The sequence below is a fragment of the Oncorhynchus mykiss genome, chromosome 2 (genome assembly GCF_057628025.1).
Source record: "Oncorhynchus mykiss isolate SJ-2025 chromosome 2, ASM5762802v1, whole genome shotgun sequence".
Classification (NCBI taxonomy): Eukaryota; Metazoa; Chordata; class Actinopteri; order Salmoniformes; family Salmonidae; genus Oncorhynchus; species Oncorhynchus mykiss.
In genome coordinates this window covers 59311187-60439499 of record NC_143023.1, presented here as the reverse complement: position 1 = coordinate 60439499, position 1128313 = coordinate 59311187, and the positions used below count along the sequence as shown (strand labels likewise).

At 41.9% G+C, this 1128313-nt stretch overlaps 12 protein-coding genes, 3 long non-coding RNA genes and 4 pseudogenes across 19 annotated transcripts; 9 read left to right on the top strand and 10 right to left on the bottom strand.

Moving 5' to 3' along the window:
- Positions 1–6950: 6950 nt before the first annotated feature.
- LOC110501735 (alpha-aminoadipic semialdehyde synthase, mitochondrial-like) lies at positions 6951–20137 on the bottom strand (annotated as a pseudogene).
- A 7638-nt stretch (positions 20138–27775) lies between these two features.
- Positions 27776–30743, bottom strand: LOC110492825 (fez family zinc finger protein 1-like). Its single transcript, XM_021567308.3, has 4 exons — positions 29536–30743; positions 29293–29427; positions 28814–28946; positions 27776–28481 (listed from the first exon to the last, which is right to left on the bottom strand). Exons 1-4 carry the CDS (start codon positions 30316–30318, stop codon positions 28228–28230), a joined length of 1305 nt encoding a protein of 434 aa, XP_021422983.1. The 5' UTR covers positions 30319–30743; the 3' UTR covers positions 27776–28227.
- Positions 30744–43334: 12591 nt separating this feature from the next.
- On the bottom strand, positions 43335–235433 carry LOC110501720 (calcium-dependent secretion activator 2). Its single transcript, XM_090203751.1, has 25 exons — positions 235105–235433; positions 209274–209354; positions 208712–208945; positions 208088–208209; positions 185490–185601; positions 183227–183366; positions 155402–155468; positions 154915–155041; positions 154471–154668; positions 147741–147877; positions 129364–129551; positions 118669–118770; positions 117328–117391; positions 116975–117098; positions 116677–116777; positions 102246–102402; positions 99477–99618; positions 93274–93429; positions 92701–92848; positions 74876–74950; positions 74450–74533; positions 74308–74340; positions 61438–61545; positions 46770–46874; positions 43335–46552 (listed from the first exon to the last, which is right to left on the bottom strand). Exons 1-25 carry the CDS (start codon positions 235405–235407, stop codon positions 46382–46384), a joined length of 3279 nt encoding a protein of 1092 aa, XP_090059877.1. The 5' UTR covers positions 235408–235433; the 3' UTR covers positions 43335–46381.
- A 74046-nt stretch (positions 235434–309479) lies between these two features.
- LOC149985168 (calcium-dependent secretion activator 2-like) lies at positions 309480–352099 on the bottom strand. Its single transcript, XM_090203757.1, has 2 exons — positions 350628–352099; positions 309480–310372 (listed from the first exon to the last, which is right to left on the bottom strand). Exons 1-2 carry the CDS (start codon positions 350922–350924, stop codon positions 310226–310228), a joined length of 444 nt encoding a protein of 147 aa, XP_090059883.1. The 5' UTR covers positions 350925–352099; the 3' UTR covers positions 309480–310225.
- A 7415-nt stretch (positions 352100–359514) lies between these two features.
- Positions 359515–367216, bottom strand: iqub (IQ motif and ubiquitin domain containing). The gene is made up of 12 exons (XM_036952045.2): positions 366638–367216; positions 366348–366482; positions 366104–366271; positions 365782–365963; positions 364035–364190; positions 363746–363956; positions 362723–362898; positions 362394–362564; positions 362049–362225; positions 360403–360651; positions 360140–360325; positions 359515–359918 (listed from the first exon to the last, which is right to left on the bottom strand). The coding sequence occupies exons 1-12, from the start codon at positions 366981–366983 to the stop codon at positions 359703–359705; spliced, it is 2373 nt and encodes a 790-aa protein (XP_036807940.2). The 5' UTR covers positions 366984–367216; the 3' UTR covers positions 359515–359702.
- A 2625-nt stretch (positions 367217–369841) lies between these two features.
- On the top strand, positions 369842–373132 carry LOC149985167 (ankyrin repeat and SOCS box protein 15-like; annotated as a pseudogene).
- Positions 373133–373762: 630 nt separating this feature from the next.
- On the top strand, positions 373763–383743 carry LOC110492814 (ankyrin repeat and SOCS box protein 15-like; annotated as a pseudogene).
- A 4308-nt stretch (positions 383744–388051) lies between these two features.
- LOC110492804 (leiomodin-2) lies at positions 388052–397047 on the top strand. Its single transcript, XM_021567288.3, has 3 exons — positions 388052–389036; positions 389826–391133; positions 396495–397047. Exons 1-3 carry the CDS (start codon positions 388761–388763, stop codon positions 396519–396521), a joined length of 1611 nt encoding a protein of 536 aa, XP_021422963.3. The 5' UTR covers positions 388052–388760; the 3' UTR covers positions 396522–397047.
- Positions 397048–410764: 13717 nt separating this feature from the next.
- On the bottom strand, positions 410765–431232 carry LOC110501704 (actin nucleation-promoting factor WASL). 2 transcript variants are annotated; one of them, XM_036952003.2, is made up of 11 exons: positions 430586–431215; positions 425827–425961; positions 425623–425709; positions 425432–425528; positions 423122–423145; positions 419959–420160; positions 419557–419599; positions 414671–414824; positions 413325–413884; positions 413138–413246; positions 410765–412856 (listed from the first exon to the last, which is right to left on the bottom strand). In XM_036952003.2, exons 1-11 carry the CDS (start codon positions 430688–430690, stop codon positions 412798–412800), a joined length of 1575 nt encoding a protein of 524 aa, XP_036807898.2. In that variant the 5' UTR covers positions 430691–431215; the 3' UTR covers positions 410765–412797. The 2 variants fall into 2 exon arrangements, with proteins under 2 accessions (XP_036807898.2, XP_036807904.2); XM_036952009.2 differs by lacking the exon at positions 423122–423145 and having other exon boundaries at positions 430586–431232.
- Positions 431233–445399: 14167 nt separating this feature from the next.
- LOC110492793 (hyaluronidase Eo Hy-1-like) lies at positions 445400–455870 on the top strand. Its single transcript, XM_021567276.3, has 4 exons — positions 445400–445752; positions 450777–451727; positions 452402–452491; positions 453731–455870. Exons 2-4 carry the CDS (start codon positions 450798–450800, stop codon positions 454187–454189), a joined length of 1479 nt encoding a protein of 492 aa, XP_021422951.3. The 5' UTR covers positions 445400–445752; positions 450777–450797; the 3' UTR covers positions 454190–455870.
- A 1405-nt stretch (positions 455871–457275) lies between these two features.
- On the bottom strand, positions 457276–986673 carry LOC149985165 (uncharacterized). Its single transcript, XR_016487467.1, has 4 exons — positions 986613–986673; positions 986197–986258; positions 457460–457555; positions 457276–457303 (listed from the first exon to the last, which is right to left on the bottom strand). It is a non-coding gene; the product is annotated as an uncharacterized LOC149985165 (long non-coding RNA).
- LOC110492782 (hyaluronidase-4) lies at positions 500063–514733 on the top strand. The gene is made up of 4 exons (XM_021567266.3): positions 500063–500312; positions 510832–511828; positions 512340–512429; positions 513127–514733. The coding sequence occupies exons 2-4, from the start codon at positions 510869–510871 to the stop codon at positions 513589–513591; spliced, it is 1515 nt and encodes a 504-aa protein (XP_021422941.3). The 5' UTR covers positions 500063–500312; positions 510832–510868; the 3' UTR covers positions 513592–514733.
- LOC110492772 (hyaluronidase-like) lies at positions 517585–524733 on the top strand. The gene is made up of 4 exons (XM_021567256.3): positions 517585–517612; positions 517915–518863; positions 519090–519179; positions 524200–524733. The coding sequence occupies exons 2-4, from the start codon at positions 517925–517927 to the stop codon at positions 524527–524529; spliced, it is 1359 nt and encodes a 452-aa protein (XP_021422931.3). The 5' UTR covers positions 517585–517612; positions 517915–517924; the 3' UTR covers positions 524530–524733.
- Positions 560970–570826, bottom strand: LOC110492759 (prosaposin receptor GPR37-like). Of its 2 annotated transcripts, none has more exons than XM_021567236.3 (2): positions 569181–570826; positions 560970–564177 (listed from the first exon to the last, which is right to left on the bottom strand). In XM_021567236.3, the coding sequence occupies exons 1-2, from the start codon at positions 570228–570230 to the stop codon at positions 563344–563346; spliced, it is 1884 nt and encodes a 627-aa protein (XP_021422911.3). In that variant the 5' UTR covers positions 570231–570826; the 3' UTR covers positions 560970–563343. The 2 variants fall into 2 exon arrangements, with proteins under 2 accessions (XP_021422911.3, XP_021422919.1); XM_021567244.3 differs by having other exon boundaries at positions 570627–570762.
- On the bottom strand, positions 696542–909476 carry LOC110492752 (metabotropic glutamate receptor 8). The gene is made up of 11 exons (XM_021567226.3): positions 909106–909476; positions 901162–902022; positions 793860–794076; positions 754390–754525; positions 752911–753065; positions 752590–752727; positions 727017–727217; positions 711859–711998; positions 710545–711480; positions 699736–699982; positions 696542–697119 (listed from the first exon to the last, which is right to left on the bottom strand). Exons 2-11 carry the CDS (start codon positions 901693–901695, stop codon positions 697070–697072), a joined length of 2754 nt encoding a protein of 917 aa, XP_021422901.1. The 5' UTR covers positions 901696–902022; positions 909106–909476; the 3' UTR covers positions 696542–697069.
- LOC118941102 (uncharacterized) lies at positions 833107–837412 on the bottom strand. Its single transcript, XR_005037383.2, has 3 exons — positions 837276–837412; positions 836283–836365; positions 833107–833243 (listed from the first exon to the last, which is right to left on the bottom strand). It is a non-coding gene; the product is annotated as an uncharacterized LOC118941102 (long non-coding RNA).
- On the top strand, positions 931621–936263 carry LOC149985166 (chloride channel CLIC-like protein 1; annotated as a pseudogene).
- LOC110492741 (bromodomain-containing protein 1) lies at positions 946216–958298 on the top strand. 3 transcript variants are annotated; one of them, XM_021567214.3, is made up of 13 exons: positions 946227–946539; positions 947946–949326; positions 949470–949626; positions 951510–951641; positions 951877–952005; positions 952154–952466; positions 952626–952889; positions 953037–953534; positions 953674–953800; positions 954052–954182; positions 955731–955840; positions 956222–956376; positions 956557–958298. In XM_021567214.3, the coding sequence occupies exons 2-13, from the start codon at positions 947963–947965 to the stop codon at positions 956738–956740; spliced, it is 3564 nt and encodes a 1187-aa protein (XP_021422889.2). In that variant the 5' UTR covers positions 946227–946539; positions 947946–947962; the 3' UTR covers positions 956741–958298. The 3 variants fall into 3 exon arrangements, with proteins under 3 accessions (XP_021422880.2, XP_021422889.2, XP_090059834.1); XM_021567205.3 differs by lacking the exon at positions 955731–955840 and having other exon boundaries at positions 946216–946539; XM_090203708.1 differs by lacking the exon at positions 955731–955840 and having other exon boundaries at positions 946246–946539; positions 947957–949326.
- Positions 986674–1081276: 94603 nt separating the features above from the next.
- Positions 1081277–1120220, top strand: LOC149985164 (uncharacterized). The gene is made up of 3 exons (XR_016487442.1): positions 1081277–1081926; positions 1082295–1082356; positions 1117606–1120220. It is a non-coding gene; the product is annotated as an uncharacterized LOC149985164 (long non-coding RNA).
- Positions 1120221–1128313: the final 8093 nt, after the last annotated feature.

Below are 1128313 nucleotides of genomic sequence, written 5' to 3'. Positions count from 1 at the left end.
AATACATTTCATTCAACTGCTCAAAACCCTCCCACTTGCTGGCCAACACATTTTCTTGTGGAGTTTTCATTCAATATGGTTTTCAGTATATTGAGAGAACAGGTTCTGAATATTAGGAATCAATGAAAGAAAGATATCTAAATATATGCATATTCGTCTCCGTTTCGGCACCAATTGGTCGATTTAAAAATGCTCTTTTAGATTATTTAGGTTCAGGAATGTATTTATGAATCATAAAAAAAAAGGTTTGGAGAGCCTTTATGCACAAAAGGAAGAAAACTCATGGTAATGTTGGAATATTAGTGTATATAGAATTGTAATAGGGAGAAGAGTGTACAATAGTAGGCTATACCCTCTATTGCCCGCACTAACCATGGAACTGTGTGATTACACAGCCCAGAATTGTGCCATGCGTCAGGTTCAAACTGTTACGGTGTGGTCTGCGCTCCGCTCCAAAACAATTTAATTAGCCTACATGTCTTTATTTATATATTATCAACTGTTGCTAATGATCCTCCGCAACAACCACAAAGCATTTCATACATTTTACAGTGGGAAAGTTATGCTTCAATTTGCTACCATATGACTGGCTTCACATTTGTCTCCAGCGATTATAAAGTAAAACTATTGTAATTTATGTTTTCAATTCTCTTATCCAACCAGAGTACTCATTTACCTAGCTCTTATCAATAGTTCTTATCAGGTTATAAATTACAGTGCCGTGAGAATGGTGTTATCTCTATCTGAAAAAAATCAAGTAGATGCCGGTAGGATCTCGAGACCTTATTCATGATTTCCTCACACGTTAAGGTGGTGGCATTATTTGGGATTTAAGAGCTGCTTTTTTGCTATGTTACAGAACGGTTTATACTGAACGACAGGTTTCCCCAAACGTTCTTGGACAGACAGGTACGTTTGCTCCCGTTTGGTGTGGCTTGAAGCAACAAGTGACATATTCAAAGGGCAGTGGCCATGCTAACAGCGTTCCCCAACACACAGCCCAACCCATCCCTGTTTTTCAACTGGTCGTTCAGTACTGTTTCCTTTCAATTGAACGTACCAGAACGTAAAAACTTACACCATAATCTGACCTGGGCTGCGTTCAGTATCTGTAGACACACCTCCGCCATACCTTCATTAGGTGTAGCAGGTGAATAGCATTAAGCTTAAATTCAAGGTCAGAATACACAGAAAGAAAAGTGCATAAAAAGGGAACTACTTAACATTTTCACATGCTTAACTCAGATCGGAATTGGGCCCAGTCTGCCTAGACTGGGCCCAAATAAAGTATTTGTTTATGGTTAGAAAAAAGATAACTGCCACTTCCTCATTGTCTTGTCCCCTCTTGAACCACCTACCTCCTATATACACCCTTCACCCAAATGTGATCAGGGGGCTTTGTGGGGGTGATCAAAGATTTGCTATGATAAAATGATCTTTCGGCAGGCTCCTGATAAGCCCTTGTTAAGAAACAATATGTGAGGTCAGAAGACAAACGGGTGTCTTGATGAAACCGGATCCATTTTAGACACTGGATTATGGATTCCCGGAGACGGAGAGGCGACTCTATGGAGTTATGGAATAATCCATGTGGAGAATTGGTTATTCCAGTAGATTTCCATGTTCTAATCCATCTAAGACTCCAAAAGAAATGTGCATTTTCAGGGGAAATTAGGTCAAGTGTCCAGACACCGTCTTAATCAGGGGCTGTATCCATACCCCAATTTGCATTTTTGACTTTTAATGATTACATGCCCAATTATCCATGGCTTGGTGGCCTAGTTTGCATGGGCGGGCCCACATTGAGTGGAAGGAAAAGCTGATTGTTTTTTCAAAGAGGATTTAATGAGACAACACCGCTATATCCATTGAAAACAGAATGGATGCAAACACTGTATTTATCGATTTATGCAGAAATGTTAATAGTTGATGAGTAACATGTGATATGGTACACAGATAAAATGCATACCTTATTGATAATTGGTGCCTCACTGGAACCATAGCTCATGTCAACTAAAAATAATCTCTTTAGGAACCAGACCTAACAATGATGTTAGGGAAAGCAATTCAGCTATATTTCCAACATTATCATTATGAAAATTGGATTTAAAAAATGTATATTTAGAGTATTTAAAACAAAAATATCATGTAAAGTTTACCAAATTTTTTAATAAGAAAATAACTATCGAGTCCTTCAAAATGTTGAAATGCAAGGATGTTAAAAAGCTGCTCCACGATAACACAGATGAGCTGAAAATGATCCACTGATTCAAGATTAAAATAGTTTTTCTATATTTTTTATGCAATCGACCTTTCATATTGTGTAAGGTACTTGAGCATTAATGACTCACTATTCAATCAATTTAATCACAGAGCCACACGAGACCTTCATGCGGATCACTTCCCTTTTATTGTTCTATGAAATACAAAAAAGGAAAACCACATACAGTTGAAGTCAGAAATTTACATACGCTTAGGTTGGAATCATTAAAACTCATTTTTCTACCACTCAACAAAATTCTTGTTAACAAACTATAGTTTTGGCAAGTCGGTTAGGACAAATACTTTGTGCATGACACAAGTAATTCTTCCAACAATTATTTACAGATTATTTCACTTATAATTCACTGTATTACAATTCCACTGGGTCAGAAGTTTACATACACTAAATTTGACTGTGCCTCATTAAACACCTTGGAAAATTCCAGAAAATTATATCATGGCTTTAGAAGCTTCTGATGGGCTAATTGACATAATTTGAGTCAATTGGAGGTGAACCTGTGGATGTATTTCAAGGCCTACCTTCAAACTCAGTGACTCTTTGCTTGACATCATGGGAAAATCAAAAGAAATCAGCCAAGAATTGTTTTTGTAGACCTCCACAAGTCTAGTTCATCCTTGGGAGCAATTTCCAAACGCCTGAAGATGCGTTCATCTGTACAAACAATAGTACACAAGTATAAACACCATGGGACCACGCAGCCGTCATACTGCTCAGGAAAGAGACGTGTTCTGTCTCCTAGAGATCAACGTACTTTGGTGTGAAAAGTGCAAATCAATCCCAGAACAACAGCAAAGGACCCTGTGAAGATGCTGGAGGAAACAGGTACAAAAGTATCTATATCCACAGTAAAACGAGTCCTATATCGACATAACCTGAAAGGCCGCTCAGCAAAGAAGAAGCCACTGCTCCAAAACCACCATAGAAAAGCTAGACTACGGTTTGCCACTGCACATGGGGACAAAGATCGTACTTTTTGGAGAAATGTCCTCTGGTCTGATGAAACAAAAATAGAACTGTTTGGCCATAATGACCATCGTTATGTTTGGACGAAAAAGGGGGAGGCTTGCAAGCCAAAGAACGCGATCCCAACCGTGAAGCACGGGGGCAGCATCATGTTGTGGGGGTCCTTTTCTGCAGGAGGGACTGCTGCACTTCACAAAATAGATGGCATCATGAGGCAGGAAAATTATGTGGATATATACAGTGCCTTGCGAAAGTATTCGGCCCCCTTGAACTTTGCGACCTTTTGCCACATTTCAGGCTTCAAACATAAAGATATAAAACTGTATTTTTTTGTGAAGAATCAACAACAATTGGGACAAAATCATGAAGTGGAACGACATTTATTGGATATTTCAAACTTTTTTAACAAATCATAAACTGAAAAATTGGGCGTGCAAAATTATTCAGCCCCTTTACTTTCAGTGCAGCAAACTCTCTCCAGAAGTTCAGTGAGGATCTCTGAATGATCCAATGTTGACCTAAATGACTAATGATGAGAAATACAATCCACCTGTGTGTAATCAAGTCTCCGTATAAATTCACCTGCACTGTGATAGTCTCAGAGTTCCGTCAAAAGCGCAGAGAGCATCATGAAGAACAAGGAACACACCAGGCAGGTCCGAGATACTGTTGTGAAGAAGTTTAAAGCCGGATTTGGATACAAAAAGATTTCCCAAGCTTTAAACATCCCAAGGAGCACTGTGCAAGCGATAATATTGAAATGGAAGGAGTATCAGACCACTGCAAATCTACCAAGACCTGGCCGTCCCTCTAAACTTTCAACTCATACAAGGAGAAGACTGATCAGAGATGCAGCCAAGAGGCCCATGATCACTCTGGATGAACTGCAGAGATCTACAGCTGAGGTGGGAGACTCTGTCCATAGGACAACAATCAGTCGTATATTGCACAAAGCTGGCCTTTATGGAAGAGTGGCAAGAAGAAAGCCATTTCTTAAAGATATCCATAAAAAGTGTTGTTTAAAGTTTGCCACAAGCCACCTGGGAGACACACCAAACATGTGGAAGAAGGTGCTCTGGTCAGATGAAACCAAAATTGAACTTTTTGGCAACAATGCAAAACGTTATGTTTGGCGTAAAAGCAACACAGCTGAACACACCATCCCCACTGTCAAACATGGTGGTGGCAGCATCATGGTTTGGGCCTGCTTTTCTTCAGCAGGGACAGGGAAGATGGTTAAAATTGATGGGAAGATGGATGGAGCCAAATACAGGACCATTCTGGAAGAAAACCTGATGGAGTCTGCAAAAGACCTGAGACTGGGACGGAGATTTGTCTTCCAACAAGACAATGATCCAAAACATAAAGCAAAATCTACAATGGAATGGTTCAAAAATAAACATATCCAGGTGTTAGAATGGCCAAGTCAAAGTCCAGACCTGAATCCAATCGAGAATCTGTGGAAAGAACTGAAAACTGCTGTTCACAAATGCTCTCCATCCAACCTCACTGAGCTCGAGCTGTTTTGCAAGGAGGAATGGGAAAAAATGTCAGTCTCTCGATGTGCAAAACTGATAGAGACATACCCCAAGCGACTTACAGCTGTAATCGCAGCAAAAGGTGGCGCTACAAAGTATTAACTTAAGGGGGCTGAATAATTTTGCACGCCCAATTTTTCAGTTTTTGATTTGTTAAAAAAGTTTGAAATATCCAATAAATGTCGTTCCACTTCATGATTGTGTCCCACTTGTTGTTGATTCTTCACAAAAACATACAGTTTTATATCTTTATGTTTGAAGCCTGAAATGTGGCAAAAGGTCGCAAAGTTCAAGGGGGCCGAATACTTTCGCAAGGCACTGTATATATATATATGTACCTTTATTTAGTCAGTTAAGAACAACTTCATATTTTCAATGAAGGAACAGTGAGTTCAGTTCAGCATGTTCAGGGGCAGAACGACAGATTTGTACCTTGTCAGCTCGGGGATTTGAACTTGCAACCTTCCGGTTACTAGTCCAACACTCTAACCACTAGGCTACCCTACCGCCCCTATATTGAAGCAACATCAAGATACCAGTCAGGAAGTTAAAGCTTGGTCGCAAATGAGTCTTCCAAATGGACGACCCAAAGCATACTTCCAAAGTTGTGGCAAAATGGCTTAAGGACAACAAAGTCAAGGTATTGGAGTGGCCATCACATTAAATCTTATCGAAAATGTGTGGGCAGAACTGAAACAGTGAGCGAGCAAGGAGGCCTACAAACCTGACTCAGTTACACCAGCTCGGTCAGGAGGAATGGGCCAAAATTTACCCAACTTATTGTGGGAAGCTTGTGGAAGGCTACCCGAAATGTTTGACCCAAGTTAAACAATTTAAATGCAATACTACCAAATACGAATTGAGTGTATGTAAACTTCTGACCCACTGGGAATGTGATGAAAGAAATCAAATCTGAAAGAAATCATTCTCTCTACTATTATTCTGACAGTTCACATTCTGAAAATAAAGTGGTGATCCTAACTGACCTAAAACAGGGTATTTTTACTAGGACTAAATGTCAGGAATTGTGAAAAATGTAGTTTAAATGTCTTTGGCAAAGGTGTTTGTAAACTTCTGACTTCAACTGTACTCTATGCCACATTATAATCTCTGAGCAGTTTTAAAATACAAATATACACTGAGTGTACAAAACTTTAAGGACGGCTGCTCTTTCCATGACAGACTGACCAGGTGAATCAAGATGTAAGCTATGATCCCTTACTGATGTCACTTATTAAATCCACTTCAGTGTAGATAAAGGGGAGGAGATACAGTAGGTTAAAAAATTAAGCCTTGAGACATGGATTGTGTCTGTGTGCCATTCAGAGGGAGAATAGGCAAGACAAAATATTTCAGTGTCTTTGAACGTGGGATGGTAGTAGGTGCCAGGCGCACTGGTTGGTTTGTGTCAAGAACTGCAACGCTGCTGGGTTTTTCAGCCTCAACAGTTCCCTGTGTGTATCAAGAATGGTCCACCACTCAAAGGACATTCAGTCAATTTGGCACAACTGTGGGAAGCATATGTGTAAAATATGTACAAATCTTTGGAACTGCAGCAGCTGATCAATAACAGGAATATGTTATGGTCAAGGAAAGACTAGACCCTTTGGGTGAGTTTCTGATACACATCGTCTTAGCAGGTCTGCGAAGGTTATAGGATTGTTACATGTTATAAACGACACTCAGCAAGTTTTGTGGTTCTCCATGTCATGAATTGTACAGCCTTATTTAAAGAAGTTGCTTGGAAACTGTTCACCTGTAATGTAACTGTTATATTCGCCACGTGTTGAAACAATAAATTGGTTGAGGTAAGACAAGGCTGTGAGGAAATGCCTTTGAAACAAGCAGAAAGTCAGGGTGCATCTCTCACTCTCGCCTTTTCAGATGAGCACAGATGAAGGCATGGAGATGAACAGAGGAAGTAACTTGGGACTATGGAGATGATTTCTCTGGGCCTTGGTAGACAGCCAATGATTGGCTGTATTTCCCATCTGTCTTGGCGTTGAATCTACAAATATTTCTCAATTGTTTAAACTAGCTTTTTTTCTTAATCTCCTTTTCTTTATCTGCACTCTTCTGAAATAATTGAACTGAATTGAATAGAATTGTATTTTTTCATGTGTGGGGTCTTTTTTGGATCCGTGTAGATGGAGAGGACACCAGGAAAGGAAATCAATATACACTATTTGAGACGCAGCTGATTATTTGTGAGTTACTACTCTTGGATGGTGCTTTTGAAGTGAATTGTAAGCCCTCCTCCTGCAGTCTCTTCTGAGCCACTCCATAGATGTCCTTGGTCATTGGCACCACCAGTCCCTTCATACGGATTTCTTCTGCAGATTGAAAGTCAGTTTTCACTTCACTTTTACTATGGCAGAGTAGCCGTTGGGGTCTCTGTAGACCACCAGGCTGATGTGCTTGGTCTCAAGCTCGCCTGTGGAGTGGCGCAGGCCCACGTCATTCCTCATGATGATCATGTCCCGCTCGCCTTTATCTACAGGAGAGGACACGGATGGACCGAGAAGGAGAGAGAGGGTTATACTATTTTTAAATCATCTTTACTGCTATTTTCTGTATAAAGAAAGTAAGAGAAGGAGGAATATAAAGATTATAGAGAAAGATATACATATTGGTGTTTGTGGAAGTAAAAAGAGTAGAGGGAGAACTTACCAAAGGAGGGCCTCTAAATGCTTAGCCAGTGAAGCAGGGTGTTTGCATGAGGGACGACCTCCTTACTCAGCATCCCGAACCTGACCATACAAACAGTGTTAATTAAAGACATTTACAGGGGTTAAAGCAAAACAAATCCCATGACTGAAACTTTAGTAGATAACCATAGACTTCCAGTCATAACGCTAGTTAGCATTGGTTAGTGAAATTACAATTACGTTCAAAAGTTTGGGATCAATTAGAAATGTCCTTGTTTTTTTTAAAGAAAATTACATTTTTTTGTCCATTAAAATAACATCAAATTGATCAGAAATACAGTGTAGACATTGTTAATGTTGTAAATTATTATTGTAGCTGGAAACTTTTTTATGGAATATCCTCATGGGTGTGCAGAGGCCCATTATCAGCAACCATCAATCCTGTGTTCCAATGGCACATTGTGTTAGCTAATCCAAGTTTATCATTTTAAAAGGCTAATTGATCGTTAGAAAACCCTTTTGCAATCATGTTAGCACAGCTGAAAACTGTTGTTCTGATTAAAGAAGCTATAAAACTGGCCTTCTTTAGACTAGTTTAGTGTCTGGAGTATCAGCATTTGTGGGTTTGATTACAGGCTCAAAATGGCCAGAAACAAATAACTTTCTTCTGAAATACGTCAGTCTAGTTTTGTTCTGAGAAGTGAAGGCTATTCCATGCGAGAAATTGCCAAGAAACTGAAGATCTCGTACCATGCTGTGTACTACTCCCTTCACAGAACAGCGCAAACTGGCTCTAACCAGAATAGAAAGAGGAGTGGGAGGCCCTGGTGCACATCTGAGCAAGAGGACAAGTACATTAGAGTGTCTAGTTTGTGAAATAGAAGCCTCACAAGTCTTCAACTGGCAGCTTCATTAAATAGTACCCGCAAAACACCAGTCTCAACGTCAACAGTGAAGAGGCGACTCCAGTTCATGCTTTTCCAGACAGTTCATCAGACAGTTCATGTTATTTGCCACAACATCCATAAAGCTAGCCACTAACTGGCTAATGTTAGATAGTCAGCTAGCTTGCTAAATCGCGATTTTCGTAAATGAACTTTATGATAAAGAAATATGCATAATCGTTTGTCTCTACATTAACTAACATATTCCTGTCAACTACATATTTTGCATGATTCGTTATGACGGTATAATCACTTACATTTGCTTCCATCCACGTAGTTTTGTCAGCCATCTTTTCTGAAGAAAGTCTAACAGTCACTAGCGCGTGCTGCAGCCTCCCCCAGGTCCCAGTGCCCGTCTCTAGGATGTTTAAAATATGATGCAACTGTTGACGAAAAATATATATATATTGATGTATTTAGGTGGGTCGACACCGGTTTGGAACCACTGGCATACAGATGTAAAGAGATCGCAACATTCTATCTGTCTCATTGGCGCTGATCATGCACTCACAGATGCCATAATGGGGCAGATGTCTCCTTCGCTGTGACTGAGAACTTTAACCTCTGCATTTAGCAAAGATATGAGTACAACATTTTGAACGGTATCTGGTCAGGACTTGAGCCTCTCACCACTCCATCTTGAAGTCGTCTTGGCCAATGATGTCGTCGACCGCTCCCTCAAATGCACGGTTAGAGATAGACAGGGACAAGCCCATCTGTATACTCAGCAGCTCTTTCTGTTGCACATGGATTTTTTGTTGTTTTTGTTCAATCTTGTCAGTCAAATCTCCATTGTAGCTCTAGTGTATAAGTGATTCAGCGTTTGCTAGGTGTATCCTGGTACTTTAATAACCATTTCTGAAAATCACATTCTAAATTAAGTTCTAAGTCAATTATAGGACAAGTATTGTTTTTTAAACCAAATCTAAATTCTTTATGTAAATTAACTGAATCCCCAACGTTATATTCCATTTAGTTGGAATTCTTCTCCGTGTGCGAGCATGAACAGACTTTAATCACCACAATGGGAATGAGAAAGCACACGGAGAAGTAACGCTCCAGTCCAACAAAATGGAATATACCGTTGAGGATTTGGAATGACAATTTCATGTGTACAACATCTAAAGACCTGCATCACTATACTGAGAGCATTGCTGTTTCTCAAAGGACGTATTTGGGCGTTTTTGGAGCCTTTGTTAATGTTTTATCTGTGCCCCTGCAACTGCAGAACGAGCCTGAGGAAGTCTCGCTGGTGGGGTAAGCTTCTCAAAACTAAGTGAAATTGCAAAAAAAAAAAAAAAAGTACAAAAATAAAGATTTGGTTCCAAAAACGTTAACTTGTCTTTTAAAGCTGTTATAAGTATCATTATATTTACCCAGGAGACAGCAGCTCTAGCTCTAGCAGGGGTCAGTGTTGATCAGACCCAGCTACACAAAGCCACTCATGGACTTGGAGAAACCCTGTTGGACAGAAATACAACATTTATCCAAAGCGACACAGAACTATCGAGATTGACAGTAACGCCATACTCACCACCCTGGTGTTGGAAGTACCTTGAAGCGGAGTGGTCCTCTGATGAGTGTGTGGGCCGGCTCGATGCCGTATTGCTCGGCTGTATTGCTCTCGCGGTTGGGGAAACCCTCCAGGTGGAAGCCAGGCATGAAGTCCATGGGAGACGTAGCCTCCATCAGAGTTCCTTTCACTTGGATGCTCGCCACCTGGGGGACATAGAGGAGGATGAAGTTACTCCTAGACACTGATCCTGGATCAGTTTCTCAATTCTGGCCCTAATGGTTACGTTTAGGATTTGGGGAGGATCTGCTCATCCTAGATGGCTACTGTGCCTTGTTGTCTTTGAGGAAGATAGCAGGGCTGATGGTATTGAGGAGGACTCCATAAAGGACTCCAGCTGAATTTGTAGTGCAGAGGATTGTCTGAGCACTCTAGTGCAGGGAGTCCACCACAGAATGAGCTGTATGACTCAATCTAAACACACACACACACACACACATGTAAATGGATTTACAAACACAATTTGCACGTACACATCTATCAAATGTTTTGTGCATGGACTAGTCAAATGCGTTGTCAACATGCTGGCACATTTGTCCATTTTCCTGTGTGATAGTACGGTCCGTTCATCTTCACGTCAAGATGGGGGGAAAATGAACAAATCAAAGACGCATGGTGTTTCAATCTGTTGGGCCCGCAATCAATATGGCTGCCAATGAAACTGACAAGATGCCACTCATCCCTTCGACATACGCTCAATCAATCATTATGTGCACAGCACATACACAGACACACACATGCACACAATCCCGTATGTGTACAGATTCCACACTCACCAAAACACTTTCTTTCAAAAGCACAAATCACTTATAGTAGATTCTTTCACAATCTCCCTCACGTTTCGCTCACAGTGCAGCCGTCCGCCTTGGCTTGGTCGATGCACTCCAAAGCCAGCATGTGGTCGATGCCAGGGTCCAGGCCCATTCACTATGGTGATGCCAGCTTCCTCAGCACTGAAAGGAAACACACAGACAAACACACTCAGCCACACCAGCCCCACGTAGAGACAATATATTCACTTGACTAGTAGCTTATCCTGCCTAATGCCATCTCAAGCAATTAGATCAAGTGTCTTGGTGCCTGCCTGTAGCTTACATCTAGTCAATGGTGTATCAAATAGCCCATGATTGGCATTAAAAGGTCCAATGTAGCCATTTTTATCTCAATATCAAATAATTTCTGGGTAAAAATGATTGGGTAATAATCAAGTACCTTACTTTGATTGTTTAAAAAATATATATATATGTCAAAAAGAAACAACCATAGCATCTTAGCAAAGAGTAATTTCTCAAGCAAGAATTTTGCTAGGACTGTCTGGGAGTGGTCTAATTGGATGAGCCTAATGGGAGGGATATGTAACCTGAAAACTCAGGTTGTTATTGGCAGAGAGGTTTGAAACCCCCTTTGTTATTAACTTATGACATCACCAGGCAAGCCAAAACTCCATCCCAGCTAAACAGGCTTAAATTTCAGGCGTTCTTTTCAAACAGCTCTTACACTAAAAGGGCATTATCATAATTTTCACAGTATTATACACCTCATCGTGTGGAAATATGTACAAAACACACTGAGCATGCAAAACATTGGCACCTGCTCTTTCCATGACATACACTGACCAAGTAAATAGAGTTGAAAGCCATGATCCCTTATTGATTTCACTTGTTAAATCCACTTCAATCAGTGTAGATGACAGGGAGGAGACGGGTTAAAGAGCGATTTTTAAGCTTTGAGATAATTGAGACATGGATTGTATATGTATGCCATTCAGAGGGTGAATGGGCAAGACAAAAGATTGAAGTGCCTTTGAACAGGGTATGGTAGTCCAGGGTGCAACTCAATATTAGGAAGTTGTTCCTAATGTTTGGTATACTCAGTGTACAATACACAGGGAAATCAAGTTTTTTTGAGTTCACTGGACCCTTAAGACAAGATAAAACACATTCTCCATTAAATCTCCACTTCTACAGAGATGTTTTCCCCTAACCCTACCCCTCTCACTCCTACTTTAAAAACCAGAAGAATCTTCTCTCCATGCACTTCTGTCCCACCTCTGTTGAAGGTCCTTCATGGCTTGACTCGGGTAGCTGGCAGTCACCATGTTCACCTTCTTGTTGATGCAGTGCTTGGCGATCACTGGGTGATACCCATACGGCAGCATACTGAAACATAAATGGCACGTGACAATGACACATGTTCACCTCTCGTTCACCTCGTGTGTGTGTGTGTGTGTGTGTGTGTGTGTGTGTGTGTGTGTGTGTGTGTGTTTCTGAACCTTTATTTTGACAGGGAAGACATATTGAGACCTCAATCTTTTTTCCAAATGCGCCCTGTATATTGTATAATACAATATAAAATACACATTAAACACACACACAGGTTGTTAGACATTTTTGCAGAAATACCTTATGTACATAAGTGTTCAGACCCTTTGCTATGAGACTCAAAATTGAGCTCAGGTACACCCTGTTTCCATTGATCATCCTTGAGATGTTTCTACAACTTGATTAGAGTTCACCTGTGGTAAATTCAATTGATTGGACATGATTTGGAAAGGCACACACCTGTCTATATAAAGATTCAGTTGACAGTGCATGTCAGAGCAAAAATCAAGCCATGAGGTTGAAGGAATTGTCCGTAGAGCTCCGAGACAGGACTGTGTCGAGGCACAGATCTGAGAAAGGGTAGCAAAACATTTCTGCAGTCCCCCAAAACACAGTGGCCTTCATCATTCTTAAATGGAATAAGTTTGGAATCACCAAGACTCTTCATAGAGCTGGCCATTCGAGAAAAATGAGCAATCAAAGGAGAAGGGCCTTGTGCAGGGAGGTGACCAAGAACCCGATGGTCACCCAGAGAGCTATAGAGTTTCTCTGTGGAGATGGGAGAACCTTTCAGAAGGACAACCCTCTTTGCAGCACTCCACCAGTCAGGCCTTTATGGTAGACTGGCCTGACTACTCTTCAGTAAAAGGCACGACAGCCCGCTTGCAGTTTGCCAAAAAGCACCTAAAGACTCTCAGACTATGAGAAACAAGGTTCTCTGGTCTGATGAAACCAAGATTGAACTCTTTGGCCTGAATGCCAAACGCCACGTCTGGAGGAAACCTGGCACCATCCCTACGGTGAAGTATGGTGATGGCATCATGCTGTGTGGATGTTTTTCAGCGGCAGGGTAGGGAGACTAGTCAGGATCGAGACAAAGATGAACGAAGCAAAGTACAGAGAGATCCTTGATGAAAACCTGCTCCAGAGCGATAAGGACAGAGCGATAATGTAGAAAATATTAAAATAATGAAAAACCCTGGAATGAGTGGGTGTGCCCAAACTTTTGACTGGCACTGTGTGTGTGTGTGTGTGTGTGTGTGTGTGTGTGTGTGTGTGTGTATACACACACACAAACAGTGCCAGTCAAAAGTGTGGACACACCTACTCATTCCAGGGTTTTTCATTATTTTAATATTTTCTACATTGTAGAATAATAGTGAAGACATCAATCTATGAATTATCACATATGGAATCATGTAGTAACCTAAAAAGTGTTAATCAAATCAAAATATGAATACATATTTGAGATTCTTAAACATAGCCACCCTTTGCCTTGATGACAGCTTTCCCACACATGCTGAGCCCTTGTTGGCTGCTCTTCCTTCACTCTGTGGTCCAACCCAAAATGCACTTACACAGCCTGAAGGTGTGTTGGGTCATTGTCCTGCTGAAAAGCAAATGATAATCCCACTAAGTGCAAACCAGATGGGATGCCGTATCGCTGCAGAATGCTGTGGTAGCCATGCTGGTTAAGTGTGCCTTGAATTCTAAATATATCATCCACAGTGTCACCAGCGAAGCACCCCCACACCATCACACCTCCTCCTCCATGCTTCACAGTGGGAACCACACATGCGGAGATCATCCGTTCACCGACTCTACGTCTCACAAAGACACGGCGGTTGGAACCAAAAATCTCAAATTTGGACTCATCGGAACAAAGGCAATATTTCCACTGGTCTAATGTCCATTGCTCATGTTTCTTGGCCCAAGCAAGTCTCTTATTCTTATTGGTGTCCTTTAGTAGTGGTTTCTTTGCAGCAATTTGACCATGAAGGTCTGATTCATACAGTCTCTCCTGAACAGTTGATGTTGAGATGTGTCTGTTACTTGAACTCTGTGAAGCATTTATTTGGGCCACAATTTCTGAGGCTGGTAACTCTCCTGAACTTATCCTCTGCAGCAGAGGTAACTCTGTGTCTTCCTTTCCTGTGGCGGTCCTCATGAGAGCCAGTTTCATTATAGCGCTTGATGGTTTTTGCGACTGCACTTGAAGAAACTTTCAAAGTTCTTGACATTTTCCGCATTGACTGACCTTCATGTCTTAAAGTAATGATGGGCTGTTGTTTCTTTTTGCTTATTTGAGCTGTTCTTGCCATAATATGGACTTGATATTTTACTAAATAGGGCTACCTTATGTATACCACATCTACCTTGTCACAACAAAACTGATTGGCTCAAACAAATTAAGAAGGAAAGAAATTCCACAAATTAACTTTTAACAAGGCACACCTGTTAATTGAAATGCATTCCAGTTGACTCCCCCATGAAGTTGGTTGAGAGAATACCAAGTCCATAGCCTTTTATGATGCACAAATTATTGAGTAATAGGGATTTGTGTGTGTGGTACTCACATCCCTGACTTGAGGTGAGAAGTCCTCTTCTTCAACGGGCCTGGTGGCATCCGAGGGCAGCTGAGTAAGATAGAGCCGGGAAGCACTTGTTAATTCAGCAAAGAACAGAATGACCGTTCCAAGTGGCCATCACTGGCAAGCAGTGGCATCTACAGTACGGTACGCTTGAACAGACAAACACAACCCAAGCTTTTGTTTTGTGCTTGTATTGCTACATTCCACACAACCCTCTCCCCCAAGCAAACTAAACCTCAAAAACCAAAACATGCTAATGGCTCACTGTACCTTACCCTAGCACCTCGTCTTACCATCTCCCAAATGTAGGGAAAGAGGCGGTCACCGAAATATTCAGTGGCTTCAATGGGGAGCTGGGCAGGAAGGTTATCAATACAACACGAGGATACCTGTGCCCTCCACACCGGAAAGACAAAAAGGCACCATCAAAGAAAAGCAGACAACTTCCAGGAGTTATGTGTTACTTATGTGTCTTTGTACCTGTCGTGGTCTATGTGCTGGTCCGCATCATACATCCAGAAAGGCTTATCGATGGTGGTGCACTCAGTCATGAACTCAATAGCGCCCACAATGTTAGCAGATATGTCACAAATCGCAAGGAGCCTGAGACATTTTGAGAAAGGGAGACCGAGAGAGAGAAAGAGAGAGCATATCATTACAACACTGTATAATATCACAACGAGTGTAATGTTTACTGTTCATTTTTCTTGTTTATTTCACTTTTGTATATTATCTATTTCACTTGCTTTGGCAATGTTAACATATGTTTCCCATGCCAATAAAGCCCATTGAATTGAATTGAGATAGAGAGTGAAAGAGAAAGACAGGAAGCAATAAGGGAAGATAAGAAAAGAAGGAAAGTCCATATCACAGTGTTTATCAGCCAGTCGGGTCACGGTGACTGCACACGCTCTTTGAGTTCCCGTAGAACGTTAATATTATTAAAGATACTGTAAGCCTTGACATTTTGACCACAATCACCTATGGCAGGCTTCGGACTGCGATAGTACCAGTTCTTAGCGCAAATCCAATAGCTCAGCTGATTACTTAAGAATTGAGTCTCACGCAAAAATAAATACACAAACTAACAGAAGTTTTGTCTGATGCAGAAGGGAGGAGGGGGGGTGATTATGGAGCTTACTTGTGGAGAAGCTCTGGCCATCCCTCGGTAGAAGTGACGGAGGGCTTGACGTGCCTCAGGAGCCTCTGGGCGCCCAGCCGCCTCAGGAGCCGTGGCGTCTGGGGGTCCTAGTAGATCAAATCAAATCAACCTTTATTTGTCACATGCGCCGAATACAAGTGTAGACCTTACCGTGAAATGCTTACTTGCAAGTCCTTAACCAACAATGCAGTTCAAGAAGAGTTCAAATATTTACCAAATAAACTAAAGTTAAAAATTATGAAAAGTAACACATTAAAACAACAATAACAGATGTTAGATGCCGTTGATTAAGCAAGTGATGGCGCAACCATAAAACGCAACCTGAGGCCGGAGGACAAAGACCAGGATGCGTCAAAAACTAGTCGGACAAGTTGTTGAATTAGTGATGCAATTGCTTCCACTACTTCTTCCACTGATATCACTTTTGCTGCTGCTGTTACCCCTGTCATTATCACTACTGTTACCACTGTACCACTTAAATCAATTATACTACCACTAACAACTAGTCTTTGGCATATCTGCAGAACATACTGACAAGACATCCATAAACCCAGTTCCAAAATCAACAACTATATAAGCATTTTTGACTTCTCAGCTTGTACAGGGTGGTCACCCACTGACAGACTGTAAGCCACTCTTGCCTGTGTAACATGCTGGCTCCACATGACTCTCCCCTTCCCCCACGAGGGCTTAGCCAGGGGCAGGTGAGCCAATAAGCTCAGGCTTCAGCAGTAGAGAAGGGTGGCTGGGCCAATGGGGTCACAACTCTTAGCTGTGCAGCAGGAACAGGTGAACTGTCAGGGGGAGCAGCAGGAACAGGTGAACTGTCAGGGGGAACAGCAGGAACAGGTGAACTGTCAGGGGGAGCAGCAGGAACAGGTGAACTGTCAGGGGGAACAGCAGGAACAGGTGAACTGTCAGGGGGAGCAGCAGGAACAGGTGACCTGGCAGGGGGAGCAGCAGGAACAGGTGAACTGTCAGGGGGAGCAGCAGAACAGGTGAACTGTCAGGGGGAGCAGCAGGAACAGGTGACCTGGCAGGGGGTGCAGCAGGAACAGGTGAACTGTCAGGGGGAGCAGCAGGAACAGGTGACCTGTCAGGGGGAGCAGCAGGAACAGGTGACCTGGCAGGGGGAGCAGCAGGAACAGGTGAACTGTCAGGGGGAGCAGCAGGAACAGATGAACTGTCAGGGGGAGCAGCAGGAACAGGTCAACTGGCAGAGGAAAAAGGCAGACTCACTCTGGTTCTGAAGTGTGATGTGTACTTTCCGGGTTATACTCCATGGGGTCGTAAACACCATCGCTTTTCTTTATCAAGTGGTGTTGATGACTCTGGTCATGTCTGAAATCCGAGATGGAAATTGTAATGTTCACCGTGTGACACTGCTCACAGAACACATACAGCTGAAGTCAGAAATTTACATACACCTTAGCCAAATACATTTAAAATCAGTTTATCACAATTCCTGACATTTAATCCTAGTAAAAATTCCCTGTTTTAGGTAAAAGCTCAAATTCCCTGTTTTAGGTCAGGTAGGATCACCACTTTATTTTAAGAATGTGAAATGTCAGAATAACAGTAGAGAGAATGATTTATTTCAGCTTTTATTTCTTACATCACATTCCCAGTGGGTCAGAAGTTTACATACACGCAATTAGTATTTGGTAGCATTGCCTTTAAATTGTTTACCTTGGGTCAAACATTTTTCAAGAAGCCTTCCACAAGCTTCCCAAAATAAATTGGGTGAATTTTGTCCCATTCCTCCTTACAGAGCTGGTGTAACTGAGTCAGGTTTGTAGGCCTCCTTGCTCGCACAGGCTTTTTCAGTTCTGCCCACACATTTTCAATAGGATTGAGGTCAGGGCTTTGTGATGGCCACTACAATACCTTGACTTTGTTGTCCTTAAGCCATTTTGCCACAACTTTGGAAGTATGCTCGGGGTCGTTGTCCATTTGGAAGACCCATTTGTGACCAAGCTTTAACTTCCTGACTGGTATCTTGAGATGTTGCTTGACTATATCCACATAATTTCCCTACCTCATGATACCATCTATTTTGTGAAGTGGACCAGTCCCTCCTGCAGCAAAGCAACCCCACAACATGAAGCTGCCACTCCCGTGCTTCACGGTTGGGATGGTGTTCTTCGGCTTGCAAGCTTCTCCCTTTTTCGTCCAAACATAACGATGGTCATTACGGCCAAACAGTTCTATATTTGTTTCATCAGAACAGAGGACATTTCTCCAAAAACTACGATCTTTGTCCCCATGTGCAGTTGCAAACCGTAGTCTGTATTTTTTATGGCGGTTTTGGAGCAGTGGCTTCTTCCTTGCTGAGTGGCCAATCACGTTATGTTGATTTAGGACTCGTTTTACTGTGGATATAGATACTTTTGTATCTGTTTCCTCCAGCGTCTTCCCAAGGTCCTTTGCTGTTGTTACGGGATTGATTTGCACTTTTCGCACCAAAGTATCAAATCAAACTGTCCAAAATGTCACATGCTGTTGTGCAAATGGAATAGACAACAGGTGGAAATTATAGGAAATTAGCAAGACACCCCCAATAAAGGAGTGGTTCTGCAGGTGGTGACCACAGACCACTTCTCAGTTCCTATGCTTCCTGGCTGATGTTTTGGTCACTTTTGAATGCTGGCGGTGCTTTCACTCTAGTGGTAGCATGAGACGGAGTCTACAACCCACACAAGTGGCTCAGGTAGTGCAGCTCATCCAGGATGGCACATCAATGCGAGCTGTGGCAAGAAGGTTTGCTGTGTCTGTCAGCGTAGTGTCCAGAGCATGGAGGCGCTACCAGGAGACAGGCCATTACATCAGGAGACGTGGAGGAGGCCGTAGGAGGGCAACAACCCAGCAGCAGGACCGCTACCTCCGCCTTTGTGCAAGGAGGAGCAGTGCCAGAGCCCTGCAAAATGACCTCCAGCAGGCCACAAATGTGCATGTGTCTGCTCAAATGGTCAGAAACAGACTCCATGAGGGTGGTATGAGGGCCCGACGTCCACAGGTGGGGGTTGTGCTTACAGCCCAACACCGTGCAGGACGTTTGGCATTTGCCAGAGATCACCAAGATTGGCAAATTCGCCACTGGCGCCCTGTGCTCTTCACAGATGAAAGCAGGTTCACACTGAGCACATGTGACAGACGTGACAGAGTCTGGAGACGCCATGGAAAACGTTCTGCTGCCTGCAACATCCTCTAGCATGACCGGTTTGGCAGTGGGTCAGTCATGGTGTGGGGTGGCATTTCTTTGGGGGGCCGCACAGCCCTCCATGTGCTCGCCAGAGGTAGCCTGACTGCCATTAGGTATCGAGATGAGATCCTCAGACCCCTTGTTAGACCATATGCTGGTGCGGTTGGCCCTGGGTTCCTCCTAATGCAAGACAATGCTAGACCTCATGTGGCTGGAGTGTGTCAGCAGTTCCTGCAAGAGGAAGGCATTGATGCTATGGACTGGCCCGCCCGTTCCCCAGGCCTGAATCCAATTGAGCACATCTGGGACATCATGTCTCGCTCCATCCACCAACGCCACATTACATCAAAGTTGGATCAGCCTGTAGTGTGGTTTTCCACTTTAATTTTGAGTGTGACTTCAAATCCAGACCTCCGTGGGTTGATAAATTTGATTTACATTGATAATTTTTTGTGTGATTTTGTTGTCAGCACATTCAACTATGTAAAGAAAAAAGTATTTAATAAGAATATTTCATTCATTCAGATCTAGGATGTGTAATTTTAGTGTTCCCTTTATTTTTTTGAGCAGTGTATATCATTTGGAGAGTATGCCCTTACTTACCCTTGCTGTCAATATTTTGTGGATGGGAGGGGATAATAGATCACAACCCCAGGGTACGCCATAAGCACGTAGGTTAAAACATATATTTTTTTAATGAAGATCCAGCCAGATTGTATTGCTTTATTCAACACACGTAGGCTACAATACTCCACAATATCAGAGAGAGTAAGAATTCCTCTCTCACTCCAAGCTGGAAAAGATATTGGCTGGCCACCCAACTCAAAATGAGACTGTAATTATTAAACAATGGCATATGGGGTGGATTATTAATAATATATTTTCAATGGCTCCCCATTGAATGCCATATTGTAAGCATTTGCGTGATGATATGGCCAAAGGTAAGTTTGGCTATTTTGATAGAGATGTTGGAATATACCCGATCTTGGAGCCTGTACGGCTTTGCTAAATTCTACTCCAGGGGGCGCCAGGCCATTGGGACATTGGTTATGCAGTTTCTTCCAATATCCCAGTGGAGGTGAGAGGGGAATCCGAGAGCTGTAGAAGTTTATCAGAGGAAGTATGTTCATCTTAATGATGGAAATGCATGTCTGAAAAGAGATGTGTAATTTGTGCATTGAGACCATCTTTGTAGGTCTAAAATTACAGTTACTGTTCTGACTTAAAATCGGCTTGAATTTATGGGAAGACTTGAAAATGACTATCTAGCAATGATCAACAACCAACTTGACAGAGCTTGAAGAATTTTTAAAATAATAACGTGTAAATATTGTACCTGGAAGACTTCCAGCTGTAATCGCTGCCAAAGGTGATTCTAACATGGCATGGCAAGGCGACTGGTAATATGGCAGAATATAAACAGTGTAGTTATTCACTCTGCAAGCCAATCAAACAAGCTAAACGTCCGTATAGAGATAAAGTGGAGCCGCAATTCAACAACTCAGACACGAGACGGATGTGGCAGGGACTACAGACAATCACAGACTACAAAAGGAAAACCAGACACGTTGCCGAGACCGACTTCTTGCTTCCGGACAGGCTAAACACATTCTTTGCACGCTTTGAGGATAACACAGTGGCAACAATGTGGCCCGTTACCAAGGACTGTGGGCTCTCCTTCTCCGTGGCCGACGTGAGTAAAACATTTAAACCAGCTGGCTGGTGTGTTTACGGGCATATTCAATCTCTCCTTATCCCAGTCTGCTTTCCCCACATGCTTCAAGATGGCGACCATTGTTCCTGTACCCATGAAGGCAAAGGTAACTGAACTTAATGACTATCACCACGTAGCACTCACCTCTGGCATCATGAAGTGCTTTGAGAGACGAGTCAAGGATAATATCACCTCTACCTTACCTGCCACCCTAGACCCATAGATCCACAGACGATGCTATCGCCATTATTCTGCACACTGACCTATCCCATCTGGACAAGAGGAATACCTTTGTAAGAATGCTGTTTATTGACTATAGCTCAGCATTCAACACCAAAGTACCCTCCAAGCTCATCATTGAGCTCGAGGACCTGTGCAACTGGGTCCTGGACCTCCTGACGGGCCACCCCCGGATGGTGAAGGTAGGAAACATCACCTCCACTCCGCTGATCCTCAACACTGGGGCCCCAGAAGGGTACGTGCTCAGCCCCCTCCTGTTCTCCCTGTTCACCCATGACTGCGTGGCCAAGCACGCCTCCAACTCAATCATCAAGTTTGCATACGACACAACAGAAGTAGGCTTGATTACCAACAATGACGAGACAGCCTAAAGGGGGAGGTGAGGGCTCTGGCAGTGTGGTGCCTGGAAAACAACCTCTCACTCAACATCAACAAAACAAACGTGATGATTGTGACTTCAGGAAACAGCAGATGGTGCACCCCCTATCTACATTTATGGGACCGCAGTGGAGAAGATGGAAAGCTTCAATTTTCTTGGCGTACACTTCACTGACAAACTGAAATGGACTACCCACACAGACAGTGTGGTGAAGAAGGCGCAACAGAGCCTTTTCAACTTCAGGAGGCTGAAGAAATGTGCTTGTCACCTAAAACCCTCAAAAACTTTTACAGATGCACAATTGAAAGTATACTGTTGGGCTGTATCACCGCTGGCAAACGGAAGGCTCTCCAGAGGGGGGTGTGGTCTGCCCAACACATTACCGGGGGCAAACTACCCCCCCCTCCAGGACTCCTACAACACCCGATGTCACAGGAAGGCCAAAAATATAATCAAGGACATTAACCACCCGAGCCACTGCCTGTTCACCCCGCTATCCTCCAGAAGGTGGATCAAAGCTGTGACCGAGAGACTGAAAAACAGCTCCTATCTCAGGCCATCAGACTGTTAAACAGCCATCACTAGCACATTAGAGGCTGCTGCCTATAGGCACAGACTATAAATCACTGGCATCTTTAAGGAATAGAATACTAGTCTGGCATTAATCATCTCATGTGAACACTACCGTTCAAAAGTTTGGGGTCACTTAGAAATGTCCTTATTTTCGAAAGAAAAGCAAAAAGAATTGCCCATTAAAATAACATCAAATTAATCAGAAATACAGTGTAGACATTGTTAATGTTGTAAATGACTATTGCAGCTGGAAACGGCAGATTTTCCAATTTACATAGAGAGTTACATTGCACACCCTTTAGTTTCCTATACCATTGGTACATTTTCTTTTACCTTAATTTATTAAGTTACATTTTTTACTTTGAATTTCATTAGCTTTATCTATATACAGAGCCTTGCGAAAGTATTCGGCCCTCTTGAACTTTGCGACCTTTTGCCACATTTCAGGCTTCAAACATAAAGATATAAAACTGTATTTTTTTGTGAAGAATCAACAACAAGTGGGACACAATCATGAAGTGGAACGACATTTATTGGATATTTCAAACTTTTTGAACAAATCAAAAACTGAAAAATTGGGCGTGCAAAATTATTCAGCCCCCTTAAGTTAATACTTTGTAGCGCCACCTTTTGCTGCGATTACAGCTGTAAGTCGCTTGGGGTATGTCTCTATCAGTTTTACACATCGAGAGACTGAATTTTTTCCCCCATTCCTCCTGGCAAAACAGCTCGAGCTCAGTGACGTTGGATGGAGAGCATTTGTGAACAGCAGTTTTCAGTTCTTTCCACAGATTCTCGATTGGATTCAGGTCTGGACTTTGATTTGGCCATTCTAACACCTGGATATGTTTATTTTTGAACCATTCCATTGTAGATTTTGCTTTATGTTTTGGATTATTGTCTTGTTGGAAGACAAATCTCCGTCCCAGTCTCAGGTCTTTTGCAGACTCCATCAGGTTTTCTTCCAGAATGGTCCTGTATTTGGCTCCATCCATCTTCCCATCAATTTTAACCATCTTCCCTGTCCCTGCTGAAGAAAAGCAGGCCCAAACCATGATGCTGCCACCACCATGTTTGACAGTGGGGATGGTGTGTTCAGGGTGTTGCTTTTACGCCAAACATAACATTTTGCATTGTTGCCAAAAAGTTCAATTTTGGTTTCATCTGACCAGAGCACCTTCTTCCACATGTTTGGTGTGTCTCCCAGGTGGCTTGTGGCAAACTTTATGGATATCTTTATGGATATCTTTAAGAAATGGCTTTCTTCTTGCCACTCTTCCATAAAGGCCAGCTTTGTGCAATATACGACTGATTGTTGTCCTATGGACAGAGTCTCCCACCTCAGCTGTAGATCTCTGCAGTTCATCCAGAGTGATCATGGGCCTCTTGGCTGCATCTCTGATCAGTCTTCTCCTTGTATGAGCTGAAAGTTTAGAGGGACGGCCAGGTCTTGGTAGATTTGCAGTGGTCTGATACTCCTTCCATTTCAATATTATCGCTTGCACAGTGCTCCTTGGGATGTTTAAATCTTGGGAAATCTTTTTGTATCCAAATCCGGCTTTAAACTTCTTCACAACAGTATCTCGGACCTGCCTGGTGTGTTCCTTGTTCTTCATGATGCTCTCTGAGCTTTTAACGGACCTCTGAGACTATCATAGTGCAGGTACAATTATACGGAGACTTGATTACACACAGGTGGATTGTATTTATCATCATTAGTCATTTAGGTCAACATTGGATCATTCAGAGATCCTCACTGAACTTCTGGAGAGAGTTTGCTGAATAATTTTGCACGCCCAATTTTTCAGTTTTTGATTTGTTAAAAAAGTTTGAAATATCAAATAAATGTCGTTCCACTTCATGATTGTGTCCCACTTGTTGTTGATTCTTCACAAAAAAATACAGTTTTATATCTTTATGTTTGAAGCCTGAAATGTGGCAAAAGATCGCAAAGTTCAAGGGGGCCGAATACTTTCGCAAGGCACTGTATATATACATACAGTACCAGTCAAAACTTTGGACACACCTACTCATTCAAGGGTTTTTCTTTATTTTTACTATTTTCTACATTGTAGAAATAACACATATGGAACATCAAAACTATGAAATAACACATATGGAATCATGTAGTAACCACAAAAGTATAAAACAAATCAAAATATTTTTTATAATTGATTTGTTTAACACTTTTTTGGTTACTACATGATTCCATATGTGTTATTTCATAGTTTTGATGTCTACGCTATTCTTCAATGTAGAAAATAGTAAAAATAAAGAAAAACCTTGGAATGAGTAGGTGTGTCCAAAGTTTTGACTGGTACTGTATATAAAAATAAATAAACAATGGAAACACTGCCATGTTGATCGGAGCCTTGCTGTTGGAAAACCACATTAGTGTCTGCCTTTCGGCTGTCGCTGATGCACCTCCACCGACTTCACTGCTCGACTTTCGTCTACAGTCAGTTGCTTTAACCTTACCACTCAAACACGCCCATTAGGTAGCGTTCCATTGATTGTATGTTGCCAGAACTTACAACGCCTGGACAAGTATTTTACCTTTCAGCTAACAACATATGTTATAGCAATCTGTCAGTTTTTGACACAGTCAATGATGTGGCACGCAACTGTTGGTTGATGCATGCAACGTCTAAGCAGTGGAACACGACCAAATTCTGCCAAAAATGTAGCTCCAAAAAAAAAAAAAAAAAACATTGGCACATTCACTGATTGTCCCAATTGAATAATTCACCACCTTATTCCAAATTATTATTTTCAATTTGAAGAATAGCCTATCCTGTTTGAAGAAAAACCTATGATCATTTAAGATCAGTTGCATATAAGTATTGGTATTTCTAAAAAACTGCCCACAAGAGTCCTAAAGACTTATAGCTTGCCTAACTTACATCCCTTACATTGCATGTAAGCCTACATCACTGGAGGATATGTACGTTTTTAGCTTCATTCAAAACTCACCATTATGATAAACTCCTTATGGAGGGTAATCAGTGCCACTTTGAAAATGAAATGCTTAAAGCTAGTTAGTTGCGACATCCATTTTTGGATTTACAAATACATGATATATAGGCTACCCTTGAATCTTGAAGAATATAACTTAGAAATGCTTTATGAGCTTAGTTCAACTGTTGTACCTCATCAGAACCCAAAACATAAGCTTGATTTACTTCAAATGTTTGTAAACAATGTAAATGTAAATGTCAAAACATGGTTAAATCTAAATCTAAATCTAATCTAAATGTCAAAACATGGTTAAATCTAAATCTAAATCTAATCTAAATGTAAATGTCAAAACATGGTTAAATCTATAATGTTGCTATTGTGGATGGTCAGCCCTTGCATCCATAGCTCTGTCTATGAATTTGAGTGTGATAGCATTTCTCCTAGCCTCGTCGAGAACCAGGCTTCCCTTTTCGGAAAGCCTGGCAAAATCCTGGTGAAGTCCATTACAGAAAGCAGCTACAAAGGGGCTTTGCAAACCAATCACGTCAAACCAATCAAATGCCTTGCTTGGACGGAGAAACAAAATACATAGCTTCAGCAATCCGGGGTTAATATCATTGATTAAAACCCCCATCAAAATAGATGTATGTCTGCCGGGTTTGTGGTGACTTTCAATATCAATAAATCACAGACTGCTGGCTACACTTGATACACTAAACATTTACTATAGCCTGTAGGTAGACACGCCCTCCCGAGTGGCTCCCGAGTGGCGCAGTGGTCTAAGACACTGCATCTCAGTGCCAGAGGCGTCACTACAGACACCCTGGTTTGAATCCAGGCTGCATCACAACCAGCCGTGATTGGGAGTTCCATAGGGTGGCGCACATTTGGCCCAGCATCGTCCGGGTTTGGCAGGTGTAGGCCGTCATTGTAAATAAGAATTTGTTTTTAACTGACTTGCCTATAAATGTTAAATAAATATAAATGAATGCCATAACCAGGGCTGGCTGGCTCCAGGCGTAAGCGACATGAGTGAAATGTTTCTCCAATCCATGGCCAAATGGATCGAATTTCTGGAAATGTCCTTTAAAATTGCAAAAAGTTATCTCTGCCACATGGCATAATTAGTAAAAATCCATGAAATGTGTTATAAAATTGCTACATTTTCTCTCTGTGTGGCAAAAGTGTAGAACTGCAGAGAATGTGCTTTAAACTGCAACATTTTCTCTATGTCCCATGGCGAAATGTGTTTCATGAAATTAACATTAAATCTTACATTTTTCTCTCAGTCATCAAGAGGGTGGCCACCAACCAAAATCTCACTTATGGCCCCAAAAGGCTAGAGCTGACCATAGCCATAACTTATTTTTGTTTTGTAGTGTTCAAGCAGAGCAGTTGTAATGCCATCATTTACTAGGAAAGCAGTGATGAACATTACATGCAGCACACCTTTCATAGGCATGTGGGGGTAGGGTTCTTGAATTCAAACATCCAGTCAAAATGTAGCTGCTGGAATCCAGTGGAGCATTGTAGCCATTCTGTCTAATACAAAAATCTCCTGGCCGCCAAACGAGGTATGACAACAACGTAACTTTGGAGGTATGGCCACGGAAGACTGCATTTCTCCAGGCCCATCCCTCAGCATTTCCCCCGAACAGAGGCGGGATGACCGCTTTATTATTGTTTCAATTAAGTATTCCAGCTTTACTAGGATTTTTTTTAATGATAAACGCATTTATATTTTCATATTAGTGTGTATGATTAATGCCACATCAATTGCAAAGTTAAAATGAAAATCGAAAATGTCTCATTTAAATTGGCAGGTAAAAATGTATTCTAAACAAATTTGGGAAATTGAAAAAAACTTGTACATGCAATGTGTAAAGTGAAATTGAAACGGTATTTTTCCGGTTAGACATACTAATCGTGCATGTGTGGTCACTGAACAACCTCAGTTACAATGCAGCATCCTTTGACCTCCTCCCCTTCACAGAGACCCATCTGAGCCTGAGGAGTCTGTCTTGTGATGGTGTTGTGATTATTGTTCTCTTTCAAAGTGTGCCTGCGGTGTGGTCAAGTAGCTGCTTGTGTAACAAAGGTGGTTCAGTGACCAAGCACCTGTGATGAGTAACGATGTCTGATGTTGAGTAACTTTGCCTGAGACAAGAAAAATTGCATTGGCTCACCAAGATAAATTGCCTAGGCTTTGGGTTAGCATGCCAAATGTTATTTTGGTGTAAAGGTAATCGGGTCTGAACCCTGTTGTTTACGCTAAAATCAATATACAGAGCTAGGATGTAGCAATGCACGATGGAGTCATGTTGATCTCGTGGTTCAGCCTCCAGGAAACAATTTGCATACACTTTGAAAATGAAAAGAGAAAATTGTACATTGGGCAGTTGAAAAATAAAAACAAGCACTTTCCATTTCACTTTGAGCATTACATTTAGAATTTTCTGTTTACCATTTTCCATTTTCGATGTACCATTTAGCATTTTCATTTAGCATTTTCGATTGTCATGTTAACACGGCAATTCATTGTGACACGAATCATGCACACTGATATGAAAATAGAAATGCATTTGTCATTTTGATATTCCAATTTAGCATGTCATTTTTAAAGTGGCACTGATTATCCTCCATATAGATGATATAGACCTAATTATCACTACAACAATCGTAGGCCTATGATGATGATGACAATAATAACAGTAAAGTTATATTAGGATATTATTATTACTACTAATACTACTACTGTTATTATTAACCCGAATATTTCCTCTCACCATCATGCAATATTTTGGCCTAGGCTATGTTCATCATTTTCTAAATAATGGAACTCCTTTTCTTAATCATGTCAGTCAAATAGGATATCGGACACAATATGACATATACAGAGTTTCATTTTATTGTCATTATTTTATTTTCATAACTTAAATGATTGAGTTTGTGCACCTGTTTAAAAACATAGCCTATAGGTTGTGTCAAAGACACTCGTTTCCTGCAAAACTTTGCATATACACAAGTATTGGAAAATCTTGTAACTTTATCAAGGGCATCATATAAAATGGGGTAGGCTACCACACTTATCACAGCAAAACATAATTTGTACAGTCTTCAATTATTCTCTTAAATTATTAGCCTATAAAGTTTCAAATAAATATCGACATTTTACAGTAATCCTGAGATTTAAAACAACAGTATAGTGACATTATAATGTCAAATTCAAGGAAAATATGTACTAATAGAATAGTCCACAGCATCTTTGCGCGGTCTAAACTCGCATGCGTAATTCCAGATTTGGGCAAATCAGTGTGCGTAAAGGCGCATGGTTGGCATTTTAGCCTCTGAGCTTTTTAGTCAGTTTCGCCTGTGGTGAGAGTGGCAGGGGATTGGGATCCAGAGAGATCGTGTAGTTTTCGCATGTGCTTTTTCAGGTCAAAGTTCCTACAGAATCCCTTGCCGCAAGTCGGGCACGTGAAGGGCTTCTTGTCATTGTGCGTGTGCATGTGGAACGTCAGGTTGTACACTTGGTGGAAGGCCTTGTTACAGATGTTGCATTTGAACTGTTTCTCCCCGCTGTGCGTCAATTTGTGGTTCTTGTAATTACCTTGAAGATTAAAAAAAATAAAGAAAATTGATGTCAACAATATTGTGAAGAATCAGAGCCACAGTTATCAGTCAATTCCGTTTGAATCCAAATCATAAATTGAGTCGTACATTGTACATGTAATCTGAGTTTAATTGAGCAACGTAAATTCAGTTCTGAAAGCAATCTAGATTTTCTTCTCAAATCAAAATAAATAATAATCTCATATCCAAATATTGCAAATTATTCCATGTATTTAGGCTACTTTATTTGAACAAATCGAGTAATGGTCATAACAAGGCACATTTCCAATCATGTAATCCAGAACACTTAACATTAACATTCTTTATAACCTTTTTGATGAAATCCTTTGCCGCAGAACTCACAGACGAAGGGTTTGTAACCTGCATGGATTCGTGTGTGAGTGTTAAGAGTTGAACTCCGGTTGAACGCTTTTCCACATTGGTTGCATTTATGAGGCTTTTCCTGTGAAGGGCACATGAACAAATGAATGTGATTTTAGAAATCTAATTTTATTTGGGTTCCAACTAAAGCTGTAGGCATACAGTACAATTGCTTATATATAGGCATATAATAAACTAGACTATAGCCTATAGCCTACTGTTAAACAAGTGAACGTTGAGATGTTCAACATCAGGCAAAAATATTAATATTTTAGCCTAAAATACAATAATGGCATTGATGCGTTGTTAAATCAAATTTACCGATAATGCAGGCCTAGTTCCATGTTGTGGTTTTCATATAGCCTCGCTTAAACAACATAGAACATGGGAATGGCTTTGGGTATGATTATGATGATTGAATAGAATACCTGAGTATGAATAATTTTGTGGCGACAAAGGGTGCTTGCTTGTCGAAATCCCTTGCCGCATACTTTGCAGATGAATGGTCTCGCTCCAGTGTGCACGGGCATATGGCGCGTTAAATTGTAGTGGGCGTTGAACACCTGTGAATAGAAAATACAGATATTATGATTCAAACATGAACGATTTGAAATTATCAAGCAGGCCTGCAAAGGAAAAGACCACCAAATGTACGAAATTGATGGTCTTACCTTTCCGCAAACCTCGCAGGTGAATACTTTGGGTTTGCCGCTTGGGCAACCACTGTTCAATTTGGAAGAGCCCTTGAATAGTTTGTCCGATATAATCTGTGCGCTCTCTTTCATGTAGTGATGGAGTTGAGTTTGGGAAATGTCTTTAACTCCGGATGCGTATCTGTCTGCACAGTGAGACACTTTATTTTTCTCCGCGAGGAAAGCTCTCTGGCGCGCATGCTGCAGTGGAGTGTTGAGAAAGTAGGAGGCCATGGGGTGGATGTTTACGATGCTGGCTGGGGGTGGGCATGCACTCTGCCCGCAGTTCAGGTAGCACACAGCTCCCATGGCATGAAAAGATGACTGGTTTACCACCCGTGGTCGAAAAAGTTTGTATTGTCCCACCGACGAGCTCAGATCTGGTTGTTCGTTCTTATAGTTCAAACCAATGCTGACCAACTCATTTGAATTATACGAGGAAGCGTCAAAGTGACTCGTATCTAATCCATTCATATTTAGTTTATGACCCGGTTCGTATGCCAATGGCACTAATGGTATCATGCAATGCAGTGATGATGAAGTCATGTTGAGCGCCTGCTTCGGGTCCGCTTTGCCCACCGGAGTGTGATGGAACAGGTTGGGGAAAGGTATCGACTTTGGCTCGGGCGTCCTGGCCATAATCCGTTCGATCGAAAAAGCGAGAGGCTTGGTGGAGGTGATCATGTTTCCGCCCGCAGTCAAGTTTCTAGAAGCCGAGGGGGTGCCGAAAATTCCCGCTGAGTGGTAGAGCGCACTGTCCATAACTCTCAAAACAACACCTTTGGAAAGCAGGCGTTGGTGGTCCTTTTGTAGATACCTTTGATTCCTTCTCACTGCCCCGACAGAAAAGACATCATTCGGCACACTCGGAGTCGACGAGAGCCCCCTCACTGTTCTCGCTTGCGTTGATTCCGGAAAACCAGCACTTATGTCTAGCACGACTGCTCAATAAGGCGTGTTGAGTCAATAACGCAGCCAAGACCTCACCAATAGTCACCGCCCAAGAAGAAAAAGTAAAGTAGATAATTGCTCAATTCTCTTCCATCAATTCTCCACTTGTGGCCCATCTACTAGGCTACTGCTACGATAACGTTGGTCTTACCCGCGTCGCAAAGGAGCTGTTCTTTGGTGGCCGGAGTCTTGTACAACTGTAAAGCTTTTGGCAAATCTGAGTTCCCCTTGTGGTTTCGTGTGACATCATTTGAAATCGCACAAGACAGGCGCTCTGTGGGGTCAGAGGATGTCAGCATTTGAAATATCAGAATTTGATATCTTAATTGGTGCATGATATTTTAAGCATGCAACAATTCTAACTAATATAGGCATTGGTTTTACGAATGTGTATTATGCTCATATTAAAGATGAACTGTTATTTATAAAAATGTACAAAGCAGTAGATGTATAAATCCTCTTTACTATACTATAACTCAGCTATTAGGACCTAGTCCTAGGCCAATATTTTCAAATTGGTCAGACACATGACGCTACCTTTATACTCATTGCGTTTTTAACCGAATTAACAATTATAATTGTCTCTATAGTAATCCAACAACAAAAAAACCCCACTATGCAGAACACATTACAATCTAATCTGAATTCTAGTGGATACATTTTGATAAAAAGCTTATCTTAAGGTGGGCCTTTACATTTAGGCTACTGTATAAAATCCAATATAGGCTACAGTATTTTCATAAAACACTAAGTTAATTAAAGTAGAGCTATTCATTTTTTTTTATCAGTCTGCCATACACGAGGAAGCTCAAGTAAACCCAAAGCCGGTGGGACTGCGGAGGTGTGCACGATGAGCTCCATATGTGCCTCAAGGACTATAGGTTTGCGCAGTCAGGAGAGGTGTATGTATCCGAGCAACAACTTCTCTAGCGAATGTACAGTAATGAAAGCTTGTCCACTGTTCTTGTTGAAGTCATATTGGTAATAACGTCGAACGTTTCATCTGGGTATATCTAGAAGAATGCTCAATGACAATCCTGTCAATGAACAAGGTAAATATGCGCATTGATTGAAACTGTCTGCGTTCCGTTACAGCAATTTTTATTTAGACTGTTTACACTGTTTGATCTCTTCCAATTGAAATAAAAAAAATATCGGATACCGAGAAATGAATGAAGAAGCAATGTCACGTAATAGAATAAAGAGATATGTTGGCGTTCTTTTTTCTTCTAATTGAAGTAGCACTAATAGCAACACTACATTATTATTATTATTATTATTATTATTATAACATAACTATTGGAGTAATTATTATTCAATATATTATATGATACGGATTGTCGAAATTAATAGGTGACGATATTTCAAGTTTATTGCGTGAAACAAATCAAATTGGTGGTCAAAATGCTATCTGTTTGGTGTCAAATAGCCTATAATCTAAAGCCTTTTAAAGAGAATCAGCGGGGTGCTTTCTTGTGCTGCTCGAATTTCTTTCAGTTAAACATTTTGGAGACCTGACTGAAACCCATATGGCTTGGCTTGCTATTCATTGATGCGGTGCTAAGGATTCAGACCTAAACATCTTTCACGTAATTAAAATGATTTGTAATCACTTGATTGACATTAAAATCTCATATAATTACAAAGTATTGGTATAAAACTGGCGTTAATCCCTTGTGTTTTCTTTTCCCCCCGGACTTTTTATTTTCCTTCAATTCTGAGACTCTGGCATGAAGAGAATGCGATACAGCTCACTTCTATTGCAAGGATCATTTAGGTAACCAACACAGTGATTGTAGTAAATGACGCAGCTCAAGGGATTAACAGTGATGCATAATAATAATAATAATTCCTATTTATAATATTTATTATTATTATTATTTAGTTAGGCCTATTTTTAATCTCAATCAATGCATATGTATTATTATAAATAGTATTATTAGGTATTATTTACTTTTCCTATTAGGCTAAAAGTTAATTGAAGAAATGCTAAAAAAAAAAAAATACTGATATTTCACCAATAAAATTTAAGGTTAGGTCTATGTACTAAAAGCCAAAAATAAATAGGCTTAACTGCATGCATTCATTTCTTTAATATGCGAAAGAATCGTTTATGTTGTGAAAATTCTGCGGACGGCAAATACGCCTAATTCAAAAAAAGAAAAAAAGACTAGGCTAAACTCCTTCAGTAGCCTCCTGTGAGGTTTATTTTGAAAATTAACCCATAACATATTGCTTATAGGCCTATTCATACAGTGTAGCCTAAATAGTTTTTATTAATCTTTCTGGCGAACAAAACGAAACAAAACATTGGATGTAGGCTAGACTTAAGCCTTCACACTGTGTAAATTATAACACTGCTTCAATCATCAAGTCAGTAACCGACCATTAACTACTTAGTAATTACATGCTGTCAGTAATTAATAAGGGGATATCCTGATTGGTTAACTCCACAGCAGAACGACGTTATGCTTGTGGCGACACAGACGGACAGCTGGACCACAGCTAGCTATAAAAAATCTTTGGCTGGACCGTGGACGAGGTTGCCTGATGCTGTTTCTCCTCTTCACTTGCATTTCGTTTGAAAATACAAACTCAACAACACCTTATTTTGTGTCATGTGAGATAGGGTAATGTGGTGTAACTAGCACCCCTCCCTGTCATTCTCACAGAAACCATTTTCAACTCTTTCCCTGGTTGCCACTACTCTTGCACAAATCAAATTTGGCTCTTTTTTAAGTCACTCTAACAAAACGATTCTGAGGGAAGTTGATCTAATATTTTGCCTATTAGAAAAAGTTATGTACAGTATATCATCTACTTAAATTAGACCTCTAAACTTTTTATAGATATGTCTACCATTAGGAGAGACTAAAGATACATAATCCACTTGTTTAGAGATACAAAAAAATGCAGTTTTTAATAAAGCAGTAACATTTAAGGTGAGTGTGCTGGGGGGTAAACTGCCCCCGCAGTCCAATGCAAGTGAATGGTACCCAAATTATAATTTTCCAAATCATGTCCAAATCACGTCCAAAAAATCAACAAAGTAACTTAAATGAGTTACACATTCATTTTTTAGATAGGCTACTTAAGAATGATTTGGCATCATAATGAGAAGAGGATATTGAGGATAGTGAGGATATTAATGAGAAGAGGATAGTGAAGACAGTGAGGATATTAATGAGAAGAGGATAGTGAGGACAGTGAGGATATTAATGAGAAGAGGATAGTGAGGACAGTGAGGATATTAATGAGAAGAGGATAGTGAGGACAGTGAGGATATTAATGAGAAGAGGATAGTGAGGACAGTGAGGATATTAATGAGAAAAGGATAGTGAGGCCAGTGAGGATATTAATGAGAAGAGGATAGTGATGACAGTGAAGATATTAACGAGAAGAGGATAGTGAGGATATTAATGAGAAGAGGATAGTGAGGACATTAATGAGAATGTGGATAGTGAGGACAGTGAAGATATTCACAAGAAGAGGATAGTGAGGACATTAATGAGAAGAGGATAGTGAGGACAGTGAAGATATTCATGAGAAGAGGATAGTGAGGACATTAATGAGAAGAGGATACTGATGATAGTGAGGATATTATTGAGAAGAGGATAGTGTGGATATTAACAGTTAGATGTGCAATGCCATTTATTTTTCAATATTTAATTTATTGAATTAAAATAAGATACCTAGACTTGAGCTTTTATGAGATAATTACAAGAATATATTAGGGGGTTGGTTAAATAGACATGTAGGCCTAAAACAATAGAAATGGGTGAAAACAATTAAAGTTCCATTCCAAAATGCTATATATACATTTTCAGAAATGTTGGTAAATTAGCTTTTATTGTTTAAAAGGTAGACAGCGATATAACATAGATGCAGAAAATAAACAGCATTTGGATCAAGTTCCCGCAACAACAAAGAGCATTGAAGCGCAAGGCTCAACTTCTCCGCTGCTTTGGTGCCCTGACTACAACGCTGTGAACAGCATGATGCGAACCCATGCACCTGCGCAGATACTATCTGTGACTGTGTGAGAGCGAAGTCTTGCATCTCACTCATCTCAATATCTGTGGTGTTGCTCGTGGCAACGTCATTTCGCGAAGTCGAGCTTTAAAGAACTTATGGAAGAGATTGGTATTTTTTTCCCCATCTAATCACAGCATGAGATACTTTACACCACTGCTTAATGGTTTCATTTCAGAGAGACAAATAATAATATTTTGTTGCAAAAGTGCCTTCAGAAAGTATTCACACCCCTTGAAATTGTCCACATTTTGTTGTGTTACAGCCTGAATTTAAAATAGATTAAATGTAGATGTTGTGTTCACTGATCTACACACATTACCCCATAATGTCACAGTGGAAGTATGTTTTTATAAATGTTTACATATTAAAAATGAAAAGTATTCGACCTTTTGTTATTGCAAGCCTAAATAAATTAAAGAGTAAAAATGTGCATGACATGTCACATAGGTTGTATGGACTCTCTGTGTGCAATACTAGTGTTTAACATGCTTTTTAAATGAATACCCCATGTCTGAACCCCAGTCGGGCAGTGAATTTCAAGCACAGATTCAACCACAAAGACCAGGAAGGTTTTCCAACAGTTCGTAAAGAATGGCGCCTATTGCTAAAAAAGAAAGAAAAAATAATAGCTGACATTGAATATCCATTTGAGCATAGTGCAGTTACTAATTTCACTTTGGATGAGGTATCAATATACCCAGTCACTACAAAGATACAGACGCCCTTCCTAACTCAGTTACCGGAGAGGAAGGAAACCGCTGTAAACAGTTACAGAGTTTAATGGCTGTGATAAGAGATAACTGAGGATGAATCAACAACATTTCAGTTACTCCCCAATACTTACATAAATTACTTTATATAATTGATCTTGGCTTCATAATAGTTTCTTCTGCTTTTTGTTGCGTTTAGTCACATCATTTCTCGATTTGCAGTAAGTAAGTCAGATGTGCAGCCAGACTTATTAACCACTCCTTTTACCTCATCTTTCAACCATACCGTTTTTCAATTCCTCATCAACCATGGGGCCTTAACAGTTAGTTTCTTAACAGGTGCATGTTTATCAATAATTGGAAGTGCAGCATCTAGATGCTTCTTATTAATCACATCAGACCAACAATAATGTTGATCTCTTATGCACTATTTTAGGCCCAGCTTTTGGAACAGCCCTTCAAATGAGTGGATTTGGCTATTTCACCCACACCTGTTGCCCACCTGTGCTCGATACAATCGAGCACATAGCCATGCAATCCACAAGGGCACAGGGCAAGACCCAGATGCAGACACAGGAGGCAGAGGCAGATGGATATTAATAAATATCAGAGACTCGAACCAAGGGGCAGGCAAGAGAATGGTTGTGGACAGGCAAAAGATCATAAGGTCAGAGTCCAGGAGGTAAAGAGAGGCAGGCAGGCTCGAGGTCAGGGCAGGCAGTATGATCAGGCAGGCGGGTTCAGAGTCAAGGCAGGCAAGAGTCAAAACCGGGAGGACTAGCAAAAAACAGAGAAAAGGAAAAAGCAGGAGCACGGAGTAACACACTGGTTGACCTGACAAAACAAGACGAACAGGCATAGACAGACAGAGAACACAGGTGTAAATTACCAGGGGAAAATGGGTGACACTTGGAGGGGGTGGAGACAAGCACAAGGACAGGTGAAACAGATCAGGGTGTGACAGTACACCCCGCTCCCCCCCCCCCTCTCTAGGGGCGCCACCTGGTGTCCTACCTGGGCGCATACCTGGTTGACCGGGGTGCAAGTCGGCGATGAGGGCTGGGTTCAGGATGTCTCTAGCGGGGACCCAGCACCTGTCCTCCAGGCCATAACCCTCCCAGTCAACCAGGTACTGGAAACCCCTGCGCCATGGTCAAACACTCAGGAGACGTCTAACCGTGTATGCGGGATGGCTATCGATGACACAGGTGGAGGGGTGTGCCTGGAAACAGAAGACAAAGGGCTGTGAGACACGGGCTTAATCCTAGACACATGGAACGTGGATACGGAGGGTACAGGGTAACAAAAGATGAACAGCAGTGGAACTAAGCACTCTAGAGATGGGGAAAGGACTAATGAAATGGAGGAAAGTTTGCGCAACTCCACCCGAAGGGGCAGGTCCCATGTGGATAGCCATACCCTCTGTCCAATGCGATAGCGAGTAGTTGGAGTCCGGCGGCAGTCCGCTTGTCGGCGATACCTGGAGTTGGTCTTGAGAAGCGCTGCCCAAGCTCTTCTCCAGGTACGAGGCCAGCAGCGGAAGAACTTCTGGGCCGAGGGTATGTTGACTTCCTGCTCTTGTTCTGGGAAGAGCGGAGGCTGATACCCCATGGACCACTCGAAATGGGTGAGTCCTGTGGCTGAACAGGGAAGAGTGTTCCGGGCATACTCCACCCAGACAAGTTGTCGGCTCCAGGTAGTGAGGTTGGTCAAGACGAGGCATCTTAAGGTTGTTTCCAGGTCTTCGTTTGCTCACTCCGACTGGCCGTTGGATTAGGGATGGAATCCGGAGGACAAGCTGGCCGACGACCCAATAAGGGTGCAGAACGCCTTCCAGAACTGAGGCGAGAACTGAGGACCCCGGTCGGAGGACCCCATGTCCACCGGGGGTCCGTGGATCCTGAAGACGTGCTGCACCATGAGCTGGGCCGTCTCTTTGGCAGAGGGTAGTTTGGGGAGAGGGATGAAATTGGCGGCCTTGGAAAACCGATCCACTACCATCAGAATGACGATGTTGCCATCAGATGGAGGGAGCCCAGTGACAAAGTCCAGGGAGATATGGAATCAGGGACGATGAGGGACAGGTAGTGGCTGAAGGAGGCCGGAAGGGGCCACGGAGTCTTATCCTGAGCACAAACGGTGCATGCGGCGAAGAAGGCAGAGGTGTCAGGAACCATTGTGGACCACCAGAAACGTTGTCGGAGGAAGGCCAGGGTTTGACGGGAACCCAGATGACAGGTAAGCCTGGAGGAATGAGCCCATTCCAGGACCGGACTGAATTAGAGACGAATAACCGGTTAGCCGGGCCCTCCCCAGGGGCAGATTGGGAAGGTTGTGCCTCGTGGACCAAGGTCTCAATACCCCAGCCCACAGCAGCCGCAAGGCATGAGGTAGGGAGGATGGTCTCAGAGTCAGAGGATGTGGCAGCGGGACTATACAGGCGAGAGAGGGCATCAGGTTTAACATTCCTGGACCATGGGCGATAGGAGATGTTGAAGTTAAACCTGGTGAATAACAGAGGCCACCGGGCCTGCCTGGAGTTAAGGAGCTTGGCTGTGCGGAGATATTCAAAATTTTTGTGGTCGGTCCAAACCAAAAACGGATGTTCTGCTCCCTCCAACCAGTGTCTCCACTCCTCCAGTGCCATCTTGATCGCCAGGAGTTCTCGGTTACCCATGTCATAGTTTATTTTTGTAGAGTTGAGACGATAGGATAGGAAGGCACAGGGATGGAGCTTTTGGTCCTGGACGGATCGCTGGGACAGGATAGCCCCCACTCCAACGTCAGAAGCATTGACCTCAACCACAAACTGACGGGATAGGTCCGAATGGGTGAGGATGGGGGCTGTAGTGAACCAATGCTTCAGGTCCACCAAGGCTCTTTCAACTGCTGGGGACCATGTGAACGGTACCTTGGGAGAGGTGAGTGCCGAGAGGGGGGCCGCCAGGATGCTGTAGCCTCGAATGAAACGGCAGTAGAAATGGGCAAACCCCAGGTTTCACCTTTTCCGGGTCCATCTGGACATTTCCTTCAGCGATGACATATCCCAGAAAGGAGAGGGTAGAGCGGTGGAACTCGCATTTCTCTGCTTTCACAAATAACTGGTTCTCCAGGAGGAGCTGAAGGACTTGTCGAACATGGAGGACGTGTTCTTGGGCAGAACGGAAAAAAAACAGGATGCCGTCGAGGTAGACAAACATGAAACAATTTAACATGTCCCGGAGCACATCATTTACCAGGTCCTGGATGACCGCGGGGTCATGGTGAGTCCAAACGGCATGACCAGCTTTGCATAATGTCCCCTGGCAGTGTTGAAGGCTGTCTTCCACTCATCCCCTTCGCATATCTGAACCAGGTGGTAGGTTATCCGAAGGTCCAGCTTGGAGAAGATGGTAGCCCCCTGGAGAGGTTCTTGACCGTTATGTCATTAAGGCCCCGGTAGTCAATGCACGGACGCAGGGTCACGTCTCCCAATGGTGGCTTCATGCAGGGAGACAGCGTGGCAGAGCTGGTCCAAGTCTGTTGGGTCTGTCATGGCCACTTTGTACTATAGGGCACAGGGCGAGATCCAGACGCAGACGCGGGAGGCAGATGGTTCGAGTCTCTGATATTTATTCGTATCCAAGGGGCAGGCAAGAGATCATAACAAGGTCAGAGTCCAGGAGGTACAGAGGCAGACAGGCTTGAGGTCAGGGCAGGCAGTATGGTCAGACAGGCGGGTTCAGAGTCGAGGCAGGCAAGGGTCAAAACCGGGAGGACTAGCAAAAAACAGAGAAAAGGTAAAAGCAGGCGCACAGAGTAACACACGGGTTGACCTGACAAAATAAGATGAACTGGCACAGACAGACAGAGAACACAGGTATAAATGCGGAAGTGGGGATAATGGGGAAGATGGGTGACAGCTGGATGGGGTGGAGACAAGCACAAGACAGGTAAAACAGATCAGGGTGTGACACAACCTCCATAGACAAACTGTAGAATGGCCTTACTGAAGAGCTCAGTGACTTTCAACATGGCACCGTCATAGGATGCCACCTTTCCAACAAAGTTCGCCAAATGTATGCCCTGCTAGAGATGCCCCAGTCAACTGTAAGTGCTCTTAATGTAAAGTGGAAATGTCTAGGAGGAGCAACGGCTCAGCCGCGAAGTGGTAGGCCACATACAGCTGGAACGAGCTGCAACAAACACTCGAACTGGACAGTTTTATCTCAATCTCTTCATTCAAAGACTCAATCATGGACACTCTTACTGGCAGTTGTGGCTGCTTTGTATGATGTATTGTTGTCTCTATCTTCTTGACCTTTGTGCTGTTGACTGTGCCCAATAATGTTTGTACCATGTTTTTGTGCTGCTACCATGTTGTGTTGCTACCATGTTGTTGTCATGTTGTGTTGCTACCATGCCGTGCTGTCATGTGTTGCTGCCTTGTTTTATGTTGTTGTCTAAGGTTTCTCTTTATGTAGTGTTAGCTCTCTCTTGTTGTGATGTGTGTTTTGTCCTACAGTTATTTTATTTTTTTAAATCCCAGACCCCTGTCCCCTTAGGAGGCCTTTTGCCTTATGGTAGGCCGTCATTGTAAATAAGAATTTGTTCTTAACTGACTTGCCTAGTTAAATAAAGGTTAATAAGGCAGCCACACACAAGCTTAAGATCACCATGCGCAATGCCAAGCGTCGTCTGGAGTGATGTAAAGCTCCTTCCATTGAAACACTTTCTCTGGACTAATGAATCACGCTCCACCATCTGGCATTCTATTCGGACGAATCTGGGTTTGGCGGATGCCAAGAGAACGCTACCTGCTCGAATGCATAGTGCCAACTGTAAAGTTTGGTGGAGGAGGAATAATGGTCTGGGGTTGCTTTTTCATGGTTCGTGCTAGGCCACATAGTTCCAGTGAAGGGAAATCTTAATGCGAGCCAGGCCATATCGCCTAACATCAGTGCCCAACCTTACTAATGCTCTTGTGTCTGAATGGAAGCAAGTCCCTGCAGCAACGTTCTAACATCTAGTGGAAAGCCTTCCCAGAAGAGTGGAGGCTGTTATAGCAGCAAAGGGGGGGGGGGGGAATCAACTTCATTTTAATGCCCACGACTTTGGAATTAGATGTTTGACAAGCAGGTGTCCACATACCTTTGGCCATGTTTGTAATCACTGCATCCAAAGTTTAATGGCTGTGATAGGAGAAAATAGGGGATGGCTCAACAACGTTGTCGTTATTCCACAATACTAACCTAATTTGACAGAGTGAAAAAAAAAAAAAACATTTGTCCTGTTTGCCATAAGGCACTAAAGAGTTACTGCAAAAAATGCGACAATTATTATTATTTTTTTCCTGAATACAAAGTGTTATGTTTGGGGAAAATCCAACACAACACATCAATGAGTACCATTCTTCATATTTTCTTTTTTTTTTTTTTTTTTTTTAATTTTACCCCTTTTTTTTCTCCCCAATTTCGTAGTATCCAATTGTGTAGTAGCTACTATCTTGTCTCATCGCTACAACTCCCGTACGGGCTCGGGAGAGACGAAGGTTGAAAGTCATGCGTCCTCCGATACACAACCAACCAAGCCGCTGCTTCTTTAACACAGCGCACATCCAACCCGGAAGACAGCCGCACCAATGCGCCGGAGGAAACACCGTGCACCTGGCCACCTTGGCTAGCGTACACTGCGCCCAGCCCGCCACAGGAGTCGCTGGTGCGCGATGAGACAAGGACACCCCTACCGACCAAGCCCTCCCTAACCCGGGCGACGCTAGGCCAATTGTGCGTCGCCCCTATTCTTCATATTTTCAAGCATGATGGTGGCTGTATCATGTTATGGGCATGCTTGTCATCGGCAAGGAGTAGGGAGTTTTTTAGGATAAAAATTAACAGAATAGAGCTAAGCAAAAATCCTAGAGGAAAACTTGGTGTAGTCTGCCTTTCACAGTCAGTGGGAGACAAATTCACCTTTCAGAGGGACAATTACCTAAAACAGAAGGCTAAATATACACTGGGGTTGCTTACAATTTCTTATTTTTTTAAATTTAACAAGACAAATCAGTTAAGAACAAATTCTTATTTACAACGACAGCCTACCAAAAGGCAAAAGACCTCTTGCGGGGACGGGGGCTGGGACTAAAAATAAAAATAAATAAAAATATAGGACAAAACACATCACGACAAAAGAGACAACACAACACTACATAAAGAGAGACCTAAGACAACAACATAGCAAGGCAGCAACACAACATGACAACAACATGATAGCAACACAACATGGCAGCAGCACAACATGGTAGCAGCACAAAACATGGTACAAACACTGTTGGGCACAGACAACAGCACAAAGGGCAAGAAGGTAGAGACAACAATACATCATGCAAAGCAGCCACCTGTCAGAGTGTCCATGATTGAGTCTTTGAATGAAGAGATTGAGATAAAACTGTCCAGTTTGAGTGTTTGTTGCAGCTCGTTTCAGTCACTAGCAGCAGCAAACTGAAAAGACGAGACCCAGGGATGTGTGTGCTTTGGGGACCTTTAACAGAATGTGACTGTCAGAACGGGTGTTGTATGTGGAGGATGAGGGCTGCAGTAGATATCTCAGATAGGGAGGAGTGAAGCCTAAGAGGTTTATAAATAAGCATCAACCAGTGAGTCTTGTGACAGGTATACAGAGAGGACCAGTTTACAGAAGAGTATAGTGAGTGCAGTGATGTGTCCTATAAGGAGCATTGGTGGCAAATCTGATGGTTGATTGGTAAAGAACATCTAGCCGCTCGAGAGCAGCATTACCTGCCAATCTATAAATTACGTCTCTGTTATCTATCATGGGTAGGATGGTCATCTGAATCAGGGTTAGTTTGGCAGCTGGGGTGAAAGAGGAGTGATTATGATAGAGGAGCAAGAATGACAGTGTACCGTCTAGCCATACCCCCAAGTACTTGTATGAGGTGACTACCTCAAGCTCTAAACCCTCAGAAATAGTAAAAACACACCTGTGGGGAGAGGGGCATTCTTCTTACCAAACCACATGACCTTTGTTTTGGAGGTGTTCAGAACAAGGGCAGAGAAAGCTTGTAGACACTAAAGAAAGCTGTGTTGTAGAGGGTATAAATGGATGAGAGAGCCTCCTACTGCCTGAGCTATGTTGTTGATGTAAATTGAGAAGAGCGTGGGGCCTAGGATCGAGCCTTGGGGTACACCCTTGATGACAGGCAGTGGCTGAGATAGCAGATGTTCTGACTTCATACACTGCACTCTGAGAGCGGTAGTTAGCAAACCAGGCCAAAAACCCTCAGATACATCAATACTCCTTAGCCGGCCCACGAGAATGGAATGGTCTACCGTATCAAAAGCTTTTGCCAAGTCAATAAAGATAGCAGCACAACATTGCTTAGAATCAAGGGACACATCCATAACCTGAGCGGAAACCAGATTGCATACCAGAGAGAATACTATAGACATCAAGAAAGAAAGACGACATTGAATGTTCCTGAGTGGTCAAGTTACAGTTTTGAGTTAAATTGTCTTTAAAATCTATGGCAAGACTTGAAAATGGCTGTCTAGTAATGATCAATAACCAACTTGGCAGAGCTTGAATCATTTTTTAAAGAATAATGGGCAAATATTGGATAATCCAGGTGTGCAAAACTCTTATAGACTTACCCAAAAAGACTCACAGCTGTAACTACTGTGAAAGGTGATTCTAACATGTATTGGCTCAGGGGGTTGAATACTTATCTAATCAATATACATTTTATTAAACATTTAATTTTCCATTAATAAAAATAAAAAAGTTTGAATTTTTCTTCCACTTTCACATTATAGTATTTTGTGTAGATTGTTGACAAAAAAATGACAATTAAATCCATTTTAATCACACTTTGTAACACAACAAAATGTGGAAAAAGTCAAGGGGTGGGAATACTTTCTAAAGGCACTGCGTATATCCGCCTCACTCTCAGACAAATAAGTAGTCCTGTTAGGTTTTATATAAAGAACTGTACAAATTATACATTTGTGACAACAATATATTTTTTCAAGTTTCAAAAAAATGAATCCATAGAGTAATATGAGATCTGCATGTAAAATATTTACATTTGATATTTTATTCATTTAGCAGTCTCTTACCCAGAGCAACTTACAGTTGTGCATTCATCTTAAGATAGCGTGAGACAACCACATATCACAGGCAATATACTATACGAACATTCCATTCCAGCTAAACAATGGATACATAGCATTTAGCAAAACATTTAAATAATAACAAACATAAAATCAATGAATTACAAATCTGAGAACAGTAATATTTTACAAACACACACGAAGGTAACCATAAGCAATCGTTTCTGGTGAACAAAATTGGTGGATATAGCACTTTGGAACCAAACTCTTGAATTTGACCACAGAACTGTATTCGTCCCATTTGGAGGAAAATTAAACCAATTCAGAATATTGATTCTTTCATTTTACACAGGTCAGTGAATGGGGAGGAAAAAGTCTGCTCATGATAACATTGAACAAGATGGTTAGTTGAAACGAGGTTGTCATGTCTCAAGAAAATGACCATTTCTGCAATTCAGTACTTTTTGAGATGAATACAAATCAAAGGAAATGGCCGTTAGGCTAGGTGTATTTCAACACGTGACTGTCAATGTTGATGTCATGATGGAGACTTTTCAGCTAGGCTTCTAACAAAACTATAAACTGTTGGAATAGGTTGGCAAATAGGTTGCCACAATTTGTAAGATAGTCATAATTGGTATATTAGTTATGGTAATGATATATGATTCTTGAAAAAAATCTAACTTATAAAAATGCCTATTAGCTTGATATTTTGTAATACTCAATTGTTTATGTTTTTGTTGTGATTTTAGTCATTTGGTTTTAAATAGCAGTTTTTATAAAACAATATGCATCGCTCCTTAAAAACTAAAAATGTAATAACGTATAGCTCCATCCATCACCTTACCAATCAAAGGGTTCGTCGTTGCAGATCGTGCTGTTAATATAATTTATGGAGTAATTTAGTCAATAAGGACACCATGGTTGCATTAAAAACACTAATTCTAACACTTAGAACACACCTTAACAAAAACAGGTGCACAGAAGACAATAGAAATGTATTTCATATAATTCATTGCAGTATTACAGTTAAGACGGCAATTCAGATTCCAAACATGATGCACACAATCCATCAGACATATTTAACACAGCTTTGAATTCATAGTCATCTGGTAACTCTTGTAGAGGAAAACACATTCAAGCATAGCCTACATACATGCCATGACAATGTGACACTTTAACCTACAGGTATACATTCCCATTCATACAGTGCAGCATAAACATATGGATACTGCCTGTATCGACTGTCTTTCAGGGTACTTATGTAAGAACAACCCCAATGTCCTCATAATGCACTTTTTAATGCACTTTTTTTTAAAAACCTGTTTGAATTGGCATGGCTATATCTAGGTAACCATAAAGCCTTGTTCACACTGGCAGTTTGAAGTGACTCAAATTCTAGTGGTTTGCATATCCGATTTGAATCCGATTTCTTTTCTACATTCTGAACAGTCAACAACCACATCGAATCAGATATTTCAAGCCACAGTTCAAACCACATTTGTAGGTGTTTTTTGAAATCAGATACAAATCGGATTCCTGACAATGTGACTGATTTATTTGCCCACGAGTGGCATAACTCGTTGCTTGTAAGCTACTCTGTTGACAGTTTGACAAGAACATGTGGTAGCTAGCTAGCATGTTAGTCATGTACAAACAAATTAGTGAGTATGCTAGTAAGCTAAACAGCTAGCTAGCTTGTTGAATGTTGTGGCTAGCCAAAAGGGCTAATTTTGAAAGTTGGGTCATCTTATCCTTTGAGGCTTAAAAGTCTATGTATACTATGATTTTGAACATTCAATGCAATTGGGAAATGTTCATGACAGGCACTAGGCAGGTTTCCATTGACCCAGGTTTATTGGAAAGCAATGTCAACAAAAAATCATTGCGACATGTGTAATGGCAGATGTAGGAGACCTTTTCTAAAGATGGACAACATTTTTATTTGTTTGACTGGTGGATTTTTCTTTTGGTCGAACTTTCTTTATTGTGACAAATTAAAATGGAAACAGGGGTTTTCTAATAAATTCTGATTGCAGAATATTTTTTAAGGTACATGATGTCATCACATAGCTATAAAGCTCCACAACATTTAATTATAAATGCCTACTCAATTATTGCATTCTTGCTGGCTTTCGAAGGCTACCCGAGACATGAAACGGGTAGGTGGGATGGCACACAGGTTGTCACCAATGTATTAATGTGCAATTTGCCTAAATGAGTTATGGAAAGACTTCAGCCACTCCACTTTAATTTGACACTGTAGGTTTTTGTGTTCTTGTTGGGGTGAGACATTATGTCCAGCTGTTTTTATCGACACAAGGTTGTTCAATGGAAACACACCCTAGCCGGCAATTGCTGCATCTATTTTCTATGCAAACTTTCTAAATGTTGACACAAAATCACTGGACAAGTTAATGGAAGCATAGCTACTGTTTTTGTCACCTTAGCTTGCTACAGTACATATCTTCTGAGTGAGAGGAGGCATGAGCACCACCACCAATCAGCCATCACCACTGCACACACAACAGTCGTTACTATGACAACTAGCGTAGCCATGTCAGCAAAGACTGCTTTGTCAGCAAAATCCGATTTGGTCACTTGTAACCTGCTGTTTGGACAGTCACTATTCCAAAACGGATTTGAAAAAACAAAACTGATTTGAGCATTAAGGTCTGCATTAAGAGAACAACTTGCATTTTTCTTGGTCTACATCACCATTAAAATAAAGTAAAAACAAACTAACAAACAAACAAACAAATTAAATAAATAAACAAAGGGGTACTGCCCTGAAGGTTACCAGTTGGTGACCACTGAGCTGTACTGTACAAAATAACATCATGTCATTATGGCTGGGAAGGTACCCACTATTGTACTAGGGATTGGTGAGAGAGAGAGGGGGTACACAAGGATGGATGAATTCATCACACAGTTTAGTGTGTGTTCTCCAACCCCTCCATATCATTCTGTCTCACACACACAATCTCCATCCCTTCCACACAAGCACACACTTCCCAAAGTTCATCCGTCCTCCTCGTCACTGTCTCTCATGGTGATACCTTGGAGACCGTCGCCAGCCTTGACCGCCACGGTAGTCTCCTCCGTGGTGAGTCGGTTGTAGACGGTCTCATAGCTTTTGTTGTTCAGGGTCCCATCCAGAACTCCTTGGAGCCGGAAGTCTCGGTATGTCTTCTGTGGGATGAAACCAAACACAAAAACACACACAGGACACGGAGGCAATGGGTAACCGAGACTTTGTACAGTTGTAGGCTAATTCACAACTCGAAGAAACATTCTTAGAGCACTGGACTTAATATTTAGATTGAGGTACATATGTACATGTTTGGATGGAGGCCTACAGCTGAATGGTTACAGTGTACACTTGCACCACTTCAACAATGCACGTTACCTTGACAATCTTGATGAGTGTTTTCAGCTGGTACATGTGAAGCTGCAAGTTCAGTCTGTCTGTCAGCCACACACACAGAGCCTTCATGGAGCTGGTGTACCATTGCTGTGAACACGCACACACACGCAGACAGACACAAACAAGTCAGCTTATATATTTATTTTAACCGAGGTACACTGTAGATAAAGCAACATGTCAAGGTACAATGATTCTATACACTATATCTGTCACAAGGTAATAAGGCTGATATAACGTGGTTGTGAGCATAAAGTAACAGAAGATATAGCTGAGTTACACTATAACAGCAAATGTAATTTAGCTAAGCCAGATGGCTAGGCATAGGCTAGTGGTTGCCAGGACTGTGTAAATGGTTAAGAAATAGTATTTATTCATATTTTTTGATTGAACCTTTATTTTAGCAGGGAAATCCCATTGAGACGAAGGCCTATTTTTCAAGGGAGCCCTGCGTGTACACAGTCATACAAATGTGCAACATTTACAAATACAACGCAATAAAAACATACAATATTTCCAAGCAATTTAAGAAAAGCAATCACATTCCTTAACACGGAGGTCCTCCATCAACAACTTGAGCTGCCCTAGAGGTAACAAAGCATCAAGGTGCAGAGAGCTCTGCAGATCATTCCAGACATGGGGTGCAAAAACACTGAATGCAGATTTACCTACTTCAATAGATATCAACGGAACCATCCCTGTGATCGGGTCTGGTGACTCGTAAGTCTGCAGTTGAACAATTAAATAAGGTACAGCGGAAGTTTGTGCAAGAGGGATTTATGAACAAAAAGAGAGCAGCATGTCAATCTACGAGACTTAACAAAGGGCTAGCCTACATTCTGATATAGTATGCAATGAAGTGTACTGAACCTGTCGCCCATAATAAAGCAAAGTGCGCTCTGGTAAACTGCATCTAGTGGTTTCAGTGAAGTGGAAGCTGTATAAATGGTGTCACCATAGTCTAGCACGGGCAGGAAAGTTGACTGCTTTCTGCTTTTCAGGAAGAGTCATGGTCTATTTCTGAAGAAGAAGCCTATTTTTATTCTCAACCTCTTAATTAACCCATCCATATGGTTTTTAAATTATATCTTTTGTCAATCCAGATGCCCAGATATTTACAAGCGGGACACGATCAATGTGGGCACCATCCAATGTTGATATGCATAAATCATCAGATACATTTTTAAGTGAATTGGACCGCGCACACACACACACACACACACACACACACACACACATACACACACACACACGCACATGCACACGCCCACGCACACACAATCAGTTGATTAAGATGAGCAAAAAAGACTACAAAATAAATAATACAAATACTGAAGCTATATGGGGAAATTATATTGTTTTATATTGTAATATAGTTGCTCAGAGAAAAATATTTTGGTTAAGTAATAAAAGTAACAAGTAATAAATAAATCGCAAAAAGATAGGTGTCAAAATTATTGTCACCCCTGTTTTCAATAGCTTGTTCACCCTTCCCTTGCGAGGACAATGGAACTGAGACTTTTTATGTAATGTTTTATGAGACTGAAGAACACATTGGGAGGGATCTTCCTCCATACAAAATCTTTTCAGATCCTTGATATCCTTCGGTCAGCGGTTATGGACTGACCTCTAAGAATTTATTTGTGGATTGTGATGTGTGCTTGGGGTCATTGTCTTGCTGTTAGATCCATTTTTGGCCAAGTTTCAGCCTCCTGGCAGAGGCAACCAGGTTTTTGGCTAAAATGTCCTGGTGTTTGGCAGAGTGCAGATGACCTTAACAAGGGCCCCAGGACCAGTGGAATCAAAACAGCCTCATAATATCAAAGATCCACCACTGTATTTTACAGTATATGCGGCATATGCATCCTTCTTTTGAGGCCAAACCCACCACTGGTGTGCATGGACAAAGACCTTTGTCAACTCTGAACATAGCACCAGTTCCAATCCAAGTGTCAATAGCAAACTCTAGGTGTTAACCTTTGTTGGTTGCTCTCATAAAAAAATGTAAAAAAATCTACCAACCCTTCCAAATAGCCTATTAGCCAAATGTAGATTTGGAGACTTGATGACCCTAGATGAGAGCAAGTTCTGTCATTCTCAAATGTTGTCCCTTCTTTACCTCCCAAACCATCTTCCTCACTGTGCGTGCGGACAAGATACACTTGTATCCTCTACCAGACAAGTTTACCACTGTTCCAGTGGTTTTAAACGTGTTAATTGTTGCCCTGATAGTGGTAAGTGGTATATTCGTTATTTTCAGTTTTTTTTTTGTACCCATCGCTTGTTTGATGAAAGTCAACAACTATCTGTCTCTTTTAATTTGTGAGTTCTTTTGTTTTTCTCAATGGTGATGGATGAAGGGATTTGACATGCGATTTACCAAATGTTTATACCTCAGTGGAACAGGAAGCCATGGCAGGCCCAAATACAGTTCCTTAAAAGATGAGATTCATTTTAAAAAGTAGAATGTTAATGCAGATTGAATTTTGTTTGATTTAATTTACAAGAATCTTTAAAGGTGCCAATAATTTTGAAATCTATTTTTTTTCATATATTTTTTAAAAACAAAGTATCTTTATCTGAGCAATTGTATTAGTATAAAATAATATAATTTCCCCTTTTTTTGTGTGCTCATTATCTGTACTATTTCTTTTAGAGTCTTTTTTGGTCACCTTTAAGGTGACTGTACATCTCATTCAACTTGTTTATTACCACATTCAAAGAGTGTATTGCTATATTTCCTTCAATCCCTTTTTGTATAGAAGACTAACATTTTCCATTGACAAGTTCCACAACACCCTCTCCAATCACACCAGACAACACATCACACAAGGTCAAAGGATAGGGTTTAAAAGGACAACAGTGTTCCATTAAAACCATTATACTTTCAAATATGCCAATTACTGAAGAATACCTGAATGTGTGGGTCTGAAGAGGCTCACCTCCTTGCTTTAAAAATAGAATGCATAATGTGTTTGTAAATGCCTTTGTAGTTCTATTACCAGTCTGGCTACCTTTCACACCTCTCCCCTGGCTACCTTTCACACCTCTCTCCTGGCTACATACAGTAGTATGCCAGAACATTTCTTCTTCATGCAAATCATCTCACAATGTTCTTTCAATTAAGTCACTGGTATAGTATAGTAGTGTAGGTGTATAGAGAGCATATTATGTTTACATATAAAGTTAGCCGTTCTATTTGAAATTATGAGGCTTGGGAGTTTAGGGGACAAAAAATAACTGAATTAAGTAAAAGGCACAGTACACTGTCTGTGAACCCTATTTGGAGCCAGTGTGCCTCACTCTATACAGAGTTTGTTTGACGATGCGATATCCTACATTGAGTTCCCTGCTCATTGAAAGGGAAATAAAAAAAAAACTAGTGGGGATGTTGGTGACTGAAAGCATCTGGGTTTCTATCAATGTCTTCTCAAGTGAGGACTTCTGACAAAGAGCATGACACTCTCTCCATCGTTCAGCCTGTCCTCTCTGATATTTTAAAGCTCCCTTTCCAGAAGAATCCATCTCATTTCACTTTGAGTATCGTTGGCTCCACAACAGCCAATAAAAACATTAATACCTACAACGAGAGCCAGCCTACTCGGTAACAGGCTAGCCGCCCCCTGGCACTCAATGGAGCGAGCGTGAAATTGAAAATGGAGATGCACTTTAATTGAGCCGATTAGTGGAAGAGGGGGAAAACAGATGGAGGGAACAAGAGAGCGTTAACTAGACGAGTGAACGTCAGGTCGTTTGTTGTCATTAGTTCTCCTGGAACATTATTTATGTAGTTTGGTAGCTGAGTGTGTCTTTGTGGTGTTTCTGACGGCGAGATGTTAATGACACACTTAAGTGTCCCTCGGTTGACGTGGTTAAAGGCAGAGTGAAGAGAGCAGGGCCACACCTGGGGGCTGGCTGGAGGGGAGGGCTAGTTTGTGTGGCCCCTGTCAGAAGGCTTTATCAGATTAATCTGGGAGATTTGTCCCCTAATATGGAGGACGAGAAGAAGGACTGGTCGCCCGCAAGGGCATGCATTACCCTCATCATCAACAAAGGAAGCTAGACACTATCTTGGCTGCTCCTCATGTGTAGAAACACATACAGTCAGGTCCCAATTTATTGGCACTCTTGATAAAGATGAGGGAAAAAAAGATTGTATAAAATAAATAATACAAATACTAAAAAGATTGTGGTCAAAATGATTGGCAACCATGTTTCCAATACCTTACAATACCTCACCTTGGGAGGGTAACAATATTAAGCTTTTTCCTCAAATGTTTTATGAGATGGGAGAACGCATTGGGAGGGATCTTAAATTATTCCTCCATACAGAATCTTTCCAGATCCTTGATATCCTTCATCTGCATTTATGAACTGCCCCCTTCAATTCAAACCACAGGTTTTTAATGGGGGTCAAGTCCGAATGCTGAGATGGCATTGCAAAAAAATATTTTGTGGCCAATTAACCGTTTCTTTGTGGATTTTGATGTGCGTGCTTTGGGTTATTGTATTGCCGGTATTGTCTTGTGGCCACGTTTCAGCCTCCTGGCAGAGGTTTTGGCTTAAACAGGTTTTGGCTTAAATATCCTGGTACTGGGTAAAGTTCATGATGCTGTTGACCTTAACAAGGGCCTCAGGACCAGTGGAAGCAAAATAACCCCATAACAGCAAAGATCCACCACCATATTTTACAGTAGGTATGGGGTTCTTTTCTACTTAAGCATCCTTATTTCAATGCCAAACCACAACTAGTGTAAAAAAGGCTCAGTGCCGTTATGTAAAAAAGGCTCAGTGCCGTTATGTAAAAAAGGCTCAGTGCCGTTATGTAAAAAAGGCTCAGTGCCGTTATGTAAAAAAGTCTCAGTGCCGTTATGTAAAAAAAAGGCTCAGTGCCGTTATGTAAAAAAGTCTCAGTGCCGTTATGTAAAAAAGGCTCAGTGCGTTATGTAAAAAAGGCTCAGTGCCGTTATGTAAAAAAGGCTCAGTGCCGTTATGTAAAAAAGGCTCAGTGCGTTATGTAAAAAAGGCTCAGTGCTGTTATACTCACAAGATGAGGTATTGAAAATAGGGTTTCTGCGGTCTAAGGCACTGCATCGCAGTGTTGCGACGTGACTACAGCTTGGGGTTCGATCCCAGGCTGTGTCACAACCGGCCGTGACCGAGAGTCCCATAGGGCGGCGCACAATTGACCCAGAGTCGTCCGGGGTAGGGGAGGGTTTGGCCGGGGGGGGCTCATCGCGCTCTTACTTGCCTCATCGCGCTCTAGCAACTCCTGGTGGCGGGCCGAGCTCCTGCAAGCTGACCACCAGGTCGTCAGTTGAACGGTGTTTCCTCCGACACTTTGGTGCGACTGACTTCCGGGTTAAGCGAGTGGGTGTTATGAAGCGCGGCTTGGCAGGTCATGTTTCAGAGGACGCATGTTTTGACCTTCGCTTCTACCGAGCCCGTTGGCGAATTGCAGCGACGAGACAAGATCGTAATTGGATATCACAAAATTGTGTAGAAAAAGGTGGTAAAATAATAAAAATGATTGGGTTGCCAATAATTTTGACCCTTATCTTTTTGAGAGACAATAAATACTTGTTAAACAAAATGTCTTTATCTGAGCAATTGTACTAGTATAAAATAATATAATTTTCAAATTTTGGGAGCATACAATATAGCTCAGTATATGCATTTATTTGATAGTCTTTTTTGCTCATCTTTATCAAGGGTGTCAATAATTATGGCTCCGACTCTATATGCATGCATGCAAACACACCCACACATACACAAGTAAACCATACACACACATGCAAACACACTTAGAAACAGTTGACCAATACAAGCTGATGGCACCCAAAAGCAGCAAGAGCTACCTACACTCATGCAATGCAATTACCCCCACATAAACAGACAGAGGTGTGCACATTAACACATCTATGGAGAGATCATCACATTTCCCAGCACACACAACCACAGGCGGTGAACGTGTGTGTGGTGACATGGTTAGACCCTGACGTTGTCTCTCCTCCTGGTGCATGACTGTGGGTGTGTGGGGTCCATTAGAGCTGTGCCTGCCTCCTCCGTCTCCCATCCAACCCCCTCCCCATCTCCCCAGCCCCAAATGAACACTGCTTTACTCCAATCTCAGTTTCCACGTCAAGTTTACAAACCCAATCTTAGAGGGTAGCAATGAGGAGGGCTGTGTTTGCGTGTGTGTCGGATGGATGAATCGTTTTGTTGTTGTTGTTGCATGCATTGTCAGATAGGTACGTATGTGTATGTATGTGTGCCTTAGATGTGTGTAATTGTGTATGTATGTGTATGCATTTCATCTTATGTGCTGAACACTGAAGGTACTCTGTGACACACTGCAACCGCAGGATATATAGAGGAAGTAAGGGGGCCACACACAGGGCACCTCTCAGCATATTTCAATGGTAGACAGGTCAACAAAAACCCTGGGGGGGGGGGGGTAGCTTGGGCCCTGGAAGTAGTCACAATGGGGTACTCTCACTGTGAAACAAGTGTCCTCTCGCACTCATCACATCATGCGGCCTCCCCACAACAATAAGAGGGTGCAAATGAGATAGGGAGAGGGAAAAAGGAGGGCAAATGTGTGAGGAAGAAATGGGAAGGGAGGTGCATACAGGTTAAGATGGGTCCAGAGAAGAGGGGGGAGTTTGTGAAAAGAAAAGAGGGGGGTTTAGGAGGTCTAAGTGAAAATAAAATGGTTGAGAGAGGGAGATATAAAGTAGAGTGGGAAGCACTGGTCAGGAAAGGGGAAGACAGAGGGCTGAAGAAGAGAGAGAAAGGTGGGGGAAGTGTGTATAACATGAGAGGAATAGGGGTGCAAGGAAAGGGAAACAGTGGGACAGAAATAGCAGCTGGTGAGATGGAGAGTGTGTGTGTCACTGTATCTTTGAGTGAAAAGGAAAGAGAGTTTGATTTTGTGCATGTGTGTGTCTTAGTGAGAGGGAGGGAGTGTGTTTGTGTGTCCACTACCGGACATTTAAGGTTTGATGGAATCCCACACACACCTGACAACGATTCACCTCAGAATAGGATAAATAAAGTGGGTGAAATGTGTCTCCTTTTCATGCTGTTTTTCATTCAACACCTACATATACTGTACTGGCATCACAATACAGCAGATATATTGTCCACTGGTTCCAATTTCTATTGTGTTTAACAAAATTCATTTAACTATTTTAACATAGCGTTGTAAAAATGACAGTTACTCACTCATTCTATGTTCTTAGTATGACGAAAACGCTTAAAAAAAGTAAAAACATATACACACAAACAGGGGCGGCAGGTAGCCTAGTGGTTAGAGTGTTGGGTCAGTAACTAAAAGGGTGCTGGATCGAATCCCCGATCTGACAAGGTAAAAATCTGTCGTTCCACTCCTGAACAAGGCAGTTAACCCCCTGTTCGCCGGTAGGCTGTCATTGTAAATAAGAATTAGTTCTTAACTGACTTGCCTAGTTAAATCAAGTTTAAATATGTATTTTTTTAATTGTCAGGCGGAGTTGTGAAGTTGTCTGTCTGTTGTTTGTACTATTGACTTCAAAAAGTACAGGTAAAAACATAAAATGCTAAAAAGCAAGGCGTGTGTATAGTATAACATTGTGTCCCTTCCAGGTTTCAGTACCATTGTAAACTCAGGAAAAAAAGAAACGTCCCCTTTTCAGGACCCTGTCTTTCAAAGATAATTCCTAAAAATCTCAAAACTTCACAGATCTTCATTGTAAAGGGTTTAAACATGGTTTCCCATGCTTGTTCAATGAACCATAAACAATTAATGAACACGCACCTGTGGAATGGTCGTTAAGACATTAACAGCTTACAGACGGTAGGCAATTAAGGTCACAGATATGAAAACCTAGGACACTAAAAAGGCCTTTCTACTGACTCTGAAAAACACCAAAAGAAAGATGCCCAGGGTCCCTGCTCATCTGCGTGAAAGTGCCTTAGGCATGCTGCAAGGAGGCTTGACGACTGCAGATGTGGCCAGGGCAATAAATTGCCATGTCCGTACTGTGAGACGCCTAAGACAGCACTACAGGGAGACAGGAACAGACAGCTGATCGTCCTCGCAGTAGCAGACCTCGTGTAACAACACCGTCACAGGATTGGTACATCCAAACATCACACTTACTGGACAGGTACAGGATGGCAACAACAACTGCCCGAGTTACACCAGGAACGCACAATCCCTCCATCAGTGCTCAGACTGTCCACAACAGGCTGAGAGAGGCTGGACTGAGGGCTTGTAGGCCTGTTGTAAGGCAGGTCCTCAGCAGACATCACCGGCAACAACGTTGCCTATGGGCACAAATATACCGTCGCTGGACCAAACAGGACTGGCAAAAAGTGCTCTTCACTGACGAGGCGTGGTTTTGTCTCACCAGGGGTGATGGTCGGATTCGCGTTTATCGTCGAAGGAATGAGCGTTACATCAAGGCCTGTACTCTGGAGCGGGATTGATTTGGAGATGGAGGGTCCGTCATGGTCTGGGGCGGTGTGTCACAGCATCATCCGACTGAGCTTGTTGTCATTGCAGGCAATCTTAACGCTGTGCGTTATAGGGAAGACATCCTCCTCCCTCATGTGGTACCCTTCCTGCAGGCTCATCCTGACATGACCCTCCAGCATGACAATGCCACCAGCCATACTGCTCGTTCTGTGAGTGATTTCCTGCAAGACAGGAATGTCAGTGTTCTGCCATGGCCAGCGAAGAGCCCGGATCTCAATCACATTGAGCACGTCTAGCACCTGTTGGATCGGAGGGTGAGGGCTAGGGCCATTCGCCCCAGAAATGCCCGGGAATTTGCAGGTGCCTTGGTTGAAGAGTGGGGTAACATCTCACAGCACGAACTGGCAAATCTGGTGCAGTCCATGAGGAGGAGATGCACTGCAGTACTTAATGCAGCTGGTGGCCACACCAGATACTGACTGTTACATTTGATTTTGACCCCCCCTTTGTTCAGGGACACATTATTCAATTTCTGTTAGTCACGTCTGTGGAATTTGTTCAGTTTATGTCTCAGTTGTTGAATCTTGCTATGTTCATACAAATATTTACACATGTTAAGTTTGCTGAAAATAAAAACGCAGTTGATAGTGAGAGGACGTTTTTTTGTTGTTGCTGAGTTTATGAAGCAATACAGACTTAACAATAGCCATACTCCTTGCTATGTCTACAATAATATAAATATGTTTGTTGTTTAGCAAAAGGTTGTTTAGGTATTGGATTAGGTTGTTGACAACATGTAAACTATATTTAATCTCCAAATGTTTATTGAAAACATAAATACATTTGCACAATGAGCACTTTTCCTCACTCAAATACATTGTTATAATTGTTGCTTAGATAGCTAGCGAATTTTAGCCATTTTAGCATTGACATGAAATTACTCAAAACACCTCAAAACAAGACATGGCATCAAGAAGAAGATAAAACTAGCTGAAACGAGCAACCTACAGGACCTCCAACAGCCGAAGCTAAGTAGTAACATTAACATGATGCCTTCTAATTGCAGTCGCTGTACTCGCCTTACGGCGAGGATAGCTGTGCTACAAGCCCAGCTTCAGACGCAATCGCTAGGCAAGGGTAATTTCAGTGTAGGAAAGGATGAAACAGCGTCTGTGCCACCAGTAAGTACAGATAGTAGTATAAATCCCCTGGCACAGTCCCCGCAGCCGGACAACTTTCTCACGGTTTCTGGAAGGAAATGCTGTAGGAACGCTCAACCGGTGTCGCTCATTCAGCCGACAGAAACTTTCAACCGGTTTTCCCCATTAAGCAGCGGGTCGGAGTCAGAGGCCGAGTCTTCTCTGGTCTCTACTCCTCCCGTTACGGGGTCTGAGACGCCGAAGCTTCCCACCATTAGCTCTGACAAATTGAAAACTCTAGTCATTGGCGACTCCATTACCCGCAGTATTAGACTTAAAACGAATCATCCAGCGATCATACACTGTTTACCGGGGGGCAGGGCTACCGACGTTAAGGCTAATCTGAAGATGGTGCTGGCTAAAGCTAAAACTGGCGAGTGTAGAGAGTATAGAGATATTGTTATCCACGTCGGCACCAACGATGTTAGGATGAAACAGTCAGAGATCACCAAGCGCAACATAGCTTCTGCGTGTAAATCAGCTAGAAAGATGTGTCGGCATCGAGTAATTGTCTCTGGCCCCCTCCCAGTTAGGGGGAGTGATGAGCTCTACAGCAGAGTCTCACAACTCAATCGCAGGTTGAAAACTGTTTTCTGCCCCTCCCAAAAGATAGAATTTGTAGATAATTGGCCCTCTTTCTGGGACTCACCCACAAACAGGACCAAGCCTGACCTGCTGAGGAGTGACGGACTCCATCCTAGCTGGAGGGGTGCTCTCATTTTATCTACCAACATAGACAGGGCTCTAACTCCTCTAGCTCCATAATGAAATAGGGTGCAGGCCAGGCAGCAGGCTGTTAGCCAGCCTGCCAGCATAGTGGAGTCTGCCACTAGCACAGTCAGTGTAGTCAGCTCAGCTATCACCATTGAGACCGTGTCTGTACCTCGACCTGGGTTGGGCAAAACTAAACATGGCGGTGTTCGCCTTAGCAATCTCACTAGGATAAAGACCACCTCCATTCTTGTCATTATTGAAAGAGATCATGATACCTGACATCTCAAAATAGGGCTACTTAATGTTAGATCCCTTACTTCAAAGGCAATTATAGTCAATGAACTAATCACTGATCATAATCTTGATGTGATTGGCCTGACTGAAACATGGCTTAAGCCTGATGAATTTACTGTGTTAAATGAGGCCTCACCTCCTGGCTACACTAGTGACCATATCCCCCGTGCATCCCGCAAAGGCGGAGGTGTTGCTAACATTTACGATAGCAAATTTCAATTTACAAAAAAAAAATGACGTTTTCGTCTTTTGAGCTTCTAGTCATGAAATCTATGCAGCCTACTCAATCACTTTTTATAGCTACTGTTTACAGGCCTCCTGGGCCGTATACAGCGTTCCTCACTGAGTTCCCTGAATTCCTATCGGACCTTGTAGTCATAGCAGATAATATTCTAGTCTTTGGTGACTTTAATATTCACATGGAAAAGTCCACAGACCCACTCCAAAAGGCTTTCGGAGCCATCATCGACTCAGTGGGTTTTGTCCAACATGTCTCTGGACCCACTCACTGTCACAGTCATACGCTGGACCTAGATTTGTCCCATGGAATAAATGTTGTGGATCTTAATGTTTTTCCTCATAATCCTGGACTATCGGACCACCATTTTATTACGTTTGCAATTGCAACAAATAATCTGCTCAGACCCTAACCAAGGATCATCAAAAGTCGTGCTATAAATTCACAGACAACACAAAGATTCCTTGATGTCCTTCCAGATTCCCTCTGTCTACCCAAGGACGCCAGAGGACAAAAATCAGTTAACCACCTAACTGAGGAACTCAATTTAACCTTGCGCAATACCCTAGATGCAGTTGCACCCCTAAAAACATTTCTCATAAGAAACTAGCTCCCTGGTACACAGAAAATACCCGAGCTCTGAAGCAAGCTTCCAGAAAATTGGAACGGAAATGGCGCCACACCAAACTGGAAGTCTTCCGACTAGCTTGGAAAGACAGTACTGTGCAGTACCGAAGAGCCCTTACTGCTGCTCGATCATCCTATTTTTCTAATTTAATTGAGGAAAATAAGAACAATCCGAAATTCCTTTTTGATACTGTCGCAAAGCTAACTAAAAAACAGCATTCCCCAAGAGAGGATGACTTTCACTTTAGCAGTGATAAATTCATGAACTTCTTTGAGGAAAAGATTATGATTATTAGAAAGCAAATTACGGACTCCTCCTTAAATCTGCGTATTCCTTCAAAGCTCAGTTGTCCTGAGTCTGCACAACTCTGCCAGGACCTAGGATCAAGAGAGACGCTCAAGTGTTTTAGTACTATATCTCTTGACACAATGATGAAAATAATCATGGCCTCTAAACCTTCAAGCTGCATACTGGACCCTATTCCAACTAAACTACTGAAAGAGCTGCTTCCTGTGCTTGGCCCTCCTATGTTGAACATAATAAACGGCTCTCTATCCACCGGATGTGTACCAAACTCACTAAAAGTGGCAGTAATAAAGCCTCTCTTGAAAAAGCCAAACCTTGACCCAGAAAATATAAAAAACTATCGGCCTATATCGAATCTTCCATTCCTCTCAAAAATTTTAGAAAAGGCTGTTGCGCAACAACTCACTGCCTTCCTGAAGACAAACAATGTATACGAAATGCTTCAGTCTGGTTTTAGACCCCATCATAGCACTGAGACGGCACTTGTGAAGGTGGTAAATTACATTTTAATGGCATCGGACCGAGGCTCTGCATCTGTCCTCGTGCTCCTAGACCTTAGTGCTGCTTTTGATACCATCGATCACCACATTCTTTTGGAGAGATTGGAAACCCAAATTGGTCTACACGGACAAGTTCTGGCCTGGTTTAGATCTTATCTGTCGGAAAGATATCAGTTTGTCTCTGAGAATGGTTTGTCCTCTGACAAATCAACTGTAAATTTCGGTGTTCCTCAAGGTTCCGTTTTAGGACCACTATTGTTTTCACTATATATTTTACCTCTTTGGCATGTTATTCGAAAACATAATGTTAACTTTCACTGCTATGCGGATGACACACAGCTGTACATTTCAATGAAACATGGTGAAGCCCCAAAATTGCCCTTGCTAGAAGCATGTGTTTCAGACATAAGGAAGTGGATGGCTGCAAACTTTCTACTTTTAAACTCGGACAAAACAGAGATGCTTGTTCTAGGTCCCAAGAAACAAAGAGATCTTCTGTTGAATCTGATAATTAATCTTAATGGTTGTACAGTCGTCTCAAATAAAACTGTGAAGGACCTCGGCGTTACTCTGGACCCTGATCTCTCTTTTGAAGAACATATCAAGACCATTTCAAGGACAGCTTTTTTCCATCTACGTAACATTGCAAAAATCAGAAACTTTCTGTCCAAAAATGATGCAGAAAAATTAATCCATGCTTTTGTCACTTCTAGGTTAGACTACTGCAATGCTCTACTTTCCGGCTACCCGGATAAAGCACTAAATAAACTTCAGTTAGTGCTAAATACGGCTGCTAGAATCCTGACTAGAATCAAAAAAATTGATCATATTACTCCAGTGCTAGCCTCTCTACACTGGCTTCCTGTCAAAGCAAGGGCTGATTTCAAGGTTTTACTGCTAACCTACAAAGCATTACATGGGCTTGCTCCTACCTATCTCTCTGATTTGGTCCTGCCGTACATACCTACACAAGACGCAGGCCTCCTAATTGTCCCTAGAATTTCTAAGCAAACAGCTGGAGGCAGGGCTTTCTCCTATAGAGCTCAATTTTTATGGAACGGTCTGCCTACCCATGTCAGAGACGCAAACTCGGTCTCAACCTTTAAGTCTCTACTGAAGACTCATCTCTTCAGTGGGTCATATGATTGAGTGTAGTCTGGCCCAGGAGTGGGAAGGTGAACGGAAAGGCTCTGGAGCAACGAACCGCCCTTGCTGTCTCTGCCTGGACGGTTCCCCTTTTTCCACTGGGATTCTCTGCCTCTAACCCTATTTCAGGGGCTGAGTCACTGGCTCTTACTGGGGCTCTCTCATGCCGTCCCTGGAGGGGGTGCGTCACCTGAGTGGGTTGATTCACTGATGTGGTCATCCTCCCCCCCCCCCCTCCCCTTGGGTTGTGCCGTGGCGGAGGTCTTTGTGGGCTATACTCAGCCTTGTCTCAGGATGGTAAGTTGGTGGTTGAAGATATCCCTCTAGTGGTGTGGGGGCTGTGCTTTGGCAAAGTGGGTGGGGTTATATCCTTCCTGTTTGGCCCTGTCCAGGGGTGTCCTCGGATGGGGCCACAGTGTCTCCTGACCCTCCTGTCTCAGCCTCCAGTATTTATGCTGCAGTAGTTTATGTGTCGGGGGCTAGGGTCAGTTTGTTATATCTGGAGTACTTCTCCTGTCCTATTCGGTGTTCTGTGTGAATCTAAGTGTGCGTTCTCTAATTCTCTCCTTCTCTCTTTCTTTCTCTCTCTCGGACCTGAGCCCTAGGACCATGCCCCAGGACTACCTGACATGATGACTCCTTGCTGTCCCCAGTCCACCTGGCCGTGCTGCTGCTCCAGTTTAAACTGTTCTGCCTTATTATTATTCGACCATGCTGGTCATTTATGAACATTTGAACATCTTGGCCATGTTCTGTTATAATCTCCACCCGGCACAGCCAGAAGAGGACTGGCCACCCCACATAGCCTGGTTCCTCTCTAGGTTTCCTCCTAGGTTTTGGCCTTTCTAGGGAGTTTTTCCTAGCCACCGTGCTTCTACACCTGCATTGCTTGCTGTTTGGGGTTTTAGGCTGGGTTTCTGTACAGCACTTTGAGATATCAGCTGATGTACGAAGGGCTATATAAATACATTTGATTTGATTTGATTTTGACCTACGATTCCCCACATGGCAGCTTCTTGTGATTGTTGCTAGCTCTCTGACCATTCACAATCATAACAAAGCACGGCTTCTGGCCCCATCGATGCTTGCGCATAATTTTCGTGACATTGCCATCCAACCCGTCTACAAGGTGCAAGTGTGAGTGCACGTCACGGTCAACACACTTACGTCAAACAGCTTCTCGATGTACATCTCCTCATTGACGCGGTCTCGCAGGATGTCCTGGTTCTGCCGCACAAACGTTATGTAGGTATCAGCCAGGTCCATCCCTGGCTTCTGAGAACAGATAGAGAGAGGAGACAGGGAGAAGAAGAGGAGGAGAGATGAAAAAAAACACAAGGAGGCGATAGATAGGGTTAAACATGGGGAGTGTAATAGGAAAGACACTATTTGTAAACTGGTGTGTTCGGACTTTAACACCTAAACAGAGAATGGCCATATTCATTGCCTTAAAGTGGACATCAGCAGTTGAAACAATAACAAAGCAAACTCCCCCCACCTGTTTCGCTGAAAAGCTAAGGGGCTGGAAAAATGTAACCATTCTCAAATTATGATGAAAGGGCTAACCATCCATGATATCAAAATGATAGTTTTTTTTTAAAACTCTGTTTATTAAGTTTTGAACATACACACACACAGACAAGACAAAGCAATATAAATAATATACTCAACTAGAAAAAAATACAAATAAAAATACAAATAAAAAAATAGCTTTAAAGATACCATACTTTAGACAAGTTAAACACACCAGGCAGAAGGCTACAGAGGTTAAAGGGCAATCTATGGTACAGGGACAGAGCAAACATCTCACCATTGTTCCTGTAAACAGTCAAGGGATAAGGGTGGAGAAATGCAACCACTCACAGAGAGTCATGGCCACAGACCGACCATCCACTGGACAAAAAAAAGTTTACAATGCTTTAAAATAAATTTAAAAAAAATGATTATTCATGTAGGCGTGAACAAAATGTAAAAATAACTGGGAAAAACAAGCTCACACTTCAGTCTCTGCCTGGGCAAGATGAACAAGGCATCTGCGGACCACAATCAATAAGCACATGGATCTTAATGCCCCCCCCCCCCCCCCCCAGCAAAAACACAGAGAGAAACTCCTCCAACCCTTAAGTCACAGACTTATTTTAGTATTAATTGGAATGCCATCAGAGGATGGACTGTTTAAAGTAAGACCGGAATGGAGCCCAAGCCTCATCAAACAGTTTGGGGTTCCCACGTGAATTGAATTGAATTGTTTCTAGTTTCAGAGAGCACAACACATCCCTCACCCAATATTTATAAGATGGGGGAGCTGCCATCTTCCAGTTCTGCAGTATTAGCCGTCTAGCTAAAAGAGTTGTATAAGCAACAGTGTCCGACTGGATTCTCGATAGGGGGGTACCCATGGGCAGTACTCCAAAAAGGCCTGTAAAGGGAGACGGCTCTATAACAGTATCATATATATCAGAGAAACATTTAAATATTAATTCCCAGAAACCTGACAGTTTATGACAGCCCCAAAACATATGCAACAGTGCGGCTGGTTCCACCTTACATCTGACACAGGTAGGATCAAAATCAGAGAATATTCTTCCAAGTTTGGCCCCCGACCAGTGGATACGGTGAACCACCTTGAATTGAATGAGGCTGTGTCTAGTGCTAAAAGAGGACGAGTGCCCCCTGTGCAGCACAGATTCCCAGGCGTCTTCCCCAAGTTCCTCCCCCAAATTCTTTTCCCATCGAGTCTTTAAAGGCACCAAAGAAGGGTTCTGTAAGTCATTTTTTTGCATATACATCTGAAATTGCGCCCCTAGGAAGCTTGTTCAGCTCCAAGATGCTCTCTATAGCTGTATTCGCAGGCCTATTGGGAAATCCAGGTGTGTTAGCCCTGACAAAGTTTCTAGTCTGGAGATAGCGGAAAAAGTGGGATTGGGGGAGATTGAACTTTTCCTGCAGCTGAGAAAAAGAGGCAAATGTACCATCAAAGAATAATTGGGCTAGCGAGGAAAGGCCTAGTGAGTGCCAAATGCCAAAAGCCCCATCATTCAAAGATGGAGGAAATAAAATGTTCTGATTGATTGGGCCTGATAGAGAAAAGCCTCGGAGGCTAAAGGCTAAACGGAACTGATTCCAAATTTTAAGAGACTGCTTTACAATTGGGTTGGCACACCTTTTGCCTAGGGACACTGGGAGAGACGAGCACAGCACAGAGGAAAGTGCTGCAGGTTTACACGATTCAGACTCCATCTGGACCCAAAGTGGTCTAGGGCCAGTAGGATCAGTCTGCAGCCAGTACAGAACGGCTCTAAAATTTGCAGCCCAGTAGTATGTCTGAACATTTGGTAGAGCTAAACCCCCCAATGACTTAGGCTTCTGTAAATGTTTTCTACCAATCTGTGGTACCTTGCCATCCCAAATAAAATGCATGAATGTTTGATCCAGTGAAATAAAAAAAGATTTTGGAATAAAAATGGGTAAACATTGAAATAAATATAGAAATTTGGGCAACACATTCATTTTAATGACATTAACCCTTCCGATAAGAGAAAGGGGTAGCGAATTCCAAAAAGTAAAAGATTGTTTCAATCTGTCTGCTAGAGCAACAAAATTTTCCTGAAACAAATTTGAATATTTCCTTGTCACTTTTACTCCCAAGTAAGTGAATTGATCCCGGACAATCCTAAACTGAGAACATGTGAAAGAGCACTTTAAAGCAGCCTTGTTTACCGGAAAAAGCTCACTCTTGCCTAGATTCAGCTTGTACCCTGAGATTGATCCAAACTTTTTAAGAACAGATAGGGCACGTGGCAATGAGGTATCGGGATTGGAGATAAACAAAAGGAGGTCGTCAGCATATAGCGAGACTTTCTGCTCCCAGCCCGCCCTGATTATGCCTTGAATGGCATCATTAGAGCGTAGTGCAATGGCGAGAGGCTCGATTGCCAAAGCAAACAACAAGGGGAAGAGTGGGCAACCCTGTCTGGATCCGCGGTGCAAGGGAAAATAGTCAGAGGACAAGTTATTAGTCCGTACCGAAGCCATGGGGGAAAAATAAAGAATCTTTATCCACGCAATGAATTTGGGGCCAAAGCCAAATCTATAAAGGGCAGCTGTTAGGTAATCCCACTCAACGCGGTCAAACGCTTTTTCGGCATCAAGTGAGACCACCACCTCCGGGTCCTCCGACGCTGGGGAGTACAGTATATTCATAAGGCGCCTAATATTGAAAAATAAATGCCTATTTCTCACAAAGCCAGTCTGGTCAGAGTGTATTACTTGGTGCAGCAAGCCTTCCATACGGATGGCTAAAAGCTTAGCTAGGATTTTGTAATCACAGTTTAAAAGCGAGATTGGGCGATAGGATCCACATTCCAGGGATCTTTGTTTTTCTTTAGTAGTAATGAAATTGAAGCCTGATAAAGACTAGGCGGCAGCTTTGAAGTATTGAGAAACTCTGCGAATAGTCGGGAGAAGAATGGGCAAAGCAGACCAGAAAACGTCCTGTAAAATTCGGTTGGAAAACCGTCCGGACCCGGTGATTTACCACTTTTCATTGCGGACACTGCTGTTGCAATCTCCTCAAGCGTAAATTCTTCTTCTAGACAGTCATGGGAGTCTGTATCAATTGAAGGCATATTCAAGCCATTAAAGAAGGAGTCAATCAGCAAAGGGTCTTGAGGGGATTCAGAGGTGTATAGCGCTGAGTAAAATTGTTTAAATTGATCATTGATCTCTATATGTATAACTGTGGTGGCACCAGACGGGGTCCTTATTTGTGGGATTAGCCGTGAGGCCTCAGATTTACGGATCTGATGTGCAAGGAGTTTACTGGCCTTGTCGCCTTGTTCATAGACATTGTATCGAGCTCGCAAGAGTAACTGTTCAGCTTGCCTGGTAGAGAGCTCATCAAATTCAGATTGGAGTAGTTGGCGCTCTTTATGCAGATCAGAGGAAGGATCCGTAGCATACTTCTCATCCAATGTGGCTATGGACTCGCTCAGGTCCCGAAGTCGCTGGGAGCGAACTCTGTTTTGGTTGGCTGTATAAGAAATAATTTGGCCACGTAGGTATGCTTTGAGAGACTCCCATATGGTAGAGCAGGACATACCTGGTGTTGAATTAGTTTCTAGGAATAAGGTAATTTCAGAAGAAATGAAATTGACAAACTCCTTATCTGAGAGTAAAATGGGGTTGAGACGCCATTGATAACACCTAGGAGGTCGCTGGGGAAACTCTAGTTCAAGCACTACTGGTGAATGGTCAGAGATAACAATACTCTTGTAAGTACACTGCCGAAGGTTAGGCAGAAGTTTTTTGTCCAAAAAGAAGTAATCAATCCGGGAGTACGTTTTATGAACATGAGAATAAAAGGAATACTGTCTATCTGTAGGATGTAGGAAGCGCCAGGCCTCAAACATAGCATATTTCTGAAGAAAGGATTGAATAAGTAGGGCACATTTAGATGGGCCTGTATTTATTTGTGAGGACTTGTCCAGAACTGGGGACATTTTACAGTTGAAATCCCCCCCTAAAATCAACAAATGAGAATCTAAATTGGGAATAGCAGACAGAAAGGAAGAAATGAAACTTGTGTCATCCCAATTGGGAGCATAAACACTAGCCAAAACAAGAGGGGTAGAAAACAGTTCACCAGTTACTATGACGTATCGTCCCTTAGGATCAGCAATAACCTCAGAAGCTACAAAGGGAGTAGCTTTATCAACCAGAATAGCAGCACCTCTTGATTTACTATGAAAGTTTGAGTGGAACACTTGACCAACCCAGTCCTTACGCATCCTAAAATGCTCACCAGTCCTCAAGTGAGTCTCTTGTAGAAATGCAATATTTGCATTCAAACCCTTTAAGTGCGTCAACACCCTCTTACGCTTTACCGGGTTGTTAACCCCTTTGGTATTCCAAGAAATGTACTTGATCGTATTATTTTGGCCCCTCTGGGCATTCCCGTTATTCAACCCTGTCATTAGAGCATAGAATGGAAAAGCAATGAGCGCCCAAAACCCCCAGAATAACTTGTCTCAGAGTAATAATGCACGGTGGTAAATGTTTGGAAAAAGTACAGAAAAAAAAACAGAAAAAAAACTAAAAAGACAGAATGACAACATTAGAACTGAACAATTCAACCTGCCCCCCCACCCCCCATCCCAGACAATACCTCCCCAAACGAGGTACAAGCCTAAATAGAACATGTTCTCTTCGCACAGTATGTCTGTGAGAGTGCGGTCTTAAACCTAAACCCACAGTCCCGCTCTTTAAAGTCGCGTTTTGTTAGTGGATCAAGCAGCAAAAAGAAAGATTTGTACGTATTTTTTCAAATAAAAAAAAGGCGAATCCCTTGTGCAAACGGAATGACAAAAGCACCACTTGTAGATGTATATAATCGTATTCACCCGTCTTATAACAGGCATTGAGAAAGAAAATAAATAAAATGTATAAAGGCTCTCAGCCAAAAATTTAATTTGAAGTAAGGAAATCGTAGTTAGACAATCAAAAATAATAGTAATTATAATAGTAGTCTAGTTGAAGCTGAGACAGCTTACAACCAATACCAAAAAACTATGTGTGCGCAACGTTGAACGTTTGCTGGGCATAAATGACGCTCAAAACTTTTAAAATTAAAGTGAGGCCCCAGAAACCGTGTAGCCTCGGGAGACATTTACTGTTTACTGGGTCAATGCAAACGGATGCAGTAAACAAATAACCAAAACTATTTCGAGTCACTGAGACAATGTGTAAACAAACTAAATAGGTGAGAGAGATAAGGCACGCACACTAGATAATCAAAACATTAGATCACATCAAATAAGCCTGAATAGTTTCACCAACTATAGAAGACTAGCCTGTTATATCTAAACATAATTGTACCACAAGTGGGGTACTTACAATCCACACTGTGAGCATATTCAAGACTTCTTGATGTGACGTTGAATGTGAGCCATAGCCTCATCCGGAGATTCAAATGTGTGGTCTTTACCCTCATGAGATATCCATAAACGGCCGGGAATCGCAGTCCATACTTCACACTTGGATGGTCCCGAAGCACTCGTTTGGCCTGTCCGAAAGCTGCGCGCTGCCTGGAAACAGTGGGGGAGTAGTCCTGGTAAATGAAAAAGCTCTGTCTTTGAAAGCTCAGAGTGGTATTGCGGGCTCGTTGGAGGATCTCCATCGTCTCATGAAAAAAGTGCACTCGAAGAATTATGTCACGGGGCCTCTCCCCATCCCGGGGCTTTGGGCACAGCGACCGGTGGGCTCGATCAATCAGGGGCTTTTCATTTAAGGCAAGAACATCCTTCAGCAGCCCTGAAACGAAATCCGTGGCGTGATGCATTTCCGCGGACTCTGGGACTGATACAAGTCTCAGATTATTGCGGCGAGAGAAACCCTTCTAAACTCACACAGCACTCCCTCACCTATTTCAAATCCGCAGCTAGGCGTTTAACTTCAGTCTCCAGGGATGTAGTTAAATCGGAGACATTAGTAGCGGAGGCCTCCAGTGCTGCAATCGTTGTAGTGTGTGACGCAGTTGTTGTTTTGAGTAATGTAATTGCCGGCACAGTCTCGTTCCGCAGGATGGTTAAATCTGCTTTTAAAGTATCAGAAACCTCCTGTATTCTGGCCTCAATCGTAGCAACCACCTGTGTTTTCATTTCAACTATCTCAGAGCGTAGTAGCCTGATGGCCTCGAGAATGTTCATTTCAGCGCCGCCAGGCCAAGCCGCGCCCCCGGGTAAAGTGTGCGTCCCCGGGCCCTCAGACTCAGGAGAGGGCGGTGATGAGAGCGGGTCTTGTAGGCCGGGTTTTCTCAAAGTCATGCTCTTGGCCTTATGTTTGGTCGACATGCTGACATTCGGAAGCAAAGTAGTCTTGGTTTTTACGGATAGGGATCACCAAATTAATATTTGAAAATAAATACGGTTCTGCTGCAGAATTCACATAAACTTTAAGAATACCACGGGAGCAAACAGAGAACACGTCAGTCACACATGGCGTTCCCTACCATCCCCCTCAAAATGATAGTTTTAACCATGTTTTGAGGCTACACAGTCATGGCCAAAAGTTTTGAAAATGACACAAATATTAATTTTCACAAAGTCTGCTGCCTCAGTTTGTATGATGGCAATTTGCATATACTCCAGAATGTTATGAAGAGTGATCAGATGAATTGCAATTAATTGCAAAGTCCCTCTTTGCCATGCAAATGAACTGAATCCCCCAAAAACATTTCCACTGCATTTCAGCCCTGCCACAAAAGGACCAGCTGACAGCATGTCAGTGATTCTCTCATTAACACAGGTGTGGGTGTTGACGAGGACAAGGCTGGAGATCACTCTGTCATGCTGATTGAGTTCGAATAACAGACTGGAAGCTTCAAAAGGAGGGTGGTGCTTGGAATAATTGTTCTTCCTCTGTCAAACATGGTTACCTGCAAGGAAACACATGCCATCATCATTGCTTTGCACAAAAAGGGCTTCACAGGCAAGGATATTGCTGCCAGTAAGATTACACCTAAATCAACCATTTATCGGATCATCAAGAACTTCAAGGAGAGCGGTTCAATTGTTGTGAAGAAGGCTTCAGGGCGCCCAAGAAAGTCCAGCAAGCGCCAGGACCGTCTCCTAAAGTTGATTCAGCTGCGGGATCGGGGCACCACCAGTACAGAGCTTGCTCAGGAATGGCAAGTGTGAGTGCATCTGCACGCACAGTAAGGCAAAGACTTTTGGAGGATGGCCTGGTGTCAAGAAGGGCAGCAAAGAAGCCACTTCTCTCCAGGAAAAACATTAGGGACAGACTGAAATTCTGCAAAAGGTACAGGGATTGGACTGCTGAGGACCGGGGTAAAGTCATTTTCTCTGATGAATCCCCTTTCCGATTGTTTGGGGCTTCCAGAAAAAAAGCTTGTGCAGAGAAGACGAGGTGAGCGCTACCATCAGTCATGTGTCATGCCAACAGTAAAGCATCCTGAGACCATTCATGTGTGGGGTTGCTTCTCAGCCAAGGGAGTGGGCTCACTCACAATTTTGCCCAAGAACACAGCCATGAATAAAGAATGGTACCAACACATCCTCCAAGAGCAACTTCTCCCAACCATCCAGGAACAGTTTGGTGACGAGCAATGCCTTTTCCAGCATAATGGAGCACCTTGCCATAAGGCAAAAGTGATAACTAAGTGCTCGGGGAACAAAACATCGATATTTTGGGTCCATGGCCAGGAAATTCCCTAGACCTTAATCCTATCCTAAAGAGGCGGGTGGACAAACAAAAACCCACAAATTCTGACAAACTCCAAGCATTGATTATGCAAGAATGGGATGCCCAGAAGTTAGGCCAGGGCGGATTGCAGAGGTCTTGAAAAAGAAGGCTCAACACTGCAAATATTGCCTCTTTGCATCAACTTCATGTAATTGTCAATAAAAGCCTTTGACACTTATGAAATGCTTGTAATTATACTTCAGTATAATTATACTTCAGTATTCCATCGTAACATCTGACAAAAATACCTAAAGACACTGAAGCAGCAAACTTTGTGGAAATTAATATTTGTGTCATTCTCAAAACTTTTGGCCACGACTGTACAGTGTTTGTTGACATTTACTTCGATTACAAACATTGTAGTAAAAAAAGCTTATATTTTGGGTTCTGATGGGGTACAGCAGTTGAACTAAGCTCATGATGCATTTATACGTTATATTCTTCAAGAATCAATGGGTACATATCATTAGTAAGGTCAAAAATGTATGTAGCTATGGTAGATTTCCCCTTTAAAAAGTCATATTTCCGTTGAAACGAGGGGGGCAAGTTTTCCAACTGCCGCATTCTAACAAATCCCCTTCTTTTCAAGAGATGTGTAAAGAGGTACGACTCTGCACACTTGCTGTCAGAATAACAAGTGGTGGAGCTGTTACCAACTAAACATTTAGTGAATGTCAAAGCAATCGTGGCGCCAGAGGAGAGGCCAGAGGCAGAAACGAGGGTTAACCCTCTTCCATTCACACTCTCTATGTCAGTTGGAGATTTACACTGTAATGCTATTGTAATTGCTTTGACATCTTTCACACCCGCTTCTCAGGGCCTTAGATAGCCCCCCGGGGCCTGCTGTCCTACTACAGTGCTGAACACGACACGCCAACTCCCCTGTGGAAAAGGAGCTTCTGTATGTGCAAAAAAAAACAACAAAAAAAAAAAAACCTGAGCACAGAAAACCCCTTTGACTGATGTTCTTCCACGGAGATGGAAGAGAAGACTGTGATTACCAACTGTAATTGTGGCAACCGAAGCGGAAGGTGGGTAACTGACCCAGTGGGGTAACTAGCCTCTGTGTGTGTGGCATTACCTTCGGTTGAGGTAGTTATTAGAGCTGGGAGCAAGTCAACAGGGGCCAACTGTACCCAGTCAGCTTTGCCGTGACAGAGGTGATTCTGACGTGACAGGGATGACCCTGATGTGTCAGAGGTGGTCTTGACTCTGACTCACTGTCATGTGACTACTCTAAAAATAACAGCTTTCCCTCTTGGCGTAGTCACCCACTGTCTAGGTCACAGACAGGATTTGTTTGAACTTTGTAAGATGTAATTGTAATTCAATTCATGACCCTACACTGATAAACGATTAGTAGAGTAAAATAATCACATATTATTTCAAATTTTAGCAGACGCTCTTATCCAGAGTGACTTACAGTAGTGAGTATATACAGTTTCCATACTTTTTCCAATTGGTCCCCAGTGGGAATTGAACACACAACTCTGGCGTTGCAAGCGCCATGCTCTAGCAACTGGGCCACACGATGTATGTGACCCAACATTGATAAAAACTTAAATCAAACCCTGTACAAATACAACTACATTCAACCCAGCAAAGCATCATACTATCCTGTATATTTCAAAGAAAGATGTTGTTCATTCATTGTCACATAACTGGGGTCCATTGTTTTTGGTTTAAATAGTTTTTATTTCCTGAAAAATAAATGCTCCCTTAAAAAGGATTGAACCGACCACAAATGTGTTTGCAGCTACCATCATTTATGTGATTTTGCCGCTTAGTTGGATAAAGACGCTGGAGGGGAAAACCTGAGGCACACAATAGTAAATGGTGCTGAGGACTCACCTCTGCTCATGCATCCAAATAGATATTTGTTGCTTGACTGAATGGCTTATTTTCAGTTGCCTAGCAGCAAAACAGCCATCCTAAAATGTGTTAAAAATAAATACTGATTGACTCTCAAATCCATAAACTCATATTCCCCTCAAAATATCCCTACATTTCCTCTATAAAACACATTTCACTGAAATAAAACAATGAGACAATGAGTAGAGCTTCTTTATAGATCACATTTTCCTTTGTGATCCATGATGTTCCTACATTAATAAAATAGGGCATCCAATACAGTGTGTAGCAATATGTTTCTCACAAAGAAATGTATTTCATACTGTAAAAATGATGTAACACAAAGTGACATGAATGTATTTAATCAAAGGTTACATTCAGTTCACAGTAATTCATATGGACCTTTGATGAGCTGTACTTCAGTGTCACAGGGGTTAAAGTACAATAAGGGTGAGGAGGGTGAGATGCGAGGTCAAGGGGGGGGTTGGGCATGATGATGATTGACAGGGCTGTCAAAAAACTGTAATCCAGTGGGTGGAGATGTTAAATCCGCCACTTCCTGCGCTGCAGTGAGTGACAGTATGAATTGGACAGGTGTGGGGCTGTGTGTGTGTGTGTATCAGGATTATTGGGAGTATCACTGTCCCCCCACTGCCCCACCTCACACCCCCAAGGCAGGGACCTCTCTATTCCTCTCTTTCTATCCCCCTTTCCATCTCTTTCAGTAGCTCTCTCCTTCTCTCCCTCTGTGACAAGGTGACAAAGCAGTGTGACAGGGAAGCATGGTAGAGATACAGACAGAGGCCAGGTTCCAACACTGCTACAGTCCAGATTGGGGCCTCGCACAAAATACACACCGGTCGCCCTCTGTCACGCTTTGCCCTCTTTCAAAGAACAAACTTTAGTTCTGTACTTGACTTGTAGCCAAACACGCTAGACACATACCCGCACACACACACACACACACACACACACACACACACACACACACACACACACTGTTCCAGACCGTCAACAATCTAGTGTGAAATGGAATCATGTCAAAGGGAAGGATTAAGAGAAAAGTGGAGGTGGTGGAGATAGACAGAGGGTGTGGGAGTGCAGAAGAGGGTGAAGGAGGAGAGGAAATGTGGAGCCAGGCCAAGTGGTGGCTGAATGAGAGGTGTACAGTTAGGGTGAGGCAGCCCGGTTAACCTGATGGGGATAAGCGCTGGGAGCTGTGAAGACAAAAGAGAGAGAGAGGGGACAAAAATGTGTTGCTGTTAATTATACACTGCCAGTTCGGTTTCCTACCCTGGATCGGTTTCCCCCAGGTGCAGTTGGGTGTGTGTGTGTGCGCTCGCGAGCGTGTGCATGTGCGTGAACCAGTAGGGTGCACTGCCAACACGGGGCCCTTGAACAGCAGTCTTCACAAAAAAGGAAGGGAGGGACCGAAAAGAGTTTCCTGCTAAAGGCCCCAGCGACACAACCCTCCTCTTCTCTTTAGCCCACCTGTAACCAGGGGCGTAGCAGCTTTCGGTTCCCTCCACACAAAAGCACAAGGTGGAGGTCACATTCTAATTTCAGGTGAAGGGAGGAGGAGGAGAGGAGATTTGACAGGCTCAGAGCTCTGGGAAAAAGTGCCAATAGGACATGTGGGATTTGCTGAGTCAAGGACAGGCGGGAAGGGGGAGGACTGAAGAGAACCACACAAAGGTTTGGCAAAAGGCTTTTGCGAGGCTCTGGCTTGGCTGTCTTTATCAAACGTTTACAGGCTACTCATGGATTCTGAAAAGCGTGTGCTTGGTTATCATAGAGTGAAACCACCTCTTGCTTTGGGTTAAGAGTAAGATTTGTGGACCGAAACAGAACTAAACCCAGCCCACGATGGTGAATGGACTGAATCTTGAACAGGGCAAAGCTTTTGATAGCTTAAGAACAATTAACCTTCTACTGCAGCAGGCTAAATCAGGGTCACACAGAGTGTTTTCTTGGTAGTCTTAAATAAATCTACTTTGAAACAAAAGTATACACCTCACACCCATGGTTAACACCAGCTGCCGCTGGTGGAATGTTATTAATATTTTTTATAACTTTGTAATTAATAAACATTATTTAAAAACTCTTGACGGAAATCCAGTGTTTCTATGTCAAACGATTTGGTTATATTTCAGTCTTCTGTTATCTTTTTTTTTAAGCCATAGCAGGACGGGCTCATTGTAATGGCTGGAATGGAATTAATGCAACGGTATCAAACACAGCAAACATATGGAAACTACATGTTTGACTCTGTTCCATTTATTCTATTCCATCCATTACAATGAGCATGTCCTCCTATAGCTCCTCCCACCAGCCTCCCCTGCATTCCACCCATGAGGCCACTAGGTCATTTGACTGCAGGAAAGGGCTACGTGTCTAAACTGACCAAGTAATGACACACTGGCCCAAATTTGAACAACCTACAACATTCTACTTTAGCTTTACAATCCCTGACCACTGGAGAGTAGGCGTAATGTGCATGTCCTTCAGTATGTGTTGTTGCGTCTCTCTTTTGGTAATTGGAGGCCTTCCTCATCGCTGTTTGTCATTTTTCTGTCTGCTGATATAGAGCTCCTGCTCCCTGCCATGGCGCTGTCACTCATTAGTGTTGCCGTGGCGAGTGGTGACCATCCATGACCGACACCTTGGAGAATCGCTCCAAAAAGTTTTCATTAGAGAACTGTGGCAATAATTAGCCCCGCACGCCGCCTCAACCTTGAACGCTCTGACACACAACGGTGGTACGAGGTGAAACGTTAAATTGATGACAAATCTTGAACAATATGATCCCCCTCAATGTCAGCTTTCGTTCTGAGCGATGTTTCTTTTAGACAGAAATAAATTGTGCAAACAGGTTCATATGAGAAAGTAAGACATCTTTAGAAATGAAGGAGAAATAATACTCACTGGCACATCCACATACTTGGCAGCCGCTTTCACCTTCGAGGCAAAGGAAAGACACAAAAATGTTCAACTGAGCAGATTTGGTTGTAACAAATAAAGCGTCGCTTTTGTTCGCACTGAATGCACTCAAAGCGCTGCTACTTACCGTGAAAGAGAAGATCGAAGAAAATAACGTCCCTTCGTCATATCTGGAGAGCTTGGAGAGAACGGCGTCTAGAGGTTCAGCAAACTCCAGGGGAGAAGACAATCAGACATGTTAGTTTGCCATTTGTAAAGGAATATGGGGCATGAGTGCACAGCCTGAATGACTTTCTCCTGTTCAAATGATCTGTGTTCCTGTCATCGTTTAATTAGAACATATTCTATCATATTTTGCATAGAATATGAAAATAAAAAGCAGGTGTAATAAAACCGGGTAAGGTTAGGATCAAGTTGCTGTAGAATGGAGAAGGAATGATAATGTGATTCTTAGCAAAACGGACATTTGATTTGAGGTGGGCTGACATATACTGCATCTATAGGGAGGATGTTGTCATTGAGCCTGTGGAGGATGTGCAGTAACATACTGTACCTTTGAGACCAGGGAGGAAATCATGTCTTTAAACGTGTCATCGATCAGGTCGTCGATTTTCGAATGGTACTGTTGCTGGGAAGATGGTAAGGAAACAAACAAACAAGCATTTTAAAAATCTATGAGGAAGATAAGGTGAAAATGATTCCTTCATCCTGTCACGCACGCACAAACACACAAGGCACGCATGGACGACCACACTCTCTCCCCTTCTCTCTACCCCGCCTCCCCACCCCAAACATTCAGCAGAGAAAATCTTCCCATGTAGTGCCGCTGAGTTAAGCAGCTAATAGGGCCATTATGTGGTTGAATGGCATTCCCGCTCTCGTTGGAAGGCAAAGGAATTCGAAGGATACTTTTTGTGCTTCCCCACAATTAGAGCAGCCTTGTGTTTCTCTAAAGCACCGGTCCAGCTGCGGGGACCAAAGACTCTCACTAGATTCAATTAATCCGCCATTTCATGTCTCATAACCCCCATATTCATGGCTTTTTTCCCCTCCCCAAAAAACCAATGGCGCAGCCAGAAAGAGGTATTGATAGAAAAGAGTAAGAAAGAGAGAGATGGAGGGAGACGGTGGAGAGAAGAGGGAGGGAGAACCTCCATTTGCAGCGTTGAATGGCTGGCTGCCTTCGACGCTCGCACAGCAGCCAGAGAGTTCATCTCTTAGCGACAATGCCCTTTCACGGTGCGTCTAAAGAACACCCAAATTAAAAATTTCAATCAACAAAGCCCGCAGATCAGTGACAAATTGAGGGTGCATGGAGGTCACTATCGGCAGCCCTAATTTTCTTTTCACCTTTTTCTCCATCCCACGAAATGGCAGCTTCTTTCATAAACTGAATTTCAAGCGAATCTTAAGGACTTTTTTTTACCTCAATTAACATTGCTGTGTTTTCTTTCTGTTTTACAGAGGGGGCCTAATTGTGAGGTCCTTCTTCACATTAGAGAATATTAAATTGTGAGGTTTTTGCCATGTGTGCATCACACCCAAAAGAACAATAATGTATTTTAAAAAACATTTAACTGGTAGCAAACCACTAAGAGTCACTTCCGCCAGTTTTTTTTCTTCCAAGGCCCGACTGACATGTTCAAATGCAAGTGCCTCATTCCAATGACAATAACTACAGCAACAACAACATAGTCAACAACTGATCATTCCTTAGACATAACAATCCTGGGGATAAATTGGTATACAGCAACACAGTCCTAATTCGCAGAGATGCTTTTGATGAAGATATTCAATCATACGCTGGGGAATGATTAAGTGGAAAATCACAAAGGAGGACATTTTTGGTCTCGCAAAAGTTTATGACGACTCCTCCATTCAGTGGTTTGAATAGGAAGTATGATGAAGCAGGCAATGGCAGACACCATTCAATGCACAAGCATCTGAAATGCCAGGATCTCTTTTGTGTCGATCGAAAGCGAGCACTCTGGCACAGACTGCTATACCCAAAGACATTCTCTGGTGAATGTGCGACAGAATGTTAGGATGTAGTTCACATTGAGGTCCCTTTGAGACAAGTCAGAAGTTACACAAATTGCTTAATGCATTTACAAGGATCAGAGGGAACTTACATGTGTGTGTGTGTGTGTGTGGGGGGGGGGGGGGGGGTTCTACAAAGCTACATAATTTAGCTATTTGATTATGGATTTTAGGATCACTTTAGTTCTAAAAACATTTAAAAAATATTATTTGATGAACATTGAATTTGGCCTTACTGCTTTTAGCCCATAGAAACACATTGAATAACAGATTCATACATGGGAAAACAGATAAAAATAAATCAAAAGGAAGTTTGTTTTAAAGTGTTTGTCCTAATTCTGAGAGATGTAGGATTTTATGAGATTTTTTTCAGGAATTTTAATAATTGATTATTTACCCATATTTAACCCCTTTTTTTTGTTGCACAAAACTACTATATATACTGTACTTCCATGATTTATTAAAACGGGTCCCGGGTCCTGGTCTTCAGACAAGTCCGACATGTACATGTTCTTGAGAGTCTCACCTTTCCATAGAGGGTCATATTAGTGTGTAGCCCAAACTGTTCGGACGCTACAGACGTTTTTGTAAGAAGAACGGTTTTTGGGACGTCTCATGGTCTGATAAACATTGCTATAGCTTGGCTTGGGATAGCTTGGGATTTTCTTATTATGCTAATTAGATTTCCATTCATTTCCATTCACTAAGCCTAAAGCATTTAGTTTTCGCAGATTTTTATTGTTGTTGATGAAAACATTGATTATAGAATAACTTTCATGAATAAATACAGTTCAAGTCGCAAGTTTACCCAAATACATTTAAACTCAGTTTTTCACAATCCCTGACATTTAATCCTAGTAAAAATTCCCTGTTTTAGGTCAGTTAGGATCACCACTTTATTTTAAGAATGTGAAATGTCGGAATAGTAGAGAAAATGATTTATTTCAGCTTTTATTTCTTACATCACATTCCCAGTGGGTCAGAAGTTTACATACACTCAATTAGTATTTGGTAGCATTGCCTGTAAATTGTTTAACTTGGGTCAAACGTTTCGGGTAGCCTTCCACAAGCTTCCCACAATAAGTTGGGTGAATTTTGGCCCATTCCTCTTGACAGAGCTGGTGTAAATGAGTCAGGTTTGGAGGCCTCCTTGCTCGCACACGCATTTTTAGTTCTGCCCACAAATTTTCTATAGGATCGAGGTCAGGGCTTTGTAATGGCCACTCCAATACCTTGACTTTGTTGTCCTGAAGCCATTTTGCCACAACTTTGGAAGTATGCTCGGGGTCATTGTCCATTTGGAAGACCCATTTGCGACCAAGCTTTAACTTCCTGACTGATGTCTTGAGATTTTGCTTCGATATATCCACATAATTTCCCCGCCTCATGATGCCATCTATTTTGTGAAGTGCACCAGTCCCTCCTGCCGCAAAGCAGCCCAACAACATAATGCTGCCACCCCCGTGCTTCACAATTTGGATGGTGTTCTTCAGCTTGCAAGCTTCCTTTTTTCCCTCCAAACATAATGATGGTCATTATGGCCAAACAGTTCTGATCTTGTTTCATCAGACCAGAGGACAAAAAGTACGATCTTTGTCCCCATGTGCAGTTGCAAACTGTAGTCTGGCTTTTTAATGGCGGTTTTGGAGCAGTGGCTTCTTCCTTGCTGAGCGGCCCTTCAGGTTATGTTGATATAGGACTTGTTTTACAGTGGATATAGATACTTTTGTACCTGTGTCCCCCAGCATCTTCACAAGGTCCTTTGCTGTTGCTCTGGGATTCATTTGCAATTTTTTCATGAAAGTGCGTTCATCTCTAGGAGACAAAACACATCTTCTTCCTGAGCGGTATGACGGCTGCATGGTCCCATGGTGTTTATACTTGCGTACTATTGTTTGTACAGATGAGTGTGCTACCTTCAGGCATTTGGAAATTGCTCCCAAGGATGCACCAGACTTGGGGAGGTCTACAATAATTTTTCTGAGGTCTTGGCTGATTTCTTTTGATTTTTCCCATGATGTCAAGCAAAGAGGCACTGAGTTTGAAGGTAGGCCTTGAACTACATCCACAGGTGCACCTCCAATTGACTCAAATGATGTCAATTAGCCTATCAGAAGCTTCTAAAGCATGACATCATTTTCTGGAATTTTCCAAGCTGTTTAAGGGCACAGTCAACTTAGTGTATGTTAACTTCTGACCCACAGGAATTGTGATACAGTGATTTATAAGTGAAATAATCTGTCTGTAAACAATTGTTAGAAAAATTACTTGTGTCATGCACAAAGTAGATGTCTTAACCGACTTGCCAAAACTATAGTTTGTTAACAATAAATTTGTGGAGTGGTTGAAAAAGGAGTTTTAATGACTCCAATCTAAGTGTATGTAAACTTCCAACTTCAACTGTATATAACGACTTGGGGCTAGCTATTGTAAGTTCAGAGTCACTCGCCTCAACAGTCTGTGTGTGCTGGAGGCAAGTGAAAGGTCAGGAGAGAAGAGGGAGTGTGGTGAGGGTACCTGTACCAGACAGAGGGAGACGGGCCAGGGCAGACGGTGAACAGATCGCCAAGTGGAATCCAAGAAGCCTGTGCAGCAGGCAACGGGAGTAGGTGTCACACCCACTCGGGAGAAGCTTTGATTTCTGAAGGCAGATTTCTGCCTCTGGATGGTCTTTGGACAGGGCTTCAAAGGGGGCTTCAACGACCCCTGCCACTTGTTGGGCCCATAGACCCCTGCCACTTGTTGGGCCCATAGACCCCTGCCACTTGTTGGGCCCAAATGCCTCGCCACCTCTCACTTCACACCTCAGTGCTAATTGAAGTTGTATCTGGTCTGTCCTAGCAAGCCTGGCAGCCTTAACTCAGCATGCAGTCCCCATAAAAGGAACATATTACATTGTAATGTACTTTATTTTTATTCTTGGATTTCAAAATAGCATCAGACCAAACACTACTCACTCAGTTCCAGATTGGATGGTGTCCTCAGGTCTCTGCTGTTTGTTTGCTAGAGCACCCTCCAGGTATTGGAAAGATTGGAAAAAGGAATCCTTGGTAGCAGTAATCCCTCCAGGTAATTTTGGCCAAAATTAGGTAATAAGTTTGGAGTTTTGATCTGGAGTGAAGGCTATGCTGTGGAGGGTAGCATCCTGCATATGTCCCTGCCGAAAAATTGAAGTTTATCTAACTCTAAATCTATCCTTTTGTAAAAAAACATGTTGAAAAATGTGAGAGCTTACATGCAGCTGTGTGTGTGTGTCTCTCTCTCATCAAGGTGAAGTATTTAATTACACTTTGGATGGTGTATTAATACACCCAGTCACTAAAAAGATACAGGCGTCCTTCCTAACTCAGTTACTGGAGAGGAAGGAAACCGCAAGGGATTTCACCATGAGGCCAACAGATACTGAGTTTGGTATCTGGAAGTTTATTAGGAACCCCATTAGCTGTTACGAAAGCAGCAGCTACTCTTCCTCGAGTCCACACCAAACATGAAACAAGACATATTACAGAACATTAATAGACAAGAACAGTTCAAGGACAGAACTACATAAGGTACCAGTCAAAAGTTTGGACACACCTACTTATTCAATTTTTTTTAATTTAAAACTATTTTCTACATTGTAGAATAATAGTGAAGACATCAAAACTATGAAATAACACATATGGAATCATGTAGTAACCAAAAAAGTGTTAAACAAATATATTTGAGATTCTTCAAAGTAGCCACCCTTTTCCTTGTTGACAGCTTTGCACACTCTTGGCATTATCTCAACCATTAACAGATGTACCATCTTAAACGTTAATTTGTGTACTTTCTTTCCTTATTATGGCGCTTGAGCCAAGATAGCCCTATTTGGTAAAAGACCAAGTCCATATTATGGCAAGAACAGCTAAAGAAAGCAAAGAGAAATGACAGTCCATCATTACTTGAAGGTCAGTCAATCCGGAATATGTCAAGAACTTTGAACATTTCTTCTACTGCAGTCGCAAAAACCATCAAGCGCTATGATGACGTTGGCTCTCATGAGGACCCAGAGTTACCTCTGCTGCAGAGAATAAGTTCATTAGAGTTAGCAGCCTCAGAAATTTCAGCCCAAATACATGCCTCACAACTAACAGACACATCTCAACATCAACTGTTCAGAGGAGACTGCGTGAATCAGGCCTTCATGGTCGAATTGCAGCAAAAAAACATGACTAAAGGACACCAATGAGTAGAAGAGACTTGCTTGGGCCAAGAAACACGAGCAATGGACATGAGCCTGGTGTAAATCTGTCCTTTGGCCTGATGAGTCCAATTTGTTTTAATTATGGTTCCAACCACTGTGTCTTTGTGAGATGCCCAGTAGGTGAATGGATGATCTCCACATGTGTGGTTCCCACCGTGAAGCATGGAGGAGTAGGTGTGAGGGTGTGCGGGTGCTTTGCTGGTGACTCTTTCAGAGATTTATTTAGAATTCAAGGCACACTTAACCAGAATGGCTACCACAGCATTCTGCAGCGATACGACATCCCATCTGGTTTGCGCTTAGTGGGACTATCATTTGTTTTTCAACAGGATAATGACCCAACACACCTCCAGGGTATGTAAGGGCTATTTGACCAAGAAGGAGAGCGATGGAGTGCTGCGATGGAGTGCTGCGTCAGTTGACCTGGCCTCCACAATCCCCCGACTTCAACCCAATTGAGATGGTTTGGGATGAGTTGGACCGCAGAGTGAAGGAAAAGCAACCAACAAGTGCTCAGCATATGTGGCAACTCCTTCAAGACTGTTGGAAAGATATTCCTCACAAAGCCGGTTGAGACAATGCCAAGAGTATGCAAAGCTGTCATATAAAATATATTTTGATTTGTTTAACACTTTTTTTGGATACTACATGATTCCATATGTGTTATTTCATAGTTTTGTAGAAAATAGTCAAAATAAAGAAAAACCATTGAATGAGTAGATGTGTCCAAACTTTTAATTGGTACTGTACATTTAGAAATTGCAGAGATATCCTACATATTAATACATACACACAAAAAATCTAGGTCGATTAAAAACCTCTTGGTGTTAGGGGGCAGTATTTTCATTTTTGGGAAAAAAACGTTCCCGTTTTAAACAGGATATTTTGTCAGGAAAAGATGCTAGAATATGCATATAATTGACAGCTTTGGATAGAAAACGCTCTAACGTTTCCAAAACTGTAAATATATTGTCTGTGAGTATAACAGAACTGATGTTGCAGGCGAAAGCCTGAGAAAAATCCAATCCGGAAGTGCCCCAGGTTTTGAAAGCGCTGCAATCCAATGACTCCCTATTCAGCTGTGAATGTACCATCAACGAGCTTACGCTTTCTACGTATTCCCCAAGGTGTCTACAGCATTGTGACATAGTTTTACGCATTTCTGTTGAAGAATAGCCGTAGGCGGCCACATTGCATAAGTGGTCACATGGTGGCTCCGAGAGAGATTCTCGTAAAATACAGAGGTAGCCATTACTCCAATCGGTCCTAGTGACAAACGAATTGTCCGGTGGCCTCCCGGGTGGCGCAGTGGTTAAGGACTGCTGTACTGTTCGCGCCCAGGCTCTGTCGTAACCGGCCGCGACCGGGAGGTCCGTGGGGCGACGCACAATTGGCCTAGCGTCGTCCGGGTTAGGGAGGGTTTGGTCGGTAGGGATGTCCTTGTCTCATCGCGCACCAGCGACTCCTGTGGCGGGCCGGGCGCAGTGCGCGCTAACCAAGGTTGCCAGATGCACGGTGTAGCCTCCGACACATTGGTGCGGCTGGCTTCCGGGTTGGATGCGCGCTGTGTTAAGAAGCAGTGCGGCTTGGTTGGGTTGTGTATCGGAGGACGCATGACATTCAACCTTCGTCTCTCCCGAGCCCGTACAGGAGTTGTAGCGATGAGACAAGATAGTAGCTATTACAACAATTGGATACCACGAAATTGGGGAGAAAAAGGGGTAAAACCTAATTGAGAGTAAATATTTAATTTTTTTTAAAACAAAAAAAAAACGAATTGTCCCGACGGATATATTATCGAATAGATATTAGAAAAACACCTTGAGGATGGATTCTAAAGAACGTTTGCCATGTTTCTGTCGATATTATGGAGCGAATTTGGAATATTTTTTGGCGTTGTGGTGACCGTAATTTCCGTGCGATTTCTCAGCCAAACGTGAAGAACAAACGGAGCTATTTCGCCTACAAAAATAATATTTTGGGAAAAAATGAACTTTGGCTGTCTACCTGGGAGTCTCGTGAGTGAAAACATCCGAAGTTCATTAAAGGTAAACGATTTAATTTGATTGCTTTTCTGATTTCCGTGACAAGGTTGCCTGCTGCTAGCAAGGCATAATGCTATGCTAGGCTATGATAAACTTACACAAATGCTTGTCTAGCGTTGGCTGTAAAGCATATTTTGAAAATCTGAGATCACAGGGTGATTAACAAAAGGCTAAGCTGTGTTCCAATATATTTCACTTGTGATTTTCATGAATAGGAATATTTTCTAGGAAGATTTATGTCCGTTGCGTTATGCTAATTAGTGTCAGATGATGACAACTGTCCCATTCACGGGATGGGGTGTCCCTACAGAGGCATTGTGCAGTGAGGAGTGTTGCTTGATCTCTGTTTTTTTAAACCAGGTTTGCTGGTTTTCCCTTCATTCCTTAAAATTAAATTATTGATATTGGCTTCATAATACAGTTTTCTTTTTGTTGAGTTTAGTCACCTCATTTCTCAATTTGCAGTTAATCAGCCAGTCAGGTGCATGTTTATCAATAATTGGAAGAAGCAATTTCATAGATTCATCAAGTGCATAGTCTGAATGCTCACAAATATTAATAACAAATATTTTTTAAATCATCCACATAAGAGTCACAACAAAATCTTACGCACTACTTTAGGCCCAGCTTTTGGAACTTTGACTTTAGCCACTATATCGCGATCCCTGCATCCAAGTTGAATGGCTGTCATAGGATAAAACGGATAAAATAGAGGATGGATCAACAACATTTCATTTTTTTTTTAGAAACACGGTGGCTAGGAATAACTCCCTAGAAAGGCAGGAACCTAGGAAGAAACCTAGAGAAGAACCAGGCTCTGAGGGGTGGCCAGTCCTCTTCTGGCTGTGCCGGGTGGAGATTATAAGAGAACATGGCCATTAAGACCAGATTGTTCTTCAAGATGTTCAAACGTTCATAGATGACCAGCAGGGTCAAATAATAATCACAGTGTTTGTAGAGGGTGCAACAGGTCAGTGCCTCAGGAATAAATGTCAGTTGGCTTTTCATAGCCAAGCATTCAGAGTTAGAGACAGCAGTTGCGGTAGAGAGAGAGAGAGAAGAAAAACAGCAGGTCCGGGACAAGGTAGCACGTTCGGTGAACAGGTCAGGGTTCCATAGCCGCAGGCAGAACAGTTGAAACTGGAGCAGCAGCACGACCAGGTGGACTGGGGACAGCCAGAAGTCATCAGGCCAGGAAGTCCTGAGGCATGATCTTAGGGCTCAGGTCCTCCGGGAGGGGAGGGAGAGAGGGCAAGAGAGAGAATTAGAGGGAGCCTACTTAAATTCACACAGGACACCAGATGAGACAGGAGAATTACACCAGATATAACAGACTGACCCTAGCCCCCCGGCACATAGACTATTGCAGCATAGGTACTGGACACTGTGGCCCCATCCGATGATACCCCCGGACAGGGCCAACCAGGCAGGATATAACCCCACCCACTTGCCAAAGCAAAGCCCCCACACCACTAGAGGGATATCAACAGACCACCAACTTACTACTCTAAGCCCAAGGGGGCGCAAAACCAGACAGGAAGGTCACGTCTGTGACTCAACCCACTCAAGTGACGGACCCCTCCTTGGGACGACATGGAAGAGCACTAGTAAGCGAGTGACTCAGCCCCGATAATAGGGTCAGAGGCAGAGAATTCCAGTGGAGAGAGGGGAGCCGGCCAGGCAGAGACAGCAAGGGTGGTTCGTCTCTCAATTGCCGTGCCGTTCACCTTCGCACCACTGGGCCAGACTACACTCAATCATAGGACCTACTGAAGAGATTAATCTTCAGCAAAGACTTAAAAGTTGCATCTCTCGCATGGATAGGCAGACCACTTCATAAAAATGTTGCTCTATAGGAGAAAGCCCTGCCTCCAGCTGTTTGCTTATAAATCTAGAGACAATAAGGAGGCCAGCGCCTTGTGACTGTAGCGTTCGTGTAGGTACAGTGCATTCTGAAAATATTCAGCCCCCTTGATTTTTTCCACATTTTGTTACACAACAGCCTTATTCTAAAATGGATTAAATTACATTTTTTCCACATAAATCTACACACAATGCCTAATGACAATGAGAAAACAGGTTTTTAGAATATATAATAAAAAAATACTTTATTTACATAAATATTCAGACCCATTACTAAGAGACTCGAAATTGAGCTCAGGTGCATTCTGTTTCCATGAATCATCCATGAGATGTTTGTACAACTTCATTGGAGTCCACCTGTGGTAATTTCAGTTGATTGGACATGATTTGGAAAGGCTATGTAAGGTCCCACAGTTGACAGTTAATGCCAGAGCAAAAACCAAGCCATGAGGTCGAAGGAATTGTCCGTAGAACTCCGAGACAGGATTGTGTCGAGGCACAGATCTGGGGATAGATACCAAAACATTTCTGCGGCATTAAAGGACCCGAAGAACAAAGTGGCCTCCATCATTCTTAAATGGAAGAAGTTTGGAACCACCAAGACTCTTCCTAGAGCTGGCCGCCCGGCTTACTGAGCAAAAAGGCCTTGGTCAGGGAGGTGACCAAGAACCCAATGGTCACTCTGACAGAGCTCCAGAGCTCATGTGTGGAGATGGGAGAACCCTTGAGAAGGACAACCATCTCTGCAGCACTCCACCAATCAGACCTTTATGGTAGAGTGGCCAGACGGAAGTCACTCGTCAGTAAAAGGCACATTACATTCCACTTGGAATTTGCAAAAAGGCACCTAAAGGACTCTCAGAACATAAAAAACAAGATTCTCTGGTATGATGAAACCAAGATTGAACTCTTTGGCCTGAATGCCAAGCTTCACTCTGGAGGAAACCTGGCACCATCCCTACGGTGAATCATGGTGGTGGCAGCATCATACTGTTGGGATTTCTTTCAGCAGCAGGGACTGGGAGACTAGTCAGGATCAAGTGATAGATGAACAGAGACATGTACAGAGAGATCCTTGATGAAGAACTGCTCCAGAGTGCTCAGGACCTCAGACAGGAGTGAAGGTTCACCTTCCAACAGGTCAACGACCCTAAGCAGACAGCCAAGACAAAGCAGGGTTGGCTTCGGGACAAGTCTCTGAATGTCCTTGAGTGGTCCAGCCAGAGCCCGGACTTGAACCCAATCGAACATCTCTGGAGAGACCTGAAAATAGCTGTGCAACGAGTCTCCCCATCCAACCTGACAGAGCTTGAGAGGATCTGCAGAGAAGAATTGGTGAAACTCCCCAAATACAGGTGTGCCAAGCTTGTAGCGTCATACCCAAGAAGACCCAAGGCTGTAAATGCTGCCAAAGATGCTTCAACAAAGTATTGAGTAATGGGTCTGAAAACTTATGTAAACGTAATATTTTTTTTATTTTCATTTTTAGAAATGTGCAAAAATGTTTTAAAAAAATATATATTTCAGAACAAGGCTGTAATGTAGCAAAACGTGGAAAAAGTCAAGGGGTATGAATACTTTCCGAATGCACTGCATATATACAGTACCAGTCAAAAATTTGGACACGCCTACTCATTCCAGGGTTTTCTTTATTTTCACTATATATTTTATATTTTCGATTATTCAAAGTAGCCACCATTTGCCTTGATGACAGCTTTGAACACGCTTGGCATTCTCTCAACCAGCTTCATGAGTTAGTCACCAGGAATGTTTATCAAAAAGTCTTGAAGGAGTTCCCACATATGCTGAGCACTTGTTGGCTGCCTTTCCTTCACTCTGCGTTCAAACTCATCCCAAACCATTTAATTGGTTTGAGGTCGGGTGATTGTGGAGGCCCGGTCATCTGATGCAGCACTCCATCACTCTCCTTCTTGATCAAATAGCCCTTACACAGCCTGGAGGTGTGTTTTGGGTCATTGTCCTGTTAAAAAACAAATGATAGTCCCACTAAGCGCAAACCAGATGGGAATGCGTATCGCTGCAGAATGCTGTGGTAGACATGCTGGTTAAGTGTGCCTTAAATTCTAAATAAATCAATTGAGTGTCACCTGCAAAGCACCACAACACAATCTCAGTTGATGTTGAGATGTGTCTGTTACTTGAACTCTGTGCCTTTATTTGGGCAGCATTCTGAGGTGCAGTTAACTCTAATGAATTTATCCTCTGTAGCAGAGGTAACTCTGGTTCTATCTTTCCTGTGGAGGTCCTCATGAGAGCCAGTTTCATCATAGCGCTTGATGCTTTTTGCAACTGCACTTGAAGAATCATTCATCATTTGTCGGCATCGAGTAATTGTCTCATGCCCCCTCCCAGTTAGGGGGAGTGATGAGCTCTACAGCAGTCTCACAACTCAATCGCTGGTTGAAAACTGTTTTCTGACCCTCCCAAAAGATAGAATTTATAGATAATTGGCCCTCTTTCTGGGACTCACCCACAAACAGGACCAACCCTATTCTGCTGAGGAGTGACGGACTCCATCCTAGCTGGAGGGGTGCTCTCATCTTATCTATGAACATAGACCGGGCTCTAGCTCCACAATGGGATAGGGTGAAGGCCAGGCATCAGGATGTTAGCCAGCCTGCCATCTTAGTGGAGTCTGCCACTAGCACAGTCAGTGTAGTCAGCTCAGCTATCCCCATTGAGAAAGTTTCTGTGCCACGATCTAGGTTGGGCAAAACGAAACATGGCGGTGTTTGCCTTAGCAATCTCACTAGAATAAAGACCTCTTCTATTTCTGTAATTATTAAAAGAGATTGTGATATCTCACATCTCAAAATAGGGCTACTTAATGTTAGATCCCTCACTTCCAAGGCAGTTATAGTCAATGAACTAATCTTAATGTTGATGTGATTGGACTGACTGAAACATGGCTTAAGCCTGATTAATTTACTGTGTTAAATGAGACCTCTTCTCCTGGTTACACGAGTGACAATATCCCCCGCACATCCCACAAAGGTGGAGGTGTTGCTAACATTTACGACAGCAAATTTCAATTTACAAAAATAAATGACTGCATTTTCATCTTTTGAACTTGTCATGAAATCTATGCAGCCTACTCAATCATTTTTTATAGCTACTGTTTACAGGCCTCCTGGGCCGTATACAGCGTTCCTCACTGAGTTCCTGAATTCCTATCGGACCTTGTAGTCATGGCAGATAAAATCACATTTTTGGTGACTTTAATATTCACATGGAAAAGTCCACAGACCCACTCCAAAAGGCTTTCAAAGCCATCATCAACTCAGTGGGTTTTGTCCAACATGTCTCCGGACCTACTCACTGCCACAATTATACTCAGGACATAGTTTTGTCCCGTGGAATAAATATTGTGGATCTTAATGTTTTTCCTCATAATCCTGGACTATCGGACCACCATTTTATTATGTTTGCAATCGCAACAAATAATCTGCTCAGACCCCAACCAAGGAGCAACATAAGCGGTGCTATAAATTCTCGGACAACCCAAAGATTCCTAGATGCCCTTCCAGACTCCCTCCACCTACTCAAGGACATCAGAGTACAACAATTGGTTAACTATCTAACTGAGGAACTCAATTTTACCTTGTGTAATACTCTAGATGCAGTCGCACCCCTAAAACAAAAAACATTTTCATAAGAAACTAGCTCCCTGGTATACAGAAAATACCCAAGCCCAGAAGCAAGCTTCCAGAAGATTGGAACGGAAATGGTGCTACACCAAACTGGAAGTCTTCCGATTAGCTTGGAAAGACAGTACCGTGCAGCTTCGAAGAGCCCTCACTGCTGCTCGATTATCCTATTTTTCCAAATTAATTGAGGAGAATAAGAACAATCCAACATTTATTTTTGATACTGTTGCAAAGCCAACTAAAAAGCAGTATTCCCCAAGAGAGGATGGCTTTCACAGCAGTGATAAATTCATTAACTTCTTTGAGGAAAAGATCATGATCATTAGAAAGCAAATTATGGACTCCTCTTTAAATCTGCGTATTTCTCAAAAGCTCAGTTGTCCTGAGTCTGCACAACACTGCCAGGACCTAGGATCAAGGGAGACACTCAAGTTTTTTTTATATTTTATCTCTTGACACATTGATGAAAACAGTCAAGGCTCTAAACCTTCAAGCTACATACTGGATCCTATTCCAACTAAACTACTGAAAGAGCTGCTTCCTGTGCTTGGCCCTCCTATGTTGAACATAATAAACGCCTCTGTCTCCACCGGATGTGTACCAAACTCACTAAAAGTGGCAGTAATAGTCTCTCTTGAAAAAGCCAAAGCCAAAACTATCGGCCTGTATCGAATCTCCCATTTCTCTCAAAATGTTTTGAAAAAGCTGTTGCGCAGCAACTCACTGCCTTCCTGAAGACAAACAATGTATACAAAACTCTTCAGTCTGGTTTTAGACAACATCATAGCACAGAGACTGTACTTGTGAAGGTGGTAATTACCTTTTAATGGCGTCAGACCAAGGCTCTGCATCTGTCCTCGTGCTCTTAGACCTTAGTTTTGCTTTTTATACCATCGATCACCACAATCTTTTGGAGAGATTGGAAACCCAAATTGGTCTACACAAACAATTTCTGGCCTGGTTTAGATCTTATCTGTCGAAAAGATATCAGTTTGTCTCTGTGGATGGTTTGTTCTCTGACAAATCAACTGTACATTTCGGTATTTCTCAAGGTTCCGTTTTTGGACCACTATTGTTTTCACTATATATTATACCTCTTGGTGATGTCATTCGGAAACATAATGTTAACATTCCCCGCTATGTGGACGATACGCAGCTGTACATTTCGATGAAACATGGTGAAGCCCCGAGATTTGCCATCCCTGGAAACTTGTGTTTCAGACATAAGGAAGTTGATGGCGGCAAATGTCGGTAGCCTCTCAGTCCACCGGGCTTACTGTTAGGGCTAGGGCAGATTTCAAGGTTTTACTGCCAACCTACAAAGCATTACATGCGCTTGTTCCTACCTATCTCTCCAATTTGGTCTTGCCGTAAACACCTACACGTACGTTACGGTCACAAGACGCAGGCCTCCTTATTGTTCCTAGAATTTCTAAGCAAACAGCTGGAGGCAGGGCTTTCTCATATAGAGCTCCATTTTTATGGAATGGTCTGCCTATCCATGTGAGAGACACAGACTCCGTCTCGACCTTTAAATCATTATTGAAGACTAATCTCTTCAGTAGGTCCTATGATTGAGTAGTCTGGCCCAGGGGTGTGAAGGTGAATGGAAAGGCACTGGAGCGACGAACTGCCCTTACTGTCTCTGCCTGGCCAGTTCCCCTCTCTCCACTGGGATTCTCTACCCAGTGGGTTGAGTCACTTAAGTGATCTTCCTGTCTGGGTTGGCGCCCCCCTCGGGTTCGTGTCTTCATGGCCTATACTCGGCCTTGTCTCAGGGTAGTAAGTTGGTGGTTTGGAGATATCCCTCTAGTGGTGTGGGGGCTGTGCTTTGCAAAGTGGGTGGGGTTATATCCTGCCTGGTTGGCCCTGTCCGGGGGTATCGTTGGACGGGGCCACAGTGTCTCCCTGACCCTTCCTGTCTCAGCCTCCAGTATTTATGCTGCAATAGTTTATGTGTCGGGGGGCTAGTATCAGTCTGTATTTCTCCTGTCTTATCCAGTGTCCTGTGTGAATTTATGTATGCTCCCTCTAACTCTCTCTCTCTCTTTCCCTCTTCTGTCAGAGGACCTGAGCCGTAGGACCATGCCTCAGGTCTACCTGGCCGATGACTCCTTGCTGTCCCCAGTCCACCTGGTCGTACTGCTGCTCCAGTTTCAACTGTTCTGCCTGCGGCTATGGAACCCTGACCTGTTCACCGGACGTGCTACCTTGTCCCGGACCTGCTGTTTTTCGTCTCTCTCTCTCTCTACCGCACCTGCTGTCTCTAACTCTGAATGCTTGGCTATGAAAAGCCAACTGACATTTATTCCTGAGGTACTGACCTGTTGCACCCTCTACAAACACTGTGATTATTATTTGACCCTGCTGGTCAACTATGAACGTTTGAACATCTTGAAGAACAATCTGGTCTTAATGGCCATGTTCTCTTATAATCTCCACCCGGCACAGCCAGAAGAGGACTGGCCACCCCTCAGAGCCTGGTTCCTCTCTAGGTTTCTTCCTAGGTTCCTGCCTTTCTAGGGAGTTTTTCCTAGCCACCGTGCTTCTACATCTGCATTGCTTGCTGTTTGGGGTTTTAGGCTGGGCTTCTGTATAGCACTTTGTGACATCGGCTGAAGTAAAAAGGGCTTCATAAATACATTTGATTGGTTGAACTTATTGGCTCAAACGCATTGAGAAGGAAATAAATTCCACAGATTAACTTTTAACAAGGCACACCTGCTAATTGAAATGTATTCCAGGTGACTACCTCATCAAGCTGGTAGAGCGAATGCTAAGAGTGTACAAATCTGTCATCAAGGCAAAGGGAGGCTACTTTGAAGAATCTCAAATATAATTTATATTTTGATTTGTTTACCACTTTTCTGGTTACTATATGATTCCATATGTGTTATTTCATAGTTTTGGTGTCTTCACTATTATTCTAAAATGTAGAAAGTGTGTGTGTGTGTGTTTGTTTGTTTGTTTGTTTTATGGGCCAGTTTCCAGGATCTCGATTAGACTTAAACATACTACTAAAAAGCATGCTTAAAGGAGAATTACCACTGAAAGTACTTTTTAGCCCAATACTTAATCTGTGTCAGGGACAACAGACTTTGATATATCAGTATATGCTAACTTTATACATGTCAAAAGCAACTAATTTCAGTGGAAAAATTTGTGATAGGTATGATTTTGCACTGAAGAGTACACTTAAATGCAGAATTGTCTTTGTTAATAATAAATGCAGAAAACCTTGAAGAGTTTCACTACAACATCATTTGTTCTAACCAAGGCTTCTTAAAAAAAAATACACACAAAATAATTGAATAGCCTCCCGAGTGGCACAGCTCGCAATGTGCTAGAATTCCTTAGAAAAATTAATTTACAAGTAATCTTCATTTTAAGAAACAGGAATTTCATGTATATGATCCAAGGTGAGTGGATAAATATATATTTTATAGACATGTAGCTAGATCAAAAATAACAACATTTTCATCCGCTACGCTAAATCATCAATGGTTCAGACGCTGTATAGATAATGATCTTGAACTGTATTTTGCACAGGTGAAACAACACCTTATCACATCATAACCACATCAACTGTCGATAATTAATGCACTAACTCAATTAGTTCCAATCTAAATTGGAATCTGTAGAGCACACTGAGTGTACACACCTGAGTGTGTCTGTTCGGAAATGAATAAACATCCTCAGGGACTTGTGGAGCTGAAGGCTAAAAGGGACAGTGAGCTTAGCTCTCTGTAGAGACACTGTAAATGGTCGCTGGGTAGCGGAGGGTTAGCCTTTAGCACCGTGAAATGCTGTAATGGAGAGATTGAGCGCTCATTCAGAAGCATCGATTTAGAGCAGCCACTGCACTTTACCACTAATCTGGACAAGATATGAATGCTCCCATCGCAATGAATGTTTTAGCTGTCAAGGTAATATTACTGAATATGCCACAGACAAAGGGAAACACATGTTATTGAGTTCTTTAGGGAAACCCAGGCAAGGTAGGGAACAATATTTGCTTCTGTTGTTGTGGTAGGTTCAGTGTACTTATAGCTGGTTAGGGCATGTAGGGTTTAAAAAAGCAAATGAGGCCCTGCCCATTCAGTATACCCAGTATACCCATTGTTTGCTACACTCAATAGTTGAATACCCAAATCAAATCAAGTTTATTTGTCACGTGCGCCGAATACAACAGGTGTAGTAGACCTTACAGTGAAATGCGTACTTAACAACAGTGCAATTTTTAAGTAAAAAATTGGTATTAGGTAAACAATGGATAAGTAAAGAAATCAAAAACAGTAAAATGACAGTGAAAATAACTGTAGCGAGGCTATATACAGGTGGTACTGGTACATGGTCAATGTGTGGGGGTTAGTCAGGCTAATTGAGGTAATCTGTACATATGAGGTAATATGTACATGTAAACAACCACGATTGACGTTAGTAGGGTTTGTGGTGGTTTTGCATGTATCGATGGAAATGTGTGGTCAGTTTGTGTGGGCAAAGAACAGAGAATAGCAGTTGAATGCGGTCGTACCTCTAGACCGGAGTCCAGCACACAGAGTTTGGAGCACTGCTTCTTGGCTTCAATGAGCACATTGAACATGGTGCATACCGACAACGGCACCCGGAAGTCTGTTGACTTGCTGGCCTTCTGCATCTTGGAGTCGAAAGCCGCTTTCGTTCTTTGGGTAAAAAATATAGTTTAATTTAGGTTTTATGATATGGTTAATTCCTAGGTGGCTATGGAAAACACTGTTCAGAACTCCATCACTAACTTCAGGGGCGGACTGGCCATCTGGCATTTCGCTCCATTTCTTGACCTGTGGGCCTGTCTAATTTGTTTTTGTTTTCCTGCGTAAAATGGTAATAATCTTGACCGGTGTGAAGCCTCCAGGGAAAAAATGGGCTGGTGTTTGGGGCCTCCAGGGAAAAAATGTGCCGGTGTGTTAGAAATGCCAGGGTGGATTTCTGGTCCCAGTCCGCCCCTGACTAACATTCTCCTCAGTAATATCTCAATTATAAACCAGGAATGCCATGTCAAAAAATAGGGTGGGTAAACGCTGAACCCCAACCCATCCCAGGTGGTGACCATCTCCTGCCATCTGACCTTTTGACACAGGCCTCCATCATGTTGCTGGCCATGAGCTTCAGCCTCTGCTCCAGATGTTTAGCAAACTCAGGCTCGGGCCAGTGCAGGTCCAGGACAAACATCTGGAGGGCGTCCAACTTCCAGAAGAGGTCCTCGGAGGTCTCCGAGCCGTTACTAGGGGTTTGGGTGGGAAGAAGCCAAAATAACAAAATCAGAGTAGAAATACTTTGTCTTCTTCTCAGACATGGAATACATGGGAGAAAACATCCAATACCCCCCACAAAATTGCAATAACACACACAGACACACAAACAATAAAAAATATCTGCAGTGTGCATTCACAGACAGAAACTGTGATCTATTCACAGCTTTAATTACACCTCTACACAATTTTCCCTACATTGGTGTTCAGCCTCCAGATATAAAGGAGTGAATAACACAGTCCTTAGAATGGAATTTAGCCCTTAGAATGGCATTTAGCCCTTAGAATGGCATGTCTGCTGTGGTAAAAGTAGCTAAGTAAAAAATAATTTCAAGTATTTTTTGCGGTACTTTACGATTCATAATTTTGACAATATTTACCTTTCTTCACTATATTTGTAAAGAAATAGTGTACTTTTTACTCCATACATTTTCCCTGACACCCAAAAGTACTTGTTACATTTTGAATGCTTAGCAGGACAGGAATATGTTCCAATTCACACACTTATCAAGAGAACATCCATGGTCATCCCTACTGCCTTTGATCTGGTGGAATTACTAAACACAAATGCTTCATTTGTAAATGGTGTCTGAGTGTTGGAGTGTGCCCCTGGCTATCCATAAATAAAAACAAGACAAGAAATGTTACTGGTTTGCTTAATATAAGGAATTGGAAATTATTTATACTTTTACTTTTGATATTTAAGTATATTATAGCAATTACATTTACTTTTTATACTTAAGTATATTTAAAACAAAATACTTTCAAACTTGTACTCAAGTAGTATTTTACTGTATGACTTTCACTTTTACTTGAGTCATTTTCTATAAAAGGTATCTTTACTTTTACTGAAGTATGACAATTGGGTACTTTTTCCCAACACTACATGTCTGGATGCATGAAGAAATAGGTAAACACTTCAATTGAAATGCCAATGTTCTGTCAGTTGTCAATAAACATTATCAAATGAAGACTGAGTAACACTGAGTCCAGGGCTTTGTGTAAGAGGTATTTAAAGGGATACATCGGGATTTTGGCAATGAAGTCCTTTATCTACTACCTTAGAGTCAGATGAACTCCTGGATGCTATTTTTATGTCTCTTTGTGAAGGAAGTTAGAGGTAGTTTCGCAAGCCAATCCTAACAAGCCTTAGTGCAATAACTGGAAGTCTAGAGTATCTAATAGCATGCTAGCAGATACCACATTACTTAGCACTTGTGCTAACGATAGTTAGCAACTTCCTTCAAACTGCACGCAGAGACATAAAAATTGTACCTACGAGTTCATCTGACTTTTGATTCTTAGTAGAAAAAGGGTTTCTAGGCCTCCAGGGTAGGGCAGTGGTTAAGGGCGCAGTACTGCAGCGCCAGCTGTGCCACCAGAGACCCTGGGTTCGTGCCCAGGCTCTGTCGCAACCGGCCGTGACCGGGAGGACCGTGGGGCGACGCACAATTGGCCTAGCGTCGTCCGGGTTAGGGAGAGCTTGGCCGGTAGAGATATCCTTGTCTCATCGCACACCAGCGACTCCTGTGGCGGGCCGGGCACAGTGCGCGCTAACCAAGGTTGCCAGGTGCACGGTGTTTCCTCCGACACATTGGTGCGGCTGGCTTCTTGGTTGGAGGTGCGCTGTGTTAAGAAGCAGTGCGGCTTGGTTGGGTTGTGTATCGGAGGACGCATGACTTTCAACCTTCGTCTCTCCCGAGCCTGTACAGGAGTTGTAGCGATGAGACAAGATAGTAGCTACTAAAAACAATTGGATACCATGAAATTGGGGAGGAAAAGGGGTAAAACCTAATTGAGAGTGAAAATAAGGAAGCCTGTACAGAATACAAATATTCTAAAACATGCATCCTGTTTGCAACAAGGCATTAAATTAATACTGCAAAAAATATGTCAAAGCAATTAAAATTCAAAAAAAAGAAAAAAAGAAAAATCCTGAAGTATTCCTTTAAGTTAAGTGCTGATGTTTTCTTGCATTACTTCTCAGTACCTGAACACATTCAACAATTAACATGGTCCACAGTTAACATGTCACAGTTACAGTGCCTTCAGAAAGGATTTACATCCTTGACTTGTGACACATTTTGTTGTGTTACAGCCTGAATTTAAAATGGATTAAATGTAGATTTTTTTTCCACTTCTCTACACGCAATACCCCATAATGTCAAAATGGAATTGATCTTTTAGACATTTTTACTAATGAATTAAGAATGAAAAGCTGAAATGTCATGAGCCAATAAGTATTCAACCCCTTTGTTATGGCAAGCCTAAATCAGTTCATGAGTAAACATTTGCATGGACTCAATCTGTGTGCAATAATAGTGTATACAATTATTTTTTAATGACTACCTCATCTCTGTACCCCACACATACAATTATCTGTAAGGTCCCTCAGTGAATTTCAAACACAGGCTCAATCACAATGACCAGGGAGGTTTTCCAATTTTTTATTTATCCATTATTTTACCAGGTAAGTTGACTGAGAACACGTTCTCATTTACAGCAACGACCTGGGGAATAGTTACAGGGGAGAGGAGGGGGATGAGCCAATTGTAAACTGCCTCGCAAAGGGCACCGATGGCAAAGAAATATCCCTTTGAGCATGGTGAAGTTATTAATTACACTTCGGACAGTGTCTCAATTTTCCCCAGTTACTGCAAAGAAACAGGCATCCTTCCTAACTCAGTTGCCGGACAGGAAGGAAACCCGCTCAGGGATTTCACCATGAGGCCAATGGTGACTTTAAGCAGTTACAGAGTTTAATGGCTGTCATATCAGAAACCTGAGGATAGATCTACAACATTGTAGTTAGTCCACAATACTAACCTAATTGAGAGTGAAAATAAGGAAGCCTGTACAGAATACAAATATTCTAAAACATGCATCCTGTTTGCAACAAGGCATTAAATTAATACTGCAAAAAAATATGTCAAAGCAATTAACATTTTGTCCTGAATACAAATTGTTATGTTTGGGGACAATCCAATACAACACATTACAGAGTACCATCCTCCATATTTTCAAGCATAGTGGTGGCTGCATCATGTTACGGGTATGCTTGTAATCGTTAAGGACTGGGGAGTTTTTCAGGATAAAATCCTAGAGGAAAACCTGGTTCAGTCTGCTTTCCACCAAACACTGGGAGATGAATTCACCTTTCAGCAATACAATAACCTAAAACACAAGGCCAAATCTACATTGGAGTTTCTTACCAAAAAGACAGCGAATGTTCCTGAGTGGCCGAGTTACAGTGTTGACTTAAAGGAAAGTCAATACTGTCTAGCAATAATCAACAACCAATTTGACCGAGCTTGAAGAATTTTGAAAATAATAAAAGGCAAATGTTGCACAATCCAGGTGTGGAGAACTCTTAGAAACTTGCCCAGAAAGACTTACAGCTGTAATGGCAGCCAAAGGTGATTCTACAAAGTATCGACTCAGGGGTGTGAATACTTATGTAAATGAGATAAAGTATTTCTGTATTTAATTTTCAATACATTTGCAAAAAATGTCTAAAAACATGTTTTCACTTTGTCATTATGGGGTATTATGTGTGGATGGTTGAGATAAAACAAAATATATTACCCATTTTGAACTCTGGCTGTAAAACAACAAAATGTAGTCAACCAACAAAATGTGGAATAAGTCAAGGGGTATGAACAGTTTCTGAAGGCATGACATGTTCCTAAGATAGTTAACATGCCTCATAATTACTAAACACACCCAACAGTTCCTTATCACATCCGGCTGTCAGGCAGACTGTGACTAAGGAGACTCTAAGCTCACAGACAGATGGGTCTCCATCGCCACCTTCTCCCCGGTGTCTACCAGAGGTTACACGGAAACACATGGCAACCGGTGGCAGCAACCAGCATCCAAGTGTACAGCGAACCGGAGAGAGCGAGGTAGAGAGTGGGGGGTGGGTGAAGCGCATTCACTTCCTCACTTTTCTCACTTTGCCTTTAAAAGACTGTTACATTCACAAGTGGTGCGCGGGAATAAATAGTTTGGGCAAAATCCGTGTTGCAATTAAACGCTCGCTCATATCCCCCCCTCAGGACTAATTAGGAGCTCTTTTCTCCGAGCGTCCCCTCTCCCAGGGGAATGGAACAATCCCCCACGCCCGTCTGTGCTCACTAACGAAGTGCCAGGTTTTTTTTATCTCAAGCAAGAAAGGGGAGGTGGTGGGTGGGGGCGTCCCGTAGGGGGGACATGGAGAGTGTGTGAGAAGCCTTTCTCAAACATCACAACTCAGCCTCCCTCCAGAGATGGGCACCCCTCGGGTGGCCCCATTACTGCCACTGTTTCTACAGGGCCCTCAGAAGCCACGTTGTTGAGTCTTCACTGTTCACTCAAATATCATCTGGTGGTCATACCAATGACTATACAACTCACTAGTTATGATCAAATGCTATATGTTGTTTTACAACCACAAACACAGGAAAATTACTCCTGGTAGGCCATCTAAATTACGCTTAATAATCTTGCTTGCGGGGTATCATGTCTGCTCAATTATGACAATTGCTTGAGGAGAAAAGGGTCACTCGACAAGTTCTAAAAATTGTTTCATAAGAGTCACAAAGACTAGCACTGAGGTTTTCGAAAAACATATTCACTTAAATCCGTAAAATGGCTAAGCCTTCTTACAAAATATCAGGTAAATGAATTCCTTGCCAGCTGAAATAAATAAGAAAGGATACAATTTCTCATTCAACATTCATTAGGCATGTTAAACTCCACAATTCAGTCCTTAGTTGAGCTGTGAATTGACAAGCACACCTTAAGGTCATAATTAAAGGAGGCAAAAACAGGTATCTCTTTGATACTCTCCATGTACAATAAAATATATATGTATACACAAATAAAAATACCTGAAATATGATTGGATGTGGGAACAAAAACATGTCATACATATCCCAAAACCGTTCCTGAAGAAGGAGGCAGGCTCCACAACCACAACATACATTTCACAATAGAGATGATGCTGTGCCACAGAAAAGAACCATGCTGGGGAACAATGCGCCACAGAAGACAACCATTCTCACAAGACAACCATGCTTTTATCTTGGTATTACAGAAGGTATCAGTTTGAGGTCATCAAAAGGGGGCAACCAGTCCCAGGGAAATGTGAGTAGTGATGACAAAAGCCACCTGGATTGCACAGCTAAAAGGATCAGTGGTAGACAACAAAAAATGGTTTTACTATAAACTTTGAAATTGAAATGTGAGAGCACATTTTCGAGCTGATCTTTCCTCCCTCCTTCTCTCAGATCTTTCACATTAAAAAAAAAAAAAAAAAATGTAATAAACTAGTTCAATGCTTAATTGTACATCATTGGCAAAGGAAAGTATATATATAAGTACAATTGAAAGTTGTTTTCTTGAATAGGATACGTTTGACAAATGGCACAACAACCACAGCACAGTCCATGCCACATCGCCCCATTAGGTCTCGCGGTAGCCCATACACACGTGCTGACACACAGCGGGCCCATCCAGGAGGGTGCTGAGAACCTGGGCATCTGTGGGAGACGCACTTTGGGCAGAGGCACGCTCGGTAGGTTGTTGGCAATTGTCCTGAAAAGAAATCAATGCCAAACCAAACCAAACAACGACAAAAAAAAGATATGACAGAGACAAAAGACAACAGAGTGTTGATTTTTCACCTCCATCTGGTGATAGCATGATTTAGTGCCTTGTCGGTGGACGTGATCTAGCCTACACTCATGGAAAATAAGGTGTTACCTAGAACCATAAAGTGTTCTTCAATTGTCCTCATAGAAGAACCCGCTAAAAATAACTCCAAGTGTAAAAGCCCATCTCTTAGACATAGAGCTTTAAATAGCCAAACAGAATGCAACAGATGACAACAGGGAGCATTTTCAGTATCGACATTTTGGTTTGCCGCCTTAGATTCCAATAGCAGAGTGTTACCATATTTCTTACACTTATCCAGTAATTTCAGATCTGGGTGCCTAGAGCCATGAAGGGGTAGGTTGCTCAGGAGAAGGGCACTTACTTGACGGACTGCCAGGTTTCCTGCTCGAAGCCACGGTGGATGGACTGGGCGATGGATGACTCCATAAGGTCTATGTAGCGCACCACCAGCGGGATGAACAGGTCCTGCAGGTGCTTGTGGAACATGCCATTGCACAGGTGAGCTGGGCGGGAATGAGGAAGGAAGGATTTCAAAGCTTAAGGTCGTGAATTTGGGCTTGAACATCTTTATACAGTTCTGTCCTTGATAAGCTAAATTGCTGTCCTTCCCTCCCGCAGTCCATGTTATGACATTTGCATACAAATTCCATCTTCACACGTCCTGATGTGAAAAGGAAGTAGGAGAAAAGAGAGGAGGAAAGAGACAACAAAGAGTGACACAGAAAGACAGAGGAAGACACAAACAGAGAAAAAGAGACAAATAGAAAATGAGAGACAAATAGAAAAAGAGAGAGAGAGAGAGACAAAGAAAGAGAGCGTAGGCCTCCTGCTGGTCTCTCAGGGCTTCATTAGTCCTAATTCCCCATCACTCTGTTCCTTCATGATTAACACTAGCCTTTTTACCCTCCTGAGAGACCACGGCTCCTCTCCCAACAAGTTCCCATCCCGCAACACATGCAGACACTAAAGTGAGCATTTAGTTAATCCTTAGAATACGTGGATATTAAGACCTGGTGTGATAAATTAAATATGTTTTGTTCACGCTACAAAACAATCATTCAAATGTGGCATTACAAACAACTAACGCTTCAATTCGGAATATCACGTACAGTATTTGTTCATTTATCAGACGATATCAACATAGCCTCTTTTCAGCTTTGTGTGTGTTGAAAAAACGTTTTTTTTACTCACATATCTCAAAGCATCTGTCAACATTGACAAGGTGGACATCCTGAAGGAGGTAGGAAACTGTCAAATCCTAAAAGGCAGACTTGACCATGCAGGTCTATAGCTAAGCAACTAAGAAAAATAGTTTAATTTTATCCTAAAAATACCATCAGCTTTGACGTTTTCATCCATTTTACCTGATTTAATTGCCACCTAGATCCTATCACTTAAGAGATCATTATCAAAAACAGGGGGCCTCATTTGCATTAAGTCAAAATGATAATTATTTTGTCTAGATTTTGTTCAACCTATATTCTCATTACCTTATTCTTCAAATCAAATAATTGTTATGACAGTTGGAATAATTGCAAGATTAATGGAGAAAGTTAATAACAGAAAATGAATGAAAAAAACAAAACAATAATGATCTTTGCCTATGCCTCACATAATGAGAGTTTTATTTTGAACATTACTGCCCTTGAGCTGTCTGTCTGCTCTGTGTGAGGCTTGCATAGACAATGTAAAACAACACTTCAGATGTAGCCAACTCTCAGCTGGCAATGAAACAAAGGCTCAGAGCAAAGAGTGAATCGGGGAGAAGAGAGAAGAAGAAAACTGAAGTATGAGAGAGAGAGAGAGAGAAAGAGAGAGGAAGTTTGATAGTACACAAGCGCACGCAAGGGCAAACACCTGGATGCCAGTGACATTGGCCGTGCACAAAATCGGCCTCGCTTACTAAAATGACATACTCATCATACTATATACTATTTAGAAAGTACTGTTTAGTATAAATGCATGCAGTAAGCAACACATACAAACATACTAGACTCATCCATACTTAGAATGCATCCTCTAAATTGCAATTGCGTTATTTTGCGCAAATTTTGTTCATATTGGTAGAGCCCATTCTCTAAGCTGATTATCAGCTGATAATCAGCTGTTGTCAAACACATGTGGGTCTGAAAAGATGCTTCTCTTCCTCCATAGTGTGCAGTGAATTCTACTAGATGAAAAGCCAAAATGAGTATGACATCCTGACATTTAAATAATACTACATTTTCAAAATGTCACATTCTATGAAATTTGATATTTTCCCAATTCCAATCAGCATAAAATGTAGAAACCAATTACGGGTTTTCGGACACAGACACCGACTTCACACATGGTGGGGGTGGGTAGCAGGTGAAATCAAAACAAAATGAGATTAATGTTTCGGTCTATAACCTTTTATCAGAGTACCCTTTGTTTGTTTACGAGCTGCAAGTTATGTTCAAAGTACATTTACAAAAAGGGGAAAACTAAACATTTCTGTTTCCTGTTCACTGAGCAAAGAACTCAAAATGGAGGACAGCCTGGTGAGACAGGTGCCTCAAACCGTGCTAATGCTCTCCTGTCTGTGTGACACTCCTCGCATTACAGGAAGTGAAAGGTGGTCTTCAGCTGACAGATGGCGTACGGTCAGCGCCACACCAGGCCGCTGACTTTACAATTGTGTTCTGACATCAGGCCCTAGCCTTTCTGCACATTACCTCACTGATGCTGATGTTAATTATTGCGTTGCCGACGCAGAAGTGCAGGAGCTTTAAGCACAGTTAACCTCTTCTTCTAACGAGTCTTGTTTTCTGCAGCACTGCTGGTGTTAATTAGTGCTCTTAGTGGTGCGTACATTCACTGTGAAGTATGGGACGTGCTCTTGAAGACAGCTCAGGACAGGGAGGGGCTGTAGTCCGTGCTTTAAATACGGACAAGCACAAAACGGAGGAGGTGGGGGAGGGGACAACAAAATAATTAGAGGGAACAGTATAAGGAAGGGACGCAAGCCACTCACAGTTACTGAACTGGAAGTTGAACTGTGCTCATGAACCAGTGATGTGTTGTAGGCTACGCTTTAAATCAGTATTGGGAGGCGAAGCAGAGGGTCAGAGGTGGAAGAAGAGGGGCACAGGGAGAACGGCGAACTCACGGTCACATCGCAGGAAGTTGTTAAGCAGCTGGAATAAGGGGAAGCTATCCCATGAGTCAACCGGCTGGACTTGCAGAGCACCATCTATGTCGACGGTGTAGAGAGACATGAACGTTTCTGCGTGCTCCGCCATCATCTCCGGCCACCATGAAATGGCCTAGAAAAGAGAAGGAATGAGTAAGAGCAGGGTGGAAAAGTCAGAGAGAGAGGACAAAAAGAAAGAAAGGAAGAAAGAAAGAAAAAGAGGGAGAAGGTGAAATAAGGAAATATTTTTTTTTTATGAAAAAGCACAAGTCTTCACAAACCACTATCTCCAGTTTACGTGAGAGGCTCTGGTGAAGAATAGATAGACATAAAATGTAAAATGACACAATCAGAGGAAGATGGGAAAAAGTGACAGATGGATGGCGAGAAGACTGCTCTGAAAAAGAAAAGAAAATGCCATGTGCAAATCAAAGCAATCTAATGAATAGAACCAACAGAGGAACAGCCAAATGGGTGATGGGTAGCATAAAGAGAGGACCTTGAGCGCACAATGGACTCCAACACTGAGGAAGAGATGCGAGCAGCATCATGACATCAGCCCAGGAGTAAGCTGCAATAGTACTCTACCCCAATAAAGATAAATTGCATATTGGTAATTACATTCTGCTTTCATATTAAGCTTTAATCTCCAAGCTGAGGCCATAAAAAGTTATTAGAAAGGCACAGACAGACATAATGCGTTTTTAAACTGCAATCAAATCAAAATCAAATCCAATTTGATTGGTCACATACATATTTAGCAGGTGTTATTGCAGGTGTAGCGAAATGCTTGTGTTCCTAGCACCAACAGTGCAGTAGTATTTAACAATTTACAACAATACACAAATCTAAAAGTAAATGATGGAATAAAGAAATATATAAATATTAGGACGAGCAATGTCGGCGTGTCATTGACAAAAATACAATATATTGAGTACATATGAAATGTAAACATTATTAATGTGACTAGTATTCCATTATTAAAGTGACCAGTGATTCCATGTCTATGTATATATGGCAGCAGCCTCTAAGGTGCAGGGTTGAGTAACCGGGTGGTAGCCAGCTAGTGATGGCTATTTAACAGTCTGATGGCCTTCAGATAGAAGCTGTTTTTCAGTCTCTCTGTCCCAGCTTTGATGCACCTGTACTGACCTCGCCTTCTGGATGGTAGCGGGGTGAACAGGCCATGGCTCGGGTGGTTGATGTCCTTGATGATTTTTTTGGCCTTCCTGTGACATCGGGTGCTGTAGGTGTTCTGGAGGGCAGGCAGTGTGGCCCCAATTGCACCACCCTCTGGAGAGCACTGCGGGGCGGTGCAGTTTCCGTACCAGGCGGTGATAAAGCCCGACAGGATGCTCTCAATTGTGCATCTGTAAAAGTTGAGTGTGAGGGTCTTAGGGGCAGAGTCTAATTTCTTCAGCCTCCTGAGGTTGAAGAGGAGCTGTTGCGCCTTCTTTACCACTCTGTCTGTGTGGGTGGACCATTTCAGATTGTCAGTGATGTGTACGCCAAGGAACTTGAAGCTTTTTATTTGAATCTTTTTTACTGGAGTTGGGGTGGTGGTTTGAAAGGATGATTAAAGTAAACTTTGAGCTTATTGCAGTTAGGTGGTCACCCAGACAGAACTTTCTAGCCAAACTGGACAGGGGTTAGCCCATTATGAACTGTCAATAAATACTAACTAGTAATATGCTAGCAGTTGGTGCCTGGTTCAAGACGGGCTTGCTTATAAACTTTTTGGTTGTTACATAATACAAATACAATAGAAATGTAATGAAAAAGTATTCTAACTAAGCTACGACAGTCAATATCATTGGTGGTAACTAGGCTATCATTAGTACAACTATACTTTATTTACTTTTAAACTGACTTTTTTTTAACAAATAAAATGTCAAATTACAATAACAAATAAACATAGGACATCATTACATGTATATTTTCTTCTTAAGACACATGAAATAACATTAAAGTAAAGCAAATAAACAAAAATAAGAAATACAAATCACTACACATGAATTGCCAGCGACAACAGTTTAAAAAGATAAAGTACCTCAAATAAAATAAACATAAAAAGTTCAGGCTCCACATTTGTATAAACCTATGATGTAAGAATACATAGTTGTTTCCCATTATTGACTAATTCTAGAGATTTAATAAAATATTTGATTTCAAATCAAAAATGTATTGCATTTGGGGACAGATTTCAAATATGAGTTTTTCCACCATTCATTTTTCCCATAGGGAATTCTAGAAACACTTCAAACAAGGGCCGCGCTTCATGTAGGCCCACCCTGGTACGACCCCCCCGACAACCGTGTACATCTCTCCAAGACAAGGTAACGTCCATCAATATACTCGCCTGTACCCCCCCCCCCCCCAAAAAAAACCACTCTAAATAGCTGATAATATGGCTATCATAAAGAACTACAAATACCATGATGATCTGGAGGTGACTGCAGAATCGAGGCAAAGTTGTTGTCTGTAGCAACACTTTGTTGCTTTTATGAATTTTGTCTTGTTGCTTTTTGTTCTATGTTGCTCTGTCTGTATGCTACGTCTTGCTTGTCCTGTGTTGCTCTGTCTGTATGCTATGTCTTGCTTGTCCTATGTTGCTCTGTGTGTGCTCACTGCTCAATGATTGTCTATATTGTAATTGTTTTTAATAACCTGCCCAGGGACTGTGGTTGAAAATTAGCCGGCTGGCTAAAACCGGCACTTTTACTGAAACGTTGATTAATGTGCACTGTAAAAATAAAATAAACTCAAAGGTAAGAATCTCTGGATTAACTATCTAATGTTAGCTTAATGTAGTAATGCCTAAATTGGCAACATTTCTTTAAATGGACAATTCTGTGAACTGTCTTGTGCAAGTTTTAAATTGACACAATACCTGTTAGAGAAGGTATCAGTGAGAGATGACGTGCAGGAGCTTGCAGGGATTTGTAGTTTTGTACGATGTCTACTTTGATGCAATGTTTGTATTATCTGAGAGTAAATAGAGCCGAACATACTGACAAAAGTCAGCTATCTTACATAAAAGTAGCTTCTCCCAGTTCGATGCAGTCAAGACAGGTACTAGTATGTAATCCTATTGGATGATAAATAGCGAGGTTATGATAGCTATTGGTTTACTATAGGGCGAGTCGGCTTGGTTGGTTGCTGTCTCTCCCTCCCTTCTCCTTGTTCTGTGTCATTCGCTCACACTCACAGTAGCCTACACACACAGCACAGCCCCTGCTAGAGCATCACCTCTCTCTACCTCCTCTCCATCACACTTCGTCAGCTCCGGTTAACAAAGGAGCGTAATCGGGCCAGGTCTGGATCCGACCAGGTCCATAAGGAACGGGTCTAGTTGTTCTCGGCTTCATTCAGAATGGGTCTCTATATATTTTGAAATGTATTTATGCATATCGTCTCCGGATGGGAAAGCCCCAGGTCTATTTTGAAAGAAGGCCTTTACAGCAGAGCCCACAGTGGATTAGCACATACATTTTATTGATTGCTACACTTAGGGATGGTACACCATGCATTTATTTGTGTTTGGAGCACATTATCAGTTTATAAGTTAGAATGTTAGCAAGCTAAATGTCCCTTACCTTGAGCTAAGAGCACGTGGGGAGCTAAATATGTTCCATACTTGATTATATTTAGAGCAGGATAGCAACCTATATGAAATAATTTGTAATATTGGTAGTAACCATCTGGATGTCACCGTGATATATTCTACTGTTGCTCAATGGGGAGAGTTTGCACTACAAATTAGCAACACAACAACACAGGGCACAGTGTATCCTTCGCTCAAGAGTCCCGCTTGCCCGGCGCACTGCTGTCCTGCAGTAACTAACTTAGAGGGAAGCAGCTTGATAGTGTGCTTCTACACCTTCATTGCTTGCTGTTTGGGGTTTTAGGCTGGGTTTCTGTACAGCACTTTGAGATATCAGCTGATGTAAGAAGGGCTATATACATTTATTTGATTTGATTTAGCTAATATCAGGCCAGGGATTTTGCAGTCCAATGAAAACGGAATGATTCTGAACACTCCCAAGTCACAGTTTCTAGACACAAGCATGAACTAGCTAGCTAGGGAGGGCTCATAACGACAACTGACTGAACTGATTCTGTTTGTCCCCCACTCTTGCTGCTCGACCATACATCATACATTTTAGGCTCCAGGCGTGCCTGTATAGCCTCTCCCTCTTGTGAGCTAGTTAGTTAGGTAGTCTTGTTAACTCGATAGCTAGCTAGCTTGTTATCTATGCTGGTTGTTAGCTTGCATAACTGATATGTGTATAATCGCAAGGGACATTTCATGTTTTATGGATCATATTAAAATATACAGCGTGGGTGAGCTCCATTCCTGACAGGCTGATCAGATTCAATCAGCCTGCCAGCTAATGTCAGGTCTAGCCATCATACATGTATTTACAAACCAAATAATTTACAGTGATTCTTCAACACAATCTTTGCTTAAAGTTCTGACCGGTCCTTGAATATTGTTGCTGTGTGTAAGTGCGGTCACATACCGGTAAGAATTGTTCGTGTGCGACTCCATCTATAAGACATTTTATGTCATAATGGAACTTGACAAAGTAATCTTCTTAACTCTAAATTGAGGGGACATTTAGCAGTGCTGCAGTTGCTTCTCAAAGACTCCATCATCGCCATAGATGAGCTAGAGCATAATAAGAGCCAGTTCGCGCCCATTTTTCTTGCCCACCCAAGAGAGATGCTTCCTATCCTACTCAATAGCAGTGGTCGCCATGTGAGGTGAGAGAAAAGTGCAATTAGCCCAATGAAGCCCTCGAAAATAGCAATGTGACATATTGATTGAAGGAGGTTGGTGTTCCTGTGTGTGTGTGTGTGTGTAAGGGTGTGTGTGCGTGTGTATGTGTAAGGGTGTGTGCGTGTGTATGTGCGTGTGTGTGTGTGTCTGTCCGTCTGTGAGTGTGTCCCTGTCTGTGTTCTAGTGGGCGCTTGTGGCAAACAAAACACTAGGCTGGCGGTCAGAGACAGTATATGTCCCACAGCTATACCTGGCCTTGAGGGCTATTGTCATCAGCCTTTTCAGATGTGTCTTTTAAGCGCACCGTGACAAAAAACACAATTAAAGAGTGACTTTGCGCCATACGCTTCGTTACCTATCGCCTTTCTCCTCCATTCGCACATTCACACCAACAGGCATCCTCACATAACTGTTGTCTCTAAGTGAGAGAGCGAGATCCCGATAAAGAGATGGAAGAAGAAAAATGAAAGGTTTGTGACTGAAAGCAAGAGAGAACAAGAGGAGAAGAGAGACAGACAGAGAAATGGAAGGAGAGCGGGACTGAGTGTGAGGTGACGCAGCATGACTAGGGTTGCAACATTCTGTGAAGTTTCTACCAGAAATCATGGTTGGAGGATTCTGGATTTCCAGTTTATTCCCTTCTGATTCCGGGAAACCTCCAACCAGGATTACAGGAAAACCAGGGAATTTATTGAAAGTTCCTGGAATTTTGCAACCTTAAGCGTGACAAGTGCTTTGCATTCATCATATAAATATGAAGGGCATTGCTCCTCCAGGAGTCTGTGCTTTTAATTTAGGCTTAGCAAGCAAGGGATGGTAACAGTCTCAATTAGAGATTAAAAAGTAAAAAAGAAATAGCTCTCTGTGTCTGTGTGTGTGTGGTGCGTGCGTGCCTATGTATGCATGCACCAATGATATCTATTGTGATCAGTATAATGGTTTGGTTATCATGATGTGAATAATAACATCGCTGAATAAATGGATCTACTATGATTTCCTTTCCTTGAATCCATGAATTGGTGCTGCTTTCTATTGACACAGTTAATGGTTGTAATACTTCAGTTTCCTTCACACCAAGGAGGGCAAACGAAGGGCAGAAGATATGTCAAGAAAGACTGACTGAAATTATTTGTACAGTAAATTGTGGTACAATAATCACCAAAAAAACTACATCATTAGATACCCAAAGAGCAAAATTAGGTACCATGGGACATAATATTCAGCAGTCCACCAGGACCACAACCTGTAGTGGGTACACCACGTTGCACTGTTTCTCAGTATCAACCATCTCCTCAATGTGAACCATGAACAGAGCTTTACAGGGTATGAGTGAGGTGTGGTATATGACTGACAGATGTTGACAGGCTTTGGGACGTAACACAATTTGATGGAAGTGGACATGACAGACATGAAGCTGGAGTTTTCATGAGATAAACTTACCTCTCTTCCCTTTCCAATTCATATTAGAAAAAGAGGGAAAGTGAAAGACAGAAATGAGAGAAATTGAGGGCATCTCTGGAATTTTCATTTAGCATAAAACACTGAAGAGGGTCATCACCGGTTTGATTTACACAAATGGCGAAAACATGGAAAGCGATCGTAATTCAACGTTTTGCCTTTGACAGCGCGTGGGATGCGCTACCTTGTCTGGCCACCCACTAAAACTCCAGCGCCAGGCTCCTACCACAAAAGGCCTCATCTCATATGTGGTCGTGACAGATGCAGATTTGCATCCAGTTATAAATAGCTTTCTCGCTCAGAAACAGATGTTTGAATCCGCGCTGCCACTTATTAGGCAAATGTATGGTGTTTGTGGACGTCGCACCACTTACAATTGATCAGTTGTACACCGTACCATAAGAGTGATGATGTGTGCGTATGGGCTGTGGGCGTTGTTTTGATCTCTTCTCGCCAGAGACATTACTACAGTGTTGGCACTTGATGTATCATCTTCCACTTTGGCACACAGCGGCCATCGCAGACACAGGATAGGAATGGGCATCGCCACAATAAGTGGTCACTAGTTCTTAGTGAAATGATCAAGCAATTCCTTCTGGTGTGACACGGGCAAGAATCATTCAAAAATAGAAACCAATACAGCATTTAAGGTTGCATTTCAACTGAAATATTTATCTGTGACAAGAGTTGAGTTGTTGTGGCCGGGCGCATGCACACCGACTTCGGTCGCCAGCTGTACAGTGTTTCCTCCGACACATTGGTGCAGCTGGCTTCCAGGTTAAGCGAGCAGTCTGTCAAGAAGCAGTGCGGTTTGGCGGGGTCGTGTTTCAGAGGACGCATGGCTCTCGACCTTCACCTCTCCCGAGTCTGCATGAGAGTTGCAGCGATGGGACAAGACTGTAACTACCAATTGGATATCACGAAATTGGGGAGAAAAAAGGGTAAAAGTTCAACAAATTTAAAAAGAGTTAAGTCGTTGTGTTATTGAAGCAAACTAGGCATTGGAGGAGGCCTATACTGACTGCAAAAATGTATTGTTGAAAGACACTGAGATTAGTGACATTTGCATGAAAAAATCCTTTCTTTCTGATCTGTATATTATGTTTTATGACTTAAAGTGCCTTCAGAAAGTATTCATACCCCTTGACTTATTGCACATTTTGTTGTGTTACAGCCTGAATTTAAGATGGATTAAAAATGTTTTTTTCTCACCCATCTGCACACCACCGGAGGTTGGTGGCACCTTAATTGGAGAGAATGGGCTTATGGTAATGACTGGAGCGGAATCAGTAGAATGGTATCAAATACACTACCGTTCAAATGTTTGGGATCACTTAGAAATGTCCTTGAGTTTGAAAGAAAAGCAAATTTTTTGCCCATTACAATAATATCAAATTGATCATAAATACAGTGTAGACATTGTTAATGTTGTAAATGACTATTGTAGCTGGCAGATTTTTTATGAAATATCTACATAGGCGTACAGAGGCCCATTATCAGCAACCATCACTCCTGTGTTCCAATGGCACGATGTGTTAGCTAATCCAAGTTAAGCAATTTAAATCGGCTAATTGATCATTAAAAAAACCTTTTGCAATTATGTTAGCACAGCTGAAAACTGTTGTCCCGATTAAAGAAGCAATAAAACTGCCCTTCTTTAGCCTAGTTGAGTATCAGCATTTGTGGGTTCGAAATACAGGCAAAAGGCCAGCATCACGGAGTCACCTCTTCACTGTTGACGTTGAGACTGGTGTTTTGCGGGTTCTATTTAATGAAGCTTCCAGTTGAGGACTTGTGAGGCGTCTATTTCACAAACTAGACACTCTAATGTACTTGTCCTCTTGCTCAGTTGTGCACTGGGGCCTCCCATTTCCTCTTTCTATTCTGGTTAGGGCCAGTTTGCTCTGTTCTGTGAAGGTAGTGCACAGCGTTGTACGAGATCTTCAGTTTCTTGATGACTCAAAGCAGTAATAGTTGCCAAAGGTGCTTTTACAAAGTATCGACTCAGGGGTAATAATATGTATGTAAAAGAGATATTTCTGTATTTAATTTTCAATAAATTAGCATTTTTTGTCATCATGGGGTAGTGTGTAGATTAGTGACAAAAAATATATATTTAAAACATTTTGAATTCAGGCTGTAACACAACAAAATGTGGAAAAAGTCTAGGGGTATGAATACTTTCTGAATGCACTTTGACTAAGTACTGTCATGTACTGTCATGTTGTCTTGTCTCTGTCCTTTCCCTTCACCCTGTCTCCCTCTGCTGGTCGTGTTAGGTTACCTTTTCTCCCCCGCTTTCCCCCAGCTGTCCCTTGTCTCCTCTAACTACCCATTCACCCCGTTCCCCACCTGTTCCCTTTTTTCCCTCTGATTAGGTCCCTATATCTCTCTCTGTTTCTGCTCCTGTCCTTGTCGGATTCTTGTTTGTTTGTGTCATTCATGCCTGAACCAGACTGTCGTCATGTTTGCTGTAACCTTGTCCTGTCCTGTCGGAATCTGCCGGTCCATCTGAGCCTACCTATGTTTGGTAATTAAAGAAGCTCTGTTTAAGTTGATTCGCTTTTGGGTCCTCATTCACGCACCGTAACAGAAGAATCCGACCAAGAATGGACCCAGCGACTTCGGATCCTCTCCACTCAGCCGTCGAGATCCAGGGAGCGATGCTAGGCAGACACAAGCAGGAATTGTCTGCTGCTCGACATGCCGTTGAGACCCTGGCCACCCAAGTCTCCAACCTCACAGAACAGGTTCACCATCTCCGCCTCGATCCACCGGCCACTTCCAGGGCTTTCGAATCTCCGGAGCCCAGAATCAATAACCCGCCGTGTTACTCTGGGGAGCCCACTGAATGCCGCTCGTTCCTCACCCAGTGTGATATTGTGTTTTCTCTCCAGCCCAACACTTACTCCAGGAGCACTGCTCGTGTCGCCTACGTCATATCTCTCCTTATTGGACGGGCTCGTGAGTGGGGCACGGCAATCTGGGAGGCAAGGGCTGAGTGTACTAACCAGTATCAAGACTTTAAGGAGGAGATGATACGGGTTTTTGATCGATCTGTTTTTGGGGAGGAGGCTTCCAGGGCCCTGTCTTCCCTATGTCAAGGCAATCGATCCATAACAGACTACTCTATTGAGTTTCGCACTCTTGCTGTCTCCAGTGGCTGGAACGAGCCGGCCTTGCTCGCTCGTCTTCTGGAGGGTTTCCGCGCAGAGGTAAAGGATGAGATTCTCTCCCGGGAGGTTCCTTCCAGCGTGGATTCCTTGATTGAACTCGCTATTCGCATTGAGCGACGGGTTGATCTTCGTCACCGAGCTCGTGGAAAGGAGCTCGCGCTCTCCGTCGCCTCCCTCTCCGCATCACTACCATCTTCCTCTGCCGGCTCGGGTGCTGAGCCCATGCAGCTGGGAGGTATCCGCATCTCGACTGAGGAGAGGGAACGGAGAATCACCAACCGCCTCTGTCTCTATTGCGGTTCCGCTGGTCATTTTGTCACTTCATGTCCAGTAAAAGGCCAGAGCTCGTCAGTAAGCGGAGGGCTACTGGTGAGCGCTACTACTCCTGTCTCTCCTTCAAGATCCTGCACTACCTTGTCGGTCCATCTACGCTGGACCGGTTCGTCAGCTTCCTGCAGTGCCTTAATAGACTCTGGGGCGGAGGGCTGTTTTATGGACGAGACCTGGGCTCGGGAACATGACATTCCTCTCAGACAGTTAAAGGAGCCCACGGCCTTGTTCGCCCTGGATGGTAGTCCTCTCCCCAGGATTCAGCGTGAGACGCTACCTTTAACCCTCACTGTTTCTGGTAATCATAGTGAAACCATTTCTTTTTTAATTTTTCGTTCACCTTTTACACCTGTTGTTTTGGGCCATCCCTGGCTAGTTTGTCATAATCCTTCCATTAATTGGTCTAGTAATTCTATCCTCTCCTGGAACGTCTCTTGTCATGTGAAATGTTTAATGTCTGCTATCCCTCCTGTTTCCTCTGTCTCTTCTTCACAGGAGGAGCCTGGTGATTTGACAGGGGTGCCGGAGGAATATCACGATCTGCGCACGGTGTTCAGTCGGTCCAGGGCCACCTCTCTTCCTCCACACCGGTCGTATGATTGTAGTATTGATCTCCTTCCGGGAACCACCCCCCCCCGGGGTAGACTATACTCTCTGTCGGCTCCCGAACGTAAGGCTCTCGAAGATTATTTGTCTGTAGCTCTTGACGCCGGTACCATAGTCCCCTCCTCCTCTCCCGCCGGAGCGGGGTTTTTTTTTGTCAAGAAGAAGGACGGGTCTCTGCGCCCCTGCATAGATTATCGAGGGCTGAATGACATAACAGTGAAGAATCGTTATCCGCTTCCTCTTATGTCTTCAGCCTTCGAGATCCTGCAGGGAGCCAGGTTTTTCACTAAGTTGGACCTTCGTAACGCTTACCATCTCGTGCGCATCAGGGAGGGGGACGAGTGGAGGACGGCGTTTAACACTCCGTTAGGGCACTTTGAATACCGGGTTCTTCCTTTCGGCCTCGCTAACGCTCCAGCTGTCTTTCAGGCATTAGTCAATGATGTCCTGAGAGACATGCTGAACATCTTTGTTTTCGTTTACCTTGACGATATCCTGATTTTTTCACCGTCACTCCAGATTCATGTTCAGCACGTTCGACGTGTCCTCCAGCGCCTTTTAGAGAATTGTCTTTTTGTGAAGGCTGAGAAGTGCACTTTTCATGCCTCCTCCGTCACATTTCTCGGTTCTGTTATTTCCGCTGAAGGCATTAAGATGGATCCCGCTAAGGTCCAAGCTGTCATTGATTGGCCCGTCCCTAAGTCACGCGTCGAGCTGCAGCGCTTTCTCGGCTTCGCGAACTTCTATCGTCGTTTCATCCGTAATTTCGGTCAGGTGGCAGCTCCTCTCACAGCCCTTACTTCTGTCAAGACGTGCTTTAAGTGGTCCGTTTCCGCCCAGGGAGCTTTTGATCTCCTCAAGAATCGTTTTACATCCGCTCCTATCCTTGTTACACCTGACGTCTCTAGACAGTTCGTTGTCGAGGTTGACGCGTCAGAGGTGGGAGTGGGAGCCATCCTTTCTCAGCGCTCCCTCTCTGACGACAAGGTCCACCCATGCGCGTATTTTTCTCATCGCCTGTCGCCGTCGGAACGTAACTATGATGTGGGTAACCGCGAACTGCTCGCCATCCGGTTAGCCCTAGGCGAATGGCGACAGTGGTTGGAGGGGGCGACCGTTCCTTTTGTCGTTTGGACTGACCATAGGAACCTTGAGTACATCCGTTCTGCCAAACGACTCACACTCCGTCGCCGCGCGCTTGTCCTAGGAACCTTCTTTTCGTTCCCGTTCCTACTCGTCTGGCCGTTCTTCAGTGGGCTCACTCTGCCAAGTTAGCCGGCCACCCTGGCGTTCGGGGTACGCTTGCTTCCATTCGCCAGCGTTTCTGGTGGCCCACCCGGGAGCATGACACGCGTCGTTTCGTGGCTGCTTGTTCGGTCTGCGCGCAGACTAAGTCCGGTAACTCTCCTCCTGCCGGCCGTCTCAGGCCGCTTCCTATTCCCTCTCGACCGTGGTCTCACATCGCCTTAGATTTTGTCACCGGACTGCCTTCGTCAGCGGGGAAGACTGTTATTCTTACGGTTGTCGATAGGTTCTCTAAGGCGGCTCATTTCATTCCCCTTGCTAAGCTTCCTTCTGCTAAAGAGACGGCACAAATCATCATCGAGAATGTTTTCAGAATTCATGGCCTTCCGTCAGACGTCGTTTCGGACAGAGGTCCGCAATTCACGTCTCAATTTTGGAGGGAGTTTTGCCGTTTGATTGGGGCTTCCGTCAGTCTCTCTTCCGGCTTTCACCCCCAGTCTAACGGTCAAGCAGAACGGGCCAATCAGACTATTGGTCGCATCTTACGCAGTCTTTCTTTTCGCAACCCTGCGTCTTGGTCAGAACAGCTCCCCTGGGCAGAATACGCCCACAACTCGCTTCCTTCGTCTGCGACCGGGCTATCTCCTTTTCAGAGTAGCCTCGGGTACCAGCCTCCGTTGTTCTCATCTCAGTTCGCCGAGTCCAGCGTCCCCTCCGCTCAGGCTTTTGTCCAACGTTGCGAGCGCACCTGGAAGAGGGTCAGGTCTGCACTTTGCCGTTATAGGGCGCAGACTGTGAGAGCTGCTAATAAGCGTAGAACTAAGAGCCCTAGATATTGTCGCGGTCAGAGAGTTTGGCTCTCCACTCAGAACCTTCCCCTTAAGACGGCTTCTCGCAAGTTGACCCCGCGGTTCATTGGTCCATTCCGTATCTCTCAGGTCATTAATCCTGTCGCAGTGCGACTTCTTCTTCCGCGATATCTTCGTCGCGTCCACCCGGTCTTCCATGTCTCCTGTGTTAAGCCCGTTCTTCGCGCCCCCGCTCGTCTTCCCCCCCCCCCCCCCATCCTTGTCGAGGGCGCACCTATCTACAGGGTCCGTAAAATCTTGGACATGCGTCCTCGGGGCCGTGGTCATCAGTACCTAGTTGACTGGGAGGGGTACGGTCCTGAGGAGAGGAGTTGGGTTCCCTCTCGGGACGTGCTGGACCGTGCGCTGATTGATGATTTCCTCCGTTGCCGCCAGGTTTCCTCCTCGAGTGCGCCAGGAGGCGCTCGGTGAGTGGGGGGGTACTGTCATGTACTGTCATGTTGTCTTGTCTCTGTCCTTTCCCTTCACCCTGTCTCCCTCTGCTGGTCGTGTTAGGTTACCTTTTCTCCCCCGCTTTCCCCCAGCTGTCCCTTGTCTCCTCTAACTACCCATTCACCCCGTTCCCCACCTGTTCCCTTTTTTCCCTCTGATTAGGTCCCTATATCTCTCTCTGTTTCTGCTCCTGTCCTTGTCGGATTCTTGTTTGTTTGTGTCATTCATGCCTGAACCAGACTGTCGTCATGTTTGCTGTAACCTTGTCCTGTCCTGTCGGAATCTGCCGGTCCATCTGAGCCTACCTATGTTTGGTAATTAAAGAAGCTCTGTTTAAGTTGATTCGCTTTTGGGTCCTCATTCACGCACCGTAACAAGTACACTGTGGTAAGTGTTGTGATGCTAAAGCTCTGTGCACATCAGGGTTTGGGTCAATTTGAAATTTCTGAATTGAATTGAATTTAATTCAAACAATGAATTTGAATTGGCCTAACCCCACAGGAAGCAGAACTTGAATTGAATTTGATTTGAAGGAAGTAGAATTGAATTCAAAGCAATTTAACTGAGACATGAAAGTCTCATTCAGTTGACAAATATTTCGTCAAAATGATATGCCATTTATTAATATAAAGAATACAAATACCATTTCAAATATCAGTTTGATTATAACTCAAAGATGTCAAGTAGTATTTTTCTTTGTCATGAGATGTTAGATTGTTCCCTTCCATACGGTTTGATCTATTGCATTCTAGGAAATAGTTTTTTCTTATATATAAAAACATACCTAAACGTAATACCCACTCTAGAATGCCCTCCTAGCCAATCAGAAATGAGAATTCAACAATGCTGTGGCATAACAATTATTATAGACAACCCACAACATGATTTCAATATTACTTTAAATTGTTTTAGGATAAAAATGGAATGTTTCAACCTTAAGCTAAATGGTATTGTTAATCATACGTGACGTCAAAATAAACAGTACTATGGTGATGTGTATAATGAATAAACGGTGTGTGTGTGTTGTGAGGGTGATGCTGTAAGTGTCACACCCTGATCTGTTTCACCTGTTTTTGGGATTGTCTTCACCACCTCCAAGTGTCGCCCATCTTCCCCATTATCCTCTGTGTATTTATACCTGTGTTCTCTGTTTGTCTGTTGCCAGTTTGTTTTGTTTCGTCAAGCCAACCAGTGTTTTCCCTCTGTTCCTGTCTCTTGAGTGTTCTTGTTTTCTAGTTTTCCTGGTGTTGACCATTTCGCCCTGCACCCTGAGCCTGCCTGCCGTCCTGTACCTTTGCCCCATCTATCTGGATTACTGACCTCTGCCTACCCTGAGCCTGCCTGCCGTCCTGTACTTTTGTCCCATCTATCTGGATCATTGATCTCTGCCTGCCCTTGACCTGTCTTTGCCTGCCCCTGTTGGATTAATAAACTGTTGTTAATTTGACATTGTCTGGATCTGGGTCTTACCTTGAAACATGATAGTTAGTCTGGCGGAATGGTCCTACCTCTGAATGGTGCTCATCATTCTGCTGCAGGACCTCAATACAAAGTTCTCCCAGTCGCATCATGTCCTCCAACCTCTTCTCCGTGGCAGCTTGAGCATCAGCTGTTACATTAGCACACAGACATTCCAACACTGTGACACCAGCACACCGTATACACTAAAACACTAACCAGCACCCTGTATACTGTATTAGGAACACTGACAAACACTGCATATACTTTAACAAAACTAAACACAAACACATGACAGTGAAATACGACACAGTAACATCACCACACGTGAGCTGGGATTGCACATACCCTCGATCTGAGCGTGTTTGGTCAGCTGGGAGTAGTTGACAAGGGCAGCTTTCTCCAAACATTTCTGGACTACTTTCCTCATCTCATCAGGAGGAACCGGTGTGGTGATGTCCTTCATCAAAACCTAGAATTATCCAAACACAGTCATAAGCCTAATGCCAAACACAACAAAACAGACTACTAGATCCTTAAAAGAGTGACCCAAAACCTGTTTAGAGTGGAAGGCAACAAGGATATCCCAACACATTCTGGTCAATACAACTATCTGCAGTTTGAAGAATACAAAAACAATGTAAACTCAAAAGAATAACAACAGACTTAGACAGCAGACATAGCTTTCAAGCACAACATACCCTTTCTAGTAGGGAGAGTGTCGCTTTGAGGGCCCCGTCTGGTCGTCCAAAGGGGAAACAGTACCTGTAGATACAAGTGTGAGTGGACATCGCATCTACACCATTTTCAAGAAAGATACTGTGGAATGCTTGATGTTTGAAAGGACGCCAATACACGACATTTCACAAAAAAAACAATATTTATTGACTATAGCCTACTGCATTCTTTGATTAGACAATGACCGGCACAAATATGTAGGTCAAAACTGTGGGTGATCAAAATCAAATAAAATTGTATTTGTCACATGCTTCGTAAACAACAAGTGTGGACTAACATTGAAATGCTAGTCCTTAACAAAGTAGTGGTCAGAAGTTGGAGGCAAATGCCCATGACCACACATGTATTGCCTGCATGGCTCTCGGAACTCTGGTGATCTTGCTTTGTTCTGTAATAATGGACTGGAAACAAGCAAATAGATGCTGACCTACAGGGTAATCTCTCTCCCAAATGGATATATCATATTTTTAGTGGATTTGAGGTGGTCCCTGTCAAACATGTCAATTCGTGCGTGGTGAGGAATTACCAAACAACTCTTATAGCCCTTAATCAACTTCGCTGTGGTCCCCCTTAATCCTGAACTATATGCACCCCGTTCCTGTCTGCTGCATATTAGCATAATCCCAACATTGTCTAGGCTATTGTTTACTGCCATTAGCCTATCGTTGAGGAGTGTTGCTATTGACCCCCGCTGCTTTCAACAGCCCCCTACCAACTTCTTGTCCCCATCTACCCTCTTTCCTCATTGGGACCAGATGGAGGGCCCTTCACAGGCGTTGAACAAACCATCCTTCAAGGTCTGGATCTGTTTCCATGGCCCTGACAATAAGGCCATACAATGCAATAGTGGTGAATGGCAGCTCACAGATTATAACAATAATAATAATTTGGTGGGTGCTGAAACCTTTCCTATTTCAAGTGGGTATTGATACGGGAATTGATAATGTTTTTGTTTTTTTACATATCTCAACTCTCCTGAGACACCATCGGAGAATGGGGTCATGACTAGGGTCTGCCATTATCAACAGCGACCCTGGACCAATTAGGGTTAAGTGTCTTGTTCAAGGGCACATCAACAAATGTTGCACCTTGTCGGCTCTAGGATTTGAACTAGCGACCTTTCAGTTACTGGCCCAACGCTCTGTTAGGCTTACTGTATATTGGACCAAAAATCCAATACACAGTATTTCACACTTGTTTAAATGTGTTGAAAGCTCTTATTATACTCAGTTACAAGTGCATTACTGACAAATATTATGACATACCATTGTGTGTAATCACGTCAATCGTAGAGGAAGTAGTACCTAAAATGGATGATCTGGTTGTCCAATAGACTCAGGAGACGGCCTCTTATGTCCTCAAACTGTTCTCTCTCTTCCTCAGTCACTGTGCCCATTCCGTCCGGCCTAAAGAAAAATACACATACAAATTCTTGATGATCATTTCATTAAAGGGGCAATCTGCAGTTCAAACAACAACAAAATACACCCCAACACTTTTTGGGGTAAATGGCTTAGGGATGGGGTTGGACCCAACCCATCTCAAATTCATAGACTGTGCTATGGATGCAAGGACTGAACATAAATTAAATCAAAATTATACTTTTAACCATGTTTTGAAGCTATACAGGGTTTGTTTACAATGCTATTGTTTACAAACAATAGAATAAAACAAGCTTATATTTTGGGGTTCTGATGAGGTTAGACAGTTGAACTAAGCTCATGAGGCATTTATAAGTAATATTCAAGAATCAATGGCTGTATATCATTAATTTTAAAGTCTGAAAATGGATGTAGCAATTGCAGATTGCCCTTTTAATGTTAGCAATGAACCCATTCCCTTCTTGCCTCTGTATGAATAGGCACTCTGGGGAAAGAGAAGAAAATGCAATCACTACCCAGACTGCTAACCTTGACTTCCAGGGCTATTTTCAGATGAACGAGATAGGCGCGCCCTCAAAACGACACTCACTTTCGCCGGGAAGAGTGGGGGAGAGGTTGTCTGTGTTGTGCTTATAAAAGCCTATGCTGTGAGCTCCTGACCATGATGTATTAGCCTCTAGCTGGGGAGAATGACACGCATCTGCAACAATATTCGTGACTTGAAGTTTGAAATGAAAACTAAGTCGAAACGGAGAAACTGAACTGTGAATTGCATATGAAGAATTTACTAATTGTTTGTGTGTTTTTTTGTTGTCTGTTTTTACTCCGCCAAGTGACTTCTAGAAAACAAAAACCTCTAAGATAATTCTAGAATAAATTAGTGTAAACCATCCTATCAAAAATGTGCCTGGTTTTAGAGTAAAAAAATGTATCTCACATTTGAATTGTACAAAGGCTGTAATAAATGACTTTGTAAAAAAAAAAAATCGCAAGAAATGTAGTGACAATAAAGTTGAAGACGGAAGTTTACATACACTTAGGTTGGAGTCATTAAAACTCGTTTTTCAACCACTCCACAAATTTCTTGTTAACAAACTATAGTTTTGGTAAGTCAGTTAGGACATCTACTTTGTGCATGACACAAGTAATTTTTCCAACAACTGTTTACAAACAGATTATTTCACTTATAATTCACTGTATCACAATTCCAGTGGGTCAGAAGTTTACAAACACTAAATTGACTGTGCCTTTAAACAGCTTGGAAAATTCCCGAAAACGTTGTCATGGCTTTAGAAGCTTCTGACATCATTTGAGTCAATTGGAAGTGTACCTATGGATGTATTTCAAGGCCTACCTTCAAACTCAGTGCCTTTTTGGTTGACATCATCGAAAAATCTAAAGAAATCAGCCAAGGCCTCAGAAAAAAATTGTCTGGTTCATCCTTGGGAGCAATTTCCAAACGCCTGAAGGTCCCACGTTCATCTGTGCAAATAATAGTGCGCAAGTATAAACACAATGGGACCAAGCAGCCGTCATACCCTCAGGAAGGAGACACGTTCTGTCTCCTAGAGATGAACGTACTTTGGTGCAATAAGCACAAATCAATCCCAGAACAACAGCAAAGGACCTTCTGAAGATGCTGGAGGAAACTACTACTTCACAAAATAGATGGCATCATGAGGGAGGAGAGTTATATATTGAAGCAACATCTCAAGGCATCCGTCAGGAAGTTAAAGCTTGGTCACAAATGGGTCTTCCAAATGGACAATGATCCCAAGCATACTTCCAAAGTTGTGACAAAATGGTTTAAGGACAACAAAGTCAAGGTATTGCAGTGGCCATCACAAAGCCCTGGCCTCAAACCTATAGAAAATGTGTGGGAAGAATTGAAAAAGCGTGTACGAGCAATGAGGCCTACAAATCTGACTCAGTTACACCAGCTATGTCAGGAGGAATGGCCAAAAAAAACACCCAACTTATTGTGGGAAGCTTGTGGAAGGCTACCCGAAAAGTTTGACCCAAGCTAAACAATTCAAAGGCAATGCTACCAAATACTAATTGAGTGTATGTAAACTTCTGACAGACTGGGAATGTGATGAAAGAAATAAAAGCTGAAATAAATCATTCTCTCTACTATTGTTCTGACATTTCACATTCTTAAAATAAAGTGGTGATCCTAACTGACCAAGACAGGGAATTTTTACTAGGATTAAATGTCAGGAATTGTGAAAAACAGAGTTTAAATGTATTTGGCTAAGGTGTATGTAAACTTCTGACTTCAACTGTAGACGCTTGCAGTCCCCATCTCCCTATTAACTCTGTATTTGAATACATTGCTTATAAATAATCCTGCTCCATGACCACTACCCTTGTGTACCATCCTCCTAAAGCTAATTAATAATTCCTGTCTGAACAACTCACCATTGCTGACTCCCTCCATAAGCAGAAATGGTTCAGAACTCTGCAGCCCAACTCCTTAACCACACTAAGTCCTGGCAAAAAAAATCACCCCATCTGCTGTGAACTCCACTGGTTCTCTGTCTCCCACCGTGTTATGACAAGATCCTCCTTCTGACCAACAAAGCTCCTCACCACCTTGTCCTCCTTTACCTCTCTGACCTTCTTCATCTACCAACCCATACGCTCACTCCGCTCCACCACAGCAGGCCACCTTGCCTTTCTCAGTTCCAAGCTCCAGCAACAGGGCCTTCTCCAAGTTTGCGCCAAAGCTCTGCAACTCCCACTCTCCTGCAATCCGTGACCCTGAGAGTCTCTCTCTCTCTCTCTCTCTCTCTCTCTCTCTGAAAAGCACTATTTAAGTCCCATGTATTATTATTATGAACATATAAGTCCTTCACTTCAACTCCTTTCCGCTTAATTACCAAAAGGCCCTGGTCTACAATGAAAAGCAGCCCTCTCTTCACAACCACACTTGTAAGGACAACTTGTAAACCCTGTTGTTCCCTAAATCTGTCAATTCATTAACCCCCCCGGCTGCAACCCCTTTTAACAAGCACCAGCTAATCGCAAAGGAACACAAAAAGGATAGCGCTAGGAGGGGTGGGTGAATGTGCTCACTCATGTGATGGCAAAGGACATTTTCTTTCATGTCGAGGTAAAAAGAAGGCAGTGGATTTCTTGTTCAGTTCCTCCCTCACACTCCAGCCCAAATGTCCAGCTGAAGATATAAGGGTCATGTTTTGCAGCTTCCCCATCTTCAGCCTTTGGCCATACACTAAGCCTCACACACTCGACCTTAGTCCCAGCCCAAGCCCATGGATCCTGAGAGCTGACCAGTTGCTGAAATTGAATTATACAAATACAATCACATTAACACAAGCAAAACACCAGATTGCAAGGTTGGTCAAAACCGACAGTTTTGTAGTATGGAGTCAGATAAGAAATAGACTCTCACTTCAGTTGTTCAGTCCTCTGAAACATAACATCTCTATGTTGACATCCTTGTCACATTCAAAGTGTACCAGCATTCTAAGCCAGCGTTGCTTAACCAAAAATGGTTGGCAACAGGGTAAAATACCCTGATAGGCCATTCAAATATAAAGTATAACCCCTGTGCTTGTAACTGGCTTTCCCATAATAGCTTTTCTCTGACTGCTATCAAATCCAATCAAACTTCCCGTCATGCTTGGCTGCACACGTCAGAGTTGGATGCAGTGCAACAGCTTGTCGAGGGCAGAGGCATTGTTGCTGCTAAATGAAGCGAGCGTGTTTGAGTGGAGGCTAAACGCTGACCCCCACTCACAAAGGGTTAACAGGCTCCAGGATGGGGCTGTAGGTTACTGTCAGGGTGTTTACAGTGGATATGGCTCATCTGTAAGTGTTGACTGTCATGTTCGAACACGCTCCAAACCTCAGGATCTCTGGGTTAATCACATCCGACGGAGTGGGCGTCATCTGACGGTGAGGTAGCGGTCATGCGTGGCAGGGCACTGTGTGTGTGTGTCTCCTCCCTTTAGCAGCGTGGGGAACGGGGATGGGTGACAGTTAGGAGACACGGGATGGGTGGCATGCAGAAGTAAAAGCTCCTGTCACATTCTGAGCTCATGAGAGCCGGACATCTCTGAGAAGCGGGGGATAGGAAGTGACAGGTAAGAGAGAGGTGAGCAGGAGATGATGTGTCCACTGTCACTTTCCACACGGCTCATAACAGCTCACAGTGCTGCCCTTTGGCCCTCCTTGCCATGGACTCCTTTAGCCTTGCTCTGCTCCCAAACACACCGGTCTCCATGAAGATGGAAGCCAAACCTGCACGAACCCATGGCGGTGGCAAAGCTCAACGAGTCAATCAAAACCAGTGATCCACAAAAGTTGTTTCAAAGTTAGCAAGGACAACTTTTTTTCCAGAAATCACAAGCCACATTCACAACCATTGTACAAAGAGTGTGATTGTTAAAGACTTACATTATCTGGTAGAAATGTAATTTTGTGCAACAGCCTCTAACCAATTAACTGAGAAACTAAAAATGACAGCTCTGATAAGGAAATATTACCCTCAAATCAACCAGTTCTTTGACAACTATTGGTCTCCAAGTGCATAGGCTAATCCCAAAATGCAGGGGTACGCGCACACACACATATCACAAAGAAAGGGCATGGGTTTTTGTACACAGTAGATCTGACAGATTTCATATAATTAATAGATTTATTAAATAAAGTACACATTCGCCAAGGTCCTTCCCCTTTGTTTAGAAACAGGACCAGCACTTTTGACAAGACAAGAAGATTGCTTAAGGCTGTTGCATAAAACTACCCCCATTCTCTCGGTCTGTGGCCTCATGCTACTCAATGCCTCCTCTCCATTCCGCACCCCCCCAGGCAACATCGAGAGTACTGAATAGGCATCAATTATTCAAATTAGGGCTCCAACTGACAAAAAGCCAGTTCCAGCAATCTCTCACGTTTATACGTGGTGATTACTTAGAGAGGCTAATCATTACTGTTCTAATTTGCTAAATTACTGAGCAAAGAGAGAAAGCACATATATTAGCATTTATCACAGGGGAAGTCAAGCAGGGGTTATTTGAGGTAAGTGGGAAACTATTAGCCGTAAGAGAACAGTAAGTAGGGAACATAGTGGAGCTGTTAAGCCGACAAGTGGCCAAGGTATGCTGCTCATATCGGACTAAATACAATAAACTAATAACTTGTGCCTTTGAGATGGATACGTGTTAGTGTTAAACATCCTGAAAATATGATTCTATTTGATTATAACTATTTGTTGGATGTGAAACATTTTCTGGATGCAAAGACCTTAGATATTTAGTTCAATCTAAATGATACAACTCAACCATATATGGTTTAAGAAATTGTGAGTGGAAATGAATCATGATCAACAACAAAAAAGAGAGAAAACAAGTAGGGAGAAAAGGGAACAATTATCATTACCTATTAAAAGCTGATGCAGAACCTATAATTATTTTCTAATCATATTATGCTCTGATGCAGAGTTGAAAGCTAAGTAGTAATTTGTGAGAGTCTCTGTACACGTTCTCCCTCCTTCTCAAATAATTGAGAAAAGTGGCCCAACATAGCCCCTACAAAGAAGAAGCCAAACCGGGTGGTTACTATTATGGTACTGTCAAGTCCCTTTGCAAGACTCGTCTTTACAATTCACTAAAGCCACCAGTTTCTCTTTGACTTATTATTTTAGCCAGGACACAGATAAAATCCTTGATTTCTGAGAGGAGAAATCCTGAAATAATAGGTATACACGCTTTTCTATATGTGCATGACAGCCTATGCATGAAAAAAAAGGTATTTGTCGCATGCGCAGAATATACAACAGGGGTAGACTTTACCGTGAAATGCTTACTTACGAGCCCTTTCCCAACAACGCAAAGTCAAAACATAAGAACATTTTCAAATAAAAATAGATAACAAAAATGAGACCATATACAAGGACACCCGGTACTGAGTCAAAGTTAACATACACTTAGGTTGGAATCATTAAAACTCGTTTTACAACCACTCCACAAATTTCTTGTTAACAAACGATCAAACGGTCAGTTAGGACATCTACTTTGTGCATGACACAAGTCATTTTTCCAACAATTGTTTACAAACAGATTATTTCACATATACACTGTATCACAATTCCAGTGGGTCAGAAGTTTACATACACTAAGTTGACTGTGCCTTTAAACAGCTTGGAAAATTCCAGAAAATTATGTAATGGCTTTAGAAGCTTCTGATAGGCTAATTTACATTATTTGAGTCAATTGGAGGTGTACCTGTGGATGTATTTCAAGGCCTACCTTCAAACTCAGTGCCTCTTTGCTTGACATCATTGGGAAATCTAAAGAAATCAACCAAGTCTGGTTCATCCTTGGGAGCAATTTCCAAACACCTGAAGGTACAACGTTCATTTGTACAGACAATAGTACGCAAGTATAAACACCATGGGACCATGCAGCCGTCATACCGCCCAGGAAGGAGACACGTTCTTTCTACTTGAGATGAACGTACTTTGGTGCGAAAAGTGCAAATAAACCCCAGAACAACAGCAAAGGACCTTGTGAAGATGCTGGAGAAAACAGGTACAAAAGTATCTATATCCACAATAAAACGAGTCCTATATCGACATAACCTGAAAGGCCGCTCAACAAGGAAGAAGCCACTGCTCCAAAACTGCCATAAAAAGCCAGACTACGGTTTGCAACTGCACATGGGGACAAAGATCACACTTTTTGAAGAAATGCGACCATCGTTATACAGTGACCATCATTATGTTTGGAGGGAAAAGGAGGAGGCTTGCAAGCTAAAGAACACCATCCCAACTGTAAAACACGGGGGTGGCAGCATCATGTTGTGGGGGTGCTTTGCTGCAGGAGGGACTGGTGCACTTCACAAAATAGATGGCATCATGAGGGTGGAAAATTATGTGGATATATTGAAGCAACATCTCAAGACATCAGTCGGGAAGTTAAATCTTGGTCGCAAACGGGTCTTCCCAATGGACATTGACCCAAAGCATACTTCCAAAGTTATGGCAAAATTGCTTAAGGACAACAAAGCCGTGACCTCAATCCTATAGAACATTTGTGGGCAGAACTGAAAAAGCATGTACAAGCAAGGAGGCCTACAAATCTGACTCAGTTACACCAGCTTGGTCAGGAGGAATGGCCAAAAAATCCCCCAACTTATTGTGGGAAGCTTGTGGAAGGCTACCTGAAACGTTTGACCAAAGTTAAACAATTTAAAGGCAATAATACCAAATACTAATTGAGTGTATGCAAACTTCTGACCCACTGGGAATGTGATGAAAGAAATAAAAGCTGAAATAAATCATTCTCTCTACTATTATTCTGACATTTCACATTCTTAAAATAAAGTGGTGATCCTAACTGACCTAAGACAGGGAATTGTTACTAGGATTAAATGTCAGGAATTGTGAAAAACTGAGTTTAAATGTATTTGGCTAAGGTGTATGTAAACGTCTGACTGTAAGTGTGAAATGCCTTTGTTCGTCATTTATCTCGGTGGGAACGAAGCCTTCTCGGAAAGTTGTTGGCCTTCCAGCTGTATGGCCCTGATTGTCCGAAAGGGATCTGCCTTTCCCGTCTTCTGTTGTTGTTCACTCTGGAAGATAACCAGCCATGCCGACGATTCCCATTGGTGATGAGCGTAGTAGGATAGTCTCACTTAGATTTGCTTTTCTCAATATCTGACTTAAGACAGCTAATCAGCTATACCAGTGATTGTCTGAGGTGAGTTTCTCACCTCTTCCTCCTCGTGTTGGTATTCAGGATTCGGACCAGGATGGACATGAGCTACAGCTACATTAAAATATGTAGCTCTCGCCTCACGTTTCCTGGTCTAATGTTCACTTCGTTACAAAGGCTTTTTATGTACTCTGGCCAAAAGGGGTGTTCCGTCATGCTGACAAGCTCTCTGACCTCACTCGGGGCGTGGCTATTTACTGTGCAAAGGATACGATTAGAAGTGATCTCTTATGACTCCTAAAATCACATTCCACTCTTAACCAGTTGCATCTCTAGGGGCGCTATTTCATTTTTGGATAAAAAACGTTCCCGTTTTAAGCGCGATATTTTGTCACGAAAAGATGCTCGACTATGCATATTCTTGACAGTTTTGGAAAGAAAACACTCTGAAGTTTCAGAATCTGCAAAGATTTTGTCTGTAAGCTCTGTTTTCTAATGTCTCCTTATATGGCTGTGAATGCGACAGGAATAAACTTAGACCTTCTGCCGTTTCCCCAAGATTTCGGCAGCATTGTGACGTATTTGTAGGCATATCATTGGAAGATTGGCCAGAAGAGACTACATTTTCCAGGGGTCCGCCCGGTGTCCTTTGTCTAAATTTGTGCGTAATCTTCAGGTGCGGGCATTTTCTCCTGGGATTCAGGAGAGAAAGCACACTTCCACGAACGATATATCATCGAAGAGATATGTGAAAAACACCTTGAGGATTGATTCTAAACAACGTTTGCCATGTTTTCAGTCGATATTATGGAGTTAATTTGGAAAAAAGTTCGCGTTTTGAGGACTGAATTTTCGTTTTTTTTTGGTAGCCAAATGTGATGTACAAAACGGAGCTATTTCTAATACACAAATAATCTTTTTGGAAAAACTGAGCATCTGCTATCTAACTGAGAGTCTCCTCATTGAAAACATCTGAAGTTCTTCAAAGGTAAATTATTTTATTTGAAGGCTTTTATGTTTTTGTTGAAATGTTGCGTGCTGGATGCTAACGCTAATGCTAACGCTAAATGCTAACGCTAAATGCTACGCTAGCTAGCTACTTTTACACAAATGATTGTTTTCCTATGGTTGAGAAGCATATTTTGAAAATCTGAGATGACAGTGTTGTTTACAAAAGGCTAAGCTTGAGAGATGGCATATTTATTTCATTTCATTTGCGATTTTCATGAATAGTTAACGTTGTGTTATGCTAATGAGCTTGCTGATAGATTTACACAATCCTGGATACAGGGGTTTTTTCATAGCTAAACGTGACGCAGAAAACGGAGCGATTTGTCCTAAACAAATAATCTTTCAGGAAAAACTGAACATTTGCTATCTGAGAGTCTCCTCATTGAAAACATCTGAAGTTCTTCAAAGGTAAATGATTTTATTTGAATGCTTTTCTGTTTTTTTGTGTAAATGTTGCCAGCTGAATGCTAATGCTAAATGCTACGCTAAATGCTACGTTAGCCATCAATACTGTTACACAAATGCTTGTTTTGCAATGGTTGAGAAGCATATTTTGAAAATCTGAGATGACAGTGTTGTTAACAAAAGGCTAAGCTTGAGAGCTAGCATATTTATTTCATTTCATTTGCGATTTTCATGAATAGTTAACGTTGCGTTATGGTAATGAGCTTGAGTCTGTATTCACGATCCCGGATCCGGGATGGGGAGATCAGAAAGGTTAACAGAAATACTTTCCTCATTTTTCATATTATATGTACAACATATCGGATGGAAACTTGACATATAAAGGGGGTATTCTTTCCAAGTTACAGTATTTGGTCCATAGTTTTTAATAACATCACAAAATGAAAAACAACATGACATTAATTGTCTCCATCTCCCCACTGACCATTTCTCACATTCCCCATGTTAGAATTATTGTTCCATTATCCACTTTTGGATGTTAGAACTTTGGGTGGCAAAATTGTCTGTGTCAAAGGCATTCCTTTAGTTGATACCAAAGGGTAAAGAGAGCGTTCTCTCCTGCTTAATTTACGACCGAGTGTGAACGGTCGACCATCCATCAGCTCTACCTCCCCTCTGTGGGAGAGAGAGAGAGGCCTGGTTACTGTTACCCTCCCACCAGTCTGATCTGACCCATTCTGATCCTCACAGGACAGTCACCTCCCAGACCAAGGCCCTTCTCCCCCGATTGCTCAGTTTGGCCATGCGGCCAGCTCTAGGGAGAGTCTTGGTGGTTCCAAACTTCTTCAATTTAAGAACGATGGGCCACTGTGTTCTTGGGGACCTTCAATTTCTTTTGCTAACCTTCCCCAGATCTGTGCCTCGACACAATCCTGTCTCGGAGCTCTACGGATAATTCCTTCGACCTCATGGCTTGGTTTTAGCTCTGACATGTACTGTCATCTGTGGGACCTTATATAGACAGGTGTGTGCCTATCCAAATCATGGTGGATAAGGATAAGCAATGGAAATAGGATGCACCTGAGCTCAATTTCAAGTCTCATAGCAAAGGGTCTGAATATTTATGTAAATAAGGTTTTTCTGTATAAGAAAAATAAAATAATAATAACAATGTTTCCGCTTTGTCATTATGGGGTATAGTGTGTAGATTGATGAGATTATTTAACAAAAAAAATCATTTTAGAAAAAGGCTGTAACGTAACAAAATGAGGAAAAAGGGAATGGGTCTGAATACTTTCCAAATGCACTGTCTGTGTGTAGGGGCAATGAATGGAAGTGTGTGAACAACATCGAGTCGTTTTACGAGTTATTGATATTGTTTTCTTGACACTGACCATCTGAAGCTCCGGAGACAACATTTCAGTTAATCAAACAGTAAAAGCAAAAACCTGTAGCTGATGTAGTACAACAGTATACTACACTTTTGTAACTTGTTCGTGGAGCTTGTCAATGTATGTACCTGTTGCCATGAATGTGGGAGGCGCAGAAAGCATAGCTGTAATGCAGTAGGGTGGGGTCGACCAGGACGTTGTTCCCAGAGTACTCCATCAGGTCCTGGAGGTAGCTGAGGTGGCGGTGGCAGCCCCTCACACCGTAGCGGGCGCAGTACTCATCCAGCACAAACACCTGACCTGGACTGAACCATCCCTGTGGACACAAACAGAAGACAGGCTAGAGAGGACAGCTTTGAGTTATTGGGGAGCCTGCCACAGATGTTCTCTGACTGGAATCTGTTGAAAACAATTGATAGATAATTACGGCTTCTTTTTTGGGGGGCGGAGATTGGAATTCCGAACTACTTACACACATTTGAATTTACTTGTAAAAGGATGGGAGCAGATAAGTAGGGGGAAGAATAAAGGGATTTGGCATGTGTAGGGCTGATGTGGGTATCGAACCATGATCCCCACCGCAGCAAGGGATGTACAGTGCATTCAGAAAGTATTCATACCCCTTCACTTTCACATTTTGTTACATTACAGCCTTATTCTAAAATGGATTAAATTGTTTCCCCCCCCCTCAATCTACGCACAATACCCCATAATGACAAAGCAAAAATAGTTTTTTTTTGTTGAAATGTTTGCTAATTTATACAAAATTTAAAATTTACATAAGTATTCAGACCCTTTACTCATTACTTTGTTGAAGTACCGTCGGCAGAGATTACAGCCTTCTTGTGTATAACGCTACAAGCTTGGCACACCTGTATTTGGGGAGTTTGTCCTATTCTTCTCCTATTAAGCTCTGTCAGGTTGGATGGGGAGTGTTGCAGCACAGTTATTTTCAGGTCTCTCCAGAGATGTTAGATCGGGTTGAAGTCCGGGCTCTGGCTGGGCCACTCAAGGACATTCAGAGACTTGTTCCGAAGCCATTCCTGCATTGTCTTGGCTGAGTGCTTTGGGTCGTTGTCCTGTTGGAAGGGGAACCGCTCTGGAGCAGGGTTTCATCAAAAATCTCTCTGTAATTTGCTCCATCTTTGCCTCGATCCTGACTAGTCTCCCAGTCCCTGGTGCTGAAAAACATCCCCACAGCATGATGCTGCCACCACCAAGCTTCACCGTAGGGAGTGTGCCAGGTTTCCTCCAGACGTAACGCTTGGCATTCAGGCCAAAGATTTCATCAGACCAGAGAATATTGTTTGTCATGGTCTGAGAGTCTTTAGATGCCTTTTGGCAAACTCCAAGTGGGCTATGATGTGCCTTTTACTGAGGAGTAGCTTCCACTCAGTTATGCCGGGCGGCCAGCTCTAGGAAGAGTCTTGGTAGTTTCAAACATCTTCCATTTAAGAATGATGGAGGCCACTGCGTTATTGGGGACCCTCAATGATGCATACATTTTTTGGTACCCTTCCCCAGATCTGTGGCTGGACACAATCCTGTCTCGGAGCTCTACGGACAATTCCTTCGACATCATGGCTTGGTTTTTCCTCTGACAAGCACGGTCAACTGTGGAACTTTATATAGACAGGTGTGTGCCTTTCCAAATCATGTCCAATCAATTGAATTAACCACAGGTGGACTCCAATAAAGGCAATCTATGAGTTTAAAGCAGGAGCCTTGACAGAAGCTCAAGTATCACTGTAAATAGAGCATACAGCTAAGATACAACCCTCTGCAATAAGCTGTTAAAGGAAAGATTCACCCATATTGAATGTTATATTGTTTTTGTGCATCTCTGAGAGATGTTATATTGATTCCCTGGGTCATTTCATGTTTTCATGTGTATCCGAACTATTGCTGTTCAAGCAGGCAGAAATTTGGCCGGTATGACGCAGCATTGCGATAAAGCAGCTCTCAATACACTGGAAGTTAATAGGAAAACGGCTTTTCGATTGCGAAATTGTCTATCATACATGTCAGATTTCTATACTGATCATATTTTTGGAATATTCCTACCTCGAGAAATGTGTAATTTAGCAGAGCGTCTACCACATTTCTCCTATTTGTCTGCCTCTTTAGTCCAGGGTGCATTGCATGGTGCCGTTGCATGGCCATTACGAATGTCAGACTCCACTCTGTGAGGCACATCGATCTGCAGGTTGAACATGGTGAGATTCTAGACTAAATTGATTGTGCAGTTTGTTCAGGCAATAATGTAGCTAACTAGCTACTTCACATGCTGATATTGACTTTGGTATTATTGTGTGTACCTAGTGCACATTTGCTAGCTAGCTACCTAGCCAGCCAGCCAGCCAGCCCATAGAGACAATGGCAGTGGGTTTTGTAGTTGACTTGAGCTGCAACAGATTTTCACGTTGCTACCAACCTTACCAACGACAAAATAAAACATTTGTTCACAAAAAATTGTGTTCTCACATATGAGTGTTATTTAACACTGTAAATTATAAGAATTAGTGGATTTCAGTGGATTTATTTATTTAAAGAGAAACTCCCAGACTATTTCCAACAAATAAACAAAGGAGCGCAAGGTTAACAACAAACAATTAATTCATTGGCAAAAAAATGTCACGCGTGAAATAGGAAGTTTGGAGCGATCTGAAATCCTGGAACATTCATTAGTTCATTCATCCTGCGCATAATAACAAAATTAGGCATGAATCTTACAAACCTAATTAAGACTCCTCTCGGAAGGAATATTAACAAATTAGCACCTCCGCTGAGCAGTCGCCCACGACAACGCCAATAGATCCCTGGCATAGTAACCGAGACTCTTTGGGTGGCTATGGTTTGATTTGGGAGCAACCCAGACATGCGCAATACTGTGCCCCCTGTCTGGGTTTGGCTAGTTTCTATTTCCACATTAATGATGCTCTTGATATACTTTTACATGGAAGGCTGAATAAATATAAAATACTTTTTTCATATTTTCTCTCAGAAACAACAACATGCCGATGGATACAAATGATAATATGCTGCCCACGCCGCTCGTGTCGCATTGCAAAATAAATGTACACATATATGTTAGTCAATCATTGCACCCACAATGCTCACGTGCGTCAATGAGCGTCTGCGCAGCCAGGCGCTAAAATAGAACTTGGTTCTATTTGTGATGCTTGACACACTGCAAGTCCCGCCTCTCCCATCTCCTCATTGATTTTGAGGAGCATATACCCACGTGGATGATTGAAAGATGAACTGAGGTCCACACTCCAGTCCAGTTGGTGGTGGTAATGCACCTTAACGTTGGTTGCCAACCGCCATATAAAGTCCAAAAAAGAAGAAGCATGAAGGAGGAGAGATTACTAGAAAATAACTTGGTTTACCCTTTTATCTGTGGATTAATTGTCGGAGTAGAAGAGTATGTGCATTTCAGGTAAAATAACATCTCAATGTTTATATCCCAGGACAAGTTAGCTAGCAACAGCAAGCTAGCTAGTTAAATAGCCATAAATGTTTAATGCTTTTTGACATGTCTCCAAATTAATATAGTTGGTTCAGAGTTATTTTTGATATTTCAACCTGCGTGTCCTGATTGCGTCTGGTGTGGCTAGACAAAATCCCTGCGGACACGCGCGGTCTGGTCTGCATGTAAGCGGCTCCAATTCTTGATCTTCCTCATGCTGAAAATAAAAGCAACCTTGAGCCATCCTGATAGGGACTGGGATATAATAGGATTCCTTCATGTCTTAATGTACTGGCAGACTCTTTGTACAGTCAATCAAAACAGGCTCCACTAAGACAGTTGGATATGACCTGACTAGGAGGCATTCAGCACACATTTCCTTTTAGGCATTCTTTCTTTCATTTCCTTTTCTATCGCTCTGTCACTCCTACCTCTCCAATTCTCCCTCCCCCTTTAGTTATTCATTCTCTCTTTCTCCCTCTCTCCATCTGAATCGTTCCCTCTCTCTCTATCTGAATCATTGTCTCTCTCTTTCTCCCTCTCTCCATCTGAATCGTTCTCTCTCTCTCTCTATGAATCGTTGTCTCTCTCTTTTTCCCTCTCTCCATAAGAATCGTTCTCTATTTCTCTGTTGGATCTATTAATATCACACTACAAAAGAATACAGCCGAGCGCCCTGCAGCCTGGCAGCATGTGACAAGATGTTCCACTGTGACAAACAGATGGCCCACTCAAGTCTTGGCGCTGACCGCTCAATTAGCCATTAACAAGCTGACTGCCTCGTTAGCTCTCTCTAACGAACATGGTTCCTGTGTGCTGAGTGACAGGAGATCTGCTTGGCCTGGTCTTGGTCAACTCTGTGTCATAGCTCTTGTAAATGTGACCCCTCGCAAAATGGAACCAGCTAGAATTAAAGTTGTTGTATCACTTTTTGAAAAACCTAATCTGTTGAACATAGGCTGTTGTGTGCACATTTATATATATATATTTTTTATTTATTTAATTTTGACCTTTATTTAACCAGGTAAGCTAGCTGAGAACAAGTTCTCCTTTACAACTGCAACCTGGCCAAGATAAAGCAAAGCAGTGCGACACAAACAACAACACAGAGTTACACATGGAATAAACAAGCGTACAGTCAATAACACAACAGAAAAAAATAATATATATATACAGTGTGTGCAAATGGCATGAGGTAGGCAATAAATATGTCATAGTAGCGAAATTATGACAATTTAGCAGATTAACACAAGTGATAAATGAGGAGATGATGATGTGCAGGTAGAGACACTGGTGTGCATAAGAGCAGAAAAGTAAATAAAAACAATATGGTGATGATGTAGGTAGATTGGGTGGGCTATTTCCAGATGGACTATGTACAGCTGCAGCGATCGGTTAGCTGCTCAGATAGCTGATGTTTAAAGTTAGTGAGGGAAATAGAAGTCTACAGCTTCAGCGATTTTTGCAATTCGTTCCAGTCACTGGCAGCAGAGAACTGGAAGGAAAGGCGGCCAAAGGAGGTGTTGGCTTTGGGGATGACCAGTGAGATATACCTGCTGTAGCGCGTGCTACAGGTGGGTGTTGTTATTGTGACCAGTGAGCTGAGATAAGGCGGAGCTTTACCTAGCATAGACTTATAGATGACCTGGAGCCAGTGGGTCTGGCGACGAATATATAGCAAGGGCCAGCCGACGAGAGCGTACAGGTCGTAGTGATGGGTGGTATAAGGGGTTTTGGTAACAAAACGGATGGCACTGTGATAGACTGCATACAGTTTGCTGAGTAGAGTATTGGAAGCTATTTTGTAGATGTCATCGCCGATGTCGAGGATCGGTAGAATAGTCAGTTTTTCTAGGGTAAGTTTGGCGGCGTGAGTGAAGGAGGCTTTGTTGCAAAATAGAAAGCCGACTCTAGAGTGCGGGCAGCGAACGGCTGAAAAGCATGAGTTTGGTTTTACAAGCATTTAAGAGCAGTTGGAGGCCACAGAAGGAGTGTTGTATGGCATTGAAGCTCATTTGGAGGTTAGTTAACATAGTGTCCAAAGAAGGGCCAGATGTATACAGAATGGTGTCATCTGCATAGAGGTGGATCAGGGAATCACCCGCAGCAAGAGCGACATTATTGATATATACAGAGAAAAGAGTCGGCCCGAGAATTTAACCCTGTGGTACCCCCATAGAGACTGCCAGAGGTCCGGACAACAGGCCCTACGATTTGACACACTGAACTATGTCTGCAAAGTAGTTGGTGAACCAGTCGAGGCAGTCATTTGAGAAACTTAGGCTATTGAGTTTGCCGATAAGAATACGGTGATTGACAAAGTCGAAAGCCTTGGACAGGTTGACGAAGACACCCGTGACCAGCTCGGAAACCGGATTGCACAGCGGAGAAGGTTTTGTGGGATTCGAAATGGTCAGTGATCTGTTTATTAACTTGGCTTTCGAATAAAAATTGCAGAAACAAATAGGAAGGAGGGAGATGTTGATTTTAAAAAAAGTTTTACTTAACAATGTACATTTTATTTGCTTTAGATTAGAACGACCATGTACACCATTTTAACCAAGAGTCCATGATATTGGTGTATTACTTTCCGTCAAAATCAAATTATTCAATAAATGTATGTAATCTTTTTTTTTAAAACACTGCTTCATGTCACTAGATGATGAACTGCTCATTTACATTATGACAGCTACAGTTGACTTACAGCGCCCTCAGAAAGTGTTCACACCCTTTGACTTTTTCCCAAAAGAATTGCATTACTGCCTGAATTTAAAATATATATTTTTTTGTCACTGGACTTCTCACAATACCCCATAATGTCAAAGTCTAATTATATTTTGCAATTTTCTTTATAAATTCATAAAAAATGAAAAGCTGAAATGTCTGGAGTCAATAAGTATTCAACCCCTTTGTTATGGCAAGCCTAAATACATTCAGGAGTAAATATTTGCTTAATAAGTTACATGGACTTAATAATAGTGCAATACTAGTGTTTAACATGATTTTTGACTACCTCATCATAACCCACACATCTGTAAGGTCCATCAGTCGAGCAGTGAATATCAACCACAAAGACCAGGGAGGTTTTCCAATGCCTCGCAAAGAAGGGCACCTATTGGTAGATGAAAATATTTTTTTAAAACACACCCATTGAATATCCCTTTGAGCATAGTGAAGTTATTAATTACACTTTGGATGGTGTATCAATACACCCAGTCACTACAAAAATACAGGCATCCTCAGTTGCCAGAGAGGAAGGAAACCCCTCTGGGATTTCACCATTAGGCCAATAGTGACTTTAAAACAGTTACAGAGAAGGAAGCCTGTACATAATAGATCCTGTTAGCAACAAGGCACTAAAGTAATACAGAAAAAAATGTGGCAACGCAATTCACTTTTTGTCCTGAATACAAAGAAAGTGTATTGTCCGGCAAATCCAATAGTGTTGGCTGCATCATGTTATGGGTATGCTCATAATCATTAAGGACTGAGGAGTTTTTCAGGATACAAATGTAAAGGAATGGAGCTAAGGACAGGCAAAATCCTAGAGGAAAACCTGGTTCAGTCTGCTTTCTACCAGACTCAAGATGGCGTAGCAGTAGGACGTGTTGTCGTGTCCCTTGTATATATCGTTTGTTTTCGTTTCGTTTTCGTTTTTTTTCTTCACATATCTTTAAAACTTTTTGCTGAACCTCAACTTCTTCTAAATACTCTCCTGCAACCCGCCTCACCCAACGTAGCTTTTTTCCTAAAGTATTTATATTTACTTCGGATCTGGAACCCCTCAACTGAAGCTAGCCAACTAGCCAACTAACTACCAGCTTCAGCAAAACATTGCTAGCGGTCTTCAGCTAACCGGTCAGCTAACCGGTCATCAGCTAACCTTTAGCTCGGAAAGCTCTCGCCAGTTCGAACAACGCGACTCTAACCAGAGCATAACGGACCTATCTATTATTTTATTTTTATTTTTCACCCCCGGATTCCCATCGCAAACGGAACATTTTGAGCTCCTGGGCTACAATATCCAGACCCACGACCGGTCCATTGATGTCACCGCATGAAGAGGAATAAACAGACTCCCCCCATCGCGACGTCCCCAAAGGCTAACTCTCTAGCCCTTGCTATCTCCTTGCTTGCAAATTCGGCCTGCTAACTGCTAGCTTGTTTAGCCCGGTCCGCTAACTGCTACCGTGTTTAGCACCGTCTACTAACTGTTAGCTTGTTAGCACAGGCCTGCTAACCATCTGAATCGCCGCGTCCCAAACACTCACTGAACCCATATTTACTTTCTATCCCTTTTCGATTTTTAATTTGTTTATACCTTCCGGTAACCTGCCTCACCCAATGTGATACGGAACCGCTATTATCTTTACATTTTTAGAACACACTCAAGAACCTTCAGAACTTAACCATCTAATTGGCTACAATCTATTTAGTCATTGTTAGTTTTCTAACCTGGATAACACTCGCCAGTCCAGCTTCCCTGCCCCATCCACCGCTGCCCCTTGGACACTGATCACTTGGCTACATAGCTGATGCATGCTGGACTGTCCATTAATCACGGTAATCCATTCTGCTTGTTTATGTTTTATCTGTCGGCCCCAGCCGCACTTAGGCTCTGTGTGTAGTTAATCCGACCCTCTCTGCCTAATCAATCGCCATTCTACCTGCTGTTGTTGTGCTAGCTGATTAGCTGTTGTTGTCTCACCTACTGTTTTAGCTAGCTCTCCCAATTCAACACCTGTGATTACTGTATGCCTTGCTGTATGTCTCTCTCAAATGTCAATATGCCTTGTATACTGTTGTGCAGGTTAGTTATCATTGTTTTAGTTTACAATGGAGCCCCTAGTTCCACTCTTTATACCCCTGATACCTCCTTTGTCCCACCCCCCACACATGCGGTGACCTCACCCATTACAACCAGCATGTCCAGAGATACAACCTCTCTCATCATCACCCAGTGCCTGGGCTTACCTCCGCTGTACCCGCACCCCACCATACCCCTGTTTGCGCATTATGCCCTGAATATATTCTACCATGCCCAGAAACCTGCTCCTCTTATTCTCTGTCCCCAACGCCCTAGGCGACCAGTTTTGATAGCCTTCAGCCGCACCCTCATACTACTCCTTCTCTGTTCCGCGGGTGATGTGGAGGTAAACCCAGGCCCTGCATGTCCCCAGGCACCCTCATTTGTTGACTTCTGTGATCGAAAAAGCCTTGGTTTCATGCATGTCAACATCAGAAGCCTCCTCCCTAAGTGTGTCTTACTCACTGCTCTAGCACACTCTGCTAACCCTGATGTCCTTGCCGTGTCTGAATCCTGGCTCAGGAAGGCCACCAAAAATTCTGAGATTTCCATACCCAACTATAACATCTTCCGTCAAGATAGAACTGCCAAAGGGGGAGGAGTTGCAGTCTACTGCAGAGATAGCCTGCAAAGTTCTGTCATACTTTCCAGGTCCATACCCAAACAGTTCGAACTACTCATTTTGAAAATTACTCTCTCCAGAAATAAGTCTCTCACTGTTGCCGCCTGCTACCGACCCCCCTCAGCTCCCAGCTGTGCCCTGGACACCATTTGTGAATTGATCGCCCCCCATCTAGCTTCAGAGTTTGTTCTGTTAGGTGACCTAAACTGGGATATGCTTAACACCCCGGCAGTCCTACAATCTAAGCTAGATGCCCTCAATCTCACTCAAATCATCAAGGAACCCACCAGGTACAACCCTAACTCTGTAAACAAGGGCACCCTCATTGACGTCATCCTGACCAACTGGCCCTCCAAATACACCTCCGCTGTCTACAACCAGGATCTCAGCGATCACTGCCTCATTGCCTGTATCCGCTACGGAGCCGCAGTCAAACGACCACCCCTCATCACTGTCAAACGCTCCCTAAAACACTTCTGTGAGCAGGCCTTTCTAATCGACCTGGCCCGGGTATCCTGGAAGGACATTGACCTCATCCCGTCAGTTGAGGATGCCTGGTCTTTCTTTAAAAGTAACTTCCTCACCATTTTAGATAAGCATGCTCCGTTCAAAAAATGCAGAACTAAGAACAGATATAGCCCCTGGTTCACTCCAGACCTGACTGCCCTCGACCAGCACAAAAACATCCTGTGGCGGACTGTGCTAACATCGAATAGTCCCCGCGATATGCAACTGTTCAGGGAAGTCAGGAACCAATACACACAGTCAGTCAGGAAAGCTAAAGCCAACTTCTTCAGGCAGAAGTTTGCATCCTGTAGCTCCAACTCCAAAAAGTTCTGGGACACTGTGAAGTCCATGGAGAACAAGAGCACCTCCTCCCAGCTGCCCACTGCACTGAGACTAGGTAACATGGTCACCACCGATAAATCCATGATTATCGAAAACTTCAACAAGCATTTCTCAACGGCTGGCCATGCCTTCCGCCTGGCTACTCCAACCTCGGACAACAGCTCCCCCCCCCCCGCAGCTACTCGCCCAAGCCTCTCCAGGTTCTCCTTTACCCAAATCCAGATAGCAGATGTCCTGAAAGAGCTGCAAACCCTGGACCCGTACAAATCAGCTGGGCTGGACAATCTGGACCCTCTATTCCTGAAACTATCCGCCGCCATTGTCGCAACCCCTATTACCAGCCTGTTCAACCTCTCTTTCATATCGTCTGAGATCCCCAAGGATTGGAAAGCTGCCGCAGTCATCCCCCTCTTCAAAGGGGGCGACACCCTGGACCCAAACTGTTACAGACCTATATCCATCCTGCCCTGCCTATCTAAGGTCTTCGAAAGCCAAGTCAACAAACAGGTCACTGACCATCTTGAATCCCACCGTACCTTCTCCGCTGTGCAATCTGGTTTCCGAGCCGGTCACGGGTGTACCTCAGCCACGCTCAAGGTACTAAACGATATCATAACCGCCATCGATAAAAGACAGTACTGTGCAGCCGTCTTCATAGACCTTGCCAAGGCTTTCGACTCTGTCAATCACCGTATTCTTATCGGCAGACTCAGTAGCCTCGGTTTTTCGGATGACTGCCTTGCCTGGTTCACCAATTACTTTGCAGACAGAGTTCAGTGTGTCAAATCGGAGGGCATGCTGTCCGGTCCTCTGGCAGTCTCTATGGGGGTGCCACAGGGTTCAATTCTCGGGCCGACTCTTTTCTCTGTATATATCAATGATGTTTCTCATGCTGCGGGCGATTCCCTGATCCACCTCTACGCAGACGACACCATTCTATATACTTCCAGCCCGTCCTTGGACACTGTGCTATCTAACCTCCAAACGAGCTTCAATGCCATACAGCACTCCTTCCGTGGCCTCCAACTGCTCTTAAACGCTAGTAAAACCAAATGCATGCTTTTCAACCGTTCGCTGCCTGCACCCGCACGCCTGACCAGCATCACCACCCTGGATGGTTCCGACCTTGAATATGTGGACATCTATAAGTACCTAGGTGTCTGGCTAGACTCTAAACTCTCCTTCCAGACCCATATCAAACATCTCCAATCGAAAATCAAATCAAGAGTCGGCTTTCTATTCCGCAACAAAGCCTCCTTCACTCACGCCGCCAAACTTACCCTAGTAAAACTGACTATCCTACCGATCCTCGACTTCGGCGACGTCATCTACAAAATTGCTTCCAACACTCTACTCAGCAAACTGGATGCAGTTTATCACAGTGCCATCCGTTTTGTCACTAAAGCACCTTATACCACCCACCACTGCGACTTGTATGCTCTAGTCGGCTGGCCCTCGCTACATATTCGTCGCCAGACCCACTGGCTCCAGGTCATCTACAAGTCCATGCTAGGTAAAGCTCCGCCTTATCTCAGTTCACTGGTTACGATGGCAACACCCATCCGTAGCACGCGCTCCAGCAGGTGTATCTCACTGATCATCCCTAAAGCCAACACCTCATTTGGCCGCCTTTCGTTCCAGTTCTCTGCTGCCTGTGACTGGAACGAATTGCAAAAATCGCTGAAGTTGGAGACTTTTATCTCCCTCACCAACTTCAAACATCTGCTATCTGAGCAGCTAACCGATCGCTGCAGCTGTACATAGTCTATTGGTAAATAGCCCACCCATTTTCACCTACCTCATCCCCATACTGTTTTTATTTATTTATTTTTTATTTTTCTGCTCTTTTGCACACCAATATCTCTACCTGTACATAACCATCTGATCATTTATCACTCCAGTGTTAATCTGCATAATTGTAATTATTTGCCTACCTTCTCATGCCTTTTGCACACAATGTATATATAGACTCCCCTTTTTTCTACTGTGTTATTGACTTGTTAATTGTTTACTCCATGTGTAACTCTGTGTTGTCTGTTCACACTGCTATGCCTTATCTTGGCCAGGTCGCAGTTGCAAATGAGAACTTGTTCTCAACTAGCCTACCTGGTTAAATAAAGGTGAAATAAAAAAAAATAAAAAATAAAAAAATGAATTCACCTTTCAGCGGGACAATAACCTAAAACACAAAGCCAAATCTACACTAGCGTTGCTTACCAAGAAGACAGTGAATGTTCCTGAGTGTCTGAGTTACAATTTTGACTTAAAGGAAAGGTTCACCCATTTTGAATGTTATATTGTTCTTGTGCATCTCTGAGTGATGTTCTATCGATTCCCTGGGTCAATTAATGTTTTCAGGAGTATCTGAGTTATTGCCGTTTAAGCAGTCAGAAATCTGGACGGTAAGTCACTCTCACTACACAGGAAGATAATAGGAAGATAATAGGAAAATTTAAATTAGATCACGAAACGATCTATCATACATGTCAGACTTCAATACTGGCCGATGTCATAACTCAGGAGGATGTCTTCTCTTGAATGCCATTGATAATATTTTTGCGATATTCTCTTTATTACTCTTTAGTCCAGAGTGCATTACATGGTGCCGTTGTCAAATATATTATAGAAAGGAGAATTGAATCCAATGAATGAAGGAACGTATAACGCCCCACCCAGCAGAATGTCGACCAATCGCTTCATGTTGTCATGCTGCGTTACACGGTTGCTAAGCTAATCATCACTCAATCCCTTCTCAAAGTCAGTGTATACAGTTGTATTCGGAAAGTATTCAGACCCCTTGAGTTTTTACACATCTTGTTACGTTACACCCTCATTCTAATTTTTTTATTTTTTATTCTCCAAATCAATCTACACACAATACCTCCTAAATACAAAGCGAAAACAGGTTTTTAGAAAAACAGTAATATCTTATTTATATACAGTTGAAGTCGGAAGTTTACATACACTTAGGTTGGAGTCATTAAAACTTGTTTTTTAACCACCACAAATTTCTTGCGAACAAACTATAGTTTTGGTACGTCGGGTAGGACATCTACTTTGTGCATGACACGAGTAATTTTTCCAACAATTGTTTACAGACAGATTATTTCACTTATACACTGTATCACAATTCCATGGGTCAGAAGTTTACATACACTAAGTTTACTGTGCTTTTAAACAGCTTGGAAAATTCCAGAAAATTATGTAATGGCTTTAGAAGCTTCTGATAGGCTAATTGACATCATTTGAGTCAATTGGAGGTGTACTTGAGGATGTTTTTCAAGGCCTACCTTCAAACTCAGTACCTTTTTGCTTGACATCATGGGAAAATCAAAATAAATCCGCCAAGACCTCAGAAAAACAATTGTAGACCTCCAGAAGTCTGGTTCATCCTTGGGAGAAATTTCCAAATGCCTGAAGGTACCATGTTCATCTGTACAAACAATGACATGCATGTATAAACACCATGGGGCCATACCACTCAGGAAGGAGACATGTTTTGTCTCCTAGAGATGAACGTACCTTGGTGCGAAAAGTGCAAAACAATCCCAGAACAACAGCAAAGGACCTTGTGAAGATGCTGCAGGAAACAGGTACAAAAGTATCTACATCCACAGTAAAACGAGTCCAATATCGACATAACCTGAAAGGCCGCTCAACAAGGAAGAAGCCACTGCTCCAAAACTGCCGTAAAAAAAGCCAGTTTCAACTGCACATGGGGACAAAGATTGTACTTTTTGGAGAAATGTCCTCTGTTTTGATGAAACAAAAATAGAACTGTTTGTTCATAATGACCATCGTTATGTTTGGAGGAAAAAGGGGAAGGCTTGCAAGCTGAAGAACACCATCCCAACCGTGAAGCACAGGGGAGGCAGCATCATGTTGTAGAGGTGCTTTGCTGCAGGAGGGACTGGTGCACTTCACAAAATAGATGGCATCATGAAGAAAGAAGATGATGTGGATATATTGAAGCAACATCCTGTTTCCATTGATAATCCTTGAGTTACGTCTACAGCTTGATTAGAGTCCACCTGTGGTAAATTCAATTGATTCGACATGATTTGGAAAGGCACACACCTGTCTAAGGTCCCACAGTTGACAGTGCATGTCAGAGAAAAAAACAAGCCATGAAGTTGAAGGAATTGTCCGTAGAGTGCCGAGAGAGGATTGTGTCAAGGCATAGATCTGGGGAAGGGCCTTGGTCAGGGAGTTGACCAAGAACCTGGTGGTCACTCTGACAGAGCTCCAGAGTTCCTCTACGGAGATGGGAGAACCTTCCAGAACGACAACCATCTCTGCAGCACTCTACCAATCAAGTCTTTATGGTACAGTGGCCAGACAGAAGCCACTCCTCAGTAAAAGGTACATGACAGCTCACTTGGAATTTGCCAAAAGGCACCTAAAGGACTTTCAAACCATGACAAACAAAATTCTCTGGTCTGATAAAAAAACAAGATTTAACGATTTGGCCTGACTGGGGCGAAGGTTCACCTTCCAACAAGGACAACAACCCTACATTGATAGCTGTAAAATGGCCTAAGCAAAATGCACTAACTATCTACGTTACATGTTAAAACTGTCTTTGGTATTATTGTGATAACTACATTTGCTAGCCAGCCCATAGAGAGAGCATTGCATTGTGGATTTTGATGTTGACTTGAGCTGCAACAGATTTCTACAATAATTTTCCATGTTGCTACCAACCTTATTATAATGCAAAAATGAAACATAGGTTCACAAAAAATATTGTTCTCACATATTAGTGTTAGTTAACACTGTAAATTAAAGGAATTTGTGGTTTTGGCTCGATTGTCCCATTAAATCTGATTGGAAAACTATGTCAAGACTTAAATGGTTGTCTAGCAATGATCCTCAACCAATTTGACAGATCTTGAAACTTTTTGAAAATGATAAATGGGCAAATATGGTAAAGTCCAGGTGTGCAAAGCTCAAAGAGACTTACCCAGACAGACTCACAGCTATAATCAATGCCGAAGGTGAATCTAACATGTATTGACTCAGGGGTGTGAATACATTTGCTAAAATGTCTAAACACATCTTTTCACTTTGTAATTATGGGGTATTGTGTGTAGATGGGTGAGGGAAAAAGACGATTTAATCCATTTGGAATTCAGGCTGTAACATGACAAAATGTGTAATAAGTCATACTTTCTGAAGGCACAATATGCTCTGTCAAACAGAGGTTTTGACAGAGCAAATAGTTTTCTGAGCATTGTTCTCGAGGCCTCATTCAAGTGTATTCAGTTTCATGTGACTAGCGCAAAGCAATTAAGAGCTATTCATCAGCTGTGATATTTCTAATTAAAATGATCTTAATTGCTTTGCTAGGGCTAAGGAGGAGGTGTGTGTGTGAGTGTGTGTGTGTGTGGGCGTGTGTGTGTCTGAATAATAATTCAGTTTCAGCATGACTGGCCATTCCACCTACTAGTTTGGCAACACATTCACACTGATGAGGAAGAATCTTAGTATGTGTGCATTAGAGAGTCTTCATGCGTGTGTGTGTGTGTGGGGGGGGGGGGGGGGAGATGTCATAAGCCTCAACCTTAACCTTTTTAACATGACTCACTTTTCAAGAGTGTCCTTTACATGTATACAAACACACAGACAAGAAAATATGTGCTAAATATACAGTACCAGTCAAAAGTTTGGACACACCTACTCATTCAAGGGTTTTTCTTTATTTTTACTGTTTTCTACATTGTAGAACAATAGCGAAGACATCACCACAGTTAAATAACACATATGGAATCAAGTAGTAGCCAAAAAAGTGTTAAACAAATCAAAACATATTTTATATTTGAGATTCTTCAAAGTAGCCACCCTTTGCATTGAGGACAGCTTTTCACACTCTTGGCATACTCTCAACCAGCTTCACCTGGAATGCTTTTCCAACAGTCTTGAATGAGTTCCCATATATGCTGAGCAATTGTTGGCTGCTTTTCCTTCACTCTGCAGTCAATCTCATCCCAAACCTTCTCAACTGGGTTGAGGTCTGGTGATTGTGGAGGCCAGGTCATCTGATGCTGCTCTCCATCACTATCCTTCTTGGTAAAATAGCCCTTACACAGCCTTGAGGTGTGTTGGGTCATTGTCCTGTTGAAAAACAAATTATAATCCTACTAAGCGCAAACCAGATGGGATGGTGTATCGCTGCAGAATGCTGTGGTAGCCATGCTGGTTAAGTGTGCCTTGAATCCTAAATAAATCACAGACAGTGTCACCAGCAACGCACCCCCACACCATCACACCTCCTCCTCATTGCTTCACAGTTAGAACCACACATGCGGAAATAATCTGTTCACTTACTCTGTGTCTCATAAAGACTCGTCGGTTGGAACCAAAAATCTCAAATTTAGACTCATCAGACTAAGCTAGTCTTTTCTTTTTATTGGTGTCCATTAGTAGTGGTTTCTTTGCCACAATTCGACCATGAAGGCCTGATTCACGCAGTCTCCTCTGAACAGTGGATGTTGAGATTTCTCTGTTACTTAAACTCTAGGAAGCATTTATTTGGGCTGCAATTTCTGAGACTGGTAACTCTAATGAACTTATGGTCTGCAGCAGAGGCAATTCTGACTCTTTCATTCCTGTGATGGTCCTCATGAGAGCCAGTTTCATCATAGCGCTTGATGGTCTTGCCACTGCACTTGAAGAAACTTTCAAAGTATTTGAAATGTTCCGTATTAACTGCCCTACATGTCTTAAAGTAATAATGGACTGTTGTTTCTCTTTGCTTATTTGAGCTTTTCTTGCCATAATATGGACTTGGTCTTTTACCAAATAGGGCAATCTTCTGTATAACCCCTCTCTCTACCTTGTCACAACACAACTGATTGGCTCAAACGCATTTAGAAGGAAAGAAATTCCACAAATTAACTTTGAACAAGGCACACCTGTTAATTGAAATGTTTCCAGGTGACTACCTCATGAAGCTGATTGAGAGAATGCCAAGAGTGTGCAAAGGTGTTATCAAGGCAAAGGGTGGCTACTTTGAAGAACCTGAAATATATTTTGATTTGTTTAACACCTTTTTGGTTACTACATGATTCCATATGGGTTATTTTGTCATTTTGATGTCTTCACCATTATTCTACAATGTAGAAAATTGTAAAAATAAAAACCCTGGAATGAGTAGGTGTGTCCAAACATTTGACTGGTACTGTATTTTTTCACATAATATCCAGTTTAGTTGTAAGTATATGATCCCATGTTAACTTCACTAGGATAGGGGGCAGCATTCGAAATTTTGGGTGAAAAGCGTGCCCAAATTAAACTGCTTGCTACTCAGGCCCATAAGCTAGCTATATGCATGTAATTAGTAGATTTGGATAGAAAATACTCTAAAGTTTCCAAAACTGTTAAAATAATGTCTGTGAGTATAACAGAACTGATATGGCAGGCGAAAACCCGAGGAAAAACCAACCAGGAAGTACTATTATTTTGAAAAGCTGTTTTTCCATTGAAAGCCTATCCACCATACAAAGACTTAGGACCCAGTTTACGAGCTCTGTGGCTTCCTCTACATGTGGCCAGTCTTTAGGCATTGTTTCAGGATTTTACTCTGAAAAATGAGGGCAATACACTGCTTTCAATGAGAGGACAGTGGAAATGTCCATCCATGAACCAAGCACGTGATCGAGAGTGGGCATTTCTTGTTTACCTTTTCCATTGACGAAGCTTTAGTCCGGTTGAAATATTATTGATTATTTATTAGAAAAACAACCTGAGGAATGATTTTAAACATCGTTTGACATGTTTCTACTATCTTTTATTGTACTTTTTTGACTTTCCGTCTTGGTTTTGAGAGCGCGCATTGTGCCTTTGGATTTCTGAACAAAACGCACCAACAAAATGGAGGTATTTGGACATAAAGATTAACTTTATCGAACAAAACAAACATTTGTTGTCTAACATGGAGACCTGGGAGTGCCACCAGCTGAAGATCATCAAAGGTAAGTGATTCATTTTAATGCTATTTCTGACTTTTGTAACACTCTCCTTGGTTGGAAAATGGCTGTATGGGTTTCTGTGGCTAGGAGCTGACCTAACATAATCGCAAAGTGTGCTTTCGCTGTAAAGCCTTTTTGAAATCTGACACAGCGGTTGCATTAAGGAGAAGTTTATCTGTATTCGTATGTTTAACATTTGTATCTTTTATCAATGTTTATGATGAGTATTTCTGTTATTTGATGTGGCTCTCTGCACTTTCACCGGATGTTTGTTTGAGACAATGCTCAACTCAATCTCAATAGCAGTATATAAAGGGATTGGATCTGATTTTGAATCTGAAAGATGGCCTATTTACACATTTCACATTCAAAATCTGCATATAGCTGAATTCCTGAAATTGAAAGGGAATTGACCACTATATGAATTGCACATATGGCCAAGTACACCCCCCCCCCCTTCTCTGTGCCATGCATGGCTTTTGGCTTCCTCTCCACTGAATAGGCCCAGCAGTTGCCTGTGAGGGTCATGTTTCTATTTGGGAAGTATTGATTAGCACCGTTTATCCCCCTTCATTGAGTGTGAGAGTTCCCAAACCCCCGAGGCATGAGATTCTTGCTGCACGCAGAGTCCTAAAGCTAGGCCTAGCAGAGGATTTCTCTCCCACTCTCTCTCCCCCTCCAAAATTGGAGGCCTGTCTCCTTTTTTTCAGAAATGTCTGGCATATAGACAAGTAAACATTCAATTAAGGACCATCTTTATCTGCCCCTCTCTCTCTTTCTCTCACCAGGCAGGAGAAGGAGTCATTCATCCGGTGCTGTAGTGTCTGCTTCTGCAGAAAAGGGAACAGGGCGGCGTGGTCGAACCGACAGGGCACCGCAGAGATCAGCTCCTCTACCCCCTGCCTCTGAGAGCAATCCAGACCTGAGAGAGCAGGAGAGAGAAAAAAAAGAGAGTGAGCGAGAGTGAGTGAGAGAGTAAAAGCAGACAGAGAGAGGGTAAGAGGCTGAATGAGTAGAAGAGATATAGAGAAACGGTTAACCAAAAAAATCCATTCCATCCTGCATCTCCATCAATGAAAATAGATCATTTTACTGAACAATGGAGCGCAACTTTGCAAGCCCCGACAGCACAGACTCCTCCTGTTCAAATCAAATCCCAGCATACAGGCAGACAGAATGACGGAACATCTGCTCACAGCAATTCACACCTTTGAGTACAACCGTGAAACGGGAGTGTAAAAAGGAGGGAAATCTATTCGACTGCATTGGCATCATCAGTTTTCGCTGCTTTGGTTATTAGTTCCCACCTCCATTGGCTTGAGATACTCTGTGAAATCCAGTTTCCAAATTTCAGCTGTAAATATGAGAAACTGACAGAAACTCTTGCAACAAGCGAGAGTATGTGAGAAAAAACAGTGACACAAACACAAGCATGTAACGCGTCTCGTCACGACACTGATATTCTTAGTCTTGGTAAAGCATCACTTGAAAAAAGGTAAGTAATTTGGTCAGCGGTGGATAAGCCTTGACCTTGAAACTTACGGGTCACCTTTTCAGTGGACCTTCCTAATGACTGTTCCTACATAGAGCCTGTGTATGTGTTTTTGTGTGTTTGTGTCCTACATCTCATTGTCTGTCTCTAAGGCTGGATATTTTCAATGTCACACAAAGAGCCAGTGAATGGACAGGGAAGGGAGAGAACATCGTTGAAAAGAACACATCAATGCACATACAGTTGAATTCTGAAGTTTCCATACACTTAGGTTGAAGGCATTAAAACTCGTTTTTCAACCACTCCACAAATTTCCTGTGAACAAACTTTAGTTTTGGCAAGTTGGTTAGGACATATACTTTGTGCATGACAAGTAATTTTTCCAACAATTGTTTACAGACAGATTATTTCACTTAACTTTCACTTAACTCACTGTATCACAATTCCAGTGGGAATGTTGACTGTGCCTTTAAACAGCTTGGAAAATTCCAGAAAATTATGTCATGGCTTTAGAAGCTTCTGATAGGCTAATTGACATAATTTGTGTCAATTGGAGGTGTACCTGTGGATGTATTTCAAGGCCTACCTTCAAAATCAGTGCCTCTTTGCTTGACATCATGGGGAAATCAAACGGAATCAGCCAAGACCTCAGAAAGAAATGGTAGACCTCCACAAGTCTGGCTCATCCTTGGGAGCAATTTCCAAATGCCTGAAGGTACCACATTCATCTGTACAAACAATAGTACGCGAGTATAAACACCATGGGACCATGCAGCCGTCATACCGCTCAGGAAGGAGACGTGTTCTGTCTCCTAGACGTAATTTGGTGCGAAAAGTGCAAATCAATCCCAGAACAACAGCAAAGGACCTTGTGAAGATGCTGGAGGAAACAGGTACAAAATAATCTATATCCACAGTAAAACGATTCCTATATCAACATAACCTGAAAGGCCGCTCAGCAAGAAAGAAGCCACGGTTCCAAAACCACCATAAAACAAAGCCAGACTACAGTTTGCAACTGCACATGGGGACAAAGATTTTACTTTTGGAGAAATGTCCTCTGGACTGATGAAACAAAAATAGAACTGTTAGAACTGCCATAATGGCCATCATTATGTTTCGGGGAAAACGGGGGAGACTTGCAAGCCAAAGAACACCATCCCAACCTTAAAGCGCAGGGGTGGCAGCATCATGTTGAGGGGGTGCTTTGCTGCAGGAGGTACTGGTGCACGTCACAAAATATATGGCATGATGAGGCAGGAAAATTATGTGGATATATTGGGGCCACATCTCAAGACATCAGTCAGGAAGTTAAAGCTTGGTCTCAAATGGGTCTTCCAAATGGACAACGACCCCAAGCATACTTCCAAAGTTGTGGCAAAATGGCTTAAGGACAACAAAATCAAGGTATTGGAGTGGCCGTCACAAAGCTCTGACCTTCATCATATAGAAAATTAGTGGGCAGAACTGAAAAAGCGTGTGAGAGAAAGGAGGCCTACAAACCTGACTCAGTTACACCAGCTCTGTCAGGAGGAATGGGCCAAAATTCAACAAACCTATTGTGGGAATCTTGTGGAAGGCTACCCGAAATGTTTGACCCAAGTTAAACAATTTAAAGGCCATGCTACCAAATACTAATTGAGTGTATGTAAACTTCTGACCCACTGGGAATGTGATGAAAGAAATAAAAGCTGAAATAAATCATTCTCTCTACTATTATTCTGACATTTCACATTCTTAAAATAAAGTGGTGATACTAACTGACCTAAGACAGGAAATTTTTACTAGGATTAAAATGTCAGGAATTGTGAAAAACTGAGTTTAAATGTATTTGACTAAGGTGTATGTAAACGTCCGACTTCAACTGTGCAATCCATAAACAGCTAGAAGCAATGATGCCAGGTCAGAGAAAGAAATAAGGAAAACACACTGAGAGGAAAAAAGGAGAAGGTGAAAGAGATAAAGAAAGGATGAGGGCAGATTCGACAGCCCTGTATGTGCCCAGGTTCACTTCCAGTCCTTTCAGACTCGTCCTAGTTAATGGCTGGTGTCGAGCAGAACGAGCAACCCCCATGAAAAGCCTAACACTCTCTCTTTTTCCATATTGTAGAAATACATTTGGGACCGACTTTTCTTCACATGACCCACAAAAGACCAAGGCTGTAGAGAAAATAATCTTTGCCCCCACGCCTCCAATGACCGCGGCTTCACACCCGAGACAAGCAATAGTGATAGCTTTTTATTAATGCTGCCATTTCTGTCTCGTCCACCACTCTTGTATGAATGGAGAAAAGCCCCGTGCTTTGCCTGCAAGCGCTCTCTCAGACATTTGCGTCTCCCCCTCCACCCTCATCTGTCGCTTTTGTAAAAAAAATAAAAAAAGGCAGCAGAAGTGCAATCCCCACAATCAACTCGGAATCGACGCTCTCCCTTTTCTTTCCTTCTTTCTTTCACTTGCTTTTTCTGTACTCCTGCCCTTTGGCTCCTGTTTTCTTTAATTCGGATGTAGGTCATTTTACATGTGTTACCCTAAATGCGGTGTGTCCTTAATGTCATTTGGTTTAAGGCGTGTAGATATGGAGGAACAAGAAGATTCTAAAGAACACAAGACAAAGGGATATTGATTAAAGCTGATGATGAGACGGGGAGGGAGAGACAGTATTGATTTAGGGGCAGCAGGAGGAGGCGTGATGTTAATTTATCCAGTCACTAGGAGAAATCCTATTGATCCGTAACATCTAACTTCCAGCTACAGTATTATGTGCAGATGAGGGGGGGGTGTTAATGTATCCAGTCACTAGGAATAATCCTATTGATCCGTAACATCTTTAACTTCCAGCTACAGTATTATGTGCAGATGAGGGGGGGGGGGGTGTTAATGTATCCAGTCACTAGGAATAATCCTATTGATCCGTGTCATCTTTAACTTCCAGCTATAGTATTATCTGTAGACGAGGGGAGGGGGGATGTTACAATATGTGTTTGTGTCTGTGTGTCTATATGTTGTGTGTGTGTGTGCGCGTGTGCGTGTGTGTCTAGACAGTGAGTGTTGAGGTCGGGTCATTTAGAGTGTGTGTATAATGTGTGTGTGTGTGTGTGTGTGGGGGGGGGGTGTATGTGGCTAGACAGGTTGAAGGGGGTATGTACTGTGGTGTGTTCGTGTCTGTGTGTCTATATGTTTGTATGTGGGTGAATGGGGCTAGACAGGTTGAAGAAGGTATGTACTGTGATGTGTGTGTGTGTGTGTTACAAAGCACAACTTATGTGTGTCTCTGGAGTTGTTGAATTGTAGCTGAAGGAGTATATCCCTTACGCCTGGTGTGGCACTAGGGAAGAGAATATGGATACAGGGGGAGGTGCAGGGGGTTGGCGCTCATTCTCTTCATATCCCTCTCTTTGAAGCCCCATCAGCGTTGTCACGGCAGCAGTCATATCCATGTGGCATGTCTCCCAGTGAGGTGGCAGATATGATGATGACAGGTTATCAACGTGGGCGAAGAGAGACACCGAGCGCTAACATCTCAGGTATACCAGGCGGAGTGATTTGATTTGTTCGAGCGAGCCCGGCATGGGAACTGAGGGGAGTGACAGATGCGAATGGACAGGTTATCGGAGTCTCAGCATCGCTCCTTGCCACACATGCACACACAGACACCTTAAGTAAGAACTCTGCTCAGAGGTCTCAGCTGTCCTGGTAGACTTGGCTGTCAATTAAAATATGAGAAAGGCTAAAACTATGAGACAGGTTGGACTTTAGTCCTAAACTTCAAACACCTGCTTTTCAAAACAGAAACTGACAAGAACCTTGACAGAGATCAGCATGATGAATGTCACAAATCCGTGAATCACGGAAGGGAAAAGATATGCGAGTCAGGAGCGACTTCTCTTCTAAGTTCACAATAAATTATTGGAAATGACAATCAGTTAAAACTACCTTCATGCATACAACAAAAGTGGTCGAACACTTTTTAACTAATCTTAAATCAAATCAAATCAAATTTTATTTGTCACATACACATGGTTAGCAGATGTTAATGCGAGTGTAGCGAAATGCTTGTGCTTCTAGTTCCGACAATGCAGTAATAACCAACAAGTAATTTAACTAACAATTCCAAAACTACTGTCTTATACACAGTGTAAGGGGATAAAGAATATGTACATAAGGATATATGAATGAGTGATGGTACAGAGCAGCATAGGCAGGATACAGTAGATGGTATCGAGTACAGTATATACATGAGGTGAGTATGTAAACAAAGTGGCATAGTTAAAGTGGCTAGTGATACATGTATTACATAAGGATGCAGTCGATGATATAGAGTACAGTATATACGTATGCATATGAGATTAATAATGTAGGGTCAGCATGATGAATGTCACAAATCCGTTATACTATATCTATATGGTCAGCATGGCCTTTTTATGACGTAAACATATATACCGATAACATCTCCATACAACATTAAATCCCGGTCAATAACGTCTGACTATACATATTAAAATGGTGTTGTTTCACGCAAACGATGAGTGAACGATTGAAGGCCAGCGAAACAAAAACATGTTTACTACAGTCTGTGTCTTAGATTGTTCAATTACTGAAACCAATGCTCAAATGCAGCATTTGAACTCAACGCAAGGATATTATTAATGGTGTAGCAACCTGGCATTCTCTAATGGGCTCAAATCTCCTTGAGGATAATGCTGACCTTCAACAAACACCCACGTTGCAAAACACCTATGCTGTGTGTGTGTGTGTGTGTATATGTTTGTTTGTTTGTGTGTGTGTGCGTGTGCGTGTGCGTGTGTGTGTGTGTGTGTGTGTGTGTGTGTCTGAGAGGAGGAATGCGAAGATGACAAGGGAGACTGGTATACAGTGTAATTTTACTGTGTGTGTGTGTGTGAGATTATTAGCTCATTTTTTAACCTTTAAATCACACTACAGGAAAATTCTTCCAGGGTGCGTGAGCTCTGACACACCATCATTAGAGAGGACTGCACACACACATGTACACGCACACACACAATCATAACAACACTTAGCACTTCTGATTGTTCCCAGTTGAAGAGCTATTTCCAAGAGCCCATCACATTCCGTAGCATAATGCCAACAAAAAGAGAGAAGAAAAAAACAGTATAAAAATACAGAACAGACTCAATAAACCCCACGAACGTGCGTGCATTTTAATGATCAAAATGACTCTGGTGTCAGAAAACACACTCCCTCTCTATCGCTCAACTGATGGGAGAAAAATGTGTTGCCACACACACACGCAGCGGCTCGACATGCTCATGCTAACAGTCTAAATCAGCCCCATGCTGGCGTGTGTGTTTCAGTGATAGCTCAGTCGATCAACGTCCTATCTCTGGCTACAGCACTGAACACTTTGCCTTGTCATAGACTCTCATCTCCTATCCAGTCAAGTGGGTTAGACATTCATCTGTTTGAATTTGTTCAGTCACTCATTGCCTTTGTTTATTTTCTTTCTGTGAACAATCAATATAAAAAAAAGAGGAAATGTTTCACACAACCACAATTTTGGTGATGCTTATACACAAGGTGAGTGCACAATACCGATGTCTCATTTTTGTGGGTTTGATTCAATTTGAAGAACGCATATAGACACAGTTATATATATTATCATCCTTGAATTTTACAATGGAGTGCCATGGAGCAGAATGTCCTGTTTTCTCTTTTCAAAACTGGTTGAATGGCTATTTTTACCCTGTATACATCTGCAACTTACCACAGGAGAGAGAAATTTCACAGTAAACCAGATAACTTGCCTCCAACCAAATTCATTTTAATATTAGATGGTCCGGTGTAGTTAAATCAATCAAATACATGTGTGAACATTCAATTTCAACTTATTTTAGATGAAATACTGAATCTTGCAAGTGTGCCAATATATTTGGTGTAAACTATAAACTGAACATTCGTTAATTGTAAGTAAAAAATTTAATGACCATTTATATGATCTTATTTTTCAAGAATAAATGAATAAATGCTGTTGAAGTGAACCTACTGAGCAGTGAGATTGGTGCGAATGGCTGGGAGTTCCCTGCTCTGCAGTTCTGGGTGGGTGGAATTGGTTTGTATGATTGGCCTGTAGCACGGTACATGGCCTGAACCCACAGCATCCGGTCCTGCTCGTCATCATTGGCAAACACGACCAGGTCACCCTCCTTGACCGCATTGAAGAACACTCGACCACCCTGGAGACCTGAGAGAGAGAGAGAGAGAGAGAGAGAGAGAGAGAGAGAGAGAGAGAAAGAGAGAGAGAGAGAGAAAGAGAGAAAGAGAGAGAGAGAGAGAGAGAGAGAGGAAGAGAGAGGAAGAGAGAGGAAGAGAGAGAAGGTATGTGGTGCAGATGGTCATAACATAAGAGACAAGATGGATGGATAGATAAGGTATAGTGGTATAGTGTCTTAACTCAGCGTTAGTGTGAGTGTTGTAACAAGTGAGTTACCTGTGTGTGTGTGTGTACCAGGCTGGGGGTCGGAGTAGTCCACAGTGTAACCTTCTAGTTGCATCAGTTCATGGGGCTCAGACTTCTTCTCTCTATAGCTGCACATTGCAAAGGTGTATTGGCTGACCTGCAACAGTTAACAAGGGTTCACACACTGTATAAAATTGCATTATAATTAGTAAAAACACATTACGCTATGTTTTTGAAATATGGGAATCAGGTGAGATAGTATAAGAGATTGTAATTTCCAGAAAATATGTTTGCATTACACTACAGTTTTTTTCATCTCCCTTTTATAGATTGCTGCATATTTCTCTCCGTGGTCAACATGTGTTGCTTCATGATTCAAAAACAAACTTTCTTCCTAGTGGAAAAGTCCACTAGGAAGAAACAATCTGTTAGAAGTTATACATTTGGCGAGTATACCTTAAAATATTGTATTATTCTCAATGAAACAAGTGTCAATGAATCATGACATTTAGCCTACCTGGACAAGAACGAAATATCTCATTTTCCAACGTTTCCAAACTCTCTGTCCCAACGCATAAAGGTACCTACAAATACAGAAAGATTAAGAGTCTTAATTGAAACATCTAATGTTAACTGTGTTTTATCACCGCGTAGCTGGAACTCAAACTCATTTACACTGTTGGGATTATAGATTTGAAGAAGTATTAACCCAAAGCAAATTCAATTCAATACAAATTCAATTCAATATAAAATATAAAAACACGAGTTGTATCTAAAAAATGACAAGATGTCCAGATGACAACAAGACACAGCTCCAGTATCGGCTCTATTTATTTGGTCATCAGGAAGTCATTGAAAGATTTAGTCGGGTCACCAAGGTAGGTAGGTTAAATAAAATATATCTAATATTGAGCAGCTCTTTTACAAAAATATTTCCAAGAATATAGACTATTTTATCATTCACTGAGAACATAAGACATGTTCTTATAGGTTTATGAGGTTTATGCTGCAAATATTGTGACAAAGGGTAGGCCCAATTTATGAATTGCAAATAACAACTGTGATAGGCCAAATTGTAGAAGCATAATGATTTCAGCCATGACACAATCAAGCAAATGTTTTCTCTGAGTCTCTTCCCTTGGAAAACTTGACCATTGTCAGAAATCGAATAATTAAAATCTAGAAGCTCCATAACCAAATCGCCAAATCACGCAAGTCAAACAATGGGGAATAACGCGTGTGGGATATGGGAAAGGGATGAAATCCATATATTGTGAAAACACTATGCAAAGAGGAGAGGGGCTGCCCTTTATGAAAAGGCCTCCAGTCCAGGTTGGGAGCCCTCGTGAATGCGAATCTGAAAATCTGGGCCATTCCCCAGGAGTTGGGTTAACATGTGGCAGAAGTAATCATCCACTTGTGAACATTATTTTCCGTTCTTACTCAAACACCTTTCAGCCACTCATGATCCCATTTGCGACCCCAGAGGTGCGGACCAATGAACACACGGCCGCAGGAACATTTTCTGTCCTTGATACAATGCATACTGCTCATGCACTTCCTAAAGCTAAGTACACGCATTCATGTTTTCAATAGTAGGCCTAGTCTATACAAAATTAGAACAGCAGTTACATATATTCAAGCAACGCTTAGGCAATTTTTTTCAATGAATCAAATTAACTCGACAAAGAGAGAGCAGCCACAGTAGTTAAAACTGTCACTTGTATGAGAAAAGCAAGTACTTACCGGGGCAAAGAGAGCCATTGATCGAGATTGAACCAAATCAAACATATTAAGTGTGAGAAACAAAATATCTTCAAAAATGACATTGTCAAAAGGGGTTTATGTGTACATTAAAAGAAGGTTATATTCAAAAGGGATAACAAGGCAACTAGATAGAAAAGACTACCCTGTAAGCCTATCAAGAATAGTCAGAGATCTCTAGATAAAAAAAAAATAAAAAATTAAAATTAAAGTGAGATAAAATTTGATTCAATCAAGCATTTTTTTCAGATTTGTCCTAATAGTTACCATCTACCAATCTTCACAATATTGTTTAAAATGTTAAACACAGTATATTACTTATTTGAAAATTTGGATAAGTAAGTAAATAGGTATTGATAAAAACTCAAAACTGGACAATAACTAAATGAAACAGGCTGCAACATCAACCCTGCAGCTACTTCAAGTTTTGGAGTAACAATGCACCTGTGTGGACATTTGTTAGAACTGCACCTAGATGTTGCGAAGTACTTTGCACGTTTTACATTCTCAAGCTTTCTCAACGTCCACACGAACCCCTTAGCCAAAAACAGGTTCATGCACACACGTACATACACCCTGGTGGTGTCTGTCCTGACTCCATTGTACATACACCCTGGTGGTGTCTGTCCTGACTCCATTGCACATACACCCTGGTGGTGTCTGTCCTGACTCCATTGTACATACACCCTGGTGGTGTCTGTCCTGACTCCATTGCACATACACCCTGGTGGTGTCTGTCCTGACTCCATTGTACATACACCCTGGTGGTGTCTGTCCTGACTCCATTGTACATACACCCTGGTGGTGTCTGTCCTGACGCCATTGTCTTCCAGTCATTATTAGTAGCCCCTCGGCCCCCTTCAAAAGGCTCTCAACACCAGTAGAGATTTTTTTAAATTTAAATTGAACCTTTATTTAACTAGGTAAGTCAGTTAAGAACAAATTCTTATTTACAATGACTCTAGCGACGCCTCAAGCACTGAGGTGCAGTGCCTTAGACCCCTGCGCCACACAGAGATGGAGAGAGAGAGAGAAAGAAACAGAGAGAGAGAGATTTTGTAAGATTATTCTACATGTCCAGGGGAGAACTACAAAAGCAGAGAAAAAAAGAGCCCCCTCATCCAGCTTGTCCTGGGGCTGAGTTCACAAACCTGTTTAATAACTAACACACTAAAGCCTCAGGACCAGAGCATCCAATTAATCAGTATAAAATTATAACACAGTCAAAACAAAACTACATGGCCTATTGGCAAACACAAGAACAAAGCAAAATGCAGTGCTATCTGGTCCTAAATCAACAGTACACCATGGCAAACTATTTGACCATGGTTACTGATCAAAACCTTAGAAAAACCTTGACAAAGTACAGACTCTCTGAGCACAGCCTTGCCATTGAGAAAGGTAGATACAGGAAAACCTGGCTCCCTGTAGAGGAAAGGCTGTGCAACCACATCACCACAGCAGAACCTGAGACAGAGCTGCATTTCCTGACAAAATGTTTAAATATATATCAAACAATTAGAGTGTAATTTCCCCAAATTGTAAACCCTTATTTAAGTTTTCAAAGACCTCTCTGATGAAAATAGGCTACCCGTCCTGTTGGGGGAAGACGCAGAGAGCTGTGGGTTGGCAGCACACTACATTGCTGCCTGCCATAAAATGAGAGACAGTGTCTGACAGACCAACCAACATGCACATGTCCTCTATGCCATTGTTATGGCCGATTGCATGGTTATTTTTACCCTTGATTATTGTTGTTACTGATTGTCCCGTTGACAATATGGATTATTATTATTTTAATTATGTTAATATTGTAAATGTATCAAAGTACAGTACGCTTTGGCAATATGTACATTGTTACGTCATGCCAATAAAGCAAATTAAATATAATTTAAATTGAGAGAGAGGGGGGAGTAAAACACAGGAACAACAACAGTAATACCAGAGTGGATGGAGCCAATTCACTCACATATTTGTCCCCAAAGAGAAATAAAGGGGGTGAGAGAGAGAGAGAGAGAGAGAGAGAGAGAGAGAGAGAGAGAGAAAAATAGAGAAAAAGAGAGAGAGAGAAAAAGAGGGGGTATCTGAATGTAAGGGATTGAAAAAAGGGAGGGGTGGGAGGAGAGGAGAGCTCTTAACTCTTTCCGACTTGGTGAATTGAAAGTGTGAGAGAGGATGAAGAGAGGGAGGGATATAGAGAAATAGATAGGAAAGGTGAGCAGGGAGGTAGACAGAGATGGGGAGGAAGGCAGACACAGAGGAAGAGAGAGTAAATGTGCTGAATGACTATAAATAAAAACTTTGTTTTAAGTGAAGAGTAGAGAGAAAGAGAGGAGACAGAGCAAGCATGAAAGTGCTCCTCTGTTTATGTATGAACTGTATATCAGGGTTGTGGTCAATTCTGAATTGAGTTGCCATGTAGCATCTGGTTGAAACATTTTAAACAATTAAGGCATTCTTCTATGGGACAGATCAAAGTTTACTGAGGGAGGGGTGGTCCAAAATAGGGGATGGTTGTCAAACTTTTTATTTTTTTGCTTTGGGGAGGGTAGTGCATTTTTTTCCACTGGTTTACATTTGCTATTCTGCTCGTATTTTCCCTATAAACAATGCTTGACTTACTTTTGATATTACCCTAATAAGGCTTAGAATTTTATTTTATTTTTAACTTCTGCTAATGCAGGCCTATGATATGAAGGCAGTGCACCCCGATGCTCCAACTGACTCGAACCGTTGAACTTGAAGTGAGGAAGTCTGTTTCGGGCCTTCCAGAGTTACTCCTATAAATCAAACAACATAATGTTAATCTTTATACTAATCTTTGAATTACGACTTACCATCCTTCTGTACGTCTATATCTGTGTAGCAGAGGCAGTAGCCATCTGCTATAAAGAAATACATGTCAGTGTCTTAGCATGCCACCTGTATATCTCTATAACTCTGGGGATAGGCCTAAGCGTCGCTTCCTTTATACAGGCATTATATATACAGTACCAAAAGCTACTCATTCAAGGGTTTTTCTTTATTTGTACTATTTTCTACATTGTAGAATAATAGTGAAGACATCAAAACTATGAAATAACACATATGGAATCATGTAGTAACCAAAAAAGTGTTACACAAATCAAAATATATTTTATATCAGAGGTTCTTCTTAGTACCCACACTTTGCCTTGATGACAGCTTTGCACATGCTTGGCATTCTCTAAACAAGTATCATGAGGTAGTCAATTAACAGGTGTCCCTTGTTCAAGGTGAATTTGTGGATTTTTTTTCCTTCTTAATGCGTTTAAGCCAATCAGTTGTCTTGTGACAAGGTAGGGTTGGTATACAGAAGACAGCCTTATTTGGTAAAAGACCAAGTCCATATAATGGCAAGAACAGCTCAAATAAGCAAAGAGAATCATCATTACTTTAAGACATGAAGGTCAGTAAATACGGAAGATTTCTAAATTTCCACAGGAAAGGAAGACTCAGAGTTACCTCTGCTGCAGAGGATAAGTTCATTAGAGTTACACCTGATGGCAAATACTTATTTTCCACGATAATTTGCAAATAAATTAATTGAAAATCCTACAATGTGATTTTCTGGATTTTTTGTGTCATTTTGTCTGTCAAAGTTGAAGTGTACCTATGATGAAAATTACAGGCCTCTCTCATCTTTTTAAGTGGGAGAACTTGCACAATTGGTGGCTGACTAAATACTTTTTTGCCCCACTGTACATAGACAGTACGGACTGTGCAAAAGTTTTAGGCAGGTGCGAAAAAATACTGTGAAGTAAGAAAGCTTTCAAAAATAGACATGTTAATAGATTATATTTATCAATTAACTAAATGCAAAGTGAGTGAACAGAAGAAAAATCTAAATCAAATCCATACTTGGTGTGACCAGCTGTTGCCTTCAAAACAGCATCAATTCTTCTAGGTACACATGCAAAGTCAGGGATTTTGTAGGCATATATAGTCAGGTGTATGATTAAACAATTACACCAAACAGGTGCTGATGATCATCAATTAAATGTGTAGGTTAAAACACAATCATTAACTGAAACAGAAACAACAGTGTAAGAGGAATAAAACTGGGTGAGGAACAGCCAAACTCAGTTAACAAGGTGAGGTTTCTGAAGACAGTTTATTGTCAAAAATCATACACCATGGCAAGACTGAGAACAGCAACAAGACACAAGGTAGTTATACTGCATCAACAAGGTCTCTCCCAGGCAGAAATGTCAAGGCAGACAGGGGTTTCCAGATGTGCTGTCTAAGCTCTTTTGAAGAAGCACAAAGAAACGGGCAACGTTGAGGACAGTAGACACAGTGGTCAGCCAAGGAAACTTACTGCAGCAGATGAAAGACACATCATGCTTACTTCCCTTCACAATCGGAAGATGTCCAGCAGTGCCATCAGCTCAGAATTGGCAGAAAACAGTGGGACCCTGGTACACCCATCTACTGTCCGGAGGTCTGGTCAGAAGTGGCCTTCATCGAAGACTTGCGGCCAAAAAGCCATGCCTCCGACGTGGACACAAGGCCAAGCGACTCAACTATGCACAAAAACACAGGAACCGGGGAGTAGAAAAATGGCAGCAGGTGCTCTGGACTGATGAGTCTAAATTTGATATATTTGGCTGTAGCAGAAAGGAGTTTGTTTGCCAAAGGGCTGGAGAGCGGTACACGAATGAGTGTCTGCAGGCAACAGTGAAGCATGGTGGAGGTTCCTTGAAAGTTTGGGGCTGAATTTCTGCAAATGGAGTTGGGGATTTGGTCAGAATTAATGGTCTCCTCAATGCTGAGAAGTACAGGCAGATATTTATCCATCATGCAATACCATCAGGGAGGCATCTGATTGGCCCCAAATTTCTTCTGCAGTATGACAACGACTCCAAACATACAGCAAAAGTCATTAATAACTATCTTCAGCGTAAAGAAGAACAAGGAGTCCTGGAAGTGATGGTATGGCCCACACAGAGCCCTGATCTCAACATCATCGAGTCTGTCTGGGATTACATGAAGAGAGAGAGGCACCTGAGGCTGCCTAAATCCACAGAAGAACTGTGGTTAGTTCTCCAAGATGTTTGGGCCAAACTACCTGCCGAGTTCCTTCAAAAACTGTGTGCAAGTGTACCTAGTATAATTGATGCTGTTTTGAAGGCAAAGAGTGGTCACACCAAATATTCATTTGATGTAGATTTTTCTTCTGTTCACTCACTTTGCATTTTGCTAATTGATAAATATAAACTATTAACATGTCTATTTTTGAAAGCATTCTTACTTTGCAGCATTTTTTCACACCTGCCTAACACTTTTGTACAGTACTGTATATAATTTGTTTTATTTATTTATTTCGATATTAATATCATTCAGTGGACACCTAAGCCTATTGGCCTATGCATGCAACGCCCTGATACATTTAGTGCTCAAATCTCTGAAAGCTGAACCGTGCGGTCGACAATTATTGTTTTAAGAAGGTAGCCCCCCCCCGTCCAACAATGACTGCCTCGCCTGGTTCACTAACTACTTCTCAGATAGAGTTAAGTGTGTCAAATCGGAGGGCCTGTTGTCCGGACCTCTGGCAGTGTCTATGGGGGTGCCACAGGGTGAAATTCTCAGGCCGATTCTCTTCTCTGTATATATTAATGATGTCGCTCTTGCTGCGGGTGATTCTTTGATCCTCCTCTACGCAGACGACACCATTCTGTATACATCTGGCCCTTCTTAGGACACTGTGTTAACAAACCTCCAGACGAGCTTCAACGCCATACAACACTCCTTCCATGGCCTCCAACTGCTCTTAAATGCTAGTAAAATGCTAGTAAAACTAAATGCATGCTCTTAAACCGATCACTGCCCCGCACCCGCCCGCCCGACTAGCATCACTACTCTGGACGGTTCTGACTTGTGGAATATGTGGACAACTATAAATACTTAGGTGTCTGGCTAGACTGTAAACTCTCCTTCCAGACTCACATTAAGCATCTCCAATCCAAAGTTAGATCAAGAATCGGCCTCCTTCACTCATGCTGCAAAACATACCCTCTTAAAACTGTCAATCCTACCGATCCTAACTGACTATCCTACCGGCAATGCCATTTACAAATTAGCCTCCAACACTCTCAAAATGGATGCAGTCTATCACAGTGCCATCCGTTTTGTCACCAAAGCCCCATATACCACCCACCACTGCGACCTGTATGCTCTCGTTGGCTGGCCCTCGCTACATATTCATTGCCAAACCCACTGGCTCCAGGTCATATATATGTCTTTGCTAGGTATAGCTCCGCCTTACTTCAGCTCACTGGTCACCATAGCAACACCCACCCATAGCACGCGCTCCAGCAGGTATATTTCACTTGTCATCCCCAAAGCCAACACCTCCTTTGGCCGCCTTTCCTTCCAGTTCTCTGCTGCCAATGACTGGAATGAATTGCAAAAATCACTGAAGTTGGAGACTTATATCTCTCTCTCACTAACTTTAAGCGTCAGCTGTCAGAGCAGTTTACCAATCACTGCAGCTGTACACAGCCCATCTGTAAATAGCCCATCCAACCAACTACCTACCTCATCCCCATATTTGTTTTTGTTTTTCTGCTCTTTTGCACACCAGTATTTCTACTTGCACATCCTCATCTGCACATATTTCACTCCGGTGTAAATTTCTAGATTGTAATTACTTTGCCACTATTGGCCTATTTATTGCCTTACCTCCTTACTTAATTTGCACACAACGTGTACAGATTTTTCTATTGTGTTATTGACTGTACGTTTGTTTATCCCATGTGTAACTCTGTGTTGTTATTTTTGTCGCACTGCTTTGCTTTATCTTGGCCAGGTCGCCGTTGTAAATGAGAACTTGTTCTCAACTGGCCTACCTGGTTAAATAAAGGTGAAATAAAAAATGAAAAAATAAAAATAGGCTATAAAGTTTTGCATATTGTACACATCGAAACACAAGGAATAGTGTTTTTGTCATTTGTTATTGGCTGTTTTTAAGGACACATAAAATGTCCAATATCCCTTGTTTATTGATGGCACTGGCTGCGCCATGTTGGATCTGAATGCATATAGATGTCCATCAAATTTCTCAAATGTCCAGTACATTAAAATCTTCACCGTCATCTTGTCCAGCGCCAAATTTTACTAAAAGGAAACTCTGAAATTGTATATTGTTTTTAATTAAGATTTTAGAATATTCACACGAAAATCTGTCGTCAATTCAATGGAAACCTAGCTATAGACACTGTAAAGTCTCAAGTGCGCTAGTCCAGTGTCACTTTGATTATGCCTGCACATCATGGTTCACCAGCAGCCCCAGAGATCTAAAGAATAAGCTACCAGCCAAACAAGCTTGTAAGAATTGAACTTAAACTCCCATCTCATACTCATCTGGAGGTACAGCATTTTTTAATCTCTATCTCTGTAATATGTCTGTATTTATGTAATTGTATATGTATTTATGTAAAAAAATAGGGACCACGATGGACATAAGTCCCCGACTTTATTGTGCAATCCCCATCCCTTTAAAAAAATCTGTGTATATACATATTGTTTTTTACCGACAAATAAAAATCTAGCAACCAATCAATCAATCCAAACTGTGCAGTGGCCAATTGATGACTGGAAAGAGACATCTGTTTCAAAACACCAAAAAGTGTGACATACTAGACATAGTTTATTTATTGTTGTGTTGGAAACACAAACCATGATATTGAAGTGCCCTAAGTCGGAATGCATTTATTATTGGTAGTGTGGTGTATCGGTACAGAAACCTGTTGGTGGAAGATGACTTACTGACTTTATTGACCCCATGGGTAAATTTTGTTGCAGTGTCATGTACACGTTTAAAGTGCCGTTTAAATACAAAACAAAATTGACAATAGAACTTTCATAAAACACTAGACTGCTGGACTTACTGAGTCGGTAGGAACATTAGCCCAAGCTATATAGGAGGGATATCACACCTGGCACAAATGATTGTCTAGTTCTGTTTTTCCTGCTGAGTGGTGCCCTATACCTGCGCCCAGAGATGAGTAGTTCAAAGTCCGGGTACAGGGGGTGGCTTGGGTCTAAAATTATTTTGTGAGCCTTGCGGAGGGCCCTGACCTTAAAGTTCTCATCCAGGCCTGTCTGGTTGACTCCAAGTACCTTGCTTCCTGTGGTGATAATCCTTCTCAGCATATTTCTCTGGCTGACAGTGGCATTGCCAAACCAACAAACAACACAAAAAGTTTAAATACTCACAATGAAAGATTCATAAAACAGAGTCAGTATAGTACAGTCTACATTAAAAGATCCCAGCTTTTTGAGAAAGTACAGTCTGCTGGCTGTTTTTGTAGATCAGGTCTGTACATTTACTCCACTGAAGCTTATTGTCCAAGAGGGCACCCAGGTATTTGTACTCTACAATCTCTATAGTCTGACCTCTGATAGATGTTGCAGAGGTAGGTGTTGTACACTTCCTGAAGTCTATGCACATCTCCTTGGTCTTGTTGGTATTGAGGACCAAGTGTGATTCCTCACACAACTCTACAAAGTCAATTAGGACCCGGGCCATGATGTTTCTCGTCATCATGCAACAGGCTGATCATGGCAGTGTCATCAGCGAACTTAACGAGGTGTCTGTCAGGATGGGAACTAGGACAACTATTAGTATTTATTATTAATTCATTCCATATACAGTACCAGCCAAAAGTTTGGACACTCATTCAAGGGTTTTTCTATTTTATTACTATTTTCTACATTGTAGAATAATAATGAAGACATCAAAACTATGAAATAAGACATAACCAAAAAAGTGTTAAACAAATAAAAACATATTTCATATTTGAGATTCTTCAAAGTAGCCACCATTTGCCTTGATGACAGCTTTGCACACTCTTGGCATTCTCTCAACCAGCTTCACCTGGAATGATTTTCCAACAGTCTTGAAGGAGTTCCCACATATGCTGAGCACATGTTGGCTGCTTTTCCAACCCTCTGTGGTCCAACTCATCCCAAAACATCTCAATTGGGTTGAAGTCGGGGGATTGTGGAGGTCAGGTCATCTGATGCAGCACTCCATCCCTCTCCTTCTTGGTCAAATAGCCCTTATGCAGCCTGGATGTATGTTTTGGGTCATTGTCCTGTTGAAAAACAAATGATAGTCCCACTAAGCGCAAACCAGATGGGATGGCGTATCAATACAGAATGATGTGGTAGCCATGCTGGTTAAGTGTGCCTTGAATTCTAAATAAATCACTGACATTGTCACCAGCAAAGCACACCCAACCATCACACTTCCACCTCCATGCTTCACGGTGGAAACCACCAAGATCATCCGTTCACCTACGCTGCATCTCAAAACAACTAAAAATTGGACTCATCAGACCACAGGACAGATTTCCATTGGGGATAATGACCATTGCTTGTGTTTTTTTGGCCCAAGCAAGTCTTCCTATTATCGGTGTCCATTAGTAATGGTTTCTTTGCAGCAATTCAACCACGTAGACCTGATTCATGCAGTCTCCTCTGAACAGTTGATGTGGAGGTGTGTCTGTTACTTGAACTCTGAGACTATCCTCTGCAGCAGAGGTAACTCTGGGTCTTCTTTTCCTGTGGCGGTCCTTATGAGTCAGTTTCATCATAGTGCTTGATGGTTTTTGCGACTGCACTTGCCAAAACTTTAAAGGTTCTTGAAATGTTCCGTATTGACTGACCTTAATGTCTTAAAGTAATGATGGACTGTAGTTTCTCTTTGGTTATTTAGCTGTTCTTGCCATAATATGGACTTGGTCTTTTACCAAATTGGGCTATCTTCTGTGTACCATCCCTACCTTGTCACAACACAACTGATTGGCTCAAATGCATTAAGGAAAGAAATTCCACAATTTCACTTTTAACAAGGAACACCTGTTAATTGAAATTCATTCCAGGTGACTAACTCCTGAAGCTGGTTGAGAGAATGCCAAGAGTGTGCAAAGCTGGGCAAAGGGTGGCTACTTTGAAAAATCTCAAATATAGAATATATTTTGATTTGTTTAACACTTTTTGTTGGGTAATACATGATTCCATATGCGTTATTTAATAGTTTTGATGTCTTCACTATTATTCTACAATGTAGATAATAGTAAAATAAAAATATATATGTATGGAATGAGTAGGTATGTCCAACTTTGCCTGGTTACTATATTTCATGTAATTATAAATATGGCATCAAAAATGTTGGGAATATGATATCCCCCTAGCTGATCATTGTCTGCAGCCGGCTCTGATTGTAGTTTAATGAAACAGGCAGGGAGACTGAGCTCAGTGAACCCTCACCCTTGTGGCCTGTAGCCTTGCGTGGCATCGACTGTGTCACAAAAGCATGCTGAATTGGCAAAGTTGATATACACATTTAGAAACCCAGGGTCACTACAATAATTGTTATATGTGGTCGTAAACATTATCTTAGTTAATTCTTTGAGGGGGTAGGTTGTTCGATATATTTACAGTACAAGGGGAGGGTCATGTGAAAATATTGTTAACGTTGGGGAGGGGGGTGCATTTGGTTTTTTTAAACACTGAGATGGATCAGCCCCACCCCCCACTGAATTTCAATCTGTCCCTAAAACTATTTTGAAATAATTACAGTGGTCTCTAAACATTCTAAGGACATGTTGGTTGTCTATAATTCCCTCAACGTTTTAAATATCAGAAACAAATACAGTGCCTTGCGAAAGTATTCGGCCCCCTTGAACTTTGCGACCTTTTGCCACATTTCAGGCTTCAAACAAAGATATAAAACTGTATTTTTTTGTGAAGAATCAACAACAAGTGGGACACAATCATGAAGTGGAACGACATTTATTGGATATTTCAAACTTTTTTAACAAATCAAAAACTGAAAAATTGGGCGTGCAAAATTATTCAGCCCCTTTACTTTCAGTGCAGCAAACTCTCTCCAGAAGTTCAGTGAGGATCTTTGAATGATCCAATGTTGACCTAAATGACTAATGATGATAAATACAATCCACCTGTGTGTAATCAAGTCTCCGTATAAATGCACCTGCACTGTGATAGTCTCAGAGGTCCGTTAAAAGCGCAGAGAGCATCATGAAGAACAAGGAACACACCAGGCAGGTCCGAGATACTGTTGTGAAGAAGTTTAAAGCCGGATTTGGATACAAAAAGATTTCCCAAGCTTTAAACATCCCAAGGAGCACTGTGCAAGCGATAATATTGAAATGGAAGGAGTATCAGACCACTGCAAATCTACCAAGACCTGGCCGTCCCTCTAAACTTTCAGCTCATACAAGGAGAAGACTGATCAGAGATGCAGCCAAGAGGCCCATGATCACTCTGGATGAACTGCAGAGATTTACAGCTGAGGTGGGAGACTCTGTCCATAGGACAACAATCAGTCGTATATTGCACAAATCTGGCCTTTTATGGAAGAGTGGCAAGAAGAAAGCCATTTCTTAAAGATATCCATAAAAAGTGTTGTTTAAAGTTTGCCACAAGCCACCTGGGAGACACACCAAACATGTGGAAGAAGGTGCTCTGGTCAGATGAAACCAAAATTGAACTTTTTGGCAACAATGCAAAACGTTATGTTTGGCGTAAAAGCAACACAGCTGAACACACCATCCCCACTGTCAAACATGGTGGTGGCAGCATCATAGTTTGGGCCTGCTTTTCTTCAGCGGGGACAGGGAAGATGGTTAAAATTGATGGGAAGATGGATGGAGCCAAATACAGGACCATTCTGGAAGAAAATCTGATGGAGCCTGAGACTGGGACGGAGATTTGTCTTCCAACAAGACAATGATCCAAAACATAAAGCAAAATCTACAATGGAATGGTTCAAAAATAAACATATCCAGGTGTTAGAATGGCCAAGTCAAAGTCCAGACCTGAATCCAATCGGGAATCTGTGGATAGAACTGAAAACTGCTGTTCACAAATGCTCTCCATCCAACCTCACTGAGCTCGAGCTGTTTTGCAAGGAGGAATGGGAAAAAATTTCAGTCTCTCGATGTGCAAAACTGATAGAGACATACCCCAAGCGACTTACAGCTGTAATCGCAGCAAAAGGTGGCCCTACAAAGTATTAACTTAAGGGGGCTGAATAATTTTGCACGCCCAATTTTTCAGTTTTTGATTTGTTAAAAAAGTTTGAAATATCCAATAAATGTCGTTCCAATTCATGATTGTGTCCCACTTGTTGTTGATTCTTCACAAAAAAATACAGTTTAATATCTTTATGTTTGAAGCCTGAAATGTGGCAAAAGGTCGCAAAGTTCAAGGGGGCCGAATACTTTCGCAAGGCAATGTACATTTATTTGAAAAAAACTGTTTGACATCTGAGATATAATCAAAGAAATATTTGAAAAGGTATTTGTATTCTTTGCATTAATAAGTGTCCGATTTGTCAAATGAATGAGACTATGTTTTATGTCTTGGTTGAATGGCTTTGAATTTCTTTGAATTAAATTATACTTCCTTCAATTCAAATTCTGCTTCCTGTGGGGTGTGGCCAACTCTCTCTCTCTGATGTTGGTGTCAGATTGCAGTCTTTCAGTCTTTGGGAGTACTGAGCCAGAACCCACCCTGTGCCTCTTCTCGCTCTCCCCCTCTCTTTAACTCACTCCCTCGCACTTCCCCCTTCTCCCCTTTTTCTGGTAGGTTGGAGGTGGTGGCAGATTGCAGTCTTTGGGAGAACTGAGACAGAGCTCCATCTTCTCTTCTCTGCCTCTTCGGCTCCCATCAACAGATGGCTGCTTCTAATGGTGAAGCATTCAACCTGAAAATACAACCTCTCCATCTCTCTGTATGTCTGTCAGTCTGTCTCTCTTTCTCCACCTCCTCTCAGTCTCTCTCTCCTCCTTTGCTCGCTTTCTTTCTTATTTCCTAGAATGGACAGTCCTCAGGTGTGCCTAGTGTGTTTATGTGTGTGTGTGTGTGTGTACGCGCGCCCACCCTGGTGTCCTTGACACTCCAAGGGTCAGCTGAGATGATAATAAACTTTTGAAGGCACTAGCCAATTAGGGGGAGCCACTTACCATCCAGATAGACTGACACATACACACACTTGCAAGAGTGTGCATGCACAAATGCGAACACACACTTCACTCAGCACCCCGGTTCTCTTCATTAATTAGCAGAGCCATAGTTATGAGGTGACCTCACAATGCTGCCCATCAACGAGGCGGGGGCACTGTTGTAGACCTCAACCAGTCCTCCCAGGGGAATTGCACGAGAGGTCTTCACAGGTCCAAACAGATGGACCTGGGGCGTTCCTACCGGGATCCGATATGCATAAAACCTGTTTTTATTATATCGAGTCCCCTTCCAAATGGACCTGAGGACAACTAGACCAGTTCCGTACAGACCTGGGCAGATACAGACCCGATCCGAGTGAAGGAAGCAGAAGAAAATATATGTTTTAAGCTACTTTATTAACCAGAGCTGATAAAGGGAGAGGTGCCACACTAGTCAGTGGGGGAGGGGCCGTACTGTGATCGAGTGTAACAGGGAGCAGCAGTGTTGCCATGTTTGCGGTTTTCGAGCTGAATTGGGCCACTTTGAAAACAATGTCGCGGGTGAAAATGCATTGGTTGCGGGTTTTTGGGCTATTTCTAAGTTGCACCGAGGCCGCCATGGCATTTCTCTTAAAATATATATACACTGCTCAAAAACATAAAGGGAACACTTAAACAACACAATGTAACTCCAAGTCAATCACACTTCAGTGAAATAAAACTGTCCACTTAGGAAGCAACACTGATTGACAATAAATTTCACATGCTGTTGTGCAAATGGAATAGACAACAGGTGGAAATTATAGGCAATTAGCAAGACACCCCCAATAAAGGAGTGGTTCTGCAGGTGGGGACCACAGACGACTTCTCAGTTCCTATGCTTACTGGCTGATGTTTTGGTCACTTTTGAATGCTGGCGGTGCTTTCACTCTAGTGGTAGCATAAGACGGAGTCTACAAGCCACACAAGTGGCTCAGGCAGTGCAGCTCATCCAGGATGACACATCAATGCGAGCTATGGCAAGAAGGTTTGCTGTGTCTGTCAGCGTAGTGTCCAGAGCATGGAGGCGCTACCAGGAGACAGGCCAGTACATCAGGAGACGTGGAGGAGGCCGTAGGAGGGCAACAACCCAGCAGCAGGACAGCTACCTCCGCCTTTGTGCAAGGAGGACCACTGCCAGAGCCCTGCAAAATGACCTCCAGCAGGCCACAAATGTGCATGTGTCTGCTCAAACAGTCAGAAACAGACTCCATGAGGGTGGTATGAGGGCCCGACGTCCACAGGTGGGGGTTTTGCTTACAGCCCAACACCGTGCAGGACGTTTGGCATTTGCCAGAGAACACCAAGATTGGCAATTCGCCACTGGCGCCCTGTGCTCTTCACAGATGAAAGCAGTGAGCTTTCTGAGCACATGTGACAGACGTGACAGAGTCTGGAGATGCCGTGGAGAGCGTTCTGCTGCCTGCAACATCCTCCAGCATGACCGGTTTGGCGGTGGGTCAGTCATGGTGTGGGGTGGCATTTCTTTGGGGGGCCGCCAGAGGTAGCCTGACTGCCATTAGGTACTGAGATGAGCTCCTCAGACCCCTTGTGAGACCATATGCTGGTGCGGTTGGCCCTGGGTTCCTCCTAATGCAAGACAATGCTAGACCTCATGTTGCTGGAGTGTGTCAGCAGTTCCTGCAAGAGGAAGGCATTGATGCTATGGACTGGCCCGCTCGTTCCCCAGACCTGAATCCAATTGAGCACATCTGGGACATCATGTCTCGCTCCATCCACCAACGCCACGTTGCACCACAGACTGTCCAGGAGTTGGCGGATGCTTTAGTCCAGGTCTGGGAGGAGATCCCTCCGCCACCTCATCAGGAGCATGCCCAGGCGTTGTAGGGAGGTCATACAGGCACGTGGAGGCCACACACACTACTGAGCCTCATTTTGACTTGTTTTAAGGACATTACATCAAAGTTGGATCAGCCTGTAGTGTGGTTTTCCACTTTAATTTTGAGACTCCAAATCCAGACCTCCATGGGTTGATAAATTTGATTTCCATTGATCGTTTTTGTGTGATTTTGTTGTCAGCACATTCAACTATGTAAAGAAAAAAGTATTTAATAAGAATATTTCATTCATTCAGATCTAGGATGTGTTATTTTAGAGTTCCCTTTATTTTATTTTGTGTATATTTCACCGTGACCTGCTGCTGACTGTCAGGCAGGCTGTTGCTGAGTGAGGAGGAGAGTTTGTGGTGTGTGTGTGTGTGTGTGTGTGTGTGTGTGTGTGTGTGTGTGTGTGTGTGTGTGTGTGTGTGTGTGTGTGTGTGTGTGTGTGTTGAGAGAGCACTACAGTTATTGGCTGAGTCCCGTGAGCGAGAGCAGACAGAGCAGCACGCACGTTGTGGCAACTTTTTACCAGTTGTAGGTAGGCTATTTAGATTGTGAAGACACCTATTTCCAACCCTTTTTCCATAAAACATATTAATAAGCTAGAACTGATGCACATCGGTAATAATGCGGACAATGAACTGGAAAATGACTTTGGGCGCACTAGAGCATATTACATAAATACGCTCGGAGGTGGCTTAAACTGCATTTTAATATTGAACTGCTTAAATTAAACGTATCAAGCGAAGTGCTTAATGAGTGCTCAGTTCTTGGGTCTCGAGTAGACATTTGAAACGGAAGTTATGGAACTCCCTCACGTGGTTCTTTGAAACTGACAGACTAAATGTGGAAAATAATACATACATCAAGTTTATTAATTGATATTCCATTGCAGGCTACCATTTGATACAATACATATGTTGAAATGACAATATCACTGGAGTCAATGCAAATCAATTTGTGCCACTTGTGTAGCCTACCTGGAGCTGGAAAAACATAATAAATAGCCTATAACTTCAGTTTGTAGCCTTGTGTTATTATGAACACATTAGATTGACAGTAACAGTAGTCAGATTAGGCTACAGGTAAAATTAATTCTAAAAAATAAACATTGGCTGTTGTTGACAAGCATATTCAGTTCATATACATATTATTAATATTTAATTTAGCGATTGAAATTATGACCACATCCTCAGTAGCCTATTCCAGCGGGCTATTGGGAAACACAAACACTTCTTATTGCGAAATAGCCTCGCTATTCATGTTGAATAAATGAGTCTGTTAATTTGAACTAAGCAAGCTGCTAAATTGTTCTGTTCACATCTAGCCTACATCTTGTCTAGGCTACTGTAGACTATATTAATTGAGATGTAGACCTATCAGGGGCTATAGGCTACCTGCCTTTATCCAAGAAAACGATGGCAAATTTTATTAAAATCATAAACCCAGATTTTTGACAGTAGCCTATGTCTGTTGAAAAGACAAGTCAATCTTGCAAATGGGCAATTTATCACGGTTTGTAGTCTTAACACCTGGCACATAATAACAGCACAATTACCAGAAAAGGGCCTAACATTCGTTTTTTTTTATGTTCATTCAAGTGTTTATTGCTCAGAGTTTGAGGTCCTCTGTCCAACTTTTATCACTCAAACTCTGCTGTCAGATTTATCTATAGTAATGCACATGCACAAAGGGGATTTATTTACAATTATAAACTGGGTGGGTCGAGCCCTGAATGCTGATTGGCTGACAGCCGTATATCAGGCTGCATACCACAGGTATGACAAGCAAAAATATTTGTACTACTCTAATTATGTTGGTAACCAGTTTATAAAGCAATAAGTCACCTCTGGGGTTTGTGGTATGTGGCCAATATACCACGGCTAAGGGCTGTGTCCAGGCACTCCGCGTTGCGTTGTGTGCATAAGAACAACCCTTAGTCGTGGTATATTGGCCATATACCACACCTCCTCAGGCCTTATTGCTTAATTATAAACCTGGTTCGAACCCAGAATGTTGATTGGCTGAAAGCAGTGGTATATCAGACCATATACCACGGATATGACAAAACATTACTTTTACTGTTCTAATTACGTTGGTAATCAGTTTATAATAGCAATAACGGCCCCTGGGGGTTTGTGGTATATGACCAATATACCACGGCTAACAGCTGTATTCAGGCACTCTGCGTTGCGTCGTGCAGAGAACATCCCTTGGCCGTGGTATATTGGCCATATACCATAACCCCTTGTGCCTTATTGCTTAATCATATTAGTCAAGCGAGTTAAATCGACATCCATTGATGGAACATGATCTGGTGAATTTAATAAGGGGAAATTATATTTTCTCTTGCCACATAGTCAAATTCCTTTATTATGTAATGTCATATCTTGCAATAATTATTATTTTGAGGAAACCCGAATTTAGCTTCTAATGTCGTTACAAGTTACTATGATAGTCCTCCTTAATTGGCTTGATTACATTATGGATATAGCAACTCCTCTCTTTAGGTCATTGTAGTCTATCCTTCTCCTTTACCTTTTAATTCCATAATTTTAATTTCACCATCCATTGACTAGATATATCCTAACTTTTGCCACACATGGACGCTCTATGACTGTAGCCTATTGTCGATTTGATAACTTATGATTGGCCAACAACAACAACAACAACAAGCTACATTCGCCACTCTCGTGAAAAGTCAGAGAAGTCTCTCTTTACTGGAGCAGTTGTGTTTGGATCTGTAAGGACTTTCCAGACAAGTCAGTTAAATTACACATACCCGAGACCTGTGACAATTATATCCGATCCGACCCAGACCTGTGACATTATTTACAATTCTGGATCCAGACCCACTCGGGTACAGGTGGATCCGTGAAGACCTCTACCTTGCACTGACAGTGGAGTTGTCATGTTGTCTTGTCTCTGTCCTTTCCCTTCACCCTGTCTCCCTCTGCTGGTCGTGTTAGGTTACCTTTTCTCCCCCGCTTTCCCCCAGCTGTCCCTTGTCTCCTCTAATTACCCATTCACCCCGTTCCCCACCTGTTCCCTTTTTTCCCTCTGATTAGGTCCCTATATCTCTCTCTGTTTCTGCTCCTGTCCTTGTCGGATTCTTGTTTGTTTGTGTTTCATGCCTGAGCCAGACTATCGTCATGTTTGCTGTAACCTTGTCCTGTCCTGTCGGAATCTGCCGGTCTATCTGAGCCTACCTATGTTTGGTTATTAAAGAAGCTCTGTTTAAGTTAGTTCGCTTTTGGGTCCTCATTCACTCACCATAACAGAAGAATCCGACCAAGAATGGACCCAGCGACTTCGGATCCTCTCCACTCAGCCGTCGAGATCCAGGGAGCGATGCTAGGCAGACACAAGCAGGAATTGTCTGCTGCTCGACATGCCGTTGAGACCCTGGCCACCCAAGTCTCCAACCTCACAGAACAGGTTCACCATCTCCGCCTCGATCCACCGGCCACTTCCAGGGCTTTCGAATCTCCGGAGCCCAGAATCAATAACCCGCCGTGTTACTCTGGGGAGCCCACTGAATGCCGCTCGTTCCTCACCCAGTGTGATATTGTGTTTTCTCTCCAGCCCAACACTTACTCCAGGAGCACTGCTCGTGTCGCCTACGTCATATCTCTCCTTATTGGACGGGCTCGTGAGTGGGGCACGGCAATCTGGGAGGCAAGGGCTGAGTGTACTAACCAGTATCAAGACTTTAAGGAGGAGATGATACGGGTTTTTGATCGATCTGTTTTTGGGGAGGAGGCTTCCAGGGCCCTGTCTTCCCTATGTCAAGGCAATCGATCCATAACAGACTACTCTATTGAGTTTCGCACTCTTGCTGTCTCCAGTGGCTGGAACGAGCCGGCCTTGCTCGCTCGTCTTCTGGAGGGTTTCCGCGCAGAGGTAAAGGATGAGATTCTCTCCCGGGAGGTTCCTTCCAGCGTGGATTCCTTGATTGAACTCGCTATTCGCATTGAGCGACGGGTTGATCTTCGTCACCGAGCTCGTGGAAAGGAGCTCGCGCTCTCCGTCGCCTCCCTCTCCGCATCACTACCATCTTCCTCTGCCGGCTCGGGTGCTGAGCCCATGCAGCTGGGAGGTATCCGCATCTCGACTAAGGAGAGGGAACGGAGAATCACCAACCGCCTCTGTCTCTATTGCGGTGCCGCTGGTCATTTTGTCACTTCATGTCCAGTAAAAGGCCAGAGCTCGTCAGTAAGCGGAGGGCTACTGGTGAGCGCTACTACTCCTGTCTCTCCTTCAAGATCCTGCACTACCTTGTCGGTCCATCTACGCTGGACCGGTTCGTCAGCTTCCTGCAGTGCCTTAATAGACTCTGGGGCGGAGGGCTGTTTTATGGACGAGACCTGGGCTCGGGAACATGACATTCCTCTCAGACAGTTAAAGGAGCCCACGGCCTTGTTCGCCCTGGATGGTAGTCCTCTCCCCAGGATTCAGCGTGAGACGCTACCTTTAACCCTCACTGTTTCTGGTAATCATAGTGAAACCATTTCTTTTTTAATTTTTCGTTCACCTTTTACACCTGTTGTTTTGGGCCATCCCTGGCTAGTTTGTCATAATCCTTCCATTAATTGGTCTAGTAATTCTATCCTCTCCTGGAACGTCTCTTGTCATGTGAAATGTTTAATGTCTGCTATCCCTCCTGTTTCCTCTGTCTCTTCTTCACAGGAGGAGCCTGGTGATTTGACAGGGGTGCCGGAGGAATATCACGATCTGCGCACGGTGTTCAGTCGGTCCAGGGCCACCTCTCTTCCTCCACACCGGTCGTATGATTGTAGTATTGATCTCCTTCCGGGAACCACCCCCCCCCGGGGTAGACTATACTCTCTGTCGGCTCCCGAACGTAAGGCTCTCGAGGATTATTTGTCTGTAGCTCTTGACGCCGGTACCATAGTCCCCTCCTCCTCTCCCGCCGGAGCGGGGTTTTTTTTTGTCAAGAAGAAGGACGGGTCTCTGCGCCCCTGCATAGATTATCGAGGGCTGAATGACATAACAGTGAAGAATCGTTATCCGCTTCCTCTTATGTCTTCAGCCTTCGAGATCCTGCAGGGAGCCAGGTTTTTCACTAAGTTGGACCTTCGTAACGCTTACCATCTCGTGCGCATCAGGGAGGGGGACGAGTGGAAGACGGCGTTTAACACTCCGTTAGGGCACTTTGAATACCGGGTTCTTCCTTTCGGCCTCGCTAACGCTCCAGCTGTCTTTCAGGCATTAGTCAATGATGTCCTGAGAGACATGCTGAACATCTTTGTTTTCGTTTACCTTGACGATATCCTGATTTTTTCACCGTCACTCCAGATTCATGTTCAGCACGTTCGACGTGTCCTCCAGCGCCTTTTAGAGAATTGTCTTTTTGTGAAGGCTGAGAAGTGCACTTTTCATGCCTCCTCCGTCACATTTCTCGGTTCTGTTATTTCCGCTGAAGGCATTAAGATGGATCCCGCTAAGGTCCAAGCTGTCATTGATTGGCCCGTCCCTAAGTCACGCGTCGAGCTGCAGCGCTTTCTCGGCTTCGCGAACTTCTATCGTCGTTTCATCCGTAATTTCGGTCAGGTGGCAGCTCCTCTCACAGCCCTTACTTCTGTCAAGACGTGCTTTAAGTGGTCCGTTTCCGCCCAGGGAGCTTTTGATCTCCTCAAGAATCGTTTTACATCCGCTCCTATCCTTGTTACACCTGACGTCTCTAGACAGTTCGTTGTCGAGGTTGACGCGTCAGAGGTGGGAGTGGGAGCCATCCTTTCTCAGCGCTCCCTCTCTGACGACAAGGTCCACCCATGCGCGTATTTTTCTCATCGCCTGTCGCCGTCGGAACGTAACTATGATGTGGGTAACCGCGAACTGCTCGCCATCCGGTTAGCCCTAGGCGAATGGCGACAGTGGTTGGAGGGGGCGACCGTTCCTTTTGTCGTTTGGACTGACCATAGGAACCTTGAGTACATCCGTTCTGCCAAACGACTTAATGCGCGTCAGGCGCGTTGGGCGCTGTTTTTCGCTCGTTTCGAGTTCGTGATTTCTTATCGCCCGGGCTCTAAGAACACCAAGCCTGATGCTTTGTCTCGTCTCTTCAGTTCTTCAGTAGCCTCCACTGACCCCGAGGGGATTCTCCCTGAGGGGCGTGTTGTCGGGTTGACTGTCTGGGGAATTGAGAGGCAGGTAAAGCAAGCACTCACTCAAACTCCGTCGCCGCGCGCTTGTCCTAGGAACCTTCTTTTCGTTCCCGTTCCTACTCGTCTGGCCGTTCTTCAGTGGGCTCACTCTGCCAAGTTAGCCGGCCACCCTGGCGTTCGGGGTACGCTTGCTTCCATTCGCCAGCGTTTCTGGTGGCCCACCCGGGAGCATGACACGCGTCGTTTCGTGGCTGCTTGTTCGGTCTGCGCGCAGACTAAGTCCGGTAACTCTCCTCCTGCCGGCCGTCTCAGGCCGCTTCCTATTCCCTCTCGACCGTGGTCTCACATCGCCTTAGATTTTGTCACCGGACTGCCTTCGTCAGCGGGGAAGACTGTTATTCTTACGGTTGTCGATAGGTTCTCTAAGGCGGCTCATTTCATTCCCCTTGCTAAGCTTCCTTCTGCTAAAGAGACGGCACAAATCATCATCGAGAATGTTTTCAGAATTCATGGCCTTCCGTCAGACGTCGTTTCGGACAGAGGTCCGCAATTCACGTCTCAATTTTGGAGGGAGTTTTGCCGTTTGATTGGGGCTTCCGTCAGTCTCTCTTCCGGCTTTCACCCCCAGTCTAACGGTCAAGCAGAACGGGCCAATCAGACTATTGGTCGCATCTTACGCAGTCTTTCTTTTCGCAACCCTGCGTCTTGGTCAGAACAGCTCCCCTGGGCAGAATACGCCCACAACTCGCTTCCTTCGTCTGCGACCGGGCTATCTCCTTTTCAGAGTAGCCTCGGGTACCAGCCTCCGTTGTTCTCATCTCAGTTCGCCGAGTCCAGCGTCCCCTCCGCTCAGGCTTTTGTCCAACGTTGCGAGCGCACCTGGAAGAGGGTCAGGTCTGCACTTTGCCGTTATAGGGCGCAGACTGTGAGAGCTGCTAATAAGCGGAGAACTAAGAGCCCTAGGTATTGTCGCGGTCAGAGAGTTTGGCTCTCCACTCAGAACCTTCCCCTTAAGACGGCTTCTCGCAAGTTGACCCCGCGGTTCATTGGTCCATTCCGTATCTCTCAGGTCATTAATCCTGTCGCAGTGCGACTTCTTCTTCCGCGATATCTTCGTCGCGTCCACCCGGTCTTCCATGTCTCCTGTGTTAAGCCCGTTCTTCGCGCCCCCGCTCGTCTTCCCCCCCCCCCCCCCCATCCTTGTCGAGGGCGCACCTATCTACAGGGTCCGTAAGATCTTGGACATGCGTCCTCGGGGCCGTGGTCATCAGTACCTAGTTGACTGGGAGGGGTACGGTCCTGAGGAGAGGAGTTGGGTTCCATCTCGGGACGTGCTGGACCGTGCGCTGATTGATGATTTCCTCCGTGGCCGCCAGGTTTCCTCCTCGAGTGCGCCAGGAGGCGCTCGGTGAGTGGGGGGGTACTGTCATGTTGTCTTGTCTCTGTCCTTTCCCTTCACCCTGTCTCCCTCTGCTGGTCGTGTTAGGTTACCTTTTCTCCCCCGCTTTCCCCCAGCTGTCCCTTGTCTCCTCTAATTACCCATTCACCCCGTTCCCCACCTGTTCCCTTTTTTCCCTCTGATTAGGTCCCTATATCTCTCTCTGTTTCTGCTCCTGTCCTTGTCGGATTCTTGTTTGTTTGTGTTTCATGCCTGAGCCAGACTATCGTCATGTTTGCTGTAACCTTGTCCTGTCCTGTCGGAATCTGCCGGTCTATCTGAGCCTACCTATGTTTGGTTATTAAAGAAGCTCTGTTTAAGTTAGTTCGCTTTTGGGTCCTCATTCACTCACCATAACAGGAGTGCCATGATCCACCAAAGTATAGAACATGGATCATTTCAGAAGTCTGTTGGTTTACTATTTTTTTTTTCATCTTTATTTAACAAGGTAGGCAAGTTGAGAACAAGTTCTCATTTACAAATGCGACCTGGCCAAGATAAAGCAAAGCAGTTCGACATATACAACGAGTTACACATGGAGTAAAACAAACATACAGTCACTAATACAGTAGAAAAACAAGTCTATATACAATGTGAGCAAATGAGGTGAGATAAGGGAGGTAAAGGCAACAAAAAAAGGCCATGGTGGCGAAGTAAATACAATATAGCAAGTAAAACACTGGAATGGTAGATTTGCAGTGGAATAATGTGTCACGAGTCCGACCGAGAGTGGCTCCCCTTCCCGTTCCGGTGGCGCTCGGCGGTCGTCGTCGCCGGCCTATTAGCTGCCACTGATTTTCTTTCCTCCCCCTCCTTGTATGTTTATTGTTAGCACCTGTTAGTTAGTAATTAGTTGGGCTTTATTAGACAGCCGGCCCGCCTGTTTCTTTGTGCGGGATAAATTGTTGTAACCTTTGTGCATTAAGTAGATGGAACGTGTTTGTTCCTGGTCGTGTATTCTGCTGTACTGTTTTCGTCCCCCGTGTTTGGGGCATTTGTTTTTGAGCACCCAGTGTTTTGTGAGTGCATTAAATAGCACAGTATTGAACACTCTGTTTCCTGCGTCTGACTCCACACCCACGACACCCAGAGCGTTACAGAATGTGCAAAGTAGAGATAGAAATAATGGGGTGCAAAGGAGCAAAATAAAGAAATACAGTAGGGGGAAAAGTATTTGTTTGGGCTAAATTATAGATGGGCTATGTACAGGTGCAGTAATCTGTGAGCTGCTCTGACAGTTGGTGCTTAAAGCTAGTGAGGGAGATGTGTTTCCAGTTTCAGAGATTTTTGTAGTTCGTTCCAGTCATTGGCAGCAGAGAACTGGAAGGAGAGGCGGCCAAAGGAAGAATTGGGGGTGACCAGAGAGATATATCTACTGGAGCGTGTGCTACAGGTGGGTGCTGCTATGGTGACCAGCGAGCTGAGATAAGGGGGGACTTTACCTAGCAGGGTCTTGTAGATGACCTGGAGCAAGTGGGTTTGGCGAGGAGTATGAAACGAGGGCCAGCCAACGAGAGCGTACAGGTCGCACTGGTGGGTAGCATATGGGGCTTTGGTGACAAAACGGATGGCACTGTGATAGACTGCATCCAATTGATTGAGTAGGGTATTGGAGGCTATTTTGTAAATGACATCGCCGAAGTCGAGGATCGGTAGGATGGTCAGTTTTACATGGGTATGTTTGGCAGCATGAGTAAAGGATGCTTTGTTTGCGAAATAGGAAGCCAATTCTAGATTTAACTTTGGATTGGAGATGTTTGATGTGAGTCTGGAAGGAGAGTTTACAGTCTAAGTCAGAACTGTCCAGAGTAGTGATGTTGGACGGGCAGGCAGGTGCAGGCAGCGATCGGTTGAAGAGCATGCCTTTAGTTTTACTTGTATTTAAGAGCAATTGGAGGCCACGGAAGGAGAGTTGTATGGCATTGAAGCTCGTCTGGAGGGTTGTTAACACAGTGTCCAAAGAAGGGCCAGAAGTATAAAGAATGTTGTCGTCTGCTTAGAGGTGGATCAGAGACTCACCAGCAGCAAGAGCGACATCATTGATGTATACAGAGAAGAGCTTCGGTCCAAGAATTGAACCCTGTGGCACCCCCATAGAGAATGCCAGAGGCCCGGACAACAGGCCCTCCGATTTGACACACTGAACTATATTAGAGAAGTAGTTGGTGAACCAGGCGAGGCAATCATTTGAGAAACCAAAGCTATCGAGTCTGCCGATGAGGATGTGGTGATTGACAGAGTCGAAAGCCTTGGCCAGGTCAATGAATAAGGCTGCACAGTATTGTTTCGTATCAATGGCGGTTAAGATATCGTTTAGGACCTTGAGCGTGGATGAGGTGCACCCATGACCAGCTCTGAAACCAGATTGCATAGCGGAGAAGGTACAGTGGGATTCGAAATGATCGGTAATCTGTTGACTTGGCTTTCGAAGACCTTAGAAATGTAGGGTAGGATAGAAATAGGTCTGTAGCAGTTTGGGTCAAGAATGTCCCCCCTTTGAATATGGGGATGACCGCAGTTGCTTTCCAATCTTTGGGAATCTCAGACGACACGAAAGAGAGTTTGAACAGGCTAGTAATAGGGGTTGCAACAATTTCGGCAGATAATTTTAGAATGAAAGGGTCCAGATTGTCTAGTCCGGCTGATTTGTAGGGGTCCAGATTTTGCAGCTCTTTCAGAACACCAGCTTACTGGATTTGGGTGAAGGAGAAATGGGGAAGGCTTGGGCGAGTTGCTGTGGGGGGTGCAGTGCTGTTAACCAGGGTAGGGGTAGCCAGGTGGAAAGCATGGCCAGCCGTAGAAAAATGCTTATTGAAATTCTCAATTATAGTGGATTTATCGGTGGTAACAGTGTTCCCTATCCTCAGTGCAGTGGGCAGCTGGGAGGAGGTTTTCTTATTCTCCATGGACTTTACAGTGTCCCAGAACTTTTTGGAGTTTGCGTTGCAAGGAAGCAAATTTCTGCTTGAAAAGGCTAGCCTTGGCTTTTCTAACTGCCTGTGAATATTGGTTTCTAGCTTCCCTGAAAAGTTGCATATCACGAGGGCTGTGCTATCTGTTCAGAAGCAATGTAGGCAATGCAAAAGTCAAAAAGTCAACTTGTTACTTTGCAGTCCATGGTGCATGAACTGAAGAACAAACTGGAATTAGATGTTTTTCACTGAAAAGAGGAAGGATTGGTTTAATTCGGCTTAGATTGAGTATCCCTAGACATTTTCTAGCCAGATAAGACCAGTCTTGCTATTCCAGTGATTTGACTGATGGCATGAATGTCATTGGGTTTAAAAATGGAGCTGGGCTGCCCTCTGTTGGAGTGAAGGAAGCCCAACATGAAATACATTCAATATCATCAAAATGTACCTGAAATAATGCATTCCAATCAAATAGACAAGGCAGAGTGACTTGAACACACACATACGTCTCATATAAAAAAAAATTCTGTCCGCATACTGACAGACAGAAGTTACCCGTGCCTCTGCTCCTTAGCTCATCATCTTCCTCTCTACCCCTTTCTTTCTCTCCATCTCCTCTATCAGACACCGCTAGGGGGTGCTGCTATCCTTTCTTTGCCTTGTGTTCTAATGACAGTTTCTATTACAGCCTAACCCTTAAAACGTTAGTCACTTTGTTGTTTTTCATTATATCTCCACACAAAACATACATATCCCATACAAATATATCCTAATAAACTCTAGGGTCCTATAAAATTCTTTATAGTGTGACCTAAGCTTGCCTGCCTCCCTGACCTCCACTTCCACCTAACATCATACCAACTGGGTAGTGTTTTTCATACCCTCAGTATGACTGGTTAGTGTAGTTCAAACCCTCAGTACGACTGGGTAGTGTAGTTCATACCCTCAGTATGACTGGGTAGTGTAATTCTTACCCTCAGTATGACTGGGTAGTGTATTTCATAACCTCAGTATGACTGGGTAATGTATTTCATACCCTCAGTATGACTGGTTAGTGTAGTTCAAACCCTCAGTACGACTGGGTAGTGTAGTTCATACCCTCAGTATGACTGGGTAGTGTAATTCTTACCCTCAGTATGACTGGGTAGTGTATTTCATAACCTCAGTATGACTGGGTAATGTATTTCATAACCTCAGTATGACTGGGTAGTGTAATTCTTACCCGCTGTGCTTCATGTTGGGGGGTTTGTCCATGCGGACAGCTAGTTGGATCTTTAGCTCTACGTCCTGACTGTTCTTGGACACCACCATCTTGTGGAGCTCAGCCTGCTTGGGTCCGTTGGTAGTTGGGTTCAGGATCACCTGGGAATGGGAGAGTGAGAAAGGAAAGGATGGGGGTGACAAAGGGTGAGTGCACAGGAGAGATAATAAACTATTTTACAGAAGGTGATGTAATGATGGCTTCTGGCTTCACCACCACCAAAATATACAAACAGTCTCTCTCATCATACAGTTAGTCAGTGACAGACAGACGTACACATCCTCATACTTTGTTACTATGATGGGAACCGACAGGTGAAGGACATGACAAAACCATGGCTGTCTGGGGAAGACACAAACAAGACAGACTCTCTTTTCATATCACAACCCCCTCTGTAGTTGCTCCATATTGTTATGGAAAAGGTTAGGTAGTTTAGACTACCCCCAGAAGTTTCACAATTTAGTTTTAGCCCTGAACTAGTTCACCTGATTCACCTAGTCAAAGACTTGATGTTTAGTTGCCTTAGGGGTTCTTGAGGTAGAATAGTTCAAATACATGGAACAGTTGGGGATCTCTGAGGAGAGGTTCGAGAACCACTGGTTTAGACCGCTCACTACCACCACACCATCCCCCAGGAGGCATCATCCCCCAGGGGGCAGCAGCAACATATTTGCCCATTGTAGAAGTAGTCAGAATGTAACTTTTTGGACCTGAATGCCAAAACATTTAGGAGATCGAGGTGTGCTCACACTTGACCCATTTTGCATACTCCACCCTACCATAAGACATCCATGTCTTCATCAATGGAAAGGGTAAATGGTTGAATTTGATATAATTTAAAGGCTTACAAACAGGGTTGTGAAACTATTTTATAATTTCTTGACAAAAAATGTTGTTAACATAAAAAATTTGGCTCAAAAACCTTTCATGTCAATTACCAAAAAATGTGATGGCGGGCATAACACAAACTCCTCAGATTGTGTAAAATAGGTTCTAAGCCTCAACATATGCACAAATACTGTATTTATAGATCATTTATGACAAAGGATAAACAATGACAATACAAAATATATATATTCAAGAAATTCTAAATTAGTTTGAGAACACTGTAAGCTTTTAAATGATATCAAACTCTACCGTTTATCTTTTCCACTGATAGATGAGTATCATACTAGGGTGGGGTATGGGTCAACCAAAAGCATCTCTGTCTCCTAAATGTTTTGGCATTCGAATCCAAAAAGTAATTTTCTGACCACTTCTGCCATGTATGGAAAGTTTTGTTCAAATCAAAAGGTCAAAAAGTGATTGAAATCAAATAGAACGACCCTGATCGGTTTCAGAACTGTATGCATGAAACCCATTCAGGTAGAGACTACATTTGTGGCAATGAAATCCTCATCTGTATTTAGACTCCATAGACATATTCACCATGCTTCAATTACTTTTAGAGACAAAGAGTGCTTTGAGATGTTAGACACAAGTGTGTGTTTGTTTGTGCGTTTGTGTGTGTGTGTGTGTGAGAGAGAGAGAAATAGACAGAGCGAAAGAGGGGGGGGGGGGGAAAGAGACAGAGAAGGAGGCAGAAACAGAGATTAGAGAGGTTCAGGAAAATGAGAGAGAAGGAGAAAAACAGGATTAATGGAGGGGGACAGACTTTTAGAATTATTACTTTTGACCAAAGAGAGAAGAAAATGGAGAATGAAAGAGGAAAAATGAAAGACAATAAGTTGGCAGAATGTGTGTGTATGCACGCTGTCATATTCTGCATGTGTGTGTGCACAGTATGTATGTTGCATGAGTGTGGCACACCCACTCTAACACTGACTGGGAGACAGATCTTTGTGGTGCTCATTGTTTTGTTAGTGTCGCAGTGTTATCAGTCTCTCAAAGGGAGTCTCCATCTGTTTCTCAGAGAGAAGAAGAGGAAGAGATGGTGATGGGGAGAAGAGAGAGGGGGCTCTTCCGGTAGAATAACAGCTCCAGCTCTTGCACATTCTATACAATGCATATCTCAAATATTTCAATGGCATCCATGTCATGGGAAAAACTAGTCTAGGTACATTGCTGTTTGGGCTACATTGTTACATTGCCAGGCCAATGAATGATTGGGTCATTCTAATTGCTAGTATCTGATATAAATACTAACTGATATCAAGTGGCTGATATTGATAGTGAATTATATCTATCTTAATAGGTTGATGTACAGTATGTACTGGTGTCTTACCCTCCCCAGCTCCTTGTCTTCAAGGGCAAGTACCCCCGTGCTCTCTGTAAACAGCTTCACTTTGACCATGGGTAACGGGTGCGTCGTAGTGAAGTCGCCCTGAGTGCCCCACCTGAAAGACAAAGGTTCCAACCCTCAGGATTAAACATCAAGTCAAAGTGTATTTGTCACATGCACAGGATATAACAGGTGTAAACAGTACAGCGAAATGCTTACTTGCAAGATCTTCCTCAACAATGCAGTGTTCAATATCAAAGTTAAGACATAGGGAATCCAGAATAGGGTCTTAAAGCTAGAGTCCTTAAAGTCCTACTCCAGGCTCCTTTTCACTTAATTCATCACCCAATTTACTTAACAAAAGGCACATCTATATAGGTGGTCCAGGTATACTCATGACATGGCACAAGTAGGGGGGTGGGCCATTTCTCTTTTGTTCTCTATTGCTCCTCTATTGTTACCGCATGCAAAGGAGCGAGGCCGATGACAGAGGGCACCATCAGATCAACTCCTTGAAGTTTGCAGTAGTCTAAAAAACACAATTTTGCTCAAAACATATTTTTTTACCCTTAATTGTGTTTAAATTACTGTATTTATACATGAGATATTGTTTATCTACAGGAAAAGTTCTAATAGATTGAGCGAGTGTTTCATTGAAACAGTAACAAAGTGCCCCCCACCCCTGCCTCTGTTTTGGTAAAAAGCTGAGGGATGGGACTGGAGAAATGTAACCACTCTCAAATTCATAGACAGAGCGATGGATGCAAGGACTGACCATCCATGATACACAAATTATAGTTTTAACCATGTTTGGAGGTTATACAGTGTTTGTTTACATTTACATGGTTTACAAACCTTGGAGTAAAATAAGCTGAGTTTTGATATGACAGTTAAACTAAGCTCATGAGGCATTTATGGACACGTACAAATCAGCTGGGGTTGACAATCTGGACCCTCTATTTCTGAAACTATCCGCCTCCATTGTCGCAACCCCTATTACCAGCCTGTTCAACCTCTCTTTCATATCGTCTGAGATCCCCAAGGATTGGAAAGCTGCCGCAGTCATCCCCCTCTTCAAAGGGGGAGACACCCTGGACCCAAACTGTTAAAGACCTATATCCATCCTGCCCTGCCTATCTAAGGTCTTCGAAAGCCAAGTCAACAAACAGGTCACTGACCATCTCGAATCCCACCGTACCTTCTCCGCTGTGCAATCTGGTTTCCGAGCCGGTCACGGGTGCACCTCAGCCACGCTCAAGGTACTAAACGATATCATAACCGCCATCGATAAAAGACAGTAATGTGCAGCCGTCTTCATCGACCTTGCCAAGGCTTTAGAATCTGTCAATCACCATATTCTTATCGGCAGACTCAGTAGCCTTGGTTTTTCTGATGACTGCCTTGCCTGGTTCACCAACTACTTTGCAGACAGAGTTCAGTGTATCAAATCGGAGGGCATGCTGTCCGGTCCTCTGGCAGTCTCTATGGGGGTGCCACAGGGTTCAATTCTCGGGCCGACTCTTTTCTCTGTATATATCAATGATGTTGCTCTTGCTGCGGGCGATTCCCTGATCCACCTCTACGCAGACGACACCATTCTGTATACTTCCGGCCCGTCCTTGGACACTGTGCTATCTAACCTCCAAACGAGCTTCAATGCCATACAACACTCTTCCGTGGCCTCCAACTGCTCTTAAACACTAGTAAAACCAAATGCATGCTTTTCAACTGTTCGCTGCCTGCACCCGTACGCCCGACTAGCATCACCACCCTGGATGGTTCCGACCCAGAATATGTGGACATCTATAAGTACCTAGGTGTCTGGCTAGACTGTAAACTCTCCTTCCAGACTCATATCAAACATCTCCAATCTAAAATCAAATCTAGAGTCGGCTTTCTATTCCGCAACAAAGCCTCCTTCACTCACGCCGCCAAACTTACCCTAGTAAAACTGACTATCCTACCGATCCTTGACTTCGGCGATGTCATCTACAAAATAGCTTCCAACACTCTACTCAGCAAACTGGATGCAGTTTATCACATTGCCATCCGTTTTGTTACTAAAGCACCTTACACCACCCACCACTGCGACCTGTATGCTCTAGTCGGCTGGACCTCGCTACATATTCGTCGCCAGACCCACTGGCTCCAGGTCATCTACAAGTCCATGCTAGGTGAAGATCCGCCTTATCGCAGTTCACTGGTCACGATGGCAACACCCACCCGTAGCACGCGCTCCAGCAGGTGTATCTCACTGATCATCCCTAAAGCCAACACCTCATTTGGCCGCCTTTCATTCCAGTTCTCTGCTGCCTGTGACTGGAACGAATTGCAAAAATCGCTGAAGTTAGAGACTTTTATCTCCCTCACCAACTTCAAACATCTGCTATCTGAGCAGCTAACCGATCGCTGCAGCTGTACATAGTCTATCGGTAAATAGCCCACCCAATTTTACCTACCTCATCCCCATACTGTTTTTATTTATTTACTTTTCTGCACACCAATATCTCTACCTGTACATGACCATCTGATCATTTATCACTCCAGTGTTAATCTGCAAAATTGTAATTATTCACCTACCTCCTCATGCCTTTTGCACACAATGTATATAGACTCTCCTTTTTTTCTACTGTGTTATTGATACTTGACTGAGGGACCTTACATATGTTGTATATATATTTTTTATTTAGTTAAGAACAAATTCTTATTTACAATGCCTGTTCAGGGGCAGAACGACAGATTTGTACCTTGTCAGCTCGGGGGTTTGAACTTGCAACCTTCCGGTTACTAGTCCAACGCCCTAACCACTAGGCTACCCTGCCGCCCCAGGGGTGCAGAGGAAGGGTCATTCAGAAATCATGTAAACCCGTAACATTTCACACAGAGTGAGTCCATGTCACTTATTATGTGATTTTTAAAGCAAATTTGTACTCCTGAACTAATTTAGGCTTGCCTAAACAAAGGGGCTGAATACTTACGCAACAACTATATCAGTTATGAATTTGTTATTTATCTTTAAAAAAAATATATATATTATTCCACTTTCACATGAGTATATTGTGTAGATTGTTTAAAAAATAAATAATTTTTATCCCACTTTGTAACACAAAATGTGAAGAAATCCAAAGGGTCTGAATACTTTTGCAAGGCACTGTAGATGGATATAACTCGTTTTAGTATAGACATTCCTATTGAGGGCTTTGTAGTATATTCATTTAAAAATGCATGTTATTGCCTTGGATTGAATTAGATGAAAATACATGCCCTAAATTTGAAGACTCCCCCCCCCCGGAGCCTACCCAAATAAATTACTGTAAAAATAATTGAGACCCGGTCTGAAAGGACCCAAGGACAACCAGACCCGGCCCCGTATAAACCTGGTCTGGTCCAGACCAGGTCTGATCCGAGTGAGGGAAGCAGCAGAAAAGCTATTTTTTTAGCTAGCTACATTATTAACTGAAGGAGAGAGAGAGAGAGAGAGACAGCAGCAACCAAGCCAACTCAAACTAGTTACTAACGTCTAGCTGCCAAAGCTAGGTTATTTATCATCCAATCTGATGACATAGTACCTGTTTTGACTGCATCAAACTGAGAAGATAAGCTAGATTTGAACATTTGATTTGAGTTAAGCTAGCAGGGTAAGCTAATTTACGGCTAAATAGGCTGCTCTTTACCCCATCCTACACAATTACAACAACAACTCAATTTAGAGTATTAAGTAAATCAAATCAAATTGTATTTGTCACAGTAGCAGCCTTCCTGTTGCTGTTGGCTCTTGGTCGTTGTAGCCTATCCTTCTCGTTAAATTTATTTGAATTCCATCTTCCATTGTTCTCCTAATTTGCACACATAGAACCAGAGGCTAGTGCCGCTTTGATGACTTGTAATTGGCTAACAACAACAAGCAACACGCACCACTCTCGTGAAATGTAATTAGATACTTTTCTCTCTCTTTCTCTACTGCAGCAGTCACGTTCAGGTCTGTATAGGTCCTTACCAGCAAATCAGTTATAATTACACATCCCCGAAGCAATCAGATCTGACCCAGATCCGAGGGTCAACTACAGAATTTCGGACCCAACCTGGTCGGGTCCCGGGTAATCAGTTTTGGGTGGACCCATGAAGACCTCTAGGTCTGTACTCTCCTGGAAGCTTCTGATTTGGGTTTAAGGTGGAGGATGAGCATGCTGGGTGGTTCAGTTATCCCACTAGGCACAAACTGATTGTTGGAAACTATGTTTATTCATTGTCATTTCAACAAAAGAAATGTATGTGATTATGTTGAATCATTGTGGAAAACTGATTGGATTTGCAAAAAGTCAACAATGTAAAGGGATTTCGGGAATGTCTGTATTTTCTTCACCTAAATCCACCTTTACCCTAAAACCAATGAGATGGTTAAAATGTTTGTTGGTTTTACAATCGAATTGAATTAAAACTAGCATTGAACTGACGTCTGTGCCCAGTGGGATAACACCTGCACAACAGGTCACGAGTGTGTGTGCATTTATTATTTCCCAGTTGCCAAGACAACGTGTGGATTTTATTCAAAACGGTCTGTTCCTTTAAATTGCGAGAGACAAAAGAAATATAAACTCACTCACAGGGGAGGGTAAAGGAAAAGATCAGTTCAAACAAGAAGTGTCTATTGTTTGTCTCGTGTTATTTTTTTTTATCACGGCACACAAAGAAAATGGACACTGGAGATAACCCTGAGCAGACTTTATCCGACACTGATCTGTCTTTGTTTGCCTCTCTTAGGAAAGTCAACAGTTAAGGATGTCATGTGGAGGGCCGGGAAGTTAACTATGTGTGGTGTATTTTCCAAAAAGATGTTTTCTGTCTTATATGATATATTATCTGACAAGGTATAGAACAGCAGCAAGTACCTACCTGGCTGAAGCAAAACATTTTACTTAATTTCTTCCTTGAAAAGAGAGTGAGTGTGTGGGAAGGAAGGTCTTTTCCCATCTCTGCTGAAGGACAAATATTGTCTGTCTATGAAATGCACTGATTCATTCAGTCAAGTAACTACCCTCTAATTCAACTAAGATGCAAGACGATGACAATCATTGGTCTTGCAGTCAGCCTACACAAAGGCGTATAATGACTTCAAATTGAAAGGAGCCTCCAATGGTAAGGAAAAATAACAGAAAATGTTTTATTTATTTCACCTTTATTTAAACTAGGTAGGCCAGTTGAGAACAAGTTCTCATTTACAACTGCGACCTGGCCAAGATAAAGCAAAGCAGTGCGACACAAACAACACATGGGATAAACAAAAGTAGGGTCAATAACACAATACAATATATATAAATATATATATATAAATATATATATATATATATATATATATATATATATATATATATATATATATATATATATATATATATAAATATATATATATATATATATATATATATATATATATATATAAATAAATATATAAATATATATATATAAATATATAAATATATATATATAAATATATATATATAAATAAATATATATAAATAAATATATAAATAAATAAATAAATAAATATATATATATAAATATATAAATATATATATATAAATATATATATATAAATAAATATATATAAATAAATATATAAATAAATAAATAAATAAATAAATAAATAAATATATATAAATATATATATATATATAAATATATATATATACAGTGTGTGCAAATGTAGTAAGATTAGGGAGGTAAGGCAAATAGGCCATAGTGGTAATAATTACAATTTAGCAATTAACACTGGAGTGATACATGCGCAGAAGATGAATGTGCAAGTAGAGACACTGGGTTGCAAAGGAGCAAAAAAAAAATAACAATAGGGGGAGGAGGTAGTTAGGTGGGCTATTTACAGATGGGCTGTGTACAGGTGCAATAATTGGTAAACTGCTCTGACAGATGATGCTTCAAGTTAGTGAGGGAGAGATATAAGACTCCAGCTTCAGAGATTTTTGCAATTTGTTCCAGTCATTAGCAGCAGAGAACTGGAAGGAAAGGCGGCCAAATTAGATGTTGACTTTGGGGATGACCAGTGAAATATACCTGCTGGAACGCGTGCTATGAGTGGGTGCTGCTATGGTGACCAGTGAGCTGAGATAAGGTGGGGCTATACCTAGCAAAGACTAGATGACCTGGATAGATGGATAGATGGATAGATGATAGATGACCTGGATCCAGTGGGTTTGGCGACGAATATAAAGCGAGGGCAGCCAGCGAGAGCATACAGGTCGCAGTGGTGGGTAGTATAAACGGATGGCACTGTGGTAGACCACATATAATTTGCTGAGTAGAGTGTTGGAGGCTAATTTGTAAATGACATCGCTGAAGTCAAGGATCGGTAGGATAGTCAGTTTTACGAGGGTATGTTTGGCAGCAAAGGATGCTTTGTTGCGAAATAGGAAACCGATTCAAGATCTAATTTTGGATTGGAGATGCTTAATGTGAGTCTGGAAGGAGAGTTTACAGTCTAACCAGACACCTAGGTATTTGTAGTTGTCCACATATTCTAAGTCAGAACCGTCCAGAGTAGTGATGCTAGTCGTGCGGGCGGGTGCGGGCAGTGATCGGTTGAAGAGCATGCATTTAGTTTTACTTGCATTTTAGAGCAGTTGGAGGCCACGGAAGGAGTGTTGTATGGCATTGAAGCTCACAATGTCCAAAGAAGGGCCAGAAGTATACTGAGAATCACCAGCAGCAAGAGCAGAGTCATTAAGACTGCAATGATTGTATAATAGATGGATGCATAATAATAACTTTATTTGTATAGCGCTTTTCAATATAAGTAAAGTAGTGCTTCACATCAAATAAATAAAATAGTAATAACAAAGAAACAGACAGGAGGAAGGAGAATAAAGGGTAGAGTACCTTATGATAAGCTGTAGACCACACTATCTATCAAGAGAGTTCTCATCTATATTATTCATAGTCGTCTATTTACCACCGCAGACTGATGCTGGCACGAAGACCGCACTCAACCGACTCCATAAGGTCAAAAGCAAACAAGAAAATGATCATCCAGAAGCAGCGCTCCTAGTGGCTGGGGACTTTAATACAGGAAAACTAATATCAGTTGTACCCAATTTTTACCAGAATGTGCAACCAGAGAAAAAAAAAACCTTCAAGACCACCTTTACTCCACACACAGAGATGCATACAAAGCTCTCCCCCGCCCTACATTTGGTCAATCTGACCATAATTCCATCCTCCTGATTCCTGCCTACAAGCAAAAACTAAAGCAGGAAGTACCTGTGATTCGCTCAATACGGAAGTGGTCAGATGACGAGGATAGACTGTTTTGCTAGCACAGACTGTAATACGTTCCGGGATTCATCCAGTGGCATTAAGGAGTATACCACCTCAGTCATCAGCTTCATCAATAAGTGCATCAACGCAGTCATCCCCACAGTGAACGTATGTACATATCCCAACCAGAAGCCATGGATGAAAGGCAACATCCATATTGAGCTAAAGGCTAGAGCTGCCGCTTTCAAGGAGCGGGACATTAATCCAGACACTTATAAGAAATCCCGCTATGCCCTCAGACGAACCATCAAACAAGCAAAGTGTCAATACAGGATTAAGATTTAATCCTACTACACCGGCTCTGACGCTCGTCGGATGTGGCAGGGCTTGAAAACTATTACGGACTACAAAGGGAAACCCAGACGTAAGCTCCCCAGTGACGCGAGCCTACCAGACGAGCTAAATGCCTTTTATGCTCGCTTCGTGGCAAGCAACACTGAAGCATGCACGAGAGCACCAGATGTTCTGGGTGACTGTGTGATAAAGCACTCGGTAGCAGATGTGAGCAAGACCTTTAAACAGGTCAACATTCACAAAGCCGCGGGCCAGACGGATTACCAGGAAGTGTACTCAAAGGATGCGCGGACCAACTGGCAAGTGTTTTCACCGAGTCTGTAAAAAAAAGAAATGTCCTCTCACTGTCAACTGCGTTTATGTGTAAATATTTGTATGAACGTAACAATATTCAACAACGGAGACATAAACTGAACAAGTTCCACAGACATGTGACTAACAGAAATTGAATAATGTGTCCCTAAACAAAGAGGGGGTCAAAATCAAAAGTAGCAGTCAGTATCTGGTGTGTACTTAATCCCCTCCTGTACTCCCTGTTCACCCACGACTGTGTGGCCAAACACGACTCCAACACCATCATTAAGTAAGCTGATGACACAACAGTGGTAGGTCTGATCACCGACAACAATGAGAAAGTCTATAGGGAGGAGATTAAAGAACTACCATTGTGATACAAGGACAACAACCTCTCCCTCACTGTCAGCAAGACAAAGAAGCTGATCATGGAGTACAGGAAAAGGCGGGCCGAACAGGCCTCTATTAACATCGACAGGGCTGTAGTGGAGCGGGTCGAGAGTTAAGTTCCTTGGTGTCCACATCACCAACAAACTATCATGGTCCAAACACACCGACAGTTGTGAAGAGGGCACGACAGAACATTTTCCCCCTCAGGAGACTGAAAAGATTTGGTATGGGTCCCCAGATCCTCAAAAAGTACAGCTGCACCATCGAGAGCATCATGACTGGCTGCATCACCACCTGGTATGGCAACTGCTCAGCATTTGACCGTAAGGTGCTATAGAGGGTAGTGCGTACAACCCAGTACATCACTGGGGCCCAAACTTCCTGCCATCCAAGACCTATATAATAGGCGGTGTCAGAGGAAAGCCTATAAAATTGTCAGAGACTCCAGTCACCCAAGTCATAGACTGTTTTCTCTACCTTCGCACGGCAAGCGGTACCGGAGAGGCAAGTCTAGGACCAAAAAGCAGATATTAAAATATTTTCTAAACTCTTCTTGAACTGCACTGTTGTAGCGTCCCACCTCGACAACAGCCAGTGAAATTGCAGGACGCCACATTCAAAACAACAGAAATCCCATAATTAAAATTCCTCAAACATACAAGTATTTTACACCATTTTAAAGATAAACTTGTTGTAAATCCAGCCACGGTGTCCGACTTCAAAAAGGCTTTATGACGAAAGCACACCAAATGATTTTGTTAGGTCAGCACCTAGTCACAGAAAAAACACAGCCATTTTTCCAGCCAAAGAGAGGAGTCACAAAAAGCAGAAATTGAGATAAAATTAACCTAACATTTGATGATCTTCATCAGATGACACTCATAGGACTTCATGTTACAAAAAACATGTATGTTTTGTTCGATAAAGTTCATATTTATATCTAAAACCTCAGTTTACATTGGCGCGTTATGTTCAGTAGTTCCAAAACATCCAGTGATTTTGCCGAGAGCCACATCAATTTCCAGAAATACTCATAATAAACATTGCTAAAAGATACAACTGTTATGTATGGAATTTTAGATCCACTTCTCCTTAATGCAACCGCTGTGCCAGATTTAAAAAGAACGTTACGGAAAAAGCACACCATGCAATAACCTGAGTACAGCGCTCAGACACAAAAACAAGCCATACAGATACCCGCCATGTTGTGGAGTCAACATTAGTCAGAAATAGCATTCTAAATATTCACTTACCTTTGATGATCTTCATCAGAATGCACTCCCAGGAATCCCAGTTCCACAATAAATGTTTGTTTGATAAAGTCCATCATTTATGTCCAAATACTTCCTTTTCGTTCGTTTAGCCCAGTAATCCAAATTCATGAGGCCTTATCACTAGGTCCAGACGAAAAGTCAAAAAGTTCCGTTACAGTCCGTAGAAACATGTCAAACGATGTATAGAATCAATCTTTGGGATGTTTTTAACATAAATCTTTAATAATGTTCCAACCGGAGAATTCCTTTGTCTTCAGAAATGCAATGGAACGCAGGTCACTCTCACGTGATCAGCTCATGCCACTCTGGCAGACCCCTGACTCAATCAGCTCTCATTCCCCCCTCCTTCACAGTAGAAGCCTCAAACAAGGTTCTAAAGACTGTTGACATCTAGTGGAAGCCTTAGGAAGTGTATATATGACACCATAGACACTGTGTATTCGATAGGCAATGACTTGAAAAACTACAAACCTCAGATTTCCCACTTCCTGGTTGGATTTTTTTTCTCAGGTTTTTTCCTGCCATATGAGTTCTGTTATACTCACAGACATCATTCAAACAGTTTTAGAAACTTCAGAGTGTTTTCTATCCAAATCTACTAATTATATGCATATGCATATCCTAGCTTCTCGGCCTGAGTAGCAGGCAGTTTCATTTGGGCACGCTTTTCATCCAAAATTCCAAATGCTGCCCCCTACCCTAGTGAAGTTAAGGGCTTGTAAGTAAGTATTTCACAGTAAGGTCTACACTTGTATTCAGTTCTATTCGGCACATGTAACAAAGTTTGATTTGAAACAAGATAGGTAATTAAAATCATACATTAAAAACACTGGCCGTCCATGAGATTATGAGAAAATACAAACAATGGAGTTATGATGTGGTAGGACAGTTGTAGTAAGGCCAAGGGGCATTTATAAGTTATGCTACTCAAGAATCAAAGGGTATGTGGTTGATTGAAGTTATCATTAAAGTGAACAGCAGGAAATATTCCAGATAGTGGCTTAAAGGCCATTTTCTTCTGGTTTCAGGGCTAATGAAGAGGATGGTATATTGTAGTGGCATGAAATTGAGGGCACACAGTCTGAGCTCTGGGAAATTCTACACCACTGAGAGTCTGAAAGGGTAGTCTTATTACCGCATTACCAGACTCCTGCCGCCACCGCCAGTCTAATAACCATGCTAAAATCAATGGCCAGAGGCACGGCAACAAGCAAGGACTCACTGTTACTGTACCTAATCATCAGACATTTTAATTTAGCTGGAGGCTGTGAGACAATAGCCACTTCATGATGTGATAGGAGGGATAATGCAGTGCAAAGTCACACAACAGAGGCTATTACTGAATCTCTCTGCTATGTGGATGGATGATATGAAAATTGTGTCCAGAAGTCTCAAGAGACAAACATATTTTAAATTTAAGCTTTGGAGGACAAGATGATAACTCTTCAGCTAAATGAGGTGGAACGGAAAATAATTACAATCGTGTTCCCCCAGACAACATGTTTAAAGGGCACAGCAGCAGGACTTCACTTAATACCATGCTTTTAGGCCTAACTACCTGAGTAGCTAACCGATCGCTGAAGCTGTACATAGCTCACCCAATCTACCTACCTCATCCCCATATTGTTTTCATTTACTTTTCTGCTAATTTGAACACCAGTATTTCTACTTGCACATCATCATCTGCTCATCTATCACTCCAGTGTTATTTTCTAAATTGTAATTACTCCACTACTATTTATTGCCTTACCTCCTCACGCCATTTGAACACACTGTATATAGATTTTTTTCTCCCTATTGTGTTATTAACTGTACGCTTGTTTATTCCATGTGTAACACTGTGTTGTTGTTTGTGTCGCACTGCTTTGCTTTATCTTGGCCAGGTCACAGTTGTAAATGAGAACTTGTTCTCAACTAGCCTACCTGGTTAAATAAAGGTGAAATAAAAATAATTTAAAAAAAGGCCAGAGCCTGGACTTTATCTTCATTAATTTCCATTTCAATCAAGTGGGGGAAAAGTTTGAGCAAGAGTGTTAAAGAATTCACTCCAAAACTTCATTATCACAAGTTACATAGGCTACTATGAGACACATGTCTAGATTGGACAGGCCCAGAGCTCTTGCGAGATGACTAAGAGGCCAGTCAGTATTTCAGCAACGCTAACAAAGGAAGTGGAAATGATGTTGTGAGCTCAGACAGGGGAACTCCTTGACCTAACACTGAACGTGCATGGCATGGTAGTTCAAGGTTACGCCACCAAACACAAACTTCAGTTCTCTGTGTGCTGTGCTGTCTATTCACCTATACTGAAAAACAAGTGAAGTGGAAAGCAGAGGAAAACTCACCACTGGAAAAGGAAGTTAAGAGTTGGCGAGGCTTTACTCTGTGGATCCAGAACTGTCGTTGGCGCTGTGTCATGATGATTCAGATGGGAGAAGACTGCAGAGCTATCAAGGATGCTCACTACCATCCAACCTCCCTTGCATTACATAACAAATCACAGCTTTAATAGGCGCCATTCGCAACGTTAAACAATGCTCTGGGGAAGCAGCGGTGCTCTATAGCCTTAGATGTTAAAGCTAGGAGTCTGTGTTACATGGAGCGCCTGTGTTTAACTCTCATTATCTCAGAAATGCAGCACATTGTTTGCATTTCAAAGCTAAGGTCTGAGTGTATTACCATCATCAGTATATTACCATCAGGTATGGCTGCCATGTGTACGCATGGGTACGTTCATTTAATCTTCAAAAGCTGACATGCCAAGACCAAGGATAATCCAATTAGACCTAAACAGGCAATGCTCTCTCTGCTGTAAACACTCAGGTTCCTATTAAAGTCGAAAAAAGCTGCATCTGAAATGTCCACACACATCTACATTATATATACAAAACTAGTATGTGGACGCACCTTCAAATTGGTGGATTTGGCTATTTCAGCCACACCCGTTGCTGACAGGTGTATAAAATCGAGCACGCAGCTACAGTGGTTCCTCCTTTAAAAGTTGCGTCATACTGCGACACGCCTTGCATGCTGCCTCGGCATTCTGTGGCACGTCGTTTAATTCTCAGCCATTTTTTCTGTTCCTGCAAGTTATTGCTAGTTTGACCACCAGAGGGCATATTTGAGAAGCATTTGATAGTATTCTGTATTGGCATTACCAGAGAATTTAAAACCTTTTTTGTAATAACATAGTATATTGGATTGCTTTTAAGAAATTTGGCTTAATTCATTTGATTAATACTGTGGTGTTTCTATTCAGAGAAAAAGGAAGCCCTCACGGTTTCTATGGCGCTGTACAACACGACATCGGGAGTAGGCTACAGGATCGGAGGATTCTAAATGGTTTGCCTTTATTAGACAACTTTGTTACAATATTTCGGTAAATCAGTGATATTTATTCCGATAGTAATTTGTTATGGATCCATAACTAAATCAACATGTGCATCTTGAAAGAGTATTTTTTATCATTATTTTATTAACGAAATGTGTTTATTTCTTTATTAGGCTACTGTCCAGTCTACAATAAATACTGTCGTAAATATGTAGAAAATAGTCAAAATAAAGAAAAATCCTGGAATGAGTAGGTGTGTCCAAACTTTTGACGGGTACTTGCTTAATTAGATTAATATTATGATGATTAATACTATTCCATGAAAAATGAAATACCCTCTGCGTTTCTGTTAGAATGGAACTGAAAATATGGCGCTGTACAATGTGATTCCATATGTGCTATTTCATAGTTGTGATGTCTTCACAACATAGTTGTGATGTCTACTCCATAATTAGACATTAGACATTACTCAACACTAGTGAGACTCATTTCGCCTATGGTAGGCCTACAGTACATCGAAAACATTTTTTTTTCAATGATGTTGACTCTCCTCCAATAATTACATTTAGAGGATTGGAGGACTAAATTAATATTTAAGGGGCATTTTCCATTGGGATCTGTGAGAATATCTGAGAATATCTAAGTTTTTAAATATAATTATAAATTAATTAATAACAAATCACATTGTTTAAAAAGTAACAATATTTTGGAGATTTCGTTTTCATTTTTTCCTAGAGTTTGAGTGAGAAAAAGGCAATTCTTGAACATGGGTTGAGACATTCTCACTAATTTGTAAATAACGCCAGTACAATGTGATGTCGGGAATAGGCTACAGGATTGGAGGATTCTAAATTGTTTGCTTTCATCAGACGTTACTCAACACTAGTGAGACTCAATTCGCCTATGGTAGGCCTACAGTATATCGATATATATTTTTTTCAATGACGAGACTCTCCGCCAATAATTACATTTAGAGGATTGGACTCTAAATTAATATCCAATGGGCATTTTCCATTAGATATTATCACAGATCCTAAGGGGCTTTAATATAATTATAAATTAATTAATAATAATCACTTTGTTTAAAAAAGTAACAATATTTGAGATTTTGTTTTCATTTAACCTAGAGTGAGTGAGAAAAAGGCAAAAAAAGCAGACATCAGTTGCTTATATTCAGTCAACACATACAGTGCCTTGCGAAAGTATTCGGCCCCCTTGAACTTTGCGACCTTTTGCCACATTTCAGGCTTCAAACATAAAGATATAAAACTGTATTTTTTTGTGAAGAATCAACAAGTGGGACACAATCATGAAGTGGAACGACATTATTGGATATTTCAAACTTTTTTAACAAATCAAAAACTGAAAAATTGGGCGTGCAAAATTATTCAGCCCCCTTAAGTTAATACTTTGTAGCGCCACCTTTTGCTGCGATTACAGCTGTAAGTCGCTTGGGGTATGTCTCTATCAGTTTTGCACATCGAGAGACTGAAATTTTTTCCCATTCCTCCTTGCAAAACAACTCGAGCTCAGTGAGGTTGGATGGAGAGCATTTGTGAACAGCAGTTTTCAGTTCTTTCCACAGATTCTCGATTGGATTCAGGTCTGGACTTTGACTTGGCCATTCTAACACCTGGAAATGTTTATTTTTGAACCATTCCATTGTAGATTTTGCTTTATGTTTTGGATCATTGTCTTGTTGGAAGACAAATCTCCGTCCCAGTCTCAGGTCTTTTGCAGACTCCATCAGGTTTTCTTCCAGAATGGTCCTGCATTTGGCTCCATCCATCTTCCCATCAATTTTAACCATCTTCCCTGAAGAAAAGCAGGCCCAAACCATGATGCTGTCACCACCATGTTTGACAGTGGGGATGGTGTGTTCAGCTGTGTTGCTTTTACGCCAAACATAACGTTTTGCATTGTTGCCAAAAAGTTCAATTTTGGTTTCATCTGACCAGAGCACCTTCTTCCACATGTTTGGTGTGTCTCCCAGGTGGCTTGTGGCAAACTTTAAACAACATTTTTATGGATATCTTTAAGAAATGGCTTTCTTCTTGCCACTCTTCCATAAAGGCCAGATTTGTGCAATATACGACTGATTGTTGTTCTATGGACAGAGTCTCCCACCTCAGCTGTAGATCTCTGCAGTTCATTCAGAGTGATCATGGGCCTCTTGGCTGCATCTCTGATCAGTCTTCTCCTTGTATGAGCTGAAAGTTTAGAGGGACAGCCAGGTCTTGGTAGATTTGCAGTGGTCTGATACTTCTTCCATTTCAATATTATCGCTTGCACAGTGCTCCTTGGGATGTTTAAAGCTTGGGAAATCTTTTTTGTATCCAAATCCGGCTTTAAACTTCTTCACAACAGTATCTCGGACCTGCCTGGTGTGTTCCTTGTTCTTCATGATGCTCTCTGCGCTTTTAACGGACCTCTGAGACTATCACAGTGCAGGTCCATTTATACGGAGACTTGATTACACACAGATGGATTGTATTTATCATCATTAGTCATTTAGGTCAACATTGGATCATTCAGAGATCCTCACTGAACTTCTGGAGAGAGTTTGCTGCACTGAAAGTAAAGGGGCTGAATAATTTTGCACGCCCAATTTTTCAGTTTTTGAAATGTTAAAAAAGTTTGAAATATCCAATAAATGTCGTTCCACTTCATGATTGTGTCCCACTTGTTGTTGATTCTTCACAAAAAAATACAGTTTTATATCTTTATGTTTGAAGCCTGAAATGTGGCAAAAGGTCGCAAAGTTCAAGGGGGCCGAATACTTTCGCAAGGCACTGTATCTCAAGACAATCATGGCATATTTGAACGCGTAATTCGTTATAGACCCATTTTTTATTTTGTATTAACAGCTCGTTTTTGAATGGTAACTGTGTTAAGGGTGGAGTTTTGGGTAGGGTGAGGAAAGGCATGACTTTAATCTTACAATAGGCTATAAGTATACAGTAGATTGAAGATTTTCCTCACTTTGATTATATTGTAGCACCATGACCAGGATCTCTATTCATTTAAGTGATCAGATTAAGGCTTTCAGGAGGAACAGAAAATTGGAAAATCTAAAAGTAAGTAGACCTTTATTTAGTAAAATCAAGGTCAAATAAATAAATAAAAGACCTACAACACCTTCGGTAGGCCTACAGTATAGGTAAAAAAAAAAGAATTAATCTCTACATGTAGGTCTCCTGATTTAAACCCGATCAAACTTACTTGTTTGGCATACTGAAAACATTAATCTGTAACTCTGCCAAGCCGACAAGCAAAGATGAACTGGTGAAGGCCATCAAGAGGTGTTGTCTAGAGAAATTGAGGATACAACAATGCAAAAAATACATTGATCATCTCAGCAAGGTTTTACCTGTGGTCGTGGAGCTGGGTGGAAGTGCGACTAAAATGTAGTTTATATAAACATCTGCATTTGAATGTATTTTTTCTGGTTATTTTATTTGATTAACAAAATAATAAAGATGTTGCTGAATAAATACTGTACAGATGTTTTGAGTTAGAAATGTAACACTTTAGAGTACTTAAGCATCATACATTGCAAGTTGGGGGATTTTCACAACAGTAGCCGGGTTATAAAAAGTCTATTGTCCTGCTAATAGGAAACATTTGCATGATGGGCTACACCTGCTACAGTTGTGAAAAACAAGTGTTTGAAAACCTGTTTTCAAAATGCCTCCAGTTGTCCATCATTACTGTAAATAAAAACACAGCATCTTGTTTACATATTGTTTACATTCTTTATATCTACCTTTCCAATTAATTTTAGAGTTTGGAATTTACAACTGTGCGCTTTTAATTAATAGTTCCATTGTTTAAATCGAACATGCAGACTTTTTGTCTTTCAATGATGGTTTTATGTAGGATGCTACATTTTTGACCAGTTGCAATTGTAAGTAGGCCTAAAAAGCCTCATAACCACATACGTTATTTATATAGGCCTAGGCTCTGAAGACATAGACTCCAATTAAGCCCTCTTGTTGTTTGTAAAGTCAAATTAAAATGATGATCATTGTTGAAATGAATTGCTCGACTGGTGTCGGTTTTCACCATCTGTTGGTGTGCAACACTAGCATAACAAGCTAGCTATATTTTCAGCACCAGCCTACCAGCACCCTACCCCGGCCAATTAAGTTCTACCCGGCCAAACCCACTGGGCCAATTGTGCGACGCCCTATGGCACTCCCAATCACGGTCGGATGTGATACAGCCAGAATTCGAATACACACAGTTGAAGTCAGAAGTTTACATACACCTTAGCCAAATACATTTAAACTCATTTTTTCACAATCCCTGACATTTAATCAGAGTAAAAATTCCCTGTCTTTGGTCAGTTAGGATCACCACTTTATTTTAAGAATGTGAAATGTCAGAATAATATTAGAGAGAATGATTTATTTCAGATTTGATTTCTTTCATCACATTCCCAGCTGGTCAGAAGTTTACATACACTCAATTAGTATTTGGTAGCATGGCCTAAAAATGATTTAACTTGGGTCAAACGTTCCACGTAGCCTTCCACAACCTTCCCACAATAAGTTGGGTGAATTTTGGCCCATTCCACCTGACAGAGCTGGTGTAACTGAGTCAGGTTTGTAGGCCTCCTTGCTTGCACATGCTTTTTCAGTTCTGCCCACACATTTTCTATAGGATTGAGGTCAGGGCTTTGTGATGGCCACTCCAATACCTTGACTTTGTTGTCCTTAAGCCATTTTGCCACAACTTTGGAAGTATGCTTGGGGTCATTGTCCATTTGGAAGATCTATTTGTGACCAAGCTTTAACTTCCCGACTGATGTCTTGAGATGTTGCTTCAATATATCCACATAATTTTCCATCCTCATGATGCCATCTATTTTGTGAAGTGCACCAGTCCCTCCAGCAGGAAAGCAGCCCCACAACATGATGCTGCCACTCCCGTGCTTCACGGCTGGGATAGTGTTCTTTGGCTTGCAAGCCTCCCTTTTTTTCCTCCAAACAAAACGATGGTCATTATGAACAAACAGTTATATTTTTCAAAATTGTAGCAGTGGCTTCTTCCTTGCTGAGCGGCCTTTCAGGTTATGTCGATTTAGGACTCGATTTACTGTGGATATAGATACTTTTGTACCAGTTTCCTCCAGCATCTTTACAAGTCCTTTGCTGTTGTTCTGGGATTGATTTGCACTTTTCGCACCAAAGTACATTCAACTCTAGGAGACAGAACGCATTTCCTTCCTGAGCGGTATGACGGTTGTGTGGTCCCATGGTGTTTATTCTTGTGTACTATTGTTTGTACAGATGAACATGCTACCTTCAGACGTTTGGAAATTGCTCCCAAGGATGAACCAGACTTGTAGAGGTCTTGGCTGATTTATTTTGATTTTCCCATGATGTCAAGCGAAGAGGCACTGAGTTTGAAGGTAAGCCTTGAAATACATCCACAGGTACACCTCCAATTGACTCAAATGATGTCAATTAGCCTATCAGAAGCTTCAAAAGCCATGCCATCATTTTCTGGAATTTTCCAAGCTGTTTACAGGTAATGTCAACTTAGTGTATGTAAACTTTTGACCCACTGGAATTGTGGGATACAGTGAATTATAAGTGAAATAATCTGTCTGTAAACAATTGTTGGAAAAATTACTTGTGTCATGCACAAAGTAGATTTCCTAACCGACTTGCCAAAACTATAGTTTTTATTTTTTATTTTATTTTACCTTTATTTAACCAGGCAAGTCAGTTAAGAACAAATTCTTATTTTCAATGACGGCCTGGGAACAGTGGGTTAACTGCCTGTTCAGGGGCAGAACGACAGATTTGTACCTTGTCAGCTCGGGGGTTTGAACTCGCAACCTTCCGGTTACTAGTCCAACGCTCTAACCACTAGGCTACCCTGCCAGTTTGTTAACAAGAAATTTGTGGAGTGGTTTTAAAACTAGTTTTAATGACGCCAACCTAAGTGTATGTAAACTTCCGATTTCAACTGTATATAAATATATATATATTTCAGAACATTAACCGCGTGTAGGTAGATACGTGTGTAGGTAGATGTGGAAAGATAGACACAAATTATTTGTTGCAAGTTGGGGAGGGGGAGGGGGTCACACCTAGCTCGGCTATTAGACAATTCTTTAGAAAAGGTGGAATAGTCTATTGTTCAGCTAATAGCCCATCCTGCGACGCTTGTGAAAAACGAATAATAATAATTTCCCCCCTTTCCACATGTTAAAGATTCCAATAGATAGTGTTTTTAGCCACAATCGGCCCCAACCCCAATTAATACATTTGGGCACAGTCGATAGCGTGCTGAACTTCGGGCTAGAATGTTGAGGGTTTGAAAACGTTTCCCTGCTTGTTTCATTACATTATTATGCCGGTCTCAGAGCAAATAGCCTGGAATGTTACTCCCATCTCATTCCTCACCCTCTTCCACATGTCATTCAGCACGCTTGTGGGCATGCTGGCAGGATGTACTGTTTTTTATTCTGTATATATGAATTACAAAATCATGTTTCTAGTCTATTGGATAGTCACAATGTGTAATCATTGGTGTCCCAGGAGCAGCAGTGGTAAACATGGTTGAAGTGTATATTTGTAATACATACTTGCAGACACAGCACCATTCACAGAATGGAGTTTGATATTGGATATGACAGAAAAAAACTTGCAAAATAGCGATTTTTGTAAATTTACTTTATGACTAAAATATGCACAATCATTTGTCTCTACATTAAGTAACATATTCCTCTCAATTGTACATTTTTTGCTTGACTCGTTATGACTTTATAACTACTTACATTTGCCTCCCAGTAATGTTTTGTCAGCCATCTTTGCTGAAGAAAGCCAGGCTCCGCATCAAATTCGTCATTGGAACCACTCGACATGATTGGTCAAATAAAAACCTTGGGACCAAAATGCATAATGAGTGTTCTAACTCCCCTTTGTGGTGGTCTGGAGCAATGAAGCCATGACGCTGGGTACCCCTAAGTCCCGCGGTGTAAGCTCGCAACTTTTAAAGGAGGAACCACTGTATGCAATTTCCATAGACAAACATTGGTAGTAGAATGGCCTTACTGAAGAGCTCAGTGACTTTCAACGTGGAACCGTCATATGACCTTTCCAACAAGTCAGTTTGTCACATTTCTGCCCTGCTAGAGCTGCCCCGGTCAACTGTAAGTGCTGTTATTGTGAAGTGGAAACGTCTAGGAGAACCAACGGTTCCAGCTGCGAAGTGGTAGGCCATACAAGGTCACAGAACGGGACCACCGAGTGCTGCAGCACGTAGTGCATAAAAATGGTTTGTCCTAGGTTGCAACACTCACTAGTGAGTTCCAAACTCCCTCTAGATTCAAAGTCAGTCCAAAAACTGTTAGTCTGGAGCTTAATGAAGTGCGTTTCCATGGCCGAGCAGCCGTACACAAGCCTAAGATCACCATGTACAATGCAAAGCGTCGGCTGGAGTGGTGAAAAGCATGCCGCCATTGGACTCTGGAGCATTGGAAATGCATTCTCTGTGCTTCCAACTTTGTGGAAACAGTTTGGGGAAGGCCCTTTCCTGTTTCAGCATGACAATGCCACCGTGCACAAAGTGAGGTACATACAGAAATGGTTTGTTGAGATCGAAAGAACTTGACTGGCCTGCACAGAGCCCTGACCTCAACCCCATCGAACACCTTTGGGATGAATTGGAACGCAGACTGCGAGCCAGGCCTAATCACAACATCAGTGCCCTACCTCACTAATGCTCTTGTGGCTGAATGGAAGCAAGTCCCCACAGCAATGTTCCAACATCTAGTGAAAAGCCTTCCCATAAGAATGGAGGCTGTTATAGATGCAAATGGGGGAACAACTCCATATTAATACCCATGATTTTGGAATGAGATGTTCGACGAGCAGGTGTCCACGTACTTTTGGTCAAAATATTTGCTAGCCTCTCTACACTGGCTTCCTGATAAGGCTAGGGCTGATTTCAAGGTTTTACTGCTAACCTACAAAGCATTACATGGGCTTGCTCCTTCTGATCTCTCCGATTTGGTCCTGCCGTACATACCTACACGCACGCTATGGTCACAAGACTCAGGCCTCCTTATTGTCCCTAGAATTTCTAAGCAAACAGCTGGTGGCAGGGCTTTCTCCTATGGAGCTCCATTTTTATGGAATGGTCTGTTTATCCATGTGAGAGATGCAGACTCAGTCTCGACCTTTGAAGTCTTTATTGAAGACACATCTCTTCAATAGGTCCTATGATTGAGTGTAGTCTGTCCCAAGGGTGTGGAGGTGAATGGAAAGGCACTGGAGCGATGAACTACCCTTGCTGTCTCTCCCTGGCCGATTCCCCTCTCTCCACCGGGATTCTCTGCCTCTAACCCTAATACTGGCTTACTGGTGCTCTTACCATCCCGTCCCTAGGAGGGGTGCGTCAGTGGGTGGGTTGAGTGGGTTGAGTCACTGACGTGATCTTCCTGTCCAGGTTTGGCGCCCCCCTCGGGTTCGTGCCGTGGAGGAGATCTTCATGGACTATACTGGGCCTTGTCTCAGGGTAGTAAGTTGGTGATTGAAGATGTCTCTCTACTGGTGTGGGGGCTGTGCTTTGGCAGAGTGGGTGGGGTTTTATCCTGCCTGGTTGGCCCTGTCCGGGGGTATCGTCGGACAGGGCCACAGTGTCTTCCAACCACTCCTATCTCAGCCTCCAGTATTTATGGTGCAATAGTCTACGTGTCGGGGTGCTAGGGTCAGTCTGTTATATCTCGAGTATTTATCCTATCTTATCCGGTGTCCTGTGTGAATTTAAGTATTCTCCCTCTAATTCGCTCTCTCTCCCTCTCCCTCCCGGAGGACCTGAGCCCTGGGACCATGCCTCAGGACTACCTGGCCACAGGACTGCTGTCCCCAGTCCACCTGGTCGTGCTGCTGCTCCAGTTTAAACTGTTCTGCCTGCGGCTATGGAACCCTGACCTTTTCACCGGACGTGCTACCTTGTCCCGGACCTCCTGATTTCGACTCTCTCTCTCTCTCTCTCTACCGCACCTGCTGTCTCTAACTCTGAATGATCGGCTCTGAAAAGCCAACTGACATTACCTCACGAGGTCCTAACCGGTTGCACCCTCTACAACCACTGTGATTATTATTATTATTATTATTATTTGACACTGCTGGTCATCTATGAACATTTGAACATCTTGGACCTCATGTACTGTTATAATCTTCACCCAGCACAGCCAGAAGAGGACTGGCCACCCCTCCGAGCTTGGTTCCTCTATAGGTTTCTTCCTAGGACCCTGCATTTCTAGGGAGATTTCCTAGCCACCGTGCTTCTACATCTGCATTGCTTGTGGTTTGGGGTTTTAGGCTGTGTTCCTGTATAGCACTATGTGACATCAGCTGATGTAAAAAGGGCTTTAGAAATATTTTTTTTTGATTGATTGATTGATTCTGTGAAGTTTCATGACTCTAGGACTAAAATAAGTTATTCAAAATGCCTTGTGAACTTCCATTAATATATGGCAATAAATAAAAAATAAAAACAACGTATTACTCGGTTCCTGAAAAGGTAACTTGGAAGGTTTTTTTCAAGACCGCCTGAACAGTAATTATTAAACAGACACTCTTATCTGGCGTGAACGACAGTGAACACAGTCAATAAATGATGTGTCTGCTGCAGCGATTGAACATGCAACCTTGTTGTTGACTTACTGTGGTCTGGAGGCTTCCGCCTGGTCTGTCTGCAGTTTCTCTCCTCCCTCCACCTCCATGGTGCAGTACACAATCCTGTTAGGAGCCACCGACTTCAGGCCCTGCACCTCCACTATCACTATCTGCAAACAGCAACAGAGAGAGGACATGGTCAGCTCCACACTTATGCAGATAGAAAGGGAAGCATTAAACGTGGAGTCACTGGGTCGTGTAAGTCCAGTCGAGGCACTATCACAGAATGCCAACCTGCAGCCACAGACAAGGCAGACAAGGCAGACAAGGAAGGAAGGAAGGAAGGAAGGAAGGCAGGCAGGCAGGAAGGCAGGCAGGCAGGCAGGCAGGCAGGCAGGCAGGCAGGCAGGCAGGCAGGCAGGCAGGCAGGCAGGCACTAAGCAACATCAAAGAGCAGATAAGTTTGTTTCTTTTGTCTGGCCCCTTAGTAGACACAATAAGTCTCAAACTGACCCCAGAATAGATAAAACTACTACCAGACTAATGTAAATAAATGTAAAATACTCATTGATCTTTCTTTCAAAAGTCAACCAGAACAATTAACACATCAATTATCTTGACTGAGAGCAAGCAATACTGGGCAAGATTACACAATGAAATCCCCACACACACCTCCAGTGCAAAGGAGAGGACCACGTCGGACTTGGAAAGGAATTCTGTCTCGTCGCCCATGTCCAGGAAGGAGTTGTTCATGGAGGAGCGTTTTAGCTTCTGTTTGAAGTTGGGGCCTCCCTTGGACACAGGTAGGCTCTCCAGGTTAGCCATGAGCAGATTGACAGACGAGCGCATCTCCTCGATGTACATGGCCTCCATGTCTTTAGACACAAACTTGGGGTAATTCCTCTCCTGAGAGGGAGTCAGTGTTAGAGGAAGAGTTGTGCATCCATCGTTGTGGAAGTTGATAACTACAGTGACCACAAGATACTATTTAAAGTATTCTGAAACAGTTGTCAACTATCACCGGCTCAGTGAGCTACAAGGTGTCCATCCAACTTTAACAAAGCTGATTTAACTAATCAATGTGTAATTGACTAGTTGATTCAGGTGTGAAAGTACCTGGCTGAAAAATAAAAAACTTCTGGACACCTGTTAGCCCTCCATGACCAGAGCTGATTACCACTGTACGTGGCGTACACAGCATTGTTAGTTTGAGGGCTATAGGTGTAGGACTTACCCTGGCTATCGTCTCTGCAAGCTGTAGTCTTCCATCCAGCTCCCGGCGGATCTGGGCTGCCTGTTCGTCCACATTGTCCAGCTACAAACCACAGACCAGGAAGGCGAGTGTTAATCAACCAATCAACAGATTGCTGAGTACCAATCGACAATAAATGAAAAGACATGGGGTGTTGACCAAATAAAACCGCCCACAAAGTCATCATTATCCACACTTTTCCTTTGACAACCAAAAACAAAACCTCTCCACACAGGATATCGGCGAAACAATATGGAATAACTCAAAATCTTGAAGTCTTAATGTGGTGGCTGTCGCTGCATGCGGGTGCATACCCCCAATTAGGTTGTTATGGTGTCTGGTCATCTAGAGATTTGTATTGGTAGGGTAGCTCCTCCATAGTGTCTGACCCCCCTTTGCCTGATCAACTCTGATTGGCTGCGTTTACACAGACAGCCCAATTCTGAACTTTCGCACAATTATTGGCAAAAAGATATCTCAAAAATGAAAAGCATAATTTTTGGGACAAATCACTCGCTCAGCGCTAAACCTTGTTTAGATATATTATTGAATCATGTGGCTATTGAGCAAGTTGAGTATACTAAACTGCTGGGTGTAACTCTACATAGTACGGAAGAGGTTAATTTTTTTCATTGTCGATCAACAATGATAAACCACCTGGGTCTGACAACTTGAATGGAAAATTACTAAGGATAATAGCAGATGATATTGCCACTCCCATTTGCCATATCTTCAATTTAAGCTTACTAGAAAGAGTGTGCCCTCAGGCCTGGAGGGGAGCAAAACTTCCCCTACCTAAGAATAGTAAAGCCCCCTTAACTGGCTCAAATAGCCAACCAATTAGCTTGCTACCAACCCTTAGTAAACTTTTGGAAAAAATTGTGTTTGAGCAGATAAAATGTAATTTTACAGTAAACTAATTGACAACAGAATTTCAGAATGCTTATTGGGATAGAACATTCAACAAGCACAACACTTACACAAATTACTGATGATTGACAGAAATTGATGATAAAAAGATTGTGGGGTCTGTTTTGTTAGACTTTAATGTGAATTTTGATATTATCGATCACTGTCTGTTGCTGGAAAAACATATTTGTTATAGCTATACCTGTCTAACAGAACACAGAGGGTGTTCTTTAATGGAAGCCTGTCAAACAAAATCCAGGTAGAATCAGGAATTCCCCAGGGCAGCTGTCTAGCCTTACTTTTTTCAAAATGTATTAACGACATGCCATCGGCTTTGAGTAAAGCCACTGTGTCTATGTATGCGGATGACTCAACACTATACACGTCAGCTACCACAGCAACTGAAATGACAGAAACACTTAAAGAGATGCAGTTAGTTTCAGAATTGGTGGCAAGGGATAAGTGAGTCCTAAATATTTCAAAAACTTAAAGCATTGTATTTGGGACAAATCATTCACTAAACCCTAAACCTCAACTAAATCTTGGAATGAATAATGTGGATATTGAGCAAGTTGAGGAGACTAAATTGCTTGGAGTAACCCTGGTCAAAACATATTGATACAACAGCACTAGGATGAGAGAAGTTTGTCTATAATAAATCGCTGCTCTGCATTCTTAACAGCACTATCAACAATGCTGTCACGCCCTGGCCATAGAGAGGCTTTTATTCTCTATTTTGGTTAGGCCAGGGTGTGACTCGGGTGGGCATGCTAGTTTCTTTATTTCTATGTTTGTGTTTGGCCGGGTGTGGTTCTCAATCAGAGGCAGCTGTCTATCGTTGTCTCTGATTAAAAATCATACTTTTTCCCACCTGGGTTTGTGGGTAGTTGTTTTCTGTATAGTTTTAGTTACCTTACAGAACTGTTAGTTTCACGCTTTGTTATTTTTGTTCTAGTGTTCAGATTTAAATAAATATTATGAACATGTACCATGCTGCGCTTTGGTCCACTCCATCAGACGAGCGTGACAAATGCAGGTCCTACAGGCCCTAGTTTTGTCACACCTGGACTACTGTTCAGTCGTGTGGTCAGGTGCCACAAAGAGGGAAAATGCAATTGGCTCAGAACAGGGTAGCACGGCTGGCCCTTGTTAGTACACAGAGAACTAACATTAATAATATACATGTCAATCTCTCCTGGCTCAAAGTGGAGGAGAGATTGACTTCATCACTACTTGTATTTGTGAGAGGTATTGACATGTTGAATGCACCGAGCTGTCTGTTTGACATACTGGCACACAGCTCGGACACCCATGCATACCCCACAAGACATGCCACCAGAGATCTCTTCACAGTCCCCAAGTCCAAAACAGACTATGGGAGGCACACAGTACTACATACAGCCATGACTACATGGAACTCCGTTCCACATCAACAGTAAAACTTAATTTAAAAAACAGAAATTCACCTTATGGAACAGCAGGGACGGTGAAGCAACACAAACATAGACACATGAACACAACCATACAATAACGAATGCACTATGCACACATGCACACATGGATTTAGTGCTAAAGTTATGTGGTAGTAGAGTAGAGGCCTGAGGGCACACACTTAATTAATATGTTATGAAATCTGTTGTGAATGTATTGTAATGTTTTTAAAATGTATTGGCAGCGATACTTCTATGCTCGCTTCGAGGCAAATAACACTGAAACATACATGAGAGCACCAGCTGTACAGGAAGACTGTGTGATCAAGCTCTCCGCAGCCGATGTGAGTAAGACCTTTAGACAGGTCAACATTCACAAGGCCACAGGGCCAGACAGATTACCAGGACATGTACTGCGAGCATGCGCTGACCAACTGGGAAGTGTATTCACAGACATTTTCAACCTCTCCCTGTCTGAGTCTGTAATAACAACATGTTTTAAGCAGACCACCATAGTGCCTGTGCCCAAGAACACTAAGGTAACCTGCCTAAATGACAATCGACACGAAGCACTCACGTCTGTAGCCATGAAGTGCTTTGAAATGCTGGTCATGGCTCACATCAACACCATCATCCCGGAAACCCTAGCCCTACTCCAATTTGCATACCTCCCCAACAAATCCACAGATGATGCAGTCTCTATTGCACTCCACACTGCCCTTTCCCACCTGGACAAAAGGAACTCCGATGTGAGAATGCTATTCATAGAGTACAGCTCAGCATTCAACACCATAGTGCCCTCAAAGATCATCAATAAGCTAAGGACCCTGGGACTAAACACCTCCCTCTGCAACTGGATCCTGGACTTCCTGACGGACCGCTCCCAGGTGGTAAGGGTAGGTAACAACACATCCGCATCCGCCAACACAGGGGCCCCTCAGGGGTGCGTGCTCAGCCCCCTCCTGTACTCCATGTTCACTCATGACTGCACGGCCAGGCATGACTGCAACACCATCATTAAATTTGCCGATGACACAACAGTGGTAGGCCTGATCACCAACAACAACGAGACAACCTATAGGGAGGAGGTCAGAGACCTGGCCGTGTGGTGCCAGAACAACAACCTCTGCCTCAACGTGATCAAGACAAAGGAGATGATTGTGGACTACAGGAAACAGAGGACCAAACATGCCCCCATTCTCATCGATGGGGTTGCAGTGGAGCAGGTTGAGAGCTTCAAGTTCCTTGGTGTCTACATCACCAACAAACTAACATGGTCCAAGCACACCATGACTTTTGTTGTGAAGCAGGCACGACAAAACCCATTCCCCCTCAGGAGACTGAAAAGATTTGTCATGGGTCCTCAGATGCTCAAAAGGTTCTACAGCTGCACCATCGAAAGCATCCTGACTGATTACATCTTTGTCTGGTATGGCTACTGCTCGGCCTCCGACCGCAAGGCACTACAGAGGGTAGTGCGAACGGGCCAAGCTTCCTGCCATCCAGGACCTCTATACCAGGCAGAGTCAGAGGAAGGCCCTAAAAATTGTCAAAGACTCCAGCCACCCTAGTCATAGACTGTTCTCTCTGCTACCACATGGCAAGCGGTACCGGAGCACCAAGTCTAGGTCCAAGAGGATTCTAAACAGCTTCTACCCCCAAGCCATAAGACTCCTGAACATCTAGTCAAACGGCTACCCAGACTATTCGCATTGCCGCCCGTCTCATGGTAATTGACCGTTAATTAACAAACACATTTAGCATCTCCTGGCTTTCTACAAGTCACTGATGCAGACCTTTGGGGAACATCCTAAGGTCTGCAGCCTACAACTTCACAAAAATTCAATATTTATTTTAGACAGGTCTAAAGAAACATGACATGAAGAAAATGTAGTCTATTTCAGAAGAACTTAATAGCATACTCTGAGTTGTCCTTATGTTAGGTGCAGATCTGGCTATGCCTTATGGCTGTGGGCTACACTAGTTCATTTAGCAGACAGGATTTGCTTAGAATTCCATACCATTATTATTTTATAGTATGAAGAATACAATTGAACAAAGCTGAATAAAATAGAAAGGATATGATCTCCAAACGATTTGAGGGAGAGCGCACGTGGCTTTTGTGTTGAGCGGTTAACAAAGAAACAGGTACTCCTATAAGCTTAATTTAGTGTTATTCATGTAACTTTAGTTGTTCAACAAAGGCTGGGCTTGTTATGCGGCTACAAGTGAAGACAGACACATCTAGGACGCAACTGCGCGTGTCCTTATCCAATTCTGAGGTGCATATTGAAGATATTGGAAAGAAGAGCTGTCCACATTTACTTTTTGTCAGCCAACAAGATGAGTAGGCCTAACGGCAAAAGCAGTGGCCTATGTCAATCTACTATCCCCTGTAGTACAAAAAAGTTTACCTATTCTATGCGAGAAATAAATATTGTAAACATAGTTTGGGACAGTTGTGGGATGCGATAGATCCCAAATTAATACAACCACTAGCATCAAAAAACCTTTTTTACACATTGAGGCTGACAGATCAGAACGTTTTGCTTAAAATGTTGCTAAAATATCAGGCTATTTCTTCACATTATAAAGCACAGCAAAGTGCACACGGCAGTAAGCTATAAACGCAAATGTTCCATTAGCGGGAAAACATTATCAAATGTGACAGCAAATGTGATTATGCATGTGATGCTTTTATTATAAAAGGTGCATTTTTAAATGGTGAAAATTATCTTTCCCAAACTTTAAACTCAAGTGCTGCTTGAGTATGCCAGTTAGGCTCTAGACCCCTTGTAAAGCAGATTGTGTTTCATTTTTTAAAGTTTTTAGCCATTATAGTTGTTATATAAACCTTAGCAAAACGTATAGGCCTATGGGCTAGCCTACATGAGGTGTACGACTAAGATTAGAAAAAGTCGCAAAAAAGGCATTGCTTCTTACCTTACCCTAGGCATCATTCACAATTGACAATATATGATTCACAAGTGATAGGCTAATATTGTCACCCATCAAACTATTCTTGATTTAATCTGGTCTTTACAGATACTAAATAATGTATGTGTGAAATTTGTTTTGATTTAGCATGGACCATTATCCTGCACCTGTCTCGAAACAGGGGCAGGGGGAAGAAAACATGTAAATCTATGCTTTTCCCATGGTTCATTTTCATGCCAGCCAGGTAGGCTATGTTCCTGTTGTAAAGATAACCAATGTGCTTAATATTAGGAAAGTTGAGAAATAAATAAGTAGGTCTAGATTAGAGAAAGCTGATGGTATCCTCTTTTTAATAGAAGCTATCACTCTGTTTTCTCACGCAAATGCATAGCCTATAGAAATGTTGCGCAACATGAGCTAATGGGCTCTCTGTAAGGACAGAATCTGGGAGAGGAGAAGCAATTACAGGGAGTGAACATTTAAGAAACAACGAACATTAAAACAGAACACGGACAGCGTCTGGACAGGGGGAAAAAAATGACAATATGCTAATGCGGGGATCAAACTGAGGAACAGACAGATATAGGAGAGGCAATCAGCAAAGTAATGGAGTCCAGGTGAGTCCAAAGATGCGCTAGTGCGCGAAACGATGGTGACAGGTGTGCGTAATGATAGGCAGCCTGGCGACCTCGAGTGCTAAGGATGGGGAGCGGGAGCAGGCGTGACACTCTCATGAAGTGTTTGATTAGATTTTTGATTTCATTTGCCTTGATATCAGAGTGATTAGAGGGACAATAGAGTGCTGAGTACCAGGCAGTTATTAATGACCATCAGCAGCGTCAGAGCTTGGAGAATCCTAATTACCGTGATTAAACAGTCAAGTGGAATTTGACTGCCTTCACGACTCGTGACTGCCGGTGTGGCGGTAATATGTTCACCGTAACAGCCCAAGCCATGACTACGTGGAACTCTCTGCCAACAGCCAGGTAACTCAAGCTAGCAATAAAACCAGTTTTAAAAAACAGATCAAATAACACCTTACTGCACAAAGGGGACTGTGAAGAGACACAGCCCTTTTTATTTATCTTGTATTGTAATTTGCACTGTACAATGTATTAGACCAAGATATTGTGTGTATGCACTGATATGTAGGCTATGTATTTCAGTCCTTGATAATGTTCTGTACTATGTATTGTCATGTTTCATGTGGACCCCAGGAAAAGTAGCTGACATTTTTGCAGCGATAGAATGGGGATCTTAATAAATACCAACAAGCCTATTTCTTAAAAAAAAAAAAAATTCTCATCTTTAACTTCAAAAGGTAAAATCTTACCTCAGATTGACACACCAAAATCTGAGGACACATTAGGAAGTACAGTATATTAGCTAGTATTAGCCATTGGCTGAGAATTGATTAGAAATAATTACATGACCTGTATCCATGCCTGATATGTAATTAGACATACAGTGCCATGCAAAAGTATTCGGCCCCCTTGAACTTTGCGACCTTTTGCCACATTTCAGGATTCAAACATAAAGATATAAAACTGTATTTTTTTGTGAAGAATCAACAACAAGTGGGACACAATCATGAAGTGGAACGACATTTATTGGATATTTCAAACTTTTTTAATAAATCAGAAATGGAAAAATTGGGTGTGCAAAATTATTCAGCCCCTTTACTTTCAGTGCAGCATAATCTCTTCAGAAGTTCAGTGAGGATCTCTGAAAGATCCATTGTTGACCTAAATGACTAATGATGATAAATACAATCCACCTGTATGTAATCAAGTCTCCGTATAAATGCACCTGCACTGTGATAGTCTCAGAGGTCCGTTAAAAGCGCTGAGAGCATCATGAAGAACAAGGAACACACCAGGCAGGTCCGAGATACTGTTGTGAAGAAGTTTAAAGCCGGATTTGGATACAAAAAGATTTCCCAATCTTTAAACATCCCAAGGAGCACTGTGCAAGCTGTCCCCACTGTCAAACATGGTGGTGGCAGCATCATGGTTTCGGCCTGCTTTTCTTCAGCAGGGACAGGGAAGATGGTTAAAATTGATGGGAAGATGGATGGAGCCAAATACAGGACCATTCTGGAAGAAAACCTGATGGAGTCTGCAAAAGACCTGAGACTGGGATGGAGATTTGTCTTCCAACAAGACAATGATCCAAAACATAAAGCAAAATCTACAATGAAATGGTTCAAAAATAAACATATCCAGGTGTTAGAATGGCCAAGTCAAAGTCCAGACCTGAATCCAATCGAGAATCTGTGGAAAGAACTGAAAACTGCTGTTCACAAATGCTCTCCATCCAACCTCACTGAGCTCGAGCTGTTTTGCAAGGAGTAATGGGAAAAAATTTCAGTCTTTCGATATGCAAAACTGCTAGAGACATACCCCAAGCGACTTACAGCTGTAATCGCAGCAAAAGGTGGCGCTACAAAGTATTAACTTAAGGGGGCTGAATACAGTTTTTGATTTTTTTAAAAAGTTTGAAATATCCAATAAATGTCGTTCCATTTCATGATTGTGTCCCACTTGTTGTTGATTCTTCACAAAAAAATACAGTTTTATATCTTTATGTTTGAACCCTGAAATGTGGCAAAAGGTCGCAAAGTTCAAGGGGGCCGAATACTTTCGCAAGGCACTGTATAAAGCAGAAAATCAACAGCTCTCATTGCTAATGTATGGCTAATTGGTAAATAAGGCAGTTGTATCCAGGAAATGTTATCGTCACAATAACGTGTCACGAAAACTGAACACATCATACTGTTTGCAACCAATGAAATGCAATTTGCCGATTCATCTGAAAGGGATTCTCTAATTACTAGCTTCAGATGTAAAACTCAGCCATACATAATGACATTCATTTACAAGTACTAATCTTGACACAAAACACCCAAAATATGCTAAAATTTCAACAGCCCCCCATAAAGAAGGCATACAAACGAAAAGGATATATGGTCTCTGTATGTCATTAACCTCCAGCATGAAAAACGTATATATTGCTCATTCAATTACATGTTGCTTCTGGCATCGGTCAATTCCAACAAAACAAGAAGCATCAGACAGAAAGGCAAGATTTTAGCCAGTCATTTCCATTTTGGCTGCATGCCTAAATCCTCGGGTTACAGGGGTGGGGATGGCTGTGAATAACGGTTGACTAAATAACACAGGCAGAAGGACAGGCATTGTGGCACACACAGTTTAAATCCAACATGGTAACTGAGGCCCCTGGGGTTGAAATAAATAATTATGGAAAAAACACAGGTGTAATGTGATTACAGGTGTTCTAGTGCCAACATGTTCCCACTGTTTCTCTCTTTCTTTACAAATCCACCTAGGGCTGACTTAAGTGGTGTTGTATCCATTTTAAAACTAGGTTCAATTTGGAGGCTTATCTACCTCTTCACTGTCATCACCTCATTGTGTTATCTTATCAGCTTGGAGAGTTTCCATCAGCAGTCCTATCTGACAGAACCTAATTTACAGCCTTAAAATACCTATACCTTACTGTGATCTGCTTCAAAGGCACTGGAATTATGCACTGCACGCTAGGGATGTGACAAATGTAAAACATTTCTTAACATTGAAACATTTTTTATTTTTTACATTCAAAAGTTTTTTTTTTTAAACAATTCATGAACTCACAATTCAGATATCAGATATGACCACTAAGGGACAGTGCAGTTCAATCTACCGCAGTCCTGGCTGCCTACCAGACAGTGCTCACCTTACTGCTGTCCCCCACCCACTCAGCAATAAATTATATTAATGTGATTTTAGGTTCTCTGCGATGTGCTTCCTCCATGTTCTCAGTTGTCATACATGGGACTTCATGTTCCACTTCTCGTCAATGTGATGGCTCGTTGCAGTGATTTATGAAAGCATGTTAATAGAACTCCAAAAATCTGTTGTTAATGCCACATATGATGGTGTTTGACAGCTCACGATTCCAATTGCAGAACAATCATTGTACAATTTATTTTTGTAGTCTGGTTCTAAATAAGCCATTATAGTATTGAAGACATCCTCTACCATTAAAAATGGCTGAATATCAACTGCAATCATGTCTGTCATCAGCATTTGATTTTGTCACTCCCTCTGTTATCGCACTGCTGCCAGCAACGGGCTTGGTCACACGGTGCCTCGCTTTTAGCATTGCACCTGTACTGTCACTGTAGCCCAATTACATCTCGCAAAGGTAGCATTTCATCACCTTCTCATTTAGCTTCTCAAAGTATTGTTATACAGGACTTCACTAATGTCCCTTCCATGTCTCACTGCTGTTTTTCCAACGATGATGCATGTAGAACTTAATATCCGTGGAAAATGCAGCTGTGTACTTGGACTCATTCATGTAAATGTCAGAAGTTTGATTTCGAAAATGGATCTTATTGTAATTCTGGCTTCTCAAACTAACGCAAACATTTTGATAATTACTGAAACTTGTTTAATACAGTCTATTACAGATTCTGATGTGTCTAAATTGATACAATGTTTATAGATCTAACAGAGGTGGGGGTATTCATAAATAACAACTTAAATGTTGCTGTGAGTATTGCCACCTCTGTCCCCAAGCAATTGGTATGTCTTGTTCTAAATGTGGGAGTTTTACCACCCTCCCAATTGATCTTAGCAAATTGTCTGACTTGCGGTCTAACAATGCTAAATCTGAATTATTATTATTGGGTGATCTTAACCTGGATGAGTGATGCCAGTATCAGATAGACTGAAATATATTTGTACTGAGCTAAATAGTACTCAACTGATAACTAAACCAACCAGGCCCAACTTAAAACATCCTGAAAAAACTACTCTTTTGGATATCATTCTGACAAAAAACCCTCAAAAGTATACAGTCAATGGAATCTTTGCTAATGAGCTCAGTGACCATTGTCCCATTGCCTGCATTAGAGATACTAAGCTACCTAAAGCATGTCCATAAACTATTACAAACAGAAATTAGCAACATTTCCTGTATGACCTGGGGTTGTATGATTGGGAGGGTGTGTCCCTATCTCTGATTTGGATCAGGCTGTCACATCCTGACCTTAGTTTGATTTATGACAGGGAGTTTGAGGATAGCGAGCGTGACACAGGCCCTTAAATGATTTACCTCTCCGTTTAACTCTGTTTCAGATAAGCATGCCCCATATGATAGATTAAGGGTAAAGGACAGATCTAAGTAGTGGTTCACACATGAATTGTCTGAAAGATTTCATAAAAAACTTAGCTTGGGCTAAAGCTAGATTGACTGAGTCTACTTCTGACTGGCAGTCCTTCAGACATTTGAGGAATATATGTCTTACTCTGGTTAGAAAAGCAAAGCCAACAAACTTCTTGAATTGTGTATCTGAAAGTGGTGGAAATCTAGCTAAATTCTGGAAAGTGGTCAAAAAAAAAAAAACTCCACCCCTCAACGTTTATGACAGGCACATAACAGACAAAACACATTTGTGGTGCTTTTAATAACCATTTCTGACCAACCGGCTCGATCCCATGTAGCAACATTTGAAACATTTTTTTATTTATTTTTACATTGGATACACAGTACCGGTCAAAAATGTACACACTTACTCATTCCAGAGTTTTTCTTTATTTTTCCTATGTTCTAAATTGTATGAATTAACACATATGGAATCATGCAGCAACTAAAAAAGTGTTAAAACAAATCAAAATATATTTTATTTGAGATTCTTCAAAGTAGCCACCTGTTGCCTTGACACTTTGCACACTCTTCACATCCTCTCAACCAGCTTCATGAGGAATGCATGAGGAGTTCCCACATATGCTGAGCACTTGTTGGTTGCTTTTTTCCTTCATTCTGCGGTCCAACTCATCCCAAACCATCTCAATTGGGTTGAGGTTGGGTGAATGTGGAGGCCAGGTCATCTGATGCAGCACACCATCACTCTCCTTGGTCAAATACCCCTTACAAAGTCTGGAGGTGAGTTTTGGGTCATTGTCCTGTGGAAAAACAAACGATAGTCCCACTAAACGCAAACCAGATGGAATGGCGTAGCTCTGCAGAATGCTGTGGTAGGCATGCTGGTTAAGTCTGCCTTGAGTTCTAAATAAATCATTAACATTGCTACCAGAAAAGCACCCCCACACTGGTCCACCTTCTCCATGCTTCACGGTGGAAAGCACACATGCGGAGATCATCGGTTCACCTACTATGAGTCTCACAAAGACACAGCGGTTGGAACTAAAAATCTCAAATTTGGACTCAGACGAAAGGACAGATTTCGACCAGTCTAATGTCTATTGCTCGTGTTTCTTGGCCCAAGCAAGTCTCTTCTTCTTATTGGTGTCCTTTAGTAGTGATTTCTTTGCAACAATTCAACCAAGAAGGCCTGATTCACGCAGCCTCCTTTGAACAGTTGATGTTGAGATGTGTCTGTTACTTGAACTCTTATCAGGCATTTATTTGGGCTGCAATCTCAGGTGCAGTTAACGCTAATTAATTAGGTAACTCTGGGTCTTCATTTCCTGTGGCGGTCCTCATGAGAGACAGTTTCATCATAGCGCTTGATGGTTTTTGCGATTGCACTTGAAGAAGCTTTCAAAGTTCTTGAAATTATCCGGATTGACTGACCTTCATGTCTTAAAGTAATGATGGACTGTCCTTTCGTTTTGCTTATTTGAGCTGTTCTTGCCATAATATGGACTTGGTCTTTTACCAAATAGGGATATCGTCTGTATAGCAACCCTACCTTTGTCACAACACAACTGATTGGCTAAAACGCATTAAGGAAAGAAATTCCACAAATGAACTTTTAACAAAGCACACCTGTTTATTTAAATGACTTCCAGGTGACTACCTCATGAAGCTGGTTGAGAGAATGCCAAGAGGGGGCAAAGCTGTCATCAAGGCAAAGGGTGACTACTTTGAAGAATAAAATATATTTTTGGTAACTACATGATTCCATATGTGTTATTTCATAGTTTTGATGTCTACACTATTATTCTACAGTGTGTCCAAACTTTTGACTGGTTTGTATATAAAGTGTAATATTGGGATGCAAACTCAAAATTGAATACATTTCAACTCTATATCTGACATGGAACATGTCTTCTTTTTTTAAACCCATAACCATGTGTGTGAGGTGTATACACTGTATGACCCTTATTTAGCCCACTACAGTAAAAGTTTTTAATGTCCCGTTGATAGGATAGTCTCAAACGGAGCTCGTCCAGTTTGTTCTCCAGCGATTGCACATTCGCCAATAGAACAGAGGGTAGGGGTGGCTTATTCAATCGTCGCCGTAGTCTCATCAATGTGCCTGCACGGCTACGTCTATTGTGACAAATTTCCTCTTCCGAGTGTCGGGATTAGATGTCCTGTGCCGAAGACTCACTGAAGTAAAAGTAGAAGTCCAGATCAAGGTGAATGATTGCTGTTCTGATGTCCAGAAGTTTTTTCGGTCAGATAAAAATAGTTATGATCAGCACAAAAAAACCCCCAGAAGAATTGGTCAGGAGCCTGTACAACAACAGCTATGCATCCTAGCGTCATCTTAGACTCAGCACAGCACATTTCTGGATGCCTCTCTCTGGATCAATGCTCTGTATAGAGACCCATTGATTAGGCTCTCCCAGCTATTGATCTGGCAACCCTGCATTAATGTGTGGAAATGGAGCAAGAGAGGCAAGAGCTCTGATGTGTTTGGAATGGGCTAATTCACACATTAATTCAGGAGGCATTCCGTTTCTACGCAAGTCTGTTTTTGGAGTGTTTTGCACAAGCTGTTTGAAGACTGACATGCCTTTAGTATCTCTGAGATACTGTACTAACTCTGATGTGTCTCAGTAATAATCTAAAGCCAGAGAGGGACCTCAATAAAGACAATGCCATAAGCCATAAGACTTAAGCCAAATATGTATTGAGGGACAGTGAAAAAGACAGTGGAGAGAAAGAAAGCAATGGAGGGAGAGAGACAGAGGGAGAAACAAAGTGATGAGATTGCTCAGGTGGGCAGGTGGAGGACTGCAGTTTTTCTGAGTGGGTGGCAACCCCCGGTGAAGTGACAGACAGCAAGCGGACGTGTGTGTGTGTGTATGTGTGTGGAGAGAGCGAGTGAGCGGGAGGGAGTGTGTGAGCGAGAGAGGGAGTGGGTGAGAGAGTGTGTGAACAGATAGCTTGACAATCCCCCCCCCCCCATCTCTAATGATCACATCCTTGTGTTTGGCCGTATTCACCACTGTCGTCTCTCGTTAGTGGTCGGAGGCGGGCGAGTAGGTGAGCTGTCTAGAAAGGCTAATAAATTATCACAGGCTGCAAAGTGCTGGCTCGCCGAGACAGCCGCCGCTAGTCAGTTCTCTTTCTCACAGCTTTGTGTTATTTTCATCCCTCATTCTCTCTTGCTTTCTCTCTCTGCATTTCTCTGTTTTTAGATAGCCCTCTTTTTTTTTCTTCATCCTCTTATTCACTCACTATTTTTCCTGATTCCATTCTGCTTATAATTTTCTCTCGCTCTCTCCCCTCTTTCTCTCCATGTGCCTCTCAGGCACCATGAAGCTGCCCAGACATACATACAGCCTGTCAGCCAACGTAATCAAACCCAGAGTAATATCCAAAGCCTTCCTCCATCAAGGCCCTTGGCCTAACTCCCTCTTCCTCCAGTCCACCTTTTGAGTTCAGAAAGTACCTTCAGAGACAGGATTGGCATCCCTGGCCGAATATGATTTAAAGACGAGACTTCAGGACCGTTTCCAGGATTGTTAATTTCCGTGGAGTCTCTGCCGAGTCCTTGACAGAATGGATCATACGTTTAGATGTGTCGACGTCAGACCTGTATGATGGCTTTGATTAATAGCTTCATATGGCTTGTTGTCACATAAATGGTGCAAATTAGAAAGGCTGTGTAAGAGGAGACAAGTAATGCTCCCATTACTCCCATAAATAAAGCTGAGGTACTGTAGGTGTGTGTACAGATGTAGAATCTTAATTTGATCCATTTTTTTTGCTGAGAATTTTCCTGCACCATAGGAATGCAGATGAGCTTCATGTTTTACATACATTCACTGAAAATCTGAAATAAGACAAGGTTATATTAACAGGATTTCACTTTTTTTCCATATAGGCTATTTTGGCTAGTTAATAGCCTAACCACAGATCAAGTAACATTATGGACTAAACGATCAAATCCTGCTACTGCAGGATTATTTTGCTGTGAGAATACTGGTCAAATTAAGATCTAACAGCTGTATTTCTAAATGTTTTATTTAACTCTGATATATTCAGGGGAACACATTGAGACCAGGGTCTAATTAACAATGGTGCCCCGAGGACAACAATAAAACACATTCAAAATTAGAAAAAAACGTTAAAAAAACTACAAATGACAGAATCAACACTACAGCTTCAAACACCACAAATACAATTATTTACATTCAATCTAAACAGTTCTCGTTAAATCATTTACCTAGATTGGTACGTACGAGTGGAACCTTGAGAGTTAACCATTCCTGTGAATGGGTTTGGTGTCTCATATTTCTTCATTTTTACAGTGAAGTTAGGTAGGTCAGAAGCTTGTAAAGTAGAGCTTTGTAAACAAAAAAGGGAGTAATGAAGTGATCTACAGGACTTTAATTAGGACCAGCCACCCTTTTGATACAGGATGGAGTGATGTGTATCAAAACGGTCACCTGTGATAAAGCGACGGGCGCTATGGTAGGCGGCATCCAAAGATGTTAGAGTAGTGGCTGCTGCATTCCGATAAATGGTGTCAAGAACTGGCAGGAAAGTTGACTGTACAATCTGCTTCCTGCTGTTTATGGAGAGGCATGTTATATTTCTATACTTTGAATCTCAGCTTCTTAACTAGCTCATCAGTATGTTTTTTTAAACGTCAAATTATTGTCAACCCAAAAGCCCAGATATTTATAGGTGTGAACATGCTCGATGAAAGAACCATCCAATGCATGTGTAAGTAAGCCTTCTGAAATATTTATACGAGAATTAGAAAACAGCATACATTTAGTTTTTCCAACATTAAGTACAAATGTTTAGTCAACAAGGACTTCCTGCAAGGCGACAAAATCAGATTGCAGCTCCAACATAGCCCCAACAGTGTCATCTGCATATCGATGAGTTTTACAGGTTTTTGCAGATAGACCAATATTATTTATATAAATAGTAAAGAGGACATGTCCCAAAATCGACCAATGTGGGACACCTTCAGTAATATTGAGGTAGCTTGACTTGATACCAGAAAGCGCACATTGTGCCTAAGTCAGACAAATAGTTCCCAAACCACTTGCAAGACGCCTGGTCGAGGCCCATTTCAGACAACCTTTGAATGAGTAGATGATGGTAGACAGTATCGAAGGCCTTCGGGGCAGAAAACTGCAGTAGAAAGGGATCAAGCGCATCAACTCCTGTGGATTTAGAACCTTTTAAGTGCCTTTTTTTGCAAGGCACTTAATACATAATTGACATAGAAAGTGAATGCCTGGAAGTGCATCATTCTCTGTTATCTGTTTAGAGGTGAATAAAGGATTTTCTCTAGTGGAACTTGAGGTATTTTCAGAAACCATTCTTTCAAATAGATGGCCAGCTGAGGCAGAATGTGACTTGTTTCAGGAAACTAGGCATATGTCGCAAGTCACTACTTCACAGGAGGCATTTAAACGTAGACAACAAACTTAAATAACAAACCTGTGTGCCATCTGTAAATACAAATAAAATTGTTAAATTACGAGCCTAGTTAGCCATGATTGGCTGAGATAATGGATGGGTTAGACATACCCGAGAGATGAGTTCGGTTTGGTCTGCCATGTAGCATGCGTCTGTCTATAACATGAGCTGCTTAGTATGTGAAGATAATACTTTCTACTACAGATTTTTTGAAAGATATCATGAAAAACTGTAAAAGTGTTGCAACTGCTCTCCACTTTCTAGAGGACAATCGTGCTATGCTGACTCTCACTGACTCTGAAAATGAATCAGACGATGAGGAAATCCCTAATTCAGGTCAAATCATTTTCATTCAACCAGACATTGTAGTCTTCTTATGACAGTGATGGGGAAGAAATGGCTATCAACAGTGTTGATGTCACAGAAGAAGTTGACCAAGTCATGAAATCAGTGGAATGCCTGGTGGAAGCAGAGTATGATAGCTAAGGAGATGGAGAAAACTCAGGCATTTGATTGCATATATGCAAAGAGATTCGAAAAGAGAACACAGAAGGCTGTTGGAAACCCCCCCCGTCTCCTGATTACATCATTCAAACTAAGGGCAACCGTGGCATCTGTGACATGAGTCTCGCTAGCTACATTTTCAGATATTATACGTTTCTAATTTTGTCAGAAAGTTGTTTTAATTGCAAGTTAAAGAGTACTGTTAGCTAGCTAACATTAGCTCGCTGGCTTGCTAGCTCGCATTGAGTGTATGATCTGTGTAGAAATATTATTTGTATCTCAGCAAACCATTTACATTGCTAGTTGTAGACTAATTTTAGCTAGCTAGCTAACAATAACTTCTTGACGCACCCATCCCGTTAGCGGGATCATTTTCATCAACACCCGCTGAATTGCAGCGCGCCAAATTCAAATTAAATTACTAAAAATATTTAATTTTCATGAAATCACAAGTGCAATATAGCAAAACACAGTTTAGCTTGTTGGTAATCCACCTGGCGTGTCAGATTTCAATACAGCTTTTCAGCGAAAGCATAACAAATGTTTATGTAAGAACATCTCTCTCAGTAGACAAAATATTACAAACACTAGCAGCCAAGTAGATTGGTCAAGTCAGAAAAGCAATAAATTAAATCGCTTACCTTTGATGATCTTTAGATGTTTGCACTCACGAGACTCCCACGTACACAATAAATGTTCCTTTTGTTCCATAAATATTATTTTTATATCCAAAATACCTCCATTTGTTTGGCGCGTTATGTTCAGAAATCCACAGGCTCGAGCGGTCACGACATCGCAGACGAAAATTCCAAATAGTATCCGTAATGTCCACAGAAACATGTCAAACTTTTTTTATAATCAATCCTCAGGTTGTTTTTAATATATATAATAGATAATATATCAACCGGGACTGTAGCTTTTTAATAGGAGAGGGAGAGACAATGGCTGCCCCTCTCTGTTGCTCAAGCAAAACTCTGAACACCCAGCTATCCACTGACGCGATGTGATCTTTCTCGCTCATTTTTCAAAATAAGAGCCTGAAACTATGTTTAAAGACTCTTGACTGTTGACACCTTGAGGAAGCCATAGGAAAAGGAATCTGGTTGATATCCCTTTAAATGGAGGCAAGGCATCCAATGGAACAGAGAGCTTTCAGGAAAAACAGCACTTCCTTGTTGGATTTTACTCAGGTTTTCGCCTGCAATATCAGTTCTGTTATACTCACAGACAATATTTTGACAGTTTTGGAAACTTTAGAGCGTTTTCCATTCTAATCTGACATTTATATGCATATTCTAGTTTCTGGGCCTGAGAAATAAGCAGTTTCAAATGGGTACGTTTTTTAGTCAAAAACTAAAATCCTGCCCCCTACACTCAAGAAGTTAAACCTAGTTGGCTAGTTTTAGCTACCTGGAGATTAATGCACGGTGGCTAGCTATGACAATCAGTATAGGTTGGGATTATTGCCGTGTTCAAAACAACCGGGAACTCGGAAATCTATGACTTCCGATTTCAGTGCGTTCAAGACAACTGGGAACTCTGAAAAAAACGAGCGCCGACTGGGAAAAATAGTTTTGTACGGTCATCCAAGTTGGGACACTATCTAGAGTCCCAACTTTCTCACCTGAAGATCACTGACATCATGATTTGATCTCATACAGTATTTTTCCCAGTTGCCTTCAAAGCACCATTAGGTTCATTGTTTAGCTAGCTAGCAAGCTACATGTCTAAACAAAATACTCCACTTCACTAAATGATTACAGAGTGTATTTTTGCTACTACTTTCACCAGTTTTAGTCTTGAAATATTTTGTTGTTTACTACACTACCTTACTCACTCTGTTTAGAACATGGCCTCACATGTGAATCCTTAAAGAGATGGGTGGGGTTTATGAGGGTGTGAAAGATGCTGAACTGGTGTAGACAAAGAAGAGCTCTCCAGTATACTGTATACCCGAAACATTCAAGAGCCATTTTCTCAAATGTGAGGTAACAAATGTATCAACATTCAAATCAGAATAACTTTCCCATTGTTCCACAACTGCAGTGTTAGATATACAATTGTCTAGCCCTGAGTCTCTATGGACAGGACCAGGCAAAAGTTTGGACACACCTACTCATTCCAGGGTGTTTCTTTATTTTTACTATTTTCTACATTGTAGAAAAGTGTAGATATCAAAACTATGAAATAACACATATGCAATCATGTAGTAAAAAAAAAGGTGTTAAACAAATCATAATATAATTTAGATTTGAGTATGTACATATCCCAACCAGAAGCCATGGATTACAGGCAACAGCCGCACTGAGCTAAAGGCTAGAGCTGCCGCTTTATCCTTTTCATACGCGAGTTCCAAATATCTCTATATCACTGTTACGCAACAGCACATTTAATCCGTGCTGCCCTCAAACCAAGGCATGCAGCCTGTTTTTATTTATAGGCTGTTTTCAACTTGTCAATTTCAAATGATTTTCTAGCAAGTTTTTATTTTCTAAGAACAGTTTGAATTGAGGTGTGTTCCGCCTCCTCATTCATTCACATAAAAGTAGTCCTTTTAACTTTTGTGGACAATACATTTTTTTGACATTTCTGACCCGGATAAAATTCCCCAAGTACTTCTCAATTGTTGTGCAGTTCAAGTCTGCGGACATTTGCGCATCTCCCATCAGAACAGGATCTACACACACATGTTCACATTTTCCATTTGTTGCCCGCATCGCAGTCATTGTAGGTTTCATTACTAATAATAACTTTGGAAATGTGTGCCTTTCTATCAAAGTAAGTGCCTTATTGTGTTATAATAGTTTTTGTATGTCATGTTATGCCATTTCTACTGTAGCTCACTGTATGTATGGAGCATAATATAGTCCTTATAACCACGGACACGCGAGGTAACGTTACTCATTTCATAACCTTTATGGTGTTATATTCAATCGTGCTTACGTAGCTAGCGACATTCTTCAATTAGCTCTGTAAAACAATGCTCATTACGTCAGATAAGTATTAGCTTGTGTTGCATTTTGAAGCTACCCTGGCCTTATGACTCCGAAGTGGCGCAACGGTCTAAGGCACAGCATCGCAGTGCTAGAGGTGTTACTACAGACACCCTGGTTCAAATCCAGGCTGCGTTTCTATCAAAGTAAGTGCCTTATTATGTTATAATAGTTTCTGTATGTGAACTGTAGGTCCAATTACAAAAAATACCTTGTTCAGTAATCATCTCATCCATTAGTTGGCGGTGAACTATGTGGCTATTGAGCGCAGCAGTGTCGATCAGATGGAAAAATATCTTCTTATAACACTTGGTCGTTTTCTGAGTGCATTCCACAAAACTGTTCATCATGTCCGCCTTATCCAGTGCCCCCATTTTGAGGTTATAGTCAAGCGGTCCACCTTCCCTGTGGCCGACATGGTTGCTGTATGGACAGTGGAGAGGACATGAACGTCTCGTTTGTCATGGCACTTTACTGCCAGCTGTTGAACGTTCTCCTTGAACTCCACCTCCCCTCTCTGCATCCGAATGTCGGCATCCCCTTCCTGTTCGACCTGACTGTGCTGTTGAAGAGCAGACTGCTGTACCAATTGTCCACATACAAAGTGTGTCCCTCGCTGAGATGAGGAGCCAGCATGGTCATCACCATGGACCCGGACACCGCAAGCCCCTCAAAATGTTGGATGTCAGTGGTGGACCCTGTGTAAACTATAATGTCCTGGACAAATCCAGTCTTCATGTCGCACATGACAAAGACCTTGACCCCAAACCTGTGCCTTTTGGAGGGAATATATTGACGGAATGCCAGCCTACCGTTCCATAACATCAGGGACACATCAATGCATAGGTCCTTGTATGGCACAAAGACGCGACCAAATGCTGATGTCAGGCTGGTAAGAACATTTCTTATTTTGTATAACAGGTAATTTAGGATGGCAGTAGCATTGTTGACGAAAAGCAGGCATCGCAAAAGAACTAGAAAGCGGTCTTGGGAAAAGAGGTGGCAAAGGAAGGAGTTGCAAACATAGGGTCTCTGCTCCAGTATTCTCTTAGGGAGTTTTTCTTTACTATCCCCATAAGAAGGACAGTCACCAGGAAGGTATACATTTCACTAATTGTGGTTGTCACCCATTTAGCAAGTTTCCCCCTCACTCTTGGCTCTCTCTTCTCCTGTAGCTTCAAGGCAAAGCGATTGGTCTCCTCTACTATGTCTCCCACCAACTCCTCTGTCAGAAACAGCTTGAAGCACTCTGCTTCAGTTGGAAATGGCAAGGGGCGTTGCACTCCAGACTGGGACTCATCAACACAAACAGCAGGGCCAGGAGGGGTGAAATGGCTGGTGGCCTTCCAGCTACCACAGAACTCCTGTACTTCATCCACTGTTGGTCTGCCTCCATCACCACCAGCATTTTCAAAGGGACCTGGGAGTCCTCAGATTTAGGGTTCTCAATGGCTACAAGGTTGGGGGGCAGCTCCTCACAGTCACTGTCAGAATCTGATTCCTGACTTTCATACTCAGACTCATCGTCAGAATTTTTTTAAATCTCCAGAATTTATGCATTTGTGAGTTGTCTCCTTTTGAAAAGACATTGCTAATGCTAAAGCTTATCTCACTAGCGACATGCATAAACAACAACACTGAATGGCTCAGAGTGGGAATGACAGGTTACGTGATTGACTGCCGGCACGCACCACTTGTATCAATAAATCACTATCAGAAAATGTTTTGTGTGGTAATTATTGATATATTTACTGTTTTATTCACGTTTTCAAGTAATATTGACAAATCATGCATTCCGGTTCTTGCATAGATTGTAATGGGCACATATTATTTGTGTAAAATACTTTTTTGAAGTTTGTATTGATTATGATGAGCTAAGCTAATTCCAGCTATGTGTGGAGCCATGTTTGTTGACGTACAATTCAATCTGGGTGTCATGTAATCTGTCGGACCAAAGATGTTATCTTTTTATGGCTGGGGGGCAGTATTGAGTAGCTTGGATGAATAAGGTGCCTAAAGTAAACGGCCTGCTCCTCCGTCTCAGTTTCTAATATATGCATTTTATTATTATTATTGGATAGAAACACTCTGAAGTTTCTAAAACTGTTTGAATGATGTCTGTGAGTATAACAGAACTCATATGGCAGGCAAAATCCTGAGTTGAAATCAAAACAGGAAGTCAGAAATCTGAACTTTGTATGTATTCAGGAGGCTGAGTCCCCAATGAAATCCCCTTGAGATATGAATTATGTTGCACTGCCTAGGGGTTCCACTAGATGTCAACCATCAATAGAAATTATAATGAGACTTCTATGATGTTGTGGAAGTGAATGATAGCAGAATGCGTCAGGTGTCTGGCAGTCAGCCATTTTCTGATCACGGTTATTCCTCGTGGTAGTCACTTGCGTTCCATTGCTCACAAAGACCAGGAGTACTCCGTTTGGAACTTTATTGAAGCTATATGTTAAAAACATCCTAATGATTGATTCTGTACTTAGTTTGAAATGTTTCTTCGACCGGTAATATCACTTTTTGAAGTTTTTGTCCGATATAACGCTGACCAGAATTAGCGTTTGGATATGTATACCAAACGCGCTAACAAAAGAAGGTATTTGGACATAAATAACGGACATTTTCGAACAAAACAAACATTTATTGTGGACCTGGGATTCCTGGAGTGCTTTCTGATGTAGATCATCAAAGGGAATATTTATCATGTAATTTCTTGTTTATGTTGACGCCATCTTTGCGGCTGTGGTGTTTTTACTTCTGAACGCCTTCTCAGATTATTGCATGGGTTTCTTTTTCCGTAAAGTTAAAAAAAATAAAAAAATAAAAAAAATAAAATGACACAGCGGTTGCATTAAGGAGAGGTATATCTATAATTCCATGTGTATAACTTGTATTATCATCTACATTTATGATGAGTATTTCTGTTGAATGATTTGGCTATGCAAAATCACTGGATGTTTTTGGAACTAGTGATTGTAACGCTCCAATGTAAACTCAGATTTTCTGATATAAATATGAACTTTATCAAACAAAACATGCATGTATTGTGTAACATGAAGTCCTATGAGTGTCATCTGATGAAGATTATCAAATGTTAGTGATTAATTTGATCTCTATTTGTGCTTTTTCTGAGTTGTTGGTGAACTAACACAGTCGTTTGTGGTGCTTTCCCCGTAAATCCTATTTGAAATCAGACACTGTGGTGGGATTAACAACAAGACTACCTTGAAAACGATCTAAAATACATGTATGTTAGAGGAATTTTAATTATGAGATTTCTGTTCTTTTGAATATGGTGCCCTGTACTTTCACTGGATGTTGTTATATCGCTCCCAGTAACGGGATCTCAGCCATAAGAAGTTGTAACAAAATGAGGTGAGTTCACTCATTTTTTGAGAACTTCCGGAAGTGAATAGTGGGATGTGAATGATGGTAGACGACACACCCCCTTCAACATGCATACTATAAACAGACCAAACTCATCTTGTCTTCTCTTATTATCTTTGGTTTCTGTGAGAGAAAAAAAGCATGGCGGAGCACAGAAACTACCCAACGTCAGATTACTTTCGATTTCTAGATAGTGTTTTACTCAATTATTTTGATCAATGGTGAGCTCACCCGTGATGTGATTAATTATAATAGTAATTGCTATTAGCTAATTCATATTGTAGTTTGTCAGCAGAGAGGTATAAAAATGACCAATTATGTTATGTCGATCTTTCCTCAGTTAGCGCTAAGACAAATGTAGCCTACATTTTTTCAATTTGGATAATTGTGTTATGCTGTAGATACTTCTGTTAATGTCTGAACATTGCATCCAAAAATACTGCTCACAATCTGGACATAACTTTGTAAGGACTGCGTTTATGGCCAACTCAAATGCTGATTCTTGCGTCATTCGAAACTGGCCGTTCTAAATAAGCATTCTAATCACATCGGTTTGATCGTACGCTGCAGGGACCACTGTAGAATGATCACACCCCTGTGTTGGTAAGTGTGAAAAGGTTAAAGAAGCGGGACACTAAATCAGACACTGGAAAAAAATATTGTACGCCCTCCAATGAACCAATAAAGGTTACACCTGCTCTGACGCTCGTCGGATGTGGCAAGCCCTGCAAACTATCACGGATTACAAAAGGAAACCCAGTGACGTGACCCTACCAGACGAGCTAAATGCCTTCTACGCTTGTTTCGAGGCAAGAAACACTGAACCATGCGTGAGAGCATCAGCTGTTCCGGGTAACTGTGTGATCACGCTCTCCGTAGCCGATCTGAGTAAGACCTTTAAACCGGTTAACATTCACATTCATTCAAGGCCACAGGGCCAGACAGATTACCAGGATGTGTACTCCGAGCATGCGTTGACCAGCTGGCAAGTGTCTTCACTGACATTTTCAACCTCTCCCTGACCCAGCCTGTAATACCTACATGTTTAAAGCAGGCCATCATAGTCCCTGTGCCCAAGAATGCCAAGGTAACCTGTCTAAATGACTACCGCCCCGTAGTGTACTCACATCTGTAGCCATGAAAAGCTTTGAAAGGCTGGTCATGGCTCACATCAACACCATTATGCCAGACACCCTGGACCCACTTCAATTCGCATAATGCCCCAACAGAGCCACAGATGACACTCTCTCTATTGCACTCCACATTGCCCTTCCCCACCTGGACAAAAGGAACACTTGTGAGAATGCTGTTTATAGACTACAGCTCAATGTTCAAAACCATATTGCCCTCCAAGCTCATCACTAAGCTAAGGTCCCTTGGACTGAACACCTCCCTCTGCAACTGAATCCTGGACTTCCTGAAGGGTCACCACCAGGTGGTAAGGGTAGGCGACAACACACTCGTCACGCTGACCCTCAACACAGGGGTCACTCAGGGGAGGGTGCTTAGTCCCCTCCTGTACTCTCTGTTCACACACGACTGCGTGGCCGCACACACGACTCCAACACCATCATCAAGTTTGCCGATGACACAACGGTGGTGCCAGGACAACAACCTCTCCCTCAACGTGGGAGAGACAAAGGAGCTTATCATGGACAACAGGAAACAAAGGGCCGAACACGCCACCCTTCACATTGACGGGGCTGTAGTGGAGCGGGCCGAGAGCTTCAAGTTCCTAGGTGTCCACATCGCTAAAGAACTATCATGGTCCAAACACATCAACACAGTTGTGAAGAGGGCACACCAACGTCTCTTCCCTCTCAGGAGGCTGAAAAGATTTGGTATGGTAACTGCTCAGCATACATCCGCAATGCGCTACAGAGGGTAGTGCGTATGGCCAAGTACATCACTGGGGCCGAACTCCCTGCCATCCAGGAGCTCTATACCAGGCGGTGTCAGAAGGAGGACCTAAAAAATAGTCAGACTCCAGCCACCCAAGTCATAGACTGTTCTCTCTACTACGGCACAGCAAACGGTACCGGAGTGCTACGTCTGGGACCAAAAGGCTCCTGAACAACTTCTTCCCCTTAACAATAAGATTGCTAAATACACTAAAACAAAAATATAAACACAACGTGTGTCGGTCCCATTTTTCATGAGCTGAAATAAAAGATCCCAGAAATGTTCCATGAGCACAAAAAGTTTTTTTCTCTCAAATTTTGCGCATACATCTGTTTTCATCCCAAGGTCTAGTGTCTGCAGGTCTCATTATTTGAAATCATTCAAAGTATTACACATGGGAACACTGTCAGCCTTTAAAGCCATTAGGACTGACATTTAAATGCCTAAATCTCATTTACAGGGGAACTGTATAACAACACATTTTAATGCACATTTCACTGCAGAGGGACACTGATACATGTATTCTTTATCAGGTTCTTCACATCACATTATGGATGATAATAAAAATTATAATAATATACAGTAACAGTCAAAACTTTGGACAGCAATGGCATGTATTTAAAAATACCCTTTAGATGAATAAGCCCAACCCGTTTACAGTTTACAAATGACTGTAACCACTGATCACACCAACGTATGCCAACTAGTTACAGCCATCTCTTACTACTAATTGGTGGCCATGGAAGACCCCCTAGTAAAAGGTAAAGAGGAAGGTAAGACACCCCTGCCTTAGTTGACAGGGTCATGGTGAGGGGGAGCACTCTGATTAAAAAGTATCATCAGTCCCTGACCTTAAAGACATGTCTTCAAAGAGACCTGTGATTAGCTGGTGATTAAAGGACATTTGACTCCAACATCCTCAATAGTATATTACTTGGGCATTGGGCGCATTGCATCATAATTAAACAATGTATCCTTGCATGAATCATTGTGTGGTTACCTAGGCAACACCTCCAACAATCTAGAAATAGATAATACAAATTTAGGGGGGGAGGGTGTGTGTGTTCGTGCATGTGGTCCATCGCTCACCTGACAGGCGTTGTACAGCAGCTGGTGCTCAAACTTCTTGATGCCCAGAATCTGCTGGAACATCTCGTACAGTTGCTCCTTGCTGAGGATCATCTCGGACACGGCACTGAGGTGCATCCTCTGGGGCTGGCGCTGCATTTCCTCATCCCCCCTGTAGATGGTGTCATACTTGGCGATCCAGGAGCTCAGCACTGTCTCTTTGCTCAGGCCGTCGATTTTGGGCAAGCTGCGCACCCGCCGCTCAATGTTCTTTTTGAAGATGTCACGGAAGTCGCAGGCCGAGCAGCCGCCGCTCTGCACCATCCTGGACACCCGCTCGCTCTTCAGGAAGCCCTGTGCAAAGTAGAAACCAGGGATCATAAGGACCCAGAAGAAAATACAACTAATATAGTGCTGCTAAGTTAATGTAGCTAATTAATGCAGTTGGTTACCGTCATTGCACTTTGTTATAGCTCCTGATAAACTTACCAATGACCCATGACCTCAGAGTCTAATCTCGCCGTTGCATCTCTGGGAAACAGTTATTTTTTGCATCTCATCGTATGTACAGTAGATACAACCAGGAAAATGATAAAGTTGATATAACATACTGAAAAACACAATATGGAACCCACGTAAATAAAGAAATTAAACAATAAAACAATATAGGTTGATTCAGCTCGTGGTAATCTCCTTACATGGGCTCCAGTTGTATTAAACATGCAGGTGTTATGCCCAGCTCAGGGCAGGCAGCCGCTAATAACCTCTATAATTACACAGAATGGATGTTTCTTCCTCAGGGCTTAACTGCAGACTCACTCAGATTCTGTCTGCTGGTAGTCATGACATCTGGGAGAGGAGGATGATGGTACATGAAGTCCAGGTTTTTAGCCTCACTCAAGGGTCTCATCTGGATGTAGCATTTCCTATTAGGGGAGGCTAATCTTTTATTTGGCCCCTCAGTATAAACGGGTTAGCTAGCTTGCCTAATACTCCTCAGGGAGAGAGAAGATAATTGGGTTCGGTTTACACCTGGGTACAGGGTCAAGATCTGTGAGGGGGTTGTACTGGCCTCTCTGCCTCAAAGAATCCCCAGACTCTTCACACGGTGTATGAGTGATATGCACATCCCAAACTTTCATAGACTAGCAAGGACCACTATGAAAGAACGCCTGCACATGGCATGGATGTTCACGTGACGTGAAGGCTTTCGGATGGACAGATAAAAGAAGGCACGATCTGAGAATGTTGAAAGCGACATGATATTATTCGACCATCTAAAGGACAGGGGGCATTGGATTCCAGCAAAACAGGCATTAGCTACTTCTGTCAAGAAGAATGCTTACTGGAGCTGAAGTGCTCAAAGGGAGTAGGGATCTAAATATTTATGGTAGACAGTAGTTTAGAGAGGCTGGAGAAAGACATCGACTGACTAACTGGCTGACTAGGAAACAGACAGACAGACAAACAGTGGAGCCCGGTATTGACAACGCACGTCACTGATTCTGTTTGATCCCGTTTTGGAGGGACGATGCAAAGGCGTCTTGGGGTACAGAGAGCTACTAGTGCATGAACAGCAGATGGAGAAGAATCGTGGCTCCTCGTGGAGAGTAATGGTGCGGAACAAAAGCATTTTGCGTCGGAGAGTCTCTGGGAGGGAGGAAACCACAAACCAACAAAATAAATGTGTTTGTGTCGAGAGCAAAGCCATTTCCTGAGCCAGACTGAGATTTCAGCACATCGGGGGGTAACACGGCTGCTGACGGGCTGCCAACTTTCTAGGCCAAGTTTCTCTGAACTGCAGTTAGAAAGAGAGAGCCAGGCTTTATGAAGATAAATGGAAATTGGCCAGAGTTAACTAGATAAAGATGTGGTGACAGATGTAGCTGCCACTGGCATGTACTGCTAACGGGGCAAGAACAGCCAAGACGTGTTCCTTGGAACTGCAGTAAGGAGAAATTTATTTATTTATTTATTTATTTTACCTTTATTTAACCAGGTAGGCAAGTTGAGAACAAGTTCTCATTTACAATTGCGACCTGGCCAAGATAAAGCAAAGCAGTTCGACAGATACAACAACACAGAGTTACACATGGAGTAAAACAAACATACAGTCAATAATAAAGTATAAACAAGTCTATATACAATGTGAGCAAATGAGGTGAGAAGGGAGGTAAAGGCAAAAAAAGGCCTTGGTGGCAAGGTAAATACAATATAGCAAGTAAAACACTGGAATGGTAGTTTTGCAATGGAAGAATGTGCAAAGTAGAAATAAAAATAATGGGGTGCAAAGGAGCAAAATAAATAAATAAATTAAATACAGTTGGGAAAGAGGTAGTTGATAGGGCTAAATTATATGTGGGCTATGTACAGGTGCAGTAATCTGTGAGCTGCTCTGACAGTTGGTGCTTAAAGCTAGTGAGGGAGATAAGAGTTTCCAGTTTCAGAGATTTTTGTAGTTCGTTCCAGTCATTGGCAGCAGAGAACTGGAAAGAGAGGCGGCCAAAGAAAGAATTGGTTTTGGGGGTGACTAGAGAGATATACCTGCTGGAGCGTGTGCTACAGGTGGGAGATGCTATGGTGACCAGCGAGCTGAGATAAGGGGGGACTTTACCTAGCAGGGTCTTGTAGATGACATGGAGCCAGTGGGTTTGGCGACGAGTATGAAGCGAGGGCCAGCCAACGAGAGCGTACAGGTCGCAATGGTGGGTAGTGTATGGGGCTTTGGTGACAAAACGGATTGCACTGTGATAGACTGCATCCAGTTTGTTGAGTAGGGTATTGGAGGCTATTTTGTAAATTACATCGCCAAAGTCGAGGATTGGTAGGATGGTCAGTTTTACAAGGGTATGTTTGGCAGCATGAGTGAAGGATGCTTTGTTGCGAAATAGGAAGCCAATTCTAGATTTAACTTTGGATTGGAGATGTTTGATATGGGTCTGGAAGGAGAGTTTACAGTCTAACCAGACACCTAAGTATTTGTAGTTGTCCACGTATTCTAAGTCAGAGCCGTCCAGAGTAGTGATGTTGGACAGGCGGGTAGGTGCAGGTAGTGATCGGTTGAAGAGCATGCATTTAGTTTTACTTGTATTTAAGAGCAGTTGGAGGCCACGGAAGGAGAGTTGTATGGCATTGAAGCTTGCCTGGAGGGTTGTTAACGCAGTGTCCAAAGAAGGGCCGGAAGTATACAGAATGGTGTCGTCTGCGTAGAGGTGGATCAGAGACTCACCAGCAGCAAGAGCGACCTCATTGATGTATACAGAGAAGAGAGTCGGTCCAAGAATTGAACCCTGTGGCACCCCCATAGAGACTGCCAGAGGTCCGGACAACAGACCCTCAGATTTGACACACTGAACTCTATCAGAGAAGTAGTTGGTGAACCAGGCGAGGCAATCATTTGAGAAACCAAGGCTGTTGAGTCTGCCGATGAGGATGTGGTGATTGACAGAGTCGAAAGCCTTGGCCAGATCAATGAATACGGCTGCACAGTAATGTTTCTTATCGATGGCGGTTAAGATATCGTTTAGGACCTTGAGCGTGGCTGAGGTGCACCCATGACCAGCTCTGAAACCAGATTGCATAGCAGAGAAGGTATGGTGAGATTCAAAATGGTCGGTAATCTGTTTGTTGACTTGGCTTTCGAAGACCTTAGAAAGGCATGGTAGGATAGATATAGGTCTGTAGCAGTTTGGGTCAAGAGTGTCCCCCCCTTTGAAGAGGGGGATGACCGCAGCTGCTTTCCAATCTTTGGGAATCTCAGACGACACGAAAGAGAGGTTGAACAGGCTAGTAATAGGGGTGGCAACAATTTCGGCAGATAATTTTAGAAAGAAAGGGTCCAGATTGTCTAGCCCGGCTGATTTGTAGGGGTCCAGATTTTGCAGCTCTTTCAGAACATCAGCTGAATGGATTTGGGAGAAGGAGAAATGGGGAAGGCTTGGGCGAGTTGCTGTTGGGGGTGCAGTGCTGTTGACAGGGGTAGGAGTAGCCAGGTGGAAAGCATGGCCAGCAGTAGAAAAATGCTTATTGAAATTTTCAATTATGGTGGATTTATCAGTGGTGACAGTGTTTCCTATCTTCAGTGCAGTGGGCAGCTGGGAGGAGGTGTTCTTATTCTCCATGGACTTTACAGTGTCCCAGAACTTTTTTGAGTTAGTGTTGCAAGAAGCAAATTTCTGCTTGAAAAAGCTAGCCTTGGCTTTTCTAACTGCCTGTGTATAATGGTTTCTAGCTTCCCTGAACAGCTGCATATCACGGGGGCTGTTCGATGCTAATGCAGAACGCCATAGGACGTTTTTGTGTTGATTAAGGGCAGTCAGGTCTGGGGAGAACCAAGGGCTATATCTGTTCCTGGTTCTAAATTTCTTGAATGGGGCATGTTTATTTAAGATGGTTAGGAAGGCATTTTTAAAAAATATCCAGGCATCCTCTACTGACGGGATGAGGTCAATATCCTTCCAGGATACCCCGGCCAGGTCGATTAGAAAGGCCTGCTCGCTGAAGTGTTTCAGGGAGCGTTTTACAGTGATGAGAGGAGGTCGTTTGACCGCTGACCCATTACGGATGCAGGCAATGAGGCAGTGATCGCTGAGATCTTGGTTGAAGACAGCAGAGGTGTATTTAGAGGGGAAGTTGGTTAGGATGATATCTATGAGGGTGCCCGTGTTTAAGGCTTTGGGGAGGTACCTGGTAGGTTCATTGATAATTTGTGTGAGATTGAGGGCATCAAGTTTAGATTGTAGGATGGCTGGGGTGTTAAGCATGTTCCAGTTTAGGTCGCCTAGCAGCACGAGCTCTGAAGATAGATGGGGGGCAATCAGTTCACATATGGTGTCCAGAGCACAGCTGGGGGCAGAGGGTGGTCTATAGCAGGCGGCAACGGTGAGAGACTTGTTTTTAGAAAGGTGGATTTTTAAAAGTAGAAGTTCAAATTGTTTGGGTACAGACCTGGATAGTAGGACAGAACTCTGCAGGCTATCTTTGCAGTAAATTGCAACACCGCCCCCTTTGGCAGTTCTATCTTGTCTGAAAATGTTGTAGTTTGGAATTAAAATGTCTGAATTTTTGGTGGTCTTCCTAAGCCAGGATTCAGACACAGCTAGAACATCCGGGTTGGCAGAGTGTGCTAAAGCAGTGAAAAGAACAAACTTAGGGAGGAGGCTTCTAATGTTAACATGCATGAAACCAAGGCTATTACGGTTACAGAAGTCGTCAAAAGAGAGCGCCTGGGGAATAGGAGTGGAGCTAGGCACTGCAGGGCCTGGATTCACCTCTACATCGCCAGAGGAACATAGGAGGAGTAGAATAAGGGTGCGACTGAAAGCAATAAGAATTGGTCGTCTAGAACGTCTGGAACAGAGAGTAAATGGAGGTTTCTGGGGGCGATAAAATAGCATCAAGGTATAATGTACAGACAAAGGTAAGGTAGGATGTAAATAACAGCCCACCACATAAAAAGTAATGGCAAATTGCAAAGCTGGAAAAACTAGTTTGCTAGACAAAGATGGAGGAGGTAGGCTAACAGCCTCCTGCTCTGCTATCAAAAACTGATTGGCCTGAGTTCAATCTTATTTTGTTAGCCAGGTGCGATGCAGCGCTAGGCAACACTGGTGCAGTGAGGTGAATTTAGCTAATTGTTCAGTGAGTCAAAGAAAGCATGTGGGGGGAACTTATGTCATGCCTCAATTGCAGGGGTGTCAAACTCAATTTCTGGAAGGCTGAGTATCTTAAGCCTTGTTCATATTGCCAGTTTGAAGTGACTCATCCCCTGTTCTTGAAGTCTAAATAGCCAAAAACCTAATGGAGTCGGATATTTCAAGCCACAGTGGAAACTACCTTCGTAGGTGGTTTGAAGTCAAATACAAATCTGATTCCTGGCCAGACGGCTTGTGTCTGAACGGTCAAATTGGATTTACTTGTACTCAAGTAGTTTTTAGACTGTTATTTGGCATATCTTGTTGCTTGCTAGCTACTCTGTTGACAGTTTGACAACAACATGTGGTAGCTAACTAGCTTATTAAACAAATTAGTGAATGTGCTAGAAAGCTAAACAACTACCTACCTAGCTAGCTAGTTGACTGCTGTGGCTGGTCAAAATGACTCATTATGAAAGTTGGATAATCTTATCCTTTGAGGCTTTAAAAAGTGTTCTAACACTATGATTTTGAACATTCAAAGCAACTGGGAAACATCCGTGGCCGGCATTGTTGTCACCTTAGCTTGCTACATAACTTCTGAGTGATAGGAAGCATGAGCACCACCACTAATCTCCCTACACCACTGCGCACACATCCTTCATTACTATGACAACTAGTGTAGCCATGTCGGCAGGTAGCCCAGTGGTGAGAGCGTTGGGCCAGTAACCGAAAGGTTACTGGATAGAATCCCCGAGCTGACAAGGTAAAAATCTGTTGTTCTGCCTCTGAACAAGGCAGTTATAACCCATTGTACCATGGTAGGCCATCATTGTAAATAAGAATTTGTTCTTAACTGACTTGCCTAGTTATATTTTAAATATCAGCAAATGGCTGCTGTCTGAACACACATAAATCCGATTTGGTCACCTGTAACTTCCTGTTTGGGACAGTCAATATTCCAAAATGGATTTGAAAAGCAAAACGGATTTAAGCATTACAGCCTTCAGTGTAAACAGGGCTTAAGGGTTTTCCCTTGTATTTGATTGATTAGTAGGAACCCCCCTCACCTGGTTAGGTCTTAATTAAACACAATGTGCACATTGTTATAAACATAAATAGAAGCCCTACAAAAATACTCCATGGTTCAGTGACTCATGGAGCAGCTAACTGATACACAGCTAACTGTGTTTTGGGGCAGGGTCATCCAAAAAAGTCAGCCTTGTCATGGCCCCTGAACAGAGTGTCACTCAGCAGGGCCTTGCCAAACTCACTCCTGACCCTATCCCGTGGATCCCTGGTTGATGAGACTAACCACTAACCCCAGCTCCACTGTCAAACCACATAGCACCCCATCTGGACGGGAAGCATCCATAAGCATCTCTAAAAGAGTTCGATCCAGAGTTGGAGGAATTCGAGGAGAGGGAGTTGGGATGTTGTTTACACACTGAAATTAACTGAAATGCGATCACATGAACTGGTTATACTGTCCTTGGCCAACTCAAACCCTAAAACCAAATGACTTCGCCTCTATGTAGTGCATCATTTTCTAAAGCTACTTTCCTGCTACAGCGATAAGAAGATCAAATTGAGCACACTGCAAATACTACAACATGACCACTTTGGAATCGAATTCGTGTTCATTTCAGCACTATACTACTTGGCTTGCTCCCTTGAAACATGAAAGGTATTCTATGCTCTAGCCCTCACGACTCATCCACCATACCTTACAAGCTCCTATACAATTGTTTGAGTCCACGTCACCACCCCCTCGTTGCTAAATTAAATGTCTTTGTGTTGGTAATTGTGGTCGCCACTGAGGGCCTCCGAGAGCTTTATGGCTAATGCCTTCATTATATGCGGTCACCCATTATTACCCATTATTACTAATGAATCTGCCACCATGGGATTTCCTCTCTCCCTGCTGTTTGACTTAATTGAGGGTTTAAAATCTCATTGAATTATTTCTAACCAACACTGCTCCGAGTTTACTCCTCAGTTAAGAGATTAATAAAATATGCTCCCGTCGCAGCCTTTGGTTGTATAATTAAAGTTATTATCTGCAGAAATGATTCTACTAAGGAAGATGGAAACAGATCTGAAAGCCTGGCTGTAAAAATATAACTGACACAGGGAGAGATAGCTGTCAGGTTTGGAGCTCTTGGATTTTAACTGCTCTACAGAAATGAATAGAATTTCAATGCGAGAAGAGTTATGCATGCGGGGAGAGGAGAGTGAGGGAGAATCTGAACAGTTGTTTATTGAATCAGAGGAGATGTGTATCCTTTGAGAAATCAGTGTTTCTTCCTTCAAAATAACAACTTTAGACAATTCAAAAAGACCTCTTTGGAAAGTAAAGGAGCAACTACTGCACACGATACAGTGCCTATAGAAAGTCCACCCCTTTAAACTTTTTTTCACATTTTGCTGCCTCTTAAGGATTGGACCCTTTTTTCAAGGATATGCATTTTCTTGATATCAATTTAAAGGAATCACTGAAGCTTGTGGAAATGTGAAATTAATGTAGAAGAAAATAACACATTAGATCTGGTTAAAGAAGATACAAACCAAGAAAACATGCATTTTCAACTTATTTTTTGTTCCATCATCTTTGAAATGCAAGAGAAAAGTCATACATTAAGATAGGATCCTAGGTGTGATTTAGACTTTGTCCAGAAGATGGCTGCAGTGTCTGTGCAAAGTGTCAGACTGATCCAGTGAAGAATTACCTCATTACACAATATTTTGCATCAAGTCTGCCAGGAGTTTGCACAAATGTGCCGAATTGGTCAACTTATACATCTTCAAGTACATAAATACAGAGAACATACAAAAATGCTATGGTAATAAAAAAAATCAGTTTACACACTCCCAGAAATGTCATACATGATGGATCATTAGCTTATACACTAACCTTTAGCTTATACACCACACACATCTAGATGGCCAGCTGGGCTGGGTGTGGAGCCAGAGACAGCAATGGGGTCAAACTGTAGACCCCAGTTCCTACATTTGAATGTAAAAATTGATTTTATCAAACAAAACTACACTACATTTTATCTCTGGGACCCTCAGGATGACAAATCAGAGCAAGATTACTGAATGGAAGTACATTATTTACCTTCAGAGGTGAATGTATCAAACCAGTTGCCGTGATAAGTGTTTAGTTGTTGTGCACTATCCTCAAACAATAGCATGTTTTTTCCTGTAATAGCTACTGTAAATTTGATACTGCAGTTAGATTAACAAGAATTGAAGCTTTCTGCCCATATAAGACATGTCTATGTCCTGGAAAAGTTTTCTAGTCACATTCTCATATTGTGCAACAACTGTCCCGGTTTAGTGACACTGATCCCGTAGAGGTTAAAATTAAATTAAAAAAGGGATTAAATTCGATGCTTTCCTACAGATCTACCCAACCTACTATACAGTAGCTCCACACTGATATGATTGTTTGACGGTAAGTAGAGGCAGTAGGCCCTGTATAAACACAAACTCACTTTCTTGACTACTTTCTTCACAACAGCTCTGCTCTGCCTGCGAAGCACAATACGTATGAATGCCCTGACTTCTGCAGAGGCTGCATCGCAGTAAATGCTATACGGCCAATACAGACGCTGGATTTACCATAAGTCGGCTTTAAAGCAGGAGATGTGGGACCACATCCCTCACAGGGACATTGTGATTACGTCTGGCAGGTCTAATAAGAGAAGGAAGGGGGGAAAAAAAGCCTGGCGGTCAGATGAAATCACTGCCTGTGCTCTGCAGAGGACGAATGGAAAGCCTGCCCACCTGTCCCACTGAAGGTGTGAACTGAGGCCTCAATTAGGGACAGTTTGACCGCTCAGTCCAGACTGCTAAACGGCAGCACTGGTGGCATTAACAAAAGAAAACATTCAAGAACTAGAGACATCTGACCCAAAGGCTTTCTGGCATTTAAACCAACTTGGCCGGGCTAGTGAACGCCGCCAGTTAATCTCCTGGGAAGTCCTAGAGCCCAATGGAGCCTCTCGCACTGATAAGAACACTGTACTAGATAGATAAATTACATTGCAAGCCTGTTCCAAACAGCCCATCACAGTACAACAAAGCCAGTGTTAGTGGCTCAAGGCATATGGACTTTCCTTTAAACCAGCCAATTAATGTGTCTGATATTGTGACCATATTGCAAACAGTTAAGAATGTGTAAGGCCCAAAATGTACTGTACAAGCTCTTTGGTTATCGCTTTGAGCAGGCTGAATCACATCCGCCCGTGATTGGGAGTCCAATAGGGCGGCACACAATTGGCCCAACGTCATCCAGGTTTGGCCGGGGTAGGCTGTCATTGTAAATAAGAATTTGTTCTTAATAACTGAATTTAAAAACTTTTTTTTTTTAATGTCATCCCAGAGATGTAGAAATACGGCATTATCAACATACCCAATTCAGAAGACAAAAGGATCCCAATAAACTATCGTGGTATAGCCCTGACCTCTGCTATGTATAAACTATTTTGTTATGTTCTGTTTACCCGCACTTAAACACTGGGCTGAAAACCACAATATCATAGCAGATGAGCAAAATGGGTTCAGAAAGAAACAGAGCTGCCTTAGCCTCTTAAGTCGACCCACTACTTTTTCGAACATTCTGTTAAAAATCGCGCAACATTTCAGCGTCCTGCTACTCATGCCAGGAATATAGTATATGCATATGATTAGTATGTGTGGATAGAAAACACTCTGAAGTTTCTAAAACTGGTTAAATAATGTCTGTGACTATAACAGAACGTGAACAGCAAGCGAAATCCCAAGAAAAACCTGGTCACAAAAACCACAGAAAAGTATTAATCCGCCAGTCTCTGAATTGTTTATTGCAAGCAAAAGTATATAGCCGGGAGCTTGCAGTTCCTACAACTTCCAAAAACGTCATTTTCATTGACAAAAATCCTTTGTGTAATGACAAATAGATCCTTCATTTCGTCCAGCATACAGGAATCGATTTTTGGAAAGAGACAAAAGGACAACGTTTTCTTGAGTAGTTGCTATTGAATACAGATCGCCCAGTGATCAATTTGATCGATTATTAACGTTTACAAATACCTAACGTTGGGTTACAAAAGTAGGTTGAAGTGTTTTGTCAAAGAATATAGGCAACTTATATAATTTTAAAAAATTACGTTGCGTTTTGGAACGGAGCTTTTCCTGAACCAGACAGGCTATACAAATGGATATTTTGGGCATACATGGACGGATTTAATCAGGAAAAAGACCCAATTGTGATGTTTATGGAACATATAGGAGTGCCAACAAAGAATATCAAAGGTAATGAATGTTTTATATTTTATTTATGCGTTTTGTGTAGTGCCGGCTACGCTAATTCTTTTGTTTACGTCCCCTTCAGGTATTTTGGGGTGTTGCATGCTATCAGATAATAACTTCTCATGCTTTCGCCGAAAAGCATTTTAAAAATCTGTCTTGTTGGCTAGATTCACAACGAGTGTAGCTTTAATTCAATACCCTGCATGTGTGTTTTAATGAACGTTTGAGTTTTAACGAGTACATTTAGCATTTAGCGTAGCGCATTTGCATTTCCAGGTGTCTAGATGAGACGTCTGCGTCTCAGGTAGGAGCAAGAGATTAACCATAATCATAGATTCAAGGGGGGGAAAAAAAGTCACATTTGTTTTTTCATTGATTTCTCTAAAGCTTTTGACCACATTCAAGGAAAACTCCACCCCAAAACAATATTTTGGTATTTGTTTCATTAGTCCATTGTTGACATAGTCCCAAATGTTTTGCTTGTCAGCAATCAAGTTTTCAAGATATGTAACTTTCAAAATGCAGAAATCATCCCCATCTAATGCAAAATGCATCATAGGGGGTTGATTTCTGTATTTTGAAAGTTACATATCTGGAAAACTTGAAAGAAACGCCTGTCTATATAAGGTTCCACAGCTGACAGTGCATGTCAGAGCAGAAACTATCCCATGAAGTCCAAGGAAATGTCATTTGATCTCTGAGATAGAATTGTGATGAGGCATATACACTGCTCAAAAAAATAAAAGGGAACACTAAAATAACACATCCTAGATCTGAATGAATGAAGTATTCTTATTAAATACTTTTTCTTTACATAGTTGAATGTGCTGAAAATCACACAAAAATGATCAATGGAAATCAAATTTATCAACCCATGGAGGTCTGGATTTGGAGTCACACTCAAAATTAAAGTGGAAAACCACACTACAGGCTGATCCAACATTGATGTAATGTCCTTAAAACAAGTCAAAATGAGGCACAGTAGTGTGTGTGGCCTCCACGTGCCTATATGACTTCCCTACAACGCCTGGGCATGCTCCTGATGAGGTGGCGGATGGTCTCCTGAGGGATCTCCTCCCAGACCTGGACTAAAGCATCCGCCAACTCCTGGACAGTCTGTGGTGCAATGTGCCGTTGGTGGATGGAGCGAGACATGATGTCCTAGATGTGCTCAATTGGATTCATGTCTGGGGAATGGGCGGGCCAGTCCATAGCATCAATGCCTTCCTCTTGCAGGAACTGCTGACACATTCCAGCAACATGAGGTCTAGCATTGTCTTGCATTAGGAGGATCCCAGGGCCAACCGCACCAGCACATGGTCTCACAAGGGGTCTGAGAATCTCATCTCGGTACCTAATGGCAGTCAGGCTACCTCTGGCGAGCACATGGAGAAATGCCAACCCAAAGAAATGCCAACCCACACCATGACTGACCCACCGCCAAACCGGTCATGCTGGAGGACGTTGCAGGCAGCAGAACATTCTCGACGGCGTCTCCAGACTCTGTCACGTCTGTCACATGTGCTAAGTGTGAACCTGCGTTCATCTGTGAAGAGCACAGGGCACCAGTGGCGAATTTGACAATCTTGGTGTTCTCTGGCAAATGCCAAACGTCCTGCACGGTGTTGGGCTGTAAGCACAACCCCCACCTGTGGACGTCGGGCCCTCATACCACCCTCATGGAGTCTCTTTCTGACCGTTTGAGCAAACACATGCACATTTGTGGCCTGCTGGAGGTCATTTTGCAGGGCTCTGGCAGTGCTCCTCCTGCTCCTCCTTGCACAAAGGCGGAGGTAGCGGTCCTGCTGCTGGGTTGTTGCCCTCCTACGGCCTCCTCCACGTCTCCTGATGTACGGGCCTGTCTCCTGGTAGCGCCTCCATGCTCTGGACACTACGCTGACAGACACAGCAAACCTTCTTGCCACAGCTCGCATTGATGTACCATCCTGGATGAGCTGCACTACCTGAGCCACTTGTGTGGGTTGTAGACTCCGTCTCATGCTACCACTAGAGTGAAAGCATCGCCAGCATTCAAAAGTGACCAAAACATCAGCCAGGAAGCATAGGAACTGAGAAGTGGTCTGTGGTCACCACCTGCAGAACCACCCCTTTATTGCTAATTGCCTATAATTTCCACCTGTTGTCTATTCCATTTGCACAACAGCATGTTAAATTTATTGTCAATCAGTGCTGCTTCCTACATGGACAGTTTAATTTCACAGAAGTGTGATTGACTTGGAGTTACATTGTGTTGTTTAAGTGTTCCCTTTATTTTTTTGAGCAGTGTATTTGTGGAAGGGTATAAAACAATTCATAGAGTGTTAAAAGTTTCCAAGAGCACAGTGGTCTCCATCACTGGGAAATTGAAAGCATATGGAACTATCCGAGTCTGCCTAGAGTTGATTGTCCGACCAAACTGAGCAACCGGGCAAGAAGGACCTTGGTCAGGGAGGTGACCAAGAACCCAATGACCACTCAGACAGAATTACAGAGTTACTTGGACTGAGATGTGAGTACCTGCCAGAAGGAACACAGTCTCTACAGCACTTCACCAATCTGGGCTTTACGGGAGAGTGGCCAGACGGCACATGACAACACGCCTGTAGTTTGCCAAAAGGCATATTAAAGAATCTGAAAGCATAAGGTAAAAGATTCTGTGGTCTGATGAGACCGAAATGTAGCTCTTTGGCCTGAATGCAAAGTGCTGTCTGGAGAAAACCAGGCACAGCTCATCACCCGTCTAACACCATCCCTACCGTAAAGCATGGTGGTGGCAGCATCATTCTATGGGGATGCTTTTCAGTGGCAGGGACTGGGAGACTGTTAAGGATAGAGAGAACAATGAATGGAGCCAAATATAGGAATATCCTTGATGAGAATCTGCTTCAGAGCGCAAACGACCTTAGACTGGAGCAAAAATGTACATTCCAACAGGACAATGACCCCAAGCATACAGCCAAAGAATTGCTGGAATGGCTTCAGAACAAGTCCTTGAAATGGCCCAGCCAAAGCCCAGCGTATTTCATTTTCAATAAATGTGCAAACATTTCTAAAAACATGTTTTCAATTGGTCATTATGAGGGATTGTGTGTAGATGGGTGAGAAAAAAAAAAACAAATTAATTTTGAATTCGGGCTGTATCAACAAAATGTGGAATAAGTCAAGGGGTATGAATACTTTCTGAAGGCACTGTATATTAATGATCTCATTGGCCTTCAAAGCTCTTGGAAAAGGTGTCTGTATAAACAATGAATGAGTGTCTGTTATTTTATATGCAGATGACATTAAATGAAAGTTAAATGTTTAAAAAAAATGTTTTAACTGGTGTGAACAATGGAAACTGAATATCAATGTAGACAAAACTAGGTCGTACACTATAGGAACTTGGTGCCTAGGACACCTTTTATTTTCTCCTGTGGTCCTGCCACAGATGTTGTCAGTGAGTACAAGTATCTGGGGTTGATTATCAATACATTTTTGGATTACAATGTGTAATTAAATAACACTAATATGTGAGAACAATGTTTTTTTTTTAACAAGGTCATTATAGTAAGGTTGGTAGCAACCTGTGAAAATCGTTGTGGAAACCAGTTGCAGCTCAGGTTGACTACAAACCCCACAATCCAGTGCTCTCTCTATGGGCTGGCTGGCTGGCTAGCAAGCAAACGAAGCTACACAATAATACCAAAGTCAATATCAGCATGTGAAGTAGCAAGTTAGGTGTAAAAACAAACGGCACTATTAATTTAGGAGTCTTAAATCTCACCATGTTCAACCGGCAGATCGATGTGCCTCGCAGAGTGGAGTCTGACATTCGTAATGGCCATGCAATGGCACTATGCAATGCACCCTGGACTGAAGAGGCAGACAAATAGGAGAAATGTGGTGGACCTTCTGTTAAATTACACAATTCTCGAGGTTGGTATATTACAAAAATATGATCAATGGCTCATTCGTGAGAAGACAACCTCCCTCGTTATGACACAAGTCAGTATTGAAATCTGACATGTATGATAGACGTTTTCACGATCTAAAAGTTATATAATAAATTCCAGTATAGTGAGAGGCTTTATCGCAGTGCTACGTTATACTGGCCAAATTTCTGCCTGCTTGAACGACAATAGCTCAGATACACATGAAAACATGAAATGAACCCTGTCCATCTCTCGCTCAGAGATGCACAAAAACAATATAACATAAAAAATGGGTGAATCTTTCCTTAAACATGCAAATTGTGCCCCTGGTGTAATCATTGCAAAGTGTAAAGCCATGGGTGGCCTACCATTTAAATGCTTCACTAAACTGTTTGAAACATTGGCGCTAGTTATTATTACATAGGCTGCAGGAGTATGGGGGCACATAAATTATACGTGTGTTAATTATGTTTGTAACCATGCCTGCAGAATCAGATTTGACCTTGGTGTGGGTAAAAAACATGCCAAATTCTGCTATTCAAGGTGACATGGTCTTGAAAACGAGATGGTATCACCAGTGGCTATATTTTTTTTTTAAATGGCAGAGATTTTGCAAGAAAATCAACACTTTTAGAGAACAATGAACTAACGTGGTACCAACTAATAAACAAACCTGAAAGTAACAAACTGCGCACCTAGTGCCTTTTTACATTAACTTTTGGGACAGAATCCTATGACATATTGTTTTAACCAAGCAATATTTATCTAAACCCTTTTGCTAAATTTAGATGTGTAGTGCGTTGATACACAAACACTCCCTTAGATAAAGGTGTATGTACTTTTTATAACGACGGTTCCATCGAAACTAAAGCTCATGCCTTGCTTTAAAACGATATTACAGATCTTATTTTTTGTCAACTGTCCAGCCCAAATAAAAATAAATTACGGTCTTGATGAAAATAATAAACTATGTGAAATTTTAATCAGGTAACAATAATGTAAATGGCTGCGCCAAAGCCTAACATATTATCCTCAGTTTCTTTTTAAGTGCCTAATTGTCCTCTCATCCACTGTGCTTAAAATAAAAGATGCATACATGTGTATAGATGATGTAATGTATTATAGAGGATGCCTGTACCCTTTTTGACCATGATTGTTTTTAGTGTCTCAATACTCAATGAGTGGTCCACAATGTGTTTTTTTAAACAATCTGTGTTTTGCATTATTGTATCATTTTGGAGGGACACATTTTTTCTAACTTCTAAGTGTCAGCTCTATTTGATGCCATGGCTTGGTGGAATAATACCAATATTTAAATCTCAGGCCTCCTCCTCCCTGCCCTAACCTCTGTCTTTTAGAGTGAGTGGCCAAAATTCCAACAAAAATATATTTCATAGGCTGCAGGGGGAAGTCCAGAGACAAGAAAACCCAATAGACTGGCACACGTACACAGATAAACAACCTGCCAGACAGACAGAACAATTAGCACACAGGCCTTAGGGATAAAGCAAGATACTACCATTTCAATTGTTGAAAACTGAAATGTGAAGGTGCAGATTTCCCAGTAAGACACAAAAAGGATGATATGCCACAATCTGGGATACGACGGCAAACACTGCGACTTTCATTCTGATCTTCCTCATCAAGTATTAAAACGGGAGGCGGACAGCGTGCCCTTCTCCTGGCGGTCTGAGAGATAGTGGACTCCTGCTGCGTGACGGTCACGTCTACTTTACAGTAGAACAAACACTTGTCGTGTGAGAGAGAGAGATAGACACAGAGAGCAAGTGAGAGTGACAAACAAAAGACAAAATGGTGAGAGTGAGGGAGAAAGGAAGAGACACTTAAAGAGGAAATTAAAGGAGAGAGGCAAATAAAGGGAGGTGCAGGAGAAACTATTGAATAGAGGGGACCCCAAAGAGATGAGATTTGAACAAAAATGTTTTTACGTCCAGCTCTCTCAGCCTTCAAAACCAATGCCCTGAGAGCTGTGCTGTTTTTACAGGCAGACAAACAGTAATCCGATTGAGAAATTCTGGGCAATAAACAGGCCATGAAGAGGGAAAGAGAGAGGGAAATAGAAAGAGGGAAATAGAGGGAGAGATATGACTACCCAGGGCATGCTTTGAGTCTGAGAAATATGTATACAAGCTCTGCCGGACAAACTATTCAATACGTGCTGAATATATAGGTTTAATACTGCATCTGCTGTCTGATTCTCTCTTCACTATCAGACCTCAGGATAAGACCCAGATGCAGACAGGGCAGGCAGAGGTCAGTAATCCAGGGCAGTATCACAAGGTACCAACGGCAGGCAGGTTCAGGGAGAATGGTCAAAACCGGGAAAACAGGGACTAGAGAGCAAAACAGGAGTACGGGAAAAATGCTGGTATGCTTGACAAGACGAACTGGCAACAGACAAACGGAGAACACAGGTATAAATACACGGGATAATGGGGTAAATGGGTGACACCTGGAGAGGGGGTGGAAGACAAGCACAAAGACAGGTGAACAGATCAGGGTGTGACATTCACATGACTACGGTAGGGGAAGCAGAGGCGCAAAGGTGGTATGTCGGATTCAGAGACGTAGTAGAGGAAATATCTTTTGATTTATGGAGGTGTTACAGTTATTATTCAGTCTCACGTTGCCATAGCTCCAAAATCACGTCATTGTCACGCCTCCCTTGGAGGTCTGGAGACTTGTATTGCAAAAAAAAATTGTTTGAATGGTCCTCCAGAAAGATTTTGATTGGATGTTATATTTCAAGAACCCTCCCTCCACATGCTCGTAGAAGGGGTGCTGTGTGTTATGCGCATCACTGTTTTCAAGCCAGGTAGTTGTTGCCTATGCTTGTTTCAAGTGTTAGTTTAAGTTATCAAGTGTGGCCCACAGTCTGTGATTTATATTTATTGTAATTGAAAGTGGATAATGCTAGTAAAGTCAAACGTCACAACACGTTTTAAACCACTCTGGTGACAAACACACTTTTTTCCTTGTCTCCATTCATCCACATTGCTGCTGATTGCACTTTGCTACCACCTAACATATTGTGACGATTGGCCATTCATTTCTGAAAGGGCCCCAAAAACAGAGGCAGTGGGATAATCTATTCAAGTAAGTAAATACATTTTCGAATAGATTAAATACAGTTGGCCACTTTATGGGCTAACTCAACTGAGCTGCTAGCTAGCTAGCTAACTTTACACACTGTTTAGCTAAGTGAATTATATGTCATTAGCTAGCTATATTAATGTAATCATTGTAAATTAAAAACAAACAGTCTCTAAATTATTTTGTAGATAACAGCCATGGAAGAGGGTGAAGTTAAAGCTCCAGCTGTCAGTAAAGGGAAAGAGTAGGCTACTGTATGGGGCAGGTCCTTTTGTGGGAGGACATTATGAAAATATTCTCCAGTTCCAATCCCTAGAGGGGAAGCGAGATAATAGCAACATAATATTCAGTGCTGTCTAATTTTAGTACAATGAACCCTGTTAATTTGTGATGTTTTTTTTTTACCTCAGATATGGAATGCTGTGAAAGCCTGTTTGCAGATGAAGAGAGAAGTCCCAATGAATGTCCCAAGAGACTAAGGGTTAAACTGTATGTGTTGGCCGATGTTAGAAAATGTTGTATACAAAAATACAGTTAAACGTCACACACACAATATATGCACCTATTACAATTGGAGCAGGTCAACCCTGCTGGAGGTCTGCTGGGTGTGCAGAGTTCTGTTTCAGCCCTGCAATTACACACCTGATTCAACTTGAAAAATCGAATGAGTTGACAATCAAGTGTGCGATTTCTGAGCTGGAATAAAAATCTGCTCACCCAGTAGATCAGGGATCAGTGGAGCAAGATTGGCCACCGCTGGTATGTCGTTCGTTTTGTTCACCTGAAATTATGCATTAGTAATAATAGCCTACTTGTTACTACTCAATTATCCATTGTTGTTTAGACTAATATGTCTAATCTTCACATACGAGTTAGCTTATTTGTACATTTTGAAGTGATAATGTGTTGATTCTTTGAAGTGAACTGTTTAAACTTGTTTTAAAATATTAAACCATTATTCAAAACGAACAAGTGTCCATGTTGATTAATCACATAACACAATCCTGTAATATAGAGGGGAAAGGGTTCTGTCTCTAATGCGTCTGTGTTGTATTCTCAAATGAACATTTTCTTTTTGTCTAGTACAATATCGGCAATCTGTTTTATTTGATTGTCACTCTCTCGCAGTATATCAGCTATGTGAATCTATTTTGCAGCTTATCATAAGGCTTGCATCACCAATGCAGCCATAGGCCTACAGTACAGTATGATGGCATTACTGGCTGTATAGGCATCTATCATCTGAAGCAGAGAATGGCTAAACTCACATTATTTACATGTTGAGCTATTCGTTTTCAATTTAAAATGACAAGTAATTTAGGTACAGTATGAAAATAAGGAGACGACAATTAGACTACAGGAGATGAGCATTACAGGTAACATTTTATGAGGATCATTTTATTTTATTACATTCATTTTAGCAACGTTGTTTCTAAAATTATTGTAGTTGTTCCCATAGACAGCATGTGGTTGCTCTATGTATCACTGACCCTGGATAAGCTAGCGACTGGCCTAAAACAGCTAACATTTTAGGTCAATAATATGCTATTTATATACAAATATTGTTGGCTTTATAAATTGTGAGTGAAATTGAACTAGCTAGTTCGTTATACCTAGGTAGCTTACAAGGTTAGCTGACATTTCTCAAAACTAACCTTATTGCGGCTAGCTACTTCTTGTCGCTCATGCTAGCCTTCACAGCCATATATCACTTAATATTTTTTTTAGATATTGATATGGCCAGCATTGTCGACCATTTCTCCCCTCTTGCTGCAGATTTAGCTCATCTCGAAATTACAGAGAAATGCTGTGAAAACCAGCATGCTGTAAACGTTCTAAAAAAATTTGTCACCAGTGCTCGTTTTGTTGACATTTTTTGTCCTCACGCACTCCTACAGCACTAATCTGGTGGAACCTTAGGAGCTCCACCCAAGCAAGGCATTTGATTGGATTGATGTGTTGTATGGCACTACTGATTTACACCGGGTTCTGACCCTCTTTAGCTGATTTCTGCCATAGGGAAGCCTGGTTCGCGACAAGGTTAGTCAGACAATCATCAGAAAAACAGCTAACGGTTTGAAAGATGAGCCTGAACAACCTGCAAGGAACATGATGAACCCACACGTTATGTGTTATGTTTATTTGCTACAGTAGTCCTGGTATTTAGTTGCTGCAGTAGTCCTGGTATTTAGTTGCTACAGTAGTCCTGGTATTTAGTTGCTACAGTAGTCCTGTTTTACAGTTCCCATCCCAATCATTCAGAGACAGAAGCACAGGATACCAGTGTGAGGATTCCCTCAAGAATACCCCAGACAAACTGATGTCCATCAGTTCTCAGATCACAAACAGAGACGAGGGGAGAGTGAAAGGGATGCATTGACAGAATCTTTCGCTATAAATCTCGGACAAATCGCTCATTACTGATCGATTTCATGTACTGTTGTCTGTGATTTAATCCTCTAAGCTGCTTGAATACAAATGTGTCCCTCATGCACTACTTGTCACGCCTGCTCCTGTTCCCCCTCCACGGCGCTTGAGGGCACCAGGCTGCCCATCATTACGCACACCTGTTACGCACATCAGCGCTTCATTGGACTCACCTGTACTCCTTCACGTTTTGACTGCCTTACCTATACAGTGGGGCAAAAAAGTATTTAGTCAGCCACCAATTGTGCAAGTTCTCCCACTTAAAAAGATGAGAGGCCTGTACACTTCAACTATGACAGACAAAATGAGGAGAAAAAATAATCCAGAATAATCCAGAAAATCACATTGTAGGATTTTTAATGAATTTATTTGCAAATTATGGTGGAAAATAAGTATTTGGTCACCTACAAACAAGCAAGATTTCTGGCTCTCACAGACCTGTAACAACTTCTTTAAGAGGCTCCTCTGTCCTCCACTCGTTACCTGTATTAATGGCACCTGTTTGAACTTGTTATCAGTATAAAAGACACCTGTCCACAACCTCAAACAGTCACACTTCAAACTCCACTATGGCCAAGACCAAAGAGCTTTCAAAGGACACCAGAAACAAAATTGTAGACCTGCACCCTGCTGGGAAGACTGAATCTGCAATAGGTAAGCAGCTTGGTTTGAACTGTGGGAGCAATAATTAGGAAATGGAAGACATACAAGACCACTGATAATCTCCGTCGATCTGATGCTCCACACAAGATCTCACCACGTGGGGTCAAAATGATCACAAGAACGGTGAGCAAAAATCCCAGAAACACACGGGGGGACCTAGTGAATGACCTGCAGAGAGCTGGGACCAAAGTAACAAAGCCTACCATCAGTAACACACTACGCCGCTAGGGACTCAAATCCTGCAGTGCCAGACGTGTCCCCCTGCTTAAGCCAGTACATGTCCAGGCCCGTCTGAAGTTTGCTCGAGAGCATTTGGATGATCCAGAAGAAGATTGGGAGAATGTCATATGGTCAGATGAAACCAAAATATAAAAACTCAACTCATCGTGTTTGGAGGACAAAGAATGCTGAGTTACATCCAAAGAACACCATACCTACAGTGAAGCATGGGGGTGGAAACCTCATGCTTTGGGGCTGTTTTTCTGCAAAGGGACCAGGACGACTGATCCGTGTAAAGGAAAGAATGAATGGGGCCATGTATCGTGAGATTTTGACTGAAAACCTCCTTCCATCAGCAAGGGCATTGAAGATGAAATGTGGCTGGGTCTTTCAGCATGACAATGATCCCAAACACACCGCCCGGGCAACGAAGGAGTGGCTTCGTAAGAAGCATTTCAAGGTCCTGGAGTGGCCTAGCCAGTCTACAGATCTCAACCCCATATAAAATCTTTGGAGGGAGTTGAAAGTCCGTGTTGCCCAGCAACAGCCCAAAAACATCACTGCTCTAGAGGAGATCTGCATGGAGGAATGGGCCAAAATACCAGCAAGTGTATGAAAACCTTGTGAAGACTTACAGAAAACATTTGACCTCTGTCATTGCCAACAAAGGGTACATAACAAAGTATAGAGAAACTTTTGTTGTTGACCAAATACTTATTTTCCACCATCATTTGCAAATAAATTCATTAAAAATCCTACAATGTGATTTTCTGGATTTTTTTTCTCATTTTGTCTGTCATAGTTGAAGTGTACCTATGATGAAAATTACAGGCCTCTCTTATCTTTTTAAGTGGGAGAACTTGCACAATTGGTGGCTGATTAAATACAAATGTATCCATGCTTTTGTTACTTCTAGGTTAGACTACTGCAATGCTCTACTTTCCGGCTACCCGGATAAAGCACTAAATAAACTTCAGTTAGTGCTAAATACGGCTGCTAGAATCCTGACTAGAACCAAACAATTTGATCATATTACTCCAGTGCTAGCCTCCCTACACTGGCTTCCTGTCAAAGCAAGGGCTGATTTCAAGGTTTTACTGCTAACCTACAAAGCATTACATGGGCTTGCTCCTACCCATCTCTCTGATTTGGTCCTGCCGTACATACCTACACGTACGCTACGGTCACAAGACGCAGGCCTCCTAATTGTCCCTAGAATTTCTAAGCAAACAGCTGGAGGCAGGGCTTTCTCCTATAGAGCTCCATTTTTATGGAACGGTCTGCCTACGCATGTCAGAGACGCAAACTCGGTCTCAACCTTTAAGTCTTTACTGAAGACTTATCTCTTCAGTGGGTCATATGATTGAGTGTAGTCTGGCCCAGGAGTGGGAAGGTGAACGGAAAGGCTCTGGAGCAACGAACCACCCTTGCTGTCTCTGCCTGGCCGGTTCCCCTCTTTCATTGGGTTTACTTGATAGCTACCTACACAAATAGCTAGCTAGAACAAAGTGTTAATAAGATAAATGAATTTAAAAAGATTAAAAGCAATACAAATAAGTTATCTAACCCTATTACAGGGGCTGAGTCACTGGCTTACTGGGGCTCTCTCATACCGTCCCTGGAAGAGGTGCGTCACCTGAGTGGGTTGATTCACTGATGTGGTCATCCTGTCTGGGTTGGCGCCCCCCCTTGGGTTGTGCCGTGGCGGAGATCTTTGTGGGCTATACTCAGCCTTGTCTATGGATGGTAAGTTGGTGGTTGAAGATATCCCTCTAGTGGTGTGGGGGATGTGCTTTGGCAAAGTGGGTGGGGTTATATCCTTCCTGTTTGGCCCTGTCCGGGGGTGTCCTCAGATGGGGCCACAGTGTCTCCTGACCCCTCCTGTCTCAGCCTCCAGTATTTATGCTGCAGTAGTTTGTGTCGGGGGGCTAGGGTCAGTTTGTTATATCTGGAGTACTTCTCCTGTCCTATTCGGTGTCCTGTGTGAATTTAAGTGTGCTCTCTCTAATTCTCTCTTTCTTTCTCTCTCTCGGAGGACCTGAGCCCTAGGACCATGCCCCAGGACTACCTGACATGATGACTCCTTGCTGTCCCCAGTCCACCTGGCCGTGCTGCTGCTCCAGTTTCAACTGTTCTGCCTTATTATTATTTGACCACGCTGGATTTACCATAAGTCGGCTTTAAAGCAGGAGATGTGGGACCACATCCCTCACAGGGACATTGTGATTACGTCTGGCAGGTCTAATAAGAGAAGGAAGGGGGGAAAAAAAGCCTGGCGGTCAGATGAAATCACTGCCTGTGCTCTGCAGAGGACGAATGGAAAGCCTGCCCACCTGTCCCACTGAAGGTGTGAACTGAGGCCTCAATTAGGGACAGTTTGACCGCTCAGTCCAGACTGCTAAACGGCAGCACTGGTGGCATTAACAAAAGAAAACATTCAAGAACTAGAGACATCTGACCCAAAGGCTTTCTGGCATTTAAACCAACTTGGCCGGGCTAGTGAACGCCGCCAGTTAATCTCCTGGGAAGTCCTAGAGCCCAATGGAGCCTCTCGCACTGATAAGAACACTGTACTAGATAGATAAATTACATTGCAAGCCTGTTCCAAACAGCCCATCACAGTACAACAAAGCCAGTGTTAGTGGCTCAAGGCATATGGACTTTCCTTTAAACCAGCCAATTAATGTGTCTGATATTGTGACCATATTGCAAACAGTTAAGAATGTGTAAGGCCCAAAATGTACTGTACAAGCTCTTTGGTTATCGCTTTGAGCAGGCTGAATCACATCCGCCCGTGATTGGGAGTCCAATAGGGCGGCACACAATTGGCCCAACGTCATCCAGGTTTGGCCGGGGTAGGCTGTCATTGTAAATAAGAATTTGTTCTTAATAACTGAATTTAAAAACTTTTTTTTTTTAATGTCATCCCAGAGATGTGGAAATACGGCATTATCAACATACCCAATTCAGAAGACAAAAGGATCCCAATAAACTATCGTGGTATAGCCCTGACCTCTGCTATGTATAAACTATTTTGTTATGTTCTGTTTACCCGCACTTAAACACTGGGCTGAAAACCACAATATCATAGCAGATGAGCAAAATGGGTTCAGAAAGAAACAGAGCTGCCTTAGCCTCTTAAGTCGACCCACTACTTTTTCGAACATTCTGTTAAAAATCGCGCAACATTTCAGCGTCCTGCTACTCATGCCAGGAATATAGTATATGCATATGATTAGTATGTGTGGATAGAAAACACTCTGAAGTTTCTAAAACTGGTTAAATAATGTCTGTGACTATAACAGAACGTGAACAGCAAGCGAAATCCCAAGAAAAACCTGGTCACAAAAACCACAGAAAAGTATTAATCCGCCAGTCTCTGAATTGTTTATTGCAAGCAAAAGTATATAGCCGGGAGCTTGCAGTTCCTACAACTTCCAAAAACGTCATTTTCATTGACAAAAATCCTTTGTGTAATGACAAATAGATCCTTCATTTCGTCCAGCATACAGGAATCGATTTTTGGAAAGAGACAAAAGGACAACGTTTTCTTGAGTAGTTGCTATTGAATACAGATCGCCCAGTGATCAATTTGATCGATTATTAACGTTTACAAATACCTAACGTTGGGTTACAAAAGTAGGTTGAAGTGTTTTGTCAAAGAATATAGGCAACTTATATAATTTAAAAAAATTACGTTGCGTTTTGGAACGGAGCTTTTCCTGAACCAGACAGGCTATACAAATGGATATTTTGGGCATACATGGACGGATTTAATCAGGAAAAAGACCCAATTGTGATGTTTATGGAACATATAGGAGTGCCAACAAAGAATATCAAAGGTAATGAATGTTTTATATTTTATTTATGCGTTTTGTGTAGTGCCGGCTACGCTAATTCTTTTGTTTACGTCCCCTTCAGGTATTTTGGGGTGTTGCATGCTATCAGATAATAACTTCTCATGCTTTCGCCGAAAAGCATTTTAAAAATCTGTCTTGTTGGCTAGATTCACAACGAGTGTAGCTTTAATTCAATACCCTGCATGTGTGTTTTAATGAACGTTTGAGTTTTAACGAGTACATTTAGCATTTAGCGTAGCGCATTTGCATTTCCAGGTGTCTAGATGAGACGTCTGCGTCTCAGGTAGGAGCAAGAGATTAACCATAATCATAGATTCAAGGGGGGGAAAAAAAGTCACATTTGTTTTTTCATTGATTTCTCTAAAGCTTTTGACCACATTCAAGGAAAACTCCACCCCAAAACAATATTTTGGTATTTGTTTCATTAGTCCATTGTTGACATAGTCCCAAATGTTTTGCTTGTCAGCAATCAAGTTTTCAAGATATGTAACTTTCAAAATGCAGAAATCATCCCCATCTAATGCAAAATGCATCATAGGGGGTTGATTTCTGTATTTTGAAAGTTACATATCTGGAAAACTTGAAAGAAACGCCTGTCTATATAAGGTTCCACAGCTGACAGTGCATGTCAGAGCAGAAACTATCCCATGAAGTCCAAGGAAATGTCATTTGATCTCTGAGATAGAATTGTGATGAGGCATATACACTGCTCAAAAAAATAAAAGGGAACACTAAAATAACACATCCTAGATCTGAATGAATGAAGTATTCTTATTAAATACTTTTTCTTTACATAGTTGAATGTGCTGAAAATCACACAAAAATGATCAATGGAAATCAAATTTATCAACCCATGGAGGTCTGGATTTGGAGTCACACTCAAAATTAAAGTGGAAAACCACACTACAGGCTGATCCAACATTGATGTAATGTCCTTAAAACAAGTCAAAATGAGGCACAGTAGTGTGTGTGGCCTCCACGTGCCTATATGACTTCCCTACAACGCCTGGGCATGCTCCTGATGAGGTGGCGGATGGTCTCCTGAGGGATCTCCTCCCAGACCTGGACTAAAGCATCCGCCAACTCCTGGACAGTCTGTGGTGCAATGTGCCGTTGGTGGATGGAGCGAGACATGATGTCCTAGATGTGCTCAATTGGATTCATGTCTGGGGAATGGGCGGGCCAGTCCATAGCATCAATGCCTTCCTCTTGCAGGAACTGCTGACACATTCCAGCAACATGAGGTCTAGCATTGTCTTGCATTAGGAGGATCCCAGGGCCAACCGCACCAGCACATGGTCTCACAAGGGGTCTGAGAATCTCATCTCGGTACCTAATGGCAGTCAGGCTACCTCTGGCGAGCACATGGAGAAATGCCAACCCAAAGAAATGCCAACCCACACCATGACTGACCCACCGCCAAACCGGTCATGCTGGAGGACGTTGCAGGCAGCAGAACATTCTCCACGGCGTCTCCAGACTCTGTCACGTCTGTCACATGTGCTAAGTGTGAACCTGCGTTCATCTGTGAAGAGCACAGGGCACCAGTGGCGAATTTGACAATCTTGGTGTTCTCTGGCAAATGCCAAACGTCCTGCACGGTGTTGGGCTGTAAGCACAACCCCCACCTGTGGACGTCGGGCCCTCATACCACCCTCATGGAGTCTCTTTCTGACCGTTTGAGCAAACACATGCACATTTGTGGCCTGCTGGAGGTCATTTTGCAGGGCTCTGGCAGTGCTCCTCCTGCTCCTCCTTGCACAAAGGCGGAGGTAGCGGTCCTGCTGCTGGGTTGTTGCCCTCCTACGGCCTCCTCCACGTCTCCTGATGTACGGGCCTGTCTCCTGGTAGCGCCTCCATGCTCTGGACACTACGCTGACAGACACAGCAAACCTTCTTGCCACAGCTCGCATTGATGTACCATCCTGGATGAGCTGCACTACCTGAGCCACTTGTGTGGGTTGTAGACTCCGTCTCATGCTACCACTAGAGTGAAAGCATCGCCAGCATTCAAAAGTGACCAAAACATCAGCCAGGAAGCATAGGAACTGAGAAGTGGTCTGTGGTCACCACCTGCAGAACCACCCCTTTATTGCTAATTGCCTATAATTTCCACCTGTTGTCTATTCCATTTGCACAACAGCATGTTAAATTTATTGTCAATCAGTGCTGCTTCCTACATGGACAGTTTAATTTCACAGAAGTGTGATTGACTTGGAGTTACATTGTGTTGTTTAAGTGTTCCCTTTATTTTTTTGAGCAGTGTATTTGTGGAAGGGTATAAAACAATTCATAGAGTGTTAAAAGTTTCCAAGAGCACAGTGGTCTCCATCACTGGGAAATTGAAAGCATATGGAACTATCCGAGTCTGCCTAGAGTTGATTGTCCGACCAAACTGAGCAACCGGGCAAGAAGGACCTTGGTCAGGGAGGTGACCAAGAACCCAATGACCACTCAGACAGAATTACAGAGTTACTTGGACTGAGATGTGAGTACCTGCCAGAAGGAACACAGTCTCTACAGCACTTCACCAATCTGGGCTTTACGGGAGAGTGGCCAGACGGCACATGACAACACGCCTGTAGTTTGCCAAAAGGCATATTAAAGAATCTGAAAGCATAAGGTAAAAGATTCTGTGGTCTGATGAGACCGAAATGTAGCTCTTTGGCCTGAATGCAAAGTGCTGTCTGGAGAAAACCAGGCACAGCTCATCACCCGTCTAACACCATCCCTACCGTAAAGCATGGTGGTGGCAGCATCATTCTATGGGGATGCTTTTCAGTGGCAGGGACTGGGAGACTGTTAAGGATAGAGAGAACAATGAATGGAGCCAAATATAGGAATATCCTTGATGAGAATCTGCTTCAGAGCGCAAACGACCTTAGACTGGAGCAAAAATGTACATTCCAACAGGACAATGACCCCAAGCATACAGCCAAAGAATTGCTGGAATGGCTTCAGAACAAGTCCTTGAAATGGCCCAGCCAAAGCCCAGCGTATTTCATTTTCAATAAATGTGCAAACATTTCTAAAAACATGTTTTCAATTGGTCATTATGAGGGATTGTGTGTAGATGGGTGAGAAAAAAAAAAACAAATTAATTTTGAATTCGGGCTGTATCAACAAAATGTGGAATAAGTCAAGGGGTATGAATACTTTCTGAAGGCACTGTATATTAATGATCTCATTGGCCTTCAAAGCTCTTGGAAAAGGTGTCTGTATAAACAATGAATGAGTGTCTGTTATTTTATATGCAGATGACATTAAATGAAAGTTAAATGTTTTAAAAAAATGTTTTAACTGGTGTGAACAATGGAAACTGAATATCAATGTAGACAAAACTAGGTCGTACACTATAGGAACTTGGTGCCTAGGACACCTTTTATTTTCTCCTGTGGTCCTGCCACAGATGTTGTCAGTGAGTACAAGTATCTGGGGTTGATTATCAATACATTTTTGGATTACAATGTGTAATTAAATAACACTAATATGTGAGAACAATGTTTTTTTTTTAACAAGGTCATTATAGTAAGGTTGGTAGCAACCTGTGAAAATCGTTGTGGAAACCAGTTGCAGCTCAGGTTGACTACAAACCCCACAATCCAGTGCTCTCTCTATGGGCTGGCTGGCTGGCTAGCAAGCAAACGAAGCTACACAATAATACCAAAGTCAATATCAGCATGTGAAGTAGCAAGTTAGGTGTAAAAACAAACGGCACTATTAATTTAGGAGTCTTAAATCTCACCATGTTCAACCGGCAGATCGATGTGCCTCGCAGAGTGGAGTCTGACATTCGTAATGGCCATGCAATGGCACTATGCAATGCACCCTGGACTGAAGAGGCAGACAAATAGGAGAAATGTGGTGGACCTTCTGTTAAATTACACAATTCTCGAGGTTGGTATATTACAAAAATATGATCAATGGCTCATTCGTGAGAAGACAACCTCCCTCGTTATGACACAAGTCAGTATTGAAATCTGACATGTATGATAGACGTTTTCACGATCTAAAAGTTATATAATAAATTCCAGTATAGTGAGAGGCTTTATCGCAGTGCTACGTTATACTGGCCAAATTTCTGCCTGCTTGAACGACAATAGCTCAGATACACATGAAAACATGAAATGAACCCTGTCCATCTCTCGCTCAGAGATGCACAAAAACAATATAACATAAAAAATGGGTGAATCTTTCCTTAAACATGCAAATTGTGCCCCTGGTGTAATCATTGCAAAGTGTAAAGCCATGGGTGGCCTACCATTTAAATGCTTCACTAAACTGTTTGAAACATTGGCGCTAGTTATTATTACATAGGCTGCAGGAGTATGGGGGCACATAAATTATACGTGTGTTAATTATGTTTGTAACCATGCCTGCAGAATCAGATTTGACCTTGGTGTGGGTAAAAAACATGCCAAATTCTGCTATTCAAGGTGACATGGTCTTGAAAACGAGATGGTATCACCAGTGGCTATATTTTTTTTTTAAATGGCAGAGATTTTGCAAGAAAATCAACACTTTTAGAGAACAATGAACTAACGTGGTACCAACTAATAAACAAACCTGAAAGTAACAAACTGCGCACCTAGTGCCTTTTTACATTAACTTTTGGGACAGAATCCTATGACATATTGTTTTAACCAAGCAATATTTATCTAAACCCTTTTGCTAAATTTAGATGTGTAGTGCGTTGATACACAAACACTCCCTTAGATAAAGGTGTATGTACTTTTTATAACGACGGTTCCATCGAAACTAAAGCTCATGCCTTGCTTTAAAACGATATTACAGATCTTATTTTTTGTCAACTGTCCAGCCCAAATAAAAATAAATTACGGTCTTGATGAAAATAATAAACTATGTGAAATTTTAATCAGGTAACAATAATGTAAATGGCTGCGCCAAAGCCTAACATATTATCCTCAGTTTCTTTTTAAGTGCCTAATTGTCCTCTCATCCACTGTGCTTAAAATAAAAGATGCATACATGTGTATAGATGATGTAATGTATTATAGAGGATGCCTGTACCCTTTTTGACCATGATTGTTTTTAGTGTCTCAATACTCAATGAGTGGTCCACAATGTGTTTTTTTAAACAATCTGTGTTTTGCATTATTGTATCATTTTGGAGGGACACATTTTTTCTAACTTCTAAGTGTCAGCTCTATTTGATGCCATGGCTTGGTGGAATAATACCAATATTTAAATCTCAGGCTTCCTCCTCCCTGCCCTAACCTCTGTCTTTTAGAGTGAGTGGCCAAAATTCCAACAAAAATATATTTCATAGGCTGCAGGGGGAAGTCCAGAGACAAGAAAACCCAATAGACTGGCACACGTACACAGATAAACAACCTGCCAGACAGACAGAACAATTAGCACACAGGCCTTAGGGATAAAGCAAGATACTACCATTTCAATTGTTGAAAACTGAAATGTGAAGGTGCAGATTTCCCAGTAAGACACAAAAAGGATGATATGCCACAATCTGGGATACGACGGCAAACACTGCGACTTTCATTCTGATCTTCCTCATCAAGTATTAAAACGGGAGGCGGACAGCGTGCCCTTCTCCTGGCGGTCTGAGAGATAGTGGACTCCTGCTGCGTGACGGTCACGTCTACTTTACAGTAGAACAAACACTTGTCGTGTGAGAGAGAGAGATAGACACAGAGAGCAAGTGAGAGTGACAAACAAAAGACAAAATGGTGAGAGTGAGGGAGAAAGGAAGAGACACTTAAAGAGGAAATTAAAGGAGAGAGGCAAATAAAGGGAGGTGCAGGAGAAACTATTGAATAGAGGGGACCCCAAAGAGATGAGATTTGAACAAAAATGTTTTTACGCCCAGCTCTCTCAGCCTTCAAAACCAATGCCCTGAGAGCTGTGCTGTTTTTACAGGCAGACAAACAGTAATCCGATTGAGAAATTCTGGGCAATAAACAGGCCATGAAGAGGGAAAGAGAGAGGGAAATAGAAAGAGGGAAATAGAGGGAGAGATATGACTACCCAGGGCATGCTTTGAGTCTGAGAAATATGTATACAAGCTCTGCCGGACAAACTATTCAATACGTGCTGAATATATAGGTTTAATACTGCATCTGCTGTCTGATTCTCTCTTCACTATCAGACCTCAGGATAAGACCCAGATGCAGACAGGGCAGGCAGAGGTCAGTAATCCAGGGCAGTATCACAAGGTACCAACGGCAGGCAGGTTCAGGGAGAATGGTCAAAACCGGGAAAACAGGGACTAGAGAGCAAAACAGGAGTACGGGAAAAATGCTGGTATGCTTGACAAGACGAACTGGCAACAGACAAACGGAGAACACAGGTATAAATACACGGGATAATGGGGTAAATGGGTGACACCTGGAGAGGGGGTGGAAGACAAGCACAAAGACAGGTGAACAGATCAGGGTGTGACATTCACATGACTACGGTAGGGGAAGCAGAGGCGCAAAGGTGGTATGTCGGATTCAGAGACGTAGTAGAGGAAATATCTTTTGATTTATGGAGGTGTTACAGTTATTATTCAGTCTCACGTTGCCATAGCTCCAAAATCACGTCATTGTCACGCCTCCCTTGGAGGTCTGGAGACTTGTATTGCAAAAAAAAATTGTTTGAATGGTCCTCCAGAAAGATTTTGATTGGATGTTATATTTCAAGAACCCTCCCTCCACATGCTCGTAGAAGGGGTGCTGTGTGTTATGCGCATCACTGTTTTCAAGCCAGGTAGTTGTTGCCTATGCTTGTTTCAAGTGTTAGTTTAAGTTATCAAGTGTGGCCCACAGTCTGTGATTTATATTTATTGTAATTGAAAGTGGATAATGCTAGTAAAGTCAAACGTCACAACACGTTTTAAACCACTCTGGTGACAAACACACTTTTTTCCTTGTCTCCATTCATCCACATTGCTGCTGATTGCACTTTGCTACCACCTAACATATTGTGACGATTGGCCATTCATTTCTGAAAGGGCCCCAAAAACAGAGGCAGTGGGATAATCTATTCAAGTAAGTAAATACATTTTCGAATAGATTAAATACAGTTGGCCACTTTATGGGCTAACTCAACTGAGCTGCTAGCTAGCTAGCTAACTTTACACACTGTTTAGCTAAGTGAATTATATGTCATTAGCTAGCTATATTAATGTAATCATTGTAAATTAAAAACAAACAGTCTCTAAATTATTTTGTAGATAACAGCCATGGAAGAGGGTGAAGTTAAAGCTCCAGCTGTCAGTAAAGGGAAAGAGTAGGCTACTGTATGGGGCAGGTCCTTTTGTGGGAGGACATTATGAAAATATTCTCCAGTTCCAATCCCTAGAGGGGAAGCGAGATAATAGCAACATAATATTCAGTGCTGTCTAATTTTAGTACAATGAACCCTGTTAATTTGTGATGTTTTTTTTTTACCTCAGATATGGAATGCTGTGAAAGCCTGTTTGCAGATGAAGAGAGAAGTCCCAATGAATGTCCCAAGAGACTAAGGGTTAAACTGTATGTGTTGGCCGATGTTAGAAAATGTTGTATACAAAAATACAGTTAAACGTCACACACACAATATATGCACCTATTACAATTGGAGCAGGTCAACCCTGCTGGAGGTCTGCTGGGTGTGCAGAGTTCTGTTTCAGCCCTGCAATTACACACCTGATTCAACTTGAAAAATCGAATGAGTTGACAATCAAGTGTGCGATTTCTGAGCTGGAATAAAAATCTGCTCACCCAGTAGATCAGGGATCAGTGGAGCAAGATTGGCCACCGCTGGTATGTCGTTCGTTTTGTTCACCTGAAATTATGCATTAGTAATAATAGCCTACTTGTTACTACTCAATTATCCATTGTTGTTTAGACTAATATGTCTAATCTTCACATACGAGTTAGCTTATTTGTACATTTTGAAGTGATAATGTGTTGATTCTTTGAAGTGAACTGTTTAAACTTGTTTTAAAATATTAAACCATTATTCAAAACGAACAAGTGTCCATGTTGATTAATCACATAACACAATCCTGTAATATAGAGGGGAAAGGGTTCTGTCTCTAATGCGTCTGTGTTGTATTCTCAAATGAACATTTTCTTTTTGTCTAGTACAATATCGGCAATCTGTTTTATTTGATTGTCACTCTCTCGCAGTATATCAGCTATGTGAATCTATTTTGCAGCTTATCATAAGGCTTGCATCACCAATGCAGCCATAGGCCTACAGTACAGTATGATGGCATTACTGGCTGTATAGGCATCTATCATCTGAAGCAGAGAATGGCTAAACTCACATTATTTACATGTTGAGCTATTCGTTTTCAATTTAAAATGACAAGTAATTTAGGTACAGTATGAAAATAAGGAGACGACAATTAGACTACAGGAGATGAGCATTACAGGTAACATTTTATGAGGATCATTTTATTTTATTACATTCATTTTAGCAACGTTGTTTCTAAAATTATTGTAGTTGTTCCCATAGACAGCACGTGGTTGCTCTATGTATCACTGACCCTGGATAAGCTAGCGACTGGCCTAAAACAGCTAACATTTTAGGTCAATAATATGCTATTTATATAAAAATATTGTTGGCTTTATAAATTGTGAGTGAAATTGAACTAGCTAGTTCGTTATACCTAGGTAGCTTACAAGGTTAGCTGACATTTCTCAAAACTAACCTTATTGCGGCTAGCTACTTCTTGTCGCTCATGCTAGCCTTCACAGCCATATATCACTTAATATTTTTTTTAGATATTGATATGGCCAGCATTGTCGACCATTTCTCCCCTCTTGCTGCAGATTTAGCTCATCTCGAAATTACAGAGAAATGCTGTGAAAACCAGCATGCTGTAAACGTTCTAAAAAATTTTGTCACCAGTGCTCGTTTTGTTGACATTTTTTGTCCTCACGCACTCCTACAGCACTAATCTGGTGGAACCTTAGGAGCTCCACCCAAGCAAGGCATTTGATTGGATTGATGTGTTGTATGGCACTACTGATTTACACCGGGTTCTGACCCTCTTTAGCTGATTTCTGCCATAGGGAAGCCTGGTTCGCGACAAGGTTAGTCAGACAATCATCAGAAAAACAGCTAACGGTTTGAAAGATGAGCCTGAACAACCTGCAAGGAACATGATGAACCCACACGTTATGTGTTATGTTTATTTGCTACAGTAGTCCTGGTATTTAGTTGCTGCAGTAGTCCTGGTATTTAGTTGCTACAGTAGTCCTGGTATTTAGTTGCTACAGTAGTCCTGTTTTACAGTTCCCATCCCAATCATTCAGAGACAGAAGCACAGGATACCAGTGTGAGGATTCCCTCAAGAATACCCCAGACAAACTGATGTCCATCAGTTCTCAGATCACAAACAGAGACGAGGGGAGAGTGAAAGGGATGCATTGACAGAATCTTTCGCTATAAATCTCGGACAAATCGCTCATTACTGATCGATTTCATGTACTGTTGTCTGTGATTTAATCCTCTAAGCTGCTTGAATACAAATGTGTCCCTCATGCACTACTTGTCACGCCTGCTCCTGTTCCCCCTCCACGGCGCTTGAGGGCACCAGGCTGCCCATCATTACGCACACCTGTTACGCACATCAGCGCTTCATTGGACTCACCTGTACTCCTTCACGTTTTGACTGCCTTACCTATACAGTGGGGCAAAAAAGTATTTAGTCAGCCACCAATTGTGCAAGTTCTCCCACTTAAAAAGATGAGAGGCCTGTACACTTCAACTATGACAGACAAAATGAGGAGAAAAAATAATCCAGAATAATCCAGAAAATCACATTGTAGGATTTTTAATGAATTTATTTGCAAATTATGGTGGAAAATAAGTATTTGGTCACCTACAAACAAGCAAGATTTCTGGCTCTCACAGACCTGTAACTTCTTCTTTAAGAGGCTCCTCTGTCCTCCACTCGTTACCTGTATTAATGGCACCTGTTTGAACTTGTTATCAGTATAAAAGACACCTGTCCACAACCTCAAACAGTCACACTTCAAACTCCACTATGGCCAAGACCAAAGAGCTTTCAAAGGACACCAGAAACAAAATTGTAGACCTGCACCCTGCTGGGAAGACTGAATCTGCAATAGGTAAGCAGCTTGGTTTGAACTGTGGGAGCAATAATTAGGAAATGGAAGACATACAAGACCACTGATAATCTCCGTCGATCTGATGCTCCACACAAGATCTCACCACGTGGGGTCAAAATGATCACAAGAACGGTGAGCAAAAATCCCAGAAACACACGGGGGGACCTAGTGAATGACCTGCAGAGAGCTGGGACCAAAGTAACAAAGCCTACCATCAGTAACACACTACGCCGCTAGGGACTCAAATCCTGCAGTGCCAGACGTGTCCCCCTGCTTAAGCCAGTACATGTCCAGGCCCGTCTGAAGTTTGCTCGAGAGCATTTGGATGATCCAGAAGAAGATTGGGAGAATGTCATATGGTCAGATGAAACCAAAATATAAAAACTCAACTCATCGTGTTTGGAGGACAAAGAATGCTGAGTTACATCCAAAGAACACCATACCTACAGTGAAGCATGGGGGTGGAAACCTCATGCTTTGGGGCTGTTTTTCTGCAAAGGGACCAGGACGACTGATCCGTGTAAAGGAAAGAATGAATGGGGCCATGTATCGTGAGATTTTGACTGAAAACCTCCTTCCATCAGCAAGGGCATTGAAGATGAAATGTGGCTGGGTCTTTCAGCATGACCATGATCCCAAACACACCGCCCGGGCAACGAAGGAGTGGCTTCGTAAGAAGCATTTCAAGGTCCTGGAGTGGCCTAGCCAGTCTACAGATCTCAACCCCATATAAAATCTTTGGAGGGAGTTGAAAGTCCGTGTTGCCCAGCAACAGCCCAAAAACATCACTGCTCTAGAGGAGATCTGCATGGAGGAATGGGCCAAAATACCAGCAAGTGTATGAAAACCTTGTGAAGACTTACAGAAAACATTTGACCTCTGTCATTGCCAACAAAGGGTACATAACAAAGTATAGAGAAACTTTTGTTGTTGACCAAATACTTATTTTCCACCATCATTTGCAAATAAATTCATTAAAAATCCTACAATGTGATTTTCTGGATTTTTTTTCTCATTTTGTCTGTCATAGTTGAAGTGTACCTATGATGAAAATTACAGGCCTCTCTTATCTTTTTAAGTGGGAGAACTTGCACAATTGGTGGCTGATTAAATACAAATGTATCCATGCTTTTGTTACTTCTAGGTTAGACTACTGCAATGCTCTACTTTCCGGCTACCCGGATAAAGCACTAAATAAACTTCAGTTAGTGCTAAATACGGCTGCTAGAATCCTGACTAGAACCAAACAATTTGATCATATTACTCCAGTGCTAGCCTCCCTACACTGGCTTCCTGTCAAAGCAAGGGCTGATTTCAAGGTTTTACTGCTAACCTACAAAGCATTACATGGGCTTGCTCCTACCCATCTCTCTGATTTGGTCCTGCCGTACATACCTACACGTACGCTACGGTCACAAGACGCAGGCCTCCTAATTGTCCCTAGAATTTCTAAGCAAACAGCTGGAGGCAGGGCTTTCTCCTATAGAGCTCCATTTTTATGGAACGGTCTGCCTACGCATGTCAGAGACGCAAACTCGGTCTCAACCTTTAAGTCTTTACTGAAGACTTATCTCTTCAGTGGGTCATATGATTGAGTGTAGTCTGGCCCAGGAGTGGGAAGGTGAACGGAAAGGCTCTGGAGCAACGAACCACCCTTGCTGTCTCTGCCTGGCCGGTTCCCCTCTTTCATTGGGTTTACTTGATAGCTACCTACACAAATAGCTAGCTAGAACAAAGTGTTAATAAGATAAATGAATTTAAAAAGATTAAAAGCAATACAAATAAGTTATCTAACCCTATTACAGGGGCTGAGTCACTGGCTTACTGGGGCTCTCTCATACCGTCCCTGGAAGAGGTGCGTCACCTGAGTGGGTTGATTCACTGATGTGGTCATCCTGTCTGGGTTGGCGCCCCCCCTTGGGTTGTGCCGTGGCGGAGATCTTTGTGGGCTATACTCAGCCTTGTCTATGGATGGTAAGTTGGTGGTTGAAGATATCCCTCTAGTGGTGTGGGGGATGTGCTTTGGCAAAGTGGGTGGGGTTATATCCTTCCTGTTTGGCCCTGTCCGGGGGTGTCCTCAGATGGGGCCACAGTGTCTCCTGACCCCTCCTGTCTCAGCCTCCAGTATTTATGCTGCAGTAGTTTGTGTCGGGGGGCTAGGGTCAGTTTGTTATATCTGGAGTACTTCTCCTGTCCTATTCGGTGTCCTGTGTGAATTTAAGTGTGCTCTCTCTAATTCTCTCTTTCTTTCTCTCTCTCGGAGGACCTGAGCCCTAGGACCATGCCCCAGGACTACCTGACATGATGACTCCTTGCTGTCCCCAGTCCACCTGGCCGTGCTGCTGCTCCAGTTTCAACTGTTCTGCCTTATTATTATTTGACCACGCTGGATTTACCATAAGTCGGCTTTAAAGCAGGAGATGTGGGACCACATCCCTCACAGGGACATTGTGATTACGTCTGGCAGGTCTAATAAGAGAAGGAAGGGGGGAAAAAAAGCCTGGCGGTCAGATGAAATCACTGCCTGTGCTCTGCAGAGGACGAATGGAAAGCCTGCCCACCTGTCCCACTGAAGGTGTGAACTGAGGCCTCAATTAGGGACAGTTTGACCGCTCAGTCCAGACTGCTAAACGGCAGCACTGGTGGCATTAACAAAAGAAAACATTCAAGAACTAGAGACATCTGACCCAAAGGCTTTCTGGCATTTAAACCAACTTGGCCGGGCTAGTGAACGCCGCCAGTTAATCTCCTGGGAAGTCCTAGAGCCCAATGGAGCCTCTCGCACTGATAAGAACACTGTACTAGATAGATAAATTACATTGCAAGCCTGTTCCAAACAGCCCATCACAGTACAACAAAGCCAGTGTTAGTGGCTCAAGGCATATGGACTTTCCTTTAAACCAGCCAATTAATGTGTCTGATATTGTGACCATATTGCAAACAGTTAAGAATGTGTAAGGCCCAAAATGTACTGTACAAGCTCTTTGGTTATCGCTTTGAGCAGGCTGAATCACATCCGCCCGTGATTGGGAGTCCAATAGGGCGGCACACAATTGGCCCAACGTCATCCAGGTTTGGCCGGGGTAGGCTGTCATTGTAAATAAGAATTTGTTCTTAATAACTGAATTTAAAAACTTTTTTTTTTTAATGTCATCCCAGAGATGTGGAAATACGGCATTATCAACATACCCAATTCAGAAGACAAAAGGATCCCAATAAACTATCGTGGTATAGCCCTGACCTCTGCTATGTATAAACTATTTTGTTATGTTCTGTTTACCCGCACTTAAACACTGGGCTGAAAACCACAATATCATAGCAGATGAGCAAAATGGGTTCAGAAAGAAACAGAGCTGCCTTAGCCTCTTAAGTCGACCCACTACTTTTTCGAACATTCTGTTAAAAATCGCGCAACATTTCAGCGTCCTGCTACTCATGCCAGGAATATAGTATATGCATATGATTAGTATGTGTGGATAGAAAACACTCTGAAGTTTCTAAAACTGGTTAAATAATGTCTGTGACTATAACAGAACGTGAACAGCAAGCGAAATCCCAAGAAAAACCTGGTCACAAAAACCACAGAAAAGTATTAATCCGCCAGTCTCTGAATTGTTTATTGCAAGCAAAAGTATATAGCCGGGAGCTTGCAGTTCCTACAACTTCCAAAAACGTCATTTTCATTGACAAAAATCCTTTGTGTAATGACAAATAGATCCTTCATTTCGTCCAGCATACAGGAATCGATTTTTGGAAAGAGACAAAAGGACAACGTTTTCTTGAGTAGTTGCTATTGAATACAGATCGCCCAGTGATCAATTTGATCGATTATTAACGTTTACAAATACCTAACGTTGGGTTACAAAAGTAGGTTGAAGTGTTTTGTCAAAGAATATAGGCAACTTATATAATTTTAAAAAATTACGTTGCGTTTTGGAACGGAGCTTTTCCTGAACCAGACAGGCTATACAAATGGATATTTTGGGCATACATGGACGGATTTAATCAGGAAAAAGACCCAATTGTGATGTTTATGGAACATATAGGAGTGCCAACAAAGAATATCAAAGGTAATGAATGTTTTATATTTTATTTATGCGTTTTGTGTAGTGCCGGCTACGCTAATTCTTTTGTTTACGTCCCCTTCAGGTATTTTGGGGTGTTGCATGCTATCAGATAATAACTTCTCATGCTTTCGCCGAAAAGCATTTTAAAAATCTGTCTTGTTGGCTAGATTCACAACGAGTGTAGCTTTAATTCAATACCCTGCATGTGTGTTTTAATGAACGTTTGAGTTTTAACGAGTACATTTAGCATTTAGCGTAGCGCATTTGCATTTCCAGGTGTCTAGATGAGACGTCTGCGTCTCAGGTAGGAGCAAGAGATTAACCATAATCATAGATTCAAGGGGGGGAAAAAAAGTCACATTTGTTTTTTCATTGATTTCTCTAAAGCTTTTGACCACATTCAAGGAAAACTCCACCCCAAAACAATATTTTGGTATTTGTTTCATTAGTCCATTGTTGACATAGTCCCAAATGTTTTGCTTGTCAGCAATCAAGTTTTCAAGATATGTAACTTTCAAAATGCAGAAATCATCCCCATCTAATGCAAAATGCATCATAGGGGGTTGATTTCTGTATTTTGAAAGTTACATATCTGGAAAACTTGAAAGAAACGCCTGTCTATATAAGGTTCCACAGCTGACAGTGCATGTCAGAGCAGAAACTATCCCATGAAGTCCAAGGAAATGTCATTTGATCTCTGAGATAGAATTGTGATGAGGCATATACACTGCTCAAAAAAATAAAAGGGAACACTAAAATAACACATCCTAGATCTGAATGAATGAAGTATTCTTATTAAATACTTTTTCTTTACATAGTTGAATGTGCTGAAAATCACACAAAAATGATCAATGGAAATCAAATTTATCAACCCATGGAGGTCTGGATTTGGAGTCACACTCAAAATTAAAGTGGAAAACCACACTACAGGCTGATCCAACATTGATGTAATGTCCTTAAAACAAGTCAAAATGAGGCACAGTAGTGTGTGTGGCCTCCACGTGCCTATATGACTTCCCTACAACGCCTGGGCATGCTCCTGATGAGGTGGCGGATGGTCTCCTGAGGGATCTCCTCCCAGACCTGGACTAAAGCATCCGCCAACTCCTGGACAGTCTGTGGTGCAATGTGCCGTTGGTGGATGGAGCGAGACATGATGTCCTAGATGTGCTCAATTGGATTCATGTCTGGGGAATGGGCGGGCCAGTCCATAGCATCAATGCCTTCCTCTTGCAGGAACTGCTGACACATTCCAGCAACATGAGGTCTAGCATTGTCTTGCATTAGGAGGATCCCAGGGCCAACCGCACCAGCACATGGTCTCACAAGGGGTCTGAGAATCTCATCTCGGTACCTAATGGCAGTCAGGCTACCTCTGGCGAGCACATGGAGAAATGCCAACCCAAAGAAATGCCAACCCACACCATGACTGACCCACCGCCAAACCGGTCATGCTGGAGGACGTTGCAGGCAGCAGAACATTCTCCACGGCGTCTCCAGACTCTGTCACGTCTGTCACATGTGCTAAGTGTGAACCTGCGTTCATCTGTGAAGAGCACAGGGCACCAGTGGCGAATTTGACAATCTTGGTGTTCTCTGGCAAATGCCAAACGTCCTGCACGGTGTTGGGCTGTAAGCACAACCCCCACCTGTGGACGTCGGGCCCTCATACCACCCTCATGGAGTCTCTTTCTGACCGTTTGAGCAAACACATGCACATTTGTGGCCTGCTGGAGGTCATTTTGCAGGGCTCTGGCAGTGCTCCTCCTGCTCCTCCTTGCACAAAGGCGGAGGTAGCGGTCCTGCTGCTGGGTTGTTGCCCTCCTACGGCCTCCTCCACGTCTCCTGATGTACGGGCCTGTCTCCTGGTAGCGCCTCCATGCTCTGGACACTACGCTGACAGACACAGCAAACCTTCTTGCCACAGCTCGCATTGATGTACCATCCTGGATGAGCTGCACTACCTGAGCCACTTGTGTGGGTTGTAGACTCCGTCTCATGCTACCACTAGAGTGAAAGCATCGCCAGCATTCAAAAGTGACCAAAACATCAGCCAGGAAGCATAGGAACTGAGAAGTGGTCTGTGGTCACCACCTGCAGAACCACCCCTTTATTGCTAATTGCCTATAATTTCCACCTGTTGTCTATTCCATTTGCACAACAGCATGTTAAATTTATTGTCAATCAGTGCTGCTTCCTACATGGACAGTTTAATTTCACAGAAGTGTGATTGACTTGGAGTTACATTGTGTTGTTTAAGTGTTCCCTTTATTTTTTTGAGCAGTGTATTTGTGGAAGGGTATAAAACAATTCATAGAGTGTTAAAAGTTTCCAAGAGCACAGTGGTCTCCATCACTGGGAAATTGAAAGCATATGGAACTATCCGAGTCTGCCTAGAGTTGATTGTCCGACCAAACTGAGCAACCGGGCAAGAAGGACCTTGGTCAGGGAGGTGACCAAGAACCCAATGACCACTCAGACAGAATTACAGAGTTACTTGGACTGAGATGTGAGTACCTGCCAGAAGGAACACAGTCTCTACAGCACTTCACCAATCTGGGCTTTACGGGAGAGTGGCCAGACGGCACATGACAACACGCCTGTAGTTTGCCAAAAGGCATATTAAAGAATCTGAAAGCATAAGGTAAAAGATTCTGTGGTCTGATGAGACCGAAATGTAGCTCTTTGGCCTGAATGCAAAGTGCTGTCTGGAGAAAACCAGGCACAGCTCATCACCCGTCTAACACCATCCCTACCGTAAAGCATGGTGGTGGCAGCATCATTCTATGGGGATGCTTTTCAGTGGCAGGGACTGGGAGACTGTTAAGGATAGAGAGAACAATGAATGGAGCCAAATATAGGAATATCCTTGATGAGAATCTGCTTCAGAGCGCAAACGACCTTAGACTGGAGCAAAAATTTACATTCCAACAGGACAATGACCCCAAGCATACAGCCAAAGAATTGCTGGAATGGCTTCAGAACAAGTCCTTGAAATGGCCCAGCCAAAGCCCAGCGTATTTCATTTTCAATAAATGTGCAAACATTTCTAAAAACATGTTTTCAATTGGTCATTATGAGGGATTGTGTGTAGATGGGTGAGAAAAAAAAAACCAAATTAATTTTGAATTCGGGCTGTATCAACAAAATGTGGAATAAGTCAAGGGGTATGAATACTTTCTGAAGGCACTGTATATTAATGATCTCATTGGCCTTCAAAGCTCTTGGAAAAGGTGTCTGTATAAACAATGAATGAGTGTCTGTTATTTTATATGCAGATGACATTAAATGAAAGTTAAATGTTTAAAAAAAATGTTTTAACTGGTGTGAACAATGGAAACTGAATATCAATGTAGACAAAACTAGGTCGTACACTATAGGAACTTGGTGCCTAGGACACCTTTTATTTTCTCCTGTGGTCCTGCCACAGATGTTGTCAGTGAGTACAAGTATCTGGGGTTGATTATCAATACATTTTTGGATTACAATGTGTAATTAAATAACACTAATATGTGAGAACAATGTTTTTTTTTTAACAAGGTCATTATAGTAAGGTTGGTAGCAACCTGTGAAAATCGTTGTGGAAACCAGTTGCAGCTCAGGTTGACTACAAACCCCACAATCCAGTGCTCTCTCTATGGGCTGGCTGGCTGGCTAGCAAGCAAACGAAGCTACACAATAATACCAAAGTCAATATCAGCATGTGAAGTAGCAAGTTAGGTGTAAAAACAAACGGCACTATTAATTTAGGAGTCTTAAATCTCACCATGTTCAACCGGCAGATCGATGTGCCTCGCAGAGTGGAGTCTGACATTCGTAATGGCCATGCAATGGCACTATGCAATGCACCCTGGACTGAAGAGGCAGACAAATAGGAGAAATGTGGTGGACCTTTGTTAAATTACACAATTCTCGAGGTTGGTATATTACAAAAATATGATCAATGGCTCATTCGTGAGAAGACAACCTCCCTCGTTATGACACAAGTCAGTATTGAAATCTGACATGTATGATAGACGTTTTCACGATCTAAAAGTTATATAATAAATTCCAGTATAGTGAGAGGCTTTATCGCAGTGCTACGTTATACTGGCCAAATTTCTGCCTGCTTGAACGACAATAGCTCAGATACACATGAAAACATGAAATGAACCCTGTCCATCTCTCGCTCAGAGATGCACAAAAACAATATAACATAAAAAATGGGTGAATCTTTCCTTAAACATGCAAATTGTGCCCCTGGTGTAATCATTGCAAAGTGTAAAGCCATGGGTGGCCTACCATTTAAATGCTTCACTAAACTGTTTGAAACATTGGCGCTAGTTATTATTACATAGGCTGCAGGAGTATGGGGGCACATAAATTATACGTGTGTTAATTATGTTTGTAACCATGCCTGCAGAATCAGATTTGACCTTGGTGTGGGTAAAAAACATGCCAAATTCTGCTATTCAAGGTGACATGGTCTTGAAAACGAGATGGTATCACCAGTGGCTATATTTTTTTTTTAAATGGCAGAGATTTTGCAAGAAAATCAACACTTTTAGAGAACAATGAACTAACGTGGTACCAACTAATAAACAAACCTGAAAGTAACAAACTGCGCACCTAGTGCCTTTTTACATTAACTTTTGGGACAGAATCCTATGACATATTGTTTTAACCAAGCAATATTTATCTAAACCCTTTTGCTAAATTTAGATGTGTAGTGCGTTGATACACAAACACTCCCTTAGATAAAGGTGTATGTACTTTTTATAACGACGGTTCCATCGAAACTAAAGCTCATGCCTTGCTTTAAAACGATATTACAGATCTTATTTTTTGTCAACTGTCCAGCCCAAATAAAAATAAATTACGGTCTTGATGAAAATAATAAACTATGTGAAATTTTAATCAGGTAACAATAATGTAAATGGCTGCGCCAAAGCCTAACATATTATCCTCAGTTTCTTTTTAAGTGCCTAATTGTCCTCTCATCCACTGTGCTTAAAATAAAAGATGCATACATGTGTATAGATGATGTAATGTATTATAGAGGATGCCTGTACCCTTTTTGACCATGATTGTTTTTAGTGTCTCAATACTCAATGAGTGGTCCACAATGTGTTTTTTTAAACAATCTGTGTTTTGCATTATTGTATCATTTTGGAGGGACACATTTTTTCTAACTTCTAAGTGTCAGCTCTATTTGATGCCATGGCTTGGTGGAATAATACCAATATTTAAATCTCAGGCCTCCTCCTCCCTGCCCTAACCTCTGTCTTTTAGAGTGAGTGGCCAAAATTCCAACAAAAATATATTTCATAGGCTGCAGGGGGAAGTCCAGAGACAAGAAAACCCAATAGACTGGCACACGTACACAGATAAACAACCTGCCAGACAGACAGAACAATTAGCACACAGGCCTTAGGGATAAAGCAAGATACTACCATTTCAATTGTTGAAAACTGAAATGTGAAGGTGCAGATTTCCCAGTAAGACACAAAAAGGATGATATGCCACAATCTGGGATACGACGGCAAACACTGCGACTTTCATTCTGATCTTCCTCATCAAGTATTAAAACGGGAGGCGGACAGCGTGCCCTTCTCCTGGCGGTCTGAGAGATAGTGGACTCCTGCTGCGTGACGGTCACGTCTACTTTACAGTAGAACAAACACTTGTCGTGTGAGAGAGAGAGATAGACACAGAGAGCAAGTGAGAGTGACAAACAAAAGACAAAATGGTGAGAGTGAGGGAGAAAGGAAGAGACACTTAAAGAGGAAATTAAAGGAGAGAGGCAAATAAAGGGAGGTGCAGGAGAAACTATTGAATAGAGGGGACCCCAAAGAGATGAGATTTGAACAAAAATGTTTTTACGTCCAGCTCTCTCAGCCTTCAAAACCAATGCCCTGAGAGCTGTGCTGTTTTTACAGGCAGACAAACAGTAATCCGATTGAGAAATTCTGGGCAATAAACAGGCCATGAAGAGGGAAAGAGAGAGGGAAATAGAAAGAGGGAAATAGAGGGAGAGATATGACTACCCAGGGCATGCTTTGAGTCTGAGAAATATGTATACAAGCTCTGCCGGACAAACTATTCAATACGTGCTGAATATATAGGTTTAATACTGCATCTGCTGTCTGATTCTCTCTTCACTATCAGACCTCAGGATAAGACCCAGATGCAGACAGGGCAGGCAGAGGTCAGTAATCCAGGGCAGTATCACAAGGTACCAACGGCAGGCAGGTTCAGGGAGAATGGTCAAAACCGGGAAAACAGGGACTAGAGAGCAAAACAGGAGTACGGGAAAAATGCTGGTATGCTTGACAAGACGAACTGGCAACAGACAAACGGAGAACACAGGTATAAATACACGGGATAATGGGGTAAATGGGTGACACCTGGAGAGGGGGTGGAAGACAAGCACAAAGACAGGTGAACAGATCAGGGTGTGACATTCACATGACTACGGTAGGGGAAGCAGAGGCGCAAAGGTGGTATGTCGGATTCAGAGACGTAGTAGAGGAAATATCTTTTGATTTATGGAGGTGTTACAGTTATTATTCAGTCTCACGTTGCCATAGCTCCAAAATCACGTCATTGTCACGCCTCCCTTGGAGGTCTGGAGACTTGTATTGCAAAAAAAAATTGTTTGAATGGTCCTCCAGAAAGATTTTGATTGGATGTTATATTTCAAGAACCCTCCCTCCACATGCTCGTAGAAGGGGTGCTGTGTGTTATGCGCATCACTGTTTTCAAGCCAGGTAGTTGTTGCCTATGCTTGTTTCAAGTGTTAGTTTAAGTTATCAAGTGTGGCCCACAGTCTGTGATTTATATTTATTGTAATTGAAAGTGGATAATGCTAGTAAAGTCAAACGTCACAACACGTTTTAAACCACTCTGGTGACAAACACACTTTTTTCCTTGTCTCCATTCATCCACATTGCTGCTGATTGCACTTTGCTACCACCTAACATATTGTGACGATTGGCCATTCATTTCTGAAAGGGCCCCAAAAACAGAGGCAGTGGGATAATCTATTCAAGTAAGTAAATACATTTTCGAATAGATTAAATACAGTTGGCCACTTTATGGGCTAACTCAACTGAGCTGCTAGCTAGCTAGCTAACTTTACACACTGTTTAGCTAAGTGAATTATATGTCATTAGCTAGCTATATTAATGTAATCATTGTAAATTAAAAACAAACAGTCTCTAAATTATTTTGTAGATAACAGCCATGGAAGAGGGTGAAGTTAAAGCTCCAGCTGTCAGTAAAGGGAAAGAGTAGGCTACTGTATGGGGCAGGTCCTTTTGTGGGAGGACATTATGAAAATATTCTCCAGTTCCAATCCCTAGAGGGGAAGCGAGATAATAGCAACATAATATTCAGTGCTGTCTAATTTTAGTACAATGAACCCTGTTAATTTGTGATGTTTTTTTTTTACCTCAGATATGGAATGCTGTGAAAGCCTGTTTGCAGATGAAGAGAGAAGTCCCAATGAATGTCCCAAGAGACTAAGGGTTAAACTGTATGTGTTGGCCGATGTTAGAAAATGTTGTATACAAAAATACAGTTAAACGTCACACACACAATATATGCACCTATTACAATTGGAGCAGGTCAACCCTGCTGGAGGTCTGCTGGGTGTGCAGAGTTCTGTTTCAGCCCTGCAATTACACACCTGATTCAACTTGAAAAATCGAATGAGTTGACAATCAAGTGTGCGATTTCTGAGCTGGAATAAAAATCTGCTCACCCAGTAGATCAGGGATCAGTGGAGCAAGATTGGCCACCGCTGGTATGTCGTTCGTTTTGTTCACCTGAAATTATGCATTAGTAATAATAGCCTACTTGTTACTACTCAATTATCCATTGTTGTTTAGACTAATATGTCTAATCTTCACATACGAGTTAGCTTATTTGTACATTTTGAAGTGATAATGTGTTGATTCTTTGAAGTGAACTGTTTAAACTTGTTTTAAAATATTAAACCATTATTCAAAACGAACAAGTGTCCATGTTGATTAATCACATAACACAATCCTGTAATATAGAGGGGAAAGGGTTCTGTCTCTAATGCGTCTGTGTTGTATTCTCAAATTAACATTTTCTTTTTGTCTAGTACAATATCGGCAATCTGTTTTATTTGATTGTCACTCTCTCGCAGTATATCAGCTATGTGAATCTATTTTGCAGCTTATCATAAGGCTTGCATCACCAATGCAGCCATAGGCCTACAGTACAGTATGATGGCATTACTGGCTGTATAGGCATCTATCATCTGAAGCAGAGAATGGCTAAACTCACATTATTTACATGTTGAGCTATTCGTTTTCAATTTAAAATGACAAGTAATTTAGGTACAGTATGAAAATAAGGAGACGACAATTAGACTACAGGAGATGAGCATTACAGGTAACATTTTATGAGGATCATTTTATTTTATTACATTCATTTTAGCAACGTTGTTTCTAAAATTATTGTAGTTGTTCCCATAGACAGCACGTGGTTGCTCTATGTATCACTGACCCTGGATAAGCTAGCGACTGGCCTAAAACAGCTAACATTTTAGGTCAATAATATGCTATTTATATAAAAATATTGTTGGCTTTATAAATTGTGAGTGAAATTGAACTAGCTAGTTCGTTATACCTAGGTAGCTTACAAGGTTAGCTGACATTTCTCAAAACTAACCTTATTGCGGCTAGCTACTTCTTGTCGCTCATGCTAGCCTTCACAGCCATATATCACTTAATATTTTTTTTAGATATTGATATGGCCAGCATTGTCGACCATTTCTCCCCTCTTGCTGCAGATTTAGCTCATCTCGAAATTACAGAGAAATGCTGTGAAAACCAGCATGCTGTAAACGTTCTAAAAAATTTTGTCACCAGTGCTCGTTTTGTTGACATTTTTTGTCCTCACGCACTCCTACAGCACTAATCTGGTGGAACCTTAGGAGCTCCACCCAAGCAAGGCATTTGATTGGATTGATGTGTTGTATGGCACTACTGATTTACACCGGGTTCTGACCCTCTTTAGCTGATTTCTGCCATAGGGAAGCCTGGTTCGCGACAAGGTTAGTCAGACAATCATCAGAAAAACAGCTAACGGTTTGAAAGATGAGCCTGAACAACCTGCAAGGAACATGATGAACCCACACGTTATGTGTTATGTTTATTTGCTACAGTAGTCCTGGTATTTAGTTGCTGCAGTAGTCCTGGTATTTAGTTGCTACAGTAGTCCTGGTATTTAGTTGCTACAGTAGTCCTGTTTTACAGTTCCCATCCCAATCATTCAGAGACAGAAGCACAGGATACCAGTGTGAGGATTCCCTCAAGAATACCCCAGACAAACTGATGTCCATCAGTTCTCAGATCACAAACAGAGACGAGGGGAGAGTGAAAGGGATGCATTGACAGAATCTTTCGCTATAAATCTCGGACAAATCGCTCATTACTGATCGATTTCATGTACTGTTGTCTGTGATTTAATCCTCTAAGCTGCTTGAATACAAATGTGTCCCTCATGCACTACTTGTCACGCCTGCTCCTGTTCCCCCTCCACGGCGCTTGAGGGCACCAGGCTGCCCATCATTACGCACACCTGTTACGCACATCAGCGCTTCATTGGACTCACCTGTACTCCTTCACGTTTTGACTGCCTTACCTATACAGTGGGGCAAAAAAGTATTTAGTCAGCCACCAATTGTGCAAGTTCTCCCACTTAAAAAGATGAGAGGCCTGTACACTTCAACTATGACAGACAAAATGAGGAGAAAAAATAATCCAGAATAATCCAGAAAATCACATTGTAGGATTTTTAATGAATTTATTTGCAAATTATGGTGGAAAATAAGTATTTGGTCACCTACAAACAAGCAAGATTTCTGGCTCTCACAGACCTGTAACTTCTTCTTTAAGAGGCTCCTCTGTCCTCCACTCGTTACCTGTATTAATGGCACCTGTTTGAACTTGTTATCAGTATAAAAGACACCTGTCCACAACCTCAAACAGTCACACTTCAAACTCCACTATGGCCAAGACCAAAGAGCTTTCAAAGGACACCAGAAACAAAATTGTAGACCTGCACCCTGCTGGGAAGACTGAATCTGCAATAGGTAAGCAGCTTGGTTTGAACTGTGGGAGCAATAATTAGGAAATGGAAGACATACAAGACCACTGATAATCTCCGTCGATCTGATGCTCCACACAAGATCTCACCACGTGGGGTCAAAATGATCACAAGAACGGTGAGCAAAAATCCCAGAAACACACGGGGGGACCTAGTGAATGACCTGCAGAGAGCTGGGACCAAAGTAACAAAGCCTACCATCAGTAACACACTACGCCGCTAGGGACTCAAATCCTGCAGTGCCAGACGTGTCCCCCTGCTTAAGCCAGTACATGTCCAGGCCCGTCTGAAGTTTGCTCGAGAGCATTTGGATGATCCAGAAGAAGATTGGGAGAATGTCATATGGTCAGATGAAACCAAAATATAAAAACTCAACTCATCGTGTTTGGAGGACAAAGAATGCTGAGTTACATCCAAAGAACACCATACCTACAGTGAAGCATGGGGGTGGAAACCTCATGCTTTGGGGCTGTTTTTCTGCAAAGGGACCAGGACGACTGATCCGTGTAAAGGAAAGAATGAATGGGGCCATGTATCGTGAGATTTTGACTGAAAACCTCCTTCCATCAGCAAGGGCATTGAAGATGAAATGTGGCTGGGTCTTTCAGCATGACAATGATCCCAAACACACCGCCCGGGCAACGAAGGAGTGGCTTCGTAAGAAGCATTTCAAGGTCCTGGAGTGGCCTAGCCAGTCTACAGATCTCAACCCCATATAAAATCTTTGGAGGGAGTTGAAAGTCCGTGTTGCCCAGCAACAGCCCAAAAACATCACTGCTCTAGAGGAGATCTGCATGGAGGAATGGGCCAAAATACCAGCAAGTGTATGAAAACCTTGTGAAGACTTACAGAAAACATTTGACCTCTGTCATTGCCAACAAAGGGTACATAACAAAGTATAGAGAAACTTTTGTTGTTGACCAAATACTTATTTTCCACCATCATTTGCAAATAAATTCATTAAAAATCCTACAATGTGATTTTCTGGATTTTTTTTCTCATTTTGTCTGTCATAGTTGAAGTGTACCTATGATGAAAATTACAGGCCTCTCTTATCTTTTTAAGTGGGAGAACTTGCACAATTGGTGGCTGATTAAATACAAATGTATCCATGCTTTTGTTACTTCTAGGTTAGACTACTGCAATGCTCTACTTTCCGGCTACCCGGATAAAGCACTAAATAAACTTCAGTTAGTGCTAAATACGGCTGCTAGAATCCTGACTAGAACCAAACAATTTGATCATATTACTCCAGTGCTAGCCTCCCTACACTGGCTTCCTGTCAAAGCAAGGGCTGATTTCAAGGTTTTACTGCTAACCTACAAAGCATTACATGGGCTTGCTCCTACCCATCTCTCTGATTTGGTCCTGCCGTACATACCTACACGTACGCTACGGTCACAAGACGCAGGCCTCCTAATTGTCCCTAGAATTTCTAAGCAAACAGCTGGAGGCAGGGCTTTCTCCTATAGAGCTCCATTTTTATGGAACGGTCTGCCTACGCATGTCAGAGACGCAAACTCGGTCTCAACCTTTAAGTCTTTACTGAAGACTTATCTCTTCAGTGGGTCATATGATTGAGTGTAGTCTGGCCCAGGAGTGGGAAGGTGAACGGAAAGGCTCTGGAGCAACGAACCACCCTTGCTGTCTCTGCCTGGCCGGTTCCCCTCTTTCATTGGGTTTACTTGATAGCTACCTACACAAATAGCTAGCTAGAACAAAGTGTTAATAAGATAAATGAATTTAAAAAGATTAAAAGCAATACAAATAAGTTATCTAACCCTATTACAGGGGCTGAGTCACTGGCTTACTGGGGCTCTCTCATACCGTCCCTGGAAGAGGTGCGTCACCTGAGTGGGTTGATTCACTGATGTGGTCATCCTGTCTGGGTTGGCGCCCCCCCTTGGGTTGTGCCGTGGCGGAGATCTTTGTGGGCTATACTCAGCCTTGTCTATGGATGGTAAGTTGGTGGTTGAAGATATCCCTCTAGTGGTGTGGGGGATGTGCTTTGGCAAAGTGGGTGGGGTTATATCCTTCCTGTTTGGCCCTGTCCGGGGGTGTCCTCAGATGGGGCCACAGTGTCTCCTGACCCCTCCTGTCTCAGCCTCCAGTATTTATGCTGCAGTAGTTTGTGTCGGGGGGCTAGGGTCAGTTTGTTATATCTGGAGTACTTCTCCTGTCCTATTCGGTGTCCTGTGTGAATTTAAGTGTGCTCTCTCTAATTCTCTCTTTCTTTCTCTCTCTCGGAGGACCTGAGCCCTAGGACCATGCCCCAGGACTACCTGACATGATGACTCCTTGCTGTCCCCAGTCCACCTGGCCGTGCTGCTGCTCCAGTTTCAACTGTTCTGCCTTATTATTATTTGACCACGCTGGATTTACCATAAGTCGGCTTTAAAGCAGGAGATGTGGGACCACATCCCTCACAGGGACATTGTGATTACGTCTGGCAGGTCTAATAAGAGAAGGAAGGGGGGAAAAAAAGCCTGGCGGTCAGATGAAATCACTGCCTGTGCTCTGCAGAGGACGAATGGAAAGCCTGCCCACCTGTCCCACTGAAGGTGTGAACTGAGGCCTCAATTAGGGACAGTTTGACCGCTCAGTCCAGACTGCTAAACGGCAGCACTGGTGGCATTAACAAAAGAAAACATTCAAGAACTAGAGACATCTGACCCAAAGGCTTTCTGGCATTTAAACCAACTTGGCCGGGCTAGTGAACGCCGCCAGTTAATCTCCTGGGAAGTCCTAGAGCCCAATGGAGCCTCTCGCACTGATAAGAACACTGTACTAGATAGATAAATTACATTGCAAGCCTGTTCCAAACAGCCCATCACAGTACAACAAAGCCAGTGTTAGTGGCTCAAGGCATATGGACTTTCCTTTAAACCAGCCAATTAATGTGTCTGATATTGTGACCATATTGCAAACAGTTAAGAATGTGTAAGGCCCAAAATGTACTGTACAAGCTCTTTGGTTATCGCTTTGAGCAGGCTGAATCACATCCGCCCGTGATTGGGAGTCCAATAGGGCGGCACACAATTGGCCCAACGTCATCCAGGTTTGGCCGGGGTAGGCTGTCATTGTAAATAAGAATTTGTTCTTAATAACTGAATTTAAAAACTTTTTTTTTTAATGTCATCCCAGAGATGTGGAAATACGGCATTATCAACATACCCAATTCAGAAGACAAAAGGATCCCAATAAACTATCGTGGTATAGCCCTGACCTCTGCTATGTATAAACTATTTTGTTATGTTCTGTTTACCCGCACTTAAACACTGGGCTGAAAACCACAATATCATAGCAGATGAGCAAAATGGGTTCAGAAAGAAACAGAGCTGCCTTAGCCTCTTAAGTCGACCCACTACTTTTTCGAACATTCTGTTAAAAATCGCGCAACATTTCAGCGTCCTGCTACTCATGCCAGGAATATAGTATATGCATATGATTAGTATGTGTGGATAGAAAACACTCTGAAGTTTCTAAAACTGGTTAAATAATGTCTGTGACTATAACAGAACGTGAACAGCAAGCGAAATCCCAAGAAAAACCTGGTCACAAAAACCACAGAAAAGTATTAATCCGCCAGTCTCTGAATTGTTTATTGCAAGCAAAAGTATATAGCCGGGAGCTTGCAGTTCCTACAACTTCCAAAAACGTCATTTTCATTGACAAAAATCCTTTGTGTAATGACAAATAGATCCTTCATTTCGTCCAGCATACAGGAATCGATTTTTGGAAAGAGACAAAAGGACAACGTTTTCTTGAGTAGTTGCTATTGAATACAGATCGCCCAGTGATCAATTTGATCGATTATTAACGTTTACAAATACCTAACGTTGGGTTACAAAAGTAGGTTGAAGTGTTTTGTCAAAGAATATAGGCAACTTATATAATTTTAAAAAATTACGTTGCGTTTTGGAACGGAGCTTTTCCTGAACCAGACAGGCTATACAAATGGATATTTTGGGCATACATGGACGGATTTAATCAGGAAAAAGACCCAATTGTGATGTTTATGGAACATATAGGAGTGCCAACAAAGAATATCAAAGGTAATGAATGTTTTATATTTTATTTATGCGTTTTGTGTAGTGCCGGCTACGCTAATTCTTTTGTTTACGTCCCCTTCAGGTATTTTGGGGTGTTGCATGCTATCAGATAATAACTTCTCATGCTTTCGCCGAAAAGCATTTTAAAAATCTGTCTTGTTGGCTAGATTCACAACGAGTGTAGCTTTAATTCAATACCCTGCATGTGTGTTTTAATGAACGTTTGAGTTTTAACGAGTACATTTAGCATTTAGCGTAGCGCATTTGCATTTCCAGGTGTCTAGATGAGACGTCTGCATCTCAGGTAGGAGCAAGAGATTAACCATAATCATAGATTCAAGGGGGGGAAAAAAAGTCACATTTGTTTTTTCATTGATTTCTCTAAAGCTTTTGACCACATTCAAGGAAAACTCCACCCCAAAACAATATTTTGGTATTTGTTTCATTAGTCCATTGTTGACATAGTCCCAAATGTTTTGCTTGTCAGCAATCAAGTTTTCAAGATATGTAACTTTCAAAATGCAGAAATCATCCCCATCTAATGCAAAATGCATCATAGGGGGTTGATTTCTGTATTTTGAAAGTTACATATCTGGAAAACTTGAAAGAAACGCCTGTCTATATAAGGTTCCACAGCTGACAGTGCATGTCAGAGCAGAAACTATCCCATGAAGTCCAAGGAAATGTCATTTGATCTCTGAGATAGAATTGTGATGAGGCATATACACTGCTCAAAAAAATAAAAGGGAACACTAAAATAACACATCCTAGATCTGAATGAATGAAGTATTCTTATTAAATACTTTTTCTTTACATAGTTGAATGTGCTGAAAATCACACAAAAATGATCAATGGAAATCAAATTTATCAACCCATGGAGGTCTGGATTTGGAGTCACACTCAAAATTAAAGTGGAAAACCACACTACAGGCTGATCCAACATTGATGTAATGTCCTTAAAACAAGTCAAAATGAGGCACAGTAGTGTGTGTGGCCTCCACGTGCCTATATGACTTCCCTACAACGCCTGGGCATGCTCCTGATGAGGTGGCGGATGGTCTCCTGAGGGATCTCCTCCCAGACCTGGACTAAAGCATCCGCCAACTCCTGGACAGTCTGTGGTGCAATGTGCCGTTGGTGGATGGAGCGAGACATGATGTCCTAGATGTGCTCAATTGGATTCATGTCTGGGGAATGGGCGGGCCAGTCCATAGCATCAATGCCTTCCTCTTGCAGGAACTGCTGACACATTCCAGCAACATGAGGTCTAGCATTGTCTTGCATTAGGAGGATCCCAGGGCCAACCGCACCAGCACATGGTCTCACAAGGGGTCTGAGAATCTCATCTCGGTACCTAATGGCAGTCAGGCTACCTCTGGCGAGCACATGGAGAAATGCCAACCCAAAGAAATGCCAACCCACACCATGACTGACCCACCGCCAAACCGGTCATGCTGGAGGACGTTGCAGGCAGCAGAACATTCTCCACGGCGTCTCCAGACTCTGTCACGTCTGTCACATGTGCTAAGTGTGAACCTGCGTTCATCTGTGAAGAGCACAGGGCACCAGTGGCGAATTTGACAATCTTGGTGTTCTCTGGCAAATGCCAAACGTCCTGCACGGTGTTGGGCTGTAAGCACAACCCCCACCTGTGGACGTCGGGCCCTCATACCACCCTCATGGAGTCTCTTTCTGACCGTTTGAGCAAACACATGCACATTTGTGGCCTGCTGGAGGTCATTTTGCAGGGCTCTGGCAGTGCTCCTCCTGCTCCTCCTTGCACAAAGGCGGAGGTAGCGGTCCTGCTGCTGGGTTGTTGCCCTCCTACGGCCTCCTCCACGTCTCCTGATGTACGGGCCTGTCTCCTGGTAGCGCCTCCATGCTCTGGACACTACGCTGACAGACACAGCAAACCTTCTTGCCACAGCTCGCATTGATGTACCATCCTGGATGAGCTGCACTACCTGAGCCACTTGTGTGGGTTGTAGACTCCGTCTCATGCTACCACTAGAGTGAAAGCATCGCCAGCATTCAAAAGTGACCAAAACATCAGCCAGGAAGCATAGGAACTGAGAAGTGGTCTGTGGTCACCACCTGCAGAACCACCCCTTTATTGCTAATTGCCTATAATTTCCACCTGTTGTCTATTCCATTTGCACAACAGCATGTTAAATTTATTGTCAATCAGTGCTGCTTCCTACATGGACAGTTTAATTTCACAGAAGTGTGATTGACTTGGAGTTACATTGTGTTGTTTAAGTGTTCCCTTTATTTTTTTGAGCAGTGTATTTGTGGAAGGGTATAAAACAATTCATAGAGTGTTAAAAGTTTCCAAGAGCACAGTGGTCTCCATCACTGGGAAATTGAAAGCATATGGAACTATCCGAGTCTGCCTAGAGTTGATTGTCCGACCAAACTGAGCAACCGGGCAAGAAGGACCTTGGTCAGGGAGGTGACCAAGAACCCAATGACCACTCAGACAGAATTACAGAGTTACTTGGACTGAGATGTGAGTACCTGCCAGAAGGAACACAGTCTCTACAGCACTTCACCAATCTGGGCTTTACGGGAGAGTGGCCAGACGGCACATGACAACACGCCTGTAGTTTGCCAAAAGGCATATTAAAGAATCTGAAAGCATAAGGTAAAAGATTCTGTGGTCTGATGAGACCGAAATGTAGCTCTTTGGCCTGAATGCAAAGTGCTGTCTGGAGAAAACCAGGCACAGCTCATCACCCGTCTAACACCATCCCTACCGTAAAGCATGGTGGTGGCAGCATCATTCTATGGGGATGCTTTTCAGTGGCAGGGACTGGGAGACTGTTAAGGATAGAGAGAACAATGAATGGAGCCAAATATAGGAATATCCTTGATGAGAATCTGCTTCAGAGCGCAAACGACCTTAGACTGGAGCAAAAATGTACATTCCAACAGGACAATGACCCCAAGCATACAGCCAAAGAATTGCTGGAATGGCTTCAGAACAAGTCCTTGAAATGGCCCAGCCAAAGCCCAGCGTATTTCATTTTCAATAAATGTGCAAACATTTCTAAAAACATGTTTTCAATTGGTCATTATGAGGGATTGTGTGTAGATGGGTGAGAAAAAAAAAAACAAATTAATTTTGAATTCGGGCTGTATCAACAAAATGTGGAATAAGTCAAGGGGTATGAATACTTTCTGAAGGCACTGTATATTAATGATCTCATTGGCCTTCAAAGCTCTTGGAAAAGGTGTCTGTATAAACAATGAATGAGTGTCTGTTATTTTATATGCAGATGACATTAAATGAAAGTTAAATGTTTAAAAAAAATGTTTTAACTGGTGTGAACAATGGAAACTGAATATCAATGTAGACAAAACTAGGTCGTACACTATAGGAACTTGGTGCCTAGGACACCTTTTATTTTCTCCTGTGGTCCTGCCACAGATGTTGTCAGTGAGTACAAGTATCTGGGGTTGATTATCAATACATTTTTGGATTACAATGTGTAATTAAATAACACTAATATGTGAGAACAATGTTTTTTTTTTAACAAGGTCATTATAGTAAGGTTGGTAGCAACCTGTGAAAATCGTTGTGGAAACCAGTTGCAGCTCAGGTTGACTACAAACCCCACAATCCAGTGCTCTCTCTATGGGCTGGCTGGCTGGCTAGCAAGCAAACGAAGCTACACAATAATACCAAAGTCAATATCAGCATGTGAAGTAGCAAGTTAGGTGTAAAAACAAACGGCACTATTAATTTAGGAGTCTTAAATCTCACCATGTTCAACCGGCAGATCGATGTGCCTCGCAGAGTGGAGTCTGACATTCGTAATGGCCATGCAATGGCACTATGCAATGCACCCTGGACTGAAGAGGCAGACAAATAGGAGAAATGTGGTGGACCTTCTGTTAAATTACACAATTCTCGAGGTTGGTATATTACAAAAATATGATCAATGGCTCATTCGTGAGAAGACAACCTCCCTCGTTATGACACAAGTCAGTATTGAAATCTGACATGTATGATAGACGTTTTCACGATCTAAAAGTTATATAATAAATTCCAGTATAGTGAGAGGCTTTATCGCAGTGCTACGTTATACTGGCCAAATTTCTGCCTGCTTGAACGACAATAGCTCAGATACACATGAAAACATGAAATGAACCCTGTCCATCTCTCGCTCAGAGATGCACAAAAACAATATAACATAAAAAATGGGTGAATCTTTCCTTAAACATGCAAATTGTGCCCCTGGTGTAATCATTGCAAAGTGTAAAGCCATGGGTGGCCTACCATTTAAATGCTTCACTAAACTGTTTGAAACATTGGCGCTAGTTATTATTACATAGGCTGCAGGAGTATGGGGGCACATAAATTATACGTGTGTTAATTATGTTTGTAACCATGCCTGCAGAATCAGATTTGACCTTGGTGTGGGTAAAAAACATGCCAAATTCTGCTATTCAAGGTGACATGGTCTTGAAAACGAGATGGTATCACCAGTGGCTATATTTTTTTTTTAAATGGCAGAGATTTTGCAAGAAAATCAACACTTTTAGAGAACAATGAACTAACGTGGTACCAACTAATAAACAAACCTGAAAGTAACAAACTGCGCACCTAGTGCCTTTTTACATTAACTTTTGGGACAGAATCCTATGACATATTGTTTTAACCAAGCAATATTTATCTAAACCCTTTTGCTAAATTTAGATGTGTAGTGCGTTGATACACAAACACTCCCTTAGATAAAGGTGTATGTACTTTTTATAACGACGGTTCCATCGAAACTAAAGCTCATGCCTTGCTTTAAAACGATATTACAGATCTTATTTTTTGTCAACTGTCCAGCCCAAATAAAAATAAATTACGGTCTTGATGAAAATAATAAACTATGTGAAATTTTAATCAGGTAACAATAATGTAAATGGCTGCGCCAAAGCCTAACATATTATCCTCAGTTTCTTTTTAAGTGCCTAATTGTCCTCTCATCCACTGTGCTTAAAATAAAAGATGCATACATGTGTATAGATGATGTAATGTATTATAGAGGATGCCTGTACCCTTTTTGACCATGATTGTTTTTAGTGTCTCAATACTCAATGAGTGGTCCACAATGTGTTTTTTTAAACAATCTGTGTTTTGCATTATTGTATCATTTTGGAGGGACACATTTTTTCTAACTTCTAAGTGTCAGCTCTATTTGATGCCATGGCTTGGTGGAATAATACCAATATTTAAATCTCAGGCCTCCTCCTCCCTGCCCTAACCTCTGTCTTTTAGAGTGAGTGGCCAAAATTCCAACAAAAATATATTTCATAGGCTGCAGGGGGAAGTCCAGAGACAAGAAAACCCAATAGACTGGCACACGTACACAGATAAACAACCTGCCAGACAGACAGAACAATTAGCACACAGGCCTTAGGGATAAAGCAAGATACTACCATTTCAATTGTTGAAAACTGAAATGTGAAGGTGCAGATTTCCCAGTAAGACACAAAAAGGATGATATGCCACAATCTGGGATACGACGGCAAACACTGCGACTTTCATTCTGATCTTCCTCATCAAGTATTAAAACGGGAGGCGGACAGCGTGCCCTTCTCCTGGCGGTCTGAGAGATAGTGGACTCCTGCTGCGTGACGGTCACGTCTACTTTACAGTAGAACAAACACTTGTCGTGTGAGAGAGAGAGATAGACACAGAGAGCAAGTGAGAGTGACAAACAAAAGACAAAATGGTGAGAGTGAGGGAGAAAGGAAGAGACACTTAAAGAGGAAATTAAAGGAGAGAGGCAAATAAAGGGAGGTGCAGGAGAAACTATTGAATAGAGGGGACCCCAAAGAGATGAGATTTGAACAAAAATGTTTTTACGTCCAGCTCTCTCAGCCTTCAAAACCAATGCCCTGAGAGCTGTGCTGTTTTTACAGGCAGACAAACAGTAATCCGATTGAGAAATTCTGGGCAATAAACAGGCCATGAAGAGGGAAAGAGAGAGGGAAATAGAAAGAGGGAAATAGAGGGAGAGATATGACTACCCAGGGCATGCTTTGAGTCTGAGAAATATGTATACAAGCTCTGCCGGACAAACTATTCAATACGTGCTGAATATATAGGTTTAATACTGCATCTGCTGTCTGATTCTCTCTTCACTATCAGACCTCAGGATAAGACCCAGATGCAGACAGGGCAGGCAGAGGTCAGTAATCCAGGGCAGTATCACAAGGTACCAACGGCAGGCAGGTTCAGGGAGAATGGTCAAAACCGGGAAAACAGGGACTAGAGAGCAAAACAGGAGTACGGGAAAAATGCTGGTATGCTTGACAAGACGAACTGGCAACAGACAAACGGAGAACACAGGTATAAATACACGGGATAATGGGGTAAATGGGTGACACCTGGAGAGGGGGTGGAAGACAAGCACAAAGACAGGTGAACAGATCAGGGTGTGACATTCACATGACTACGGTAGGGGAAGCAGAGGCGCAAAGGTGGTATGTCGGATTCAGAGACGTAGTAGAGGAAATATCTTTTGATTTATGGAGGTGTTACAGTTATTATTCAGTCTCACGTTGCCATAGCTCCAAAATCACGTCATTGTCACGCCTCCCTTGGAGGTCTGGAGACTTGTATTGCAAAAAAAAATTGTTTGAATGGTCCTCCAGAAAGATTTTGATTGGATGTTATATTTCAAGAACCCTCCCTCCACATGCTCGTAGAAGGGGTGCTGTGTGTTATGCGCATCACTGTTTTCAAGCCAGGTAGTTGTTGCCTATGCTTGTTTCAAGTGTTAGTTTAAGTTATCAAGTGTGGCCCACAGTCTGTGATTTATATTTATTGTAATTGAAAGTGGATAATGCTAGTAAAGTCAAACGTCACAACACGTTTTAAACCACTCTGGTGACAAACACACTTTTTTCCTTGTCTCCATTCATCCACATTGCTGCTGATTGCACTTTGCTACCACCTAACATATTGTGACGATTGGCCATTCATTTCTGAAAGGGCCCCAAAAACAGAGGCAGTGGGATAATCTATTCAAGTAAGTAAATACATTTTCGAATAGATTAAATACAGTTGGCCACTTTATGGGCTAACTCAACTGAGCTGCTAGCTAGCTAGCTAACTTTACACACTGTTTAGCTAAGTGAATTATATGTCATTAGCTAGCTATATTAATGTAATCATTGTAAATTAAAAACAAACAGTCTCTAAATTATTTTGTAGATAACAGCCATGGAAGAGGGTGAAGTTAAAGCTCCAGCTGTCAGTAAAGGGAAAGAGTAGGCTACTGTATGGGGCAGGTCCTTTTGTGGGAGGACATTATGAAAATATTCTCCAGTTCCAATCCCTAGAGGGGAAGCGAGATAATAGCAACATAATATTCAGTGCTGTCTAATTTTAGTACAATGAACCCTGTTAATTTGTGATGTTTTTTTTTTACCTCAGATATGGAATGCTGTGAAAGCCTGTTTGCAGATGAAGAGAGAAGTCCCAATGAATGTCCCAAGAGACTAAGGGTTAAACTGTATGTGTTGGCCGATGTTAGAAAATGTTGTATACAAAAATACAGTTAAACGTCACACACACAATATATGCACCTATTACAATTGGAGCAGGTCAACCCTGCTGGAGGTCTGCTGGGTGTGCAGAGTTCTGTTTCAGCCCTGCAATTACACACCTGATTCAACTTGAAAAATCGAATGAGTTGACAATCAAGTGTGCGATTTCTGAGCTGGAATAAAAATCTGCTCACCCAGTAGATCAGGGATCAGTGGAGCAAGATTGGCCACCGCTGGTATGTCGTTCGTTTTGTTCACCTGAAATTATGCATTAGTAATAATAGCCTACTTGTTACTACTCAATTATCCATTGTTGTTTAGACTAATATGTCTAATCTTCACATACGAGTTAGCTTATTTGTACATTTTGAAGTGATAATGTGTTGATTCTTTGAAGTGAACTGTTTAAACTTGTTTTAAAATATTAAACCATTATTCAAAACGAACAAGTGTCCATGTTGATTAATCACATAACACAATCCTGTAATATAGAGGGGAAAGGGTTCTGTCTCTAATGCGTCTGTGTTGTATTCTCAAATGAACATTTTCTTTTTGTCTAGTACAATATCGGCAATCTGTTTTATTTGATTGTCACTCTCTCGCAGTATATCAGCTATGTGAATCTATTTTGCAGCTTATCATAAGGCTTGCATCACCAATGCAGCCATAGGCCTACAGTACAGTATGATGGCATTACTGGCTGTATAGGCATCTATCATCTGAAGCAGAGAATGGCTAAACTCACATTATTTACATGTTGAGCTATTCGTTTTCAATTTAAAATGACAAGTAATTTAGGTACAGTATGAAAATAAGGAGACGACAATTAGACTACAGGAGATGAGCATTACAGGTAACATTTTATGAGGATCATTTTATTTTATTACATTCATTTTAGCAACGTTGTTTCTAAAATTATTGTAGTTGTTCCCATAGACAGCATGTGGTTGCTCTATGTATCACTGACCCTGGATAAGCTAGCGACTGGCCTAAAACAGCTAACATTTTAGGTCAATAATATGCTATTTATATACAAATATTGTTGGCTTTATAAATTGTGAGTGAAATTGAACTAGCTAGTTCGTTATACCTAGGTAGCTTACAAGGTTAGCTGACATTTCTCAAAACTAACCTTATTGCGGCTAGCTACTTCTTGTCGCTCATGCTAGCCTTCACAGCCATATATCACTTAATATTTTTTTTAGATATTGATATGGCCAGCATTGTCGACCATTTCTCCCCTCTTGCTGCAGATTTAGCTCATCTCGAAATTACAGAGAAATGCTGTGAAAACCAGCATGCTGTAAACGTTCTAAAAAATTTTGTCACCAGTGCTCGTTTTGTTGACATTTTTTGTCCTCACGCACTCCTACAGCACTAATCTGGTGGAACCTTAGGAGCTCCACCCAAGCAAGGCATTTGATTGGATTGATGTGTTGTATGGCACTACTGATTTACACCGGGTTCTGACCCTCTTTAGCTGATTTCTGCCATAGGGAAGCCTGGTTCGCGACAAGGTTAGTCAGACAATCATCAGAAAAACAGCTAACGGTTTGAAAGATGAGCCTGAACAACCTGCAAGGAACATGATGAACCCACACGTTATGTGTTATGTTTATTTGCTACAGTAGTCCTGGTATTTAGTTGCTGCAGTAGTCCTGGTATTTAGTTGCTACAGTAGTCCTGGTATTTAGTTGCTACAGTAGTCCTGTTTTACAGTTCCCATCCCAATCATTCAGAGACAGAAGCACAGGATACCAGTGTGAGGATTCCCTCAAGAATACCCCAGACAAACTGATGTCCATCAGTTCTCAGATCACAAACAGAGACGAGGGGAGAGTGAAAGGGATGCATTGACAGAATCTTTCGCTATAAATCTCGGACAAATCGCTCATTACTGATCGATTTCATGTACTGTTGTCTGTGATTTAATCCTCTAAGCTGCTTGAATACAAATGTGTCCCTCATGCACTACTTGTCACGCCTGCTCCTGTTCCCCCTCCACGGCGCTTGAGGGCACCAGGCTGCCCATCATTACGCACACCTGTTACGCACATCAGCGCTTCATTGGACTCACCTGTACTCCTTCACGTTTTGACTGCCTTACCTATACAGTGGGGCAAAAAAGTATTTAGTCAGCCACCAATTGTGCAAGTTCTCCCACTTAAAAAGATGAGAGGCCTGTACACTTCAACTATGACAGACAAAATGAGGAGAAAAAATAATCCAGAATAATCCAGAAAATCACATTGTAGGATTTTTAATGAATTTATTTGCAAATTATGGTGGAAAATAAGTATTTGGTCACCTACAAACAAGCAAGATTTCTGGCTCTCACAGACCTGTAACTTCTTCTTTAAGAGGCTCCTCTGTCCTCCACTCGTTACCTGTATTAATGGCACCTGTTTGAACTTGTTATCAGTATAAAAGACACCTGTCCACAACCTCAAACAGTCACACTTCAAACTCCACTATGGCCAAGACCAAAGAGCTTTCAAAGGACACCAGAAACAAAATTGTAGACCTGCACCCTGCTGGGAAGACTGAATCTGCAATAGGTAAGCAGCTTGGTTTGAACTGTGGGAGCAATAATTAGGAAATGGAAGACATACAAGACCACTGATAATCTCCGTCGATCTGATGCTCCACACAAGATCTCACCACGTGGGGTCAAAATGATCACAAGAACGGTGAGCAAAAATCCCAGAAACACACGGGGGGACCTAGTGAATGACCTGCAGAGAGCTGGGACCAAAGTAACAAAGCCTACCATCAGTAACACACTACGCCGCTAGGGACTCAAATCCTGCAGTGCCAGACGTGTCCCCCTGCTTAAGCCAGTACATGTCCAGGCCCGTCTGAAGTTTGCTCGAGAGCATTTGGATGATCCAGAAGAAGATTGGGAGAATGTCATATGGTCAGATGAAACCAAAATATAAAAACTCAACTCATCGTGTTTGGAGGACAAAGAATGCTGAGTTACATCCAAAGAACACCATACCTACAGTGAAGCATGGGGGTGGAAACCTCATGCTTTGGGGCTGTTTTTCTGCAAAGGGACCAGGACGACTGATCCGTGTAAAGGAAAGAATGAATGGGGCCATGTATCGTGAGATTTTGACTGAAAACCTCCTTCCATCAGCAAGGGCATTGAAGATGAAATGTGGCTGGGTCTTTCAGCATGACAATGATCCCAAACACACCGCCCGGGCAACGAAGGAGTGGCTTCGTAAGAAGCATTTCAAGGTCCTGGAGTGGCCTAGCCAGTCTACAGATCTCAACCCCATAGAAAATCTTTGGAGGGAGTTGAAAGTCCGTGTTGCCCAGCAACAGCCCAAAAACATCACTGCTCTAGAGGAGATCTGCATGGAGGAATGGGCCAAAATACCAGCAAGTGTATGAAAACCTTGTGAAGACTTACAGAAAACATTTGACCTCTGTCATTGCCAAGAAAGGGTACATAACAAAGTATAGAGAAACTTTTGTTGTTGACCAAATACTTATTTTCCACCATCATTTGCAAATAAATTCATTAAAAATCCTACAATGCGATTTTCTGGATTTTTTTTCTCATTTTGTCTGTCATAGTTGAAGTGTACCTATGATGAAAATTACAGGCCTCTCTTATCTTTTTAAGTGGGAGAACTTGCACAATTGGTGGCTGATTAAATACTCCCCCCCCCCACTGTATCTGTCTATTCCTCTGTTTCATTCCCGTGCTTGTATTAAATGGGGATGTCGTTTGAAAACATAAATGTTAACTTTCACTGCTATGCGGATGACACACAGCTGTACATTTCAATGAAACATGGTGAAGCCCCAAAATTGCCCTCGCTAGAAGTATGTGTTTCAGACATAAGGAAGTGGATGGCTGCAAACTTTCTACTTTTAAACTCGGACAAAACAGAGAAGCTTGTTCTAGGTCCCAAGAAACAAAGAGATCTTCTGTTGAATCTGACAATTAATCTTAATGGTTGTACAGTTGTCTCAAATAAAACTGAAGGACCTCGGCGTTACTCTGGACCCTGATCTCTCTTTTGAAGAACATATCAAGACCATTTCAAGGACAGCTTTTTTCCATCTACGTAACATTGCAAAAAATCAGAAACTTTCTGTCCAAAAATTATGCAGAAAAATGTATCCATGCTTTTGTTACTTCTAGGTTAGACTACTGCAATGCTCTACTTTCCGGCTACCCGGATAAAGCACTAAATAAACTTCAGTTAGTGCTAAATACGGCTGCTAGAATCCTGACTAGAACCAAACAATTTGATCATATTACTCCAGTGCTAGCCTCCCTACACTGGCTTCCTGTCAAAGCAAGGGCTGATTTCAAGGTTTTACTGCTAACCTACAAAGCATTACATGGGCTTGCTCCTACCCATCTCTCTGATTTGGTCCTGCCGTACATACCTACACGTACGCTACGGTCACAAGACGCAGGCCTCCTAATTGTCCCTAGAATTTCTAAGCAAACAGCTGGAGGCAGGGCTTTCTCCTATAGAGCTCAATTTTTATGGAACGGTCTGCCTACGCATGTCAGAGACGCAAACTCGGTCTCAACCTTTAAGTCTTTACTGAAGACTTATCTCTTCAGTGGGTCATATGATTGAGTGTAGTCTGGCCCAGGAGTGGGAAGGTGAACGGAAAGGCTCTGGAGCAACGAACCACCCTTGCTGTCTCTGCCTGGCCGGTTCCCCTCTTTCCACTGGGATTCTCTGCCTCTAACCCTATTACAGGGGCTGAGTCACTGGCTTACTGGGGCTCTCTTATACCGTCCCTGGAAGGGGTGCGTCACCTGAGTGGGTTGATTCACTGATGTGGTCATCCTGTCTGGGTTGGCGCCCCCCCTTGGGTTGTGCCGTGGCGGAGATCTTTGTGGGCTATACTCAGCCTTGTCTATGGATGGTAAGTTGGTGGTTGAAGATATCCCTCTAGTGGTGTGGGGGATGTGCTTTGGCAAAGTGGGTGGGGTTATATCCTTCCTGTTTGGCCCTGTCCGGGGGTGTCCTCAGATGGGGCCACAGTGTCTCCTGACCCCTCCTGTCTCAGCCTCCAGTATTTATGCTGCAGTAGTTTGTGTCGGGGGGCTAGGGTCAGTTTGTTATATCTGGAGTACTTCTCCTGTCCTATTCGGTGTCCTGTGTGAATTTAAGTGTGCTCTCTCTAATTCTCTCTTTCTTTCTCTCTCTCGGAGGACCTGAGCCCTAGGACCATGCCCCAGGACTACCTGACATGATGACTCCTTGCTGTCCCCAGTCCACCTGGCCGTGCTGCTGCTCCAGTTTCAACTGTTCTGCCTTATTATTATTTGACCATGCTGGTAATTTATGAACATTTCAACATCTTGGCCATGTTCTGTTATAATCTCCACCCGGCACAGCCAGAAGAGGACTGGCCACCCCACATAGCCTGGTTCCTCGCTAGGTTTCTTCCTAGGTTTTGGCCTTTCTAGGGAGTTTTTCCTAGCCACCGTGCTTCTACACCTGCATTGCTTGCTGTTTGGGGTTTTAGGCTGGGTTTCTGTACAGCACTTTGAGATATCAGCTGATGTACGAAGGGCTATATAAATAAATTTGATTTGATTAATGTTATGTTTTTCATGTCCAGATGCTCTCCTGTCCTGTTTCATGTCTGTTTATTAATTAAAATGTTCACTCCCTGTACTTGCTTCTTGTCTCCAAGTGACTGTCCTTAGACTACTGCTATGTAATATGTTCTCCATCATGAACTGCATTTTTCGAGTGAGTAGCAGCAGTGTACAAAATAAATGGTGTGTGTGGGGGGGGGGGGGGGGGGGGGGGGTCAATATAAATAGTCTGGTGGCCATTTGATTAATTGTTCAGCAGTCTTATGGCTTGGGGGGTAGAAGCTGTTAACTTCTTGGTGACTGGGGGGCAGTATTGAGTAGCTTGGAATAAGGTGCCCTGAGTAAACTGCCTGCTACTCAGCCATAAAAGCTATAATATGCATTTAATTAGTATATATGGATAGAAAACACTCTGAAGTTTCTAAAACTGTTTGAATGATGTCTGAGTATAACAGAACTCATATGGCAGGCGAAAACCTGAGAAAAAAATCCAACCAGGAAGTGGGAAATCTGAGGTTGGTCATTGTTCAACTCATTCCCTATTGAAGATACAATGGGATATTGGTCATGTTGCACTTCCTAAGGCTTCCACTAGATGTCAACAGTCTTTAGAACTTGGTTTGAGGCTTCTACTGTGAAGTGGGGCCGAATGGGAGGGGAATGAGGCAGAGCTCTGCCAGAATGCTTTGAGCTCGTGACGAGCGGTCATGTGAGAGTTTGCAAAGGAATTCTCCGGTTGGAACATTATTGAAGATTTATGTTAAAAACGTCCTAAAGATTGATTCTATCCTTAGTTTGACATGTTTCTACGGACTGCAATGGAACTTTTTGGACTTTTCGTCCTACCTTTCAGGTGGACTTGCACGCGCGTTTGGATTTGTTTACCAAACGCCCTAACAAAGGAAGGTATTTGGACATAAATGATGAACTTTATCAAACAAATCAAAAATGTATTGTGGAACTGGGAATCCTGGGAGTGCATTCTGATGAAGATGATCAAAGGTAAGTGAATATTTATAATGCTATTTCTGACTAATGTTGACTACACAACATAGATATCTCTTTGGCTGGTTTGGGCTCTGAGCACCGTACTCAGATTATTGCATGGTGTGCTTTTTCCGTAAAGTTTTTTTGAAATCTGACACAGCGGTTGCATTAAGGAGAAGTGGATCTAAAAGTTCCATGTATAATAGTTGTATCTTTTATCAATGTTTATTATGAGTATTTCTGTGAATTGATGTGGCTCTCCGCAAAATCACTGCATGTTTTGGACCTACTGAACATAACACGCCAATGTAAAATGATATTTCTTGTTATAAATATGCACTTTATCGAACAAAACATACATGTATTGTGTAACATGAAGTCCTATGAGTGTCATCTGAGATCATCAAAGGTTAGTGATTAATTTAATCTCCATTTCTGCTTTTTGTGACTCCTCTCTTTGGCTGGAAAAATGGCTGTGTTTTTCTGTGATTGGTGGTGACCTAACATAATCGTTTGTGGTGCTTTCGCTGTAAAGCCTTTTTGAAATCAGACACTTTGGATAGATTAACCAGAATTTTATCTTTAAAATGGTGTAAAATACTTGTATGCCTGAGGAATTTTAATTGAGATTTTGTGTGGTTTTGAATTTGGCGCCCTGCACTTTCACTGGCTGTTGGCGCGGTGGGACGCTACAGTCCCGAATATCCCAGAGAGGTTTAGGAGCCTTTTGGTTCTAGAATGGCACTCCGGTACCGCTTGTCGTGCGGTAGCAGAGAAAACAGTCTATGACTTGGGTGACTGGAGTCTGACAATTTTATGAGCTTTCCTCTGACACCACCTATTATATAGGTCCTGGATGGCAGGAGGCTTGGCCCCTCGGAATGTACTGGGTCGTACGCATTAAAGGAGGCATCACACTGCCGAACATCACATCACACTGCCGAACTCATCCACTGGACTGTCGCTGTTCCAGTGTCAGTTTAGGTTCGCAACCCCCCCCCCCCCATTTCCTGATCATCAGCTGAGACGTTCATTCAATGATGTCGCCGCACTTGGATCAGAGCACGATCCTCCTTGCTCCGCTTCTCTGCCCGACACCAACACGAGGCAAACCGGCACCGGAGGCCTTTTCGGCATCTCAGACCGGGTCAAAGGTGGATTCGTGGATGCTCGCTCCACACTACATAGAACCATTCAAGATCCTGAATCACATCAACCCGGTCACCTATCGTCTCCAGCTTCCCAAGTCTATGAGGATCTGTCCATCCTTCAATGTATCCCATCTTAAGCTGGTAAGGACCAGTCCCTTCTCTCCCCCCATACCTGGTAGGCACATTCATTCTTTAGCCTTTTAATGTGTGTTTCAGTAGTCACATCAAAAGGTGGGACAGCATTTGAGAAAGATTATTAAAAATAAGCAAAACTACTAATTAGATCAGTATCTTTCAACGTAATAATAAAACAACTGAATATGTTCTATTGAAATAGTGTTAAAGCAATTAATGATTGAATGTTTTATTTATTTTTAAACATGAATTTTGAGTCAGGGCATGGGACAGCCACCTCAATAGAAATAACTGTATAAAACAATGACTTTGTAATATATTAATTGAACAATATGTTTGTTATTGCCTTGGATTGAATTAGAACATAACATGATGTAAATAAAATGTCCTAAGTTTGGAGACTTAACTGTTTTTCTTGTATGGTTTTCTTCTGGGGTGGGACTGCAATTTGCACCACTTCTGTAGAATCACCCATACAAAATCAGTGCCACTCTCCTCTCTGCACGCCCCCTCAGTGAAAGTAAATCCACTTTCATGCCACGTTAAGAGTGTTCGTTCTGAAACACATATCAAAGCAAACAGATGCTTGCAGGAGCCGCCATAAAACCACCACACTCCCACTCTGTCCTACAAAGCCACCAGAGAAACAGGTGCGGAGTTGACTGCTGCAGAGGACAGCAGGGTCCCTTGTTTGTGGCAAAGATTCTCTAGATTCAGAGACAGCTTGATTCAACCACAAATGCCTTGCAAAGGGCACAAAAAAAAATCAGACATGGAATATCCCTTTGAGCATTGTGAAATTAATAATTACAATTTGGATGGTGTTTCAATGCACCCAGTCACTACAAAGATACAGGTGTCCTTCCTGATTCAGTCGCTGGATAGGAAGGAAACCGCTCAGGGATTTCACCATGAGGCCAATGGTGACTTTAAAACAAGTTACAGAGTTGAATGGCTTTGATAGGAGAAAACACAGGATGGATCAACAACATTGTAGTTACTCAACAATACTAACCTAATCGACAGAGTGAAAATAAGAAAGCCTGTACAGAATAAAAAATATTCCAAAACATGCATACTGTTTGCAACAAGGCACTAAAGTAATACTGCAAAAAATATGTCGAAGCAATTAACTTTTTGTCCTGAATACAATGTGTTGTATTGGATTTGCCCCAAACATATTACTGAGTTTTGCTCTCCATATTTTCAAGCATAGTGTTGGCTGCATCATGTTATGGGTATGCTTGTAATCGTTAAAGGACTGGGGAGTTTTTTCCAGAAAAAAATGGAATAGAGCTAAGCACAGGCAAAATCCTAGAGGAAAACCTGGCTCACAGTCTGCTTTCCACCAAACACTGGGAGATTAATTCCCCTTTCAGCAGAACAATAACCTAAAACTCAAGGCTAAATCTACACTGGAGTTGCTTAACAAGAAAACAGTGAATGTTCCTGAGAGTCAACTTGAAAATCTATGGTAAGACCTGAAAATGGTAGTATAGCAATGATCAACAACCAATTTGATAGAGCTTGAATAATTTTCCGGCACCAGCACTAGACCCCGCCACATATAATCAGTTCTAATGTGACCTCTGCTTGTCAGGTAATTAATTGGGCCTGATCAATAAAGTAACTTTGTCAATACACCGCAATGGCCTGTTTGCACCCCTGACAGTCCACCATTAATCTCTGTCTATTGAACACTTACTGACCTCTAGTAGTCTCCATACCCTGACCCACCAGAGTGTATATATACTTTGCTTACCATTGAAGACCATGTTGGTTGAAAGTCAGTATTACCGATAGGTTTATTAAGAGCACTTATTGGGAGCAACAAACAGTGAGCCAACATGCTTTTTTTCTCTCTATATTGGCACTTTTTGTTCAGCTGCTATACAAAAGTTGAATGTGCGTAAAACCCTCGCTTATCATTTACATTTACATACATCCCTTAGTGGTGGTTTATGATGCTTTATATCTCATGAACTGTTATTAATTGTATTTGTAATTTATGTAACATTTTTTATCAGGGCTACTGAGACCTAGATCTATTTTACAGATAAACAGATGAACCCTGAAATTACATCAAATACAAAATGCAAGGAGAAAGAAAACAGTAGAAAAAATTATTTAAAAAATGTACAATATTGAGTACATAAATGCTCAAGCACACACTTATGCAAACAGGCTGTGTGCACCGAGGGAAAAACAGACTTCCAGACAGAGCCTGTGAGAAGGGCAAATACATTTGAACCTTTAAAGAGTCTCTAGTGTCTTAGTGGATTTGCATAGCCCCGAGCACAGCTTGGGTAAATGTGTGAGCACAACACATTTGTCAGACATAATTACACCTCCTCCAGTTGGACATAATGTCTCATGTGGCCTTCTGCAATGTAGCGGATGCCTTCTAAAGACACATTGGAGAATTGAACATTGAAAAAGTTGATGAGCTTCTATCACTTCGACACTATATCCAGTGAATAGTAATAACGGGTCAACTTTGATCCATTCTTGCTATGACACATCACATAGTGAGCCATGCAAAGACTGAGGCATATACTTCCATGGGTTTCTCTCCCATCTACTGCAATTAAAGAGGCTGAGACGCCCGCTTTTCTGATAATCTCTACATCTCATAACGTATGACAGGCACAACTCACTTCAGACGAAGAAATGAGAAAGAGAGGGAGACATGGAAAGACAGAGAGGGGGGTGAGGAATGGAAGGGGTAAAGAAAGGATGGCGAGACTGCAAAAGAGGGACGGGCAGGGAGAAACAGATAGACAAATCAAATACTCATTTATTTGTCACATGCGCAGAACACAACAGGTAACAGGTAGACCTTACCGTGAAATGCTTGAACAATGCAGTTCAAGAAATAGAGTTAAGAAAATATTTACTAAATAAAGTAAAGTAAAAAATCAAATAAAAAGTAACACAATAACAAAAAAGACGCTATATAAAGGGCGTACCGGTATAGAGTCAATGTGTGGGGGTAAAGGTTAGTTGAGGTAAAAGGAGTAAAATGGGTGATTCGTCACGAAAACTACAACAACAAAAAGACCATGATTTGGGGGTTTTCCTTACATTTTATTAATATACTAGATAAAAACATAAACACAACATGTAAAGTGTTGGTCCCATGTTTCATGAGCTGAAATAAAACATCCGTGAAATTTTCCATAAGCACAAAAATATTATTTAAAATTTGTTTACATCCCTGTTAGTGAGCATTTATTCTTTGCCAAGAGATAATCCATCCACTTGACAGGTGTGGCATAACAAGAAGTTGATAAAATAGCATGATCATTACACAGATGCACCTTGTGCTTGGGACAATAAAAGGCCACTCTAAAATGTGCAGTTTGGTCACATAAAGCCATAGATGTCTCAAGTTTGAGGGAACGTACAATTGGCATTCTGACTGCAGGTATGACCACCAGTTATTACCAGAGAATTGAATGTTAATTTCTCTACCATAAGCCACCTCCAAAGTTGTTTTCGAGAATTTAGTAGTACGTCCAACCGGCCTCACAACCGCAAACCACGTGTAACCAAGCCAGCCCAGACATCCACTTCTGGCATCTTTACCTAAGGGATCGTCTGAGACCAGCCACCCGGAAGCTGATGAAACTGAGGAGTATTTCTGTCTGTAATAAACCCCTTTGTGGGGAAAAACTCATTCGGATTGGCTGGGCCTGGCTCCCCAGTAGGTGAGCCTGGCTCCCAAGTGGGTTGACCTATGCCCTCCCAGGCCCACCCATGGCTGTGCCCCTGCCCAGTCATGTGAAATCCATAGATTAGGGCCTAATGAATTTATTTAAATTGACTGATTTCCTTACATCGTTGAAATTTATGCATGTTGCATTTATGTTTTTGTTCAATATAGAAGGATAGTTTACATATATTTTACATTTGTATCTTAAAGCATAATTGAGAAATAAGTTGGAAAATGTAACATTTTGGATTTACTAGGCACATTTTTAAGAGTCCATTATGTTTCTTCTGTAGGTGCTACAAAATTAGTGCCAGATTACATTTTACGCTTGCTCTGTAATATGAGTAGAGTTTTTATTTCCATAACAATTTTCTTACATTCATTCATATTAAAAATATACACCACAGTTCAAAAGTTTGGGGGTCACTTAGAAATGTCTTTGTTTTTCAAAGAATCACTTAAATGTCCTTGTTTTTGAAAGAAAAACATTATTTTTTCCATTAAAATAACATCAAATTGATCAGAAAGTGTAGACATTGTTAATGTTGTAAATTACTATTGTAGCTGAAAACGGCAGATTTTGTATGGAATATCTACATAGGCGTACAGAGGCCCATTATCAGCAACCATCACTCCTGTGTTCCAATGGCACGTCTCCCGGCCTTCACCTCTCCCGAGTCCGTATCGGAGTTGCAGCGATGAGACAAGACTAACTACCAATTGGATACCACGAAATTGGGGAGAAAAAAGGGGTGAGCTAGCAAGCGAAAACAGCTGGTTAGCTAGCTTGTTAGCTAGCCAATGACTTCTTTTGAAGGATCTTCTTATCATCAGAGGCTTTGAACATTCAAACGAATTGGGTTAGCTAGAAAACATGTTGTTCTAGTGAATTCTGTTTTAATCCCAAAATATACAGTCAATATTTTTCACAAAATGTGCATGTGCTATGCTAATTGGCTAGCGCGACTTATGACTAATTATGATAGAGCACGTCACATATTACAGAGCAAGCGGTAAAGCTTCATATGACACCAATTATTTCTTAGGAGCACCTACAAAACAAGATGAAACATTAGCTTCCCCTAACGTGGCCAAAATGTCTTAAATATTCCAACTTCAGTTAATTATTTCTCAATTATGCTTTAAAATACAAATGTCAAATATACAGTGACTTCAGAAAGTATTCACACCCCTCGACTTTGTTGTATTACACCCTGAATTTAAAATTGATTAAATTGAGATTTTGTGACATTGGCCTACACACCATAATGTCAAAGTGAAATTATATTTTGACAAAATTAAAAGCTGAAATGTGTTGAGTCAATAAGTATTTAACCCCTTTGTTATGGCAAGCTCAGGAGTAAAGATTTGCCCCCCTTTTTGTGATATCCAATTACAATCTTGTCTCATCCCTAACGGGCTCGAGTCGAAGGTTGAGTCATGCGTTTCCCGAAACACAGCCCACCAAACCGCGCTCCTTAATCCGGAAGCCAGCCGCACCAACGTGTCGGCGGAAACACTGTTCAACTGATGACCGAACTCTGCCTGCAGGCACCTGGCCCACCACAAGGAGTCGCTAGAGCGTGATGAGCCAAGTTAAGCCCCTCAGCCAAACCCTCCCCTAACCCGGACGACACTGGGCCAATTGTGTGCCACCCTATGGGACTCCATGTCACGGTGATTCTAACATGCATGTACTCAGGTGTCTGAATACCTGTGTAAAATGTGATATTTTTCAATACATTTTCAAAAATGTAAAAAAAACATGTTTCCACTTTGTCATTATGGGGTATTGTGTGTAGATGGGTGAGACAAATTCAGACTGTAACAAAATGTGGAATAAATCAAGGGGTATGAATATTTTCGGAAGGCACTGTATGTCAACAATCCTTCCTCCAAATAACCATTCTATCGATTACATTTAGTGAAAATCTCCAAAATCAAGGTCTTTTGTTGTTGTTCTAGTCTCGAGAGGAATCTCCCAAATAGAGTATACAAAAGAGGGGGAAAAAAGAGGAAAGAAAATGACAAAAAGTGATGGAGAGAGTGATGGAAAGATAGTAGTAGACAAAAGGAAATGAAAAAGTGATAGACATATTGAAAAAGAGGGCACACAGATGTTTGAGAGCACCCTCTTCAGAATCCCCCCACGCATAAACTGTTAGCATCAGCTGATCGATTTCTAATCTTTTTTACCAGACACTTGCAATAACGTTAATGACAAAACTGCCCATATGAGTGAAATGACCTCTCACCCTCTCCATCTCCAGGCATACTGTGGGAGTGAGGGTGGCCACATAACTGAGATTAAGTGGGAGAGAAAAAGCCTTTATCGAGATTGCACCACTGACACCTGTGGTTTTCTTTGACAAGTTGAATGGGTGAGTCGTGCGAAATTGAAAAACACAAGAGGTAAGGCCCTTCTTCTAAAGAACAGCTGCTAGACAGTACAGCTAAAAATAACAACTGCTTGGCAAACAAGTGTGGTATTTTGGAGAATTGCAACCCTTACTGGACTCCAGGCAGTACAGCATACCACAATGGAAGCTAGTCATTTTAGGGGCACGGGTGAGGTGGGTGAGCTCTTGCCTCATAGTAGCTGCGCACGGCGTTGCAGAAGGCCTCGTCCGCCACCATCTGTGTGTCCCCGTTCAGGAAGGCCTGGAAATTATCCTTTACCGCCTGCAGCTGCTGCTTATTCAGCTGAGAGAGAGAGAGAGAGAGAGAGAGAGAGAGAGCGAGACAGTGCTGTTATAAACTGACATAAGCTGTCATTACTAGCTATTATAACACCCTCATGTAGGCCTTGTGGTAGAGACTTCAAGAAAGCACAATAGGAGCATACATTCATTGAGAAAGGAAAATAATAATAAAATAAAAAATCCTTCTTTGTCTTCCTTTATTTTCTGTTTGGCACATTCAATTCATTTGTGGAGTAGTACTACTCTGTGACAAGACTTCAAGTGCTTGAAATGCTTTTGAATGGAATTTAACTATTGTGTATTTTCTGCAGTTTCCCTTTTAGTCATGGTAGAGGATTTGGGTGCTTGACAACCAATTCAACAGAGTGTTGATGGAATGATGCATCTACTTCGCTATATCATGGCAATAAGTGGAATGAACTATTTCCCAGAAGAAACCATTGCAAGAATAGAACCCCCCAAAACACAGAGGCAACCATTTCAAAAACGACATCAGTCCTTATCATTCTTGTTCAGTGATGATCTAATGATTACTATTGGTGTCCTTAGGCAATGCTTTTTGCCAACATGTTGTTTTCATAACAAAAAAGTTTAAAAAAAAAATAGCAGCTTTCTCTTTCTCTGCCATTGCATATGTATGAGGGCAGAGGCAGTCTGTCTTCTTCCCATTGACAGTAGCACTGTGACTGCAAGCTACAAAAACATAAATCAAATAAATATTGATGTTTCTTACTGAGACAATGTGGACAGCGACTTATCTCCCGCCTCCAGCCCCAGTGTGAGGAGCCTTGTTCCAAAATTGGTTTTCCACAACATAAGCAACTTGTGTGTTTAGCCTTTCAACTGTGTGGCTACTAGCAAGCTGGAGGAATGCAGATGTACAAGTGGTCATTGTTATTCCTAGTCTTTAAAAACGGTTTAGCTCCAAGTCTTATCTCCTCATTTTCAATAGGAATGCTCTGACAAAAGTGAGTCAGCTGAAATGAAAGCACTGCAATGAAAAGGGGCAACTTTGTTAGCAACCTGATTGTTGATAGCCTCTTCGATTGGGGATGGTAATGTGTGAAAATCAAGACAATGTTTATCCACCTGGCCTCTTAGCTCTTTGTAAAGTGGGTGTTTTGTGTGTGTGTGTCCGTGAGAGAGAGAGAGAGAGAGGGGAAAGAAATAGTGGGTGTGTGCATGCCCAAAAAAGTACTTGGCCATAGGGTGGCCTCTAGAAAAGTGTGACGCAAAGCACTGCAACTCTAGTCTAACATGGGGTGACAAAGCCCTGGAGCAAGGTGCTCTGACATTGTCTTCATTGGTACCTCTCTACCAAACAGCCTCTCTTCACTGAGAAATAAGAGTCTGACAGAACAGGTCAATCCAAGGGATACTGTTCTCTGGACAAAGCCTCTAAGAGAGGTATAGACATAAATTGAGCGGAAACTCAACAGGCAGATTTCACCTAACAGAGATCGGTCTTCTCTTGGAGGTCACCTCCATTTCAGGGCGGGACATATTTGTCAGTGGGAACCGTTATTGATGCATCACCTGTCAATAGGGCGTAACTGTGAAGAGTTACACAAACAAGCATAATAACAGTATAATGTTTAAGAGCCATGATCCGTTATGAACGTTCATATCAAGACTCATAATTCATCACCATGCATTACACACAGGTGGCAAATAAATAGTGTTCTAGATTACATGACTAGGAAAAAGGTTTAACAGGTTGGGAGTGTATTTTCCAGTAGAATGTACAATGTTCATCTCCACTGAACCTGAGAATGTGTGTAGAGTGGGGTGGGAGGTGTGCACTGAGGTGTCAGTCTGTGTGTGTGTGTGTGTGTGTGTGTGTGTGAATGTATTCGAATCACAAAGTCTTCCTATCCTCAGAAACTCCACAGATCATTCAGAACAATTAAAAGCTTGTTTGGCAAACAGCAATTCCCTCAGGGTAGCAGATCAATAGACACAGCCAGGTGTGTCAGTCAGCTCAATGTCAGTCACTAATGCATTGCCCAGTGGTCCTTTCCATGTGGAAAATACTAAGTTGTGTGTGTGTGGCAGAATGAGGCTAATCTCCTGGGCATTAAAGGCTCTTATATCAACCTGTTTGTCCATGGCTGCCAGACTGAACGGACATACCTGCAAGAACCATGTGTTAGCAACAGATATAACAACCTTTCCCTGTGTCACCTTGGGCATACATTTACTCACTCTTAGCAGAGCTCCATGTCGCCAAGACAAAGTTGCATCTGGCCTGCCTCCCTCAAAACAGCATTTAGCCATTTGACGCCACTGGTTTGATGCTTCTTTCCACAAATGGAGTCGGCTGCACACTCCTTCTGAGAGCCATTATGAGAGCTAATGGAGCGCGCACTTGTGACATCATCAGAGGACGCCAGAAGCAGTTTCCACTGTGGAGAGCCATCCCTTTCATTCACTCTCTATTTCTCCTCTCCATTTCCACACTTTCCCATTGTCTCCTACAGCCTTGCTCCATCTCTGTACGTTGTACATTTTCAGTGTACAAAAGCTATTTAGCGATCTTTCTATCCACACATTTTTCTCACCCTTTCTACACCTTTCTCAACAATGTATTTTTTCTTCTCTCTCACATTCACCTCATCCATTCTGTAAATCCCCTACCAACCCCTGCCCTTTACCTCTGCTTTCATGCCTCCCTCGCCTCTCTATTTCACGATCACTCAATCCATCTCTGCAATCTCTCCTGCTCCATCACTACACACTGAGTTTACCCCCCCCCTCCCCCCCTTTTCCCCCCAGAACAGCCTCAATTGGTCAAGGGCATGGACTCTACAAGGTGTTGAAAGCGTTCCACAGGGATGCTGGCCCATGTTGACTCCAATGCTTCCCACAGTTGTGTCAACTTGGCTGGATGTCCTTAGGGTGGTGGACCATTCTTGATACACACAGGAAACTGTTGAGCGTGTTAAACCCAGCAGTGTTGCACTTCTTGACACAAGCCGGTGCACCTGGTACCTACTACCATACCACATTCAAAAGGCACTTACACCTTTTGTCTTGCCCATTCACCCTCTGAATGGCACACATACACAATCCATGTCTCAATGCATAAAAATCTTTCTTAACCTGTCTCCTCCCCTTCATCTACACAGACATCAATAAGGGATCATACAGTAGCCTTCACCTGGTCAGTCTGTCATGGAAAGAGCAGGTGTTCTTAAGCAGGTGTTCTCAGTGTACATTCTCTTCATTTTCTCAAGAGGGGACAAGGGTAGATATGAATAGAGTATGGTATTAAATATACTGATAAGTGTATTTTAAGAATGAGGAGGAAGCATTGTGTTGATATGTGGTAAGGAACTGTTCTAGCGACAGACCAGTCTGTGTCAGACAAGAAAGACAGAAAATACATCCGCCCTAGGAAACCATAACCTTCACCCTGTGCCAACACACACACACACACCTGCCCATCTGTAGTATGGAAAAGTGTGATAAGTATGCAGGGTTTTCAGTGTTTGCCAGATGCCGGTGTGCTCCATGCCCGCCTTTCTTCTGGGTTCTCTCTCCACTTCGTCTTCATTAGTCTCAGAGCACAGCAGGGCATGGTGGGTGGACCTGCTCCACTACAGTCAGGACTTTTAATTGAGTAATTGTGTGTTGCCTGCTCTGCGTCTGTCTGAGAGCAACAAAGATGAATGTGTTGTATTGTGATCTGAACACACACACAAACACACACACACACACACTCGCAGGCAGATGCTGCGATGACAGCAGGCCACGCCTGTATGTGTGCACACAGCTATTTACGGATATTGCGGGGACCAGAGGTAACAGTTTCCCTCTATCCTAGTGGAAGACAGTGTTACAATCTTCTTTTTCACCCCTCTATTGGTAACAGCGTGTTGACTGCGCCCCACTCAGTGCATGACATCGCCAAGCATCGTCATGGCAACATCAGTTCCACCGCATGGCAAGTAAGGTTGTGACGATACCAGTATCTCAATATTTTTTCCATGGATTTTTTTTTAACACAAAGCAGACCGAAGTCATTGGTCCTTTAAAAACCTGCTGTATAACTTTAAAAATTAATGGTGACATAATTATGTTTGTTTACAACATTCGGGCTGTTTTTCTAAAGAAGTTAAATCCGCTTTGTGTTTTGCTTCCATGCCACGATACTAACAAGTATTGAGATACTGGTATAGACCATAAACTAACTGTTTCAAAGCCACCTGATAGTGAAATCCCTGAGTGGTTTTTATTCCTCTCCAGCAACTGAGTTAGGAAGGACGCCTGTATATTTGTAGTGACTGGGTGTATTGATGCACCATCCAAAGTGTAATTAATAACTTCACTATGCAAAGGGATATTCAATGTCTGCTTTTTTTAAATTTTACCCATCTACCAATAGGTGACCTTCTTTGCAAGGCATTGGAAAACCTCCCTGGTCTTTGTAGTTGAATCTGGGTTTGACATTCACTGCTCGACTGGGGGGACCTTACAAATAATTGTATTTGTGGGGTACAGAGATAGGAGAAAACTGTGCATGTAAACGTGGTCAGTTTACATGCACAGTTTTCTCCTATCTCTGTACCCCACAAATACAATTATTTGTAAGGTCCCCCCAGTCGAGCAGTGAATGTCAAACCCAGATTCAACTACAAAGACCAGGGAGGTTTTCCAATGCCTTGCAAAGAAGGTCACCAATATCCCGTAATTAAATCGGAATACTCTAGTATTCTGTTTTTGAGTTGACGCATAAAAAATATAATATCCCATTTACAATAGACCGAAAAAGCTTGTATCCCGGTTATGAGAAACCTGAATAATATGCTGACCTTAGAAGGGATACTGTGGCATGTAAACATTTTATCCCATTTACGTTTTTTTGCGGTCTGCACAGGCTCAGTTATCATGGGTGTTGTGTGATCATGTTGTCATCTGATTGTCAAACAAATCACGTCAAAAAGTAGGCACTCTGCACAGTTTGATCCACCATAATAATTTATTTTGCTGATACTCCGTACTGGACCGTATAGTCTACTGGGAAGTTATTCACCCCCAATTTAGACAGGTTTCTGCTTATAAGTTTTCGACATTTGGTAGGCCATATTATAATTTCTGACATTTGGTAGAGCATTTGTTTGCCAACTATAGTTAGTTAGATACATGCAGGTTCTTATCTGTCATAACTTGTTGACCCAGAAGACTAAATAAAGTAGTGCTCACCAGAAAAATGTCTTACAACGATAGAATGAATGCATTAGTAATCAAGTTAACACTGGTAAAGTTGTCTGTTTCATTTAGGGACTGGGAAGAAAACACAATAACTACAAAACAGTCAAATGATTGGTCCTGCGCAAAATGTCCAAATGTCATCAGTTTGACAGGTTTTATGGAAATGAAAAGTTCAGAAAGCGATGAAACACGCTTCTGATAAGACTTCAGTTGGTCTTTGGTGCATATTTTATGTGGTTGAAATACTGTCTGCTTGCATAACAGTGTCAAAGATAACACATTACACACGCATTCTCATTTTCTCAAGAGATGCTGAAAGAAATCCTATTTCTCCACTTCTATTTCTGAGACAAATATAACATATGTTGTATAATTTCACTGAAAGGAATGCATTATTCTGCAGGAGTTAATATTATATTTGGCTACATGTGAGAGGTTATAGGCCTACAAGTCAGTGTCCAGATGTCAGTTAATATTCCATTTAACCCATATGAACTTAAATTAGGAATATTGTGTTTATTCATGAAAACAGGGATACTCATGAGTGGGATATCAAAGTTGCATGTAAACAGCTTATCCTGAATAAGACCTTAAGCGGGAAATGAGCTACTATCCAGAATACTGTGCGAATGTAATTGAGGTCAAGTAGAGTCAAGTTAAAACTGTAACTTGGTCACTCAGGAACATTCACGGTCTTCTTGGAAATCAACTCCAATGTAGATTTGGCCATGTATTTTAGGTTAGTGTCCTGCTGTTGGGTGAATAATCTTCAAGTGTCTGGTGGAAAGCAGGCTGAACCAGGTTTTCCTCTAGGATTTTAATGTGGCATAAACACAACCAGTCATGACGTTGTTTTCATCCGATTGTCAAACAATCAATTCAAATAGTAGGCTACCTAATCCTGTAGGCTACCCTACCACGTTCGTCCACTCACAAAATAATTCCAGCATCCAAAAAGTGCACTCACAATTTGATGACTTTAAAAGCGACAGCATGTATTGTAATGACATTCTGCGATTGTCAATAGGCCTCCTACACTTGTAGCCTGAATGAATACGTCCATCACACTTTTCCGTCTCGGCCACTCCTCTCCGCCTTGGCAAAATGTACAGTTGAAGTCATAAATATACATACATACATACATACAAGGTTGGAGTCATTAAAACATGTTTTTCAACCACACAAATTTCTTGTTAACAAACTATAGTTTTGGCAAGTCGGTTAGGACCTCTACAACAACAGACAGATTATTTCACTTAATCACAATTCCAGTGGGTCAGAAGTTTACATATACTAAGTTGACTGTGCCTGTAAACAGCTTGGAAAATTCCAGAAAATGATGTCATGGCTTTAGAAGCTTCTGATATATTATGTCAATTAGCCTGAGTCAATTGGAGGTGTACCTGTGGATGTATTTCAAGGCCTACCTTCAAACTCAGTGCCTCTTTGCTTGACATCATGGGAAAATCAAAAGACATCAGCCAAGACCTCCGAAAAAAGTTGTAGACCTCCACAAGTCTGGTTCATCCTTGGGAGCAATTTCCAAATGCCTGAAGGTACCATGTTCACCTGTACAAACAATTGTACGCAAGTATAAACACCATGGGACCACGCAGCTGTCATACCGCTCAGGAAGTAGAAACGTTCTGTCTCCCAGAGATGAACGTACTTTGGTGCGAAGTGCAAATCAATCCCAGAACAACAGCAAAGGACCTTGTGAAGATTCTGGAGTTAACAGGTACAAAAGCATCTATATCCACAGTAAAAAAAGTCCAATATTGACATAACCTGAAAGGCGGCTCAGCAAGGAAGAAGCCACTGCTCCAAAACCACCATTAAAAAGGCTAGACTACGCTTTGCAACTGCACATGGGGACAAAGATCGTACTTTTTAGAGAAATGTCCTCTGGTCTGATGAAACAAAAATATAACTGTTTGGCCATAATAACCATTGTTATGTTTGGACGAAAAGGGGCTTGCAAGCCAAAGTACACCATCCCAACCGTGAAGCACGGGAGTGGCAGCATCATGTTGTGTGGGTGTTTTGCTGAAGGAGAGACTGGTGCACTTCACAAAATAGATGGCATCATGAGGGAGGAAAATTATGTGTATATATCGAAGCAACATCTCAAGACATCAGTCAGGAAGTTAAAGCCTGGTCTCAAATGGGTCTTCCAAATGGACAATGACCCCAAGCACACTTTCAAAGTTATGGCAAAATGGCTTAAGGACAACAAAGTCAAGGTATTGGAGTGGCTATCACAAAGCCCTGACCTCAAATGTATTTTATGTAAACTTCCGACTTCAACTGTAGTATCCTCCAAACTCGTCATTAAGCTCGAGACCCTGATTCTCGACCCCGCCCTATGCAACTGGGTCCTAGACTTTGACTGGCCGCCCCCAGGTGGTGAAGGTAGGAAACAACATCTCCACCCCCACTGATCCTGAACACTGGGGCCCCCAAGGGTGCATTCTCAGCCCTCCTATACTCCCTGTTCACCCAACTCAGTCATCAAGTTTGCAGACGGCACTACAGTGGTAGGCCTGATTACCAACAACAACGAGACAGCCTACAGGGAGGTGAGGGCCCTCGGAGTGTGGTGTCAAGAAAATAACCTCTCAATGTCAACAAAACAAAGGAGATGACCCCCCCCCCCCCTCCCCCCCCATCCACAGACGAGACATCAGTGGAGAAGGTGGAACGTTTTAAGTTCCTCGGCATACACATCACAGACAAACTGAAATGGTCCACCCACATAGACCGTGTGATGAATAAGGCGCAACAGCGCCTCTTCAACCTCAGGAGGCTGAAGACATTAGGCTTGTCATCTAAAACACTCAAACCTTTACAGATGCACAGTCAAGAGCATCCTGTCGGGCTGTATCATCGCCTGGTACTGCAATTGCACCGCCCTCAACTGCAAGGCTCTCCAGAGCTTAGTGTGGTCTGCACAAAGCATCACCGGGGGAAAAATGTGCTTTGAAAGGCTGGTCATGGCTCACATCAACAGCATCCTCGCGGACACCCTAGACCCACTCCAATTCGCATACCGCCCCAAAAGATCCACAGATGACGCAATCCACTCTGCCCTTTCTCACCTGGACAAAAGGAACACCTATGTGAGAATGCTGTTCATTGACTACAACTCACGTGTTCAACACCATAGTGCCCTCAAAGCGCATCACTGAGGTAAGGACTCTGGGACTAAACACCTCCCTCTGCAACTGGATCCTGGACTTCCTGACGGGCCGCCCCCTCGTGGTAAGAGTAGACAACACCTGCCACGCTGATCCTTAACACTGGGGCCCCTCAGGGGTGTGTACTTAGTCCCCTCCTGTATTCCCTGTTCACCCAAGACTGCGTGGCCAACCACGACTCCAATACCATCATTAAGTTTGCTGACGACACAATGGTGGTAGGCCTTATCACCGACAACGATGAGACAGCCTATAAGGAGGAAGTCAGAGAACTGGCAGTGTGGTGCCAGGACAACAACCTCTCCCTCAATGTGAGCAAGACAAAGAAGCTGATCGTGGACTACAGGAAAAGGCAGGCCGAACAGGCCCCCATTAACATCGACGGGGCTGTAGTGTAGCGGGTCGAGAGTTTCAAGTTCCTTGGTGTCCACATCACCAACAAACTTGCATGGTCCAAACTTACCAAGACAGTCGTGAAGAGGGCATGACAAAACCTTTTCCCCCTCAGGAGACTGAAAAGATTTGGCATGGGTCTCCAGATCCTCAAAAGGTTCTACAGCTGCACCATCGAGAGCATCCTGACCAGTTGCATCACCGTCTGGTATGGCAACTGCTCAGCATCTGACCAGTACATCACTGGGGCCAAGCTTCCTGCCATCCAGGACCTATATATTAAGCGGTGTCAGAGGAAAGTCCAGAAAATTGAGTCACCAAAGTTAGACTGTCTTCTCTGCTGCCGCACGGCAAGCAGTACCAAAGTGCCAAGTCTAGGACCAAAAGGCTCCTCAACAGCTTTTACCCCCAAGCCATTAGACTGCTGAACAATTCATAAAAATCGCAACCGGACAATTTACGTTGACACATCCCCATTGATTGAGGTGATGTGAGGGAGATGGTTCCTTTTAATGGTCGCTGATGGGTAAAGCCAGAGGCATAATTAGACTCGCCTAGGCCACAGCAGGCAATGGAGAAGATGAGGCAAAAGGGGCAGAGAAGTAAAGGAGAGGGAAAAGGAAACTGATGATAGTTGAGGAGAAAGAAAAATACTAGAAAGGAGAGGGGTGGAGAGCAAGAGGTGAGAACAAGAAAAAGAACAACGAGGAGAGAACCGGAGATGAGATTGAGAGAAGAGACGGGGACAGGGAGATTGCACCAGTGACTTGGCTGGATAGAAATAGAACGTGGGATGTTGGATAGAGCAGTCCACCGAGGCTGTTTGAATCAATTGATCCTCACTGTGACAGAGAAGTTGAAGACTCTTATTACAATTGCCAATCTTATTGCACACCTCGGCAAAAGGATCCAATCCATAATCCTTTATCATCAACAAATGCATTCTATTTTCACCTCCAAGGTCTGGCATAGAGCCAATCTCATTATGACAGGAGGTCCACAGAGGACCTGCCAAAGAATTTAGCTACCTATCACAACAATTCCTAACTAGTCCAATCTGAGTGCGTTATTGGAGTGACTAGGCAAGGTGCAAGGTGGACAATGCAGTTGAACAATATCTTCCATTTCAGTCCGCCCACACACACACAATTATAGAGCTCTCCCATTATGCATGAGTGGAATTGAGAGTGGTATAGTAAGTGAGGGCAGGTACGGGCATCGCCAAGTCAAAGAGCTTCTGCTCTGAAGCGCTTTACCCCTGGACAGCAATTATATAGAGTAGTGGGGTACTGTGGAACCTCAAGAGTTTGGGGTTGACAACAGGGGCATTGTGGGGATCAAACAGAAGATTACAGCACGTGTAGAAGCTGGTCTCCCATTTCCGACAGGTGGACGAGAGAGGAAAGGGACTTGGAAATGAGAGAGGGAGCGAAAGAAGATACCAAAAATTAAGCAAGGGGAGGGAGGGACACTGAGTGCTAGTATCAAAAGCAAAAGAGTTGTGAAAGTTGGAGAGTTTGGAGTGCTTACATCTCTGTCCATGTTCAGGCAGAGACAATTACTCAGGCAATATGAGGTTCTACATTGTAGAATAATAGTGAAGACATCAAAACTATGATATAACAGATACGGAATAGTGTAGTAACCAAAATACGTGTTAAACAAAATATATTTTAGATTCTTCAAAGTAGCCACCCTTTGCCTTGATAACACCTTTGCACACTCTTGGTATTCTCTCAATCAGCTTCATAAGGTAGTTACCTGGAATGCATTTCAATTAACAGGTGTGCCTTGTTCAAAGTTAGTTTGTGGAATTGATTTCCTTCTTAATGCGTTTGAGCCAATCAGTTGTGTTGTGACAAGGTAGGGGTGGTATAAAGAAAATAACCCTATTTGGTAAAAGACCAAGTCGGTATTATGGCAAGAACAGCTCAAATAAACAAAGAGAAATGACAGTCCATCATTACTTTAAGACATTAAGGTCAGTCAATATGGAACATTTCAAGTACTTTGAAAGTTTCATCAAGTGCAGTCGCAAAAAACATCAAGAGCTATGAGGAAACTGGCTCTCATGAGGACCGCCACAGGAAACGAAGACCCAGAGTTACCTCTGCTGCAGACCATAAGTTCATTAGAGTTACCAGTCTCAGAAATTGCATCCCAAATAAATACTTCATAAAGTTTAAGTAACAGACACATCTCAACATCAACTGTTCAGAGGAGACTGCGTGAATCAGGCCTTCATTATCGAATTGCTGCAAAGAAACCAATGCTAAAGGACACCAATAATAAGAAGAGAATTGCTTGGGCCAAGAAACATTTTGGTTTGATGAGTACCATATTTCAGATTTTTGATTCCAACCTCCGTGTCTTTGTGAGACACAGAGTAGGCGAGATTCTTCAAATAGCCACCCTTTGCATTGATGACAGCTTGGCATTCTCTCAACCATGACAAAAGTGATCATTATATATTAAAGGGAAATTTCATCTCTGTTATTTCACTTTATATGCCCATTAATATGTTATTAACATGTGTCACACAAAGAGAATTTCCTCACTACACGCAAATACAAGCATTTCTGCATCTCCCGGATAGAAATCTATATATCTATATTTCCTGGTTGTAAGCTAACCACAATGTGCAGATTTCATAGTGATTTCAAGACATAGTACCGCCCCGGGGCAGGTGGATCCAGTCAAAGAGGAAGAGGCGAATCGAGAGGGTCCACTTTCACTAAATTCTGTCCAAAATAAGCCCAATATGTTTTTATTAGAGGTCGACCGATTAATTGTAATGGCCGATTAATTAGGGCCGATTTCAAGTTTTCATAATCGGAAATTTTGGATGCCGATTTTTTTATTATGATTATTTTTTACACCTTTATTTAATATTCATTTAACTAGGCAAGTCAGTTAATAACACATTTTTATTTTCAATGACGGCCTAGGAACGGTGGGTTAACTGCCTTGTTCAGGGGCAGAACGACAGATTTTTACCTTGTCAGCTCAGGGATTCAATCTTGCAACCTTACGGTTAACTAGTCCAACACTCTAACCACCTGCCTCACGAGCAGCCCGCCTGTTACGCGAATGCAGTAAGAAGCCAAGGTAAGTTGCTAGCTAGCATTAAACTGAATCAATCATAATCACTGGTTATAACTACACATGGTTGATGATATTACTAGTTTATCTAGCGTGTCCTGCGTTGCATATAATCGATGCAGTGCGCATTCGCAAAAAAGGACTGTCGTTCATCCAACGTGTACCTAACCATAAACACCAATGCCTTTCTTAAAATCAATACACAGAAGTATATATTTTTAAACCTGCATATTTAGCTAAAAGAAATCCAGGTTAGCAGGCAATATTAACCATGTGAAATTGTGTCACTTCTCTTTCCGTTCATTGCACGCAGAGTCAGGTTATATGCAACAGTTTGGGCCGCCTGGCTCATTGCGAACTAATTTGCAAGAATTTTACGTAATTATGACATAACATTGAAGGTTGTGCAATGTAACATGAATATTTAGACTGATGGATGCCACCCGTTAGATAAAATATGGAACGTTTCCGTATTTCACTGAAAGAATAAACGTCTTGTTTTAGAGATGATAGTTTCCGGATTCGACCATATTAATGACCTAAGGCTCGCATTTCTGTGTGTTATTATGTTATAATTAAGTCTATGATTTGATAGAGCAGTCTGACTGAGCGATGGTAGGCAGCAGCAGGCTCATAACATTCATTCAAACAGCACTTTCGTGCGTTTTGCCAGCAGCTCTGCTGTTTATGACTTCAAGCCTATCAACTCCTGATATTAGGCTGGTGTAACAATGTGATGTGAAATGGCTAGTTAGCTGGGTGCGCGCTAATAGCGTTTCAAACGTCACTCGCTCTGAGACTTGGAATAGTTGTTCCCCTTGCTCTGCATGGGTAACGCTGCTTCGAGGGGGGCTGTTGTCGTTATGTTCCTGGTTCGAGCCCAGGTAGGAGCGAGGAGAGGTACGGAAGCTATATTGTTGCACTGGCAATACTAAAGTGCCTATAAGAACATCCAAAAGTCAAAGGTATATGAAATACAAATGGTATAGAGAGAAATAGTCCTATAATTCCTATAATAACTACAACCTAAAATATTGAAGACTCATGTTAAAAGGAACCACCAAACGTTTGCTTTCTTACATGGCACATATTGCACTTTAACTTTCTTCTCTAACATTTTGTTTTTGCATTATTTTAACTAAACTGAACGTTTCATTTGAGGCTAAATGAACTTTATTGATGTGTTATATTAAGTTAAAATAAGTGTTCATTCAGTATTGTTGTAATTGTCATTATTACAAATACATTTCTTTTTCTTTTTTTTTAATCTTTTTTTTCTTTTTTTTTTCTTTTTTATTGGCCGATTTATCGGTATCGGCTTTTTTTGTCCTCCAATAGTCGGTATCGGTGTTGAAAAATCATAAAATCGGTCAACCTCTAGCTTCTATGGGCTTATTTTGGACCTAAGTTTGTCGCCTGCATCTCGTGATTATATACAGATCTATGATCCAGTTGTTGTGGAGAAATATCAACATTTTTTCCAGCACTTTCAGCCAGATGACTTCAAAACGTAACGCAAGTCTCAAATGATGGGGTAACCAGGTTGTTGAACATTGAAAAGTGATGCTATTCCATCGAATTTCCCCTTCATTTCAAAGAGGAAGGCATCCTTGGTTTCATACATGTTAACATCAGAAGCCTCCTCCCTAAGTTGGTTTTACTCACTGCTTTAGCACACTCCACCAACCCTGATGTCCTTGCCATGTCTCAACCCTGGTTTAGGAAGGCCAACAAAAATTCTAAGGTTTCCATACCAACCTACAACATTTTCAGTCAAGATAGAACTGCCAAAGGGGGAGGAGTTGCAATCTACTGCAGAGATGGCTAGCAAAGTTCTGTCATACTTTCGAAGTCTATGCCCAAACAGTTCGAGCTTCTAATTTAAAAAATGAATCTCTCCAGAAATAAGCCTCTCACTGTTGACGCCCGTTATAGAAACCCCTCAGCTCCCAACTGTGCCCTGGACACCATATGTGAATTGATTGCCCCCCATCTAGCTTCAGAGTTCATTCTGTTTGGTGACCTCAACTGGGATAGGCTTCACAACCCAGCAGTCCTACAATCTAAACTAGATGCCCTCAATCTCACACAAATTATCAAGGAAACCACCTGGTACAACAATAAATCCGTAAACATGGGCACCTTCATAGATATTATCCTGACCAACTTGCCCTCCAAATACACCTCTGCTGTTTTAAATCAGGATCTCAGCGATCGCTGCCTCATTGCCTGCATCCGCTATGGATCCGCGGTCAAAACGACCACCCCTCATCACTGTCAAACGCTCCCTAAAACACTTCTGCGAGCAGGCCTTTCTAAATCGACCTGGCCCAGGTATCCTGGAAGGATATTGACCTCATCCCGTCAGTCGAGGATGCCTGGTCGTTCTTTAAAAAGTAATTTCCTCACCATCTTAAATAAACATGCCCCTTTCAAAAAATGTAGAACTAAGAACAGATATAGCCCTTGGTTCACTCCAGACCTGACTGCCCTTGACCAGCACAAAAACATCCTGTGGCGGACTGCAATAGCATCGAATAGTCCCCGCGATATGCAACTGTTCAGGGAAGTCAGGAACCAATACACACAGTCAGTCAGGAAAGCAAAGGCCAGCTTTTTCAAACAGAAATTTGCATCCTGTAGCTCAAACTCCAAAACGTTTTGGGACACTAAAGTCCATGGAGAACAAGAGCACCCCCTCCCAGCTGCCCACTGCACTGAGGCTAGGCAACACAGTCACCACCGATAAATCCATGATAATCGAAAATTTCAATAAGCATTTCTCTACGGCTGGCCATGCTTTCCTCCTGGCAACCCGAACATCTGCCAACAGCTCCGCACCCCCTGCAGCTACTTGCCTGAGCCTCCCCAGCTTCTCCTTCACCCAAATCCAGACAGCAGATGTTCTGAAAGAACTTCAAAACCTGGACCTGAATAAATCAGCTGGGCTAGACAATCTGGACCCACTCTTTATAAAATTATCCACCACCATTGTTGCAACCCCTATTACCAGTCTGTTCAACCTCTCTTTCATATCGTCCAAGATCCCTAAAGATTGGAAAGCTACCACGGTCATCCCCCTCTTCAAAGGGGGTGAGACTCTAGACCCAAACTGTTATAGACCTATATCCATCCTGCCCTGCCTTTCTAAAGTCTTTGAAATCCAAGTTAATAAACAGATCACTGACCATTTTGAATCCCACAGTACCTTCTCCACTGTGCAATTTCAGAGCTGGTCATGGGTGCACCTCAGCCATGCTCAAGGTACTAAACGCTATCATAACCGCCATCGATAGAAGACAGCCGTCTTCATCGACCTGGCCAAGGCTTTCGATTCTGTCAATCACCGTATTCTTATCGACAGACTCAATAGCCTTGGTTTCTCAAATGACTGCCTCGCCTGGTTCACCAACTACGTCGCAGACAGAGTTCAGTGTGTCAAATCAGGTGCATGTTGTCCGGTCCTCTGGCAGTCTCTATGGGGATACCACAGGGTTCAATTCTCGGGCAGACTCTTTTCTCTGTATATATCAACGATGTCGCTCTTGCTGCGGGTGATTCTCTGATCCACCTCTAAACAGACGACACCATTCTGTATACATCTGGCCCTTCTTTGGACCCAGTGTTAACAAACCCCCAAACGGGCTTCAATGCCATACAACACTCCTTTCGTGGCCTCCAACTGCTCTTAAATGCTTGCAAAACCAAATGCATGATTTTCAAGCGTTCGCTGCCCGCACGACTAGCATCACTACTCTGACCTAGAATACATGGACAACTACAAATACCTAGGTGTCTGGTTAGACTGAAAACTCTCCTTCCAGACTCATATCAAACATCTCCAATCTAAAATCAAATCTAGAGTCAGCTTTCTATCCCGCAACAAAGCCTCCTTCACTCACGCCGCCAAACTTACCCTAGTAAAACTGACTATCCTACCGATCCTCGACTTCGGCGATGTCATCTACAAAATAGCTTCCAATACTCTACTCAGCCAACTGGATGCAGTTTATCACAGTGCCATCCGTTTTGTTACTAAAGCACCTTATACCACCCACCACTGCGACCTGTATGCTCTCGTCGGCTGGACCTCGCTACATATTCGTCGTCAGACCCACTGGCTCCAAGTCATCTACAAGTCCATGCTAGGTAAAGCTCCGCCTTATCTCAGTTCACTGGTCACGATGGCAACACCCACCCGTAGCACGCGCTCCAGCAGGTGTATCTCACTGATCATCCCTAAAGCCAACACCTCATTTGGCCGCCTTTCATTCCAGTTCTCTGCTGCCTGTGACTGGAAAGAATTGCAAAAATCGTTGAAGTTGGAGACTTTTATCTCCCTCACCAACTTCAAACATCTGCTATCTATCTGAGCAGCTAACCGATCGCTGCAGCTGTACATAGTCTATCGGTAAATAGCCCACCCAATTTACCTACCTCATCCCCATACTATTTATATTTATTTACTTTATTGCTCTTTTGCACACCAGTATCTCTACCTGTACATGACCATCTGATCATTTATCACTCAAGTGTTAATCTGCAAAATTGTAATTATTCGCATACCTCATGCCTTTTGCACACAATGTATATAGACTCTCTTTTTTTTCTACTGTGTTATTGACTTGTTAATTGTTTACTCCATGTGTAACTTTGTGTTGTCTGTTCACACTGCTATGCTTTATCTTGGCCAGGTCGCAGTTGTAAATGAGAACTTGTTCTCAACTAGCCTACCTGGTTAAATAAATGTGAAATAAAAAAATAAAAAATGCACCATTATTGAGTGAGTGTAACAAGACACCAGTCTACTGCACCCTTTTTGTTTACAGATGAACATGGTTACACATCCTCATGATCAGTCTTTATTTCCAGGAGACTTGCAGTACAAACAAAACATGTTTTGCAATATTTTTTGGGGCAAATGTATTGAAAATTAAATACAGAAATAAATAATTTACATGAGTGTTCACCACCCTGAGTCAATACTTTGTAGAATCACATTTGGTGGCGATTACACCTTTGAATCGTCTTGGGTATGTCTATCAGCTTTGCACATCTGGATTTGGGGATTTTCTCACATTCTTCCTCGCAGATTTTCTCAACCTCTGTTAAGTTAGATGCTGAGTGGCGGTGAACAGAAATCTTCAAGTGTTCCACAGATTTTCAACAGGATTCAAGTCTGGGCTTTGGCTGGGCCACTCAAGTATTTTCACATTCTTGTTCTGAAGCCATTTCAGAATTGTTTTGGCTGTATGCTTGGATTCATTGTCCTGTTGGTACGTAAAACTTTGCCCCAGTCTCAGGCCATTTGCACTCTAAAGCAGGTTCTCATCAAGGATTTGCCTATACTTTTCATACTGGATATCTGACCGACTCCCACCCGCTACCGCAAGAACTGGTCCCGAACCCAAACGCAGTCCTGCAATGTTATTTTAGGCGCATATGATGCATCTCACTTGCCAACCATGGTCCCTGCAATTTTGCGCCTATAGGCAATATTAAAATGAGCAAAAATAACCAAAGAAATAGCCTAGTTTAACTTACCAGAGATTCTCACACAGCCCATTACATTAAGCTATTGGTCATACTGGGCTATAATCAGCCAATATGCTAGACACAGTTTAAAGAGAGCAGCACTCAACTTCACAGTAGGGATGGTGTTAGATGAGGGATGAGCTGTGCCTGGTTTTATTCAGACATAACATTTTCCATTCAGGCCAAATAGTTCAATTTTTGTCTCATCAGACCACCGAATCTTTTGCCTTTTGCTTTCAGCTTCTTTTATGTGCCTTTTTGCAAACTCCAGGCATCTGGGCAATCTCCCATGAAGCCCAGATTGGTGAAGCGCTGTAGAGACTGTTGTCCTTCTGGCAGGTTCTCTCATCTCAGCCAAGGAACTGTAGTTTTGTCAGAGTGGTCATTGGGTTATTTGTCACCTCCCTGACCAAGGTCCTTCTTGCCCAGTTGTCAGATTGGTCAGATGGCCAGCTCTAGGCAGAATCTGGGTAGTTCCATATTTTTTCAATTTCCCAATGATGGAAACTTTCAACACTCTAGAAATTGTTTTATACCCTTCCCCAGATATAGGTCTCATCACAAGACTGACTATCTCAGAAATCTACAGACAATTCCTTGGACTTGGTCAAGTTTCTGCTTTGACATGAACTGTCAACTGTGGGACCTTATATAGACGTTTATAAAGGTGTTTCTTTCTAAATCATGTCCAAACAATTCAATTGGCCACAGGTGGACTCCAATCAAGTTGTAATGACATCAAGGATGAGCAAAGGAAATTGGATGCACCTGAGTTCAATTTGGTCGTAGCAAAGGGGTGTGAATACTTATGTAAATGACATTTCTCTGTATTTAATTTTAAATAAATTAGCAAACATTTCTAAAAACATTTTTTTCACTTTGTCATGATGGATTTCTGTGTGTAGATGGATGAGATGTAGTTATTTAATTAAAATCAGGCTGTAACACAACACCGTGTACAATCATTAATTTAAAGTTTAAAAGCAACAATGTTTCACATGAATTATTTTAAAAACAGTGCCACTTACCAAATGATGATCATTTGAAAATGTACTTCTTGTTGAAAGTTAAATCTTGAAGGGCAATGTTAACAAATTAGCAAGAACATCCTCCTTGATGACACACTACAACAAAAGCTAGCTAGACCGTGGGAAAACTAGGCTTCTGCTCGTGCTCTTTGGGGTGACGTGTCTAGGCCTTTGAGAAGGTGGAAGTTTTAAAAAATGATAGTAAAAATGGTCACACCCATTACAAGTCAAAATATGATCTGTTCATTTCCCTGTCACGCCAAAGTTCTGCAGTTGAAGGCCAGATGCCTTCTGTTTCATTTCTGAGGGCCTAGCCAATGGCTGACAGGGTAGCTAGATTTCTCTCCCCAGAGACCACTAATAGGTGGTGGGCCGAAGCCGAAAAAGTGAAGTTCATCGATCCCCGTAGAGGAAGGAGCAGTTTTTTTTGTATTTGACAATAAATCATTCTTATGATGACTATAGATTTTGTTGTCAACTTCTTGCACATTTTCTCATGAAAAGTATATTCCAACACCGTCTGCTCAGGCAAATTTGTCAAACTGCTAAACTTGGATCAAATCAGAACTCCCATACATACCCCTCGTGATGAAGGCAGCCAATGCCTGCTTCTATATATGATGTAAACACAGCCTCCTGTTGAAAACCTGAGCTGCTGTCTGATGAAGACTGAAATAAGATAAATATCTGTTTTCGAATGTACTTGAAATATGCAGCATGCAATACGAATTGTCTTGATCGTATGAAGAGGTAATGCCGTTGATCATTAGGCTAATTTATTGAAAGCAAGCCAATGTTACAGTTTGACTAGCCTAGCCAGCTACTGTAAATGTCAATTTGTGTTTCATTAGCTATCCATCTGTCAGTGAATTACATTTTTGACTCACATTTTGGCATGATTATATGTCTTATTTCAAGAAACTAGTTGAAGGCTTAAATCATATACTTTGCAAAGAAACCCAAATAAAAACGTGTATAACAATGTGTGTCATTTATGCTAGAATGACGGTTTAGAAACACAATGCCTTCAGAAAGTATTTAGACCCCTTGACTTTTTCCAAATCTTGTTAGGTTACAGCCTTATTCTAAAATGTATTAAATTGTTATTTTCCTCATTAATCTGCACACAATAGCCCACAATGACAAAGAAAAAATAGTTTAGAAATTTCTGATACAACATTTACATACAGTTGAAGTTGGAAGTTTACATACACCTTAACCAAAAACATTTAAACTCAGTTTTTCACAATTCCTGATATTTAATCCTAGTAAAAAGTCAGTTAGGATCACCACTTTATTGTAAGAAAGTGAAATGTCAGAATAAGTAGAGAGAATGATTAATTTCAGCTTTTATTTATTTCATCACATTCCCAGTGGGTCAGAAGTTTACATACACTCAATTAGTATTTGGTATCATTGCCTTTAAAATGTTAACTTGGGTCAAATGTTTAGGGTAGCCTTCCATAAGTTGGGTGAATTTTGGCCCAATCCTCCTGACAGAGCTAGTGTAACAGAGTCCGGTTTGCAGGCCTCCATGCTCGCACACACTTTTTCAGTTCTGCCCACAAATTTTCTACAGGATTGAGGTCAGGGCTTTGTGATGGCCACTCCAATACCTTGACTTTGTTGTCCTTAAGCCATTTTGACACAACTTTTGAAGTATGCTTGGGGTCAATGTCCATTGGGAAGACCCATTTGAAACCAAGATTTAACTTCCTGACTAATGTCTTGAGATGTTGCTTCAATATATCCACAAAATTTTCCACCCTCATGAAGCCATCTATTTTGTGATGTGCACCAGTCCCTCCTGCAGCAAAGCACACCCACAACATGATGCTGCCACCCCCGTGCTTCACGGTTGGGATGGTGTTCTTCGGCTTGCAAGCCTCCCCCTTTTTACTCCAAACATAATGGTCATTATGGCCAAACAGTTCTATTTTTGTTTCATCAGACCAGAGGACATTTCTCCAAAAAGTAAGATATTTGTCCCCATGTGCAGTTGCAAACTGTAGTCTAGCTTTTTTATGGCGGTTTTGGAGCAGTGGCTTCTTCCTTGTTTAGCGGCCTTTCAGGTTATGTCGATATAGGACTTGTTTTACTGTGGATATAGTTTCCTCCAGCATCATCACGGTCTTTTGCTGTTGTTCTGGGATTGATTTGCACTTTTCGCACCAAAGTACGTTCATCTCTAGGAGACAGAACACGTCTCCTTCCTGAGCGATATCACGGCTGGGTGGTCCCATGGTGTTTATACTTGCGTACAATTGTTTGTACAGATTAGCATGGTACCTTGAAGCATTTGGAAATTGCTCCCAAGGATGAACCAGACTTGTGGAGGTCTACAATTTTTTTTCTGAGGTCTTGGCTGATTTCTTTTTATCTTCCCATGATGTCAAGCAAAGAGGCACTGAGTTTGAAGGTAGACCTTGAAATACATCCACAGGTACACCTCCAATTGTCTCCAATGATGTCAATTAGCCTGAAGCACCAGAAGCTTCTATAAAGCCATGACATAATTTTCTGGAATTTTCCAAGCTGTTTAAAGGCACAGTCAACTTAGTGTATATAAACGTCTGACCCACTGGAATTGTGATACAGTGCATTATAAGTGAAATAATCTGTCTGTAAAAAATTGTTGGAAAAATTACTTGTGTCATGCACAAAGTAGATGTCCTAACTGACTTGCCAAAACTATAGTTTGTTAACAATACATTTGTGGAGTGGTTGAAAAACAAGTTTTAATGACTCCAACCTTGTCTGTAAACTTCCGACTTCAACTGTAAGTATTCAGACCCTTTACTCAGTACTTTGTTGAAGCACCTTTGGCAGTGATTACATCATTGAGACTTCTTGGGTATGACGCAACAAGCTTGGCACATCTGTATTTGGGCAGTTTCTCCAACTATTCTTCTCGGAAGATTCTCTCAAGCGCTGTCAGGTTGGATGGGGAGCGTTGCTGCACAGCTATTTTCAGGTCTTTCCAGAGATGTTAGATCGAGTTCAAATCCCGGCTCTGGCTGGGCCACTCAAGGACATTCAGAGACTCGTCCCAAAGCCACTCCTGCGTCGTCTTGGCTGTGTGCTTTGGGTCGTTGTCCTGTTGAAAGGGGAACCTTCGCCCCAGTCTGAGGTCTTGAGCAGGTTTTCATCAAGGATCTCTGTACTTTGCTCCATTCATCTTTCCCTCGATCCTGACTAGTCTCCCAGTCTCTGCCACTGAAAAACATCCCCACAGCATGATGCTGCCACCACCATACTTCACCATAGGGATGGTGCCAGGTTGCCAAGCATCACGTCTTGAGGAAATCAGGCCAAAGAGTTCAACATTGGTTTCATCAGACCAGAGAATTCCTTTTGGCAAACTCCAAGCGGGCTGTCATGTGCCTTTTACTGAGAAGTGGCTTCCGTCCGTCTAGCTCTACGGACAATTCCTTTGATCTGATGGCTTGGTTTTTGCTCTGACATGCACTGTCAACTGTGGGACCTTATATAGACAGGTGTGTGCTTTTCGCACTCCTGTTTAATCAATTGAATTTACCACAGGTAGACTCCAAATCAAGTTGTAGAAACATCTCAAGATTGATCACTGGAAACAGGATGCACGTGAGCTCAATTGTGAGTCTCATAGCAAAGGGTCTGAATATTTACGTAAATAAGATCGATATATATATATATATATATATATATATATATATATATATATATATATATATATATATATATATATATATATATATCGGTTTTGGTTTTGTCATTATGGGCTATTGTGTAGATTGCTTAAGACATTTTTATTTAATATATTTGTGAATTAAGACTAACATAAAAGAAATTGGAAAAAGTCAAAGGGTCTAAATACTTTAATGGACTGTATATACAAAAGTATGTGGACACCCCTTCAAATTAGTGGATTTGGCTATTTCAGCCACACCCGTTGCTGACAGGTGTATACAATCAAGCACAGAGCCATGCAATCTCCATATACAAACATTGGCAGTAGAATGGCCTTACTGAAGAGCTCAGTGATTTTCAACGTGACACTGTCATAGGATGCCACCTTTCCAACTAGTCAGTTGGTCAAATTTCTCGCCTGACAGTTGACCAGGGCAGCTCTATAAGTGTTGTTATTATGAAGAGGAAACGTCTAGGAACAAAAACGGCTCAGCCACAAAGTAGTAGGTCACACAAGCTCACAGAACGGGACCGCTGAATGCTGAAGCACGTAGCTCATAAAAATCTTCTGTCCTCGGTTGCAACACAGAGGAACTGCCTCTGGAAGCAACATCAACACAAGAACTGTTTGTCCGGAGCTTCATGAAATGGGTTTCCATGGCCGAGCAGCTGCACACAAGCATAAGATCACTATGCACAATGCCAAGCGTCGGCTGGAGTTGTGTAAAGCTTGAAGCCATTGAAGCATTGGAAAGACATTCACTGGAATGATGACTTATGCTTCACCATCTGGCAGTCCAACAGACAAATCTGGGTTTGGCGGATGCCAGGGAAATGTTACCTGCCCGAATGCATATTGCCAACTGTAAAGTTTGGTAGAGGAGGAATAATGGTCTGTGGCTGTTTCTCATGGTTCGGGCTAGCCCCCTTAGTTCTAGTGAAAGGAAATCTTAACGCTACAGCATACAATGACATTCTAGACGATTCTGTGTTTCCAACTTTGTGGCAACAGTTTGGGGAAAGCCCTTTCCTGTTTCAGCATGACAATGCCCCAAGTGCACAAAGTGAGGTCCATACAGAAATGGTTTGTTGAGATCGTGTGGAAGAACTTGACTGGCCTGCACAGAGCCCTGACTTCAAACCCATCGAACACCTTCGAGACTAATTGGAACACCAGGTCTAAAAATCGCCCAACATCAGTGCCCGACCTCACTAATGCTCTAGGCTGAATAGAAGCAAGCAAGAAGCAGCAATGTTCCAACATCAGTGGAAAGCCTTCACAGAAGAGTGGAGGCTGTTATAGCAGCAAAGGGGGGACCAACACCATATTATTGCCCATGATTTTGTAATAAGATATTCATCGAGCATGTGTCCATATACTTTTGATCATGAAGTGTATTTGGGAAACTGAACGCAATCATGCAGGGGAAATCCAAAAACATTGTCCAGATGAGTGACTGAATCAGTGGATTCAGAGGAGATGCCTCCTTCCCTAGGCTGTGCATGTTTCTAACAGAAAACAGCATCATTAAGTGTCCCACACGAGTGATGACTGCTCACCAACGCTTGGAAGAGCACTTTGGGACCTACTTCCCAATCCGTTTGACTGTAATGCTGGCTCAGTTGACATGCCAGTAAGTGGAATCGAAGAACTGATCGAGGTGTCATGTGACCGAATGCATTCACTGGTCACTACGGAGGGGTTTTGGTTCCCTCTGAGCATTAATGCCGCTTTCAAAACAACTGCGAACTCGGAAATCTCAGACTTCAGTGTGTTCAAGACAACTCAGTACTCGGAAACAAACAAGCTCCGACTGGGGAAAAAAACTATTTTGAACGGTCATCCAACTCGGGAACTCAGGCCTTTTTCTAGAGGTCAGAATTTCCGACCTGAAGATCACCGATGTCATGATTTGACCTCGTATTTTTCAGAGTTCCCAGTTGTCTTGAAAGCACCAGAAAACTCATGGTAACCTTCGCCAGCTCATATTTGTGTGAAGCTGGGTTTAGCGCTCTCGTCTGCATTAAAATAAAATATTGATCCAAGTTGGATGTGACAGCAGAGATGAGGTGCACACTGTCGACCACGCCCCCTGACTTTGAGAACCTCAGACACGACATGCATCAAGCACACCCATCTCATTAGTGGTTGTGAGATAAGATACATACCTTTAATGTGGGGCTATGACAGTCAATTAGTCTGACATAATGTGACGGTGAGTTGAGAAGACAATCAGAAATACTGTTAGACTGTTTTTCAATTGACTGCCATAGCCCCAAATAAAAAACACTGGCTGTTAATTACATTTTGTTTCTTTTTTTACATGGTTGGGGGTCGCAATAATTTAAGGGAATGAACAGGGTTGTACACGACCATGCTATTATCCCACACACAGTCTTCTGTGGTTCATATGAACCCCGAAATTAGTTGTCTTTCTCCAGTTCAAAGTTTTTCATTTCTGGGAACTAGAGTAAAATTACGAATCGCCCAGTCTGTTGCCACAGAGGGGGCCATTTTCACAGCTGTCTGTCCCATTCCCAGCTAGGTTATAAGGTGTTTTGTTACCAGGAACTAAGACTGGTCGGTAGTGTAATCTCCATAAACATTTTTTCCCCTGGGTTTATTTTTAATGTGTGCGGTCCACCCTTCAGATGGCACTTCACGAGAGGCTCGCTGTCTGCTCCGGCCAATGGTGACCAGGCACAGTGTTGCCCTGGATCATGCGAACCGTGACGTCAGGGTACTGGCTACAATTTGTTGTGCGTCACCCATGCTTCTGATGCTCAGGCGCTTTCCCCTGCTTGCCTGGTCAGAACCAACAATATGTCAATGGTGGCATGCATCAGAGCTCTGTTACCCGACCTGACCTGGGAAAATAATTAGCATGTCTGTTACATTTCTACCAAATCAGTTGAAACAAGCTATATTCTGTACGCAGGAGGAGAATGACATATTAAAAGCAGAAAAAAAACACAAAAAACGTAATAAAACTTAGAAGTTCTAACAGTCATTCAGAGTGATGAAAAATCTGAAAATAACAATGATGTTGAAAACGATGCAAGATATTCCCATGACTGACAGAGAGAGACGTAATTAAAAGGTGTATGATGGATCAGTCTTGGTTACCAATCCGTCGCCACGGCCCGCAGATAAAAAAATCTAATCAGAAGTGACTGCAGTGTGAAGGACAGTGCATGAAAGACAGACTGATTGCTTATACAAAGCGTCACTTCAATTTCACAGACGGAGATCTCCAAAAGCATTGTGAATGCACAATCAATACCCTGTGAGGAGACAAAGAGTGTGCTCAAACACACACACACACACACACACACACACACATAGATAGATCATCAGTAAGAAGGTATTAAAGTGACTCAATGACTTTACATAGAACACTCATATTATAAGTCAGAGGCAGATAATTGAGTGTTATGCTAATTATTGTTTTATAAGTATTAGTCCTACTCTGGTATGAATACACACATGGTATTCCTTTTCATATTTTTTCTTCAGGAGTCATTTTCAGCCTGGACAAGGAAAACTAATAAAAATGTAAGTTGCTCATGGCATTAAGGATAAACAAATGTAGCCAATCAGTGTAAAATACTAGGAGGGTACCAGGGGGCATATGTTTTTATTATATACATGATATGTGCAAATACTACTACATATTCATTCGTCTGTTGCTACAGTACCAATAAACGCCCACTGTCAAACCATAGCTGTTTAAATACTTTGGGATTATGGCAATGATTTGACAGACGTCCCCAGAGTCAGATGAACTTGTGGATATCATTTGTATGGCTCTGCGTCCAGTATGAAGGAAGTTAGAGGTAGTTTCAAATGCAGCAATTGTGCTCAACTTGTTAGCAACTTCCTTCAAACTGCACGCAGAGACATAAAAATGGTCTCCACAAGTTTATCTGACTCTGGGGAAGTAGAAAAAGGGCTTCATTGTGAAAATCCTGAAGTATCCCTTTATAGTCATTTTGTTCACCTGACCTAGAATTCCTTACAATGAAATTCCGACCACATTATCTACCAAGAGAATGCTCTTCGATCCTAATTACAGTCATGTAAATCCCGCCCCAATCAGACACAGACGGCCCTGAAAGAACTTAATTTGACTCGATGCAAACTGGAAACCACATATCCTAAGGCAGCATTTATTGTAGGTAGGAATTTTAACAAGGCTATTCTGAAAACAAGGCTCCCTAAATTTTATCAGCATATCGAATGCGCGACCCAGGCTGGCAAAACCCTGGATCATTGTTATTCTAACTTCTGCGACGCATATAAAGCCCTCCCCCACCCTCCTTTCGGAAAATCTGACCACGACTCCATTTTGTTGCTCCCAGCTTATAGACAGAAACTAAAACAGGAAGCGCCCGTGCTCAGGTCTGTTGGGCCGACCAATCGGATTCCACGCTTCAAGATTGCTTCGATCACGTGGACTGGGATATGTTCTGCATAGTGTCGGAAAATAACATTGATGAATACGCTGATTCGGTGAGCGAGTGATGTTGTCCCCACAGCGTCTATTAAAACATTCCCCAACCAGAAACCGTGGATTGATGGCAGCATTTGCGCAGAACTGAAAGCGCGAACCACTGCTTTTAATCAGGGCAAGGTGACCGGAAACATGACCGAAAGGCAATCAAACAAGCTAAGCGTCAGTAGAGACAAAGTAGTCATCTCTCTTTTGTGAGATGGTTCCATCTTTGGAAAGTTACCAACTTGTCAGAGTTTGCTACAGAGGTAGAACTGAAAAGGATATTTGAACTCCTGAATACCAAATTAAAATGTCATCACATAAAAAAAAATGGACATTTGTAATATAAGCCAACGTCTCTCTTGCAGGAGCGTTGGAATATAAAATGTGATTCAAAATTATGCTTGGATAAAGGTCAGAAGAGCAAACAATCAGTGTGGGCAAGGTTCCAGAGTTCAACCTTTTAGTAGCATTTTGCAACCCTTTCACTTGGCTGTGCGAGTTAAACTTTCAATTGGTCGCAGAGGTGCACATTCTACCTGGTCACCCGAATCAAAACATCCTCCTTTGGGCCTCCCAAAGGTGGCGCAATGGTTAAGGGTGCTGTACTGCAGCGGCAGCTGTGCCACCAGAGACTCTGGGTTCGCGCCCAGGCTTTGTCGTAACCGGCCGCGACCGGGAGGTCCGTGGGGCGACGCACAATTGGCCTAGCATCGTCCGGGTTAGGCCGGTAGGGAAATCCCTGTCTCAATCGCGCACCAGCGACTCCTGTGGCGGGCCGGGCGCAGTGCGCGCTAACCAAGGTTGCCAAGTGCACGGTGTTTCCTCCGACACATTGGTGCGGCTGGCTTCCGGGTTGGATGGCGCTGTGTTAAGAAGCAGTGCGGCTTGGTTGGGTTGTGTATCGGAGGACGCATGACTTTCAACCTTCGTCTCTCCCGAGCCCGTACGGGAGTTGCAGCGATGAGACAAAATAGTAGCTACTAAACAATTGGATATCACAAAATTGGGGAGAAAAAGGGGGTCAAATAATTTTTTTAATATATATATATATATATATATATTTTTTTTTTACCCTCTTTCTTAAGCAGATAAAACATTTGTTCAACAGTAAATTGCATTATCCTCATGTCATTTCAACGTGGATAATTGGGTAATATTTGGTTGAGACATTGATCAATGACATTACAACCTATGTTCACCCACTCAAAAAGACAGCCAAAAGTTTGTGGAATTTACAATGTGTTGTCACTATGCTTTCAAACATCTAAAAGCACAACCAATTTGCAATGGAAAAACAATGTGTGATTTTTGGCTTAGTTGTCACCCGAATGTAAAATACCTGAACTTTAGGCTATTTACTGTACTACAAAAGTAATATTGAATTGTGTTTGGTTGACTACTCAACCAAATAACAACATTTGAAGGAGATTTATGTTCTGCTCTAATAGTTCCATCTGTGCCACTGACTTAGTCTGGCTTTAATTCCAGTTTGTCTACATAATAATTAATAATTTATATGTTGGATTCACGCATCCATCTCAATCAAAATCCAAATGAAAGAATAGGACTAAATCAAACTTTAAATACAATTAAAATAATGTTTGATTTGATTTAGTCCTGTTCTTTAACTTAGATTTTTGATTGAGATGGATATGTGAATCCAACATACTGTAGCAATGATTAATTTGCAGTCAAACTGGAATTAAAGCCAGACTAAGTCAGTGGCACAGATGGAATTATCCAAGCAATTATCCTTCAAAATGTTGATATTTGGTTGTTGACAAACACAATTAGCATTACATTTGAAATCAACCGGAGCTAGGCCCCCTAGGGCTATTGTATTGTCTTTTGTTTTTATTTATTCTGGGTTAACTGAAAAAATAGCTCTTAATTACTACAAATGCTATATAGGCCTAAATACATTTGACATATGAGTGGTAAAGTATGGTCACATTTCATTTGGAATCAATAGCAACAGTGACTCTATTTAGTTTTTTAAAAACGAATCATTCTCACGATAGCATATTGATAATATCAGTGACATATCATAGCTAAGCAAGGCTGGGTTTGATTAAAATGGTATAAGGAACTGCTGTGTAGTGCTTGAGGTGTCACTACAGACCCGGGTTCGATCCCAGGCTGTGTCACAACCGGCTGTGACCGGGAGTGCAATAGGACAGTGCACAATTGACCCAGCATCGTCCGGGTTAGGGGAGGGTTTGACCGGGGGGTCTTTACTTGGCTCATTGCGCTCTAGCAACTCCCTGTGGCAGGCCAGGCGCCTGCAGGCTGACCTCGTCATTAGTTGAACGGTATTTCCTCCGATACATTGGGTTAAGCGGGCTGGTGTTAAGCATTTGGGTTAAGCGTGCGGGTGTTAAGAAACGCGGTTTGGCGGGTCATGTTTCGGAGGACGCATTACTCAACCTTCGCCTCTCCCAAGCCCGTTGTGGAGTTGCAGCGATGAGACAAGATCGAAATTGGGGAGGGAAAAAAATACCTGGATGGGACACCAAAGGGTAGCTGTTGATAGATCAATTCTGACACTGTATATGTTGTATATCAGATGTTGCTTTAAAAAGGTACACATTCAAAATATTTTATACAAAGTTTCTCTGTTGAAATTTGGTTACCATGATGACATAATCCTGTGGTTGAAATTTCACCATCAAAACAACAGTTGATTACTTTTTTCAAATCCAATGTATTTTCCAAGTCAAAATACAAATTACACTGAAACAACATTGACTCATCCAGTTTTGCCCAGTGGGAAGTGTCTGCCCTGCCACTGTGCCTGCCTGTGTTGCTGGGGCTGACTGCTGTAATGAGGGAGCCTCTCACACTAAATCAAATCGTATCGGTCACTCACACACACACGTGTTTAACAGATGTTATTGCGGGTGTAGTGAAATGCTTGTGTTTATAGCACCAACAGTGCAGTAATGTCTAACAAGTAATATCTAACAATTTCACAACATATCCCCAATACACACAAACCTAAGTAAAGGAATGGAATTAAGAATATAAATATATGGACGAGCAATGTCAGAGCGGCATAGATTAAGATACAGTAGAATAGTATAAAATACAGGATATACATGAGATGAGTAATGCACATTATTAAAGTGATTAGTGTTCCATTTATCTCCCCTCTGCTGTGCACCTCGTGATTGAATAACTTTCCAAAATGTAATTGCAGGGGTAAAAGAGAGGATGGTCTCAGCATTCTGAAGGTATAATTTTAATTGTATTTATTTAGCTGATAGATTAATACATGGCTACTGGCAGTTGGTGTTATAGACTTAGTGATCTTGTTAAAGTGTTTTGAGTTGGTGAATTAGCACCAATTGAAATGGGCCTATATACACTGCTCAAAAAAAATGAAGGGAACACTAAAATAACACATCCTAGATCTGAATGAATGAAATATTGTTATTAAATACTTTTTTCTTTACATAGTTGAATGTGCTGACAACAAAATCACACAAAAATGATCAATGGAAATCAAATGTATCAACCCATGGAGGTCTGGATTTGGAGTCACACTCAAAATTAAAGTGGAAAACCACACTACAGGCTGATCCAACTTTGATGTAATGTCCTTAAAACAAGTCAAAATGAGGCTCAGTAGTGTGTGTGGCCTCGCCTGTATGACCTCCCTACAACGCCTGGGAATGCTCCTGATGAGGTGGCGGATGGTCTCCTGAGGGATCTCCTTCCAGTCCTGGACTAAAGCAGCCGCCAACTCCTGGACAGTCTGTTGGTGGATGGAGCGAGACATGATGTCCCAGATGTGCTCAATTGGATTCAGGTCTGGGGAACGGGTGGGCCTGTCCATAGCATCAATGCCTTCCTCTTGCAGGAACTGCTGACACACTCCAGCCACATGAGGTCTAGCGTTGTCTGGCATTAGGAGGAACCCAGGGCCAACCGCACCAGCATATGGTCTCACAAGGGGTCTGAGGATATCATCTCGGTACCTAATGGCAGTCAGGCTACCTCTGGCGAGCACATGGAGGGCTGTCCAAAATTATCACCTCCATGTACCCAAGGGTGTTGCAAATTAAGCCAATAGTCAGAATGCTTGAGGTAGAATCATGTTGTTCTCTGCCCATAAAACTAGAGATAATAACATGAGAAGATGTAATACACAACTCCAGGGGACTATAAACATTGTGCTGTTTCTCAATGAGGGACACGAAACAGGAAAAAGCCTGTTGACATGTAGGTTATAGGCCTAATAGAAAGTGTCCTCTGAGGTGGCCACAATAACAAGAGTTCCATTGGAATAAGCATGACTGTGTATGGCAGAAGAAATACAACAGTAAGGTCGCTGAACAAACTTATTGATTTAAAATAAAATGGGATGTAGTTTCCAAATCAATTGTGTACTAGGCTCTTGGGTGTTGTCCAACCTTTTGTTCATGAAACAATCCAAAGCCTTGGCATTTCACAGCATTCTCATTTCATTACACTGTTCTGTATCATAAACAAAATGTCACTTGTCCCATCCTGAACTATATATAAAAAGTTGACACACCTACACATTCAATGTTTTTCTTTATTTTTACTATTTTTGACATTGTAGAATTATAGTGAAGACATCAAAACTATGAAATAATATATGGAATCATGTAGTAACCAAAACATTTTAAACAAATCAAAATATATTTTATATTTGAGATTCTTCAATGTAGCCACCTTGGTAACAGCTTTGCACCCTCTTGGCATTCTCTCAACCAGCTTCATGAGGTAGTTAGTTACCTGGAATATATTTCCATTAACAGGTGTGCCTTGTTAAAAGTTCATTTATAGAATTTCTTTCCTTCTTTTTTGTGTTTTAGCCAATCGGTTGTGTTGTGACAAAGCAGGGTTGGTTGGTATACAGTAGATAGCCCTATTTGGTAAAAGGCCAAGTCCATATTATAGCAAGAACAGCTCAAATAAGCAAATCGAAATGACAGTCCATCATTACTTTAAAACATTAAGGTCAGTCAATACGGAACATAACAAAAACGTTTAAAGTTTCTTTAAACGCCATGATGAAACTCGCTCTCATGAGGACAGCCACAGGAAAGGAAGACCCAGAGTTACCTCTGCTGCAGAGGATACGTTCATTAGAGTTACCAGCCCATATAAATACTTCACAGAATTCAAGTGACAGACATTTCAAGAGCAACTGCCGAAGATAAGTTCATTAGAGTTACCAGACTCAGAAATTCTTTCCCAAATAAATGCATCACAGAGTTCAAGTAACAGACACCTCTCACCATCAACTGTTCAGAGGAGACAGCGTGAATCAGGACTTCATGGACTAATTGCTGCAAATAAACCACTAATAAAAGGACACCAATAAGTAGAAGAGACGCTTGGGCTGAGAAACACGAGCAATGGACATTAGAACCGACGGAAATCTGTTCTTTGGTCTGATGAGTCCAAATTTGAGATTTTTTAGATCCAACCGCCGTGTCTTTGTGAGACGCAGAGTAGGTGAACGGATGATCTTCGCATGTGTGGTTCCCCCCGTGAAGCATGGAGGAGGTGTAATGGTGTGTGGGTGCTTTGCTGGTGACACTGTCAGTGATTTAATTTAGAATTCAAGGCACACTTAACCAGCATGGCCACCACAGCATTCTGCAGCGATTCATCCCATCTGGTCTGCACTTAGTGGAACTATCTTTTGTTTTTCAACAGGACAATCACCCAACACACCTCCAGGCTGTGTAAGGGCTATTTGATGAAGAAGGAGAGTGATGGAGTGCTGCATCAGATGACCTGGCCTCCACAATCATCCAACCGCAAACCAATTGAGATGGTTTGGGATGAGATTTTATTTTTAAAAATTATTTCACCTTTATTTATCCAGGTAGGCCAGTTGAGAACAAGTTCGACCTGGCCAAGATAAAGCAAAGCAGTGCAACACAAACAGAGTTACACATGGGATAAACAAACGTACAGTCAATAACACAATAGAAAAATCTATGTACAGTGTGATCAAATGTAGTAAGATTAGGGAGGTAAGGCAATAAATAGGCCACAGAGACAAAATAATGACAATTTAGAATTAACACTGGAGTGATAGTGATGTACAAGTTGAGATAATGGGGTGCAAAAGAGATACAAAAAAATTATAAGATACCATAGTGTCCCTTCCAGATCTGGACTCTAAACCTTGGTAGCAACACAACACACCATGGGGGATCTCATCGGGCCAGCTCTGCCCTCAGGGTTTTGGAGAGTCTACAACTCTCCTCACAGCATCTCTAATTAGCTGTCAGAAAGCCCCACTGAACTGTCCATTCACTTTTTTGGCAGCGGAGGGTGGAGAGGTAGCAAGTTACATAAGCCCCTGAGAAGCGCTGCATGTCAGGGAGAGGGAAATTGACAAGGGAAGGCTAGACGACAAAGACCACAGAAGTGTGCCTGTGGTCTTTGTCGTTTTTTGTTTGTTTGTGTAATAATCGGGTGCCAGAGGATTAGACATGTGGAAATGAGGATGCGTTAGACACCTCGGAAAGGTGTTCCTGTGGCATTGGCTTCCCACCTTGGCGGTCATGCAGGCTTGGAGACAAAACATTTGTGGGGAGACTTGCCATCATGGGCTAAACACCAAGACAGTCGTGAAGAGGGCATGACAACGCCTATTCCCCCTCAGGAGACTGAAAAGATTTGGCATGGGTCCCCAGATCCTCAAAAAGTTGCATCATCGAGAGCATCCTAACCAGTTGCTTCACCACCTGATATGCAGCTGCTCGGCATCCAACCACAAGGTGTTACAGAGAGTACTGCATACGGCCCAGTACATCACTGGGGCAAAGCTTTGTGCCATCCAGGACCTCTAAATTAGGAGGTGTCAGAGGAAGACTCCAGTCACCCAAGTCATAGACTATACTCTCTGCTACCGCACAGCAAGCGGTACAGGAGCGCCATATCTAGGTCCAAAAGGCTCCTTAGTAGCTTCTACCCCCAAGCCATAAGACTGTTGACCAATTAATGAAATGGCCACCTGGACTTTTTGCATTGACAACCCCCCCACTGTTTATTATCTATGCATAGTCACTTTACCCCTACCTACATCAAAATAAAATCAGATTTTATGTCACATGCGCCAAATACAACAGGTGTTACCGTGAAATGCTTACGTACATGTACAAATTACCTCAACTAACCTGTACCCCCGCACTTTGACTCGGTACGTACTGGTACCCCCGTATATAACCTCGTTATTGTTATTTTATTATGTTACTTTTTTTTCTTCTCAACTTTTGTTTATTTCGTAAATATTTTCTTAACTGCATTGCTGGTTAAGGGCTTGTAAGTAAGCATTTCAAGGTCTACACCTCTTGTATTCGACGCATGTGACAAATACGACTTTGATTTGAGGCTTATGGTTTCTCTCTGGTTACTGTGAGGATTGTCGAGAGACAGAGGAAAGGCGCTTATAAAATGTATGCCTTTTACCTTCCCTGCCATTATCATACATGTTTAATCAACTCTTCAATATTATTATATTAATCTTGGTAGCTAAATGACATGTTTCTATTGAGTTAAATAAACATGAAAATTAATAGAGCAAGTGAGAGAGATTAAATACAGAAAAAAAGAATGAGATGAGGGATGAAGCAGTCAGCCCCCTCATGGACTTTCAGTGAAAGAGCCAACGTTTTGAGGGAAGAGGAGAAGGCAAGCCTTTTGGGAGAGGGAGTTTGATTCATATCCTCGTGGACAATAGTTACTCTCTCCTCCATTAGACAGCGAGCAATACTGTGGCCAACTCACAGTCCACTGCAAAGAAACAATTTGACAAGTAAGGCAACATAAATAATTCCTTAGCACAAACAGTATCACATTGGCACCAACATGTGTGAGGACCCTGTGTGCTTTATAGTAACTAATTAAAAAAATAAAATGCAATAAGGTATTCTAAGAATGTGGGTTCAGTGATAAGTAACAACTTCTCATAAAACTGTGTGTGGTCCTGTCAATCCATTCTTCAGTATACCGCTACGCACATTCTGTGGTATAAGCCTTCCCCCTAGCTTGATCCTCTTCATTCAAATTGACTTTTTGCATTGATGGACTTTTTCGTTAGTGATCTATGGCCCTGATCTCTGGTCCTCTGAGATATGCCAATTGGAGGTCTGACGAGGCAAGGTAACTAAGGCGTTTTGAAGTGGTTTCTAATACACTGGTATACACTAGTCCACTGCTACTACTGCTATACACTAGTCCAATGCTTGTTTTTTGATTCTGGACTGGTTCGTCATGAGAGAGATACCTGAGACAAGAGTCAGAGAGATACTGAGATGGCTAGTTGGCATGTGACTGCTTCATATCCCCCAAAACAACCAGTCAAGTATGCAAACAAGGAGGAGACAGATTCAGTAGAGCTGGTTTGTTCAGTTCAGGTAAACGTATCATACCTGAAATCCCTCCAGGAATGATACAACATGTTCCGTTCCGGAAATAAAGCTGATCCACATCTGTGTCCTTTGAGGCTTTTTATTGATATCATTGGACATGACAATTATTTGAGCAACAATTATGTGGGTGTGTCAGTTTCTCTGGTGCCAAGACCTTGATTCCATATAATGAGGATCTGGAATCTCTCTGGAGACCAGACATGGGGACACATTGAGTAATTCTGCCCGGGGGAGGTAGTGAGGGGTGGGTAGCGATGGATAGCAGTAGCACTTGCTAAGGATAGACAGACACAGACCAAACTTCAAGCTATGACCATGGTGCAGTATGTGTGACATTATGAGATTGAGCAAAATGTTGATTTTGTGGCCAATTAATCATTTATTTGCCGATTTCAATCGACAGTTATTGTCTTGCTTCAAGATCCACTTGTGGCCAAGTTTTCAGCCTCCTGGCAGAGGCAACCAGGTTTTGGCAAAAATATTCTGGTACTGGGTAAAGTTCATAATGCCGTTGACCTTAACAAAGTCCCCAGGACCAGTGGAAGGAAAATAGCCCTACTTTTACAGGTCATGTCTATAGGGTTATTTTCTGCTCATGCACAACAACAAACCCACCAATATAGAATATACACCGGTATTGATGCACAGACCGGTTTGAATATTTACTTCACCTTACATAATGGTATTTCAATGTTTGGATTGTTTGTTAAAATGTAATAACTCAGTAATTAATCAATTGAAAATTCATGGTCATAGATGATAATAATTAATCAGATGAAGGAAAAAGTCAAGAGATCTGAATAATCTCAGAATGCACTCCGTGTGTGCCATTCAGAGAGTGAATGAGCAAGACAAAGGGGTATGGTGGTAGGCGCCAGGTGCACCGGTTTGTGTCAAGAACTCTGCTGCGTTTTTCACGCTCAACAGAATGGTCCACCACCCAAAGGACATCCAGCCAACATGGCACAACTGTGGGAGATATCCCATGAGACAGCATCCCTGTGGAACGCTTTTGACACCTTGTAGAGTCCATGCCCCGACGAATTGAGGCTGCTCGGAGGGGAAAAGGGGGTGCAACTCAACATTAGGAAGGTTTTCCTAATGTTTTGTACACTCAGAGTGTCTCGTTTTATTTGTAGGAATACTTGGGAACAGATTTCCTAAATTAATTTGCTGAATTCCTGGTTATTTTTTTATAGTATTTGTTAACCAAAAACTAACATCAAAATGACTGCACCTCCAATGCCACATCTGTCAAACTACTCAAGTTTGCTGATGATCCTACCCTGGTCAGTCTCATCTCCGATGGTGACGAAACCAAGAACAGTGGAGAGGTTGACCGCCTGGTGCAGTCGCAACAACTTGAACTCAACACAGTCAAAACTGTGGAGATGTCCTGCCTCTGCTAAATGAATATAGGGTAAACACAGAGGTCATAAGCTCTGGCAGGTAGGAGCATTGGGCCAATAACTGACAAGTTGCTGTATCGAATCCCCGAGCTAACAAGGTAAAAATATGTCGTTCTGCCCCTGAGCAAGGCAGTTAACCCACTGTTCCCCAGGCGCCGATGACGTGGATGTCGATTACAGCAGACTCCCCTAAAGCAGACCCCCCCATGAACACACCATCTTTCAAAGCCTCCCTTCTGGCAGACGGTTTAGGTCAATCATGACCAAAACTACCCAACACCTGAACATTTTCCTTCCCCTGTGCTATGGCCCTCATTATGCAGCCATCGGGCTCATAGGGATTAAGTGACTTTGCATTGGGCCCAAACACTGCACCTTGTACTATACTCCAGAGTTTCATATTTTATGCTTACTGTTCTGATATTGTATATTCCGTATGATATCTATGTTGACTTGTGTCTGCATTCTGTTTGTATATTGATTTGGCAAATTTTTCCTTATATTATTGAACATAAACTCTACGGGCCTATCAAAAGTTCCAAAGTGGGATATCTGCTAGTTTTAAAGTTATGGCCCATTTTATACAGATAAATCGGCATAATAGGCAATGTAACCCATTACAGCCATTTTTATTTGTATTGTTGCACATCCTGCAAATCACCAGCTGAGGTTGACCATTTTGAATCCATTTTCACATTCACTCGGTTGGTAATGCTTACAAATTGGATCATAACTCTAAAAGTAGCAGAGATCCCACTATGTAACTTTAATATGCCTGTAGAGCAGGGCTCTTACAACCCTGGTCCTGGAGAGCTACCGTCCTGTAGGTGTTCACTCCAACCCTAATCTAGCACACCTGATTCTAATAATTAGCTGGTTGATAAGCTGAATCCGGTTAGTGACAACTGGGGTTGAAACAGAAACCTACAGGAGGGTAGCTCTCCAGGAACAGGTTTGGAGAGCCCTGCAGTGGAGTATATTATGTTAAACAACAAAATTGTGTTTTTTTCCAATATAAATTTTTAGATTTTTCAATATTCATAAACGAATGCAAGAAAATTGCTATTGAAATCAAAATACTGCTCATATTACAGAGCAAGTGGTAAAGCTTCACACCAAATGTAGCTTTGAAGCACCTACAGATAAAACATAATGGAGTCTTAAAGGGGTCCTGGTTAAGGCCAAAATGTAATAAATATGCCAAACATAACTAATTGTTTCTCCATTGTGCTTTTACATACAAATGTCAAATTTATGTCTCAACAATCCTTCCTCCAAAATGACTATTATTTGGATTAAATGTCACCCTGGTTTCGTGAGGAATCACTCATGAGCGCTGTGAAAGGCAATTTTTTTTTGCCTCAGTGTGCAAATCAGCCCTGTTCTTGGTAAGCAGGGTGGGCTTTTTTCCCTTTTCTACATCAAGCCTCAGCCCAGGGTCAAATAGCGAAGTGTGCTACTACTGTCAGTGTTGCGGGGCAAAGGGAATGCTGAATGAATATTTCACATTGATAAAATGCACACAGTAGCCGATATAAACCACAACGACACCCATACATAAAGTCTTACACAAATGTAAGCAAAGACATACAGTATAAGGTGTACCAGTCTCGCAAAGTTATGTTTCACTGTGTGCCTCACACACACACACACACACACACACACACACACACACACGTTCTTTTTTTTATGTCCCAAGTTCTGTGAGAACAGGAATGTAAGCAAACCTAGGATAGACTAGGACCATGTGACCAAGATATGAAATCCATGTCCAATAATGTGATGGCAGGTGCATATCAGGATTACATGTATAGAAAATAAACAGTTGCTGCCTGGCTCCAAGAAGAATCTCGGTACCTGTGAGTGAATTCTTAAAAATAGCTTCTGGGCTTAGTCGAGCGCTTGGGCACAGTGACAAACCAGTCCAAATAAAGTGAAGGACCCATTTGACATATCAAAAATACTTAATTTGTCTGCAAATAGTTTCCATTTGTTTTATGCTCCCAAGAAAATTTTAATAACCAGGAATGGAGATTACAAAGGGATTACAAAAGAACTGTAATCCGTTACCAGCAAAAAATTGTAATCAGATGAGATACTTTTGAAAAACTAGATGATTGATACAAGGATTACTTTTAAATTCAGAAAGGATGTTTGCAAAAAAAAAAAAAAAAGATCTGTTTTCTCAATGACATTCAAATCAGCATTGAAAAAAGGCGCAAGTTTAAATATGTTCCACCTGAGCGTGACCACTATGTTGACACACCAAATGTGTTTGACGGATCGCGGGAAAAGAGCAGGAATAAGCTTTTGTAGGCTTTCAGTCCAAGCTATGTCTTCCAATGGCGTGACTGCTGTCGGCATCCAAAGATTATCCTACTTGAATAAATGCTTGAAGGTAAGTACAAGAGCAGTGGTGTAGTCTACAACAATACGGATATCACTTATTTTTTAGATCTACATAGCGCATCGATGTGAATCACACTGCTGCTCTCATTTAGCTTTTTGAACCTTACGGATTGTGGTTGTTGGGGATGGCTGTTCAGAAATCTAAATGTGTATTTGAACCCAATAATGGTTGAATTCAAGAAGTTTAAGTTGCCTATCAATCAATCATTGTTTTTGAAAACCAGTAGACAGACAGTGAAAAATGCACTCTTGCAACAGCTACATTAGTGCGGATCCCAGCCTACGGTACAAAAGTAGGGCTTTTATTGCTTTATCTAATTCATGCTGATAAAAACAAAACAAAAAAAGGCCCAGTGAACACATGCTCAAAATCGCCACGTTTGATAGACTTCAAGGGGCAATCTGTAGTTGCTACATCCATTTTTGGACTTATAAATATTAATGTAAATATTAATGTAAAGATATAATTTAATCATATTATTACATGTAGTAGAAAGCAGTGGGTTAGAAGAAGCCTACATTACCAACTCATAAAGTAAAATGTAACATCCATATATGGCCAGCTATCTAAACTTTAACATTGATATATCCTGCAAAAAATGTCATTCAATTGGTAACATACATTTTTGTCTTCTTCTAATGCCTCTTAAGTGGAAAGTAATCTAAAAGTAACTGAATGTAATCAAATTATGTTACTGAGTTTGGGTAATCCAAAAGTTACTGATTACAATTTTGAACAGGTAACTAGTAACTAATGGATTACATTTAGAAAGTAACCTACCCAACCCTGAAAATAACGAATGTACGCCACTAATATTTACCATAATGAACATCCATCATTCATTACATTTCTGTGGGGCAAAGAATGGAGTGGACACCTGGGGTGTGTTCAGGTTAATTTAACGTTTGCTACGCTGCGTGACGTTATGTACTAAAAGACACCTTTCCCCAAAACCTTATTTAAACTTCTTGATTAGACTTTGAGGTACATTTGGTCAGTTTGTTGGGTGTGGTTTGAAGCAATGAGCGACGTCTTTAAAAAGGTAGCGGAGAGTTCCCCAACCCCTTACTGTTTTTCAACAGCACCGTTTCCTTTAATTGAACGTTTTTCGTATTGAATGCAGCCCAGCACTGAGCCCTGTCACAACAAATGAATAACTTAATGGCTCCTTTTATTCATTAATTTATGAAAACGCTCTAGAGATGAGGTTCCTCTGACATGTTACTTGCCTACATATACATTTGCTTCAAGTTTAAAACGGTTTCATGTCGTCTGGCTCTGGCTTGCAATGGGGCGCTAAACTGAAAAGAAAACAGGTGCATTAAGTGGCTATTTAAAAAGTGTTCTCGCTGTGGCTGGGCGTTTGCGCTCACTCACCTTTTGTTGCCTGCGTGCCATATCCGTGGGTTGTTTGGCATTGAACGGGTACGCTATACATCTCAACACAAATACATACATCTGTAGTTTGCTTTTCCTCTCCGCTTCCTCTTTCTGAAGTCTTTCCTGTTCATTTTTCACCTGGTCTTCGACAGGAGACTTTTCGGCTTGTGCTTGGTCCGCAGGTGGTCGTTTCTTATGTTTACCTCCTTGACCCGAGGAAGTCGGGTCTTTTGGAACTTGAGTGTCCTCGCTAATTTCTCCCCCCGAGTCTTCGCTGGAGGATGGGTCTAACATGTTTCGCACCAACACAGGTAAACTCCTGAACGCTTCCCTTGAATTGTCTAAACTCCTCGGTGTTTATTGAAGCTGTGACGACTCTTGAGTGAAATGTTTCTTGACATAAATGCGAGGGCGGAGTTTTGAGGAACGTGAGTCGGTGGATTTAGTTTAACGTTAGTCATCTCAGAGAGGAAGAGGCGAGAGGGTTTACTGCGACCAAAATCTGTCCACGAAAATAAGACGATTAATTTTTCTGTAGAGGTCGAATACAAATCAGTTATAATTTGCTACTTGAAGCATATTTGATAAAATATGTTTCGTAATGATTAGGTTGTTACGAATGCACCGATATAAGTGGACTCAAGTGGCAACTTTGGGGGAGGACGACTTTCAGTTGAGCCCATTCACACGTATCTGTCCTCTCATTGGCTAGAAAGGGTCCACCTGATCTCGCCTCCTACCGTCTGCCTTCCATCTTTCGGACATGTATTTCAATTGGTCACTCGACTATCTTATCAATATAATAGATAATCCTCTCCTTTGTAACGACTGCGCGAACTGTGTTGCTGCCGGTACAGTCCGAGGGAGGCAATACAGGTTGACAACCTGTAGCATGGGCAACACGTGTGCGGTACCTTGCCTCTCAAAGGGGCAACTATGGTACTTTCACTTATACCATGGTATAGTCTGAATCATGGAAATGTACCATGGTTTTAGCTTTTAAGTTGTGTATTTATATATATTGTGTGTGTGGACACATCTTTAAATTAGTGGATTTGGCTATTTCAGCCACCTGTTGCAGACAGGTGTATAAAATCAAGCACACAGCCATGCAATCTCCATAGACAAACATTTGCAGTAGACTGGCCTTGCCTTACATAAGAGCTCATTGACGAACAACATGGCATGTCATAGGATGCCATCTTTCCAACAAGTCAGTTTGTGAAATGTATGCCCTGCTTGAGCTGCCCCAGACAATGGTAAGTGCTTTTATTGGGAAGGCGCAACAACGGCTGAAGTGGTAGGCCACAAAAGCTTCAGCACTCGAACCACCGAGTGCTGAAGAGCATAAAAATTGCCTGTGCTCTGTTGCAACACTCACTACCAAGTTCCAAACTGCCTCTGGAAGCAACGTCAGCACAATAACTGTTAGTTGAATTGGAATGCCAACTGAGAGCCAGACCTAATTGCCCAACATTAGTGCCCGACCTCACTAATGCGCTTGTGGCTGAATGGAAGCAAGTCCCCGCAGCAATGTCCCCACATCTAGTGGAAAGCCTTTCCAAAAGAGTGGAGGCTGTTATAGCTGCAAAGCGGGGACCAACTCCATATTAATGCCCATGATTTTGGAATGAGATGTCAGATGAGCAGGTGTCCACATACTTTTGGTCATGAAGTTTATGACGGTACTGCCATGCACACCTAAATAATACCATGGTATTGCCTCATTTTTACCATGGTTTCATGGAAATACCAAGGTTTTAACCTGCATTATACATTCTACCATATTATGATAAATGGTACCAAGAATTATAATGGTACTATTTGTATTAATTGTCTGTTAACGGCCGTATAATGCATTAAATAAATACCCGCCAACAAGGTCAAGAGGTCAGATTATTATAGGGAACAAAAATTTAACCGCAAAATGAATCGATTTCACAGCTCCATTTGATTCATTGAACAGATGTGAGTTGAGCAATGTCTACATAAGGGTGCAAATTATACACTCACAAAAGCTCTGCCGAATGCCTTGAGGCCGATACGTAAAGCTTAAATGAAAATAAGTGATACTAGCAAGAGCATTGTGCAGGTTTCGTTTTTCCTCTTCTTATTCAACTGTTACCATGCACCTGTAACAAAGAGAGCTCAGATTTGAGTGCCATTTTGAATCACAGATCATATAAGCAAATCACGCAATTGCAATTCATTCCTTAGGCCCTAATCTATGGATATCACATGACTGGGCATAGGCCCACACACTGGGGAGCCAGGCCCAGCCAATCCGATTTGAGTTTTTCCCCCACAAAAGGGCTTTATCACAGACAGAAATACTCCGCAGTTTCATCAGCTGTCTGGGTGGCTGATCTCCAATCCCGCAGGTGAAGAAGCCGGATGTCAAGATCCTGGGCTTGCGTGGTTACACGTGGTCTCACACACCATCAACAAAACAAAGGAGATCATGGACTTCTGGAAAGAGCAGAGGGAGCACCCCCCCCTATCTACATCGATGGGACAGCAGTGGAGAAGGTGGAAAATGTTAAGTTCCTCAGCGTACATGTCACGGACAAACTGAAATGGTCCATCCACACAGACAGTGTGGTGAAGAAGGCACAACAGAGCTTCTTCAACCTCAGGAGGCTGAAGAAATGTGGCTTGTCACCTAAACCCCTCAAACTTTTACAGATGCACAATTGAGCCACCTGTCGGGCTGTATCACTGCCTGGTAAGGCAACTGCACCGCCCACAAACGCAGGACTCTCCAGAGGGTGTTGCCGTCTGCTGTTGTTCTGGGATAGATTTGCACTTTTCGCACCAATGACGGCTACGTGGTCCCATGGTGTTTATACTTGCATACTATTGTTTGTACAGATGAAAGTGGTACCTTCTAGCGTTTGGAAATTGCTCCCAAGGATGAACCAGACTTGTAGAGCTCTACACATTTTTTTCTGAGGTCTTGGCTGAGTTTGAAGGTAGGCCTTGAAATACATCCACAGGTACACCTCCAATTGACTCAAATGATGTCACTTAGCCTATCAGAAGCTTTTAAAGCCATGACATAAACTTCTGACCCACTGGAATTGTGATTTAGTGAAATAATCTGTCTGTAAACAATTGTTGGAAAAATGACTTGTAATGCACAAAGTAGATGTCCTAACCGACTTGCCAAAACTATAGTTTGTTAAACAAGACATTTTATGGAGTGGTTGAAAAATGAGTTTTAATGACTCCAACATAAGTGTATGTAAACTTCTGACATAAACTGTATATACTATATTCTATCTATTGCATCTTAGCCTATGCCACTCTGTCATTGCTCATCCATATATATTTGTTTGTTTGTATTAGGAATTTGTTGTGGAATGGTTAGATTTTCCTTGTTAGATATTGCTGCACTGCACAAGTATTTCGCTACACTTGCAATAATATCTGCATGTGACCCAAAAAAATGTGATTTAATTTGTTGTGAGGCCAGTTGGATGTATTGCTGAATTTACACGTATTTGGACGTATTGAGAAATTTACATTTAATTCTCTGGCAACAGCTCTGGTAGACATTCCTGCAATCAGCATGTCAATTGCACACTCCCTCAACTTGAGACATCTGTGGCATTGCGTTGTGACAAAAGTGAGCATTTCTGTGGCATTTTATTGTCCCCAGCACAAGGTGCACCTGTGTAATGATGATGCTGTTTAATCAGCTACTTGATATGCCACACCTGTCAATGCTAATAACATAAATGCTCACTAACAGGGATGGTAACAAATATGTGCACAACATTTTGGAGAAATAACATTTTGTGCATATGGGACATTTCTGGGCTCTTTTACACTACCGGTCCAAAGTTTTAAAACACCTACTCATTCCAGGGTTTTTCTTTTACTTTTGACTTTCTACATTGTAGAATAATAGTGAAGACATCAAAACTATGAAATAACACATATGGAATCATGTAGTAACCAAAAATCAAAATATATACACAAATCAAAATATATTTGACATTCTTCAAATAGCCACCCTTTGCCTTGACAGCTTTGCACACTCTTGGCATTCTCTCACCCATATTCATGAGGTAGTCACCTGGAATGCATTTCAATGAACAGGTGTGTCTTAAGTTCATTTGTGGAATTTCTTTGTGTGGTCCTCATGAAAACATGGGATCAACATTTACATGTTGCGTTTTATTTTTGTTGTGTGTGTATGTATGTATGTAAACATCCCTTTTTCAGGACCCTGTCTTTCTATGATAATTCGTAAAAAACAAAATAACTTCACAGTTCTTCATTGTAAAGGGTTTATACACTGTTTCCCATGCTTGTTCAATGAACCATAAACAATTAATGAACATGCACCTATGGACACTAACAGCTTACAGACGGTAGGCAATTATGGTCACAGTTATGAAAACTTAGGACATTAAAGAGGCCTTTCTACTGACTCTGAAAAACACCAAAAGAAAGATGCCCAGGGTCCCTGCTCATCTGTGTGAATGTGCCTTAGGCATTCTGCAAGGAGGCATGAGGACTGCAGATGTGGCCAGGGCACAATATTTCAATGTCTGTACTGAGGCGCCTAAGACAGCGCTACAGGGAGACAGGACGGACAGCTGATCGTGCTCGCAGTGACAGATCACGTGTAACACCATCTGCACAGGATCGGTACATCCAAACACACCTACGGGACAGGTACAGGATGGCAACAACAACTGCCCGAGTTACACCAGGAACGCTCAATCCCTCCATCAGTGCTCAGACTGTCCGCAATAGGCTGGACTGAGGGCTTGTAGGCCTGTTGTAAGGCAGGTCATCACTAGACATCATCGGCAACAACGTCACCTATGGGCACAAACCCACCGTCGCTGGACCAGACAAGACTGGCAAAAAGTGCTCTTCACTGACGAGTCGCAGTTTTGTCTCACCAGGGGTGATGGTCGGATTCGCGTTTATCGTCGAAGGAATGAGTGTTACACCGAGGCCTGTACTCTGGAGCAGGATCGATTTGGAGGTGGAGGGTCCGTTATGGTCTGGGGCAGTGTGTCACAGCATCATCGGATTGAGCTTGTTGTCATTGCAGGCAATCTCAACGCTGTGTGTTACAGGGAAGACATCCTCCTCCCTCATGTGGTACCCTTCCTGCAGCCTCATCCTGACATGACCCTTCAGCATGACAATGCCACCAGCCATACTGCTCGTTCTGTGAGTGATATCCTGCAAGTCAGGAATGTCAGTGTTCTGCCATGGCAAGAGAGGTGCCCGGATCTCAATCCCTTGGGCACGTTTGGAACCTGTTAAATCGAAGGGTGAGGGCTAGGGCCATTCCCCCCAGAAATGTCTGGGAACTTGCAGGTGACTTGGTGGAAGAGTGGGGTAACATCTCACAGCATGAACTGGCAAATCTGGTGCAGTCCATGAGGACGAGATGCACTGCAGCCACACCAGATACTGACTGTTACTTTTGATTTTGATCCCCCTTTTGTTCAGGGACACAATATTCAATTTCTGTTAGTCACTCTGTGGAACTTGTTCAGTTTATGTCTCGGTTGTTGACTCTTATGTTCATACAAATATTTACACATGTTAAGTTTGCTGAAAAATAAACACAGTTGACAGGGAGAGGACTTTTCTTTGTTTGCTGAGTTTATGTATGTATGTATGTATGTAAATATGCAGGTTTAAAAATATATACTTCTGTGTATTGATTTTAAGAAAGGCATCAGTGTTTATGGTTTATGTCGTTGGAGCAACGACAGTCCTTTTTCGCGAATGCGCACTGCATCGATTATATGCAACGCAGGACACGCTAGATAAACTAGTAATATCATCAACCATGTGTAGTTATAACCAGTGATTATGATTGATTAAGTTTAATGCTAGCTAGCAACTTACCTTGGCTTCTTACTGCATTTGCGTAACAGGCGGGCTCCTTGTGAGGCAGGTGGTTAGAGCATTGGACTAGTTAACCGCAAGGTTGCAAGATTGAATCCCTGAGCTGACAAGGTAAAAAATCTGCCGTTCTGCCCCTGAACAAGGCAGTTAACCCACCGTTCCTAGGCCGTCATTGAAAATAAGAATGTGTTCTTAACTGACTTGCCTAGTTAAATAAAGGTTTACATTTTTTAAATAATTGGCGTCCAAAATGTACGATTTCCGATTGTTATGAAAACTTGAAATTGGCCCTAATTAATCGGCCATTCCGATTAATCGGGCGACCTCTAGTAGTAATGCACGTAAAGTTGGTTGCCAATCGATACATAAAGTCCAAAGAAGAAAAAGAAGCCTGAAGGAAGGAGGAGAGTTGATGAGCACAAATTCAGTGTACCGTTTGATCTGTGGAATAATTGTTGGAGTAGTGGACCTTGTGCATTTCAGGTAAAATAACAACGCAATGTTTATATCCCAGGACAAATTAGCTAGCAACAGTAAGCTATCTAGATAAATTGCTATAAATATTTAATGATTTTTGACCTGTCCCCAAAGTAATATAATTGGTTCAGCGTTTGTTTTGATATTTCAACCTGCTGGCCTGATCGCTTCTGGTGTGGTTGAACAAAATCAACGTGCGCGCGACTAGATTCTATAAAACGTGCTGAGGGCATATTTAATTATCCTCGCGATAATGATCATTCTCCTAGAGACCTGTGTCTGACGTCATTTCAATGTTTATCAGGCGTCTCTGACATGACATGGGTGTGCATGTGTCTGCATAGCAAATCTTTATTTATTGAACATTATCACCCATTAGATTTCATCTTTTGAAGATGGACACCTCTGCCAAAGCCCAAGGAAGCGTTGTGTGTTCTTTTAAACTCTCACGCCTTTCCACGTGCTACTGTATCGTCACAAAAACAGACCCGATAAACATGTGGCTTTTTTCCCTTCAGAACATTTCTACTTCGTTCTTTAACACCGGACCTTTATTTGTAGCTAGCTTCTTAGTGGGTTGTTAATTAATGATAACCTCAATTGACATTGTAAACTTTGACCCCCAGGTTATTAGACAGACTAATAACGCACAGCATTAGACACCAATCTACTCTCCCATTAAACTGGGCTTGTTTACAATAGGGAAATTAGTCGCTTTGGTAGTGTTTGGTTTGTCTTATTGTGTTGGAAGGGTTGTCATTCCTATCCGTGTTTGGCTTTTTTAGAGTCCTTGATTTAAAGGGTAACCTATAATCATCTGCACAATACAAGTGGCACGAAAGCCAAAACAACACAGCACAAGTACTCACATTGGACATTGTAACAATAATCAACCATTAAGGGAGATAGGGGGAATGGCCTGTCCGACGAAGCTGGGGCTGGTCCATCCGTCCGCCGCTGCAACTGGGCTGTCCGGACGTCGCCACAACGGGTCCGTCTGATTGCAACTGGCCCGTTCGACGCCGCCACAACCGATCCGTCCGACGCCACTGCAATTGGCCCGTCTGACAACACAACTTCGGCAGCTGCATCAGGTCCTGATCGACCTGCACTGCATTTAGTAGGCACTAGATTCGATTTTCTTATCAGATGCATGAAAAATGAAAACATTTACTGCGATGTCGATGAGAACCTATGGCCAAATTCTCAAGACAGGCTTGATGCAAACTAGTGCCTACAAACCTATGTTGTAATTATATCTGAACAATACATGTATTTTTGTTGCATCAATGATAGTGATAGTCTTCAATCATCACACATGGATTAGAATTATATATTATTATATATATTTATATATTTTCCTACAATTTTGACAGTACGGTAGCATATTCAATTCAAAGGGTAATTTTGAAACCTGTATCTGGCATTTTTTTGCTATTGGATTAACTGGTTGTCATTATATTTTGGTGATTAAATCAATGTTCTCATGGTATTTCACATCAAAATGATATATTTAAGATCAATGGTTGTGTGGTGAAAGTTGTATCCAAACCAAATGAATGCACAATAAAAGGTTTTGAATATAAGACTTGCTGCGTTACAAGTGTTACCAGTTTGAAGTTTTGTATTAAGAGTTTAGCATATTCACCACATCTCACTGGGCAAAAACTGGATGGATCAACGTTGTTTCCATGTCATAAATAAAATAAAATGCAATGTGAATACATTGAATTAATGTGGAAAACTGACTGGATTTGCAAAAAGTCATCAACATAAGAGAATTTAGTATTTTTTTCACCCAATTTTTTTACCTAAATCCAATGATGGTGAAATGTTTTGTTGAATTCACATTATTTTACAACTCAACCAAAACTAGACATTGAGCTGACGTCTGTGCCTAGTATAAAACAATATAATTTTCCCATTGTTTTGAACATACAATATAGCTCAGTATTTGTATTATTTATTTTAGTCTTTTTTGCTCATCTTTATCAAGGGTGCCAATCATTTTGGACCTCACTGTATGTACTGAGAACGTTGTCTTTTTGCTATCGTAGTATTTTAGCCTGTTACGACCATCCTGATCTCGCGAACTTACACGTAGATCAGGCTAGTAGTCTTTGACCATACAGTACAAAGCACTGAGAATGACCCTATGCCACCTGACTGTTAATCATTTGGATAACAGATAAGAAATGTGCCTCAATAACTTATTACGGACAGACATGAACACAAAGGTTTTAAATGTTCAATGTGATGTAAAAACAATGTAATAAATACTCCTTTATGAATTTCTGGATTTATTAATCAGACCAGAAGATAAGTTTATCACACATGAAAGTGAGCAGTTTGGTAAGGTACACTATCACATTGGATTTTGAACATTCTGAATTGCTGGTAAAAATCCTTACCCAAGATCCTTTTAAGGATCTTATGGTTTTCCAGTGTAACACTGTTGTATCTAGCACTGAGGTATGTACCAGCTTCTTACCAAGATCATGCACACAAAGATCCATTCAGATTGTATTTTACAGTATTTATTTAATATCATCACTTCTATCATGAAATTAGACATCCATTTCAAAGTTCCAAAAGCCAAACCAGTTCAATGATCATCAAATACACTATTTTTATTTGACATACAAGAGAGACGGTGAGGAAGAGGGGAAAGGGGGACAGACAGAGACGGGAAGAGGGAGGAACAGGGCTTCACTGCGTGGCCTTGCCAGCAGCGGCTTGTGGGATGGTAGTCAGGATCCTGGCTGTCACCGTGTTGATGGGCTTGGCGACTAACAGGTTACCGTGGGTGGCTGATTGCAAGTCCACTTCCTGGAGGTATTTGGCCATGACGGGGATCTTGGAGAAGTATTTCTTTGCCACTGTGTGTCTGTGTTTAACATTCCGAATGAACACCACTCCATAGGCCTGTCCATGGTCAACAGGGGTTGATACTTTAGACTTTTCCTCCCATCTAGCTAGTGGTATCATAATCTATGACATTATATTGCCTAGACTGATTTTTTCTCTCTCTGGTACTCTAATACTATCTCTTAATATAGGTTATATTTACTTAGTTAAAACAAAATCTGCTGGAGAAACTAGGCAATTCATTTTAAACCCTCAAGTGTGCGGGTGTGTGTGTTTACCTTCTCAATGTTCTCCATTTTGATGTGAGCAGCAGCTTCTCCCTTGGTGAGCAGGATGCAGTTCCAGGGACTCCACTCCCACTGGCAATCCCACCTCACCATTACCAAGTCATGCATGTCGCTCCACGCACTGAGGGCCGACTGGGCCCCCCACACTACATCTACCAGGTACCGCAGGTCCTGCTCCTGTAAGATACACACGACCACAGTCAGACACACACACACACACACACACACACACACACACACACACACACACACACCTGCAGCAGGTAGGTAATCTTGGCCTCTTTGTTCCTCTGAGCCTCAGTCTTGCGGAGCCTCCTGAGGATGGTCTTGTAGTGGGAGAAGTCCTCGCGGCGGCGAGCCTCGTTGTCCAGCTCCGAACAACTGCGACACTTGCCTACCAGGCGAGCATTGGCCGTAAGTGCAAAGTCAGTGGAAAGCAGGTAGCGGCTGCAGCCGCGGCAGAAGTAGATGTTCTTCCTCAACTGGGCTGGGTCCTGGGGGACCTGAAGGAGGAATGAGGGGGATGGAGAGGAGGGTGAGGGTCAGAATAATACAGTTTTCTTAATTGGCCTAAATGAATCCACTGGGCGCACACTGGTTAAATCACTGTTGTTTCCACGTCATTTCAATGAAATTACGTTGAACCAATGTGGAATAGATGTTGAATTGACGTCTGTGCCCAGTGGGAAGGTTCAATAATGATATTTTATTGACAAGAAAATACACCATATAACACCTATTCACCATACGGTCTCAGATATGTACACTCGATATACAAAAGTATATGGACACCCCTTCAAATGTGTGGATTCAGCTATTTCAGCCACACCGTTGCTGACAGGTGTATACAATCGAGCACACCGCCATGCAATCTCCATAGACAAACATTGACAGTAGAACTTACTAAATAACTCAGTGATTTTCAACATGGCACAGTCATCAGATGCCACCTTTCCAACATGCCAGATTGTCAAATGTCTGCCCTGCTAGAGCTGCCCCGGCCACCTGTAAGTGCTGTTATTGTGAAGTGGAAACATCTAGGAGGAACAACGGCTCAGCCGCGAAGTGGTAGGCCACACAAGCTCACAGAACAGGACCGCCGAGTGCTGACACTCACTACCAAGTTCCAAACTGCCTCTGGAAGCAACGTCATCACAATAACTGTTAGTCGGGAGCTTCATGAAATCGGTTTCCATGGCCGAGCAGCCGCATACAAGCCTAAGATCACCATTCGCAATACCAAGCGTCGGCTGGAGTGGTGTAAACCTCGCTGCCATTGGACTCTGGAGCAGTGGAGACGTGTTGTCTGGAGTGATGAATCACGCCGGAGGAATGAATTCACCATCTGGCAGTCCGATGGACGAATCTTGGTTTGGAGGATGCCAAAAGAACGCTACCTGCCCGAATGCATAGTGCCCACTGTACAGCTCCCTCAGTGAAGGGAAATCTTAACGCTAAAGCATACAATGACATTCTAGACGATTCTGTACTTCCAACTTTGTGGCAACAGTTTGGGGAAGGCCCTTTCCTGTTTCAGCATGACAATGCCCCCGTGCACAAAGCGAGGTCCATACAGAAATGGTTTGTCGATAGGTGTGGAAGAACTTGACTGGCCTGCACAGAGCCCTGACCTCAACCCCATCGAACACCTTCAGGATGAATTGGAACGTCGACTGCGAGCCAGGCCTAATCGCCCAACATCAGTGCCCAACCTCACTAATGCTCTTGTGGCTGAATGGAAGCAAGTCCCGCAGCAATATTCCAACATCTAGTGGAAAGCCTTCCTAGAAGAGTGGAGGTTGTTTATCAAAGGGGGGACCAACTCCATATTAATGCCCATGATTTTGGAATGAGATGTTCGTAGAACAGGTGTCCACATACTTCTGGCCATGTAATGTACCTTTAGCAGTTTGGCCACCTCAGGGTTAAAGGTGGGGGTTTTGATGTATTGGAGGAAGAGGGTGGAGATTCTCTTCCTCAGCCCCTCCAGATTGGTCTCCTTTACCCCCCTCATCAGGAGGTCCGCCTCCCTGTCAATCAACTCCACAATGTTCTGGGTCAGCTTGCAGTCGTGCTCCTGTACAATTATGAAGCATTTTTATGATTCACAAATTAAAGAATCCTCATAGAAAACAATGGCCAATTGTCAATTCACAATCAATCAGTATGTATATTTCATATCTAAAAACAACTCAAGATTAATATATATTTTCAGTCAGTATGGGTTGAGGGTAAGTGTTCCCACCTTGACGGTGTGTTTGAGTGTGAGCAGCACGTCAAGCCTCTCCTCCTGGTTGAGGTAGTGCAGGTTGATGCTGGAGTACAGGTCTCTCAGCTCCTTGGCTCTGATGGTGTACTGGGTGTCCACCTGGGTCATCTTCCCATCGAATGCACGCCACCTCTTAGGGGCAGCACACTGGCAAATACAAAAAGAATATATTGTTTGGTCAATTTTTTTATTTGAAACTGAGAGCCTGCATTGCCTATACAATGCTATGGAAAACTCTGGGAGAGAATTAATGGGACACCGCACATATCCCAGAGCAGTGGGAGAGAATAGAGGGGACCTTTGACCTTCTCAAGGAAGGCCTGCACGGCCTTGTCGTAATTCCTCTCTCCGGCGGCGATGCGGTGGCGTCCGATGGAGGCAATGAGCTGGCTCTCCTGCTCCAGTAGCGCACACAGAGCAGCCTTCCTCTCAGCACCATCCAGAGTGGCATCGATGTGCTCTACCTCCTCTTTCCTCCACTCTGTTACAAACACATTCAGAGGATTTAAACACACACACACAGTCTTGTACAGCTAACCTTGTGGAGACACACAATTCAGTCCCATTCAAAAACCTATTTTCCCTAACCCGTTCACTTACCCTAACCTTAACCCGATTGGCGCAGTAGTCTAAGGCACTGCATCTCAGTGCAAGAGGATGTATCCCTACAGTCCCTGGTTCAATTCCAGGCTGTATCACATCAGGCCGTGATTGGGAGTCCCATATGGCGGCGCACAATTGGCCCAGCACCGTCCGGATTTGGCTGGGGTAGGCCGTCATTGTAAATAAGAATTTGTTCTTAACTGACTTGCCTAGTTAAATAAAGGTTACACCCAACCCCAAAACCTAACCCTTAACATAATTTGAATTCTAACCTTAACCCTAAACCCCCTAGAAATAGCATTTGACCTCGAAGACTAACAAAATGTCCCCAGTTGGTAAAATGTTTGTTTGTTTACGATTCTTGTAGGGACTTCTGGTCCCCACAAGAATAGTTAAATAAGTCCACTCACACACACACAAACCAGTGGAGGGTGCTGAGGTGAGGACAGCTCATAATAATGGCTGAAATGGAGCGAATGGAATGGTATCAAACACATGTGTTTGATGCCATTTCACCTATTCCGCTCCAGTCATTAACACAAGCCTGTCCTCCCCAATAAGGTGCCACCAACCTCCTGTCACACACACACACACACACACACACACACACACACACACACACACACACACACACACACACACACACACACACACACACACACACACACACACACACACACACACACACACACACACACGAGCAGCAGAGGGTGGTCCCTGCTTACTCTCCAGGGCACTGTAGAGCAGGGCAAAGTCGTCCCTGCACTGGGGGTTCATCCTCCTGTGGTACTCAGCCTTGATCTGCTCCTCTTTCTCCTCCCTCTTCCTCCTCCCCTCTCTCTCCATCCAGGCCAGACGCAGCTCCCTGTCCTGCCTCAGCTGGTCCGTCATCCGCTTGGCCTGCCAGCGCCGCGTGTACATCTGCAGAGTGATCACCTATAGGTGGGGGTAAAGGTGTGAGCACAGAGATACAAAGGCAGCTCTGTCTGTCTATGTATAGTTCAGAGGACGTACAGCTCTCAGTCTCTTGCTATGGTACTGGGCGGCAGTGATGTAGGAGCCAGGGGAGATGAGCTTGTCCTCCATGTTGGACACGTAGCAGCCGATCTTGGTCATCTGGGTGGATGTGCTGTTGGTGCACTGCTGGGACTGGCTCTTCACCGTCACTGTCTGAAGGAGAACATTTGGTTGTTCGCATACCTTATGCAGATCCAGGTGCAAAAAATAATAATGTTTGAAAAAGATTTTGGTTTCAAACTTCAAACTTTTAACACATTAAATGCACTATGCCTTATGTGGGTTGAATGCTGTAACGGCAACATTTATTCACATTACTTTACTTTAATAAAATATTTCAGTTGTTGTGTATATTACATTTGTTTTATTTGATGACTATTATTTTATTCAACGACATCATGTCATTTCTATAGAGCTGCTGCTTATGCTGTCTGACAAAAATCACAATTCCCGATACCAACTATCAATCACTTAGATAATGTATTTTTAGGTAGATACCCCACGAAGCAACTGCTTTCTATCCCTCTCGATCGCTCCTCTCCGTGCCTGCCCCACACAGACCGGACAAGTAGGCACGCAATGGATTATGGTCATTGTTAATTACCACGTTTTCTGTACTAAACTATGTAGAATATTGGCCTGTTGGAAACTACAACACCCTACTACATTGCACAGTTCGGGCTTGATCTGATTTACATGATATATACAAAAGTATGTGGACATCCCTTCAAATTAGTGGATTCAGCTATTTCAGTTACAACTGTTGCTGACAGGTGTATACAATCGAGCACACCGCCATGCAATCTCCATAGACAAACATTGGCAGTAGAATGGCCTTACTGAAGAACTCAGTCACTTTCAATGTGGCACCTTCATAGGATGCCACCTTTCCAACAAGCCAGTTCGTCAAATTTCTGCCCTGCTAGAGCTGCCCCGGTAAACTGTAAGTGCTGTTATAGTGAATTGGAAACGTCTAGGAGCAACAAAGGCTCAGCCTCAAAGTAGTAGGCCACATAAACTCACAGAAGTGCTGAAGCGCATAGCTCATAAAAACCGTCTGTCCTCGGTTGCAACACTCACTACAGAGTTCCAAACTGCCTCTGGAAGCAACATCAGCACAAGAACTGTTTGTCGGGAGCTTCATGAAATGGGTTTCCAAATACAAGCCTAAGATCACCATGCGCAATGTCAAGCATCGGCTGGAATGGTGTAAAGCTCGCCGCCATTGAACTCTGGAGAAGTGGAAACGCAATCACTTGAGTGATGAATCATGCTTCACCACCTGGCAGTCCAACAGACGAATCTGGGTTTGTCGAATGCCAGGAAAACGCTACCTGTCCAAATGCATAGTGCCAAATGTAATGTTTGGTGGAGGAGGAATAATGGTCTGGGGCTGTTTTTCATGGTTCTGTCTAGGCACCTTAGTTCCAGTGAAGGGAAATCTTAATGCTACAGCATACAATGACATTCCAGACGATTCTGTGCTTCCAACTTCGTGGCAACAGTTTGGGGAAGGCTCTTTCCTGTTTCAGCATGACAATGCCCCCTTGCACAAAGCGACGTACATACAGAAATGTTTTTGGTCATGTAGTGTATATCTAAGGAAATTGTGCATTGAGCGCACAGAAAAAAACTGAACTAAATGGACTTCAAATAATTTAACCGACATCAGTCAATTAGTTGTTTAAACAAATGTAATATAACAAATGTCAGTTAACCACTCACCAATAGTGTGTGTATGTACCTGTGTATCGCGGCTGAAGGTTCCCACCCCCCTAATGGGTTTCCTCTTAGCTATGGTCTGTACAGCTGCATGGTGGTACTCGGTCTCTGTGGCCTTGTGTCTGTAGCCTCCCAGGAAAGCCTTCCTATGGGTGGCCCTCTCAATCTCCACCACCACATCCTGGAATGTCTCTGTCTCTGGGTCTGGGAGAGCAAGGGGGGGAGACAGAAATATACAGATAAAGGATGCAACGCATATGACTATCATCCATGAAAGCTGGCCCTGCAAAAGTATGGTATTGTCTCCCAGAAGACTGGTAGAGAAAGACTAGTAAAAAAAATACCTGTCTGGACACGGACAGTGATTACGTCAGGCATGTTGTAGTCCTGCTGGGGCTTGACAGGACGGATGGGGTGGTTTTCAGGGTCAGACGAGGTCATCTCCAACTGGATGGTGCCATGAGGCTGCACTCCCAGCTCTATCAGGGTCCTATGGTCCTCTACCATCCTACCTGGATGGAGAAAGACCTAAATCATAATGCATAAACAAAGAAAGTCAAGGCCTTAGCAGTTAGATGAAAGGCTTACCGCTCTGAGAAATCTGTATGAGTTCTGATGGCACTTTCAGCTCAGTTGCGAAGTGATACTTCAACTCCTTGACGGTCAGCCCAATTGCAAAGGCCATCGTCATCATGTGTCCCTCCGGCATCAGCATGATCTTCACTACAATAGAGAAGATAAACAACATGTCCAACACATAATATGATAAAGCAGACAAATGCCCTTCCTATCATGAAACTATTGTGGTCTATAATTATTGTGATACTTTGTATTGTGGTCTATAATTATTGTGATACTTTGTAAATCCTCTTTCTTACCAGTGGCTGTTGAGTTCCCAACTTCATTAGAAAAAGTTATTTTCTTTGGTGATGCTCCATCTTGCATGCTGTCCTCAGGAAGGTCCGCTTGAGCTGTCGCCTCCACTGTGTCCTCCTCACCTGATGTCAAAAAAGTTGACTTGTGCACCGTTTCCCCCACCAGCTCGCCAGTTTCAGTCTTTACTCCAGTATCGCTATCTTGTACATCTGGAAGCGGGTGTTCAGTGGTGTTGCTTTCAACCTGAGATTCATCTAATTTTGCTTCAGGACCTATCCCCTCTTTTTTCACATTTTGTTCATCAGCAATCCCGTTGAGCCCCGACGTTTCTGCGTCTTCTTCGGACATGACACGTAGCTAGTTAGCCGCTGACAGCAATAGTGGGAAAAATAAGTTTTTAAGCGTCAGTAAAAGTGAGTGGATTTTGAATTTAATTTATTTTTGTTGCCAGTTATGTCGATAAGCACGCTGGATAGAAGCACGCTAGCTTTTATTTCCCTGTGTATTTTCAACCGCAACCGACTGCTGTTTGTGCAGCAAGTGCTTGGTCGCTGCCATGGTAACGACCATGTGATCTCTGCTAAAAATGTAACCAATGAAATGTCTCTGCCCACAAAGGTTACCAGAGTCCAAGTGGGGACCATCCATTGAGAAATCAGCATTACAATTTTTGAACGTTAATTCATTTCAAATGAATGGTAGCAGTATATCTTATAATTGGTATTAGTGTGGTAGTTATCAGGTAGCACTACACAATGTTTATCTTTGCAAGCATTTATAGAGTTGACCACACATGTGATGTCTATTTTAAAAAATTGGCACCCGAATAAATTATTTGGCCTTAAAGTTTTCAGAGAGATAAATTAAGGAGGCTTTTATATATTTCAAAATGGCCTCCTAGTTCAGGGATCAATTACAATGGGGGTATGACACACAACATGATGAGATTGGCAAATTAGTTGCAAAAAACAAACCAATTGAATCTTATTATAAAAGCCTACATTCTTCCCATTTGAAGAACTCTATCCACTTCCACTATCCTCCAAGCAACGCTCGCGTCACATGCGCGAGCGTTGCAAAATAAATGTAGAAATCTATGTTATTCAATTATTGCACCTACAATGCTCGCGCGCGCCAACGAGCGTCTGCGTTGCCAACGGCTAAAATAGAAATCAGTTCTATATCTGACGCAGATCGCACTGCAAGTCCTGCCTCTCCCATCTCCTCATTGGTTTAAAGTGTGACTGAAAGACGAACGAACGAGCTCAGTGGTGGTAATGCACCTAATTTATGGAAGTTGCCAATCGCAATATAAAGTCAAGAGAAGAAAAAGCCTGGATGGAAGAGAGATGACTAGAAACGATTCGTTTGACCGTTTTATGTGTGGATTAATTGGCGGAGTAGAGGACCTTGTGCATTTCAGGTAAAATAACAATTCAATGTTTGAATCCCAGGACAAATTAGCTAGCAACAGTAAGCTAGCTAAATAGGACAAATTAGCCAGTAAGTGCAAGCTAACTAGCTTAAGTGCCATAAATGTTTAATGCTTTTCGACCTGTCCCCAAATTAATATAATTGGTTCAGAGTTTTTTAAATATTTTAACCTGCGTGTCGTGATCGCGTTTGGTGTGGGGGGACAAGTTACATTTATGCACGATGGCGCAGGATGGCGCACGCGTGCAGCCGGTTAGGGTTCCGTAGGCCTACACTTCAAAATCCAGAATGAGTATTTTATCTTTATTTTATCAGGGAGTCATACTGAGACCAATGTATATTTTATAGATGAGCCCTAAATTACAGAAATTACAGAAAATACACATCAGAATATAAATACAAAATGCAAGCAGAAAGAAAAACACAGTCATAAAAGACAAACACGTTCATCAGTAATAAGGTCCTCAATCATCTTTCTGAATCGCCCCATATGCACCAGAACATCACATTTAAGAACATTTTGCAGATTGTTCCACAAATAAGATGCAAGAAAACTAAACGCTGATTTCCGTAATTCAGTACAGACCAAAAGAGTTTCCAGAGTTAACTATACCTGAGACCGGGTTTGGTAACTCGTATGTCTAAAGTTTAATAATGATGTTATGTACAGTGAGACTAATGGTAAAATGGCTTTCTAAATTAAAACATAGCAAAGTATCAATCTATGTGACATCAAAGAGGGCCAACCAACTTTCTGGTAGAGAATGCAGTGATGCGCTATGCGCTACGCTATGCGCTATGATAAACTGCATCTAATGGCTTTAATGAAGTGGCAGCTGTGTTCATACGCATGACGTCTCCATAGTCTAGGACCAATAGGAACGTCAACTGAATAATCTGCTTTCTACTATTGAATGAGAGACAGCACCTATTTCTATAAAAGAAGCCCATTGTTATTCTCAGCTTCTTCACTAACTCATCAATATGCTTTTTAAAAGACAGCTTTTCATCTATCCAGATGCCCAGAGATGTGTAAGCACGGACACAATCAATATGGACACCATCCAAAGTGCATATGCTTAAATCATCAGACTTATTTTTATGCACTCTAGAGAACATATACTTAGTTTTACCTGCATTCAGTATTAATTTAAAGTCAACAAAGTGTTTTTGTAAAACAATGAAGGCAGACTCTAGTTCAGATAGAGCCTGGTCAACTGTGGGGGCAATAACATACACAACAGTATCATTGGCATACAAGTGCAGGTTACAATTTTTTACAGACAAGTCAATATTGTTAATATAAACAGTAGAAACTCTGAACTGGTCTGGTCAGATTTGACAGCTCTGCTAAGGTATTTGTTATTGTAGAATACTGTTATAAAGCTTGGAGTTTGAATGGGTCTGATGGGTGATCTGAGTCTGATGTATGAAATGCTGTCTGTCATTGAGCTGTGTTCTGTAATATGTCATGTTTCGAGTTTTGTGTAAACCCCAGGAACAGTAGCTGATGTTTTCGCAACATCTAATGGGGATCCTAATAAAACACCAAATACCAATGATGGCTACTCAAAAGCCATGGTAATCTAACAGCTCTATTGTGGCCGGCTGCCTCTACTACTAGGATAATCCACACTTCAGAACCAAGTACCCACTGCTATGTGGTTACAGACACAAGAGCTCATAGCAATTTATAAGATACTGAACTTTAGAGGCCTGTTGTCTGCACGGACACACACACATGCCACAAAAGAGAATAATCCATTGCATCTATGAGCTTGATCTCTGATGACATGAATGGTGGGATTCAAGCCAAACATAACTGAGAGCAGGCTTAAAACACACAATGATGACATATGTAAGTGTGCCATATTTATGATAAACAGCCCATGATAATTGACTCATAGTTATACACTGGCACCAAGTAGTTCCAATTGATTTAAATGCAGTAAGTACAAAACCTTTTATAGTACCAACAAGGTACTATACTTTGTTTACGTCAACAAAGCCCTGCAGTTTGTTCCATACATTAAAATACCTACCCAATTTGGTAGCCTGGATTCCATCCAGATTGAGCCCCTCCCCTGTCTGGCTCAACCAATCTAGATGGCAATAGACATTTGCCAGTCAGGATGGCACCCTTGCATCATAATGGTTGGTCAGACATTAAGCCCAGGAATTTCTGCCGTGACCTTTTGAATTGTTCTAGTAGCTTCACATGGGCTAACACTGGAGGAGAGAACAGCAATGGGGGGAGAGACGCCACTGACTCTGGCAGCTAAAGCCGATCTGGTGGAGAATGTGGAGACTGCTGGAGCGTGGGAGCTTCTCCACACAACACCAACAGCAGAAATGACTACCCACTATTGCTGGGTAAAATTAGTGTACTGCAATCTGAGGAAAATGACACACTTAAACTGTAAGCAATTGTGTTGTTTAATCACATTGATCATGACACTGTTACCAAATCACTCTTAAAACAAATAGGTGTAGACCTGCATTTCATTTGGTCAAGTAATAACAGACAAATATTCAGTTAGAGATAAATGTCTTCACAATGATTTGTGATGAATCCAGAAGTTCATAGAAACACAATCTTTGAGTTGTATTCACCATTGTTGTGTTTTAAGGAGTTTTTAAAACCTCGGAGCTGCATAGCTTCATTCTCCTTGCTGAAACTGTTAGGGCCGGTTCATATGAAATTGCCTATTTTTTGATTGCTAGTGGGTGGAGCGGATCTGTCAGAAGAAGTGGACCTTAATGCAGGAAGCAGCCAAGGTGGGCTGCTCTGAGGTCACGATGGTGTTGCTAAGGCACGGAGGTCGGGTTAACTAGAAAGATCAAGATCGGAATGTTAACGTATCCATCTAGTCATAGGTTCTGTGAATTTACAGAGGTCTTGCTTGTAAACTTGACTCATGTATTCTCTCAGCTGGTGTGACTTTGTTTTTACATGTCATATAAGGAAACGGAGTCAATTCCCAGGCTTTAAATGGGAAGAGTGTTCTGACGGACAAGTACATGGACATGAGAAGAAGCACATTATACTTTGCTGTCTCTAGGGACATCCCATGCTTCGAAATGCTGCTGAACGCAGGAGCCAAACCTGAACTGGACCCTCTATGCTGCCTCCTGGTGGCGGTGAGAGCTGGGAGGTATGAGATTGTGAAGCTGCTTCTGGCCAGACAGGCAGACGTCAATTGTTACTTCACAGTGGTCATTAACACAGTGCTTCCCCCGGCTCTGCATTACTGCCTGCGGGACGAGATGATGTGTCTTCTGCTCAACAATGGCTATGACATTGAAAGGTGCTTCACTTGTAACCATGACAACAGCTTGAGTATGAAATGTGTAGAAGAAGAAGGAATTCCAGTGAGTTGTCAACCTTTTTTTTCATTATTTCCATTGTGGGATGTTTATTAAGCTTCTCTCGACTGAGTGACAAACAAAATATTTTCCAATCTTGTCTATCCTTTATGCAGTTTTGTGAATTCATGAGTCTCTCATACCTCATGCACCAGTCTGGGTGTGTGGTGCACATTCTTCTGCACTATGGTAGTCATGTGCATATCTTTTCACAATTCAAACTCACCCTGGAGAAGCAGAAAGAATGGCCTGACATATGTGACGTTCTGGGTAAGGTTATATACTGGCAAGACTATATGTTCAAATACAATGCTTTTACTATTCCAAACGCACCATTTACATGGAGTATATCACATTCAAAATGTTTACTTTTCTGTTTATTCCCTTTCGCCTAGGGAAACCCGATCACTCAAGCACCCGTGCTGACTGGAGATCAGGAAGCAGCTGACCTTGAAAAGACTGAATGACCCCATGATCAGGGTCGGATTAACGCAGGGGCTTACTGGGGCTGAAGCCCCTGAGCGGCCTAAGGTATAAAAAAATAAGGAAATATATACAGTATATATTATATATGTAGTATGTTTTTACTGCACCAGCCAACCACAGGACGATTCAGTAGCCTGCTTTCAATGAGTGGAGACAGGAGGTCAGAGACCTGGCCGTGCCGTGCCAGGATAACAACCTCTCCCTCAACGTGAGCAAGACAAAGGAGATGATTGTTGACTACAGGAAAAGGAGGACCGAGCATGCCCCCATTCTCATCGACAGGGCTGTAGTGGAGCAGGTTGAGAGCTTCAAGTTCCTTGGTGTCCACATCACCAACAAACTATCATGGTCCAAACACACCAAGACAGTCAGGAAGAGGGCACGACAAAGCCTATTTTCCCTCAGGAGACTGAAAACATTTGGCATTCTACAGCTGTACCATCGAGAGCAACCTCTGACTGGTTGCGTCACTGTCTGGTATGGTAACTGCTCGGCCTCCGACCTCAAGGCACTACAGAGGGTAGTGCGTACGGCCCAGTACATCACTGGGGCCAAGCTTCCTGTCATCCAGGACCTCTACACCAGGCAGTGTCAGAGAAAGGCCCTAAAAATTGTCCAAGACTCCAGCCACCCTAGCCAGAGACTGTTCTGTCTGCTACCGCACGGCAAGCGGTACCGGAGCAGCAAGTCTAGGTCCAAAAGGCTTCTTAACAGCTTCTACCTCCAAGCCATACAACTCCTGAACAGTTGTCATCAAGGCAAAGGGTGGCTACTTTGAAGAATCTCAAATATAAAATAGATTTTGATTTGTTTAACACTTTTTGGGGGGTACTACATGATTCCATATGTGTTATTTCATAGTTTTGATGTCTTCATTATTATTCTACAATGTTGAAAATAGTAAAAATAAAGAAAAACCCTGGAATGAGAAGGTGTGTCCAAACTTTTGACTGGTATTGTATATACATGTATATCCTCCTAATATTGTACAATATGTGTGTCGCTTCATTGGCCTGGGCTGTTGTTTGCTTGAATTCAAGACCAAAGCCCGTGGCCTATGATTTCTTAATCCGGCCCTGCCCATGTTCATGAGCTGTGACCTTTTCCCTCCCAGACTGAAGAGCTACTTGATGAATGATCTGAATGGCCAAAGTGTTTGCCATGTAGGGAGAAGAGACGACTGTGAACTACCAACCATGCAACCTTATTGACTATGCAGCTTGTATACCTTATGTTTGAATTGTTGAGCATATTATTACATTTCTGTTTCACACATTTTTACACTTTGTAAAGTATTTTTTGATTTTTTTTTGGATTGGATAATGTCTTCCCCTGTCTCTTTTTGAGCAACATATTAGTCAAAAAAGCAATAAGTAAAGCATGGATGTTTGATAAAGCCTTTGAAAGGGAATTGATGCTGGAGCTCTAGCAGTTCTGATGCAGCTTCTGAGAGATCCTATTCAGTTTCAGCACAATAGTCTTGAATCATCTTTGCGTCTCGGAAAATCAACAACACTGGATGTCTTTCTACATTTTAATCACATGTTAATACTACCCAGCAGGGAGTTCTTCAAGCCCCTTTGATAGTCTGCCAGAGAAAATGGATCTTCCCTGAACAATTCTCTTCTGACAAGGCTAATATTTGCCATCTGTTATTTTAACATTGCTGTCTCTTTCTGCACTAGTCGTATAAATATCTCTGTAATTATTACAGTTGACACTATGGAAAATGAGTGAACATAAGACACAACATTTGGATGTTGTGGTATGGCCTGCATGCTAAATGACTTCAACGGAAGCAGATGACACCTAAAAATAGCATTAGGAGTGTGTGGATGAACATGCGGATGAACCCCCAGTGCAGGGACTACTTTGCCCTGCTCTACAGTGCCCTGGAGAGTAAGCAGTGTGTGTGTGTGTGTGTGTGTGTGTGTTTGGTAGAGAGGCGATTCAGTTCAGGCATGGCACAAATTACACTACAATCCCTCTGTCTGGACCGGGTGGGACCCGTGATTTCAACAGAACTAGATTTCACAGGTGAGAACTGAAATCTGCCTGACTGATGAAAAGTACAATATATCTAATAAAACAGAACATTGTGTTTAGATGTTTCTGGAGTCAATTACCTTTGCACACCTAAAGGTCGGGAGCACGGTGATAGTAGGCCACATGGTAACATCGCTATTTCCTCTGAAGCTATGGATCCTGACGACCTGGACGAAGATCGACTGCTTGATTACGACATTCAGATGAGCATTCAGGAGTCGTGCCACAAATATCATTATCATCTTTAGAGAGGTAATGCATGATACGAATACACTTCTGAAAATACTCCATGTCCTAGGCTACTTTTTCATTTTGCTATATGCTGTCATTTTTTAGATCAAAATGACATGAACAATTATTCATATTATGCTTACTTCAATTATTTTGGAACACTGTCTAAACATGATCTCCTCTGTTTCAATATTCTCAGTGATGAACATCTGAAGATCCTAAAGGCTATTGATCGAGGTAAATGCATTGTGACTCTGTCTGATTACTGAGATTGTCATTTTCACATGCAGGGTTTTATGGGTAACACTTTACTTGACACCCAGCATCATAACACATTATGGTCATAACCATGTCATAATATGTTATAACATCTGACATAAATTGTTATAAACTGTCATAGTATGGTTATAACACTGTCATGACCAATATGTTTACACCTGTTGTGAGATATATTGCGTTCTTTTATGGCTGATTATGACACCTACTTAAGATTGTCAAAACCCACATTTATTCAATGACACAGTCAAAAAGTATTATTACCATCAAAATCATATATGCCTATCACCTACATGCCCTTGGTCTAAGGCACTGCATCTCAGTGGCAGAGGTGTCACAACAGACCCTGGTTCGATTCCAGGCTGTATCATAACCGGCTGTGATTCGGGAGTCCCAAAGGGCAGCGCACAATTGGCCCAGCATCGTCCGGGTTAAGGTTTGGACAGGGCAGGTCGTCATTGTAAATAAGAATTTGTTCTTAACTGACTTGCCTAGTTAAATAAAGGTTAAATAAATAAAAACATTTTTTTTTAAATGTCAGTTAAAAAGAGTGTGTCTTGTCCTGCTCCTGCATTCATCCCAGTCATCAGAAACCGAGCTTTGGGGTAGGCGCATGTCTGACATCAATGTGTGCACAATTACAATGATAATTTAATATGGTACATTTCAGAAAATGTTATATAACAAAAACATACTGTTCACAAGTAGGCTATGGTGTCATGGAATGTTTTGCCTTGTTTGGTAGGCTTTGTGGGTTTTGACACTCTAATGTAGGGTGTCACAACCAGACATAAAATAACGCAATATATGTCACAACAGGTCTAAATATATGTGTTATGACAGTGCTATGACCATATTATGTCAGCTATTATGACATATGACACGGTTATGACTGTTATGACGCTGGGTGTCATGTAAAGTCGTACTGTTTTATTTCAATTATGAACCAGGTTGGGTAGGCATTTTTTGCAAAATTATATTACGTTGGCCCACTAAATGAATGCACAGCTCACACAAAGCAAACCATGGCTGCAGATGAGCTGTATGCAAAAAAATGAATTTGCAATGAAAATGCATCAAGCCCACTTGTCCCATTGTAGTAAAGTGATATTTATCAATAACTTAGCAAGAAAAGAAACTTTCTCAGGACGGTGTCTTTCAAAGATAATTCATAAAAAAACAAATAACTTCACAGATCTTCATTGTAAAGGGTTTAAACACTATTTCCCATGCTTGTACAATGAACCATGAACAAATAATTAACATGCACCTGTGGAACAGTCGTTAAGTCACTAACAGCTTACAGATGGTAGGCAATTAAGGTCACATTTATGAAAACTTAGGACACTAAAGAGGCATTTTTACTGACTCTGAAAAACAGCAAAAGAAAGATGCCCAGGGTCACGTGCCTTAGGCATGCTGCAAGGAGGCATGAGGACTGCAGATGTGGCCAGGGCAATAAATTGCAATGTCTGTACTGTGAGACGCCTAAGACAGCACTACAGAGAGACAGGATGGACAGCTGATCGTCCTTGCAGTGGCAGACCACGTGTAACAACACCTGCACAGGATCGGTACATCCGAACATCACACCTGCGGGACAGGTACAGGATGGCAACAACAACTGGCCGAGTTACACCAGGAACGCACAATCCCTCCATCAGTGCTCAGCCTGTCCGCAATAGGCTGAGGTAGACCTGTTGTAAGGCAGGTCCTCACCAGACATCACCGGCAACAACATCACCTATGGGCACAAACCCACCGTCGCTGGGCCAGACAGGACTGGCAAAAAGTGCTCTCTACTGACGAGTCGCGATTTTGTCTCACCAGGGGTGATGGTCGGTTTATCGTCAAAGGAATGAGTGTTACACCGAGGTCTGTACTCTGGAGCGGGATTGATTTGGAGGCGGAGGGTCCGTCAAGGTCTGGGGCGGTGTGTCACAGCATCATTGGACTGAGCGTGTTGTCATTGCAGGCAATCTCAACGCTGTGCATTACAGGGAAAACATCCTCCTCCCTCATGTGGTACCCTTCCTGCAGGCTCATCCTGACATGACCCTCCAGCATGACGATGCCACCAGCCATACTGCTCGTTCTGTGCTTGATTTCCTGCAAGACAGGAATGTCAGTGTTCTGCCATGGCCAGCGAAGAGCCCGGATCTCAATTCCATTGAGCACATCTTGGACCTGTTGGATCGGAAGGTGAGGGCTAGGGCCATTCACACCAGAAATGTCTGAAAACTTGCAGGTGGAAGAGTGGGGTAACATCTCACAGCAAGAACTGGCAAATGCTAGAGTTAGCAGTGTTTATCCCTCCATTGTCTTCTCCTCCAGGGACAACCTAAAATACGCTGTTGGACACAACCCAAGAGATCAGGAACCAGTTCTAGCACGTCCAACAAAACAAAACAAGTCATGTCGCACATAAATCAGTAAATATCCACATTCATGCCAGTAGATTTATAGGATATGCAGTACGTTTCCAGAAATGCAGCCCATGATGTAATTGCTCTGTAATAGCCTACCACACAACACTATCTACCCACTGGCTCCATATCATCTACAAGACCCTGCTAGGTAAAGCCCCGCCTTATCTCAGCTCACTGGTCACCATAGCAGCATCCACCCATAGAACGCGCTCCAGCAGGTATATTTCACTGGTTATCCCCAAAGCCAACTCCTCATTTGGCTGCCTTTCCTTCCAGTTCTCTGCTGCCTGCCAATGACTGGAACGAATTGCAAAAATCACTGAAGCTGGAGTCTTATATCTCCCTCACTAACTTTAAGCATCAGCTTACTGATCAGAGCAGCTTACTGATCATTGCACCTGTTCATAGCCCATCTGTAAATAGCACACCCAACTACCTCATTCCCATATGGTTATTTATTGTTTATTATTTATTCCATTCCAGCCATAAAAATAAGCCTTTCCTCCTATAGCTCCCCCTACCAGCCTCCTCTGCTGGAGTCCATTATTTATCTTTAAAATAAAGAAGAACCGAATGTAGTTCGAAGGAAAACTACTTCACTGATCAGAGTTAACTTTTCTCTTTCAGGTCACTGAGAATTTTTATTCTGATAACCACTAGAAGGGCAATCAGACTTTCAGGCAAGAGTCCCGTTCACTCTGCAGCCGACAGAGTCCATGTACAATGCCTGGAGCTACTCGTGGAAAAGGGCTTTGATGTCAACGCTCTCCTAGACCTTCACATCTCTGAAGACTACAGAGACATGAGAAAAAGTGCATTGTACTTTACTGTCTCTAATGGAGACGTGACCTGCACTGAAATGCTGCTGAACACAGGAGACAAACCTGACCTGGCCGCTCTATTCTGCCTCGTGGTGGCGGTGAGAGATGGGCAGTACGAGATTGCAAAGCTGCTTTTGGCCAGACATGAAGACATCAATTGTTACTTTTCCGTGGTGAGTGAGTGTTTCCCACAGGCTCTGCAGTACTGCCTGGGATGATGATGCGTCAACTGCTGAACAACGGCTATGACACAGATTAAAGTTTCTGCTGTACCCATGACAGCACCTGGGATGACTTGAGTGACCAGACTGATTCCAATTATCAAGAAAAAGTTTGAGTTATCATTTTAAATCCATAAACTCTCATAAAATCCACATATTAACGATTGTAATAAATGCCTTAACAAATCTTTTTTGTCATCCCTGTCACCCAGTTCTGTAATTTCATCAGAGTTTCTTGGCTGTTGCACTTGGCTGGGAGAGCAGTGTGGATCTGTAACGGAATTCCTCTTCTTCAGAGGAGGAGTAGCAAGGATCAGACCAATGTGCAGCGTGGTGAGTGTCCATAATGATATATTTAATAAATCAACAGAACATTGAACAAAATAAAAAAAAAAGTACAAACAAACAACCGAAACAGTCCTGTATGGTGAAAACACTAACACAGGATACAACCACCCACAAAACACAATAGAAAACAGGCTACCTAAATATGGCTCCCAATCAGAGACAACGACTGACACCTGCCTCTGATTGAGCACCATACTAGGCCAAACACATAGAAATATAACAACAGAAGAAAACATAGAAAAACAACATAGAATGCCTCCCCCCAACTCACGCTCTGACCAACTAAAATAAAGACATAAAAAAGGAACTAAGGTCAGAACTTGACATGATCCTTCTGGACTACGTCAGTCACGTGCCTCTCTGTCCAAAGCTGAGACAGATCCTGGATAAGCGCAAAGCGTGGCTTAAAACAGCTGCATATTAGGTGAGTAGTTTAATAAAATTCAAAGGAAATAGCAAGAAAAATGTGTAGGCAATGCAATGACCATGAGTAGGGGACATGGCCCACAAAAAACCCAAACTACCTTTGCTCCTGAACCTGAAACCTCTCTTCTGTCTTTCTTATCTGACCAAGCAAAACCCCGTTCACTGACACATCTGTGCAGACTGGTGATCAGGAAACAGATGACTCCAAAGAGACTGGAGGATCCAAACATCAGGGACTCCGCCCCATTCCCACCCAGACTTTTTTTTTTTAATTACATTTTTTAATTTCACCTTTATTTAACCAGGTAGGCCAGTTGACAACAAGTTCTCATTTACAACTGCGACCTGGCCAAGATAAAGCAAAGCAGTGCGACACAAACAACACAGAGTTACACATGGGATAAACAAACGTAGGGTCAATAACACGATGGAAAAGTCTACATACATTGTGTGCAAATGTAGTAAGATTAAGGAGGTTAGATAGGCCATAGTGGCAAAATAATTACAATTTACCAATTAACACTGGAGTGATAGATGTGCAGAAGATGAATGTGCAAGTAGAGATTCTGGGATGAAAAATAGCAAAATAAATTAATAACAACATGGGGGTGAGGTAGTTGGGTGGGCTATGTACAGATGGGCTATGTACAGGTGCAATGATCGGTAAGCTGCTCTGACAGCTGATGCTTAAAGTTAATGAGGGAGATATAATTCTCCAGCCATTGGCAGCAGAGAACTGGAAGGAAATGTGGCCAAAGGAGGAGTTGGCTTTGGGGGTGACCAGTGAAATATACCTGCTAGAGCGCGTGCTATGGGTGGGTGCTGCTATTGTGACCAGTGAGCTGAGATAAGGTGGGGCTTTACCTAGCAAAGACTTAGAGATGACCTGGAGCCAGTGGTTTTGGCAATGAATGTGAAGCGAGGGCCAGCCAACGAGAGCATACAGGTCACAGTGGTGGGTAGTATATGGGGCTTTGGTGACAAAACGAATGGCACTGTGATAGACTAAATCCAATTTGCTGAGTAGAGTGTTGAGGCTATTTTGTAAATTACATTGCCGAAGTCAAGGATCGGTAGGATAGTCAGTTTTACGAGGGTATGTTTGGCAGCATGAAGGATGCTTTGTTGCTTTGTTGCAAAATAGGATTCTTTGTTGCGAAATAGGAAGCCGATTCTAGATTTAATTTTGGATTGGAGATGCTTAATGTCAGTCTGGAATGAGAGTTTACAGTCTAACCAGACACCTCGGTATTTGCAGTTGTCCACATATTCTAAGTCAGAACAGTCAACAGGCCCTCTGATTTGACACGCTGAACTCTAACTGAGAAGTAGTTGGTGAACCAGGCAAGGCAGTCATTTGACTCAAAAGGGCTGTTGAGTCTGCCGATAAGAATGCGATGATTGACAGAGACGAAAATCTTGGCCAGGTCGATGAATACGGCTGCACAGTATTGTCTTTTATAGATGGCGGTTATGATATCGTTTAGGACCTTGAGCGTGGCTGAGTTGCACCCATGACCAGCTCGGAAAACAGATTGCATAGCGGAGAAGGTACAGTGGGATTTGAAATAATCGGTGATCTGTTTGTTAACTTTGCTTCCAGAGACTTTAGAAAGGCAGAGTAGGATAGATATAGGTCTGTAACAGTTTGGGTCTAGAGTGTCACCCACTTTGAAGAGGGGGATGACCGCGGCAGTTTTCCAAACTTTAGGGATCTCAGATGATACGAAAGAGAGGTTGAACAGGTTAGTAATAATGGTTGCAGCAATTGCAGCAGATCATTTTAGAATGAGAGGGTCCAGATTGTCTAGCCCGGGCTGATTTGTAGGGTCCAGATTTTGTAGCTCTTTCAGAACATCAGCTATCTGGATTTGGGAGAAGGAGAAATGGGGAGGCTTGGGCGAGTTGCTGTGGGGGGTGCAGGGAAGTTGACCGGGGTAGGGGTAGCCAGGTGGAAAGCATGGCCAGCCGTAGAAAATGCTTATTGAAATGTTTGATTATCGTAGATTTATCGGTGGTGACAGTGTTTTCTAGCCGCCGTGCAGTGGGCAGCTGGGAGGAGGTGCTCTTATTCTCTATGGACTTTACAGTGTCCCAGAACTTTTTGGAGTTTGTGCTACAGGATGCACATTTTTGTTTGAAAAAGCTAGCCTTTGCTTTCTTAATTAACTGCCTGTGTATATTGGTTCCTAACTTTCCTGAAAAGTTGCATATCATGGGGGCTATTTGATGCTAATGCAGTCCGCCACAGGATTTTTTTTTGTGCTGGTCAAGGGCAGTCAGGTCTGGAGTGAACCAAAGGCTATATTTGTTCTTAGTTCATTTTTTTTTTGAATGGGGCATGCTTATTTAAGATGGTGAGGAAAGCATTTTTAAAGAATAACCAGGCATCCTCTACTGACGGAATGAGGTCAATATCCTTCCAGGATACCCGGGCCAGGTCGATTTGAAAGGCCTGCTCGCTGAAGTGTTTAAGGGTGCGTTTGACAGTGATGAGGGGTGGTTTGACTGTGGACACCTTACGGATGCAGGCAATGAGGCAGTGATCACTGAGGTCCTGGTTGAAGACAGCAGAGGTGTATTTAGAAGGCAGGTTGGTCAGGATGATATCTGAGGGTGCCCGTGTTTATAGATTTAAGGTTGTACCTGGTGGGTTCCATGATCATTTGTGTGAGATTGAGGGCATCTATCTTAGATTATAGGACGGCCGGGGTGTTAAGCATATCTCAGTTTAGGTCACCTAACAGTACAAACTCCGAAGATAAACGAGAGGCATTTAATTCACGTATGGTGTCCAGGGCACAGCTGGGGGCTGAGGTTGGTCTATAACAAGCAGCAACAGTGAGAGACTTATTTCTGGAGAGGTGGATTTTTAAAAGTAGAAGCTCGAACTGTTTGGGTACATACCTGGATAGCATGACATAACTCTGTAGTAGATTGCAACTCCACCCCCTTTGACAGTTCTATCTTGCCAGAAAATATTGCAGTTGGGGATGGACATTTCTGCATTTTTGGTGGCCTTCCTAAGCCAGGATTCAGACACAACTAGGACATCAGGCTTGGCAGAGTGTGCTAAAGCAGTGAATAAAACAAATTTAGGGCGGAGACATCCGAAGTTAACATGCATGAAACCAAGGCTTTTGCGGTTACAGAAGTCAACAAATGATAGCGCCTGGGGAATAGGAGTGGAACTAAGGGATACAGGGCCAGGGTTAACTTCTACATCACCAGAGGAACAGAGGATGAGTGGTTGTCTAGTGCATTGGAGACAGAGAATAAAAGGAGCAGATTTCTGGGCATGGTATAATAGATTCAAGGCATAATGTACAGACAAGGATATGGTAGGATGTGAGTAGAGCGGAGGTAAACCTAGGCATTGAGTGACGATGAGAGAGGTTTCGTCTCTGAAGGGACAAGTTAAGCCAGGTGAGGTCTCCGCATGTGTGTGGGGTGGGACGAAAGAGCTATCTAAGGCATTTTGAGCGGGACTGAAGGCTCTACTGTGAAATAAAACAGTAAAAACTAGCCAAGACAGCAGTAGACAAGGCATATTGACATTAGAGAGAGGCATAAAGCAATCACAGATGTTGAGGAGGAGGAGGAGAGCTAAGTCAGCAACGGGTAAATGGCGATGAATGGGCAGAGTGGGCAGAGCGGGTCTGTTAGGTACATACAGGAGTTCGAGGCTTGTGCCGACAGGTTAACAAAATGAGGTACCGTGTTATTGAAACAGTCCAGGGGGCATCAGCTGTGTAGCCGAGTGATCATGGGGTCAAAAAAACAGCAGTAGGTGAGTCAGGGTGCTGTTTTCTAGTCACTACTACATTAGGCGAGCAGGGGACACAGCGTTCTGAAAAGCTAAAGGGTCGAGGCTAGTAGCTGGTTCTTCGCCGACATCGTAACAAAATAGCCTGTTGAGACCACATCGGGCGATCATGTCGGCAGTCCAGTCGTGATGGATCGACGGGGCTCTGTGTCGACAATAAAGGATCCAGGCCAATTGGCCAAGGAGGTATTGTAGCCCTAGAATTAGCTGGTATATGGGCCTAGCTCGATGCTAGCTGGTGCTTGCTTCGGGACAGAGGCATTAGCTAACAGTAGCCACTCGTTTGCAGATAGCTAGCTGCGATGATCTGGAGTAATGATCCGGTGTAGTGATCCAGAATGGCAGGAATCCGGTGATATGGTAGAGAGAAGCAGTACAATATGCTCTGAGTTGATATCGCGCTGTGCAGACTAGCAGGTGATTGTCCGAGCTAAGGCTGGCTAATGACGGGGGAAAAAAGCGAGGACCACTAGCCGTGGCTAACAAAGACTAGTAGCTAGTTATCTGGCTAGCTCCTGATGGAAGTTCCAGTTATAAGGAATAAAAATAGCAGATCCGTACCACATTGGGTGAGACGGGTTGCAGGAAAGTATATTTAGTTCGTAGATAGAAAGTGAGATTAAGATATATCCGAAAAAGACTGGCTATTTACACGGGATAAGACAAAGACAGAAACACATCCAACTGCAGTGCCATCTTGGAAACTCTAGGAACTGAAGGAATAGACTGAAGGAATAGCTATTCTACAAAGAACATGATTTGCATGGCAAAATGATATGTATGGACAAGTGAATGTCTGTTGTGTTTCATGGTCAGGGTGATATGAAATGAAATAGTTCACATAAGGAAGGATGGATGATGGTTCTTATAGTAAATGATGGCATTTAATTGGATCCAGAATAAGAATATGTATGTTTATTTTATTTAGAAAGAGACTAGACCACTTAACTATGAAAACAATCATCTGTATTCATAAACTCGTCTTAAAAGTATACATTCATTTTGCAAAGTCGTTTTTCAATCATTTATTTATTTTCATTTACTGTTCATCTTTGCTTTTACAGTGAATTCAATGCATGGCAAGAAGGCTCATCCCATGTTGCTGTTGTTTTTAAAACAACTTATATTATATTGTTAGAACTGAAACTAACACCTGTCTAGATGTTGGCTATCTAATTAAATATTTTGATTATCAAAACATTGAGGTTAATGCTGATTGCTGAGTGAAGTGGAATGACCTGCATTCCTTAAGTGACAGATGACCTGCATTCCTTAAGTGACAGATAGTGAAAGCGGGTCAACTCTAATTATAACCATATATTGCCTGGAGTGCAAACAACAAACATGCACTCTAACCTGACCGGCAGACCTCTGACTTCCATGTGAAAGAATTATACCATGTTAACACCAGAAATGATTTTATATGGATTGAAAATACAAAATACATAACAGGAGCCAGAGGAGGTAGCATACTTCAGTCAATTGCAGTTTCGTCACACAACACAATGCCACAGATGTCTCAAGTTTGAGGGAGAATGTAATTGGCATGCTGACTGTAGGAATGCTCACCAGAATCGTTGCCAGAGAATTTAATGTTAATTTCTCTAGGTCATTTTAGAGAATTTGGCAGTATGTCCAACCAGCCTCACAACCGCAGATCACGTGCAACCAGCCAGCCCGGGACCTCCACATCCGAGTTCTTCACCTGAGGGATTGTCTGAGACCAGCCACCTGGACAGCTGATGAAATTGAGGAGTATTTCTGTCTGTAATAAATCCCATTTGTGTGAAAAAACAAATTCAGATTGGCTGGGGCTGACTCCCCCACTGCCCAGTCATGTGAAATCCGTAGATTAGCGCCTAATGAATTTATTTCAGTCGCCGGATTTTCTTATATGAACTGTATCCCCCCCCCCCCCCCCCCCACCCCCCACCCCCCCAATCGGAGTAAACTAATTGACAACAAGACTTCTATTTCCAGCTTATACATACTATATACATTTTACGGACATGGTACATTGTACGTTAGTTAAAGTATATTTTTTAATACCACCATTCAGCTAATATTATATTATCGATCAATTGACTATGGCTTTTGAAGTCACTGTCATAGGATGCCACCTGTCCAACAAGTCAGTTCATCAAATTTCTGCCCCACTAGAGCTGCCCCGGTCAACTGTAAGTACTGTTATTATGAAGTGGAAACATCTAGGAGCAACAGCGGATGAAGTGGTAGGCCACACAAGCTCACAGAATGGGACCGCCAGCTGCTGAAGCGCGTTGTGCGTAAAAATAGTCTGTCCTCGGTTGCAACACTCACTACCGAGTTCCAAACTGCCTCTGTAAGCAACGTCAGCACAAGAACTGTTCGTCGGGAGCTTCATGAAATGGGTTTCCATGGCCGAGCAGCCGCACACAAGCCAAAGATCACCATGTGCAATGCAAATCGTGGACTGGAGTAGTGTAAAGCTCGCTGCTGTTGGACTCTGCTACTGTGGGAAAGCATTCTCTGAAGTGATTAATCTTTCTTCACCATCTGGCAGTCTGACAGACAAATCCGGGTTTGGCTAATGCCGGGAGAATGCTATCTGCCCGAATGCATAGTGCCAATTGTAAAGTTTGGGGAAGGAAGAATAATGGTCTTGGGCTGTTTTTCATGGTTCAATCCCTTAGTTCCAGTGCAGGAAAATCTTAGCGTGACAGTATACAATGACATTCTAGACAATTCTGTGCTTCATACTTTGTGGCAACTATTTAGGGAGGCCTTTTCCTGCTTCAGTAAGACAATGCCCCTGTGCACAAAGCGAAGTCCATACAGAAATGGTTTGTCGAGATCGGTGAGGAAGAACTTGACTGGCCTGCACAGAGCCCTGACCTCAACTCCATCAAACACCTTTGAGATGAATTAGAACACCGACTGCGAGCCAGGCCTAATTGCCCAACATCGGTGTCCGACCTCACTAATGCTCATGGCTGAATGGAAGCAAGTCCCCGCAACAATGTTCCAACATCTAGTGGAAAGCCTTCCCAGAAGAGTGGAGTCTGTTATAGCAGCAAAAAAGGGACTAACTCCATATTAATGCCCATGATCTTGGAATGAGATGTTCGATGAGCAGGTGTCCACATACTTTTGGTCATGGATTTTATTTAGCTTCCTCTTTAAATATATTGTTTGGTGAATCATGGATGACTATGTTGAAGATGTAATAATAATTTGGTGCATTTTCCCCCATATTTCATCCAGTTGGCTTTATTTTTATAATATATTACACTTGATCTTTCTTGAATAAGTTCCTCCAGTTATTTTTGTTTTTCCTCAAACATATTCTGTGCCTCTATGGTCCAGTTTTTATTGCTATCCATCTGAACGGTTAGTTCTTCTATTTCCTTTGTTAATATCAACTTTTGACCAAAATGTTTTTTGTTTTAAAGATGAGTACTGAATCGCATGACCTCTGAAGGCACATTTGAAAGGGGATCTGTTATGTAGGAAAAAGTCAGTTATAAATGATTGTGTCTTGGTGAAAAACAAGTTGTAATCCAGTAGGCTTTGATTACATTTCCAATATCCTCGGCCATGTGGAAATTCTGTAAGAGTAATGTGTATGCCAATTATTTGATGGTCTGACCACATTCTGTCCCCTTTGAACACTTTTTGAACTTTTGGTAGCAGCGAGAATTACATAAGAAAGTATTCAAGACGACTAGCTCGATTGAGCCTCCTCCATGTACTGTATATCTCACTAGGTCAGGATATTTGAGCCTCCATATAACCACTAGTTCTAATATGTCCATAATATTTGTGATTTAAGTGCATGAGGGGGATAGTTTGTAGTGTGATTTCCTTTACAGAACATTGAGGTACTTAATATTAGAGTTGGGTATTGCCTGTAAGTTAGATAAAATATGATATATATTTCAAAGAAGTGTGGATCATCATTATTTGGACTGTATAGATTAATGAGACAAATCTGATAACGGCCATTAGCATATTTAAAAAGATCCACCTTCCTTGCCGAGCTGTTTGGACATTTAGCACATTTGGACATTCTTTTTGAATTATTTTTGAATTAATATCATCACCCCTTTTGAGTTTCTTTGACCATGAGAGAAGTATATCATCCCCCTCTCCCAGTCCCTTTTACACACAACTTAATCTAAAGATGTGGAATGATTTTCATGTAAACAATAGATATTATATTCTTTCTCTATTAGCCAGGTAAAGACCAATCGTCTTTTCTTATCATCTGCTTAGCCATTACAATTATAACTAGCTATACTTATTTCACCACTTACCATAATGAGATACACGTTTCAATTATACTTACAATAATATGTTTGTAAACTTACCATTAAAAAGTACCAAGATGACTGAACGCCCAAATAGCGTACCATGATATCTGCACTGTTAAGCAGCATACTGTAACTATGACTGAGTAAACCTCCAATTGTCCTCCAATTTTTCACCCCCTAAAACATCCCCCCATCCCAAGTTGGGTTGTCGTCTAGGTGACTGGCAGACCATCCCTGTACACATGGATCCTAGGGCCTTTAAGAGATTGGCCTCACCCCTTGAAAAGAGCACAAGGTGCCACCTACAGAACAAAACCAGATTAGAAGCCAACAGCATTTCTAGCGCTTTTTCCTCGGTTGTACTGTATATATATATATATATATATATATATAAAAAAGGTATTTTAATAACCCACCCACCCACACAAACACCTCTCTTCCCTTCCACCCATGGACCAACCTATAACCAACTTATAACCCCCCCCCCCACGCCTATAACCCCCTTGCGCGCACACACACACAAACACACACACACACACACACACACACACAACCACACACACACACACACACCTTCAACAATTGTTCCATCCCCGAGCCCAACTCGAGGGTTGACCTGATGTGTGAAATGTGTATACCATTGTAGCTATTTGAGAAGGCATGACAAATTGAGGAGGAATGGTAAGATTAGATTAAACAATGTCTAGTCTTAGCTGATGGAACTCAGTCCGTTTGATTAATCTGTGCTGCCAGGGCTACAATAATTTGCCCCCTCTCTGATTGTCCGAGTGTGTACCCCCCCCCCCCCCGCCCATGGGTTACCACAGCCAGTGGTGCCAGCACGGCCACAACCTGGGTGGGGGTACTCCAGCGAATTCCCACTGGCTAAGTACGATGTCGTCAACATGCTTTAGCAGCTTTGAGAAAATCCTTGTATATTATACTCTCCCATCTGGGGTCTTTAGCTTTGTTGGACCAATCCTGCCAGGCATGCTCAGACTCATCTTTGTTTTTATTGCGCTATACAAAATATTACACACGTTTGTTTACTTTCTAGTGGCATTCAAAAGAATAGATAGATAACTATAAATTCACAAAACATGTCACTATAATGATACTTGGACAAGCCACTTTGCTTGCCCTAAGTACATTAAACAATGTATGAACAATAAAGTTTTGTGGTGTAAAGGACTTGCATTATGTTTAAAAATTGATAAACTGTTTTTCATGGTTGCAAAAGTGAGGACTGCAAATGCAACCGCAATTTAAGAATTGACACATCAGCTGCTTAGAGAGCCACTATATTGCAATGGATTGACAATTTGTCCTTCTTTATTCAGTGTCCATTTTTTTATATATATTTTTTTTATATAATCTTATCACTTTCTTTTGTTCTTCTTCCATTATTGTAGTTTTGTCTACTCCCTCTAAACAGATACCCATTTTTCCTTTGTTTTTGTTCATCATCTTCTTCCTCCTCTGGTTTTTTTTACCCAACAACCTGTACTGCATGTTCTGACACATTATGTAACACCATTCACGTTAATCTTTGATGTCTCCCTCGGGCTTTGTTGGTCTATTTTTTTCTCCCTGGGTACGAGCTATAGTGATAGGTCTCTTCAGAGCCACTAAGTGTCCTCACATTGCTCCTGTAAACCTATCTTGTTGATCCCCACACCCTAAAAAAAGAACATCATTGGCAGACACTTTACACATTTCCCTCCCTTTAAGGGTCTTATGGCAGCTGGGAAGATTAGACAAACAGAGTCTCTCTTTCACCATCAGTCTTCCTCTCAGACTCCCTACATCTACAGCATCCCTGGCCACACGCCTTTACCATTACCCAGTAGCTTTAAGAGAGTGTGCGGAGATTCAGTTGAAAAAGATCCTCACTAAGATCCAAGCGTTTCTGACAAGTCCATCATGAGTACCTTTGGGTACCGAAAGGAGCTGAAGAAGTATGAATCAGTGGATGAAGATGAGGTGTTGGCTGGCTTGTCGTTTGAGGAGCTTCAGGAGCTGGAGAGGGAGCTGGCGGATATGGACCCGGATGACAACGTACCTATCGGGCTGAGGCAGAAAGACCAGACCGCCAAGACCCCCACAGGCACCTTCTCCAGAGAGGCACTGCTGAAATACTGGGAGGACGAGACACGCAAACTGCTAGAGGATGACAGATCTGAATCATCCCCTGAACATGTAAGAAAGGGGATGGTATTTCAAGGCTTAAACCAGAGAAAACAAATATATATATATTATTCTATAGATGCCTTAACTTCAGAGGGCTTCCAGATGCAACAAGATCAATTTCAGGCATCTCAAAAAATATTGGCAGAACAAAACAATCTGAAGTTAGGTTGTTATGTCTGACTCCTGAACAACATTTTTCCTATTTCGGTGATGAAAAAAATACCATTTATTTCAATCAAACTTAAATATTTCAGGTGTAACTTGAAAAGGTTTATTTATTTCATTTCTAATTGTGAAATAGCAGGGACATCTTTGGAATTCAGTGTCTCGCTGATTGAAATGGCCGATTACTTATATTCTGCATTACAGTATAATTTTACAGATAAATTACCTTTTGCCACCAGCCTATCTGAAAATAAAAGATAAAGACAGATTATGTTTTTATTTTTTCCAATGATAGAAATGACAATAATTTGAGATTCAATATTTTAAATAAGAATGATTGAAGATTATAAGAAATGCCAGAGGTTAAGGGAAAGGTTGAAGTATATATGCAAATGAAGTGTGCCAAACATTTATCGTTGTATAAGAGTTCAAACAATATGAAGACTGTGTTCATTGCCTACTGTGTTATTTTGATAAGTTAGTGGAAAACAATAAAAAAAATACATTGTCTCTGAAATACCAGCTATAATGATTATGTGTGCTCAAAGAGTTCTGGAGGTATTCCTCATTAAGAGACAGTAACTGGAGAATGTTAGGTCTCAACCTAATTTTCCACCCTGTTCAAAAATACAGGATAGAATGGAGGAAGGACAGACTGATAAGAGCGAAGAGGAATGTGTGACAGAGAGTGACAGTAACAGCACAGAGTCTGAGGACAGTGATGAGGAAGAGGAACGCCAAAATAGGGAAGGGAGCGGAGACGAGGCAGGTGAGGATGAGAATGATTCAATTGAGGCTGAAAATGAAGAGGAAAAGAAGGACAAATGCAAACAGGAACCTTTACCAACTTCTGGTAGACATGGGCAGAACGCTGTTGACCACCTGTCAAGAAACCTAGGGAATTGTTCTGAAAGGGGAGACTTGAGAACAACAATGACTGACCAAAACCTAAATGTGACTCCAGAGAGACCTTGTGGGAACCCTATCGTGATTGACGAGGCACTTGAACGGATCCTTCGCGATGATCCAACGATGAGCGAGCTCAACTTCAACAACATCGAAGACATCTCTCAGGAGACCTTGCTGCGTATCTCCGAAGCACTGAGCGCCAACACACACGTACGTGTTTTAAGCCTTTCTAACACCCGAGCCAATGACCGGGTTGCCTTCGCCGTCTCCAAGATGCTCAGAGAAAACTGCTCCATCACCAACCTCAACATTGAGTCCAACTTTGTGTCTGGCCGGGGAATCTTGGCGCTAATGGCATCGCTCCAACAAAACAGTACTCTGGTGGAGCTGCGCTTCCACAACCAGAGGCACATCTGCGGGGGGCAGGTTGAGATGGAGATGGTTCGCCTCCTGAGGGACAACTGCACCCTCCTCAAGCTGGGCTACCAGTTTGATCTGCCAGGCCCCAGGATGACCGCCACCAGTATTCTGACCCGCAACCAGGACCGACAGAGGCAGAGACGGCTGCAACAACAGAGGGAGAAAGGCCATCCAGAAGCAACAGTCCAGCCCAAGGCCGATGCCGGGACAACAGGCCTTTCTGGATCGCCTCCTTCAAACAAACCACCCTGGTTCTCTCCAAGACATGCGAGGAATGACCAGACCCCAAATAACATCCCTCCTCCACCTCCCCCTCTCACTGGCCTTCAGTCTGAGAGGAATACACCAACCAGGAAGATTGCAGAGATGATCAAACAACATGAAGGGAGTACAAAGGGTCAATCAGGCCAAAAGAAACCCAAATCCAAGAGGGGCAAAAATGGGGCCAACAAGAAGTGCAGCTCTGACATTCTCAAGGAGCTGAAGAATGCCTTGAAGCCTTCTTCACGAAAGAAGAAAGACAACCCACCCTGGCCACCAGCACCTCTGAACTCTACACGTGATGATCTGATGGCGGCCATTCGTGGTAGCAGCATTAGATCACTCAAAAGTGTAAGTATGACAGACGCACAAACATCCTATCATGAACCAGTGACATAATTATTTTTATTAGCACATAAATCTGGATCATTGTTCAAAAAAAGGACTTTCAGCAGACATGAGCAAAACTCAGTTGTACTCATATGATGCTACAAATAAAACTGAAACACTCTTCCAAAAGTCATTACACAGCCTTTGTGGAAACAGTGCTATCATTAGATGACAGCCTTCATAACCCTGTGAATTCCTCCCACTTAATACAGTTATAAATAGCTGAACTCGATAAGACTAATGGCTTGGAGCACTGATGCGCACAGGATGACAGTGTGCCAACAGACCAAACAATCTACAGCATGGATCACCATGAGGCTGTCAGTTGAACAATATGGTTGACAAGAAGAGAAAATAGATAAATTATCTGACCAGAATAAAAAAGTGATAAAGTCCATGACCCCTTAGAGTAAAGAAAGGTATGTTTAGAATTACAGGAAAAGAGCTTTAAAACGGCAAAATCTTCTCTCAGACAAATAGCAAAATTCATAGAATAGCATGAGATTAGCTATAAAACTGAAAATGTGTCTCTCTGCTCCATGTCAAAATGTTTAGAATTGCAAGAAACTAGCATTATAACAGCAACATTTTCTCTCAGCCTCATGGCAAAATATGTAGAATAGCATAACATTAGCTATACAACCGTACATTCTCTTTACCCTTTAGAAAAAGGTGTAGAATTGCTGTTTTGCTTGGAGCAAAGTATTTTTGTGAATGGATGGTATACCTACATACAATACCAGTCAAATGTTTAGACACCTACTCATTCAAGGGTTTTTTCTTACAATTTTCTACATTGTAGAATAATAGTGAAGACATCAAAACTATGAAATAACATATATGGAATCATGTAGTAACCAAATACATGTTAAACAAATCAAAATATATTATAGATTTTAGATTATTCAAAGTAGCCACCCTTTGCCCTGATGACAGCTTTGCACACTCTTGGCAGTCTGTCAACCAGCTTCACCTGGAATGCTTTTCCAACAGTCTTGAAAGAGTTCCCACATATGCTGAGCACTTGTTGGCTGTTTATCCTTCACTCTGCCGTCCAACTCATCCCAAATCATCTCAATTGGGTTGAGGTCGGGTGATTGTGGAGGTCAGGTCATCTGATGCAGCACTCAATCATTCTCCTTCTTGGACAAATAGCCCTTACACAGCCTGGAGGTGTGTTGGGTCATTGTTCTGTTGAAAAACAAAATTATAGTCCCACTAAGCCCAAACCAGATGGGATGGCGTATCGCTGCAGAATGCTGTGGTAGCCATGCCGGTTAAGAGTGCCTTGAATTCTAAATAAATCACAGACAAATCACAGACCGTGTCTCCAGCAAAGCACCCCCACACCATCAGACCTCCTCCTCCATGTTTCACGGAAGAGATCATTCGTTCACCTAGTCTGCGTCTCACAGACATGACAGTTGGAACCAAAAATGTCAAATTTGGACACATCAGACCAAAGGACAGATTTCCACCAGTCTAATGTCCATTGCTCATGTTTCTTGGCCCAAGCAAGTCTCTTCTTCTTATTGGTGTCCTTTAGTAGTGGATTCTTTGCAGCAATTCGACCATGAAGGTCTGATTCACGCAGTCTCCTCTGAACAGTTGATGGTGAGATGTGTCTGTTACTTGAACTCTGTGATGCATTTATTTGGGCAAGAATTTCTGAGTCTGGTAACTCCAATGAACTTATCTTCTGCAGCAAAGGTAACTCTGGGTATTCATTTCCTGTGGCGGTCCTCATGAGAGCCAGTTTCATCATAGCGCTTAATGGTTTTTGCTACTGCACTTGAAGAAATGTTCAACGTTCTTGAAATTGCCGGATTGACTGACCTTCATGTCTTAAAGTAATGATGGACTGTAGTTTCTTTCTTATTTGAGCTGTTCTTGCCATAATATGTACTTGGTCATTTACCAAATAGGGTTATCTTCTGTATACCACCCCTACCTTGTCACAACACAACTGATTGGCTCAAATGCATTAAGAAGGAAAGAAATTCCACAAATTAACTTTTAAGGCACACCTGTTATATGAAATGCATTCCAGGTGACAACCTCATGAAGCTGGTTGAGAGAATGCCAAGAGTGTGCAAAGATGTCAAGGCACTTGTCTTCACTATTATTATACAATGAATGAATGGTACAAATAAAGAAAAACCCTTGAATGAGTACACGTGTCCAAACTTTTGACTGGTGCTGTATATACACAGTATATACATACACACACACAGCATATAAACTCAGCAAAAAAATGTAAATCCTCTTACTGTCAACAGCGTTAATTTTCAGCAAATTTAAATATTTAAATATTTAAAATATTTAAAGTGTAAATATCTGTATGAAAATAACAAGATTTGTCAAATGAGACATAAACTGAACAAGTTCCACAGACATGTGACTACCAGAAATGGAATAATGTGTCCCTGAACAAAGGGGGGGTCAAAATCAAAAGTAACAGTCAGTATCTGGTGTGGCCACCAGCTGCATTAAGTACTGCAGTGCATCTCCTCCTCATGGACTGCACCAGATTTGCCAGTTATTGCTGTGAGATGTTACCCCACTCTTCCACCAAGGCACCTGCAAGTTCCCGGACATTTCTGGGGGGAATGGCCCTAACCCTCACCCTTCAATTTAACAGGTCCCAAACGTGCTCAATGGAATTGAGATCTAGGCTCTTCGCTGACCATGGCAGAACACTGACATTCATGTCTTGCAGGAAATCAAGCACAGAACGAGCAGTATGGCTGGTGGCATTGTCATGCTGGAGGGTCATGTCAGGATGAGCCTGCAGGAAGTGTACCACATGAGGGAGGAAGATGTCTTCCCTGTAACGCACAGCATTGAGATTGCCTGCAATGACAACAAGCTCAGTCCGATGATGCTGTGACACACCGCCCCAGACCATGACGGACCCTCCACCTCCAAATCGATCCCGCTCCAGAATACAGACCTCGGTGTAATGCTCATTCCTTTGACGATAAACGCAAATTCAACCTTCACCCCTGGTGAGACAAAACCACGACTCGTCAGTGAAGAGCACTTTTTGCCAGTCCTGTCTGGTCCAGCGACGGTGGGTTTGTGCCCATAGGCAATGTTGTCGCCGGTGATGTCTGGTGAGGTCCTGCCTTACAACAGGCCTACAGGCCCTCAGTCCAGCCTCTCGCGGACAGTATGAGCACTCGGCCAATTGTTGTCATCCTGTACCTGTCCCACAGGTGTGATGTTCGGATGTACCGATCCTGTGCAGGTGTTGTTACATGTGGTCTGCCACTGTGAGGATGATCAGCTGTCTGTCCTGTTTCCCTGTAGTGCTGACTTAGGCTTCTCACAGTACTGACATTGCAATTTATTGCCCTGGCCACAACTGCAGTCCTCATGCCTCCTTGCAGCATGCCTAAGGCACGTGACCCTGGGCATCTTTCTTTTGCTGTTTTTCAGAGTCAGCAGAAAGGCCTCTTCAGTGTCCTAAGTTTTCATAACTGTGACCTTAATTGCCTACCGTCTAAGCTGTTAGTGTCTTAACGACAATTCCACAGGTGCATGTCCATTACTTGTTTATAGGTCATTGAAAAGCATGGGAAAGTGTTTAAACTCTTTACATTGAAGACCTGTAAAGTTATTTGGATTTTTACAAATTATCTTTGAAAGACAGGGTCCTGAAAAAGGGACATTTATTTTTATGCTGAGTTGAAGTATACAGTTGAAGTCAGAAGTTTACATACACTTAGGTTGGATTCATTAAATGGATATAGATACTTTTGTACCTGTTTCCTCCAGCATCTTCACAAGGTCCTTTGCTGTTGTTCTGGGATTGATTTGCACTTTTCGCACCAAAGTACGTTCATCTCTAGGAGACAGAATGAGTCTCCTTCCTGAGCAGTACTATTGCGTACTATTGTTTATACAGATGAACGTGCTACCTTCAGGCATTTGGAAATTGCTCCCAAGGATGAACCAGACTTGTGGTCTACAATTGTTTTTCTGAGGTCTTGGCTGAATTCTTTTGATTTCCCATGATGTCAAGAAAAGAGGTACTGAGTTTGAAGGTAGGCCTTGGAATACATCCACACGAACACCTCCAATTGACTCAAATGATATCAATTAGCCCATCAGAAGCTTCTAAAGTCATGACGACATTTTCTGGAATTTTCCAAGCTGTTTAAAGGCACAGTCAATTTAGTGTATGTAATCTTCTGACCCACTGGAATTGTGATACAGTGAATTATAAGTGAAATAATCTGTCTGTAAACAATTGTTGGAAAAATTACTTGTGTCATGCACAAAGTAGATGTCCTAACCGACTTGCCAAAACAATAGTTTGTCTAACAATACATTTGTGGAGTGGTTGAAAAACAAGTTTTAATGACTCCAACCTAAGTGTAAGTAAACTTCTGACTTCAACTGTACATACATACATACACACACACACACACTGAGCAAAAATATAAATGCAACATGCAAGAATTTTGCAACTTTACTGTTACAGTTCATTTAAGGAAATCAGTCAATTGAAATAAAGAAATTAGGCCCTAATCTATGGATTTCACATGACTGGGAATACAGATATACATCTGTTGGTCACAGAAATCTTTAAAAAAGGTAGAGCCATGGATCAGAAAAGCAGTCAGTATCTGGTGTGACCACCATTTGCCTCAAGCAGCAGGACACATGTCCTTCACATAGAGTTGATCAGGCTGCCACTCTGGCTGTGCAAAGTTGCTGGATATTTGTGTGACAAAACTGCACATTTGACAGTGCCATTTTATTGTCCACAGCACAATGTGCACCAGTGTAATGAACCCGCTATTTAATCAGCTACTAGATATCTCACACCTTTTAGGTGGATGGATTATCTTGGCAAATGAGAAATGCTCACTTACAGAGATATAAACAACTTTGTGCACTACATTTGAGAGAAATACGCCTTTTGTGTGTATTGGAACATTTCTGGGTTATTTTATTTCAGCTCAGGAAACATGGGATCAACACTTTCCATGTTGCGTTAATATTATAGTTCAGGTAATGATACCAATACAAATAGGGTTTGTTATTTGTTTGTTATGAATAACTGGTAAGGTAGTTGGAACTCAATGCAAACCCCCATCAAAATCATCACTGCTTACAAACAACTTAATGTTACCAAGCTATTTCTCTCACCACGCCAACTGTCCTGCTCTCTCTCGACCACTTGGTCACTCTCTCGAGGTTCATTGGTCCTGAAATACCCATCTACTTATCCACTTATTGCATAGATGGTCCGATGGTTTGTGTCAGTAGGACATGTGTTGACACTGACTGACACACTCTTTCTCCTTGCAGGTGAATCTCCAGCCAGATCTATGTTAACGTTGTGGTGGGAGAAAGGAATATCCAACCTGATCAAGAGCTGTTCTCCACAAATACTGCACCCACTTCATTCTGTCTTCATAAAAAAAACATGAAACATTTGTACCACAAATGCTACATATTTAAATACAAGTACATTAAAATATAATTTGTTTATGTATTACCATGAAACTTTCTGCTTGGAAAACTGTTGACACATTTTACATATGATTTTGTTAGTGTTTTGTAAATATTTTCCTGTCATGTAGTGAAAAATACAACACTGGACTTGATTGCATATTATGAACGGGTGGCAATTTATAGATTAAAGGCACAATCCATAATATTACTGCTGTTCAATAGTCATTTCAATGAATGACTTATACCGATTGAGTTATGACAGAAATCTTAACTACAAACTGGCTAAATGTAGGCTTAGGGAAGATCCAAAAGATCAGCCTTCTCCCATCCTAGCCAGGATTAAAATGACTTGGAACAAAATTGGAACACATTAATGCTATCTGTAACTAAATCACCTTTAATCCCACCTTGCAGCTTCATGTGTCTCTTGGAATTGTTCCCAATTCATTAAAGTTCATTTTGCAGCTGTTCAAGGCGAACACATTTTCCCACAAGAAGAGGTCCCTTTGTATAGTCTCGGAGAGAGAATCCTTATAATTGTAGTGTGTCATATATTCAAAAGCCTTTTCAATGAAATGGCATAAAAATGTCAATTTAACTGTGGAAAATGTCATTTAAACAAGATTCATAGGGCTGGGAATGGAGGGAAAGACAAAGTGAGGAATAGCGTTATAGTGTTACTGACAGGTTATGACAGTGACAGGTTATGACAGTGACAGGTTATGACAGTGACAGGTTATGACAGTGACAGGTTATGACAGTGACAGGTTATGACAGTGACAGGTTATGACAGTGACAGGTTATGACAGTGACAGGTTATGACAGTGACAGGTTATGACAGTGACAGGTTATGACAGTGACAGGTTATGACAGTGACAGGTTATGACAGTGACAGGTTATGACAGTGACAGGTTATGACAGTGACAGGTTATGACAGTGACAGGTTATGACAGTGACAGGTTATGACAGTGACAGGTTATGACAGTGACAGGTTATGACAGTGACATGTCAGACGCACCACAGGAAGAATTGGAACAAATGCTTAAAATAAGGTGTTGTCACTCAAGCAAAGTAATTCAGTTTAGGGAAGGCATCTGTAAAGGGTTGAACAACTATTGTCATAATACAATTTTATTTTCAATAAAAATGAGATTTTTCAGTTCTATATTTACCTTGTACAGTGGGGCAAAAAAGTATTTAGTCAGCCACAAATTGTGCAAGTTCTCCCACTTAAAAAGATGAGAGGCCTGTAAAATACTTATTTTCCACCATAATTTGCAAATATCCTACAATGTGATTCTCTGGATTTTTTTTCTCATTTTGTCTGTCATAGTTGAAGTGTACCTATGATGAAAATTACAGGCCTCTCTTATCTTTTTAAGTAGGAGAACTTGCACAATTGGTGGCTGACTAAATACTTTTTTTGCCCCACTGTATATAATATTCCTATTTTAGCTTTGACCGAAACACATTTTGATGCATCTGTAAATGATGGGCAAATTAACATTCATGGATATAGTCTACTGAGAAGAGAAAGGAATAGGAATGGTTCGGGTGTAGCACTGTACATTCAGAATCATATACCTTTTAAGAGGAGGGATGACCTTAATGCATGTCAGATAGAGGCACTATGGGCTCAAGTACATCTGCCTCTCCAGGCAGCCATATTGGTAGGGTGTGTGTATAGACCTCCTAGCTCTAAGGTGTCCTATCTGGGTTTGACCAGGCCACAGATAGTAACAGAGATGTATTTATCTTGGGTGATTTTAATATAAATTGGAAGGATCATAATAATTCAAATATAACTAAATTAATGAGATACATTGCCTTCTGAAAATATTCAGATCCCTTGACTTTTTCCACATGGTTACATTTTTTCATCAAATCTACACATTATACCCAATAATGACAAAGCGAAAACATGTTTTTAGAAATTTTTGCAAATGTATTAAAAATAAAAAACAGATACCATATTTACATAATTATTCAGACCCTTTGCTATGAGTTTTGAAATTGAGCCAAGGTGCATCCTGTTCCCATGGATAATCCTGGAGATGTTTTTAAAACTTGATTGGAGTGTGCCTCTGGTAAATTGAATTGATTGGACATGATTTGGAAAGGCACAAACCTGTCTATATAAAAGGTCCGACAGTTTAAAGTGCATGTCAGAGCAAAAACCAAGCCATGAGGTCGAAGGAATTGTCCGTAGAGCGCCGAGACAGGATTGTGTCGAGGCACAGATCTGGGGAAGGATACCAGAACATTTCTACAGCATTGGAGTTCTCAAAAACACAGTGGCCTCCATCATTCTGAAATGAAAGAAGTTTGCAACCACCAAGACTCTTCCTAGAGTTGGCCGCCCAGCCAAACTGAACAATCGGGGTAGAAGGGACTTGGTCAGGGAGGTGACAGGCATGTACAAATTACCTCGACTAACCTGTACCCCCGCACATTGACTTGGTACCGGTACCCCCTGTATATAGCCTCGTTATTATTTTATTATTACTTTTGATACATTTTTACTTTAGTTTGGTAAATATTTTCTTAACTCTACTTGAACTGCACCGTTGGTTAAGGGCTTGTCAGTAAGCATTTCACTGTTGTATTCGGCGCATGTTGTATTCGGCGCATGTGACAAATAGTTTGATTTGATTTTTTTAAATTGTTCACTGGAAAAAAAGGGACATTTCCAAATATATGGAAGCATGCTAAACTTTGTCCAAAGACCGCAAAGAACCCATTACTCCTGCCAATTGTCAACTCCTTTCACTCAGTAAGATTTTCATGGAAAATAATGATCTGATCACAGCCAATCAGCATGCTTATCACAAAAAACATTCCACTACACTGGTTGACATGACTGACCAGTTGCTCAGTGCTATGGATAATGGGTGTACTATTTTTTGATTTTAGTGCAGCATTTGATTTACTGGATCATGAAATAATTTTGACAAAACTATTGCATTATGGGTTTAAGGAGGCAACATTGAATTGGGTACAGTCATATCTAACTGACAAGAAACAGTCCACCTATATCAATGGGTAATTTTCTTCCACTCATGCTTTAAACTGTGGAATACAGCAGGGCAGCTACCTTGGGCCACTTATTTACTTAATATATACCAACTTAATAGAAACTCAAGCTACTATATTTGCAGATGATACTACAATGTATACAGCAAGACAATTGTTTAAACAGGTTTAAAAATTATAATTTAACCTTTATTTATCTAGGCAATTGTTTTAAGGTGGAAATATGGTTCTTCTGTTGTATTCATGCACAATGCTCTTGGTTGGTCATCAATCAACAAGATAATTGAAAAAACATGCTCATTGTATTTCACAATGTACAACATTTAAAATGGCCAATCTCCACTCACAACAGTATTCAGTTGGTAAGAGACAGCCATTCAGCCATTCAGACAGCCATACGAATAGATAGTCCACCATCTACAGTTGAAGTCGGAAGTTTACATACACTTAGGTTGGAGTCATTAAAACTCGTTTTTCAACCACTCCACAAATTTCATGTTAACAAACTATAGTTTTGGCAAGTCGGTTAGGACATCTACTTTGCATGACAAGTAATTTTTCCAACAATTGTTTACAGACAGATTATTTCACTTAACTCACTGTATCACAATTCCAGTGGGTTAGAAGTTTACATACACTAAGTTGACTGTACCCTTAAACAGCTTGGAAAATTCCAGAAAATTATGGCTTTAGAAGCTTCTGATAGGCTAATTGACATCATTTGAGTCAATTGGAGGTGTACCTGTGGATGTACACTGCTCAAAAAAATAAAGGGAATACTAAAATAACACATCCTAGATCTGAATGAATGAAATATTCTTATTAAATACTTTTGTCTTTACATAGTTGAATGTGCTGACAACAAAATCACACAAAAATGATCAATGGAAATCAAATTTATCAACCCACGGAGGTCTGGATTTGGAGTCAAACTCAAAATTTAAGTGGAAAACCACACTACAGGCTGATCCAACTTTGATGTAATGTCCTTAAAACAAGTCACAATGAGGCTCTGTAGTGTGTGTGGCCTCCACGTGCCTGTATGACCTCCCTACAACGCCTGGGCATGCTCCTGATGAGGTGGCGGATGGTCTCCTGAGGGATCTCCTCCCAGACCTGGACTAAAGCATCTGCCAACTCCTGGACAGTCTGTGGTGCAACGTGGCATTGGTGGATGGAGCGAGACATGATGTCCCAGATGTGCTCAATTGGATTCGGGTCTGGGGAACAGGCGGGCCAGTCCATAGCATCAATGCCTTCCTCTTGCAGGAACTGCTGACACACTCCAGCCACATGAGGTCTAGCATTTTCTTGCATTAGGAGGAACCCAGGGCCAACTGCACCAGCATATGGTCTCACAAGGGGTCTGAGGATCTCATCTCGGTACCTAATGGCAGTCATGCTACCTCTGGCGAGCACATGGAGGAAATGCCACCCCACACCATGACTGACCCACCGCCAAACCGGTCATGCTGGAGGATGTTGCAGGCAGCAGAACGTTCTCCACTGCGTCTCCAGACTCTGTCACACGTGCTCAGTGTGAACCTGCTTTCATCTGTGAAGAGCACAGGGCGCCAGTGGCGAATTTGCCAATCTTGGTGTTCTCTGGCAAATGCCAAACATCCTGCACGGTGTTGGGCTGTAAGCACAACCCCCACCTGTGGACGTCGGGCCCTCATTACCACCCTCATGGAGTCTGTTTGAGCATACACATGCACATTTGTGGCCTACTGGAGGTCATTTTTCAGGGCTCTGGCAGTGCTCCTCCTTGCACAAAGGCGGAGGTAGCGGTCCTGCTGCTGGGTTGTTGCCCTGCTACAGCCTCCTCCACATCTCCTGATGTAATGGCCTGTCTCCTGGTAGCGCCTCCATGCTCTGGACACTACGCTGACAGCAAACCTTCTTGCCACAGCTCGCATTGATGTGCCATCCTCGATGAGCTGCACTACCTGAGCCACTTGTGTGGGTTGTAGACTCTGTCTCATGCTACCACTAGAGGGAAAGCACCGCCAGCATTCAAAATTGACCAAAACATGAGCCAGGAAGCATAGGAACTGAGAAGTGGTCTGTGGTCACCACCTGCAGAACCACTCCTTTATTGGGGGTGTCTTGCTAATTGCCTATAATTTCCACCTGTTGTCTATTTCATTTGCACAACAGCATGTGACATTTATTGTCAATCAGTGTTGCTTCCTAAGTGGACAGTTTGATTTCACAGAAGTGTGATTGACTTGGAGTTACATTGTGTTGTTTAAGTGTTCCCTTAATTTTTTTGAGCAGTGTATTTCAAGGCCTACCTTCGAACTCAGTGCTTCTTTTCTTGCCATTATGGGAAAATCAAAAGAAATCAGCCAAGACCTCAGAATTTTTTTTGTAGAAGTCCACAGGTCTGGTTCATCTTTGGGAGCAATTTCCAAAGGCACCACGTTCATCTGTACAAAAAATTAGTACGCAAGTATAAACACCATGGAACCACGCAGCCATCATACCACTCAGGAAGGAGACGCGTTCCTTCTCCTAGAGATGAATGTACTTTGGTGTGAAAAGTGCAAATCAATCCCAGAACAACAGCAAAGGACCTTGTGAAGATGCTGGAGGAAACAGGTACAAAATAATCTATATCCACAGTAAAACGAGTCCTATATCACCATAGCCTGAAAGGCAGCTCCGCAAGGAAGAAGCCACGGCTTCAAAACCGCCATTAAAAAGACCAGACTACGGTTTGCAACTGCACATGTGGACAAAGATCGTACTTTTGGGGGAAATATCACCTGGAATGAAACAAAAATAGAACTGTTTGACTATAATGACCATCGTTATGTTTGGAGGAAAAAGGGGGATGCTTGCAAGCTGAAAAACACCATCCCAACACCCTTTGACAGCATCATGTTGTGGGGGTGCTTTGCTGCAGGAGGGACTGGTGCACTTCACAAAATAGATGGCATCATGAGGGTGGAAAATTATGTGGATATATTGAAGCAACATCAAGACATCAGTCAGGAAGATAAAGCTTGGTCACAAATGGGTCTCCAAATGGACAATGACCCCAAGCATACTTCCAAAATTGTGGCAAACTGGCTTAAGGACAACTAAGTCATGGTATTGGAGTGGCCATCACAAAGCCCTGACCTCAATCCCATAGAGAATTTGGAGGCAGAACTGAAAAAGCGTGAGCGGGCAAGGAGGCCTACAAACCTGACTCAGTTACACCAGCTCTGTCAGGAAGAATGGGCCAAAATCCACCCAATTTCTTGTGGGAAACTTGTGGAAGGCTACCCGAAACGTTTGACCCAAGTTAAACAATTTAAAGGCAATGCTACCAAATACTAATTGAGTGTATGTAAACTTCTGACCCACTGGGAATGTGATGAAAGAAATAAAAGCTAAAAGCTGGAAATAAATCACTATTATTCTGACATTTCACATTCTTAAAATAAAGTGGTGATCCTAACTGACCTAAAACAGGGAATTAAAATTCAAATTCAGGAATTGTGAAAAACCGAGTTAATATATTTGGCTAAGGTGTATGTAAACCTCCGAATTCAACTGTATGGTCGTTATACTCTTAAATATTTACATTTCGCATTCTAATGTTTTAACACCTTCATAAACAAAACTAAATGACATTGGCACTAAGGGGGGTCCAATGAGGCCAGGCCTTTCTAGTTGAATGGATTTATGGACTGGTGGCTACTGGTACTCCTTGAGGCCCGGCTATTCTACTTTTAAATATGCATGCTTTCAGGATGAAATGCTCAAAGTTGTTCTATTTTATGATATTTTTCTGAAAGTACAGCTAGAGTGTAAAACACACATTTAAGGGACAGGTGGGTTCAAGGTTTTTTATTGAAATTAAGATATTTAAATTACAAAATTATTAGATTGAGCGTCTTGGTGGTTCTAGTGTTAAAGGATTAGCGTCTCCATACACAACCGTACTAACTAGCTAGGTTACTAGCCTAAGTGGCGAACGCTTGTTACGTTTCACTTTGTTCTCAGGGGGAGCCATGAAACCTGCTAGCTCAGCCCGTGTGGCACCGAGCAAGGACCTGACCCTGCCTATGCACTGGCACACCCGTGCCTATGCGGGCGATCATTTCGAGCAAGGGCACTCAGTCCTTGTGTCATCTGCCTGGGTCTCGAACACACAGAATCAGCATTTGACGACCCCTGGTCATGCATCTATTGTGGGGTTGTTGCTGCTAACACTCTCCACTGGAGTGCTACAGAACAACCCAATATAGTTAGTCCCCACTCTTAACTCGAGCCGGGAGACTGCCTCGTAGACCCAGCCCTCGTGGGACATCATGGAGGGCTATCCCAAGAACCTTCACCCACTTTTACAGTGCTTGGCCCTGGAGGGCATTGTGGAGCTGGGCCTTGACAAGCCACCAGTGGTCACTGGCCAACCACCTCAACCCCAGTGCCTCGTCAATGAAATGCACTTCTGTCCCTGGTAAGACGGACCGCTTATCCACGTCTACCAAAAAGGTCTATGTGTGTGCTGTACGTTCTGTACGGGCATTGAACGTTACATCCCTACTACTGGTTTACCAGGCTGATTTGATACTAGAGATGCATAATCTCCTAGCTATCGGCAAGCCTAATCCAGACGTTTGGGATGAGATCGAGCCTAACCCAGACCTCAACCTCCGAGCATGCAGGGCCATTCCATGAGCCTTGCAGTGGTAGGGGAGAGAGCTTTGTTGCTCAACCTGATGGACAAAGAGAAATCAGATTTCCTTGATGCTCCTGTCGAGCTGAAGGAACTGTCTGGGTCGGGTGTTGCCGCCATGCGGCAGAGGTAAGAACTTCGAAAGAGGAGGGCAAAGACTTCCATTTCTGTCTACTTTGTAGACCCAGGAATTGTGGCTAACCGGCCTACACCTTCACAAGCCAAGGCTTCGTGTCAGAGAGAGGGCAATTTGCTGGCACCAGGACTGTATGCTGGAAAGCCCCCAGTGACGGGCATTGACCCCACAGTTCGGGTCCCCAAACTGGGGCCAACAGTTGGGAAAACGGTCCTTCGCTGCAGCCACATTGAGGTCCCACCCATTTGATTCCCTTGCAGGCAACAGTTCACCCCATGCTCTGGCCTGCCACCTCTCGGATGGAACACGGCCCCACTCCCCTCCCCAGGGAAAGGCATATCTGTGCTATTAAGAACTTTCCCTTTGTGCAGCAACCCATTTTCATGGGTTCACTCAAGGAAGAATCCATTCTATGCGATTTCCCTCCATGCCACAGCTCTCCCTCCAGGTCTTGTTCAAGCAGCTGGGGCAGGAAGACACATTTTCACTACCAAGCACTGTTCCCATATTCCAGTGGGTCAACCCTGTCCTTTTCAATAAAAAAGCCTGTATCCAGAAGTCATGCCAAGGACACAGAACAAAAATACAATTTGGCTCCCCAAACATTCAGCCTTCATGGACGATGACCTACTTTGCTCCCCATTCCAGGAACAAGAGGTACAAGACACAACTTCCTTTGTAACCCGAGCTAGGTTTCAAGATCAGAAAAAGCTGTTTGGTGCCAACACAGAATAGAATACCTAGGCAATAATGGGGTACTCTCTCTTATCAGGCCACAATCTCCGACAGTGACTCTCCCTGCTCCACAGGTGGCGATCAATCACGTTCAAGACGTGCCTCAGAGTGCTGGGGTTGATGGCGTCCACCACCTCAGGAAGTACCTCTCGGCATACTGAGGATGAGAGACTTCCAGTGCTGGGTGTCTGTGTACACGGCATCACCTGAATCTCCAGATCTCAATCTCCCTTGATATTCGTTACTGGTACTCCCTTAAAAAGGTTGTGGCAATGAGGAAAGTGGTGACGAGAGATGTGTCAATCATGGGCTGGGGCACAGTTCATGAATGAAATGCAATAAAACGGAGTACGGACCACACAACTCTGCATTGCTCACAAATTACCTTGAATTGCTGACAGTGCTTCTTTCACTGAAACTTTCTATCCTTTCTTCGGAATAGTCACGTCTTTAAGGACAGACAATACAACTGTAGTGGTGTACATCAACTGCCAGAGTGTCACGTCCACAGAATATCTTGACAGTGTGTGTAACAGAGCACACCTACTGTCCCTACGCGTGACTCATGTCCCAGATGTACTGAACGTAGGAGCAGCGTTATTGTCTAGAGAGAATCCCCATCAATGGGACAGGAGAATCTTTCCCCAAGTCAATCAAGCAATCAAATGCATTTATAAAGCCCTTTTTTACATCAGCAGATATCACAACGTGCTATACAGAAACACAGCCAAAAACTCCACACAGCAAGCAAAGCAGATGTGGAAGCACAGTGGCTAGGAAAAACTCCATAGAAAAGAAAGAACCTAGGAAGAAACCGAGAGAGGAACCAAGCTCTGGAGGGGAGGCCAGTCCTCTTCTGGCTGTGCCGGGTTGAGATGAGTATATGGCCATTAAGACTAGATTGTAGTGGTGGATCAGATCACTTCGCATCGCAAGAAAACGTGCACTGCCCATTGTTCTTTGCGCTAGCAGGAGACACACCACTGGGGGTGGATGAGCTGGCAGACCATTGGCCAAGGGTGTTGCTTACACTTTTCCTCCCCTAAGGTTCCTGCGGGACCTTTTGGACAGAGGGAAGGCTTTCACCAATGTTAGGGTCTATCTAGCTACTAACTTGGTCTGTCATATAGGCTTGGACAAGAACACGGTAGGAAAACTGGATATTTGCAATGAGGCTTGTTGGTCATCCCCTCATACTTTTATGAGGTTCTACCGACTAGACATCACTGCACCTTCAATGGAGCATACTGTCCTCAGTGTTGGGGTCTCTGAGGGTTGATACGTTGGGACTACCGTGCTTCGGAGAGTATGTGGAATACGGGAGTTGGCCCTATCCCACTGTGAGATGTCTAAAAAAAAATAACAAAAGAAAACTTTAAAAGGTCACTGGTTCTCTGATATTAGGAGTAAGACATCTCACCACATTACCCGCAAGAATGTGAGGAAGTTCAGCGTGTTCGAGAATGATCAGAGGGCAGGCGAGTGGCTCTTTAGTACGAAGGGGCTCCTCATTCACCAGTCGACGTATATGATTGGTTATTCAAGCTACTTAGGAGATTCTGGAATTCCACTGTGAGATGTTAGATAATATCAGAGTACCGGGGTTACGCAAAAATAACTTTAAGTTACCTAGAAATAAAGTCAAATAAAATAGAATGTCACATGCTTTTTAAACATGTGTCGACTAACAGTGAAATACTAACTTTCGGATCTTCAGAAAAAAACAAGAGGAATAAATACACAATGAGTAACAACTTGGCGATATACACGGGGTACCAGTACCGAGTCATGTGCAGGGGTATGAGGTAAGAGATAGATACTGTATATATACAGTAGGTAGGGACAAAGTGACTAGGCAACAGGATAGATAAACAGTAACGTATGTGATGAGTCAAAAGAGAGTAAAAAAAGGGTAAATGCAGATAAATAGTTAACCAAAAGCAACCAAGACTAACTATTTAGCAGTCTTACGGCTTGGGTTCAGGGTCCTGTTGGTTCGGGACTTAGTGCATCGGTACTGCTTGCCGTGTGGTGGCAGAGAGAAGTCAATGACTTGGATGGCTGGAGTATTTTACAATTTTTAGGGCCTTCCTCTGACACCGCTAGGTATAGAGGTCCTGGATGGCAGGGGGCTCGGCCCCAGTGATGTACCCTCTGTAGCCCCTTGTAGTCGGATGTCATGGAGTACAGGAGGGGACTAAGCACCCTTGAGGTGCCCCCAGGTTGAGGTTCAGCGTAGAATATGTTTTGTTGCCTACCCTCACCACTTGGGGGCGGCCCGTCAGGAAGTCCAGGATCCAGTTGCAGAGGTAGGTGTTCATTCCCAGGGTCTTTAGCTTAGTGATGAGGTTTGAGGGCACTATGGTGTTGAACACTGAGCTGGAGTCAATGAACAACATCCTCACGTAGGTGTTCCTTTTGTCCAGATGCAAAAGGGCAGTGTGGAGTGCAATAGAGATTGCGTCATCTGTTGATCTGTGGCGCGGTATGCAAATTGGAGTGGGTCCAGGGCGTCTGGGATGATGATGTTGATGTAAGCCATGACCAGTCTTTCAAAGCATTTCATGAATACAGATGTGAGTGTTACAGGGCGAAAGTATTTCAGACAGGTTACCTTGGCATTCATGGGCACAGGGACTATGGTGGTCCGCTTGAAACATGAAGGTACTGTGTTAGTTAAGGCGGTTGCCAGCTGGTCAGTGCAAGCTGCCAGAACAGCTTCAATACGCCTTGGCAGAGATTTTACAAGTGTCTGAATTCCCTCATTTGATGTTTTGTTGGTGGTTGAAAATGCTGTCTCAAGGGCCGCTCCAGAATCTCCCATAAGAGTTCAATTAGGTTTAGATCTGGTGACTGAGACACACACACACACACACACACACTTTGAACCACCTATGCTCCTTTTCAACCTGGTCTCAAAGCATTTCATATTATTCTGTACGTAAACCCGAGACACACCATTTAGTATGATACTGTATGTCGTTTCATATGGCATACATTCATTTGTTGATGTCCATCATCCATTTCATATATGTTACGAATTACAATTTGTATGATGTTACAAATTGCAATTCATACAATATGTTAAAATATTTGCAAAATGTACAATATGTTACAAATTCCATTTTGTTTTGGTTAACGTAAGCAAGGCTAGGGGTTAAGGTTAGAAGTAGGGGTTAGCATACACACTAAGAAGGGTTAGCATACATGCTAAGTAGATGCAAAGTAGCTAGAGAGTAGTAAGTAGGTGCAAAGTTGGCCATGATGAGATTCGAACATGGAAACTTTGTATATTTGTTTAGATTATATATACACACAACCGTTCAAAAGTTTGGGGTCACTTAGAAATGTCCTTGTTTTTGAAAGAAAAGCACATTTTGTCCAATAAAATAACATCAAATTTATCAGAAATACAGTGTAGACAATGTTAATGTCTACACTGTATGACTATTGTAGCTGGAAACGGCAGATTTATGGAATATCTACATAGGCATACAGAGGCCCATTATCAGCAACCATCACTCCTGTGTTCCAATGGCACGTTGTGTTAGCTAATCCAAGTTTATCATTTTAAAAAGGCTAACTGATCATTAGAAAACCCTTTTGCAATTATGTTAGCACAGATGAAAACGGCTGTTCTGATTAAAGAAGCAATAAAACTCAACTAGTATTTAGACTAGTTGAGTATCTGGAGCATCAGCATTTGTGGGTTCGATTACAGGCTCAAAATGGCCCGAAACAAACGCCTTTCTTCTGAAACTCGTCAGTCTATTCTTGTTCTGAGAAATGAAGGCAATTCCATGCGAGAAATTGCCAAGAAACTGAAGATCTTGTACAACACGGTGTACTACTCCCTTCACAGAACAGCGCTAACAAGGCTCCGGTGATAACCAGGTGTAGCAGAGGTAAGGTGTTGGGACAGCTTTATGTAGCCCCTTAATTGCACCATTATAGTACAATTAAAGTATTGTTTAGTGCTGTGGATTTGCTGGCATGCATCTAAAACATATATTTTTTCCCCCCACCAAGATTTACGTGCTAAAATCGCCACTACATGCAAGTCGTTTGAATGGAGGCATCACTACCAGAGATAGCCAGGGATGAGCTCTGAGCATAGGCATGCAGGCTGGCCCTTACTGCCAGCTCACCCATCAGCAGCTCCCAGCTCAGAGGTAACTGGTTTGGATGTTGAATGTAAATCGTTGTCTGTGATATTTGAAGGATATAATGTGTGTCTGGTAGCCTTTTCCCAGATCTGCCGTCTTGCTAACTCCTATAGTCCATGTTATGCCAAACATGTTTGACAATGATCAAAAGAGTTGGCAAGATGGGACTAAGATAAGGGAACAGGCCATTTATATGTTTGTATTATGTTTCTCAAGGTGACTGTGTTGAGGTCATTATGAGAAGCCTAGTGTATCCTTGTTATGTCCCCTCTGGATGTGTTCTACGAGGGGCCCATTTCCATCAAGGAGGTTACCTTTTGCTCACCTCAATGACAACATCAAGGAGCAGTTCCTGGCAGAAACATGTGCCAAGTTTGGAGAGGTGGAGATCTTCACCAGCACCAGGAAGGCTAAGGACACGGTCAAACACCTGCACAACATCTCATGGGCAACATTGTTCACACTCAGCTGGATATCAAAAAGGCAAGACTTGGCTTTATGTCTGTGTGGTTTGAGTGTTGGGAAAAAACGTATGATTAATATTGAAGCACAGAGGAGTTTTATGGAGACATGAGAAATGATTGTACTCAATATTCCGGGCCTTTGTCAGGGAGGTGGGCCTTGGTCAGGGAGGTGGGCCTTGGTCAGGGAGGTGAACAAGAACCTGATGGTCACTCTGACAAAGCTCCAGAGTTCCTCTGTGGAGATGGGCAAACCTTCCAGAAGGACAACCATCTTTGCAGCACTCCACCAATCAGGCCTCAGTAAAAGGCACATAACAGCTTGCTTGAAGTTTGCCAAAAAGCACCTAAAGGATTCTCAGATGAAACCAAGAGTGAACTATTTTGCTTGAATGCCAAGCTTCACGTTTGGAGGAAACCTGGCACCATCCCTACGGTGAAGCATGGTGGTGGCAGCATCATGCTGTGGGGATGATCTTCAGTGGCAAGGAATGGAAGTCAAGTCAGGATCGAGGGAAAGATGAACGTAGCAAAGTACAGAGAGATCCTTGATGAAAACCTGCTCCAGAGTGCTCAGCACCTCAGACTAGGGCAAAGGTTCACATCCAACAGGACAACGACCCTAAGCACACAGCCAAGACAACACAGGAGTGTCTTCGGAACAAGTCTCTGAATCTCCTTGAGTGGCCCAGCCAGAGCCCAGACTTGAACACAATCAAACATCTCTGGAGAGACCTGAAAATAGCTGTGCAGCGACACTCCCCATCCAACCTGAGAGGACCTGCAGAGAAGAATGGGAGAAATTCCCCAAATACAGTGTGCTAAGCTTGTATCATCATACCCAAGAAGACTCGAGGCTGTAATCCCTGCCAAAGGTGCTTCAGCAAAGTACTGAGTAAAGGGTCTGAATACTTATGTAAATGTGATATTAAAGTTTTTAATAAAAACCATTTTTTTGCTTTGTCATTATGGGGTATTGTGTGTTGATTGATGAGGGAATTATTCTTTTTTATATCCATTTTAGAATATGGCTGTTAACAAAATATACGTTTCAACACAGATCCAAAAATTGCTTGCACGAGCATGAGAAAAACTAAGTATACAATTTATTTCCATCGCTTTTCCCAACCCATTTGAAGGTTTCTAAAAACGCAGCAATCACCTTGGTTTAGGATGAGCTTCATTACCATCTCAAAACTTTTCAGGAGAGTCAAACCAAAACCTTGTAGACGCTTCATGCAAATGCCAATTTTGGTTCAGTATTAACTTTTGTATTGGAGGTATTTAGAGATTCATCCCATAAAAGTAATGGATTGTAAAAACAAAAAAAAGGGAAGACATTTCTAGATTGGCCGGTACATATGAAAACTGACCTGCAAAAAAACCCCATTATTTTAATTTCAGCAGGAAAGAGAGAATAATACGTTTGGGAATCGTAACAGGTACACTAAGTGACAGAAAAGAAACGAGCGCAGCACAAAACCTAAATGATTCATACGAGCCTATTTGTGTGATTCTGTATTAGTTATACATTTTTTTTGTAGTGAAATGTAATGCGGAACACTTTCGTAGTGTCAATCATGAGTGGATTACAATAAAAAGTTCCTTGACGCAGCAGCTGCTTTAAGAGCTTCCATGAGTCAATGACTGGCAAAAAGCATACACTGATCCTACCCATGGGAATCTTTGTCTTCCCCGTCACTGAATAAGCACATCGATGGAACACAACTATGACACCGCACTGTTACTCTTATAATAAATTACATTTTGAAATTGTGCAAAGACAACAGCTGTGAACATACTAGCATTGAAAACATTTGAGTCAATTGTGGCTTACAATTCTAATAAGTGGACTCCATATGAACAAAATTACTTTGCTAAACTAGGATCTCTTTAAGAAAATCAAAAAGGTACAAAAAAAAAAAGTAGGGTAGGAAAATAGTGTTATCTTGCGTCAACCAACAATATGAGGATCCCGTCCGATTGTTTATCATCTCCCTTTCTTCACCGGGAACATACAGTCACATTTAATAGTAACGCACCAATGAAATATATCCCAAATAAAATTGCACATGGTTAATCCAGCAGATACCGTACTGCTTGAACCTGCTGTTATAGAGCGTCTTTAGGCTGTCATAAGCATAACATAGCAGCAATGTACAGTGTTACTCCTTCGGGCTAAATGTTCAGAACGTTGGAGACAAATGTAATGTAAAGAGCTGATAAATGTATAAGACTCTATTCTTGAGGACAGACAATCATATCAATATTACAAAATGTGTTTCTATCTGGAAGTTCTGTGACATTGCACCATCCTGAACCATCCATCAGGTGTCGTTGGTGGTAATAATACATTGTATTAGCTGCAAGCAATCTTGCAGCGTAGGGTCATATACAGCGGTAGTCAGCCTAAGCATCTCAGCTTATTACCATTAACAGTTATGACTTTTCTATTTATTTAACTAGGCAAGTCAGTTAAGAACAAATTCTCATTTACAATGGCGGCCTATCCCGGCCAAACCCTAACGACGCTGGGCCAATTGTGTGCCGCCCTATGGGACTCCCAATCACGGCCGGTTGTGATACAGCCTGGAATCGAACCAGGGACTGTAGTGACGCCTCAAGCACTGAGATGCAATGCCTTAGACCGCTGCGCCACTCGGGAGCCCTTATAACAGACTATATAATTGATGTCATGCTTTTAACGGTGATGCGAGCGTTCTTTGACAGAGTTCCAGGAAAGTGTTCACAGAGACTCTACAGAGGGTATGTGGAAAAAAAACTTTACAGATTAAATGAACAAGGTATTGCACAGATTAATAAAAAAGGCAACAATAAATATACACCAAATTCATGGAACATTTACATTACAATTTTAGTCAGGTTTTGGAAGATTTTAGGATCAGTTTAGTGTCAGTTGTGCTCAGGTGGAGGGGGAGGAGAGACTTAACTAGTCATCCCATTCGTCATCATCTTCAAAATCCTCTTCGTCATCATCATCATCTTCATCTAGGAAATGACAAAACAAACTTGTAAACAAAGCATATATGTACATCTTTATTTTGAGGGAAACTGGCAATAACACAATTCAGATGAGTACTTCAATCTCTTGTCGTCTTGACAACTGCTCACCAATGCCTGCTCGGCACAAGACTTTATTCGGACGTTAAATTAAAGCCTAGGCATTAACTCAGGGAGCTAATGTATGTCCTCAGATCTCAGGCAACGTTTTTCCTCAAGCGAGTGCTGTTAACTGAATCACTTCCATCACACTGACAGTGGGCACCAACCTGAGGAGTGGATGGCTTTGCTCCTCTTCTGCATTACTTCCATAAGTGCCCCCACTATGCCTGCCGAGGGTGCTGGTGTAGGGGAGCCAGAGTCTGGGCCGTCTGGTACCTGACACGCGCGCACACACACACAGTTATAAACATGGAAATGCACACAAACATACACAGGCAAAAATGGTACACTTACAGTTTTGAGCTGGATGCCCTGCCGTATCTGGTCGAGCAGCGCATCGCGCCCCACAGTGGTGGCCGGTGGTTTGGAGACCGGTGCCTCCACCTTCTTCAGCTGGGTGCCCCCACGGATCTGCTCCAGCAGGGCCGACTTACCCCCCGTGCCCTGGGGTGAGCGGGACAACGGCACACCACAGTCCAACTCTGGAGGGGGCGGGGGTCCAGGTGGGGGTGGTGGAGGTGGTGGTGGAGGGGCTCCACAACCGGAGGGTGGTGGTGCTGGTGGGGGAGGTGGTGGTGGGGCCTGGGGTGCTGTGTTGGCATGCAAGGGTGGAGGAGGTGGTGGTGGTGGCTGGTGGTGGCCCCCTCTGGTGGGGGGCGGGGGTGGAGGGGGGGTTCCTAGGGCACCAGGCCTGGATGGTGGTGGTGGGGGAGGTGCCGAGGTGGGGGCCCGAGAGGGTGGAGGTGGCGGGGCACCCCGGCCACCTCGCAATGGTGGTGGTGGGGGAGCTGGGCCCGAGCTGTGGGGCGGGGTAGGGGGAGGTGGGCCTCCCCGAGAGGGAGGGGGTGGTGGGGCTGTGTGGGACAGAGAGGGAAAGAGAGAGAAGTCAGTTAAGGAGTCGCAATATTCCATCCAGCAGGGTTCAAATTACTGGGGTGCACAAGAGTACTGCACGGTCCCAATACAAATCACAGTTCTTTCACTTAATAAGCACTGAAAATGAATGTTGTTTCCAATTATAGGTTACCCCCAAGAGTTAATGTGTCATTCAAACCCTGTCATCCAGATACTCTGTTTCAAAGCACTCCAATGCACAGCCAAAACAACTCCCAGCACAGCGATGTGGCATTTAACATCCAAAATCAAACAGTGCTAAAAACTAAAACACTCTACCACAACTCTCCAATCCATGCTTGATTTTCTGAGTCGAGTAGTAGAATACCTGGATCCCCATTAAGATTTTTTTTAATTAGTTAGACTTCTGGTATGTTCAACGTTCAAGAGCTCAGAAATTCACTTCTGGCAACATTTGACATTATAGCCTTTCAACTCTGTTAATTAAAAATTCAGACAAACCACAAGCTAGTTAGCTTTATCCGGTCAAGCATGTCAAAGCTCACAGTCAACACCTGAGGCAGAAACACACTAACCACAACTCTATGGAAACACACAGTCAGTTACCCACCACACCACCTGCACGGCCCTGGAAAAATAACACATAATTAAGCCCCATCTGGCTTGCGCCATCTCATTACCAGTGGAGTGCATTCTCAACAAGGAAGTTCATCACATTCACAGTGGGTGGAATCCTTAATACTTCGAGATACACGGAACTCAGAGGACGGTTTAGGTGAGCTCACCTTGCCTACGGAGCTCGTTCTTGACGGCCTCCACCCCTCCTTTCTTTTCGATGAAGTCGTAGATGACCTTGGAGGTCTCCTTGTCTTTGAGTTGTGCCTCTGAGATGCCACACATGTCAAACAGGTTCTTCAGCTCTGGGTCCAGGTTATTCAACTGGGACAGAGAAAGGGGGACAGAGAGAAAGACCTGGTCAGGACAATCCAAAAAACAGACACAGGCTAGCATCTGTGATGTTTTGTAAAGGGCTACAAAGACGCTGTACAACCATGGCCTAAAATAAAAAAAAATGCAATGGCAATATCATTTAACTCAGAAAACTTCATTTTGAGCACACAATAATCAAATGACTTTGTCAATCTAAGTGCCATCCTGCCTCCTGGTGGAATAAAAGGGGAATTAACCCCAAGCACACATCAAACTCCACAAAGAAATGGTACATTGAACACAAAACCAACATTTTGCAATGGCCATCTCAGTCTCCGGACTTGAAACCCATTGAAAACCTGTGGTTTGAATTTAAGAAGTTAGGCCACAAGAGCAGACAAAGGATATCAAGGATCTGAAAACATTCTGTATGGGAGGAATGGTATGACCCTCCCAACATGTTCTCCAATTTCATAAAACCTTTTTGAAAAAGGCTGTGTCATTATCCTCTCAAGGGGCGGGTGCTAGAGCCCCAATAAATTTGACCAATATACAGTGCCTTGCGAAAGTATTCGGCCCCCTTGAACTTTGCGACCTTTTGCCACATTTCAGGCTTCAAACATAAAGATATAAAACTGTATTTTTTTTGTGAAGAATCAACAACAAGTGGGACACAATCATGAAGTGGAACGACATTTATTGGATATTTCAAACTTTTTTAACAAATCAAAAACTGAAAAATTGGGCGTGCAAAATTATTCAGCCCCTTTACTTTCAGTGCAGCAAACTCTCTCCAGAAGTTCAGTGAGGATCTCTGAATGATCCAATGTTGACCTAAATGACTAATGATGATAAATACAATCCACCTGTGTGTAATCAAGTCGCCGTATAAATGCATCTGCACTGTGATAGTCTCAGAGGTCCGTTAAAAGCGCAGAAAGCATCATGAAGAACAAGGAACACACCAGGCAGGTCCGAGATACTGTTGTGAAGAAGTTTAAAGCCGGATTTGTATTCAAAAATATTTCCCAAGCTTTAAACATCCCAAGGAGCACTGTGCAAGCGATACTATTGAAATGGAAGGAGTATCAGACCACTGCAAATCTACCAAGACCTGGCCATCCCTCTAAACTTTCAGCTCATACAAGGACAAGACTGATCAGAGATGCAGCCAAGAGGCCCATGATCACTCTGGATGAACTGCAGAGATCTACAGCTGAGGTGGGAGACTCTGTCCATAGGACAACAATCAGTCGTATATTGCACAAATCTGGCCTTTATGGAAGAGTGGCAAGAAGAAAGCCATTTCTTAAAGATATCCATAAAAAGTGTTGTTTAAAGTTTGCCACAAGCCACCTGGGAGACACACCAAACATGTGGAAGAAGGTGCTCTGGTCAGATGAAACCAAAATTGAACTTTTTTGGCAACAATGCAAAACGTTATGTTTGGCGTAAAAGCAACACAGCTGAACACACCATCCCCACTGTCAAACATGGTGGTGGCAGCATCATGGTTTGGGCCTGCTTTTCTTCAGCAGGGACAGGGAAGATGGTTAAAATTGATGGGAAGATGGATGGAGCCAAATACAGGACCATTCTGGAAGAAAACCTGATGGAGTCTGCAAAAGACCTGAGACTGGGACGGAGATTTGTCTTCCAACAAGACAATGATCCAAAACATAAAGCAAAATCTACAATGGAATGGTTCAAAAATAAACATATCCAGGTGTTAGAATGGCCAAGTCAAAGTCCAGACCTGAATCCAATCGAGAATCTGTGGAAAGAACTGAAAACTGCTGTTCACAAATGCTCTCCATCCAACCTCACTGAGCTCGAGCTGTTTTGCAAGGATGAATGGGAAAACATTTCAGTCTCTCGATGTGCAAAACTGATAGAGACATACCCCAAGCGACTTACAGCTGTAATCGCAGCAAAAGGTGGCGCTACAAAGTATTAAATTAAGGGGGCTGAATAATTTTGCACGCCCAATTTTGTAGTTTTCGATTTGTTAAAAAAGTTTGAAATATCCAATAAATGTCGTTCCACTTCATGATTGTGTCCCACTTGTTGTTGATTCTTCACAAAAAATACAGTTTTATATCTTTATGTTTGAAGCCTGAAATGTGGCAAAAGGTCGCAAAGTTCAAGGGGGCCGAATACTTTCGCAAGGCACTGTAACTAGTGATTCCAGGCTATTGTGAAATAGTAGAACCTGCTCTAGCCAGCTGCTTTTTTTCTCAGTGACAAAAACATGAAGTTCTATTTTTTTGTTGATATCGAATGACTACACAAGCAGGATATCAAACTGGCATAATGTTTTAGGTTACACCGGCAAGTCAAAAAAAATATTTCCCAGGATATATTTTTTTAATTATAAATCTGATTATTTTGCATGGAGCTTTGGGAAGCTAAAAAGGATAGATAGCTTATATGTTTTGAGCCAGGCTAAAGCTAGCTAGCCACTACTAGCAAGAGTTACAAAAATCTAAAACGTTGCTATCGCCCCCTTGTGATTGGGAAGTTACCAAATGGTGTCCACTGCTCAAAAAAATATATAATTCCACCCAGGCACGTAGATCATCAGAGTGAACTTTTACGTTGACGGTGCCCATCTTAGAGTGATGGACTGTGCCACCCCTGCGGCCTCCGCAATGTATTAGACCACTGAGACAGACGAGGTGTCAGGGAGGTGTCTCGTGTGCCACGACTAAAAACAAATATCTTCACCAACAGCCTATCGTCCAAACGATAAACCAGTCAACTAAATGGGGTCAGCCCTATTATATATTACACAGTGCCTTCAGAAAGTATTCACACCCCTTGACAACCCTTACAAAACAAGTTTTTGAAACTGCAGTAAAAGTAACTGCAGTCAACTGGTATTTTGGACACAGTGATTGCAGAATAACTGCAGTTATTGCATTATTGAGGTCTGGGCTTTGACTAGGCCATTCCAAGACATTTAAATGTTTCCCCTTAAACCACTCAAGTGTTGCTTTAGCAGTATGCTTAGGGTCATTGTCCTGCTGGAAGGTGAACCTCTATCCCAGTCTCAAATCTCTGGAAGACTGAAACAGGTTTACCTCAAACATGTCCCTGTATTTAGCACCATCCATCATTCCTTTAATTCTGACCAGTTTCTCAGTCCCTGCTGATGAAAAACATCCCCACAGCATGATGCTGCTATCACCATGATTGACTGTGGGGATGATATTCTCAGGGTGATGTGAGGTGTTGGGTTTGCGCCAGACATAGCATTTTCCTTGATGGCCAAAAAGCTCAATTTTAGTCTCATCTGACCAGAGTACCTTCTTCAATATGTTTGGGGAGTCTCCCACATGCCTTTTGGCGAACACCAAACATGTTTGTTTATTTTTTTCTTTAATCAATGGCTTTTTTCTGGACAATCTTCCGTGAAGCCCAGCTCTGTGGAGTGTACGGCTTAAAGTGGTCTCATGGACAGATACTCCAATCTCTACTGTGTAGTTTTGCAGCTCCTTCAGGATTATCTTTGGTCTCTTTGTTGCCTCTCTGATTAATGCCCTCCTTGCCTGGTCTGAGTTTTGGTGGGCGGCCCGCTCTTGGCAGGTTTGTTGTGGTGCCAGATTCTTTCCATGTTTTAATAATGGATTTAATGGCTCTGTGGGATGTTCAAAGTTTTGGATATTTTTTTTTATAACCCAACCCTGATCTGTACTTCTCCACAAATTTGTCCCTGACCTGTTTGGAGAGCTCCTTGGTCTTCATGGTGCTGCTTGCTTGGTGGTGTCCCTTGCTTAGTATTGTTGCAGACTCTGGGGCCTTTCAGAACAGGACAGAACCATGTGACACTTAAATAAAGTCCATCTGTGAGCAATCTAACTAATTATGTGACTTCTGAGGGTAATTGGTTGCACCAGATCTTATTTAGGGGCTTCATAGCAAAGGGGGTGAATACATATGCACGCACCCCTTTTCCGTTTTTTATTTTTTCTAATTTTTTGAAACAAGTTATTTTTTCCATTTCACTTCACTAATTTGGAATATTTTGTGTATGTCCATTACATGCAATCCAAATAAAAATATATTTAAATTCCAGGTTGTAATGCAAAAAATAGGAAAACCGCCAAGGGGGTTGAATAATTTTACAAGGCACTGTATGACCTTCTTAAAACAATTCCATATGGTAGCTTAGTAGAACCCCCCTCCCCCAGCTTAGACAGGGTTTAGACTGTATAGCGTTTTGTTCAAGTTAGGAAGACGCATAGAGAGAAAATGCATGAAAATCAACTAATGTTCCATTCATTTGCGCTTACCTCGGGTCGGAATCAGGGAATATGTGCTTAAGCCAACTTCTCTGACAGTTGTCTGAATGGCATGACAAAGATTGTCAGATGCCTAATTGTTAGGTCTAATATTGGCAAAAACACTTTTTTGGTGACCGAGCAGAAACATTGAGTTTTGGGCAACACTCCCAAACATATGTGTTGGTGATGATTGATGAACTGCAGAACACAGGTATTCTTTGAGGATCAACTGACTTATGACTTGCGCTACTGAAGCATAGCTGCCCAAAACAGTGACCAACAATTTTCCGGAATATTCTGGGTTGCAGGAGAGGCTTGTATGACGGCATTGGATGCATGATAAATATGTGCTGTATACAAATGAGGCCATTGTGTGGGTCAATCATGAGTCGACCACACAGGTCACCATTGTGTGCCCATGAAGGATCCGGTGTGTGTGTGTGTGTGGTACTCACATCGAAGCCTGTGTTTGGGTCCCAGCCCACATGGCCGATGTGCCTGAAGAGAGACAGACAGGGATGAGAACATACATACACGTGTACCCACAAGCAAGCCGATTCACAAACGTGTGTGGGTGTGCATTGCAACAATCACGTGCAAGCACAGACACTCATGTAAGACCACTCACTTGTGCGCACACACACAAACACACAGAGAGGGGCAATTATGAATGCAGACAAACACAACTGAGCCATTGAAAAGGTTCTCAAGATACAAAGAACACCCTCAAACATGAGTGACAAGCTCAATACGTTACACAACTTCAGAGCATACATTCAGAAAAACTCCCGCTGCGCTACATCTCTCTACACAGACCCGTCTGAAGTGTAATCTCGACGGAAGTGTGGTCCACTCACTGGAAGTTGCTGGGGGTGCCTATGTCTGCCTTGGTGAGCTTCTTCCTCTTGCACTTGACTTTCTTCTCCTTCTTGCTGAGGCTGCTGTGCAGCATGTTGTTGATGTGGTGTGGCTGGGGAAGCTGCTGTTGAGAGTTGTGGAAGCGCACATTGTTAATCTCTGGGTTCTTGATGTCCACTGTGGCCATAGGGAGAGCCGGGCCTATAGACGGAGGGAGAGATGGAGGAAGAAAATGAAAAGCTTCTAAAACTAGCTCAGAACCACTGCTGGGAAGCTCAGAAGCAGTGTTTCTCTCCTGAAATGAGGTGGAGTCAATCCAAAAGGTCGTCCTTTGATTTCTTAGCATACTGGACAAGTTATATTACACAGGCCAGACAGATCATACACAATCATTTTAAATATTAATAATTTTAAAAAAAGAAACATTTAGTTTGCATACTTGACTGGTAGTAAAAAGACAACTGTATAACTTGGCCTGTGTTGTGACTATGGTAGTCTCTGAAGTCCATCAATATTGCAATCTTTAAAATGTTTTTAAATATAAATATATATAAACAAGGGAAAAAGTTCAAGACTGAGCAAGACAGCTAACAATGAAGGACCACACACAATAAAACAGTCTTTCAATATATTTAGCACTATTTCAAAATAGTGTACAGACAACAAACAATAGAGGGCACCAATTGTCTATACAAATGCCAAGGCCTTAGTGAATATCATCTGTAGAAGCTGAAAACCAGCATGTGCCAAACAAAGTCGGTACAAATTCCATTAAAATTATAATTCAAAGTTTTTACATTTATGAAAAACATTGATGCAATTATGTAAATCATGTGCATTAATTGCTTAATTCAATAGAATTTAAATGGGATCATGGACATGAACTCTGACTGACCACAACCCTACCGTTAAACACCGCTCTCAGCCAGCTTTTAATCCTCGGCTCCTCTAGCACCGCACACCCCTCATTTGCCTCTTCATCATCCTCTTCCTCAAAAGGACAAGGGCGGGATGGACATGAACTCTGCATGACGACAACTCTACCATTAAATACCTCTTTAAACCAGCTCTTAATCCTCGGTTCCTCTAGCACCACACCCCCCTCCTTTTCCTCTTCATCCTCCTCCGCTCTCTCTTCCTCAAAAGGACAGGGGCAGGAAAACAGCATATAAAGCCCATCCACGAGCAGCACTGGACACCCAAGCAGACCCAACCAGTCTCCCAACTTCAACTCACTGTCCAATGACTCTGTTAACGACAGGCTTGATAAAGAGGTTGTGCAATACATCCTTGTGCCATTCATATGATAGTGTTGGGTAGACCAACCGACTGGCGAGGCTCTCAGACTGCCTGTGGCTACACAAAGGAATAGCACAGCACAACTAAAGAAACGGTGACAGAATCAAACTGGCTCAAAGACAGTGCTTGTCCTCCCATTGTGTGTGTTTGTTCCTTATGTGACATCAGTCATATAAAAAAAAGGGGGGGGAAAGGAGCTTTGGACAACTTTAGAGCTGGAAGCCATGTTGCTGCTTGGACAATTCAAATATACTCATGTTGATCATCTGTTGCCTGGTTTAAAATTCTGCTAATTCTTTGGACTGTTAATGGTAGAAATTACCCAGGAGGCACCAACATGGCTGCTATAAAACGTACACGATGTTGTCTAGGAACATTATAATAATGACTTCTGATTGAAACTGCAATGGCCAACAAACAGAGCTACGGTAGTTCTGTGAACGACTCTTGCATGAGGAATAACCTTACATGAGACCTAGGTTAGGCTTCAGTTCAGCGGGATAACAGTCTTATGGCATGCACATGATTCGGGTTTAACCCCAGTTAGTCACACAAACTCTCAATACATGGTGTGGTCAAAACTCCCCCCTGTCCCGGCATTTGACTACACTCCTCGAGTCCATGTTAATCTCCACAATATGCAGATGGGTCAGACATAAATCAGTAATCTACAGCTAATCCCAACCAAATCCCTGGATTTCCTACAAATGTTAGAAGTCTCAGCTATCGACGAGGACTTTGAAAGCTCCTTCGCCATGAGACATGTTTACCCTCATTATTGTACATCACCGGAAGCTTTCAATGGAAAACGTGCAACAAATCCCTGTAGTGGTACCATACAGAGGGTTGTCTTTGGCTGTATGAAAGTCAATGATTGACAGATAATGTCAATGGTTGTCCAGTCCATATTAGGGTTCAGAAACCTAATAAATGTAATGATTAAATATCACAAATATTAAAGCGCATACGGTCAGCATGACAGTGAATTATGACAAGGAAAAAATTATTGGGGGAGGGAAGCAAAAGACCTCAAGACTTCTCCATCATGGTTGACAACTCCACGGTGTTCCCATCCCAGAGTGCAAAGAAGCATGGATTGACCCTGGACAACACCCTGTCATTCTCTGAAAACATAAAAGCGGTGACTCACTCCTGCAGGTTCATGCTCTGCAACATCTTTAGAGTATGACCCTTCCTCACACAGAAAGCGGCGCAGGTCCTAATCCAGGCACTCGTCATCTCCCGTCTAGACTACTGAAACACTGGCTGGGCTCCCTGCTTGTGCCATCATACCCCTGCACCTGATCCAGAACGCCGCAGCCCGCTTTGGGAGAACCTGGGAATGTTGAACACGCCACCCCGCTCCTCTGCACAATCCACTGGCTTCCAGTCGAAGCTCGGAGACACCACAAAACCAGAGTGCTTGCCTACGGAACAGTAAAGGGAACTTCTCTTCCCTACCTTCAGGCTCTGCTCAAACCCTACAACCCAACCCGAGCACTCTGTTCTGGCACCGTCGGTCTCTTGGCACTCCCCCCTACGGGGAGGTCTTGTCCCGCTCAGCCCAGTCAAAGCTCTTCTCTGTTCTGGCACCCCAATGGCGGAACCAGCTTCCCCTGACGCTAGGACAGCAGAGTCCCTGTCCATCTTCCGAAAACATCTGAAACCCTACCTCTTCAAAGAGTATTTTAAATGTGTGTATACACATGCATCTACACCAATACATTTGATTTTGCTTGACTGATTATAGGAGAACTACGCTTTTAAATTGTAAAATAACCAAAGATTCTGTTTTAATAAAACATGTTGAAGGTCAAATTTGGACTATACAGATTGGTACAAATCAAAGAATGGACAACATACCATTTGCAGGGTCACATCTTTTCTCTGCAAAACAAAATGGGAACAATTATAATTTCGCAGCCAATTCAAGTGGGCTTTGGCACAGCTATCAGAGCGACAGAGAGTGTCGATGGAAGTGTTGAAGGACAAGCAAAGTGTCTGGAAAGTGTTCAGAGTGAGTTTATGAGAGTCAGATGGACAAAAGGAAATGCCATGGAAGTCCATGGGAGGTTGGAGGTTGGAGAAAATACCAGTTCCATTCAGATCCTGGGGGCCAAATGCAGTTAACTCAGGAAGAGAAGGATGCATTTTCACTAGTTCAGAAAATATGCACAAAAAAAAGACAAGAAGTACTGGAAAAACAGTGCATAATGAAAGCTAGTGTCCCTACCATACCATTACAGTAGACCCCTTCCCTGCCCCACGTCTGAAAGCACACTCCTCACAGCAAGAGCAGCAAACTTCAAAGGCCGGCATGGAGAGAGAAACAGAGAGATGTAGAGAAGCCAGAGAGGAACACCACTGCAGCCTTTAGCGCAGAAAGACCCTCTTCTGTTTTTACTGTACAGACAGAAACCGTGCCTTCGGAAAGTATTTAGACCTCTTGACTTTTTCCACATTTTGTTAAGTTACAGCCTTATCCCAAAATTGATTACGTCCTTTCCCCCCCCTCAATCTACACACAATGGGAGTTTTTTTTAAAGTGTTTGCTAATTTATTAAAAATAAAAACATTTACATAAGTATTCAGACTCTTTACGCAGTACTTTGTTGAAGCATCTTTGGCAGCGAATACAGTCTCGAGTTTTCTCGCGTATGACGCTAAAAGCTTGCCACATCTGTATTTGGGGAGTTTCTCCCATTCTTCTGCAGATTCTGTCAAGCTCGGTCAGGCTGAATGGGGAGCGTTGCTGCTCAGCTATTATCAGGTCTCTACAGAGACGTTCGATCGGGTTCAAGTCCGGGCTCTGGATGGGCCACTCAAGGACATTCACAGACTTGTCCCGAAGCCACTCCTGCTTTGTCTTTGCTGTGTGCTTAGGGTCGTTGTCCTGTTGGAAGGTGAACCTTCATCACAGTCTGAGATCCTGAGCAGGTTTTCATCAAGGATCTCGCTGTACTTTGCACGGTTCATCTTTGCCTTGATCCTGACTAGTCTCCCAGTCCCTGCCGCTGAAAAACATCCCCACAGCATGCTGCCACCACCATGATTCATCGTAGGGATGGTGCCAGGTTTCCTCCAGACGTGACTGTTCGCATTCGGGCCAAAGAGTTCAATATTGGTTTCATCATACCAGAGAATATTCTTTCTCATGGTCTGAGAGTCTTTAGGTGCCTTTTGGCAAATTCCAAGCAGGCTGTCATGTGCCTTTTACTGAGGAGTGGTTTCCATCTGGCCACTACCATAAAGGCCTCATTGGTGGAGTGCTGCACTGGCCTCAGTGGTTGTCCTTCTGGAAGATGTTGCCATCTTCACAGGGGAACTCTAGTGCTCTGTCAGAGTGACCGTCGTCTTCTTGTACACCTCCCTGACCAAGGCCCTTCTCCCCAGAAGGCTCAGTTTGGCCGGACGGCAAGCTCTAGGAAGAGTCTTGGTGGTTACAAAATTCTTCCATTTAAGAATGGAGGCAACTGTGTTCTTGGGGACCTTCAATGCTGCAGACATTTTTTGGTACCCTTCCCCAGATATGTGCCTCAACACAATCCTGTTTCTGAGCTCTACGGTCAAAACCATCAACGTCATGGCTTGGTTTTTGCTATGACATGCACTGTCAACTGTGGGACCTTTATATAGACAGGTGTGTGCCTTTCCAAATCATGTCCAATCAATTGAATTTGCCACAGGTGGACTCCAATCAAGTTGTAGAAACATCTCAAGGATGATCAATGGAAAAGGATGCACCCAAGCTAAATTTCGAGTCTCATAGCATAGGGTCTAAATACTTATGTATATAAGGTGTTTCGGTTTTTTAGACTATGGCTGTAAGGTAACATGTGGAAAAAGTCAAGGGGTCTGAATACTTTCCGAAGACACTGTATATCACTGACTTTCCAACAGCAACCAGCAGGAAAAATTTGACACAGGGCTCAATTCCAAAACAATTCCTAGACTGTTGTTGACCCCAAATGAACCCCCTCGCAGATCTGAGTTACAAGATGGGTCTCAGGTAATAGAGGGATCGGCTTGGGATCGGGCCCTGTGGTCTTGTTAGTAGTAGCGCAGGAAGAGAAATTGAAGCTTCCTCCCCTTCCTCTGTCCAGAAGGTGAAAGGTTGAGGTGGTGAGAAAGCAGATGTAGAGTAGACTGAGCACACGGAGCCACTGTAGTTACCCGTTTTACGTTGGCGTCTGCCGAGTAGCTCGTTAAGTGCGGCTCTAAATCGCTTGGCCTCTTCCTCGCTAGCGAAGTTCAGGCCTACCTGGCAGTTCTGGAGATAGAGAGTAAAGAGAGATCAGTCTTTTTTTTAAGACACTGTCCTTGTGGGGTCCAAAAGCTTTCAAGCGGCGAGATATCATACTTACATCTCCTGCGAATGAAATGAAATACGACCTAGAGCTGTTGATTGAGAAGTTATTGTAGAGCTCCTGTTCAAACATGGTTTTCCCTTCCTTAACAGAGAGAAATAACATTAATTAGTGAACTGCCTTTTGGCAGCAGAGGGAATTCCTCAGGAAAGGGACTCAGTGTTAGGCTAGCTTCAACCATCCTTCATCTACTTCACTCACCTTGATGTCAAAGACCCTGATGAAGTAGGACCTCAGAGGGTTATCCTTGATCAGACAGGCCACTCCGCAGCACCTCTTCATCCAGGATGAGCTCCTGTCTGCCCCATACACCTGGACCACCGCTGAACACAGGGTCTAAGGACGAATTCACGGTGGGAGTGTTACAGCAAAGTGAAAACACTATAGTGACACATAGAGACAAAGAGCTTGTCAAATGTTTTGATAATAAAATGTGATTAAGAAGTGCAGCATTGGATTGCACATTATCGTCGGTCTTCACAAAACTACCTTAACTAGTGGAATGTCTCTAGGGGGAAATGTGTAAATGATGGCCATATAGAGGAAGAGGACCACATACACGAACAGGAAACACTGATTACTTGCCCCGAGAGCATAGTACAACATTTGCAGATAATACACCCTGAGAATATCTGATAGGGAATGATGACAGACATAGCCAGTGGCCACACAATCTAAAGCTTTGTTTGCTTCAAGGACACAGAGCGACCTGTGCCAATCACAAAACGAGATGAGGAAGAGGAAATACCATTCTAGCTCGCTTCCTCTTCAGTGATTTATTATTGCGGGTAGGAGAGAAAGAACATGAGGAAGCACTTCTCTCCTCAAACTCACACCTCATCATAACACAGGAAAGGTCATGGCCAGACCATAGGCCACTAGCCAGACCATAGTACATTGGATTTGATTAGTTAGGACACCCCAAAAATTTGGTTTTATTTTTTTGCCTGATTCTGTTTATTTTATCCCCCAAAATTCTGTTTTCCCCCTTGGTTTTTCCCCCCAGTTCTCAGGTTTCCACTCCCAACAAAAAGAGAGATGTTCTAAGTCCACAAAAATACTTAGATTAGGCTGGCAATAATATAGTGCCTATAAGAACATCCAATTGTCAAAAGTATATGAAATACAAATGGTAGAGAGAAAGTCCTAAAATAACTACAACCTAAAACTTCTTAACTGGGAATATTGAAGACTCATGTTAAAAGGAACCACCAGCTTTTCATGTGTTCTCATGTTCTGAGCAAGGAACTTAAACGTTGGCTTTTTTACATGGCACATATTGCACTTTTACTTTCTTCTCTAACATTGTGGTTTTGCATTATTTAAACCAAATTGAACATGTTTCAATATTTATTTGAGGCTAAATTTATTTAATTTATGTATTATATTAAGTTAAAATAAAAGTGTTCATTCAGTATTGTTGTAATTGTCATTATTACAAATATATATCAAAATCGTTCGATTAATCTGTATCGGCTATATTTGGTCCTCCAATAAATAGGTATCGGTGTTGAAAAATCGTAATCAATCGACCTCTAGTATACACACACACTCCAGGGATTTTCATTATGTTTTACTATTTTCTACATTGTAGAATAAAAGCGAAGACATCAAAACTACGAAATAGCACATATCGAATCATGTAGAAACCAAAAAAAGTGTTTAAAATATAAAATATATTTTGATTTGAATGATATTCTTCAAAGCAGCCACCCTGTGCATTTTTGACAGATTTGCACACTTTTGGCACTCTCAACCACCAATAAATCAGACAGTGTCACCAGCAAAGCACTAAAACACCATCACACCTCCTCCTCCAAACTCAACGGTGGGAACTACACATGTGGAGATCATCCGTTCATCGTCTCACAAAGACAGTTGGAACCAAAAATCTCAAATGTGGACTCATCAGAACAAAGGACAGATTTCCACAGGTCTAATGAGCATTGCTCGTGTTTCTTTGTCCAAGCAAGACTCTTCTTATTATTGGTGTCCTTTAGTAGTGGTTTCTTTGCAGCAATTCAACCATGAAAGCATGATTCACGCAGTCTCCTCTGAACAGATGAAGTTGAGATGTGTCTGTTACTTGAACTCTGTGAAGCATTTATTTGGGCTGCAATTTCTGAGCCAGAAACTCTAATGAACTTATCCTCTGCAGCAGAGGTAACTCTGGGTCTTCCTTTCCTGTGGGGGTCCTCATGAGGGCCAGTTTCATGTTTTTTGGCGACTGCACTTGAAGGAACTTTCAAAGTTGAGAAATTTTCCAAATTGACTGACCTTCATGTCTTAAAGTAATGATGGACTGCCTTTTCTCTTTGCTCATTTAAGCTGTTCTTGCCATAACATGGACTTGGTATTTTATCAAATAGGGCTATCTTCTGTATACCACTCCTACGTTGTCAAAACACAACTGATTGGCTCAAATGCATTAAGGAAAGAAATTCCACAAATGTACTTTTACCAAGGCACACCTGTTAATTGAAATGCATTCCCTGGAATGAGTAGGTGTCCACATTTTTGACTGGTACTAATACACACACAAAAGTTTTGGGTAATGTAGAAATGTCCTTGTTTTTGTTTTGAAAGAAAAGCACATTTTTTATCCATTAAAATAACATCAATTTGATCAGAAATACAGTTTAGACATCGTTACTGTGGTAAATTACTATTGTAGCTGGAAACAGCAGATTTTTAATGGAATATCTACATAGGCGTACAGAGTCCCATTATCAGCAACCATCACTCCTGTGTTCCAATGGCACGGTGCTAGCTAATCCACATTTTTCATTTTAAAGGGCTAATTGATCATTAGAAAACACTTTTGCAATTATGTTAGCACAGTTGAAAACTGTGTCCTGATTAAAGAAGCAATAAAACTGTCCTTCAGACCAGTTGAGTATTTGGAGCATCAGCATTTGTGGGTTCGATTACAGACCTTTCTTCTGAAACTCGTCAGTCTATTCTTGTTCTGAGAAATTAAGGCAATTCCATGCGAGAAATTGCCAATAAACTGAAGATCTTGTACAACACTGTGTACTATTCCCTTCACAGAACAGTGCAAACTGGCTTTAACCAGAATAGAAAGGAGTGGGAGGCCCTGGTGCACAACTGAGCAAGAGGACAAGTACATTAGAGTGTCTAGTTTGAGAAACAGATGCCTCACAAGTCCTCAAGTGGCAGCTTCATCAAATAGTACCCGCAAAACAACAATCTCAACGTCAACAGTGAAGAGGTGACTCCGGGATGCTGACCTTCTAGGCAGTGTTGCAAAGAAAAAGCCATATCTCAGACTGGCCAATAAAAATAAAAGATTAAGATGGGCAATAGAACACAGCTTGACCGTAAGAAGACCGTAAGAAGTGTCCATCAAGCCAATTTAACTTGTGGGAGGTGCTTCATGGGGTGAAATCTCTTCAGATTACCTCAACAAATTGACAACTAAAATGCCAAAGGTAGTAACTGCTGCAAATGGAGGATTCTTTGACAAAAGCTACATTTTAAGGACAATTATTATTTCAATTAAAAGTCATTATTTATTACCTTGTCAACGTCTTGTCTATATTTCCTATTCATTTTGCAACTAATTTCATGTATGTTTTCATGGAATAAGAACATTACTAAGTGACCCCAAACTTTTGAACGGCAGTATATATGTTGTTTTGTTTTATTGCTTGTGGCGGCAATGATTTAGCAGCAGTGGCCCGCAGCTGCTAAATTATTCTAGGGGAAACACTGTTAAACCACATCAGGAGACCACTTCAATTCAAGTGCAAACCAGTCAGAGACCATTGTTTGGTCAGCGATGTTTCTATAGCTGCAATCTATGTGATTGCAGAATTTGCAAAACAAATGGCCACTGGATTGATGCAAATAATCACGATATCATTCTGCCAGGTAGGAATAGGCTACTTTGTAGTTTAATTGAGAAGGTTTGCAGTCTGAAAGTGTACTGTATGTGCACAGAACACAGATAGGGGCATAAGTCAATCCAATTCAGTATGTTCTCATCCCCATGGTAGGAAAAAATGTTAAGGGATAAAAAGAACACACATCAAGCTATGGCTCTGTCTTACTAGACACTCAGCTTTGACTTACAGCAAATGGTGATATGTTATTTATTTAGACAGTGTACTGTAGGCTATAGTAGTCGTTCCACTGGGCTGCCATTTGACACTTATTGTAATCTAATGCAGCTTCTCAATAATAAACTGATTTGACTTTCACCCTTACAAAATACAATTGTAGTAAAAGTGCAGTAACAACAGTCAAATATTTTTGGATGCAGTATTTGCAGAATACTGCCCTCCGACTGCAGTTATACTGCAATCCCATAGAAATATTTTGTTTGTAAAGGGCACAACTACCTTCTTAGCCTTTAGCATTGGGGAAATAGTTGCTTCTTCCCGCAACGAACCTGTGTTATCTGTGTAAACAATGGCTCGTGTAAACAATGGGACGAAGCAAGGATAATATGCATGTTCTGAACATATTCCATTGTGCAAACACGGATTTGACAGCGATCGTTGTCAAATAAAAACAAAATACTGACGTGCAAACATGCCAGACTGCAGTGCATCAGTTGGTTGAGTAACGTTAAGTTGTCCATTTTATATCACACACTGTAGCGTTCAACCTTAACTTAGGTCAACACTATCGGTCATGTTTATTAATGATTACTGTTTACAGCCAAGCCAGGCGAAAACCACTAATACTCCAGAGGCACACGTTATATTTCCAAGCCAATTTCTTGACAGCAAATCCATCTGACAGGCAAACAGTTCTGCTTATCCAAACATCGTTCCAGCAAAGCCACGGAAAAAGATGCTGCAGCCAGGTTATTTCCTAACGTTAGCCTACATAACACTAACATTTAGCCTAACACGTTATTTTGCAACGGTGCAGGTAGACAAATTGCACTTGAACTTGAGAGCGTGGCATGGTCGTAAACAAGACAACTTACATTGCATTTCCTGCCCAGGTAGTTGAATAGGCATTCGTTCTCTTGCGGGGTGAGGAGTATGGAGCCAATATTTCCAACCCGCCGCTGCTGAGAATGGCTATTCATGTTCGTAAATAACTTCTCAATAAACAAAATTAACTGTTTTACTCTTGAACATTACATCAAATTGGTGCAGCCTTTGGTCGCCATGGCCTGCAACCGGATCATCTCATGACGTTGTTTCTAAGGTAGAGGTCTGCAAAATGAAATATTTCAGGATCCTGGTTGTTGGATAACAACCTCCATGACTAAACGGTGGGAACCCCAATCTTTGCAGAATGCAAATTCTAAACTTTCATTCGGAACTCCAGCTGCAACATCGATACATCCATCCAACATGGCAGTGTAAAGGAACAACCATTCCAATGAAGATAGGGGTCATGGAGAAATATACAAATACTATTCAATGGAAGGGCAGGGCTTTCCGAACGAAATTCATTTCCATTTAAAAAAGATGTTGCCTGTCGTCTTTAAATGTTCTGATGTTAGAATATAACGAGGATGCCAAAATATCCCGAACTATGAAATGGTCTAGCCCTATTTCCCAGTGGATTTTGTAACATGAATGCAGTATACTGAGGGGTTGCGCGTGGAGCTGGGCAGGGACTGGTGTTGGTTACTTATGAGGGAGGAGCTACTACTGTTGTCATATTTTTAAGAAGAGGGATACAATGTTACATATGTACAATATAGCCTACTTATTTACATTTTGGGCACAAATACTTTATATTTCTTATAATTGCGCTCCCTCTCACCCCCCCCCCCCTCCTCCCCCCTCTCTCAAACACACTGAGGTCAGTGAGTTCAATTGTTATCAATATGGATATTTTGGAGTTTTAAAACAAGTCCAAAAGCTATATCATAATTTGAACATGGGGGCATGACTAACATGACTCATGTTTTCAGGTTTAATGTCCTCTAGCCATTTTGATGTAATGTTGAAGAGTAAAGCAGTTCTTCAGTCACCCCAACAACTGAGCCTCAATACCCCCTGGGGTGTAGATTTGCATCAAAGTGCCCTCCATGTCTTCCATCCAACATATAAAAAGGGGAGGAAGAGAGATAGACAGATGGACAGACTAACTGAGGGGGCTGTCCTACCAGGTGCCACCTGGCCCTTGCTTAAACCCTGTCAATGAGGTATTAGCAAATCATTAATCTGTTAGGCTAGCAGCCCCTCGTGTGTTTGTTTGTGTTGTTAAAAAGGTATAAGTCAAAATGTCACATGTGCCAAGTACAAGATGTAGACTTTATAGTGAAATGCTTCCTTACGAGCCCTTTCCCAACAATGCAGAGTTAAAAAGTAAGACAAATTTGCAAATAAGAAGAAAAAAGTAACACAATAAAAAAAAAACAGTAACGACGCTCTATAAAAGGAGAACAGGTACCGAGTCAATGTGTGGGGGTACGAGGTACAGTTGAAGTCGGAAGTTTTGTGGAAAACCTCAGTTTTTCCCAAATCCTGACATTTAATCCAAGTAAAAATTCAGTTAGGATCACCACTTTATTTTAAGAATGTGAAATGTCAGAATAATAGTAGAGATAATGATATATTTAAACTTTTATTTCTTGCAACACATTCCTGGTGGGTCAGGAGTTTACATACACTCAATTAGTATTTGGTAGCACTGCCTTAAATTTTTTTTTTTTTACTTGGGTCAAACATTTTGGGTAGCCTTCCACAATAGGTTGGGTGAATTTTGCCCCATTCTTCCTGACAGAGCTGGTGTAACTGAGTCAGGTTTGTAGGCCTCTTTGTTCTGCCCACACATTTTCTATGGGATTGAGGTCAAGGGCTTTGTGATGGCCGCTGCAATACCTTGACTTTACTGTTCTTAAGCCATTTTGTCACAACTTTGGAAGTATGCTTTGGGTCATTGTCCATTTGGAAGACCTACTTGCGACCAAGCTTTAACTTCCTGACTGATGTCTTGAGATGTTGCTTCAATATATCCACATGATTTTCCTCCCTCATGATGCCATCTATTTTGTGAAGTGCACCAGTCCCTCCTGTAGCAAAGCACCCCCACAAAATGATGCTGCCACCCATGTGCTACACGGTTGGGATGGTGTTCTTCGGCTTGCAATCATCCCCCCTTTTCCTCCAAACATAACGATGGTCATTAAGGCCAAAAAGTTATAGTTTTGTTTCATCAGACCAGAGGACATTTCTCCAAAAAGTACGATCTTTGTCCCCAACTGTAGTCTGGCTTTTTAAATGGTGGTTTTGGAGCAGTGGGTTTTTCCTTGCGGAGCGGCCTTTCAGGTTATGTCGATATAGGACTCATTCTACTGTGGCTATAGATACTTTTGTACCTGTTTCCTCCAGCATCTTCACAATGTCCTTTGCTGTTGTTCTGAGATTGATTTGCACTTTGCACGAAAGCACATTCATTTCTAGGAGACAAAACGCATCTACTTCCTGAGCGGAATGACGGCTGCATGGTCCCATGGTGTTTATACTTGCATACTATTGTTTGTACAGATGAACGTGGTACCTTCAGGCGTTTGGAAACTGCTCCCAAGGACGAACCAGAATTGTGGAGGTCTACAATTGTTTTTCTGAGGTCTTGGCTGATTTTTTTTGATTTTCCCATGATGTCAAGCAAAGAGGCACTGAGTATGTAGGCAGGCCTTGAAATCCATTCACAGGTACACCTCAAATTGACTCAAATGATGTCAATTAGCCTATTAGAAGCTTCCAAAGCCATGATGGCATTTTCTGGAATTTTACAAGCTGTTTAAAGGCACGGTCAACTTAGTGTATGTAAACTTCTGACCCACTAGAATTGTGTTACAGTGAATTATAAGTGAAATAATCTGTCTGTAAACAATTGTTGGAAAAATTACTTGTGCCATTTAAAAAAACTTTTTTTCACCTTTATTCTTTTTTCATGCACAAAGCAGATGCCAAAACTATAGTTTGTTAACAAGAAATTTGTGGAGTGGTTGAAAAACAAGTTTTAATGACTCCAACCTAATTGTATGTAAACTTCCGACTTCAACTGTAGTTGCGGTAATTGAGGTAATATTTACACGTGGGTAGGGGTAAAATTGACTAGGCAATCAGGATATATAATAAACAGAGTAACTGCAGCATATGTGAAGAGTGTGAGTGTGGGGTGGAGGCTGCTGAGGGGAGAACGGCTCATAGTAATGGCTGGAATGGAGTGAAATCAAACCCATGAAAACCATGTTTTGATACCATTCCAGCCATTATTATGAGGTGTTCTCCCCTCAGCAGCCTCCGCTGGAATGTAGGTAGTATGCGTGACAATTTTTATTGCCTTCCTCTGACACCGCCTGGTGTAGAGGTCCTAGATGGCACAGAGCTCAGCCACAGTGATGTACTGGGCCATACTCACCACCCGCTGTAGCTTCTTGCATTCAGGTGCCTTGCCGTACCAAGCAGTGATGCAGCCAGTTAAGATGCTCTCAATGGTGTAGCTGTACAACTTTTTCCGGATCTGAGGGTCCATGCCAAATCTTTCCAGCCTCCTAAGGGGGAAGAGGTGTTGTCATGCCCTCTTCACAACTGTGTTTGTACCATGTTGGATCTTTTTTTTCTTCATTTTAGATTTAACCTTTATTTAACTAAGCAAGTCAGTTAAGAACAAATTCTTAGTTACAATGATGGCCTACTCTGGCCACACCCTAACCCGGACAAAGCTGGGCCACATACATCACCCTATGGGACTCCCAATCACAGCCGGTTGTGATACAGCCTGGAATTGAACCAGGATCTGTAGTGACACCTCTAGCACTGAGATGCTGCGACTTAGACCGCTGCGCCACTCTGGAGCCCAAAAGATATGACACTAACTAACATTAGTGTGGAGAGACTTGCTGTGTCATAAATCTGACCACGTGGTGGCCACAATATTCTCTCTCTCTCTTTCTCACTCACACACTGCATGCATACACACACACGAACACACACCTTTTGACCTCTTCACCATCTTTCGTTATCTCGCATACACGCACCCACGCACACACGACTTGACCTGCACACATACAAGGCTGACAGAAATAGTGGTGGAGGGCACACAATTTTCCACTAGTGTTGTTTTGCCTGTGGTTCAACACTCACAGACTAAAGCTAGTAGATTATGTAAGAGAGACAGACAGAGAAAATGTCATTAAGACAAGAGAATGGGCTGAACAGAGGAAATTAAGAAAGGAAATACCCTAGTTTTGAGACATCCACCACTCCCCCTCCCTTTCCCTCGGCCTCTTCTGTGCAGTACCAAGATTGATTCGTCACTGTATTCTTCTCTCCCTCAGATGGGTCATGTCATTCCAGGTGGTGACTGTAACATGTGGGCTGGTGATTATTCATTCATTCTCATCACAAGTAGATTCTGTGCTGCATTCATGAAGCCGACATCAGAACAATACGGTGGGCACAATGAGGCCATTCTCTGTCATGGACTCATCACACTGTAAAAAGTTCAAAGAGGCTATTCTTTTAAGTACAGTTCACAAACACAGTAAGGCAGTTTTATTATGCTTACTATATAACTAAAACTATATGTTTTCTGACATTTTCAACATATTTACAATATTCTTAACACAAAATTACATTTGAGACATTAACATAGTTTTCCCTCTCACAGACCAGTTCCAGATTCCCTGTGTAAAAATGTCAAGTGTTTCCACTACAAGGTCTGGAACACTTCAGTCATAGGTTTTAACCAAATCATCATTATCTAGAGTAGACATTGGATATAACAATAGATTTATAACATTACATTTAAAGGCTTAAAAGCCTTCACAAACTATTTTATAACCCTTTTATACCACCACGTTGTTGATGACATGTTTCTGATTGGCTAGGGCATTCTAGAATGGGCATTAAAACCAGATATCGGGACAGTTGGAAAAGATATCGGGACACCTTGCAATCATGAGATGGAGTTTTGCCTTTAAGATTAAACTGGACTGAGAGGCGGGACCCGGGTTTATATCAGTACTCCTACTTGGTTAAATCAATGACGCAATGACATTGACAACCACGGACATGTCACATGTCACCACACAGACTAACAAGCTGATTAGAACAAGGTATTTTGTTTAAGATGGTATGGTAAATGTTTCAATTACTTATTTCACTGAACCTCTTTCACTTACAGTGAGACACCAAATGATCCACCACTAGATGGAGGTAGACACTGCATTATGGCTGGGATCTATTCAATTCCAACAGTTGATTCATGAAATTGATTGAATTTCTATTCATAAAGGTGGGGGGAAAAAAATCAATAATAGGCCATTTCCATTTCATGAAGTGATGAATTGACCCCACCACGGGGTTATTTAGAGAAAGATTCATCAGAAGTCACACTACAACATGGTACACTGTAAGAATAGAAAGTCTCAAAACCCTATGATTGTGTAATGAAACCATGACCAAGTGGTGCACCTGAGCTTAGATCTGGTGTTTGGAGGTGGTTTGAATGTAAACCCAATGTAAGTGTTTTAATACAGAGAATGTGCATTGAAAATATAAATAAAGTACTCTGAAACACCCAAAAGTGGTTCTTCAACCTGAATATTGGTGTTTTTAAGAGATCGTTGAGAAAACACTTTTTGAGGGTTGAGATCGTCTAACAGGCAGCATCAAAACACAAAAACTGTGTTTTTTATACAATCAGTGGTTTAGAAATGCAAATGCTTTATTGCCTAAATATTGATTGATGATAAGGGCCTATAGATAATATTTATTTATGGACTTCCACTTTTATTTTTTTATGCTTTATTTTGACAGATTAGGAACAGGATCAAAGATCAAAATCAAATCAAATGTTATTTGTCATATGCGCTGAATACAACAGGTGTAGTAGACCTTACAGTGAAATACTTACTTACAAGCCCTTAACCAACAATGCAGTTCAGAAAATACCCCCCAAAAAGTAATAAATAAAAGTAACAAATAATTACAGAGCAGCAGTAAGATAACAATAGCGAGGCAATATACAGGGGGTACCAGTACAGAGAAATATCAATGTGCGGGGGCACTGGTTAGTCAAGGTAATGGAGATAATATGTACATGTAGGTATGGTTATTAAAGTGACTATGCATAGATAATAACAAAGAGTAGCAGCAGCAAAGACGAGTGGGGGGAGGGGGGCAATGCAAATAGTCTGGGTAGCCATTTGATTATTAGATGTTTAGGAGTCTTATGGCTTGGGGGTAGAAGCTGTTAAGAAGTCACTTGGACCTAGACTTGGCATGCCAGTAACACTTGCCGTGCTGGAGAAGAGAGAACAGTCTATGACTAGGGTGGCTGGAGTCTCTGAAACTTTTTTAGGGCCTTTTTCTGACATCGCCTGGTATAGAAGTCCTGGATGGCAGGAAGCTTGGCCCCGGTGATGTACTGGGCCGTACACACTACCCTCTGTAGTGCCTTGCGTTCTGAGGCCAAGCAGTTGCCATACCAGGCAGTGATGCAACCCGTCAGGATGCTCTCGATGGTACAGCTGTAGAACATTTTGAGGATCTGAGGACCCATGCCAAATCTTTTCAGTCTACTGAGGGGGAATAGGTTTTTTCATGCCCTCTTCACAACTGTCTTGGTGTTCTTGGACCATGTTCGTTTGTTGGTGATGTGGACGCTAAGGAACTTGAAGTTCTCAACCTGCTCCACTACATTCCCATCGATGAGAATGGGGGTACAGATGGTACATTTCGTTGACATTTTACCCACTCAACCACACAGGCACAATGTAAGAAATTATTCTGGGGTGAAGTGAGTGAATAGCCGAAAGGTTGCTAAAGGTAAAAATCTGTTGTTCTGCCCCTAAACAAGGCAGTTAACCCACTGTTCGTAGGCCATCATTGTAAATACGGATTTGTTCTTAACTGACTTGCCTAGTTACATAAAGGTTAAAAAAATGCAAGTTGTGCAGAGCCTGTGGTCTAGCGGTAATGCACCCGGCTTAGACATGTCACCCCTCTCCCCACTGAAGATCGGAGGTCAGACAAAGGGATCTAATTCTGCAGAAGACAGGATTCAAAACCTCATAATGGTGTGTAGAAGCTTTAGAGAGAGGACACGACGCCAAAAGAGAAGGTATTTATTTCTATACTAAACAAGCCTCAAAACGCCAAAATTGGATTTTCAACCATTTCTGCCAGTGCTCCCATTCCCTGGCAAGGTGTTGCACAATACTTGACTAAGTGGTGTTACAACATCTCATGATGATGTGTTTCAATACTCCAGCAAAGTTCATGTTTCTTCTCCTTCAAGTTGGTGAAAGCTCAGTTGGCACTAGTTTTGGTGTTTCAAAGCACTTCATTTTAAGAGTGTAATCTAATGTTGTCTGCCACAGAAGCCCTTGATGTAATTAACTTGCCTATGGTGTTTCTTTCTTCTTCTTTTTATAAAATTGGTATCTAGACTCAGACAACAACACGTTAAAGACTTCCTGAATATATCTGCTCCCATGATGTCAATTTCATTTGTCTTACCCCTATTCTGAACGCAATCTGTAAGTTGTCTGTCCCCTCTGTGGCAAAGACGTTGGGCAGGTACCAATATTAATTTGATCTCTAGGGACCTTTCTTCAGTCTGTTAATTCATTGTTAGGAAATAAGTGCATTAGAACTCTTGGGCGCATGAGCCCTTCCTACTCTTATCAGTGCAGGTCAATAGGTCACAATGTCCATGACTGCTCGAAACAGAAAGCTGAATGTAGTCATATATAATGTAGTCATTCATTTACGCAGCCATAGTCGTTTAAGTTCTCATTGAGGGATTAGGGTACTACTGATCATCTATAGACTGACTTTTGGACTCCAACTGCCGTGCTCTACAAAGTTCAAATAATCAGTCATTCAATTCAGTGATGACCTGAAGCAAGATTTTGGGAAAAGAACACCTTGCTAGACAATATTCTTCCATTCTCAATGTCTGCCAGTGTCCACACAATGTCAATAACAGCTGAGCTCTGTAATTGGTATATTACTGGAAATGTTCAACGTTTACCAGTAAACTACCAGAATATTGGTAACTTTCAAAGATTTTATGTAATTTATCACATCTAGTGGCCCTTTTGGGTACTTCAGATGATCACAGGTGTCTGTAATTATCTCTGTCCCGTTGTGTGAAATACATTAAATAATCAAATAAGATTATTTTAAAATAGAAAACAGAATGACGAAGCTGTAAAACATTATACTAAATATAAACCATCAACTTAATGAATCCCATTGGTGTTTAATAAGGGTTCTGCATGTAATATCCTTTATATATTGTTTTTACACACTTTTATTTATTTTACTATGTCAATATGTCTTTGTCGTAAAGGTTTTGCAGCCAAACTAGTGGTAGTTGTGGAAAAAGTCAATAGTTGGAAGAGTTGCAAAGTGAATTGAAAATAAAGCCATTGTTGATTAGATGGTTTCTTCATTAATTAGGCTATTTTCTCCTGAACCATAAGGTCTATTAGAAACTCATGGACAATATGGACACAGATATAAACAATGAAGACTGTATATCAATGCATATTTTTTTGTTATTCAAGTATAAATTACCAAAGTTACCATAGATTGCCATAGATTACCTGTTAATTACCACAATTATAGAACATTCCGGTAACTTTCCGGTACAGTAGCTTTGCAACCTTCGACATGCTTATAACTCTTGTAAACAGATTGTAGATGCTGTAGATTTCTTGGGTGCTGAAATAATGATATCACATTACTAAAAGTACATGCAAGTGCTGTGAGGGATGCTTTCACACCGGTTAAAATAAAGATGAACTTTGACTGTACCAAGATGGTACAGACCCTTCCGGCGCCGACAGAGATGGCCGCCTCACTTCGCGTTCCTAGGAAACTATGCAGTATTTTGTTTTTTTACATGTTATTTCTTACATTGGTACCCCAGGTAATCTTAGGTTTCATTTCATACAGTCGAGAGGAACTACTGAATATAAGAGCAACGTCAACTCACCATCATTACGACCAGGAAGATGACTTTCCCGAAGCGGATCCTGTGTTTTGCTCATCACCCAGGACAATGGATCGGATCCCAGCCGGCGAACCTAAAAAACGTTGCCGTAAAAGGGGCAAACGAAGCGGTCTTCTGGTCAGGCTCCATGTAGCTATTCCCTCTGCAAGGCAATCAAACAAGCTAAGCGTCAGTGTAGAGACAAAGTAGAGTTGCAATTCAACGGCTCAGACACAAGAGGTATGTGGCAGGGTCTACAGTCAATCACGGACTACAAAAAGAAAACCAGCCCCGTCGCGGACCAGGATGTCGGAAAACCAGCCCCGTCGCGGACCAGACAGACTAAATAACGTTTTTGCTCACTTTGAGGACAATACAGTGCCACTGACATGGCCCGCTACCAAAACCTGCGAACTCTCCTTCACTGCAGCCGACGTGAGTAAAACATTTAAACGTGTTAACCCTCGCAGGGCTGCAGGCCCAGACGGCATCCCCAGCCGCGTCCTCAGAGCATGCGCAGACTGCTGGCTGGTATGTTTACCTTATCCCAGTCTGCTGTCCCCACATTCTTCAAGAGGGCCACCATTGTTCCTGTTCCCAAGAAAGCTATGGTAACTGAGCGACTACCGCCCCGTAGCACTCACTTCCGTCATAATGAAGTGCTTTGAGAGAAAAGTCAAGGACCATATCACCTCCACCCTACCTGACACCCTAGACCCACTCCAATTTGCTTACCGCCCCAATAGGTCCACAGACGACGCAATCGCAACCACACTGCACACTGCCCTAACCCATCTGGACAAGAGGAATACCTATGTGAGAATGCTGTTCATCGACTACAGCTCAGCATTTAACACCATAGTATCCTCCAAACTCGTCATCAAGCCCTGGGTCTCGACCCCGCCCTGTGCAACTGGGTACTGGACTTCCTGATGGGCCGCCCCCAAGTGGTGAGGGTAGGTAACAACATCTCCACCCCGCTGATCCTCAACACTGGGGCCCCACAAGGGTGCGTTCTGAGCCCTCTCCTGTACTCCCTGTTCACCGACAACTGCATGGCCATACACGCCTCCAACTCAATCATCAAGTTTGCGGACGACACTACAGTGGTAGGCTTGATTACCAACAATGACAAGATGGTCTACAGGGAGCGGGTGAGGGCCCTCGGAGTGTGGTGTCAGGAAAATAACTTCATACTCAACATCAACAAAACAAAGGAGATGATTGTGGACTTCAGGAAACAGCAGAGGGAGCACCCCCCTATCCACATCGACGGGACAGTAGTGGAGAGGGTAGTATGTTTTAAGTTCCTCAGCGTACACATCACGGACAAACTGAATTGGTCCACACACACAGACAGCATTGTGAAGAAGGTGCAGCAGTGCCTCTTCAATCTCAGGAGGCTGAAGAAATTTTGCTTGTCACCAAAAGCACTCACAAACTTGATTTCCATTGATCATTTTTGTGTGAATTTGTTGTCAGCACATTCAACTATGTAAAGAAAAAAGTATTTAATAAGAATATTTCATTCATTCAGATCTAGGATGTGTTATTTTAGTGTTCCCTTTATTTTTTTGAGCAGTGTATATACTGTACTCGATACCATCTACTGCATCTTGCCTACGCCGTTCTGTACCATCACTCATTCATATATCTTTATGTACATATTCTTTATCCCTTTACACTTGTGTGTATAAGTTAGTAGTTGTGGAATTGTTAGGTTAGATTACTTGTTGGTTATTACTGCATTGTCGGAACTAGAAGCACAAGCATTTCGCTACACTCGCATTAACATCTGCTAACCATGTGTATGTGACAAATAAAATTTGATTTGATTTGTGCTAAATGTGACCCATTTCAGGGAACTAGGCGTATGTCGCGGGTCACTACTTCACAGGAGAGCCGTTTCAAAGTATATGTTTTTTTTGTTAATCAAAATGCCTTCTCGAACATGTGAACCTTTATGTGCCTTAATAACAAACTTGTATGCCATCTGTAAATATGAATACAGTTGTTAAATTATGAGCCTAGATGGTTTAGCCAAAGAAAAAGTCAGCAACCTAGCCATGATTGGCTGAGATAATGAATGACATGCCGAGAGATGAGCTTGGATTGGTCTGCCATATAGCATGCTTCTGTCTATTTGAGCAGGTCAGTATGTCTAGGTAATCCTGTCTAATGCAGCTTTTTTTATGTATTGTGTATTAAAACTGCATAAGTGCTGCTCTCTACTTTTTGGAGGACTGAGTTTTGAAATCAGTAGAATTTGAATATGATAGCTTCCGGATTATATCTTCAAACTATGGGCAACCATGGCATCCGACAGGAGACGGTCCAACCATGATGAATACGGGTAAGAGTCTGGATAGCTACATTATCAGATATGACATGTTTCTAATTGTGACAGAAAGAGCCATTTACTTGGCTAGCTATAGCCTAATGTTAGCTAGCTAACATTGTACCTGGTTGGTTAGCTAATTGCAGATTCATGCAGGATAGTAATGTCATGAGTTGTGGTTATGGTTCATTGTTTACCAAGTTAGCTAGCTAACATTAGCTGGCTAGCTCGCTAGCTAACGTTATGCACATCAAATTATTCATATATCAGAGCTATTTGCTCCGCTAGTTATAGCCTAATATTGGCTTGCTAACATTGAACCTGGTTGGTAAGCTACCTGAAGATTTATGCAGGTTAGTAACATCATGAGTTTTGATTATGGTTTATTGTTTACCTAGCTAGCTAGCTAACGTTAGCTGGCTCGCTAGCTAACATTACATATATATGACCTTATTATTTGTATCTCAGAGCTATTTGCTTAGATAGCTTTAGCCTAATGTTAGCTAGCTAACATTGAACCTGATTGGTTACAGTGCCCTTCACTAATATTGGCTCCCTTGGTAAATATGAGCAAAAAGGGCTGTGAATTGTTTTTATTTGCTGCTTATCCTCTTGGTCTTTTATTCAAAATATTCACAAAAATTGAACATTTAATTTGAGTAAAATGTTTGAAAAAAAGTAAATATGAAATAATATACATAAATATTTTTCTTCTAAACCTGTGCCACAATTTTTGGCACCCCTAGAAATTCTTATGAGTAAAATCTAACTGAAGTACATTCCCATTCATATTTTACGTTTTTAAGTTCACCTGAGTGATTAGGAACACTTAAGTGGTAAGCCATGACTTCCTGTTTCACTGGGGTATAAATACGGTGTGACACACACAGGTCAAGTTCCCATAGACATCCATCACTATGGGAAAGACCCGAGAATACAGTAATGATCTGCGACAAAAGGTTGTTGAGCTGCACAAATCAGGAAATGGCTATAAGAAAATAGGTCAATGGTTGAAAATGCCCATTTCCACTATCAGGGCAATAATTAAGAAGTTTAAAGCAACTGGAGATGTTAACAATCGGCCTGGAAAGGGACGTGTGTCTATATTGACCCCACGCACAGTGAGGAGGATGGTTTGAGTGGCCAAAAAATCTCCACGGATCACAGCTGGAGAATTGCAGACGTTAGTTGGGTCTTGGGGTCAGAACGTCTCCAAAACTACAATCAGACACCACCTGCATAACCACAAGTTGTTTGGTTAAAAAAGCCTTTGCTGTCATCAAACAACAAACTCAAGCACCTATAGTTACTGGAACATTCAATGGGATCGGGTTTTATGGTCAGATAAGACGAAAATAGAGCTTTTTGGAAACAAACACCAGTGGTCGGTTTGGTGTAGACAGAAAGATACCTCGTCCCTACTGTGAAGTATGATGCTGTGGGGCTGTTTTCCTTCCAAAGGCCCTGGACAACTTGTTACATTGTATCATGGACTCCATCAAGTACCAGCAGATACTAAATCAAAACCTGACTGCCTCTGCTAGGAAGCTCAAACTGTGGAATGAGCTTAAGAGGAGAGTCCACAAGCGTGGACCTTGGAATCTGAAGGATCTGGAGAGACTCTGTATGGAGGAATGGTCTCCGATCCCTTGCCATGTGTTCTCCAACCTCATTACACATTATAGGAGAAGACTCCGAGCTGTTATCTTGGCAAAGGGAGGTTGCACTAAGTATTGACTGAAGAGGTGCCAATAATTGTGGCACACATTTATGAGAAAATTATTTGTTTTATGATAAGAATACATTTTATCTTTCAATTATTTTAGTTCAATTAAAGGTTAGATTTTTGTGAATATTTTGAAAGAAAGAACAACAGGATAAACAAATACTTTTTTTCACAGACAGTTTTGCTCATATTTACCAAGGGTGCCAATATTAATGGAGGGCACTGTACCTGCAGATTCATGTAGGGTAGTAATGTCATGAGTTGTGATTATGGTTAATTGTTTACCTAGCTAGCTAGCTACATGTCTTAATAAAATACTCCACCATGCAAGTAACCATTTCGTGTGCGTTCGTAAATTCAGTCTGGCCATCTACTCCGATTTCAGAGCACTCTTGTGCGAGTGTGCCAGAGTGCGCAGAATAACTGAAAAATTGAAGTACGCTCAATACCCGTTGAATATGGCCGGTGTCAGTAAACTCATCGACCGTTGTGTGCTATGAACGCGGAACGCTCTGAATTTACGAACGGACAATCTGACAGCACAGTTGCAGTCACCAACGCTCCGGATAACATAACAGCCTAACCAGATCTGCTAGGGCGAGTGATGTTCAGTGAGCTGTTCTCTCTCACTTAGATGTCTGGAAGTAGCTAGCAAGTTAGCTTGACTGCTGTTGTTAGTACATTCGGATCAACTCTTAAAGAGATGGGTGGGGCTAAAACTTAAGAGGGTGTGAACGATGTTGAATGGGTGTAGACAAAGAGGGCTCTCCAATAGTAGTACCAAAACATTGAAAGGTCATTTTGTCAAAAGTGAGTTTACAATTTTAACTTTCAAAGCAAAATTACTTTCCCATTGTTCCTCAACTGTAGTGTATGATATACCATTTTCTAGCTCTGAGTCTCTACGTTTATCCAATGTAAAAAACACATTTTCAATTTTTGCTCCATAAGACCGATTTGGAACTCCATGTTACATCTTATCCATATGCACCTTAGCCACCTCGTAGACGTAGTTGTGAGTTTTAACTGTACCAGTGGTGGAAAAAGTACCCAATTGTCATACTTGAGTAAAGGTAAAGATACCTCAATAGAAAATGACTCAAGTAAAAGTGAAAGTCACCCATTAAAATACAACTTGAGTACAAGTCTAAAAGTATTTTGTTTTACATATATTTAATTAAGTATCAAAAGTAAATGTTATTGCTCAAAGTATCGAAAGTAAATGTATAAATGATTTCAAATTATTTATATTATGCAAACAGCACCGTTATCTTGGTTTTGTTTTATTTTGGATAGCCAGGGGCACACTCCAACACTCAGACATAATTTACAAAGGAAGCATTTGTGTTAAATTAGTTTGCCAGATTAGAGGCAGTAGGGATGACCAGGTAAAAGGGTGTGAATTGGACAATATTTCTGTCCAGCTAAGCATTTCAAAATGTTACTTTTGTGTGTCAGGGAAAGTGTATGGAGTAAAAAGTACATTATTTTCTTTAGGAATGTAGTAAAGTAAAAGTTGTCTAAAATATAAGTTGTAAAGTAAAGTACAGATACCCCAAAAAACGACTTAACTCGTACTTATTAGTATTTTTAATTAAGTACTTTACACCACTGAACAGTAGCCAAAAACCTTCTGTGATTGTATTTGGCAGTGGAAAAAATAGCTTTGTTTCATTGTGACAGGTTTCTATTGAACTTAGGCCATGGTCTAATTAATAAAGTCCATTATACATGTGATCTGTTTTCATGTTTTAAAGATAACACTCTTCCGTGGAAATCCTCCAGTTGAGAAGAGATAGTAGAGTGAGAGTGACTAGCAGGGACGGGTTCCCTCTTTGGCAAGAGCGGTGCACCCATCTCCACTGCCTGAGTTAGTCAGGTCAGCGAGGAGGAGCCAAGCCAACAAAAGAGGGGCATCGCTGGCCCCACAGACACCAAGGGTCCCAGGGGAGATCCAAAGCGAAGGGCACTGCTGGTCCCCAAAAAACCCAGTTAGAGGGGCATATAGGAGAGAAGAAAGCATTGTTGAACCGTTATTGTTTCAAGAAGACCTGGACTGGTTCCTCAGGATCAATGGGACCAGGCTAGATCAGTAGGAGCTTTGAAAGAGGTATGTGAGACTTTAGATCAGGGGTCCCAAACCTTGTTCCTGGAGATCTACACTCCAGTAGGTTTTCAATCCAACCCCAGTTGTAACTAACCTAGTTCAGCTTATCAACCAGCTAATTATTAGAATCAGGTGCACTAGATTAGGGTCGGAGCGAAAACCTACAGGACGGCAGGGTTGGGCAGCCCTTTTTTAGATCATAAATCTTCCTCATAGTATTAGATCTAAAGGCTCAGATCAAATGTATTTCTATCATAAAACTGTTTAACTTCCATAGCAATTCGTTTCACAAGCCATTCATTTAACTGAGGAGAGAAATATTTTACTCAGTAGTATCTGATAGTGATCATTTTTAAGACTTGCAGGGTCATTAAGATTGAAACTCAGAGATGATGTGTTGAACCAAAAGTATGGTGCCACAGTAGATGAACTGGCAGGGAATATTAATAAAACCACCATCACATATGGAAATGATATTCACCAAACTGAAGGGTTCAGAGAAAGACCGCAAGATGTGAAGACAGCTAAATGTGAACATGATCAATGCTTCAGAACAGCCCATTCGTTCATGTGTGGTGGTGTGCATGTGTGTGTGCATGTGTATGTGATAGTGTGTGTGTGTGTGTGTGTGTGTGCGAGTGCGTATGCATGTGTGTGTGCGCATGTGTGCGTGCATGTGTAAATTATTTAGGGAGGGTGTTATTGGAGCACAGTTTCTTCCAGTGTTAATAACAACGGGAAAAGTGACAAGTGCATCAAGTCTACAGTTTGACAAGCCAATAATAGCCTGCTTTCATCAAAGACCAATCTGTTTCATCACAGTTGTCAGACACAAGATTAGATACACAGACACAGACACAGCTATACATGCATACACACGTTTGAAAAGTGAAAGACCTTCCATATGATATGCAGATCACAGGGATAGCATCAATAAACACATCTCGCTGGGTGCTGACTAGCGGTGGACCCAAAGGATGTAGAGAAAGAGTCTGACTCATTTGTTCTGCCCAGCACTGCTATGCAGATTAGTGTCTCCACATGTTTACTTTTATTTCCACACTCATTCTTTTCAACATTTAACCTAACGCCATCTCGGCTTCCTCAAAAGCACATTCGCTCAGACATTCACAAAAAGATCCATGGTACATAAAGATGGGCCATTTAGTTCCAAGGTTGGTCTCATACTTTCCAAATTACATGAACAGCCTGTGAATTGCAGGTTTTTTCAATGGCTTTGGGGCAATTTTCACATGTATGTGGGACATTTTCACAATGCTTAGTACAAAACTCAAAAGAGATCATCAAAAAGACAGTTGTTTCGAAAACATTAAACACATTTTCAGTTGACAACTCACAAAATGATACAGTCACTTTATCACCAAAGTTAGTGTTTCATCTAGAAATACATGTTTCACGTTTAAAATCCATTTAACTATTACTTAATCTGACTGCTGTTAATTGATAATCACTTAACCGTTTGGTAAACCTATGGATTTTAAACTGGTTTGTCTAGTACAGATCTTGAGAACGACATAATTCAAATGTATGTTTGTGTAGTGTGAACATATAAATTATGATATGTACTATTATGATTTTACTTCACAGGAAAAAAAACAAAAAACGGATATTGACAAAAAACAGAGATGTATTTGTATGTAACAAATGCATCCTCTAAACAGTAAACATGTATCCAAAATGAAGTAGCTGGGGTCTTTTTGTTGATGTTTTTTTATACTGCTTTATTAAAACATAATTGGCCAAACAGTAGTAGTAGTAGTAGTAGTAGTAGTAGTATATGCCATTTACATAGCAGGCGCTTTTATCCAAAGTGACAACAGTGAGTCCACATATTTTCATACTGTATGTAACCTCAGTGGGAATCAACCACACAACTCAGGTGTTGCTAGTACCTTGCTCTAACGAACTGAGCCACACAGGACCACGACCAGTTTGGAATTTTGTACCGAGTTTAGAAAATTTACCACATAGTTGTGAAAAAAAATTTGAGCGAGAATTAAGACGACTTTCGAGTAGTAAGACATGTATAAAAGCAACAGTTACCATTAATAAGAAGGTTCTAGAAGTGTCTTATATGGTGAGCTACAGGCAAGCCCCATGGACAGGCAAGCCCCATGCTATTGTGGAGGATTTAATTCTTCCTGCTGCTGCGGATATGGCTGAGACAATGCTGGGGGAAAAGGTAAAAAACAACTATACAGACAATTTCTTCATCAAACAACACTGTTTCACAATGCATCAGTGACATGGCAGGAGATGTTTTGAAACAATTACTGCTTCGCATACAAGCCAATGAATTCTATGCGTTACAGCTGGATGAGTCCACAGACGTGGCGGGCCTGGCACAGCTACTGGTATATGTCCGTTTTTTTTATATGTCCGTCTTTCCATCATTGTATGATTTTTTGTGTGTAAATGAACTCAAGCTTACGGACAATGTCAAATGTGATATAGCGAAGCACCTGAGTGAGTTGGATGCGCAATTACTCAGGTACTTTCCCGAAACGGATGACACAAACAACTGGATTTGTTATCCCTTTCATGCCCTACCTCCAGTCCACTTACCGATATCTGAACAAGAGAGTCTTGTCAAAATTGCAACAAGCGATTCTGTGAAAATTTTATTTAATCAGAATTCTGATTTCTGGATTGGGCTGCACTCAGAGCATCCTGCCTTGGCAAATCACGCTGTTAAGACATTGATGGCCTTTGCCACCACGTACCTATGTGAGTGTGGATTCTCGGCCCTCACTAGCATGAAAACTAAATACAGGCACAGACTGTGTGTTGAAAATGATTTTAGACTGAGACGCTCTCCAATACAACCCAAAATTGTAGAGTTATGATCATCCTTTTAAGCACACCCTTCTCATCAACCCGTGGTGAGTAATTCACCATTTTTGATGAACAAATAAAGTTTAATATGTAAGATGGCGAAATAAAGAGCAAAATGATTCATTATTATTATATTATTATTTGTACCCTGTTCCTATAAGAGCTCTTTGTCACTTCCCACGAGCCAGGTTGTAACAAAAACTAACAAAAACTGTTTAATAACTGTGTAATATAGTGTGTGTGTGGCAGGCTATGATGGAAAAAAAATAACATTTGAGAGTGCGCTGACCCTGGTGCTAGTACACAGCTGGAAGTTGAATGTTTGAAGGGTTACGGGACTATAAAAAGTTTGGGAACCACTGATCTACACCGATTGAAGTGGATTTAACAAGTGACATAAATAAGGGATTGTAGCTTTCACCTGGGTTCACCTGGTTAGTCTATATCATGGAAAGGTGTTCCTAATGTTTTGTACACTCAGTGTATATTGATGACCAACATATTTATGCCAATTGCACATACATGGCGATGATAATGCCAAAGATATATTCATTTTCCCTAACACAAACTATCGGCAAGGGACTTATTTCATTTTAGCTGCTCCCGGCATTTTATGGGAAGGAAAATAAAATGTTTGATGAATTACAATGCATGGTTAGCAAAATGACAGTTCATATGTCAAAGTATGAAAGTTCTATGAACAGTTCTAAGAACTGAAAGCTAGCGATGACACAAGGCACAACTGTCAGTATTACTAAGTAATCAAACTAATAAAGGATCTGTTATAATATAACGTTTGAACATTGACTGATTGAGTGATTAGGATCATTTACTTGTCAGCTCATTGAAGGTTTGAGTGAAGGGTTAGCTTCCATTCTTAAAGTTCACCGCTGGTACGTTCATCTGGAGTCAATCAGCCCAGTCAGGAGACTTGGCTCCGGTTTGAGTTCAGTTGTGTCTTTTCGAGGAAAAACATGACATCAAATGTGGAGTCTTTTGTCTGTTTGAGCTCAGACATTTTTTTTTTGTTTTGGGGGGGGGGGGTCTTTTTAGTGGCCAGGGCGAGTGGTGTTCCTGGAGGCACTGGGACTATTTATGGTTTGAGGAAAGCCTGAGAGACTTCACCACAGACTGTTTGTCTTGGGCAAGGATTACGGTACAGTTTGACTGACAAAGCATAGCACAGGACTCACAGCCAAAGCCTCTTCAGTTATAACTACCAATGTAAATGTTATATTCAGGAATTATACGGAATGCACAGTTGTTGGCCCCGCATAATAAGAACGACAAAAACAAAAACAACCATATTGTTCTTTCTGGTGTTAAACAGGTTATAAAACTTCCAAGAATCAGATATTGGTCAAAAAGATACTGAAATCTATCTTGATTATTATCATTACACCATACAATGTACCTATTGCATATACAGTATACAGACAAGGATGTTCTCCTAGAAGTGAAGGAATTATTAAATAAATGAAGCAATCGCAGTCCCATCAGGGGTGGATGAAAATTACGGCCGATTTTCCATGTCTCTATTGAAGACAACGTCAGGGGCCTTGTATTCTGAGAGTGGGGTCATGGTGTCTCTCCCTAGACTCGGAAAAAGGCACTATTTGCAATTAGGTGTGGGGGCATCTTACACAAGAACCTGGAAAGAGTTATCCTGAAAAGAGTGAGCATGTGTGTGTGTGTGTGTGTGTGTGTGTGTGTGTGTGTGTGTTTGTGCGTGTTTGTGCGTGTGTCTGTGTCTGTGTCTGTGTCTGTGTTGGTGTGCATGCCTGGTGATGGATGGGAATCATTGTCAAAACAACAAACGCAACAGTTCTAATTAAGGCCCACTCTGATATGTAAATATCTTCATCGTGGTCACAGTAACGAAGGCCAACTCAAAACGTCTTTGTTAGGGAAATATGACAAAATAAGCCCGGCAGACTTGATAGATCTTGACAGGAGCACATTCAGTCAAATGGCACCTTTCTCTGAGAAGAATAGAGGACCATTGTACAGTGTGTGCAATCTAGAGCAGTGCAGCTCATTGACCCTCACTCACATGTCCTTCCCAGCCTTGATTATCCCTGCCTACTGAAGCCCATGATGTGTTTACTTTTTTCCCGCAAAAAGATGTGGTGATTTCTATCCTGTTCTTTTTCCTTTTCATGTTGGGATAGGACGACTAAGAGTCTAGGGCGATGGCGCTGATTCGCCGCTGTCTGCTGGTGGTAGTGTTGTGGATTGGGGTCAGAGAAGGGGCCGGTGGTGAGCAGATGAAGCAGGCCCAGGCTCCTCTTATCCCTCATCGTCCCTTCATCGTAGTGTGGAACGCCCCCACAGAGTCCTGCCGCCTTCGCTTCAAGGTGGACCTGGACCTCAGCGTCTTTGACATCGTGGCCAACCTCAACGAGACCCTTAGCGGGCCCAATGTCACCATCTTCTACCATAGCCACCTGGGCTATTATCCTTACTACGCCAGCTCTGGGAACCCCATCAACGGGGGCCTGCCCCAGAACCAGAGCCTGTCCAAGCACCTGAGCAAGGCCAGGGCCGACATCGACAAGCTCATCCCTCACAAGGACTTCCGAGGCCTGGGTGTCATTGACTGGGAGAACTGGAGGCCCCAGTGGGTGCGCAACTGGGGCTCGAAGGACATCTACCGCAACAAGTCCAAGGAGCAGATCCGGAAGCTCCATCCAGATTGGCCTGAGAGCAAGGTGGAGAATGAGGCCAAGGAGGCCTTTGAGAGGGCAGGACAGGCCTTTATGAACAATACTCTACTGTTGGCCGAAAGTCGACGACCTGACGGCCTCTGGGGCTTCTACTTGTTCCCCGACTGCTACAACTATGGCTACAAGACGCACCCGCATCGATACACAGGGGAATGTCCAAACGTGGAGCATGTCCGTAATGACCATCTGATGTGGCTTTGGAGGGAGAGCACAGCTCTCTACCCCTCCGTGTACCTAGACTACGAACTCAAGTCCTCGGCCAACACCGTCAAGTTTGTCCACTACCGCGTCAAAGAGGCCATGAGGATTGCCTCCATCGCACGCACCGACTTCACCCTGCCTGTGTTCGTCTACTCTAGACCCTTCTATGCCTACACCTTCACGGTCCTCTCAGAGGTGAGAAGGATTACTAATAACTGGTGATGTTGCTGTTGATTCAAGAGTGAAAATAATAGTTTTAGAACAGTGCTAATTTTTTTGCGCTTTTTAACACAAGTTAGCGCTTTTTATAATTTGTGCAAGGTTTGTATTGCCTTCAGTCATTGTGATAAACTACCTAACCTCTGCATTTTTCTGTTAAGTCACTTGTCTTGTCTCCCGCCATGTTCTGGTGGAAAAAAGCTGTTAATCTCCCAGAAGCTTCTGGAACTGTCACAGAGTGATGAGTGGATTGCTTAGTCTCAGCTATAAAATCTCACATGACCTTTAATTTATTTACAATACATGGGCTCCATCCAGAAACATCCCCTAGCCCTTAACCCCTATAGGCACTTGAGTAGATCTGAAATAACTGGATAGTTTAAGCATTTCTACCTTGCCCTCTGATTGGCTGGGTGGATATTGCTTACCTACAGTATTTGAACCTTTCAGGTGTATTAAAGTACCTATAGAGAGGTGATATAGGGCTTATTCTGGATTGGGCCATGATCTCTATTTTGAGTTTCAGGGTGTAAAACATGAGAATGTACCAGTCAACATTGATCACTGGAGCAGGTCAAGTATTCACCTCACTTTGACCTGAAGGGGAGACTGTGTTTGCAGTGTTACATCTTTTATTATGCCTCTCCTAGAGTGACCTGGTGCACACTATTGGAGAGAGTGCAGCTCTTGGAGCGTCAGGAGTGGTACTTTGGGGCTCCTCAGAATATGCTCGAACTCAGGTAAAGAAATAACACAGAAAACTATGTGCAATATTATTGTTTTTATTTATTAATCCCGGATCTGAGGACCAACAGTGGGGCACCTTTTTTTGCCTGGAAACACGTGATTTCAACTAATCATGTTCATAAAATGATATTCTTATCAAGTTATGTCAAATCACAATTGATATTCTAATGTGATCCAAACATAGAAGTCTATAATGTACTGCACTGTATTGTACTTTACTGTACTCTACTGCACACTTAACTCAAGTAGAGTAAAGTACAGTACAGGAAAGTAGAGTATAGTTCAGTACAGTACAGTGGAGTACAGTAAAGTAGAGTACAGTACAGTATGGTACTCTGTACTCTGTACGGTACTGTACTGAACTATATTCTACTGTACTGTACTGAACTATACTCTACTTTCCTGTACTGTACTTTACTCTACTTGAGTAAACTGTACTGTACTGTACTGTACTGTGCTGTGCTGTACTGAACTATACTCCACTAGAGTTTCTTACAATTCACTGGGTCTAAATTCTTACCATAATTATCTTGGATTAATTACAAGCTGTGCTATTTTCAATGTTCCTGATTAGGGCTATGGCGGTCATAACATTTTGTCAGCCGGTGATTGGTTGCTATTTCATTGGGGCCAGGAGTGAGAACCTAGACGAAGATGTCTGGTATCTAACTTGTTTGACCCAGTAACAATGGGAGATTAACTGATTTAGGCTGGGTTTCTGTACAGCACTTTGAGATATCAGCTGATGTACGAAGGGCTATATAAAATACATTTGATTGATTGATTGATCTGCTGGTTTATTCTTGTTGGTTTTCGGTTGCAAGCAAGTTTGTTTTAACACGTAATCTCTCATAAGTAGCATTTTAGGAAATCTAGCGCTAACCTGCAGCTGCACATTAAGTTCTGTATGTTGGTTGCAATTGACCCAATATGTTTTTACCAAGCTCATCCTGTGTATTAGATTGAACATGTCAAGCCTTGATTCCCTTCATTCCAGTTTTAGAGGAAATCAAATGGAGAGAAAAAAAGAGAAGCAAGTCAAGGGATAGTGCATGAAGTAAATGAACATACTGTGGGTGACACAAGGAAGGTTCATTCAACGTAACTATTATTCCCAGTGAACTGCAGGCCTATTTTTAGCTATACTTTCACAGACACCTATACTTATGCTGTGTATTTATGCTGTGCATCACATTGTGTTTGTGCCTCTGCCTGTCTATGTGCACCTCCAGAGAAACTGCCTGACCGTGAAGAAGTATATTGATGGCCCGTTAGGCCACTATGTCATCAACGTCACCTCAGCCGCCAAGCTGTGCAGCAAAGCCCTGTGCAAGAAGAACGGCAAGTGTGTGAGGAAGAGCCTCGACTCAGGAGCCTACCTCCACCTCAACCCCCGCTTCTTCCACATTCGCCGCAACCTGGGCCCCCGGGGGGCCCGCTTCCACGTGAGCGGCCATCTTAACAACCACGACATCCTGGACATGAAGCACAAGTTTACCTGCCAGTGCTACCAAGGCTGGACGGGGGTCTACTGCGAGATGCCCCAGATGCCACCGCTCCCTCCCATGCCCCGACCTAGGGACAACAGCCTGCTAGGGGACATACTGGTCATCCTGTCACTTCACTTCTCCTGTCTGTGTGTCATCATGTTCCTTGGTCTCTGCCTCATCATCAAGTGCTTGATACTGTAGAGAGAGGACTACCCAGCAAACTGGGAACATTCCCAGGACATTAAATAACATTCTTATTAAGTTCCAGCTAATACTAGGATGATAATATCCCACAAACATTTTTAATCACCAAATATTTTTTTATAAGAAATGTTTCAAATGAAATATAATTGGAATGTGCTCCTAACATTCACTAAATTGTTGTGCACAACATCTGTATAAACTACCACAGAACATTCCCCTAAGGTTCACATTAGGTTGCCAGGGAATATAATAACACAACATTGCGGTAATGTTCTCAGAACTTACTGGTGCAACAAAATGTGGATGAAATAGTGGTTGTGTGGAAACATTACCAGAGCGTTCTGCTGATTTTGATGGAAATGTTATTCAAAACAACAAGCAGGGAATATTCCTACAATGGTCTCATAAAGTTATAGTGTGACATTATGACATGATGTTCCAAAAACATCCCTGAACAAACGTCAGCAATTATGTCTGGATTCAATTGAATAGGTTCTGAAAAATCTGCCCCAATCATTCGAATTTTAAATATTTGGAAGTAGATATATTTCCTGCCTGTCATAAAACAATTGCCAGAAACTTTAACAGAATGCTAAAATCAATTAAATCCGACCCCAGTAGACAGATTAACATTCCAATTGCTTAAACTGGCAGAATATCTATTGTCAAAATGAATATATTGCCACGGCTGAATATCTGTAGGTCAATGCCTCCCATGTCTCCCCCTTCTGGCTATTGGGATAAAATTCATAGTGTGGTTTCAAAATGTATATGGAAAGGTAAGCAATCCAGGATAGAAATAAAACATTTACAAATTTACAAAGAGGGAAAGACGTAGGAGGACTATATGTACCAAATTTTAAATAGTATTTCCAGGCACTGACATTTCGCCCCATCCTAAATTGGTTTACTGATATTTCCCTTAAACAATGTAAACTACGTTTTGGTCCTATTGTTGCTCATACAATTTCCATTTGGCACATAATGGTTTGAGAACAGTCCAAGATTTGAAAAACACATACACATTTCCAGGCGTCTCTTTCTTTCTATATTTACAACTTCGGTCAGCTATGCTGGCCTATGGAGTATCTCTGGAAACCCAACTACCAAAACATCCAATGATGGGATTTATATATAAATGATCTGGGCTACCAAAAGGACAAATCTATTTCGTATATAAACAACTTTTGGAAAGCTCATATTCAGAGGTAGCCAATACAAAAGTATGGTCTACAGATCTAAGTGAATTTGAATAACCCTTTAACTGGAAAAGAATATGGGAAAAACAGAACCTTAGAATCCGATAATTCGAACAATCAATGTATATATTTTACATTTGTTCATAGACTGTATTTAATACCAAGGAAATGTTTTAATATGAAATTGGCCATCATTTATTTTTTGTTTTCTTTTCCTATATATACAGAATGTATTATTACTTAAACTCTAAAAAATATTATCAAAACTATCAATACTTTGTAGTTATGTGCCTTTTGTAATGTTTTTCTCTTAAAAATGTTTCTTCTTCTTTTGAGTGGCAGCCCATAGGTACAATGTGTAAAATAATGAAAATATATGAACGGAATATGAAATTATAAACATTTAAATATTGTACCTGTAAAAAAAAATAATTTACAAATAAAATACATATTTGGTCAAACATTAAATGACTGGGAGGTTATACATATGGAGCGTGCGACTCTCTTTGCTTGTATAGTTTACGGTTTATTCACCTCTGCACTAAATCCTTTTGCGAGAGTCTTATGAAGTTATTCTGTAACGTTATGACATGATGTTCCAATGATGTTCTAAGAACATACTTCAATGATAATGGAAGTGGCTCTGAAAACGTCACTGCATTGCTCTGCCAATATTGATGTGCCATATTATTATACGAAGTTGCCAAACTTTGAAACTTAGTCTAAAATTGGCATTTCAATATTTTTACATGATGCTATCTAATTAGGGTATTGTCCAAATATAGTTTTATAACTAGGGCTGGGCAACATCGCCAAAATATAATATCACAATATTTTTTTATTTCTGAATCCATTTGGCAGTATTTGATGTTTTATGTTTAAAAAAGAAATGGGGAAATTAAAAATGCAATTTGGTAAATGGCAAAAAAATAAAGTAAAAATTAGTAAATGCCACTCCGACATTGCTCATCCTAACATTTATATATTTTTTAACTCCATTATTTTACTTTAGATTTGGGTGTATTGTTGTGAACTGTTAGATATTACTGAAATTGTTGGAGCTAGGAACTCAAGCATTGTCACGGCCTGGCCTTAGTTATCTTTGTTTTCCTTGTTATTTTGGTTAGGTCAGGGTGTGACATGGGTGATGTATGTGTTTTTTTGTATGTTTATGGGGCTGTATCCTTTCTAGGTGTATTGTATGTATATGGTTGCTGTTAAAGGATTTCTAAATTCCTATATGTTTTGTAGCCAAAACCAAATTCACACTCTATTTCATAATAAGTTGTAAATGTATCATTTTGCATGAAATAGAAAGGGACCAGTCTTAAAAACAAGTTCAGCATTTAATCTTGATGAGTACTGCCCCAAAATACAAAGAACATTATACTGCCCCAAAATACAAAGAACATTACATTTTAAAGAGAGAACATAAAATTACGTCATCAGTTTCTCACACTCTCTCCGATCCACACAATAGCGCAGTGTCTTCAGGTCTAGAGATTGTCTTCTACTCAAATCAAATCAAATCAAATTTATTTATATAGCCCTTCGTACATCAGCTGATATCTCAAAGTGCTGTACAGAAACCCAGCCTAAAACCCCAAACAGCAAGCAATGCAGGTGTAGAAGCACGGTGGCTAGGAAAAACTCCCTAGAAAGGCCAAAACCTAGGAATGAACCTAGAGAGGAACCAGGCTATGTGGGGTGGCCAGTCCTCTTCTGGCTGTGCCGGGTGGAGATTATAACAGAACATGGTCAAGATGTTCAAATGTTCATAAATGACCAGCATGGTCGAATAATAATAAGGCAGAACAGTTGAAACTGGAGCAGCAGCACAGTCAGGTGGACTGGGGACAGCAAGGAGTCATCATGTCAGGTATTCCTGGGGCATGGTCCTAGGGCTCAGGTCCTCCGAGAGAGAGAAAGAAAGAGAGAATTAGAGAGAGCATATGTGGGATGGCCAGTCCTCTTCTGGCTGTGCCGGGTGGAGATTATAACAGAACATGGCCAAGATGTTCAAATGTTCATAAATGACCAGCATGGTCGAATAATAATAAGGCAGAACAGTTGAAACTGGAGCAGCAGCATGGCCAGGTGGACTGGGGACAGCAAGGAGTCATCATGTCAGGTAGTCCTGGGGCATGGTCCTAGGGCTCAGGTCCTCCGAGAGAGAAAAAGAGAGAAGGAGAGAATTAGAGAACGCACACTTAGATTCACACAGGACACCGAATAGGACAGGAGAAGTACTCCAGATATAACAAACTGACCCTAGCCCCCCGACACATAAACTACTGCAGCATAAATACTGGAGGCTCCCCTCATAAAACAAGCATTCCAATCTGTCTAAAGAGATATGCCATCCCTCTCCCTTAAACCCGCAAGGTACAGACAATTAATTCGTTTTACCTACATTTTCGGTCCTAGTTTAACCAAAAATCCATGCATTTCATACCATAACATAATAGTATTAAAACTTAATGGTTCTAATAAAAATGTATACATAATTAATCATTTCAACTATAATTTCCTCCAACAGTTGCCTAGACTGGTTCTCAATTAGAGGCAGCTGTCTATCGTTGTCTCTGATTGGGAACCATATTTAGGCATCCATATTCTGTGGGCACTTTGTGGGTGATTGTTTCCGTGTCTGTTTCACCACACGGTACTGTTTTGGTTATTCACGGTTCGTTTATTGTTTTGTAGTGTTTCGGTTTATTTCATCAAAAACAACTATGGACCCTTACCACGCTGCATTTTGGTCCGGGATCGGTGCGTTACAGGGAAGATATCAGCTATGACAAGCATTTTGTTACACGCACAATAAAATCTGCTAATTGAACTCAGCAAAAAAAGAAACTCAACAGCTTTTATTTTAAGCAACTTAACATATAAAAAAAATTGTATGAATATAACAAGATTCAACAACTGAGACATAAACTGAACAAGTTCCACAGACATGTGACTAACAGAAATTGAATAATGTGTCCCTGAACAAAGGGGGGGTCAAAATCAAAGGAACAGTCAGTATCTGGAGTGGCCACTAGCTGGATTAAGTACTGCAGTGTATTTCCTCATGAACTGCACCAGATTTGCCAGTTCTTGCTGTGAGATGTTACCCCATGCTGGAGGGTCATGTCAGGATGAGCCTGCAAGAAGGGTACCACATGAGGGAGGAGGATGTCTTCCCTATAACGCACAGCATTGAGATTGCCTGCAATGACAACAAGCTCAGTCCGATGATGCTGTGACACACCGCCCCAGACCATGACGGACCCTCCAGCTCCAAATCGATTCAGCTCCAGAGTACAAGCCTCGGTGTAACGCTATTTCCTTCGACAATAAACACGAATACGACCACCGCCCCTGGTGAGACAAAACCGCGACTTTTCAGTGAAGAGCACTTTTTTTGACACCTGTGATGTCTGGTGAGGACCTGCCTTACAACAGGTCTACACGCCCTCAGTCCAGCCTCTCAGACGGTGGACAGTCTGGGCACTGATGGAGGGATTGTGCGTTCCTGGTGTAACTCGGGCAGTTGTTGTTGCCATCCTGTACCTGTCCTGCAGGTGTGATGTTCAGATGTACCGATCCTGTGCAAGTGTTGTTACACGTGGTCTGCCATTGCGAGGACGATCAGCTGTCCGTCCTGTCTCCCTGTAGTGCTGTCTTAGGCATTTCCCAGTACGGACATTGCAATTTATTGCCAGAGCCACATCTGCAGTCCTTATGCCTCCTTGCAGCATGCCTAAGTCATGTTCACGCAGATGAGCAGGGACCCTGGGCATCTTTCTTTTGGTGGTTTTCAGAGTCAGTAGAAAGGCCTCTCTAGTGTCCTTTAGTTTTCATAACTGTGACCTTAATTGCTTACCATCTGTAAGCTGTTAGTGTCTTAATTACCATTCCACTGGTGCACTTTCATTAATTGTTTATGGTTCATTGAACAAGCATGGGAAACAGTGTTTAAACCCTTTACAATGAAGATCGGTGAAGTTATTTGAATCTTTACGAATTATATTTGAAAGACAGGGTCCTGAAAAATGGATGTTTATTTTTTGGCTGAGTTTATGTGTATGTGACCAATACAATTTGATTTGATTTGATGATTTCGACTGGCTGAGAATCACTGCCTGTCTGTCTCGTCCCAACTCCAGACACGTTCATTACTATCAGACCGCTGGAGATCGAATTTGAATATTGAAACAATGTTGCAAATGTCGGAGAGACAGACAGACAGCAAGGTTTATATAAAAATCTCTGTTGTTGAAAACGAAATGTTAGTCTAAAAGAAATGTTAAAGAATGTCGATGCTTTTTATAGTGGAGATCAAGTTTATAAATTGCCTGGCTGGGATGATGAGACAGTGGAATGCGCAGTTAGATGGAACAGAGTAAATAGGCATTTTAACGTCATAGATTTGGCCTGTGGTAACTTGTGGAATAGACACTAGCTGGAAGGCGGTTTTAACCAATCGGCACTCAGGATTAGAACCACCCGTTGTATAAGTAAGGGATAATCAACAAGGGCTATGCTTTATATGGAAATTAATGAATGACGTGGACCATGGAGTTCCGTTATTTTCCAGAAAACATATAGAGCCCCGAGTTCATTATCCCTTTTATACCATGGCTATAAAGAAATGTGTTCATTTGCCTGTAGAAATGTGTTCAACATCCAGTAAAGTAGCTAGCAAGTTTACTAGATAGTGACAGTAGTTGTGGTGGTACCCAAACAAACAGACTTGCTAGTTAATCTAATCAAACCATCAGGGCTGAGGCTATGTGCCCGCCCTACCGTACACTGCTTGCCCATCAAAATAAAATATTGAAATATTTATCATTTATTTGACGAAAAAGCACACCGACAACCTCAGATAAAGCATCCGATTGAGCAAAACAGCGCTCCTCTGTCTAAGTATGTGTAGACCATGCATCTGATGCTGTCTATACAAAAACAGAACGGCATGTCATACTATTTCTGGCCAGACAGGATCAGATACATATTGTAAGACAGAGGGGTGCTGTTTGGCTCCCTCGGATGCTTTCTCCGGTTATAGTTTCAGCAGAGAGGAAGAGGGGAAGCAAGACCGCTCACTCTCAACTAAATCTGTACAGAATACGCCCAATGTGTTTTGATGGGCATATCATGCAGACATAAGCTTGTAGCCTGCCTTCTCGCACAGCCTTTGCAACAAGACTCCCATTGTTAGGGCAGACGCATGAGCATCTTGTCATTATATATAGATCTCTAGTTTCAGCCTCTTGCGAATTGGAAAGGAAAGTCAGCACTGTTCGGATGCTGGCTTCCCCTAAAGTAAATTGATGTTGTGCCAAAATTATATAATTTCTCCTGTTTAAATAAAATCTTTCAAAATACTTCACCAGAAAGCATGACTTAGCCACAGAGGATCATTGGCTTCTTAAAAAATATATAGCTAGGCCTGTGCCTATTTGGGAAGCCTGAAATTTGGGCAGCATGTGTGGCAATAGGCCTAGTTGATTGAGTTGCAGCGGTCAGTGAAAAAAACAAAATGTGTGTCAAGACAACTTCCCTTGAATATAGTTGAAAATGTTGCAACAAGAACAAGGGGAGGGGTGTGTGGCGAGGATATGACATGTCTCTCTCCAGAATACATGCATTCAGCTCTCCAGAATGTCCTCAGCTGTCTCCCACCAATTCTTGTGCATTCATTGTGTGAATGGTTTTCCCTTTGATTGTACATTTTTGATCAATTCCCTATGACGTACAACACCAGTAGTCCCAGTAAATGTACCGTTAATCCTCTGTCATTTGGTTACATTCATTTCTGTTAAAGCATGAATGAATTACAGTCATTTTGTCACGCCCTGAGTTATTGTCTATGTTTAGTTGCCTGTGTCTGCGCTCATTATATATAGATTCACATTCGTTGTATTATTTTGTATAGTTTGTTAAGTGTTTATCGTTCATTAAAAGATATGGATTCTCATCACGCTGCGCCTTTTGGTCTCCTCGTTACAACGAACGTGACAGAATAACCCACCAAACAAGGACCAAGCAGTGTGAAAGGGAGGAACAGCGCTTTGTGGAAGAGTGGACCCGCGAGAAGGATGAGTGGGTAACAACCTGGGAGGAGATAGAGAGGTGGTCAATCGATCCAGAGAGAGTACCAGAGGCCGCTTGGGATTCTATGGAACAGTGCGAGGAGGGATACAGGAGAATGGAAAAACAGCGACAATATAAGGGTACACGGCTAGCACGGAAGCCCGAGAGACACACGAGGAGATTGGCTGAGTCAGGTAGGAGACCTAAGCCAACTCCTCGTGCCTCTATTCCAGCTCCTTGCAGTTGCCTGGCTAGAATGGGCATCCAGCCAGGAAGGAGGGTGCCGGCTCAGCGCTCCTGGTCTCCAGTATACCTCTATGGACCAGGATATCCTACGCCGGCTCTGCGTACTGTGAGTCTGCACAGCCCTGTGCGTCCTGTGCCAGCGCCCTGCATTTGCAGGGCAAGTATAAACATCCAGCCAGGACGGGTTGTGTCAGCTCTACACTCCAGACCTCCAGTACGCGTCCACAGCCCAGTACGGCCTGTGCCTGCTCCCCGCACTCACCCTGAGGTGCGTGTCCCCAACCCAGTACCACCAGTGCCAACACCACGCACCAGGCTTCCTGTGCGTCTCCAGAGCCCTGTAGGCCCTGTTCCTCCTCCCCGCACTCGCCCTGAGGTGCGTGTCCTCAGCCCGGTACCACGCACCAGGCCTCCAGTGCGTCTCCAGGGTCCAGTACTCCCTGTTCTTGCTCCTCGCACTCACCCTGAGGTGCGTGTCCCCAGCCCGGTACCACCAGTGCCGGCACCACGCACCAGGCCAATAGTGTGCCTCGGCAGTCCAGTATGCCCTGTTCCTCCTCCCCGCACTCTCCATGAGGTGCGTGTCCCCAGCCCGGTCCCACCAGTGCCGGCACCACGCACCAGGCCTACAGTGCGCCTCGCCAGTCCAGAGCGTCCGGCGACAGTACCCAGTCCAGGGCGTCCGGCGACAGTACTCAGTCCAGAGTGTCCGGCGACAGTACCCAGTCCAGAGTGTCCGGCAACAGTACCCAGTCCAGAGCGTCCGGCGACAGTCTACAGACCGGAACCTCCTATGAAGGGTCACAGTCCGGAACCTACCACAACGGGTTGCAGTCCGGAACCTACCACGACGGGTCGCAGTCCGGATCCGCCAGAGTCTCCCTCCAGTCCAGATCCGCCAGAGTCTCCCTCCAGTCTGGATCCGCCAGAGTCTCCCTCAAGTCCAGATCCTCCAGAGTCTCCCTCCAGTCTGGATCCGCCAGAGTCTCCCTCCAGTCCGGATCCGCCAGAGTCTCCCTCCAGTCCGGATCCGCCAGAGTCTCCCTCCAGTCCAGAGGCCCCACTCACTCCAGACTCGACCATCAGTCCAGTGGTGTCCGTGGTCCGCGGCGAGGGTGCCCGCTCCAGCGACATTAAGTAAGTGTGACGAGTCAGAAGTGGAGCGGGGTCCACGTACCGAGCCAGAACCGCCACCTCGGAGTTATGCCCCCCCAGACCCTCCCGTATAGGCTTAGGTGTGCGGACGTGCGGCACCTTTGGGGGGCGGGGGGGGGGGGGGGGGGTACTGTCACGCCCTGACCTTAGTATTCTTTGTTTTCTTTAATATTTGGGTTAGGTCAGGGTGTGACATGGGTGATGTATGTGTTTTTGATCCTGTCTATGGGTTTTGCACGTCTATGGGTGTTTACTAGTCTAGGTGTTATGTATGTCTACGGTTGCTTAGATTGGTTCTCAATTAGAGGCAGCTGTTTATAGTTGTCTCTGATTGGGAACCATATTTAGGCAGCCATGTTCCTTGGGTATTTTGTGGGTTATTGTCTATGTTTAGTTGCATGTGTCTGTGCTCATTATATATATCTTCACGTTTGTTTTATTGTTTTGTATAGTTAAGTGTTTATCGTTCATTAAAAGACGTGTATTCTCATTACGCTGCGCCTTGGTCTCCTCGTTACAACGAACGTGACACATTTAGCCTACCGTTCCCATTATCGGAGTGGAAACTCCGATAATTCACAACCTGCTACACTTGTGAGAAACAGGTTTTGGTTTATTTCATAACCATCATTTATGAGTTTTGTCAAAAAACATTTTTTTTAAATTGTTTCGACTGCTCAATGTGAGCAATGAGCATGTGTCTGGTTTCTCTCTAGGAACATACAGAGGGAGCTTGTGTGCCTGAGCATGCATAGAAGTAGGTCTAACTGGCCTGCTGTGTGCATACAGAGCCTTCGGAAAGAATTCAGACACCTTCACGTTTTCCACATTTTGTTATGTTACAGGCTTATTTGGGGCGGCAGGTAGCCTAGTCGTTAGAGCGTTGAAGTTTACTAGATAGTAAACTGGACAACCAAAAGGTTGCTGGATCGAATCTCTGAGCTGACAAGGTAAAAATCTGTCGTTCTGCCCCTGAGCAAGGCAGTTAACCCACTGTTCCCTGGTAGGCCGTCATTGTAAATAAGAATTTGTTCTTAACTGACTTGCCTATTAAAGGTACAAATTCAAAAAATATATATATATTTAAATCAACACACAATACCCCATAATAACGAAGTGAAAACAGGTTTTTATACATTTTTGCAAATATGTTAACTAAAAAGACCTTATTTTCGTAAGTATTCAGACCCTTTGCTATGAGACTAGAAATTGAGCTCAGGTGCATCCTGTTTCCATTGGTCATCGTTGAGATGTTATTACAACTTGACTGAAGTCCACCTGTGGTAAATTCAATTGATTGGATATGATTTGGAAAGGCACACACCTGTCTATATAAGGTCCCACAGTTGACAGTGCATGTCAGAGCAAAAACAAAGCCATGAGGTCGAAGGAATCGTCCTTAGAGCTCCGAGACAGGATGGTGTCGAGGCATAGATCTCAAGAAGGGCAGCAGAAGGTCACCCAAGAACACAGTGGCGTCCACCATTCTTAGATGGAACCACCAAGACTTTTCCTAGAGCTGGCCGCCTGGCCAAACTGAGCAATCGGGGGAGAAGGGCCTTGGTCAGGAAGGTGACCAAGAATTTGATGGTCACTCTGACAGAGCTCCAGAATTCCTCTGTGGAGATGGGAGAACCTTCCAGACGGCCTTTATGTTAGAGTGACCAGATGCAATCCTCTCCTCAGTAAAAGGCACATGACAGCCCGCTTGGCCTGAATGCCAAGCTTCGCATGTGGAGGAAACCTGGCACCATCCCTGCGGTGAAGCATGGTGGTGGCAGCATCATGCTGTAATGATGGTTTTCAGCGGCAGGGACTAGAAGACTAGTCAAGATTGAGGGAAAGATGAACAGAGGAAAGAGATCCTTGATGAAAACCTGCTCCAGAGCACTCAGGACCTCGACAATGACCCTAAGGCCAACGGCCCATTCTCTCAACCAGCTTCACCTTGAATGCTTTTCCAGCAGTCTTGAAGGAGTTCACAAAAATTCTGAACACTCGCTGGCTGCTTTTCCTTCACTCTGCGGTTCAACTCATCGCAATTGGGTTGTGGTCGGGTGATTGTGGAGTCCAGGTCATCTGGTGCAGCACTCCACCACTCTCCTTCTTGGTCAAATAGCCCTTACACAGCCTGGAGGTGTGTTGGGTCATTGTCCTGTTGAAAAACAAATGATAGTCCCACTTGGCGCAAACTAGATGCTATGGTGTATCGCTGCAGAATGCTGTGGTAGCCATGCTGGTTAAGTGTGCCTTGAATTCTAAATAAATCACTGACAGTATCACCAGCAAAGCACCCCCACACCATCACACCTCCTCCTCCATGCTTCACGGTGGGAACCACACATCAGATCATCCGTTCACCTACTCTCTGTCTTAAAGTTTTGTTTCATCAGACCAAAGGACAGATTTTCACCGGTCTAATGTCCATTGCTCTAGTTTCTTGGCCCCAACAAGTCTCTTCTTTGCATTGGTGTCCTTTAGTAGTGGTTTCTTTGCAGTAATTCGATCATTAAGGTCTGATTCATGCCGTCTCTTCTGACCAGTTGATGTTGAGATGTCTCTTCTGAACAGTTCATGTTGAGATGTGTCTGTTACTTGAACTCTGTGAAGAATTTATTTGGGCTGCAATTTCTGAGGCTGGTAACTTATCCTCTGCAGCAGAGGTAACTCTGGGTATTCCTTTCCTTTGGCGGTCCTCATTAGAGCCAGTTTCATCATAGTGTTTGATGGTTTTTGCAAATGCACTTGAAGAAAATTTTAAAGTTCTTGAAATGTTCCAGATTGACTGACCTTCATGTCTTAAAGTAATGATGGACTGTCGTTTCTCTTTGCTTATTTGAGCTGTTGTTGCCTTAACCATAAAATGGACTTGGTCTTTTACCAAATAGGACTATCTTCTGTATACCACCAATACCTTGTCACAACACAACTGATTGGCTCAAACACTTAAACACGTATTTTTCTTAACTGCATTGTTGGTTAAGGGCTTGTAAGTAAGCATTTCACTGTAAGGTCTTTAAACCTGTTGTTTTCGGCGCATGTGACAAATATAACAAGTAAATCTTGGTAGGGCAAAATCTCCCCAAATTGTTAGATGCAGGGGGGATGGTAGGGGACGCCATGTGACTGACGTGTTTTCCGTTTGCTCCCGTGGTATTCTTAAAGTTCATGTGAATTCTGCAGCAGAACCGTATTTATTTTCAAATATTAATTTGGTGATCCCTTTCCGTAAAAACCAAGACTACTTTGCTTCCGAATGTCAGCATGTCGACCAAACATAAGGCCAAAAGCATGACTTTGAGAAAACCCGGCCTACAAGACCCGCTCTCATCACCGCCGTCTCCTGAGTCTGAGGGCCCGGGGACGCACACTTTACCCGGGGGCGCGGCTTGGCCTGGCGGAGCTGAAATTAACATTCTCGAGGCCATCAAACTACTACGCTCTGAGATAGTTGAAATGAAAACACAGGTGGTTGCTATGATTGAGGCCAGAATACAGGAGGTTTCTGATACTTTAAAAGCAGATTTAACCATCCTGCGGAACGAGACTGTGCCAGCAATCACATTACTCAAAACAACAACTATGTCACACACTACAACGATTGCAGCACTGGAGACCTCCGCTACTAATGTCTCCGATTTAACTACATCCCTGGAGGCTGAAGTTAAACGCCTAGCTGCGGATTTGAAACAGGTGAAGGAGAGCTGTGTGAGTTTAGAGGGATTCTCTCGCTGCAATAATCTGAGACTTGTATCGGTCCCAGAGTCCGGGAAATGCATCACGCCACAGATTTCGTTTCAGGGCTGCTGAAGGATGTTCTTGCCTTAGATGAAAAGTCCCTGATTGATCGAGCCCACTGGTCGCTGCACCCAAAGCCCCGGGATGGGGAGAGGCCCCTTGACATTATTCTTCGAGTGCACTTTTTTCATGAGAAGATGGAGATCCTCCGACGAGAGCTTTTCCATCGACCAGGACTACTCCCCCACTGTTTCCAGGCAGCACGCAGCTTTCGGACAGGCCAAACGAGTACTTCGGGACCATCCAAGTGTGACTGCAATTCCCGGCCCGTTTATGGATATCTCATGAGGGTAAAGACTACACATTTGAATCTCCGGATGAGGCTATGGCTCACATTCAACGTCACATCAAGAAGTCTTGAATATGCTCACAGTTCAGCAACTGTTGCTTGCGAACTGTGGATAGTAAGTAACCCACTTGTGGTACAATTATGTTTAGATATAACAGGCTAGTCTTGTATAGTTGGTGAAACTATTCAGGCTTATTTGATGTGATCTAATATTTTGATCATCTAGTGTGCGTGCCTTATCTGTTACGGTGCGTGAATGAGGACCCAAAAGCGAATCAACTTAAACAGAGCTTCTTTAATTACCAAACATAGGTAGGCTCAGATGGACCGGCAGATTCCGACAGGACAGGACAAGGTTACAGCAAACATGACGGCAGTCTGGTTCAGGCATGAATGACACAAACAAACAAGAATCCGACAAGGACAGGAGCAGAAACAGAGAGAGATATAGGGACCTAATCAGAGGGAAAAAGGGAACAGGTGGGGAACGGGGTGAATGGGTAGTTAGAGGAGACAAGGGACAGCTGGGGGAAAGCGGGGGAGAAAAGGTAACCTAACACGACCAGCAGAGGGAGACAGGGTGAAGGGAAAGGACAGAGACAAGACAACATGACAGTACATGACAGTACCCCCCCACTCACCGAGCGCCTCCTGGCGCACTCGAGGAGGAAACCTGGCGGCAACGGAGGAAATCATCAATCAGCGCACGGTCCAGCACGTCCCGAGAGGGAACCCAACTCCTCTCCTCAGGACCGTTCCCTCCCAGTCAACTAGGTACTGATGACCACGGCCCCGAGGACGCATGTCCAAGATTTTACGGACCCTGTAGATAGGTGCGCCCTCGACAAGGATGGGGGGGGGGGGGGGGAAGACGAGCGGGGGCGCGAAGAACGGGCTTAACACAGGAGACATGGAAGACCGGGTGGACGCGACGAAGATATCGCGGAAGAAGAAGTCGCACTGCGACAGGATTAATGACCTGAGAGATACGGAATGGACCAATGAACCGCGGGGTCAACTTGCGAGAAGCCGTCTTAAGGGGAAGGTTCTGAGTGGAGAGCCAAACTCTCTGACCGCGACAATATCTAGGGCTCTTCGTTCTACGCTTATTAGCAGCTCTCACAGTCTGCGCCCTATAACGGCAAAGTGCAGACCTGACCCTCTTCCAGGTGCGCTCGCAACGTTGGACAAAAGCCTGAGCGGAGGGGACGCTGGACTCGGCGAACTGAGATGAGAACAACGGAGGCTGGTACCCGAGGCTACTCTGAAAAGGAGATAGCCCGGTCGCAGACGAAGGAAGCGAGTTGTGGGCGTATTCTGCCCAGGGGAGCTGTTCTGACCAAGACGCAGGGTTGCGAAAAGAAAGACTGCGTAAGATGCGACCAATAGTCTGATTGGCCCGTTCTGCTTGACCGTTAGACTGGGGGTGAAAGCCGGAAGAGAGACTGACGGAAGCCCCAATCAAACGGCAAAACTCCCTCCAAAATTGAGACGTGAATTGCGGACCTCTGTCCGAAACGACGTCTGACGGAAGGCCATGAATTCTGAAAACATTCTCGATGATGATTTGTGCCGTCTCTTTAGCAGAAGGAAGCTTAGCAAGGGGAATGAAATGAGCCGCCTTAGAGAACCTATCGACAACCGTAAGAATAACAGTCTTCCCCGCTGACGAAGGCAGTCCGGTGACAAAATCTAAGGCGATGTGAGACCACGGTCGAGAGGGAATAGGAAGCGGCCTGAGACGGCCGGCAGGAGGAGAGTTACCGGACTTAGTCTGCGCGCAGACCGAACAAGCAGCCACGAAACGACGCGTGTCATGCTCCCGGGTGGGCCACCAGAAACGCTGGCGAATGGAAGCAAGCGTACCCCGAACGCCAGGGTGGCCGGCTAACTTGGCAGAGTGAGCCCACTGAAGAACGGCCAGACGAGTAGGAACGGGAACGAAAAGAAGGTTCCTAGGACAAGCGCGCGGCGACGGAGTTTGAGTGAGTGCTTGCTTTACCTGCCTCTCAATTCCCCAGACAGTCAACCCGACAACACGCCCCTCAGGGAGAATCCCCTCGGGGTCAGTGGAGGCTACTGAAGAACTGAAGAGACGAGACAAAGCATCAGGCTTGGTGTTCTTAGAGCCCGGACGATAAGAAATCACGAACTCGAAACGAGCGAAAAACAGCGCCCAACGCGCCTGACGCGCATTAAGTCGTTTGGCAGAACGGATGTACTCAAGGTTCCTATGGTCAGTCCAAACGACAAAAGGAACGGTCGCCCCCTCCAACCACTGTCGCCATTCGCCTAGGGCTAACCGGATGGCGAGCAGTTCGCGGTTACCCACATCATAGTTACGTTCCGACGGTGACAGGCGATGAGAAGAATCCGACCAAGAATGGACCCAGCGACTTCGGATCCTCTCCACTCAGCCGTCGAGATCCAGGGAGCGATGCTAGGCAGACACAAGCAGGAATTGTCTGCTGCTCGACATGCCGTTGAGACCCTGGCCACCCAAGTCTCCAACCTCACAGAACAGGTTCACCATCTCCGCCTCGATCCACCGGCCACTTCCAGGGCTTTCGAATCTCCGGAGCCCAGAGTAACACGGCGGGTTATTGATTCTGGGCTCCGGAGATTCGAAAGCCCTGGAAGTGGCCGGTGGATCGAGGCGGAGATGGTGAACCTGTTCTGTGAGGTTGGAGACTTGGGTGGCCAGGGTCTCAACGGCATGTCGAGCAGCAGACAATTCCTGCTTGTGTCTGCCTAGCATCGCTCCCTGGATCTCGACGGCTGAGTGGAGAGGATCCGAAGTCGCTGGGTCCATTCTTGGTCGGATTCTTCTGTTACGGTGCGTGAATGAGGACCCAAAAGCGAATCAACTTAAACAGAGCTTCTTTAATTACCAAACATAGGTAGGCTCAGATGGACCGGCAGATTCCGACAGGACAGGACAAGGTTACAGCAAACATGACGGCAGTCTGGTTCAGGCATGAATGACACAAACAAACAAGAATCCGACAAGGACAGGAGCAGAAACAGAGAGAGATATAGGGACCTAATCAGAGGGAAAAAGGGAACAGGTGGGGAACGGGGTGAATGGGTAGTTAGAGGAGACAAGGGACAGCTGGGGGAAAGCGGGGGAGAAAAGGTAACCTAACACGACCAGCAGAGGGAGACAGGGTGAAGGGAAAGGACAGAGACAAGACAACATGACAGTACATGACATTATCTCTCTCACCTATTTAGTTTGTTTACACATTGTCTCAGTGACTCGAAATAGTTTTGGTTATTTGTTTACTGCATCCGTTTGCATTGACCCAGTAAACAGTAAATGTCTCCCGAGACTACACGGTTTTTGGGGCCTCACTTGAATTTTAAAAGTTTTGAGCGTCATTTATGCCCAGCAAACGTTCAACGTTGCGCACACATAGTTTTTTGGTATTGGTTGTAAGCTGTCTCAGCTTCAACTAGACTACTATTATAATTACTATTATTTTTGATTGTCTTACTACGATTTCCTTACTTCAAATTAGATTTTTGGCTGAGAGCCTTTATACATTTTATTTATTTTCTCTCTCAATGCCTGTTATAAGACTGGGAATACAATTATATACATCTGCAAGTGGCGCTTTTGTCATTCCGTTTGCACAAGGGATTCGCCTTTTTTTTATTTGAAAAAATACGTACAAATCTTTCTTTTTGCTGCTTGATCCACTAACAAAACGCGACTTTAAAGAGCGGGACTGTGGGTTTAGGTTTAAGACCGCACTCTCACAGACATACTGTGCGAAGAGAACATGTTCTATTTAGGCTTGTACCTCGTTTGGGGAGGTATTGTCTGGGATGGGGGGCAGGTTGAATTGTTCAGTTCTAATGTTGTCATTCTGTTTTTTTAGTTTTTTTTTCTCTTTTTTTTCTGTACTTTTCCCAAACATTTACCACCGTACATTATTACTCTGAGACAAGTTATTCTGGGGGTTTTGGGCGCTCATTGCTTTTCCATTCTATGCTCTAATGACAGGGTTGAATAACGGGAATGCCCAGAGGGGCCGAAATAATACGATCAAGTACATTTCTTGGAATTACCAAAGGGGTTAACAACCCGGTGAAGCATTTCTACAAGAGACTCACTTGAGGACTGGTAAGCATTTTAGGATGCGTAAGGACTGGGTTGGTCAAGTGTTCCACTCTAACTTTCATAGTAAATCAAGAGGTGCTGCTATTCTGGTTGATAAAGATACTCCCTTTGTAGCTTCTGAGGTTATTGCTGATCCTAAGGGACGATACGTCATAGTAACCGGTGAACTGTTTTCTACCCCTCTTGTTTTGGCTAGTGTTTATGCTCCCAATTGGGATGACACAAGTTTCATTTCTTCCTTTCTGTCTGCTATTCCCAATTTAGATTCTCATTTGTTGATTTTAGGGGGGATTTCAACTGTAAAATGTACCCAGTCCTCACAAACAAATACAGGCCCATCTAAATGTGCCCTACTTATTCAAGCCTTTCTTCAGAAATATGCTATGTTTGAGGCCTGGCGTTTCCTACATCCTACAGATAGACAGTATTCCTGTTATTCTCATGTTCATCAAACATACTCCCGGATTGATTACTTATTTTTGCCGGCAGTGTACTTACACTGCCGGCAGTGTACTTACGAGAGTATTGTTATCTCTGACCATTCACCATTAGTGCTTGAACTAGAGTTTCCCCAGCGACCTCCTATGTGTTATCAATGGCGTCTCAACCCCATTTTACTCTCAGATAAGGAGTTTGTCAATTTCATTTCTTCTGAAATCACCTTATTCCTAGAAACTAATTCAACACCAGGTATGTCCTGCTCTACCATATGGGAGTCTCTCAAAGCATACCTACGTGGCCAAGTTATTTCTTATACAGCCAACCAAAACAGAGTTCGCTCCCAGCAACTTCGGGACCTGAGCGAGTCCATAGCCACATTGGATGAGAAGTATGCTACGGATCCTTCCTCTGATCTGCATAAAGAGCGCCAACTACTCCAATCTGAATTTGATGAGCTTTCTACCAGGCAAGCTGAACAGTTACTCTTGCAAGCTCGATACAAAGTCTATGAACAAGGCGACAAGGCCAGTAAACTCCTTGCGCATCAGATCCGTAAATCTGAGGCCTCAAGTTTAATCCCACAAATAAGGACCCCGTCTGGTGCCACCACAGTTATACATAGAGAGATCAGTGATCAATTTAAACAATTTTACTCTGCGCTATACACCTCTGAATCCCCTCAAGACCCCTTGCTGATTGACTCCTTCTTTAATGGGTTGAATATGCCTTTAATTGATACAGACTCCCATGATTGTCTAGAAGAAGAATTTACGCTTGAGGAGATTGCAACAGCAGTGTCCGCAATGAAAAGTGGTAAATCACCGGGTCCGGATGGTTTTCCAACCGAATTTTACAGGACGTTTTCTGGTCTGCTTTGCCCATTCTTGTCTCGACTATTTACAGAGTGCCTCAATACTTCAAAGCTACCGCCTAGTCTTTATCAGGCTTCAATTTCATTACTACTAAAGAAAAACAAAGACCCCCTGGAATGTGGATCCTATCGCCCAATCTCGCTTTTAAACTGTGATTACAAAATCCTAGCTAAGCTTTTAGCCATCCGTATGGAAGGCTTGCTGCACCAAGTAATACACTCTGACCAGACTGGCTTTGTGAGAAATAGGCATTTATTTTTCAATATTAGGCGCCTTATGAATATACTGTACTCCCCAGCGTCGGAGGACCCGGAGGTGGTGGTCTCACTTGATGCCGAAAAAGCGTTTGACCGTGTTGAGTGGGATTACCTAACAGCTGCCCTTTATAGATTTGGCATTGGCCCCAAATTCATTGCGTGGATAAAGATTCTTTATTTTTCCCCCATGGCTTCGGTATGGACTAATAACTTGTCCTCTGACTATTTTCCCTTGCACCGCGGATCCAGACAGGGTTGCCCACTCTCCCCCTTGTTGTTTGCTTTGGCAATCGAGCCTCTCGCCATTGCACTACGCTCTAATGATGCCATTCAAGGCATAATCAGGGTGGGCTGGGAGCAGAAAGTCTCGCTATATGCTGACGACCTCCTTTTGTTTATCTCCAACCCCGATACCTCATTGCCACGTGCCCTATCTGTTCTTAAAAAGTTTGGATCAATCTCAGGGTACAAGCTGAATCTAGGCAAGAGTGAGCTTTTTCCGGTAAACAAGGCTGCTTTAAAGTGCTCTTTTACAAGTTCTCAGTTTAGGATTGTCCGGGATCAATTCACTTACTTGGGAGTAAAAGTGACAAGGAAATATTCAAATTTGTTTTAGGGAAACTTTGTTGCTCTAGCAGACAGATTGAAACAATCTTTTACTTTTTGGAATTCGCTACCCCTTTCTCTTATCGGAATGATTAATGCCATTAAAATGAATGTGTTGCCCAAATTTTTATATTTATTTCAATGTTTACCCATTTTTATTCCAAAATCTTTTTCTATTTCACTGGATCAAACATTCATGCATTTTATTTGGGATGGCAAGGTACCACGGATTGGTAGAAAACATTTACAGAAGCCTAGGTCATTGGGGGGTTTAGCGCTACCAAATTTTCAGACATACTACTGGGCTGCAAATTTCAGAGCCGTTCTGTACTGGCTGCAGACTGATCCTACTGGCCCTAGACCACTCTGGGTCCAGATGGAGTCTGAATCGTGTAAACCTGCAGCACTTTCCTCTGTGTTGTGCTCGTCTCTCCCAGTGTCCCTAGGCAAAAGGTGTGCCAACCCAATTGTAAAGCAATTCTCAAAAGTCTCTTAAAATTTGGAATCAGTTCCATTTAGCCTTTAGCCTCCGAGGCTTTCTCTATCAGGCCCAATCAATCAGAACATTTTATTTCCTCCATCTTTGAATGATGGGGCTTTTGGCATTTGGCACTCACTAGGCCTTTCCTCGCTAGCCCAATTATTCTTTGATGATACATTTGCCTCTTTTTCTCAGCTGCAGGAAAAGTTCAATCTCCCCCAATCCCACTTTTTCCGCTATCTCCAGACTAGAAACTTTGTCAGGGCTAACACACCTGGATTTCCCAATAGGCCTGCGAATACAGCTATGGAGAGCATCTTGGAGCTGAACAAGCTTCCTAGGGGCGCAATTTCAGATGTATATGCAATCATTCATGACTTACAGAACCCTTCTTTGGTGCCTTTAAAGACTCGATGGGAAAAGGATTTGGGGGAGGAACTTGGGGAAGACGCCTGGGAATCTGTGCTGCACAGGATGCACTCATCCTCTTTTAGCACACAGCCTCATTCAATTCAAGGTGGTTCATCGTATCCACTGGTCGGGGGCCAAACTTGGAAGAAAATTCTCTGATTTTGATCCTACCTGTGTCAGATGTAAAGTGGAACCAGCCACACTGTTGCATATGTTTTGGGGCTGTCATAAACTGTCAGGTTTCTGGGAATTAATATTTAAATCTCCCCTTACAGCCCTTTTTGGAGTACTGCCCATGGGTACCCCCTTATCAAGAATCCAGTCGGACACTGTTGCTTATACAACTCTTTTAGCTAGACGGCTAATACTACAGAACTGGAAGATGGCAGCTCCCCCATCTTATAAATATTGGGTGAGGGATGTGTTGTTAAATTCACGTGGGAACCCCAAACTGTTTGAGGCTTGGGCTCCATTCCGGTCTTACTTTAAACAGTCCATCCTCTGATGGCATTCCAATTAATACTAAAATAAGTCTGTGACTTAAGGATTGGAGGAGCTTCTCTCTGTGTTTTTGCTGGGGGGGGGGGGGGCATTAAGGTCCATATGCTTATTGATTGTGATCCGCAGATGCCTTGTTCATCTTGCCCAGGCAGAGACTGAAGTGTAAGCTTTTTTTCCCAGTTATTTTTACATTTTGTTCACGCCTACATGAATAATCATTTAATTTTTTTATTTTAAAGCATTGTAAACTTTTTTTTGTCCAGTGGATGGTCGGTCTGTGGCCATGACTCTCTGTGAGTGGTTGCATTTCTCCACCCTTATCCCTTGACTGTTTACAGGAACAATGGTGAGGTGTTTGCTCTGTCCCTGTACTATAGATTGCCCTTTAACCTCTGTAGCCTTCTGCCTGGTGTGTTTAACTTGTCTAAAGTATGGTATCTTTAAAGCTATTTTTTTTATTTGTATTTTTATTTGTATTTTTTTTCTAGTTGAGTATATTATTTATATTGCTTTGTCTTGTCTGTGTGTGTGTATGTTCAAAACTTAATAAACAGAGTTAAAAAAAATTAAAACATGTAGATGCATGGCAGCAAAGCCACTACACAACAAACACTGTAACGGTGACAAACGGTGCCCACAAACTGTTAGAGCCTACATAAACTGTTAGGGCCTACATAAAGCTGTCCCAACAGCAGATATTTATTGTCAGCACCATGGAGTGCTGAGTTCCCAGTTATGTTTATGTCACTGAAGTCTGAGATTTCCCAGTTCCGAGTTTCCAGGTGTTTTCAACACGGCAGGAGTCATGCTGGATTGACAGTCTCAATGTCAACAGTGAAGAGGAGACCCCAGGATCCTGGCCTTTAAGGCAGAGTTCCTCTGTCCAGTGTATGTGTTATTTTGCCCGTTTTAATCTTTTCTTTTTATTGGCCAGTCTGAGATATGGCTTTTTCTTTGCAACTCTGCCTAGAAGGCAAGCATCCAGGCTTCGTCTCTTCACGGTTGACATTGAGACTGGTGTTTTGCTCGTACTATTTAATGAAGCTGCCAGTTGAGGACAGTAGACACTATTGTACTTGTCCTCTTGCTCAGTTGTGCACCAGAGCCTCCCACTCCTTTCTATTCTGGTTAGAGCCAGTTTGCACTGTTCTGTGAAGGGAATAGTACACAGTGTTGTCCGAGATTTTCAGTTTGTTGGCAATTTCTTGCATTGAATAGCCTTCACTTCTCTGAACAAGAATAGACTGACGAGTTTCAGAAGAAAGTCTTTGTTTCTGCTCATTTTGAGCCTGTAATCGAACCCACACATGCTGATAATCCACTAGTCTGAAGGACAGTTTTATTTATTTTATTCTTTAATCAGCACAGCAATTTTCAGCTGTGCTAACATAATTGCAAAAGTGTTTTCTAATGATCAATTCGTTTTTAATTAAATTATCAATGGTTGATGAGCATGGGCCTCTGTACGCCTATGTAGATATTCCATAAAAAATCTTCAATTTCCAGCTACAATAGTCATTTACAACATTAGCAATGTCTACACTGTATTTATATTTTATTTTAATGGACAAAAAAACAACAAGGTAATTTCTAAGTGACCACAAACTTTTGAACGGAAGTATTTTTTTTTTAGCTAAACAGGTGGGGCTCAAAACAGGTGAATGACGGGTCACCACTGATTACAGTACATGGTGCAAGTGATCAATGCTGTTTTTGATTATGTGCAGATTATTTTAGCAATTGTGAAGAATTCCACAGGCCAGCGACCCTGAACATGCATGCTTTCTATGATTAAATAAGAATATATTTATTGTTACAGTAACTTTATATGGGGCCATGGATGTGTTACTCATTTTAAGGTTGATTAAATACTGTTACATTTGTTTGTAAGAGACTTAACATTAGGCTATTTACTGTTTTACAGAAATAGTTTTGAATTGTGTTTGATTGACAATGCAGACAAATATCAACTTCGAAAGGAGATGTATCTACTGCTTGAATAGTTCCATCAGCCACTGGCTTAATCCTATTCATCAACTTGTATTTTTGTTTGAGATGGAGATGTGAATCCAACATATCATTTGTTGACAAGTTATAAGGCCATTTACCGTATTGCAAAAGTGATATTGAATTGTGTTAGGTTGTCAACGCAACCAAATATCAACATTTGAAGAAGATGTATCTTCTGCTTGGACAGCTCCACAAGTGCCACTGATTCTGGCTCTAATCCCAGACTGTCTTCAAATTATTAATTGATATGATGGATTCACATCTCCATTTCAACCAAAAATCTAAATAAAAAAATGGGACTAAATCAAATCAAACTTCAAATGAACTTTAAATTCAGTTTGATTTGATTGAATCCTATCCTTTAACTTGTTTTTGGTTGAGATGGAGACGTGAATCCAATATACTTTATTTATTATTAACTTGTATTAGGATTAGGATCCCCATTAACCGCCCTTGCTTTCGCTGCCTGGTCGGCTCCCCTCTCTCCAATGGGGTTCTATGCCTCTGACCCTATTATGGGGGCTGAGTCACTGGCTTACTAGTGCTCCTCCATCCCTAGGATGGGTGCGTCACTTGAGTGTGTTGGGTCATTGACGTATCTTCCTGTCCGGTTTTGCGCCTCCTCGGTCCCTGTGCGGTGGAGGAGATCTTTGTGAGCTATACCCAGCCTTGTCTCAAGGTAGTAAGTTGGTAGTCTGTTGATATCCCTCTAGTGGTGTGGGGGCTGTGCTTTGGAAAAGTGGGTTGGGTTATATCCTGCCTGGTTGGCCCTGTCCGGAGGTATCGTCGGACGAGGCGATACCCCCCCGTCTCAGCCTCCAGTATCTATGCTTGTCACACCCTGACCTTAAAGAGACGTTTTATTTCTCTATTTGGTTAGGTCAGGGTGTGATTTGGGGTGGGCATTCTATGTTGTTTGTTTCTATGTTTTGCCCGGGTATGGTTCTCAATCAGGGACAGCTGTCTATCGTTGTCTCTGATTGGGAATCATACTTAGGCAGCCTTTTTTCCTTTTGGTAGTTGTGGGTAGTTGTCTTTGTTTGTGCATGTATAGCCTTACGGAGCTTCACGGTCGTTTTTGTTGTATTATTGTTTTGTTGGCGACATTTGCAAATAAAGAAGAATGCACGCTCACCACGCTACACGTTGGTCCATTCCATACGACGATCGTGACAATGCTGCAATAATCTGTGTGCCAGGCGACTAGGGACAGTCTGTTATATCTGGTGTAATTATCCTGTTTTATCTGGTGTCCTGTGTGAATTTAAGTATGCTCCCTCTAATTCTCTCTCTTTCTCTCTCCCTCCCGGACGACCTGAGCCCTAGGACCATGCCTCAGGAGTACCAGGCCTGATGACTCCTGGCTGTCCCTAGTCCACCTGGTCGTGCTACAGCTATGGAACCCAGACCTATTCACCGGACGTGCTACCTTGTCCCGGACCTGCTGTTTTCGACTCTCTCTCTCGCTCTCTCGTTCTCTATCAATTCAATTCAATCGAAAAGCTTTATTGGCATGGGAAACATATGTTAATGTTGCCAAAGCAAGTGAAGTAGATAATAAACAATACAAATTAACAGTAAACATTACACTCACAAAAGTTCCAAAATAATGAAGACATTTCAAATGTCATATTATGTGCAAATAGTTAAAGTACAAAAGGGAAATTAAATAAACATAAATATGGGTTGTATTTGCAATGGTGTTTGTTCTTCACTGGTTGCCCTTTTTTTGTGGCACAGGTCACAAATATTGCTGCTGTGATGGCACACTGTGGTATTTCACCCAATAGATATGGACGTTTATCAAATTGGGTTTGTTTTTGAATACCTCATGGATCTGTGTTATCTGAGAGAAATATGGGTCTCTAATATGGTCATACATTTGACAAGTTAGGAAGTGCAGCTCAGTTTCCACCTCATTTTGTGGGTAGTGTGCACATAGCCTACCTTCTCTTGAGAGCCAGGTCTCTCAGGTTTCTCAATAGCAAGGCTCACTGAGTCTGTAGTCTGTACATAGTCAAAGCTTTCCTTGAATTTGGGCCAGTCACAGTGGTCAGGTATTCTACCACTATGTACTCTCTGTTTAGTGCCAAATAGCATTCTAGTTTGCTCTGGGTTTTTTAGCATTTTTTTTCCAATGTGTCAAGCACGCAATTATCTTTTTGTTTTCTCATGATTTGGTTGGGTCTAATTGTGTTGCAGTCCTGGGGCTCTGTAGGGTCTGTTTGTGTTTGTGAACAGAGCCCCAGGACCTGCTTGCTTAGGGGACTCTTCTCCAGGTTCATCTCTCTGTAGGTGATGGCTTTGTTATGGAAGATTTTGGAATCGCTTCCTTTTAGGTGGTTGTAGAATTTAACGTCTCTTTTTGGATTTTGATAATTAGCGGGTATCGACCTAATTCTAATTATTTGGTGTTGTACACCGAGGATGTTTTTGCAGAATTCTGCATGCAGAGTCTCAATTTGGTGTTTAGAACAGAACAGTCTGCAGCACCAGATCAACAGCAAACAGTAGACATTTGACTTCAGATTCTAGTAGGGTGAAGCTTGGTGCTGCAGACTGTTCTAGTGCCCTCGCCAATTCTTGATATATACTGTATGTTGAAGAGGGTGGGGCTTAAGCTGCATCCCTGTCTCACCCCACGGCGCTGTGGAAAGAATTGTGTGTGTTTTTTTGCCATTGTTTGTGTACATTTTATAATGTTGTGTTTTTCCCACAACACCACTTTCCACCAATTTGTATAGCAAACCCTCATGCCAAATTGAGTCAAAAGATTAGTCAACAAAGCATGAGAAGACTTTGCCTTTGTTTCAGTTTGTTTGTCAATTAGGGTGTGCAGGGAGAATACGTGGTCTGTCGTACGGTAATTTGGTAAAAAGCCAATTTGACATTTGCACAGCACATTGTTTTTACTGAGGAAATGTATGAGTCTGCTGTTAATGATAATGCAGAGGCTTTTCCCAAGGTTATCCCACAGTAGTTGTCAGGTTCTGACCTTTATTTCCTTTGTTTTGTCATTATTTAGTATGGTCAGGGCGTGAGTTGGGGTGGGCAGTCTATGTTTGTTTTTCTATGATTTTGGGATTTCTATGTTTCGGCCTAGTATGGTTCTCAATCAGAGGCAGGTGTCATTAGTTGTGTCTGATTGAGAATCATACTTAGGTAGCCTGGGTTTCACTGTTTGTTTTTGGGTGTTTGTTTTCCGTGTCTGTGTTTTTCACCACACGGTACTGTTTTGGGTTTCGTTCGTTCCACGTTTATTGTTTTTGTATTCAGTTGTGTTCATGTTGAGTATTTCTTATTAAAAGAACCATGGACACTTACCACACCGCATATTGGTCCTCCGATCCTTCTCGCCTCGCCTCTTCAGACAAAGAGGAGGAAAACCTTTACAGTAGTTATTGGGGTCAAATTTGTCTCCACTTTTGTGGAGTGGGGTGATCAGTCCTTGGTTCCAAATATTGGAGAAGATGGCAGAGCTTAGGCTGATGTTAAAGAGTTTAAGTATAGCCAATTGGAATATGGGGGAGGGAATGCTGTCACCTCCATGTAGATATTTGTCCCCCTGTATGCTAAGAGTGTCAGGTTCTGGCATTTAGGTTGCCACAGACTAGTACATGTCCCTGGGCCTGGAAACTGTTGATTTCTCCCTCCAGGATGGAGAAGCTGTTTTCCCCCTCCAGAATGGAGAAGCTGTCTTTATCTCTGAGATGATTTCCTTTTGAATTTCTAGCCAAATGTAAAATGTTCCTGTTTTGATAAATTTAATAGAGTGAGCTAGAAGGTATACCAAATTAGCATACCCCCTAGGTCATTTCCCTGTTTCACACCTTGTAGTTTGGTGGATGGGACTACCAGCTCTCTGTAACCTAGAGGGCAACCAGTGGGTCCATCTCCTCTATACCATGTTTCTTGAAGAATGATAATGTCTGTATTTCAGATTTATTTGGTGAAGTCCAGGTTCCTGCTCTTTAGGCCTTCCTTCAGGTCTGGGAGAGTGTCTCGCTGGTCTTGGTGGGGTGTCTGTTGAGCTGATGCTCCTGTGTTAGGTGTTGGGGCTGCGGTTGAAGGTGATGTCCTTTAGGGAACGGGCGAAGGTGGGTACTGCTGCCTTGTATAGGTGAACATGGTCGTAAAGGCTGTTCAAGTCCAGGGTGGAGTAGGGGCCAGGTAAACATTTGATTTTGAGGCACAGTTACGAGAAATACTTGCATTTACCCGCTGTATGATCGCAGTGTGTAAGTATTTTCATGGTAGCAGGGTGGAGATAACCACTTGTGCATTGGGGAAAGTAGAAGAAGATTTTTCAATCACTCTCTTGAGTGTTGTGGCCACCCCTTCCTGCTGTGTTCTCAGGTCGTTTGTGCCTGTGTGTATTGCTATGTGGCTGGGTGACCCTAGTTGGTCCTCAGAGAGAAGGTCTAGGGCGCGCTGGGTGTTTGGACACCAACGTTTAGAGACTGTATGTTTGGGAAAAAGTTTGTATATATTTCTCATTTGAGTCCATAAGGAGTACAATCTGTGGCTTGTGTATGTCCTCAGTGGTTGTGGGGGGGTTGCCAGGAGGGCTATCAGGGTGGCTGACAGGGGGGTGCTCAGAGGGGGTGGGACCCCCTGGGCTTGATGTTCTTCATTTGTCTGTCCTGCTGTGATGTTGAGGCTATGGTCAGGGTCTGGGGTGGACAGTTCTGCTGTGGTGTTGACGTAAAAAGGGCTTTATAAGCAATATGATTAATTGACTCATTGATAGCTCAACAAAAAACATGAAACATGACATAATACAGAACATTAATAGACAAGAACAGCTTAAGGACATAACTATATACAGTACCAGTCAAAAGTTTGGACACACCTACTCATTCAAGGGTTTTTCTTTATTTTTACTATTTTCTACATTGTAGAATAATAGTGAATACATCAAAACTATTAAATAACACATATGTAATCATGTAGTAACCAAAAAGGTGTTAAACCAATCAAAATATATTTCATTTTCGAGATTTTTCAAAGTAGCCACCCTTCGCCTTGATAACAGCTTTGCACATTCTTGGGATTTTCTCAACCAGCTTCATGAGGTAGTCACCTGGAATGCATTTAAATTAACAGGTGTACCTGGTTCAAAGTTAATTTGTGGAATTCCTTTCCTTCTTAATGCGTTTGTGACAGGTTAGGGGTGGTATATAGAAGATTTGGTAAAAGACCAAGTCCATATTATGGCAAGAACAGCTCAAATAAGCAAAGAGAAATGACAGTCCATTGTTACTTTAAGACATGAAGGAACATTTCAAGAACTTTGAACGTCTCTTCAAGTGCAGTCGCAAAAAACATCAAACGCTGTGACGAAACTGGCTCTCATGAGGACCGCCACAGGAAAAGAGACCCAGAGTTACCTCTTCTGCAGAGGATAAGTTCATTAAAGATACCAGCCTCAGAAATTGCAGCCCAAATAAATGCTTCAGTTTTATCCTCCAGAAAATATATAACAAATATTACAACAAATGTTATGGTTAAACTCAAATATACTGATTAATAAAAAAAACATTCTTCATGGATTGTTTTTAATGGTATTATATTTGTTAATGATATTATGAATAGAAATGGAGGAGTTATGTCACATATGCAGTTATCGTAAATATATGGGAATATCTGCTCAATCCAAATTTACAACCAACTGATTGCAGCACTACCACAAAAATGGAGGAGGCAAGTAGAAAAGGGAGAAGGTAGGGAACTTGTTTGCCTGTTATATATTAAAGATACAAATTGGCTGAAAGGAACTGACATAAATAGAAAATATAACCGTTTCATTTGAGGACAACAACAATGGTCCCCTTGTTGAAGGTCACTAGTCACTTAGCAAACGCTCTTATCCAGAGCGACTAACATTAGTGAATGCATACATTTTCGTACTGGTCCCCCATGGAAATCAAACCCACAACCCTGGCGTTGCAAGTGCCATGCTCCACCAACTGAGCGACACGGAAGCACATCATCAATACCACAGCCATCCTTTAAAACAAATATAGCAAGTTGATCTTTACAAATTGTTGTACCCCTTAGTAAAAGTGAACCAACATGAATTGCATGAACTTATATCGTCATTGTTAAACTTTTAGATGATATTTAGAAAATACTAGAATCAATGTCAAGTCAGCCTAACTACTTAACCATAATGTTCCCTAACCTTGACATTGAAAATCTACATCTGCTTATAATGTTCGGATTGGGTGCGTAATATAAGCAGGCACACCTCTGTTGTCTTAAGATCAAATCCTAACCCATAACTCCCAGATTTAACACTTCCCTTCCAGGAGAGGTAAAATAAACTTAAGATGCTTGAGACAGACCGCTTCTAACATCAACTTTAATGCTGACTGTAGGTCAATATGATTGCAGACACACGGACAATAACACCATGTCCGTGTTCAATACATAAACTGTTACCTTGTGAGAGATGAACTTATTTGAGTCTCCGTTCATTTATAAGTCTTGAAACAATCATGAATCAGTACAGAACATTCTGAACACCCACTATCAGAGGTTCAAGGGTGGCAGGACACACCTAGCAGCTGTGTTTTGGCTGCAGACAGATCCCGTAACAGGAAAAGGCTACAGGATCTGTAGATTATGGAATTCCTCTTTGACGTTTGGTGGAGTGTGAAAGTCACATCCAATACAAGCAAAGACAGACCCACAGGGGGGAAGACAGGAAATAAATGTCAACACAAAGGGCATGAAGACCATATGACCCAATATTCTTGGGGGAATTCAAAGGAATAGCATGTGTATGTAAAGTTTAAGGACATCGCGCTGCTTGCTTAGTGAACACCACTTCCTCCCGATTCAGCCTATACCTGGCGTGAACTCAGGACCTCTGCCATGCCAGCACAAAAGAACACCCTCCTGAAGAGTCTACCAGTCGCACACGCCATAAGCTGGCTATTCACTGGCACAAGTTGGGACATTTCATGCTGAGGAGTAAGTTTCATACATCTCTGTCTGCTACACCTGTGCATGTGCGTGTGTTTCGGAGTAGTCGAGGTAATTGAGGTAATATGTACATGCAGGTGGGGTGGGGGGGAGGTAAATACAACTTGTCTGATTAATTGTTCAGCAGTCTTAAGGGGGCGGGGGGGGGGGGGGGGGGGGGGCATGTGTGCATGTTTTAAAAAATGATGTCAAAATCACCTGAAATCAACTCCATAATTGGTTTGATGCTACTTAAAGGTGATTTGGCCATAAAAAATAAAAACATGCACACATGCCCCGATCACTTCCACAGATTTTTAGCAGTTGCTAAAGTTATGTAATAGCTGTTTAAAGAGAACTGAACCATGGATTACAGTTTATTCTGGCCCGTAGACTACTTTCAGGATGATGAACCATCTAACATCAAGTTGTAAAATAGTAAACTTCTCCTTAATTAAAGAAGAGTGTGTGAACGAGTTTCACATTTCTCTGTGTTCAGCACTGTTAAAGGGTTATGGTGATTGACAGCTCAGGGGGCTAACTAAAGCTTATATTATTACCTAGTTCGTCCTGATATTTTCATTGAACATCAAAACACATAAACCCTGATACTAACAGAAAGTAGGGGATCTCAAGACAGCACTGGGTAACAATTTAGTATTGTACTTTTAGTGTGTGTGTGTGTGTTTATCTGTTGGTCTCTCATTTCTGCGGTCTGACTATCAGGCTCGTCTGTTTGAGGTAATTACTGTAGAGGAGAGGATGAGACTGCAGAGGTGACGCTGGAAATGTTTGCAGAGAGTCAAAGAGGAGTCTTGGTAACTCTTTCTACAGATGGTTATCTGTTCGTGAAGCATTAGGAATGCATCGATTAGCTTAAAGCAGTGGCTCCCAAACTTTTTTATAGTCCCGTACCCCTTCAAACATTCAACCTCCAGCTGCGTACCCCCTCTAGCACCAGGGTCAGCGCACTCTCAAATGTTGTTTTTTGCCATCATTGTAAGCCTGCCACACAGCCTATATGATACATTTATTAAACATAAGAATGAGTGTGAGTTTGTCACAACCCGGCTCGTGGGAAGTGACAAAGAGCTTTTACAGGACCAGCGCACAAATAATAATATAATAGTAATCAATAATTTTGCTCTTGATTTAGCCATCTTACATATAAAACCTTATGTGTTCATCAAAAATGGTGAATTACTCACCACAGGTTAGTGGTGAGCTTGAAAGGATGCACATAACTCTGCAATGTTGGGTTGTATTGGAGAGAGTCTCAGTCTTAGATCATTTTCCACACACAGTCTGTGCCTGTATGTAGTTTTCATGCTTGTGAGGGCCGAGAATCCACTCTCACATAGGTACGTGGTTGCAAAGGGCATCAGTGCGACTTGCCAAGGCAAAAAACTCTGAGCACAGCCCAATCCAGAAATCTGGCAGTGGCTTCTGATTACATTTTATTTTCACAGAACCGCTTGTTGCAATTTCGATGAGACTCTTGTTCAGATATCGGTAAGTGGACTGGAGGCAGGGCATGAAAGGGATAACGAATCCAGTTGTTTGTGTCGTCTGTTTCGGAAAGTGCCTGTGTAATTGCGCACCCAGCTCACTCAGGTGTTTTGCTGTATCACATTTGACATTGTCTGTAAGCTTGAGTTCATTTACACACAAAAAAATCATACAATGATGGAAAGACATGTGTGTTGTCCTTGTTAATGCAAACAGAAAAGAGCTCCAACTTCTTAATCATAGCCTCAATTTTGTCCTGCACAGTGCATATAGTTGCGGAGAGTCCCTGTAATCCTAGATTCAGATCATTCAGGCGAAAAAAAAACATCAACCCATATAGGCCTGTCGTGTGAGAAACTCATCATCATGCAAGCGGTCAGACAAGTGAAAATGACGGTCATTAAGAACACTTTAAGCTCGTTTCTCAATTTTAAAAAACTTGTCAATACTTTACCCCTAGATAACCACTTCTGTATGTTGTAAAGACGTTACATGGTCGCTGCCCATATCATTGCATAATGCAGAAAATATTTGAGACTTCAGTGGCCTTGCTTTAACAAAGTTAACCGATTTTACTGTAGTTTCCAAAACGTCTTTTAAGCTGTCAGGCATTCCCTTGGCAGCAAGAGCCTCTAGGTGGATGCTGCAGTGTACCCAAGTGGATTCAGGAGCAACTGCTTGCATGTGCGTTACCACTCCACTATGTCTCCCTGTCATGGCTTTTGCGCAATCAGAACAGATACCAACACGTCTTGACCACCAAAGTCCATTTGATGTCACAAAGTATTTAAAAAATATCCTCTCCTGTTGTCCTGATTTCCAATTGTTTGCAGAAGTGGATGTCTTTCTTAATTGACCCCCATAAACGTAACAGACATATACCAGGAGCTGTGCCAGGCCCGCCACGTCTGTTTACTCATCCATCTGTAACGCAAATAATTCACTGGCTTGTATGCGAAGCAGTAACTGTTTCAAAACATCTCCTGCCATGTCACTGATGCGTGGTGAAACAGTGTTGTTTGATGAAGGCATTGCATGTCTAGTTTTTTTTTGCCTTTTCCCCCAGCATTGTCCCAGTCATTTCCGCGGCAGCAGGAAGAATTAAGTCCTCCACAATAGTATGCGGCGTTCCTGTCCTAACCACTCAGTAGCTCACTATATAAGACGCTTCTAGCCCCTTATTATTGATGGTATCTGTTGCTTTTATACATGTCTTACTACTCGAAAGTCGTCTTTATTCTCTCTCAAAAAACTCCTGTGGCTTATTTTTCAAATTGTTATGTTTAGTTTCTAAATGTCTGCGGAACAGTGAAGGTTTCCTGCGAGAGAGTAATGGTTAATGTGATTTGATGTTAGAAAACATTTTTTTACGCATGAATAACATTTTTATTTGGCATACCCCCTGACGGCATTGCAGGTACCCCCCAGTTTGAGAATACCTGCCTTAATGAGAACTTGTTCTCACCTGGCCTACCTGGTTAAATAAAGGTGAAATATATATATATATATATATATTTTTTTAAATGCATTTACAAAGCCTGTTAAAAAAACAATCAGGTGCTCTTCACAATAGCTGTGAATGAAGAAAATAAGAAACTAAATCATAGTTTTACGGGAGTGAATTGTCATCGGGTTGAGGTCATCAAAGTTTCTAATAGCAGATGAAATACCGCTTTACAGAAACAAACAGCTGATTTGAAGCGACCCCGACCAGTTTGCCAAATTTTCTTGTTGCCATTTTCTGGGCATTACAGACTATTCAAAACCATCTGTATGATGTGAAGGCCTAGGATAGTAATTCAGGGTGCAGGAAAACATGCAAACAACATTCAAAATAATGTTTAGTGTAGCAAATAAGTATTTGGAGCCTCTTGAAGAATGTTTATTCCTTTAATAGAAACATTCTGATCATTTGGAAGATTACAAAAATGTGGATGGAATTGCTGTGTGTTTGTTTGTGTGTGTGTGTGTGTGTGTGTGAGTGAGTGAGTGAGTGAGTGAGTGAGTGAGAGAGAGAGAGAGAGAGAGAGAGAGAGAGAGAGAAACCAAAACCTGGGTTAGTGCTGGGTTCTGTGTTCAGTACTGGCCTTTTCCTTGACCAAGCCTCTGTGGTATGGGTACTCATCCAGTGTTGATGATAAATGTCTCCTGGAATCTGGATAGGTCTGGGTGTCCTCACTCAGAGCACTGTTTCCCAGCCTCAACATGTTGGATATTTTCTTAAGGCTTGGCCCTGACAGGTGAAAGCTAATCTGTTATTGTGACATATTGGTTGGAAAATTCACTCAATTGATTAGAGGGTTGACATAACCTTTCCTCAGCCAGCTGTCCGTTGAAAGGTAACATAGGATTTACTGGAGTAATGTATACAGGATGCTAACAATAACTAGTTGGACACCAAGACACTGCGAGAGATGCCCCTTTTCCTTTTATAGTATTAGATAGACAAGGTATCTTGAGCCCAATTCCATTACAGTAAAACCTTGGACATAATCATAACACATGCCACATGTTCACACAAACATGATAATTCAATTCAAATAGCGTGTTCAATGGACATGTACATTTTAGAACCAGAGACAGAGAGAGAGGAAGTTGGAGAGTGAAAGAGTGAGCTATTGGCTCTAATGTCAAGAAACAGCCTTTCATCCAAGGTGGTGGTATAGTAAATCTCGAGTCTGGAGCGAGTATTTCAACCCCAGGCCAAAATAATCATCCCACCCCTCTGACTGTGGGAATGTGGTTTTCTCTGAAATGCTCATAACCACCACCCACCCCCAGACTCTCGCTTGTTGGGGAGACGCTTGTCTCCAAACCGACTGCATGCAAAGGACGTCTGTGAGCTGGGGCACTGGGAAATTGGGGTGGATAAAATGGAGGAAGGTGGGGTCTGGGGTGGTCCCTCGGTAGTTTGATACAAAACCAACATTCCGATCTTGTAGCACTCTATCATGTAGGAACTACAGTGCATTCATAAAGTATTCAGTCCTCTTGACTTTTTCACATTTTGTTATGTTCCAGCCTTGTATTAAATCATTTTTTCCCTCATCAATCTACAGACAATACCCATAATGACAAAGCAAAAAATGGGAAAAATAATAATAGTAACTGAAATATCACATTTACATAAGTATTCAGACCCTTTACTCAGTACTTTGTTGAAGAAACTTTGGCAGAGATTCCAAATAAAATCCAATCAAACTTTATTTGTCACATGCGCTGAATACAACATTTCACCTTACCGTGAAATGCTTACTTAGAAGCCCTTAACCAACAATGCAGTTCAAGAAATAGAGTCAAGAAAATATTTACTAAATAAACTAAAGTGTAATAAAAAGTAACCCAATAAAATAGCAATAACGAGGCTATATACAGGGTTATACCGATACCAAGTTAATTTGCGGGGGTGCAGGTTAGTCGAGGTAATTTGTACATGAGATGTGAGAGCCTCCTCATATTATCAGTTGAGGAGCTGTTCTTAATAAATCCTACTTGGTCACTATGCATGATATTAGGTAGTGCCTACTCGAAGCGTATCGCAAGGGTCTTGGTAAGAATCTTACAATCCACACTAAAGAAGCTGATAGCTCTAATATTCCCAGGTTCTGTACTATCTCTATCCTTTTTTAGGAATGATTGATATCAAAGCTGTAGATAGATACAATGGATGCTCTAACCTCCTCTTCTGTAATAGTCCAGTCCAGGTCCTCTGCCTGGCTATCTGATAATCTAGGTAATTCTATACCAGACAAAAAAAAGTAGCCATATCTATGGGGCCGCTGAACAGGAGGATGTATATACATCTTCATAAAAACATTGAAACACACTTCATCTCTTTGGATGAGGTCACCATCTTATTGCCCTTCTTAAATTGCTGGAATTACTTTAGAACTCTTCACATATTTTTTGCATATTTTTGCGCGAAGTAGTTATAGCCTATGAGCGTGAAGTGTAGCATTTAACACACATGACAACTCTAATGACCATCATTATTTAACATTTCATAATATATGCTCCAGCTCTACAATAACACAGTGTAATTAAACGTAGAAAACCAATCCTAAAACAAAACAAAGCAAATAGGAACATAACTTTGCTTCTCAATGAGTCAATCATCACAGAACTGTCTTTGATGCTGCAGAAGACAACCTGCAGTCTCAACTCAAAATTCCTAATGGTCTGTGAGGCGGAGCTTGGAAGGCTAAATTAGCAACACTCCCCAGAGTCCCGCAAACACATAGGCTACCTTCATTTGTATAGTACACGGCATACAATTCAACTTGTATTTTTTCCTTGTCTCATCATCTTCATCTACCTTGTTCTAGCAAGAATCGCTCTACCTCCAGGTTGTCCTTGAAAATGATTTACTTTCCCTTCCAAGTAGAGAGCAGGGTCGCTGGGAATGCCAGTGTCTGCCTGAAGTTCTTCTTGTGTCGTTGTTTTTCGCCGTTGCAAACTTCTTCCTCTTCATTGCCAGTTCGTTGGACAAGTCCAGGATAAAAGACGGCTGGCGGTCTTCCCGCTGAACGCCACCCTTTTCTAAGTACCTTGTCCCGGGCTGTAGAGCTTAGGAAGCAGATGAGAACATTCTCGGGGGCCCATTCCCGTCAGGCCTGGTTAAACTGCGATGGGTTCGTTCAATTTCGAATTTGTGCCTGTCATCAAATCCAAATCCTTTTGCGATGATTTTCAGCACACACAAGATTAGTCCAATGCCAAGCCTCACTCCCTTCTTTCAGATGAACCAATCCCACCGTATCTTTCCCACTTCTGTTCTCAAGTTCTTCGACACGATTCCACAATGTGTCCAGCTTTTTTTCATTATTCACATGACCCTTCTTCAGACTGGAGACGGCATCTTCCAATGTCGAAATCCGTCCCTTTGCCCCATCCATCCTGTCTTGTGTCGCATCAACTTTTTCCTTTAGCTCGGTAGTTGTTGTTATTATCGTGGAGACATCGGATGCAACATCCAACAAAATCGTGTTAATCTTTCCCATTTGCTCAAATAGATTCTTCAGATTTAGCGATTTGGCCTTCTGTGAATACCGCGTGTTAGGATGGAAGACGTTTTTAGCGTCAACCAACATTCCGATAACACCACTTTAGAGGGATGTTTCAAAATGTAAATTATTGCTATATTCAACTGTACTTCAAATTAATATATTAAGACAAAAATGAAAGTGTACGCTGTTAAATTTCAGTATTTACATGCGGATATTAGGAGTGCTTTAAAGTGCTGCCATCTTTTTCGGTGGTCCCACATGACTCCTGATTTAATCCATTTTAGAATAAGGCTGTAACGTAACAAAATGTGGAAAAAGTCAACGGGTCTGAATACTTTCCGAATGCACTGTATCTTCCTTTATTTGCAATCAGTGAAAGCCTTACCATGTTTCTCTCTCAATGCAACAAGTAAAGTTTAGTCTAGAGCTGTAGGTTGGTTATCTTTGAATGCAGCAGGTTATCCTCTAAGGACATATACATAAGGGTTACATACCAAATTTCACAGCCCAATCGGTTCTATCGGTTCAGTTCTTATAGCCCTAAGGGTTACATACCAAATTTCACAGCCCAATCGGTTCAGTTTTTATAGCCCTGGTGTGATATGGTGCCATCTAGTGGTGTACCGAGGCCGACTTTGAATGCAGCAGCCAGTCATTCTCAAATTCATTAGAGGCTTATTAATGTATTCTATATACTATATCAGGAGTCAATTTGACTTATGGTTCATGAGAAGAAGTTTAAGTATTTTTAGCCTTAGCATATGTGCTAACCTGCATCTGTATGTACGGTGCGAACATATCTGAATGCAGCAACTATTATTTCTAAAACCATTAAATACTGATGTAATGAGTCTAAATATACAATCTGGAGTGAATCTGACATAGTGAGAAGATGATTGCAAAGGATTTTGAGCATTAGCTTTACATATGCAAAGAAGCAATTGTTAATAGTTTCCTTGTTTTCTGAGATATCAATACCAAGTTCAGTAGGGTTCATCTCAGGGACGTCCATGATAGCGATGACAAGTTTCATGTTGATAGGCCACTATGGAGTGGATTTACAGTGGTTTAAATTGACACATAAAATCTGATTGTTGATTTGTCAACTCTTTAACTCAATCTTTTGATCAATCCATTAGCTTTTCTCAAACTAAGTTAAGATGTCTTCCATGGGCCTGCATTCCAAATTGTGACCGACCGGCTCAAATCGGTCATTTGAAATTGTGTTTTTTGCATTGGATAAAAGTTTTTAAAAAATATCCTACACTACAGTTGAGGATCAATGGGAAAGTAATTCTGCTTTGAAAGTTGATTAACTTTTGAGAAAAGGGCCTTTGAATGTTTTAGTACTACTACCAGAGAGCCCTTTTTTGTTTACACCCATTCAGCATCGTTCAAAACCTCTTAAGCTTTAGCCCCACCCATCTCTTTAAGGGTTGATCCAAGTCTTCTGTAATAACAACAGCAGTCAAACACCCAAGCTAACTTGCTAGCTACTTCCAGACACAAATGAGAGAACACCCCACTCTTACCATTTTACTCGCCCTAGCAAATCTTGTTAGGCTGTTATGTCAACCAGAGCGTTAGTGACTGTAACTGTGCTGCTGGCAACAATTGAATGACATTTTTTTGCTGATGTTTACTGACACCGGCCATATTAATGGGGTGTTGAGCATTTGTAAATTCATCAGTTATTCTGCGCTCTGGCACACTCAGACGAGACCGCTCTGAAATCGGAGTAGACGGCCAGACTTGCATAGTGAAATCTTTTGTTAAGACATGTACAGTAGTAGCTCATGACGTTACTATCCTACATACAGTTGCAGTCGGAAGTTTACCTACACATAGGTTGGAGTCATTAAAACTAGTTTGTCAACCACTCCACAAATGTCTTGTTAACAAACTATAGTTTTGGAAAGTTGGTTAGGACATCTACCTTGTGCATGACACAAGTAATTTTTCCAATAAATGTTTACACACAGATTATTTCACTTATAATTCACTGTATCACAATTCCAGTGGGTCAGAAGTTTACATACACTAAGTTGACTGTGCCTTTAAACAGCTTGGAAAATTCCTGGAAAAGTATGTCATGGCTTTAGAAGCTTCTGATAGGCTAATTGACATAATTGGAGTCAATTGGAGGTGTACCTGTGGATGTATTTCAAGGCCTACCTTCAAACTCAGTGCTTCTTTGGGAAAATCATGGGAAAATCAAAAGAAATCAGCCAAGACCTCACAAATTAATTGTAGACCTCCACAAGTCTGGTTCATCCTTGGGAGAAAATTCCAAACGCCTGAAGGTACCACGTTCATCTGTACAAGCAATAGCATGCAAGTATAAACACCATGGGACCACGCAGCCATCATACCTCTCAGGAAGGAGACGTGTTCTGTCTCCTAGAGATGAACATACTTTGGTGCGAAAAGTGCAAATCAATCCCAGAACAACAGCAAATGGACCTTATGAAGATGCTGGAGGAAACAGGTATAAAATTATCTATATCCACAGTAAAATTAGTCCTATTTCGACATAACCTGAAAGGATTCTCATTATGGAAGAAGCCACTGCTCCAAAACAACCATAAAAAAGCCAGACAATGGTTTGCAACTGCACATGGGGACAAATATCATACTTTTTGGAGAAATGTCCTCTGGTCTGATGAAACAAAAATATAACTCTTTGGCCATAATGACCATCGTTATGCTTGGAGGAAAAAGGGGAAGGCTTGCAAGCCGAAGAACACCATCCCAACCATGAAGCACGGGGTGGCAGCATCATGTTGAGGGGGTGCTTTGCTGCAGGAGGGACAGGTGCACTTCACAAAATAGATGGCATCATGAGGTAGGGAAATTATGTGGATATATTGAAGCAACATCTCAAGACAGTCAGTCAGGAAGTTAAAGCTTGGTCGCAAATGGGTCTTCCAAATGGACAATGATCCCAAACATATGTCCAAAGTTGTGGCAAAATGGCTTAAGGACAAAAACATCCAGGTATTGGAGGGGCCATCACAAAGCCCTGACCTCAATCCTATAGAACATTTGTGGGCAGAACTGAAAAAGTGTGTAAGAGCAAGGTGGCCTACAAACCTGACTCAGTTACACCAGCTCTGTCAGGAAGAATGGGCCAAAATTGCTTGTGGAAGGCTACCTGAAATGTTTGACCCAAGTTAAACAATTTAAAGGCAATGTTACCAAATACTAACTGAGTGTATGTAAACTTCTGACCCACTGGAAATGTGATGAAAGAAAGAAAAGCTGAAATAAATCATTCTCTCTACTGTTATTCTGACATTTCACATTCTTAAAATAAAGTGGTGATCCTAACTGACCTAACACAGGGAAGTTTTATTCTGATTAGGGATTGTATTTGGCTAAGGTGTATGTAAACTTCCGACTTCAACTGTATATCTGCAGGTAGCTAAGCAACCAGGTTCAATGTTAGTGAGCTAACATTATGCTCTAACTAGCCAAGCAAATGGTTCTGCGATATGAATAATAAGACTCACACACGAGCCAGCCAGCTAAAGTTAGCTAGCTAGCTAGCAGTACACTTGAAATTAAAATACAATTTGTCAAAATTAGAAACGTTTACTATCTGGCTAAACCAACTAGGACCGTAATGTAACATTTTTTTTTCATATTTACAGAGGGCATACAAATTTGTTATTAAGGCACATGAAAGTTCACATGTCCTTAATGGCATTTCAGCAAAAAAATAAGTTTACCTTCAAACGGCTCTCTTGTGACCTGCGACATATGTCAATTTGGTGTCATTCATGATAGAAGCGTATGTGTTAATTTGCATCTACCGGTATAGTGTGGCCATCTTCGAATGAATAAATGTTATTTTCTCAAACTCTTTAAGGACTATTGTTAGTCTAAAGAGTGAATATGACTTTTCGTGCTTGAAGAAGATTTTGTAAGATTATTTTAAGAATTAGTGTTACATAGTCAAAAAAGTTAGTTGTTATAAGTTTCCTCATTTTTTAAGACATCAATGCCAAACTTAACATCATGAGGGGCCGCAGTGGCTAATGTACCCACATCCATCCCCCACCGCACAGTGGAGATCTTTTTTTTTTACGTTGTAGAGTTCATTTTTATGCAATTCTACTCATTTTGCCATGGGATGGAGAGGGAAATGTGCTGTTTTACAGCTAATTTCCTGCAATTCTACACATCCTGCCATAGGGTGGGAGAAAATATTGCAGTTTTTTAATATGGTATCTAAGTGAGACTGACTAACAAAAGCATTACAAGCCAAGTAGACAGTTTGCCAAAAATAAGGCAAGGTAGCTAGCTAGCTAGTTTGCTAGCCTACTTGATTTAGCTGTTCGCATGTCCTTTTTTATGTTAATGTTGTCTTTAATAACTGTACAAAATAAAGTGCTCATATTGACAATTGGAAGAACATTTGTCATTGGTATTAGCTAAGAGCTGAAATGAAATGGCCAGTGTCTGATTAAATTATATGTAGCTAACAAGCTACAGTAGCTAGCTAATCAGCCACAACTAAGACTATGAGAGTGCTGCTGCAGGTTTGCTATTTTACTAGTAAAATGTATGATACCCATATACAGTACCAGTCAAAAGTTTGGACATGCCTACTCATTCAAGTGTTTTTCTACATTGTAGAATAATAGTGAAGACATCAAAACTATGAAATAACACATATGGAATCATGTAGTAACCAAAAAAGTGTTCAACAAATCTAAATATATTTGAGATTCTTCAAAGTAGCCACCCTTTGCCTTGGTGACAGCTTTGAACACTCTTGGCATTCTCTCAACCAGCTTCACCAACAGTTGTGAAGGAGTTCCCATATATACTGAGCACTTGTTGCCTGCTTTTCCTTCACTCTGCGGTCCAACTCATCCCAGACATCTCAATTGGGTGACTGGAGGCCAGGTCATTTGATGCAACACTCCATCACTCTCTTTCTTGGTCAAATAGCCCTTACACAGCCTGGAGGTGTGTTGGATCATTGTCCTGTTTGTAAATACAAATGATAGTCCCACTAAGCGCAAACCAGATTGGATGGTGTATTGCTGCAGAATGCTGTGGTAGCCATGCTGGTTAAGTGTGCCTTGAATTGCAGCCAAAATGTGGTCAGAGACAACACCGCCTCCTCAAGATTCGGAGCCTGCCTGGCAGGATTGGTCCTGCAAATCCTGAGCCCTCCTATGGGAGAATGTAATATACAAGGAAATTCTCAAAGCTGCTAATGAGAACCTTGATGACCTTGTACCTAGCCGGTGGGGATTCCGGTGGGGTGCCCCCACCCAGGCAGTGGCAGTGCTGGCAACACTAGCTGCAGTAACCCATGGGGGGTGGGTCACACTCAGACATTCAGAGAGGGGGCATATTATTGTGGCCATGGTGGCACAAAATCAAAGGTCTGACTGCACGGAGATGCTTGGGAATATGGTCAATACGGGGGACCGTGTTTGGATATTTCAGGGGAAAGGGGTATATCTGACCTCCATCACCTAGGATGTGACAATGGTTAAATCTCCCCATTTCTGCCCATTTATTGCTCTGTTTTTCAGGCCTCCTCATACAGCTGCAACTGTATATGAATTTGTAAATCAAGACCTTTCTTGAGTTGAGCTCTGGGATGGTAACACTGTTGAGAATCCGAGTCTATGGTTGTTGTGGGGGAAAGAGGTTGAGTGTGTATGAGTGGGTATGTGTGTGTGTGTGTGTGTGTGTGTGGTGTGTGTATCCTAAAACCTTTGCAAGGAAGTAAAAGATTTTAGGGGCAATATAGGATGAATCACAATAATTGTTTGCTAAAATAATAATTGCTTGCCATCATGTCATTTTGGTAATGCCGAGACTGGTGAGAGATAAAAAATAATTTGCATAATCTGCCTACATTACTACAAATAGTAATTGTTAATTATGGAAAATAAGAAAAACAGGATTTTTTAATGGTTATATACAATACAAATCGAGGTGAGGGCAATGGAAATGCATTTGGTGGTTGATCTGCTTCTGTTCTGTGGGTGGAACTGTGTGCTCTTTTCGAAGGATGGGTCCCGGTCTCTCCGGGGCCATGTGATGGTCTGCCGGGCATTGGGATGACAACCCAAATCGGGATGAGGAGCGGTTTTAGTGGGTGGAATAGTGGGGACCAATTGGAGGTTTACTTAGTTGCATTGCAAAAAAGTACAGCTACATACATATACACACCTTTTTTTTAGAATATACGTTTATTATTCCCTGCAAACCCCACCATCCCTCCCACAATTGGAGTAAATTATTAAACAATAACCCTTAGGCTTCTACCTTCAATTTATACATACTATACACATTTTAAAGACAAAATCTATTTTACAGTAGTTATATTTTGTTTGTTTTTAGTCCTGGCCTTCCTCTATTTCTGATGTCCATCCAGTTTGATTTATATTTGTAACTGTGCTATTTCACAACATTTCTGAACCTATATGTCACGGTACTGATCCTCATTCTGTTCACCAGATCCGGAGGTCTACGTCACCGTCTTTCTAGGCTTCACTGAACGCGACTCATTGTTATCAGCCCTGGACTGTCTTGTCTGATTACACACACCTGATTCCCATTTCCCCTGATTAGTATGTTATATATGTGCCCTCTGTTCCCTCTGTCTTTGTCGGTTATTGTTCCCATGTCCGTTGGTGGTGCGAGTACCTATGAGGTGGTGCAGCAGTCATGCTGCGTGTTATATATAAAACTGGCCTTTTTAGACTAGTTGAGTATCTGGAGAATCAGCATTTGTGGGTTCGATTACAGGCTCAAAATGGCCAGAAACAAAGACTTTCTTCTGAAACTTGTCAGTCTATTCTTGTTCTGAGAAATGAAGGCTATTCCATGTGAGAAACTGCCAGAACTGAAGATCTTGTACAATGCTGTGTACTACTCCCTTCACAGAACAGCGCAAACAGGCTCTAACCAGAATAGAAAGAAGAGTGGGAGGCCCCGGTGTACAACTGAACAAGAGGACAAGTACATTAGTGTCTAGTTTGGAAACAGACGCCTCAAGTCGTCAACTGTTAGCTTCATTAAATGGCACCCGCAAAACACCTGTCAACAGTGAAGAGGTGACTCTGGGATGCTGGCCTTCTAGGCAGAATACGTCTGTCCAGTGTCTGTTCTTTTGCCAATCTTAATCTTTTCTATTTATTGGCCAGTCTGATATATGCATTTCCTTTGCAACTCTGCCTAGACGGCCAGCATCCTGGAGCCGCCTCTTCACTGTTTTGTGAGTACTATTTAATGAAGCTACCGAACTTTTGACTGGTACGCTATGTACAATAGAAATTGAAGTTGTAAATTACAATATTTTGTCATTTCAATGTACTATAACTTGCACTTTTCTCAGGTTTGAATGATGTATTCCCCTCAAAGTTATTTCAATAAAGTTATTGATTTATTAATATTGTTTGTCTTTCCTTTTTTTTATTTAACCTTTAAATAAAAGGCAAGTCGGTTAAGAACAAATTTTTATTGACAATGACGGCCTACCAAAAGGCCTCCTGTGAGGATGGGGGCTGGGACTAAAAATGTCCTATATATGACAATACACACAACCCTACATAAAGGGAGACTTTAAGACAACAACATAGCATGGAAGCAACACATAACATGACAACATGGCAGCAGCACAAAACATTATTGTGCACAGACAACAAGGATGTGTATGCTTTGGGGACCTTTAACAGAATGTGACTGGCAGAACGGGTGTTGTATCTGGAGAATGAGGGCTGCAGTAACTATCTCAGATAGGGGGACATTTCATGTTTTGGTACAGATATGTGAACCTCTTATTGGACTTTTTTTTTGTCAGGGAAAATAAAAACTTTAGACTTAAAACCTCAAATACACTACAAGTTTTACATTTCCTGCATTACAGGAAGGTTCTTGTAACGTCTGCTTCCAACTCACTCTCAAACACAGATCCCCTGAACGCAGCTCACTCTCCAGATCCCAATCTCCTGAATTCTGATCACTTGTTCACACACCTGTCAATTACACATTGAGTTCAGTTCTTTGCATCCTGTCATTGTGAGGTATTGTTTTGATACACATTCTAGTCGGAGCTCTGTTTATTTTCGCATTAGTCCTGTGTATCGTAGTTTTTGGCCATCCTCTCTAACGATGCCTTTTTGCCTATTCCCTGCCTGTACTTTTGCCTATCAGATTTCCTGTCAACCTCTTGCCTGATCTCCCGGACTACATTATTAGCCTTTCCCCTGCCTGTACTGTTACCCTTTTGGAGTCCCTGTGTATGACCTTCTGCCTGCCCCTGGACCCAGCTTCCTGCCTCCTGTGGTCCTTTTATTAATAAACACCTGCTGCGCCCTGCACCTACAACCATGTCTCCCATCATACTCATTACAGTTCTCCTGCAACAGAGTTATAAAATTAAGATCCTACATCTGTTCTGTGTAAGAAGCTGTCTCATGTAAAAGTTGAGTAGCATAAACAGAAACTGGTATTTTGAATTGGCTTTGATTTGAATTAGACTTGATAGTCAATGAACAGGAAGATCATGTTCAGCTCATGTGGAGCACCAGCTCTAACATAAGGCAAGACAGGTGGCACTGATATTTATACTACTCCGGACACTCAAAAATCCACCCTCTTGAATATTTGGAATATCATTCAAACAGGTTTATACAGATTCAATATCTGTTCTTAACACCCAGGTGGATAAACTTGTCAAGAGTTTACTCGGAATAATGTGTTCAAAGTAGACATGCAGTAATGCAACAGATGTCGGATCTTAATTTGAGGCAGTTTGCTAAAGCAGGGAAATAATTCTGCAGCAACAGGAAATGTTAATTATGTGGATTATAATCAATGGACATTTCTTAGGGGTGATTCAAGTCTGAAATTTCAAAGTAGAAATTACCATCTTCAGAAGGCTTAAATACACTACACGTTTTAAATTGCCTGTATTGTAGGAAAGTTATCCTGCAACAGAGTGATCAAATTAAGATCCTACATCTTTAATGGTATGGTTACATTTACACATGATTGTGTTCAAGTGCTTTTGAATTTGGAACAAGTCTTCAAATTATAAGATTTTAGCTAGCTTGATAACATTGCTAATAATAAAGTTAGCTAGCATGCTTAACATGTACGATATGGTCAGACTAGCTACATTATCCTTATTGATAAGGTAATTGTCAAACAACATAGTTGTCATCTTTTCATTGACAAGGTAAAAGGTCAGCGGTGAGATGTCACAACTCGGAAACTCAGGTAGCAACATTTTCTCAGAGTTTCCCACTTCTAATTCCAACTTGGAGGGTCATTCAATAAAAAATTCCCACTGGGAACTAGGAGCTACTGATAGCACGTGAACACAGCAACACTCATTACTCCTACTCACAAAATTAAATTTATCCATCTAACTACAGCCATCAAATCTGATACGGCCTCCTATTGGCTTTCTGAATTCCCAGGCCTACAACCTGTTATCTGTCCTCATTGGATGTCAACATTATGTCATAGTCCCTCATTGGTTGCCTTAATTTACAAAGGATCACAACGTACAAAGGGTTTCCTTATCTATTAACATGTAATAGCAGAACACTTAAATTTGAATTCTACGGTACCTTTCACTGTAGAGGTTGTCACACAACAAAGGTTGGCTAATTCTGCGACATGAAAGCACACTGGTTCACATGAGGGCCAGGAGACCCTCAAACAAACACACACACATCCACATACACAGACACACTCACACTCATCCATATGTTAACCCGGCTAATACTGATTGATGTGGATGATTGTAAGAAGTTCTAGAGAGGATCAGACGTACACATTCAGATCAGTCAATGGGATTTAAAGCTCTCCCTCCCTTCACCCTTCTCTCCTCCTCCGCTCCACTCCTCCCTCCCTCCCTCCCAACTCTAATCGCTGTGTTGTGGTGTAAGATCAAGCTTGGTGGTGGTGGTTTCTACTCTGTCACAGGAAACTCTCGCTTTCCCTCTCCTGCTCCCTCTCCATCGCTCTCTTCCTTCACTGTATATAAGTGTGGTGGGTGGATTGTGTGTCAGACAGAGTAAAGGAATGCCAGAGTGTCGGACAGATGGAGAGGGGCACAATCCCTGTGCCTCCCCCTGGATTGGCTGATGGTGATGGTCGCCATACTGAATCTACAGGTGAGAGATCTTTCTGATTTGTCATATTCTGACATAGCCCTAACACACACACACACACACACACACAAAAAAACAACATATAATCTAAAAGGAACAACAAATAGCTTAGCAACTTTTTCAATGTTTTAAACTCTAAGCTTTTACTAAACAGCTTTCCAGCTTGGGTCAAAAGTTGTTGTAGTGGCACAACAGCAGCTTGACGTTTAGATAACGCAGGTGTTTTTTTTAAACCACTCTGCAGTGGCAGGAAGAGGTGGCCTTAAGGATGCCATTGTAGCATGGGAAAAGTTCTGTTTTCGGACCAGTCCAGGGGGTGTGTCTGACCTGGAAGGTTCACTCATACACTACGACACACTATAAGTCTGTCACGGTGCCTTAGACGGCTATCGTTCCTACAACATCTTTTAATGTCTGGCGTCTTTGTTCATGTTCATACTTAATGCAAGAAAAGGGATATTTCAAAGTTCAAACAGGGAGGTAAGAGGTGAGAGCGAGGTTGGCGAGACAAGCATTTTTAACAGTGGAATTCAATTGCCATTTCATTTCAGGGTTGCAGATATTTTCATCTTCTCTTTACACATTAAAAACAAAACAGTAACAATGCAACCTATGGGGTTGAAAATAAGAGTATTAACAATGGTCTCTGAGGAGAGCGTTAGGTAACTAAATACCTGAGGGGATTTTGGCTCGTGGATAAAGCGCTTCTCTGGGATAATAGTGACGAGGGATGAGTTTTATGCCCCCACACAAGCAGAGAGATGGGCCAGACACTCTGCAGGACTGACAGATTGTGTTGACAATGTTTTGGCTGCTTCCTGTAGGGAACAGTTCACCGAGGGGGTAAAGGTACTGGCACAACCTGAGGTGTTGCGTTAATCTCTGTGTCTGTCTGCCACTCTCTCTCATCATGTGCTCTGTCTTACAAATACATTTAGCTATCTCTCACTCTCGCGCTCTCTCTCTCTCTTTTGCTCTCTGTCTCTGTCCTCCGCACCCTCTTTATCTTTCTCTCTATTTGTCTTCGTTCTTGCTATCAATTTCTGTCTGTCTGTTACAATTTAATTTTCTGTTTCCTTTCTCTGTCCTTGGGAAAACAAAATTGCTGTGGTGAGCGCATCAAATCACCAAAAGTACTGTCTTCATGGTTTCTCTTAGGTCACCCAGCTATTTTAGCCATCCAGCAGGGAATGATCCACCTCAAACCAAAAAGAAGACAGCATATTAGTTCAGCATTTCTCAACCCCCCCTCTCAGTACCCCTGGTTATGCCGGGTGCTGCTCCAACCTATTTCAAAACTCGCAGTTTTAAATGAAGTGAAATTGGATAAACATCTCCAGTCACGTTATCTCCTACAAATCAGTTTAAGTCTACATTTCAGTTTACAGTGAGAGTTCGTGATCCAATAGACGTTCCAACACTCGTGCTTCCGTATATAAACATTTAGTAAGATATACAGAGAGGATTAAACAATGACTGCGAATCGTAGATGATATAGCAAAGATATGAAATCAGCTTGTTCCAGCTTGCTGTCAGCTTTTTTTTTTGTATGCAGAAAATGAAGCTCTTTCAGTCTCACACAAAGACAAAGAGTTTGATAGAAAGCCAGCTTAGTGCATAACTGGACAAATGGTATCTTAATTTGGGGGAAACGGAGTCAATATTATTTGGTTCTAAGATTAGGCTAGGTAGATGTGCCATGGGAACCATATGTTTGATGTACTTGATGCCATTCCACCATTAGATTAAGAGTTGTACTGGGCAGACTGTCACGTCCTGACCATAGAAAGCCTTTCTTTTCTATGGTGGAGTAGGTCAGGGCGTGACTGGGGGGTGTTCTAGTTTATTATTTCTATGTGTGGTCTAGTTTTTGTATTTCTATGTTGGCCTGGTATGGTTCTCAATCAGAGGCAGCTGTCTATCATTGTCTCTGATTGGGGATCACATTTAGGTAGCCTTTTCCCACCTGTTGTTTGTGGGATCTTGTTTTTGTATTGTTGCTTTTGAGCCCTACAAGGCTGTACGTTCGTTCGTTTCTCTTTATTGTTTTTGTTGCTGGTTCACATTAAAATAAATTATGATGAATCCAAATCACGCTTGGTCAACCCATTTCGACGAGCGTTGCACAGACCTAGTTTTTATATACGGTAATGATAGAGCATTACAAACTCCCGGCTGCGATAAAAACTGTTTCTGCCAGTCATAGGTTCAAACACTCATGCAGGGCTTGGTTAATGATGTAAACCACCCTGCGCTAGTAAGTGACTTGCTAAGTGTGTATGTTTGCCTATTTGCATATACAGTGGGGTCTGAAAGACATGCTAACCTCCCCTGTTATTGTAATTGTGAGAGGTTAGCATGGCATGGGGGTATGGTCTTTGACCCTCTGTAACTTTCTCACTCATACTTAATCATGATTCATTCCGGATTATCCATAAGCATGGTACTGTAGCATCCACATTAATGTAGAAGTGTTTAGAAACATATTCTATTCTTGTAATAAAAGTGACTCCAAAATGACACAATACGTTAATTACCATGAATTTCTATTGGGCACAAAATTATCTGAAACACAACCAAAACAAACTGTAAATGCATCCAACAAGTCCCAAGCTTTATGTAGTCATTACACACTAGGAATATGGGAGCATATGCTACACTTCTGACTACTTCATTTATAAGAATCAATCATTTGGACCCATACCTTTTGAGAGAAAAACAAATATTACTTCTTAAACCAAATCTCTTTCTTTGAGCATTTGTGTAAATCTAAAATAATATAATTCCCCCCATTTGTTTGACAACACAATATACAGTAGCTCAGTATTTCAATTATTTATTTTATACAGTCATTATTGCTCATCTTTATCAAGGGAGTCAAACATTTCAGACCCCCCCTATATATGTAAATATTTTGACATTGTTGCCCATGTCACTTGTTTTTGCCCTGCTGCCCTTGCCAACAAAGGGGACCACAATGGAAACAAGTATTTTGCCTGTACTGTGTTTAGATCCTCGACAGTATTTCGTATATGTATCTTTTGCTGAGTGTAACATGTTTATGTATTTTACATTGTAAAAAAAATCTAATGTAATTGGCTAGAAGACATACGTATTAGTTTTAGAAGTTGTTTATGTTGGTCAGAAGGATTCTATGTAAACCACAGTCATCAACAAACTCTTATCTTAATTGCTACCAGATAGGGATGTGGGTTCTGGGAAGTGAAGTTAAATCGTTCAATTTGAAAGTCCGCCAAACTTATATGCTCTTTCCGATACACAAAATCTGTGGTTGCTTCTTCTTGGAAAGTGTTAGTAAATTTTTATGATCATTAAAACAGATAATGAACAGTACATTTAAACAACTAATATTTATTATACCCATTCATTTTATAGTCTAAATCAAACTGTACTCTAAACAGTTTGTATCAACAGTACGTAATATACAGTAAAGTTAACCCATGGGGCTTGCTGAAAAGGAATAGACTGATTTCACAAGATGTGGTTTATCTCTCCCCCTCTTGGTTATACACTAGACACCAGAGCCTCAGCTTTTTGCCAGGCATTTTCCTCTCAATAACATAAACACCAAGGGACTCACTCCTCTGTTGTCCTTCATCCCCCTATTCCCCGCCATGCGTCACGCTGACTCTGGAACTTATAATGTTGAGATACATTGTTAGTTCAATACGTGTGGTGTCTGTCTGAAGGAGTCTGTATGTCTGGAAGCATGTTCACAGGAGGCTGCTGAGGGGAGGATGCATCATAATAATGGCTGGAATGGAGCAAATGGAATGGCATCAAATGCATGGAAACCATGTGTTTGATGTATTTGAGGTCATTCCACAAATTCCGCTCCAGCCATTACCACAAACCCGTCCTCCCCAATTAAGGTGCCACCAACCTCCTGTGATGTACACCCCCCCCCCCCCCCCCCAACACACACACCACCAATCCCTGAGCAGACTGAATCAGTAGTCTACATTGATCCCCATCCCCCTGCAAGATTTCAAACATCATTCAGAGAAAGTGGTTTCCCTCATCAGCTGAAACAGAAGGCCCTTTTTAAGTGCCAGACATTATATACTGCTGAATTTCAACTTTAGCAAAGGCTGTCTTTGAAATTTGAAAGCAGCTCTTTCTCACCAAATGTGTACGGCAAAATACTTGAGGAAAGTGAAACTACATGGAAGTAATGGCAAAGAAAAACAAAGAACAGTGTAAAAAAGACACCATACTTTAATTTAAATGTCAATGTCAATGTCATTAAATTTAAATGATTTAAATGTCAATGTAAATTAGGTGTACCCATACAAGGATCCGACCATCACCCAATCAACCCCTAGTGTAGTGGTCTGGGTGTAGCTGGTGCAGAGGAGTCAGGCACAGGACAGCAGAAATGAGTAACACAAGTAACTTTACTCAAATATTCCAATAATATGTCGTAATACCGAGCCCACAATAAGGGACCGAACATACATAAAACAATCACGCACAAAAACCATGGGGAAAACAGAGGGTTAAATAATGAACATGTAATTGGGGAATTGAAACCAGGTGTGTAAAACAAATGAAAAGTGGATCGAAGAAGGCTAGAAGGCTGGTGACGTCGACCGCCGAACGCCGAACGCCGCTCGAACAAGGAGAGGGACCGACTTCGGCAGAATACAAAGAAATGTATTCTTATGTGTTGGAAAAAGTAAAAACCCACCCACTTTGCAATCGTGGTTAAAACAAGTTGCAGAATTCTTTAGCATTAGAAAAATATACAATGAATTTACAAAATCGTGGTCCCACATTCCTGAAAGTATGGTCTCCTCTACTGTCCTTTATTTGAAAAAGTTTTCAAAAGATGTTTGGGCATCCTGAGACACAGCAACTATCATTGCTTCGTAGGAAGAGAGGGAAAGGGAAAAAATATATGCTGCTATTTGTCTCCAAATGGTAATGCTAACTGTACATTAACTGCTGATAATTGCACCTGCTGCTCTTTGGTATTGGATTATGTTTAATTTATACAGCGCCTTGCAAAAGTATTCGGCCCCCTTGAACTTTGCGACCTTTTGCCACATTTCAGGCTTCAAACATAAAGATATAAAACTGTATTTTTTTGTGAAGAATCAACAAGTGGGACACAATCATGAAGTGGAACGACATTTATTGGATATTTCAAACTTTTTTAACAAATCAAAAACTGAAAAATTAGGCGTGCAAAATTATTCAGCCCCCTTAAGTTAATACTTTGTAGCGCCACCTTTTGCTGCGATTACAGCTGTAAGTCGCTTGGGGTATGTCTCTATCAGTTTTGCACATCGAGAGACTGAAATTTTTTCCCATTCCTCCTTGCAAAACAGCTCGAGCTCAGTGAGGTTGGATGGAGAGCATTTGTGAACAGCAGTTTTCAGTTCTTTCCACAGATTCTCGATTGGATTCAGGTCTGGACTTTGACTTGGCCATTCTAACACCTGGATATGTTTATTTTTGAACCATTCCATTGTAGATTTTGCTTTATGTTTTGGATCATTGTCTTGTTGGAAGACAAATCTCCGTCCCAGTCTCAGGTCTTTTGCAGACTCCATCAGGTTTTCTTCCAGAATGGTCCTGTATTTGGCTCCATCCATCTTCCCATCAAGTTTAACCATCTTCCCTGTCCCTGCTGAAGAAAAGCAGGCCCAAACCATGATGCTGCCACCACCATGTTTGACAGTGGGGATGGTGTGTTCAGCTGTGTTGCTTTTACGCCAAACATAACGTTTTGCATTGTTGCCAAAAAGTTCAATTTTGGTTTCATCTGACCAGAGCACCTTCTTCCACATGTTTGGTGTGTCTCCCAGGTGGCTTGTGGCAAACTTTAAACAACACTTTTTATGGATATCTTTAAGAAATGGCTTTCTTCTTGCCACTCTTCCATAAAGGCCAGATTTGTGCAATATATGACTGATTGTTGTCCTATGGACAGAGTCTCCCACCTCAGCTGTAGATCTCTGCAGTTCATCCAGAGTGATCATGGGCCTCTTGGCTGCATCTCTGATCAGTCTTCTCCTTGTATGAGCTGAAAGTTTAGAGGGACGGCCAGGTCTTGGTAGATTTGCAGTGGTCTGATACTCCTTCCATTTCAATATTATCACTTGCACAGTGCTCCTTGGGATGTTTAAAGCTTGGGAAATCTTTTTGTATCCAAATCCGGCTTTAAACTTCTTCACAACAGTATCTCGGACCTGCCTGGTGTGTTCCTTGAAATATCCAATAAATGTCGTTCCACTTCATGATTGTGTCCCACTTGTTGTTGATTCTTCACGAAAAATACAGTTTTATATCTTTATGTTTGAAGCCTGAAATGTGGCAAAAGGTCGCAAAGTTCAAGGGGGCCGAATACTTTCGCAAGGCACTGTATATAATGAATGTGATAGTTTTTTTATTAATTGTTCTAAAAAAATAATGGGGACTAGGTTGTTCTTGTTCGGATATTCGGGTGAATTATTTTCCAACCCAAGATCAAGGTAAGAGGGTTGACAAAGGGGGGGGGGATTCAGCAGGTGACATTAGTACTAACTGTGGCTTGGGCGTTGACTTATCCATCTATAGGCGTGAGGTTAGAAATTGTACACCGTAACAAATTGTTTTACATGACTTATGAAGCATGATATGAAGTTATCATGTAATGTTACAATTAATTCCATTAACTCTCTATTTTTCCTTTTTAACATACTGTATGTGTTACTGGTACTTTATTGTGGGCTTGAGGCTGACTCAAATAGGTAAATCAGCAGGTACAATGTTGGGAGCAGTTATTGTTAATCACCAGTAGAAAACTCAAAGTAGTTATCTGATGACAATGAGCGATGAAGCTTTAGGAAGAGGCGTTTGGTGGCTGGGCAGGGATGATTATGGCTATGTGGGCATCCCTCTGGCCTGGGAACACATAGATGTGGTGAGAACATGAGCAGTCTGCCCAGCCCATGGTTTAGTCAGATCCCTGTATGTCAACTGACATCCTGCCTATGACCTTGGACCTGTAGGCCTTGGCAACATGCAAGCCTACATTCTGATTTATTTATGGTGACAACACTAGGAATTCTGTATTTACAGTTTGCGTATTAAACATGTCTATTGCAAATAAATGAAATAAAAACAGAAACTCTCACTTAGTCACTCATATTGCTTACTGACCTAACAAATCAAATCAAATTGTATTAATCACATGCGCCGAATACTACCTTACAGTGAAATGCTTACTTACGAGCCCCTAACCAACAATGCAGTTAAAAAAGATACGGATAAGAATAAGAAATAAAAGTAACATGTAATTAAAGAGCAGGAGTAAAATAACAATAGTGAGACTATATATATAGGGGGGGGGGGGGTACCGGTACAGACTCAACGTGCGGGGGCACCGGGTTAGTTGAGGTAATATGTACATGTAGGTAGAGTTATTAGATGATAACAACAGAGAGTGGCAGTGGTGTAAAAGAGGGGGAGGGAGGGGTGGGGGGCAATGCAAATAGTATGGGTAGCCATTTAATTACATGTTCAGGAGTCTTATGGCTTGGGGGTGGAAGCTGTTTAGAAGCCTCTTGGACCAAGACTTGGTGCTCCGGTCCCGCTTGCCGTATGGTAGCAGAGAGAACAGTCTATGACTAGGGTGGCTGGAGTCCTTGACAATTTTTAGGGCCTTCCTCTGACACAGCCTGGTATAGAGGTCTTGGATGGCAGGAAGCTTGGCCCCAGTGATGTACTGGGCCGTTCGCACTACCCTCTGTAGTGCCTTGCGATCGAAGGCCAAGCAGTTGCCGTTCCAGGCAGTGATGCAACCAGTGCTCTCGACGGTGCAGCTGTATAACCTTTTGAGGATCTGAGGACCCAAATCTTTTCAGTCTCCTGAGGGGGAATAGGTTTTGTCGTGCCCTCTTCACGACTGTCTTGGTGTGCTTGGACCATGTTAGTTTGTTGGTGATGTGGACACCAAGGAACTTGAAGCTCTCAACCTACTCAACTGCAGCCCCATCGATGAGAATTGGGGCATGATCGGTCCTCTTTTTCTTGTAGTCCACAATCATCTCCTTTGTCTTGATCATGTTGAGGGAGAGGTTGTTGTCCTGTCACCACACAGCCAGGTCTCTGACCTCCTCCCTATAGGCTGTCTTGTCGTTGTTGGTGATCAGGCCTACCACTGTTATGTCATCAGCAAACTTAATGATGAAGTTGGAGTCGTGCCTTGCCGTGCAGTCATGAGTGTACAGGGGGTACAGGAGGGGACTGAGCACGCACCCCTGAGGGGCCCCTGTGATGAGGATCAGCATAGCAGATGTGTTGCTACCTACCCTTACCACCTTGGGGCAGCCCGTCAGGAAGTCCAGGATCCAGTTGCAGAGGGAGGTGTTTAGTCCCAGGGTCCTTAGCTTATTGATGCGCTTTGATGGCACTATGGTGTTGAATGCTGAGCTGTAGTCAATGAATAGCATTCTCACATAGGTGTTCCTTTTGTCCAGGTGGGAAAGGGCAGTGTGGAATGCAGTAGAGATTGCATCAGCTGTGGATCTGTTGGGGCATGCAAATTGGAGTGAGTCTAGGGTTGTTGAGATAATGTAGTTGATGTTAGCCATGACCAGCCTTTCAAAGCACTTCATGGCTACAGAAGTGAGTGCTACGGGTCGTTAGTCATTTATGTAGGTTACCGTAGTGTTCTTGGGCACAGGCACTATGGTGTTCTGCTTTAAACATGTTGGTATTACAGACTCGGACAGGGAGAGGTTGTAAATGTCAGTTAAGACACTTGGCAGTTTGTCAGCGCATGCTCGCAGTACACATCCTGGTAATCCATCAGGCCCTGCGGCATTATGAATGTTGACCTGTTTAAACGTGTTACTCACATCGGCTGGTAGGCTCGTGTCACTGGGCAGCTCTCGGCTGTGCTTCCCTTTGTAGTTTGGTTTGCAAGCCCTGCCACATCCGACGAGCGTCAGACCCGGTGTTGTACGATTCGATCTTTGTCCTGAATTGACGCTTTGCTTGTTTGATGGGTCGTCAGATTTCTTATAAGCTTCCGGGTTAGAGTCCCGCTCCTTGAAAGCGGCAGCTCTACCCTTTAGCTAAATGCAGATGTTGGCTGTAATCCATGGCTTCTGGTTGGGATATGTATGTACGGTCACTGTGGGAACGATATCTTCGATACACTTATTGATGAAGCCAATGACAGATGTGGTATACTCCTCAATGCCGTCGGATGAATCCCGGGAACATATTCCAATCTGTGCTAGAACTGTCCTGTAGTTTAGCATCTGCTTCATCTGTCCACTTTTTTATCGACCAAGTCACTGGTGCTTCCTGCTTTAATTTTTGCCTGTAAGTAGGAATCAGGAGGATAGAATTATGGTCAGATTTGCCAAATGGAGGGCGAGGGAGAGCTTTGTATGCGTCTCTGTGTGTGGAGTAAAGGTGGTGCAGAGTTTTTTTTCCCCTCTGCTTGCACCTTTAACATGCTGATAGAAATTTGGTAAAACCTGATATAAGTTTCCCTGCGTAAGAGTTCTCTTTTTTGCTTATGGGGGAATACAGCTCATTCAATGCTGTCTTAGTGCCAGCCTCAATCTGTGGTGGTATGTAAGCAGCTATGAAAAATGCAGATGAAAACTCTCTAGGTAGATAGTGTGTCTTACCAGACGCCGCTGTTCTATCCTGTCAGTACAGCGTATAACCAGCCAGCTGTATGTTGATAATGACCTCGTGAAGCATACAATTTTGAATGTCCCGTTGGTAGTTTAATCTCCCGCGTAGGTCATCGATTTTATTCTCCAAAGATTTCACGTTTGCAAGCAGAATGGAAGGAAGTGGGGGTTTATTTGATCGCCTACGAATTCTCAGAAGGCAGCCCACCCTCTGGCCCCTTTTTCTCTACCTCCTCTTCGCGCAAATCACGGGGATCTGAAAGCAGTATGTCATTCTCGTGGGGCTCGTCTGACTCGTTTAAGGAAAAAAAGAATTCTGCCAGTCCGTGGTGCGTAATCGCAGTCCGATGTCCAGAAGTTATTTTCGGTCAAAAGAGACGGTAGAGGCAACATTATGTACAAAATAAGTTTAAAAACTAAGTTACAAACAATGCAAATAAACCTTATTCTCAGCCTTCTTCAGCCTTCTTCTCCAGCGCCATTTTGATTGAGCAGCTAACATTAAGCACAGGTGCAAACTCTTCGCCTCTGTGGAAACATCCTGCACTGTCGTAAAGGCTATATTGTAATCTGATTACCATTGTTGTACAATATCGAATATTCTTTAAGCCGATTAACATTATTGTGAAACACTACATGATCAAACGACTCATTATCTATGATCTGTGATGTCCTGTCTCTTCCTTTCGCACTCACTGCCTCTCTCTCTTTCTCTCTTCCTCACCCTCCGTCTCTGTCACTCTTCGTCAGCCCTCTATATCATTCACTCCCTCTCTCCCTCCCTTTCTCTCTCTTTTCTTCTTCTGTCTGAATCATTCACTATTTTACTCTCTCCCTTCTTCCTTTTTCTCTCCAAGATGATTGACGATCCCTTCAGTTGAACCAAGCCCCAGGATGATCATGTTGCCCGTCAGCGGTGGCCACCATCACCACGTCGTGCCTGTGGCTTGTGCCCTCACCTGCTCCTGGCTCCTGCTACTTTTTCATGCCGTCTTTGGCCAGAAGCCCGCCAAGCTGCCCCTGGTGGGCCGCAAGCCCTTCATTGCTGCCTGGAATGCACCGCTGGACCTGTGCACTGTCAAGTACAATGTCCACACCAACCTGGAGCAACTCTTCCACATCAGTGGCAGCCCGCGGGCCATCCGCACTGGCCAGAATGTCACCATTTTCTATGCCAATCGGCTGGGCCTCTACCCTTTTTACACGGACCAGGGCGTCCCCATCAATGGAGGCCTCCCCCAGAACTGCAGCCTGGAGGCCCACCTCCTCAAGACGTACAAGGACATCGTTCATTTTATCCCCTCTGAGGACTTTGCTGGACTGGCAGTCATCGACTGGGAGTATTGGCGGCCTCAGTGGAACCGCAACTGGCACAAGAAGGACATCTACCGATGCAAGTCCCGGGAGATGATCGCACAGGCCTATGTCAACGTGACTCCATCACAAATCGAGGTGCTGGCACGAAAACGCTTTGAGAGGAGTGCCCAGGCATTCATGCAGAGGACAGTCCAGCTAGGGACGCACCTTCGCCCCAGTGGACTCTGGGGATTCTACCTCTACCCAGACTGCCACAACTACAACCTGCATGAGCACAACTACACAGGCTCCTGCCCCCTGCTAGAGAGCCTGCGTAACGACGAGCTGCTCTGGTTGTGGAATAGCAGCACAGCATTGTTCCCCTCAGTGGCTATCAGGAAGAGTCAAACAGATAGTGTCAGCAATCTCCATTTCTCCCAGTTCAGGGTGCTGGAGTCTCTGAGGATAGCTGGGCTTACCTCGCACGACTTTGAGCTGCCCACATTTGTGTACACACGCCTAGGGTACAGGGATGAGGCTATGGCCTTCCTCACCACGGTAAGACTGCTACACTTAGTAACCCAAAGGTCTAAAATCAAGTGACCAGTTGGTTATCAATCTGGTCCTGGAGAGCTACAGGATGTGTAGTTTTTTTTATCCAGACCATCATTAACACATCTGATTCAACAAATTAACTAATCATCCAGGCCACCAGGTGTGTTTTAGTTGGGCTAGAACAAAACATTGCACTTCATGATACATGATCCAAATAGGGTTGTAATTCACTGATTAATATTCCACACTATAAAACCTGTGTAATACTTTATATACAGGATCAGTTATGACATCATTTATTTCTTAATGATTTCTTAAAATTATCTTGCCATTCTCTGTCTCTCTCAGCAGTCAACACTACTTAGTGAACTGTCTAGTCAGTTGAGTGCAGGCAATCCTGCCTCGCTTGAGGAAACATTAGCATCATCTTGTGGCTATACAAAGAAGTTCAACATCTGGTGTAATATAGAATGTGGTGGAATATCCTGTGTGTGTGTCTTTGTGTGTATTGCAGACAGACTTGATCCACACCATTGGTGAGAGTGCTGCTTTGGGGGCTGCAGGTTTTGTGATCTGGGGAGACCTCAACCTCACTTCATCCAAAGTGAGTCTCATTATATATATATTTACTGTATACGATCTATTATATAATAAGGCACCAGCTGGAATGTGGTTTTAACCAATCAGCATCCAGGATTAGACCCACCCTTTGTATAATGTATAATTAGTGTTACAGTTTGACTATCAAAGTGTTACACAAGCTAGAATAGGGTAGAGCTAAAGAGACTGGCGATAAGGCAATTAACAGCTCTGACAAAGGAAAATCCTTAATTAAAGCTATGAAAATAAAGTACTCCCTTTAGCATATGCTGCACATCAATTTAATTTCGTTTTGACTTATTTTCACTGTCAACACTTCCAAGGCCTGTGTACATCTGCCATTCAAAATGAAGCTTTGAGAAGAAAGGTCATGCATTCCTAAGTTTATTACAAACATTCTTCTCTTGAAATTTGAGTTGCTGTAGAAAGTATTTTAAAAATCTGGACAAAACTACATACTAATGCTATAAATATAAAGAGGGATAAAAAAGTTAGTTGACAATAGTTGACAACCCATAGAGAATAGTTATGACAGTAGGGTAGTGCTCGCTAAAGTATATGTCAATGGATTATCATGAATTGCACAATGCCCTCAGTCGTTTGACTTTTTCTTAGTTAAAGAAAAATGCTTACTCTTTCTTTCTTTCTTGCTCCCATTCCTTCTCCCCCCCCCCCCCTCTTTCTCTCTCACCCATCTTCAGCACAACTGCACAAAGGTAAAGTCCTTCCTCAAACACCGCCTGGGTCAGTACATCACCAATGTGACACGGGCCGCAGAGGTCTGCAGTGACTTCCTGTGCCAGAGCAACGGCCGCTGTGTCCGCAGGGACCTCCACGCCCGGTACTACCTCCACCTGAGCGGAGACAGCTACCACATTCAGCCCTCGGGGGACGGGGACTTTGCGGTCACGGGCAAGCACTCGCTGCGTGAGCTCCAACTACTGGCCAAGAGATTCCACTGTCACTGCTATGAGGGACACGCCGGGGAGAAGTGTGATAGCCTGAACAAGGTGGTGGCAGAAGAGGAGGAAGAGGAGGGGGGAGAGTTGGAGGAGGGGGGAGAGGTGGAGGATGGGGAGAAGGAGCAGAGGGAAAGTGCCGCTCCACAAACTGGGAAGAGCTTTAGCTTGGTGGTGTTGCTCCTTCTATTGAATGTCTTTGTGTGACTGTGGTATGATAATAGCACTTTAAGTGTCTTGTGTTGTTTGGCGTAGGGAAGACAGAGCTTGAAGTCACTTCCATGGGAACTGCTATTACGTAATGCTGTGCCGTCGTCCTACAGGGTCCTGTATTAGAGTGGGTAAAGCTTTACTTGAAGGGTACCTGCATAATGACTACATGACACATCCATAACTCATACATACTTCATTTGTAAAGTCTGATTATATATAACAATGGGACCAATATAAACTCTGGCCGAGTCTTTTGTCATTTTGCATTTAAGCATGCGTTGCCAGCAACAGCATTTATTTGCTGAAAGTGAGCTAACTTCCTAACTTGTCACCTCACCGCTATCACTACTGGTACCATTGTAAGCACTGACAATGAAAAGGTGTCTGGGAGTCTTGCTCCAGTCTTCCCTAATACTGTGTAGTTTCATATAGCAATAAGCTTGACATTTGCACAACTCAAATGAGTTTATTTTTTAATGGTAAGCCTATCATTGAATGATAATTAATTTCAATAGATGATCTAATTTGCCTATTAAAGGCACAATAAAGTTGAAAAATTCCTAGACACTGCGCAATTTGAAAAAGCCTTGTGTATTTTTTTATCGATCATGTTAGGAACCACATCACATTTGGGCCACAAGACCTTCCACATGTGTAATAGGTGACATATAAGAATGTTGTGCAACATCGGTGCTATGGAGGTTGACAGTTGTTTCTTTTCCACACCTTTCTGCAAACATTGGTATTCAAGCAAATTCATATTCAGACAGAACATCTCATCGATTCACCGTTCAAAAAGAATCCCAAACCTTACTTATCACTCTGACATTGAAGCTTGAAGTGCAGATAGAAAGTGGGTAACCAGAAATTGAAGAGACAAGGTATTTAATCTCATCACCCTTTGCCTTTCCTCCTTAGTACTTTGTCAATACTAATTAGGACACTTAGAAGCTATTTTTTTTTGCAACATCAAATTCAGTGTCTTCTACCCAGGTTACTCTTGAAATGTGTGTTGAAAACTGTGTAAAATGATTTATGTACAATTTTCATACTAAACTGGAATGTAAAACCATTATATGTCACATATGGACAATGTTTTATTTGAATGGAAAGAATAGAAATGTTTAAAATCTTGCAAGTTTTGTTCATGTTGTTGTTTACCCAATGCACGATGGCACTGTACAATGTACTCCAAATGTTCTTTCCAACGGCTAGTCTTATAACTGATGTAGCAGCAATATAAGGCAAGTTTCTTTGTGGATGCTTTACTTTTTGTTGATGTGTAATGTGTATGGATAATCGGTTCATATACAGTTGAAGTCGGAAGTTTATATACACCTTAGCCAAATACATTTAAACTCAGTTTTTCACAATTCCTGACATTTAATCCCAGTAAGAATCCCCTGTTTAAGGTCAGTTAGGATCACCACTTTATTTTAAGAATGTGAAATGTCAGAATAATAGTAGAGAGAATGTGTTATTTCAGCTTTTATTTCTTTCATCACATTCCCAGTGGGTCAGAAGTTTACATACACTCAATTAGCATTTGGTAGCATTGCATTTAAATTGCTGAACTTGGGTCAAACTTTTCGGGTAGCCTTCCACAAGCTTCCCATAATAAGTTGGGTGAATTTTGGCCCATTCCTCCTGACAGAGCTGGTGTAACTGAGTCAGATTTGTAGGCCTCCGTGCTCACACACATTTTTTCAGTTCTGCCCATACATTTTCTATAGGATTGAGGTCAGGGCTTTTTGTTGGCCACTCCAATACCTTGACTTTGTTGTCCTTAAGTCATTTTGCCACAACTTTGGAAGTATGCTTGGGGTCATTGTCCATTTAAAAGACATTTACAACCAAGCTTTTTACTATTTCTACATTGTAGAATAATAGTGAAGACATCAACACTATGAAATAACACATATGGAATCAAGTAGTAAGCAAAAAAAGTGTTAAACATAAAATATATTTTATATTTGAGATTCTTCAAAATAGCCACCTTTTGCCTTGACGACAGCTTGCACACTCTTGGCATTCTCTCAACCAGCTTCACGACGTAGTCACCTGGAATGCATTTTAATTAACAGGTGTGCCTTGTTAAAGCTTTATTATATCTCCTAGATATAGGACATACACTTATTCCTTATAAAATAATGCTGACTGCCTTCTTTGCCATTTATGCATGTGTTACTCAACGCGTTTATGAGATTCGGTAGTAAAGGTCAAATTCAATATTTTATCAAACATTTTTGTAGATATTTTTGGGGGATACCTAAAGGGGTCCTAAAATGTTAAATCACATAGCTAAATGATCCATGGTATGACCATCTTAAAACAATTATATATGTCAACATATTAGAGAATGTAAGGTAGCACTTTAGCACAGGGAACATATGTTAAGATTCTATGCTTTTATTAGGTCTACATTGAGACAGCATACTATCAGTCTGTTTACTGTGTAATTTGCTCTTTATTAAATACTCATATGTCTTTATTATGACTGACAATGAGTTTATTAAGGATTGGCAATTAACACATGACTTATAATGTTGGAATAAGAAAAAACACAAATTAAGGCCTTATCTATGACTTATATGACATAATAAAGGCCTTATTAGCTACTTGTATACACGCTTATAAACCACACATTTGTAGCTAAAATGTGCATCTTAAAATATAGTGTTACCAAAAAATGTAAATCATTTTGAATACATTAGTCTCTTCAATTTCCTTCTAATCGAAGCAACTTAATTAAATCACAGTAAATGGATGCTTATATCAAGAACCATGGCTGACTATTTTCGAATGTATCAATGACGATTCTCAAAGATTCTTGGCCCTTATTACATAGCCCTTAAATCAGCCCTTAGTAGCCCTTAAATTAGCCATTAGTAGCCCTTAAATCAGCCCTTAGTAGCCCTTAAATCAGCCCTTAGTAGCCCTTAAATCAGCCCTTAGTAGCCCTTAAATCAGCCCTTAGTAGACCTGAAATCAGCCCTTAGTAGCCCTTAAATCAGCCCTTAGTAGCCCTTAAATCAGCCCTTAGTAGCCCTTAAATCAGCCCTTAGTAGCCCTTAAATCAGCCCTTAGAAGCCATTAAATTACCCTGAAAGTGACCCCTAACACTTGGATTCTATTGCATGATTACTTGGCCACATTCTCTCTCTTACACGCACGCAATGTAACAGTGTATAAGGCTGTTAACTGCAGACAAACACTGATAACCTCCGCACACTCCAGAGGTCAGGTGCCTTGAAGGGCATCTGTGTTTTCCTGAGTACAGAAAAGAGATAGGAGACCAGATAACAGTAAAATAAATAGTTTTACAGAAATGTACCAGACCTGTTGTACTGGTTGACATAAGTGTGGTAGCTGCTTGATCATAGCACTTAACTGTTCTCTCACCCCAAAGCCTGCAATCTGATTCGGAGCCTGACGTGCCCGCAACTTGTGCTCCCATCCAGAGGAGAAGAAAATTATATTATTAATATGCCTATTTTTTTATCTACCAGGTCATGGAAAATGTTTGATTTGCAGAAAGTGATATAAGTGCATAGGGTATATTGTCCAATCAGGCCGGCTTTGGAACTTAGGCCTATACTAGGTTTTTGTTCTACCCACTCCCATTTCATATGTCAAGAATTCTGTCAAGACCGGAGGTTTGTCAAAAGGTTGAGCAATAGCTTCACAATAACAGGTGATATATCATCTCCTGTTATTTTCAGATACCAGAGACAAGTATACCTTGACAGCCAGATTGAAATTCTGCAAATATGAACCATTGCATGTCCTTGCTCTGCTCTGTCGCTCTCTAATCGGTCTATTAAATAGTCAATAACAGTCCTTCTTGGAACAACGGATAAAGCTCTTGAATGATAAACCATAATGTACAACAAACAGGAACATGTTTAATGAGCACTTGACACAAGATTACATCAAATGGGATAGATTAACCCAAATGTATAAAAATATGATTTCTCTACTGCGTCAGTGTGCTCCAACCGCGTATTACGCACAGGTAAGGACTAGTAGGCTGCCTTTTGGCTGTTTGGTAACATCCGTAATATTAGTCTGTCATCTGACTTTGTAACAGTTGAACATCGTCATCAACAGCTTGTGTATGGAATGTTCTAATAACTGCCACCACTGGCTCTATCACCTTTTCTCTCTGCTATGGCCATCACTGGCTAAGATGTAAAGATATCTGAAAAGACACGTAAATAAGGTACCTCACTGTAGCTATACAGAGATTGTTGGGAAGTCACATTCCTCCACTGCCAGTTGCCACATACTTGTATTTCTGTATTTTTGTTCTAACAGAGGAGTCACGATGGACCAGTTCCCCCAGATAAAAAGGGGCGCTCCCCAGCTACTCCCCACCCTTGCCCTCTCCCTTCTGGCGTGTCTTAGTTTCGTCTCCCCCCTACCTACAACGGAGCCCCCACTGTTTGACGGTCATCCGTTTGTGGGTATATGGAATACCCCGACCCCTGCATGCAAGAGGCTGCAGATCCCACTGGACACCTGGTCCTTCAAAGCAGTGACCACGCCTGCTGCTGTTCCCGGTCAGTTCCTCACCCTGTTCTACGTCGACCGCCTGGGCCTGTACCCTCACGTTGACCCCAACAACCATCGCCAGTTCAATGGTGGCATCCCCCAAAAGGGCAACCTGACGGCCCACCTGATTAAGGCCTACGGTGACATCAATCATTACATCCCCTCTGACACGACCCCGGGTCTGGCCGTCATTGACTGGGAAGACTGGCGCCCCCTGTGGGACAGAAACTGGGGGTCCAAGAATATTTACCGTCAACTGTCCATCGCCTACGCTCGAGAGAAGGACCCCTCTTTGTCCCCATCACAAGCAACCACTGAGGCCAAGAAGCAGTTTCAGACTGCAGCCCGCAACTACATGGAGGGAACCATGATGCTAGGTATCAGCCAGCGGCCCAGCCAGCAATGGGGGTTCTATCTGTTCCCCGATTGCTACAACTATGGCTGGGAGAAGCCAGACTACACAGGGCAATGCTCCGACAAGACCAAGAGCCAGAACGACGAGCTTTTGTGGCTTTGGGAGTCCAGCACGGCTCTATACCCTTCAGTCTACCTGCCTGCGTCGCTGAACAACAGCGCCAACGTGGCACTTTTCGTCCGAAACCGCGTTCAGGAGGCAGTGAGGGTGGCAGCTCTGCCCAAACGCCCCTACACTGTGCCCATCTATGTGTACTCATGCCCACTCTACCGTGACCGAAATAAGTTTCTCAGTACGGTGAGGACATTAGATGTCAATTATTTAATAGTTCAATATTGAGTGCTACACAATTTCAATAGACTTTTATGTTATCTTTACCTTTGTGCTATTAAAAAGTGTGCTCACTAAATGCTGATAACTCACAAGAACATTTAAGACATGCAGTGCACACACTATTACAAATGTATTTTTTTTACTTCAGCTGAGTTTCATGCAGGAGTTTCTGTGTGTCTGTCATTCCCAGGAGGATCTGATCAGAAGTATTGGAGAAAGTGCAGCATTGGGGGCTTCCGGGTCAGTGCTCTGGGGAGCCAGTGCCGACTATACTGACAAGGTAATCTCAAATACACCCCTCCACATTTCTCATTTTATGTCCCGTGATGAAATATAAAGTACACTTATTTAATCTGTACTATGTTTTGCTTAAATGTCATTGAATACTTCAATGTAAAAAGCTTTTTTGAGTGGTGGTGCAGTAACCTCACAGAGAAATCACATGATTTCACGTGACATATACCAGTTCTGCACATGTGAAATCATGTGAAAACATGTTTTTGGAACACTTCATATGTGATGATGTTGGCATGGCGGCAGGTAGGCTAGTGGTTAGAGCAGGGCTCCCCAACCTTGTTCCTGGAGAGCTACCCTCCTGTAGGTTTCATCTTCAACCCCAGTTAGAACTAACCTCATTCAGTTTATCAACCAGCTAATTATTATAATCAGTTGCGCTAGATTAGGGTCGGAGGGAAAACCTACAGGATTGTAGCTCTCTAGGAACAGGGTTGAAGAGCACTGGGTTAGAATGTTGGGCCAGCAACTGAAAGGCTGCTGGTTCAAATACCTGAGCCGACAAGGTGAAAAATCTGTTGATGTGCCCTTGAGCAAAGCGCTGACCCGGTAAACCAATGCATTTATTATTATTATTTTTTCACCTGTGAAATCATGTGAAACTATACAGTATGTTTTTGGAACACTTCACATTTGATGATATGACACATGATTTCACAGGCGATGCCCTGCAAACAAAAATGAGTCTTTATGATACACACAAGTGCTTTTAGCATAGTGTTTTCAAAGGACAATATATATTTGACTATATCATGTATGTTTATTTATACAGTAATTGTTATTCAACATGTCCTTACGTGGGATTTGAATGCCCAACCTCTTGGTTCACAGCATTCCTTCCTGCTATGCCTCCATGTATGTGGCAGTAACTGATTTCACCTGTATTCTTACACTTTGGAGTACAAAGTAAATCTTTGCTAAAAATACACGGAAGAAAAACTATTATATTTATCATCGTGATTCAGGAGTAACATTAACACTGAATAATATGCCCCACCAACATTGACAACTATACAGAAAACCCTCAACATTGCTGAAATAAGTAAATGAAAACAATGAGGGGACAGAATAACTTATAACTAAAATAACAGCACACTTTTAGTAAGTACGGAGATGTTTCAGGATTATTTCCAGCATCATCGCAAACTGTTTTTGAGACTGGCGGACAGGGTCTGGTAATGCTCCAGTTCTCCCTGTCAGAATAACTAACAAAAGACTTGGAAAGCATATCAAATCTTATGGAAATGTCACTACGGGTATTGTGAGTAACCTAATTTATCTTCCTTTAACTCCGCCTTCTAGTGAGTTTATACAAACTGTCATCTCCTACCATTCTGTTAGATTGGAGACTGTCAGAAAAAATGGTTGTAACGTTAATAATTTGGATGTTATTCCATGTGTCACCTCGAGGCAGATGCCCCATTGAATATGCTTTTAAATGTTAGAGCAATCACGAGTAAAACCTTTCTCATGAATGACATCATTACTAAGCGCAAAGTTGATTGCATGTTTCTCACTGAAACATGGCTGTCATCAGACTCTAGTGCCGCTCTTATTGAAGCCTCCCCTCTGGACTACAGCTTTTGATATTCTATCAGAAAAGGGAAAAAGGGTGGGTGGACAGCCTCTACTTTTAATACTGCTCTCGGCTGTAAGGAAATTTAGTTTGTCGAATTTGGGCCTTTTGAGCATCATGCTATACTGTTTAAATGTTAGCCACCAGTGCTGGCCAAAACCCTGTAAATGCCACCAAAGCACTGAACCAACCACTGGGCCCACCCATAATTGCAGCCATACTCTGGACCTGATTATTACCAAGGGGCTTTCTATTGACATATCCTCTATTGTTGATGTTGCTTTATCTGGTCACCACTGTGTATTTTATTACCTTGTTGCCAATAGCGCAGGGTAATACTGAACACATTATTAACATTATTATCTTACCTCTGACGTTGCTACAGATTTTATTCAGTGCATGAACAACACTACCTATTCTGCCTTCCTCTTGTAATGATTTAGTTGATGATTTTAATAGCACATTAAGAGTAACCATTGATACCATAGCTACAGTAAAGTTGAAAAAGTCCACATCCAAATGGAGAGCCCCTTGGATGAGTGAGGAAACTAAATAAATTAAAGATAAATTGCAAAAAGGCAGAGTGGAAGGGGAGAAAGTCTAAATCGCAGGTCCATTATGATATTCTGAGAGAGCATCTTGGCATATTTAACAAGGCCATTAGAAATGCCAGACTGACTCATTTTTCTTAATTGATCACTATTAATCAGAATAATTTAAAGATGCTCTTCTTGACCATTGATGGCCTGATAAATCCTACCCCCTCAATCCTAAGTGAACTTTCCTCCACATCTAAGTGTGATGGATTTGCGGCATATTTCAGAGGTAAGATAACCAACATTAGGCTGGGTATCAGTCAAGCAAGACCTGAAGAGAAGTTTGATGATATGTGCCCTAGCCTAACATGTAAAGGCACTGTGGATTTATTTTCCCTGTTTTACTCAGACATGCTCAGGAAAGTGACATCACAACTTAAGCCTTCTACCTGCCTTCTCGATCATATCCCCACCACCTTCTTCAAAACATTTTTTAATTGCAAGGTATTGTTAATCACTCCGTATTCACAGGCACTTTCCAAACCGAACTAAAAACTGTTATGGTGAAACCCCTTCGGAAGAAACGTAATCTAGATTCTTCAGCTCTTAGAAATTTTCAGCCAATCCCCAACCTTCCATTCTTAAGCAGAACAGCAAAATATATTTTTGTATGCGCCAACAATCAAACAACCCAGAAAGGTGCTAAAAATAGGCGATATTAACATATGTAGCCTAAGAAACAAGGTTCATAACTTGCTTGTAACAGATTACATTTTGACTATCTCGGAAATGTAGATAATGCCTTTGATGATACAGTGGTAGCAATACATAGTTTTAACATCTATCATATATAACCCTGATGTCCTAGCCTTGTCTGAATCCTGGCTTAGGAAGGCCACCAAAAATTCTGAAATTTCCATCCCCAACTACAACATTTTCCGTCAAGATTGAACTGCCAAAGGGGGCAGAGTCCAAACAGTTTGAGCTTTTCTTTAAAAATCCACCTTTCCTGAAATAAGTCTCTCACTGTTGCCACTTGTTATAGACCCCCTCAGCCCCCAGCTGTGCCCTGGACACCATATGTGAATTGATTGCCCCCCATCTATTTTCAGAGTTCGTACTGTGAGGTGACCTAAACTGGGATATGCTTAACACCCCGGCCATCCTACAATCTAAACTAGATGACCTCAATCTCACACAAATGATCAAAGATCCTACCAGGTACAACCATGAATCCATAAACATGGGCACCCTCATAGATATCATCCTGACTAACTTGCCCTCCAAATAAACCTCTGCTGTCTTCAACCAGGATCTCAGCGATCACTGCCTCATTGCCTGCGTCCGTAATGGGTCCACGGTCGAATGACCACCCCTCATCACTATCAAACGCTCCCTAAAATACTTCAGCGAGCAGGCCTTTCTAATCGACCTGGCCCGGGGTCTGACAACCTGGATGGAAAATTACTGAGGATAATAGAGGACGATATTGCCACTCCTATTTGCCATATCTTCAATTTAAGCCTACTAGAAAGTGTGTGCCTTCAGGCCTGGAGGGAAACAAAAGTAATTCCGCTACCTAAGAATAGTAAAGTCCCCTTTACTGGCTCAAATAGCCGACCAATCAACCTGTTACCAACCCTTAGTAAACTTTTTGAAAAAATTGTGTTTGACCAGATTCAATGCTATTTTACAGAAATTGACAAAAGACTTTCAGCACACTTATAGGGAAGGACATTCAACAAGCACTTACACAAATGACTGATGATTGGCTGAGATACATTGATGATACAAAGATTGCAGGGGGTTGTTTTGTTTGACTTCAGTGCAGCTTTTGACATTGTCGATCATAGTCTACTACTAGAAAAAATGATGTATTATGGCTTTACACCCCCTGCTGTTTTGATGATAAAGAGTTACCTGTCTAACCTGTCTAATAGAAGCCTCTCCAACATAATCCAGGTAAGCTCAGGAATTACCCAGGGCAGCTGTTTAGGCCCCTTACATTTTTCATCCTTTACTAACGGCATGCCACTGGTTTTGGGTAAAGCCAGTGTGTCTATGTATGCAGATGACTCAACGTCAGCTACTATAACAACTGAAATGACTACAACACTTAACAATGAGCTGCAGTTAGTTTCAGAATGGGTGGCAAGGAATAAGGTAGTCCTAAATATTTCAAAAATGAAAAGCATTGTATTTGGCCCAAATCATACACTAAAGCCTAAATCTCAACTAAACTGTGTAATGAATATTGTGGAAATTGAGGTTGCTAAACTGCTTGTAGTAACCCTGGATTGTAAACTGTCATGGTCAAAACATATTGATACAACAGTAGCTAAAATGGGGAGAAGTCTGTCCCGAGTAAAGTGCTGCGCTGCGTTCTTAATAACAACACTATCAACAAGGCAGGTCCTACAGGCCCTAGTTTTGTCACACCTGGACTACTGTTCAGTAATGTGGTCAGATGCCACAAAGAGGGACTTAGGAAAATTACAATTGTCTCAGAACAGAGCAGCGCGGGTGGTCCATAAAAGTACACGGGGAGTTAATATTAATGATATGCATGTCAAGCTCTCATGGCTCAACGTGGAAGATAGATGGGCTTCATCACTACTTGTTGAAACATGAAATTGCAGAAACGTGAAATTCAAGGAAGTGCTGACCAATGATGGCACGCTGTTACATTTGCTATTTATGTAAAAAACGGAAAGTACGGAATGTTTATGCTTATCATATCACCTTTCACATGTTGTCAGGTGACACAAAACTTGGATATGACATGTCCATTTGTAGCCCCCTTCTTTCTATCCTCTATATAATTCATCCAACATTCCATCCCAAGAACAAGTTCCTTAATATCTCACCCCCCACCCCCCTCTCTCTCCTTTCAGGCTTCATGTGAAGCATTATCCACATACCTGACATCCACCCTCAACCCATACATCGCTAACGTGACCGCTGCCGCCAAACTCTGTAGTGACGTCCTTTGCCAGGGCAATGGCCGCTGTGTCAGAAAGGACTACAACTCCAATGACTACCTGCACCTGAACCCGGACAACTTCCGCCTCCTAAAGTCCCAGCGAAAGTACGTGGCCATCGGAATACCCTCCTCTGCTGACCTACTCACCTTAGCAGAGAAGTTCACCTGCCAGTGCTACACAGGCAGTAGCTGCTCACCCCAGTTATCACGTCCCATGACCCCAATGGTTATTCAAGTATAGCCTCCCTGGGGGTTCACTCTTAAACAATCTCACAAATCTGATGAATGCATTCACAGTATGGGTACGTGTATATGATTGAAGCAAATAATCATGGTTCTCATTTTTAGATTAACAGTATTTTTTGGAGAATCCTGCACTATAGGACTGAATCACTAAAGTAAGACATTACATATTTATGTCAGAATAAAATTCCAAAATATTTTACATTGTTGTGAGTATTATTTGATATCCTTTGGACAGTATGCAGAGCCTGTAACATTTAACCCAATAACCCCAACGTTTTTAGGGGCTTTGAGTAATGGTACTGCGATGATTACGTTAAAGAAATACTGAAAAACAGCTTCTATCTCAAGGTCATCAGACTGTTAAACAGCCACCACTAACATTGAGTGGCTGCTGCCAACACACTGACTCAACTCCAGCCAATTTAATAATGGGAATTGATGGGAATTGATATAAAATATATCACTAGCCACTTTAAACAATGCATCTTAATACAGTGCCTTGCGAAAGTATTCGGCCCCCTTGAACTTTGCGACCTTTTGCCACATTTCAGGCTTCAAACATAAATATATAAAACTGTATTTTTTAGTGAAGAATCAACAACAAGTGGGACACAATCATGAAGTGGAACGACATTTATTGGATATTTCAAACTTTTTTAACAAATCCAAAACTGAAAAATTGGGCGTGCTAAATTATTCAGCCCCTTTACTTTCAGTGCAGCAAACTCTCTCCAGAAGTTCAGTGAGGATCTCTGAATGATCCAATGTTGACCTAAATGACTAATGATGATAAATACAATCCACCTGTGTGTAATCAAGTCTCCGTATAAATGCACCTGCACTGTGATAGTCTCAGAGGTCCGTTAAAAGCGCAGAGAGCATCATGAAGAACAAGGAACACACCAGGCAGGTCCGAGATACTGTTGTGAAGAAGTTTAAAGCCGGATTTGGATACAAAAAGATTTCCCAAGCTTTAAACATCCCAAGGAGCACTGTGCAAGCGATAATATTGAAATGGAAGGAGTATCAGACCACTGCAAATCTACCAAGACCTGGCCGTCCCTCTAAACTTTCAGCTCATACAAGGAGAAGACTGATCAGAGATGCAGCCAAGAGGCCCATGATCACTCTGGATGAACTGCAGAGATCTACAGCTGAGGTGGGAGACTCTGTCCATAGGACAACAATCAGTCATATATTGCACAAATCTGGCCTTTCTGGAAGAGTGGCAAGAAGAAAGCCATTTCTTAAAGATATCCATAAAAAGTGTTGTTTAAAGTTAAACAACAAGCCACCTGGGAGACACACCAAACATGTGGAAGAAGGTGCTCTGGTCAGATGAAACCAAAATTGAACTTTTTGGCAACAATGCAAAACGTTATGTTTGGCGTAAAAGCAACACAGCTGAACACACCATCCCCACTGTCAAACATGGTGGTGGCAGCATCATGGTTTGGGCCTGCTTTTCTTCAGCAGGGACAGGGAAGATGGTTAAAATTGATGGGAAGATGGATGGAGCCAAATACAGGACCATTCTGGAAGAAAACCTGATGGAGTCTGCAAAAGACCTGAGACTGGGACGGAGATTTGTCTTCCAACAAGACAATGATCCAAAACATAAAGCAAAATCTACAATGGAATGGTTCAAAAATAAACATATCCAGGTGTTAGAATGGCCAAGTCAAAGTCCAGACCTGAATCCAATCGAGAATCTGTGGAAAGAACTGAAAACTGCTGTTCACAAATGCTCTCCATCCAACCTCACTGAGCTCGAGCTGTTTTGCAAGGAGGAATGGGAAAATTTTTCAGTCTCTTGATGTGCAAAACTGATAGAGACATACCCCAAGCGACTTACAGCTGTAATCGCAGCAAAAGGTGGCGCCAGAAAGTATTAACTTAAGGGGGCTGAATAATTTTGCACGCCTAATTTTTCAGTTTTTGATTTGTTAAAAAAGTTTGAAATATCCAATAAATGTCGTTCCACTTCATGATTGTGTCCCACTTGTTGTTGATTCTTCACAAAAAAATACAGTTTTATATCTTTATGTTTGAAGCCTGAAATGTGGCAAAAGGTCGCAAAGTTCAAGGGGGCCGAATACTTTCGTAAGGCACTGTATAATGTTTACATACCCTACATTATTCATCTCATATGTGTACGTACATACTGTACTCTATATCATCTACTGCATCTTTATGTAATACATGTATCACTAGCCACTTTAAACTATGCCACTTTGTTTACATACTCATCTCATAAGGCTGTTGCGCAACAACTCACTGCCTTCCTGAAGACAAACAATGTATACGAAATGCTTCAGTCTGGTTTTAGACCCCATCATAGCACTGAGACGGCACTTGTGAAGGTGGTAAATTACATTTTAATGGCATCGGACCGAGGCTCTGCATCTGTCCTCGTGCTCCTAGACCTTAGTGCTGCTTTTGATACCATCGATCACCACATTCTTTTGGAGAGATTGGAAACCCAAATTGGTCTACACGGACAAGTTCTGGCCTGGTTTAGATCTTATCTGTCGGAAAGATATCAGTTTGTCTCTGTGAAGGGTTTGTCCTCTGACAAATCAACTGTAAATTTCGGTGTTCCTCAAGGTTCCGTTTTAGGACCACTATTGTTTTCACTATATATTTTACCTCTTGGGGATGTCATTCGAAAACATAATGTTAACTTTCACTGCTATGCGGATGACACACAGCTGTACATTTCAATTAAACATGGTGAAGCCCCAAAATTGCCCTTGCTAGAAGAATGTGTTTCAGACATAAGGAAGTGGATGGCTGCAAACTTTCTACTTTTAAACTCGGACAAAACAGAGATGCTTGTTCTAGGTCCCAAGAAACAAAGAGATCTTATGTTGAATCTGACAATTAATCTTAATGGTTGTACAGTCGTCTCAAATAAAACTGTGAAGGACCTCGGCGTTACTCTGGACCCTGATCTCTCTTTTGAAGAACATATCAAGACCATTTCAAGGACAGCTTTTTTCCATCTACGTAACATTGCAAAAATCATAAACTTTCTGTCCAAAAATGATGCAGAAAAATTAATCCATGTTTTTGTCACTTCCAGGTTAGACTACTGCAATGCTCTACTTTCCGGCTACCCGGATAAAGCACTAAATAAACTTCAGTTAGTGCTAAATACGGCTGCTAGAATCCTGACTAGAACCAAAAAATTTGATCATATTACTCCAGTGCTAGCCTCTCTACACTGGCTTCCTGTCAAAGCAAGGGCTGATTTCAAGGTTTTACTGCTAACCTACAAAGCATTACATGGGCTTGCTCCTACCTATCTCTCTGATTTGGTCCTGCCGTACATACCTACACGTACGCTACGGTCACAAGACGCAGGCCTCCTAATTGTCCCTAGAATTTTTAAGCAAACAGCTGGAGGCAGGGCTTTCTCCTATAGAGCTCCATTTTTATGGAACGGTCTGCCTACCCATGTCAGAGACGCAAACTCGGTCTCAACCTTTAAGTCTCTACTGAAGACTCATCTCTTCAGTGGGTCATATGATTGAGTGTAGTCTGGCCCAGGAGTGGGAGGGTGAACGGAAAGGCTCTGGAGCAACGAACCGCCCTTGCTGTCTCTGCCTGGCCGGTTCCCCTCTTTCCACTGGGATTCTCTGCCTCTAACCCTATTCAGGGGCTGAGTCACTGGCTTTACTGGGGCTCTCTCATGCCGTCCCTGGAGGGGGTGCGTCACCTGAGTGGGCTGAGTCACTGATGTGGTCATCCTGTCTGGGTTGGCGCCCCCCCCCCCCCCCCTTGGGTTGTGCCGTGGCGGAGGTCTTTGTGGGCTATACTCAGCCTTGTCTCAGGATGGTAAGTTGGTGGTTGAAGATATCCCTCTAGTGTTGTGGGGGCTGTGCTTTGGCAAAGTGGGTGGGGTTATATCCTTCCTGTTTGGCCCTGTCCGGGGGTGTCCTCGGATGGGGCCACAGTGTCTCCTGACCCCTCCTGTCTCAGCCTCCAGTATTTATGCTGCAGTAGTTTATGTGTCGGGGGGCTAGGGTCAGTTTGTTATATCTGGAGTACTTCTCCTGTCCTATTCGGTGTCCTGTGTGAATCCTAAGTGTGCGTTCTCTAATTCTCTCCTTCTCTCTTTCTCTCTCTCGGAGGACCTGAGCCCTAGGACCATGCCCCAGGACTACCTGACATGATGACTCCTTGCTGTCCCCAGTCCACCTGGCTGTGCTGCTGCTCCAGTTTCAACTGTTCTGCCTTATTATTATTCGACCATGCTGGTCATTTATGAAGATTTGAACATCTTGGCCATGTTCTGTTATAATCTCCACCCGGCACAGCCAGAAGAGGACTGGCCACCCCACATAGCCTGGTTCCTCTCTAGGTTTCTTCCTAGGTTTTGGCCTTTCTAGGGAGTTTTTCCTAGCCACCGTGCTTCTACACCTGCATTGCTTGCTGTTTGGGGTTTTAGGCTGGGTTTATGTACAGCACTTTGAGATATCAGCTGATGTACGAAGGGCTATATAAATAAATTTGATTTGATTTGATTTGATATGTATATACTGTACTCGATACCATCTACTGCATCTTGCCTATGCCGCTCTGTACCATCACTCATTCATATATCTTTATGTACATATTCTTTATCCCTTTACACTTGTGTGTATAAGGTAGTAGTTTTGGAATTGTTAGTTAGATTACTCGTTGGTTATTACTGCATTGTCGGAACTAGAAGCACAAGCATTTCGCTACACTCGCATTAACATCTGCTAACCATGTGTATGTGACAAATACATTTGATTTGATTTAAAGAAATACTGTGTTTTAACATATTTGGTTAATATATAATGAAATGACTGGCTAAGTATCTACAATTACTCAGCAGTAAATGTTCAACTTATGCTGACCAAGCATATAGAAGGAAAAATACTAGGAACAATGTGATGACGTTGAATCAACGTGGAGAACTGATTGGATTTGTAAAAAATCATCAACTCAAGGGAATTTCATATTTTTTTGTAATGACATGGTGACATTTTATGTTGATTTCACATTGAATTCCAATTAGTTGACAAATGAAAAATAAATGTTGATCTGACGTCTGTGCCCAGGGGGTTGCGTGTCATGCCACATAGCAAGGATATTTGGTGGTGTTCTCATACACTTGTTTTCTCATATCACCTCCCAGGCACACAGACACTCATTTTAACTACAAATCGTGTCCGATTTCAAAAATGCTTTATAGCTAAAGCACAACATATGATTATGTTAGATCACCGCCAAGTCGAAAAAACACACAGCCATTTTTCCAGACAAAGATTGGAGTCAGAAAAAGCAGAAATACAGATAAAATGAATCACTAACCTTTGATGATCTTCATCAGATGACCCTTATAGGACATCATGTTACACAATACATTTATGTTTTGTTCGATAATGTGCATATTTATATTCAAAAATCTCAGTTTACATTGGCGCCTTACGTGCAGTAATGTTTTGATTCCAAAACATCCGGCGATTTTGCAGAAATACTAACAATAAACATTGATAAAAGATACTAGTGTTATTCACAGAATTAAAGATAGACTTCTCCTTAATGCAACCGCTGTGTCAGATTTCAAAAAAACTTTACCGAAAAAGCATAATCTGAGAACAGCGCTCAGAACCCAAAACAGCCAGAGCCATTTTGAAATCATTTTGGAATCTGATGATCTTCATCAGAAGGCACTCCCAGGAATCCCAGTTCAACAATAAATTACTGATTTGTTCCATAAAGTTCCATCATTTATGTCCAAATAGCCACTTGTTAGCGTGTTCAGCCCAGTAATCCATCTTCATGAGGCGCGAGCATTTCATCCAGACAAAAACTCAAAGTTCCGTTACAGTCCTTTAGAAACATGTCATGGGGGATGGAATCGATAGAACCCGATCTGGACGTCCGTGGGTGGCCAGCAGATTATCCAGCCGAATGGACAGGTCGACCAGCTGGTCAAAAGTGAGGGTGGTGTCCCTGCAGGCCAACTCCCAATGGAAGTCTTCGTTCAAACTGCAGCGATAGTGGTCGATCAGGACCCTATCGTTCCATCCCGCGCCGGCGGCCAGGGTTCGAAAACCCTTGGCGAACTCCTGGGCGCTCCTCGTCCCCTGCCTCAGATGAAAGAGACGTTCACCGCTTCCGGGCAGTCTTTGACCATCCACCTGAGGGTAGAGCGGTGGGTGAAATCCTCGAAATGGTCCAGCGCCGCATCTCCTTTTCCTCACTCCAAGGCTTTCAAGAGAGGCACGAGACGAGGGTGGACACCTTCTCATGACCTGAAGGAGCCGGGTTGACGGTTTCCAGGTAGAGGTCGAGCTGTAACAGGAAACGCTGGCAGCGTGCAGCCGTCCCATCATCCCACTGGGACCAGGTGAAGGGGGGGTGAGTAGTGGAGACCCTGGTTGTGCTGGTGGAGGTGCTGGAGGAACTCCCTGTCTCTCCCAGCTGTCCATAGTTTGGACAACACGGTCCATGGCCGTATGCTCCCAGAAGCGCTCCTCCACCCCTATTCCAGGGGCACCTGCTCCTGCTGACTCCATATAGTTGGTGTGGAATTCTGTAAGGGGTGCGTAATCGGTGGCAGGGAAGTCAGACACAAGAGAGCAGAACTTGGTAATAGCCGGAGCAGTTTAATAGCAAAACCCACGGCATAAAAATAACAAGACATTTGGGTACAAAAACCCGTCGCACACCAATCAACACGTGCACAAGCACTTACAATAAACAATCCCACACAAAGACATGGGGGGAACAGAGGGTTAAATACGCAACAAATAATTGAGGGAATTGAAGCCAGGTGTGAGAAAAAACAAGACAAAACACATGGAAAATGAAAAGTGGATCGATGATGACTAGAAGACCGGTGACGCCGAGCGCCGCACGAAAAAGGAGAGGACCCAGCCACCACTATCTTTGAAAATATCTTTGAAAATATGGAGAGTGGTACTCTGTAATGTGTTCTTTTGGATTTGCCCCAAACATAACACTTTGTATTCAGGACCACAAATACATTGCTTTGCCACATTTTTTGCAGTATTGCAAAAAGGATGCATGTTTTGGAATATTTTTATTCTGTACAGGCTTCCATCTTTTTACTCTGTCAATTAGGTTAGTATTGTGAAGTAACTACTAGTTTTCTCTTATCACAGCCAATAATTTCTGTAACTGAATTTATTTTGGCTTGCCATAACAAAGGGGTTGAATAGTTATTGACTCAAGACATTTCAGCTCTTCATTCATTAGTAAAAAAATTGAGAAACATAATTTCACAATTTAAAATATAAATTCAGGCTGTAACACAACATAATGTGGAAAAAGTCAAGGGGTGTGAATACTTTCTGAAGGCACTGTATATCCTTAGGTTAACTTACAAGAGAAAGCTTGAACAAAAAGATGCCTACTAGACCAGAAGGCTTGAAGTCTAGGCAATTAGAACATATAATGCAACCGTTCTCCAATGGACAGGATACAGGATAGGAGACAGAACAAATTTCATTCCATTTATAACATCTAAAGGTCTAAATCTTCCAAACCAAAACCAGCCACTTTTGACCAATCAAACGATACCAAGTTTACAGCAACATGATCACCCAGGCCCAATCTCCACAGCATGTCACAGCATCTAAAGGCTTGTGTGGGGGATGAGACCAATGTAAATACTGTAAGACAGAATTCCTGAGAGGACAATAAATCACATTTGCATAGTCCTTTAGAGTTCACCCAGGACAAATACAAGTTACCACAGAGTCATATATCCATATACTGTAGATAGCTTCAGAGTTCTCTTCAGAGGACACATTTTAGATAGATACCAAACATGGCTGCTGCAGAATTAGTCTATAACACATTCCAGTAATCAGTCCTCTGTATACTGTAGAGAGAGATACATTTTCGGCCCTTAGAGGGTGGAAGGCTGTACTAACCCGTAGGCATTGTCTTTTGTGTTTTGTTTAGCCATTTCCGCCGGAAATGACAAAGAGCACATACATTAAGGGCTGAGCCTGCAAATCCCCCCTGGACAGAAGCTGTTCATATCAGTACACAAACAGCCTGAGTCCAATGCAGGAAGAAACGTCCAGCACAACATGATAGTTCGTTCTTGAGTCTTCAATCCAGTTTATTGAACCCAACCTCTAGTGATTGGACCAATGGCATCAGGAGTGTCTTCCGGAGAAGCGTTGACAATGTGATTTAGACATGCAAATGTCCCTAGGTACACGTTCCTTCAAACAAGATCAATAAATTCAATGTTTTGTTAAGGGCAGAAAGATTACATCAGTTCAATCAGTTCTCAACATTTGATGAAAATGTACCTGTCACTGTTTGACTTTGTATGTTGGTCAGATTAGTTGGTCTGGTCAATGGCAACCTCACAGTTTATCAAGTAAGAATCAGATGCATATAAAAATGTAATGAAAGGCCATTAAATGCATTAGTAAAGTTACACTATCATAAGTGTAACCAAGTGAGAGAAAGTTCAAATTGAAATCGCCACCCACCTCTGGGAGGAGGTTGGCCTTGAAAATATGGAAAGCATTACAAATCATCTCAAGAACAATTCTTGAGTTTAGATTAATAGAAACAGGACATAATAATAACAACACATCATGTTCAAGGCACAAAGCAACACAATTTAAAAGAAAACTGTTCGATAACAATGTTCAAAGGTAGTGACGTCTATTAATTCAAAAGCTAATTTGACCTATGCACTAAGAAGGCTTTTCAGCATAAGCAGCTTGACTACTACTAGCGTACTGTAGCTTTATTAATCTACTGTACTTCAACAACAGATGTACTCACATTGGATGGGTTGATTAGGATTCAAACCTTATCTCAAACAGCCTACCACATACTCTTAGAGTAGATTTAACCTATTCATGTACTTGGTATTGTTTTCCAAGACACAGATTGATCTTGCTTTTTAGTCCAGGACTAGGCTCAATCTCCAGCCAAAATTCTTCCTAATCCTTTTAGATGTAAAGTCCCTTGATTAGTGGACCTGCGTGGTACTGGTACTGGTTCCAACTGACATTGGTGGGCACCGTAGATTTGAAAGAAATTGCATGTTTTTAGCCTGTGTGAGGTCGGATGTGAAATCTGAAACCCCTTGAAGCTTGGATGTCCCTCCTACCATTTAATTCGCTCTTCTGACTGTCCATCAGCTCCTGGCTGAACCCTACATCACAGCCACTGACAAAGCACATGCCTGCAATCCTTACGTTATAGCGCAGCAGGAGTGAGTGGTTTCATCACTGTTGCACAGTCAGAGATCGATTCATAGCCATTCCTCTAAAATAATTCATACATTTTAAACAGAAAATACTTTGTTTGTCATAGACGGACAACATTAATATGAGATGAAAGGCGAGTTCCTAACGAGTTCAGTGATGGGGGCAGACATTTTGATCAAGAGAGCCCTTTAGAAAATATGCACATTTTCTTAAAATGTTCACTAAATTACCAAAATATATTTTTTACAATTATAAGGAACGTGAAATCTTATACTACATGTAGAAAGCATATAAGTCATTTCAAGCCTTATTCATACAATTTTGTTGAATAGGAAATACATAATATAAAATATTTCATATTTACATCATATTTGTGCTGTGCACTTGAGCTTGTGTCCTCAAAACTGCACCTCATCAATTTATAATTATTTTTACCAGAAAGCTATGGCCCTCTCATGATAAATAATTACTTTTTAGGGCTACTTAGACTATATTTTCGATAAAATTTAGCTACATTTAATTGGTTGTAACCTTACATTTGACCTGGCCTGATAAATAAGCCTACTCAGACGGGAAATGGAGAAGGTAGTTGACATCTTTTCAGCATATATTTTTTTTTTCACCTTTATTTGACCAGGTAGGCCAGTTGAGAACAAGTTCTCATTTACAACGGCGACCTGGCCAAGATAAAGCAAAGCAGTGCGACAAAAAACAGGCGGGTGGGTGCGGGCAGCAATCGGGTGACATTTTTTTGTCTTACTAGTATGTTCCTGTTATAAACAATGGAGAATTGCAACCTTATATTTTGGGTTATGTTAGGGTAAGAGAGTTGCTCAATGATCTTGAGACATTTATAAATGATCGTATTTAAAAGGTCAACCTGTGATTGCTTACATTTTGACTTTTTAATTGACACACCCATTGATTCTTGAATAAAATAACTTCCATAGTAAATGCCTCATGAGTTTAGTCCAAATGTCATACCCAATCAGAATATATGCTTGTTCTACTTGATTGTTTATAAACAATGTACACTGTAAAGTATTGGTCCCAAGTTTCATGAGCTGAAATAAAAGATCCCATCAATGTTCGATACACACAAAAAACGCATTTATCTCCAATTTTGTGCACAAATTTGTTTACTTCCCTGTTAGTGACCATTTCTCATTTGCCAAGATAATCCATCCACCTGACAAGTGTGGCATATTAAGAAGCTGATTAAAGAGTATCATCATTGCACAGGTGCACCTTGGGCTGGGGACAATAAAAGGGCACTCTAAAATGTGCAGTTTTGTCACACAACACAATGCCACAGATGTTCACTGTGTAGCTGTTGCTAGAGAATTTAATGTTAATTTCTCTACCATAAGCCGCCTCCAACATTGTTTTAGAGAATTTGGCAGTATGTCCAACTAGCCTCACAACCGCAGACCACGTGTATTGTGTCGTATGGGCGAGTGGTTTTCTGATGTCAACGTTGGGAACAGAGTGCCCTATGGGGTTGGTGGGATTATGGTATGGGCAGCCATAAGCAACGGAGAACACAACTGCATTTAATCGATGGCAATTTGTTTTGTGTGACAAAACTGCAAATTGCCATCGATTAGCCTCTGAATATGGTTACCCTCCCATTCTTCAGCCTTTTACCAAAACAGTGGCAGGGTGAGGCTTTGTTGTTATTTGAACTGCAGATTGCCCCTGTTAGAACCACTGGGTATATACAGTACAGTATATCAAGAGTAGGAATATTGAATATATTCCCAGATGGCCAATTGTGGCATGTGTGTTTTTCCTGAAAAAACACATGTACATTACCAAGTACATTATTGGGTTAAACCTACTCTAAGAGTATATAGAGTATTAAGCTGTTTGAAAGGTTTTAATCCTAACCAATCCATCCAATGTGAGTACATCTGTTGTTGAAGTACAGTAGATCAATAAAGCTGCAGTACTCTAGCAGTAGTCAAGCTGCTTATGCCTAAAAGCCTTCTTAGTGCATAGGTCAAATTAGCTTTTGAATTTCCTGTCTTTTTCAGATTCAGACAAAAGCTAATATTTCACTTAAAACGTAGTTTTCTGAATTAATAGCACAAGTCCAAACATTATTACTGTGCATTATAAATATTTCAAATCTTATCAAACAACATAACTGTCAATGGCATCCTAAAGTGGTTGGTTTTCAAAATGGTAGAGCTTCTTTAACCGTTTAAGATACAGACACTAGACCAACTGTAAAAGAAAATCGTACAATTGCATAACTAGTTTATGATCTATAAAATAATACATTTACCACAGTACCTAACTTCCCCCATGATGGATTTTCTGAATACGTAACTACCTCGAGTGCCTTGCTTTTGTAAAACGGTTACCAACATATTGAAACAATAAATTACATATTTTCATTTAAACATTATTTTGATAAGTACATTTATACAATTCAATTCTTCCACCAGAAGACATAGTCCGGACAAAAATCTGGTTGTTAGTTATTTTTGGTCATGTTGCTACATACGCACACCAGTCTGTAAGAGGTGCGTGACTGGCTGCAGGGAAGTCAGGAGCAGGAGAGCAGAACTGGGTCATAACCGGAGCAGTTTAATAAGAAAAAACCAACGGCACCCAGAACAACAAAATAACCCGTCGCGAACCAGTCAAGTGCACAAACACTATACAACAAACAATTTCACATAAAGACATGGGGGGAACAGAGGGTTAAATACATGACAAGTAATGAGGGACTGTAAACCACGTGTGTGGGAAAACAAGACAAAACAAATGGAAAATGAAAGGTGGATCGGCTATGGCTAGAAGACCGGTGACGGCCGAACGCCGCCCGAACAAGGAGAGGAACCGACTTCGGCGGAAGTCGCGACATAGTCATTTGCTAAAGATGGGTTGGTTGTTTAGCCGTTGTGTGTGCAATTAGGGGGCAAAACAGACAGGGTTGGCTTACACTGTTGACAAAATGTTAACTATATTAAGTGTCTAAATGTTTATTGAAAACATAAACACATTTGCACAATGAGCACTTGTTGCCTCTCAAATACATTCTTACAGTTGTTGCTTAGCTAGTTAGCAATTGTTTTTGCCATATTAGCATAGACATGACATCAGTAAAAACACCTCAAAACAAGACATAGTATCAATAACAAGATACAATGAGCTGAGACAAGACACCTACAAATCCCCACAAGGCGGTCATTGTTGCTCGCTAATCTGACCATTCAGAATCATAACATTGCACACCTTCCAGCCACATTTTCATGACCTTGTCAGCCAACCCTTCTATGCAAAATGATAGCTATGCAGGCTGGATAACACAATTGTCACTTGCTAGCTAACCAGCAAATTAACTAAGTCACGTCAAACATTGCACCTGGAATGACAGTACACTATAATGTTTTTTCTACTTGTTGGATATATCCATGATAATGACATCGATTACTGATTTTGCCTGGCTCAAAAAAAGGTGTCTCATCTCGTCTGGGCACCGTTCACTCTCTATGTATGGTACAGAGATCGAAATTCTAAAGTGAAACATTTTCAGAGGTCAGACAGGCGTATATTAACCGAAGCTGTACCAGACCAAATGCTAGGCTAGAAGCAAGGGGAAATAATGTGCGAGATGAGATAAATACAGGAGATGATTTGGACAGCAACATGAATATGATAATATTCTTATGAAGGCTCACTGATAATTCAGATGGAACTGTTAGTAGGCATAGTGTGCCTGTGACGGCCAATTCAAACCCTGCTTGGCCAATCAGCATCCAGGATCCAAACAACCCGGTTTATGATTATAAATAATGTATACATTGCAGATTGACCGCAAGTAGAGCAAACAAACAGTATTTCACAAAAGCTTAATTTGGAACCTTGATTATATTGGGAAACGATCACATATGCCTTATGTGTATTTTATGTCTTTGCTCAGAAAACTTGGTGGACAAATAAAACCACCCACGGGTCAACACTAGTTGGGGAACCCTGTAAACAGTCAAGTTAGGTGAGGCCAAATGTAAGATTAGCGCCATTGTGATAGATGTGTTGCAAAAGAGGTGGAACAGCGAGCCCATCGGCCGGCATTTATATGCCCTCCAAAGAAAGATTCTAAGGTCAGATAAGGAAGGAAGAAGTGGTGTTTGATCGGTTGTGCCTAGTACATTGTACATTGAACTCGTCATTACATCTGGTTGGCAAGCAAGTGAAGGGTTTCTGTGCAGAGTGTATGGTTGATGAAACACTGAAGAATGTAAGTACCAGTATGTGGAAAAGAGGAAAATATTGATGTGTAGGGTTATTGAGGTTGGTCAGGGATGGGGGGTGATTTTGGGGAGGGTTTGTTAGTAGTTAGTAAGGCTCTTTTTTATTTATTTAGTTCAGGATTAGGTAGGAGGGTTTGTTTCTTTCTACACACTCCAATACAGTTGGTTGTGGCATGCACCTCTAACATTTATTTGGGGACCGCCATAATACCATAGATGAGGACCGTGAGAACTTTTGCATCGGCACATTGTCGTAAGAGATTGGATTATTGTACCAGTGTTGAATGTCCAAATGGAAAAAGTGAACTGGTTAGCATGTTAAGGTTGGAATTATTTGTGGTAAACGTTGTTGCTTTGTGCTTTGTTTGTTGAAACTGTCACTGGGCAATGACGTTGTTAGCATTATCTTGTTAACTAATGTTAGATAAAACAGATCAAAGGGGACCTTGGTTAAAAGTTTCCTTTTGTGCATTTTTCTGCAGGTCATTCTATGTATCCTTCTGTCTGTGTCTAACAACGTTAGACGTCGAACATACAGTAGGTACTAGCTAGCCACCTAGCTAGCTACATTAGCTAGACAGCTAGCTAACGTAAACACACTCACTTTTGTACATCGCCTTGGTCCGTACCTTTGACCTTATTTTAGCGCCCCAAAAACGTAATACTTCCAGATCAACTGTAATGTCAATACCATTGTAAAACACCCCTTTCCAACCAAATTAATGACATGACCCCCACACTGCACGTCAAGGAGGCAATGAGCGCCGTCGGGTCTTTTTAAAAATGGTGGGTGGGGAAGCGAAACTAATGTGTGATAGTGAGAAGGAGAGGAGATGTGTGGGGAAAACTGCTTTTTTTTCACTCGATCTGTCCAACTTATCACCTTATCGCCTCTAAAATGTGAATAAAACCCTATAAAGAGTTTATAGATTGTGTCATTACATACCTATTTGAAGGTTTGTGTCGAATTTGAATCAGGTTTTTAGGGCGGTGCTAAAGTGATCTTCAGAAGTAAACAGCGGCTTTGAGAATGTCACTGTCCATTTCTTGTTTTTAAACAATGAGAAAAGTGCTACATCTGGTGGAGAGACATTGTAAGACAGAAACAGTGCGTGCTGTACGTTACGACATGACACGTCACGATGTAACGGAGGGTTCGTTTTTTCAACTTTTCTCCAATACTATAGAGCCATTACAATGTCGATCAACACTTGAATAGAAACGTAGTTCACACCCCAGATTTTGAAGTCAACACAGTCGCTACAGTCCCATTAGTTTTCTTTGTAGTCTTGTTTGAATGTCGCGGTTGCGCACATTTGTACGGAATGTGGTGAGTTTACTTTAGGTTAGATAAGGATGTTTGAATGTTGACAGCTAGCTAGCTCCCGGAGCAAAGAGGCTATCCTGTTAGCTGACGTTACCAATAATAGTTTTTCCTGTCAGTAAACACATCTAGGTCCAAAAACTTATGACGTTGGATACCTACCCAGTTATTTAGCTGGCTAATTTGCTAATTAGAGGGCATTAGGAAAGTATTCAGACCCCTTGTCTTTTTCCACATTTTCCAGACTTATTCCAAAATGGATTAAACTGTTTCCCCCCCTCATCAATCTACGCACAATACCCCATAATGACAAAGCAAAAACTGTTTTTTAGAAGTTTTTGCAAATGTATTAACAATAAAAAACAGAAATACCGATTTGTCCAGCATCGTCCGTGTTAGGGTTTGGCTAGAGTAGGCCGTCATTGTAAATAAGAATTTGTTCTTAACTGACTTGCCTAGTTAAATAAAGGTTAAATAAAATAAAACATTTACATAAGTATTCAGACCCTTTGCTTTGAGACTCGAAAATTAGCTCAGTCGCATCCTGTTTCCATTGATCATCCTTGAGATGTTTCCACAACTTGACTGAAGTCCACCTATGGTAAATTCAAATGATTGGACATGATTTGGAAAGGCACACACCGGTCTATATAAGCTCCCACAGTTGACAGTGCATGTCAGAGCAAAAGCCATGCAATCAGGTCGAAGGAATTGTCAGTAGACTTCCTTGACAGGATTGTGTCGAGGCACAGATCTGGGGAAGGGCGGGTGGTTAGGGCTCCACAGAGCTCGCATTTCATTCGCATTTGTAAATAAAAATAGCAAAGTATGATCTAATTTACAGCAAAATATATCCTGCAGTAGCTGTTTTCAAAGTATTTCTGCTGTTTTGTTTTGAGGCTGGTAAATTAATCACATGACAAGTCAGAACTAAGAATCCTATAGCCTATCCCACCTCATGCGGAAAACCTGCCTTGGGGCTGTGCAGACGTGAAATGCTGAGTGAAAGATGCATTTTTGGAAGTGCTGTACACAGGCATAACAGTTTTATTTACTTCAAACTAATGTCTACTCTGAGTTTGTCCTTGTGTTTCTTTGCTATTTACATTGTTTTGATCACAAGCTAGGTGTTTTTTCAATGTTTGAGTTTAAACTGTTAGGGAAGTGAAGAGGAAGTGGCTACTAGTCAAACTCTCTCAATCTCACAGGCACAAACAAAACACCATTAACCTCCCGCCCTTAAAGGGGCAGGTAAAAATGTTAGTCTCATCTGCGATTTAGGTTAAAAGACAAACATTTATAGAAATTCAACAATATACCACCTCACGAAATATGATGAATTGTTTGTAGATAGTGTTATGTGTATGTGTGTGTATGTGTGTGTGTTCAACTTGTAGGGGGTGAACTGGAAGCACATTGCAGTAGCGATGGGACAGAGGAGACGGCAAAAGAGAGGGCTTCGTCCTGAGCCCTATATTGCGAACCACATTTGACGAGTTAGCGGTGTAACTTTGGTCAACTCTGAGTTCAACTTGGGATAACATTTCTATGTCAATGAATCCTTCAGGACTAAACTGCTCTGGGACAGGCTAACTCATGGCCAACTCCATTTATCCTGAATGAAGTGTTGAGGACCAATGAATTCAGATACCCTCCCTCTCACAAAGATTGTGTCGTCATCCCTTTATTGGAGGAAGATGACTAATAAAATATTTTATTAATCAAATGGGTTTTTTTGTGTGTAAAAAAAAGTGATTATACATCTAGTAAGGACAGCATTTGCTTTCCAAACTGTACATTTCACCACAAGTGTATTTGGAAATTTGTGAAAGGCAAACTGACAGCCGCAACCAACAACATTCAAGTCTAGACTGGCAGCCATAGCGAGTGTACCCATGAGTTTAACAGTCAAATTGCCAAGGTTAGAGGTTCCAAAACCCTTCTATGGATAATATGTCTATGGCCACGACCCAACAAGCTGTTCCACAAGGAGCAATAGGAGTGGGGAAAAAGGTGTTTGTGCGTTGGTAGTTCGAATGGTCGGTAAGCACGCTGCCATGAAAGGAAAATGTGTCAATAATAAAACTGATGGCATACAAAATCAAACCAACTCAAATGTAAGGCTTTGAAACACTAATGAAATGTTTTTGTTTAAGACAGCCAGCAAAGTCTCTAGCCTTTAAAAAAGAAAAGTCAATGCTTTAGTTCAGTTCTGAACCCAGTAAGAAGTCTATTTAATCCAAGAGTGTACAAAGCTGTCATCAAGGCAAAGGGTGGCTACTTTGAAGAATCTAAAATATAGTTAACACTTTTTTAGGTTACTACTTGATTCCATATTTGTTAATTTCATAGTTGTGATGTTTTCACTATTATTCTACAATGTAGAAAATAGTAAAAAATAAAGAAAAACCCTTGAATGAGTAGGTGTGTCCAAACTTTTGACTGGTACTGTATGTATATACAGATTTGTGTATGTGATGGGATGTATTGACATTATGGACAGTATGTGGATAGAATATGTGGTATATCTGAAGAATAAGTTATAGAATAGTATACGGTATGTACAGCAATAGTTGAATAGGATGGCCTTCACTAGAATACAGAATACCTGTAGACAGTGCATTCAGAAGGTATTCAGACCCCTTGAGTTTTTCCACATTTTGTTGCGTTACAGCCTTATTCTAAAATGTATTAAATCGTTTTTTCACTCATCTACACACAATACCACACAATGACAAAGAAAAAACAGTTTTTTAGACATTTTTGCAAATGCACAGTACATATAAAAAAAGCTCAAATATGACATTTACATAAATATTCAGGCCCTTTGATCTTCCTTGAAGCAGCTTTAGCAGCGATTACAGTCTGGAGTGTTCTTGGATATGACAATACAAGCTTGGCACACCTATATTTGGGGAGTTTCTCCCATTCTTCTCTGCAGATCCTCTCAAGCTCTGCCAGGTTGGATGGGGAGCGTCGCTGTACAGCTATTTTCAGGTCTTTCCAAAGATGTTTGATCGGGTTCAAGTCCGGGCTCTGGCTGGGCCACTCAATGACATTCAGAGACTTGTCCCGAAGCCACTCCTGCGTTGTCTTGGCCCGTGTGGACATTGTCCTGTTGGAAGGTGAACCTTCGCCCCAGTCGAAGGTCTTGAGAGTTCTGGAGCAGGTTATCATAAAGGATCCCTGTACTTTGCCCCGTTCATCTTTCCCTCGATCCCAACTAGTCTCCCAGTCACTGAAAAACATCCCCAGAGCATGATGCTGCCACCACCATTTTTGTATTTGAACCTTTATTTAACTAGCTAAGTCAGTTAAGAACAAATTCTTATTTACAATGACGGCCTATACCGGCGAAACCGGGACAACTTTGCGCTGCTCTATGGGACTCCCAATCACAGCCAGTTGTGATAGAGCATGGATTTGAACCAGTGTGTCTGTAGTGATGCCTCTAGCACTAGAGATGCAGTGCCTTAGACCTCTGCGCTACTCGGGAGCCCACTTGGGCCCATGCTTCACCGTTGGGATGGTGCCAGGTGTCTTCAAGATGTGAGGCTTGGCATTCAGGCCAAAGAATTCAACCTTGGTTTCATCAGACCAGAGAATCTTGTTTCTCATGGTCTGAGAGTCCTTTAGGTGCCTTTTGGAAAACTCCAAGCGGGCTGTCACGTGCCTTTTACTGAGGAGTGGCTTCCGTCTGGCTACTTTACCATAAAGGCCTGAAGGGTGGAGTGCTGCAGAGATGGTTGTCCTTCTGGAAGGTTCTCCCATATCCACAGAGGAAATCTGGAGCTCTGCAAGAGTGACCATCGGGTTCTTGGTCACCTCCATGACCAAGGCACTTCTCCCCCGATTGTTCAGTTTGGCCGGGCCGGCCAGCTCTTGGACAAGTCTTGGTGGTTCCAAACTCCTTCCATTTAAGAATGATGGAGGTCACTGTGTTCTTTTGGACCTTCAATGCTTCAGACATTTTTTAGTTCCCTTCGCCAGTTCTAAGCCTCGAAACAATCCTGTCTCTGAGATCTATGGACAATTCCTATCTATGCATAGTCACTTTACCTCTACCTACATGTACATATTACCTCAATTACCTCGACTAACCTGTGCCCCCGCACATTGACTCTGTACCGGTACCACCTGTATATAGCCTTGCTACTGTTATTTTCCTTTTTTTAAATGTTTTACTTCAGTTGTTTTAGTAAATACTTTCTTTAACAGTTATTTTTCTTAAAACTGCATTGTTGGTTAAGGGCTTGTAAGTAACCATTTCACTGTAAGGTTTACACCTGTTGTTTTCGGTGCATTTTTATTTCCAAATCATGTCCAATCAATGGAATTTACCACAGGTGAACTCCAATCAAGTTGTAGAAACATCTCAAGGATGATCAATGGAAACAGGATGCACCTGAACTCAATTTTGAGTCTCTTAGCAATAGGTCTGAATATTTATGTAAATAAGGTATTTCTGTTTATCGCTTTGTCATTATGGGGTATTGTGTGTACTGTGGAAGGACCACCAGAGGGCAGGCTGGGCTCACGGATAGTAGCCCAGCCAGGCATGTGAGTCAAGGTGATCAGAGGCAATTAAGCACAGCGGATGATACTAATGACCTATTCTCTTTCCCCTACAAGAGAGAGGAGGGAACCGGCAGTGAGGGGGGGAAAGAAAGTGTGTTTAGATGTACCTTTCGGAAGGTGAAAAGAAGAAGAAGAAGAAGAAGAAGAAGAAGAAGAAGAAGAAGACAAACTACCTCTGGGGGATGACCACCACGAGAGGGGAGCTATCCACGAACGAACCATTAAGACGGTGACAAATCCGTGATTTATGTTATAGTTTAAAGATCCTCGTCTTGTGTTCCTTTTCGTGTGAAGAAGATTATTTATTTTTTCCTTGGGAGATCAACATTGATAGTGTTGGAGTGTTTGAATTGAAAGAAATCCCTCAATAGAGAAATTTGTTCAATTAGGAAAACCTACTCCTGACTCGTTTATTCCACCTCTCCGCTTTAGAGTAACATAAAATTACTTGGTCCGCTCACAATACGTAGATTGATAAGGTGAAAAAGGCTGTAACGTCTGACCGCCGTGAGATGCACCTATACTGACCTTTTCCTTAGCTTTTCTTTAACTAGGCAAGTCAGTTAAGAACAAATTATTGTTTACAATGATGGCCTAAGAACAGTGGGTTAACTGCCTTGTTCATGGACAGATTTTTACTGTACCTTGTCAGCTCAGGGATTCAATCTAGCAACCTTTTGGTTACTGGCCCAATGCTCTAACCACTAGGCTACCTGCCGCCCAGTAGATGTCCCGAAGGGCAGGCAGTGTGCTCCTGGTGATGCACTGGGCTGACCACACCACCCTCTGGAGAGCCCTGCGGTTGCAGACGGTGCAGTTGCCGTACCAGGTGGTGATACAGCCCGACAAGATGCTCTCAATTGTGGTTCCGTAAAAGTTTGTGAGAATCTTAGGGGCCAAGACAAATTTGTTCAGTTTCCTGAGGTTGAAGAGGCAGTATTACTGTTGCGCTTTCTTCGCCATACTGTCTGTGTGGGTGGACCATTTCAGATTGTCAGTGATGTGTACGCCGAGGAACTTTAAGCTTTTCACCTTCTCGATATTGATGGGGTGTGCTCCCTCTGCTCTTCGTGTTCCATCTGCACGATCAGCTCCTTCGTTTTGTTGATGTTGAGGGAGAGGTTATTTTCCTGGCACCATTCCACCAGGGCCCTCACCTCCTCCCTGTAGGCTATCTCGTTATTGTTGGTAATCAGGCCTACCACTGTGTGTCGTCCACAAACTTGATGATTGAGCTGGAGATATGTGTGGCCACGAAGTCGTGGGTAAACAGGGAGTCAGGAGGGGGCTGAGCACGCACTCTTGTGAGACCCCTGTGTTGAGGATCAGCGTAGTGGAGGTGTTGTTGCCTACCTTCACCACCTGGGGGGCGGCCCGTCAGGAAGTCCAGGACCAAGTTGCACAGGGAGGGGTTTAGACCCAGGATTCTTACACAAGGTATTCCTCTTGTCCAGAATGGATAGAGCAATTGCATCATCCATGGATCTATTGGGGTGGTATGTGAATTGCAGTGGGTCAAGTAACGTGGAGGTGATCCTTAACTAGCTTCTCAAAGCACTTTATGATGATAAAAGTGAGTCCTATGGAGCGACAGTTTTACATAGTTACATTCGCTTTTTTGGGTACAGGAACAATGATGGACATCTTGAAGCATGTGGGGACAGCAGACTGGGATAGGGAGAGATTGAATATGTCGGTAAACACTACAGCCAGCTGGTCTGCGCATAGTCTGCACACAAGTGTGGGTTTGTGACAGAATTTTTTTTGTGTAAGAGGCAACTAAAGGAGCTGTTTATAACACAAGCACAAAAGATTCACCCCCGTTTTATAATGGAGTTCATAGTGACAACCAAACCCACGTTCCATGTGACAACCATCCACATTTTTTCCTGGCTAATATCCTTTCTGAATTTACAAGTATTCCAAGAAGTAATCATCTAATTTTTCTGAAGTATATCTGTAATCCTATTACAATATTTTAGCTGGTAACGTAACTGTTTACAGGTCCAGTTTTGGGAGGGTAATCAGATTACATGTAACTGATTATATATATTACTCCCTAACCGTGGCCAAGACACAACACTAGCAACTTCAAACACACTTCAAACAATATCATGAGAGAAAGTGAGACTAAACAAAGTTGTAAAATTGGTAGAACAAAGGATAAAAGGTTAGAACATGAATGTAAACTCACCTGTTCCAGGGATTTTCATACAAATTCCTTGCCAACCACCACACTCTGTAGGTCCCCTTTTCCTGCTCAAAATCATTAACCCCTCACTACAAACCTTCATCTGGGAGTGTGATAAATGAGTTCTCTAAATCTCTAAATAAGTTCTGAAATAGCTTTAAGTGTAGCATAGAAAGCGCTTGTGGAAACATGTCACCACAGAAGACTTATTTATGTTTGATTTATGCGTGTTTTTCTGACTCCTTCAGGGGTATCTTTTTTTGAGAGTAACTGATGTAACAGGCTTAAAATGACCTCTTTGGGACAGGGGGCAGCATTTTCACTTTTGGATAAATAGCATGCCCAATTTCAACTTCCTGCTACTCATGCCAAGAATATAAGATATGCATATTATTAGTACACTTGGATAGAAAACACTCTAACGTTTCTAAAACTGTTCATGTCTGTGGGTATAACATAACTTATGTAGCAGGCAAAACCCAGAGGACTAACTATTCAGAATTATTATTTTTTTAGGTCACTGTCTATTCAATGAGTTCTCATTGGGGAACGAGATTTCTAAGGCACTTGTTTGCAGTTCCTACCGCTTCCACTGGATGTCACCAGTCTTTGGAATTTGAGGTTGAGGTTATTCCTTTGTGGAATGAAGGAGTACGGCCATTTTGGAACAGGGTAACGCTATGTGTACTGTTTGAGAGTTGCGCAAGACTTGAAAAGTAGCGTTAGTTTGTGATCCTCCTGTATTGAAAACAGGTAGACCCGTCTTCAATTTGATCGATTATTAACTAACGTTTAAAAATACCTAAAGTTGTATTACAAAAGTAGTTTGAAATGTTTTGGCAAAGTTTACAGGTAACTTTTGAGATATTTTGTAGGGACGTTGCGCAAATTGGAAGCTGTTTTTTTTCTGGATCAAACGCGCCAAATAAATGGACATTTTGGACATATATGGACGGAATTAATCGAACAAAAGGACCATTTGTGATGTTTATGGGACATATTGGAGTGCCAACAAAAGCTCGTCAAAGGTAAGGCATGATTTATATTTTATTTCTGTGTTTTGTGTGGTGCCTGCAGGGTTGAAATATGCTATTCTCTCTTTGTTTACTGTTGTGCTATCATCAGATAATAGCTTCTTATGCTTTCGCCGAAAATTATTTTTGAAATCTGACATGTTGGCTGGATTCACAACGAGTGTAGCTTTAATTTGGTATCTTACATGTGTGATTTAATGAAAGTTTGAATTTTATTGCATGTTTTATGCTAGGTTTTTTAGCCCATACATCATGTTTGAGTCTCTCAAATATCACATTCATACACATTAGACATGGCAAAATGTATAGAATTGCAAGAAAATTTGCTTTAAAATGCCAAAACGTTCTCTGCACCCCATGGCAAAATGTGCAGAATTGAAGGAAATACGCTTTAAACCTGCAAAATTGTCTCTCCAACAAGAGTGTTGTGAACAGTTTGTGTCATGACCAGTGCATGTGCCCATAGAAATAGCCATGGCGCACGCAGGATTTTCCCCAATGCTGGAAGAGTGGCATGAGTGAAAAAATTTGGGAACCCCTGAGTTAGAGAAAGGAAAGCACTGGGGAATACAATAGTTTGAAATAATGTAGTCTCAGAACCGCCCCTACATCTACTGTACTCAGCAGTGTAAGTCCCAATGGTTATTATTTTTCATGAGTGTGAGAATGCTAAATAATTCTACTGATTTATGTATTTTGTATCTGAAGAGTTAGAGACGGTGCTCGATAGGATTTAGGCATGCTGATTTGGGCGATTGAATCCCTTTGGAATCCCTTTAAATTAATGTTTTGCATATGATTATGGTGGAAATGATAAGACAGCGAATATGTAAGGTGTCCCTGGTGTGTGTCCGTCTGCGTGTGTGCGATTTCAAATCAAATCAAATCAATGCTCATTTGTCACGTGCGCCAAATACAACAGTGAAGTGCTTACTTACAGGCTCTAACCAATAGTGCAAAAAAGGTATTAGGTGAACAATAGGTAAGTAAAGAAATAAAAACAACAGTAAAAAGACAGTGAAAGACAGTAGAGAGGCTACATACAGACACCGGTTAGTCAGGCTGATTGAGGTCTTTGTCTATTTGCCTATTTAAGCACGTGTGTGGTGGGGGGTGGGGCTTGGTGTTGCATATTTATGCATACTTGTCTTTTTGTCAACTTATGTATGTTTGTGTGGGGGGGGGGGGGGGGGTTCTCTGTAGCAAAATGTAAAGTAGCACACACGCCTGCTGCATTTCCCTTATTGCATTAAACTTATCTTTGATTTCTCTATGACTGTCAGATCCAAGAGAAGACTGCTTTAAAAACAGAGAGCTGGGGCCATGAAGTTCCAACCCAGGGTGGGACACACAGAGAAACAAGAAAGAACCATAAAATGTCTTTAATCCACTGCAGTAAACCTCTCTCTCCTAAAGCTAGCCATCTACTGAGAGACAGAGCATTGATAACATTGTGCTTAAAAATCTAATCTCATTCATATGACTTCCCTGTTGAAATTAAGGTAAATAAATTCTCATCTAATCTCCTTCAAAAACAAAACTTCTTATGGACATATTGCAGCATCATCATGTTAATCCTGGCAACTATAATCCTCATTGTTTCCCTCTAGAAAGCTTTTTTATCTGGGAACCACAAATTAAGTAGTCTTACACAAGCCAGTTTTGCCATGTTTTACTTCAAAAAGGTCAAGGATGGGATTGAAGTTGCTCACATCTCACTACTTCCTGAATGTAATGTAAGAGAAGCAGAGCAAGCATAGGCCCCTTCCCAGCAATAGGCATCCGCTGACTGTATGGCTACATCCCTCCAGAGGGTTCACATACTAAGGCATCCTTAAAATACATCTGTATAGGTCCCAATAAAGAGAAACGCGTGTCTATGTGTGTGTGTCTATCAGGGAGTGTTGGGTGAGGGGAGGGGGAAGTTGGAGGGACTTTTTTCTATCATCCTCTGGATCTAGGTATTATAGCAGAAGGGGATCAAGGGACCCAGTGACATACATCCTTAACCCCCCACTTGACTGCTCTGTCCATCTGCTGGGGAGCCTCTGTGGTTCTAAAGCTCTCGCACTCACTTACGCAAGCATACACACACACGCACAAAAGGAAATTAATTCACAGCTGGAAAGTGTCTTCAACAAACACAACCACAAGTGGATATTGATAGATCTCTACCTGATTAGTGAAAGCTCACATGCCAGAATTCCTTTTTACACAAGGCTAATTGTGTAATGTGTGTTTAATGACAAAGTGATAACAATAGTAAGTTATAGCTGAATCTGATCCTTAATCGTGTCATTATAAATCCTAATATGATGATTTTTTCATGACCCGATTATGAATCTTATTTTGATTTATCATATCCTTTGTATACACTGTTAGGTAAGGCAATACATAGGCCATAGTAGCGAAGTAATTACAGTTTAGCAAATTAACACTGGAGTGATAGATGAGCAGATGATGATGTGCAAGTAGAAATACTGGTGTGCAAAAGAACAGAAAAGTAAATTAAAACAATATGGGGATGAGGTAGGTAGATTGGGTGGGCTATTTACAGATGGGCTATGTACAGCTGCAGCGATCGGTTAACTGATCTGACAGCTGATGCTTAAAGTTAGTGAGGGAAATATACTGTATGTCTTCAGCTTCAGCGATTTTTGCAATTCGTTCCAGTCATTGGCAGCAGAGAACTGGAAGGAAGGGTGGCTTTGGGGATGACCAGTGAGATATACGTACCTGCTGGAGCGCGTGCTACGGGTGGGTGTTGTTATGGTGACCAGTGAGCTGAGATAAGGCGGAGCTTTACCTAGCAAAGACTTACAGATGACCTGGAGCCAGTGGCCCTGGCGACAAATATGTAGTGAGGGCCAGCCGACTAGAGCATACAGGTAGCAGTGGTGGGTGGGATAAGGGGCTTTGGCGACAAAGCGGATGGCACTGTGATAGACTGCATCCAGTTTGCTGAGTAGAGTATGGAAGCTATTTTGTAAATGACATCCCCGAAGTCGAGGATCGGTAGGATAGTCAGTTTTACGACTGTTTGGCGGCGTGAGTGAAGGAGGCTTTGTTGCGAAATAGGAAGCCGATTCAAGATTTAATTATGGATTGGAAATGTTTAATATGAGTCTGGAAGGAGAGTTTACAGTCTAGCCAGACACCTAGGTATTTGTAGTTGTCCACATATTCTAGGTCAGAACCGTCCAGAGTAGTGATGGTAGTCGGGCGGGCGGGTGCGGGCAGCGAATGGTTGAAAAGCATGCATTTGGTTTTACTAGCGTTTAAGTGCAGTTGGAGACCACGGAAGGAGTGTTGTATGGCATTGAAGCTCGTTTGGAGGTTAGTTAACACAGTGTCCAACGAAGGGCCAGATGTATACAGAATGGTGTCGTCTGCGTAGAGGTGGATCAGGGAATCACCTGCAGCAAGAGCGACATCGTTGATTTGACACACTGAACTCTGTCTGCGAAGTAGTTGGTGAACTAGGCGAGGCAGTCAATTGAGAAGCCAAGGCTGTTGAGTCTGCCGATAAGAATGTTGTGATTGACAGAGTCGAAAGCCTTGGCCATGTCGATGACGGTGGCTGCACAGTACTGTCTTTTATCGATGGCGGTTATGATATCGTTTAGTACCTTGACCGTTGCCGAGGTGCACCCGTGACCTGCACGGAAACTGGATTGCACAGCGAAGAAGGTACGGTGGGGTTCAAAATAGTCAGTGATCGTTAATTAACTTGGCTTTCGAAGACTTTAGAAAGGCAGGGCAGGATGGATATACAGTAGGTCTATAACAGTTTCAGTCTAGTGTGTCACCCCCTTTGAAGAGGGGGATGACCGCGGCAGCTTTCCAATCTTTAGGGATCTCGGACGATACAAAAGAGAGGTTGAACAGACTGGTAACAGGGGTTGCAACAATGGCGGCTGATCATTTTAGAAACTAGACCGTCTTTGTTCAAGGTTACAGGCTTGTTTCTTCCCAAACAAGGAAGAAGTTTTGGTACAGGGAGTCAGAGTTGGAAATCAGTCTGTGCGTGCGCGACGAACAGGACGTGCACTTGCAAATTTAGTGTTTCTATTGAAAATACTTATTTCTGTATGAAATATTATAGTTTAATTACCTTTTTAATTACAATGCATGTTGTAGCTGGGACCCTTGGGATTGCAAATCAGAGGAAGATTTTCAAAAAGTAAATGAATATTTAATTTCTATTTTTGATTTTACGTAGCCTGTGCCGGTTGAAAAATATCTTGATGTGGGGCGCCGTCCTCAAACAATCGCATGGCATGCTTTTGCTGGAAAGCCTATTGTAAATCGTACAATGCACTTAAATTAACAATAATTTCAGCTTTTAAAATTCTTCGGGATAGGGGCATTTTCACATTTGGATAAATAGCTTGCCCAAATTCAACTGCCTGCTACTCTTCCCCAGAATATAAGATATGCATACTATTAGTATATTTGGATGGAAACCACTCTGAAGTTTCTAAAACTGTTTGAATCATGTCTGTGAGTATAACAGAACTTATGTAGCTGGGAAAACCCAGAGGACAAACCATTCAGATTTTTTTTTTACCCTGATTTTTTTTTGAGGTCACTGTCTTTTCAATGGATTTTCATTGGGAAACGCTTCCACTGGATGTCACCAGTCTTTAGAAATTGGTTGAGGTTATTCCTTTGTGTAATGAAGAAGTACGGCCATCGTGAACAAGTGTCACGTCATGTGTACTGTTTGATAGAGGCGCAAGACCAGAAAGCATGCTTGAGTTTGTTGTCTTCCTGTATTGAAGATCATCCCGTCTTCAATTTTATCGATTATTTACATTTCAAAATACCTAAAGTTGTATTACAAAAGTAGTTTGAAATGTTTTGGCAAAGTTTACAGGTAACTTTTGAGAGTTGGAACCAGTGTTTTTCTGGATCAAACGCGCCAAATAAATGGACATTTTGGATATATATATACACGGAATTAATCGAACGAAAGGACCATTTGTGATGTTTATGGGACATATTGGAGTGCCAACAAAAGAAGCTCATCAAAGGTAAGGCATGATTTATATTTTATTTCTGTGTTTTGTGTCGAGACTGCAGGGTTGAAATATGCTACTCTCTCATTATTTACTGTTATGCTATCATCAGATAATAGCATCTTATGCTTTCATCGAAAAGCCTTTTTGAAGTCTGACATGTTGGCTGGATTCACAACGAGTGTAGCTTTAATTTGGTATCTTACATGTTTGATTTATTGAAAGTTTGATTTTTATAGTATTTTATTTGAATTTGGCGATCTGCAATTTCAGAAATGGAATAATGTGTCCCTGAACAAAGATATACTGCCCATCTCTGAGCATCAACATTAGTATAGCTAGCTATTTATCTTAACTTTTCAGTGCTTATAGTTTTTCAAGGCCCAACCTTTCATATAGACAATGAAAATATTTCTGCCCCTAGAGCAAATCTGCCCTGGGAACAGTAAAACTGCAATCATACAACCGGTTCATTGCCTTGTACATGAGGAAGACTCAAAATTATAAACTGTGCTGTAAATTAAATCACCACACAGTTTTCAAGTCAAGCCCACAGTTTTCTCAAATATCCTGTAGCTACACACGTGACTATTGCTATAAGTGTTTGGATACAGGCAGTGCGCTGGGTGCCATGGTGATTTTCCATTAATCACAGCTGCATGTGGAGATGAGTAATTTCACAAGGTCACTGCAGGTTACCAGAGGCCTCTATGACACAGTAGCCTGCTAATATAATAAAGGGGCCATATGGAGGATGATTATACTAGACTGTAGAAAAACATGATGCTGTCCAGAATGGCTGAGATAAAAGACTCACGTTCAGAGATCTCAGTGCACATAGTGCAAGTAGGTAGGGTATCGCAGTTATAACTTGATATTTCATAATGTACAATGATGTCATATTGCTTTAAATTAAAGCTATTAATTCCTGAATTAACAAAGTTGATTGGTGATTGACTGGTAGATTGTGTGTATTGCACCTGTGGTATGGAATTGTGGAGAATTGATAGACCGTTTCCATAAACACTGGAAAATTCTCACAAGTGTGCACTGTGAAGTTACTTCTTTCCTCAATGGGCATTGCTGTTTCCCCCCTTTTATTCAGAATACAGAAATCACCCTGTATGATGCATTTTGCATCATATGATACATAATGTATCATACGGGAGTATTTCTGTATTTTGAAAGTTACAAATCTTGGAAACTTGATTGATGACAAACAAAACATTTTGGGACTATCTCAACAATGGACTAATGAAAGAAATACCAAAAGATAGCTTTTTGGGTGGAGTTTTCCTTTAAGGCTACTGCCATCCTCAGAACTAGTGAGATTTGAATCGATCCTTAGAGAAATAATGTGATGCTACTATGGTAATGGAAAGACTGTGGGTTTTAGTTCTCAGAAAATCTGTTTTATGTCAGTGCTTTGATGTGCCTCAAGATACTGTCACGTTGGTAACAATGATTCGGGAGACAGGCGCAGGAATGCGTGATAGTTTTAAAAATTATACCCCAAATTACGGCGTGCCGTGTAAGGGCACGGGTACGAAGACCAAACAAACACGTAACAAAAACACAGGGTTAAAACCCAAACAAAAGTGCGAGGAGTACCTTTAATAAATAACACACGCACATGATGAGACCTGTAATTATCTGCGCAATCCACAAGGGCACCAAAGCCCAAAACAAACAGCACAGGTACTCACACGCACCAACGGACATTGTAAAAATAATCAACAGACAACGGAAACCAAAGGGCACACGTATACAAGTACTAATCAGTGGGAATAGGGGACAGGTGTGTGTGATGAAAGTTCCGGAGGGATCTGTGACAGATACATAGGATGTATTGGTTTGGAACTATTCATTACATGAATATTTTCACAAAATTACACTTGAATAAATCCCTCTTTAAATCCCCCATGAAGACGACACAATTGCATGCATACTTTTGGTAACATTACTTTAACAGGGCCTTCTGAAATCAAGTGCATAGGTCTGCAAGAGCGGGTATGCTTTATAGCTGAAGCATCACACACACACCAGCACACACTAACCTAAAGATTCTCCATTCACTCATTGAGAGATGTTCTAAATTAGCAGCTGGCACTGGAGCCAGGTGTACAGCTAAAGTTGGTTAAATACACAGACATGTAGAACAACAGACGCCCCATGGATCCCTGGGGTTGCATCACATGGTAGAAGCTGCTAAACCAATGTGGCTGGAAGCCAACTGTTACTGTGCTACAAGCTGCATACCTTCTAATTAACAAAGATGAAAGGTACAGGACAACTGCTGCCATTGTGGACTTCCCCTGGGAAAAGACAGGAGGAGACTCCAGGCAGGGTAGTGTGTGTGTGTGTGTGTGTGTGTGTGTGTGTGTGTGTGTGTGTGTGTGTGTGTGTGTGTGTGTGTGTGTGTGTGTGTGTGTGTGTGTGTGTGTGTGTGTGTGTGTGTGTGTGTGTGTGTGTGTGCGCGTGTCTTTGTAACGTAATGCTATCTACCTATCTGAAGGTATGACTGAATTAATAACATGACTGCTAAGCAGCACCATGATTAAATGCTAAAAATAGGTCAGAAATACGTCTTCTCTCTGACCTGACACTAAGCATCATTGCTAAAAAACAGAATAATTAGGAGCTGTCATGCATGAGACAGTCTTGGCTTGGGGCTTTGGAAATGCTAGCTCGTTAGCAAGGAGGAGAGGAGGGGCCTTGCATGATCACTTAATTAATAATCAAACAGCACGTAGGCCAAGCACAGGAACATAAGCAATGTCTGCCTCTCAAAAGCCGTTTTCTATTCCTGGTAAGTGCTGGGTTAGCCTTCATCAGCCATTTGGTTACTGGCCAGAGAGGGAGAAGAAGGGAGGGCTGCATTCTGTACCTCCATGCTTTAGCTTATGTAAGGAGGGACAGAATCTGAAACAACTTAAAGTAGACAGTGACTGATTGATGATAGTTCCCCATCAGAGTAAATCTAGATATCATACACAAGGAGTGACATTGTCTGAAAAATGTAATATAATCTGAAGTATGATTTCATTATGTTGTAACTTATCGTCATGGTAACAAGACCAAAGGCTGAAGAGGCCAAATAAGTTATGTATGAAGGTTGATGTTTTTCTCATATTGACCTGTGGCAGAAGTTGTTTTCACCTATTGTATTGTATTTGTCAAATGCACAAGTACAGTGAAATGCTTAACTTTCAAGCCTTAACGAACAGTGCAGTATTCAATATAAAAAAGTATAACTAATAAGAAAATAAAAATTAAATAAAAACACACGAAATAAGAGCGGAAGCTATATACAGGGTAAATGTACAATGTGCAGAGATACGGGAGCATTTGAGGTAGATATGTACACGTAAGGAGGGATTAGGAGAAAGTTACTGGTAGCAGGATAAATAATAATAATAATAATGAACAGTATGGCTTGGGTGGGTGGGTGTGCATGGTGGAGGGTGTGTATGTAAGTGTGTGGGTGTTTGTGAGTGTGTCTGCAGGAGTGTCATGTATACAGCTTTGAAAAGTGACTGGTAGCAGGAATATATAGGAAATACTTGGTAATATACTAACGGTAATATATACATGTAAACAGCAGTAATAGTGACCAGTAAATAGATAGACACTAATGGTAATAGAAATCAACAATTAATGAACAGCAGAGCAGTGGTACTAATAAATCTAATCAATAATCATTTTAGCGGCAGTGTAGGTGTGAGGGGGAGCAGTAGTTGTTAGCCATTTAACAGTCTTATGGCCAGGGGATAGAAGCTGTTTAGGAGTCTGTTGGTATGAGCCTTGATGCACCTGTACTGCCTGCCGGACAGGAGCATGGAGAACAATCTATGTCTCGGGTGGCTGGAATCTTTGGCAATTTTTCGGCATGTACTGCCTGGATGGCTGGGAGCTCACCCCCAGTGATGTGCTGGGCCCGTCTGCACCACTCTCTGTAGGGCCTTCTTCACGTTGCTGTGTGCTGTGGCCCCTTGGATCCATGGGGACAAAGCCTTTAATAGAGCCTGATTCATTGTAACACTGCTTAGGTGAACTGACACATTAAGAAGGTGCCCTATTGCTATTTGTTTCACAGTAGAGATTTATTCCTTGCCAAACTTTTCACTTTGGATTCTCCTCAGCAAACAGCTAACCGAACCACAGACTAACATGATATGGGATGGTGTTGGTAAGGTTACTGACATCCTCTTCTGACTCTTCTGTACCACAGTCAGCTAAGCCTAGAGAAGCATTCTCAAGGATTCGCACTTTGTGCTAATGCTGTGCTGTCTGGTGTGCGTCAGTGCCCAAATCATGTTGAGTCAAATTTTGTCTCAGGTCACCAGAGTTCCGCTCCAAGTGCACTCCCTCTTTGTGATTCCAACATTAAATGGACAAGTACAAGGCAATGTTGTTTCAATAAAGCAGTTTTGTGCTAGGCCTCACACCTGGGGCCAGTTTGGCATATGCCTGGTCGTAAATCTACACCCGGCAGAATGCGCTAACAAAAACAATAACAGTGGAGTGAATCTGATCAATTAAGTTGGATTGTCTTAGATTTGTCTTTGCATTTCACCAGGGGGAAGGAAGAGTGGTTGAAAAAAAAGGGCAAGGTTCATTTGAATGTTCTGCTTGATAGCCACAGTCACAGCACTTCAATTGCTGCTGTAAATGGTGTGTAATTGCTGTGACTGATTGATTCAAGGCACAGTGTGCTATGCAGAAGACTTTATGGGACTTCATGATTAGATTCACTTCCTCTGTGTTTGGGCACAAAGAAAGACAACCGTTGGCCAGCACTGGCCGAATTCACAACTATTCCCTTCATCTCTTAAGAGGGGACCTCAAATCTCTTTGCAAAGCTCCTTTAAAGGTTCAAACCAGTCTTGTCAGGATTTATGGTCTGAGTGCAAAAACCCTCCTGTTCATGGATTTTGTTTTTGCTGTATTCAAGATACAAGCCAAAATTATTTGTTGTTGATTGCAATCATACATCTTGCACTACTATAATCATAATGTTTTTTGTACATTTACAGCAGTGCTAGCAGTGTATATCACAAAGGATGAAGCAGACCCTTAATGCTTTAATGGATGTCTAGCATCATTACCAAACTGTCAATGCCAGGTGTGAGCACTAATATGACTACAAATTAGGGTCAGAGGTTAGTAATAATGATATTGAGGAGAGTGAATGGGACAAAACAAGAGCCTCAGAGAGGGGGGGTTAATCAATGGCGGAGAAGGCAGGGTGAGAGAGTTGAAGAGATCTGAAGGTCCTACAGAACACCAATTATCACCATAATTAAGCCTTTGACGAAAGTTCAAGCAAACATCAACAAAGATTTTTCGTGAAGAGAAAATAAATCTATCATTTGACAGCTCTTATAGCTATGCCATTGTAGATTCTCATTCCAGTAGAGGGGGTGAAGGGGGGACAACTCATTGTACCCTAAAGGAGGGAGGGGGGGGGGGGGGATTCTCAGCGCGCAAAATAATAATTTATGCATTCAAGCGTTCAATAACAGGCGGTGACCTAGAATTGAAGAAACAATCCAACAAAGAGCTGAGGCGAGACAATAAAGCCCTCATCCTCCCAGGAGGGCCATCCGCTCCATCAGATGGATCCGATTATACAACAACAGGGCTGAGCCGAGCCGACAGCCCCGTCTGTGCCCGCACTCACAGGGCACTGCCCACAGGATGGTGTGACATGACATGTCAGCCATACTGTACTATGCTGTGTATTCCTCCAAGGGCCTTTGGGATGTGCATGCAAACACGCATTAGAGTAGACTCTTGAGGAACATCCAACTGGTCATGCGGACAGAGTGCTAGTGTTAGAGCTCATAGTAGATGTCTGTGTGCACGTATATAGGGGGATTTGACAGAGCTCGGGGGACAGCCCTGCTGATCATGGACACGTTGTAACATTGGTGGATGAGCATGTTGACATAGTAGCCATAATCCAGATAAAGAACTGTTTATGTATATGGGAGAGCACCATGATCCATATACAGGTGAATACAAAGTACACATCACATATAAAAACACAGACTATATCCATGTGGACCATCCATGTTGCCCTGAAGTGTCAGGTCATCTCAGAAACAATGAGAGTTCACAAGTATTAAATATTCATAAGCCACTCCCCTTACAACAGAATGGCTGTTCACTTGTACAGTTGAATTACACATCCTAAAATGTGTGGGTTTGGACACATATGACAATCTTCTGACTGGGAAGACTTAATGAAAGTGCATGAGAGTCAATGCCAACGAACAATGCCAAATGCACATTTCATCAATGAAATACCACAGAGTGAGAAGTACATCTAAACATAATGTTATGTGAGAATGTGTTTTAGACCAATGGCAGACAAGTCAAGAACATAAAAAAATATATATTTAAAAAAAGTGGAAGCTGTATTTCTGCATTTTTAAACAGGGTATAGTAAGTACCCTGGTGAATCCAGCTGTAAGAGTAGATACTTGCTTTAGACTCTGCTGTCTACATCCACAGTTACTGTTTTCTAATTTCACACTGTAGTTTGCATGTGGCAGTATACTATCACAAATGAGGTTTTGGTTGCCATTGCACCCTGGCTCCTTGCCAACCATGAGGGATACGGATCATATCTCTCTTTGGGCTTTTACAGAATGTCCTGCCCATCCCATGTAACCCTGAAAGGAGTTAGGCTAAGGTCACTGAGCAACTTGTTTAGCGGTAATGCATCAATTTACCATCTAGCTATTGTTTCCAAATGAATAGAGGAACCTCTAATTGCAACTAGGGAGCAGGAATGTCCAACCCTGCCTCTCACATGTTTTCACGGAGAAGAATTACTGCGATTATACTGGCCAATTGGCAAATTGTAAATCCTTCTTGTTTTTGATCATCATTGTGAAAACAATGAAAAGTGTGGCAGGATTTTTTTTAGGTACGCTCAGTTGAAGATGTACACACACTATGGTAACTCTATGGATCCAACGGCCGACCGACAAATGCCCATCAATTTAGCATCAAAACCACATTCAGCTGCCATGTTCAGTTATAATAAATGCCTCAGGGAAAATGCAGAACCAAACAAATTTGTTTTGCCTGTGGATTTAAATAAATCATCCCATTACATGGGCACATAACATAACATCCAACATCAACATCAATACACTGTACAGACAAAATAACCCCACTCTAAGACTGAATATGGGAGGGTGAAAGCTCTGGGGAGCATTTTCTTTTCAGCTTTTGATCAGATTTTGCTTCTCTGACAGCTGGACTCAGGAGTCATGCCGTTCTATTGAAAACACCAGTTCTATCTGCAGCTCACTTTTAGCCAAGATGAAAAATACCACCAAAAAGCAAAATGTTGAGCAATGATGGCTAATTTCTGGCAATGTGTTGCCCTGTACAAAAACAAAGAAAGAAAGTTACACACTCTCCATATACTCCCAACAATTTAACGGGAAAACCTAAACAATGTTTCAGCATGCAGTGCCTTCTTCAGGGTTGTCTTAACCTGTAAAATGAGTTGTTGTTCAATGCTACCGTGAACTATGTGCAGCCTTTACCTTGATGTGAAGAGAAAAAAAGTTACTATGCATATTACCATCAAGAACAGAGGGAGTGATTGAAAATGAAAGACCGTCTCAGATGCACTGAGGAATGACAATTTTGTGAGGAGAATAAGGTTTTATGTTATGTTACATAACAAGATCAGATCTGACAGCCAAATGATTTGGGGCCATCATGACTCTACACACGGTGGATTAATTACATACACTGAGTATACCAAATATTAGGAACACCTTCCTAATATTGAGTTGCTCCCCCAGGTGTTCTTAATGTTTTGTATACTGAGTGTAAAAACTCATCCACCATTTTGTTGGACTGTACATGGAAGTGATGGCTACCTTATTGTAGGCTGTTTTGCTACTGTAGTATTGCAAGCAGGCAATATCTTGCTAATGTAATTACAATTCAGGACCAGGAAGTAATACTGTAAAACATGTATAAACCTGTTAAACAGAGACAATTCAGTTTAGCCTAAAATATTATTTTGTCCATCTATGCCATTCCTATCTGCGCATATGTTTCTTGACCATCATTTTTTTAAAGCTTGAGTCGAGCATGTTCCAGAAATGTTCAATCTTCACATGATCCTAGGACACTGTTTTCGAAGGAAACATTTTTGCCACTGCCTCAGAAACTGGATAAATATACAAGGAAGGCTGAAGTGAACTAGACAGAAACATTCTGGTTAGCAGTTAGCGAGGCATATGTCTGAAATAAGCTCAAGGGAGCCAACAACCGACCATAACAGACCATCTTCATGTTAATGCATGAGACGCACCATACCCTAGTTAAGTCCAATCCTGTGAACCCTTCTCTCCATCCATCCTACCATCTGACCTGACTCCCTGCCACTCGGCCGACCATGAAGTCACAGAGACATCTGAGAAGCAGATTCCTGAGGTTGCCTTGGTGACGGGTAGGGAACAAGGCCTGCTGTGTTTACTCTGGGGAGTGGATAATGATGATGACACGGTAGCCAGATGAGCAGCTCCCCCTCTATGAAAGCTAACTGGCCATTATCAGGAAACCACTTTCCTCTGGAGAATATTATCACAAATGTTTAGTTCCCAAGACAAAACGATAAAGTAATGGTTAGCAGTTTTGATAGGATATATTAATCCCTAAATAGTAAATGGGTTGTTTATTCCTTATATGAAGATATCGAATAATTTACATTTTGTCAAAGAAACATTCAGTCAAACTCTTTTTATATTTATTTATTAAAGTGAGTTAAAAAAAACACCACTCCAGTAAGTTTACTGGCTGACTGAAGTGTATCGCACAGTTTTCTGCTATCAAATACAGACGGAATAATATACTTACATAGCAAGGGAGCTAGGAATAACTTTGAACTGATTCACAAGAATCACCATTATCAGCAAAACACAATACACTACGACCAGCCATTTCAATATATTGCTTTCCATTTGAGACACTCTGGAAGCAGGAAGAGACAACAAAATAAAATAAAAACATGACAAAAAAACAACAAACAAAATAAAGATGGTAAATTTCAGTGCAAATTCAAAAAGAGAATATACAGGTGAGTTAATTAATTCAAAATGTTGAATTGAACTATTCACATTACTTTCCGTATGGTTTCTGTAAACAAATGGACAATTTATCATACAGTTGAGGTCGGAAGTTTACATACACCTTAGCCAAGTACATTTAAACTCAGTTTTTCACAATTCCTGACATTTAATCAAAGTAAAAATTCCCTGTCTTAGGTTAGTTAGGATCACCACTTTATTTTAGGAATGTGAAATGTCAGAGTAATAGTAGAGAGAATTATTTATTTCAGCTTTAATTTCTTTCATCACATTCCCAGTGGGTCAGAAGGTTACATACACTCAATAAGTATTTGGTAGCATTGCCTTTAAATTTTTAACTTGGGTCAAACATTTTGGGTAGCCTTCAACAAGCTTCCCACAATAAGTTGGGTGAATTTTGGCCCATTCTTCCTGGCAGAGCTGGTGTAACTGAGTCAGGTTTGTAGGCCTCCTTGCTCGCACACACTTTTTCAGTTCTACCCACAAATGTTCTATAGGCTTGAGGTCAGGGCTTTGTGACGGCCACTCCAATACCTTGACTTTGTTGTCCTTAATCCATTTTGCCACAACTTTGGAAGTATACTTGGGGTCATTGCCCATTTGGAAGACCCATTTGCGACCAAGCTTTAACTTCCTGACTGATGTCTTGAGATGTTGCTTCAATATATCCACGTAATTTTCCTCCCTCATGATGCCATCTATTTTATGAAGTGCACCAGTCCCTCCTGCAGAAAAGCATCCCCATAGCATGATGCTGCCACCCCCGTGCCTCACGGTTGGGTTGGTGTTCTTCGGCATGCAAGCCTCCCCCTGTTTCCTCCAAAGATAACAAACATAACAATAGTCATTATGGCCAAACAGTTCTATTTTTGTTTCATCAGACCAGTACGATCGTTGTCCCCATGTGCAGTTGCAAACCATAGTCTGACTTTTTTATGGCGGTTTTGGAGCAGTGGCTCCTTCCTTGCTGAGCGTCCTTTCAGGTTATGACGATATAGGACTCATTTCACTGTGGATATAGATACTTTTGTACCTGTTTCCTCCAGCATCTTCACAAGGTCCTTTGCTGTTATTCTGGGATTGATTTGCACTTTTCGCACCAAAGTACATTCATCTCTAGGAGACAGAACGTGTCTCCTTACTGAGCTGTATGACGGCTGCGTGGTCCCATGGTGTTTAAACTTGCGTACTATTGTTTGTACAGATGAACGTGGTACCTTCAGGCATTTGGAAATTGCTCCCAAGGATGAATTTGTGGTCTACAAATTATGTTTTACCTGAGGTCTGATTTATGTTGATTTTCTCATGATGTCAAGCAAAGAGGCACTGAGTTTGAAGGTAGGCCTTGAAATACATCCACAGGTACACCTCCAATTGCCTCAAATGATGTCATTTAGCTTATCAGAAGCTTCTAAAGCCATGACATCATTTTCTGGAATATTCCAAGCTGTTAAAAAAGGCACAGTCAATTTAGTGTATGTAAACTTCTGACCCACTGGAATTGTGATACAGTGAATTATAAGTGAAATCATTTCTATGTAAACAATTGTTGGAAAAGTTACTTGTGTGATGTACAAAGTAGATGCCCTCACCGACTTGCCAAAACTATAGTTTGTTAACAAGAAATTTGTGGAGTGGTTGAAAAACAAGATTTAATGACGCCAACTTAAGTGTATGTAAACTTCCGACTTCAACTGTATATACACACAACTTGAGTAAACCGAGACATATGTTTACCAGAGTTACGTCAATTAAATTCAAAGTCAATTCAGGAAATTAAGTGAACATTTAGAATAGGGCGTGCCCTCTAAACTCCTAAATTGTTGGGATTAAAACATTTACTAATCCTAACTGTAAGGGTCTCCCAGACTCAGATTAAGCATATCCCCAGACTAGCTAGCATCATGGAGTAAATTTAATCCGGGTGCCGGGAAACCAGCCCAATGGGTTTACAGTCCGATCTCTTGACCTCTTCCCAGGGCAGTTGTAACATCTGATGGAGGTCATGACCTTTTGTCCCTTCTTAGCAGTGGGTCGCCGCAGTGGTGTAGGAGGAGGATGCCTCCCTGTGGACAGTGCTGAAGGGCGACAGCTCCAGGTCGGTGGTGGTGCACTCGTGCTCGTTCTCCTCACTGGTAGTGGCAGAGGTGGAAGATCTGGGCGGGCCACACTCGTCACAGCAGCAGCAGCAGCAGTCCAGGAAGGCCCGGCTGAAGGGCTGGCACAGGCAGAACAGCAGGACAGGTGTCACTGCCGATTTACAGAACAACAGCAGCTGGCTGACCAGATGGAGAATGTCCAGGGTCCGTCTGGGAATACCCGCCGCCATGTAGACAGTGACGATGTTGCAGATGTTCTCTGGGATGATGCAGAAGCCATAGAGGATGGCCAAAGCCACAACTGTGCAGTTCATCTGGCTCTCCTGATGGATCTGTTTCTTGTTGCCGCGCACACAGGCCCGCTCGGCCTGCCGGATCTTACAGGCGGTCACCAGGGAGCTGCCAATGGTGAACAGCGTGGGTAGGCAGAAGTAGCAGCCAAAGTACCACCAGAGGCGAGCACCATCATAGGTCAGGCCCAGCATGTAGAGCGTGTCAGGGAGCTCGGTGGAGATACGAACCACGCAGCGCTGGCAGGGCGTCACATCCGGAGGCTCGCCATCTTCAGTGACCAGCTGGCGGATCAGGAGCTCTGGCAGGGCCAATAGGAGAGCCCCGATCCAGATAACGGCCAGCTTGGCGGCCGTGGAGGCACAGTTCTCAATCATCTCATAGTACATCTGGACGTTGTTGGCAGCGCGGAAGCGGTCGATGCACAAAGCGCACAGGGTAAAGGTGGTAACCCCTAGGGAGGCGACCTGGAAGGACAAAGAGAAGGGAGGAAAAGGTAAGATACTATCCAGTTAATGTGTTATTACTGCACATTAACAATACAGTGAGAGTTATTTTGTTTTTGATTGAGAAACAAGTATAGAAAATGTATCCAGTCTCCAGATACTTCTCCTTGTTGTATAGCACCTTGGGAATCTGGATAATATACCAAGGCCCCAGAGCCACGTTGCTCTCTGAAAAGACCAAAAGAATGTGTCCACTGTAAACCATCCATGTTTTAAAGACCGCTTGGAACAATTTTCAAATGACAATGGTACAGCACAGAATACTAGACGTCAACAGGTTTAGAGAGAGGGAGAGACATCTTCCATAAAGAGATTATGTTTTGACAGAGCACTCGAATGTCCAGACTCGTTTTAATAAATGACAAACAGATTTTTCCGTCCTTCATCGCACACTAGATCCTCATTTCCCATACTGAGATGTTTGAAAGTAGCCATGAGTAATGTGTTATGAGTGATACTGTTTTAACGAGTCGGGAGACTCCATTTGTATGCCAAAGGGTGAACTTTAGACTTACACATATTTTTAGAGCACCAGCTTATAATATTGGTGACTTTGTAACGTGATAAAGAAGGAGCACAGTGTATCGTGCTGTGTGCGAGGGAGACCAGTTGCAGTCCTCGATGGTTACAGTATGCAGTTCTCATTTCATAGCCTAATCGAGTTATGGACTTGGCAAGAGAGCCAGCTCATATTCATGATTAAATAACATGAACACAAACTGCAGACCATGAGGCATGGAGATTAATATCTCAATGCAATATCTCTATCCCTACACCCAGATCTTCACTATGCTCCAATTTTTTGCTATCACAATACAGCCACAAAAGTGTTGCAAATGTGGTTGCTTTTTCACCCAAATCTTACACGCTAATACACATAGAACTCAGAGACAGCAGATGTGCAGTTTACATTGAGTGTTGTCTTCTAGACTGTGTAGGTGTGATATGTTCTTTTGTTGCAAGCTTGATCATTGTGACTGCCTCCTTATGGGCCTTGGCAGAGGAAGGTGTAAACACAGGAGCCAGTGCCTGAGCCAGAGAAGCCGTGAGTACTGTCAGACGTACAGGGGCAGGCTTTGATCTGTCTGGTCCTTATGGCCTCAGAGAGAGTGAGTGAGAGATCTGTTGCACTTCACAAACAGCACCATTTGTATGGAGCCCTTTACACTCCTACCCGTAGTATACGGGTTGAAAATGGAAGATTTGGGCATTGATAAGCGTTTAAATTGGAACGCAGCGGCTGTACAGCAACATCCTATAAATGATGTCAGGGCTCAGGCTCTGCAATTCACAGCGCTGTATGGGTTTTGACTGACAGCTGTTCTTAACTTGAGCACCCCTACGCGACAAGAAGTTGACCCCATCCCTCCCTCTAATTGTCTGGTAGAGGGAATGCTTTAAATGAAGAGGAATCTATGTATTTTGAAATCTGAGACGTTGAGGATTATAATAAAAAACGCTTTGATGTCATACAAGCAAGCCAGACACTCTAAATTAATATTTCCATGTCATAAAACTCATGTCATATCATGTCATGTGAATGTTTATGATCACTATGTTAAATGTACAGTTACAAGATGACATGGCGTCATACCCTGGATTGTCCTGAACAAAATGAGCCTTTGTTTGTTATCAGGAGAAGGGAATTATGGTCAGATTTGCCAAATGGATGACGGGGGAGAGCTTTGTATGCATCTCTGTCTGTTGAGTAAAGGTGGTCGGGAGGTTTTTTTTTCTCTGGTTGCACATGTGACATGTTGGTAAAAATGTGGAAACTGATTTAAGTTTGCCCGCATTAAAGTCCCCGGCCACTAGGAGCGCCGCTTCTGGGTGAGCATTTTCTTATTTGCTTATGGCCTTATAGAGTTGGTTGAGTGCAGTCTTAATGCCAGCATCGCTCTGTGGTGGTAAATAGACGGTGACGAATAATATAGATGAGAACTCTCTTGGTAGATAATGCAGTCTACAGTTTATCATAAGGTACTCTACCTCAGGCAAGCAATACCTCGAGACTTCTTTAATATTAGACATCGCGCACCAGCTGTTAATGCCGGGCAGGCCTTGTGTAACTAACCTCTGTCACCTTTGTGTCCATAATGACACATTTTCATGTGACTGAGAGTACTTCAGTTGCCACAGGAACCATTAGAATTAATGGCCCCACTGTTTCTGTAATTACGCTCCATTAAATGCTTGATTACCGAGTCACTTAACATAATGAGGATGCCGCTGCCGCTATGCATTTAATGTTCTTACCATGGAGGTAAGCGACTCAAAGAGACTTAAACTGCTAGGTCTGGGACTGTGGTTTTAAAATGGCCTACAGGGCGACAGGTAGCCTAGTGTTTTAAGACCTTTGGGCCAGTAACCGAAAGGTTGCTGGTTTGAATCCCCGAGCCGACTAGATGAAAAATCTGCCGATGTGCCCTTTGGTAAGGCTCTCAATTGCTCTGCATTAGAGTGTATGTCAAATGTAAATGTTGGACTTACAAACTCTAAGCAGCTTACAGACATATTTGGATTGTTTGGGTCTTTGTGTCGTGGTTTATCTGTCTTGTTGTCATCATGTACAATATGCATGCCCGGGCAGATGTATTTAGCCACCCGTAGAATCTTTTAAATCTAGATGATTTCCTCTTCTAAAAGGAGTGTGCTTCCTTCTCCGGGTAAATAATGAACACATTTCCCATGAAAGGCACTCAGGACCCGCAGTATGATAGTGAACCCCTGCAAGATTCATCCATCTTACACAAAGTACATTTCTGTGACTGTGAGAACAGACAGACTGGTAAAAGGCAGGAGATTAAGTCAAAGAGGTCTGTGGAAGAGGAGAGGATTGGACTGTATAAAACAGAGACAGGTACACCAAGTCCTAGGGTTTTGCACTTGTGGAGATCTGAAAGGATTGGATAGGTGTAAACAGTAGGGAAAATTGCACCTAGCCTATCAAGGACAATGTGGGTCCGTCAATGATTATACTCATTCAATCAGATCTGTGTTTATTCCAATCAAAGCTACTTTCACCAAGAAAGTGCATAGCTGTTGAGGTGCATCGTTTTAACGGGGTGACCTTAATCACAGTTTATTTTGCAAACTGTATAAGGTGTTCCAAGTTCTTGGAATGCATAAGATCTAGGGCAGGGATCGTCAACTAGATTCAGTCACGGGCTGATTTTTTTCTTGAGGGGTTGGTCGAGGGGCCGGAACATAATTATAAATAATTTATAGACTGCAAATTGACCGCAAGAAGCCCAAACATATTTGTTTGAATAAAACGTAATAATTTTAAACCTTGCTTACATTTGTATACCACATTTGTATACCATCTCTACATGTGTGAGAATACTTGGGAACATATTTAATGAGTTAAAATCACTCGGAACTGATTTCCTGGTGTTTTTACAGTCTTTAATGTCCCAATTTTTGATTACTTAAAAAATGTTTTGTTCAGAAAGCTCACTTTAATGTGTGTTTAGATTTGTGTAACTCTGTAAAACATGTTATTTTAGAGGCTATGCACAATGTCTATGTGATCCCTCAACACCTAATTTTACCATTGCATATTTTACAATAGATGGCTGACAAAAGAGCTGCCTTAGAAATAGACATGGTAAACGGATGCAATATGAGGTGTGGGTCTGTGCAGTAATTACTGACGCCCACTGTCTCATTGTTTAGACTAGAGAGAAAGTAGGACTGTAACACTATCTCTGACCATAGATTGCCTAGGGGCATTTACTTCTGTATCTAGCCAGTGACAGGTCACCTAAGAGTTTGAAACAACAGGTTGAGGTGACATTGCAGAACAAGTAATCTAAACCTGATACACTTCACACCAACCTGGTCTCAGAGCATTTTGTATTGTTCTGTACGTAAATTTGTGACACTCCATTTGGTATGATATATTACGTTTGGTATGGTATGTATTAATTTGTGGATGTCCATCATCCATTTTCATGATATGTTACAAATTACAATTGATATGTTACGAATTTGCAAAATGTACACTATGTTAAGAATTTACAAAACATATGATATGCTAAGAATTCTAATTTGTTGTGGCTAATGTTAGCAAGCTGGCTAACGTTAGCTAGGCTAGGGGTAAGGGTTAAGAGTTAGGGTTAGCTAAAAAATACAATTATAATTTAGCAGACGCTCTAATGCAGAGCGACTTACATGAGCAATTAGGGTGCCTTGCTCAAAGGCACTCTGGCAGGTGATTCACCTAGTCGTCTCAGGGATTCAAACCAGCATCCTTTCGGTTACTGCCCCAACGCTCTTAACCGCTAGGCTACCTGTGTTAAGTGTTAAGGTTAGGGGAAGGGTTAGCTTACATTCTAGTTGCAAAGTAGCTAAAAGTTAAAAGTGGTTAAAAGTTTCTTATTAGCTAAAATGCTAAAGTTGGCCATGGTAAGATTCAAACACGCAACCTTTGGGTTGCTAGACATTTGCATTATATGGGGCGGCAGGGTAGCCTAGTGGTTAGAAACCGGAAGGTTGCAAGTTCAAATCCCCGAGCTGACAAAATACAAATCTGTCTTTCTGCCCCTGAACAGGCAGTTAACCCACTGTTCCTAGGCTGTCATTGAAAATAAGAATTTGTTCTTAACTGACTTGCCTAGGTAAATAAAGGTAAAAAAATATATATATATGCCCGATCTACCACCCTCCTTTATTTTTTGCCTTAAGTAACCTTCAGTTTCATGTAACCATACCAAACGTAACATATCATACTAAATTCAGTGGCCCAGATTTACTATGCTATGTCTAGTTTATGAGACCAGGCTGTGCACATAATTGAGCACAGATCATTGCATGTCATATGAAGTACCTACCATGCATATAATGTAGATATGACAAGTGACAAGAAAGAGAGTTATTGACAGCAAACTTTGAACAGGGACCCCACTTCAACACCCAATCATAACACTCACTCGAGTAACACAATAGCTAGTGGGAATTACCTCAATATAGGGGATGATTTTACAGGAGAACTCCCCCAACAACCAGTTCTTGGTTAGTTCATGGAATATCACCAGCGGCAGGCAGAAAAAGATGACAACAAAATCCCAAAGGGCGAGATTGGCAAGAAGAGAATTTGAAATACTTCTCATGTAGTAGTTGTGGCACACAATGCACATGATTGCCATATTCCCAATTATTCCAACAGTAAAAATGATGACTGAAATGATCATGACGGCATATGATTCTGCTGTTATGGGGTAAAAGTTAGTTTTTACATATTTTCTCTTTGTTTGAGGATTGAGAGGAATCAGTGTGGTATAGTCCTGGAGGTCTGGTAAAGTGAACTGTTCATAATCACTGGCATCAAATGGCAAGTCTGTTGACTGGTTCTGGGCCATAGGTTTAGGCAGCGGTTTCCACATGGCCAACAGTGCATCCAAAGACGCATCTGACAGCATGGTTGGCTCACTTATTTTGTTATCTTTCTTACTGCCATCCTTCACATTTCTTCTCCGACGGCTTACAGTCCCTCTTTTGTGTCTGCAGATCCGTTTGTGCTCGTTACGGTGGTGCCCTTCTCGCGTGCGTCTCATGGAGGGGTTTAAATGACCATATACAAAATTCCGCGTTTCCATGGTTGGATGCTGCTCGGTGTCCAACTTTTCCACCTCGAGGCTCTCCGACTTTCCATCCTCGAGTAACGTAACATAATCGGTTCCATTTGAAGAATGGCCTTTGCGCACTATTGTTCTTTCATTCATAACTCTTTTCATATTAACAGTCCCATTCATGTTATCCACCAATGTCCTAACCACATCCCAAGACGATGCACTTGAGGTATGCACCCTTTTACTGTCCATTTCGTTGACAACTCTGCCATACACAGAGTGCAAACTCTGCCTACTATTGGTTTTGTTTACGTTCCCGTTAGTGACGGCATACTCATGTCTAGGAGTAACATTTGTCTTTGTCTTCTCCCGGTGTATGTGAGTGAAAACAACCTCTCTACAAAGTGAAAAGCACAGTAATCTCAATAGTAGTACTAGCATTGTGTATCCTAAAACACGCGACAATAGGGGCTTGTGTTCCAAAGTGATGTATCCATTGATGTTTAGGCTACCAAATCGGAGACGACAGAACCAACGCCAAACCTCAATTCACAAGTTTGAAACATTGTTCTTTGACAGCGTCATTCAATAGTTGTCAAACCCTCGTCCAATTAGATAACGTGCACTATGCAATTGTCAGGTGCTTCTCAGAATTCAACGTGGTCTCAGAGCATTTCGTATTATTGCAGAATTGCGCCAAAGGGAAGTTCAGCAACGTTTCTTTCCTAACCCTGTGTAGGAAGTGTCCTTGAATCTCGGCACTGCCTCAATGAAGATTGTATAGATTGTTAAAGATGTAAGTGGCCACAATATCGCATTTCCAAATCCAAATCATACCCGTCTAAAGTCTGCAGTTTCCTGGTGTGGTAGCATGTCCGAATAGCTCCCTGTGTAGTTACTATTACCCTCAGGTCCGGGGCGACAAATCCGAGATGGAGTGCGTTATTGTCGGGGACGTGCCAAGCTCAGTCTGGAGCTGCACACCGCTTGTGATATGAACATCGCTGAGAGAACAGAGAGGAGAAGGGCTCCCCTGGAGGCCTGACAGGCCTCAGAATCCTTGAGTTTAAAAGGCATTTCACGGTTGCGCGTATTGGGGCGCTGGGTTAATGAATGCACTCATTGTCTTTTTTTTTTTTTTTACTAAACAGGTGCCCCTGGTATCAGCGATGTAAAAAATACCAGCGTACTATTCGATACTTCTATATTCATGTGGATGATACCATGATTGTGGATCATTCTGAATGAATCATAAATAATGATGAATGAGAAAGTTACAGAGGCATACATATCATACCCCCGAAAATGCTAGCCCCCCCCCCCCCTCCTATTTGTAATGGTGAGATGTAAGGTAAGAATGTTTTGGGGGTATGATCTTTGTGGCTCTGTAACTTCTCTCTCATCATTATTTACAATTAATTTAGGATTATTCGTAATCATGGAAGCATCCACATGAATCTAGATTTGTTCAGAAACATATTCTATTTTTATTTACATTGACACAATACATTATTTACCATTGATTTCTGTTGTGCACAAAATAATCTGACACACAACCAAAACAAACTGCAAATGCATTCAACAAGTTTGTCAAGTCACAAGCTTGATGTAGTCATTGCTTGCTAGGAATATGGGACCAAATACTAAACCTTCAACTATTTTAATACAAATACTTTTGGTACCCTAAAATGGGGGAACTATGTACAAAAAGTGCTGTAATTTCTAAACGGTTCACTGACATGGATGAAAATATTAAAAGCAACAAAAAATGTGTCAATGTCCAAATACTTTTGGACCTCACTGTATATAATGAAACAATTACCATCCCGTAATGTATAAGGCCATGTATAAAAATGATGGACAGGCCATTATTTTGGCTATGCCCCCATGGGATGACAACGCCCTCATCCACAGGGCACGAGTGGTCACTGAATGGTTTGATGAGCGTTTTCCACCACCATCAATAAAACACCAAATAATGGAATTTCTCATGGAAGAATGGTGTCACATCTCTCCAATAGAGTTCCAGCCAATTGTAGAATGCATGCCATGGTGCATTGAAGCTGTTCTGGCTCGTGGTGGTCCGAAGCCCTATTTACACAGTTTATGTTGGTGTTACCTTTATTTTGGCATCTATCCAAACATGGATGACATGTCTGTTAAGTAGGCAGGCCATGGAAAAACTGGGACAATTTCAGCTTCCAGGAATTGTGCACAGATCCTTGCGACATGGGGTCGTGCATTATTTTTGCTGAAGCCTGTGGTGATAGCAGTGGATAAATGTCATGACAATGGACCTCAGGATCTCTTCACGGTATCTCTCTGCATTCAAATTCCCATCGATAAAATGTAATTGTGTTCGTTGTCTGTAGCTTCTGCCTGCCTATTACTAACCCCACACGATTCTATACACATGGTCTGCGGTGTGAGGCCGGTTGGACGTCCTGCCAAATTCTCTAAAACAATGTTGGAGGCAGCTTATGGTAGGGCAATTAACATTAAAATATCTGGCAACAGCTTTGGTGGTGGACATTCTTGCAGTCAGCATGCAAATTGCTGGCTCCCTCAAAACTTAAGATATCTGTGTAATTGTGTTGTGTGTCAAAACTGCACATTTTAGTGAGACCTTTTATTGTCCCCAGCACAAGGTGCACCCGTGTAATGATGATGCTGTTTAATCAGCTTCTTGATATGCCACACCTGTTAAGGTGCGTGAATGAGGACCCAAAAGCGAATTAACGTAAACAGAGCTTCCTTAATGACAAAACATAGGTAGGCTCAGATGGACCGGCAGATTCCGACAGGACAGGACAAGGTTGCAGCAAACATGACGATAGTCTGGTTCAGGCATGAATAACACAAACAAGAATCCGACAAAGACAGGAGCAAAAACAGAGAGAGATATAGAGGACTAATCAGAGGGAAAAAGGGAACAGGTGGGAAAAGGGGTGACGAGGTAGTTAGGAGGAGACAAGGAACAGCTGGGGGAAAGAGGGGGAGAAAAGGTAACCTAATAACGACCAGCAGAGGGAGACAGGGTGAAGGGAAAGGACAGAAACAAGACACAACATGACAATACATGACAACACCTGTCTGTTGGATGGATCATCTTGGCAAATGACAAATGCTCACTAACAGAGATGTAAACAAATGTGTGCAGAACATTTGAGAGAAATAAGCTTTTTCTGCATATGGAACATTTCTGGGATCTTTTATTTCAGCTCATGAAACATGGGAAAAACTATTTACATGTTGTTTTTATATTTTTGTTCAGTTCCTTCAGAAAGTATTCACACCCCTTGACTTATTTCACATTGTGTTGTAATACAGCCTGAATTCAAAATTGATTAATTGATTGTAATTTTGTCCGCACAGATCTACACAAAATATGCCATAATGACAGTCTTTTTTGGAAATGAATATTTATAAAGCTATTTCTGAGTTTTGTGACAGCTCTCCTTGGTTGAAAAATGTCTGTATGTTTTTCTGTGGCTAGGCGCTGACCTAACATAATTGCATGGTGTGCTTTCACCGTAAAGCCTTTTTGAAATCAAACACTGTGGCTGGATTAACTTAAATTGTGTATAATACTTGTACAGTGGGGCAAAAAAGTATTTAGTCAGCCACCAATTGTGCAAGTTCTCCAACTTAAAAAGATGAGAGAGGCCTGTAATTTTCATCATAGGTACACTTCAACTATGACAGACAAAATGAGAAAAAAAATCCAGAAAATCACATTGTAGGATTTTTAATACATTTATTTGCAAAGAGGTTTTATTTTTCAGTTTAGCCTTCTGGCCTACTCTAGGCGACCAGCCTCTCCCCTTATGAAGCATAGTCTACTAGCCTACTACTGACGCTACAAGTGTGATTCAGAAATGAGGGAGAATTAAAGAACAATGGATTAACTTTTTCAATGCTAGTTAAGGATACTATAGTTACTATAGTATCTTTGTTGCTATTGTATCCTTAACTAGAATTGAAAAAGTTCATCCGTTGTTATTTCAGAAATTAGGGGGATGGATTTTTTATTAATCACGCTTGTAACATTTCACACTGAATTTATTAACTTTTATTTGAATTCTGGTGCCGCTCTGCACAGACGAGTTGTTAGCTAGCAAATTAGTTTTGGTACAACGTTTAACCTACTCTCTGAAGTTCAAAGACACTCAAATTTCCTTCATAGAAGCTAGTCCTCCGTAGGTATAATTCTGTGGACCTAATTCAGATAATGCATGTCATAACAAGAAGTTGCCCAGTGCTTCACAGCAAGCCTCCTCCTCCACCCTCTCTCGCTCTCCCCACCTGCAACATTTCAGTTGTATCTCACACCCTATACTTGCATGTAAACAACTATAACTTTTGCCCACTCTCATAGCAAGCTGCTCTATCCACAGTGGTTAGTGAAATAATTTAATGTCAAGCTAAATTAAGAAAATAAATGGTGAAGAACTTTATTTTTCTGGTTGGAAGAGTGGAACAGAAAAAAATAGTTCTGTTCAGAAAGAAACGATTCAAAACTTATTTCTGTTCCAACCCCTGATTTGCATATTTCCAATATGGACAGCATACTCTGAAGTGTGCGTGTGCCAGCGGCGGCTTGCTAATAAAAGCGTTAGAAGCGGCGCCCCCCTTGTGATTGGTCAAAAAAAGTTCAAATATATATTACATCATTCATGGATTAGGTTTTAAATGCTCATAAAAGTGCTGTAAATGTGTACATTTTCCAGTTTAAAAAATATATTGTTCATAACGAGCTGTTCAATTAATCACTACTCTGCCCCTCAGTGACAGCCAGCTCTGCCTCCGTGGGCGCATAGGTCATGTGAATATTGCCTCAACTGTTTTGCCAGCTATGTTCTTTGAAGGGTAACTGCCAAAATGAAATCACAGGATTTCATAGCATAAATTATAACAACACAAAGTAAATGGACCGTCCTGGGGTGCTCCAATGTGCGTTTGTTCAGTCAGAACGTCTGGGTCTGCTCTAGTCTCCTCCTCCGAATGAGTCTCATGCACCAGACGGCTTACTTCCGCATGTGAGACTAGATGTGCTCCATCAGGTACAGATGTTGCTAAACCAAAAAGCTAATTGTAATTACCTTGTTAATAAATAATCATAACAGTCATGGGAGCCTGGGACATGATAAACCGGACAACTACATCCAATAAGAGTCGAAGGATGGAGAGATACACTATCTAGAACCTTCTCATCCTGGATCTGGAAGGACAAAAAGCCTGTCCAATTGTATTGTTTCTCCCTGATGTTTATAAGGTTCAACTATCGGTCACAGGGTGACATGTTGTGTGGACTAAAACAGCATAAAACAGGTTTATCACAAAGCATGATCAAATGTTTTAGCCAGCTACAGAAACATTGAGAAATTGTTAGGTTTATTGTTTTGTAAAATTGTCCAGCTAGCTATCCACATTTGATAAGCAGCTAACTAGCTATAGGAAGCAGGTAGCTTGGTAGCTAGTTCGTCTTTCTAAACTAATATCTGACCAACTCAGAAATATGCATCATGCTTTGCCACATTACGTTAGCTAGCTTTCCTGGTACACTCCTGGTAAACTCGTTCTTTCGTGAACTGGCTACTCATTTTATAGTATAATGCAGTAGTGGTCATTTGTTTTTTGACATTCAAAAGTGAATGCTGTTGTTCAAGCACTCTACAGTTGAAGTCGGAAGTTTACATACACCTTAGCCAAATGCATTTAAACTCAGTTTTTCACAATTCCAACATTTAATCGAAGTAAAAATTCCCTGTCTTAGGTCAGTTAGGATAACCACTTTATTTTAAGAATGTGAAATGTCAGAATAATAGTAGAGAGAATTATTTATTTCAGCTTGTATTTCTTTCATCACATTCCCAGTGGGTCAGACGTTTACATACATTCAAATAGTATTTGGTAGCATTGCCTTAAATTGTTTAACTTGGGTCAAACGTTTTGGGTAGCCTTCCACAATCTTCCCACAATAAGTTGGGTTAATTTTGGCCCATTCCTCCTGACAGAGCTGGTGTAACTGAGTCAGGTTTGTAGGCCTCCTTGATCGCACATACTTTTTCAGTTCTACCCACACATTTTTTATAGGATTGAGGTCAGGGTTTTGTGATGGCCACTCCAATACCTTGACTTTGTTATCCTTAAGCCATTTTGACACAACTTTGTAAGTTTGCTTGGGGTCATTGTCCATTTGGAAGACCCATTTTCGACCAAGCTTTAACTTCCTGACTGATGTCTTGAGATGTCGCTTCAATATATCCACACAATTTCCCCTCCTCATGATGCCATCTATTTTATGAAGTGCACCAGTCCCTCCTGCAGGAAAGCACCCCCACAACATGATGCTGCTACCCCGTGCTTCATGGTTGGGATGGTGTTCTTTGGCTTGCAAGCCTCCCCCTTTTTCCTCCAAGCATAATGATGGTCATTATGGCCAAACAGTTCTGTTTTTGTTTCATCAGACCAGAAGACATTTCTCCAAAAAGCACGATCTTTGTCCCCGTGTGCAGTTGCAAACCGTAGTCTGGCTATTTCATGGCGGTTTTGGAGCAGTGGCTTCTTCCTTGCTGAGCGGCATTTCAGGTTATATCGATATAGGACTCGTTTTACTGTGGATATACATACTTTTGTACCTGTTTCTTCCAGGATCTTCACAAGGTCCTTTGCTTTTGTTCTGGGATTGATTTGCACTTTTCGCACCATAGTACATTCATCTCTAGGAGACAGAAAGCGTCTCCTTCTTGAACGGTATGACGGCTGCGTCATGGTGTTTATACTTGAGTACAATTGTTTGTACAGATGAACGTGGTACTTTCAGGTGTTTGGAAATTGCTCCCAAGGATGAACCAGACTTGTGGGAGTCTACAAATGATTTGGCTGATTTATTTTGATTTTCGCATGATGTCAAGCAAAGAGGCACTGAGTTTGAAGGTAGGCCTTGAAATACATCCACAGGTACACCTCCAATTGACTCAAATTATGTCAATTAGCCTTTCAGAATCTTCAAAAGCAATGGCATAATTTTCTGGACTTTTCAAAGCTGTTTAAAGGCACAGTGAACTTAATGTATGTAAATGTCTGACCCATTGGAATTGTGATACAGTGAATTATAAGTGAAATAATCTGTCTGTAAACAATTGTTGGAAAAATTACTTGCGTGATGCACAAACTAGATGTCCTAACTGACTGTTCAAAACTATAGTTAGTTAAAAATACATTTTTGGAGTGGTTGAAAAATGTGTTTTAATGACTCCAACCTAAGTGTATGTAAAATTCCGACTTCAACTCTATATATCGCCTCAAAGAAACTTCCGGTAGTTTGAAAACTTGTCATGATATTTCTGTCATGCTGCTTTGTTGACAACTCCAACCACCACATGTACTCAGCAAATCAGTGGCTAATGCTGGGATGTGCAATAGCTTATTTTGTGAATAAAGGAAAAACCTGCACTCACAGAATTATTCTTTAAGTTCAGTTCTTTTAGCGGAGGTCAGAACACACTGCATTTTACCAAAACATGTTCTGACTTCTCTTGCTCAAAAAATTATTTAAACCTTGAAGAATATTTTAGTTAGTGACGGATTTTCTTTTAGTCAAGTATATTCCTTTCGAATCCAGAACCCAAATACTTTTTGCTACTACCAACATTTGAGCTGAGCACACCACTTTCTCTTTCTACAATAACTAAATTTGCCCTCCTTATAAACAATGCCATTTTTAGACACTTTTAGGAATGGTCAAGTTTACAAAACTTAGTGCACCCTCTTCGTAACAAAATGTTGTTTTGGGAAGAGAAAACTGTATTGAGATTAAATGCTTTACAGATGAGAAAATTATCAGAATGTCGGCCAACTTTCATCGTGATAAAGCTCATTTATTCTCTGTTTGTGTGCTGGTAGCAATGATGAATGTGTGTGTATACATTGTCTATGGTTGGTTAATTGGTTCTCAGCCAGTCTCAGCTGGCTAGCAATCTTGCTGCCAATTCAGTGATGCTATTTAGCGAATGGCAAGCTGACAATATTGAAATGACCATGTTAGGTATGCTTACCAAGCCAGTCTAATAGATGTCAATACAATTAGTGGGGTGGTTATTTTGTGTATTGTTCTGTATTCTGTTGTCAGTGATACATAATCTGATTCCACCAACATGCGCTTTCAACCCCTAGCTTTGCATAAGGTGAAGGTAAATTGGCCAACATTTTTACAAGCTGACGGCGAAGACAACAACATTTACAGTAAGCATGGTAAAAACATAAATTGGGTAGTGTTTGTATGTTTTGTGATTTTGTTATGGAGATATAGGTGGTTAGGGGAGCCTGAGGTCCACATATTATCTTTCAGACTGTGTAATCAATTTAGTCTAACGCTCTTCTCTTTTTACCTTTTCTTTTTGAAAAACTCAGCTTATCTGGAGTCATTCCACAGTACCCTGCTGAAAAATACCCCAAGGCGGGGGCATTTTGGATACACAATCCCGGGGGGAATGTACACAACTTGCGGTTATTGAGCTCAACAAGATTGAACAGAAGAAAACAAAAAGTCTATATACAGTGAGGTCAAATGAGGTGCCACCAACCTCCTGTGGTAGAAAAGGTGTGTCACCCTGTTCCTGGAGAGCTACCCTCCTTTAGGTTTTCGCTCCAACCCAAGTTGTAACTAACATGGTTCAGTTTATAAATCAGCTAATTATGCTAGATTAAGGTAGGAGTGAAAACCTACAGGATGGTAGCTCTCCAGAAACAGGGTTAGAGAGCTCTGATTTAGAACCACCATCAAATAAAAATTGATATTTTCTATCAATCTTTAAAATGTGTCTGCTCTTATGGATTCACATAAGATATTTAGGTAAGCTGTACTGGGCTCTGTAGAATCAAATAGATGCTAGACATTCAGATATCCAATGAATGTTTGTTTATTTGTCAAATTCTAAAAGACAGGGGAGTGTACACTATTTAATGCTAACTCAAGAGAACTGGGTATTCAATAACAATGTTATATGATAAAAGTAACATACAAAAACATTGTATGAACAGTGTAGTTCAATGTGTCCGAGTGTGTCTCAGGTGTAGAGACACACAAGTGCATATAACTGTAGCTACAGATTGTTATACCAGATAATGTGATTTACCCAAAGATGTTCTTGTCTATTCAAGTCTTCTCTCATTGATCGAGACAGATGGGTGTCCACCCCAAAGTGCTGTATGTCATGATGACAGAGACCTGTCTCGATCAATGAATGATAAGACATGAAATAGACACGATGGCGGCAAACATATTGTTGGATAACTTTATGGAGCAAAGAATAATGGGGCATTTTCTAAATTCAAACTGAACACTGACATTTTATGAGACTCCTGTTTCCCTGAATGGGGGACAAAGTGGGCATCGCTAAGGTTGGTTGAAAATTCTCTGTGCTTCACCAAACAGTGAACTCCCAGTGTTGGATACAAAAAATATTTGGTTAAATCCCATTATCTGGTGTAAAAATCTGTAGTTCAGAGAACCTCCCCCACTGTAACACAATAGTATGTTAGCCGTCACTACAAAATACGTTTCAGTAGATCAACTGAAGTTAGTAACTTATAAATAAATAACTTATTTAGATAGGCACCGTATTTGTCATCTGCCCTCTTGGTACTGGCATCAGCTGTAGTTGGAGTCTTTCAGACTGGAAAAAATATGTCTGCTTGTAGCAATGAATCCACCGATCGGAACATCGCTGAACGACTTCCAATGGTTCTATCGAACAAGGACAACCATATCTACACCCACAACAATGTATTGTGCGATCAATATAACATAGATTGTTCGCGGAATGCCACAAAGCAGGATTACATACATTTTTTAACCTCGCCCCCCCATCAATACACGGGAAGCAGTCATAGGGTGTGGGCACCGTTTGTCACTGTTAAAGTGCAATTAATGAATTAGTGTTATGTTGTCTAGTGGCTTTGCTGGCATGCATAAAACAAAATTGGTTGAGTATACACCACCAAGATTTACATGCTAAAATCACCACTGGATGGATCACTCTCCCTGCATCTTTTCGTAAGAAGGAGCGGAGCTCTCTTTCTGACAAGCCTTCAGGCCCTATCTACTCTAAGCAGTCATCCTTATGGCCTATTTATTGCATTACCTCCCTAATCCTACTACATTTGCACACACTATATATAGACTTTTTTGTAATGTGTTATTGACTGTGAAATACATAAGCTAATAATACATAAGCTACGTATGTCCACCCGGCCAAACTGAGCAATCGAGGGAGAAGGGCCTTGGTCACTCTGACAGAGCTCCAGAGTTCCTCTGTGGAGATTGGAGACCATTCCAGAAGGACAACCATCTCTGCAGCACTCCACCAATCAGGCCTTTATTGTCGTGTGGCCAGATGGAAGCCACTCCTCAGTAAAAGGCACATGACAGCCCGCTTGGTGTTTGCCAAAAGGCACCCAAAGGACTCTCAGACCATGAGAAACAAGATTCTGTGGTGTGATGAAACCAATATTGAATTCTTTGGCCTGAATGCCAAGCCTCGAAGAAACCTGGCACCATCCCTACGGTGAAGCATGGTGGTGGCAGCATCATGCTGTGGAGATGTTTTTCAGCAGCAGGGACTGGGAGACTAGTCAGGATTGAGGGAAAGATGAACGGAGCAAAGTACAGAGAGATCCTTGATTAAATCCTGCTCCAGAATGCTCAGGACCTTAGACAGGGGCAAAGGTTCACCTTCGAACAGGACAACAATCCTAAGCACACAGCTAAGACAACTCAGGAGTGGCTTCGGTACAAGTCTCTGAATGTCCTTGAGTGACCAAGCCAGAGCCCGGACTTGATCCCGATCAAACATCTCTGGAGAGACCTGAAAATATCTGTGCAGCGAAGCTCCCCGTCCAACCTGACAGAGCTTGAGAGGATCTGCAGAGAAGAATGGGAGAAACTCCCCAAATACAGGTGTGCCAAGCTTGTAGCATCATACCCAAGAAGACTCGAGGCTGGTATCGCTGGCAAAGGTGCTTCAACAAAGTACTGAGTAAAGGGTCTGAATACTTAAATACATTTGCAAACATTTTTAAAAACCTGTTTTTGCTTTGCCATTATGGGGTATTGTGTGTAGTTTGATGATACATTTTTTTCTTTAAACCATTTTAGAATAAGGCTGTAACATAACAACAATGGGGAAAAAGGGAAGGAGTCTGAATACTTTCCGAATGCACTGTACACCCCACAAGGGGTCCACATGGCCATTGCATTCCAAACACATTTCACTGATACACCACATGATGGAGCCCTAGTGATACATGTGGAATGTAAAACAGTGGGACGATAGTGATGGGTCATTCCTTGTTCCCAGGGAGCTATAACCATTTCAGCCACATTGCCTTGGCCATAAACCCATCATAAAAAATAAAAAAAATTACACACAGATTAACTACACTGAGATTGATATGAATGTGCTTTTAGAACCCATTTCAGTTGCCAGTGAAGTGGAAGACGAGGAAGAACTAGGCTTTTTGACCACTGTGAGCGATATTGACCTGTTGAAAACACTGAACTATCTGTTCAAACAAAATATTGTGTAGAAAAATCTTCCATACCTACAAGGTACCAAACTGTACCATGGGAATGTCTATGTGTACCTGTGAAGTGCACCTTTGACATTGTTGTACCCCAGGGTAAAACATTGTACCCTAAGCATGCTCTTATTTTTTTGTGTTAATACAGAACCTATTGGCACTGCAGAAACCTCAATGCACACACAACCAAATGTTCAATTCCCCAAATGTATACTCTACATCGTGTCCTTGAGCACTGCTAGTTTTACATTTGATCAAAAGTGCAGAAATACATTCTTGCCAGTTAGTGCGTGGCCATATATATTTTATGCTCACAGATCTGGTGGTGTAGCTGCACGGTAGCAGGCTATTTCAGGTTGCTAGTGACCAAGAGTTTATAAGTTCAAGTTTCATTTAAGGCTGTGCCAATTGTGTTCACAGTACAAAATTGTAAAAAGTAATTGAAATCAGAACACAGTAGCATTCTTTAATTTTATTGAATAAATAACTTCGAGTTGTTGTATATATTTACTTATTTTTGGCAATAAATATATAGCCAATCTCCAATATTTCCATAGACCTTATAGCTCAGCAGGAACTTCAGGTAACTAGCAATCAAGAGGTTGTCAGTTCATAATCCCAAGTGAGGTTGAGTTCCAAGTAATCAGCATACAGCAGCATACTGACCATTAACACCCTAATTTAGCTGTAAAAATAGAGTAACTTGCTGTAGATTTTCCGTATTTTCACCTCAACTAGACAAAAATCTCCAGGGGACCATGACACAGCGTTCTGAGAACGTCCTAAAAACATTATTGAGGAAGTCCCTGGAATAAACCAAGAACTAGACAAAAACCTGCAGGGGACCATGACTGTTTCATGGTTTCACATGTTGAAATTTTGCATCCCATGTTGTCACATTTATTTTCCATTAATTTCACAAGATCATGTTCTCACGTGCTCAAAATTTGTCACGTGTAGTTTTATGGTATCAGCTACTTCACGTTGTCACTTTAATTCACATGTTGTCACATGTTATCACGTTAACTTCTCATTAGTTCACATCAGGGCCCACGAGATCATGTGATCACCTGTGAAATGCATGTGTTTTTTCCATAAGGGTGCCCTTCCAGTCTCCAAAGTGCCCTTTCGGTGGTGGTATAATTTCACAAACATTCTATGTTTTTTTTACACATGTTTTATCATTGTTGTCCTGAACCCACTGCCCACAAGTCATAGTTCAATTCTAGTCTGATTCAGAATCAAAAAGTTGTGCATCTTGATTGCTGGCCAATGACCAGACATCAGACTTGGCGCACAAAGGCGAGTGTGCATATCCAGATTAGTGAACAGTTTTGCCTGGCAAAAACAGAGTAGGCTTACATTTATCATCCATATAAAATACAGTTTAGCAATCTACTACTGACTCATTTTTCCCAGAACAGTAGGTTACACTCAAAAAAATGTTGGGTGAAAAACAACCCATTGATTTCTTTGAGTTGGGTTGTTGATGCTGTGTTATTGGGCTATAATCCACCAGGTCAGATCAGAAGACTGGAGGTGTGGCTTAGTAAGGGTGCAGCGTTCAGATAGTTATTTTGGGCCCCCGTGAGAGTAAATATAATTCCAGTTAATCTGTACTGTTGTATTGTCAACAGATGATAAGGTAGAGCACTAAATTATGAGTTCCTTAAATGCATATGCATATTCCAAAATTAGTATAGTTACCATTCCTGTTAATGTTATGTTTGTACAGTATAAATAAAAAGTTCCTTTCAATATTTTTGCACATTACATATTTTAAAACACAGTTAACAGTTTTATTTAAATATCATAATAAAGTGTTAACTAGTGATGTTACATTTGATACTGGAGCTCCGATGCATGTGTCAAAATCGCTAAGCAGTTTACTTCTAAGCAGTGTGCTTGTATCACTTTATCAGAAGCACGTGATCAATGAACATGATCAATTAAGTCCGAAGCTTTGTTTTGTCTAACAACCACCTGATTGGTTTGGCATTGGTTTCGGTAGAAGACAAAAAGGCAACCCTGCGCACGCACTACGGTGTGTGCGACGTCTTCTAGAAAATTTGGTTGTTCTTAATTCTTTTGACTAGCCGGTGCCACTAGTGTACAGCCTGTTGATCAAGGCCTTGCGTAGTTAACCTATTTTCGACACAATTGGCTGGAAATGCTCAATGCTTCAGGAAGCTTTATACTGCCTTCAATGTCATGGGATGAAGATGTAATATATTCTGGCGAGTTATTACAATATTTGTAAGGAAGCACAGGGCTACACAGCCGGCAACGAGAGCACTCTGAAGACAGGCTGCCCTCAAGTGAAGGTGTGTGCAGACAAAACATGCTTTCTGATCCTGCAACCTCCACTACAAGTAGGCCGTATGATTTTGCTTGCTCTGAACATGATAGGCCTATTTTTAGCGTACCTTTTAGCTCCAAATGCAGATGTAAAACGCAGTTTTTGTCTGTAGCCTGTCTTGCCTTTTGACAATATGGCTGTAATGACCGGCTACATTTGCACAGAGATTGTGAGTGCATGTTCGCATTTGCGTGGGTCGGGTATTGAATGCCTTACCCATGCTACTCCCTGGTGAACAGACTCTGTCCATGTTTCCTGTGCCTTCTGGTTGGCTGCTGCATCTTCAGCTGATACGTGGTTGGCTGCTGTGTCTTCAGCTGATACGTGGAATAAGAATTCATGCCTTAATGTTAATGGAGTTAGCAGTTTGACAACAGGAGGACAAAACACTTATAGCCTACAGCCCCACACAGATCTGTAGGTTCCTCTCCCTTACTGCATCTCTCCAGAGTAAGGGTCCCAGTGAGCCGGTCCCATCCTGCAGCTCCAGCTTCATCAGTAGGTCATACTGCTGAAGCTGCACCCCCAGAGTTGGGTGAGGGAAGAGAGCCGAGAGGAGAGCCATAACACTAAAACCACATGATTTAAGAGAGAGACATGTAACTTTACAACATGAGATGCTGCTGAACAAGGGAGAAAGCCATAACATAAAACTGAGGATTGGTGGAGTGAAGAGACACAGCAGATGGAGCATTAAAAGAGTGAGTGCAAAAGGAGAGGAGACATAACATCAAAACAACTGAGGGTTCAAGAAAGGGGCAGGAGCCTAATAACCACAAATGACAGGGTGAGAGAGAAGATGATACAGTACAACGAAAACCTCACTAGCTGGGGCAGAGAGAAGGGCAATAATCGCCACTGCATTTAAAAGCAAAGAGAGATGAAGGTAGTCCCAACATGATCAAAAAGGATACTACTACAACCGTAACATTAACATCTTGATAAATCACAGACCGACACAACAGAGCAATGAAATAGAAAACATAGCAAAGCCAGAATATCAACATGAAGGGAAAGTCACAGTCAGAACACAAACAGCAACAACATAGACAGAGGTCACTGTGAGAGATTTGTCTCGGTCTATAGTAGCTCATGTTCTGCAAAGGCCAAGTGTCAGGTGTTAATGCCACTCAAGCCCTTAAACCGTTCATTTCATTACTAACTACACTGCTAATGAAGCTGATTCATCTGACTGATGTCATTAAACGAAACCCTGTGTCTATGAAGGTCAGGTTCATATTCAGTAAGCACAAAACGTTTAAATGTTTCAACTAATCAAGGGCTTGGTAAATAGTTGATGATTTGAATCAGGTATGTTAGTGCTGGACTAGAGGATTGTGCACTCCCTGGGGGTCCCAATTGATTGAGAGAGACAAAAAAAAAGTAATCTCCGTGGATAAATAATGTGTGAGTATGTATATAAAGAAACATGGGTAATACATGACATAACAATTGGAGCCATGTAGCTAATACAGTCAAGTGAATGTTGTGTCTTATGTGTTTGTGTATGGTTGTCAGCAGTGGTGGAAAAAGTTCCCAATTATCATACTTGAGTACAAGTAAAGATACCTTAACAGAAAAGGACTCAAGTAAAAGTGAAAGTCACCCAGTAAAATTCTATTTGATTAAAAATCTAAAAGTTTTTGATTTAAATATACTTAAGTATCGAAAGTAATTGCCAAAATATCCTTAATGTATTGAAACTAAAAGTAAATCGTTTCACATTCCTTATATTAAGCAAACCAGACGGCATGATATTCTTGTTTTTTATTTATTTACGGATAGCCAGAAGCACACTCCAACACTCAGACATAATTTAAAAACTAAGCATTTGTGAGCAACTAAGCATCTGATCCGCCAGATCAGAGGTAGTAGGGATGAACAGGGATGTTCTCTGGATACTGTAAGTGCGTGGATTGGACCGTTTTCCTGTCCTGCTAAGCATTCAAAATGTAACGAGTACTTTTGGGTGTCAGTGAAAATGTATGGAGTGAAAAGTACATTCTTTTCTTTAGGGATGTAGTGAAGTAAAAGTAAAAGTAGTCAAAAATATCAATAGTAATGTAAAGTACATACCACAAAAAACGATTTAAGTAGTACTTATTAGTGTTTTAAAAAAAACACTTTACACCACTGACTTAAAGTCAGAGTAGATTTAATTTCTTCCCAGTATGGGACCTCCTGTGTGCACACGCTTAAACATAGAATTACATATACAATAAAATTTGTATTTGATCTTCCAACCTTTCGGTTACTAGTCCAAAGCTCTAACCACTAGGATACCTGCCGCCTGAAAATTTCTGTGGGCCTAGTAGTAAAGATTTGTCATTTCACTTTTAAAATGTATTACCTTTTATTAGTGCATAGACTTAACCAAACAGGATGTTTTCCTTTACTAGACTACCCACCCGCACATGCTCATTCACTCGCAACATATTTACAGCCTCCAAAACAGTAGTGAATGGACAGATACATTCCACTACACAAAACGCCACAAAGCGTCTCAGTGTCAGCCATTTATCTCTGCCTTGGCAAAATGTCTGTGTTCTCAACGAACCACATCACATTTTGGAGCGTATACGATACTGCTCGTTTTCAAGTCCATTCGCTCATTTTTCATGTCTTTGGCATGCGGTAACCTAATGATAAATAGTGGTGTAATAGCCTACAGTTTTCTTGACATTTTGTTTTAATTATTGTGATAGTGTCATGTTTTACTGGTATGGCTTACCCACACTATTTATTTTGCCGGGATGCCGTAACAGACCATACAGCCTTACCTTCACCCAAGCCTCAAGTTGAAAAAAAAACAGTTAAATCCTTTAGGCTTGACAAACTGTTTTTGAGTCTTGCATTCAATATCAGTTGACTGAAGAATATTTTATGAATTCCAAAATAAAATGTCTCAAGACATCGCACTATTTTACATTAGTGTCTTGAGATATGTCTTGAAACACACAAAATATCTTGAGTGTCTTGAGACGCAGTCTCAATTGCATGTCTCAATACATCTGAAGACATCTCAAATCCTCATGACTGAAAGCAATATTAACAGATGAAAAAAATGTGATATTGTACAAGTGAAAAATGTATATTTACCAAGACTCCACACCTCCAATATGGACAAAACAATAATGTCAAAATCTGAGATTGTCTCCAAGATCCTGAAACAATGAAAGCAATCAAATAAAAGATTGGCATGTCAAGCGATAGTTTCCTATTATTTAGTCCTTTTCATGTTACCGCAGCCACAAAGTCATAAATCCAACCTATCTCCAAAATGTATCTTATAAAAATTTGATTTTAAACCTAACCCTAACATTAACCCTAACCTTAATCATATTGCTAACCGTATGCCTAACCTTAAATTACGACCATAAAGCAATTTTTTGATTCCGCTAATTTTTTCCGACTTAGCTAACTTTGATTTTGTGGCTGTGGTAACTAGTGGAAATGGCAGACAGCCCCCTCTTCCTTTTTGAGGTCCTGTATATCTGGGCAGTAGTCAGGCAGCGGGTGCAATCCCCCACCATGTGAGGTGCACCCATCCAACTGGCCAGAGTCGTTGCCAGGTCCCAGGAACTTCATGTAGGTTGTACATCCGAAGTTCTGTCCCGGGCTAACAGGATAAAGAGGGGTCAAAGATGTGTTCGAAAAACATGTCTCACGCCAACTTCTCTCATCTACCGATGTATGTCGAATGCTTTGGTTCAAAATAACATCTGCACATTGGACATGGATGGGCTGAGTCAAAGTGTTTTAGCATTGTATAAGACATCAAATGTTTTCCTTTTTGCAACGCCTGATTGTTAAAAATAAAATGCAGTTGCAGCCTTTGCATCAGACAGAAATCAGCATCAGACAGAAATCAGCACCAGACATCTGTGACAGGGACCGTTGCTTCCATGGTGGTCATTTAATTATTTCACTGTTGCTGAATAACAAGTAACAGGATGCAACAACTTAACTTCACACTTCCAGCCAGAAGAGGGCGATATGGTACCTAATCTTTCCTGTGATGTAAACAACGACAGCTCATCGAGGGTAAACCAATCAGCTAAACTGAATGTTTTTGTTAACAGATGAGCTTCACTTTCACGACCAGCTTCAGGGTGACAGAAACCGAACCTCACCTCTCGTGCTTCATTTGTGAGATCACATGAGTACATGGTAGTTGGGTAGTAGTAGGGCACTGTTTAACATTACTGCTGATCAAGGGCTTTGTTCAGCTTCCAGCCACAACATGGGCTAGTATTTTGTACCTATCTAGTAACCCTGGTCATGTTTAAATATGTCACTCAAATATCTTTCATATGTTTTTCTTGTTCTTTTAGTAAAGCGACAAAGCAAGCATTCCCAGTAACATTTATGGATTTGTGTGAAACTATGAATTGCATTCTCCACAAGGAGGAAAAAAGCTAACCCAGCAGGCATGGGGAAGCAGCAGAGGGAATGGTCCAATTCATTATTTATCGTCAACTGCAACGTCTACATCCGAAAGACATTCTTTCATGTGCAGACAGAGGTAAGCAAGGTTTGCCTGATGATCTCCCAAAACCTGAGTTTCTTGTGCAACACTCAGAACTCAAAGGGGGATGACAGTTCTGAGGAGTCCAACAGTCAGGGCTGACTTGTGCACAGGGTGTCAATTATGTGGCACAGGGGGTGACAAAGAGACAGGAATAACACATCTGTCTGTACCAAGACTGTCTTAAAGCAGGGGTGTAAAACCACCAGCCCTCAAAGGACACCAATATGTCAGCACATTAAAGACCTTTCACAGAAACATCAGAATATCAGAATATTCCTAAAAATGAAAAGTGATCAGCAACACCTCTCACAAAGATGGGGGCAATGTTTAGTAAGACACCGGCAGTAGATTTATTTGAGAGGCACAGCAGTTCTGTGAGTTGGCCAGAGTTTTGTTTGTGTTTAAATGCCAAAGATTGAAACAGGTGTTGGAGCTGCAGAGTAAATTATTAATGTTCTGAGACTGGTGAGGGAACACAAGATATCCTCAGTGAGACGGTAGAGAAACGGGGGTGATGCTGCATGGCTCTGGTTCAAAGTCAGCCAAGCCCAGCACTGCTGCGAACCCCAAAGCTGTTCCAGCCTTGCTACGGTTATTAAATCTGCCATCCTCTTCCCAAAGTGGCCAGGTGTGCTTATAATGAGAACACATACCCGAGTGGCGCAGCAGTCTATGACTGCATCTCAGTGCTAGAGGCGTCACTACAGACCCTGGTTTGATTCCAGGCTGTATCACAACGTGATACTGGACGTGATTGGGAGTCCCACAGGGCGGCGCACAATTGGCCCGGCGTTGTCCGGGTTAGGGTTTGGCCGGGCTTGGCCGTCATTGTAAATAACTTTGTTCTTAAAATAACTGACTTGCCTAGTTAAATAAAGGTAAAAACAATAATAACAGTGAGCCAAAGATGGGGGCTCTCTTTTGGACAGTGTCAGCCCTGGTTCGTTATGTATATTTGTTGAAGCTTTAGGGTGACGTATTCTATCTGCTTAAAAGTCATCATCAAAAAAGACATGTTCAACTGGGTCTGTGTGACCAAACATCATGAGCCCACCGACTGACATTTGAGATGCAGCTGCATTGTCTCATTCTCTGAGTGATGCAAGGATTGCTCAGTAATATATTATCCAAATTCAGGAAGATTGCTTTGGTGGTAAAAGACCAAGCCATGATTTATATTAGAAGGAAACAAGCTTGAAAGAAGGCAGGCTATTGCCCAGGATTCAGGGTTGTGGGTGGGGAGTAAGGAGACTCAAAGGAGAGGGTCAAAAAGTAGCAGAATAAGTGTGGCTAAATGAGATTAAGCACCTTGATTAAAGTACAATATTTGGGGTTTTGGCAAACATTTGTTAATACTTTTCTAGATGGTGAACAAAGTCAGTGCAGGTGTTCCCTAAGCTACAGTCAAATGAGGAAACAAAACAACACTTTTTTAAAGAAGGGCCTCCATAGTAATAAAGATGGTTTCAGACCACGCTCATGTGACAGGTAACCTTTTTTTTGTTGTAAAAAACTATTTTCTTTATATTGATAGAAGGGTACAAAGAAAACAAGAAAGAGTCACATTAACCCTCTGTCCCAGCCATCCTCCCCCCGCATACACTCAGTCATGAAATTAACCAAACAAAAGAGAAAAGAGCAGGATGCTCATGGGAGCGCACCTGTGTTCAGACAGCACAGGTGCTCTTTCACTCGCTCATATTTCGCTCTCTTCATGAATAATTGTGTATGGCTAGCCAAAAGGCCACAGTGGTACCACATGGAAGTTGGTCCCCACCATCAGCAGAGAGAAAGTACTCTCTTTGATCAACATACACATTTATGCGTCAAATTGAAGTATTTTACTATAATAGAATAGCTTGAGGAGTTTACCACATCAGTCACCTGCTTCATTAATACAGTGCCTTGCGAAAGTATTCGGCCCCCTTGAACTTTGCGACCTTTGCCACATTTCAGGCTTCAAACATAACGATATAAAACTGTATTTTTTTGTGAAGAATCAACAACAAGTGGGACACAATCATGAAGTGGAACGACATTTATTGGATATTTCAAACTTTTTTAATAAATCAAAAACTGAAAAATTGGGCGTGCAAAATTATTCAGGCCCCTTAAGTTAATACTTTGTTGCGCCACCTTTTGCTGTGATTACAGCTGTAAGTCGCTTGGGGTCTCTATCAGTTTTGCACATCGAGAGACTGACATTTTTTCCCATTCCTCCTTGCAAAACAGCTCGAGCTCAGTGAGGTTGGATGGAGAGCATTTGTGAACAGCAGTTTTCAGTTCTTTCCACAGATTCTCGATTGGATTCAGGTCTGGACTTTGACTTGGCCATTCTAACACCTGGATATGTTTATTTTTGAATCATTCCATTGTAGATTTTGCTTTATGTTTTGGATCATTGTCTTGTTGGAAGACAAATCTCTGTCCCAGTCTCAGGTCTTTTGCAAACTCCATCAGGTTTTCTTCCAGAATGGTCCTGTATTTGGCTCCATCCATCTTCCCATCAATTTTAACCATCTTCCCTGTCCCTGCTGAAGAAAAGCAGGCCCAAACCATGATGCTGCCACCACCATGTTTGACAGTGGGGATGGTGTGTTCAGCTGTGTTGCTTTTACGCCAAACATAACGTTTTGCATTGTTGCCAAAAAGTTCAATTTTGGTTTCATCTGACCGGAGCACCTTCTTCCACATGTTTGGTGTGTCCCCCAGGTGGCTTGTGGCAAACTTTAAACAACACTTTTTATGGATATCTTTAAGAAATGGCTTTCTTCTTGCCACTCTTCCATAAAGGCCAGATTTGTGCAATATACGACTGATTGTTGTCCTATGGACAGAGTCTCCCACCTCAGCTGTAGATCTCTGCAGTTCATCCAGAGTGATCATGGGCCTCTTGGCTGCATCTCTGATCAGTCTTCTCCTTGTATGAGCTGAAAGTTTAGAGGGACGGCCAGGTCTTGGTAGATTTGCAGTGGTCTGATACTCTTTCCATTTCAATATTATCGCTTGCACAGTGCTCCTTGGGATGTTTAAAGCTTGGGAAATCTTTTTGTATCAAAATCCGGCTTTAAACTTCTTCACAACAGTATCTCGGACCTGCCTGGTGTGTTCCTTGTTCTTCATGATGCTCTCTGTGCTTTTAACGGACCTCTGAGACTATCACAGTGCAGGTGCATTTATACGGAGACTTGATTACACACAGGTGGATTGTATTTATCATCATTAGTCATTTAGGTCAACATTGGATCATTCAGAGATCCTCACTGAACTTCTGGAGAGAGTTTGCTGCACTGAAAGTAAAGGGGCTGAATAATTTTGCACGCCCAATTTTTCAGTTTTTGATTTGTTAAAAACGTTTGAAATATCATTCCACTTCATGATTGTGTCCCACTTGTTGTTGATTCTTCACAAAAAAATACAGTTTTATATCTTTATGTTTGAAGCCTGAAATGTGGCAAAGGGTCGCAAAGTTCAAGGGGCCGAATACTTTCGCAAGGCACTATAAGTGCATCAATGACGTCATCCCCACAGTAACCGTACTCACATATCTCAACCAGAAGACATGGACCAAAGGCAACATCTACACTGGCTATAGCTGCCGATTTCAAGGAGCGGGACACTAATCCAGATGCTTATAAAAAAAATCCAGCTACGCCCTCCGATGAACCATCAAACAGACAAAGCTTGAAACCTACTACACCAGCTCTGACGGTTGTTGCATGTGAAAGTGCTTGCAAACTATCATGGATTGCAAAGAGAAATCCATGAGCGAGCTGCCCAGTGACGTGAGCCTATGAGAAGAGCTAAATGCCTTCTATGCTCACTTTGAGGCAAACAAAACTGACCCATGCATGAGCGCACCAGCTGTTCCGGACGACTGTGATCTCGCTTTCCATAGCTGATGTGAGTAAGACCAACTTCTTTGGGATTGGTGTCCCATTAATGGGATGGTTAAGCTAACATAGGCTAATGTGATTAGCATGAGGTTGTAAGTAATAAGAACATTTCCCAGGACATAGACATATCTGATATTGTCAGAAAGCTACAATTCTTGTTAAAATAACGACACTGTCCAATTTACGGTAGCTATTACAGTGAAATAATAGCATTCTATTGTTTGAGGAGAGTGAACAATTTGGAACATGAAAAGTTATTAATAAACAAAGTAGGCACATTTGGGCAGTCTTGATACAACAGCTTGAACAGAAATGCAATGGTTCATTGGATCAGTCTAAAACTTTGCACATACACTGCTGCCATCTAGTGGCCAAAATCTAAATTGCACGTGGGCTGGAAAAATACATTATGGCCTTCCTCCTGCATTTTAAAGATGATTTTACAACTAAAAAAATACAAAAACGGTTGTTTCTTTCTTTGTATTATTTTTTACCAGATCTATTGTGTTATATTCTCCTACATTCCTTTCACATTTCTACAAACTTCAAAGTGTTTCCTTTCAAATTGTACCAAGAATATGCATATCATTGCTTCAGGGCCTGAGCTCCAGGCAGTTAGATTTGGGTATGTCATTATAGGCGAAAATTGAAAAAAATGTGGCGGATCTTTAAGAGGTTTTAAACAGGTTAACATTTGCAAAGCTGCAGGATTACCAGGACGTGTGCTCAGAGCATTCACATTTTTAACCTACTTGTGCCCAAGAACGCCAAGGTATTCCGCCTAAATGGCTGTCGCTCCGTACCACTCACATCTATAGCCATGAAATACTGCTCATGGCTCACATCAACACCCTCATTCCAAATACCCTGGATCCAATCCAATTCACATACCACCCCAACAGATCCACAGATGATACAATCTCTATTGCACTCCACACTGTCCTTTCCCATCAGGACATTTACATTTTAGTCATTGAGTGGACACTCTTATCCAGAGCAACTAAGGTTAAGTGACTTGCCAATGGGCACGTCGACAGATTTTTTTACCTAGTCGGCTCGGGGATTCAAACCAGCCAACTTTCGGTTACTGGCCCAATACTCTTAACCTCTAAGCTACCTCCCGGCTAACTGCTGGACAACAGGAACACCTACCTGAGAATGCTGTTCATTGACTACAGCTCAGCGTTCAACACCATAGTGCCCTCCAAGCTCATCACTAAGCTAAAGAACCTGGGTCTGAACACCTCCCTCTGCAACTGGATCCTGGACTTCCTGACAGGTGGTGAGGGTAGGCAACAACACATCCGCAATGCTGACCTTCAACACGAGTTCCCCTCAGGGGTGCGTGCTTAGTCCCCACTTGTACTCCCTGTTCACCCAAGACTGCGTGGCTGCACACGACTCCAACACCATCATTAAGTTCGCTGACGACACGACGGTGGTAGGCCTGATTACCAACAACGAGAAGACAGCTTATAGGGAGGATGTCAGCGACCTGGCAATGTGGTTCCAGGACAACAACCTGTCCCTCAACGTCAGCAAGACAAAAGAGCTGATCATGGATTACAGGAAACAGAGGGCCGAGCACGCTCCCATTCACAACGACAGGGCTGTAGTGGTGTGGGTCAACTTAAAGTTCCTCGCTGTCCACATCACTACAGACCTATCATGGTCCGAGCACACCAACACAGTCATGAATAGGGAACGACAACGCCTCTTCCCCCTCAGGAGGCTGAAAAGATTTGGCATGGGCCCTCAAATCCTCAAAACGTTATTTAACCGTAATCCCAATTTATAACGTTACTACCCTACATGAATCTGCAGGTAGCTAGCCAACTACAGTAGATTCAATGTTAGTTAGCTAGCTAACATTAGGCTATAACTAGCAATGCAAATGGCTCTGAGGTATGACTAATATTACTACACAGATTATACATGTAATGTTAGCTAGCGGGCCAACCAGATGATTTCTGATTTCAAAACTCAACACTTATGCAGTTATTGGTGGTATCCTTCAAAAAGCCACTTTAGAAAGGATTACCTACACATACTGAGCAGCCCTTTGTTATAGACAGAAGCATGCTTCATGGCAGATCAATCCGAACTCATCTCTCTGCATGTCCAGCCCATCCATTATCTCAGCCAATCATTGCTAGCAGGATGGTTGATGCCTTTTTCCATGGCTAAACCAACCAGACTTGTGCATTAACACTTGTATTCATATTTACATGTGGTATACACGTTTTTTTAATTAAGCCAGATGAAAGTGAACATGTTCCAGAAAGCATTTCTTCCAAAAGCAAATGTTTACGTTTAAATGCCTCTCCTGTGAAGTAGTGGCGTGCGGCATACGCTTAGTTTCCTGAAACGAGTCACATATTGTCTCAATTACCTCAAGTACCTCGTACCATTCCGCTTTGACTCGGTACTGGTGCTCCTTGTATATAGCCTCGTAATTATAATTTTGTGTTACTATTTCCTTATTTTTATTTAGCAAATGTTTCTTACTTTTTAACTCTGCATTGTTGGGTTCATAAGTAAGGATTTCACAGTAAAGTTTACACCTGTTGTATTCAGTGCATGTGACAAATAAAATGTGATTTGAATCTCGGTACTTCAATGACACTGTGACCTTTCCTAGTCCAGACATCAGGGTTCATTTCCTTTGAAGCGCTGGGCAAAAAACACAATAAAAAAACTTTGGAAATTGTGAAAGTGGTAAAAAGCTTGTACTTTTGGGGCTCCAGAGTGGCGAAGCCGTCTAAGGCACTGCATCTCAGTACTAGAGGCGTCACTACAGACTCTGGTTAAATTCCAGGATCGTGACTGGGAGTCCCATAGGGCAGCTCACAATTGGCCCAGCATTGTACGGGTTAGGGTTTGGCCGGGCTAGGCCGTCATTGTAAAGAAGAATTTGTTCTTAGCTGACTTGCCTAGTGAATTAAAGGACAAATAAATTGTCTGTCCTTAATTAAAAGACACAGTATACTGTACATCCTTTACAAATGGAGTATCTAAATAAACACAAAGTGTCAATCCCAATTTGATTTGTTTTCCCCTTTAAAGAAATCTCAAAAAATAGTATTGGGATAAAAATGACTAAACTCACAGAAGGCATGCACGGCAGATCAGGGTGTTTTCGGAGGGAGACAGCAGAGAAATGAAGCAGAAGTGTGAACGTTATTCTTTCTCAGTAAGCTCGCGCCATGCACAATTGCTTTTTAAAGCATGAGGAGAAATGGTGTTTGACACTAATGTACTTTTAGAGCGTACTCGCCCACAGCATTAATCTCGTTTTTTTCATCATACACTGTGTTCAATCAAAAGGAAGCAAGGGCAAGGGGGGAACTGCATCCAGTTAGTGCAGGGTCATAGCTGTAAAAACTCATCATGGGTTTGCCTCTATGTGCATGCGTGTGTGCCTAAACATGGAAGGTCACTAGCTATTAATGGGAAAATCCACTCAAAAAATATATATTTAGAAATGTTTCATTAGTCCACTATTTTCAAGATATAGGAATTTCAAGAAGCAAAATGTCCCTTGCTACATCATCGATGATGTGGCAAGTGACACTTTGTTTCTTGAAAGTCCAACATCTTGAAAACTTGAATGCTGACATGCAAAACATATTGGGTAAAAAATATATGTTTCCTTTATGGAACTCTGCCTATTTAGTTTTTACTAAAAACAACTGAACACAATCAAGACCATTACATTAACTTTCTGAAGTTTATTTAGAATAAATTGAATCCAGAATAATTTTTCGCTCAGTGGAAAAAGCATGTAGAAATTACTAAAACAATAACTAGGATATTCCATCTAGGTTTTGCATGTGGCAAGTGGAGGAATTGGACCAAGACAGTTGCAGTTTCAGCAGAAAGGGATATTGGGAGATCGAGAACAGAGAACTAGTACAGTGTTTGGATAAACATCTGTGTGAGAGTTTGTGCTGAGAAAGAGAGAAAGGGACAGGAGGAGATGACAAAAAGATAGAGGAATGGAAGAAAGGGGGATTCAGGAGAAAAGAAAAGACAAAGGGATTGATGGAAAGGGACAGAAGGAATGGTAGAGATGAAGAGAGACAGAAATAACAGATGCAAAATTATGGGACGAGTGCCACTGGTGCTGTGAGAGAGAGAAAAAGTTAGGGGGAAAGAGAGGAACAGAAAATCCTGGATAATACTTTCTGGTCTAAAGAGGTTAAAAAGATACAGCATGAATTTGAAGATATGAGGTATGAGCACTCACCGTATCATGACTTTGTGGTCAATGTCATTGGGGTCAAGGTCAAGCAGAAAAAAAGAGGTCACACTCCTACAATAAAAACAGCCATACAAGTATTCAGACCCCTTGATTTTTTCCTAATTTTGTTACGTTACACACTTATTCTAAAATGGATTCAATTATTTTATTCCCCCTCATCAATCAACACACAATACCTCACAATGACATTGCAAAAACAGGTTTTCAGACATTTTTCCAAATGTATAAAATATTTTCAGGTCTGTCCAGAGATGTTCGATCGGGTTCAAGTCCGGGCTCTGGCTGGGCCACTCAATGACATTCAGAGATTTGTCCCGAAGCCACTCCTACATTGTCTTGACTGTGTCGCTAAGGTCGTTGTCCTGGTGGAGGGTGAACCTTCACCTCAGTCCATTCATCTTTCCCTTGATCCTGATCAGTCTAACAGTCCCTGCCACTGTAGGGATGGTGCCAGGTTTCCTCCAGACGTGACGCTTGGCATTCAGGCTAGTCTTTTAGGTGCCTTTTGGCAAACTCCAAGCGGGCTGTCATGTGCCTTTTACTGAGGAGTCGCTTCGGTCTGGCCACTTTTCCATAACGGCCTGATTGGTGAAGTGCTGCAGAGATGGTTGTCCTTCTGGAAGGTTCCACAGAGGAACTCTGGAGCTCTGTCAGAGTGACCATCCGGTTCTTGGTCACCTCTCTAATCAAGGCCCTTCTCCCCCGATTGCTCAGTTTAGCCGGGTAGCCAGCTAAAGGAAGTGGTTCCAAACTTCTTCCATTTAAGAATTATGGAAGCCACTGTGTTCTTGGAGACCTTCAATGCTGCAGAAATGTTTTGGCACCCTTCCCCAGATCTGTGCCTCGACACAATCCTGTCTCGGAGCTCTACATACAATTCCATTGACCTCATTGCTTGGTTTTTGCTTTGACATGCATGGGACCATATTCAGACAGGTGTGTACCTTTCCAAATCATGTCCAATCTATTGAATTTACAACAGGTGGACTCCAATCAAGTTGTAGAAACATCTCAAGGATGATCAATGGAAACAGGATTCACAGCTCTATTTCGAGTCTCAAAGCAAAGGGTCTGAATACTTATGCATACAGGTGTGCCAAGCTTGTAGCGTCATACCCAAGAAGACCTGAGGCTGTAATCACTGCCAAAGGTGCTTCAACAAAGCACTGAGTAAAGGGTCTGAATACTTACACTACCGTCAAAAGTTTTAGAACACCTACTCATTCAAGGGTTGTAGAATAATAGTGCAAACATCAACATTATGAAATAACACATGGAATCATGTAGTAACCAAAAAAGTGCAGTAAAGCACCCCCACAACATGATGCTGCCACCCCCGTGCTTCACGGTTGGGATGGTGTTCTTCAGCTCGCAAGCCTCCTCCTTTTTCCTCCAAAACATAACGATGGTCATTATGACCAAACAGTTCTGTTTTTGATTCATCAGACCAGAGGATATTTCTCCAAAAAGTACGATCTTTGGGGCCATGTTCAGTTGCAAACCGTAGTCTGGCTTTTTATGGTGGTTTTGGAGCAGTGGCTTCTTCCTTGCTGAGATGCCTTCCAGGTTATGTCGATATAGGACTCGTTTTACTGTGGATATGGATACTTTTGTACCTGTTTTCTCCAGCATCTCCACAAGGTTCTTTGCTGTTGTTCTGGGATTGATTTGCACTTTTCACACCAAAGTACGTTCATCTCTAGGAGACAGAACACGTTTCATTCCTGAGCGGTATGACGGCTGCGTGGTCCCATGGTGTTTATACTTGCATACTATTGTTTGTATAGATGAATGTGGTACCTTCAGAGGTACACCTCCAATTGACTCAGATTATGTGAATTAGCCTATCAGAAGCTTCTAAAGCCATGACATAATTTTCTGGAATTTTCCAAGCTGTTTAAAGGCACAGTCAACGTAGTGTATGTAAACTTCAGACCCACTGTAATTGTGATACAGTGAATTATAAGTGAAATAATCTGTCAGGTAACAATTGTTGGAAAAATTACTTGTGTGACACACAAAGTAGATGTCCTAACTGACTTGCCAAAACTTTAGTTTGTTAACTAGAAATTTGTGGAGTGTTCAAAAAATGAGTTTACATTACTCCAACCTAAGTGTAGGTAACCTTCCAACTTCAACTGTATGTGAGAGTGGATTCTCAGCTCTAACTAGCAAGAAAACTAAATACAGGCACGGACCGTGTGTGGAAAATTATTTATGACTGAGACTCTCCCCAATACAACACAACATTGCAGAGTTATGTGTATCCTTTCAAGCACATCCTTCTCATTAACCTGTGAGTTATTCACAATTTTGATGAACAAATAAGGATAGATACGTAAGATGGATATATAAAGAGCAAAATTATTGATTAATATGTTATTATTTGTGCTCTTGTCCTATAAGAGCTCTTTGTCAATTCCCACGAGCTGGGTTGTGACAAAAACTCACACTCATTCTTATGTTAAATAAACATATTGTATAGTGTTTGTGTGTGACAAGCTTACAATGATGGCAAAAAACAACATTTGAGAATGTGCTGACCCTGGTGCTAGAGGGGGTATGCAGCTGGAGGTTGAATGTTTGAAGGGATACGGGACTATAACACGTTTGGGTACCGCTGACATAGACTAACCAGGTGAAAGCTATGATCCCTTATTGATGTCACTTATTAAATCCTTCTCAAATCAGTGTAGATGAAGGGGAAGGGGACAGGTTAAAGAAGGATTTTTAAGCCTTGAGACAATTGAGACATGGATTGTATATGTGTGTCATTCAGAGGGTGAATGGGCAAGACAAAATATTCAAGTGCCTTTGAATACGGTACGCTAGTAGGTGCCAGGTGCACACGTTTCAGTGTATCAAAACCAAACCCCACTGAATCAGAAACAATAATGATGATGGTGGAGTGTCAAAACAAAACAAAATGTAAAGGAGGAAAATGGTTCCAAGCAGAGGAAAAATTGTGTGAAGAAATACACAGATAGTGAACATGACATGAGTGAGAAAATGAACCAAAGGGATGACGAGAAGAGGGGATTAAGAAAAAAGCTGACTGGGAGACGGATGAGAATGGTGAAGAACAGAAAGACCCAAGCGAATGTATATGTAAATATACTAAAAATTCAAATAATATACTTCAAATACGAGATGTAGTTTTCTACTATATCGTAAGTATACTATAAATATAATATCATCACACTTCAATACACTTATTAAAAGTGTATTTTAAATTAATAGTTTAATACTCTTTAAGTACACTCTTTTTTTCAATTTTCACCTAAAATGACATACCCAAATCTAGCTCAGTACCTGAAGCAAGGATATGCAAAGTTTCAGACTGTTCCAGTGAAGCATTGCAATACTGCACAATATTTTCTCTAAAGTTTTCCCAAATGTGCTGAATTGGTCAATTGATTTTCAAGTGCATTTAAAAAATATATTATTTTTTATTTAACTAGTCAGTCAGTCAAGAACAAATTCTTATCTACAATGATGGACTACCCCGGTCAAACCCGGACGACGATGGGCCAATTGTGTGCCACCCTATCAGATTCCCTATCACAACCAGATGTGATACAGCCTGAGATGCAGTGCCTTAGACTTCTGCGCCACTCGAGAGTTTTTGGAGGAATGTCAAGTTTTTGGAGGAATGTCATACATGATTACATAATTAGCTTCCTTATAGAAAAAACACTAACCTTCACATCACACACTTCACATTCACTAACCTTCACACCTTCTAGATGGCCGAGCGGGGTGGGGGTGGGGCCAGAGACAGCAGGGGTTCAAACTGAAGAACACAGTTCCTACATCTGAATATAAACATTTATTTTATCAAATAAAACTATGCTACATTTTATCTCTGGGACCATCATGATGACAAATCAGTAGCAAGATTACTGAATGTACAGTCGTGGCCAAATGTTTTGAGAATGACACAAATATTAACTTTCACAAAGTCTGCTGCCTTAGTTTGTATGATGGCAATTTGCATCTACTCCAGAATGTTATGAAGAGTGATCAGATGAATTGCAAAGTTCCTATTTGCCATGCAAATGAACTGAATCCCCCCAAAATATTTCCACTGAATTTCAGCCCTGCCACAAAAGGACCAGCTGACATCATGTCAGTGATTCTCTCGTTAACACAGGTGTGAGTGTTGATGAGGGCAAGGCTGGAGATCACTCTGTCATGCTGATTGAGTTCGAATAACAGACTGGAAGCTTCAAATGGAGGGTTGTGCTTGGAATCATTGTTCTTCCTCTGTCAACCATGGTTACCTGCAAAGAAACACGTGCCATCATCATTGCTTTACACAAAAAGGGCTTCACAGGCAAGGATATTGCTGCCAGTAAGATTGCACCTACATCAACCATTTATCGGATCATTAAGAACTTCAAGGAGAGCGGTTCAATTGTTGTGAAGAAGGCCTCAGGGCGCCCAAGAAAGTCCAGCAAGTGCCAAGACCGTCTCATAACGCTAATTCAGCTGCGGGATCGGGGCAACACCAGTACAGAGCTTGCTCAGGAATTGCAGCAGGCAGGTGTGAGTGCATCTGCACGCACAGTGAGGCGAAGACTTTTGGAGGATGGCCTGGTGGCAAGGAAAAACATCAGGGACAGACTGATATTTTGCAAAAGGTACATGGATTGGACTGCTGAGAACCAGGGTAAAGTCATTTTCTCCGAAGAATCCCCTTTCCGATTGTTTGGGGCATCTGGAAAAAAGCTTGTCCGGAGAAGACGAGGTGAGCGCTACAATCAGTCCAATGTCATGCCAACAGTAAAGCATCCTGAGACCATTCATGTGTGGGGTTGCTTCTCAACCAAGGGAGTGGGCTCACTCACAATTTTGCCTAAGAACACAGCCATGAATAAAGAATGGTACCAACACATCCTCTGAGAGCAACTTCTCCCAACCATCCAGGAACAGTTTGGTGATGAACAATGCCTTTTCCAGCATGATGGAGCACCTTCCCATAAGGCAAAAGTGATAACTAAGTGGCTCGGGGAACAAAACATTGATATTTTGGGTCCGTGGCCAGGAAACTCCCCAGACCTTAAACTTAAACACACTCATTAAAACTGTAATTCAATTTCAAACACTTTAATTATAATTTAGTATATTAATTCAAAATACACTTGGTGTTGTTTTTAAATTATATGATAAATCTACAGTGACTTGCAAAAGTATTCTTACCCCTTGGATTTCTTCACATTTTACTGTGTTAAAATTGATTCAATTGTCATTTGTTGTCAACAATAAACTCAAAGTACTCTGTATAGTAAAAAAAATCTATATATACAGCACTAGTCAAAACTTTGGACACACCTGCTCATTCAATGGTTTTTATTTATTTTTACTATTTTCTACATTGGTCTGTGGAGTGCACGGCTTAAAATGGTCATATGGACAGATACTCCAATCTCCACTGTGGAGCTTTGCAGCTCCTTCAGGGTTATCTTTGGTCTCTCTGATTAATGCCCTTCTTGCCTGGTCCATGAGTTTTGGTGGGCGGCCCTCTCATGACAGGTTTGTTTTGGTGCCATATTCTTTCCATTTTGTAATAATGGATTTAATGGTGCTCTGTGGGATGTTCAAAGTTTCTGATATTTTTTTATAACCCAACCCTGATCTGTATGTCTCCACAACTTTGTCCCTGACCTGTTTGGAGAGGTCCTTGGTCTTCATAGTGCCACTTACTTGGTGGTGCCCCTTGTTTAGTGATTTTGCAGAGTCTGGTACCTTTTAGAACAGGTGTACTGTATGTATACTGATATCATGTGACAGATCATGTGACACTTAGATTGCACACAGGTGACCTCTGAAGGTAATTGGTTGCACCAGATTTTATTTAGGGGCTTCATAGAAAAGAGGGTGAATGCACAACTTTTCAGTTTTTTTTTTGTTGTTGAAATCTTTGAAACAAGTTTCTTTTTTTTCACTTCACCAATTTGGACTATTTTGTGTATGTCCATTACATGAAATCCAAATAAAAATCCATTTAAATTACAGAAAGGTAATGCAATGAAATAGGAAAAACACCAGGGTGGGGAATAATTTTGCAAGGCATTGTACATGCACACAGCCATACACACACACCTTTGATGTGAGGAGAATAACCACTTTCTTTCCCTAGATTCCCTAGCTGGCCTTCAAACTCTAGCTGAGCATGTTTCCAAACCGCAAGACATGCTGACACTCTGAAAACACCACAAAAAAAAGCCTCTTTCAGAATGTTTCATTTATGATGGCAAGATATGACAGGAAAGTGATGAGACTTTAAAGGCAAGTTCAATAAAAAAATGTAAAAAAGGAAAAATGCACCCACATACTCTGCATACTTGCACCAGGGCTGGGCGATATATCCAATTAATTTGATTAATTTGAATGAATGTTTTAGCACCATGCTCCAAATACTTTATTAGAAGAATCACATTTTTTAGATTCAATTAAGGATCGGATATGAACCAGTCTTGGAATGTTACTGAGTAAAGGAAAGGCAATCACGTGGTTGCGGTCACTGATGGAGAACTGTGGATTTGTGAGGAATGGGGGCCCAGGTCAGGTCACATTAAGGGAGAAGGAACAGTTTATTACCCGCATCACTTTACTTCCTGCCTAGCAATAACATTTTCATGTTTAGAGAGGAGGAGGAGACTTCACCCAAATTGGAGTATATATACTTGTGCTTGTGGGAAAATGTATTTGTCTGTTTAGCTGTCTGACCCATTGGGTAAATAAACTTGGTTTGAGTTTTTCATTGTTGTCCATCTGTTTTTAAGTTGTTATTTAGAACCTAACAACACCTAAACCGATTGAGACATTATTTTACTCTAATACAGGAGAACCTAACCTTTCTAACGATACTCTTTCAATGTCTCAACTCCCAAAATGTAGAACAGACCAGACCCTACAAAAATGGGAGTATCAATGGACATGATTGTGGAAAATGTATGCTCAGTTTATTGTGTGCGGCACTGTGGTACCACAAACCACTAGCAGCATTTTAGCCACAGACTTATGTGCTAGCGGTCTAGTTTGTGTTTAATAAATGTGCAATGAGCATAAAAAGACACATTTATATAAGGACTTGGCAACACAGTCTCACATTCTGATAAATGAGCATTGTCTTATCCAGATAGGACACTTGATTTCAACTTCTAAACAAAGTAAAAAGGCTATGTTGTTCAAACAATTGGAGATGGTCAGGAGGGTCTATTAATAACAGTTCAACTGTTCTACCTTGTTAGCAGGCAAATAGATCCAGGTTGGCTAGACATTAAATATAAATATTATCTGGCTAACACGTGGGCTTGTGCTTGAGAGATTGTTTATGATACCTGTGTTTTCTATAATGCCTTCTACCAGAAGTTGGCCATTATTAGTGGATGTGCATTCTGAATAGGTCTGGTAAAAAATAAATTAAAAAAATTACATTATCATAGACAGACTTGAAGGCCAGATCAGTGATTATTGCAAGTGGGTCTTATGGTTATGGAAGGCTTGTATTTAGCTTACGTATAACTTTACAAGGCCTGAATTCATTAGATTATTCCTTAGATTATTCCTGACTGTTTAGACATGCAGTATATTGACATTTAATTGTGCAACAAAGCTTAGATAGAGAAAACTTTTAAAAAATCTAGATATACAGTATATCGTGAATCGCCTATATATTTGAAAGAAATCGAGATATTACTTTTAGGTCATATCGCCCAGCCCTAACTTGTGCTTGTCAAAATGTCCAGTTTGCACAGTTTGAAAAAAAGCAGAATATTGTTTTCCTTTGTCACAGAGGTGTTTTGTCTCATCATCATTTTGAATAACAGCACAGTTATAAAATTGCACAATGTAAAACTGATTCTTCTTAATCAAGAGAGCAATGAATGTAGCTACACATGGCACCATATTACTCATTGCATTCATGTAGGTGCTGTTGATGGTGTTAACTCTAATGTGTCCTACAGGCCAGATACCAACCTGGTTTAACTTCTAAGAATCTTGTCGGAGTGGGTTAACACATTATACATTTACACAACCATATGCTAATAGTGCTTATGTCCACTGATAAGGATGATCGCTAAGGCAGAGGACCAAAGCATTGCTGCTTCTGTGTAGCAGAAAGCCAGAATTATAAATTCAAAGGAAGGGTGGAGAATGAAAATAAGTAAATATTCACTGCTATTATGTCAGCGGCGAAATGAGGGGTACAAGGTAGGCAACAACACCACCGCCATGCTGGTCCTCAATACGGGGGCCCCACAAGGGTACGTGCTCAGCCCCCCCCCCCCCCCCCCTGAAGTATCCATCCTAACCATTTACAACCATGAAAGACATTGTGACTTCTAGGAAAGTTAACCAGAGACTGCGATGAACTCCACAGGATGCTTGAGTGTTTTCAATGGAGAGACAACAACGACATACAACCGTAAATATGTACATTGCAATTTCTTTCAGAATGAGCGGCCATTCATGTGCAAAGTATTAGTATGTCCATGAGTACAATTATCAACTGTGTGTGTAATCCATTTTGTCTTCCATCTCTTTATCTGCCCCACCTCTTTCTCTTGTATACCAAGCCGTCTTATCAGCTTAGCCCGCTAGGGAATTTTCTATCATTGTTAGTAACCAATATCTACTGTTTGTTTGTGATGTATTTATGTGATTATTTATTTAGTTAGTAAATAAATAATTAAGCCAATTTGTATATTGCTGATTCATTATGTAAACTAGGGTTTGTGCAGATAACCAAGAATTTTACGACATTTGGAATGAGACTAACAAAGGTAAAATTTAATAATCATTAATGGAAGACTGTAATTGATAAGATGTTAAAATATCTGAAGATTTATATTCGGGAAATTATAACTCTGTAACTCTAAACATTTTCCCGTGGTGCCCCGACTTCCTAGTTAATTCATGTTTACATGATTAGTTTAATCACGTAATAATTAAACCTAGAGAACTGTTTTGATATAAATAAGTCTTCACATTTAATGATAGTCCAGACACGACAACAGTGGTAGGCCTGATTACCAACAACGACGAGGTGGCCTACAGGGAGGTGAGTGCGGAGTGTTGCCAAGAAAATAACCTCCCCCTCAACTTCATCAAAATGAAGGTGCTGATTGTGAACTACAGGAGAGAGCAGAGAGAGCACGCCCTTATCCACATCGTCGGGGCCAAAGTAGAGAAGGTCAAAAGCTTAAAGTTCACTGAGGACCTGAAAGGGTCCCTTCACACCAACAGTGTGGTGAAGAAGGCACAACAATGCTTCTTCAACCTTCAACCTGTACCAACTGGTACAGCAATTGCACCATCTGCAACCGCAGGGCTCTCCAGAGCCTGCCCTCCAGGAGATCTATAGCACCCAGTGTCACAGGAAGCTCAAGAAGATCATCAAGGACCTCAGCCACCCGAGCCATGGCCTGTTCACTCCACTACCATATAAAAAGGGGAGACAGTACAGATGCATCTGATAAACTGAGAAACTGATAAACAGCTTCTATCCGCAGGCCATCAGACTATTAAACAGACCCCACTAAACAGCCTCCACCCAGTACCCTGCCCTCTGCCCAGTACCCTACTCTGTCCCTCAGTCACTAGACGGCTACCACCGGGAACCCTGCCCTGAGCCTTAGGGACTGCTGCCCTATGTACAGTGGCAAGAAAAAGTATGTGAACCCTTTGGGAATACCTGGATTTCTGCATAAATAGGTCACAACACGGCCAAACACAGTCTGCTTAAATGAATAACACACAGACAATTATACATGTTCATGTCTTTATTGAACACAGTGTAAACATTCACAGTGCAGGGTGGGAAAAGTATGTGAACCGTTGGATTTAATAACTGGTTGACCCTCCTTTGGTAGCAATAACCTCAACCAAAAATGTTCTCTAGTTGCGGATCAGACCTGCACAACTGTCAGGATGAATTTTGGACCATTCCTCTTTACAAAACTGTTTCAGTTCAGCAATATTCTTAGGATGTCTGGTGTGAACTGCTCTCTTGAGGTCATGCCACAGCATCTCAAATTGGGTTAAGGTCAGGACTCTGACTGGGCCACTACAGAAGGAGTGTTTTCTTCTGTTGAAGCCATTCTTTTGTTGCTTTACTTCTGTGTTTCGGGTCGTTGACCTGTTGCATAAACCAACTTTTGAGCTTCAATTGGCGGACAGATAGCCTAACATTCTCCTGCAAGATGTCTTGATAAACTTGGGAATTCATTTTTCTGTGTATGATAATAAGCTGTCCAGGGCCTGAGGCAGCCCCAAACTATGATGCTCCCTCCACCACACTTTACAGTTGAGATGAGGTTTTGATGTTGGTTTGCTGTTCCTTTTTTCTCAACACATGATGTTGTGTGTTCCTTCGTAGTTTCATCTGTCCACAGAATATTTTGCTAGTAGCGCTATGGAACATCCAGGTGCACTTTTGCAAACTTCAGACTTGCAGCAATGTTTTTTTTTGACAGCAGTGGTTACTTCCGTGGTGTCCTCCCATGAACACCATTCTTGTTTAGTGTTTTACAAATCGTAGACTCGTCAACAGAGATATTAGCATGTTCCAAAGATTTCTGTACGTTTTTAGCTGACACTAGGTTTCTTCTTAAAAGGGAAATCATAATTAGTGAAAGAAGACACCTGGGTGTCATTTGTCTCTAGGACTGTCTCTGCTGCCCTCTGATGTCAGGTGGAACCATGACACACGTTACTGCTTGAAGAGGTGTCTGTTGTGATTGCCATGTAAACACATGAAAGCAAGCAGAGAAAATTCCTGACCAGTTGAACATTTTATAAGATACTTCCACATAAAATGTTAAACTTTGCAAGTTGTATCACACATAAACAGATTATAGCCTTGCAAAACATGAACACATGCTTTTCTCAGGCCCCATTTTACCATTTTAAGATTGGGAGTCAAATATATTTGCTGGTTTGTCATTTGTATCCCAGCGCTTGCATTCAAAATTGATCTCTCATGCCGAGTTTGCCCCCCCAGACACAATAAAGAAGCAACTTCTCCAGTCTGGCCCACTGATTAAATTCTATGAGATGGCCCAGCAGAGTGTACATCAAAATCAAGTCAGATATCTACATGGTTGGTTGAGTGAGATCGAGATTGATTTTTCTCCACTTTACTTACTGACTTTATTGTCCCCATGGGGACAATAAATGTACATGTTTAAAGTGGCGTTTAAATACAAAACAAAATTGACAATACAACTTTCATAACAGTTACATACCAATAAAACACTTTTTTAAAAAGACTAGCCTGCTGGCCTTACTAGGTCGATAGGAACATTAGCCCGAGCTATTTAGGAGGGATATCACACCTGGCCCAAATGATTGGCTAGTTCTGTTTTTCCTGCTGAGGAGTGCCCTATACCTGCGCCCAGAGGGGAGTAGTTCAAAGTCTGGGTACAGTGAGTGGCTTGGGTCTAAAATTATTTTGTGAGCTTGGCGGAGGGCCCTGACCTTAAAGATCTCATCCAGACCTGTCTGTTTGACTCCAAGTACCTTGCTTGCTGTGGTGATAGTCCTTCTCAGCATATTTCTCTGGCTGACAGTGGCATTTCCAAACCAACAAACAATACAAAAAGTTGAAATACTCTCAATGAAAGATTTGTAAAACAGAGTCAGTATAGTACAGTCTACATTAAAAGATCCCAGCTTTTTGAGAAGGTACAGTCTCTGTTGGCTCTTTTTGTAGATCAGGTCTGTACATTTTGTGGGGGGTGCGTACTGGCAGCAGAGAAGTCAGGCGCAGGAGAGCAAAAACTGATTTACAACGGGGCAGTTTAATAAACAAAAACCACTGTAAACAGAACAATAAATCAATGGGTAAACAAAACCCGTTACACACCAGCATAACATGCACAAGCACTACAATAAACAATTCCTGACAAGGACATGGGGGGAACAGAGGGTTAAATACACAACATGTAATGATGGAATTGAAACCAGGTGTGTGGGAAGACAAGACAAAACAAATGGAAAATGAAAGGTGGATCGGCGATGGCTAGAAGACCGGTGACGTCGACCGCCAAACGCCGCCCAAACAAGGAGAGGGACCGACTTCGGCGGAAGTCGTGACACATTTACTCCACTGAAGCTTATTATCCAAGAGGACAGCCAGGTATTTGTATTCCTCTACAATCTCTATAGTCTGACCTCTGATAGATGTTGCAGAGGTAGGTGTTGTACACTTCCTTAAGTCTATGCACATCTCTTTGGTCTTGTTGGTATTGAGGACCAAGTGTGATTCCTCACACCACTCTACAAGGTCATCTAGAACAGGGCCATGATGTTCCTCATCATCATGCAACAGGCTGATCAAGGCAGTGTCATCAGTAAACTTAACGAGGTGTCTGTCAGGGTGGCACCTAGTACAACTATTAGTGTACAAGATGTACAGGGGTGGCGACAAAACACATCCCTGAGGAGAGCCTGTGTTGGTATTGCGTATTTTGACTCGCTGTGAGCGTTGGTTCAGGAAGTCCAACAGCCACAAAACCAGTTCTCCATCTAAGGAGAAGTCCCGAATGAGTCTCTGTGCCAGAATGTAGGGCTGGATTGTGTTGAAGGCAGAAGACAAGTCAACAAACAGAACACTAACATGGAATTTGGCACCCTCTAGATGTCTATAGACCATGTTAAGGAGGGTAAGAATGGAATCACCAATTCCTCTGCTTGGCTGATAGGCAAACTGAAATGGGTCGAGAAGCTTCTGGGTGAAGCTGAGAATATGACTTCACAAGTTTCTCAAGGCATTTAATTACTAAGGATGTCAAGGCAACTGGGTGGTAGTCATTCAGCACAGAGGGATTAGATGCTTAATGGTATAATTATTGAGTTTTTCCACAATACTAGCACATGTTGCTGGTAGAGTGAGGATTGGAAAATGTCTGTAAAAACACCAGCCAATTGTTCAGCCCAGTGCTTTAACACATGTCCACTTATTTTGTATGTGTTATATCCCCTGAACAACTTTAAAACATCAGACTGTTTAACAACAACTCTCTCAAACATTTGTAATGATGCATCCAATGCAAAACAGATATCTGTAGCTTAAACTAAAAGACTTTGATTGTTTTGTTACGCAACTTAGATTGACGCAACGGTGCATCAATCGACTATAAAAGGGTTAAATATACTACAATGATGAATGTCTTGACAGAGGCTAGAGGCTAGATATGAAACATATGGTCCCTAAATAAATGTATTGGCCTGAGTAGAAACAGAGGAAAACTATCTTCGGCATGAGTAAGAGTGATTGAAATTGCCAGTCCAAAGGCCAGCTAGCCTACACGTATTCAGTGCCACAAAGATCCTGCATAACATGACAAACGCAGGGTCACATTGGAATAAACATCTTATGACATGAGATGTTGTGACAGGCACAGTATGGCCCCTGAAAGCCTCCATAAAACAAACATCTTTGAGCTGATGAGGTCGCCGACTGACCTCAGTGCCGGGTGGTGATACTTTTTCTGTGTACGGATGCTCTCTGGCTTAGAGTAGATGATGGGCACACCTAGGACACAGCGATTGCACTTCAGAAACCTAGGTGTCACGTTATATTAAACCCTTTATATGAAACCTTTCCCTAAGTAACAAACCATGTAGGAAACCCCTCCCTGGTACTCAACATTCGCCCAGGCATTTTCTCCAGCCAGCTCTGTGAGCAGTGGGAGACTTGTCCACAGTGAAACCAGCCCCCAGCAGCACAATCTGGGGAAACAAACAGATGCAACAGAGACAGAGAGAGGGATGTAGTGTGGTGAGAAAGTGTGAGGAGAGATAAACCCCCTCGAAAAAAGACAAAGTGTAAAATGTGTTTAATATACCAGATGTTGTGGTAAGAAATACCAGCTTGTGAGTAATAGGCTACACTTAAAATAGAGACGATAAGCCAGTGCTATTTTCTCAGGGTAGCAGATGGCCTCCAAATGATTTAACAGTGTTCTCTGACACGACGTGTACTGCAGGCAAAGGGAAGGCAGAGAGAAAGTAATCATGTTACAGTGGATTACACAAACCGCTGTTTGACAGAGTACTCTACAGCAGGGTTTCCCAACAAAACTTAAAAACACTAGGAAATTATCTCCAAGTGATTTTCATTTAAGAAATGTTGCCACGCATAATCGAGAGACACGTGATCACATACAAATGTAAGCAAGGTTTAAAATGGTTATGTTTTAGTCAAACATTATATCTGTTTGGGCTTCTTGTAGTCAATTTGCAGTCTATAAATTACGAGTAATTATAAACTGGCTGGAGCTCTGAATGCTGAATGGCTGACAGCTGTAGTATATCAGAACCTTTACCACAGGTATTGCAAAACGTGAATCTTTATTGCTCTAATTATGTTAGTTACCAGTCTATAAGGTACCTCAGGGGGTTGTGGTATATGGCCAATATACCACGGCTAAGGGCTGTATCCAGGCACTCCACATTGCGTAAACGCCCCCCCCCCCGACCTTATTTCTTAATTATGTTCTGGCCCCCCGACCATCCTCTCAAGAAAAAACATTGGCCAGCCGCTGAATGTAGTTGTGATCCCTGCTCTACAGCCGTGATAGCAAATACATTTTCCCTCTACATCTGCTCAGACTGTGATGATTCTTCTCTGCTCAGGGTTGTTCTGCCTGTTTGTATTCCACTGACACGAAAGTATATGTAACCCTCTCACCAGGCTCGAATTTGACTCTCATGATATTACATTAAGTAGAATATCTCCACCGCATGGGATGTTAGGGGAGAAGGACATCTCCAATAAGAATCCCTATTGTAAACTATCTAGGGTGATGACAACTAGGGTATTATCTTCAGATAGAATGATTATAGATTGTTGTTATTGTATAAGGATATGCTTTCCCATTCATTAAATGAAATTGAAACCTTAAAATGACTCCACCAAGGCAACATACATAAGGTTCAACATGTGTATTATTACATTTTCAATGCACCACATCAAAATAAATACAAATAATAAACACCAATGACTTGTGCACAACCCATGTCCAAATTATTTCAAGCTTTTGCTTAACCTGTTGACGCACGTTGGAGCTCAAAAGAATGACGACACACATAAAGTCCCGAAGCACCCCACCGTTGTGGTTACTCACTACACGTAGATATTCCTTCAGCGAAGTATATCAGTATATGCAGTTCCGTGCAGGTTTCCTCACAAGATCCACAGCAAGCACAGCTATCCATGCAGATAGTACTCCTTAGCAGTAACCAAAATCCCATGGAAACATGAACTCGTTAATCTTCCCCAAGCTATTTTCTCTCTGTGTCTCACGATGCTAGGCTAACCTCAAGGCTGTCCAATACCTCCACGATGAGACGATAGTAAAGACTGAAGCTAAGTATTTCAACAAAATGATAATAACTCTTATAAAATAAAATCAGTATTTCCCTTCAAAACTCGGTAGGTATGGGTTTTGTTCTATTTTTGTCTTCTTTTATCATTTAATTTTTCTTCACCAACGGTCATAATGCATCTCCCTCCTTTTCTCAGCGTCTCTCTCCCTCTCTTTTTCCCCCCAGGCCTTCCGTTAACCAGGTCAACTTTCCTATTGGCCACAGCTTAATTAACAAGCGACTTTATTTGTCAAAACTTAAACTTAAAAGTAAACCAACCTTTTCACTTATACATTAAATTAATATTTCTTCAAAATAAATGCATTAACAACATTGCAATTCGGGAGCAATTCAATCACATTTTAAATCTAATACCAATTAATTTTAACAAATAAGCTCAATACTTGGTTCTACCAAGGGTATTACAAATAGAAAAGAGACACCAGGTCAGCCATGTCTAACACTTGTGCATCATTCTGCTCATTCAGGTTCCTGTTTGTGCATTGGTCGTTTATGTCACGTCTACTCCCGCTCCCCCGCTCCGGCACTCGACATCGCTGGTCTACTAACACCAGTCCTGGCATCCCATCATTACGCACACCTGGCAACCACCCTTATCCACACCTTAGCCTCATCATCAGGCACACCTGGACTTCATCACCTCCTCCCTCCCACCTTCATCACTTCCCCTTTATATGGCACTTCATTGTATAACCAATCGGGCAGTATTTTTTTTTTCATGTTCAGACACTACTCTTGTATTATCTCTGTTTGTTCATATTTAACTCACCGACTGCATCTGCTTCCTGTCTCCCTGTGTCTTCGTTACAGAATATTGCCTCACAAAATGGAAGCAGCAGCCAACCGAGACATCTATCTATAAGATGGTCGAAGTACAGGAAGATCTACTTCGCCAAGACCACGACCAGCTGGGGCAACTGAGGACGGCAATGGATGAGGTCCTCTGTGTTCTTCAACATCTAGATCTTCATCAAGAGGAGTCACCTCCAACGAGCGGAGGATCCTCTACCATGAGTCGACCCAGAAAGCCAGCACTTCAGCCCATTCAACAATTCGCCCAGGTCAGCAATGTCCTCTTGTCAAATATTAATAGGACTCCATCTCAATGCTGTGGCTTCCTCCTCCAGTGATCCCTCTATTTCACTCATCAGATGGGAGCCCCCCACCAACGAGAGGTTCAAGGTTGCTACGGTTATTTCCCTGCTGACTGGGCGGGCGTTGGAGTGGGCTATGGCCGTCTGGGAGAGAGGAGATGAGGAGCTGGGTTCCTATGACAAGTTCAAGGCTCTGTTCAGAGGAGTCTTTGATCATCCACCGGAGGGCAGAGCGGGGGGTGAGCGCCTACTCCAACTACTGCAGGAACCCAGACCGCAGCGCAATACGCCCTCACCTTCCGTACAGTGGCAGCATACAGTGGATGGAATGAGGCGGCGCTCCGTACCATATTTAGAAGACGATTGCCCGAAGAGGTCCAGACGGAGTTGCCATGCAGAGACAACACCCTCTCCTTGGATGCCATCCATCTAGAGCCTGAACCCATGGAGGTAGGGGCCACACGCCTCCCTTCGGCTGAGCGTGGCCATCGGAGACAGCTTGGGCTCTGTCCCTTTTGTGGTCTGGAGGGGCACCAGCTTCAACGGTGTCCACTACGTCCCAACCCGGGATCCACTAGAGCAGGGTGACGGCCCCGTGATCATCCTCCTCCTGGTATAGGCATCAGTATTCTATCATCACTTTCTGCCAAACCCTTTTTAGGACTGATTTCACTAGCTGGCTGTCCCTCTTGTTGTTTCTACAGCTCTAGTGGATTCCGGTGCCGCGGGGTAATTTTATTGACCAGGTCCTTGCTTCCCTCCCTTAACTTCATACCCGCTCTCCTCTCCGTTTCAAGCGCTGGATAATTGACCACTGGGATCTGGGACAATCACACACATCACAGAACCACTCACCATCACAGTGGGACCCTTGCACCAGCAAAGCCCTTACTCATCATCAAGGCACCCATACACAACAAGTAGCCTAGTGGTTAGAGCGTTGGGTCAGTAACCGAAAGGTTGCTGGATCGAATTCCCAAGCTGACAAGGTAAACATTTGTCGTTCTGCCCCTGAAAAAGGCAGTTAACCCACTGTTCTTTGGTAGGCTGTCATTGTAAATAAAAATGTGTTCTTAACAGACTTGCCAAGTTAAATAAAAAATACAAAGTCTCCCATGGCTCCAACCCCACCATCTCCTTGTCGAGGTTAGAAATTACTGCCTAGGCACCCAGATGTCGGAAGAACGGCTTTCCCTTACTCTGTGGTTCCACGTTGGTTGAGACACCTGTGGTTGCCCTTCAGGCGGACATCCCACCTGTCTCCCTCCTCATCGCGTCTACCCCTGTTGGTGGCTGAAACCAAGACTATGGAGGAGTACACCCAGGAGGCTCGCCAACAGGGTTTCATCCACCTCCGCTGCATCAGCAGACTTCTTCTTCGTGCCCAAGAAGGATGGTGGTCTATGTAAGTGCATCGACTACAGAGGTCTCAATTCCATCACCACCAAGTTCCTCTACCCTCTCTCGTAGATGCCGGCTGCCATCGTTTCTTTTTACTTTTTACTTTTCTTCTAACTGGACCTGCGGAGTGCCTACAATTTGATCTGCTTCCGGGAGGGCATGAATGGAAGATGGCCTTCAGCACGATGTCTGTGCACTACGAGTACTTGGTGATACGTTATGAAATAGCCAATAGTTCCGGGACTTGCCTGGGCGTCAGGTGGTCGTGCATATCAACGACATCCTGATATACTCGGCCACCTTGAAGGATCACATCGCCCACAACCGGGTAGTCCTGGAACGCCTCCTGGAGAACCACCTGTACGCCAAACCGGAAAAGTGCCAGTTCCATCAGGGCACTGTCTCCTTCCTGGGATACCGGATGAAAGGAAGGTCAAGGTAGTCAGGTCATGACCAGTCCCAACTACCATAAAGGGACTACAATGGTTTTTGGGGCTTGCAAACTTCTACCGGTCCATCGCCTCTCCTCTCATATATCTCCTCAAAGGTGACCCCGTAAGTTGGTGTGGAGTCCTACAACCGATGAGGCCTTCCGCCTACTGAAACACCCACCCTCCGCCCTGTTGCTGAAACACCCAGATCCTACGCTGCCCTTCGTAGTGGAGGTGGACGCCTCAGAAGAGAGCGAGGGGGCTGTTCTGTCACAATGCCAAGGAAACCCACAAATTGTATCCGTGTGTATATTACTCAAACTGTCTCCAGCAGAGAGGAACTATGATGTTTGCGACCTAGCAGTGAAGTTGACACTAGCAGAGTGGAGACACTGGTTGGAGGGCGCCAAGGACCCATTTCTCATCCTCGCCAACCATCAGAACCTGGAGTACATACGGACAGCAAGGTGACGGCAAGCAAAGTGGTGCCCTTTTTTCTCTTTTTATTTAACCTTTTTAACCTCTATAGGGTATGTGGGACACTGGCATCCCACCTGGCCAACATCCGGTAAAATTGCAGAGCGCCAAATTCAAAATACAGGAATACACATGATAAGCATTCATAAAATATACAAGTGTTATACATCAGTTTAAAGATCAACTTCTTGTTAATCCATCCGCTGTGTCAGATTTCAAAAAGGCTTTACAGTGAAACATACATTTTTTTAAATATTTACAATGACGGCCGAGCAAAAGGCCTCCCGCAGGGATGGGGACTGGGATTAAACATTCAAAATTAAATAAAAATATAGGTCAAAACACACCACAACACTACATAAAGAGAGACCTAAGACAACAGCATGGCAGCAACACAACATGGCAGCAGCACAAACATGGTACAAACATTATAAGGCAAAGACAACAGCACAACGGGCAAGAAGGTAGAGACAACAATACATCACGTGAAGCAGCCACAACTGTCAGTAAGTGTCCATGGTTGAGTCTTTGAATGAAGAGATTGATATAAAACTGTCCCGTTCGAGTTTTTGTTGTAGCTAGTTCCAGTCACTAACTGCAGCAAAGTGTGTGCTTTGGGGACCTATAACAGAATGTGACTGGCAGAACAGGTTTTGTATGTGGAGGATGAGGGTTGCATTAGATATCTCAGATAGGCCTCACTCCCTCCTAAGAGGGTTTTATAAATAAGCATTAACCAGTGGGTTTTGCGACGGGTATACAGAGATAACCAGTTTACAGAAGAGTATAGAGTGCAGTCATGTCCTATGAGGAGCATTGGTGGCAAATCTGATGGTCGAATGGTAAAGACACATCTAGCCACCCGAGAGCAACCTTACCTGCCGATCTATAAATTACATCTCCGTAATCAAGCATGGGTAGGATGGTCATCTGAATCAGGGTTAGTTTGGCAGTTGGGGTGAAAGAGGAGCGATTACAATAGAGGAAACCAAGTCTAGATTTAAGCCTGCAGCTTTGATATGTGCTGAGAGAAAGACAGTGTACCGTCTAGCCATACTCCCAAATCAAATTTTATTGGTCACATACACATGGTTTGCAGATGTTAATGCGAGTGTAGCATTCTTCTTACCAAGCCACATGACCATTGTTTTGGAGGTGTTCAGAACAAGTTTAAGGGCAGAGAAAGCTTGTTGGACACTAAGAAAGCTTTGTGGTAGAGCGTTTAGCATAACATTTGGGGAGGGGCCAGCTGAGTATAAGATTATACAATCTGCATATAAATAGCCTGAGCTATGTTGTTAATGTAAATTTAGACGAGTGTGGGGTCTAGGATCAAAGTGAGCTTAGCTGCATGTGCACATTTGTTGATATTCATTGCAAGTTAGTGAGATATTTGCCCAATTATAGCTATGACAATCCTGGTAAAGTCATGGTGTGTGAATCACCTGTGTGCGTGCCAGTGGGCCTTTGCCAGGGGGGGGGGGGGGGGGGGGGGAGAGAGCGAGAGAGCGAGAGCGAGAGAGAGAATACTTCAATTCACACAGGACACCAAATAAGACATGAGAAATACTCCAGAAAAACAGACTGACCCTAGCCCCCCGACACAAACTATTGCAGCATAAATACTGGAGGCTGAGACAGGAGGGGTCGGGAGACACCGTGGCCCTGTCCGACGATACCCCCGGACATTGCCAAACAGGCAGGATATAACCTCCTCCACTTTGCCAAAGCACAGCCCCCACACCACTGCAGGGATATCTTCAACCACCAACTTACTATCCTGAGACAAGGCCGAGTATAGCCCATGAAGATCTCCCCCAAGGCATGGGAGGCACCAACCCAGACAGGAATATCACGTCTGTGACTCAACCCACTCAAGTGGCAACCCCTCCTAGGGATGGCATGGAAAAGCAACAGTAAGCCAGTGACTCAGCCCCTGTAATAGGGTTTGAGACAGAGAATCCCAGTGGAGAGAGGGGAACTGGCCAGGCAGAGACAGCAAGGGTGGTTCGTTGCTCCAGTGCCTTTCTGTTCACCTTCACACTCCTGGGCCAGACTACACTCAAATCAAATCAAATCAAATCAAATCACATTTTATTTGTCACATACACATGGTTAGCAGATGTTAATGCGAGTGTAGCGAAATGCTTGTGCTTCTAGTTCCGACAATGCAGTAATAACAAGTAATCTAACTAACAATTCCAAAACTACTGTCTTGTACACAGTGTAAGGGGATAAAGAATATGTACATAAGGATATATGAATGAGTGATGGTACAGAGCAGCATAGGCAAGATACAGTAGATGGTATTGAGTACAGTATATACATATGAGATGAGTATGTAAACAAAGTGGCATAGTTAAAGTGGCTAGTGATACATGTATTACATAAGGATACAGTCGATGATATAGAGTACAGTATATATGTATGCATATGAGATGAATAATGTAGGGTAAGTAACATTATATAAGGTAGCATTGTTTAAAGTGGCTAGTGATATATTTACATCATTTCCCATCAATTCCCATTATTAAAGTGGCTGGAGTTGAGTCAGTGTCAGTGTGTTGGCAGCAGCCACTCAGTGTTAGTGGTGGCTGTTAAACAGTCTGATGGCCTTGAGATAGAAGCTGTTTTTCAGTCTCTCGGTCCCAGCTTTGATGCACCTGTACTGACTTCGCCTTCTGGATGATAGCGGGGTGAACAGGCAGTGGCTCGGGTGGTTGATGTCCTTGATGATCTTTATGGCCTTCCTGTGACATCGGGTGGTGTAGGTGTCCTGGAGGGCAGGTAGTTTGCCCCCGGTGATGCGTTGTGCAGACCTCACTACCCTCTGGAGAGCCTTACGGTTGAGGGCGGAGCAGTTGCCGTACCAGGCGGTGATACAGCCCGCCAGGATGCTCTCGATTGTGCATCTGTAGAAGTTTGTGAGTGCTTTTGGTGACAAGCCAAATTTCTTCTGCTGCGCCTTCTTCACAATGCTGTCTGTGTGAGTGGACCAATTCAGTTTGTCTGTGATGTGTATGCCGAGGAACTTAAAACTTGCTACCCTCTCCACTACTGTTCCATCGATGTGGATAGGGGGGTGTTCCCTCTGCTGTTTCCTGAAGTCCACAATCATCTCCTTAGTTTTGTTGACGTTGAGTGTGAGGTTATTTTCCTGACACCACACTCCGAGGGCCCTCACCTCCTCCCTGTAGGCCATCTCGTCGTTGTTGGTAATCAAGCCTACCACTGTTGTGTCGTCCGCAAACTTGATGATTGAGTTGGAGGCGTGCGTGGCCACGCAGTCGTGGGTGAACAGGGAGTACAGGAGAGGGCTCAGAACGCACCCTTGTGGGGCCCCAGTGTTGAGGATCAGCGGGGAGGAGATGTTGTTGCCTACCCTCACCACCTGGGGGCGGCCCGTCAGGAAGTCCAGTACCCAGTTGCACAGGGCGGGGTCGAGACCCAGGGTCTCGAGCTTGATGACGAGCTTGGAGGGTACTATGGTGTTGAATGCCGAGCTGTAGTCGATGAACAGCATTCTCACATAGGTATTCCTCTTGTCCAGATGGGTTAGGGCAGTGTGCAGTGTGGTTGAGATTGCATCGTCTGTGGACCTATTTGGGCGGTAAGCAAATTGGAGTGGGTCTAGGGTGTCAGGTAGGGTGGAGGTGATATGGTCCTTGACTAGTCTCTCAAAGCACTTCATGATGACGGAAGTGAGTGCTACGGGGCGGTAGTCGTTTAGCTCAGTTACCTTAGCTTTCTTGGGAACAGGAACAATGGTGGCCCTCTTGAAGCATGTGGGAACAGCAGACTGGTATAGGGATTGATTGAATATGTCCGTAAACACACCGGCCAGCTGGTCTGCGCATGCTCTGAGGGCGCGGCTGGGGATGCCGCCTGGGCCTGCAGCCTTGCGAGGGTTAACACGTTTAAATGTCTTACTCACCTCGGCTGCAGTGAAGGAGAGACCGCATGTTTTCGTTGCAGGCCGTGTCAGTGGCACTGTATTGTCCTCAAAGCGGGCAAAAAAGTTATTTAGTCTGCCTGGGAGCAGGACATCCTGGTCCGTGACTGGGCTGGATTTCTTCCTGTAGTCCGTGATTGACTGTAGACCCTGCCACATGCCTCTTGTGTCTGAGCCGTTGAATTGAGATTCTACTTTGTCTCTGTACTGACGCTTAGCTTGTTTGATAGCCTTGCGGAGGGAATAGCTGCACTGTTTGTATTCGGTCATGTTACCAGACACCTTGCCCTGATTAAAAGCAGTGGTTCGCGCTTTCAGTTTCACGCGAATGCTGCCATCAATCCACGGGTTCTGGTTAGGGAATGTTTTAATCGTTGCTATGGGAACGACATCTTCAACGCACGTTCTAATGAACTCGCACACCGAATCAGCGTATTCGTCAATGTTGTTGTCTGACGCAATACGAAACATGTCCCAGTCCACGTGATGGAAGCAGTCTTGGAGTGTGGAGTCAGCTTGGTCGGACCAGCGTTGGACAGACCTCAGCGTGGGAGCCTCTTGTTTTAGTTTCTGTCTGTAGGCAGGGATCAACAAAATGGAGTCGTGGTCAGCTTTTCCGAAAGGGGGGCGGGGCAGGGCCTTATATGCGTCGCGGAAGTTAGAGTAACAATGATCCAAGGTCTTTCCACCCCTGGTTGCGCAATCGATATGCTGATAAAATTTAGGGAGTCTTGTTTTCAGATTAGCCTTGTTAAAATCCCCAGCTACAATGAATGCAGCCTCCGGATAAATGGTTTCCAGTTTGCAAAGAGTCAAATAAAGTTCATTCAGGGCCATCGATGTGTCTGCTTGGGGGGGATATATACGGCTGTGATTATAATCGAAGAGAATTCTCTTGGTAGATAATGCGGTCTACATTTGATTGTGAGGAATTCTAAATCAGGTGAACAGAAGGATTTGAGTTCCTGTATGTTTCTTTCATCACACCATGTCACGTTAGCCATAAGGCATACGCCCCCGCCCCTCTTCTTACCAGAAAGATGTTTGTTTCTGTCTGCGCGATGCGTGGAGAAACCCGTTGGCTGCACCGCCTCGGATAGCGTCTCTCCAGTGAGCCACGTTTCCGTGAAGCAAAGAACGTTACAGTCTCTGATGTCCCTCTGGAATGCTACCCTTGCTCGGATTTCATCAACCTTGTTGTCAAGAGACTGGACATTGGCAAGAAGAATGCTAGGGAGTGGTGCACGGTGTGCCCGTCTCCGGAGTCTGACCAGAAGACCGCCTCGTTTCCCTCTTTTTCGGAGTCGTTTTTTTGGGTTGCTGCATGGGATCCGCTCCGTTGTCCTGTTTGTAACGCAGAACACAGGATCCGCGTCGCGAAAAACATATTCTTGGTCGTACTGATGGTGAGTTGACGCTGATCTTATATTCAGTAGTTCTTCTCGACTGTATGTAATGAAACCTAAGATGACCTGGGGTACTAATGTAAGAAATAACACGTAAAAAAAACAAAAAACTGCATAGTTTCCTAGGAACGCGAAGCGAGGCGGCCATCTCTGTCGGCGCCGGAAGAAATCATAGGACCTGAGATGAGTCTTCAATGAAGACTTAAAGGTTGAGTCCGAGTCTGCGTCTCTCACATGGATAGGCAGACCGTTCCATAAAAATTGAGCTCTATAGGAGAAAGCCCTGCATTCAGCTGTTTGCTTAGAAATTCTAGGGACAGTAATGAGGCCTGCGTCTTGTGACCGTAGCATACGTGTAGGTATGTACGGCAGGACCAAATCGGAAAGATAGGTAGGAGCAAGCCCATGTTATGCTTTGTAGGTTGGCAGTAAAACCTTGAAATCAGCCCTAGCCTTAACAGGAAGCCAGTGTAGGGAGGCTAGCACAGGAGTAATATGCTAATTATTTTTGGCTCTAGTCAAATTTCTAGCAGCCGTGTTTAGCACTAACTGAAGTTTATTTAGTGCTTTATCCGGGTAACCGGTAAGTAGAGTATTGCAGTAGTCTAACCTAGAAGTGACAAAAGCATGGATTCATTATTCTGCATCATTTTTTAACAGAAAGTTTCTGATTTTTGAAATGTTACGTAGATGGAAAAAAGCTGTCCTTGTAACAGTCTTGATATGTTCGTCAAAAGAGAGAGTGAGGGCCTCCCGGGTGGCGCAGTGGTTTAGGGTGCTGTACTGCAGCGCCAGCTGTGCCACCAGAGACTCTGGGTTCGCGCTCTGTCGTAACCAGCCGTGAGGTCCGTGGGGCGACGCACAATTGGCCTAGCGTCGTCCGGGTTAGGGAGGGTTTGGCCGGTAGGGATATCTTTGTCTCATCGCGCACCAGTGACTCCTGTGGCGGGCCGAGCACAGTGCACGCTAACCAAGGTTGCCAAGTGCACAGTGTTTCCTCTGACACATTGGTGCGGCTGGCTTCCGGGTTGGATGCGCGCTGTGTTAAAAAGCAGTGCGGCTTGGTTGGGTTGTGTATCGGAGGACGCATGACCTTCAACCTTCGTCTCTCCCGAGCCCGTATGGGATTGTAGCGATGAGACAAGATAGTAGCTACTAACAATTGGATACCATGAAATTGGGGAGAAAAGGGGGTAAAAAAAGAGAGAGAGTAACGCGAGGTCCTTCACGGTTTGATATGAAACGACTGTACAACCATCAAGAGTAATTGTCAGATTAAACAGAAGATATCTTTGTTTCTTGAGACCTAGAACAAGCATCTCTGTTTTGTCAAAGTTTAAAAGTAGAACATTTTCTGCCATTCACTTCCTTATGTCTGAAACACAGCCTTCCAGGGAGGGCAATTTTCGTTGAAATGTACAGCTTTGTGTCATCCGCATAGCAGTGAAAGTTAAAATTATGTTTCCGAATGACATCACCAAGAGGTACAATATATAGTGAAAACAATAATGGTCCTAAAACGGAGTCTTGAGGAACACTGAAATGTACAATTGATTTGTCAGAGGACAAACCCTCCACAGAGACAAACAGATATATTTCCGACAGATAACATCTAAACCAGGCCAGAACTTGTCCGTGTAGACCAATTTGAGTTTCCAATCTCTCCAAAAGAATGTGGTGATCGATGGTATCAAAAGCAGCACTAAGGTCTTGGAGCACGAGGACAGATGCAGAGCCTCGGTCTGATGCCATTAAAATGTAAATTACCAACTTCACAAGTACAGTCTCAGTGCTATGATGGCGTCTAAAACAAGACTGAAGCGTTTCGTATACATTGTTTGTCTTCAGGAAGGCAGTGAGTTGCTGCGCAACAGCTTCAAAATATTTTGAGAGGAATGGGAGATTCGATACAGGCCGATACTTTATTATATTTTCTTGGTCAAGGTTTGGCTTTTTCAAGAGACGCTTTATTACTGCCACTTTTAGTGCATTTTTTACACATATGGTGGATAGGGAGCCGTTTCTTATGTTCAATATTGGAGGGACAAGCTCAGGAATCAGCTCTTTCAGTAGTTTAGTTGGAATAGGGTCCAGTATGCAGCTTCAAGGTTTAGAGGCCATGATTATTTTCATCAATGTGTCAAGAGATAGTGTATTAAACTTGGGTGTCTCCCTTGATCCTAGGTCCTGGTAGTGTTGTGCAGACTCAGGACAACTGAACTTTGGAGGAATACGCAGATTTAAAGAGGAGTCCGTAATTTGCTTTCTAATGAAAAATATATTTTCGGCAAAGAAGTTCATGAATCACTGCTGAGGTGAAAGCCATCCTCTCTTGGGGAATGCTGCTTTTTAGTTAACTTTGTGACAGTATCAAAAATAAATGTTGGTTTGTTCTTATTTTCCTCAATTAAGTTGGAAAAATAGGATGATCGAGTAGCAGTGGGGGCTCTTCGAAGCAGTGAGGGCTCTTTCTGCATACCAGGGAGCTAGTTTCTTATGACAAATGTTTTTTGATTTTAGTGCTACGACTGCATCTAGGGTATTACGCAAGGTTAAATTGAGTTCCTCAGTTAGGTGGTTAACTGATTATTGTACTCTGACATCCTTGGGTAGGTGGAGGGAGTCTGGAAGGGCATCTAGGAATCTTTGGGTTGTCCGAGAATTTATAGCATTGCTTTTGATGATCCTTGGTTGGGGTCTGAGCAGATTATTTTTTGTGATTGCAATGGAATAAAATGGTGGTCCGATAATCCTGGACTATAAGGAAAAACATTAAGATCCACAACATTTATTCCATGGGACTAAAGTAGGTCCAGAGTATGACTGTGGGAGTGAGTAGGTCCGGAGACATGTTGGACAAAACCCACTGAGTCGATGATGGCTCCGAAAGCCTTTTAGAGTGGGTCTGTGGACTTTTCCATGTGAATATTAAAGTAAAATATTTTTGAATATTATCTGCCGTGACTACAAGGTCCGACAGGAATTCAGGGAACTCAGTGAAGAACACTGTATATGGACCAGGAGGCCTGTAAACAGTAGCTATTACAAGTGATTGAGAAGGCTGCATAGATTGCATGACTAGAAGCTCAAAAGACGAAAATTCAGTTTTTTTTTTTTGTAAATTGAAATTTGCTATTGTGAATGTTAGTAACACGTCCAACCTTTGTGGGATGCGCAGGGGATATGGTCACTCGTGTATCCAGGAGATGAGGCCTCATTTAACACAGTAAAATCATCAGTCTTAAGCCATGCTTCAGTCAGGCCAATCACATCAAGATTATGATCAATGATTAGTTCATTGACTATAACTGCCTTGGAAGTCAGGGATCTAATATTAAGTAACCCTATTTTGAGATGTGCGATATTACAATCTCTTTCAATAATGGCAGGAATGGAGGAGGTCTTTATTCCAGTGAGATTGCTAAAGCGAACACTGCCATCTTTAGTTTTGCCCAACCTAGATCGAGGCACAGACACTGTCTCAATGGGGATACATGAGCTGACTCCACTGATTGTGCTAGTGGCAGACTCCACTAAGCAGGCTCTCTCATTGTGGAGCTAGGGGAGATAGAGCCCGGTCTATGTTCATAGATGAGATGAGAGCTCCATTCCAGCTAGGATGGAGTCTGTCACTCCTCAGCAGGTCAGGCTTGGTCCTGTTTGTGGGTGAGTCCCAGAAATAGGGCCAATTATCAACAAATTCATTATTTTAGGAGGGGCAGAAAACAGTTTTCAACCAGCGATTGAGTTGTGAGACTACTGTAGTGCTCAACGCTCCCCCTAACTGGGTGGGGTGCAGAGACAATTACTCGATGCAGACACATCTTCCTAGCAGATTTAAACGCTGGAGCTATGTTGCGCTTGGTGACCTTCTCTGTTTCATCCTAACATCATTGGTGCATCCCAGAGTCGTCTCTTCACTGTTGACGCTGAGACTGGTGTTCTGTGGGTACTACTTAAGGAAGCGGCCAGCTGAGGACTTGTGAGGCGTCTGTTTCTCAAACTAGACACTAATGTAATTGCCCTCTTGCTGAGTTGTGCACCGGGGCCTCCCACTCCTCTTTCTATTCTGGTTAGAGACAGTTTGCGCTGTTCTGTGAAGGGAGTAGTACACAGCTTTGTACCAGATCTTCAGTTACTTGGCAATTTCTCTCATGAATAGCCTTCATTTCTCAGAACCAGAATAGACTGACGAGTTTCAGAAGAAAGGTCTTTGTTTCCGGCCATTTTGAGCCTGTAATTGAACTCACAAATGCTGATGCTCCAGATATTCAACTAGTCTAAAGAAAGACAGTTTGATGTTATTTTAATGGACAACAAATTAGATTTTCTTTCAAAAACAAGGAAATGTCTAAGTGACCCCAAACCTTTGAACGGTAGTGTACATATTACGTCAATTACCTCGACTATGATAATTGACTCTGTTCCGGTACCCCCTGTATAAAGCCTTGCTTTCGTTATTTTACTGCTGCTGTTTAATTATTTGTTACTTTTACTTTCTATATTTTACTTAACACTTTTTTTCCTTAACTTCTTAAAGCATTGTTGGTTAAGGGCTTGTAAGTAAGCATTTCGCTGTAAGTTCTACACCGGTTGCATGTGGCGCATCTGACAAATAACATTTGATTTAGTTACATTTTTCTATTAGTTCTGTAAAACAATGCTAATGGCATAAAACAAGTATTAGCTTGTATTGCCCCGTTGTGGAGCCCTTCGGTTATGTTAATTCATTGGCATATTGTTTTACTGCTATATTCTAATAATTCCTCTTTCTGTATTTTCAGAAACCACACACACACACACACACACACACACACAACTGGAACTTGGCATCTTTCTTGTTGAAGATTGAGGACAGCTTTGTATGCTAGCAACATACTGTTTGGAGAGGGAGTAGGGAGGATGAGGGAGTGGAGATGGTGATGAGGGAGTGGGGTGGTGGGTGAGATAGTTAGTATAATAGCATCATGGAATTGTATTTGATTTTTATGTGAACTGTATGTCCAATTACAGAGAACCTTCTTCAGTAATCATTTCACTTGTTAGCTGGCGGTGAACTTTGTGGCCATTGAGGACAGCAGTGTCGATCAGATGGGAAAATATCTTCTTATAGCAGTTGTTTTTTTTACGAGCGCATGCCAAAAAGCTGTTAATAATGTCTGCCTTATCCATTGACCCCATTTAGTGGTTATAGTCCAGCACACAGTTCGGTTTGATATTTCTCTCTCCCATCAGGTGGTCCACCTTCCTTGTGGCTCCCTCTTCTCCTGTAGCTCCAAGGCATAGGGATTGGTCTCCTCCACTGTCTCCCAACAGCTCCTCTGACAGAAACAACTTGAAGGACTCTGCCTCAGAGGGTTGATGGCAAGGGGCTTTGCACTCCAGACTGGGACTCATCAAAGCCAACAGCAGGGGCAGGAGGGGTGAAATGTCTGGCAGCCTTCCAGATACCACAGACCTCCTGTACTTCATTCACTGTTGGTCTGCCTCCATCACCACCAGCATCTTCAGAGGGATCTGGAACTTTGTCGGTGGACAGGGGGTCCTCAGATTCAGAGTTCTCAATGGCCACAGGGTTGGGCGGCAGCTCCTCACTGTCACGGTCATACTCTGTCAGAATTGATAAAACTCCAGAATTTCCACGTGCAGCTTAGCTCACTAGCTACATACATAAACAACAAAACTGAATGGCTCCAAGTGAGTGTCAGGGGTGACGTGATTGGCTGCTGGTGTAGCGATACTGATGATTTATCTCCACAGACGGTTTGTTTACATAGCAGGTTAGGATAATTAATGTGGCAGATTAGGTGAATTAACATAGGAGGTTAAGTAAATGAGGTTATAGTTATGAAAAGGATTAGCTTCAATGCTACAGTTGTCAACAACTGTTGTCCCTGACGCAACCACCAGATAGAGCTGTTGTAAGCATAGCTACTCCATTTAGCCACGGTATAATTTTTAACAGGCCATCTGAGCTGACAAATATCAAATCAATCACTATCAGAAATGGTTTGTGTGGTAATCATTTATTTATTTACTGTTTTATTCACGTTTTCAACTACTGGTGACAAATCATGCATTACGATTCTTGCATAGATTGTAATGGAGAAGTTCTGTGTGCAAAATACTTTATTGGTTGTACTGATTATGAGCTAATGCTAAGCTATTTGCCAGCAATGTTTGGAACCTAATTGTTGACATCTTTCAAGGCATTCTGGGTGTCATGTAAATGTCTGTCGGACCAAACATGTTATAGCAAAACAAGGTGAAGGGAGGGTTCACTTGTCTTTCGAGTAAACTTCTGTAAGTGAATGATGGTAGACGATGCACCCCCTTCGCCTTCAACATGCATACAGCAAAATCCCAACTCATCTTGTCACCTCTTCTCACCTTTGGTTTAAACAGAAAAACAAACATGACGGCGTGCACAAATAACTAATCGTCATGTTTTACTCATTTAAATCACAGGGTAAGCTCTCCCATGATGTGATGAATTATAAATATGAATTGCAATTAGCTCCTTCATATTGTGGTTTCTGTCAGCGAAGAGTTATAATAAGAGAGCTTGCGTTCAGTCAAACTTTCCTCAGTTAGCACTAGGACTAATTTAGCCTACATTTTTCCAATTTGGATGATAATTATGCTCTTGCAACTTCTGTGAAAGTTTGAACATTGCATCCAAAAAGGAACCGCTCATATTGAGAACATAACATTGCAAAGACTGTTTGTGCAAAAAATATTTTATGGCCAGCTCAAACATTGACTGTTGCATCAATCGTAACTAAATGTTCTAACGAAGTGTTCTAATCCCACCGGTTTGAGTATATGCTGCAGGGACCACTGTAGAATCATCACACCTGTGTGTTTGTACGTGTCAAGGTTAAGGAGGGAGGAAAAGGTGGAAAAGAGTTACCTAGGACTAGAGGCTTGAAATTTAGAGTGACAGGAAAAGGAAACAATGTGGTGATCAGTGACCTGGAGTGGGGTTTCAGTGAGATTAGTAGGCAAGCAGCCTCAGTAAAGAGGTCGTCAAGCATGTTGCCTGCCTTGTGAGCAGGAGAGGACTGGAAAGAGGGAGTTCAAAAGAGGCAAAGAGGGGAACGAATTAGTTGGAAAGAAATTAATTGAAGGCAGACGTCACCAAGTACAAAGAGTGGTGAGCCATCGCCAGGAAATTAGCTTATCAAGGTGTTTAGCTCACTGAGGAACTCTAAGAGCACCTGATGGGTAATAGATGACAATGTTAAGCTTTAGTGGACAAGTGACAAATTAGTTCATGGACAGGTGAGTGAGAGAGAAAATATAAATTCTCCATTTCTCCATTGCTGTGTCACCACAGCAATGACCAGATGCTCTAGTACTATGAGAGAAAATGTAGTCAGATGAGAGGATCTGGTGTAGCAATGGTCTCTGTGGTGATGCATGTCTCTATCAGGGCCAAAAAGTAAAGTGACTGAAGGGCAGCATAGGCTGATATAGACTTGGCATTCTTGACTGCAGATCGCCAGTTCCAAATGCTGCCAGAGACCAGGAATTCCACATCGGTTGAATCTGGTCCCCTACAAATCAGCTAGACAATCTGGACCCTCTCTTTCTATAATTAACTGCCAAAATTATTGCAACCCCTATTACTAGCCTGTTCAACCTCTCTTTTGTATCGTCTGAGATTCCCACAGACTGGAAAGCTGCCGCTGTCATCCCCCTCTTCAAAGGAGGAGACACTCTAGACTCAAACTGCTACAGACCTATATCTATTCTACTCTGCCTTTCTAAGGTCTTTGAAAGCCAAGTTAACAAACAGATTACCGATCGATTCGAATCTCACCGTACCTTCTCCGCTATGCAATCTGGTTTCAGAGCTGGTCATGGGTGCACCTCAGCCACGCTCAAGGTCCTAAACGATATCATAACCGCCATTGATAAGAGACATTACTGTGCAGCCGTATTCATAAACCTGGCTAAGGCTTTTGACTCTGTCAATCACAACATTCTTATTGGCAGACTCAACAGCCTTGGTTTCTCAAATGATTGCCTCGCTTGGTTCACCAACTTCTTCTCAGATAGAGTTCAGTATGTTAAAATCGGAGGGCCTGTTGTCCGGACCTCTGGCAGTCTCTATTGGGGGTGCCACAGGCTTCAATTCTCGGGCCGACTTTCTTCTTTGGATACATCAATGATGTTGCTCTCGCTGCTGGTGATTCTTTGATCCACCTCTACGCAGATGACACCATTCTGTATACCTCTGGCCCTTTGTTGGACACTGTGTTAACTAACCTCCAGATGAGCTTCAATGCCATACAACTTTCCTTCCGCGGCCTACAACTGCTCTTAAATGCAAGTAAAACTAAATGAATACTCTTCAACCGATCGCTGCCTGCACCTGCCCGTCCGTCCAGCATCACTACACTGGACGGTTCTGACTTAGAATATGTGTACAACTAAAAATACCTAGGTGTCTGGTTAGACTGTAAACTCTCCTTCCAGACTCATATTAAACATCTCCAATCCAAAATTAAATCTAGAATCGGCTTCCAATTTCGCAACAAAGCATCCTTCACTCATGCTGCCAAACATACCCTCGTAAAACTGACCATCCTACCGATCCTCGACTTAAGCGATGTAATTTACAAAATAGCATCCAACACTCTACTCAACAAATTGGATACAGTCTATCACAGTGCCATACGTTTTGTCACCAAAGCCCCATATACTACCCACCACTGCGACCAGTATGATCTCGTTGTCTGCCAACGCTTCATACTCGTTGCCAAACCCACTGGCTCCAGGTCATCTACAAGTCTCTGCTAGGTAAAGCCCTGCCTTATCTCAGCTCACTGGTCACCATAGCAGCACCCACCCGTAGCACGCGCTCCAGCAGTTATATCTCACTGGTCACCCCCAAAGCCAATTCCTCTTTTGGCCGACTCTCCTTCCAATTCTCTGCTGCCAATGACTGGAACGAACTGCAAAAATCTCTGAAGCTGGAGACTCTTACCTCCCTCACTAGCTTTAAGCACCAGCTGTCAGAGCAGCTGACAGATCACTGCATCTGTACATAGCTCATCTGTAAATAGCCCATCCAATTTACCTCATCCCCGTACTGTATTTATGTATTTATCTTGCTCCGTTGCACCCCAGTATCTCAACTTGCACATTCATCTTCTGCACATCCTACCATTCCAGTGTTTAATTGCTATATTGTAAATATTTTGCCACCATGGCCTATTTATTGCCTTACCTCTCTTATCCTACCTAATTTGCACATGCTGTATGTAGATATTTCTACTCTATTATTGATTGTATGTTTGTTTATTCCAAGTGTAACTCTGTTGTTGCATGTGTCGAACTGCCTTGCTTTATCTTGGCCAGGTCACAGTTGCAAATGAGAACTTGTTCTCAACTAGCCTACCTGATCAAATAAAGGTGAAATAAAAAAAAGAATAAAAAAAAGGTATAGAAAACATAGATAGTTGCCAGAGCTACAAAATATAAAAATGAGACCAGACAATAACTAGGTAAGATACTCAATTGAGAGAGTGGTGCCCTGTTGGAATAACATTTCAGAACAACTCGGCATAACTATCTTAGTTTTGCGACGAAAACAGGGGAACTGAAGTACTAACAATAAATGCTAATTGCCTTGCAGAGGTGAAGAGCACCCCTACCGGTACCAATTGCAGATTGTCTAGGAGTGGAGAAACCACTCCAATACAGCCACTGATTACGAAAAACAACAGTCACAAATTGCCCGGCACCTTAATCCTGGTTGATATGTCAACAATCCTCTCCAGGTTATGAGCAGTCAGCAGTTCACACACCAAGTAGGATTCTGGGAAGACAGACAGCACTTAAATTAGATTGCCCTTGCAAGTGAAAGACAGTACTAAACCACAGATTAAGACAAAAATAATTCCTGGAGATGTCATGAGTCCTCTAGCACAATGAAGCACAATTAGCACTTAGCACTTCCAACAATTAGCACTTCCCTATTATTTGTGGAAATGTTAGCAAAATAACTTATACAGATTTATTAAACTACTGACAATTGTTTTGGTAATACAATTATTACACATGACAAGAAAAAGCATATTTCACACTTGCCGCTGTTGTAATAACATATTAAAACATGTAATGACGCATTCACGGACTGTTATTAAACACACTGATAACCCATGAATATACACTGCTCCAAACCCTTTGGGATGGGCTACAAAGACAAAGAACTCTGTCAAGAACCAATGAGATACAGACAACAGGCTGGAGAGGACTGTCTATCACCTACGAACAACCAACCAGGAGCCAGGACTACTAGAATCTACCTACGTCATTTCAATGTATAAATGTACTGCCCAAATATGTGTTACGCCCTCTTTTTCCGAAACCTCCCTAAGAGTGGACGATAAGAGCCGTGCTGCACGTTTGCCAGATATTACCATGCTAGATTAAAGTGCCTCAAATATACCGTATCCGCCTTGTCCAGAGTCTCATCTTGGTCTTGTCTCTCCTATAACTAATTCATTAACACCGCCGAGAAAGAGGAGAGTATTTCAGTGTTGCTGTATGCATGTTAATCATAATGCAGAGAGAACTATAGCACAGATGACACAAAGAAAAAAGTTGCCTTTTTTCCGACAATCCTATTAAAATCCATTCCATCTCAATGGCTTGCAGTGGGAGTGAGACAATCAAGCCAGCTGAAATCTAAACACATCTGGCTACACGCCCCTCCAAAGAAACTCAACCAATGTGTTGGGCAGTCGCTACATCATTGTATGGGCCTACATATTTTCCCATGTAATACCTTGAATCACAGTCTTCAGGGCATAGTCATCTTCTCCAACGACCTTTTGAGAACTACTCTCCCCTGGCAGAATGGCAAAAAAATACATAACTTTGGATGAATTGTAAAAACATTTCATCATTGTGTGTTTTAAATGATGCCGCTATAGCCATATCCTCAAGTCCTGGAATCATACAAATCTGTTCACAAGCCAAAAAGCACATAACTCTCTGAGATGGAAAATGGAGGAGGTAGAGTGAATTTGTTGTTAATTGCTTTGGCTGCTTTGCATCTTATACAATCCTCTGCCAATAGTATCAGGCTCGGAAGAAGACCCAGATGCAGACAGAGTCAAAGTAACAACAGTTCATTACAAAACAAGGGGGTCAAGGGCAGGCAGAGGTCAGTAATCCAGAGCAGAGTTGGAAAGGTACAGAACAGCAGACAGGCTCAGGGCAGAAAGACCGGTCAAAACTGGGAAAATTTGAAAAACAGGAACTAGAGAAAGACAGGAGCACAGGAAAACCGCTGGTAGGCTTGACGAAACAAAACGAACAGAGGTTTAAATGCACTGGGGATAATGGGGAAGATGGGTGACACCCGGAGGGGGGTGAAGACAAGCACAAGACAGGTGAAACAGATCAGGGTGTGACAAATAGTGTATTTGGAAGAAAGATAAAGGTGTTTTAAAAAAAGCACTGGAGAAATTAAAGAGAAGGACATAAATAGTCACCAGAGAGAAAGGAGTGGAAAAGAGAAAGCAGGCCCTGGATGATAACAGCAAGAATGCAAAAAAGGAGGAGCCATAAAACAGGAAAGGATGATGGATGATCGAGACACACCTTCACAGTCTTGCTAGTGCAGTCTGAGGTAGAGCTGAGGAGTGAAATGGGGATCCTCTGTAGTTGAGCGGGCACCTGGGTGCCGCGATCGGCCAAGTCTTTGACCACGTTGACAGACATGAATAATGGTATACCACAAAAGCCTATGAAACAGATGGGATGCTGAAGGGGTGTTTTGGATGCAGTCCCATCTGCTGCTAGATCGTTCCATGTCGGTGCTTGTTTGTTGGGGGGGGGGGGGGGGGGGGATTTGACTGGTGTGTCCGACTACCACAGTGCTACAATGTGTGGCTATGGATTGCATAATAAGAAGCCTTGGGAGGTGCGTCAGTCAACCATTGTCAGTCAGGTTAAATTCAAAATGTATTTTTCTTCCAAATTTGACAAGGGGGTTGTTAGAGGTGGGGAGGCTCATTGTACTCAAATCTTTCAATTCTTTACATTTGAAAAAAAGGGGTTTGACTTTAAGGGTAAGTAGCATAAACGTAATCACATGTAACACATCGATTTGCATTAGTATATGCATAAGCAGTTCCAATGCAAAGTTAAGTCCCTTTTCTGTTTTTCTAGATATCACAAAAATAATCAGAATTCAGAAGAATGCCAAAGTCGTGTCAGAAAGTGTTTTTGCGGGTGTGACATAATATGGAGGACCTGGCAAGCCAGCCTATTCCCTATAATGTAAACTCCAACTGAAATAACAAAAATAAACACAACATGCAACAATTACAGTTCCAGTTCAAATAAGGAAATCAGTCAATTGAAATAAATTCGTTAGGCCCTAATCTATGGATTTCACATGACTGGGTATACAGATATGCATCTGTTGGTCATAGATACCTTAAAAAAAACATAGGTGGTGTGGATAAGAAAACCAGTCAGTATCTGCTGTGACCACCATTTTTCTCATGCAGCATGACATCTCCTTCGTATAGAGTTAATCAGGCTGTTGATTGTGGCCAGTGGAATGTCCCACTCCTCTTCAATTACTGTGAAGTTGCTGGATATTGGAACACGCTGTCGTACTTGTCGATCCAGAGCATCCCAAACATGCTCAATGGGTGACATGTCTGGTGACTATGTAGACAATTGAAGAACTGGGACATTTTCAGCTTCCAGGAATTGTGTACAGATCCTTGTGACATGACATGGGGCTGTGCATTTCTTTGCATTCATGACTACTGGTTTCAATTACATTTTCAGCCAACTTACAAGCAAGTACTATGAATGTATTGTTACAAATCAACTTCCAAGGTCTGTCACGACTTCCGCCGAAGTTGGTTCCTCTCCTTATTTGGGCAGCGGTTGGCGTCGCCGGTCTTCTAGCCATCATCGATCCACTTTTCATTTTCCATTTGTTTTGTCTTGTCTTCCCACACGCCTGGTTTCAATTCCATCATTACATGTTGTGTATTTAACCCTCTTTTCCTACCATGTCCTTGTCTGGAATTGTTTGTTGTAGTGCATGTGCAAGTTTATCTGGTGTGTGAAAGGTTTTGTACCCATTGATTGTTTGTTTGTTCTGTTTCCAGTGTTTTTTTTTATTATTAAACTGCTCCGTTGTAAACACAGTTTTTGCTCTCCTGCACCTGACTTCTCTGCCGCCAGTACACACTCCTTACAAGGTCACTCTCCAACTAGCCTGCTAACATTAGGCCTACTAGCATGCTAACTTTAGCCCTACCAGCCTGCTAACGTTACGTTAGCACTTTCAACCGTTCGCTGCCTGCACCCGCACGCCCGACTAGCATCACCACTCTGGATGGTTCCGACCTAGAATATGTGGACATCTGTAAGTACCTAGGTGTCTGGCTAGACTGTAAACTCTCCTTCCAGACATATATCAAACATCTCCAATGCAAAATCAAATCTAGAATCGGCTTTCTATTTCGCAACAAAGTCTCCTTCACTCACGCCGCCAAACTTACCCTAGTAAAACTGACTATCCTACCGATCCTCGACTTCGGCGATGTCATCTACAAAATAGCTTCCAATACTCTACTCAGCAAACTGGATGCAGTTTATCTTATACCACCCACCACTGCGACCTGTATGCTCTAGTCGGCTGGCCCTCGCTACATATTCGTCGCCAGACCCACTGGCTCCAGGTCATCGACAAGTCCATGCTAGGTAAAGCTCCGCCTTATCTCAGTTCACTGGTCACGATGGCAACACCCACCTGTAGCACGCGCTCCAGCAGATGTATCTCACTGATCATCCCTAAAGCCAACACCTAATTTGGCCGCCTTTACTTCCAGTTCTCTGCTGCCTGTGACTGGAACGAATTGCAAAAATCGTTGAAGTTGGAGACTTATCTCCCTCACCAACTTTAAACATCTGCTATCTGAGCAGCTAAACGATCGCTGCAGCTGTACATAGTCCATCGGTAAATAGCAGACCCAATTTACCTACCTCATCCCCATACTGTTTTTATTCGTTTACTTTTCTGCTCTTTTGCACACCAGTATCTCTACCTGCACATGACCATCTGATCATTTATCACTCCAGTGTTAATCTTCTAAATTGTAATTATTCGCCTACCTCCTCATGCCTTTTGCACACAATTTATATTGACTCTTTTTATCTTATTCTCTTTTTTCTACTGTGTTATTGACTTGTTTACTCCATGTGTAACTCTGTGTTGTCTATTCACACTGCTATGCTTTATCTTGGCCAGGTCGCAGTTGTAAATGAGAACTTGTTCTCAACTAGCCTACCTGGTTAAATAAAGGTGAAATTGAACAATTAAAAAAAATTGTCAGCCAGTTGCTATCAACGCCTAGCTTACAGTTACATTAAAGTAAACCAATGTTTTGGAAATACACAATGCCATTAACCAGTTATTAAAGAATGTTAACTGCATATAGCTATCTTAGCCATCAAGCTAGCCAACCAGCTAGTGTTAGCTATTTAACAAAGTAGCTATTACCTTCGCTAGCCTAGCCAACCACCACCGTTATGGTCGGCAAGCCAGAGCCCTCAAGTGCAGACAAGCTAGTACACAATTAACATAAGCGCAGATCAAAAGCAAAGAGAGAGTAGAGACTTACAGATTGACAGCTAGGTCCCATCCCAAGAGTGCACGCTGAGTTAGCCACCAAAGTGAAGGGGAGGCAGGCACTTCACTGGGCCGAGGGAGAGTCAGTAAGGGAAATCCAACAGCTATATAGTGAGAAAAATCCGAAATAGATACACTACCATTCAAAAGTTTGGGGTCACTTAAAAATCCTTGTTTTTGAAAGAAATGTTTTTAAAAATGGTCCATTTAAAATAACATCAAATTGATCTGAAATACAGTGTAGACAATGCTGTGTACTACTCCCTTCACAGAACAGCACAAACTGTCTCTCTCCAGAATAGAAAGAGTGGGAGGCCCCGGTGCACAACTAAGCAAGAGGGCAATTCCATTAGTATCTAGTTTGAGAAAGACGCCTCACAAGTCCTCAACTGGCAGCTTCATTAAATAGTACCCGCAAACCACCAGTCTCAATGTCAACAGTGAAGAGGCGACTCTGGGATGCTGGCCTTCTAGGCGGAGTTGCAAAGAAAAAGACTGGCCAATAAAAATAAAAGATTAAGATGGGCAAAATAACTGACACTCGACAGAGGCACTCTGTTGATGTTGACACTGGTGTTTTGCGGGTACTCTAGGGAAGGTCAGTTTTTTTATTGCTTCTTTAATCAAGACAGTTTTCAGCTGTGCTAACATAATTACAAAATAATTTTCTAATGAACAATTACCCTTTTTAAAATGATAAACTTGGATTAGCTAACGCAACGTGCCATTGGAACACAGGAGTGATTGTTGCTGCTAATTGGCCTCTGTACTCCTATGTAGATATTCCATAAAAATATCAGACGTTTCCAGCTACAATAGTCTTTTACAACATTAACAATGTCTACACTGTATTTCTTCTCAATTTTATGTTATGTTAATGCACAAAAAAGTGCTTTTCTTTCAAAACAAGGACATTTCTAAATGACCCTGTCACGCCCTGACCTTAGTACCTTTTTTATGTCTCTATTTTGGTTTGGTCGGGGCATGAGTTGGGGTGGGCATTCTGTTGTTTTTCTATGTTTTCTTTTCTATGTGTTTGGCCTGGTATGGTTCCTAATCAGAGGCAGCTGTCCATCGTTGTCTCTGATTGAGAACCATACTTAGGTAGCCTTTTCCCACCTGGTGTTTGTGGGTAGTTGTTTTCTGTTTTGTGTCGTCACCTTTCAGGACAGTTTCGAATTTCGTTGTTTCACTTTGTTATTTTGTATTTTCGTGTTCTGTTCGAATAAATAATCATGGACACTTACCATGCTGAGTTTTGGTCCGATCCTTCCTACTCCTTATTCGATGAAGACGAAGATCGTTACAGACCCTAAACTTTTGAATGATAGTGTATATTCCAAATGTCAGTCAGCTAGTGCGCTAGCACTAAGTCAAGGTGGAAAAAGTTACAAAACCTCCGTAGCCTATTTGACGAAAAATTAACAAAACAAAAAATGGAATAGACCAGGTACTATGTAATTAGAGCAAGCAGGTATAATTTTCTATTTTGTTTTGAGTCTACGGCAAGAAGACACCAGAGACTGCCATGCTAACGGATTTCCACTAGATAACACATCCACAAAGTCTGAAGAGCATGAGAACAATGCATGGATGCACGTTCCCCATCTGTTCCTTTTTTACATCACACTTCCTCATGATTGGTGGATTATAATTCACCACCGCCAACACTTGGTGTGGACTGTAATTACATACAAGCATGGCTAGTTGTTAACGTTGGCCAGCTTGATTTAGCATACAAACTCGGTAGCACAGAGTAGATTCTCCATATGATGTTGAGATAGTGTATTGCTGGAAATAGGTTAATACATATGTAACAACCCTAAAACATAACTATGTTTGTGGTTATAGGTGACCAGATAGTTGTAGTAACAAAGTTACTAACTCTTTGATCACTCCATGTTGTTACTTTGGCGAGTACAAACTCATGCTTCCTACCCTTTAACCAAGAACATCTCCATCTCATCTACAATCCTTCACTGTCACAACTCTCTCGAAGTGTCAATCTAAAAGAAGACTGTATGGGTCCTGGTTCTCCCCATGTGCATTGTACCCTCAGAACAGAGGGGGTAAAGACGGGTGGAGGAGCGCCAGCTGTAAATATCACCCACAGCCCTGGTGCTTGCTGCTAGCCTGTACCCAGTGATGCGCTAGCCTAGACCCCGTTTTGGAGAGACAGCTGCCTTACCCGTTTCTCAGTACCCAACACCCAGCCCTGCACGGCTCCTTCAAACCACGAGGCACTCATTAAAGAGGCTACTTCAACAAAACAAATGATTAATGGAGGAGAGTGCCGGCTGTAATTTGTGCAAACCGATCACATGTAGAATTTGCTAAAACGTTAATGTTAAAACTTTTAAAAGAAATGTGGGATCTCGAACGTTAAGAAAGAAATGTGGGATCTCGAACGTGAAGAAAGAAATGTGGGATCTCGAACGTGAAGAAAGAAATGTGGGATCTCGAACGTGAAGAAAGAAATGTGGGATCTCAAACGTTAAGAAAGAAATGTGGGATCTCGAACGTGAAGAAAGAAATGTTCATTTGTTTTTTTCCATCACAAAATTTAAATCACAGTGCAGGTATCACAAAACATGATTTTACATTGTGAGATGCAGCTTTTGATTGCCGGTAGATAGGCCTAGTGCATGTTTCTGACTGCCTGGTGGCCGACCTGTCTATACTGTGCCCATCCCTTTTCTCTCTGTCCCTCACAAGCTCGCTATGAAAGATGTGTGTTTGTGTTCTCGGAAATACGGCAACTAATCAGTGTCCTCTGTTCCAAAAAGGCTGAATCTTAGGAGTCGTACTGGAATCGAATTGTGACTCAGAATGGGAGTCGACACCGGGAGTCGACATGCAAGGAGTCGAGGAATCAATTATTTTAGAGTTGACTCTCCACAACTACTGTTAAAAGTTTTAAATGAAATTGGGATCCTGAACGTTAAGAAATGTTAATTCGTTTTTTCCTTCACAATATTTGAATCACAGTGCAGGTATCACAAAACAGTATTTTCCATTGCGAGATACAGCTTTTGATTGCCAATAGATAGGTGACACCAGGAGTTGACTTGCAAGGATTCCACAATTACATCATCATTGTGAATAGTTGTACAAATGGCAGAGAAAGGAAAGCCACAGCAGCAATGTCCTCTGTGGCAATACTTTGAAAAGTTAAATGAAATGCAAACTTTGCGAGGTGGAATTGAGGAACAGTAATGGTAGTGCAGGTGCAATGCTTAACCATCTGAAAGGGACGCACCGTGAGACCCAGACTGTTGCTTGCAGCAGTGCAGCTGCATTGTGAATTCACATGAAATTCTAAGCATTTTTCTTATAGTTTCAAATCGTTAACAAAAATGCTACATTTGTCACATCTCTACCCTGGATATAAAAACGCCGGCTGCTTCAGTTTTATACTCTTGCAGTTGTATGAAAATGCCACCTTTGGCTGAGTAAAAACCCCATTGGAGATAAAACAGTTCAGCAGGTGTTTGCCATTGCTATTTTATCGGCTGGGGAACAGCTTGCCAGTGTGAGCGTGAGTACATGCAAGAGCCTAGTTATGCGCCGTTGGAGCCGAGGGCACTCTCTCACTGACCCAATTTGTCATTCTGCTCCTGAGTCAGACTCTGCAGACGAGTGGGGAGGGAGATGACTAACCGCCCATTCTGACAGACCCTGCCACAGACACTTGTCTTTGGGTTGTCTCCCTTCTGGGGACAGACATGAGGGAGCAATGATGATTCGGTTTGCGCACTGCTCCTTGTGCATGACAGCATAGGAAGGGTTTCTTATGTAGTCAATGTCCTTAGAGAGAGAGTGTCACAGAGGATACTTTCGGACATGCCATGGCTTTAATTCACAAAGCTCCTCTCTACTGCTGAATGATAGAAAAGCAGAGAACAAGACACTTCCTTGACCCCAAATCCATTGCTACAAACGTTTTAGTGTGAATGGGTACCAATCAAATCTTGACGGATTAATTCAACCAAGGAAAATGTTTCAATGCCAAAATGTATAAATCAATCTTGCAGGCTATAAGTGAAGTGGTGTGAGAAGTTAACACTAACAGCAATCTGGAGGATTCCTTCACGGGCTTGATTCTCCAAATCTTTGACAACCCAATGGCTTCTGTTTTATCCATGAAACACATTGCATACGCAGCCTCCGCCACACATGGACCCGTTCTTTGCCTCTGGCCATTTCAATGTTTGAACAGTGTAGAATATAGCTTAGTAATGGTTCAGGGAAGACAATTGTACACTCTGGTAATTCTGAGAAAAAATACAGATACTGACCAAAACCATTATGACATTAGGCTGTATTAAAAACAGAGATAGGCTTTATATTCTCCAAGGCATGAAATAAAGTGTTGACTGCCAATATTTTCTCTTTCCTTTTTCACATGTGCCATTCTAATTGCTCTACAAATGTCTCTTTGCTGTCTGACTTAAATCCCCAGCTAAGCGAGTGTGGGATTTCGAAGGGGATAGGACTCACAAATGCTAAAACGAAGAAAAAATCTTGAAGACAATTTCACAATAAAAAGGTTTAAACTGTATAATGTCCTCAAATCTAGGCCAAGGTACCTTTTTTCCATACAAAACGAAATCTACAAAAGACTAATCACACAAATAAGAGTCTTTGTTTAAGAATCGGATGTGAGGTGTCGCTCCGACACCTTTGAACAGGGATTTACGGATTAGACCTAGGCTACACCTTTCAGAGAGAATGGTAATGAAATCAGTATGAAAGCAATGCGATAGTTTTGTTTATTCAACTGAATTAACCACACAAATATTTCAGCATTTGTGCTGAATAGCCAGTTGATTTCCTGTTTGTTTCAATTGTTTCATCCACCAAGGCCTTTGCAAATCGGCTTGATGTCACGAATCTTGCCAGTGAGGGCTTAAGAATCACGACACAATGAACATGTAAATAATATGCTGTACCAAATCTCTTGCTGCAGCAGAGTGTAAATGTGAGATTGAGGGAAAGCGTGGAGAAAATAAACATGTTGGACAAAGAGCACAACAGTACTCAACGATGCCTAAGAGTCGCTACGGTTTCAAACGCAAACTGTTGCGAATGAACAGAGGACCCTCCCTTGCTCCACATTTCCATCTAAGTTTGAGAAAGGCTTACAGAAAGGGTCACCCCACATAGGTCTTCAAAGGGCTTGTCCAAATGTAACAACACCCATTGCCAAGGGAAGCTTTGTGTTCCTGTCACTCTACAGTGCATGGGGAATTATGACTCCAACAGAGGTGCTGCTGCTCTTTATGTAAGAAGTGTGCTGGGACAGCGTTCTTCCATAATGTCATCTTCTCCATCTTTCTCTCCTTATCTGCAGTCTTCTGTTAAGGTTTCACAGCATTTGTCTCTCTGCCCTTGGTCCGTAGATTGGAGATGGTTCCTCTTCTGTGCACCCACGGTGACTAAGGCTACTTACTATCTTAGCACAAGCACCTGTCTTTAAGGCCCCCATATTGGCTCCTGGGCCAATCCCAAAACCAAGGTTTAGAATTGCGTGATACACCGCATGCAGTTTCCCCTTCAAAAGGGAGGAGCACCGAACAAACTTTCACAGGCAAGAGGGTGAATATGCGAACCTCACTGGTGCTGAGGTTTATATTCTCAGACTCTTTCACTGGGCACTCCAGCACGAAATTGCAGGCTCTGGAGCATATCGGAAAGGAAAATACACATGGTGAATTAATTGCCCAGTGATGCAGGAAGATTTGAACAACAAAAGGGGCAAAACAAAATGTGACAAAGAAAGCGAGTGGAAAATATAAGAACCTAATTAATTCCATGCGGGTCCACTGGACACAGTGATAATTTAATATATCATTACATTCCCCTGGACCGAAACCATTGCTCTCAAAAATGTATGCTGTGATTCTAGCCACCGCTTTTCCAAAATTAACTTTGATTCTGAAAAGAATGGCACTGGGAAATTTAGCCAAACAAATCTATTAAACGACTGAGTAGATTAAAGTAAACAGGGATTTTGACAGAAAATAAGTTAGGATGACACGGAGCCAATTTTAACATGTAATGCACTTCTCTTGACAAATATGGCACTACCTTAAAAGGCCTTGGTGATAGGCTCAGCACATGAATAACTTCTATAATTTAAAGTATAGCCTCACTACACTTCAGCTAACATTTACCTGGGCTACTTTGGCTTAAACCCTGTGTATGCCTGAATGCGCATAAGGTCAGAGAGACACTTTGACCTCATACTAGCTAACCTGTTCACCTGATCAAGGGCTTGCTAGCAAGTTGGCATTTTAAATCAGCTGTAGATTAGTTCAAATACATGGAATGGCTGGGGGACAACATTAAACAACAAATTGGGGGGGGGGGAGCAGCATCAGGTGTCCGGGGAGCATCAGGTGTTCCTCAGAGCTCTGCAACAATCCGCCTCAGTTCTGATTAGTCAGCTCCTCTTACCCCTAGGACTAACAAGGCGGCATCAAGCTGGTATGTGTGTACTTCACGGAACATTCATTCAAACTCAGTGAGCTCTCAGCAGAATGGAGCAATGTGGGGGTTGAGAACAGCTGGCCTCCCCTCGTGCACTCAGTCCCATTTTCATGGTTCATCACCTTGGGTTGATTCGTACAGCCATATATCCAAAATAGTTTATGAAATCAATTGACACATTGAGCAAATACAAATAAGACAACTAGATAAACCTACTTCGAATCCTAGCTAGCTAATAGAACACGACTTTTATAGCCTACACAGTACCACAGATTATTTTACCAGACGTTCCTTTCCTTCTGTACCAAAGGTTTGCATTCTACTAGTAAAGTGAACAGGTTTAGCTAATACTGTAAAAGAAAGAGTGAGAACAAAATAACCACAGACAACTAAATTACTGTCAAACACTCATGGTTTATTTGAAAACACACGGTAATGGGGGGGGGGGGGCTGAGCTGGACCCAAGGAGAGAAATAATAAGTATCCAAAAACACCCCTAAGCTAGCCTAGCTTACTTCACCAACAGCTAACTAACTAATCAAAAATACAGTGGGTGGTCCGCCCAGTTCTAACTAGTGTTTTTATACAAAGTATTCCTACGGGTAATGTATGCCCATGGGCGACTTATCTTGGTACCCCCTTTTCCCACCGTCAAACAAACACCATAACCAATACTCACAGGTGGGGACAAAGTGACATGTAGTTGCAAAAACCAAACATGAGATCTACAGACAGATGGCATTGACAGAGAGATTGAGCTCTAGAGCAAACAGACAGGGTTTTTAAACCAAGGGAAAGGGAATGTGATAGGGTAATGGAAACAGGAGGAGGTGTGTCTTCTGATTAGCGACTGATTGGGGAATGATGAATGCCACCTGTGAGGGGAGAAGGAGAGAAAATAAATACACACACAGGATACCCACACAGGATACCTGTACCTGTAACAGCACCCTAGAGTCATGCACAACTCATTAAGCAAATTTTGAATTATTTTTATTCAAAACACCAAATACCATCATAAATGTGAAAAATATTGTCATAATTATTTGAAATCTTGTGAAAACCTAAAAAAATGCATTCCATCATTATCATGCTCCATTTCTGGTGCACTCAACCTAACAGAGGGGGCCAAAACCAAGGCCTCATCTGTTGCCTCCCTATAGGCCTACTGGTCCATGGGATTTGTCATCCCTTTGTGTGCAAGCTTTACTCCGGGCCCAGTATATCTGATCTAACATAATTAATGTGATTATACAAGGCTAAAAACAAACACAGGAGCAGAAATAAGAAAACACTTGAGGGTGTGAACACAGCACTGGTAACACAGTGATGACGCAAACCTCTAAATGAATAGACCAGATCTGATGTTGGCCTACATCTCCCATATTTCGCATGAGTGAGTGTTACTGTAGATTGCGGAGAAGTTTTTAAACTGCATTCAATATAAACAACAACATTATTGCAATAAACTAGTCACATACTGTCCCTCCGGCCTTGATACTAGTAAGCAAGCTTTTGCACCAGCCTGGCGCTACAAAAGCTGATTCTAGTAGCCTTACCAAAGTGTTAATGAGTAGGTAGGCCTAATTAGAATGTGTTTGTGCTGGCCAATAACAAAAACCGGCACACCCTGTTGATATCCAGGACCAGGGCCACAGGGTTTGATCTTGACTTGCCCTTTTAAAAGAAAAACTTAAGCCTGATAAAAGGTACTTAAAATATAGTGCAGAAAACCACAGCTGTTAGGACCATATAATGATTTCTGATTAACAATAGCTCTCCATAATTTTGAACTTAAATATATTATCTTGGCTACGTGCTGTCTGGGTCACTAGAAATTATCTGCTCTGTAATATTCGTAATTCCTCATTTTTCTCTTTACCTCCATATAGCCACCCAAATGGGGGCCAATTACACAGTCGAATTGCAGTGCCCTTATAATGACCGTTATGCGTGCTCTGGTGCCTACAGTGTAGCACTACAAACAGTGCATTCTAAAAGTATTCAGACCCCTTCACTTGTTCCACATTTTGTTACGTTACAGCCTTGCTCTAAAATGGATTAAATACAATTTTTCCCTCATCAATCTACACATAATACCCCGTAATGGCAAAGTGAAAACTGATTTTTACAAATGTATAAAACATTTAAAACAGAAATATCTTATTATTATAAGTATTCAACAATATGTCTAAACCTGATTGGCTGAATTGTCTAATTTACATCTTAAGTAGAAAACTACACCAAAAGTATGTGGACACCTGCTCGTCGAACATCTCATTCCAAAATCATGGGCATTAATATGGAGTTGGTCCCCCCTTTGCTGCTATAATTGCCTCGACTCTTCTGGGAAGGCGTTCCACGATATGTTGGAACATTGCTGCGGGGACTTGCTTCCATTCAGCCACAAGAGCATTAGTGAGGATGGGCACTGATTTTGGGCGATTAGGCCTGGCTCGCTGTCAGCATTCCAATTCATCCCTAAGGTTTTTGATGTGGTTGAAGGCAGGGCTCTATGCAGGCCAGTCAAGTTCTTCCACACTGATCTCAACAAACCATTTCTGCATGGACCTCGCTTTGTGCACGGGGGCATTATTATGCTGAAACATGAAAGGGCCTTCCCCAAAATGTTACCACAAAGTTGGAAGCACAGAATCGTCTAGAATGTCATTGTAGGTCTAGCCTAAACCATGAGAAACAGCAGGTAGCATTCTCCTGGCATCCGCCAAACCCAGATTTGTCCGTCGAACTGCCAGACGATGACGCGTGATTCATCACTCCAGAGAACGCGTTGCTACTGCTCCAGGGTCCAATGGCAGAGAGCTTTGCACCACTACAGCAGACACTTGGCATTGTGCGTGGTGATCTTATGCTTGTGTGCGGCTGCTTGGCCATGGAAAGCCATTTCATGAAGCTCCCGACGTATAGTTTTTGTGCTGACATTGTTTCCAGAGGCAGTTTGGAACTCGGTCGTGAGTGTTGCAACCGAGGATAAATTATTTCCACGAGCTACACACTTTAGCAATTGCAGTTCCATTCTGTAAGCTTGTGTGTCGTACACTTCATGGCTGAGACGTTGTTGCTCCTAGACAGTTCCACTTCAGAATAACAGCACTTACAGTTGCCCGGGCCAGCTCTAGCAGGGCAGAAATTTGACAAAATGACATGTTGGAAAGGTGGCATCCTATGACAGTGCCACGTTGAAAGTAACCGAGTTCTTCACTGCAAGCCATTCTACTACCAATGTTTGTCCATAGAGATTTCATGGCTGTGTGCTCCGATTTTAAACACCTGTCAGCAATGGGTGTGGCTGAAATAGCCAATCCACTCATTTGAAGTGGTACTTTGGCCATGTAGTGTATCTATATTCTTACCATACGAAACATTTCTCTGACTGTTTGCTAATATAACGTTAGTCAGTCAGATAACCAGATTCAGGTAAATACAGTTTACATGCAAGATAGCTAGATCTCATCACCATATTTGGTGGCGAGTGGAAATGCCAACCATATGCTTGAGGTTTATTCATGCAGTGAAACATCTCACTCATTGTTCAGTCTGTGGGTGTACTTCAAAGCATAATTAATGAGTTAGTTGGCTAACTTTGATCAGCAACCAGAAATAACTATTGCATTTCCTGATTAAAAAGTAAAAATGTTGATATGCATTTTTTGTTCACTGAATAAATGTATTTATACTACTGTTAATGAAATGTTTTCATTAAAAACATTGTTTAACAAGTACAGTGCCTTGCGAAAGTATTCGGCCCCCTTGAACTTTGCGACCTTTTGCCACATTTCAGGCTTCAAACATAAAGATATAAAACTGTATTTTTTGTGAAGAATCAACAACAAGTGGGACACAATCATGAAGTGGAACGACATTTATTGGATATTTCAAACTTTTTTAACAAATCAAAAACTGAAAAATTGGGCGTGCAAAATTATTCAGCCCCCTTAAGTTAATACTTTGTAGCGCCACCTTTTGCTGCGATTACAGCTGTAAGTCGCTTGGGGTATGTCTCTATCAGTTTTGCACATCGAGAGACTGACATTTTTTCCCATTCCTCCTTGCAAAACAGCTTGAGCTCAGTGAGGTTGGATGGAGAGCATTTGTGAACAGCAGTTTTCAGTTCTTTCCACAGATTCTCAATTGGATTCAGGTCTGGACTTTGACTTGGCCATTCTAACACCTGGATATGTTTATTTTTGAACCATTCCATTGTAGATTTTGCTTTATGTTTTGGATCATTGTCTTGTTGGAAGACAAATCTCTGTCCCAATCTCAGGTCTTTTTCAGACTCCATCAGGTTTTCTTCCAGAATGGTCCTGTATTTGGCTCCATCCATCTTCCCATCAATTTTAACCATCTTCCCTGTCCCTGCTGAAGAAAAGCAGGCCCAAACCATGATGCTGCCACCACCACCAAGTTTGACAGTGGGGATGGTGTGTTCAGCTGTGTTGCTTTTACGCCAAACATAACGTTTTGTATTGTTGCCAAAAAGTTCAATTTTGGTTTCATCTGACCAGAGCACCTTCTTCCACATGTTTGGTGTGTCTCCCAGGTGGCTTGTGGCAAACTTTAAACAACACTTTTTATGGATATCTTTAAGAAATGGCTTTCTTCTTGCCACTCTTCCATAAAGGCCAGATTTGTGCAATATACGACTGATTGTTGTCCTATGGACAGAGTCTCCCACCTCAGCTGTAGATCTCTGCAGTTCATCCAGAGTGATCATGGGCCTCTTGGCTGCATCTCTGATCAGTCTTCTCCTTGTATGAGCTGAAAGTTTAGAGGGACGGCCAGGTCTTGGTAGATTTGCAGTGGTCTGATACTCCTTCCATTTCAATATTATCGCTTGCACAGTGCTCCTTGGGATGTTTAAAGCTTGGGAAATCTTTTTGTATCCAAATTCGGCTTTAAACTTCTTCACAACAGTATCTCGGACCTGCCTGGTGTGTTCCTTGTTCTTCATGATGCTCTCTGCGCATTTAACGGACCTCTGAGACTATCACAGTGCAGGTGCATTTATACGGAGACTTGATTACACACAGGTGGATTGTATTTATCATCATTAGTCATTTAGGTCAACATTGGATCATTCAGAGATCCTCACTGAACTTCTGGAGAGAGTTTGCTGCACTGAAAGTAAAGGGGCTGAATAATTTTGCACGCCCAATTTTTCAGTTTTTGATTTGTTAAAAACGTTTGAAATATCCAATAAATGTCGTTCCACTTCATGATTGTGTCTCACTTGTTGTTGATTCTTTACAAAAAAATACAGTTTTATATCTTTATGTTTGAAGCCTGAAATGTGGCAAAAGGTCGCAAAGTTCAAGGGGGCCGAATACTTTCGCAAGGTACTGTAAATGCAGTTTTCCATTCTACCCAAGCGAACTGGTCATTATTTATTTTCTCATATTTTGAAACAGTCATGGAATTATGAGATTAACACGTCATGGTATTTTGTGGGAGTTGATGTTACGCATATCAATCAATCTGTCCCCAGGATCTGAACAAGCGGTTTTATAATAAATCCCATTAAGGAAGGATGTTGTTAGGTTCTGACAAACAGGGTGACAAACTAACGGACACGCTAGTCAAAGCTCAAACCAAGTTTATTCACCCACACAAAGGCATGTTTCCAGCAGCACAAGTGTTTATACCCTCCTTTAGGCGGAGTCTCCTGCTTGCACCTCTAAACACCATTTCTTTGTTGCTAGGCAGGAAGTTAAGTGGTGTGTGTAATAAAACTGTTCCTTCTCCATTCATCTGACCTGACCTCTGCCCATATTCCTCACTAATCCACAGCTATCCAACCTTATCACGTAGTAATTTTCCAGACCCATACTTCTTATCCAACCTCCATTGATCCCAGCTTATACAGTTGAAGTCGGAAGTTTACATACACCTTAGCCAAATGCATTTAAACTCAGTTTTTCACAATTCCTGACATTTAAATGCCCTGTCTTAGGTCAGGTAGGATCACCACTTTATTTTAAGAATGTGAAATGTCAGAATAATAGTAGAGAGAATGATTTATTCCAGCTTTTATTTCTTTCATCACATTCGCAGGGGGTCAGAAGTTTACATCCACTCCATGAGTATTTGGTAGCATTGCCTTTAAATTGTTTAACTTGGGTCAAACGTTTCGGGTAGCCTTCCACAAGCTCCCCACAATATGTTGGGAGAATTTTGGCCCATTCCTCCTGACAGAGCTGGTGTAACTGAGTCAGGTTTGTAGGCCTCCTTGCTCGCACATGCTTTTTCAGTTCTGCCCACAAATTTTCGATAGGATTGAGGTCAGGGCTTTGTGATGGCCACTCCAATACCTTGACTTTGTTGTCCTTAAGCCATTTTGCCACAACTTTGGAAGTATGCTTGGGGTAATTGTCCATTTGGAAGACCCATTTGCGACCTAGTTTTAACTTCCTGACTGATGTCTTGAGATGTTGCTTCAATATATCCACAACATAGATGGCACATAATGCCATCTATTTTGTAAAGTGCACCAGTCTCTCCTGCAGCAAAGCACCCCCACACCATGATGCTGCCACCCCGTGCTTTATTGTTGGGATGGTGACCTTCGGCTTGCAAGTCTCCCCCTTTTCCTCAAAACCTAACGATGGTCATCATGGCCAAACAGTTCTATTACTGTTTCATCAGACCAGCTGAACGTGGTACCTTCAGTCATTTGGAAATTGCTCTCAAGGTTGAACCCGACTTGTGGAGGTTTACAATTGTTTTTCTGAGGTCTTGGCTGATTTCTTTTGATTTTCGCATGATGTCAAGAAAAGAGGCACTGAGTTTGAAGGTAGGCCTTGAAATACATCCACAGGTACACTTCCAATTGACACAAATGATGTCAATTAGCCTATCAAAAGCTTCTAAAGCCATGACATAATTTTCTGGAATGTTCCAAGCTGTTTAAAGGCACAGTCAACTTAGTGTATGTAAACTTCTGACCCACTGAAATTATGATACAGTGAATTATAAATGAAATAATCTGTCTGTAAACAATTGTTGGAAAAATTACTTGTGTCATGCACGAAGTAGATGTCCTAACCGACTTGCCAAAACTATAATTTGTTAACAAGAAATGTGTGGAGTGGTGGAAAAACTAGTTTTAATGACTCCAACCTTAGGTTATGTCAACTTCCGACTTCAACTGTACATGTATCATACCCATTAACTTCTAGTATTACAAGTATTTCAAATTACAACCCAAGAATGTAATTAAAGTTCAGAAAAGTTTAATAGTTTAAGTTGTTGGGAAAGTGGTCAAAGTAGCTGATATCTGTCAAAAGCTGCATTGTTCACTGTGAATGGAATGTTGTAAGTCATGTAACTTTCTAACAATATGGAGCTTTAGAATGTTGAAAAAAGATCCATCAAAGTGAATGAAGATAGACAAAAAAGGGGAAGAAAAGCTTCAGCGTTTGTAGAGTGTTAAACACTTTGTTTGTCATAGGCAGACAATATTAATATGAGATGAAAAGGCAAGTTCCTAACAAGTTCAGGAAGCTAAGCTCGAGATCTGTGAGACGTTCGCAGCGATGGGGGCAGACGTTTTGATCAAGAGACCTTTAGAAAATATGCACATTTTCTCTAACACTAAATACACAAATATGTATTTTAAAGTTATAAGGAAGGTGAAATCTTATAGTTAGTCATTTTATAAATATATTATACTATATTTTGAAAATCTATAAGCCTTATTCATACCGTTTTGTTGAATAGGAAATATATCATATAAAATATTTTATATTTCTATTATATTTGTCCTGTGAACTCTAGTTTGTGTCCTCAAACGTGACCACACCTCAGCGATTTATAACTCTTTTTTTCAGAAAGGTGAGATTTGAACAGTTCTTGAAGTGTGCAGCATTGCTAGTTATTGTTTATGGCCCTCTCATGATAAATCATTACTTTTGGGGATCACATAGATTACTTTTAAGAGGTGGTATATTATACTTATACCGCTGGTATATTATACTTATACCACTATAAGAGACTTTGTTTCTATTGACAACTATTATACTCCGTATGGCAGCAACACAGTACACTGTATCTGAAAAAAACAGTGTTAGTGCAGTAGAGTAGGCCAGTCAGTGTGAGACTGACAGGCACTGGGAGAGCTCAGCTGCTGAAGTCATGCTGTGTAACCTTCCAGCCTGAGGAGTCTCTGGGCATTGGAAGTGACAGGAAAGAAGTGACTTTGCAGTCAATACCTCAACTGAGGCTCTGTTAGTGTGTTCGAGGCATTTCACCACCATTTCATGTGAAGAGTCAAAATAATGTCACTCCTTGAAGTCTATCTGCCCTGAAGCACCAATGAGAACTGTCTTAACAATCTTATGAGTCTGAGAAATGTCTGAAACCCTACCTCTTTAAAGAGAATCTTGTATTTTCCGACTAGCACAGACTTTTTGCTGATAGCTACTTTGGTTGGGGGGTAATGTACTTACTGTGATTGTGATATGTTGTCTCACCTAGCTATCTTAAGTTGAATGCACCAATGTAGGATGGGGCCCGGTTTCCCGATAGCGATGGAATTTAGGCTTATGAGAGTTTTAACAATGCATAAAATGGTCTAAAATGTAACATGCATATCCCAAAATACCACGCAGAAAGTATGGTCACTAAGTGCATCGTTGGAGCATGAATTGATACTAATAGATCGAATGAATGGCAGTCTGCTCTCTGATCAGCTTTCTCCATTAAAATCTTACCTTAACATAAAAATTGTTCCACAATACTGATGACCGATCAGCTCCTAGAGAGATATTATAACCTAATGGCTGCAAATACTGAGGCGGCTTATTCAATCAGTGTAGGTGAAGGGGAGGAGACAGGTTAAAGAAAGATTTTAAGCCTTGAGACAATTGAGACATTGTGTACAGTCTTGCCATTCAGAGGGACAAAATACTTAAGTGTCTTTGGACGGGATATGGTAGTAGGTGCCAGGCGCACCAGTGTAAGTGTGTCAAGAACTGCAACACTGCTGCGTTTTTCACTCTCAACAGTTTCCTGTGTGTATCAAGAATGGTCCACCACCCAAAAAACATCCAGCCAACTTGACAGAACTGTGGGAAGCATTGGAGTCAACGTAGTCCAGTATCCCTGTGCAACGCTTGACACCTTGTAATGCCCCGACAAATTGAGGCTGTTCTGAGGGCAAAGGGGAGGTGTAGCCTATAAATAGAACTCAATTGACTGAACATGACATTTATTTCATTATAAGCCTATACTGTATTTTTTTTATGCAGTGATCTCAGTTTTAATTTTAAGCATATTTTTTTTTATCTTTCACTCTTTCAATTGCAAAGACATTGTCAACTTTGTATTTGTAGTCAACTTCTTTCCCAAGTTATCCTTGTTCAGAGGCAGATAAACATCTTGACCTTATGCTTAGCGGATATCTTTAATGTATAAAGTGATGCAGAAGGGCAAAAAAAAAATCTAACGACGCACTTATGTTTTATGAGTGGTCTGAGGCATTCAGTAAATAACACGCTTTTTCCAAGCTCACATTTGCTAAGGATGGTTTTGGGAAACAGCTCAAAGATTTAACAATGCTCCTACGAAGGTTCTACTGATGAACCTTAACCCTTTGAAGAACACACGGGTGTGATCATTCCTGCAGCTGACACTCAAACCGGTGTGATTAGAACACTTATTTAGATCGTCCAGTTACAATTGACACTACAGTCAGTGTTTGAGCTGGCCACACTGTTTTTTTACAGAAAAAACTGGCACAAACACAGTCGTTACAATGTTATGTCCTCAATGTGAGCAGTTTATTTTTGGATGCAATGCTCAGACATTCCCAGTGGTAGTGACATCTTAACACAATTCTCATCCAAACTGGAAAATGTAACGTAGATTAGTCGTATCACTTAATGAGGAAAGAAAAAAAAATATTTTACACACATCTTACTTCTGTTCTGACTAGAGATGCGCAAATGTCTGCATACTTGATCTGGGGAAACACTGGGGAAGTGCTTGGGCTCTCATTGAAGAGAGAAGTTTGCCTCAAACTTAAATTGTCTTCAACAGTGGAATGGGCTACTTCCATGTGAATTAATGAGGTGACTGAACACCTCAATTCACACGGTTAGAAAATAAAACTTGTGAGTAAATAATACTGGCTAGTCATTGTATCTTCTCAGTCATTCAGAAACAGTGTTAAACAATTGTACGCACTTCTATCTTCTCAAACAAACATCATACCTTTATGCCTATCCTGATTAGCACCCAGCGCCCATGTCCCTGTTATGTCATTCATATTATATTATGCATGTGAAGCTTCTGAGCTTTAGAACCAGATTAGTGAATGTTGAATTTAATTGAAAAATAGCAAACACTCACAAAGTGTGTGACAGAAAGCGCCATTCTTGATGTGCTTCATCTCCCTCCCCCTCGGTATTAGTAGGATGCTCATTACTCCGCTCGAATAGGGTTTCCAGTTGTCTTGGGGCCATGGTAATCTGCAGTAAATAGTATCAAGAGAGACATCACAAGGAAGCCTTCAGTGTATTGTGTTTCTGCCTCTCCATTGACCACGATGGTCGGTCAGGTTCATAACGGACACAAAACATACAAGCACATGTACCTCTCGAATCAAATGTCAAGTGGAAGGCTCCAATTTCACCCAATGGGGGGGGGGGGGGGGGGGAAGAGGTGTTGAGTGTATTAAATATGACATTGTTAGAAAAGGTGCAGTTCTGAGAAAGAACAGGTTACCGGTACATTTATATACAGTATAACACCAAACAATGTGCAGCATGAACACAATGTTATGAGATCAGAAATCTGATGACCTTTTTGCAGCAGATACGTCACTCCCTTTGCACTTTGAGGCCTATGGGTAAAATTGTGAAGTCACTGCATCCATCGTTAGTTATGACAGGACGATGGTCGATATGCTTACAGATAGAAATAACACCACACCAGACAACGGTCAAATCCGAGGGGGAGAGAGTCGGAGGATGGCACACAGGAGCTACACTGTCAAGGAACGTACATCCATTAATTACCACAATGAGAAGAGGGTGGCAGAGTACAAGTTTGCCTCCTAACAAAAATGAAACAAAGTTGATTGTAAATCCTGCGGCTGATGCCAGCACCTCCAGGGCAGGGAAGGGGAGGCACAGTTATTTACTCTTCATGTCCAGCCTCCGGACGTCTTCCATCAACACTGTGAGAAACGGAGCCCGGCACAGGGCTGTCCCCTGAAGTACCGGAAGGATGTGGTGTTATCCCACAGAGTGCTGGGGTCAACTATGATAGATACCGGAGCACAACCAACATTACTGCCCTGCCTAAGTACCATGTGTTAATCTGACAGGGCCTGTTTTGCCCACCTTCTACAAACTATAGCCGGTTTCTCCCAACTCAAATCTGTGTCCATATTGATTGGACAACTTCAGGTAGTACCTCCACATTTCAAAATCATTTCTCCCTACTAAACATTACCCAGAGGTCACAAACCTTCCTCCTGGAGGGTAATCCGCTGTAGGATTTTGTTCCAGCCTTAATCTCACACAGCTAACTTGCTAATCAAATCAGCAGCTTCTCATCAGGACCTTGATTAGTTGAATCAGGTGTGTTTGTGTATGGCTGGAGCAAAGGTCTGCATACCATGGTGTTCTCTTCTACAATCACTCAAATTCTATTAAGTGTAGAGGGACCACTTTACTGAAATATAAATGAGCTGGAAACCATTTCCCCCTGAAACAATGTTGAAAGTGTTAACTGTTTATTTCTACCAGTTAAATGCAATTGATAGTGTCAGAATAATTGTGATGATCAACAAAAATATTAACAATCATATCTGATTTGGTTAATTAAAAGCAATTTCAATGCTGTCACTAAAATAACAAAATCCAATCAAGATGACAGAGATTACAGATTCACATTGATTCTGAACATTTGCCCACGGCACTTTGTATACCAGGATTGGCTGGCGTTCTCTAGTCACTCACTCGTAGGCTCAGTCACTGGTATACTTTTACTTACAAAGCCATTTTGGGTTTACTACCATTTTATTTGGACATTTTTATTCTTCAGAAATGAGGTGGTTACTCTCTTCGTTCGCTAGACTTTATCCTCCTAACTGTTCCAAATGTCCGAAATGAATTTGGTTAAAGGACTTTTATATATACCATCGACTTGGAACCATCGACTTGGAACGCCTTTCAAAATGGTTTTAAACTGAAAGAACTTATTGATGAATCATTGATGAAGGATTTTGAGGCTGATTCCTTGACCTGTCAATGTTTTTAATTTACTGTTTTATAATTTAGTTGTACTCCGGTGGTTTCTATGTTTTTTTTTACTAGAGTCCTTGCAGTTTTTCAAGTTGTCTGTCTAGTTGTGTAATGACTTGGTGCTGCCTATCTTGTCCAGGACACTCTTGATAAAGAGATTTCAAATCTCAATGAACCCTTCCTGGTAAACTAAAAGTTAAATAAAATGACTTGTAGGATGAACTCAACTAAATGTAGATTAAAGTTTGTGATTACCCCTTTGTAAAGATATCTTTTGATCTTTGAGCTAGAGGCGTCATGCCCACAGTGGGCACAAGGGCAAGTTCCCCCTCAGATTTGTCCTGCTTTTAAAAAATGTGGATGTTAAATGATTTACTAAACTTTATTTTTAATCCCACATTTGATCATGATTATTTCAACAACAAAAAAGATCTGTCAGCGGTGTTTTGTGGAGGGTTCACACTGACTGGACCAGGCCAAGAGTCCAACTCGCCATTCTCCCTAGTAAGTGATTCCTTCCAAGATGCACCATGGAGCAAAGATGTGCATGCAGACAGTATTGTCAGTGGAGGAGAAACGATTTATTTGAGTTTGATTTGATTTAAGCTGCAGGTAATGGGCAGGGCTCACAGGAGGTATGTTTGTAAATTAATTTGATCAAGTTATGTAACCTATTGATTCCTTCTTGATGAATAAATAAAGCAAAAATATTTTGTTGTTTCTTTGTAATACTAGCCACCTAGCAATTTTATGAAGTTGGCTTTAGCTAGCCAGCTAGATTGGGAACCTATCTCCTAACCGCACAACTAGCTAGTAAGCCATTTCAGGCTATCAATCAAGTTAGAGTAGCTTGTCTACTAACTATCATAGCTGGTATGCCTGCTGGCAAGGTTTCTAGACTTTAGCAAATACAATGTCTTTAATTATTGGGTTATGATATTATTATAACAGTGTGTCAGTTGTACTAAACTCTTAAAGTTTTAAAGTTTTTAAAGAATCAATGTTCATCATTCATTAAAATTACATTTGAACAGGCAAAGCTGTATGGTTAGATAATTTATGCAGAAAAATATACAGATTTTTGACAGAATTTGGGATAATGATTATGGCTCTAGATTGCAGGAAAGGCTGTTTCTGGTGTTTGAAAAATGCTACATTCTGCAACACAGGACCCACCCCTACATCATCATGTACTTCATGCCCCCTAAATAAATGGGGGCATGATGCCCCTGCTTTGAGCTGTGCCTTCCACAGCAAAACAAAAGACCACCGTGGCCAATAAGTTGTTTCAAATTAGAAACATGACTTCCTATTTATGAACATTTGTTTTTGATAGCAATACATTCATATCCATGTGTCCTAGCACAGTGTAGACAGATGTGATCAGCATATTAATATAAATCAGGAAGAAAAGGATATTATTGGTCTTGGAGGTTGATGTATGCGGATTTCCCTGATTAATAAGGAAATAAACACTTTTCTGATGAGTAAAGGAAAGGTGATGCGCATGAACTGACCAGGGCCAAGGCCAGATGGCTGGAGAAATATGAGGAGGAGAACACCGGCCGTAAACCACTAAGGAGGGATTAGTGCTATACGTCTGCACTTGTTCCCAAACCCATTCATCACTTTGCCCTCTACTCTATCCTTCTCCCCTACCTCCTCCCCCCACCACCATTCCACTCTACCTGTGATGGAGCTAAGTGCACCTGTTAGGCAGCCATCTGTTCAGAGTAAGACGGTGAGTACCTTCTGACAGTGATGAGAAGTGGCAAGGTGGAGAGAAGTCCCCTGACCCACTCCTGACCCCACCCTTTACCACTGGTTCACCTCCCCTTTTAGAAGACACCGGGGAAATGTAAGGGGGAGGAGGATTGCACTCGAGCCCCTCCTTCCAGCCTGGTCTTATAGACTAGAAACATAGTTTGTATCTGGTGTGACCACAATTTGCCTCATGCAGCATGGCATATCTCCTCCGCATAGAGTTGATCTGGCTGTTGATTGTGGCCTGTGTAATGTTGAACCCACTCCTTTTCCATGGCTGTGCAAAGTTGCTGGATATTGGCAGGAACTGGAACATGCTGTCATACACGTCAATCCAGAGCATCCCAAACGGGCTCAATGGGTGACATGTATGTTGAGTATGCAGGCCATGGAAGAACTGGGGCATGAGGCCGTGCGTTATCATGCTGAAACATGAGGTGAGGGCGGCGGATAAATGGCAAGACACCGTGACGAGATTCTGAGGCCCACTATCTCTGTGCATTCAAATTGCCATCAATGAAATGCAATTGTTGTAACGGTTTTCTTGATGAGAAGGAGAGTCGGACCAAAATGCGGCGTGTCTATTGCAATCCATGTTTAATGAAGTAACACACTAAACACAAACACTATCAAAACAATAAACTTAACGAAAACCGAAACAGCCTATACTTGTGTAACCTAACACAGAACAATGACATCAGGACACTAAGGACACTAAGGACAATCACCCACGACAAACTCAAAGAATATGGCTGCCTAAATATGGTTCCCAATCAGAGACAACGATAAACACCTGCCTCTGATTGAGAACCACTTCAGACAGCCATAGACTTAGCTAGAACACCCCACTAGCTACAATCCCCATACATACACACCACATACACAAACCCATGCCACACCCTGGCCTGACCAAATAAATAAAGATAAACACAAAATACTTTGACCAGGGTGTGACAGAACCCCCCCCCCCTAAGGTGCGGACTCCCGAACGCACCTCAAAACAATAGGGAGGGTCCGGGTGGGCGTCTGTCCATGGTGGCGGCTGCGGCGCGGGACGTGGACCCCACTCAATCAATGTCTTAGTCCCTTCTCCTCGCGTCCCTGGATAGTCCACCCTCGCCGCCGACCATGGCCTAGTAGTCCTCACCCAGAACCCCACTGGACTGAGGAGCAGATCGGGACTGAGGGGCAGCTCGGGACTGAGGCAGCTCGGGACTGAGGGGAAGCTCAGGAGTGAGAGGAAGCTCAGGAGTGAGAGGAAGCTCAGGCAGGTTGATGAATCTACCAGATCCTGGCTGGCTGGTGGTTTCGGCAGATCCTGGCTGACTGGCAGATCTGGAAGAGTCTGGTCGACTGGCAGATCTGGAAGAGTCTGGTCGACTGGCAGATCTGGAAGAGTCTGGTCGACTGGCAGATCTGGAAGAGTCTGGTCGACTGGCAGATCTGGAAGAGTCTGGTCGACTGGCAGCTCTGGCTGCTCCATGCTGACTGGCTGCTCCATGATGACTGGCAGCTCTGGCTGCACCATGCTGACTGGCTGCTCCATGCTGACTGGCTGCTCCATGCTGACTGGCAGCTCTGGCTGCTCCATGCTGACTGGCTGCTCTATGCTGACTGGCAGCTCTGGCTGCTCCATGCTGACTGGCTGCTCTGGCTGCTCCATGCTGACTGGCTGCTCCATGCTGACTGGCGGCCCTGGCTGCTCCATGCTGACTGGCGGCCCTGGCTGCTCCATGCTGACTGGCGGCCCTGGCTGCTCCATGCTGACTGGCGGCCCTGGCTGCTCCATGCTAACTGGCAGCTCTGGCGGCTCCTTGCAGACTGGCAGCTCTGGCGGCTCCTTGCAGACTGGCAGCTCTGGCGGCTCCTTGCAGACTGGCAGCTTTGGCGGCATCCTGCAGACTGGCAGCTCTATGCAGACTGGCAGCTCCTTGCAGACTGGCAGCTCCTTGCAGACTGGCAGCTCCTTGCAGACTGGCAGCTCCTTGCTAACTGGCAGCTCTATGCTAACTGGCAGCTCTATGCTAACTGGCAGCTCTATGCTAACTGGCAGTTCTGAACAGGCGGGAGACTCCGGCAGCACTGTAGAGAAGGAAGGCTCTAACAGCGCTAAACAGGCGGGAGACTCCGACAGCGCTGGAGAGGAGGAGGGCTCCGACAGCGCTGGACAGGCGAGGCGCACTGTAGGCCTGATGCGTGGTGCTGGCACTGGTGGTACTGGGCCGAGGACACGCACAGGAAGCCTGGTGCGGGGAGCTGCTACCGGAGGGCTGGGGTGTGGAGGTGGTACTGGAAAAACCGGACCGTGCAGGCGCACTGGAGCTCTTGAGCACCGAGCCTGCCCAACCTTACCTGGTTGAATGCTCACGGTCGCCCTGCCAGTGCGGCGAGGTGGAATAGCCCGCACTGGGCTATGCGGGCGAACCGGAGACACCGAGAGCAAGGCTGGTGCCATGTAAGCCGGCCCAAGGAGACGCACTGGGGACCAGCTGCGTAGAGCCGGCTTCATGGCATTAGGCTCGACGCTCAATCTAGCCCGCCGACACGCGGAGCTGGAATATACCGCACCGGGCTATGCACCCGCACTGGAGACACCGTGCGCACCACTGCATAACACGGTGCCTGTCCGGTCTCTCTAGCCCCCCGGTAAGCACAGGGAGTCTGCCCAGGTCTCCTACCTGGCGTAGCCATACTCCCTGTTAGCCCCCCCCCAATAAATTTTTGGGGCTGCCTCTCAGGCTTCCATCCGCTACGTCGAGCTGCCTCCTCATATCTGCGCCTCTCAGCTTTCGCAGCCTCCAGTTCTTCCTTGGGGCGGCAATATTCTCCAGGCCGAGCCCAGGGTCCTTTACCGTCCAGTTCTTCCTCCCATGTCCATTTCTCCAGGTGGTGCAGCCTCTCCCACTGCAGCTGCTGCTGCTCCTGCTGCTGCTGCCTCTGTTCCTTCTCCTGCTGCACCTTGGTGCGGCTACACTCCCCTGGTTTAGCCCAGGGTCCTCTCCCGTCGAGGATTTCTTCCCATGTCCAGAAATCCTTATTGCGCATCTCCTCGCACTGCTCCTGCCTGTTGACACGCTGCTTGGTCCTTTTGTGGTGGGTGATTCTGTAACGGTTTTCTAGGTGAGAAGGAGAGTCGGACCAAAATGCGGCGTGTCTATTGCAATCCATGTTTAATGAAGTAACACACTAAACACAAACACTACCAAAACAATAAACTTAACGAAAACCGAAACAGCCTATACTTGTGTAACCTAACACAGAACAATGACATCAGGACAATAAGGACAATCACCCACCACAAACTCAAAGAATATGGCTGCCTAAATATGGTTCCCAATCAGAGACAACGATAAACACCTGCCTCTGATTGAGAACCACTTCAGACAGCCATAGACTTAGCTAGAACACCCCACTAGCTACAATCCCCATACATACACACCACAGACACAAACCCATGCCACACCCTGGCCTGACCAAATAAATAAAGATAAACACAAAATACTTTGACCAGGGTGTGACAATTGTGTTCATTGCCCTTAGCTTATGCCTGCCCATACCATAACCTCACCGGCACCATGGGGCATACTGTTCACAACGTTGATAACAGCAAACCGCTTGCCCACATGACTGCATACACACTGTCTCCCATCTGTCCAATACAGTTGAAACCTGGATTCATCCATGAAGAGCACACTTCTCCAGCGTGCCAGTGGCCATCGAAGGTAAGCATTTGCCCACTGCAGTCAGATACAGCAGCGAATTGCAGTAATGTCAAGACCCTGGTGAAGACGCACGCAGGTGAGCTTCCCTGAGACAATTTCTGGCAGTTTGTGCAGAAATTATTCGGTTGTGCAAACCTACAGTTTCATCAACTGTCTGGGTGGCTTGTCTCAGACGATCCCGCAGAAGAAGGATGTGGAAGTCATGGGCTGGTGTAGTTGCACGTAGTCTGCAGTGTGAGGCCGGTTGGACTTACCACTAAAACAATGTCGGAGGTGGCTTATGGTAGAGAAATTAACATTCAATTCTCTGGTAAAAGCTCTAATGGACATTCTTGCAGTCAGCATACCAATTGCACACTCCCTCAAAACTGTGGCATTGTGTGACAAAACTGCACATTTTAGAGTGACCTTTTATAGTCCCCAGCACAAGCTTCACCTGTGTAATGACCATACTGTTTAATCAGCGTCTTGATATGCCATACCTCTCCTTGGCAAAGGAGAAATACTCAGTAACAGGGATTTCAACAAATTTGTACACAATTTCAGAGAATTAAGCTTTTTTGTGCGTATGGAAAATATCTGGGACCAACACTTTACATGTTGCAGAGCAAGGGGAACTACTACTTCAAGGTCTCAGAGCAAGTGACGTCACCGATTGAAACGCTATTTAGTGCGCACCACCGCTAACTAAGATAGCCGTTTCACATCCGTTACATCAGCACAATAACAGTTCGTCGGGAGCTTCATGAAATGAGTTTTCTTGGCCGAGCAGCCGCACACAAGCCTAAGCTCACCATGCGCAATGCCAAGTGTCTGCTGGAGTTCTCTGGAGTTATGAATCACGCTTCACCATCTGGTAGTCCGATGGACGAATCTGGGTTTGGCGGATGCCAGGAGAACGCTACCTGCCCCAATGCATAGTGCCAACTGTAAAGTTTGGTGGAGGAGGAATAATGGTCTGTTGCTGTTCAGACTAGGCCCCTTAGTTCTAGTGAAGGGAAATCTTAACGCTACAGCATACAATGACATTCTAGACGATTCTGTGCTTCCAACTTTGTTGCAACATTTTGGGGAAGGCCCTTTCCTGTTTCAGCATGACAATGCCCCCATGCACAAAGCGAGTTCTATGCACAAATGGTTTGTTGAGATTGGTGTGGAAGAACTTGACTGGCCTGCACAGAGCCCTGACCTCAACCCAATCAAACACCTTTAGGATGAATTGGAACCTCGACTGCAAACCAGGCCTAATCGTCCAACATCAGTGCCCAACCTCACTAATGCTCTTATGGCTGAATGGAAGCAAGTCCCTGCAGCAACGTTCCAACATCTAGTGTAAAACCTTCCCAGAAGAGCTGTTATAGCAGCAAAGGGAGACCAACTCCATATTAATGCTCATGATTTTGGAATGAAATGTCCACATACTTTGTAATGTAAAAAATGTACTGTATCATATGTTTTTGCAAATGTGCAACATATTGTATGTTTTGCAAATGTGTAACATATTGTACATTTTGCTATTTCAGAACATACAGTATAATACGAATTGTAATTCATAACATATCGTACGAAATGGGTGATGGACATCCCCAAATGAGGGTAGCCTAGTGGTTAGAGCGTTGGACTAGTAACCGGAAGGTTGCAAGTTCAAAGCCCTGAGCTGATAAGGTACAAATCTGTCGTTCTGCCCCTGAACAGGCAGTTAACCCACTGTTCCTAGGCTGTCATTGAAAATAAGAATTTGTTCTTAACTGACTTGCCTAGTTAAATAAAGGTAAATAAAAAATACATACAATACGAATCGTAACATATTGTACTAAATGGAGTGTCTTGGATTTACAAAAAGAATAATGCTCTGAGACCAGGCTGCTCCTTCAAGTGAAAGATCCATGTATTATGCTAGATTATTTGTTAGATTTCCTTCTGTCACCTCTTGTCTCCTTCCAGGTATGCTAGTGGGAATTTACAGGTTTTTTTTTCTCTACAGGTTGGGAATTGAAACAGTGCTGTTGCCCTTGGGAAAAGTGTTTTGTAATGTAAAATATTATGTAGTGTGTGTGTATTTGATGTTGTTATTGGCCTTACCTTCCTTGATATACAATCCTTAGCAATATGTTAAATTACCAGAAGACTATACCTTCAATCAGTATGAATCTGTTTGACACGAATGTACAGTATATTACCTGTATATCTATACCAATGTCTGTAGAGGCTTCAGTTGTGCGTCTCAGGCTGCTGTCTCTACTGTATCCTCACAGGGCTGATGCTGCATTCTGTTTCCTCTTCACCAGCTTTGTGTATGAAATATACAACAAACTGTGGGGAAAAAATACAATCAGAGGAAATTTGGGTGGATGTTGTCAGTCCCAGTCCGCCAGCGTATACAGAGCTTATCATGTGTGCTTGGGTGTTAGGAAGCAGCCTCTTTAATGGAACACTGAGTGTAGACATACTCTGACATGCAATTTGAACTATAATATATCCCTTGGTGCTGACATTGGACTGCTGATTCATGAGAAGTACCAGGAAAGGAAATTTTGCAACAATAAGTTTGAAAAACTCAAGAACAACTTCAAACAGAGAGAATGGTTACTTATTCATATTATTATCCTGGGCAGGTAGAGAAGCAGGTAGAGAGATAAAGAGATAAGAGGTTTTTCCAGCAAAACATTTTTTTGTTGAGCTAATCAAACTTGCAGGTTTAGGGGCATGGTCAGAAAAGTGATTATATGGAATATGGATTAAGCCTCTAAATGGCCTCTGAAAACCTCTCAATGGTTGCTGCTGAACAATACATGAATATCAGTGTTTTATTTTCATTCGACAGTATAGTGTCACATTTTGTTGAAAGACAGTTCTTGCATACATTGTCTTTTTAACCATCTTGACAACCTTTAGTTCATCTTATTAACTAAAATATTTAATTAAACGCACTCAGAAGTGATGTTAGTGTCACACCCTGATCTGTTTCAAATGTCTTGTGCTTGTCGCCACCCCATGACAGGTCTCGATGGGTCCCCCGGCCAGGAGTAATTGGGGCTTATTGAGGCTGGTGAGTAATCAAGGGGCTGATTGTTCACCAGCCGTACGGGGCCCATAAAGCTGCCAGTAGGGCAGCACGCAGAAGGGTTGGAGGTAGTGAGAGGTTGCTACCGGATAGTCGTCCTCACGGTCTGCTAGAACCGAGGGGCTCGGTGTTCTACCCCAGAGGAGACGGCCTTCCCTGGAGCCCAGAAGGCGGTAACACAGAAGAGGTCTCCTGGAAGTGACAGGTTTTCTTTCTTTTTCTTTCACACTTAGGTCTGTGTCTGATCAGTATAAACGTCTTGATAAAATCCCCTGGTCTGCCACAAGTGGTGGAGAATGCAAGCAAGTCTGACAACGTGGTCAGTCCATGGTTGACGTTTATGCAGTATCAGCATAGACAAGTTGAAAGCTCAGTTCGTTTGGGCCCAACAGGACATTCAGGAATGAACGCTGGAAGAACAGCATCTACAAAATGTCCGCCTGCGTGAGGAAGTCAGTAACCTGGCCCATCGTGTTGGTGCCTAAAACGAAAGGTAGTCTGTTTCTGCATTGATTTCCAGGGGGTGAATGACAGTTTGTTTGACGCCTACACCATGCCAAGGGTGGATGAGCTCATTGACTGGTTGGGAAAGGCCTGGTACATCAGCACGCTAGACCTGACCCAGGGATATTGGCAGGTACCCTTGGCAGCCTCTTCCTGGGAGAAGTCGGAATTCACCAATACCGGGTCCTCCAATTCGGTCTCCATCGAGCCCCGCCCATGTTCAGCAGCTGATGGACCGTGTCATCCACCCCCCCCCCAACAGTACGCAGCGGCCTATTTGGATGACATCATCATCCACAGCCAAGTTTGGGAAGAGCACCTGACGCGCCTCCAGGTAGAACTGGATGTGCTCAGGCAAGCCGGGTTGACAGCAAATCCCAAGGAATGTAAGCTGGGGTTCGAGGATGTGGAGTACCTGGGGTATTTGATCAGATGGGGGAACGTCAAGCACCAGGAGGGGTAGGTCCAGGTGGTTTGTTACTGGGCCGTTCCCCTCACCAAGATACAGGTGAAGTCTTTCCTGGGGCTGGTGGGATACTATAGCCGGTTTCGCATCTGATTTGCATGACGACCGATTTCCAGGTACTGATGCTGGTGCAGACGGCTGCCTGTGACACTGGACTAGGGGTCATCCTGTCCCAGATACACAACGGGGAGGAACACCCCATGTACATAAGCAGGAAGTCGATACCCCGAGAAGATAAGTACCTGATTGTCAAGAAAGAGTATCTAGCGGTGAATTGGGTCTAAGTATTACCTGTTGGGCACAGACTTCCCCCTGGTCACCAGGTGGTTTTTGTCCCTTCAACACTTCGCTGTTTCTGTTGTGCACAGTTCAGGGGCGACGCATGGGAACGCGGACGCCCTATCGAGAAGGGAGACATACATCGCACTCATGACAGCCCCCTCGCCGACAGGGCTGTGGGGGGTGTACCGCGGGCAAGCCACCAGGGGGATACTTGAGTCCTGGTGACAGATGGAGTCTACATCACGCGGCGGTAGCTCCCTCTACTAGATGTGCCAGGTCTCGATGGGTTCTCTGGCCCGGACTAATTGGGGCTGAGGTATTACACTTGGGTCTGTGTCTGATCTGTGTAAATGTCTTGATCAAACCCCGACTGCCACATATTTAATTAAAATCCACTGACTGGACTGCTCTTCTCCATCTGATAGACATTTGATGAGATGCATATTTTTAATGTGAGGAAAGCGCTTATGGAAAGATGAGACATATTCACCTGAAATTACTCTATCTATTCAAAATTATGAAAATATTTCATAATTTCATTTTAAGTTCGATTAATTGAGATGGGTCAGTTATTAATCAATAACCATAATCTGGTCATAATCAATTATCCCAGCAGCAATGATGTTTGATTGTGATAACATGGAGACAGAATGTTTAATCACATACAGTATACTACATCTGTATATTGTACAATGTCTCAAAATACCCCCTTTTGCTTAATATATAAATGTCTAGCATTAAAATTAGCCAGCGACTCATGCATCTACGTTTTTATGACATTAAAAATGGGAGCAGCATTTTGCTGAAGACATGGGGAATTTCCAGAATTGTATTATGTCAAAACTTAAAGATGGCCTATTTAATATTTCACAGTTAATAAAAACTGCCAATTTTCAATTCTGAGGATTTGAATAATTCATGCTGTTCAATTCTGAAACGGATGACGGTTCAGAGGATGGCGTGGCGTCAGTTCTGTCACAACGACAAGGAAATTGTATCCGTGTGCATATTATTCTAAGAAACTGTCCCTGCAGAGAGAAATTACGATGTCGGTGATCAAGAGCTCCCGGCGGTGAAGTTTGCATTAGAGGAGTGGAGACACTGACTGGAGGGCGCCAAGGACCCATTCATCATCCTCACTGACCATCGAAACCTGGAGTGCACACGGACAGCGAGGAGGCTGAATCTGCGCCAAGCAAGGTGGGCCCTTTTCATCACAAGATTTGACTTCACGCTGACTTATCGCCCAGGTTAAAAAAACACCAAATGCCCGGTTCTGTCCATAATGCACCCATAATCCCTTCCTCTCGAGTCGTAGCCATTGTGGTCTGGGATGTAGATGTGGACATCTGCCAGGATCTGAAGAGGTAGTCCCCACCCACTACCACTAACTGTCCTGAGCATATCTATGTTCCCCCGGGGAATAAGGGACCGGCTGCTGACCTGGGGACACACAGCTGTCGTTGCTGGACATCCAGGTATTTCTCGCACTACCCAATCTATCTCTGAGAAGTATTGGTAGCCTACCTTGGCACAGTTTGTTAGTCACTATGTCAACTCCTGTTCTTTATGTGCTCAAACGAAATCCCCCCTGCACACTCCAGCAGGGAAACCCCTTTCCCGTGCCTCCGCATCCCTGGTCTCATCTATCCATTGACTTCATCGCTGATCTCCCCTTCTCTGACAGTTTTACGACCATTTTGGTGGTTGTGGATAGATTTTTCTAAATCCTGTAGTTTTATTCCTCTCTCTGGTCTCCCTACTGCTCTCCAGGTTGCTGAGGCACTACTACAGCAGGTCTTCCAGCATTATGGCCTTCTGGAGGACATCGTCTCTGACCGTGGGCCCCAATTCACATCACGGGTATGGACAGCCTTAATGGAGAAGTTGAGATCACAGTTAGCCTCGATTCTGGGTATAGGCCTCAGTCCAACGGGAATGTGGAAAGGAAGGAGCTGGGGAGGTTCCTGAGGAGTTACTGCCAGGACCGGCAGGGAGAGTGGGCCCTGTTCCTTCCATGGGCAAAGTAAGCCCAGAATTCATTACGTCACTCCTCCACCAGGCTGACTTCCTTGCAGTGTGTTCAGGGTTTTCATCCGACTCTGTCTCCGTGGACCCCTGGCCAGACCAAAGCTCCTGAGGTTGATGAGTGGTTCAGGTATGCAGAAGAGGTGTGGAACGAGGCTTACGAAACTCCAGTGTGCCGTCCACCATCAGAAGGAGCAGGCAGATTGCCACCGCAATGAGACCCCCGTGTTCCATCCAGGGGATCGTGTTTGGCTCTCTACCAGGAACCTCCCACTCTGCCTGCATTGCAAGAAGCTGATCTCCTGGTTTGTAGGGCCATTTAAGGTTCTCTGGAGGGTCAACGAGTTGACGTATAGGTTACAGCTTCCCAGTGGCATCTCGCCTTCTTTTCATGCCTCCCTTCTTAGGCAGGTAGTTCCTGGTCCCCCAAGACACATCTCCGCTCCCCCTGGAAGTTGGGGGAGCTTCTGCCTAGGCCGTAAGATCCCTTCTGGACTCCTAACGCCGAGGGGGTCGGCTCCAGTACCTGGTTGACTGGGAGGGGTACGGCCCGTAGGAGCGGTGTTGGGTTCCGGTGGAGGACATTCTGGATCCCAACATCATCCGTGATTTCCATCTTCGCCGACCAGCCCACTCCTCATCCTCGGGGCCGTCACTGTCCTGCGGCTGGAGCCACGCGTCGGGGAGGGTGTACTGTCACATCTACTCTGGCTCCTCCCATCCGGTGTTCAACGTCGCCGGTTTACTAACCACCGGTCTAACCACCGGCACACCTGGACTCCATTACCTCCCCTTTATCTGGTATTCCCTTAGGTTCTTTCCCCAGGCAGTATTGTTTTTGTTTGTTCATGTCTAGACGCGACTCCTACGTTGTATCGTTCAATGTTTCTTGTTATCTTAAACTTACCACTTGCTTCCGCTCTTTCAAAGTTTCTTCAAGTGCAGTCGCAGAAACCATCAAACACTCTGATGAAACTGGCTCTGGTGAGGACCACCATAGGAATGGAAGACCACGAGTTAAGGATAAGAGGATAAGTTCATTAGAGCTATAAGCCTCAGAAAATGCAACCAAATACAGTGCCTTGCGAAAGTATTCGGCCCCCTTGAACTTTGCGACCTTTTGCCACATTTCAGGCTTCAAACATAAAGATATAAAACTGTATTTTTTTGTTAAGAATTAACAACAAGTGGGACACAATCATGAAGTGGAATGACATTTATTGGATATTTCAAACTTTTTTAACAAATCAAAAACTGAAAAATTGGGCGTGCAAAATTATTCAGCCCCCTTAAGTTAATACTTTGTAGCGCCACCTTTTGCTGCGATTACAGCTGTAAGTCGCTTGGGGTATGTCTCTATCAGTTTTCCACATCGAGAGACTGAAATTTTTTCCCATTCCTCCTTGCAAAACAGCTCGAGCTCAGTGAGGTTGGATGGAGAGCATTTGTGAACAGCAGTTTTCAGTTCTTTCCACAGATTCTCGATTGGATTCAGGTCTGGACTTTGACTTGGCCATTCTAACACCAAGATATGTTTATTTTTGAACCATTCCATTGTAGATTTTGCTTTATGTTTTGGATCATTGTCTTGTTGGAAGACAAATCTCCGTCCCAGTCTCAGGTCTTTTGCAGACTCCATCAGGTTTTCTTCCAGAATGGTCCTGTATTTGGCTCCGTCCATCTTCCCATCAATTTTAACCATCTTCCCTGTCCCTGCTGAAGAAAAGCAGGCCCAAACCATGATGCTGCCACCACCATGTTTGACAGTGGGGATGGTGTGTTCAGCTGTGTTGCTTTTACGCCAAACATAACGTTTTGCATTGTTGCCAAAAAGTTCAATTTTGGTTTCATCTGACCAGAGCACCTTCTTCCACATGTTTGGTGTGTCTCCCAGGTGGCTTGTGGCAAACTTTAAACAACACTTTTTATGGATATCTTTAAGAAATGGCTTTCTTCTTGCCACTCTTCCATAAAGGCCAGATTTGTGCAATATACGACTGATTGTTGTCCTATGGACAGAGTCTCCCCCCTCAGCTGTAGATCTCTGCAGTTCATCCAGAGTGATCATGGGCCTCTTGGCTGCATCTCTGATCAGTCTTCTCCTTGTATGAGCTGAAAGTTTAGAGGGACGGCCAGGTCTTGGTAGATTTGTAGTGGTCTGATACTCCTTCCATTTCAATATTATCGCTTGCACAGTGCTCCTTGGGATGTTTAAAGCTTGGGAAATCTTTTTGTATCCAAATCCGGCTTTAAACTTCTTCACAACAGTATCTCGGACCTGCCTGGTGTGTTCCTTGTTCTTCATGATGCTCTCTGCGCTTTTAACGGACCTCTGAGACTATCACAGTGCAGGTGCATTTATACGGAGACTTGATTACACACAGGTGGATTGTATTTATCATCATTAGTCATTTAGGTCAACATTGGATCATTCAGAGATCCTCACTGAACTTCTGGAGAGAGTTTGCTGCACTGAAAGTAAAGGGGCTGAATAATTTTGCACGCCCAATTTTTCAGTTTTTGATTTGTTAAAAAAGTTTGAAATATCCAATAATTGTCGTTCCACTTCATGATTGTGTCCCACTTGTTGTTGATTCTTCACAAAAAAATACAGTTTTATATCTTTATGTTTGAAGCCTGAAATGTGGCAAAAGGTCGCAAAGTTCAAGGCGGCCGAATACTTTCGCAAGGCACTGTAAATGCTTCAGAGTTCAAGTAACAGACACACCTCAACATCAACTGTTCAGAGGAGACTGTGTGAATCAGGCCTTCATGGTTGGATTTCTGCAAAGAAACCACTACTAAAGGTTGCCACTATGAGGAAGAGACTTGCTCGGGCCAAGAAACATGAGCAATGGACATTAGACTGGTGGAAATGTGTCCTTTGGTCTAGAGTCCAAATTGGAATGTTGGGTTCCAACTGCTGTGTCCTTGTGAGATGCGGTGTTGGTGAACGGATGATCTCCGCATGTGTATTTCCCACCGTAAAGCATGTAGGAGGAGTTCTTATGGTGTGGGGATGCTTTGCTGGTGACACTGTGATTTATTTAGAATTTCACGACACACTTAACCAGCATGGCTACCACAGCTTCCCATCTGGTTTGGGTTTAGTGGGACCATCATTTGTTTTTCAACAGGACAATGATCCAACACACCTCCAGGATGTGTAAGGGCTATTTTACCAAGAAGGAGAGTGATGGAGTGCTGCATCAGATGACCTGGCCTTAACCAAATTTAAATGGTTTGGGATGAGTCGGACTGCGGAGTGAAGGAAAAGTAGCCAACAAGTGCTCAGCATATGTGGGAAGCATTCCAGGTGAAGCTGGTTGAAAGAATGACAAGAGTGTTCAAAGCTGTCATAGAGGTAAAGGGTGGCTATTTGAAGAATCTCAAATATAAAATATATTTAGGTTTGTTTAACACTTTTTGGTTACTACATGATTCCATATGTGTTATTTCATCGTTTTGATGTCTTCACTATTATTCTACAATGTAGAAAATAGTAAAAATAAAGAAAAACCCTTGAATGAGTAGGTATTGTAAAACTTTTGACCATTAGTGTATATTGTTTGCTGCCTCCACCCATGCGGGATGCACTGTTTCAATAACTCAATATTTTGAACAAAAACGGACGACTGTAACTAAGACTTGGAATGTTAATACAGTCAAACTAGCAAGGGATCACAATTCAGTCATAACGTAGCTAATAAGCTATAGCGCACATGGGCCCGCAGGCCAAATGGGACATGCAAGTGAGTATGAGTCAACAGGTAATCTACTTTATAAAATGACTGCCTGGTGCGCTCGCATCAGTGAATTAAACTTAAATTGTTCTGCTTTCGTGTGTCCGGAATATGGCCAGTTTGTGTCTCCGTTGCAATTTTTGGTAAAAAAACACAGACCATGTCTGGCCCATGAATTCGTTGTGTTTTTTCATTGGGATATTGTATCTATTGATATAGCTTGCTATTTATTTAGCAAGCTAAAAACACGTAGCCTAACGTAGCTAGCTCAATCAAATCAATCTCATTTATTTATGAAGCCCTTCTTACATCAGCTGATGTCACAAAGTGCTGTACAGAAACCCAGCACAAAGAAAAAACACAAGCAATGCAGGTGTAGAAGCACGGTAGCTAGCTTCTGGTAGGATATCATGTCATTGGAGAAGTGGTTGAGTGACCAACTTTTCCCCCTCATATTGTTTTTCAGTGGCCACAGCTAGAGAAGCAGGTGTCATTTGGTTAGCTTGCAGGTAATGTCAATCGCTTTGCTAGCTAGCTATGCTGAACTTGAATGTTATCAACAGTTGGCATATCTTAGTTGTCTATCAAATGTATTTGGCATCGATCAAATGGGTGGGCAGGCAGGTAAGTTCCCCTTCAGTTGTCAAAAAGTGGGTTGGGAGAAGCATGCATTGGCAGTCAAGCTGCAGAAGGACAAGCAGACCACTATTCCCCATCGTTTCAGTATCATTTTGACGGCCAACTAGAGGGTTTATCTTATGTTCCCTCGTTTAGATTTTAGCTTATCTCACTCTGGCTTGCATTAGTTGTTGATCTTGTTGTTGATGTGCATTCTCAACTGAGGGAGAGAGAGCCTACCTTTTCATGGTTGTTTGATCAATAGGACTGTGAAGTTCCCAAATGTAAGAGGACTCCCACGGTATCTACATATTTGCAGAAATCCATTCCGGTGTATTCTAATGCTCTAAAGTCGCGGTTCTGTACAACGGTCCTGTACAAGACAAATGTTTGGAGTTGGTTTTATTTACTGCAGTGTCTATTAATTGTCCAAACGCATGGCTGCTATCCCACTCTATATTGCTATAGAATTTTCACAAATGCCTTACTGTACATCATTTCCAAACATTTTATGAATTTATGAAAATGTGTAAATGACCATATCTAAGTCCTCGCTTGTCAGAAAATGTAAAAAATAAAAAAAGTTGTAATATTCTTCCTGGGGGTGTATATGAACAGATTTGTATGAGATGTATTGTTGCTAAAATGCTGTAAGTATCACTTTAAAGCTTACATGTAGCAGCTGGGATAGTATATTACAAATTTGATATCATTACTGATGCTATTCATGTGTCATTGTTTCTGGGGAGGTGTAGGGATTGCCAGTAGGGATTGACAGTGGTCCCATGGAATCCTGTGTTTGTTTACCTCATAACTGGCATTATAATTAAATTGTAATGTGGTAGAGGATGAACATACACTCTTAGAAGAAAAGTGCTATCTAGATCCATAATATGTTCTTCGGATGTCCCCATAGGAGAACCCTTTGAAGAACACTTTTTGGTTCCAGGTAGAACCCTATTGGATTCCATGTAAAAACCCTTTCTCCAGATGGTTTTTACATAGGACCCCAAAAAGTTGTACCTGGAACCAAAAAGGGTTATCCTATGGTGACAGCCGAAGAACCCTTTTAGTGAACAGTGCGTGGGAAAATGCCAACGTTTCAAAGTATTTGGTCCTATGGACTGAATCCTTAGAGACACAAATATGACCTCATAATCAGGTTTTCCTCTGTAGCAGTGGCATAGTAAAGGCATTGCCATGGTAGGCTGAAAATGTTGACTTGAGAAGTTTGATTCAGCAGTTTTGATTTGTTACAGGTTGTGGCTTACCTCGACAAATGTCAGACTTGTGTACATTTTATACAGAAAAAGTTATGTTTTATTGATTGACTATTGTTCTGTTAATCGAATTCCATGTGGAGAAGAGGCCCATGACTATTCCATTTACCCTTTATCTGTGAGTGGCTTTCCCATGGTTGTGGTTTCATATAAGCCCTTGGGCTTCCAACCACACATGCACACCGTTTTAATTTTTTATATGTTGCCTATCACATGTTTTCTTTGGCGCAAATAACAAATCAAACAAAACTGTTCCATTTTATTGTCATTGACATTCAAGTGGCAATTTTTGTAAATAATATGACCCTGATTGATTGGGCTGTCTTGAGCTGTTATTTTAGTGAGACAATCAGCAGCTGCCAGCTGACAATTATTCCAGCAGAGTTGCAACAATATGCATGCATTTAACCCCTGAGTCGCCATCCCGGGGGTCTCAATAGCTGCAATTAGCAGCCCATTGTGATGTGATCATAAAGAAGTCCCATCATCCATCCATGACTCTGTGGTGTACTGTATGTACGGTATCTCTTTTCAGCAACACTCTTCTAAGTCACCTTTACCTCTCTCTCAGGTTCACGCACGCACGCACACACTAATTGTGTAGTTATTTTATTGGAAGCCTCAAGGGTGCAGAATTACCATTAATTTATATTCTATACCAAGGGTGTATATTACAAAAGGGAGATGCCTGAGGAAAGCAACAGCCAAATGGACTATTACTTGAAGAGAAAGAGACATTTGGGGCCTGTTTTGATAGTTTCTCTACATAGCTTATCATTCCATGTCTCTTCTTTGAGAAATGACTTACAAAGAGACATCCAATAGACTTTACACTGTGCGTGTCAGAAAAAGATAATTGAGCCTAAATGACACATTTCAAATCAATAAGTGAACCGTGCTTGGTCCTGACATGGATAAATCCACTCATATGGTCCTGAATTATGTGTTAAGAAGCTCCGACTGGTATCTAATGTAACAGGATGCCAGACATAAATAGGTGACCAAGTCTGCTGTCTTCTGCAGTGTTTGGTCAAATCTGTGACCATTCGTGACCAAGATTTACCACTTCTGCCCAAGTGGATAGATCACTATATAGAAAGAGGCTTCTGCAGAGGGTTGCAGCATGTCTGCATTACAAAATGCTGGACCAGGGCCAATTGTAGTTTCAAAAACACAATTGTAATCCTACGGGCCAGAAGGCATATTATAACTTTTTGGAGTAAATTCTAACCCCCGGGATGTACAACATCCCCAAGCATCACATTATGAAGGATTTATCAAGTCAGGCATACGCAACACTAAATTATCAGAGCTGGCATCCTGGCATCAGACATTGTTACCAATGGCGGTCCTTTACAAGTGATTCACTCTGAGACGCCTTGCTTGTTTTATTATTAATTTACCTGTATTTAATCAGGGAGTCACCATTGAGACCAGTGTATATTTTACGAGGGAGCCCTGCATATACAATTTCATAAAATACATACAAAATAAAAGACAATATAAAACACTGTCCATTGCCTGAAATGCTGTAGGGACACTAACGCATCTATTCAAAATGTATTTGAGATCATTCCAAATATGTGGAGGAAGAAAACTAACAGACACGTACAGCCCGCTGCTCATAGGCTTTTCCCTCTCCCTGTTTTTAGCCATGGAACCGATAGCAACACACTGCCCTGTCTGTCTGATGCAGAGGCTCCCCTGAACAAATTGTCTTGTGATGAGTATGCAGGGAATATATTAGCAGAGTAACAGCCTCTGAGAGAACTCTATGTGTCCTCATAGGCCAGGGTTACAGGAATCAAACCACTACTGCAAAAAATTGTCAAAACAATTCACTTTTTGTGCTGAATACAAAGTGTTATGTTTGGGGCAAATCCAATAGAGCACATTACTGAGTACCACTCTCCATATTTTCAATCATAGTGGTGGCTGCATCATGTTATGGGTATGCTTGCAATCGTTAAGGACTGGGGAGTTCTTTAGAATAAAAAGGTAAGGAATGGAGCTAAGGCCAGGCAAAATCCTAAAGGAAGACCTGGTTGTCTTGTTGTCTGCTTTCCACCAGACACAGGGGGATGAATTTAGCAGGACAATAACCTAAAACACAGGGCCAAATCTACACTGGAGTTGCTTACCAAGAAGACAGTGAATGTTCCTGAGTGGCAGAGTTACAGTTTTGAGTTAAATATGCTTGAACATCTATGGCAAGACCTGAAAATTGTAGTTTAGCAATGATCAGGTGTGCAACGCTCTTAGAGACTTATCCAGAAAGAGTCACAGCTGTAATCACAACCAAATGGGAGTATTGACTCAGGGGTGTGAATACTTATGTAAAATAAATATTTCATTTTCAATACATTTGCAAACATTTCTAAAAACTTGTTTTCACTTTGTCATTATAGGGTATTGTGTGTACTGTAGATGGGTGAGATTCTGATCAAATTTTAATCCATTTTGTATTCAGGCTGTAACACAACAAAATGTGGAATAAATCAACGGGTATGAATACTTTCTGAAGGCACTGTGTATTCTAGTGAGTAGGTTGAGAACATTTAAATAAAAAATATGCACCAAATTTAAAGGGATGGATTTTGATAAATGTACTGAAAACACCATTGAATGAAATCTCCACAAGACAGTCTGTTGGCCAGCAAGTGGGAGGGTTTTCAGTGGTTGAATTAAATGTACTCAGGGCAACAAGGGAACCACGCCTGCAAAGCCCGTTACGCACCTACATAAGGTACGTGTGAATACTAACAAGTTAGAAGTTTGTAGGAAAGGCGTCTGGCTCTGGCTTAATTTACTTGAGACATCAATAGGCCCATACTTTTTGCAAGATGGGCCCAATTCAGATGTAATAAATGAACACTTTTCCTTTGCGCTTCTCAGTAGGTGGTACTTAGACTTACAGTGCCTTGCGAAAGTATTCGGCCCCCTTGAACTTTGCGACCTTTTGCCACATTTCAGGCTTCAAACATAAAGATATAAAACTGTATTTTTTTGTGAAGAATCAACAACAAGTGGGACACAATCATGAAGTGGAACGACATTTATTGGATATTTCAAACTTTTTTAACAAATCAAAAACTGAAAAATTGGGCGTGCAAAATTAGTTGCTGAAATATGACTGGTTTGTGCTTTTCAGTTGCTGAAATATGACTGGTTTCACATTTGTCTCCAACGATCATAAGGTGACATTATTTTGATTTACAATTCCCTTACCCAAACAGATTCCTAATTTACTTAGCTCTCATCAATTTGTAAATTATAATGCATGTAGAATGGTGTTATTTCTATTGGGGGAAAAAGTAGATGTTGTTCCACTTGGACACGACAGGTTGCTCAACCTTATTCATTGTTTCGTCTCGTATAAAGGTGGAGGAATAATGAAGGAATTAAGTCAAGGTCAGAATACGGCATATCTGTAGATATATATCTGTAGACACCTTAATTTCTTTGATCTCCACCCCAAATGAATAGCGGGGGCATAGCATGCTATTCTCATGCTTAAAACCTTTTACTGCAGTGGCTTAAATCAGGGTCACAGAGTGTTTCTAGGTTGTCTTAAACAAATCTACTTTGAAACAAAGTATACACTTCACACACATGGTTATGGGCTTAAAAAAGAAGACACCTGTACCATGTCAGATAGAGTTGAAATGTATTCAATTTTGACTTGGCATCCCACTATTATATACATCACAGAAGACTGAAATTACAAAACTAATAGAATTAATATGAAATTGTGAAAAATATTCCACCCATGATGCCTCTAGGTCATTTGACTGCAGGAAGGGCAATGTTCAAGGTCAGATTAAACATAGAGAAAAGTGCATAAAAATGGATGCTTGGGATTGGGATAACTTAAGTTAGGGAAAGCATTATTTTAAATACATTAAAACCATATTTGGTTGAGTAGTTGAGGGAATGAAACTCCCTTTAGTAAACTGACTATGCTTTGTGCCACTGACTATGCATTGTGCCACAGTGCCATGGTGCTGAAATGGTTTGAGCCCCGTAGAGACTGGCCAGTACTTGAGGACAGCGACATGGTGCTGAATTTGGACAAAGCATTGGGTACTAGGAAAAGGTAGGAAAGGTTGAATATAGAACCCCATATTACTTCATACACTCTTGGCTCATTGACATGACCCATCTCTACTCAGTTTAGTCTGCATGCTTTGGTTCCTCTCACAGACATAATTGAGGGATATACAGGTTTCCACAATTTTGTTTGGGAGCAAACCAATCCAGGAGCTGTACCGATTCCAGTTTGGACTGTTCTGCTACAATCATGAGATACTGACCCTCATCCCAGTCCAGCTGGAAAACAGAGAGAGTGGAACTAATGGAGGTTGTTATTGCAGGGTAACAAATTTCTCTCATGGCCGAGGGCCTGTCTTGGTTGTGAAGTAATTATACCAAATATGAAAATGTTGATACACTTGGTTCGCCAATGAAACAGCCCCAGTCTCCAGAGCATCTATTTGAGGCAACATTATGCAGAGGACCTGGGTTTTGCACCACCGTGGAAGCCAGTATGGGGGTGGGGATGGGGAGGCTGAGATACCAGATAGCCTATTTGTGTATCCTAGATATGTATGCTCAATTCTGTAAGCCTATGTATCTTTCTCATATTGATTTGATTTCTGAAGACAGAAAATCCACCTCACTCCTTTATCTCAGCATTTAAAAAGTCCAAAGAGAACATCTTAGATGACAGGAGAATAAAACTGATGACTTATCACAAAGATACAAGATGCAAAATGTGCAAAATGCACAATATAACATGACGTATTGAGGACAAAGAATCTGATCTGAAAATTCTGAATCAACAAAGTACTTTTGATAATATGACACACTATTTTGTCTAGGCTAGGTTTCCACAAGTGCATAAGGGCTAGGGGTTGGTTTGGGATTGGAAACTTCATCTAATTTAATACTACTTTGACACAACTATGCTGTCAAAGCCTTTGAAGAATTGATTAGTAATCATCACTCTGCAGTTGCTCTTATTTTCTCAGAAGAAAATGTTCATTTCTAAATACATTGTTTGATGTGGAATTTCAAAGACTTTACACAAATACAGTACGTGTAGGCTATATATAGACATACTTGATTGAATTCAAATTCTCCTCTCTTAACAGCTTATTATTCTCCCTTGTTTATTGAGAGGTTGGCAAGGTAGCAAAATAGGAAATTGCTTTGACAAAAACATTTGTGTATTGAGTATGTATCCGTCGTGAAACAAACGGAAGCCACCAGAAACATTAGACCACAGAGTAAACATTCTGGTTCTTCCTTCTGGTCAGTCAACTATAGGGATTTCTCACTGTTGAGAAATCTATTTTTGGATTTAATTAACTTCTTAATGCCACATGTCGACATTCTGCAAAGCCAGGCCAAGAGGTCTAATATTGACCCCATATCAGGGGATAATCTAAAACTGGGTGTATAACATGCAACAGGTCAGCAACTCACTCCTCTTTTCTCCCAATGATGGCCTGACCAGCAGTCATACCAAAGGATAGCTGTTGTGGGGTCAGGTGACTATATTTGCTCATGCGAAATAAACTTTCTCTCTCTGAATAATCACAACAAAGACAATGCTTTCCTGATGAACCCGCTGGCACTGAGCAAGGCACTTAACCCCTAACCTGCTCAAGGGGCTCTGCTCTGCGGCTGACGATGTGCTGCTCCCAGCCTACCATCTTCAACAGACAGCAGCTTTTAAGAATCTTCAGGAGGGAACTTTGAAAAGTACTTCAACGTGACCTCTAACCTAAACAGGAAACTCCATCATCAAGAAGCCGGCGTCAACAAAGTCTGTTTGCATTGTACTCAATGAGCAGCGTGAGCAACTAGTGCTAGCAATTCAGTGAACAACTATCCCAAAATGGAAATATGTAACTCAAATAACAAATGAACAAGTAATATAATCACATTTCTCAGTACCTGTTAGTGAATTAAGCTGACACCAACCAGAATATTTTACGTGGGGTCCTTTTCCCTCAAATTGCATGGTCTGCTGCTACGTCGTTGTGGACATACAGTACCAGTCAAAAGTTTGGACACACCTACTCATGCTAGGTTTTTCTATATTTATACTATTTTCTACATTGTAGAATAACTATGAAATATACTATGAAATAATACATATGTAATCATGTAGTAACCAAAAAAGTGTTAAACAAATCCTAAAATATTTTATATTTGAGATTCTTCAAAGTAGCCACCCTTTGCCTTGATGACAGCTTTGCACACTCTTGGTATTCTCTCAACCAGCTTCACCTGGAATGCTTTTCCAATAGTTTTGAAGGAGTTCCCACACATGCTGAGCACTTGGCTGCTTTTCCATCACTCTGCGGTCCAACTCATCCCAAACCATATCAATGGTTTGAGGTCGGGTGATTGTGGAGGCTAGGTCATCAGATACAGCACTCCATCACTCTCCTTCTTGGTCAAATAGCCCTAACACAGCCTGCAGGTGTGTTGGGTCATTGTCCTGTTGAAAACCAAATGATAGTGGGACTAAGCGTAAACCAGGTGGGATGGCGTATTGCTGCAGAATACTGTGGTAGCCATGCTGGCCTTGAATTCTAAATAAATCACAGACAGTGTCAGCAGCAAAGCACAGCATCACAGCATCACACCTCCTCCTCAATGCTTAACGGTGGGAACCACACATGTGGAGATCATGCGTTTACCTACTCTATCTCTCACAAAGACACGGCGGATGGAACCAAAAATCTCAAATTTGGACTCATCAGACCAAAGCATGGATTTCCACCAGTCTAATGTCCATTGCTCATGTTTCTTGGCCCAAGCAAGTCTCTTTTTCTTATTGGTGTCCTTTAGTAGTGGTTTCTTTGTAACAATTCGACCATGAAGGTCTGATTCACGCAATCTCCTCTGAACAGCTGATGTTGAGATGTGTCTGTTGAACTCTGTGAAGCATTTATTTGGGCTGCAATTTCTGAGGCTGGTAACTCTAATGAACTTATCTCTGCAGAAGAGGTAACTCTTGGTCTTCCTTTCCTGTGTCGGTCCGGATGAGAGCCAGTTTCATCATAGCGCCTGACGGTTGTTGCAACTGCACTTGAAGAGTTCTTAAAATGTTCCTGATTGACTGACCTTCATATCTTAAAGTAATGATGGACTGTAGTTTATCTTATATTCTTTGAGCTGGTCTTTCCATAATATGGACTTGGTATTTTACCAAATATAGCGATCTTCTGTATACCACCCCTACCTTGTCACAACACAACTGAAACGCTAGAAATTCCACAAATGAACTTTTAACAAGTCATACCTGTTAATTTAAATGCTTTCCAGGTGACTACATCGTGAATCTGTTTGAGAGAATGCCAAGAATGTGCAAAGCTGTCATCAAGGCAAAGGGTGGCTACTTTGAAGAATCTCAAATTTTGATTTGTCTTTCTGGTTATTACAGTTTTTTAGAGGCAAACATGGACCTCTTATGTGGGTTAAGAGAAAAGGAGCAAGACTTAGCAGTACGCTACTGGGTTGTAAAATGCTCTTTCTGTAAAGAATGAAGACGAAGTGTCAATTGTGCAGAGGTTGGTGAAGTACCCATGTTGCTTTGTGTTTTTCTTTGCAGAAAAAGATCTGATATACTGTGATGCAAGTGTAAAGGTTTACAGCACAGGTGGCTGCTGAGGGGAGCACGGCTCATAATAATGGCTGGAACGGAGCGAATGAAATGTCATCAAACACATGAAAACCACGTGTTTGAAGTATTTGATACCATTCTACTGATTCGGCTCAAGCCATTACCTCGAGCCCGTCCTCCCCAATTAAGGTGCCACCAACCTCCTGTGGTGTACAGAGAATACATAACTACGTACACTGCTATTGCACCAACCTATCTGTAACTACAGTTGAAGTTGGAAGTTTACATACACCTTAGCCAAATACATTTAAACTCAGTTTTTCACAATTCCTAACATTTAATCCTAGTAAAAGTCCCTGTCTTAGGTCAGTTAGGATCACCACTTATTTTAAGAATGTGAAATGTGAGAAAATAGTGATTTATTAAGAGTGATTTATTTCAGCTCTGATTTATTTCATCATATTCCCAGTGGATCAGAAGTTTACATAAACTCCATTAGTATTTGGTAGCATTGCCTATAAATTGTTTAACTTGGGTCAAATGTTTCGGGTAGCCTTCCACAAGCTTCCCACAATAGGTGGGGGAATTTGGCCCATTCCTCCTGACAGAGCTGGTGTAACTGAGTCAGGTTCGTAGGCCTCCTTGCTCGCACACACTTTTTCAGTTCTGCCCACAAATTTTCGATAAGATTGAGGTCAGGGCTTTGTGATGGCCTCTCCAATACCTTTCACTTTTACTTTGTTGTCCTTAAGCCATTTTGCTAAAACTTTGGAAGTATGCTTGGGGTCATTGTCCATTTGGAAAACCAATTTGCCACCAAGCTTTAACTTCCTGACTGATGTCTAGATGTTGCTTCAATATTTCCACATAATTTTCCTACCTCATGATGCCATCTATTTTGTGAAGTGCACCAGTCCCTCCTGCAGCAAAGCACCCCCACAACATGATGCTACCACCCCTGTGCTTCACGGTTGGGATTGTGTTCTTCGGCTTGCAAGGCTCCCCCTTTTTCCTCCAAACATAACAATGGTCATTATGGCCAAACAGTTCTACTTTTGTTTCATCAGACCAGAGGATATTTCTCCAAAAAGTACAATCTTTGTCCCCAATACTTATTTTCCACCTTCATTTGCAAATAAATTCATTAAAAATCCTACAATGTGATTTTCTGGATTTTTTTTTCTCATTTTGTCTGTCATAGTTGAAGTGTACCTATGATGAAAATTACAGGCCTCTCTCATCTTTTTAAGTGGAAGAACCTGCACAATTGGTGGCTGACTAAATACTTTTTTGCTGTCCTGCTCCTGACTCCTCTACACCAGCTAAACACAGACCATATTACAATATAGATAATTTTGTACCTATTTCCTCCAGCATCTTCCCAAGGTCCTTTGCTGTTGTTCTGGGATTGATTTGCACTTTTTGCGCCAAAGTATGTTCATCTCTAGGAGACAGAACGCCTCTCCTTCCTGAGCGGTATCACAGCTGTGTGGTCCCATGGTGTTTATACTTGCGTACTATTGCTTGTACAGATGAATTTGGTACCTTCAGGCATTTGGAAATTGCTCCCAAGAATGAACCTGACTTGTATTGGCTGATTTATTTTGATTTCCCCATGATGTCAAGCAAAGAGGCACTGAGTTTGAAGGTAGGCCTTGGAATACATCCACAGCTACACCTCCAATTGACTCAAATGATGTCAATTAGCCTATCAGAAGCTTCTAAAGCCATGACATCATTTTCTGGAATTTTCCAAGCTGTTCGAAGGCACAGTCAACTTAGTGCATGTATAAACTCCTGACCCACCGAAATTGTGATACAGTGAATTATAAGTGAAACAATCTGTCTGTAAACAATTGGAAAAATTACTTGTGTCATGCACAAAGTAGATGTCCTAACCGACTTGCCAAAACTATAGTTTGTTAAGAAGACATTTGTGGAGTGGTTGAAAAACGAGTTTTAAGGATTCCAACCTAAGTGTATGTAAACTTCCAACTTCAACTGTACATGATTCCATATGTGTTATTTCATAGTTTTTATGTCTTCACTATTGTTCTACAATGCAGAAAATAGAAAAAATAAAGAAAAACTTTGAATGAGTAGGTGCTTCAAAACTTTTGTCTGATACTGTGAGGTCATCTTTCATACATTGTACTGAGGCTTGAGCTAAAAAATTAAATGAAAAAAGCCAAATACGCTACTTTGCTTACTGTTTAAGAAAGATACATAGCCAGAATAGTGGTTTCATTGTGAAGCTACAATAATATTAATATTGCATTGCATTATGATTGCTCATGTTTCATTTCCAATGGGCAAGCTTGCATTGTGATAAATTCATACAACTATTATACCCATGCATATTATTCAATTAAACTGATGTTCAAGAAAGCTTGGTTTGAATATGCTATGATAATAGTATTCATGCCTTTCTCTCTCCTTGCAGGGGATTATATTGGTGAACTCTAGCCCCCAGATGCCCAAGCCTCAAATCCAGAACTGTGGGGAGATCAACACTTGTTATTTTTTAAATCAATTTGAACCCTTTTATTGGTTTTCCTGTATCTGTGCATGAATCCTTACAACACAGTCAATGCAACAACAATACGAAATGAAAGATAATATAACAACGTAAATGAATAAACATTTTAGCATCCCCAAGTGTGGGACATCAACGAGATTAACATTGAAGAGCTTGTTCAGTACATGAGGGAAAACTATGTCATGACAGCCACAGGTTTTTTATACACAGGACAGGAGTTCACAGGTTTTTGATCCAGCCTTTCACTAACACCTCATTAAACTAATTGTGGTCCAAATTAAAGATGATGAATAGTTGAACATGGGGTTTGCTGGGCAGGCATAAAGAACTCGCACAGTGCAGTAACCTGGGGCAGAAATCACTCACGTCTATATTTTTAGAATGCGCTTCATGTGTTACAATGAGGTGACAATTCTGCATGGTAGAGAATAATGTGTGGATCTACTTCTAACATAGTGATGTTTCACACTGCTGAATAAGTTCCTGGATAGGGTGATTTTTCTGGTGGACGTGAGGTTCCCAAGTTCTTTGCATCTGTCTGAGTAATGGGTTGGGATATGCTTCAACCTGAGGAGAACTGAGCAGAAACATAAGGCCAAGGGAGGAGAAATTAACCTCACTGATCAAAAAATAACCTAAACTACCTTTGTTAATGTGCAATGTTTTTTTTTTTTTTTTGCATATTTATAGGCTTGATCAAGTTGTCACCTATTTTTAATTTATCATTTCATTATTCAAATTTGTTTCTTTACATGCAATGGTGAAACACAGGGGGAAGGGGAAAGTGACAAGAAGATAGTTAGCTAATGTTCGGTAAACAATCGCGTCCGACGAGCCTGACTAGCGGGCTGATAAACAGCAGTGACTCAACATTTTAATTCAAAATTCATATGAAAAGTAATTTGAACATCTTAACATCACTTGGAGAATAAACACACCTAACACTTACATTTACCAAAATGATTCCTTATTCCTCTAAAACATTTTCTCCCAAGCGGGGACTTCAGTCCGTCATTATTTCAGAGGTTTTGGGAATCTTCGATGTGTCGCAAGGTGTCATGGGAAAGCCTCCCTGGTGAAGGGAATGAAGAAGTATGCTCCCATGCTTCCCTTTTCGCGTTCTTATGTTTGGAATCACACTTGAAAAATGACAGTTGACTTCGGTACTCGCGATACGCTCTACATAGAACACAAGTAAGCATTTTGGAACACAGCCATGGTTGAATCTTTCATTTTTGAACATACTGTACATGTTTCTTTTTCAAACAGGGAGGCTTCCTTGATCACCACTCCTAAAAGTATTTAGCAACGGCAATCTGTCCCTGAGATGGGGGTTTTCTTTTATTATTGCAGATAAGCACACGTTGTAGTGTTTTTAGACAAGAACAGACACGTGTGAAATGTTGGTCAGAATAGAATAGAAATGTTCAAGAATCAGTTGAATTAATGAAATGAATCTTTACAAAACACACTCAGTTGTGTATGATTACTTTGGAGAATGTTCACATGGTGCATTGCACTGTCATACATAATTTTGCTAAGCTGACTTTAATACTTATTTTTAGTTTCATTCATTTGCAAATGACAGTGTTGTAGCCAACACCACATGGAGATGTCACAGTGAATATACATGGCAAGACTCACTGTGTACACTCACTGTACACTGCACATTTCTCTTAAGCAGGCCTTGGTGGTTAGTGATGTTTTATCAAACCTTTGGGGTGCATATGGCTGCTAATAGTGACGCTGTAATTTAGGGAAAGCATACTGTAATTGATGACCCATTAATAAGAGGGAGGGGTTAGTTACGCTTTCAATAGTAGCCAAATTGAGTAAAACAGTCCAATTAGATTTTTTTTAATGCAGGACAAAACACTGTGGATCATTAAATTCAGGCACAGGCCATCCAGCGCTGGTTGTCTTCGCCAGGAATCCTCTTGGGAATTACAAAGCTAATTATAGAGAGTAATGGAGAGGGAGTGTAGAGTGTGTGACAAACCAAACTTCTTTTGTGGGGTTGGTCAGCAGTCGGTGACAACAGCAAGTTATGTGTGAGAGAGAGATCAACAGAGAAATACTGGGCTGATTTCAATGTTATTCAATGTTATTCAACATAATATAATTTTCATTATATACATAATTTATGTAGAACAGACATGCTTCTAGAGTCTAATGTCATATACCGTAGAAGTCTGCTACCCAGCATTCCTACCTACAGTGTACAGAATGTTGCACCCTCCTGAACACAAACCTGGTCTGCTCTGCTACAGGTATCTGCACATCTGAATGTTCCTGCTACAGCCTCAATCTCAGGGGAGAAAAGGTCTGTGGCTCTCTGTCACAGTTATTAAGAGTCATGGTGTGCTGTACCCTGTGACTTAATAAGCATTCCTAACCCTTACCAGAGATGAATTCACACACACCGATCAATAAGGAGACCATACGATTTATAAAAAATTCAAGATCCTGCTCATTCCGTACGAGCTGGGAGGAGTTGTTACTCTCATCAGTTGGTTCACTCATCCTCCCCCTTCACCCATAAACAGCTAGGAAATACAAAACTGACTGGGCTTGTCATACATGTTTAAAATGATACGCTGTCAATCCTGTTTCCATAGCTTTGTATGAATTTGAGAGCAGTTACATATCCCCAAGCCCATCTGTTAGTTTACCAAACGAAGTGGCAAGGTCAGCTGTTGAAATGGCAGATTGTGGTCTTAACGCTTTGAAAATGTCATGTATAACTTGCCAACAAAAGTAGCAGATGCCAGTGAACAGGTAGTGACAACCTGTGGTAGAGCATAAATAAGCAAGCTGTGACTTTCTGGCAAAAGTGTCCTTTTTCTAATTTGAGCAAAATCATCCTTCATTTTGAGACATGGCATACTTGTGAGAATGTGACAGTTCACCCCAAACTGAGCTTTCCTACTTTCTTTAAACTACTGAATGTGAATTCATTGGATGTGGCATTTTGGGTTAACATTTAAACTACAAATGAAGACAAATCTTCAGTAATATACCGTTGAAGTCGGACATTTACATACACCTTAGCCAAATACATTTAAACTCAGTTTTTCACAATTCCTGACATTTATTCCTAGTAAACATTCTCTATGTTAGGTCAGTTAGGATCACCACTTTATTTTAGGAATGTGAAATGTCAGAATAATAGCAGAGAGAATTATTTATTTCAGCTTTTATTTCTTTCATCACATTCCCAGAGGTTAAGAAGTTGACATACACTCAAATAGTATTTGGTTGCATTGCCTGTAAATTGTTTAACTTGGGTCAAACGTTTCAGGTAGCCTTCCACAAACTCCCCACAAAAAGTTGGGTGAATTTTGGCCCATCCTGCTAGAGCTGGTGTAACTTAGTCAGGTTTGTAGGCCTCCTTGCTCGCACACGCTTTTTCAGTTCTACCCACAAATTTTCGATGGGATTGAGTTCAGGGCTTTGTTATGGCTACTCCAATACCTTGGCTTTGTTGTCCATTTGGAAGACCCATTTGCGACCAAGTTTTAACTTCCTGACTGACGTCTTGCGATGTTGCTTCGATATATCCACATCACTTTCCTCCCTTATGATGCCATCTATTTTGTGAAGTGCACCAGGCCCTTCTGCAGCAAAGCACCCCCACAACATGATGCTGCCACCCCCCGTGCTTCACGGTTGGGATGGTGTTCTTCGGCTTGCAAGCCTCCCCCTTTTTCCTCCAAACATAACAATGGTCATTAAGGCCAAACAGTTCTACTTTTGTTTCATCAGGCCAAAGGACATTTCTCCCAAAAGTACGATCTTCGTCCCCATGTGCAGATGCAAACCGTAGTCTGGCTTTTTCATGGCGGTTTTGGATCAGTGGCTTCTTCCTTGCTGAGCAGCCTTTCAGGTTATGTCAATATAGGACTCGTTTTACTGTGAATATAGATACTTTGTACCCTTTTCTTCCATAGTACAAACATACTATTGTTTGTACAGATGAAAGTGGTACCTTCAGGTGTTTGGAAATTGCTCCCAAGGATGAACCAGACGTGTGGAGGTCTACAAACCAAGGTCTTGGCTGATTTCTTTTGATTTTCCCATGATGTCAAGCACTGAGTTTGAAGGTATGCCTTGAAATACATCCACAGGTACACCTCCAATTGACACAAATTATATCAATTAGCCAATCAGAAGCTTCTAACGCCATGACATAATGTTCTGGAATGTTCCAAGGTGTTTAAAGGCACAGTCAACTTAGTGTATGTAAACTTCTGACCCACTGGAATTGTGATACAGTGAATTATAAGTAAAATAATCTGTCTGTAAACAAAAATGACTTGTGTCATGCACAAAGTAGATGTCCTAACTGACTTGCCAAAACTATATTTTGTTAACCAGAAATTTGTGGAGTGGTTGAAAAACAATTTTTAATGACTCCAGCGTAAGTGTATGTAAACTGTATAATCCTTTGTTGCAGTGAATATGGCAGATGCTTCCATTGAGGCATAAGCAATTAGGTTTGTCCTGATGGTGTCAACTAGTGAAAAGTCTAATCATTCCTTCCCAGTTTTTAGACTGCGCAAGACCTGCAGAGTAGGGATTAGTATTTTCCCCCAAATCTTTCAAGTTTCAGAATCAGGAATAATTCACATTTAACCCGAGAGTCCCGGAAATATAGCAAAAATCAGAAGTGCCCATTTAAAGCGTTTAAAACCAAGATATGGTCACTATGCCATGGTTATACTCAAATAAGGGCGCTGCGCTACATTGTCAGCGCCGCTACGTAGGCTAAAGATTTCACAGCAAATTAAATTGATATTAGTTAATGATAGAGTAACTACCTTTGATTGTCAATGACATTATGATTTTCTAAACAGGCCATTCATAAATTCAGAGTTATCATTCTCCTCAATTCTTCAGTGCATTTCAGCAGTAGGCTTAGGCCTATTTCGACAGAGAGCGCGCACAGGACACACCCCAAGTAGTCTATATCATTGTCCAATCATACAAACATTGTAATGGCAGTCAAACAAAATATAAAATTACCAAAGTTTGCAAAGCTTGCTAGATAACTTATGACGAATGACAGAATCTCCTATTTGGCAAAATCAAGTTGATGATTATAACAGATAGCAGATCAGCTCATGACCAAGAGAGGGAAAGGACATTTTTCAAATAACAAGCTATCTTAACAGGGACTAACTCCAGGGGACCAACTCCACTCTCAAACCGTTTGTTGATCACACATTCTCTGTAAAAGCTCTCATATGGGCAGCAATACGCGACAGCGCAGAGAAGCAGGGGGAAACCACAAATGTCACTAAACCAGAAGGGGGAACTAACAGAGAGTCACTGACCAACAACCAAAAAGAAACAGGTGGGGGTTTTTGCCCAAGAAAAAAAAAACACACACCAAATTTAGACAGGAAGCAAACCAAAAAGGTGGAGCACAACAAAATCAGATCACAGATTGTTTTTCTAGAAATCAAAATGAGGCATGCCACATCACATCACTCAAGGCAACTGGAGTGCTGAGCCAGCCACGCTTAAATAGCAAGATTGCAGAGGTGTAACAAATACTGACCAACAAGGTGACGCCAAACGGTGCTCCCTATGTGCTAACGAGCTATGTGTGCTGAAGTCCAACCCCAAAACGTAAATGGGAAAAACCAAAGCCTGTAACACTAGACAGCACAGAGGAACTGGATAAATGTTATAGTGGTATTATGACATACGCAGGCAAGACTTGCTTTGATAATGCAACCTATGGGTTAAAGAATGAAGTTAGACATTTTCATGCGAGACAGGAGTCAGGATTTTGGGTTTCAGTGGGATTGGGTCGATAGGAAAATAGCCTAGGCTCTATATAAGGCTATGTCAGGCTTCTATGTGAGTCCATAGATAAATAGTACACTTGATTTAGGCTACATTATTGCATGCTAAATGTTTCTGATCAGTGATAGATGAGCAAATGAATAGTTGAGCTATACCACTTCCACTTATCCAGCCAGAGATCAATTAACCAAATACACAGACAGAGATTCAGTGAAACAAAATCCCATTGATTGATTATCAGACAAATCATAGGCCTTTGGTCGGCAGTAGGACAGGCTACTATGCGAGTGCAATGCAAAATCTACTTGTATAACACGCTTGCAAAATGTTTTGATAAGCTAATATATGAGCAAACTAGAATAAAGACGATCATCACCACTCACCTCAAGTTAGCTAACATTTCCTCAGCCTAAGTTTGACAAAAAAAAAATCAAACGGAGATTCAGTGAGAACAAAAATCTGACATTGATTGATTTATCTGTAGAAGTCCCCCACACTTGTCTCAAAGCAGACTAATGGCTATTTCCTCCTTTCCTCACTCCGCTGGCAACTGCCTTTTTGTTCTCGACACCAGTTTAAATGAATATGACCTAATGTTTTCTAGAAATCTGTCTTTTTTTTCAGGTTTGGGCTAATTTATTTTCTGTGACTTCGGACCAGGCCTGGGCTCAGGCTTCAGCTCACCGTGCTTGTGTCCGACCGTGATCGAGTTTTCAGTCCCCTGTGCAGTCCAGCAGTGTCAATTATGCGTGTGCTTTGAATTTTTTGGCAACTTTGTGTGAAGTAAATACACTAGGCTAAAGGCTTCCAAGTGACAACCTGCTTGGATAATATGCCATTACATTTTTTGCCAATATGCTGCTGCGCTTGTGTATTTGTGGAATTGCATCATTGGTAGAAAATGTAATTTCCGGGGTCTGGTAAGTTTTTTTGGGGGGGTGAAGAGTGCTCACAGAAAAATCCCGGGATCCCGGTTACCGGTGTTAATCCCTACTGCAGAGGCTGGATTGTTAGTCATTGTGCATATCATTGTGAATTATCCCAATGCATCATAGCCATCCTGAGGGTTAACCCCATTTAACTCAAATTTCAACCCATCAATTAAAACCCATCAAAAATACCTCTTTGCATTCACATGTTCAGGAGAAAAAAGCAAAGGTCTGAAGCGAAGTAAGAATGTACCATTACGAGAGGGCCATGTTTGGTGTTTGAGATAAAACTGAGAATGCCCAACCTTTTCCAGCCAAGCACCACACTATCAGTCACGGTGCAGCAAAGAGGCCATCTGGGATTTACTTGGCCTGATGGCTGCTCAGCCAATTGATCCATTGGCAATTCAAAGAGAGGCTGTGACCCTTCCCCAGCCTCCCTTCTCAATCCGGGCTCAGACATGAAAGAGGTGTGCTCCAAAGGACTGTTGCCAGAGTCCACCATAAATCGATAACTCAGATTATCGGCAGAACTTCAAAAATAAACTTCCATTGTACTAAAGTCAACCTTGGTTGGCATGACGAAATGTATGTTTCTAATGACGGCATAGAAAGACCTGGGGTTCTTCTTATAAGACTTGGAAAGCTAATGTTGACCCATTAGAATTATACAACAGTTGACAGGGGTAGTTTTACTGGATAAAATGCATTTGTGGCTTGAATATTGTTTTCTTATTAAGTTGACGGTAGAGAACTTGATAGACAGCTTGGGGCTGCAATGTTTAGTGAATGCTAAGAACATCCATTCAATTTCTTATTTATTGGCATTGGAACTGAAGGCTACAGTGTCAGGAGATTTTGCATCATTTAATTCATGTAAAGTTCTTTTTGATGTTTTTTTAAATATCATCTCTATTCAACAACCCCGGACTCACAAGATGCCCGTTTACCAGGAACTGCTCGTTTTCTCAACTCACAGTAGGTTTTATGTTACAAAATGGATGCAATTTATGAAATATCTATGGGAGGAAATGCCCGTTTTTAGGAAAGGTTGAAATGCATGTCTAATTGATCTCTATTCACCCAGATCTCCATACTCCCAAGAGTGACACACAGTGTCATTAGAGTAGTGTAAGCTCTCAGTGTTTAATTGGCTGAGTGGACACCCATGCAGGAGCATGGAGGAAGTGCTTAGTAGCAGAAACCTCCAGTATGTCTGTCAAAGAGCCAATTAAGCTTATGGTGCAGGATCCTCTGTCTTCCTCACTAAAAGAGCTCACTACAGGTAAAGAGAGGGACAAGAAGATTAATCCAAACACTGCACTTGTTAATTGGCCCCCTATCTTACTGTAGGCATAACTACTTATTTGTTGTTGTCACTGGTATAAAATATCACTACAGGTAAGACCAATATGGGGGTAGTCTATATGTGGAGTTGGTTCCGCAAACACTACACAACCAAAAGTATGTGGACACCAGCATGTCGAATATCTCATTCCAAAATCATGGGCATTAATATGGAGTTGGTCCACCCTTTGCTGCTATAACAACCTCTACTCTTCTGGGAAGGATTTCCACTAGATGTTGGAACATTGCTGTGGGGACATTCTTCCATTCAGCCACAAGAGCATTAGTGTGGCCGGGGAGTGATTTTGGCCGATTAGGCCTGGCTCGCAGTCGGCATTCCAATTCCAAGGTGTTAGATGGGATTGAGTTCAGGGCTCTGTGCAGGACAGTCAAATTCTTCAAATGCGATCTCAACAAACCTCGCTTTGTTTTTGTTTTGACCTCGCTTTGTACACTTGGGCATTGTCATGCTGAAATAGGAAAGTGCCTTCCCCAAACTGTTGCACAGAATTGTCTAGAATGTCATTGTATGTTGTAGAGTTAAGATTTCCCTTCACTGGAAATAAGGGGCCTAGCCCGAACCATGAAAAACAGTCCCAGACCATTAATCCTCCTCCACCAAACTTTACAGTTGTCACTATGTATTCGGGCAGGTAGCGTCCTCCTGGCATTCGCCAATTGGCCCTCCTGGCATCCTCCTATTGGCATCCACCAATAAAGCTTATTTGGCTCCTAGATGGTGAAGCATGATTCATCACTCTAGAGAACGCATTTCCACTGCTCCACAGTCCAATGGCACAAGCTTTACACCACACTAGCCGACACTTCGCATTGCATGTGGTGAAATTTGACAAACTGACTTGGAAAGGTCGCATCCATTGACGGTGCCATGTTGAAAGTCACTGAGCTCTTCAGTAAGACCATTCTACTGCCAATGTTTGTCTATGGAGATCGCATGGCTGTGTGCTGGATTTTATACACCTGTCAGCAATGGGTGTGGCTGAAGTAGCCAAATCCACTATTTTGAAGGAGTACACATACTTTTGTATATATGGTGCAGTTCCCTGAGGAATAGTGTGCAAAAATAACAATATGCAGGGAGTATTTCTAAAAAGCAGTGATGATACTAGAGACTGCTTGGCTGTCGTAAGTCAGCCAAAACTCTAATAAATCTGAAATGTATAAAATAATATAGCAATTATTGAGCTGAAAAACAGTGTGCGTCTAAGGATTACCATCATCATAACCTGTAAACTTTACAGTGTGAGACATGTCCTTTGCTGTCAGTGTCAAAACTCTTTGAAAGAAAAAAGTGAGACAGAAGTTGACATGTTTAGTTAATGTGATATTCCAATCTACAGTTATCTGCCAAAATAAAGGAAACACCAATATAAAGTATTTTAATGGGGCGTTGTGCCACCACGAGACAGAATAGCTTCAATGCACCTTGGCATAGATTCTACAAGTGTCTGGAACTCTATTGGAGGGATGCAAAGCCATTCTTCCATGAGAAATTCCATAATATGGTGTTTTGTTGATGGTGGTAGTAAACGCTGTCTCAGGCGCCGCTCCAGAATCTCCACAAATTATTCAATTGGGTTGCGATCTGGTGACCGAGACGGCTATGGCATATGGTTTACATCATTTTCATGCTCATCAAACCATTCATTGAACACATGTGCCTTATATATGGGGGCATTGTAATCCTTTGGGGGCAAAGCCACGGTAGCCAAAATAATGGCCAAAGTAGTGGCCTGCCCAGCATTTTTTTTTTTACATGACCATAAGTATGATGGGATGATAATCGATGAATTAACACAGGAACCACACCTGTGTTGAAACACCTGCTTTCAATACATATGTTATATCCCTCATTTACTCAAGTGTTTCCATTATTTTGGCAGTTACCTGTATCTCCTGTGACTACCGTCAATATACTGTACATCACCATTTATGAACATTTACTGATATGGAACGACTGTAGAGAGATAATTTGCAGTTAATGCAAACAGTTAGCAGCAAAATAATAGTAATAATATTTTAATAATACCCACAATATGTGGGTATATGATAAAGATACGTTAAAGATACTGAGTATTTACAGCGCATTTGGAAAGTTTTCAGACCCCTTTACTTTTTCTACATTTTGTCACGTTGCAGCATAAAATGTATTTTAAAAAAATGTCTCTCCTCAATCTCAAAACAATACCACATAATGACAAAACAAAAACATCAGATTTACATAACTATTCAGACCCTTTACTCAGTACTTTGTTGAAGCACCTTTGTCAGCGATTACAGCCTTGAGTCTTCTTTGGTATGACGCTACAATTTTATTTGTCACTTGCGCCGAATACGATGCTTACTTACAAGCCCTTAACCAACAATGCAGTTTTCAGAAAAATAAGTGTTAAGTAAAAAAAATAAAAGTAAAAAATAAAAGTAACAAATGGTAAAATAACAATAGCGAGGCTATATACAGGGGAGTACAGGTACAAAGTCAATGTGCGGGTACACCGGTTAGTCGAGGTAATTGAGGTAATATGTACATGTAGGTAGAGTTAAAGTGACTATTCATAGATAATAAACAGAGAGTAGCTGTTCAGGAGTCTTATGGCATTGGGGTAGAAGTTGTTAGAAGTCTTTTGGACCTAGAATTGGCGCTCCGGTACTACTTGCTGTGCGGTAGCAGAGTGAACAGTCTATGACTAGAGTGGCTGGAGTCTTTGACAATTTTTAGGGCCTTCCTCTGACACTGCCTGATATAGAGGTCCTGGATGGCAGGAAGCTTGGCCCCAGTGATGTACTGTGTGTTCCGCACTATCCTCTGTAGTGCCTTGCGATGAGAATGGGGCATGCTCAGTCCTCCTTTTCCTGTCATCCACAATCATCTTCTTTGTCTTGATCACGTTGAGGGAGAGGTTGTTGTCCTTGCACCACACGGCCAGGTCTCTGACCTCCTCCCTATAGGCTCTCTCATCATTTTCGGTGATCAGGCCTACCACTGTTGTGTCATCGGCAAATGTAATGATGGTGTTGTAGTTGTGCCTGGCCATGAAGTCATGAGTGAACAGGGAGTAGAGGAGGGGACTGAGCGAGCATCCCCGTGGGGCCAAAATATACAAGATGGCACATCTGTATTTGGGGAGTTTCTTCTATTATTCACTGCAGATCCTCTCAAGCTCTGTCAGGTTGGATGGGGAGTGTTGCTGCAAAGATATTTTCATGTCTCTCCAGAGATGTTCGATTGGGTTTAAGTCCGGGCTCTGGCTGGGACTTTGGGTTGTTGTCCTGTTGCAAGGTGAACCTTCACCCCAGTCTGAGGTCCTGAGCACTTTGGAGCAGGTTTTCATCAAGGATCTCTCTGTACTTTGCTCCGTTCATCTTTGCCTCGATCCTGACTAGTCTCCCAGTCCATGCTGTTGAAAACATCCCCACAGTATGATGCTGCCACCACCATGCTTCACCGTAGGGATGGTGCCAGGTTTTCTCCAGATGTAACGCTTGGCATTCAGGCAAAAGAGTTCAATCTTGGTTTCATCAGACCAGAGAATCTTGTTTCTCATGGTCTGAGAGTCTTTAGGGGCCTTTTGCAAACTCAAAGCTGGCTGTCGTGTGCCTGTCAAGTGACTTCCGTCTGGCAACTATACCATAAAGGCCTACTTGGTGGTATGCTGCAGAAATTTTTGTCCTTCTGGAAGGTTCTCCCATCTCCACAGAGAAACTCTCGATCTTTGTCAGAGTGACCATCGTGTTCTTGGTCACCTGCCTGACCAAGTCCCTTTTCCCCTGATTTCTCAGTTTGGCCGCGTAGCCAGTTCTAGGAAGAGTGTTGGTGGTTCCAAACTTCTTCCATTATCGAATAATGGAGGCCACTGTGTTCTTGGGGACCTTCAATGCTGCAGAAATGCTTTGGTACTTTTCCACAGATCTGTGCCTTGACACAATCCTGTCTCTGAGCTCAACAGACAATTCCTTCAACCTCATGACTTGGTTTTGCTCTAAAATGCACTGTCAACTGTGGGACCTTTTATAGACAGATTTGTGCCTTTCCAAATCATGTCCAATCAATTCAATTTACCACAGGCGGATCAAGTTGTAGAAACATTTCAAGGATGATCAATGGAAACAGGATCCGCCTGAGCTCAATTTCGAGCCTCATAGCAAAGGATCTGAAAACTTATGTAAATGAGGTATTTCTGTTTTTTTATGTTTAATTAATTAGCGAACATTTCTAAAAGCCTGTTTTTGCTTTGACATTATGGGGGAATGTGTGTAGATTGTTGGGGAAGTGTTTATTTAATCAAGTTTAGAATAAGACATGACAAAATTAGGAAAAAGTCAAGGGGTATGAAAACTTTCCAAAAGCACTGTATGTTTGCATCTGTTTCTGAGGACAAGCACTCATGTTCTCTCAGCTTCATCTAGTGAAATTAGATCATCAACCAGGGAAAAGTATGCATCGAATGCCAATGGAATTCATCACTCAAACTTTATACCTAGCTTCCTTTCTTCAGTAGAAAATGCAGAAATATTCATTACATGGTTCAGAAGTTTTCACTTGTAGCTTTTATTGATCCTGCTACGCCTGTACCAATGGCTGTATTGATTCCCTTAATTGGTTTTCAAAATTCTGGCACATACGGCACCTTGCAAAAGTATTCATCCCCCTTGGCATTTTAACCAATTTTTCCTGCATTACAACCTGTAATTTAAATAGATTTTTATTTGAATTTCATGCCATGGACATACACAAAATAGTCCAAATTGGTGAAGTGAAATAACTTGTTTCAAAAAATTCTAAAAAGAAAAACGGAAAAGTGGTGTGTGCATATGTATTCACCCCCTTTGCTATGAAGCCCCTAAATAAGATCTGGTGCAACCAATTACCTTCAGAAGTCACATAATTAGCTAAATAAAGTTCACCTGTGTGCAATCTAAGTGTCAAATGATCTGTCATATGATCTCAGTATATATACAGCTGTTCTAAAAGCCCCCAGAATCTGCAACACCATTAAGCAAGGGGCATCACCAAGCAACCGGCACCATGAAGACCGACGAGCTCTCCAAACAGGCCATGGACAAAGTTGTGGTGAAGTACAGATCAGGGTTGGGTTATAAAAAAAATATCAGAAGCTTTGAACATCCCATGGAGCACCATTAAATCCATTATAAAAAATGGATAGAATATGGTACCACAACAAACCTGCCAAGAGAGGGCCGCACACCAAAACTCAGACCAGGCAAGGAGGGCATTAATCAGAGAGGCAACAAAGAGGCCAAATATAACCCTGAAGGAGCTGCAAAGATCCACAGCGGTGATTGGCGTATCTGTCCATGGACCACTTTAAGCCATCAACTCCACAGAGCTGGGCTTTACGGAAGAGTGGCCAGAGAAAAGCCATTGCTTAAATAAAAAATAAGCAAAAAATGTTTGGTGTTCGCCAAAAGGCTTGTGGGAGACTCCCCAAACACACGGAAGAAGGTACTCTGGTCAGATGAGACAAAAATGTAGTTTTTTTTGTCCAGTAAGGAAAACGCTATGTCTGGCGCAAACCCAACACCTCGCATCACCTCGAGAACACCATCCCCACAGTGAAGCACGGTGGTGGCAGCATCATGCTGTGGGGATGTTTTTCCTCGGCAGGGACTGGGAAACGGGTCAGACTTGAAGGAATGATGGATGGTACTAAATACAGGGAAATTCTTGAGGGAAACCTGTTTCAGTCTTCCAGAGATTTGAGACTGGGACGGAGGCTCACCTTCCAGCAGGACAGTGACCCTAAGCATACTGCTAAAACAACACTGTGGTTTAAGGGGAAACATTTAAATGTCTTGGAATGGCCTAGTCAAAGCCCAGACCTCAATCCAATTGAGAATCTGTGGTATGAATTAAAGACTGCTGTACACCATCGGAACCCATCCAACTTGAAGGAGCTGGTGCTTTGACTTTGGGTGAGTGAATAGTTATCCACACTCAAGTTCAGATTTTTTTGTCTTATTTCTTGTTTGTTACACACAACAACAACAAAATTGCATCTTCAAAGTGGTAGGCATGTTGTTTAAATCAAATGATACAAACCCCCCTGAAATTATATTTTGTAAGGAAACTAAATAGGAAAAATGCCAAGGGGGGTGAATACTTTCGCAAGCCACTGTACTGTTTTTTGGCACTCATTTGTGCTATTTTGAACAGGACAAAAACATAATGTAACAAAAATGATATGAGAGAGAAGGAAATCCGAAACACAAAAGTAGAAAATGTTGCAATGCAGTAGTAATTGCAATTGAATATTCAATTCAATTCCAATTACTACTGAGGCAGTTTACGGTAGAGAAATTAATATTAAATTCTCTGGCAGTCCAAAAGTCAGTCCAGCCCCATTTTTTTTTCTCAGGTTTAAGTAAAATGTTAAAACTAAACATTTGCATTATGTTCACAGTAATACTCAAATTATTTTGCCACGACTGTATATAGTTTGCTTCAGGGGAAATCCTACAGCAATATTGTTTGTTTTGATTTGAGACCATGGAGTTTTTGGGGTGCTCTAGATATTTTTCATAGTTTGCTTTAAGGCTTCATACATTCTTAACATAATTTGCCTACTTACCATCCTGGTGTATTTTGGATGTGTGCTCAATTCAGGTCAAGGCCATCACATAACTGTTATGCCTTATGGATGATGCATTGGGTATCATTTCCATCTAAATTGAGGTAAACCACATACATCATATCCCACTCTCATATTTAACCTCATCCAACAATCCTAAACATTTCCAAAACATTCCTTTATTATAAATAAAGTATTTGTATAAAAATGTGCATGCTTAAACCATTGCATTTACAGATTTCACAACTCAAGGCTACAATTCAGTTAGCTGATACAGAGACAAACTCATCTCGCAATGTAGTTCAGACGACGTAAGACACGAATGAGAAATCTTCACAACCACAAAATACATAAAATTAGAATAACAAACTAACTAACATGGTTGATCGCAACAATTTCTATTTAAATTCTCTTTTGTTTTCCTCTTCTGTTCCCCACCCTCATTTTGTCAAGTCTCTTGAATTGTTTGTTTAGTGTTTTGTCTGCTTCCAGCAGGCCCATTAGCTCTGTCTGTGAACATGAAAGAGCAGACATATTTATGTTGACTGCCATGCTCTCAGTCGTTATTTGGACTCTGAGCAATATCAATGTCTCATGCTTGTTGTAACGCCCTGTCATGGGCGAATCTGACACATCCAAGTCTGCATGTGGAATTCCTCAGTAATTCTCTATTCAGTGCTTCTCTCTTCAGATGGCATGATTGGTGTAGCTGACATACTTTGTTTTGGTTGATGGCACTATAAAAAGGCAAAAATAGAGAAGATGTTAGTTTCCTGGAGTGTAGTCCCTCTGTACTCAATTTACTGTTTCAGTCCTTCCCTTAATGCATTATCCCATAATCGAACAGTCTCGATGGAATGTTGAGGATACTATGGCTTTCCACCATCAACGTAAACTAGAACAGTTGGCTATGTGGACTAATCACTCACAATGAAATTACATTTTGAGATGTATTCATGTATTCATTTGTGAAATTCTCCACAATTAGGCAAAAAGGCAACAAATTAGAAAGCAAAGCAAATCAAATCTTATTGGTCACATACGCATGGTTAGCATATGTTAATGCGAGTGCAGAGAAATGCTTGTTCTTCTAGTTCCAACAGTGCAATAATATCTAACAAGTAATCTAACAATTCCCCAACAAACACCTAATACACACAAACCTAACAAGTAACATTTCTTCAGCCTCCTGAGGTTGAAGAGGCGCTGTTGCACCTTCTTCATCACACTGTCTGTGTGGTTGGACCATTTCAGTTTGTCTGTGATGTGTAAGCTTCGATGTGGATAGGGGGGTGTTCCCTCTGCTGTTTCCTGAAGTCCACGATCATCTCCTTTGTTTTGTTGACTTGTTACCAAGTGTAAATGTTCTACTCACGTCAGCCACTGAGGAGAGCAGGGGGCCGCAGTCTTGGTTGGCGATCCACAAAGGTGGCACTGTATTATCCTCAAAACCGACTATCCTACCGATCCTTGACTTTGGCGATGTCATTTACAAAATAGCCTCCAACACTCTACTCAGCAAATTGGATGCAATCTATCACAGTGCCATCTGTTTTGTCTCCAAAGCCCCATATACCACCCTCCACTGCGACCTGTATGCTCTCGTTGACTGGCCCTTGCTTCATATTCATCACCAAACCCACTGGCTCAGGGTCATCTATAAGTCTTTACTAGGTAAAGCCCCACCTTACTCACTAGTCACCATAGCAGCACCCACCCGTAGCACGTGCTCCAGCAGGTATATTTCACTGGTCACCCCCAAAGCCAATTCCTACTTTGGCCGCCTTCCGTTCCAGTTCTCTGCTGACAATGACTGGAACGAATTGCAAAAATCACTGAAGCTGGAGACTCATATCTCCCTCACTAACTTATAGCATCAGCTCTCAGAGCAGCTCACAGATCATTGCACCTGTACATAGCCCATCTGTAAATAGCCCATCCAACTACCTACCTCATCCCCGTATTGCTTTTTTGCTCCTTTGCACCCCAGTATCTCGACTTGCACATTTATCTTCTGCACACCTTTCACTCCAGAGTTAATTTTTAAATTGTAATTACTTCGCCACTACGGCCTATTTATTGCCTTATACCGCCCCAATCTTACCTCATTTGCATACTGTATATAGATTTGTTCTATTGTGTTATTGACTGTACATTTGTTTATTCCATGTGTAACTCTGTGTTGTTGTTTGTGTTGCTGTGACTATAACTGACGAGAATTCTCTTGGTAGGTAGAATGGCCAACATTTGATTGTAAGGAATTCTAGGTCGGGTGAGCAGACTTGAGTTCCTGTATGTTGTTATGATTACACCAAGAGTTAATAATCATAAAGCATACAACCCCTCCCTTCCTCTTCCCAGAGAGTTGTTTATCTCTGTCAGCGCAATGCACGGAGATGCCTGGTGGCTGAACTGATTCCGACCACGTATCCCAAGAGAGCCATGTTTCCGTGAAACAGACAATGTTACAATCTCTGATGTCTCTCTGGAAGGCAACCTACGCTTCAAATTTCGTTGTTGTTAAGAGACTGGACATTGGCGAGTAGTATACTCGGGAGCGGAGATCGATGTGCCCATTTTCGAACCTTGACCAGAAGACCGCTCCGTCTGCCCCTTTTGTGTTGCCGTTGTTTTCGCTCAGCTGCTGGGACTAGATCCATTGTCCTGGGTGGTGGTCTGGAGAGAGGATCTGCTTCGGGAAAGTCGTATTCCTGGTCGTAATGTTGGTAGGTTGACGTTGCTCTTGTATCTAATAGTTCTTCCCGGCTGTATGCAATAAGCCTTAAGATTTCCTGGGGTAACATTGTAAGAAATAATACATTAAAAAAACTAAATACTGCATAGTTTCCTAAGAAAGCGAAGCGAGGAAACCATCTCTGTCGGCGCCATCTCACCTCAGCACCTTAGCGGTTCAGTGAAATGAGAAGCTGACGAGATATGCATTTAAGCAAAGTATTAGATATCAAACTGTGCGGTCAGCACAATCATGTTAAGTAAACAACAGGATGCTGGCCTGTATGAAACTTCTGCTAATGGAATCTGAAAGGGCTTTGAAGTCTAAAACTAGTCGATGAAAAGTTATGCCTAATCTGTTCTCAGGTGTCTTTTTAAACTATCTTAGACGAGAGCATACAAATTATTTTCTACAAGCTGATTTCAACAACGATACTATACTATAGATATAGCTGAGGAACTGTGGTTGATTTTACTGTATGTAGAAGGCCGGTTGCCTGTTGTCTGTGGTTGTACCTAACATAAGCTATACCCTCTACAAAAATAAACTTAAAGGTGAAAAAAAATGGGGGCGGAGGAATAATATGTTACGAAGTAAGGGATCACGTCTTTATACTCACTACTGGCATCCATGCCCTCGCAGATTTCTGTCTTCACCTCTCCGTTGGGTCGCTCGGAGGCCAGCTGGGACAGCTTGCTGGTCATGGTAGCGACGGTGACGATGGCCTTGAAGGTGCGCTTGCGCTTGGGAACATTCTGCTCCGGGTGGAAGATGATGATGTAGACCTTGGGCATGTAGAGCATCCCCAGAGAGACGGAGGCGCTCAGGCTGAGGGAGATGGTCAGCGTGGCTGTCTGGATGTACATCTGACGAGAGACAGATTGAGAGAGAAAGAGATGGAGAGATCAGTCAATGAGTCTGAGGTGCTTCAAAGAGAGTCCTGGGGAGATAAACATGTGTGATCCCTGACACAACAAACTTAGAAAAGAGGGATCCAAAAGGGTTATTTGGCTGTCCGCGTATAACTCTTTTTGGATCCAGGTAGAACCCTTTTGGGTTCCATGTAGAATCCTCTTTGGAAAGGGCTCTAAACGCAACCTCAAAAGGTTCTAACTGGAGCCAAAAAGGGTTCTTCAAAGGGTTCTCCTATGGGGACAGCCAAAGAACCCTTTTAGGCTCTAGATAGCACCTTTTTTTCTAAGAGCAGCTTGAATTAATCCAATCACATTGTAACACATTACAGATTTTATTTGTATTTGGCAATTGCTTTTTTTCTGAGGACATAATAGTGAGGTCTATTGAGCGTACTGGGAACAAACTCAAAACACCAGTACACAACCTAGTTGCTGTTCACTTGTCATGCACATTGTGTTCCAACTTAGTATCACAGATTGTGAAATAAATATACATTTCTTATTGGAAATTCATGACAGGCAAACAAACTTTTTTGTGTGTGCAGTACACGACGTTGTATTCAGTGCATTTCAATCCCAGATAAAAAAGAGTAGGTTGGAAGAAATGGGTGGGAATATAATGCAACCTTCTATCATCCCAAACATTGTGTATTTGAATCACATCATGGACAACTTTAGCATTTTATCTAATTAACAACTTTGCAACAATTTGCTACTTTTTAACTCCTAGCTAACCCTCACCCTAACCTACCCCTTTTACTACTTAGATAGCATGTTACCTAACCCTAACCTTAACACCTAACCATAACCCCTAAACCTAATCCCTAACCCCACCCCTAGTTTAGCTAACAGTAGCCACCTAGCTAGCCTAGCTAACGTTAGCCACTTAGCTAACATAGCTAAAATTAGCCACAACAAATTGAAATTTGTGTAATGTACATTAATATGCTATGAAGAATGAAAATCATGTAATACATACGAAATGCGTTTTGAAGAAAATAGTATAATACACACAAAAAAGTGTGCCTGTCACAAATTTCCAATAAGTAATTTGTGTCTATTTCACAATGATCTGTGATAGTGTGTTCACATGGAACATTCAAACTTGCAGTACACTATTCAGGTTTCTTGTAACCACTTAAATCAAACCCATCCAACCACTGACAACCCAGGTGAGGTACCCCGACGGCATGTACACAATTCTACTCTTCTCCCACCTGTTGAACTTAACCAAGCATTACAAGCTCATGTTTCATTGACTTATTTCCAATGTTACAGTACACCCCCAAGAGGCTGAGAGAAAATAACCGCTTATGCGAACACATCTGCACACATGCCAAACACTCCGGCTCCTGCTTAGATACCACCTGAGTAGTCATAGCAACAGCATTAAGAAAATTCAACACAACCAATGGCACTCTCACTGAGCAGTAAACTGACAGTGAGAATTCTCAGAGGGTATTTGCTCAGCCATATCTGTACATTTGGTGTGGCAGAGAATGAAGAGGAACTGGCAACAGGTGGCACATCTCGCTTAAGTCTGAACATCTCCACAGTGGAAGCCATTCCATCACACATCAAGGTATCATTCTGAGAATGTATGGTAGACATTCAAGCATAAAGCCATTTAGAGGGCCTCAAGACAAACATCTAGGAATGATTTATATTGTGAGAACAAAGCTTATATTACACACTGTCGGGCGTAGATTTCGAGGTCAGCCATATTGGTGCACAAACATGAAGCCACACTTACATAGGTGATGTAAATACTATCCCGTGGCTCAAACCCCTTAAGGTTATCTTACAAGGCCCAGTGCAGTCAAAAACACGATTTACCTGTGTTGTATTTATATTTCCACATTATGAGGTTGGAATAATAATAATACAATTATGATAATACCCTTTTAGTGTAAGAGTTGTTTGAAAAGACTGCTTGAAATATCAGCCTTTCTTTTTGCGGGATGGAGTTTCTAAATTAGTTAGAGTTTCAATAAGACCAATAAGAAATAGAGTTCCAAACCTCTCTGCCATTAGCAGCTAGTTTTCAGTTTACCCCTCCCCACTCAGAACATTTAAATTGAAATAATCACAGTAAGGTACTTCATTGTTACCCAGAAATGATTTGATATTGAGATAAATTGGACCTTTAAGTTAATATTTTGACTGCAGAGTGTTTTCCAGTGGGTCTCCAATTGGGTCTGGTGGCAAGTCCTAGTTTGAACCAGTTCAGCAGCTTCTTTAGATCTATAATAAGAGTGATGGGGTCCGCTTCAAAAGGCAAGAACTGAGGAACAATCACCTTCTGTTTTAGGTCAGCCAGGAATCTGGGGCATGAAGCTCAGTGACATTTATCACCTGAACCTGCTGAGGTGGCTATTGCAGAGATAGGAGAGAATGACTAATAAACACGTCACAAGCACATGGTCATATGCAGACTGTTTGGAATGGTAGTGTGTGTGGGGGGGGGGGGGGGGGGGTAGCAGGAGTCTAATTGAATGTACAGGTAGGTAGAGATATACACTGAACAAAAAGCTGAAATAAAAGTTTCCCGAAATGTTCCATACACACAAAAAGCTTATTTCTCTAAAAGTTTGTGCACAAATTTGTTTACATCCCTGTTTGTGAGCATTTCTCCTTTTCCAAGATAATCTGTCCACTTGAAAGGTGTGGCATATCAAGATTAAGTAACGTCCACCACAGCTGTTGAATATTCAATTGATGCCGCCATCAATGTCATTTCAGAGAATTTGGCAGTACGTTTAACTGGCTTCACAACCACAGACCACTCCAGCCCAGGACCTCAACATTCTGCTTTTTCACCTGCAGGATCATCTGAGACCAGCCACCCGGACAGCTGATTAAACTCTGGGTTTGTACCACTGAAGAATTTCAGAAACCGTCTCAGGGAAGCTCATCTGCGTGCTCGTCTTCCTGAACAGGGTCTTGCCCTGACTGCAATTCGGAGTCATAACCAACTTTATTGGGCAAATGTTCACCTTCAATGGCACACTGGAGAAGTGTGCTCTTCACGGATGAATCCCGGTTTCAACTGTACCAGGCAGATGGCAGTACAGCGTCATGTGGGTGAGCAGTTTGCTGATGTTAACATTGTGAACAGTGCCCCATGGTAGTGGTGGGGTTATGGTATGGGCAGGCATAAGCTAGGGACAATGAACAAAATTGTATTTTATCGATGGCAATTTGAATGCACAGAGATACCATGACGAGCTCCTGAAGCCCACTGTCGTGCCATTCATCCGCTGGCATCACCTCATGTTTCAGCATGATAATGCACAGCCCAACCATCCTTAACTCCATGCCAACTCATGAAAAAAAGTACATTTAAAATATATTTTTAGATAATTAAGATATGTGAAATATTTCAAAAATATATATATTTTCTTTAATACATTTTAAATACATTCTAACATATATTACAGAATATATTGAAATTGTATTATAAAATGAATATGATAAAATATGTACATTTCCTCAGAAAATGTATTTAATTCATTTTTAATAATATAAATCAATATATTTGGTGACTATATTTATAATATGTATTTTGAAATGTTGTGTAAAATATTAAATAATATTTGGATTTAAAAACAACATAAGACAATCTCGCACGACAATACATCTCGTGGGAGGCCAAAAAGCACTACAACAAAGCCACATCCTCAACAAGCCACAGCTCCAAGTCTTCCAATAGGCTGCCGAAACTACTATATATTTTGTCAAAATGCATTTTTATTGTACTTCAAACATACCAAAAGCATAACAATGTTGAATATTAATGCTCCAGATACTCCAGATATCTCAACTAGTCTAAAGAAGGCCAGATTTATTGCTTCTTTAATCAGAACACAGTTTTCAGCTGTGCTAACATAATTGCAAAAGGGTTTGCTAATGATCAATTCACAACGTGCAATTGGAACACAGGAGTGATGGTTGCTGATAATGGGCCTCTGTACGCCTATGTAGATATTCCATTAAAAATCTGCCGTTTCCAGCTACAATAGTCATTTACAACATTAACAACGTCTACACTGTATTTCTGATCAATTTGATGTTATTTTAATGGACCAAAAAAATATTATTTTCTTTCAAAAACAAGGAAATGTCTAAGTGACCCAAAACTTTTGAACGGTAGTGTATATTTTTACCGCTTGCGATGGGATAACTTGTTTTTTATGAAGTTGAACATGTGCTTTTTATGACAGAATGTAAAAATGAGGTGAAATCAAAAGCATGACAATTTAAAATTATAGCTAATTATTAAAGTTTTTTGCTTGTTGGCCTAACAAAAATACCTCCACTGTTCAATACTTAATCCTTACGAGTCTATTGACGCACCCCGGCGGATGTCTAATTATCATAATAAAACAATACTCCAACAAAATCAGTTTAAGCTAGAGATATGTTTTTTTTGCATGTGCTGCTTCTAAAGCCAACACATCCGTCTATGTCGGCCTTCTGCATCTGCTGTGTGTAAGGTGGTCAAGCACAACAGTGTTTGTCAGACCATGAGATATCTGGAAAATTGGTCTTCTCACGAAAACGTCTGTGGACAAACTAATATATACAGAAGTGTGGAGGTAGTTTGTGCCAACAACAAATGGGGGTAAATATGTGTAAAAAACAAAAATATTTCTTCAGCTTTCTTATATCTCCTAGATATAGGAAAGAGACTCAAGATCTTATTCCTTATGATTTATATTTGAACTGTCTGTTTTGCCATTTATGAATGTGTTTTTTACATTGGAGCTAAGTAGAGACTTAGAGCTAGAAAATGGTATATCATAGACTGCCGTTGGGGAACAATGGGAAAGTAATTCTGCTTTGAAAGTTGATAAACTTGTAATTTTGAGAAAATGGGCTTTGAATGTTTTGGTACCTACTAGAGAGCTCTTTTCTGTCTACACCCATTCAGCATCATTCACACCCTCTTAAGCTTTAGCCCCATCCATCTCTTCGCATGTGAGGCCATGTACTAAACAACCAAAGATTGCAAGACCAAAGGCTGGTTTATACTACAGATGTGTTCGTAAATTTAATCTGGAGTGCCAGAGTATGGTCTGTGCGTTCGTTTTTTTTGCCAACGTTTACTGACACTGGCCATATTCAATGGGCGTTGAGCGTTGAAACTTTACTTTCAGCCAACGTGCTCTTTCTAACAAGTTTGAGGACAAAATGCAAGGAATACTAATGCCAAACATGATAGTTTATGATTAAATTAACGTATTTTGGCATTGCTAAACTTCATGAAGAATTTCCCAGCGCAATTCAATAATAACGGGTTTGTTGGTTCAGTATCATGCTCAACCAAACTCAGTAGCTTGGTGGTTAGAGTGCCCGCCCTGAGACTGGGTGTTCAAATGGTCGAATCGTACCAAAGATTCTAAAACTGGGACTCAATGTCTTTCTGCCTGGCACTAAGCATTAAGAAGATGGATTGGGTGTAAGGCCCTGCGACAGATTAGCGTTCTGTCCAGGGTGTGTACTTGCACATCAAGCTGCGTCATGCTACAGAATCAGGAGACAGGCTCTTGCCCTATGGACCCTTCTGGCTCGGACAAGGCTTACTTGTCCAAAGGTTATTTACTCATGTAAGTGCCATCTCTGCACACTGGTGACATTTATAACAACTTACTTTTGATTTTTTTTAAACAACTCATAATGTTATGGAAATTGGGATGAGGAAACTAAAGAACTGAGAAAAATCATGCTGTCTGAAAGACCATGTTTATTAAATGTTAACTGGAAAAGAATGAGCCAGATCCAGCTCTAGCCCTTTGGGGGCCCTAAGCTAGATTTGGATGGGAGTGGGGCCCCCTCTCATCAGCGGAGAAAAAATGTATGTTTTAAAGTTTATTTCCAGCAATTTTGACATGGGGCGAAGAGAACATTTTGCAATGTTATAATACCTTTCATGCAATTCTACTCATCTTGCCATGGGGCAGAGATAATTTTAGAAGTTTTAAAGTGACTTTCCTACAATTCTATTCCATTTTGTCAACGGGTTGGAGAGATTTTGTTGGCTGTTTTAAAGCAAATTTTCTGTGATTCTACACATTCTTCCATGACTTATGCCATGTTAATGATATCCGAGTGAGAGTGACTAACATAATCTATGGGGGCACCCTGGAGGTCAGGGCCCCTGGGCTCGTGCCCGGTCGGTACTTGGTAGTGATTACTACAAGTTTAGATAACTGGCTAGACTAACTTGCAATCTAAAAATTGTTAGCTGACATGGCTAATCGAGTGACAAGAGAAAAACTGCACAACCAAATTTCGAACTGCACCTTGTGCATTCTACCATTCTAACTCTCAATATTAAGTTGAGACTGTGACTCCACCTCTTCGGAGAGCCCTAGCAGCCGGGAGCCCTAAGAAACCGCTTATGTCAAGTCAAGGTGTCCCAAACTCGGTCCTCGAGCCTCCCATGGGTGCAGGTTTTGGTATTCGCTCTAGCACTACACAGCTGATTCATCATCAAGCTTTGATTATTTTAATCAACTGTGTAGTGCTAGGGCAAAAACTAAAACGTGCAACCCTGGGAGCCCCCAGGACAGAGTTTAGGGAAACCCTGGCCTAAGTCATACACACAATGCAATGCATAAATTATGTGTATTAAAGTAATGCTAGTTTGACGATAAATGCACCCCTTACAACATGTGAATATGGAAATTGAGGCTTCAGTATAAACTCAAACCAAAAGGATTAACAACCGGTAGGGTGCAACCATAAAACCATTAGTGGGTGCAAAATTGACAAATACTAGACAGTTGGCAATCTCAGCAAGGGAATGTGCACATGCCCTACACAAGTGTATTACCTTTGTGGTGAGAGTGGAAATAAGAAGCATCTGTTTCCAAAATGACAGAGCTGGGGCATTTATCCAGCAATTAAACAGCTTGCTCTGATCAATGTGGAAGACTGTTAAATAGTGGAGTGATGGTCATGTGCTGTATCAGACTGATTTTATATTTTCTCCAGGGACACCATTCACACATGTGTTCTTCCTATGAACATTAAGCCATGTGTGATAGTAAATAGCAATTTGAATAGGATTTATTTGATATGACTGCTCCCTCGGGACAGTGAAATCTATGTGGCATTGATTAAGCATTTTCTGAAATATGAATAGGCTACAATGCGTTGAGCCCCCTTTTTACTATTCTTCAATTAAAGGGTTTGATGTGTGTGGTGTTTTCAGTCCTCTAAGAAAGTGATGCCGGTGGAGGTGATTTTTCAAGGGCCAGTTAGGCAAGTCATTCTATAAAGATTAATAATGTACAGTATGATGGATTCTGGGTTCTGACTCCTAAACTTGGAATAGTGTTAATTATCAGGTGTCCTATTGAAATATTGAGTGCTATGGTCTAGACCAGGGGGGGACAACTCCAGTCCTCGAGGGCCTGATTGGTGTCACACTTTTATTCCATCCCTAGCAAACACAGCTGATTCATCAAATTGCATCCTAAACTGAAGATCATGATTAGGTGATTATTGGAGTCAGGTGTGTTAGCTGGGGCTGGGGCAAATCTGTGACACCAATCAGGCCCTCGAGGACTGGAATTGCCCACCCCTGATCTAGAGGGTCTACACCAGAAGTTAATGGTTTTCTGTAGGAGGAATGTACTATGGTAGATGCAATTAAGCTTGGAATGTACTGAGTGCAGGGAAGACGATCAGATGTTGTCAGGCACTGATAAGGGTGGAGAGCTGTGGATTAGTGAGGAAGGGAGTCGAGGTCAGGTCAGGTCACCTTAACTAGCTGAATCAGATACTGTATGCTAAATCAGGGTTGGACTGAAAACCTACAGGACAGTAGATCTCCAGGAAGAGGGTTGGGCAGCCCTGGTTTAGAGAGGAGGAAACTCCACCCAAAGTGGGGTATTTAAACTACTACTGGTGTGAATATGTATTTTGTCTCATGCAGCTGTTTTAACCCAAAGGGTGAATAAACTTGGTTTAAGCTTTACTAATCGTCCATGAATTTTAATAGGTTCATTTAGAATCTAAAATGTAAAACCCTAGACTGTGTAAGACCTGGACATCTATTCTTGAGGCAAAATCTATTGGTAAGTGGTTTCATACATCCTGTCCAGAGCGAGGATGTACAAGATGCTAGTAATGGAAACAAAGTTTCAGAACGGGTGATATTTCATTCATAAGTAGACTTACAATTGAATTCTGAATTATTCTGGACAGAATTCCAGTCATTCATTGATTTAATATATTTGTCACCAAACCCACTGGCTCCAGGTCATCTATGTCTTTGCTAGGTAACGCTCCGCCTTATCTCAGCTCACTGGTCACAATAGCAACACCCACATGTGCACGCGCTCCAGCAGGTGTATTTCACTGGTCATCCCCAAAGCCAACACCTTTGGCCACCTTTCTTTCCAGTTCTCTGCTGCCAATGACTGGAACGAAATACAAAAAAAAAAAAAACACCTTAGTTGGAGACTTATATCTCCCTCACTAACTTCAAGCATCGGCTGTCAGAGCAGCTTACCGATCACTGCAGCTGTACACAGCCCATCTGTAAATAGCCCATCCAACCAACTACCTACCTCAGCCCCATATTTGTTTTTTTCTGCTCTTTTGCACACCAGTATTTCTACTTGCACATCCTCATCTGCACATCTATCACTCCAGTGTTAATTGGTCAATTTGAATTACTTCGCCACTATGGCCTATTTATTGCCTTACCTCCTTCATTTGCACACACTGTATACAGATTTTCTATTGTGTTATTGACAAAAAAGTAAATACCTTTAGCCATAGCTGTGTTTCTTATTTCAGAGCTAAGCAGACACAACATATCACTCTGAATAATAAACCTGTTTGTCAGGTTTCTCATAGTCTCAGTAAACAACCCAGTCTTTGTTCACCACAAATTAGAAACAATTCCCTCTAGCTTGAAAAAACAACAACATTGACATATAATACTGGGTCAATATAAGAGACTAGCACCATATTTTAGACTACAGACTGCAACCAGCTCTACCAATAAAGAGATAAAAATGATGAGGCATAATCACCATCTGGCAAAACAGTGATGGGTACACTTTTAATTATTTGGTCCCCAGTGAGTTGCTCTCATGGAGTATAGTGTATAAAGTAAGCTTACCATTGAACAGCAAGGTAATGAACAGTAACGATTATAAACCATTTGTATCTTGCATTAAATTGGAACGATATTACACAAATTGATTAGGACTACAGATGGCTTGGCTAGTAAGGACTTTCTATAACGCAATCATATTTTTGCAATATTCGTGACCTATGTAAGCCAATGTTCAGCTATCAAATGCCTGGCCACATCTACTCAAAGCCAAGCTGTCATTTACTGTATTTGTTTCAAGCCATCCAAAAACGGTAACGAAGTGAGAAGAGATTCCTAATGAACCAGAACTGTACTAATGAGATCTGGTCCAAACAATTGTGGGGGAAGAAAACAAAGCCTTTCTTCGGTAAACCAGATACTCAACTCGGGGGCTCAATTTAATAGACTGAAGCAGCTTCCAGTAGAAAACTTAAATGGAAAAATCACTCTTTGAATTCATCCAGACTATTTACTGCAGCCTATGAAATCATTTGAAATCGTCCAGTATGCTGCAGTACTTGGACCAATTGAACGTTTTGTATTGCCATGGGATTTGCTCGATCATTATGTGTGGTATGACACTGACTGAAAATGTGCATTGCAATCCCATGGGAAGATCAAATAGGCAATATGAAGATTGAGGTAGAGGTTCCTCAGCTTATTCACAGATACCATGCTTTCCAAGTGTGATTTATGACCTATTTACTTCCCGGAAAATCATATGCAGCATTCTAAAGGTGAAAATAGTTGAGAACAACCATATCATTAGCAATTTAATTCCACATGTCATTACATGGCCAACATTCAGTGCAGAGAACTGAAGTGATGGTACTTAATTAAGTTGATTGGCTAGTAAACAGCAGGGGTCAAAATAATTACTGACCTTAAAGGGTGATAAAACACAACACCAACACCTTGCCTACCACCTCTATCACCAAAGAGCCTCTGAGGTTCACAACATATTAGCCAAATGTGTGATGAATTCCGCACAATGGATTACTGACATTTACACTGTAGACAACACATGTTTGTGTTCCCATTAGTCATAGAACTGATGAGGATTACAACTGTCTGATGACAAGCCAAACCTCACACCTGAGCCAGCACGTAATATTATAGACCACATCTACGCATGAGTAAGCCCTTCTTTTCTGTCCAATCAAGAGCTAAGAACCCTCACCAGCTCCTGGCTTAACAGCAACTAGTCTCACTACAGCAAGGATCTCTAGATAAAAGAGTTGAAAATAATAATATTCAGCTTTACATTTTATCAGATTGCATCTTATTCACTTGTGTAAGAGGTGGAGGCGCCAGTCAATGCATACAGAATAAGATGAACAGCATATCTGACTGTGTTACATAGCCAAATACAATCACACAATCAAAGCACACTCACCCTTTCTGCTGACTGTGCCGTCCCAAAGAAGATAGGTATAAAAGCTAACCAAATTATACAGGTAGTATACATAGTAAATCCAATAGGCTTTGCCTCGTTGAAGGTCTCTGGCACTCCCCTGGTCTTGATGGCGTAAACAGTGCATGTGACCATCAAGAGAATACTGTATCCAAGCGAGCAGATGAGTGAGAGGTCCGAGATGTCACACTTGAGCACCCCACGGGCGTTCTCAGGGTCCTGCGTGCGCTGCTCGCCATAGTCCACCACCATGTGTGGCGGGTCAGTGGCAAACCACACAAAAACACCCAGTAACTGAACTGAGATCAGGCTGAAGGTAATGACCAGCTGGGAGGCCGGGGAGATGAACCGTGGTGCAGTAACAGCCTTCTTGCCCTGCTCGAAGATGCGGTGGATGCGGTTTGTTTTGGTAAGCAAAGCTGCGTAGCTGAAGCACATACCCAGGCCCAGGAAGATGCGCCTGATGGAGCAAACGGCAACGTCAGGGGCTGCGATCATGGGGAAGGTGATAGCATAGCACAGAAAGATACCAGTAAGCAAAACATAGCTCATCTCCCGGCCCGAGGCTCGGACAATGGGCGTGTCGTGGTAGCGCACAAAGGTGACAATGACGAAGGTGGTAACCAGAATGCCCAGGACAGAGATGAAGACTGGCACCACTGCCCAGGGTGAGTGCCACTCCAGCTTGATGATGGGGATAGGTTGGCACCCAGTGTGGTTCTGGTCGGGTCGTTGCTCATATGGGCACAGCTCGCAAATGAACGCACTGGCCTGGAAGTGGTAGCCCTCACAGCGCTCGCAGTGCCAGCAACATGGTACTCCCTTCACCACCTTCTTTCTCTCACCCATCTTGCAGGGCAGGCTGCACACAGAGGCGGGCACAGAGGGGTCTCCACTGGTCCACTGCATGGCATCCATCTGAGTGGGGCAGAACATGTGTTACATTGATATTAAAGATGGGCAAGAACTACAAGAAGATGACTCATTAACATTGACATAATTTATCAACATCATCAGTTGGTAGTGCAACGCCAGGGTTGTGGGTTCGACTCCCACGGGGGACCAGCATGACAAAAATGTAAAATAACGTAAATGTGTGCACTCACTACGTAAGTCGCTCATTTCAAATCTTATTTTTTCACCGTTGGCAAATAAGTTCAATTGATTGTTTGACAGTTATTTGATAGGTATTGTAGAAAATGAGTCCCCATGGATGTTAATGTGATTTATCAACAAGTAACATTATTAAGACTTGCATACAATAACAAGACAAAGCCGTCACCAATTCGTCCTTACATTTAGGTGTAGCTGGTTGGTCCAGTGGCCGATGACCTTGTACTCTGCTGTTGACCTGTTGTTGATCTGGTACTGAAAGATATCATAGCGTCCTGGAGCATCGCCATTCTCATTAAATGTGACAGGAGTCCCAGCACTTCCTGTAAAATAGGAAACACTTAACATTACTGATAAATATACATACATTTGGAGAAAATATTACTGAAACAATAAACTTGGCTGGTGGTGCTATCACAACATAAAGTATCTTCAGTGTTTACCCATGGGTATGGTATCTAAAAAAATAAAAATAATATGAAGACAAAATGTTTTGTGACAAAACAGATGAAGAATGCACTGCCATTGTAATATGTAAGTATCTCTCGAGGTTGTTTATCAGTGTACTTGTCAAAGAGGCAGTCAACCAAATGGATTATCTGTAAGTATTTATTACAATCTACACTGACAAGTTTCAAATTCCTTTCAAGTAGCTATCTTGTCTCTCAGATGACTTTCTTACAGTAACATTGCTCACACCTTGGGTCCTTAAAACCTGCAAAATCCAACACAGTTGGGAAGGAAGAGGAGAGCCATATTAAAAATATGCATCTCAGGAAAGCCATGTATTGTTACATTTGCTGGAGAGAAGTTGAGAGGATTGGGCCTGAAGTAAAGAGATTTGACTCGTCTCCAAAACAGCACCCACAGCTCTGTTCAGATGTTTCGCTTCCTGTGTCTGTCTATGATAATTTCATCCATTCACACACTTTTCCGCTGCACACACCTATCACCCACTTTCCTTTGTGCAGCGGCTTGGCAGAGAGAAGCAAATTAAACAGGAAACATATTTCTGATTGTTTGGCTATGCACAGCACATCCAGCTGCCTTTCACTGCAGACCACAAGTCTGAGTTGCAAAGAAAAAGCCATATCTCAGACTCGCCAATAAAAATAAAAGATTAAGATGGGCAAAAGAACACAGACACTTGACAGAGGAACTCTGCCTAAAAGGCCAGCATCCCAGAGTCGTCTCCTCACTGTTGATGTTGAGACTGGTGTTTTGCGGGTACTATTTAAAGAAGCTGCCAGTTGAGGACTTGTGAGGTGTCTGTTTCTCAAACTAGACACTAACATGCCTGTCCTCTTGCTCAGTTGTGCACCGGGGCCTCCCACTCCTCTTTCTATTCTGGTTAGTCCCAGTTGTCGCTGTTATGTGAAGGGAGTAGTAAACAGCGTTGTACGAGATCTTCAGTTTCTTGGCAATTTCTCACATGGAATAGCCTTCATTTCTCAGAACAAGAATAGACTGACGAGTTTCAGAAGAAAGTTATTTCTTTGTGGCCATTTTTTGCCTGTAATCGAACCCACAAATGCAACGTGCCAGTGGAACACAGGAGTGATGGTTGCTGATAATGGGCCTCTGTACGCCTATGTAGATATTCCATTAAAAAAACTGCAGATTCCAGCTACAATAGTGATTTACAACATTAACAACGTCTACACTGTATTTCTGATCAATTTCATGGTATTTTAATGGACAAAAAAAAAATCATTTTCTTTCAAAAACAAGGACACCTACCTCTAAGTGACATGTACGTTGACTTAGTGTAAACATTTAGCTGACTGATTAACCAGCAACAATTAGCTTGCCTTGTGTATCACTGCATTTGACATGATATATATTCATATATAAAGTTAATCAATATCTCGGGTTCAAGCGGTGTTGCAGAACGGAACCACCCGTGACTTAAACAATGCCTCATAATGTCCCATTTAAAAAAAACAGGCATCCTCATTCCTAACTGTTCTGCACTTCAATTAGCACCTTGACTGTAACTTGAACAAATGTGATAAAATGTCTTTATAGTGCGACTCTGGGGCTCTTTACATCGATGATTAGGTGATTGGGTGATGCGTTGATTGAACCAATCCCAGACATAATCACAGGTTGACCCACACTCAAGCCTACAATTACCCACGCAGCCTCCAAAGTAGATTCCTTTAGAAACTAAATCCAGAGCAACAGCATATTGTAATAAAAGAGCAGACACCCTCTGTAATTATGATTAGTGGGTGGGCTCACGTTTTGATTATATTCAAGCCCTACTTTCTACAACATGAATAAATGCATGGAAAATCGCATCTGCACAGCGATGAATCACCGCACCATCCTCGGGATCCAGATCCCCCAAGCAAAATCATGTTGATATTCCCAAAATATATCTCTATATGATGATGGCACAGACAATCTGGTACTATATTTGAGTATTTAGTATGATCCCTATTAGCTGCTGCCAAGGCAGCCCCTACTCTTCCTGGGGTCCAAACAGGAACAAAACATAACAACAAAACAATAGTCAACATCATAAATAAAACAATACATAACACAAGACATTGTGCACTCTAAAAATGTACACTGCTCTACCATTACAAATGTATAATATTACAACAATACATTATACAATGTCTGTGTTATTTTATGTTGCTTTTTTATTAGATTTTACAGCTAGCTTGATTTACCTGATGTGGAAGAGAGTTCCATGTGGCCATGGCTCTATGTAGTACTGTGCATTTTCCCAGCCTCTGTTCTGGATTTAGGGACTGTGAAGAGACCCCTGGTGGCATGTCTTGTGGGGGACGTATTGGTGTCTGAGCTGTGTGAACAGACAGTTCTGTGCTTTCAACATTCAGTGTTGCAGTCAATCTCTCCTCAACTTTGAGCCAGGAGAGATTGACATGCATGTTCTTGATATTAGCCCTCTGTGTACATTTAAGGACCAGCCATGCAGTGCTGTTCTGGGCCAACAGTAAAATGCTTATGTCCTTCTTTGCAGCACTTGACCATATTACTGGGCAGTAGTCCAGGTATGATCAAACTACACTCGTAGAAAAAAAGTGTTCTTTGGGGTTCTATTTAGAACCTTTTGGTACTTTGGATGAGAATAAATAACCTTTTACTAAAAAGGTTATATATACACAGTACCTAAAGAATCTTGAGAGTTCTATCCCTACCCGAGAGTGTAATGGGGAATCGGATTTTAAGAAAACAACAGCTAACAAAGCTAACCCAGTCACATCAAACTCTGAAATGACAGCTAACATTCCCTTTAAATTTGTTACAGCTGTTTTACATTTGTATAAATGTAATTATATAAATAACACCATTAGCTCTGTAAGGCAGGGGGGGAAGATCAAATTCCTATTTTGCAACATTGTTGCCAAGGTCTGAATGGCAAATAGCAAGATTCATGCAAACCTGTGCTATTGCAAAGTAAATGTTTGCTAGAGGCAAGAGGAAATTATGTGTTTCATAAATCTACTCCGATTTCAGAGCCCTCTCGTCTGAGTGTGCCAGAGCGCAGAAAAACTGATGAGTTTACGAAGGCTCAACACCAGTTGAATATGACCGGTGTCAGTAAACGTTGGCAAAAAAAACACAATTAAATTGTTGCCAGCAGCAGTTAGAATCACCAACGCTCTAGATAACATAAAACAGTCTATCCAGCTCTGGTAGGGTGAGTAAAATGGTCATGACGCTCAAAAAAACGGTTTACTTCTGAATATCACATTAGCACCGTCCGAAAAACCTGATTCAAATTCGACACAAACCTTCAAATAGGTATGTAATCACACATGATATAAACTCTTTATAGTGTTTTATTTACATTTTAGAACCGATAAGGTGACACGTAGGACAGATCGAGTGAAAAAAAGCTATTTTCCCACATGACATCTGTCCTTCTCACTCATTGCCGTCTTGAATATTGCAGAAACAGGCAGAGTTTAGGTCATGTCATTTATTTTTTTGGAAAGGGGAGAAAATATGCCTTATAATGGTATCGACATTACAGTTGATCTGGAAGTATTACGTTTTTGGTGCACTAAAATACGGTCAATAGTACGGACCAAGAAGATGTACAAAGGTGAGTGAGTTTACGGTTTGACTGCTGTTGTGAAGCAAGAACGCTCGGACCAAACCTACTCCTCAGTCAGTGTCCAGTGAACGCTCTGAGAGCGAAATGCTCTGAATTTAAGAACTGACTATCTGACAACGCTCTGGATTTACAAATGCCCAGAGGGCACTCTGAGCACACTCTGGCACTCCAGATTGAATTTGACGAATGCACCCTTAGATTAAAAAAAAGGGCTTCTTTATAGAACCTTGTGTTCAATTCCAAATGTAACTGCCATTCCGAGTCAAAAACCAACTGCCATTCCAGCATAAAGATGCAAGAGGATGGTGGTTGAACCAACTTGCAAGTAGCCTACCAATAAGCACATTATTTTTCAATGTATTAAGGTAAGGAAAGTTGATGAATTAATTCAAATATTTGAAGCCAAAGTCATATGATAAAGTGCAGGCTAAATAAATAAAATGTAAACATTATTCGAATTGAACTTTGCGACCTTTTGCCACATTTCAGGCTTCAAACATAAAGATATAAAACTGTATTTTTTTGTGAAGAATCAACAACAAGTGGGACACAATCATGAAGTGGAACAACATTTATTGGATATTTCAAACTTTTTTAACAAATCAAAAACTGAAAAATTGGGCGTGCAAAATTATTCAGCCCCTTTACTTTCAGTGCAGCAAACTCTCTCCAGAAGTTCAGTGAGGATCTCTGAATGATCCAATGTTGACCTAAATGACTAATGATGATAAATGCAATCCACCTGTGTGTAATCAAGTCTCCGTATAAATGCACCTGCACTGTGATAGTCTCAGAGGTCCGTTAAAAGCGCAGAGAGCGCAAATGTCGTTCCACTTCATGATTGTGTCCCACTTGTTGTTGATTCTTCACAAAAAAATACAGTTTTATATCTTTATGTTTGAAACCTGAAATGTGGCAAAAGGTCGCAAAGTTCAAGGGGGCCGAATACTTTCGCAAGGCACTGTATGTGTGAGGTCTGCTGTTTGGGTGGGTTGAGAACGGAGCAGTAGCCACATCTTTGTTGTTCGCTGTAACTAATGTAATGTATTGTATTGTAGAGAAGTCAGCAAAGGGAGATGTGCGTCATCATTCAAACGAACAGATGCCTCCCTGGCCACCAGTGCACATTTCCAACGACGGAAAATTCAAAAAATTATGTTGGTATTATTTTATTATGTTATATTCTTAACAAAAAAATATTCCTATTCAATAGTGGTGGCCATAATTCATAAATAGCACCATGCAAGGTTCTACATGTAACCATTTTGGTTCAATGAAGAAGAACCTCTAGGGTTCTGATCAAAGAACGCTATAAAAGGGTTCTATACAGTATATAACTTTTAGGGGTTCCATATATGAAGCAAGCGATAGAACCCTTTTTGGTTCTATAAGGAATCTTTTTTTCTAAGAATGTAGGATGTGTCTAGTTGATTGTGATGTCAAGAAAGCAGAGCAGCGCTTTATCACGGACAGACCTCTCCCCAACTTAGCAATCGTTGTTTCTTGACATGTTTCTTGATATCAGTCTTGATGATTGGAAACAAGACCCAGTCACACTGAGATAACAAAGCTACAGCAGAATGAATGTCAGACACTTTTTCATGGAACCAGAATAGTGCTCTCAAGTGTGACCTTAGGTCCTCCAGGTAATGCCTGATCCCTGTTGACAGACTGAACCTTGACATTGCAAAAAAAAAAAACCCACAAGACTGTGTTCTCAGTGCTGGTATGAGAATGATAGGCCTATGGATGATAGTGGATGACAAAATAGTGAGGGATCCGCACATTGCTCTAATTCTTCTAAATTGTTTTTTTTATTACTAACGTAAAACATGTTGATATACATTGCATACAGTATCTTTGCATTTAGCATGGGTGAAAATGTGTGCACCTCCCTTTCAGTGAGTTTGAACGAAAACTAGCCAATGCATAAATCTCAAGGTAGACCTACTGGGATGGCAACTGCAGTGTTGGAGAATGAAGGGATATGAATAGAGAAGCATGTGGAGGCGGCACAGAAATAATATGAAATACTGCAAGGACTCTTTGTCTCGCATGTATGCACGCACACACACTTTACCTATCCCTTCAAATTGCTGTCACAGCCATGGGTAATTGTTAAGCTAAGACTAGTGATGAGTGATTTACAGGCCACATACAAGGGTTTTATGTTCAAGATCAACCTTGGTGTAGACCTTGATTTCAGCAACTCATCACAATCCAGAATGCTAAAAGCTTGACTTTTGCTTGACTTTTGAATATTGGGTCAGACAGGAAATATCTGGTGGGAATTGAGCTGGCAACCGGAGGGCTGCTGGCTTCAAATCCTAGATGCCATTGCCTGCTGTTGTGCCCTTGAGCAATGCACTGAACCCCCCCACAACAACTGGGATAAAGTGCAAGTCAAATTCCGGTTGGACTTTACCTGAATAAAGTGATTTTAATCTTAATCTAAGGCTAAGAAGAAGAGCTTTTGTAAAAGGAATGCGTTGACAGATGACACTGAACTCTAGGTGGGCTTGATGATCTGTAAAAAAAAAAGAAGAATAACACGTACATGCTGTGAATGGTATACTGGTGTTGCTTCAGAAATGGGTTATTGTTACAAGGCCTTTCAAAACCATGGCAATCTGATTTGTGCAGTCACGCTCCTTACAAAACTCTTCCGGATAACACTGTATGGAAACACTATTTTTTGTTTGGTGGAAGGAGCGCTACAGCCACATTGTCAATAAAAATGATGGACGAGTGTTATTGTACAGTAGGTCATGTAGACACCTGTAACTCTCTGACTCTGGGGACACGTCCACATTTCATGTACCTCAATGGAGGTGAATCTATTGGCAGTGCAAACATGCAATATACAATATATCCAAAATAATGGGTGGGAAAAGTGTTTAAGTGTTCCCAAAATAATGGAAACACTTGAGAAAATGAGGGATGCAAAGTATATTGAAAGCAGGTGAGTTAATTAAGCAATTAAAATCCCATCATGCTTAGGGTCTTGTATAAAAATGCTGGGCAGGCCATTATTTTGGCTACCATGGCTATGCCCCCATAGGATGACAATGCACACATCCACAGGGCACGACTGGTCACTGAATGGTTTGATGAGCATGAAAATTATGTAAACCATATGCCATGGCCAACTCATTCACCAAATCTCAACCCAACTGAACACTTCTGGGACATTCTGGAGCGGCACCTGAGACAGCTTTTCTATCTACAAAAAAAAACGAATTATGAAATGTCTTGTGGAAGAATGGTGTTTACATCCCTCCGATAGTGTTTCAGACCCTTGTGGAATCTATGCCAAGGTGCATTGAAGTTGTTTCTAGCTCGTGGGAGCCCAATGCCATATTAAGACACTTTATGTTGGCGTTTCCTTCATTTTGGCAGATACCTGTATATTATCAGCTACAATTTCCCTATTAAAGGGCCAACAGTGTCATGTATCTAATGCCAGCCCAGCTGTCAGCAAATAAGGTGAGAGTAGTCATTGCCAAGACGCTTAATGTTCTATTAATTCACAGATTGTGATTTAATAGATCCCAGACTGAAGCATCATTCTTTAGGACACTGACAGGCAGCGGGCATTAGGAATGAGGAAAAAGCAGTGGGAGATTTCCAGCTTATTGAATTAATCTCCCCACTATTGATTATGCCTTGGTTATACAGAGGGCTCGGGGATGGGAGAGGAAATGTGTTGTTCATTCTGCAACATGCTCCATAGGGTTAGCAATTTGTTGGTTTGTTTGTTTTTTCCAAAGGAAAGCGTGAATAATGTGATAAAGCAAACGCACCAAAACTGCAAATGGACTTTTTTCACCCTTTAGTTCAAATTCATGTAAACTAATGCAATAAATTACCCTGATGGCTATTCTGTTTTTATTTTCTCTAGTAGTCATATTCAAAACAATATTCTGTTTGTTTTATAATAGTAAATGAAGCATTAGAAACAAAATAGTCCTGTATGCTCATTCTCTATTAGCTTCTCAATGCTAATCTTAAAATAAGCGTATGCAAAAGGAAAGTTGTTGGGTTAGCAATTAGCCTCTGGCTATAGTCAAAGTCACAGTCAAAGTGTTGCTTGGATGTCTGATTTGGTACATTTCAAACTCTGATTATGGGTAGCCCTTATGCTCTGCTTACAGAAAACCAGTGTGGGGAAAAAACCTCTGACGCTCATATGTGATGTGTGTGTTCATATGGCACTCATATAGGCTAAACTAAGCGTGGAATACACAGGCAGGAACAGATAGACAGATACAGACTATAAAATACCCAAAGGTTTCCTTCCTCCTGGAATATTTTATGTATTTCATACACTTAGGCACCCCTGCAGGCTCAATCAAGAGTAGCACACACAAACACACACTGTATTCCCACATCCCTTTCCCCTCTTCTCTTGAATTTATCAATCTGCATTATTTATTAAAAGATTCTCCGGCAAAACATTCATCCTACACATAGAATTGAAAATGCAAGCAAACATCACTTTTTCCTCTTTTTGTTTCCCTATTTCTCATTTAATTTAATGGCACACACAAAAGATAGTGTTTCATCATTCAACGCAGCAATAACGTGGGTTTGACTGAACACAGACATGCAATTTCAGCCCTGCGGTCATATTCATTGCTAATTCAATGTTTTTTCCCCCCGAAAATAACACAGTACAGTTCCACATTCATCAAGCTTGGCAGAGATATGAATCCCTTCAAGGTTTGAATAATTTTTTTTAACAATCTACTGAAGCTTTACTAGTTCTGCATGTTTGCCATGAAAAGCTAGTGAGCATGCCTATTTCCCCACCCCATATCGTTCCCTAGCCCATTGCCTGAGAAGAAGATAACATAATTATTCAAATCTGCCTTTCCCTCTCAGGTAGGGAGCTGGAAGGAGAGCCACTTGGAGATATATAGAAACTTTCCCGACTGAGTTATTACAATTTTGAGGCAGATCAAGGCAAAGCGTGCCTAACAGGATACAACACAGTCTGGTCTTAGTTTAAGGACTGAGAAATATTCCCAAATTGGAGGTAGGGCCTTTGTGCTGAAAGGATGGGACACATTCTTGAAAAAAATTTGAATAGTGCACATAGATTAAATAACTGACTCATTCAGCACTACGAGTATAAAGAAATCCATTTTCAAAACCTTAGCTTCCACAGGGTCCGAGCATGGGGAGAGATATGCGAAGTGTGTATTATTTCTTTCTACCTTTATCTAAGCAAGCCCATCTCACCACACGCTTGGAAAAGGATATCAACCTTGAAAATCTATGCAGAAATAATAGGCAAGCGATGAAGGTGTACCGGCTTTATCTAGCCTCTCATCAAACCCATTTAATAGGTACTTTGGTGTAGAATTACAAAAGTACTGGGCCAACATTAAATTAATCACACTGTTATCTCACAACACTGAACAGGAGCTGTCTTCAGCTCTGCATGTGTTCCAAGCTGGAGAGATAAGAGGGACATATAGACGACTGTATGAGTCGTACCTGTGAATCAACAATCTAGCACACGTGACAAAAACACAATAGCAGGAGAAAGCCATTCCTACCTGCCCAATAGTTACTGTATAATCCAGTAACTATGTAGTATTAAGTAATGGCAACAGAGTGTGTTCTTAGCTTACAAACAATAAGTACCTTGTAAATAATACAATGTTTCCATAGAGGAGTCAAATAATGGAACACCCAATACTGTCTATGGTAGGGATTGTAATAAAATACATTCAAATACAACAACTGATAAAGAAATAAACTACATGGGCCTCCCGAGTGGCACAGCGGTCTAAGGCATGACTCGACCTTCGCCTCCCGAGCCCACTGGGGAGTTGCAGCGATGAGACAAGATTGAAATTGGGAAGAAAAATAACAAAATAAATAAACTACAACTACACTATGCCATTGAAGATATGGAATGTTGTAAAATAATTTGTATTTGACTTTCTATTCATAGTATTCATACATTTCTAAAAGACAGCATAAGAAGAAAGGATAATTATTGAAATGATACATCTTCAAATATAAGGAACTGGTACACAGAAGTACTTCAAACTGGAAATGAGGTAGTAATCAACATAGTAGGGTTAAAAATACAGCAAACAGAGGGACATAGAAGGCACGGTATGTGGGTATGTGATAGTGTATTATGATGGAAGTTGGGGTGTGCGTTTTTGTGTTTGGAAAAGTGTGGAGTTAAGTGAATGAAAAAGAAAAATGGTTGCAAATGTCAGAGATGTGTGATATACATTTTAAAATGAATTATAAATATTATGTATTTATTGTCCTACCATGATGGAACGGTCCCCAACCATATACCCTAGACAACCACCTGAGTGACCAACAGCCTAATGATAAGTCCTTATCTGTTTTATAAGCCTGCTGCAAGTAGCCCAAACACGACCAAGACAGAAAGATAAATGCGGTCAGAGACTCACTAAAGCAGCACTGCCCGCTCAAGAGTCTGAGCCTGCCTGGCGGGGTTGGTCCAACAAAGCCAAAGCCCCCAGATGGGTGAGAATAATATACAAGGAGTTTCTCGAAGCTGCTAATGAGAACCTTGATGACCTTGTACCTAGCCGGTGGGAATTTCCGTGTGGTGCCCCCACCCAGGTAGTGGCAATGCTGGAAACACTAGCTGCAGTGACCCATGGGGATAGGGCTCACAATCGGACAATCAGAGAAGGGGCAAATTATTGTAGCCCTGGTGGCACAAAATAATCAAAAAGTCTGACTGCACAGAGATGCTTGGGAAAATGGTCATAATGGGGGACCAGAGTTTGTATGTTTCAGGGTGGGGGTGGGTTGTAACGGGAGCTCCATCAGCTAGGACATGACATTGGTTTATAAAATGCCTTTTCAAACAGCTAACTGTATATGCATTCACACATCAAGTCTTCTCTTGAATTGGGCTCTGGGAATTCAAGGCACACTCAACCAGCATGGCTACCACAGCATTTTGCAGGTTTGCGCTTAGTGGGAATATCATTTGTTTTTCAAAAGGACAATGACCCAACACACCTCCAGGCTGTGTAAGGGCTATATGACCAAGAATGAGAGCGATGGAGTGCTGCATCAGATGACCTGGCCTCCACAATCACCTGACCTCAACCCAATGGAGATGGTTTGGGATGAATTGGACCGCAGAGTGAAGGAAAAGCAACCAACAAGTGCTCAGCATATGTGAGTACTCCTTCAAGACTGTTGGAAAGCATTCCAGGTATAGTTGGATGCAAGAATGCCAAACTGGGCAAAGCTGTCATAAAGGCAACAGGTGGCTACTTTGAAAAATCTAAAGTATATTTTGATTTGTTTAACACATTTTTGGTTGGAACTTGTGGATACAGTGCCTTGCGAAAGTATTCGGCCCCCTTGAACTTTGCGACCTTTTGCCACATTTCAGGCTTCAAACATAAAGATATAAAACTGTATTTTTTTGTGAAGAATCAACAACAAGTGGGACACAATCATGAAGTGGAACGACATTTATTGGATATTTCAAACTTTTTGAACAAATCAAAAACTGAAAAATTGGGCGTGCAAAATTATTCAGCCCCTTTACTTTCAGTGCAGCAAACTCTCTCCAGAAGTTCAGTGAGGATCTCTGAATGATCCAATGTTGACCTAAATGACTAATGATGATAAATACAATCCACCTGTGTGTAATCAAGTCTCCGTATAAATGCACCTGCACTGTGCGCAGAGAGCATCATGAAGAACAAGGAACACACCAGGCAGGTCCGAGATACTGTTGTGAAGAAGTTTAAAGCCGGATTTGGATACCAAAAGATTTCCCAAGCTTTAAACATCCCAAGGAGCACTGTGCAAGCGATAATATTGAAATGGAAGGAGTATCAGACCACTGCAAATCTACCAAGACCTGGCCGTCCCTCTAAACTTTCAGCTCATACAAGGAGAAGACTGATCAGAGATGCAGCCAAGAGGCCCATGATCACTCTGGATGAACTGCAGAGATCTACAGCTGAGGTGGGAGACTCTGTCCATAGGACAACAATCAGTCGTATATTGCACAAATCTGGCCTTTATGGAAGAGTGGCAAGAAGAAAGCCATTTCTTAAAGATATCCATAAAAAAGTGTCATTTAAAGTTTGCCACAAGCCACCTGGGAGACACACCAAACATGTGGAAGAAGGTGCTCTGGTCAGATGAAACCAAAATTGAACTTTTTGGCAACAATGCAAAACGTTATGTTTGGCGTAAAAGCAACACAGCTGAACACACCATCCCCACTGTCAAACATGGTGGTGGCAGCATCATGGTTTGGGCCTGCTTTTCTTCAGCAGGGACAGGGAAGATGGTTAAAATTGATGGGAAGATGGATGGAGCCAAATACAGGACCATTCTGGAAGAAAACCTGATGGAGTCTGCAAAAGACCTGAGACTGGGACGGAGATTTGTCTTCCAACAAGACAATGATCCAAAACATAAAGCAAAATCTACAATGGAATGGTTCAAAAATAAACATATCCAGGTGTTAGAATGGCCAAGTCAAAGTCCAGACCTGAATCCTAATCGAGAATCTGTGGAAAGAACTGAAAACTGCTGTTCACAAATGCTCTCCATCCAACCTCACTGAGCTCGAGCTGTTTTGCAAGGAGGAATGGGAAAAAATTTCAGTCTCTCGATGTGCAAAACTGATAGAGACATACCCCAAGCGACTTACAGCTGTAATCGCAGCAAAAGGTGGCGCTACAAAGTATTAACTTAAGGGGGCTGAATAATTTTGCACGCCCAATTTTTAAGTTTTTGATTTGTTACAAAAGTTTGAAATATCCAATAAATGTCGTTCCCCTTCATGATTGTGTGCCACTTGTTGTTGATTCTTCACAAAAAAATAAAGTTTTATATCTTTATGTTTGAAGCCTGAAATGTGGCAAAAGTTCGCAAAGTTCGAGGGGGCCGAATACTTTCGCAAGGCACTGTATATGGAGGATTAAATATCCTGACCTAGTGAGATATACATGGCAGAGGTTCACTCAATCTAATCGTCTTGACTACTTTCATATGTCATTCTCTCTGGCACCAAAAGTTTTAAAAAGTGTTGATAGGGGACAGAAAGTGGTCGGACCATCAAATAATTGGCATATACACTAATCTTACAGAATTTCCACGTTGGCGAGGATATTAGAAATGTAATCAAAGCCTATTGGATGACAACTTGTTTTTAACCAGGACAGAAAAATTCATAAGTGACTTTTACCCCAAAATAATACAGGTACAGCAGATCTCCTTATTGTATGGGACATGTGCCTTCATAGGTCATGCAATCCAATAATCATCTTCTGCAATTTAGGTCAAAATAATTCATATTAACACAGAGGGAAATAGAGGGACTAAGTACAGATAGATAAAAATAAAAACCGTACCATAGAGGCACAGAATACAATAAAAGAAAAACAAACTTAGTCAAGAAAGATCAAGCGTTGCATCGTGTCTGGACACAGCCCTTAGCCGTGGTATATTGGCCATATATCACAAACCCCCAAGGTGCCTTATTGCTATTATAAACTGGTTAACAATGTAATTAGAGCAGACGTGACATTCAGTCTCCTCCATCTCCACTAACCAAAGTTAGTAAGGATTTTTCAAATCAAAGTTTGTCACGTGCGCCGAATACAACAGGTGTAGACCTTACAGTGAAATGCTTACTTACAGACTCTAACCAACCGTGCAATCCCCCCCCCCCCCCCAAAAAAAAAGGTATTAGGTGAACAATAGGTAAGTAAAGTTATAAAAACAACAGTAAAAAGACAGTGAAAAATAACTTTAGCGAGGCTATATACAGGCACCGGTTAGTTGTGCTGATTGAGGTAGTATGTACATGTAGATATGGTTAAAGTGACTATTCATATATGATAAACAGAGAGTAGCAGTAGAGTAAAAGAGGGGTTGGCGGGTGGTGGGTGGCGGGACACAATGCAGATAGCCCGGTTAGCCAATGTGCCGGGGTACTGGTTGGTCGGGCTAATTGAGGTAGTATGTCCATGAATGTATAGTTAAAGTGACTATGCATATGTGATAAACGGAGAGTAGCAGCACCGTTTTTTCCTTTTAATAGTGTAAATTTAACAGCTGTACAGAAAGACTCATGTGAAGTGCAAATTACAAAGGATTAACCTCTTGATGCAATTGAAGCATTTATGTCTGGGAGAACTCCAGGGCTGGATGGCATACCAGTGGAGGTATAACAAACCTTTTTTGATGTACTCAGAGGACTGTTATTATCATGTTTTAACCACTCTTATAAAATGGTAGATTATCAGAAACTCAACAAGAAGGTCTGATTTCATTATTACTGAAACAGGACCCTAGTGGTGAATATAAAGCTCCAGTCCATAAAAAAAATTGGAGGCCCCTTACACTTCAGTGTCTGCTGCACTGAAAGTAAAGGGGCTGAATAATTTCAGTGCAAAAAATTCTAGCAAAATGCACAGGGCATAGAATTAAAGAGGTATTGTCAGATATTATTCATCCTAATCAGACAGGCGTTTTAAATGAACAATAGATTGGAGATATTATAAGTACTGGAAACAAAATAACACTATGAAAAATCTGGGAAACCATGCCTGAGATTGAAAAGTTTTTTGATCAAGTATGACTGGAATTTATATATACTGTAGAGTGCATTCGGAAAGTATTGTTACATGGCAGCCTTATTCTAAAATAGATTTCTTTTTAAAACATCCCTCATCAATCTATACCCAAGATGAGAAAGTAAAGGAGCAAACGCATTAGTCAGTAATAGCAGATACTATATGGAGAGTAAGGATGAAGAGGATGAGGAGGATGAAAAGGGGTAGAAAAAGATGAACTGATCGGAAGGTGGGTTAAGAAAAAAGAGTGACGGCCAGAAAAAGAGTGGAAAGGGGGAGTAAGGTGGATAATGAAGAGAGAAGAACAGAGGAGGAAAGTGTATATTACAGAAATTAAGAGGTCAAGGCTAAGAAATGTAATTCATGAATCGGTGCTTAAGGAAGAGGAATTGCAGTTATATCGAAGAAGTGGCTATGGAGGTACTGCATAACAACAACGAAGTGGAAACAAAGGAGGACAATAATGGAAACGTGGAGAGAGTTTACATAATTATCCTAGTGTGATGAGGAAGAATTAGAAAGTGTTTCAAAAGTTGAAAAACTGAAATTAAATAGTTGAACAAGTGTATATGACATACAAATGGCTGGGGAGGTATTATGAGGATGTTGAAAAGAGTCCTTACCATTGAAGTTTACTGCCCGGATGAAGGTCAGCAGTTCCTTGCCGTCAATGTTGTGCATGCGTGGGCACAGGCCTATGTTCCCTGAGCAGAGCTCGCGGTGCATGCGGTGTAGGGCGTGGGCCATGGCATAAACCGCGTCCATCACAAACTGTACCTTCCCCTCCTGTTCATAGGTTGAGTCACGACCCACCTTCTCCAGTCCTGGACAAGATGAGAAAGACACCAACATAAATTCCACTGGTCAATAGACAGTCATGTTGTTGACTGTCAATTCCCAAGTATTCGCACGTGTACCTAGTAGGTGTAAATTGAAGAGTAAGGCAGTCAAATACTTAAGACTCTCACGTTCGTGATCTAGTCAATATGAATATCCCTGACTTTTTCACACAGTCCTTGTGTAAATGATTACATCTCACAATGGAAAACATAATCTCACAATACATACAGTACATCTCACCATGGCCACAACACCAACCTCTGTAATTTGTTCTAATTAGAACAATCGTATAAATAATACAAATATGTGTTTTGTCCACAATAAGAAAATTAAATACATCTACATTTTGCTCCAGCATTGATCAAAGTTCAGAAGTTATATTCAGAAGTTCAGTTATATTCTTGACCTGACTGAGTTCTAATAGCACCTGCCTCTTTGCCAATGAGTGGAATCATGAACCGTGATTTGTTATGTTCACTAGCGTCCTCCAGATTTGCCGCACAAATTTTGTCTTTTAGCAGCACACTCACCACTCTCTCGAATGGCTAACTCCACCCTCTAGTGGCACAGGCTGGTGGCCTGAGATGTGAAACGAACTAAACCAAACTCGTCAGCTCACAAGAGAAAAAGGCTAAACTAGACACGCTGCTGACCGTGTGGTTGCGAGATACATGACAAAAAGCCATTTTAAAACTGTCCCGCGACACCTGCCATGTAGACAGACATTCCACAAACAAACAAAAAGCGACTTAGAGAATGAGCGCACAACTGGTAGTCGCTTATACAGTTGAAGTCAGAAGTTTACATACACCTCAGCCAAATACATTTAAACTCAGTTTCACAATTCCTGACATTTAATCCTAGTAAAAATTCCCTGTATTAGGTCAGTTAGGATCACCACTTTATTTTAAGAATGTGACATGTCGGAATAATAGTGGAGAGAATGTTTATTTCAGCTTGTATTTCTTTCATCACATTCCCAGTGGGTCAGAAGTTTACATACACTCATTTAGTATTTGGTTGCATTGCCTTTAAATTGTTTAACTTGGGTCAAACGGTTCGGGTAGCCTTCCACAAGCTCCCCACAATATGTTGGGGGAATTTTGGCCCATTCCTCCTGACAGAGCTGGTGTAACTGAGTCAGGTTTGTAGGCCTCCTTGCTCACACATGCTTTTTCAGTTCTGCCCACAAATTTTCGATAGGATTGAGGTCAGGGCTTTGTGATGGCCACTCCAATACCTTGACTTTGTTGTCCTTAAGCCATTTTGCCACAACTTGGAAGTATGCTTGGGGTCATTGTCCATTTGGAAGACCCATTTGCGACCTAGTTTTAACTTCCTGACTGATGTCTTGAGATGTTGCTTCAATATATCCTTAACATAGATGGCACATAATGTTTTTTTTCCTCCAAACATAACGATGGTCATTATGACCAAACCGTTCTATTTTTGTTTCATCAGACCAGAGGAAATCTCTCCAAAAAGTACGATATTTGTCCTCATGTGCAGTTGCAAACCGTAGGCTGGCTTTTTTTAATGGCGGTTTTGGAACAGTGGCTTCTTCCTTGCTGAGTAGCCTTTCAGGTTATGTTGATATAGGACTCATTTTACTGTGGATATAGATACTTTTGTACCTGTTTCCTCCAGCATCTTCACAAGGTCCTTTGCTGTTGTCCTGGGATTGATTTGCAATTCTCGCACCAAAGTACGTTCATCTCTTTGAGACAGAACGTATCTCCTTCCTGAGCGGTATGACGGCTGCGTGGTCCCATGGTGTTTATACTTGCTTACTATTGTTTGTACAGATGAACGTGGTACCTTCAGGCATTTGGAAATTGCTACCAAGGATGAACAAGACTTGTGGAAATCTACAATTTTTTTTCTGAGGTCTTTGCTGATTTCTTTTGATTTTCCAATGATGTCAAGCAGAGGCACTGATTTTGAAGGTAGGCCTTGAAATAAATCCACAGGTACACATCCATTTGACGCAAATGATGTCAATTAGCCTATCAGAAGCTTCTAAAGCCATGACATCATTTTCTGGAATTTTCCAAGCTGTTTAAAGGCACAGTCAACTTAGAATATGTAAACTATATCTGGCCATGTGTTTAAGGTAATTGTCCTGCTGAAAGGTGAATTTGTCTCCCAGTGTCTGTTGGAAAGCAGGTTGAAGTTTTCCTCTAGGATTTTGCCTGTGCTTAGCAATATTCCATTTATCCTTACCCCCCCCGGTACTCAGTTATTTGTTGTGTTGGATATACCCCAAACATCACGCTTTGCTTTTTTTGTTTTGTTGCTGTATTATTTTAGTGCCTTTTTGCAAACAGGATCCATGTTTTTGGAATATGTTTATTGTGTACAGGCTTCCTTTTTACTCTGTAACTTCTTTTAATATTGTGAAGTACCTACAATGTTGTTGGGTAATTATCACAGCCACAGCCATTACCACATTGTCACAGCCACTAAACTCTGTTTTAAAATCCCTATTAACCCCATGGTAAAATCCCTGAGTGGTTTTCTTCCTCTCCGGCAACGGAGTTATTAAGGGCGCCTGTATCTTTGTAGTGGCTTGTAACGTAGACGCTGGAAGTCAAGAAGCAGGTAATAAGTTTAATATAACAACGACTATGGACCTACACAAGTAGCATCCAGGCATGAACAAACAGATACAATACCGCCTGGGGAAGGAACCTAAGGGAGTGCCAGATAAAGGGGAGGTAATGAGTGAGGTAATGAAGAACAGGTGTGCATGATGATGAAGCGCAGGTGTGAGTAATGATGAAAGCCAGGTTCGCATAATGATAATTCCCAGGACCGGTGGTTAGGTAAACCGGTGAAGTCGAATGCTGGAGAGGAGGAGCGGGAGTAGATGTGACATGACTGAGTGTATTGATACACCATCCAAAGTGTAATTAATAACTGCACCATACTCCAATGGATAGTCAATGTCTGCTTTTTTTTGTTACATACCAATAGGTGCCCTTTGCAAACCTGGTCTTTGAATCTGTGCTTGAAATTCACTGCTCGACTGAGGGACCTTGAAGATAATTTTATGTGTGAGGTACAGAGATGGGGTAGTCATTTTAAATCATGTTAAACACTATTAATGCACACATACGAATCCAGAGTCCATACAAACTATTATGTGATTTGTTAAGGACGTTTTTACTGCTGAACTTAAGTTAAATACTTGACTCAAGACATTGCAGATTTTCATTTTGAATTTGTAAACATTTCTAAAAACATAATTCCACAACATTTCAATTTAATCCAAATTAAATTCAGGCTGTAACAATAAAATGTGGAAAAAGTTAAGGAGTGATCATTTTGACACCACGGGGTGAGATCTTGTGTGGAGCCCCAGATTGAGGGAGATTATCAGTGGTTTTGTGTCTTCCATTTCCTAATAATTGCTACCACAGTTGATTTCTTCAAACCAAGCTGCTTACCTATTGCAGATTCAGTCTTCCCAGCCTGGTGCAGGTCTACAATTTTGTTTCTGGTGTCCTTTGACAGCTCTTTGTTCTTGGCCATAGTGGAGTTTGGAGTGTGACTGTTTGAGGTTGTGGACAGGTGTATTTTATACTAATAACAAGTTCAAACAGGTGCCATTAATACAGGTAACAAGTAGAGGACAGAGGAGCCTCTTAAAGAAGAGGTCTGTGAGAGCCAGAAATCTTGCTTGTTTGTAGGTGACCAAATACTTATTTTCCACCATAATTTGTAAATAAATTCAATAAAAATCCTACAATGTGATTTTCTGGATTATTTTTCTCATTTTGTCTGTCATAGTTGAAGTGTACTACCTATGATGAAAATTACAGGCCTCTCTCATCTTTTTAAGTGGGAGAACTTGCACAATTGGTGGCTGACTAAATACTTTTTTGCCCCACTGTATATAGAAATGCATACTTTCTTACTCATAACTGGTTTGGTGTGCTATAACTTATTTTTATAGGAATCAGTATGCACATACTGTACTTGCACTGGCCAAGTTTGCTAATCATTAGTTTGCCTTGAGGATATTACTTCAGAACACCTAAATAATTTGTTCTAATCTACAAGTATGAGGAATTCAAGGCATTTGCAAATTACACTGGAAAATGAAAAAAGCCTGCATTATATAAGATGGGTCTCTCATAAAAAACCAATGAAAGATGATTTCTCATTACTCAAGAGGGGTTAACATACTTGCGTCCTCTAATAATAGAGTGAGGTATCTCACTATGGGATATACCAATTTTCTGGGGGAGATCACTAAACGCTCCAATCACACAACGTCTGTCGTAGACAGACAGGAAGTGTGGCGACTAGTGGGGGACCCCACTCTATAAAAGTGGCCACCATCCCGCCCTCTGACATGTTCTCAAGCATATCTTTCTTCATTGCGCTCTTGCGAACAGGAAAATGCGATGATATACCTAACTCTATTATCAGAGAACCGGGGTTGCGCTAGTAACCTTAAGATCTGTTTCAAAAATGTGTTTTGTTATCTCACTATGGGATATAGCCCACTCCCGTACCACCGATATGATCTCTGAAGCCAGGAAGTCCCAATGGACTTTTCCCTCTAGGTGAGGACTGTACGTGCCAAGCAGATGCAGTGATGTCCAATTTGTAAAAATCTCAAAAGTATGAGGGGTAGCCAACAAGTCTATTGCACAGAGATGCCTAAAAGGAACAATCTTTTTTTCATCAGTCCACTGTTGGTACAGTCCGAAATGTGTGTGAATGTGGGACCTTTGTCTGTGAAAACTGTGAGCTCATCTTTTTACACTGCACATTCCCAGTCTACAGAACCCCTCTAGAAATTGTTGGCTGTGTTACATGAAAGATAGAAAGGGGAACAGGACCTGGTTTGTTTGTGTGGCAGCTGAATGCTAGGTCAAATGATTTTGCATCATAGATGAACAAACATGTTTAGGTTATGGCACTCTAGTGAGTGTGACTCATTGCAGAAATAGGCACTTTGCAAAGGGACTCAGATGTAGCTCAGATGTAGCTCAAATTTTACCTCTCTTGCATGTTTTCCTTTCAGGCATGTTCCCTCTCCCTTGTAGGTTTTCCCTTTCTTATCCAATACAGCCTCCTTTTATGTTTAATTCCTCACTGGGGAGGTTAAAGACTTGTAAATTGTAATGACTGTAAAAAAAAGAAATGCTTTTGGAAATGTTCTCGTTCCCGACTCTTTGTGTAATAGACCATATGTCAAGCCTGCTCTTGCTTCCCCTCTCTTGCGCTCGAGGGTGCCAGGCGGCCCATCATTACGCACACTTGTCACCATCGTTACGCACACCAGTGCTTCTTTGGACTCACCTGGACTCCATTTCTTTGTTGATTGTACCTCCTATATCTGTCTGTTCCTCAATTTGATCCCTGTGTCACCATTGATGCCGTTATGTTTTCCCATGTCCTTGTTTGTTTCTTGTCTGTTATCCATTAAATGTTCACTCCCTGTACTTGCTTCTCGTCTCCCAACGTCTGTCCTTACAGAATGCTGACACCACAATTTGAAGCATCAGGGAGGTTTTTGTTGGTGATGTCAGGTCCGGTTGCCACTGCCGGGGGAACCAGGAATGCCTCAGCTGGCTCGTCGGGCTTCCACACCTTAGCTGGCTCGAGAGGTTTCCTTCCCTTGGTTGGCTCAGCAGGCTCCCATCCCACGTCATGCCTCAGCCAGCTCGTCGGGCTCCCACGCCTCAGCTGGCTCATCAGGTTCCCATACCACGTCATGCCTCAGCCAGCTCGTCAGTGCACCAGGCGGACCATCATTACGCACACTTGTCACCATTGTTACAGGCACCAGTGCTTCGTTGGACTCCATTGCTTTGTTGATTCCTCCTCCTATGTCTGTTTGTTCCTTGGTTTGTCTGTTATCCATTAAATGTTCACTCCCTGTATTTGCTTCTCGTCTCCCAGCGTCTGTACTTACACTATATGCTAGTTGAATGGAGAAACTGTAGTTGTAAAAGCTAATAATTGCTATATGCCTAATTTGTTTCATATTTTGTCATTTCAGTTTGATTTGAATGTTGTATATGGTTGGCGATTTAAATGTCTTAATTTTCAGGTTTGAATGAGACAATGTATTCCCCTAAAATTTTTCTTTCAATAAAGTTCTTGTTTTATAAAAATGCTATCTTTCCTTATCATATATATTACACTAAATGCTAATTGTATTTTGTTTGTTTGTTGCTGATATGTGTTTAATATACTATCCAGATGAAGTTTCTCATCACATAACTTTCCATAGAATTTGACAAAAATACCTTCGGTCACTAAAACGTCAGTAACGCATTCACAGTAAAATATATTTCTCTTCTGATTTCAGATGATCAATCCTTACAAAATAAAGGAGACTCAACATGCTCCAAGTTGTTCTCTGTCGTCATGAGACATTTTTGTAAATGGCAGTTGTTTGGGAGAATTGATTTTCATATAAGATACACATTTTCACAGGTGTTTTTCTTGGCTGATTACAATTTGATGTGGTGCTATTGTATGTCATATCATTTAAAATAACTGTTTCTCAGCTTTTAAAATGTTTATCATGTTTTCATGTAAGGTTTGACATCAGCTAGTTATTCTCATTTATGCACGCCGATGTCATTGTCCAGTAAAAACAAATGGTTTCCTTTCCGAGCAGGAAAGGGTTCAATCGTTCAGTATTAGCAATAGTAAATAAGAATCTGGTTGTAGCAGTTGTGAATCATGTGTAGCAGGAATGTATGTGTGCATGTGTTTGTGTGGTTGTTTGCGTGAGTGAGTGCATGTGTGCTAAGGTGCGGAGAGTCAGTGCAGTTGGTCAGCTCAGTTCAAGTGTTCAGCAGTTGATGGCTTGTAGATATAAACTATCTCTGAGCCTGTTGGTACCAGACATCTTGCTCTGATACCTTCTGCCCCTCAGGCACCGTTTCAAATAATAGTCCTGGATGGGTGGGAACATGACCCCAGTGATGTACTGGGCCGTCTTCACCATCGGCTGGATGGCCTTGTGGTCGTGGGAAGGGAGCAATTCCCATACCAGGCCGTGATGTACCTGTTCAGGACGCTCTTGATTTTGCATTGTGGCATGAATTTCTTCAGCTGCCTTAGGAAGAAGAGGTGCTGTTGCGCCCTCTTGACAATATCGGTGGTGTTGTTGGTTCATGTCACATGGTTCACCTCTGCTGATTGAAGTCAACAATCAACTTCTTTGTTTTGCTGACCATGAGGGAAAGGTTGTCCTGGCAACACAATGCCAGGTCACTTACCTCCTCCCTATAGGCTGGCTCATCATTATCAGGCCTTCAACTGTGGTTATCAGGCCTTCAACCGTGAAATCATCAGCAAATGTGATGATGGAGTTGGTGTCGTGAAAAGTGCAAAGCCACACAGTTGTGGGTGAACAGGGAGTACAGCAGAGGGCTGAGTACACACCCATGGGGGGCCCATATGTTAAGAGTCAGTGTGGAGGAGGTGCTTTTGCCAATCCTCAAAGCCTGTGGTCTTCCTGTCAGGAAGTCCAGGATCCAGTTGCAGAGGGTAGTGTCCAGACCCAGGGCTCTGAGCTTGGAGGGAACAATAGTGTTGGATGCTGAACTGTAGTCAATGACCAGCATTCTCACATAGGTGTTCCCCTTGTCCAGATGTGTTAGGGCCATGTGAATAGTGATGGAAATGGCATCTTCTGTGGATCTGTTGGAGCAGTAGGCAAATTAGTGGGTCCAGTGTGCCTGGCATGCTGGCCTTGATGTGGGCCAGCTTCTTGTATTACTTAATGATGATGGGGTGAGTGCGATGGGGTGAGTGCGATGGGGCGATATTCATTTGGGTGACATCAATAAGGGATCATAGCTTTCACCTGGTCAGTCTATGTCATGTAAAGCACAGGGGCTCCTAATGTTTTGTACACTCTGTATATATACACACCTTCACATTTGTGGATTCGGCTATTTAAGCCACACCCGTTTCTGACAAGTGTATGAAATCAAGCACAGAGCCATTCATTCTCCATCGACAAACATTGGTAGTAGAATGGCCTTACTGAATAGTTCAGTGACATTCAACGTTATCGCCTTTTGCATAATGCCAACTGCAACGTTTGGTGGAGGAGCAATAATGGTCTGGGGCTATTTTTATTTCACCTTTATTTAACCAGGTAGGCAAGTTGAGAACAAGTTCTCATTTACAATTGCGACCTGACCCCTTAGTTCCAGTGAAGGAAAATCTTAACGCTACAGAATACAATGACCTTCTAGACTATTCTTTGCTTCCAACTTTGTGGTAACAGTTTGAGGAAGACCCTTTCCTGTTTCAGCATGACCTGTGCACAAAGCGAGGTCCATATGGAAATGGTTTGCCCGAGATCGGTGTGGAAGAACTTAACAGGCCCGTACAGAGCCCTGACCTCAACTCCATCAAAAACCTTTGGGATGAATTGGAACGCAGACTGTGAACCAGGACTAATCGCCCAACATCAGTGCCCAACCACACTAATGCTCTTATGGCTGAATGGAAGCAAGTCCCTGCAGCAGTGTTCTAACATCTACTGGAAATCCCTCCCAAAAGAGTTGAGGCTGTTATACCAGCAGAGTGGGGACCAACTCCATATTAATGCCCATGATATTGAAATGAGATGTTCGACGAGTGCAAGTTGACACAATAACTGTTAGCAAAGGTGTTAGCTAGAGAAGACATGCTGGATGTTGCAGGGATTTGTAGTTTAGCATGATGTCTACTTCGATTTTTGAATCTGTGAGTAAATAGAGCGGAATATATTGATTAAAGTCACCTTGTCCAAGAGAGATTAAAATGGTTATAAAAATGTCACGCCAATGTAAGGCTACACAAAACATAGCCCTTATTTTAAGTGTTTCTAAATTCCCCAATGGGAAAAAATTAATGGTGGAAAACCGATTAAAACCATTTCCCTGTTTGAATGCTAGGTTTTATGAGCATTATGACACCACCACGTTGAGGCTCTACACTCTCTACACTTGACAGACAACTTAATCACGGGTCCTGGCATTTCAATTAAACATCACTTACCAGGGCAAATGTATTACCTCTGTACAGGACAGACTAGTTTCTGTTTTCCATTTTCTATCATGCCCTGGGGTTCAATTAGACTAGAAAATTAGATAAATGAAAAACTATTTACAGAGATGGTCTTGTGTGATGAGATAAGTTGAAAAATAATCAACAGCACTAATTTCAGCGCATATAAGGCTCTGACAAGCCTGAATATATTTACATTAAGAGCTTATTGTTATACTCCCCATTGTTATTTACTAACATCAAAAATTTGTCAGATTCTATCAACGTAGCAATAATAATGACATGCTTCTAGGTCTAGCATTGTTTTGCAAGATTTTTTTATAGAATACATAGAAATACTAAGCAGACAAAGTTGAATGGATTGAGTAGGTACTGACATTACAGGTTAAATATGTCTCCTTCAATCGGTCTAGCCTTCAGTACTATGCTTCAATAGTATGCATTGAACTCAACTCAAAAGTAAACTATAAAAAGTATGTCGACACCTGCTCATTGCTCATTGAACATCAAATTCCAAAATCATGGGCATTAATATAGAGTTGATCCCCTCTTTGCTGCTATAAAAGCGACCACTCTTCTGGGAAGGATTTCCACTAGATGTTGGAACATTGCTGGGAGACTTGCTTCTATTCTGCCATGAGCATTAGTGAGGTCGGGCACTGATGTTGGGCAATTAGGCCTGACTTGCATTCGGCGTTCCAATTCATCCCAAAGGTTTTTGTTGGGTTTGTTGGTGTTTCACACTGATCTCAAAAAAACATTTCTGTATGGACCATCGCTTTGTGCATTGTGCATTGTCATGCTGAAACAGGAAAGGGCCTTCCCCAAACTGTTGCCACAAAGTTGGAAGCACAGAATCGTCTAGAACAGTGGTCGCCAACCGTTCAATCGCGATCTTCAAGGTATTCCTAGTCGATCACCAAATATTTCTGTAGAAAAGCCAACGAACGCTAAAGGCTTGCGCTCCTTTTTAAAAATTGTGTTGAGCTGTTGCCATGAGGTGCACTTGATTCAAAAGTCCTGCACACCGGTTAAGCAAAGTGTTCCCATTAGACAAACTCTGCATACGCCGCGGACCATCAAATCTGTGACTGAATCGAGTGCACCTACTGCCCTGCCCCACCCAGCTCAAATCACCGTGGCTACAGAGTTTCCATGACCCTGGCCACAGCCAAGTTTAATAGGCTACTAGCCTATGTAAGATTGAGTAACTTTTAAAACCATGACCACAGAGAGACTGTCAACAAATACAGCAAAGAGCTGTTGTTTTTATGAGTGAGTTCATGTTTAAGTTTACATTCAGCACTGTCACTGTTTTTATTCAACACTAAAACAAAACACGCTTCTCCGTACTTCCACTCGGGCTGCAGCTGCAATGAATGAGTAGCCAAGTATCGATAGCAATGCATTTTATTATTATTAGCAGCTCATCGTGTTGATTTTAATATTAAGGAATATTTAACTCCTCTCTGGTCATAGGAACAACATGAATTTGTGCATGTGGCAGTTGTGGTGCGACTTGAGTTTCACCATCAGGTGGAAGACGTGTCCCCTCTCTCTGTTCAGTCTCACCGGAGGAAAGGAAGGAGTGAGCAGGGACCGTGAGAGATGGTTGGGAAATAAATTGTTTTCAACGGTCATCCAACTCGGAATTCCAAGTCGGAAACTTGGGCATCTTTCTAGAGCTCCAACTTTTCGACCTGAAGATCGCTGATGTCGTGATTTGACCTCGTTCACCATCAGATGCAGGTACCATCAGTCCAGTAAAATAAAAATGCTAATTGTTTCAATTCATGCTCCACAGTGCCTCACAAGTGCTAAACCAACTGATCTATTTTGTTATCAAAGCTCCAGTTTTGACATATAAATGGTCTGATTAATAATATTGGCAGGCCAATCATAGAGCCAATATGTTGTGATTATGTATTAGGCCTACTGACAAAACCTCATTCATACAGAACTGTTTGTGTGAGGTTAATGTAAAAAAAAATAATCTGAGCAGTAGATCTCAGCTTGCTTTTTGAATGTGAAAGTGATCTAGACTCAGAAAAGGTTGGTGACCACTGGTCTAGAATGCGATTGTATGCTGTAGCGTTAAGATTTCCCTTCACTGGAACTAAGGGGCCTAGCCTGAACCATGAAAAACAGCCCCAGACCATCTTTCCTCCTTTACCAAATTGTACAGTTGGTACTAGGCATTGGGCAGGTAGCGTTCTCCTGGCATCCACAAAAATCAGAATAATCAGTCGAACGACCAGATGGTGAAGTGGGATTCATCACTCCAGAGAACGCGTTTGTACTGCTCCAGAGTCCAATGGTGGAGAGCTTTACACCTCTCCAGCCGACACTTGGCATTGCGCATGGTTATGTTTGGCTTGTGTGCAGCTGCTCGACAATGGAAACCCATTTCATGAAGCTCCCAACGAACAGTTCTTGTGCTGGCGTTGCTTTCAGAGGCAGTTAGGAACTCGGTAGTGAGTGTTGCAACCAAGGACAGATGATTTTTACGCGCTTCGCGCTTCACCATTTGGCGGTCCCATTCTCTGAGCTTTTGTGACCTCAAGTGGGTACTTCAGCATGTAAATCTTGGTGGAGCAAACACAAAAAAATGTGGGATGCATGCCAGAAAAGCCACTACACAACACAACACAACACTAAACAATACATTAATTGCACAATAACAGTGACAATTGGTACCCACAAACTGTTAAGGCCTCCACAAAGCTGTCCCAACAGAAGAGCTTTCTTTTCAGCACCATGGAGTGAATCCTTGTTACCGCTAAACATGGCTTTCAGCAGAGCTTTGTCTAGCAGCGAAACAGTACATGGGCTACTAACAGCTTACTTTCTTAGCTACAGTATAAATATCTCCCTGGCATATTACATAATTTATGCAGAAGCATACAATACATTTTTGGAGTCATCTTGTTCTGCTGTGCTCACTTAAACAGGAAGGTGGCGCGGCGGTCCTTCTTGTGGGTAAATTTTGTCATCAAACCTTGTCATCAAAGTCTGGCATTCTCTGGATTTATGGAACTTCAAATCAAATTTTATTTGTCACATACACATGGTTAGCAGATGTTAATGCGAGTGTAGCGAAATGCTTGTGCTTCTAGTTCCGACAATGCAGTAATAACCAACAAGTAATCTAACTAACAATTCCAAAACTACTGTCTTGTACACAGTGTAAGGGGATAAAGAATATGTACATAAGGATATATGAATGAGTGATGGTACAGAGCAGCATAGGCAAGATACAGTAGATGGTATCGAGTACAGTATATACATATGAGATGAGTATGTAAAGTGGCATAGTTAAAGTGGCTAGTGATACATGTATTACATAAGGATACAGTCGATGGTATAGAGTACAGTATATACGTATGCATATTAGATTAATAATGTAGGGTAAGTAACATTATATAAGGTAGCATTGTTTAAAGTGGCTAGTGATATATTTACATCATTTCCCATCAATTCCCATTATTAAAGTGGCTGGAGTTGAGTCAGTGTCAGTGTGTTGGCAGCAGTCACTCAATGTTAGTGGTGGCTGTTTAACAGTCTGATGGCCTTGAGATATAAGCTGTTTTTCAGTCTCTCGGTCCCAGCTTTGATGCACCTGTACTGACCTCGCCTTCTGGATGATAGCGGGGTGAACAGGCAGTGGCTCGGGTGGTTGATGTCCTTGATGATCTTTATGGCCTTCCTGTGACATCGGGTGGTGTAGGTGTCCTGGAGGGCAGGTAGTTTGCCCCCGGTGATGCGTTGTGCAGACCTCACTACCCTCTGGAGAGCCTTACGGTTGAGGGCGGAGCAGTTGCCGTACCAGGCGGTGATACAGCCCGCCAGGATGCTCTCGATTGTGCATCTGTAGAAGTTTGTGAGTGCTTTTGGTGACAAGCCAAATTTCTTCAGCCTCCTGAGGTTGAAGAGGCGCTGCTGCGCCTTCTTCACAATGCTGTCTGTGTGAGTGGACCAATTCAGTTTGTCTGTGATGTGTATGCCGAGGAACTTAAAACTTGCTACCCTCTCCACTACTGTTCCATCGATGTGGATAGGGGGGTGTTCCCTCTGCTGTTTCCTGAAGTCCACAATCATCTCCTTAGTTTTGTTGACGTTGAGTGTGAGGTGATTTCCCTGACACCACACTCCGAGGGCCCTCACCTCCTCCCTGTAGGCCGTCTCGTCGTTGTTGGTAATCAAGCCTATCACTGTTGTATCGTCCGCAAACTTGATGATTGAGTTGGAGGCGTGCGTGGCCACGCAGTCGTGGGTGAACAGGGAGTACAGGAGAGGGCTCAGAACGCACCCTTGTGGGGCCCCAGTGTTGAGGATCAGCGGGGAGGAGATGTTGTTGCCTACCCTCACCACCTGGGGGCGGCCCGTCAGGAAGTCCAGTACCCAGTTGCACAGGGCGGGGTCGAGACCCAGGGTCTCGAGCTTGATGACGAGCTTGGAGGGTACTATGGTGTTGAATGCCGAGCTGTAGTCAATGAACAGCATTCTCACATAGGTATTCCTCTTGTCCAGATGGGTTAGGGCAGTGTGCAGTGTGGTTGAGATTGCATCGTCTGTGGACCTATTTGGGCAGTAAGCAAATTGGAGTGGGTCTAGGGTGTCAGGTAGGGTGGAGGTGATATGGTCCTTGACTAGTCTCTCAAAGCACTTCATGATGACTTAAGTGAGTGCTACTCAGGTAGTCGTTTAGCTCAGTTACCTTAGCTTTCTTGTGAACAGGAACAATGGTGGCCCTCTTGAAGCATGTGGGAACAGCAGACTGGTATAGGGATTGATTGAATATGTCCGTAAACACACCGGCCAGCTGGTCTGCGCATGCTCTGAGGGCGCGGCTGGGGATGCCGTCTGGGCATGCAGCCTTGCGAGGGTTAACACGTTTAAATGTCTTACTCACCTCGGCTGCAGTGAAGGAGAGACCGCATGTTTTCGTTGCAGGCCGTGTCAGTGGCACTGTATTGTCCTCAAAGCGGGCAAAAAAGTTATTTAGTCTGCCTGGGAGCAGGACATCCTGGTCTGTGACTGGGCTGGATTTCTTCCTGTAGTCCGTGATTGACTGTAGACCCTGCCACATGCCTCTTGTGTCTGAGCCGTTGAATTGAGATTCTACTTTGTCTCTGTACTGACGCTTAGCTTGTTTGATAGCCTTGCGGAGGGAATAGCTGCACTTTCAAGACAACTGGGAACTCTTCAGGTCTTCAGGTTGGAACTCTAGAAAGAGGCCCGAGTTCCTGACTTGGAATTCCAAGTTAGATTACGTATTTTCCCAGTTGGAGCTCTTTTTTTCTGAGTTCCCAGTTGTCTTGAACTCACTGAAGTCTGAGATTTCCCAGTTTCCAGTTGTCTTGAACGTGGCAGAAGTCATGCTGGATTGACAGCATCGCCAATGTATTCAACCTTTTCTGGCCCAGGGTGTTGCATGTGAATGTTTATCCTTTTAAGCTTGGAAAAAACCCAGACTAGGACCACACACCCACTCCACTGAATAGCAGGCTAGTGATTGCTTTGAAAAGCTTGCAGTTAACCACTGATTCCTTCCAAACCACTCATTGTTAAATTGCGATTTCCAACTTGTTGTGTAATGTTTATGTCCAATGGCCAATGAGCACCGATACATTTTATGTATAATTTCTCATCATCATTGAAAATAATTTGCAAGTAGATTATCGACTTGATTCATGATGATGACAGCCTGTCTAGCTTCCTAGCTAAGATTTTGAAAGTATGATATTGACATAATCAATCCAATCAAAGCTTCGGTAGATACAGTGCATTCGGAACGAATTCAGACCTCTTGACCTTTTCCACATGTTGTTATGTTAGACTTATTCTAAAATGGAATACATCATTTTTTTCATCATCAATCTACACACAAAACCCTATAATGACAAAGCAAAAACAGTTCTCTATACATTTTAGCAAATGTATTAACAATAAAAAACTGAAATATAACATTTACATAAGTATTCAGACCCTTTACTCAGTACTTTATTGAAGCACATTTGGCAGCGATTACAGCCTTGAGTCTTCTTGGGTATGACGCTACAAGCTTGGCACACCTGTATTTGGGGAATTTCTCCCATTCTTCTCTGCAGATCCTCTCAAGCTCTGTCAGGTTGGATGTGGAGCGTCGCTGCACAGCTATTTGCTGGTCTCTTCAGACATGTTAGATCAGCATCAAGTCTGGGCTTTGGATGGGCCACTCAAGGACATTCAGAGACACTCCTATGTTGTCTTGGCTCTGTGCTTAGGGTCGTTGTCCCGTTGGAAGGTAAACCTTCGCCCCAGTCTGAGGTCCATAGTGTTCTGAAACAGGTTTTCATCAAAGATCTCTCTGTACTTTGCTCCATTTATCTTTCCCTCAATCCTGATTAGTCTCCCAGTCCCTACTACTGAAAAACATCCCCACAGTATGATGCTGCCACCTACATGCTTCACCGTAGGGATGGTGCCAGGTTTCCTCCAGACATGACACATGGCATTCATCAGTCTTGGTTTTATCAGACCAGAGAATCTTGTTTCTCATGGTCTGAGAGTCTAGGTGCCTTTTTGCAAACTCCAAGCGAGCTGTCATTGCCTTTTACTGAGGATTGGCTTCCGTCTGGCCACTCTACCATAAAGGCCTGATTGGTGGAGAGCTACAGAGATGGTTGTCCTTCTGGAAGTTTCTCCCATCTCCAAAGAAGAACTCTGGAGCTCTGTCAGAGTGACCACCGGGTTCTTGTTCACCTCCCTGACCAAGGCACTTCCTCCCTCGATTTCAATAATGATCAATGGAAACAGGATGCACCTGAGCTCAATTTCAAGTCTCATAGCAAAGGGTCTGAATAATTATGTAAATAAGGTATTCTGTTTTTGTTTTTTAATAACTTTGTAAAAATGTCTAAAAACCTGTTTTCACTTCGTCATTATAGGGCATTGTGTGTAGATTGCTGAGGAAATGGTTTTATGTAATCCATTTTAGAATAAGCCTGTAACTTAACAAAATGTGGAAAAAGTCAAGCGGTCTGAATACTTTCCAAAGGCACTGTATATCATTCCATTCACAGGGGCTCTCCTAATGACTTTCTGTTTTGCTCATTAAGATATTGAATATTTAGAATGCTTTTAAACCAGCAAATGTGCAATTACACACTGGCCCAGTGTATTTTGTTGCCTTGCACATGTCTCTATTTGAATTACAGCAGCCTGCTATGAATGCTGTGAAGGGAGGTGGGAGTTTTTTTGTATTTTTTTCCTACATAGAAAATTTATACATTAGCAATTAACGATGTATACAATTCAGGCATGATATTTGCATATCCTTGTCAGATCTCCTGTTTCTTGGCAAGGAGGAAGTAGCCCTAAGGAATTTGTCAGGATACTGGCAGGACACTTCTGGCTGCTAATAAAAGTCCTCAGACTACCAGTGCCACTTATTTCCCACTCTTATCTGGGTTCATTGTTTTTATGGCTGTATTCTGTCCAGGATGTTGAGATCTATTTCCTACAACCATCTGACTTTACTGAGTGCCTATACAAGGCCTATAAAAAATATAAATGTAAAGGCTATTCATTCCAAAGCCTTCAAAGCCCTATCGTCCTGTCTAATCCAGTAAACGTAGACCAGTGCTCTCCAACCCTGTTTCTGGAGAACTACTCTCCTGTAGGTTTTTACTCCAACCTCAGTTGTAACTAATCTGATTCAGTTTATCAACCAGCTAATTATTAGAATCAGGTGCACTAGATTAGTGTTGGGCTGAAAATCTACGGGTAGGATGTTAATGGCCAGTGTACAGTCGAAGCAAAAAGTTTGAAAATGACAAATATTAATTTCCACAAAGTTTGTTGCTTCAGTGTCTTTAGATATTTTTGTCAGATGTTACTATGGAATACTGAAGTATAATTACAAGCATTTCATAAGTGTCAAAGGCTTTTATTGACAATTACATGAAGTTGATGCAAATAGTCAATATTTGCAGTGTTGACCCTTCTTTTTCAAGACCTCTGCAATCCGCCCGGGCATTCTGTCATTTAACTTCTGGGCCACAGACCATTCTTGCATAATCAATGCTTGGAGTTTGTCAGAATTTGTGGGTTTTTGTTTGTCCACCTGCCACTTGAGGATTGACCACAAGTTCTCAATGGGATTAAGGTCTGGGGAGTTTCCTGGCCATGGACCCAAAATATCGATGTTTTGTTCCCCGAGCCACTTAGTTATCACGTTTGCCTTATGGCAAGGTGCTCCATCATCCTGGAAAAGGCATTGGTCATCACCGAACTGTTCCTGGAAGGTTGGGAGAATTTACTCTCGGAGGATGTGTTGGTACCATTCTTTATTCATGGCTGTGTTCTTAGGTAAAATTGGGTGGGCTCACTCACCCCACTCCCTTGGCTGAGAAGCAACCCCACACATGAATTGTCTTTACTGTTGGCATGACACAGGACTGATGGTAGCGCTCACCTTCTCTTCTCCGGACAAGCTTTTTTCCAGATGCCCCGAACAATCGGAAAGGGGATTCATCAGAGAAAATGACTTTACCCCAGTCCTCAGCAGTCCAGTCCCTGTACCTTTTGCAGAATATCAGTCTGTCCCTGATGTTTTTCCTGGAGAGAAGTGGCTTCTTTGCTGCCCTTCTTGACACCAGGCAATCCTCCAAAAGTCTTCGCCTCACTGTACATGCAGATGCACTCACACCTGCTTGCTGCCATTCCTGAGCAAGCTCTGTACTGGTGGTTCCCCGATCCCGCAGCTGAATCAACTTTAGGAGATGTTCCTGGTGCTTGCTGGACTTTCTTGGGCACCCTGAAGCCTTCTTCACAACAATTGAACCGCTCTCCTTGAAGTTCATGATGATCCGATAAATGGTTGATTTAGGTGCAATCTTACTGGCAGCAATATCCTTGCCTGTGAAGCCCTTTTTTTGCAAAGCAATGATGATGGCACGTATTTCCTTGCAAGTAACCATTGTTGACAGAGTAAGAACAAGGATTCCAAGCACCACCCTCCTTTTGAAGCTTTCAGTCTGTAATCTGAACTCAATCAGCATGACAGAGTGATCTCCAGCCTTGTCCTCATCAACACTCACACCTGTGTTAATGAGAGAGTCATTGACATGATGTCAGCTGGTCCTTTTGTGGCAGGGCTGAAATGCAGTGGAAATGTTTCTGGGGGATTCAGTTCATTTGCATGGCAAAAAGGGACTTTGCAATTCATCTGATCACTCTTCATAACATTCTGGAGTATATGCAAATTGCCATCATACAAACTGAGGCAGCAGACGTTGTGAAAATGTATATTTGTGTCATTCTCAAAACTTTTGGCCACGACTGTATCGCAAGTCAGACCTATATTCTGTCCGACCCACACTATCTCTCCTAAGAGATTGGCTGGTGTTAGAAACCCTTCGCATCAATTCACTTCAGCTTTGCCATTATTTTCAAAGGGGAATGTCAAGAGCAGGCCTTTGATACTATAACAAGGTTGGGAAGATGTCTGGCGGAAGATGTAACATATTACCCTATAAGACTCTTTGAAGAAAATCCCTAATCAAAAGTGTACGTTCCAAAATGTTCCTGAGCGCTGTGCACTTAGCTTCCATCTCCAACCTCCAATAGAAGGCGACTCCTCCCCTGACTGTCACTCTGCTTTCAAATCAAGAAGCCAAGTCATTAGAGGGAAGAGAACCAGTAGACAAAAATGGAGGGAAAGGGCGACAGACTGGGTTTTTGTCAAGATTACGTTTGATCTGGAAATGTTTGGAATCAAGCACACAAGAGTGCAAAGATGTGGCATCAATGGGCAGGACAAAATGTCTGCCAAGAGTAAGCTTTCATGTGACTCCAACCTCTTTCAGGGAATTTGTTCAGTATTTTGTATCTTTGCATGCTTGAAGGGGGCTCCCAGGTGGCACAGCGGTCTTAAGGCACTGCATCTCAGTGCTAGAGGCGTCATTACAGACCCTGGTTCAATACCGGGCTGTATCACAACTGGCCGTGATTGGGAGTCCCATAGGGCGGTGCACAATTAACCCAGTGTCATCTGGGTTTGGATGGGGTAGGCCGTCAATTGTAAATAAGAATTTGTTCTTAACTGACTTGCCTGGTTAAATAAAATAAAAAAAGGGGAAGAGAACAGTAGCAACCTTTTTCGAAAGAGGATACAAATTGGCTACTTTGCTCGGCTGAGGTAAAGTGCACCAAAGCCGAAATCTGTAATAAAATGTTTATAATTAAGTCCAATTGACATCAGCCTGCTTTCTTTGTCTCGGGGCAGTCTGCATTGATTCTGATCCACATTGTTGGTTAAAGCTGCAATCGTACCAATCTTGCTCCGGTTTAGTTTTCTATTCTTACTGCCATTGTTCAAGGTTAGAATACATCAGAAACACATCAGAAAGTCATAACTGGAGGCATGAAGTGATTGTGCCGTAAACATTGAAAGCTCGGGGCATCTGTGGACAAGTCTGTCTGTTGCATAATAGGAAAGCGAAATTGAAATATGTGAGCTGTGGACAAAAACAAGCTGTGGCCTAAAACAAGGGAAAATACTCCATCGCATTGCTGAGTTACTGTATGTAACCCTTGATGAGCAAGTCATTTTTTTATCAAAATAATTATAACAATACTGAGCTATATTGTATGCATACAATATGCATATATACCACTAACCACGAACCACTATTAGCTCAAAGATTACGAAGTTCAAAACCACTGGAACAGTGGTAAACTTGCCTGGTAGAGGTCACATGCGTAACTTGTCAGATGTTCTGGAGGCAAAGAAGTGCCACAGTTGGAGAATTACAGAAATTGGTTGAATCTTTGGGTCACCAAGTCTCTTAATCTACAATTACTGTTGACGCCACTTGCATGCCAATAGGCTCTTTGGAAAGGTTGCGAGAAAAAAAACTTTCATGACAGTAACAAATGTAAACGCCTGGAGCTTGCTAACGGCATTAGTACGTGGATTGGAACCAGGTGCTATGCTCATATGAAAAAAAATCACATCAAAATCCACAAATTGTTAATTGCCCCAAAATCAGCATTTTGCAATGGCCATCTCAGTCCCTGTACTTGAACCCCATGGAAAACCGGTAATTTTGATTGAAGAGGGAAGTCCATAAGTGCAGACCGAAGGATATCAAGGACCTGGAAAGATTCTGTATAGAGGAATGGTCTAAGAGACTTCTCAATGTGTTCTCCAATCTCATAAAACCTTCTAGAAAAAGGTTCAGCGTCGTTATCCTTGCAAGGGGAGGGTGCACAAAGTAACAACAATTATCTAGACACATCTTTTTAAGAAAAAATTATATTACTTGTTAATTAAACAAAATTAGTATAATAAAACATAATTTTAACATTTTTTTGGGAGCTTAGCTCAGTATTTGTATGATTTATTTTATATAGTCTTTTTTTTTGCTCATCTTTAACAATTTTGGATGTGACTGTAGTGGGTATACCAGTCTCTATACCAATATTTAATTGAAACACTAGTTATTTTTTTCTTCGATTGTTCATTTTGACTAAGTGCCTATGTGCTTAGTTCTAATGAAATCACATGACTATACCGGGGAAAGTATGATGACATTAACAGTAGGGACAAAGAGGAGGGGTAAAAAACAATCTGCAGTCATTGCATGGATTTCCTTGCTTGGATGAGTGGTAGGAGTTATTGTATTGCTTTAAAAACAATGGACACACTCATTTGGGGGTGGCAGGTAGCCTCGTGGTTAGAGCGTTGGACTAGTAACCGAAAGGTTGCAAGATCAAATCCCTGAGCTGATAAGATACAAATCTGTTGTTCTGCCCCTGAACAAGGCAGTTAACCCACTGTTCCTAGGCCATCATTGAAAATAAGATTTTTTTCTTAACTGACTTGCCTAGGTAAACAAAGCTAAAAAAAAAAAAAAATTAGAGATGGGAAATGAGGTGCTTAGAGCTACTGTACAGATTGGGAACATGTCTACAGTTCATCACCAGAGACGAATGCTGACAATATCACCAGCAGCACACGGACAGCATGATGGAATGTAGACACCGTTCCCTCTGACCTTAGGCCATTGTGTCAATAAAGATATTTAATTATCCTGATTAATTACCATCAATGATCAAGGCCCTTCAAGACCATCCCCACAAAGCCAAAGAGCATGTTCAAATTTCCCTCAAGTGACTCTCTCTCTCTCTGTCTCCCCCCCTCTCTTCCTCTCCCCTCTCTCGCTACCCACCCCCCCTCCCCCTCTCTCACTCTCTCTTTCAGACTAATACATGAAAATCAATAGGACCACAAAAGGGTGTTTACCCCTTATTTACTGTGATTTATGGACCAAAATGCCCACATGGCCTGAAGACATACAACGTAACAAAATACTAGAAAGAATAAGGAACACAATACAGTAAGGGTTCATTGGAAATCATTATCACGGTATGCAATTCACTACCATTTTGCCTGAGGATGAGGATGAGGATGAGATTGATGCTGGCCCCGGAGTTCTGTCAAGAAATAACAAAAAATGACAGTTTGTAATATGAAGTGACAGCTATTTAATTGCGTGAAAACCTCCATTTAATATATGACGTGTCAAAACCAGAGAGCATTTGCACCATAGAGCTGAAGTATATCCCTTTCGATATTGAGTTCCTTTTGATTCCCTCTCCTCTGCTACTAAAGATAAGTGCTCACATAGTATTCAATGTTATCATCACCGCAAGATACTGAAAAACTGAGCAACAGAGAACTAAATGAGGAGTTTGCGACGCAGAGCAATTATAATTTAACAGAGCACTTAACACGCCTGACCTACTTGACACACAGACACACTTTCAAAGAACAAAACAATTTATTTTAGTTGTTGAAGTGACCCACTAGTTCTGCATTATATCACATTGCAGTGGATCGTGTACCAATGCTTGGTGCATAAGTGTCTGTTGATCCTATGACTCTTTCCGTTTCCCAGTGGAGAACAGCTTTTTGTACCATGACTTCTATGGCTTCAGTTCTGTATTTGTTGCTTCAAGGTAGGAGAAACTATAGAGCTGTTCCACCAGTGATGTTGAGTGTGTGTTTGTGACTGAACATTCTGCCTTGGGGTATCTGGACAAGCCTTTGTTTCCTGGTGGGCAATTGAGGCTGGAAGTGGGTGGCGGCCAGGCGGGTTGCCCAACTTAATAGTGAAGGAATAGTGAGGAAACACTGCAGGGTAAGAACTACATAAGAAGCAAGTGGATACATCTGTGATTGTATAATGGCACTTTGCACTGCAGTATGACTAAACCTTAGCCTCACATAGGATGTAATGAGAGAAGAGAGCATAGCTGTGACGCAACGCTAAATCCAACATCATTGACATTTCACAGGATACAGTATCTGATGTTAATGTCTGAGAGCACTTACTGTATGCCAACGAAGGTGCATCCATTTCACAGTTTCCTGTTTACTCCGTCTATGTGATGACACACAAGTCTGTGCACACATTTGCTTACATAGACAGATACACATACACACACATACTGTAAGTACACACGCAAATGTTCATATACAGTACCAGTCAAAAGTTTGGACACACCTACTCAATCCAGGGCTTTTCTTTCTTTTTACTATTTTCTACATTGTAGAATAATAGTGAAGACAACAAAACTATGAAATAACACATGGAATCATGTAGTAACCAAAAAAGTGTTAAACAAATCTGTCACACCCTGATCTGTTTCACCTGTCCTTTTTCCCCCCTCCAGGTGTCACCCATCTTCCCCATTACCCCCAGTGTATTTATACCTGTGTTCTCTGTTTGTCTGTTGCCAGTTCGTCCTGTCTTGCCAAGTCAACCAGCATTTTCCAAGCTCCTGTTTTTCCTAGTCTCTCTTTTGCTAGTCCTCCCGGTTCTGACCTTTTGCCTGCACTAACACCTAGCCCGCCTGCCTGACCATTCTGCCTAGGCCTGACCTCGAGCCTGCCTGACCATTCTGCCTAGGTCTGACCTCGAGCCTGCCTGACCATTCTGCCTAGGCCTGACCTCGAGCCTGCCTGCCGCCCTGTACTGTTCGGACTCTGACCTGGTTATGAACTCTTGCCTGTCTTCGACCTGCCTCTTGCCTGCCCCTCATTGTTCAATAAATATCAGAGACTCGAACCATCTTCCTCCTGTGTCGGCATCTGGGTCTCGCCTTGTGTCTTTATAAAATCAAAATATATTTACAATTTGAGATTCTGCAAAGTAGCCACCCTTTGCCTTGATGGCAGCTTTGCACACTCTTGGCATATTTTGACTGGTACTGTATGTCTGCACCAAACACCTGGTTCTAAACACAAAATGCATTCTTCAGCATGTCAGCACTTTTCCTTTTCTTTATAGGTTTAAGAGAGGGATGGGGATATTTTGTGATATTGCAATGGCCACAAACAAAAAAATAAGCACACACACGTGCACACACACACACACACGCACAAACACACATATGGACAATGATCAGAGGTGGTGCTGATTCAGCCGTTTGTCTTGTTGCATGATTACTCTGCAGACAGCGACAGCTCCAGATAAAAGATGCCCATGCAGCTCCTCTCCTCACGGCACTAAAACTCAATCTCGAGTTGCTAATAAAATTTACTCAAGCTGCTCCCCTCGCTCCCACACCAGGGAAAGAATAGAGTGAAAAAGCCCGGAGTGCTTTTGACAGGGGCAAACAGATTTCAAACCGTCTACCTTGCTCAGGCAAAATTACATGAGCTTTATAATGGAGGGAGATACGAACATGGGGGTATTTTTGGAAAGCTGAGATTGGTGTTTCTTTTTTCTTCTCCCCTCGGTCCTGTTGCTGCCTGGCTACTCTCACCGTGCGTTTACCAAATCCTGTTTGGTGTGTCTGCCATGTCTCCAAAGGATTTGTCCCAAAGTGCCTGTGTTCCAGAAAAACTCCTCAAAATCATCAAGGATTACATTTTTTTTCGCCCACACAGTGGGGACATTGTCGTCAGCACAATGCAACTCTCAGTAGACAAGCGCTGTATATGCTAAGCTTAGTGATGTGGAATTCATTTTGGAACACCCTCGGGCTGATCTGGCTGTCTCCCTCAGTCGGCTTAAGTGCAAGACCTTTTTATAATTTTCTGCACACAATAGTTAGTATGTGCCACTTGCTTTCGCTGGATCATGGCGCATCCGCTTTGTTAATGACAGAATCCACTGCCTTTTTTGTCACGCTGTCGTGATTTGATGCCTTCCCTACTGACTTAAAAAAAAGATAATAATCAGGCGATCTGGCTGTGTTGTTAACAGACGAATCTATCAGCACTGCAGCGTTGTGTGCATCCTATTGCAGATAAGGAGAGTAGAGGGGGGGAGCGAGTGATAGAGAGAGAGAGAGCACGGCAACAACAGCTCCATAATTATTCTCATTATTTCAAGTCACCGTGTCAGAACAATAAGTGTCGTCTGTGATATGGGCAACGGACAGCCGTCTGCCTCTGCATATCCCCAGTCACAAACAGAGTTTTGGCGGCGAAAAAAGGCTCAAACACAGCCACATTAATACACTCACATCCTGCATTTTCTTTATGACTAAAATTGTTATTATAGAAACATAATGAATTCAAACACAATGTAAAGTTTTCCTGCACACACACACTCAAAGAAACACATTTACACAGAATGTGTGGATCCGATGCCTTTGTCTCCAGAGGTCTTCAACACAAACACATGCATCCACATCTTCAGACATACAGCATGTCTCTGCAAAATGGCTGCTTGCGCCTGGGAGAGTTACTGTACATTTGCAGAGTGCTACATACGGATGTTTCCCATTTCAAGCTAGAGCAAACCCTTTCCACTACATATTCCCAGAGATATTGAAAGTGAAATTCCAGTGAAATGAAATTACAGTGCTATAACTGGAGTTATAATGATGATGGCTGGAACAGAGTTTATGGAATGGCATCAAACACATGGGAACCATGTGTTTGATGTGTTTGATACCATTCCACCTATTCCGCTCTGGCCATTACCATGAGCCCGTCCTTCCCAAGTAAGGTACCACCAACCTCCTGTGCCATCCATCCATCACCTCTTGGCTACCAAAAGCATGACATTGATTGATTGGGGTGTGAGATGGTCCAGACTATCATGGTTAGGGTCTGTATAGCATTGGGATGAATATACACCCCAGCAACAGACTATTGTCTCTCTGTTGTTCACTGTCTAATCTCTGCAGTGCACTGTTTAAACAGTCAGGTTTGCACTGAGGGAACGCACAGACCTCTGCCGGAGGGTACTTCCTCTTCCTCGTCCCCAGATAATGCTCTTCCCTCAGTGCTTAAGAAAGAACATGCTGTACCTGTGCATTTCTTGGGGCTCCCAGGTCGCTTGCCATGCATCCCTAACTTGCACGCAAAGTTTTCTTCCCAAAATTCCGCGAACCACACGTTCCTTCTGTTGTTGGAGAGGGAGCGACTCCGGAAGTAACGGTCGAAGGCTGAGATAAGGATGAAAATTGAGGAGAACAATAAAAACAGAGACAAAATAAACTTATTTCAGCCTGAAGCCACATCCTATAACACAAAAGTGTTGTACATCTCACAGTGCTTCAAACACATGCATTATTTCCCATTGTTTGCTGAGTAGGGTCAATAAGACTCAGTGTCTCCTGTTCTCTCACCGTCCACGGAGGCTCTCTTGGGGAGGATGGTGATGGCCCCCTCTGCCACTCTCTCCTGCTGGACCACAGGGGAGATCTTGGACCCCCAGCTGTCTGAACCAACCCAAAGGAAGTGACCAGTCTCGTTGTTGCGTTTGGCCGCGTCCAGGATACGCCTGTGAGAAGAAGACAAAGTTGTTACATTCCGAATCACTGAATTTCGATTCACTGAATTTAAATTAACTTAATTCCGATTCACTTCTTGTATATGTTCGACCCCAACCGCAACGTCATCCAACAGCATACCACCCTGCATCCCACCACTGGCTTGCCACTGATGGTAAGTAGGGTCGGTCCTGGATGGGAGACCAGATGCTGCTGGAAGTGTTGTGGAGAGCCAGTAGGAGGCACTCTTTCCTCTCGTCTAAAAAAAGATTGCAATTCCCCAGGACGGTGACTGGGGATATTTCCTTGTGTAGGGTACCATCTTTTTGATGAGAATTAAAGGGGTGTCCTGACTCTCTGTGGTCACTAAAAGATCCCATGCCACTTAGCGTAAGAGTAGGGGTGTTAACCCTTTTGTCCTGGCTAAATTCCCAATCTGGCCCTCTTACCATACCATCATGGCCACCTAATCGTCCCCAGCTTCCAATTGGCTCATTCATCCCCCCTCCTCTCCTCTATAACTATTCCCCAGGTCATTGCTGTAAATGAAAATGTGGTATAAAATAATGATGGTTAAATAAAATAATGGTAATATAATGGTTCAATTACATTTTTGTAATAAATATACAATTATAAAGAGAGAGGGAAAGATATTCAACTGTCATTGTCCAAACTGAGATATGTATCCAATATCTCCAATGATCCAGCTAAGCTTTGCTAACCTGATGGCTTCCATATAGCTACTTCAAGAAATTGGTAAATGTGGAAGGAAACCATATTACAGTTTTGATTCCTGCAAAGCCACCCTCACCAGACGTTCTCAACTCCTCCTCAGTTCAACCTCAGGGAGATCCGGTCTAATATAACCATTTTAGGAAAGATCTGTGGCTATACCCAGTCCTCTGGAGTTTGGGAAACTGAGTTTACTTATTACCCTCAGGTGCTGAGCTTTCGGTTGAGGAGCATTAGAAATATAGTTTTTTTCTCCCTCTTTGCAGGTGTTCAGTTGAGACAGCTTTCATTCGAGTTCTAAGTATTCAAATGTGCAGATGATCATTGCCGCTTAATTCAATCTTATTCAGATCAAGGCGAGATAACCAGAGTTCTTTATGTGCTGAAAGGAACTGCAATACAATGCACTCCACCGCATAGACAGGCCGTCTTACCTATAGTGTCCCGGAGTTAATCGAACATTGTTATCTCAATCCACAGTGAAGGGTTTGTGGATTAATTGATGGAAGATAAACACTGTTTTTAACTCGATGGCGACTAGAGTGCACTGACTGAAGGAGTGCACCGACTGTGTGTGTGTGTGTGTGTGAGACAGAGACACACCTAATGTCGTCCTCATTGGCAAACATGATGACGGCTCGGGCGTTGGAGGTCTCAAGCAATCGCAGAATAAGCTTGTCAAACTCCCCCGGCTTGGGCTCCCTGGGGATCTTCAGAGACTGGGCAATGCACACACCACCTGTGGGGAGAGGAGGGGGGAGGGAATTAGAGAGAGGAGAGATGGACAAAGGGAAGGGATGAAGGAGAGAAGGAAGTGGAATGGTGGACGGGGAGGGGTAAAAGAGAGAGCAGTAGAGGTATGGAGGGAGGGGGTGAGAGAAGGGGTTGGCGGCGTAGAGAGGGAAAGATGGTGAGAAAGAGAGAGGGGGAAGATAGAGGGTAGAGAGGTAGTGAGGAGGGCGATGTGAGGGAAGAGTGTGAAAGAGAGGAGTGGCGGGGTGGAGATACGTAGGAGCAAGAGAGAGATAGGAGTGAAGATGGGAATGTTTTGAGGAGAGCAAGACAGAGAGCCAAAAAGAGTGGATGAGAGAGAGAGGTGAGGTAGATAAGAGAAGAAGGTGGGAATGAGAGAGCAAGTAGAGGGGGAGAGGAAATGAAGATGAGGACGTACAAGATGAAGGAGAGATGAGGGATGGATTTGAGGAGGAGAGAGGACAGAGTGGATAAGAAGAAAATGGAGAGGAGAGAAAATTGACAGGGAAAGACAGTGAAGGGTCATGGCAGAGAGAACAGGTATAGAGAGAGATGGAGGAAGGGAGGGAGACAGTGGGAGAGAAACAGACCATCACTATCTGATTCATTCATGTGGACAGTAGCAGAATACAGATGAGGGAGCCAGAGAAATCCTTCCTTCCATCCATCCAGTCCCTCCATCCACTCTTGAGTGTGAGAACTGCATTACATTTCAGATTATATCAAATTGTATCACTTGGTTTTAGGTGTTTAAAAAAACATTAGGTGGCGCCTGACAGACTGTATTATCGACTTATGTGCTTAGCTTGATTTGTTTGCACTCAAAAACCTCTGCCAGATGTGACGAATCCATCACAGGGAATATAAATAAACAGCACTTGATAAGGCGCGTCGGTGCATCAACAGGAGAAGTCCTCCCTCTTAAATTGGGTCCATAATAACCTTCCATAATTTTCAGACTTCTCCATTATATCATTAGGCTCTCTGCTCTGACTTAAGCGATGATCTCCCCTTGGAATCCAATCTCTCGTTACGGTCCGTCTGCAACAGTTCCATCTCTTTGTGTCTCTTCCAGCTCTATCAGGGGAGTCATCTCGCCACATTACTGTCCCAAACACAACTAGTTATTAACCCTAAATTGATACCTTTTTAAGGGTAATGGCCAATCTGCTTCCCCTGGTGTTCCCAACCTCCAAATTATTATGCTTAGCTGTTGTCATCTATATCACTGTTGGGTGTAATTAAGGGAGTTTGGGGGATGTTCGTGTGCGTCACTTCTCTGAGGGGCGCCATGATGGGATGTTGTCTGAAGGAAATCGCTGATAAAACTTAAAAATGAATGCGACATAATCTAGTAAACACTTCTGAAAGTTTAGTTAAATGTATGACTAAATGTTGTCTCGGAGGGTACAGTAAACAAGGTTTAGAGCTAGCTGTTTCGTGACTTGCTGTGACCTTCCACCCTCAGCCACCTGCCAGGACGCCGTGCAGAGGGAACATTGTACACACATTAATCTATCGCTATCGCCTAGAAGGCTTGTTTTTCTTTGGAGGCCAAGAAGGAGCTGGTACGATGTACATTACTGGCGGTTTTAGATTTTAGTGATGTTATATATATGCAGGCCTCAACAACTACCCTGAGAGCACTTGATTCAGTGTATCATGCAGCCCTCAGGTTCATTACAAATCAAACACGTCTAACACATCCTTGTGATCTCTACAGCGCTGTTGGCTGGTCGTCATTGACCTTGCGTAGGCTTAAACACTGGTATACACTGATTTATAAGGTCATATTGGGTAAAATGGCATTTTATCTCTGTTCTTTTTTATTCAGGTTGGTAAATAAATATCAATTACGGTCCCATTCTGATTTGCTTCTAACAGTACCAAAAATTAGAACAGGTCATGGTAGAAATAGTTTTCGTTACTTAGCTCCGTGGTCCTGGAATTCTCTCCTGAACATTTTAAAATCTGATGATCTAGTTTGGTTGGTGGAGTTTAAACACTTGATCGATGTACATATCATAGAAGAGTGTAACTGTCTTTAGGACAGCTGTTTTTAGTCAAGACTTTCGAGTTTTTAACGTAATGTGTAATTGTTGCACTGTATGCGTGTTTATTGTTTTGTTTAACGTTGTGTTTGTGCATGTCAGTTGTTTTGCCTGAAACGCTGTTTCCCCCTGCTGCTATTGGACCAGGTCTCTCTTGGAAAAGAGTTGTTATCTAAATGAGGAAAAACCTGTATCGATAAAGGTCAAATAAAAAATACAAAAAAAGTCTGTCAGAAAAAATCACCAGCCTTTTACACCATGGATTTATGAAACCTCTCACCAAATCTCTTCTGCCATGTTGCCATTTCCACTATATAGCCTTTCAAGTTGAAATACCATAGGACTCCCCAGTTAGAGTGCTCCGAGTAGATCTCCATCAAATCCATTTCAAGTGCTGTGTACCTGTTCATGAAATGACACTCCCTTTTAGCTTCAATATTTCCATTTTATCTGTAACCTGTAGTCAAATCTTCCAAGCATGTATTATGTCAATGTCTTCAAATATCTATCTTGCAGGGTGGGAGTAGCATCTGTGTGTGAACACCCACTAAATCAAAAATCAATTCCAATTCCCAATTTGATTAATTGTTATCTAATGAATGGACAGATTCCCCATGTCACTACATAGTCATTAAACCACTACATGATCGTGCCTCGCTCAGCGCTGCAAACTGGGGAAAGGTCTTTTGCCTGATTAATAAAATATTGATTACAATTTGTATTAAATAATTGGTCATTCATTACTTACATCACCTATTACAGCCTTGTGAAAACCACGTGGCGAGGGGGAATATAGGTGGTTGCCTCTAATGATGGGATGAACATGTAGGAGTGTACCGGCTCTGTCTTAAGGAGAGTCTGATTCTCACAGTGTAATGTGTTCCTTTTGTAAGCTACCTATCCTCATGAAATATTAACGAAGGCTGCCGAGCTCGGCTAGTAGCAGTGGCTATCAGGGGATATCGCAGTACCCAGGCACTGCAGGAATCAGGACTCATTGCAGCCAGTTGGGACATTATGTGGAATATCAAATTATAGGGGGGAGGTGACAATATCAAGCCAGGCAGGGATTTCATGTGTTAATATCCCGTGTTCTGCTAACAAGTCTGTTCTGTATGGAATATGGCACGCCATACCCATGTTACGGTGTTGTATAATTTTGATAAAGGTTGGAAAATCAAGCAATTTGCACACTGTTGTTGCTCATTAGGGGTAAAGGGGTTTGCAGCACTACAGGGAACATTATTATTCTGGTGGTATGAAATTTACATTCCTTCATGTAACAATACTATTTATATGTTGCTTGAAGATATTTCCTCAAGAAACAACACTGGTGTGTTGTTTTTCACTGGGATCAAATTAATTCAGGCAGTATTATATGTTAAAGTGAAAAGGTGTTGTGCCGATCCTGCTAATAACACCACTACAAATAAATATCATCAGAAAACCTCCAGTTTTCACTTTGTCAAGTGACAATAAAACCATGTAACCTATTGACATTATAGTAGTTACACGATGTACAGCTGAAGTCAGAAGTTTACATACACTTAGGTTGGAGTCAATAAAACTCATTTTTCAAACACTCCACAAATGTCTTGTTAACAAACTAAAGTTTTGGCAAGTCTGTTAGGACATCTACTTTGTGCATGACTGTCACGTTCTGACCTCTATTTCTGTTGTTTTGTATTTATTTAGTATGGTCAGGGCGTGAGTTGGGTGGGCAGTCTATGGTTGTTTTTCTATGTTTTGGGGCATTTCTTTGTTTCGGCCTAGTATGGTTCTCAATCAGAGGCAGGTGTCATTAGTTGTCTCTGATTGAGAATCATACTTAGGTAGCCTGGGTTTCACTGTGTGTTTGTGGGTGATTGTTCCTGTCACTGTGTTTGTTGTCACAGGATAGGCTGTATAGGTTTTCACGTTCCGTTTGTTGTTTTGTAGATTTGAGTTATTTCATGTATTGTTCAGTTTTCCATTAAAGAACATGAATAACCACCACGCTGCTTTTTGGTCCGCTTCTCCTCCTACAGACGAACGTCGTTACAATGACACAAGTAATTTTTCCAACTATTGTTTACAGACAGATTATTTCACTTATAATTCACTGTATCACAATTCCAGAATTCCAGAATTTTACATACACTAAGTTGACTGTGCCCACAGCTTGGGAAATTCCTGAAAACAATGTCATTGCTTTAGAAGCTTCAGATAGGCTAATTGACATAATTTGAGTCATTTGGAGGTGTACCTGTGGAGGTATTTCAAGGCCTACCTTCAAACTCAGTGCTTCTTTGCTTGACATCATGAGAACATCAAAAGAATTCAGCCAAGACCTCCACAAGTCTTGTTCATCCTTTGGAGCAATTTCCAAATGCCTGAAGGTACCACGTTCATCTGTACAAACAATAGTACGCAAGTATAAACACCATGGGTCCACGCAGCCGTTACACCGCTCAGGAAGGAGACGCGTTCCTAGAGATGAACATACTTTGGTGCGAAAAGTGCAAATCAATCCCAGAACAACAGCAAAAGACCTTGTGAAGATGCTGGAATAAACAGGTATAAAGGTTTCTATATCCACAGTAAAACATGTCCTATATCAACATAACCTGAAAGTCCACTCAGCAAGGAAGAAGCCACTGCTCCAAAACCGCTATAAAAAACAGACTATAATTCGCAATCGGGATAAAGATTGTACTTTTGGAGAAATGTCCTCTGGTCTGATGAAACAAAAATATAATTGTTTGGCTATAATGGCCATCGTTATGTTTGGAGGAAAAAGGGGGAGGCTTGTAAGCTGAAGAATGGCTAAGGACAAAAAATGGCTTAAGGACAACAAAGTCAAGGTATTGGAGTGGCCATCACAAAGCCCTGACCTCAATCCTATAAAAAAAACTGTGAGCAGAACTGAAAAAGTGTGTGCGAGCAAGGAGGCCTACAAACCTGATTCAGTACCACCAGCTCTGTCAGGAGGAATGGGCCAAAATTCACCCAACTTTTTGTGGGAAGCTTGTGGAAGGCTCCCCGAAACATTTGACCCACGTTAAACAATTTAAAGGCAATGCTACCAAATACTAATTGAGTGTATGTAAACTTCTGACCCACTGGGAATGTGATGAAAGCAATAAAAGCTTAAATAAATCACTCGCTATTATTATTCAGAAATTTCACGTTCTTAAAATAAAGTGGTGATCCTAACTGACCTAAGACAGGGCCTTTTTACTAGGATTACATGTCAGGAATTGTGAAAAACTGAGTTTAAATGTATTTGGCTAAGGTGTATGTAAACTTCCAACTTCAACTGTAGTTACAGATAGGTTGGTGCAATAGCAGTGTACGTAGTTATGTATTCTCTGTACACCACAGGAGGTTGGTGGCACCTTAATTGGGGAGGACGGGCTCGAGGTAATGGCTGGAGCCGAATCAGTAGAATGGTATCAAATACTTCAAACACGTGGTTTTCATGTGTTTGATGACATTTCATTCGCTCCGTTCCTGCCATTATTATGAGCCGTGCTCCCCTCAACAGCCACCTGTGCTGTAAACCTTTACACTTGCATCACAGTATATCAGATTTTTTTCTGCAAAGAAAAACACAAAGCAACATGGGTACTTCACCAACCTCTGCACAATTGACACTTCGTCTTCATTCTTTACAGAAAGAGCATTTTACAACCCAGTAGCGTACTGCTAAGTCTTGCTCCTTTTCTCTTAACCCACATAAGAGGTCCATGTTTGCCTCTAAAAAAAGTTCACCGTTGTCATATCACTACTTCCAGTACTGCCCCTGGGATAATCACAGGCCTTTGAAGTTTTTCTGTGAGTTTTTGCCTCGGACAAGGAAGTTACAGTACAGCAGTTGTCACCAACTGATCATTTGTGATCGACTGGTCGATCTCCAAGACATTTCTAGTCAATCATCAAACATTTCTGTAAAAAACCCAATGATCAAGCCTTGTGTTCCTATTTTTTATTTTTTATTTGTCTCGCATTGTTGGAGGTAGGTGCACCTGATTCAGCTGGTTCTTCCTACTTCTACTCGACTTACAACCAACACTGCAGCTGTAATGATTGAGTAGGAAAGTGTATCGATAGACTTGCATTGTTATTATTAGAAGCTTGGGTATTTTTTAATGTCAAGGAATATTTAACGTTCTCTGTTCATAGGAGTAACATTCATTTGTGCATGTTACTCCTATGAACAGAGAACGTTAAATATTCCTTTTGTGCATGAGGTAGAAATAATGATGTGCAACTCAAGTTTCGCCATCAGTTGGAAGACGTTGTCCCTTTTTGGTCAGTGTCAGCGGAGGTAAGGGAGAGCGGTGGGACTGACCATCAGATGCAGGCACCACCAGCACAGTAATATTAAAAGCACATTATTTCAATGTATGGTCACTCAACTGTGCCTCACAAGTAATACAACAACTGATCTATTACCAGTGTTGAAATATATATATTTTTAAATGGTCAAAACAAAAATGCATTAGCAGGGCAATTCAAGCAAAGCTAATATGCGGTGACAATGTATTTGGCCTATAGCCTACTGCACAACTATCATTAATGCAGTACTGTTTTTAATAGGTTAATGTTGCATAGGCGTATGTTTTTTAGGTGGTTTAGAAAAAAAATCTCAGCGGTAGATCTCGACTTGCATTTTAACTCAAAGTGATCTTGACTCACAAAAGGTTGATGACCACTGCAGTACAGCATCACAAGCTCTATGAGAGCGACTGTTCACATTTAATTTCCACAGAAAGTTTTGTCTGGCACGGAAAAGCTGGCACATTGACTGTAGTGGCGTCAGCCATTGAAAGACTCACAAAGAATTGCTGCACTTGTGTTTCTGGTAGGTATTCAAATCTATTTATTGTGCAAATAACTTTTTGTCCAATTGATTTTCTACAGGGCAGATGGGTATGAAGCTAGCTGAAAGCAAATAAACCCTTATTGCTCATGAGTATGTGATGAGACAATAGCCCTCTGTGGCCTGAGTTTAGCTGAGGTGGGCTATAAGAGGCCTCTTGAAAAACATAGCCTGCAGATATAGGGGAACTTTTACGTCTGGCGTTTCTCTCTTTTTAAGAGGATGGTTACATCAGCCCCAAGAATATGCCATTTAAAGCGCTCTCTGTGCAGACTGCGTGGTGAGAGATGCAGAATGCTGCAGTGATATCGAACCCCTCGAAACTCCTTCAGCCCAAACATTCTCAGATGTCGTGTCTGAGAGTGAGATGGCCCTCTAAACCCACTCTCTCAAACCCTGCCACAAGGCTGCCAGCACAGGCATTACATTATGTAAACTGAAAAACTTCTAGCCTCCACAGATTTACATGTAGTGGAAACCTGGAAATATCCACAAAGTCTATGCTCTTGGGTACCAAAACAACTTTGAAATTGAAAGGCGTTGTTCGCATTGCAACAAAAGGGTATCAAATGCTTTTATGGCACTAATGCTAAGATGATAAATGGCAAGACTATTAACTTATTTCTTGGTATCCTTATCTCTTGGTATCAAAAAGAATGTGACTATGACGATGTTAGTGGTGTGGTTATAGCCTCTTTACCAATTTTATCCCAGTCTGTCATTTGCTTGTTTGGGATTTCTCTTATTGGCACGTGTACCGTATTCTTCATAATATGACAGATTAAAATGTTTACATTTCATACTGTACGCTATATCCTACTCTGCTTCTGTGACCTAATTTGCATACAAATTACATTGCTTTACCTTGTGAGGCGCACAGATTTATACAATCCGGGAATGGATGCCAAAAAGGGGGGGTGGTCACATTGCCGAGATACTTTCAATTCAAAACCTCAATTCCGGAGCACTTATCAGGTGCTATGGAATACAGAGAGGGAATACAGAAAGCGTTGCATAAACACTCAGGCTTGACAAGGTCAGTGATGAGTCAGTAAAAGCAGGTTTGCACTGAATGAAATATCAGCCGTTCGCACCGAGCGCCTAGCTCTCTGGATCCACTGACAAATTGGAGACGGCAACAACTTTTGTATCCCAATTGAGTAAGGGGATAGGTTATTATTTCTTAAAGCTTCCATTTCGCTCTGAAAAAGAGATGAATGAAGAGAGAGAGAGAGAGAGAGAGAGAGAGAGAGAGAGAGAGAGAGAGAGAGAGGGGTCAGGATCAATGGGTACTTATCAACAAAACATTTTATATTACTTGCACATTAAGCTAGGGATAACTATTGTTGTTTGACTTGTTCAATTGGGAAGAATGGCCTGTGTATATGCTAATCAATGGATTGGAGCGATGATACAGTAGCTGCTGCAAAGAGCTAAATGTTTCAGAGTTATGCTAGGTCTTGATCAAGTCTCTGATCAGATTATTGGAATCGAGCTCCATCCCTTCAGTCTATGCTGATCTAAACATGCCAGCTAGAGGTCTTCACGAAATTCCGAGATCCGACCGGGACCCGAGCGGGTTCGGATCCTTAATTCAAACTTTTATCTTGGATCTGGGCCGGGTCTGATATATTGCCACAGGTTTCAGGTATGTGTGATTACACTTCATATACCGCTTGGACCCGTCCTTTGGACCCGTCCTTTTAGGTGTGAGGTGATAACGGTGCGAGTCTGTTACCAATTGAAACTCAATAAAACGTAGGCCTATACTGTATGTTAGAAATTGGTTCCGGATGCTCACCTTTACGTGTGCCTGCTGCTGAGGAGAGAGAGGGTGAGAGAGGCAAACTGACGGCCACGATCAACCACTGTGAGGTGGACAGTTATTGTTTTAGAAAAGTTCAAACCAAATAGACTATACAGTTTAGCATATGCTACACATTGAATCAAGGAATATTTTTTTGTGTAATTTGTTATAAGCTGTTTTTAGGTAAATGTTTAGCCAATATCCCTAGTTTTTTATGGCGCTGACTTTCTGTCGCTCTCTCTGTCGTTTTACCCTCAGATCTGAACGGGTTTATCGGAACCAAAACAGGCACGGGTCTTTATGAGTCTGTTTTTTCACAACCCGTTTCGGGAAGGAGTCCGGCTGTCCTCGGGTCCATTTGGAACAGTGATCTGTTTTTTGAAAATGTATTTATGCATGTTGGGTCCAGGTGGGAAAGCCACCGGTCCATTTTAGAACGGGTCCAACTTATTGGACCCATGAAGACCATTACTGCCAGCACCTCCAGTTGCTTCAATGCAAGAGAAACAACTTCCATCTGATTTCTCTACTCCCCTGACATAGTAAAATCCTTCAGACGTTCCATTATTTTGAGCACAAGTTGAGTCAATTATAGGGCTGGGAATTGCCAATGCAATATGTATTGCAATTCTATATGTATCACACGATTCTATATTTATTGCGATTCAATACTGAAATTTTATTGCAATTCAATGTTTCAAACATACAGTGCATTCGGAAACTATTCAGACCCCTTGACATTTTGTTACCTTACAGCCTTATTCTAACATGGATTAAATTGTTTTATCCCTCCTCATTTGAAGAGTTTCTCCCATTCTTCTCTGCAGATCCTCTCAAGCTCTGTCTGGTTGGATGGGAAACGTCTATTTTCAGGTCTCTCCAGACATGTTAGATTGGGTTCAAGTCCGGGCTCTGACTGGGCCACTCAAGGACATTCAGAGACTTGTCCTGAAGCAACTCCTGCGTTGTCTTGGCTATGTGCTTAGGGTTGTTGTCCTGTTGGAAGGTGAACCTTTGCCCCAGTCTAAGGTCCTGAGCATTCTGGAGCAGGTTTTCGTCAAGGATATTTCTGTACTTTACTGCATTCATCTTTCCCTCAATCCTGACTAGTCTCCCAGTCCCTGACGCTGAAAAACATCACCACAGCATGATTCTGCCACCACCATGCTTCACCGTAGGGATGGTTCCAGGTTTCCTCCAAACGCCACATTTGGCATTCAGGCCAAATAGTTCAATCTTGGTTTCATCAGACCAGAGAATCTTGTTTCTCATGGTCTGACAGTCCTTTAGGTGCTTTTTGGCAAACTCCAAGTGGGCTGTCGTGCCTTTTACTGAGAAGTGGCTTCCACCTCCATGACCAAGGCCCTTCTTCCCCGATTGCTTAAGAATGCTGGAGACCACTGTGCTCTGGGGGACCTTCAATGCTGCAGAAATGTTTTGGTACCCTTCCCTAGATCTGTGCCTCGACACAATCCTGTCTCGGAGCTATACGGAGAATTCCTTTGGCCTCATGGCTTGGAAGGCCCAAAATCAGAGGAAGGCCCAAAAAATTGTTGAAGACTCCAGCCACCCAAGTCATAGACTGTTCTCTCTTTTACCGCATGTCAAGCGGTACCGGAGCGCCAAGTCTAGACCAAAAGGCTCCTGAACAGCTTCTACCCTGAAGCCTAAGACTGCTGAACAGCTAATCAAATGTCTACCCAGACAATTTACTATTTACATTGATCCCCTTTACTATTTATTTATTTATCGTAATTTTTTTGCAATGACTCTCTTGAACTGTCTTTATGCACACTCACTTGACTCTACCCACACACTCACACAAACTACACTGACACTCCAACACACACACACACACACACACACACACACACACACACACACACACACACACACACACACACACTACATCAACTTACACACTAACACACACATATTGACACCACACACTTATTTGTAGTTGTATCTGCCAAGGGAGCAGCTCCTCTTCCTGGGTTCCAGCAAAATTAAGGCAGTTATACCATTTTTTAAACATTACAATACATTCACAGATTTCACAACACACTGTGCCCTCAGGTCCCTACTCCACCACTACCACATAACTATAATACAAAATCCATGTGTACGTGTGTGTATAGTGCGTATGTTATTGTTTGTGTGTATGTATGTGAGTGTGCCTATGTTTGTGTTGCTTCACAATTCCGCTGTTCCACAAAGTGTATTTTTATCTATTTTGTTAAAACTTCTTATGGATAGGGGGCAGTATTCTGAAGTTTGGATAAGTGAGGTGCCCAATGTAAACTGCCTGTTACTCAGGCCCAGAAGCTAGGATATGCATATAATTGGTAGTATTGGATAGAAAACACTCTAGTTGTCACGTTCTGACCTTTATTTCCTATGGTCAGGGCGTGAGTTGGGTGGGCAGTCTGTTTGTTTTTCTATGATTTGGGTATTTCTATGTTTCGGCCTAGTATGGTTCTCAATCAGAGGCAGGTGTCATTAGTTGTCTCTGATTGAGAATCATACTTAGGTAGCCTGGGTTTCACTGTGTGTTTGTGGGTGATTGTTCCTGTCTCTGTGTTTGCACCAGATAGGACTGTTTAGGTTTTCACTTTTCTTGTTTTGTTTAGTCTGTTCATGTATAGTCGTCTTTATTAAAAACATTAATAACCACCACGCTGCATTTTGGTCCGCCTCTCCTTCACCACAGGAAAATGTATGTGAGTATAACAGAACTGATATAGCAGGCGAAAACCCGAGGAGAATCCATCCGGGAAAGTTTTTTTTGAGCTCACCACTCACCATCATAATGGCTGTTTATGGGAATAAGAATGGAATACCTCCCAGATTGCAGTTCCTAGGGCTTCCAGTAGATGTCAACAGTCTTTAGAAATAGTTTCAGGCTTGTTTTTTGAAAAAGGAGCTAGAATTTGTAGTTTTTCCAAATGGCTCCCATTTTGGCTGTAGTGTTGTGGTGCATTTCGGTGAGGGCGCGCACTTCGTTATTTATCTCCGGTAATGAACATACTATTCTCCGTCTTAAATTTGATCATTTATTTTCATATTAGGTTACCTGAGGATTGATTAGAAATGCAGTTTGACTTGTTTGGACAAAGTTTATTGGTAACTTTCGGGATTCATTTGTATGCATTTTGAACGAGGGAAACCGGTGGATTACTGAGTCAAGCGCGCCAACTAAACTCACTTTTTTGGGATATAAAGAAGGACTTTATCGAACAAAAGGACCATTTGTTATGTAGCTGGGATTGCAACCAGAGGAACATCTTCAAAGGTAAGTGACTTATTTTATCGATATTTCTGACCTTGCTTGGTTGGAAACTGTATGTAATGCTTTTGTTTGCGGGGCGCTGTCCTCAGATAATCGCATGGTGTGCTTTCGCCGTAAAGCCTTTTGGAAATCTGACAAAGCAGCTGGATTAACAAGAAGTTAAGCTTTTAGACAAAGTAAGACACTTGTATTTTCATGAATGTTTAATATTACGAATATTGTAATTTCGCGCTCTGCAATTTCACCGGATGTTGTCGAGGTGGGGCGCTAACGGTACACCTTTAACAAAGAGGTTAATCGGATTGTACTGCATGCATCAGTTGCGACTCCTTTTATTAGAAGATTTTGTTGAGGTTAAGGGTTTACTGATTGATTTGTCCCAAATACAATGCTTTTTGTTTTAGAAATATTTACGACTAACTTATTCCACGCCACCCACTCTGATACTAACTGCATCTCTTTGTTAAGTGTTGCAGTCCATGTCAGTCGCTGTTGTAGCTGACGTGTATAGTGTTGAGTCATCCGCATTACTTAAAGCCGCTTTGCTTAAAGCCAGTGGCATGCCGTTAGTAAAGATTGGGAAAAGTAAGGGACCTAGAGAGCTTCCAGCAGCAGACTGTGATCGATATGTCAAAAGCGCCACTGAAGTCTAACAAAACAGCCCCCACAATCTTTCTATCATCAATTTCTCTCAGCCAATCAGTCATCAGCGCTTGTTGAATGTCCTTCCCTACAAGCTTGCTGAAGATCTGTTTTCAATTTGACTACTGTAAAATAGCACTGTATCTTGTCAAATCCCTTTTTTCCCAAAAGTGGTAACAGGCTGATTGGACTGCTATTTGAGCCATTAAAGAGGGCTTTAATATTCTTAGGTTGCGGAATGACTTTTGTTTTCCGGCAGGCCTGGGGGCACATACTTGCTAGTAGGCTTAAATTGTTACAACGTGGACAATGTAAATATTTATGTTAACAAGTTTTACCGAGCTCGCTAACTAGGGTACCTATTGTACCTTGTGGGTACTTGGGACAGTGTTTGAGTGAGTTTTCATGTGCTCGCACAGGTGCCTGAGAGCTGTGACTGTGCCAAGGGCTAACATATTGTGAGTTGTCTCTTTGTGAGCAGGTATGTCTTTTATTTTGTCAGAATTATGTTGTCTATCATTTTTCTTGTATTGTGTGCTGTTGTGCACTGAATGTGTGCACACAGCACCTGTTATTTATTTTTGGGCTCTCATGCCTGACCTTTAGCTAGCGAGGTGCCTGAGAGCTGTGACTGTTCCAAGGGCTAATATATTATGCGTTGTCTCTTCATGCACAGGGCAAATAAAAATCCAACAAGCAGACCTCCAGTTCTGGCAGTGTCCACAATAAACACAACGCAGAACAAACCACGCTACAAACTGGTGCCGCGACCTGCCGACTGGTGAGCTCAAGCCGACCACCGGAGCTGTGCATGTGGATGAGGTGCGTGATCTGCACATGAGCACTTGTTGATGGTTTGCTGTAAGTGAATATATACTGTACATATTGAAGGTGAATGTAGCATATTCACTAGATAAGGGTATTTGTATGTATTTGTATGTTTTGGAGGAATTTGTTCATTGCAATATTTTTGTATTTGAATGCTGTAAATTACATTGTATTTTAGTGCTCTGTTGAGCCATTGAAGACTCTCAAGTCCATAAAATGAGTTATGATGTGCATTTTAGTGTGGGTAGAGGGAAGGGTGTCCTTGCATCCCACCTCTGTCATTTGATGTACCATCATCCCCTGTCCTCAGTAATAATGGGACACCTCAGAGTCAGCTTAGTGACCTTATTAAGCAGATTGGGTCAGAGATAGGAGAATCTATCAGAGCAGGTTTTCTGCAGCCTGAGGCTTCAAGTCTTTCTCCTGCCCATCCCCCTCACCAATCCCAGCAGTTTCCCCTGCCTGAGCAATGTCGGTCAACTTTTAGTGATGCATCCAAGCTGAATCCGGCTGTGAAGTCAGATGTTAGTGCTCTACCTTTCTTTAGGGATGATGGCTCAGATAAGTATTCTGTTCTGGAGTGGGAGGAGCTAATGGGAGTCTACCTAGAGAAGAGGGGTTATACTGGGTCTGAGCATGTCTGGGAGGTGATGTCTAGGCTCCTGGGGAGGGCACAGGATGTCACCAAAGTCTGGATGCGTAACAACCCTGTTGTCACAGATGTTAAGGCAGTGTTCTCAAGCAACACTTTGGGGATACTGTCTGCTCAGGTATGCCATTAGCTGATTTCTATTCAATCAATTCATAGGCTAATGAGGGTCCACTATATTTCTGGATGAGGCTAAACAAAGTTGCAGAGGCAGCTGAACAGTACCTTGTAAGCGAGGATAGGACCTTGCCCAATCAGTGCTCAGAGTTGGCAGTCATGTTTGTACGCAACTATCCTGATAAAGAGTTGGCCCAAGTGTGAGAAGTGTGCCTGTGAGAAGTGTGCAGGAGGGCATGAGACAAAGGAATGTGTAGTTTTGGTGGAGACGTGTGTGTGGTAGTTGTGGGGGTGCCCATGGGGCTGGAGCTCGGAGGTTATTTATTTAACCCTTATTTAACCCTCTCCCCTTATTCCAGGTAAGTTGACTGAGAACACATTCTCATTTACAGCACCGACCCAGGGATAGGAGAAGGATGAATGAGCCAATTGTAACTGGGGATGATTAGGCGACTGGGATGGTATGAGGGCCAGATTGGGTATTTAGGTGTCCGGTGAGAGAAAGGCAGGTTGAGGTTGCTATGGTCAGAGTAGCTGTATGCTGAAGCAGAGAAGAGAGTGGTAGAGGAAGATGGGTACAGGGTGAGGGATCCTTAGAGGATTCCTGTGAGTAGGAAGAGACTAATAGAGAGTCATGGGAAGAATATGTGCTTCAGTAAGTTAGGTTTCTTGTCATTCATAGCTATGGCTGTTCATTGTACTGCAGAAATGGAAAGTCACAGAAAATAGAGGTTGTGGTGGCAGCGGCAGAGAAGTACTTGGGGTTGCGAGGTTTTACTGCAGAACATTTGGAGGGGGTGTTGAGTGGTAGTGTTCTGTCCTCCCAGACCATTGGTCTGGAGTAGGATTAGATAGGTTAAATAGTGGAATGGGGTGGTGTGTTTGTTGTTTTAAATTTTTAAAAAAAATGTTGTTGAGGGCTAATAGATGGCACGATCATTTTTCCTTTCCCCCAATTTTATAGCACCATATCACAAGTAATCTTATGTAGGTATGCCGTGAATGGCTACACACTCCAGTACTGTAGGTGGCAGTGTATGCACCTTAAATTGGATGTGATCCACCAACACAATCCCAAAGAAGAAAAAGAAGAAGTGGTAGTGTGACTCAAGTCATGTTTGTGCCTGTGAGATTGAGTCTGACTAGTAGAAACATTGTCTTCTCTTACCTAACAATTTAAACTAAAACAGAAAACCAGCCTAGCCTGTGCGCAGCGCTTCTAAAAATGAATCTTTCACTCAGCTCTTCACATGCGCACAGACCCACAGTGAAAATCTCACTCTGTGGCGCCCTGACCAACCACCAACATGGCTGGTTAAATATAAATCTTACCCACCAATGGGGCGGCAGGTAGCCTGGCGGATAGGAGCGTTGGGCCAGTAACCGAAAGAGTGCAGTTGCTGGATTGAATCCCAAAGTTGACAAGGTACAAATCTGTTGTCCTGCCCCTAAGCAAAGCAGTTAACCCACTGTTGCCTGGGCACTGATGATGTGGATGGCAATTAAGGCAGCCTCCCACACATCTCTGATTCAGAGGGGTTGTGTTAAATGCGGGAGACACATTTCAGTTGTATGCATTCAGTTGTACAACTGACTAGGTATTCCCCAATGCCGCAATCTACCCGCAGATGGTAGGTGTTCATTGTAGGTCCTGCATTTGACCAATAAAATGTGATTGGGTGCATGTTTTGGTGTTTGTCCTAGCACTAGACACATCTGATTCAAATAATAAGTAGGTTATTTGAATCAGCTGTGACCATATTATCAAGTTGCATCTTGTTTAGTAGGGATGGCATTCTGTGCTGTACTCATCGTGTCACTCTCAAAGGAGTATAGACTACGGTGGTAATACCTGCAATAGCCTGCTGCTGTGTCAAGTCCCTTCCACTTGTGAGGTGTTGCGTGAGCGTTGTTGTTTCAGCCTTTACCCTCAAACAGAGTGTTCCCTTTTCAAATTCAGCAGCCCATGACAAACACTGCATGTACACTACCACCATTCCGCATAAGACTCAATGCTGTTAAGATGACTGAAATCATTTTTTTTTTAAATGTCATCAAAAACTGTGCAATGACAGAATTTTACATACAGTACACACACACTTACAGACTGTTCGATGCTCTCAGGCCATGAGTGGATTTCAACAGTAGCTTTCATTGTTCAGTGGTATTCAAATCAGTTTCTAGGTCCGAAGGAACATGTCCACATCATATCTTTCATAAACTCTTCAAAGCCCAACAGCTGTGATGGAAATTGGGCGTTTCGATGCAATTTTATAAATGCCAACAGATAAATGTTTTGTTCGACAAAGGTGAGATCTTTTTGTGTCTGTAAAATGTATTATGCGAGAAATGGCATTGGAAACGTCTTTATGTGCAAATATTGATATAATATTCATCACATCGAAGTAAACTTTCATTCACGTGATGATATGGTGTGTGGTCCTCCCACTATAATGCGGGAAACCATGCAGTTTATTAGACTGCAAATAAAATAAGTTGTGATGAACTTCACAGGTTGGTGAACAGTGACCTTGATGCTCCTTGCCAATAAATATCGTGGGTATTATTCTTTTGACATGATGATCGATGATTGACTGCCATTAGTTAAGTAAACATATTCTCACTCTTATCCATAATAATCTCATTATGTAGACCAGCCTACCCGAATAGCCTACCAGCACTGTATCTGCCAGCTGTCGGCTAGAGCAGAAGTGCCAAAACCAGAATAAGCACATTTGCTATTTACTTAACGCAACAGTTTTTGTGACAAAACTATCGGTAGAGTTAAAAATGCAATGGAAACACATTGAACTTTGTTCAGTACATGAAAACTATAGCGAAAAAAATAAAATAAATTGTGCACTACGTCATCACGCACTGATTTATCAGCAACACCGCCATTTGGTGGAAGCACACCTCTGTTGGGAAAATTCACCGATTTTCTTTGTGGATTGTACAATATCCACATGAAAATCTGTTCCCAATTGGATGGAAACCTACAGTAGCCTGTGAGGCAAGTGTGTCATGCCTGCTCCCTCTCCCCCTCCCTGGCACTCGAGGGCGCCAGGCTACCCGTCATTATACGCACCTGTTACCATCATTACGCACAGCTGCGCTCATTGGACTCACCTGGACTCCCTCACTTTATTGATTGCCCCTGCATATATGTCTGCTCCTCTGTGTTGTTCACTGTAGTAACATTGTTTGTCGTGTTGTGTGTATGTCCAGACGCTGTTCTTGTTCTATTGCATGTCCGTCTATATTAAATGGTTCTCTCCCTGTACCTGCTTCTCATCTCCTGCTTTGGGCGTTATAAAGTGATTGTGTTGCTGTGTCATATCTTTATACTACCAGCTCATTGCCAGCATGCACATAATTCATAAGTGTTTAGAAGTTACTAACATTGCTATGAACGATTGAAAGAAATATGTCAACTAAATATACCATCCATTAATATGTACAGTATAATGTGAGAGCAACCACACTGTTGACAGCAGTAATAGATAAGGTCAAACACTGGCTAGAGTCGTCATTACAGCTGTATGACAGACGTAAACAAACCGCCTTTTCTACATAGGCTATCATAAGGCTTTGTAGTTTGGGTCATAACACAGAAGTTGTTCAACAAATCCAAAATTTGCCTTAATTTCCTATTATATAGAGTGCCTTTGGAAAGCATTCAGAAACCTTGACCTTTTCCACATTTTGTTAAGTTACAGCCTTATTCTAAAATTGATGAAATTGATTTTTTTACTCATCAATCTACACATAATACCACATAATGACGAAGCAAAAACTGAAATATAACATTTACATAAGTATTCGGACCCTTTACTCAGTACTTTGTTGAAGCGCCTTTGACGCTACAAGCTTGGCACACCTGTATTTGGGGAGTTTCTCTCACTCTTCTCTGCAGATCCTCTCAAGCTCTGTCAGGTTGAATGGGAAATGTAGTTGCACAGCTATTTTCAGGTCTCTCCAGAGATGTTCGATCGGGTTCAAGTCCGGGCTCTGGCTAGGCCACTCAGAGATTGTCCCAAAGCCACTCCTGCATTGTCTTGGCTGTGTGCCTAGGGTCGTTGTCCTGTTGGAAGGTGAACCTTCACCCGAGTCTGAGATCTTGAGCGCTCTGGAGCAGGTTTTCATCGAGGATCTCTCTGTACTTAGCTCCGTTCATCTTTGTCTCGATCCTGACTAGTCTGTCAGTCCCTGCCACTGAAAAACATACCCACAGCATAATTCTTCCACCATCATGCTAAACTACCATGCTTCACCATAGGGATGGTTCCAGCTTTCCTCCAGACGAGACGCTTGGCATTCAGGCCAAATAGTTCAAACCGTCTGGCCACTCTACCATAAAGGCCTGATTGGTGAAGTGCTGCAGAGAGGGTTGTCCTTCTGGAAGGTTCTCCCATCTCCACAGAGGAATTCTAGAGTTCTATCAGAGTGACTATAAGGTTCTTGGTCACCTGCCTGACCAAGGCCCTTCGCCACCGATTGCTCAGTTTGGCCGGGCAGCTTGCTGTAGGAAAAGTCTTGGTGGTTTCAAACCTCTTCCATTTAAGAATGATGGAGGCCACTATGTTCTTGGGGATCTTCAATGCTGCAGAAATGTGTTGGTACCCTTCCCCAGATCTGTGCCTCAACACAATCCTGTCTCGGCACTCTACGCAAAATTCATTCAACCTCATGGCTTGGTTATTGATCTGACATGCACTGTCAACTGTGCCATTGCAAATCATGTCCAATTAATTGAATTTACCACACGTGGTAAATCAGGTTGTAGAAACATCTCATGGGTGATCAATGGAAGCAGAATGCACCTGAGCTCAATGTCAAGTCTCAAAGCAAAGGGTCTGGATACTTAAATAAGGTATTATTGTTTTGTTTTTTGATAAATTTGCAAAAATGTATTTAAAACTGTTTTCTAATTGTCATTACAGGGTATTGTGTGTAGAATAATTTTAGAATAAGGTTTAAATGTAACATTTGGAAAGAGTCTAGGGGTTTGAACATTTTCAAAGTCACTGTATCTGCTGTAGTAAAGACACAATTGATTGAGAGAAAAATGGTAGCCCTTTCACCAAGATCTCAAATTATACAGTAAACATACAATAGATTTGTATTTATTATGGATCCCCATTAGCTGCTGCCAAGGCATTACAATACATTACAATACATTCACAGTTTTCACAACACACTGCGTGCCCTCAGGCCCCTACTCCACCACTACCACATATCTACAATACAAAATCCATGTGTACGTGTGTGTAGTGTGTCTGTGCCTAGTTTATTTTGCTTCACTGTCCCTGTTGTTCCATATGGTGTATTTTAATATTTTTTTAAATCTAATTTTACTGCTTGCATCAGTGAGTTGATGTGGAATATAGTTCCACGTAGTCATGGCTCTACATAGTGCTGTGCCCCTCCCATAGTCTGATCTGGAGTTGGGGACTGTGAAGAGACCTCTTGTGGCATGTGTCATGGGGTATGCATCGGTGTCCGAGCTGTGCGCCAGTACTTCAGACAGACAGTTCAATGCATTCAACATGTCAATACCTTATCATAAATACAAGTAATGATGAAGTCAATTTGTCCTCCACTTTGAGCCAGGAGAGATTGACATTCATATGATTAGTGTTAGCTCTCTGTGTACATCCAAGTGCCAGCCGTGCTGCCCTATTCTGAGCCAATTGCAATTTTCCTTGTGGCACTTGACCACACTGAACAGTAGTCCAGGTGCAACAAAACTAGGGCCTGTAGGATCTGCCTTATTGATAGTGCTGTTAAGATTGTAGATCAACACTTTATTATGGACAGACTTTTCCCCATCTTAGCTACTGTTGTATCAATATGTTTTGTCCATGAAAGTTTACAATACATCGTTACTCTGAGCAGTTTAGTCACCTCAAGTTGCTCAATTTCTACATTATATATTACAAGATTCAGTTAAGGTTTAGGGTTTAGTGAATGATTTGTCCCAAATACAATGCTTTTAGTTATAGAAATATTTAGGACTAACTTATTCCTTGCTACATTTTGAAACAAACTGCAGCTCTTTGTTATGTTTTGCAGTCATTTCAGTCGCTGTAGTAGCTGACGTGTATAGTGTTGAGACATCCGCATACATGGACACACTGGCTTTACTCAATGCCAGTGGCATGTCGTTAGTAAAGATAAAAGTAAGGGGGCTAGAGACCTGCCCTGGGGAAATCCTGATTCTACCTGGATTATGTTGGAGAGGCTTCCATTAAAGAACACCCTTTGTGTTCTGTTAGACAGGTAACTCTTTTTCCAAAATATAGCAGTGGGTGTAAAGCCATAACATGTGTTTTTTCCAGCAGCAGAATGTAAAAAGCTGCACTAAAGTCTAACAAAACAGATCCCACAATATTTTTATCATCAATTTCTCAGCCAATCATCAGTAATTTGTGTAAGTGCTGTGCTTGTTGAATGTCCTCTCTTGTCAATTTGTTTACTGAAAAATAGCATTGTATCTGGTCAAATCCCCTTTTTTCTAAAAGTTTACTAAGAGTTGGTAAAAGGCTGATTGGTCAGCAATTTAATCAGGAAAGGGGGCTTTACTATTTATAGATAGCAGAATAACCATTGCTTCCCTACAGGCCTGGGGGCACACACTTTCTTGTAGGCTTAAATAGAAAAAATGGCAAATAGGAATGGCAACATCGTCCGCTATTATCCTCAGTAATTTTCCATCCAAGTTGTCAGACCCGGTGGCTTGTCATTGTTGATAGACAATAATTTTTTCACCTCTTCCACACTGACTTTATGGAATAAAAAATGACAATGCTTGTCTTTCATTATTTGGTCAGGTATACTTGGATGGGTAGTGTCAGCGTTTGTTGCTGGCATGTCATGCCTAAGTTCTCTAAGCTTGACAATGAAAAAAGCATTACAGTAGTTGGCAATATGAGTTGGTTTTGTGATGAATGAGCCATCTGATTCAATGGATGGACCTGAGTATGCCTTTTTTTCCCAAAATGTCATTTAAGATACTCCAAAAGCTTTTCACTATCATTCTTTATGTCATTTATATTTATTTCATAGTGTAGTTTCTTATTCATTTATCTTTATTTCATAGTGTAGTTTCTTATTCTCATTCCATTTAGTCAAATTATTTCACAACTTGCAAAAACATTGCCAATCGGTTGTGCAGCCAGACTTGTTTGACATTCCTTTTGCCTCATCCCTCTCAACCATAGAATTGTGTAATTCCTCATAGTGTAGGCTACCTCTCTCATCTCGTAACATCTACATGTTCTTGATCATCATGTACAGTATACTGTAATAACTATGTGATCCCTTTTACAAGGTCATCAGCCTTTTCAGATGGACCTTTTTCTTCATAATTACCCCCTATTTTAAAGGATATCTGCACTGCCTGCAATGCCATACAGAACCGACTGGTGAATAGACCTTATCATATAATTGTTGAAGCCAAGGACAATGCTTAAATCTAAGGGGTACAGAACTAGAGATATTAGGCCGCTCTCCCCACCTTTGACTGTCATGAATTCAATTGACTCAACAAAAAACATTCTGATCATATCTTTTGCTTAACATTTCTCAGGCTCATCTTCAAATCGCCACTGCCAAGACCTCTGGGTAATTGTCCAAGGCAGTGACCATAAAGAATACACACATGGTGGATGTGCCAATGAAACACATATGAATGTGCTCCCAGCTAATATGAATAAGATTAGGATATTACCAGTGCCTCTCCTTGGCTGGGGATAACCTTAGGCTACAGTACATTTCCAGCTGTAGCATATATCCATAAGGAAAGTCTCCATAAGCCACAGCTGGAAATGTAGTAGCCTTGCATCTAAAGCCAGCAATTTGTCTCTCCTCAAACACACAGCAAATTGGCCAGTGTGGATTTTTCATTTCTAGAGTTGATTCAGGAGTTAAATTCACTCTGTTAGAGAATAACCACAGTGTTGGTGCTTGGGGATCACGAGTGGCGCAGCGGTCTAAGGCACTGCACCTCAGTGATAGAGGCCCACTACAGACCCAGGTTTAATTCCAGGTTGTATCACAACCAGCCGTGATTGGGAGTCCCATGGGGCGGTGCACAATTGGCCTAGCGTAGTCCGAGTTACGGTTTGGCCAGGGTAGGCTGTCATTGTAAATAAGAATTTGTTCTTAACTGACTTGCCTAGAAGGTTAATAAAAAAGGTTAAATAAAAAAATAATAACCAGAGTTATTGTTTTACACCAGGGCTCACCAACCCTGTTCCTTGAGAGCTGACCTCCTGTAGGTTTTCACTTCAACCCCAGTTGTACCAAACCTGATTCAGTGTATCAACCAGCTAACTATTAGAATCAGGTGCACTAGATTAGGGTTAGAGCAAAAATATACTGGCTCTCATGGAACCGGGTTGGAGAGCCCTGTTTTCACTGTGGCGAGCAAAACACCACACCCATCATTATCATATTTCCCAGCATGTTATGCAGGTTGATTTTTTTTTTTAGGGATTTTTTTATTTTTATACCTGTTTTTGCATGTACACTGATTGATTAATTAATCATATGCTACACAAAGACAAATAACATACAACTAATACATATCAGTTAGTTCAATTTATTGGCACCCAACACTGAAAAGGTTGTCCCGGTTTAAATGCTTTAAGTAGTCTCCTTTACCATACTGAATGCAGGCTGTTGGTGAATAAAAAGTCCAACTGTTTAATATCTGAACTCTGGCTGTATTCCGAAAGGAATTACACATCATCTAGCCAGCCATCCTGTGAAATTCGAGGCCTGATGTGGCCTGTAATATGTAAACAAGGATTTTGGTGCCAAGTTGCCATTTACTGATGTGAAACATGAAAGAAGCCAACCACCTAACAAAGCTGTCAAGACTCAAGTGGATGTAGGTGAAAAAGCAACAACACTGAACACAAATATGAACGTAACATGAAAAGTCTTGGTCCCATGTTTCATGAGCGGAAAGAAATGTTCCGTACACACAAAAAAGCTTATTTCTCTTAAATGTGTTTACATCCCTGTTAGTGAGCATTTCTCCTTTGCCAAGATATCCCATCCACCTGACAGGTGTGGTATATCAACAAGCTGATTAAACAGCATGATCATTACACAGATGCACGTTGTGCTGGGGACAATAAAAGGCCACTCAAATGTGCAGTTTTGTAACACAACACAATGTCCACCAGAGAACATTCCTGCTGTCATCATATTGTCGGGAGCTGGAACAACACTTTACATTACGCGTACATTACATGTGCATTACACTTTACACGTTGCGTTTCTATTTTTGTTCAGTATAATTATGGGCAATAATGGAAATCATCAACGTGTCTTCATCTAAGCATGTAAATGACCTTTTCATTCAATTACTTTTGTCATGGCAACAGCAAATAAATAATGAATCTCTATTTATCTTTTGTTCAAGGGAAATATTGCATCTGAAAAAGTGTCAATGGGAAGCACAAGCCCACTCATTTCTTTATTCCCTAAGCTTTGAGACGTTGAACTTTGAGGCATGAAACTGAATGCACGAAACCGAATGCTCTTCAGTGATATAAAGTAAAGCATTAATAATAGGCCCCTAAAAAGAAGAGTACAGAAGCATAAAGTAACATTCTCAATATGACACCACCATCACCTGCTGCACATTCCTGTTCTAATCAACTTCTGCACATGATGGGCCTACATGTCAGTAAGGAATAGTAGGAACATATCTCCTTTTGCATTTCCCTTCATTTCAGATGCATTCTGGAGAGATTTTCATTTTTGGCACTGAAACATTTTTCATAGGTTTTCAATTTTGGCACTTATACATTTCTAGTATGAATCTTTTGAACATGGTAGAATATGTAAAAAAAAAAAAGAAAGTGGAACTGCGTTTTAATAGTGCCCTCACATCACTTGGGGATACAAGAAGGGGAGAACATGAATGATTGTCTGCCTTGCTGTCCAATGCTTCTGAAGATGGATTTACTTTAGTCAATGACTCAGAGTCCCAGATATGGTATTAGCCAGTTTTGAATACATTTGAATAGATGTGATTGATTCAACCGGCATTTGTTGCTAACTAACAATTTGTTGCTGCTCTATCTGACGTGAGAAATAGTCGCAAATGTTGGTTACGGGTAATGACAGTTAATTTAGCGCTTCTACTTTCTGCTTTTTTAGCAGGTCTTGTAAAAGAACCAGTCCCTTTCAGAGCATATTAATGGCTGCTTATCACATCGGTCAATATGCTAATGATAATCTCGGCTTGATTTACACACTAATAATTACCTCAAGATAAGACAGAACACTGTTGAAAATAAATTATGAGATAAAAATGAAACACACTAGCATAATGGGAGACGATCAAGGTCATTCTTCAGACCTGGGTTCAAATACTGTTTCAAACATCTCAATTACTTTCACATACATTTCAAAGTAAGAATTCATATCTTATTTTGATTTGAAAACATTAATTGAATATTGGAATGTATTTGGAAATACAGTGCCTTCGAAACTGATTTTTTTTCTACATTTTTTTATGGAACAGACATATTCTAAAATTGAATAACTTTTTTTCCCCCTCATGAATATTACACCAAATACCCCATAATGACAAAGCAAAAACAGGTTATTAGGCATTTTTGCTAATTTATAAATAAAAAAACCCTGAAATATCACATTTACATAAATATTCAGACCCTTTAGTCAGTACTTTGCTGAAGCATCTTTGGCAGCAATTACAGCATCAAGTCTTCTTGGGTATGACGCTACAAGCTTGGCACACCTGTATTTGGGGAGTTTCTCTCATTCTCCCACTCTGCAGATCCTCTCAAGCTCTGTCAGGTTGGATGGGGGGAGTAGCTGCACAGCTATTTTCAGGTCTCTCCAGAGAGGTTTGATTGGGTTCAAGTCCAGGCTCTGGCTGAGCCACTCCAGAACATTCAGAGACTTGTCCCAAAGCCACTCCTGTGTTGTCTTGGCTGTGTGCTTAGGGTCATTGTCATGTTGGAAGGTGAACCTTCACTCCAGTCTGAGGTCCTGAGCACTCTGGGAAGGTTTTCATCAAGAAGTCATGGGGATTTGTGTGTAGACATTTTTATTTAATACATTTTAGAATAAGGCTGTAATATAACAAAATGTGGAAAATGTAAAGGGGTCTGAATACTTTCCAAAGGCACTGTATACTGGGGCGGCAGGTAACCCAGTGGTCAGAGCATTGGGCCAGTAACCAAAAAGTTAGATCAAATCCCAGAGCTGACAAGGTAAAAATCTGTTGTTCTGCCCCTGAACAAGGCAGTTAACGCACTGTTCCTAGGCCATCAATGTAAAAAATAATTTGCCTAGTTAAACAAAGTTTTGGCATGTATTTGAAAACACTAAAATACACTGACTCAAATCCACTCCCACGCACCCAGATATTTGAAAATGGTCTTTGAAATGATTACTTGAAAATACTTTCAAATAATATATTATTTATAGGAAATTATTATAAAATACTTTCAAATACTTCCAATAGAAGTAGTTGATAAGGGACACATGATTTGAAAATTCTCAAATATAAAATAATTATTTAAATAACAAATAATCAAATTCATATGTATTTGAACCCAGGTCTGGTCTACAGTTATAAACGTGAAATGTTCAGTTATTAATTGATAATGGTACTTAAAAATGGTCAACTGTCATATTGTCATATGTTTTTAAGATAATATTTGTCTGGTCAAAATTGGTCAGAATCTCTATCGTATATGAATGATTTATTCCGTGAAAATTTTACAGAGCATTCTTATGACACAGAGGCTACTCTACACTGTAAAACCATGAAACATGTGACACGTTTATAACCTAAATGTTAGTGTTTGAAACTTAAACACTCTGCATTTTATTTTGCCAATAAGTGTTCTCTTCTGCAAGATTAAACATGACAGTCTTCTTTTTCCAGACAGTTTCCAACCAGGAGAACACCTACAGTGCCAGTTAAAAGGTTTGGACACACCTACTCATTCAAGGGTTTTTCTTTATTTGTACTATTTTCTACACTGTAGAATAATAGTGAAGACATCAAAACTATGAAATAACACATATGGAATTATGTAGTAACCAAATAAGTGTTAAACAAATCAAAATCAATTTCATATTTGAGATTCTTCAAAGTAGCCACCCTTTGGCTTGAGGACAGCTTTGCACACTCTTGGCATTCTCTCAACCAGCTTCAGGAGGAATGCTTTTCTTACAGACTTGAAGGAGTTCCCACATATGCTGAGCACTCCCAAACCATCTCAATTGGGTTGAGGTTAGGTGATTGTGGAGGCCATGTCATTTGTTGCAGCACTCAATCACTTTGCTTGTTCAAATAGCCTTTACACAGCCTGGAGGTGTATTTTGGGTCATTGTCCTGTTGAAAAACAAATTATATTCCCACTAAGCGCAAGCCAGATGGAGTGGTGTATCGCTGCAGAATGCTGTGGTAGCCATGCAGGTTAAGTGTGCCTTGAATTCTAACTAAATCACTGACAGTGTCACCATCAAATCACCCCCACACCATCACACCTCCTCCATGCTTCACGGTGGGAACCACACATTCAGAGATCACGTTCACCTACTCCGTGTCTCACAAAGACACGGAGGTTGGAACCAAAATCTCAAATGTGGACTCATCAGACCAAAGGACAGATTTCCACTGGTCTAATGTCCATTGCTTGTGTTTCTTGGCACAAGCAAGTCTCTTCTTCTTATTGATGACCTTTAGTAGTGGTTTCTTTGCAACAATTTGACCACGAAGGCCTGATTAACGCAGTGTCCTCTGAACAGTTGATGTTGAGATGTGTCTTTAACTTAAATTCTGTGAAGCACTTATTTGGCCTGCAATTTCTGAGGCTAATGAACTTATCCTGTGTAGCAAAGGTAACTCTGGGTCTTCCTTTACTGTGGTGGTCCTCATGAGTGCCAGTTTCATCATAGCGCTTTATGGTTTTTGTGACTGCACTTGAAGAAACTTTCAAGAAAGTTCTTGAAATTTTCCGGATTGACTGACCTTCATGTCTTAAAGTAATGATGGACTGTCGTTTCTTTTTGCTTATTTGAGCTGATCTTGCCATCATATGGACTTGGTCTTTTACTAATTAGGGCTATCTTCTGTATACCAACACTATCTTGTCACAACACAACTGATTGGCTAAGATGCATTAAGAAGGAAAGAAAGTACACAAATTAAGGTGATGAACATCATGAGGGCAGTGGCAGGATATGATTGGGGGTCGATAAAAAAAACACTGTTGAATACATTACATGAACAAAAGTATCCTCGTCAAACATCTCATTCCAATATCATGGGCATTAACATGGAGTTGGTCCCGCCTTTGCTGCTATAAAAGCCTCCACTCTTCTTGGAAGGCTTTCCACAAGATGGTGGATAATTGCTGCGGGGACTTGCTTCCATTCAGCCACAAGAGCACAAGTGAGTTTTGGCACTGACATTGGGTGATTAGGCCAATTCTTCCCAAATGTGTTCGATGGGGCTGAGGTCAGGGCTCTGTACAGGCCAGTCAAGTTCTTTCACAAAGATCTCGACAAACCATTTCTGTATGATCCTTGATTTTTACACAGGGGAATTGTCATACTGAAACAGGAAACTGCCTTAGCCAAATTGTTGCCACAAAGTTGGAAGCACAGAATCGTCTAGAATGTCATTGTATGCTGTAAAGTTAAGATTTCCCTTCACTGGAACTAAGCCCGAACCATGAAAAACATCACCAGACCATTATTCCTCCTCCACCAAACTTTACAGTTGGCACTATGCATTGGGGCAGGTAGCATTCTCCTGGCATCCACCAAACCCAGATTTGTCCGCCGACTGCCAAATGGTGAAGCATGATTTATCACTCCAGAGAATGCGTTTCCACTGCTCCAATGGCAGCAAGCTTTACAACACTCCAGCCGAAGCTTGGCATTTCGCATTGTGATCTAAGGCTTGTGTGCAGTTGCTCGGCCATTGAAACCCATTTCATGAAGCTCTAAATGAACAGTTCTTGTGCTGACGTTGCTTCCAGAGGCAGTTTGGAACTCGGTAGGGAGTGTTGCAACAAAGGACGGACAATTTTGATGCACAACGTGCTTCAGCACTTGGCGGTCCCGTTCTGTGAGCTTGTGTGGCCTACCACTTCTCGGCATGGCCATGTGCTCAATTGTATACACCTGTCATTAACGGTTGTGGCTGAAATAGCCAAATCCAATAATTTGAAGGGGTGTACAAATACTTTTGTATATATAGTGTATATCTGCTGTTTACTTATTTCACTCACCTCGGCAGTATCACTTTTTTGCAACAGAAGATGGCGCAGGAGGGTAGGGCTGCCGTCTAATCGGCTCTTAACCAATCTTGCTATTTTGTTTGCTTTTTTGCGTTGTTCGTCACTTGTTTTGTACGTAATGTTGCTGCTACTGTCTCTTATGACCGAAAAGAGCTTCTGGACATCAGAACTGGGATTACTCACATCAAATTGGACGAGGAGTTCTTCTTCAATGAGTTGGACGCGAGGGATATACTACAGACACCACACCAGGCCTAGATCCCCGTGATAAGCTGGAAAAGGAAATGTAGGTTTCGCAGAAAGAGATCGGGATGCCTTGTGAGGATCAGGTGACTAATCTGCCCTTTCCTTCCGTTCTGCTAACTAACGTTCTACCACTGGAAAATAAATGGGACAAACTTAAAGCATGTATAGTCTACCAACGGGCCATTAACAATTGTAATATCTTGTTTCACCGAGTCGTGGCTGAACGACGACATTAAGAACATACAGCCGGTAGGTTATACACTCGGCAGGACAGAACAGCAGCCTCTGGTAAGACACTCAGAGACGCGTACAAAGCTCTCTCTCGCCCTCCATTTGGCAAATCTGACCATAACTCTATCCTCCTGATTCCTGCTTACACATCAAAAAAATTAGCAGGAAGCACCAGTGACTCGTCTATAAAAAAGTGGGTCAGATGAAGCAGATGCTAAACTACAGGACTGTTTTGCTAGCACAGACTGGAATATATTCCAGGATTCTTCCAATGGCATTGACGAGTACACCACATCAGTCACTGTCTTTATCAATAAGTGCATTGAGGACGTCGTCCCCACAGTGATTGTACATACAGTGGGGCAAAAAAGTATTTAGTCAGCCACCAATTGTGCAAGTTCTCCCACTTAAAAAGATGAGAGAAGCCTGTAATTTTCATCATAGGTACACTTCATAGGTACACTTCAACAACAGACAAAATTAGAAAAAAAATCCAGAAAATCACATTGTAGGATTTTTTATGAATTTATTTGCAAATGATGGTGGAAAATAAGTATTTGGTCAATAACAAAAGTTTATCTCAATACTTTGTTAAATACCCTTTGTTGGCAATGACAGAGGTCAAAGGTTTTCTGTAAGTCTTCACAAGGTTTTCACACACTGTTGCTGGTATTTTGGCCCATTCCTCCATGCAGATCTCCTCTAGATCAGTGATGTTTCTGGGGGCTGTTGCTGGGCAACACAGACTTTCAACTCCCTCCAAAGATTTTCTATGGGGTTGAGATCTGGAGACTGGCTAGGCCACATTCGACCTAAAGGGTAGAGCTTCTGCTTTCAAGGGTCCGGAGCTTATAAGAAATCCAACTGTGCACTCCGACGAAGCATCAAACAGACAAAGCATCAATACAGGACTAAGCTCGAATCACTCTACACCGGCTCCAACGCTCGTCAGATGTGGCTGGGTTTGCAAACTATTACAGAATACAAAGTGAAGCACAGCCGAGAGCTGCCCAGTGACATGAGCCTACCAGACAAGCTAAATCATTTTTATGCTTGCTTCGAGGCAAGTAACACTGAAACATGCATGAGAGCATCAGCTGTTCCGGACGACTGTGTGATGATGCTCTCCGCAGCCGATGTGAGTAAGAACTTTAAAGAGGTCAACATTCACAAGGGCGCTGGGCCAGATGGATTGCCAGGATGTGTACTGCGAGCATGCACTGACCAACTGGCAAGTGTCTTCACTGATATTTTCAACCTCTCCCTGTCTGAGTCTGTAATACCAACATGTTTCAAGCAGACAACCATAGTTCCTGTGCCCAAGAACACTAAGTTAACCTGCCTAAATGACTACCGACCCGTAGCCCTCACGTCTGTAGCCATGAAATGCTTTGAAAGGCTGGTCATGGCTCACATCAACACCATTATCCAAGAAACCCTAGACCCACATCAATTTGAACAACGCACCAACAGATCCATAGATGATGATCCATGATCCATGATGCATGATCTCCACTGCACTCCACACTGCCCTTTCTCACCTTGACAAAAGGAACACCTATGTGAAAATGCTATTCATTGACTACAGCTCAGCATTCAACACCATAGTGCCCTCAAAGCTCATCACTAAGCTAAGGACACTGGGACTAAATACCTCACCTCTGCAACTGGATCCTGGACTTCTTGACGGGCCTCCCCCAGGTGGTTAGGGTAGGTAACATCACATCCACCACGCTGATCCTCAACACAGAGGCCCCTCAGGGGTGTGTGCTGAGTCCTCTCCTGTACTCGCTGTTCACTCATGACTGCACGGCCAGGCACAACTCCAACACCATCATTAAGTTTGCTGATGACTCAACATTGGTAGGCCTGATAACCGACAACAATGAGACAGCCTAGAGGGAGGAGGTCAGAGACCTGACCGTGTTGTGCAAGGACAACATCCTCTTCCTCAACATGATCAAGACAAAGGAGATGATTGTGGACAACAGGAAAAGGAGGACCGAGCATGCGCCCATTTTCATCGACGGGGCTGTAGTGGCGCAGGTTGAGAGCTTTAACTTCCTTGGCGTCTACATCACCAACAAAACTAACATGGTCCGAGCACACCAAAACAGCTGTGCGGAGATCTTTGTGGGCTATACTCGGCCTTGTCTCAGGATGGTAAGTTGGTGGTTGAAGATATCCCTCTAGTGGTGTGGGGGCTGTATTTTGGCAAAGTGGGTGGGGATATATCCTTCTTGTTTGGCCCTGTCCGGGGGTATCATCGGATGGGGCCACAGTGTCTCCTGACCCCTCCTGTCTCAGCCTCCATTATTTATGCTGCAGTAGTTTATGTGTCGGGGGGCTAGGGTCAGTTTGTTATATCTGGAGTACTTCTCCTGTCTTATCCAGTGTCCTGTGTGAATTTAAGTATGCTCTCTCTAGTTCTCTCTTTCTCTCTTTCTCTCTCTCTCTCGGAGGACCTGAGCCCTAGGACCATGCCTCAGGACTACCTGTCATGAGGACTCCTTGCTGTCCCCAGTCCACCTGGCCGTGCTGCTGCTCCAGTTTCAACTGTTCTGCCTGCGGCTATGGAACCCTGACCTGTTCACCGGACGTGCTACCTGTCCCAGACCTGCTGTTTTCAACTCTCTAGAGACAGCAGGAGCGGTAGAGATACTCTTAATGATCGGCTATGAAAAGCCGACTGACATTTACTCCTGAGGTGCTGACTTGCTGCACCCTCGACAACTACTGTGATTATTATTTGACCATGCTGGTCATTTATGAAAATTTGAATATCTTGGCCATGTTCTGTTATAATCTCCACCCGGCACAGTCAGATGAGGACTGGCCACCCCTCATAGCCTGGTTCCTCTCTAGGTTTCTTCCTAGGTTTTGGCCTTTCTAGGGAGTTTTTCCTAGCCACCGTGCTTCTACACCTGCATTGCTTGCTCCAGTTTCAACTGTTCTGCCTTATTATTATTCGACCATGCTGGTCATTTATGAACATTTGAACATCTTGGCCATGTTCTGTTATAATCTCCACCCGGCACAGCCAGAAGAGGACTGGCCACCCCATATAGCCTGGTTCCTCTCTAGGTTTCTTCCTAGGTTTTGGCCTTTCTAGGGAGTTTTTCCTAGCCACCGTGCTTCTACACCTGCATTGCTTGCTCCAGTTTCAACTGTTCTGCCTTATTATTATTCGACCATGCTGGTCATTTATGAACATTTGAACATCTTGGCCATGTTCTGTTATAATCTCCACCCGGCACAGCCAGAAGAGGACTGGCCACCCCATATAGCCTGGTTCCTCTCTAGGTTTCCTCCTAGGTTTTGGCCTTTCTAGGGAGTTTTTCCTAGCCACCGTGCTTCTACACCTGCATTGCTTGCTGTTTGGGGTTTTAGGCTGAGTTTCTGTACAGCACTTTGAGATATCAGCTGATGTACGAAGGACTATATAAATAAATTTGATTTGATTTGTTTGGGGTTTTAGGCTGGGTTTCTCTACAGCACTTTGAGATATCAGCTGATGTAAGAAGGGCTATGTAAATACATTTGATTTGATTTGATTTGTGAAGAGGGCATGACAAAACCTATTCCCCCTCAGGAGACTGAAAAGATTTGGCATAGGTCCTCAGATCCTCAAAAGGTTTTACAGCTGCACCATCGAGAGTAGCCTGATGAGTTGCATCACCGACTGGTATGGTCGGCCTTCGACCGCAAGGCACAACAGAGGGTAGTGCGTACGGCCCAGTACATCACCAGGGCCAAGCTTCCTGCAATCCAGGACCTCTACACCAGGCTGTGTCATAGGAAGGCCCTAAAAATGTTCAAAGACTCCAGCCACCCTGTCATAATCTGTTCTCTCTGCTATCGCACGACAAGCGTTACCAGAGCACCAAGTTTAGGTCCAAGAGGCTTCTAAACAGATTCTACCCCCAAGCCATAAGACTCATGAACAGCTGATCAAATAGCTACTCAAAATATTTGCATTGCCAACCACATTATTATCTATGCATAGCCACTTTAATAACGCTACCTACATGTACATAATTAACTCAATTACCTCGACACTGGTTCCCCCCCACATTGACACATTGACTGTGTACCGGTACCCCCTGTATATAGCCCCGCTATTGTTATTCGTTGCTGCTCTTTAATTATTTGTTATTCTTATCTCTTACTTTTTGGGGGATTTTCTTAAAACTGCATTGTTGGTTAAGGGCTTGTAAGTAAGCATTTCATGTGTTGTATTCGGTGCATGTGACAAATAAAATTTGATTTGAAATTTTGATTTGATTTACAAATTTCAAGGACGTATGGGAATCCGTATCACCAACCAACATAGATAAAGACTCTTTTACAGTGAAAAAACTTGTCTGCTTCGGCGCTGTCATTTTGGGGTAATAAAGTTTTTTTTAAAGTCAAATGACAATACACACACACAGCCATTTTGTCACAGATATTATTGTTAGAAAAATAAGGCCGTTCACGACCGCTATAGTAATTTAAAGAAAGGCCGTTGACAGCCGCTATGGGTTCTGAAAGGGTTTTAAAATGTTAAAAAATATTCCGATTTTTCAGAGGGTGCTACAGGACCCTCAGCACCCATACTTCCCACGGCTATGTACACCGAAAGCTTCAAGTGACCTACATGATTCTTCATCGAGTTTTGTTGTTTTTCACTTTTCAGTGCCTTGTTTAGGAGAAGTTCTGAATAAAATGTCACTGTGTGTTTGGATAAAATCTGCTTTCTATGAAAGATTTATTGTTTATGAATGAGTGTCTGGGACTACCAGATAGTTTTGTAGTATCAACATTACTGTAAATTGAAGATACTATTTTCCTTTCACATACTCGTCCTCCCCTCAATGTTCCTTATCTCCCTCCTAGACCAGCATTGCTTCTGCGATGTATTTTAAACATGGTATTTTCACCCTATTTTAATGACGCTTTACAGTAAAACCAAAAACCATTGAAGCAAAACATTGCCTCCAGAGAGGTACTCTCAGGGTACACTGCTGAAATGAAGAGGGTGCGTTGTCTGGATTACTCCAATTTACCAAATGTACCGTGTTTTTAGTCATTAGTGCACTGTTCCATATGCTCAACATCAACTAGACTAAAAAGCTACTTTCGATTTTTTATCCACTCATTCATGCATTAATTTCATCATCCATTCATCTATAAACTCAGGTATTCAGCAAACAATAACACAGCCTCAACTGCCGGTACATATAGTATACACAGATAGTCAAGAGGAATGTTGTGTGTGCATAGGGGGAATAAATCAACTGGTAAATGGCTCTTTGGAGGAAATAAAATACACATACACATCGATCACAGTGTTTATAGAAGAAGGACACTATCACCTTGAGACCAGAATTGCTCTGTTAACATGTAAGGAATGCTGCGTTTAATGTACCTTTGTTCCACCATACAGTATGCGTTGCAAAGGAGTTGATGAATGACAGCCATCAACAGCATTGAGTCTGGGAATTGAATAACTTTGCTCAAGGGTAATCTCTTGTGGATAGACTACGTAAGCATAAATGGTAAATGATGCTAGATTTTAGTTCGGGGTTAACCAAAATTAGTTATAGGGAAAGGTTTGGCTCTAAATAACCTACAAGCCAAAATGAAAAGCTTATAGCAAAAACTTGAAAGAATCAAAACAAAGATCTAGACAGATTAATACAAATCCCCAGGTGGTCTTCCATCATATAGCTTTCACTTCTCCTGTCTAAATGGATCAGTGCAGATGAGAGAGATGTGACAGAGAGAGGAGGAGAGGATGGAAGCCACTTTAGACTATTTAGCACCTGGGACCTACTGAACTCTGATTGACCTCACACTTCTACTACCACAAGCACTACTGCCAACCCCAGGTGGGCAAAGTGTAAGCACAGGTTAGGAGCAGGAGCTAATGGCAAACATAAATTTCAAACTTCAAATGTAAACCAGGAGAACATCTATTTAATCTAACCCTAATAGGATTACCAGGCCTTAGACATTTTTATTTAAAGGCATTTTGATATTTTTACATGGGTGTTAGTGATTCTGCAGTTGAAAAATGAATGGTAATTCAAACGAGTTGGTCCTGGGCAAGAGACTAAATTCCATTTTCCATGATATTATGTAAGTGGATTCCTAGTCCATGACAATTTATCCATGCCAATGAGGTCAGAAACTCTGTGCCTAGTGAAAGTTTTCCGTAATTTCAACCAGCCTGGCAGCGAGACACATTTACGGTTACTCGGGTAGCAGTTGGCATCTTTATTTATCCTCTGGGAGGTTATTTTCCTCTGTGTAATAGTGATGGAGTCATTGCTGACTTTTAACATGAGGAGATATGCTTTTCCTCCCAGGCCCTCAGGTCTGGAGAGAAGCCTATGGAGTCTTGCAGTTATGTTACAAGTGTAGATAATTGATTCTGAGCCCAATTGATTAGAGACAGCTAGCTCAGCAATGCTCACCTCTCACCATGACCAATAACAGGGGAGGTTATCATGTCTTGGGCGTGTGATCTTTGACCCTCTGTTACTTTCTCACTCATCATTAGTCACGATTCATTCAGGATTATCCATAACCATGGTAGCATCCACATGAATGTAGAAGTGTTTCGAAACATATTCCATTCTTATTTATGATAAAAGTGACTCCACACAATACATTCTTTACCATCGTTTACTATTGGGCACAAAACAATCAGAAACAAAACTAAAACTAACTGCAAATGCATCCAATAAGTTTGGAGAGTCACAAACTTGATGTAATCATTGTGTGCTTGGAATATGGGACCAAAAACTAAATTTTAGATTTTGACCCATACCTTTTTGAGGAAAAAGGGATTACCTGTTAAACAAAATCTCTTTCTCTGAGCCATTGTATTAGTATACTGTAAAATAATATAATTTCCCAATTTTTTGGAGCATAGCTCAGTATTTTAATGATTTATTTTATACAGTTTATCAAGGGTGTCAATCATTTCAGGCCCCACTGTGCACGTTACAGCTGATTCATTTTAATTCAGCAATGACAATATAATGAATATGTGGCCTTATGTCCACACTGGCTGAAAGCTGCAATAATAATTTAATCAGAGGGCTCAAAGAGAACGGAGTTGTACTATGAGAGAGCCCCTAGAAAGAAATACAGCTGTGCACTTACTTGCGATATGGAGAATCAATTACACTGACTATTGCTATTAGATATGGGCGATCGCAACCTTCTCCTATCGTGATTATGTACCCATAACACATTGTGGTATACATCGCCTTCAGAAGGTATTCATACCCTTAGACTTATTGATAATTTTGATTAATTTAAAATGGATTAAATGTATGTTTTTCCCACCTATATACAATATATACCCCATAATCACAAAGTGAAAAGTGAAAACATGTTTTTTAATAACTGTAGCGTATTTATAAAATACTGAAAATATTCCAAACCTGAGTCGATACTTTGTAGAAGCACCTTTTATCATGATTATAGCTTTGAGTTGTCTTCGGTATGTCTGTATCCGCTTTGCACATCTGGATATGGGGATTTTACCTCATTTTTCCTTGCAGGTTCTTCTCAAACTCTGCTAACTTAGATGGGGAGCAGCAGGTTGAACAGCAATCTTCATGTCTTTCCACAGATGTTCAATGGGATTCAAGTCTGGGCATTGGCTGGGCCACTCAACGACTTTCACATTCTTGTTCAAAAGCCATTCCAGCTTTGTTTGGCTGTAGTATGCTTGGGGTCATTGTAAATTTTCGCCCCATCTCTAAGGTCGTTTGCACTCTGAAGCAAGTTCTCATCAAGGATTTGCCTGTATTTAGGCCTCATTCATTGTTCCCTCTATTCCTACCAGTCTCCCAGCCGCTGAAAAGCATCCCCATAGCACGATGCTGCCACCGCCATGCTCCACAGTAGGGATGGTGTTAGACAGACCTGTGCCTGGTTTTCTCCAGACAGCTTTTCATTCAGGCTATAGAGTAACATTTTTGTCTCATCAGACCACATATTCTTTTGCATTATGATCTTAGTCTTTCACGTGCCTTTTTGCGAACTCTGGGTGTGCTGTCATATGCCTTTTTCTCAGGAGTGGCTTCCATCTGGCCACTGTCCAATAAAGCCCAGATTGGTGAAGTGCTGTATACATTTTTTTCTGGCAAGTTCTCACATCTCAGTCAAATAACCCTGTAGTTATGTCAGAGTGGTCATTGGGTTCTGGGTCACCACCCTGTCCAAGGTCCTTCTTGCTCAGATTGATCAGATGGCTAGCTCTAGGCAAATCTGGGTAGCTCCATATTTTTTCAATTTCCCAATGACGGAGACCACTGTGCTCTTGGAAAGTTAACACATACATTATTTTTTATCCTCCCCAGATACACTACATGACCAAAAATATGTAGACACCTACTTGTCAAAAATCTCTTTCCAAAATCATGGGCATTAACATGAGTTTGTCCTCCCTTTGCTGCTATAACAGTTAAATAAAGGTTAAAAAATTAAGAATTTAAATATAAAAAAGCCTCCACACTTCTGGGAAGGCTTTCCACTAGATGTTGGAACATTGCTGCTGGGACTTGCTTCCATTCAGCCACAAGAGCATTAGTAAGGTCGGACACTGATGTTGGGCGATTTGGCCTGGCTCGCAGTCAGTGTTCCAATTCATCCAAAAGTTGTTTGTTGGAGTTGATGTCAGGACTCTGTGCAGGCCAGTCATGTTCTTCCCCGATCTCGACAAACCATATCTGTATGGACCTCACTTTGTGCACTGGGGTGTTGTCATGCTGAAACAGGTAAGGGATTTTCCCAAACTGTTCCACAAAGTTGGAAACACAGAATCGTCTAGAATGTATGCTGTAGTGCTCAGGTAATGATTAGACTCGCCCTCCCGAGGGAGTACGATGGGACGGCGGCCGGGTGCCAGAGGTTCTTACTTCAGATGGACCTATACCTGGCGACCGTTCGTCCGGCTCCTTCGAGGGGTGAGAGCGTGAACGCCCTCGTCTCCTGCCTCTCAGGTAAAGCCCTGGAGTGGGTCAACGCGGTATGGAACGATCCTGACTCGGCGAGGGACTTAAGATTTCCCTTCACTAGAACTAAGGGGCCTAGCCCGAACCATGAAAAACAGCCCCAGACAATTATTCCTCCTCCACCAAACTTTGCAGTGGGCAATATGCATTTTGTCAGGGAGCGCTCTCCTGGCATCCGACAAACCCAAATTCATCGGACTGCCAGATGGTGAAGCGTTATTCATCACTCCAGAGAATGTGTTTCTACTGCTCCAGAGTCCAATGGCGGTGAGCCTCACGTCACTCCAGTCGACGATTGGCATTGCGCATTGTGATTTTATTTTTGTGTGCAACTGCTCGGCCATGGAAACCCATTTCATGAAGCTCCCAACAAAAAGTTATTGTACTGACGTTGCTTCCACAGGCAGTTTGGAACTCGGTCGGTTTTTTGAAAAACAAGCAAGAATTTTGGTTAGGAGAGCACCAGAGCAATATCAGTCTTTCCGCGCATGAGGGAGAGGGCGCATGCTTACTAATTTTGCTTTCCTATTGAACATACTACTTTCTGTATGGAATATTATAGTTTATTAACATTTTAGAGTACCTGAGGATTAAATAGAAACGTTGTTTGACTTTTTTGGATGGAGTTTAGCGGTAGCTTTTGGGACTCCTTTGTCTGCATGTTGAACGAGTGGATTACTGAAATCGATGGCGCCAACTAAACTGACGTTTTGGGATTTAAAGAAGGATTTTATCTAACAAAACGAACATTCATGTTGTAGCTGGGACCCTTGGGATTGAAAACAGAGGAATATCTTCAAAAGCAAGTAATTTATTTAAACGCTATTTGTGATTTTATGTAGCCTTTGCTAGTTGAAAAATATGATGATGTGGGGCGCCGTCCTCAGACAATCGCATGGTATGCTTTCACCGTAAAGCCTATTGTAAATCGGACAACGCAATAAACAATAATTAAAGCTTTTAAATGATATAAGATACTTGTATGTTCATGAATGTTTAATATTCCGATTGTATATTTGAATTGCGCGCCCTCCAATTTCACCGGATGTTGTCGGCTGGTGTCCCGCTAGCGGGATGCCTACCCGAAGAATAAAAGCCTTGCTGTGTATTAGGAGAGAATCACACTTTTGGATTCAATCACATTTCTTTATCCTCCATCATGGCGTCACAAAGACAGCTCACATTCAGTAGCCATATCTATAAAAAGTTTCAATTAAAACCTCATTGAGCAGCCATTTTGTGCCAGTAAAAAGAGCCCCATCCCACTTACCAGACTCTCTGGAGATCTGGACGAAAGCCTCCACGCCACTTTCACCGTAATTCCCCTCTGAGGCCAGGGTCGACACATAGTTCCAGCCCATCGCCGTTACGATGTCCAGCATGGCCTGAGCTTGGTAGGAGTCTGGTGGCACCACACGGGAGAAGAAGTCGTAGCGTGTGTTGTCACTCAGCTCGGGCGCTGTGGATGCATAGCTGATCTGAGGGATCTGTGCAGACAAGGAAGACATAGTGTAAGTATTTATTGAAAAACTAGTAATTGATCAATTCCACAATGGAAACTACTCCCCAGACATCTACTATATGTTACACATGAGAATAGCAATGGAAAGACAAATCCCTGCAACGTTGTCAGAACATTAAGAACTACCTGACTTAAAACTTAATTTCATCCTGTTTAAGGAGCACATTCACCCCAAAATAACTTAAAAACCAAAGGGAACCACAATTTCACATTTCTCAGCTGGACACAGCGTAATGGAGAAGAGAGGGGAAACTGTAAGGTGGAATTAGACAGACAGACGGACAGTCGGACAGATAGGGAGAACTGGCATAGCCAGGGAAGGTTGGAGAGTGATTGAAGGACTGATTGATTTCACTTCAGTCAAAGGCCAGGGTGCGCGGGCAGGCCCTACAGGCTAGACCCATTGGCATTCAAAGAGAGGGGGAATGGAAGAAAGAAAGACAGACAGGCAAAGGCCTGCCAGCAATACAAATGCCACTCATTGGCTGGCAGCTTGAGCCAATCTCAGCTCATTCACAGACTGCAACAAATTAAACCGGCTGTAAATACAAATGCATCTGGTGGCTTTGACATGATTGAAATCACCCGTAAAATGCCAACGTTCTGTCAGTCCCAGAAGGTTAACCCTTGAACTGGGATTTCAGAGCCATAGGATAACAATAGCTAAATGAATACCAGAGGCAATAAGTGATTTACTCTCAACATTGATGAACTTATGCCATTAAGTGATTAAGATCTGGGTTGAAACAAATACAATTCGTATTGTCTTTAGTCCTTATATGAACAACTTAATTTCCAGGGACCAAAGAGCCTGCATGTGGATGTCCTTATCTTCCCATTAGGACATAATTAAAAAAGAGGGACGTTTGTAACCCCTAAAGTTAATATATAGCTTTAATTTATCAGTTAATGAGAGACTCAACCAGAATATACTGTGGCTTCAAAGAACTAGCCATGTCCGTACACTCTAAAAAATGTTGGGTTGTTCGGATGACCCAAATGTTGGGATGCAGGCATTGGTTCACTTAGTTGGGTTGTTATTTTTAAAAAGAGAAGGTTGGGTTGTTGATGCTGGGTTACTGATGCTGGGTTATTGAGCCATGACCCAGTCGGTCAGATCAGAAGACTAGAGAGGCGTGACTTATTAGGGATGTGGCTTTCAGATAGTTATTTTTGGCCACTCGTGAGATTATATGCAATTCCAGTTAATCTGTCCTGTTGTATTGTTATCACATGTTAAGTTTGAACACTTACATTTTTATAGCTATAATGACAATCCAAATGTATTAGTTCCTTAAGAGCCTATGCAAAACCCAACGTTGGGATAATTACTACTTTGTTACAATATGTAAATATTATCATTATTATTATTATATTAGAATATGTCATGTGCAAAAAAAAATTACGAAAGAAAGTTACAGACATCAGACCCCCAAGACATTCTAAACCTCTCAACATTGCAATAATGGGAGTTTAGCATTTTTGGCGGGGGTATGATATGTGCGACGGTAAATTTCTCACTCATCATTATTCACAATTCATTCAGGATTATCCGTAATCATGTATTTAGTGTTTAGTGTTTAGAAACATATTCCATTCTTATTTACAATAAAAGTGACTCCCTAAATGACACAATACATTATTTACCATTCATTTCTATCGGTCACAAAATAATCTGAAACACAACCAAAACAAACAGCAAATGCATCCAACAAAGTCACAAGCTTGATGTAGTCATTGCGTACTATGACTATGGGAACAAATACTGCATTTTTTTATGACATTAATGCACATATAAGTGAATTAGTCCAAAAACTTTTGCTCCCCTAAAATGGGGGAGCTACGTACAAAAAGTATTGTAATTTCTAAATGGTTCACCCGATATGGATGGAAATACCCTCAAATTAAAGGTGACAGTGCCCTTTAACCCGTTAGTCATTGTTTGATTTCAAATCCAAATGCTTCACTGTCCCAATAATTAAGGAGTGCACTGTAGCTGCTCTACTAGTGCCAAAATTTGTAAGTGAATGTAATTAAAAGTTGAACCTATTCATCTATGGCAATGATACTTACAGTGCCTTCAGAAAGTATTCACAACCCTTGACTTTTTCTTATAAATGAATTAAAAATGAAAATCTGAAATGTCTTGAGTCAATAAGTGTTCAACCCCTTTGGCAAGCCTAAATACGTTCAGGAGTATAAATGTGCTTAAGTCACATAAAAAAATAGCATGGATTCACTCGGCTTGCAATAATAGTTTATAACATGATTTTAGAATGACTACTTCATCTCTGTACCCCACACATACAATCATCTTTAGGGCCCCTCAATCGAGCTGTGAATTTCAAACACAGATTCAACCACATAATCACAGAGGTTTTCGAATGCCTCGCCAAGAAGGGCACCTATTGGTAGATGGGTAAAAGTAAAGAAATCAAACATTGAATATCCCTTTGAACATGGTGAAGTTATTAATTACACTTTGGATGTTGTATCAATACACCCTGTCACTACAAAGCCTCAAATGTTGTGCACAAATCTGTTTACATCCCTATTATTGAGCATTTTTCATTTTCCAAAAGAATCCATCCACCTGACAGGTGTGGCATATCACGAAGCTGATTAAACAGCATGATCATTACACAGGTGCACCTTGTGCTGGAGACAATAAAAGGCCACTTCAAAATGTACAGTTTAGACACACAACACAAAGCAACACATTTCTCAAGTTCTGAGGGAGCGTGCAGTTGGTATGCTGACTGCAAGAATGTCCACCATTGCTGTTGCCAAATAATTAAATTAGAATTTCTCTACTATAAGCCGTTTTAGAGAATTTAGCAGTACGGCCAACCAGCCTCACAAATGCAGACCACATGTAAACATGACGGCCCAGGACCTTCACATCCTGCTTCTTCAACTGTGGGATCGTCTGAATCTAGCCACCTGGACAGCTGATGAAACTGTTGGTTTGCACAACCGAAACATTTCTACAAAGTCAGAAACTGTCTCAGGGAAGCTCATCTGCGTGCTTGTCTTTCTCAGCAGGTTCTTTGACCTGACTGTAGTTCGGCATCATAACCAAATTCAGTGCTCAACAGCACGCTGGAGAAGTGTGCTCTTCACAGATAAATCACAGTTTTTACCTGTACTGGGCAGATGGCAGACAGCGTGTATGGCATCGTGTGGGTGAGTGGTTTGCTGACGTCAATGTTGTGAACAGAGTTGGGTGGTGGGGTAATGGTACGGTAAGCTACAACAAACACAATTTAATTTTATCGATGGCAATTATAATTGACAGATATACCGTGCCATTCATCCACTGCCATCACCTCATGTTTCAGCATGATAATGGATAGCTCTATTTCGCAAGGATCTGTACACAACTTCTGGAAGCGGAAAATGTCCCAGTTCTTCCATGGCCTTCATACTCACCAGACATTCCTGTGCTGTTCGTAACTACCCTGGTAGGATGACTGACAACCTGAACCAGATTGCAGGCACTGGTTACAGTTTGAAGTTTTTTTATTGAGTGGGCAGTGTGATGAAAGCCAGTCAATATTTAAATCTCCCTCAAAATATACTTCTCTGTTGATATCACATAAAATATCAAGCATTTCACACATATTCTCCAGATATAGACTGTTAGCACTTGATGGTCTATAGCAGTTTCCCACAAGAATGGGCTTTAGGTGATGCAGATGAACCTGTAGCCATATTACTTCAACAGTATTTAACATGAGATGTTTACAGAAATGTGGTTCTGAATAAAGACCGCGACACCGCTCTCGTTGGAATTTCAGTTTTTTTCGGTAGACTTCATAACCATATATTGCTACCACTGTATCATCAAAGGTATTATCGGAGTGCGCTTCAGAGATAAATGTAATCTGTTACAACTAAGTTATTGACTTCTCAAGCATTATTTCTTAGGCTACACATGTTAATACGGGCTATTTTTTTAGCACTTTTTTAATGCTTTACTGGGAAGCTTATCAGAAGTAGACTTGCTCATGTTAATAGCTAATAATGCACGGTGAGCTGCACACAGTGGACTTCCTACTAGGGCACACCGCCTCAGTGCTAACAGTGTAACCCTGGTTTATAGGCACATGATTACTGCAAACAATAGCTGTAGGATCGAAAGAGGTATTCAAGGCAGTTAGGGGGACATACATTACATTGTGTCTGCCAACGCCCCTGGGATAATGTACATTAGATGCAGCAGGTCTGTGCCCAAACAATTCAAGCTTCTACTTTTAAAAATTCACCTTTCCAGAAATGCCTCTCACCATTGCCGCTTGTTATAGACCGCCCTCAGCCCCCAGCTGTGCCCTGAACACCATATGTGAATTGATTGCCCCCCATCGATCTTCAGAGTTCGTACAGTTAGGTGACCGAAACTGGGATATGCTTTACACCCCGGCCGTCCTACAATCTAAGCTAGATAACTTCAATCTCACACAAATTATCAAGGAACCTACACCAGGTACAACCCTAAATCTGTAACCATGGGCACCCTCATAGATATCATCCTGACCAACCTGCCTTCCAAATACACCTCTGCTGTCCTCAACCAGGATCTCAGCGATCACTGCCTCATTGCCTGCATCCGTAATGGGTCCACGGTCAAACGACCACCCCTCATCACTGTCAAACGCTCCCTTAAACACTTCAGCAAGCAGGCCTTTCTAATCGACATGGCCCGGGTATCCTGGAAGGATATTGTCCTCATCCCGTCAGTAGAGGATGCCTGGTTGCTCTTTAAAAGTGCTTTCTTCACCATCTTAAATGCACATGCCCCATTCAAAAAATGTAGAACTAAGGACAGATATAGCCCTTGGTTCACCCCAGACTTGACTGCCCTTGACAAGCACAAAAAACATCCTGTGGTGTACTGCATTAGCATCGAATAGCCCCAATGATATGCAACTTTTCAGGGAAGTCAGGAACCAATTTACACAGTCAGTTAGGAAAGCTAAGGCTAGCTTTTTCAAGCAGAAATTTGCATCCTGTAGCACTAATTCCAAAATGTTTTGGGACACTGTAAAGTCCATGGAGAATAAGAGCACCTCCTCCCAGCTGCCCACTGCACTGAGGCTAGGAAACACTGTCACCACCGATAAATCTTTGATAATCGATCATTTCAATAAGCATTGGTTTTAACAACATGTACTTTTTAACTAATTTAAATGTAACATTGAAATGCTGTGTTTTATGCTTTTATGCTTTTTTATTTAACTAGGCAAGTCAGTTAAGAACAAATTCTTATTTTCAATGATGGCCTAGGAACAGTGGGTTAACTGCCTGTTCAGGAGCAGAATGACAGATTTGTACCATGTCAGCTCAGGGATTTGAATTTGCAACCTTTCGGTCCAACGCTCTAACCACTAGGCTACCCTGCCGTTATGCCGTTTTTATGTGTATAAAATGATGTGCAAAAATATATGAGCTGTTTTAAAGGAAATGCAACAATAAAACTTTAACAAAATTAAATAATAATAAATAAATAAAAATCGACCAAGGGCCCCCTGATCTCCCTGTGTCTGCCAGCAGGGGAGGACCTAATACCCCACCCAGCTCGTGCTGTACGGGGTGGGCCGAAGGCATATTCCACCGAAGGCCTTCACAAAGCTCTGGCCCACCCTCACGTGTCTGAAGGAAGCACTGTGGTCCTCCCGCAACCTGCTGGTAGTGAAATGAGTAGAGACCACCCCCCAGGCAGTGGCCATGGTAGCTACGGAAGCCCTGGGGTGGTACAGAAGAAAGCGGGCCTCGACCCCAGGCGAAGGGTCCCCCACAACACCCAAGGTCCCGGCGGCCATGGACTGACAGCGCCGCGGCGCCTAGGGGAGGGATCTCTTATGGGCCCCGACGGACCGGATGGAAATTGATTCGGAGGCGAGTTTGATAAGGACTCACCCCGTTCCTGTACAAAGGACCAAAGTGACTTTTTAACATGTTTTTCATGTCTTAAAAATGTTTTACTTTTGTTAAATAATTTATACACATCTTAAATGGCTTTTACAGAATTGGATGTTTTACATAAAAAAGTACTTTTATTTATGGTTGTTTTTATTGGTTTTAACAACATGCACTTTTTAACAAACTTAATTGTATTATTCAAATGCTGTGCATTATGCTTTTATGCCGTTTTTATGTGTATAAAAGGATGTGCAAAAATATATGAGCTGTTTTAAAGGAAATGCAACAATAAAACTTTTCCAAAATAAAAAATGTCATATATATTCTGAATCAGAGAGGTGTCGGGGGCTCTGTAATTGAAGTCATCGTGGACTTCAGTCGGTGCCCACGTCATTTTAGGTAGTTTGATAAATCCTTCAGCGTGACGGTCATTCTGGTTGCAGGTTGTGGGTGATTATCCTCACTCTGGCTGGATTCTGATAGGAATTAGTAGCCACTTCACAAACAAGCATATTATGATTTGCAGGTCTGATGTGGCACATCATCCAGGATTTTCAGCTCACACTGTTGAGGATAACTGGGCCATAATATGATATATGTTCATAAAGGGTTTATTTTTAATTGAAGCACATTCACTTAGTCAGTCTCTTGGTGAAGGCTTCAAGAGTGTATATATATTTTTTAATGCAACAACCATCTCTCTCACTAACAAACTCAGTCATGTGTGGGCATCTCTCACATTCGCTCAAAAGGCATGCTGGGAAATATGCAAACACAGCATTACGCCCTACAGTTTTAAAACAACACCCCCAGTGTTTAGTCTTTAAAACCTAAACAATGTGTGCTGAATAAACATTTTCATGTGTTTAAAATGTCTTACGGCGATTAAATATTTTCTAGTGTTTACAATCTAAACACCGTGATGCATTTTCATTGACATTTTAAATGCCTTGATGCCTTTTAAAAGGGTTTAGTTACTGTACAGTATGTGTTTAGATCCTGAACACCTGGTTTTACAGTGTATTTAGAAGCTCATTTAAAGCCATAATTCGTAGGCTAAACATAAGGCCTGCACTGAATGTACCACTCATGCTTTGCAAGACAGAACAAATCTGTTTCGGTTTCCAGTTTATGCACTCGTGTCAGCATTGACCACCACCTGCTTCACTAAAATTGATCACTGGTTAATCATTACGTTGGTGACAGGTTGCATGTAATTTCTATTTTCCTAATGGTTGTCAATTTCATCAGCATCACACTGCCATACTAGCCGTAGGTCTACATTTCTCCTTTAAACTCTCCCACCAATGTATTTAATACATTGTGTTTTTCCATTATCCTACACAGACAATTACAGTTATTTTTGATATTTTGCATGGTGTTTTTAAAGCAGTACATAGCTGTGCCAGCGAATTTCACTGTGCAAGAAACAAATAACAGATGTTGGAATGACAGGGGCTGTTATGATATTTTCATCTCAAAACACACCAACGCCTTCATTTTGATCATCATCATCATCATTATATTTTAGAGTCATAGTACAACAACAGCAAGCTCGTCATAAGTCTCAGACCTCTTGGCAAAATGCCCAAAACAATGATGGTTAGAGTACTTCCAGTGGATATGTGTTTTTTTGTTAATTATTGTTTTATTTTGTAATATCTATACTGTTTTATTATTTAATTAATGGAATATGTTTTAAATACGCATAAAGTGTGGTTAATTTGAGTACATTTTACTGTTTCAAAAACAAGCTGTTCAGTCCCAACTCGGCTTCAAGCAGCAGTTCTGGGCATTCGGCCTGCCACCCAGTGCTTGGATTGCATTGCCGGTTATTATTACATTGCCTGCTAACAGGTGGGACTGCATCAATGAGATTGCAGGATTTCATCACATGATTTTAACAGCACGAAGTAAATGGCAGCTAATATGAGCACCCAGGCCTTCTGCAAATGCTCTTTCGGGTACTAAACAGATTGTGCTAAAGAGCAAATTGTAAGGAACCTGTAAATAAACAATCATGACCGTCATTGGGAGACTGGGTCCTGATAAACTGGATATCCACATCCATCGACAGTCAAAGGACAGACGGATACACTAGCCAGAACCTTCTTGCAGATCTGGTAGGACAAAAGAATGGCTCTATGCCCAATTCGCCACACTGTTTTTTGTTTCCCCTGAATTTCATCAGATGCTAGCTAGTGGGTAAGCTAGCCACCGGTAGCTTGCTAGCTCACAAAAAAATGTCAAGTTTAACTAAAGTTAACTGTCAAGCTTATCATGCGTGCGTGTGATCAAATTAATCACACGCACACACGCACACACACAAACCCCACCGTTTGTACCATTCACTTCCATATTGATAGTATCCTTCTGGCTGACCAGTGATGGTAATTGATTAAAAAAAGACTGAGGGAGAAAAGCTAATTTGGCATGACATGACATGACAGCCAGGTCTCTTCTTTCTATGTTTTTTAAAAGAAATGTAGCTCTCATGTACTTTCCCTGGCTGTGTATCTCTCTCCTTCCTCTCTCTCTCATTTTCTCCACTATTAGTGTGTTAGAGTTTTGGGAGATTTCTGACAAGGTCTCTTCCTAACCAGATGCTGGCCACAGGAACATTCATAGGTGACATGATCTGATGTGACTTCATTATTCCTACCCTTCTACAGTAGATGACAGTGGCATCCTGGGACCAATCTGACTTCCATTATTTGACCGCTTGACTGCACTTGTAAGGTTACTGTCCCTCCTTGTTATGTTTTTAAGATATTGTTTGTTATGTAAAACTATTCCGCATTGCAACCCAAATACAATGAGCAAAATGCTTTGCATGTTATCGCGCAGTTGAAAGGAGGTAGATGTAAAGGAAACATGTCAAGCATGCAGAATATTGGAAGCCAAACTTTCCATTGGGCTTTATATATCTTCACATTGTTTACTCATTGTGCTTACATGTGGAAATCCCCTGAGGTTACATATACACGGCCTTCAGAAAGTATTCATACCCCTTGACTTAATCCACATTTTGTTGTGTTACAGCCTGAATCCAAAATGGATGAAACAGATTTTGTTTCTCACCCATCGACACGCAATACCCCATAACGACGAAGTGAAAACATGTTTTCCTCTGTCCAGTATCTGTGTTATTTTGTGTTATTCTGTGTTATCTTAATCTTTTTTTTTATTGGCCAGTCTGAGATATGGCTTTTTCATTGCAACTATGCCTAGAAGGCCAATATCCCGGAGTCGTCTCTTCACTGTTGACGTTGAGACTGGTGTTTTGCAGGTACTATTTAATGAAGCTGCCAGTTGAGGACTTGTGAGGCGTCTGTTTCTCAAACTAGGCTCTCTAATGTACTTGTCCTCTTGCTCTGTTGTGCACCGGGGCCTCCCACGCCTCTTTCTATTCTGGTTAGTGCCAGTTGTCGCTGTTATGTGAAGGGAGTAGTACACAGCGTTGTACGAGATCTTCAGTTTCTTGGCAATTTTTCGCATGGAATAGCCTTAATTTTTCAGAACAAGAATAGACTGACAAGTTTCAGAAGAAGGTTGTTTGCTTCTGGACATTTTGAGCCTGTAATCGAACCCACAAATGCTGATGCTCCAGATACTCAACTAGCCTAAAGAAGGACAATTTTTTTGCTTCTTTAATCAGAACAACAGTTTTCAGCTGTGCTAACATAATTGCAAAAGGATTTTCTAATGATCAATTAGCATTTTAAAATGATAAACTTGAATTGCTGATAATAGGCCTCTGTATGCCTATGTAGATATTCCATAGAAAATCTGTCGTTTCCAGCTACAATAGTCATTTACGACGTTAACAATGTCTACACTGTATTTCTGATCAATTTCATGTTATTTTAATGGACAAAAATGTGCTTTTCTTACAAAAACAAGGACATTTCTAAGTGACCCCAAACTTTTGAACGGTAGTGTAAGTATTCACACCGAGTCAATACTTTGTAGAAGCTCCTTTGGTGGCGATTACAGCTTTGAGGTGTCTTATGTATGTTTGTTTCAGCTTAGCACATATGGATTTGTGGATTTTCTCCCACTCTTCCTTGCAGACATTCTCAAGCTATCTTAAATTAGATGGGGAGCGGAGGTAAACAGAAATCTTCAAGTCTTTCCACACATTTTCAATGGTATTCAAGTCTGGGCGTTGGCTGGGCCACTTCAGGATTTTCAAATTCTTGTTCTGAAGCCATTCCAAATTTGCTTTGGATGTATACTTGGGGTCATTGTCCTGTTGGAATGTAAATCTTCGCCCCAGTCTAAGGTCCTTTGCACTCTGAAGCAGGTTCTCATCAAGGATTTGCCTGTATTTGGCTCCATTGATTGTTACCTCTATCCTTACCAGTCTTCTAGTCCCTGGTCCTGAAAAACATCCCATATCATGATACTGCCACCACCATGCTTCATGGTATGGATGATGTTAGACGACTGATAAGCTGTGCCTAGTTCTCTCCAGCCATAGCGCATTCCATTCCGACCAAAGAGTTCATTTTTGTCTCATCAGACCATCGAATAATTTGCCTTATGCTCTAAGAGTGTTTCATGTGCCTTTTTGCAAACTCCAGGCGTGCTGTTATGTGCCTTTTTCTCGGGAGTGGCTTCCGTCTGGCCACTTTCCCAAAAAGCCCAGATTGGTGAAGTGCTGTTCTTCTGGCCCAATGTTTTATAACCTTCCCCAGATATTTGCCTCATCAAAATCTCTGAGATCTATGGGCAGTTCCTTGGACTTCTGCCCTGACATGCACTGTCAACTATGGGACCTTATACACTGATTGTATAAAACATTAAGAACACCTTAATATTGAGCTGCACCCCACCTTTAGCACTCAAACAGCCTCACTTCGTCAGGACTGGATGTCCTTTGGGTGGTGGACCATGGGAAACTGTTGAAAAACCCAGCAGTATTGCAGTTGTTGACACAAACCGGTGCGCCTGGCACCTACTAACATACCCTGTTAAAAGGCAATTCAATATTTTGTCTTGCCCATTCACCCTTTGAATGGCAGACAATCCATGTCTCAAGGCTTAAAAATCCTACTTTAACTCATCTCCTCCCCTTCATCTACACTGATTGAAGTGGATTCAATAATTAATAAGTGACATCAATAAGGGATCATAGCTTTCACCTGGATTCACCTGGTCAGTCTACGTCGTGGAGAGAGCAGGAGCAGGTGGTCTTAATGTTTTGTACACTCAGTGTAAAGATGTGTGTTTCTTTCTAAATCGTGTCCAGACAATTGAATTGGCCACAGGTGGACTCCAATCCAGTTGTACTGACATCTCAAGGATGATCAAAGGAAATTGGATGCACCTGAGCTCAATTTGGAGTATCATAGCAAAGGAATATTTATGTAAATTAGATATTTATGGATTTCTTTTCAATAAATTCTCTAACGTTTCTAAAAACATGTTTTCACGTTTTCATTATGGACGATTTAATACATTTTGAATTGATTTTGTTGCACAAAATGTGGAGTAAGCCAAAGGGTATGAATACTTTATGAAGGCTCTGTATAAATGAATCTATTGCCGATGTGACCTGGTTCTATCTGCGATACTCCTCTCAGATGTGAATTTTCCCTTGCTTCTCTATGTGAATGTCAGTGTGAGAGACGGAACACATGTACTCTGTTTTTCTGCTTCAATCCAACACTATTTTCTGATGTTGACAGTATTTCAGAGGTATGTAGACGATACAACTTAAAAACAGGATTACGTCCTGGAAGAAACTCCTCTTCATTTTCTTTATTCTAATGAAGAAATATAAGCTATTCCAATATTCTTTGACGATATCAATTCAAATCAAATTATATTAGTCACATGCGCCGAAAACGACAGGTTTTCACCTTACAGTGAAATGCTTACTTACGAGCCCCTAAGCAACAATGCAGTTTTAAAAAAATATGAATAAGAAATAAAGGTAACAAGTAATTAAAGAGCAGCTGTAAAATAACAATAGCGAGACTATATACAGGGGGGTACCGTTACAGAGTCAATGTGCGTGGTTAGTTGAGGTTATATGTACATGAAGGTAGAGTTATAGAGTTAAGGTAGGTAGAGTAGAAAGTAGAGTTATTAAAGTGACTATGCATAGATGATAACAACAGACAGTAGCAGCGGTGTAAAAGGGGGTGAGGGTGGGTGTAAGGGGGGGGAGGGGGGGGGAGGCAATGCAAATAGTCTTTGACAATTTTTAGGGTCTTCCTCTGACACCGCCTGGTATAGAGGTCCTGGATGGCAGGAAGCTTGGCCCGGGTGATGTACTGGGCCGTACGAAGTACCCTCGGTAGTGCCTTGCACTCTGAGGCCGAGCAGTTGCCATACCAGTCGGTGATGCAACCCGTCAGGATGCTCTCGATGGTGCAGCTGTAAAAACCTTTGAGGATCTGAGAACCCATGCCAAATCTTTTCAGTCTCCTGAGGGGGAATAGGCTTTGTCGTGCCCTCTTCACGACTGTCTTGGTGTGTTTTGACCATGTTTGTCGGTGATGTGGACACCAAGGAACTTGAAGCTCTCAACCAGCTCCACTACAGCCCCGTCGATGACAATGGGGATGTGCTCTGTCCTCCTTTTCCTGTAGTCCACAATCATCTTCTTTGTCTTGATTACGTTGAGGGAGAGGTTGTTGTCCTGACACCACACGGCCAGGTCTCTGACCTCCTCCCTCTAGGCTGTCTCATCGTTGTCGGTGATCAGGCCTACAACTGTTGTGTCATTGGCAAACTTAATGATGGTGTTGGAGTCGTGCCTGGCCGTGCAGTCATGAGTGAACAGGGAGTACAGGAGGGGACTGAGCACGCACCCCTGAGGGGCCCCTGTGTTGAGGATCAGCGTAGCGGATGTGTTCTTATCTACACCTTACCACCTGGGGGCGGCCCGTCAGGAAGTCCAGGAACTAGTTGCAGAGGGAGGTGTTTAGTCCCAGGGTACTTAGCTTAGTGATGAGCTTTGAGGGCACTATGGTGTTGAATGTTGAGCTGTAGTCAATGAATAGCATTCTCACATAGGTGTTCCTTTTGTCCAGGTGGGAAAGGGCAGTGTGGATTGGATTGCAAAAGAGATTGCATCATCTGTGGATTTGTTGGGGCGGTATGCAAATTGGAGTGGGTCTAGGGTTTCTGGGATAATGGTGTTGATGTGAGCCATGCACTTCATGGCTACAGATGTGAGTGCTACGGGTCGGTCGTCATTTAGGCAGGTTACCTTAGTGTTCTTGGGCACAGGCACTATGGTGGTCTGCTTAAAACATGTTGGTATTACAGACTCGGACAGGGAGAGGTTGAAAATGTCAGTGAAGACACTTGCCAGTTGGTTAGCGCATGCTCACAGCATACGTCCTAGTAATCCGTCTGGCCCTGCGTCCTTGTGAATGTTGACCTGTTTAAAGGTCTTACTCGAATCGGCTGCGGAGAACGTGATCACACGGTCTTCCGGAACAGCTGGTGTTCTCATGCTTGTTTCAGTGTTATTTGCCTCGAAGCGAACATAGAAGTAATTTAGCTCGTCCGGTAGGCTCGTGTCACTGGGCAGCTCTCGGCTGTGTTCCCTATGTAGTCTGTAATAGTTTGCAAGACCTGCCACATCCGACGAGAGTCAGAGCCGGTGTAGTATGATTCGATGTTAGTCCTGTACTGATGCTTTGCCTGTTCGATGGTTCGTCGGAGGGCATAGAGGGATTTCTTATAAGCTTCCAGGTTAGAGTCCCGCTCCTTGAAAGCGGCAGCTCTAGCCTTTAGTTCAGTGTGGATGTTGCCTGTAATCCGTGGCTTCTGGTTGGGGTATGTACATACAGTCACTGTGGGAATGACGACATCGATGCACTTATTGATGAAGCCAATGACTGATGTGGTGTACTCCTCAATGCCATCAGAGGAATCCAGGAACATATTCCAGTCTGTACTAGAAAAACAGTCCTGTAGCTTAGCATCTTAGCAGGAGTAATCACAGTCTTGATGTCCAGAAGTTATTTTCGGTCATAAGAGACGATAGCGGCAACATTACGTACAAAATAAGTTTAAATAAACGTTAGAAATGGACAAAAAAGCGGTTGGGGGCACGTAAAACATCTGCCGCCTTCTCTGGCGCCATATACACTATCCAGACACGGTAAAATCATTGAGTATTTTCAAAACAGACCCCTTTGATAAAACTTAATATGATAAAAGCCTTATAGCACTGAATGAACAGATAAGTGGCAATATTTATTTTACCTTTATTTTACTAGGCAAGTCAGTTAAGAACAAATTCTTATTTTCAATTTGTATACATTCGCAAAAATTTATAAAACCTGTTTTCGCTTCGTCATTATGGGGTATTGTGTATAGATTGCAGAGGATTTGTTATATTTAATTCATTTTAGAATAAGGCTGAAATGTAACAAAATATGGAATAAGTCAAGGGGTCTGAATACTTTCCGACGGCGCTGTATATATTACCATTGGTATATTACCATAAGTATTTATATATTCCTTCGACCAGTCACCTTTTAGCCCTGTTTACATGTATATCCTATGGCCAGTCACTTTTTTTATGTATAAACCTACCTCAACCACTCCAATACCCCTGCAGACTGAATAAGGTACTGGCACTGACCTCTATATACTTCTCGTGTTTCTTCAACCTATTTCATACAGTTGTGTGTTTTTTATTATATTTTCCATTATTATCTATATTATTATCACTGCACTGTACTAAAACCTAATTATGATAAGTGTACCATATTACTTTTACATTACCCTGCAGTTTATCTATAAATTGGCTGACGGTGAAGTAGACATAGTTGATATTCATATTACAAAATATATAAATGTGATCTCCACATTGAATTTCAATAGAAAAATAATAAAAATAGACAAGATCCTGCAACCATGGAGATAATTGTCCATTTACGGAAAATGGCACTGATTAACTCCTTAGTCATATATCAGTTTACTCACTTACTTATGGCGCTGCCTAATCCTTATGATTCGTCTTTCAAATCATATGAGCAAAAAAATATTTTGCTTTATCTGGGATTCTAAACCAGACAAGATAAAGGGTGCCTATCTACATAATGAATATGAACTGGGTGGGCTGAGATTCTTAAATATAAAAGCACAAAACCTCTCTCTAAAAGCTTCAGTTTTACTCAGGTTTTACTGTAACCCAAAATGGTTTTCAAGTAGATTGCTAAGAAAGCTCACCCCTTGTTTACAAATGGCATTTTTGCCCTTGTGCAGATTGCCATTTCTAATTTTCTGTTAATTGAAATGAAACCTTGTTCAAAGTATCTATCAGTGCAGAGCTGGTTACAATATACATTTCATCCCCCAGAAAAGATAGAACACATTTTTTTCAGGGGGGAGAGGGGGAGTTGAGGGGCAGCTCTTGAGAGGAACTGTGGGGGGGATCTTGGATGGTTGGTTGCCTGGCGGTTGGGAGCATGGGCCGGTGGCCGATAGGTCGCTAGTTCAGGTCCCTGATTCGACTGGGTGAGGGACCTGTCCTTATGCCCTTGGGCGGGGCGCTTGACCCTGGTTGCTGCTGTGGGTCGCTCTGGATGGGGGTGTCTGCTGGATGACTGAATCTAATGTTAATGTTGAGCGGCTTCACTGCGGGTAAACTAATGTTTAAATGTTTTTTTTAAATAAGTTAAACTGACACAAAAGAGGAACATTGTTACATCCAATGCTTGTTTGCCTGAGGCTGATTCCATGCATGCATACACACACACACACTCGCATTTAAGCGCACACACGGACACACACACAGAGAAATATTGCCACAAATGCATGCATTTGGCCTTGTTGTTTAGATTGTTCTTGTACTTGATGTCTTTTGTTTTTACATTGTTGTTTTCTGTTGTTGTTTTCCTTTGCTTTTCTCTTCATTCTCTTTTGTTCTTTTCGTTGGTTTTTGGCACATTGGTTAGGTGGTGGTTTAAGTGGGGTTGGAGGGGTAAGGTGGCTTGCTAGGGGTGGACATGGGGCGAGGTACGTTGGGGGTGGGGAGTGGAGGGGGAGGTCTCTTTTCAGTGGTAGCCTACACACTTCAATGCAAAACAACAACTGTCAATCGGTTAAATTCTACCGCGCTCCCTGTCGGCTGCATATAGGCTAGAGCAAAAACGTGTAATTATATTAGGCTAATATATAACACTACGACTGGGCACGCACTGGTTGAATCAATGTTGTTAAACGTAATTTGTCAACATATTGTGACCTGGAATTGTGACCAATGGATTCGAAAAAAATCATCCACCAGTAGTATTTTCATCTCATTTCAACCAGTGTTGTAAACACTGAAATTAGGCTAAAACTTCAACTTAAATACATTATTTTAACCTGAATAACATGTAGTTACACCAATGTAATTCCAACATAATCATCAGAACTGTGTTGAAATTGCGTTGGAAATTCCACGTAGAAACATACAAATATTTCAGCCTATATTCAATATATATATAATATATATTTTCGGTGGTTCAAATTATGTCGAATTTCATATTTGATTAGACATATTTGATTTGACCTTGTTTCAATGTTGATAGTAAAATGGAATGTTTGAGTCAACGTCATTGTTTCAACGTAATGCTATCAATCTAAATAAAGAGGTTCAGTTTATTGAAATAAAATGCAAAGCCACAGTCCATTGATTTCTGCCTGAACAGTGACTCCTACTTGTATATGAGGTGTAATGCACTTCAGTGAGAACTCTATCATCTAGATCTTTATGTACCCTGTTAAGCTTAGGAAACAAGCAGTGTGCGATTCAGCTGAGCTATCATGTCAACACATTTAGACATTGATCAGCTTCTATAGTAATTTACTACCTAATCTACCTGAATAACATTGCATCATTGAAAGTAACTTCTGTAGTGAGGTTGGGTTTATGTAGACTACATTGACATCAGATTTGCCCAAAGGACACCGTCATTTCATTCGTCCATAATTGATTGAGTCTTTGGAAGTTTAGAAGTAGTTACCAATAGCCTTATAAATGGGATGTCAAATTCATGATATTGATAATACACATATCACCCTCACCTCTGACAAAGAACCCCTCAATAAAAAAATAATAAAAAAAAGTGTATTACATGTATCTACACGTTGGGTGTGTGCAGTCTTGCATTATAGTTGCATGTTAGTGTTTCTCAAGGCTAACACTATATTTAGTATTGTCAATTGGGTCAACGAGAGAGAGAGAGAGAGAGAGAGAGAGAGAGAGAGAGAGAGAGAGATGCCGTTTTTCTTCTGAATGAGCTGTAGCCAACAGTATGTTCTAATTTGAAACATCAGTGGTTAATTACAGTAGCCTGAGTTGGACACAGTGACAGGTGATTTTTCTCTGCACCGTCTTGGCAGGGGCAAAGAAAGCGATGCATGTTGTTTTAATTAGTGACTAGCCAACAGTCACAAATTGGCGCTTGTGTTCTCTCCTCCCACCCACACATTCCCCCACCACGTCTCTTTATCTCTCTGAATGTGACGGCTCTCTAAGGTAAACCAGTTCACAAATGGCAAAAGCCTGTGTAGCCCAGAAAATCAAATACAACACTGGGGGGGGGGGGGGGGTGTAAATAAAGACAATACGGCGTCTTTATTTACACCGCATTTATTCTGGACTTTCTACATAACTGCATTTAAAATACATGCAGCGATCCACTTGCTGGGCACAGCTGGATAATATACTTTTCTGTCCACTTTCAGTTAGTCTTTATGTACAGTATTTCCCCAAAGAGGCTCTTTTTTAATATCAACTCCAACTTTTCCCAGGTATGTCTTTCTCTTCGGTATCTACACATCCGTCATTTACTTAATCATTCCAAAGGTTTATCCAAATGTCATCCTTATTCTCAGGGGATTAGTTCCACAACAGCATGGTGATCGCATTTAACAATGTCATGTTTTCAAACTGTCCACCCAGCTGTGCTCAGGGCTGCCGTGGTATCTGAATCTGTCCTGAGCATAAACCTCCACTGCCCACAGCATGGAGTTACAAGGCCTTCTGAAAACACCTCCAACACAAGGTTGGACTGAAAGACAGAGCTTCTGCTTCTTGAATCCCCCCCCCCCTCCCCTGAACCCTCAGTTGTTATGTCTACTGTACTCCGTCAAAAACATAAACAACACATGGCAGTAATAATGATCAATGTCACGTTGGGAAAAATGATCCTAAACTGCCTTACTAGTTTCTAACACACAAAAATACGCCCAGGAGAAATGGCACTGTGCACTGACGCAAAAAGTGATGTCAGGAGTGTCTGCTGATGGGCTAAGAGTGTTTCATCAAATATTTTTAGCTCACATGTGATACATACCCCTGTACAGTATAGCAACCCAGCAGGCGTTCTGTCATCATTTTTCACACACCGTGACAGAGAAAACAAGTCTAGCGTGTGCAGGATGAAATGCAAACATTAGCGAAGTAATCAGGGCAAGCTTTAACGCTACAGTATACTCTATGTCACTGAACATAATGGCTATGACCCAAGCACACAGAGGCTATTCTGTTCAGTGGTTACTGCAGCCAAGGGTAATTTCAGAGCAGATTTAACTGGAAAAAATAAGGGCGTCTTTAATATCTATCCTCCACTCATGGCCATCCATCTGTGAAGTCTGGATGGCAGCTATGATCTCAGTCATCCTTTAATGTGTCTTTTATTTATGTATCCTTTGCATCATGCTTTTTTTTGTTACATATTCTTAATTTTCTTTTTGAATTCACAAAAGCTCTTCCATTCCTCTGAAACTTTTTTTTTAACCAAAGCTAATACTCTCCCTTCCTTTAATCCCCTCAATCTTTGCTTCTTCCCCCTGGCGCCAAGGAAGGCCTCCCCAGAAGCTGATAACAATTCCTTCTACAACCCTTCCCACCACTCTCGTTCCCTCTAATGGCCTTAATATCCCTTTTTCAGGGGGATTTCTGTCCCTACTCACCTCTCAATTGCTTTAGCTCAGTGCTCTGGAACAGCATAACTGCCTTTGCAAGCAGGTCACTAGCTAGGTTTAGATTCAATTGGCGACAGATATTCTATAATATGTGAATATTCTAAAATATGCATGAAGAAAAATACTAATTTCCATCAAACGGACTTGTTGCAGATAAAAATCAATGCGTGATTACATAGTGCACATAAAATGTAATTTTTTTGCTTAGGTTTTCATGTAACAAATAAAAATCTCAAGTTCATTGTGTTTCCATGGTGGGTTTTTTTGTCACAAAAACTGTTGCGTTAAATAGCAAATGTGCCTACTCTGGTCAACAGCTCACAGACACAGTGCGGGTAGGCTGTGCGGTGTAGGATAGTCTACGTGATGAGATTATTATGGATAAGAGTGAGAATATGTTTAGCATCAATCATATTGTCACCAGATTAAGACCATCAATATTTATTGGAAAGTAGCATCAAGATCACTGTGTACTTTCATCGCCCTGTGAAGTTCATCATCATTTATATCATCTGTATCCTAAGAAACTGCATGGTTTCCCAAGTCATAGTGGGAAGACCACACACCATATCATCGTGAGACTCCAACTTTACTTCAATGTGGTGGTTATTATATCAATATATGTGCCATTTCCCGCATAATTAATTTTACAGACACAAAAAGATCCCACCATGTCGAACGAACAAATTATCTGTCGGCATTTATAACATTTACCGAAACTTCCTGTTTCCATTACATTTCCACTTATTTTATAGTATGGCTTTATTGTGGATGGAAACGTGGTTACTGTCACATTCATCTCCACCTCCTGCTGGCTGTCATTTAAACATGGCCACCTCCTCCACCCCCTCAATCATCTCAATGTGATTCCACCAATTAAAGCAAGTTCCTCCGGTTAAGCCCACCTGTGGAGAAACGCAATGAAAGCGAGATTGAAAATGATATCTGTATGGTGACTCCATTCCTTAACATGTTGCCAATAAAAATATGAGTAATTGTATTAATCATCGCTGATTAAAATCATTCACACATCTTAACCTCTCATGAGATCCTCCAGAGATGAATCACCCAAAATTGGCCCATCATAACTTTGTTTCAATATCCCAAAATCAACAACCACTATAATGACATACAGATTCATTCTCTCTTTATAACAATGACTTTCAGCTGGAATCTCTACCTGGACAGTTTATATCGGATTGAATATTGATTAGAGCTGCAGTGAGAACTCAAATTACGGAAAGGTGGGAAATAAGTGGATAGCCTGGAGAGGGGAGGATTACATCGAGCAAACAGGATTTACTCTGTTGAAGGCAAGGCTGATGATTCAGAGACGTAATTAGCATAAGTCACCCTGTGGGTACACTGGGAAAGAACTACTTAGCTGCATTTGTCAAAGTTTATTTAACTGACATGAACAAACACATGAAGTGTGTGTGTGTGTGGTTTCCAGAGATCGAAGCATATACACAAGCAACCTTCAGTTCATCAGGGTCCTTGATGTGGAAATCCACAGTGTAGAAAAACAACCATATTAGCGGGATTAGCAATCGAACTGATCTAAACATTAATAGAATGTCTAAAGAATATCTTGTGAGAACAATCCTTTCATAATTCATGATCAACAAGTTACTGTAATGTGTATCAGATTTCGAACTTTATAAAAATTCCCTGAATGTGAATGAGAGATATTGCTTTTCTTGAAAATATTCAACGTGAATGCTATGTTATCAACAAAAATACATAAATGTTTATGCAACCTGCATTTTCTCTGCCAGATTTCATTAAATCATTGCGGAGTATTGTGTGTACTGGTGTTTATTTTTTTCTAGATTTGAACATGATTTCCCAGAAACCACAACTCTCATTGATTGTCGCCGCCAGAGATATGGGGCAGATTCGATTATGTTGTCCCGTGACGTGAATGGGCAAAAGCAGTGAGGGAGGAGGGCCTTTCTCAAACCGAACAGTGATCTGCGCTGCTCGGTCATGCTGTCAACAAGACAGCATGGTGCATCGTCCATTTCTGTGGCAGGCTGTCAAGCTCCCGCCTATTACTCTCTTTGGATTGGTAGATGCACTTCGTTATTTGATTTTTTGTTGTTGTTGTTATATGTTCTATAAGGGGGGTTGATGTCAATCGCCTGTATTCAATGGAGAGTGAGATACTATGCTAGCCTCATGAATATGCATAGACCGTCTTGAATTTCAACAGGGACAATGAAGATATAAAGTGTTTTCTCGCAAAGCTGCCGGGTTGTCATGTGCATCACAGTTATATCAGTACACTCCAATAACCTAAGCATTACGAAACTTCTGTTTGATCAAAAAAGCCTCACATATCAAAATAGCAATTCATGTTTATCTTCAGTAAATTCAACACTCTCTCATTGGCCCCCATACAAAAACTCCTCACCTACTTAATAATTAAGGATCTGCTTAATACCATGTACAGATTTTGGGAAATCGCTCTTACTTCGCATCTCTCTGTCACTGCTGGGATGATGTATCATCAACATTCACTCTGGCTGTGGGAGATTTGAGACTGTGAAAGTGGATTCCAAAGATAACAGCTACGGACATAATTTGAAAAGAAGATAAATCGATTCTATTTTACAATGTCTTCAGAAAAGGTAAATGTGATACATTGGGTATAATTAATATATTTCTTAGCAATGTTAGATATACTGAACAAAAATATAAACAGTTCATATATGGAAATGAGTCAATTTAAATAAATTCATTAGGCCCTAATCTATGGATTTCACATTTAATTTTATTTAACTAGGCAAGTCAGTTAAGAACAAATTCTTATTTTCAATGACGGCCTAGGAACAGTGGGTTAATTGCCTGTTCAGGGGCAGAATGACAGATTTGTACCTTGTCAGCTCGGGGATTTGAACTTGCAACCTTCCGGTTACTAGTCCAATGCTCTAACCGCTAGGCTACCCTGCCGCCCCGGTTATGACCCCCCCCCCCCCCTCTGTCGATCCCGCAACTGAAGAAGCCAGATGTGGAGTGGTTACAAGTGGTCTGCGGTTGTGAGGCCGGTTGGACATACTGCCAAATTCTCTGAAACGACATTGAAGGCGTCTTATGGTAGTGAAATGAACAATCAATTCTCTGGCAATAGCTCTGGTGGACATTCCTGCAGTCAGCATGCTAATTGCCCGCTCCTTCAAAACCTGAGACATTTGTGGCATTGTGTTATGTCACAAAACTGCACATTTTAGAGTGGCTTTTTATTGTCACAAGCACAAGGTGCACCTGTGTAATGATCATGCCATTTAATCAGCTTCTTGATTTGCCACACCTGTCGGGTGGATGGATTATCTTGACAAAGGATAAAATACTCACTAACAGGGATGTAAACAAATGTGTGCACACAATTTGAGAGAAATAAGCTTTTTGTGCACAAATTTCTAGGATATTTTATTTCAGCTCATGAAACATCGGACCAGCACTTTACATGTTGCATTTATATTTTTGTTCAGTTCTGCATGTCCACTTTGTCAACTGCTTCCATCCTATTGTTGTACTCCAAGACACAGTCTGGCTTCTTTTATTCTCTCCGGTGACATAGTCCAGTTTTCCTGTGTTTGACATTTTGTAGGTGTGAACAGTGGAAAGAACATGAACTTTTTGTCGTGCCATTTCACTGCCATTATCTCCCCGTTACTTTGGAACGCCACCTCCCACTTGCTCATTTTCTTTTTGGATATTGGCGTCCCCGTCCAGTTGGATCTCACTGAGCCACAGGCCCCTGTGTTCTCCCTCAGAAGGTACAGTGTCACGAACCGGCTCAAAGACCGTAACAAAAGGGAGACAACATGGAGATAAGGAGTAACAAAATATATATTTATTAAGTAAGTAACTAAGTGTAATATACAATGGTGTGTGTAATCAGTAATCAGTAGTGTAAGTGAGTGTTTTGGATGCATGAATGTGATAATGGAGGGTGTTGAAAGATGCTAATGCAAACAACCAAAAAACCACCAAGAAACACACCACAATCTATAAAGGTGTCTGCATGGAGAGAGTCTCTTCCATAAATGGGGAAGTGGTGTATTTATCCTGGGACACACCGGGCCCAGGTGTTTCCCATGTAGCTGACTCCGCCCACCGGCATCCAGTTGTCCACAAATACAGTGTGCCCCTTTCTGAGGTAAGGCTGCAGCATGGCAATCACCACTGATCCAGATATGCCAAGACCCTCAAAATGCCTTATATCTGTGGTGGTGTCGGTGTAAATGATCAGGTCCTATACATATCCTGTCAGACAGTCACATAAAACAAAGACCTTGACTCATAATCTGTGGCGCGTAAAATGGATGCAATCCTCCCTTTCCAAGCTGTGAGGCACAAATAATCTTCCAAATGCCCTGGTCAAGCTGCCTAGGACATTCCTCATTTTGTGAAGGGGGTCGGCGAGGTTGGCAGTGGCGTTGTTCCCAAAGTGGAGCACTCTCAGCAAGACAAGGAAGCGTTCCTGGGAGAAAAGGGTTGGGAAAAAAGGGGTCTGCAGCATGGGGTCAGTGGTCCAGTAGTCCCTCACAGAGCCCTTCTTCACTAGCCCCATCAGCATCACCATGACCAGGACGTATACCTTTCACTGATGGTAGCGTTCAACCATTCCCTTTTACACCAGGGCCAGTCGTCTTCTCTTTCAGTTCATGAGAATACCTGCAAACAAATATGCAGGTTTAGTAGACTAAAGGCATTCTTAATTTTGATACATCTGAAGAGAGGCTTGGGTTTTTCTGTAATATGATAATGGACATACTGTACCTGTTGCCTTCCTGCACCACACTCTCCACCAATTCATCATCAAGGAACAATTTAAAACACTCTGCCTACGAGGTGGTAGGCAGGGTGCTTTGTACGCCAGACAGGGTGAAGTTGAAGTCTATCGCTGATGCAGTGTGGACCATCCTCCTCAACTTCAACCTCTTCTCAATCACAGCCTACAAGGTTGGCAGCAGGGGTGGGCATCATTGTCCGCAGACATCTCACGCTCACAGTCCAGAAGTTTGGGAGGCAGATATTCCTTGTCACTATCGGATTGATCCGACTCACTCTCGTACGCAGATTATTCATCAGAATTATTTATTGTTTCTCCTCATCAGTGAGACGTTTCCTTTTGAATCCGGACATATACTCTATACTCAATGGCTATCAGTGTCTGACAAGAGTTAAGCTTTTCTGTCAGGACTGACTTAGATTTGAACTGTGGGTTATGCAACTCAGGGTTGCCAGCTCAGACCCCCCTTTCCAGAGGTTTTATTCTTATTAATTGTATAAACTTATTCTGTGTTTGTCCCCTATTTATTGATAAATCCCCCATCATAGTAATATTTCCTCCATCATATCCCACCACGATACCTTCCCCCATTTCTACCCCCATGGACTTGAAAGCAATAATCTGTGAGATGATAACATTTGCTTTGTGATTTGTTGAAAACTGTAAACGACTTGTCAAGTCATGTGCTCCAGTTCTTGTATACAAGCACATAAAAAATGTGCAACATACTGAAAAGTGGCCAAACTAAGTTAATCTTATTCAGGCAATGGGCGCAGCCATCTTTGACTTTGATTATTTCCGTCTTATAATGATTAGGGAGCTTTCGCTTGTCAAAAATAAACAAACATGGCTGCCATCATAAAGAATTTAGCTGCTGTTAGCTTAGCTGACACGTATCTCTTTTCTAAACAATATTAAATTTCTCCATTGTGCTAAACAGAGATGTGGTACATTGTAAACAAGTCTCAGAGTTAGGTAGTTTGTTTTGATGATGTTTTGATGATTGAGAATATCATCCCCCCCCACACACACACACACACACACAAATGCTAACCTCCCCTGTTATTGTAACGGTGAGAGGTTAGCATGTCTTGGGAGTATGTTATTTGTGCGTCTAACTTTCTCACTTATCATTATTTGCAATTCATTCCGGATAATCCTTAATCATGGTAGCATCCACATTAATGTAGAAGTGTTTAGAAACATATTCTATTCTTATTTACAATAAAAGTGACTCCACAATAACACAATACATTATTTACCATTAATTTATATTGGGCACAAAACTATCTAAAACATAACCAAAATAAACAGCAAATACATTCATCAAGTTTGTAGCCTAGTAAGGTTGATGTGATTATTGCATGCTAGGAATATGGGACCAAATATTTACATTTTGACTACTGTAATACACATATAAGTGAATTAGAATGTCTGCCTCTCACTAGCTCTAGTGTGGACTATATTAAAATCCCCCGAAAACTTGTTCTTGTCATTACATTCACTAGAATATGAGTGCCGGGGCAACAATCTTAAACACACTTTTCTTTGACAAAACCAAAGGCTCTTTTAAGAGCCAAATCATTAATAATAAAATGCTAATTTACATTGTATGTGTGGGTGTGTGTTACATTTGAGATATTACACAGATACAGAAATAGTGTTTAAAGTATTTTAACATATTGCTGTGAATTAATATAATGAGGAATCATGTTTATTATGGCCTGTTTTAAAACTATACCTGATTACTATTTCAATAATGATTGTCAATAATCCTGAACATTAATTAAGTCACCTCTGTTTAAGAAAAAGTATTTTCCTAGTTAATACATTCACTGTCAGATTCATCAACCAGGTACTGCTATTCTCAATTATACCAAAAGGTGGCAACATGACCACCAATTACATTTTCCCTGAGATTGACTTTGTGTCTTGCTACTGACAATAGAGTGCTGATCTATCTCAATTACATATTTCACTTTATATGTCAATAACATTGAAATGGTGTGCTATTGCCTGAAAAATGTAATGTAAAGGCTTACAAAATGTAAAAGCAATCTTGCTACATGCAAGGTTCAAACTCGTGATGTACGTGTGCAAATTTGCTATGCACCAATATTACCTCTGCACTAATGTTCAGGCCACTCATATTATTGACACTTTTAAGAGGGAATGCTCTGCCTTCTCGCGCAAGTAGCCAAATCAAGCAGCCCTGCCACAAGCTTGTGCTGCCAGCAGTGAGCACTCTAGTCAAGTGAAGGACTTGTTGCTATCCGCAAGGGTTGCATGATGTAATCTCTTGGCGGACTGGAAGATTCACTCTCTTGAGTCGTTTCTACTTTCCTACTCCGAGGAAAATCTACAGCTAGACCCATTCATGTGGTTTGTAACTCAGTCAACCTGCGCAGGATACGCTCAATTCGATACCTACAAACAAACAAATGTCGACGCATATTGAATTACCCAGCAGACATTTAGAGTCAACGAAATTGTTCAAAATAAGGTTATTTCTTCGCAGTTTAAAGTGTCCATATCTTGAAAACCCCCAGGAACATGCGTTTTGATAAAGTTTCACACATTTTCTGAAAGAAAAAACTGTTAACCATGACCTGGAAACTTTTCACTTTTGATGGATAGGCGCCAGCCAATTTAAAGACTCTGGGTTACAATAATGTGTACCCAAGGGTAACAGTGAGATAGTGTATAAATGACCGCTAACTGTGTTAATGAGACGTTGCCTGAGGAAAGCCCATAAGTTGTAAGCATGTAGATCACATTGCTATCAACAGTGGACCTAGCATTGTGATTATACCACTTACAAAAATGTGTTTTTTTTTGCTTGTGGTAAATGTCCTGCAAATTTGCTACAAACTAAATAATGTTCAACAAAATGTTGCCAGAAGTTTGCCACTAGTGGTGAATCTGCATCAAATATGCAGCAAACCACTAGTGGCAAACAGTCGACCAGAAGCCGTTTCTGGTGAACACATGAGTTGCAAGACCAGTAACCGTTGATGACCAATCAGGGGGATTAGAAAAATATATTTGAAAATGGAAACCAAGCTATCTAGCTAGTTACCTACCAAAGTTAACTTCCTAATAAACTAAAATGTTATTAGCTAAGTGCCATGCTTTATGGGATAGAGTGAAACACATTGTGTTGATTGCAGTTTCAATCTGTTAACGCCACTGACTGGCTAGCGCTTAGCAAGCTAACATTAGCCATCACATTTAAAAAAACAAAATACAGGTTGAGGCCTTCCCTTGAAGGGAAGACAGAGAAATGTGTATACCAGATATGTCAAGTCTTCTTGCATGCATGGCTTTGGGATGTAAGTTACGCTATTTTCTATAAAAACAGCAAGGTTGAAGTCTACCAAAATGTGAGCAAGTGTCGACACGTGGCAACTTGCATGTCTTCTAGTTCTAGAGTGACTGACTGGAAAACAGCTAATGTTATTTCGACAGAAGGGTGTTTTGGCTGACTTAAAATTGTGAAAACGGTAAGTAACAAATGTTACAAATTATGAATTTGATTGTCATTCAGGTTAAATGGGTTGTCATATCATAATTAGGTAGCTAGTTAACGTTATCATAAGCATTCACTAATGACCGTAGCTGGCTAGCCATGTTCTGTGCTAATATCTCTGGCTGTGGTAATGTTAGCATCGCGACCATGCTCACAATGCTAACTTACTGAGGTGTTGTCGCAGAATATAGCTAAATGTACGTTTTTTTGTCGACGTTTGGCCAGCTCGCTAGCTAACTATGTCAATGTATTGTAATGAAACAGGCAGGGAGCAGGTCTCGAACCCTCAACCTTCTAGCCCGAGCCCGTATGGGAGTTGTAGCGATGAGACAAGATAGTAGCTACTACAACAATTGGATACCATGAAATTGGGGAGAAAAAAGGGGTAAAATTCAACAACAACAAAAAATACAAACACAAATGAATTATTAGACATTCAACATTGTATCTTGATTGTGTGTAGAAAAAAAGGGGGAGGTGGTAAAGAGGGCAAAAATATAATTAGGATTACACTGAAAATAACCCAAGGATTAGATAAAAAAATGTGCCAGCTGCTGGGTCAATCCCACAACCCAATGTGCTGGGTTTATGTCATAACCCAACACACTGGGTTGAGTTATGACATAAACTAAATAGTCCCATTTATCCAGCAGCTGGGTCAAACGCTCAACCCAAGGCGCTGCATTCGAAGCACTATCCCAATGCTCTGTTTGTCCAATATTGACCCAGCTGTGAGTTGTCAAAATGAACAAAATTTGCAATTTTTTAGTGTAAGAATAATTAATTTTGGAAAAATAATATAAATTGCCATATTAGGCTGAACTCAATTTCTACCTTTTTAAGATGCCAAAATAAAATGTTTTCATTGTTTCAGTATTTTCTGATTGTTTCAGTGCATGCATTCAACAAGTTTTGGATGAAGGATTTCTACAGATCTCCAAAGCTCTCTCAAAAAGGCAATAGTTCTGAACTGGGTTTGATTTCGTTTTGTTTTAATCATACACATTTTGTTAATTATTTTTTAAACTACTATTGGTTGAAATCTATTGCTCAGTTATCACTTGACTGATGTAAAAATGTATGTAGGTCCCCCTTTAAAGATCCTAAGGTCAACATCCCCATAGTGTTCACATCTCTTATGCAAATGTTGTAGCTACATTTATTAGGGAAATATACAGTCTTAGCTCTTTTCTTCATTACCATGCTGATGATTTTAATTTGTATTGCATTTATTAATATATGTTAAGACATTGAATACATGTTTAGTATATTTACTACATTTAGTATGGCAAAAGGTTTGCCACACCTGTTAGAGAGAAGTCTGTTTTTTTTCAGTAAGGGAGAACAATGGGCTGGGAATAGAACGTTCAGAAGGCGAGTTGGTGTCACGGTGCTCAATAGAACTAATACAAGCTGGCAGAGTGAAAAATGCCCTAAAGTAAAGCCTGTTTTTCCACAATTACTTAAAAACTATGGCAAGAATTTGGGACATAAGGTAATAGTATGAAACTGGACTCCATGGTAGATGCAATGTACACATTTTCATCAGAAAAAAAAACTTTTTTTTGTTAAAAATGTCATGTGTCCAGCCTACTACCGTAAGAACTAGCCACGGTCCGCTGTCAGACAGGACACAACTCAAAATGATGAGAAACCAAATTGCTAGCTATTGTTAACAGCACCTATAGCTCTGCTGTGCACTGACTACAGTGTGCAAACGCATGCTTGCTAGCATCACAAAAACTAACCAGTTTCTAACCTCCATAATACATTCCAGTATGCTCCTTCTCCTGTCTTAGACATTTTAATCCAAATGTGTGCTGATCAAAAGTGCCAAACTAACAACTCTGCCATGTGTTGTATATTTTCAACAACTCTGCTGTGCACAACTGTATGAAGCTACCCAGAATAAGGATTAACCCCCCCCCCCCATTGAAAGTGATTCAAACGGATACAAATAGTGGAATCATGCCATGTGACTTGTTTCAGGAAACGACAGCGCATTCGGAAAGTATTCAGACCCCTTGACTTTTTCCAGATTGTTACATTACAGCCATATTCTAAAATTGATTAAATAAAACATTTTCCTCATCAATCTACACACAATACCCCATAATGACGAAGCAAAAACAGGTTTTTAGAATTTTTGGGATGGGGAGCAGATGGGGACAGCTATTTTCAGGTCTCTCCAGAGGTGTTCGATCGGGCTCATGTCCGGGCTCTGGCTGGCCCACTCAAGGACATTCGAAGCCACTCCTGCTCCTGCTGTCTTGGCTATGTGCTTAGGGTCATTGTCCTGTTGGAAGGTAAACATGCATCCCAGTCTGAGGCCTTGAGCAGGTTTTCATCAAGAATCTCTCTGTACTTTACTCTGTTCATCTTTCCCTCAATTCTGACTAGTCTCCCAGTCCCTGCGGCTGAAAAACTTCCCCAGAGGCAAGGCCCTTCTCCCCCATTGCTGTGTTTGGAATTGCAGCTACCTCTCGGAACAGTCTTCGTGGTTTCAAACTTCTTCCATTTAAGAATGATAGAGGCCACTGTGTTCTTGGGGAACTTCATTCCTGCAGAAATATTTTGGTACCCTTCCCCAGATCTGTTCCTCGAAACAATCGAAATTGAGCTCATGTGCATCCGGTTTCCATTGATCATCCTTGACATGTTTTTTCAACTTGATTGGAGTCCACTTGTGGTAAATTCAATTGATTGGACATGATTTGGGAAGACACACACGTCTATATCAGTTGACAGTGCAAGAGCACCGAGACAGTATGGTTTCAAGGCACAGATCTGGGGAAGGGTACCAAAACATTATTTATTTGGACTATATAATGCTAAACAAGGTCGGGATGTTATATAAATTCAACGAAAGACAATTAAAATCAGTTGAAATCGCACTGTGGATGTAATAGACTTCAGAACTGCATTGGGGACATACTTACAGTGCCTTGCGAAAGTATTCGGCCCCCTTGAACTTTGCGACCTTTTGCCACATTTCAGGCTTCAAACATAAAGATATAAAACTGTATTTTTTTGTGAAGAATCAACAACAAGTGGGACACAATCATGAAGTGGAACGACATTTATTGGATATTTCAAACTTTTTTAACAAATCAAAAACTGAAAAATTGGGCGTGCAAAATTATTCAGCCCCTTTACTTTCAGTGCAGCAAACTCTTTCCAGAAGTTCAGTGAGGATCTCTGAATGATCCAATGTTGACCTAAATGACTAATGATGATAAATACAATCCACCTGTGTGTAATCAAGTCTCCGTATAAATGCACCTGCACTGTGATAGTCTCAGAGGTCCGTTAAAAGCGCAGAGAGCATCATGAAGAACAAGGAACACACCAGGCAGGTCCGAGATACTGTTGTGAAGAAGTTTAAAGCCGGATTTGGATACAAAAAGATTTCCCAAGCTTTAAACATCCCAAGAGCACTGTGCAAGCGATAATATTGAAATGGAAGGAGTATCAGACCACTGCAAATCTACCAAGACCTGGCCGTCCCTCTAAACTTTCAGCTCATACAAGGAGAAGAGAGGCCCATGATCACTCTGGATGAACTGCAAAGATCTACAGCTGAGGTGGGAGACTCTGTCCATAGGACAACAATCAGTCGTATATTGCACAAATCTGGCCTTTATGGAAGAGTGGCAAAAAGAAAGCCATTTCTTAAAGATATCCATAAAAAGTGTAGTTTAAAGTTTGCCACAAGCCACCTGGGAGACACACCAAACATGTGGAAGAAGGTGCTCTGGTCAGATGAAACCAAAATTGAACTTTTTGGCAACAATGCAAAACGTTATGTTTGGCGTAAAAGCAACACAGCTCATCACCCTGAACACACCATCCACCCTGTCAAACATGGTGGTGGCAGCATCATGGTTTGGGCCTGCTTTTCTTCAGCAGGGACAGGGAAGATGTTTAAAATTGATGGGAAGATGGATGGAGCCAAATACAGGACCATTCTGGAAGAAAACCTGATGGAGTCTGCAAAAGACCTGAGACTGGGACGGAGATTTGTCTTCCAACAAGACAATGATCCAAAACATAAAGCAAAATCTACAATGGAATAAAAAAAATAAACATATCCATAACACAAAAATAACACATAACACAAAAATAAACATATCCAGGTGTTAGAATGGCCAAGTCAAAGTCCAGACCTGAATCCAATCGAGAATCTGTGGAAAGAACTGAAAACTGCTGTTCACAAATGCTCTCCATCCAACCTCACTGAGCTCGAGCTGTTTTGCAAGGAGGAATGGGAAAAAAATTCAGTCTCTCGATGTGCAAAACTGATAGACATACCCCAAGCGACTTACAGCTGTAATCGCAGCAAAAGGTGGCGCTACAAAGTATTAACTTAAGGGGGCTGAATAATTTTGCACGCCCAATTTTTCAGTTTTTGATTTGTTAAAAAAGTTTGAAATATCCAATAAATGTCATTCCACTTCATGATTGTGTCCCACTTGTTGTTGATTCTTCACAAAAAAATACAGTTTTATATCTTTATGTTTGAAGCCTGAAATGTGGCAAAAGGTCGCAAAGTTCAAGGGGGCCGAATACTTTCGCAAGGCACTGTATATACTGTACTCGATACCATCTACTGCATCTTGCCTATGCCGTTCTGTACCATCACTCATTCATATATCTTTATGTACATATTCTTTATCCCTTTACACTTGTGTGTATAAGGTAGTAGTTTTGGAATTGTTAGGTTAGATTACTCGTTGGTTATTACTGCATTGTCGGAACTGGAAGCACAAGCATTTCGCTACTCTCGCATTAACATCTGCTAACCATGTGTATGTGACAAATACATTTGATTTGATATCACAAATAATTGAACACACACAATTCTTAAACTCTGAGAAGGGTAATAGGAGGTGATCTGCACATTAAACTGACATTCTTATTGCTATATTCCACGCATTACTGTGTGTTTTGATCCTCTTTCTCTCTCGCACACGCACACACACTTGCTGTCTCGGCTATGAAAAGCCAACTGGCATTTACTCCCAAGGTGCTTACCGGTTGCACCCTCTATAACCACTGTTTATATTATTGACCCTGCTGGTCATCTATGAATGTTTGAACAACTTGAAAAATGATCTAGGCGTTATGGCCATGTACTCTTATCTCCAACCAATTCGGATTTAAGTTTAACTTTGTATGACTGGCACCTTCAGTGAGAGGTCTAACGCTTTAATATTTAATCATTTCTGCCTTCCGAATTCATATTCATTATATAAATAAGCCCATGTGCACCTTGATATTGGGGGTGCGCCATGCGGCCATGCCTAATGGGGAAAGGGGGTGCTAACATGCGGCCGTGCCTAACGGGGAAAGAGTGTTTTTCGACATGCAGCCGTGCCTAACTGGGAATGGGGAGATGAAGCCTGTTGGTCGCAACCCAGGCAACATGGAGATGTGGGGATCCGAGCTTAGACGAGAGCCGAATCCACCCTCCCGGCCTAGAACCCCACGGCGAGGGAAGGGAGAAGCGGAGGACGTGGGCCTCCTACCCTACCTAGTCCTCAGAAAGTCGTAGATACTCTCTCTGTGTACCCATGCTTCATTGGTCTGTTTCGCTTGATGGCTACTACCTGCAACCGTTTTCTTGTAGTGTATTTTATTTCCTGTTTTACTATCGTCCTGGGTTTGTAGATCGAGTCAATCCTTCATCAGATGAACCACAACATGTCGGCTAAAGTGATTTAATTCATGAATGCATTTTAAAGTTTTTAATATTGTGAGTGCAAAATTCCTCAAGAAAATTAACATTAGTTACACCAAATGGTAGGCTAATCACACAATTGTACAAAATAGTAAGAGAATTGGTGAAGAAAGTTAACCCTCTACATACACATTTCTTTACCGGAATCTCTAAATAAAAATACTGGCAGATCCATAAAATGTTTGTACAGTAGTAGTAGATCTAATAACTTTTTGAGAATTCTAAATGAATATCTAATGGGCTTTTATACAATTATAATGCAGGGTTAATAAAATAAAAACTTTTTTAAAACATACCGTTGAAGTCGGAAGTTTACATACACCTCAGCCAAATACATTTAAACTCAGTTTTTCACAATTCCTGACATTTAATCCTAGTAAAAATTCTGTCTTAGGTCAGTTAAGATCACCACTTCATCTTAAGAATGTGAAATGTCAGAATAATAATAGAGAGAATTATTTATTTCAGTTTTTACTTCTTTCATCATATTCCCAGTGGGTCAGAAGTTTACATACACTCAATTAGTATTTGGTAGCATTGCTTTTAAATAGTTTTAGGTAGCCTTCCACAATAAGGTGGGTGAATTTTGGCCCATTCCTCCTGGCAGAGCTGGTGTAACTGAGTCAGGTTGTAGGCCTCCTTGCTCGCACACGCTTTCATACCGCTCAGGAAGGAGACGCTTTGTGTCCTAGAGATGAACGTGTTTTGGTGCGAAATGTGCAAATCAATCCCAGCACAACAGCAAAGGACCTTGTGAAGATGCTGGTGGAAACAGGTACAAAAGTATCTACAGTGGGGCAAAAAAGTATTTAGTCAGCCACCAATTGTGCAAGTTCTCCCACTTAAAAAGATGAGAGAGGCCTGTCATTTTCATCATAGGTACACTTCAACTATGACAGACAAAATGAGAAAAAAAAATCCAGAAAATCACATTGTAGGATTTTTAATGAATTCATTTGCAAATTATGGTGGAAAATAACTATTTGGTCACCTACAAACAAGCAAGATTTCTGGCTCTCACAGACCTGTAACTTCTTCTTTAAGAGGCTCCTCTGTCCTCCACTCGTTACCTGTATTAATGGCACCTGTTTGAACTTGTTATCAGTATAAAAGACACCTGTCAGAACATTAGCCATGTGTTCTCTTGTTTTGTACTGTTCTGTAGTTTCTAACCCAATGATTTGTCTGACAAACAAAGAACTTTGTGTCCTGCAGGCCGATGCATGGATCAAAGCTAGCAAGACTTTCAATGACACCATCTTCACAGAAGAATCAACCGTGGCCCTTGAGCAATTTGCACAAAATTGCTACAGAAAAAAAGGAAGATAAAGCAAGCCGAGACCCAAGCATCCCCTCAAACTCCATGTGTTGGGGCAATTTCTCACCAGGGACCAGGCCCATTTTTGATGGTAATTTAGCAATTTATAAAGCAAAAAGTACATAAAATGTTTTAGCCTACACCCCATGGACTGCTATGTGTTCCACAATAATTCAATGTTGCCTTCTTTTTCAGATATCATGGATCGAGATTTCTTTGAGGAAGAAATCATCAAGAGACATGCTGGACCCTATGTCAGAGAGGTGTTTCTGGGTACACATCGTTTCTTTCAATGTAGGATTATAGCAATATTTTGCTATGTTTAGGCCTATTTACATATATATTTCTCATATTGTGGCTAAATGTGTTTTTTTTCTTCTTCTCCAAATGCAGACAATGACCCTAAACACACTGCCGCCTGGGTTTGCATTGCAAATGAGGACATAAACTGGGTCAAGACACCAGCAGAGTAAGTAGACCTTTATGTAGATTAAAGGCCTACAGTAAATCTACAAATATTTGTATAATCTCTACATGTAGGTCTCCTGATATAAACCCAATCCAACTTGTTTGGCATCAACTGAAAACATTCATCTGTAACTCTACCAAGCTTACAAGCAAAGATGAACTGGTGAAGGCCATCAAGATGTTTTTGCTAGAGAAATTGACGATACAACAATGCAACAAATACATTGATCATCTCAGCAAGGTTTTTACCTGTGGTCGTGGAGCTTGGGGGAAGTGCAACTAAAATGTAGTTTAAATAAACATCTGCATTTTGAATATCTTTTTTCTCGTTATTATATTAATGAAAGCATAAAGATGTTGATGAGGAACTGTTAGTGACAAATTGGGGGATTTTCACAACTACAATAGCTGGGCTATGAAGAGTTGCGTGTCAATTCATAAACCATGTGCCATGGAATCCCTTCCCAACTATTTTGCAATCTATATGGCTCTCCAACATTTTTGCGGTTGCATGAGGTCTTGAGTTAGAAATGTAACACTTTAGAGTACTTAAGCATCGAACACATGGCATATTGAAGGATTTTTACACCTACAGTAGCCGGGCTATTATCTTGCTAATAGAAAACATTGTTTGCAAGATGGACTACAGTACACCAAGTGTTTGAAAACCTGTTTTCAAAATGACTCCAGCTGTCCATCTCTACTGTAAATAAAAAAAACAGCATCTTGTTTACATGTCAAAAATAATTGATCTCCCTTTCCAATACTTTTAGAGTTTGGATTTACAAATGTGCGCTTTTCATGTAATTTTTCGTTAAATCCAGTTTGGAATTAAGTACAACTTTTGTATGACTGACGCCTTCAGTGAGAGGTCTAATGCTTTCATATTGAATTATTTCTGCCCTCCGAATTCATACAGTATCTAAGGGGCATTTTTCGTTAGGGCTAATCTACTCTGTGAGAATATCCAATAATAATCACTTTGTAAATAAGGATGCAGTATGAAAGGAAAATGACATGCGCAAGAGACGGTGGTAATATTTTTTCTTTTAGAGACTATAATGCATGGCATCCAGGTCATTTTCGTTTCTCTTAGAATAAATACCTTAGTGTAACAACAGTTTTAGTAAGTAATATGTTACAGTTCAGTTACAGCTTGTTCTGACCAAGTATGCGCACAGGACAGAGGAATAGCAATTCTTACACTATTGTCCTAAATTCAATCACCTTCTTCATCCTCATCATTCAGTTAATTGAAATTCAATTTTGAAGTCGTGCACAATTATCAGTTTCTATTTAGCTTATATCACCCATTCAATGTCAGGTAGAGAAACATTTAGCACCTTGAGAGCCAAAAGTATAATCAGTGCTCTAACTCCCCCTTGCGGTGGTCTGGAGCAATGAAGCAGTGACACAGGGTAACGTATTCAACTACAAATGACCTCTTAGGAACCACTGTATCCCTAACTGCCATTGGTAATAGATCAAATCAAACTTTGTCACATGCGCCGAATACAACCGTGAAATGCTTACTTACAAGCCTTTAACCAACAATACAGTTCAAGAAAATATTTACAAAATAAACTAAAGCAAAAAATAAAAACACAATAAAATAGCAATAACGAGGCTATATACAAGGGGGTACTGGTACCAAGTCAATGTGTGGGGCTTCAGTTTTAGTCAAGGTAATTTTTACATGTAGGTAGGGGTGGCAGTGTAGCCCAGTGGTTAGAGTGTTGGACTAGTAACCGAAAGGTTGCAAGTTCAAATCCCTGAACTGACAAAGTACAAATCTGTCGTTCTGCCCCTGAACAGGCAGTTAACCCACTGTTCCTAGGCCGTCATTGAAAATAAGAATTTGTTCTTAACTGACTTGCCTAGTTAAATAAAGGTAAAAAAAATATTAAAAAAGTGACAATGCATAGATAAACAGCGAGTAGCAGCAGTGTAAAAACAAATGGGGGAGTGTCAATGCAAATAGTCCGGTTGGCCATTTGATTAATTGTTCAGCAGTCTTACAGTATGGCTTGGGGGTAGAAGATGTTAAGGAACCTTTTGGTCCTAGACTTGACGCGTGGTAGCAGAGAGTCTATGACTTGGGTAACTGGAGTCTTTGACCATTTTTGGGGCTTTTCTCTGACACTGCCTAGTATGTAGGTCCTGGATGGAAGGAAGCTTGGTCCCAGTGACGTACTGGGCTGTACGCACTACCCTCTGTAGAGCCTCACGGTCAGATGCCGAGCAGTTGCCATACCAGGCGTTGTTGCAACCGGTCAGGATGCTCTCGGTGGTGCAGCTGTATAACTTTTTGAGGATCTGGGGACCCATGCCAAATCATTTCAGTCTCCTAAGGGGGAAAAGGTGTTGTCGTGCCCTGTCCACGACTGTCTTGGTGTGTTTGGACATATCCTAACTGCCATTGGTAATAGGACAGTAACTGTGGATGTGTAAACAGAAACATGTATGAAGCTACTGTAGCACACGGAGACTTGAAAGATGATTTGATTAAGTCCAGACTGACAAACAGGCTTGGTACAAATGTCTCTGAATTTTACTGGACACAACTTTTACTTGTATTATTTTTTTATTTTTATTTAATTGAACATGGGGAGGGAGGAACCCTGTGTTTTCTTCACCAGGACCAGGGAACTCCTGTTGTATATGGGACACCACACAGGAAGAGGGTATGACCACTCTGACGTTTCCAAGGTAGCCACATTACCACCAAACAAAATGCAGATAGTCACAGTATCTGTATCGGCTGGGAATGAGAGTTACACATTGTCATATTAGCATAACACTGCTTCTATGGTATTATGGAAAGTGTTGATTATTCTACATGGACGTGTTTCTACATTTTGAAAGTTATCAAAACACTTAGTTTACAATATCTACATAGATTCAGCAATTGCATTCTTCGCATATTACTCCGTAAGCTACTGATCGATTCAAAGCTTCCTCCGGCGTCTCACCATACATCTGCCTATATTTATTGAACTCAACCTGCAAGAGGTTTGTTTGTTGGGATTGAGTTGGGGGAAACTGCTGCTGTTTGAGAAGGTTTGAATCCTAAGCAACCTGCATACACATTGTTTGAAGTACAATAGACTGACATAGCTACTGTAGCAGGTCAAAGCTGTGTGCTGGAAAACCTTGGTAGTTTCTGTCAACAGACCTTTGTGAAAGACAATGTAACCTAATGTAGCCTATCAATTTTATTGTATCTATACGAGCGGTGATTTAGCTACATTGGTTATCAAGATGTTATGTATTGATTGTGAAAGTGTAATACTTGAGCCTTCTGCATGAAAATCATTGACAGTTAGGTCTATAGCTACAAAATACCATGTTGGCCTACTGAACACATTCCTAACTAATTTCTTTCTATAGGATTCCAGTTTTGAATAGGCACAGTCTTCATCTGCCGTGAAAAGAATTGGAGAGGAAGACCTCTCTAGTTGGGGCTGGCCAAGCAGAAGGTTAGTGAAAATCTTTCACCTGTGGTTCTGTTACCCATTTCACAACATTCAAATCATACTACATAATATTTAACTGCATTCTGTAATTTCCTGTTGCTTTGTTCTTATTATCAATACAGACTAAATGGAATGTGCTGTCCTTTGAGGAAAGGGAAGAGGTACTAGTGCAGGTGTTTGTCCAGTCACCTAATTTTTGGCATCATGTAATTGAGGAAAGCTATCCAGGAACTCCAGATATCCCAGACTGAGGAGTGCACCTGCCTGAATTGCCGGGAGACCAATTAGCCACTGACCTTGAGAGGAAGTGCTGCTGTCAGGGCCAGGACGGATGAGGATGAAAGGAGGCGTTGTCACAACAAAGTCAAATGTTCAAATCAAATTTTATTTGTCACATGCTCTGAATACAACAGGTGTAGAGAAATGCTTACTTATAAGCCCTTAACCAAAAATGCAGTTAAGAAAAATAAGTGTTAAGTAAAAAATAATTGGCTATTTTGACTGATGGTAGATGCAGATTACCCACTTGCCGTCGGATCCTTACAGGGCACCCCGACCTACATCCCCGATATCTCTGTCTCTTTCTCATGCGAATGACAGGGATTTGGGCCTTGTCGGGTGTCTGAAGTAAATCCTTTGCATCTGACTCGTTTCCCACACAAACTTCCCTTATTTCACATGATTTATATGTTTGGTTGTAGGCCCCTCTCTTTCAACAACATTTCTGAGTACTCTATCGGTTCACAGTTCCCGTGAGCCACAAAGACGGACAATAATAAGGAAAGCTCAGGTCCTTCCTCGCGCAAAGGTTTGCTAACTGCATCCTGTGTTGCGTGGCGACTCCTCAAAGTTGTAGCAGCTCGGTCATTGTTGGTGACACTTCAGGGAGTCTTCTTACGTAGATTCCTTATGTAGAGTCTCCTATAGCTGAAAGAGAATAATATTTGGTGAGTATTTTGACTAAGAATTTCATTGTTAGCCGTGCAGAACTCTAATGTTGACAACCATTAAATATAACAGCGACAACATTTAATATGTTGTAATGAGATCTAATAATGGACATTTTTTCATTTGACATCATACAAGTATTTGACTTGCATTTTGTTGCCCTCCATGTTCTCCAAGGCTGGATGATAGTTACAAGGGTTATATTAAATTGCTGTGGAGACCTAGATGGACAACAATTCAAACATGCTCCATCCATTCCAATCCGGAATACAGTTTTACCATTTGGCAACTATGAAAGAATTGCCTTTCACGAATACAGTGGGGCAAAAAGGTAGTTAGTCAGCCACCAATTGTGCAAGAGTTCCCACTTAAAAAGATGAGAGGCATGTCATTTTCATCATAGGTACACTTCAACTATGACAGACAGACAAAATGAGAAAAAAAATCCAGAAAATCACATTGTAGGATTTTTAATGAATTTATTAGCAAATTATGGTGGAAAATAACTATTTGGTCACCTACAAACAAGCACGATTTCTGGCTCTCACAGACCTATAACTTCTTCCTCTGTCCTCCACTCGTTACCTGTATTAATGGCACCTGTTTGAACTTGTTATCAGTATAAAAGACACCAGTCCACAACCTCAAACAGTCACACTCAAAACTCCACTATGGCCAAGACCAAAGAGCTGTCAAAGGACACCAGAAACAAAATTGTAGACCTGCACCAGGCTGGGAAGACTGAATCTGCAATAGGTAAGCAACTTGGTTTGAAGAAATCAACTGTGGGAGCAATTTTTAGGAAATGGAAGACATACAAGACCACTGATAATCTCCCTCGATCTGGGGCTCCACGCAAGATCTCACCCCGTGGGGTCAAAATGATCACAAGAACGGTGAGCAAAAATCCCAGTATCACACGGGGGGACCTAGTGAATGACATGCAGAGAGCTGGGACCAAAGTAACAAAGCCTACCATCAGTAACACACTACGCCGCCAGGGACTCAAATCCTGCAGTGCCAGACGTGTCCCACTGCTTAAGCCTGTACATGTCCAGGCCTGTCTGAAGTTTGCTAGAGAGCATTTGGATGATCCAGAAGAAGATTGGGAGAATGTCATATGGTCAGATGAAACCAAAATATAACTTTTTGGTAAAAACTCAACTCGTCATGTTTGGAGGACAAAGAATGCTGAGTTGCATCCAAAGAACACCATACCTACTGTGAAGCATGGGGGTGGAAACATCATGCTTTGGGGCTGTTTTTCTGCAAAGGGACCAGGACGACTGATCCGTGTAAAGGAAAGAATGAATGGGGCCATGTATCGTGAGATTTTGAGTGAAAACCTCCTTCCATCAGCAAGGGCATTGAAGATGAAACGTGGCTGGGTCTTTCAGCATGACAATGATCCCAAACACACCGCCCGGGCAACGAAGGAGTGGCTTCGTAAGAAGCATTTCAAGGTCCTGGAGTGGCCTAGCCATAGAAAATCTTTGGTGGGAGTTGAAAGTCCGTGTTGCCCAGCAACAGCCCCAAAACATCACTGCTCTAGAGGAGATCTGCATGGAGGAATGGGCCAAAATACCAGCAACAGTGTGTGAAAACCTTTGTCATTGCCAACAAAGGGTATATAACAAAGTATTGAGAAACTTTTGTTATTGACCAAATACTTATTTTCCACCATCATTTGCAAATAAATTCATAAAAAATCCTACAATGTGATTTTCTGGATTTTTTTTCTCATTTCGTCTGTCATAGTTGAAGTGTACCTATGATAAATTACAGGCCTCTCATCTTTTTAAGTGGGAGAACTTGCACAATTGGTGGCTGACTAAACTTTTTTTGCCCCACTGTATCAGTCATAGATTTCCAGGCTAAATACATCATCACACTCACTTAAAAAAATGGGTACAAACATATTTTGTGTATAATATAACTTTGGCAAAAAGCCCTTTTATCTACTTCCCCAAAGTCCGATGAGATTGTGGATACAATTTTAATGTGTCTGTGTCCAGTATGAAGGAAGTTAGAGGTAGTTTCGCAAGCCAATATTAACTAGCGTTTGCGCATTGCTAGTAGATACCCATAGACTTCCAGTCATTGCGCACATTTTTGTCACTACAAAGAACAAATGGCTTTGCCACTGTGGTGGTACTATATAAAGGCAAACTGCCTGATTTTGTACCTGTAGAGAAAGCTACTATCTGAGATATGAAATGGGTTACAATTATGTACCGATAACTAAAAGAAGAACCTTACAGGGTACCATCCCAGTGACAAGCAGTGATGTTAAGTTTGATACTGGAGTTCCGAGGCATGCGTCAAAATCACAAAGGACTGTACTCCGAAGCAGTGTGCCAGTGCCTGTATCACTATATCAAAAGCAGGTGATCAATGACGTCCAAAGCTTTGTTTCGTCGAACAACCACCTGATTGATTTAGTATTGGTTTAAAATAAAAAAAGGCTATGATGCACATGTGCTACAGAGTGTGGGACCTCATCTATAATAATTTGACAATTCTTCTTCAGACCAGCAGGTGCCACTAGTGTACACTGTGTTAATTAAAACGTTTAAGTAATTAACCTATTTTGACACAATTTGTCTGGAAAACATCAATGCTTCATTAAGCTTTGTTTCCCCATCACTAGCGAGAAGCGGCTGTACCCCTTTAGGAACAAATCTAAACCTTTATTTCTGAGTGTTGTTAATGTCCAGTCATTCAATATAACGTTATGTTACGGTTTTATTCTTATTGATCTAAGACTGTCTACATCTTGGCCAGATAGCTCAAGTGGGGAAAAACATAGTAATATATCTGTGTAGTAGGCTAATCGATTGGGATATTATGTCATCAATACTCAAAGTAAATCCTGGGTAGTTAATTTTCCTAAACGGCTTGTGTACATAAATGCCTAGCATTAGGAGATGTCTATTTTACTATTAGGTAAATTCTTGGCCAGCTAGGGGAAATAAAATGATGGAACCGACTGTTGTCCTTGGTAACGTTTGTGCTTACCGATCTGATCCTTCACAAACATCCCAACTGCCTCGTGTTTTGCGTGGCTACATTTCCACAAATATGTAGAAGTTGTAGAAGCACTGAAAAATAAGCGATATATTATTCAAAGATATTTTCTAGCTAGAGCTTTGTCGTCAAATAATACCATGGCTATTCTGTGGCAGAAGTGTGAAGTAGTTAGCTAATCCGATGTGACTTTTAGACCACATAAACACATACATACACTCGGTGGCCAGTTTATTAGGTACACCTAGTATCTAGTACCGGGTTGGACACCCCTTTGCCTCGAGAACAGCCTGAAATTCTTTGGGGTATGTAAACGTGGCTCAATTGGTATCAAGGGACCTAAGGTATGACAGGAAAACATTCCCCACACCACCTCCACCAGCCTGTACTGTTGACACAAGGCAGGATCGGGTCATGGACTCATGCTGCATACGCCAAATCCTGACTCTGACATTACATTATTTGCCTATTTGTGGCCTGCCTGTTTGTTAGCTTGCACGATTCTTGCCATTTTCTTTCGATCTCTCATCAACAAGCTGTTTTTGCCCACAGGACGCTGACTGGATGTTCTTTGTTTGTTGCACCATTCTCTGTAAACCCTAGACACTGTCGTGTGTGAAAATCCCAGGAAGATGGCTGTTTCAGAGCATCTGGCACTGACGATCATACCACCCTCAGTCGCTTAGGTCACTCATTTTTTCCCCATTCTAACAGTCTATTGAAATCTCACTGCATAACTTGATGCCTGTCTTCCTGCTTTATATAGCAAGCCACGACCACGTGACTCACTGTCTGTAGGAGCTAACCATTTTCGTGAACAGGGTAGTGTACCCAATAAACTGGCCAGTAAGTGTATATAGTCATAGCATGTTACAAATAACTGCAGGAGGCAACATTTTACATTCAGATTAAACAAATTTATGGCGCAGTCAAGTCAGCTCAATGCAGCTATATATCTAGCAAGATATATTAGCTATGTCTTACCTTTTTCAGCAGAAAAAAAGGCAAAATCTTGGTCAGTTTTGAATCCCTAAGCTAGCTAACACAAATCGGAGGTTGGCCCAAGCTTCATAGTTCCCTGTTTCTTTGGTTTTGTTGTAGAAGCTGCTGGTATCTGGCATAACTGTAATAGCTAAAGTGAAGATGTCTCTTGTCCCAGTCGTATCGATTAGAACTCAGTCAGCCCCTCAGCTCATGGTGGAAACTCGTCATTCATTACACGTGGCACTAAATCTGGTGGGAAATTCCAACCCGTCATGGAAAATGAATACAGCTGTTTGCAGGCAGGCTGGCTGGAGGCGCAATATTGTCACGGATGAATCGCATTGGATGACCACTAGCGACTGGTTAGATCTTTTGGACATACAAAAAATACAACAAGTTAAACATTAACGTCATGAGGTTGGAATAATACTGTGAAATTGTGAAAATTATGATAAGGCCCTTTTTAGAGTTTGAGCTGTTTGAAAAGGCTGCCTGAAATTTCAGCCTGTTTTGGTGGGATGCAGTTTTGATTGCGCTAAAAACGGCTTTATTGAACCTTTAAAAGTGGTTTCGGCAGAAATGTATTTTATTATTTATAAAATGAAATACCTCAAATACCTTGAACTGCTAATATCATGGTCCCCGAAGGAACATTGTGGTTCTTTAGAGAGTTTAGGCAATTGCTAATTTGCTAATTACTGACTATCCTTCATATAAAAGCAAACAGTAACTGCAGTAATGTAATTGTTGGGTTTGGGGGAACAAAATCTTAATGCTAACCTACAGACTCATTAACACTCCTGCTATGTTCCGGTCGAATTGGACCAATTTTATTTATTTGACCTTTATTTAATTAGGCACATCAGTTAAGAACAAATTGTTATTGACAATGATGGCCTAGGAAAGAGCGGGATTTTTACCTTGTCAGCTCGGGGATTCAATCTAGCAACCTTTCGGTTACTGGTACAACGCTCTAACCCCTAGGCTACCTGCCGCCCCACAAGTTTTCTCTCTGAAAAACGTAGTTAATTTAATCTGATTGTCATAAGGTTCTTTGTCCACATCTGAACACACAAAATACATTCTGATGATTTTCATTACATTTGATGTTTTATTTAACTTTTGTACACCTGTGGTGTTCCCGGTCAGAAATGACTGGTCATTAGAAATGAATGGGTGAGACTACAATTAGAGTATAAATTGAGTACAGGCACATGCCAAATCATCAGCATGTGTGTTTGAGCGTGCGCGCACACACTAACCCACCTCACTCTCCTTGGCTGCCATGAAAACCTCCACAGGAACCTTTCCCCAATAGAATCTTTTCATCCACCGGAACCACACCTGTTGGCATTCTCACAAACAATCACAACATTGTTTCAATAATATGTAACTTTTTTCGCAGCTCTAGTATATAAAGCTTTTTTGAGGCCTTGCTCACAATTCATTCTGTGGCAGCACAATGACCAAACAATATACCGTATGTGAGGCTCTTGATCATATCTTTGAGGAGGATAGAGTCCTTGTTAAAAATTTGACACAAAGTAGTATGTGATAAATAGCCCGATATGTTTCATCTGAGTATTTGCTATAGTCAAAATAATCAATTCATTATGCTTTTTTTTTAAACTCAAAAACAAGTTGTATGAGCTCAGGTCAATGAGGCCTACAGGCCATAAATAGCAAATAGAAGTTCAAAACTTAAGTTGATAAAAAGATCTAACACAACATTAGGTGATAATATATGTATTATTATGGATTTATAATCAGCTATAATAGTGTGGTCATTATGAGGATGATGACGATCTCACTTGAACTATCCTATCAGATTTCAGAGGTCTAAGGCCAAGTCACTCTGCCCTCTGAAAACCCGGTACAGCGCTTACACAGATGGTAAATTAAAAATCATTTTGGTGATGTATTGAATTTAGATAAAGCACGGTGTCTCCCTAGTGCCATTCTCAATGCAATGTTATGCCCCCTATTACCTTAAGGGAAGTAATGTAGCAGGATTTATGTGAGCCTCTGTTCCACCCTAAAATTTGTGGTGTGCTCAATGGCTCACTAAACTCTGGCCTCTTCTTAGCGGAAAATTTATATGGCAGCACATTTGGAAAAATGTATCCCTCTATGCTCTCAATCACTTTCCAATTATCATTGTAGTGGTCTGTGCTACTACCTGGGTGGAGAGTGAAAAAACTGCTTGCACTCGATGTAACATACAGGGAGAGATAAAACACTGGAATAGAGGGAGAGGGGATGTCAAGGTATCTGTGAGCTGGAGCTCATTTGTGAGTGAGATTAAAAATACAAATGTTTGAAAGATTGCTTGTGACCATAATTGCAAGCAAAACACCGGGGCGTACATACTTCGGATACTGGTGTTGCGGTCAAAGGGTCTAAAGGCCTGTCTGCTAACAACCAATCAATATTGGATCACAGCATAATGTATTGTATACGATTAGCCTTATCAGGAGCAAGATCGTTTCAAGGTCCTTGTCTTATGCAACCTGTGCAAGCACAAGCCACTGTCCTTGTTTGTACACAGTAACTGACAGATATTGGGCTCTTGTTGTTTGAACCTTGCCTGGGTTACAGTCTGTGTTACCAGTATCCTCATGTTTGAAGTGATTCCGTTTTTCTCAAGAGTCAGCTGGGTGCTGGGGTTAGCATACAAACAAGACATGGATACAGGTGCCGTTAGAGAAAGAGAGAGGTCTGTTTTTCACCAGAATGGTGACACCCAGGATCAAACAAAATGGGAGCCAGGCCAAAATGTTCTGGGATTGCGCTTGTTACGGTCACTGGATTGACACTACAACTTGTTAAAGAAGAGACGTAGAGATGTAGTGATGCGTAGATGTAAAACACTGCGCTCGTTTAAATATCAAAGGAGGAGCTGTGATCTATTGACTGGGTTGTACGATGGTCCACTGAGTGCCAGATTGTTATGAAAGTTCAGCTAGATGGACACCTGTGGCATTTCACTGGCATTTACCATTTCTCCCTTGAGGGAGCAGAAACACATTCACTTGTGTCATGAAGCAGAACTACTTCTCTCCATATTGCCTCAATTAGAACGGGGAATGAGACTCACTCGCCGGACAATTTGAGGTTGGATCTGTTATAGTGACATGGTGGGTAATACTGCTGGATATTGACAGGCCTCTTACAGAGTTTGCCTCCGTCACACACAGTGTAATTGGAGCATATCAGACTGCTGCACAGTTTGCTGATTCTGGATCAGTGGAATCAGTGGGTCTCTCACTCACACTGAGACACTTAGGGGTATGGGTGGTCACTTACACAGACAACCTCTTCTGCAGCTTGAAAATCTTTGCTGTTCATTTTCCTTGTTGTAGTCACACAGCTCACACAGAGATATACTCTCACATGTATAGCCACTCACACACAGCGAACACTTACAAGACAAGATATCATTAAAAGTTGACACATAGACTCTCAGGCACACTTGCTCTTGTACACACACTGTACAGCACAATCACCCACGGAAGCACCCCCCCCCCCCCCCCCCCCCCCCCCCCTCCGATCACTCACACAATTATCACACAGTGGGATGACAGGAAGCAGGTCCTCAGCTGATCTAATTTAGTTTATTTGGATACCCAATATCTGTTGCATATCCCGCAGCTATTCTTCCTGGGGTCCACAAACATAACAAAAAAACATAAAAGCACAACATAATACACTACAGAAGAAACATTATAGAATTGAATAGAACATAATCAATTACATATACTACATACTGTACAAATCCAAGTACGCCCGGGTGAACCAGGGCCCAAGGGGTTGGCCAATCAACCACAGAGGTGTCAGGACACATGAGTACATTGGGATGAGTAGAAAGTAAAATTGTCTGAGGAATGGAACAAGAAGAAAAACGCTGTCACCAATCACTGTGTGTGACAACAGTGCTTGTGTGTCTGTGTGTGTGTGTGAGTGGGTAGACCCTGGAGATATTATGGAGCTAAAAACATGGAGCATATGGAAGATGTCAGTCAAAGTATGAAACCAACTGTAATAGTACAATAACATGAGTAAAGGGAGGAATACCAAACTTTAGGAACACCTTCCTAGTATTGAGTTGCAACCGTTTTGCCCTAAGAGCAACCTCATCTTGTCGGGGCATGGACTCTACAAGATGTCAAATGCATTCCACAGGGAGGCTGGCCATGTTAACTCTAATGCTTCCCACAATTGTGTCAAGTTGGCTGGATGTCCTTTGGGTGGTTGACCATTCTTGATATACACAGGAAACTGTTGAGCATGAAAAATCCAGCAGTGTTGCAGTTCTTGACACAAACCGATGTGCCTGGCACCTACTACAATATTCCGTTCAAAGGCACTTAAATATTTTGTCTTGCCCATTCACCCACACATACACAATACATTTCTCAATTGTCTCGAGGCCTAAAAATCCTTATTTAACCTGTCTCCTCCCCTTCATCTACACTGATTTAAGTGACATCAATAAGGGATCATAGCTTGCACCTGGATTCACCTGATCAGTTTATGTCATGGAAAGAGTAGGTCAAATCAAATCAAACTTTATTTGTCACATGTGCTGAATACAACAAGTGTAGACCTTACCGTGAAATGCTTACTTACAAGCCCTTAACCAACAGTGCAGTCCAAGACGAAGAAAATGTGTACCAAGTAGACTAAAATTAAAAGTAAGAATAACAATAACGAGGCTATATACAGGGGGCACCGGTACCGAGTCAGTGTGCAGGGGTACAGGCTAGTTGAGGTAATCTGTACATGTAGACGGGGGCGAAGTGACTATGCATAGGTAACAAACAAACAGTGAGTGTGCAAAAGGGAGCGGGGGGTCAATGTTAATTTCTATTGATTTTTAAGGGCTTTGCATTGAGTCTCTTCATCCACCACCAATGTGTGGTATTCTTCAGACCACAGCAGAACTACTGAACTAGCCCATACAATCACACTAGGGTTGCAAAGGGAGGGCATATTACTGGAAACTACCTGAATTTGGGTAACTTTCCATATTTTTTTTATTTTTTTTTATGACGATATCTAGTGGCTGTGTGTGGAATTATCACATGTAAAATATAATAAACAACAATCATTAGAGAATTTAAAAACATGTTTTAATGAAATAAAACAGTCAAAAATTATCCTAAATATAAACCATCAACTTAGTAAATACCATTGGAACTTAATGTAAGGGTTTCAGCATGAAATATACTTTATATTAATACGCTTGTTAATTGACTATGTCCATGTGTCTTTGCTGTAAATGTTTTGACGCAAAACTGGTTTTGACGCAGTTCAGAAATAAGCCAATAGTTGAAAGACTTGCAGAGTTAATTGAAAATAATGAATTATTTTTCAAATTGAATTAGGCTATTTTCTTTACAACCATCTGGTGAATCCACAAGAAACTCAAGGAGAATATGGACACAGATATCAAAAATATTTACTATATATGAATACATTTTACAAGTTTTTCAAGTGTAAATTATTAAAGTTACCATAGATTTACCAAAGAGTCAGGTAAATTACCGGTAGCTTTGCAACCCGAGACCACACCCAAGACAGCACAGTTTCCCTATTATAACCGTATTACCCCAAAACAAACTGCAGCTCGCCTTTTTAATCGCCAACTACAGTGGCTTGCGAAAGCATTCATCCCCCTTGTCATTTTTCCTATTTTTTTGCCTTACAACCTGGAATTAAAATATAATTTCAGGGGGTTTGTATCATTTGATTTACACACATGCCTACCACTTTGAAGATGCAAAATATTTTTTGTGAAACAAACAAATAATAAGACAAACAAACAGAAAACATGTGCGTGCATAACTCTTCACCACCCCAAAGTCAATACTTTGTACAGCCACCTTTTTTCTCTATAAGCTTGGCACATCTAGCCACTGGGATTTTTGCCCATTCTTCAAGGCGAAACTGCTCCAGCTCCTTCAAGTCGGATGGGTTCCGCTGGTGTAAAGCAATCTTTAAGTCATACCACAGATTCTCAATTGGATTTAGGTCTGGGCTTTGACAAGGCCATTCAAAGACATTTAAATGTTTCCCTTAAACCACTCAAGTGTTGCTTCAGCAGTATGCTTAGGGTCATTGTCCTACTGGAAGGTGAACCTTCGTCCCAGTCTCATATCTGGAAGATTGAAACAGGTTTCCCTCAAGAATTTCCCTGTATTTAGCGCCATCCATCAATCCTTCAATTCTGACCAGTTTCCCAGTCCCTGCCGATTAAAAAAAAAAAAAACATCCCCACAGCATGATGCTGACACAACCATGCTTCACTGTGGGAATGAGGTTCTCGGGGTGATGAGAGGTGTTGGGTTTGCGCCAGACATAGCATTTTCCTTGATGGCCAAAAAGCAACATTTTAGTCTCATCTTCCATTTGTTTGGAGAGACACCCACATGCCTTTTGGCATAACTATTCACCCTGGTGGGAACACCAAACGTGTTTGCTTACTTTTTTCTTTAAACAATGGCTTTTTTTCTGATCACTCTTCCATAAAGCCCAGCTCTGTGGAGTGTACGGCTTAAAGTGGTCCGATGGACAGATACTCCATCTTTGGTCTCTTTGTTGCCTCTGATCAATGACCTCCTTGCCTGGTCTGTGAGTTTTGGTGGGTGGTCCTCTCTTGGCAGGTTTGTTGTAGTACCATATTCTTTCAATTTTTTAATAATGGATTTAAATGGTACTCTGTGGGATGTTTAAAGTTTTGGATATTTTTTTATAACCCAACCCTGATCTGTACTTTTCCACAACTTTATCCCTGACCTGTTTGGAGAGCTCATTGGTCTTCATTGTGCCACTTGCTTTTTGGTGCCCCTTGCTTAGCGGTGTTGCAGACTCTGGGGCCTTTCAGAACAGGTGTATAGACATACTGAGATCATGTGACAGATCTTGTGACACTTAGACTGCACACAGGTGGACTTTATTTAACTAATGATGTGACTTCTGAAGGTAATTGGTTGCACCATATCTTATTTAGGGGCTTCATAGCAAAAGGAGTGAATACATATGCAGGCACCACTTTTCTGTGTAAAAATGTTCTTTGAATTTTCTCAAACAAGTTATTTTTTACATTTTACTTCACAAATTTGGACTATTTTGTGTATGTCCATTACATGAAATCCCCCCCCAAAATCAATTTCAATTACAGGTTGTAATGCAATAAAATAGGAAAAACTTTAAGGGGGATGAATACTTTTGCCTGGCACTGTATTCTCTTATCCATGTCTTAATGATTTCTCAACAAAGAGGTGCAGGGTGGTATGGCTGCTGGCTTACCTAGATTTGTGATTAAGACAAGCAAGTGAGTCAGCATTCCTCCAAAGAAAAATACTAACGTCACAGGGTTAATTGTGGTTATCACTAGGAGGGCTACTTCTGGATGTTAAAGAAAACCTGTCAGCACATATTACCCTATGTGTGCATCGAGTGCAACACTCCCTCAGGTAGCTCTAAAATGTCAAACGGCACATGGTTACTTCAGAGAAACGTTAGCTAAAACAGATACAAGAGGGATCTAAAATATTTCAGGGAAACGACAAAAGGAAGTCCTTTATTCAAACTGGTCTCAGACCATTTCATATTATTCTGTATGTAAATCCAAGACACTCCATTGAGTATGCTATGTCACGTTTCATATGGTATGTATTAATTTGTGCATGTCCATCACCCATTTCGTATGATATGTTACAGATTATAATTTGTGTTTTATGTAACGAATTTTGAAAATATGCAATATGTTACGAATAGGCAAACGTACAACATGTTATGAATTTGCTAAATGTATGATATGTTATGAATTCTAGCTAGCTGGCTAACGTTAGGGGTTAGGGTTAAGATTAAGATTAGGGTTCAATTCAGCAGTTAGGTTGGGGAAGGTTAGCTAAAAGGGTGATGGTTAGGGTCAGCTAACATGCTAAGTAGTTGAAAAATAGCACACGCAAATAGTAAGTAGTTGAAAAGTTGGATATTAGCTAAAAATGCAACAGTTGTCCGTGATGAGATTTGAACTTGCAATCTTTGGTTGGTAGACATTTGCATTATACACCCACACATCCACCCTGACCAACCACCCTACCTTAGTTTTTGCCTTAAGAAACCATCTCTCTTATGTAACCATACAAAACGTAACATATCATACTCATTTGAGTGTCAGGATTTACATTTACTATGTTACGTTTAGTCTATGAGACCAGGCTGCTTTACTAGACAGCACATTTTTGATCTGTACTAAATCACCTCTCTGAATTAAGAGGTTGTTTCGGAGACAGCAGTGCAAAACAAAGAGTTTACCTATTGTATGTACATTTTAGTCATTTAGCAGACTCTTATCCAGGCACATCGACAGATTTTTCACTTAGTTGGCTCAGGGATTCAAACCAGCAGCCTTTCGGTTACTGGTCCAATGCTTTTAACCAATAAGCTACCTGCCACCACACATCAAGCCCAATGGCAAACCTTTACGAACAGAAACTGGAGAAATAGTGAAAGTTATAGGCTGTGTTTACACAGGCAGCCCAACTCTGATGCCCTTTCCACCAATTGGTATTCTGACCAATCAGACCAGCTCAGAAAAAGACTGGTTAAAAAGACCAACTAGCGGAAAAAAAATATCAGAATTGGGCTGCCTGTGCAAACACAGCCGTATATTAAATGGACATAGAATAGGATAGGTGACCATAGACTTCCACCACCTCCAGACTCACAAATGTATCTGATACGGGAACATGACTTGAACACTAAACTATTTAGAATGGTGTGTTTCTGTGACATTCATAGACAAATACAGAGACAGATAAAGCTTAGAACTTTAGATGAAATGGAATGCTGCTTGGGGACAACTACAGTATGTCTTGGCATTGAAAGGACTAACAGCCCTTTTAGTCATGCATTACTCCTGTATAACCACTTATTTACAAAATACAGAGGAATTGGATACTCTACATATTTGATAGTTTTCAAAAATGAAGCAAAAAAATAAAAAAGGCTATCACATGAAACGACTCGCTAGAGGGGTGACCGTTTGTTCATTCGTATCTCCCATCAGCTCACTGGTGACCTGCTACTCTCTGTTTATTATTTATGCATAGTCACTTTAACTCTACCGACATGTACTGTGCATATTACCTCGACTAACCGGTGCCCCCACACATTGAACCTGTACCGGTACCCCCTGTATATAGCCTCGCTATTGTTATTTTACTGCTGCTCTTTAATTATTTGTTACTTTTATTTTTTTTAAATGTACTTATCTATTTTTTTTTACTTAACAGTTTTTTTTTTTTTAACTGCATTGTTGGTTAAGGGCTTGGAAGTAAGCATTTCACTGTAAATTCTACACCTGTTGTTTTCATAGGTTTTCTTTATGTTGTTGAATTATATAGCCTTGAGGTATTTCTTTAGTCCCTCCAGCAGTTTAACACAATAAAACTGGCTTGGCAGAGACTGCACAGAACTGAGATAAATATATGTCTTCCCCCAACACGAGCACACAGACAAATTAACCGAGAAGGCCTTTGGATGGTTTAGGTCTCTAAAGTGTTCTGTGGCAACGACTTGTGCCTCTTCTTCTGTCCATGCATTCCTGTCCCCTGTGATCTACAGAGAAATGTTGACTTAATGTCATACAGGGCACCTTGACTGTGGCAAAACTATAATAGGACAAATCACACTCCGCTGCTAAGAGGACACAACACCATAGTGATCCAACCGGTAGTCTTCACTCAGAGAAACCTGTCCATTACACAAATAGTTTATCAGTGCTTAGAGGCCCAGAAATGTGAGAAGCATATACAGTACTTGGTCCCGAGATACATGCATACGTGTTTTCTGGTGAAGGTGAAAACAATTTTCCATTTGTACAGATGTAGGATCTTAATTGTGTCACCCTGTTGCAGGAGAACTTTCCTGCAATGCAGGAGAAAAAAAATGTGTAGTGTATTTGAGGTTTAAAAAGGCTTCTGAAGTTTGTATTTTTCCCTTTGAAATTTTAGACTTGATTTTCCCTTACAGAAAATGTATTACCCCCTACAAAAATGGCCTATAATATGGGATCAGCGTCCCTATACCGGGACGGTTGATGCTAATGTGCGCTAATGTAACTAGATTGACATTGTAAGTCTTAGCAAACTTTCCAGGACTTAGACATGTCTTATATGGGCAGAAAGCTTAAATTCTTGTTAATCTATCTGCACTGTCCCATTTACAGTAGCTATTATAGTGAAAAAATATCATGCTATTGTTTGAGGAGAGTGCACAACAACAAAAAACTATCACGGCAACTGGTTTGATACATTCACGTCTGAAGGTAAATAATGTGCTTCATTCAGTAATCTTGCTCTGATTTGTCAGTGTCCCAGAGATAAAATGTAGCATAATTTTGTTTGATAAAATATATTTTTTATGTTCAAATGTAGGAACTTGGGTCTACAGTTTGACCGCACTGCTGTTTCTGGCTCCATACCCACCCCGCCCGGCAATCTAGATGTGTGAAAGTTAGTGTATAAGCTAATAATCCATCATGTATGACATTCCTGTGAGTGTTTAAACTTACATTTTGGATTACCATATCATTTAAAAAAAAAATTCTATAGTTTTGTATTTGAAAATGTATCAATTGACCAATTCGGCACATTTGGGCAGACTTGATACAAAATATTGTGCAGTATTGCAATGCTTCCCTGGTTCAATCTGAAACTTTGCACACACACTGCTAAACTGCAATATTATATTATGGCCTTTCTCTTGCATATCAAAAAATAAAAAAAATAAAACAATTGAAAACCGTTTTTTTTTTGTTTATATTATCTTTTACCTGATCTAATGTGTTATATTCTCCCACATGAACTTCACATTTCCACAAACTTGTGTTTCCATTCAAATGGTGTCAATAATATGAATATCCTTGTATGTCATTTTGGGCGAAAAAAAAAAAAAGGCTCCGATCCTTAATAATTATAATGCACATAAATATTCCTGCAGCAACAGGAAGTTTCCTGCAGGAATATTTTCCTGCTATAGCAAATTGGCTCAAATCCTACATCTGTTCCAGGTCTATGGTCCATCATGACCCCTCATGATAATATTTCATTTCTCGAGAGCTCATTCCAAGAAAGAAGACCCTATAACTTACCGTGTGTAACCGGTCCGGGATATGATCTAATTGACAGCAATGGCTTTGTAACATCTCTAATGCCAGCAAATGGACTCCAGAACACACGCTACAGATCTATATAATGGATGAGATGGCCTGTAATGGATTTGCTCGTGGCAATGATGAATGAGTTGCAGCCTGGACAGACTTTCCCAAGGGTGTTGAGTCAAAACACGCTGTAGCTCAGATTACAGGAGATAGTTATCTCCATATTCCCCTGTGTAGCTCAGCTGGTAGAGTGTGATGCTTACAATGCCAGAGTTGTGGGTTCAACTCCCACGGAGAACCTGTAAAACTTATGTAAGTTGCTCTGGATAAGAGTGTGTGCCAAAGTAATTAAAGAGAGGCAAAGAACGTGACCGCAATAAGATGCTATTCAAAGCGGCAGTGCCGGGTGACTGAAATTGACGGTGACCACAGAGCCAGTATCTGTCAGGAAATGTGCTGGGCTTTAAAACTATTTGCCAGGTTAAACATCTCTGTGAGTAACCAGCTGTTTCCACAGATCCTTTAAATTAAACTAAAACCATGGGGACAACTAAGCGAGGTCAAATGTGAGTAACTCATGGTGATGGTGTTTTTTTTACGCTGATTGTAACTTTTTGTTTGTACATAATGTCTCAGCCACTAACCTCGATTTGGAAGAACATTTCTACTTCAACAAGTCGGCAGATTTGGAAGTTCTGCTTACTCTGGACCAAGCCTAATCTCCGGGGAAGCAGTGAGGCAGGCGAGGCAGCATCTGGACAAGAATACGTCAGTATGCGTCATTCACTGTGTATTTATTCCTTGTGTCACTTTATTTTTTTCTTTATTTTTAACTCTGCATTGTTGGAAAAGGACGAGTAAGTAAGCATTTCATTGTTAGTCAACAACTGTTGTTTACGAATCATGTGACAAATAAGATGTGATTTGATTTGATTCCCGGTGGAGAGTTTCGCCAAAGCATGACCTAATGAAATACGACTACAGTGACGGTGAGGAGAAGGGTCAAAACGCAGTTACACAACCCCCATGCCTCTGGGCGGTGGCTAGCCCTCTGCTACTCCAAAAGGGTATCTAAGGAGCTTCCAGCATTAATGCAGACAGCAGCCCATCATGCTTCCCATCTATGAGCTGGTACTGTACCACCAGTGCCCTACTGGAGGTATGGACTGGAGTTACCAGGGGCAGGAGCATTCAACCAGCTGTATGGCCCTTGTAATGCTTCCTCTGAAGCTGCTCTAGGTTACAGCAGGGTTATTGGACTGTGAGAAATATCCCAGACTGAGGGAGGACTGGGAAATACTTAGCCATCTTGAAGGCTAAATATCCCTTCTGGCCAAATGTCACAATAAAAGACTCCTCGGAGAGACTTATTAGGGCTTGTCTTAAATGGACTCCTCAGTGATTAAATGACTATGTTAGCACATGAAACCAAAGGTGGTACTCTGACATGAGATCTGCATGCAAGTCTCACAAAATCAATAATTATGTGATTATGCGAAAAAAATCACACCCACAAACTTCTGAACTCTCAATCCAAAAGCATATGAAGGCTTTAAAATTAAAACTGAGATTAAAACTGCAAGAAATTGCACGTATAACAGCTAATGCATTTTTTAAAAAAATAAACACTGCTGGTGGATTCTAACTGCTTCATCCTTGACCAGTGTTTTCCTTCTCAGCAAGTCTTGGGGATAAAAGAAGAAAGAGGGCATGTGTACTATTCATTGAAGCCGTCTTTGAATAAAGGATGTTATATTCACAACTCATGAAATTAGATATCCGAACACTTATCTAAAAGCTATCTGATGAGAAGATGAGATAGACAGGAAAGGGGGGAAAAGAAAGATAGCGGGAGATACATCTCCATGTCAAGTCGGGTTACTAAGTGGTGATGACAACCTTTTACAAGGTATGACTCAGACCCCATTTTGTGTCCACTCAGTGAATTGGGTTTGATGGGGCTTTAGTAGCTGGTTATTTATTATAGGCCTGCCGCCCGAGAGGCTTGTCCATGTGGATGGTCGTAATCGAATCAATCTGAACCCAGAGGCAGATCACTGCATTGAGGGGTATAAGCCTATGGGAAATTGTTTTACTTGAATGCACTGTGGGGGCTTGATGAAAAGGTGGGTCCACAATCAAATACCTGCAAGCATACATTATACCAGCAATCACTCAAAAATAAACACCATATTTATTGTTCAGAAACACATACGGGTACAGAACGGGCTCTCTCTCTCACTCATTCTCCCCACCTCTCTCTCTCAAACATCCACACAAGTGTAAACAGACAGGTAAATCCATGTATTGGCATCACAATTTCCTTGTTCTAATAAGCCTTTCAAAAGTAATTCCATCATGGCACCTTGAAATTGTACACATGAAATTACCCATCTGTCTTGTGCAAGAACATCAGCCTGACTGGTGCACTAATCAACACTTGCGTCAAAGCCTCATTTCCACCCCTTCTGAACATGTAGCTACAGTAAGGGGACAGGCCATGAGTGAATCAGAGGACCTGACCTATGATGTCATGCCAAATGCAGCTTCATTCCTCAGCTGAACCCAATTTCATAATCTCCAATTCAGTCTTTTCTGAAATGTGAATGATCGAATGCCAAGAGGGAATGATGAGGGTAAGTCTTCAGGCAACATTTAATTAAATATTGTTAAATTATTTACTTGGGCTACCGAGTGGCACAAAGGACTAAGGCACTGCATCTCAGTGCAAGAGGTGATACTACCAGTCCTTGGTTTGAATCCAGGCTGAATCACATCCGGCTGTGATTGGCCGGGGTAGGTCGTCATGGTAAATAAGAATTTGTTCTTAACTGACTTGCCTAGTTAAATTAAAACATTTAAAATAAAAAAATATCTACTTTGCATCGGACTACATTGCAAATCAGGCTAGGTACACGTCGAAATTATGATAATGCCCTTTTTGTGTAAGAGCAGTGTCTTCCCTCCTAGTTTTGGTGTTAGTCCCGCCCGAAAGCATGAGAGATTGTGCAGTATGGCTGCCTTGCACTGTATTCAATCCAAAACAACCACTTCATCTTATTTGGCTGCGATTTATTTTTCAGAATCAACTGTCAGAGAAGTTCAGATGAACCACCTGCACAGCACACTTTGCATCGGACTACATTGCAAATTTTTTTTTTTTTTTACCTTTATTTAACCAGGCAAGTCAGTTAAGAACAAATTCTTATTTTCAATGACGGCCTGGGAACAGTGGGTTAACTGCCTGTTCAGGGGCAGAACGACAGATTTGTACCTTGTCAGCTCGGGGGTTTGAACTCGCAACCTTCCGGTTACTAGTCCAACGCTCTAACCACTAGGCTACCCTGCCGCCCCGGCTAGGTACACGTGGATTTCCCAGCATCTTGAAATAGGCAGCAACAGCAACCATTCATGAAGTGTTTAGATAGTTATTTTTCTATTATAAGTAGAGGACATGCTATTCATGGGCTGCATGCTTCGTCACAATATTATTTTGAACGTTCTCGAGGACGATGCCTGAAACCTTTTGTCGCCAGATTGATTTTAGATGTAGCATAACTTTAATTACAGTGGCTAAGATTATGGTACAAAACAGGATTTTAGCTAGCTATTTTTGACTAACTTTTCAAGCTATGGCAAAGTTGTTTCTTACTAATTACTTTCCTACTTTAGCAATGTCATCATATTTCCAGGCCACTATAGTGTCTCCTCAGATAATTGTTAGCTAGATTGCTAGCTACCAAAGACTGAGCTATCTAATGGTAGCTAGCCTGTTGACTGTTGATCAAGCTGCAGTCAGATTCAGTCACCCAAAACAGACCAATGTAGCCTACTTGATTTAGCTTGTGTCTTTTTTTTTGTTCTCTTTGATGACTGTACAAAATAAAATGCTCAAATTGAAAATTTGTCATTAAGTATTAGACCTAAAACAAACTGGCTTGTGATTGGATTTGTAGCTACTAGCCTACCAGCCAGAAGAAAGAGAGGGTAGCAATTATTATTAGCTAGCTAGATATCTCGTATGTTTAACTGTGATATGATTCCTAAAAAAATAGTACGCCTTTTGAAATGCAACGAAAGATCATACAATGCCTTACAAAAGTTTTCACCCCCTTGGCATTTTTCATATTTTGTTGCATTACAACCTGTAATTTAAATTGATGTTTTATTTGGATATCATGTAATCGACATACACAAAATAGTCCAAATTTGTGAAGTGAAATTTAAAAAAAGTACTTAAGTGTTGCGTGCATTTGTATTCACCCCTTTGCTATGAAGCCCCTAAATAAGATCTGGTGCAGCCAATTACCTTCAGAAGTCACATAATGAGTTAAATAAAGTCCACCTGTGTGCAATCTAAGTGTCAAATGATCTGTCACATGATCTCAGTATGTATAAACACCTGTTCTGAAAGGCCCCAGAGTCTGCAACACCACTAAGCTAGGGGCACCACCAAGCAAGCGGCACCATGAAGACCAAGGAGCTCTCAAAACAGGTCAGGGACAGAGTTTTGGAGAAGTACAGATCAGTGTTATAAAAGAATATCCAAAACTTTGAACATCCCACGGAGCACCATTAAATCCATAATTTTAAATGGAAATAATATGGCACCACAACAAACCTGCCAAGAGAGGGCCACCCACCAAAACTCACGGACCAGGCAAGGAGGGCATTAATCAGAGAGGCAACAAAGAGACCAAAGTTAACCCTGAAGGAGCTGCAAAACTCCACAGCGGAGATTGGAGTATCTGTCCATAGGACCACTTTAAGCAGTACACTCCAGAGCTGGGTTTTACAGAAGAGTGGCCAGAAAAAAAGCCATTGCTTAAAGAAAAAAATAAGCAAACAGGTTTGGTGTTCGCAAAAAGGCATGTGGGAGACTCCCCAAACATATGGAAGAAGGCACTCTGGTTATATGAGACTAAAATTTAGCTTTTTGGCCATTAAGGAAAACGCTATGTCTGGCGCAAACCTAACACCTCTCATCTCGGGGTGAAGATAGTGGTGGCAGCATCATGCTGTGGGGATGTTTTTCCATCGGCAGGGACTGGGAAACTTGTCATAATTGAAGGAAGGAGGAATGATGAATAGGCAAAAATCCCAATCACATACCCCAAGAGACTTGCAGCTGTAACTCCTGCAAAAGGTGGCTCTACAAAGTATTGACTTTGGGGGAGGTGAATAGTTATGCACGCACAAGTTTTTTTTTTTTTTTGTCTTATTTCTTGTTTGTTTCACAATTGAAAAAAAATGTCATCTTCAAAGTGGTAGGCATGTTGTGTAAGGTTTTATGGCAACAAAATAGGAAAAATGCCAAGGGGGGTGAATACTTTCCCAAGCCACTGTTTGACTTCAGGCTGGAAGTCTAGCTGTTTGACTTTGCTACAGGCATACATGATCCTATTATTTCAGTTATGGACTATCAGATATGAAATTATGTTATGTTTTCTCAAATGTGAAAACCTTAAAATGTTACTTTGTCACCTTGTCAACAATTTGAAAACTTGTATCTTGACGATTCCCTTCCATTCATGATCCCCTTTCTTATGTGCTAAAATGTAATTGCTGAGGAAGGCCTGCAGGATGGGGAAGAGGCATGGACTTCTTGGAGGAAGATGCTTTTGATGAGGAGCAACTTGGTGAATACTAGGACAAAGACAGACAGACAGACAGACAGACAGACAGACAGACAGACAGACAGACAGACAGACAGACAGACAGACAGACAGACAGACCCACCCACCCACCCACCCACCCACCCACCCACCCACCCGCTAGGTGAACATTGACTGGCAGAGAAGTACTCACTTGTCATACTTGAGTAAAAGTAAAGATACTTTAGTCATTTTTTATTAAGGTAAAAGTAAAAAAGTCACCCAGTAAAATACTACTTGAGTAAAAGTAAAAAAAATATTTGGTTTTAAATGTACTTAAGTACAGCAGTGGAAAAAGTACAACATTTTCATTCTTGAGTAACGGTACAAAGTAAAAGTAAATGCTATGCATCAAAATCCTCATATTAAGCGAACTAGTAAAATGAAGAACAGAGTAGCTGCAGCACATGAGGAGTGTAAAAGTGTGTGTGTGTGTTGTGTCAGTATGTGTGTTGTGTGTGGGTGCGAATGTATTGTATGTGAATGTGTGTGGGTTTTGTCAGTGTATGTGTGTGTGAGTGAGTGTGTATACAGTATAGTGTGCATATACACTGAGCGTACAAAACATTGCATCATGCTCTTTCCTTGACAGACTGACCAGGTAAATACAGGTGAAAGCTATGATCCCTTATTAATGTCACTTGTTAAATCCACTTCAACCCAGTGTAGATGCAGGGAGGAGACAGGTTAAAGAAGGATTTTTAAGCCTTGAGACAACTAAGACATGTATTGAGTATGTGTGCCATTCAGAGGGTGAATGGACAAGACACAATATTTAAGTGCCTTTGGTAGTAGGTGCAAGGTGCACCAGTTTGCAGGGTTTTTCACACTCAACAGTTTCCTGTGTGTATCAAGAATGGTTCACCACCCAAAGGACATCCAGCCAACTTGACACAACAGTAGGAAGCATTGGATTCAACATGGGCCAGCATCCCTGTGTAATGCTTTTGTCACCTTGTAGAGTCCATGCCCCAACGAATTGAGGCTGTATAGTCTTGTGAGTGTGTAAAAAGTCAGTGCAAGTGAGGATCAGTGCAGATAGTCCGGTAGCAGTCCGGTAGCAGTCCGGTAGCATATGGCTTGGGTGGCTGGAATCTTTGGCAACCGCCATACCAAGCGGTGATGCAACCAGTCAAGATGCTCTTGATGGTGCAGCTGTGGAACTTTTTGAGGATCTGAGGACCCAAGACAAATCTTTTCAGCCTCCTGAGGGGGATGAGGTGTTGTCGTGCCCTTGGCATGACTGTGCGGGTGTGTGTGGAACATGTTAAGTCCTTAGTGATGTGGATGCCAAGGAACTGGAAGCTCTCGACCCGCTACACTACAGCTCGTCGATGTGGATGGGGGCATGCTCTCCCCGTTTCTCCTGTAGTCCACAATCAGCTCCTTAGTCTTACTAATGTTGAGGGAGGGGTTGTTGTCCTGGCACCACACTGCCAAGTCTCTGACTTCCTCCATGTAGGCTGACTCCCTCATGTTGTCAGCAAAGTTGATGATGGTGTTAGAGTTGTGCGGTGTCACACTGTTGTGGGTGAACAGGGAGTACAGGAGGAGACCAAGCACACACCTCTGAGGGAATCTGTGTTGACGGTCAGCCTACCCTCACCATCTGGGGCTGTCCAGGATCCAGTTGCAGAGGGAGGTGTTCAGTCTCAGGATCCCCAGCTTGGTGATGAGCTTGGAGGGGACTATGTTGTTGAAAACTAAGCTGTAGTCTTTGAACAGCATTCTCACATAGTTATTTCCCCTCTTGTCCAGGTGGGAGAGGGCAGTGTGAAGTGCAATTGAGATTGCACCATCTGTGGATCGGTTGGGGTGGTATTCAAAATGAGTGGGTCCTGGGATGATGGTGTTGATGTGTGTCATGACCAGCCCCTGACTCATGTGGTAAACTCCTCAATGCTATTGGATGAATCCTGGAATATATCCCAGTATGCACTAGCAAAACAGTCATGTAGCCTCGCGTCTCCTTTATCAGATCACTTCCGTATTAAGCGAGTACTGGTACTTCTTGTTTGAGCTTTTGTTTGTAAAAAGGAAGCAGGAGAATGGAGTCATGGTAAGATTTGCTGAAGGGAGGCCGAGGGAGGGCCTTATATGACTTTCTGTGGGTAGAATAAAAGTGGTCTAGAGTTTCAGCGCCCCCTAGTGGTGCATGAGAAGTGTTGGTAGAAGTGAGGTAAAACAGTTTTAAGTCTCCGAACACCAGAAATGCTGCGACTGGGTGAGCGGATTTCTTGTTTTTTTATTGCCCCATACAGTTTGTTCAGTGCCAACATGGTGTTGGCTTGTGGAGGGATGTATACAACCGTGATAACTCTCTTGGTAGATAAAAGGGTCTGCAGCAACGCACCAGTTGTTGTTTATGAAGAGGCACACCCCTCCCCCTTTGGACTTGTCTGAGGTCGCCTTCGTCCGATCGTGCCGCTGCATGGAGAAACACTGAGTTCTACGTACATAGAGTCATCCAGCCACGTCTCTGCAAGGCATAGAACATTGCAGCTTTTCATCTCTCTGATAGGAGACTCTCGAACCAAGCTCATCCATCTTATTCTGGAGTGACTGGACATTTCCCAATAGAACGAAGGGGAGTGCCGGTTAGGGCTGTTAAGGTGACCATATTACCACCACACCGGCGGTTACGATTCATGACCGCAGTCAAATTCCACATAAACCATTTAGTCATGGTAACTAGGCTTCTCCAAGCTCTGATGCTGCTGATGATCATTAGTAGCCTAGCAAACTTGCCAATTGCCTGGTACTCAGCACTCTATTGTCCCTCTTATCACTCTGAAATCAATGCAAATGTTATCAAAAATCTAAATCAAACACTTCGTGAGAGCCCATGGGCTCATGTTGCGCAACATTTCTATAGGGTATGCAATTGCGAGAGAAAAGCAGAGTTTTGATGTCCTCTATTAAAAAGAGGAGAATCCCATCAGCTTTCTATAGGCTTAATATGTTCATTTCTCAACTTTCCTAATATTAAGTACATTGCTTCGCTTTACAACAGGAGTATAGCCTACCAGGCTGGCATGAAAATTAACCATGGGAAAAACTTCCCACATTCACTAATGTGAGTGCATAGATGACATGCATTTTTTTCCCCCCTGCCCTGTTCCGAGATAAGAGCATGATAATGATCCATTCTAAATCAAAACTAATTTTACACATATATTATTTAGTATATGTAAGATTAAATTAAGAACAGTCCGAATGGTGACAATATCAGCCTATGACTTGTGAATGATGTGTTATCACTTGTGAATGTTGCCCAGCGTGTGCAGTAAGGCAAGAAACAGCGCAAGCCTTTTTAAAATTATAGTCGCACACCTCATGTAGCCAGGCTCAAGGTTCGTATTAAAGTGGCCAAATAACTTCTTAAAATGAACCACATGAATCGGTTTAGAGTCTAACTGTCATACATAGGCGGCGCATGAGTTTCAAATTGTTTGGAAAATGTATTTCTCGCACAGACAGACAAGTTGACCAATAGAATAGGTAAACTTTTGTACCATGGGGGGATAGTAGATTGACACAGGTTAGTGATTTTACTGTTCGTTAGGCCTACTCATTTTGTTGGCTGACGAAAAGTAAATGTGGACAGTTCTTATAACCTCTCCAAAATGCGCTCGGAATTCGATAAGAAGGACACGTGCAGTTGAGTCCCCAATGTGTCTGTCTTCACTTGTAGCCTCCTTCGGAGCTGAGAAGCCTGTGATAAGGACCTGATCAGGTGACGGGCATTGGCTAATAAGAATTGAGATATCTGAGAGAGCCATGTGAGTGAGAGGTGCTTTAAAGCATGCGATTGGCAGCCGGGAGAAGAGAATCATAATTATTATATTCTGCCCAAGGGCTCAACGGCCACTTAAACCGTAAAAGGTTTTTAGGGGGCATTACGGCCACACAAGGGGGATGCTGCCGGGAAATTTGAGGCCTGGTGAGTATATTATCAAGTACATGTCAAATGTTGAATGAGAGACGTGTGAAGTGATGACGTGTGTGCAGCCTGCACAAGAAACAAAGCAGAGCTCATGACTTTCATGCAACTTTCTTCAAATCATCATTAGAGTTGCATCATGCAGCCTTACACAATGTATTAAAAATCAAAACATATAGCCCAACGTTTGTATCACAACTAAAGTTGCATAAATAAGTCCAAATTAAGCATTCAGGAGGAACTGTTTCTTTGTTAACTGCTCAACACAGAATAGTCACATGTGCGCACTCCCTAAGGAAATCATTTGGAGAAAATATCCTTAATTTTTTATTCAGCTATGTTCAATTGTATTCTTCATACTATAAAATAATATAAAATAATGCCATAGAATTCTACACAAATCTTGTCTGCTAAATGAACTAGTGTAGCCCAAAGCAATATGGCATAGTGTGATCAGGGCCTAACATAAGGATAACTCACAAGTATGCTATTCTGTTCTTCTGAAATAGACTACATTTTATTCATATCATGTTTCTTTAGACGTGTCTAAAATAAATCATGGATTTATTGTGATGGTGTAGTCTATATTAAATGGTTTGCATCAGTGGCTTGTAGGCAATGCTAGATGCAAAACGTGTTTATGTTCATTAACGGTCAATTACTACCAGCAGTTATTTGCTTCACAATCACCAGCTGACAAAATGTAATGACCGCAACAGCCCTAGTGCCAGTTGATATTCTCTGTCTTAAACTCACCAGGATGCCGCCTTGTCTACCGCGTCTACACCTGCTGCATTTTGGTAGCCCGTGAAATAAAAGAATGAACACGGGAACAGCTGAGTTGAATTCGAAAGTCGAGGTTAGTAACTGTCGATTCGATGTCCAGAAGTACTTGGCGGTCATATGTGATAATAGTATGAACTTTCTGTACACTAAAAGTTAATATATGGCAAAGTCAGGTTGGAACTCATAAGATGTCGCCGTTCTTCCTCAGCCCCATCTCAGAACCTTATAATCAGAATATTTTCCTTAGCGAATCCAACTCAAACAAAGGCTAAACGTCTCAGAACAGCCGTACATGAGAGCGGTGGCGGGTGCATACATAGTTGAATATGAATGTATAATAACAACTCTCAAATCTGTAATTGGCCCTGACTTACAGACTAGGGGTCCAGCACAGTGTCATTCCATTGACTAGCTGGGTTCAGAGACCCTGACAGCATTCCTCCCACATTTCTCCACCGCCATCTTCCCAGGCTGGAACCAGCACTTAATATGGACTTGGCAATGTGGTGATGATTTACCAGAGAATGTAATAATGTCTTTAGACAGATTTCGCTAGAGTGGTTGGGTCAGCCTCTAATAATATGTTGCTGTCTGCGAACTCCTCATCTACTGCACCCGTCACACCTACTCTGTGGAGGGCGGTAGGTAGCCTAGCGGTTCAGAACATTGGGCCGGTAACTGAAAGTTTGCCTGTTTGAATTCCCAATGTGGAAAAATCTGCCGTTCTGATCATGGCAGTTAACCCCCAACAACAACTGCTCCGAGGATGTTGATTAAAGCAGCCCCCTGTACCTCTCTGATTCAGATGGGCTGGGTTAAATGGGGGAAGACATCTTTTGGCCGAATGCATTCAGTTGTGCAACTGACTAGGTATCCCCTTTCTTTTGAACTGTGACACCTTCTCTGTTTACTTACCTGTAGCATTTATTAAATGTACTTGTGACATCCAGTTATGTTAATTACTTTAGGTGTGGCATCTACTATCATTTACTTGTGACATCAACTTTCGCTGTGTCCTCTACTGCAGTGTGCATCTGCTGACATTGTCATGTTACATCTACTACTATAGTTACTTGTGACATCCCCTATCCCCTCTGAGATAATAATCTCCAAAGGGCTTTCTGTAACGGTGCTGATACAGTATGTAATATATTGCAGGATGGGAGTGCTCAATCTAGAAGTATTGTCCTAACAAAAGTGTATTGCTGTTGGAACAGAATCCTAATTCCAAAAAAAAGAAGGGAAGAGAAAATGTCCTGTTTGTTCAATTGAATTTCAAGCTTCATTTATGGTTAGCAAATCCCTCATTCACAGCCCATCACCCCTTTGCAAACACATAATATCATTCTGTCTGTGATTTAAGATATTGCGGTTTCAGTGTCGAGGAGATTGCAAACAATGTGCAGCAACATGGGATCTCTCTGTCTCCATCATCACTTGTAGGTGATGATTCTACTGATACTGCATATTGTTTTTATAATCTGGTTTCTAATGCCCAAATTTTGACACAAAACAGAGTTGTCATACAAGTAAAATAGACTTCTCCCCTTATATGTGTGTCTTTTGGGTAGCCCAGGCCAGTTACTTTGATGAACAGAAATGCTCTATAACTTCTTTCCCAAATAAAGAAAATAGACTTTGGAAAAGGAATGCATGTGATACATCTACAGTACGGTGTCGTTTTATCAGAACCTAAATCTTCCGTTCAATCAAATTATCCACCAACAATCTCCCACTTTCATTCAACAATTGAACAAAATATTTTATCCAACAGTGAAGTAATTTTGACTGAATTAACACAAAAGATGTGCATGGAAAGCAGTGATTTATTTTTGAGAACAAAAAAGGTAGGGAGCATAGTATTCACATTCAGATAAATGGCACAGCATAAGCCTGGTCTCCACATTGTTAGCTTTAACTACATGACTGGCTCAAGTGTCTGCCCTATCTTCTTCTTTATAAATACAGTGCATTCGGAAACTATTCAGACCCCTTGACTTTTTCCACATTTTGTTACGTTAAAGGTTTTTTCTAAAACTGATTAAATTAATGTTTTTCCTCATCAATCTACACACAATACCCCATAATGACAAAGGGGTAACAGGTTTTTAGAAATGTTTGTTTATACATTAAAAAGTAAAAATGGAAATATAACATTTGCATGTTGTATTCAGACCCTTTGCTATGAGACTCCAAATTGAGCTCAGGTGCATTCTGTTTCCATTGATCATCCTTGAGATGTTTCTACAACTTGATTAGAGTCCACCTGTGGTAAATCCAATCGATTAGACCTTATTTGGAAAGGCACACACCTGTCTATATAAAGGTCCAACAGTTGACAGTGCACGTCAGAGCAAAAACCAAGACATGAGGTCGAAGGAATTGTCCATAGAGCTCCGAGACAGGATTTTGTCAAGACACAGATCTAGGGAATGGTAACAAAAATATTCTGCAGCATTGAAGGTCCCCAAGAACACAGTGGCCTCCATAAATGACACCTCGCTTGGAGTTTGCCAAAAGGCACCTAAAGGACTCAGACCATGAGAAACAAGATTCTCTGGTCTGATGACACCAAGATTGAACTCTTTGGCCTGATTGCCAAGGGTCATGTCTGTAGAAAACCTGGCACCATCCCTACGGTGACGCATGGTGCAGGCAGCATCATGCTGTTGGGATGTTTTTCAGCGGCAAGGACTGGGAGACTAGACAGGATTGAGGGAAAGTTTAACAGAGCAAAGCACAGAGAGATCCTTGATGAAAACCTCAGGTTTGGAGCACTCAGGACCTCAAAACGGGGCCAATGTTCACCTTCACACAGGACAACAACCCTAAGAACAAAGCCAAGACAATGCAGGAGTGGCTTCGGGAAAAGTCTCTGAATGTTTGTGAGTGGCCCAGCCAGAGCCCGGACTTGAACCCGATCTAACAAATCTGGAGAGATCTGAAATTAGCAGTGCAGCGATGCTCCACATCCAATCTGACAGAGCTTGAGAGGATCTGCAGAGAAGAATGGGATAAACTTCCCAAATACAGGTGTGCCAAGCTTGTAGTGTCATACCCAATAACACTCAAGGCTGTAATCACTGCCAAAGGTGCTTCAACAAAGTACTGAGTAAAGGGTCTGAATACTTATGTAAATGTGATATTTCATTTTTTTTTAAACCTGTTTTTGCTTCGTCATTATTGGGTATTGTGTGTAGATTGATGAGGGAAAAAACTAACATTTCAATCAATTTTAGAATATGGCTATAACGTAACAAAATGTGGAAAAAGTCAAGCGGTCTGAATCTTTTCCAAATGCACTGTATGCATGTGGTATGCTTGTTGGTAATGTGTTTATAGTGTTGTTATGTGTTGTCTGCCTGCCAGTTTCACCACCAGCAATAATTGCCCCTTGGAGATAAATTCATTTAATCCAATGCCTTATTTGTGTGTGTTTCAATTATCTTAAACCTGAGGTAGGGTTTGAGTAAAAGGCCCTCACCACTCGCACAGATTATTATATGGTCTTCCAAAATTCTGCACAATAAAATAAAAAGGGCTACAATGTATTTTGTTTAGCTGACAGCAGATAGGAAAGGCTGCACAATTGATGTGTTCATGGACAGGTTCTCAAGACATGCGTAAGATTTGCACACATATTTGCACAAGATCGCATTGGCAGGGTGCATTCCAACATGGGGTTATCTGCAACATTGCATTTCTATATCTCCCGTACACCCGCTGCTGCGTGGGAGAGAGCGAGTGACAGAGCTTATGTTTATGTACTTTCTGCAGCCTAGGCAAAAAAAGATGGAAAATACCACATAGAAAAGCAGAAAGAAGCATTGTTTGTCATTTCACATAAACTGTCATTCTAAGGCTAGAATTCAAAAAGGGGACGAAGCCCTATAACTGACAGTTATCTGCCACCACCCCACCATAGGCCCTCTTCTACGCTAAGTTCCACACAGCTGTTGATCTGTGTTTGGCACACTTGACCGTAGCTCCTAATATGGCCTCTAGAGGGGGTTAACCTGAAAGCGATTGTCCTATGGGGAATTATTTATTCACCATGCTAATCCAGACATTAGAACTGTGCAAAACATAAAAAAATGCATATGTCGTCCGGGTTAGGGGAAGATTTGGCAGGGGTATGCTGTCATTGTAAAATAAGAATTTGTTCTTAACTGACTTGCCTTGTTAAATAAAGGTTAAAAATATACAGTAAATATTAAAATAATGCTTATTTTGGAGAATTAAAACCATTTACAAGTGTTACAAAAGTTGAATAAAAGAAAAAGTGTAACTCCTTGACAGACCGTGTCGAGTGTGTATATATTTTTTTACATTATATTTATATCCTTTGGCTATGCCACAGGATATGTCTTTGTTACATGTGCTGTTAGATAAAAGTAGTGTTATGGTCTCTAGATTAAGATGCTATTTATATATAACAGCACATACAGCAGGTCCATAATTATTGGCACCCTTGATAAAGATGAGCAAAAAAGACTGTATAAAATAAATAATACAAATACTGAGCTACTGTATATTGCATGTTCAAACATTTTTGAAAATGCTATTCTTTCATACTAATACAATAGCTCAGAGAAAGATATTTTGTTTAACAAGTTTTATATATATATATATATATATATATATATATATATATATATATATATATATATATATATATATATATATATATATATATATATATATTTTTTTTTGTATTTTTTTATTTTAAGTTAGGGGTAAAAATAATTGGTACCGATGTTTTCAGTATTCCTGCACCCTTCGCTTGAGATTGGAGAACACATTTGGAGAGATCTTTGACCATTCCTCCATAACGACTCTTTCCAGATCCTTGATATCCTTCGTCTGTGCTTATGGACTTCCTTCTTCAAATCCAACCACAGGTTTCAACGGGGTTCAAGTCCAGTGACTGAGATGGCCATTGCAAAATGTTGATTTTGTGGTCAATTAACCATTTCTTAATGGATTTTGATGTGTGCTTGGGTTTATTGTATTGCAGGATGATGCACTTGAGGCCAAGTGTCAGCCTCCTGCTAGAGGCAAACAGGTTTTTGGCAAAAATGTCCTGGTACTTAGTACAGTTGATGATGCTATTGACCTTAACAAGGGCCCCAGGACCAATGGAAGCAAAATAGCCCCATGACATCAAAGATGCACCAACATGTTTTACCGTAGGTATGAGGTACATTTCTGCATATGCTTCTGTTTTTTCAAATCCAAACCCACTGCTGGTGTGAATGGCCAAAGGACTCTATTTTCATGTCATCTGACCGACCATAGCACCGCATGGAGTTTGATAACGGCATTGGCACTTGAATTGGAACCGGTGCTATGGTCAGATGAGATAAAAATAGAGCTATTTGGCCAAGCACACCAAATCAAATTGTATTTGTCACATGTGAAGAATACAACAGGTATCTTACAGTTAAATGCTTACTTAAAAGCCCTCAACCAACAATTCAGTTTCAAGAAAATACCTACAAAAAAGTAAGAGATAAGAAAAATAAATAATTAAGGGTCATCAGTAAATAACAATAGCGGGGCTATATACAGGGGGTACCGGTTCAGAGTCAATGTGCAGGGGCTCCAGTGTCGAGGTAATTATGTACATGCAGGTAGGGTTATTGAAGTGGCTATGCATGGATGATAACAGAGAGAAGTAGCAGCAGCATGGGGGGGGGGGGGGGGGGGGGGGGTGGTCTACGTAGCCATTTGATTAGCTGTTCAGGAATCTTATGGCTTGGGGGTGGAAACCTTTTGGACTTAGCCTTGGCACTCCGGTACCGCTTGCCGTGTGGTAGCAGAGAGAACAGTCTGTGACTTGGGTGGCTGGAGTCTTTGACAATTTTTAAGACCTTCCTCTGACACCGCCTGGTATAGAGGTCCTGGATGGAAGGAAGCTTGGCCCCAGTGATATACTGGGCCATACACACTACCCTCTATAGTGCCTTGCGGTCGGAGGCTGAGCAGTTGCCATGCCAGGCAGTGAAACAAACCCTTTCAGGATGCTCTCGATGGTGCAGCTATACAACCTTTTGAGGATCTGAGGACCCATGCCAAATCTTTTCAGTCTCCTGAGGGGGAATAGGTTTTGTCGTGCCCTATTCACAACTGTCTTGATGTGCTTGGACCATGATCATTTGTTGGTGATGTGGACGCCAAGGAACTTGAAGCTCTCAACCTGCTCCACTACAGCACCGTCGATGAGAATAGGGGTGTGCTCGGTCCTCATTTCCCTGTAGTCCACAATCATCTCCTTTGTCTTGATCACGTTGAGGGAGAGGTTTTTGTCCATGCACCACACGGTCAGGTCTCTGACCTCCTCCCTATAGGCTGTCTCATCGTTGTTAGTGATCAGGCCTACCACTGTTGTGTCATCAGCTAACTTAATGATGGAGCTAACTCATCAGCTAACTTAATGTTGGAGTTGTGCCTGGCCATGCAGTCATGAGTGAACAGGGAGTACAGGAGGGGACTGAGCACAAACCCGGGGGCCCCCGTGTTGAGGATCAGCGTGGCGGATGTGTTGTTACCTACCCTTACCACCTGGGGGCGGATCTAGGATCCAGTTGCAGAGGGATGTGTTTAGTCCCAGGGTCCTAAGCTTAGTAATGAGCTTTGAGGGCACTATGGTGTTGAACACAGAGCTGTAGTCAATGAATAGCATTCTCACATAGGTGTTCCTTTTGTCCAGGTGGGAAATATGGTGGTGGATCTTTGATGTTATTTGGCTATTTTGCTTCCCCTGGTCCTGGAGCCCTTGGTAGCCCTTTACACTCATACCCATATACGGGTTGAAAATGGCAGATTTGGACACTGATAAGTGCCTAACTTGGAACGCAGTGCCTGTACAGTAACTTAAGGCTCCAAAGTGGCACAGCGGTCAAAGGCACTGCATCACAGTGCTAGATGAGTCACTATAGACCCTGGTTCGATCTCTGGCTGTATCACAACCGGCCGTGATCGGGAGTCCCATAGGCCGGGGCTCAATTGGCCCAGCGTCTTCTGTATTAGCGGAGGGTTTGGCCGGGGTAGGCTGTTATTGTAAAATAAGAATTTGATCTTAACTGACTTGTCTAGATAAATAAAGATAAAATGTAAAACTTTGTATATGCTACATCAGAGCTCAGGGTCTTCTTCACAGGTCTGTATGGGTTTTGTAACGTAAAAAATATATTTTTAGCAAAATGTGTTTTTTTGGGCAGAAATGCCTTCCCGAACTTGTGAACTTTCATGTGCCGTAATATCAAACGTGTATGTCATCTGTAAATACAAATAAAATGGTTAAATTATGAGACTACTTGGTTTAGCCACAGAGAAAGACAGCAACCTTCTCGCTGGCCATGATTGGCTGATATGAGTGGGCTGGACATGCCGAGAGATGAGTTTGGATTGGTCTGCGGTGTTGCATCTTGTGTCTATAAAATGAGCTGCTCATAATACCTAGATAAAAAAAACTGCAGTAGAAAGGATTAAGATATAAGGTTAGCCATGGAGAACTGCAAATATGTTGCTACTGCTCTCAATAACATTGCTGCCCTGAATTTATCAGGCGCTATCGACAAAGGTGAGTGTAAGTTGGACTACTTTCTGGATGACGAACTCTGAAAAAAACATGTTTTGAAATCAGTGGAACACAATGGGCCAAATAAGCTGTCTAAACTAAATGGAAACACCACAAGATGTCTTATAAAAGGGGTTACAGTCTGCTGTGAAGCTTTCATCCATGTATACAGGTAAGAATCTAACTACAGATTTACATGGTTCTAATTTTGTCAGAAAGTTGTTTCCAAAACACGCTAAAGCTTGCTGTTAGCTAGCCAGCTGGAGTACAATGGCTGGCTTACTAACATTAAACCTAACTTTAGCTTGCTATGACAATCGGTTTGTGTTGCTAGTGACGCTACTCTATGGATTGGAATTATAGTTAATGTTTTAGCTAGCTAACATTAACGTGACATGTCTAAACAAAATATCCCAAGTTAAAGCTTTCTGTTAGCTAGCTAACATTAGCTGAGGTTAGGTGGCTGGCTTGCTAACTAACATTAACTTATGTATGATGTGTGTGTAACGTTTTCTCAGAATGCCATTTCGCATTGCTAGTTATAGCCTAATGTTAGGTAGCTAACATTGAACCTATAGATTAACTTTAGCTAGCTATGACAAATCGGTTTGTATTGCTAGTTAAAGCTTGCTGTTAGCTATCCAGCTGACGTTAGGTGGCTGGCTAGCTACAGTAGCTAATATTACCTGTATGAACTGTGTAGTGGTATCTCAGAATGCCATTTCACATCTACTGTAAAATAATGCACAAATATTTGTATCTGGAATTTGTCTCTCAGCATCAATCAGTAGAACACGCCTGACTTTAATCCGCCAGTCATACAGAGAGCTAATCTGCCTCTGACCTGGCAATCACTAAACACAAATGCTTCATTTGTAAATTATGTCTGAGATTTGGAGTGTGCCCTTGGCTCTACGTCAATAAAAATAATAATTATTGTGCCGTCTTGTTTGCTTAATAACAGAGACAGGAACAATCACCCACGAAACACTCAAAGAATATGGCTGCCTAAATATGGTTCCCAATCAGAGACAACGATAAACACCTGCCTCTGATTGAGAACCACTCCAGACAGCCATAGACTATGCTAGAAAACCCCACTAAGCCACAATCCCAAAACCTACGAAAAACCCCAAGACAAAACACACCACATAAAAAAAAACATGTCACACCCTGGCCTGACCAAATAAATAAAGAAAACACAAAATACTAAGACCAGGGCGTGACAATGTGGCTGGGGATTAAAGCATTTATTTCACGTGACCCATCATTTTAGACAAGTGTGTCTGGATAAGCGTCATCTAATATAAAATATTTTCATCTGGATACTTTCTGTTTACCTGGAATTTTTCTTTACTGTAGGCTACTACCAATTTTAGTCTTTACTACACTACTCAATGTTTAGCACATGTGAATCCTAAAAGAGATGGGTGGGGCTGGCTTAAAAGGGTGTGAAGAATGCTGAATCGGTGTAGAGAAGGGAGAGCTCTCTAGTAGGTACCAAAACATTCAAAGGCCCCTTTCTCAAAAGTGAGTTTACAAGTGTATCAACATTCAAAGTAGAAAAACCATCCCAATGTTCCTCAAAAATGCCATGTATGATATTCAATTTTGTAGCTCTGAGTCTCTGCTTTTGTAAAAAAAAAAAAAATTCTACATAAGACTGAATCGAGGTGGTGAGTCACATATTTGAAGACTCTTCGAGTCAAAAGTTCATTTAAATTACTTGGCAATTTAACACCAGTTAGACCTCTCACTCAAACCCATGTATTTTTCTGCCTTATGTTGCTCCTACCCCAAACTTTCCAATAATATTTGTCAGGCTACTGAATGTACGCAGAGTATTTTCTGGTTTCATTATCACAAATATGGCGAAAAGTAAATGTAAAATGCATGTAAAATCAGTGTAATAATTGGATTAAATCTTATCAGGTGAACTCAGATTTCCCATAATCTCCAAACTGTTCCCTTTTAATTGCTATCATGGTTATGCATATGTTTTCCATATTCCTTCTGTAAGAAACATTTCAATTTATCCTTAACCATATAGGCCAATTATCACGAGTGTAAGGCGTTAAGGTCAATGGCATCATGAACTTTAATCAAATCAAATTATATTTGTCACATGCTTCTTAAACAACAGGTATAGACTAATAGTGAAATGCTTACTTACGGGCCCTTCCCAACAATGCAGAAAGAAAAATAGAATAACATAAGGAATAAATACACAATAAGTAACGATTACTTGGCTATTGTAACGATGTGCGCTGAGAGTCAGGAAGCAAGTTCAGAGAGTGAGTGTTTTAATAAATAAACACAACATAATACAAAACAAGAAACACAAACAGTGCACAGACATGTAAGGACCCAAAGGGAGTGGCATATATAGGGAAGGCAATCAGGGAAGTGATGGAGTCCAGGTGTACGCCATAACGAGCAGCTTGGAGACCTAGAGGCCGGAGAGGGAGCACACGTGACAGTACCCCCTCCCCAACGCATGGCTCCAGCCACAGGACGCCGACCCAAATGACGATCCCGGGGATCAGGAGCGGACCTGTCACCTCTGCTGAGGCGCGGGAAACCTGTCAGTCCGGCAGAGACGCGGGAGCTTGGCGACCTAGAGCCCTGGTGAGAGCATTCGTGACAGTACCCCCTCCCCGGCGCATTCGGCTCCAGCCGCAGGACGCCAACCAAAGGGACGATCCTGGGGATCAGGAGTGGACCGGTCACCCCTGCTGATGCGCGGGAACCTGTCGCCGGCTGGGGTGTGGGAACCTGACAGAATGGCTGAGGCAGGGGAGCCTGAAGAGCCGGTGGAAGTAGGGGAGCCTGGCGATCCAGTGAAGGCATGAAAGCCCGACAAGCCGGCTGTAGCAGGGGAGCCTGGCGATCCAGCTAAGGCATGAGAACCAGATGAAAAAGGCGGAGGCAGGGGAGCCTGGCGATCTGTCTTAGGCATGAGAGCCTGTAGCGGTTCCCAGACGCAAAGTAATTCCCATCGGGAAAAAAAAACACTCCCTGATGCTTCCCTTAAGTGAGGCGTTATCCTGTAACGATTTGCGCTGAGAGTCAGGAAGCAAGTTCAGGGAGTGAGTGTTTTAATAAAAAAAGCAACATGAAACAAAACAAGAAACACAAACAACACAGAGACATGAAACAGAAACAATGACACCTGGGGAAGGAAGCAAAGGGAGTGACATATATAGGGAAGGTAATCAGGGAAGTGATGCAGTCCAGGTGAGTCTGATGACACGCAGGTGGACGTAACGAAGGTAACAGGTGTGCGCCATAATGAGCAGCCTGGTGACCTAGAGGCCAGAGAGGGAGTACACGTAACAGCTATATACACGCGGTACCAGTACCGAGTCGGTGTACAAGGTCATTTAGGTAGATACAACATATACATTTACAGTTGAAGTCAGAAGTTTACATACACCTTAGCCAAATAAATTTAAACTTTTTCACAATTCCTGACATTTAATCCCAGTAAAAATTCAATTTTAGGTCAGTTATGATCACCACTTTATTTTAAGAATGTGAAATGCTAGAATATTAGTAGAGAGAATTATTTATTTCAGCTTTTATTTCTTTCATCACAATCCCAGTGCGTCAGAAGTTTACATACACTCAATTAGTATTTGGTAGCATTGCCTTTAAATTGTTTAACTTGGGTCAAACATTTCAGGGAGCCTTCCACAAGCTTCCCACAATAAGTTGGGTGAATTTTGGCCCCTTCCTCCTGACAGAGCTGGTGTAACTGACTCAGGATTGTAGGCCTCCTTCCTCGCAAATGCTATTTCAGTTCTGCCCACAAATGTTCTATAGGATTGAGGTTAGGGCTTTGTGATGGCCCCTCCAATAGCTTGACTTTGTCCTTAAGCAATTTTGCCACAACTTTGGAAGTATGCTTGGGGTCATTGTCCATTTGGAAGACCCATTTGAGACCAAGCTTTAACTTCCTGACTGATGTCTTGAGATGTTGCTTCAATATAGCCACGTTTCCTCATGATGCCATCTATTGTGAAGTGCACCAGTCCCTCCTGCAGCAAAGCACCCCCACAACATGATGCTGCCACCCCTGTGCTTCACGGTTGGGATGGTGTTCTTCGGCTTCCAAGCCTCATCCTTTTTCCTCCAAACATAACAATGGTCATTATGGCCAAACAGTTCAATTTGTTTCATCAGACGAGAGGACATTTCTCCAAAAAGTACGATCTTTGTCCCCATGTGCAGTTGCAAACCGTAGTCTGGCTTTTTTATGGCGGTTTTGGAACAGTGGCTTCTTCCTTGCTGAGCGGACTTTCAGGTTATGTCGATATAGGACTAGTTTAACTGTGGATTTAGATACATTTGTACCTGTTTCCTCCAGCATCTTCACAAGGTCCTTTGCTGTTGTTCTGGGATTGATTTGCACTTTTCTTAACAAAGTACGTTCATCTCTAGGAGACAGAACCAGTCTCCTTCCTGAGCGGTATGACAGCTGCGTGGTCCCATGGTGTTTATACTTGCGTACTATTGTTTGTACAGATGAACATGGTACCTTCAGGCATTTAGAAATTGCTCCCAAGGATGAAAAAGACGTGAAGGTCTACAATTTGTTTTCCTGAGGTCTTGGCTGATTTCTTTAGATTTTCCCATGATGTCAAGCAAAGAGGCATTGAGTTTAAAGGTAGGCCTTGAAATACATCCACAGGTACACCTCCAATTGACTCAAATGATGTCTATTATCCTATCAGAAGCTTCTAAAGCCATGACATAATGTTCTGGAATGTTCCAAGGTGTTTAAAGGCACAGTCAACTTAGTGTATGTAAACTTCTGACCACTGGAATTGTGATACAGTGAATCATAAGTGAAATAATCTGTCTGTAAACAATTGTTGGAAAAGTTACTTGTGTCATGCACAAAGTAGATGTCCTAACCGACTTGCCAAAACTATAGTTTGTTCACAAGAAATTTGTGGAGTGGTTGAAAAATGAGTTTTAATGACTCCAACCTATATGTTTGTAAACTCCCGACTTCAACTGGAGGTTGGGTAAAGTGACTAGGCAACAGGATAGATCATGAACAGTAGCAGCAGGGTATGTGATGAGTCAAAGGAGATTAAAACCCCCCACAAAGAAATGGATAATTGACCACAAAATCTACATTTTGCAATGTTAATCTCAGTCTCTGGACTTGAACCCCATTGAAAACCTGTGATTTGAATTGTAAAGGGCAGTCCATAAGAGCAGACAAAGGATATCAAGCATCTGGAAAGATTTTATACAAAGGAATGGTCTAGGATCCCTCCAAAGGTCTTCTCCAATCTCATATAACATTTTAGGAAAAGGCTGTGTCGTTATCCTCGCAAAGGGGTGCCAATCATTTTGACCCGTCTTTTTTCAATGTATTTGTATAACTTTTTTTTACTATTATCTGAGCAATTGTATAAGGTAATCTAAATTCTCCATTCTTTTGAGCGTACAATATACCTCACTATTTGCATTATATTTTATACAGTCTTTTTTGCTCATCTTTATCAAGTGTGCCAATAATGATGGACCTGACTGTACCTTTCCTTGGTTTATTGGCGAGGGAAGAGAAACTCCAGGGGAACCCTCTCTGTGCTGTTGGGTGCAGTCTTGACAAATACAGTTTTGACCTTAGGAATTGCTTAGTCAAGTGCAAACCAAACCCTCATCAGAATCATTTTATTTGCCTAGTACACTTAAACATACCCGGAATGTTACTTACTGAATAGGTGCTGCCAGCAATAGACAATGTACAAACAGAATAGAAACACATAGTCAACATACAAAATATGCAATATTCTGAGTTTCTCCCACAGAAAATAAGAACCTTTAGGCAGAAAACCAAACCTACACATAATAAACCCATTTCCTACCATCCACTCAGAGATGGATAAGTAAAGGAGACATCTGCACTGTATGCTATTTGAACTTGGAGATCTCTTAATTAAACAGGCACCATGCAACCTATTTCAACACTCACACAAAATGAGAAAGGAGAGCCATTTACATTCAGAAATGTCTCCCCTTTTGAGATGGGATAGTATATTAGGAGGGTATGGCACAACCTCAAATGGAAGACCCCCCCCCCCCCCCCCACACACACACACACACACACACACTTGCTGGAGGCTCTGGGAGGGTGTATTGATTAAGACTGCAGTGCGACACCTCTGGCAATCTAATTCTATAATGGAAATCAAGGGGTGGCCGTCACACATTATGCTACAGGATTAGTTATGCGGCACATCCATACACACACAGGCATGCACACGCACACATATGCACATACACGTACCAGCGCACACACACACACACGCATAGTACATGAACAAAGACTTACTCACATACATACATAAAATAACACAGGTTTTAACAAAATTCTCTATACACTTTGCCATCATTATTTGTGTGTACCAAAGTTTCCCCGCTTTGTATCCAGGCCCAAATCTTCTGCACTGTTAAAGTAGCTCAAAGGACAACCAGGGTGAAAGGAGGAAGCGCTGATAAAGGTGGCAACCCTGCAGAAAGCCATTTTGCTGCAGTAACCACCAGAAACATTCATTAGCTAAAACAAATCACAGCTAATCTTTTCCCCCATGGTCATGAATGAATCAATAAAGTTATTACTGCTTTCCCAAAAGGATATGTTCTTTCCAAAATCACAAGGGCACACAATGACACAGTAATGATGAAGCATCTCTATTGCTCAGTTATATCTCTTCAATGCAGAGTTTCATTTGTGGGAGTCTACTACCATCATTTCCTGTGAGGATATGCATTCAGCAAAACAGAATATCATCAGAGGTGAAGTATAATGGTGACAGGGAGAGAAAGATTTCATTAACATGTTATTACTGAGGCAGATAAATGAATGCAGAGAAGAACAATGCATCAATTCTATGCACCACCACTCCACTGATCCTCTTATAATTCATTTTATATGTCCTTAATGTAGCACTAAATCTACTCCAGTCTCTGTTTAGCTAATACTGCGACCACGGAGCCATGTGCTGAGAGAGTTTGGTCATTGTGATTTCAACTAAAAGGCATTGTTGTGCTCTTAAATGATATCACATGATTCACTGGCAGCCATATTGACATCTAAAGGTCAATATTAACCCATAAATTCAGTCCTGACGCATCAACGAACCAAGGAGAATGTACTGTAAATATGAAGCTTACACTACAGGTGACATACAGTGCATTTGGAAAGTATTCAGACCCCTTCACTTTTTTCACATTTTGTTACATTACAGCCTATTTCTAAAATGTATTAAATAAAGCATTTTCCTTATCGATCTACACACAATACCCCATGTTGACAAAACGAAAACAGTCCACTTGTGGAAAATTCAATTGATTGGACCTGATTTGGAACGGCACATACCTGTCTATGTAAGGTCCCACAGTTGACAGTGCATGTCAGAGCAAAAACCCAGCCATGAGGAATTGTACGTAGAGCTCCGAGACAGGATTGTGTCGAGGCACAGATCTGGGGAAGAGTACCAAAACATTTATGCAGCATTGAAGGTAGCCAAGAACACAGTGTCTTCCATAATTCTTAAATGGATTAAGTTTGGAACCACCAAGACCCTTGCTAGAGCTTGCTGCCTGGCCAAACTGAGCAATCGGGGGAGAAGGGCCTTGGTCAGGGAGGTGACCAAAAATCCAATGGTCACTCTGACAGAGTTCCAGAGTTACTCTGTGGAGATGAGAAAACCTTCCAGAAGGACAACCATCTCTGCAGCACTCCACCAATCAGGCCTTTATGGTAGAGTGGTAAGATGTAAGACTGTAAAAGGCACATCCAAAAGGCACCTAAAGGACTCTCAAACCATGATTTGGCCTGAATGTCAAGTGTCACATCTGGAGGAAACCTGGCACCATCCCTACAGTGTAGCATGGTGGTGGCAGCATCATTTTGTGGGGATATTTTTCAATGGACAGAGACTGCGAGATTAGTCCGGATTGGATTAAAGGGAAAGATGAACAGAGCAAAGTACAGAGAGATCCTTGATGAAAACCTGCTCCAGAGCGCTCAGGACCTCAGACTGGGGTGAAGGTTCACCTTCCAATAGGACAACGACCCTAAGCACACAGCCATGACAGCACAGGAGTGGCTTTGGGACGTCTTTGAATGGCCCAGCCAGACTCCGGACTTGAACCTGATCGAACATCTCTGGAAAGACCTGAAAATAGCTGTGCAGCGATGCTCCCCATACAACCTGACAGATCTTGAGAGGATCTGCAGAGAAGAATGGGAGAAACTCCCCAAATACAGGTGTGCCAAACTTGTAGCATCATACACAAGAAGACTCAAGGCTGTAATCCCTGCCAAAGGTGCTTTAACAAAGTATTGATTAAAGAGTCTGAATAGTTATGTAAATGTGATATTATTTTTTACACATTTGTAAAGATGTGTAAAACCTGTTTTTGATTTGTTATTATGGGGTATTGTGTGTTGATTGAGGAGGGAAAAAACAATTTAATCAATTTTAGAATAAGGCTGTAACTTAACAAAATGTGGAAAAAGTCAATGTGTCTGAATACTTTCCGGCTGCACTGTACATTTTGGGGTGTTGCTATCGTTGGCATTAATTTCCTTGCTCCCTCTCACTGACAGAAAGTCAGGTTAAAAATATTGTATGGTGAATACTCATGAGAGATCTAACACAGTGAAATCTGTTTGCGCACCAGAAATACATTGCCTCACACTTCCACTGTTAAATACTGTGACAGCGTCGGTAGGTGGATGAGAACTCAGCATCGGCACATTCTAACTCACTCCTCCCGGGAGTCATTTAGAGCTAATTTTAGATAACTCATGTTGGTAACCCCTTCTCTCCTCATTAGCCATGTATGACTTCAACAAACATGGGCTCGGAGGCTTTTCAGTTAAACTCATTACAGATTTAATGCAGGATATGAAGAAAAATATACATTTTTAAACACTTTTTATGTTCCCTTGGGTGTTAAAGGGAAAGGGGGATACATAGTCAGTTGTTACTTATGCACATTCAGGACTTGTTGCAATAAATGATTGTTTAAAATTGGACTTTTATTTGATTATTATATTTACCTCCAAAAGACATAATTCAGTTGCAACCATGAATGTTTTGGAAAATAATAACCCATATTCTAGGATGTTAACACTATGATGATCTATGAGAATGTATGAACTGCTTTTGTTTTGTAAAGTGCCATATTTACTGAATTTAATGAATTTGTTGACTATAGGGCAGAACAAAAAAAATACTACAAAATATATGTTAAAAAAACAAAAAAGAAACACTGGTTGTACTGAATGATCATGGCTGGTTGTGCTGAATGAATATCATGGTGTCATTTTTTGGGGTCCAATCTCTTCTTCCCTCTTACTCAGACACACACACACACACAGAGTAAGGGCTCTATTAAATCAGTTCCGCTTTTAGTCGACATCTGCATAGCTGTTGTTTTGGCGGTGTCAGAGGTGGAACTGCTGTAGAGCTGTCAAATCCACAAGCAGCTCCTGGCATTATACATAAAGCGGACATTGCCATTGGCTGCACAGAGTCAAATCCCAAGCAGCCTTGTTTACAAGTTCAAACACTGTAATGTGAGATGTAATCTACATGTCGATTAGGCTGATAGAAATCCTCATTATTTTGTTGATTGATTTTCAATTTGAGCGTCATTATTTTTATGCAGCCTACACTTTTTAGCTCTGAACTTCTAACCCAAGTGGGATGGGTGTGGCTTTGTGACAATGAAGAGCAGCTCACCAATTTTGTGTCAACCTTTACAACCTTTGACACTGCCAAAGCAACAGCTATGCGGGTGATGGCAATCGCCAGTTAACGCTTGATCTGATTGAATCCAAGGCTTTGGTCTGCCATGTAGTATGCTTCTGTCTATAACATGAGCTGCTCAGTATGTGTAGATAATCCTTGCTACCCCGGCTTTTTTGAAATATAACGTTAGCCATGGACAACTGCAAAAGTGTTTCTACTGCACTCAACAACATTGCTGCCCTGCATTTAGCAGACACTATCGACGAAGATCAGTGGGAAAAAGTTGATGGACTACTTTCTGCACATGGTTAGTGTGAACTGGAGTGACTTGACACAACGGGCCAAACAAGCTGTAGCTACAAACAAAACGGAAATGATAGAGGTCGTCTTACCCTAGTTAAAGAGTTCCAGTCTGCTGTGAAAAGTTAATCCATGTATATGGGTAAGAGTCTTCCTACATTTTCAGATATTATACGTTTCTAATTTTGTCAGAAAGTATTTTCATTGCAAGTTAAAGCGAACTGCTCTCTAGCTAGCGAACGTTAGCTTGGTAGCTTGCTAGCTAATGTTACGTGTATGATCTGTGTAGCAATATTATTTGTATCTCAGAAATCCATTTGCATTGCTTGTTATAGTCTAATGTTAGCTAGCTAGCTAACATTGAACGTAGTTGGTTAGCTTTAGCTACCTACAGATTCATACTACAGCATTTCATGCATGATGGCTAGCTATAACAAAATCTGTTTGTATTGTATGGGTTGGGATTATGGTTCATTGTTTAGCTAGCTAGCTACATGTCTAAACAACAGACTCCACTTTGCCAGATGATTACATGACCTATCAAGTTAACCAGGTATATCTGGGGTGATTACTGTCATCTATTGCATTCCATGTCTGAAATATGTATAAATTGTCATGACGTGACTTTCATTAACGTGATGACTGTTATTTATCGAATAATTACCTGCTATGTTTAATTGTTGCCTGATTAAATTAATCATGTAACAATGAAGTTGTTGTTTAACGAGTTACCATCTCCCGAAATAAACTCTAGAATATATATAAGTTATATATCGATAACAGTCACTTATTAATCATTACCTCATATCAGTCTCATTCTGATCGATCGCAAACTTCCTGGATCCGCAAGAACCCCAGCCTAGCTCAGTATTCAGTATTACACACATTTATTTAATTATTAATTCACTAGCTAACTAAATAACACAGAATAACATACACACTTACAAAAGACAAAGGTCCCTAGTGGACTGATAAGATTTGACGGCTTAACACAACATAAAGTTAGATGGAGAGGGGGAAAGAGAGATAGAAAGGAAAAGGACACTTACCATGGACACATTCCTAGACTGCTCTCACATTAATCACATACCTTGCACACGAACCACCGCCCCGTTCGGGATAAGAAATCCTGAATGTATTTACGTGTAGATGTCTTTGTTAGTCGTTTCTCTCTTTTGAAACCAATCAATCCTTCTATGGGGAAGTTGTAATGTCCCACTACTTCGGTGGAAGGCTCTGATTGTCCACCAGAGGCCACAATGTCATTCTTCTTAGTTGCCTGTGGCTTCAATGACTCACCAGTGATTGTCTGAGGTGAGCTTCTCCTCTCTTCCTTGGGTAGATAGTTAAGTTCCAAACTCACTTTACACTCGTAGCTGCAGACTGGCGTGGTCCTGGTAGGTTCATTTTTTTTTGGTCTCGTATGTTAATTCTTAGTGAGTCTCTGGTCGGAAAGGGCGGTTCCATCACACTGATACGCTCTTCTGACCTCATTCGGGGTGTGGCTACTTAATGTGCAAAGGATATGATTAGTAGTTATCTCTTATGACTCCTAAATAACATTCCAATGTTAACAAAAATAGTTTAAACCTCTTTGGGCTAGGGGGCAGTATTCGGAAGTTCGAATGACTGACGTGCCCAAAGTAAACTGCCTGTTACTCAGGCCCAGAAGCTAGGATCAGCATATAATTTGTAGCGTTGTATAGAAAACACTCTGAAGTTTCTAAAACTGTTATATAATGTCTGTGAGTATAACAGAACTGATATGGAAGGGAAAAACCCAAGGAAAATCCAACAAGACTTTCTTTTTGAGGTCACAGGTTAGTTCAATGCTAGTCTATGGGATATTCAAAATAATTCCTCCCAGATTGCAGTTCCTATGGCTTCCACTAGATGTCAACAGTCTTTAGGAAGGGTTTCAGGCTTGTTTTTTGTTTTTCTAAGGTGTCACTTGTTAGGACTCTAGTCTTGTGGTGTGCGAGAATGAGGGCACGCACTACCTTATTTATCTCCAGTATTGAACATACTACATTCCATCTTAAATTTGATCATTTATTTACAGTGCCTTGCGAAAGTATTTGGCCCCCTTGAACTTTGCGACCTTTTGCCACATTTCAGGCTTCAAACAGAAAGATATAAAATTGTCAACAACAACAAGTGGGACACAATCATGAAGTGGAACGACATTTATTGGATATTTCAAACTTTTTTAACAAAGCAAAAACTGAAAAATTGGGCGTGAAAAATTATTCAGCCCCTCTACTTTCAGTGCAGCAAACTCTCTCCAGAAGTTCAGTGAGGATCTCTGAATGATCCAATGTTGACCTAAATGACTAATGATGATAAATACAATCCACCTGTGTGTAATCAAGTCTCCGTATAAATGCACCTGCACTGTGATTGTCTCAGAGGTCCGTTAAAAGCGCAGAGAGCATCATGAAGAACAAGGAACACACCAGGCAGTTCCAAGATACTGTTGTGAAGAAGTTTAAAGCCGGATTTGGATACAAAAAGATTTCCCAAGCTTTAAACATCCCAAGGAGCACTGTGCAAGCGATAATAATGAAATGGAAGGAGTATCAGACCACTGCAAATCTACCAAGACCTGCCGTCCCTCTAAACTTTCAGCTCATACAAGGAGAAGACTGATCAGAGATGCAGCCAAGAGGCCCATGATCACTCTGGATGAACTGCAGAGATCTACAGCTGAGGTGGGAGACTCTGTCCACAGGACAACAATCAGTCATATATTGCACAAATCTGGCTTTTATGGAAGAGTGGCAAGAACAAAGCCATTTCTTAAAGATATCCATAAAAAGTGTTGTTTAAAGTTTGCCACAAGCCACCTGGGAGACACACCAAACATGTGGAAGAAGGTGCTCTGGTCAGATGAAACCAAAATTGAACTTTTTGGCAACAATGCAAAACGTTATGTTTGGCGTAAAAGCAACACAGCTGAACACACCATCCACCCTGTCAAACATGGTGGTGGCAGCATCATGGTTTGGGCCTGCTTTTCTTCAGCAGGGACAGGGAAGATGGTTAAAATTGATGGGAAGATGGATGGAGCCAAAAACAGGACAATTCTGGAAGAACCTGATGGAGTCTGCAAAAGACCTGAGACTGGGACGGAGATTTGTCTTCCAACAAGACAATGATCCAAAACATAAAGCAAAATCTACAATGGAATGGTTCAAAAATAAACATATCCAGGTGTTAGAATGGCCAAGTCAAAGTCCAGACCTGAATCCAATCGAGAATCTGTGGAAAGAACTGAAAACTGCTGTTCACAAATGCTCTCCATCCAACCTCACTGAGCTCGAGCTGTTTTGCAAGGAGGAATGGGAAAAAAATTCAGTCTCTCGATGTGCAAAACTGATAGAGACATACCCCAAGCGACTTACAGCTGTAATCGCAGCAAAAGGTGGCGCTACAAAGTATTAACTTAAGGGGGCTGAATAATTTTTCACAAAAAAATACAGTTTTATATCTTTATGTTTGAAGCCTGAAATGTGGCAAAAGGTTGCAAAGTTCAAGGGGGCCGAATACTTTCGCAAGGCAGTGTACATATTAGGGTACCTGAGGATTGAATAGAAATGTTGTTTGACTTGTTTAGAAGAAGTTTACTGGTAACTTTTGGAATTCCTTTATCTGCATGTTGAACGAGTGGAACGGATGGATTACTGAATCAAACGCGCCAATTAAACTGACTTTTTTGGGATATAAAGGAGAAGTTTATCGAACAAAACAACCATTTGTTGTGTAGCTGGGACCCTTGGGATTGCAAACAGAGGAAGATCTTCAAAGAATAGTGATTTATTTTATTGCTATTTCTGATTTTTGTAACACCTCTGCTGGATTGAAAAATGCTGGTGTATGCGGGGCGATGTCCTCAGAACATCGCATGGTATGCTTTTGCCGTAAAGCCTTTTTGAAATCTGACCGCTAAGTTGGATTAACAAGAAGTTAAGCTTTTAAACGATGTAAGACACTTATATTTTCATGAATGTTTAACCTCTCTGGAGTAGGCGGGACACTTGTGTCCCACATGGCCAATAGCCAGGGAAAATGCAGAGCGCCAAATTCAAATACATTTCTATAAAAATCAAACTTTCATTAAATTACACATGCAAGATAGCAAATTAAAGCTACACTCGTTTTGAATCTAGCCGACATGTCAGATTTTTAAAAGGCTTTTCGGCGAAAGCATAAGATGCTATTATCTGATGAAAGCACAACAGTAAACAATGAGAGAGTAGCATATTTCAACTCTGCAGGCGCGACACAACGCAGAAATAAAATATAAATCATGCCTTACCTTGACGAGCTTCTTTTGTTGGTACTCCTATATGTCCCATAAACATCACAAATGGTCCTTTTGTTCGATTAATTCCGTCGATATATATCCAAAATGTCCATTTATTTGGCGCGTTTGATCCAGAAAAACACTGCTTCCAATTTACGCAACGTCGCTACAAAATATCTCAAAAGTTACCTGTAAACTTTGCCAAAACTTTTCAAACTACTTTTGTAATACAACTGTAGGTATTTCTAAACGTATATAATCAAACCAATTGAAGACGGGATGATCTGTGTTCAATACAGGAGCAAAACAAACTGACGCTACTTTTCTAGTTACACGCCTCTATCAAAAGGTATACATGAAGTGACATTCGTTCTGAGCTATGGTACTTCTGCATTACACAAAGGAAAAAACTCAAACAATTTCTACAAACTGGTGACATCCAGTGGAAGCGGTAGGAACTGCAGGAAAGTCGATTCGAATTCTGGATTCCCCATGAAAACATATTGAAAAGACAGTGACTGAATGGTTTGTCTTCGGGGTTTCGCCAACTAAATAAGTTATGTTATACTCACAGACATGATTCAAACAGTTTTAGAAACTTCAGAGTGTTTTCAATCCAATACTAAAAATAATATTCATATATTAGGATCTGTGACAGAGTAGGAGGCAGCTCAGTTTTGGCACACTATTTATCCAAAAGTGAAAATGCTGCCCCCTACCCCAAACAGTTCTTATGGTTGCAATCCCATTAACCAGAGCGATATGACAACAGCCAGTTAAAGTGCAGGGCGCCAATTTCAAAACATCAGAAATCTCAGAATTAAAATTCTTCAAGCATACATGTATCTCATACCATTTTAAAGCTAATCTTGTTAATCCCACCACAGTGTCCTATTTCAAATATGCTTTACAGCAAAAGCACCACAAACGATTATGTTAAGTCACCACATAGCCACAGAAAAACACAGCCATTTTTCCAGCAAAATATTTTCCAGCCAGAGTCACAAAAACCACAAATAGAGATAAAAATGAATCACTAACCTTTGATCATCTTCATCAGATGCCACTCATAGGACTTCATGTTACACAATACATGTGTGTTTTGTTTGAAAAAGTTCATATTTATCAAAATATGAGTTTACATTGGCGCAGTACATTCACTAGTTCCAAAAACATCCAGTGATTTTGCATTGCCACATCATTCAACAGAAATAATCATCATAAATGTAGATGATAAAAGTTATACACATGGAATTATAGATATACCTCTCCTTAATGCAACCGCTGTGTCAGATTTTTTTTTTTAAAACCTTACGGAAAAAGAACCCATGCAATAATCTGAGACGGCGCTCAGAAGTAAACGTCACAATAGCCGCAATGATGGCGTCAACATAAACAAGAAATTACATGATAAATATTCCCTTACCTTTGATCTACATCAGAAAGCACTCCAGGAATCCCAGGTCCACAATAAATGTTTGTTTTGTTCGATAATGTCTGTTATTTATGTCCAAATACCTTCTTTTGTTAGCGCGTTTGGTATACATGTCCAAACGCTTATTCTGGTCAGCGTTATATCTGACAAAAACTTCAAAAAGTTATATTACAGGTCGAAAAACATTTCAAACTAAGTAAAGAATCAATCATTAGGATGTTTTTAACATATAGCTTCAATAAAGTTCCAACCAGAGTATTCCTGCGTGTCTTCATGAGCAATGGAACGCAAGTGGATACCATGAGGAATAAATGTGATCAGAAAATGGCTGATTGCCAGACACCTGTTAGATTCTACTCCCACAACACCGTAGAAGTCTCATTCAAATTTCTATTGATGGTTGACATCTAGTGGAACCCCTAGCCAGTGCAACAGCATTAATATCTCAAGGGGATTTCATTGGGGACTCTGCTGAATACATACAAAGCTCAGATTTCTCCCTTCCTGTTTTGATTTCTCCTCTGGATTTTGCCTGCCATATGAGTTCTGTTATACTCACAGACATCATTCAAACAGTTTTAGAAACTTTAGAGTGTTTTCTATCCAATAATAATATGCATATATTAGCAACTGTGACTGAGGAGCAGGCCGTTTACTTTGAGCAACTTATTCATCCAAGGTACTCAATACTGCCCCCCAGCCATAAGAAGTTAGGGGCCTACCATCATGGTGACCCTGTGGCAATATGGACAGTCTCAACAAAGCGATTGCCTTGGTGATAAAGTGTGTGTGGTGATAAAGTATGTACTGATGTTTAAATTCATATGTTCCTTTCCCCCTTCCGAGAATGAATTGCACTATGTGGAGAGTTGAAACGCAATGACAATGGAGGTAATTTATGATTGTAAAGTGTAAGACGGTCTTCCATTTTTCCTCATGTTAATGCTTGTTTGATGAAAATGCTTGAGTCATTTCCTATTAGTTTGAGATTAATCTCAAAAGGGAGGAGATGTGGTGGATATTAAATAATAATGACATACTATACTGTTTAATTAGATAGACAATTCTCTTAAGTAAAAACAGCATAGTATATCGTTATATGTTAGTATTTTTACTGATACAGGCTTGTCTTGTGTGACTTCGTCATCAGTCTGGGTGTACAGATAAGAGCCATTTGGGTGCGACCTCAGTATGTGAAATCCTGTTTTCACAATCTACATGAACTTAGATGTGTGGAAACATGCAGGATGGAACAGACAATGATGGCAACATCAGCTATTTAAATCTGAACAGACAAGCTATATCAGCTTTTGCACACCATTTTCCGGTCCTGTTTCCACTCATCTGCTAAAGTAGACAAAATAGGTTGTACTTTTTCTATGAGAGGAGAGAGAACTAAGTTTTTTGGGCTTTCCTAACGATGCACTGATTTAGTGGTTGTTATTGATTGCTTCATTTTTGAAAGTCTTATAATAAAAGTTGTTTTGAAGGATACAGTCTATCTCCTTTTGGTTAGAATTACCACCACACAGCGCACACCACAGGTCAGCCTCATTCGGGTCAGAGACCTCAGTGGAGGGTCAAATACACTTGGACCACACTATCTTAAGGCGTCAACACCACAAGGCTAGGCTCACTGCCTAGTCACATGGGCTGATCATGTTCCGCATAATTACTACATAACCTCGAAGCGGTACTGAATTGACACCTGGTAGAATTTACAGTCGGAAGAGTCTGTTACAAATTCCAGTTGGACTCCGAAGAAAGATCTAACTAGATGTATTAAACCACACTGGGTCATACAGCTACAAACACAGTACACTACCGGTCAAAATGTTTAGAACACCACTCATTCAAGGGTTTTTCTTTATTTTTACTATTTATTACATTGTAGAATAATAGTGAAGACATCAAAACTATGAAATAACACATATGGAATCATGTAGTAACCAAAAAAGTGTTAATCAAATCCAAATCTATTTTATATTTGATTCTTCAAATAGCCACCCTTTGCCTTGATGACAGCTTTGCACACTCTTGGAATTCTCTCAACCAGCTTTTTTGGTTACTACATGATTCCATATGTGTTATTTCATATAGTGGTTTCTCCACTAAAAGTTTTGTGATTATGCTGCGGGATTTGGAGGTAATTTGCGGTTTAGTAGGTATGTTCCACTGCGTTACAACTTCATTGCTCCAGACCAGCGTTAGAGTTAGAGAACTGAATATGCTTTTGGGTCCCAAGACGCTACTGTGTCTCTAACTGACAATGAATGGGCAACATAAATCTAAATAGAAACTGATAATTTTGCATGACTTCAGTATTACTTACTAAAACTGTTGTTACACTAAGGTTTATATTATTTTATTAGGATTATTTTGCCCTTACTGTAGTACTGTAGCCCACCCCCGACCGTTCACATTGTACAGTGCCTGAGTGGCACAACGGTGCATAGCAGTGCAAGCTGTATTGCTACAGATGCTGGTTCAATACCTGCGCCAACCTGTACAGGTTTATGGTTTCTCTCCCTCTAAAAACAGAAAAAAATAATAAACTGGCTTTATTTACAAATTAGTAACAATGTCTCACCCCATGTTCAAGAATGGCCTTTCTCTCGCTCATTTTACATTATTTGAAAATTAAATCATCTCCAAAATGTTGTTATTTATTAAACAAAGCAAGTATTATTATTAATTTAGAACTATATAAAAGCCCCTTGGACATTCTCACAGATATATTATTAACCCTGTTATTAGCAGGACAAAATATATTTGTCATATTCGTCATGGCTCCCGAGTGGCGATTGCCTTGCAGTTCTCCAGCTGTATTCACTGAAACAGCGGTGGGCGGTTCAAGGCATGAGGGCAGGGAGCACGGGATGGCCGCAGAGCAGAGCACAGAAGACCGACCTAGCCCATGAGGAAGGGAGGATGAGGAAGGGGGGTGGACCCCCACGCAGCCCCACTGGGTAGCACAGAGCAACACTTTAAGGGGCATTGTAATTAACAATGGTGCTGACTAGAGAAAACATTCCCGCTGTTCTAGGTGCCAGTCTGCACGTTCAAGCTAAAGCAATGTAACTAAGTGTACAGTTGTGGCCAAAAGCTTTGAGAATGACACAAATATAAATTTTCACAAAGTCTGCTGCCTCAGTTTGTATGATGGCAATTTGCATATACTCCAGAATGTTATGAAGAGTGATCAAATGAATTGCAATTAATTGCAAAGTCCCTCTTTGCCATGCAAATTAACTGAATCCCCAAAAAACATTTCCACTGCATTTCAGCCCTGCCACAAAAGGACCAGCTGACATCATGTCAGTGATTCTCTCGTTAACACAGGTGTGAGTGTTGACGAGGACAAGGCTGGAGATCACTCTGTCATGCTGATTGAGTTCGAATAACAGACTGGAAGCTTCAAAAGGAGGGTGGTGCTTGGAGTCATTGTTCTTCCTCTGTCAATCATGGTTACCTGCATGGAAACACGTGCCGTCATCATTGCTTTGCACAAAATGGGCTTCACAGGCCCGGAACATCAAGAACTTCAAGGGGAGCGGTTCAATTGTTGTGAAGAAGGCTTCAGGGCGCCCAAGAAGTCCAGCAAGCGCCAGGACCGTCACCTAAAGTTGATTCAGCTTCAGGATCGGGGCACCACCAGTACAGAGCTTGCTCAGGAATGGCAGCAGGCAGGTGTGAGAGCATCTGCATGCACAGTGAGGTGAAGACTTTTGGAGGATGGCCGGGTGTCAAGAAGGGCAGAAAAGAAGCCACTTCTCTCCAGGAAAAACATCAGGGACAGACTGATATTCTGCAAAAGGTACAGGGATTGGACTGCTGAGGACTGGGGTAAAGTCATTTTCTCTGATGAATCCCCTTTTCGATTGTTTAGGGCATCTGGAAAAAAGTTTGTCCGAAGAAGACAAGGTGAGCGCCACCATCAGCCCTGTGTCATGCCAACAGTAAAGCATCCTGAGACCATTCATGTGTGGGGTTGCTTCTCAGCCAAGGGAATGGGCTCACCAACACATCCTCCGAGAGCAACTTCTACCAACCATCCAGGAACAGTTTGGTGACTAACAATGCCTTTTCCAGCATGATGGAGCACCTTGCCATAAGACAAAAGTGATAACTAAGTGGCTAAGGGAACAAAACATCGATATTTTGGGTCCATGGCCAGGAAACTCCCCAGACCTTAATCCCATTGAGAACTTGTGGTCTATCCTCAATAGGCAGGTGGACAAACAAAAACCCACAAATTCTGACAAACTCCAAGCATTGATTATGCAAGAATGGGCTGCCATCAGTCAGGATGTGGCCCAGAATTTAATCGACAGCCTGCCAGGGCGGATTGCAGAGGTCTTGAAAAAGAAGGATCAACACTGCAAATATTGACTCTTTGCATCAACTTCATGTAATTGTCAATAAAAGCCTTTGACACTGATGAAATGCTTGTAATTATACTTCAGTATTCCATAGTAACATCTGACAAAAACATCTAAAGACACTGAAGCAGCAAAATTTGTGAACAAACTATAGTTTTGGCAAAATTGGTTAGGACATCTACTTTGTGCATGACTTTGTGCATAAAGTAATTTTTCCAACAATTGTTTACAGACAGATTATTTAACTTATCACTCACTGTGTCACAATTCCACTGGGTCAGAAGTTTACATACACTAAGTTGACTGTGCCTTTAAACAGCTTGGAAATTTCCAGAAATCGATGTCATGGCTTTAGAAGCTTCTGATAGGCTAATTTACATAATTTGAGTCAACTGGAGGTCTACCTGTGGATGTGTTTCAAGGCCTACCTTCAAACTCAGTGCCTCTTTGCTTGACATCATAGGAAAATCAAAAGAAATCAGCGAAGACCTCAAAAAAAGAATTGTAGACCTCCACAAGTCGGGTTCATCCTTGGGAGCAATTTCCAAACACCTGAAGGTACCACGTTAATCTGTACAAACAATAGTATGCAAGTATAAACACCATGGGACCACGTAGCCATCATACCTCTCAGGAAGGAGACATGTTCTGTCTCCTAGAGATGAACGTACTTTGGTGCGAGAGGTGCAAATCAATCCCAGAACAACAGCAAAGGACCTCGTGAAGATGCTGGAGAAACAGGTACAAATGTGTCTATATCCACAGTAAAATGAGTCCTATATCGACATAACCTGAAAGGCCGCTCAGCAAGGAAGAAGCCACTGCTCCAAAACCGCCATAAAAAAGCCAGACTACGATTTGCAAATGCACATTCATCTGGTCTGATGAAACAATAATAGAACTGTTTAGCCATAATTACCATCATTATGTTTGGAGGAAAAAGGGGGAGGCTTGCAAGAAGAAGAACACCATCCCAACCGTGAAGCACGGGGGTGGCAGCATCATGTTGTGGTGGTGCTTTGCTGCAGGAGAGACTGGTGCACTTCACAAAATAAATGGCATCACGAGGAAAGAAATTTATGCTGATATATTGAAGCAACATCTCAAGACGTCAGTCAGGAAGTTAAAGCTTGGTCGCAAATGTGTTTTCCAAATGGACAATGAACCCAAGCATACTTCCAAAGTTGTGGCAAAATGGCTTAAGGACAAAAAAGTCAAGATATTGGAGTGGCCATCACAAAGCCCTGACCTCGACCCTATAGAACATTTGTGGGCAGAAATGAAAAAGCGTGGCCTACAAACCTGACTCAGTTACACCAGCTCTGTCAGGAGGAAGGGGCCAAAATTCACCCAACTTATTGTGGGAAGCTTGTGGAAGGCTACCCGAAACATTTGACCCAAGTTAAACTATTTAAAGGCAATGCTACCAAATACTAATTGAGTGTATGTAAACTTCTGACCCACTGGGAATGTGATGAAAGAAATACAAGCTGAAATAAATAATTATCTCTGCTATTATTCTGACATTTCACATTCTTAAAATAAAGTGGTGATCCTAACTGACCTAAGACAGGGACTTTTGAGTAGGATTAAATGTCAGGGATTGTGAAAAACTGAGTTTAAATGTATTTGGCTAAGGTGTATGTAAACTTACGACTTCAACTGTACATAAAGCTGAGTGACTCACTCATCCACAGCTTTGGATCAAAATAAAAAGTACCAACATTCTTTCTGATAGTCTTTAATAAAGATATGTTTTGGTTATCCTTACCAGGACACCATGTACAGTATTATAATAGCCATTATGGGCTATTAGCAGGACAATTTACCTTTACCAACACCTCTCTGTATTTGGATACTTTGTGGAAGGGGGCTCCCGATTTAGATGGGGGGCTCCTGCAGTGCAAAATTCGTTGCTACAGATGCAGGATCGATACCCATGCTGGCTGCCACCGGGAGACCGATTAGGCGGTTTTTGGTTTTAATTTAGAATCATATTTTTTTATTTACTGTAGGCCTACCGTAGGCCACATGAGTCTCACTGTTGTTGAGTAATGTGCTGATAAAAGTGGTGTATGTCTTATTTATTTAAAAAGCACATTAAAGTTAGAAGCAATAGGATTTGAAGCAATAGCCTACAACTATTTTTGCACCGTTTCGCATTGCTCTGAGACAAGCATGGGGAATTATCTGGATAAATCAACAAGATTTTTATTTTCACTGAATCTCCGTTTGGGTATTGGTTAGACTACAATTATACAATTAGGATGTAGAAATGTTATGCTCTTAGTGTAACCTTTATTTAACTAGGCAAGTCAGTTAAGAACAAATTCTTATTTACAAGGACAGCCTACTCCTTCCTCCCTGTCGGGGAATTGAACCCCGGTCTCCTCGCGTGCCCGCACGACACGGGGATTCTTTAGCTAAATAGCCCAGTATTGTAGCCCACTCCCGACCGTCACGTTGTACAGCTCCATATTTTCCATTCCATCCTAACGGAAACCCAGAGGGTTTTTCATTTTTCTTGGAATAGAAATACCATAATATTAATCAATTTAATTAAGCAACATTTCTTAAAATCAGTATACATATACTATGTTCTTACAAAAAAAGGTTTGAAATTGTCTAGTACAGCCACTATTGAAGGCTATCAAATGGCTTCTCAAAGATCCCCTCTGGTGGTCAAACTAGCACTAACTTGTATTTATGGTACCAGTGGTTCACACTTTACTGCCCCTCGGCCATAAGAAGTTTTGAGTAGCTTGGATGAATAAGGTGCCCAGAGTAAACTGCCTGCTACTCAGGCCCAGAAGCTAAGATATGCATATTATTAGTAGAGTTGAATGGAAAACACTCTGAAGTTTCTAAAACTGTTTGAATGATGTCTGTGAGTATAACAGAACTCATATGGCAGGCAAAAACCTGAGAAAAAATCCAACCAGGAAGTGGGAAATCTGAAGTTTGTAGGTTTTCATGTCTTTGCCTATCCAATATACAGTGTAAAATTGTGTCCGATTGCAATTCCTAAGGCTTCCACTAGATGTCAACAGTCTTCAAAGCCTTGTTTCAGGCTTCTACTGTGAAGGGGGAGAGAATAAGAGCTGTTTGAGTCAGGTGTCTGGCAGAATGCCATGAGCTCAGTCTCGTGCGTGGCCGTGAGCACGAGCTTTGTTCATTTTCCTTTCTAAAGACAAAGGAATTGTCCGGTTGGAGTATTATTGAAGATTTATGATAAAAACATCCTAAAGATTGATTCTATACATCGTTTGACATGTTTCTACGAACTGTCATGGAACTGTCGTCTGAACTAAGTGCCTGCGCCTTGTGAATATGGATTTGTGAACTAAACTTGTGAACAAAAGGGAGGTATTTGGACATAAATTATGGAATTTATCGAACAAAACAAACATTTATTGTGGAACTGGGATTCCTGGGAGTGCATTCCGATGAAGATCATCAAAGGTAAGTGAATATTTATAATGCTATTTCTGTCTTCTGTTGACTCCACAACATGGCTGGGTATGGCTTGTTTTGGTCTCTGAGCACTGTACTCAGATTATTGCATGGTGTGCTTTTTAAGTAAAGCTTTTTTGAAATCTGACACAGCGGTTGCATTAATGAGAATTCCATGTATAACACTTGTATTTTCAGCAACATTTATGATGAGTATTTCTGTAAATTGATGTGGCACTACAAAATCATAATCTTGATGTGATTGACCTGACTGAAACATGGCTTAAGCCTGATGAATTTACTGTGTTAAATGAGACCTCACCTCCTGGTTACACTAGTGACCATATCCCCCGTGCATCCCGCAAAGGCAGAGGTGTTGCTAACATTTACGATAGCAAATTTCAAATTACATTTTTTTTTAAATGTTTTTGTCTTTTGAGCTTCTAGTCATGAAATCTATGCAGCCTACTCAATCACATTTTATAGCTACTGTTTACAGGCCTCCTGGGCCATATACAGCATTCCGCATTGAGTTCCCTGAATTCCTATCGGACCTTGTAGTCATAGCAGATAATATTCTCATTTTTGGTGACTTTAATATTCACATGGAAAAGTCCACAGACCCACTCCAAAAGGCTTTCAAAGCCATCATCAACTCAGTGGGTTTTGTCCAACATGTCTCCGGACCTACTCACTGCCACAGTCATACTCTGGACCTAGTTTTGTCCCATGGGATAAATGTTGTGGATCTTAATGTCTTTCCTCATAATCCTGGACTATCGGACCACCATTTTATTACGTTTGAAATTGCAACAAATAATCTGCTCAGACCCCAACCAAGGAGCATCAAAAGTCGTGCTATTAATCCACAGACAACACAAATATTCCTTGATGTCCTTCCAGACTCCCTCTGCCTACCCAAGGACGTCAGAGGACAAAAATCAGTTAACCACCTAACTGAGGAACTCAATTTAACCTTGTGCAATACCCTAGATGCAGTTGCACCCCTAAAAACGAAAAACATTTATCATAAGAAACTAGCTCCCTGGTATACAGAAAATACCCGAGCTCTGAAGCAAGCTTCCAGAAAATTGGAACGAAATGGTGCCACACCAAAATGGGAGTCTTCCAACTAGCTTGGAAAGACAGTACCGTGCAGTATCGAAGAGCCCTTACTGATGCTCGATCATCCTATTTTTCCAACTTAATTGAGGAAAATAAGAACAATCCTAAATTTATTTTTGATACTGTCGCAAAGCTAACTAAAAAGCAGCATTCCCCAAGTGAGGATGGCTTTCACTTCAGCAGTGATAAATTCATGAACTTCTTTGAGGAAAAGATCATGATTATTAGAAAGCAAATTACGGACTCCTCTTTAAATCTGCGTATTCCTTCAAAGCTCAGTTGTCCTGCACAACTCTGCCAGGACCTAGGATCAAGAGAGACACTCAAGTGCTTTAGTACTATATCTCTTGACACAACGATGGAAATAATCATGGCCTCTAAACCATCAAGCTGCATACTGGACCCTATTCCAACTAAACTACTGAAAGAGCTGCTTTCTGTGCTTGGCCCTCCTATGTTGAACATAATAAATGGCTCTCTATCCACCGGATGCGTACCAAACTCACTAAAAGTGGCAGTAATAAAGCCTTTCTTGAAAAAGCCAAACCTTGACCCAGAAAATATTTTAAAACTATCGGCCTATTTCGAATCTTCCATTCCTCTCAAAATGTTTACAAAAGACTGTTGCGCAGCAACTCCCTGCCTTTCTGAAGACAAACAATGTATACAAAATGCTTCAGTCTGGTTTTAGACCCCATCATAGCACTGAGACTGCACTTGTGAAAGTGGTAAATGACCTTTTTAATGGCATCAGACTGAGGCTCTGCATTTGTCCTCGTGCTCCTAGACCTTAGTGCTGCTTTTGATACCATCGATCACCACATTCTTTTGGAGAGATTGGAAACCCAAATTGGTCTACACGGACAAGTTCTAGCCTGGTTTAGATATTATATCAGAAATATATCAGTTTGTCTATGTGAATGGTTAGTCCTCTGTGAATGGTTTGTCCTCTGTAAATTTCGGTGTTCCTCAAGGTTCTGTTTTAGGACCACTATTGTTTTCACTATTATTTTACTTCTTGGGGATGTCATTCGAAAATATAATGTTAACTTTCACTGCTATGTGGATGACACACAGCTGTACGTTTCAATGAAACATGGTGAAGCCCAAAAATTGCCCTCGCTAGAAGCCTGTGTTTCAGACATAAGGAAGTTTACTGCTAACCTTACTGCTAACCTACAAAGCATTACATGGGCTTGCTCCTACCTATCTCTCTGATTTGGTCCTGCCGTACATCCTTATATGTACGCTACGGTCACAAGACGCAGGCCTCCTAATTGTCCCTAGAATTTCTAAGCAAACAGCTGGAGGCAGGGCTTTCTCCTATGGAGCTCCATTATTATGGAATGGTCTGCCTACCCATGTGAGAGATGCAAACTCGGGCTCTCAACCTTTAAGTCTTTACTGAAGACTCATCTCTTCAGTGGGTAATATGATTGAGTGTAGTCTGGCCCAGGAGTTTGAAGGTGAACGGAAAGGCTCTGGAGCAACGAACCGCCCTTGCTGTCTCTGCCTGGCCAGTTCCCCTCTTTCCACTGGGGTTCTCTGCCTCTAACCCTATTACAGGGGCTGAGTCACTGGCTTACTGGTGCTCTTTCATGCCGTCCCTAGAAGGGGTGCGTCACTTGAGTGGGTTGAGTCACTGATGTGATCTCCCCCCCCCCCCCCCCCCCCTTGGGTTGTGCCGTGGCGGAGATCTTTGTGGGCTATACTCGGCCTTGTCTCAGGAAGGTAAGTTGGTGGTTGAATGTATCCCTTTAGTGGTGTGGGGGCTGTGCTTTGGCAAAGTGGATGGGGTTATATCCTTCCTGTTTGGCCCTGTCCGGGGGTATCATCGGATGGGGCCACAGTGTCTCCTGACCCCTCCTGTCTCAGCCTCCAGTATTTATGCTGCAGTAGTTTGTGTCGGGGGGCTAGGGTCAGTTTGTTATATCTGGAGTACTTCTCCTGTCTTATCTGGTGTCCTGTGTGAATTTAAGTATGCTCTCTAATTCTCTCTCTTTCTTTCTCTCTCTCGGAGGACCTGAGTACTAGGACCATGCCTCAGGACTACCTGGCATGATGACTCCTTGCTGTCCCCAGTCCACCTGGCCATGCTGCTGCTCCAGTTTCAACTGTTCTGCCTGCGGCTATGGAATCCTGACCTGTTCCCTGGACGTGCTACCTGTCACAGACCTGCTGTTTTCAACTCTCTAGAGACAGCAGGAGTGGTAGAGATACTTTTAATGATCGGCTATGAAAAGCCGACTGACATTTACTCCTGAGGTGCTGACTTGCTGCACCCTCGACAACTACTGTGATTATTATTATTTGACCATGCTGGTCATTTATGAACATTTGAACATCTTGGCCATGTTCTGTTATAATCTCCACCCAGCACAGCCAGAAGAGGACTGGCCATCCCTCATAGCCTGCTTCCTCTCTAGGTTTCTTCCTAGGTTTTGGCCTTGCTAGGGAGTTTTTCCTAGCCACCGTGCTTCTACACCTGCATTGCTTGCTGTTTGGGGTTTTAGGCTGGGTTTCTGTACAGCACTTTGAGATATCAGCTGATGTACGAAGGGCTATATAAATACATTTGATTTGATCAAAGGTTAGTAGTTCATTTTATCTCTGTTTCTGCTTTTTGTGACTCCTCTCTTTGGCTGGAAAAATGGCTGTGTTTTTCTGTGACTAGGTGTTGACCTAACATAATCATATGGTGTGCTTTTGCTGTAAAGCCTTTTTGAAATCGGACACTGTGGTGGGATTAACAACAAGTTTATCTTTAAAATGGTTGTATGTTTGAGGAATTTTAATTATGAGATTTCTGTTGTTTGAATTTGGCACCCTGCATTTTCACTGGCTGTTGTCAAATCGATCCCCTTAACGGGATTTCAGCCGTAAGAAGTTAAATAACGTGCCATAGAATTCTGTGGCACCATGCAATCTGTGCTGCAGTACGCTGCAACTTTTAAAGGACGAACCACTGTAGTTTTGATGTCTTCACTATTATTCTACAATGTAGAAAATAGTAAAAATAAAGAAAAACCCTTGAATGAGTAGGTGTTCTAAAACTTTTGACCGGTAGTGTATGCTTATACACGCAAATATATGTATAATCTCCATTTGTACCCTCTTCCCAGACAAGCCCTTCCCCCTCCTAAGTCTAGGATGTACAATGAATCTCTATGGCTAGGCAGGTGGTGTTACCGGAACCTTTGGTACTCCTCCACACATCTCCCGGTCTTCTTTACGGTCAGGAGAGGCTTTGAGACTAGGGAGTATACATTCTGGCAGCTTGCCTCAGTCCCTTGTTAATTTTCCGGATACACAAAGGGCTATTTGAGAATAAGTGACCCATTCATACTCAAGTGATATATTGACGCAAAAAATATTGAGAGAAAATAATGATATATAACAGTGAAGCTATAACATACTGAGAGACGAATAATGATATAAAAATATGATATAAGACCACGTCATAGGGCAGTAGTTTACAATCTATTAAATCTAACACATGCCTCCGATCTCACCCTTACGAAAACCTTCTGTCTCAGAGACAGGCCCTCTTTGTTATATGATTATAAACATACTAAAACATGCTCAAGTCCATAGCCTCGGGGGGTAGGGGTGCAGCACCCACTCAATTTTTTTAAATTAAATTAAAATTGAAATATTTTTTTCACAAAAGTAGTGCACTGGGACTTTATTACTATTAGCGGACCAATACAGATGTCTGTAACAAAAACATTATTTCAGCATCTCCACTTTGGCAGAAAAGATAGTTGTATAATCAACCTTTTCATGCGTGAGTTCCAAATATCTCTAAGTCACCCCAGTGTGAGTTGTTTTATGCACGTGATGTCAGAATGCACTCACTGCTTCAAAACGTGATTGACACAACAGGACAGTTAACCCGCGCTGCCTTCTAATTATCTAAAGGCTATGTTTCAACTTGTCATTTTGAAATGATTTTCTAACAACATTTCTTTTCGAACAACCGTTTGAATTGATGAGTGTTCCACCTCCTAATTAATTCACATAGAAGTAGCCCATTTCATTGTTGCGGACAATTTATGTTTGAGGCTTTAAAACTTCTTAGGGCCGCAATCCCGTTAACGGGATGATATGACAACAGCCAGTGAAAGTGCAGGGCGCCAAATTCAAAACAACAAATCTCATAATTCAAATTCCTCAAACATACATGTATCTATCTATAATTCCACCACAGTGTCCAATTTCAAATAGGCTTTACAGCGAAAGCACCACAAACAATTTTGTTAGGTCACCACCAAGCCAAAGAAAAATGCTGCCATTTTTCAAGCCAAAGAGAGGAGTCACAAAAAGCACAAATAGAGATAAAAATTAATCACTAACCTTTGATGATCTTCATCAGATGACACTCCTAGGACTTCATGTTACACAATAAAGGTATGTTTTGTTCGATAAAGTTCATATTTATACAAAAAATCGTAGTTTATATTGGCGCGTTACGTTCACTAGTTCCAAAAACATCCAGTGATTTTGCAGAGCCACATCGATTCAACAGAAATACTCGTCATAAATGTAGATGATAATACAAGTTATACACATGGAATTATAGATTTCCCTCTCCTTAATGCAACCGCTGTGTCAGATTTTTTTTAAAAGCAAACCATGCAATAATCTGAGATGGCGCTCAGAAAATAAGTAACATTTTCCGCCATGTTGGAGTCAACAGAAACCAGAAATCATATTATAAATATTCCCTTACCTTTGATGATCTTCATCAGAATGCACTCCCAGGAATCCTAGTTCCACAATAAATGCTTGATTTGTTCGATAATGTCCATTATTTATGTCCAAGTAGCTACTTTTGTTAGCACGTTAGCACGTTAGGTACACATATCACATAAACGCTAGTGCAGGTCCCGCATAACTTCGGACAAAAACTTCAAAAAGTTATATTACAGGTCGAAGAAATATTTCAACTAAGTATAGAATTAATCTTTAGGGTGTTGTTATCATAAATCTTCATTCAAGTTCCAACCGGAGAATTCCCTTGTGTCTAGAGAAGCAATGGAACGCAGGTCGATATCATGTGTAATGCATGTTACCAGGTAATGGCTCTCTGCCAGTAACCTGACTCATTCAGCTCTTATTCGGGCCCACAACACAGTAGAAGCCTCATTCAAGTTTCTAAAGACGGGTGACATCTATTGGAAGCCATATCCCACTGTAAATTCAATAGGGCCTGGGTTGAAAATCGACCAACCTCAGATTTCTCACCTCCTGTTTGGATTTCTTCTCAGGTTTTCGCCTGCCATATGAGTTCTGTTATACTCACAGACATCATTCAAACAGTTTTAGAAACGTCAGAGTGTTTTCTATCCAATACTACTAATAATATGCATATATTAGCAACTGAAACTGAGGAGCAGGCCGTTTACTCTGGGCACCTTTCATCCAAGCTACTCAATACTGCCCCAGCAGCCATAAGAAGTTAATGAGCCGGACAAACTTCTCTTTTCGATCAAGTATGCAGACATTTCTGCAGTCTTGCACTAACTTTTCCCCTGTGGCATATTATCTGGCTGGCGCTTGCATTGCCGTCATTGTTGTTTTACTTTCAAATAATAACTTTGGACATGTGTACGTTCCTATCATAGTAAGTGCTTTATTTTCTGTATATCGTGTTGTTGTTTCTATTCATATAGTATGTATGTATGTATGAAGCATAATGTATTTACAGTTTTATTCACATGTTTTTAAGTTCTGGTGACAAATAATGCATTCTGAAATTTGCATCGATTTTAATGGACACCTGTGTGTAAAATACGTTTTTGAAGGTTGTACTGATTATGATGAGCTAAAGCTAAGCTTTTTGCAAGCTATGTCTTGCGCCATGTTTGTTGACATAATACAATGCATTCTGGGTGTCACATAAATGTCTGTCAGACCAAAGATGTTAGAGGTGACGGAATGGTTCAATCATATTTTTCAAGTAAACTTTCGTAAGTGAATGATTGTAGACAACATCCATACTGCAAACAGTCCAAACTCATCTTGCCTCTTCTTATTATCTTTGGTTGACGCGAAAAAACAAACATGGTGTCACGCACAAACTACCCATCGTCGGATTACTTTCGATTTTTAGAAAGTGATTTACTCAATTAATTCGATCAATGGTGAGCTCACCTGTGATGTGATGAGTTGTAAATAGTAATTGCTATTATCTAAGTTATATTGTGGTTTCTGTCAGCCGAGAGTTAGCTAAATATGACTGCTTGTGTTAGGTCCATCTTTCCTCAGTTAGCTTAAGAACTAATATAGCCTACATTTTCAGGTTTGGATGATTGCGTTACGCTGTCGCTACTTCTGTGAATGTCTGAACATTGCATCCAAAAATAAACTGGTCACATTCAAGATATAACTTTGTAAGGACTGTATTTGTGAAAAATTTTCCTGTGAAAAAACAGTGTCACCAGCTCAAACGCTGACTGTTGCGTCAATCGAAACTGGACGGTCTAAATAAGCGTTCTAATCACACAGGTTTGAGCGTTACGTTGCAAGGACCACTGTAGAATGATCACACCAGTTTGTTGGTACGTGTCAAATCGTTAAGAAGTGTACCTTGCAAGATTCAACAATTGGAATTGTAAGAAGATGTTGCCCTGTCCCTTTCTCTGTGATTGTCATTAATTGGAATCCAGAAAGAACAAAACCCTGTCCCAGCTGTGCCCTGGACACCATATGTGAATTGATTGCCCCCCATCTATCTTCAGAGCTCATGCTGCTAGGTGGCCTAAACTGGGACATGCTTAACACCCCGGTCATCCTACAATCTAAGCTTGATGCCCTCAATCTCACACAAATTATCAATGAACCCACCAGGTACAACCCCAAATCCGTAAACACGGGCACCCTCATACATTTCATTCTAACCAACTTGCCCTCCAAACACACCTCTGCTGTTTTCAACCAAGATGTCAGCGATCACTGCCTCATTGCCTGCATCTGTAATGGGTCTGCGGTCAAATGACCACCCCTCATCGCGATCAAACGACCACCCCTCATCACTGTCAAAAGCTCCCTAAAACACTTCAGCGAGCAGGCCTTTCAAATCGGTATCCTGGAAGGATATTGATCTCATCCCGTCAGTAGAGGATGCCTGGTTATTCTTTAAAAGTGCCTTCCTCACCATCTTAAATAAACATGCCCCATTCAAAAAATGTAGAACAGGAACAGATATAACCCTTGGTTCTCTCCAGACCTGACTGCACTTGACCAGCACAAAAACATCCTGTGGCGTTCTAGCTTTTCAAACAGAAATGTGCATCCTGTAGCACAAACTCAAAAAAGTTCTGGGACACTGTAAAGTCCATGTAGAATAAGAGCACCTCCTCCCAGCTGCCCACTGCACTGAAGCTAGGAAACACTCTCCACCGATAAATCCACTATAATTGAGAATTTCAATAAGCATTTCTCTACGGCTGGCCATGCTTTCCACCTGGCTACCCCTACCCCGATCAACAGCCCTCCACCCGCCACAGCAAATTGCCCAAGCCTCTGCCATTTCTCCTTCACTCAAATCTAGATAGCTGATGTTCTGAAAGAGCTGCAAAAACTGGACCCCTACAAATCAGCTGGGCTAGACAATCTGGACCCTCTCTTTCTAAAGTTATCTGCCGAAATTGTTGCAACCCCTATTACTAGCCTACTGTAAGTTGCTTTGTATAAGAGGGTCTACTAAAATGGAAAAGGAATGAATAAACCATATCAGAATTCACATAGAAATAAGTTGTATTTCAAGAACCTGGAAAACAATCGCAGCATCCCCATCCCCAAACTACTTCTCGTGGCTAACACTAGTCAGTTTCTAACACTGTTGTCCCAAAATCTAATTACAGCAAATTACACGAATACAGTGCATAGTAATACTGAATATGTGTAAATTATGGATGATCAAATCCATATGGTTTTGTACACTTTGGATGGGAATTAATGGATTTCGGGACTCTATAGGGAGCCATTTCGAACTTTAAACATGGTTTTATCCTGCACAGACTGGTTGTGACTTAATTGAGGAAACCCAGTTTGGAATGACAGGTCAATGGGATCGCCCCGAGGTCTACATCCATTTAAACTGCAACTACATCACCACTAACCCCAATTGTTAAAGGTTGGGATTGGGTGAAAGAGAAAGCTGATCACGGAACAGCACTTAGGGGAAAACAATTCAGAGTTCCTCTTGTCTTGGGGATGAAGCTGTGCATATCCACTCCATTACTAAGATTGTAATTGGGCCAGCCCCTCAGCACATGGATCGATAGTGACGAAAGCACAGTCTGTTTATGGGAGTCAATCACAGGTGACTGGTTGCTCCTTAATTGGGAAGGACGGGCTCATAGTAATGGCTGGAAAGGAATAAATGGAATTGTATCAAACATCAAACGCATCTCTTCCACTCCACTCCAGCCATTCTTATGAGACATCCTCCTCCCCTCAGCAGCCTCCTGTGGAGTCAATAGAGTGTAAAATCAGAGCTTTTGTGTCCAGGATGTAACGTATCCTTCACCAGATGTTGTTTTTTCTGAGACTTGCATTGTCACGGGGAGGTGTCAAATGGAGGGGGGTGGGTGTGGGGAGATCTGAACTAAGAACTGTGAGAAATAATTTAATTGTGTTCAAAACAATGGGTTGTAGTTCATAATGTACTGCACCTAGCAGATAGTTTACATTTACCACTTTGTTAGGGCAGCACATATCAGCCTGTCAGGCCCTTCCTCTCCCTTGTTCTGACCTCTGATGCGACCTGCTATTCCATCAGTATTTAATTCACAGTCAAGACATTGCTCATGCCGCTGCTTTAGGCTGGAGATTCAACCTGTCGGGTCATTCTCCACTTTCACCTTTTCTCCTCAAGCAGATCACTGAATATTTATACTCTCCTCCATGTTGGGTAAGTAATATCTGTGCTGACCATGAGAAGGATAATGGCAGTATTAGATTAATGCAACATATCAATGCAGGTCTATCACATTTCCCACATTGTATTTTTAGATCCAGAGCAGTTGCTTTCTGTATTACAAAGAAGGGAGACAAAGGATGCTGTTTTGAGAGCAATATGCTGCAATATCACGATCAAGGTCAATTAAATCACAGAAACACTGGGCATGGTATATGTTTCCTTTTGGACAGTTCACTTAGTTAGCCCAGACAAAATAATGGGACTAATGCATAGCTATTGAGAACAATACACCTTGTCAGGCTGACACTACATATTCCAACAACTATGTGCTAAAGTACATCTCATTCACTTCTCTCTGGGAACCAAAACTCCATACCGTAGTCAGTCATTTCACATCACTGGTTTGACCTTTTCGTGTGTCTACCACTGGTCAGCTGCTGACATCAGACCTGATTAGCATGCAAGAACTGTTATAAGCTATCATTGATAGTTTACAGCCCTCTGGGGTTAGAAGTAAAACCTATTTTAGTAACGCTGACTATATTCTAATGGGGTATCGGGTAACTGAGTTTAATCTGCTTCAATAGCGAACATGCCAAGCACACAGAACAAACGTCTCAATGCCAGAGCAATATTGTCAACCCATAACCTTGCTAATACCCATTGGCAACAGGACAGGATGATGATGGTTGTGTCTAGAAAATCTCTCGATTTTTAACAAAGGCCCAGCCACTAGCTTGAGAGAGGAAAATAGTTATCTAAATAAAGGCCGTTGCATAATGTTTTTATGACGACACCCCACCAAGCCTATGGAAGCCCCATCTGCATTCTAATGTCCAAGACAGCGGAACAAAGCCTGCTACGCTAACCAACCGAACCTTGAAGGGATGACTTGTCATAAATCTTTGACCTTTTTCAGAGTAGACTAGACCTTAGCCTGAGTCAAACCTAAGCTTAAATAATATTGAGAACAAGGACTATGGGAAAAAATAAACACAATCCCATTTTCAAATAGCGGAAACAGAATCCTCACCTTGAAGAGCCGCAGGATGTTGGCCACCATGATGGACACCGAGCTAGCCGCTGCCCCTATGACCCCCACCACCTTATCCGGCTTGGCAAAGATGGGTGCGTCCCCGTTGGCGCAGCGCACGTCTGAGCCATCCCTCTCGATGAGTGCCTGAACGAAGGTCAGTGACTGCTCCAGGGCATAGGTGTCTCTGGAACACGTGTCCAGGATGCGCGCCCCCAGGGTCACGTTCGGTAGCAGCTCTGGGTCCTTGTTGATCAGGTCAATGGCAAACAGCATGGCCTCCAGCCTATGAATGCCCTTCTCTTTCTTCAGCTCCCCGCAGGGCACTCCTCTCTCGCCACGGGAGTGCACAGGGAATAGGCCACCCAGCATGATGTCACCGTCCAGCCGGATAGAATGGGCGTACTCCTGCAGAGGCAGCTGCGGGTCCGAGACCTTCTGAGTGGCAGAGACCAACAGCCAGTAGCATTTGGTAGTCAGTAGGAAGAGGAAGCAATAACGGGAGAGGGAGGGGTGTTTGGACTCCCTGGCCATGGTGGTAGCAGTGCGGGTGAGTGGGATAGTGGGTCAGGGGAGGGATGGTGTAGCACTGGAAGATCGGAGCAGCAGGCAGCTGGTGGGTGGTGGTGGGTGCACAGGGTGGGGCGTACCATGGGTGCCCCTCTCTAAATCAGGGTAGGGTTAGGGATGATTACCTCTTGGTTTCAAAGAGCTGATGATGCATGTTCCTGGCATCACTGGGAAGGGGGTGCAGTTTGAGTGATATAAGGGAGCTGGAGAGAAGAGAGGCTGAGTTTCTCACACTAGCTGGACAGTGTTGATCTCTCTCTGCAATCCTTGGCATCACATGCTCAAAAGACCCTGTTTGTGATGTGAGACAAAGGGAAATACAATGAATCTGTTACACAATGTAGGGTTGAGCTCTCTATTAGACACAGGCACATAAGTCATTAAACATATACAGAGAGGTCCGGAATTACTGGATCCCTTGATAAAGAAGACTGTATGAAATAAATAAGTACAGAGGTATATTGTATGCAAAGAAAATGCAACAATTGTATTATCTTATAATAATGCAATTGTCCAGAGAAAGATTGTTCAGTACTCCAGCACCCTCCCCTTGCAAGATATTGCCACTGAGCCTGTTTCTAAAATGTTTTATGAGATTGGAGAACACATTGGGAGGGACCTTAGACCATTCCTCCATACAAAATATTTCTCAATCCTTGATATCCTTAAACTGAGTTTATGGACTGCCCTCTTTATTTCAAACCACATGTTTTTAATAAGGTTCCAGTCCGGAGACCACTGCAAAATGTGGATTTTTCTTTGAGGATTTAAATGTGTGCTTGGGGATATTATCTTGCTTGAAGATCCACTTGCGGCCAAGACTCCTGGCATAGGCAACCAGGTTTTTGGCTAGAATATTCTAGTACTCGGTAAAGTTCATGATGCCATTGACCTTAACAAGGGCCCCAGGACCAGTGGAAGAAAAATACCCCATAATATCAAGATCCACAACCATATTTTACAGTATGGATTAGGTATTTTCTGCATGAGCATTGTTCTTTCTAAGACCAAACCCACGTATCATATGACCATAACACCGGTTCCAATCTAAGTGTCAATGCCGTTTAGCAAATTCCAGGCGGTGCTATGGTCAGGTGACATGAAAATAGAGCTCTTTGGCCCAGACACCAATGGTGGATTACTTGTTAAACAAAATATCTATCTCTGAGCAATTGTATCAGTATAAAATAATTTTAAAAATTGGAACATAGCTCAGTATTTATTTTATAGTGTTTTTACTCATCTGTATCAAGGGATCCAATAATTCCTGACCCCGCTCTATAAGAAAGGCATACGACCACACGCAAAGTCCCATATGCTGTTTCTCCTCGCTCTTTCTCAAACACATACACTATATATATACACAAAAGTATGTAGACACACCTTCAATATATATATACACAAAAGTATGTGGACACCCCTTCAAATTAGTGGATTTGGCTATTTCAGCCACACCTATTGCTGACAAGTCTATAAAATTGAGCACACAGCCATGCAATCTCCATAGGAAAAGATTGGCAGTAGAATGGCCTTCCTGAAGAGCTCAGTGACGTTCAACGTGGCACTGACATAGGAGGCCACCTTTCCAACAAGTCCGTTCGTCAAATTTCTGCTCTGCTAGAGCTGCCCCGGTCAACTGTAAGTACTGTTATTGTGAAGTGGAAAAGTCTAGGAGCAATAACAGCCCAACCACAAAGTGGTAGGCCACATAAGCTCACAGAGTGGGACTACCGAGTGCTGAAGCATGTAGCGGGTAAACATTGTCTGTCCTCAGTTGCAACACTCACTACAGAGTTCCAAACTGTATCTGGAAGCAATGTCAGCACAATAACTGTTTTCAGGAGCTTCATGAAATTGGTTTCCATGGCCGAGCAGCCGCACACAAGCCTAAGATCACCATGTGCAATGCCAAGTGTCGGCGGGAGTGGTGTAAAGCAGTGGAAATTAGTTCTCTGAAGTGATGAATCACACTTCACCATCTGGCATTCCGACGGACAAATCTGGGTTTGGTGGATGCCAGGAGAACGCTACCTGCCCCAAAGCATAGCACCAACTGTAAAGTTTGGTGGAGGAGGAATAATGGTTGGGGCTGTTTTTCATGGTTTGGGCTAGGCCCCTTAGTTCATTCTAAAGCATTATGTGCTTCCAACTTCGTGGGAACAGTTTGGGGAAAGCCCTTTCCTGTTTCAGCATGACAATGCCCCCGTGCACAAAGCGAGGACCATACAGAAATGGTTTGTCGAGATCAGTGTAGAATAACTTGACTGGCCTGCACAGAGCCCTGACCTCAACCCCATCTAACACCTTTGGGAGGAATTGGAACGCCGACTGAGATCCAGGCCTAATCGCCCAACATCAGTGCCCGACCTCATTAATGTTTGTGGCTGAATAGAAGCAAGTTCCCGCAGCAATGTTCCAAAATCTAGTGGAACACCTTCCCAGAAGAGTGGAGGCTGTTATAGCAGCAAAGGAGGGACCAACTCCATATTAATGCCCATGATTTTGGAATGAGATGTTAGACGAGAAGGTGTCCACAAACTTTTGGTCATGTGGTGTATGTGCACACGACAAACTAAAGGCATCAAATTCAAATCTGGACCTCGAAGTCCGTTCTAATGCTTTTTTCATTCTTCCCCTCTAATCAGGGACTGTTTTAGACCTGGGACACCAAGTGGATACAATGAATTATTAGGTAGAATAGAAAACCAGCAGTATGCCAGACCTCCAGGGAAGGATTTTAATACCTCTGCACATAAGCATGCACCCATGCACAGGCACACACACACACACACACATACAAAGGGGCAGACACAACAAACATCCACATGACACAGCAAGGAATCTCCCCTTGAAAACTGTGAACTCTTCAAACATACGCACATCTGCAAAAACTCTGTCTACAAAGCTGAGACTGTGCTTGATAAAAACATCAAAGAAGTGTATTATCATGTAGTAAGCTATTGCATTTGCAATGACTCTTATCCTTACCCTGATGTGAATTTAAATTGCTGTGATGTTTTTTACATAATCCATAGATGTGTTTTACATAATCCATAGATATACAGTAAGCTACATAAGAATCGACACAGCAACATACCCTACAGCCTTACAGATATATTGCCGCACAATAGCATCGATTACAATGACAGAAACAGTGTGTGTGCGCACGCTGGCTGCTAGCCTGTAAAATGAAAACATGCCCGTCCTTTCTTCCGGAACTGAGAGGTTGGCGTACTGTCTTTTCTTTCACTGTTGCCTACATAAAAACTCATTATCCACACTTATTTACGACGAATATTTTCTCTTTAGAGTGCCCCCCCTGATTACAGAATCATACAAATGTTGCGCCTGATCAATGGAGGCTTCATGTGCACATTACAATTGTGTGACATAGCTGTCAGACAGCTCCGGCCCTCTAATCTAATCGTTCTTACCTTTTAACCAGATACTGATTGCTACCTGGGAAAACAGTGTGTGCCCTCCCCAGCCAGTCACTCTCATCCCAAAGAGTAACATGGCAGTGAGAGAAAAATGTGCAACATGTGCATTGTGCACTCCTACATTGGTCTAAATACTTGTTTTTATTTTTACAAAATATCAAATGTACAAAATACCAAACAATAACGTTTGTTACAGTTATAAAACAATTGATCTATAACTCTTTAAAAGAACCCATTACTGCACAAATGAAGCATGTCGATAACAACCATATGTAGCATAGCATGAGTAGGCCTAAGAATGCATGCACCTGTGCTGCACGTTCCCTTCTGTGGTGAACGGCGCAAAATGATTAACCACCTCCGAAACTCCAGATGTGCATGAGAACATTTCCATCATAAACGGTTGAGTTGTTCTAGCCTCACAAAAGGCTATTGTTCTATGCTAGTAGCCGACTAATTTATGATGAATATTCTGACTGAGTATTGAGAACATGTGATACATATCTTGATCTAGAACTTTTGAACGTAATGAGGAAATGTCGATTTTCGCCTAAATAATACCCAAAAGTTGTAAAAAATCATGAGCAACAATAACTAGTAATGCTGCATAGTTCTACTGTAAAAATAAAATTATATAAATTGCTGACATGTACTCACTTTTGAGGACACAAGATCAAGTGCATAGTAGAAATATTATTAAAATATTGTTTTCCTATTCAACAAAAGTGTGGTAAGTGACTGAAATGCTTTCTGGGGTAAAGGACAAATGCTTTCCAAATATAGTAACAATCAAATTATAAACAATTTACTATAATATTTCACCTTTATTATAACTGTAAAATAAATATGATCATATTTAGTGACAGTACAAATTTGACCCCATTTCATTTAACTGATGACAGAGCATTTTCTGCCAAGTCTCCTCTGAGTGACACAAAGAGAACATTTGAATGTCTGCAGACTCATTTCAAGTTCAGCTTTCCTTATAAAGTGATTTTGTCCCTGTTTGACCAAGAGACAGTGGTCATGTTTCAATGCTACAACATTACATTTAAAATCTGGCTGAATAATCACAACTGTTGGATTGGTTAGACTGTCCCCTTTAATATGCTATCTCCAAGGCTGGGCTCCGTCCTTCAGAGGGAGATGAAATCTATTCTTTGTCTGGAAAGGGAGTGACGTGTCACATTTTCTGGCCTATGCAAATGTGGGGGTAAAACCCTTCAAGTCAGCTCCACTGACAGAGTGGTAGCAGAAAGCAGACAGATGGGGCTTGCTGGCACTATAAGGCACTGCAATGTTTACAGAGCTCTTTGTACACCAAAAGGTCAGTCGGAACCGGTCCAGAACCACTCAAAGTCCTAAATAGGGGACTTAACATCTAAGAGGTTGGCATGGCAGGCAATATACCAGTGGTACTCATTGCTCGGCCAGTAGGCCGCATTTGTGGCTCACAGCGATTTTCTTTTTTTCATAATACATAACAATGATACAATTTCAATTCAATGTGTTTAATGTAGGCCTGAATCACTTCATTTAATGTATCTATTGTTCCCTGGACGGCAGATAGATGGCAGTATAGCGCTGCTGTTGAACAGAAACGCCGAAATAGAACGTTTGCAGAAATAGAACGCAACTGCTCAGCTACAGCGACCAATACATATCAGTTTGCTACTAGCTAATTTTGCAGACTGGTAGACATGGATCGATTTATTGTAAAAAAGGAACATAAATCTACTGACAATGAAAATGAGGGGGAAGAGTTGGAAAACAACTTGACAGCTATGAACGAACAACCACCGGAGAACCAGGAAAATCAGGAAGATGGCGGCTGGGAAATGCAGCTAGCTAACGTGGCTCCGGTGGTTAAGAGAAGGATACGGTCGATTCAAGAAGAACACAGAAAGCTCCAAGAGAAATGGACAGACAAGTAATTTTTAGAACGCATAATGGGACTAGCCCATTTTGTTTTAATTGCCAGAAGGCAGTCAATTGTTTTAAACAAGCAAATTTAGAGCAACGTTTCCAGTCACACCATGCCCACTTTGACAAAACATATCCAACTCAAAGGACAGCTCAAAGGACAACAACAAATGATGGACAGATCTAACATTGTTGCAGAGAAAACGACAGAAGCAACATATAAGATTGCTTGGATACTCGCAAGAAACAAGAAGGCATTCACAGATGCAGAGATTGTCAAATAATGTTTTTTGGCCTTTGGATTTCACAAACAAGGAAACTATTTTAAAGAAAATGAATTAAAGGACTGCAACTCTCAGACTCGACCACAACAAGACGCATAGAAGACATCGGCGAGGACATCGCTAAGCAACTGATTACTGACATATTGTGGCGCCGTGTTTTAGTATTGCGCTTGACGAAAGCACTGATGTAAGTGACATTGCCCAATTATGTGTTCCCTCAAAACAAGTAGTTCAGAGAGGAAATGTTATGTTTACTACCCTTCAGGGACAAACACGAGGAGAGGATATTCTGAAAGCCCTTGTTACATTTTTTGCTGATAATAATATTGACTGGTCAAATCTGGTAACTGTGTGCACTGACAGCACCCCAAGCATGTGAGGGAAGGAGAAGGTACTCAACAATGAACATTGTGAAACAAAAACAGAGAAACAGACATACCAATGCACACCTGGATTGCCTCACAAGGATAGCAACAACAGATTATACATTTTGAATGAATTCAATCAAGGAGCAAAAGGGACATTTTTGCTCATCCAACTACCGAGGTAACCCTTAATATGGGTCTTATACATGTGATGTAGCCTATTTGATGTGTGTATGTATATTTTTGTGATGTGCTGTACATCAAATCAATTGCATGTGCTCTTTTGCTATGAATCTGCTCTCAATTGATAATTGATCATATTTGAAGAAAAAGTACAATAAATTAAACATCTGTGCGGCCCTCTGAATGATTGTCTCAACCCAAAGTGCCCCCCTTACAAAAATGGTGAGTAACACTGCTAAATACCAACAGGCTTATTTGTAGACTACCGTAATGACATGCAGCATCAACCCATAACCCAGCGAGTCCATTACGGTTTCTTCAACCCAACAATTGGGACCCACTCATCAACTACAATATCTAAGTGCAGAGCATATATTATCTTTAAATGACTACACACATAAAGCAACAACTTGGCAACAGCCAGTCAAAATGTTAAAAGGCTTTGACTTGAAGATTTGACCCACAGGTGACGATTAAGCAGCCTCCTCCCACTTTGATTCAACACACTGGTTGAATCAACAGCAACATTTTGTCTCAGCCTCATGGCAAAAGGTGTAGAATAGCATGAGATTAGCTATAAAAGTCTAATTTTTCTATTTTCCCATGGAATTGTTTTTAGAATTGATTGCACACTGCAGTGCCCCCCCCCCCCCTATTTTCAAAATAAAAAAATGTACACTTGTGATGAAGGTGCAATATGATCAATGAGCATGATGATTGAAAGGTGAGAATGTCACTCTGGGATTGTTTTATCAGATAGTATATTCAGTGGTTTGCATTGTACATTTCTTAACTTTTACTTTCTCTCCCTTTCGATCGATTTGGACTCTGTTGATGATGACAGAAATGCGCTGGAAACATGCATAACGACACAAAATTAACATGCATTTTTTTTGCATCAGTGTTTCCTTCAATGGGGCCACTTTTTTGACCATGTTTTTGAGTATCTACCAGAAAGACATATCACAAGCATACCCTGTGTTAACAGGTCAAAATGTGACTTTGGGTGAATGACTGTAAACGTGAGTGTCGAAAACTGATCTTCTCAATTTCAAGTCTGTAGGCTATCGCTAAAGTAGAGGATAAAAACAAAAAAATCGAAACACATTAAAAAAAATAACATGATTCATATCGCAGAATAAATAGTTATTAGAAATTCAACAATTAAGTAGGACTTACCTGCGGGTTACTCAGATCAGGTCCTTCGCGCTCTCACTGCCACACCAATGCGGCGCAAGCTTGTGCTCATAGTGCTGAAAAAACACCACAGGAAGCCCGAGCGCGTTTCTTGTCTCGTGGAATCACCCAGTACTCCCACACGACGGTGATTGGTTTTCCAACTCTGTGCTACCTAATGCTTCTCTGATGTTTGTTAGTTGTTGCTGTACATACTGAGCAGTTTATTTCAATTGACTGTTTCAAATCACCATAACCCATGACCACACATGAAAACGTGTGCAGGGACTATTTAGGACGAATTCATATAATTCATGCTCAGAGTGTTTGCCTAGCCCAAAGAGTGCATGGTGGCATGTTCCTTCCCTCAAGACATGCATAGCCAGGCTGGTCTCATACACTATACGTAACATAGTCAACATAAATAGGTAAATATTATTATGATATGTTATGTTTGGTTTGGTTACATAAGACAGATGGTTACTTAAGGAAAAAATGAAAGTGGGATGGTTGGTTGGGTTGTATGGGTTGGCGTACAACACAAAGTATAGCAACCGAGAGGATGAGGGTTTGAATCTCATCATGGACAACTTTAGCTTTTTAGCTATTTTGAAACTACTTAGCATGTTAGTTAATTAACCCTTCCCCTAACCTTAACCCCTTTAGCTAACCCTTCCCCTAAACCCAATCATTTTAGTTAACCCTTCCTCTAACCCTAACTCTTTAACCTAACTCATAAACTTAAACCTAACCTTAACCCCAAGCCTAGCTAACGTTAGCCAGCTAGCCACCTAGCTAGAATTTGTACACATCATACATTTCATATTCATAACATATTGCACAAAACTTTCACATTTGTAACATATAATACGAATTTTAATGCATAATATATCAGAAGAAATGGGTGGTGGACATCCACAAATCAATACATACCATATGAAACGTAACAGAACCACAAATATCTCGGTTTACGTACATAATAATACAACATTCTCTGACACCAGGTTGCAGCCAGCATCAGATTTTATTTGGTGTGTTACAATTTCAAACTGGCAATTGTACGGCACTGATAGCCTACTGTGGGTTGGACATGCCACACCATGACAGCCTACATAAAGACGATGTAGCCTGGGCTAGTCTTATCTGTAGTTTTCAAAGGACATTACTTTCAAAGACTACAGGCTAGAATATTATAAACTATCTCAAAGATGCTTGCGAATTATACCAGGGAGGTAATACGATCATTCAACATTAGTTCGGAAATACTAAGAGAAAACAGAACCATATTTCTTACTCACACTCTTAGAGACAAACTGACATGTATTTGTATAAGTAGGATAAAATGCCTACGGCTCTCATCAAGCAATATTCCCAGTGGGAAAACATTTGCACAGTGGATGTTGAAACGGGAGTTTTCGTTGACGACACCGTTAGGAAATGCAGTCCCATTGCGCCATCGTGTGCGTGTAAAATAGTCTAGTCAAGCGTAGCAGAGCTTGTCTGGGTAAAATATCAACGCAAACCCAACACCTGAAGTAGAAAGATAAGGCCATATCCTGATTATTGTACGGTTATACAGTAGGCCAAGGTCTGTAGTTATTATATAAGGAATACAATGCGTTGCACTGACAGTGAATGTAGCTTTCTTGCGCATGTGCCTTGAGGAAACAGGCCTGGATGCAGGCAGACAATAATTCTATATATTTTTTCTGGACTGCCTGCTTCCTATTTCGAAAACTGTCTGTGTACATTTTACGAGAAATAATTACTGCCATTTGTATTTGCTGTGCATTACAGGTCAAATAGGCCACATTGATGAAAGTAAAAATGTGAATGGTCTCAACCCACTGGGCAAAAACTAATTGAATCAATGTTGATTCCACAACATTTCAGCAAAAGAAAGTATATATCCCAGCTAAGAATGATCGGCCCACTAGCGTTTCTTGAGCGGCAGGCCGCTATGCTAGGTGGAGGTCTTACCTTCAGTGGAGGAACTTCGGCATGTCGAAATGCAGACCAATGTGTGCGACCCTCTGTAACACCTTCTCATGAATTGAATAAGTACTGCTACTATTGCTGAAAACAATACATATATATTTAAATATAAACCACACGGATTTGACAAGAATTGAACTGTACCATTCAGCTTTGTCTGGTTCAACATTTTGTAATCATAATGCAATTTCAATGATATAGCAAGTTCCACTACTTTTGTGTGTTCTTACAAGTAGATAGCTTGCATACTTTCACTTTTAAGTAACCTATTCAGTAATCTTGGGCATTGTGGAGGAGAGTTTTGGTGAATATAGAACAAAAATGACAGGAAATGCATCTTTATTTCACAACAATACACAAATTAAGATATGGTATTAGGTATAGGTTAACAATACTACATCCAACCAGTCTTGATTTCTTGCATGACTCTGTTGAGGAAATGCAGCAGCAATAAACTTTTTTTTTGAGACAGAAATCTTCAAGTCCAAATCTCTGCCATTACATGTGGCGCACAAGCAATGGCCTTTGTCAGAAATGCAAAAGGTACATACTACTATGGCTGTCAAAAGGGAGCCTACTACCTGAATCGTATTACCTTCCCAGAAATAACAGCTCCTCTGAGGTCCAACCACAACACTTTTGATGATTTGACTGATGACTCTCATTTCATTGGGACAACACCTTTGGGATCATTGTCAATTGGTTTGGTGACACCGTTTCCTCTTGACTACATGCACCTGGTATGTTTGGGAGTTACACGGAATCTGATAACTCTATGGCAGAAAGGGCCACTGAAAACCTGTTTAGGTCCAGCTGTTGTCAGAAATGTATCTTCACAGTTGACTGACCTAAGACCTCACACTCCACCAGAAATCAACAGAAAACCCAGATCACTGAATGAGTCTGGCCGTTGGAAGGCAACGGAGTTTGGTACATTTCTCTTGTACACTGGGCCTGTCTGTTTAAAAGGAAATATTCCAAGGGTGATGTATGAAAACTTCATGTTGCTTGCAGTTCCCATGACCATCTTCCTAAGTGTATCCTAGTGTGCAGACCACACAGACTATGCTGGAAACCTCCTGGTTTTGTTTGTGGACCACTGCAGCTGCCTGTATGTGAAGGAAAACATAACATATAACATGCATTGCCTGACCCATGTCAGTCTCGGAAGCACAAGCATTTGGTGATCCTGACAATATCTCTTGCTTGCCCTTCCATCATTTTCTTGGCCAGTTAAAAAGAATGATAAGAAAACAAAACAAGCCTTTTAGAGCAGGTTATATGGAGGCTGTTAGAAAGAGAGGCCATGAGGGCAACACAGTCAGATGCTGAGAAAACACTACAAAAGCAGCATGACAATGGCCCAGTTCCAAATGGTCTAACAGTGAAAGAGCAGTATTAAAAAAATGCAGTTCACTCACTTCTCTGTGCAGATGTCCACTGGGAATAACTGTGTCCAGTTGAGGAACAAGGAAGTTGTCCTAGTGCAAAACCTGCTGGTGGAGGAAAACTTTGATTGTGTACAAAACATTTAGGAACAAGACAGACCTTTCCCATAAACCCTGTCATCATCGCTGCTTGATATTTTCCATCTCTCTGGATTGAAGGATGAACTTCTTTTCACTTGAGCCACAAACGTGCTACGGAAGTTTAATCTACTCCCGTGCAAAGGAGGCTTTGCTGAGATGCCATTGCTCCATTTGTAGGATGCAAAGCAGCAATATACTGTATATATTTGTAAATGTTTTCCTGTTATCTCTTTTCAAGGTAAATTGTCAGTAAAAGACATTACAGAAAATGTATTATTTACTTGAAGGGATTTTCTTCAACTAGATTAGATTTTCTTAAACTTAATTAGATGTTACAATTGTGAAATGTTTGAGAAAACTAATCTAATTGAGTGCCCTTATTTGCTTTTTTGTTCACAGTACCATATTTGCTGTGGTTAATTTCCTGAACGAAGATGACAGTTTAGCTGTCATCTCGAAAACCTGATGCACCAAGGACAAATGTTATTGGCCTCCATACAAGAGCCAAGAGAGGTTCATTCTTCAGGCTAGGGTCTATTTCTCTCCATTTCCGCCTGACTTGACATGCCCAAAGTAAACTGCCTGTTGCTCAGGCCCTGAAGCCAGGATATGCATATACTTGGTACCATTGGAAGACAACACTCTGAAGTTTGTAGAAATGTTCAAATAATGTAGGAAACTATACACAATAGATATGGTAGGAGATAATCCAAAGAAAAAACAACCAGAATTGTTTTTTGAGAGCCCATACTCTTCCATTAGAACGTAAAGGGAAAAAATGTAATCCAGCTCCCAGTATGCAATTCCTATGGCTTCCACTGGATGTCCGTAGTTTTTGTTCAATGTTTCAGGCTTGTTTCTTCCCAAACGAGGAAGAATTATGTTTTAGTACTGGGATACAGACTTGGAAATCAGTCTGTGCATGCGTGACGAAGAGGATGCGCACCTGCTAATATCGTTTTCCTATTGAACATACTTCTTTCCATATGAAATATTAGAGTTTAATTACATTTTAGGGTACCTGAGGATTAAATAGAAACGTATTTTAACTTGTTTTAACAAAGTTTAGCGGGAGCTTTTTGGATTCCTTTATCTGCATGTTGAACGAGTGGATTACTCAAAACGATGGTGGCAACTAAACAGACTTTTTGGGATATAAAGAAGGTTTTTATTTAACAAAACGACACTACATGTTATAGCTGGGACCCTTTATATGAGAAATCAGAGGAAGATTTTCAAAAAGTAAGTGAATATTTAATCGCTATTTGTGAATTTATGAAACCTGTGCTGGTGGAAAAATATTTTGATGTGGGGCACCGTCCTCAAACAATCGCATGGCATGCTTTTGCTGTAATTGCTACTGTAAATCAGACAGTGCAGTTAGATTAACAAGAATTTAACCTTTCAATTGATATAAGACACGTGTACATGTTTAATATCCGTAATTTGTATGATTATTTATTTGAATTGCGCGCCCTCTAGTTTCACCGGAAGTTGTCCCGCTAGCGGGACGCCTAGCTCTAACTTCCGGAATCTGTGTGAACTAGTTAAGACCATTGACGATATAGTTTTAGATAGTAAGGTGCACCTGTAATTGTTTTAAACCTGTACCCCATTTTAGAAGTTTTGAAAGATGTAAATGTATGAGTTGCATTATCCAAGGAACTAACCATGAGATAGAAATGAGAAAATATTCCTGCAGGTTACAATATTGTCGGGAAAAAAAACTAATTGATTAGGTATGTTTAGGAATGGCATTGTGTAACTGTGATATGAGAGTTGTGTGAATGTGGAGATGAGTCTTAATCTGATGTTTGGATAGTAACATATGAAATATGCTTAATCAGATGACTGAAATTTCGATAATAAGCTTTGATGTAATTATCTTGGAGTTCTGTTCCTTCACTGCCCATCATAGAATATCACGAAATGGTATTGAGAGCAGTATGATTTTTTAGAAAGCAGCGGAAGGTCTATAGTTCCAAGGAGGCTCGATTTTGCCATGTTCTCTGGAAGGTTAGAGAACCGGTCATTGTCCGGGAAACAAAAGTAAACATTTTTGGTTCCGCTGGTAGTGTATTTGGAGAGCTGCTTTGAAGCTGTGGAGAGCCCTTGAAAACACAAATGGAATGGTCGGACCAAAGCGCAGCGTGGTAACTGTTCATGATGATATATTCAAAATTAACTGAACACTGAAATACAAAACAATAAATGATGTGAACAAAACGAAAACTGAACCAGTACCGTGTGGACCAAAACACTCACACGGAAACAAACACCCACAACTCAGTGAAACCCAGGCTACCTAAGTATGATTCTCAATCAGGGACAACGATTGACAGCTGCCTCTGATTGAGAACCATATTAGGTCGAACTCAAAACCCCAACATAGAAAAACACACAGACTGCCCACCCAACTCACGCCCTGACCATCTAAAACAAAGACAAAACAAAGGAACTAAGGTCAGAACGTGACAGATGTGAGTACCTAAGAATTTCTTACGTTTTATGTGGATTCTGTGAAGATATGAAAATATGATGAATTGTATGCGTGTGTAATCGATTTTCTAGAGATTTGACAAAGTAATACTAGGAATATGAGATGCAACTTAAACAACCAATACGTAGACGTACGTAGGGTTTGAATTGGTATCTTAATGGATAATTTGATAAAGATGAGGTTTAAGCATTATTAAACTGTCTACAAAGTCTGGGCAATTGTCTCAGAAACTGATTGGAGCGTGTCCACTTTCGGGTAACTTACCCTAACGATGTAACTATAAAACGCTTATTGTACTTTTTCCATCCGGGTACTACATTTGAAATAAAACTGCCCTTGGATGACAATTAGTATGAGGGGAGTTGCTAGATTTAGTGAATAAACCTTTTCCCATTTTCCCATAAAGTTAGAGAGAATTAAGATGGAATCTCGATGTAAATTATAACATTGTATAAAGCCTAGGGTATCCATCAAACAAATTATCATTGCGGGATTAACCTCTCTGGGATCGTTCGGGACGCTAGTGTCATGACATTGGCCTGGGGGGTAGGTTTATGACAGTCATAAATACCTCTTCCCCCCTTTTTTCTCTCTCTACCCTACTGAGGTTACATTTACAAAACCCTTGGTTAACATAGAGATTCTGGGAACATCAGAAGGTGGGGGGAAATTAACTATATTCTGGTAATCCAACCAATGGAACATATGCGGTGGTACTTAATGAATATGATGTCAGTTCGGTTGTCATCTGAGACATTCTCATCAATGACAAGATGACATAAACTCTACAGTGGAAAGTCTACACATCAGAGTTATCGGATTCACATGGAATTGTTGTTCAATTTAAATGTTTGAATATGAAATTATTTGTGATGGGATGAAATGTGATTTTAGCTTCTAAAATGTGAGATTTGGGTTTTCATAAGATAGGGCTACTCAATCAGTGGCCCGTCCCTGTGGAGGGACATGGGCTATAAAACTGTTCAAACACGCCCTCCTCTCCCTTCCTATATAAGCCCTTGACGACAATATAACCTCCTGTTCCGAGGATGTAAGACGACGGTCCGATGTCAGAATGGTTCAGATAATAACTACAGAACGAAGCCAACATCAGCATGAGCTTTGGTTGCGAATGGTATGAACTTTGAACTCTTATTCACTACAGAAGTGATACCTCCTAGTCGTTGAGTTAGCAACAGCAGATGCAACGAGGGTTAGGAAGGAACAGACAGAGTATACCGTCTATCACCCAATGACGTTACTACAACGTATCCAATTGACAACCAGAGACATTCTTCAAAGGACTCGGTTGGGCAACACGGCCTTCCATCTACCACCAACCTACCAAAGCGCAGCTCAGAGTAAATATTTATTGCATTTTCCTTTTCCAAATGGGCGGTAATTTAGAATGCATAAGATACTGTATTTACGATAGCACAGCTTCTTTCCCTTTTTCCTCAGTCTTCCCGCTCTTTTACTCAAACCCAGCCTCTTTTCATTTGTGTAACCAGCTGTCATATCTGTTCCGCCCGCTAGGGACGTTTTCCTTTATGACGTAATTTGTAATCAAGTTATGATTTAATTATTTGTATGTGTAATTTTGTGTGATTAGTTAGGTATTTAGTAAATAAATGATTCAACCCAATTTTGTATTGCTGATTCAATTGTTAGCCAGGGTTCGTGCAGATAACCAAGAATTTACAACTTTCAGATGAGACTGAATTAAGAGGACGATTAATATTGACTACTATTGATGTAAAATATTACTAGGTCTTTAAGAGTTTATTCGGAAGATAACAGCTCTATAAATATTATTTTGTGCTGCCCGACTCTCCAGTTAATTACATTTACAAGATTAGCTCAATCAGGTGATTTTAATTACAGATAAATTATTTTATAGAATAGCATGTCATATCACTTAATCCGGCATAGCCAAAGACACGACACTAGCGTCCCACCTCGCCAACAGCCAGTGAAATTGCAGGGTGCCAAATTCAAAACAACAGAAATCTCGTAATTAAAATTTCTCAACCATACAAGTATTTTACACCATTTTAAAGATACACTTCTCGTTAATCCAACCACAGTGTCCAATTTCAAAAAGGCTTTTCGGCGAAAGCAGAACATATTATTACGTTAGGTCAGCAACTAGTTACAGAAAGCATTCAGCCATTTTCCAATCAAAGAGAGGTGTCACAAAAAGCAGAAATATGGATAAAATGAATGACTAACCTTTGACAATCTTCATCAGATGACACTCCCAGGACTCAATGTTACACAATACATGTACGTTTTGTTCGATCAAGTTCATATTTATATCCAAAAACCTCCATTTACATTGGCGCCATGTTAAGAAATGCCTCCAAAACATCCGGAAAAATTGCAGAGAACCACATCAAATAACAGAAATACTAATCATAAACTTTGATGAAAGATACATGTTTTACATAGAATTAAAGATAAACTTGTTCTTCATGCAACCGCTGTGTCAGATTTCAAAAAAGCTTTGCTTCAAAAGCACAATATTCAATAATCTGAGAACAGCGTTCAGCCACAAAAGCAAGCCATACAGTTACCCGCCAAAATGTGGAGTCAACAAAAGTCATAAATAGCATTAGAAATCTTCCCTTACCTTTGCTGATCTTCGTCGGAATGCACTCCCAGGACTCCTACTTCCACAAGAAATGTTTGTTTTGTTCGATTACGTCCATATTTATGTCCAAATACCTCCGTTTTGTTTGCATGTTTAGTTCACTATTCCAAAGGCACAATGCGTGAGCGCAAAATCCAAACAAGAAGTCAAAAGAGTTCCATAACAGTGTGTAGAAACATGTCAAATGATATTTACAATCAATCCTTAGGGTCTTTTTATAATAAATCTTCAATAATATTCCAACCGGACAATAGCGTATTCATTACAGAGGAAAAAGTGGGAACGGCGCACCCGCGTGACCGCGCAGTAAACAACTGATTGGCCAAAGCATAGTCCACTTGTTGAAACAGCTCTTATTCGACACCCTTCCACAATAGAAGCCTCAAACAACTTTCTAAAGACATCTGCTGGAAGCCTTGGGAAGTGCAATCTGGACCCATAGACACAGCATATTGGATAGGCAATCATTTAAATAAAATTACAAACCTCAGATTTCCCACTTCCTGGTTGGATTTGTCTCAGGTTTTCACCTGCCATATGAGTTCTGTTATACTCACAGACATTCAAACAGTTTTAGAAACGTCAGAGTGTTTTCTATGCAATACTACTAATAATATGCATATATCAGCATCTGGGACAGAGTAGCAGGCAGTTTACTCTGGGCACCTTATTCATCCAAGCTACTCAATACTGCCCCCGTCACCAAGAAGTTAAAAGCTCTTGATTCACCCATCCCGTTACCGGGATCATTTTCGTCAACCTCCGCTGAATTGCAGAGCGCCACATTTTCATAAAATCGCAAGTGCAATATAGCAAAACACAGCTTAGCTTGTTGTTAATCCACCTGTCGTGTCAGATTTCAAAAAAGCTTTTCGGCGAAAGCATACCAAGCATTTATGTAAGGACATCTCTCTCAGTAGACAAAACATTACAAACAGCTAGCAGCCAAGTATATTGGGATTGAAAGTCAGAAAAGCAATAAAATAAATTGCTTACCTTTGATGATCTTCAGATGTTTGCACTCACGAGACTCCCAGTTACACAGTAAATGTTCCTTTTGTTCCATAAAGATACTTTTTATATCCAAAACACCTCCATTTAGTTGGCGCGTTATGTTCAAAAATCCACAGGCTCGAGCGGTCACGACGGAGCAGACGAAAATTCCAAATAGTATCCGTAAAGTTCGTAGAAACATGTAAAACGTTTTTTATAATCAATCCTCAGGTTGTTTTTACAAAATATAATCGATAATACTTCAACCGGGACTGTAGCTTCTTCAATAGGAGAGAGAGAGAAAATGTTTGTTCCAAGCTGTTGCGCATGCAAAACGCTGCTGGCACCCAGCCATACAATTACGCGATGTGATCTTTCTCACTTATTTTTAAAAATAAAAGCCTGAAACTATGTCTAAAGACTGTTCACACCATGGGGAAGCCATAGGAAAAGGAATCCGGTTGATATCCCTTTAAATGGAGCAAATGCAGGCAATGGAACAGGGAGCTTTCAGGAAAAACAGCACTTCCGGGTTGGATTTTCCTCAGGTTTTCGCCTGCAATATCAGTTCTGTTATACTCACAGACAATATTTTGACAGTTTTGGAAACTTTAGAGTGTTTTCAATCCTGATCTGACAATTATATGCATATTGTGTTTCATGTTTCATTTGGGTATGTTTTTCATCCAAACATCAAAATACTGCCCCCTACACTGAAGAGGTATTAAAGTCTTGGACATTTCATACGTGTGAATCCGAAAAAGAAGAGAAAGTTGTCAAGTTTGTTTTTAACCTTACGATACAGGTAAGCGCAGAACGTTAATTGAGAATGGATTATATTTTTGTCCTACTGGTAAGAATAGAAGAGTTAGTTGTGCTTGCTGGGCTATATCGGGCTGTAAGGGATTCAGTGGGACATTTGCAGTAGAGATCTGCATAGTTGAATCGGAAACATTCTGTGATAATTTCTGATTACTGTTGTTGGTTTTCATCGTTTAGGTAACACCAGTGAATTTGAGCAGGAAGTTAATGTATTCTAACATTATAATCTGTTTCCATTACGTGGAACATTGAACAAAGTGGATTGCCGTTTGAGTTTATTTGTATTTTTACAGGGACAGTAATCATTAATCAACGTTTCAGTAAAAGTGACGGTTTTAGCCAGCTGGCTAATTTTCAACCGCAGTCCCTGGGCGGGTTATTAAAAACAATTTCAATAACAATACAGACAATCAAGGAGCAGTGAGCACATAGAACAAGCAACACATAGCACGCAAAAAAGAAACAAAAAAGCAGCAAAGTGTTTCCACGGCTCACTAGCTACAGACAACATGGAAAGCGGAAATACACAGCTAGGGATTATTTTCACTATTCTGATTGGCCTTTAGCCATGTCTTCATGTTATTTTTGAAGGTATGATAGGTGGTACAGTTTTGTGTGTCTGATGGCAGGGTATTCCAGACAGAGAAAGCAGATTTGATTAAAGGTGATTTGTCCTTAACGCTAAATGGCATACCTGGCTAGCACATTTAAAATAATTGGAATTCACAATTTCTGAGGGTCACTTAGATGGTCACACAGACACTTTTCAGAATGAGGTCCTTCTTCCAATAGGGTTTCACCAGGTACCATGCTTCACACAGAACCCAGTCACCCTGGCCCCTCACCCCTACAGACCGCACCAATCCCCACTGTAATCAATTCAGTGTCAGGACGGCTCTAGCCCTTTCACAAGTACCATCACACGGGTGTGATCCTTCTACAGTGGTCCCTGAAGCGTACGATCACACCCGTGTGTTTAGAACACTCATTAGAATGCTTGTTTAGAACGGCAGTTTCGAATGACGCAACAATCAGCGTTTGAGCTGACCACACTTTTTTCAGAAACTATTTACACAAACACAGTCTTTACAAAGTTATGTCCAGAATGTCAGCAGTTTATTTTTGGATGCATTGTTCAGATATTCACAGAAGTAAATATAGCATAACACAATCATCCTAACCGGAAAAATGTAGGCTACATTTGTCCTAGCTGAGGAAAGATTGACCCAACACAAGCAGTCATATTTTCTAACTCTCGGCTGACATAAACTACAATATGAATTAGCTAATAGCAATATATAATTAATCACATCACGGGTGAGCTCACCATTGATCGAAATAACTAGGTAAAACACTTTATAGAAATCGAAAGTAATCCAACGATTAGTTTCAGCGCGCAGCCATGCATTTTTTCCTCACAGAAACTGAAGATAATAAGAGAAGACGAGATGAGTTTGGTCTGTTTATAGTATGCATGTTGAAGGGGTGTGTCATCTACCGTCGTTCACATCCCACCATTAATTTCCGGAAGTCCTCAAAAAATTTGTGAACTCTTACTCACCTCATTTTGTTATAACATCTTTGGTCAAACAGACGTGAATCCCAGAATGCATTGTATGTCAACAAACATGGCTACACAGCTGGAATTCGCTTAGCTCATCATAATCAGTACAACCTTCAAAAAAGTATTTTACACACATAATATGTGCCCATTACAATCTGTGCAAGAATCGGAATGCATGATTTGTCACCTAGAATTGAAAACATGTGAATAAAACCGTAAATACACAAATAATTGCCACACAAAACATTTTCTGATAGTGATTTATTGACACAAGTGGCGCGTGCTGGCAGTCAACCACATAACCTCCCACTCTGCGCCATTCAGTGTTGTTGTTTATGTATGTTGCTAGTGAGCTAAGCTGTAGCATTAACAATGTCTTTCAAAAGGAGACAACTCACAAATGTGGAAATTCTGGAGATTTTTTAAAATTCTGATAATGAGTCTGAGTATGAAAGTCAGGAATCAGATTCTGACAGTGAGGAGCTGCCCCCCAACCTTGTAGTCATTGAGAACCCTGAATCTGAATTTCCCTTGTCCACTGAGGAAGTAGAAGAACTCCCTAGGAGAATACTGGTTTACACAGGGTCCACCACTGACATCCAACATTATGAGGGGCTTGGGGTGTCCGGGTCCGTGGTGATGACCATGCTGGCTCCTCATCTCGGCAAGGGACACACTTTGTACGTGGACAATTGGTACAGCAGTCCCACACTCTTCCAGCATCTGCTCTCCAACAGCACAGGGGCCTGTGGCACAGTCAGGTCGAACCGGAAGGGGATGCCGGCATTCGGATGCAGGCGAGACGTCCATGTCCTCTCCACTGTCCATACAGCAACAATGTCAGCCACAGGGAAGGTGGACCACCTGACCGGAGAGAGATTGATCAAACCAGATTGTATGCTTGATTATAACCTCAAAATGGGGGCCGTGGATAACGCGGACATGATAAACAGCTTTGTGGAATGCACTCGGAAAACGACCAAGTGGTATAAGAATATATTTTTCCATCTGATCGATACTGCTGTCCTCAACGGCAGCATAGTTCACCGCCAACTAACAGGTGAGATGATTACTGAACAAGGTATTTTTGTAATTGGATGTACAGTTCACATACAAATCCATTATGCAACTATAGTGACAATATCTCACCCACCTACCCACTGCCTCATCATCCTCTAACTTTCCTCATCCTCCCCACTCCCTCTTAGGTAAAGTAATTACCTACCAAAAATACAGAGAGAACCTCATGAGAGAGCTGCTAGAGGAGCACCACACCCCTCGGCGCCCATCCACTGGGGGTCATCCTGCTGTAGACAATCCCCTACGCCTCCTTGCACGGCATTTTCCCTGCAAAGTCCCTCAAACTGCTTCTCAAGGTAGTCACACACGGAGGCATTGCAAAGTCTGCCTGTCTGGTGCCAGGAGAAGTAAGCAGAGGAAGATGACAAAATACATGTGTTTAGCTTGTGATACACCTCTATGTATTTCACCATGCTTTGAGGAGTATCACATGCTCAAGCATTATTGAGCACATCTGCAGCAATAAGTGACTGACTGACCTGACAGGTGACCTGACATGTGACTTGCCATGATACTATGCCTTTAGAGATGGGGGTGGAAATGCAGTTGTTGTTCAGTCACTGCATGAATATTAAATATGGGTTATGCATATTCAGTTTTTTGTCCTCTAGTAAAACAAGTTGTTGAACCAACTACCAATACTGCAATAAAATAGATGACTATTACATATTGGCATATGTGTTTTCTTGCTGTGTTTTCATCCAGTAAAACCGTTAAAGAGTGTACGTTAGCATACAAAAGCTGTCCTCATTCTTCAGCTCCAAAGATGTCCAGCTCCAGTTATAATATTGGCAAATAATGTTTCTGGTTTCTGAAAGTACAGAATAAAGACGAATTATTCATTAGAATACAATATAAGGATATAGCAATAAAACAATACTACAAAGAAGTAACATAATAAACACTGCTATAAAAAATAGTTTATTGCATTGACAAAATCACAGATTTGAGTTATAACAGTAAGAAACTAACTTTTGAGCTCCACAAGGGGGCAAGGCAGGGCAGAACAGAGCTATGCTGAATAGACCAAATAAACAAACCATGGTCATATTTTTTATTTATTTAACTTGGCAAGTAATTTAAGAACAAATTATTATTTACAATGATGGCCTACACCGGCCAAACTCGGACAACGCTGGGCCAATTGTGCGCTGCACTATGGGACTCCCAATCACAGCCAGTTGTGATACAGCCTGGATTTGAAACAGGGTGTCTGTACTGCCATAGACCGCTGCGCCACTTGGGAGTCATAAGGCCAGGGTAGCTTCAAAATACAACACAAGCTAATCGTTTTCTGACGCAACTAGCATTGTTTTACAGAGCTAATAGAATAATGTAGCTAGGTAAGCATGATTGACAATAACACCACAAAGGTTATAAAATGTGCAACGTTACCTCACGTGTCCGCAGTTATAAGGAATATATTATGATCTACAGCTACAGCAGAAACGGCATACGGAAACTATTATTATAACTATTATAACGTAATAAGGCACTTACTTTGATTGAAACGCAGCCTGGATTTGAACCAGGGAGTCTGTAGTGACGCCTCTAGCACTGATGTGCTGTGCCTTTGACCGCTGAACCACTTTGGAGTCATAAGGCCATGGTAGCTTCAAAATGCAACACAAGATAATACTTCTCTGACGCATTTAGCATTGTTTTACAGAGCTAATAGAAGATTGTGGCTACATAAGCACGATTGACTATAACACCACAAAGGTTATACAATGAGTAACGTTACCTCACGTGTCCGCGGTGATAAAGAATATACACAAATATATTATGCTCCATACATGCAGTACGCTACAATAGAAATGTGGAATGGAAAATGTGAACACGTGTGCAGATCCTGTTCTGACGGGAGATGAGCTGCAGACGTGAACTGCACAAACAATTGGGAAGTGCTTGGGGAATTTTGTCAGTGTCAGAAATGTCCCAAAAATGTAATTATCCGCAAAAGTAAAAATGACTATTTTTATGTGAATGAATGAGGAGGCGGAACACACCTAAATTCAAACTGTTTTTAGAAAATAAAAACTTGTTAGAAAATCATTTGAAATTGAAGTTAAAACAACCTATAAATATAAACAGGCTGCGTGCTTTAGTTTGAGGGCAGCGCGGATAAAATGTACTGTTACGTATCAATCACATTCTGGAATGGAGAAGACATTCTAACATCACGTGCATAAAAAAACTCACACTAGGGCGACCGTTATAGATATTTGGAACTCACGCATGAATGGGCTAGGTCGCCCACAACTGACCAACGATAGGTGTCTTTAAGTCGACTAACTCTCAAGTCATCCTCCACTGAGTCGGCCCTGTTCATGCCTACAAGGTGCCCCCCTCACACAGGAATACACACTCAGAGCCTATGTAACAGGCTTTTCTTAAAAACTCGAATTTGCATGTTTCGCTTTAAATAAATAACACAGTGCCTTGCGAAAGTATTCAGCCCCCTTGAACTTTGCGACCTTTTGCCACATTTCAGGCTTCAAACATAAAGATATAAAACTGTATTTTTTTGTGAAGAATCAACAACAAGTGGGACACAATCATGAAGTGGAACGACATTTATTGGATATTTCAAACTTTTTTAACAAATTAAAAACTGAAAAATTGGGCGTGCAAAATTATTCAGCCCCCTTAAATTAATACTTAGTAGCGCCACCTTTTGCTGTGATTACAGCTGTAAGTCGCTTGGGGTATGTCTCTATCAGTTTTGCACATCGAGAGACTGACATTTTTTCCCATTCCTCCTTGCAAAACAGCTCGAGCTCAGTGAGGTTGGATGGAGAGCATTTGTGAACAGCAGTTTTCAGTTCTTTACACATATTCTCGATTGGATTCAGGTCTGGACTTTGATTTGGCCATTCTAACACCTGGATATGTTTATTTTTGAACCATTCCATTGTAGATTTTGCTTTATGTTTTGGATCATTGTCTTGTTCGAAGACAAATCTCCGTCCCAGTCTCAGGTCTTTTGCAGACTCCATCAGGTTTTCTTCCAGAATGGTCCTGTATTTGGCTCCATCCATCTTCCCATCAATTTTAACCATCTTCCCTGTCCCTGCTGAAGAAAAGCAGGCCCAAACCATGATGCTGCCACCACCATGTTTGACAGTGGGGATGGTGTGTTCAGCTGTGTTGCTTTTACGGCAAACATAACGTTTTGCATTGTTGCCAAAAAGTTCAATTTTGGTTTCATCTGACCAGAGCACCTTCTTCCACATGTTTGGTGTGTCTCCCAGGTGGCTTGTGGCAAACTTTAAAAGACACTTTTTATGGATATCTTTAAGAAATGGCTTTCTTCTTGACACTCTTCCATAAAGGCCAGATTTGTGCAATATACGACTGATTGTTGTCCTATGGACAGAGTCTCCCACCTCAGCTGTAGATCTCTGCAGTTCATCCAGTGATCATGGGCCTCTTGGCTGCATCTCTGATCAGTCTTCTCCTTGTATGAGCTGAAAGTTTAGAGGGACGGCCAGGTCTTGGTAGATTTGCAGTGGTCTGATACTCCTTCCATTTCAATATTATCGCTTGCACAGTGCTCCTTGGGATGTTTAAAGCTTGGGAAATCTTTTTGTATCCAAATCCGGCTTTAAACTTCTTCACAACAGTATCTCGGACCTGCCTGGTGTGTTCCTTGTTCTTCATGATGCTCTCTGCGCTTTTAACGGACCTCTGAGACTATCACAGTGCAGGTGCATTTATACGTAGACTTGATTACACACAGGTGGATTGTATTTATCATCATTAGTCATTTAGGTCAACATTGGATCATTCAGAGATCCTCACTGAACTTCTGGAGAGAGTTTGCTGCACTGAAAGTAAAGGGGCTGAATAATTTTGCACGCCCAATTTTTCAGTTTTTGATTTGTTAAAAAAGTTTGAAATATCCAATAAATGTCGTTCCACTTCATGATTGTGTCCCACTTGTTGTTGATTCTTCACAAAAAAATACAGTTTTATATCTTTGTTTGAAGCCTGAAATGTGGCAAAAGGTCGCAAAGTTCAAGGGGGCCGAATACTTTCGCAATGCACTGTAAGTTCAAGGTGTGGTATCCACTCGGCTCGCTGCCTCTCAGATCATGGGTGGATCCATCTGCTCCGTTCCCGAAGTGTGGTCTCCCTGAGATCCCAAGTTTGAGGGATCCCTCGTGCACGATTTACCCAGGTCGTCAGGAGGGGTCACCAAGTGAAGATTCACATCCCATCCTTGCCGCCAAATGTGGTGGTTAATTTCTTTACTATCAAATGAGGAAAGAAAAACTTATCAGACAAGTCAGAAATATACTTAACTAAATCTTTATTCACTTATTAATAAGGGAACAGGTCAATACAACGCACACATATAAAGTGAATCGATTGAGTGCTCTACGATAGTGATGGCTGGTCGACGAATCACCCTCAGATGATTCGTTGAGAGCCCCGAGACAAAGGTACAATGGTCTTTTATAGCCAAGATACATGACGAACAACAGATGTATGGAATGGGTCACAAGGTTAAGATTTGTATGAAAGATACTGACTGCTGTGAATTATAAGTATCTGCTGTAAAAACAGTTATCTTTGTGTAGAGACTAAGGTCTGGCCCTGGGGTCATGTCTCCCTGGTACCATATAGAACAGAAACATTATCTCATGCTCTGGAATGCGGTCTCTTTTGGTTTTATCATCCAAAAGACATTGTAAATCTCCTGTCAGTGTTATTTCCCAGAGGCCCACTTTCAGTTCACACAGACACAATAGTTATAAGAACCCTCTATTCTGTTGCATAAAACAACCATTTGATGCAATAAAAGTATTATAACATAATCTTGCAATTTTGCTCTCACAGCCTGCTCTAAGGTTTGTCCTTCATCCCCCTGCAGGACCGGAGCAGATCAACGACCAGACAACATCAAGACCAAAACCACCACCACCCGCCCATCTGAATAAGATGACCGGGATGAACCTAGAAGGGATTCGCCACTAAAACACGTGAGGCTGAAGTTAATTCTCAACAAGGAGGCTGCTAGGGACGGCGCTGCCAAACGCCAGGGAGCAGCCGCCAGACCAGAAACCATGACCTGCCTGGAATTCAGCAGGGGAGTTCTACAGAGAGGTATGGTCTTGTGCAGTCTGACCTGAACTGCCTGGTAAAATCCCAAGGGCCCAAGATTAATTTGAAGCCAGCCCAGGATTCATTTGAAGCCCCCCAGTTATTAGAACAGTTTTGGTTAAAACAAAGATACTGCCCCGTTATAATCATCACAAATGGTCCTTTTATTCGATAAATTCCGTCGTGATATCCCCAAAATGTCAATTTATTTGGCGCGTTTGATTCAGAAAATACACCGGTTCCAACTCGTGCAACATGACTACAAAGTTTCTAATCAGTTACCTGTTGAACTTGATCCAAATATTTCAAACAACTTTCCTAATCCAACTTTAGGTATTTTTAAATGTCAATAATCGATCAAATTTAAGACGAAAACAAAGTGGAGCAAGCTTTCAGGTCGTGCGTCCCAACCACAACAATACACTTGGCTATCCACCCAGATAGGAAATGGCTACTTCTTCATTTCTCAAAGGAAAAACATCAACCAATTTCTAAAGACTGTTGACATCTAGTGGAAGCAATAGGAACTGCAAGCAAGTGCCTTAAAAATCTAGATCCTCATAGAAACTAATTATAAGAGAGTGACTTAAAATGTTTTAATTCAGTACTTTGTTGAAGCACCGCTGTTAACCGCAATTTTCAGGATTATCTTGTGACCAAAACAAAACTATACTGAACAAAAATATAAATAACATGTAAAGATTTGGTCCCATGTTTCATGAGTTGAAATAAAAGATCCCAGAAAATATCCAGATGCATAAAAAGCTTATTTCTCTCAAATTTTGTACACTAATTTGTTTACATCCCTGATTTTTGTAAAATCATATTATATCTACCGTAGCTTTGATGGGACTGATCATGTCAACATCATTCTTTCAAAATCTTAGATAGCTAGTTAGATAAGCAGTCATCATCATGAATCACTTCGACAATCTTCTGGCAAATCCTTTTCAATTCTTATCATAGGAAGACAAATTATAGTTAAAAACGTAGCGGTGCTAATCGGCCACTGGACATATATAGACATTATGGTTACAAAGCAATCACTAGCCTGCTATTCAGTGGAGTGGATGTGTGGTCCAAGTCTGGGTTTAATGGGCTCTTTTCTAAACTTAAAATACAAACCTTCATGCTGTCAATCTGACTTCTGCCGCTTTCAAAACAACTGAAAACTCGTAACTAGGAAATCTCAGACTTCAGTGAATTCAACACAACTGGGACCTTGAGGAAAAAACGAGCCCCAGACTGGGAAAGTACATTTTGAACCCTCATCCAACTCGCAATTCCAAGTCGGGAATTCCAAGCTCTTTCTAAAGCTCTGATTCGACCTTGTTTTTTTTAGTTCACAGTTGTCTTGAAAGCACCATAAGTCCAGAGGTGATGTCAACATTTGCCCACAAGGACTGCCGCGCCACATTCCTGTTAAAGTGAGCACAGCACAACAAGGTGAGTTCAAAAATGTATTGTATGCTGCTGCATACATTATGTAATATGCCAGGGAGATATTTATACTGTAGCTAAGAAAGTAATTCTAAGTGTATATTGTGTAGTAAGCTGTTAGTAGCCCATGTACCTCACCCTAATAATTTGCTCCCTTTTCAATCCTCATAATTTAGCCTACTGTTCTGACTTGGTGGTGCACATTTAGCCTATAGCCTGTTTAAGAGAAATGTCTTTCATTGTCTGCTGATATGCCCCCTTTATTTATCCTATGGATCTGACTTGGTATACAGGGAGTATACTGTAAAAATGGCCCATGTTCTGAATTCTACGTCTGTCCTAGCTTGATCATGAATTTCTTAATCAAAATTACAGATTACCTATTTTCTGATCGTTGTCCCCTTATGCCATAGTTTGTACATCTCAACTATCAGTAGAAACCACATTTGTTTAAGCAAGTCACGCATATCAGCTATGTTTAATTTAAAAGGCAGTGAACGAGGCTGAATGAACTGTTTCGCTGCTAGACAAGGCTCCACTGATAGCCAGGTGTAGCAGTAGTAAGAATTCACTCCACGGTGCTGAAAAGACAGCTCTGCTGTTTGGACAGCTTAATGTAGGCCCTGACAGTTTGTGGGCAACTGTTTGTCACTGTTATAGTGCAATTAATGTGTTGGTTAGTGTTGTGTTGTGGCTTTGCTGGCATGCATCCCCCCCAAAACGTTGGGCAAAGCCATCTGTCCATATGGTCTTGAACTGCCAGTACTTTCTGTATAGTTATTATGGATATATTCTGAGCCTGCTGGCCATTTAATACTGGTATTGCCCTTTCCTTATTGAAATAGTGAATAAAGGAAGACTGCTTCATTTTCAATTAAAATGCAATGAAGACATTGTGAGATTGAATGTATGCTTTTACACGTTATCTCTGTATTACAGCAAATCAAATAAAGATTTGCGCAAACTGGAAGTGTGACGACTTTCCCCAATGATTTCCCTATGGCTGAGGTACTTTCTCAGTAATTTTTGAATTTTTTATTTATTAGAATCCCCATTAGCCGAAGCCAATGGCGACAGCTAGTCTTACTGGGTTCTGACATAAAATAAAAATACATTACAGACAAAAGACTTTACAATTTACAGACATTTAAAAACATTAACATGTAGTGTGTGTGTACATATATCAGTTACACATATATGTCAGTACATACACTCAACAAGTAGGTCAGATAGGGGAATGGCGTTGTGCCGTGAGGTGTTTATTTAAACCAGGTTTGCTGTTCACTTGCGCTATATAAGATGGAAGGGAGTTCCATGCACGCATTGTTCTGTATAATACTTTACGTTTCCATGAATTTGTTCTGGAACTGGGGACTGTGAAAAGACCCCTGGTGGCATGTCTGGTGGGGTAAGTGTGTGTGTAAGTTGACGGTGCAAACCATTTGGAATTTTCAAACCAATGTTTCTTATATAAATAAGAAGTGAGGCAGTGTCTTCCTCAACCCTTAGCCAAGAGGGACTGCCATGCACGTATTAATATTAGTCCTCTGAATACAATGAAGAGCAAGACGTGTGACTCTGTTCTTGACCAGCTGCAGCTTAACTAGGTCTTTCTTCGCAGCACTTGACCATATGACTGGACAATAATCAAGAAGAGATAAAACTAGAGCCTGCAGGACTTGCTTTGGGGAGTGTGGTGCAAAAAGCAGAGCATCTCTTTATTACAGACAAACCTCTCCACATCTTTACAACCATAGAATCTATATGTTTTGACCATTACAGTTTACAATCTAAGGTAACACCAAGTACTTTAGTCTCAACTTGTTCAACAGCCATACCGTCCAGGTGTCAGGCCAGGGTTTACTCAGTCGCAGTCCAATAGCATCAGAGGGCACACCTGTTTGATCTCACTGTGATACTGTAGGCCTACTTATGTTACTTTTCTGAGTCAATTCAGTTATCATTTAATGTCCAGCGTCTTTTGTAAGAAACACCATTTATTTAAATCTCTAGTTGAGTACAAGAAATGGTTTTGTTCTGGTCACAAAATAATCCAGAGAATTGCAGTAAACAGCGCCACACTCAGGCACAAAACTGAATGTTCAATTCTCAGCCAGGCCATCTTTTCAAAGAAAACACAATTTATATCTCTGTTTGAGCAAAATAAGTAGTTTTGTTGTGATCACAAGAACATTTTAATAATTCAGGTAAAGAGCCCCACAGTCAGGCAGACAAATCTGAAGGTTATATTACAAAGTGAGAACAATTAGTTTCACTGGCTGATATGGCTTCTCCTTATAAATGCTATAAAAGTACATTAATAGATGACATTCGATTCTATAATCCAGTCTCAAATATAATCGCACAATTCACACAGACCCACCGCGGAACTTCTTGTGAAAATGCGTCCCCATTGGCTCTTTTGTCAACGAGTTCAATGTATTCCAAATACTTGTGGTAACCAATTACTTAGGTTGCCTAGTAAACGAAGCCCCTTCTGGTATGTTCTATTGCGAACTGTCTGGGACTCGTTGTTGGTTCCCTGTTTACTACTCAAATATATTTTACTTATTAAGTCAAAGTCGAAATAAACTGCAATACACTGGTCTCAAATATATTAGCATAACTAGGCTACACAGAACCATAGCAGGCAGTCCCACTGTAAAATATTAGGCTTTTTTATCATATTTAAACGAGTCCCAAGCCTAGCTCTGCATACTGGGGCATGGTTTACGGAGCGCGCTCTGAAATAAGCGCTCATATAGTCATATTCCAACGGATCGAGTTCTCATCACACTGGCTCAGCTCGAAGAAAATGTGCAGCTATTTGTAATTGATGTTATTGCTCTGTAGGGTTTATTGAGGATGTCTGTTTCTGGCTCATGAACCCCGAGTTCTCTAGCATGTTAGCCTCAATGGAGTAGCTAGCTAACGTTAGCCATCTTAATTAACATGAAGATGTCAACAAGTGCTGTCAGGACGCATACCATCACTGTTGCTGTATGCAGCCCGTTGCTGGTTGCTCAAGGGCAGGTGGACGACGACGAATAGATTGATGCTTATAGAACTACGATCCAATCATAAAGTCCATGAGAAAGCATGCCGAGGTACAGTACAAGCAGCTGTGTAATGCATATTTCCGTGCCATGACAGTGTCATCACTTGAAATAATTATAATATTGCTTTGTTGTTGTTTTTCTTTGTCATGTTTCCTATTACAGTGTATGAAACAAAATCATGAAGTGTGAAAATACACCAAGCATGACGAATACTGCCTTGTATCGTGATATTAATCTAATCGGGAAACTAAATGAAAGTCATCTTCACCGGCAAGTAATTACCCTAATGTGCCCACCAAGAGAAGGGAATACATGCAGGGCTCAGATCAAGTGGACGTAACGGAGTGCAACAACAAAGTGGAAAGGTTACAAAGAGAGGTTCGTGTTGAGTGTTGGAAACGGATTTTAAACGTCACACATTATGTTTTTCAAATGTATATTTATGAAACCGTGGCAAATAGATGGTGTGTGATCGTCTGTAATTTTCCTTAATTAAAAAAAAAATTGAGGAGCATAAAAAGAATACTACACTGGTTGCACAGCAGCTATCATGCGACCCAGTGTTCAAGGGATTCCTCACCAAAGAGAGAGCCTGGTATGGTTTAAATCTATGCACTGATTCTCTTTATGTAAAACACTTCCTCACTGTATCTTACCCACCTTGTAAATGTATGTTACCACTTTGGAATGTAGTATGCTGTCTGTATGCCAAGTGCATATACAGTTGAAGTCGGAAGTTTACATACACTTCGGTTGGAGTCATTAAAACTAGTTTTTCAACCACTCCACAAATTTCTTGTTAACAAACTATAGTTTTGGCAAGTCGGTTAGGACATCTACTAGTAATTTTTTCCAACAATTGTTTACAGACCGATTATTTAACTTAAAATCCACTGTATCACAATTCCAGTGCGTCAGAAGTGTACATACACTAATTTGACTGTGCCTTTAAACAGCTTGAGAAATTCCAGAAATGGATGGCATGGTAGACCTCCACAAGTCTGGTTCATCCTGAAGGTACCACGTTCATCTTTACAAATAATAGTACGCAAGTATAAACACCATGGGAGCACGCAGCCTTCATACCGCTCAGGAAAGAGACGCGTTCTGTCTCCTAGAGTTGAACGTACTATGGTGCGAAAGGTGCAAATCAATCCCAGATGAAAGAAATAAAAGCTGAAATAAATCATTCTCTCTACTATTATTCTGACATTTCACATTCTTAAAATAAAGTGGTGATCCTAACTGACCTAAGACAGGGAATTTTTACTAGGATCAAATGTCAGGAGTTGTGAAAAACTGAGTTTAAATGTATTTGGCTAAGGTCTATGTAAACTTACGACTTCAACTGTACTTTGTTGTACTATTCTATATCTTTCCAACCACCAGCCCAGTGGTCTCAAGAACGATATCCACTAAGTTTTACTTTGGCATCAATGTCGGCAAGCAGTGGCAGAGATCCAGAAGGTTCTGGAGGGAATGGACAGCTGGAGAACGGGGACTCTGAACGATGTCCTCAGCCAGATCCTGGTGGATCTCAAACCACATGACTACAAGGCCTAGAGATGGCACTTTGAGGACACCTTTGGTGTGGAGATCGACACAGTCATGAAGGTCAGAATGCGTCGTTTGTGTGGTTTGCCTAAGCAATTTATGATTACACGGTTTGTAAACTACGCTACATGGGCAATGAGGATGAAATTCAAAGAACTTTTCTTGTACCATGAGGAAACGTCTTTTGTCATTCATACACAAGAACACATGTTTCACACTAGCCTATACAAAAGCAACAGGACATAAAAACAAAACTTTTTAAATACTTTCCTTCTAAAACGCATTAAGAAGGAAAGAAATTCCACAAATGAACTTTTAACAAGGCACACCTGTTAATTGAAATGCATTGCAGGTGACTGAAAGAGTGTACAAAGCTGTCATCAAGGCAAAGGGTTGCTACTCTGAAGAATCTCAAATCTCAAATATATTTTGATTTGTTTAACACTTTTTTTGGTTACTACATGATTCCATATGTGTTATTTCATAGTTTTGATGTCTTTACTATTATTCTACAATGTAGAAAATAGCAAAAATAAAGAAAAACCCTAGAATGAGAATCAATCTGATTCAGAGCACAGTCATTTACACTCAAGACAAGACAAACAAGACAGATTTGAAACCACTCATTTTGCATTATAGCGTCAGGAATATTTCTCATTGCCATCATTTAAAGGATCTCTCTCTTCCAGGTGTCTGGGGTTGTCTTAATCATAGTGGTCATCATCTGCAACGAGCTGTGGTCTACAGTCTCCTTGTTTGTCCAGTTCAAGCAAATCTTTGCCATTGCTTTCTCATCAGTCTGGTCTGGAATTGGTTCTATCTCTACAAGGTAAATTGCCAATATTCACACTTCCATGTATTTTATCAAATTTCCACATGCTAATTACCCCTTACTGTCTGTCTGGTGGTCTATGTTTATTAGTAAATTAATATAATTATCTAAAAGAAAAGGTACAAAGTTCCTTCTTTACTGCCAGAGTGGCCATTCTGGCAACCTTCGGTGTAGGGTTTTCCCGATTCAGGACTGGTTTATGTTCTTCGAGGCAAAACATTTAGGCTAAACACTACAGCAATATTTCAGGTCTCTGCAAAGAATGTTTTTGTGGGGGTTTATAAGCAGGTAAGGAAGTAGAACTAAGTTATTTAAGCTATTTCTAATATTCCATCTCTATTCTTCAAAACTCAAGCCAACTACATTAAGGAACATCACCAAGGAATGTCTTGAGAAATATCTAAGTCTTACCAGGAGAGCTTGACTATGACAGGTCATAGCAGTGATTGTAATGGGGTTCTAACTGTGTCCGTGTGGTCCCGGGGATGGCAGCACTACCGTTAGACCAGCCTCCACACGAAATACACAATGTTAATTCACCATATGTTATTGGATTTTCTCAACCTGTCAGATTGCCTTTACCGAGCACCAAAACAAAATGTAAAGATGGAGGGCATTGATGTAAAATGCACTGGGAGGAAGGAAATCAACTGGTGGGATAACATGAAGGGCGGGATAATGGAAAAATAACACCTGAGCTTGGCATCAAATATCTTTCCACAGGGGTATCAGATTTTCCTCATCTCAAAAATATATGCGAAAGTACATTTAATTGATGCGTCATTGTTTCATAATTATTGGTGCATGTGTAACCGATGTGAAATGGCTAGCTAGGGTCCCTGGTTCAAGCCCGGGGCGAGGGGATGGACTAAAGTTAAACTGTTACATTGGTGCCGTGACCCGGATCACTGGTTGCTGCGGAAAAGGAGGAGGTCAAAAGGGGGGTGAGTGTAACCGATGTGAAATGGCTAGCTAGTTAGCGGTGGTGCGCGCTAATAGCGTTTCAATCGGTGACGTCACTCGCTCTGAGACCTGAAGTAGTTTTTCCCCTTGCTCTGCAAGGGCCGCGGCTTTTGTGAAGCGATGGGTAACGCTGCTTCGTGGGTGGCTGTTGTCGATGTGTGCAGAGGAGCCCGAGTCGGGCATAAATACACAATACTTCTCACTCCTCTTTTCTGGCTTTCACATTTTGACCTTTTTGTTGCAGTAAGTTTACTGTACAAATGCACATTGGTTTATGTTGTTGTGGAGCCTTCTGTTTACTCCTCCCTGCCTGTGCCCCAGATTGGTACAGAGGTGCCATGACTCTCCAAGACAATCCCTGTAGGATGCACTACAAAGTCCTCATGGTCAACCCCATCCTTCTTGTACCACCAACTAACCTATTTTTGGCGACCAGGGAAAGTCAAATTCCATTCAGTCAATTCAGGAAGTAAACTGACATTCCACTTCCAGTTTTCAGTCTACTTCCAGAAATGACAGCATTGAAATGGAATTGACCCTAACCTATTCCACAGGTCAGGAACGAAAGATAGTCACCCATACCTTACTCTTGCAACTTAACATAACTATTTGAGTAAGCCCAAATGTAAAAGTACGTATTGCCATGTGTTTCACTTGTAACTAAAAAAATATACTGTCTTTTTAACAATGCAATATCAATCTAATCCAGTGTCTATGATTGCCCCGTGAGCATTATGAAAAACTTGAAATGGAATTGACTAAACTGTGTAAAATGTAGCCTTTTTCCTGGATTTGTAGGATGCAGTGTGATAATGTATTATCTCTCTGTCTCTGAAGGCTATCACTATGGCCATCACCACCTTCTTCACAGAGCCTCTGAAGCACTTTGGCCAGGGGATCAGCCAGTTCCTACAAGCCCTCTTCAAGGACATTAGTGTTTAAAGGCACAGTCAACTTATCTCGGCAAGCAGTGGCGGAAATCCAGAAGGTTCTGGAGGGAATGGACAGCTGGAGAACGGGGACTCTGAACGATGTCCTCAGCCAGATCCTGGTGAATCTCAAACCACATGACTACAAGGCCTGGAGATGGCAATTTGAGGACACCTTTGGTGTGGAGATCGACACATTCATGAAGGTTAGAATGCGTAGTTTATGTGGTTTGCCTAAGCAATTTACTGTGGAAATTTGCAGAGTCACCTTGCGGTCGTCACCTTGTGCTCCTCACCATCGTGCTCTCCATCCTGGTAAGGACACACAAAGAAACACAATCAAAGAAACACATTGTCACAGGGTCTAGGGTCAATTCCATTTAAATTCTGTCAATTCAGGAAGCGAATTGGTGTTCAATTATTTCTGAAAATAAATGTCAATTTACAATTCTTGAACGAGAATGTAGATTTACTTCCTGTACTGAAATGGAATTGACCCCAATCCTAACTCACATAGCAGTCATACTGTTTCCGTAGCCAGTTTCCTGCCTGTCCCTGAAGCAGGAAATGTATTCCTTATCTTCCTCAGGTCTTTGTGTACAGCAGCGCCCAGGCCGCCATCCAGCACGGCATGTCCAGACACCCTGAGGAACGCCGACAGGCAGTACAGCAAGGACGAGATCATCTCGGAGTGGTGGGAGCGTTTCCCCGACGGTGTGCGGCTGGAGGGTTGCTCCAACGCAGAGCATATCGACCCTCTAACGGTAGAGGATAATACCGACATCCAGGAAGAGGTACTGCAAGAACCACAACTGAAGGCAATAACTCACAAGAAGCTTAATCCTCTCCAGCTAAAGGCAAATCAAATATAGGGGGACGTTGCATCTGAATCTAAGGGGGAAGCTGACAGCCAGGCTGTCCAAAAGCTGAGTCACACCCCCCCCCCCCCCCCCCTAAAACTAGGTGCCTACCACTATATATATATATATAAGGGCCAAAATGGTGACTGAAAATCGTGTTGTATGATGCAAGGAACCACTTTGCAAAATAAAAATCTTTATCATTATTAGGCCTATTATTACCATATAGAGAATAAGGTTTTGCCTGTCTTAAAATACAACACTGTCCCTTTTAGGATGGTTGGCCACCTTTTTTAGGCTATAAAATATAGCAGAATTAAACAATCAACAGCCTGACCAACTCTATGCAAAGGAGATGTGTTGTGCTGCATGAAGCAAATAGTGGCCACACGAGAAACTGACTGGTTTTCTGATCCATGCACCTGTGTTTATTTAACATTTTTTTAAGGTGACCAACAAATGCATATCTGTATTCCCAGTCATGTGAAATCCATAGATTAGGGCTTAATGAATTGATTTCAATTGACTGATTTCCTTATATGAACTGTAACTCAGTAAAATCTTTTGAAATTGTAGCATGTACCAAACTCAGTGAAGTCTTCCAATACAATAGTCCACATGACTGGCTGCGTTTTGCTACCACCGGAAACTTCAGGAAGATTGCCCATTATTTAGTTTTTCTAAGTAAATATATTTCAAAGTGATCAAAAATGATGTACAGTGCCTTGCGAAAGTATTCGGCCCCCTTGAACTTTGCGACCTTTTGCCACATTTCAGGCTTCAAACATAAAGATATAAAACTGTATTTTTTTGTGAAGAATCAACAACAAGTGGGACACAATCATGAAGTGGAACGACATTTATTGGATATTTCAAACTTTTTTAACAAATCAAAAACTGAAAAATTGGGCGTGCAAAATTATTCAGCCCCTTTACTTTCAGTGCAGCAAACTCTCTCCAGAAGTTCAGTGAGGATCTCTGAATGATCCAATGTTCACCTAAATGACTAATGATGATAAATACAATCCACCTGTGTGTAATCAAGTCTCCGTATGAATGCACCTGCACTGTGATAGTCTCAGAGGTCCGTTAAAAGCGCAGAGAGCATCATGAAGAACAAGGAACACACCAGGCAGGTCCGAGATACTGTTGTGAAGAAGTTTAAAGCCGGATTTGGATACAAAAAGATTTCCCAAGCTTTAAACATCCCAAGGAGCACTGTGCAAGCGATAATATTGAAATGGAAGGAGTATCAGACCACTGCAAATCTACCAAGACCTGGCCGTCCCTCTAAACTTTCAGCTCATACAAGGAGAAGACTGATCAGAGATGCAGCCAAGAGGCCCATGATCACTCTGGATGAACTGCAGAGATCTACAGCTGAGGTGGGAGACTCTGTCCATAGGACAACAATCAGTCGTATATTGCACAAATCTGGCCTTTATGGAAGAGTGGCAAGAAGAAAACCATTTCTTAAAGATATTCATAAAAAGTGTTGTTTAAAGTTTGCCACAAGCCACCAGGGAGACACACCAAACATGTGGAAGAAGGTGCTCTGGTCAGATGAAACCAAAATTGAACTTTTTGGCAACAATGCAAAACGTTATGTTTGGCGTAAAAGCAACACAGCTGAACACACCATCCCCACTGTCAAACATGGTGGTGGCAGCATCATGGTTTGGGCCTGCTTTTCTTCAGCAGGGACAGGGAAGATGGTTAAAATTGATGGGAAGATGGATGGAGCCAAATACAGGACCATTCTGGAAGAAAATCTGATGGAGCCTGAGACTGGGACGGAGATTTGTCTTCCAACAAGACAATGATCCAAAACATAAAGCAAAATCTACAATGGAATTGTTCAAAAATAAACATATCCAGGTGTTAGAATGGCCAAGTCAAAGTCCAGACCTGAATCCAATCGAGAATATGTGGAAAGAACTGAAAACTGCTGTTCACAAATGCTCTCCATCCAACCTCACTGAGCTCGAGCTGTTTTGCAAGGAGGAATGGGAAAAAAATTCAGTCTCTCGATGTGCAAAACTGATAGAGACATACCCCAAGCGACTTACAGCTGTAATCGCAGCAAAAGGTTGCGCTACAAAGTATTAACTTAAGGGGGCTGAATCATTTTGCACGCCCAATTTTTCAGTTTTTGATTTGTTAAAAAAGTTTGAAATATCCAATAAATGTCGTTCCACTTCATGATTGTGTCCCACTTGTTGTTGATTCTTCACAAAAAAATACAGTTTAATATCTTTATGTTTGAAGCCTGAAATGTGGCAAAAGGTCGCAAAGTTCAAGGGGGCCGAATACTTTCGCAAGGCACTGTATTATTAGCTAGCTTGCTACAGAAACTTAGCAGCTCATTTGATTTAGCCTGCACACTAAGATAATATTCGCTAGTTAGCTAACTTTACATACTGTATACCTAGCTACGTAAATTAAATGTCATCAGCTTGCTATATTCACAGTAGCTAGTTAGCTATCTTAATGCATTAATCATTGTAACTCCAAATGCATTTGTAGCTAGATAGGTAGCAAGCTCAACAGCCATGAGAAGGGAGAGTAAGCTACTCTGGATAGGGCAGGTACCTTTGCGGGAGGACATGAAACTATTCTCCATTTCCAGTCCCTGTCCCTAGCAATAAAAACGGAAGACAGACCTGAATATTATGTTGCTATATCTCTCTATCTAACTTAAGTATAATGCAGCCTGTTTCTTTATTTTCTGTCCTCAGATACAGAGATATGTCAAACCCTGTCTGCAGAATGAGGTACCAATGAATGTCCCAAAAGAGTAAGGGTACATTCTTGTATGCCATGGATTATATGTGTACCTAGTATATTTTGTGAACAAAAATACAGTTTAAAAGTCACACACAATGTATAAACCTAATACAACTGGAGCAGGCCAACCCTGATGGGTGTGCACACTTCTGTTCCAGCCCAGCATTAACACACCTGATTCAATGTATCAAACCTAATTAGTTAATAATCAAGTGTGCTATTTCTGGGCTGGAACAGAAGTCGTATCACCCAGTGGATCATAGGAGTGACTTTTTTTGTTCACCTGAAATTATGTTTTATTAATAATAGCCTACTTGTTACTAAAATGTCTAGCCTCTACATATGAGTTAGCTTACTTGTACACTTTGAAATTATGAGTTTTGATTCTTTGACAGTGTTTTAAACTTGTTGTAATTAACTGAACTATTATTCAAGATGAACTAGCGTTGATATTGGTTTATCACAGATCACAACCCTGCAATAAAAAGGGGAAGGGAGTGTCTCTTCACTTGAATGTTTCTGTGTTCTCAAATGAACATCACCTTTTTGTTAGGTCATAAGCTTTCCAATTCGTTTTATTTGTTTGTCACCGTTTTTGTTTTCAGGATATCAGCCATATGTACTGATAATGGCATGCAATGCAAATGCAGCCATAGGCCTACAGTAGTGGTTCCCAATTCCAGTTCTCGAATACCCCCAACAGCACACATTTTTGTTGTAGCCCCATACAAACATAGCTGACTCAACTCATTGAGGGCCTGATGATTAGTTGACATGTTGAATCCGGTGTGTTTGTCTGGGGCTACAATAAAAATGTACTCTTGGGGGAACTCGAGGACCGGAGTTGGGAACCACTGGCCTACAGTAGGATGGCATTAGCCTTATGGGCATTTGCAATACACCCCTTGACATTGTGCAGCTGAACTCACACACGGTTTACATATTGTTCAGCTATATATTCATAATTTATTTATTATTATACCAGTAGACATTGTATATGAGGCTAATCATTAAACTAGATTTTGTACATGCCTTGTGCTGACATTTGTAATCTAGGTGGAAGCAGGAAATGGGTTCCTTATCGTACACTACTACCAAGTCCAGATACTTTTCTCCAAGAAGGTCTGAGTGGCACTTGGAGGTGCCTTTGTGATAATGAAGATGTTTTTTTTTTTTACCTTTATTTAACTAGGCAAGTCATTTAAGAACAAATACTTATTTTCAATGACAGCCTAGTGACAGTGCGCTAACAGTGCGTTAACTGGGGGACAGATTTGTACCTTGTCAGCAAATGGGGTTTGAACTTGCAACCTTCTGGTTACCAACGCTCTAACCACTAGGCTACCCTGCCGCCCCGTCTTTTCCTAAGACTACCACAACAATTACATTGTCTATTCTAAATGTGTTTTAAATTGTAAAGAGTTGGGCTATAAGAAATACATTTTTTTCAACGGGGCTAGGCAAAGCAGAGATCACAGTACTTTTAATTTCACCCATAGTATAATATAGCCTATTATTAAAGTACAGTATGTTTACAATATATAGTATTACATTTTATATATTCATACTGTTTAAGGGGGCACTTTTGTCATGACGACAAGGTGATGGTGCTCTACTCAAATGGCACAACAGAATCATTCAGATTGACCAAAGCATATAATAACCATCTCGTATAATTGAGGGATGCTGTAATTTCCATATATTTTCACTCTTATGAATAAAGTTCTCAACAAATTATTATTGGGTTATGATATGAATATATGGTAGCCACTGGAGTTGTTTTGGACAATAATGTCCCCCAGGCTATATCATTTGCGTCTCCCCTTTTGTGGTCATGGCTTGAAGGGATCCAGCTTTTGTCAAATCATATTTTACATTCCATAGCCGATTAGGAGAATTTATGCAGCAGGTTAGGAGAATTAGGTTACAGTTAGCTAAAAATGCAAAAAAATACATTTGACAAAAGTTGGATCCCTTTCAGCTAGGACCCCTTTCTCATAGGCCTAGATTACATGGTTGCATTGATCTGCTGTCAGTGTCAGTAGAGTAGACCTAAACTACCATCATATTAAAAAAGATTCTGCTAATTTCTCCAGTCATATTAAATTTAGTACAATTCAGTAGTGGTCAGTGTCGTGTAAGATGAGGGAGGACGATTTTTTTTTTCATGAGAATGGCCTTATTTCTATTACAGCATATTGGATAACTCATTTATATTCCATTCACCCAGTTCAATGTAACAGTAATAGTTTTAGGCTACTACATGATACTAAAATGTTCCCTATACCCATCATGAGGTTGCTCCAACATAGTCTATGAATTAAAGTTTACAACGTAGGTGCACACATGTTGAAAGACAAATTTGAGGTGACAGAGACATTCAGTACCGCTTTGCACACTCTTGTCTGCATCTAGCACGTTTAAGAAACGTTTTTCAACAAAATTGGCGGAATGAATACACCCCTGATCATTGATAAACAGAGTTCAATCTCATAACAACTGTGTTGTATTCCTTGTTTCCCCTTCGCTTGTGGATTTCAATGCACAACACATCAGCTGTATGCGATCAGGCGAAAAAAAACTTTCCAAGCCAAACTGCCACACACAACCTACATCGTTGTCACCATATTAGCTAAAGTAATGTCATAGTCGGCATAGCTAATAGAACTAATGCGTTAGTAAACCTGCTACAATCATGCAGTAACGTTAGTGTACAGTCAGGAAGCAGTTACACCGGCGGGCCCCGGTGGCAATAAACTAGTAATACCAAAAGCTTACCTTGACTTGGAAGAATTCCAGTGTTATGTTGGAAAGTCATAGCCAGCTAGCTAGCATTGCATCCCTCTCTTTGAGCAGGGTGTTTCAGTATGCTAAACTAGGTAGCTGCATTTGCTAGCTAAGTAAGTAAAAGTGAGAAAAAATGACTCTTTCTCTCTTGCCTCTCCTTCATTTTGGAATAAATTAATTTGTTCTTTGCTTGTGACACTGTCTGTGATTTATTGAGAATTCAAGGCACACTTAACCAGCATGGCTACCACAGCATTCTGCAGCGATGTGCCATCCCATCTGGTTTGGGCTTAGTGGGACTATCATTTGTTTTTCAACAGGACAATGACCCAACACACCTCCAGGCTGTATAGGGGCTATTTTACCAAGGAGAGTGATGGAGATGATCTGGCCTCCACAATGCCCCGACCTCGACCCAAATTGAGATGGTGTGGGATAAGTCGGACCGCAGAGTAAAGGGAAAGCAGCCAACAAGTGCTCAGCATATGTGGGAACTCCTTCTAGAATGTTGGAAAAGCTTTCCAGGCAAAGGAAAGAATCTCAAATCTCAAATATGAAATAGATTTTGATTTGTTTAACACTTTCTTTGGTTACTACATGATTCCATATGTGTTATTTCATAGTTTTGATGTCTTCACTATTATTCTACAATGTGGAAAATAGTAAAAAATAAAGAAAAACCCTTCAATGAGTAGGTGTGTCCAAACTTTTGACTGGTGCTGTAAATGTAAGGGATAATCAACGAGGGGCTATGCGTTATATGGAAAACATTTACAAAGTGGAAGGTGTGTTCCACAACATGCTAGCGGAGTGGAACTGACCTTCCATGGAGTTACATTATTTTCCAGAGAACGTAGAGCCCTGAGTTGATTATTCCTTTTATACCATGGGTATAATTTAACACATTTAAAATGTTCAACAGGGCCTCCCGAGTGGCGCAGCGGTCTAAGGCACTGCATCACAGTGCTTGAGGCGTCACTACAGACCCATGTTCGATCACAGGCTGTGTCCCATCATGCTCTAGAGACTCCTTGTGGAGGGCTGGGGCCTGCAAGCTGACTCTGGTCACCAGCTGGACAGTGTTTTCTCTGACACATTGGTGTGGCTGGCTTCCGGGTTAAGTGAGCAGTGTGTCAAAAAGCAGTGCGGCTTGGCAGGGTATTGTGTTTCGGAGGATGCATGGCTCTCGACCTTAGCCTCTCCCGAGTCTGTAGAGGAGTTGTGGCGATGGGACAAGACGCATTGCATCTTGCTTAAGAACAGCCCTTAGCCGTGTTGGCCATATACCACACCCCCCCGGGCCTTATTTCTTAAATAATGTACACTCTAGAATGCCCTTCATGCCAATCAGAAACAAGTATTCAACAATGCCATAGTATAAGCCCATTTTTAAACTGGGTGGTTTGAGCCCTGAATGCTGATTGGCCGACAGCCATATGCAACGCGTATGACAAAACATTTATTTTTACTGCTCTAATTACTTTGGTAACCAGTTTATAATAGCAATAAGGCACCTCTGGGGTTTGTGGTAAATGGCCAATAATCCATGTCTTAATTGTTTCAAGGCTTAAAAATCCTACTTTAAACTGTCTCATTCCATTCATCTACACTGATTGAAGTGGATCATAGCTTTCACCTTGGTCATGTCATGGAAAGTGCAGGTGTCCTTAATGTTTTGTATACTTAGTGTATTTGTCCCTTATGTCACAACGATGTGTTAACATATGTTATAGGATCATTATTTAAGTGATACTTTGTAATCATGGTAATAAAACATTAGAACAAAGAAAAAAACAACAACAACAAAAATATTTCATCCTATTCATCAAATTGTTTTCTCTCGTCGCTTTTCAATTCAGCCATTTAACTGTTTTAAGCCGTCCCCACTTGTCCCTTTGTTGCATTCGGGAAAAGCTTTGTGACAGCATATGTGGAGGGAAAGCAACAAATATAAAATAAAGAGCACACAGTTAGGGGTTGGGTTTTGGGGTCATAAATAGAATGACTAAAGATTCAGTTTAATAAGAAATCCTTGACCATTAATGTCTTATTTGCAATGATTGATTTGTAAATTCAATTGAGGGATAGTTAACTTTTTTTTTACACCTTATAGTCAGTCGGATGCCTCCTTACCCCTAAAGTAGTCTATGGGTCAGGGGAAATTGTTATCCATGATTCAGAGTTGTTTAAATAGCCACTATTAAATTGAGGGGATTTGGCCAGGAACATTGAACTTTGTCTAATTTCCCAAATCACCCTCATAGTTTTTTTTGTTAGCCTTCTGACTATAAGGTGTCAAAAAGTGAGCTATCCTTTTAACATCTTCAATTAATTTAATTGGCATTTTTCCCAACACTGTAATGGGGTATTCATTTTTAAAATTCATTTTAAAACTTTTTCAGTCTCTGCATGCAGTTTGGAGATTATTGAAGATAGCATGACATGAGTAATTTATAAGTCATATTCTTTTGAAAATATGTTGATATTGGGACTGTAAAGTTCGAACCTGGGTAAATTTCGATCTGCAAAAAATGAACAATTTAGTCATATGCTGTAAATGACTAGAAAGCACTGCAAGTACAGTAACATAAGTCATACGTTTTCAAAACTTTTACATCACAAATTATAAACCTACAATAGTTGTCTATGCCATCTCAATCTAATCTCAAAATGAGATGGCAAATGTAATCTACAGTAGCTACAAGAAACAACAAAGTAGTGATAAGACACTGAATGCAATTAGAAAATAAATCATCCCTACTTGTGAGATTTATGTCTGGTTTTTTATATGTATACCATTAAAAATATATATACATTTCAAAGCAACAAATGCATTGAACAAAAAACTAATGTTCTGAGTACATTTTGCATAATGAAAATACATATCTTTATTATATTTTTTTGTATGGGGATGTGAGATTTATATACACTACCATTCAAAAGTTTTAGAACACCTTCTAATTCAACGGTGTTTCTTAATTTTTTACTATTTTCCACATTGTAGAATAATAGTGAAGACGTCTAAACTATGAAATAACACATATGGAATAATGTAGTAACCAAAAAAGTGTTAAACAAATCAAAATATATGTCATTCAATTTAAGTTGATTATACAATTACACTGTACAACTACAAAACAATATGCCGTAAATGACCACTTCCACCAACTGTTAATATGAACATTTTCTAACCAAAAAACAATGTAATTCAGTGTCCCCCAGTTAGCATACTCTCAATGTCATGCCCAAATAATCTCAAAGTAACTTCAAACCAAGTAATTTCAAATTCAATTTGAAAAGAATCCTGAATAAATAAACCCTTTTTATTTCACCCTGGTCATGGCCCTAAACAATGTAAAAATATGTGGAATTGCAGCAAATTATATATTTTTTAATGTCCTGGGGGTGTTGTCTCAATTTGGGGTAGAGAAAACGACATTCACGATAGGAAATCTCAATCCAAGCTATAATCAAACATTAACAACCCTACCACCACCAGATTTTCCCATCGTATTTGCGATTCCAATAGGCAACCAGCCACCCTGGACCTTTGTGGGAAACTTTGTGCTACGAAACGTTAATTTAACAAAAACTTGATCCCTTCTAGCTAAAACTCCCCCCACCTCCTTGATGTTTGCAATTTCTTTTCGCTGGGACGTAATCACGTCATGCCGTAACTGGGGAGCCGCACAACCGCATTGTTGTTGGCGAAAAGAAACCAGGGGCTGCTAGCTACTGATCGTTAGCAAGTCGCAAAAGGACATTAGTATTTGGTGGCTCTTCAGAAATATTTATGTTTGTAATAGAATCGAATTTGGAATTTAGACCGTCGTCGTTTAAATTTATAATTCAAAGCTGCTCGAGCGGTGCCCGTTGGATGAGAGAATTGTGTGTGGATTTACTGCTGCTGCTCTGCAGGCCACATCGCCATTGCTTGCAAGCGCTGCTGTTTTCAAAAGCGGAATTACTGAAAATACAAAGGTAACGTTAGATGGCTATAGCCGAATTTGCTGTCTATGCACATATGTATGCTTTTCAGAACAACCTAAATGCATTTATACAAATGGATTATACATTATAGTGAAGAAAATGTTAACTTAAACGTGACCGAATCGACTCGGATTCTTGTATAGTCGGACGCCATATTTCCTTCCTTGGTTTATTGTGAACGTTAGCTAGCTAGCTCTTGACTTGAGGCCGCTGGCGCTACTTTTACGGGATCCTCCTCTCCTAGCTCAATATACATATTATTTATGTCTGGCTCAACCTTCAACTAACGTTAATTCTAAAGCTATGTAGGTTATGCGTCTTACTAGCTAGCTACTAAGTTAACTACTACGTCAGGTGGCCACAATACATTGGCTTTACGCTAGCAGTTAGCCAGCTAGCCTAATATACCTATCAAGGCAACTCTACCATAACGATAGCTATCTAGATAGTTGTGTTTAAGTAGCACAATTTAGCATTGCCAGGATAGCTAATTGGTTAGCTATTTATTTGCTGAAAGTTGACTAACGTTAGCTAGGCTAGCTAAATCGTTGCTTAGCAATTATGTCAACTTAATAAGATGTTGAGCGCAAGGGACTTCCCATTTGTTTCTCCCGTCTCACCCCCTTCGTTACAATGTGTTCTGTTAGTTGAGAATACCTACATTTGTTGTCAGTGGAATTTCCCAAGAACAGTCGCCTGGTACCATTTGGAGTCATAAATCAGCTGCTGTGTTTGGCTTTCATTGTGTAGTGTGTACATGCCCAGAGTCTGCCAAATATTTCAATGACTGTGTCTCTTCGAAAAAGAGATGACAGCTCAGGCAAACTGTCTATTTAGCTACTCTTCTGTTTAGCATGTATTTTGAATGAATGCTCAACTACGAAATTAATAGTATCTGTTCACTTATTATGCAGCAAACAGTTAGCAACACTAATATTTTATACCGTTTACCTTCCAAATAATTTAGAGTAGTTACAAATATTTAGTTTCTGATTTCACAGAACAACAAGAAAGGTATGCCTCTCCACACTTCAAGTAGGCTAGTTTGGGACTTTGGGTGAATATAAAAGTTAATTAGGCTCATCCTAGGTTACTAGCAAACAAATTGGCACAGGTACTGTAATAATATATTCCTATCCAGGTTGTGGAGAAATTGCATTTATTACATACACCTACTTACATTTATTTCCCGTCTGCACACCATAAGGAAGTAAAAGTGATGACACATTGTATTCATCCATGCCATGATATTTGTCATGTCAATGAAAAGCCTTCTGTTATGTCCACTCAAAAAAATAATAGACAACTGAAACAAAGAGAAATTGTGACTATTGATATATTACAATCTTGGTTGGTATTGGCCTAAGTAAAATCTCAATCAAAGTGGGTTTTCTTAGCATTTTTTTAGGTCTTCATGATGAAGAAAAAAGTACGGCATTATAATCGCATGTCCACGCCCCAGAGGCCCCCCTCTCCCATCAAACCTTCACCGAACAAGGAGACCCTGACATACGCCCAGGCCCAGCGCATGGTGGACCTAGAGATAGATGGCCGCGTGCACAGGATCAGCATCTATGACAAGCTGGATGTCATCGCTGACGATGATCCCACGGCCCAAGAGATCATGGAGTGCAACAGCAACAAGGAGAACAACGAGAAGCCCCAGCTAGTGCTGGTGCGCTCGGTGAGGCTCAAAAACAACCAGCAGAAGAAGAGCGCCGCCCTCACCACCACGCATGGGGCTGCCCCGCAAGGGAGTGCCCTCCTGGAACCCAAGTTCCGCGCAGTGGAGTACAACCTTCCCGCGGTGCCTCGGCGGCCCTCCATATATTATAAGTATTCTGAGAAGACTGCCGAAGAGCTGGATGAGGAAGTGGAGTACGACATGGATGAGGAGGACTACGCTTGGCTGGATCTTCTCAATGAGAAGAGGAAAAGTGAGGGCGTCAGTCAGGTGTCCCAGAACCTCTTTGAGTTCCTTATGGACCGCTTTGAGAAGGAGTCCTTCTTTGCCAGCCAGGGTCGGAGTGACCCGCAGACCCTCATCGATGAGGATGCTGTGTGCTGCATCTGCATGGATGGAGACGGACAGGACAGCAACGTCATCCTCTTCTGTGACTCATGCAACATTGCCGTGCACCAGGAGTGCTACGGTGTTCCCTACATCCCTGAGGGCCAGTGGCTGTGTCGCCACTGCCTCCAGTGCCCCTCACGGCCCGCTGAGTGTGTGTTCTGCCCCAACAAAGGCGGTGCCCTGAAGAAGACTGATGATGACCGCTGGGGCCACGTGGTGTGTGCCCTGTGGGTGCCAGAAGTGGGCTTCTCCGACACAGTCTTTATCGAGCCCATCGACGGTGTCAGCAATATTCCGCCCGCCCGTTGGAAACTCACCTGCTACCTCTGCAAGGAGAAGGGCGCCGGGGCCTGCATCCAGTGTCACAAGGTTAACTGTTACACAGCCTTCCATGTCAGCTGTGCCCAAAAGGCCGGCCTCCACATGAAAATGGAGCCTGTCAAAGAAGTCACAGATACGGGGTCGCCCACTTTCTCTGTGAAGAAAACAGCCTTCTGCTGTGCTCACACTCCTAAAGGGTGCACCCGGAGACCCCTTGCTATCTACAAGGAAGGCCATGCTAAAAACGGTGTCTGTCACAAGAGGGGTGACAAAAGAGGGATGACGAGGTTAAAAGGGTGGCAGAAGAAGAAGAGCAAGAGAATAGTGGTGGTGCCTGAGGAAGAGGCTCCAGCTGTGCCTGGGCCTAGTATAACCCCCAGCAGGTTGGCATATTATTTTTTACTTCATTTGTCTACCAATAACTCAATATTTTCCTAAATAACAAATCTCCCAATGAATGTGTGAAATGTGCATTAAAAAGAATAATCCTGTGTCTGACCTATGCTAACATATTCTCCCCTCTCAGTTTCGACACGATCCTCAATCAAGTGTCTGTCCAGAAGAAGAAGGTGTTTGTGGAGCGGGTCCTGAGCTACTGGATGCTGAAGAGACAGTCGAGGAACGGCGTGCCACTGATCAGGCGGCTACAGGCCAACCCTCAACCCCCTAAACCAGAGCAGCCGGTCAGTGTAATTGTTTAGTAGTTTTCATGGTATCCAAATCCTTGTAATAGACAATTGTGTCTGCTTTAAACATGTTGTTTTTAAACCACTCTCCAGTGCTTGGAAATAAAAATAAAGCACATTAATACTTGAATTGAGAAAAGGCCAGTTTCCTGTGTCTAGGCCTTTTTCTCAAAAGTAGGTTTTTGGATGCTAGAGATATGGGCCATTTATCAATTTCAATATAGACTATAAAAGAAGAGAAGACGTTTAATAGAAATTTGCCTAGTTTGTTGGTCAGTGGAGTAAAAAACAACAAATAGATCACAGTCGATGTCCATTGAAGGTACAGTGCATCAGCAAGTATTCATACCCCTTTACTTATTCAACATTTTGTTGAATTCAATGTTGATTAAGTATATTATTTTCCTCGCCCATCTACACACAATACCCCATAATGACAAAGTGAAAACATGTTTTTACAAATGTTTTCACATGTATTGAAAATGAAATACTGAAACATCTAATTTACATAAGTGTTCACACCCCGGAGGCAATACTTTGTAGAAGCACCTTTCTGGGTAAGTCTCTTAGAGCTTTCTACACCTGGATTGTGCAACATTGGCCCATTATTATTTTCAAAATTCTTCTAGCGCTGTCAAAGTGGTTGTTGATCACAGCTTGACAACCATTTCAGGTCTTGCCATAGATGGTCAAGCAGATTTAAGTCAAAACTAACTCGGAGACTCGTGAGCATTCACTGTCTTCTTGGTAACAACTTTGGTGTGGATTGTGTTTTAGGTTATCATTCTGCTGAAAGGTGGTTCATCTCCCAGTTTCTGGTGGAAAGCAGACAACCAGGTCTTCCTCTAGGATTTGCCTGTGCTTAGATCCATAAAAAAAATCATTAAAAACTCCCCATTCTTTAACGATTACAAACATACACATAACATGATGCAGCCACCACTATGCTTGAAAATATAGAGAGTGGTACTCAGTAATATTTTAAAGCAAAACCAATACAACACTTTGTATTCAGGACAAAAAGTGAATTGCTTTGCCAAAATGTTTGTAGTATTACTTTAGTGCCTTGTTGCAAACAATGCAGGTTTTAGAATATTTGTATTTATTCTGTACTGGCTCCTTTCTTTTCACTCTGTCAATTAGGTTAGTATTGTGGAGTAACTACAATGTTGTTGATCCATTCTCAGTTTTCTCCTATCCCAGCCATTAAACTCTGTTTTAAAGTCACCACGGTGAAATCCCTGAGCAGTTTCCATCCTCTCTGGCAACTGAGTTAGGAAGGACGCCCGTGTCTTTGTTGTGACTGGGTGTATTGTTACACCATCCAAAATGGAATTTAACAACTTCACCGTGCTCAAAGGGATATTTAATGTGTGCTTTTGATATTTTTACCCATCTACCAATAGGTGCCATTCTTTGTGAGGAATTGGAAAACCCTCCTGGTCTTTGTGGTTGAATCTGTGTTTGAAGTTCACTGCTCAACTAAGGGACCTTAGTGTGGGGTACAGAGATGGGGCAGTCATTCAAACATAATTTAAAACACTTATTGCACACAGTGAGCCCATGCAACTTTAGGCTTGCCATAACAAAGGGGAAGAATAATTATTGACTCAAGACATTTCAGCTTTACATTTGTAATTAATTTGTAAACATTTCACAACACAATTCCACTTTGACTTTGAGGTATTGGGTGTAGGCCAGTGACATCTCAATTTAATCCATTTTAAATTCAGGCTCCAACACAACAAAATGTGGAAAAGTTGAGGGGTGTGAATACCTTCTGATGGCACTGTAGCTCTTTGTCATTTTCTGCCGCCTTACCTGAGATTAAGGCCTTGTGGATGTTAATTAAAATGCCCTTTTGGACACTGATGTTACAGGATCGCAGGGTGGAGGATAATCGAGTGATGAAGGAGCAGCTAAAGGAATGGCACCGCCTACGCCACGACCTGGAGCGAGCTCGCCTACTGCTCGAAATGATCAGGAAGAGGGAGAAGATAAAGAGAGAGGAGGTACAGAGAATTGGTCTCGGTTTTTTATTCTCATAACCCTAGTAGTGAAATAAGAATGTTTGTGTAACAGCATATCAATGGCTAGTTGTAAGCCCTCCTATCAATAAAATTAGGTCAAATGAATTTCCTTTCAAAAGATAATCTGCATTGTTAAAAGAGCTTTAGAATTGGTTGTTGGATCCCCTTGTAAATGTTAGTATACTACAGCTTTGTGCTATGTCCTGTAACCATTCAGATGAAGCTCCAACAGTCTGTTCTAGAGGTACAGCTCACACCCTTCAACATTCTACTACGAGCTGTCCTGGACCAGCTTCAGGAGAAGGACCAGGCCAAGATCTTTGCCCAGCCTGTCAACGTTAAAGAGGTATGGTCCCCCATATACCCCGAATTGAATGTTACTTTCACAAATGAAAAACAAATGGTACCCTCACAGAGATTGTATATCGTTCTATTTAGTTATTTGTGTACCTTTCACTTAGCATCGTGTTTTTTTATTTTCTCTCCATCCTCAGGTGCCTGACTACTTGGATCACATCAAGAACCCAATGGACTTCTCCACCATGAGGAAGCGCATTGAGGCCCACGGCTACAAGAGCCTGGTGGAGTTTGAGGCCGACTTCAACCAGATCATATTCAACTGCATGAAGTACAACGCCAAGGACACGTTCTTCCACAAGGCCGGTCTGCGTCTACAAGACCAAGGCGAGGCCATCCTCAGGAAGACTCGTCGGTATGCAGAGCGAATCGGCTTTGACTTTGTCAGCGGGATGCACCTCCCTGAGCCGCCCAAGGTGGAGGCTCTTCCCCCTTTCTCCTGGGACGATGGTAAGGACATTCTACAGATGTTTACTTCTCCATTTATCTTGTACACAGCCTAAGTTATATGCTTGCACACAGCGATTGATTTATGTTGCTGTAGTATTGGGGAATGGGGAAATGTTTTGAGCTCAGCCAACTAAGTTGTTGCTTGTGTGTGTCTTGCAGTGGACCGGATACTAAACCCAGCCAACCGCCAGCACATGTCTTTGGAGGAGCAACTTAAAGAGCTGCTGGAGAAGCTGGACCTGAGCAGTGCCATGAAGTCTAGTCCGTCTCGCAGCAAGCGACTGAAGCTGCTCAAAAAGACCATCACAGATGTTCGCAGCGAGATATACCTAAAGACGAGGCACCCCGCTTCCTCTGAACCGAAACCAGCAGATACTGAGGATAAACCGCTGCCTCCCACTGGACACAGCACACAGGAAGAAGGTAAATATCGGGCTGTCCTAAAGCTATGAATTGGTTCATTTAAACCTTCTTTATATCTTACTTGATGAACTGTAGGCTATTAGCTAATGATTGTTTGTTCCACAAATCATTTTCATTTTCTACTGTGCTTCTGTTTTGATTGTATAGGAGGCAAGTCTTTGCCCCCACCAAAACTAGAGCCGTTGAACTCCTTGCCGCCGCTTGTCAACTCAGATAGTCATTCAGAACCTCCCATGCTCAAGCCCATCAAATCCAATGCAGACAAGAGCCAGAAGACCTCCAAGTGCAACGGTGTCAAGACCGCTACCTCTGTACCCCAGGAACCCATCAACGGGCACATCTGTAACCCGCTGTTCCCAGTCAGTGACCTCAGTTTCGTGGCCACCTCTATGCTCGCAGAGCCCTCTGGCACGGGCAACAGGCGGACCAATGTGCTCTTATGCAAGTCCAAGAGTGCTAGCCTGCAGAAGCCCCCAAGGACAGCAGAGCACTTGCCCGGCTCCCCGCCGCTGGGGGCCAAAACCTTCCTCTCTGTTGTCATTCCTCGCCTTGAGACCCTCCTTTTACCCAGGAAGAGGACCCACAGCTCCAGTGGAGACTGTGACGAAGATGAGGAGGAATCGCCCATCAAGCGCCTTGACACAGGTAAAGCCCAGTGTTAATATGCAAATGTCCCCCTTTTCTTCTCATTCATGTACAAAATTCATATTTTTGGTTTGCAAATGTCATAGTAATGGAGAGGCAAGTGTGTGTGTGCAGGCTCTGACCATTTCGTTGTCTCCAGGACTAGCTAATGGCTTTGTTGTTGAGCCAGAGAGCGAGGCTAGCCCCAGTAGGCCGCTGGAGCCTCGCCGACGCTGTGCCTCTGAGTCCAGCATCTCCTCAAGCGGCAGCGTGCTGTGTAGCACAAGGTATGCTTGTTAACACCTCAGCACAATGGCAATAATGCAGACTCTCTGCTGGCAGCACTCTGCTGTGTAGCACCAGGTACAGGATTGGCAGTGGGCCTACATCACAGTGCCACGTTAATGTAGTATCTAGATCCTCCAGCAGCTGTCTGTAGTCTATCATCACTTACCAGGCAAAATGTTGCACTCGACTATTAGCGCATTTGCCATTTGCTCTCAGTAGCCTCCTCGGTTTTCCTTTGTTTTTACTGTAGCACGGTCAGAGTGCCAAAAAACGGAAAAGGGAGGCCATCCATGGCACGCAGGAGCACAGTGGACGACAAAAACGCTCTCATCACCTGTATCGAAAATGGGGACTTTACCAAAGCCGCTAAGATTGCAGCAGGTGAGACACTGGTTCTTTCTGTAAATAAATGCGAAAACTGGACTTATATTATGAATGATAAATGTATACATTGTTTTGTATCCTTCTAACATTTCTATCTGGAATAGCTGGCTAAGTCCTCTTGTCATTGCCTGCTACCCAAAGGCTTGTTCATACATAGTAGTTTGTTTTTAGCTTTGGAATTCTACCACTTTCAATAACTCATCGGCCAGTAGACATCACGGAATTCTGCTGTTCTTACACTAATTGACTTCCCATGGACCACAAGTCTCAGCTTAGAAAAGTAGAGGGTAGCCTGAAATCCAGACCTGCTAGTGGCAAGGAGTGGAAGGTCAGCACAAATTGACTCGTACCCAGGCTAAGTAGAGGGGCTGTTTTTGTCCCGAAGTGTGTTTTATTGATATTCATAGAATGAGTGTTAAGCAAGTTCTGAGATTGATAGCAGATATACACTGAGTGTATAAAACATTAGGAACATCTTCCTAATATTGAGTTGCACCCTCCTTTGCCCTCGGAACAGCCTCAATTCGTTGGGGCATGGATTCTACAAGGTGTCAAAAGCGTTCCACAGGGATGCTGGCACATGTTGACTCCAATGCTTCCCACAGTTGTCAAGTTGGCTGAATATCCTTTAGGTGGTGGACCATTCTTGATACACACGGGAAACTGTTGAGCGTGAAAAACACAGCAGCGTTGCAGTTTTTGACACTCAAACCAGTGCGTCTAGCACCTACTACCATTCAATGGCTTGCCCGTTCACCCTCTGAGTGGCACACATACACACTCCATGTCTCAAGGCTTAAAAACTCCTTCTTTAACCTGTCTCCCCTTCATCTACAATGATTTAAGTGGGTTTAACAAGTAACATCAATAAGGGATCATAGCTTTCACCTGGTCAGCCTGTCATGGAAAGAGCAGGTGTTCCTATTTTGTACACTCAGTGTGTGTATATAGTCTTGTGAGTGTGCATATAATCAATGCAAGATAGTCTGGGGAACCAATGTATTTTGATTTAGACAAGAATATGTGTGCCAGCATGTGTGTGTTCCTTGGTAAGAATGCATCTGAGCACAGTGTGACAAGTGACATGAGCTTGTTTGACAAAGGACAACTGAGGCTCCCAGCACTCTGTGTTCTAACACTGGGGCCAGGGCAAACTTTTTATTATTTTAAACAACCCTTATTCTGTCACCATCTTGTCCTAGTGGCCTGAGCTGACATGCCCCAAGGCACCAATGGTCTCCTCGTCACCCAGTCTAGACTAAGAAATCCCACTTCCTATACATAATTCAGCAGTTTTCAGTCATCTTCTACTCTGTCGCAAACAAAGTAATGGTTAGCCTCTACAATTCACATTGTTTCAAAATTCCTACAACTAAAACTGTATTTCAGTGTTTTGATGCCCTGTAATACTTCCCTGTGTGTGAACGTACTGTATGTTCATGTTTTTGTGTGTCCTGTCAGTGTGAGCATGGCTTTTAGAGTAGTCTCTTGTCTGTTTGCAGTGAACCCCCCATAACTTGCTTGTCATTATTCCTGCTTCCGTAGAAGTTGGCAACGGAAATATTTGGATGCCTGCTAGTGCTGCAACATATGTACTGGAACCCCTTAAACTAGTTTGGGCAAAATGTAGTGGATATCCCTCCTACCCCGCCTTGGTGAGTTTGAGTGAGCGCATGTCCCAGACTGGCCAATGCCCATCTATATATGTCCCATTTCCATCCATTCCTCTCATTGTAAGTGGTGTAGCTCGTGTTTGTGCACGCCCTGCAGCTAGCTGCTCAGCTTCAGTGTGTTGTGGGTGGTGGTTTGAGTGTGTTAGGAGTCACACAGATTGCTTACTGCTTACAGCTTTCTGGGTGACTCAGATAGCATGGCATCTGTGTGTGGTAGTGTGTGTCGTCAGTGTGTGATTGTGTTAATGTACGTTCCTGTCCACCAGTTTGAACCTTTGCTGCACCACAACCAGGATTCCCCTGCATCCTCTTGTTTTCAGGTCACTACAACCAATCACTTCTCTCGCCCCCTCCCCCATGCAGATCATAGACCACAAGATGCCGAGGGCGGGGTGTCACCACAACGGGGTCTCTCTCCCTCTACCCCCTCTGGACGTCCTCAGGGTCGGCGAGCAGATGCAGTACAGGTCCGAAGAGAAACTCTTCCTCGTCCACTTCTTCGACAACAAGCGCAGCTGGTGAGACGACACTCCCCTTCTATAGTTTGACACTTGTAATAATCTTCAAACGTGGCCAACAGTTTATTTTTAATCAAATAGTCAGTGCTCAGGTTATCTTGAGTTGCAATGGCAGTCAGAGGTAATATGATGTAGCATAATTCTAGCATCAACCTAATGATACGTCACTGGCTTTGACAGGCAATGGCTTCCTAGAGCCAAGATGGTTCCCTTTGGTATCAATAAGACTGTGGACAAGATCAAACTGATGGAGGGCTGCTCCTCTGGCATCCGTAAAGCAGTGCAGACCGCCTTTCATCGCGCTGTGAGCCACCTGAGCCAGGTCAAGGACAAGCCTAGCAGCAAGCCCTGCAATGTGGACTAAACCTGCTCATGCATCCCCCTCACCTCTAGGTGGAGCCCTTCTTCAACTCTCCTTAGTTTACTTGATATTCCACAGCAGTCCCAGTATTCCTCTAACACACACACCCTCTCTTCGTGTTTACTGTGTACTGGGGTAGAATCTAAAGCCCTCAAGTAAGTAGCCCTACGGTCTCTTGGTGCAGGTTTCCATTCCACCTCGTCTTGATTATATCAACTGAGCTGCTCATGGGTAAATGGTATGTGTATGACACCACTACACGCATGCTCCCTTTTAATCTATTCCATTCTAAAAACTGTAGCTGGCAACATGTAATATCCACATGAATCAATGAGCTATGCAACTGAACTCAAGCGATTTGGGTTGGCGTGTGCAAAAAACCTTAATACAGAGTCCTAGAACTGACTCACGAAAATCACTGGCCTAACCTGATGAATGTTGAATTTCTGTCCTGTAATATGCTGCACCTTTCACTGCTGCAACTTTCACTTCCATCATGATTCTCACCCTCACTCTCATTTCCTCTCTGCAGTTGCCCTGTATTTAACCCTGTAAATACCTGTACAAGGCGTGACACTAATTTATTCTGTTTTCAGTTATTGGTACTGCGTGTTCACTTTCTTGCTATTTATGCTGTAGGGGTGATTCATGTCAGCACTATGGTGCTTATTAAATATTTGCTGGTGCTACAACCTGTGCAAGTCTTGGCTACAACTGAGACTCATCCAGGGCAAAACATATATATACTGTATCGATTGAACGTTTGTTTTTATTTCGGCTACTTTTTTTTTAATGGTTTCTTATTAAGTTATTGAAGTTTTATGGACAAGCTTCTCTCTGCATTATTGTGGTTTTTAAATACAATAATGTTTTTATGGGAATTAGTGTGTTTTGTTTGTACATATTTATAGAAATCTATATAATTGTATACATAAGATGCTTTCAATGTTTAAAACCAGAAAGTGCATCATTCACACAAAACCAAAAATTTGCTGCCCAGATTTGATTCATTTTATTTTTTATTTTTTTTACAGTTTTTGGTGTGTGTGTGTGTGTGTGTGTGTGTGTGTGAGTGAGAGAGAGAGATATGTGAATAACCTGTAAAAACGTTGTCTTTGTTCACAATGGTTTTGACTGTGTTACAGGGACCTATACCATGACCATAGGTGAATGTGCCTGTACTAATTTATTGTAAAGGAGAAATGTATATGCATTACTTTATATAGAAAGAATTGTAAGAGATGCAATTGTCTCACTAGGAGCCAACTGTGTAAAGGCCATTTTTGCATATTGTTTGTTTTAATCAGAGGCATTAATCTTAAAGGTGGGTGTAATAGAATCCATTATGTTTTATTCAGTTAGGAGGATCTGGGGTAGCAGTGGGTAGATTTGTTTTTTTTCAAAATCCATTTTTGTATGGATGTTCTGTAAATAGACTTGATCCTGGTCTTATTCTCTGGGAAAACCACATTATAGCCAATGGGAGTGGATGCTGGCAAAGTCCAGTATGTTTTTATATAAAAACACTGAAAATAAAATAAAAATGGTATTGAATCACTGATTTTTCTGTGTGGTATGGATTTTTGTGTTCAATGAAATTAAGACAATTACATAGACAACCACAAGAAGGAGCTGTGCCACCATTGTATGGAGTGCAACTCATTTAAATTATGTTTAACCATGGCCCAGGGCATTGTGGAGCAGGTCAAATCACAAGATCACCTTCATCAATACATGATGGTACAATCATGATAAAAAGTTGCTGTCATAAAGTAGCCTAATTGCCCCTTTCAAAACATTTAATTCCTTAAATCTCTTAAAAGCTTTGACATTGATCTGTCATTATGTTTCTTTTGTTAAAATGACAATCTAGCAAAAAATGTGGCTTTTCTTCAGAATTGTATGCCAGGCATCACATAGTCCATGCAGTGGGCTTCACAGCGCCCACATCTCCCCTCAATCAGATGCTAATTGTTCGGGGAGGAAGGCTGCAGCAGCATGAGCCGGAGAAAGTCAACCAACCATGAAGATCAATCTCCCAGCATCAACCTCATCAGAGAACTTTTGACTGAGCTGCATTTTCTAATCCGCTAGCTCAGCGGCAGCCCCTCTCGTGTGGAGGCAGGGGGGGGGGGCTGTAAAATTATCTGAAACCCCAGCATGTGACAACCGGGTATTTGAGAATTCATTATTTATGCATGCCATGTCTCAGTCAACATACTTGGGGAAGGAAGGTGACACCTGCAGAGGGAGAGTATGATAATTTCATGCTGAAAAAGCTGTAACGGGCAGTGTAGGTCATAGATATCAGTTCTTCAGAGACCCATCACTTTTTTTTCTCAAAGACATTGCAAATGTAACATTAAATAGTGTAGATATGTGAAGGTTGGATACTAGTGAAGAGGCTAAAGGTATTGGTACAGTCATGGCAAAGGAATCCAAGTGTTTTTATATTTAAAAAAAGACTAGACGGTACATAGTAAATGTAAATCTGAGACACTCAAATTAGTATGGTATGGTTACATAAGAAAGGTTACTTCTCCCTTATGACGAAAGGAGGGTGGATGGGTGGAATGTCTAGCAATCCAAAGGTTGCGCATTTGAACCTCATCACAAGCAATTTGAGCTAATTTGCAACTACTTACTACTGTTTAGCTACTTTGCAACTACTTAGCATATTAGCTAACCCTTCCCCTAACTTTAACCCTTTAACCTAACTCCTAACCCCTAGCCTAGCTAAAGTTAAAGCTAACGTTAGCCACAACAAATTGGAATTCGTAACATATTGTATGAATTGCAATTCGTAACCTCATACAAATTGCAATTCGTAACATATAAGAAATGGATGATGGACATACACAAATTAATACATACCGTAACATATCAGACTAAATAGACTCCAGCCACCCAAGTCATAGACTTATCTCTGCTACCACATCGCAAGTGGCATCAATGCACCAATTCTGGAAACAACAGGACCCTGAACAGCTTCTACCCCCCAAGCCATAAAACTGCCAAATAGTTAGTTAAATAGCTCACCAATAGCTACCCGGATTATCTGCATAGACCCTTTTTGAACTCTTTTGGCTCATCACATACGCTGCTGTTAATGTTTATTATTTATCCTATTGCCTTTATCCCTACTTTTAGGTACATACATAATCTACCTCAATTACCCCCTGCCCCTACACATAAACTTGGTACTGGTACCCCTTGTAATATAGCCAAGTTAGCGTTACTCATTGATTATTTATTCCTTGTGTTATTATTTTTCTATTATTTCCCTTTTTTTTCACTCTGAAATTGTTTGGAAGGGCCCGTAATTATGCATTTCACTGTTAGTCTACATCTGTTGTTTACAAAGCATGTGACAAATCACATTTGATTTAAATTGATTCGAGAAAGATTTACATTTACTATGTAACGTCTACTATTGAGTCCAGGTTGTATTTTATCTCCCTCACCAACTTTAAACATCTGCTATCTGAGCAGCTAACCGATCGCTGCATCTGTACATAGTTCCTCGGTATATAGCCCACCCATTTTACCTACCTCATCCCCATACTGTTTTTATTTTATTTACTTTTCTGCTCTTTTGCACACCAGTATCTCTACCTGCACATGTTCCTCTGATCATTTTTCACGCCAGTGTTAATCTGCTAAATTGTAATTATTCACTCCTATGGCCTATTTATTGCCTACCTCCTCATGCCTTTTGCACACAATGTATATATTTTTTCTACTATGTTATTGACTTGTTTATTGTTTAGTCCATGTATAACCCTGTGTTGTTGTCTGTTCACACTGCTATGCTTTATCTTGGCCAGGTTGCAGTTGCAAATGAGAACTTGTTCTCAACTAGCCTACCTGGTTAAATAAAGGTGAAATAAATAAAAAATAAAATTGTAACAAGGCTCCAAAGAGGGAAAAGCAAAAATACAGCTATAATAATCATTTGGTGGTGCTGATATTTGTCCTTATACACACAAGTGTGTAATTGAAATGTGTTTCTTGCATATCCCAACTGCCCCTGAGGCACCCCCAGGGAGTGGGGTCACAGCCTGGAGCAATTTGGATGAAGTGCATTGCTCAAGGAACAGCAGCAGATTTTTCACCTTGTCGGCTCCACTATACGAACCTGCGACCTTTTGGTTACTGGCCCAACGCTCTAACATTGAGGCTTCTTGCTGCCCTGCTGATTTAAAGAATGACAACTAACCCTGCAAAACTCATGCAGAATAAAGTCCAGAAAGGTTACCTGATATTGGGAAGTTAACACTGGCCTGTGGGCTAGGCGCAGCCATTCAACCCCAATCTGATTCTGAATCGGAGATTTCCATGAACTTGCCAGATAGCTGCTTATATAGCCCCGCCCATACCTTGAAGTTAACAAGGCAGCCACATGAATACATTTTAAACAAGAACATTTCCACAGCATATAATTCATTTTTTATTTTACAGTTTGAATATACATATTATATTAATTATTCAATATATAAATGCTGAACACATTACTTGTATCACTGGAAAAACAAAAATAGGCATATAGAGCTCGCCAGCTTGTAGTCCTAAGATCAAGAAATGAGTTACCTCTTTCGTTCAGCCATCCCTATGGGGAAAATGAATGGGGAAAGAATTGGTTAACACAGGTTCAGGAGATTATATAAGTTTTGTTCTATGAGATAATATCAGACAGTTAACATGACCTTAATGAATGTGCTTTTAAAAAAAATTACATAAATGCTTCAAACCTCACAAAAAGTGACATTAGCTGATGAAGATTATCTCACTAAACAAAACGTATAAGATCTCCTAAGCCTGTGATTACCACAGACCTTAATTTTGGCGTTCATCTCCCCATAGTCTTTGTGCAACAAACCACGGCGGAGTTACTGCTTACAAAAAGATGGCATTGCTATTTCTCTCTATACCACGCCCTCTCCAAATAGAGTAGCGCCTCTGCAATGAACAGGCGCTCAATCAGGTGCGAGCATTCTCACAAAGGCAAGAACGCACCAGTAGGCTACGTGCTGCATGTTAGTCAACCACGCTGTCCTGGAGAACTCAAAAACACACCGACAAGATGCAAGTTAATTAATGTAAACAAATATATTTAAAAAAGTTATTCCTATTTTTGAGTTGATCAGGCATCATATTTCATGGCTGATGTTTCAAACACAAACCAAACAAAACAATACAACATGGCCCTAACCGACCTTTAACCCGGCTACTGCTAAATGAGTCAATGGAATGTAATGTCTAGGCCACAGGAGGCTGCTGAGGGGCTTATAATAATGTCCTGAGCGGAGCAACTGGAAACCATGTGTTTGATGTAGTTGATACAATTCCACTGATTCCACTACAGTCATTACCACGAGCCCGTTCTCCCCAATTAAGGTGCCACCAACCTTCTGTGGTCTAGGCCTGGAGTCAGTGGAGAACCGCTATGTGCTTTTCTTCAGGTAGGTATAGCTGGCTGGTAAACACAGTTAAAATGAGAAGCAATTTGGGCTGATTAGCGACTCCTATTTTACTGATTCATTAAAGCCCCAAGCCAAGGTCAGAGACCCAAGGTTGTTTGGGCAGAGACATGATTCTGTTTCAGCTGACTGCCTTGAGGGATGAGGAAGGACCCCATTTCAGGTCAGAGGTGATGATGAAACCCACCCCTTACAACTGTATTCTGACTGTACCCCATTCTTGAATTGGTTAGTCTCTTGTCAAAAGACTTTCGAAAACTATTGGCAGGAATTGAACATGCGGTTTCTCTGAATGGCAGCTTAGGGGCAGTGTTACCCAAGGAAATGTAGCCAAGCGCAGATGCCAATGGTGGGAGTACATGCACAGAGACATATATTTGTCACAACAGGTGTAGACCATACTGTGAAATGCTTACTTTCAAGCCCTTGACCAACAATCTAGAATTGTAAAAAAAAGTAAGAAAAAAATTCACACAATAAAATAACAATAATGAGGCTATACACAGAAGGTACCGGTGCCGAGTCAATGTGTGGTGGTACAGGTTAGTCGAGGTGGTTAAGGTAATATGTACATGTAGGTAGGTGTAAAGTTACTATGCATAGATAATAAACAGAGAGTAGCAGCAGCGGAAAAAAGGGGGTCAATGTAAATCCAGGTTAACTGTTTAGCACGGCTTGGGGGTATAAGCTGTTAAGGAGCCTTTTGGACCTAGATTTGGTGCACTGGTAATGCTTGCTGTGCGGTAGCAGAGAGAACAGTCTATGACTAGGGTGGCTGGAGTCTTTGACAATGTTTAGGGCCTTCCTCTGACACTGCCTGGTGTAGAGGTCCTGGATGACAGGAAGCTTGGCCACAGTGATGTACTGGGCCATACGTACTACCCTCTGTAGCGGCTCGCAGTCGGTTGCCGAGCAGTTGCCATACCAAGTGGTGATGGTGCAGCTGTAGAACTTTTGTTGATCTGAATGTCAAACCCATGTCAAATCTTTTCAGTCTCCTGAGGGGGAATAGGCATTGTCGTGCCCTTTATGACTGTCTTGCTGTGTTTGGACTATGATAGTTTGATAATGATGTGGACACCAAGGAACTTGAAGCTAAGCACGCACCCCTGAGGGGGTCCCGGTGTTGAGGATCAGCATGGCAGATGTGTTGTTGCCTACCCTTACCACCTAGGGGTGGCCAGGATCCAGTTGCAGAGGGAGGTGTTTAGTCCCAGGATCCTTAGCTTAGTGAAGAGATGTGAGGGCCCTATGGTGTTGAACACTGAACGGTAGTCAACGAACAGCATTCTCACGTAGGTGTTCCTTTTGTCCAGGTGGGAAAGGGCGGTGTGGAGTGCAATGGAGATTGCGTCATCTGTGAATCTGTTGGGGCGGTATGCGAGTTGTCGTGGTTCTAGGGTATCTGGGATGATGGTATTGCTGTGAGCTATGACCAGCCTTTCAAAGCACTTCATGGCTACAGACGTGAGTTCTACTGGGCAGTAGTCATTTAGGCAGGTTCCCTTGGTGTTCTTGGGTACAGGGACTATGGTGGTATGCTTGAAACATGTAGGAATTACAGACTCGGTCAGGGAGAGGTTGAAAATGTCAGTGATGACACTTGCCAGTTGGTTAGCGCATGCTCTGAGTAAGCATCTTGGTAATCCTTCTGACCCTGCGACTTTGTGAATGTTGACCTGTTTAAAGATCTTACTCACATCGGCTACGGAGAGTGTGATCTCAGTCGTCCGGAACAGCTGGTGCTCTCATGCATGAACCAGTGTTGCTTGCCTTGAAGCGAGCATAAAAGGCATTTAGCTCATCGGATAGGCTTGCATCACTGGGCAGCTCGCGGCTGGGTTTTCCCTTTTGTAATCCATAATAGTTTGCAAGCCCTGCCACATACAACGAGAGTCAGAGCCGGTGTAGTAGGATTCAGTCTTAGTCATGTATTGACACTTTGCCTGTTTAATGGTTCATCGGAAAGCAGAGCAGGATTAGTGTCCTGCTCCTTGAAAGCGGCTGCTCTAGCCTTTAGCTCAGTGTGGAATTTGCCTGGTTGGGATATGTCAGACAGTCACTGTAGGGACGAAGTCGTTGATGCACTTATTGATGAAGCCGTTGACTGACGTGGTATACTCCTCAATGCTAAGGGATAAATCCCGGAACATTTTCCAGTCTGTGCTAGCAAAACAGTCCTGTAGTTTAGCATCCACGTCATCAGAACACTTCCGCATTGAGTGAGTCACTGGTACTTCCTCCTTGAGTTATTGCCTATAAGCAGGAATCAGGAGGTTAGAATGATGGTCAGATTTGCCAAATGGAGAGCAAGGGAGAACTTTGTATACGTCTGTATGTGTGGAGTAAAGGTGGTCAAACATTAACAACAACAAAAAAGTGCTCACATTCCAAATAATAAAAATAAATAAGAATTATAATATGCAGTTGCAGATAATACAGATTACGATTCAACTATAACCAATATTAACATACAAAAATTGAGAATATACAGATTTACAGTTCCAATGCATCTACAATATTACCTGTTTGTAAAAATATCTCAAATATCATGGAGCTTTCTGGGGCTTTCTTTCTCTCTATGTAAGTACATTTTTCAAGAGCCAGGCTTGACGTTGTAACGACTCTCCTCTTCTTCTGATGAGGAGTAAGAGATGTCAGACCAATGTGCAGCGTGGTAAGTGTCCATTTTAATATATAAAACTCAACACTACAAAATAACAACGTGACTGAACAAACGAAAATCGAAACAGTCCCGTATGGTACAGACACAGGAAACAATCACCCACAACTCAAAAGTGAAACCAGGCTACCTAAGTATGGTTCTTAATCAGGGACACCGGGTGACAGCTGCCTCTGATTGAGAACCATACCAGGCCAAACACAGAAATCCCAAAACATAGAAAAAGGAACATAGACAACCCACCCAACTCATGCCCTGACCATACTTAAACAAAGACATAACAAAAGAACTAACGTCAGAACGTGACAGAGGTTAATTATTTTAAACAATGACCAAGTGAGGGGGAATTGACATCCAGAGAGAGCAATTCAACATCTAGCTTGTGCAGTGCCTTGCAAAAGTATTTGTCCCTCCTGACGTTTTTCCTATTTTGTTGCATTTACAATCTGTAATTCCAAATTGGTGAAATGAAATGAAAAAAAAATACTTGTTAAAAAAAATGCAAAAAAATGTAAAAAACGGAAATGTGGTGCGTGCAGTTAGGGTGTTAACAAAGGGATTAGTAGTATTCTTTTTTCGTTTCTTTAAGGGAGCAGGGTACAAATATCCATCCAATTAAGCCTTTTGTGGACAACATTTCAGTCTGCAGCCAAGGTAAGTATGATTTCTTGGAGAACAGTCCAGCAATATCACTGTAGGTTTGGAAGAGGTTGCAACCCCCTTTGTCATAGGATAAATAAAGAAGAGAAAGGTTAAGCCTTGGTTTTCTGTTGCTCCATATCAAATCTGAGAGTATATTTCTGATCTTTGGGGGAAATAAAGGTGGTGGAGTCAGAGGAATTGATTAAAATAGAGACATTTGGGCAGAATATTCATCCTAATATTTATTCTACCAATAATAGATATAGGCAATGATGTCCATCTGTTGATGGATTCTGTTACTCATTACCATGTGTTCATCATTTGTTGAATTTAAGGAGATAATTTCTGGTGTGATTTTAAGAGCAAGACATGTGAAACCTTGTTCTGTATTCACAAATGTTTGCTGTACAACAGGATTCAGTCTCTCTTGCTTCTTGAGGATATTTGGTTTTATTCACTTTAAACCCAGAAAACTGACCAAAGTTATTAATTAAATTGGAGATGGAAGAGAGAAATATTTAGATCTCAGCAAGCTTATAGGGAAGGACACACAACAAGCACAGCACTTACACAAATGACTGATGATTGGCTGAGAGAAATTAATGATAAAAAGATTGTGGGAGCTGTCTTCTTAGACTTCAGTGCAGCTTTTGACATTATCGATCATAGTCTGCTGCTGGAAAAACGTATGTGTTATGGCTTTACACCCCCTGATATGTGGATAAAGAGTTACTTGTCTAACAAAACACAGAGGGTGTTCTTTAATGGAAGCCTCTCAAATATAATCCAGTTAAAAATCAGGAATTCCCCAGGGTAGCTGTTTAGGCAGCTACTACAGCGACTGAAATGACTGCAACACTCAACAAAGAGCTGCAGTTAGTTTCAGAGTGGGTGGCAAGGAATAAGTTAGCCCTAAATATTTCTAAAACTAAAAGCATTGTATTTGGAACCAAACACTCACTAAACCCTTAACCTCAACTAAATATTGTAAGAAATCATGTGAAAATTGAGCAGGTTGAGATGACTAAACTGCTTGGAGTAACCCTGGAATGTAAACTGTCATGGTCAAAACATGTTGATGCAGTAGTAGCTAAGATGGGGAGAAGTCTGTCTATAATAAAGCGATGCTCTGCCTTCGTATCAACAAGGCAGGTCCTACAGGCCCTAATTTTGTCGCACTTTGACTGCTGTTCAGTTGTGTGGTCAGGTGCCACAAAAAAGTACTTAGGAAAATTGCAATTGGCTCAGAACAGGGCAGCATGGCTGGCCCTGGGATGTACACAGAGAGCTAATATTAATAATTATATGCATGTCAATCTCTCCTGGCTGAAAGAGGAGCAGAGATTGACTTCATCGCTACTTTTATTTCTGAGAGGTATTGACATGTTGAATGCAACGAGCTGTCTGTCTAAACTACTGGCATACTACCCATGCATACCCCACAAGACATGCCACAAGAGTTCTCTTCACAGTCCCCTCTTCAGTCCCCCAGAACAGACTATGGGAGGCACACAGTACTACATAGCGTCATGACTACATAGAACTCTATTCCACATCAAGTAACTCATACAAGCATTAAAATTAGATTGAAAATACATATTAAAAAACACCCTATGGAAAGGCGTTCCTCCTCTGGATAGTCCAGATGGTCATTGGCAAACTTCAGACGGGCCTGGACATGCTCTGGCTTGAGCAGGAGGACCTTGCGTGCGCTGCAGGAATTTAATCCATGACGGCGTAGTGTGTTACTAATGGTTTTCTTTGAGACTGTAGTCCCAGCTCTCTTCAGGTCATTGACCAGGTCCTGCCGTGTAGTTCTGGGCTGATCCCTCACCTTCCTCATGATCATTGATGCCCCACGAGGTGAGATCTTGCATGGAGCCCCAGGCCGAGGGTGATTGACCGTCATCTTGAACTTCTTCCATTTTCTAATAATTGCGCCAACAGTTGTTTTCTTCTCACCAAGCTGCTTGCCTATTGTCCTGTAGCCCATCCCAGCCTTGTGCAGGTCTACAATTTTTATCCATGATGTCCTTACACAGCTCTCTGGTCTTGGCCATTGTGGAGAGGTTGGAGTCTGTTTGATTTAGTGTGTGGACAGGTGTCGTTTATACAGGTAACGAGTTCAAACAGGTGCAGTTAATACAGGTGGAGAACAGGAGGGCTTCTTAAAGAAAAACGAACAGGTCTGTGAGAGCCGGAATTCTTACTGGTTGGTAGGTGATCAAATACTTACTGTATGTCATGCAATAAAATGCAAATTAATTACTTACAAATCATACAATGGGATTTTCTGGATTTTTGTTTTAGATTCCGTCTCTCACAGTTGAAGTGTACCTATGATAAAAATTACAGACCTCTACATGCTTTGTAAGTGGGAAAACCTGCAAAATCGGCAGTGTATCAAATACTTGTTCTCCCCACTGTACATGGAATTGGTACTGTAGATATGTGGTAATGGTGGAGTAGGGGCCATGTCACACAGTGTGTTGTGAAATCTGTGAATGTATTGTACATTTAAAATGGTATAAACTGCCTTAATTTTGCTGGACCACAGGAAGAGTAGCTGCTGCTTTGGCTAATGAGGATCCATAATAAATACAAATACAAATACAGGGCCACTTGATGTTCAAAATATGATGTTTTAATTCCACTAATTGACAGGTGGGCCCTTCATGCCAAAAAGTCACAATTGGATTCGAAGAGTTCTACCTTTTGTTGCTAGGGCTGTTGCTAAAACCTGCAAAATGTTGACTGGATTACGTAATGAGCATCCATTGTTGTGCTTGGCTCTATTTTACCGCTTAGCGGTTGCGAAGGAAGGAGGGAGGACACGGCAGTTGTAGTTCTATTTCACCTCAAAAACGCTCGCTCAGTCTGCGCAAAATAATTACCTCAGAATTTGTCTCCAAGGATGGTATTTTTGACAGTGACAACCTGCTGACTACCTGCAGCTTCAGAGTACCCGAAAAGACTGGAAAGAGAACACTCTTTATTTATCATATATTTGTCTTTATATAAGAAAATATTGTTAAATAGGAATAAATAATTTAAGCTGTTTTTAGATTGACATTGCTAGCTATTGTACTTATTTATCTCAGCCTGCCTAGTCAGCTAGCCAGATAGTTTTATTTATCTAATGTTAGCTAGCTAGCTACTGTAACTGTTGTTGTAGCTTGCACTTCAACGGCATCCCTCTGAGATTTTATTTTATCTTTCCAACGAGGCGAAGTACTATGAAGGCACCACTGATCTTGACAAGAGGCGCAACATTCAGAGAAAGGATAAAAGTGAGAGAGGGAGAGAGAGGTGGGAAGAGAGTGGAAGACAGACAGAGAGATGGAGAGAAAGAAAGAGAGAGAGAGAAAGACAGCAGTGCAAATGTACTTAGACTAGATTATTTCAGCAACTCTTATCTTCCAACTTGTTAGGCAATCATATGTACCTACGGGGGAAGGATGGCCAGCCACACAGGAGGGTGATTTTTACTAAGGAGGAGGCCGTGCTGACCGAGATGCATGCTGGCCATTTTGGAGTGAAGAGCATGATTGCCAAAATCAACCTACTCTTCTTCTGACAGGGAATTGTCAAGGAGATGGACAGCTGGGCAAGTGAAATAACCTTTTGTTTATCTTTTTTTTTCTTCTTAAAGTCAGTACCCTGTCTAGCCTGCCAGAAGTTTGAGAGGGAAAAGACTGTGGCACCGGAGATTAAGCCCATCAAAGTTGTTTCACCATGGCACATGAACGGTAAGTGTCCAAATTCAATTTTTTTCCAGATAAGTTGTTTTGTAATGGTTGTTTTAGTTGACCTCAGCAGGGTTCAATATTATAGAATGTGTGTGTGTCTGTCAAAAACCTTATAAATATGAAAATCTGCATACTGTATGAAACAAATAAGGGGTAGAAAAAAATAAATGTTCTCTCTAACACTTTAAATGTTAGGGGTGAACCTCATCTGACCGGGTTAAATGTTAGGGGTGAACCTCATCTGACCGGTTTAAATGTTAGGGGTGAACCTCATCTGACCGGTTTAAATGTTAGGGGTGAACCTCATCTGACCGGTTTAAATGTTAGGGGTGAACCTCATCTGACCGGTTTAAATGTTAGGGGTGAACCTCATCTGACCGGTTTAAATGTTAGGGGTGAACCTCATCTGACCGTTTTAAATGTTAGGGGTGAACCTCATCTGACCGTTTTAAATGTTAGGGGTGAACCTCATCTGACCGTTTTAAATGTTAGGGGTGAACCTCATCTGACCGTTTTAAATGTTAGGGGTGAAACTCATCTGACCGGTTTAAATGTTAGGGGTGAACCTAATCTGACCGGTTTAAATGTTAGGGGTGAACCTCATCTGACCGGTTTAAATGTTAGGGGTGAACCTCATCTGACCGGTTTAAATGTTAGGGGTGAACCTCATCGGACTCCAGGTAAGGCAACAGCTGGAGTCTGACTACGACCGATCACTTTACCAAGTGGGTGGAGACAATACGCATTAACATCAGTAAATGAAGAGTACGTGCTTAACTCTAAATTCCCTTCTGTAACCCATTAAACAGGGTGATTGGAACAAAAATCGATTTTCATTTTGTATGATACCCATCAAGGACAAGACTGGAGAGGCCACCTCCCAAGGCGATAATGGACATCTTTAACACCCACGGTTCTCCTGAGGTTATCTTGAGTGACTGAGGTCATGAACGCCAGAACAAGGTACGGATGTTATAAGTTATTTTCTGGTGTATTTTATTTATTTGTTACAATTTGTTTTTGTTTTTTCCATGGTACATAAGACATATTTCAATATCTTACATTGTTAATAGATATCACTTTCCTACCCCCTCCTCCAAGTTTGGTGAATGGACCAACCAGACCCTCAGGACTGCCATGGGCAAATCCCTTGATTGGTACCAGAAAGGGTGGGAGAACAACCTGGAGGTAATTCTCTTTGCATGCAACAACCGCATCCAGGCTTCCACCATTATGGACGGGAGCCGCAGCTGTTGACTGAGGTAAACAATGCAATTGTATATACAATTTTTGCATATAGTGTAGTCTTTCAAATTTGTTATTGACTTAGTGTTGTTGTTTGCCTATTGCTATTTTTGTATAATGTACTTTCAGATCACTGAAACTCCACCTGATCAAATCAAATTGTATTGGTCACATACACGTGTTTAGCAGATGTTATTGTGGGTTTAGCGAAATGCTTGTGTTACTAGCTCCAACAGTTCAGTAATATCTTACAAGTAATATCTAACAATTTCACAACAATACACTCAATACACAAAATCGAAGTAAAGGAAAGGAATGAATACATATGAATATTTGTAAGAGCAATGTCAGCACAGCACAGACAAAGATAGAGTACAATAGAATAGAATACAGGAAATACACGACCATTCAAAAGTTTTGGGCCAATTCCTTGTTTTTGAAGAAAAGCACATTTTTTGTCAATTAAAATAACTTCAAATTGATCCGAAATACAGTGTAGACATTGTTGGTGTTGTAAATGACTATTGTAGCTGGAAACGGCAGATTTCGAATGGAATATCTACATAGGAGTACAGCGGCCCATTATCAGCAACCATCACTCCTGTGTTCCAAATGGCATCGCCTCTTCACTGTTGACGTTGAGACTGATGTTGTGCGGGTACTATTTAATGAAGCTGCCAGTTGAGGACTTGTGAGGCGTCTGTTTCTCAAACTAGACACTCTAATGTACTTGACCTCTTGCTCAGTTGTGCCTCTCACTCCTCTTTCTATTCTGGTTAGGGCCAGTTTGCGCTGTTTTGTGAAGGTAGTAGTACACAGTGTTGTACCAGATCTTCAGTTTCTTGGCAATTTCTCGCATGGAATTCCTTTCATTTCTCAGAACAAGAATAGACTGACTAGTTTCAGAAGAGAGGTCTTTGTTTCTGGCAATTTTGAGCCTGTAATCGAACCCACAAACGCTGATGCTCCAGGTACTCAACTAGTCTAAAAAAGGCCCGTTTTATTGCTTCTTTAATCAGCGCCACAGTTTTCAGCTGTGCTTACATAATTGCAAAAGGGTTTTCTAATGATATATTAACCTTTTAAAATGATAACTTGGATTCGCTAACACAACGTGCCATTGGAACAAAGGAGTGGTGGTTGTTGATAATGGGCCATTGTACGCCTATGTAGATATTCCCATAAAAAATCTGCCTTTTTCCAGCTACAATAGTCATTTACAACATAAAAAATGTCTACACTGTATTTCTGATCAATTTTATGTTATTTTAATGGACCAAAAATGTGCTTTACTTTCAAAAACAATTACATTTCTAAGTGACCCCAAACTTTTGAACGGTAGTGTACATATGAGATGGCTAATGCAAAATATGTAAACATTATAAAGAGACTAGTGTTCCATTATTAAGGTGGCCAGTGATTTCAAGTCTATGTATATTGGCCAGAGCCTCTAATGTGCTAGTGATTGCTATTTAACAGTCTGATGGCTTTGAGACAGAAGCTTTTTTTCAGTGAACAGGCAGGGGTGAACAGGTTGTGGTTGTTGTCCTTGATGATCTTGATGATCTTTTGGGCCTTCCTGTGACATCGGGTGATGTTGGTGTCCTGTAAGGTAGGTTGTTTGCCTCCAGTGATAAGTTGGGAAGACCACACCACCCTCTGGAGAGCCCTGCGGTTGCTGGCTGTGCAGTTGCCATACGGCGGTGATACAGCCTGACAGGATGCTCTCAATTGTGCATCTGTATTGTGGTGGAAGTGAGGTTTTTGACCAGGTAAAAATGATTGTCTGCTGTTAATTTATTTTCTGGCCCTCCAAGAGATATGTCAGCAATGTAGTTGTAATATGAAATATAATTGCATTTATTCCTGTTATCAGTCAAGGTGAGACTGAACATCGACAAGGGGCAGGAGAAACAGAATCATAATCAAGAAGGGGACCTAGTGCTACTACATCGGGGCTAAATGCTTGGTTTGTAAGAAGGATAAAACCTCACTGCTCTTTTGCTCCTAGGTGGGGTCACCATCTATTAAGGTGAATATAAATAATCTCAGAAAATAACTATTTGCATTTGCACACAAAATAACCTGAAGCTAGTTTTAGTTTCCCTAACACTGATATTGTTCTCTGTCTTCCTAAGGTTACCTAAGTGGAATTTAACTATTTTTTCCAGTTGGATCAGTTGGACTGTCACGTTCTGACCTTTATTTCCTTTGTTTTGTATTTATTTAGTATGGTCAGGGTGTGAGTTGGGGTGGGCAGTCTACGATCCTTCTCGCCTCTCCTCTTCAGATGAAGAGGAGGACGAACGTGACATGGGCGGTCGAACACTGAAAGCACCCACACAGCAACCACCTCCTCAAAATTCCACACACCAGAATTCAGTATTTTAGTCTATGATTGACTTGTGAGTGTAAAAAAAATTAAAATCTGTGAAAATAAATTGATGACACAACTTTACCAAAACATATTAACGTTTATGTAATATTAAATATTGCCAGGTTGGTTTTCACAGCTGTTTCACAAGGTGTTCATTATTGTAATTTGTAAGGTATCCTTTGATGGTATTTATTCATTGTTGTATCCTAGTGTAACAGTATAACTTTAGACCGTCCCCTCGCCCATACCTGGGCGCAAACCAGGGACCCTCGGCACACATCAACAACAGTCACCCACAAAGCATCGTTACCCATCGCTCCACAAAAGCCTGGCCCTTGCAGAGCAAGGGGAACTACTACTTCAAGGTCTCAGAGCAAGTGACGTCACCGATTAAAACGCTATTTAGTGCGCACCGCTAACTAAGCTAGTCGTTTCACATCCGTTACACTAGGACCTACAATAGATACATATATATTCAACCATGAGGTTGCACTAATGAGGTATGCGAGATAGAAGAAAATTATATGATAAGAAAAATCCTCTCACTGTCAACTGTGTTTATTTTCAGCAAACCTAACATGTGTAAATAGTTGTACAATCATATCAAGATTCAACAACTGAGACATAAACTGAACAAGTTCCACAGACATGTGACTAACAGGAATGGAATAATGTGTCCCTAAACCTCAGTGTATCTCCTCCTCATGGACTGCACCAGATTTGCCAGTTCTTGCTGTGAAAAGTTACTCAACTCTTCTACCAAGGCACCTGCAAGTTCCTGGACATTTCTGGGGGAATGATCCTAGCCCTCACCCTCCGATCCAACAGGTCCCAGGCATACTCAATGGGATTGAGATCCGGGCTCATCACAGGCCATGGCACTGAACACTGACAAGAAATCACGCACAGACCAAGCAGTATGGCTGGTGGCATTGTCATGCTGGACGGTCATGTAGGGATGAGCCTGCAGGAAGGATACCACATGAGGGAGGAGGATGTCTTCCCTGTAACGCACAGCATTGAGATTGCCTGCAATGACAACAAGCTCAGTTCGATGATGTTGTGACACACAGCCCCAGACCATGACGGACCCTCCACCTCCAAATTGATCCACTCCAGAGTACAGGCCTTGGTGTAACGCGCATTCCTTCGACGATAAACGCAAATTCAACCATCACCCCTGGTGAGACAAAACCGCGACTTGTCAGTGAAGAGCACTTTTTGCCAGTCCTGTCTGGTCCAGTGCCAATGATGTCTGGTGAGGACCTGCCTTACAACAGGCCTACAAATCCTCAGTCCAGCCCCTCTCAGCCTGCACTGGAGGCTGTCCGTCCTGTCTCCCTGTAGCCCTGTCTTAGGCGTCTCACAGTACGGACATTGCAATTTATTGTCCTGTCCACATCTGCAGTCCTCATGCCTCCTTGCAGCATGCCTAAGGCACGTTCACGCAGATGAGCAGGGACCCTGGGGATCTTTCTTTTGGTGTTATTCACAGTCAGTAGAAAGACCTCTTTGGTGTCCTAAGTTTTCATAACTGTGACCTTAATTGCCTACCATCTGTAAGCTGTTATTGTCTTAATGACCGTTCCACATGTGCATGTTCATTAAAATTGTTTACGGTTCATTGAACAGGCATGGGAAACAGTGTTTTAAACCCTTTACAATGAAGATCTGTGAAGTTATTTGGATTTTTACGAATTATCTTTGAAAGACATGGTCCTGAAAAAGGGACGTTTCTTTTTTTGCTGAGTTTATATTATTTCAGTGTAGATAAGGAAAGGGTAGGTTAAAATTAGAACATGACAGCCGGTGTATGAATCAAACAGATTTGCTTATGAATGGAGCAGAAATTAGCTGACTTCATGATCTGTAAGGTAAGTAACTTTAATGTGTCAAGCAGATTACACTTTTGGTTTGCCATTTTCGCAACATTTAATACATGGATTAAATGTTTTTTCTTAACCCTTATTTTACCAGGTAAGTTGACTGATAACACATTCTCATTTACAGCAACGACCTGGGGAACTCATGAGCCAATTGGAAGCTGGGGATGATTAGGTGGCCATTATGGTATGAGGGCCATATTGGGAATTTATCCAGGGCCACAGGGTTATCACCCCTACTCTTACAATACGTGCTGAAGGATCTTTAGTGACCACAGAGAGTCAGGACACCTGTTTTAACATCCAATCCAAAGGATGGCACCCAGACAGGGCAATGTCCCCAAAAATTGCACTGGTGCATTGGGATATTATTTTAGACCAGAGGAAGTCGTGCCTCCTACTGGCCCCCCAACATCACTTCCAGCAGCATCTTGTGTCCCATCCAGGCACCAACCAGGACCAACCCTGCTTAGCTTCAGAAGAAAGGCAGCATCAGGATGTAGGGTGGTATGCTGCAGATTTTCATGTTGCAATGTTATCAAGGTACCCACAAGTAGTTTGAAGTAATGCTTTCATTTTATTAGCTGAACAAATCTTGTTTAAAGAGCAAATTCTCACAGAAATCAGCCTTGTTTGCATAGCGATGATGATAAGAATGTCATTTAGGCTGTAATGATCTCCAGAATTTGAATCATTAGGACATCACACAGTTTACATAGCAATGCTAATAGATAATCAAATCCCATTGTGATGCAGAGGGAGACACTTTTTGGCCGGGGGACATTATTTATCATGACAGGCCCTTACTGCAATGGAAAAGGATTCTATAGCTAAAAGAAAGAGTCCTGGACTGGCCGGACATCCTTGTATCATACCCATAAAAAAGCTTTAAAGGTTGTGAAATCAAGTTCTTAATGGCAACTTCTGCAGTGAGGTCGGTATATAATATCTTAATCCATTTACAGAAGTACTTCCCAAACCCAAATCTCTTTTAAGCCCTTCAAATAAATAAGACCACTCAACTTTATCGAATGCCTTCTATGCATCAAGTGAGATGCCTGTATCAGGGGACCCTCCACACATGTGCACTATTTTTAGTACTCTCTTCACATTGTGAAAACCTTAACGCTTTTTCATGAAGCCATTTTGGTCTTCGTGTATTAGATATGGGAGCACTCAATCCATTCTCCTGGCTAAGGCTTTAGCAATGATTTCTTAGTCCGAGTTCAGAAGAGAAAGAGGGTCTGTAACTTTCACATTTTGGCGAGGATTTATCAGGCTTCAGAATAAGAGTGATTAAAGCACTCCTTATAGAGGAGGAGAAACAACCTTGTTGAAAGGATTCAGCTTACATATCCAAAAGTGGACCTAGAAGTTTGTATTTAAATATCTTATACTGTAAATATCCATTGGGAGCCCATCTGGACCTGCCGCTCTACCTCTCTTTATATTGAAAATAGCATAAGTTATTTCAACACCATCCAATTCCTTTTCCAGATCCAATTTCGTATCTTCTGAAATTGAGGGAAAATCAATGCCATCCAAAAATGATGTCTGATTGGTTAACCAACTCCACGGACATTCCACAAAGTAAATTTCAGTTTTGCATTTGAAGTCCTTTAATTAACCATAGATGTAAACATGGAATAAGCTATAGCATAAAGGCATATCTAAAACATGTTTAGTAATCACAAGGACTGCATTAGTATTTTGTAGTGAGGAAAATATGTCAAAATCTGTTAAAACAAACAAACGTAAATCTATTCTCACAGTAAAACTCTGAACCCCATTTCCCTTTGTCCCTAACCAAGACACTCAATGCTTCCCCTCCCACCTCCACCTAATAGTAAAGTGTGGCCTGGTGGATGACTGATCTATTAAAGGGAGCAGTCTAACCTAAGGCCGCTAAACAAAACAAAGTGTCTCATGCCTTCTCTCGGTTATTACTCCTCACAAACAAAACACAAGGCATATCTAGCAACATGTTATGTGAATTATCACGAGGTCTTCGTTTGAAATGTAGCAAAGACTAACTCCACCTAAAACCGTAACGCTAGTTAGTGAAGCCTGAGACTAACATTAACATTACAGTTTGGACAGTCCAAAAAAGTTGTAGATGATCTGCAACACAGGGTCTGTTGCTAGTAAGTACCACGTAACAAAATGGCCCATACATATGGCGTTAACATAGTACGTTTATGAACCCCCAAAAATATCAAAGGTCAGAAATATACAGGCTGCGTGAGAAAATGAGGTACCATTTAATATGTTCTGCGTTACCCAAAGGCCCTTTGCACACAATAATACCAGGCTTGCACATGAGTGTCAATCATTTTAGTCCAAGGATATGATCGAAACTTAAGTCTTTATCTATATAAAGTAGTCCTGATGCTTCTCGTGCTGTAAATCAAATCAAATCAAATTGTATTGGTCACATACATTTGGTTAGCAGATGTTAATGTGAGTGTTGCGAAATGCTTGTGCTTCTAGTTCCAACAGTGCAGTAATATCTAACAAGTAATCTAACAATTTCACAACAACTACCTTTTACACACAAGTGTGAAGGGAAGAATAAGAATATGTACATGTAAATATATGGATGAGTGATGGCCGTGCGATATAAGCAAGATGCAGTAGATGGTATAGAGTACAGTGTTTACATATGAGATGAGTAATGTAGGGTATGTAAACATTCTATAAAGTGACATTGTTTAAAGTGACTGGTGATACATTTATTACATCCAATTATTAATTATTAAATTGCCTAGAGATTTGAGTCTGAATGTTGGCAGCAGCCACTCAATGTTAGTGATGGCTGTTTAACAGTCTAATGGCCTTGAGATTGAAGCTGTTTTTCAGTCTCTCGGTCCCAGATTTGATGCACCTGTACTGACCTCGCCTTCTGGATGATAGCGGGATGAACAGGCAGTGGCTCTGGTGGTTGTTGTCCTTGATGATCTTTTTGGCCTTCCTTTGACATCGGGTGATGTAGGTGTCCTGGAGGGCAGGTTGTTTGCCCCCGGTGATGCATTGTGCAGACCTCACTACCCTCTGGAGAGCCTTACAGTTGTGGGCGGAGCTGTTGTCATACCAGGCTGTGATACAGCCCAAAAGGATGCTCGTGATTGTGAATCTGTAAAAGTTTGTGAGTGTTTTCGGTGACAAGCCAAATTTCTTCAGCCTCCTGAGGTTGAAGAGGCGCTGTTGTGCCTTCTTCACCACGCTGTCTGTTCGGGTGGACCATTTCAGTTTGTCCGTGATGTGTACGCCGAGGAACTTAAAACTTTCCACTTTCTCCATTACTGTCAGTGTTGATAGGGGAGTGGATAGGGGGGTGTATGTGGATAGGGTGTGTAGAATTAATGAATAAGATCCCACTACGTTATGGCTGGCTCAATGCCTAAATAAGGTAACGTTAACCATTTAGAGACCGGAGCTATACATCTTCGCCGGCATTTTTACAGTGTCTCATGTAATCCAATGGAAGAGAAGAGAAGAGAGCATGAAGTCACCCAGGTGTCCCACACAAATGTTACCAAATGTACCCAAGTGGCCGAATTGGTACAGTGATACAGAAAAGCAAATGGAACGGGAGCAAACTCTCATGTGTTATTGACCAAATACCTATTTTCCACCATAATTTGCAAATAAATTAATTAAAAATCCTGTTTCTCATTTTGTCTGTCATATTTGAAGTGTACCTATGATGAAAATTACAGGCCTCTCTCATCTTTTTAAGTGGGAGAACTTGCACAATTGGTGGCTGACTAAATACTTTTTTGCCCCACTGTATGTAATGTAGATAATTAGCAATGTCCGTCTCATAAATAAACACTATTTTCATTGCACACAATTTTGCCTCTGACGCCTCTGGAGTAACTAGTCAACTGAAAAGCAAAGCACAGAACTGTGCTTTTGACAAAACACATAGAGAAGTCTAAATGCCAACAGAGGGTAGACTTCCATCTAGTTTGTGTGCATGTGTGCATGTATTTGAATACATTTACAGTGCATTCAGAAAGTATTCACACTTCTCGACTTATTCCACATTTTGTTGTGTTACAGCATGAAATCAAAATGGAGTAAATATTTTTTCTCTCACCCATTGTCCTATAATAACAAAGTGAAAACATATTTTTTGACATTTTTGCAAATGTATTCACAATGAAATACATAAATGTCAAATTTACATAAATATTCACACCCCTGAGTCGATACTTTGCGAAAGCTCCTTTGGCGGCGATTGCAGCTTTGAGTCGTCTTGGGTATGTCTATATCAGATTTGCCCATCTGGATTTGGGGATTTACTCCCATTCTTCCCCAACAACAATCTTCTTCAACAGCAATCTTCAAGTCTTTCCACAGATGTTCAATGGGATTCAAGTATGGGCTTTAGCTGGACCACTAAAGGACTTTCACATTTTGGTTCTGAAACCATTCCAGCATTACTTTTTCTGTATGCTTGTGTTAATTGTCCTGTTGGAACGTAAATCTTCGCCCATTCTAAGGTTGTTTGCACTCTGAAACAGGTTCTCATCAAGGATTCATTGTTCCTCTCTTTACCAGTCTCCCAATCCCTGCCGCAGAAAAGCATCCCCATAGCATGATGCTTCCACCACCATGCTTCCCGGTAGGGATGGTGTTAGATGGGTGATGAGCTGTACCTGGTTTTCTCCAGACATAGCACTTTGCATTCAAGCTAAATATGTATTTTTTTGTCTCATCAGAGGTTTTGCTTGCCTGAGTTAGAATACCTCATGATAAGCTATCGACCGTACTATTTAGTTTTCATCTACATTTGTTGTAGCTGTCTATTTGCCAACACAAAATGATAGGTGTAAGCTGTATAGGGCCATACATAAACAAGAAAATTATCATCCAGAGGCGGTGCTCTTAGTGGCTGTGGATTTTAATGCAGGAAACCTCAAATCTGTTTTACCTAATTTCTAACAACATGTCACCTGTGCAACTAGAGGGGGAAAAACTCTAGATCACCTTTAAACCACACACAGATACGCGTACAAAGCTCTCCCTTTCCCGCCCGCAAATCTGACCATAACTCTATCCTCCTGATTCCTGCTTAGAAGCAAACTTTAAAACAGGAAGTACCTGTGTATACCAATATGGAGGTGGTCTGATGAAGCGGATGCTAAACTACAGGACTGTTTCGCTAGCACAGACTGGAATATGTTCCGTGATAATCCCAATGACATTGAAGAGTTTACCACATCAGTCACTGGCTTCCTTATTAAGTGCATTGACGACGTCATCCCCACAGTGACAGTACGTACATATCCCAACCAGAAGCCATGGATTACAGGCAACATCCGTACTGAGCTAAAGGCTAGAGTTGCAGCTTTCAAGGAGCGGGATACTAATCCGGATGCTTATAAGAAATCCCACTAGCCCTCCAAAAATTATCATACAGGCAAAGCATGAATACAGGACTAAGATCGAATCCTACTACACTGGCTCCGACGCTCATTGGATGTGACAGGGCTTGCAAAATATCACAGATTACAAAGGGAAACCCGGTCGAGAGTTACCCGGTGATGCAAGCCTACCAGATGAGCTAAATATCTTCTATACCTGCTTCAAGGCAAACAACATTGAACCATGCGTGAGAGCACCATTCTCCGTAGCCGATGTCAGTAAGACCTTTAAACAGGTTAACATTCACAAGGCCTCAGGGCCAGACTGATTACCAGGATGCGTACTCAGTGCATGTGCTGAACAGCTGGCAAGTATCTTCACTGACATTTTCAACCTCTCCCTCACCCAGTCTGTAATACCTAAATGTTTCAAGCAGACCACAATAATCCCTGTGCCCAAGAACGCCAAGGTAACCTGTCTAAATAACTACCAACCCATAGCACACACATCTGTAGCCATAAAAAGCATTGAAAGGCTGGTCATAGCTCACATCAACGCCATAATCTCAGAAACCCTGGACCCACTCCAATTTGCATACCACCCAAACAGATCCACAGATAATGCAATCTCCATTGCTCTCCACACTGTCTTTTCCCAACTGAACAAAGGGAACACCTGTGTGAGAATGCTGTTCATATACATCTCAGGGTTCAACTCCATAGTGACCTCCAAGCTAATCACTCAGCCTACATTACCTGGGACTGAGTATATCCCTCTGCAACTGGATCCTGGACTTCCTGATGGCACACCCCGAGGTGGTGAGGGTAGGCAATAACACATCCGACACGCTGATCCTCAACAACGGGGGCCCATCAGGGGTGCGTATTTAGTCCCCTCCCATATTCCCTGTTCACCCACGACTGCATGGCCACGCACGACTCCAATACCATCATCAAGTTTGCCGATGACATGACGGTGATGGGCCTGATCACCAATGACGATGAGGCAGCTTATAGGTAGGAGGTCACTTGGTTTGGAAACTGCTCGGCATCCTCTACAGAGGGCAGTGTGTACGGCCCAGTTCTTCACTGGGGTCGAACTCCCTGCCATTCAGGACATTTATACCAGGTGGTGTCAGAGGAAGGAGCTACAAATTATCAAAGACCCCAGCCAACCAAGTCATAGGCTGTTCTCTCTGCTACCACACGGCAAATGGTACCGGAGCACTAAGTCTGGGACCGAAAGGCTCCTGAACAGCTTCTACCCCCAAGCCATGAGACTGCTAGTTAACCAAATAGCTACCTGGACTATCTGCTTGGACCCTTTTTGAATTAACTCTTTTTGACTCTATGCATACACACTTGACTCTCCCCACACCCTCATACGTACTTACACTGTACTCACACGTACTTACACTGTTGGGAAGGGTCCGTAAGCATTTCATTGTTAGTCCACACCTGTTGTTTACGAAGCATGTGACAATTCATATTTTATTTGATGTAAAGACTTTTGTCCTTCTGGCAGGTTCTCCCATCTCAGCCTAGCAACTCTGTCATTTTGTCAGAGTGATCTCAGAGATCTAGGGAAAGTTCCTTTGACTTCATGGTATAGTTTCCGCTCTGACATGTACTGTCAACTGTGGGACCTTATATAGACAGGTGTGTTTCTTTCTAAATCATCTTCAAACAATTGACTTGTCCACAGGTGGACGTCAGGGAAGTTGTAGTGATGTTTCAAGGCTGATCAAAGGAAATTGGATGCGCATGAGCTCAATTTGGAGTGTCATAGGAAAAGGGTTTGAATTACTCATGTAAATTAGATATTTCATTTTCAATACATTTGCTAAACTTTCAATAAACATGTTTTCACTTTGTCATTGTGGGGTATTGTGTGTAGATGGGTAAGACTTTTTTATTAATTTCATCCAGTTAGAATTTAGGCTGTAACACAACAACATGTGGAATAAGTCAAGGGGTATAAAAACTTTTGGAAAGTAGGCATTTGGAAAGTATTCCAACCCGTTCACTATTTCTGTATTTTGCTAATTTACAGCCTTATTCTAAAACAGATTTTTTTTTTAAATACATCAATCGACACACAATAATACTCTATAATAACAAATCAAAAACAGATTTTCTTTGTAAATGTACTTAAAAATAAAGAAAACAAAATATCACATTTACTTAAGAATTCAGATCCTTCACTCAGTACTTTATTGAAGCACCTTTGGCAGTGATTACAGCTTCAAGTTTTCTTGGGTATGAAGCTACAAGCTTGGCACACCTTTATTTGGGGAGTTTCTCCCATGCTTCTCTGCAGATCTTCTCAAGCTCTGTCAGGTTGGATGGGGAGCGTCGCTGCACAGCTATTTTCAGGTCTCTCTAGAGATGTTTGATTGGGTTCAAGTCCGGGCTTTGGTTGGGCCTCTCAAGGGCATTCAGAGACTTGTCCCGAAGCATTGTCTTGGCTGTGTGCTTAGGGTCATTGTCCTGTTGGAAGGTGAACCTTCGCCCCAGTCTGAGGTCCTGAGCACTATGGAGCAGGTTTTCATCAAGGATCTCTCTGTACATTGCTCTGTTCATCTTTCCCTCAGCCTGCCACTGAAAAACATCCACACAGCATGATGCTGCCACCACCACACTTCACCGTAGGGATGGTGCCAGGTTTCCTCCAGACTTGACACTTGGCATTCAGGGGAAAGAGTTAAATCTTGGTTTCATCAAACAAGATAATCTTGTTTATCATGGTCTGAGAGTCCTTTAGGTGCCTTTTGGCAAACTCCAAGCGGGCTGTCATGAGCCTTTTACTGAGGACTGGCTTCCGTCTGGCCACTCTATCATAAAGGCCTGGTTGGTGGGGTGCTGCAGAGATGGTTGTCCTTCTGGAAGGTTCTATCTCCACAGAGGAACTCTAGAGCTCTGACAGTACTTGGTCACTTCCTTGACCAAGGCCCATCTCCACCGATTGCTCAGATTGACTCAGCTCTAGGAAGAGTCTTGGTGGTTTCAAACTTCTTCAATTTTTAAAAGGATGGAGGCCACTGTGTTTTTGGGAACCTTAAATGTTGTAGATTTTTTCTTTTTAACCCTTCCCCAGATCTGTTCCTCGACACAATCCTGTCTCTGAGCTATATGGTCAATTCCTTCAACCTCATGTCTTGGATTATGCTCTGACATGCACTATCATCCGTGGGACCTTATATAGACAGGTGTGTGCCTTTCCAAATCATGTCCAAGAAACTGAATTTATCACAAGTGGACTCCAATAAAGTTGTAGAAACATTTAAAGAATGATCAATGGAAACAGGATGGACCTGCACTCAATTGTGAGGCTCATAGCAAAAGGTCTGAATACTAATTTATTTTTAATATATTTGCAAAAATTCAAAATACCTGTTTTCACTTTGTCATTATGGGGTATTGTGTGTAGATTGATGAGGGGTAAAATATATTTAATCAATTTTAGAATAATGCTGTTACGTAACAAAATGTGGTAAAGTGAAGGGGTCTGAATGCTTTCCGAATGCACTGTATGTGGAAGTCACACATGCATGTTTGTCTGTACACGCCTGTTTGAACAAATTTCATGAATATGTGGATGTATATTTACATTACACTTGGCTGTCTGTGTCATTCATTTTCTGCATTGTGTACTCCCATTGTTGGCATAATTATCCTGTTGCGAGAAGAGGGGGATGGTTGTGGTCCTGAGTGATTTGGTAGAAAAGGCTTCATCCTTAGTCCTGAGAGACCCTTTGCTCTCATCCTCATTCTTCTCCTTCAAGGGCAGCCAGCGTTGAGTGACAGGGCTTAATGTGTATCTCTGCTGAATTAGATTTGATCCTCTGGGCTCTATAACGTGGGTGGCTGCTCGGTAAGAATAGCTGGAATTGCACTTTGTTTTTTTCTTTTCTCTCTCCAACAAACAGACTCTTGCCTCTGAGTGCCGCATTATTTGGTGCATTGTGGGGGATATGAGTCACAACGAAAGGTGACAAGTGTCCAGGTAAAGATAAGGGATGTTTGGGGCTGGGGGAAGAGTGAGTGTTGACGCGGATTAAAGTGAGGAGACACTGGGGTGATGGATTTAGGGGAAGATTAACGATGTAACACCCTCCGTCATGAACAACTCATTTTGGGAGGATTATGAGGTAATCAGATTCGGCTTCAAAATTTCTGACATAGACTTTTGTTCAGCCTTAATCTTTAACCAATCACTCATGTCTTCAAGGGAAATCAGGGAGAAAAGGTGAGATGTGGTGCGGTCTGGATAGAGATGTCTGACAAGGAACCCTGGAGCTCATCTCCATGTAAATGTCATGCAACAGGAATATGCACTCCTCCCTAGCATTTCACATTCTGTTTCACAAGGCTTACCCCATTCAAGAGAAAGAGAAGATAGTGTGTAGATTAATTAGCATATTTACTTCACCTCCCCCAGCATTGCAATTTGTGAGTAAGGAAAGAATATAATAAGAGGGTGTGATTAAAGTGGACAAGAGAGTGATACTTTTGTGCTGTTGTATTGCTGTGCTCAGGGCACCTTTGAAAATGAGATCCTGGTCTCAATGGGTTTCCCCTGACAAACTAAAGGTAAAATAACCAAGTAATATATTACCTGGACAGTCCTTGATACATTGCAAAGACAACACTATCTGCATTTCCAATGTCTGCTCTTAGAGTCAGCAGTTGTGATATAACTACTGTGCATTTAGCCTTTTCCTAATCTCCGTCACTGTATCAGTAATGGAAATGAGATGCGCTGCTGAGACAGATGTAACATACTGCATTACGTTTTTTGTGTTTGAAATTGAATTTAAATTTAAATTGCTGATAATAAAAATCAGTAGGGTGCCATTTGAAATGGATCACTGTCCATGTTTATCTGGCATTTTTTTTAAATATATTTTTGAATTAACCTTCCTTTAACTAGGCAAGTCAGTTCTCATACAAATTATCATATACCATGACGGCCTGTCCTGGCCAAACTCGGACGAAGCTGGGCCAATTGTCAGTCGCCCTATGGTACTCCCAATTACGGTGTCATGACGCTGCTCTGTTGGGTGAGGTTTATGACCCCCCCATAAGTACCTTTCACGCTTTTCTCTCCACTCTACAGAATGGACTCTTGGAAAGCCCTTTGTTAACATAGAGAGAGTATGGTAACGTCAAAAGGTTGGGGAATGGAACAATATTTCCCTTTCTCAACCAGTTGAAAGGTTGGTACTTAAAGAATATGATTTCAGATCAGTTGGTGTCTGGGACATTATGTCTGATGATAGGACAACATAAATTGTATCTTGGAAAGTTTACACATTCTAGTTATCAGACTCACATGGAATTGTTGTGCAATTTAAATGTTTTTTTATTTATTTTATTATTATTTATTTTTTTACCCCTTTTTCTCCCCAATTCCGTGGTATCCAATTGTTGTAGTAGCTACTATCTTGTCTCATCGCTACAACTCCCGTACGGGCTCGGGAGAGACGAAGGTTGAAAGTCGTGCGTCCTCCAATACACAACCCAACCAAGCCGCACTGCTTCTTTACACAGCGCACATCCAACCCGGAAGCCAGCCGCACCAATGCGCCGGAGGAAACACTGTGCCACCTTGGTTAGCGCACACTGCGCCCAGCCCGCCACAGGAGTCGCTGGTGTGCGATGAGACACCCCTACCGACCAAGCCCTCCCTAACCCGGGCCAATTGTGCGTCGCCCTACGGACCTCCCGGTCGCGGCCGGTTACGACAGAGCCTGGGCGCGAACCCAGACTCTGATGACACAACTGGCGCTGCAGTACAGCAAATGGCAAATGAAATGAAATAAATATGCTAGCTCTCAAGCTTAGCCTTTTGTTAACAACACTGTCATCTCAGATTTTCAAAATATGCTTCTCAACCATTGCAAAACAAGCATTTGTGTAACAGTATTGATGGCTAACGTAGCATTTAGCGTAGCATTTATCATTAGCATTCAGCTGGCAACATTTACACAAAAAAACAGAAAAGCATTCAATTAAAATCATTTACCTTTGAAGAACTTCAGATGTTTTCAATGAGGAGACTCTCAGATAGCAAATGTTCAGTTTTTCCTGAAAGATTATTTGTTTAGGACAAATCGCTCCGTTTTCTGCGTCACGTTTAGCTATGAAAAAACCCCTGTATCCAGGATTGTGTAAATCTATCAGCAAGCTCATTAGCATAACACAACGTTAACTATTCATGAAAATCGCAAATGAAATGAAATAAATATGCCATCTCTCAAGCTTAGCCTTTTGTAAACAACACTGTCATCTCAGATTTTCAAAATATGCTTCTCAACCATAGGAAAACAATCATTTGTGTAAAAGTAGCTAGCTAGCGTTAGCATTTAGCGTTAGCATTTAGCACGTTAGCATCCAGCACGCAACATTTCAACATAAAAGCCTTCAAATAAAATCATTTACCTTTGAAGAACTTCTGATGTTTTCAATGAGGATACTCTCAGTTAGATAGCAGATGCTCAGTTTCCCCAAAAAGATTCTTTGTGTATTAGAAATAGCTCCGTTTTATACATCACATTTGGCTACCAAAAAAAATCCGAAAATTCAGTCCTCAAAACGCAAACTTTTTTCCAAATTAACTCCATAATATCGACTGAAAACATGGCAAACGTTGTTTAGAATCAATCATCAAGGTGTTTTTCACATATCTCTTCATTGATACATCGTTCTTGGACACATGGTTTCTCCCCTATATCAAATGGAAAAGTACGAGCAGCTGGCAATTGCGCACCGAATTCCACGCAGGACACCAGGCGGACACTTGGAAAATGTAGTCTCTTATGGTCAATCTTCCAATGATATGCCTACAAATACGTCACAATGCTGCTAAGACCTTGGGCGAACGACAGAAAGTGTAGGCTCATTCCTTGCGCAATCACAGCCATATAAGGAGACAATGGAAAACAGAGCTTCAGAAATTCTGCTAATTCCTGGTTGATGCATCATCTTGGTTTCGCCTGTAGAATGAGTTCTGGGGCACTTACAGACAAAATCTTTGCAGATTCTGAAACTTCAGAGTGTTTTCTTTCCAAAACTGTCAAGAATATGCATAGTCGAGCATCTTTTCGTGACAAAATATCGCGCTTAAAACGGGAACGTTTTTTATCCAAAAATGAAATAGCGCCCCTAGAGATCTAACAGGTTAAGAACTATGAAACATGCCTTTCTCTCCCCCAGTACAAAAGTCCTTTGATGGATGTAAACCTTAGTTCCCGACGACATGAGGACTGCTGTCCATACGTTTAAAAGGGCGAATTTCAACGTGGAGGTGACGATCACCACGCTGGAATAGTGAATTCCGAATAGACCAGCCAGAATACAGCACTAACTGATTATGGCAACTTGGTATGAACTTTGAACGATTATTCACTATAGAAGTGGGGCGGCAGGGTAGCCTAGTGGTTAGAGCATTGCATTAGTAACCGGAAGGTTGCAAGTTCAAATCCCCGAGCTGACAAGATACAAATCTCTCGTTCTGACCCTGAACAGGCAGTTAACCCACTAGGCATTGAAAATGTCATTGAAAATAAGAATTCGTTCTTAACTGACTTGCCTAGTTAAATAAAGAAAAAATAAAGTGATAAATACTAAATGTCAAATTATCAGCTGCAGCTGTAAATGTAGGAAAGGATTCTCTGAAGAATGACAGGGTTCTTTAACATATCCACGTCAAGATTCATGCTGGGTAAACCAGTCTTCCATCTTCAACTCTGAGTGAATAAGACTGTCCCTTAGTCTTCCCGCTCTTTCACACCACCCATCCCCCTTCCTTTGTGTAACCAGCATATTGGCTTAGCCCACTTGGGACTTTTCATGACATGATTATTAATCGATCTGTGATCCTGTGTATATACAGTTGAAGTCAGAAGTTTACATACACCTTAGCCAAATACATTTAAACAGTTTCACAATTCCTGACATTTAATCCTAGTAAAAAAATCCTTGTCTTAGAGAGAGAATGATTTATTTCAGCTTTTATTTCTTTCATCACATTCCCAGTGGGTCAGAAGAAGAATACACGCAATTAGTATTTGGTAGCATTGCCTGTAAATGGTTTATCTTGGGTCAAACGTTTCAGATAGCCTTCCACAAGGCGAATTCTGTCCCATTCCTCCTGACAGAGCTGGTGTAGCTGAGTCAGGTTTGTAGGCCTCCTTGCTCGCACACACTTTTTCAGTTCTGTCCACACATTTTCTATGGTATTGAGGTCAGGGCTTTGTGATGGCTACTCCAATACCTTGACTTTGTTGTCCTTAAGCCATCTGGACTTTGGAAGTATGCTTGGGTTCATTGTCCATTTGAAAGACCCATTTGCAACAAAGTTTTAACTTCCTGATTGACGTCTTGAGATGTTGCTTCAATATATCCACATAATTTTCCTACCTCATGATGCCATCTATTTTGTGAAGTGCACCAGTCCCTCCTGCAACAAAGCACTTCCACAAAATAATGCTGCCACCCCCATGATTCACATTTGCAAGCCTCCCCCATTTTCCTCCAAACATAACGATGGTCATTGTGGCCAAACAGTTCTATTTTTGTTTCATCAGACCACAAGATATTTCTCCAAAAAGTACGATCTTTGTCCCCATGTGCAGTTGCAAACCGTAGACTGGCTTTTTTTTAATGGCGGTTTTGGAGTAGTGGCTTCTTCCTTGCTGATCGCCCTTCCAGGTTATGTCGATATAGGACTCGTTTAACTGTCGATATAGGTACTTTTGTACCTGTTTCCTCCAGCATCTTCACAAGGCCCTTTGCTGTTGTTCTGGGATTGATTTGCACTTTTTGAACCAAAGTACGTTTATCTCTAAGAGACAGAACGCCTCTCCTTCCTGAGCGGTATGACGGCTGTGTGGTCCCATGGTGTTTATACTTGCGTACTCGTGTTTGTACAGATGAACGTGGCAGCTTCAGGCATTTGGAAATTGCTCCCAAGGATGAACCAGACTTGTGGAGGTTTTTGTGTGAGGTCTTGGCTGATTTCTTTTGATTTTCCAATGATGTCAAGCAAAGAGGCACTGAGTTTGAAGGTAGGCCTTGAAATACATCCACACGTATACCTCCAATTGACTCAAATTATGTCAATTAGCCTATCAGAAGCTTCTAAAGCCATGACATAATTTTCTGGATTTTCCAACTTAAAAAAAGATCTTTAGATAACCGCTCTATATAAATGAATGCTTCCGTGGTGCACAAGGTTATTAATGGTGTAATTGTTGCATGGTTTTATTCTATCACGTAATCAATTAAACGTTAGGTAATAGATTTGATAAAATAGAATGTCTTATAATTTAATCAGTCAGAGAGAAGACGGCCGGATGTGATACAGCTTGGATTTGAACCAAGTACTGTAGTGACGACTCTTGCACTGAATTGCAGTACCTTAGACTGCGCCACTCGGGAGCATGTATCATCCCCTTCGTTTTCACTAAAAGTGATAGAAGGCAATGAAGTGCTGGGAAGAATTCATTTTCAATGGAAGCAGAGCAATTTGAGGCGATGTGAGTAATGTGGCCATAGGTGACACGATTTTTGCGGTTGAGCGATGTAATGACAGCTAGCCTTCCTGGGGTCCGACACAAGACAGTAAAGACAAAAATACTTTACAAAAAAGCTCTATTTTTGTCACATCATACCACTTGATTTTCTCCCATTCCTCCTCTGGATCATCCAGATGGTCATTGGCAAACTTCAGACGGGCCTGGACATGCGCTGGCTTGAGCAGGGGGACCTTGCAGGATTTTAATCCATGACGGCGTAGTGTGTTACTAATGGTTTTCTTTGAGACTGTGGTCCCAGCTCTCTTCAGGTCATTGACCAGGTCCTGCCGTGTAGTTCTGGGCTGATCCCTCACCTTCCTCATGATCATTGATGCCCCACGAGGTGAGATCTTGCATGGAGCCCCAGACCAAGGGTGATTGACCTTCTTCCATTTTCTAATAATTGCGCCAACAGTTGCTGCCTTCTCACCAAGCTGCTTGCCTATTGTCCTGTAGCCCATCCCAGCCTTGTGCAGGTCTACAATTTTAACTCTGATGTCCTTACACAGCTCTCTGGTCTTGGCCATTTGGGAGAGGTTGGAGTCTGTTTGATTGAGTGTGTGGACAGGTGTCTTTTATACAGGTAATGAGTGGAGAACAGAAGGGCTTCTTAAAGAAAAACTAACAAGCCTGTGAGAGCCGGAATTCTTACTGGTTGGTAGGTGATCAAATACTTATGTCATGCAATAAAATGCAAATTAATTACTTACAAATCAAACAATGTGATTTTCTGGATTTTTGTTTTAGATTCCGTCTCTCACAGTTGAAGTGTACCTATGATAAAAATTAGACCTCTACATGCTTTGTAAGTAGGAAAACCTGCAAAATCGGCAGTGTATCAAATACTTGTTCTCCCCACTGTACATACATTATTACATGTCAATATGCCTTAACTAGGTCAGATATGGGAGAGGCATTGTGAGATTTTTTATTTGTTTTTTAAAGCCAATTTTGCTTGAGTAAAGGAGAGAGAGCTGCATCTAAGCTGATGGCCTGTTTTGACAGTAACGTTTGGAGTAGTACATCACTTGATGAGAAAAGAGTGTTTCCATAGCATTATGAGAATGCTCAGCTCTTAGATCAGCAAAATGTAGCTTGAAATAGAATAACCTTTACGTTTGTCATTTTCCTTTGGTGAGTCACTAGAAGTGTTTACTAAGAAACAGTCTTCCATACCTTGGTTAGTTAAGCAGCTTTAACCATTCTATATTGAATACTTGATTAACATTGTGAGTAAAAATATCCAATTTGTTTGTGGCCTCTTATTATATTTGTAAAATGAATGAAGGGAATTATTATTTATTTTATGATTTTATTTATTTCACCTTTATTTACCCAGGTAGGCTAGTTGAGAACAAGTTCTCATTTGCAACTGCGACCTGGCCAAGGTAAAGCGTAGCAAAAGCGACACATACAACACGTGTAAAATTTAACAAGACCGATTAGTAAACAAATAATTTATATTTTAAAAAGACAGACTAAATTTATTTTAACATGTACAGTAAGCTAATACCATTTTTTTTACCAGTCTCTCTGTATATCCCCATTGAATAAACAAAACATACAGTCAATAATACAATAGAACAAAAGAAACAAAAAGTCTATATACAGTGAGTGCAAATGAGGTAAGTTAAGGAAATAAATAGGCCATGGTGGCAAAGTAATTACAATATAGCAATTAAACACTGGAATGGTAGATCGGCAGAAGATGAATGTGCAAGTAGAGATACTGGGGTGCAAAGGAGAAGAATAAATAAATAAATACCAGTATGGGGATGAGGTAGGTAGATAGCCCATCTGTAAACAGCCCATCTATGTACAGGTGCAGTAATCTGTAAACTGCTCTGACAGCTGGTGCTTAAAGCTAGTGAGGGAGATGTGAGACTCCAGCTTCAGAGATTTTTGCAATTCGTTCCAGTGATGGGCAGCAGAGAACTAGAAGGAAAGACGACCAAAGGAGGAAGTGGCTTTGGGGGTGACCAGTGAGATATACCTGCTGGAGCACGTGCTACGAGTGGGTGCTGCTATGGTGACCAGTGAGCTGAGATAAGACGGGGCTTTACCTAGCAGAGACTTGTAGATAAGCTGTAGCCAGGGGGTTTGGCGACGAGTATGAAGCGAGGGCCAACCAACGAGAGCGTACAGGTCGCAATGGTGGGTAGTGTATGGGGCTTTGGTGACAAAACGGATGGCACTGTGATAGACTGCATCCAGTTTGTTGAGTAGAGTGTTGGAGGTTATTTTATAGATGACATCACCGAAGTCGAGGATCGGTAGGATGGTCAGTTTTACGAGGGTATGTTTGCAGCATGAGTGAAGGATGCTTTGTTGCGATATAGGAAGCCGATTCTAGATTTAATTTTGGATTGGAGATGCTTAATGTGAGTCTGGAAGGAGAGTTTACAGTCTAACCAGACACCCAGGTATTTGTAGTTGTCCACGTATTCTAAGTCAGAGCCGTCCAGAGTAGTGATGCTGGACGGGCGAGCAGGTGCGGGCAGTGATCGATGGAATAGCATGCATTTAGTTTTACTTGCGTTTAAGAGCAGTTGGAGTCCACGGAAGGAGAGTTGTATGGCATTGAAGCTCGTCTGGAGGTAGCTCAGGCATGAGGGGTAGCTCAGGACTGAGAGGTAGCTCAGGCTGGTTGACGGCTCTTGCGACTCCTGGCTGACTAACGGCTCTGGCGGCTCCTGGTTGACTGGTGGCTCTGGTGGATCCTGGCTGACTGTTGGCTCTGGCGGATCCTGGCTGACTGGCGGCTCTGGCGGATCCTGGCTGACTGGCGGCTCTGGCGGATCCTGGCTGACTGGCGGCTCTGGCGGATCCTGGCTGACTCGCGGATCCTGGCTGACTGGCGCCTGGATAGTGCGTGGAGGTGGCACTGGATAGACCGGACCGTGTAGGCGCGCTGGAGCTCTTGAGCACTGAGCCTGCCCAACCTTACCTGGTTGAATGCTCCCGGTCGCCCTGCCAGTGCGGTGAGGTGGAATAGCCCGCACCGGCGACACCATGCGTAAGGCTAGTGCCATGTACGCCGGCCCAAGGAGACGCACTGGAGACCAGATGCGTAGAGCCGGCTTCATGGCACTTGGCTCGATGCCCACTCTAGCCCGGCCGATACGAGGAACTGGTATGTACCGCACCGGGCTATGCACCCGCACTGGGGACACCGTGCGCTCCACAGCATAACACGGTGCCTGCCCGGTCTCTCTCGCTCTCCGGTAAGCACAGGAAGTTGGCACAGGTCTCCTACCTGGCTTCGCCACACTTCCTGTGTTCCCCCCCAATACATTTTTGGGGCTGACTCTTGGGCTTCCATCCGCGCCGCCGTGCTGCCTCCTCATACCAGCGCCTCTCCGCCTTCGCTGCCTCCAACTCTTCTTTGGGGCGGCGATATTCTCCTGGCTGTGCCCAGTGTCCTTTCCCGTCTAGGATCTCCTCCCAAGTCCAGAAGTCCTGATTGCGCTGCTCCTGGTGCTGCTGCCTGTCACCACGCCGCTTGGTCCTGTTGTGGTGGGTGATTATGTAACGGGATTCTTCCGTCGAAGGAGAGGAGGACCAAAATGCAGCATGGTAGGTCCATGTTTTTTTAATAAGAAAAACTCCACATGAACAAAAATACAAAAAAATAAATAAACGTGAACTAACCGAAACAGTCCCGTGTGGCACAAACACTGACACGGGAAACAATCACCCACAAAATACCCAAAGAATATGGCTGCCTAAATATGGTTCCCAATCAGAGACAACGATAGACAGCTGCCTCTAATTGAGAACCAATCTAGGTACCCATAGACATACAATTACCTAGACAGGAAACAGTCCCATAAACATACAAAACTACCTAGAAAGGAAACAGCCCCATAAACATACAAACTACCTAGAAAGGAAACAGCCCCATAAACATACAAAACTCCTAGACAGGCAAATACATAAATCCCCCATGTCACACCCTGACCCAACCAAAATAATAAAGAAAGCAAAAATAACTAAGGCCAGGGCGTGACAGTCAATGTCATTCCAGGATACCCCGGCCAGGTCGATTAGAAAGGCCTGCTCGCAGAAGTGTTTCAGGGAGCGTTTGACAGTGATGAGGGGTGGTCGTTTGGTCGCAGACCCATTACGGATGCAGGCAATGAGGCAGTGATCACTGAGATCTTGATTGAAAACAGCAGAGGTGTATTTGGAGGGTGAGTTAGTTATGATGACATCTATGAGGGTGCCCTTGCTTACTGATTTGGCGTTGTACCTGGTAGGTTCATTGATAATTTGTCTGAGATTGAGGGCATCAAGTTTAGAATGTAGGATGGCCGGGGTGTTAAGCATGTCCCAGTTTAGGCCACCTAGTAGTACGAGCTCAGAAGATAGATGGGGTGCAATCAATGACAAGCTAAGGGGTACATTTTTTCATCATGATTTTTCGTCTTTCAGCTTGCAAGTCATAAGTCTTCTTTATAAGGATATATACAATGTAGGCTTTTAGAATGTCATTACGTGTTAATATTACCTGACCAGGCTACCATAAAACCGATCGATCATACATCATAGCTATCTGCGGTAAATTTGTCTTCAGAACAATTTTGCACCACTGGCATAAGCTGTGGTGTATGTTCCGCCAAAGCAGGTAGTGGTTCCTCTGTGTCTATTGATATCAGTGTGGTAGGTGAGAGAAGACCACCTAGCAGACCCCCTTTGCACATTCTTCAACATCAATGCTGGCTCTGAAGCGGGCACCTAAAAGACTGATAAGCAGCCACAGAGCTAGGAGTTTAGCGCTGGGAGTTTTCAGAACGGACAGAAAGGAGGGCATTGGGCCCCTCTGGGATTGTGAAAATGTGATATATTGCCAAGTCCTTTGATTAATCACTTACATATTTGGATTGATCAGGAAATGTTTGACAGGAGGTAAATAATTGTGTACCTGATTCAAAGTGTTTTCGATACCTTAGTGCTGCATGCAATGTTTGGCACTTTGGGGATTCCACTGGGATACAGCTGTAATTGATCCCTAATAACTTTTCTGCGATAGTCTCCAGTTTGACACAGTGGTACCTCAATGACAAAATGACTTGGCATATTCAATGTTATTTTCATTTAATTTCATGGGAATAACAGACCATGTCCAATTCAATGCTATAATTGAACACACTGTTGGCCTGATCTAAATAGATGCGATAATGGCTTGGCATACAAAATCCTACCACAATAGTTAAGTATCTTTTTTGACTTCCAAGCTAGGGCCTTCGTACTACACCTAATAGTGAATACAGTGTATCGAGTGCAAACCACACTCTGAAATTTGTTTCCAAACAGGGCTGTTTGTATTGTGAGAAAATTGCTCGTATCTATGAAAGCCTTTGCGATTAATAAACATGTGTTTGCATGAATTACTCTAACATGTATACATTAATGCTTTGTTGATATAAACGTTTTGAAGGTCAGCATTGATTGCAGATGAATAACTTAATTCAACTGAAAGAGTCAAACGGACATTGGAATTGAGTGGTGGTCTGGTCAGCAGTGCTGGACGCAGCATTACCTCCGTGTAAAGTATTCAAACCCCTTGACTTATTTCACATTTTCTTGTGTTACTACGGAGGCATATTGCTGTCACTCAGAATTTTTTTTATTTTTTTGTATAATTATTACGAGATAAGATAATGTTATTCTGAAATAATTAAATAACTCGTTACAACAAAATAATCAATTATCTCGTTATTACGAGAAAGATAACGTTAAGGTTCTGCTTTTCTGTTCTTAGTCAACCTTGTGTTATTTTTCTATGTTTTCTGGAACATAGCCCTGTCTTTCATTTCTGTTCATTGATTTCACCTGTGTTCATTTCTCACCTGGTCTCATCAGCTCCCTATTAGTTCCGTTCCTTCTGTTTGTATTGTTTGTTTTTGACTGCCTACCTGTGTTTGACCATTGCCTGCCTGTGACCACGATTCCTGCCTTCTGCGAAGGATTAATAAACATCTGTTGTGCTCTGCGCGAGAATCTAAACCTTTTTCTCCCTGAGTATTCATTACAGTTACAACACAAAATATCTAGCTATAATGAGAAAGATTACATTATAACAAAATAATCTAGTTGCACATTATTATGAAAAATAGCCTTTACTAAGCTGAAATGTAAGCATTGGCTTCTTACCAAGCTTGTCTTCAATTCATGCACAGGTTGACATTATGACAGGTTTGCTTGAGTTTATCTACTTTTTTTCTCCTCGGTTTGAGGCATTGGGAGATATTGGTGTCATCGAGCAATATAGATGGTGTTGTCATTAGTTTACCTATATTGAGGAGAAACCTGAATTCTCTATTGCTCTACAGCAGATGGAAAAACTATCGGAACTCCTTGACAGAGTTATTCCTTCTTGATCAACAGGGCAGACATGGAAAGCTTCATGTATACTGTACATCCAAACCATTTATGTGGTGACCCAAAACATAGTCAGGCGTTTACTTCATATTCTAGACTCCATGGACTGCACATTTGGACAGAAGTCTCTGGAAAGGAGATTAGCTAGCTAGCTACCTTACCTTCACAACCAAGAGGACATAAAAAGAACACTTACCTAAGCTATTCCTGTCGTTTAAGTTTACATTTGAAAGATGCATTGAAATTATTTGCAAGAATGGTATAATTTCTAGCCCAACCAACTAGTTAGCTAGCAAACTATATCTGAATTGTGCACTGAAATGAGCTATTCTCAAGGGGATCACTAAGATAGCTATGGTTATTCTCAAACAAGCAAGCCCCTATCTGAGAAATATGTCTGACAGATCGAGCATATTCAATGAGCACTGATTTCATCAAAAGTGTATTACAGTGGCTTGGAAATACAACTACATTGCAAAGGGGGTCAAATAATTTGTAGGAAAACCTTCGGTCGGTATTTTGATGTTCGCAGATTGACTTTAGATGCAGTATAACGTTAGCTAGCTAAGATTGAGGGGAGACCAACTCGGATTTTAGCTACCTACCGGTAGCATTGCTAGCTATTTTTGACAAACTATGTTAGCTAATAACAACTTTGCCATCCATTTAACAACATGATAATGATGGCAAAGTTGTTTTCTGCTAAACATTTGCCTACTTTAGCAATATCATAATTCCAGGCCACTGTGTTATTTAGACGAAACAGTTGTTAGCCTCCATCTATGATGATTTTTGGGCACCACCAGAGGGCGGCTTGAGAATGTTCATAACAATGTTGGAGTTCATATTGCATGGCCAGGTGTCCTGGGTAGGCGGAGTTTGTGAATTTGATTCAATTTCATTGGTGTGAAATCTCCAGTCACGTGGGGCACCGGACCCTGCAAAACAACCTCCACCAATTGCATGACGCGACCCAGTGATGGAGGTGCAACCTATAAATTGCAACATTTGTTTTGTATTTGTCTATTTTGCCCAGCTCTGACTGTGTGTGTGTATGTCAAAACAAATGTTATAGGTCACATACACATGGTTAGCAGATGTTAATGCAAGTGTAGCGAAATGCTTGTGCTTCTAGTTCTGACAGTGCTGAAGTGGGTCTAGGGTGGCAGGTAAGGTGGAGGTGATATGATCCTTGACTAGTCTCTCAAAGCACTTCATTTAGTTCAGTTATCTTCGCCTTCTTGGGTGCAGGAACAACGGTGGCCATCTTGAAGCATGTGGGGACAGCAGACTGGGATAGGGAGAGATTGACTATGTCCGTAAACACCCCAGCCAGCTGGTCTGCGCATGCTCTGCGGACACGGCTAGGGATGCCGTTAACCTCTCTGGGATATGTGGGACGCTAGCGTCCCACCTGGCCAAAAGCCAGTGAAAATGCAGAGCGCCAAATTAAAATAAATTACTATAAAAATCAAACCTTCATGAAATCACACATGTACAATACCAAATTAAAGCTACACGTGTTGTGAATCCAGCCAACATGTCAGATTTCAAAAAAGGCTTTTCGGCGAAAGCAAACAATGCTATTATCTGAGGGTAGCACCTCCGTAAACAAAGAGAGAAAACATATTTCAACACTGCAGGCGTGACACAAAACATAGAAATAAAAATATAAATCATGCCTTACATTTGATGAGCTTCTTCTGTTGGCACTCCAATATGTCCCATAAACATCACAAATGGTCCTCTTGTTCGATTAAGTCCGTCGATATATATCCAAAATGTCCATTTATTTGGTGTGTTTGATCCAGAAAAACACTGGTTCCATCTTGAGCAAAGTGACTACAAAATATCTCAAAAGTTACCTGTAAACTTTGCCAAAACATTTCAAACCACTTTTGTATAATCGATAGAATTGAAGAAGCGATGATCTGTGTTCAATACAGGAAGAAAACAAACTGACGCTACTTTTCTGGTCACGCACCTCTATCTAACATTACACTTGAAGTGACCCTCGTTTTGAACAGGGCTACTTCTTCATTACATAAAGGAAAAACCTCAACCAATTTCTAAAGACTGGTGAAATCCAGTGTAAGCGATAGGAACTGCAAGAAGGTCCCTTAGAAATCTGGATTCCCAATGAAATATCATTGAAAAGAGTGACCTAAAAAAAAAAAAAATCTGAATGGTTTGTCCTCCAGGTTTCTTCTGCTACATAGGTTCTGTTATACTCACAGACATGATTCAAACAGTTTTAGAAACTTCAGAGTGTTTTCTATCCAAATATACTAATATTATGCATCTTCTGGCTTCTGAGCCATATCTTATCTTCTGGCGATGAGTAGCAGGCAGTTGAATTTGGGCATGCATTTCATCCGGACGTGAAAATACTGCCCCCTGTCACCAAGAATGTAACACTTTTAAATGTTTTACTCACATCGGCCACGGAGAATGGGAGGGGTGGGGGCCGCAGTCCTTGGTGGCACATCGGTGGCACTGCATTATCCTCAAAGTGGGCAAAGAATGTGTTTAGTTTGTCTGGAACCAAGACGTCGGTGTCCGTGATGTGGCTGGTTTTGTTTTGTAGTCCGTAATTGCCTGTAGACCCTGCCACATACATCTCGTTTCTGAGCCGTTGATATGCGACTCCAATTTGTCCCTATACTGACATTTCGCTTGTTTGATTGCCTTGCGGAGGGAATAACTACACTGTTTACACTATGCCATATTCCCAGTCATCTTTCCATTGTTAGATGCAGTGGTTAACACTGAGTTTTGCGCAAATGCCGCCATCTATCCACGGTTTCTGGTTAGAGTAGGTTTTAATAGTCACAGTGGGTACAACATCTCTAATGCACTTCCTTATAAAAACTCACTCACCGAGTCAACGTATAAATCGATGTAATTCTCTGAGGCTGCCCGGAATTTTGAAGCATCAATTCCAATTGGTCAGACCAGTGTTGAATAGTTCTAGTCACGGGTACTTCCAGTTTGAGTTTCTGCCTATAGGACGCTAAGAGCAAAATGGAGTCGTGGTCGGATTTTACGAAGGGAGGGCGAGGGGACGGCCTTGTCATCGCGTAAGTTAGAGTAGTAGTGATCCAGTGTATTGACCTCACGAGTGCTACAATCAATATGCTGATAGTCTTGTTCTCAAATTTGCTTTGTTAAAATCCCCGGCTACAATAAATGCAGCCTCTGGATATTTGGTTTCCAGTTTGCATTGTCCAGTGAAGTTTCTTGAGGGTCGTCATGGTATCGGCTTGAGGAGGGATATACATGGCTGTGATAACAATCGACAAGAATTCTCTTGGGAGATAATATGGCATTCGATTGTAAGGAATTCTAGTTCAGGTGAACAAAAGGACTTGAGTTTCCTGTATGTTGTTATGATTACACCGTGAGTCGTTAATCATGAAGCATTGCCAATAGTTGAGATGAGCTGCTGCTGCTCTTCTGCCCCAAGAGATGTTTATTTCTGTCTGCGCGATGCATAAAGAATCTCGGTGGCTGTACCGACTTCGACAACATATCCCGAGAGAGCATGTTTCTGTGAAACAGAGAATGTTACAATCCCTTGCCCTAATTTCATCTACCTTGTTACCTAGAGACCTGAAATTGGCGAGTAAGATAGTCGGAAGTGGTGGGTGGTGTGAACGCATTCGAAGTCTGACCAGGAGGCCGCTCCGTCTACGCGGCGACATTGTTTTGAGGCAGCCTCTGGAATCAGATCCGATGTCCTGAGTGGTGGTGCGAACAAAGGATCCGCTTCGGGAAAGTCGTATTCCTGGTCATAATGTTGGTAAGTTGACTGATTTTCTGGGCTAACAATGTAAGAAATAATACTTTAAAAAAAATACTAGATTGTTTCCTAAGGACTAGATGCGAGGCGACCATCTCTGTCGGTGCCATCTTGAACATCAATTGAAAGTATTATATGGACAGAGTGGACCTGATCCTTGATCCGCGCTTTTACGCTGATGGTGAATTCTCTCTCTCACTCATCCTTTCTATAACTTCAGATGATTAGTAGATGTGGGTGAGTGGACATACAGATCTGAGACTAGCCTAGCAGCAGCAGATTATCTCAACTATTGGCAATTATTTATTTGACATCCAATCACCATGACAGATGCTTTATTCTGCATTCAACACTTCTATTGCAGGTGAGGTGAGCACCTATCAGATCCCCCTGCTGTCCTTCACCCCTCTGTGCAGTCTGCTGACCATCGCTGAGGCCAGGAAAAAGTCTGCCAACCAAAGTAGGAGCCGTGATCTTCCCCATGCAACGCTATACTGACCGAGGTAGACTATGCTTTGAGTAGCAACTGACTGAGAGGCAGTCAGGCAGGCAGAGACACACACACACACACACATACTCACTCACATGTTGACTTGACGTTATATTGACAGCACTTGTAGGTATAGGTCCCCCCTTCTCCATTTCCATCCCATTCATCTCCCTTTCTCCACCCTAGGTGCAAGTGGTCTCCCATCTCCTTAGTACTGGCCTCAGCTGGATCCTACCGCATAACATCTTGGTCTAGCCAGGTGAAGCTTCAACAGAGACGGAAGAGTAAGCGAGACATCCCACTCCCTATTTTGGGGGTTTTCAATTGAAGTCAATGAACTAGGTAGACCAGACTCTTCTGCTATCGCATTGGTTGTCGAATGGGAGAGCCACCTCCTTAAGTAGACAATGGTAAACGGCCTGAGTGATCTATCTTCATTTGTCCACCATCTTTAGCTTCAGGCCGGGGATTCCACCCTCAGTGTATCCCCAAAGATGAAGAAAGCCCACCTGCTTTCTCCGCCCCCCCAGTACTGTTTACACCATATTTGTTTGAACAAAACATTGGTTGCCTGAGTCAATACTTTTAAAGATACATCTTAGTTCAATGCCTATTAAGTTTTTCCTAAACACTGTCAACATGAAAAGGTAGTGTGAGGAATAATGTAAATATTAATGTTGATATCATTAGTTCATTGATTCGTCATGCCCAATATGAACATTTAAAACATCACAAGTTATGTTAACGATATAACCTTACTGTACCCTTGGGGACCTGTGATGGACATCACTGCATTAGGCATATGGTGGTCACACCACATGCTGACTGGTTTTCTGATCCATGCCCTTTCCAAATTTGAAAGGTATCTGTGACCAACAGATGCATACCTATATTTCCAGTCATGTGAAATCCATAGATTAGGGAATAATGAATTCATTTCAATTGACTGATTTTCTTATATGAACTGTATAGACAATAAACCCTTTGAAATTGTTGCATGTTACGTTTATATTTTTATTCAGCGTACATTCTTCAGATAAAAAAGAGCAAGGTTGTACATTTACCAAGCATTCAATAATCTTAGCTAGACAAGGAGGCCTTGAAATGGGGCAATAATTACTAAGATCACTACTAGCATCACCCTTATGAAGTGGCAGCAGAGCTGATTTCCATACTTTTGGAATATTTCCTGGTAACAATGTTAAATAAAAGTGGATTATTCAGCCAACATGATGTACACTTAAGCAGACCAGGATCCAATTGGTTGGCCCCAATTTGTAATGAAGAATGGGCCCTCATCCACCTCTAACCTGTATGTTAGCTCTGAACACAATATAACCCTCAATATCCAGAATGGCCCCAGAGATCCAAGTTTCAGTCAATACCAGAATGTCCAGATTCATCTGCATAGCCCAGATCTTGATGTTATCCGGTTTCGGTAGTAAGCTCCTAATATTCAGATGCATCAACCTTGGAGTCTCCACCTCAAACAAGCTACGTTCAATAGGCAGTTGCAGGCCCTGTCTGATGATTGATATTGATATAGTTGGCATGGCTATAAGATTGCAAAGAACTGCACCATTTGGTCAATCCCTATTAGTAATAGAGGAAGGAGTAGAATTTGGAATGACTTTTCCAAAGTTAGCACCATAGGGTCTGAGGCCACAGCCAAAGCAACGCTAGAATTAATTCAGAACAAGAATGTGAAGTCCTTGAGCGGCCCAGCCAAATCCCAAACTTGAATCCCATTGAAAATCTGTGGAAATACTCAAAAATTGCTGTTCACCGTTGCTCTCCATCTAACGTGACCTTTTACTGCAGTGGGCTAAATCAGGGTCATAGTGTTTCTTGGTATTCTTGAACAAATCTACTTTGAAACAAAGGTATACATCTCACACAAATGGTTAAGGGTTTAAAATAGAAGACACCTGTACCATGTCATAAATAGAGTTGGAATGTATTCAATTTTGAGTTTGCATCCCAATATTACAATTTACAGTGGGGCAAAAAAGTTTTTAGTCAGCCACCAATTGTGCAAGTTCTCCCACTTAAAAAGATGAGAGAGGCAAATATGAAACATTCACATATGAAACATCCTTCTGTTTCTAGATAATTTGTCCTATAGTATAAACATTCAGGTGTTATTGTACCTGAAATGTACAAGAATATCAACCCATTTTGAGTCACACAAAATCGTGTGGTCTCTACTCTGACAATTAATCCACAGATAAAAGGGGAAACCTAGATAGTTTCTAGTATTCTCCTAGTCTTCTTTTTCTGCGGATTTTATATGGAGTTGGCAACCAACTTTTAGATGACTTACTGCATCCAACTGGCCTGGAGACCTCCATCTTTCAATTACCCACGTGGGTATATGCCTGGGAATACAGATATGCATCTGTTGGCCTCACAATAGGCCTCAGACTCTCGTCACTGTATTTCTGTGCATTCAAATGCTCTGAAATGACGTTAGAGGTGGCTTATGGTAGAGAAATTATCATTCAGTTCTCTGGCAACAGCTCTGGTGGACATTCCTGCAGTCAGCATGCCAATTGCACACTCCCTCAAAACCTGAGAGGGAGAAAAAAAGGGAGAAAAAAAGAACACAGAATTGGCATCAACACTGTCACATGTATGTTGTGTTATGTGACAAAACTGCAAATTTTATAGTGGCATGTTATGGTCCCCAGCACAAGGTGCACCTGTGTAATGATCATGCTGTTTAATCATCTTCTTGATATACCACACCTGTCAGGTGAATGGATTATCTTGGCCAAGGAGAAATGCTCACTAACAGGGATGTAAACACATTTGTGTACAGCATTTGAGAGAAATAAGCTTTTTGTGTATATGGAACATTTCTGGGTTCTTTTATCTCAGCTCATGAAACATGGGACCAACACTTTACATGTTGCATTCATATTTTTCTTCAGTGTAGTATAATGGTTCAAAATCCTATAATATTACATCAAATGTATATGTCCCATCTCTTTTCTCTGGCATTAACTAAACATGAACTATTAACATTAACTATTCATCAGGTGCCCAGCAGTGCTGTTCCTACTTGTCCAACACAAGAATCCAATGAGCTCGACCCGGTCCGATTATTTCTTAATTTATCCATGAGAAATCTAATGAGCATTATCGGACTCTAATGAGAAATATAATTAGTCAGATGGGAAGATTATCTCTGTTTAATTACAGGAGCTGTCTCTGTCTGCTTCAATTAAAATGACAGAAGTGAGAAGCTTATGGAGCCTTGGTGGACTAGAGGGAGTTACTGGGCGGCCTAACCTGACAAAAAACTGTCTCCATTTGTCAAGACAAAGAGTTCATACTCCACAAAAAGGAGTTTCAATGCCCCCTAAAAACTGAGAGAAGAATATCTCAGAGTTATGGCTCAAACATAACAGGCAGATCATCAATCCAATAAACCCAACGTTGGTATACCAACCAAAGCTGTGTTTGTCATATAATATACACTGAGTGTACAATATATTAGGAACACCTTCCTAATATTGAGTTGCATCCCCTTTTGCCCTCTAAACAGACATGGACTCTACAAGGTGTTGAAAGCATACCACAGGGATGTTGGCCCATGTTGACTCCAATGATTCCCACAGTTGTGTCAAGTTGGCTGGATGTCCGTTGGGTGGTGGAACATTCTCGATACACACGGGAAACTGTTGAGCGGTGAAAACCCAGCAGCGTTGCAGTTCTACCATACCCTATTCAAAGGCACTTAAATATTCTGCCTTGTCCATTCACCCACACAGTGACATCAATAAGGGATCATAGCTTCACCTGGATTCACCAGGTCAGTCCACAGTATGTCATGGAAAGAGCACAATGTTTTGTACACAGTGTAAATTGTCATGGTTTATATAGAGGTATGGCTTTCCATTTTAATAATCCAGGATTTCCTTTGAAATGAAACTCCACTGTAAGCTATAATCAGCACTCTTTGATTTTATCAGAGTCCTTGTTTGACAGCACAGCAAACCAAATTACACTGGAGTGGATGGGTGGACAAACACCCCCACTTCCTCCAGCCACACCCCATGTGCGTATGTGTTTACATTTCCAGTTCACAAGTATCAGAAGTGTCTCGGTGCCATTGACAGGGATTTGGTCAAGGCAGAGTTGATATGCCTTTCTTTGCCTAGGGATATTGACCGAGCACTGAGGTTGGCGCTATACATTTACAGAATGTGTGCTGCCCTGAGCTGCCATAGGTTACCAGTACCAGTGACCCAGGAGCAGAGCTGATGGGCTCCAAGGGTCATACAGACTCATAACACTCAGTCTATTGAGTGTATTGAATCACTCGTGATGTTGTGATAATGTACACTGCAGAATGTTAGGATACAATGTAGGCAATCAAACACACAAGCACACACACACACACACACACACACACACACGCACACACACAAACTGTGTACACATAGATACCCAAGCATTATGAGTAGTACATCTCACCCAAGGACTTGATGATGATGATGTCCATGCAAAATGTTCCTCTTTCATCAGTATGCTGTCGTTTGTCTCGTAGATAAATCCCCCATTCTCTCCATCCGAGGCGACATGAATATCAATACCGTTCCGTCTCCAGCCTTCCATGGCTTTGAAGTTGAAAGCCATTAGCGCCACTGCTCTTCGTAATGAAAGACCACAATGGAGGAGCAATTAAACAGTAATTATCGGTTTGTTATGGAAACGAAAACATTGTTTGCAAGCTGAGGCCCTCAAATTAATTGGTTGTAGCACAAAGGTGTACGCTGAAAAGCAGGTACACTTGCCGTCCAGGGAATGAAATGTTGGGCATGTCACTTTGGTCATTTTGTGTGTCGGGAATATGCATGTGTCTGTTTTTGAAGGTCCTGCACTGTAGGCGGTCTGGGTTTGTTCTGATACAGAAGCTGTTATTTACGGTCACATCACAGCATGGATTTGCATCAAATATCGGAGATTTCTCTCTTGTATCAGTCTAAATGGATGAAAGTACAACACAGACTAAACACTGTTAACCCTAACTTTAAAACCGTGTAGCAGAACCTTTGGACTTTCTGAAACCCCTTTCAGAAAAGTATGGTCCATTGAATGTGATTGGTCCTTACCAGAGGGAGTGAGGGAGAAGTTGTAAGCTCCTACTGAACTTGAAACCACAAAAGGACAAAGCAGTCAATATGCTGATTAATGATGACAACATGCGGGCCCTGGAGGTAATCTTTTAAAGATCTTTTTATAAAAACAACAATGAAAGGAAAGGCTCAGGCAATCCCAATGCTAACAAACAACTGAATTTGAATGTCTATATTGTGCAGATAGAAGTAACTGATAAGGAAACATGCATATCAAAATACATAATAACATGCAAACCAATCTTTTCTTGGAATTGCACCTCTGGGTACACTTTGCCGAGCCTTAAATTATATTTACATGGTTATTGTTCTGTTTTCAGCTAGCTATTGACAGGTTATTTGTACTAACTACATTTTAACAACAGATATAGCTAGGATTGCACATTTTGGGGAATATTCAGAGGTGGAAACTTTCTGTGGGAACTAACAGGAATATATAGAAATTAACGGGAATATATTGGAATTAATGGAAATATGCAAATTAATATTAATACCATATAAATGTAGATGTTTTTTGCATTGAATATATTTACCATATCACATGGAGACAGAAACATAAACCTTAAGTAGACATAATTGCAAATGACTAAATCCTTCCAATAGAAAAAAAATGAAGTTACGAATTTAACTTTAATTAAAGTAGTTGAATCTTCACATGGGATGATTTCACTGAACAACAAAAGAAAGGGACTATTGAATGATCCCCAATGATCCATCGCATCTCCCAAAAATGATTTCAACATACATCTGGAAAATGATAGTCTAGAAGCTAAAGCTTTGGTTGTCTTCCTCTCAGGCTTCCATGTCTTCTCCCTCAATGTCTTCCCTCCTCAATGTCCACCTCTTGAACATCAGACTCTGAGGCCTCATCTTCACAGTCACTTTCTAACCTTGTTGAAGATGGCTCGTTGTCAGGCTCAAAAAGCCTAAAATCTGACCGGATGGCCATCAATTTTTCAACCCTTGTATTGGTCAGCAGGTTGCGTGCTTTGGTATGTGTGTTCGCAAACAAGGACCAGTTGCGCTCTGAGGCGGCTGATGTTGGTGGGATTTGGAAGATGATGGAGGCAAAAGGATGTCGTGTCTTTTGCTATGCCGGATTAAGTGATATGACATGCTATTCAATAAAATAATTTAACCGTAATTAATATTACCTGATTGAGCTAATCATGTAAATGTAATTAACCAGAGAGTCGGGGCACCACAAAATAATATTTATAGAGCTATTATCTTCCGAATAAACTCTTAAAGACCTAGTAATATTTTACATCAATAGCAGTCAATATTAATCGTAATTCAGTCTCATCTGAAAGTTGTAAATTCTTGGATATCTGCACAAACCCTGGCTAACAAGTTGAATCAGCAAAGCAAAATTGGGTTTAATTATTTATTTACTAAATACCTAACTAATCACACAGAATTGCACATGCACATAATTAAATCATAACTTGATTACAAATTACATCATAAAGGAAAACATCCCTAGCGGGCGAAACAGATGACAGCTTGTTACACAAAAGAAAAGGGCTGGGTTTGAGTGAAAGAGCGGGAAGACTGAGGAACAAAGGGCGAAGCTGTGCTATCGTAAATACAGTATCTTATGCATTCTAAATTACCGCCCATTTGGAAAAGGAAAATGCAATAAATATTTACTCTGAGCTGCGCTTCGGTAGGTTGGTGGTAGATGGAAGGCTGTGTTGCCCAACCGAGTCCTTTGTCCCTAGAAGAATGTCTCTGCTGGTAAATTGGAAACGTTGTAGTAACGTCGCTGTGTGGTAGATGGGATACTCTGTCTGTTCCTTCCTAACCTGCGTTTGCAGCTGCTGTTGATAACTCAACGGCTAGATGGTATCACTTCTGTAGTGAATAAGGGTTCAAAGTTCATACCATTCGCAACCAAAGCTCACGCTGATATTGGCTTCGTTCTGTAGTTATTATCTGAACCATTCTGACATCGGACCATCGTCCTCACATCCTCGGAACAGGAGGTTATATTGTCGTCAAGGGCTTATATAGGAAGGGAGGGTGGGCGTATTTGAAAAGTTTTATAGCCCATGTCCCTTCACAGGGGCATGCCACCGATTGAGCAGAATGAAAACCCAAATCTCACATTTTAGAAGCTAAAATCACATTTCATCCCATCACAAATAATTTCATATTCAAACATTTGAATTGAACAACAATTCCATGTGAATCCGATAAATCTGATGTGTAGACTTTCCACAGTAGAGTTTGTCATCTTATCATTGAGGAGAATGTCTCAGATGACAACCGAACTGACATCATATTCATTAAGTACCACCGCATATGTTCCATTGGTTGGATTACCAGAATATAGTTAATTTCCCCCCACCTTCTGATGTTCCCAGAATCTCTATGTTAACAAAGGGTTTTGCAAATGTAAACTCAGTAGGGTAGAGAGAGGAAAAAGGGGGGAAGAGGTATTTATGACTGTCATAAACCTATCCCCCAGGCCAATGTCATGACAGTGGGAAAGAGCCTCAGATCCACAAAGTCTTTTCCACCAGGTGGCTGATTAGATATGTTGGCATGACTGCCATATTGCATCTCCACCCCAAAGCCCTTGCTTGGAAGTGTACTTCGCAGACTGCCAAGAGCCTTGCCCTCATCCATGCCAAGGTTGCGAGACACGGTAGTGATGACACCATAGTCCTTGTTGATCTCTGCAGCAGACGGGATGCTCTTGCCAGCATACTTAGGGTCCAACATGTATGCTGCGGCGTGTTTGGGCTTCAGGCAGTCTTCAAGCTTTTGATGTATTTCAGAACTGCAGTTTCCTTTGCTTGGAGCAACAGTGAAGTGGGCAGGGCAGTACGGGTTTCTTCTCTTACATCTGCAAGCAGAGTCTGAACATCAGACAAGATGGCATTGTCTCCCTTGGTCCGTGCAATGACTACTCCTATAGGTTTCAGGAGTTTAAGGTTGCTTACCACTCTCTCCCAAAATACATCATTCAGGAGGATCCTCTTGATGGGGCTGTCCATATCGGCAGACTGTGATATGGCCATTTCTTGGAGAGACTCCTTTCCCTCCAGGAGACTGTCGAATATGATGACAAGACCACCCCGACGGGTGTTGCTGGGCAGCTTCAATGCTCTTATTCTTCTCACTTTGCTTGGGGAGGTCGATTGCTGCTATAACTTGATGACCCTTCACATACAGGGCCTGCAAAAGTATTCATCCCCCTTGGCATTTTTCCTATTTTGTTGCATTACAATCTGTAATTTAAATAGATTTTTATTTGGATTGCATGCAATGGACATACACAAAATAGTCCAAATTGGTGAAGTGAAATGGAAAAAAAAAACGTATAAAAAATAATAAATGGAAAAGTGGTGGGTGCATATGTATTCACCCCCTTTGCTATGAAGCCACTAAATAAGATATGTTGCAACCAATTACCTTCAGTAGTCACATAGCACACAGGTGGACTTCATTTAAGTGTCACATGATCTGTCACATTATCTCAGTATACATACACCTGTTCTGAAAGGTCCCAGAGTGTGCAACACAATTAAGCAAGGGGCATCACCAAGAAAGCGGTACCATGAAGACCAAGGAACTCTCCAAACAGGTCAGGGACAAAGTATTACATTTTTTTTTTTTAAGTATAAAATAATATCCAATCAGTGCAGTGAGCGAGCTCAACTGCGAATAGTCCTGGAGCATCAAAACAAAGTGTCAAGGGAACCCAGTTTGGATTTGGTATCACTCCAATCACATCACATCGATAGCAATACGTCATTGACAGAAACAACTTGAATTGTTGCATCTCGTTGTGTTGTTGTCCTCCGGTGGCTAGCCAGCTAGCTAAAATTGGTCCTTTCCTAAAGCCTGTTAAAGATATGGCTGATTACTGCCCCCTTTGGAGAAATTGCGTGCCCATAGTAAACTGAAACAAAATCTGTCAAAAATTGCTAATATATGCAAATAAAAATTATTATTGGATAGAAAACACTCTAAAGATTCTAAAACCGTTGGAATTATGTCTGTAAGTATAGCAGAACTCACAGGGCAGGCATTCTTCCAAACTAGTTTTGTGGTCATGAAAGTTGGGGCAACTTTGACGTCATCGCCCCCACCCTTCCCAACCAGCTATGGATCTGGGGACACTTTCTATGTCTTCCACTAGATGTCCTCATTCTGTAGAGCGTTAATCGTTCAAATCCCGCGAGAATTGGCCCTATGGGAGTGAATTGAGTGAGTGCCGCGAGAAAATACCTGTGCGTTAGGGCGCGAATTGGTCCCAGCCATTCCTTTGTTCCAGCACTCCGGAGAAGGACAAACAATGACCGGTTGAATTGAAAATTGTTTTGTATGTCTATAAGATCCTAAAGCTTGGTTCTGCACTTAGTTTGACCTGTTTAGTCAACATATAATATGTAATTTTGAAGTTTTGATGCGCAACTTTTCCGGACCAGAGGACATTTTGGGTGCATTTCAGCTGATGTTATTAGCAGTAGCTAATACAAAGACGCAAGACTTGAAACCAAACAATGTTTTGGGTAAGTATGAACCCTTCCAGTACATTCTGAATGAAGACCATCAAAGGTAAGGGAATATTTATGCTGAAATCTGTGTTTCTGTTGACTCCAACATAGCGGAGAAATATAGCTTATATCTGAGCGCCGTCTCAGAATATTGAATAGTGAGCGATTTCTGTAACGTTAAAAATAAATGTAACAAAGCGATTGCATTAAGAAGCAGTGTATCTTTCTAACTATATGTAGAACATGTATATTTAGTCAAAGTTTATGATGTCTATTTACGTTATCTTGCGGCGCTACCTACATTTTCTGCGGACATTTTTGAGTATTTTCTGAACATGAATTCAATGTAAATGGACATTTATGGATATAAATGGCATATTATTGAGAAAAAAAATGTACTGTGTAACATGTCCTATTACTGTCATCTGATGAAGATTTTCAAAAGGTTAGTGAATGATTTATTTTTTAATCCTGCTTTTATAATTTTATATTTTCTGGGACAAAATGGCTGCCTCTTGTCTTGGTTTCGGTGGTGGTCTAATATAAATATGTGGTGTGTTTTCGCCGTAAAACATTTAAAAAATCTGACATGCTGGGTAGATGAACAAGGTGTTTATCTTTCATTTGAGCTTTTGGACTTGTTAATGTGTGGAGGTTAAATATTTCTAAGAATATTTTTGCGTTCCATGCGCCACCGTTCCAGCTGAACGTGGGAGGGGATGTTCCCAAAGGGGATCCCTAAATCCTCATCAGGTCCTACATTAGCCATGGAGGAAGATAGGGGTTTGGACTTCTGGTTTTACTTAATTCTCTGTACTAGCCAATGATTATAACGGTGATTCTGATCCAACCATAAATTCAAACATTGTGCCACTGGCCTGAGCGGATGGAGGTTCAATATGTAACTAGATGTAGAAGGCTAATGTTAACTAGCTAACTTTGCCCATGAAAGAAACTTAGGCTAGCGATGAAGCATTTTAGCCAGGTAGCCTAGGACAACAAAAAATAAGTGTGACTGTATGACAGTCATAAATCAAATCATATGTATTTATAAAGCCATTTTTACATTAGCAGATGTCACAAAGTGCTTATACAGAAACCCAGCCTAAAACCCCAAACAGCATTCATTAGGAAACACAAAAGGGCTTGGCATTGAATGATCCGACAGCACGGCGGATCGATTTGGCTCCTGGGTTAGGGCGGAATGGTAATGTTTGGACCAGCAAGCTGATAGATGCACAATTGCAGCAAAGGGCCGGAAGGGGGAAGGGGGGTGGGGCATCGATGGAAACATTATTGAGCACAGAGAGGGGAGCTCATCACCTCATGAGGCCCTGTCTCTGAAGGCCTCTCCCCTTCACTGATGAGGGTTTAGGGGCTCCATTATGTTGGAGCTCGCCCTACTTTTCCCAGCACTTTACTGTGAAATGCTTGCTTACAAATGTCATGGAAATTTCCTCTATTTACCAAATCATGAGAGCAAACCACACACAAGTCAGAGTTAGTTATCAAAGTCCATTTTTAATTATATGAGCTCTATCACAACCCCGTGACTCTCAGATCAATTCAGTGTCTATCAATGAATTCTCTGAGAGTCCCTCACACATTGTAACTGAGATTCTTTATAGCAAAGACACACATAGTGAGACAGCATAGGCATAATTTATCGTTCAGCTTTGTCTCCTAAACTAAGTTATTTTCTCAAACTCAGAACCATAAACCAATCCTCCATATCAACAGGCATATATCAAATCCATCCTATCTTGACAAGATCACAGAGACACACTGACTGGCACACAGACATTGTGGAGCCAAGAGATACACGCTTGACCTCTCCCCTCTCTCCGGCCCAAGCAACTTAGTCTTGACATAGAACAGATACTGCAACCCGCCACAGTATTATACAAAAATAACATTCTGATGAGAAGTAACTTACAAACATATGATGAATATAAAACATCTTACCTATGTTACCAACTAATTCTGATTATTCCCCAACACGAGCCATTCCCAACGATGCAGAGTTGAAAACATTTATAATAAAAAGAAAAATAATAACACAAGGAATAAAATACACTAGAAAGGCACGGCAGTATATACATGGAGAACCAGTACCAGATCAATGTGCAGGGGTATTAGGTATTTGAGGTAGATATAGTATGTACACGAAGGCAGGGTAAAGTCACTATGCATCAGGATATACTGTATAATAATAACAACAAAATAAAGAACAGAGTAGCAGCAGCATATGATGAGTGTAAAATTGTGTGGGTGTGTGTGTATTTTTGATGTGTTAGTATGCATGTGAATTTGTTTTCTGTGAGAGTGTCAGTGGAGTGTGTATACAGTGCATTCGGAAAGTAATGAGACCCCTTGAATTTTTCCACATTTTGTTACGTTACAGCCTTATTCTAAAATTGAGGAAATAGTTTTTTCCCCTCATATATCTACACAATACCCAATAATGACAAAGCAAAAACTGCTAGATTTTTCTGCAAATGTATAAAAAAAAAAAAAACGGAAATATTACATTTACATAAGTATTCAGACCCTTTACTCAGTACTTTGCTGAAACACCTTTGGCAGCGATTACAGACTCAAGTCTTCGGTATGACGCTACAAGCTTGGCACACCTGTATTGGGGAGTTTCTCCCATTCTTCTCTGCAGATCCTCAGAAGCTCTGTCAAGTTGGACGGGAAGCGTTGCTGCACAGCTATTTTCACAGCTACTTGTCCCGAAGCCACTCCTGCATTGTCTTGGCTGTGTGCTTAGGGTCATTGTCCTGTTGGAAGGTGAACCTTCGCCCCAGTCTGCTCTGGAGCAGGTTTTCATCAAGGATCTCTCTGTACTTTGCTCCGTTCATCTTTTCCTCGATTTAGTTTCCCAGTCACTGCCCCTGAAAACATCCCCACAGCACGATGCTGCCACCACCATTCTTAACGGTAGGGATGGTGCCAGGTTTCATCCAGACGTAACACTTGGCATTCAGGCCAGAGTTCAATCTTGTTTCTAATGGTCTGAGAGTCTTCAGGTGCCTTTTTGGCAAACTTCAAGTGGGCAGTCATGTGCCTTTTTACTGAGCAGTGGCTTCCATCTAACCACTCTACCATAAAGGCCTGATTGGTGGAGTGCTGCAGATATGGCTGTCCTTCTGGAAGGTTCTCCCATCTAACAAGAAGAACTCTAGAGCTCTGTCAGAGTGACCATCGGGTTCATGGTCACATCATCGACCAAGATCCTTCTCCCCTGATTGCTCAGTTTGGCCAGCTCTAGGAAGAGTTTTGGTGGTTCCAAACTTCTTCCATTTAAGATTATGGAGGCCACTGTGTTCTTGGGGACCTTCAATGTTACAGAAATGTTTGGTACCCTTCCCCAGATCTGTGCCTCGACACAATCCTGTCTCGGAGCTCTACAGACAATTCCTTCGACGTCATGGCTTGGTTTTTGCTCTGCCATATACTGTCAACTGTGGGACCTTATATAAACAGTTGTGTGCTTTTTCAAAATATGTCCAATTGAATTTACCGCAGGTGGACCCCAATCAAGTTGGAGAGACATCTCAAGCATGATCAATGGAAACAGGATACACTTGAGCTCAATTTCGAGTCTCATAGCAAAGGGTCTGAATACTTATGTAAATTATGTATTTATGTGTTTTATATTTAATACATTTGCAAAAATTTCTCACAACCTGTTTTCACTTCGTCATTGTGTGTTATTGTGTGTAGATTGCTGAGGAATGTGTTTTATTTAATACATTTTAGAATAAGGCCGTAACGTAACAAAATGTGGAAAAAGCCAAGGGCTCTGAATAGTTTCCGATGGCACTTTACACTGACTGTACAATACATTAGCAACACCTTCCTAATATTGAGTCATATCCCCCATATCCCCGTTCTAGTTCTTGACACACTCAAACCAGTGCACCTGGCATCTACTACCACACCCCGTTCAATGGCACTTACACTGAACAAAAATATAAAACGCAACATGCAACAATTTTTAAGATTTCACTGAGTTACAATTCATATAAGGAAATTAGTCAGTTCATTAGTCCCTAATCTATGGATTTCACATGACAGGGAATACAGATATGTATCTGTTGGTCACAGATACCGTAAAAAAAAAGGTAGGGGCATGGATCAGAAAACCAGTCAGTCTCTGTTGTGATCACCAATTTGCCTCATGCAGCGGGACACATCGCCATCGCATATAGTTGATCAGGCTTTTGATTGTTGCATGTGGAATGTGGTCCCACTCCTCTTCAATGGTTGTGCGAAGTACCTGGATATTGGCAGGAACTGGAACACGCTGTCGTACACGTCGATCCAGAGCATCCCAAACATGCTCAACAAGTGGCATGTAAGCGGAGTATGCATGCCATGGAAGAACTGGGACATTTTCAGCTTCCATGAATTGTGTACATATCCTTGCGACATGGGGCTTTGCATTATCATGCTGAAACATGAGGTGATGGTGGCGGATGAACGGCACAACGGGCCTCAGTATCTCGTCACAGTATCTCTGTGCATTCATATTACCATCGATAAAATGCAATTTTGTTCATTGTCCGTAGCTTATGCCTGCCCATACCATAACCCCACCCCCACCCTGGTGCATTCTGTTCCGTGAAGAGCACACATCTCCAGGGTACCAGTGTCCATCGAAGGTGAGCATTTAACCCATGCCAAACCTTTTCAGTCTCCTGAGGGGGAAAAGGTGTTGTCGTGCCCTCTTCACGACTGTCTTGGTGTATTTGGACCATGATAGTTTGTTGGTGATGTGGACACCAAGGAACTTGAAACTCTCAAACAGCTCCACTACAGACCCGTCGATGTTAACGGGGGCCTGTTCGGCCTGCCTTTTACTGTAGTCCACGATCAGCTCCTTTGTCTTGCTCACATAGAGGGAGAGGTTCTTGTCCTGGCACCACACTGCCAGGTCTCTAACCTCCTCCCTATAGGATCATTGTTGTCAGTGATCCGCGCAACGTAGCTTCAGCGTGTAAATCAGCTAGAAAGATGTTTCGGCAACGAGTCATTTTCTCTGGCCCCCTCCCAGTTAGGGGGAGTGATGAGCTCTAATTAAATTGCTGGTTGAAAACTGTTTTCTGCCCCTCCCAAAATACAGAATTTGTAGATAATTGGCCCTCTTTTTGGGACTCACCCACAAACAGGACCAAGCCTGGGCTGCTGAGGAGTGACGGACTCCATCCTAGCTGGAGGGCTGCTCTCATTGTATCTACCAACATAGACAGGGCTATATCTCCTCTAGCTCCACAATTAAATAGGGTGCAGGACAGGCAGCAGGCTGTTAGCATGCCTGCCAGTTTAGTGGATTCTGCCGCTAGCACAGTCAGTGTAGTCAGCTCAGCTATCCCCATTGAGTCTGTGCCTCGACCTAGGTTGGGCAAAACTAAACATGGCGGTGTTCGCCTTAGCAATCTCACTGGAATAAAGACCTCCACCATTACTGCCATTATTGAAAGAGATCGTGATACCTCACATCTCAAAATAGGGCTACTAATGTTAGATCCCTCACTTCAAAGGCAGTTATAGTCAATTAACTAATCACTGATCATAATCTTGATGTGATTCCCTGACTGAAACATGGTAAGCCTGATGAATTTACTGTGTTAAATGAGGCATCCCCTCCTGGTTACACTAGTGAACATATACCCCGTGCATCCAGCAAAGGCGGAGGTGTTGCTAACATTTACCATAGCAAATTTCAAATTACCCCCCAAAAAACTACGTTTTCGTCTTTTGAGCTTCTTGTCATGAAATCTATGCAGTCTACTCAATCACTTGTTTACAGGCCTCCTGGGCCATTTACAGAGTTCCTCACTGAGTTCCCTGAATTCCTATCGGACCTTGTAGTCATAGCAGATAATATTCTAATTTTTGGTTATTTTAAAATTCACATGGAAAAGTCCACAGACCCACTCCAAAAGGCTTTCGGAGCCATCATAGACTCATTGGGTTTTGTCCAATGGAATAGATGTTATGGATCTTAATGTTTTTCCTCATAATACTGGACTATCAGACCACCATTTCATTACATTTCCAATCGCAACAAATAATCTGCTCAGACCCCAAACAAGGGGCATCAAAAGTCATGCTACAAATTCTCAGTCAACCCAAAGATTCCTTGATACCTTCCTGACTCCCTCTGCCTACCCAAGGATGTCAGAGGACAAAAATCAGTTAACCACCTAACTGATGAACTGAATTTTACCTTGCGCATCACCCTAGATGCAGTTGCACCCATAAAAACTAAAAACATTTGTCATAAGAAACTAGCTACCTGGTACACAAGAAAATACCTGAGCTCTGAAGCAAGATACCAGAAAATTGGAACGGAAATGGCGCCACACCAAACTGGAAGTCTTCCCGACTAGCTTGGAAAGACAGTACCGTGCAGTATCGAAGAGCCCTCACTGCTGCTCAATCATCCTATTTTTCCAATTTAATTGAGGAAAATAAGAACAATCCAAAATGTATTTTTGATACTGTTGCAAAGCTAACTAAAAAGCAGCATTCCCCAAAAGAGGATGGCTTTCACTTCAGCGGTAATAACTTCATGAACTTCTTTGAGGAAAAGATCATGATCGTTAGAAAGCTAATTACGGACTCCTCTTTAAATCTACGTATTCCTCCAAAGCTCAGTTGTCCTGAGTCTGCACAACTCTGCCAGGACCTAGGATCAAGAGAGACACTCAAGTGCTTTAGTACTATATCTCTTGACACAACAATGAAAATAATCATGGTCTCTAAACCGTCAAGCTGCATACTGGACCCTATTCCAACTAAACTACAGAAAGAGCTGCTTCCTGTGCTTGACCTTTCTATGTTGAACATAATAAACGTCTCTATCCACCGGATGTGTACCAAATTCACTAAAAGTGGCAGTAATAAAGCCTCTCTTGAAAAAGCCAAACCTTGACCCAGAAAATATAAAAAAAACTATCGGCCAAATCGAATCTTCCATTCCTCTCAAAAATGTTAGAAAAAGCTGTTGCGCAGCAACTCACGTCTTTCCTGAAGACAAACAATGTATACAAATAGCTTCAGTCTGGTTTTAGACCCCATCATAGCCCTAAGACTGCACTTGTGAAGGTTCTAAATTACCTTTTAACCTGTCTACGATACTGGTTCCCAATTGGGAATCAACCCTCCCACGTTCAGCTGAAACGGTGGCGCATGGAACGCAAAAATATTCTTAAAAATATTTAACCTCTACACATTAACAAGTCCAATAGCTCAAATGAAAGATAAACACCTTGTTCATCTAGCCAGCAAGTCAGATTTCTAAAATGTTTTACGGCGAAAACATAGCACATATATATGTAAAACCACTACCAGACACAGCTCATTTCAATAGCCAAAACATGCAATCAACAAACGCAGGATTAAAAAATAAATCGCTCACTAACCTTTTGAAAATCTTCATCAGATGACAGTAATATGACATGTTACACAGTACATTTTTTTTTTTTCAATAATATGCCATTTATATCCATAAATGTCCATTTACAGTGAGTTCACGTTCAGAAATTACTCAAAAATGCCCGCAGGAAATCTATGTAGCGCGGCAAGATAACGTAAATAGACATCATAAACTTTGACTAAATATACATGTTCTACATATAGTTAGAAAGATACACTGCTTCTTTATGCAACCGCTGTGTTAGATTTATTTTTAACGTTACAGAAATCGCACACTATTCCATATGCTGAGACAGCGCTCAGTTCCAAGCTACATTTCCACGTAATGTTGGAGTCAACAGAAACACAGATTTAAGCATAAATATTCCCTTACCTTCGATGGTCTTCGTTCAGAATGTTCTGGAAGGCTTCATACTTACCCAATACATCGTTTGGTTTCAAGTCTTGCGTCTTTGTATTAGCTACTGCTAATAACATCAGCTGAAATGCACCCAAAACGTCCTCTGGTCCGGAAAAGTTGCGCATCAAAACTTCAAAATTACATATTATATGTCGACTAAACAGGTCAAACTAAGTGCAGAAGCAAGCTTTATGATGTTTTAGACACGCAAAACAAACTTCAATTCAATCGGCCATCGTCTGCTCTTCTCTTGAGTGCTGGAACAAAGGAATGGCTGGGACCAATTCGCGCCCATACGCACAGCCTATTCTCTCGTGGCACGCACTAATTTCACTCCCATAGGGTCAATTCTCGCGGGATTTGAACGATTCAAAGCTCTAATGAAAGAGGACATCTAGCGGAAGAGATAGAAAGTGTCCCCAGAATCATAACTGGTTGGGAAGGGTGGGGGCCATGACGTCAAAGTTGCTCCAACTTTCATGGCCACAAAAACTAGTTTGGAAGAATGCCTGCCCTGTGAGTTCTGCTATACTTACAGACATAATTCCAACGGTTTTAGAATCTTTAGAGTGTTTTCTATCCAATAATAATTTTTATTTGCATATATTAGCAATTTTTGACAGATTTTTTTTCCAGTTTACTAGGGGTACCCAATCTCTCCAAAGGGGGCGTATGTCTGCCATATCCTTAACAGGTTTAATGGAGTCAGACCGAGGCTCTGCATCTGTCCTCGTGCTCCTAGACCTTAGTGTTGCTTTTGATACCATCGATCACCACATTCTTTTGGAGAGATTGGAAACCCAAATTGGTCTCCACGGACAAGTTCTGGCCTGGTTTAGATCTTATCTGTCGGAAATATATCAATTTGTCTCTGTGAATGGTTTGTCCTCTGACAAATCAACTGTAAATGTTGGTGTTCCTCAAGGTTCCGTTTTAGGACCACTCTTGTTTTCACTATATATTTTACCTCTTGGGGATGTCATTCGAAAACATAATGTTAACTTTCAATGCTATACGGATGACACACAGCTGTACATTTCAATGAAACATGGTGAAGCACCAACATTTTTCCATCTACATAACATTGCAAAAATCAGAAAACTTTCTGTCCAAAAATGATGCAGAAAAATGTATCCATGCTTTTGTTACTTCTAGGTTAGACTACTAAAATGCTCTACTTTCCGGCTACCCGGATAAAGCACTAAATAAACTTCAGTTAGTGCTAAATGCGGCTGCTAGAATCCTGACTAGAACCGAAAAAAATGGTTTAAATTACTCCAGTGCTAGCCTCCATACACTGGCTTCCTGTTAAGGCAAGGGCTGATTTCAAGGTTTTACCTACAAAGCATTACATGGGCTTGCTCCTACCTATCTTTCCGATTTGGTCTTGCCGTACATACCTACACGTGCGCTACGATCACAAGACGCAGGCCTCCTAATTGTCCCTAGAAATTCTAAGCAAACAGCTGGAGGCAGGGCTTTCTCCTATAGAGCTCCATTTTTATGGAATGGTCTGCCTACCCATGTGAGAGACGCAGACTCGGTCTCAACCTTTAAGTCTTTACTGAAGACTCATCTCTTCAGTAGGTCATACGATTGAGTGTAGTCTGGCCCAGGAGTGTGAAGGCGAACGGAAAGGCTCTGGAGCAACGAACCGCCCTTGCTCTCTCTGCCTGGCCGGTTCCCCTCTCCACTGGGATTCTCTGCCTCTAACCCTGAGTCACTGGCTTACTGGTGCTCTTCCATGCCGTCCCTAGGAGTCACTTGAGTGGGTTGAGTCACTGACGTGATCTTCCTGTCTGGGTTGGCGCCCCCCTTGGGTTGTGCCATGGCGGAGATCTTTGTGGGCTATACTCGGCCTTGTCTCAGGATGGTAAGTTGGTAGTTGAAGATATCCCTCTAGTGGTGTGGGGGCTGTGCTTTGGCAAAGCGGGTGGGGATATATCCTTCTTGTTTGGCCCTCTCTGGGGGTATCATCGGATGGGGCCACAGTGTCTCCTGACCCCTCCTGTCTCAGCCTCCAGTATTTATGCTGCAGTAGTTTATGTGTCGGGGGGCTAGGGTCAGTCTGTTATATCTGGAGTACTTCTCCTGTCTTATCCGGTGTCCTGTGTGAATTTAATTAAGTATGCTCTCTCTAATTCTCTTTCTCTCTTTCTTTCTCTCTCTCAGTGGACCTAAGCCCTAGGACCATGCCTCAGGACTACCTGGCATGATGACTCCTTGCTGTCCCCAGTCCACCTGGCCGTGCTGCTCCAGTTTCAACAGTCCTGCATTCGGCTATGGAACTCTGACCTGTTCACCGGACGTGCTACCTGTCCCAGACCTGCTGTTATCAACTCTCTAGAGGCAGCAGGAGGGGTAGAGATACTCTTAATGATCGGCTATGAAAAGCCAACTGACATTTACTCCTGAGGTGCTGACTTGTTGCACCCTCGACAGCTACTGTTATTATTATTATTTGACCATGCTGGTCATTTATGAACACTTGCACATCTTGGCCATGTTCTGTTATAATCTCCACCCGGCACAGCCAGAAGAGGACTGGCCACCCTTAGGTTTCTTCCTAGGTTTTGGCCTTTCTAGGGAGTTTTTCCTAGCCACCATGCTTCTACACTTGCATTGCTTGCTGTTTGGGGTTTTAGGCTGGGTTTCTGTACAGCACTTTGAGATATCAGCTGATGTAAGAAGGGCAATATAAATGCATTTGATTTGATTTGATCAGGCCTACCACTGTTGTATTGTCAGCAAACTCAATGATGGTGTTGGAGTCATGTTAGGCCACACAGTTGTGGGTGAACAGGGACTAAGCACGCACCACTGAGGGGCCCCAGGGTTGAGGATCAGCATGGCAGATGTGTTTTCCTACCCTTACCACCTGGGGGCATCCCGTCAGGAAGTCCAGGATCCAGTTGCAGAGGGAGGTGTTTTGTCCCATGGTGATGAGCTTTGTGGGCACTATGGTGTTGTACGCTGAGCAGTAGTCAATAAACAGCATTGTTACATAGGTGTTCTTTTTGTCCAATTGGGAAAGGGCAGTGTGGAGTATGATTGAGACTGTGTCATCTGTGGATCTGTTGGGGCCGTATGCGAATTGGAGTGGGTCTAGGGTTTCTGGGATGATGGTGTTGATGGGAGCCATGACCAGCCATTCAAAGCTCTTCATAACAAGGCAACAGTAAACATGTCGTCCCCCACAAATGAACCCTCACTTGGGCCAACTGAGATATAGTGTGTGACTAACACATTTCAATTATCGTGTGTGACCACAAATCCATTTAATTGACCAGATAACAATGACATTTATTTTTTTTACAAAAATGAAAGGCAGTCAGGGGTTGACAAGATGAGGTGGGACCATTCTAGCCAATGAGAGGGCAGACTATACTTGTGTGAACAATAGGCACAACTCCAATATAAACATATTTTTTTGCCCTGAATTTCACGGGACTCAACAAAATAAGAAATGTCCTCTCACTGTGAACTGCGTTTATTTTCAGTAGATTGAACATGTGTAAATATTTGTATGAACAAAACAAAATTCAACAACTGAGACATAAACTGAACAAGATCCACAGACATGTGACTGACAGAAATTGAATAATGTGTCCCTGAACAAAGGGGGGGGGGGGCAAAATCAAAAGTAACAGTCAGTATCTGGTGTGGCCACCAGCTGCATTAAGTACTGCAGTGCATCTCCTCCTCATGGACTGCACCAAATTTGCCAGTTCTTGCTGTGAGATGTTACTCTTACACCAAGGCACCTGCAAGTACCGGGACATTTCTGGGGGGAATGGCCCTAGCCCTCACCCTCCGATCCAACAGGTCCCAGGTGTGCTCAATGGGATTGAGATCCGGGCTCTTCGCTGGCCATAGCAGAACACTGACATTCCTGTCTACAGGAAGTCACACACAGAATGAGCAGTATGGCTGGTGGCATTGTCATGCTGGAGGGTCATGTCAGGATGAACCTGCAGGAAGGGTACCACATGAGGGAGGAGGATGTCTTCCCTGTAACACACAGTGTTGAGATTCGCTGCAATGACAACAAGCTCAGTCGGATGATGCTGTGACACACCGCCCCAGACCATGATGATCCCACTCCAGAGTACAGGCCTCGGTGTAACACTCATTCCTTCGACGATAAACGCGAATCCGACCATGACCCCTGGTAAGACAAAACTGTGACTCGTCAGCGAAGAGCACTTTTTGCCAGTCTTGTCTGGTCCAGTGACGGTAGGTTTGTGTCCATAGGCAACATTTTGCCAGTGATGTCTGGTGAGGACCTGCCTTACAACAGGCCTACAAGCCCTCAGACCAGCCTCTCTCAAACAGTCTGAGCACTGATAGAGGGAGTTTGTGTTCCTGGTGTAACTCGGGTAGTTGTTGCTCTCCTGTACCTGTCCCGCAGGTGTGATGTTCGGATGTACTGATCCTGTGCAGGTGTTGTTACACGTGGTCTGCCACTGCGAGGACGATCAGCTGTCCGTCCTGTCTCCCTGTAGCGCTGTCTTAGGCGTCCAATTTAATGCCCTGAACATATCTGCAGTCCTCATGCCTCCTTGCAGCATGCCTAAGGCACGATCATGCAGATGAGCAGGGGCCCTGGGAATCTTTCTTTTGGTGTTTTTCAGAGTCAGTAGAAAGGCCTCTTTAGTGTCCTAAGTTTTCATAACTGTGACCTTAACCGGTCTAGGACTGGGGTTCCGCTAGCGACAGCCAGTGAAAGTCCAGGGCGCCAAATTCAAAACAACAAAACCTCTTAATTAAAATTCCTCAAGCATACAAGTATTTTACACCATTTTAAAGATAAAATTCTCGTTAATCCAGCCACAGTGTCAGATTTCAAAAGGGATTTACAGCGAAAGCACCACAATCGATTATGTTAGGTCACCACCAACTCACAGAAAAACACAGCAATTGTTTTCAGCCACAGAGAGCAGTCACAAAAAGCAGAAAGAGATAAAAATGAATCACTAACCATTGATGATCTTCATCAGATGACACTCATAGGACTTCATGTTACACAATAAATGTATGTTTTGTTTGATAAAGTTCATATAAAAAAAATCTGAGTTTACATTGGCACGTAACGTTCAGTAGTTCTAAAACATGCAGTGATTGTGCAGAGCCACATCAATTTACAAAAATACTCATAATAAACATTGATAAAGATACGAACATTATACATGGAATTTTAGATAAACTTCTCCTTAATGCAACTGCTGTGTCAGATTAAAAAAAAACTTTACGGAGAAAGCAAACCACGCAATAATCTGAGTACAGCCTTTAGACAACAAAGCAGCCAAAAAGATACCCGCCATATGGGGTAGTCAACATTACTCAGAAATAGCATTTAAAATATTCACTTACAGTGGGGAGAACAAGTATTTGATACACTGCCAATTTTGCAGGTTTTCCTACTTACAAAGCATGTGGAGGTCTGTAATTTTTATCATAGGTACACTTCAACTGTGAGAGATGGAATCTAAAACAAAAATCCAGAAAATCACATTGTATGATTTAATTAATTTGCATTTTATTGCATGACATAAGTATTTGATCACCTACCAACCAGTAAGAATTCCGGCTCTCACAGACCTGTTAGTTTTTCTTTAAGAAGCCCTCCTGTTCTCCACTCATTACCTGTATTAACTGCACCTGTTTAAACTCATTACCTGTACAAAAGACACCTGTCCACACACTCAATCAAACAGACTCCAACCTCTCCACAATGGCCAAGACCAGAGAGCTGTGTAAGGACATCAGGAATACAATTGTAGACCTAAAAAAAAAAAAAATACCACCTGTGTCAAGGTTGTGCGCTACTGGTTCAAAGTCAGGTGCAGGAGAGCAGTGAGTTGTGATCAGGCGCACTTTTATTTGGTAAAAGCACAAAAGACAGACGAAACTGCGTCCAAAATCCTCCAGCCACAGGTAAAAGTTAATAAGCGTGAAAACACTCACAAATATACAAAAGTATGACAAATACAAACAACTGGTGTGTATCAAAATACGATACCCAGGGGAAAACCCAGTCTTGCGCATCACACTAAACACGTAACAAAACAATTTCACACAAAGACATGGGGGGAACAGAGGAATAAATACATGCAGTGTGATTAGGGAATGTAAACCAGGTGTGCAGGGAACAAGACAAAACAAATGGAACAATGAGAAAATGGAGCGGCGATGGCTAGAAAGCCGGTGACGTCGACTGCCGAACGCAGCCCGAACAAGGAGAGGAGCCGACTTCCGAGGAAGTCGTGACAACCTGCTGGAGAAGACAGATTTTGGGCCGTTATCACCTCTCGCTTAGCCTCTTACTCGCTGGTGTGACACAAATTTCAATCAATTACTATAGCTTGGGCCAATCAGATTCCTTTTGTAAATGCCCGGATCTCTATGGCAAGATGCATACTTCACCCAAGTTTCGTAAAAATAGGGCCATTGCTGTCTGAGATATCGCATGTGACTAATGAACGAACGAACAGAAGGACTGAGAAAGACCGGCGTTTGGGCCTCTCCCCTCCCTACATTTTTTTTATGTGTTAGCCACTCACAAAGTATAGACTACCGATCGCTGTCCATGGTTCTGAAATTGCGACATCTATACGGCTGCCTATCGATAAACTATCAGATTAGTGATTGTAGTGGCCTATAGCTTTTCTTTAATTAATGGATATATGTTTATTTTTATTTGGTCATCATTTTCTCATGTTAAGCCTAACTTTTATATTTCAAGGCTATAGGCCTACGGTGTTGAAATGCTGAGATCTAGAGTGCCAGCTGGCGGCAATAATGTATTACTTATTCAGTAATTAAAGTGGGAAATTCAAATATTGCAGATTCTAAAACTTTTATTTTTTATTGAACGGCAAACTAAATCAGTAGCCAATTGATTTTATATTGTAACGACCCTGGGTTTATAAGCTCGGAAATCGACTCTGCCGCACGAGCATGCTTTTGCGGCACAGTCGATTGCGCGCCGGACTTCGGGTTCGAAGGTCGAGGGTTCGAGACCTGCTCCCTGCTGTTTCATTACATTGGTGTCAGAAGTGGGATCGGACCTTGTATCCACGACAGTGCGTGTGCTTGGCCGGTGAGCGCGTTCCTGTAAGACGTAGAGCAGCAAGCTAGCGCGAGGACGCACTCTTTGAAACAAGGGAGGAGTATAACGACCCTGGGTTTATAAGCGCGGAAATCGACTCTGCCGCACGAGCATGCTTTTGCAGCACAGTCGATAGCGCGCCGGATCTCGGGCTCGAAGGTCGAGGGTTCAAGACCTGCTCCCTGCTGTTTCATTACAATATTTATATACACACACACACACACAACTGTCCTTTGGGACAATAGCCTACCTACCCTTCATGTACACTATCACGCGGTGCCATGCAGTGAAACACCGCCTCCCATTCATTTTCAATGGAAGGAAAGTGGTGAGAAGTGGAGTGAGTGGGGGACCGTTGGGCGGCGTGAACGTCATGTGGAAGGCGGTGATTTTTTTTCAAACTTTATGCAAATCACCGCTGAACGATGACCAATCATATCGTGTGGTTCCCTTCACGAATTTGACGCTATGCGACCCAAGGCTGGAGACCTTCAGCAGATGGCTGACAAAAATAGGATGGAAGCAAATGTAAGTAATTATAACATAACAAATCATCAATGTACAGACAAATGATTGTGCATATTTACATCATAAAGTTAATTTATGAAAAATCGCTATTTAGCAAGCTAGCTGACTAGCTAACATATGCCAGCTAGCTAGCTTCATGGGCGTTAGGACATGAGTATGCAATTGTATTTTATGTTTTAGGGACTCCTGAGAAAACAAGCCTGTCATCTTGTGAAAGTGGATATAAAGCATTTACTGCAAATTAAATGTACAACTTTGTAAGCTTGCCTTGCTGATACTTGCCATTCAAAGCAGCTGAAGTAACGTAGCTAGCTAACCCTTCGTGCTTATTGTGTAGTGGAGGATAAAAATACATGTATGCCTATGGATGTGTAGCTATCTATGTAGCCGATCTGTTTATGGACCCTAAAACCTTATGTATACATATTAGTTCAGAACCTAGCTATGAACCTCAGCTATCATAGCCGGTTGTATCGACTTCAAAACAGTCTGAATGACATTAATACAGCCTATGGATGGAGTAGAATTTAACTTTATTGTGCCAAGGAGTCAAATCGTATACACATGTAGTTATTACCAAGCATGAGATCCCCACATTGTAGCCTGGACTTTGAATATATTCACTGATCATGTACTCCACCTCGGTAAATAAAAGGTGCAGTTCAGGTATCAATGGGAAACATTCTTTTTCAGTCATTTCCAATACCAGGAGTATCAAACGCCAGTCTTTGAACGATGCTGTGGTCACACATTGTAATGATGCAATAGACTAGAAACATGATTTAACTAGTTAAAAAGTCAGATGTCTTATTCATATATACAAAAACAATATTGCGTAGTTATATAAATAATGAAGTGTCTTACTATTCCCCATGTTTGGTCCTCTTGCCTATTATTTGAAGGTGGAAGGGGCCAAAGTTATACACCTGAGCCTGCTTACTGCACAACACAATCCATCAATCAGATTGTATAGGTATGGGTTATAATGTTTTCAGTATGAGTGACTCATAAGAGCCTGTTTTGGTTTTGTACAGACATCACCATTAACTAAACAGCATCCTCACATGAGAAGTATAAACTGGGAATTAAATAACTGCAGTTGACATAGCTATGTAAATAGGAGAATACTCTTAATGCAATGTGGATTACTCTTAAAATAGCCTTTGGTTGTGCGTAGTGTATGGTGTTGCCAGGTAACAGCACCCTCTTCGAATAAGTAGGAGTTGAAGAACTCCCTCACACGGATTGCCTCCCGTGCTGGATTGTTGGCCTCCCATCTTTGAAACATCCTGCAGAGCAGCAGACTTATCCTGTCACACGTTGCAGATCCCCTCCTGGTCCTCAAGGCCATCTTCTTGAAGTTATGCCAGACACTGGTAGACTGATGGCCCTGGTCACCCAACCTTGCGGTGCCCTATACGGTAAATGTTGGCAATCGTTTTGAAGCAATTTCCAGATGCAAGGTATCAGTAGGAATATGTAAGATAATGTCATTAGACTTTATTTCCAGGTCATTGTGGATTACTAAAGCATCATCTCTAATATCAAATCATGACAACATGGGATTGATAGCATGTGCATGCGTAGCATGTGACAATAACAGGATCATATCAAGGATAGCATCCCAAATGAATACAAAAACACCACTTGAAACTTGATGAGTTGATCATTTGAATCAGCTGTGTAGTGCTAAGGCAAAACCAAAAATGTGCACCCCTTTGAGTCACCAGGACTGAGAACCACTGGTCTTCATTTGGGACCTCTTCATCTGCAGACGCGCTTTCACAGCTCTCTATCAGAAAACGTCACAAGAAACAGACTTCATTATGCTCAAATTAGACGGCACAGAATATTATGTTACTATTTTCTCTATCCTCAAGTCAAGGGACTGGAACTACACAGAAGTACCTGCCCTATCCAGAATAGCCTACTCGCTCACGGACAGTTGGGGCTGCTATCCTTTCACCCTCCTCCATGGCTGTTAGCTAGCTACCTACAAATGCATTTGGAGTTTTTTTTTTTTTACAATGATAATTGTAAATTGATAATAATGACATCAAGCTAGCTAGCTAATATGAAGTAGCTAGTGATATTTAATTGACTTAGCTAGCTATAAAGTATGAAAGTTGGCTAGATTGCTAGCTAGCAGCTCATTTGAGTTAGCCTGCACTGTAGCTGGTTAGCTAATAATACATTGTTCTCTTAACATTTTCGAAATGTATTAACTTACTTGAATAGTTTATCCGTGCCATGTGGACGATTGGTTAACAGAGCAAGCAGCAAAGTTTGTCACCCGAGCGGTTTAGTGCATATTACCATTTACCTGTGAATAAATTCATGAAATGGAGAATGTATTCAACTATTTACACATTTAATAACCAGACCTTCATACAAACTTGCTATGCTGAGTTGACGCACAATCGAAAAGCTGCTATATGCTGCATGCACACCCACAAGCGAACCACTCCAGGCGGGCGGAGCAGCACATGCCAATTTACAGTCTACTAATTTACACCTACCCTTAGCCATCCTCGCGAGAGAAAGTCTGTGCTGCGTAAAAACAGTCCATTAATGACAAATAATACAATCATCCACCGTCAAAACAATAGCTTACTAGGGTTTGTTTCATTATGTAGACAATGCAGTCTAGCCTATCTATATACACTGCTCAAAAAAATAAAGGGAACACTTAAACAACACAATGTAACTCCAAGTCAATCACACTTCTGTGAAATCAAACTGTCCACTTAGGAAGCAACACTGATTGACAATACATTTCACATGCTGTTGTGCAAATGGAATAGACAACAGGAGGAAATTATTGGCAATTAGCAAGACACCCCCAATAAAGGAGTGGTTATGCAGGTGGTGACCACAGACCACTTCTCAGTTCCTATGCTTCCTGGCTGATGTTTTGGTCACTTTTGAATGCTGGCGGTGCTTTCACTCTAGTGGTAGCATGACACAGAGTCTACAACCCACACAAGTGGCTCAGGTAGTGCAGCTCATCCAGGATGGCACGTCAATGCGAGCTGTGGCAAGAAGGTTTGCTGTGTCTGTCAGCGTAGTGTCCAGAGCATGGAGGCGCTACCAGGGGACAGGCCAGTGCATCAGGAGATATGGAGGAGGCCGTAGGAGGGCAACAACCCAGCAGCAGGACCGCTACCTCCGCCTTTGTGCAAGGAGGAGCAGGAGGAGCACTGCCAGAGCCCTGAAAAATGACCTCCAGTAGGCCACAAATGTGCATGTGTCTGCTCAAACGGTCAGAAACAGACTCCATGAGGGTGGTATGAGGGCCCAACATCCACAGGTGGGGGTTGTGCTTACAGCCCAACACCGTGCAGGACGTTTGGCATTTGCCAGGGAACACCAAGATTGGCAAATTCGCCACTGGCGCCCTGTGCTCTTCACAGATGAAAGCAGGTTGAGCACATGTGACAGACGTGACAGAGTCTGGAGACGCCGTGGAGAACGTTCTGCTGCCTGCAACATCCTCCAGTATGACTGGTTTGGCGGTGGGTCAGTCATGGTGTGGGGTGGCATTTCTTTGGGGGGCCTCACAGCCCTCCATGTGCTCGCCAGAGGTAGCCTGACTGCCATTAGGTACCAAGATGAGATCCTCAGACCCCTTGTGAGACCATATGCTGGTGCGGTTGGCCCTGGGTTCCTCCTAATGCAAGACAATGCTAGACCTCATGTGGCTGGAGTGTGTCAGCAGTTCCTGCAAGAGGAAGGCATTGATGCTATGGACTGGCCCGCCCATTCCCCAGACCTGAATCCAATTGAGCACATCTGGGACATCATGTCTCGCTCCATCCTCCGTCCACCACTGTCCAGGAGTTGGCAGATGCTTTAGTCCAGGTCTGGGAGGAGATCCCTCAGGAGACCATCCGCCACCTCATCAGGAGCATGCCCAGGTGTTGTAGGGAGGTCATACAGGCACGTGGAGGCCACACACACTACTGAGCCTAATTTTTGACTTGTTTTAAGGACATTACATCAAAGTTGGATCAGCCTGTAGTGTGGTTTTCCACTTTAATTTTGAGTGTGACTCCAAATCCAGACCTCCATGGGTTGATACATTTGATTTCCATTGATAATTTTTGTGTGATTTTGTTGTCAGCACATTCAACTATGTAAAGAAAAAAGTATTTAATAAGAATATTTCATTCATTCAGATCTAGGATGTGTTATTTTAGTGTTCCCTTTATTTTTTTGAGCATTGTTTATACATAGTACAGTATTTAGCTGGTAGCCCATTTTCATAACATTGGGACCCTGACGCCATGCTGTCGGGACTATCCGTCTCATCACGGGTAAGCTTACCAGCGTTGGGTTTCTGGCAGTAGTCAGACAAGGGCCGGCACTCTCAACAGAGGTCACTATTCTCGAGGCTAGGAAGAAGAGGATACGCATGGCCACTCATTGCTGGGCATTGAGCAATCGGTCTAAACTAGGAGGCTGCTATTGCTAGCTGCTGCATAAGTAGGCCTAGTAGCTTCCACCTGCGATGATGTTTTGTCAGTACAGTACGAGGTGGTAACTTCGGTAATTTGATCAGATACAACTTTTTTTTCAGCGTTTTTGTGCACCACTTGGTCTTCAGCCTTGTGTTTATCCATCTTGAACAACGTATCACACTTCATCGGAGTCCAACCTGATTCACCTAATAAAAAATTATAAAAAACCTGATAGCCAATTAGGCGAGGAGGCCGAGGCGTGCTCCCGCCGGTGCCGCTGAGAAATAGGCTAATTAGATGCATGACAACTATATTGTCTGTCTGACTCACCTACTAGCCATGTAGATTGGAAAACAAAACACTTTGCGTGCTACATGGGGAACCTAAAAACGAGGGTTACTCCGAAATTATTTATAAAACAATTATAATAATTGATATAGTTGTGAGATGGGCGCATGTGTCCCCAGAGCTGTAGTCTATCAACAGAACTCACATAGTTAGTTCCTCCAGGGCCCTGTGCATTGGCTGTGGGTTTCCATTATACCAGTGCAGACTGGTAGTCCATGTCATTCACCTCCCTGCAGAAATGCAACAGCATAAATCAACCCCACTTCCAGAAGTGCGTTTGATTTGTACAGCACCATGACTTGGTTGGAGGCAGTTGACACTTGATTTAGAAACCGATTGTCCCGTGGCTTCTGAAAGAGCAGTATGGAAAACCACTATCTGCAATTAATGAATTTCCACCTTATACTCAACAAACAATTCATTGTCTTAATACCAAGAAAATATTACCCTAAAATGTATCATACTTTACAAGACAATTCAGCATTATTTGTTCACTCAATAATATGACAAAGTATTGCATAGTGAAAAAAAGTTAAGAGTCATTAGAACCTTCTCCCACCTTTTAACTACTTTTCATCTGCGGAAAGTCCTTGGGGTGTTGATTGACAATGTGTTAATTAGCCAATCAGGGAGTGAAAGGGACCCGACACCTGTGTGGCCAGTCCAACCGCAATTACCTTCTGCCTACCTCCCCTTGCTCCCTATTAGAGCCAATCTGTTAGCGATAGAGATCCTAATGGCCCAGTAATAAGACAAGTGCTCCGAGTCTATCTTAATGAAAATCACTGGACCTCCCTCAGTTTCTCTCCTGTGGCGTATGCATGTAGAGGTGGTCACTTTTACTGATGGTACTGGAGGAGTTGAACATGTTTGACGACTATCACTAGTATATTTAAATAATTTCCTTTTCTTGTTTGCATTCCTTCATTGATCGGACAATGTTTGTTAGGTGAAAGCAGTGATATCTATCCATTCATCTACCAGTAGTCTACAAAGAAAGGACTGGAGAGGGGAATGCAAAGATTTTGGGACACAGCAAGAAATGCATTCTTCCTCATCATCATTAATCCTTCCCCTTCTCAAAAAGATCATTAGTGAATGTGATTGGAAAAATCCAGAGAATGGAAACCTTGTCAGAACAGGAAGGATGCTTTTCTTCTTTAGTCCTACAATTCTGGACTCATCACTAACATAGTTTGAGAGTAGTATTGACGGTATGAAATCATTGATTCAATATACTTGAATATACCACCACCATCCCCACCTTCTCAAACACACAGCTCAGAATGTTTTGACAGTATTTGTCCCCCCCCCCCCCCTAACAAACACACTCCCTCCCCTATTCCGGCTCTCCCTTCCTGAAAGCAAGACGATAAGCAGTCATTCTGAAGATGTTGTACCTGATTTGCTGAGGAGGGATTGAAATTACACTGACAAATCCTCTGTGTCCCCCTGTGACAGTTGTGACATTCTCAATCCTATTTACTGTCAACCGTAGGAGATGCAGCGACGAACAGTGAATATTTATACAAGTGTGATACAAGGGCACAACCAGTTGATGTCCTCTATCCCTCACAATTTGACTTTTTTCACATCTTTGTCTATTCAGGACTGTCTGCCCGGTACCATTGATACCATTGTGGCTGACCCCGTGCTGCTGTTTCACAGCATAATGTGTGAGAATTGATTGGTGACAACTACCTGGTTTGTCGTTGCTCTCATAGTCTACATAATATAATGTAAACAACATTTGTACCTAAAAGGACACTTCAGCTCCAATTACAAAACCATGTTGATGGTACACGATTTATCGGTAACCCACAAGGTTCACAAGGTGTCTAGAATCAAAATAAATCACATTTTATTGGTCACATACACATATTTAGCAGATGTTATAGCGAGTGTAGCAAAATGCTTGTGTTCCTAGCTCCAACTAAAAATCTAAATCAAACTTTATTTGTCACATGCGACGAATACAGCAAGTGTAGACCTTACTGTGAAATGCTTACTTACAAGCCCTTAACCAACAATGCAGTTCAAGAAGAGTTAAGAAAATAATAAAAAGTAACACAATAACATAACAATAACGAGGCTATATACAGGGGGTACTGGTACCGAGTCAGTGTGCGGGGGTACAGGTTAGTTGAGTTAATTTGTACATGTAGGTAGGGGTGAAGTGACTATGCATAGATAATAAACAGCGAGTAGCAGCAGTGTACTACACAAATGGAGGGGGTTGGGTGTCAATGTTAATAGTCCGGTGCAACAGTGCAGTAGTATCTAACAATTAACAGCAATATACACAAATCTAAAAGTGAATTTATAAATATTAGGACGAGAAAAGTCGGAGTGGCATTGACTAAAATACAGTAGAATAGAATACAGTATATACAGTGCCTTGCGAAAGTATTCGGCCCCCTTGAACTTTGCGACCTTTTGCCACATTTCAGGCTTCAAACATAAAGATATAAAACTGTATTTTTCTGTGAAGAATCAACAACAAGTGGGACACAATCATGAAGTGGAACGACATTTATTGGATATTTCAAACTTTTTAACAAATCAAAAACTGAAAAATTGGGCGTGCAAAATTATTCAGCCCCTTTACTTTCAGTGCAGCAAACTCTCTGCAGAAGTTCAGTGAGGATCTCTGAATGATCCAATGTTGACCTAAATGACTAATGATGATAAATACAATCCACCTGTGTGTAATCAAGTCTCTGTATAAATGCACCTGCACTGTGATAGTCTCAGAGGTCCGTTAAAAGCGCAGAGAGCATCATGAAGAACAAGGAACACACCAGGCAGGTCCGAGATACTGTTGTGAAGAAGTTTAAAGCCGGATTTGGATACAAAAAGATTTCCCAAGCTTTAAACATCCCAAGGAGCACTGTGCAAGCGATAATATTGAAATGGAAGGAGTATCAGACCACTGCAAATCTACCAAGACCTGGCCGTCCCTCTAAACTTTCAGCTCATACAAGGAGAAGACTGATCAGAGATGCAGCCAAGAGGCCCATGATCACTCTGGATGAACTGCAGAGATCTACAGCTGAGGTGGGAGACTCTGTCCATAGGACAACAATCAGTCGTATATTGCACAAATCTGGCCTTTATGGAAGAGTGGCAAGAAGAAAGCCATTCTTAAAGATATCCATAAAAAGTGTTGTTTAAAGTTTGCCACAAGCCACCTGGGAGACACACCAAACATGTGGAAGAAGGTGCTCTGGTCAGATGAAACCAAAATTGAACTTTTTGGCAACAATGCAAGACGTTATGTTTGGCGTAAAAGCAACACAGCTCATCACCCTGAACACACCATCCCCACTGTCAAACATGGTGGTGGCAGCATCATGGTTTGGGCCTGCTTTTCTTCAGCAGGGACAGGGAAGATGGTTAAAATTGATGGGAAGATGGATGGAGCCAAATACAGGACCATTCTGGAAGAAAACCTGATGGAGTCTGCAAAAGACCTGAGACAGGGACAGAGATTTGTCTTCCAACAAGACAATGATCCAAAACATAAAGCAAAATCTACAATGGAATGGTTCAAAAATAAACATATCCAGGTGTTAGAATGGCCAAGTCAAAGTCCAGACCTGAATCCAATCGAGAATCTGTGGAAAGAACTGAAAACTGCTGTTCACAAATGCTCTCCATCCAACCTCACTGAGCTCGAGCTGTTTTGCAAGGAGGAATGGGAAAAAAATTCAGTCTCTCGATGTGCAAAACTGATAGAGACATACCCCAAGCAACTTACAGCTGTAATCGCAGCAAAAGGTGGCGCTACAAAGTATTAACTTAAGGGGGCTGAATAATTTTGCACGCCCAATTTTTCAGTTTTTGATTTGTTAAAAAAGTTTGAAATATCCAATAAATGTCGTTCCACTTCATGATTGTGTCCCACTTGTTGTTGATTCTTCCCCCAAAAAATACAGTTTTATATCTTTATGTTTGAAGCCTGAAATGTGGCAAAAGGTCGCAAAGTTCAAGGGGGTCGAATACTTTCGCAAGGCACTGTACATATGAAACGAGTAAAGCAGTTTGTTGACATTATTAAAGTGACTAGTATACCATTATTGAAGTGGCCAGTGATTCCATGTTGATGTATACGGGGCAGGGTTGAGTAACCGGGTGGGAGCCGGCTAGTGATGGATATTTAACAGTCTGATGGCCTTGAGTTAGATGCTGTTTATCAGTCTCTCAGTTCCAGCTTTGATGCACCTGTACTGACCTTGCCGTCTTGATGGTAGCGGGGTGAACAGGCCGTAGCTCGGGTGATTGATGTCCTTGATCAATCAACAACTATCATGAAGGTGCTGGTGGCCTTGCTTATGCACTGCTATTATACCAGTTGTCATGGCACCTCTGTACACAATGTTGTAAGGGAATACTGGAGAGCATAGGTAGGTAGGTACATTATGGCTGGAGAAACAACTTGTACATATAGGTTCCAAATGCACATGAGTTAACCCGTGTTCTAGTACAACAAGACCCTATGGAGACTTTGCATTCTGTTGCTTTATTGTGTTGATAATACTCTAGGGAGAAGTCAAACAAGGTGAACAGTCATTTTAATTAAATATGCAGTGGTCATTGGATCAATACATTTATGTCCTTTGATCAATAAAACCATAAAAAATGTAACTCTTGGGCTTTAGGTTTCTTGTCAAAAGAGGTACAAATCTTATAATGACTCAATATTGTAACGGGATTCCAAAACACAACAAACTTGTGATTGGCCTTCAGGCAAAAGATTGCTATAGATTTTAGGCAATGTCTGATAGATCCATCTGTAAATAGCCCACCCAATCTACCTACTATTTTTATTTAATGTTCTGCTCTTTTGCACACCAGTATCTCTACTTGCACATCATCATCTGCTCATTTATCACTCCAGTGTTAATCTGCTAAACTGTAATTCTTCGCTACTGTGGCCTATTTATTGCCTACCTCCTCATGCCTTTTGCACACACTGTATATAGACTTTATTTTTTTCTTCTGTGTCATTGACTTGTTTATTGTCTTATTGGCTTGTTTATTGTTTATTCCATGTTACTCTATGTGTAAACTCTGTTTTGTCTGTGTCACACTGCTTTGTTTTATTTTGGCCAGGTCGCAGTTGTAAATGAGAACTTGTTCTCAACTATTCTACCTGGTTAAATAAAGGTGAAATAAAACATGAATAAAAGATCAGCTTGAGTTTCTCAAAACATAACTGTTAGCACGTAAATAGTCATCCACGTGAAAATTATTAGGGGGCGTCAATATCATAGCTCAAGACCAACATTTTTACAGTAAGTAGGCAACAAAAGCAACGGCTGAATGGTTGGCTTTAGGACCATGCAGAGCATGCAGCTGCCAGACTGCACTTTTTCTTTCACTTTTACAGAGCAGAGACAAGTGCTAGTTCACGTTGCCTGTCAGCTGTTTAGACAGTGCACCGATTTGAATTTGATGTCTGGCATTTGAGCTCGGCCCTGTAAGGCTTGTTGTAACTTTGTAGCCAGGTGTTAATTGAATTAAGCAGGGGGAGCCCTTCTTTTTTGTGACTATTCGAAATCAAAAGCTATTTTACTGCTATTAAAGTAAAGTTTGTGATAGCTGTAGCCTAATTGATATTTTCATTCATTCGCCCAGTAGGCTAGTGCAATTTTGGTTTCATGTATTGGTATGAAAATAAACAACTGAACACCTTGCTATTTAAAGCCTTGGAAGAAGTGGGATACGATGGAGCAGAAGCACCAGCAGTAGTGCCACCAACGTCTGCTGTTTGGATGCTATTTGACGAGAGAGCAACTGGGGATGCAGCACGAAGGAATCCCTCAGCAGATGCCATAATGGAGGTCCGATTCTATTTGGAGGAGCCCCTCCTCATCCTCTGAGCTGGTGGAAGAACAAGGCCTCTGTCTACCCACGGCTTACTAAAGTCATGACAGGGAGACTGCATAGTGACCACATCCGTTCCCTCTGAGAGGGTCTTCTCGAAAACAGGACAAATAATTACTGACAGATGAAAACCGCATCAACCCCTCGAAAGTGAGGCAGCTTGCATTTCTGAATGCAAATCTCTCATAAAAGCAAAATATGGTCAGCATTGCTGTGTGCTGCTGGTTATAACATGGCAGTAAAGAAGAGTGAGAAAAGAGGGACCAGTTTAATGTTTTAAGTGGGATGCTGCAATTTTACACAATGTTATTTATTTTTCTTTGATATGGTGAAATATTCTATTATGCTGTTCAGATTGTATTCGCTTGAATTGTTACATTTATATGCACTTTGGTTAAATACATGAAAAAGTTATACTTTAAATGCAAATGTTTAATAGCATTATTTTCATAACAAACCAATGCATTTTTAAATGCACTGTGGTTAAGGTAGAGTATGATTTAATTTCCTAATTTAATTCGAATTCATTTAACACCAATCATAGTAAAACTATAGCAAACTGTTTGACTTGAAAAAATACAAAAACTTTTTTTTTAAAGGGCCGTTTGGGAGCCAAAAGGGCCTGCTCTTTTCACTACACTGTATTAGGGTAAAACTAGGCCCTGAAATGAAGGATGTATTGTAGTAAAGAATTTAATTGTAATGATAATACATTAGGATCTCACTTGGTGGAGCTCACAGGACTAAACATGAATGAATGCAACAACCATGTCTTTGTGCACTAATGATACAGTCATGGGTGGTAACTCTATAATTCACTTGAAAGTCAAAGCACACTGGGAAATATACACATTTGGCTTTACCCTAAGGAAAGTGTTAATTTAACGCTGAAAAGTATGGACCCGTATAGACACTGGCACTGTTTTAAATGTAACACTGTGTTGATTCAAGGCTGTTCTTATAGTCTAAATTGGTCTCCTTCCTCATATTCTTTCCTTCCTGACCCCAAAAGTTGAGGACTTGGCTAACTTATTACAGTGGACACCTATCCAGACTCACATTTGCATTCCCATTAAACTTGATGTGCTCAGACCCCTGCAACAGGTTCCATTACATTTCCAGTCACTCAGCAATAACTTCTGTAACCTTCCCATCACACTGAAGAAACTAATATCCACAGTTTCCAATGGCTGTTATTACACTTGTCTGCAAACAAGGACCAAGGTTGAGCAACCTTCATGGTCTTTCCCTGACCATTTTCTCTGTTGTATTTATTCGTTGTTTTCTGGTTGCTGTCCAACTGTATCTCCACTTCCTGATGCGACTCAGGCCCAGGGGTCCACGGAATCTTGACGGACAGGTTCCATTATTAAATCTGTGAGGGAATTCACCCGTTGAGGAGCATGGAGGAGTAGGTGTTGTTGAGGGAATCATCAATCTCACTTTGGTTGTTAATGGTAACGTGTGACAGAGACGGCATTTCCCAGACACGTAGCACTCGCTTCTGATAATCCCTCATCTTTGCAGAGCTGACAGAGAGAAAATTAACCATTTCCACAGAGACAACATTGATAAGGCTCTTCCTCTGAAACACTCTGCTACACTCCGTGCCGTTGTTCTTACTACCATTACATAATTAAAGATGGATTGTTGATCTGCCATGTATGTGCCCTAATATATAAACCAATTATCCTGTCACATATTTACAGAGAGCCAGAAATTACAGTTATTTTAATAGTTCAATTTTCTTGGTTTAGTTGGAAAAATCTCAGAAGGAAAGGTCGATGTCTGAAACAGTGATGATGCCATCTGGTTCTAGTATAAATGCGTATTTTCCAAAAGGAAAATAAAAATACAATGCTTCAATGTGGGTAGAATGATATTGCCCTAGAAGTTATTGCTTTGCTTGAAGGAAAATGCCTAACATGCAATTGGACAACGATGTGTTGTGAGATGACTACGACAAAGAACTGATTACAGAAGGATCGATTACTCAGGAAGTTCCACGGAGCATCAAGGAAGCTGCAACTCTTAGTTTGAAAATGTAAGATTGAAACAAACAAGCTGGTTGGTTTTTATTAAAAATATTCCTTTAGTGTGTAGGGCGCTGTCCATGGTGCTGATAGAGCGCAGCAATATTTTGTGCCACTTCATGGTCAAAAGCATTTTTTGAACTTTTATGTTTATTGTGGTATAGTATGATATAAGCAGAATTCAATATAAATTCAATATAATTGCAATGCAAAAACCAACTAATTACGTCCCTGTGTATAGCTTCATATCGGTATGTTTCATCACAGAAATAGATAGGCTACATTATATTATTGGTTTCTTGGTAGCCTATTGGTTTTCATTGCTGTAAATGGAACTGTACGTAGAGTATTGGAAACGTGTTTATGGTAGGCTGGCATTGCTTAATTGATTACGTGGGTCAAATTTGATTCACAGAAGTGTATTGTGCCATAGCTTAAATATAGATTGTGTATTGCCTTTATATGATATTTTGTTTAGTAGGCCCACTACTTGTTACCGCTGTTTTGTTCTGTTCGCATTCGCAGTTGTCAGCATTCTAAGCCAAACTGCTATTCAGTAGTTTCGTTTGCGTGGGATGAATAACTAGGCTACTATTTTCAAAATTTAGTTTGCATTATTTTGGTAAGACAGCTGTGTGTATGGCTGCATTCACATAGGCTGTTTGTAATAGAGTAATTGCCCATCTAAACGGCATTGCTGTAGACGGCTGTTCATTGCGCTCATACAGCGCAGCAGAGGCTACATATTTCAAAAGCACTCAATGATCTCGGAGTCTCTGCATTTGAACTTGATGTTTATTATGGTATAGTTTGATTATATAAGCCGAATTCAATATAATTCCAATGCAAAAATACGAAAAATATTTGCACCCTTTGCGATTTCAACTGCCACTTTAGTCACTTTATCCTAGCGCCGGGTATGGTGTCAATATGCATGTGCGTGTGTATGTTTTGTGTGTGTGTGAGCATATGTCGTGAGTGTATGTGTGTGGAGTCTCAGTGTAGTATGTGTGAGTGTGTGGGTAGTGAGTTTGCATAGAGACAATCTGTGCAAAAAAGGGTCAATGGAAATAGACTGGGTAGCCATTTGATAAAATGTTCAGCTGTCTTATGGCTTGGGGGTGGGTACAAGCTGTTCAGGAGCCTTTTGGTCTGACTTGTTGCTCCAGTACCACTTGCCCTGCGGTAGTAAAGAAAAAAATTGTTTTACATTTTTGGGGATTTAATTTAATTTAAAAAAATCACATTTACATAAATGTTCAGACATTGATAAAGCACCTTTGGCAGCGATTACAGCCTCGTGTCTTCTTGGGAATGATGCAACAAGCTTGGCACACATGTATTTGGAGAGTTTCTCCCATTATTCTCAGCACAGCTATTTCCAGGTCTTTCCAGAGATGTTTGATCAGGTTGAAGTCCAGGCTCTGGCTGGGCCACTCAAGGACATTCAGAGACTTGTCTCGAAGCCACTCCTGCTTTGTCCTGGCTGTGTGTTTAGGGCCATAGTCCTGTTGGAAGGTGAACCTTTGCCCCAGTCTGAGGTCCTGAGTGCTCTGGATCAGGTTTTCATCAAGGATCTCTCTTTACTTTGCTCCGTTCATCTTCCCCTCGATCCTGACTAGCCTCCCGGTCCCTGCCGCTGAAAAACATACCCACAGCATGATGTTGCCACCACCATGCTTTGCCGTAAGGATGGTGCCAGGTTTCCTCCAGATGTGACACTTGGCATTCAGGCCAAAGAGATCAATCTTGGTTTCATCAGACCAGAGAATCTTGTTTCTCATGGTCTGAGAGTCCTTCAGGTGCCTTTTGGCAAATTCCAAGCGGGCTGTCATGTGCCTTTTACTGAGGAGTGGCTTCCATCTGGCCACTCTACCATAACGGCCTGATTGGTACATTGCTGTAGAGATGGTTGTCCTTTTGGAAGGTTATCCCATCTCCACAGAGGAACTCTGGAGCTCTGTCAGAGTGACCATTGTGTTATTGGTCACCTTCCCGACTAAGGCCCTTCTCCCCCGATTGCTCAGTTTGGCGGGGCAGGCCAGTTTGGTGCTTCCAAACTTCTTTCATTTAAGAAAGATGGAAGCTACTGTGTTCTTGGGGACCTTCAATGCTGCAGACTTTTTTTGGTACCCTTCAGGTACCAAAACAAAGGGCAAAGGGTGGCTACTTTGAAGAATCTCAAATTCAGTGTTTTTTTTTTTAAACACTTTTTTGGTTACTACATGATTCCATATGTGTTATTTAATTGTGTTGTCTTCACTATTATTCTACAATGTAGAAAATAGTAAAAAAAAAAAAAAAGTTTAAAAAAGAAAGAAAAGCCCTTGAAAGAATGTAAATAATCTTTTGTATGTAAATAAGGTATTTATTTTTAAAATTTGTAATAAATGCACGAAAATGTCAAAAAACATGTTTTGGCTTTACAATTATGGGGCATTGTGTGTAGATTGTATAGGAAATTGTTTTATTTAATCCATTAAAATAAGGATGTAATGTAACAAAATGTAGAAAAAGTCAAGGGGTATGAATACTTTCCGAAGGCAGTGTACCTGACTAATATTGAAAACTCAATGCCTCCCCCTTTGTTAAAAGCTTCTTCCGAATACTTTAAAATCTCAGTATATAAAATGTATGTGGAAAAAAAACTCACACAGGTGGACTTTATTGAATTCTGACCAGTTTCCCAGTCCCTGCCGAGGAAAAACATCCCCACAGCATGACACTGCCACCACCATGATATTCTCGGGGTGATGAGGTGTTGGATTTGTGCCAGACATAGCATTTTCCTTGATTCCAAAAAGCTAAAATTTTGTCTCATCTGACCAGAGTACCATCTTCCATATGTTTGGGGAGTCTCCCACATGCCTTTTGGCAAACACCAAACGTATTTGCTTAATTATTTCTTTACGCAATGGCTTTTTTTCTGGCCACTCTTCCATAAAGCCGGGCTCTGTGGAGTGTACGAGTGCAACAATAAGGCAAAGGTGCACAAAAAAATGTACTTACATTGCCTTGCAAAAGTATTAATACCCCTTGGCGTTTTTCCTATTTTGTTGCATTACAACCTGTAATTTATTGGAATCAAGACATGGGTGGAATAAATCATGTTTATTTGGAACAAATATAAATGAAACAAGGTGTTCATCACTATTGATGTTTATTGCTTTGAACTGAACAAAATGGAAGAAAAGTTTTTACATACAGTATCTTATGTAAATGATAAATGAGCCACATAGAACACAAATTAAGGCTAGTCTACACACCACATGAGGAACAGAGTTTTACTGTGCGTGCGTTTTCAAATTTATTGCACTTGATGCATGTGTACTGTGTCTTCTTGTTCTTTTTGGGTCCACACACATTGCAGCCGGTAGCAACAAGAAGAAGCGGCGCAATCTTCTTCTTGTTGCTACCGGCTGCAATATAGAATGATGAAAACACTTAGTTCAGGAATTTTACCAACATCTCACTCACATACTGTATATAGTCACAGCAGGCCAAGGTAGGAGAGTCAAACACACACACATGCAACAACATCACTCAAACTTCCTCCACCTGAATCCTCCTTACGATGAACCTGGGGTCCTTGGGATATGTTGCCTCCTCTGGATTTGAGGTCTTACCAATGCCCTACCCATCTCCTTGAGAAAGAACAGTTTCCTCTGGAGCTTCCTTCGGTTCCAATCTGGGTTCAACGCCATCCAGATGACAATCGCATTGTACTCTGAGGTGTCCAAGATGTTGAAGAATATCACGTGGCCAGCATAGTGTTCTTCTTTTGCAGCTGTATCCAGCCACCAGCTTTTCTAAATTGTCCACCTCTCCTTTTGTGGCATTGTAATCGATTATGATTTCTTGTTTTTGATGTTCCTGGCCACAGATTCTCCCATCCCTATATGAAGCGTACTCATGAGTACCACATTTTTGCATTTCTTTGGCACGTAGGACCAAAGGAACATCTCGGCCGTGAACAGAAACTTTGAGGAATTGATAGGCCTGTTCCATGTATTCAACAGCTGTGGGAGCTCTGGCTTTTTATTCATACTGTTCCTACCATCGTCAGCTTCCTCTTGAGTAGCTCCTGTCTCAGCTTGTGCAAAGTAAAAACATTATTGCATATGATGTTGTGGGCACGGTGGCCCTGTGTCATGTCCATGACAAACCGCATCCCTTAGTACTTCTCAGGAGATCCTCCATCTGGCTTCCCTGTAGACACTTGCAAGTACCACACATATGACGAAGCAGCATCACAGGCAGCCCAAATCTTGATTCCATATTTTTTTTTTATGGGTATAGACGGTACAGTGCCTTGCAAGAGTATTCATCCCTCTTGAGGTTTTTCCTATTTTGTTGCATTTCAACCTACAATTTAATGGATTTTGGGGGGGGGGGGGGGGGGGGATTTCATGTAACGGACAGACGACGGAAAAAGGAAACTGCAAACTGCTCTTGATAGTATCATTTGGGCGGCAGGGTAGCCTAGTGGTTAGAGCGTTGGACTAGTAACCAAAAGATTGCACGTTCAAATCCCCGAGCTGACAAGGTACAAATCTGTCGCTCTGCCCCTGAACAGGCAGTTAACCCACTGTTCCTAGGCCGTCATTGAAAATAAGAATGTGTTCTTAACTGACTTGCCTAGTAAAATAAAAATAAATAAATTGATCTTTAATAAGCTTACATATCGGCCTCCCGGGTTTTGTGAGTAAAAAAATAATTAGCAGCCTTATGTAGACCTAGCCCCACCCACATCCACGCATCGAAAGGGGTTGGAGGCGAAGGAAAAAATAAATAAGTGCTACCAAATATAACAATATGCATTTCATAAATATTCAAATTAAGTGTGTAAATAAGACATATTAAACACGTCTGTAAAACCACAATGAGGACATAGACCTACCAAGCAAGTTTTCATTAATCATTGGGTACATCGTACGAAAAACAGAGTAATCTTAAATAGGGGCATAATTCATGTTCAAAGTGTGTAAGGTCTTCAGAGACATCATGAGCACCCCTGAGTTATGGGAGGCCCATTTTGTATGGCTACCTTTGGAGGGTGCCATCAGACCCTGATCTGTACTTCTCCACAACTTTGTCCCTGACCTGTTTGGAGAGCTCCTTGGTCTTCATGGTGCCCCTTGCTTAACGGTGTTGCAGACTCTGGGGCCTTTCAGAACACGTGTATACTGAGATCATGTGAATCTTAAATAACGTCCTCCTGTGTGCAATTTAACTAATTATGTGACTTCTGAAGGTAGTCCCCCACCCCACCCCCACTGCAGGCACTCTCCAAGGGCTCCAATTCTGTGTTGGCAGTCTCTCCTGAGTCCTGGGTTGTGTTGCACAAATAATTAGATTGTCAGCAGATGGCACTGTTGCGCTGAGGTGTCGTGGGTCAAATACAAGACCTCCAAAATACCTCTTCAAAAATAATAAAACAAAATCAAAATAAACCACACTTGTAAAGGAATACAATAATATCCAAGCAAAAACAAACAATAAGGGAAAAAAGTAAATAAATTCACAACTCAATGGGAAATTCAACAATGCTTGGTAAGGTATCAAAAAGTAAATGGAGAGGCAAGGGATATCTGGCTCTGGTATGATGTGAAGACCAATGTCTATTCACAATAGTTAATGTATTCAATTGTCTTTAGCCCTTTCTAGGTGGAACTAGTTTTACTAGAGACATTTGGTCTATTTAATTATTACCCCAGCATGTGCATTATTCCAGAGGATGATTTGCCTGAGATAATCTTTTTCCAAACTCCCACATTTAAAAAAAATCAATTTACTCATAGTGGAAGCCTGGAGGTTTTTATTCTAGGCGTGAATACATTCAATATAATTTCTATAAGCTACACTAATAAGTGCTAGTGCTTGGCTGTCAAAAGGTGTCCCCATACATTTTTGAGGAAGTGTGACGCTAACTTGCACTTGAGGTGCATTTATGGATGAGAAAGTGAACTTGCCATTTCCAAAAAGTTGATCTAAGTGGCAAATCTGGGATGCCCTGCTTTGTGATTTATTGCCCACATTTACAGCCAGGGTTTCAGTAAATAGAATTAGGCACTTTGTATTGCACATTTTATGCAACTATATAGAATACAAATAATATGTCCATCAATTAATCAATCCATCCATCATCTGTATCTATCTACGGTAGGGACACATTTGGTAGCCAAATATTGAAGAGCATTGCACCGTGATTCCATATTCTACATGTCAGAGAGGTGTGTTTGTTGTAAATAGCAGTTCTACATAGCAGTAACCACAGCTGTCGCCAAAAAGTGGATGCATAATCATATAATTCGTCTCCTACATTTTTTAAAAACCTTTTATCTCTGCCTTTCCACTAGACAGCACAACCAAAGTCAAAATTGGCTATATCGTTAACATTTTAAAAAACAAAAATTTGCTTTCTGGTCTTCATTTCAGGTAAGAGTTAGGCATAAGGTTAGAAGTGTGGTTGGGGTTAAGGTTAGGTCTAAAATCACATTTTAAGAAGATCAATTGTAGAAATAGGCAGGGCTTGTGACTTTGGCTGTAGTAACTATTGACTGCCGTGTCACTGTGCTGCTACCAGCTTCCCTTCCCCCACCCTACTGTTCCCCCTACTGCTCGAGAGTGGTCCTTTGATCACAAACACACAGTAGTGTAAAGTACTTTAGTGCTGAAATGTTGTACTCTACTCCTTACATTTTCTCTGACACCCAAAAGTACTTGTAACATTTTGAATGCTTAGCAGGACAGGAAAATGATCAAGAGAACATCCCTGGTCATCCCTACTGCCTCTGATCCTGCAGACTCACTAAAAAACAAATGCTTTGTTTGTAAATTATGTCTGAGTGTTGAACTGAGCCCTTGGCTATCCGTAAATAAAAAAAAACAAGGAAATCATATCGTCTGGTTTGCTTAATAAGGAATTTTAGATGATTTGTACTTTAACTTTTGATACTTAAGTACATTTAAAACCAAATATAATTTTTTACTTTTACTCAAGTAGTATTTTACAAGGTGAATTTTAAGGTCTTTACTTTTACTCAAGTAGTATTTTACAAGGTGAATTTTAAGGTCTTTACTTTTATTCAAGTAGTATTTTACAAGGTGAATTTTAAGGTCTTTACTTTTACTCAAGTATGAAAATTGAATGCTTTTTCCACCACTGCAAACACATGCGACCGTCCACCTGACAAACAGACCAGTTGTGCATTCAGCAGCATGCAATGTTTTGGAATGTTCAGGTATAAATATGCTATGTAGAACAAACACCCCTCTCTGACATGTAGAATAAGGAATCGCACAATTCCTGATGACTCCTAACGCAACTCCTACTGAGAATGACTCATCTCTTACTGGGATCGACTCAAGTCTTACTGAGACAGATTAGCGTCCTAAAACGGACACCATACTCATGTGATAACCAGCTCCTGTATCCCTCTCATTCTAACCTCTCCTCCCTCCGCTAAATCACCAGGATTTCAGACATAGCAGAAAAGTGAAATGAGTGCAGGGCAGGCCGCCACACACAGAGAAGTGGGGTTGCCAAAGCATTTATTAAGTGGCGCTGTGCTTACAGTATGTCTGTGCTGTGACTGAACGGTTAGTGCTTTTTGAGGTCGGTTAGGTTTTGTATATAATAATGAATCACGTTTTTGATTTTGGTTGCAATTTTATTAATTTAAACTTTAAACACATTATGAAATAAGGACATTATTAAAATGATTACAGCTTTATAATGGAAATTCCTGAGCAAAAACTAGTGAACATGTAATGAGTGTGCTGAGAGTCAGGAAGCAACTTCAGGAAGTCAGTTTTATTAAAAAATTGCAACTAAATACAAAACAAGAAACACAAACAACGCACCGACATGAAACTGGAACAGAAATAATAACGCCTGGGGAAGGAACCAAAGGGAGTGACAAGGTAATCAGGGAGGTGATGGAGTCCAGGTGAGTCTGATGACTCGCAGGTGTGTGTAATGGTGACAGGTGTGCGCCATAACGAGCAGCCTGGTGACCTAGAGGCCGGAGAGGGAGTACACTTGACAGAACATTCAATTGCCAAAACATAAAATATTCCATTGTTTGTCAGGTCCAAATAGAAAAATCGGAAATAACTATTAAACAATAAAATATTTCAGTTGTGTATATTACTTTGTTTTATTTGATGACTTCATATTTTTAGATTCTTTAAAGTCATCATCTCATCTCTGCTCAGGCAGTGGCAGCCAGCCAGCCAGACAACCATACTATACAGTACTGTCTTTAGTCATCGTATTTAGCTAGGCTAGCCTGCCTAAGCTGTCTGATGAAAACATTTTACAAGTTCTTCAAAGTAGATAAGGCATAATTGAACTCTATCCCTCTCTCTCATCATTGTGTGGTGTACATTCCTCTCACATGCAGGATTATGCGGTCTTACCACCTTATCTAACCTAAAGTAGCAGGCGTAAAAGTGTATCCATTTGTGTCCGAGATGGAAAAGAACAGGCACAATGGAATATGGTCATTGTAGTTAATTACCACATTTCTGCACTCAACTATTTTGAGTATTTGCTTAATGAAAACTACAACTACCTTCAGCCCAGCAAACCCAAAACTGTAGTTCTTAACTTAAGTTCTCTCATGAGTGATTTGATTTCTCTTGAGAAATGGGGCGTTGGGCTCACAAAATAAACAGAACTAAGTGGAATTCATGTGATTTAACCCACTTCTGTCAATTAGTTGTTAAAAAAATGTGGTTAATCACTGAACTAAGTAGCAGAGAAAGTCTGAGGACATTTCTGTGACCAATAACTGCCAGACAATTGAATGTTGCGCTGGCGCACTAACTAAATAAGACAGGATTTTATTTGCAAAAGTTTGAGAGTTGGTATTAGTGAGAGTAATTCAACATAGTTAGAGGTATAATTGTGAACTACACAAGTATAAATGTATTCAAGGGAGAAGGGAGGTAAAATTAAGAAAAATGTTGTCATATTGTATAGAACCTGACATATCTGATAATGTGCAGAATTATTTCAACAGAAGTGTGAGTCATTTATTTATAACAGGTCGGTAAAGGAGGTGATAAAATGAGGGGGAGGAAAGGGAAGGAGAGAGATGGAAAGAGGGATCGAGAGCATGAGAAAAAGAGTTGCACAAATAAATCAGCTAAAGTCAGATCAAAGCTGGCAGAGTGCTTCTCCCTGATGGGGCCTTTTAAATGAAGAGAAAAAAAATGGAAAATGAGCCATTTGATTATCCTTTCGTCAGAGGCTTCGGTGATGCATGGAGGACACTGGGCTTTTTGCGTTGCACCCCACTTTATTCCATTACAGAGAAGTGGACGGGACACTGCTAGCCAAACAAAGTAGGTCACTGCTGGAATATTTAAATATGACAGGGGGAGCTGCAAGGTGGACAATGTCTTCTAAAGGACAACAGGTTGACTTCATTTGAGGTACATTTGAGGTTTCTGTAATCATTAAACACCTCTGGGGGTGTTATCTCAACAAAAGGGAGATTTTAGAGTCTATCTACATGGCTCTTTTTGAGAAGCAGGGTATATCAATGGATATTGGGTGTTCCAGAGGAACGCAAGGCTTATGGGACGAGACTGAGGACATTTATTTACCATAGCGAAGACATCTTGGAAGCAGGCAAGGGTTTGTTGGCAGCAAAACGGACATCTCAAACCGCCAAACAACCTGGGAGCCGTCGCCACGACAATGACAAACAAGCTGATTTAAATAAAAGCTTACTAACTGTCCAATGTGCTGAAGGCTACCCAAGATCCATTCCCTGAAATCTGTCAATCTGAGAGGGTACTCAGAACAAATGACCGCATCATCAAGACTTGTCCTTTTGCAGTAATCCAAGTACATGATTCTGAAATAATTCACTATTTAAATACATGTATAATGGCGCCATGTTGAAATACACTGCTCAAAAAAATAAAGGGAACACTTAAACAACACAATGTAACTCCAAGTCAATCACACTTCTGTGAAATCAAACTGTCCACTTAGGAAGCAACACTGATTGACAATACATTTCACATGCTGTTGTGCAAATGGAATAGACAACAGGTGGAAATTCTAGGCATTTAGCAAGACACCCCCAATAAAGGAGTGGTTATGCAGGTGGTGACCACAGACCACTTCTCAGTTCCTATGCTTCCTGGCTGATGTTTTGGTCACGTTTGAATGCTGGCGGTGCTTTCACTCTAGTGGTAGCATGAGACGGAGTCTATAACCCTGACAAGTGGCTCAGGTAGTGCAGCTCATCCAGGATGGCACATCAATGCGAGCTGTGGCATTAAGGTTTGCTGTGTCTGTCAGCGTAGTGTCCAGAGCATGGAGGTGCTACCAGGAGACAGGCCAGTACATCAGGAGACGTTGCCCTCCTACGGCCTCCTCCACAACCCAGCAGCAGGACCGCTACCTCCACCTTTGTGCAAGGAGGAGCAGGAGGAGCACTGCCAGAGCCCTGCAAAATGACCTCCAGTAGGCCACAAATGTGCATGTGTCTGCTCAAACGGTCAGAAACAGACTCCATGAGGGTGGTATGAGGGCCCAACATCCACAGGTGGGGGTTATGCTTACAGCCCAACAACGTGCAGGACGTTTGGCATTTGCCAGAGAACACCAAGACTGGCAAATTCGCCACTGGCGCCCTGTGCTCTTCACAGATGAAAGCAGGTTCACACTGAGCACATGTGACAGACGTGACAGAGTCTGGAGACGCTGTGGAGAACGTTCTGCTGCCTGCAACATCCTCCAGCATGACCGGTTTGGTGGTGGGTCAGTCATGGTGTGGGGTGGCATTTCTTTGGGGGGCCGCACAGCCCTCCATGTGCTCGACAGAGGTAGCCTGACTGCCATTAGGTACCGAGATGAGAGCCTCAGACCCCTTGTGAGACCATATGCTGGTGCGGTTGGCCCTGAGTTCCTCCTAATGCAAGACAATGCTAGACCTCATGTGGCTGGAGTGTGTCAGCAGTTCCTGCAATAGGAAGGCATTGATGCTATGGACTGGCCCCCCCGTTCCCCAGACCTCAATCCAATTGAGCACATCTGGGACATCATGGCTCGCTCCATCCACCTTCCTCATATGGTCTCACAAGGGCTCTGAGGATCTCATCTCGGTACCTAATGGCAGTCAGGCTACCTCTGACGAGCACATGGAGGGTTGCACCACAGACTGTCCAGGAGTTGGCGGATGCTTTAGTCCAGGTCTGGGAGGAGATCCCTCAGGAGACCATCCGCCACCTCATCAGGAGCATGCTCAGGCGATGTAGGGAGATCATACAGGCACATGGGAGGCCACACACACACTACTGAACCTCATTTTGACTTGTTTTAAGGACTTTACATCAAAGTTGGATAAGCCTGTAGTGTGGTTTTCCACTTTAATTTTGAGTGTGACTCCAAATCCAGACCTCCATGGGTTGATCAATTTGATTTCCATTGATAATTTGTGTGATTTTGTTGTCAGCACATTCAACTATGTAAAGAAAAAAGTATTTAATAAGAATATTTCATTCATTCAGATCTAGGATGTGTTATTTTAGTGTTCCCTTTATTTTTTTGAGCAGTGTATATAAAGCCTGCACAATTATTCTTCTTAAAAATCCACCTGTTAATAATTGATAGTGATCATTAGCCAGTGAGACAGAGTGATATTTAATGCAGTCCCCATACTCAGACAGGTCAAATATCCAGAGGCACTGTCGAAGATTACAAATTATTTAGACATCTTTCTATAAAACAACCCCCCTCACACTAAAAGTCCTAGTCATTTATTTGAGCTCAAAATTAATTTAAATCAGATAGATCATAGATGTGATAAGGACATTATTCCCTGAGATAAAGAGTATGCTTGAAATGGAAATGATAGAGGAAGATTGACGCTTGGCGCTGTCTTCCAAAATGGGGAGTTACAGTGGTAATTAACCCTTGTGGTGTACGGGTCTGTGGGACCCATCTTCAATGTTAACTAAAAGAACAATTATACAATGAATCATTTTTTCAACCTAAGACTCAATGGCCTTGGCTCATTTTCTGTAAAGAACATGTAAAATTTTCATTGAGTGCACACCGTGCACCACCTACACATTTATATTACATATGTGGTGTTCAGGTCCACTGGACCCGGGGGTATGTGAAAAAAAGTGTGAAAATTGTGTGTGTAGGTGAAAACAAGTAAAATGAATTGTTTGCTGTATGCCTTCACACCGTCATCCTCCTCCCTGGGCCTGCTGTTTCAACATAACACCATTAACCTGCCTGTCTCCCGCTTTTCTCGCAATCCTTACCCTTGTGTGTGAAACAACACAATGTCATGCCGGAACCTGCACAATGTGATTACAATACATTATTTCGATACATTGTACAAAATGCAGTATTTTCCTAAACTGTGTTTTCAGATCCAATGGGGAATCCACAGAATCCCTGTTGAATGCAGTAGCTGGCAGATAACTTTTCCGTGCAACAAAGTCTCTGTATTTTTCCTATTTTGTTGCATAGCAACCTGGAATTAAAATGGATTTTTGGGCGGGTGTGTATCATTTGATTTACACAACATGCCTATCACTCTGAAGATGCAAAATATATTTTATTGTGAAACAAACAAGAAATAAGACAAAGAAACTGAAAAGTTGAGCGTGCATAACTATTCATCCTCCCAAAGTCAATACTTTGTAGAGTCTGGGAGTACTCCCTGACGAAGGCCATGCAGCCGAAACGAGTCAGTAGAGCTTTTAATCGTAATTGGCCCTATGGGAGTGAAATTAGTGTGTGCCAGGAGAAAATACCTTGTGCGTTGGGGCGCGAATTGGTCCCGGCCATTCCTTTGTTCCAGCACTCCTGGGAAGAGCTTAAGATGACCGGTTGAATAGAATTTTTTTTGTGTGTTTAAAACATCATAAAGCTTGATTCTGCACTTAGTTTGACCTGTTTAGTCGACATATAATATGTAATTTTGAAGTTTTGATGCGCAACTTTTCCGGACCAGAGGACATTTTGGGTGCATTTCAGCTGATGTTATTAGCAGTAGCTAATACAAAGACGCAATACTTGAAACCAAACGATGTATTGGGTAAGTATGAACCCTTCCAGAACATTCTGAACGAAGACCATCGAAGGTAAAGGAATATTTATGCTGAAATCTGTGTTTCTGTTGACTCCAACATTACGGAGAAATTTAGCTTATATCTGAGCGCCGTCTCAGAATATTGAATAGTGTGCGATTTCTGTAACGTTAAAAATAAATGTAACAAAGCGATTGCATAAAGAAGCAGTGTATCTTTCTAACTATATGTAGAACATGTATATTTAGTCAAAGTTTATGATGTCTATTTACGTTATCTTGCCGCGCTACCTAGATTTCCTGCGGACATTTGAGTATTTTCTGAAGATGAATTCAATGTAAATGGACATTTATGGATATAAATGGCATATTATTGAAAAAAAAAATGTACTGTGTAACTGGCCTATTACTGTCATCTGATGAAGATTTTCAAAAGGTTAGTGAATGATTTATTTTTTAATCCTGCGTTTGTTGATTGCATGTTTTGGCTATTCAAATGAGCTGTGTCTGGTGGTGGTTTGACATATATATGTGCTATGTTTTCGCCGTAAAACATTTTAGAAATCTGACTTGCTGGCTAGATGAACAAGGTGTTTATCTTTCATTTGAGCTATTGGACTTGTTAATGTGTGGAGGTTAAATATTTCTAAGAATATTTTTGCGTTCCATGCGCCACCGTTCCAGCTGAACGTGGGAGGGTAGGTTCCCAGCTGGGAACCATGGTCCCTAACACAACCCTGATCTGTACTTCTCCACAACTTAGTACCTGACCTGTTTGGAGAGCTCCTTGGTCTTCATGGTGCCGCTTGCTTGGTGGTGCCCCTTGCCTAGTGGTTTTGCAGACTCTGGGGCCTTTCAGAAAAGGTTTATATATATATATAAACAGTGCCTTGCGAAAGTATTCGGCCCCCTTGAACTTTGCGACCTTTTGCCACATTTCAAGCTTCAAACATAAAGACATAAAACTGTATTTTTTTGTGAAGAATCAACAACAAGTGGGACACAATCATGAAGTGGAAAGACATTTATTGGATATTTCAAACTTTTTTAACAAAGCAAAAACTGAAAAATTGGGCGTGCAAAATTATTCAGCCCCCTTAAGTTAATACTTTGTAGCGCCACCTTTTGCTGCGATTACAGCTTTAGGGCGCTTGGGGTATGTCTCTATCAGTTTTGCACATCGAGAAACTGAAATTTTTTCCCCATTCCTCCTTGCAAAACAGCTCGAGCTCAGTGAGGTTGGATGGAGAGCATTTGTGAACAGCAGTTTTCAGTTCTTTCCACAGATTCTCGATTGGATTCAGGTCTGGACTTTGACTTGGCCATTCTAACACCTGGATATGTTTATTTTTGAACCATTCCATTGTAGATTTTGCTTTATTTTTTGGATCATTGTCTTGTTGGAAGACAAATCTCCGTCCCAGTCTCGGGTCTTTTGCAGACTACATCAGGTCTTCCAGAATGGTCCTGTATTTGGCTCCATCCATCTTCCCATCAATTTTAACCATCTTCCCTGTCCCTGCTGAAGAAAAGCAGGCCCAAACCATGATGCTGCCACCACCATGTTTGACAGTGGGGATGGTGTGTTCAGGGTGATGAGCTGTGTTGCTTTTACGCCAAACATAACGTTTTGCATTGTTGCCAAAAAGTTCAATTTCGGTTTCATCTGACCAGAGCACCTTCTTCCACATGTTTGGTGTGTCTCCCAGGTGGCTTGTGGCAAACTTTAACCGACACTTTTTATGGATATCTTTAAGAAATGGCTTTCTTCTTGCCACTCTTCCATAAAGGCCAGATTTGTGCAATATACGACTGATTGTTGTCCTATGGACAGAGTCTCCCACCTCAGCTGTAGATCTCTGCAGTTCATCCAGAGTGATCATGGGCCTCTTGGCTGCATCTCTGATCAGTCTTCTCCTTGTATGAGCTGAAAGTTTAGAGGGACGGCCAGGTCTTGGTAGACTTGCAGTGGTCTGATACTCCTTCCATTTCAATATTATCACTTGCACAGTGCTCCTTGGGATGTTTAAAGCTTGGGAAATCTTTTTGTATCCAAATCCGGCTTTAAACTTCTTCACAACAGTATCTCGGACCTGCCTGGTGTGTTCCTTGTTCTTCATGATGCTCTCTGCGCTTTTAACGGACCTCTGAGACTATCACAGTGCAGGTGCATTTATACGGAGACTTGATTACACACAGGTGGATTGTATTTATCATCATTAGTCATTTAGGTCAACATTGGATCATTCAGAGATCCTCACTGAACTTCTGGAGAGAGTTTCCTGCACTGAAAGTAAAGGGGCTGAATAATTTTGCACGGCCAATTTTGCAGTTTTTGATTTGTTAAAAAAGTTTGAAATATCCAATAAATGTCGTTCCACTTCATGATTGTGTCCCACTTGTTGATTCTTCACAAAAAAATAGTTTTATATCTTTGTTTGAAGCCTGAAATGTGGCAAAAGGTCGCCGAATACTTTCGCAAGGCACTGTGTATATGTATATATATATACACGTGTGTGTGTGTATATGTATATATATATGTATGTATATATACATACATACATACATATATATATATATACATATACATATACATATACATATACATATACATATACATATATATATATATATATATACATACATACACACACTGAGATCATGTGACACTTAAATAAAGTCCACCTGTGTGCAGTCTAACTCATCTTGTGACTTGAAGGTAATTGGTGTCACCAGATCTTACTTAGGGGCTTCCGAGCAAAGTGGGTGAATACATATGTACACACCACTTTTCCGTTTTTAATTTTTATGCATTTTTTTAAACAAGTGTTTTTTTCATTTCACTTCACCAATTTGGACTATTTTGTGTATGTCCATTAATTCAAAAAGGCACTCGCACATCTGAGCAATCTTTTTTGCAGGTGCATGGTAACAGTTGAACAAGATGAAGGAAAAAAGAAACCGCAGATCGCAATTTACGCGATAAATTTGTTCATGCCAACTGCCAGCCACAAAAGAAAATTGTCCAGGCTCTTTATGCCCTCTTCAAAATGGTAGCTATAAATGCAGAGGATGAGCACAGTGCAACAATATGATAAAGTGTGAATATTTCCGCCACCCACATACAGGACAACAGTTCCAAATAAATAACATTATTACGTGTTCCACCACCCATGTTATTTACATTGTGAAATGTCCATGTGGGCTGTGCTATGTAGGTAAAACCTCTCATTCTCTCAAACAGAGAATCAGGAGAAATGATAGGGATTATCCAGTCGCAGTACATTTTAATGACCTAAAGCATGACATTTCTACCTTTAGATTTTGTGGCATAGAGAAAGTTAAGATATCAGACAGGGGAGGTGATATTAATAATACACAGAGTAAAAGACAATGTTTTGGGATTTTCACCCTCCAGACAATATTTCCCGAAGGACTTAATGATGAAATGCTTATGTATGTTATGTTGAGAATTTGAACATGAATTATGCCCCTATTTAAGATTACTGATGTTTTTTGTACGATGTACCCAATGATTAATGAAAACTTGCTCGATAGGTCTATGTCCTCATTTTGGTTTTACAGACGTGTTTAATACGTCTTATTTACACACTATATTTGAATATTTATGAAATGCATATTGTAATATTTGGTAGCACTTATTTGTTTTTTTCCCTTCGCCTCCAACCCCTTTAGATTCGTGGAACGGATGTGGGTGGGGTTAGGTCTACATAAAAAAAAAATTTAAAAAACGTACAAAAGCTCTGACGAAGGCCGATATGTAAGCTTATTAAAGATCAATGATACTATCAAGAGCAGTGTGCGGTTTCCTTTTTCCTCCATCATGTGTTCATTACATGAAATCCCCCCAAAAATCCATCTAAATTGCAGGTTGAAATGCAACAAAATAGGAAAGACGCCAAGGGGGACGAATACTCTTGCAAGGCACTGTACCGTCTATACCCTTAAAAAAATATGGAATCAAATTTGGGCTGCCTGTGATGCTGCTTCGTCATGTGTGGTACTTGCAAGTGTCTACAGGGAAGCCAGATGGCGGATCCCCTGAGAAGTACTAAGGGATGCGGTTTGTCATGGACATGACACAGGGACACCGTGCCCACATCATATGCGATCATTTTCTTTACTTTGCACAAGCTGAGACAGGAGCTACTCAAGAGGAAGCTGACGATGGTAGGAACAGTATGAATAAAAAGCCAGAGCTCCCACAGCTGTTGAATACATGGAACAGGCCTATCAATTCCTCAAAGTTTCTGTTCACGGCCGAGATGTTCCTTTGGTCCTACGTGCCAAAGTAATGCAAAAATGTGGTACTCATGAGTACACTGCATAGGGATGGGAGAATCTGTGGCCAGGAACATCAAAAACAAGAAATCATAATCGATTACAATGCCACAAAAGGTGGACAATTTAGAAAAGCTGGTGACTGGATACAGCTGCAAAAGAAGAACACTATGCTGGCCACGTGATATTCTTCAACATCTTTCACACCTCGGAGTACAATGCGATTGTCATCTGGATGGCGTTGAACCCAGATTGGAACCGAAGGAAGCTCCAGAGGAGACTGCTCTTTCTCAAGGAGATGGGTAGGGCATTGCTAAGACCTCAAATCCAGAGGAGGCAACATATCCCAAGGACCGCAGGTTCTGCAGCCATCGTAAGGAGGATTCAGGAGGAGGATGCTGGTGCCCCATCCACCCGACCCACAGAACCAACCACTCCAATACTGGAAGTAAGTTTGAGTGATGTTGTTGCATGTGTGTGTGTGACTCTCCTACCTTGGCCTGCTGTGACTATATACAGCATGTGAGTGAGATGTTAGTAAAATTCCTGAATTAAGTGTTTTCATCATTCTAGATTGCAGCCGGTAGCAACAAGAAGAAGCGATGCAATGTGTGTGGACCCAAAAAGAACAGGAAGACACAGTACACAAATTTGAAAACACACACAGTAAAACTCTGTCCCTCATGTGGTGTGTAGACTAGCCTTAATATGTTCAATGTGGCTCATTTATAATTTCCACAAGATACTGTATGTAACATTTGTCCTTCCAATTTGTTCAGTTCAAAGCAATAAACATCAATAGTGATGAACACCTTGTTTCATTTATATTTTTTCCAAATAAACATGATTAATTCCACCCATGTCTTGATTAAAATAGATTTTTGTTTACAAAAATAACATATCAAAAAAAACAAATAGGTAAATATTAACCATGTACGCTGTCTGTATTGCTTGTAATTTATATCAGTTAACATCTAAGTATCAAGTATGAAGTATTTTTACGTAAATTGTTATGGCGGTACTGTTTAAAAACCCAATGATGTTGTGGGTCCATCAGACCCACAAACATTGGGTGAACAACAAAAACAGGAAAACACAAGGCTGAAACCTGAAAGATGAAGATGTCTCTCATTAGACCTTTTCCTGTGTCACTGAGGTGTTACCTAATTGGGTTTCAACGGCATCGTCACTCATCACTGTATAAAGGAATATAAGACCTTTGCTGTGAGACTGAAAGTGATTTTCAGTCTGACAGGTAGTCGAAGATAGTAAGTCGCTTTCTATGTGTGAAGGTATTTCAGTGAGAGTCCAGATTCTGCAATGGATTTGACAGTTAAGAATTTGCAGGAGTGGAGCACTCCATGGTAGTTACGTTCAAATTCCTGTGCAAATTAATGAAACGCAACTCTGCAACTTCAAATCTCATTGATATCGTCATAGACAAAATCATCTACTGACATCTCTACAGCATATCATGGTGCCCTGATCAATAGGGTTATTCTTCCTGGCACATACAGTGCCTTCAGAAAGTATTCATACCCCTTGACGTATTCCACATTTTGTTGTGTTACGGCCTGAAATCAAAATGGATTGTTTCTCACCCATCTACACACAATACCCCATAATGACATTGAAACCATGTTTTTGGAAATGTTTGCACATTTATTGAAAATGACATACCCTTGGGTCAATACTTTGTAGAAATCCCTTTGGCAGTGATTACAGCTGTGAGTCTTTCTGTGTAAGTCTAAGATCAATCCACCTCTGGATTGAGCAACATTTTAATATTTTCAAATTTCTTCAAGCTCTGTCAAATTCTTTGTTGATCATTGATAGACAGACATTTTCAGGTATTGCAGTAGATTTGTCAAAATTGTAACTCGGCCACTCAGGAACAGTCATTGCCTTCTTCTTAAGCAACTCCACTGTAGGTTTTGCCTTGTGTTTTAGTTTAACGTCCAGCAGAAGGGCAAATTAATCTCCCAGTGTCTGGTGGAAAGCAGTTGAAAGTTGAAAGTCTGTGTTGCCCAGCAACAGTCCCAAAACATCACTGCTCTAGAGGAGATCTGCATGGAGGAATGGGCCAAAATACCAGCAACAGTGTGTGAAAATCTTTTGAAGACTTACAGAAAATGTTTGACCTCCGTCATTGCCAACAAAGGGTAGATAAACTTTAGTTATTGACCAAATACTTATTTTCCACCATAATTTGCAAATAAATTCATTAAAAATCCTACAATGTGATTTTCTGGATTTTTTATTTTCATTTTGTCTGTCATAGTTGAAGTGTACCTATGATGAAAATTACAGGCCTCTTATCTTAAGTGGGAGAACTTGCACAATTGGTGGCTGACTAAATACTTTTTTGCCCCACTGTATAGCATGTTTTACTTTTACTTTGTAAAATAAATGGTTTTCAACAGAGTCGGTGGAATGAATACACACCTGATCGCCTGCAAACACAGTTCACTTTCATAGCAGTGACATAAACAGCATGATCACTTTGCTTGTTATATAATTCCTTCTCACATCTATGCACTCTCCTCTCATCTTTTCCCTTCACTTCTGGACTTCATTGCATAACAAATCAGCTGTCTGTAACCAGGCGAAAAAACCTTTCCAAGCCAAACCTTCATATCATAACCGCTACACATAGAAAAATCTGCTCTTTTAGCCGAGAAAACTGTTAAGCATCCACCCAGGGTTTATTCACTAGTGACCTGCGCAGGGAATACCTTTTCTGGATGCAGCCAGCATTGGACTCTTAGACACAAATACATTTTTGTTTATATAGTCAAGGAACGTCTGGTTCAGATCAGCACTCTCCTCTCTACTGAGTACGGTTTCAACCACAATTGTCATCAAGCTTAATTTTTCCTTCACAATATTCTCCTGCTTGTGCTATGGAGACTTCCATAAGCACACCTATGCCAGAAATCCATAAAAGGGAAAAGTTCTCTTCTCTGTGTCCAATCAGAGAGGCTTCAGAATCTTGCGATACTAACAGTGAAAATAAAATACAGAATTAACAAGGACATAATGTACAGCGTTTACCTTCGCAAAGGGGACAATCATTCCTTTGACAAAAGTCACAATAATATTGGTCAACATAGTTGAAATGACCGTTCTTTGTCTTGGAAAATCTTTTGATACACCATAAGCATGTATGTCCTCTATATGAACATCGGAACAGACAAGGAAATCTCCCTTCTGGCAGGTCATGGTGAAGACAGGAGTAGTAAGGCATTAAAGCTAATGCTTTGACACATACATCATCAATGCCAGAATCATATGGGTCGGGATAATTTCTATGACAATATGCAGAGTCATCTCCTATTGGACAGTCATGACATTGGTAGTTAACAGCTTAGTACAGATACTACACAGACTCTTAATGCATCCTATGATTGCAACAATAGAAACAAACATAGAAAACACACTGTACAATACTACAATAGAAATATGGCTCAGCCTTTAAACAAGGCCGCAGGGCCAGACGGTTTACCAGGACGTGCACTGCGAGCATGCGCTGACCACCTGGCAAGTGTCTTCACTGACATTTTCAACCTCTCCCTGTCCGAGTCTAATATCAACATGTTTTAAGCAGACCACCATAGTGCCTGTGTCCAGGAACACCAAGGTAACCTGCCTAAATGACTACCGACCCATAGCTCTCACGTCTGTAGCCATGAAGTGCTTTGAAAGGCTGGTCATGACTCACATCAAATCCCAGAAACCGTAGACCCAATTCAATTTGCATACTGAGCCACAGATGATGCAATCTCTATTGAACTCCACACTGCCCTTTCCCACCTGGACAAAAGGAACACCTATGTGACAATGCTATTCAATGACTACAGCTCAGCTTTCAACACCATAGTGCCCTCAAAGCTCATCAATAAGCAAAGGACCCTGGGACTAAACCCCAACCTTTGCAACTGGATCCTGGACTTCCTGACAGGCCACCCCCAGGTGGTAAGGGTAGGTAGCAACACATCCGCCATGCTTATCCTTAACACAGGGGCCCCTCAGGGTTGTGTGCTCAGTCCCCTCTTGTACTCCCTGTTCACTCATGGACTACACGGCCAGGCACGACTCCAACACCAGCATTAAGTTTGCCGATGACAAAGTGGTAGGCCTGATCACCGACAACGACGAGACAGCCTATAGGAAGGAGGTCAGAACTTACAGTGCTACTCTGTTATCATCTATGCATAGTCATTTTCATGTCTTTACCTACAAATTACCTCAACTAACCGGTGCCCCTGCACATTGACTCTGTACCGGTACCCCCCTGTATATAGTCACGCTATTGTTATTTTCTGCTGCTCTTTAAAATTACTTGTTGCTTTTATTTCTTATTCTTATCTGTATTTTTTTAAACTGCATTGTTGGCTAGTGGCTCATAAGTAAGCATTTCACTGTTGTATTCAGTGCATGTGACTAATACAATTTGATTTGAAAGAGCTATTTGACCAAAAAAAGCGAGTGATGGAGTGCTGCATCAGATGACCTGTCCTCCACAATCCCTCGACCTCAACCCAATTGAGATGGTTTGGACCGCAGAGTGAACAAAAAGCAGCCAACAAGTGCTCAGCATATGTGGGAACTCCTTCAAGACTGTTGGAAAATCATTCCAGGTGAAGCTGGTTGAGGGAATGCCAAGTGTGCAAAGCTGTTATCAAGTCAAAAGGTGGCTACTTTGAAGAATCTCAAATATACAATATATTTTGATTTGTTTAACACTTTTTTTGGTCACTACATAATTTAATGTGTTATTTCATAGTTTTGATGTCTTCATTAATTTTCTACAATGTAGAAAATAGTAATAAAGAAAAACCCTTGAATGAGTAAGTGTCCAAACTTTTGAGTGGTACTGTATAACATTATTTCTCTTTCTTCTGTGTTTTCATAGTTTTCCGTCAATTCGCAAGTGGCTGAATCTCACTGGAGAAATCATCCGAGCGAGGAAAACAGCGCTCATCTCAGTATGTGTAGTCCAGGTATCTGAAGCTGTCTGTACCAACATGTATCAACATGTTGCCGCTGTAGCATTTGTTTGATTGATGCCAGCAAGCATTTGGACTCCCTTGATAATGAATTTATAAAATAATTAGCCAATCATTGAGGAGCTGAGCTCAACTGTGGGTTGTCCTGGTCCTGCAAAATTTTGCTTCAGACCCATCAAATCACTTCCTAATCAAAACATAATTTTATGAAAAACATGACTGTTTCTGGTCTGCTTGTATTGATGTCCTGCAGTAGCTAGCTTGTTAAATCGTCCCTGTCCTAAGCTCTGGATGGAGATGATGGTTTGGACTTGTGGTTTTCACTTAATTCTCTATACAGGCCAATGATTATGACAGCGATTCTGATCCAACCATAAATGAATATGTTGTGCCACTGGCCTGAGACGATTGAAGTTCAATATGTAGCCTAGATGTATCCTAGTAGACTCACATTAACTAGCTAGCTAACTTAGCTGGTTCATTGTTGCCAATGTGAGGAACCTAGGCTAGCAAGCATTTTAGCTAGTAGTAGCAACAAGGACAATCTAGTAGCAACAAGGACTAGGCCGCAAAGTGGTAGTCCACACAAGCTCACAAAGCAGGATTGCAGAGTGCTGAAGCGTGGAAAAATAATCTTTCTTCGGATGCAACACTCACTTCCGAGTTCTGCCTCTGGAAGCAATGTCAGCACAAGAACTGTTCGTCGGGAGATTCATGAAATGGGTTTGCATGGCCGAGTAGCCACACACAAGCCTAAGATCACCATGCGCAATGCCAAGCGTTGGTTGGATTGGTGTAAAGCTTGCCGCCATTAGACTCTGGAGCAGTGGAAATGCGTTCTCTGGAGTGATGAATCACCCTTTATCATCTGACAGCCCACATGACGAATCTGGTTTTGGCAGATGCCAGGAGAACGCTACCTGCCCCAATGCATAGTGCCAACTGTATTTGGTGGATGAGGAATAAAATGACATTCTAGACAATTCTGTGCTTCCAACTTATTGGCAACAGTTTGGGGAAGGCCCTTTCCTCTTTCAGCATGACAATGCACCCATGCACAAATCGAGGTCCAAACAGAAATGGTTTGTGAGATCGGTGTGGAAGAACTTGACTGGCCTGCACAGAGCCCTGACCTCAACCCCATCGAAAACCTTTGGGATGAATTAGAACACTAACTGAGAGCCAGGCATAAAATCGCCGAATATCACTAATGCTCTTGTGGCTGAATGGAACGAGTCCCCGCAGCAATATTCCAACATCTAGTGGAAAGCCTTCCCAGATGAGTGGAGGTCGTTATAGCAGCAAAGGGGGGACCAACACCATATTAATGCCCATGATTTTGGAATGAGATGTTCGACGAGCAGGTGTCCACATACACTACATGTCCAAAAGTATGTAGGAACTAGTGTTGTAAGTAAGACAGCAAGAAGCAAGGCATGCAGCAGTAAGATAATTCACTGCTTATCTTGTGACTTCTTTTGTTTCTGTCTGTGCTTGCTACAAATTACACCACTGTTCAGGGATATGTCCCTTTTCTAAATCGGTGTTATTTATCTCTGTTGTTCCTTGGATGTCCCTTCCAACATTTACAATTTGAACGCCTGTGTTTCATGACTGTCCATCTGCCATCGCCACCAGTGATTTAACAAAATCTCACCTCATATGGTGTTTACCCCGGAATTACATAAACAAATATGCACAACACCTGGTCTAGTATATAACATCCATTTCCCCTTATGAATGAATGATTAGGATTTTTTTTAATCCATTATAGTGGCCACAAATGGATCTTCCGACAGAGGGGAGATGTCTCAGCTATGCCCTGTCTGATAAGTGAGTTTCTTTCCCCCTCGTCCCTCCACGGAAAATATGAGCTGACACCTATTTGTGTCATATGATTGTGTGGCAGTTGGCTAAAGGCGCGATAGTATCTGTCTGAGGTGCTGTCTGAGCTTGGGGCGAAATGTGGCTCAAATGCGGTTTAAAATGCAGTCGTGTGTGTGTGTGTGTGTGCGTTTGTGCATACATTTGTGGGCTACATTGGCACCATTACATTTCTGAATCATTAATATGGCAAATCACAGCAAACATCAGGATCATGGAGGTACTGACGAAGACCAGACTGACCAAGACCAGACGGAGAGCAAACATTACATTGGTTTTAAAGTCTCTGCATTGCATGCCTGGGAGTCTTAGAATTGAATTTAAGATTATTCTTTGGTCTTTAATTCATTTCACGATCATGTACCCCAATACATGACAGACATGTTTTAAGGTACAGTATTAGTCAAAAGTTTGGACACCTACTCAGTACAAGTAAAGAAAATCCATGAATATGTTGTACTATAATAGTGAAGACATCAAAACTATGAAATAACATATGGAATCATGTTGTAACCAAAGAAAAGTGTTAAATGTAAAATATATTATGATTTGTTTAAGATTATTTCAAGTAGCCACCCTTTTCCTTGATTGAAAGCTTTGCACACTCTTGGCATTCTCTCAACCATTTTCATGAGGTAGTCACCTGGAATGCATTTCAATTAACAGGTGTGCCTTGTTAAAAAGTTAATTTGTGTAATTTCTTTCCTTCTTTGAACCAATCAGTTGTGTTGCGTTAAGGTAGGGGTGGTATACAGAAGATGGTCTTTTACCAAATAAGGCTAAGTCTATATTATGGCAAGAACAGCTCAAATAAGCAAAGAGAAATGACAGTCCATCATTACTTTAAGACATGAAGGTCAGTCAAAGCGGAAAATTAAGAACTTTTAAATGTTTTTTCAAGTGCAGTCACAAAAACCATCAAGAGCAATGATGAAACTGGCTCTCATGAGGACCACCACAGGAAAGGAAAACCCTTAGTTACCTCTGCTACAGAGGATAAGTTCATAAGATTTACTCTGCACCTCAGATGGCAGCCCAAATAAATTCTTCACAGAGTTCAAGTAACAGACACATGTCAACATCAACTGTTCAGAGGAGACTGCGTGAATCAGGCCTTCATGGTCAAATTGCTGCAAAGAAACCACAAAAGGACACGAACAAGAAGAGACTTGCTTGGGCCAAGAAACAGTCCTTTGGTCTGTTGAGTCCAAATTTGAGATTTTTGGTTCCAACCGTCGTGTCTATGTGAGATGCAGAGTAGGTGAATGGATTTGTGGTTCCCACCATGAAGCATGGAGGAGGGGTGATGTGTGGGGGTGCTTTGCTGATGACACTGTTGGTGATTTATTTAGAATTCAAGGCATTTAACCAGCATGGCTACCACAGCATTCTGCAGCGATATGCCATCCCATCTGGTTTGCGCAGAGTGGGACTGCCATTTGATTTTCAACAGAACAATGAACACACACACACACACACCTCCAGGCTGTATTAGGGCTATTTGACCAAGAAAGAGAGTGATGGAGTGCTGCATCAGATGACCTGTCCTCCACAGTCAACCATCTCAATTGGGTTGAGATTGGGTTAGGATGAGTTGGACCGCAGAGCGAAGAAAAAGCAATCAACAAGTGCCCAGCATATGTGGGCGCTCCTTCAAGACAGTTGGAAAAGCATTCCAGGTGAAGCTGGTTGAGAGAATGCCAAGAGTGTGCAAAGCTCAAGGCAAAGGGTGGCTACTTTGAAGAATTTAAAATATATTTTGATTCCATCGTTTTTATGTCTTCACTATTAATCTACAACATAGAAAACAGTAAAAATAAACAACACTGGAATGAGTAGGTGTATCCAAAATTTTAACTGGTACTAATATACAAACACACACACACAACTGTTCAGAAGTTAGGGGGTCACTTAGAAATGTCCTTGTTTTTTGAAAGAAAAGCACATTTTCTGTACATAAAAAAACCCATCAAACTGAGTGTTGTATGAGATCTTCCGTTTCTTGGCAATTTCTCGCATGGAATAGCCTTCATTTCTCAGAACAAGATTAGACTGACAAGTTTCAGAATTAAAGGTCTTTGTTTCTGGCCAATTTGAGCATGTAATCGAACCCACAATTGCTGATACACCAGATAGTCAACTAGTCTAAAGAAGGCCAGTTTTATTGCATCTTTAATCAGAACAACAGTTTTCAGCTGTGTGACATAATTGCAAAAGTGTTCGCTAATGATCAGTTAGCCTTTTAAAATGATAAACTTGGATTAGCTAACACAACGTGCCATTGCAACGCAGGAGTGATTGTTGCTGATAATAGGCCTCTGTACGCCTACAGTGCCTTGCAAAAGTATTCATCCCCTTTGGCGTTTTTCCTATTTTTGTTGCATTACAACCTGTAATTTAAATAGATTTTTATTTGGATTTCAAATATTCCAAATTGGTGAAGTGAAAAATAGCTTTTTCAAAAAATTATAAAAATAAAAACAGAAGTGTATTTACCCCGTTTGCTATGAAGCCCCTAAATAAGATCTAGTGCAACCAATTACCTTCAGAAGTCACATTATTAGTTAAAGTTCACCTGTGTGCAGTCTAAGTGTCACATGATCTCAGTATATATACACACACCTGTTCTGAAAGGCCCCAGTCTGCGACATCACTAAGCAAGGGGCACCATGAAGACGAAGGAGCTCGCCAAACAGGTCAGGGACAAAGTAAAGATAAGTTTCGGATATAAAAAAATTAACCTGAACATCCCAAGGAGCACCATTAAATCCATTATTTAAAAAAATGGGAAGAATATGGCACCACAACAAACGTGCCAAGAGAGGACTGCCCACCAAAACTCACAGACCAGGCAAGGAGGGCATTAATCAGAGAGGCAACAAAGAGACCAAAATAACCCTGAAGGAGCTGCAAAGCTCCGCAGTGGAGTTTGGAGTTTCTGCCCTTAGGACCACTTTAAGCCGTACACTCCACAGAGCTGGGCTTTACCTAAGAGTGTCCAGAAAAAAGCCATTGCTTAAAGAAAAAAATTAGCAAACAAGTTGTTCCCACCAGGGTGAATAGTTATGCACACTCAAGTTGTTATTTTGTCAGGTTTGATTTTAATAAACCGAAACTCACTGAACAAAAACAACAACCAATCGAACCGTGACGCTACGTTGTGCACTCAGTCAACTTAATGTACACAAGATCCCAAAACAAATGAGGGAAATGGCTACCTAAATATGATCTCCAATAAGAGACAACGATAAACAGGTGTCTCTGATTGGGAACCATATCAGGCCAACATAGACATACAAAAACTAGAGTACCCACCCTAGTCACACCCTGACCTAACCAAAATATATAGAAAAACAGAGATAAGGTCATGGCGGGACAGCAACAGGACAACGACCCAAACACAGGAGGTAATCAACTGTCAGCGATTGGGTGTAGAGATGTAGCGGAGTCAGGCGCAGGACACAGGTTTTGAGCAACACAACGGAGTTTGTGGAACATACACATACATGGGACATACATACACACTAGCACAATCAACAACCACTAAAGACACCAACAATCACGGACAGAACAGAAATGTATGCCAGAGGGTTAAATAAGGAACATGATATGGAATTGAAACCAGGTGTGTGTAATACAGACAAAACAAAACGAAACTGAAACATGGATCGGTGGTGACGAGAAAGCCGGTGACGTCGACCGCCGAACACCACCCGAACAAGGAGAAGGGCCGACTTCAGCAGATGTCGTGACATCAACAGAATGGCTTCAACAGTTCACAGGCTTCAACAGTTCACATACTTTTCCCACGCTGCACTGTGAATGTTTACACCATGTGTTCAATAAAATACATGAAAACATAATTGTTTGTTGTTAATTTTATGACAAATTTTATGCAGAAATCCAGGTATTTCCAAAGGGTTCACATACTTTTTCTTGCCACTGTATATATTTACCCAAAATATATGGGGGATTGGAAATGAAACAACAATCTAAACTATCCCCTAAATTTTGTTTTTTAATTAAAGATCCTCAGCCAAACTTTGACGACATTCAGAACTCATGTGAACAACTCAATGAACAGCTGGAAGAAGTTAAAAACACATAGGTAGCCCTAAAAAGACACCCAGACTATATGAGGTCATAATTGTACAACGCATCCTCCATACCAAAAAGGAGCCGGATAAGAAAAACAATTGAGTTTATATGGCAAAAAACTTGGAACTAGAGGGGAAAGCAATGTTAACAGCAGAGGAAATGGTAGAGGACAGAGCAACAAAGGTCGTTTCTACTGCCAAGAATTGAAAAAAAGACAACAGCAGGCAAGACAAAGGTAGAGGCGGTGGCCAAGAATTTAGATATGGCCCTACCCATGACCCTAATGGAATGTACGACTGGCTCGAAAAAGATGAATAGGGAGGCCCATCAGATGAAACATCAACCCAGCTAGATCTAATCATCGTGGACAAATCAAGCCCAAACGTTCTAATTAAGGGAAAAACTATCCCAGAGCAACCTGTTCAATTAGGTAATCAACACCCCGATTTAGATCTAAAAACCTCACTCAAGAAACAGTAAAAGCCTATGGCATCGCAAAACTAAACCGGCCGCATGCTTTCTGGGAGGTGGAGAGGTAGATCACCAGTTAATATTTGTTCAATCAGCAACCATTTAATCTACTAGGCAGAGATTTATTAGTTAAACTTTGTGTAACCATCCACTGCACCCCTGAAGTAATGTTTGTCGACATCCCGGATGTGCAAACCTACAACCGTGTACACCAGTCTCATGGTTGATGAAAAAGCTCCTGGTTCTGATATTTCAGCTAACGATAGAACCCTCTCACAGGTCCCTCCAAATTTATGGATGACACACGATAATGATAGCGGTCTAATTAAAAATGCTACTCCAGTTGTTATACTGTTTGATTAAATAAAACCCTTATCCTTCATATGTCAAAACCCCATAAGTAAAGAAGCTGTCGAGTGGGTTAGGCCAATCCTTCAGTCTTTATTAAAACAAGGTAAATTAGAGTCCCTGCAACACCTATTTTTTTCAGTCGGGGAACCAGAGACAAAGAAGTGGAGATTGGTCCAGGATATGTATGCATGCTGTAAATTAAATAGTTATACCCACTTTGCCGGTTGTTCCGAGCCCTGTCACGATCCTATCCTCAATCCGCCCAGAAGAAAAATGGTTTACCGTGGTTGATTTATGTAGCCTGTTTTTCTCCATACCTGTTGCACAGAAAGCAGATTCCATTTTGCTTTTACTTTCTATAATGAACAGATGATGTGGTGGGTTCTTCCCCAGGGGTTTACCAAAAGTCCATGCCTCCTTTCGGGAGCACTAAAGGAAGATCTTGGAGACCTAAAATTAGATGAAAACACTTACATTGTCATTTATATAGATGATATCCTAATTGCCTCCCCAGATAAAGATACTCATGAGAAAGACTGTCACACCCAGATCTGTTTCACCTGTCTTTGTGCTTGTCTCCACCCCCCTCCAGGTGTCGCCCATCTTCCCCATCATCGACAGTGTATTTATACCTGTGTTCTCTGTGGTCAGTTCGTCTTGTTAAGCCTACCAGTGTATTTTTTGTAATTTTTTTTTATTTTTATTCATTTATTTATTTATTTTTTAAACGTGCGCCTGGTTTCCTAGTCTCTGTTTTCTAGCCCTCTTGGTTCTGACCTGTTCTGCCTGCCCTGACACTGAGCCCACCTGCCTGACCATCCATTTCCATATCATAGTAACTTGTAACGACGTTAGAAGCAAAATTCCACGGCTTTCAGCCAATCATCATTCAAGGCTTAAACCAGGTTTATCATTGTAAATAAAGCCCCTTCGCGCATAACTACAGATAAATCCAACAGGAGCATTTGAGTGATGAAAGTTGGACAGAGGATTTTGAAAACATTGAGAAAGAAAAACTTGGATGGACATAAAAAAAACTATTGTTGGAATATTTTCTGGCAATTGAGCTGTTATTATATTTCAAATGTTAAGACTACAAATTGCCCATTTGCGAGATAGACTTATTTCAATAGGCATAGGCTACAGACTAAAATCTGGGTTTAACATTATATTTGGGACAAATCGTTCACTAAACCCTTAACCTCAACTAAATCTTGAAATAAATAATGTGGAAATTGAGCAAGTTGAGGTGACTAAACTGCTTGGAGTAACCATGGATTGTAAACTGTCATGGTCAAAATATATTGATACGAAAGTAGCTAAGATGGGGAAAAGTATGTCCATAATAAAGCGTTGCTCTACCTTCTTAACAGCACTATCAACAAGGCAGGTCCTACAGGCCCTAGTTTTGTCGCACCTGGACTACTGTTCAGTCGTGTGGTCAGGTGCCACAAAAAGAGACTTTGGAAAATTGCAATTGGCTCAGAACAGGGCAGCACAGCTGACCCTTGGATGTACACAGAGAGCTAACATTAATAATATGCATGTCAATCTCTCCTGGCTCAAAGTGCAGGAGAGATTGACTTCATCACTACTTGTGAGAGTTATTGACATTTTGAATGCACCGAGCTGTCTGTTTAAACTACTGGCGCACAGCTTGGACACCCATGCATACCCCACAAGACATGCCACAAGAGGTTTCTTCACAGTCTGCAAGTCCAGAACAGACTATGGGAGGCACACAGTACTACATAGAGCCATGACTAGATTTAACTCTATTCCACATCAAGTAACTGACGCAAGCAGTAAAATTAGACTGAAAAAAACCAGATAAAAATACAGTGGGGTCTGAAGCAAAATGAACATAGGCACAGATACACGCATACACATGATAACATACGCACTATACACACACGTACACATGGATTCTGTACTGTAGACATGTGGTAGTGGTGGAGTAGGGGCCTGAGGGCACACAGTGTGCTGTGAAATCAACAAATGTATTGTAATGTTTTTAATATGGCATAAACTACCTTAATTTTGCTGGACCGCAGGAAGAGTAGCTGGATCCATAATAAATACAAACACAAATATGTTTTGTTAAACAGTTGACACCCTGTCTCTCTGCACGGTTGAGAAAGGAATGAAGGAGAGAGGGAAATGCACACTGGTGAGATATTCTGAAGGTAATGGTAATGTGTCAGACTATTTATTATGAAAATATAAAAAAATCGAAATCAAAGAAAAATTCACCTTAATCTAGGCTAACTCTGTAAGCCGCCCTGCACAATCCATGAACGAACAGCATCGCCTAGGCCTATAAATTCTCTCCCAGACTCATGGATAGAAAGTTTGGAGCGTAGCATGAGGTCTATCCAGTATAAATAATAATACAGTCCAATAATAATGATTTTTCTGCTATACGTAATATGCAGAAGGCTATGTACTGTATAACAGCACAATCATTATTTGAATGTAGTTTTTTTCCCCAGGCATGGTCTCATATATAGGCCTATGCGTATCCTTCAGCTTTATTATGCATATGGGTGTTTTGAATTTATAAGCTGAAGATAAAGAGCTGCCCATTTCATTGTGTTAGGCTTTTTAAACAACATCCACAATGACCATGTTTTCCACTCAGTTTCAGCCTGTTGTTGAACTTCTTCAAAGAGATCAATCACAGTGAGCTGAGTTTTAAAAACTGTTTTGATGACAAGGGATTGATGTGATTTTCGATTGAATTTGCGTTGTCAGAGTGATTAGAGGGACAGTAGAGCCCCGAGTACCAAGCCGTTAGTGAGTTGGGTATTACCAATGCATTTCTAAACAGCATAAGAGGAGATTACCGTGACTCAAAGGTCACCCGGAATTTTACTGCGGTCATTACTGCTGTTGTGGCGATAATATGGTCACCGCAACAGCTCTAGGTATGATCGTCAGTGCCAGGCATGCCAGTTCCAGTAACTACAAAACGGCCAACTCCTGGGCTTTTCATGTATGACAGTGTCTATGTTTTACCGAGAATGGTGCAGCAAACAAAAAACAACCAGTCAGAGGCAGTCATGTGGGCAAAAACAGCTTGTTGATGAGAGCGGTCAAAGGAGAAAGACAATAATTGTGCAAGCTAACAGGCAGGCCACAAACAGGCAAATAACGGCGCAGTACAACAGTGGTGTGCAGAAAGGCATCTCAGAAGAATCGGCTCCAGTGGGCACTCTATCACCAACACCATTCAATTGAGGAGTGGAAAACATTGCCTATCCCTGCAAATCCCGGTTCCTGTTGCGTCATGTTGATGGTAGAATCGATGGGGTTGAGGTCCGGCTCTGTTCAGGCCGTTTTTTACTCACCGATCTCAACAAACCATTTCTGTATGGACCTCGCTTTGTGCACGAGGCATTGTCATGCTGAAATAGGAAAGGGCCTTCCCAAAACTCTTGCCACAAAGTTTGAAGCATAGAATCATCTAGAATGTCATTGTGTGCTGTAGCATTAAGATTTCCCTTTACTGGAACAAAGGAGCCTAGTCCGAACCATGAAAAACAAGTCCCAGATCATTATTCCACCTCCATTAAACTTTACATTTGGCATTGTGCATTGGGGAAGGTAGAGTTATCCTGGTATCTGCCAAACCCAGATTCGTCCATTGGACTGCCAGATGGCGAAGTGTGATTTATCACTCCAGAAAACATGTTTCCACTGTTCCAGAGTCTAATGGCGGCGAGCTTTACACCACTCCAGCCGATGCTTGGCTATGCGCATGGTGATTTTAGGCTTGTGTGCGGCTGCCTGGCCATGGAAACCCATTGCATGAAGCTCCCGACAAACAGTTATTGTGCTGATGTTGCTTCCAGAGGCAATTTGGAACGCGGTAGTGAGTTTTGCAACCAAGGATAGATGACTTTTATGTGCTATGCACTCCGTTTTGTGAGGTTGTGTGGCCTACCACTTCATGGCTGAGCCGTTGTTCCTCATGGACTTTTCCAACTCACAATAACAGCAGTTACAATTGACCGGGGCAGCTCTATCAGGGCTGAAATTTTACGAAATTACTTGTTGGAAAGGTGGTATCCTATGATAGTGCAACGGTCTATTGAATCCGGCGAATCCGCTAATTTGAAGGGATGTCCAAAGACTTTTGTACATTGAAAAGCCAGGGACAACCATTATTTTGAGTAAAGTTGCTGATAAACACTGAACGCTGCACGCTGACCGTAGTCACTATACTTCCAACTTCAACTCTTTCTCCCATGTCTTATTTTCCATATCTCCCTTTCATTCTATTTCAACTGCTCTGTTAGAATAGGCCACCCTATTCTATCTGGCCTTTTTGATTGACATTGGGGGGATTCTGTCAAATAAACTGTGTCAAAAATTGGGGCTCCGGAGTGGCACAGCGGTCTAAGACACTGCAACTCAGTGCTTGAGGCGTCACTACAGACACCAGGGTACATGTCCAGACTGTATCACATCCGGCCGTGATTGTGAGTCCCATAAGGCAGTGCACAATTGGCAGAGCGTCGTGCGGGTTTGGCCGGTGTAGGCCATCATTGTAAATAAGAATTTGTTCTTAATTGACTTACAAATCAAATCAAATTTTATTTGTCACATACACATGGTTAGCAGATGTTAATGCGAGTGTAGCGAAATGCTTGTGCTTCTAGTTCCGACAATGCAGTAATAACCAACAAGTAATCTAACTAACAATTCCAAAACTACTGTCTTGTACACAGTGTAAGAGGATAAAGAATATGTACATAAGGATATATGAATGAGTGATGGTACAGAGCAGCATAGGCAAGATACAGTAGATGGTATCGAGTACAGTATATACATATGAGATGAGTATGTAAACAAAGTGGCATAGTTAAAGTGGCTAGTGATACACGTATTACATAAGGATACAGTCGATGATATAGAGTACAGTATATACGTATGCATATGAGATGAATAATGTAGGGTAAGTAACATTATATAAGGTAGCATTGTTTAAAGTGGCTAGTGATATATTTACATCATTTCCCATCAATTCCCATTATTAAAGTGGCTGGAGTTGAGTCAGTGTCAGTGTGTTGGCAGCAGCCACTCAATGTTAGTGGTGGCTGTTTAACAGTCTGATGGCCTTGAGATAGAAGCTGTTTTTCAGTCTCTCGGTCCCAGCTTTGATGCACCTGTACTGACCTCGCCTTCTGGATGATAGCGGGGTGAACAGGCAGTGGCTCGGGTGGTTGATGTCCTTGATGATCTCTATGGCCTTCCTGTGACATCGGGTGGTGTAGGTGTCCTGGAGGGCAGGTAGTTTGCCCCCGGTGATGCGTTGTGCAGACCTCACTACCCTCTGGAGAGCCTTACGGTTGAGGGCGGAGCAGTTGCCGTACCAGGCTGTGATACAGCCCGCCAGGATGCTCTCGATTGTGCATCTGTAGAAGTTTGTGAGTGCTTTTGGTGACAAGCCAAATTTCTTCAGCCTCCTGAGGTTGAAGAGGCCCTGCTGCGCCTTCTTCACAATGCTGTCTGTGTGAGTGGACCAATTCAGTTTGTCTGTGATGTGTATGCCGAGGAACTTAAAACTTGCTACCCTCTCCACTACTGTTCCATCGATGTGGATAGGGGGGTGTTCCCTCTGCTGTTTCCTGAAGTCCACAATCATCTCCTTAGTTTTGTTGACGTTGAGTGTGAGGTTATTTTCCTGACACCACACTCCGAGGGCACTCACCTCCTCCCTGTAGGCCGTCTCGTCGTTGTTGGTAATCAAGCCTACCACTGTTGTGTCGTCCGCAAACTTGATGATTGAGTTGGAGGCGTGCGTGGCCACGCAGTCGTGGGTGAACAGGGAGTACAGGAGAGGGCTCAGAACGCACCCTTGTGGGGCCCCAGTGTTGAGGATCAGCGGGGAGGAGATGTTGTTGCCTACCCTCACCACCTGGGGGCGGCCCGTCAGGAAGTCCAGTACCCAGTTGCACAGGGCGGGGTCGAGACCCAGGGTCTCGAGCTTGATGACGAGCTTGGAGGGTACTATGGTGTTGAATGCCGAGCTGTAGTCAATGAACAGCATTCTCACATAGGTATTCCTCTTGTCCAGATGGGTTAGGGCGGTGTGCAGTGTGGTTGAGATTGCATCGTCTGTGGACCTATTTGGGCGGTAAGCAAATTGGAGTGGGTCTAGGGTGTCAGGTAGGGTGGAGGTGATATGGTCCTTGACTAGTCTCTCAAAGCACTTCATGATGACGGAAGTGAGTGCTACGGGCGGTAGTCGTTTAGCTCAGTTACTTTAGCTTTCTTGGGAACAGGAACAATGGTGGCCCTCTTGAAGCATGTGGGAACAGCAGACTGGTATAGGGATTGATTGAATATGTCCGTAAACACACCGGCCAGCTTATCTGCGCATGCTCTGAGGGCGCGGCTGGGGAAGCCGTCTGGGCCTGCAGCCTTGCGAGGGTTAACACGTTTAAATGTCTTACTCACCTCGGCTGCAGTGAAGGAGAGACTGCATGTTTTCGTTGCAGGCCGTGTCAGTGGCACTGTATTGTCCTCAAAGCGGGCAAAAAAGTTATTTAGTCTGCCTGGGAGCAGGACATCCTGGTCCGTGACTGGGCTGGATTTCTTCCTGTAGTCCGTGATTGACTGTAGACCCTGCCACATGCCTCTTGTGTCTGAGCCGTTGAATTACATAGTTAAATAAAGGTAAAAAACGAAACTAAAAAAAAAACAAATCTCCTCTGATGCTTCAATAGGCCAATTAACAATTAACAGACATAGTACACAATTGTATTTGATAGGCATTTCATCTACTATGGTAGAGATAATAAATTGATAGTAGCTCAGGCTTGGATCAAATTTCTATGGACAGATCAAGTCCTACCAGGGTGACTGCCTTTGCGTTTGTAATTTCTTAAAAGGTCCAATGCCTCCATTTTTATCTCAATATCAAATTATTTCTGGGTAACAAGTACTATAACTTATTATGCAAAGAGGAATTTCTCAAGCAAGAATATTGCTAGGACTGTCTGGAAGTGGTCTGAGTAGGGAACAGAAAACTGAAAACTAGCTGTTGTTGGCAGAAAGGTTTGGAACTCTTTCTAATTAGTCTATTTGTCACGCGCTTGTCTCCACCCTCCTCCAGGTGTCACCCATCTTCCCCATTATCAACTGTGTTTTCTGTCTGTTGTCAGTTTGTCTTGTTTGTGCAAGCCTACCAGCGGGTTGTCTCAGCTCCTGTATGTACCCTAGTCTCTCTTTTTCGCCTCATCCTCCTGGGTTTGACCTTTACCTGTCCTGACCCTGTACCCACCCCCCTGTCTCTGAGCCTGCCAGCCGTCCTGTACCTTGCCCTCTGCTCTGGATTATAGACCACTGCCTGCCTTGACCTGTCGTTTGCCTGACCCTGTGGTTACAATAAACATTGTTACAGTCTGCACTTGGGTCTTAACTTGATTCCTGATACTAACTTATTTACCATCTGGTGATGTCCCCAGGTAGACCAAAACTGCAATTTCAGGTGGTCTTTTCAAACCGCTCTCAAACTAAAAAGGAATTATTATAATTAGCCCACTATTATTCCAAGCTCATAGTGTGGGAATTTATATAAAACACATAAACATCATGTTTTTGACTGCATTGGGTCTTTAAACACAGCAGGGATGATGGAGTCATTTTGCCACAAAGGCATTTGAAAAAGATTGCATTCCAGTGATACATTTTTGTCTATTGTGGACTCTAAGTTGAACTGAACACTTACACCGATTTTTCAAAGCCAATGAACTGTCTTCTAAGAGCCCATGGAGACCAACTGAGATGGAGGTGATTAGCCTGCAGGGTGTTTGTTAATCTTTAAGAGTCTATTGATGCAACAGTGCATCAATCTAAGAAACATAATAAACAAATCCCCATCAAAATACGTCAGTTTAAGCTAGAGATATCAGTTGCGCTGCGTCTCAATCCACCACATCTGCCTACGTTGTCCTTCCGCATCTGCGGTGGAAGGTGGCAGAGCTAGAGCAGTGTTTGTCAGACCATGAGACCTCCTGAAAACGTCTGTAGCGTCCGTGTTGCTCTACGACCCCCACAAGTGTCACGGGACTCGCCTGAAGTCGGTATCGCTGATGTGCCAACTTCTGTCTGTAGCGTCTAAACTGTTTGAGCTACAAACTAATATGTCCCCACTATGGAAAGGGGTGACTCACAAATGGCTAAATGATCCATGGTATGGCCATCTTCAAACAATTCCATATGTTAGCTTAGTACCCCCCCATGGCTTACACATTTAGAGGTTTTAATATGCCATGTATTCACTCTCAATTCTACTGACTGTCATTTAAGTACAACTGTTTTGATCATTTATTGAACTGAATTCGTTCTTCTGTCTTTGAATCGGCATACTCATAAGAAAACCTGTGTTTGTTGTATGTGGTTTTGTCGTTTACATGTGAAAATCGAACCAAATTTGCATCACCATGCTTTCAGTTAGACTTTCCCCCTATTGTTATTTACTCTACAATGTTCACATATGAATCTGTTGCATTCAACCTTTCCAGGCAAGGTTTCCGAGGCTTAGCCAACAGAGAAGCAAATTACATTTAATTACTAGTGTGCAGTCATGCCGTAAACCTAATTTGGATCCCTAGAGTTTAGTCATCATAGCTAATTAACTTTTACTTACCAGAAGGCTTTATGGCTTTATGCAGAGCCATGTTAGTAGGCAGCATGCCATGGTATAGTAATATCTAAAGCATTTGGCCAGAAACACAGCAGTTATATGTAAAGTAATGGACAATGTGCCCCTGTTATAGTCTGGATACCAGTCTTTTTGCACTGTAAAAAATGACCCACAGGTTTAAGAAATATTGCAAAAGAAAATCAGTGATTTTTAATTAAAATAATAGGTTTCTGATTTTACTTCCATTTTTGAATATAGTACTTAATTTATATTTGTAGAAAAAGACTGGCATTTGCAAATATAAATCCAAGGTTGTATGCTGCTAAATTTGATTTTTTTTTACTAAGTAACAACCAACAACTTAAAAATATGATATTCAAATTATCATTATTATGTTGAACTGACATGCTAGATCTAGTTATATATGTCAATTGTGCTTGGAACAGTTCAACGGACGTCGTCTTGATCTTCTCTGGAATGGTCAAGCAGCAGGTAAGGACCAAATTATAACTTGGAATGTAGTTTGGATCTCTCTGTCACGTTTGTTTGAAGATGGATTGGACCAAGGTGCAGCGTGGTAGGCGTACATTTTGAATGTATTAAATGAACACCAAAAAACAAGAAAGATAAACTACACGTAAAGTGTTGTAGCACTAACACAGCAACTATACAAAAAACAAGATCCCACAAACTAAAGGTGGAAAAAAGCTGCCTAAGTATGATCTCCAATCAGAGACAACAATAGACAGCTGCCTCTGATTGGGAACCATACCCGGCCAACAAAGAAATAGAATGCCCACCCAAATCACACCCCGACCTAACCAAATAGAGAAATAAAAAGGTCAGGGCGTGACACTCTCCACACATATTTTTGACAAAATGTCAAATAATATTCTTCAAGTACGAAAAGCCTTTAGCTAGCTATATTGTCAGAGTATGTTATATATTTGCACGTTGATAAGCTAGCTAGTTAACCTCTTGAGTGTAGGGGGCAGTAGTTTGGTGTTTGGATGAAAAACATACCCAAATGAACCTGCCTATTTCTCAGGCCCAAAATCTAGAATATGCATGTAATTGTCAGATTGGAATAGAAAACTCTCTAAAGTTTCCAAAACTGTCAAAATATTGTCTGTGAGTATAACAGAACTGATATTGCAGGCGAAAACCTGAGGAAAATCCAACCCGGAAGTGCTGTTTTGACTGAAAGCTCTCTGTTCCATTGACTGCCTTCGCTCCATTTAAAGGGATATCAACCAGATTCCTTTTCCTATGGCTTCCCCATGGTGTGAACAGTCTTTAGACATAGTTTCATGATTTTATTTTGAAAAAAGAACGAGAAAGATCACATCGCGTCATTGTATGGCTGGGTGCCAGCAGCGTTTTGCATGCGCAACAGCTTGGAGCAGATATTTTCTCTCTCTCCTATTGAAGAAGCTACAGTCCCGGTTTATATATTATCGATTATATATTGTAAAAACAATCTGAGAATTGATTATAAAAAACTTTGACATGTTTCTACAAACTTTACGGATACTATTTGGAATTGGTGTCTGCCTGGTCGTGACCGCCCGAGCCTGTGGATTTCTGAACATATCGCGCCAACCAAATGGAGGTTTTATGGAACAAAAGGAACATTTATTGTGTAACTGGGAGTCTCGTGAGTGCAAACATCCGAAGATCATCACAGGTAAGCTATTCATTTTATTGCTTTTCTGACTTTCGTGACTAATCTACTTGGCTGCTAGCTGTTTGTAATGTTTTGTCTACTGAGAGAGATGTCCTTACATAAACGCTTGGTATGCTATCGCCGAAAAGGTTTTTTAAAATCTGACACGCCAGGTGGATTAACAACAAGCAAAGCTGTGTTTTGCTATATTGCACTTCTGATTTCATGAAAATTAAATATTTATAGTAATTTAATTTGAATTTGGTGCTCTGCAATTCAGCGGATGTTGACGAGATGGGTACATCAAGACGTTAACGGCCGTGATGTCTGTATAGTTAGCTAGTGGTGGCCATGCTACTAGCTAGTCAGTTTGCAATGCATTTACTCGCTTCAGCGCTTTTTCTAACCTTTGTAATTTTTGTGTAAGTTTTATATTAACCGAAATAGCTTTGTAACATATTACATACCTAGCTTACCAAAAAATGCATTGTCAGCAAACATGTATTCAGAGAATCCCGAGTACATTCTTGAGGCAGCTAATGAAGCACACATGAAGGATGGGACACTACTCAACAATCTGTCTGTGAAATCAGACATCCTGGAAAAACTGTCTGAAAGGATATTCCAGTTTACAGCCTATAAGTCAAGTCTACAAATTTGCCAAGATGCAGAAGCTTTGGTAAAAAAAAGTACCCATGCCTTAAAGAGCCTGGGTCCTTCTCAGGGTTGCACGGATGGCAAACCAGCCTGAAGTACAAGATGGGCAATTACAGAACAAAACTAAGAGGAATTGGTTGCCCAGAACTGGTAGTGAACCCTGACAAGAGGAAATCACCAGAGGACAGGCCTGTTGCCAAGAAAATGTAAAAAAGAAGGCGGAGGTAAATTACCTACCACCCCACCCTGCTGGCGAAACAGATGAGACCCTTGAAGAGGGAACGAGTGGAAGCCCTTAACCAACAGTGCAGTTCAAGATGAGTTAAGAAAATATTTACCAAATGAACTAAAGTAAAAAGTAACACAATAACATAACAATAACGAGGCTATATACAGGGGGTACCGGTACCGAGTCAGTGTGCGGTGGTACAGGTTAGAGGTAATTTGTAAATGTAGGGAGAGGTGAAGTGAATATGCATAGATAACAAACAGCGAGTAGCAGCAGTGTACAAAACAAATGGAGGAGGAGGAGGGTCAATGTAATAGTCTGGTGGTCATTTGATTAACTGTTCAGAAGTCTTATGGCTTGGGGGTAGAAGCTGTTATGGAGCCTTTTGGTCCAAGACTTGGTGCTTGGGTATCGCTTGCTGTGCGGCATCAGAGAAAACAGTCTATGACTTGGGTGACTGGGTACTCTAACAATTTTATGGGCTTTCCTCTGACACCGCCTATTATATAGGTCCTGGAGTGCAGGAAGATTGGCCCCAGTGATGTACTGGGCAGTACGCACTACCCTCTGTAGCACCTTACGGTCAAATGCCTAGCAGTTGCCATACCAGGCAGTGTTGCAATCCTCTCGATGGTGCAGCTGTAGAACATTTTGATAATCTGAGGACCCATGCCATACCTTTTCAGTTTCCTGAGGGGGGAATAGGTTTTGTTGTGCCCTCTTCACTACTGTCTTGGTGTGTTTGGACCATGATAGATCGTTGGTGATGTGGACACCAAGAAACTTAAAACTCTCGATCCGCTCCACTACAGCCTCATTTATTTCAATGGGGGCCTGTTCGGCCCACCTTTTCCTGTAGTCCACGATTATCTCCTTTGTCTTGCTCACATTGAAGGAGAGGTTGTTGTCCTGGCACCACACTGTCAGTTCTCTGACCTCCTCCCTATAGGCTGTCTCATCGATATCGCTATTGTGTCATCAGCAAACTTAATGATGGTGTTGGAGTCGTGTTTGGCCATGCAGTCATGGGTGAACAGGGATTACAGGAGGGGACTAAGTACACACCCCTGAGGGGCACCAGTGTTGAGGATCAGCGCGACAGACAAGTTGTTGCCTACCCTTACCACCTGGGGGCGGCCCGTCAGGAAGTGCAGGACCAAGTTGCAGAGGGAGGTGTTTTGTCCCAGGGTCTTTAGCTTAGTGATGAGCTTTGTGGGCACTATTGTGTTGAACGCTGAGCTGTAGTCAATGAACAGCATTCTCACATAGGTGTTCCTTATGTCGAGGTGGGAAAGGGCAGTGTGGAGAATGATTGAGATTGCCTCATCTGTGGATCTGTTGGGGCGGTATGCGAATTGAGTGGGTCTAGGGTATCCGGAAGGATGCTGTAGATGTGAGCCATGACCAGCCTTTCAAAGCACTTCATGGCTACCCATGTGAGTGCTACTGGGCAGTAATCATTTAGGCAGGTTACCTTCTTTGGGCACAGGGACTATGGTGGTCTACTTGAACATGTAGGTATTACAGACTTAGATAAGGAGAGGTTGAAAATGTCAGTGAAGACACTATCCAGTTGGTCCATTCATGGTTTGAGTACACGTCCTGGTAATCCATCTGAACCCGCGGCTTTGTGCATGTTGACCTGTTTAACTTTTTATGGCTGCAGATGCAGTATTGAGTAGCTTGGATGAAAAGGTGCCTATTGTAAACAGCCAGGTCCTCAGTCTCAGTTGCTAATATATGCATATTATTATTAGTATTGGATAGAAAACACTCTAAAGTTTCCGAAACTGTCAAAATATTGTCTGTGAGTATAACAGAACTGATATTGCAGACGAAACCCTGAGTAAAATCAAAACAGGAAGTGGTTTCAATTTTGAAAACTCCATGTTCCATAGCCTCCCTTTGCTCCATTTAAAGGGATATCAACCAGATTCCTTTTCCTATCGCTTCCTCAAGGTGTCAACAGTCTTCAGACATAGATTCAGGCTTTTATTTTGAAAAATGAGCCAGAACGATAACATCACGTCAAGTGGTCGCATGAGTTTTGCTCGCCATTGCTTTTCCCTCTCCTACTGAACAAGACATTTGTGGTTGATATATTATCGATTATATATTTTAAAAACAACCTGAGGATTGATTATAAAAAACGTTTGACATATTTCTGTGCACATTACGGATACTATTTGGAATTTTCGTCTGCAATGTCGTGACCGCTTGAGCCTGTGGATTTCTGAACATAACGCACCAAACAAATGGATGTATTTTGGATATAAAAATATTATTTATGGAACAAAAGGAACATTTGTTGTGTAACTGGGAGTCTTATGAGTGTAAACATCCGAAGATCATCAAAGCTAAGCAATTTAATTTATTGCTTTTCTGAATTTATTGCTTTTCTGACCAATCTACTTGGCTGCTAGTGTTTGTAATATTTTGTCTACTGAGAGAGATGTTCTTACATAAACGCTTGTTATGCTTTCGCAGAAAATATGTATTGAAATCTGACACCCAGGTGGATTAACCTCTTAGAGCTCTAGGGGCGCTATTTCATTTTTGGATAAAAAACGTTCCCGTTTCGACTATGCATATTCTTGACAGTTTTGGAAAGAAAACACTCTGAAGTTTCAGAATCTGCAAAGATTTTGTCTGTAAGTGCCCCAGAACTCATTCTACAGGCGAAACCAAGATGATGCATCACCCAGGAATTAGCAGAATTTCTGAAGCTCTGTTTTCCATTCTCTCCTTATATGGCTGTGATTGCGCAAGGAATGAGCCTACACTTTCTGTCGTTCGCCCAAGGTCTTAGCAGCATTGTGACGTATTTGTAGGCATATCATTGGAAGATTGGCCATAAGAGACTACATTTTCCAGAGGTCCGCCCGGTGTCCTTTGTCTAAATTTGTGCGTAATCTTCAGGTGCAGGCATTTTCTCCTGGGATTCAGGAGAGAAAGCATGTTTCCAAGAACGATGTATCAATGAAGAGATATGTGAAAAACACCTTGAGGATTGATTCTAAACAACGTTTGCCATGTTTTCAGTCGATATTATGGAGTTAATTTGGAAAAAAGTTTGCGTTTTGAGGACTGAATTTATGGATTTTTTTTGGTAGCCAAATGTGATGTATAAAACGGAGCTATTTCTAATACACAAGGAATCTTTTTGGAAAAACTGAGCATCTGCTATCTAACTGAGAGTATCCTCATTGAAAACATCAGAAGTTCTTCAAAGGTAAATGATTTTATTTGAAGGCTTTTATGTTTTTGTTAATGTTGCGTGCTGGATGCTAACGCTAATGCTAACGCTAAATGCTAACGCGAAATGCTAACTCTAGCTAGCTACTTTTACACAAATGATTGTTTTCCTATGGTTGAGAAGCATATTTTGAAAATCTGAGATGACAGTGTTGTTTACAAAAGGCTAAGCTTGAGAGATGGCATATTTATTTCATTTCATTTGCGATTTTCATAAATAGTTAACGTTGTGTTATGCTAATGAGCTTGCTGATAGATTTACACAATCCTGGATACAGGGTTTTTTTCATAGCTAAACGTGACGCAGAAAACGGAGCGATTTGTCCTAAACAAATAATCTTTCAGGAAAAACTGAACATTTGCTATCTGAGAGTCTCCTCATTGAAAACATCTGAAGTTCTTCAAAGGTAAATGATTTTTTTGAATGCTTTTCTGTTTTTTTGTGTAAATGTTGCCAGCTGAATGCTAATGCTAAATGCTACGTTAGCCATCAATACTGTTACACAAATGCTTGTTTTGCAATGGTTGAGAAGCATATTTTGAAAATCTGAGATGACAGTGTTGTTAACAAAAGGCTAAGCTTGAGAACTAGCATATTTATTTCATTTCATTTGCGATTTTCATGAATAGTTAACGTTGCGTTATGGTAATGAGCTTGAGTCTGTATTCACGAACCCGGATCCGGGATGGGGAGATCAGAAAGGTTAACAACAATCTAAGCTGTGTTTTGCTATATTGCACTTGTGATTTCACATTTCTCTAAATTTGAATTTGGCGCGCTGCAATTCAGCGGGTGTTGATGAAAATGATCCTGCGTCAAGAAGTTAATTTGCTATCTTGCATGTGTGATTTAAAGAAAGTTAGATTTTTATAGTAATTTATTAGGCACTCTGGCTTTTGGCCAGGTGGGACGTTAACTTCTCTTGGATGAAAAGCATGTCCAAATTCAACTGCCTGCTACTCATCTCCAGAAGATAAGATATGCATATAATTAGTAAGCAGGAAGTACAAAAGCAGGAAGTACCAATGACTCGCTCAATAGGTAAGTAGTCAGATGGTGCGGATGCTACGCTACAGGACTGTTTTTCTAGCACAGACTGGCATATGTTCCTTCAACCCTGAAGTCCTGGCTGGCCACCAAAAATTCTGAAATTAAAGCAGGAAAAAGATGACAAACTGGGATATGTTTAGCACCCAAGCCATCCTACAATCTAAGCTAGATGCCCTCAATCTCACACAAATTATCAAGGAACCTACCAGGTACAACCCGAAATCCGTAAACACGGGTACCCTCATAGATATCATACTGACCAACTTCTGCGGTCTTCAACCAGAATCTCAGCGATTACTGCCTCATTGCCTGCGTCCATAAGGGGCCCGCGGTCAAATGACCACCCCTCATCACTATCAAATGCTCCCTAAACACTTCCGTGAGTAAGCCTTTCTAATTGACCTCGCCCGGGTATCCTGGAAGGATATTGACCTCATCCCATCAGTAGAGGATGCCTGGATGTTCTTTTAAAAGTGCTTTCCTCACCATCTTAGAAAAGCATAACCCATTAAACAGATCTACTTTCGTATCAATTGGTTTGTCTGTACATGTAGTAACAAAAGAGAGGCCCTTAGATATGACTGAGACTTGTGTGTCAGTGAGATCTTTTTTTGGAGAGGTTAATTACTGCGTCCTGGTCCTGTCTTTGACCGCTTGCCTCTCCTACATCGTTTCTTTTGTTTTGTTTTTTAAAACATTTTTTATTTCACCTTTATTTAACCAGGTAGGCTAGTTGAGAACAAGTTCTCATTTGCAACTGCGACCTGGCCAAGATAAAGCGTAGCAATTCGACACATACAACAACACAGAGTTACACATGGAATAAACAAAACATACAGTCAATAGTACAGTAGAACAAAAGAAAACAAAAAGTCTATATACAGTGAGTGCAAATGATGTATGTTAAGGAAATAAATAGGCCATGGTGGCGAAGTAATTACAATATAGCAATTAAACACTGGAATGGTAGATCGGCAGAAGATGAATGTGCAGGTAGAGATACTGGGGTGCAAAGGAGCAAAATAAATACCAGTATGGGGATGAGGTAGGTAGATAGATGGGCTGTTTACAGATAAGTACAGGTGCAGTGATCTGTAAACTGCTCTGACAGCTGGTGCTTAAAGCTAGTGAGGGAGATGTGAGTCTCCAGCTTCAGAGATTTTTGCAATTCGTTCCAGTCATGGGCAGCAGAGAACTGGAAGGAAAGACGACCAAAGGAGGAGTTGGCTTTTGGGGTGACCAGTGAGATATACCTGCTGGAGCGCGTACTACGAGTGGGTGCTGCTATGGTGACCAGTGAGCTGAGATAAGGCGGTGCTTTACCTAGCAGAGACTTGTAGATAACCTGTAGCCAGTGAGTTTGGCGACGAGTAAGAAGCGAGGGCCAACCAACGAGAGCGTACAGGTCGCAATGGTGGATAGTGTATGGGGCTTTGGTGACAAAACGGATGGCACTGTGATAGACTGCATCCAGTTTGTTGAGTAGAGTGTTGGAGGCTATTTTATAGATGTGGAGCATTGTTGTGCTGCTTTCGGGCAAAAAAAACTGTATGAGTGCGAAGGTAGCTGGAGTCGCTGTCTGTGGGGAATTCGGTCTCAGTGGATGCCTCTGTGTCTGTGTTTCCGTGTCCCCCAGCTGCAGCTGATGCCTATGTGTCTGTGTCCCCCATCCCTGTCCCCCGGTCAATCCCTACATCGGCCTCTCGGTGCTACAGTCCTTGGGCCTTCCCATGCGCAGGACTGGTTGAGCTGGTAGTCCTCTGTGTATCACTGACATTTCTTGATCTTTGTTGCTTGTAGGAAATTTCTCTATTTCCCAATGGACTGGTTGATTGAGTCACATATGGCTGTGAAGTCTTGGCCTAGAATCTCTATCGTTATGACCCCATGTTTACTGATCTTAACTTCAACCTATTTTACTTCCATGGACACATGTTCAACGATTGATCGCATTAATCTAAAATAACATTTGTTGAGGATTTCATCTCATTTTTTAAACTAAAGTTTTGTCATTTTTCCCTATAGTAGACTTCTTCTGTATTCTCAGTCCTTTTGGAATGTGCTTGTTGCTCCTATACTCACTAAGAGTGCTGACTCAGATTGAGGCAGTGTATCACGGCCCCGTTTAAGCCTTATCACAAAAAATGATTGAGGCAGAAATTGAAGAGGCTAAACCAATCCTAGAACATTCCCGAGAGGTATGGGATAAGATTCATAAGATGCTTGGAATTTCCCAGTATAAACAAAAAATATTATTTCATATGGAACAACTAATCTGGGAGGTATTGCTTAGACAAGGCCTGCATGAACTAGGCGATCTATAAAGGAGTGCTGTTGTCCTATCTCCTGAAAGTGAAATTGAATTTGCCAGATAAGGGAGATTTCTGGAAATACTTACAACTAAGGAGCTGCATGGGGTCTCTTATGAGTATTTACCAGAGAGATGAAAACTTGTTAGCAGTGGCAGATTTAGGTATAGGTGACATGGGCATCCACCCAGGGCGGGATCTTGCACGTCACGTCAATGATATCATGTCACCGTGTGGGACTGTGGGCGCCCTGATTCTAGTTTGTGAGCTAAGCAGGCTGCTGCCTGGGAAGGTCTCAGACTCAGAAGTATGAGATCGGGAGGGAGGCGGGGGTAGGTTGACCTAAGGTCTCCCCACTGGAAGCCCGAGGTAGGGGGAGCGGGGGAATCTATCAAATAGCGCACCCCTAACTTTGTACAGTACTAATGCTATTAGTAAAATCAGTCACAATACGAAATACTACCAAATAAACAACATTTCATTCAGAATACATAGTTTCACAGACATATTGTTGCATTTTTTTCTGGTTTGTGTGAAATTGTTAAGAATAATATAAAACCAGTCTGCACACCACCAAGGTGAATTGGTTTAGTTTTGACTCTTGGTTGACAGTGTTGGGGGATGGGTAATGTATTGATGCTCGTGTGCCAAATTAATACAAATAGATAATAAAAGGTCTAAGGCATCAGGTGATCAGTTTCGGAAAAAGAGGAAGAGGAGAAAAGTGCAAATGATAAAGGTATGCAGCTATGTCATCTCTTAATGCGTATAATATTATGCATGTAATGAAATAGGCTAGTATAACACCTATGTTTGCCTATGTTGCTTGCTATGCTATTACACAATGTGACGTCTCTCGTCGGAAGGCATGGACCAAAACGCAGCGTGGTAAGTGTTCATGATACTTTATTACTCAAAAACACTCTAACCAAAATAAAGTGAAAAAACGAAACAGTTCTGTCAGGTGCAGACACTAAACAGAAAATAACTACCCACAAAACACAGGTGGGGAAAAGACTGCCTAAGTATGATTCCCAATCAGATGCAGCTGCCTCTGATTGGGAACCACCCTCGGCCAAAAACAAAGAAATAGAAAACAGAGAAATAAAGAAACTAGAATGCCCACCCTAGTCACACCCTGGCCTAACCAAAATAGAGTATAAAAGCCTCTCTATGGTCAGGGCGTGACAGTACCCGACCCCCCCAAAGGTGCGGACACCGGCCGCAAAACCTGATTCTAAAGGGGAGGGTCCGGGTGGGCATCCCTTACGGCGGCGGCTCCGGTGCGGGACAGAGAACCCCCTCCGCTTTGGTGGCGGCCCTGGTGCATGGACCTTCACTGGAGGAACCGGGCCGCAGATCATCGCCGGAGGTTCCGGACTGAGGACCGTCGCCGGAGGCTCCAGACTGGGGACTGTCGCCGCAGGCTCCGGACTGGGGACCACCGCCGGAAGCTCTGGAGGCTTCGTGCCATGGCTCCTCGCTGCAGGCTCCGAGCCATGGATCATCACTGGAGGCTTCGTGCCATGGATCATCACTGGAGGCTTTGTACGTGGAGCCGGAACAGGTCTCACCGGACTGAGGAGACGTACTAGAAGCATGGTACGTGGAGCTGCCACAACACGTCCTGGCTGGTTACCTACTTTAGCTCGGTGAGTGTGCAGAGCTGGCACAGGATGCACTGGGCTATGATGGCGCACTGGAGGCATAGTGCGTAGAGCCAGCGCAGGACAGACTGGACCGTGGAGGCGCACCTGAGGTCTGGAGCGCAGAGCTGGCATTTCTCGTCCTTGCTGGATACCCCCCTTAGCCCGGCAAGTGTAGGGAGATGGAACAGGCCGCACTGGGCTTTGCTGGCGAACCGGGAACACCGTGCGTAGAGCTGGCGCAGGATAACCTGGGCCGAAGAGACAAACCGGAGGACAGGAACGCTGAGCCGGCACAATCTGTCTAGGCTGAATGCCCACTCTAGCACAGCCACCACGGGGAGCTTGCACAGAGCGCACCGGGCTGTGCACTGAAGGCATGGTGTGCAGAACCGGATAGCATGGTGCTTGACCGGTCACTCGCTCCCCACGGTAAGCACGAGGAGTTGGCTCAGGTCTGAACCCTGACTCTGCCACTCTCCCCGTGTGCCAAATTTTTTTGTGGGGGCTGCCTCTCATGCTTACCTCGTTGCCATGACTCCTGGTATCGCCGCCGTTCCTCCCTTGCTGTTTCCGCCTGTTTCCATGGCAGGGTCTTGTCCCCTACCATAACCTTCTCCATGTCCATGAGGTCCTCCACTCACTCTTCTCCCGGGCCCAGGATCCCTGCTCTTCCTGGCCACGCTGCTTGGTCCTTTGGTTGTGGGTAGTTCTGTGACGTCGGAAGGCATGGACCAAAACTCAGCGTGGTAAGTGTTCATGATACTTTATTACTCAAAAACACTCAAACCAAAATAACAAAGTGAAACAGTTCTGTCAGGTGAAGACACTAAACAGAAACTAACTGCCCACAAAATACAGGTTGGAAAAAAGGCTGCCTAAGTATGATTCCCAATCAGAGACAACCACACTCGGAGAAAAAACAAAGAAATAAAGAAACTAGAATGCCCACCCTAGTCACACCCTGGCCTAACCAAAATAGAGAATAAAAGCCTCTCTATGGCCAGGGCATGACACACAAAGGGCGACAGACAATATTCAGTATTTTTGTCCAACTAGATATAATTTCACATAGTTTCATCATGATAATGTGTGTAGCCTGCAGCAAAACGATTACAACCTAACTAGCACATCATTGATTTGGTTAACTTTCACTGAGGTGACATCATAAAGGTTTTCTGTGGTTGTATTGACTAGGTCCTGTGCTCAATAAGGGGAATGTCCAATGCTGTAGGCTAACTTAAAAGGCAGCCAACTCTAGGAACAGTCTTGGTGGTTCCAAACCAAATCAGTATTATCCTGATATTTTGTATCTTTTGTGATATATTGAGTCTTTTGGGGTGTCTTATGCCTAGAATTAGCCAAGGAGGTTGTATGGTTCATTTGGTTCCTTCCTATTCTGAAAGTTTGATACATTGTGCATAATGACATGTATATTTAATTGCGCAACAAATGTATTTAGGGTGTCAGACTCATATACTGCATTTCAATGCAAATTCAGGGGCACTTCCAAAATCGCTGGCCAGGATGAGGAGCCATCCACCTCCTCAGCCACACAGGTGTCTTCACAAATGTTGTCTGAGCCCGAGGATGAAGACCCCATGGGGAGGGGGGGGGAATCGCCCAGGGAGCCATGCAAGCTAGAACCGCCACTGCTTGTTAGAACAATACTTTATGCTACCAGGAATATCACATTCCGCTTCAGTGTTTACTAAAAGAGTCTCATAGGTACACTTGGACCACAGTTTGATTACATAAAATGGGTTTATTGCAAAATAATCTATGCTGGAAATGCAGAAGGGAAGTAGCTACGTTTTTGTATTCTATATTGGAATGTCCCATGGTGCTCCCTTTCTGGAAGGAGGTTCTTAAAAAGCTTGAAGCATGGGTGGGACACAGCTGTGCTTATTTGGGGATATATTTACGTTACCATCAGGTGTTAGTGAAGAAGAGTTTGGTCTTGCCTCAGTGGGTTTTCTTACTGCAGCAAGACTCATACAGTTAGTATGATAACTGATAGTCCGAAATCAACAGATTGGCTCAAACTGCATCTTATGTATGAATGATAGCAAAGTACAGGAGAGGAAAGGGACATTTAGTATGATATGGGAACACTTTTTGAAATATATAAGGAACTGGACGTGCGAGTGAGAAGCTAGGGTATAAGTTATTGCAAATGTGTGTTTAAAAAAAAAGTGTTATTATTGTTTATTTACTTTTACTTGTGGTTTATTCCAACCACTGATATATGGTTGAAAGGTGCTGTCTTGTTTGCCGTCTTGTTGGGTGTTATGTTTTTGTTGTTTTGTAATGGTGTAATGTCATATCGATTAAAAAAACCTTATTGACAAAAACAAACAAAAAACGATCAAAAGTGCCATCTCCTCAACCTGATGAAGTATGCTGTCAACCTAATTAACTATGCTGCCGCTATTCCTCAGTCGCTTACTAAAGCAGAAAGGGAAAACCCTAAACTACTACTTCCTTATTATTCAGCTCACGATGTGCATCACAGTGCGTCTCTGGCTTTCAGTATCCAGTGTCGACTTTTTTCTCTCGTGCATGTGCAGTGTGTGATCTTTTGATCCAACAAAATGAATTGTCTTTCAAATGAACTGAATCTAATTCATGTTGATCTTATTAGCTAGATATACACATGTTCAAAACATAACATGGCAATACAAATTAAACAAGATATACATAAAGCAAACTAGGGCTGACCCTATTTAGTCGACTGGCCGATTGTTTGGTTGATATGCTGTTGGTTGACCAATATTTCTTTAGTCAGCAGTAGGGGAAAAAACCTGGTGTACAAGACAGCTGTCTGAATTTATTGGACATGATTTGGAAAGGCACACACCTGTGTATATATAAGGTCCCACAGTTGACAGTGTATGTCAGAGCAAAAACCAAGCCATGAGGTCGAAGGAATTGTCCGTAGAGCTCCGAGACATGATTTTGTAGAGGTCCAAATCTGGGGAAGGGTACTAAAACATTTCTGCAACATTAAAGAAAACAGTGGCTCCAACCACCAAGACTGTTCCTAGAGTTGGCCGCCCCTGCCAAACTGAGCTATCGGGGGAGAAGGGCCTTGGTCAGGGAGGTCACTTTGAAAGAGCTGCAGAGTTCCTCTGCAGACATGGGAGAACCTTCCAGAAGGACAACCATCTCTGAAGCACTCCACCAATCAGGCCTTTATGGTAGAATGGCCAGATGGAGGCCAATCCTCAGCAAAAGGAACATCACAACCCGCTTGGAGTTTGATCATGAGAAATAAGATTCTCTGGTCTGATGAAACTAAGATTGAAATCTTTGGCTTGAATGCCAACTGTCACGTCTGGAGGAAACCTGGAACCATCCCTACGGTGAAGCATGGTGGTGGCAGCATTATGCTGTGGGGATGTTTTTCAGGAACCGGGAGACTAGTCAGGATCGAGGGAAAGTTGAACATAGCAAAGTACAGAGAGATCCTTGAAGAAAACCTGCAACAGTGCGCTCAGGATCTCAGACTGGGACGAAGGTTCACCGATCAAGTTCACCTTAAAGTGTTGCTCAGTGCTACCCCCCTCCTTTCCCCATGGGCAGGGTCTGTCCTCTGTGCGTGGCTCTGTGGCCCATCCCGTGCCCCCTGCCCTCGTGCCTTGAACCTCGCGCGCTTTCAGTGGATACAGCTGAAGAACTACAAGGCAATCCCATTGTGCGTTGGGATTGCGTGATCCCAGGGTGTCCAGCGATGACAGCGGTGTGTGCCAAGGTCAGCAGCCGCTCCCTTATCCATGTGGGAACGTAAATGTGCTCAAGATGGCAGATAGTGGGTACGAGTTCCCTCTCCAGAGCCTGGCTAATGTCCACATCTATGTCCCAGACCACAGGGGCTGCGACTCGAAAGGGAAGAGGAAAGCAGGTACTCCGGCATTCGGGTGACCAGTCCGTGATTCTCATCCTCGACCACGAGATGGTGGGGTTATGGCGTTAGAACCATGGGAGGCCGAGGATGATCTTTTGAGCTGGTGCACTAGTGATGAAGAAGGGAATGTTTTCCTGATGAAAGGACCCCACTGTGAGGGTGAGAGGAGGCAAGGGTCTGGTCAATAAAGTTCCCTGCGGCAACGGAATCCACTTCCGCTGTAGAAACAGTACATGAGGGCCAGCCAGCTAGTGTGATCGACACTAAAAGTGTTTGGCAGAAAATTATAGAGATGGGATACTCATTCCTGCCCAGGAGGTGGAAATTCACGTGACTGTCCCTCTGCTCTCGTGGATCCCGAGTTGGGACGTACCATACACTGCTCAAGCTGGTGCCCCCTTGACCACAATAGAGACAGAGCCCCAGCTTTCTCCGTCTGCGTCGCGGGGAGGCATGTGACCCCTACCTTCATCGGTTCAGGCTCTGATACAGAGTGTTCACTGAGGGAGGGATAGAAGTGATGTGGGTGCCGACACTATCGAAGTAGGTTATCCAAACGGATGGCCATCGTGATGAGTGTGTTCAAGGAGAGGTTGTCATCACAACATGCCAGTTCCGTTTGGACCTCCTCATGCAGTCCTCTTCGGAATAACGTACAATGAGCGCCGGCTCATTCCATCTGCTGGATGCTGCTACTCTCAGGAAGGTGAGCGTGTACTCAGCAGCAATCTGGTCATCCTGCCATAGTTTCAGTGGGTTCTCAACCCCCTCTCTGCCCTCAGGTGGATGATCCAAGGTACCTCTGAACAGAGCCTTGAACCCCTCATACAAAGCCAGCTCCTCCTCTCCTCTCTCTCCCAGACGGCCGTAGCCCACTCCAACGCCGACCCAGTCAGCAGAGAAATAACCATGGCAACCTTGGACCTCTCGGTGGTGGGGTCTCCCATCTGGTGCATAAAATAGAGAGAGCCCTGGAGTAGGAATCAATGGCATTTAGAAGGGGTTCCGTCACGTTTATTTTTGGAGGTACAAACGGGCAACACTGACATGAGTGGACTGCTGAATGGACTGGAATGTCTTCGGTCCAATGAATATCACACGAGTTCAACGATACAGCCAACCTCTCAGTATACAACACAGAGAAAACTGGCATGACTCTTAAATAAACAAGACCTTCTTGAGAACATAGCTAAAGCTATACACAGCTTCAAGGACTATCCAAGTGGGGACGAAGCGCTTGTGACCATGTATCCATGTCTCAAATAAGCAGGGTATGCATGGTATGCATGGATTACTAGTCTGAAGTTCAAAATGGGGAACTATCTCAAATCAAATCAAATTTATTTATATAGCCCTTCGTACATCAGCTGATATCTCAAAGTGCTGTACAGAAACCCAGCCTAAAACCCCAAACAGCAAGCAATGCAGGTGTAGAAGCACGGTGGCTAGGAAAAACTCCCTAGAAAGGCCAAAACCTAGGAAGAAATCTAGAGAGGAACCAGGCTGTGGGGTGGCCAGTCCTCTTCTGGCTGTGCCGGGTGGAGATTATAACAGAACATGGCCAAGATGTTCAAATGTTCATAAATGACCAGCATGGTCGAATAATAATAAGGCAGAACAGTTGAAACTGGAGCAGCAGCACGGTCAGGTGGACTGGGGACAGCAAGGAGTCATCATGTCAGGTAGTCCTGGGGCATGGTCCTAGGGCTCAGGTCCTCCGAGAGAGAGAAAGAAAGAGAGAAGGAAAGAATTAGAGAACGCACACTTAGATTCACACAGGACACCGGATAAGACAGGAGAAGTACTCCAGATATAACAAACTGACCCTAGCCCCCCGACACATAAACTACTGCAGCATGAATACTGGAGGCTGAGACAGGAGGGGTCAGGAGACACAGTGGCCCCATCCGAGGAGCCAAGTTGGCAGAGCTAGAGTTCCTGAGGTCTCTGAATGCACGGAAGAAGAGCAGAAACAACCCAGAGAAAGTCACCCCACTCAAACATCAAGAGACCCAGAGGAGATGAGAGAAACTTCCTGCAGAGCTTCCCGAGAGGGGATGTCCCAGCAGCCGAGACAGCAAATCATCAACAAAGTTTCAAAGACTGAGAGAAACCTGCCATTGATAGACAAACTGATGCAGACGACATGAGTGATGGACCACCAGTGAAAGCTTTCGGAAAAGCTGACCACGACTCCATTTTGTTGATCCCTGCCTACAGACAGAAACTAAAACAAGAGGCTCCCACGCTGAGGTCTGTCCAACGCTGGTCCGACCAAGCTGACTCCACACTCCAAGACTGCTTCCACCACGTGGACTGGGACATGTTTCGTATTGCGTCAGACAACAACATTGACGAATACGCTGATTCGGTGTGTGAGTTCATTAGAACGTGCGTTGAAGATGTCGTTCCCATAGCAACGATTAAAACATTCCCTAACCAGAAACCGTGGATTGATGGCAGCATTCGCGTGAAACTGAAAGCGCGAACCACTGCTTTTAATCAGGGGAAGGTGTCTGGTAACATGACCGAATACAAACAGTGCAGCTATTCCCTCCGCAAGGCTATCAAACAAGCTAAGCGTCCGTACAGAGACAAAGTAGAATCTCAATTCAACGGCTCAGACACAAGAGGCATGTGGCAGGGTCTACAGTCAATCACGGACTACAGGAAGAAATCCAGCCCAGTCACGGACCAGGATGTCCTGCTCCCAGGCAGACTAAACAACTTTTTTGCCCGCTTTGAGGACAATACAGTGCCACTGACACGGCCGGCAACGAAGACATGCGGTCTCTCCTTCACTGCAGCCGAGGTGAGTAAGACATTTAAACGTGTTAACCCTCGCAAGGCTGCAGGCCCAGACGGCATCCCCAGCCGCGCCCTCAGAGCATGCGCAGACCAGCTGGCCGGTGTGTTTACGGACATATTCAATCAATCCCTATACCAGTCTGCTGTTCCCACATGCTTCAAGAGGGCCACCATTGTTCCTGTTCCCAAGAAAGCTAAGGTAACTGAGCTAAACGACTACCGCCCCGTAGCACTCACTTCCGTCATCATGAAGTGCTTTGAGAGACTAGTCAAGGACCATATCACCTCCACCCTACCTGACACCCTAGACCCACTCCAATTTGCTTACCGCCCAAATAGGTCCACAGACGATGCAATCTCAACCACACTGCACACCGCCCTAACCCATCTGGACAAGAGGAATACCTATGTGAGAATGCTGTTCATTGACTACAGCTCGGCATTCAACACCATAGTACCCTCCAAGCTCGTCATCAAGCTCGAGACCCTGGGTCTCGACCCCGCCCTGTGCAACTGGGTACTGGACTTCCTGACGGGCCGCCCCCAGGTGGTGAGGGTAGGCAACAACATCTCCTCCCCGCTGATCCTCAACACTGGGGCCCCACAAGGGTGCGTTCTGAGCCCTCTCCTGTACTCCCTGTTCACCCACGACTGCGTGGCCACGCACGCCTCCAACTCAATCATCAAGTTTGCGGACGACACAACAGTGGTAGGCTTGATTACCAACAACGACGAGACGGCCTACAGGGAGGAGGTGAGGGCCCTCGGAGTGTGGTGTCAGGAAAATCACCTCACACTCAACGTCAACAAAACTAAGGAGATGATTGTGGACTTCAGGAAACAGCAGAGGGAACACCCCCCTATCCACATCGATGGAACAGTAGTGGAGAGGGTAGCAAGTTTTAAGTTCCTCGGCATACACATCACAGACAAACTGAATTGGTCCACTCACACAGACAGCATTGTGAAGAAGGCGCAGCAGCGCCTCTTCAACCTCAGGAGGCTGAAGAAATTTGGCTTGTCACCAAAAGCACTCACAAACTTCTACAGATGCACAATCGAGAGCATCCTGGCGGGCTGTATCACCGCCTGGTACGGCAACTGCTCCGCCCTCAACCGTAAGGCTCTCCAGAGGGTGGTGAGGTCTGCACAACGCATCACCGGGGGCAAACTACCTGCCCTCCAGGACACCTACACCACCCGATGTCACAGGAAGGCCATAAAGATCATCAAGGACATCAACCACCCGAGCCACTGCCTGTTCACCCCGCTATCATCCAGAAGGCGAGGTCAGTACAGGTGCATCAAAGCTGGGACCGAGAGACTGAAAAACAGCTTCTATCTCAAGGCCATCAGACTGTTAAACAGCCACCACTAACATTGAGTGGCTGCTGCCAACACACTGACACTGACTCAACTCCAGCCACTTTAATAATGGGAATTGATGGGAAATGATGTAAATATATCACTAGCCACTTTAAACAATGCTACCTTATATAATGTTACTTACCCTACATTATTCATCTCATATGCATACGTATATACTGTACTCTATATCATCGACTGTATCCTTATGTAATACATGTATCACTAGCCACTTTAAACTATGCCACTTTGTTTACATACTCATCTCATTTGTACATACTGTACTCGATACCATCTACTGTATCTTGCCTATGCTGCTCTGTACCATCACTCATTCATATATCCTTATGTACATATTCTTTATCCCCTTACACTGTGTACAAGACAGTAGTTTTGGAATTGTTAGTTAGATTACTTGTTGGTTATTACTGCATTGTCGGAACTAGAAGCACAAGCATTTCGCTACACTCGCATTAACATCTGCTAACCATGTGTATGTGACAAATAAAATTTGATTTGATTTGATTTGATTAGAGAACTGGCCAGCCCTTCACATGGAGTCTCAGGTAAGACAGCTAATCTCTAACTATGTGTTTGTCTCCTTATGTCTTTTTCTCTTATTCTGTCTTTGTCTCGCTCTCTCTCCCTTTAATCCTTTTTCCCTTTGTACGAGCTTTCTTTCAGTCAACATTGTGATAAATGTGGCTTTTATTTGTGGTTTGTTGTATTTTTGTGCAGGTGTGTGCAGAGTTCCACATCATAACATGTTTACATACTTGTAGGTTGGAGTCATTAAAATGTGTTTTTCATCCAATCCACAAATGTTTTGACAAGTAATTTTTCCAACAATTGTTTACAGACAGATTATTTCACTTATAATTCACTGTATCACAATTCCAGTGGGTCAGAAGTTTACATACTCTAAGTTGACTGTGCCTTTTAAACAGCTTGTAAAATTCTAGGAAATGATGTCATGGCTTTAGAGGTGTACCTGGTGTACCTGTGGATGTATTTCAAGGCCTACCTTCAAACTCAGTGCCTCTTTTCTTGACATGAAGGGAAAATCAAAAGGAATCAGCCAAGACCTCCGAAAGAAAATTGTAGACCCCACAAGTCTGGAAATTGCTCCCAAGGATGAACCAAACGCCTGAAGGTACCAAGTTCATCTGTACAAACAATAGTGTGCAAGTTTAAACACCATGGGACCACACAGCCGTCATACCGCTCAGGAAGGAGATGCGTTGTCTCCTAGAGATGAACGTACTTTGGTGCGAAAAGTGCAAATCAATCCCAGAACAACAGCAAAGGACCTTGTGAAGATGCTGGAGGAAACAAAGTCTCTATATACACAGTAAAACAAGTCCTATATCGACATAACCTGAAAGGCCACTCAGCAAGGAAGAAGCCCCTGCACATGGGCACAAAGATCTTACTTTTTGGAGAAATGTCCTCTGGTCTGATGAAACGGAAATGGCCATAATGACCATTGTTATGTTTGGAGGAGAAAGGTGGAGGCTTGCAAGTCGAAGAACACCATCCCAACCGTGAAGCACCCATCCCAACCGTGGAGTGGCAGCATCATGTTGTGGGGATGGCATCATGAGGTAGGAAAATGATGTGGATATATTGAAGCAACATCTCAAGACATCAGTCAGGAAGTCAAAGCTTGGTCGCAAATGAGTCTTCCAAATGGACAATGACCCGAAGCATACTTCCAAAATTGTAGCAAAATGGCTTAAGACAACAAAGTCAAGGTATTGGAGTGGCCATCACAAAGCCCTGACCTCAATCCTATAGGACATTTGTTGGCAGACCTGAAAAAGCATGTACGAGCAAGGAGACCTACAAACCTGACTCAGTTACACCAGCTCTGTCAGGAGGAATGGGCCAAAATTCACCCAACTTATTGTGGGAAGCTTGTGGAAGGCTACCTGAAACGTTTGACCCAAGTTAAACAATTTAAAGGCAATGCTACCAAATACTAATTGAGTGTAGTTAAACTTCTGACCCACTGGGAATGTGATGAAATGAAATGTGATGAAAAAGCTGAAATAAATCTTCTCTCTACTATTATTCTGACATTTTCGCATTGTTAAAATAAAGTGGTGCCCTAACTGACCTAAGACAGGGAATTTTTACAAGGATTAAACTTCAAGAATTGTGAAAAACTGAGTTTAAATGTATTTCGCTAAAGTGTCTGTAAACTTCTGACTGCGACTGTACGCTGAGCTAGACAGACACACCCCCGACTGATGGCCTTCTTCAGTCAGAGGGCAGCATGGACAGGCCATGCAGCAGAGGCTATGAGAAGCGTTTTAATGCGCTATGATCTCCAGGTAGGTTAAAAACGAATACCACTCTGAGCATTCAAACATACATTTTATTGTATTCCCGATTACATTGCATAGACAAGCTATCCTTTACACATCTTAAACTCTGCTCTGCACTGTGTTTGTGTGTGACTCTTAAAAGGAGAATTTTGAGCAACTTGACATGAACACCAGGCGCGCTGCTGCCTTTCGTGGTCTCCCCATCTATCTTTGTAAGGAAACCACTGGATTCCTCAAGACCTGGAATTTAAGTACTTCCTGCATAAAGTCTTAACCGTTAATATCTCAAGTTTGTTCACTTGTATAGTAAAACACTTCAATTTATGCATGTTTCAGGTGGAGGAAACTGTAGAGTCAGACATTACAGACACACCTGACAGTCTTCGGCGAGAACTCAATGGATTATGTCCAGTTCAACACAGTGAAGATTGCTGTTGTGCTAGAAGGTTACATTGTAATGAATGATCTCCCCAGGATGGCTGATGCATTTCTGTTGTTATTTGGTTTGTCTCACGCCTTGCAGCTGATACACACTTATGACATCATACAAAAAGTCTTGAGGGGCTTGGATGAAGGTAAAATGCTTAAACTCAAGCTTTTGTCTCTGAAAAAGTACCTTATGGAGCAAGAGTAAGGATGTATGGGTATTTGTGGGTATTCACCTTTAGTGGTATTTACCATCATCATGGGGTGGCAGGAAGCCTAGTGGTTAGAGCGTTGGGCCAGTAACCGAAAGGTTGTCCTGCCCCTGAACAAGGCAGTTAACCTGCTGTTCCTAGACCATCATTGTAAATAAGAATTTGTTCTTAACTGAATTGCCTAGTTAAATAAAGGTTAAATACATTTTTTTTATATATTTGAGGTTTTAGACGTTGTCTCCAACTGATGTCCTTAAGTGGCTGCCTTTCTCAAAGGTCTTGACGTGTGGCTCCAAATTGTCACATAATTGTCTTGTTAATTGAAGTATAGCCTCACACAGACAATGCTTTCAATAGAAAACCCTACAGTCTTAAGAAGTTGTAAATGTTTTCCTTTCATTGTCATTGATGTCTAATATAAACCACGTCCAGTGGGTGTTATTTTTGAGCACACATATTTTTGAGGAGTTCCGCTCTTCAACTCAATGGAAGCAGAGATGGCTCTTTATGTACTGCCGCTGTCAGTCAGCTGTAAACAATGTGGAGTGCTTGATGAGATAAGCGAGACTTGATATGCACTCAAAATAAAGTTGGGACATACAGTATGCTCTGAAATATGTAATAGAGGTAAGTGAGAGTTCATATGCACACAGAAAATAAATCTGGAACATACTTTCAATGGTTATAACAGTTAATGGTTTTTGATCATGGCTGCAGCTTTAATATGTTGCTACTCATTTTCCCTTTATTGTCTAATCGCTGCACACTCATATACAGACTATGTTTTCAATAGAAAATTAAGTTCCACATGATTTGGATAGTCCCTCTGTAGATGGTCTATAGATGCTCAATTAACTATCAAACAATGTTAATTTCTATCAACTAACCGTAACCAATTGGTGCATATCAGAGATGCAGTTGACATTTTCTTACTTTTGTATATATAGTGTATCAAGAAACTAATGTGGACACCCCTTCAAATTAGTGGATTCGGCTATTTCAGCCACACCCGTTGCTTACAGGTGTATAAAATCGAGTGCACAACCATGCAAACTCCATAGACAAACATTGGCAGTAGAATGGCATCATAGGATGCCACCTTTCCAACAAGTCAGTTCGTCAAATTTTCACCCTGTTATAGCTGCCGCGGCATTAGTTTCAACTGTAAGTGCTGTTATTGTGAAGTGGAAATGTCTATGAGCAACAACGGCTCAGTCACGAAGTGATAGGCCACACCAGATCTCAGGGTGGGATTGCCAACTACTGCTGAAGCGTGTAAAAATGATCTGTCCTCGGTTTCAACACTCACTATGAAGTTCTAAACTGCCTCTGGAAAGAACGTCAGCACAAGAACTGTTCGCATGGAGTTTCATGAAATGGGTTTCCATGGCCGAGCAGCCGTATACAAGCCTAAGATCAACATGCGCAATGCCAAGCGTCGGCTGGAGTGGTGTAAAGCTCGCCGCCATTGGATTCTGGAGCAGTGGAAACACGTTCTCTTGAGTAATGACACTTTACCATCTGGCAGTCCGACAGACAAATCTGGGTTTGGCGTATGCCAAAGGCCAGCATCCCGGAATCATCTCTTCACTGTTGACGTTGAGACTACTTTTTAATGAAGCTGCCAATTGAGGACTTGCGAGGAATCTGTTTCTCAGACTAGACACTCTAATGTACTTGTCCTCTTGCTCAGTTGTGCACCGGAGCATTCCACTCCTCTTTCTATTCTGGTTAGCGCCAGTTTGCTCTGTTCTGTGAAGGGAGGAGCAGTGAGTCACTGGCTTACTGGTGCTCTTTCATGCCGTCCCTAGGAGGGGTGCATCACTTGAGTGGGTTGAGTCACTGATGTGATCTTCCTGTCTGGGTTGACACCCCCTTTGGGTTGTGCCGTGGCGGAGATCTTTGTGGACTATACTCGGCCTTGTCTCAGGATGGTAAGTTGGTGGTTGAAGATATCCCTCTAGTGGTGTGGGGGTTGTGCTTTGGCAAAGTGGGGGGGTTATATCCTTCCTGTTTGGCCCTGTCTGGCGGTATCATAGGATGTGGCAACAGTGTCTCCTGACCCCTCCTGTCTCAGCCTCCAGTATTTATGCTGCAGTAGTTTGTGTCGGGGGGCTAGGGTCAGTTTGTTATATCTGGAGTACTTAACCTGTCTTATCCGGTGTCCTGTGGGAATTTAAGTATGCTCTCTCTAATTCTCTCTTTCTCTCGGAGGACCTGAGCCCTAGGACCATGCCTCAGGACTAGCTGGCATGATGACTCCTTGCTGTCCCCAGTCCACCTGGCCGTGCTGCTGCTCCAGTTTCAACTGTTCTACCTGCGGCTATGGAATCCTGACCTGTTCACAGGACATGCTTCCTGTCCCAGACCTATTATTTGACCATGCTGGTCATTCATGAACATCTTGGCCATGTTCTGTTATAATCTCCACCCGGCACAGCCAGAAGAGGACTGGCCACCCCTCATTGCCTGGTTCCTCTCTAGGTTTCTTCCTAGGTTTTGGCCTTTCTAGGGAGTTTTTCCTAGCCAACGTGCTTCAACACCTGCATTGCTTGCTGTTTGGGGATTTAGGCTGGGTTTCTGTACAGTACTTTGAGATATCAGCTGATGTACGAAGGGCTATATAAATACATTTGATTTGATTTGAGTAGTACACAGTGTTGTGCGAGAGCTTCAGTTTCTTGGCAATTTCTCGCATGGAATAGTCTTCATTTCTCAGAACAAGAATAGACTGATGAGTTTCAGAAGAAAGGTCTTTGTTTCTGGCCATTTTGAGCCTGTAGTCGAACCTACATATGCTAATGCTCCAGATACTCAACTAGTCTAAAGAAGGTCAGTTTTACTGCTTCTTTAATCACAACAACAGTTTTCAGCTGTGCTAACATAAAACATCTGCCGTTTCCAGCTGCAATAGTCACTTACAATGTCTACACTGTATTTCTGATCAATTTAATGTTATTTTAATGAACAAAAACAAGGACATTTCTAAGTGACCCCAAACTTTGAACGGTAGTGTACATAACATTACATAAAACCCCTGAGTCTTCCTCATGCTTCAGAAACTGGAGATGGCTCCTGACCTATTAGCCGTTCCAGCTCGCACAAGCCAAGGCTCGAGCAAGGCCACCCTTCTACATAATTCATTGCAAATTACAATGCAAAATATATAAACATGGCTGTGTTTCTTCAATTTTGGTAATTGGAGTTGAGTATTTGGAATTTTGCCAGTAAGGAGCTTTAAAAAAAAATGCAATCTTTAATTATTAGATCAGTGTAGATGACCTACTGAGGGAGCCACTTTTGACTAGAGATCAGTTCACTGGACGTGACTTGTACACCTCTGAGAGGGCAGTTAACAGACTACAATAAGCAATGCTTCACCCTGCATTAAAAATTAATCTTGAATAACTCAATCCAGAAGGCGGAGCTGTTTAGCTTTCATGAAAGCTAGAATCCTTCATTGAAACAATAACAAATGTCCACCGCACCAGTGTTTTGGTTAAAACACTGAGGGATGGGCCTGGAGAAATGTAACCACTCAAGTTTATAGACAGAACTATCGAAGCAAGGACTGACCATCCGTGATATCAAAATTATTGTTTTAACCATTTTTTGAGGCTATACAGTGTTTGTTTACAGTTACAATGTTTTACAAACATTGGAGTAGAACAAGCTTGTATTTTGGGTTCTGATGTGCTACGACAGTTGTACTAAGCTCATGAGGCATTTATATTCATATTCTTCAAGAATCAATGGGTATATATATATCATTCATTTATAAGTCCCAAAAATTGATGTTGCAACTAAGGATTCCAGCTTGATATTGTTCCTGGATTAACAATTAAAGTCGCCTCTGTTTACATCAAAAGATACCTTTTAAACCAAGGCTACGTATGTATCTGTTGTCTTATATCAATCCATTGATGTGGCACCTGTGCTGCGGCCAGTAACCAATCCTTTCTGCCACAGCAGAGGCATATTTTTTTGGTCACCTCAGCACTGATCAACTCTTCCGCCGTCCCAGAAAAGATGGATGGCTTGTCACATCTTGAGAAAGGACACTGGATCTGTCCCTCATGCTCTATCGGGCCAGTACCATCTAAAGCAAGACCAAACCTAGGTGAATGCTTTTAATTATGGAGGGCTGTGCATAGCTTCATCATGCTAAAAAAAACATTGCATACATCTTTTTGTCTTGGAGTGTGTTGCCCTTTTAATTATGCAGGGCTGTGCGTAACACAAACTACTTAGCAATAATTACTGATAGCATCCTAGCAAAATAAGCATAATATACATATTTCTTTCTAATGCAGGCTTTGGGAACAATTTCTAGCTAGCTAACATTTTGAATGATGGTTGAATGCAGCAGGGCCCAGCATAGGGCAAAATCACTTGACAGTTCCACAGGGACGACTTCCTTAGTCACATTCCCCCCCACATTGCCTCAGCTATTGAGTACAGCATGGGGCAATGGTAGTCTACTTTAATGAAAGAGGATCATTGGGAATTGCTTTCTGTTGCGATGTTCAATTCATAATAGTCTGTTGACGCAGAGCCTGCTTCAGCATCAACAACTGCAGAGGAAAAAGCATGAAATTATAGCAGTACAGTATATAGCTATGTTTCCATCCAATTGGCTACAGATTTTCATGCTATTATTCTAAAATCTGCATAAAACAATATGCACATTTTACCACCAGAGATATGTGTAACGGTTTTCTTGGTGAGAAGGAGAGTCAGACCAAAATGCAGCGTGTAGATTGCGATCCATGTTTATTCAACAAACGAAACACGAATCTAAATACAAACACTACAAAACAATAAACGTAACGAAAACCGAAACAGCCTATACTAGAGAAAACTAACGCATAGACAGGAATAACGACACATAGGACAATCACCCACAACAAACTCAAAGAATATGGCTGCCTAAATATGGTTCCCAATCAGAGACAACGATAAACACCTGCCTCTGATTGAGAACCACTCCAGACAGCCATAGACTTTGCTAGATAACCCCACTAGCTACAATCCCAATACATACACACCAAAACCCCAGGACAAAACACACCACAATACAAAAAACCCGATGCCATACCCTGGCCTGACCCAATACATGAAGAAAAACACAAAATACTTAGACCAGGGCGTGACAATATGTTTCCATCAATTTGACTTAATGCGGATAAAAGGCTGTGCGTGATGATGTATAGCACATACAATTACTCTTGCAGTTAGATTCCAATGTACCATGTTAAATGGGTTTCCCATCGCATTTTCAAATCTACTGATAATTTTGTAACAAACTGTTATATGGCACATGCGCCTTAGCCAACAGCTTGCAGGAACAGTGCGTGTAGGCTACCTAGTCTACATGATGATGAGATTACTCAAACGGCAGCCAAGCATCAATTATCATGTCACCAGAATTACACCCTCAATATTTATTGGAAAGGAGCATCAAGCTCATCACCGTGCACTTTCACCACCCTGTGAAGTAAATCATTATTTATTTAATCTGTAGCCTAATAAACTGCATGGTTCCCCAAGTTGTAGTGGGAGGACCACACAACATATCGCGTGACTCCAAATTTACTTTCGATATGATGGTTATTATATCATTATTTGCACAAAGTCATTTCCACCTCCATTTCTTGCACAATACATGCACAAAAAGATCCCACCATGTCAAACAAACAAATTGTCTGTCCGTATTTATACAGCTGTACTGGCATTTCCTGTTTCCATCAGCCTACTCCTGACTTTTATTTTATTTTTTATTAATCCGCATCAATGGTTGGATGTAACGCTGGTTAATGACAAAAATAAAACTGAAAACGGGAATGCTGCATTCCTCTACAGACACCAGCCCCAACACATGAATTGAAATAGGTGCCCCTTATTAATGAACAATTTACTTTTCTCGCTTTTAATGTTTAATACTTATCACCCTCTCCACTAAAAATAGAATGTGATCTGCCTGGTTCTACCTGTTCGTGGCAATGTAACCATTTCAATTTCACTGGTCATCCCCAAAGCCAACACCTTCTTTGGCCGCCTTTCCTTCCAGTTCTCTGCTGCCAATGACTGGAACAAATTGCAAAAATCACTGAAGCTGGAGACTTAGATCTCCCTCTCTAACTTTAAGCATCAGCTGTCAGAGCAGCTTACAGATCACTGTACCTGTACACAGCCAATCTGTAAATAGAACACCCAACTACCTCATCCCATATTGTTATTTATCTTTTTGCTTTTTGCACCCCAGTATCTTTACTTGCACATCTATCACTCCAGTGTTAATGCTAAATTGTAATTATTTTGCCTCTATGGCCTATTTATTGCCTTACCTCCCTAAACTTCCACATTTTCACACACTCTACATATATTTTTTCGATTGTGTTATTGACTGTACGTTTGTTGATGTGTAACTCTGTGTTGTTGTTTTTGTCACACTGCTTTGCTTTATCTTGGCCAGGTCGCAGTTGTAAATGAGAACTTGTTCTCAACTGGCCTACCTGGTTAAAGAAAGGTGAAAAAAATACAACTACCTCAGCAGACCACAAACAATCTTAACTTCTTGGTTAATTTGGGTTTAAATTAGCCACGTGGCATTGCATTGTAATAGACACATCCAAACATGTATTTTCCTCCAGCCTATTTAAGACTGCCACCACTTAGCTCTGTCAGGTCCCTATTGGCTTGTATGGCATAAAGGTCAAGTAATCAGGCATCTGGAAGAACAGCTCATTTGTCATCCCCTGATAAATGTGTCAGTAGCTAATCTGTGGAGCAGGGCGATACTGCAACCCTCAGAAAAGGTTAACAGATTCAAATCAGTGGGATGGAGCACGGCAAGAAAGTAATGAGGCTTTGGAACAGAAAAAAATAATTTTGATTCTATTGTTTGGAGTAATATTTGTGCTTTTGGGTCTCGTAATTCTAAGAGGCTTTTGCATGCCAGCTTCCTAAATGACAACACACTGAGGTCAACATTAACTCTGACAAGAAATGATGATCAATGATACAAAATGTTCAACTTCAACTCAGGAGATGAGCTGTTTGCTCCTCTATTACTCTGTCTTTCTCACTCTCTGACTATTTCCCAGTCCCTTCCCATCTCTAATTCTCCTCCAGCACATTGAAAAAGTATCAGGGTTGCCTGAAGTGAAGACTCCCCTTAACTTGAAGTTCACTTTCTGTTTGTGTTGTTTGTGTGCCCTGATAAAATGACATGTCATGAATAGTTATTATTTGCAACTTGTAACTGTAAATAAGAGATTGATATCAAAGACAAAACGCTATTGCTTGACAACGCCTCAGTCTTTTTAATGCTCCAGATGTTAATGTCTCCACAGATGCACCACATTATTATTGAATAACTCTTTAACCTCATTTGAGCAGCTAAATAAAGTGAAATAGATAGTTTATAAGTAGTTGAAAGCTACTCTCACATGCTTTGAGCTTGCTATCTCAAAGCGTATTAAAATACATCCGTATCCGTAATGAGATATCTGATCATGTTGCCTGCCTAATGGGTCATTTCTAGTGACTTTTGAGAAAAGTATACAGTAATGCAGAGGGGAACTTACTCCGGAACAGTCTGCCAATCAGTCTTTGGGCCATGGTCAATCATTATGTTCTGAATACCAGTGTACCAGTTGTGTTGTGACCAGGTAGTGGTGGTATACATAAGATAGCCCAAATTAGTAAATGACCAAGTCCATATTATGGCAAGAACAGCTCAAATAAAAAGAGAAACAACAGTCCATCATTGCTTTAAGACACGAAGGTCAGTCAATACGGAACATTTCAAGAACTTCGAAAGTTTCTTCAAGTGCAGTTGCAAAAACCATCAAGCCGCTATGATGAAACTTGCTCTCATGGAAACTTGCCACAGGAAAGGAAGACCTAGAGTTACCTCTGCTACAGAGGATAAGTTCATTAGAGTTAACTGCATCTCAGATTGCAGCCCAAATAAACGTTTCACAGAGTTCAAGTAACAGACACATCAACATGAATTGTTTAGAGGAGACTGCGTGAATCAGGCCTTCATGGTCAAATTACTGCAAAGAAACCACTACTAAAGGACACCAATAAGAAAAAAAGACTTGCTTGGACCAAGAAACACGAGCAATGGACATTAGACCAGTGGAAATCTGTCCTTTGGTCTGATGAGTCCAAATGTGGGATATTTGGTTCCAACCGCCGTGTCTTAGTGAGACGCAGACTAGGTGGATGATCTCTGCATGTGTGGTTCCCACAGTGAAGCATGGAGGAGAAGGTGTGATGGTGTGTGGGTGCTTTGCTGGTGACACTGTCTGTGATTTATTTAGAATTGAAGGCACACTTATCCAGCATGGCTACCACAGCATTCTGCAGCGATACACCATCCCACCTGGTTTGCGCTTAGTGGGACTATCATTTGTTTTTCAACAGGACAATGACCCAGCGCACCTCAAGGCTATGTAAGTGCTATTTGACCAAGAAGGAGAGTGATGGAGTGCTGCATCAGATGACCTGGCCTCCACAATCACCCAACCTCAACCCAATTGAGATGGTTTGGGATGAGTTGGACCGCAGAGTGAAGGAAAAGCAGCCAACAAGTGCATAGCATGTGTGGGAACTCCTTCAAGACTGTTGGAGAAGCATTCCAGGTAAAGCTGGTTGAGAGAATTCCAAGCGTGTGCAAAGCTGTCATCAAGACAAAGGGTGGCTATTTTGAAGAGTCTAAAGTATTACATATATTTTTATTTGTTTAACACTTTTTTGGTTACTGCATATGTGTTTAATTTAAACGTTTGATGTCTTTGTAGAATAATATTAATGTAGAAAATAGTAAAAATTAAGAAAAAGGTGTCCAAACCTTTGAGGTCAAAATACCAGATATTCTCACGTGGCCTGTATTTTTGGGCTACATCAGCCAATTGTGTAGACATAGTTTGAAAGAAATTAAAGTTTGAGCAAAATACAGGAGACTGGCCACTTACCTGACTTGAGCTACTTTTTTGCATTACTTTTAGGAGTGGGACGATTTGCAAGCAGAGTCAAATAGATGTGTTATCAATATTTATTTTCAGTCAATGTCAGAGTCAAAACTAAATCTAATCATATTCAGGAAGTTAAAGACTACTGTGCCATGTTTCTCCGCCCCATTTAACCTAGTCTACAGGCTTTTTAATTGAGACCACATAAATAGGCACACTTGATCTTGTATGTCCAACAAAAGACAAGAAAGGTAGGCTACCAAGCTTAAATCGGCAAGAAAATGGCTATTAGAGTTTGTGAATATAGCAACATTTATTTCCAGTTAATGTCGGTGCCTAAACTAAAGCTTATCATATTCAGGAAGTTAATATTTCTTAAAAGTTTAAGACGTTGGGTGAGGGTCATTTTTAAGATGGTCATACCATGGATGTTTTAGCTATTTGATTTACAATTTAGGACCCCTTTTGGTATTAAAAATGTATATTTACTACAAAGCCTATAGAAACACATTGAATGACACATTCATAAATGGTAAAAAAGCCAGTCAAAAAATAAATAATAATGAATAAGGTTTGAAATGTCTGCCCCATATATAGAAGGTATAAGAAAGCTCAGGAAATATATAAATATACATATTTAACCCCTTATTTTTGTTGACCCAAAACTTCCTCCATACGTCAATCATTTTGTATTGGTTTACCTTTAGATGAGCCCTGTGACCATCGTGTTCATGATGTTCTCCTCTTTCTACAGCAGGGTCATATTATTGCGTAGCCCAAATGGTTCAGACGCAACAGACAAAAGTTGGCACATCAGCGTTACCAACTTCAGACAAGGCCCAAGGGTCTTAGAGCAAAACACAGAACACCATAGTCTTCCCGTTCTATAGAGTGGTTTGCAGACCAAACCGTTCGGACGCAACATACGTTTTCGAGAGAAAACAGATTTCTGGGATTACGATCTTGTCTCATTGCTGCAACTCCCCAATGTGCTCTGGGGAGGTGAAGGTCGAGTCAGGCATCCTCCAAAACATGACCCGCCAAACTGCACTTCTTAACACCCACTTGCTTAACCCGGAAGCCAGCTGCACCAACGTTCAACTGATTACCCAAGTCAGCCTGCAGGCGCACGGCCTGCCATAAAGAGTCACTATAACGCGATGAGCCAAGAAAATCTCCCCCGGACGACATTGGGCGCCACCCTATGGGACTCCCGGTCACGGCCGGTAAGGATCAAACCCCAGGCTGTAGTGACGCCACAACACTGTGATGCAGTACCTTACACCGCTGCGCCACTCGGAATGCCAAACTGACAGATTTTTTTATTATGTTACTTAGATTGACGCCCATGCATATAGCTTACATGCTATTTAATTAACCCTTCTGTTTTTTTGTGTGTGTGTTCAATTGAGTACCAGTTTAGAGGGTCGCCTCCCATTTACTGCTTAATCTGGACCGGGGACATATTACATTTGGATTCAATTTGTTAATTTTACTCTGCACCGTCCCTATGGATTTGGAGGCTGCACAGGCCATATCTACAGAGACTTGATGAGAGGTCAGAGCTTCATCAGGGATCTTTAGACTCTCCAAGCCCTCGTGGGGCGAGAAGATGAGGGATTACCAGGTTGTGAAATGGCCTCCTGATTGTGTGGAGGCCATAGCCATACAGCTAATTGTCAGGTCTGTCAAGTCCTAATTGAGCTTATACTAGAGCGTGAAAAGCTTTTAGAAATGATCCAGAGCTCTAGCTACTTTCTGTACCCTAGTACCAGGTTCAGGATCAGCTTTTCATACTTCAGACATACTCAAATTAGTGTGGGATTAGTGACCTTTTTTGTTGTTTCCAAAATGCAATCTGAAAAACGTATTGTAAAAAACGTAGGAACACCTTCCTAATATTTAGTTGCACCCACTTTTGCCCTCAGAACACCCTCAATTCGTCGGGTCACGGACTACAAGATATCAAAAGCAGCCCATGTTGATTACATTGCTTCCCACAGTTGTGTCAAGTTGGCTGGATGTCCTTTGAGTGGTGGACCATTCTTGATACACACGGGAAACTGTTGAGTGGAAAACCTAGCAGCATTGCAGTTCTTGACACTCTCAAACCGGTGTGCCTAGCACCTAATACCATACCCTGTTCAACGGCACTTAAATATTTTTTCTTGCCCATTCACCATCCAAATGGCACAAATACACAATCCATGTGTCAATTGTCTCAAGGCAACAAAAAAATCCTTGTTTAACCTGTCTCCTCCCCTTCATCTACACTGATTGGACTGGATTTAACAGGTGACATCAATAAGAGATTATACTTTTGACCTGAATTCACCTAGTCAGTCTACCTCATGGAAAGAGCAGGTGTTCCTATTATTTTGTGCACTCAGTGTATATTGAATGCTAAACTACTAAAATGTACAATTTACAGTGTATGATAAAGGAATAACAGTCCCACCATTTTCATTGTTAATATTTCAATTTTGATTTAGGATGTTAAGCTCACTGGTTTGAGACCACAAAATCTAAAAAAAATTCTAAATAGCACTGCTAATAACTATATTGAAAAATAAATAGGTTCAGTATAATGTCTACACACTTTCTACCTGATTTTAGTCAATTAAGTTCAGACTGTGCTATTTTATTTTTTACTCAGACACTCCCAAATCTGGGTCGCGCCCCACCAGTTGAAAATCACTGTGGTAGAGTAGAGTTCAATACAGTACAGTAGAGCTCAGTACACTATAGTTAATTACAGTAGAGCACAGTACTCTAGTGTGCTCTACTGTACTGTATTTAGCGCTACTATACTGAACTATACCACGGTACTTTAGTTTTCTTTACTGTACTGTACTCCAGAAGTTGACACGGGTGAAAATGAATTCCTGTCCCATATTGTCCCCTGCTCTGCGTGTCAGTAGCCATACCAACTGCTCCGTTTGGCTGCTGCTCAGTGCTCACGGGACATTTGCCTGCACAGTGCACACACAGCTGATAACAACCACATTGCGAGATTTTGGTATTGAAGGAAGCTCTTCTACCTACCCAGAGTCAGATGAACTCATGCATACAATGTGCAGTAGTGTATGTCTCTGTGTGTATCTGAGGTAAAGTCGTGACTGGCTACAATTGGAGCGTGGCGCGAGAGTGAGCCAACGGAAGGGCGAGGGGGGAAATTACCATACATTTTTTATTTAGTAAACTACACTCACTGGCCAGTTTATTAGGTATACCCATCTAATCTACTACCAGGTCAGACCCCCCTTTGCCTCCAGAACAGCCTGAATTATTCTGGGCATGGATTCTACAAGTCGGAAATGTTCCACATGGATGTTGGTCCATGCTGCCGCAATGGCATCACGCAACAGGAACCGTGATTACACTCCGCAATTCTCTAGTATTGGTGATCACGTACCCACTGGAGCCGCTTCTTCTTGTTTTTATCTGATAGGAGTGGAACCCGGTGTGGTCGTCTGCTGCAATAGCCCATCCTTGACAAGGACCGACGAGTTGTACATTCCAAGATGCCGTTCTGCACAAAACTGTTCTACTGCGCAGTTATTTGTCTGTTTGTGGCCCGCCTGTTAGCATGCATGATTTTTGCCATTCTCCTTAAACCTCTCTCACCAACAAGATGTTTTTGGCCACAGGGCTGACGCTGACTGTGTTTTTTGTTTGTTGCACCATTCTCGGAAAACCCTAGACACTGTCGTTTGTGAAAAGATACTGGATCCGGTGTGCCTGGCACTGAAGATCATACCACTCGCAAAGTCACTTAGGTCACTTGTTTTGCCCATTCTAACATTCAATCGAACACTAACTGAATGCCTCAATGCCCGTCTGCCTGCTTTATATAGCAAGCCACGTGACTCAATGTCAGTATGAGCGATCCACTTTCGTGAACGGGGTGGTATAGCTATTAAACTGTCCAGTGAGTGTATAGGTCTACATCAAAGACAATTAGAACCCCTGCACCCCCCAAAATAAACTACATTTATAACTATTCCTGTTCACTGTCGATTCTGTCTTGTCATTTCCTGAACTCTATATCATATTTTTATTAACAATGAATAAAATATAAAATGTTGTACATTTTCCAAACACATTTATGAAAAAAGGCAAAGTCCTTGAGTTACATATCAGAAAACAAAAGTATACAACAAGATAGTAGACTTCAATACAATGAAAAATGAAATTGCCTAACAGTTTCAGGTGATTAGGTGATCCTAATCTCAAGGGGTGGGGGTGGGGCTAAGAGTACTTTTCTGGAGTAAGTGTTTGGAGCTGTTCAAAATAGGATATCACCGGGTCCCAGGTGGAATAAAATGAGTTGCTTGACCCTCGAATGTTATACTTATTTTTTCTAATTTTAGGAACAGCATCAAATCTTTGAGCCAAAGAGAGGCTAAGGGAGAATTGATCAATTTCAAATCCAATAAAATCCTTCTGCAGGTTAACAGGGAGGTAAAGGCAATGGCAACCAACTGTATATTGGTCAGAGAACGATTGTAAGTTGGTACTCCAAAAATAGCAATTTCTGCACTAGGCTGCAACTTTATATCAGATGCTTCAGAATGGTTTTTAAATATAGTGGACCAATAATCTGCCAGACAGGGAAAAGACCAGAACATGTGGGTCAAGTCCACCAAGTGGCCTTTACACCTGTCACATGTACAATCAATATTTGGGTAGCATTTGGATAATCTGGCCTTGCTGAAATGGATAAGACTGAGCCGGGCACAAGAGCAACTTCCGTTTACCCTAAGTAAGGAACGATTCCAGACATCAATCGGTGATCTGGAAAACCAAGCTCTCTTTCCCACTCAGATCTGATTTTATTGAGTGATGAGTTATCAAGGGACATGATTATCTCAAAAATTATAGAATTTGAAAGGTTGAGCTTTGAGTGCAAATAAACAGGCGGATTTGGAAATACCTAAATAAACTTGAAAGAGAGATTAAATTTGATAGCGAGATCTTCGAAATTGGCAAAGGTGCCATCAATTTTATTTCACCTTTATTTAACCAGGTAGGCCAGTTGAGAACAAGTTCTCATTTACAACTGCGACCTGGCCAAGATAAAGCAAAGCAGTGCGACAAAAACAACAACACAGAGTTAAACATAAACAAACGTACAGTCAATAACACAAAAGAAAAATAGAAACAGCTATGTAGAAGAGTAGGGGGGTAGGCAAGAAAAAGGCCCTAGAGGCAAAAATAATGATAATTTAGCAGAAGTTAATCAGGGGAGTAACGTTCTCATCATGGAGGGAAGACAAGGTACTGGTGATATTGATCCCTAAATATTTAAAGACAGACTTTGACATACGAAATGGAATAGTATTTAGTGGAATTTGTAATGCTAATTCATTAATAGGAAAACATTCACTATGAGAAATTACATTTATAACCTGAAACACACCAAACTTATGCAGTATGTTCACTATCTCACGGACACACGCTTCAGGGTTTGAGATATATAAAAGCAAGTTATCTGCATTCAAGGAAACTTGGTGTTCCAGTCCCCATCTGTAGATACCATGTATTGAGGGTGTGGCTTTTAGCATAATAGAAAGGGGTTCTATCGCCAGGGCAAATAACAGAGGGGACATTGGACATCCATGGCGTGTGGCCCTTGATAATGGGAAATAATGTGAACGAAATATGCTTGTAAGTACTGATTCCTTGGATGATGAAGTTTGCATCAAAGCCACATTTTCCCAGGACAGGGAATAAATATTCCCATTCTCCGCATCTAAAAAGATAACCCCTTCAGGAACGTCCGAAGATGCAGGAGAGTCTATGACATTAAACAGACGTCGAATGTTAGAAAAGTAGTGGCCGACCCTTAATAAACCCTGTCTGATCCGGTGATAAGATGGTTGTCATAATATTTTAACATCTGCATCTAAAAGTGAGATCGGTCTGTATCAACCACACTCAGATGCATATTTGCAGGGTTTTAACAAAAGTGTGATTGACGCCTCTGTCAGGTTTTGGGGTATAACACCCTGGTCCAGGGCGTTTTCAAACATTTCAAGCAGGAGGGGGGCCAGTTTGGCAGAGAACGTATTGTAGAATTCGATTGGGTAGCCATCTGGGCCATGGATTTCACACTTTGCATTGCTGTAATTGAATGAATAATCTCCTCTAACTGCAAAGGTTGATCAACTTCCTCTCTCTTCTCTGTACTAATGATACAGTAGGAGTTCCCAAATTGTCAACAAAATCATTCATAATTGAATTGTCTTCACATGATTCTGACGTGTAAAGATCTGAATAACATTTTTGGATGATATTATTGATTTCAGTAGGACTAACTGTTAAGATACCCGAGGTGTTGTGAATTTTAGGGATCAGCTGTGAAGCAGATTTGCACTTGATTTGATGAGCTAGAAGTGAATCAGCCTTTTCTCCAAGTTGGAAAACAAAACCACGTGCATGGAGAAGCGGCTGCTCAGCCTTATCTGTGGATAGTAAATTGTACTGAGTTTGAAGACTCAACCTTTATTTTTAAAGTTCTGGTAATGGAGAGGCGGTGTAATTTTGGTCTAAATCCAGAATTGTGTCGATCAGCTGTTGTTGTCTAATTTTTTGTTTATTGAGAAGAGCGGAATAGGAAATAATTTTGCCTCTAATAACAACTTTAAGTGTTTCCCAAAGTGTAGATGGAGAGATCGATTCTGTTTTATTTGTCTCAATAGAGACATCAATTGCATTCGATAGAATGGTGCAGAATGAATTGTTTGAATGTAAAGATGAGTTAAATCTCCATGAGGGGCCAATCTGTATAGAGGGAGAAGGGATTTATCTATCAAAAAGTAGTCTATTCTAGAGTAGGAGTGGTGTACATGTGAAAAGAAAGATAATTCTTTGTTACTGGGAAAAGGGAATCTCGCTGACTCATAAATGCTGACAAAGCGCTGGAAAGGAGATAATGATCTAGGGTTTGAGCGGTCCAAGACTGGGTGGATCACACAATCGAAGTCCCCTCCAAAAATTAAATAGTGTGTTGATATTTGGCAGAAAATAAAAATGTTTGTTAACAAAATCAACATCATCCCAATTGGGAGCATAAACATTTATAAGCAAAACAGAGGTATGAAAGAAAGAACCAAATACCATAACAAAACGCGACTGGGGATCCGAGATTATGTCACCAGCACTGAATTGTACTTTCTTATGAATAAGTATTGCTGTTCCTCTTGCCTTAGCATTGAACTTTGAACAGAATATTTGTCCTACCCAAGCTTTACGGAGTCTACCATGATCTGCTGCACACAGATGTGTTTATTGTAAGAACGCTATATCAGTTTTTAAATTGTTCAAATTAGCAAATACTCTAGTCGGTTTAACCGGCCCGTTCATTGCCTTGACGTTCCAGCTTGTAAACGTAATAGCTGACCACCCAACTCCCACCCCAATATCTGATTGTCAGTTATTATAAGTTGAGATAACTAAATTATAAATGGAATGGACATGAAAATCCTCTACATGACCACCGATCATATCTTATGACAAAAGAAAAAGCATGTACTGAAAAGTTAGGAAAAATACTGTTGTAGAATATGTAGCAATCAAATGATTAATGAAGGCAAACAACTTCCCCCCACCCCTGTGACATAAAACCATCAAAATAACACAATAATTGTGTTAGGGGCACGTTCCGTGCCACGCTCCTGCAGCCGCACCTCGCAACTGCATCCACAGGTAGTAAAATATGTTATTCAGGCGTTGCACGACCACAAAGACTACAGCAGGGAACGCACCCCACAAACACAAATGCCAAAATATTCCAACGTCAATGAATCTCCATAGAGATGAAAGTTAAAGATATCCAAACACCACTCAATCAAAGGCATTACGGTCAAATGAAAGTAAATGCAAACAAGAAAGTAACCCGAGTCAAACCCTGAGATTGTAGCATTAGCAAATAGTCTTTAGAATGGTAAACATGTGTTACTAGTACCAGCCAACGTTACTTACATAGATCTTTGTTCAGTCAATTTTAGATAGTTAGGTAGTTGTCCACATGTCAAGCCACATCTCAGCTAAATCCACCACCACATTCAAATAGACCAGTCAGTGTTTGACAACTTGAGCACTCCGGTTTTTGTTGTGCATAGCTAGTAATGCTAGCAAGTCAGCCCAATGTTGCTGTTGTCTGAAATCTCAGCCAAGTATATATGTAGTACAGATATACCTGGGTGCTCCTGGAGTTAAGCATTCATCTTGTTGCCATGTAAAAATACATTTACAAAAAAATGTAGCGTTAGCTAGCCAATCTGTGTGCATGGTCGAGCTCCTGCGGCTTGTCAAAGACACCATTACCCATCACTTCCACCAGCATGTCAGAGGCAAATTTCACAGGGTTGACTCCAGTCTCAATTCTCTCCATGTTTTCCCTTCAGGTATAATTCTCCAATGAATCTACCATGGAAGGTAGAACTGTGTTGGCCGTTTTCATATGAGAGACAGCTGCCTAAAACTCGGCTAGCTGCCCTGTGTTGTCAGTGAAGAAACCTTCTAGTGTATTGAGGCATCGCCCAAACGTGTTGACTGTTTCTCGAAAGGCATCAATAGAAGTTTGGAGAGGTGCCAGTGAAGTGCTTATGAGAGAAGCCATATACTCCTTTAGGCTACTTATTTGTTTAGCTAGCTCAGCTACAAGCATGGTCATAGAAAAGACCTCCAATTCTGCAGCAGTGCTGGCCACGGCGACCATTCTTGGTGTTCGGGTAGTTAGTTCGGCCTTCAACGATGTGTTAGTCCTAGCAGTTCTCTTCGGGTTGGTCTTGCTTATGGTACCATGAAAATTGATTAAATTAATATAACCAACTGGTCCATCCGCATAACAACTAACAGCAGCGTGTAAAAAAAACGTTAAAATTTAAGTTTAATTGGGGACCTCTCTCAAACACATCTTCTTATATATCCCTGACCAGAAGTCACCTCCGTCCTTTCCCGAATTTGACGCTAGAACTTCACTCCCATTCTTGACGAATCCCGCTACTGTACTCTACTGTGCTTCATTGTACTGTGCTGTCCAAAGTTGTGAAATGTAGACGTCTACATTTGGTTCTGATCAACAATCATGGATGTCTATGTTTGGGCAAAATTAATGTCTGTGGACATTGAATTCAAATTTAAACTACTATTCAACACCCATGGACATCCGATGTAGGTCAGTGCTCAGTGGGTGGGATGCTGGTTACAGTAAATGGAGAGAGGGGGCTCATGGGTAGGTGTCAGTAAGAGCTGGGAGAGGTAACATTAACTGGAAAGAGAGAGAAGAGAGAGGCAGGGAGAGGGAGGGGTTGATCCTGTTTTCACACTCTCGCTTTGACCACCATACGACTGAAAGAGAAAAAAAATGTTGTGAGCTGATCATAACAGTATGCCAGTGGAAGGGAGGACAGTAGCAGATGACCCAACTGTGTTTTGTATGACTACTATGATTTCCCAATTTAGCTAAATCAATTACAGTAATTCCTTAACAGATTTTTCAGGTATTCTGTTACGAATTTTGTTAACAGAATTACAATTTGTAATCACTTAATAACTCGTAAGCAAAAGTAAATATCAGTAAAAACACTAACTAATTGGTAGCTCTGCCTTTACATGTTGCTTCTGTGAACTTTCATTATCTTCCTTCATGAGAAATTAGAAAGTATCTTTAAGATATGTGGGTTTTTGGAAATGGAATTACAAAGGCAATGTTTCTTAAATTTACAGAAGGCAAATCATTTTTCAAAAAATTAACTTGGCCGGGGTCTTTATTTCAACATCTTCAATGTTTGTGTTTTGATGCATTTCTAATACTTTTTCTGGTAGATTTTTACCAGAAATTAAAGGCATTAGTTTTGCCACATTTTTTTTAATGGAAAATGGCTCATAAATGTATCTATGCCTTAATTTCCCCAAAACATAGACTCTTAGCTTTCATTTGACACTCGATTTGATATTCTTCTCTGAGCTTCACATTTTGGTGCTCATGGGTCCTTTACATGGAAATTACTGTATGTTTTCATACCGCTGAATATAAACATGTATAATTCATCATGCAAATAATCTGCCACAAAACAAACGTGGTGCTCCCCAAAGGGAGAACTATCTAATGAGTTCAGTAGATAAAATATTCATACCTCGGCAGAATTGTGTCATTTTCCCCCTCCTTACTACACTGTGCCAATAAACTCCTTTGTCCAATATGCCATTAGATATAGTGGCAGACATACAGTGATAAGAGTCATTGATCATTGTCACCAAACTGCCTGTGTATAAATGTGTTTACCTGACTGCGCAGAATGGGAGATGGGGAAGATAAATTGACAGCCCATAATTCCCAATAGCTAATATTATCATTTCAGACAGCACCATCTCAAACAGCCACCCAGGGCTTTTATCTGAAATGTCATGGTGTCTATCCTTCAATTGATTTCACTGAATTTCCCTGTGGGGTAATTGCCTTTCTAAATAGGCATGTGCATGATTTATCACATGGCCCGTCTTTATTTCTCCAGCTTACCTTGAGAAATGCTTATACAAGTTTAGACATGTAGGTTGCATACTCAGCTAAGTGTGGATTGATATACTTTTGTACGCTTGCATTTTATAGATATAACTGACCAAGATGACCAAAGGCTATACCAGCGACAAAGATGATGAAGGAAAGGAGGACTCCAAGCTAGACTGACAAGACGGCCTCCTCTTCCTAGGAACCAGATGGCTAATGTCCAATCTCTGGAAAATACACTTTGTGAACATAGAGCAAGGCTTCAATCACAGAGGGACATGGCTCACAGACGATACACCAATCGATCAACCAAACGGCTTTTCCATTTTCCATATGGATCGAATGTATGTTTCTTCATCAACAATTCCGGGTGTATCGAAGTTGAAAAAATCTCGAGCTCCTGTTCACCCAACCTGGAGTTCCTGATCCTAAAATACCCCACTACATGTAAACATCCCTTTTTCAGGTCCCTGTCTTTCAAAGATAATTCGTAAAAATCCAAATAACTTTGCAGATCTTCATTCTAAAAGGCTGTTTCCCATGCCTGTTCAATGAACATGTACCTGTGGAACGGTAGGCAATTAAGATCACAGTTATGAACACTTAGGACACTAAAGAGGCCTTCCTACGGACTCTGAAAAAAACCAAAAGAAAGATGCCCAGGGTCCCTGCTCATCTGCGTGAATGTGCCTTAGGCATGCTGCAAGGAGGAATGAGGACTGCAGATTTGGCCAGGGCAAAAAATTGCAATGTCCGTACTGTGAGATGCCTTAGGTAGTGTGTGACGACCCTCCCACTCTGTCTGTCATATTCTCTCTTTGCTCTTGTTTTCCTTATTAGGATGCCGGTGGGCGGAGTTGGGAGGGTCGTCAGCTACATGGGAAACACCTGGGCCCGGTGTGTCCCAGGATAAATAGACCTCTTCCACATTCATGGAAGAGACTCTGTCCATACAGACACCTTTCTAGATTTTGTTGTGTTTCTTGGTGGCCTTTTGGTTGTTTGCTTTCGCACCTTTCAACACCCTGCATTATTACATTCATGCATGCAAAACACACACTACTGATTACACACACCATTGTATATTGTACTTAGTTACTTATTTAATAAATATATGTTTTGTTACTCCTTATCTCCATGTTGTCTACCTTTTGTTGCGGGCTTTGAGCCGGTTCGTGACAAGTGGGGGCTCATCCGGGATATTTGAACGTTTTGGTTTGGGAGACCGTGGAGGTACGTGTTTGGTTTGCATATTTTGTTTGAGTTAGATAGGTCCAGTATTGGTTGTCTTTTGTTTGGTTTGTGTGCTGCGTTGGAGAGAGTATAATGGTTGGTTTCCAGGCCCTGCCCAGCCTGGAAACTCTTGTTCTACTTTCTGTTGGGACATCGGTCAGAGGAGGTGAGTAAATCGGCTGTGTACCTCGGTGGGAGATTTGGGTAGGGTAGTGGAACTTGCTACCCGGAGCTATAGCCTTTTTCCCCTGATAGGCTTAGCAACGTGTTTCAATTTTGGACATGTTGGGCATGGTTAAATGTTGGTTATTTTTGTGTGGTGTCTGTGGACTGAGCAGTTGTCTCGGGAGCACATCCGTGGCTTGGTGGAATTTGCCAGCATGCTGGGGAGTTCTATTTCCTTGCCAACGGGCTACAGTGTGCAAATTCCCACTGCAAATCTGCACGAAGACTAGGGTTGAGTTATTGTAGGTTTTGGGGAAGCTCCGTATCTCATCTCTCTTCTGTGGTGCTCAGGGTGATTGTCATTTCTCTGGTTGTGGTCTGATGTGCTCAGCAGAGGGGTTGAGCAAGATTATTTACTTATGACTATGGTGTCTCATGTAGACAAGTTCATTCGCTTTCCATCAGAGGAACTATTAGAATTATGTACTAAAGAACAGCTGTTGAAGATCGCTGAACGCTACAAGGTTGAATGAATGAAATTAGTGAAATTCTGTTGCGTTGGGAAGTGACTTTGAATGGTTGGAAGTGACTATGAATCGTTGGGAGTTGTAAAAATTAAGAAGGACCCTGATGTTCTTTTCGTTGGAGTTTGTAGCTGTTGTGGTCTTTTGTGCCATGTTCCTGAATGTTTACGTGACTGACCATTGTTTGGGGTTGTCATGTTCTATCTTTCCTGTCTGTTCCCTCCTGTTCTTGTGTTCTTTCCTCTTAAATGTTGCTTCCTATGCGCAAAGGTTGCTGAGGTCTGGGAAGGAGGAGGTTGGCTGGGGCAGGTGGAGGTGTGAACACATAACCCCTCGTCAATTTGGGACGCAGAGGCTGTGTCAATTTGGGACGCAGAGGCTGTGTCGTTGTTCCGGGGCCCTTGTTGGTCCACGGTTTTATGGGGGGGAATGTGACGAACCTCCCACTCTGTCTGCCATATTCTCTCTTTGCTCTTGTTTTCCTTATTAGGATGCCGGTGGGCGGAGTTGGGAGGGTCGTCAGCTACATGGGAAATACCTGGGCCCGGTGTGTCCCAGGATAAATAGACCTCTTCCACATTCATGGAAGCGACTCTCTCCATGCAGATACCTTTCTAGATTTTGTTGTGTTTCTTGGTGGCCTTTTGGTTGGTCGCTTTCGCACCTTTCAACACCCTGCATTATCACATTCATGCATGCAAAACACTCACTTACACTACTGATTACTGATTATACACACCATTGTATATTGTACTTAGTTACTTATTTAATAAATATATGTTTTGTTACTCCTTATCTACACGTTGTCTCCCTTTTGTTATTGGCTTTGAGCTGGTTCGTGACAAGTGCTACAGGGAGACAGGACGGACAGCTGATCGTCCTCGCAGTGGCAGACCACGTGTAAAAACACCTGCACAGAATTGGTACATCCGAACATCACACATGCGGGAAAGGTACAGGATGGCAACAACAACTGCCCGGGTTACACCTGGAACACACAATCCTTCCATCAGTGCTCAGACTGTCCGCAATAGGCTGAGAGAGGCTGGATTGAGGGCTTGTCGGCATTGTGTAAGGCAGGTCCTCACCAGACATCGTCACTATGGGCACAAACCCACCATCACTGGACCAGGCAGGACTGGCAAAAAGTGCTCTTCACTGACGAGCCGCGGTTTTGTCTCACCAGGGGGGATGGTCGGATTTGCATTTTTCATCAAAGGAATGAGCGTTACACCGAGGCCTGCACTCTGGAGTGGGATTGATTTGGCGGTGGAGGGGCCGTCATAGTCTGGGGCGTTGTGTCACAGCATCATCGGACTGAGTTTGTTGTCATTGCAGGCAATCTCAACGCTGTGCGTTACAGGAAAGTCATCCTCCTCCCTCATGTGGTACTCATCCTAACATGATGACAATGCCACCATGCATACTGCTCGTTTTGTGCGTGATTTCCTGCAAGACAGGAATATCATTCTTCTGCCATGGCCAGTTAAGAGCCCGGATCTCAATCACATTGAGCACGTCTGGGACCTGTTGGATTGGTGGGTGAGAGCTAGGGTCATTCCCCCCAGAAATGTCCGGGAACTTGCAGGTGCCTTGGTGGAAGAGTAGGGTAACATCTCACAGCAAGAACTGGCAAATCTGGTCCACGAGGAGGAGATGCACTGCAGTACTTAATGCAGCTGGTGGCCACACCAGATACTGACTGTTACTTTTGATTTTGACTACCCCTTTGGTCAGGGTCATATGTCTGTGGAACTTGTTCAGCTTATGTCTCAGTTGTTGAATCTTATGTTCATACAGATATTTACACGTTAAGTTTGCTGAAAATTAACACAGTTGACAGTGGGAGGTCATTTAGTTTTTGCTGTGTTTATATGCCGAGGGAATTCACAGGTGTTATTATGAGAGCTGTGTACAGTCGTGGCCAAAAGTTGTGAATGACACAAATATACAGTACATTTTCAAAAAGTCTGCTGCCTCAGTTTGTATGATGGCAATTTGCATATACTCCAGAAGGTTATGAAGAGTGAGCAGATGAATTGCAATTAATTGCAAAGTCCCTCTTTGCCATGCAAATGAACTGAATCCCCCCAAAACATTTCCACTGCATTTCAGCCCTGCCACAAAAGGACCAGCTGACATTATGTCAGTGATTCTCTCATTAACACAGTGTGAGTGTTGACGAGGACAAGGCTGGAGATCACTATGTCATGCTGATTGAGTTTGAATAACAGACTGGAAGCTTCAAAAGGAGGGTGGTGCTTGGAATCCTTGTTCTTCCTCTGTCAGCCATGGTTAACTTGAAGGAAACACGTGCCGTCATCATTGCTTTGCACAAAAAAAGGCTTCACAGGCAAGGATATTGCTGCCAGTAAGATTGCACCTACATCAACCATTTATCGGATCATTAAGAACTTCAAGGAGAGCGGTTCAATTGTTGTGAAGAAGGCTTCAGGGCGCTCAAGAAAGTCCAGCAAGCGCCAGGACCGTCACCTAAAGTTGATTCAGCTACGGGATCGGGGCACCACCAGTACAGAGCTTGCTCAGGAATGGCAGCAAGCAGGTGTGAGTGCATCTGCACACACAGTGAGGCGAAGACTTTTGGAGGATTGCCTGGTGTCAAGAAGGGCAGCAAAGAAGCCACTTCTCTCCAGGAAAAACATCAGGGACAGACTGATATTCTGCAAAAGGTACAGGGATTGGACTGCTGAGGACTGGGTAAAGAAATGTTCTATGATGAATCCCTTTCCGATTGTTTGGGGAATCCGGAAAAAAGCTTGTCCGGTGAAGACAAGGTGAGCGCTACCATCAGTCCTGTATCATGCCAACAGTAAAGCATCCTGAGACCATTCATGTGTGGGGTTGCTTTTCAGCCAAGGGAGTGGGCTCACTCACAATTTTGCCTAAGAACACAGCTATGAATAAAGAATGGTACCAACACATCCTCTGAGAGCAACTTTTCCAAACCATCCAGGAACAGTTTGGTGAAGAACAATGCGTTTTCCAGCACGATGGAGCACCTTGCAATAAGACAAAAGTGATAACTAAGTGGCTCGGCGAACAAAAGATAGATTTTTTGGGGTCCATGGCCAGGAAACTCCCCAGGCTTTAATCCCATTGTGAACTTGTGGTCAATCCTCAAGAGGCGGGTATACAAACAAAACCCCACAAATTCTGACAAACTCCAAGTATTTATTATGCAAGAATGGGCTGCCATCAGTCAGGATGTGGCCCAAAAGTTAATTGACAGCATGCCAGTGCGGATTGCAGAGGTCTTGGAAAAAGAAGGGTCAACACTATCAATATTTACTCTTTGCATCAACCTCATGTAATTGTCAAGAAAAGCCTTTGACACTTATGAAATGCTTGTAATTATACTTCAGTATTCCATAGTAACATCTGACAAAAATATCTAAAGACACTGAAGCAGCAAACTTTGTGGATTCTCAAAACTTTTGGCCATGACTGTACATACTACCACAGTTCGTTGAGTGCCACCACAAGAGGGCGGCACTCAACGAACTGTACAAGATCGTTAGCCAGGAAGAATCCTCTCAGACATAAGCAGTCTTTATTGTCGCTGATGACATAAAGCATGTTTAAAAACATTTTTCCAAAATATCACCAACATGTGATAACATATACAAGATGGTGCTGATAGACATTGCCGCTCTGTCTCTTTCTCCAAAGGAACTTTACAGTAATTTTTACATTTTTGTGTTATTTCTTACATTATAAGCCCAGAAAGTTTTTTGCATTAACCTCTTAGAGCTCTAGGGGCGCTATTTCATTTTTGGATAAAAAACGTTCCCGTTTTAAGCGCGATATTTTGTCACGAAAGAAAACACTCTGAAGTTTCAGAATCTGCAAAGATTTTGTCTGTAAGTGCCCCAGAACTCATTCTACAGGCGAAACCAAGATGATGCATCACCCAGGAATTAGCAGAATTTCTGAAGCTCTGTTTTCCATTCTCTCCTTATATGGCTGTGATTGCGCAAGGAATGAGCCTACACTTTCTGTCGTTCGCCCAAGGTCTTAGCAGCATTGTGACGTATTTGTAGGCATATCATTGGAAGATTGGCCATAAGAGACTACATTTTCCAGAGGTCCGCCCGGTGTCCTTTGTCTAAATTTGTGCGTAATCTTCAGGTGCAGGCATTTTCTCCTGGGATTCAGGAGAGAAAGCATGTTTCCAAGAACGATGTATCAATGAAGAGATATGTGAAAAACACCTTGAGGATTGATTCTAAACAACGTTTGCCATGTTTTCAGTCGATATTATGGAGTTAATTTGGAAAAAAGTTTGCGTTTTGAGGACTGAATTTATGGATTTTTTTTGGTAGCCAAATGTGATGTATAAAACGGAGCTATTTCTAATACACAAGGAATCTTTTTGGAAAAACTGAGCATCTGCTATCTAACTGAGAGTATCCTCATTGAAAACATCAGAAGTTCTTCAAAGGTAAATTATTTTATTTGAAGGCTTTTATGTTTTTGTTAATGTTGCGTGCTGGATGCTAACGCTAATGCTAACGCTAAATGCTAACGCGAAATGCTAACTCTAGCTAGCTACTTTTACACAAATGATTGTTTTCCTATGGTTGAGAAGCATATTTTGAAAATCTGAGATGACAGTGTTGTTTACAAAAGGCTAAGCTTGAGAGATGGCATATTTATTTCATTTCATTTGCGATTTTCATAAATAGTTAACGTTGTGTTATGCTAATGAGCTTGCTGATAGATTTACACAATCCTGGATACAGGGGTTTTTTCATAGCTAAACGTGACGCAGAAAACGGAGCGATTTGTCCTAAACAAATAATCTTTCAGGAAAAACTGAACATTTGCTATCTGAGAGTCTCCTCATTGAAAACATCTGAAGTTCTTCAAAGGTAAATGATTTTTTTGAATGCTTTTCTGTTTTTTTGTGTAAATGTTGCCAGCTGAATGCTAATGCTAAATGCTACGTTAGCCATCAATACTGTTACACAAATGCTTGTTTTGCAATGGTTGAGAAGCATATTTTGAAAATCTGAGATGACAGTGTTGTTAACAAAAGGCTAAGCTTGAGAGATGGCATATTTATTTCATTTCATTTGCGATTTTCATGAATAGTTAACGTTGCGTTATGGTAATGAGCTTGAGTCTGTATTCACGAACCCGGATCCGGGATGGGGAGATCAGAAAGGTTAATGCATACTGCCAGAAATAACTTTAGAATATCAGAGCAGTGGCAACTCACCAGCATTTCGACCAGAAATACAACTTTCCTGAATTGTGTCCTTTGTTTCTAATCCCCAAAGTGATTGAATTTTATCCCAGAGGTTGCTCAAAGATGCCGCCAGCGGAGAAGAGATATTCGGAGTGGACTTTTAGCACAACTCAGGAGGCGTGTACACCCTCTACCGCTTCCGAGTACAGTACCAGTCGAAAGTTTGGACACCAACTCATTCAAGGTTTTTATTTTATTCTACATTGTAGAATAATGGTGAGGACATCAAAACTGGATCTGTTCCACATAACACATGCAGAATCATGTAGTGACCAAAATATATTTTATATTTGATAATCTTCCAACTAGCCTCCATTTGCATTTGTCTAGAATCAAGGTAAGACCCAGATGCTGCCCCTGTTTAATATTCCAATAGGGGCAGGCAAAGGATAGGTCAAGGCAGGCAGGGGTCAGTAAACCAGAGGTGGGGCAAAGGTGCAGGTCTGCAGGCAGGCTCAGGCAGAGTGGACAGGCAGGCGGGCTCAGAATCAGGACAGGCTAAGGTCAAAACCAGGAGCAGGAGCTGAGAACAAAAATGCTGGTTGACTTGACAAACAAGACGAACTGGCCACGGAAAAACAGAGAACACAGGTATAAATACACAGGTGATAATGGGGAAGATGGGCGACACCTGGAGGGTGTGGAGACAATGACAAAGACAGGTGAAACAGATCAGGGTGTGACAGTACCCCTCCCTCCCCCCTCCAGGGGCACCACCTGGCGTCCTACCTAGGCACATACCTGGTTGACCAGTGTCAGTGTTGAAAATCCGTGATGAGGCCTGGGTCCAGGATGTCCCTGGTTGGGTCCCAGCAACTCTCCTCCGGGCCATTACCCTCCCAGTCAACCAGGTACTGGAACCCCTTGAACCGAGGTCGAACCTTCAGGAGACTGACGAGCCCGACGCAAAGGATGTACTGCTTTCTCAGGAACAGGCGCAAATCCCCGCGATTAAAGTCCCATCCCCACAGTGACCGCACGTACATACCCCAACCAGAAGCCATGGGTTACAGGCAGCATCCGCATGGAATTGCAGGCTTGAGCTACCGCTTTCAAAGAGCGGGACCCTAAAAATCGACGAGCTACGCGGAAAATTCAACTACCAACGGGACATTAAAAACTAACATCTTATGTATCACGGAATCGTGGCTGAACACAACAACACTATCAACATACAGCTGGCTGGTTACACGCTATACCGGCAGGATAGAACAGCGACGTATGGCAAGACAAAGTGAGGCGGACAATGTATTTTTGTAAAGAACAGCTGGTGCATGATATCTAAGGAAGTCTCAAGCTATTGCTCACCTGAGGTAGAGTATCTCATGATAAGCTGTAGACCACACTATCTACCTAGAGTTTATCTGTATTTTTCGTAGCTGTTTTTACATACCACCACAGTCAGAGGCTGGCACTAAGACAGCATTGAATCAGCTGTATTCCAAGAAAACGCTCGCCCAGAGGCGGCGCTCCTAGTAGCAAGGGACTTTAATTAAGGGAAACTTAAATCTCTTTTACCAAATTTATATCAGCATGTTAAATGTGCAACCAGAAGAAAATAATCTCTGGACCACCTATACTCTACACACACAGAGACAGATACAAAGCTCTCCCTCACCCTCCATTTGGTAAATCTGACCATAATTCTATCCTCTTGATTCCTGTTTACAAGCAAAAATGTAATCAGGACAATAAAAAAAAGTGGTCAGATGAAGCAGGTTCTAAGCTACAGGACTGTTTTGCTAGCACAGACCAGAATATGTTCGGAGATTCCTCCGACGGCATTGAGGAGAACACCACATCAGTCATTGGCTTCATCAATAAGTGATTTGATGACGTCATCCTCACAGTGAACGCACGTACATACCCCAACCAGAAGCCATGGATTACAGGCAGCATCCGCATGGAATTGAAGGCTTGAGCTACCGCTTTCAAAGAGCGAGACCCTAACCCGGAAGCTTATAAGAAATCCTGCTATGCCCTCTGACGAACCATCAAACGACAAAGCATCAATACAGCACTAAGATCTAATCGTACTACACTGGCTCTGAAGCTTGTCAGATGTGGCAGGGCTTGCAAACCATTACAGACAACAAAGGGAAGCACAGCCGAGAGCTTCCCAGTGACACAAGCCTACCAGATGAGCTTAACTACTTAAATGCTCGGTTCAAGGCAAATAACACTGAAACATGCATGAGAACACCAGCTGTTCTGGAAGACTTGTGATCACGCTCTCTGCAGCCGATGTGAGTAAGATCTTTAAACAGGTCAACATTCACAAGGACGCAGGGCCAGACTGTTTACGAGGACGTGTACTGCGAGCATGCGCTGACCAATTGGCAAGTGTCTTCACTGACATTTTCAACCTCTCCCTGTCTGAGTCTGTAATACCAACATGTTTTAAGCAGACAACCATAGTGCCTGTGTCCAAGAACACTAAGGTAATCTGCCTAAATGACTACTGACCCGTAGCACTCACGTCTGTAGGCATGACATGCTTTGAAAGAATGGTCATGGCTCACATCAACACCATTATCCCAGAAACCCTAGACCCACTCCAACACATCCGCCACGCTGATCCTCAACACGGGGGCCCCTCAGGTGTGCATGCTCAGTCCCCTCCTGTACTCCCTATTCACTCATGACTGCACGGCCAGGCACGACTCCAACACCCTCACTAAATTTGCAGATGACACAACAGTGGTAGGCATGATCACCGACAACAACGAGACAGCCTATAGGGAGGAGGTTAGAGACCTGGCCGTGTGGTGCGAGGACAACAACCTCTCCCTCAACGTGATCAAGACAAAGGAGATGATTTCTGGACTACCTGAAAAAGAGGATCGAGCACGTCCCTATTCTCATTGACTTGACTGCAGTGGAGCAGGTTGACCGCTTCAAGTTTTTTGGTGTCCACATCACCAACAAACAAACCTGGTCAAGGCACACCAAGACAGTCGTGAAGAGGGCACGACAAAAACAATTACCTTCTCAGGAGACTGAAAATATTTGGCATGGGTCCTCAGATCCTCAAAAGGTTCTACAGCTGCACCATCGAGAACATCCTGACTAGTTGCATCACTACCTGGTATGGTAACTGCTCAGCCTCATACCTCAAGGCACTACAGAGGATAGTGCGAATGGCCCAGTACATCACTGGGGCCAAGCTTCCTGCCATCCAGGACCTCTATACCAGACCACCTCTATACCAGCCACCCTAGTCATAGACTCTTTTCTTTGCTACTGCACGGCAAGCAATACCGGAGCACCATGTCTAGGTCCAAGGGGGTTCTAAACAGCTTCTACCCTCAAGCCATGAGGCTGAACATCTAATCAAGTGGCTACCCAGACTATTTGCATTGCCCCCACCCCCCCTCTTTACACCGCTGCTACCCTCTGTTATTGTCAGTTACGCATAGTCACTTCAATAACTCTACCTACATGTATATACTACCTAAACTAACTGGTGGCCCCTCACATTGACTCTGTACCGGTACCCCCCTGTATATATTCTCGCTATTGTTCTTTTACTGCTGCTCTTTAAGCACTAGTTACTTTTGTCTCTTATTCTTGTCCGTATTTTTTGAGACTACACTGTTGGTTTTGGGCTCGTAAG

Bases quoted from the DNA above. Each gene is read 5' to 3' on its own strand.
- LOC110501704 (XM_036952003.2), bottom strand. From the start codon at position 430,690: ATGAATAGCCATTCTCAGCAGCGGCGGGTTGGAAATATTGGCTCCATA. The intron at 425,962-430,585 runs GTAAGTTGTCTT...ATTCGTCCTTAG, and splicing joins ACCTGGGCAGGAAATGCAAT to ACCCTGTGTTCAGCGGTGGT. The intron at 423,146-425,431 runs GTAACTACAGTG...TTTGTTTTGCAG, and splicing joins CAGACGCCAACGTAAAACGG to AGAAAAGATGTGACCCTGCA.
- LOC149985168 (XM_090203757.1), bottom strand. From the start codon at position 350,924: ATGTTAGACCCATCCTCCAGCGAAGACTCGGGGGGAGAAATTAGCGAG. The intron at 310,373-350,627 runs GTGAGTGAGCGC...TCTCTCTCTCAG, and splicing joins TGGCACGCAGGCAACAAAAG to CTGAATAAGCAGCAGCTGCA.
- LOC110492752 (XM_021567226.3), bottom strand. From the start codon at position 901,695: ATGGCCAGGGAGTCCAAACACCCCTCCCTCTCCCGTTATTGCTTCCTC. The intron at 754,526-793,859 runs GTAAGTGGGATG...CTCTCCCCACAG, and splicing joins CCAGATCTCCAGAGAGTCTG to GTGGTGTGTGCATTGCCCAG. The intron at 711,999-727,016 runs GTAAGGACTCTT...CCTATTTTACAG, and splicing joins CCGGGCAGTAAACTTCAATG to GAAGTGCTGGGACTCCTGTC.
- LOC110492825 (XM_021567308.3), bottom strand. From the start codon at position 30,318: ATGGACAGTGCGCTCTACCACTCAGCGGGAATTTTCGGCACCCCCTCG. The intron at 28,947-29,292 runs GTATTCTATTCA...TGCCCTTCACAG, and splicing joins ACAAAATTATTCATACTCAG to GAAAAGCCTCATAAATGCAA. The intron at 28,482-28,813 runs GTTATAAAGAAT...TTAATCTTCAAG, and splicing joins CAAAGGATTTCATCAAAAAG to GTAATTACAAGAACCACAAA.
- LOC110492772 (XM_021567256.3), top strand. From the start codon at position 517,925: ATGGACCAGTTCCCCCAGATAAAAAGGGGCGCTCCCCAGCTACTCCCC. The intron at 518,864-519,089 runs GTGAGGACATTA...TGTCATTCCCAG, and splicing joins GAAATAAGTTTCTCAGTACG to GAGGATCTGATCAGAAGTAT. The intron at 519,180-524,199 runs GTAATCTCAAAT...CTCTCCTTTCAG, and splicing joins GTGCCGACTATACTGACAAG to GCTTCATGTGAAGCATTATC.
- LOC110492804 (XM_021567288.3), top strand. From the start codon at position 388,761: ATGAGTACCTTTGGGTACCGAAAGGAGCTGAAGAAGTATGAATCAGTG. The intron at 389,037-389,825 runs GTAAGAAAGGGG...TCAAAAATACAG, and splicing joins CTGAATCATCCCCTGAACAT to GATAGAATGGAGGAAGGACA. The intron at 391,134-396,494 runs GTAAGTATGACA...TTCTCCTTGCAG, and splicing joins GCATTAGATCACTCAAAAGT to GTGAATCTCCAGCCAGATCT.
- LOC110492759 (XM_021567236.3), bottom strand. From the start codon at position 570,230: ATGCTAGTACTACTATTGAGATTACTGTGCTTTTCACTTTGTAGAGAG. The intron at 564,178-569,180 runs GTAATTCCCACT...TTGTCCTTCCAG, and splicing joins AAATCATCCCCTATATTGAG to GTCGCCTCCCTAGGGGTTAC.
- LOC110492782 (XM_021567266.3), top strand. From the start codon at position 510,869: ATGATCATGTTGCCCGTCAGCGGTGGCCACCATCACCACGTCGTGCCT. The intron at 511,829-512,339 runs GTAAGACTGCTA...TGTGTATTGCAG, and splicing joins CTATGGCCTTCCTCACCACG to ACAGACTTGATCCACACCAT. The intron at 512,430-513,126 runs GTGAGTCTCATT...ACCCATCTTCAG, and splicing joins TCAACCTCACTTCATCCAAA to CACAACTGCACAAAGGTAAA.
- LOC110492741 (XM_021567214.3), top strand. From the start codon at position 947,963: ATGATGAAGAAAAAAGTACGGCATTATAATCGCATGTCCACGCCCCAG. The intron at 952,890-953,036 runs GTAAATATCGGG...TTGATTGTATAG, and splicing joins ACACAGCACACAGGAAGAAG to GAGGCAAGTCTTTGCCCCCA. The intron at 955,841-956,221 runs GTGAGTTTGAGT...TCCCCCATGCAG, and splicing joins ATCCCTCCTACCCCGCCTTG to ATCATAGACCACAAGATGCC.
- LOC110501720 (XM_090203751.1), bottom strand. From the start codon at position 235,407: ATGGTGCAGAGCGGCGGCTGCTCGGCCTGCGACTTCCGTGACATCTTC. The intron at 118,771-129,363 runs GTACATACATTG...ATTTTTCTTTAG, and splicing joins TCCCACATTCATGGCAACAG to GCCGGACGGAATGGGCACAG. The intron at 99,619-102,245 runs GTGAGTTCGCCG...ATTCCCGCCCAG, and splicing joins CAACTTCCTGCGATGTGACC to CTCACCTGTGCAATGGCATG.
- LOC110492793 (XM_021567276.3), top strand. From the start codon at position 450,798: ATGGCGCTGATTCGCCGCTGTCTGCTGGTGGTAGTGTTGTGGATTGGG. The intron at 451,728-452,401 runs GTGAGAAGGATT...TGCCTCTCCTAG, and splicing joins CCTTCACGGTCCTCTCAGAG to AGTGACCTGGTGCACACTAT. The intron at 452,492-453,730 runs GTAAAGAAATAA...GTGCACCTCCAG, and splicing joins CAGAATATGCTCGAACTCAG to AGAAACTGCCTGACCGTGAA.
- iqub (XM_036952045.2), bottom strand. From the start codon at position 366,983: ATGTCCGAAGAAGACGCAGAAACGTCGGGGCTCAACGGGATTGCTGAT. The intron at 364,191-365,781 runs GTACATACACAC...GTTCTCCTTCAG, and splicing joins CCTTCAGCCGCGATACACAG to ACAGTGACGGTGAAGAGCCA. The intron at 360,326-360,402 runs GTGTGTGTGTGT...TGTATCTTACAG, and splicing joins AGATTACCTACCTGCTGCAG to GAGCAGGACCTGCGGTACCT.